Here is a 1153433-nt window from a genome sequence, read left to right on the forward strand (position 1 = left end):
ACCCTATATATATCAGGAGAGGGGACAGGATGTTATAACTAAGGGATGATACCTTAGCAAACGACGATGACACCGACTCCCATGTCGGGGGAGGGGGTTGGGGGGGGGGTAAGTTTGTCAGTCAAAATTTGTTACGTTCAAGTAACCGTATCTCGAGTTAGCGAACTAACAGCTTGGGAAAAATCTTTTAGAGGATGATGGTACAGTATTATGTTTGATACCTTGTAGACTTGCTATCACCGCAGGTTGTAGTTCTATATCACCTTTCAATGTTTGACAAAGCCCCTGTAAACATCCGAGGGTCATCTGTCAAAACGTCTGGACTGCTTAGTCTTTAACACATAAACTCGATAGTAAAAACCAAAAGACTTTTACAACCGGAAAATTGTTACAATATGTTACAAGGACAAATGGTGTTGAGTGACATCGAAAGGATGATGAATGGATAACCTGCTTTCTCTTAAAGATCGATATATCCAATACAATGTATATCTCCTAACGACGTCGGAGAAGTATTAGATCTCCGAAGTGCAAATTGTGAAATTTGAAACTTTTAGTCCATGATAACAGACAGATTTATGGTCTGAGGTATTGTGTTATAGTTAGGTTTATAAGCTCACTCACAGTAGAGAGTTGTAAGGTACTCACATACAGTGACGTAGCCAGGGAGGTGGTATCACTTTGGGCCTACTCCACCGAAAACTGTTTGCCATTTTTTATGCAGCTATCCTTCCCAAAGACTATATAGAATACTAGATCTACTTTATCATTTTCGCAAATGATAGATTAGTTACATCAGAAGTCTTCCCCTTTGGGCCCAATCATTAAAAACAAAAATAATAATAACGCGATCCGTTCACGTAGGGCCTGAAAAAAAAATGTTGATATTTCTTCAGTTTCCTTCTTTTATAAGGGATAACGCGAAAAAAATGATAATAATAAAAGTACATGTTATTAGAAAGTGTAGTGCGTATTAAATAATACTTAGTTATAGTTAGCATGTTAGTCAAGCAGATAGTCAGTAAGTATCTCAGTCAGTGAGTACCTCAGTCAGTGAGTATCTTAGTCAGTGAGAGTACCTCAGTCAGTGAGAGTACTTCAGTCAGTCAGTCAGTCAGTCAGTGAGTACCTCAGTCAGTGAGAGTACCTCAGTCAGTGAGAGTACACCTCAGTCAGTGAGTACCTCAGTCAGTGAGAGTACCTCAGTCAGTGAGTACCTCAGTCAGTGAGTACCTCGGTCAGTGAGTACCTCAGTCAGTGAGAGTACCTCAGTCAGTGATTACCTCAGTCAGTGAGTACCTCAGTCAGTGATTACCTCAGTCAATGAGATTACCTCAATCAGTGAGAGTACCTCAGTCATAATAATACTTAGTTATACTTAGCATGTTAGTCAAGCAGTTAGTCAGTGAGTATCACAGTCAGTGAGTACCTTAGTCAGTGAGAGTACCTCAGTCAGTGAGTACCTCAGTCATTGAGAGTACTTCAGTCAGTGAGTACCTCATTCAGTGAGCGCATCTCAGTCATTGAGAGTACCTCAGTCATTGAGATTACCTCAGTCAGTAAGAGTACCTCAGTCAGTAAGATTCCATCAGTCAGTGAGTACCTCAGTCAGTGAATACCTCAGTCAGTGAGTACCTCAGGCTGTGAGAGTACCTCAGTCAGTAAGATTCCATCAGTCAGTGAGTACCTCAGTCAGTAAGAGTACCTCAGTCAGTAAGATTCCATCAGTCAGTGAGTACCTCAGTCAGTGAATACCTCAGTCAGTGAGTACCTCAGGCTGTGAGAGTACCTCAGTCAGTGAGTACCTCAGTCAGTGAGAGTACCTCAGTCAGTGAGTACCTCAGTCAGTAAGAGTACCTCAGTCAGTGAGTGCCCTCAGTCAGTAAGAGTACCTCAGTCAGTGAGTACCTCAGTCAGTAAGATTCCATCAGTCAGTGTGTACCTCCGTCAGTGAATACCTCAGTCAGTGAGTACCTCAGTCAACCATCCAGTCTTTTAGTTGGTCAGTCAGCCAGCCAATCAGTTGTGAGTGAAATAGAGGGAATGGAAGGGAAGAGGGCTAATATTGAGGAAGAGATGAAGAGGCAGTTATTCGTTCTCTTTCTGGATGTAGAGATACCATATGCTTGAAGGGGGACGAGGACACCACCTTTCATCGTCCGACGGGGGAAAATGGTTCAAATTAAGGATTTTTACATTCAGTTCGGGAAGAATAAAACCATTAAACCACTGCAACGTGTATATAGCCTACGTCTATTTTAAACCTCACACAAAACATCAAGAAATCTTATGAGCATAACCTTGTGTTGAGAGTTAACAATATACCTAAATTTATTTAAAATTTAGCTAAATACTATGTAGATTGTCCTAAACTGAAAATATATTTTTCATTATATTATTGAATTTTCTTCTTCCCCGCCCCCCCCTCCCCCAAGAAACGTACGCTACATATAATGTACATACAATAGATGATGTTAAGGGGGAACTAACTAATAACTTTTAATACTAGTAAACTCATAACGAATAAACTTAACTGAGATCATATTAACTGAGATTTTCTGGTGGGCGAATCGTCAGTCATACAAAATAACAGTATATTATGAAAGGTCGCGAGTATAGGCTATATGTTATAGTTAAACGTGTTTATGCCTAAAAAACCATGACAACGTCTGTGAATCACCGATGCGTAAAGACTATACCAGCATATATGCAATAACTCGGCTGAGTATATAGTTCAAATCAGTAAGGTCTGTTGACGATTCGCTTGTATTAGGGTTTGTGTACACTAACTATTCGATAAGAAAAGAAAGCTCTGCGTACTACATAGAATAGGCCTATGATATTGTCTGTACACATTGGTGTGAATAAGAATTGTTATTTGATTGCATCCGTTGTGATTAAACAGAAATTAATAACGATACATTTCGTTATTGGGCTAACTAAATATTAGGATTAGTTGGCTGTCCTTCTTTTCTTACAATTTTTTTTTTGGGGCAAACAGCAGGTTGGGTTCAGCCATTACATTTTTTTTTGTATCATAACATAAAACATTGCAATGTAATTGTAGCTTGTCGGTTTAAAGAAGTCTGAATGAACAGTTAATTGAGTATGAATTGGCAAGATGTCAAAAGTGCTTCGATATTTTCAACTAATCTATTTTTTCAAAATGTTACCATGACTTCTATACCAACACAAAATAAAGGCAATGAATTAAGATAATAAAACTTAAATATTGAGGTAACAAGTTGAATATAGTCAATCTATAGCTATGTGGAAGAAAACTCTTAAAACCACGATACCATCATAAAGAAAGTATATTTTATTCAGATCCGTTGCGGTGGGTCTGTTTTTCATCATTATTAACTCTACAACATACCGGTATATGTTATTGATGATGATACGGTCTGTTTTTCAGCCTTCATTTATTGCATAAAACTTAAATAATTTAGATTGTGAAAGATTAAACCAGGGAGGTGTCCTCGTTTGATAAAGCTTAATTATATTTAGATTAATATCCGATATATACCTTTGGCAAAACTTGCTGCAAAGTAAACACCATGACAAAATAATGCTCTCGGGCTCATGTACACAAAATCAAGAGCGTCTAAAGTCTGTAATGAAAAGGGGGAAACGATAATTCTAATCTATAAGTTCGATAATATTAGCAAGATAATCAGAGGGAAAATGTGGAGTGGGTCTTTTTCTTAAGAGATATGTCTCATTCTACTCCCCCAAGGGAATTTCCAGGCATGATTGAAAGCATCTCAAATGATGATTGGTTTCTTCAAATGTTGTCGACCAATCAGCAAGAGGTATTATAAATTAAATTTGGACTTGTCATGTAGCTTTCATTACAAGATATATGGACCGCACGTAATAGTTACAAGCAAAGAAACCGGTTTCCATGGCTTCCATATTTCCAATATATTACTATGTTAATAATAATAATAGTAATAATGATAGTAGTAATGAAAGGTAATAAATAGAAGTGTCCATCAAAATGTCATGATTGAACTTGTCAAAAGTCGTTTGCTTGTCAGGAGTGCCTCCATCTGAAACCAGAACAAAAATTAAAACACTAGTGCCTTATCTTCCCAAGTATAATAACTGCTTTAACTATGTTTGATGAGGTCGTTATTAGCATCTATTTAAAGCATCATGTTTGATGCTTAGAAGTCTCCGTGACACAGGTATAGACATGCATGAGTGAAAATATTTCTTTGGAACCATTCACCAAGTTTGGTTAACGTACACTTTAATTATATCATAGTGGAGAATGGTACTGACTATAACTAGATGGACTTTGTATGTATGTATGTATTTTAGATCCTCCTGCAAGCAGGAACTCGCGAGGAAGCCTCATTGGCTTATCAAAGCCGCAAGCTGACCGAAGTCAGTCTCTTCGATTCATATTTAACGTCCATGATTATGAATTGTCAAATGTCAACAACTCTGTAACTGGACGACATACATTAATCTTGGAGTGACTCGAACTCGGCTTTCGACTTGACTCGACTCGAACTCGACTTTCTAAACAAAATGCGTAGTTTTGTTTTTCCCTCTGCTACGGATATAACAATGCGTGTACCAGTTACGACAGGTTTTAATTACGATATGAAAAACAATAGGTCAGTCTAACTTTCTGCCTTGTGTGGTTGTTATTAGAAATCGGACTGCCACTTTATGCGCAATTATTAATATTATCCATCCACCAAACTTTGCCGAATGAAAACTGTCTCTCGCAAAGATCGCAATCATTTAGCAGGACTGACAATTTCTTTTTAATTGTTTTTTATCTTATTGAAGCAAACATATGCTCCTTTTAATGACATACTAAAATCTTTTGTGTTAATATATAGATTTTTTTCAGTAAATAATAAAAATCAATTAGAAATTTAAATATAGTGTTTTTCATCATATTTATAAGTTTTTGTTTTCATGTCTTACCATTTTTGCCCTTGGTTTATGCCTTGGTGCCCCAATCTACACCTCAATCATCTTGGCGACCCTCCAGCTGGTGACGTCATGGCCAAGTAAATGGTGTCCCCTTCCCCTTAATTTGAGATTTTTCTTTTTCTATTATTAATGGTGTTTAGCTGCAAAATGTAGTTGTTATTATTATTCGCAACTCCCGAAGTAATTGATATTCAACATTTATTCCTCTTTCTTGCCCAGGAAAGATCGACAACTTCTATTATTTATTTTTTCTCCACATTTTTTGGCGACCCTCCAATTGCTTTTAGGGGCGACTCCTAAAAAAGGTGGTGCCCACACTTTGAATTCTTTGATTAATACTGTTTGGAGAACATGCAATAATTATCCATCAGGGATAACATAACATACAATAATTATCCATCAGGGATAACATAACACACAATCAGATTTTGTGAATAATATATATTTCATGTATTTAAGTAAATGGAATATAGTCTAAACTCGTTCGAAAACTATACCTCCGACAATCGTCAACAGTGGTACAGTATAAGGCATTTGATATTTTTTCTTAAAGGTTTTCAAAGGCTTTATTATTGGTAACTCGTCAAAATTTCTGTATTTCCGTTTTTGGGTTTGGAAACAAACACGAATCGTCTACGAATCATTTCTGACAAAATAATATATATATATTTTTTATTATTTTCATTTTTCACACCACATGAGTCAATGTTTGATATATTTTTTATCAGCGTTACAGAATGGATAATGCTGAAGTGTTGGCCAACAATATGGGTCTCTGTTGTGCTAGATAGTGTTGTCCTATACCTAGACAGCCAATAAACACTATGTAACCTACCAGCAATTCAAGATCATTGTCGCACGCAATTTCGCGTTAGTATAGTGCTCAAAAGAGCAGTGTGTTAAATATGACACATTATTCATATGAGAAATAAGAAACGACATAAAAGTTAGCAATATTGTTGAACTACTTACATTACTGTTCAACATATGCATGTTGACAATATTTCAGGTGTTTTTAAATTTATTTGCCAAAGATTTGCACATCAGCGCATCATGTTTCGTGATACAAAACAGGACCTCAGCAGGTTAAGTAAGCCAATATCGAGTGCATATATATATATATATATATATATATATATATATATATATATATATATATATATATATATATATATATATATATATATATTGAGTTGTAGTTATCGACAGAGGCAGTAATGAAGATATATATATATATAAATATAGATATGTATATATGTATATATAAATGTATATATAAATATATACATACACATACACCCACCCACACATATAAATATATTTATGCACATATATACATATATTTATATATATAATAGACCATATGCACTAAAACTACAGATATTTGCACAGCAACTTCAAACCCAAAAGCAAATAACACTAGTCAAGCAATTAAAAGAACGTTTTGTATTTACTTATATTTTCGACCAGGTTGCATGTGAGTAGTATTGTGATTACTGCTCTAATAAAGAATTAGCTTTTAGGGGCCAAGGAATTTGGTAAAATCGAACGTTTGTTGTTACAGCCGGGTTTTTTTTCACGAAGGTACAACGTTGTATTTAGGGAGGTGTCTAAATAGTTAGCATAACGCAGCCATAGTTAGTCCAGAAGTATATCTATATATACGTTACTATTGGTAGTTTTGTTGTTTTGTAACTTAAGTGACGACACCATTTTACATTACACCTACCAGTATAAAAGAGCAAGGTCTTATGCAAACAGTGTCAAGCATACCCCGCAGATATGCGTGATATACAAAAAGGGTTTTTAATTAACATAAAATGATAAGCCTCACTGACCAGTTATAGACAATATCGACTTCAGCTACGATCCTTTAATTAAGGCAAGCCAACCTAGACTAATGTATCTTTTGTCATAATAACTATCAGTGCAGGTAAAAATTGATGTAACGTTTTGTACTTTAGCCTATGTCTGAACAACTTATTAATGTAAGTATGCTAGCATATAAAACGATATACCATTGACCCATTCATTTCATACATAGCCAATGTCGATGCATATATCTCTTTTTGGGAATTTAAGTTTGTCGTTAGGCCATTCCCAAAAATCTGTTTTTATAGTATATATGTTTGATATTGATTGATATAAAGTATATGCAGTATTAATAAAAAAAAAATGTATATAGCCTACACTATTAATCACTATCACACAGACGTCGTCTGTAAATATGCATCAGTTTATGCCAGCTAGCCTTCTCTCTTTCGCTCTATAAGAGAACCCCAGAAACGTATTCTTAAATCTAACATTTAACTCGATTCAATCCCTTGCCGATATCCAATAAGCAATCCAATCAATTTCTTGAAATGCGATCTCATTATTCAAAAGCAACTCGCGGATGCCATCCATATATATATATAAGATGATCTTATATATATGATGTGGAACATTTTGACTATAACAAGTTTTGCCTATAGTATATCCCTACACTGCTAACGTCTACGTATGTTTCTGGCTTCGCCGTTGCGCCTTATATGTCTACATATATCCATCGTGTGCTCCTCACCCACTATATATATATATATATATATATATATATATAAGAGACGTTCATTCTTTTACCAGTGTTCAATTTCATTATTTTAATGAAATCGCGTGAGCCATTGACGACGACGACGACGACTTGTAGAAAATTATCCGAGCCTTCTCTGCTGCATCGACATGCATAGACGACGTGCAGCAGTACTATGTGTATGTATGCAGCACATAATAGAGTATAGCCTATATATGTATAGGAGGCTATATCACACCGATACGAATGAGATTCAATTGCTTAAAATCTTAAGAGCTCTCCATTGACTTAATACTACTTGAGCATGTAGCAAGTCTGGGAAAATGAGGAGCTGGGGAAAATAGTGAAGGCGATGATGATTTAGATTGACAGACTGTTTTAGTATAGGAGACAAAAAAATACAAAAACAGAATGGACAATCTGAGAGGATATGATCGAGATCTTAATCCTGTGTTCATATAGGAAGAACACTACATAATGAATGCATTGCAAACGTGAGTGTGTGTGTGTGTGTATATATATATATATATATGTATATATATAGATACATGTATGTCTTACATTCATACAGACTATTGCATGTATGGCTCAAAGAAAGTATATAAATATATAATCATAATATAAATAAATAAATAATAAAAAATGAGGCATGCGATGAAAATGATGACTTGTAAAGTAACTAAACAATCCTGAACTGTGTGATTGGTTTCTGATAAGACGGGATTTAAGGATGACTTAGTAGTGTTTCTATCACCTTTGAGGTATTTTGAAGATATTCAACTTTAAAGTGTACTGAATCTCTGGAATGCATCTGTTAACACTATAGTCTGATGATGATGATGAAGATGGCGGATCCTTATTGCAGATCGAAATGTTAATTATCCATTGCTTCATGAAGTTTGGTAACTCACTCAACATGCGCTCCCTATCAGAGGCGTGCGAAAAGTGTAGTCATTCCCCCCCCCCCCCACCCCACTCCAACACATATCCATCGTTCAGTCCGGATACTGTTTTCATTCAGTGGGAATGAAGTTGAATACCCCTCCGTTTGAACACTCCACCCCCTCCATTGAAACTCACATAAAGAACCCAATAGTGCTTATTACTTTGCAGTTACAACTGATTATTGAACTAAATTTATAGTCTAAACATAGTAATGCATACTTTGAAATCCAACCGTCCATTAATTCCATTTTTATGCCGGAGAACCATCTCATACCCCTTACATGGGAGTAAGCTCCCCCCCCCCCCCACTATACCTTAATAACATCTTTCATTCCACTCCGGAAATGACACAAAGGTTCATATCCTTATATAAATCAGTCGGGGAATTTATCATTTACCCTACCCAGCCCCCCCGCTCCCCCTCCCCTTCCCATTCCCACTTTTCCCCTTATCTAATCATGGCACTGCTCCATATGAGCTATGTAATATCATTGGATTACATTCAACACCATTTGTCCTTATACCAATAAAGTAATATAAGAAAAGTAAATTGGTAATTTGATGCCTTAGAAAAAGTCATATTCCTTATTGAGTTTAGTGGAACATCTGAGGGACTGACGTCATGGTTTCTGTGTATGACTAATTTATGTTAAAATCACTTTCATGTCACAGGGAGTCACTGACCAGTATGTAAACATATTACTCATGAAATACTAATGGTGATCATAGGCTATGAAACTGTAATTTTCATTTCATTTCTTTATTCCAGTATAAATTTACAGAGAAATTTATAAATAGGATAAAAATATAACAACATACAAAACATCAAAATACAGGTTAAGACATATAAAAGTTTATGAGACTAAGTTAATAGTGAAAACATAAAAAGCGTTACAAAAGTTATCAAAATTATCAAGAAGCTACAACAAAGGATCTAGGAAGCTGTCTTTACCAGTTTACAAAAAGGTCTGCTCTGTACATAAAACGAGTTCTTAAATAGTAAAATTCTAAAACATTATCAAAAAGCTACAATAAAGGATCTAAGGAGCCGTTTTGTACAAAAATGGCTGCTCTGTAAATAAACGAGTTCTTAAAGAGTATAATTCTAAAAGATGGCGTAATATTTGGATTTCTCAAATTGTAAAAATTAGTCCTATTGCACAGAGAGTTGAGCATGGAATGTAGAGGATGTTCGTTAGAAGTTTGAATATTTTTGACAACTCGTATAAATTCATTTCTAGCAGAATGTTTCTTATTGATTTCATGATATATTGTTTAATTTTTTTAAAATTTTTTGCTTTCTAACGTATGCTATAATGACGAATCTCTCCCTGCGCATCTAAAGTTAAAAGTCAAAGGTTTTACGCTCTTGCTTCCAAGGCAAAGCCTTCTCACACGATTTCACAACAGTTAACACATGGTCATTGGCATTTTGTCTGAACACCCACCCACCCACCCACACAGCCCAAAGTCTGCGCAATTCAAACAAGTCACCCCGGGGCAATACATGTGTGCGAAATGTACGTGTCCCCTGGGGGAATAGCGATAGGGTACCGCCACAAACCGGCGCACGTAAACAGATTTTTTTCTGTTTTGGAAAGATAACTCGAAATTCCCCATTTATATAAAACTTGGGTGAATACGGAGACAATGAAGATGAAGTGCCTTGAAATCCTATTGCTTAAATCCCCCTCCCCCTCCCAACCCCACTCCCCCCCCCCACATAAAGACTAACACTAGTAACAGGTACAGAATGGGTGGCATTTGTTTACAACAATTAATTATTGATGCTTTGGTTAAAAAAACGGTGCATATTCATTATATATTTTTTTACACAAAATGAATTGTTAGCAACCGAACAGAACGTTTAACTGTTATTCTGATGTCACAGTTGAGTGAATTGTCTACTTGTTAATTGTTTTCAATTAGTTCTACCTTACTTTAATCTAAAGTAACTTTCATAATAACAAATTTGTCTAGACTTATTCCATTTCCGGGCAGAGTCAAATATTGGTAATATATAAACGAGGCAAATGCGTATAATAGTACTTTATTGTAACATTTTGCAGAAGGTGCACGCAATTGGTGATTACTGCAATAACTATACAATATTTACTGTAGACTTACACCAACATGAGGATAAGCTTAGGCACACTTAGTTGTGACAGAAGTCTACATTAGGCTATTATAGTAAAGTTACCGGGAACCCCAAACACTGGTGTAATAACTATATTTACCTTTACATGTCTCAACTGCCATGTGTTCGTATTGTGCTCATGATTCCATTACTTGGATACATTACCTTTTTCAAAAGCCACTCTGTTAACTTTTATCGAAATTGTCTGAACACACGGGCTCTTACTTATAAAAGATTACAATGATTCAAGTGAAAACATGTAAACCGGCGTCTCTTAAGTAAAGGAAGATTAATAAAGGGAGTCATTGATACATTTTGTTCGAATTTTAATTATATCGTCGCCCAGACTGCTTGACTTGTTAGAAAAGGTAGTCGAAAGTTTTACCAAATTTCGACTTTGACTTCTTTATACTTTCAAATGTAAGTTGACTATAGACGACGTTATGAAATTTCATTCATTGTTATGTATAGGCCTTTAATAAAATAAAAATTAAATCGAAGCAGTCAATACTTGGCTACCCTTTAACAGTCGAACATTAAATATGAAGGTTAATTCTTCACTCACTCACTCACCCAAACCATACCCTCACCTTTCTATACGAAACAAAGAAATTGGTAATGTGGTGTCGGTTGCACTTTCTGTCTCTGGAATTATATTGTTATTATTTATGAAATGATAATTATTTTCCTGAAATATAATCATGAAAGGCAGACTTTGAAAATGGGGCCAAAAATGTTCAAGCATTGACTTATTTACTAGCCGTACCTATGAAAGAACATCATGTGTCAGCGAAAACCTATATAATCCATGCTGGCTTTATTTCTTTATCATAACATAAGCATAAGAAATCGTGGAAGCTATGGTGACGTAGTATTTTTTTATTGTATAAATTGCTTTTGGTTATCTTCTTCCTTCATATATTCCTTTTCTTCTCTAGTTGTTTACATTAAGCTCTCCGTGTGTAAACAACACCGTATTAATTATACACACTGCAACATCAATAATAATAGTTCCCTTTTGTCTATTGGCCCATGTAAACCTCATGTATGTGGCTAAAAGAGTTATTATCTTTCTAGCAAATAATTGCTCTCTGTTAATTTCAAACTGCGAGTGACATGACTGTTATTATGTTGTGCCATGCATGCCGGAGTGATGCGTTACATACATACGACCAACCCTATACATGTTTTCATGGCAAACATCTATACAAACCCTATATGATTGCTGCCTGCAGTTAGTGAGGAGAATATACAACAAGCCCTACCATGGCTTGCCTTGTGTTGTATGTTATAACCTTCGGCAATTCCATTTCAAACGAGGCGTGAGTTGACTGCGAGTCGGTATAATGCAGAAGATGTAACACAGGAGAACGATTTCCTATGTATGTAAATGAAGCTATATGACGAACGTAGATCACAGAGCGGGAGAGGCAGAGAGAAGAACAGAGAGATAGAAAGAGATGAGAAAGAGGAAAGTGGAGAGAGAGATGAAGCTGGAGAGATGGAGAGAGAGAGAAAGACTAAGGTGGTTATTTACATCAAGTCACAATTATCAATCATTCTCCTCATAAAGAGGAGAGAGGCTGAGAAGTTTACGTTGAAGAGTCGCTAGCTCGATTGATAGCAATCAAGTGTGGAGAGGTTCCGCAGTCCACTATCAAATTAAATTTTCATGTCTATATCACCAGACGGGTAAAAGGCTGCTATATAGACATGTTGTATGTATATAGACCCATACATAATCACTTCATGTAATGAAGAACAAATGTAAAGCATATGATGTGGTGAAGCGTTTTTGTTGTTGTCTAAATCAATGTAAACTTAAGATTTTCTATCCGGATATAGTATGTTTCAAAGAAATAATATATATACATATATATATATAAATATCTATATATATATATATATATATATATATATATATATATATATATATATATATTATATATTTATAAAGATGGTTTCATTTGAGTCAAAACAGAATTTATCGATTGTCGTCTTAAGCATCTTCGTCACTTGCCAAATATTATAGGGACAAATGTACGGTTCATGCCAATGCTACACAAAGGTTTGTTTTCAGATAATCAATACCAAAACTTGCATTGCATTTAATCTTGCATCAAGCTTACTTTTAATAACCAAAAAAATTATCGAATATTATGTCACTGAAAGAGAAAGATAAAAGAACCTCGCCAGTTCTGATAAGCAACATTTAATTTACGAGGTGCGACTCTGAGTATTAATGTAAATTGTGCGCTATATCATCTTTAACTTTGATGTGTTTCGAGTGTATTGTGTGTTTCTGATACTGACAGAAAGTGATATATACATATATATAGATTTATATATATATATATATATATATATATAGATGGATGGATATATATGGATGGATATATATATATTTATATATATATAGATGGATGGATGGATGGATGGGTGGGGGTGGGTGGATGGATGGATGGGTGGATGGATGGATGTGTGGATGGATGGATGTGTGGATGGATGGATGGATGGATGGATGGATGGATGGATGGATGGATGGATGGATGGATGGATGGATGGATGGATGGATGGATGGATGGATGGATGGATGGATGGATGGATGCATGGATGCATGGATGCATGGATGCTTGGATGCATGGATGCATGGATCGATGGATGGATGGATCGATGGATGGATGGATATATGTAAATGTAAATATAAATTTAGTACATATATATATATATATATATATATATATATATATATATATATATATATATATCATATATATTATAAAGATATACAGGTATTCTCGTGAATTATAATATTTTACAACACTGTGACTAAAATTCATCTTCCTAGTTTGAAATACAAGCCAAGAACACGCACACTTCCTAAATATGGATATCATGATTTGAGATATTGTAAATATGTTTGTTTCGGGAACATTTGTATTTCACAAGCCGTGCAGCATGTAACTTATAGCCTGCCAGTTTGGGTATCAATTTAGCCTCATAACGTTTTTTTCGAACTAATACATTAATCGACGGAAGTTCAAACATTTGCTAATGAAAGAGAATGTAAAGAACAAGACAAAGTTCATTTGACTATACCACTAGTGCCAATTAACAAATTTTCAATGAGTATTGTTTTATTAAAAATAATGAATATGCAAATTAAAATAAGACAATGGTATGTCCGGTAGTAATGCAATCAATAGTGTATTCAATTTTGATGTCTATCACGTTACTTTGAGCCAAAATTGAGCAGATATGATGAAAACCAATAGTGCTATATATACCAAATGCGGAATTTAAGTTTCAAAAACAAGTTTGGGGTGTAATTAATCACTTAGATCATTCGTTTATCATGTGCTGCTGTGTCGTAATCTCATCTCATGGCTTATTTATACCAAATGATTTAACTTACCATACTTTAGTGTTATAATATAAGAAAAGGTCCCTGGGCGGGTGTCAAGTAATTTTGCGGCTTTAATTCAGAATGTTGCAAGTAATTTGCATTTTAATAGTTCATTAGCATATTCCACCTTCATGAAGAATCTATTGCAATGTTGCACACGAATTAAGGCTAGTATTTCATTAATACATGTCGCATAAAGTGGAATAAAAGGTGGCTAATTTCAATCCATTCTGTTAATAATACCTACTAAGCAGCTGTTATAATCATTGCCAATTCCTTTTTTGCGTAATAAATGACTTTTTTTTCATTATGAAGAAATATACCGTACTTTATTTCGCGATATTTATATGAGTAGTCCGGTGAAGAAGGATGTTAAAATGCAAATATGTATTGAAGACAGAAATATTTCACATCATTGTTAGTTAAAACCCAAAATCACATGATCTGGAATTATGGTCAGTGGATTGAACGTACAACCTATTTTGACTGGCTGAGAACTATATTAATATTATTATTTTTTGGATCAAAATTGGGTGGTATGCGATGGCATCACCTTGCCAGTGAAAATAATTTCCATTTGTAGAAAAATAATGGAAATGTTATGAAGAAAATAAAAAAAAACAATGTCATTTCAATGTCTCTGATGACGTCATTCAATCTGCTATTACCAGATGCATTTACAGAATATAACCAAATTTGAAAATATAAAGATTATATTCGCGATATGTCATGCTAACATGGTGACTCATTAATTGATACATCAAAATACTATTTAAGGTGGCACAATATTCACAATTTTAAATGAGTTTTGCACAAGTTGTCGACAAAAACGTCTGTCCTGAAATCTTATAGGAATTGAAGATATTTTTTTCTGCAGGATTAAACTACTCACATGATGAACTTGAAATACAAAACTATATTAAAACTTGTCTCAAATTGAGTGACTGTATTTATATATTGAAGATGTATTGGTCGATATGCATGGACTGTATAATATTAAACGAATCGGAACAATATTTCCCAATATTTTCAAAATATTTTGCAATCATAATATATGAAATCTTTAAACATAACTTCCCATTCATCTTTTTCTTTGTTTGGAACATTATCGTCATATAATTATTTAAAAAAACATGTAAATATAACAACGTATGTCTTGATAAAGTCACTTTTTGTATTAAGTAATTCACCCTTTAGATACTAGATAAGATGGTGTAACCTAAAACCTTACTTCCATCATGTTCTCTCGATTGTGTCATTCGTGGAATGCATGGTAACATTTATCATCATCTTTGACCTATACGCTGCAATGATCTCTCGGGTAAACTAATCTGTAATGGGGTGATGGGAAACTGGCGACAATAATTTAATCAGTCGTGGCGAATTCTGATGACACAACATTGTCCGTTGGGATTTCGTTAATTAGCTATCTTACATTTTGACAGCGTTGAAGGGCTATCAGCTTTAATAAGCAGCACTAGATCAAAGTCCTTGCGGTATTTACTACCTTTTTATGGTTGAGATGTTTTGGGGGGTTTTAAAATCACTTTTAAGACTAGTAGGCCTATAGATGTGGCGCGATGAACTAACTTACTGGTTATTTCAGCCTTTTTTTAAAATAAATACACATTAATTTCATATTGAGATGTGGTCGGACATTATTATTTCATATAATAATATTCAGTCCCTTGTAATGTTTTTTGTTTAATAAACATCAGTTTCTTTCTTTCTTTCTTTCCACAAGAGATTATGTTTTGCGTGACTTACATTTCTGATGTTGGGTGAAGTATACAATACCTCGTCTACCTATATATATATATATATATATTACATATAGTTAGATGAGACACTTACCATACGCTATTAATATATATCCTGGCACATATTACTTGATACTTATTCTGTGAAGTCAACCCTGATAAGCCTTTCGGTTCCTCCATATAATAATATATTATGCAACATGGATAAATCACAGTTTGTGACATGATTAATTCTGAACTTAATGATAATATTCATTATGTTTTTTTCTTTTCTCCTGTATGACACACAGCGTGAACAAAACACTTCACACAAAATATCGTGACCGATACACTATACACTGGTCTCTTACCAGTGGCTTTTATCCTCCTACTCAGTTACTGTAAACGTGATCAGGCAGGATCGTGGTGTTAAGTTGTCGAATTACTTGAAAGGTTTTCCATTAAAGCATTTCTTAAAAAAATCCCTCCGGTGGTTATAAAACTGACTGACTCAGCATAGTGATTCGCTCAATCATCACAGCAAGAAGCATAAGTTATCTGAGTATATGCATTGTGACTAACTACGAAACCTGTAAAATGTGTATCGTTAAATGGTCGATTTATTTCATTACAAGTATATACATTGTAATGAATATGGTTTATTACATTACAAGTATATACATTGTGACTAACTACAAAAACTGTAAAATGTGTATCGTTAAATGGTTGATTTATTTCATTACAAGTATATACATTGTAATGAATATGGTTTATTTCATTACAAGTATATACATTGTGACTAACTACAAAAACTGTAAAATGTGTATCGTTAAATGGTTGATTTATTTCATTACAAGTATATACATTGTAATGAATATGGTTTATTACATTATAAGTATATACATTGTAATGAATATGGTTTATTTCATTACAAGTATATACATTGTGACTAACTACAAAAACTGTAAAATGTGTATCGTTAAATGGTTGGTTTATTTCATTACAAGTATATACATTGTAATGAATATGGTTTATTCCATTACAAGTATATACATTGTGACTAACTACAAAAACTGTAAAATGTGTATCGTTTAATGGTCGATTTATTTCATTACAAGTATATACATTGTAATGAATATGGTTTATTTCATTACAAGTATATACATTGTGACTAACTACAAAAACTGTAAAATGTGTATCGTTAAATGGTTGGTTTATTTCATTAAAAAAAAATATTTGAATATATATATATATAGTGTATAGAATGCAGAGTACGGACTACATACATTCGTTTTAAAGCTTCATGTGTAATGACGCCAACATATATAACGAAAAGTGTAGAATCTTTACAACCAGAACGGAGATTGGATTTTGCATTGCTGTAGTCAAACTGTGAATTGGAAATGCCATTTGATTTGCTAGTCCAGCTGTGTTGCTTTCGTAACCGTTAACAACAAGAACAGCAGGGACATCCAACGTCTCAACCGTTACCCAACATTAGCATATTGAAGTTGAACAGTTGTCTACGCTGCAGAGACAAAAAGTGTGGAATCAGTTATTTAGATTCAATACTGACTCATAAATTGCTTTGGTCATTAGCATCGGAGAAAGAAATACTTAGAATTCAAGTTCATGGTTTTCTATTCCAAGAAAACATTGATGACAAGTTTACATTGTAAGGAACTTCACTTGATACCGTCGATATTAGTTATAGAATAATAAAAGAAACATACGTGAAGTAATTTGAGACGTAAACTCTGATTTGTTGAGTTAAGTTTCATTTCCTCTTATCTAATTGATACCTGCAGGATATAATTTCATGTATAGTCATCGTGAAACTATGTTCATCATTTCAAGTGGTGCTGATCATAATTGCATGCTGACAATTTCGCCAAACTGATACATGTGTATTGTAAATGGAACGGGAAAGCACACGAAGCAAGTACAATTACAAGTATAATTACAGTGTATTTTGTGTTAGACCTTTGAAATATTGTTTTACTGTTATTAATTTCAGTCAAGTTAGAACAGACGACGATGTTTTTGAATCAAAACAGACTTTTAATACAAATATATCATCTATGCAATTTCAATTGAGAAAAACCAACGTGGATAGTTTATTAGCCAAAACAAATTGTAAATTTTCTTGTGTTCGTTTACTTCATTCACGGTTAAAAAAAAAGTCATGGAAAAATCCACCAATTCCGGGCCATTTCATGAAAGATATAATTTAGTTTTGTACGAATGGTCTCCCTCTGATATCTTACCTTTCAAAATATGACTATATCATTTCTGTTATAGCAGACATTTATTGCCTCAAGCAGTTCAGTTATTAGCCAAACATGGAATCAACACTAAACTCTATAAACAAGCACACAGCGAAAGCATGCATCTATAGTGCTAACAATAAAATACATTTCAAACGCCAGGGTAAGATTTAATTGTTATCTTTATGATGATGCTTCACTCCACCAACGCGATGCACCCTTTTCAACCAAAAATAAAGAAGGGAAAAATAATTTGCAGTATATGTATTTAATTAATCACGAATTCATTGATTTATGAGTTTTTCACGGCATATATTTAAAAAAAATATTATAATATATTATAATATGTAATTTTTTATATATTCAAAAATATTCAACATATACATTGTAAACATAGTTTGGGCACATGTATAGAATTTTTAACTAAGGAAAAAAAAGGACAAAAAATATTATCATACATCTAAACATTCAATGCAAATTACCAAGATATTTAATGTCTGTTGTATATTTTAAGTTTTAAAGCATCTATAATAATAATGGTCTTCTTCTTCTTCTTTAAGCTCTGTTTGCCAAAGATCAAACCACAATTTTTTTATAACATCATAGGAATGAAACCCCCCTCAACACACTATGCGGTTACGTCTGTACAGCTTAGACTCTGAATGAAGCATTTTTTAACTTGACATCATTTCAATCCAAAGAGAAATACATTGAATGCTGCGTGCTTGCAGCGATCTATATAGGAGGCTATTAAATATTTGAGATGATATATATATATATATATATATATATATATGCGAAGCTGAGCGCATGCATGCATGCAGCAGTCTCTATCCACTACTACTATACTACACATAATATTCATAAGGTTTTCTTCCAGCACGCAGTATATACCGTTCGAACGGCAGTTCTAAGTCAAACATTTAATTTGACATAAAATCCCCGGACGGCTTGATTCTGCATAATCAGACTGACATTTGCACTGTCTTTCATATAGCGTAATGGATATAGCAGATACACTCCTTGTCAACGCTATTCCCCGATGCGCCAAACAGCTTGCCCCGAAAGCTGTCGAGGTGCATGGTGGGAATGTTATGACAGCTCCATGGCTATTGCTGAATTTCATTATCTACCATAATAGCGGTTTCATTTACAAAACGGGAAAGATATGTAAAAAAAAAAACAATATTCAGCTCTGGTTGGATGATTGTCATGTGACAATTCTGTATATGATTTCTTTGGGATCGTAAAGTTAAGAGAATATATATATATATATTTTTTTTTGTGATAAGGTCTGTAAGGGTATATTGCTTTTGAGTAGCGTATTTCGTTGCAGTATGAAGTTATCTACTGTAGGACTTGCTTGGTTTCTTTCGAGAACACCGCTTCCAGCTAATGTAAACTAGAGTTTAAATTGCCTCGATGTATGCTCGTTTCGTAGAATATCAATTTGTGCGAGCATTTTTTTTTTGGCACATCCTATATTTCCATGAGACACATCAAATATCTACCAAGATAACTATTTAAGTGCCCTTAACATGGTTGTTGATTTTAAGTGCACTTAAATGAATGTAAAATCGTAAATTTAATTTCTTTTTCTCTTCTGGTTTTATATTTGTTTTAGTTTTGAGAAGTTAACATTAATGTTATTTACAAAAAAAAGTTTAATGATCTTTGAACAAATATAATTAAGACATTCTTTAAAGTTATATCGCTTTGTGGAAAATCAACTTTGCCTCGGAGCTGCACCAAATTAATAGTTTTCCGGCGTTGCAACTTTTTCAGACACCGTATTATAGCACACCAAATGTATATAACTGTTCTACAATTCTGTATTCTGTATTAATAATTAACTACCATTACGAAGTCCGCCAATGGCACCAGTTTCATGCAAAAGGTTGCACTTAAATACATATGTACGATGTTTTGTTACTGTTTCATCGATTAGTAAACAATTAACAGGGTAAACAAAGTCAACATTTTTCAGAAAGTATATAGAGACTGTAAATATGAGAGCATAATCACCATTTAGTTTAAATTGTTACAATAACTATAAATCTGGAATAGTTCAAAACAAAATTCAAAATGAAAATATTTTTTAATCCATATTTGATTATTAAGATATACACTACAATCACCTCGTTATTATTATTTATAAGTTCATTTGACCTTTTCACCCTTATCGGGTTCTCTAAACTGGCCAAAAAAAAAAACGAAAAAGAAAAATCAGTTGGAAAACTTGTGTATACTTCTCGACTATATAGTGTATCACGCTAAGAAATTATTTCATTAGGAATATCCCCATATGTTCTGCTGGCATGCAGTCTTCGAGCCCGCTTGTGTATGCAAGCATTAAGACGTGACGCGCTGCGTAATTAAACGACGGATTACATCTCGCACGAATAGGAGGTATAAATGCTCAAACTATCCCCTGTGACAGGTCTGTTTAATCAAAAAAGAACCACGCTCCGGTGGATCTTGTCCAAAACTGAAGGCTCAGTGCGAGGGACTGTAACGCGCATTGTCGGCTCCTTGTCAGAAGTCTCCTAATCAAAGGAAAAAGGGAATATGTGTTTCGATTGAAAAATGTTGTGTGTGAGAAGTTGAGAGAGAGAGACGAAAAGTGGCCTCAATAAACAGCTCAGTTTCGCAATGTAACCTCTAACATCATTTCAATTGATTCTTTGCGGCTTGCTCTTGTTTTTTTTTCCATATCAATATCCTCCAGTCGTTAAAAAGATATAGGCCTAAGCTATAAATGCTGTCATGTATAGGCCTATAACTCACGTATAGGTCATAATGTATAGGTTGCTTACCGTAACTCGCCCTAACATCTTACCATATATACTATCACATGGACTTTCTTGCCTTCAGAATGACTTTAAAAGACCTTGTGAAGCAGTGTGTATTACTGGCTAACTGTTATACATAAATATGTATGTTTATATATATATATATATATATATATATATATATATATATATATATATATATATATATATATATATATTTATATATATATATATCAATTTACTTAAAAATTTCAAACTGTTGTTGTTCTTCTTCTTTGTTTTAATATAATGAATAAGCGGAATGATATTGACACAATCATTCAAGCTTGAAATGTAAATCACAGATGGGTATTTTGTCACCGACAAAGCAAAGGACTTGCAGTATATGTATATACCAGTAACTCAAACGTTTTTCCTACCTTTTAAGATAAGTCTTAATAAATCAAATATATAAAGTCTTCAGAAAAACCGCAAAACCTCAATAAGAAAGACATCGTACATCAAGATATGACTAACTTTATTAATTCTTTCTGTAAATTAGGTAAGAGTATAACATCATCATAAAACTCTTGTAAGGAAAGCTTTTTTTCTCTCTCTTTTAACTGCGGTAGCTCAAAACCCACTCTACCATGACAACTTCAAAATGTAATGACATGTGTGGAGGGTATAGTTTCTAGTTATAATGTAATATGTTTGCTAAGATCATGTGTATAGTATCGATTCAGATCGCTCTCATTAACCTTAAACCAATGATAATGTATCGTTATATCTCCCCCCCCCCCTCACCCCTTCGAAGGGACCCACCGGAATACTTCACTCGACGTCACATCGTCATGATCATCCGGTTTAGTCTCGATGTAAGGAGAATGATTTTAAGAGTGGATCAAAGTTGTTCGTTCTCTCTGCTTTTGTTACTCTTACATATAAGGTATATATTATTCAATACTTACTTTCAATACTTGTATTGAATAAAAGCCTGTGTGCGACCTCTGAGAGAAATGAATATATACTTTCCATACACGAAGTTGTAAAACAACACAGACAATCTCTGATTATATATCTATATCTATATCACGTAGCAGACGTAATTATTTGAAGACGCATTTTACCTCGGAGAGATCGGCTCTAATGAAAAAAATGAAGAAAAAAAAAAGGTCCTTGATATAATATATAATTTTTTTTTTAACCAAAAAGAGACTTTAATGACCTTCCAATCATTTCTAGGCCTTTTTCTTTCAAGCATAACATATGTCACAATACATATCTATCGCATACATCCTGTGCCAAAAATATAATAATAATAACCCAATTCATTTCTCGATGAAGGGATAAGATAAATTTATAATATTATTTTAGAATGTCGTTTCCAGAGGCCCTTAATTCATTTTCTATACATGACCCACTTCGAGTCCTTCTACGCGCAATATTCCTTGACATTCTTAAAACAGTGAAAGTGGTTTGTTCTTAGAACACAAATAGCTTTAGATCATTTCAAAAGTAAACCGAGTGCTCAGTCATCAGATCATGTAGAAATGTTATAATTATGTTAATGATGATTTTGATTCATTTGAACATTTGTACTTATAAACTGTACAGTATAGTCAATTAGGTTGAGATTGCAATAATTAAACCAACATGTGATTTCTTTATTACCTTGAATTTTATGATCAAATTTCCCCCAAAAAGAAACATGATTAATTATGATGAATTATCATGTCTCTTGATGTTATTTATGTGCAATTAAACTGTTAAAAGAGCTTACCATATTTATATATAATATATACAGTGAATGTCTCTCGTATAGTGCGTTTCGTGAAGTTTAAATGAAACCCTGTATGCTGCTTTAATAGTCTATCTCCTCTTAAGCAGGGAATTTGGAGAAAAAAAGTAGGTGTTTGGTTTCCTCTATGTAGGTTACTTTGAGCAATTATCAAAATAAATTAGGTAAAATGAAGCCAAAACAAGGGGCTTGACTCCAATGAAACAAGTTAAAATGTAAAAGGTAATTGTGCTCGATTTAACCCTAAATTAAAAATCAAGTTTCCAAGTTCTTGAGACATATATCTTTGATTATGACTATTATGACTAAACGTTCAGGGAGTGAATCTTTTAATACTTGCAGTAGTCACTATATACTCAATAAGTCACTCCACACATGCTAACCATGCAATGTCAACGATTGGTTTATATTAAAGGGTTGTAAGGTTTCACAGTTTCACTTCATTCTATTATAAATCATAATTAAGTTGTCCTTGGAAAATGTTATCAACCTTGTCTACGCTTTGAAAAAAGAAATTACTACTTCTAATTTTCCTTCTTTCTTTTAAAGCCTATCAAAGCCTACACACGTGTATGGAATCATAAATTTAAAACACAATTTCTCTATATGCCTTTTTAGTTATTGTTTCAAGTTTGTGTCTCTTTTCGTGTAAGGTGTAATAAATGCGATATCATTTTTTTTTTATTTGGCCACTGATATATTAAATAAATATATTGTACATCTACAAACAAAGTGTTTGACGAGTGTCTTTATATATATACAGTAGATCTTATGTTCACAATCTGATAGAATGATAAACCTAATATATTTCCCCATCCCACGCGTTTTATCTTCCTCGTATACACTTATCGTCCGTTTGTCTCTCGATCTATTGACAGATAAATATTCTATATGAAAACCAAGCCTAGAGAACCTAGGGGAGTGGAATTGATAATTCCACATACGTCAAGGAAATACTTTTCTGTCGGCTCTATGTATATAAGCTTCGTAGAATGAAACTCTCCAGGCAGTATTATACATCGAGCCGAAACAGGATTACAGGAATCAAAGTTGTGTTTGTTCTGCCTGTAGGACGACTCTGGTATATAAAGAGCTACAGCATTTATTGTCAATGTAAATATAGAGATGCTTTGAGCAGAGCTTTATTGTATGGAATGTAGGATACCTAGTAGTCTTCTCGCAGCACTGAGGTATGATTTACAAACCAGTCACAACGATTTGGTGAAATGTATGGGAATTCGCCTTAAATGTTGCTAAAATCGTTTTTAATTTTAAGAATCAAAATAAAATAAAACTGTTAGCAAACTGCTTATCCACTAGAGAGCCTGTGTAATAGAATGTGTAAAAGTTAGTTGGCCTGACGTTAAAGAAGTAAAATAAGTAAAATAATTATATAAAAAAATTCTCGATGAAACGGTATAACTAATTGATTTTTATGTAACACGACATACGTATGGCACAACGCATAATACTTCAGAGCAGTACATACAATATTAACTCAATAAATATGTAATTGTGTAGGTACATAATAAAATAAAAACAAAGAAACACTGTCAGTTGGAGCAAAGAAACTTTTAAGCTAAAAGAGGGAAAAATTGTGAACCATCAACTACAGGTCATTATAATGTGCTTCAACCAAATGAGCTATTTCCAAATAAACCTTGGTTTATATACAATTACATATCCCTATACACATTCACACACACACACACACACATATATATATATATATATATATATATATATATATATATATATATATATATATATATATATATACATTTATATTAATGGCCTTAACAACGACATGAACAATATGTACATACACACCTTTGTACCAGATGCGACTGAGAGGCTAATTGATGACAAGGTTAATTGAGTGATATTTACTCACGTCTTATTTCTTAATGGGCCATGGAATAGCTGTATGGCGTTTGTAAATAATGACAAGAAGCCAAACAAACCCAGTTTGAAATTAGTTTACTTTGGATTAATACACACTGGAGTGCCAATTTGGAGGTAAAACCGTTTACAATGTGTTAGTGATGGTTCTATTATATGTTTTGTTTTGGTTCGACAGTCTTGTAATGAATTCAAATAAAACTGTTCCTTTTCGATCTTTACAACGCCACACATCGATTTAATATCATCGAAAGGGGAATATTTTAACTATAGCTTTGAATTTAAGCTCTAGTCCTTTTAAGAGTCACGAATTTCTTTTGCTGTTTATAATAATCATCTTTTAATGAATTAAAACAAAATTGTTCCTTTACGATCTTTTGCAACGCTACACATCGATTTAATATCATCGAAAAGGAAATATTTTAACTATAGCTTTGAATCTATAAGCTCTAGTACCTTTAAGTTTCAGGAAATCATTCGTGGTTTAGAAGACGATTTTCGGTCTCTCGATCTTGGTGTGAACATGATAGAACAAAGAACTGCTTTTAAAACAAACTTCTTTTACCCACAACTAAATAAATCTGGTTAACCCAAGTCAAATTTAAAGTTGGAAAGCGTATAGGTCTTTCCAAGCAGGACCTTTCATTAGAGATTAAAGCTGTTTGTCGATTACGAAAATAAAGGTATTGGAGCGAATCGAAAGTCATTTTACATTTGCATACACTGTTGAAGCTAACGGGAACTTAACCTTTAAATTCACCTATAAAGTGCTCATAATTTAGAAACGTTATAACATTTATAGATATAACCCAAGAACTTGCAAAAACGAAAAATAGAAATAAATTAATCAGTTGTATCAACTCAAGAAATGGTCGATATACGAGATCATCGTATTTTGATCTGCTTACTTTTCTGTTCCAAGTTTGAAGAATTTGATAAGAATTTTGTCTAAGGAAATTCGATTAACCTGGAAAAGACTTGTTTTTCTTGGCAGTTCAAATTTATCGATTTAATTCAAGTTTAATCCATACGTGCTATTTTTAGATGAAATTCGTTTTTTCTTCTTATTTGTAGCATCAAATGGGTTTTAAAATAAAGAATTAACAACCCTCCTCTTAGACAGAAGAATAAAACAATATATATTTTCTGTAAATGAATTAAGATAATTGAGAAACCTATAAACAAAAAGAACATTAAAAGGGTTACCAATACAAAAGAGTCCTCTATAATCCTTAAAGAACTCACACTGAATTGTAAATATGTCCTCTGCATGTAATGCCTTTGTAAAGAATGATTAACAAACATAAGACATAACATAAACAATAAGACTATTGTTCCGTTGAAAAACTATACATTCTTGTCATGTATATTGTTCTTGCAGTAGTAGTTAAATTCCCCAGGGGTAGGGGGGTGCTTGGTGCGCTGGAGCTACATCTCGTTTTGAACCAATTTAATGGAATTAAACAAACTAGAACGCAATCAAAATCACCAAGGGAGTTAGAAAGAGATATAAGAGACAGGGCGAGAGAGAGAGATGGATAGACAGATCGGTAACAATTAAACGGTGTTGTATGTTGTTGCTAACCACTTTTAAGTTGCTATTTATAAAGAACAAAAACATAAAAGATGCCATGCAGCAGAAATTCCTCGATGTATATATGCTTCAAATCTTATAGAATTATTCAATCGTCTTAATCCATAAGAAGTCTAAACTTATCAAAATATTTAACAAGAACGAAATATCGAGTTTTATTCAATATAGCAACTACAAAAAAAAAAAATGAAATCATCCCGGGTAATATAGGAAGTTTATTTTTTATTAAACAAATATTTCTCGGGAATGATTGTGCCAAGGGCGGCTCAGTTCGATGGTTGGAGCTGACGTTTTCAAGGTCCTCTCGCGTTAACAGTCTTTACATCGTCAGTAGTAAGAGATCGAGAGAGTGATAGAGGAGAGAGTCAAAAAGGAGGGAAGAGGAGCAAACATTAGTAATTGTCAGGATTTTTGTTATGAACAATTAAGACAACGCTGGTAATACCATGAAAGACGTGGACTGTGTCCTTAGAAAATCAGATGAAAGTTTCCTTCTCTTTTCTCCCCTTCTTCATCTTCTTCTTCGTGTTCTAAGGAGGCTTTTAAGGATCAGATGGGTTTGCAAAGAGCAGCAGCAGGCAAATACGCGTTTGCGATATGCATACAATAACAGGAAACTTAAGGCATCTAAATCGATGTCAGCTATTGATTCAGTGCCAAGTGACGAAACCTTCATCGTCAGATGGAACTGATGAAGTGGAGTGTTTCCAAGCTTATATGAGGCTGTCGATTCTTCTTTTGTTTTTACCCTGATTTCTTATAACACGTGACACATTGACTGCGATTAATGGTAGCTTTAATTCTCTTGCGTAGAGAGCATCGAATCAATGTATGACTTTATAGCCAGTGGACATGTGCTAAGAAATGAGCTAAGTAGGACACGAGGTCTTCTCGTTGGGGTTAAAAGATTAAACTGTGGTGACATAATGTAGCAGAACGGTTAGACAATACTACTACTTGTTTTCATTCGCCGTCTACAATATGCATATGAATGAGTTGTTTCACCAACGATGAGCTATAGTTTCGTAATTAAGATTATATACTTAATAAGTGATTATCGCATAGTCATCAGCAATTATCACTATTATAATTATTGTGATATATTATGTGATATAAATAACATATTTAATCACGTTTGTGATATCTGTTGTTTCGATAAACAAACATCTTCATGTAATAGTGTAACATTTAAAAGTACACATTATCATTTCCCAATATAAGGTGTTATATTAGGGAAGCTTAAGAATTTTAGATAAACTACAGAGATAACAAAAGGTTAATAATAAGACTTTAATGTTAGAACCCGAAACCTGAGACATATTCTATGAAAAATAACAATCCACTTTTTACAGGGTTCTTCGCTGAAGTATAGACACACGAACTGCAGTGTAATCTATCCTAAAGTGTGTTTGTCTATTTGATTTGCTGCACAGTTTGTACAGCAGAGTCAACGTTAATTGCAACGACCGCAGAGATCATATATGTCCTTGTCTGTCTCTCCAGTCTTGAAGTATATATAAGCAGTGCGTAGTTTAATACGGATAAGGGATTAATTCCTTCCGCATCGTCTGTAAATAGATCTAAGCTTCAAGTATTCTTTTTCTTCTTGTTTTTGTGCTCCGGACAAGATCTCAACCTGTAGTTCTCTGTCAGTTGATCGAGGTCCTTAATGACTGGTTTGTTTCAAGCTATTGTCACTAGCCCTTATTACCCCTTAGAGAGCCCTTGACCGGCAAGTACTTGTCAAACGGTAAAGGGATTTGCTATTTGATTCGAGCACTGATGTGGGAGGACCTTAACTTGGGGTAGTATTACAAATGACCTATCCTTTTATCTTGGAGTGGAGGCTTACGAGTGGGTGAATTTGAAAAATTACTTTAAATCGCTGCTATCATTCTGCGAGCAATAAATCACGCTGGCGCACATTGAAAACTGGGCAAAGCATACAGAAAATAGTCAAGGGATTTCCATCGCAAAGATTTTTGTGAACTGGAGAAGCAAAAAAAAAAAAAAAAAAATGGTGGATAGTGCAAAGTATAAGCATGCGCACAGTGCTTGTACTGGAAATTTAATTGCTCATACGTGGAAGCAATTATACAAAATATGTTGAATCTTATACAATTCTGAGAAATCAGCGAATGAATAGAATTGAACAAGATTCAACATATTTTGTTCAAGCAAAAATTTGTCTTTCTCGTCAAATTACTTCATAATAGAGATAGTAGTCTAGAAGCTATAAATATTGAATTGAAAATCGCACAGGGCAATAATAGCGAAAGCACGATCGAACGATTATAGCTAGACTTGTAGGCGATTGGTGATCGCTATTGGCTTTCATTTCCTGGAACTTTTGTCAAATTTTTGTCAAAAGTACGGATGACTAAAAACATGCACTTTTCAACTGTAACTCCATTTCAAAACGGTGCTTAATTTGAATTGTTAGTATAGGCTATAGCCTGATATCGTATCGTATATTTTTTTGTTGTGAGTGTGTTTGTATAAGAGTAAAGACAGTATGCAGTATATAATATGGTAGGACTATAGATTATTTGCACAAACGTTGTAACGTCGGGACGACAATGTCTGGACCGCCGTGCCGCATTTTCGTGGACATGTGTTCCCATAGGCGTAATAACAGCCGCCATTGATCGGGTGCTACAAGTCCCATTTCCATCATGAAGATAACATTAACAACATGTCTTCATCATGTCGATAAATGTGTCATTATAAGTTATTGTCTTGGACATGGCTGATGTAGACAATATTCCAACCACGAAAGCGAACCTATATGTATTTTTCTCGTCCGTTCCAATGTACAATCTTCATGCGATGCATTGCACACACCTCACTCTGTCCAAATTCGTCTGTAATAAAATTAAAACCAATAAAGTGTGTGCTCGTGTGTGCAAGTTGATTGCGAGGGATCGTGTTCTGTTGTACGCCCGTGTAAATGTATATATGTGAGCTAATCAATATAAGCAGAGCTTGAAGTAAGCCTATACTATAGTGTGTGTTGTGTTACAACTGAAGGTCTTGGTTGAGAACGGGAGGGAGAGAGACATCGAGGGTGGCACGGAGAGGTGGGTGGAGAGAGAGAGAGTGGTTAGAGACAGAGAGAATGGTTAGGGAGAGGTGGAAAGAGAGAGAGATATAAAGAAGTCGTGGAATTTAAATTAAAAATAACATCTAAATCTTTAGAACGGTCTACATATGTAATTGGTTCTGGATGCGATTTGCAGAAATAACCGCTTACATGTTTCATTTAATCACGATGAGTTTCGGAGTAATTAAATAAAAGCTAGGCTACGGACCTACGGTGCATTTTACCGCGTACGATCCAGCAAGTACTAAGTATAGGCATAGACTATAGCCTAGCCTATAGCCTAGTGACTTACTCGGTGCGGTATTCCATGTCCTACAAAGTCCTTGGTGAAACTATAGTACTGTATTTAGTCATACACAAGTATAATATTTTAAGTTGTAACGATACATATATTTATGAACCCACAGTCAGTGTGGCAGTGGAGCTTGGGAATGGTGGATCATATAGTGTGTGAGAGTCCTGAGTCCCCACAGTCTTGTGAAAACTTTGAAAAGTTCCCCTATTTCATAAAATTAGAAATGCACGCCACGTTTTTGGTAATAAACGGTAGCCTTTCCATTTGTTTTATCTCTGGTCAATGAAAAGGAAAAAACAAGCTCCATCTTATTGCCCATTTGTTTAAAAAAGGGAATTATTGAAATACTATATACTACGCAAATGAATTTATGATCATACGGAATTCATTGTTTCGGGAAGGCCTAGTTGGTATCTATTGATGTGCTGCATGTCAGGTATTTTGACATGGATCTTGTGAGTATCGTTACGGTGAAGAATAAAAGCATCAGGCGCGCGCACACACCAACAAAAAGGACAGATTCGCTTTAGGCCTATACCTACTTTATAAATAGACCTGTTAAGTGTTACGGCTATTTGACTCATCATGATGATAAAAACGGTTTTTGTCAAACATACATACATACAGACCGAAACGAGCGAACCGTATAGACACTTTAATGTTTCGATAAGGTGACAGTTTCTATATTCATTTAACGTTATATCTTTCATTAACAAGTCAATTCTAGCTGCAAAAAATCATAGACTAGGAATCGCATAGAAATAGTTCTACTAATTGTATATGTGCCAAGCAATAATATTAAATAGAGGTAAATCCTTAATCATAAACTATAAAGATAATAAGTTGTATTTCAATGATTGCCTTCCTTTGTCTGAATTAATCTCAAGCCTTATGCTCTTTCTTGTTTCTAATCTTTTTAACAGAAAAGAGGGAATCCCAACTTGGAACGAACACAGCCTTGGTGCGAACCCTGAGGTACTCGGTCTTTGCTGGACTAGTAATACATGTAGCAGCTTCCATTTGGTACATGTTTGCCTGTGTGGGTGACCACGAGGGTAAAGAAAGAAGATGCGAGGAAGGTAGCTGGGCATCTGCCGTCGGAAGTAAGTATAGCCTAAGCTGACAAAATATATAGAATTATACAAGTCAGTGTGAGATGCCGTCGGAAGTAAGTATAGCCTAAGCTGACAAAATAGGAATTATCCCAGTCAGTGTGAGCTGGAAGTGTTTCTGGAAAGTGAAAGAAAAACCTTTGCAAACTTTGTCAAAAGTTAGGAAAGTGTCGGACGTATAAGTATACTGACTTACAAACTAGTAATTCAAAGTTGTAGCTGGAAATGTTTCTAGAAAGTGAAACAATAACCTTGCAAAAGTACAACTTGAGTTTAGAAAAGTGTCTAACGTTGCCGTTTTGCCTGTCTTTCACCATATTGCTGTGATCTGAAAACACATTTTATCACTGTCAATTTCGGGAAATGCCTCTATTGTCCAAAAAAACAAACAAATACGGTATACCTTTCAGTACAATGGGATTGTCCGATTATCAGGGCTGGAATGTAGTACATTTTATTCTACGTACCTTACATATTGAAGGGATATTTGTGTGTTTATCTGTATGTTTGAGTGTGTGTGTAACTGACTTAAGTTTGCATGTATGTATAATTGACTAAAGATGTATAATTGTCTTTTTATTTATTAACCGCTTCGTTGGTTTATTTGTTTATCGTAGCTGCTTCAGGCAGACCTCTTGTCAACGAAACTGCGCAGGATTCGTACGTCATTAGCCTATACTGGTCCGTAGCTACGGTCACATCTACAGGGTGAGTTTCGGACCTTACCAGAATGTCGGTCTGCAGATATATATATATATATAGTTATATATATATATATAGTTATATATATATATATAGTTATATATATATATATAGTTATATATAGTTATAATTATTATTATTAGAAACTGAAAATTATTACTGCATAAGACTATTAAACCTGCAGTATTATTCAGATTGAATCATACTACTATAGGTATGTATTTTAGATCCTCCTGCAAGCAGGAACTCACCAAGAAGCCTCATTTGCTTATCAAAGCCGCAAGCTGACCGAAGTCAGTCTCTTAGATTCACATTTAACGTCCATGATTATGAATTGTCAATTGTTAACAACTCTGTAACTGGACGACATACATTAATCTTGGAGTGTCTCGAACTGGAGACCTTGTGATTGGAAGGCTTATGTGTTAACCACTGAGCTAACACTCCTTATACGTAATAGCAGTATATCTTAAAAAGGTCAGTATGAATCCAATAAAATGACGAAAATATGTTACAGATTACATGTTTCTTGAATTATCATTCGACATTATCCGTCAGCCTATAAACGCTTAAACGGTTTGATCATATTCTGAAAAAAAACATTGTATTTAACACAGTACTTTACAACGTTATTAAGACGCAAATTCGTTATAGACTTCTCTTGACAACGTAGTACAGGAAAGTCTTCGAAGAACGTTTTTACAAAGGTATAACAAAAACGTTATGATATCATCTTACCATAGTGCAACCTAAAAAATACAATTTTCGAAGTGGTACCTCGTTACGTTGTCAGAATATTTAGAAACAACTAAGTCTGTAACTTCAACGTGCCTGTAACGTCACTAACAAACCAATTATAAAGCATTATGTATCTAATATAATTTAGTCTCTCTATATTCCCACCCATTATGGTCACATTATTCCACACAACTTTGCACATCTTAACACCAATAACCATTTAAGCTGAAGAAAGAACAAAATTACATAGTTCAATCAATTTTACTTTATTGTTTTTGATTGACACAATCAGTATATGAAACATGCAATTCCGAAATCGTTTAAATACATAAACCGTATACCAAGATATCACATCAACTAACAACGCATGCATTTTAAACATTTCACAGGTATGGTGACATTAGCGCCTTGACAGGATTCGAGAAGTTTGCTTCGGTGGTTGCTATGATAATTGGTATTGGTGTATTTTTTGGCCTGATTCTTGGTGGAATGGCTTCTATGTTGACTAACTTTGACGCCCAACGAGCTAACTACTGGCATCGATTCACTGTTATCAAGGACACATTGGTGAGTGACCTCATATTCTGTTCACATCATAGATTTATAAGTGTTGTTTTTTTCGGTCGAAAGATGAAATTACGCTAAAACGTTTTTTTCCTGCTTAGACAATTATGGCTATTATTTTCCTTTGTATTGTCATATTAACTTTCACCATGTGAAAACATTAATTCTGTCAAGTATAACGAAACTTAACATAACTGATTGAAATGCATATTGGACAATACCGTCTCATTCCCAATGATGTTAATGTATAGGTACAAAACTTCTAAAGATTGTTAATATTTACTTTTTGTGTGTTTCATACAGAGGGACCAGGAGGTACCAGAAGGTTTGCAAAAGCAGGTTATCGGTTACTATGAGTACCTCTGGGTCAGAAAAACAAGTTCCACAGACGACAGCTTAATTAATAACCTTCCGCTGACTTTTCACGCTGAAGTATCCTTGTGCGGAACTAAATACATATTAGACAAGGTAAGAAAAATCACCACACAATTCTATAGGCGTAACGCGTATATACTATATAAAGACATTGATATTTCGAAATCATCTGACTAAAACAATTAACATGGATTCAACATATATTAAAACATATTTGAATTCAGTGGAAACAACTTTACCGAGCCTCTGCTGGAATTCGAGCCCGATCTCCCAAGTTTTGCAAATTCATGTCGACAATCAAATATATATCACTGTATACAGTAACTCAATATAGCTATAACTATATATATGTTTATCATACAGTGTGCAAGTATGATAGGTCTATTACTACGCATACGTGACGAAAGGCACATATGATTGTAATATGTCGGTAAATCCGAGTGAGCTAGGAGTAAAGGCCTATTTAACATTTTTGATGGCTCAGTTCCCGACCATCCCTTGGTATAGAATCTAGATCATTTATGATTTAAAGAAGGGCATGATTGTTGTACTTCTAATTCCTTACTCGTAGACTATTATACCTTCCAGATTTGCAAAGTTTTGGGATCAAATCGTATTTTCACGCTTGGTTTTTCTAAGTTGTGCACACTGACGTTTACGGGCGTGGGTGGAGCAGGCGGATGGATGAATTTCATAGCAATCACTCACGTACAATATGTTAGTCATGAAAGTTTTAAAGCTTAGGCCTAAAGTTATTACCATTCTAATGCAATGAGGTGGAAAGACGCGTGCGCAGTTTTCAATGTCTTCCGATTGACACTTTTGATGAAAAATGCATCGATTTATTGTCACCGTTTAGGGAGTTACACTTGAATATTTCATTCTAAGTTTTCGAAATATATAATCCATTTTTTGTTTTATTGAAAGTGAGATATAATTCTTGTTTAGTCCTTGATTTATCGTATAAAAAGGCAACCCAAAGAACATTCATATACAAATGTCGCATTGAAAGAATACAATATTGATAGCCTGCAATATAAAACATTTCCATTTGTCAGCTAACTCTTTGTCATCAACTTGGCCGTGTTAATTATAAGATGGAAATAAAATGCCACGTTAAATTCTGAAAGACACAACTTAATCATCGCACGTATTTGCATCGGCATCAATAGACATCAAGGGGGTTCTATAAGACACATTAAGACATGTGTCTCCGTATTTAGTCGTGGCTAGTGAGTTGCACTGTTTATAACATACACACCGCGGAAGATATACTGTACGTTATATACATTGGCCAATAACAAAACAGACAAGCATGCAATATAAGTCATAACATCGTTTCTTACATAAACTTCTTTCATTCGTCTTTTGTTGCTGTACAACTATCTTAAATTAAGATCTTCGACGTCTCACTTTACCTCTATATACATTTCTTTATCCACAGGCTCCGATGTTCAAGGGCCTCAGCGATGGATTTCTGCGCATGCTCTCTTTAGAGATCAAACCTGCCCTGTACCTCCCTGATCAAATCATCGCCAGTCGCAATGAGATATGTCATAACATGTATTATATCCAGAGAGGCGAAGTCGAGGTATGTCACAAATCTTGTTGATCCATACATAGTTGATGTTCCCTTTGAACATTTCTCTTTAGCTATAACAATTAGATGTCAAGTTCATCGAGACCTTGCTCTTGTCTCAAAAAAATCAATCTATTTTCAATCGTAATTAAATTAAGATGCGACTCGGGATATGAGTGTGTACATATACCATAATGGCGAGTCGAGGGTTGTGACTCGATTTTACCATATAGCATGAGACCCTTTCCAATAAGTATAGTACTTTCCTATACTGTATAGTTGTTTAATTGTTTGTTTTTCGTGGTTATTTTGCAAAGTTTAATTAAACATATCACTAGTATTTTGTGAAGTTCTCAAACGTAAGTTTCTTCAACTTGTAACATGCATAAAGCGAGCTGCATATTAAATGTTATCTTTGTTTCATTACAATATTGTCTGATCATTTAAAATCAACTGTTGTCTTTCGGGCGGTTCTGCTAGTTATTTACATTATCTTACTACATTGGTTTACATTGCGTATATGTATACAAGTAAGTAAATGACAGTAAACTATAATGTTTCCTTTCATCCATAACAGTTTGATTAAGGGAGATTCAAATCGTGATACTAAATACAGAATAAGCCAGTTCAGCCACTATCAATTTCAAATAATTTCTAAATAGGAAGCTTTGAAATATAAGAAATTAAAAATATTAAGAAAGGCAATAAAGGCTATCATAATTACATCTGGAAAGTTACATGGTTATTGATTAAATACATCATAAATTAATATAAGCACTATATTAGTATTAGAAACAAATTGTAACAAAACGTCAAACAAGCAAAATGTTGTTGGTAGAATATGACGATAAACAAAGACACTAATACTCCAAATTAGATCATGAAAAGAGCAGATCTGAATATAAATGAATTTTTAAAAAGAAGTATTCGTAAATGTGTTTTTATTACATGATCTCGTAATTAAAATTGTACTTTGGTAGTTATACCACAGAGAGGTTATATGCCTAGAAAGAAAACGGGAAAATATTGTTACTATAATAAGAAATATTCTTCGCCATCCTTATAAATATCATCTCGTGCAGATACTAAGATTTTCATAATATAAGATTTGGAACAATTTTTATACAACATTTGATGCAACGTCTTAAACTCTCTTTCTATACCATATAGATTTGTATATCAGAGATGCCAGATGGCCAACATGTTTACTTATATATTAAACAAGGCAATTTCAATTGTAGCAGTCAAGAATTACAAAGAAATAATATTAAACCATAAGAATGAGAACATCAATGCTCATAGAAAATAATATGGAATAGTTATTAATTCACAAAGTGTAGAACATGGAATTATAAAGAGTAGAAAATTGATCGTATTGATTCGTGAGACTATACTAAGAAAGTTTAAGAAGAACAATTTGCGAGACTAAATCATGTCCTATTATCTTAGTCTCGCTTTTCTATTAAGTGGCGTGGATTCTTTTTAATTGATCTATCAAATGCATGTCGCATTGGAGAATCTGCATGTGTATATTACCTTTAACTCATTTCGAAATGGTAATTAATTAAACGTATTCAAGATGATAAAAATTGGTGCAACTGATAGGTATATGTGTATATATATTTATGTATTTATATATATATATATTTATATATATATATATATATATACACATATATATATATATATATATACACATATATATATATATATATACACATATATATATATATATATATATATATATATATATATATATATACACAAATTAGTCTATATATGTATAGGTGTGTCTGATGTGCGTTGCTTATCACATCTATATATTCATTGTGTGACTGGACAAGTATTATCACCCGGGATGGGAGCAAGACGTCGAACAGTCAGCTAGTGACCTTTGCATTTGACACATTAAGAGTCCTGCAGCGCCAAGTTAATGTAATAGGGGCACCCAATCAGTCTAGGGAATTAAATTTTCTAGTTAAGCTCTAAAAGAGCTTAATAGAATGTTTGAATGAACTTTTTATATTCTCTGTTACAAACAAGAGGTTGAAAACTGACCAGGCACGAACTTTATTATAAGTAAAGAAGCTCAAAATTGACACGTCACTTTTTAACATGGTATTTTATTTTGGTGCGGTTTGTGGTGGAGATGGACAGACGAGGGGAATATATAGTTACTTTACCAAGACTCATTTTAGAAGCCACCATGGCAAGCCTGTCAAAATTAAAGGCGCTTAAGTTGAGACACTGTGTGTGTATCAACATAACTCAAAGGGCTATTTTAGGTTACAATTTAATTTGGTTATGTTGTAGACTGCTAAGCGACACTGCTTCCAGTCTAGGTTATTACTCTTTACCATTTCCATATATATGAGGAATGACCCTATAAACACACGAGGTTCATCAATGAAAACGACTGAACCACCGAATCTAACATACAGAAGATAACATCAGTTCCTCAAAAACAACAGACTCTACTCAATGATAAAACATACCGTATACGCCTTTGATGGCATCAGATAAATACTTTTACAAAAATATACTTGAAAAACGTTGTCAAGGACAAATGGTTTTCAATGCCTCTCCAAGGGTGACGTGTCGCTGATATGATCTTGAAAGAATATGTTTTCCATGAGATGTTAGCCTTAAAAAGCGAATTGCAGAGATTCGAGCATATTTGAAAGATGAATTTCTTGAAAAACAAAAATAGCTATAGGCTACAGAAACATCGGCACTGATTTTCCTTTTTTTTTGACTATGACATATCAAAACTAAGACTGTGACTGATGTCATTTTTTTTTTACAAAATAAGACTTGGGTTTTTCTCTGCAAGCAGGCCAATAGCAGAGATCTCTTTAGATTACGGCATAGTACAGCCTTGCGTCAATTATTTTGCTGTAAAATGTCTATAGCGGTAAACACTAGCTGCGTAACTAAAAATAATTATTCTGTATCTTTAGTGACGCACCGTATATGTTTTCAACCAGACTACAATAGCGTGTAATTTTTTGTCTTTTAACAATTTCTTGTATATTGTCGACAATCATCATTTCATGACGTGTTAACCTCTCGTATGCAGTGTTGTTAATGACATTGCTGCGGGGTAAGGTCATTCTATATTGCATTTCATATTTACGGACATTACACCAGTTTTCCAAAAAAAAATGTGGAAATTAGTGCTCTGTTTAAGTACAGTTGAACCTACGCACTAAATTTCTAAATTTTATGTTTCGTGAAGGAGCAAAATAGCATAATTAAACACAATTGACCCAAGTAGTTCGGAAGGGAATTTTGCTTTCAAATTGAGAACTCAAGTCTCAAGTAACTGTACTTTCAGCGTGACTGTAGGCAAAATTCTGGGCTTGATTTGTTAAAGTCCAAAGAACGACAAACGAAAAAAAAATGTTGATAATATTGTTTCTATATAAGCGTACCGTTTTCAAGATATTCCGTTAAATATGATATGAGTTCTCTCTGGATTGCTCCTTTAAGGCTAAATTGATGATGATGTCTACTCCACAGTGCATTCCCTATACATAATCCATTCTGTTTTATACATTCTATAATAACTCGGCTGAAACAATGTTATTCTAACTTCATGTATAAACAACAAAACAGCCTTGGAGGATGACATTCAACATCATTTGTCCTCGACAAAATTGGATTTTATTCATAAACTTGTTATATAATTAAATGTTGCCTTACAAGTGTTATGTTTCCCCATTGGTCTTTTTCTTGGGGGTGGGGGGGGGGGGGGTGGGGGAGGGATAATTCTGGGGAACTGACGTAATAGTCTGTAAGTTAGACTAAGCTCATAAGCCACTTAAAGTCAAGTTTCTGATGTTTAAAGGGTCATTTTGCAAAACTAAAAAAAATGTAAAAGCTCAATAAAAAAACAAACTGGACTGCTTGCAACAGTGGCTTTTTCTTCCATGGACTATGGCGTATCATGATTTGATGTATGTGTATATGGTCATGCTTTAAATACAACATCATTCATAGACTATCCGTGTATGGTGTATATAACTCCCATTTTAATTTAGAAGCATTTTTAGGTCTTCGTTCGTCCTGTTTGATTAGAACGACCATATTCTTTTGCACATAATTCTTCAAATATGTGGCCTGCAGGTTACATATTCTAGAAGGTATATATAGTTACATATTTGTTAGAGGGTAATGATTTAATAGTGCATTGAATACAGATGGTATAATGTGTGGCATTTTAAAGGCGTACCGTGTATATAGTTACATGGTAGACGAACATCAGTAGGCTAAGGGTGGGATATCCCACTTTGTAGGCATGCGTACAGGTTTGAAGGCTGAGTTAACCTGAACGCGGATCCGTTTCCAGTCATAAATTATTTGCTTCTTGCAAGTTTATGATAGTAAAAGTGAAGATCAGTGATAAATTGACTCCCTGATCTATCTAGTGTCACCTTACTTATGTAATTGTTGTTGTTAAGATAAGATAATATTATCTTATCTTACTGAATAAACAACAAGAAAAAAATCCTATATACAAGGGTATCTATGGTTTGTTAGTCAAAGACGGTTTCGTCCATAACTGAAATCATTACAAACGGCAGTTTCTACCAACAAATGTTCTTCAATAAATGTTCTTCAATGTATGCTAGTAAATTTACCTTGTTCGATTAGCCTATCCGCCGAACATATTATTTGCCAATATGGCATACCATAATAGTATAATCTCATACTGCTCTCGGTTCTATCGATCGAACGGCGCGGCCAGATCAAAACTTCAAGTGAAATCAAGTATCATATTGGTAAACAAACTTCGACAGGCTTAGCCCGTACAGAAAATGAAATCTCAGTCACTGTTTATTAGGAGACGGCCCTTGCGGTGAAGTACAACTATCAGATAATCTTGCCTCGACAATAGAAGTAACAGAACCGCAATCCGATCAGATGTATTGTGTAACATTCACAGTTGACATTATTGTGTAATTTTTGTTTTCTTTCTTTGTAAGATATAGGCATTTTGAGTGCAGCCAAGGAAGACAGTAAGGCCTAACGCCCTAACGTTATGTCTAACAACTTCAACAAAGTCTTCAAGTTAGATTAAATAAGGCTAGGCCTAGCCCATGTTATGCTTAGCACTGGCAGGGATCATAGCCTAACTAGACCCAAGGCAACGATTTACTGTACATAATGTACATAATGAACATAATGACAGGTCCTAGGTTAGGTGTACTGTAAAGTTGGGCCCTAGGCTACTCCTTATTTCTTAATTATTGGTGGAGATCATTGGTTCTCAACCTTTTCCCACCATGGCCCCCTTTTCCTAACATTTATCCAACTTTAGCAGAAACACAATTATTGAGGAAAGTGACAGTGGGTGTCCAGTGAACTGGCCTTCCTCTCGCACCCCACAAAAAAGGGTCTACTGAAAAAATAAAATAGCAGGTAGGCCTATCTGAAAATATACCCATTTTACTCAGACTGTGCTTGTCATCATGGTCTAATTAGGTTTTTATAATTTTCCAAAATTCCATGAATTTCTTTTCACTCAGGATCATTAGTTGATGAAAAAGGAAACTTTAAGGTGCTAGGCTACTCATAAAGTTTTGAGGGTTGATACAGTAGCTAGCATAGTTGACCAAAATATGGCAGATAAGAAAATGGTTACACAAATTTACTTCAGAGAACTGCAATTTTGTTTCCTCTTCTCCATTCACTAACATTCTGACCGTAAAAGCAAAGCTCTGATAAGTAGGTCTCTGTGGAATTAATTGCTTAAAAGAGTTACCACTCATCCATGTAGCCTAGTACAAATGTTATGGGTCGATCAAACCTTGGTCACTTGGTTTTCATTTAGTGTTTTCTGTTTGGTTTGGTGTTGTCAGATACTTTGCAAACAAAATGTTGACTACTAAAAGGGTAACAATGCCTAATACTACTAATAAATACTACATCAGCATTGACCGTCTGATCGGAAGGTCAAGCAGCTTACTGTGAATTCTAATACAGTAGCCTAAGCATTTAGCCTAGCACTTGAGTACCATTGGTTGCATCTAGCCATATTCACAAATATTTCCAAAATGGCTTTCAGCTGCCTATGTTTTTATTCGTTTTGGTATTACTACTGTACAGTAGACAGACGTACACTGTGAAGTAGATAGAAAGTGTTTCTGTGCCTCTATGCTATTAGCATTACAAGCTACTTTAGTCTGAGGCTTTAACAGTAAATTTTAAATGAAAACATGGTACTACTGTCCCATGTTCTTGTAGGTTACAATATACAAGAAAAAGAAAAATTAATCCTAATTTGGACATATTGTAGCTTCCCTGGGATTATCAATTTCATGACAGGTGGGGGGATTTTTTTTCTCTTTTAGGGATTATCAAATGTAATGTAGTGAGTATGTGCCTTCCCTGAGTACTGTCTACAGATGGTAAAATATGCCACTCATTCACCAATTAAAGTCTCAGTTTACAGACATACTGTACAGTAGCTGAGTAGTTTGCACATGACATACGGCTTTTCATGGTTTTTGAATGTGTTAGATTCATGACTCACTCATAAGCCACATTGGAAGAAATACATGATAGGCTACTGAATGCCATAACAGTGCACAGCGCTTTTTCTCTGCATTATATTGCTGAACATTTTAATAATTCGACTTTCAAAATGTCGCCGGAACAATTTAAAATGCTGAAAATTTGTTGCCTCACAGAGCAACCTGCGCAAAGGTCTTTGAAAATTGAGTTACAAGTAATTTTCTTTCATATAAACCAAGAAAGAAGACTGTCTGGTTGAAGGTCACCAAAAAGCAATCTTACAAATAAGCTAGCTGTCTATGTCATTGTCTGACAGCTTTTCTTTATGCCTACCCTGTCGGCTCGAAACGTGTAAAACGTTTTAACACAGTTCTCCCGTACTTTTCTTCTATCGCTTCATCCGAGTCATCGGTAGAAAGAGACAGTTTTTGTCTGCTGTACAATATCCAGCTTGAGGTAGTGTGCAATAGTATGGTATAGTACTGTACAGTACGTAGTGCAGGATAGGATAGGGAGAGAAATGCTATATCCTGCTTGTTTAGGATTTCATTTAAATACTAGTGCTCAACAGAATATATACATCATGTGGGCCATGCAGGGTATTAACTTCTAAATCTACAGTAGCTAATTGCCCTGCTGGGCTGTCTGTGGCCCTCTACAACTAATATACAAAGTACTTACCTTAAGAATTCAACATTGCGATGTATATTACACTACGGTAGTTAGTGGGTGCCATTCGTCCCAAACCTGTCAGGACTACGGTAGCTCACACAGGCGGCGAGCTCACCTTTCACAATCCACTGTCGTGCATTCAGAATTAAGTAGAGCACAGCCTGTACCCTTTTGTACGGCCCAAAAATTCTGCGACTTAAAGTACATGAACGTCTTGATCAACGTGGACATTATTAGGTTGTTTTCCCACACCGTCATGCAGATTAAACTTGTAATATATTATGCATTGTGCCCCACTTTTACCGGGGAAAGTGCACCTGTCCAGTTTAATACTAGTTAGTACAGTACATTTGCTCGGGATGAAAAAGAAAAAAAGGGCATCGTGCCCCACTTTACAGGGGAAAGTGCACCTGTCCAGTTTAATACTAGTTAGTACAGTATGTTTGCTCGGGTTGAAAAAAAAATAAAGGAAAAAAAAACCAAGAAAAGGAAACTCATATCTGCGATAGAGGAGCTCTTTAAAATGTCAGTGAACCTCTCCAATAGTACATAGGATGTGCTAAGCCAAATATCAGCATTTAACCTGTCGGGCCCGTGGGGGGAAAGAAAACCGAGAGCAGCAAACGTTCTGGATTTCACAATTACGTCTGCGATTCTGTAACAGGAAACCTATCTCCCCCTAAAGTCAGCATGCTTGAGATGCCAGTCTTGAATGTTGCCGAAGTGTACAGCTGGCAGTTGCACTACAGTCCTATAGATTGATTTTTATCAAACCGCGTCGAGCACCAGTGTTTTCTCGGTCTTCATCGTCGTTGCTGGTTTGTTTGGTTTAAACCGTCTCATCTGGTGCATGCGAACCCGATCTTAATTGACATTCAAAATTTCTCTCAAACCGTTAAATATTACCAAACAGAACTTTGATAGATTGTTGATGTTGCAAAATGTCGGAGAGTGAATGTTTTTTCCATCTTTCTTGGGGGGGGGCCGTCAGTATCTAATTATGCTGAGAAAAGTACTCACATAAAGTTTAACTGGAAGGTTTAGTTAATATATTATACCCTAGGGAGGATGTGTGGGCTCCCTGGACTCGCTTCACCATGTGAATTGAAGGGTGTTAATTATTTAGGTAATGTGTAAAATTTGAGTAATATTTGTAAAGTTGATATTGAAGTCCAAAAGACAGATACATTAGCTCAAGTTAGGTGACTGTACATAAGTATCTAAATATATAAATGGATACTCATGCAACAGTTAGCATGTACTGTATAGCCCAGTACCCACTGTACTTTACAGTGTACTTAATTAATAACTAGTGTTAACTGTCACTGTGGCAGACACTCACTACTAACAAGCTGTAAATTTGACTAGCATAAATCGTCCTCACGTTTAAAGAGGTATCAAGTGCTTTTGAATTTCAGTTATTAATTACCTTCTTTATACTGTGAAGATATAGAAATATGCTGTCTGTGAAATGGTTGTAGTGCTCCATCGGTCAGAGTGTTGTGGTCAAGTGGTCAAGGCAGTGGACTTGAGAGCTAAGGATTGCTGGTTGGGAGTCCTGGCCAGATCATTACGTGGTGGCCTTGGGCAAGGCACTTTGCCTCCATTGCCTCTCTTCACCCAGGTGTATACATGGGGACCTGTGAGATAAAACTGTTAGTTGGGCGCTGTTTAGCTGGTCAAGGCATATATTGGACTTGCGATCTAAGGTTTGCAGGTTCGCGTCCTGGCCAGATCATTGCGTTGTATCCTTGGGCAAGGCACTTGACCTCCATTGCCTCTCTTCACTCAGGTGTATAAATGGGGACCTGTGAAATAAATTGTCAGTTTGGCGCTGTTTATCTGCTACCATGTGGAGGGATTGTCTCTATGATTGACAGGTCATCGTTGACCAGGGTGATGATTGTGATGCGCCTTGAGCATCGTTATCGGTGGATATGTCTGTGCTCTATTAATCTAATTAGTAATTAGTTAATACTCTATCTGTGGGAGTGGGGAGATCTAGATGGGGGTACTTAACAACATGTGTATTAAAACAGTGTAATACTGTACCATGGGCATGTATACTAAGTACTGTATAGGTAATCCTGGGGATAATCAATTTTGTTTCAAACTTACTTTTAATGAATTGTTGGCTGTTGTTTTATCGTTTTTACTCTTTAATGTGGACTGTAGCCGTGATCTTTTTGACTGCTCACTGCTAAAACAGCTTTCCAGGTTGATAGTGCTATTTCCGATGATCATTTAGAATGCTGAATCCCATTCAGCAGTATAGTTCACTACTCTAGGTAATATACCTGTGTACAATAAAGTTTCTTAAGTAAACATCACAGATATTAGTAATAATAGTCATAATAATAGTAATAATAATAACGAAAATAAACAGGCAGTTATTTCCACAACTCCTTCAGCGACCACGAACGTGCGAGAAGCCTGTAAGGGCTTAAGTGGATTACGACTTTCACATCGAGTGGCTTCTATATCTTTTTTTATTTATTTTGTGTGTTAACCCTTTGAGATTCTTACTTACTATTCAATACACATATTTCTATAATAATTTACAACATGTTGTTTTCATTTTGATTTGTGATATTTTGGATAGATCTTTGTACTCATTTTTATTAATATAATTTGCTTTTTATACTGGTTTTAATAAATGAAAGTTTAATATTCAAAATTTCAAAAGAAGTAAAAAGTGGAAGAATTTTTCCCCCCACTTCTGCAATACATTTTCATGATACATGTACTGTATAATGCTTGACAGAGCTTGAAAAATGATATTGAACATTTTAATATTTGATAAACAGCATGTAGGTAAACAGTGAAGTTGAACTGTCGTACTAGAGCACTTGGGCTGTAAAAGTGAAACCATTTTTTTTTACAAAGCACACATTACAATTTTTTCTTGCAGTCTTCCTGTGAAAGCCTTGCAACCGAGATCTTTCTATAAATTGTACTTTACTTGAGAGCCAATTTGGCTCGCCCCAAGCGAAATACCGAAATTCTCTCCGATTCACGAAGTACACCAAATGTCAGACGGGGTCTTTGTACATATTTACGTACAGTTCAAAAGAGAGACGTGTGTAAATCGATTCATAGAGAACTCAAATTGCCTTGTGGTCACACGGGGGCTCGGTAAATGCCAAAAAAAAACAAAAATGATGTAAGATTAATCTATGTGCAGCCGGTGGAATGTACATATAACATTTTCCAAAAATGTATTACGTGAACATGAGAAATGTGAAATTTTGTAATTCAGATCTAGAGTACATAACACATGTCATTTGTTGTTTTACATCAACGATTTCGCTACAGTAAACGGTGTACGTAGTACAGTCAATTAGTGATCGAGAGGTACATGCTTCCAAACGACCACCGAGAGAGTTTCTTGCATTGCGTTTAGTCAAAGGAGATCGCTTTTTGGACAAACTTTGCCTTTGAGACATTCTTACTTTTAATCCTGCCTTTTATCTCGAGCTTAAATGTCAGCTTTATATTGTAAGATCAAAAAATTGGGTTAAAAAAATTTAAAACAAAGTAGTCAAGAGTTGCATACTGATTGCAAATTCTAAACTGACTACGAGAAATATTCTCGTTTTCCTAAAGTAACTAGAATAGCAACCCGGGGAGGTTCACTGAGTCGGATCTTGAATGATTCTTGTTTTCCACATTTGATGCACATCCTGAAACTTTTCACTCATTGTATCAGAAATGAGCCTTTAAATTTAAAATATATTCAGATTCAAAGATTCTGACATCAGATTCTCCATACAGGCTTGTCTATTAAAAGTGAGTTGTTCATTTCTGTATATTCCACATGTATGTTGCTCCCGAGAAGCAGATTGGACCCCCATCCTCAAATTCTGTCCTCACCATTCGTATAATTTTGACAGTAAAACAATTTTTGGTTAATTTTGTTCAAGATGATACAATAACATACAGTGTTGTCTAAATGCACTGTGTCTAGATATAAGAAAACCTGTTACCTGCTCATGCAGACATAGGGATACTGTAGGAGAGGTGGTATCAAGCCCCCTATATATATATATATACAGACATAGGCGTAGGAGGCAGGGGCGGGAGGGGGGGCGGGAGGGGGGGCTGGAGCCCCCCAACCAAAAATTTTAGTGAAAATTTGGGCAATATGCTGAGAATTTTTCGGGCACGTACTGAAAGAAGAATAATTTGCAATGTGTTTTTCAATGGTTAAACTTATATCATTATTATCATCATTATTGTAACAACTTCCCGAATAATTATAACCAATATGGAAGGGTAATAGCACAGAAAATGATTGTATGTTATTGGCATGTGATGTAATAACCGATGAATGCCTATATGATATGCACATTAACATGTTGAATGTGCGCCGAGCGCGAACAATTTTGGTTATATTTTTCGGGCAAGTCGTTACAGCCCCCAAATCAAATAGGCTCCTACGCCTATGTATACAGAAGTTTCACCTTTTAGTCAGACGAGTTGACTCTCTTCAACGTATTAAATGTTTTGAATTGTGAAATTTGTGGTTCATTTCCCCACAACATACAGTAAACAAGTGCGGTGTTGTGTGGACTGTTTTACATGTCTGTGAATGCTGCAACCATCCCTGTATCACCTACTTCTGATAAGAGATAAGGGTGTAAGAAAGTTACGTCCATGGAACAGTTTTGTTTCAATATATATGTTTTAATATCTATGTTTTTAATAAGGAGAAAAACAAACATGATGGTGACACAGGTGTATGAATTATTAAGCATTCAAAATGAAAGATGTTTACTTTTCTCTTTGTTTGCTGTTTTAGATTACTCCTGCTGACATTTATGAATACTGTACGTTCGATCGATAATCATATCATGTTTCAAATTTTGTTCCATTTGAAGTCATATTAATTGCTTTGTATTTACAACCATTTTTTTTTGGGGGGGGAGGGGTGGGGACCGAAATAGAGAAACAGACGTGAACTTAAAACAACAAAACCAAAAATTGTTATACAGTAGTCGTGGCGATATACTTGTCCATGATCTTGCTCTCGATGCATCTCACACACACACACACATATATTGTCCGTCACTTATAGAAAAGCAGAAGGGGAAAAAAAAAAAAGGAAAGGAGAAGCAAACAAAAGAATTTCATATCAAGGTTAAAAAGCAAGCTGTTTTTTTTCGAGGTTTGCTGTACAGCTGATCACAGACTGTTATCTTTTTCCGTCGCTTTGCAGGTTCTGGCTGAAGATGACTATACGATCTTGGCCACCCTCAGGCATGGCAAGCTCTTTGGTGAGGTATGTTATGACTGTAATAGAAAACAGAGCATCGTCGTGGCGATGAGCATGTCATAATCATATGCAAAGAAGTCGGTGTATTCTCTACATGGCTGGGGGCCCGGGGGGGGAGAGGGGGTTAGGTAATCGAATTTGCATCGGTCGGATGACAGATGACAGCTTTTACACGGAAGCTGGGCCAGGCAGCATCTGAATGCAAATTTAGTCAACCGAGCGCTTACTGTATGTAGGCTACACAATTAACTTACTTCATTTTGAAGAACACCCAGGCACAAAATGTGTGTATATATAGTTTTATCAATGGGTGGATTTGCCTTGGTTCAGATGTGGAAACTATAAACACACCCAGCCACAATGTGTGTATAGACTGTTTATAAATTGGTGGATTTGCCTTGGTTCAGATGTGGAACCAAAGCACAGCCAGATGAAGAAATGACCTTTGGTTTACTTCAAAACTGTACCAAAAAGACAGATATATTTGTCACTCCTTACCCCCATCCCCACCCTACCCCTATCCCACCCACACCCAACAACACTCATGATACAGTAAGATACACAACAGATTCATTGGAGACCGCTTGAATAAACAAAGACACACTGTACTGTATGTGTTCACAGAAAACGACACGCACAGTTTACAATTTTTAAAAATTTTTTTTTTTAATATTGTCATCTTTAATGAGGGTAGTCCTTTTCAGTGCAAAAGCACTGCTTTCCAGAGAAGCCCTTGAATCAGATTGAGATATATTGTGTAATTTGATATATAATGAAAGTATAGGTAATATCTTCAGGCTACATTGTAGGGGATTGTTATGTGAGCATTTGACATCAGATATATATAATTAACTTAAACAAATTATTAATATATAACAAATATAAATCAGTTCTTTGCTAGTCTTACTGAGATGTAAATTTTTTATAGTCCCAATATATTTTAGACGAAATAGCAATCTTTTATCCTTATTTAGAAGTCTAGTAAAACTGAAGGTATTTGCTGGTCTTCAAGCGACTGAACAGAAAAAAAGTTTACAAGATATTTAAGCAAGAGCATACTACTTGAATAATACCGTAATAAGTAATACCAAGATGGAGTTGTTTCTTTTAACTCTCAGTGGCGACTGTAGTGAATGATTATCTCACTGCAGATTCAAGTTTCTGTGAATCCACATTTTTTTTTATCCCCACCCTGGCACTTTGATATCGATGTTGGCCATCTTCTCTCCATCTCGACAGGTCAGCCTCATCTTCAGCATGCCCCGGACGAACGCGATCCAGGCGGCCTCCCACTGCGATCTCATGGTACTGGAGAAGGGGGACTTACAGAAGGTCCTGTTACACTACCCAGAAGGTAAGAATTATTGGCCGAGTTATTATAACCGATTTTGAAAATATTTCAGGGTATTAAAATTTATGGGTCATTATTGGCGGTCTTTTTGATCGTATCATATTTGACTCTCGATAATAACAAACTGAAATAAATAAAAAAAGGTGCAAAGTGACGTCAGAGTTTGAATAATTGCATAATATCATACTTTAATCGGTCTTGGGTATGAAGTACATTTAATACATAAAAAAATGTTATATGTTAAAAATGAAACAAACTTGTTAAAACCCTTAAACCTGAGGTTTGCTGGGGATGACATTAATTGGAGGGGGGGGGTATTTGAAAACATTGTACACTTTCCAAATCGTACTGCGCCTTTAGAGAAGGGAAAAAATTCCGCGCAAAACCTGACCTTAACCGTATCGGTGGACTACATTTCATTACACATCAATCCCATCCTCAAGTCATCGGGTGTAGCGACGCACTCCGTTTGATTCTGAGAATTTCTGTGAGGCCTCGGGAAGAGTATGTGCAGGTTCTGCTTGTCAATGCTTTTGTCAATTGTAATAAACTATATAGATATATATTATGTCGCAGTCTGTTGAACTACTTATGTACTTGTTATTAATATGAATATATCTGTACATAGTTTTCTGAATGCCCCCTCAAAAATATGAGGGTGCGAGTGAGGAACTGCATGGCAGACGCTGGGAAACGACAGTTTTTAGACAGAGAAATAGTACTGAAATACATAATATATATGTACAGTATATATGTAAACAGCATCCAGAAAATGCCAAACACGATGTCCCTACTGGCAACCTGTATTCCCTACCTTACATAACACTTGTATTTACACAAGAGTTAATTTTCAAGGACTTCAAGGGGGGGGGGGGGGGGTCAAGGCTTAAATTGTATTCCAAGTATTTTTCAGTCTGTATTAAAGCTTATATGGAGACAACCATATAACATGACCACAGATGAACAATGCATGGTGGGCATACCATCTCTTTTCTGTTAAACCCATTTTTGTTGTTTAGTACTTTTGTTTAAACTTCCAGTGCTTTTATGAACCAAATGTGCTCTAGTAGTATGTTAAACATTACCAACCAAGCACCTACTCCTGTTGCCTCCATGATTCAATGGAATAGAATTCAGAATTTTGTTTTTGTGTCTGTCAGAGACGTCAATTTGGAAATATGAAAAGGCATAATTTAATCCAGTGACAGCCAACGTAGTGAGCGCCTACCTGTAACTTTCTCAGGGGGGAGGAGTAATATAAAAGAAAAGAAAAACTATGGCATATCAGATATCATTAACTCGCGGAGTAGATCTTTACAATAACTGTGGCCTTGTCGTGTTATCAGTGTGTAATATCTACATGTGTACTTCACCAGATACGAGAACGTAATTGGCTGAATCGTACGACTCATACGCCGTAAAACGAAAAACAAATACAACACAAATTTTTATCTCTTTCTGGGCCCTGGGAACCTCTTTTAACAGATGAGAAACTTTCGGGTGGAAAAAAAAAAAAAATCAAAATTCATTCCAAGAACACAGCTTGATGTCTGCTGTAGGTACCAGAAAGAGCAGCCTCTAGGAGCGAGAAAAATATAATAAAACGAAATTTTAGGACCGGCAAAAAATATTTAGTATACAATGCAGTTCAGGGAAAAAAGAGCTCATAATTTTATATTCTTTGCAGCAGCATGAGCAAACTCTGCCAGGTACTAATTCAAAGGAAAGCATCGACTTGATTATTTTTTTTCCCCTTTCATTATACTGGATATTTAAAGCTTCGGGGAGCACAGTGTTGAAAACTTGAGCATTACAGACATGCTGTCGTGCTTGGGGGGGGGGGGGGGGAAGCAGATCATGCATGGCCTATAACTTGTCTTTTTGGGGCTAACAAAAGTTCCACGCAATGCGATGCGATAGAAAGATCGGCTAAAAGAGGGGCCACTTATCAATGAGAGTGGCTCCTGGTTTGGTACACCTTAGAATTATACCCTCGATGTGTTCATAGGTCACTAAGATGAACATGTGTTTGCTAAATATATATTAACTCTTTGGTCTACTAAATGATAAATTGCTAAAAAAAAAATTGCTATATTTGCTAAAATCTACTAATGATCTACTAAATTCTACTAAAAAAATCTACTACAAATTCTATTAAATATCTACTAAATTGCTAAAGCGCACTAAACGCTAAATTGCTAAAAACAAAAATTGCTAAAAAAAAAGAAGCTAAATTGATGTGAATACCACAGAACCATAGATCTGTGCTGTTTCCTCCTAATTTACATGGATTTTTGTAATCTTACATTTTAAAAAATAGAAGAAATAATAGATGTTACATCACACACATAATATGAGGGGTTTAACAGAACTGGGAAAGGCAACATCTTAAATTACAATGCTCATAATAATTCAATGAATGTTTAATACTTCCAACCCCACCATTACAAATTTGGAACACTGCTTCAGGAATGCATATATACTGTACATAGTGTGTTTATGAAGCAGTCCATGGATCCAGGAGATTAAGATCCTTATCCAGTATGTAGCCATCTTCAAATCAAGTCGTATCCGTAATGCGATCCGTCCGTAGCTTGTAAACTTTAACGTACGCTGTAATCTCCCAGACGTGATTGGACGGTCGAAGACCATATAAATGTTGAAAAGCTCTGCTTAAGTGTGTATGTTCCTTCAAGCCGACAATGTCAGATCTCAAAGTCAGCTGCATCGATCTTTAATAGGCTGACATTCCTCACCAGGTGACATAAGGAAGAAGAGATGTATTCTAACTACAGTATCCTGAGCTAGAAGTGCAGGTACACTCAGTTGTATCGATGTTAAAGTCTTTTACTAGCAGGCTTTGTTTTTCTTTTCATGTTAGGTCAAACAATGTGACATTTTAACCATAGAAAATAGGCGAATATGTTAATAAAAGATTGTAATGGTTAACAATTTTACCCTACACATTGATTACCATTGAGTGCCATATTCTGTGTGGAATCTACTGTTTCAAAAAGTACTTCCCCGACAAAAATTCAATTCCTGCAGAGGAACTCGTAAACAATATAAAACCGGTGGGCGGTACATCGAAATTCTAATTAAGTACAATCAAGTGCTTTTTTTTCTTCTCTACAAAATGTGACATTAAAAATCATCCCTGTCCATGTTCATTTAATTGTGAAATGTATGCACTGGAAAAATGTAAAACAGGGAATATAGAGTGTGCAAATTGTGTTTAGCAGTGTTTGTAGGCTCTAACCTTTATCTTGATGGTTCATGTTTTTTTTTTTTGGACAGTTGCCAAGAAGTTACAGAGGATTGCCGAGATGCGTTGCGATGCCGTCGGCCACTTAGAAGAGAGGGTACGGGCAGGAGAGGGCATCATTCCCGCCTGCCGTAGTCTGAGGAGATCCACCTCACCTGGGATGAAGTCACTGCGTGAGTATATCCTTAGCACCTGTCTTTTGTTGTTTTTGTTCTTTGTTTTTTGAAGGCACTGTATGGGGTATTGTGTTTTCTCTATTAAAGGTACTAATGAGTGCATTTTATATGGGGAACCCTTTAGTCGATGTTGTGTTTATTTCTTAATACTCACTCACATTGAAGGGCATTGCCTGAGTGTGAAAACGAGTATCCTTCAAGACTTTGTTTTGAAGGCATACTGTATATGTGTTATACTTACTTTAAAGGCATCAGGTGGGTATGATTCATACAAGGTTATCGCCTTTTTTGAAGGAAATCCATATATGGTCAAGTGTATCCTTATTACTCGTTTTTGAAGACACTGTGTGAGTATCCTAAATACAATGTTAAGTGGGTACCCTTAATGTACTCATTTTGAGGGCACTGCTTGAGTATGAATATAGTACACACATCCCCTTTAATAAGACTTGTCCTGAAGGCTCCTCATAGGTGTTGTACTCCTCACTTTGAAGGTGAGTATTATGTATTACGAGGTACTACTTTCTTTTGAAGGCACATGCATGACTATGTACCCTCATTATTTTTTGAAGGCAATGTGTGAATAATAAGTATGAATACACGTAATGAATTAATACCCTTTAATATACTTGTTTCAATTCACTGTGTGGGTATTGCTAAATAATGTGCTTGTTCTGAAGGCACTCCCACGCATCAACATATCCTTTATGCTTAGCTTAAAGGGGAAAGTATAGAAAAGTTTCAAGAGAAATTCTTGAGAATCCTGAGATAATTATACATCTGGTTAATAAATTTTTGATTTATGGGTGAATAAATTTTCTTGATATATTGTTAGTATAAGAACATAGAATTGAAGTAAATGTGGTTGCCAAGTCTAAAAACTAAAAGAAAGAAAAAACCCCCTTATATTTCAGTCATATAGATATACTGTAATTGTATTGAGGACGCAATGACATTATTGAATGTGAGTTCTGTGCCTAGAAATACTGAGTGAACAAAGGCGGTGGCATTCGAAGCAATAAATCTTAGCAATCGGGAGGTTCCGTGTTCGATACCCGGCCGTGTCATACTGTAGTAAGGTGGGTTTTTCATCCAAGAGCAATCTAGGGTTTTCCCCAATCCGAACTGACTATCTAAATTGAAGAGATTCCAAATTTGAGTTAAAATGTTGAATTGGAAGCCACCCAGCATGAAAGTTGTAATCCATAAGCCCTTGCTGGCTTGTCCCACGTTCATGCATTGGGATATATTGTAAATGTTCAAGTTTTTGGACGCTATTCGATACAAAAATTCCATTTAACGATCTAGTCTGTCAGCGTTACCAGTCAAGCAAATGATTTGTCAAGCTAAAGTAATTCCCAAATGGGAGTCATTTACCGTAGGACTTGCTGTAATGTTGACCTGAATTCTCTGTACTAAAATGGGGGGTGGATTGGGGGGGGTGGATGGGGGAATGATGCACAACATGTCTTAGTTGGAACATAATCATATCTCCCCTACTTCTCAGAAAGTAATTATGGTAAAATGGCTGAATCATTTAGTGAATAACTGCTTTGCATGGGAAGGATAATTATTTTTCCAGCAATTAGTGAGTGGCCTCATAGTAACCCATTCTTTCCTGGGAAGAAAGTGATAATATAGTGGAATATATCGTCATGATGTAATGTTCGAACTAACATGTATACATGTGAAGGACATATATCTGGATTCCTTAATTTGATGTGAGAACACCAGCTATTGTAACAACACCGCCATCATGTACAAAGTCATCAATCCGTGTATATATATCGATATCGTTAGCCTGCACGGACGTAGAGCCCGGTAGGCAGTCTACCAGTAAATTTGTTCGATCCGTGGATAATTTTGGCAGTCTTCTACATTTTCTTTTTCGCTTCACTCGAACATGACGACGGAACATCAATTCTTATTCATGTATTTTCTCTCGCTGTGCACATGGCTGGCTGCATGCCTGTCTGGTAGAGTTCACATTCACACTCTCCGGACGTCAGTCATCGCCTTGAAACGGCTCGTAATTAAGAGCGTAGAGGTCTGTGGGGAAGAAAATGGACTCTTTGGATATGCTGCACATGACATTTTTTTTTTTTAGCTTTTGTGTAATATTCTTCAAATAAATTGACTAGACAATTGTGATACAAAAGTGTCACTTGAAAAGTTTCTCATGCAATTTAATGGTACTGGTCTACATTTTAGACACCAAATTTAAGAATAATTTAGTGCCAGAATTAGGAATTATGGATAAGATTACTAATATTGACATTTTGCAATATATACATATATATATATATATATATATATATATATATATACATATATACATATATATATATATGTATATATATATGTATATATATATACATGTATTCAGTCAGTCAGTGTGGTAAAATCTCTGGCGAAAAAAAATAATCGATCACCAACATGTCACTATGAAATGTGTCGTAGATTTGCTCTCGGGTACCAGATATAAACAAACGGTAGTGTGTGTAAAGCAGTAATCAGTTATGCATACATATACAATTGCCTGGCATTGTTCTTCCAGCCCTCGTCAGCGCCTCGTCAATCCAGAAGATAAAAGCCATGGACACATTCGACATAGAAGAAGCCGAACGAGAGTGGGTGACGGTGCACAGGGGATCTGTCGTTATGGTAATTTTTGATGTTACATTCCCCTCTCCCCCCTCCCCCCCTCTTCACTTTGAGATCGAATATGAAATATTGCGGTAACTACAGTGGGACGAACCATCGTGTATCATGTTTGGCATAATTTTACGCAGATTTCTTTTCTTCATGCTCGATCGATTTATTCCCACGACAGCTACATTTAGACCAGCGGGGTGGGAGGGGGGGGGGTAGGCGTAGCATCTATCTGTCTCGCAAATAATGTTCAATAATTCAACAATCTAAAAGATAAATAATATTTTTGCTGACCTGTGAGCAGTCAATTTTGAATAGAGAGGGTCGTCTTCACGATTTACCTTTTGGTGTGAAACTTTAGACGCCTCTAGGTTTCTTGCTCCCTCCACTTGATAGATTTTTGTTCGTCACCCGTGTACCGACTCTGAAATATCGTCACGACTCACCTCTTTCTCTCTGAGACGAAGTCAGGGTATAGGACGGTAAAGTCGAGTAATGTAAACTCCTCTTGATGTAATTGTCACGTCCTGGGCTCTCCGAGCGAACAGAAGGAAAGACGAGAAACTGGCGTGAAAATTAAGGAAAATTTTAAGGCGAAGTTAATAGAAAGGCAACAATTGGGCATTTTTTTGAAATTTTGCTTCAATGGAACTGAAAATTGGTGCTCAGCTAAGGACGGTTTAGTCCTTTGCTCTATCATGTGGTACAATCCAGTGCTCACCAACATGGACGAATTGTATTTCTGATGTCTATTTTTGTATCTTCCCCCATCCCCATTCCCCACCCCCCCCCACCCCAAAAAATTGCTTCATTGAATATTAGTTGATTCTTCTAATAAGATAAGGACTAAACCCATGTAGGCTGGGTTTTAAATGAATTCCAATTTACCTTTTTTTTTTCTTCTTCTTCTTGTGAAATTGTACATTTTTGTCTGATTTCCCAACATCCAACTTAGCATAATTTAAGATAAATTATTCCCCGGTGAAATTTCTTGTTTCACTATCAGTTGAATTCGTGCTGTGCTGTGACAGCTCTGTGAATCAAGCAAGACTGATCCAGTCTTTTTAATTATACTAACAACTCACCTTTTGCAGGTTCTAGGCTTGGCAAAACACTTTTTTTAGTGTTGATAGCATTTTTCCTGATAATAATTTGCTTAATTATCTTCATAAAAGTAAAGCTTGCAGAACACCTTTCTGTTCCCTCTCACAAGCTGAATTCCTAATCCGTTTACTAAAACTGATGAACGTAAAATATTTTGGTAATCTATTTGTTCGTTAGTTCTATCAATCTATCAATTTTGTGGTTTGCAATTAAGATTTTTTGAAGTATTTTTTTATTTCCATTTTGGAAATTGGTTCCATACATAGCTGTAAAATATTCAATGTAAAATAAGAGATCAGTAAGTTTTGAAAGATATATGTATGCACCAAATCTTTTTGACAACTGCAAAATTTTGTCTTATTGCATCATCGACTATCAGGATATTATGCATATTTAAATGGCTTGTTTTTATCCCCCCCCCACCCACTCAACCCCTCACCACTCAACCCTGTCCCGTTCCAAAAAAAAGATAAAAGAAAGATATGGGTTTTGCTTGTCTACTGTGCAGTGTCAATTCTTTTTAATTAATTTTTTGGCTAAATTAACCTGTTTTGTTTTGATGCTCACAGCATAACATGATCGGAATTCCCACTTGCTATCATGTGATGTTTGTCCGTCCGAAAGTTTAACAACTTCTTGATTTCTCCTGCTTAATTTTGTTTTTGTTTTTATTTCTGTTCTCTGTCTCCATTTTTTTTTTCCCTCTTGTTTCCGCCACGTCAAGCAACCCGATGTTTCGGTCGAGCAGCCTAATGCTTCGGTCAGTTTTCTAATTATTCGAAGATAGATCGATATAGTTTTTTTGGGGATGAACCTGCATCTTGGTTTGGCATTTGGAATTCTATTTGATCTTCTCTCCAATTGATATCCACCCTTTCATCATCTTTGCATGTTCCAGAATCATGTAACCAAAAAATTTGAATCTCAGATATGGTATTTTTTATTTTTTATTATTCTCTTTCATTCCATCTTTTCATTGATAAAACACTAACCAAAATGCATGTACATAGAAGTAGCTGATGTTTATTTTATTTTATTTTTTTACCATCTGGTTGCAGTGTCTTGAACGATAGAGAAAAAGTTGTTATACCCGAGGGTTGTACAGCTAATTAATAGACAAAGCGTCGAGTGGACGAGGTTATCGAGTGTGACTTCTTTGAGAGAGAGAGAGAGCTTGTAACCATCCCTATTAATATGTATATTTGTTGTCATGCGATAAAATCTTACAGTTTGATCGACCAATGATGACGGAGAAAGACAGTCCGCAAACCGGGTCGCTAGCTGTAAAATGGGTATTAACGAAAACCGGGGGGTCGGGTCCAAATGGCTTGAAAATTCTGGTTTGAATTTTCGTATCTGTAGGTATTAATGGCATTGCTTCCTATGGATGTTTTGGTTTGCTGTGGCTTTGTGATATATTTCCCGTCCGGATCAAGTTTGCACTCGTTTTCTTCATAAAAACTTACCCCTCACTAACATCAAGGGTTTATTTATTGTCTGATATTTAAAGAGCTTTCATTTTTATTTATTTTTTTTTTGAAGATTTTTTTAAAATATTTTTTTATAATTTTTTTTTTAGCTATTAGCAATAATGGAGAATTTGAAAAAAAAAATTTAGTTATGTTGGTCTTATTTGTGAAATTAGCTGTGGGACATCTTATTACCATTTCATGCAATTTTAATACTCCAAATTAGCCTTCTGTGATCTTGACCCCATCCTTCATCTCTGTGTTGTGCTGGGTCTGTGCTCTAGTAATTTCCAAGTTGTTGTTTAAAGAGCTGTTGTTTTAACTTGTTTCTGTTTGTGATGCTAGTTTGATGATATTTGCTCCAAGTATCCCAATAATGGTCAAATGTAGTTTAATAACTAGCCTATTAAGCAAGTCGCATTTCAAGTGAGAAAGGTTTAAACAATTTTTTTTTTTTTTTAAATTTGTCCATTTTTCCGGAAATAATATCATGTGGTTGTATAGAATGCCTTCTGTACTTAGTTGAAAAATTGGTTTGGGTTACAAAAAATCTTGAGAAATGAGTAAGGTTGTTTTTGACTTGCTCATATTAATTTGATAATTCCATTGCCAAAGGTGAAAAAAAAAACCAAAAAACTTCTTTTTTTTAAAAATGCATTTTCTGCCAAAGAAATCTCTAAGAATAAAACAAATTAGTTTTTTGCAAGTTTAGTCCTGATTCTATATTTAGAAGAGTGACTTTTCTTTATTAAAAGGATTTAAAAGAAAACGCAAAAAAAAAACCCCAGATATATTATGATTGAATTGATATTAAATGACAAGTCTGCATTACCGGCTCATTTGGAGCAATGTATAGTATGTGGATGTATACTATAGTGACAGGGAAGTGATAGCAAAGGCAGGCTTGACCGACCGATGTCCCAGCCATGTCACAGCTATCTGGCGTCACATCGTATGCTCTGCCTTAAATTATGAGGGTACTTATTATGCATTAGAGATTAAAGTACTACCTATCCTTGAATTCAAACCTCTCTTATCAGCAGTCTGTGTACAATTAAATTGAAATAAACATAAAATAAAACTGTTAGCAAACTGCTTATCGAACTAGAACCCCTTTGTAAGAGAATGTGTAAAAGTAAGTTGGCCTGAGGTTTCGATCCTAGCAGGATCTTCTTCAGAGGCTAAATGACAAGTAACAGTAACAGAAGGGACAAAAACACACACAGAATACAGACAGGTTAATGAGCACGGTGAACACAAAGAGATAGATGTAAGGGGATGAGTGGACAAGGGATGGAGAGAAGAAAGTAAATTGCACATATTGGAATTAACTTGTAGAGGAATTTATTTAGGAGCAGGTATTACTGTAGCATTTATTAACAATAATAATAAGAATAATAATGATAATGATAAGAATAGTTAGTCTCAAAGTGCAGAATCCAGCAAAAGTTGCTCAATGTAGTTTACAGGTGATGACAAAATTAAGAGATAGAGAAAAGAGAAACGTCTAATAACAACGTGAGAAACGATGAATTAATCCGAAAGCTAATTACTCTATATTCATATATTCATATGCATATTTATTATTTATAAAATTATTAATAGCTTCATATTTATCGAAAGCTATCTGGCAAACTACTGTATACATTGGGTTGAATTTTGACTTTCTAAAGTAAGCCACTCAGCCAGCGGTACAGTACGTCGGTGTGTTTATACATGTTACGGTGAACGGAGGTGTGATATTGCTTTTAGTGTACTTGCAGTTATAGACATAATTTAGATATGAAGATTGGATATTTTTATTTTTTTAAATATATTTTAATGAGCTTACAGTCTGTGGATCGAGTGAGAGCAGACTCATATTATACCCACTGCTATCCCTAACCCTGTTTTTGAACCTTGAAATGGCACTGGCATGCAATTAACATGTATATACTCAAACATGAATATCGACTTGAGGTTAAAATAATTTGCTATAAACTTTCATGGCACAGTCAAAAGTTGTTTTTCTTTTATTCAAACTTTGAATGAAATGTACAATATTGTTTTACCAATATCGTAAATAAACAATATTTCTTAAATAACGACCATAATTGTGAAAATTAAAGTCACCGATAAACAAAGTATATTAAATAAATACAAATTTTGCAACATATGATAAAACATTCCCACGTAGCAGATAATAAAACTATAACTGCAATTGGGATAGATAAATAGTGACCCCTAAAAACCTAAACATCAAAAAGAGAAGAATAACTAGAGAATGTTGCATAAAAGTTATTGTAAGAAATGGGCTAGCGATTTTAGCACTTATGAAGATATCTTTCCAACTGTAGCAATAATTTAAACTTATTGAAAAATTCAGTAGTTAAGCATGTTTGCTTAATTTGTATAAATTCAAGGCAAAATGCCAATGAGAATTTCACTTGGCAAGTATACTCTTTTTTTTGTAATGCACCAGCATCTTTTAGCAAGTGGGCTACAATTTTGAAAAGGTAGGCATGGATATTTAAAAAATAATAGCACTTGCATGTAATCTGAACATTGGTATGTAATAATACAAGTCCTTTTTCCAAATTAATCATTTCCTGTGAGTGCATTATGTATGCATACATTTTTTCAATGTTTAAGCTGAATTTGCAATATTACTATTAATTTTTTTTAAGTTGACAATATATATATTTATTTTCTGACATTTTTTAATATTGTTTTTAAACTCCATGGAATACACTATTACATTACATTCCTCACAACAAGCTTACTATTGCCACAACAAGTTCCTGATGTTGCGCCCAAAATTGTGGTATCAAATTCAAATCTTTTTCAGAACCTCAGCACTTATACTTGAAGAAATATGATAATGCACATATACTGTATAGTTTTCAGCCATCATGGGCAACTAATTGTTAATTAAGTTGTTTTGAAATTGAAGCTGTTTGTATCGAGTCTGAAAGATGACCGTGGCGAAGACCGAGTTAATGTCAAACACTCAATTAGAGGTTTAAAAATTTATAGACATTATTCATAGCCTGACTATATCAAAGGCAAAATGGCTCTAATGTTCTTTTCCCCCTAAATGCTATTCCACCCTGCTTGTAAAGAATTCTCCAGGTCTTTTTACAGGAATAGAATATTGTTTCCCCTTCGAACTGCATTTTCCATGTGAAGGAGAGTTACCGGTTTTTAAACTGTTTGTCGATAACCTAGGCTGAATGTAATTGTATTACAGTCTGACTAAGGTTTTAACTTATATGGAATGGTTGCCTGTCCTTCAAGCAGAGTTCATTAATCTTACTAGTTTTGGATGGGGGAGGGGGAGGGGGAGTGAAGGGGACAGTGGATGTCTTCAATGATTGGTGAATCCCTCAATGTCAACCTTGGACCTGCAGTATAACTTCCTGCTTTGAAGTTTCCTGTATCAATTTATGTGTCTAGGGGACATATGAGGGTTGCAATTCCATTACCCATGTCAAAAAGCTTTGAGCTGTTTTATTTTTCATTTTTTTATTTTGGTGGGGGTTGGGTTGGGGGGGGGGTAGGTTGGGGTAGATTTTCTGTTGGTTACTTTCCTTTATATTTAGTATTTAGTCTCCTTTCTATTAGAATATTTGCATGTCATAAAAATTAACTACCTTAGAAAATGACCTTCCATCTAGGTTTGCTAACATTATAACTAATAATGAGCTCATTCCAGACACTGAAGAGTTAAAGACATGCAGTATAGTGACTGCCGAGTTCCGATCGAGTCTGCACGTTGAATATTTCAACAGAACTGAAATTTGACAATGTGACTTTGTACTATCACAAAAAAATAAGCAATTTATTGCTTATTAAATGTTGGTATTTATGTGGATAATCCAAATTTCATTAACGAAAGGCATATTGTTTTCTGTCTTCACGCCTGAAATATAAACTACGCTTACTGTTTTTATGACAAAACACAATTAATAAAAAAATGCTGTTGAATATTAAATATTAACATTTTTTTTTTATAATTTCTTTTTTATGGAAAAATATCTGGGTTGAGCTCGTTGAGATAATAGCTTGATTCGTAGAAAAAATTCTTGAAAATCGTCTAGTCATTAATAATATGAGCATAATTTACTCTGTAGACAAATCTGTATGCATTCTTCATCACCTCATCTGGTTTTTTTTTCTATCTCTGGTATAGTGGTAGTATATCGAGTATGGTAGATTTAATTTTAATATTCTCTTGTTTTTTTTACACTTCCATTCATTTTTGCCATCTCCTTAGCACGGTCCGGCCCGAAGGCATCCATCGGTAAGGTGTTTCTTTAACTCATCGGCTTCCCGCATTAACCTCCCTCACTCAAGTCTACCTCCTCTTGTCTTCCTCTGTCACCTCTCCATACCCTCACATGCACCTTTATTTCCTTCCTCTCATTTCCATCCTCATCTATACTTGTAAGCAAATGCTTGGAAAAGGACGACTTTTGGAGAAAAAAAAATTTAATCTTGTGTTTTTTTTTTTTTTTGTACGTTGTAGTCTGACAAAACAAGCAGAGAACAGGACAATACTGTATGTAGTGGAATGTCCTCTGGTTGATAAATACATAATTATATATATATATATATATATATATATATATATATATGTGTGTATGTATATATATATATATATATATTGCTCTTCTCTATAAAATAGTTTCAATTCCTGCTACTCCTTGTCACTTCCGGTGATCATGCACTGAAGATGAGCTAGTTTTGCTCGAAATCTCTGCAAAAACCAAACATTGGCTGTTTTACTTCCAATCACTTACCTAATTTAATTATTGTATCTCACTCGAGATCCAGCCTTTCTCTAAATGCAGCATAGTTGTTTAACAGTTTTCGCGTTATTCCTACCAAAATATGTTCAACTTATAATTAAAAATATGATATTACAAAAATGTTCAGAATAAGTCCATTCAAAGTCGATTGTGGATGCTGTTGCTGCCTCCTAGGTCCGCACAGGTCTGTCGTCAATGTTGAGCCTTTCTCGTTTAGATATCTAATAATTCCACAAGAGCATGTTTGTTTTCAGCTAAAATTCATACATATTAAAACAACAGGGCACTCGTAGATGACATCCAACACCCAGTTTGTCCTTGAGAACTTGCTAACGGAATGTAAAGATGTAATTCGAGGCCGTAACGAGTCTTACGTTTTAGATTCCCATCGATTTCTTGCCAATTCCTCTCCCAGAAGCTGACTGAAATGGTCTCTTTTTTTGCTAGGTTAGGTAGTCCAGCCACTTTCTTTGATGGTACGTGGGCCATGCGTCAAGTTTAAAGGGTCTTTCAAATCTCAAAAAATTTTTTTTTTATAGAAGTACAATCTTACCTCATGCAATCAGTGGTTATTAAAGCTGCCTATACTATAAATACAATAATTTGGGTATATATTGTCATCCTTTTATCTCAAGTTCCGGCAGAAATGGTATTCCTTTCAGAAAAAACATAACTCTGCTATAATCTAAAACAGTACTGTTTTAATTGGTCCTCTCCTGCTGTGCGCACACAGTACATCATGTTCCATTGCTGTGATGTATGTTGAAGAAAATATTGCTTGATTTCATAACTGTTCTCCATCTGCTTTTTTCGTTTTATCCATGTATTAATATTTGATGAGTAGGTTAATATAGAAATGTCCTGCATTGGTCTCTCCCCAAAAATGGGGGGATTAAAAGGAAGTGTTTTTCTTAACCTTGAAAACTCAAGAAATGATTGATCAAAATTGAGGTGTTGATGTTTATTATCTTTTGCTATAGTTTTACTGTGTGATTGAGACATTTTATATTACAAAAATGAAATCGAACAGAAAAACGAAGAAGAAGAAGTCAAAACAAAAGTTCAAACAAATTTGAATAAATGTAGTTGTACAGTATGTTCTCCCTACAAGACTTGACATCAATTAACTCTTGCAAGCTAGAATGTCCCTAGTGCATGAAAAATCAAAGAAACCAGCGCTTTAGGGATGGAGGGGTAGGGGGTCCGGACCCAATGATTTTTATTTTGACCTTCTTTCCTCCTCCATGTCATATTTAAATGTGCTTGCGTCGTCAGTGTAAACCATGCGTGCATGACATTTCCATGTTTACAGATCTAACTGTAACGTGTACTGAGGATGATATTATACACGTACAGTACCGTTGTAATCCTTGCTGTGTGTTTGTCTTTCTTTGTGTTAATTAACACAGACTATGTATGTTACCATTTACGTATGTATATATATATATACATATATATCTATATATATATATATTTAGATATATATGTATATATATATATATATAGCTATGGACGCTGATTGTATGTCCAGAGGTTCGAAACCGGTAAGGAAGGTCGTAATTCCACTGTAGGTGTTTGTCACCTGTATCGAACAATACTAGTTCTGTTCTGGTGACATATTTGCCTTACTCTTAGAGATCAAACATGGTGCTAACTAACTAGAAATCATTTATAGTTCATAAAGCCGGATCCCGAAAGAGATATACTTTGTTAACGAAATGGAGGTAAACGACAAATGCAGATGAATATATGTATATAATTGAAATTGTAGTGACTTGGAAAATCCAGAACAGTGAAAAAGCTCACAGCCTCCACCGTGATTCGAACCAGGGCCTCCCGCTTTATATGCAGACACCCTAACCGTACGCTTTCCAATATATTGTGCTCAAAGCTAATTTTGAATAAAAAGGTTAAAAAAAAAAAAAGGCAAGGTTATAAATTGTATGAACTGCATTATCTCCAACCAGCAACCAAAGCTCGCAAACAACCCTTCTTTAACTTCAGATGGGTTTATTTAAAGCAAAGAGTGAGTGAGATCTCTATCTAGTAGTAGTGAAAGGAGGCTGACGACAGGTCGCGGGCTCACGTCCTCAAATCCTGTAGGATTCGCGAAACTGATTATTATCTGAACCGCGCGATGCATGGTCGTCGGCATCGTCGCAAAGTTGGAATCACGGTTACTTGAATGATATCATTTCCGATCATCTTCTCGGCGTATTTTAAGATTGTTCCCAAAGTGGAGGAACTATATTTAAGCCAAAGAAAGTAGGATAAACAAATAGGTCCAGATGATAAATTCATATTAAAGATGCCTTCGGTAATACGTTCTAACTTTTAGAAGATTATTCGATATTGCAAACACTCCTTTTAAAGCATCTTTTTGCCTCCTTTTCTATGATTTTCTCAACCTCATCGACCCCACGATGCCATAACGACACACATGACTAGCTTATCCTTTCCAATCGAACTTCAAACGGAAGAATGAAAAGTAAAAAAAAGTGGCAACTTTTAACGTTCTTCTCGTAGATATTTTCCGTTACCTGGTTGGCAATAAACCCCGCCCATTATGTGAATATTTAAATTCTATGAACGTCATGGCATGAATAATGAGGTAAATAATGTTCATATTTGCCTTTGTTGTAAGCAAACCTGTACACCGATGTGTACTACAACACCATGCTTTATTTGTGTACATTGTGTATGGCTGTGATACTGACAGGTTATCAAATACAAAAGGAAAAAAACACCACTATAAGGTTAAGTTGTCCAGAGCCAAAAAATGGAAATTTATGAAAAGGAAATGAGAGAGAAATGTTTAGCCTCATTGCAAAATCAATTTTTTTGGTCCCCTTTTCCTGGTGAATGTATCTATAGTAATAAATTCCAAAACTATAATAATTTGATTCAAAACTATCGCTCATATCTAATCAACCATGTAGATAAACAATTCATTCAATGTCCTTTCAGCTACTAAATGTAGTCCCTCCATGTGACCCAACAGTGATCAGCAATTAACACACGATACATTTATATACCACTCTTCGTATTAAATATACAGTAGTTACAGGTTTCATTTTTAATAAATTAGCTTCTTCCAGTCCGCTTGAAATGGAGAAGATCTTGTTAGCTTGTTGACCTCTTATATAGTACCCTATCTGAGCTATTAAGGCTATAAAGTTAAAATTATAAATAACGTTGAACAATACTGTAAATTTCACATTGTACATTGTTTTTTCTTTTCCACAATAATTCCTTCAGAGAGCATGTTTAACTAGTTTGTTGAACATTTTTAATAAAATAATAAATTAAAAACAAAATAATATTGCAGTAACATTTATATTGACTGCAACAGTAGATGAAATGACTTGAATGAATCAATCAAACGAAGAACCCTTCAAGTTCAATTTTTTTTTTCTGAAGTATTAGTCATCACATCCAATAATGAGTCTACCATACCCTATTGAAATAATTTTTCCATTTTTTTTGCCCCTTGCTTATTTTATTATAACTGACAATAGCTGTACATACATGTTTATATATATATTACCTCATGGATTTCAAAGACATCACTTACAGTAGCCTGTAAACTCCATCCATAGCCCTTTCAAAATGTGCAGTTAATTATATGCTTGGGTGGGTGGAGCATAAAGTCTACAGTACATACATGTGTATATCTACGTCCTATGATTACCCTAGATTGTTGTTAGATACATAGCGAATTTAAATGTCATCATAAAATCTCCATCATGTTGAAACCTACAGAACTTTTTACACTACATTCCTCTGTTATGCTCCAGAGCCACGAGGCATAGAAAAACCTATTAAACATGTACCGTACCGTAGTGTTTGCCTATATGTGTGCCGTTACAGTGATATTTAACGTTAAATATTGTATTGAAACCGTGAGACCCGAACCCTGTGGGAGCTATTTTTTTCTCGATAATATTCATCTCTTTGAGGCCAAAAGTTTACAACCGGAGGTTTTCTCTTCAGAGGCAAGGAGAAATGAAATGCACAGAATAGACCAGTGCTGTACTGTATATATTGCGTGTATAAGAGATGCATAGAAAAGTATTAAACCCTTTGTGCAGTAGCATATAGTGCTATATGAATACAGACGTGTGGATTGGGAGTTAATAGTCGAGGCTTTGATGTATAGTGAAAAGAATGGATGTATATATAATTTAGGCAGAATTTTCTCGTTATAATAATGTCACAAGTTAGGCGAACCAAAATAGATAGTCAAGCCCTAGTGCAGAATAATTTCTTGCTAGAATCAATTTATGTAAGTGAAATATTTCAATTTCTTTTTTAAATTTGTCATCTTCTTAATGGGTCCTTTTATCGAAGAGCATGGAAGTCCACCAAAAATAGTTTAGTAATCTGCTAAATTGTTAATTTGTGGTCATTGAATCACACTGCTTACTTAGTTCATGTATGTACAGTGTACCCCCTCCCCCCCCCCTCCTATTTGCAAGGTCACAGCGAGATTCCATCATTGAATTATATACAGCTCACTTAGTATGTGTAACCTTATAAAACCCATAGATCGACAGCATTGCACGAAGGCGTCCGTTCATCATGCAATTGCACAGTACAGTAGAGTGGATAAAGGCGTTGGCATTTGAAGCAATAAGGCTTATCAATCGGCAGGTTCTGGGTCCGAGTCCCGGCCGGGTCATAGTAAGGTGGGTTTTTCATTCCCAAGAGGCAATCTACAGTTTTCCCATTTGAAATGAATTTCTGAATTGAAAACATTCCAAATTTGAGTTAAAATGTTGAATTGGAAGCCACCCGACATGTAAGTTGTAATCCATAAACCCTTGCAAGCTTCTCCCACATTTGTGGTTGCTTAAGCGTTGTAGTAAAAAATAACTGCTGATTATTATTTATTATTATTATTTATTATGATGGATAGAAGTTGATTTTATATAGCCAGTAGATATTTGATTAATTAAAGCACTGTCTTGCAATTTCCTATAGCTAGTGACTAGAAATTGTGAGACTCTAGGACTGTGTCCTGTTGTGCAGTATGTTATATTGAAAATGCATACAAAATGTGTAACTTTCAATTTAAGAGACTTAAAGTATACCACCAGTGGTGAACATGCTGGAAATATATGAGGAAGGATGAATTAATCCTTGCAACATGTTACATTTTTTGCACAAAGGGAATGTTCGTAATTCCTTTCTCTCGATTTAGAAGAGTCTGAGATCAGAATAGCATCGCTTTTCTTCGCATACGACAATTGTAAATATTATCTGAAGATGAAAATTGTACTGTAATGATTTTCAAGGTGTATTCTTCATTGTGATATATAGCAATTCCCGCACTGCAATTTTTTTTTGCCCCGCTCTAAATTATGAAACAGGGTTGATGCTCCTCCACAAAATGTAAAATATAAATGAAATTTGTGAAATTGTTTTGTACTGTAAACCATAATTATCTGCAGAAATGACTTTACAATCAAAGGTTAAAGATTGGTATGTACATACATGTGTGTATGCATGTAAATGTGTTTGATGTTGTTTTGGGGTCTTTTTGTGCTGCATTTGTGAAGTAATTTATTACAGTGCAAGTTGTAATTTCAACGTCCTATGGTTTGAATGTTTGTTTCAATGTCTTTGTTTTCATTTGCACCTGTCTTACAGGTCTGTCTTATATATACTGTATATACATAATTATGTTATTGGTGTGTTAATTTTTAATACAGTGTATTATTGATCAATTTTTAATATTAATTCTTATCACTTATTCATTCATGTACCAGGTTTGCCTGTTGAATTTATTAGCCCAACTTGGGTGATGAAAAAAAAAAAAAAATGTGAAACAAAATTTCCAGATAAATTGTTCATATGCTGTTAAAGCTGTTTTGCCTACAGTATCTGGAAAAAGGATATCAGAAAGAAACAGGATTCAGGGTCCCAGTTTGTTTTAATATCAGCATTATTATCAGCAATAATTATTATTATTATTGCTTAGCATGACCTGGGGTTGGGGGGGGGGTGCATGGGCAGAGATGGGATGGTGTGGTCATTGGGAATTTTTTGGGTGATTTTTTCGTTACATTAGCAGCTGGGACAGACGTGCTCATGTGTTCTGGAAGAAAAGAGCGCTTTCCTAGACTCTGTCGACAAAATACTGATCCGTGTTTTTTAACGTACCCTCCCCCACAGAGAATCGGCCGTTACATGACCATCTGCTGGCACGACATTCGGACCTTGGTGATGGACACGGTTATCCAGCCGGATTCATCCTTGGCCAAGTGGTGGGAGATCTTTGTGCTCTTAGTCACCCTGGCGATCGCCACCGGCTATCCGTACGTAGCCAGCTTCTTTGGCAAAGGTACAGTACAAGTTTACAAGTTTAATCTTCTCAAATTTGTTTTGCAGGATCTGTCTCTCTATTTCTCTATATTAATCTGCAAATTATCTTTTTTTTTCGTAAAATCGGCCGAGATCTGTAGACTGGAATCCGGTCTATGGTTTTCAATTTTTTTTTTTTTTTTTTTTTTGGTCCGAAAAAAACAAAACAAAAACCTTGCGTTCGTGCATGACAAAAGTCGGAGACTAGAAAATACTCAACAGTATGTGCATGTGTTGGGGTTTTCAAAGTCAGTTTGAACCAGTCTAAATATATCACAGCTAACTGTTTTGTTTGTGTTTAGGCTATTCCTATGTAGTGCCAGCTTTGTTTCAATACTCCCATAGTTCTCCGGCTGAGCTTCAAGTATAACCTTGAACCCTTAAACCGAAATGGCGACCAGATGCTGCATCTGATATATTTAGCCATCCCTCGCCGTTCGACCGTGTCGAAACAGCTAGGGAATGCTCTCAGTGGCTCATGACAAGAAACGATATCTCCACTCGGCAATTTACCCCGGGGAATACGAGAAGCAATCTACTCTCGCGCCTCTATCAACGTAGAGAGAGGGAGAGAGATAAAGCGTTGCGTGAGTTATCTGGCATGATCTCTCGTCGCACAGCTGCACCGTATCTAGAGCCTGGTACTGTTGTGGCTAACGTGAAGATAACAGGAAGTTTCCTTAATTTTAACGGTGCTACTGTTCCACAATACCAGCGTTTGTTGACCTGGAGTGTCAGTTCTCCCTGGGGTGGGGTGGGGTGGGAGACGTCGTGGCTGGACTTTTAGGAGACATATTGATATTAAGATTTCTTGAAAAAATTCATCCGTAGCTTCTTTATCAACTGTTATTAAAGGAAAGGTGCAAAGCTAACTACTGTATTTATTATTCTGATTATTATTATGATTATTGTATTTAGGCATAAAATACATATTTCTCTTCAAGAGTAAATATCATCCAGCGCTTCTCTCTGTTCTGCTATGGGATGAGAAGCTGTACAGTAGCCTAAAAACAAACAAAATCTCTCCCAAAAGAATAAGTATATCCATGTAGCTCTTTTTTTTTAACAGCTGAAGGGGGTGCGAAAGCTATCAAGGCATTAGAAACAAAATTCTGGAAAGAGTACATTCATCCATATTTTTAAAAGAAAAAATTCCAACTGCTAAGGGGGTTCAAGTAGTGGAAAAGGTCTTTAAAGAAACACTGCACTTAAAAATAGCCACGGTTTATATCCCACAGACATCACTGCATGCCATTTAGACTCTCGTTGTTGTTGTTGTTTATTTTCTTGTTTTTGTTATTGTTTTCTTTGGCCTAGTATTTGTTGGAATTCTAAGACCCATCTTTAAATGGAAGTTATTACTTCCAAAGACAGGCTCAAAATTTTGCCGTCCATGGCAAAAAATTATTTGGGTGTTCGACACTGTGTTTTAAGACGACCATAGACTGACTGGTGCATAGTAGTATATATATATGTATATATATATATGTATATGTATATATATATATATATATATAGGGATGTGTGTGTATGGTTGCTTGTTGCTTCTCCCCAAAGTATATCTTCGCATCGAATAATATTAATGCAAATGGAATAAACAAATAATTACAGTCAGTCTCTTGAAGTACTGTAGGCGCTCAAGAACGCTCAGTTTTTTAAGAGTACATATTAAAAACGGCGAATTTTATGTTGGCAGTGTTTGGGGACTTTGCCTTATCTGATTTCTTCCCACAAAGGGACGATTTAGAACGTAAGGTCAAGTTCATTTTTCAGCATAAATTTAAAGAATGACCACAAAAAAAAATTCTTCTCCCTTTTCTCTCCTGTTTTTGTATTTCTTTCTTCCGTCTAAAATGAGAAAACCGAGATGATGTTATCATTGTGAGAATGAATCGTAAAATGAGAACCTGTCCCAAAGGCTTCAATGTGGAGAAGAAATCAACAAAAAAGAGACATATAAATTTAATTTTCAAACAGAGGGAAGAAAAAAAAAAAATCTTTATTGATTCATAAGTTAGAACTGTGTTATAATAGCAAAGGAATGGTATCGGCAGTGGGTTTTATGTTAATTTAACCATGTTGTGTACTAGCTACTCATAAATTTTGATCAGAGCTCCTTACCTCTCGTCCTTGCATTGCTTTGTGGCATATGATGATTGATCTGATTCATGAAACTGGATAAATAAAGCTTGGAATAGAGCAAATTGGGGGTGGATACCCCCCAAAAAAAATCCAAATATAAAATTCCAAACAAAAAATTTCCCCCCAAAAAATTTACAAAAACAAATAAAAAAAGTGGCTGACTCGTTTATTCTTGGTATATTTACGGGCAAGTGGGTTCGCCAAAATTTTGTTAAAGACGTTGGAAGAAATTTTTTGTACAGCTTTCGGAACTTGCTGATCATGGAGATCTAGATTGCATCATCTTGTTTTTAACATGAAGTCCAGGGTCAGGGTTTGGAAGGTTGCCTAATATATGAACCGTTGATTTGATTGATTGAAGGTTAATTGTCTTTATATTTCTATTGTCTTTTGATTGTCGTCTTTTAATTGTTTTTACTTCAGCTGGTGGTGACGTGGATCCCAATCAGAACCTACTGGTATTGACAGTGATGTACATAATGGACTTCATCCTGCTCTTTGACATAATTTTCCACCTTCGGACGGCGGTGGTCACCCCGAACGGTACGGTATCATGGCCGCAGTAGTTTTGCTGTCAAATTATAGCGCTTATTCTAGAAACTAAGCTGTAAGTGCTTTACAAATAAAAGAAACTTCAAAAACTTAAACAATAGAAATTAACGATGAAATCAAATAGAAAGGAGAATTGGCAAAAATTTACTGGATCTAAGAAAAATTCCTGTATTAAATGCTATTTTCATTTTCAGTTTCATTTTATATTCCACAACAATATACACATATAATGATGTTAAATATATATATATATATATACAGCATTCATAATTGTGAAAGTGTTCCAAGATTGGCCCCAGGGTTCAACAAAGTAGAACCCTCCCATAAAGTTGAAGGTTTACAGTCTTGTTCAAGGTTTACAGTCTTGCTCAAGGTTTACAGTCTTGTTCAAGGTTTACAGTCTTGCTCAAGGTTTACAGTCTTGCTCAAGGTTTACAGTCTTGTTCAAGGTACATTAATATTAATTCAACCCCCCCCTTGATTAACAATTTTTGCAAAAATGCAGCAACTACTGTAACAACTTTATGGAAGCATATATACTGTATGTATATTTCCCCTAAATTCTGTTCTATTTCAAAATTTCTCTTTTAACTTGCAACTGAGTCGAAGACATACTCATACATACTAAAGTACAAATACACAGTTCACTTGATGTTGTTACTATTTTCATTTGGTTTTCCTATTCCTATTCTAGGTCCCCACCACCCCCCCCCCTTGGTTTTTCCTTTATGGAATAAGTATTAACATTGCAGTTGCTATAATTGGTCGATAGAAGTCCCATTAATGTCACATATAATATCAAAAGTCAATGCATCCTGTCAAGATGATGACATGGCTAGGAGTAACGTGCATCGCTGATTGCTTTCCAACCTACGAAAATGAGGGAACTCTCCACTCTTTTTTTCTTTTGCTTATAGCCAGCCATTAAAAATTGACGTTATCATGAATGCTAAAGAGCTTTCTTGGCAATTGACTAGAATTATTAAGAAACAAAAATTTGCCCAGTCTGCCAAGGGTGTAGCGAGGCATTTCTGAATCTTGTCTCGTCGAGATGATTCGTTTCTAGGAGAGCGTAATTATTTTGTTATAAAAGGTATATATATGCACAGACCGGGAGGAGGTAACTGAATAAACGATATTGATTCTTGTCTTGATTGGTTCATTTCTTTATTCTTTCACTAATACATTCATTCATTTGTTTATTTATTCATACATTCATTCACTGATTCGTTCATTTATTCATTCATTGATATATTCATTGATTTATTAATACATTCGTTTACTGATTCATACATTTATTTGTTCATTCATACATTCATTCACTGATTCATTCACACATTTATTCATTCGTTCATTCACTGATACATTCATTCATTCATACATTCATTCACTGATTCATTCTCTGATTCGTTTATTTATTTATTCATTCATTGATTAATTCATTGATTCACTGATTCATACATTTATTCGTTCATTCATACATTCATGCAATGATTCATTCACACATTTATTCATTCGTTCATTCATACATTCATTCATTCGTTCATTCATACAATACATTCACTGATTCACACATTTACTCATTCGTTCATTCATACATACATTCACTGATTCATTCATTCATACATTCATTCACTGATTCATTCATTCATTCATACATTCATTCACTGATTCATTCATTTATTCATTCATTCATTCACTGATTCATTCATATATTCATACATTCATTCGCTGATTCATTCACTGATTCATTCGCCATCTTTCCCATTTCACAGGCACAAACAAAGACTTTGACAGTATACGAGAGCACTACGTCAAGAGCTGGGGTTTTGTCTTCGACGTCCTGGCCATCATCCCGTTGGACCTGTTCTGCTTGCTGTTCCCGGCCAAAAGTGAAGCCCGAGTGCAGATGCTCTATCTGTTCTCCTTGAACAGACTGATTAAATTCTGGAGGGTATGATTTGGTCTTTAGATATATCAGCACTTTGCTGGACATGCCTCCCCCCAACCCCACCCCCATCCCCCCCCATATCACTGAAAAGTGAAGAGACAGTTCCCATAATGATGGAACTACTATCTAGGTCTCACCGATCCTACACATCTCTTCTACAGACAGTGTACATATCTGTGTTCTATTCACTAAGCCTACACATCTCTCCTACAGTGTACAATGGGTGTTCTATTCACCAAGCCTTTAGGTTTTGTTCCCAGAAATTTTCTTTTCCTTTTCTAGATTTTTCATCTACATATCTTTTATATATATATATATATATATATATATATATATATATATATATATATATATATATATATATATATATATATATATATATATATATATATATATATAAATATATATATAAATAAATATATATATATATATATAAAATATATATAAATATATATATGTATATAAATATATATATATATATATATATATATATATATAAAATATATATAAATATATATATAAATATATATATATATATATATTTATATTTATATATATATATATATATATATATATATATATAAATATATATATATATATATATATATATATATATATATATATATATATATATATATAAAATATATATAAATATATATATAAATATATATATATATATATATTTTTTTTTACTCAGGTACCAAACTACATCAAGAAATTGGAAGGCGACCTGACGGTCAATATCGGTACCATTAGGATGTTTAAGTTTTTCATCTACATATCTTTCTTCTCTCATTGGTTCTCCTGCCTCTGGTATCTGGTTGCCTGCGGACAGACCGCGGAGTAAGTTATGTCTCTTCACATATATATCTACTAACCAGTTAAAGCATATTAACGTTGTGAACATTCCGTCTTTTTTCAATAATTTTTTTTCTCCTTTTCTAAGACTAATTGAATTACCATGGCAACTGCTGCTTTATCATTTTTTCAACTTTTTTATTTTATTTTTTGGTATGCGAGGAAATATTGAATTTTCAATTTGACAATATATATTTATATTTTTGTTGAAGGTACCATTCCTCTGATTATTATTTCTGTTGAATTCTTTCAATTTTGTCGTATATTTTATTCGTTTATTGTTTTTCCGTTAAAGGCCACTTGCTGGTTTTGGTGACCAAAAATATCATGGAATATTTCAAAAAAAAAATTAGAACAGTCAACCAATCTGTTACTTTAATTTATACCAAAAACAAACAAAAATATATATTTAGAAAATTCTCATATTTTTACCAAGTGCTAAAATATTCTTTTTGGAAAATTCATTTTTATTTTTTTGTCGTTAAGGTTGGGGATGGGGGGGATGGGGTTATGAGGAGGGAGCAGGGCTGCCCTAATAGCAATAAAGGCAGTCTCAAAAAATGACATAAGTAGTACATGCAGAAGATGTCAAATGAGAGCTTCAAAATTGATGTAATTTTATAAATTCTATACTAGAAGAATTTTTACATGCTAAACTGTTCAAACTGATGTAATAATGTAGTTGGAAGGTAATTGTATGGACAATAAGTAGAAAAATCATTATAATATTGGATTTTCAAATTTTCGGTAGTGGCTGAGAGTTTATAGCCCTTTACTAAGTGAAATGCACCCTGATATCATTTGTTTGTTTTTGATCATGTCAAACAACAGACACCTCATCTAAAACTGAACAAGTGGCCATTTTGTTTTTTGTCTCTGCCATCCTCATTTTGCTATAGTCATATTTTTTCTGTCGATTTTTGTCTTTCTATATTATTTTAGATTTTATTTGATGCCAGAGTAATAAGATAGCATGACGGTAGCATAATGATTTTTTTTTTCTGTTTATTGAACTATTAAAATCATCTCCATATTGACATGTACTTATCCATATTATATATATTTATAGAATTTTATTTTTAATGAACAGGGAGAGCTCACCTAAGGCCCTTGCTGTGAATCTTAACTAACAACCAACAAGTTGACGAGACTTTCACCACACTATAATTTTTTTCAAATAATAATTATATTATTTCAAACGAAACACCCAGTCAAGCTAATATTTAGCATATTACAGCTTAATGGGCTTATTTTTAGTATGGAATATGATCGTCCGAACAGCTGACAGAATCTAACCCCAAAAGCACATTTCTGTCAAACCGGAAGCCGTCTTTAAGCAGCATTTTGCGTCCTTTTCTATGATTTTTTCTCAACCTCACTGACTCCACTATGCCATAACGACATACATAACTAGCTTATCTATTTAAATCTTACTTCAAATGGTGGCATAAAATTCGAAAAATTTGCAACTTTCAACTTTGTTTTTCTCCTAGATGTTTTCCGTTGGGATCCCAATAAACCTCGCCCGTAATATGAATATTTAAACACTACGAATGTCATTGACCAATACGTAATACAACACCATGCTTGATTTGTGTACAGTCTATATGGCAGTTGTACCAGAGAGTTCCATAACAACTCCCTGGTTGTACCAATGCAAAGTCTTGAATCTATTTTTAGCAACGGCTCATAACTAAACCTGCATCTCTGATTGGTTGAATTCAAACTAGTGGGTTTGGGGGAACTGTATGCAATTAATTTTAAATGTGGAATTTGTCGTGGACACTTTTCTCATTATCTGCAAATATCCTTAATTACTCGCCAATTAACGTTGTTGGCAGGGAAAAACTTGGCTAATCTTAGTTTGCTGTTTTGTGATTGTTATATGTAAAAACTTGATGGACATGTCAAAAAAGTAGAAAACGGCGACCATTTCATGAAAACAAAACTGAAATCTGAAAGTTATGGAAGGTCCTCGCAAAGGGTTACAGAAAGCCAAAAGAAATGACAGAAACAAGAATAATAAGAACACAAAAGAAAAAAATTCTAAGCTCTACGTTTAATCAATTTAGTTGCAAAAGTATGGTTTTACGATCACGATACATCCATAATAATGCCCCGTACCCTTGTACTCGGAAGAAAACAGATGGGATGGGAGCAGGAAGCTAAAACATCAATATAAATTGTTTCTGAGTGTATTAATTTCGTTCTGTTTTAATTTTTTTAAACTACAAACGCATGAGAGCATACGACATAGACCTTCGTCAGGGGATTCGAGAGATGCATCGAGATTTAAGAATGCAGCGATATAAATCAGCTGCGATATTTGGCGATAATGCCAGGTTTGCACAAAGCTGAAATTAAAATATTTTGAAAGAAAGAAGAAAAGAAAGTTCATGGAAAGTTCAAATTAGATAACAGAAGGGGGATTGTCGCGGTAAGAGGTATTAGAAATAGGTTAATCCCTCTTTTCCTAAAATTATGTGGAAAAAAAAAAAGATATATTTAAAAGACGGTCGTTGCAGCAGAAGAATTGGGGACGTACAGGTTTTGCGGTATTAAATTTAGAGGGCGACATCACACTTTTTTTTCCCTTTCATAATATAAAAACCAAGTTCATTTCTAGTCCCTCTCAAATTTTATAGAATAAAAACTTAGCTGAAAGTTGTGACCCCCCCCCACCCATGCGAAAATCACTATTGAAAAACGGTGATGGCCGTATGGGAATATAAAATGCAGGATTTCAGTCATAACTAATTATGTAAAAACAAATTCTGTAATTTTTTTTTTTTTTTTTTTTGGACATCTAAACATCACAATGAGGATAACATTAAAAGAAAATCCATCGACTGTGGACTCTCAGACTGTAAGCACTGTGCGGAAGTTTAGCACCCGTATGTTACGTTAAATATTAGTATCGGTCTGTCATCGGGAGTCTCATGTAACTCCAAGTGCCGATAAAAGTTTTTCTGATAGTGATGGTTTCCTTGTGTCATCGGTGAAGTTAAGAGACGGTGAGATAACGACTAGTACAATGAAGTCATTGTTCATTACCGATGGATGCCTCCGTAGGTCCGTCCTTCCGATTTGATTTAAGAGATAAAAAAAAAATCGAGGATTTTCTATTAAGCAGATCCAAAATTGTCCACCAAATTCAGACACATGATTTGTACAAAAATCAATTTCTCCCCCTTTATGTTTCTTTTTCCCTTTCTTTTGGCTACCTTTAGCTATATCTATTATTCTCTCTCTCTTTGATTTTTTTTTCCCCATTTTTTTTCTCTTTCCTTCCCTTTAATTTCTGCATAAGATTTTAAACAGAAATGATACGATCTAATTTCTTTTTTTTTAATATCTATTTGTCATGTGATTGCCTCTCTCTCCCCACACAAGCTGCCAGGTGGATTTGAAGAACCAAACCTCGAATTTTGTATTCAATAGCAAAGGGTCGTCGTCCCTTGAGTCGCCCGCTCAAAGGTCAGCTGAATATTCATGAAGGTTGTTTGTGTGGCATGTTTCAAAAAAGTACTCGCACCGGCCGAGCTGCATGTGAGCACACACAGTATATATGCACGCACATATTATCATGCACTGCCATGCAACCTTTGGTTTCTTTCTTTACTCTTCAGGGTTTCTGTATATATTTTACTACTATATCTAACTCTCTCTCTGTAGTTTCTAATTATTTTTTTCGATTTTTTTTTTCCTTTTAATTGTCTCCATTTTTTTTTTTTGTCTTATTCAATTTTTTTTAAATCTTTTTCTTTTCTCATGCATATACAGCACTATTGGTAGTTTATAGAGCTAATATTAACATCTAACTCTTGACCTGTTTATTTATTTATCTTTCTGTCTTTCTTTCCTTGAGTTTTGTGTTTTTTTTCCTGTCAAACTAACCCAAACATAATTCTCTTTAGTTTAAACCAAATGTCTATATATTCATTTATGTACTCATATATAAATATATATATACTTGTAAATGTAATTTAGTACTGCCATTGTTTTTATATATATATATATATATATATATATATAAATATATATATATGTATATATATATATATATATATATATATATATATATATATAATCTAGCATTTACATCCTTCTGTCTGCAGTTAACTACTTAACGCCTATCCTGTGTCTTATTCTTCTTCTAATACACATGTATTGGGGGTAAAAAAATCATTTGTTTCATAATATTCTACAAGTTTGATTCTCTGAAATCTCCTTCTCTCATCTAACTTTCTTTTCCTATTTTGACAGATACTGTATATAGAGCCTTCTTTCTTGACTTAGAAACACCTATTTTCTTCCCCCCCCCCTTGTTTTTTTCTTCATTCACTCTCACTGTAAATCTACCAGACTACTACGTAATATGCCTTCCTAATGTTTCGGCCCTCTTGCACTCTTAGTTTGATATATGCACACACTATATATATATTTATGTATATATTGAAGTCACTCTCTCTTTTCTGGTATCTGCACAAGTTTCACAGTTTTTGTCATGCTTTTCTAGTCATAAGCATCACTGCACATTTCATTTCTATGTTTGGGATCATTTTTCTATTTGTATTTTTTCAAATTTTTTTTTTACTTCTTCTTTCTTCTTCTTGAGATCACATTTTTTTCTCTAACATTTGCCACAAAAAAAAAAAAGATATATTTTTACAAAAAAAAACAAAAAAACAGAAAAGATAAGAATGCGATACAGTAATCAAAGAAAATACATATTTGCACCCTATTTTTATTTTAGCATGTTTATATTAGGCTTTCAAACGTCACACATCAGTTCATTGTCATCGTTGCAATGTGTACCTCTGCTCAGAGTCTCTCTTTGTTTTAATAATAAATGAAGAAGGTGGTTGCCCTTTTGCATATTCATGATCAATCAATTTCTCTGACAGAATATAAAGAACAAATACTGAGATTTAAATATATTTAATAATTCAACCTTTTGAAAAGGTATTTGTCGCTTGAAGAAAGGACAGAACAGCATAATACGAAAGGGACTAATGTCTCCATCCAAAATTGGGCCATGGCAAAATTATTTCAATGTTCCCAAAAACTGTTAAAAGGAAAAGTTGAAAGTAACATCTTCAGAGGATATTTATTCTTTGATAATTGCATACACATACTCAGGTCTCTATTAGACATCTCGGCCACACAGTTTGGGTGTCCACCTAAGCTGTCGTCTGACAAGAAACACATTGCAAACTTTGAGATCAGAAAAAGCAGTTATATTGAGCAGGAGAATGTGAATACCTCTTTTTTTTTCTCTTTTTTTTATTTCATAATAAAACAAAAAACTGTTACTTTTACACATTCTTTTTTTCATGTCTCCTCTCTTTTTGTTTTTTTATTATTTTCTTTATTATTTCTTTTGGCACCTACTTTTCTTTACACTTGAGTCAATTAGTCTCTTCACATGAGAGGGAAACTGTGACACTTCTCGGAGAACGGCTACGATCTCTGAAAGGTGTTAATACACACCACCGACTCGCCACGCAACTCTATCCGATTCAAGCATCTCTGCACAAGCTTAAACTTTTAATTGACGTCATACTCGAGGATAATAACCTTAAAACTCGGTATTAAAAAGAGGCTTTATTTCTTGCGAGCAATAATCGTGCAAGTGTATGTGTGTATGTGACAGGAGGGCGTAAATTTTGCCACTGGAACCATATTTTTGTATCAGATGTGAAGTCTCTACTGGAACCATGGCTTTCACCAAATTTGAAACAAATTTTATATGGTACAGTATCTAAAAGAAAAAAAAGGGAAAATTGAGAGGTCTTGGAAGGAAGTATTCCAAAAGTTGGCCTTTCAAATGGGTGTCGGTGGAAAGATGACATATCATAAAACAGAACTATGTTTTATTTTTTTTAAAGTTTGAATAGTTGGGGAAATTTTAATCTGCCCATTTTCATCCATAGGCAGATATTCCCAGTATGAGAAGGATATCTAGAAGGGAAAACTTTGATTGAGATGATCTTTTGAGACCAAAATGGAACAACCAATATTAAAATGAAATTGCAGTGAACTGATGATCATAGAGAATTCTATTAAACTTGGAAGCAATTTTTTTTTTCAAAAATGAATTGGGGAATTTTTTCTCCTGAGCCTACTTGTGGAGAGAGTGATGGGTGGGTTCTATAGACCGGACGAAAATCACAAATGAGCCAATCAGAATTTGCCTTAGAGTTCACGTTAAGATAAATGTTGGGATTATTAATATGTATGTATATATATTAGATCCTCCTGCAAGTAGGAACTCGCGAAGAAGCCTCATTGGCTTATCAAAGCCGCAAGCTGACCGAAGTCAGTCTCCTACATTCATATTTAACGTCCATGATTATGAATTGTTAATTGTCAACAACTCTGTAACTGGACGACATACATTGATCTGGGAGTGACTCGAACCGGGGACCTTATGATTGAAAGGCACCGGCACCCACAATTAATATTATTATTCACAACAGATTTAATGAAGGTCAAAGGTGTACAAGCAGTTATGTACAGAAATAATACACACGAAAAGTAGTTGTTGAAATCAAGTTGACGAGGTATGCAAAAATGAGAGACATTACTCGACAATAATGAATCTGATGCAGTTTCAAATTAACGAATTAAATTAACGAATTCATTATCTTTCATTTTAATGATATTTCTAAGTATTACAGTTTTCGAAACATTGCGTCAACTATGGCATACTGAAATTCGGAACGATGAGTTTAAAGTCGGGACAAAACAGTCGCGTTTGCAATGGTTTTTAAGTTGAGGCTCGGCTGTACAGTAAGCCTATTATAATAGTACCTCTCGTTATGAGTTTCGCAGAGTTGGACAGGCATGATGGGATATTATCACCCACGAAACGAGAAAACAAACTGTACATCAATAACGAGTTTGTGCCTCATGTCAAAATACGCAGAAAACAGAGGAACTAGCCACGGAAATAATTTGAGATTCTCAAGTCATCACTTTCGTCTTTTGCTTTTCGAAAGAAAAACAGAAATAAATAAATAAATCATAAATAGAAGACAAGAAATATGAATGCTGCTTCTCTCATATCACATCAAAGTTTCATGCTTGCAAACATGATCATTCTTCATTTATCATTACCATACATTTTTAAACACATTCAAATGCCATATTAATTGCAGTGTCTTTAAGAAGATGTAAGTTGGTACTCTTATATTCAATACTGTTTTCTTTTTAAAGTTTTACAATGCTCCCTAGAATTTAGTTTTCAGTTGCTTCATTTACGTGCTAGTTAGGTGGTGGAGGGTAAGACATAGTTTTAAGGTTTGCGGGCATCAATATTTTTGCTAAATGCATATTAGACTAGAAGTTCATATCGTTGTTATATGTATATATATATTTCAGAGGACAGTAGATATGTTCTGATTTAACCTAAGTACTTTAACTCTGAAAGTACATGCACCTACTGTGATACATACAACTACATGCTACACAAACGACTATGTACACGTACTGTGATACACACAACTACATGCTGCACATACGACTACGTCCAGGTAGTTTGATACACAACTACATGCTACACATATGACTACGTCCACATACTGTGATACACAACTACATGCTACACATACGACTACGTCCAGGTACTGTGATACACAACTACATGCTACACAAACGACTATGTGCACGTACTGTGATACACACAACTACATGCTGCACATACGACTACGTCCAGGTAGTTTGATACACAACTACATGCTACACATATGACTTCATCCACATACTGTGATACACAACTACATGCTACACATACGACTACGTCCACGTACTGTGATACACAACTACATGCTACACATACGACTACGTCCACGAACTATGATACACACAACTACATGCTACACATACGACTATGTCCACGTACTGTGATACACAACTACATGCTACACATACGACTACGTCCACGTACTGTGATACACACAACTACATGCTACACATACGACTACGTCCACGTACTGTGATACACAACTACATGCTACACATACGACTACATCCACGTACTATGATACACACAACTACATGCTACACATACGACTATGTCCACGTACTGTGATACACAACTACATGCTACACAAACGACTGCGTGCATGTACTGTGATACACACAACTACATGCTACACATAAGACTGTCCACGTACTGTGATACACACAACTACATGCTACACAAGACTACGTCCACGTACTGTGATACACACAACTACATGCTACACATACGACTACGTCCACGTACTGTGATACACAACTACATGCTACACATACGACTACATCCACGTACTATGATACACACAACTACATGCTACACAAGACTACGTCCACGTACTGTGATACACACAACTACATGCTACACAAACGACTGCGTGCATGTACTGTGATACACACAACTACATGCTACACATAAGACTACGTCCACGTACTGTGATACACACAACTACATGCTACACATAAGACTACGTCCATGTACTGTGATACACAAAACTACATGCTACACAAACGACTGCGTGCACGTACTGTGATACACACAACTACATGCTACACATAAGACTATGTCCACGTACTGTGATACACAACTACATGCTACACAAACGACTGCATGCACGTACTGTGATACACACAACTACATGCTACACAAACGACTGCGTGCACGTACTGTGATACACACAACTACATGCTACACATAAGACTACGTCCACGTACTGTGATACACACAACTACATGCTACACATAAGACTACGTCCACGTACTGTGATACACAACTAATTACATAAAACTACCTACTGCACATACTACTACCTGCACCTACTGTGATACATACAGCTACATGCTATAGATACAACTACGTCCACGTAGTGTGATACACACACTTAAAGCTGTATATTATACATCAAGTAATGATATATATAAGAAAGGTACTTTGATTACACCAAAAAATTGCTTACAATTTAAAATGGATGTCAAAAGCTGGACCCCTGATTTATGGAATTAAGATAGATAAATAGATAGAAAACTTTATTGTCCATTCCAGAAAACAAAAACGGAAAATGATAACCCGGTCGACAGTAAACATAAAACAGAAGTGAATACAAACAGAACCAAACAATAAACAAGCTGTTAGTGAACGACTACGAGAACAAAAACGCATAAGTTGACATTATATTCAATTTACAAAACTCTTGAACTTATTAAAAGGAGCTGAATGTTGTGGAGTGAAAAAAGATTGATACCTTCACATTCAGCCATCTTTGATTTCCGTTGATGGACAAAGCTGAGCTGACAAAAGCTGGTAAATTCTCTTTCACTTCAAGCAATTTTACATCAACTCGTTTCTAATGCTCAATTTAGTATAGAGTATTTAATGCAGTTGTAATTTTGCCACATTCTGAATGAGGATAAATTTGCATCATGATAGCAACAAGAAACAAAAAAAAAGAATAGTTTAAGGCCTTGTAGTTTGATATAATTGTGGAAAAAATTGTAAAGATGAATTGCTTCTTTGTTGATTCAACTGAAAGTTTTAGTCACATGTCGTTTTAATTATACTGTTTTCAAAAAAGGATTTAAGAGCTGTCACTGAAGATTTTGCTTTCATATTAATTCGTCCAATCAACTGCTGTATAGAAATCAGCTTTTGAGTAGATATATTCATGCTGAATCAGACTCAACTTTGTTAATATCTTTTCTTTGTTTCCTTCTTCTATTTTCTTCTTCATGAAGTTAAGGCCAATTTAGGGTAGGTCCTATTATAAAAATGGAGTTATTTTAAGTGCTAGTTATTTTTTTTTTGGACACGTTCAATCATTTTGTATTAAACGATTGCATTCCGCCCCATCGTATTTTTACAGCACTTCCACCAGCAGCAGCACACCACCAGAAAAGTACATCATCTCCCTCTACTGGGCGGCGGCCACCATGACCAGCACGGGATATGGCGATATCAGCGCTAACACCACCCTGGGCAGATTCATCGCCCTGGTGGCCATGTTGATCGGCCTGCTCCTATACGGATACTGTCTGTCATCGATCGCTGCTACCCTGGCCAACACGGATACACCGAGGTAAAATTTAAGGTTTTCCATTGTAGTCTCGATCAAAGCGGAAAACCTCACGTGACTTTACAACTCACAGTGAGTCCCTGGGTCCCCGCTGGTCTCGCCCTCACACCTAAGTGTGCACAAGGGGCCTCTCCAGCGTGTCTAGATAGAGGGCGCTGTCAAATCAATCCTTATGTGCCTGATCTGTAGCTGTTGACAGATCTCTGAATCGAAGCAATGATCTTGTAGAGAGCCATCATATATATGGTCACGTATCCCTGATTATTTACACGATTGCGCGGAAAAGCGCTCACAACATTCCAAAAATGTCCGACGAACTTGTATACCGACACTCTGTTCACATGAAACCTGCCGCAAAAGTTTACCACACCTTCATATCTCTAGCAGTCATGCCTGGTATTTTTGCACTTTAAATCCAATCGGTAAAGAAATAACTGACTTGTGCTGTCCTCTCAAACAGGTAGAAAAACAAAAATGGAGGCTTCTCAAGTCTCAACTACCGTACATCAGTAATGCACTGATAAAAGTCTTACGGTTTTTAACTTTCTCAGGGTCCGCTTCCAGGAGAAGCTCTTCGTCGTGCAGGAGTTCATGAAGGACCACGGCGTCTCACCGGAGCTCATGCAGTCGGTCATCAGCTATCTCAGTCTCGTCTTCCGCAGACACAGGTGGGTTGAAAAAAATATGCCTCTACTTTCGGTAGTCTTTCCTAAAATCAAGAACATAGCGATCCTTCCATGCCTCTAATCCATGCTTCCATACATGTCCATCCCAGCTCAGGTACAGGCGATACCGGGTCAAGGGTGGGTTTTGCCCAGTGTAGAAGTAATCGTCGTTTATAAGCTGGCCATGGTAATTTCAGAGCAGTTACAAAGTTGCAAAACAGGGAAGGAGGCAGTGTGCTGGGGGCCATCCCTTTCCCCCCCCGCCTAACTTCCATTGGCAGTTAGTGAAAATTGTTTGGTCAGGGGATTTTTTGTTTAACATTCGTCCTGTCGTCCTGGGAAGATATGACCACTGCTAACCCCAGACCACCCCCTACATGGGAATTGCCTTTCATTGACCCCAGGGTCGTACCATTTCATCCTTGATTTGCCTCTGACCCTTGCATGTAGGTTCAGCTCCTACATTTAAAGCAGTAAGGTATTTAAACAATTTCCTGGCCCTCCCACCCCACCCTTTAAAATACTGTGCATGCCACTGAAGCTTAGCCTGTGGCTTAGAGTGACTCTTGCGGTGAGACTTCCAGGATTTCAAATCTGGCTATGAAAGGAGTCTTGGAAAAGCCTCAGGGTAAGAAAATTCTTGCCACCAACTAAGGCCTAGATAGCTTAGTCGATATCTAGAGCGAAATAATCCAGAGGTCACTCGTTCCAATCTCATCCTCGCAAAAATAATTTCTGCTGTTTTCAACTTGTACTTAATCTTACCCAGTCAGTTTTTTTACTTAGAAAAAAAGGTTCGTCAAAGAACACTCAATGAAATTTTCACGCAAAATCTTCAGTCAAAGAATCAGGGGTGATGTTTATAATTTGGATGCTCTTTTCGACTGTAAAAAGGTATTTATGTTAGGACTTCAACATTGTGTACTTCAACCCATGAGTATCAGTTTGCCCTATGCATAGTTTCAAGTAAGTTTCATACTGCTCTTTTCAGCAGAAGTCAACAGTTTATGATGTCTTTTGGGTTGGCTAGATTCTTTTTGTTGGCAATTGCGAATTTACGTTTTCCTATTTTTTAATTTTTTTAATTTTCACTAGGGGGCAAGCCATTCCTGGTGGCCCACGGCTCATGAGGGACATGCCCATTCAACTCCAACAGGACATCGCATATAATGATGCGCAAGAAACTTTAGGCAGGGTAAGTTGATACATGTATTTTGCAGTGTAAGTTGTAGATGTCTACATATGTTGGAGTTCGCCAGTATTGGCTCCAAATTGCCAAAGTAATTTGCTTTTCAAAAAGTGACTTCCTTAAGCTTGTAAATCATCCATATTATAGCATATTATTTTGTAGCAGTCATATAGCAATCAGTGTTTATACCCCAGGGACATACATAGCAGTGAGTGCTACTCGCCAAGCCTGGCATTTCATAGCAGCCCGTTGATCACATCCGGATCTAATCTCTTGCAGGTGCCCCTCTTCAAGGACTGCGATTCAGGATTCCTGCGGCAGCTGTCACTGAAGACGCACACTTACCTCTTCATGCCCGGTGACATCATCGTCTACGAGGGGGATATGGGTCGTGAGATGTATTTCATCAGAAGAGGAACTTGCGAGGTGAGCCCTTTACGACAGACCTCATTTCGACAAGTCAACATCACAAAGAAATATGAACATGAGATTTGTGCCCAATGTTAGATGTAACCTCATGAAGATGTATATTGCCCCTAGGCTGACTCGAATCCATTTCTCCTCCCCCCTTTTCCCTCCCCCCTTTCCCCCTTCCCACACTCCCCTCTGACCTTTCTGTTTTGGACAGCTGGACATAGCTCTTGGAGATTTTATCAATAATTTAAAAGGAGGTAAAAAAAGGGTTAAAACAAGAATTGGCAACCCATCTGTCCTCTCTTCTTCAAAGTCTTTTCATTAAAGGTCGTAAACTCCTTCCAGCAACCATTCCCATGCTATATGTAGGACTTCATTTCTGCTGTATTGATTTTCTGTCACAACTAGGTGCTAACCAAGGACAGGAAGAGGGTAACGAGTACGATCGGCCCGGGGCAGTACTTTGGTGAGGTCGGACTCATCTTCGGGGATTATCGTACGGCCACAGTGAGGGCGGCCTCTTATTGCGAGGTCTTGATGCTGACCAGGCGTGATCTAGATGAGGCTCTGACAGAGTTCCCTCTCATTGCAAAGTAAGTCTTGCAAAAAAAAAAAGATTTCTTCTTTCTTTCTTTTACCTTTTTCTTCTTCTGCCATTTCTGTGCAACATTCACTCCCTGAAATATGTTAACAATCACGAAACATGTGATGCAGAAAGAAATAGTCAAGAAGAAAATAGGAAATAAAATATTCACCAGTCCGTGGATCTCCAGCCATAGCATGTTTCCATTGTAGAGGTATAAAGTAGGAACACTTTATTTAGACGAGTTTGTTATGAAATAATGTGTGACTACACGTTTGGTCATACACGAACAACAAACATATATAAAACACCATCCTCTTTAAACTTGATGTGCAAATATATGCAAAATTAACTGTTACAAGATGTGTAATATCTTGCATGATGTGTAAAATGCTGGTGCTGGTATGAACAAATAAGTCAAGGTAGACATGTGATAACCGTTGTGAAGTACTATAATATATATATATATATATACAAAAGACAATTTACAAAGGAATTGATTGCCACGTCAACCAAAAAGAGGTGAATAGCAGAATCTTTTTAGATTTGACAATAAATTTTGACATGTTTTATGTTCAAACAGACAGTTTAAAGAGGCTGCGTCCAACAGAGACCATCTCCTTGAACTTAAAAGTGCCTCACAACGCCAAGAAGACCTTGAAGAAATAGCAGGTAATTAAAAGCCAGACAAACAGCAGTAGATGTACAGTTAGCCTAACATATTGCTACTATAATACAAATTCAGCCTAAGCTGAATTTAACTTTGCTGCTATATGTGTTGTTATGACTTTATTCCTCCTGAAAACTTTTCCATCTCTTTTAAGTTAACTAAAATAATGAGCATTAAGCTTTGAAAGATTTGATTACAATATTTTATTGATATCATATTTTCACTTCCATAGCTAAAATTCCTCATATGTTTTTTTTTACCCTGTGTTTAATTAACTTCACAAAGTGTGTAGTGATGTTTCTTGCAAAATGCCAAGTAAATGCATGCTGAACTTACCATATGTGTCCTTATAAAAAAATGCTGTATTGTATAGTTGAGGTACAATTGTAAAGACAGTCTAGTCTAATAACTGATATAACAGCTGTATTTTTTGACATAGCAATAAAATATTTATGTACAAGTCTTGATAAAGTTTGCAAAAGAAAATAACGGTGTTTCCACTGGAGCTGGCAGTAATCAAATAAAGGGACTTGAGATTTTCTGAAGACCCTGGCTCTTTGAAATCTAAATTTCAACTTTCATGGTCACATTCTTGAATTTATCGGCACCAACAGCAAGTAATGCATTACTTACAGCTTGCATACACTTTTTCGCAACACAGATACCGAGGAACTGGAGGCTGACAGATCAGTTGAAGCCACATCACACAGGAAGACGGACACATCTGTCAAAGTCTTTAACAAGTAAGTTTTATATTTAAAAAACAGAAAGAATGATGTACGACCTTGAAAAAAAAAAATTGGAGACTTAATTTAAGTGTGTAAAAGTAAGTTGGCCTGACGTTTCGATCCTAGCCAGGATCTTCTTCAGAGGCTAAATGTAACAGTAACAGAAGGGACAAAAACATGCACAGAATACATACAGGTTAATGAGCATGGTGAACACAAAGAGATAGATGTAAGGGGATTAGTAGACAAGGTATGGAGAGAAGAAAGCAACAGGGGAAGAGGAGAGGTAGGAGAGGAGTATATTAAGTGTTGGTTTACATTTTCTATACACATATTTTTTTTTTTTCTTTTCTTAATAAGGGATTCGAATCTTTTGCTTTCATTGATCCATCCTAACTTTTGTTGGCCACTGTTTTTCACCGCAGGTACTCAGACGATTATTTGGAGCCTTTTAAAAAATTTTCTCCGGTCACAAGGCTGTTTTTGAAACTCTTGATGAGGTGAGGAATAGAAAAAATATATGAACAAGGTGTTGAATGTTGTCAGGACATCCAACTATCACAAAAGACTTATTTCTTTACATTTTTTCATGTCTCCCTTGCTTTTAAAATTCCAATTGTTCCCATTACAGGTGGTGTGTGATCGGATCAGGCCCCTTCATCACGTGACGCCATCAATGCTCTTGTTTTTGCTTAAATTTTCTCTTCTAGTATGAAACATTTGGTCCACGGTTGAAGCATAGTATTATAGATAGTCAGTAGTTAGTGTAGTAACAGGTGAAGCAGTGAAAGCCAAAAACTACTTTTTAATCTAAATATATTGTAAGCTAAAATTATCACATGTTTCTTTCACCTAGCTGTAAATTGGCTCCAAATTTGTTTGCAGTTTTTGCCGAGACATATTTTTATTCATGTAGTAAAAGTTGTATTTTAAACCGCAGGTCAAAGGGAAGGTTCTTAGTTGCTACAGAGATATATTTTTAGCTGCTAAACTACAATCAGAATATTCAAAATAGGAACTTTTATCGGAGAAATATAATCGCTCTCACATAGACTTTGATAAGTACTATACACTCAGCAATGTCACAGAAAATATACTAACATATATTTTTTATTTATTTATTTTTTTAAACATCAAACTTTGCTCCTAACATTAAAAAGAATCAATTTCTAAACAGCTGCATGAAAAAATGCAATATCAATAACTCAACATTTTTGGCTTTCTTTTCCTCGTTGCAGTCGAGTGTTCCTTCCCAGTGGTCGTTACTTCCAACTCTGGGAGGGCTTCCGGGTGGCTATTTCTCTCCTGTCTGTCTTCACTGTCACCATACAGGCTAGCTTCCTTCACACGTCAGGGACCTTCTGGGGCATCAACTACTTCCTAGAGATCACATTCTACATTGACATGTGAGAATCACTCGGCTTTTTTATTTTCTTCTTTGCAAAGAGAACTTTATCCTTTGTTCAGAGAGTCAAAATTTGATCACATGTAATTTCCTATCATAGCCTTGTTGTCATTTAGCGAAGGCAACTAGGTTCTTGCCTAACGTTCTTATCATATGCTGGATATTACAGTTAGGTCTAGACTTACTAGTGCAATATAAGATTTTTGTGAGCATAAAAGATGTTATTTAGCGAATACGTTCAGGTCATCCCAGGGAATGTTAACAGCGGATGGATCAAGTGGAATAATTTTGCTGGATATGAACTTTGTCTCTTCATAAAATAACTTTGGTTCTGTGTACAAAACACTGCTATGCATCTTGATCATGTGTAATTTCTAATCATAGCCTTCTTGTAATTTAGCAAAGGCATACTAGGTTCTTGCCTAACGTTCATATCATATGCTGGATATTACAGCTAGGTCTAGACTTAATAGTGCAATATGATAAGACTTTTGCAAGCAAGTCGTTCAAGAAGTTTGTCCATAAAAGACGTGTCAGGACATTCCAGGGAACATTAACAGCGGACGGATCACAGGGAATTATTTTGCATAGCAGCTGCAAAGGATATGAACTTTGTCTCTAATAATAAAATACTTATGGTTCTGTGTCCAAAACACTGCTGGGCATCTGTGCACTTTTACATAGCAATTTGCCCATTTTGCAAATTTTTTTGAGATGCGATACTGGATAAAATTATTCACAGGATCAATCACCGAAACGAAATTTTGGGCATTTACCTGCAGCTTCACTGTGAGATGATTTGTTCGTTGTGCATAAGGATATTTTGAGTGTTTGATTTTTCATTTCATGTTTCAATTTTGTAGGTATCTGAAATTCCATTCAGCTTTCTTTAATGAGAACAAGGTCTTAGTGACGCATCCAGTCTCCACTGCCAAGCATTACTTTAAGTGAGTATTAAAGCATAAAGACAAGTTTCATCGCTCATGTCATTTGGAGTTTGTTTTATTTTTTCCTCTATCTCTTCTCTCTTTCTCAGTGAAAATTATAAAGTAATTATGTAATTTTTGTCTCGACTGAAAAAAGAGAAATGGTTTTTCTATCCCTCTGTCCCTTTTCTTATCGGTGTAAGTCGTTAAGGACAGAACTCGAGCTGGTCTCCTTCTTTGAAATGAGTTCAAAGCCAAACCATCATTTGGGACATGTATACCAAAGACTACCCCCTCCTCCCCCCTCCCCCCCTTACGTTGCTCTGATAATCTAGTGCAGAAGATATTGATGTGTCACTGGTGTCTTTCTTTCTTTATTTGACTCGACCGAGTACTTAATAGTGAACAAATGTACTTTTAACTTGGTGATAAGTTTGTTGGTTTTGCTTGTAAAAAAAAAAAATAAAATAAAAAAAATAATATAATAATAATAATAATAACAAATTCATAAGGAAGATTTCGGGAATGAGCATATAAATAATAACCATTGTCACATGCTGCTTTCAGGACGAACTTTCTCATTGATCTAATGGCGTGCTTCCCTACAGAGCTGATTGCTTATTGCTTTGTCCGAAGTACCCACGGTGAGTACCAGCTTTCTCTGTTTGTGCACGGTGAAGATCTTTCGGCACATTCGTTCCCTTTCTTACAAGTTGTATCTTACATTTGAAGGCACCCCGGACGAGGAAAATGCAGTATCGCCATGTTTCTATGTTTTTGTTGTTGTGCTTGTTGTTGTTGTTTTTGTTCCAGCTGGTTCTGTTGTTGGGTTTTAGTTTTGTAGGCCTCTTAGATTTTGAATACTTATCATTCTACAATTATTCACTACACCCACAAGATGTTTGGAATTCAAGAATAGTGGGACGCCAAAAAAAATTAATAGCATATTTTCACTTACATCTTGATTCATAACTTGACCACCAAACAGTTTTGGACACTAAAGATTGGACACTAAAGATTTCAAAGGACAACGGGGACATTTTGGGTACAATTCAATTCGATCATTTATGTATTTATCAGATGGATGGTGCAGTACAATATAGCAGTTAGGGCAATAGAGTGTAATTTAATGACAGAACTAATAATACAATAATAGAAAACATGTCATGTGCCATGTGACGAGAATACAGAAAGCATATTTTACCCGGTGTCACCGATACGAAAGGGAACTGAAGAGATAAGTTTCAAAGGAACATAACATGTGCCTTTTTTTATCTTGAAATAATTTTATTACTTATGAAACAGATTTGCAAAGAAAGAACCAGTTTTTTTTTTTTGGGGGGGGGGGTTATATCACCGAAATTAAACCAGAGGGGAAGTTTCAAAGCAAACTTTAGTAATTTTCATGACTATCGAAAAGAAATTAAAGGAGAAAGAAATGAAGGGAAGGGAAGGGAGGGGGGAGGGCGGTAAGCAACAAATGAGACGAGAGAGAAGACATATTGTTCAATTGGTCCTGCATCTTCACAATTTTTCCTTAAATCAGTAGGTCCGGGAAGGAGGGGGGAGTCCAGGGTGGGGGGGAGAGGGAAGATGGAGGTGAGGGGAAAAAATGGATTATACCAAATTTGGTCAAGTATTTGTTTTTATAATAGAAAACTTGATGCAGGTTCTCATTAAGGTAGATGGCTTAGTTTGGGGGGGAGGGGGAATAAATGTCTTCTGTGGTCATAGTTTGTCAGGGCAAGTGTCTATATTTTTATTTATATTTTCACATTTAATTTAATTTTTGATTTTATATTTATATATTTTTTTTAAATATACTTTTGCAGAATATGCACTACACATCTATGCAGTTGTGAGGCTGAACCGATTAATCCAGTTTTACCGTGTGGTGAGTCTAAACAGCCAAATCGTTCGTCTACAGTTATCTTAAATTTGGAGGAAAAAATTCATGACACTTGGCCAACGGAAGGCACATTCAGATTCTAACTCTTTTCGACCACTTTCGTGCCAAAAGGAGCTAAATCAAAATCAGTGCCCATAAAGGCAATAACAGCATGCACTACTGTTTTGTGCTGATGTAGCTTTGGTCCTGGGCTTCCCTAAAAACAAAAATGGAGAGAGGGGAGAATTGAGATACATAATATATATTTCTATAAAAACCTTATTCTTTTTACAATGTTGTTGATTTGTACTTCTGAAAATGCTTTAATAGTACATTAAAATGTTCCTTTTGGCTGACCATGTTTTATTGGCGGGGAGGGGGTCAGGTGGGGGGGGCAGGGCTTGATATTCCACTGTACAATTTGTACTTTCTGAAACCTGATTTCTAGTTTATATATGTTGATATGAAGATGCATAGGGCTGTGAAAAGATTGCAGTAAAGACATTTGGCACAGTCTTATGAACTTTACCTGGAGACCGCCTGGAGGCTATAAAAGATGGAGTTGTTATTAAACATGTCTGTCTGATTTTAGTAAAACGAAGAAGAGTCATGTCGCGTGTGAACTCACTACGTTTCATTGTCCTAATGTTTATTTTCTTTTGCTTTCTCTCTTTTGTTATAACTTGCAAATCAACAGCCTCTTGCCTTCAACTATCTTGAGTCAGGTGTTGAAATGGAAACTGGAAACATCAGGTAACGAACAAAGAAAATAACCGAATCCCATCAGGACAGCTATTTTGGCAGTTAATTTTTTAATTAATCTCCCAATAATAGAACTAATTTTGCTCTTCACTTTAATAGCTCTTCTGCAGTAAGGTGGAACGAACAGATAACGAGCTGTGACAGTTGATGAGAATTATATCTATAATTACTATGTCCCAGTGTCCGCATATAAAAGTGGGAGGCCCGGGTTCGAATCCCGGTGGAGGCTGGAAGTTTTTTCACTGTTCTGGATTTTCCAACCCATTACAATTTCAATTATATATATATTCATTTGCCTTTGTCGTTTACCTCCATTTCATTAACAAAAGTCTGTTCAAAGTCTCTCTTTCGAGATCCGGCTTTGGGAATCACAAATGATTTCGAGTTGGTAAGCATCATGTTTGATCTCTAGAGTCACTAAAAACAGAACTAGTATTGTTCGATACAGGTGACAAATGCCTACAGTGGAATTACGACCTTCCTTACTGGTTTCGAACCTCTGGACATACAATCAGCATTTATGGCCTAGTAGTTAGGGTGTCCGCATATAAAGCGCTAGGCCCCGGTTTGGGTCCCAGTGGAGGTTGGAAGTTTTTTCACTGTTCTGGATTTTCCAACTCACTAATTTAATAAACTCAATTATATATATATGTATATATATATATATATATATATTTATATATATATATATTTATATATATATATATATATATATATATATATATATATATATATATATATATATATATATATTTATATATATATATATTTATATATATATATATATATATACATATAAAAATAAATTTAAATATGATATATACATATGGAAGATAATTAAGAATAAGTAAATCTGAAAAGATCAAGTATTAAGGAATAATAATAGTGAAATGTTAATGTTTGATTCTCTTCTCCGGGCCTTCCATCGTCCCTCGTTTAATATGTTAATTCATCTGAGTCATATTTGTCCTACAATTCCTCTAATCTGTTGATGGCATTCCAAACTGAATACAAAATCATTAATTTTAAATCATGAAGTGCTCAGCAAAGGGCACAGCCTGGTGAGAGAAAAGAAAAGAATCAAAGACAAAAAAAAAAAAACAATGTCAAAAAAACCGAGGAAATATCTTCTTTTCCTTAACAATTACTCCATGAAAATGGCATAATCACAACAGATTGAGTGACCTCACTGATTCATGGTTTTCAAAATTCCTTGCAGGAAATGGAAGTTCTTCTTCTACCTGGTCCTCTTCATGCACATCCTGGCCTGCGTCTGGTATTTCAGCGCCTGTCAGCCTCTCTTTAAGCTCATATCCGATAGCAACGATACCGGCCTGATATACAGCAACCACCATTTCTGCCATAACTCGTCATGGACCTCATCTATAGAGTCTTTTGACTTTTGTGAGTATGAACCAGCATTCTTGTCACCTCTGTGTAAGGTACAGTACAAATTGTATCTTGTCTTGCACCTGTCAGTATGAACCAGCATACACCAAGATTTTTTTTGTGAGCATGAACTAGCATTTTATAGTCACTTGTGACTAATGTGATGTACAAATGTATCTTTTCATACATGTGTCAGTTTGAACCCGATTAAAAAGACATTTTCTTATATAAATTGGGAGCCAACATTCTTGTTGCTTGTTTAATGTACAAATATATCATTTCATACATTTGTCAGTATGAACCCACATACACAGAGACCTTTTTGTGAGAATTGGATAGCATTCTTGTTACATGTGTAACATACAAATGGATTGATGCATGTCCATTTTGTCAGTATGAACCAGAATACACATACTTTTTTGTGAGTATGAGCAAGCATTCTTGCTGCTTGTGTAATACACAAATAGATCATTTCAAACATTTGTCAGTATGAACCCACATACTTAGATATTTTGTTAGTATTGGATAGCATTCTTGTTACTTGTGTAACATACAAATGGATCGTTTCATATTTTTGTCAGTATGAACTGGCATACACAGACTTTCTTGTGCGTATAAGCCAGCATTCTTGTTGCTTGTGTAAAGTACATGCATTTGTCAGTACCTGTTACCGTGTCCTTTTGATTGAAATAGAGCAGGGGTGGGCAACCCGCGGGCCACATGGGGCCCCACCAGTGATTTTTTTTTGCCTCAAGAAAAAGAAAAAATATCAGTCTATTATCAGATGCATTGATTTGTTACAAAATGTCCTTATTATCGATCAAAATGATATGTTATATAATATTTCTCCTCGTTTTTTTTCTTGTTTGTTATGCAGATAAAGAGCCAATCATCACACAGTATTTCATAAGTCTGTATTGGGCCGCTGCGACTGGTGCATCGGTCGGTTACGGTGATATAGTTGCCAAGACTCAGTTAGAGGTGAGTACACTGTAGGCCAAGCGCGTATTCAATTGCTGACCGTTATTTTAACCACAAATAATTTCCAATGTACGTGTAGCATTCATTTGTCTGCGAACAAATGTCACCCTATAAACAATCCATGACAAGTCAGCCGTGGACGTCGCATGACTCTCGGGCATTCTTTGGTTCCCATGCATTACTCGGTGGAGCAAACTATATCAGTTCACTGTCATCCAAAATTGCTCACTGCTATTTCACCACCAGAGAAAAAAAATTGTGAGCAAATGAGTAGAAATCTCCCTAACATTGAGCAAATTCCTTTATTACCTCTGTGAAATTTTTTTATCCCGTAGATGGTCCTAGCCCTGAGTGCGATGATCTTTGGCATCGTGTTCTTCGGTTACGTCATTGCCAGCGTGGCTGCTAGCTTGGCCAACGCCGATGCCCAGAGGGCTCGTTACCAGGAGAAACTTACCGCCATCGGACAATATCTGAAGGTACCGTAATATTTTGGGTTTTTTTTTTCTTCTCTCATGGATGCATATCGTGTTTTTTATGTTTAAGGTACACAGGCCTACATGCTCAATATTTGTTAAACTTTTGCAGTATTTATTTATTTATTTATTATTTAGGTTTACAGTCTTGTTCAGGACCAAGGCCCTCTCACATGACTTTACAACCCTGGTCATTGGTAACTTGACACACCTACACACCAATGTGTGCACAATTCAATCAATCTCTCCTGGGGCACCACAGTGCACCACAACCATGTGTCCCCCGGGGGACTTTCCCATAGGGTGCAGCCACAAACCGGCGCACGCAACTATATTTACAAGTTACCTCGCAAGTCCCCATTTATACACCTGGGTGAAGAGAGGCAATGGAGATAAAGCTCCTTGCCCAAGGACACAACGCAATGATCTGGCCAGGGCTCGAACCTGTAATCCTTAGATCACAAGTCCACTGCCTTAACCACTTGACCACAACACCCTCAAATGCATTCATTTTTATCTTCTGCGTTTAACCAGAAGAAAATTGGACAATGGAGAGGTTGTTCTTCCATCAAACCAAATGGACCGAGAATGGGGAAAGAAAAAAATGTTTGCCCCTCCTTCAATATATGAGATGCGCTCCCATCTGTAGAATAGCTATTTTTCTGAAAATGTACGACTAATTCAAATGTCTCCCTTCTTTGTGATAGGATAATCAAGTCGAGAAAGGTCTGGCTCAGAGGGTCCTGGATTACTACAACTACATGTGGCTGCGAACGAAAGGCGTAGATACCGATTCGTTGTTCGACGGGCTCCCTCTGTCCCTAAAGGCAGACGTGTCTCTCAGCCTCTACCAGGATATGATCAATAATGTGAGTCCTGATTCGTCGTCTCTCTGTGGACAATTCCCAGTCAGAGAAATAGTTCTGTTGTGATATCTCACCTTTAAATGGGATATATATATTTATTCCAATCGCGGAAGTTTATTTGATAACAATTGCTGGAAATTTTTCGCATCTTCCGGTCAAAAGCGCATCATCTTAGCATCTCGTATGGCCGAGATATGATTTTTTTCTTTTCTTTTTTTTCAAAATTTGGTGATATTTTGTAAATGCATCTGGCAAACAGCGGAATGTTTTTATTGATGCAGCTCAGCTCAATTTTTTTTTTCTTTTTACATTATTTAAACTCACTTATTCATAGAGGAGAGTAATATCACCACAAAAAATGGTGCAATATCTGATGAAATTCTAAATACATTGAACAATGAAAGCTAAACCAAGCATTCTAAAGGCGTCACATTTCAAGGATGAGATCAACAACGACGAGGGGATTATCAAGTTTTTCATATTTCAGCATTGAAGTGTCCCACATGTAATTTCACGACAACGAAAATGGGAAGAGATTGGGAAAAAAGAGGGGGAGGGGGGGTCAAGGGAGTGGGGGGCTGGGGAGGTTGATGGATATCAAGCAAGTTCCTTTTCCACAGCTTGTTAACACACATTAAAACAGAGAGGGCAGTGAAGGAATCCAAGTCGAACATCACTGCATTGAATATGCAGTGAGTGTTTTAATATCCACACTCCTATCAATTGTCCTTTTTATGTCAATTATTCGTATATGTTCACTTTTCGTTTCTACGATCTGCATTGACAGGTACCACTCTTCCAAAACACAGAGGTAGGCTTCCAAAAGATGTTAGCCATGTGCATCAAACCAGACTACTACCTTAGCAAGGAGTACATTGTGAAGAAACACGACTTTGGCAAAGAGGTGAGAATATATATATAAATTCGCTGACTCCTCGGTGCGGTCATAACTGCGACTGTTGATTCTGCCACTCTGCTCTGCTCTGTTGGTCAAAGTTATTTGTGACTACTAGCCAGCAATTCACACACGTTTTTATATAGTATTTTTTTAAATCTGATATCTAAGTTAAATGGTCTGTAGACCAACGGAATTATTTTCTGCTCTGAAAAGTGTGGTAGGTCAAACGAGTTTGTGCTTGATAGTGGGAGTGGAAACGGGAAAAAAAAGATGACATTTGTGGAATTTTTGATCGACGGAAAATCGGGTATCGCGACTACTTAAACAGCCGGCGTGGTAAGCATCCCCTCATCATGCTCAGCCGTCCAAATGTTTTGCTCCCCAGATGTTCTTCATCCACCGCGGAGTGGTAGACGTGGTCTCGGAGGACGGTCAGATCGTGTTTGACACCATGCAGGCCGGCAGATTCTTCGGAGAGATCAGTCTGGTCTACAGTTGTCCAAGAACGGCCTCAATCAGGTTTCACTCATTTTACAAACTTTATTTACTCTTTAGGGAACCTGTCATAGGTTTGAGATTGGGGGAGGGGTGCAGGGGGGGGCAGGTAGTGGGATGGACAGGTGAGAAGGCAGCAGTCGGAAACATGTACACTAGTGTGTCAAGGTTACTGCATGTGGTGACACCACGCCATCGTGGAAAAGATCCCTGTGAAAACCATCGATGGTGTGGCCAGGGCCACCTATTTTTTTAGAGGGGGGGGCCTGCATTTTCATCGCTAACTGTCCATGTTAACTGTCCATATGTCTTGAATTTAGTAAATAGCTTAGATCAAGAATAATGAGACATTTAAAAGCTAACTGCCTCAGTTAATTGTCAAGGGAATATCTTGTACCTTTCTACTTTAGAAGAAGCACGTTAGATGTTGACATTATTTATTTTTTCTCTCTCTTTGTTTCATCATAGTCCTGTGAAAGTTCTTCTCTCAATCTATAATAATCTTTCTTTCTTCACTTTCCTACTATTGTAATTTTTGCTCTGTGCAAATAACAGTTGTATTCATAATTCTCTTATCGTCTGCCAGAAAGAAAGAAATATGAATTTTGTATTCTTCCCGTCGAAGGTAGAACAAGCTCTCATTTTATAACTATCTTCGAAATCGACATTTTTCCATTTTTCCCCATCTCGTCCAGAGCGCAGACCAACTGCGACTGCTTCGTCCTCACCAAAGAAGACTTGGACGAGGTACTGACCCACTACCCGTCGATCAAGGTCCAGATCAACCAGGTTGCCGAGGAGAGGATCAACGCTGTCAGGAAGCGAAGCGACGCCAAGGATTTGGTAGGTGGACTATTAAACCCCTTTCCCTGGGTATCGAATCGGCGATCGCCTGGCACGGGTCACTGTCTGTCCGTACGACGAAATAAAAGGGAAACTTTTAATCTGTCATGCAAAGTGTTCTTTTTAGTCTTAACACAACAGTTCTTGATGATCGGGGGGCTTCCAAGTCTTCAATTTTATGATATGTTACGATCGCTTAAACGGTCAAGATATGTCCATATATGCCCTTCATGTTGTCACATGACCACAGTGCGTACCTCATGTTGGTGTAGTGAGGAGTGAGTAATGTCTGTATGGGTAAACCTGCTTACAGACGTTCCACCGATTCTTACCTTCCGATATATTTTTAGATAGACTACCGCCGCTCCTTTTCTGATGAGTTTCAAAGTCGTCTTAGCTTGGCCGCACCCCTCCCACTTTGTCGTTACGATTTGTCCATCACTTCTTCAAGGTGAAACCATTTTTCCGCCGTTTACACAATGAATAATTGATGCATGATTTTAGTGTGAGACAACGATATCGTTTTCACAAAAAAAGGAAGCTGTGCGACACATGCTTCTGTTTGAGTAATTTAAGTAATATCCAAGCTCGGACATTGACGACAGGATCTAAGGGAAGGGACTTCAAGAAGTTTGGATACTGACGGAAATAAATACAGGTTGTATTCAGTGGTAAGTGGGCGGGTAGATATCCTCACGCTGTATGATATGAAATATTCACTGGTCCCCGTCATAAAGTGATCATCCATGCATTTGGAAGGATGCATAATTGCATTTCCTTAATAAATCCTTAGGATTACTCAAGTTTAAAAGTCCTAACCCTACGAGTTTACTCCCTTCTGTCGCAAAAATAATCCCCTCGTTAATATATCGTCCCTGCAAAATGCAAACTTTAATAGCCCTAATGATGAGGTTACGAAATATCGAATCTTATCCTACGAGTTTTGCTCTGTGTTTGTAAATATCTCGCCATTTCATTCATACTTTGCTTCTACATGATCCGTTATACTGATCGCTGATTTTTCATTTTACAGTCCAACAGCAACAATAACAGTCTGAAGGGATCCTCCTCGGTAGCAAACTCATCCCGAAACAGCCTCTCGAACAGTGACAACAAAGAGCCCTCGTCGGCTACCACATCCCCACCCCAGGAGAGGCACGACCCCCCGGCATCCCCCGGCTCTGCCGAGCCCCCAGCCTCTCCGGCCAGCAGCACCAGCAGTGCCAATAACCTCAGCGCTCCACCGAACACCAACAACATCGCACCTTCTCCCAACACCAACAACAACAATGACACCAAGACCAAAGCAGAAGATGGCAAATCGCAGAACGGAAAGGCTCGAGGTGGTAAGCGTTTTCCGTTTCTATCGACACATCGATTAAAGAGATATTCCAGTGGCTGATAAAAGCAGCACTATTATGAAACAAGAAGAGGAAAAAAATCAATATTCTACACTGTTTGTTGAAAACCCAATCTCATTATCTTGTTCCTAACTCACAGCTGTAGAGCTGGATGCTTATCACTCTTGTGTACACAAACCGCATAGCCAAGCAAGACCACAGAGTGCTTAAATATTATGTCATTGCGGTTCCAAAGAAAGATAATCTTCTAAGACAAATAATACTCATTTGTAGGCAGGAAATCAGAAATCGATTGTTTGCTGACTCAAGTGATTATCATTAGTTGCAAGGCTGCACAATTTCTGTCAATTTCTGTAAAGGGGGCATTTCATGTCATGAACATTGAGACACTTTCTTTTTTTTTTCTTAGGAAAGTTGTCTTTTGTTCAGTCAAGGAGTGTCTATTCTATAAAAACAATCTTACTATCCCCAGTAGGACCTCTCGCGAGGTCGACCAGGGGTTAAACTCCTTTTGATTTGAACATTGAGAGTTGACCCTCCTATTTCTTGCCCGCCTCTCCACCTAGGTGAAGAGACGTCGGAGCCGGCCGGTGGCGACGCCGACGGCGACCATCCCTCTACTGCTTTCCGTCAGCCCTTCCCCTTGTGTTGCTTCTTCGGGAACAAGAATTACGTCGAGACGATCCTACGAACTAATCACTTTGTCCTGTCGCCTGAGAGTCCGGTTGTCCGCAACCTGAGCAGACTGACCTGCGCGCTGGCCTTTGTCCTCACCTGGACGATCATCTACCAAGTGAGTCAATTTTTTCCGGAATTTGTGCGGAGTTTGATCTCGCACCTCCAAAACCTCTGTCGAACAAATTTGAGGTATCGACATTTAAAATATTTGTGTGTTATATCACAAGGCGGATCATCGTTTAAATGAAGCCCTAGTATTAAGAGGCTCTAAAATTGTCTGTGAAAGACTACATGTATAATCATCTGGAGAAGTTTTGACATCACAGAGAAGTCATTCATAGTCACTTTATCCATGTTTTGGGGTTTGAAATTCTCAAATGCTCGGTTGGTTAGACGATCAAAGCAATTTGAGACAAGTTTTTCAGTATTTTTTTTTCTCTTTACAGAGTGCGTTCCAAGTCTGGAGTCTGCAAATCACCCTATTCAGCTATCTATGTGAACTGGTCTTCTTGTTTGAGGTTAGTCTATAGTTATAACCATTTTCCAACCAGGGTTATAAAACAAATCATTTCCAGACTAATGTATCAATGTATAAATGTATTGCTTGCTTGCTGCAAAACCCCCCAAAAAAATCTGTTCCAAATGATGTTTAAAAATCTTGAGGAAGACTTTTCTTTTCCCACTTTTTTCAGATCTACATAAAGTTCCACGTCAGCTGCGCTGACGAGTACGGAGAACTAGAGAAGGACTTCAACAAGGTCTACACCTTCTACCTGAAGAAGAGGACGGGCTTCCGGCTGGACCTCGTGGCGGCCCTCCCGCTGGACATCTTTGCCCTGTGCTTCCCGCTTGAAATCCGCCTGATCGCTTACACCTTCCTCCGCTGGGTCCATCTGCTGAGATTATTCAGGGTATCGGAATTCTTTGAGAACTGGGAGAAAGAGCTGAACATCAAGTGAGTTATCGAGAAGGGCATTATGTCAATGAATTGTTTTTTTTTTTCGAGAGAGAGATTTTCAAGCTACCGGAAGTTTAAACCGGATGACTCGCTGTTCATATTTTCTTCCCACAGCATGCTGCAGGTACGTCTTACAAAGACGTTTGTCACCGTGGTGGTCATCATCCATTTCTTTGCATCTCTCTGGTACTTCATCGCGTGTCCACCTTGGGAGCACGGTGAATGTCTACAGGGGTCCTGGGCGTCCGCTCTAAGTGAGTTTTAAAGAATTCCCATTTTTTTCTGGATTTTTTTTTTTTTTCAATTTAATTTTTCACATTTTTTCTGTTTTATTAAGCAGAATCTGTCAGTGCAATATTATGTATACAAGATTAGCGGGTGTTTTATCGGGGAGGGGATGGATGGTGGGAGTGGGGAGAAAGGGGTCAACCACCCCTCCCCCACCCCCCCTCAGCCTTTCCTTCCCTCAAAAACTAAAGATTCTGCTTGAGACACAAATCAGTTGGAAGGTTAAATCGTAACCAATGTCTAACACTAATGTAGGTTATAATCAGTGCAGCATGTTGCCATCACTTAATACCACATAAACCCTGATGGAAGGTATGACCACACAATAATCTATAGGTCTGACAACATATAACATGCTATTAGGTCATCTACTGCGTAGCAGTATGAGGTGGAGGACTGGCTTGTTGTAGAAGGCATGAGTTTATAGGTGGAGGGCTTAAATCCAGTTACCTCCCCACTCCCCCTTCCCCATCCTCCTGCCCCCTTCCTTTCCCATCCTCCTTCCTTACCCCTTCATCATCTCTTCCCTGACCCGCCTCTAAACACGTTTGTCTCCATGGTTGCTCTCAACCTGCAGAGTACTCGAAAAACACCACATCGGACCTTGACCGCTATGGGGACTGCCTATACTGGGCCGTTGCCACTCTGACATCGACAGGTTACGGAGACATCCACGCCCACTCTTTAGTGGAAATGAGTGAGTATATGTATTTATATATATATTATTGATAGAAAGAATTCAGATCATTTCAAAATGAAAGTTAACTATGGATGGGCTAACTTTATAGCAAAATTGCAGCATTCCTCGTTGTATTCTTTCTCTAGGTTCACATTTGTAAAACATCTCACATAGTTTTTGTTCTACGAAATGTCAGCAATGTATCGTTTGTAAAATGACAGAGAGTACAACTCCAAAAAATTCAAGCACTATTAAATACTTATCTCTTTATTCAGAAAAGGGGTTGGAGAGGGTGAGGAGGGGGGGGTTCTGATTGGGGACTTAAGCTGTGATTCTATTAAAGTGATGCTACCTTTTGACATTCAGTGTGCTGCCTACTTCCATTTTCTTCATCCCGATATGATCTAGGAATTTATCGACACAATCACACGATTATACGCTGTTTTAGGACAAAAAACGACAAGAAGAGAACTTCATACTCGTTCTTCAAAAAGTTGTAAAAGTTTGAACGTGCAACCTCTGCGAAGCTAGAGTTTCGTTTGTTTGAGACTGTCACTCCTTCTAACTAACTTGAAGCATTGCGCAGTTTCAGAATGTTCAAGTTTACCTAATTTTTTATCTTATTATTTTCTTACCTACTCAAAGTTTACATATATTTACTAGTACTTGAATCCATCTGCAGCATGGTGGCACGAGTATGTGTATCATGTTGTCCTGTCACTCTCTCTCCAGTAATCGCGAGTCTAGTGATGGTGATCGGTCAGCTCCTGAACGGATCAGTCCTCGGAAACATCGCTTCCACTCTCGCTAACGAAGAGGCGGGCAGAGTGGAATATGAGGAACGGCTAGACGCGGTCAAGGTAATGTCATCTCATCTTTTCCCCCATCTTCGTTTTCGGAGAAGATTATTTCGATGCCTCAGATATTTTAGAAAACCTCGAGTAGGATGCTATGCCCGAATTTCATGTGGTAAAAATGTCTATCGACACTGTCACCCATCGTAAAAAAACCGTCTCAAAGACACGCTAAATTGAAGTTTAAAAGACCTTTTCCTGGTGGCAATGAAGTTCAATTGTGGATGAATTTCTGTTTGGTACCTACCAATGAGTTCTCTTGAAATGTGCTTCCCTGCCACTCTTCTGGGTTGTCTTCAAAAGCGACTGGGGCGTGATCCCTGGCTTAATACACGGTTTGCAAGGTACTGTTGTATCCGACTGGTGTCGCCGGTGAAGAAATGGCTGTATAGGGATCACCACCCAACTATTAATGCGTTTATTTTTCTGTTTCTTATACTTTTTCTCTTTCTTTTCATTTTCTGTTCTGTTCATTTTCTGTTTCTTTTACGTTTTCTCTTTCTTGATTTATTTTTTACTTTTATTTTTATTTTTCTATTTTTTTTTTATATATATTTTTTATATATATATTTTTTTATTTATATTTATATTTTTCTGTTTCTTTTTCTCTTACTTTCTCTTTTACTTTCTCTTTTTAAACTTTTCCTTTTTTCCCCTCGAACAGGAACAAATGAAGGACATGAAACTGAACAGCAAACTAAGAAATCGAGTCATCAGCTACTTTGACTATCTGTGGATGAGAAATAAGTAAGTAGATCGAAGAAAGAAAAAAAAAAGGGGGAAAAAAGCTGAAAAGTGAGAAAAGATCTTGTGATTTTACAGACTCTCAGAGCTTCACCTAAATTTCTTATCTTGTAGGTTTTGAGATTTCTATACCTGACATCTCCTTCTTTTGGTTAAAACCCACTTTTTAGAGTCTGTCGACGAGGTTGTGTCACTATGTTAAATGAACCCGTCCTGATACACAGTCATGGTTTTAGGAACAATACTGAGCAGGCTATGCTTAAAGGGGAAGTACACACTGGTACATAGTACAAGTTCAACAGCATTACTATGTGTACAAGTAGAGCTTCCCTTGGTATGAATACAAGGCTCGTGGCCTGAGTACTTATTCCTGCACTAGGACCTACAACAGATTTTCAACATGCCCTGAGTACACGTATTGAGTATATATGCCATGAGTATAAATCTATGAGTAAAAATCCATGAGTACAGGTATGGGTACAAATCCATGAGTATAAGTATGAGTACAAAATCTATGAACACAATTATGGTTACAAATCCATGAGTACAAACCTATGAGTAAAAATCCATGAGTACAGGTATGGGTACAAATCTAGGAGTAAAGATCTATGAGTATAAGTATGAGTACAAAATCTATGAGCACAAGTATGGGTACAAATCCATGAGTACAAATCTACGAGTAAAAATCCATGAAAAATCCATGAGTACAGGTACTGTATGGGTACAAATCTACAAGTACAAATCCATGAGTATAAGTATGAGTACAAAATCTATGAACACAAGCATGGGTACAAATCCATGAGTACAAGTATGAGTAAAAATCCATGAGCACAATTATGGGTTCAAATCTATGAGTAAAAATCCATGAGTACAGGTATGGGTACAAATCTACAAGTACAAATACATGGGTATAAGTATGAGTACAAAATCTATGAGCACAAGTATGAGTACAAATCCATGAGTACAAATCAATGAGTACAAGTATGAGTAAAAATCCATAAGTACAAGTAGAAAGGCAGTGTGATTTACTTATAGATTCAGATAAGACTAGAATGTTTTTCAAATTTTGACCATGCATGAGCTGATAAGAGTTTTTACTTTCTAAACTTTTCTCAGGGGTGTGGATCAGCATACACTGCTGAGGGATGCACCGTTTTGCCTGCAGACAGAGCTGGCTCTGAATATTAATGAACACCACCTTACCAAGGTAACGAACGGAACTCTTTTCTGAAATGGTGACAAACATGCTGTCCTTTAATAACTTTACATATCTTTACCAACTCAATCACAATTGGTTATCGTGGAAGTGTTTCATGGGAGAAATAAGAAAGTTTAACATTAACTATCTTTATGTTTTTACTTTTATAGTGGTCAAAGAAAACATCTGTTGGTATCAACAAACTACCATATCTGGACTGAAACTTATAGTTATTTGGAGAAAAAATTTTCTGTCATTGAAATACAGAGATCTTTTTGTTGACGTTTTATGCTGTCATCGTTGCGTTTGTATCTTTAACAGCATGATCCCCTGTTCTCTAATTGTTTTAAAAGTAACGCTTCTGGAAAAAAAGCAAACTGCGCAATTCTTAGTAAAAGTTCGACAACCTAGAAAATGACATTCTGGAAAGTGGATTATTATAGTTTTCGATCACTGAATTGTATGGAAACGTTAAACGCAACATCTTCAGGACCACTGATGAGAACTCCTCGGTCGATGGAAAAACTCTAACCGTCCGCGAGTTACAATATTTCAGCATCTTGTTCCGTCCCCTACAGGTGCCCATATTCAAGGACGCCGAGGCAAGCTTCTTCCGTTCTTTGTCGCTGATGCTGAGACCGGTCCTCATAACGCCGAACGACTACATCGTCAGGCAAGGGGACGTGGGTGACGAGATGTACTTCATCCACAGAGGAACGGTGAGATCACGCAAATATTTTCTATCGAACGATACCTTTATCCCTAGCATAATTGAGATTAAAAAGGAAAAAGAAGGAACAAAATCCGGTGGATTTTTCACTCGGCGCACTCTGGGTTTGAGCCAAGCCACATTCATGGTAGTTTAAATCGAGCATAAGGAAACTATCGCAGTGATTAAAACTTGTGCATTACATTTTTCGGCTCAATACTTTAAAGGTGAAATGTAAGCAATTCTTTTGTAGGTAGTTTAAGTCGGAGGTTCCTAATGTAGCCTCCAGTCTCTCCCTCCCCCCTCACCGACCCCCCTACTCCCCTTGTTTCAGCTCGCCAACCAAAGAACATGTGGGATCACAGGTATGATTCTGTGGAAGTACGAAATAATCCGGTCCAGGTTTCAACGCCATGACTTTCGGAGAATTTTTTTTTGCCGTCGAATGCCCGTCATGCTGGAAATTTTATTGAGCAAAGTTTGTGATTCATCAAGACAATTTAACAGCTCGGTAATTCTACCCGTGTTCCTCCCGTAATATCTGTTGCCCCTGTTATCGACCTCTAACTCCCTTCCGATCCACTCATGTTTCTACTCTTGAAAACTACCGACTACATAATTGACACCACACCTGTTGTAAAGGTTCTTATACTTCTTCTCTTCTTTTCCTGAAACCCGGATCTCTCTCTCAGGTGGAAGTGATGGACGAAAACAACCTGCAACAGGTCGCCCAAGTCCTCCACGAGGGGGATCACTTCGACGACATCAATCTCCTATACGACGTGCCCCGTAGGACCTCAGTCCGAGCCTGCACCCACGTCAACCTGCAGGCCCTGTCCGTGCACGACCTGAAGCAAGTGCTGGCGCAGTTCCCCAGCGTGGAGGAGCAGGTCTGCCGCATCGGCAGGGATCTGTACGGCGACTACGCGGCCAGCGTCAACGCTCAAGAACACTTTCCAAAGAAGTTCTCCAGCGACTGAGACCGTTTTTTTTTTTTTTTTTTAACGTCGGCATGGGAGAACGTCGAGGAGTAACATCCAAGGCTAAAACTAAGCGTTTTGGATTTGCACGTTGTCTGGGGGTCAAATTTTTTTCCTTTTTTTTTTCCGAAAGGACGGAACAGATGAAGTGAGACCAGCTGGCATGAAAAGAAATCAATAGCCTGTTTGTTTAAGGATGAATGAGAGAGACACATGCTCTGGAAAATTCTGGGCCGTCGGGTTTTCTTTCGAAACAATTTGTGCAATGGCTGTAATGTATGTATTAGTCTCGGTTGCCTCCTGTACTCTTCGAGTAACCATAGTGCATGCTGGGTAATATGGCACGCTCGGTCTCAGCCAGTCTTAGACGGAGTGGTGTCCGGTCATTCTCCTCATCTCTCAACGAAGACGAGCAGCCGAAAGAAATATAAACACGTCGTAATTATTCAACGAGGTATTTGCAAAATGGAAAGAGTCGAGTTTAATTTTTGGAACCTCGCCTTTTTTTTCTATTCTTTGTTTTCTTTACCTCTTTATCTGAAATGTGTATGATTTTGCTTCTCAGCTGTTTGCTTCAGAGAAGAGGTTGATGATTTTATTTAAGAAGTTTGAAATTCTTTCTTTTTTTTTCTGGGTTGTTTGTTTTGAAATTTGGCCATATTTAATCCATACAAAATGAGTTTGATGTTTTCAAAAATAAAGTTGAGTTTCATTTTCATGACCAATTTATATGGGCACAATTTAGTTTAGCCAATTATTATTAATTTTTTCCTCTTTAATTTTAATTGTTGTTGTTGAAACTTTGAGAGATATCTCACATACAAAACTATTCAAACCGGTCATTTAACCATGAAAAGTTATCAGTAAATATAGCAAAAAAAGCATGTAATGTTTTGAAAATAGCCATTTCTCAGTTGCTTCCCAACCATGTTCATTAGAATAACGTGTGGGTTTTATTCATGTCTTGGATGTAAGCAATATATATATACATACACACACATATATATATGTATATATATATATATATATATTTATTTATTTATATATATATATATATATATACACTTCATATATCCAACTCCTCTTGATATTAAAATGTTACGCTTTATATATAAATTATAGACATTTATATATATATTTATATATATATATATATATCGTGTAATAAGGTAGTTGAAGTTAAGAAGAAATAAGTGTGTTTTTCCTTGCGTTTCTACTTTCGTTTCGTTTTGATATGATACTTTTTCTCTTCTTTTTGGGGTATTTCATATTCCCTCGACTAAAACTGTAAATTAAATCCAAAAGGGGAGGGTTTAATAATTCCCAGTGACATAGGGAGGGGCTGGGGTAGGGATTAGAAAGGAGAAATTTTACTCAGGTTTGACCTGACTAAATGTCATCCCAATTTCGTATCGGTGATACACACCGTTGCCGGACTTTAGCCGTTACCGTAGTGATGTTTGAAAGTCTTTTGATATTGCTGCGGGGCAGAACTTTCATCAGTGATGAATGCAAAACTCCTTTTTTCTTATAAAGAAAACATTTTCTAAAATTGTTGCTGTCAAGTGGAGTGTAATGCTAAATTTTTAGCACAACCAACCCAGGCATCGGAACAGCCTGCAGAATGGGTCCAAAAAAACGATAAAAAAGATTCTCGAGAAAATTCTTAACGGTCACGGTGCATGATTTTCAAATTTCTTGGCCGTTCTCCTTTTTTCCTCTCATTTACAGGAATCTTGTATTCAAATGTCTCTGTTTTTCCTGTCTTCTGTGTTTGTTAGCTTTCCCCTTGTACCCCAAAAACCTTTTTTCCAAAACAAAAATAAATTAAAGAAAACAGCACTTTTTCGATTTGATGTTTTGTAGCAGTAGTATAAGAACTTTCAGGTTCTACTTCCAAATTCAAGTTTTCCTTTAGTTTCCATTTTTTTTTTTTTTTTTTTTTTTTTGCAAAAGATTTCGAAATATTTGCAAATAGACCACAATTTTGACACTTAAATGTGTAAATATTTAGGCCATTCTCTTCTACTTGAAATAAGTCCAAATTGATAGCACAAAATTATTATAGACTGAAATATCTTTCCCAAAATAGTTGTGCAAAGTTTTTCTAAAAAACATGACTTAGGGGTGAAGACTTTTTTAAGCGTTGGTATTCAAAAGAATAATAAACATTGAAATTTATAATTGTAGGAAATTAATTTGGGTAGGTTCTTTTTTTCCTTAATGTTTCTAAGCGAATTTCGAAAGAGTGAATTGATGGTCAAATTGATAACAAATTCTTGTTTTTTTTTTCCTCGAAAATTGAGGCCTGGTATTTTTAAAGGTTTTGTTGTTTTAATTGTTTTGTACCCTTTCCTTTCTATGCAAGTGATATTTACAAGCGATGAAAGAAAGCCCTTGAAGTGGTCTTCTTGCATATCGCTATTGTTTTCGTCTTGACTATTAAATGTGGCAACCACATGGCCTGCCTCATTTCAACCCCCACCCCACCCATCCCCCCCCACCAAAAAAAAAAGTTAACTTATATAAACTAACTTAAATTTCAAGTTTATTCATCTTGTTATTCCTTCTGAGCAATAAACCAACTTCACCACTGATAGACAGCTATGAACTGCTTAAATGTTTTCAAGTTTGATAAAAGCTAGTGACCATTTGCTTCGATCAGCCTATGTCATACTTTCAAGCTTGCCTAAAAACCAACATCCCAGACACGTTCTTTCTGTGTTGTCGCTGGAAATCACTTTTAATCTTGTAAAGTTATTTTATCGTTCCAATGTTTCTATTTTGTCTTGATGTGACCCTTTGCAATTGTATGTTGTGGTTCTTCCTCCCACCCCGACCTGCAGTTGCCTCTGCCCCCCCCCCACACTCTCGTCTCTTTATGAATAGAGAGCATGCGACGTCTATGCAGCAGGAGAACTCTTGTACACAGATTGGAAAAAAGGCTTTACCCTGGGAGTTTCTTGGGAGGCCATTGTTTGTAATTTAGTGATGTGAATATGCTGATGTTTATTGCCATCAATAAAAGTAACCAATTTGAAAAAAATATATATAGTCTTTTAATTAGTTCTTCATATTTAGAGAAAGTAAAAAAAAAACTAGGAAGAAAAAAATAATATATATCTGGCCAAGCTAGTTGAACAAATATTACAATATTATATTACTATTATTATTATTAATCTTATTATTAAAACTTATTATTACTATCATTATTATTACTATTAAGAAATGCATTCTTTAAATAGTCATTTGAAGTTGTTGTTACCGACATAACAAGCTTTGGTAAATAAAATTTAAGGGAAAAAAAATGTCCAAAAAAAACAAAACAACAAATAAAACAAAAAACATGCCAATTTTTAGAAGTTGTTTGAAAACAGTTTTTTTGTATCTATTTTAGGGTTGGTGTTTTGGAGTGAATGTACTACCGTTAATTTTTTTTTTAAGATTGAAAAGAACGTCTTAAAAGGAAAGGTAAAAAAACATGGCGTGATTTCTTTCTTTATTTCTCTCTCCTTTTCTTGTATTTTTTTTTTGTTTTTGTCTTCTACCTTCCTCCTTCTTATTTCCCTGGAGTACTGGTCTGCAATAATGGTTGCGATTAACGTAAAATAGACATGATGATGTACATAGGTATTTACACTAAGATGTTGTAATTGACAGATTGATTCTTTACTTGGTTACTTTGTGCCCAAACATGTACAAGCTGTTATGATTAACACATGGCAATAAATAGGATCCTTGCCCTAAAAAAAAAAAAAAAAACGGCAGTTTTTTTTGTTTCATTTTTCTGTTTCCTTCTCTTTGTTACTTACTTTAACCATGGAGCTATAGCTCCATGCTTTAACAATATTATCGATAGGACATTTCAGACTTTTGGATGAAAAAAAAAACCCTCGCCGCCCCTCTCTCATCCCAGTTTTGTGGGAAGAAAAGAAAACCCAAGTTAGCCCCTTCTCATAAACGAGATATCCCCCCCCCCCTCACACTTTACCTAGTCATAAATGAGAGATCCCCCTCTCCTCGTCTTCATAATGTAAAGTACTACTTTTTTTCCAATCGCTGTAATGAACAAGTGTCCTTTTGCTATTTAAAAGTGATATTTTATTGAGAAACTGTAATTAGACTGCATTTATTTTCTCTTTGAAAAAAAAAAATCAGAAAAAAACATTCAAATAAATGAATTAATCAATCGGATAGATCCCCACTGAGGGGTTCTTTGTCACGGAATTTCATTTTGAGATCATTTAATGATTTGCTTACTTCAATGGAAATGACATGTACAACTTCCCATCGAAGTTTGTGCCCTCTCCTAAATCCACCTACCCCCCCCCCCCCTTTCCCTCGGAACTCCACCCAGATTGAGCCAACAACTTCCACCGCCTCTGTTGTCCTCCTATATAACAATTGAGCTTAGGTAGCTAGGCACGGATCCAGGGGTACTCTCTCACCCCACCCCCCAACTTTCATATTCACTTAAACACAAAAAATTTAAAGTAGTTGATAACACAAACTACCTAAAAATATAACTAGACATTTTTTTTCTAAAAATTCACTTAATACTAAGTTTACATCGATAATAATGGGATTATTTGGCCAAAAAATTACACTTCTCAAATATCAGTTGGGACGCACATTTCGGATTCCCGTAGCTTATAAGCTGCTTTTCGTTCAATTTAAAGTGGCATTGTATGGAATTTGAGCCCTCTTAATATTCAAATCATGTTCGAAATTTCGTAATAATAAATGGTCCAATTTTGCAACAATGGGACGAATAATGAGATTATTATTGACTGGCAGGTAATTAATATGGCACCAAAGATCCCACGCATTATTTTGGAAAGAAATAATAAAGACAACGATTTTGGACAAATTTGAGAAGATCAAAAGATTGTTCTCTTTTGAAGAGGGGATGTGAGCTGGATGTGAGGGGGATGTGAGGGGGTGTGAGGGGATGTGAAGGGATGTGAGGGGATGTGAAGGGATGTGAGGGGGGAGCCTTACAAATGATCATATTTGGTTCAAATAAGACACTTCTCAAATTTCAGTTTGGACGCATATTTCGGATTCCCGTAGCTTATAAGCTGCTTTTCTTGAAGTTTAAAATGACATTGTATGGAATTTCAGGCCCTTAAAATATTCAAATCAAGTTCGAAATTTTGTCATAATAAATAGTCCATTTTTGCAACAATGGGACGGATTATGGGATTATTATTGACTGGCAGGTAATCAGACGGGCGCCAACGATCCCACGCATGAGTTTGGAAAGAAATAAAAAAGTCACGATTTTGGCCAAAATTGAGAAAAATCATAAGGGTTTAGCGTTACAAAATGATCAAATTTGACCCCAAAATGACACTTCTCAAATTTCAGTTTGGACTCATATTTCGGATTCCCGTACTTTATAAGCTGCTTTTCTTGAAGTTTAAAGTGGTATTGTACGGCATTTACGCCCTCTTAATATTCAAATCAAGTTTGAAATTTTGTCATAATAAATAGTCCATTTTTGAAACAATGGGACGGATTATGAGATTATTATTGACTGGCAGGTAATTAAAAGGGCGCCAACGATCCCACGCATGTGTTTGGAAAGAAATAATAAAGATAACGATTTTTGACAAATTTGAGACAAAACAAAAGATTGCTCTCTTTTGATGTGAGGGGATGTGAGGGGATGTGAGGGGATGTGAGGGGATGTGAGGGGATGTAATAATAAATAGGGGGTCGTAATAATAAATAGTCCATTTTTGCAACAATGGGACGGATAAAGAGATTATTATTGACTGGCAGGTAATTAAAAGGGCGCCAACGATCCCACGCATGTGTTTGGAAAGAAATAATAAAGATAACGATTTTTGACAAATTTGAGACAAAACAAAAGATTGCTCTCTTTTGATGTGAGGGGATGTGAGGGGATGTGTGTGAGGGGATGTGAGGGGATGTGTGTGAGGGGATGTGTGTGAGGGGATGTGTGTGAGGGGATGTGAGGGGATGTGTGTGAGGGGATGTGTGTGAGGGGATGTGTGTGAGGGGATGTGAGGGGATGTGTGTGAGGGGATGTGTGTGAGGGGATGTGTGTGAGAGGATGTGAGGGGATGTGTGGGGATGTGAGGGGATGTGAGGGGATGTGAGGGGATGTGAGGGGATGTGAGGGGATGTGAGGGGATGTGAGGGGATGTGAGGGGATGTGAGGGGATGTGAGGGGATGTGAGGGGATGTGAGGGGATGTGAGGGGATGTGAGGGGATGTGAGGGGATGTGAGGGGATGTGAGGGGATGTGAGGGGATGTGAGGGGATGTGAGGGGATGTGAGGGGATGTGAGGGGATGTGAGGGGATGTGAGGGGATGTGTGTGAGGGGATGTGTGTGAGGGGATGTGTGTGAGGGGATGTGTGTGAGGGGATGTGTGTGAGGGGATGTGTGTGAGGGGATGTGTGTGAGGGGATGTGTGTGAGGGGATGTGTGTGAGGGGATGTGTGTGAGGGGATGTGTGTGAGGGGATGTGTGTGAGGGGATGTGTGTGAGGGGATGTGTGTGAGGGGATGTGTGTGAGGGGATGTGTGTGAGGGGATGTGTGTGAGGGGATGTGTGTGAGGGGATGTGTGTGAGGGGATGTGTGTGAGGGGATGTGTGTGAGGGGATGTGAGGGGATGTGTGTGAGGGGATGTGTGTGAGGGGATGTGAGGGGATGTGAGTGGATGTGAGGGGATGTGAGGGGATGTGAGGGGAGAGCCTTATAACTGATCAAATATGGTTCAAATAAGACACTTCTCAAAATTCAGTTTGGACGCATATTTCGGATTCCCGTAGCTTATAAGTTGCTTTTCTTGAAGTTTCAAATGGCATTGTTTGGAATTTTATGCCCTTAAAATATTCAAATCAAGTTCGAAATTTGGTCATAATAAATAGTCCATTTTTGCAACAATGGGACGGATTATGAGATTATTATTGACTGGCAGGTAATCAGACGGGCGTCAGCGATCCCACGCATGATTTTGGAAAGAAATAAAAAAAGTCACGATTTTGGCCAAAATTGAGGAAAATCATAAGGGTTTAGCCTTACAAAATGATCAAATTTGGCCCAAAAATGACACTTCTCAAATTTCAGTTTGGACTCATATTTCGGATTCCCGTAGCTTATAAGCTGCTTTTTTTGAAGTTTAAAGTCACATTGTACGGCATTTACGCCCTCTAAATATTCAAAACATGTTCGAAATTTCGTAATAATAAATAGTCCATTTTTGCAACAATGGGACGGATTATGGGATTTTTATTGACTGGCAGGTAATCAGACGGGCGCCAGCGATCCCACGCATGAGTTTGGAAAGAAATAAAAAAGTCACTATTTTGGGCAAAATTGAGAAAAATCATGAGTTTAGCCTTACAAAATGATCAAATTTGACCCAAAAATGACACTTCTCAAATTTCAGTTTGGACGCATATTTCGGATTCCCGTAGCTTATAAGTTGCTTTTTTTGAAGTTTAAAGTCACATTGTACGGCATTTACGCCCTCTTAATATTCAAATCAAGTTTGAAATTTTAACATAATAAATAGTCCATTTTTGCAACAATGGGACGGATTATGGGATTATTATTGACTGGCAGGTAATCAGACGGGCGCCAGCGATCCCACGCATGAGTTTGGAAAGAAATAAAAAAGTCACGATTTTGGCCAAAATTGAAAAAAATCATAAGGGTGTAGCCTTACAAAATGATCAAATTTGACCCCAAAATGACACTTCTCAAATTTCAGAAATAAAAAAGTCACGATTTTGGCCAAAATTGAGAAAAGTCATAAGGGTTTAGCCTTACAAAATGATCAAATTTGGCCTCAAAATGACACTTCTCAAATTTCAGTTTGGACGCATATTTCGGATTCCCGTAGCTTATAAGCTGCTTTTCTTGAAGTTTAAAGTGGCATTGTACGGCATTTACGCCTTCTTAATATTCAAAACATGTTCGAAATTTCGTAATAATAAATAGTACATTTTTGCAGCAATGGGACGGATAAAGAGAATATTATTGACTGGCAGGTAATTAAAAGGGCGCCAACGATCCCACGCATGTGTTTGGAAAGAAATAATAAAGATAACGATTTTTGACAAATTTGAGACAAAACAAAAGAATGCTCTCTTTTGATGTGAGGGGATGTGAGGGGATGTGAGGGGATGTGAGGGGATGTGAGGGGATGTGAGGGGATGTGAGGGGATGTGAGGGGATGTGAGGGGATGTGAGGGGATGTGAGGGGATGTGAGGGGATGTGAGGGGATGTGAGGGGATGTGAGGGGATGTGAGGGGATGTGAGGGGATGTGAGGGGATGTGAGGGGATGTGAGGGGATGTGAGGGGATGTGAGGGGATGTGAGGGGATGTGAGGGGATGTGAGGGGATGTGTGTGAGGGGATGTGTGTGAGGGGATGTGTGTGAGGGGATGTGTGTGAGGGGATGTGTGTGAGGGGATGTGTGTGAGGGGATGTGTGTGAGGGGATGTGTGTGAGGGGATGTGTGTGAGGGGATGTGTGTGAGGGGATGTGTGTGAGGGGATGTGTGTGAGGGGATGTGTGTGAGGGGATGTGTGTGAGGGGATGTGTGTGAGGGGATGTGTGTGAGGGGATGTGTGTGAGGGGATGTGTGTGAGGGGATGTGTGTGAGGGGATGTGTGTGAGGGGATGTGTGTGAGGGGATGTGTGTGAGGGGATGTGTGTGAGGGGATGTGTGTGAGGGGATGTGTGTGAGGGGATGTGAATGGAGAGCCTTATAACTGATCAAATATGGTTCAAATAAGACACTTCTCAAAATTCAGTTTGGACGCATATTTCGGAATCCCGTAGCTTATAAGTTGATTTTCTTGAAGTTTCAAATGGCATTGTATCGAATTTTATGCCCTTAAAATATTCAAATCAAGTTCGAAATTTGGTCATAATAAATAGTCCATTTTTGCAACAATGGGACGGATTATGAGATTATTATTGACTGGCAGGTAATCAGACGGGCGTCAGCGATCCCACGCATGATTTTGGAAAGAAATAAAAAAGTCACGATTTTGGCCAAAATTGAGGAATATCATAAGGGTTTAGCCTTACAAAATGATCAAATTTGGCCCAAAAATGACACTTCTCAAATTTCAGTTTGGACGCATATTTCGGATTCCCGTAGCTTATAAGCTGCTTTTCTTGAAGTTTAAAGTCACATTGTACGGCATTTACGCCCTCTAAATATTCAAAACATGTTCGAAATTTCGTAATAATAAATAGTCCATTTTTGCAACAATGGGACGGATTATGGGATTTTTATTGACTGGCAGGTAATCAGACGGGCGCCAGCGATCCCACACATGAGTTTGGAAAGAAATAAAAAAGTCACTATTTTGGGCAAAATTGATAAAAAATCATAAGAGTTTAGCCTTACAAAATGATCAAATTTGACCCAAAAATGACACTTCTCAAATTTCAGTTTGGACGCATATTTCGGATTCCCGTAGCTTATAAGTTGCTTTTTTTGAAGTTTAAAGTCACATTGTACGGCATTTACGCCCTCTTAATATTCAAATCAAGTTTGAAATTTTAACATAATAAATAGTCCATTTTTGCAACAATGGGACGGATTATGGGATTATTATTGACTGGCAGGTAATCAGACGGGCGCCAGCGATCCCACGCATGAGTTTGGAAAGAAATAAAAAAGTCACGATTTTTGCCAAAATTGACAAAAATCATAAGGGTGTAGCCTTACAAAATGATCAAATTTGACCCCAAAATGACACTTCTCAAATTTCAGTTTGGACGCATATTTCGGATTCCCGTAGCATATAAGCTGCCTTTCTTGAAGTTTAAAGTGGCATTGTACGGCATTTACGCCCTCTAAATATTCAAAACATGTTCGAAATTTCGTAATAATAAATAGTCCATTTTTGCAACAATGGGACGGATTATGGGATTATTATTGACTGGCAGGTAATCAGACGGGCGCCAGCGATCCCACGCATGAGTTTGGAAAGAAATAAAAAAGTCACGATTTTGGCCAAAATTGAGAAAAATCATAAGGGTTTAGCCTTACAAAATGATCAAATTTGGCCCCAAAATGACACTTCTCAAATTTCAGTTTGGACGCATATTTCGGATTCCCGTAGCTTATAAGCTGCTTTTCTTGAAGTTTAAAGTGGCATTGTACGGCATTTACGCCTTCTTAATATTCAAAACATGTTCGAAATTTCGTAATAATAAATAGTACATTTTTGCAGCAATGGGACGGATAAAGAGAATATTATTGACTGGCAGGTAATTAAAAGGGCGCCAACGATCCCACGCATGTGTTTGGAAAGAAATAATAAAGATAACGATTTTTGACAAATTTGAGACAAAACAAAAGAATGCTCTCTTTTGATGTGAGGGGATGTGAGGGGATGTGAGGGGGATGTGAGGGGATGTGAGGGGATGTGAGGGGATGTGAGGGGATGTGAGGGGATGTGAGGGGATGTGTGTGAGGGGATGTGTGTGAGGGGATGTGTGTGAGGGGATGTGTGTGAGGGGATGTGTGTGAGGGGATGTGTGTGAGGGGATGTGTGTGAGGGGATGTGTGTGAGGGGATGTGTGTGAGGGGATGTGTGTGAGGGGATGTGTGTGAGGGGATGTGTGTGAGGGGATGTGTGTGAGGGGATGTGTGTGAGGGGATGTGTGTGAGGGGATGTGTGTGAGGGGATGTGTGTGAGGGGATGTGTGTGAGGGGATGTGTGTGAGGGGATGTGTGTGAGGGGAGAGCCTTATAACTGATCAAATATGGTTCAAATAAGACACTTCTCAAAATTCAGTTTGGACGCATATTTCGGATTCCCGTAGCTTATAAGTTGCTTTTCTTGGAGTTTCAAATGGCATTGTATCGAATTTTATGCCCTTAAAATATTCAAATCAAGTTCGAAATTTGGTCATAATAAATAGTCCATTTTTGCAACAATGGGACGGATTATGAGATTATTATTGACTGGCAGGTAATCAGACGGGCGTCAGCGATCCCACGCATGATTTTGGAAAGAAATAAAAAAGTCACGATTTTGGCCAAAATTGAGGAAAATCATAAGGGTTTAGCCTTACAAAATGATCAAATTTGGCCCAAAAATGACACTTCTCAAATTTCAGTTTGGACGCATATTTCGGATTCCCGTAGCTTATAAGCTGCTTTTCTTGAAGTTTAAAGTCACATTGTACGGCATTTACGCCCTCTAAATATTCAAAACATGTTCGAAATTTCGTAATAATAAATAGTCCATTTTTGCAACAATGGGACGGATTATGGGATTATTATTGACTGGCAGGTAATCAGACGGGCGCCAGCGATCCCACGCATGAGTTTGGAAAGAAATAAAAAAGTCACGATTTTGGCCAAAATTGAGAAAAATCATAAGGGTTTAGCCTTACAAAATGATCAAATTTGGCCCCAAAATGACACTTCTCAAATTTCAGTTTGGACGCATATTTCGGATTCCCGTAGCTTATAAGCTGCTTTTCTTGAAGTTTAAAGTGGCATTGTACGGCATTTACGCCTTCTTAATATTCAAAACATGTTCGAAATTTCGTAATAATAAATAGTACATTTTTGCAGCAATGGGACGGATAAAGAGAATATTATTGACTGGCAGGTAATTAAAAGGGCGCCAACGATCCCACGCATGTGTTTGGAAAGAAATAATAAAGATAACGATTTTTGACAAATTTGAGACAAAACAAAAGAATGCTCTCTTTTGATGTGAGGGGATGTGAGGGGATGTGAGGGGATGTGAGGGGATGTGAGGGGATGTGAGGGGATGTGAGGGGATGTGAGGGGATGTGTGTGAGGGGATGTGTGTGAGGGGATGTGTGTGAGGGGATGTGTGTGAGGGGATGTGTGTGAGGGGATGTGTGTGAGGGGATGTGTGTGAGGGGATGTGTGTGAGGGGATGTGTGTGAGGGGATGTGTGTGAGGGGATGTGTGTGAGGGGATGTGTGTGAGGGGATGTGTGTGAGGGGATGTGTGTGAGGGGATGTGTGTGAGGGGATGTGTGTGAGGGGATGTGTGTGAGGGGATGTGTGTGAGGGGATGTGTGTGAGGGGATGTGTGTGAGGGGATGTGTGTGAGGGGATGTGTGTGAGGGGATGTGTGTGAGGGGAGAGCCTTATAACTGATCAAATATGGTTCAAATAAGACACTTCTCAAAATTCAGTTTGGACGCATATTTCGGATTCCCGTAGCTTATAAGTTGCTTTTCTTGAAGTTTCAAATGGCATTGTATCGAATTTTATGCCCTTAAAATATTCAAATCAAGTTCGAAATTTGGTCATAATAAATAGTCCATTTTTGCAACAATGGGACGGATTATGAGATTATTATTGACTGGCAGGTAATCAGACGGGCGTCAGCGATCCCACGCATGATTTTGGAAAGAAATAAAAAAGTCACGATTTTGGCCAAAATTGAGGAATATCATAAGGGTTTAGTCTTACAAAATGATCAAATTTGGCCCAAAAATGACACTTCTCAAATTTCAGTTTGGACGCATATTTCGGATTCCCGTAGCTTATAAGCTGCTTTTTTTTGAAGTTTAAAGTCACATTGTACGGCATTTACGCCCTCTAAATATTCAAAACATGTTCGAAATTTCGTAATAATAAATAGTACATTTTTGCAACAATGGGACGGATTATGGGATTTTTATTGACTGGCAGGTAATCAGACGGGCGCCAGCGATCCCACACATGAGTTTGGAAAGAAATAAAAAAGTCACTATTTTGGGCAAAATTGAGAAAAATCATAAGAGTTTAGCCTTACAAAATGATCAAATTTGACCCAAAAATGACACTTCTCAAATTTCAGTTTGGACGCATATTTCGGATTCCCGTAGCTTATAAGTTGCTTTTTTTGAAGTTTAAAGTCACATTGTACGGCATTTACGCCCTCTTAATATTCAAATCAAGTTTGAAATTTTAACATAATAAATAGTCCATTTTTGCAACAATGGGACGGATTATGGGATTATTATTGACTGGCAGGTAATCAGACGGGCGCCAGCGATCCCACGCATGAGTTTGGAAAGAAATAAAAAAGTCACGATTTTTGCCAAAATTGACAAAAATCATAAGGGTGTAGCCTTACAAAATGATCAAATTTGACCCCAAAATGACACTTCTCAAATTTCAGTTTGGACGCATATTTCGGATTCCCGTAGCATATAAGCTGCCTTTCTTGAAGTTTAAAGTGGCATTGTACGGCATTTACGCCCTCTAAATATTCAAAACATGTTCGAAATTTCGTAATAATAAATAGTCCATTTTTGCAACAATGGGACGGATTATGGGATTATTATTGACTGGCAGGTAATCAGACGGGCGCCAGCGATCCCACGCATGAGTTTGGAAAGAAATAAAAAAGTCACTATTTTGGCCAAAATTGAGAAAAATCATAAGGGTTTAGCCTTACAAAATGATCAAATTTGGCCCCAAAATGACACTTCTCAAATTTCAGTTTGGACGCATATTTCGGATTCCCGTAGCTTATAAGCTGCTTTTCTTGAAGTTTAAAGTGGCATTGTACGGCATTTACGCCTTCTTAATATTCAAAACATGTTCGAAATTTCGTAATAATAAATAGTACATTTTTGCAGCAATGGGACGGATAAAGAGAATATTATTGACTGGCAGGTAATTAAAAGGGCGCCAACGATCCCACGCATGTGTTTGGAAAGAAATAATAAAGATAACGATTTTTGACAAATTTGAGACAAAACAAAAGAATGCTCTCTTTTGATGTGAGGGGATGTGAGGGGATGTGAGGGGGATGTGAGGGGATGTGAGGGGATGTGAGGGGATGTGAGGGGATGTGAGGGGATGTGAGGGGATGTGAGGGGATGTGAGGGGATGTGAGGGGATGTGAGGGGAGAGCCTTATAACTGATCAAATATGGTTCAAATAAGACACTTCTCAAAATTCAGTTTGGACGCATATTTCGGATTCCCGTAGCTTATAAGTTGCTTTTCTTGAAGTTTCAAATGGCATTGTTTGGAATTTTATGCCCTTAAAATATTCAAATCAAGTTCGAAATTTGGTCATAATAAATAGTCCATTTTTGCAACAATGGGACGGATTATGAGATTATTATTGACTGGCAGGTAATCAGACGGGCGCCAGCGATCCCACGCATGAGTTTGGAAAGAAATAAAAAAGTCACGATTTTGGCCAAAAATTGAAAAAAATCATAAGGGTGTAGCCTTACAAAATGATCAAATTTGACCCCAAAATGACACTTCTCAAATTTCAGAAATAAAAAAGTCACGATTTTGGCCAAAATTGAGAAAAGTCATAAGGGTTTAGCCTTACAAAATGATCAAATTTGGCCTCAAAATGACACTTCTCAAATTTCAGTTTGGACGCATATTTCGGATTCCCGTAGCTTATAAGCTGCTTTTCTTGAAGTTTAAAGTGGCATTGTACGGCATTTACGCCTTCTTAATATTCAAAACATGTTCGAAATTTCGTAATAATAAATAGTACATTTTTGCAGCAATGGGACGGATAAAGAGAATATTATTGACTGGCAGGTAATTAAAAGGGCGCCAACGATCCCACGCATGTGTTTGGAAAGAAATAATAAAGATAACGATTTTTGACAAATTTGAGACAAAACAAAAGAATGCTCTCTTTTGATGTGAGGGGATGTGAGGGGATGTGAGGGGATGTGAGGGGATGTGAGGGGATGTGAGGGGATGTGAGGGGATGTGAGGGGATGTGAGGGGATGTGAGGGGATGTGAGGGGATGTGAGGGGATGTGAGGGGATGTGAGGGGATGTGAGGGGATGTGAGGGGATGTGAGGGGATGTGAGGGGATGTGAGGGGATGTGAGGGGATGTGAGGGGATGTGAGGGGATGTGAGGGGATGTGAGGGGATGTGAGGGGATGTGAGGGGATGTGAGGGGATGTGAGGGGATGTGAGGGGATGTGAGGGGATGTGAGGGGATGTGAGGGGATGTGAGGGGATGTGAGGGGATGTGAGGGGATGTGAGGGGATGTGAGGGGATGTGAGGGGATGTGAGGGGATGTGTGTGAGGGGATGTGAGGGGATGTGTGTGAGGGGATGTGTGTGAGGGGATGTGTGTGAGGGGATGTGTGTGAGGGGATGTGTGTGAGGGGATGTGTGTGAGGGGATGTGTGTGAGGGGATGTGTGTGAGGGGATGTGTGTGAGGGGATGTGTGTGAGGGGATGTGTGTGAGGGGATGTGTGTGAGGGGATGTGTGTGAGGGGATGTGTGTGAGGGGATGTGTGTGAGGGGATGTGTGTGAGGGGATGTGTGTGAGGGGATGTGTGTGAGGGGATGTGTGTGAGGGGATGTGTGTGAGGGGATGTGTGTGAGGGGATGTGTGTGAGGGGATGTGTGTGAAGGGATGTGTGTGAGGGGATGTGTGTGAGGGGATGTGTGTGAGGGGATGTGTGTGAGGGGATGTGTGTGAGGGGAGAGCCTTATAACTGATCAAATATGGTTCAAATAAGACACTTCTCAAAATTCAGTTTGGACGCATATTTCGGATTCCCGTAGCTTATAAGTTGCTTTTCTTGAAGTTTCAAATGGCATTGTATCGAATTTTATGCCCTTAAAATATTCAAATCAAGTTCGAAATTTGGTCATAATAAATAGTCCATTTTTGCAACAATGGGACGGATTATGAGATTATTATTGACTGGCAGGTAATCAGACGGGCGTCAGCGATCCCACGCATGATTTTGGAAAGAAATAAAAAAGTCACGATTTTGGCCAAAATTGAGGAATATCATAAGGGTTTAGCCTTACAAAATGATCAAATTTGGCCCAAAAATGACACTTCTCAAATTTCAGTTTGGACGCATATTTCGGATTCCCGTAGCTTATAAGCTGCTTTTCTTGAAGTTTAAAGTCACATTGTACGGCATTTACGCCCTCTAAATATTCAAAACATGTTCGAAATTTCGTAATAATAAATAGTCCATATTTGCAACAATGGGACGGATTATGGGATTATTATTGACTGGCAGGTAATCAGACGGGCGCCAGCGATCCCACGCATGAGTTTGGAAAGAAATAAAAAAGTCACTATTTTGGCCAAAATTGAGAAAAATCATAAGGGTTTAGCCTTACAAAATGATCAAATTTGGCCCCAAAATGACACTTCTCAAATTTCAGTTTGGACGCATATTTCGGATTCCCGTAGCTTATAAGCTGCTTTTCTTGAAGTTTAAAGTGGCATTGTACGGCATTTACGCCTTCTTAATATTCAAAACATGTTCGAAATTTCGTAATAATAAATAGTACATTTTTGCAGCAATGGGACGGATAAAGAGAATATTATTGACTGGCAGGTAATTAAAAGGGCGCCAACGATCCCACGCATGTGTTTGGAAAGAAATAATAAAGATAACGATTTTTGACAAATTTGAGACAAAACAAAAGAATGCTCTCTTTTGATGTGAGGGGATGTGAGGGGATGTGAGGGGGATGTGAGGGGATGTGAGGGGATGTGAGGGGATGTGAGGGGATGTGAGGGGATGTGAGGGGATGTGAGGGGATGTGAGGGGATGTGAGGGGATGTGAGGGGATGTGAGGGGAGAGCCTTATAACTGATCAAATATGGTTCAAATAAGACACTTCTCAAAATTCAGTTTGGACGCATATTTCGGATTCCCGTAGCTTATAAGTTGCTTTTCTTGAAGTTTCAAATGGCATTGTTTGGAATTTTATGCCCTTAAAATATTCAAATCAAGTTCGAAATTTGGTCATAATAAATAGTCCATTTTTGCAACAATGGGAATTATTGACTGGCAGGTAATCAGACGGGCGCCAGCGATCCCACGCATGAGTTTGGAAAGAAATAAAAAAGTCACGATTTTGGCCAAAATTGAAAAAAATCATAAGGGTGTAGCCTTACAAAATGATCAAATTTGACCCCAAAATGACACTTCTCAAATTTCAGAAATAAAAAAGTCACGATTTTGGCCAAAATTGAGAAAAGTCATAAGGGTTTAGCGTTACAAAATGATCAAATTTGGCCTCAAAATGACACTTCTCAAATTTCAGTTTGGACGCATATTTCGGATTCCCGTAGCTTATAAGCTGCTTTTCTTGAAGTTTAAAGTGGCATTGTACGGCATTTACGCCTTCTTAATATTCAAAACATGTTCGAAATTTCGTAATAATAAATAGTACATTTTTGCAGCAATGGGACGGATAAAGAGAATATTATTGACTGGCAGGTAATTAAAAGGGCGCCAACGATCCCACGCATGTGTTTGGAAAGAAATAATAAAGATAACGATTTTTGACAAATTTGAGACAAAACAAAAGAATGCTCTCTTTTGATGTGAGGGGATGTGAGGGGATGTGAGGGGATGTGAGGGGATGTGAGGGGATGTGAGGGGATGTGAGGGGATGTGAGGGGATGTGAGGGGATGTGAGGGGATGTGAGGGGAGAGCCTTATAACTGATCAAATATGGTTCAAATAAGACACTTCTCAAAATTCAGTTTGGACGCATATTTCGGATTCCCGTAGCTTATAAGTTGCTTTTCTTGAAGTTTCAAATGGCATTGTTTGGAATTTTATGCCCTTAAAATATTCAAATCAAGTTCGAAATTTGGTCATAATAAATAGTCCATTTTTGCAACAATGGGACGGAATATGAGATTATTATTGACTGGCAGGTAATCAGACGGGCGCCAGCGATCCCACGCATGAGTTTGGAAAGAAATAAAAAAGTCACGATTTTGGCCAAAATTGAAAAAAATCATAAGGGTGTAGCCTTACAAAATGATCAAATTTGACCCCAAAATGACACTTCTCAAATTTCAGAAATAAAAAAGTCACGATTTTGGCCAAAATTGAGAAAAGTCATAAGGGTTTAGCCTTACAAAATGATCAAATTTGGCCTCAAAATGACACTTCTCAAATTTCAGTTTGGACGCATATTTCGGATTCCCGTAGCTTATAAGCTGCTTTTCTTGAAGTTTAAAGTGGCATTGTACGGCATTTACGCCTTCTTAATATTCAAAACATGTTCGAAATTTCGTAATAATAAATAGTACATTTTTGCAGCAATGGGACGGATAAAGAGAATATTATTGACTGGCAGGTAATTAAAAGGGCGCCAACGATCCCACGCATGTGTTTGGAAAGAAATAATAAAGATAACGATTTTTGACAAATTTGAGACAAAACAAAAGAATGCTCTCTTTTGATGTGAGGGGATGTGAGGGGATGTGAGGGGATGTGAGGGGATGTGAGGGGATGTGAGGGGATGTGAGGGGATGTGAGGGGATGTGAGGGGATGTGAGGGGATGTGAGGGGATGTGAGGGGATGTGAGGGGATGTGAGGGGATGTGAGGGGATGTGAGGGGATGTGAGGGGATGTGAGGGGATGTGAGGGGATGTGAGGGGATGTGAGGGGATGTGAGGGGATGTGAGGGGATGTGAGGGGATGTGAGGGGATGTGAGGGGATGTGAGGGGATGTGAGGGGATGTGAGGGGATGTGAGGGGATGTGAGGGGATGTGAGGGGATGTGAGGGGATGTGTGTGAGGGGATGTGTGTGAGGGGATGTGTGTGAGGGGATGTGTGTGAGGGGATGTGTGTGAGGGGATGTGTGTGAGGGGATGTGTGTGAGGGGATGTGTGTGAGGGGATGTGTGTGAGGGGATGTGTGTGAGGGGATGTGTGTGAGGGGATGTGTGTGAGGGGATGTGTGTGAGGGGATGTGTGTGAGGGGATGTGTGTGAGGGGATGTGTGTGAGGGGATGTGTGTGAGGGGATGTGTGTGAGGGGATGTGTTTGAGGGGATGTGTGTGAGGGGATGTGTGTGAGGGGATGTGTGTGAGGGGATGTGTGTGAGGGGATGTGTGTGAGGGGAGAGCCTTATAACTGATCAAATATGGTTCAAATAAGACACTTCTCAAAATTCAGTTTGGACGCATATTTCGGATTCCCGTAGCTTATAAGTTGCTTTTCTTGAAGTTTCAAATGGCATTGTATCGAATTTTATGCCCTTAAAATATTCAAATCAAGTTCGAAATTTGGTCATAATAAATAGTCCATTTTTGCAACAATGGGACGGATTATGAGATTATTATTGACTGGCAGGTAATCAGACGGGCGTCAGCGATCCCACGCATGATTTTGGAAAGAAATAAAAAAGTCACGATTTTGGCAAAAATTGAGGAATATCATAAGGGTTTAGTCTTACAAAATGATCAAATTTGGCCCAAAAATGACACTTCTCAAATTTCAGTTTGGACGCATATTTCGGATTCCCGTAGCTTATAAGCTGCTTTTTTTTGAAGTTTAAAGTCACATTGTACGGCATTTACGCCCTCTAAATATTCAAAACATGTTCGAAATTTCGTAATAATAAATAGTACATTTTTGCAACAATGGGACGGATTATGGGATTTTTATTGACTGGCAGGTAATCAGACGGGCGCCAGCGATCCCACACATGAGTTTGGAAAGAAATAAAAAAGTCACTATTTTGGGCAAAATTGAGAAAAATCATAAGAGTTTAGCCTTACAAAATGATCAAATTTGACCCAAAAATGACACTTCTCAAATTTCAGTTTGGACGCATATTTCGGATTCCCGTAGCTTATAAGTTGCTTTTTTTGAAGTTTAAAGTCACATTGTACGGCATTTACGCCCTCTTAATATTCAAATCAAGTTTGAAATTTTAACATAATAAATAGTCCATTTTTGCAACAATGGGACGGATTATGGGATTATTATTGACTGGCAGGTAATCAGACGGGCGCCAGCGATCCCACGCATGAGTTTGGAAAGAAATAAAAAAGTCACGATTTTTGCCAAAATTGACAAAAATCATAAGGGTGTAGCCTTACAAAATGATCAAATTTGACCCCAAAATGACACTTCTCAAATTTCAGTTTGGACGCATATTTCGGATTCCCGTAGCATATAAGCTGCCTTTCTTGAAGTTTAAAGTGGCATTGTACGGCATTTACGCCCTCTAAATATTCAAAACATGTTCGAAATTTCGTAATAATAAATAGTCCATTTTTGCAACAATGGGACGGATTATGGGATTATTATTGACTGGCAGGTAATCAGACGGGCGCCAGCGATCCCACGCATGAGTTTGGAAAGAAATAAAAAAGTCACTATTTTGGCCAAAATTGAGAAAAATCATAAGGGTTTAGCCTTACAAAATGATCAAATTTGGCCTCAAAATGACACTTCTCAAATTTCAGTTTGGACGCATATTTCGGATTCCCGTAGCTTATAAGCTGCTTTTCTTGAAGTTTAAAGTGGCATTGTACGGCATTTACGCCTTCTTAATATTCAAAACATGTTCGAAATTTCGTAATAATAAATAGTACATTTTTGCAGCAATGGGACGGATAAAGAGAATATTATTGACTGGCAGGTAATTAAAAGGGCGCCAACGATCCCACGCATGTGTTTGGAAAGAAATAATAAAGATAACGATTTTTGACAAATTTGAGACAAAACAAAAGAATGCTCTCTTTTGATGTGAGGGGATGTGAGGGGATGTGAGGGGATGTGAGGGGGATGTGAGGGGATGTGAGGGGATGTGAGGGGATGTGAGGGGATGTGAGGGGATGTGAGGGGATGTGAGGGGATGTGAGGGGATGTGAGGGGATGTGAGGGGAGAGCCTTATAACTGATCAAATATGGTTCAAATAAGACACTTCTCAAAATTCAGTTTGGACGCATATTTCGGATTCCCGTAGCTTATAAGTTGCTTTTCTTGAAGTTTCAAATGGCATTGTTTGGAATTTTATGCCCTTAAAATATTCAAATCAAGTTCGAAATTTGGTCATAATAAATAGTCCATTTTTGCAACAATGGGACGGATTATGAGATTATTATTGACTGGCAGGTAATCAGACGGGCGCCAGCGATCCCACGCATGAGTTTGGAAAGAAATAAAAAAGTCACGATTTTGGCCAAAAATTGAAAAAAATCATAAGGGTGTAGCCTTACAAAATGATCAAATTTGACCCCAAAATGACACTTCTCAAATTTCAGAAATAAAAAAGTCACGATTTTGGCCAAAATTGAGAAAAGTCATAAGGGTTTAGCCTTACAAAATGATCAAATTTGGCCTCAAAATGACACTTCTCAAATTTCAGTTTGGACGCATATTTCGGATTCCCGTAGCTTATAAGCTGCTTTTCTTGAAGTTTAAAGTGGCATTGTACGGCATTTACGCCTTCTTAATATTCAAAACATGTTCGAAATTTCGTAATAATAAATAGTACATTTTTGCAGCAATGGGACGGATAAAGAGAATATTATTGACTGGCAGGTAATTAAAAGGGCGCCAACGATCCCACGCATGTGTTTGGAAAGAAATAATAAAGATAACGATTTTTGACAAATTTGAGACAAAACAAAAGAATGCTCTCTTTTGATGTGAGGGGATGTGAGGGGATGTGAGGGGATGTGAGGGGATGTGAGGGGATGTGAGGGGATGTGAGGGGATGTGAGGGGATGTGAGGGGATGTGAGGGGATGTGAGGGGATGTGAGGGGATGTGAGGGGATGTGAGGGGATGTGAGGGGATGTGAGGGGATGTGAGGGGATGTGAGGGGATGTGAGGGGATGTGAGGGGATGTGAGGGGATGTGAGGGGATGTGAGGGGATGTGAGGGGATGTGAGGGGATGTGAGGGGATGTGAGGGGATGTGAGGGGATGTGAGGGGATGTGAGGGGATGTGAGGGGATGTGAGGGGATGTGAGGGGATGTGAGGGGATGTGAGGGGATGTGAGGGGATGTGAGGGGATGTGAGGGGATGTGAGGGGATGTGAGGGGATGTGAGGGGATGTGAGGGGATGTGAGGGGATGTGAGGGGATGTGAGGGGATGTGAGGGGATGTGAGGGGATGTGAGGGGATGTGAGGGGATGTGAGGGGATGTGAGGGGATGTGAGGGGATGTGAGGGGATGTGAGGGGATGTGAGGGGATGTGAGGGGATGTGAGGGGATGTGAGGGGATGTGAGGGGATGTGAGGGGATGTGAGGGGATGTGAGGGGATGTGAGGGGATGTGAGGGGATGTGAGGGGATGTGAGGGGATGTGAGGGGATGTGAGGGGATGTGAGGGGATGTGAGGGGATGTGAGGGGATGTGAGGGGATGTGAGGGGGTGTGAGGGGATGTGTGTGAGGGGATGTGTGTGAGGGGATGTGTGTGAGGGGATGTGTGTGAGGGGATGTGTGTGAGGGGATGTGTGTGAGGGGATGTGTGTGAGGGGATGTGTGTGAGGGGATGTGTGTGAGGGGATGTGTGTGAGGGGATGTGTGTGAGGGGATGTGTGTGAGGGGATGTGTGTGAGGGGATGTGTGTGAGGGGATGTGTGTGAGGGGATGTGTGTGAGGGGATGTGTGTGAGGGGATGTGTGTGAAGGGATGTGTGTGAGGGGATGTGTGTGAGGGGATGTGTGTGAGGGGATGTGTGTGAGGGGATGTGTGTGAGGGGAGAGCCTTATAACTGATCAAATATGGTTCAAATAAGACACTTCTCAAAATTCAGTTTGGACGCATATTTCGGATTCCCGTAGCTTATAAGTTGCTTTTCTTGAAGTTTCAAATGGCATTGTATCGAATTTTATGCCCTTAAAATATTCAAATCAAGTTCGAAATTTGGTCATAATAAATAGTCCATTTTTGCAACAATGGGACGGATTATGAGATTATTATTGACTGGCAGGTAATCAGACGGGCGTCAGCGATCCCACGCATGATTTTGGAAAGAAATAAAAAAGTCACGATTTTGGCCAAAATTGAGGAATATCATAAGGGTTTAGCCTTACAAAATGATCAAATTTGGCCCAAAAATGACACTTCTCAAATTTCAGTTTGGACGCATATTTCGGATTCCCGTAGCTTATAAGCTGCTTTTCTTGAAGTTTAAAGTCACATTGTACGGCATTTACGCCCTCTAAATATTCAAAACATGTTCGAAATTTCGTAATAATAAATAGTCCATATTTGCAACAATGGGACGGATTATGGGATTATTATTGACTGGCAGGTAATCAGACGGGCGCCAGCGATCCCACGCATGAGTTTGGAAAGAAATAAAAAAGTCACTATTTTGGCCAAAATTGAGAAAAATCATAAGGGTTTAGCCTTACAAAATGATCAAATTTGGCCCCAAAATGACACTTCTCAAATTTCAGTTTGGACGCATATTTCGGATTCCCGTAGCTTATAAGCTGCTTTTCTTGAAGTTTAAAGTGGCATTGTACGGCATTTACGCCTTCTTAATATTCAAAACATGTTCGAAATTTCGTAATAATAAATAGTACATTTTTGCAGCAATGGGACGGATAAAGAGAATATTATTGACTGGCAGGTAATTAAAAGGGCGCCAACGATCCCACGCATGTGTTTGGAAAGAAATAATAAAGATAACGATTTTTGACAAATTTGAGACAAAACAAAAGAATGCTCTCTTTTGATGTGAGGGGATGTGAGGGGATGTGAGGGGGATGTGAGGGGATGTGAGGGGATGTGAGGGGATGTGAGGGGATGTGAGGGGATGTGAGGGGATGTGAGGGGATGTGAGGGGATGTGAGGGGATGTGAGGGGATGTGAGGGGGATGTGAGGGGGATGTGAGGGGGATGTGAGGGGATGTGAGGGGATGTGAGGGGATGTGAGGGGATGTGGGGGGATGTGGGGGGTTTTGGGGGGATGTGAGGGGATGTGAGGGGATGTGAGGGGATGTGAGGGGATGTGAGGGGATGTGAGGGGATGTGAGGGGATGTGAGGGGATGTGTGTGAGGGGATGTGTGTGAGGGGATGTGTGTGAGGGGATGTGTGTGAGGGGATGTGTGTGAGGGGATGTGTGTGAGGGGATGTGTGTGAGGGGATGTGTGTGAGGGGATGTGTGTGAGGGGATGTGTGTGAGGGGATGTGTGTGAGGGGATGTGTGTGAGGGGATGTGTGTGAGGGGATGTGTGTGAGGGGATGTGTGTGAGGGGATGTGTGTGAGGGGATGTGTGTGAGGGGATGTGTGTGAGGGGATGTGTGTGAGGGGATGTGTGTGAGGGGATGTGTGTGAGGGGATGTGTGTGAGGGGATGTGTGTGAGGGGATGTGTGTGGATGTGTGTGAGGGGATGTGTGTGAGGGGATGTGTGTGAGGGGATGTGTGTGAGGGGATGTGTGTGAGGGGATGTGTGTGAGGGGATGTGTGTGAGGGGATGTGTGTGAGGGGATGTGTGTGAGGGGATGTGTGTGAGGGGATGTGTGTGAGGGGATGTGTGTGAGGGGATGTGTGTGAGGGGATGTGTGTGAGGGGATGTGTGTGAGGGGATGTGAGGGGATGTGAGGGGAGAGCCTTATAACTGATCAAATATGGTTCAAATAAGACACTTCTCAAAATTCAGTTTGGACGCATATTTCGGATTCCCGTAGCTTATAAGTTGCTTTTCTTGAAGTTTCAAATGGCATTGTATGGAATTTTATGCCCTTAAAATATTCAAATCAAGTTCGAAATTTGGTCATAATAAATAGTCCATTTTTGCAACAATGGGACGGATTATGAGATTATTATTGACTGGCAGGTAATCAGACGGGCGTCAGCGATCCCACGCATGATTTTGGAAAGAAATAAAAAAGTCACGATTTTGGCCAAAATTGAGGAAAATCATAAGGGTTTAGCCTTACAAAATGATCAAATTTGGCCCAAAAATGACACTTCTCAAATTTCAGTTTGGACGCATATTTCGGATTCCCGTAGCTTATAAGCTGCTTTTCTTGAAGTTTAAAGTCACATTGTACGGCATTTACGCCCTCTAAATATTCAAAACATGTTCGAAATTTCGTAATAATAAATAGTCCATTTTTGCAACAATGGGACGGATTATGGGATTTTTATTGACTGGCAGGTAATCAGACGGGCGCCAGCGATCCCACGCATGAGTTTGGAAAGAAATAAAAAAGTCACTATTTTTGGCAAAATTGAAAAAAATCATAAGAGTTTAGCCTTACAAAATGATCAAATTTGACCCAAAAATGACACTTCTCAAATTTCAGTTTGGACGCATATTTCGGATTCCCGTAGCTTATAAGTTGCTTTTCTTGAAGTTTAAAGTCACATTGTACGGCATTTACGCCCTCTTAATATTCAAATCAAGTTTGAAATTTTAACATAATAAATAGTCCATTTTTGCAACAATGGGACGGATTATGGGATTATTATTGACTGGCAGGTAATCAGACGGGCGCCAGCGATCCCACGCATGAGTTTGGAAAGAAATAAAAAAGTCACGATTTTGGCCAAAATTGAGAAAAATCATAAGGGTTTAGCCTTACAAAATGATCAAATTTGGCCCCAAAATGACACTTCTCAAATTTCAGTTTGGACGCATATTTCGGATTCCCGTAGCTTATAAGCTGCTTTTCTTGAAGTTTAAAGTGGCATTGTACGGCATTTACGCCTTCTTAATATTCAAAACATGTTCGAAATTTCGTAATAATAAATAGTACATTTTTGCAGCAATGGGACGGATAAAGAGAATATTATTGACTGGCAGGTAATTAAAAGGGCGCCAACGATCCCACGCATGTGTTTGGAAAGAAATAATAAAGATAACGATTTTTGACAAATTTGAGACAAAACAAAAGAATGCTCTCTTTTGATGTGAGGGGATGTGAGGGGATGTGAGGGGGATGTGAGGGGATGTGAGGGGATGTGAGGGGATGTGAGGGGATGTGAGGGGATGTGAGGGGATGTGAGGGGATGTGAGGGGATGTGAGGGGAGAGCCTTATAACTGATCAAATATGGTTCAAATAAGACACTTCTCAAAATTCAGTTTGGACGCATATTTCGGATTCCCGTAGCTTATAAGTTGCTTTTCTTGAAGTTTCAAATGGCATTGTTTGGAATTTTATGCCCTTAAAATATTCAAATCAAGTTCGAAATTTGGTCATAATAAATAGTCCATTTTTGCAACAATGGGACGGATTATGAGATTATTATTGACTGGCAGGTAATCAGACGGGCGCCAGCGATCCCACGCATGAGTTTGGAAAGAAATAAAAAAGTCACGATTTTGGCCAAAATTGAAAAAAATCATAAGGGTGTAGCCTTACAAAATGATCAAATTTGACCCCAAAATGACACTTCTCAAATTTCAGAAATAAAAAAGTCACGATTTTGGCCAAAATTGAGAAAAGTCATAAGGGTTTAGCCTTACAAAATGATCAAATTTGGCCTCAAAATGACACTTCTCAAATTTCAGTTTGGACGCATATTTCGGATTCCCGTAGCTTATAAGCTGCTTTTCTTGAAGTTTAAAGTGGCATTGTACGGCATTTACGCCTTCTTAATATTCAAAACATGTTCGAAATTTCGTAATAATAAATAGTACATTTTTGCAGCAATGGGACGGATAAAGAGAATATTATTGACTGGCAGGTAATTAAAAGGGCGCCAACGATCCCACGCATGTGTTTGGAAAGAAATAATAAAGATAACGATTTTTGACAAATTTGAGACAAAACAAAAGAATGCTCTCTTTTGATGTGAGGGGATGTGAGGGGATGTGAGGGGATGTGAGGGGATGTGAGGGGATGTGAGGGGATGTGAGGGGATGTGAGGGGATGTGAGGGGATGTGAGGGGATGTGAGGGGATGTGAGGGGATGTGAGGGGATGTGAGGGGATGTGTGTGAGGGGATGTGTGTGAGGGGATGTGTGTGAGGGGATGTGTGTGAGGGGATGTGTGTGAGGGGATGTGTGTGAAGGGATGTGTGTGAGGGGATGTGTGTGAGGGGATGTGTGTGAGGGGAGAGCCTTATAACTGATCAAATATGGTTCAAATAAGACACTTCTCAAAATTCAGTTTGGACGCATATTTCGGATTCCCGTAGCTTATAAGTTGCTTTTCTTGAAGTTTCAAATGGCATTGTATCGAATTTTATGCCCTTAAAATATTCAAATCAAGTTCGAAATTTGGTCATAATAAAAAGTCCATTTTTGCAACAATGGGACGGATTATGAGATTATTATTGACTGGCAGGTAATCAGACGGGCGTCAGCGATCCCACGCATGATTTTGGAAAGAAATAAAAAAGTCACGATTTTGGCCAAAATTGAGGAATATCATAAGGGTTTAGCCTTACAAAATGATCAAATTTGGCCCAAAAATGACACTTCTCAAATTTCAGTTTGGACGCATATTTCGGATTCCCGTAGCTTATAAGCTGCTTTTCTTGAAGTTTAAAGTCACATTGTACGGCATTTACGCCCTCTAAATATTCAAAACATGTTCGAAATTTCGTAATAATAAATAGTCCATTTTTGCAACAATGGGACGGATTATGGGATTTTTATTGACTGGCAGGTAATCAGACGGGCGCCAGCGATCCCACACATGAGTTTGGAAAGAAATAAAAAAGTCACTATTTTGGGCAAAATTGAGAAAAATCATAAGAGTTTAGCCTTACAAAATGATCAAATTTGACCCAAAAATGACACTTCTCAAATTTCAGTTTGGACGCATATTTCGGATTCCCGTAGCTTATAAGCTGCTTTTTTTGAAGTTTAAAGTCACATTGTACGGCATTTACGCCCTCTTAATATTCAAATCAAGTTTGAAATTTTAACATAATAAATAGTCCATTTTTGCAACAATGGGACGGATTATGGGATTATTATTGACTGGCAGGTAATCAGACGGGCGCCAGCGATCCCACGCATGAGTTTGGAAAGAAATAAAAAAGTCACGATTTTTGCCAAAATTGACAAAAATCATAAGGGTGTAGCCTTACAAAATGATCAAATTTGACCCCAAAATGACACTTCTCAAATTTCAGTTTGGACGCATATTTCGGATTCCCGTAGCATATAAGCTGCCTTTCTTGAAGTTTAAAGTGGCATTGTACGGCATTTACGCCCTCTAAATATTCAAAACATGTTCGAAATTTCGTAATAATAAATAGTCCATATTTGCAACAATGGGACGGATTATGGGATTATTATTGACTGGCAGGTAATCAGACGGGCGCCAGCGATCCCACGCATGAGTTTGGAAAGAAATAAAAAAGTCACTATTTTGGCCAAAATTGAGAAAAATCATAAGGGTTTAGCCTTACAAAATGATCAAATTTGGCCCCAAAATGACACTTCTCAAATTTCAGTTTGGACGCATATTTCGGATTCCCGTAGCTTATAAGCTGCTTTTCTTGAAGTTTAAAGTGGCATTGTACGGCATTTACGCCTTCTTAATATTCAAAACATGTTCGAAATTTCGTAATAATAAATAGTACATTTTTGCAGCAATGGGACGGATAAAGAGAATATTATTGACTGGCAGGTAATTAAAAGGGCGCCAACGATCCCACGCATGTGTTTGGAAAGAAATAATAAAGATAACGATTTTTGACAAATTTGAGACAAAACAAAAGAATGCTCTCTTTTGATGTGAGGGGATGTGAGGGGATGTGAGGGGATTGTGAGGGGATGTGAGGGGATGTGAGGGGATGTGAGGGGATGTGAGGGGATGTGAGGGGATGTGAGGGGATGTGAGGGGATGTGAGGGGATGTGAGGGGAGAGCCTTATAACTGATCAAATATGGTTCAAATAAGACACTTCTCAAAATTCAGTTTGGACGCATATTTCGGATTCCCGTAGCTTATAAGTTGCTTTTCTTGAAGTTTCAAATGGCATTGTTTGGAATTTTATGCCCTTAAAATATTCAAATCAAGTTCGAAATTTGGTCATAATAAATAGTCCATTTTTGCAACAATGGGACGGAATATGAGATTATTATTGACTGGCAGGTAATCAGACGGGCGCCAGCGATCCCACGCATGAGTTTGGAAAGAAATAAAAAAGTCACGATTTTGGCCAAAATTGAAAAAAATCATAAGGGTGTAGCCTTACAAAATGATCAAATTTGACCCCAAAATGACACTTCTCAAATTTCAGAAATAAAAAAGTCACGATTTTGGCCAAAATTGAGAAAAGTCATAAGGGTTTAGCCTTACAAAATGATCAAATTTGGCCTCAAAATGACACTTCTCAAATTTCAGTTTGGACGCATATTTCGGATTCCCGTAGCTTATAAGCTGCTTTTCTTGAAGTTTAAAGTGGCATTGTACGGCATTTACGCCTTCTTAATATTCAAAACATGTTCGAAATTTCGTAATAATAAATAGTACATTTTTGCAGCAATGGGACGGATAAAGAGAATATTATTGACTGGCAGGTAATTAAAAGGGCGCCAACGATCCCACGCATGTGTTTGGAAAGAAATAATAAAGATAACGATTTTTGACAAATTTGAGACAAAACAAAAGAATGCTCTCTTTTGATGTGAGGGGAGGTGAGGGGATGTGAGGGGATGTGAGGGGATGTGAGGGGATGTGAGGGGATGTGAGGGGATGTGAGGGGATGTGAGGGGATGTGAGGGGATGTGAGGGGATGTGAGGGGGATGTGAGGGGGATGTGAGGGGGATGTGAGGGGGATGTGAGGGGATGTGAGGGGATGTGAGGGGATGTGAGGGGATGTGAGGGGATGTGAGGGGATGTGAGGGGATGTGAGGGGATGTGAGGGGATGTGAGGGGATGTGAGGGGATGTGAGGGGATGTGAGGGGATGTGAGGGGATGTGAGGGGATGTGAGGGGATGTGAGGGGATGTGAGGGGATGTGAGGGGATGTGAGGGGATGTGAGGGGATGTGTGTGAGGGGATGTGAGGGGATGTGAGGGGATGTGAGGGGATGTGAGGGGATGTGTGTGAGGGGATGTGAGGGGGTGTGAGGGGATGTGTGTGAGGGGATGTGTGTGAGGGGATGTGTGTGAGGGGATGTGTGTGAGGGGATGTGTGTGAGGGGATGTGTGTGAGGGGATGTGTGTGAGGGGATGTGTGTGAGGGGATGTGTGTGAGGGGATGTGTGTGAGGGGATGTGTGTGAGGGGATGTGTGTGAGGGGATGTGTGTGAGGGGATGTGTGTGAGGGGATGTGTGTGAGGGGATGTGTGTGAGGGGATGTGTGTGAGGGGATGTGTGTGAGGGGATGTGTGTGAGGGGATGTGTGTGAGGGGATGTGTGTGAGGGGATGTGTGTGAGGGGATGTGTGTGAGGGGATGTGTGTGAGGGGATGTGTGTGAGGGGATGTGTGTGAGGGGATGTGTGTGAGGGGATGTGAGGGGAGAGCCTTATAACTGATCAAATATGGTTCAAATAAGACACTTCTCAAAATTCAGTTTGGACGCATATTTCGGATTCCCGTAGCTTATAAGTTGCTTTTCTTGAAGTTTCAAATGGCATTGTATGGAATTTTATGCCCTTAAAATATTCAAATCAAGTTCGAAATTTGGTCATAATAAATAGTCCATTTTTGCAACAATGGGACGGATTATGAGATTATTATTGACTGGCAGGTAATCAGACGGGCGTCAGCGATCCCACGCATGATTTTGGAAAGAAATAAAAAAGTCACGATTTTGGCCAAAATTGAGGAAAATCATAAGGGTTTAGCCTTACAAAATGATCAAATTTGGCCCAAAAATGACACTTCTCAAATTTCAGTTTGGACGCATATTTCGGATTCCCGTAGCTTATAAGTTGCTTTTCTTGAAGTTTAAAGTCACATTGTACGGCATTTACGCCCTCTTAATATTCAAATCAAGTTTGAAATTTTAACATAATAAATAGTCCATTTTTGCAACAATGGGACGGATTATGGGATTATTATTGACTGGCAGGTAATCAGACGGGCGCCAGCGATCCCACGCATGAGTTTGGAAAGAAATAAAAAAGTCACGATTTTGGCCAAAATTGAGAAAAATCATAAGGGTTTAGCCTTACAAAATGATCAAATTTGGCCCCAAAATGACACTTCTCAAATTTCAGTTTGGACGCATATTTCGGATTCCCGTAGCTTATAAGCTGCTTTTCTTGAAGTTTAAAGTGGCATTGTACGGCATTTACGCCTTCTTAATATTCAAAACATGTTCGAAATTTCGTAATAATAAATAGTACATTTTTGCAGCAATGGGACGGATAAAGAGAATATTATTGACTGGCAGGTAATTAAAAGGGCGCCAACGATCCCACGCATGTGTTTGGAAAGAAATAATAAAGATAACGATTTTTGACAAATTTGAGACAAAACAAAAGAATGCTCTCTTTTGATGTGAGGGGATGTGAGGGGATGTGAGGGGGATGTGAGGGGATGTGAGGGGATGTGAGGGGATGTGAGGGGATGTGAGGGGATGTGAGGGGATGTGAGGGGATGTGAGGGGATGTGAGGGGAGAGCCTTATAACTGATCAAATATGGTTCAAATAAGACACTTCTCAAAATTCAGTTTGGACGCATATTTCGGATTCCCGTAGCTTATAAGTTGCTTTTCTTGAAGTTTCAAATGGCATTGTATCGAATTTTATGCCCTTAAAATATTCAAATCAAGTTCGAAATTTGGTCATAATAAATAGTCCATTTTTGCAACAATGGGACGGATTATGAGATTATTATTGACTGGCAGGTAATCAGACGGGCGTCAGCGATCCCACGCATGATTTTGGAAAGAAATAAAAAAGTCACGATTTTGGCCAAAATTGAGGAATATCATAAGGGTTTAGCCTTACAAAATGATCAAATTTGGCCCAAAAATGACACTTCTCAAATTTCAGTTTGGACGCATATTTCGGATTCCCGTAGCTTATAAGCTGCTTTTCTTGAAGTTTAAAGTCACATTGTACGGCATTTACGCCCTCTAAATATTCAAAACATGTTCGAAATTTCGTAATAATAAATAGTCCATTTTTGCAACAATGGGACGGATTATGGGATTTTTATTGACTGGCAGGTAATCAGACGGGCGCCAGCGATCCCACACATGAGTTTGGAAAGAAATAAAAAAGTCACTATTTTGGGCAAAATTGAGAAAAATCATAAGAGTTTAGCCTTACAAAATGATCAAATTTGACCCAAAAATGACACTTCTCAAATTTCAGTTTGGACGCATATTTCGGATTCCCGTAGCTTATAAGTTGCTTTTTTTGAAGTTTAAAGTCACATTGTACGGCATTTACGCCCTCTTAATATTCAAATCAAGTTTGAAATTTTAACATAATAAATAGTCCATTTTTGCAACAATGGGACGGATTATGGGATTATTATTGACTGGCAGGTAATCAGACGGGCGCCAGCGATCCCACGCATGAGTTTGGAAAGAAATAAAAAAGTCACGATTTTGGCCAAAATTGACAAAAATCATAAGGGTGTAGCCTTACAAAATGATCAAATTTGACCCCAAAATGACACTTCTCAAATTTCAGTTTGGACGCATATTTCGGATTCCCGTAGCATATAAGCTGCCTTTCTTGAAGTTTAAAGTGGCATTGTACGGCATTTACGCCCTCTAAATATTCAAAACATGTTCGAAATTTCGTAATAATAAATAGTCCATATTTGCAACAATGGGACGGATTATGGGATTATTATTGACTGGCAGGTAATCAGACGGGCGCCAGCGATCCCACGCATGAGTTTGGAAAGAAATAAAAAAGTCACTATTTTGGCCAAAATTGAGAAAAATCATAAGGGTTTAGCCTTACAAAATGATCAAATTTGGCCCCAAAATGACACTTCTCAAATTTCAGTTTGGACGCATATTTCGGATTCCCGTAGCTTATAAGCTGCTTTTCTTGAAGTTTAAAGTGGCATTGTACGGCATTTACGCCTTCTTAATATTCAAAACATGTTCGAAATTTCGTAATAATAAATAGTACATTTTTGCAGCAATGGGACGGATAAAGAGAATATTATTGACTGGCAGGTAATTAAAAGGGCGCCAACGATCCCACGCATGTGTTTGGAAAGAAATAATAAAGATAACGATTTTTGACAAATTTGAGACAAAACAAAAGAATGCTCTCTTTTGATGTGAGGGGATGTGAGGGGATGTGAGGGGGATGTGAGGGGATGTGAGGGGATGTGAGGGGATGTGAGGGGATGTGAGGGGATGTGAGGGGATGTGAGGGGATGTGAGGGGATGTGAGGGGAGAGCCTTATAACTGATCAAATATGGTTCAAATAAGACACTTCTCAAAATTCAGTTTGGACGCATATTTCGGATTCCCGTAGCTTATAAGTTGCTTTTCTTGAAGTTTCAAATGGCATTGTTTGGAATTTTATGCCCTTAAAATATTCAAATCAAGTTCGAAATTTGGTCATAATAAATAGTCCATTTTTGCAACAATGGGACGGAATATGAGATTATTATTGACTGGCAGGTAATCAGACGGGCGCCAGCGATCCCACGCATGAGTTTGGAAAGAAATAAAAAAGTCACGATTTTGGCCAAAATTGAAAAAAATCATAAGGGTGTAGCCTTACAAAATGATCAAATTTGACCCCAAAATGACACTTCTCAAATTTCAGAAATAAAAAAGTCACGATTTTGGCCAAAATTGAGAAAAGTCATAAGGGTTTAGCCTTACAAAATGATCAAATTTGGCCTCAAAATGACACTTCTCAAATTTCAGTTTGGACGCATATTTCGGATTCCCGTAGCTTATAAGCTGCTTTTCTTGAAGTTTAAAGTGGCATTGTACGGCATTTACGCCTTCTTAATATTCAAAACATGTTCGAAATTTCGTAATAATAAATAGTACATTTTTGCAGCAATGGGACGGATAAAGAGAATATTATTGACTGGCAGGTAATTAAAAGGGCGCCAACGATCCCACGCATGTGTTTGGAAAGAAATAATAAAGATAACGATTTTTGACAAATTTGAGACAAAACAAAAGAATGCTCTCTTTTGATGTGAGGGGAGGTGAGGGGATGTGAGGGGATGTGAGGGGATGTGAGGGGATGTGAGGGGATGTGAGGGGATGTGAGGGGGATGTGAGGGGGATGTGAGGGGGATGTGAGGGGATGTGAGGGGATGTGAGGGGATGTGAGGGGATGTGAGGGGATGTGAGGGGATGTGAGGGGATGTGAGGGGATGTGTGTGAGGGGATGTGTGTGAGGGGATGTGTGTGAGGGGATGTGTGTGAGGGGATGTGTGTGAGGGGATGTGTGTGAGGGGATGTGTGTGAGGGGATGTGTGTGAGGGGATGTGTGTGAGGGGATGTGTGTGAGGGGATGTGTGTGAGGGGATGTGTGTGAGGGGATGTGTGTGAGGGGATGTGTGTGAGGGGATGTGTGTGAGGGGATGTGTGTGAGGGGATGTGTGTGAGGGGATGTGTGTGAGGGGATGTGTGTGAGGGGATGTGTGTGAGGGGATGTGTGTGAGGGGATGTGTGTGAGGGGATGTGTGTGAGGGGATGTGTGTGAGGGGATGTGTGTGAGGGGATGTGTGTGAGGGGATGTGTGTGAGGGGATGTGTGTGAGGGGATGTGTGTGAGGGGATGTGTGTGAGGGGATGTGAGGGGAGAGCCTTATAACTGATCAAATATGGTTCAAATAAGACACTTCTCAAAATTCAGTTTGGACGCATATTTCGGATTCCCGTAGCTTATAAGTTGCTTTTCTTGAAGTTTCAAATGGCATTGTATGGAATTTTATGCCCTTAAAATATTCAAATCAAGTTCGAAATTTGGTCATAATAAATAGTCCATTTTTGCAACAATGGGACGGATTATGAGATTATTATTGACTGGCAGGTAATCAGACGGGCGTCAGCGATCCCACGCATGATTTTGGAAAGAAATAAAAAAGTCACGATTTTGGCCAAAATTGAGGAAAATCATAAGGGTTTAGCCTTACAAAATGATCAAATTTGGCCCAAAAATGACACTTCTCAAATTTCAGTTTGGACGCATATTTCGGATTCCCGTAGCTTATAAGCTGCTTTTCTTGAAGTTTAAAGTCACATTGTACGGCATTTACGCCCTCTAAATATTCAAAACATGTTCGAAATTTCGTAATAATAAATAGTCCATTTTTGCAACAATGGGACGGATTATGGGATTTTTATTGACTGGCAGGTAATCAGACGGGCGCCAGCGATCCCACGCATGAGTTTGGAAAGAAATAAAAAAGTCACTATTTTTGGCAAAATTGAAAAAAATCATAAGGGTTTAGCCTTACAAAATGATCAAATTTGGCCCCAAAATGACACTTCTCAAATTTCAGTTTGGACGCATATTTCGGATTCCCGTAGCTTATAAGCTGCTTTTCTTGAAGTTTAAAGTGGCATTGTACGGCATTTACGCCTTCTTAATATTCAAAACATGTTCGAAATTTCGTAATAATAAATAGTACATTTTTGCAGCAATGGGACGGATAAAGAGAATATTATTGACTGGCAGGTAATTAAAAGGGCGCCAACGATCCCACGCATGTGTTTGGAAAGAAATAATAAAGATAACGATTTTTGACAAATTTGAGACAAAACAAAAGAATGCTCTCTTTTGATGTGAGGGGATGTGAGGGGATGTGAGGGGGATGTGAGGGGATGTGAGGGGATGTGAGGGGATGTGAGGGGATGTGAGGGGATGTGAGGGGATGTGAGGGGATGTGAGGGGATGTGAGGGGATGTGAGGGGATGTGAGGGGATGTGAGGGGATGTGAGGGGATGTGAGGGGATGTGAGGGGATGTGAGGGGATGTGAGGGGATGTGAGGGGATGTGAGGGGATGTGAGGGGATGTGAGGGGATGTGAGGGGATGTGAGGGGATGTGAGGGGATGTGAGGGGATGTGAGGGGATGTGAGGGGATGTGAGGGGATGTGAGGGGATGTGAGGGGATGTGAGGGGATGTGAGGGGATGTGAGGGGATGTGAGGGGATGTGAGGGGATGTGAGGGGATGTGAGGGGATGTGAGGGGATGTGAGGGGATGTGAGGGGATGTGAGGGGATGTGAGGGGAGAGCCTTATAACTGATCAAATATGGTTCAAATAAGACACTTCTCAAAATTCAGTTTGGACGCATATTTCGGATTCCCGTAGCTTATAAGTTGCTTTTCTTGAAGTTTCAAATGGCATTGTTTGGAATTTTATGCCCTTAAAATATTCAAATCAAGTTCGAAATTTGGTCATAATAGTTAGTCGATTTTTGCAACAATGGGACGGATTATGAGATTATTATTGACTGGCAGGTAATCAGACGGGCGCCAGCGATCCCACGCATGAGTTTGGAAAGAAATAAAAAAGTCACGATTTTGGCCAAAATTGAAAAAAATCATAAGGGTGTAGCCTTACAAAATGATCAAATTTGACCCCAAAATGACACTTCTCAAATTTCAGAAATAAAAAAGTCACGATTTTGGCCAAAATTGAGAAAAGTCATAAGGGTTTAGCCTTACAAAATGATCAAATTTGGCCTCAAAATGACACTTCTCAAATTTCAGTTTGGACGCATATTTCGGATTCCCGTAGCTTATAAGCTGCTTTTCTTGAAGTTTAAAGTGGCATTGTACGGCATTTACGCCTTCTTAATATTCAAAACATGTTCGAAATTTCGTAATAATAAATAGTACATTTTTGCAGCAATGGGACGGATAAAGAGAATATTATTGACTGGCAGGTAATTAAAAGGGCGCCAACGATCCCACGCATGTGTTTGGAAAGAAATAATAAAGATAACGATTTTTGACAAATTTGAGACAAAACAAAAGAATGCTCTCTTTTGATGTGAGGGGATGTGAGGGGATGTGAGGGGATGTGAGGGGATGTGAGGGGATGTGAGGGGATGTGAGGGGATGTGAGGGGATGTGAGGGGATGTGAGGGGATGTGAGGGGATGTGAGGGGATGTGAGGGGATGTGAGGGGATGTGAGGGGATGTGAGGGGATGTGAGGGGATGTGAGGGGATGTGAGGGGATGTGAGGGGATGTGAGGGGATGTGAGGGGATGTGAGGGGATGTGAGGGGATGTGAGGGGATGTGAGGGGATGTGAGGGGATGTGAGGGGATGTGAGGGGATGTGAGGGGATGTGAGGGGATGTGAGGGGATGTGAGGGGATGTGAGGGGATGTGAGGGGATGTGAGGGGATGTGAGGGGATGTGAGGGGATGTGAGGGGATGTGAGGGGATGTGAGGGGATGTGAGGGGATGTGAGGGGATGTGAGGGGATGTGAGGGGATGTGAGGGGATGTGAGGGGATGTGAGGGGATGTGAGGGGATGTGAGGGGATGTGAGGGGATGTGAGGGGATGTGAGGGGATGTGAGGGGATGTGAGGGGATGTGAGGGGATGTGAGGGGATGTGAGGGGATGTGAGGGGATGTGAGGGGATGTGAGGGGATGTGAGGGGGATGTGAGGGGATGTGAGGGGGATGTGAGGGGATGTGTGTGAGGGGATGTGTGTGAGGGGATGTGTGTGAGGGGATGTGTGTGAGGGGATGTGTGTGAGGGGATGTGTGTGAGGGGATGTGTGTGAGGGGATGTGTGTGAAGGGATGTGTGTGAGGGGATGTGTGTGAGGGGATGTGTGTGAGGGGATGTGTGTGAGGGGATGTGTGTGAGGGGATGTGTGTGAAGGGATGTGTGTGAGGGGATGTGTGTGAGGGGATGTGTGTGAGGGGATGTGTGTGAGGGGATGTGTGTGAGGGGATGTGTGTGAGGGGATGTGTGTGAGGGGATGTGATGGGAGAGCCTTATAACTGATCAAATATGGTTCAAATAAGACACTTCTCAAAATTCAGTTTGGACGCATATTTCGGATTCCCGTAGCTTATAAGTTGCTTTTCTTGAAGTTTCAAATGGCATTGTATGGAATTTTATGCCCTTAAGATATTCAAATCAAGTTCGAAATTTGGTCATAATAAATAGTCCATTTTTGCAACAATGGGACGGATTATGAGATTATTATTGACTGGCAGGTAATCAGACGGGCGTCAGCGATCCCACGCATGATTTTGGAAAGAAATAAAAAAGTCACGATTTTGGCCAAAATTGAGGAATATCATAAGGGTTTAGCCTTACAAACTGATCAAATTTGGCCCAAAAATGACACTTCTCAAATTTCAGTTTGGACGCATATTTCGGATTCCCGTAGCTTATAAGCTGCTTTTCTTGAAGTTTAAAGTCACATTGTACGGCATTTACGCCCTCTAAATATTCAAAACATGTTCGAAATTTCGTAATAATAAATAGTCCATTTTTGCAACAATGGGACGGATTATGGGATTTTTATTGACTGGCAGGTAATCAGACGGGCGCCAGCGATCCCACGCATGAGTTTGGAAAGAAATAAAAAAGTCACTATTTTGGCCAAAATTGAAGAAAATCATAAGAGTTTAGCCTTACAAAATGATCAAATTTGACCCAAAAATGACACTTCTCAAATTTCAGTTTGGACGCATATTTCGGATTCCCGTAGCTTATAAGTTGCTTTTTTTGAAGTTTAAAGTCACATTGTACGGCATTTACGCCCTCTTAATATTCAAATCAAGTTTGAAATTTTAACATAATAAATAGTCCATTTTTGCAACAATGGGACGGATTATGGGATTTTTATTGACTGGCAGGTAATCAGACGGGCGCCAGCGATCCCACGCATGAGTTTGGAAAGAAATAAAAAAGTCACTATTTTGGGCAAAATTGAGAAAAATCATAAGAGTTTAGCCTTACAAAATGATCAAATTTGACCCAAAAATGACACTTCTCAAATTTCAGTTTGGACGCATATTTCGGATTCCCGTAGCTTATAAGTTGCTTTTCTTGAAGTTTAAAGTCACATTGTACGGCATTTACGCCCTCTTAATATTCAAATCAAGTTTGAAATTTTAACATAATAAATAGTCCATTTTTGCAACAATGGGACGGATTATGGGATTATTATTGACTGGCAGGTAATCAGACGGGCGCCAGCGATCCCACGCATGAGTTTGGAAAGAAATAAAAAAGTCACTAGTTTGGGCAAAATTGAAAAAATCATAAGGGTGTAGCCTTACAAAATGATCAAATTTGACCCCAAAATGACACTTCTCAAATTTCAGAAATAAAAAAGTCACGATTTTGGCCAAAATTGAGAAAAGTCATAAGGGTTTAGCCTTACAAAATGATCAAATTTGGCCTCAAAATGACACTTCTCAAATTTCAGTTTGGACGCATATTTCGGATTCCCGTAGCTTATAAGCTGCTTTTCTTGAAGTTTAAAGTGGCATTGTACGGCATTTACGCCCTCTTAATATTCAAAACATGTTCGAAATTTCGTAATAATAAATAGTACATTTTTGCAGCAATGGGACGGATAAAGAGAATATTATTGACTGGCAGGTAATTAAAAGTTCGCCAACGATCCCACGCATGTGTTTGGAAAGAAATAATAAAGATAACGATTTTTGACAAATTTGAGACAAAACAAAAGAATGCTCTTTTTTGATGTGAGGGGATGTGAGGGGATGTGAGGGGATGTGAGGGGATGTGAGGGGATGTGAGGGGATGTGAGGGGATGTGAGGGGATGTGAGGGGATGTGAGGGGATGTGAGGGGATGTGAGGGGATGTGAGGGGATGTGAGGGGATGTGAGGGGATGTGAGGGGATGTGAGGGGATGTGAGGGGATGTGAGGGGATGTGAGGGGATGTGAGGGGATGTGAGGGGATGTGAGGGGATGTGAGGGGATGTGAGGGGATGTGAGGGGATGTGAGGGGATGTGAGGGGATGTGAGGGGATGTGAGGGGATGTGAGGGGATGTGAGGGGATGTGAGGGGATGTGAGGGGATGTGAGGGGATGTGAGGGGATGTGAGGGGATGTGTGTGAGGGGATGTGAGGGGATGTGTGTGAGGGGATGTGAGGGGATGTGAGGGGATGTGAGGGGATGTGAGGGGATGTGAGGGGATGTGAGGGGATGTGAGGGGATGTGTGTGAGGGGATGTGTGTGAGGGGATGTGTGTGAGGGGATGTGTGTGAGGGGATGTGTGTGAGGGGATGTGTGTGAGGGGATGTGTGTGAGGGGATGTGTGTGAGGGGATGTGTGTGAGGGGATGTGTGTGAGGGGATGTGTGTGAGGGGATGTGTGTGAGGGGATGTGTGTGAGGGGATGTGTGTGAGGGGATGTGTGTGAGGGGATGTGTGTGAGGGGATGTGTGTGAGGGGATGTGTGTGAGGGGATGTGTGTGAGGGGATGTGTGTGAGGGGATGTGTGTGAGGGGATGTGTGTGAGGGGATGTGTGTGAGGGGATGTGTGTGAGGGGATGTGTGTGAGGGGATGTGTGTGAGGGGATGTGTGTGAGGGGATGTGAGGGGAGAGCCTTATAACTGATCAAATATGGTTCAAATAAGACACTTCTCAAAATTCAGTTTGGACGCATATTTCGGATTCCCGTAGCTTATAAGTTGCTTTTCTTGAAGTTTCAAATGGCATTGTATGGAATTTAATGCCCTTAAGATATTCAAATCAAGTTCGAAATTTTGTCATAATAAATAGTCCATTTTTGCAACAATGGGACGGATTATGAGATTATTATTGACTGGCAGGTAATCAGACGGGCGTCAGCGATCCCACGCATGATTTTGGAAAGAAATAAAAAAGTCACGATTTTGGCCAAAATTGAGTAATATCATAAGGGTTTAGCCTTACAAAATGATCAAATTTGGCCCAAAAATGACACTTCTCAAATTTCAGTTTGGACGCATATTTCGGATTCCCGTAGCTTATAAGCTGCTTTTCTTGAAGTTTAAAGTCACATTGTACGGCATTTACGCCCTCTAAATATTCAAAACATGTTCGAAATTTCGTAATAATAAATAGTCCATTTTTGCAACAATGGGACGGATTATGGGATTTTTATTGACTGGCAGGTAATCAGACGGGCGCCAGCGATCCCACACATGAGTTTGGAAAGAAATAAAAAAGTCACTATTTTGGCCAAAATTGAGAAAAATCATAAGGGTTTAGCCTTACAAAATGATCAAATTTGGCCCCAAAATGACACTTCTCAAATTTCAGTTTGGACGCATATTTCGGATTCCCGTAGCTTATAAGCTGCTTTTCTTGAAGTTTAAAGTGGCATTGTACGGCATTTACGCCTTCTTAATATTCAAAACATGTTCGAAATTTCGTAATAATAAATAGTACATTTTTGCAGCAATGGGACGGATAAAGAGAATATTATTGACTGGCAGGTAATTAAAAGGGCGCCAACGATCCCACGCATGTGTTTGGAAAGAAATAATAAAGATAACGATTTTTGACAAATTTGAGACAAAACAAAAGAATGCTCTCTTTTGATGTGAGGGGATGTGAGGGGGATGTGAGGGGATGTGAGGGGATGTGAGGGGATGTGAGGGGATGTGAGGGGATGTGAGGGGATGTGAGGGGATGTGAGGGGATGTGAGGGGATGTGAGGGGATGTGAGGGGATGTGAGGGGATGTGAGGGGATGTGAGGGGATGTGAGGGGATGTGAGGGGATGTGAGGGGATGTGAGGGGATGTGAGGGGATGTGAGGGGATGTGAGGGGATGTGAGGGGATGTGAGGGGATGTGAGGGGATGTGAGGGGATGTGAGGGGATGTGAGGGGATGTGAGGGGATGTGAGGGGATGTGAGGGGATGTGAGGGGATGTGAGGGGATGTGAGGGGATGTGAGGGGATGTGAGGGGATGTGAGGGGATGTGAGGGGATGTGAGGGGAGAGCCTTATAACTGATCAAATATGGTTCAAATAAGACACTTCTCAAAATTCAGTTTGGACGCATATTTCGGATTCCCGTAGCTTATAAGTTGCTTTTCTTGAAGTTTCAAATGGCATTGTTTGGAATTTTATGCCCTTAAAATATTCAAATCAAGTTCGAAATTTGGTCATAATAAATAGTCCATTTTTGCAACAATGGGACGGATTATGAGATTATTATTGACTGGCAGGTAATCAGACGGGCGTCAGCGATCCCACGCATGATTTTGGAAAGAAATAAAAAAGTCACGATTTTGGCCAAAATTGAGGAAAATCATAAGGGTTTAGCCTTACAAAATGATCAAATTTGGCCCAAAAATGACACTTCTCAAATTTCAGTTTGGACGCATATTTCGGATTCCCGTAGCTTATAAGCTGCTTTTCTTGAAGTTTAAAGTCACATTGTACGGCATTTACGCCCTCTAAATATTCAAAACATGTTCGAAATTTCGTAATAATAAATAGTCCATTTTTGCAACAATGGGACGGATTATGGGATTTTTATTGACTGGCAGGTAATCAGACGGGCGCCAGCGATCCCACACATGAGTTTGGAAAGAAATAAAAAAGTCACTATTTTGGGCAAAATTGAGAAAAATCATAAGAGTTTAGCCTTACAAAATGATCAAATTTGACCCAAAAATGACACTTCTCAAATTTCAGTTTGGACGCATATTTCGGATTCCCGTAGCTTATAAGTTGCTTTTTTTTGAAGTTTAAAGTCACATTGTACGGCATTTACGCCCTCTTAATATTCAAATCAAGTTTGAAATTTTAACATAATAAATAGTCCATTTTTGCAACAATGGGACGGATTATGAGATTATTATTGACTGGCAGGTAATCAGACGGGCGCCAGCGATCCCACGCATGATTTTGGAAAGAAATAAAAAAGTCACGATTTTTGCCAAAATTGAGGAAAATCATAAGGGTTTAGCCTTACAAAATGATCAAATTTGGCCCAAAAATGACACTTCTCAAATTTCAGTTTGGACGCATATTTCGGATTCCCGTAGCATATAAGCTGCCTTTCTTGAAGTTTAAAGTGGCATTGTACGGCATTTACGCCCTCTTAATATTCAAAACATGTTCGAAATTTCGTAATAATAAATAGTCCATTTTTGCAACAATGGGACGGATTATGGGATTATTATTGACTGGCAGGTAATCAGACGGGCGCCAGCGATCCCACGCATGAGTTTGGAAAGAAATAAAAAAGTCACGATTTTGGCCAAAATTGAAAAAAATCATAAGGGTTTAGCCTTACAAAATGATCAAATTTGGCCCCAAAATGACACTTCTCAAATTTCAGTTGGGACGCATATTTCGGATTCCCGTAGCTTATAAGCTGCTTTTCTTGAAGTTTAAAGTGGCATTGTACGGCATTTACGCCTTCTTAATATTCAAAACATGTTCGAAATTTCGTAATAATAAATAGTACATTTTTGCAGCAATGGGACGGATAAAGAGAATATTATTGACTGGCAGGTAATTAAAAGGGCGCCAACGATCCCACGCATGTGTTTGGAAAGAAATAATAAAGATAACGATTTTTGACAAATTTGAGACAAAACAAAAGAATGCTCTCGTTTGATGTGAGGGGATGTGAGGGGATGTGAGGGGATGTGAGGGGATGTGAGGGGATGTGAGGGGATGTGAGGGGATGTGAGGGGATGTGAGGGGATGTGAGGGGATGTGAGGGGATGTGAGGGGATGTGAGGGGATGTGAGGGGATGTGAGGGGATGTGAGGGGATGTGAGGGGATGTGAGGGGATGTGAGGGGATGTGAGGGGATGTGAGGGGATGTGAGGGGATGTGAGGGGATGTGAGGGGATGTGAGGGGATGTGAGGGGATGTGAGGGGATGTGAGGGGATGTGAGGGGATGTGAGGGGATGTGAGGGGATGTGAGGGGATGTGAGGGGATGTGAGGGGATGTGAGGGGATGTGAGGGGATGTGAGGGGATGTGAGGGGATGTGAGGGGATGTGAGGGGATGTGAGGGGATGTGAGGGGATGTGAGGGGATGTGAGGGGATGTGAGGGGATGTGAGGGGATGTGAGGGGATGTGAGGGGATGTGAGGGGATGTGAGGGGATGTGAGGGGATGTGAGGGGATGTGAGGGGATGTGAGGGGATGTGAGGGGATGTGAGGGGATGTGAGGGGGATGTGAGGGGATGTGAGGGGGATGTGAGGGGATGTGAGGGGGATGTGTGTGAGGGGATGTGTGTGAGGGGATGTGTGTGAGGGGATGTGTGTGAGGGGATGTGTGTGAGGGGATGTGTGTGAGGGGATGTGAGGGGATGTGTGTGAGGGGATGTGAGGGGATGTGTGTGAGGGGATGTGAGGGGATGTGTGTGAGGGGATGTGTGTGAGGGGATGTGTGTGAAGGGATGTGTGTGAGGGGATGTGTGTGAGGGGATGTGTGTGAGGGGATGTGTGTGAGGGGATGTGTGTGAGGGGATGTGTGTGAGGGGATGTGTGTGAGGGGATGTGTGTGAGGGGATGTGTGTGAGGGGATGTGTGTGAGGGGATGTGTGTGAGGGGATGTGTGTGAGGGGATGTGTGTGAGGGGATGTGTGTGAGGGGATGTGTGTGAGGGGATGTGTGTGAGGGGATGTGTGTGAAGGGATGTGTGTGAGGGGATGTGTGTGAGGGGATGTGTGTGAGGGGATGTGTGTGAGGGGATGTGTGTGAGGGGATGTGTGTGAGGGGATGTGTGTGAGGGGATGTGATGGGAGAGCCTTATAACTGATCAAATATGGTTCAAATAAGACACTTCTCAAAATTCAGTTTGGACGCATATTTCGGATTCCCGTAGCTTATAAGTTGCTTTTCTTGAAGTTTCAAATGGCATTGTATGGAATTTTATGCCCTTAAGATATTCAAATCAAGTTCGAAATTTGGTCATAATAAATAGTCCATTTTTGCAACAATGGGACGGATTATGAGATTATTATTGACTGGCAGGTAATCAGACGGGCGTCAGCGATCCCACGCATGATTTTGGAAAGAAATAAAAAAGTCACGATTTTGGCCAAAATTGAGGAATATCATAAGGGTTTAGCCTTACAAACTGATCAAATTTGGCCCAAAAATGACACTTCTCAAATTTCAGTTTGGACGCATATTTCGGATTCCCGTAGCTTATAAGCTGCTTTTCTTGAAGTTTAAAGTCACATTGTACGGCATTTACGCCCTCTAAATATTCAAAACATGTTCGAAATTTCGTAATAATAAATAGTCCATTTTTGCAACAATGGGACGGATTATGGGATTTTTATTGACTGGCAGGTAATCAGACGGGCGCCAGCGATCCCACGCATGAGTTTGGAAAGAAATAAAAAAGTCACTATTTTGGCCAAAATTGAAGAAAATCATAAGAGTTTAGCCTTACAAAATGATCAAATTTGACCCAAAAATGACACTTCTCAAATTTCAGTTTGGACGCATATTTCGGATTCCCGTAGCTTATAAGTTGCTTTTTTTGAAGTTTAAAGTCACATTGTACGGCATTTACGCCCTCTTAATATTCAAATCAAGTTTGAAATTTTAACATAATAAATAGTCCATTTTTGCAACAATGGGACGGATTATGGGATTTTTATTGACTGGCAGGTAATCAGACGGGCGCCAGCGATCCCACGCATGAGTTTGGAAAGAAATAAAAAAGTCACTATTTTGGGCAAAATTGAGAAAAATCATAAGAGTTTAGCCTTACAAAATGATCAAATTTGACCCAAAAATGACACTTCTCAAATTTCAGTTTGGACGCATATTTCGGATTCCCGTAGCTTATAAGTTGCTTTTCTTGAAGTTTAAAGTCACATTGTACGGCATTTACGCCCTCTTAATATTCAAATCAAGTTTGAAATTTTAACATAATAAATAGTCCATTTTTGCAACAATGGGACGGATTATGGGATTATTATTGACTGGCAGGTAATCAGACGGGCGCCAGCGATCCCACGCATGAGTTTGGAAAGAAATAAAAAAGTCACTAGTTTGGGCAAAATTGAAAAAATCATAAGGGTGTAGCCTTACAAAATGATCAAATTTGACCCCAAAATGACACTTCTCAAATTTCAGAAATAAAAAAGTCACGATTTTGGCCAAAATTGAGAAAAGTCATAAGGGTTTAGCCTTACAAAATGATCAAATTTGGCCTCAAAATGACACTTCTCAAATTTCAGTTTGGACGCATATTTCGGATTCCCGTAGCTTATAAGCTGCTTTTCTTGAAGTTTAAAGTGGCATTGTACGGCATTTACGCCCTCTTAATATTCAAAACATGTTCGAAATTTCGTAATAATAAATAGTACATTTTTGCAGCAATGGGACGGATAAAGAGAATATTATTGACTGGCAGGTAATTAAAAGGGCGCCAACGATCCCACGCATGTGTTTGGAAAGAAATAATAAAGATAACGATTTTTGACAAATTTGAGACAAAACAAAAGAATGCTCTCGTTTGATGTGAGGGGATGTGAGGGGATGTGAGGGGATGTGAGGGGATGTGAGGGGATGTGAGGGGATGTGAGGGGATGTGAGGGGATGTGAGGGGATGTGAGGGGATGTGAGGGGATGTGAGGGGATGTGAGGGGATGTGAGGGGATGTGAGGGGATGTGAGGGGATGTGAGGGGATGTGAGGGGATGTGAGGGGATGTGAGGGGATGTGAGGGGATGTGAGGGGATGTGAGGGGATGTGAGGGGATGTGAGGGGATGTGAGGGGATGTGAGGGGATGTGAGGGGATGTGAGGGGATGTGAGGGGATGTGAGGGGATGTGAGGGGATGTGAGGGGATGTGAGGGGATGTGAGGGGATGTGAGGGGATGTGAGGGGATGTGAGGGGATGTGAGGGGATGTGAGGGGATGTGAGGGGATGTGAGGGGATGTGAGGGGATGTGAGGGGATGTGAGGGGATGTGAGGGGATGTGAGGGGATGTGAGGGGATGTGAGGGGATGTGAGGGGATGTGAGGGGATGTGAGGGGATGTGAGGGGATGTGAGGGGATGTGAGGGGATGTGAGGGGGATGTGAGGGGATGTGAGGGGATGTGAGGGGATGTGTGTGAGGGGATGTGTGTGAGGGGATGTGTGTGAGGGGATGTGTGTGAGGGGATGTGTGTGAGGGGATGTGTGTGAGGGGATGTGTGTGAGGGGATGTGTGTGAGGGGATGTGTGTGAGGGGATGTGAGGGGATGTGTGTGAGGGGATGTGTGTGAGGGGATGTGTGTGAGGGGATGTGTGTGAGGGGATGTGTGTGAGGGGATGTGTGTGAGGGGATGTGTGTGAGGGGATGTGTGTGAGGGGATGTGTGTGAGGGGATGTGTGTGAGGGGATGTGTGTGAGGGGATGTGTGTGAGGGGATGTGTGTGAGGGGATGTGTGTGAGGGGATGTGTGTGAGGGGATGTGTGTGAGGGGATGTGTGTGAGGGGATGTGTGTGAGGGGATGTGTGTGAGGGGATGTGTGTGAGGGGATGTGTGTGAGGGGATGTGTGTGAGGGGATGTGTGTGAGGGGATGTGTGTGAGGGGATGTGTGTGAGGGGATGTGTGTGAGGGGATGTGTGTGAGGGGATGTGATGGGAGAGCCTTATAACTGATCAAATATGGTTCAAATAAGACACTTCTCAAAATTCAGTTTGGACGCATATTTCGGATTCCCGTAGCTTATAAGTTGCTTTTCTTGAAGTTTCAAATGGCATTGTATGGAATTTTATGCCCTTAAGATATTCAAATCAAGTTCGAAATTTGGTCATAATAAATAGTCCATTTTTGCAACAATGGGACGGATTATGAGATTATTATTGACTGGCAGGTAATCAGACGGGCGTCAGCGATCCCACGCATGATTTTGGAAAGAAATAAAAAAGTCACGATTTTGGCCAAAATTGAGGAATATCATAAGGGTTTAGCCTTACAAACTGATCAAATTTGGCCCAAAAATGACACTTCTCAAATTTCAGTTTGGACGCATATTTCGGATTCCCGTAGCTTATAAGCTGCTTTTCTTGAAGTTTAAAGTCACATTGTACGGCATTTACGCCCTCTAAATATTCAAAACATGTTCGAAATTTCGTAATAATAAATAGTCCATTTTTGCAACAATGGGACGGATTATGGGATTTTTATTGACTGGCAGGTAATCAGACGGGCGCCAGCGATCCCACGCATGAGTTTGGAAAGAAATAAAAAAGTCACTATTTTGGCCAAAATTGAAGAAAATCATAAGAGTTTAGCCTTACAAAATGATCAAATTTGACCCAAAAATGACACTTCTCAAATTTCAGTTTGGACGCATATTTCGGATTCCCGTAGCTTATAAGTTGCTTTTTTTGAAGTTTAAAGTCACATTGTACGGCATTTACGCCCTCTTAATATTCAAATCAAGTTTGAAATTTTAACATAATAAATAGTCCATTTTTGCAACAATGGGACGGATTATGGGATTTTTATTGACTGGCAGGTAATCAGACGGGCGCCAGCGATCCCACGCATGAGTTTGGAAAGAAATAAAAAAGTCACTATTTTGGGCAAAATTGAGAAAAATCATAAGAGTTTAGCCTTACAAAATGATCAAATTTGACCCAAAAATGACACTTCTCAAATTTCAGTTTGGACGCATATTTCGGATTCCCGTAGCTTATAAGTTGCTTTTCTTGAAGTTTAAAGTCACATTGTACGGCATTTACGCCCTCTTAATATTCAAATCAAGTTTGAAATTTTAACATAATAAATAGTCCATTTTTGCAACAATGGGACGGATTATGGGATTATTATTGACTGGCAGGTAATCAGACGGGCGCCAGCGATCCCACGCATGAGTTTGGAAAGAAATAAAAAAGTCACTAGTTTGGGCAAAATTGAAAAAATCATAAGGGTGTAGCCTTACAAAATGATCAAATTTGACCCCAAAATGACACTTCTCAAATTTCAGAAATAAAAAAGTCACGATTTTGGCCAAAATTGAGAAAAGTCATAAGGGTTTAGCCTTACAAAATGATCAAATTTGGCCTCAAAATGACACTTCTCAAATTTCAGTTTGGACGCATATTTCGGATTCCCGTAGCTTATAAGCTGCTTTTCTTGAAGTTTAAAGTGGCATTGTACGGCATTTACGCCCTCTTAATATTCAAAACATGTTCGAAATTTCGTAATAATAAATAGTACATTTTTGCAGCAATGGGACGGATAAAGAGAATATTATTGACTGGCAGGTAATTAAAAGTTCGCCAACGATCCCACGCATGTGTTTGGAAAGAAATAATAAAGATAACGATTTTTGACAAATTTGAGACAAAACAAAAGAATGCTCTTTTTTGATGTGAGGGGATGTGAGGGGATGTGAGGGGATGTGAGGGGATGTGAGGGGATGTGAGGGGATGTGAGGGGATGTGAGGGGATGTGAGGGGATGTGAGGGGATGTGAGGGGATGTGAGGGGATGTGAGGGGATGTGAGGGGATGTGAGGGGATGTGAGGGGATGTGAGGGGATGTGAGGGGATGTGAGGGGATGTGAGGGGATGTGAGGGGATGTGAGGGGATGTGAGGGGATGTGAGGGGATGTGAGGGGATGTGAGGGGATGTGAGGGGATGTGTGTGAGGGGATGTGAGGGGATGTGTGTGAGGGGATGTGTGTGAGGGGATGTGTGTGAGGGGATGTGAGGGGATGTGAGGGGATGTGAGGGGATGTGAGGGGATGTGTGTGAGGGGATGTGTGTGAGGGGATGTGTGTGAGGGGATGTGTGTGAGGGGATGTGTGTGAGGGGATGTGTGTGAGGGGATGTGTGTGAGGGGATGTGTGTGAGGGGATGTGTGTGAGGGGATGTGTGTGAGGGGATGTGTGTGAGGGGATGTGTGTGAGGGGATGTGTGTGAGGGGATGTGTGTGAGGGGATGTGTGTGAGGGGATGTGTGTGAGGGGATGTGTGTGAGGGGATGTGTGTGAGGGGATGTGTGTGAGGGGATGTGTGTGAGGGGATGTGTGTGAGGGGATGTGTGTGAGGGGATGTGTGTGAGGGGATGTGAGGGGAGAGCCTTATAACTGATCAAATATGGTTCAAATAAGACACTTCTCAAAATTCAGTTTGGACGCATATTTCGGATTCCCGTAGCTTATAAGTTGCTTTTCTTGAAGTTTCAAATGGCATTGTATGGAATTTAATGCCCTTAAGATATTCAAATCAAGTTCGAAATTTTGTCATAATAAATAGTCCATTTTTGCAACAATGGGACGGATTATGAGATTATTATTGACTGGCAGGTAATCAGACGGGCGTCAGCGATCCCACGCATGATTTTGGAAAGAAATAAAAAAGTCACGATTTTGGCCAAAATTGAGTAATATCATAAGGGTTTAGCCTTACAAAATGATCAAATTTGGCCCAAAAATGACACTTCTCAAATTTCAGTTTGGACGCATATTTCGGATTCCCGTAGCTTATAAGCTGCTTTTCTTGAAGTTTAAAGTCACATTGTACGGCATTTACGCCCTCTAAATATTCAAAACATGTTCGAAATTTCGTAATAATAAATAGTCCATTTTTGCAACAATGGGACGGATTATGGGATTTTTATTGACTGGCAGGTAATCAGACGGGCGCCAGCGATCCCACGCATGAGTTTGGAAAGAAATAAAAAAGTCACGATTTTGGCCAAAATTGAAAAAAATCATAAGGGTTTAGCCTTACAAAATGATCAAATTTGGCCCCAAAATGACACTTCTCAAATTTCAGTTGGGACGCATATTTCGGATTCCCGTAGCTTATAAGCTGCTTTTCTTGAAGTTTAAAGTGGCATTGTACGGCATTTACGCCTTCTTAATATTCAAAACATGTTCGAAATTTCGTAATAATAAATAGTACATTTTTGCAGCAATGGGACGGATAAAGAGAATATTATTGACTGGCAGGTAATTAAAAGGGCGCCAACGATCCCACGCATGTGTTTGGAAAGAAATAATAAAGATAACGATTTTTGACAAATTTGAGACAAAACAAAAGAATGCTCTCGTTTGATGTGAGGGGATGTGAGGGGATGTGAGGGGATGTGAGGGGATGTGAGGGGATGTGAGGGGATGTGAGGGGATGTGAGGGGATGTGAGGGGATGTGAGGGGATGTGAGGGGATGTGAGGGGATGTGAGGGGATGTGAGGGGATGTGAGGGGATGTGAGGGGATGTGAGGGGATGTGAGGGGATGTGAGGGGATGTGAGGGGATGTGAGGGGATGTGAGGGGATGTGAGGGGATGTGAGGGGATGTGAGGGGATGTGAGGGGATGTGAGGGGATGTGAGGGGATGTGAGGGGATGTGAGGGGATGTGAGGGGATGTGAGGGGATGTGAGGGGATGTGAGGGGATGTGAGGGGATGTGAGGGGATGTGAGGGGATGTGAGGGGATGTGAGGGGATGTGAGGGGATGTGAGGGGATGTGAGGGGATGTGAGGGGATGTGAGGGGATGTGAGGGGATGTGAGGGGATGTGAGGGGATGTGAGGGGATGTGAGGGGATGTGAGGGGATGTGAGGGGATGTGAGGGGATGTGAGGGGATGTGAGGGGATGTGAGGGGATGTGAGGGGATGTGAGGGGATGTGAGGGGATGTGAGGGGATGTGAGGGGATGTGAGGGGATGTGAGGGGATGTGAGGGGATGTGAGGGGATGTGAGGGGATGTGAGGGGATGTGAGGGGATGTGAGGGGATGTGAGGGGATGTGAGGGGATGTGAGGGGATGTGAGGGGATGTGAGGGGATGTGAGGGGGATGTGAGGGGATGTGAGGGGGATGTGAGGGGATGTGAGGGGGATGTGAGGGGATGTGTGTGAGGGGATGTGTGTGAGGGGATGTGTGTGAGGGGATGTGTGTGAGGGGATGTGTGTGAGGGGATGTGAGGGGATGTGTGTGAGGGGATGTGAGGGGATGTGTGTGAGGGGATGTGAGGGGATGTGTGTGAGGGGATGTGTGTGAGGGGATGTGTGTGAAGGGATGTGTGTGAGGGGATGTGTGTGAGGGGATGTGTGTGAGGGGATGTGTGTGAGGGGATGTGTGTGAGGGGATGTGTGTGAGGGGATGTGTGTGAGGGGATGTGTGTGAGGGGATGTGTGTGAGGGGATGTGTGTGAGGGGATGTGTGTGAGGGGATGTGTGTGAGGGGATGTGTGTGAGGGGATGTGTGTGAGGGGATGTGTGTGAGGGGATGTGTGTGAGGGGATGTGTGTGAGGGGATGTGTGTGAGGGGATGTGTGTGAAGGGATGTGTGTGAGGGGATGTGTGTGAGGGGATGTGTGTGAGGGGATGTGTGTGAGGGGATGTGTGTGAGGGGATGTGTGTGAGGGGATGTGTGTGAGGGGATGTGATGGGAGAGCCTTATAACTGATCAAATATGGTTCAAATAAGACACTTCTCAAAATTCAGTTTGGACGCATATTTCGGATTCCCGTAGCTTATAAGTTGCTTTTCTTGAAGTTTCAAATGGCATTGTATGGAATTTTATGCCCTTAAGATATTCAAATCAAGTTCGAAATTTGGTCATAATAAATAGTCCATTTTTGCAACAATGGGACGGATTATGAGATTATTATTGACTGGCAGGTAATCAGACGGGCGTCAGCGATCCCACGCATGATTTTGGAAAGAAATAAAAAAGTCACGATTTTGGCCAAAATTGAGGAATATCATAAGGGTTTAGCCTTACAAACTGATCAAATTTGGCCCAAAAATGACACTTCTCAAATTTCAGTTTGGACGCATATTTCGGATTCCCGTAGCTTATAAGCTGCTTTTCTTGAAGTTTAAAGTCACATTGTACGGCATTTACGCCCTCTAAATATTCAAAACATGTTCGAAATTTCGTAATAATAAATAGTCCATTTTTGCAACAATGGGACGGATTATGGGATTTTTATTGACTGGCAGGTAATCAGACGGGCGCCAGCGATCCCACGCATGAGTTTGGAAAGAAATAAAAAAGTCACTATTTTGGCCAAAATTGAAGAAAATCATAAGAGTTTAGCCTTACAAAATGATCAAATTTGACCCAAAAATGACACTTCTCAAATTTCAGTTTGGACGCATATTTCGGATTCCCGTAGCTTATAAGTTGCTTTTTTTGAAGTTTAAAGTCACATTGTACGGCATTTACGCCCTCTTAATATTCAAATCAAGTTTGAAATTTTAACATAATAAATAGTCCATTTTTGCAACAATGGGACGGATTATGGGATTTTTATTGACTGGCAGGTAATCAGACGGGCGCCAGCGATCCCACGCATGAGTTTGGAAAGAAATAAAAAAGTCACTATTTTGGGCAAAATTGAGAAAAATCATAAGAGTTTAGCCTTACAAAATGATCAAATTTGACCCAAAAATGACACTTCTCAAATTTCAGTTTGGACGCATATTTCGGATTCCCGTAGCTTATAAGTTGCTTTTCTTGAAGTTTAAAGTCACATTGTACGGCATTTACGCCCTCTTAATATTCAAATCAAGTTTGAAATTTTAACATAATAAATAGTCCATTTTTGCAACAATGGGACGGATTATGGGATTATTATTGACTGGCAGGTAATCAGACGGGCGCCAGCGATCCCACGCATGAGTTTGGAAAGAAATAAAAAAGTCACTAGTTTGGGCAAAATTGAAAAAATCATAAGGGTGTAGCCTTACAAAATGATCAAATTTGACCCCAAAATGACACTTCTCAAATTTCAGAAATAAAAAAGTCACGATTTTGGCCAAAATTGAGAAAAGTCATAAGGGTTTAGCCTTACAAAATGATCAAATTTGGCCTCAAAATGACACTTCTCAAATTTCAGTTTGGACGCATATTTCGGATTCCCGTAGCTTATAAGCTGCTTTTCTTGAAGTTTAAAGTGGCATTGTACGGCATTTACGCCCTCTTAATATTCAAAACATGTTCGAAATTTCGTAATAATAAATAGTACATTTTTGCAGCAATGGGACGGATAAAGAGAATATTATTGACTGGCAGGTAATTAAAAGGGCGCCAACGATCCCACGCATGTGTTTGGAAAGAAATAATAAAGATAACGATTTTTGACAAATTTGAGACAAAACAAAAGAATGCTCTCGTTTGATGTGAGGGGATGTGAGGGGATGTGAGGGGATGTGAGGGGATGTGAGGGGATGTGAGGGGATGTGAGGGGATGTGAGGGGATGTGAGGGGATGTGAGGGGATGTGAGGGGATGTGAGGGGATGTGAGGGGATGTGAGGGGATGTGAGGGGATGTGAGGGGATGTGAGGGGATGTGAGGGGATGTGAGGGGATGTGAGGGGATGTGAGGGGATGTGAGGGGATGTGAGGGGATGTGAGGGGATGTGAGGGGATGTGAGGGGATGTGAGGGGATGTGAGGGGATGTGAGGGGATGTGAGGGGATGTGAGGGGATGTGAGGGGATGTGAGGGGATGTGAGGGGATGTGAGGGGATGTGAGGGGATGTGAGGGGATGTGAGGGGATGTGAGGGGATGTGAGGGGATGTGAGGGGATGTGAGGGGATGTGAGGGGATGTGAGGGGATGTGAGGGGATGTGAGGGGATGTGAGGGGATGTGAGGGGATGTGAGGGGATGTGAGGGGATGTGAGGGGATGTGAGGGGATGTGAGGGGATGTGAGGGGATGTGAGGGGATGTGAGGGGATGTGAGGGGATGTGAGGGGATGTGAGGGGGATGTGAGGGGATGTGAGGGGATGTGAGGGGGATGTGAGGGGATGTGTGTGAGGGGATGTGTGTGAGGGGATGTGTGTGAGGGGATGTGTGTGAGGGGATGTGTGTGAGGGGATGTGTGTGAGGGGATGTGTGTGAGGGGATGTGAGGGGATGTGTGTGAGGGGATGTGAGGGGATGTGTGTGAGGGGATGTGTGTGAGGGGATGTGTGTGAAGGGATGTGTGTGAGGGGATGTGTGTGAGGGGATGTGTGTGAGGGGATGTGTGTGAGGGGATGTGTGTGAGGGGATGTGTGTGAGGGGATGTGTGTGAGGGGATGTGTGTGAGGGGATGTGTGTGAGGGGATGTGTGTGAGGGGATGTGTGTGAGGGGATGTGTGTGAGGGGATGTGTGTGAGGGGATGTGTGTGAGGGGATGTGTGTGAGGGGATGTGTGTGAGGGGATGTGTGTGAAGGGATGTGTGTGAGGGGATGTGTGTGAGGGGATGTGTGTGAGGGGATGTGTGTGAGGGGATGTGTGTGAGGGGATGTGTGTGAGGGGATGTGTGTGAGGGGATGTGATGGGAGAGCCTTATAACTGATCAAATATGGTTCAAATAAGACACTTCTCAAAATTCAGTTTGGACGCATATTTCGGATTCCCGTAGCTTATAAGTTGCTTTTCTTGAAGTTTCAAATGGCATTGTATGGAATTTTATGCCCTTAAGATATTCAAATCAAGTTCGAAATTTGGTCATAATAAATAGTCCATTTTTGCAACAATGGGACGGATTATGAGATTATTATTGACTGGCAGGTAATCAGACGGGCGTCAGCGATCCCACGCATGATTTTGGAAAGAAATAAAAAAGTCACGATTTTGGCCAAAATTGAGGAATATCATAAGGGTTTAGCCTTACAAACTGATCAAATTTGGCCCAAAAATGACACTTCTCAAATTTCAGTTTGGACGCATATTTCGGATTCCCGTAGCTTATAAGCTGCTTTTCTTGAAGTTTAAAGTCACATTGTACGGCATTTACGCCCTCTAAATATTCAAAACATGTTCGAAATTTCGTAATAATAAATAGTCCATTTTTGCAACAATGGGACGGATTATGGGATTTTTATTGACTGGCAGGTAATCAGACGGGCGCCAGCGATCCCACGCATGAGTTTGGAAAGAAATAAAAAAGTCACTATTTTGGCCAAAATTGAAGAAAATCATAAGAGTTTAGCCTTACAAAATGATCAAATTTGACCCAAAAATGACACTTCTCAAATTTCAGTTTGGACGCATATTTCGGATTCCCGTAGCTTATAAGTTGCTTTTTTTGAAGTTTAAAGTCACATTGTACGGCATTTACGCCCTCTTAATATTCAAATCAAGTTTGAAATTTTAACATAATAAATAGTCCATTTTTGCAACAATGGGACGGATTATGGGATTTTTATTGACTGGCAGGTAATCAGACGGGCGCCAGCGATCCCACGCATGAGTTTGGAAAGAAATAAAAAAGTCACTATTTTGGGCAAAATTGAGAAAAATCATAAGAGTTTAGCCTTACAAAATGATCAAATTTGACCCAAAAATGACACTTCTCAAATTTCAGTTTGGACGCATATTTCGGATTCCCGTAGCTTATAAGTTGCTTTTCTTGAAGTTTAAAGTCACATTGTACGGCATTTACGCCCTCTTAATATTCAAATCAAGTTTGAAATTTTAACATAATAAATAGTCCATTTTTGCAACAATGGGACGGATTATGGGATTATTATTGACTGGCAGGTAATCAGACGGGCGCCAGCGATCCCACGCATGAGTTTGGAAAGAAATAAAAAAGTCACTAGTTTGGGCAAAATTGAAAAAATCATAAGGGTGTAGCCTTACAAAATGATCAAATTTGACCCCAAAATGACACTTCTCAAATTTCAGAAATAAAAAAGTCACGATTTTGGCCAAAATTGAGAAAAGTCATAAGGGTTTAGCCTTACAAAATGATCAAATTTGGCCTCAAAATGACACTTCTCAAATTTCAGTTTGGACGCATATTTCGGATTCCCGTAGCTTATAAGCTGCTTTTCTTGAAGTTTAAAGTGGCATTGTACGGCATTTACGCCCTCTTAATATTCAAAACATGTTCGAAATTTCGTAATAATAAATAGTACATTTTTGCAGCAATGGGACGGATAAAGAGAATATTATTGACTGGCAGGTAATTAAAAGTTCGCCAACGATCCCACGCATGTGTTTGGAAAGAAATAATAAAGATAACGATTTTTGACAAATTTGAGACAAAACAAAAGAATGCTCTTTTTTGATGTGAGGGGATGTGAGGGGATGTGAGGGGATGTGAGGGGATGTGAGGGGATGTGAGGGGATGTGAGGGGATGTGAGGGGATGTGAGGGGATGTGAGGGGATGTGAGGGGATGTGAGGGGATGTGAGGGGATGTGAGGGGATGTGAGGGGATGTGAGGGGATGTGAGGGGATGTGAGGGGATGTGAGGGGATGTGAGGGGATGTGAGGGGATGTGAGGGGATGTGAGGGGATGTGAGGGGATGTGAGGGGATGTGAGGGGATGTGTGTGAGGGGATGTGAGGGGATGTGTGTGAGGGGATGTGTGTGAGGGGATGTGTGTGAGGGGATGTGAGGGGATGTGAGGGGATGTGAGGGGATGTGAGGGGATGTGTGTGAGGGGATGTGTGTGAGGGGATGTGTGTGAGGGGATGTGTGTGAGGGGATGTGTGTGAGGGGATGTGTGTGAGGGGATGTGTGTGAGGGGATGTGTGTGAGGGGATGTGTGTGAGGGGATGTGTGTGAGGGGATGTGTGTGAGGGGATGTGTGTGAGGGGATGTGTGTGAGGGGATGTGTGTGAGGGGATGTGTGTGAGGGGATGTGTGTGAGGGGATGTGTGTGAGGGGATGTGTGTGAGGGGATGTGTGTGAGGGGATGTGTGTGAGGGGATGTGTGTGAGGGGATGTGTGTGAGGGGATGTGTGTGAGGGGATGTGTGTGAGGGGATGTGAGGGGAGAGCCTTATAACTGATCAAATATGGTTCAAATAAGACACTTCTCAAAATTCAGTTTGGACGCATATTTCGGATTCCCGTAGCTTATAAGTTGCTTTTCTTGAAGTTTCAAATGGCATTGTATGGAATTTAATGCCCTTAAGATATTCAAATCAAGTTCGAAATTTTGTCATAATAAATAGTCCATTTTTGCAACAATGGGACGGATTATGAGATTATTATTGACTGGCAGGTAATCAGACGGGCGTCAGCGATCCCACGCATGATTTTGGAAAGAAATAAAAAAGTCACGATTTTGGCCAAAATTGAGTAATATCATAAGGGTTTAGCCTTACAAAATGATCAAATTTGGCCCAAAAATGACACTTCTCAAATTTCAGTTTGGACGCATATTTCGGATTCCCGTAGCTTATAAGCTGCTTTTCTTGAAGTTTAAAGTCACATTGTACGGCATTTACGCCCTCTAAATATTCAAAACATGTTCGAAATTTCGTAATAATAAATAGTCCATTTTTGCAACAATGGGACGGATTATGGGATTTTTATTGACTGGCAGGTAATCAGACGGGCGCCAGCGATCCCACACATGAGTTTGGAAAGAAATAAAAAAGTCACTATTTTGGCCAAAATTGAGAAAAATCATAAGGGTTTAGCCTTACAAAATGATCAAATTTGGCCCCAAAATGACACTTCTCAAATTTCAGTTTGGACGCATATTTCGGATTCCCGTAGCTTATAAGCTGCTTTTCTTGAAGTTTAAAGTGGCATTGTACGGCATTTACGCCTTCTTAATATTCAAAACATGTTCGAAATTTCGTAATAATAAATAGTACATTTTTGCAGCAATGGGACGGATAAAGAGAATATTATTGACTGGCAGGTAATTAAAAGGGCGCCAACGATCCCACGCATGTGTTTGGAAAGAAATAATAAAGATAACGATTTTTGACAAATTTGAGACAAAACAAAAGAATGCTCTCTTTTGATGTGAGGGGATGTGAGGGGGATGTGAGGGGATGTGAGGGGATGTGAGGGGATGTGAGGGGATGTGAGGGGATGTGAGGGGATGTGAGGGGATGTGAGGGGATGTGAGGGGATGTGAGGGGATGTGAGGGGATGTGAGGGGATGTGAGGGGATGTGAGGGGATGTGAGGGGATGTGAGGGGATGTGAGGGGATGTGAGGGGATGTGAGGGGATGTGAGGGGATGTGAGGGGATGTGAGGGGATGTGAGGGGATGTGAGGGGATGTGAGGGGATGTGAGGGGATGTGAGGGGATGTGAGGGGATGTGAGGGGATGTGAGGGGATGTGAGGGGATGTGAGGGGATGTGAGGGGATGTGAGGGGATGTGAGGGGAGAGCCTTATAACTGATCAAATATGGTTCAAATAAGACACTTCTCAAAATTCAGTTTGGACGCATATTTCGGATTCCCGTAGCTTATAAGTTGCTTTTCTTGAAGTTTCAAATGGCATTGTTTGGAATTTTATGCCCTTAAAATATTCAAATCAAGTTCGAAATTTGGTCATAATAAATAGTCCATTTTTGCAACAATGGGACGGATTATGAGATTATTATTGACTGGCAGGTAATCAGACGGGCGTCAGCGATCCCACGCATGATTTTGGAAAGAAATAAAAAAGTCACGATTTTGGCCAAAATTGAGGAAAATCATAAGGGTTTAGCCTTACAAAATGATCAAATTTGGCCCAAAAATGACACTTCTCAAATTTCAGTTTGGACGCATATTTCGGATTCCCGTAGCTTATAAGCTGCTTTTCTTGAAGTTTAAAGTCACATTGTACGGCATTTACGCCCTCTAAATATTCAAAACATGTTCGAAATTTCGTAATAATAAATAGTCCATTTTTGCAACAATGGGACGGATTATGGGATTTTTATTGACTGGCAGGTAATCAGACGGGCGCCAGCGATCCCACACATGAGTTTGGAAAGAAATAAAAAAGTCACTATTTTGGGCAAAATTGAGAAAAATCATAAGAGTTTAGCCTTACAAAATGATCAAATTTGACCCAAAAATGACACTTCTCAAATTTCAGTTTGGACGCATATTTCGGATTCCCGTAGCTTATAAGTTGCTTTTTTTTGAAGTTTAAAGTCACATTGTACGGCATTTACGCCCTCTTAATATTCAAATCAAGTTTGAAATTTTAACATAATAAATAGTCCATTTTTGCAACAATGGGACGGATTATGAGATTATTATTGACTGGCAGGTAATCAGACGGGCGCCAGCGATCCCACGCATGATTTTGGAAAGAAATAAAAAAGTCACGATTTTGGCCAAAATTGAGGAAAATCATAAGGGTTTAGCCTTACAAAATGATCAAATTTGGCCCAAAAATGACACTTCTCAAATTTCAGTTTGGACGCATATTTCGGATTCCCGTAGCATATAAGCTGCCTTTCTTGAAGTTTAAAGTGGCATTGTACGGCATTTACGCCCTCTTAATATTCAAAACATGTTCGAAATTTCGTAATAATAAATAGTCCATTTTTGCAACAATGGGACGGATTATGGGATTATTATTGACTGGCAGGTAATCAGACGGGCGCCAGCGATCCCACGCATGAGTTTGGAAAGAAATAAAAAAGTCACGATTTTGGCCAAAATTGAAAAAAATCATAAGGGTTTAGCCTTACAAAATGATCAAATTTGGCCCCAAAATGACACTTCTCAAATTTCAGTTGGGACGCATATTTCGGATTCCCGTAGCTTATAAGCTGCTTTTCTTGAAGTTTAAAGTGGCATTGTACGGCATTTACGCCTTCTTAATATTCAAAACATGTTCGAAATTTCGTAATAATAAATAGTACATTTTTGCAGCAATGGGACGGATAAAGAGAATATTATTGACTGGCAGGTAATTAAAAGGGCGCCAACGATCCCACGCATGTGTTTGGAAAGAAATAATAAAGATAACGATTTTTGACAAATTTGAGACAAAACAAAAGAATGCTCTCGTTTGATGTGAGGGGATGTGAGGGGATGTGAGGGGATGTGAGGGGATGTGAGGGGATGTGAGGGGATGTGAGGGGATGTGAGGGGATGTGAGGGGATGTGAGGGGATGTGAGGGGATGTGAGGGGATGTGAGGGGATGTGAGGGGATGTGAGGGGATGTGAGGGGATGTGAGGGGATGTGAGGGGATGTGAGGGGATGTGAGGGGATGTGAGGGGATGTGAGGGGATGTGAGGGGATGTGAGGGGATGTGAGGGGATGTGAGGGGATGTGAGGGGATGTGAGGGGATGTGAGGGGATGTGAGGGGATGTGAGGGGATGTGAGGGGATGTGAGGGGATGTGAGGGGATGTGAGGGGATGTGAGGGGATGTGAGGGGATGTGAGGGGATGTGAGGGGATGTGAGGGGATGTGAGGTGATGTGAGGGGATGTGAGGGGATGTGAGGGGAGACCCTATAACTGATCAAATATGGTTCAAATAAGACACTTCTCAAAATTCAGTTTGGACGCATATTTCGGATTCCCGTAGCTTATAAGTTGCTTTTCTTGAAGTTTCAAATGGCATTGTTTGGAATTTTATGCCCTTAAAATATTCAAATCAAGTTCGAAATTTGGTCATAATAAATAGTCCATTTTTGCAACAATGGGACGGATTATGAGATTATTATTGACTGGCAGGTAATCAGACGGGCGCCAGCGATCCCACGCATGATTTTGGAAAGAAATAAAAAAGTCACGATTTTGGCCAAAATTGAGGAAAATCATAAGGGTTTAGCCTTACAAAATGATCAAATTTGGCCCAAAAATGACACTTCTCAAATTTCAGTTTGGACGCATATTTCGGATTCCCGTAGCATATAAGCTGCCTTTCTTGAAGTTTAAAGTGGCATTGTACGGCATTTACGCCCTCTTAATATTCAAAACATGTTCGAAATTTCGTAATAATAAATAGTCCATTTTTGCAACAATGGGACGGATTATGGGATTATTATTGACTGGCAGGTAATCAGACGGGCGCCAGCGATCCCACGCATGAGTTTGGAAAGAAATAAAAAAGTCACGATTTTGGCCAAAATTGAAAAAAATCATAAGGGTTTAGCCTTACAAAATGATCAAATTTGGCCCCAAAATGACACTTCTCAAATTTCAGTTTGGACGCATATTTCGGATTCCCGTAGCTTATAAGCTGCTTTTCTTGAAGTTTAAAGTGGCATTGTACGGCATTTACGCCTTCTTAATATTCAAAACATGTTCGAAATTTCGTAATAATAAATAGTACATTTTTGCAGCAATGGGACGGATAAAGAGAATATTATTGACTGGCAGGTAATTAAAAGGGCGCCAACGATCCCACGCATGTGTTTGGAAAGAAATAATAAAGATAACGATTTTTGACAAATTTGAGACAAAACAAAAGAATGCTCTCGTTTGATGTGAGTTGATGTGAGTTGATGTGAGTTGATGTGAGGGGATGTGAGGGGATGTGAGGGGATGTGAGGGGATGTGAGGGGATGTGAGGGGATGTGAGGGGATGTGAGTTGATGTGAGTTGATGTGAGTTGATGTGAGTTGATGTGAGGGGATGTGAGGGGATGTGAGGGGATGTGAGGGGATGTGAGGGGATGTGAGGGGATGTGAGGGGATGTGAGGGGATGTGAGGGGATGTGAGGGGATGTGAGGGGATGTGAGGGGATGTGAGGGGATGTGAGGGGATGTGAGGGGATGTGAGGGGATGTGAGGGGATGTGAGGGGATGTGAGGGGATGTGAGGGGATGTGAGGGGATGTGAGGGGATGTGAGGGGATGTGAGGGGATGTGAGGGGATGTGAGGGGATGTGAGGGGATGTGAGGGGATGTGAGGGGATGTGAGGGGATGTGAGGGGATGTGAGGGGATGTGAGGGGATGTGAGGGGATGTGAGGGGATGTGAGGGGATGTGAGGGGATGTGAGGGGATGTGAGGGGATGTGAGGGGATGTGAGGGGATGTGAGGGGATGTGAGGGGATGTGAGGGGATGTGAGGGGATGTGAGGGGATGTGAGGGGATGTGAGGGGAGAGCCTTATAACTGATCAAATATGGTTCAAATAAGACACTTCTCAAAATTCAGTTTGGACGCATATTTCGGATTCCCGTAGCTTATAAGTTGCTTTTCTTGAAGTTTCAAATCGCATTGTTTGGAATTTTATGCCCTTAAAATATTCAAATCAAGTTCGAAGTTTGGTCATAATAAATAGTCCATTTTTGCAACAATGGGACGGATTATGGGATTATTATTGACTGGCAGGTAATCAGACGGGCGTCAGCGATCCCACGCATGATTTTGGAAAGAAATAAAAAAGTCACGATTTTGGCCAAAATTGAGAAAAATCATAAGAGTTTAGCCTTACAAAATGATCAAATTTGACCCAAAAATGACACTTCTCAAATTTCAGTTTGGACGCATATTTCGGATTCCCGTAGCTTATAAGTTGCTTTTCTTGAAGTTTAAAGTCACATTGTACGGCATTTACGCCCTCTTAATATTCAAATCAAGTTTGAAATTTTAACATAATAAATAGTCCATTTTTGCAACAATGGGACGGATTATGGGATTATTATTGACTGGCAGGTAATCAGACGGGCGCCAGCGATCCCACGCATGAGTTTGGAAAGAAATAAAAAAGTCACGATTTTGGCCAAAATTGAAAAAAATCATAAGGGTGTAGCCTTACAAAATGATCAAATTTGACCCCAAAATGACACTTCTCAAATTTCAGAAATAAAAAAGTCACGATTTTGGCCAAAATTGAGAAAAGTCATAAGGGTTTAGCCTTACAAAATGATCAAATTTGGCCTCAAAATGACACTTCTCAAATTTCAGTTTGGACGCATATTTCGGATTCCCGTAGCTTATAAGCTGCTTTTCTTGAAGTTTAAAGTGGCATTGTACGGCATTTACGCCTTCTTAATATTCAAAACATGTTCGAAATTTCGTAATAATAAATAGTCCATTTTTGCAGCAATGGGACGGATAAAGAGAATATTATTGACTGGCAGGTAATTAAAAGGGCGCCAACGATCCCACGCATGTGTTTGGAAAGAAATAATAAAAATAACGATTTTTGACAAATTTGAGACAAAACAAAAGATTGCTCTCTTTTGATGTGAGGGGATGTGAGGGGATGTGAGGGGATGTGAGGGGATGTGAGGGGATGTGAGGGGATGTGAGGGGATGTGAGGGGATGTGAGGGGATGTGAGGGGATGTGAGGGGATGTGAGGGGATGTGAGGGGATGTGAGGGGATGTGAGGGGATGTGAGGGGATGTGAGGGGATGTGAGGGGATGTGAGGGGATGTGAGGGGATGTGAGGGGATGTGAGGGGATGTGAGGGGATGTGAGGGGATGTGAGGGGATGTGAGGGGATGTGAGGGGATGTGAGGGGATGTGAGGGGATGTGAGGGGATGTGAGGGGATGTGAGGGGATGTGAGGGGATGTGAGGGGATGTGAGGGGATGTGAGGGGATGTGAGGGGAGAGCCTTATAACTGATCAAATATGGTTCAAATAAGACACTTCTCAAAATTCAGTTTGGACGCATATTTCGGATTCCCGTAGCTTATAAGTTGCTTTTCTTGAAGTTTCAAATCGCATTGTTTGGAATTTTATGCCCTTAAAATATTCAAATCAAGTTCGAAGTTTGGTCATAATAAATAGTCCATTTTTGCAACAATGGGACGGATTATGAGATTATTATTGACTGGCAGGTAATCAGACGGGCGTCAGCGATCCCACGCATGATTTTGGAAAGAAATAAAAAAGTCACGATTTTCGCCAAAATTGAGGAAAATCATGAGGGTTTAGCCTTACAAAATGATCAAATTTGGCCCCAAAATGACACTTCTCAAATTTCAGTTTGGACGCATATTTCGGATTCCCGTAGCTTATAAGCTGCTTTTCTTGAATTTTAAAGTCACATTGTACGGCATTTACGCCCTCTAAATATTCAAAACATGTTCGAAATTTCGTAATAATAAATAGTCCATTTTTGCAACAATGGGACGGATTATGGGATTTTTATTGACTGGCAGGTAATCAGACGGGCGCCAGCGATCCCACGCATGAGTTTGGAAAGAAATAAAAAAGTCACTATTTTGGCCAAAATTGAGAAAAATCATAAGAGTTTAGCCTTACAAAATGATCAAATTTGACCCAAAAATGACACTTCTCAAATTTCAGTTTGGACGCATATTTCGGATTCCCGTAGCTTATAAGTTGCTTTTCTTGAAGTTTAAAGTCACATTGTACGGCATTTACGCCCTCTTAATATTCAAATCAAGTTTGAAATTTTAACATAATAAATAGTCCATTTTTGCAACAATGGGACGGATTATGGGATTATTATTGACTGGCAGGTAATCAGACGGGCGCCAGCGACCCCACGCATGAGTTTGGAAAGAAATAAAAAAGTCACGATTTTGGCCAAAATTGAAAAAAATCATAAGGGTGTAGCCTTACAAAATGATCAAATTTGACCCCAAAATGACACTTCTCAAATTTCAGAAATAAAAAAGTCACGATTTTGGCCAAAATTGAGAAAAGTCATAAGGGTTTAGCCTTACAAAATGATCAAATTTGGCCTCAAAATGACACTTCTCAAATTTCAGTTTGGACGCATATTTCGGATTCCCGTAGCTTATAAGCTGCTTTTCTTGAAGTTTAAAGTGGCATTGTACGGCATTTACGCCTTCTTAATATTCAAAACATGTTCGAAATTTCGTAATAATAAATAGTCCATTTTTGCAGCAATGGGACGGATAAAGAGAATATTATTGACTGGCAGGTAATTAAAAGGGCGCCAACGATCCCACGCATGTGTTTGGAAAGAAATAATAAAAATAACGATTTTTGACAAATTTGAGACAAAACAAAAGATTGCTCTCTTTTGATGTGAGGGGATGTGAGGGGATGTGAGGGGATGTGAGGGGATGTGAGGGGATGTGAGGGGATGTGAGGGGATGTGAGGGGATGTGAGGGGATGTGAGGGGATGTGAGGGGATGTGAGGGGATGTGAGGGGATGTGAGGGGATGTGAGGGGATGTGAGGGGATGTGAGGGGATGTGAGGGGATGTGAGGGGATGTGAGGGGATGTGAGGGGATGTGAGGGGATGTGAGGGGATGTGAGGGGATGTGAGGGGATGTGAGGGGATGTGAGGGGATGTGAGGGGATGTGAGGGGATGTGAGGGGATGTGAGGGGATGTGAGGGGATGTGAGGGGATGTGAGGGGATGTGAGGGGATGTGAGGGGATGTGAGGGGATGTGAGGGGATGTGAGGGGATGTGAGGGGATGTGAGGGGATGTGAGGGGATGTGAGGGGATGTGAGGGGATGTGAGGGGATGTGAGGGGATGTGAGGGGATGTGAGGGGATGTGAGGGGATGTGAGGGGATGTGAGGGGATGTGAGGGGATGTGAGGGGATGTGAGGGGATGTGAGGGGATGTGAGGGGATGTGAGGGGAGAGCCTTACAGCTGATCAAATTTGGTTCAAATATGACACTTCTCAAAATTCAGTTTGGACGCATATTTCGGATTCCCGTAGCTTACAAGTGGCTTTTCTGGAAGTTTAAAGTCACATTGTACGGCATTTACGCCCTCTTAATATTCAAATCAAGTTTGAAATTTTAACATAATAAATAGTCCATTTTTGCAACAATGGGACGGATTATGGGATTATTATTGACTGGCAGGTTATCAGACGGGCGCCAGCGATCCCACGCATGAGTTTGGAAAGAAATAAAAAAAGTCACGATTTTGGCCAAAATTGAGAAAAATCATAAGGGTTTAGCCTTACAAAATGATCATATTTGGCCCCAAAATGACACTTCTCAAATTTCAGTTTGGACGCATATTTCGGATTCCCGTAGCTTATAAGCTGCTTTTCTTGAAGTTTAAAATGGCATTGTACGGCATTTACGCCCTCTAAATATTCAAAACATGTTCGAAATTTCGTAATAATAAATAGTCCATTTTTGCAACAATGGGACGGATTATGGGATTATTATTGACTGGCAGGTAATCAGACGGGCGCCAGCGATCCCACGCATGAGTTTGGAAAGAAATAAAAAAGTCACGATTTTGGCCAAAATTGAGAAAAATCATAAGGGTTTAGCCTTACAAAATGATCAAATTTGGCCCCAAAATGACACTTCTCAAATTTCAGTTTGGACGCATATTTCGGATTCCCGTAGCTTATAAGCTGCTTTTCTTGAAGTTTAAAGTGGCATTGTACGGCATTTACGCCTTCTTAATATTCAAAACATGTTCGAAATTTCGTAATAATAAATAGTCCATTTTTGCAACAATGGGACGGATAAAGAGATTATTATTGACTGGCAGGTAATCAGACGGGCGCCAACGATCCCACGCATGATTTTGGAAAGAAATAATAAAGATAACGATTTTTGACAAATTTGAGACAAATCATAAGGGTTTAGCCTTACAAAATGATCAAATTTGGCCCAAACATGACACTTCTCAAATTTCAGTTGCGACGCACATTCCGGATATCCGTACCTTATAAGCTCCTTTTCATGATGTTTAAAGTGGCATTGTTCGGCATTTACGCCCTCTTAATATTCAAATCATGTTCGAAATTTCGTAATAATAAATGGTCTATTTTTGCAACAATGGGACGGATCATGGGATTATTATTGACTGGCAGGTAATCAGACGGGCGCCAACGATCCCACGCATGAGTTTGGACAGAAATAAAAGTCACGATTTTGGCCAAAATTGAGAAAAATCATAAGGGTTTAGCCTTACAAAATGATCAAATTTGGCCCAAAAATGACACTTCTCAAATTTCAGTTGGGACGCACATTTCGGATTCCTGTAGCTTATAAGCTGCTTTTCTTGCAGTTTAAAGTGGCATTGCATGGTATTTACACCATATATACTCAAATCATGTTTGTAACTTCGTCATAATAATGGTCCATTTTTGCAACAAAGGGACGGATTATGAGATTATTATTGACTGACAGGTAATCAGAAGGGCGCCTTCGATCACACGCATGATTTTGGAAAGAAATAAAAAAGATAACGATATTTGCCAAAATTGAGAAAAATCATACCACATGATCAAATTTCGTCCAAAAATGACACTTCTCGAATTTCAGCTGCGACGCACATTTCAGATTCCCGCAGCTTATTAGCTGTTTTTCTTGAAGTTTAAAGTGGCATTGTATGGTATTTAACGCCCTCTTAATATTCAAATCAGTATCGAAACTTCGTCATAAAATTTGTTTACTTTTCACAATAGGGACGGATTATGAGATTGTTATTGACTGGTAGGAAAACAGAAGAGCGCCACAGATCACACGCATGAGTTTCGAATGCAAGAAATAAGTTACAATTTTGGAAACAAATTGAAAAATCATAAATAAACCTTACAAAATAATTTACCAAAGTGTACAATTTTTCAAGTTTCCTTTTTGCATTCCTAGAGCTCATTTACCTAACCATTCAATAACTATCTGTTAATCCGTCCCCATTTTGAGAAAGGAGGTAACTTTATGACATGATCATTTTTAGTAAGGCCATATGATTTTTTCAAATTTTATCTGCAATCGTGACGGTTTTATTTCTTACCAAAATCGTGCGTAAGGCGCCTATTCTGTGAAGGGATGGCAGGAGCTACTTCTCCCAAAAAATAATCATTCTGAACATTTGGGCCGGTGGGGATACAACTATTTGGGGGACCTAGCCCCTCACCAACACCTCCCCCCCCCCCATTGACTAGGCCACTGATCCTTCTTTTGTTTCATGTCACCAGTTTTGAGGCCTAGGCATGAACACAAACACACGCATACACACATGGCCATACACATTGAACAGACTGTTTACCTCTGGCAAGGTACCAAAAATAAGAAGGAGAAATATTAAAATGTATAACACTATTACTTTCTTCTTTCTAATGAATATATTTTATATTTGCATGACACCAACAGGCATCCATATTTATTGAATAATTCTAACTTCTTTAGCACTTGAATGGATTGTAGAAAAATTAGTCAAAATGGAAAGAAAAGATATTGATAAAATCAGCTGCTGTGATTAAGTTTTAAAAAAAAAATCATAAATATTATGTAGATTATTAAAGAACAGGCAATCAATGATATACTTATATCGTTGCCCTTTTGCACTCTCTCCATTTTTTATCTTTTGTTTTTATTGCAACACTTTTTATCTCCCATCTCACACCCTCCCCACACCCCTCCAAATTGATGGTACAAGATTTTGAGACAAATTTCTCTTTTCCGTTTTTGAATACAATATACAAATGAATCAGAGATCTCCATGAATTAACCAAGGTTAAAAGTGGTTTCTATATTTATCACTTTGTAAAGTATATCAACGTTTCTTAATCTTGATTATCAAAACACAACCTAAACCGATATTTTCACAGCTTACTGCCTCTTACACAGAATGAAACAGCTAAGCAAAAAAAGTCAAACAATTCATCTTTATTTCACTGTTTTAAATTCTTGTGAAAGACTTAATTACGACATATGTTTTCCTCTCTTTCACTTTTGGTTAGTACCATTATGTTCATAGTGGTCACGTAAGTTGGCTTTAAATCAAAACCGAAAATGGAAATATATCTGTAACGAAAATAACTGATTGCACGGCATCTGACCATATAAGGAACACGCATATTTTTTTTATGTCTTCTGAAATAAAGTTCTCATCCGACTACTCCAAAATGTATATTACCTGCCAACCTTACGCATTACAAGTAGAACCCCTGTAACAATTCTCACACAGTACAGGTAGGACCCTTGCAATGTCATTTGTGAATTAAACAGGTCACACATCTGGAGTCTATGCAGGCTAAGTTCTTCAATACCGCCCTCATTCCCTTGAGGGGAAACGTTTTCATGATACTGTAGTTTTTAGTTTTATCTAAGTTCTACACTAGCGCCCTCATTCTTTTTGGGAGACATTTTCATGATACTGTAGTTTTTAGTTTTATCTATGTTCTACAATAGCCCCCTCATTACTTTTTGGGAGACATTTTCATGATACTGTAGTTTTTATTATTTTTCTCTTTTGCTTTTAATACCCAGTATTACCAAATCTAGAAAATCTCATTTACTTTTCTAATACTTCAAAATATATCACTTTTACTAACAATTTAGTTCTCTGTATAATATTTCAGTATTTCTAATCAACTTAAGTATTGTTTCTTGCTTCTTTTCGATATTTTTTCAAAGTTTACTTTTCTCCGGCAGCACTCCAGTCCTTGAAGAATTTTGTAACTTCCACAGAGCCTCCAGTTCCTTGTTGTGTACGTTAAGAGCGTCCAGGTGTTCTAAATCTGGTAGGGCAAAAAAAAAAAAGAAACAAATTAAAGTAAAAACAATCATTCAACCAGTCAAAAAATGATTTCATCATTTACAATAACTAATAGTAGCCATCCAAAATTAAGCGCTATCATGTAACAGCAAAATGGGTTAAAACAAAACGAAAATTTGAAGAGTTTTGATGACAGCAAAGTGCAAACAGATCGTTGGGCCTTTAATTTGGCTCCAATTTGTAAAGAATTTCATTGGAGTATTAAGTTTAATAAAAGTAGCGTTAAATTTGGGGAAATTTCGATGCAAAATGACATAAGACAATTCCATGGCATTTCAAACCACTCGGGCTGGTCGAACGATATTACACTTCGACTAATGGGGAAGAAACGGTCCACTCTTAAAACTTTCTGAACATTTCTGATGTAAGCTTTTGTATTATACTGATATTAAATATGTTCCCAGGTGACAAGATATTTCGACTGGAATGGAGTCCAGGAATCAACATTCATTTTAGGAACGTATCTACTGAGGTGTCTTGGTTGGACAATTTGAAATCTAAAATCTACTGCACCCCTCCCCAACTTAACACGACCCTACTTAACTCTAGGTTCTCTACCTAATGTTCGATAGTTATGGAGACCTATGGTCTTATTGATTGCCTCCCCCCCCTCCTCCCCCACTTACACTGACTAATTAGCACACACAACTACTGCTTCTGTTAGGGACCAGTGCCCATTTAGGTCACATGATAAATAACTTTCCTATGATTGGTTCCAATCGTTAAGAGTAGACATTGCTGTGTTAGTCAGGAACTACTACATCCTAGTTGTGAAGACCCATGACCCTCTCCTCCTCCATCAAACTTCCCCCTCTTACACTGACTAATTAGCACAGGCAACTACTGTTCACCGTTAGGGACCGGTGCCCATTTAGGTCACATGATAAATAACTTTCGCATGATTGGTTAATATTATCAAGAGTAGACATTGCGGTGTAAGTCACTAACTACAAAACACGCTGCCAGCGCAAGTGATAAAATGCTGCAGGTTCAGTTTTCCTGGCTAAAACCTATACGATTAGTCATAGTCTCGAGCACATGGAACCATACCATATCCTATCCATACTGTCCCATCCACACTGTCCCATCCATACTGTCCCATCGATACTGTCCCATCGATACTGTCCCATCCATACGGTCCTATCTACACTGTCCTATCCACACTGTCCTATCCACACTGTCCTATCCACACTGTCCTATCCACAGTCCTATCCACACTGTCCTATCCACACTGTCCTATCCAAACTGTCCTATCCATACTGTCCTATCCACTGTCCTATCCACACTGTCCTATCCACACTGTCCTATCCACACTGTCCCATCCACACTGTCCCATCCACACTGTCCTATCCATCATGTCCTATCCATACTGTCCTATCCATACTGTCCTATCTATACTGTCCTATCCATACTGTCCTATCCATACTGTCCTATCCATACTGTCCTATCCATACTGTCCTATCCATACTGTCCTATCCATCATGTCCTATCCATACTGTCCTATCCATACTGTCCTATCCATACTGTCCTATCCATACTGTCCTATCCATACTGTCCTATCCATACTGTCCTATCCATACTGTCCTATCCACTGTCCTATCCACACTGTCCTATCCACACTGTCCTATCCATCATGTCCTATCCATACTGTCCTATCCATACTGTCCTATCCATCATGTCCTATCCATACTGTCCTATCCATACTGTCCTATCCATACTGTCCTATCCATACTGTCCTATCCATACTGTCCTATCCATACTGTCCTATCCATACTGTCCTATCCACTGTCCTATCCACACTGTCCTATCCACACTGTCCTATCCATCATGTCCTATCCATACTGTCCTATCCATACTGTCCTATCCATCATGTCCTATCCATACTGTCCTATCCATACTGTCCTATCCATACTGTCCTATCCATACTGTCCTATCTATACTCTCCACCAAACGACAGTCGAGTTGAGTCAGTCTGGCCGGCTTTAACATTGAGTGATATCCAGTCAGTTTCGGTAAAATTAAAACAATTAGTTGGCACCATGGAAGGCAGTTATTTTTTTACCATGCTAGGCGGTCACACTTGTAATTGTAAAGCCAGAAAAATATGTCAGTCAAGTGACAGCTGGGGTGGCCAACCCCTCACCTCCCCTCACCTCTCATCCCTTCCCATCCCTTCACCTCCCCTCCTCTCACCTATCCTCCCCTCACATGGGGAACAAGGGAACAATTTTCAGCTGCTAAATTACCTCCAGTCCGAAGAAACTTTTTCAACGGCTTCAGAAAGACTGAGTTGGGAATAGCAAAGTTGAGATGAGGAATGGTGACGCTGTGAGTGTCATCCCTGAAAAGATGAAAAGAAAAATGATTCCAATTTGAGAACAGAGAAGAATTCACTGGAAGGTTTCAGCTACATATGAATTTAAACACGCTTCCGTAGTGAAAAGCTCACTCGAATACAGCCACTTAATAAAAATGGTCACCACCCTCCCCCCAAAATTAAATAAATAAAATCATTAAAGAAAGTGTCATATTTTTGACTCTGCAATGACTTTAAAACTGCCATTCATAAATTTCCTGGGGTTTACAACTTTACCTGCCTCCATGGGGTACTTTTAATAGCCTTCGAAACTGTTACTTGCTTTTACCAGAAGGCAGGTCTATCGCAAGAGTTTTTGTGTTTTCCGTGACACACATCAGGTCATGCGGTAGACCCCTGAGAGCCAGTCATGTTTGGCCGACTCGAGTTTGTGATTTTGTGACCTTTAGACACGTCAAAAAAACAGACAGTTCTGACAGACTTTGACCTTGCCAATCCAATGTACCTGTGACAATACCCCGACATAAAGAGGTAGTCAGGTGGCTTAGCAACTTTAACGTTACCGGCCGGACAAAAGTACCAAATTTGGCATGGAGTTTCTTTTCGACCTACCTATCGATTTTATGGTCCCGATCAGAAAAGGGCACCGGGGGTCTGGAGATTGAATATATATGAAATTTCCTTTTTTTTTCCAGGGGGCCATCTTGGATTCTGGCCGCCATCTTGGAAGTGGGTGGCCCAAGCAACATACCATGACCATCATCTGTTTCAGTGAGCTCGGAAACACCTTAATTGACCCCTCATTTGTTCATCTCCGATTTTTACAGCCAGATATATGACATTTCGTTTTTTTCTGGCGGCCATCTTGGATTTTGGCCGCCATCTTGGAAGTGGGTTACTCAAGCAACATGCCATGATCATCATCTGTTTCAGTGACCCCGGAAACACCTGAATTGACCCCTCATTTGTTCATCTCTGATTTTTACAGCCAGATATATGACATTTCCTTTTTTTCTGGCGGCCATCTTGGATTTTGGCCGCCATCTTGAAAAATCGGAACCGATAAAGTGGGTTCCACGGATAAAATCGATAGATAGGTCGAAAAGAAACTCCATGCCAAATTTGGTACTTTTGTCCGGCCTGTAACGTTAAGCCTAAAAATTGTTGCTAAGCCACCTGACTAAGGGGAGGCTCTGAGCTCCTGCTATATGTATAAAGTTTAAATACTATCATAAACTGGCCTACCGACAGTTATTGGCGATGATCCCAACTAGCTTTCCGGTCTTCTGTGAGATCAGAGCGCCCCCGCTGCTGCCCGGATGGACTCCGCAACTGGTCTGCAAAATCAGACGAGAGAAAATAAACATGAGCAGCGTGAATGAAGCGACTGCACTCGAAGCCTACTAGAACATGCCGAAAGAATGAAAAAAGGAAAACCCTTTGCAATGTTGTTAGCTGCAGTGACTTAATGACAGACTTTATCTCTAGTATTAAAACACTGGAACTATAGTTGTCAACCTCCTTTTGAACCGCAAAACGCTGTCTTTTCCCCACCCCCAGTGACCCCCTCTCTAGGTTAAACGGTCATTTAAAACAGGGTTGGCAGATGGTTCATATCATTCCCTAGTGTAGCAGCGTATTAGTCGTAGCATTTACTTAGGTCGTCACTACTCTACATCGCAGCATTCCCATTGAAGCCAGTACGTCTCCTACTTCCTTTCACCTCACCAGCTATTTGCACCAGCTATTTGCACCCACCATTTGCACCCACCATTGGTACCCACCATTGGTACCCACCATTTGCACCTGCCATTTGCACCTACCATTAACACCCACCATTTGCACCCACCATGAACACCCACCATTTTTGCACCCACCATTAACACCCACCATTTGCACCAACCATTAACACCCACCATGAACACCCACCATTTGCACCCGCCTATTGTTACGTTCTATAGTATCGGTCTCAATGTCGTTCGTCCGTCAGTCTATCTTCATATCCGTCGACCTATAGATGACGAAGAGGATCCTCACTTTTTTTTCGAATATTAAAACAAAGGAGCTGAAGTTACCTGCAGCATTACTGGCTGACCTTGATGGTAAATGACCTTTGACACATGACCCGAGGTCACCGAAGCACTGAGCCGCGTCTCTGGACTGAAGAGTGGGAACCCCACCGCAAAGAGGCTCTCCCCTAAAAGTGGAAAAATTAAGAAGAAGATACCGGGGGAACGGGTATTGAGGGCAGCAGACGGACAAGAAATTAGATGGTCAACTGGGTATGAAAGGGGTGGCGAATGGTCAAAGTAATCGCCATTGAAAACTTGAAAAAAAAAGAAAAAAAAAGTGAGACACCAGAGAACTACATTTTGAGTTTGGTCGTATCCTTATATAATTCCGATCATACCACGGATGTAAATATTTCAGACATAATTAGATACCTAACAATTAATAATATTGTCCTTAGGACAACAGACATTTTATGACAGCTCAAGCAGTCACATGTGCATGTACGTGGGAGAAGCCAAATGGCTTATAACTCAACACTTCATTTTGTGGGCGACTTTCCAATTTATCAATGAAAGGGCCCAATCACACGAACTACACTAGATGCTCGGCTTAACCTTATCTTATGCCACTGTCTTTATCCACCTTACCATAGCACTGATTTTAGAGCTAAAGATCTAACCACCTAATATATCCATATCCCCTGGTTTGGTATTGAAACATTTAATGCAGCTTAGAAAATTGTCTCCCAGAATGTAACTCTTTCTTGTCCCCCAAATGTTTCAATGTAATGGTGAAATTTTCGTCGTTTGGATTATAACTTTTGAGGTAGTTCAGAAAATATCATCGCAGGTGCATTTTTGGAATAGACCAAAGTAAAACGACCTTTTTAGGAGCCGGTAAATTTTTTCCTCTAGTGAAGCTTAAAGCGCCACCAGATTTTTTTTTTTTTTTTACACCACCAAAACATACAGAGAGATGTGTGTGACCCTTGTAGGAAGACAATTTCGGTAACTTAATAACGCAGGTCTCTCTCACCTTCCCGAGTGTCTGCAGACAACTCCACTTCCGTGAGAGGAAACCTGTCCCTGTGACGACCGACCAACTGGATGATCGCAAAGTCGATGACGGACGTTTTGGAGGTGGCGAAGATGACCTTGGCTCGGCACCAAGAGTTGGTTTCCCTGTCTACTCTCACCACCACTGAAAGAGAGCAAAGGATGTGATGCATGTAACCATGGAGACACACTGAATTCTTATCAGGCCTTTAAATCAATTCAAAAAATGTTCATTCACACAAACTTTCTCAATTGTTGGTGTTTGTAAAAAAAAAATTTGCAAAACAGCCGAAATAGTGCATTAAAGGAATCGGAAAGCCTAAGATTTGAAAAAAAATATTAATATGTAATTCAAAGCTCATAAAGACAAGTTTATTGGTCCAACCTATTAGCTTGATAACATTCTTTCATTTTTGACATGAATTTTTTTGTGGCAATTCTTCCCTTAATTTTGCTGAGGTCATTTATACGCATCTTATCTGTGATGATGTAGTGATGAAGTCATAGTCCATGGATTACATCAACAACTTTCAGTTTTTGCTCTGCTGTAAAAGTTGAAATGATTATATAACCATGGCAACCAACTGGCAACCAACTACATGGACGGGGGTAGGGATATCATTTCATAGCTGGATATTTACGATACAGAAGTTTATAAGTGCCATCAACATAAGAAAACTTTGCCCCAAATTACAACTGAGCAATTGAACCATTTTCTGCAAAATGTTTAATTTACAACTTATCGTATCTCGTCAATTCAACATTTTTCTGCCAAATGTTCAATTGTTCACTTCATTCCAACTGAGCAATTGAACAATTTGCAGAAAATGTTCAATTGACAACTTATCATATCTCGTCAATTCAACATTTTTCTGCAAAATGTTTAATTGACAACTTATCATATCTCGTCAGACAATTTTTCAATTGCTCAGTTGCTTCAACTGAGAAATCCAACATTTTCCTGATGTTTGATAAGATATTATCTTGTTATCTAAACAATTTACTGAAAAATGTCAACTAATGAGGCAAAGTTTTTCTTATGTTGATGGCACTTTTAAGCTTCCGTATTACACAGATGATTTATGCAACATTTTATTCCTCCATGATTTACAACAGCATTTAACCAATGATAACTTACCGGTGTTGTTCTTGTTGATAGCGTCGAGCACGACATGCCTACAGGTTAGCAAAAACTTCCTCTCAGAGTCCACCACCACACCCGACCCCCACGAAGAACCTACTTTGACCAGTTGTATCGAATTTAGGAAGTTGTGACACCGAGGGACCTGTCCTGTATAAGCTGGAAGAAAAAGGATGATTTTTTATTTCATTATTCCAGTATAAATTTACAGAAAAATTTATAAATAGGATAAAAATATAACAATAAACAGAACATCAAAAATACAGGTTAAGACATATAAAAGTAAAAAAAGTATAAAAGTGAAAGGATGCAAGGAGTTTATCAAGCCGGACTCCCAAATTATCTGTAACGACTAATATGCCAACAATCTGCAAACTATGAAGCAATTGTCTGGACAAGAACAAAAATGTCATCTGATATAGAATTTATACCACAGAGAGAGCAGTGTTTTTTTTTTTTGTGGGCCATATCAAAATGTATTTTGTTCAAAAGTTATCGTTGAATCACAGGAAAGAACAATAAAAAAACTCCAAAAAATTTTGCCCCAAAAAAATTATATGATGATGCAAACCTACCCTGTAAAATACTGTCTTGAAGATGAGGTAGAAATGTCCTGGATTCCGAAAACTTTTCAAACATGTCGGATACGATTTCGTGGAGGGAGCACACCACCGATAATCCCACCCACTGGTTTGTTCTAAAGCACATCGGAGCCATCACAAGACCGACGGCTACAGGCTCTCTGTAAGGTAAATGGATAAAGAAACAAATCTAATGTAGTTTGTAAGAAGAGGTATTGTATCTGATACTCTGGTAAGACAATAAAAGACTTCTCGCAAGACAAATTTGTAACGTCTTCTTTTGGCCAGGGATTATATCAATCTATGACGACATATCTCTCACCAACTGGGAAGATATCTGAAGTCATCACATCATGGAAAGACAATTGTCTGGACATGTCCCTGACAGGCAGCAAAATTGGACGATTGAGAAATGAATTATTTCAGTCTTCATTTGTCCAATTTCACTGTTTGTCCATCAGTGTCTCAAAATGTCTTCTTAGTTTGTTTTCAGATTTCAGTTGACCTCTGAAGAAGATCCTGATAGGATCAAAACGTCACTACCTCAGGCCCTCTAGCTTTCACTTATATCTACCTATACAGGTTTTTTTTAAAGTATATAAGCAGTTTGCTAACCATACCCCCCCCTGCCCCCTTTCTTTAGAGTATATTTAATACAAAGCTACACGTACTCTGTGTTCTCTGGTTCAAGGAAGACCGCAGCACCCTCGGTTCCTGGGAGACACCTCGCATCAGTGAGAAGAACTACGTCACCCTTCCCTGTGAGGTTGGTCACCACGCCTCCGGTATAACTACCGACAAATGCAGAGGGGCAGAGGGAACCAAAGGGTGTACCGGTGACGGCCAGATAGTTGCCGGGAGAGATATGACTCGTTGGTATGATGGAGAAGCTGTTGGAAGGCAAAAAAAACAAACAAAATAGACTAGGATGGTTATACTGTTATTTCACGACAGAAAGGGTACTAACATTTGGTTAAAGGACAGCGGTGATCCTGATCTCGCTGATTTTGGTCAGTGGGTTAGAACTATGTCTCTGCTTCAGGTATGATTTCATCGATAGTTTGACCAGATTTGGCTACAGACAGAAAGAATTATACTTGTTAAAGCTAGGGAGTCGACTGAAGCAAGGAAATATTTCCAAACAGACTTTGCCCATGCTTTGCAAGTTCACTGTATAATTCAGATACATGGGTAGAATAATCCACGAAAGTGTCTTAAATACAAACTGGATGTTTTCTTGTTTCACTAGGTGGAGATTTTGGGCTGTTTTCGTGAAGGCTTTGACGGGCAAAATTGCGATTGATAAAGTGGTTACAATTTGACTTATGATCAAGGCAACTACTGTGTCTATCGGTGCAGCCACAGGTATGTGAATAACACCTTGATTAAGGGGGGGGGCAGCAAAATAACCATTCACCTCCACGCTGCGAGTTAAAATATATGAAAGAATAGCAGTATCACTCATTTCACTGGAAATATTTTCATATCCTCGACGGTACAGGAAAATGACCACATTTATGAGCAAAGCCAAACATGTAAAAAGCTTTTTGTACAAAAACACCAGTGTTTTCAGTATTGTAAGAAATCTTGTATTAATAAGAAAATGAAAGGGATGTGAACTTTTTCTATGCAATATATAAAAACACTAGATTATTCTCTGTAGATCAGAGGTCATCGTTATTGACCCTGCCAGATTTTCGGACGCTGAAAAATGCTAGAAATTTTCAAAAGTATTTTCCTGGAGGTGGTCAAGGATATTCAGTACTAGTACATACATATTAGACAGTTATATAGCGCTGCTACATCGAGATCATAGCACAGACAACTTAGCCTTGGTCATTGGTAACTTGTCACACTTACACGCCAAAGTGTGCACAATTCAATCAATCTCTGGGGCACCACAGTGCACCACAACCATGTCTCCCCCGGGGAACTTCCCACAGGGTACAGCCACAAACCGGCACACGCAAACTATATTTACAAGTTACCTCGCAAGTCCCCATTTATACACCTGGGTGAAGAGAGGCAATGGAGATAAAGTGCCTTGCCCAAGGACACAACGCAATGATCTGGCCAGGGCTCGAACCTGTAATCCTTAGATCACCACTCCACTGCCTTAACCACTTGACCAATAGACCACAACGCCCTCTATACTAGTGTTAGTAGAGACAGTCTCAATATGGATAACTATGTACTGATACCCCAGCAAGCTGATCGCAACCCCTTTAAGTAAACTTTGAAGTTTATAAAAATGAGGATAACTAGCTGCCCTTTACTTGATGACAGTTACCAACTGAATCCAGTTGCGATTAGACTTAGGGTCTTACTCTTGTGTTGTCTCTGTCAACTGATTCTTCTGTACCTTTGAACTGTGGTCATTAACAGCACGGGTCAAGCTGATACCCTGGGAGAGATGGTAGTCTTCAAGCGAAGGTCAGCTGTTTATCTTCATTCTGATAAACTGCAATGTTTACTTTTATATTAAAGGGGTCAGCTGGCCTGGGGTAAGCAATACATTGTTGGGAGTTGCGGACAGTGTTCATGCTCAACGAAAAGTTAGCATCAATCGGTGACCATTACCCGAATTATTTAACATATTTAATAAGGGCAATTACGCTAATGCCCTTTCAAATGATACAACCCAACTGAATATTCATCCCAATCAGCCCTTGAATAAAAGTCAAATTTACCTCCAGGGATCTTCCAACAGCGAGTCGTCTGCTTTGATCAAGGCAAACGAAGACAGCCAGGAGATATCCTTCTCGTGGTCTCTAACACCCTTCGCCTCCGATACCCCCACTCCTCTCTTCTTTGCCGTCTTCCCATCTTCCTCCTCGTCTGGGATCTCTCCTTCGAAGCTCCAACCGTCGCTCCTCCGGAAAAGTCGATTCAGCGAATCTGCCAGGGCATCGCAGGACCACAATCCAACCAGGCGACCCCGGCAAGACTTCAGCCGACCTCTTCTCTTGGTCTCCCAGAATACTTTGATGCCGTACCCTTGGGGGTGGGAGTCACCCTTTACGATGCCGTTCTGCAGATCGGCAGCTGGCAAGACTTGAGAGAAGAGACCTCCAGTGGTGAGAATGAAACCCTCTCTGGCATCGACTATGAAGCCGCTGCAACTACTCTGTGAAGATGTGTCCTCCTGTTCTTCTCCAGGTTTGATCTCTTCTTCGTTGGTAGACGAGTCGACCTGTAGGACACAGGCCGACTCGGAGAGACGGAGACGACCTGAGTCGTCAGGCATTTCGGCTCAGATGTCTGTGGACAGGGAAAGAGGTAGATGTATTGAAAATATATGTGCACACAATAATGTGAAAATATATGTGCACACAATAATGTGAAAATATATATGCACACAATAATATGAACATATATACACACAATAATGTGAAAATATAGAGACACAATACAATGAAAATATATACACAATAATTTGAAAATATGTACACAATAATATGAAAATGTATACACACAATGATGTGAAAATATATACACACAATGAACCAAAGTCACACCTGAAAATGCAATTCCCTCCATACTATTGTATACTCCAGCCACATGAACTAAATGCAAATTTTACAAGAAGAAATGTGTGTGCAAGCAGCAGGAATAACAAGCCAACTGACTTGATCACATGTCTGTAAAAGGCTCATAGTGTGACAGAACTTGCCCAGAGTATCTTCAAGTTGTAATAGGCCTTTATATATACCTGTATGCCAATTGATGTAATGTAGTCCCTAGCAGCTGGATAACCAACACCAAAAGTTAGGCAGCCTAACGATACGCCAGTTCAACAACAAACTTTAAAATCTAACTTAAGCGTGCCATAATACCCTTGCCTCACTTAGGCTTAGCCTACTACTAATACTACTTAGAATACTAGGCCTAGGCCTATAGCCTAATACTATGCCTTGGCCTACATGTACTTTACTATTAGTAATAATAAGCCAAGGCTACTTTACTATTATATTGGTGCCAATCCCCATAATTGTAATATAGCAACTTTTCAGTGTCATTACAACGTTACCCTGCAGTTGACTTAGATCAATACTAAGTTAGGCCTATAGGCCTAGGCCTAATTAGCCTACATGAAGCCTAACGTTGGTACCTGGGTACCCAGACCTGGGGGGAGTGTCAACAACTTGCAAGCAACCTTACCTTCCAACTAAAATACTGACTGGACAGTTAAAAAAATGTTTTGGGTCACCTTTCGATATAGGCACTGCACATCCTAGGTGTAAACAAGTGTGAGGTTAAATATTACGACCTGAACAATTCCTAACAGTCTCAAATGTTTTCTTCGAGCCGTCGTAAAATAACAAGGGACGTCCCCTATGGTCGAAGCACTCATTAGGTGATTGAATATAGCGCCCTCACTTTGATGTTCACAGAATTTCTGCCTTTGGCAGGTAACGACAAATTCGAACACTCAAAACAAACTATAAACAAAAACTATATGTATTATGTATGTAGGCTTACGTCATCCGTGTATCTAACACTTGAGCTACGAAAGTAGTGTTACTTTTAACCTCCCTTAAAATTGTAGAAGTCTTGTCAAATAAGGATATTATATCACTATAAAATGAGCTTCTAATATGTTTTTGCTCCTATGTATATTCAAGCAGACAGCTCGACTGAGAATGAGTGACTTTCATTACTATAGTCAGCTTTCTATTGCAGTGGCGTAGCTACGGGGGGGCCTGGGGGGGCCGAGGCCCCCCCATGAAATCGGCTGGCCCCCCCACTGGCCCCCCCACTGGGAATGCCGTAAAAAAAATGTTGTAAAAAATATAAAAAAATAAGTGCGATTCACTAATATTTTTTGTTCAATAATTTGGGAAATAGAGTTACACAATTTTCTCGTCTGCATCTGGCAGAATAAGAATAATACAATATCTGTAGTAATCATGAGAATGGTCACACAGCATGGCATGGCAATGGTCGATGCGACGATTGCGACCATACACCACGAACCTTGTTGTGCTGCGCGATATCAATATCTGCTGAAAATATGTTCAGTGCTTCCACCTAGCGCAGCAATCTATCAAAAGATTGGCTCCGTTTGTAATGAGCCGAGGTATCAGGTATTCATATATTGCCTCGAGTCAAATAAATATATGCAGGCGCGGATCCAGGGGGGGGGTCCAGGGGGTCCGGACCCCCCTGCTCTTGGCCAAAAAAACAAGAGAGAGAAAAAAAAAGAGAGAGAAAAAAATAATTAAATTAAACGCCAATTTTAAACATGTAGGACGTCAGAAAAGCGGTTATCCTCACAAGTCAGCCAGGTGTGTCTTTTCCGTCAAATGAATAGTGTGCACGCTTGCTACTCGTGCCAAAAATGCCTAACAATCTCAATTTTCAGACCGAAAAGTTTCAAAATTGAGGTGGTGTTCGAATTTTTTGGGGCGGTGAGGTTACAGAGCGGTGGGCTGCTAGGATGCGCTAACGAATTTTTCAAGAGCAAACCCCTCACACTTCCAGAATCCTGGATCCGGCCCTGCATCACACAGTGGTGACGGAACGGGAGGGATTGGGGGTTAAAGGCATTATGATTTTTGTATCATCTCAACTCATCTGATATGTAATACCATATTTCATAGATTGTTTTTTTCTCATCAATTGAGAAATTGCAGACATGAGATCCATATTTTCAGGCTAGGTACATGCAGCTTAGAATACTCGGGAAATGCCGTTTCCGGCCATCTGGGGGGGTTTGTAAAGCCAAAAATTTTCTTGTACGCTCCGCGCCAACCGATGATGGCGCTCCGCTTAGATAGTCTTACGTTCAGGCGCGGCTGGACCAGTCAGACACTGATCACTGAGCACATTCCGGTATAAGAGTTAATTTCCACTCCATTGGAGTAAATCTTAACTCCTAATAGAGTTATATTCACTCATATTAGGAGTGAGGGTTAACTAATAGAGTTAAATTTCACTCTTAATTTGAAGTGCGCCGAGTGATCACTCCAATGGAATGAAATCCACTCATTTGTTTTTAGAGTGTTGCTAGATATATGAAGAAGAAATTTACATACCAATACATGTTATCGGTCATCGATTGGCACAAAAACCCAGATTCTGATGACAGCTGCCTCAAGAAACCCAATAAATGGCCTAACTAGCACCGAGCCACCAATGTGGACCATTACCGAAACATCGATGCTTGTTAGTCTTCCATCCCCTTCCTCTAATGCTATTTAAGTCCACATGTGGGCATATCCTGCAAACCTACCGGTAGCCCACAGGGGTTTGAGTTGGGAGAAAGGCCTTGACACCTTGAAACGACAAATGATGCCAACTTCCCTCAAGTTAAAAGTCTGGCTGAGTTGGCAAGGCCAGTCAGCATGAAAGAAAAAAAAACTTTTTTTGCATTTCTGTCACCAAAGTTGCACATCTTTTTGGTTGCTATTTTGCCTCACAGGTGCCATCTCCTGCGATCTGGGGGGTGCTGAAATCTCAAATTTTCTCTGTACGCTCCGCGCCAACCAAGGTGGCGCTCCGCTTAGATAGTAACCTCGGGCCCCCCCCCCACAAGAAAGAACAGCCCCCCATGGCCCCCCCACTCAAAAAATCCTAGCTACGCCACTGTTCTATTGGCACACCCAGACGCAACAACGGTCACTTAATTTTGTCACTTTCAATTAAAGCAATGATTTACCGACAATTTCCTTGGTGTACTCTTATATCTTTTGACTGAGGCCTTCTATCTGTTAATATGATAATAGTAAAGGCTACCTGCCCACTATTAACTGATCCACAGACGGACTTACAAGCTGGACCAACTGGAAGTTCTTACCTACCAGCCCATGAAAACTGATGATTAATGTCATGTCATTTACAATTTTCTCACTTTAACAAAGTTAGAATAACAAGTACTTTCCAAGTCTTCGCGAAGTTCGCGTACTTCCAGATACCAAGTGTCCCGCGGATTTCTTCAATGTCTTTAAGGAGACACGACCATAGGTGTAGGAGGCGGGTGCTGGAAATTAAAATAAAGTTCTAAGCTTGCCCGACTAATTCACCATTACTAATGTAAAAGCCAATATGATAGAACATTAACACGTTGAAAGCGCTCGGAGTGCGCGAAATATTTTGGTTATATTTTTCGGGCAAGTCGTCACAGCCATTCAATTGGGCTCCTACGCCTATGGGCAAGACCACTATCATCATTATTAGTCTATGTGTAGGGTATATACTTAAGCATTCTATGTATTCCATTGCATTAATTATATTCCTGTGCGCTGTTGCTGATGTAATCCATTCATCCTATTGTGAGGTATTATTCTGTAAGTTTAAAATTCATCAGTAATTAAATCGGAGGTCATTTTGTGACATATATTTAAAACATTAAAATATCTTTTTGCAATACAGATATAAGGGTCCCCAATGCAGGTTGATATCTTACTTATGAGGCATGGGGTGGGGATGGGGTTGAAGGGTAGGAGAATTGCCATCTGTAAAGGCAGCATGCCCACATAATAATTATTCCTGTCAATGATTGTTGTAACACACAAAGACACAGAAACAACTCAAGAGAAGTCTTTTATTATATTCCTTATTTAGTATTTATTTATAAAGTAAACAATAAAGTATAAACAATGATCATATAAAAAATGGATCCCCCTCACAGTCACAGTCAACAACTTGAAATCTAAACATACTCATGTTATTGGTCCAAACTGACTGTGCTGATGGTCCCACACCCTGGACTTTCCTTTAAATGGTCACCTGCATAACCATCTAAAGTAAAATTTCCAACAAGATTATAATTTCACAAGGCATGATAGATAGCTTTCATTGCTTCAACAAAAAAATTGTCTGATGGTTAACCTTCATAGCTGTTTTGGTTTATACCGGACAACTTGTTCATCTGGATCACAGCAAAATGCATGGTGGCAACTGGAATTTTAAAATAATAAATATTAACTGGACCCATGTCTATATATACTGTATGTATCACACACCAGTTATATTACACTTCTAAAAAGTTTTCAAAAATGGGCATGGTGGGGCATAAAAGGGAGGATGATCAACAAATTCAGGCGAGTGAGACATCTTTAAAACTAGCATACAATCAAGGTTCTATTATGTGGAAAAAATGCCCCAATCGTTCCATTGAAATTCCTGTCGTAGTGATATTGAGCAATCTTGCAACGAAAGATTTCTTTTACCAGTGCACCCTCAGTGTATGTGTGCCATGGCATCCTCTCAATAGTTCTCACTATTGCCAGCTGTCAATCTGTCAGGGCTCTAGTGTAGATCAGATCGTGTGTACGACCATAAGGTAACGTTAAGAACCAGGTCATGCTTTAGAGACATTCAAGTCACCCAGGCCTCTTGTTGAAGTCTCCACGTTTTACATTTAAGTATATTATCCTAATATTTTCAGGGTCCCCTAATGTGACCCTTGTAAATTATTGGTCGCCTCCGAAACATCCCTTTGATAACCGTCCGAAGAAGTGGGTCAGCTGGTTAGACCTAGCAACGTGTTCTCCTCAGACTTTCTGTTTAAACCAACCACATCTGTAGTCTTCTCTTTATTCCTGAGATGATAGTGAACTGTTCGGCACGCCTATTTGTGACGAGAAATGAAAAGAGGGAAAAAAGAGATAGTCATTTGTCAAAGAAGGTGTAGATCAGTTTGGTCTGCCCATTTACAACAGACAATGAAATATTATCATCTTGTTAATTAGAGAAGTCCAGCCTGGGTAAATTTATCCGAATGATAAAAGGCGATTCCTGTTCTAAACCATACTGATAAAGCTTTTGCATTCAATGTTCTTACAAACCATATTCCATTTATGTCTTGTCATTTTAGCCTCTGAAGAAGATCCTGCTAGGATCGAAATGTCTGGCCAACTTACTTTTACACATTCTCCTACACAGGCTCTCTAGTGGATAAGCAGTTTGCTAACAGTTTATTTTATTTTGAAACCATATTCCAGACAAGCCTCTGTAATGTGATATCTTTTGTAAGAAAGGTGAGCTTGTCCATTAACAAAATGATAAATTTGTCCTCTCTTTGAGTTTTCCTTTTCTATTCAATATTCTTACAACCATATTCCAGACAAACCTTTGTAATATGATATATTTTGTATGAAACGTGAGCTTGAAGCAAACAGATCTACGATGTCATCCATGCACAAAATGACAATCCTGTCCTCTATTTGAGTTTTCCTTGTCTCTTTTTTCAACTCATTTAATTTTTCAACTCTAAACTGATGATGATGGCGGTTCCTCAGTGCGGGCATAAATGGATACGTTAATCAATGCGTTATAAATACTAATTACTCAACCAGTACAAGCTGCAGTATTTTACCTCCCTATGAAGAACAGAGCAGCCTTGGGTAATATTCAACACCATATCTGTCCTGAAGAAAATGCAATGAACTGTAAAACTGTCATTTCAAGCCATTAAGCCATAATAGATGCTCTCTTAATGAATTTTGTCTTGAATCTAATCAGCCTTCCTTAAGTAACATAATAGATACCCTTGCCAGGATAGGTACCTGTGCCTTGTTCACAACAGAGAACACAGTGAGAATAAGGATAAGGTTTTCCCTCCGGAAAGGTCATTACCCCGACCCTGGACCCGCCCACATCTGAGAACGGTCGGTGGATTGATGTCTAACAAAATAACATTACCCAAGCTAGAGAGATCATAGTAATTGGATACACATCAATAAGCTGGTTTAAATAGTACAACAAGTCAACGGCATTAAGACTTGCACCGGTCTGCGATTATGCAAAAGTGACGCGGGTAGGTCACTGGAGACCTAGGGTCACATGATCCCCCATGCTACAATCATGGTCAACCTTGCCAGAGTGGAACCCTCCCTGAAAGGATGATCACCATTGCTGGGTTTGATTCAGACTATGAGAGCGTTCACACTACACTCTTGATCGCCCTTCCAATATCAGATCCCTGTTGCGTTCTCAATTGTGTACAAGTCGCTAGACACCTGGTATTCAAAACATTTTCTTTGCTCTTGGTGACCCTAATGTTCATCTTCATCATTCGTGGCGGATGTAGTGGCCTGGGGAAGGGATCTGTGGGGAGGAGGAATCCCCCTCCCCCTCATCTTTGAGAGACATTTGAATAAATATGCTGAGTTGTTAACTGGGGATTATATTTTTCAAATTTTGATCTTTTTGCAAATTCATTTTGGGCAAACCCTCCAAAAGTTTTCTGGTGACCCTAAAAAGGGTCTTGACCCCCCACTTTGAAGACCAGTGAGGCAGTGATCAATGTTAATATTGTATATGTATATAATATAATCAATACAGTATTTGTATATGCCACGAGCATTACTCTTAACCATGACACGCATAAAGCAACACGGTAGGAATCACCACAAATCCATAATACCAACCCTTGCTTTTTCGACGGTGTGTCAGCTTTTCGCTTTGCGTTTTTGGAGTCTCTTCTTTCTTTGATTTTCCCTCTTCCGTCTGCGTTTTTGGAGTGCCTTCTGTCTCTGATCCGCCTGCTTCCTCTCCATCAGTCTCTGCACTAAATCGTTAAGATGGGTGCTTTTCCCTCTATCCGTCTCCGAGATCATCTCGTACTGCGTCCAGGCGTTCTTCGTCTCCTTACACTCGAATGTCGTCTGGGTCCCTTTTTTGGAAAACGAAAGGAATTTTTTACTTCGATGTCAAAACGTTTAGGGCTTCAAACTACCAATCTTGCTATGTCAGACAATAAACACAATGTAAATTTCTTACAGGCCTTTCCTATCTACACAAACTGGCAGTCACCCACTCACCACCATTTCAGTTTCAAATGACCATTATTGGTTACACTCCTTAATATTCGACGGGTAACTTATATCTAACGGTGACAAATAAAACCGCTCGTGCACAGCACTCAGTCGCATGAAGTCTGTCTCACATGTGTCATGGCTGTGGTGGGTTCTCACCTCTCGCATTCATATGATCACACCTTCTAGCTAATGCCATTATTTTCATGGCTGATTTAGGAGGAAAGGATGCTCTCTGCCCATCACCTCTCCCAATTGCATCCGTCCAAATTAGCCAAGAAGATTGACCAAGGCAAATGAAATTTGTGGCAACCTTGATGTCAAATCGAAACATTTTATCACGGATCAATTATTTACCTTGTGGCACCAATTGTTGCATTATGCCCCCCCCTCCCCCTCCTTTCAATTGTTGTTAATGTTGTTAATTTGCTATGCTGTGATGTGCTTAATTATCACAAGATAAACCATCAATGACAAATCAATCAATTACCTAGTATCGATACATTCCATTCAACCTGATCACAGCTTATCCAACCTAAGATGTATTCTGCTTGGCTCCGATTACCCCTCCGTTTTCTAAAAAGACATAGTTCTGAAAGCGAATGGATGCTCAAACTGAAAATACCCACAACAAGGGACACCCTTTGTTACGGATATATCACTGATATGAACTATGTCCATGATATAGCTGCCTTTAGCTTTCCTTGAACAGTAATATTTTATATTATCAAAATGATCTGTTATTCGACCAAACATCAAGACAGCAACAAAGTTTCACCATCTGAAAAACATGTCGTTTCATGTATGCGATACGTTAAACACCTCACTTTGCATTACCAAGAATTCTTCAACCTGCATGTAGGGAAGGGGATGGCTTCTACCCAGACCACAAAGTAGCGGATATATGTCCGGATCTGAGTATAAAAGACGGATACTTACCGACGCTTTTGTTCCAGATCTTTGATCTAACTGAAGTTCCGTTTTCTTGATACCGAGTCATCAATGCGTCCAAGTAAAACCGAACGTCATCCTCGCTCATCGTCTGATAAAGGGAAAAAAATATGTATATATAACAGTGAAACAAATGAATCCTCCAAGCAAGACAACACTCTTAATACTATTTTATGTTGAAGTGAGTTTGTGATACAATGCCCTCCCTACCCCCCTCCCCCCACAATCCATCCTCTCTCAGCCCCCTCCCTGCAACCTCTTCCTTCCCGCAGCCTCTTTCACGGGAGCTTTAGATGCCAAATGCTGTACTAAAATGCATCCTTCCTCAGTTAGAATTGTCATAACTCACAGTATCAGTTGGCAGTCTGTTGTGTTCTGTTTTGTTTTAAATTTCCCTTGTTTATAATGATAACAATAATCAGCAGTTACATTTAAGACACTTCAGCGACCACGAATGTGGGAGAAACCCGTAAGGGCTTGCAACTCACATGTCCGGTGGCTTGCAATTCAACATTTTAACCCAAAATTGGAATCTTTTCCATTCATAAAGTCATTTTGAATGTAAAATATTGTTTGCCAAAACCGAGCCAATACTTACAGATTTACCGGTAGTGTCCGAGCCATCCACTGCTGGTATCTTTGAAGCAGTTTCAGGCTCAGCATCTTCGGGCCCACCTCTTGAATTGGTAAGGTTTACTAGTTGTTCCGCAGCTCCTCTGTCCCCAGGTGTGGAGGTTTCAACGTTGTTTTCGGACAATCTTCTGGACAAGGCAAAGCTGACCAGTTGTTCGACAGCTCCAGACGCATTTTCGACGATGATAGGCCCGCCATCACATTCCTCAAAGTCAGAACTGGGCTTCAGGACCACTTTCCACCTTTTCTACAAAATACAAATTGTTAGCTACAATACTTAGTCTGTTGTTTCTTTCTGCCAATATATACTTTTTTTTTTTTTTAAAAAACAGCCCGGAAATAAATTTCATCACCTTAAAGGGTGTGAAGACTCGCACAGACAGAAACGTCTGATGCCGGTAATCTGACCTAGTTTCGAACGAAGTGTAACAGAAGTGTTAGACACCACCATCGATCCCAGAAAATACACACACAGCTTGCTACCGTCGGTAATTAGACACTATAGAGTGTGCAGTCAATACATACAGCTGCGGTCAATACCCACAACACAGTGTACATAACAGCGATGGATATCTCAGGTCTAGATAAAAGATAACAAGGTATCACTTTTCATTACTGTCTGCATTTTTGTAGCGACAAGAAAAAACCTTCACTTGCAAGCGACGGAAAGTTAACTTTTTCAGAGCGCGGCACACGGTTTGGGGCGAGTCTTCAATACCTTTGAGCATACACTAGCGTGATATTGGGGAGGGCTATTAGTAGGCCATCATGAACTTCAAAATAGCAGACTGCAGTATATGCCTTTCAGACTAAACAAATTAAGCACTAGAGTACAAAATGTCCCACAATGCACCTGCACTGTACAGTACCTTAGCTCAATATGATAGCTACAAAGAACATCATTGTTGGTGTTGATCCCATTAAGTGCAGCCACTCTATAGTCCCTGTACCCAAACTTTCTCAGTTTTAGTGTCGCGCTGTGGATCACCGGTTACTTACTTTCTGAGACTTACTTTAAAAGTACTGTACCCTGTGTCCCTGTTAAATTTTGGAATAGGAAATAATTTGAACAGATTTGTGCATGTTGTACGTATAACTTGCCGCACTTTGTAGATCAAGCTTACTAACTAGTTTAAGATTAACTACAAAAAAGTTTGATGGGCCTAATGTTTCAATCCTACAAGGACACCTTCATAGGTGTATAGGGGGGGGGGGGGAGGGGGACTGGGATCATTGCCCAGAAATTTAAAAAATAAAAAATAAACAAACAAACAAACAAGTCATATTTATTCTATAATTTATTTACAGTACATAGTTTAGAGACCCAAGGATCAGGAAGCCTTACAGTTAGCTTATTTGTGACCCTATGTATGTTGGATCTTGGATGAACACCGGCTTACTTCAAGCTTTCTCCTTTTGATAAGTGTTCAGAGGATAATGAGGTAGGGGTGTGAATTCACTCCCATTCCTGCTCACGGGACCACCATTCAACGTCCCCATCCAACGGAAGAGAGTGAACGCCCCAGCATCTGACCACTTTCTGAAATACTGAGGTAGGCAAAGGCACTACAATTCTGTAAGGCCTGTCCTAACCAGACAGTATATGGATTAACGCTCAAGAAAACTAAAAGATGTCAATCCTTGAATGATTACCGGATTGCGGTCCAATAGGATAATCTAATTTGGTTCCATTACATCTAGGTCCCTTTATAAGTACACTATAATAGTTTAGTTACATATGTCTTAAGCTAGGAGCCTACCTTTATAAAAAGCTAGGCCTAATAATATAAGGCCTACTTTAAGTTACAGTCGCTAAGGCTACTGCATACTGTACATACATGTGTTATAGGAAAACGTGTTACTTTCTGTTAAGACTACTGTTGCCAAATTACATTTTTTTTCAGCCGTCCTTTCCTCGGTAGCAACGTTGGAACTGCATTTTTTTTCAGGGTTGGTAATAGTCTCTCATTTTGACTGGGTAAAAGTCTTTTCTTTAATATATAACTATCTTCGCAATCACTTTCTAGAAAGTGCAGTGAGCACAGCCTGGAACCCTCTCCATGGGAAATACCAGGGCCTTCGAAATCACTTCGAGTTCGCTGTACAAAACGTAACCAAATTCGGTAACGTTCACTGTCCGTTTTTGGGCTTGGAAAACGGAAAAAACTGATGTGCTTGTTGGATGAGGACCAGGTTGTGGTACAGCCCCCCACAATGCAGTTCAACGGCATTTTAGTTTGAAAGGCAATTAGGCATTTGTCACGTTTTTTTGGCCCAACAAATTCCTGACCAGACAGGTTTCAACACATGGAGAACGGAAACTAGAGCTATGCATTGCTGGCGGTACTGCAGACAATTTCTTGCGAACTACTGCCAACTACGTCACCTCAAAAGGTTAACATATGATGACGTCATCAGACGGTAAGGTCAAACCACAGCCGAGCTAGTCTAGCTATTCATTGATGGAGGGAGTTGTTACAACTCTCTGATTATCATCATTCATCAATAACGTTTTATGTAAGTTGATCCAGGATTTATGATGCGATGGTGACTATGAGAGACAAATAGATACCGTCATCACAACTGCTCCTCCCCAGCCCCTTTCATTACTCCATATATTAAGCGCTATATATAGGACTGGCATTAATGTAGTGACAGGCAAAGTGCACGGGAGATGTCTGAATCACCAGGTGATTACTGAAAAATTACTTGTTGAGGGTTAGTCATTCATAATAGCCAACTATAGCTTCTTCGACCTCTCGCTAGATTGATACTGCATAAAACGATGAAAATATCCAGTTGTATGATCATTCAGAAACTGCCGTGAAGCTCAGTGAAAATTGTGAGCGTGGGGGAAGAAACAGGCTTCTTCCGGACTTTTCAGCTTTTAAAAGTGCCCCCACCTCCATTTCGCGTTAGTAAATAATTCTGAGAGTGACGCAACTGACTATTGCTCTTTCCATTGTAACGGTTGAATATAACATCATTGGATGCGAGTGGTAGATTAAACACAAAAGAAAAAGAGATTGTAGGCGAAAACATCGGTATACTATACAATATTGTATAGTTATGGTTAAAGTTAAAGTTCAGTAGCTCTTTTCAAAGGAGACGGTTAGGAGAGGGAAAACTGGAAGATGGAAAGGAAACTGCATGAGACTATAGGGTGCACGAAGGAAGGGAGAGGGGCCGAGGGGGGCGGGGTCATATGAATCAATCATCGCAAATGTTTTGATACACGTCTCTGGTATTCAAAGTGGGCTTCGTGAGCATGTCTCGGGTGGCTAAACAAATTTGAAGGTTCGCTTAGAACTTCGGAAGAAAACTGAAATTGTCAAAATAAAGTGAAAAAAGAGTCTTCAACATAACTTAGTTCAAAAGTTGTAAAAAATATCAAATCATTTTTCAACTATGCCTCGTTATTGATCATATACACCTTTCTGAAAGCCTGGGGGATACATCCTTAACGGAATACATTCCACAAGGCCACAACGGTGTTGGGTTGGGGGGGGGGGGGGTGGTATCGCTAAGATGAAATTGATGGTCAGGTGAGCAAACTAGTAAGAACAACAGGTCGCAGCATTATTGCAGATTTAATAGAGGGTGCTATATACGAAATGTCACACACACGTACAAAATCATATTGGGAGTTCTTTTTGACGATTGTTTTATATTAATGTGAATGGTACTGGTGTGGAAGGGGTGGGGGGGTGGAAGGGGTGGGGGGGGGTTAACGGCTTCCTGTTGGACTGAATACGTCCGCTTTAAAAATTGGCTCCCAAGGCCTCATCACAAATGCACAGTAAGCCGCCATTGATTACGTAATTCGCTTGAAATTTCATATTGATGACGTCAGAGAGGAACTAGTCTCATTATTTTATGTCAGCTATTCCAGTCTGAATTCATCAGTGGATGAAAAAAACTGAACAAAAAAAAGCAAATAAACAAACAAAATAATTTCACATCAGCTTAATATATTCCAATCTTTGGCACAACAGAAACTAAAAGTCCCATATTTAGTTTGAAAATCCCGACATTTGTAAGTACCATTTAGATATTGATAACAGTTTTACTGACATTTTATATGATATACACCTATACTATAACAGTGGCAGCATTTCACAACAAGAATGTTTCCTTACTGACTTGGAAGTTTGGCAGCGTTTTCCGTATTCTATACACATTCACAAGTATTATGTTGGTGCCACCTCACTGAGAAAGGTTACATAATTGCACACTCCAATGGCCATCTTCGGTACAACCTATATTGATGTATAAAATCACAACACAAAGTTCTGCGTAGCACTGGAAAACGATTAAAAAACCGATAAAGAGTTCACAAAATGATTCGGATTAATCAAATGATTCACACAATGAATGTGATTGTGAAGTTAACACCATTGTGTGAGTTCACACAATGAATTCTTATCGTTCTTATTTTAGTTTTATTCTACTTTTGCTTTTGTTATTTCAGGGCCTCGGGGGAGATTAGCTTTACGCTAACCAAGTTTACCCTTTAATGTTAAATAAATCATAAATAAAAACAGTAAATTAGGAAATCACGACGTTTAATAGTGAAGCTGATACAACACAAAACTAGTAAAAACGTACATAGGAAGTAATATGCTTCAATGAACACACACTGGGAAAATCAGGAAAAAAATGGAAAAGTGGAAAAGGACACAGGCGTGACTGAAACATGATATAATCTCTTTGAAATATCTAATATATATATATTTGTTGTGCTATGCTAGTTATCGGTGTTGTGTTCCCCTTTGTCATTTTTAATAACTAGGGAGGATAATTAATATATATATATATATATATATATATATATATATATATATATAGGCTATATATATATATATATATATATATGTATAAATATATACATATATATATATATATTTATTTATATATATATATATATATAGATATAGATAGATATATATATATATATATATATATATAGATATTTATATAGATATATCTATATATACCAAAGTAAACATTAACGAAGTTTATCCACATTTAAATAAAGAAAATAAAAATAATAAGCAGGTATGTGACTGGTGTAGTTATAAACCATTTACTGAACCTTAGACTGACCATGTTATGATTAAAGTCAACCACATTTCTATGTGTAAAAAAAGGAAAAAGTGAATGCAAATGTTATACAAATGTTCACCCTAAGGTTTTTTTTCCTCAACTGAATGCCGGCACGAACCAGGATCGGGGGAGGGAAGGTGGAGGATACGGAGAGAGGGGGTTTATGTTCCTTTCTCTTTAAAATCCTCTATCTGGCCCTGGGATTTGACTTGATTTGGCTTGAGAGCTGAACCCTATATGGATTCAATCAACTTAACCAGGTTCAAGGTACGCCTAAATCTTGTCACTGAAAAACACAAGATACATTGATCAACAGCAAAATAAAATTGATGTCATCCAATACAAACTATGCACCTCCAAGAAACCAGTTGATTTAAGTTCAATATAATATCTATTTAACGTAGGATAAATTGAGTAAAGCCCAAGGTATATTGATCAACTTTAAATATAACTGATGAACCAATACAAACAACGCACTTCAATGATACTAGTTGATTTGAGTTAGATATTATACTAATTAAACCCAGGATAAATTGATCAACTTCAAAATATATTGATCAACTGCAAAATCTATTGATGATACCCAAATTGCATTGATCAAAAATTCCCACCACAAATTTGAACGGTGACAGTGAGATAACATTCATTTAACCCAAGATATATAAATATATATAAATATATTGATTAATCACAAAGATATATTTGATCATTGCCCAAGATAAAAATGATAAATGTTGATACCAATGGAGTAAATTCAACAGATCTACAAACCAAGGAAAACAAAGATATTGATCAAACACAGAAACAAACATCAATTGATAAAACTATTGTGAGCAAAAATAATTGGCAAGTAAAATGGAAAAATACTCTACAATCGATATATTTAAAAAAAAAATCTGGGTTAAAGCAGTGAAATGCTCAGCATGCATTAATGACCAGCGGCACAATGCCCGACTCATCCAGACCCCACTCCAGTCTACCATAGGAACGTTGAAACATTGTGGATGGTCGGGCAGCGTGCATATTCTTTTAGACTTACGACTGATCGTAACTTTGCCCATTTTTAGGTCAATGTGTTGGCTTCGGTAGAGAAAACTGAACGTGAAGCGTGTTCCCGACTGGTAGAGGGCAGCCTTCGTCCTTTAATCACACGCACACTGCCTGACTGACTCATCCATGATTTTCCATCTTACCATGGTCTGGTTGATTCTGGTCATGTTCAGTTGCAAAGTGTGCAGTGCCCCTTTAATTTTACTCGACCAAAGAAATGAGAATCAAACCGAAAAATGTTGTGGGTTGAGTTATAGATTCATCTTAAATGTTACTATTTGCAAGTCAAATTGGCCAACTGGTAGCTTGTTGACCCCCCCCCCACCCCCCAAGAAAAAAAAAACAATGGATGACTGATAAACTCAAAATCTTAATATTTTTGTAGCTACACAGATTAATTACAACTATACAGTTACGGTACAGCATCAACAATCAAGTTATTTTTTATTATTATTCTGTGTTTCATTATCATAGTTTCATACTTAAATAGTTTCATTCTCTGTATTGTCAATATGGAGGACAATATTTTAATAAATACAAATAAAGAAATAATATAATTATTCAATAATAATTGACAAATGATTTTGACTTAGCCAATAATAGAGCAGATAGAATAAGGAACATGCACGATGACTTCTCATCAGATGTAAAGATAAAAGTTCAACGTTTACAGACTTTCATCAAGGCCATGACCTATTGACACGGGCCTATAAAACAACCAGTGTGACTTCCTGGTCATCGATAACCTGTCACACCCACACACACCCCAAGTGGGCCCAATTCAAACAGTCGCTCTCCCAGGACAGTGCCTCTGCACATTGCTGTACGCTAGGGGGCTTTCAATAAAGTAGAGCCATAAACCGGCGCTCGCAACTCTATATTTTCGAGTTACCTCACAAGATCCAGATTTGTACGCCTTGGTGAGGAGAGGTAAAATGGAGATGATATTTCTCGCCCAAGGACACCGTGTAAATGATCTGGCCAGGACCCTTGAACTTTTTTGTTTTACAAACTAATTTCAACACAACAACTTTTCTTGCATCTCAATTGTATTATCAATTGTATTATCAATTGTATTATCAATTGTATTATCAATTGTATTATCAATTGTATTATCAATTGTATTATCAACACTAATAAGTTCTTCACCTCTACAATATATTTCTACCTCCTCTGCCTGACCAAAGAGAACTGAAAGACAATATGCAAAAAGTTTAGAGATAGGGTCATATCCTCTACATTGTGCATGTGACTTTGCTGGGTGTTTCCAAGGGGTTCGTGAATTTTCAACACAACACGTAAAGTAGAGCCTGGATTCTTTTAGAGGCGCGCGAGACTCGGTGAAGGATTTACCGTTCTAGGACACCAGTGACTTACAAGCGTGGTAAAACATTGTCCAAACAAATAACCACCCCCCCCCCCCCCCGACCACTCCACTCAACCCAGGCATGAGTGAATGGTAAATTAAGACTTAAACCACTTTCCCTCTGGAAAGGGGAAGTTGGTGTTGCTACAAGTGTTGAGCTGTAAACAACTGAAATTTGATCATGACAAGCTTTTCATAGAGTATTTAGAGCATATTTGTAGGACCAAAAACACATTCAAAAGAAAAATCTGAAAAACGGTAAGAAAATTGAAATACTGGCACAATCAAAGACTAATTCATTATGAATTTTTTTTAAAGTACTTTGCTCTACTGATCAACAATGCTTATCCCATTCAGGATCATAACGATTAACCGACCTTGTTTGATTTATAAATGACTGCTTCGTTAACGGGTAATTTCACCTTGCACATCGAGTTGGTCTTTTTTGCATTCACAAATCAAGGGCAAGATTTGTGCTACAAGGTATGTTGTCTAAAAGATGTATCAATGTTCTGTTTTCACTGACACCTGAACTGGTTCTTAAAGGATGAACAAATGCAGAAACAATGACCGATTGACCGTATTGATATGTCAAAGACGGTTAAAATCTGCCCTCGTCAATCTGGGTCATACTGTAGGTCTCACTAACGCCACTTCTTTGTCTTATAGAAATGGCGTTTTTAAACATTCGCAGGGTCATCGATGAAATTGGCTGGACTACAGAGACTAGCACACACAGACCATTCGGTCATCTCAACAGAAGAAATACACAAAATCCAAAAGATAAAGATATTTTATCACAAATAACACATTTAAAAATGCACAAGAAATTTGTGGAGGAAATTTGATGTCGTTTGTCAACAATTGTCGTCGTCTGAAATCGTTCGTATGAAGCATTAAAGCACATGCTTTCCCTTCTAGAAACTTTTGATTTTACAAAACAAAGTGGAGGAGAATAAGATGACCCCTCCGGGACTCAAGACGCCTTCAAAAAGGGATCAACTTGGCGTTGAGGTGGTACACCCACTCTCGACCTCACAGAAATTCCCCTCGGTTAAGACCTTGAAGAGCCAGCCCCTTTGTTTATTGATGTGAATCTGGTTAGTTTTGGGATTGGGGAAAGTAAAACGCCACTTTATGGCATATACGGGGAAATTGCACACTGAATCTGGGGGGGGGGGGGGCAGTTACATACCATTTGAATGAAACGTTACCAGCTACCTCCAATGTTTCTCTCTTTGGTTCCATATCGGTTCTGTTTCTTTGCCAGCCCCAGCAGCAGATATGACAAAGATCACGAAGGACAGGAACCCCAAAGTCTTCACCGAAGAGACTGACATATATATATATATATATACACACCTACGGTATTATCTGCGCGGCACTCCAAGCACACAGTTTGTGTCCCTGCTCGATCAAACATCCAACATCCGATCCCGGACATTTCAAACTGACCTTTGACGGTCGCCTCCTGGTCGGTCCTTCCTTTTATTCCAAAAAGACCCGTTCGTCGTTCCATACCGTACTTGAACTAAAATAATAAATATCACGCAATCGAAAATACGGCAGGTATTTTTTTTTTTTTGCAGCGACCGATCCGAGAGGCTCCCGTCGAGCCGTTCGTCTGCATCACACTCGCATCTCATTTCTCCTGGTCTTCCTGGACTTCCTCGGAGGTAATCTCTCCTCCCTCTCCCTCCTCGTCGTCCTCGTCATCAAATTCGTCGGCGATGAGTTGTTTCGCTCTCTTCATGAACATGGCTTCGTTGTAGTGTTGCTTCCGTTTACTTTCGAATTGTAACTGTTTGGCTGTCAAACAAACAAAAACAAAAAGAAAGGGAGGGAAAGTAGCCTTATTTACAGTACCATTTGGTTTCATGAGGGAAATAGGTTAGCAATAAAAGGTCTCAACAAGCAAAAGGAGTCACTCCTCACCAAATCAAACTACAAGTTCAATCAACAGATCTATACCTAATGAGATTGATAATGGACATTTCATGTTAAACTTGTGATTTGCAAATATTAGTGCAACTAACACAGTAAAGTATAGAAGAAGCAGAGATCATAGGTGACGTTGCCAAATTGGAGTCGAGGAAATCACAGCCTGCTCTCTCGTAAGGTTTTCATTTATCCCGGTCGTAGCGATAGGTTAAAAAACAAGAATCATAGAATGTAGTTAGGTTAATTGTAAAAATATGCTTACCCACCGGTCACAACTACCTCCCACAAACCCCCCCCCTCCATCGTCCCTGCTCCCTCCTTCACCCCAGATGGGATATGGCTGGTAACCGTTCTACAGGTGTCTTACCTTTTTCTTCCTCTGTGAGGTTACTTTCATCTTCATCATCGCTCTCCCCTTCTCCTGCACCCTCCTGCTCCCACCACCTCGGCTGTGCAGCGTCCTTCTCTAACCTAGATCCCAGTGAAGACCACCAAAAAAGAGAAAAACAAATGCTTGATAAGATATTGGGTTTAACAAATTGTTCAAAAGTACTTCCATTCTTTTGTATTGATTGACTGATTTTTTTTTTTGGGCTTTTCATCATTATCAAAAGTTTTGATAACAATACTAAGTATTACAAAATCCTGTAAAAGTAACAGATACAGTCAGAATTCAAACCTTGTGTTGGCAGGATTATCATAATTTCTGGTGCTCTTCCAAACTGAGCTATAAAAAATGCTTAATGTTGGGTTTACAAATTGATCAAAAGTACTTCCATTCTTTTGGATTGATTGATTGATTGATAATTTTTTTTTTTTTGGAGGGGGGGGGGGGGTTTTCATCATTATCAAAAGGCTTGATTATAAAACTAAGTACTACAAAATCCTTCAAAAGTAACAGATACAGTCGAAAGTCAAACCCTGTGAAGTCAGGATTATAAGAATTTCTGGTGCTCTACCAAACTGAGCTAAACAATCCTTACTTAATGGTAAATCCCTGAAATTATCAGGGATCCTGTATCATTTTTGTCAAGTTTCAAATTATCTATAATCATAATTATCAGTCTCCAACTGCTGGTTTACCGACTCTTTTTGTGTTAATAGTCCGGCTTACATGAGTTAAAAATTTTGACCCTGGTAAATATCAAGTGACCTCTGACCTCTATCAAAACCACAGGGCTTCCAGAAAATAAATATCTCAATCATCGTGAAATTTTGTTAAAGTCAAAAGCAATTCAGAGATATAAAGTTGTCTGAAAGGCCATCAATATTTCTGCCAGGGTTGGCCGGATTTAACCGGGGCGGTTTAAACCGGCCGGTTTAAACCGGTTAAAACCTGGTTTAAACCGGGGGGTTTTGACCACCTGAAAGTGGTCAAAACTGGTCAAAACAAATTTTGTGCATAAACTGACATTTTTGTCAACCCAATAAGAGATTTTCATCTACCTGTACATAGCAAGTATCTAAACCAAGTAGGCCCCTATCAAGCAATATTCAAAGGACACATGTGGAATACAGATACAGTTTTATTAAAGAGTAGGCCTACTGACACATACTGTAACCTATCTAAATTGGAGAACTTTTATTTCTTGAAACTTCCTAAGTACAATTTACAGTCTAAAGTTAAACTGCAATTGAATTTGGAACAACTAATTTACTACAGCTCAAAAAAGGCATGTCAGGACTTCTGTTGATTTATCAGTACAGGGCAATTCTGTTAATACAGTAGGTATAAAAAATGAAATTTGGTCAAAAAGTACAATTGGTGTCGGACGTACAGTACATCTCCAAAAAATGCCAACTTTAAAACATCTGTTTCTCAACACTTGTTCCCAATTGAGCTACTTAACTTGCATCATTCAATTAGTGAAAAGATACAACTAATATGTCTGATACTAATTATCAACATGTGAATGACATTTTGCATATTCCCGCTACATTCTTTGGTTGGTGTTCAAATATTTTCCAAGGGAAAAATGTACGTCCGACACCAACCATATATATAAAGGTGATTTCTTGCAATTGCAACCATGCTGATAATTGTATGCTGTAGTGCAATACTGAGTGTGCTAACTAATTACACATACACTTCTTAAAACTAAAATTTTCGCACCCAACAGATATCTGAGATTAGTTTTTCTGTTCTTGACAATGCATTTCGTGCGAGACTGAGTGAGTCCGACATTGAGCACATACGTCATGACACGTGATATCTAGAGTAGTACTGTAGGCCTGGCCTGGTACGGTGTACCTCATAAGAACATTAAAGTTGAGGCATAGCCTAGTCAGAACATACATGTGACATCTTCATCAGCTTCACAATTTTGTATATAATTTCATACTGATTCTTGGGAAGAGAAGCAACCAAATGGGAGAATACCTTAGAACAGATATTATGAACACTCCAATGTTATGCATTATACTTCACACTACCCAAGACCATCTGAAGAACTTTGTCGGGAGCTTCCGAATTATTTTGAGTTTTGACCGGTTTAAACCTAGTTTTGACCGATTTAAACCAGGTTTAAACTGCTTTGTGGTCAAAACAGGTTTTGACCGGTCAAAACCCAACCCTGATTTCTGCCAGAAAATAGCTATTAAGCGGTTGTGGGAAAAGGAAAGCTCTATCTCTTTATATCTTTAAATATCTTTATATCTTAAGGACAACATCATGAATCGTTCCTGTTTTTCTTAATTTCTGAACATGTTTCCTCTCCATTTACCCAAAAAAATATTCTGCTCTTTCAAATTTTGGAAAAATTGCTTTGATGACCATTGGAGGGATTCCCTGATATTTTAATGAAAATCCAATTTATTTTCTAACTTGACCCCCTCTCCCTCCCCCCCAAGAAAAAGATGCCTTGTGCCTGTCGATCCTTAATTGAGTTAATTCAAGCCCTGATTTATTTATATCTTACATATTTGTAAGTCAATTACGGCTGGGAACTGCCTACCACAAGTCTGGTAACCAAAGAGACAACTCTAGTGTATATCCTAAACTCTGGAGTGCATCTAATTTATTTCTTCAAGGGGTTTAAGATTTTAGTGTATACACCCTTCTGTCTCAAGCAAACAAAACATCTGGGATGTTGTGGGTTCTAGATCTGACTGGCTAAACTGAGGTGATTTTTTAACCATACAGGGGTCCCACCGAACATGGTCCTCCAAAAAGTAAAACTATTCCACAATGAGCTAACAAATTGTAAAATGGATAGCCACCCCAACATGACTAAATATATAAGCCAGTGGGCTTCCCAAACGCACTATCATTGGACTGCTGCTTTAGTGTATTTTTTGAAGGATTATTTCTGGTCGTCTCTCAGCCAATCAGCCTCAGGTTTTACTCTTTTTAACAAATTTTGGTCGTCCCAAAACTGTAGCAAAATAACAATGAACGACCAATACAGTATAGGTGTACACTGTAGGAGAGATGTGTAGGTTAGGTAAACTTGGTGAATAGAACACTAGCTTTTCCCCTTCTGGTGGATCATGGGCCTCCAACAATCTTCGTCTTAGACCAGTATTTCCGAACGTGACGGAGTCGGAGGGTTTAGATACCAATTAATCATTTTCACCTAATGGAGGTTAGATATTTTTGTTACAATGCAATCTGAATTTTGATGTAAATACGACTAAATTCTTCTTCCGATGGAGGACCTCCCAAGCTGATCTTGGTTGTCTCAACTTGTCCAAACAGAACTACCATTTCAAAAATTTGCCAGGACTGCCCTGAGGGCCGATACTTTCATGGAAACCATTGTAAGTCATCCATTTTGTATGATTTCTGACCTGTCTGCTATATCGGCGAGATTCGGACCGGCAGCTCCTTCCTCCGTATCGCTCTTAGGATCTTCGTCATCCCTGTCCGGGTCTTGGTATCTGTTGTACGGTGTGTCCGGTTCGTCTATCTTCATGTGTCCGTAATCTTTGCCGGGAGGGTGGTACGTAGCTAATATATTCATCTCATCCCACTTGATGCCATCTCTGGGAAGCAAAGTTTTATGAAAAAGATGGAATGTTTCAGAAACCTCTTCCAAGAAAAGCGTACATCCGTAAGACTATGGAAACACCGAAACAATACTCTGATCAGTTGTAAACTGTAATGGATCCAGGATTTTATAAAGAAGGGGGTGGAGGTGTGGCCCTGTGATTCTTGAAGCTGCAAGAGGGGGGGGGGTGCTCTCTGAGGCATATTATTTAGACTATTAATTAGGTGTAGGCTTATATTTTAAGTACTGTAAATTGTAGCGAAATAGAAGGTTAAACTTGAGATATGTTTGATTGAATGTGACCAACTACTCCAGGAAGTTGGATCACAGTACTAGGGGATCTGTGATGTCATCTAGACAAGTGCTCTTTGGAAGCTTTACTTATGCTATTAAAATCTACTTGTTGATTTATCCTTGAAACCTGATTCATTTGGAATGTTTGCATAGCTGTAGTGTCAAAGTTCTCTGTAGAGAACTTTGACAGCTATGCAAACTTAGGATTTCATCAAAATGCATCTTTCTGTAGAAATATTCTTTTGTTTGTGAATAAATCATTGAGATATTATAAAGAAAAACAGACATTTTCAGCTTAAGTGCCATGATGACATCATCCATTCTGCTGTTGCCAGCTATGCATTACAAAATATCAAAATTTAAAAAATTCATATCTTCACAATACAAAATGCTATGAGGATGTGGTTTTCACAGTTAGATTCAGCAAATTTTCAGCATTTTTGTTCAGCAATCAACTTATATCAGAATATTCTTTCGAGTCGTAAATAGCTATAGTGAGGAACATCGAACATGTAGCTTCTTGCATTTTTTTTTTAAACATCAAGTCTATAGACCAAGTTAGCTTTCACGCATTCTGATAATCCATTCTGTACTCACTGTCATAATCTCCATTTAAAAGTCACAAATACATACATGTATGTACCTGTTTTCTCTACTGGAAAACAGAAAAATTCATTGTCAGTTAGCCAGTATGCTCCTGAATAAATATGGCGACCTGATCACATCAAGAAGTCAGGCAGTTTCATTGGGATTGACTTATGACATTCCACTTGTGAGACAGGCACCAGTATCAACAGCTTTTATATCTTGCATCCTTATAAATCTAAGTTTTAGTTAGGCCCACCTTTACGAGAGGGGATTCTTGTTAACTTCAGATGTTGACCCATTTCAAGAATTGGCATCCACATAAGTTGTCTTGTATCAATGAATGGTTCTCTCACTTTTACAACATTTGTCTTAGAATTTTGGCTCTCCACCTCCTAAAAATAAGACAAAGGTCTAGTACTGTGTGGAACCTAAACTGGTGACATAGCCGTTATCACTAACTACTGAAACACTTAATTAGGCCTAACCTATGTTACAAAGACAGGCCTATGATGGACTCGTTTTATAAACTGTAGTGTAGGTTAGGTAACTATAGTGAGAAAATTATGGCTGATATATCTTTGACTGGCATGAGTCATGTTTCAACAATTTCATTTGACGGCTGACCAGCAATTGAAAGGTCGAGATTTCGCAAAACTAAGCTCAATAAAACATGCATGCCACTGTCAGACTGTTCCTGTAGCGCATATATAGCCTATGTCTAACATTGTGGAACTAGATCTACTGTACGTATCGTCTCATGAAAGTCAGTTGTCACAAATCGCATACATGCCTGCATTACCAAACGTATACACCTAACACTAGGCTAGGTGTAGCCTGGACAGCATCTGTTAGGCCAACCGTCATTGATGCGTTATTAAGTTTATTCTAATAATATATCGACTGTGCAAAACTAATATTCAGAATGTGTAATATCCATACTCTGCCTTCTGTGATGATTCACTGGGCTGCCTTGATAATTTCAGTATGCCCTTCTTCTTAGCCGGGCTGGACTCCTTTTCGGCCATTCTGAGATGAAAGTACTGTACATAGATCATTATTTATGGAGCGCCAAAAGGCTCAGAGAACCATCAATTTCTATGCAGAGAACACAATGTAATATAATAAAAATCATGATGATAATTGACAGTTTCATAATCTTGCATACGTTAATGATGTCAAAACATTCCATGATCAGGGAAGGATCCGGGGTTTTGAAAAGGAGGAGTGTGGTTTTGGTTCCTTTAAATCCGCCATGGAGATTTCCCCCGGGGGATTCCCCAGAATATGACAGGCGTGACATATTTTAGTCTGAAGCATAAATTAGACCTAACATTAGGTATACACGCAAGGTTGTACTATAACAACTCTCTTACATTTTTTGTTGTGGGATGGAAATGGGAAGGGGAGAGGTGTTCATCCCCCACCCCCCCCCCCTCCCCCTCCCCCTACAACTCTGTTCCTCTGGATGCGAGCGTGGTGGTGAAAAAAACCTTTGTGTGGTTTTTTGGAACCTTTTGGAAGGAATATCAAACACAATGGGATTTGGTGTCAAGTAAATGAATAGAAAAGTATCGTTCGCCCTGTCCTATATATAATGAGATGGCACTGGCGTATCAGCAGCCCCTGGTCAATTACCGGCCCGGATAATTAAACTGGGCTGAAGAATAATGAGCTTCACTCTTCATTGTAATCCTTGATGCAAAATGAAACTTGATAACAATGCAATTTTGACAGGCACAACAATTGAAAGTGTTTGTAGGCACAACCATGCGTTTAAGACCTAACTATGGACCCAATTTAATTAATTATATCCCGTTGTGAATCCTTTTATAGGTCATGCTAACCCTAACCCTATATAATTTCATTAGCGTATATCTCTGTCGCACGCATTATTTTACGAAGGTTCATGGTGATGGAATTAGTTGTTTTCCCTTGACCAACAATAAATGAACTGTACACATTTCGATGTGTGGGTGGGACAAGTTACCAATGACCAGTGGCGTCGCCAAGGGGGGGCCAGGGGGGGCACGTGCCCCCCCTGGAAAACCTAGTGCCCCCCCGGGTGCCCCCCCATCTGAGATTTGGGTTGGTAAAAAAATATATATATATTTTGTTATATTCAACTCCCATCATCTGAGTTGGTATTTCATAAGGACAAAGAAGCACAGTAATTCGTATTTTCTTCCAATGAGCTGCGAAAAAATTAACAAGTTTATCCTTGAACGTCGGGTATCGAAGTCGTAACCCGCGCCATCACAACAGGTGTCGATATTTACATTGAATGTGTCAGTGCTCACGCCATACCAGCGGATATACAAGTCCGCTTCGCGAGCTACATGACTGTGAGAAGGGAGGGTACTGCATTATGTTGCCTTGGTCTGAGGTTGACAGGTTAGGAGCTGACGAAATGTGAGAATGTGAGGGTCCGCAGGCACCATACTTGCCGATATTTGTGGACCCATATATTAACCCTGTTGTGTAAGGGGTGCAGAGGTCCTTTGAGGTCAGATGCTTGTAGGAACAAATGGCGAATGTTCACACCTGCATACTGAGCCATACTCGATGTGTGATCAAACTTTGGATTGCATGGTGAGATCCCTGATAGGAGCCAATAACGATGCTGGAACCTGTTACATCTTAATAGATAATGGGCGAAAACGAGAAGGTCAAGAAAGGAGTCGGGATCATGCACACATTAATTCAACAAATGTAGCTTCAATTGATAGGGTTAGGCATAATATCGACAGCATGTGGTTCATATCCTCCGCAAAATTCTGCGCCTTGTTAAAATCATTACCTCAATAAGAGCAATTTCTGGAGATATCTTCAGATCGAATTTAGCATCAAATGTGGCAGCATTTTGCATCTAGCCCATCCTCCGTATGCGAAAATTTTCCAAAGGGGAGGGGGGGCAGTGGCGGCGGAACCGGGGGGGGCTTGGGGGCTTGCAATCTGAGAAATTGCAGGCTTGAGACCCATATTTTAGGGCTAGGTATTCGCAGCATAAAACACTCGGGAAGTGCCGTTTCCGGCCATCTGGGGGTTTGAAAAACCCAAAATTTTCTTGTACTCTCCGCGCCAACCAATGGTGGCGCTCCGCTTAGATAGTCTCTACACATTAGTCCCCCCCCCCCAATAATTTTCCTGTTCCGCCGCGCCTGGAGGGGCACCCCCTCCCCTTAGACCCCTCCCCAGGACGTTGATCCGTATCCACCTAAGTGCCCCCCCATCAAATGCTGGTGCCCCCCCTGTGCCCCCCCAGACTGAAAAGTCTGGTGACGCCACTGACCAGGAGGTTAAAGTGTTGTTAAGTTGTGTGAGGGTGCCATGGCCTTGAACAAGCCCGTAAATCCGTCAACTATTTGTAACTTTTTAACATTCGTCATACGCATCCCAAGTGCACTGTGAATACATTCCTCAAAACAGTGAGCTGCATGGTCATTTATATATACAGCGCATTTCATTGTCAATTGGTGGCAGTATAATGATAATTATTATTGTGTGTCGAGAATTGGCAGAGAGGAGTTTTTCTGTCGGCTAAAGTTGATTGCTTTAATTACCAAACTTGCAGAAAGTTGTCTTTATCTATAGTTCAAAACCACATCCTCATATCGTATTTTCTAACGCAATGGTATGATTCGTTTTCAAATAATTGGTGATATGTTGTAAATGCTTCTGGTAAGGGCGCAGAATGAATGTCTTTTGGGCATTTCAATTGCAAAGGTATATGTGTGTTTTTCTTCATATTTAAATCATTAAGTCTATTAAAGTATTTTAAAAAATGAAAGTAAAAAATGAAAGTATTACAAAAAAGTTGCATATTGATGAAATGCTATTTTCATGAAACTGAAGAGGATTTACAGCTAAGGTGGCATACTCCTATTAGAGTCTATATAAATCCGCCCGGATGTTCTCCTTCTGGAAAAGTACCAAAATGCAGAAGGGAAAACATTTTTTTCATACATTATCAATCAAGATCTGGTTCTTTTTGGCTTGCATGTTTGAAGAGCATGAATAGAAGTACATGTGGTGCAAAATTCGATTCAATTGAGGCAATTTTAGACCCCCATAGGCCTCCCAGGAGCAGCGTACGAAAATTGTTTACTACTGAGTGAAGAGGTTTGTTTACAAGTGACGAAAACTTCAGGCTCGGATAGCAAAAACTCTGCATTGCAATGATACGGAAATTGATGGTGCCATGAAAGGCCAACTTGTCAGATTTCCGGTGATGGGTAGCGTTTATAGCTAGTGAGAACTTCTATCTAGACTTAGAGACCACATTACTTTTGTGACTTAGTGTAAGTCAATGGGGCTTTTAATGGGCGTGTGCTACCTTAAGCCAACATTTCCAACTGTATCAAAGATGGCAAGTATACATCCATTCAGTTCGGATTATAATGTGTTCTATACTGTAGTGTCATGTCCCGCTTTCAGAGCACTCGTAGTGTCAGTATGAGCAGTATCAATAACAAATTACCAAATGTTATTTCTGCTGTTGCGAGCCATTCTAATATTTGTAATTACTCCATCATAACCCGGTATAGGAATATATTTAAAGTATCGTATCATAACCATCAGCACGGCAAATTTGCTTCTTAACAACTGTTGTTACTATCTATGGCAGTCCTTGTCTCAATCTGTTAAATCTGCTTAGTCTCTAAAGTCGTTTCAATGTAAAATCAAGGACGATCTTCTCAACAAGTTCATGGAAGCATTTTGACTTTTAACTTTGTTCTTTAAAGGCATTGAAGACTCGCCCTAAACCGCGTGCCTCGCTCTGAAAAAGTTAACTTTCCGTTGCTTGCAAATGACATTTTCTTCTTGTCGCTACAAAATGCAGACAGTAATGAAATGTCATCCCTTGTTATCTTTTATCTAGACCTGAGATGTCCACGCTGCTATGTACCCTATGTTGTGGGTATTGACCGTAGCTATATGTATTGAATGTACACTAGTGTCTTATTACCGACGGTAGCAAGCTGTGTGTGTATTTTCTGGGATCGATGGTGGTGTCTAACACTTCTGTTACACCTCAATCGAAACTAGGTCAGATTACCGGCATGAGACGTTTCTTTGTGCGCGAGTCTTCACACCCTTTAAATACCACACTCTACTTTTCTCTCTTCAAAGTCTTTGCTATCCTTCTTGCCTCTTGTCCTTCTATCTTCTCTCTTTCTGTTCTTTGGTTTTTCTCTTTGTCTTTCTTTTCCATCTGAAATATAAAACAATGAAACAATTAAATGAAGTCATTTAATTGTTTCATTGTTTTATATTTCTACTTGGTCACTAGCTGAGATAACAGCCTTAATGTTTTTCTAGTGTCCTTCATATGTTAACATTCCTACTGTAATGTTATTTCTGTATTAACAAACATATGAGAAATAAATTTGAAACGATATGATTTATTGTATCCTTTAATATTTCCTTATCATTCCCAGTTTAACTTAAATTTTCAAAACTGTTGATTGTGTTACTTTCCTTTTAAATGCCTTTAATTGCTTTCCTTTTTAATTGTAATTGTTTTATCATAACTTTTTATACTCTCCTATTTATAAATTGTATTTTATGCTATTTATAATGGAGTAAAGGAAACTGGAACATTTCTATCAGGTTACGAAACTACCCTCTTCCCTTAATCCTCTCTCTGTCCCTCCACTGTTTATCTCCTACCTCTCCTCTTCCCCCTGTTGGTTTCTTTCTTCTCTCCACCCTTTGTCAACTAATCCTCTTACATCAATCTCTTTTTGTATTCAACCTGCTCATTAACCTATCTGTATTATGTGCTTGTATTTTGTTCCTTGTACTTTATGTTACTTGTCATTCAGCCTCTGAAGAAAATGCTGCTTGGATCGAAACGTAAGGCACACCTATTTTTACACATTCTCTTACACTTTTACTATTAAGTGGATAAGCAGTTTGTAACAGTTTTTGTGGTATTTTTATTTTGATGTTTCTATCAGGTTAGAAACTGTTTATACTGTTAATACCAGTGCTTTGAAGCATGATAAGAGAGAACAGTATAGAGTGGTATTACCATCAGAATCAGATGAAGGTTAGGAACTGTTCATACTGTCAGTACGAGTGCTCTGAAGCGTGATACGGGAGGACAGTATAGAGTGGTATTTAGCATTAGAACCAGATAGAGGTGAAGGATCTGTCCATACTGTCAGTACCAGCGCTTTAAAGCATGGATATGTGAGGACAGTATAGAGTGGCATTAGCATAATGGAAAATGTCCCAATTGGCTGGATAAATCGACAAGATGGTTAAAATAGCCCCAGTAAAAGTTTTTGATAACCAGTTGCCCAATCACAGACCAACTACTGTCCTCCACTTTCTGCAGTAATTGAATGTTCAGCCAATCAAAAAATAGGTTACATTCAATCTAACCAGTTAGGGACAAGATATTTGAGATGGGGTTTTTCGACAAACAGAGTGGGATATCTTTAAAGGGTGTGAAGACTCGCGCAAAAAGAAACGTTTAATCTGACCTAGTTTCGAATGAGGTGTAACAGAAGTGTTAGACACCACCATCAATCCCAGAAAATACACACACAGCTTGCTACCTTCGGTAATTAGACACTAGTGTACAGTCAGTACATACAGCTGCGGTCAATACCCACAGCACAGTGTATACACGATACAGCGATGGACATCTCAGGTCCAGCTAAAGATAACAAGGTATCACGTTTCATTACTATCTGCATTTTGTAGCGACAAGCAGAAAACTTCACTTGCAAGCAACAGAAAGTTAACTTTTTCAGAGCGCAGCACGCGGTTTGGGGCGAGTCTTCAATGCCTTTAATCTCAATATAACTTTTACATTGTCTGCCAATGGAATATTCATTTGATAAAATATGACCCTCACCCACCCCACTCTCTCACCCCATGTGGTCCATTTCGCATTCTTCCTCACTCGCAGAAAGGTTCTGTAAAGTAGCTCATGAAAAAACGAAAAGATCGTAGATCATGTTATTTCTTTTTTCTAGATTCTTTAATTCATCATATTTCTATTTATTTTATTCATACACTTTGGAAGCAATAAAAAAAGGCAAAAAGTTAACACAGTTTGGATTATTTACGACATTAATATAAAAAAAAATAAGGAAAAAAAAAAACGAAAACGAAGGGAGTAGATGATTTCACGAGTCATTCATGACAGCAATATAATTCAATAAATTGGCCGTATATTAATGACAAAATAAAAAACCCAAAAAATTGGAAAAAACATTTCTCGTTGTGAGATAATCACATTTAATAAAGATAGACACTTCCTTTCTTCATCCATCTTTTTTCTTCTCTTTTTTTTCTTCATATTATTTTATTATATATTTTTACATCTTCCTGTTTTGCCGCATTCCGCAACAGAAATGGAGTTAAACTAAAACAGTACATGACCGAAGAAAAAACAGAGAGGAAAGAAAATAATCACAACTTAAAAAAAACAAAATATTTTACGGGTAGAACATCTTATATCATTACATCTTTGTTTTATGAAAACAACTTTTGAAGATGTGTTTTGTTACTTTTTAATACATTCCAGACAAAAGAAAATCACCTCATCAACATGTTAAGCATTACGAAATTTATACCAAAACAATAGTAAAGATGAACATTCATTTTTGCATGATGTAACAAGAACAGATTCTTACCATCCTACCGAAATTAGCACGCAATTCCTACATTGCGTTTTTTTAAGAAATCTATAGCTGAAAATTTTCTTTCTTTCTTGACTTCAAGATGTCAACCATTTTTTGTCTCAATGTATTCAACAATATGTGGTAAAATTGGTTTTTCGGTCACAATAATGGGTGTAAAACGCTTGTATCATCTGGATGTCCTTAAGAATATGCTAATTTAAAAAGGTATATTCTTAGATGGAAATGTCCCTACAAATCAAGGGCTTTGATCAGTGTAAGAAACCCTAGACATTAAAGTAATTCTTCAATTTCAACTGTTAATTATTATAATCCTTAAAAGTCAACAAATGTCAAAGTGTCAAAATATATTTTCATGATAACGGTAGGTGTAACTCCTTGGCCCGCCCGATGTTGTAAATGGGACGTTGACTACCCTCTAAACAAATAGACACAAAACTAGGAAAAAATACTAACGAATAGATACACAGACAGTCTGATTGACAGATGGATATAGAAATGTTATAAACATTGAAATATTAAAACAAAAATTCTCAACTGATTTAAATGCATTCATTTTAAAATATTCATACAATACACAACCGTTGAAAGGCATGGTACTTCCAATATATTTAGGCACTGGTTATACACATATATGGATATATATATATATATGTATATGCACTCATTAGGGCAACATGGAAATTAAGCTTCACATTTCTTGTTTTAAACATAACTGTAACAACCAAAGCACTAAACCTGTTCTGTGGTCCAGTGGATAAAGGCAATGGTGTGCATAACATTAGAAGAAATGAAATATATAACATCTGAAAGGTTGTGGGTTATAGCTCTGACCGTCCAAAGTAAAGGGTGTTTTCATCCAGGAGATATCCACAGTTACTTTCAAAATGAGCTGTAATTGTTAATTGGTTGGCGCAAAGTGTAAGTAACCAACCAATCGGCTTCCGACACATACGGCTGTCCACTGTTGTAAACTAACTGTCATCGAACGACAACCATTCGAGAGGTAACTTATCTAGAATTTAACAATTAAAGATCAATATGGGAATCTGTGAAACTGACATCCACTGCCGATAATGACAAAAAGTTATTTTGAAATTGTTGGTATTGTCATAGCCATTTTTTATTACTTTAAAAACAAAAAACTTTATGACTTGAATGCTACGGCTATATTTCAAAACATTAGGCAACGTAATTTTATTTGTCATGCAAAATAGGATTTTTCCTACTGGACAGGAAAACAAAGGAATTACAAGCTTCTTGTAGAAACTGATTGTACAGCAATACCAACAAAAAATTTCAAAAAAATGGGGGAAAAAATGGAATATTAACCTTGAGCACTTAATTTACCAGCGTGACATGTTTGATTGCTGGGAAACTTCATTTCAGGTTGGTATGATTATACTAAACCGTATAAGGTAATGTTAATTGTCATTACCTTATACGGTTCAGTGTGATAATCTTGTGTGAACCGTATAAGGTAATGTTAATTGTCATTACCTTATACGGCTCAGTGTGATAATCTTGTGTGAACCGTATAAAGAAAAATGACAATTTTATGATTTATCAAACTGACCCATTAAAGGTAATAACATACAACACTGTGATTGTCATACTGAACCATTTAAGGAAACAACCATCTTGTAATTATCAAAATTAACCATTTAAGGTAACAATCTTGTGATTATGAGACTGAACTGTTTAAGGTAACAACAATCTTGTGATTATCACACTAAACCGTTTAAGGAACCAACGATCTTGAGATTATCAAACTAAACCATTTAAGGTAACAACGATCTTGTGATTATCAAAATTAACCATTTAAGGTAACAACGATCTTGTGATTATCAAACTAAACCATTTAAGGTAACAACGATCTTGTGATTATTAAACTAAACCATTTAAAGGAACAACGATCTTGTGATTATCAAACTAAACCATTGAAGGAACGGACAATCTTGTGATTATCAAACTAAACCATTTAAGGTAACAACAATCTTCGTGAATATCAAACTAAACCGTTTAAGGAACCGACAATCCGTTGGTAATCATACTAAACCATTCAAGTTCAAAACAACTTTGTGATATAATATTATAACTTTTAAGGTGATGAAACTCTTGTGATTATCAAACTACACTCATCAAGCTAATGACTACCTTGTGATTATCATACTTAACCATTGAAAGTAACAATAATCTTGTGATTATCAAACTAAACCGTTTAAGGAACTGAAAATCCTCTGGTGATCGTACTAAACCATTTCAAGTAACAACAATCCTGTGATTATATTACGACGACTTTGAAGGTTATGGCAATCTTTTGATTTATGGTATAACGGTGAAAGGACAATCTTATGGTATCTAGTAACTAAACTGTTTAATAAGATTACCACAATTTTGAGGTATCATACTTATACCTCTTTAGGTAACGAAACTCTTGTGATTGTATCAAATCTAACCATCTTAAAGGTAACTTTAATCTTGTGATCACCATACAAATGAACCATTTAAGGTATAGGTAAGTTAACTTGATTAAAAATGATATGTTACTTTAGCAATTCCTAAGTTGGTTTCAGAGTTGACGTGCTTAGCCGTAACAATTCAATAAAGGGCCAAAAAAAAGAAGTAAATCTCATGTGAAATTCTGATTTCAAAACCATCGTGGAAATGAGTAGAGAGGACAACAAGGATGCACAAAAACAGCACAAAAAAAAAAACAAAAAAAAACATTAATTTACAAATTAATAATTTCAACCTTTTGTAAGTATTATCAAAAATCGCATACAAAATGATATAAGGTGGTATTTTTGGGATTCTTGCTATTTTGGATTCACTACGATGTTATTTGCATTTTGATTTCTTCAAAATTTTACCAAACCAGAAAAGAAAGTAGATAAAGAAAAAAACGTAATAAGTAACGGTGGTTTTTCATTTATAGTACTTCTTGGCTGGGTTTTCAAGCATTTGTTTTTCTTGCCCTGAATACAAAAAAAGGGGGAACCTTTTGAAAAATATTTTACCACTTTTGATAACAGGAAGAATTATTTTCCCAGAGGAATTTCATGACTTGAAGAGGAGATTAATGGTAAAATATCAAGGAAATAAGCACCTCTGGTATGGATCTGTGTTTTCACTAAATAGTTATTTAAAAGGCTAAAGAACAAAATTAACAAACAAATGTCAGAAGCCATGCCAGTGTTCTGATTCAATGCAAAGGAAACATTTGTTTTTACAATAAAAGATACTTTACTTGAGATTAACATCTTTTCACAAAATTGTAAATTTCTCTCAGAAAACAACTTTTCCTTTCAGACTTATATATTATAGGGTCCTTTAATAAACGTTTACTTCTAATTAACTTAAATTTTAATTTAATATTATAAAATAACCTCCCCCCCCTCTCCCACCCCTTTATCTAAAGGAATAAAATGGAATTGAAGAATTAGTTGATAATTTTAATTATTTCCAACGAGGAGAAACTGTTCATACACAACAACAAAAAACAGGAATCACAAAACAAAAAATACAGTACTGCAATAACAAAAATATTTCACATTCGCATCAAAAAAAAAAAAAATTAAAATCGCAATGACCCCGAAAATAATACAACAGATAATTAACGACTGATCAAGGGATAATTATTAAAATCATCAAAAAGTACATCGAATCTGTTTCAAGGTGTGGATATCAAAACGATGATGATATCAGAGAGCAAACTCATAAAATGCCACAAAAAAGGTAAATATAAAATAATAATCACGCGATAAAATAAAGTCACTCGTGTTAGCGAGGGTGTAGGAGTATTCGACCGAGGTAAATTACAGAGAGAATAGTTGGGTGGGTGGGTTGGGGGATAATCAACATATCTGCAAAAACTGATAATTTGTGTTTGATATAGAAGCTTATTTCTCCCAGTATATAATTTTGTTCCTTTTAAAGTTTCTAATGAACAGTCTAATGAAAAATACAATTACATAAATTTTTGCAAATGTGAAAAAATGGATCAGTGAATGAAAAGTCAACGTTTCAGTCTCTTTAGCCTATCAAACATAACCAAGGACCGAGAACCATTATGGGCGTCAGATATTAAGTTTAGGGGGTGGTTTTTTTTTTTTCCAATGTCATTGATTGATTACCGAGACATATCTTTTTATCAGAAGGACAAAATATTAATTCAAAGTTATCAACACTTTTGAGGCCAATTCTGTCCAAGGAGTTTGCCACATTTTTTTTGACAAACGCTAGTTTCATTGAGACAAGCAGGAAATAACTGAAAACATAGGAGGGTGGGGGGGGGGGGGAGGTAAGAGAAAAACATGAAAAGTAAGATAAAAGCAGCTCCAGCAAATAAAGAGGTAGGGTTGTCATGTTAAGTCATCATTTTAATTATCATAAAAACTGTTTTTAAAAAAATGGCTCCTGTATCATTTTGAAAAATATGCGTATTATTTGAAATTTCGGACTAATAAACCATTCTATTTATACAAATCGTGGGTCGTTGTATTGTTGTACATTACCTAAAAAAGAAAAAAAAAAAATTCACGTACTCTGTGAATTTATTTCTATATTGGTGATTTTGGCAAAACTAATAGAATCCATGTCAAAATGGCTGATTAAAGTGTTCTTAAGTTCTGCAGTGCTCCGACCGTTAGTTTTTAGTTAATCACTGAGGTCGGCAAACGTGGTTTGAAAATTCATTTATTCGGTCAGCTGACTGACTCAAACACAGAATGACTGACAGACAGACAGACAGACCCACTATAAGGAAAAAGTTTGGAAGATGAAGTGAACCGATTAACTTTTTGGAATACGAAAGGAAAGGTTGTGAAATAAGAAGCTTTTCAGCCACAGCGATGGAATAAAATGAAAGATACACATTTTTTTTTTCTTTTTAGTTTTGTATAATGAAATGTTAAAATAAATGCTAGGTTTATAGACTTCGGATAGCGAGAGAAAACCTGTGTGGTTTGATAGAATATATGTTATGTTAGGCATTGAAGGTATTGAAAGGGAAAGAATGAAGCTAAATGTGACGAAACTAATTTTTTTTGTTTTCCATTTCTAGCTTTTAAGAAATGTGAAACCCAGAAAAATAGAGTTGAAAAATAAAAATAATAAAGGGTAAGTGGATCGATCAGTTTAGACTTTCCATTGAGATAACATCTGCTCATTTTGCGAAAGCAGATTGAAACTAAACGAAATTGGTTAAACAGGGGCGCAACAGGTAACTAAACTTGTATTCATATTTAGTCTGTAAGTCAAACTTCTGAAACCAATGATCGTTTAAAAGTAAACTGCAATGCAAGAACTGAATCCTTTGTAAGGTGATAGCAAACGTGTTCTTCTGGCAAAATTTTTGTTCCAAGCTGAATGATACTGAGCCACCCCCCCCCCACCCTGGGAACTGGACTCAAACTGGGGGACTTCTTGACTTGCAAGTTCTGTGCTCTCACACCTAAGGAGCTGAACATACCCTGAACATACGATCGACAACTCGTACCTCCAGAAGAAAACAAAGAAGAGGGGAAGGAGATGGTGAGGCGGGGACCGCTACCAACCTACAGATGAATACCGGAGGTAGGAGCACGGGGATGTTGGTCCCGATGGTGTCATGACCACTGAGAAGATTTATCAGAGTTAACCCTGTTAACATCCTCAACCATCTTGAGATGATCAAACATCAGGCTCTTTGTTTCATCACAATTAATTCTCTCCCCCCCCCTTTTAACTGGATTATTGCCTTTACTTTAAACGCTTAAGATAATGCGGATCGGATGACAAAAATGCCATTAAGAAAATTCCTCCTCCTCGTTCAGCAATCATCCTTCCTCACGACAGATTTTTGCTTCCCTTCTAAGAAATCGCTGATTCGAGACTCCGAACGAAAAAGGTGAAAGGAAATGAAAAAAAAAATATATATGTATATGTAAATATAGTCCCTGTTAGATCGATTTATCTTCTACAAAATATCGCTAAATTAAACCTACATATTTCTCCTCTTGTTCCATCTCGCTTGCTCTATTCCTCTCTCATTCTATTTTTATTAATTACGGAATGATAAATTAAGACTCTCGCTGGTCGTGCCCCATGCTGACGGTTTGCTCGTGTTTTTTTCTTTTCTCTTTCTCGTTCTCGAATCATAGAAGAAGGGAGAAGCAGAAACAGAGATTTCGATGACACTGAGGTGTTTTAGAGCGAAGAAGAGATGGCTTCCAATCAAGGCATTTTTACTAGGAAATCTTCAATCCATATCACAGGCAAATCTCCATCACTGATTCTTGTTGCATAGCACAAAATCTGTCAAAACAAACAAAAAGAAAGAAAGATAAATAAAAAGTGACAAAAAAGGAAATCCATTGTCAACCTGAAACACTGAACTCGAATACCCATTTCAGCCAAAAGTTTTGTTTGCTCATGTCTGTAGCCGGGTTCGAAACCCATTCAAGCCGAGCATTTCTTTGCTCGTTTTAGATTGTTTTTCTATTCTTTTTACTGTAGCCGGGTTCAAAACCCATTCCAGCCGAGCATTTCTTTGCTTGTTTCAGATTGTTTTTCTAGTAATTCTGTAGCAGGGTTCGAAACCAATTCCAGCGGGACATTTCTTTGCTCGTTTTAGATTGTTTTTCTAGTCTTTCCTGTAGCTGGGTTGGAAACAATTCCAGCCGAGCATTTTCGTTGCTAGTTTCAGGTTGTATTTCTCGACAAATCTGGTAACCAAGTTTAAATAATTTCTTCCTGACACCAACCTCCATTTTCCAAGTTTCATTTGGGTATACGACTCATTTTGAGCTTCGTAAACGTGGAAAATTGTGGATAGTCGGGCAGTGGGCATGTACGTGGCTGATGCTTCCAATACTTACCAAGTGTAAGCAATCATAGGGGAAGGTAATTTTGCAAATATACATGTCACCTTAATAAAGGACCACCCCTTCGTAAAGGTAAAACAAACAACAGTCGTTGGTTGTGCCCGTCAGTCATTCAGTGTGAGGTGATACAGCTGTAAGACTAACTTGCTCACCGGATCCAAGGCTAGGTCACATTGGTTGGGTTGAAACCATTCCAGGGTTGGGCAGTTTGTGGCCAGCATTAAGTTACAGAATGGATCATTTTAATAACGTCTGCCCCCCCCCCCCCCAAACACATGATTTGATAAGGAACCTCTCCTACCTGATTGAATCTTCTTTCACAGCTGGTTAAACTGCTTGTGTTTACTCCTCCAGTCCTTACTCGCTGCTGCTTTCTTCTTTGATCTTCCTCCGGCCAGCATCCTCGCTTTCTGAATGTCAAACTCGAGACCGTCGACTTTGCTGTCCGCCTGTTTCGAAAACAAAACGAAAAATGAAGAGAAAATGAGATGACCGGATGTAGAAAGCTAAGCGATACGAGGCTTAGAAGCGAGCCTGTCCCTCGATAGATGGATGACAAAAAGTTACGGCTACTCATCATGACATCAGTTGATTCTCGATAAAAAAAATTAAACAAAAATGATAGTAATACTAATTGCAAAGGAAGATGTGAGTATTTTCTGTGAGTCTGCCAATGTGTGTGTGTGTGTGCGTGTGTGTTTTTCTGTTAATCAGTCTTAGTATATATACTTATAAAGATACTAGTAGATGATATTATATCTGAGGGAATGTAGGACATGAGGTCTGCACTTTCCTGTGGTTGGTCCCTTTATATTGGGAATATGTATACGCTAATACTAATAATTAATAATAATACAGTGGACTTAAATATAGCCCTTCAATCGGTGCTATGGTTGAGTGCATAAAAGTCACTTGCATTAGAATTAAGCATTGAGACCTAGCACCTGGGTGGTCAGTGGGTTCGAGAACTGACTGGCTCAAAAGGAAGGTGGGCTTTTTGCCTGTGAGAAAAGAATCTACCATTTTCACATTTGAAATGATCTTTCCAAATTGTAAAATTTTCCAAAATGAGCTAAACCTGTAAATCGGATAGCCACGGGTGTAATATGTGTAATAAGACATTCAGCTTCTGACTCAGTCTACTCACATGCATTGTTATGTGTCTACTCACATGCGTTGTTATTTGTCTACTCACATGCGTTGTATATGTCTTCTCACATGAATTGTTATGTGTCTACTCACATGTGTTGTGTCTACTCACATGCGTTAGTATGTGTCTACTCACATGCATTGTTATGTGTCTACTCACATGTGTTGTTATGTGTCTACTCACATACATTGTTATGTGTCTACTCACATGCGTTGTATTATGTGTCTACTCACATGCATTGTTATGTTACGTGTCTACTCACATGTGTTGTTATGTGTCTACTCACATGCGTTGTTATGTGTCTACTCACATGCATTGTTATGTCTACTCACATACATTGTTATGTGTCTACTCACATGCATTGTTATGTGTCTACTCACATGCGTTGTTATGTGTCTACTCACATGCGTTGTTATGTGTCTACTCACATGCGTTGTTATGTGTCTACTCACATGCACTGATATATCTACTCACATGCATTGTTATGTGTCTACTCACACGCATTGATATGTCTACTCACATGCATTGGTTTGTGTCTACTCACACTCATTGCTGTGTCCACTCACACACACTGTTATGTGTCTACTTACATGTGTTGTTATGTGTCTACTGACACGCATTGTTATGTGTCTACTCAGGGTAACTAAAATTTGATAACTGCCTTCCATGCCCAAACTAATTACATTAAATCGGCTGCTGTGATAACGCAACCATAACACACAGCAAAACTACCAAACCCGTTGTACATTGTATTCAAGTTTTGTGGGTTGGCAAGAACAATAAACAAGTAAGCCAACTTCCACAATTATATTTAATCTGTTAAAAAAAACAGTGGTATTGAACCTGTCACTATGGCAACAATACATTACATTCCCATTCATATCGTATCCTGTAGGGATAATATACAGGGAATACCTTGGTTGAAGATCTTATCAGTTTCCATTCAATGTCCTAACTGAAAGCCGCCATACTCATCCACATACAATACGTGCCATGGTGCTATATATATCTTTCTTTCCCTATAGCTTTGCATCATGACATTGCACTAAATATTATCACAGATCTAGTCATATCTCTGAGTGCTTTACAGCAAAAACGCTGTCCAAGATATTCGCCTCAAATATGGCTAGAGTCTTGACCTAAACAGTGACATGCATAGCAGCAGGGTTGGTGCACAGATCATGTAACAAGACTTACTGATGAACAATAAATTGACCACATTGGTTCCTCTCTAAGTCTTACAATGTACAGCCAACAGGACTCTTCTGTGCATGCATTCTGCAATCTGTAAATTATGACAGTGGATTTTCAAAGTGCCACGTCTTTTGCACTGACTTTGATCAAATTTAAAAGCTGGTTGAAACTAACGCTCATTAGGATGTAATTCGATTTAGCCCATATTCCCACTGCAGAGGTGTCCAAGCCCCATGGTGAGTCTCACGTTACACTGCACTGTAGAACACACCCAGTGCTCCAAATATATGCTCTCAAAGGTCCCAAAGCCTCACTAATGGCTACAGATCTGTTTTACTCTGTCACAGGGAGAACAACTGACTGTCACGTATGGTCACATTGTCACTGGGTGTCACACACACTCACGCACGCAAACTTATTGAAAGCCTCTCTGTCGACACTTACTGGTTTAGGAGCCTCAGCTTTTTTGGGCTTGGGGGCTTCCACTTTTGCCACAGGAATCGGCGGGGCTGCTGCTCTAACAACCGGTGCTGGTTCCGGTTCCTTGATTGGCTCGGGTTCCGGTTCCTTGACCGGCTCGGGTTCCGGTTCTTTAACCGGCTCTGGTTCGGGTTCCTTGACCGGCTCGGGTTCCGGTTCCTTAACAGGCTCTGGTTCCGGTTCCTTGACCGGCTCTGGTTCCGGTTCCTTCACAGGTTCTGCAGCAGGTTCAGGTTCTTCACTAGGTTTAGGTTCAATCTCTTTGACCGGTTCTTCTTCTTCTTTCGATTCTTCTACCCGAGGTGCGGACTCTTCCTTTAACTCGACGGCAGCGACCACAACAGCTTCTGCTTCCTATCATAAGAGGAGAACAAAAAACAAGGCAATGTTAATCAAATCAGTTGAGCTGAACAACTCAGGACAGTGTTAAAATTCACCTCAACTCCAAAAGCTGAAGGTTGCAAAATGTTTTTAACCCTTATATATATAGTTAAACTTAAACATATTTACCGTGTAAGGCTGCTTTTATTTCTTAAAATTTATTAGACACGAATCTTGCTCTGGGAAATTACAAAACATGGGCTCCCAAGCTACAGTAAGAGTTTGGGAAGCAGGTCTTACGATTTATGATAAGTGATAAAGACCTTGCATAGTTGCTTTTATCTGAGTAAGAACTGTTTAATAATGTTACTATAGTTCAGCTAACGACTCTCATTTCACAAGCAAAATGCATTTTAATTCCATAAATGTTTGTATGATTATCTTCAAATATCAACTGTAAAATTGAGATTTTCTTCCAAATTTACTGAACATTCCCTTTATGTATGTTTTCCCCCTACCTATATAATTTGTGAAGAAATAGCATAAACTGGATCGTTCTCAACAACCGTATAGGCTAGTTAATCAGGATATTTGAATTTTTCCAATAAAGAATCTTTCAAAACTTAAACTAGATTTTACAACCCAAATCAAGCTTACTAATTTTCTAATTCTGTTGAGAAATTGCAATTTGGACACCTGGGATGTTTTTTTTCTGGACCTACTCTGTAAAAAGGTAGTTATCATGTATTTAGTCAACGCAAAGCATTGTTTGATAAATCAAAGCAGCCCAAACCTGCCTTAAAAACTTTTCAGTTATGAAAATGTTCGTCTGGCTTCTTGAACTCTATTCAACCCATGGATAGCCATACTTTATATAAACCGAGTAAATGTTTGCTTTCAACTCATATTTGAACCATAAAAATACCTTTAGTTTACACCTTTCAGTTAGTATATATGTGTACTCAAAGTCTACACACATATCAAGCTTGTTTTAAAGTTAACTCTTCTGCTTCAGTGCTTTGATCTTCACCGAACATGTGTAATGTCAAGGACAGCTATAAAAACCTGGTGTTACACCATATACAGCAGGGCTGGGCAACCTACGGCCTGCGGGCCACATGCGGCCCGTCAGTGATTATTATTTGCCGCCCAAGAGATGTCTCAAGAAAAAGAAAAAAAATCAATCTATTTTACATCATCACAAAAAACGAGCTAGCTGCTTAGAATTTATCGGCACTAATGATGCTGTCAGGTAGGCCTATTATCCCCATTAATTATCAACTGTACTGTATTGACATTATGTTTTGTGAATCCAGATTAAGTACACACACCTATTGCTTGAAAGGTTTGAGATCAACAGCAGGTCGTAGGTTAGGTGCGGCCCAGTCAATTTTTCACTCCTTATATATATCTGGCCCAATCATCCAAAAAGTTTGCCCACCCCTGATATACAGTATGCATGTTTTATTTTGTTTTTTTGGAGGAGGGAGGGAGTGGGGGGGCGGGGAGTTCTGCATCCTTTCATTATTTCAGTGGTTTTTATCAAAGTTTTCACAAACAACCCCAAAACTGCAATTTAAACTACACTTCGTCAAAACACTATATAGGCTACTCCCAATGAGTTGTACAGTAGGATCATAGGTGCCATCAACATTTTGAAAATAAACCCAACAGACCAAAATTTATAAACGGTATATTTATACAAAAACATGGTTTCCTTGTTCACTTTTCATAACAAAATTTACGTGAAAACATTAACTGAGCCGTCATATTAAGATCCATCCTGTAAACTGGCGATTGTTACAGGAATTATGCACTTTTTTGGGGGGGAGGTTGGTTTTTTAAGTTATACTGGCCCACTACCGTAATCTGCAATGTACTGTAACTAAGCTCTCAATGCTTGACTCAAAAACTCTTAAAGAAATGTCATACAGTTTTAAGTTGCTCTTTTAATCTCAATTTCTTTCACATTTAAAATAACAGTATTCCAACCGTTATCGAATTTCCCCAACGAGTTTACTTGGTCGAATGCAGCACTATAAGCCCAGTCTCTTATTAAGTCTCTTAATTGCAATAATTAATAGAAGCTGGTACTATACACCATCCTACTTACTGTACAATATTAATTACCATACAGTATATATTCTATCCTACAGTAGGAATTTATGTACAGCCATTTATTGGTTTTCAGTTTACGTAAAAAAGTTGTTCATTAACAAGTCAGAGTTAATGCATGAAGTTTCACACAGCTGTTTCGAATTTAACAAAAAAAAGACTGTTAATTATTAGCTTCATATAATCTTAACTTTTCTTGATACAATCTTCTCGATAAATAGCGGTAAGCAGCCGATATCCCAAACTCACCTCTCGGACAAAAGTACGACTCGGTTGCTTCATGAAGGACGATTAAGAGGGTAATTAATGAAAGGGTATCAATTAGACGCTTGGCCACTTGGTGTTATGTTTGCATATTATAACGAGATTGAGAAACAATTAGCCTACTTGTTGGTACACTTAACAGGACTGTTTCAGTTTATATTGAAAGGAATTAACTTTAAAACTAGGTTATAATCTATGATATTGAAAGTAATAACTTCAGCAACTGTCTTGACTTCAGAACTGATTGTTGGCAATTAATTAACAGTCATTTTTATGCAAAAGAAATTCAGGGTGGCTCTCTGAAAATATGAAAGTTAAGATAATATGCAAAATAGATTCCTCAACTTTAAGGCCAATGAGTGAAGATGCAGCCACCATTTTCTTTTGGTGTTTTGATGTATTTTCTTATTCTTGTTCTTATTCTTTACTATTTTTATTATCTGGGTTTTTTTTGGGGGGGGGAGGGTAGGGGTGGGTCGGGCTAAATTTCTTGCAATTTTGAATTTGCATAAATACTGATTGATGCTAGGATGAAAGACATGTGTATCTGAGTGACGATAATTTTTGAAAAAATGTTTTGAATATTAATTAGGGAAGGTGCACATTATGTGGATCAATTTACCTGTTGCCCATTTTAAGAAACGGAGTAAAATCTTCGGAAAGATATTTCAGACGGGGCCTCAATTCTGGCTATTACGTACAGTACCTAAATGCCAGCTGATGTTGCGGTTTGCCGGTTAACTTTAATAGGCAAAGATGGGCACTTGACAATTGTAAATTGTGTCATGTGTACAATTAATACTAAAACACCCAGTACACTGAGTAAAAAATTGATCCAAAAAACTATTGAACCCAATCCAACTCTTTAAATAAATGTAGATATAGATGGTTTGTTAGTTAATAATAACTGCACAGTACCACAGTAGCTGTTACCACGGTGATGACCAATGAAAATCATCTGGTGGTTGTCTTGATAGGAGTAATAAATTTGACCTTGTCCATTAAAATGTTACCTGCTGCTTATGAATCAGTCCCAGCTCTCAACATCAATTGAGAACTTATAGTCAAACTATTTGATATGGATATGGGTTATGAGGAACCTTAATCCATCTGCACAATCTGAAAAGAGTCTTTATCAAGTTTTCAATCCATTAATTGGTCTGGCTCAAAATGTTGAGACAGCAAGAGGACCAGGATAAATTATTATCTTAATTCCCTTAGGAATAACCCTGCTCCCTACCCCCTTCCCCCAACCATCCATATTTGAGAAGTGGGTGTGGATCATTATCAAAAGAAATAGCCTTTCCGCCAATCATATCTCATATTTACGCGCGTCGGTATTTACAAAATGATGATAGCGCACGTCAACAGAGATCTCAGGTCAGATGGACCTTCCCCACCGCCCACCCGCCCCCCTCAGCAATATTGATCATCAATCCTCCCAGGGGTCAGGAGCCTCCCCAAAATGGAGAGCATGCAAGACTGCAGGGGGAGGGGGGAAGGGAGGGGGCTTCATACGCTGCAAGCTTTCCACACTTTAGTCAGTTGCTCAGTCGATCCACCTTGCAGAGTGAGATATATACTCCCCTTGCGTTCTCAATAAATTAAGGCTTTTAGTCCAAACATAATTTATACAGACAGACAGACAGACAGATATACGGTGGCAAGCATGTGATGTGAGTATAAAAAATATGCCTCTATATATGGATCGATGCAGTTTGCTCAGCAGTTGAGTCAATATATGGCGATCACCATTAATTACAATTCACATTGGCATAAATTAAACAAACTACAGTAGTAACTAGTATAAAAAATAGCTAGAATTGTTGACCATCTTTTTATTCTGTTCTGTTTCCCCCCTCCCCAAATTTAAAGTAATTTGTTTTCCCCATATGATGACTACATAACACTATTTATTTATAGGTATATATACCAAATATAACCAATTTTTTATTTTTTGTTTGTTTTTGGAAAATTCATATTGATTTAATAGAAGTGCAGTACTTAGCAAAAAAAAAACGATTAATACGTGTAGATAAAGAAAAAGAAGCCTTATGAAGATAAAGTAATAAATGGTTACTACAGTCATATGTAGATTGAAAACACACTGTGACCCAAATATATTGTACGCATATATGCAATATATATTGCACTACAGTGTGAGTGTGCGCATCATGGTGCCAAGATTCATTTTCATATACTGTAATGCACTGTACAGTGTGTGTATACATGTGTGCGGCGAGCGTGTGTGCATCATGGTGCAAGAATCATACACGTTTGTGGATAAATTTACATACATGTACAGTAATCAGTGGCATCTCCAGGGGGGGCCTGGGGGGAGGGGCACTTGCCCTCCCCCCAAAAATGTGCCCCCCACGATGCGATTTGCAGTCTTAAAAAAATACTCAAACCAAAACTTTATCTGCCTTCATTAAAAACATAAATATCGGACTGACTAAGCCCGAAAATTCTTGAACAAGAAAGTTGCAAAATATAGCACCAAATTGCATTTAAGGACCCTTAATTAATCAAAACTTTCTCAAAGGACGGCATTCCCAAAAAAACATTGTGCCCCACGTAATTAAGCACTGTGCCCCCCCTCCCCTTGTCCCCTCCAAAGATTGACAGAACTAATGTATTGTACCGTATATATTTTCAAGATAACAGAAACTGTTTGCATCTAATCTGACACAGCATATGTACACATACAGTACATGCATGTACTGAGTTACATTCAGACCTCTAATTATATTATTCTAGTGATCAACCTTCATAATTATGTGATTTACATATATTCTTTGTTCTACACTAATTACGAATATTTTTCTGTACAACTTGCATTATGAATATGAGAATTGAACTTGAACTATTTATGAAAGGAAGGTTATTCTGCTATATATTTCAAATCATAACTACATACATGTGCACAGGTTCCAGTAAAAAGGAAATGTACAACCAAATAAGGGAATTTCCCACTGTAACTATTTCCATTATGGCAAACAATATACACACAGACTCACACAGGTCTATGTAAGTCTAGATAAAGGCTCAGTGGGGGTGAATGCTGCAAGATTAGACTGCCTATATCAATTAACCTTCTCATATATCCCATCACCTCAACATCCGAAGCCCCTCCCCTACCCCCACACCAAACTAGAAGGCCAATCACCACCCATACCCAACCAAATCACTTTACCTACCCTCCCACAATATCTAAATAATACATATTTATATCTCAATCAGAGGACGTGTGTCTACTCAAGTAATGAGACGAGTGGCACAACTTTGAAATGTTTTTTTACCTTATAATATTGTACATGTACCTATTATATATGTTTACCTTTAGAAGTCATACTCTCATTTGTCACATGAAAACGAGTATACCTATATATAAAAGTTTTAAATAACACATGCTAAATTGAAAGCAGCATGCCAGGTTGAAATACCTATCTAGAGTAGGCAGGCCGAAACACAGTGAAACCATGGGGCATCAGGAGTGTTAGCTCAGTGGTTAGCGCAGGTCTGTGCCTTTCAATCATAAGGTCCCTGGTTCAAGTTCGAGTCACTCCAAGATTAATGTATGTCGTCCAGTTACAAAATATTTTTGACAATTGACAATTCGTAAACATGGACACGTAAATATGAATGTACAGTAAGAGACTGACTTCGGTCAGCTTACGGCTTTGATAAGCCGATGAAGGCTTCTTCGTGAGTTCCTGCTCGCAGGAGGATCTAAAAATACCTACTGTACAAGCATGTGGTCATACAGCACACATTGACAGTGTACAACATACACAGCTACAGTTACTAGCTATGCACCGTATAAACTGTAGGTCGAACTCAAATGAAAACCAACACAACAACTCACACGGTCTTTATAAAAAACCAACACAACAACTAAATTCTCACAGTTTTAATCAAAGACATTTTTTTCCCTTTCAACCTTAACCTACTTTAAAAGACTCTGGTTCTTTTATATTAAAAGAAAAGAAAACTTGGCTTTTGGTCCTTCCTGAATTGACAGACCTAAATGATTTAATACCATCATCCCTACAGTACGTACACAATGGCTATCGCCCCACTGACTCATTAACAAGAAAACACTCTCGGTGATATGGGTCACTGGTTTTCAAATGATGGTTCTAAGTACCATAACCGTGAACTGATAAAAGTTCATCGAAAGGAGACTACCAGCTACTAGTATATTTAATGCCCAGCAACTTTGTGATAATAACTTCCGTGCCAAGTATTCGTGAGACGATAACCAACACACAGCTTTATGGCGATCTTCCAAAGGTGTCCATGAAAATCAGAGAACGAAGACTTAGAGCAGCTGGTCACTACCACCGACACCCATAGAAGCAGCCAACAAGTTCATTCTCTAGGAGCCAAAACATGGTACCCCTGGTGCAAGGCATAAAACCTTCCTGCATTTCCTACTAGAGGACAGTGGGGCTGAAAGTACGTGTGAGCTAGCAACCCTTATGGAAGACAGAAATGACTGGAAATCTCGATGCCAGGTTATTGTCCGGCCAACTTATCCTACCCCTAATGATGATAACGGTCGACCGAGGTCGAACTGATGATGATGATGATGATGAAGTATTCACCCATATCTTGGTAATCGTAAAATTAGCTATATTAATCATATGAAAAAGTACCGTGCGGAAATACCGTCAATCGTCTGAGAGGTTGATACATCCCTGCTAGGGATGTGTGTACCGCCAGGATAAAACATTTTGTGACCTTACTCAAGCTTCCCAGAATCCCACTCACATTATACGATTTAATTAAAAAAGCTAAGGACATTTCCAAAGAAAGTTAATGTATGGTAATATATATATTTTTATATTAATATTAAAGCTGCGTCCATTTTATTTTTCATATTCATATTTTAAGGGGTTTAGTCATTTTGTTACTTAAAATTATTTAAACTCACTTTTTCATTTAAGGAATTTTCACTATATCTATCTTGTTTTTAAAAATTTTCCTTCGTATATATATATATTTTTGATATTAATATTTAAGTTGAGTCAATTTTATTTTTGATATTCATATTTAATGGGTTTGTCATTTTGTTGTCATTGTAAAGCGCTCTTGAACGTGCTTAAGCATGAAGGGCGCTATATAAATCTGGTAAATAATAATAATAATAATAATCATAATAAAGTAACCAGGACCAATACTTACAGGTGGGCTAATACAAAATTGAAGTTTAGAAGTTTGAACAGGTCTATATGCATTATATATTGACTTGCTGTACATAGTAAACATGTGACACAGTGAGAGAATATAAATGCTGTACATGGCTGCAAGCTGTATATATCTGAGTAGTCAAGGGATTAGTCCATGACATATATGACCCCTCCTGAAATGAGTTTTCAGTCTGTTCTGTAACTAGATCTATGACACAGTGCATGCTACATACAGTACTGTACATCCAACAACATGATTGCAAGACTGAATATATACTTATATGCCTTCAACTGCATATGGTACTATAACAGAGAGACCAAGCCATTGTACATATAGGAAGTTGTTGGTACATGTATGGGTGTGTGTGTACAATCTGAGAGACACAATTTCAGTAGTTCCTTGTACAAGGTATACAAGGTGGTACACAATTGGTATCCGAGAGCATTATTTCCTGTTTCAGAAGTAAATATGGTAGTATCTAGACATCAGGAAGTAGTAACACAAAAGTAGGAAACGGTATAAAATTACCACATTAGCTACACTGTAATGCACACAGCTATGTGGTAAAGTACACAGCTATGTGGTAAAGTACACAGCTATGTGGTAAAGCATACAGCTATGTGGTAAAGTACACAGCTATGTGGTAAAGTACACAGCTATGTGGTAAAGTACACAGCTATGTGGTAAAGTACACAGCTATGTGGTAAAGCATACAGCTGCACAGTAAACACACTGCTAACACAGTATAGCATACAGCTACACAGTAAAGCAAACAGCTATGTGGTAAAGTACACAGCTACCTGTATGTGTTTAAGCACACAGCTATGTGGTAAAGTACACAGCTACTGTACTGTATGTGTTTAAGCACACAGCTACAGTATGTGGTAAAGTACACAGCTACTGTACTGTATGTGGTAAAGCATGTATGGCTACACAGTAAACACACTGCTACACAGTATAGCACACTGCTATGTGGTAAAGTACACAGCTATTTGGTAAAGCACACAGCTATGTGGTAAAGCATACAGCTATGTGGTAAAGCATACAGTTATGTGGTAAAACACACAGCTATGTGATAAAGTACATGGCTATGTGATAAAGTACATGGCTATGTGGTAAAGCACACAGCTATGTGGTAAAACATACAGTTATGTGGTAAAGCACACAGCTATGTGATAAAGCACACAGTTATGTGGTAAATAACACAGCTATGTGGTAAAACATACAGTTATGTGGTAAAGCACACAGCTATTTGTTAAAACCCAGCTATGTGGTAAAGCACACGGCTACACAGTAAAGCACACAGCTACACAGTAAAGCACACAACTAAATGTGCAGTACTGCATGTCAACTACATGGTAAAGCACATGTATAGCTATGGGATAAGCACGTACATACAGATGTCAGCTACTGTACACAGTAAAGCATGCAGCATCATGTAGCAACACAGTAAAGCACACAACTACATGGTAAACACACTGCTACACAGTAAGCACAGAGTTAGCAGTAAAGCACATAGCTACTACACTCAAGTATGATACTAAAGTACTGTATTACAAGGCTTACAAGTATACATGTGAATTACACTTAAACTGCAAGTGTTTCTAATTTTGTGTTTTGAAGTGCTCAATGTGTTACTCTACACAGGATCAAAGATCTATGTCAGAGACTATATCACTTAGATCAGTTTCCATGTTGTTGTGTAGCAATTAATTAATACAACCAGTTATGAATTTAAAACTGTACATTATGCAAATCACACATGTTGACTTTAACTGACTTCCTATAGAACCGGGTATACAGTGTCAAAGAGTCTTAATATACGGTTGGTTAAATATCTTACTCTGAGATATATGTAAATTATTTTTTAGCTATACCACATGATTGGTGGAAAGTGAACATGTGACAGCTATTGTGTAAACTTTTTCGGCAACATATTCAGAAGAGTGTTAAGAGGGTCCTAGGTCCGTTCCTCTACAGATAAGTCAACAAATCACTTCAGAATCGTCAATAAATTTATCTTTAAATCAACTATTCGCTCTGACTGAATCTTTATTTTTGCATACCCTTGCCCTTCCTAACTTGCCAAGCCTTCAAATACTACAAATACATATAACACACATTCAAGGTTTATTACGTGATTGGTGGCTCATATCATATTTGAAGTTGAGTCTACATGTTAAACAGCTCTACTAAACTGTTCAAATTATGGAAGTGCAATAGTGTCTTCGAGAGAGCATTTCATCTCAGAAGCTACAGTACTTGTAATTAACCAAACACCACGAATATAACACTGTATTCCAGGCATACTGCTTAATTGGCGGCTCATATCATATTAGGAGTTTTAATCAGATACGTATTAAGCAGCTAGTCAACTGTTCAAAGGAGGTGCAAAAATCTCTTTCCGAGAGTGTTTTCATCTCAAAAGCTATTGTAGTTGACCGTATACCACAATTATAACACCCTGTATTCCAGGCATACTGCTTAATTTAACAACTCATATCATGTTCGAAGTTGAGTCAGATACGTATCAAGCAGCTAGTCAACTGAACGTATCTAAGGACAAGCTGTTATATATTTCCGAAAGCGTTTTCATCTCGGTATCACAAGTTTGCAATTTCCTCTAAAATATACAAACATTTATGATTGCAAATTATACAATAAATGCCAGGTTTAACTTAAATTTCAATCTCAAGATAAGAGTGCGTGGAAGAAAACTCTGTCACGTCGACAATTAGTTTACGTACTGTACATCGCATATATCATGTAGGTTAAATACAAAACTGGTTTTGGGGATTGGAACATTTTTTTTTTTTTTTAATTGAAAATCTACCGATTTTTTGTACCATTAGCCAAAACCATGTAGCCTTAATCTTTTTGTTAAACCCAAGCGCTATGCTCACCACCATTCTCTGTACACAGTACAATCACAGTTTCATGAGATCACACAATAAATTACTTCTGTGTGAATAAAATCGCTCAAATCGATCATGGGGCAAAAGAGCTTTTGCTGCTGCTTCCCCTTGTCTGTGGAACAGCCTTCCAGAACATGTAAAACACAGTCCATCTCTTGCTTCTGTTAAACGCACTCCCAAGACTCTGATGAAAACTGTTTAATTAATTAATGTTGCATTTTTCTCTTGTACAATGTTTACTGTTTTTTGTTTTGCTGTCGCACTGTTTGTGTCACTTCGCCATGAGCGTCTTTTTTGACTGATACCGGCGCATTATAGATGTCCATTATCATTATTATTATTGTAACTCCTGTGAACAAATGTCATTAGGTTCTTAATACACCTAGGGCACTTCTGACTGATGTATAGATCTATCCACATCCATCAAAGTTTTAATACTCTCATTCAAACAAACTGTGCTTCCTATATGCTGAAACCCAGCTGATCAGCGTGAGTACATAATTATTATTAGGACGAATCAGACGTGTTTCTTAGCTTAAGAGTTACATAAAGACTCATCACTCATCTTTTTAGTTGTTCGTTATTTGATTTGCGATCGACTTGTTTTGTTAACAGCATAGAGCAGCTACTTCTTGTATCTGATTTTGCACTATATAATTATTATTAAATTATTATTTTTATTATTATGATTATTTTTGTTATTATTTTCATTTTTATTATTATTATTATCATCATTATTATGATTATTATTAATATGATTATTATTATCATCATTATTATTGTTGTTATTATTATCATTACTATTATTATGATGATTATTATCATTATCATTATGATTATTGTTATGATGATTATTATCTTTATTATTAATACCATATATTACATATTATATTCCCAATATAAAGAGACCAACCACAGCAAACTGAAGAGCTCAGATATCATATTATCTACTAGTAGCTCTATATAAGGATACTAAGACTGATAAACAGAAAAACATACAGACGAACACCCTCACACACACACATTGGCATGTACCCTCTTGAACAGTTTCACTCATGAATAATTTAATACTAATATCAATCAAATTAATATAAAACTAGGGAAATGCAAAAAATAATTATTTCTACAGTTCACACAAGCTCATGGGAAATATAAATGTATATGAATTGTGCTTCCCTTTATCATCATTCACAACACACACACACTCACTCAGGCACAGCAGTATACTCACACATGCACAGTATATACTAATTGTAACAATAACAGACAAGATAGATCTTCATGGACGGATGGATTCTGTGAGGATGAAAAATTTGCACGGTCACTTTCAATATTTTTGTAGCTGCTTGCAAACGAATTTTTCTCGCAAGTGTAAAAGATCAAGTATAGCAGTCTTCTACACAGGAGAAAGTCATATTCAATGCGAGAAAACAATTCAGAGCCCCCCTTTGAAAAATACTACTCAAAATTTGAACGCTAGATCACTTCCGGGTATGTGCAGTACATACACACAGTTTGTAAACTACTTTAACTTTGAAACCTACACTCACCAAAACTGTGATCGATTAAGTTTGACAACCATTTTTCTTTCTTTTTCTTTTTGCGCCCATACCTTGTTAATTTTTTTTTTTTTTTTAAACATTTGATGGCAGTTGGTATAAGTGGGAAGAGGTCAATGACAGAGTAGAATTTCAAGAGTTTTGGCAGCGGAAACGAAATTCCTGTAATCCAGTAGCCCGATGCCATTACTACTACGGTTTATTCACCAGGATGGCGTAGAGAACGTTCTACGGTACACACAGATAATTGATCTTTTGTTTAAAGGCCTGATCTAAAGAAGGGTGATTGACTTACTGTAGTGTGCTAATATATATCTTTGCATTTTAACAGTTACTCCAAAACATACCGATCTGGATATACATTACGAGTCACGGATTAAGTCGAAAAATATTCCACTAAAAAAAAAAATAGGAAGATGTAGGCACTTTGGGTGGTACAATGAGAAGGTAGGACATTGACCAGAGGGGCCGGTCATAGAGGGCGCACAGCGTTAAAAGGTTACCAAGACACGGTAGAATGAGAGTGGGTTTTTCATCCAAGAGCAATCTAATAATCATAATAATAACTAAGATTTATAATGCGCTAATTATAAACAAAATAGTTGTCAAAAGCAAAAAAATCTACGGTTTTCCCATCTGGAATGACTTTCTAATATTAAAAAGATTCCCAAAATTTGAATTAAAATGTCGCCACCCAACGTGAAAGCTGTAATCCATAAGCCCTTGCGGGCTTCTCCCACATTCGTGGTTGTTTTAAGCGCGGTAAGAAAAATCAAAGAGTCTAATTACTGCGGTTTCTGGAAAGTACTCCTTTAACTGTCCTGATGTACTACTTAATATCTAGATACATAGATACATACATAAAGTGACTGGTAGGAAACCGTAACCATGGGGATCATATTTCAGCATGCTGTTTGCAGCATGTACTGTATGAGTAATGTGGAAAGTACTCCTTTAACTGTCTTGATGTACTACTTTATATATCTAGATACATAGATACATACATAAAGTGACTGGTAGGAAACCGTAACCATGGGGATCATATTTCAGCATGCTGTTTGCAGCATGTACTGTATGAGTAATGTGGAAAGTACTCCTTTAACTGTCCTGATGTACTACTTAATATCTAGATACATAGATACATAAAGTGACTGGTAGGAAACCGTAACCATGGGGATCATATTTCAGCATGCTGTTTGCAGCATGTACTGTATGAGTAATGTGGAAAGTACTCCTTTAACTGTCCTGATGTACTACTTAATATCTAGATACATAGATACATAAAGTGACTGGTAGGAAACCGTAACCATGGGGATCATATTTCAGCATGCTGTTTGCAGCATGTACTGTATGAGTAATGTGGAAAGTACTCCTTTAACTGTCCTGATGTACTACTTAATATCTAGATACATAGATACATACATAAAGTGACTGGTAGGAAACCGTAACCATGGGGATCATATTTCAGCATGCTGTTTGCAGCATGTACTGTATGAGTAATGTGGAAAGTACTCCTTTAACTGTCCTGATGTACTACTTTATCTAGATACATAGATACATAAAGTGACTGGTAGGAAACCGTAACCATGGGGATCATATTTCAGCATGCTGTTTGCAGCATGTACTGTATGAGTAATGTGGAAAGTACTCCTTTAACTGTCCTGATGTACTACTTAATATCTAGATACATAGATACATAAAGTGACTGGTAGGAAACCGTAACCATGGGGATCATATTTCAGCATGCTGTTTGCAGCATGTACTGTATGAGTAATGTGGAAAGTACTCCTTTAACTGTCCTGATGTACTACTTAATATCTAGATACATAGATACATAAAGTGACTGGTAGGAAACCGTAACCATGGGGATCATATTTCAGCATGCTGTTTGCAGCATGTACTGTATGAGTAATGTGGAAAGTACTCCTTTAACTGTCCTGATGTACTACTTAATATCTAGATACATAGATACATACATAAAGTGACTGGTAGGAAACCGTAACCATGGGGATCATATTTCAGCATGCTGTTTGCAGCATGTACTGTATGAGTAATGTGGAAAGTACTCCTTTAACTGTCCTGATGTACTACTTTATCTAGATACATAGATACATAAAGTGACTGGTAGGAAACTGTAACCATGGGGATCATATTTCAGCATGCTGTTTGCAGCATGTACTGTATGAGTAATGTGGAAAGTACTCCTTTAACTGTCTTGATGTACTACTTTATATATCTAGATACATAGATACATACATAAAGTGACTGGTAGGAAACCGTAACCATGGGGATCATATTTCAGCATGCTGTTTGCAGCATGTACTGTATGAGTAATGTGGAAAGTACTCCTTTAACTGTCCTGATGTACTACTTAATATCTAGATACATAGATACATACATAAAGTGACTGGTAGGAAACCGTAACCATGGGGATCATATTTCAGCATGCTGTTTGCAGCATTGTATGAGTAATGTGGGAAGTACACTCAACATTTCTTAAAGATAGACTTAAACTTTTAACTTAATACATTGTAAACTGTGTATGCTACCTGCACAAAAAATTGATATCATATGTTGAAGAGACTACTACTAGGGAGCCCTTGTGGAATTAGTGATAGTACTGGTTAGACACAGACATATACATGAACTGTACCAGCAAGTATTACACATGATCTCATAGAGGCACAGGACCTGTGCATTGTTCAAAGTCCTCAAGGTTTTTATGTTCACAATATCGCGTTGTATAAAGTGGTGGTTGTTACAGTGGCTTAACTGTATTAACATATTCATTTATCATGAGAGATGTGATCATAATATAGTAACAAGTTTGTGTTGGAAACTTGGTAAATATAAGAGGTTAGGATTATTACACTGTATATGTACTGTGTTAGGCCATAAATTTATAGTGTCGATCTGAAAGAGAGACATAATTACTATATTAGTCAGGACTGGAGAAGAAACTGATTCATTTATAAGAAGAAATTTATGATGATCATAATTAAGTAACGATATTATGTTGGAAACTTGGTAAATATAAGAGGTTAGGATTATTACACTGTATATGTACTGTGTTAGGCTATATAGTGCCAATCTGAAAGAGAGACAGAATGACTATATTAGTCAGGGCGAGAGAAGAAACAGATTCATTTATGAGAAATTTATGATGATCATAATTAAGTAACGATATTTTGTTGGAAACTTGGTTAGGATTATTACACTATATATTTACTGTGTTAGGCTATATAGTGCCAATCTGAAAGAGAGACATAAGTACTATATTAGTCAGGACTGGAGAAGAAACAGATTCATTAATGAAAAACAAATGATGATCATAATTAAAGTAACAATTTTATGGTGGAAACTTGGTAAATATAAGAGGTTAGGATTATTACACTGCATATATGTACTGTGTTATGGAGAAAAAGTTTGTTTCAGGTAAATCAGGTTAGGCTTCAATACACTGCATACATGTGCTGTGTTAGGCAGATAAGGTTGGTGTCTCTACTGATGAAGAGGTTATGCTTCGACACACAGTCTCTATCAAGAAGCAAATTACAAATGTAGGCAAAAAATGTTCCAGACATGCTATCAAATTTATGGAAGAAAGAATATTTAAAAAAAGAATGGGAAAATACCAAAACTTAGATATTTCCAAAATGAGAGAGTATATCAAAAGATTAGATGTTGATATAGTAGCACTGCAAAAAGGTACTTTCATCACTGTCTGCATTTTGTAGCGACTAGAAGAAAACTTCACTTGCAAGCAACAGAAAGCAAACTTTTTCAGAGTGCGGCACGCGGTTTGGGGCCAGTCTTCAATGCCTTTAAAAGAGACTTTGAAAAAAAACCATATCAATATCTTGTGTACATACATCTTAGAATGTGAGATACTGTATGGTTGATTGGATGAAGGAGCTGTACACATTAGACTGATCGATTCTTTCTAGCGCGTCAGAACTGTCGTGCTTACTTGTTTCGTTTAAAGGGGTATTCCAACTGCTGATATTAGTCGAAATGCAAAAACAAAGTGTTCTACATATAAGTTCCAAGGTCAAAACCACAGATGTACAGTATAGTTAGTTTCAAATTTGTTGATATTTTGTGAATTGCATCTGGCACCAGTAGCGGTATCATAATCCAAGAATTGAACTGAAAATGTGTTATTAACTCACTTAAATCAACGACAGGGAAAAATAATATTTTTACCCCCAAAAGAATTACATTTTGAGGGAGTACAGTATGTAGTCTGTGATGTCATCATGGTATATATTGCATACATGTTCTTCATTTGGTTCCCTTTCCTATCATTTCACCTTCCTTTTTTAATAAATCATTTATGTGAAAATATAGAATGTTTGCTTAAATTAGAACTACTATACTGAGCGTCTGTACTGAGGAAAAAGAACTTTCCCCAAAATGGAACTTTATTTGGTAAAAATATTATTTTCCCCTATTCATTGATAAAGTGAGTTAAAAACATTTACAGTTCAATCCCCACCCCCCACCCCCACCCCCTGTGGTTATGATACTCAGCTGGTGCCAGGTGCATGCACATAAATATCAACCCATTTGAAAAAAAATTATTATACAAAATATTATGAGGATCTGTGAGTTTGACCTTAGAACTAATATGTAGAACATTTTGGTTTGGACTACACTATAATATTGACCTTTGGAATGCCCCCTAAATAATGGAACAGTAAGTGTCTGATGAGGCATGACGGCAGTTCAAGCTGGGTTTAACAGCTGCTAAGAAGTGAAACAGAGAGAGGAATAAAGTTAATGGAGCATCTTGAATGAGGGTAGGGGTAGAGACATACCGCAATGCCAACCAGGATCTTTGGGTAAATTAATTATAAATCGTAAGTGACTTGTGAAACTAAATTAGTTAAGTCTCTGAAAAGCCAAACTTTTTTATCTTGGAAAAGTGATTCATTTTCATTTTGGGCAGTTAAACTTTATATGGCACTTTACGACGCATGGATAAACAGACACTTTTCCTCGGCGGAAGGCAAATTTCCCGCGTGGGGAATACATCGTACTCTCTGTACGGCGAAAGTCTGTAATTAAGTACACAACACAAGGAAAAGCAGGCTTGCAGATATATTGAAGATCATCTCTGGTATATACGGTATATATTTATATATATATATATATATAGATATATATATAGATATATATACACAGTTGTAGCTGACACAGACTTTGTGTTAGAAATCAAACTAGAAAGTATATCAAATTGAAAAGAAGAAAAAATATGAGAAAAATGACAAAAAAATATTGGGATCGAGTAATATCGATGGCTAGCTTCCTTGTTCAATGCGTGGTCTTGCAATGTTGTCCTGACTGAATGCAGCAGGCTCACAGATATAAGAAGTTTTAATAATGGCATAAAAAATATGACAGGTTCGTTAATAGGGATAGGAAGTCTGCAGTTGTATGTATTGTTAGTTTACTTCTGTTATACTGTACTGCTGTGATACACACATGTACTGTAGACACTTGTGAACGAATAACACACAGCATACAAGCACATGGTTAATGTTAGTTTTTGATAGTTCATGATGCATGGCGCCTGAAGCTCTGACCGCCTGTAACACATTGAAGGGAAATCCTAAATCTGCTATATTTTATAGCCACTTTGCTGTATCCTAGTATGGTCAAACATACTGCAAAGCAGCTGCAGGAGAATTGAGAGCAATGTCCTCTCCCGATTTCTTTTCATTTCCATCTATTTTTTTCTCGTCTTTGTTTCTACGCAGAATGTTTGTTAAGATTTCCATATTCTACAATGACAACATCTCATGAAAAAAATGCTAAAAGTTGTTCAACTTTGTGACCATTTTCACATACAATAGTACAGTACTATCTGTTTATAGATCTAGCATTTCTGTGTCACAACATGTATCAGTCAAATTTTCCAGGAGAGTTAAATAAAAATGATTACAATTCAAAAATAGAATCGTGAAAGAAGAGTGACTATTAGATTAAAAGGAGAAAATGTAAGTGAAAGTTAAAAATTGCAAAAAAAACTTCAGAAACAGTACTGAGTCTCTAGAAGAAAAGCGACAAGAAAATTCTGGGTTAATTTCAAATAAAACTGGACGATGATGTGCATTATTTGTGAGCGCTGTGAATACAAAGTAGACCATGGGTTTAATACAAAACTGACAACGTTTTGGTTAAAAAGGTGCATTCTTATCTCTAGAGGAGAAAGAGAGAAAAGTAGAAAAGTTAACTCGTTATTCCAGTACTGTGTTGAATTAGTATATATGGGAAAGGTGATGAACGTAGAACGGACGTGTGTTTGGTTAGGTTGGTGCGTCGTATCAAATATATCCTAACCGTAATATTTGCAGCGTCCTCTTCTGACTCTTCCACCCCTTCCTCCTCCTCCTCATCTTCTTTGATCCCTTCCGTTTCCTCCTGCTGATCTTCACCGTTATAAATGTGGTCCTCCCTGTCGACCTTAGAGTCGGCCTCGACTGCAGCGACATCTGTGATGACCACCGTAGGCACCGCTTCCTGACTGTTTGCCGTACCACTGGTGCCATCATCAGTGGTGTCAGCACGAGCTGTGTCCGAACTGACGGTGTCAGAATCGGCGTTGTCGGCACCATTGCTGTCAACACCGCTGGTGTTGTCGATGGTGTCATCTTCCACTCGGACACCGACGTCATCTTCGTGGGCCGGTTCACTACCGACAACGACGTTGGCGATACCCGGATTTATCTCTTGTTCTGCCGTTTCCGACTCGAGGGCGACGTCGCCCCCTTGGGCCGTCGTTTTGTCTTCTTTACCTTCCGGCGGTGTCTCGACATCCCGGTCAGGTAATTCCTGTGACTTTTGGCTGGACTATAGGCACGTTCATGCAAGCAAGAATGGATAGCAATTTTAAAAGTGAAAGCATGTACATATTCAAAAGTGAAGTAAAAAAAAAATTGCATAAATATACAAGCACAGGAAAGGCAGCTTTCTTATATTTAAAGCAATTATATATGTGAAACTCTTTATTGTAAAATTAACAAAAGTGGATTTTCATTGAAAATATATAGATAATGAAAGCAGTCGATGTTATGCCAGACCCGTATTCAAAATAAATACAGGAAAGATATGATGATATTTAGATTTCCAAGAATAGCAATTTATAGATATTGCAAGACATGCAGCAACAGAAAATGCAGGGCTATAGCAAAAGCATTTTTATAAGGAAACATATTATAACCATAATTGCTAAAATACCTAATAAGTATGTTATTTTCACGTACATCCTGTGTGCGTGTGTTGAATGCAAGCCATGAAGCAATTAAAAAAAAAAAAAATCTTTTACCAAAATTTGGTATTTAACATTGATTTCTTTTCAGCTATTAGATCGAAACTGAAGTTTACTGTGTTCATGGGTCAGTGGTAAGTGTATAATTACTGTACTGTACTGCGGTCTATTCCTTTTAAGAAACAATTTTTTTATCAATTGAATGAATGAGCAAGTTTTATCCTAAATACTGACCTAACTATTGTTTTTTTTTTTTTGGGGGGGGGGGACGGGAGGGGAGAGGGGGTAATGAACTGCTTTTCAAAATTCCTTATTACCCGCAAGTAAAGGAGATAACGATGGACAAGTTACGTAACTAATTAACATACTGTGGGAACAACGGTACTGTAGGTCCATTGATCATACAGTGCTTTAGAAATTAAAAGATTCTTGCTTCGAGAAGGGGGGATATGAAGAGAGGGTAAGGGGCCACAGCAGAAAAGAAACAAAAAGAAAATGGGGAGGGATCGATGGAATGGGATCACAATTTAATTTATAAAACTGCTAAGAATTTCCTCTGTAGACCTCTATTTAATACAATGTACGCATATCTTGTACTTTCGTTATTAAAGTGATGGAAAGTTCAATTGCACCCACAAAAATGACTCACTTCCAAATTTAAGCAAATACATTTCCTCTCCAACATGATTTTAAAATTATAGTCCAGTTATGTGATCATGTGCTCTAATCTGGTAGGCCTTTATTGATATGACTCGTTCACTGCACCAAGAACACAATGTACACTTTTAGTTCCTACTAAAACACCAGTCCCCAAAATGCAGTTATTTCCCAAAAAAATTAATGATTAATGGTTTGGATATGGACGGCGATACTTAACTGTCTCCCTTACCTACGCACACCTATCTACCTTAGCCTAATAACTGGTAACATTCTTGCACTGCACCCCTCCCCCCCACCCCCAAATGACCCCTTCCAAGGTCACTGTCCATATATGACCTACTCCACTAATATCGAGAATATTATGCACAGTACTTACAGTAAGTAGTTTCAAAACTTCTACAGGCAGGTACATACAGTAAAAACCATGCAGTCCACAAATTCAATTTAAAAGTTGTAATGTCACCTGTATCCCTAAACTGACTGGTTGGGTATTAATGTAATGAAGCTAAGTACTTGACTTACCTGTCTCAACAGACACATACTTTATGCACTACCATGATCTACCATGCCTACAAACGGGTAAACATTCTAGCAAACAATTCCCCAATGATCCGGAAATCAAATTACGAGATCTTAGATGGTCTTTTTCCTGGGGGGGGAGGGTTGAGGGGGAGGGAGGAGGGGGGTAGGTGGAGGGGGAAGGGAGGCACAGTTACATGTAGGCATGGTACAGTACATCTAGGAGTGCGTACGGTACACATACAAGATAGGAAACAGCTATCAGAGAGTAAGATCACTATACCTAGAATATATTGCACAATATTAGTTCAAAGCTACTGTACACCCAAAGCGAATGACAGATCTACTCAACGTTACTTTGTTGGTAGGGAACTTCTGTGTACAGTAGATAGATCACATGAGATGCACAGAGATAAGGCGTAACGTTTCTGTTGTAGAGAGTTACGGTGGAGGTCAAAGTGTAATTATTCTATGTGTGCGACTGTATAATATTTAGAGTCCACCGTTACTGCTAAGTTTGGTTTGATCTGCTGTTTGCATACATGTTGGATGGGGGAGAAGAAAGAAGGGTGTGATCATGTTTGGACAAACTGGAGTCATCATATGAGGTCAACTTAATTGCAATAAATGTAGATCAAACACAATCCAGCAGTATTTTGTACGACAGTGATATGACTCAAGGTGCAAGATTTCTCTCGCAGTTCGACAGACTAAAATAAAGGTCTGCTGTATAGACCCCGACTATAGCACGCTATCATTTGAAAAGTTTCTTGAGATTACATAATCGACCTGCCTTGGTCGTAAAGTGACCTCTTTTTACCAATTAGTCTGCAACGCCTGCCACATATTTTTTCTTGTTTGAGGGTCTTTGTGTGAACGCTGCATGATTAACTACACTGTAGACATAAACATATTTCCACACAGTGTTAACGCAAAGCTCCTAATGGTGTTAAGAAGCTATGCAGGCTAATTGTAGAGCCAGAGGTCATTTTACGACCGTGGCAGGTCCATTACATAATCACAAAACCTATAGCATGCTATAGTAGGGGCCAATAAAACAGATTTTTAGTTGGTAAATTTGGAGTGGCTTTTACACATGATGCACAGAGTCACACCCAATCTCAGCAGTTCGGGGCAGACGAGCTGTTCTTAAATTCTCACTTGCTCATGAATGACTCCAATATGGGTTGAACTCTCCTTGACAATGTTATAAGTGAAAGTACATAGCAGAATGGCTAACTACTATAAAGCAGGTCACATAAAACTAGGTGTGTCGGTTATTCTCTTTACATACGGTATTATGTGGAGGTTTAATCTTTAATACTATATTATGTATACAACATCAATCATTCTTTGTGTGTTATCTATTAACCCAAGGAAGAAAATAAACAACAGATTATTAACACTGTACATAGGCCTATATGTATAGTAAATATGAAAAAACAATGTTAAAAATGTCATCATGTATGGTCGTCATCAATGCACTCAAAAGAGCATATATATACATGTGCGACATTTCATGGGCAATCGCTAACAGATAAGTCTGAAGGGTTCTAACGAGCAACCGCCGAGCAATTTAATATTTTAGCAAACTTGATCTATAGTGTACTGTAGGCCTATCTATGTGTACTAGCTGTACTGTACAGATCGGCGATCGTCCTATTGAATCCTACAGTAGATGCTAGTGTATCTTATGTTCCAAATGTGCGGCTACCTATACTAGATGTAGTATACGTACCTGTAGCAACTTATTTATCATGCAAATTTAATATCTAGGCTGTATAATAGCCCTGGACAATATAAAACAATCAAGTATAACCTACTATTACCCTCATTTTGGCAGATGAACTCCCTGAATACATACAGTGCAAATTTCTTCGCAATCAATGTACACACAAACAAGTACTAATTTAAGATACATGGTTTCTGACGGGTGTTTTCTTCAGCTTCAGGGAAGGGATAACTATGGAGAAGCGGGAACTATGGAGAAGGGGGAGGGGGGTAGAGGGCAAAAGGGCAATAGGAGCAAAGAGAAAGGAGCAAAATTCTTACTCAAATAGGGTGCCTCCCAACTTTTTTGGGGGAGGGGGAGGGAGGGGAGGGGAGGGGGAGTGGAGGGGGAGGGAGGGGGAGGGGGAGGGGATGGGCATGTTGACAGATGATGAGCTGCGTGACTGCACTCGTACCCTTGTTGCACTGTATCGTGTTAAGACTTGCAAATGACATTTAATCCTGAACTCAGATCACTTCATTACACATGGACTTTGAAATACTGTAGGTATTAGTACTGATAACCCCGATAAAAACCAACAGATAAACCCCCCAAATATATACTGCAAGTATTACAAGGCAGATATTTCAGTTCAATCGGGTAGATATATAGTGTTTTGATTCTCCTGTAAAGTTGAACCACAGCTAATATGTATACAGTACTCCCTTCATACCATTATACCTTCCACTAGTTAGTGAAGATTTGTTTTAAACTGAATTTGCAGGGAATATACTTTTAGAGTTCAAATTTTGCGTAGCGGTTTTGAAGGCCCTCGAGTTTTTCCCCAATAAATTACTATATGATTGGTTTCCTGCACAGTACAAGAACTGCCTTACATTTTTGCACTTGTATAAAAATTTGCCCCCCCCCCACCCCCGCCGTTTTGCGTTGCGATACCAGATTTTGTCATGACTGTTAAAGTTTTCGATAATTGGCATTATAATCTTTTTCATCTAGAGATTGAATAAACTGATATTGATCAATGTGAACAATTTTCCTGGACGAAAATATGTTAAGAATAATTACTGAACGGAATTGTTTAATTCCATCAATTTATATTATTCACTGCTCAAGTCAATGGTTACCGAAGTCCTGACCCAAGTCAATAGTTATTTTTATTTTTTCAATGGTTAAATTAATTGGAAATAATTTACTACATTGCAGGAAAAATACATTCCCAGTTGCGCTGTACCACACAAACTGTAGTACTTAATTACGCACATAATACATGCATGCATACTGTATGTACTGTTTATTGTACAGTACACGTCGTCGGGGAAACGTATACTTGTTTGTTGTTTACTGGATATGTTTAGTGACTAAGCAGGTGTGTGGATGTACAGTATGAGAACTTCAAAACATTAAAACATATGGGCATTTCACAGTAAACCAACACAGGTGAAGCCTAAGACTTTTAACTTGTTGGTTTACTGTGTAAATGCCCATATATACACTCTACCTAAATATGTGAACATACGACAGGTACGTACAGGTCTATTCTAGAGTAGAGTGTGATCACGTTATCAAACGAACGAACTCTGTCATCAGTTTATAAGGAATATTACAGTACAGTAAATATGGAATATATTTACTGCTATTTGAGAGCCTGGCAAATATGTCCTCTCCTTTCCCACTAGTGTATACTGCATACATGTATGTGCAGACATAGGGTATCTGACTCAATGCCGTTTAACTTGTAACGGAAAAAAATCCGCTCGAAAATAGCGATCTAGACACTTTGGTTGGTAGAATGAGAAGGAAGGGCGGTGACCGGAGGAGCCGGTTATAGAGGGTGCACAGTGTTAGAGGTTACCAGGACATTCTAGGCGCGGTAGAATGAGGGTGCTAAGGTTGTGGGGAGACAGGTAAGCGAGGAGCAAAGTAAAATAGATTTAATCTAGCACGTACAACGGCACTTAGTTGATACTGTACGTTGTACTCTAGAGGCCTTGTCTGCTTTGTAAGTCGTACTTAAATCGAGACATTTTGGGACTTGCAGACTTGACAAACTTGCATCGAAACAGAATGCAAAAATAACGTAGTTCGTACTGGCGAGCTTAAGAGCCCAGGGTACTTGAATTGACACTCATATTATACCAAGGAAAGACTGCTAACTTAGCAAGATTACTGTACTAGCTCATGAATGCACATCATGAAGCCTACAGGTGTAAAGATGACTACAAGTCTGTGTTGTACATAGCTGAGAGTGCATTAAAGCAGCATTTTGCGTCCTTTTCTATGATTTTTCTCAACCTCACTGATTCCACTTTGCCATAACGACATACATAACTAGCTAATCTATTTATATTTTACTTCAAATGGTGGCATAAAAGTCGAAAAATTTGCAACTTTCAACTTTGTTGTTCTCCAAGATATTTTCCGTTGGGAACCCAATAAACCTCGCCCATAATATGAATATTTAAACACTACGAACGTCATTGACAAATACGTAATATAACACCACGCTTGTTTGTGTACAGTCTATATGGCAGTTGTACCAGGGAGTTCCATAACAACTCCCTGGTTCATGTGGTTGTACCAACGCAAAGTCTTGAATCTATTTTTAGCAATGGGCAATAACTAAACCTGCATCTCTGATTGGTTGCATTCAAAACTAGTGGGTTTGGCGGAATTGTATGCGATTAATTTTAACTGTGGAATTTGTCGAGGACACTCTTCTCATTATCGACATTAAATCGTTAATTACTCGCTAATTAACACTCTTGGCAGGGTGAAACTTGGATGGTATCTTAGTTTGCTGTTTTATGATTGATACATGTAAAAAAATCGATGCACATGATAAAAAGGTGGAAAAAAGTGACCCAACGCAAAATGCTGCTTTAATGTAGATCTACTTAGTAAGCAGTGACATGCAGCATACATTTAAGAGTCACTGCCAAATTCCAGACTGAAAACGCACCATGCTGGCTCCTTTGGATGGTAGAATGAGAAGGGCATTGGCTGGAGGGGCCGGTCATAGAGTGTGCGCAGTGGTAAATGGTTACCAGTTCATTCTAGGCACGGTAGAATGGGAGCATTACGGTTGTGGGGAGACAGGTAAGCGAGGAGTGAAGTAAATAAGTACTCAACCATGATGTAACGCTGTCTGAAATTAAAATTTTCACTTTTGATAATATCTTCATATCTGCACCCTTTCATGTGAAATGTATAAATTTGGCTCTTGAGGTACGGTTCACTTAAATGTACTTTGTTGCGGAAATCCATCGAGTCAGTGCTGATAGCTCGAACAGTCTGTATATTTATTTATGAGAATATTCATAGGATTTCAGCTGTTCAACTAGACGTAAGAACTGTGTAAATTTGCTCACGTAAGGTACAAACAGATTTAGTTTTTAAAGTGCAACATTTAGTTTATATAACATAATAATCATCATAATATCGAGAATTTATAAAGCGCAGACATAACTGTATCTACCGATAACGGTGCTCAAGGGGCATCACAACATTAACCTGGTCGACTATAACCTGTCAAACATAGAGACAATCCCTTAACATGGCAGCAGCTAAACAGTGCCCAACTTACCGTTTATCTCACAGGTCCCCATTTATACACCTCAGGGGTGAAGAGAGGCAATGGAGATAAAGTGCCTTGCCCAAGGACACAAAGTAATGATCTGGCCAGGACTCGAACCTGCAAACCTTAGATCACAAGTCCACTGCCTTGACCAATTCATTCCCCACATGTGATTTAATCACTTCCATACATGTATGTAGTCTGTATCTAGGTACCTGATCCTAGATAACACTGCATCAATTTGTTGAGCACTTCCAGATCTACAATGAATGACACAGTATCCTCCATTCATGATACATCTATATGCTCCACAAAATATGATTACAAAACTAGGGGACATACCCCCCCCAAAAAAAAAAAGTTCTGTGCTTATGATACGCTTCAAACAATACACAGTTTTGAATCATCATGTATGTACAGTTTGACAACGACCAACGTTTCTACACTTAACGGCACAGATCTTTCCTGCCCTTTTCACCTCACCAAAAAATCTGCTGCGAGTTTCATTTCCCTAAACTCTTCCAAGATCTCTCTCGAAAGAGAGAGGGGGGGGTCAAATCGAAAGACTAAAGGCACCTACCATTTCCTTTTCTTCTTTTTCCTCTTCTTCTTCCCGTGCTGGTGGAGGACCCGACTCTACCACCTCCTCTCGCTCCGGTTTTGGTATCATGTCCAGTTCCACCTGGACGACTGCCACGTAATCCTCGGCTTCGTCTTTCTTCATCTCCGTGGCGACGACCTCCGCCGCTATTGCAGTTGCGGCTTCCCTGTCGTAATCCTCGACTTCGTCCTCCACTGGGTCGGCGACCTCGACGACCTCTGCCGGCTTCTCTTCCTCTTCTTTGCTATCTTCTACCTTTTCTTCTTCTTTTTCATCCTCTTCTCGCTTCTCCTCTTCTTTGTTGATCTCCACCACCGTCTCCTCCTCCTTGACCTCCTCCCGTGTCTCGATCACGGCTTCCACCTCCCCGTTCTCCACCACGTGTCCCCCGTTCTCCTTGGGGCCGTCTACTGTCGTGGTGGTCCCCGTCGTGGGGGCCATGTCCGCCTTGATCGTGATGTTGTTTACCTGACAGTATTTGTCCAATTCCCTGTCCACCACCAGTAGCGTGGTCATTTTGCCTCCCGCTCGTATCCTCTCCACCACTTGCTTGTGTGTCTCTCTTTCGATGTTGATGCCGTCTACCTCGATTAACCGATCGCCTGCCTTCAGACCGGCTTCTGATGCCGGTGAACCTGTAACAAAGAAGATAAAAGACACGGTCAAATAACTCATATAGGTACTATATATGTAGATAGCAATCCAAACGTCGCTGTTCAAAGCAAATACTAGTTCCAATTATACTGACAAGATTTATAAAAAAATAAATAAAATAAAATACCATATAAACTGCTGTTATCATGAAATAAAACATGCTCAAGAGCACTGTACAAAAGAACTAATACCTGGAATATAAAATTACCAAACTTAAGAAAACCTAAAAGTAATAACAACAGCAATAGAAGTAAAAGTAAAAAAAATGATATAAGACAGGGTTATAAACCACAATAAAGAACATAAAAATATAAATATACATAAAAAAATTAAAAATTAAAAAAAAAAAAAAAAATCTGTCTCCATTCCACAACTTGACAAAGTCAGAGACCAAGTCCACAGATATATTGTGAACTTTTAAAGCTTCATCCTCCCTTTCTCCTTCCCTGTTTTCTCATTCCCTTTCCCCTCCCCCTCCCCTTTCCCCTCCTGAAAAGTTTAAAGCGTGTCACCATGGCACTAAATAGTGGATAGATAGACTTGAGTGCATATAGACTTGGGGCCGTAATCCATTCTTTGCTCCTTAATCCGCTTCCTGTATAGTCATGGTTTATTTGGTTCTAATTCCATCTATGCAACTTACACTTAGAATGTAGCTTCATACTTTCAAATGTGTGTTACTTTTTGTACTTTTCATTCGACTGCCAAGTATTGCTTACGAAGGTCCCAGGGGGACCGAAAGTTCCAATATATTTTCTAAAACATTACTCCTTATTTGTCAATTATGAGTCATATCTTATTTCTCTGGTTTTCTCTCATAATATTTTCTTTTGGATTAAACGTGGATTTTCTTTATATTTATATACAGACAGAGAGATAGATATGTACCGTAGCTAAGAGACGGATAAGAGATGACTGATATAAAGTTTTACAACTTCAATCCCACTTTCCCAATCTCCTTTCTTCATTTCTACCCCCCCCCCCGAACGAAAAAAAAAGTTCCAAAATGATACCATGACCTGAGTGTACATAAATGTACTGTAGATTGGAGAGGGATATGAGAAGAATGAAATAAACTCGTTAAATTTCGAACCCTCTCCCGATGATATCGACCACTTCCTATTTCAATCCACCCACTGCTAAAAGTCCAAACTCGTTACATTTATTTTGACATGTGTGCATTGGGTGTGATCATACTTAAGTACATATTGTCAACTCATAGGATTTGTGTCATTTCCTGGGATAGATCTGTGGTTACTGACACACTGTTTATACCTAAAGCTTGGTTGTACCATGACAGGCAGAACATTGTGAAATAAAAACTTCCATGGTGAAATAGGCCAAGGCATGCAAATTTTCCCATTTTCAGACAGTGTTTGGTGACTATATGGATTGCAACTGCATGTGCAGTATACAGTACTGTACCTACAAACCGAAGCTACTGTGGGAAATTTAACCTCTGCCTGACACAACAAACTGAAACATTATCTCATCCTACTGTATAGGTACATTAGTCATTACTACAACTGACATTACAATTACATTGAGAAATACAGGTATATATCAGTTTCGTACAATATAACTTTGAAACCTCTCCTCTTCCCCTGTTGGTTTCTTTCTTTCTTCTTTCCATCCCTTGTCTACTAATCCTCTTATATCTCTTTTGTGTTCACCATGCTCATTAACCTGTCTGTATTCTGTGCGTGTATTTATCTCTTCTGTTACTGTAACTTGTCATTCAGCCTCTGAAGAAGATCCTGCTAGGATCGAAACGTCAGGCCCTCTTACTTTTACACAATATAACTTTGGATAGTTCCCATATTGGAATGTACACATGTATTAAGTATTCCATTGAACGTTGCAGCTATGTAGAAATATGTCAACCAACTTGTTGAATATAAGCATGAATGATTATAGTTTCATTTACTGTTGTACAAAACATCTTAAATTGACTTGCTTTTAAATTATTTGCTTTCCCATACCAGAATGTGAACACTGTGGACAATGAAAATTATAGTAAATTAATAATATGTTTGACCCAGTTTGGACAATTTGTTTTTTCTACATAATACTTTCAAGTTCCAAGTCATTCCCCACCTTCAAAAACACTTGTACAGTACACTACTGACACTATGAAGTGTACATACTAAGTATCAAAATGGGTTCTAAGGAACTGTTCATACTGTCAATAGGAGTGCTTCAAAGCATGCTGAGAGAGGACAGTATACAGGGTAGAGTGGTATTAGCATTAGAATCAGATAAAGGTTGACTGTTTGTACTGTCAGTATGAGTGCTCTGAAGCATGATAAGAGAGCACAGTTTATAGTGATAGAAGCAATTACACAATTGTTCCCAACTGGTTGAATATGATGGCCAACTTGTTGAATATGCAAGAATAATATTTCATAATTTTGTTAAGTATGTGACTTTTGCATATTAGAATGTAAGTCACTGAAATCCCAATGTTTACTTACTAAAAATTAAAGCTTAATTTAATTGTTACAGAATGAGAAGGGAGGTCACTTGTGAGTAGACAGGTTGCCATATAATCATTAACCTTTTCTTCCTTTTTCTTTTTCCTCTTTTTTACATACATTACAGTAAGGCCTACATTATAAAACTTACTGGTTTATATATTTACGAGTGACCCACTTACCTGTCTCCCCACAACCTTAGCACCGCATTCTACCATGTCTAGTATGCCCTGGTAATCTTTTAACACTACACCCTCACTGACCCTAGTGACCTTCATTTTTCTACCACCAAAGTGTCTCATAGTGTTTTTCGGATTGGGAAAAGCGGGGAGCGAAGTAAATAGTACATCTTTATTAGAAGTGTCAGAAATACTGTATGTCGCTACAAATTTATAATGTAACTGTCCATTTCAATGACAGTCAATTCCTGGGCAGATTTGACCTTTTTTGTATGGAGCAGACTTTCACCCTTCAAGTGTACTTTGTGTGTATATGAATGCATACTTGTTCAGTATGTACCGTAATACTGTCTGTAATGTGTGTAACCATCTCATCCTAACTGTACATTTTCTACTCAAGTATAACATTACCCTGTCACCTTCAAATCAAAATTTATCATCCAAGGTGCATAGCATACAGTGTGTATAATGCCAAACAGTTTTTTATTCCTAATGCACTTAAATCTTTGTTAAAAAGCTTTTAATAAAAGCCTGAAAGTTGAAGCTCAGATATACAGTATACCTCCCAGTAACAACATACAAGTATCCAGTTGAAACACTGTGATGATTAATGTCCTACTGTATGTAGCTCATAATATTGAAACCTAGTTTCTACGGTCATAATACGGTATTAAGCGGGCGTCCCGTTTCAACTGAGCTAAAAACACCAATGACTAAAAGTACAGTCATAAAACCAGCAGCGCTTCAATAACAGGTTATATTACTGTTTATAATAGGGACACAAATTTCTTTGGCGACCACACAAAAAATCTTGGGATATGGGTCGGATCAGAGAGGCATAACAAAAATATCGCCAAATTGAATGTGCACAATTTAAAGCATTTTCTTTATATAGTATGAATGTAGTGTATGGGGGTGTATGTGAAACGGGCTTAATGTTCATTGCAATATATTCCTTACTTCACATGTACTGTGTATATACATAGCTGCACTTACAGACACTGTAGACATGCCCACATCTGTAGCGTCAAATTACGACCGATTTTGCAAAGTATTTACTCGATTTTAAGATCTTGCAAAGGCCGACAAATTTCTTTAACGACACCAAATCTTGGATGTGGTGGGTCAGATAGGCATCACAAAATATTGCCAACTTGATGCAATTTAATGATTTTTTCCCATCATTTATCATTGTAATTGTACACGTACTCTTACTGGTCACATTCGCTTAATACCACTCTGTCCATGAACATTACAAAGATCATTAATGTGTGCTCTTATACAGTGGCAGCAGGATGTTATGGTATGATTGTTTCTTCCTGCCCTTTCTGTGCTTGTGTGTCCACATGTATATATTTCTTGCGGAGACATTGCATCATGTATATATTAAACACTAAACATTGTAATCATTTATATATATTCTACCTTTTATATGATAGACACTGAACAATCACTATACCAGTCTATGATCATAAAAAAGACCATTAATATGTGCTCTTATACAGTGGCATCGGGGAATTAATCATAATATCTCATGATTACTATTTTCCCGTCATTTCCATGCTTGTGTGTACACATGTATGTATTGTGGGGACATGCCATCATGTACAGTACTTTTAAAGCTTCCAAATTTTTGTACTGCTTGTCTTCAATCTCATGATCTGTTACTTTAAATTGCTCCATTGTCATTTTTTCACAATCAAAAAAAAAAAAGAATGTGTAAAAGTAAGTTGGCTTGACGTTTGGATCCTAGCAGGATCTTCTTCAAAGGCTACAAAAAAAAAATGAAAACAAAAAAATGAAAACAAAAGAATATGAAAACAAAAGAAAATGAAAACAAAAGAAAAATAAGAAGTTCCAATTAACCAGCAGGAGCCTTGCCTTGCACAGCTCGAACAGGACTTTCACTCTGACCACGCACGCATGTACCAATTTAAAGTAAACATTGTACACACGTTTTACATTATAAATGATAGGCACTAGTTGAGTTCTGCTGCTGGTACAGTTCTGTACTGTTAGTTCATTCTGGATTAACATCTACCTAGACAGGAGACAAATAGGTCATTAAGGGCACACATGTATTTCAATTCAAGTTCAACTGTTCACCATTTTTTATCATAATATTTCTTGGCTTTAATTTTGAAATAAAAAATAAAAAATTTCCTTAGGGTATATCAAAAAAAGACAGTGCTTCCTGTACAGAAGATGTTAGTTGAAATAAAACCTTATATTGAATTGACTTGAAACAGTGGACTGTATTGTCTAGTACAAAGTGTAAGAGTGATAAATCTGTAGTGTTTCCATGGCAACTATAAACTTCCACAGTTCCATATATAACATTAAGTTTGATTTACTGTATGTTTCCAGACATTGGGCTACCATATAGTCTATTTTCGGTTTTATAGTTTTTTTTTTTTTAATAGTGTGGAAGAAAGGAAGCATGCATGACAGGGATGAAGGTGGTGTTGTGAGAGTGCAGTTGATGAGGGGGGGGGGGGGGGAGTTGAGTACCATGTTGGGCTCCATGGAGAAAAGGATGTCACCCGGGTGCCCGTTTCTGAGGCCTTTCAAAAATTTAAACTTTTATAGTATTATAATTTTAAATCAGAATAGGTTATTCCTTGTCGCATACTGTTTACATGTGTAACTAACAGCCCCCTAATTGACCTGGCTCTCCTGGGCTTTCTACCCCCTGAAACCCCCTCCTGTCAGGCCTGGATGAGGGCTAGTTCATACTAGATGATTATAACTTTTATTATATAGCTGGCAATGAGATCTCACGTATGAACCTCACAGCAAGCAAACACAATAATGAATATCACTGAATAGCTAAGATGCAATAGAGATGTTTATTATGTACACATCCCTTCCCACCCCCCTCCCAACCCCCCACACCCTTCTCCTACCATTCTGTACCATACATGTACACACAAAGACTGACCTTTGGTACAAGTCAACAATTAAATGACAACACAAGGCCATCTTTAAACTTTTTCTTCCAAATAAGTCCTGCGCATTTATGTAAAATTACTCCGGACACCTAGCCAATTTGACCCTGCATATTCAGTATACACTAAGTTGTTGTTTGATAATCTCTTTCAAAATCTTTTGAAATTTTTTCAAAAAGCTCTTTTTGTTTCCAAGCTTCAGTATGTACACGATTGAAGTTTTGATCAATCTGGAAAATATGTGCAATCTATGATGTGGGGGTGTCCATCAAAGTTTCTTATTTCAGCCCTAAAAAAGTTAACCCCGTAATTATAAACCCATATCATATGACTAATGTGATTATATCCTCTTTCGAAAGAATACATATAAATATTATTTATAAGCGTCGCCTTAGGCCACAAACCTGTGTTCAGTGTCCTTGAAACCAAGGTTGTAAAAACAAAGGAATGACATAACAGAAAAATTAGGCACTCACTCCCTTTACATCATCACTGTGCATAATCAACCTATGTTCATTCATAAATAAAACGAGAATTACGAAAAGACTACAAAAATGGTCAAATCTTTGATGGATTTTGATGGGAGTTGCTGCTGCACTAAAATGATGACCCAGTGTAATAAACTTGACCTCAATTGCCCAATCATGGCATTCATGATATAAAACACATACAAACATGTGGCTTTAGTCAAATAAATTGACAATTTTTTTTTTATAGGAAATCATGACATGCATGATGAAATGCAACCTCATATGAAATACTGCAGAAATGACAAAATCTTAAAGCAATGACCAACTGAAAGCCCTGTGGGGCATGTGTATCAATCGCTTCTGTACAGTGACATTTAGTGAACTTCTATAGGCTATATTGTAGAAATATTTTGTACAAAAACTTCCAATTTTCAGTGTGTATATAATATTGGTACATGTCAGTTACTCAAGATTTTGTATTTAAAGAGATTCAACCCACCACCACAAAACTCCTAGTTATGTCACACCTCACCATATAAGACACATTCGTTTTGTTTTTTTTCATTTTCTTTGAAACGAGGAGAAGAAGCTTGTCACCTTTCCATACAAATCTTTGTCAGAGCTGCAATCAAGCATACTGTAATAGTACTACAGTTCACTGGCCACACAAGGGCAGTCAGTCATAGTGACTAGTCCATGGGTGCAATAGATGTACTGTACATACTACTGTAGTCCTACTGTAGTACTGCACACGCATTCCACCGTAATAACTGCATTCACAGAGCACAATGAGAGAACTGACGTCCACGGGGATCAATTTAGTAACAGATAGTAAAATCAGACTGCAATTTTTGGAACTTTTGTAGTAGTTTTTTTCTTTCTTCTTCAAATATCACTTTACAGTAAGTTTGGTGCTGCTTGGTGCTGCTTGATAACAAGATTCCAGCCCGTTTGTCCTTTTTCTGGTCGGTAAAGTGATGCAATGCCCTTCCCCCCATCCTAAATACCTCCCCCCCCCAAGAATGTACTCTAAAGCTGCAACATTCAAAAGTCTACTTAAGACCCATCTTTTCACTTGTTCTTTTGTAAATTAGTCTGCTTCTCTTTGTAAAGCGCCTTGAGCAGTGACTTTTGTCTACTGATTTGGCGCTATATAAGTCTCATTTATTTTTATTATTATTATTATATTACTGTACTCTAAACCTTCTGAATGCTTAGATTTGGAAGGAAGTGGATGATCCCCTAAGTAGAGGGTAATTAGGAGGCCCCAGTACGTGAACTTAAATACCAATTTGTACACTATAGACATGGTTTGGGATATCAGTGTGCATTTATGCACAGGAGTCAGGTAAGAGAGGAAGACTGTAAATCCTACGTCCAGCACTGTAAAGTTCTGCAATGCTTTTTATCATGTGCCATCATTGCCTTCATTCTATATTCATAATTTCAAAAAAATTTACTTTTAATATACATGTGATTTATGTACAGTATTTGGAACCTGCATGTTGCAACTTTATAAAAGCTATCCCTTACAGCAGGCATGGTGCAGGAGATCGGAGTGCATTTATTGAACTAGGAGACAAAAGACAGAGCCTTTCCTCAAGTTCTGAATGCCTATCAGTACGATCAAATGCCTGGCACATTGGCATTTTCAGTTTTTCACAGTTGCGATAGCGCTGGTATAGCAAACATATGCTCAGCTGTGTTTACAAAACAGAGTGAAAGGATGACGTGACCACACTACGAGAGTTATGAATAATTCATGAGTTGGTTGTAACCATGTTGTCTCCATATACGAAATATCAGAACGATGTATACACACACGGGGTATACGTATCACAAATTTACTTGCGAAACTTGGATGCATGAAGTACTCGTAAGTTAAAGGGATCAATTCACAGTATTCTTGTAACTACATGTTTAGACTTTGAGATTTCGTTAAGAGCTGTTTTACTTGCAGAATATTTTATCTTTAATTTATTTGCATTATTTGCAGTCAGCTGTTTGCTATCCAAACAGCGTCCTATCTGGTAATCGATAGGACTATTCAAAGTTCGTTTTATAATCCGACCCCCCGAAGATTACTGCAAGAATAATATTATACTGTACAGTACTGTATGATGTGAAGTGTTGTTGTATAAGCAGCTCTATCATCTACATCAATGTACTTTGATCCTTGTCAACCATATATTTGTAATGCAAGTACCTGTATTCGGTCAGTTACCAATATACTTCCTACCCTTTTCAGCGCATCAAATTCCAGACCTCAAATGTACAAATTACTATCTATAGATGAAACATGTACACACTCAATGGCAGACATGAATGATGAAGGTCCCATTAATATTGAAATATAGTTTTAGGGTACAGTTGTGGGATCTACATTATTTAAAGGTAGTTTTTTTTTTCGTTTTTTTTTTTTTTAATATTTAACCAATTTCTGATTTTACCAAGACTTGGAGAATGTTACAAAATCTTTGTATAAATTTATGCAAGATTGAACAATGTATGCAAACTTTTCAGTGTTGTATAGTAAAGTATAGTGCCACCTGATTTTGTACTTACAGTACTTACTCATAGGACTCTCAAAACCAAAACAGATCTGCCAATAACTTTTGGCACATGAAGGCCTTCGACATTCCCAATAAACTATCTTTTTGGAGAGGCTTCCTCCTCCTCCCCCCCGGCGCCCCCCTCCCCCTCTGCCAGTGACTTTACAAGAGCTTAGCGGTCAAATTATGTACCTGGGAGAGAAACCAAATTGCTCATAAATTTCGTTTCACTTTTGGAGGCTATTCAGCTTGAGTATTTTTGTTCATTTTTTATTTTTATTTGCTCTTGACTCGTTTTGAAGATCACTTGGGTAAAAAGTGTGGATTTCTCCTGGATGGAAGAAACCCACCACTTTCCAGGGCTGGAACCTCACACATTCCAAGATGCAAGGTTTCCTCGCCTATATCCCACTTCAACTCATAGCCCAGGGTTTACTTCTGTTTGGTGGAAAGGGGGTGAGGGGAGGGAGGGGGGAGGGACTGGATAACTCAAATTGTATTCACTTTAAATTATATCGTCACATAAATGCTACTAAGCAAACTAACAGTACTTTACATTACAGTAATTTTACAGTACGGTACAGTACAGTACAGTATTCTCTTGACAGCTAACTAGTGTGATCAAGATACACCTTCCAGGTCATAAAACTAAATAACTTCAGACTATCTCAAACTCTCCAGTCTTGTTTACTGTTTGGCACCCCTGGGAATGCTGATTGTCCCATTAGGGTTACTTTGCCAGAATCAAAGTAAACACTTACAGTTTAAATATATCTTTTTGTTATTTGAATATCAATTCCATGGAGGAAACAACAGGTCAAACATGTAAAGCCATAATGATTGACCAGTATATCAGTAGTTGAGCTTCTAAACTTTATAACAAATACAGTTATCTATTATAAAAGCCAAAAATGTTTGGATGAGATATTTAGTGAGGGGGGTCATCTTATCTGTCCGCACCAAACTGCTGCACTAATTGATAAAGGTTAATTATTAACTATACATACAGTATATAAGAGTGCAGGGCATCTAGCATATTTGTTCTTCTGAATGTCCCTCAAACGACCAGCTTGTGCCGTTCGTCTAAATTCGTCAAAATGTTCTACAAATTTGAGTTGCCCGGAAACAAGTTTTTACCAAAATAACAACTTAGACTAATCAAAGAATAATCAATGTAGCAGGAACAATGCAGGAGAGATACACTCGTTGTAGGTGTTGATAAAAAGAACACCAGCTCTTTGGACAGGTCTGTAAAAGTTCCATTCAGTTGGATTATAGGCTTACAATATTACCAAATTTCCTTTATATATATTTTTTTTTGGGGGGGGGGGTTATTTCTCAATCTACAAAGTGATGTCCCAGAGGGTAATACCTATTTATCACTTTAACTATTGTACTAAACTTGGGGTATTTAGTTACAATGTCAGCAATCTGAATTTGATGTAAAATCAACAAATGGTCTTTTGCCAGGCGACCTCCAAAGCTGATGTTGGTCGGCTGAAACAGAAATTTGGTCGCCTCTAACCACCCACCCATGGGTATAAAATTTGCCCTCTATAGTGCCTCCAAATTTGAGCAAGCGCATAATTTACAAAGTATTCGGGAGAGGACCTTTCCTGAGCTTGACCATGCCTGACCCCCCCCCCCGACACATGTGTGCACAAACACACGCACACCTAAACACACCCCCAGATTATGCACATGTATACAGGTGCACACATACACACATTACTTGTACACACATACTGTATGTATTATTGCCAGAAATGGCAACAGATGAAAGAAGAAACACAATTTGAGTTTCTGCAGAATACGAGCAAAAATCCACAGGTTGCAATTTACGTAACTTGGGTAATGAGATTTGTGCATGCAATTAGCTCGATTTCCCAGAAAGATTACGGACGGTAATTACTGTCGTTGTGACGTCGTGGTTACAGTGCTGAATGATATACTGCGCAGAGCTGTTTACTTTCGCTATGTATGCAAGGAATTGGTCAAGAATGACACCTCGGTTTAGAACTGGGACACTTTCTGTCGATGGGGCTCCCAGGCATTTCCACGGAGGGTGCCATCATATCAGTCCAGTAATGCGTGCGATCTAGAAGTTTTTACAGATCTCTGAAACAAAGTCGATCCATCATCGCCCAGAATAAAACTCACACACCGACTGACATACACAGTAGAGTTGTCAATATAAATTCCACATTGTGCAGTTTGGTGGAACGAAAGAGATGCTTAATACTAACTCGCATCTTTCTCCTTTCATAGAGGACGCGAGTTAAAGTAACAGCGCCCTCTATAAGGTTTTGGCGTGGCTGGGGAACCCCCTCTTGATACATCATTCCATCAAATGAATATATGTATGTAAATATTAGATCCTCCTGCAAGCAGGAACTCGCGAAGAAGCTCATTGGCTTATCAAAGCCGCAAGCTCACCGAAGTCAGTCTCTTACATTCATATTTAACGTGTCGTCCATGATTATGAATTGTCAACAACTCTGTAATTAGACGACATACATTAATCTGGGAATGACTCGAACCGGGGACCTTATGATTGAAGGGCACCGGTGTTAACCACTGTACAGGTACCATATTCTGTACTGTAATATTAATTTTAATTTGCGATGCTTTACCCACATTGCCTTGTACTCTCTCGAATGTTATATATTTGCATCGTACCAGTGTGTACAACATAAATTTATTGCACATTTAAATGTTTTCATCTTGACCTGGGATGACCATTACCATAGCAACGCATACTGAATATATTTGTTCGTGCGCAATTCCTTTAAAGACTTGTTTCCATCTAATATTTTTTATTTTTCTTATTTTTTTTTATATATATATTTTTTAATTATTCCCAAGATTGATTCTGTCTCTGTCAAGAAGATTCGGTCTCTTTAAACAAAAAAGACCTGTCTGTATGTACTGTATGTGTATTTGTTGTCAATCCATATACATAATGTACTTGGCAATGTTAATCACGTTTTGTTTATTATTATTAGCAAAGTCACGTCTTAAAGATCAACAAATATTTGATATTTTCCCATTAATTGACAACCTCGTCTGAAAGAGTCAGATTTTGAAAAACATCTCGGTCACTTTATAATAATGTTTCTGTCGATTAATGTCAGCCAAATTTGAGGTACGACAGATATTCGATCCCTTCAAGGAAGTCAGATTGATCAGACTTGTCGAAAAGATTTCTAATTTTGGATCACTGTATCACGACACGACTAACAAGTGAAACAAAAAGTACTTAAAAGTAACTGTATCTTTTGCACACATGTCTTAATTGAAGTATGACGACTTAGGTTGGTGAACTACTGTAAATAAATATCTAGATAGAGAATCAACAGAAAAACTTGTCCATGCTACCATTTCTAATAGGCTTGATTATTCAAACTCTCTTTCATATGGAGCAACCTTGTCACAACTTACAAGATTACAAAGGATTCAGAATACAGCTGCGTGCATTGTTACTGGATTACCTAGATTTAACAGCATCACCCCCCTACAGTACACTAAACTGATCGATCTACACTGGCTTCCAGTTAACGCTCGGATTGACTATAAAATTCTGATACTGGTGTTCAGGGTATTGAAGTATGGTACGCCCGAATATCTTCACGACCTTATCCTAGAGCGAACAACGGATAGACCTACTCGTTCCCAATACCTCTATCAACTTACTGTTACTGTGACACGCACGAGAACCTTTGGTGATCGCAGTTTCTGCTATTCAGCACCGCACTTATGGAATTCGCTGCCAGTCCATCTGCGGGAAATTGATTCACTTGAACAAGTCAAATGTGCTATTAAAACTTACTTATTTTCTAAATGCTACACACAACTGTAAAGCGCATTGAGCAACCTTTAGGTTGGATTCTGCAATATCTAAGACTAATTATTATTATTATGAGGCAAAACATTAAATTTGATACATGTATGTGTTTATTTTAGACGTTTCCAGAACACTCCTCATTGGTCCAACCCTGTACTTCTATAACGCTTGAAATTTTAAAGAAAATTCACCCTTTAAACAACCTACAGTAGGCTCATCGATCCATAAAAGTCACCGGACTGTAAAAAGTTTTACGGTAACTTTTAAAATTACCAAAATTCGGTGGCAATTTTCCATTCATGCTGGGTTCTTTTAACCAACACTTTTTGTTTATTTCTTTCGAGGTAAATCCCCCCCTCAAATCCGTCCCAGCACTCCGACAATGGAAGCCGGTATTTTCCCTAAATATTGCATTTTGAATAATACACTTAAAATGGGAATTAACTATGCATGGGGGGGGGGGGGGGGGAACAGGTCTACTGTAAGTAGAGCGAGAGAGTTCTCTAACTCACTGAAGGGTGCTTTTAAAGTGGCTTAAGTTTAATCCACTGTGTTCCAGGAAGTAATGTACATGCATGTATTTATTATATATACACGGTTCCTTTACTGTAATAAGTTGTACTCAATGGAAATTCTGTTGGGCTAGAATTGTACACGATAAATTTACAGACACAGTAGATCTAAACGAGAAAATTGTGTTAACTTTCACAGTTAACCATGTGTGTACAACTGCAGGGTATATGTACCATGTGCACTTCTGAGAACATGAAATTCCCAAACTTTTTTCAAGACCGTTGAAACACATCGTACAGTACAAATCATGCGGTTTACTACAAGCCTAACACACTAATGAGGACCAAACGCAACTTAGGCTGCCTGTGTACATACCTTTGGTAAGGTTTGTCAGCCTAACAATTCGTAATATTCTCAGATTGCAGGTTGTGGTGAGATAGGGGGGGTCGTTCAAAAAGCCATGAACCCCCAAAAGGTGAAATGTTGCTGACATATCTCTAACAATGAGCATCACGAGTTTTGATTTATGTCGTTTATTCATGTCTCAAACACCCCCCACGCTAGAAAAGTTCAATATAAACTCTAAAGAAACTGTGTTCATGTACGGAATTTTTCTCACTTTTTCAGACTCACGAGTCTTCAAAAGTTCAAAGGGGCTTTCAAGATCTAGAAAATGTTATCCTTGGTTGTAGAACATAAAGTTTGTGGGCTACTGTTTTAAGGCTACATAGCCTACTGTAACTTAGTACAAGTTGTATTATATTCATGTCACTGCCATACATGCACAATGTCAACTAAGTTGCATCTAGATTCTAGACAGTACTATAAATTTAAGCAAGAAAAATCAATATTACCCACAATGCAGTACTGTACATGAATCAGTGTTACTGGCCTAAGTTGTTCAAGATCACCATACAGTACCTACAACTCCACAGAATTTGGTTCTTTACACTAAAAATCCCAATTCCGTTTGCCCCCTTTCTCCACTCGTTTTTTTTCTCACTTTTTGAGAACTTTTCTAAGTTTTCTATCTGATATGTACGTTGATACCTATTATATCTATGTATGTATACATATTGCACATATTTACCAAACTGTCTGTATATACAAAACTTATTGGTTCAGTACAAAGAAATTGCACTATATATACATAGGCTGTTTGTTATGTGTATGTATACATATCCTTCCCTGTTGTGTTCAATGAAGTGTGCCTTGATACACAGTACATATAGATCTACTATTACCAACAAACTGTGGATTCAGAATTTTCCCTTGGCTTTAATAAAATTTAATTTTTTTTTTTGTAAAGCAGATCTACGCTACACACACCAACAACCTAGCCTTGGAAACCAAAGCAAAGAATTGTGTACTTCGAATAATACATGACCTTCTTCGAGATCAAACCTGAAGGTTTTCTCTCTTTCTTCTCGATTTTTCTTTAAATTCGTCTTCTTTCTTTTATTATTATTACTTTCAGTTTTACAGAACAGTACTTACTTGCTGTATTGACCTAGTGAGGTCAATGGGTTGCTATTTAGAATACATGTACAACATTGTGATGAATACAGCAAGCCTGCATCCATGGATCTAACTGTACAGAATTAACTGTGTGCAATGGACTCATTTAATCGGGCGTTTATATAACAAAATCTGAAAAGAATTCTAAACTAGTCAAACTATGGAGCCACTCTTTACAGACCTTGCAAACTTGTGAGGGGGACCGCGGATCGCAAAGTTGGCAATGACTATGGCGCGGATCGAAACGTCGGTAACTACTATTACCGTTAGGTTCGTCCAACACGGCAAGCATAGGGAAACGGTGTATACTCAAAAGCCGAAGCCAAAGTGAATTAATCGATCAGGTCACACAACCGCAGTCTTTGCATGCAAAGTTCTTCAATACCGCCCTTATTATATTTCGGGGAAACATTTCATACTGTGGTTTTCATTTTTACACGTGAACCATACTTGACAAACTTTGGGGCTTTCTACACTGCTAGATTATGTACCAGGCGATTTAATTCTGTGTAGCAGAACTTTTTGAAGTTTCTGACTCAAATGTTCTTATTGAAATACTAATTGTATGATACATCCCGGTGTAAAACATTGCTACCGTGCATACATCTTAATTTGCATAGTTTGTATAGCAGTATTTTGACCATTTTGCATATCATTTTGTGATACAGTACTATAAAAGTTATTCCCTGTGTACACAAAAATTTAAACAATTAACACAGTTTCCCTGGTATTATACGGTATCTTCCTCAAACCCTAACAATGTACAATGTTATGACCAGCCAATTAGGGCATATAGTATGCATATATAAATGTTATAACTGTTGGCCCAACTCTAGTCACCTGAGTGTCATATGTTTTGTTTTCTCCTTTCTTGGTGGAGACGAATGATATTGTTATCTCCCTACTGTAAGTACTGTAATAGGCTAAGTACTGTTAATAGCAAAGTCCTGTAAATTGCTATCATGGACTAAAATCACAATATAGATACTATCATTGATGATTGATGACGACACAGTATTTAACTGACTGATTTGATGTATTACAATTTATTGCACTTTGAGAGTACAGTAAACAACAGTGTTACATGCACACATAAATCAAAACTTGAAAAACAAACCAACCTGTTGCAGTAATGGGCGTATATAAATCTGGACAGACTGCACTTTTGAATTTAATAAAAGCCGTATCAACCATGGAGGAGGGTCATGTGACAAGTTCCCTTGTACATAGCACTCAACTCTTACAGTACTCCTTGAATTGAAAATTCCATGAAAAACTTATGTTATTAACTCATGGCTACCACATTCTTGGTGAAGCTACACGTTCAAAGGAATATTTAGCTGACTGGTACATTTTTTTTTCAATGTTTGCCGTAATTTTCCGATTCCAAAATTGCAATTTCCAAATTTCAAAATTGTAGACAGATTGCATGTAGCAGAGCAGGAATTATGAAATGTACATATGGACATATTCAGCGGGTGGCAAGAATCTCTGTTCCTTAGCAACACAAGTATCCTAGCTGTACCAGCAATGTAACAAGCACATATAACAAGACAGTAGTGACCGCTGTACACAAACTATGAGACTCAAAAGTAAGATACAGTACGTTCGAACAGCAGCTGGAGTCCATGCAGATCAAGCCTTTTATGAGACAGAGAAAAGTATCTCTCAACATCATTATTATCCAAACCAGAGCGATTACTCTTGAAGTTACCATAAATGCCCACTGAACAGGGGGAGGGGCGGGGGTTGCTATTGTCTATGAAAACTCTGATCACTTTGAACTGACAACATTTGGGTGAAATAATATGTTAGTACTGTAGCACCAGGGAGCATGTCACATCACCCTCCATGGTGGGTACTTTCTCCTACTGGCGAACGAGACTTACAGATTAATGTATTTGTTGTTTACAACATATGAATTAGGACTGTCAGAATCCATCCATAAAAGACCGTTTACTGATTGTGCTAAGCTTTCCAAAAATTCCACCCGGGGCACACAACCTACCTTAAGAATTAAGATTGAGAATAAGATCCTGGCAAAGAGTTACTGTCTATCGTTTGGGAGAATTGCCTTGATAAGTCTACTGTACAGTACTTGCATACATGTATGGACAATACCACAGCCTGAGTCCTAACTTTAGGCCTCGGATTATAACTACTGCAGGCTAAGGTCACTAGGCCTAGCCTAGAATAGATACAATCAGACTTATTGTACATTTGTACTTGTAAAAGTTGATATAACACTAACAAGTAACAGCCCTAGGCCTAGCCTAAGTTGGGCCGAGCCTACCTTGGTTTAGGCCTAGTATAATTCAAATTAAAAAATGTAAGGACCAGGCAGGTCTATAAAGTCTGTGCTAACTATGGATATGTCCTGGGGCCTCCGCTAGTAGCAGGAATGGTTGTAACCATTGGCTCATGTGAGGTAAGCGATAGGCTACCTCGACTAGTCCTAATTTACAATTACAGTAAGCTTAGGCTTGGTTAACAGGTAGGCATTACTTAGGCCAAAACGTTAGCAATAGCAGTAACCAACGGCAAAAGATCGTCCAAACTTAGTGAAGTAAACCTACCGTCATCGACAGCACGAATAAATTGTCCATGTTTTCCTTTTTCACCGTGTAAGTTGAAGCCGTAACCAGTGTTCCCTAAAACCAACCGACATAATCTTGGTTGTCCCGGTGGCTGCGAATCCATACCGTCTTTGCCTTTCTTGTCTTTAGGCATCTTTCCGAAAGTTTGTCACTCCTCTGTGTATCAATAATAGGTCTATATCTCCTTCAACCGTTTCAAGTTGCAAAATAATAGTACCCCAAATAATGACGAATAAATGTTCACACGTCCTTGTACTTTTAATCCGAGCTCTATTTAAATTACAGGTGGTAATTTCACTCGACAATTCACTAAGCTATATAACGGTTAGCTGCGGTAAGTACCGTATACTGCAGTGACACTAAACAGTGCAGTGTACTGTTACAATATAACTACTGTATAGATCGTACAATGTTTAACCAAAACTTGCCTGTGCAATAAAACTGTATACAAACAATCACTCAGTTTATCAGATATGTACGTTCGAGATAAAAATTGGTCAAAGTTCGAGTGCATATATTGCCAGATAAGTAAATGTTAGTACAGTTATAACAATTGATTTATAACTTAAAACCCATATTAATGATTTAATTGCTCTAATTTTACCTAAACCATACATAAATATAAATTTTACACCTTAAACATCATACAAAAGGAAAAAATAAATCCAAAAAATTCTAACAAGCTTATAGTTTCTCAAATTTGATTCACATTCCCCATCGTCATAGTCACAGAGACGCCGCCCATCGATCTAGCGGCAACGGGGTTTGGCACCACTTGTCATAACTGGAAGAGGGGGTGTAACTGACAGACTAAGTCGGGTGTGGCTTGCCCTTGCGGGTATCCCGATGACTAGTATTTGCATTTAATTTGCGAACAAAAAGTTGTCAATTGGTTCCGATGAAGGTAACATTGATGCAGTCACAAAAATATAGGACAAATGAGAGCAGCGGGATATCTAGTATAGACAACAATTAACACAGTGTCTGAATGTCCTGTTTATTTTCTGTATGTCTGTCTGTCTGTCTGTCTGTCTTTCTGTCTTTCTGTCTGTCTGTCGGTCTGTCTGTCTGTCTTTCTGTCTTTCTTTCTTTCTTTCTTTATTTCAGTTTCGAATGTGTTTTAGTATGAAGTCCTTCTACTTCCCATGTGACCTAATATTCGAATTATCTGACTGGTGCCCCCCACCACCCTTGCAACACGGATGATCCCGGACATTATCTGCACATGGACGATAAACGGCAACAAAGAGACCTTCGTTAGGTCAAGATCGACACATTGCCCCATTTTACGAATTATCAGATTTGTTTTCACCTGGACTACTTTTCAGAGACCGGAGTAAGCTTGGAGGTTGCGTTCTGGATCTCTTTGGTAACCAGTGCATGAATATGAGCCCTGACGACGGATGACGTCATCAACCTTGTTCAAGGTGAATTTGATAAAGTGCAAAACACATTGTTTTGCTAAACACATTGTTTGCTTGGGACAATGAAAAATCAAAATAAATATGACTTGAACGATTTTCTCTTTTCGTGGTTTTTCTTTCCTGATAAAATTTCCGGCTGTTTAAAATGAATTATTACATATATTTTGTGCCTTCAAATGTCAAGGAAGAGCAAATACGGATCATCATAGCAATGTTTTCCTTCAAAGCATTACTTTAATATGGTAGTATAATGTTATTGTTGATTAATCCTGGAAATGCGATACCCAAATAAATTCTCCAAAGTGAAACTTGCTTGCACGAAAGTTATTTTGCTCAGTACATAACCGTAAAATGATTGGCAGAAGCTATGTAGCTGATCAGCTGTTAAAAAGGGTGGCGCCCTTACTTAATAACCTGTAGAGTTCCTTTATAGAGAACTCTATTTACCCGCAGAGCCGAATACGGCTGGCTCTGTTTACCCGATCATTGCTTACATCATGCAGCGATGCACTGGTTCTTATTTACCTGGTCGTTGGTTAAATAAAGGGGTGCCTTATGGCAATGCTTATTCAGCCAACCGTGATAGGGAACACGGTACTAGGCCCAGATCTAGGGGGTGGGCTATACACCCTCCCATAATTCAACTCCCGTTCTAACAAACACGAAAAATTAAAGTTGTTATCAGCCCAACCTTTCATGCAGAAAGTATAAAACTAACATATAACCTAAATATTCATCAGAATACACCATTTCACGTCAATTTTATTTTTTTGGGAGGAACCGATTACGCTCGACACTGGAGTCGGCTTCAACGACCTCAGGCTCAAATCCCCAAATCCTACCCCCCCCCCCCACTTTCGTCCAGTGCGACACTCATTAAAATCGCCCCTAAATATTTATCAGGACCCCATTCCCCTCCCCCGCCTCCCAAACTTAAAAGATGACAGAAAATGTGTTTTTTTTAATAGTAAAAGCGTCTTGCCAGACTGCTAGAAAAACATTGCCCCCTATATAGCTCCCCAACTAGAAACGGAAGTATAGCTATGCCCCTTTTCAGAACCTTTGTCAAATAGAAACAGGATATTGATTCTGCTCAGAACAGTGTTTTCAAGCGTTTCATGAAAGTACGATATAAAAACATTGTCCCAACTGGGTACCAAATATAGCTAGGCATGTCTAGCTGTTTTCATGACGCTGTTGACCTGTTAAATGTTCGCAGTTACATGTGAATTGCTAGCGAACTCATATTACCATGCACCCTGCAAAAGGTCTACATGTAGACCTTGTTTTTTTTGACAAACCTGAAGCTATCCCATGATGCATCACAGGATTCATCACAGGATTCATCACAGGATTCATCCCAGGATTCATCCCAGGATTCATCCCAGGATTCATCCCAGGATTCATCACAGGATTCATCCCAGGATTCATCCCAGGATTCATCAAAGGATTCATCACAGGATTCATCCCAGGATTCATCCCAGGATTCATCACATGATTCATCCCAGGATTCATCCCAGGATTCATCCCAGGATTCATCCCAGGATTCATCACAGGATTCATCCCAGGATTCAGATTTATCACCAGATTCATCACCGGATTGAAACAGTCAATGCACGTGTTTGTCTGATGAATCTGTATAGCGCCATATATATACCGCTGCAGAATTAGAAGGGAAGTACATACTCAAGTTTCTTACGCAAGCCTATCTGTGCCGCACAAAAAAATGTTCTGGGTTGTTCTTAATTATATGAATTCGTATTTCGACATAACGAACTATTTTTCCGTAATTAAGAATTAATCTTATAATTTCGTAATAACACAAATTTTGAATTCGTTACCACAGATGTCAACAAGTATTCAGGTGCAAGATTCAAGTGAAATCTCGAGTCTTTAAATATGTCAGACTCGGGTCAGAGTAGATTCCCACATTATTCTGCTTGTAAATCTATATTTTCTAAGAGATGGAAATATGAGGATGTTGTTTCTCTTTCGATCAGGCTTTCATCAGTGGTCGCGGTTACATGAAGTGGTAGGCCTAATCAGCGACGTAGCCAGGAATTTGAAAGGGGGGGGGGGAGCACTTTTTGCGATTGATATGGATTTTCAAAGTTGTAGGCACGACTATCTGAGCGGAGCGCCACCATCGGTTGGCGCGGAGCGTACAAGAAAATTGTTGGTTTTACAAACCCCCCAGATGGCCGGAAACGGCCCTTCCCGAGTGTTCATTCAGGTTCCCTGGCCTCTTGCTAACTTGAGACACCTCATTCAATATCACTTTTAAACCCAAAAAACAAATGAGTTAAAATAGTACGTAATTCAATACTACATAATGTATTTAAAATTAGCAAGGTACATGTACAGAGTAGTCTTACGTTTCAACTTCTGATACTTAGAGATACAAAGATAGGCCTGAAATGTCTTTGATACAACTATAGCCAGTAATTGTCTTTGATACAACTGTAGCTATTAAATGTCTAATTCAATACTACATAATGTATTTAAAATTAGCAAGGTACACGTACAGAGTAGTCTTACGTTTCAACTTCTGATACTTATAGATACAAAGATAGGCCTGAAATGTCTTTGATATAACTATAGCCAGTAATTGTCTTTGATACAACTGTAGCTATTAAATGTTTAAGTTAGCCTAATAAGAGAAGGCGAGAGGTATCCACTGATCTGTACACTAGTGTAAAGATCAGTGGAGGTATCCGACGATTGCAATCTGATGCAAATTTCTCAACTGTTTTCTCAACTGAAATATTATCTGCGTAAACGGGTTCTTAACTACATGTTAAAAAACTGACAAGATCGGATCCTAGTCTTTTTCGGCGGGTAGAGTGTTGAATGAAACGGCACGCGATAGAAATGACAGCCTAGATGACAGAAGAATCTGTCACCTAATTTAGCCATATTCTTGCTACGTTCATTTCAATAGTTTTTCCTGTCTATAGACTCTTAAACTCGTCCAGCAAGCTTATCGATTTGAATTATGGGTGTTTTTAAAAAAAAAAGATAACTTGGCCAAAAAAAAATGTAGGCCCGGGCCTACAGTGCTACATACTGGCTACGCCCTGATCATATGATATCATAATCAGCAGATTTTGTTTCCTGTTTGAATTCTTTTACATGTTCTTTTACATAATATATCAGAAAGACAAACAAAGTGCTCTTTTACAATTTTTCCAGTAGGATGATTCTTGTTTATTGTCCAATGTCTGGACTTTAATACATTTGACGAACTTAACTGATGGACAATATAAACTTTCATATTTTGTAATATTGCCAGATATGCAGTGGCCTAAAAACAAATATCGTTATCGCAGTGTATTAGCAGTGTAATAATTATTACAGGAAGTGCGTATCACGTACGATTGCTAGCTTAGCTTCATAACATGCTGCTCGTGCAACACCTTAGGACGACTCATAGAACAAACGTTGTCGACGTTGTTGTGCATACAGTTCGTGACATTCCATAGAGTGCGGTTAGGTAGGCAATATGTATTTTATTACACAGTGGTCAATTGTAGGCTTGTAATTGGCTATAAGCTAAATTTAGCTAATTGCATCTGCCAAACTAAGTAAGTAGTTGAATCAGTAGGCGTGAATGTTACTACGATTACAATCGAGTTAACGGAGCTGACGAGTATTCAAGATCAAAAGAGCACTGACAAAATACCATGCTAAAAACGGCAGTTTAAAAAAAAAATCGACACTGAAAGGGGGGAGCGGTCGCTCCCCCTGCTCCCCCCTGGCTACGTCCCTGGGCCTAATGCCTTGTTAGAAGTAAGTTTGAACGGTTTTATTCCTAGGCTGGGCAGTTTATTTCGGTAGTAACACATGCGCTAAAGATCCATAAATGAGCGTAAAACACACTTAAAGATCGCCCGTTTACGAGCATTTTGACTTTCGCTTGCTTTCTTTTTGCTCCTGACTATTTCTCCTGGAGCTTCGTTGACTTCATTTTTACACCCCCCCCCCTCCCCCCGATGTGCGTCACGAAATATGAAAATGAAAGACCTTTTCGACGTACATCCCGCTGCCTTAATAAGTCCGGTGAATGAATCTGGTGATAAATCTGAATCCTGTGATGAATCCTGGGATGAATCCTGTGATATGAATCCTGTGATGAATCCTGTGATATGAATCCTGTGATGAATCCTGGGATGAATCCTGGGATGAATCCTGTGATGAATCATGGGATGAATCCTGTGATGAATCTGAATCCTAGGATGAATCCTGTAATGAATCCTGGGATGAATCCTGTGATGAATCCTGGGATAGCTTCAAGTTGGTTTGCCATGCAACACGTACAATACGGATTATAAATGTGTCACCACTATGGAGCAACTGTTTACCATATTTCTGCTTATAATTGCAGCTCCTTCTGTGTATGGTTTTGTAGAGGGCCTTTATTGCGGCACAGAAAATTGTTATGACGGTAAGTACGGTGTATTTTAATTATTAGTAGGAAGGAAATGATATCGAAATTGAAGTTGTTGTTGCAGAACCACAGTGGTTGATAGTAAGTACTGGTTTCACGAAAGCGATGTCCAGATATGCGATGTGCATATTTGGTGGTACTGTAGGCAAGGCCAAACAGCACTTGTGTGTCTCCAGTACACTGTTCAAGAGTTGAAAAAGTTTACAAGACTCGCCTGTGTAATTATGTTACCTGTCCTAGTCTATCTTTGCTACCTTTATGACATGGCCATGTCGTAACTAAACTCTTCGATCCAGAACTTAAAACTAGGCCTACGTAGAACTTAGAAGCATGTTATACTTTAAGTTTTAGTACTGCTGTAGTGTAAACTTGAACACTTGTTAGGTTTGTTCAATTAAGTGAGCATATCTGATGTCATTCACTCATAGGCCTAATGACCCCTTATTGAGCCAGGGGCTATAGCCCCCTGACTCCAGCCCCTTTGACCCCACCCCCTTGATCCCACCCCTTCACCCAATACACTTTGTTGTTGTACCTGTTGTCAGACCTCAACCATGTCAATTCCACTTGTTCATTATCTTCTCAGATCATTCAAGTGATGGTTTGGTGGATAATTCTCATGGATGGTTTTTTTGGTCAGATTTGAACTTAAGTGCAAATAAGTGACAACATGCTACTTGTGGTAACACTTAAACACATATTGCATCAAATCGAATAATTTGAAAGTCAGATTGATTTCATTACTTTAATAATTGTGCCATTAACATATTTTCTATTCTTTCCTTTACTTGATTGTCTAGTCCTTGGTGTGACTCGCGAATCAGAAAGGGTGAGCATGTTTATTCTATCTGACAATATATATATCAGCTGTGTGATGCATTTTCACTGAGCATATACAGTAGTGCCAAAAATGGTAGTTATGGCTTGACACTTATTCCACAACTGTTTCCATAGAAACCCCTGCCAAAAGAAACATACACCAAAATTGAAAGGAAATACTACTTTACCTCAACAAACAAACATTCCGAAAGACCTCCAAATCTGTAGATGAACATAACATAATTTTAGTGTTAAAGTTCCTTCACTTAAGGAACCACAACCGCTATCATCCGTCAGTTTGATAGAGATAAATGGTTATTCATGAACAACTCCTCCAACCAAGCAAAATCTTACTCCATGAGATGTCACAGATCTATTTATAATCTTCCTTCCCACACAAGGCTTGTATTGTATTGATATTGCGATCATAATGAAATTCACGTAAAAGTAAAGAGGGACCTCTTTCAGATCAGCAATAAACATGGCGACCTCCAAAAAGATCCAACTCTGTTTATATCTACCTAAATAAGACATATAACGTAAACATCAAACGTTACAAGGCTGCAGATATGACATCAGCAGACCAACATACATAAGTTCTGTATATTACTGTACCTATGATCCAATTGTGAGTTATTCCAATTAATTAATTTATCATGTTTTTCAAAGTTGAAATTTATTCAAAAATCTCATAAATTAATATTCATTTCTATTCTCTTTCAGCCGGAGATTGCCAGAGCGTATCGCTCGTTAGCCAGAAAGTACCATCCTGACAAATATAAGGTAATTTACTGAGGTTATCTAAGGTCATCCAAGATGACCAAACTTTCCATCGGACAACACAAAGTTTCTGTCAGATCTGTGGGAGGACGCACAAGTAGCTTCTGAAAATTTACCGGTGGACAGGCTTGTCAGAAAATATCACAATTTATCACTTTTGCACTTTTTATATATATATATACTGTAAGTGAATAGTGTCTAATCATAGACTAGTTGAAAATAACAATGATGGTAAGCAAAGAAGCCTAATGTGGTGTAAAAAGAAATCAACCAACCACATGTACAGTTTAGGCAACGGGAACATAAACTTGTGGTAAAAAACAAGGCAACGGTACACGCTGACGTTTGACCGGGATGAATACATCGCCGAATGGTAGAGATTTTTAACTTTTAAAAGTCAATAGATACTTTCATGACCGATGAAACCTTGACAGGAGTTGCAAGACTATTAAAAATGGAGGTATGTTGTCTCTGATCACAAATCAGTGAACAAATCTCCTAAATTCTAAAAGTACACCTCATTGCAATTGTTGAGTGTTTGGCTACTATATTTTTACCAGATACATTTATTAATCATAATAATTCACCCCTCTCCCTCCTCTCCCCCTCCACTCCCCTCTTCCCCCTCCTCTCCCCTCTCTCCCTCCTCTCTCCTCTCCCCTCTCCCCCTCCTCTCCTCTCCCCCACTCCAATTCCCTCATTTGCCATGAAAAGATCTATATCAACAACAGAAAAATATTGAGCAGTGGCCTAGAACAAATTCAGTTTTTTTTGTCTCTCTATGATAAGATGTTATTAGTACTTCATCTGTTTACTTTTTTAAACCAAGTTCTATGTAATAATGTTAAAATTTGCTTTCTTGGTTTTGTCTCTCATCTAGGGAGAAGATGCAGGAGAAAAGTTTCAGTCGATCGCAACAGCTTACGAGATACTCCGAGATGAAGAAGAGAGGGAGAATTATAACTACATGTTGGATCACCCTGGTATGATTAATAAATTAATTTTAGCTTGGTTATAATAAAAATAATAATAATAATAATTTATTCTTATACAGCGCTCTACATCAAAGAATGATCTCAAAGCACTTCACAAAATAGCATAAAATATTACAACTTAAAATTATTACAGCTTTAAAAATATTACAGCCTAAAAATATTGCAACATAAAAATTACAAAAATAAACAAATATCCTAACAATAATTATTAAAGCAATAAATTTTCAGAAATTAAAGACGAAAGCAATAAAATATGACAGCATACAATAAAAACGAAAATACCAAAAACTATTACAGCCGAAAATTAGTAACAATAAGACTCAAAATATAAATAGAAAATAAATTTTAATATGCAATTATCAATTGGTCACACTCAAAACTCCAAGATAAGACTCTGTGCATTCTAGACTTCAATAACTTGGTCACTGGGAAGGGGAGGGGTGGGTGAGGTGTGAGGGGAGGGGAGAGGTAATGTGCAGCTACAATGCTCAGGAGTCTTTGGGGTGTTTTGTCCCAATCCCCCCCTCCTCTAGGGTAGCCAGCATCTTATAGACTTTGCAGGGATGATACCCCCTTTCACTATCTCAATAGCTTCGATTGTCACAGTCACTTTTCATTTGAAATTTTTGGAAGAAATTCCACCATTTTGATAGTCTGGATTTTGCTGTTTGCATGATCATCGCTGTTATGCGGATTTGTGTGAACCATGGACAAAATTGTTAAGCTTTCGTTTTGGTGAAAGTATAAATTCTTATAAATATGTCTTCATACATTGAATTTTGAACTCATTGTGAGTATCCTCATTGGTGTGAAATTGCTGGAAGAAGAAATTGCTCGTCTCTCACCCTCATTTCCATTAAAATTTCTCTCAAAATTTCAAAAGCAATTTTCCAAAAACACAATTTCTATTTCCAGCTCCTGAAACAGAGTGACGTTCAGGAAAATAGTTTCAAATACAACTCCGAGCAAAATATAAAGTGTCTATGATAATTTACTTTCCCCTCCCCCTCTCAGAAATGGTCTATTCCCATTACTACCGGTACTACAAGAAGCGTGTGACGCCCAAGGTTGATCCGAAGATCGTCGTAGCAGTCAGCATTACGGTCATCTCATTAATTCAGGTGAGGACGAACAGCTTGATATCCTCGCAATGACACAGGCATTAAGTTGTCCTCAAGTTTGATTACATGTAACTCTCTATTACTACATTGCTATACATGTATCGCCCCACACAAATCCCCCTCCCCCAACCCCCCTCCAAAAAATATGCAATGGTCAGATTGGTGAAGTGACCGTTTATGTAATCATATGCCGATGTAGCAATTACAATTATTGGCCTCCGAAATAAACTTTTCATTTTTTTAACCATTATTTTGGAAACAATTAATCAGGAAATAATATCCTGATTCTGTCAGTTATAATTCAAGCATACAAATAACTGTCTGCTCTGTCATGTACTGGATACAGGTCATATAGTATTTTCTGTCAAGTCATGGCCAACGATTTTCCTGACATATTTGAGCCACAAGATTGTATTGTCTCTAAGGAGCAAAAACTCACACAAATTCACTTTATTATTTTTTTAAGTTAGTGACTGGATTCATGGATCATTAAATTACTGCCTGGATAGATAACAGTTTGACTTACTTTGTATTTGTTAATGAAGGAGAACTTCTTATCATTATTGTTATGATCATTATTTATATCATTATATATATGCTCATGTCAATTGAACAAAGCCAACAAATGTTTCAAGCCAAGACTACAGCAGTATCAACATGCTTCTACTTGGCCTAGTTCTAAGTTCTAGATCGAAGAGTTCAGTTCAGTGTCATAAAGACAGCAAAGAAAGACCAGTTCACCGCTACAGACTTTTCACGTTAAGGTTAAAGCTTAAATATGGATTGTGTCAAGCCAAATAAGGACAACTATCTTGCAATTTTATACAAATTCTATGTTTCTCTTCATTTTTTTCCCCCCTTCTTCTTGTCCCCCTCTGTCTGTAGTACTTCAGTTGGTGGTCACGCTATCATTCGGCGATTGATTACCTTCTAGTCACACCAAAGTATCGTCTGAAAGCGATGGACATCGCAAAGAAGGAAGGACTACTCAATAATAATGCCAAGAAACGGGGAAGGAGAAAAAAGGTAATTAATTAGTGCAGGTTTGGTTTGTAATTTGAAACAATCATGTCACTCGGAGGATCAGGAGAATTTAAACGCAAACATTTTGCAGCACGATTCATAAGGATGAAATCAAGAGGTTGATTTTCGTGACATTTATGGCGACAGTCCGTAAACTATCGGGTGTCGTTTGAATGGAAAAAGGTTAACTAAGATTGTGGGTGGGTCGCAGGATTTTTCCAGATGTCGGAGAATTTAGATTTTTGGAGCTTAGCCGCACGATAGCTCAAGCAGTTTTTGGGGAACACCGACTCTGTAAAGTCCAGCTTAATCACAAGCATTCTGAGCATGGATTCAGAGGGGATGGGGGTCACTGCTCAGGCCCTGTGGAAGATCCTGGGTCTAAACGGTTTGCAGACACATTGTTTGGGGCTTTAAACGGGATGATGTGCTGAAATAATATTGACTGTAATTATTAAATTCATAGGGTTGTTCCCTTTCATCATTTTCAACTTTCTCAAATTCATGAGGCATCTACAACATTGAAATTGACAGTCCTGGAAAGGTCTTGCCTAAAATTATTCAAAGTTATGGAAAATATATGGGTGCGTGATGCAATATGTGTACTCTGAAGTTCTGTGTCTGAAGCCAGTGTAATGTTACACTCTTCAAAAATGTCAGTCGTTTCAGATCTTCACATCTGTTGCGGTGTCATTGACTGAGATTATGACAGGTATCATTAAATTCACCACAAGTTTTGCCTTTTTGCTTGATCCTCTGTTAATTCATGCAACTGTTCAGGATAATAAAGCACCTTTTTTTTACTTTTGTGAGGCCCCTCAAAAATTGTCATTGTCATTTGGAATGGATCTTACTGAATTTACTTCGGACGAAATACAACCAGTGACTTGTAGAGGGGAAATATGACCTTGTGAGATTTGAAAAACCCTGGTAAATTATAAATGGAGATATCGGTTGACAATGATCCTAACATATACCAGTGTATAGTATGTGGTATTAATTTGATAGGATCCTTACCCCCTAAGACTATTTTCTGGCCTTCCGGTATAGTGTATGGCTGTCAACTGAATGTGGGTAATGCTTTTGATGAAGTTATTTTGTATTCTCGCTTTCATTTTTGACAGGAAGAGATAAAAGCAGAAGAGGATAAAATGCTGCGAAAAGTTATTGAAGAAAATGCTGATATAAAGTGAGTAACATGAAAGTTTTACAGAGATGTGACTAGTGGTAGATAATGTGACATTTACTTGGATACATTTTGAAATACTGCCCCCTATTTCAATTTTTATTAAATTTTTAAATTTGATTTGATTTTTTGTCATTCAGCCTCTGAAGAAGATCCTGCTAGGGTCAAAACATCAGGCCCACATTTACACATACTTTATTTTCTATCATTATTTTCCACACTAAAGAGCTTTAAATGTGTTAGTGATTCCTATGCATATTTACAGGTAATCTTTTCTTTGCTATATCACTGAGGATATGTATATCTTTGTCAGTAGCTTTAACTCTCCAAGGTGTCATGTAAGTCATGAGAGAGGGCAGCAGAAGATCCAGCAAAAGAACACATGTTTATTAATAATCAAGGTCATTCCTCCATATAACTTTGTAGGATAAACGTGTTTATCGGTAATTCAACTTGTCATTTTCTTTCTATCTTTTAGTAGTGAGAGGGTCAGCGGGGGGGGGTGCAGGTCCAAGTAGAGGTGTTTCTTAATAAAGAAGAGAGGTGTCATATGTGGGATGATGGGTGTAGAGTGGGTTGCATATTCTGTGGGTGAGATGGTGGTTCTATAGGTCAGTATGGGGTGGGATGGGGCGTTTGTAGATTGGTTTTGAAAATTTATTCAAATTAATTTAAAAAATGTCACATGGGTTAGGATGGTGTCATGTTCAGTAAGTAGATGGCTAGAGTATGTAACAGTCTTACGGACAGCCTGCAGATGATATGTAGGGTCAATTGTTGTCTGCAGTGTGTTACTGGTATCCTGCAGGTGGGACTGTGGGGGGGGGGGGAATTTGATGTTATGAATCGCTGATATCATACTGCAGGTGGGATGGTGGGTTAGTGGTTGCATAACATAAGCTAGTGATACAACCAATAGAATATGTGGGGTATTAGGTGGGTAGAGTGGGCTAGTGACATCCTGTGTATTCTATGATTCCAGTTGTCGCTACTTGTGCGAGGTAGAGTCTCCCAGTTCCTGGCTTTAGATATGAACTAAATCTGCAAGCCCATAAGAATATTTGGATGACTTCTTTGTCATTATCTAGTTTGATTTTCTTTCACCTACATTTTGTACAAAAGAAAAAAACCAAAAAAAACACACACACACAAGACAAATGAAGAGTACATATGGAAGTTCATTACTAAAGGGTATCGGCTAACTTTAATTTAAAGGGTAATTTTTCTGTCCTGGACGATATTAATCTTCAAAACGAGTACGTCGGTGGTGTGAACCCCCATATGATTCTTCACACGTAATGAGAAATATGTATTACATATATATACATCTTGCCTTACATAAATTTTAAATAATAATGATAAATTTTATATAAATAATAGTAATAAATATTAAAAATATATAATATATTTAATATTAATATATTATATGATTCTTCACACGTAATGAGAAATATGTATTACATATATATACATCTTGCCTTACATAAATTTTAAATAATAATGATAAATTTTATAATAAATAATAGTAATAAATATTAAAAATATATAATATATTTAATATTAATATATTATATGATTCTTCACACGTAATGAGAAATATGTATGACATATATATACATCTTGCCTTACATAAATTTTTCAATAATAATGATTAATTTTATCATAAATAATAGTAATAAATTTTAAAAATATATAATATATTTAGTATTAATATATTATATAATATTATATTATATATACATATTATATAATATTTATTTTAATAAATATTAAAATAATAATAATAATAAATAATAGTAATAAATTTTTTCCTGCAGAGGCGGTTACAGTAAACCGAAAGTTACGGATATTCTTTGGTTCCAACTAGTCTTTCTACCTATGACAATCGCAAAATATATCTACTGGTGGTTGAGCTGGATCTGGAGGTTCAACATATGTGGACAGGAGCTTGGATTGGAGGAGAAACATTATCTTATTCGAAGTAACTTTAATATAAGCCAATCGCAATACGAGGTGAGTTTACAAAGCATGTTACCCATTTGTTACCCTTTTATTGAACAAAAAAAAGAAAAGTGTTTTCCCCCAAAAAATTAAAGTTATGTGTCCCACTAGTTACTTTAATATTGAGTCAATCGCAATACAAGGTTATATAAAAATGAAGTTACTTGTTTCTATAAGTTAGAAGTGTTGTATTTGCGGCATATTGTGCCATTTTTCTTAATTAATTTTTTTTTAGCCATTTGTTATTAAATTAGCCCTTTTGTTGAACAAAAAAGAAAAAAAGAAAAGAGAAATAAAAAAATTGTCTTTCCCCCCGAAATCAAAGTTATGTGTCCCACTAACCCACAAGGTTTGTCCCCCACTGCTTCCCGCCCCTCCCAACCCCATTCTTTGCCTTGAATGAACTGTTTCTGACATTTTGTTATCTTTCATAGTCTATAGAGGAACATGAGAAAGATGTATTCCTGAGAAGACAACTTTGGATTAAGGCCAATCATGTGGTAAATATCCTGATTTTAATCTCTCTCTGATTTTAAGACTCTCCTAGCTTGCTATATCCCCCCCCCATCCAAAATCAACGCACTAGTTTGCATAGTCACCACACTAGTTTGCAGTCACCACACTAGTATGCATAGTCCACACACTAGTTTGCATAGTCACCACTTTCCTGTGCCCTCTCTTCTGCGTTCCAAAGTGTTCATCACACGTTTCCTGACAATGGATAGGGCTTTTAAATGTTCTTCAGGTTTTTCTAACCGGTTTGGAATAACTGAAAAAAACACTACTGGAAAAAAAAACTTTAGATAGTTTGTCCAATTTACATACTTTTTTTTGCCAATTGATCTGTGATAAATTTGATAAACTTTCTCAGCAGTACTGAGCAACCAAATGAAAACAAATGTTAATCCCCTTTTTTTTACTAACTTGAATCGAATGCAGATTTCAGAAAAAATGTCAGATATCGGTAATAAACCGGTTGTCTTCTTTACTTCAGGTCTACAAGGCGGAAAAGGAAGAAGAAATGAAAACCAAGATGGCGGAGAGTGCTAAATACAAGAGTTATCGGAGGTACATGAAGAACCACGGAACAGGCAGAATGACATTTGAAGATTAATTTCATCTTGCAGGATTAATTTTTTTTTTTTTTTTTAAACTTTTTTATTTGCACACTTATTATAACCGTTTTGTGGGAAGATACTTAAAATTTTGAAATTTGGAAAAAGTAAGATATATCTGAAAGCCTTTCTTTGATACGGGCAGATTGGGAGAAGGTTTGTGAAACAGATAGAGTAAAGAACAATGTGTGACTTGTTCACTGAAACTAAACGAGTCTAGTCTCCAAGTCTGTTATAAAGCACTGCCAGGGGTAATGTTGTCTAAAGTCAAGCGGGAATTTTACTCCTCATTTAATCAGTGGAGGGATAAATTGAATTAAACAATTTTTTTTTTTTTTAAGGTGGTGGATGTTGGGATATATAGTCACGAAAGAGGGACTGGATGCACGGTGTACCCATGAATGGGGAGGTTGTATAAAGATGACGACTTCTAATACCACAACAGATGAGAGGTTATGTAGAAAACAGGTCAAAACTACTGTACCGTTTGAAATGTCTCCCGAAAGGTAGTGAGGGCAGTAGTGCAGAACTGTAGCATGCGTAGACCCCTGATGTGTGACCTGATGAATTCACTTTGGCTTCGGCTTTGAGTACATCGTTTCTGTATGCTGCCGTGTCGGAGGAATCTAACCGTAACAGAAAAAACCGACTTTGCAATCCACAGTCCCCCTCTAAAGTTTTTACAAGGTTGATAAGACCGACTCTATAGTTTCCCTTTCGGGAATCCAAAACTCAGTCGAAGCTATTTATTACCGTTGCGAGCCATCATTATGACAGGTTGGCTGCACTAGTTGCCATGGAAACGAAGTAATCTCCGGGATACTGTTCGATATTTATAATTTTTGAATCGGATAGATCTTTGGCGTAAGATGAAGGAAAAAAAAAACGGTAATTGATATGCAAGACATAAACAGAGCATGAGATAGTAGTCGTTAGTAAATCATGGTTAACGAGCGAAATGTTTACCTGTCACGTGACACCCTACTGAGGTTAATGACAGTTTTCTGTTGTTACTATGTTCTTGCTATTGTAGTACAGTATTTCCATGACAACAGTGGAAAGTCTCAGATGAATTGAGATATGTTTTGTAATGATCTTAAATGGTATTGATTATTGGAGTAGGATATTAAGGTGAAGAAGTCCAAGGTTTTTTCCTTTACTGTAATTCTAATTTTTTTTTTAATTAAAAAATAAAGTTGGATATAAAGTGACCATCATTATTTTGTTATCAGAGTTTGGTCAATTTCATGAAAATGCTCTGAAACACAACTTCTTGCAAATAATTCATGTGACATTAATTAGTTAAACCCTAATTTTTGTTTTTAAATAAAGTAATTAGGACTTAAATGTCTGCTGTATAGACCCCAACTATAGCACGCCATATTGGAAAAGTTTCTTGAGATTACGTAAATCGACCTGCCTTGGTCGTAAAATGACCCCTTTTTACCAATTAGTCTGCAACGCCTGCCACATATTTTGTTTCTTGTATGAAGGTCTTTGTGTGAACGCTGTGTATTATTAACTACACTGTATAGTAGACATGAACATATTTCCGCACAGTGTTTACACTAAGAGCCTAATTGTGTTTAGAAGCTATTCAGGTTAATCTTGGAGCCCGACGTGGATTTGCACCCGTCGCAGGTCGATTACGTAATCACAAAACTTTCCTAGCTATAGCGTGCTATAATTGGAGCCAATAAAGCAGATTTTTAAAGAATAGAATGTTCCTTGCACTACTATTGAAAGTGATGACCACAGTGCAAACAAGAATCACAGAAATAAATATATATTACGGTAAAATGGAAGACAAGTTTGACCTAATTTTTTTTTCTCTTGTGTCCATCCAGTAGGACAGATCTGTGTTTTCTTAATATACTGGATTAGTGGAATTAAGTATATTTCTAGCAATTCTTAACTTAATGTTGTTGGTGGAATACTTATTTGAGATGATACACAACAGCAGAATCAAGATTTAAAGGCATTGGAGACTCGCCCCAAACCGCGTGCCGCGCTCTGAAAAAGTTAACTTTCCGTTGCTTGCAAGCGAAGTTTTCTTCATGTCGCTACAAAATGCAGACAGTAATGAAACGTGATACCTTGTTAAAGAGAAACAGAGAAAATTTATTTAAGTCTCAATGTGTTTGTTGATGAATTTTGGAAAACAAACTTCTGAAGCAGATTCAATATTTCTTATTCTAAATGCACTCTGACCAGGCGGGTTTAATGGAGAAAAGCTGTCGCAGTCGAAAGAAAGAAGTTTATTTTCTGTTGCCCTTATGGCGCGAACGATTTACAGTAAAATCACTGCGACCGCCCATATCAGCATGTTTATTACACAAATGTAACCTATATATACTCGCATAGTCCACTTCTTTTGACCGAATCCCACGGAGGAAACGTCTAAAAACACCGGTTTATTCTTGAGGGTGGTTTTGGTTTCACCAACATACTGGATGCCACAAACTCTACAAGAGATCAGATAGATGACATTAGAGGTTGTGCAAGAGATATGTACCCTTATTCCTGTGTGTGATATGGGTGCTGTGGCTGGTTATGGAATTGGATTCAACAATGTGGTGGCTGCAGACGATACATCTCGAACTACGATCACATTTGAAAGTACCATGCTGAATGGGTGAAGGGCTAGAGGTTAGAGGTGGAACATCAGCACGCACAAGGGCGGCGGAACCGGGGGGGGGGCACAGGGGGCACGTGCCCCCCACTTTTCCTCAGGTTAAAAATGTGCCCTTTTTTAGCTCATACCAGCATGCTGGTGTGAGCTATTGTTACAGTGCGGCGTCTATCACTCTATAATTCTATCACTCTATCACTCTATCCGTCAACAATTTGTAAAACCGCTCCCACTCGCACAGTATTTGATGGAATTTCATGAAACTTGGACACAAGGACCATTGGGTATAGGGCCATCAGAGATGGTCCGAAATTTGGGGTCAAAGGTCACCTGTGGGCCGTAATGGGCCATTTTGTGGAAATACGCAAAATGCTTCTTCTTCTACAGATTCCATGGTACAATGTTGAGGGTTTGTCACGATAGTACTATGGAAGTTTTACCTTCAGGGTGTTCATGAATTTAAGATCAAAGATCAACTAGGGGTCTTTTGTGGCCCGGGCCGCGGCCCTATATTTTCAAATTGCTCCTGTTCGTACAGAGTATGGCCAGTTATAATGAAACTTTGTCACAACGTTCCTTGGGATGAGAGTTACGAGGGGTGTTCGGAAAATTGAGGTCAAATGTCATTTAGGGGGTCATCGGGGGTCATTCTTTGTCATATTTTCAAATATCTCAATCTCCTCAAGATTTTGATGGATCATATTCAAAGTTTAACTTATGATTGTTGGATTGTGTATGAATAAGGTGATGCCTAATAATTTTTGGTCAAAAGTTAATTAATTACAATTAATCCCCATTGTTTAAAAAAATCTGAGCCTTCACCTTTTGCCAAAGCTCCTTTAATTTGTCTCCCAGTCTGTGCAGTGTTTGTTTACATTTGTGGTTAAGCTCTGCAGAGGCTGTTAGTGGCATTAAAGCAGGACTGGGAGTTGTTATTAACTGTTGAACTGTAAGCATGAGAGCCCTATAGCCAGCCAATCAGCACTTGCCGATTCTTAGAAGTCTTTGAGCCTGAGGTATGTAGGCAGCCAGCCAAAATTTGGCAAGGAGTGCTTCAGGTCTGCTCAGGTAGAGGGGAGAAAGTTTAATAGGGTAGGTCAGTGGTATTGTTTGAGAGAGTGGGTAAAATAGGATTTAAAGGGGGGGGGGGAAATAGGAATTATAGCCAGTGGTGTGGCCAGGATTCTGCTAATGGATGGGGGGGGGGGGGGGTGGTTATCCCCCATGGGCCCAAAATTGGTGGAATCTGAAAAATGGCCTGAAATTTGGTGGGCCATAAAGTTTTGTGGGCCCTACATTTTTAAGCTCGAAAAGGTATGAGCTTCTGCACCATTGGTGCTCTAGTCTACATAAAAATTTAGGTGTCTCAAGTTAGCAAGAGGCCAGGGAACCAGAGTGAACACTCGGGAAGGGCCGTTTCCGGCCATCTGATGGGTTTGTAAAACCAAAAATTTCTTGTACGCTTCGCGCCAACCGATGGTGGCGCTCCGCTCAGATAGTCGTGAATAAAATTTGCCAATCCTGGCTACCCCCCTAACTTTTAGTGAATTTCTGTGGGTCATACTCAAAGCTATTTCAAATGGAAAAAAATCGTAAACATATTAACAAGAAATAAACTCTAATTCGGAAGATTCCTACATTAGCAACTAGCATGATTTCACCTCATTTTGTCTCAAAAGAAAACTTGTTCCTTGTTTCCCAATTTGCACATTGGATATTGCAGTACTAGTATGCATATTTTCATATTTTCCTTGAAGGGGGGTGGGGGGGGGGGCGTTGATGAAGTGATGTGTATACGCAAATAAGATAATACAATAAGAGCTATAAAGGGTACTAAATATAAGGCTGCATCAGTCCAATCGAATTTCTGCAAAGTGCCCTTCGATGTCGGTGCCCCCCCCCCCAGATTGAAAGTGCTTCCGCCGCTCTTGAGCACCCACAAGAAGGTCTCGTAGGTTGCGTGGACGTCTGCATATGTAGGCAATCATGGGTTCTTCAGGATTCAAGATTTTCAAGATTAACAGTGATCAGAATGATCACCTTTTGTAAACTTTACTAAAAAGTCGCCTCAGCAAATCGAACAGAAATTACAGAACATAGGTTTACAGAAACTCTTTTATATGCCGTGCTGCTTTATACAAGCCAACCGAGCACTTAAAATGTTTTATTGCAGTCTGTTTGTCATATCGTTTTATGTATTAACGTTTCTATGTGTACCTAAGGTGTATGATATATGACATCCTATCATCTTAACATTTCCCCTTTTACATTAGTTATTTTCCTGTTAAAGTATTTTATGACTCCTCTTCATACATTTTATGTGAATGAATAAATAAAATAAAAATATACTAAAAAATAAATCAAAAGAAGGAGCCGCATTATATAGTGGTTAAAAAATCCCGTAGAGGTTCTTTTCAATGATATATACATTACTGAGGTTTCTATAAGATAGACTGATGTTAGGGGATAGTTGTACTAAGTATAGGCCTAACTGGATTTTACAACGACGTTAAATTAACACGAACAACATAATTTGTTAAAAATAAAATTCATAGTTTCAACTTCTTCATTAACTTGTCAGCAATTGGCTCTTCTTGCCCTCTCTACCCTCTCCCCTTACCCTATCCAAGCCCCTCCATGGCACCCAAGAAATAACATACTTAAACACGTATGTTAATAACTGTGTATAAACCATTGAAGTTGTTTATTTTATACGTTGTAGAAAATCGGGGGGCTTCTTTTTTTAAATAAATAAGACCATATTGTACAACCCCTTTCAGCAGCCGGCTTTCCTTACTGAAACCTACACAGTACTGATAATTTTAAAGATAGACTGATGTTAAGGGATAGTTGTATATACCATGGAGGTGTAAGCAAGGGCGTAGGAACCGGGGGGGCTGGGGGGGGGAGCCAGCCCCCAGTGAAAAATATGGGGGCGGAAGTATCGTTCCGCCCCCCCGCTCCGCAAGTCAGAAAACCCCTTTTTCATTTCCAAATGAGAAAAAAATCTCATTTGAAGCACCAAATTGCATCTAAGGCCAGGTGAAAATGCAAAATTCTGTACAAAATGGAGTGGGTGTTGAAGTGTGCTATATTGCACCAAATTGCATCTGAGGCCACCTGGAAATGCAAAAAAATTCCAAAGAGGAGGGGGACACCCCCTCCCCTTAGACCCCTCCCCCAGGCCGGCGATCAGTCTTCAGCCCCCCCACTCAAAAGTACCTTCCTACGCCACTGGGTGTAAACAGTCTGTTTTTACCTCCATGTATATACTAAGTAGGTCTAACTGAATTTTACAACACCATATAAATTCTTTGTCTGGTTTAAACACTTTAAAAAACCGTGGGCGTTCTTGAAACAAAATAAGACCAATATGCCACCCCTTTCAGCGCCCGGCTCGCACAAGTTTTGCCCAAACAGGTTTGAAATTACGGAGTTTTCAGCCAATCAAATTGCTTGTTACGTCAGCACCAATAATGACCATCGCTTGGGAGTTCGAAGACATACACTGAATAATACACGGACACTTAATTAAGTCCAGTTCCGGGGGTTTCCCTTCAAACACCCTAACTTTACTTTTAATGCTTGGATCACATGTTGACCTTACTTATGATACATGCGCTACATTCCATTGGGTTCGTGTTTACGTTATCTAAGATTCGTGAGCCGTTCTATTGAAATCGGAATTTCGTTTCGTGGAATGAGTACGGTAATTTCAACATCACGACGCGAGTTCACAAGTCTTGAATGAATATACGCAAAACAGTAGTCTGCAGTATGATACACTTTCGTCACTGCACTGTGTACACAGTTAAAATATATATGCCTATACAGTACATGTTTGATGCACCATTTACGAAACTTTCAATGTGCGATGTTATTGATTACTTCACACAGAAATCTTCGATCGAACACCGAAAGTAGATCATACATTCATAACAAACTAGTGTGCTAAATATGTTAGAACCAATTCCAAACATACGAAAAGCTTCAGGTGATTTTGAACGGGTATATCTTCGTTGTAACGGAATGGATGCAGACATTTCGGTAACCTCGAATTGAAGGTTTTTATGGTTATGATGTAACTTTTCCGACCAATCATGAGCGACTATTACACTCAGATTTCTTTTTTAGACAGGTTAAGTAAAATTTAACTTGATTTTCATGTCAAACAAGAACACTAAAACATTTATGTCAAATGTACTCAACTGCTGTATTGTAAAGTTTTACATGATCAGCATGTAACGCAACTACAAAATTATTATGAAATATTTTGCCAGCGATTTCTACATAGCACCAGTTCAGCACATGTTTTAGGTTAATTATTAAAAGCAGCTTGATGCACTTTTTTTAATTAAATCGATCACATCAGAAAGGCACATTTAAGAGACAACAAGAAGGGAAGTAAACACAAATAATTCAGAATATTTAATGAATTCAACCTTTTATTTCAACACTTATGAGTGTATCTTATGCACCTACAATCATGCATGAATAGTGAACTACAACCACTATACTTGTTATAACCACATTGATATCATACTTTCAAACGGTTGAAATCTTTCAGCAATGTAAATCTCACTTTTACCTATAATAAAAAAAAACTACCATGACAAAAACATAAACAAAAGGTAATAACAAAAACATGAACAAGAGGTACATGCTTAAGAAAATTTAAATGATTTACTTTTTTAGTTTCTGAGATGAATGTACGAAAAGCATTTGGTCGACTAAGGAATTTTCACCTTACTCCCTCAACATGTAAAGATATTTGAAAGCTCCTTAAAAATTAACATAATCAACTGTCTGATTGCAAAATTTGACAAAGATACAACTCTACCTGCAGCATTAGCTAAACTTTGTTGCATAGATACGTAAAATGACCTGTTCATACTGTTACTGTTATTTTATATAGTTTCAATTACAAAATATCAACCCATGAACATTCCAAAAAAATAAAATCAATGTCATGTGGGCTTTGCAACTTAATCATGCTGGTAGTACTGTTCCAAGAAGTTACACTTACCATTAGCTCTTTGACAGGATTATAATGTAATACTACCAAGCATAATGGATCAATACTTATACATCCTCAAGTAAGAAGAAGGATCTTGAATATTTGATGGTAGCCAGTTAACACTGAAATTATTTTCATTCACTCTTCACATAAATACCCCACCTCTTCAACGTTTATAGTAAACATCATTTTAAAGCTAAGTTAAATCATAATCAACTGTCGGCCATGAAGACTATGACAAAGATACAACTTTTCCTGTAGTTACCATAAGTAGTATTTTCATAATCTGCTGCAGAATAATAGTTTAATTTCAATTAAGAGTCAACAATCAAGCAATACCAAATAAAGAATGGAGAATGAAATGAACCGATATAATCTTCTTGAAAGAAAATGGACAAAAAATAAACTTCGTGACCTGAAACATATTTGTATTAAACTGACCATTAGCATTCTTGGGACACTGAATGCTATGACAGTATATCAATTTCATGTTACTGTTTGTGTAATAAATGTTACATTCATCATCATGTTAAACACATACTCATCACATTGATTGGATTTATAAATGTACTGCTGAGGTATTAAATACAATGCATCTAAATACTCTTACAATAACAACAATCCCTCAAGTTATCCGATATGACGGGTCAGAAAATGTAATGACAAAGAAACAACTCTTCCTGAAGTCAATTTAAAACAACCAACAACCTTAGATACAGAGTGATTTGTTCATTATTAGTTTAATTTTAATTTGCATCCAAATCAATCAAAATAACAGAAACTTGCAGATATACATCAAAGTGATCTTTGAGATGTGAACACATGTGGTATGCTGATTATGACGACTGCTACACTGCAGTTACCTTGTGTTTGTTGTTGGCACGGTAAGCACAAACATCTTGATACTGGTTGCACTTCACACTAGCAGTCCAGGCAACTCATAAACAACTTTTTGGAAAAATTCCCAGGCACCAAGACATGCCTTTTGGTATTCCAGATTAAACACATATAATGATTTGAAGCACACATCAATGGTCTTCATAAATGTCCTCTGAGGTAGGGCATGTCTCTCGATGATCACAAATAACTGCTGAGGATTTTGTTTGCTTTCTTCAAGAAGTAACAAATATGGCTGAGGCTTTTGTGAAATATTTTGCAAATAGAACTGCAAGTTGGTGCTTTCCTAAGTAGCTAAAAATAAAAAAAATAAATACATTCCCATCATAATAAGGCTGTGTAAACACCTACATGGTTTCTTGTCATTTATTTGCATATACCACTCAGAAAAACGTGACATCTGCATCCGAAAATAATAAACGTTTAGTGATTTAAGTGGTAAGAAAAATTAATTATCAAGCAAGGACCTTCAACAGAGATACTCTCAAGGTTTTCTATTTTTTAAATATCTGTCATAATAAGCAAAAAAAAACAACAAAAAACAACCTGTGGTACATTAAGACCTGTCCACTGATTACTATACATGATATCTGTACCAAAAACAACAGGGACCATCCTTGGGTTAATGGTTATGATAAGACCTAGTATCAAATCAAACATAAATAGATTTTGTTTTAGATTTTGTGTTTACATGCTAATCTAATTTCAGCAAAATTCTCATTTTGGCCTCAACAATCATCAATATTTAATTAGCAAACCCAAAAAGGGCAGTGAAAACATAGTGATGATGGACCAGCCCTCCATGACCAAATATTAAGTAAATGTCATGTATAGCTACTTGGAAATTGCCTTATTAGTTTTTTCACATTAACCCCCCCCCCTCCCCCCAATTCCTATACAAGATATCAAGTTCACTGAAAACAACAGGGAACACCATTCTGCCATGTATCAACTCTTAATCTAGTATTCTTGAGACATCATGTATACAAGCAGACATCTCACGCACATGACATCACCATTGCATAGATTCTCTGAGCCTTTGGCAAAAACCAAAGAAAGCCCAAGTGTTGGAGGGATGGAATGTTCTTCAACCATATAATTTCATCCGAGGATTAAAAACATTCATCTTAAATATCTTTGAGAAATTTACTTTCTACCAAGATTTGTGTAGTTGATAAATATTCTTCATTCCATTAAGAAAAAATATATCTGCATCAATTTTTGCATAGTATCCCAAACACAAACTGACATAATTACAAATGTGGTGGGCACAAGGCCATGCAAACTTGCACAATGAAAGTGTACGAAAGCTGCACATGATTCCGTTACGGATATATAGTTTACCCCTTTGCGTCTCCCAGGAAACAAATGTGGTAAGAAATGGATTGCAGCATTGTTTTTCCCATCTGAAAAAACAAGTTTAAAATAAAGCATCGCCCTGTTTCTACTTATGGTTATTGTTGAATATATGTACATAAGTTTACTTGCTACATACAGACAGTAGTGTTATACCAACTAAATTAATTATTTAAGCAATAAAAAAAATAGACATCTCGTGTGCCGTCTGCATACAGCTACAGCTTAATTTAAAGGTAGGCCTAAAGTACAGGTAGGCATGGCTGCACTCACATTTACATATATCTGGCTTGCTTAGATTTTCAAAGTGATAAATATTCAGAATTTTTAACTCCTTGTAAACTCATGAGATGATGTTGCAATCAACACATTTTTTTTCCACCCAGCATGATCAGCCACAACGGGCCTAGCCTTAGCATAGCCTGGCCCCCCTTATCATAGCACATCCTATATACACAAACTAATATGAGTTGGGGTGGGGGTCTCTTCTAATGTAATTTAGAATATTAGAATAATTTAGAATAGTTTGTACAGGAACCTATATATCGATGGACAGGTGAGAAGTTCAGAATTTTATGCCACGTGACTTTAACGCAATTTGAGCTCATTCTGTATGCAAATATGCAAATTAGGTCCCAAACAGTCATCTCTTCCGTCTATGAGCAATTTACTAGAAGTCAAGGAATTGAGTTGTTATCTTGTTTTATGTTATTGTGTGATTGTCTTTAAAATTTCCTTTCTTCTGATACCAATTGTGGTGAAATTGGTTGAAAAATTGCAGAGATATGAGTTTTTTTTCTTTTAAGCGAGTGTAGTCTGTGTCTGTATAGTATGTATATATTCCCAGGACTATTTGCCGGATTTTGTCAAATATTTCAGGAATGTAATTGGGGAAATTTCGATCATAATTTCTGGCACACTAAAAAGACCTATGCTTTTCAAGGTATCTTTATTATGTACTTAGCTTCTTCTGAAAGATTAGTGAGGCTGCTGGGATGATCTAAATTTCAGTTGATATTTAGAAAAATGTATAGAAATATCAATATAAGCGCCAATATCAACAGAAGTTGTTCACAGGTGCTATATATTACATGACATTAAATATTGTGTAAAAGTAAGTTGGCCTGACGTTTCGATCCTAGCAGGATCTTTTTCAAAGGCTCAATGACAAGTAACAGTAACAGAAGGGACAAAACACCAAGCCCACAGACACGCACCAGTATCTCCATTCTTCAAGCTGCCATCCCCGTCACTGCAAGTCTGGAATTGCCTACAGTCAAGCACTTCGTCTTCGTCGCATTTGCTCTAACATTTCCTCTTTCATTCGCCATACAGATGCTTTAGAAAAACATCTTACTGCCAGGGGTCATAGTGCCAGAAGGGTGCGTGAAGCCATTCAGAGAGTCCGCTCCTTTTCAAGATCATCTACTTTGGCAGTGAAGAACAAAAAGGGACGAGATTGCAACAACAAACTCCCCCTGGTTGTTACTTTCCACCCAAATCTTCCTCCTCTTCAGCAAATCACCTCTAACAACCACAACATTCTCCTCACTTCAGATAGACTCCGACGAGCCGTTCCTGAAAAACCCATCATCGCCTACAGACGACCACGCAACCTACGAGACCTTCTTGTGAATGCGTGCGGCTGTTCCACCTCTAACTTCTAACCCTACACCCATTCAGCATGGTACTTTCAAATGTGACCGTACTTCGAGATGCATCATCTGCAGCCACCACATTGTTGAATCCAATTCCATCACCAGCCACAGCATGCAACTCACACACAAGACTAAGCGTCACATCACTTGCACAACCACTAATGTCATATATCTGATCTCTTGTAGAGTTTGCGGCATCCAGTATGTTGGCGAAACCAAAACCACCCTCAAGAAGCGATTCTATGGTCACAGATCCACAGTCAACACCATGAAGACCGAGGCCAACTTACTTTTACACATTCTCCTACACAGGCTCTCTAGTGGATAAGCAGTTTGCTAACAGTTTTATTTTATTTTTATTTTGACATTAAATATTGTACGCTTGTTCAAACAGGTTATCATTTAGCAGTTGCTTGAAAATACGGTTTTTGATAAGGTTTGGAAGACTGTTCCACTCTTTGGGACAGAAACCAGGAAAGAACGATCAGCAAACGTCACACTGTGATTTTTGGGTACAATGAAATTCTGATGAAGATGTAGAGGATCCCATAAGTTGTCTGCGTGAAGGTTGTAGCAACCTGAGTAAATCATATATAGATATATGGTGGCATATGCTTATGGTAAGCTTTGAACAATTAGATCAAGTACTTTAAATTAGATACGTTGTGCATGGTACAGGAAGCCAATAAAGAGCTATGGGTTCTTCTAGTGTTTGGCAATTATGCATTAAACATTTTGAAGCCTGTTGATTAGTGATTTGTTTATACCGAAATCAAGAGGCTGTTACAACCTGATCCCAACATGGAGGTGACTAGAGTGTGCACAGCTAGCTTGGCTGCCTCAATAGTGAGCATTTTGCGTGCTCGACTAATGTTAGTGAGATGGTGGTTTGCAGATGATATTTGCGACCTGATCACTCATTTGTCATACCAGAGTCGAATATAACCCAAGGTTTCTCACAGAGTCTGTTTGGACAGGTACATTCATCCATGTTAGGACCACTTCTCTTTATTACTTTATGTATATAAATGATATTTAAATGTCTTCTCATAAGGTTCCTTTATAATGTTTGCCGGTCGAAGGTCATTTGAAGTAGACAGCGGATGAAAGAAGTTTCCATACATGTTTGCATCCGTGTCTGGACTATCTATCTCTTTAGGCTAACACAATACCTCAGTGTGTACAGGTAACGTTACTTGCTCAAATATACTGTGGCACAGAACCTGACCAAGCCTCTCGACGTTATGGTTTGTAATTAGAGATTATTAAAGATAAAATGGATCAACAAATATGTGACAATAGGTTCGTGCATATAGATTCACACTGATCATGCTAATAATTGGGGGCAACTTTTTATGCAGGTTTAACATGTAACACAAAAGATGCAGTTTTATTATTATTTTTATTATTATTATTATTATGATTATTATTATTATTATGATTATGATTATTATGATTATGATTATGATTATTATTATGATTATGATTATTATTATGATTATTATTATTATTATTATTATTGTTATTATTATTATTATTATTATTATTATTATTATTATTATTATTATTATTATTATTATTATTATTATTATTATTATTATTATTATTATTATTATTATTATTATTATTATTATTATTATTATTATTATTATTATATGAACCAATAGTGTCGGCGGCGAGTTTTCTCTTTTGGACAATCTGATTTTCTAGGACACCGTGGACGAGTTGTCTCGAACATTTACAGACTACAAAATTTGTAGCATGCCAAAAAATTGCTGGAGACTTTTCAAAAGTAGGCCTATACTTTATCCTTGCGGTTCGGATTCTGCTCAATTTTCCACAAACTTTCAGGGGTGTTATAAAAAATTAAAAATCTCCGTCTGCATAAGCGCTTTTAGAGTGGCACCATGATGGTTGTTGAAATTAGACCATGGGTGACCATAATCTGAATTTCTAGCATACATGGCAGGGGAGTGGGGGTAGCCGGGGGGGGGGGCAACAATGATTATTTTTAATAAGTTACTGTTAGCTAAACTAATCTAAATCATAATGAAATTTTTCTGTGCTAAAACCCATACAGGTTATATTAATAAAATAGTGTTTTAATTTCATATTTAATATAACAAAATAGACTATAATTTTTGAATTTTGGTTGGTTTTGAGTAATTTAATTTTCATAACTTGTACTTGAACGTCGCCGCCATTGATGGTAAGTGAAAGCAGTTAATGTGCCGACAAATTTTATGGTTTCGTCTAACAATGACAGGCGATGATTTCATCATTTGTGAGTAACATATAAAAACTGTTTACACCTTCAAATGTCATTCTCTTTTACATTTTCTTTTTAAATTGTTAGTAAAAAATATGGTGGTTTCTATCTCAGCATGTGGTATACAAACAAATATTTTTTTTTCTCCATTTATTCAGCATATTTTATATTTTTAATATAGCATATACATATTGTTATAAATTATAATCACCTTTTACGATTCTTGCATAGAACATATTTAAATGAAATTTCAAGAACGGAACAACTCTGGGCATTCAGAAAATGCCTGTTGTAATTGAATATAACTTACTTTATCTTTCTTACACTTACTTGATTTTTAATGGATATAACGTTCAAGATCAATTGCAAACTTAAATTTATAGAAAAAGTCGCAAATATTTGGTAAGTTCTTATTTCGCTTACAATCATAGATATAATACTTCATGTGTATTATAAGAAAATTATATGGGTGACTATATCCATTTCCGTACCCGAAAAAAATATTTTGTTTTGAAAAGAAGAATTGTTGCTTTAAAAACCGATTCTCTACGTCTAATATGAAAGATCCAGTAAAATTACAGTCCCAAAATAGATGTTCGATATTCTCAGTTTCTCTGTTACAGAAGGTATACAGAAGGTATACAAACAAATAAAGGATTTCGTCGACATGAAAAGCCCACGGAATGTCCCATATATTGCCTAGAGTCGTTTATATCAATATTCATTCCTGTTGAATCGTTCGATTGGTCAATGTGCAAAGCTAGAAAAACATTTTTTAACACTCTCCTTTGAAATATGGGAATTAAATCGTATCATTTCGCCGAGTGACCTCAAGGCATATATCCTACATTCTGTACAGGACTTTTTCTATCCGATTGAAAATACTAAACACGTGGTATGTTTATCTTCATAAAATCATCACTGTCGGCCATGGATATATTGAATAAAGCCAGGTTTTCGGTAACGTACTAACTATATAAAGAAGTGAAGTATTGCTTCATACGATGTCACAGTTGAGCAATTATAGCATTTCTATCATATCTGCAATGTTGAACAACACGTACAAGGACAGTTCCGTGTTATATGCTTTGAAGCCTATAACTTGTCACTGTTACCCGTTATACTACATGGTGAGTACGTGTAATATTTTTCTTAAAAGTACATTATTATCGTTTAAAAGTCGAACCATATCATAGACCAAGACCTAGCTTAATCAGTCTAACTATCTATCTATATATCATTTAAATAAATAGAAACGAAAAAAACAAGCAAAGCAAATTGGAAATACTGATTCATTTTACTCTGTTACATAGTATTAGAAAGCGAACTATTTTGACATAGACCAATAGCATGGTCGTACATTACACGTAAATTATCTTGTTTCTATAGACTGAGTGTGTGATCTAGCTGTATATGGTAGGCCCTACATGTAATTTATAGCATAGCTAAAATATATGACTTGGAACGTCGGATGTATAGCATGCAGTATATTAATGTATACGTTATGCATGTATGAGTATATGCGTGAATTAAAGAGAGATACGAAAATAAAGAACTTAAGAAAGGAATACGAATGGTAAGTTTTATTGTAATTGTATTTTTTGAAGTTTGGCAGGTTTTTAGAATCGTCACAAGAAATATTTCCCGTGCTATCTTCCGCATGGTCTTTGTTAGTTGACAGCATACTTGCCTCGAATCTGTTATTACACATATATTTTCGTAGGCCTATTCCAGCATAAACTACCGTGTAGTTATATTCATTCGTACCCGTCGCCCTGATGTATAGTTGTACTTTTATTCCAGGCATTTCAAATATCTAATACAACTTATCAGTGTAAGATGACGTACAGTCTAGCAAAAGGTTTTTTTTTTCACACAAAAAAAGGCTAACAAAGCTTTTTTTACTAGTACATTAGACTGCTGTATTCGTACAACACTTATCCATAGTATATACATCATACATACGCGACATTTTGTTCTAAACACAATACTGCGGTCTGAAAGAAAATGTTTGTATGAGGGATTCTCAAGTCATGTATTTTGTTGTTGTTGTTGCAATATATGTCGAGAGAAATAAAAGTAATGATCTAGCAAATAGTATTCTGGAATTAAATCCCCACGAAAAGTAGCTTGGACAAATGTGTAGATTTAGGCGGTATTGTGCTCAATGCTAAACGAACTGAAAGGCCGACAAATCCGATCATTAAAAACGAAAGATGAAACAAAAGAGGAAGATAAAATCATGTTATGTATAGGATTTTCTTTCGATGGCAAGATTTGGCGCAGAATCACTTGATTAGACTTAAAAATTCGATTATATCGTCGATCGGTCTGACCGGCAGTCGGGCAAATCACTGACGCGAACTGTTGAACCAAATCGGTCATAGTGGACAGAGATTGAAAATCTCTGGGCATCACGAAAAGGCTTGTCACATTTATGTCACATATAAGTCAAAATGGCTTAGCTAATAGGGCAATTAATGTTGAGTCGAATTGTAAATTCCTCCCGACTGAATTAGTTATTGTAGCTGATCCATTATGAGAGGACCAGATGTGAATCAAGCATTTTTATGAAGGAGGGGAATGTGGACTTGAGGGTCAGATCCCCCCTATTGAGCCATTTTCACTAGACTGCCGACGGTAAGAGGGAGACATGGCCTTTTTGCCTTTCCCTTCCTCCCCCTCCTTGCGGTACGGCATACCTTAGACCGTAACAATACAGTTAGTCAAAATGGGGCTGTACATCTTTCTGTGTTTCTGCAGCAAAAGCCTTCAGTTATGCTTGCCAATACCACGAGTCACTCAAAACAAACTTAAATGCTTTATCATTTCCGGATAACATATTCACTCATTTCTTTATTTTATTAATATATTTGTTATTGTTAGCCGGCACATTAAACGTGATTATTATTATTACTATTTATTGTTAATATTATTATTATTATTATAGTCCTTTAGTGGTATAAGACATCTATAACAAACGGGCGAATGTCAAGGCCAAACATAATAACATGACGTATTGTTACCATATATAGAATGGCACTGAATCATATGTTCATCATTATTACTAGTCCTTCAATGGGTTTGCACTCTTGGACGGTAAGGTGACAAGAATTAGGTCAATCCTTTACTTCACTATTTTTTTGTGATGGTATTTATCTTTTTTTTTCTATAGTATTAAAAGTGTTTTCAAAGAGGTTTTCGAATTAACGCATGACCCCACATGATCCCACTGCTCGAGACAATTGTTTGAGAGAGCTATACATCTTAGTAGTGATTCCTTTCAGTATACAGCTTACAAACGTTTTCAATAGATAGATAGATAGATAAATAGATAGATAGATAGATAGATAGATCGATAGATCGATCGATCGATCGATAGATAGATAGATAGATAGATAGATAGATAGATAGATAGATAGATAGATAGATAGATAGATAGATAGATAGATAGATAGATAGATAGATAGATAGATAGATAGATAGATAGATAGATAGATAGATAGATAGATAGATAGATAGATAGATAGATAGATAGATAGATAGATAGATAGATAGATAGATAGATAGATAGATAGATAGATAGATAGATAGATAGATAGATAGATAGATAGATAGATAGATAGATAGATAGATAGATAGATAGATAGATAGATAGATAGATAGATAGATAGATAGATAGATAGATAGATAGATAGATAGATAGATAGATAGATAGATAGATAGATAGATAGATAGATAGATAGATAGATAGATAGATAGATAGATAGATAGATAGATAGATAGATAGATAGATAGATAGATAGATAGATAGATAGATAGATAGATAGATAGATAGATAGATAGATAGATAGATAGATAGATAGATAGATAGATAGATAGATAGATAGATAGATAGATAGATAGATAGATAGATAGATAGATAGATAGATAGATAGATAGATAGATAGATAGATAGATAGATAGATAGATAGATAGATAGATAGATAGATAGATAGATAGATAGATAGATAGATAGATAGATAGATAGATAGATAGATAGATAGATAGATAGATAGATAGATAGATAGATAGATAGATAGATAGATAGATAGATAGATAGATAGATAGATAGATAGATAGATAGATAGATAGATAGATAGATAGATAGATAGATAGATAGATAGATAGATAGATAGATAGATAGATAGATAGATAGATAGATAGATAGATAGATAGATAGATAGATAGATAGATAGATAGATAGATAGATAGATAGATAGATAGATAGATAGATAGATAGATAGATAGATAGATAGATAGATAGATAGATAGATAGATAGATAGATAGATAGATAGATAGATAGATAGATAGATAGATAGATAGATAGATAGATAGATAGATAGATAGATAGATACATAGATAGATACATAGATAGATACATAGATAGATAGATAGATACATACATAGATAGATACATAGATAGATGACGTCATGAGAGGCTTGTGTTGGCAAAATAAAGATACAAGAACAGAACAAGTAGACAAAACGGGTAAACTCTAGCCATCTGTTATGTTTACAGAAAAGAATATCATATATTTGGGGCAAACGACCTTCTTAAGTTTAAAAACATAACAGTTGGTATGAAACAACTGTTTTTGTCTATTTTTTCTATTATTGCCTTGTAGTTTTGTTTGTTCTGTTGTATGTCGCTTATATATATATATATATATATATATATATATATATATATATATAATTTCAAAGCTCCCTCCGACTAATTTAGGTAGGGGCTTTTACTTTTATGGAAGGGCTAGAAGCGAAACAAAGATTTTCTTTTTGATAAAGGAGTGGACGTGGCACCTGGGACCGTTCAAGTAGACTTCCGTGTGGGATCCATTGTTTTCTTATCGTATTGCTAATTGCTGTTTCTAATGAATGTTTTTCTCACCGGTCCCCGTTCTCTCTTTCTCTAATTCTTGTGAGAAACTTTAGATCCGCCACTTGTTATAAAAGAGAAAAATAATACAACTTCATTTTTTGTACACTTCTCTTTTCTATTAGTTTTGTAACAGGCTGTCGCTTAACCTTCTTTCTGTTTTCTTTTGTGTGATTTCACCTCTTTTAGGTGGCTAAGAGAAAGGTCTAATGAATCACGTGACAGACCAGAAAGATGGCGTTAATTTTAGCTAATTATTTCAGGAATCGACGTATCCTCGTTGTCGTTCTGTTCCTTCTAACTCTTCCAGTCATTTTTCAAGTGAAGAACTTGAAAGGCAAGTATCAACACTTCAAAAAGTCTTCAGGATTTCTTATCGGCCTTGATCGTCCTGATAGTCCCTCGAGATTGTTAACAAAGTACGAGTTTGTAGCCTTCAAGCAGAAATCGGGCTGGCATTTCAAATTTCCCGCCACCTACGATTGCCCAAAACAAGGCGTATCTTTCAGCTTGCGACATTCGGAAAACGCCACCGACATCGATGGCGCTAATATGGTGTTCTTTTCGACTGGCCCATTCGCATTGACCGAGTGGGAGACGCTACGTAAACACCGAACTCCGGGTCAGATTTGGATTTTCGCCACCCAGGAGCCTGCGTCAATAGTCCCCGACTTCCTACCACCGAAGGTATACCGACACGATACTTACAACTGGTCATACACATTCCATTCGTCTTCATACGTCAAAGGACCCTACGGTTGGTGCCGTACCCTGCCTCGGCTCTCTCGAGTGATCACCAAACGTCCAGTGAAAATCGGTTTGCGAAACGAAAGAAATATGCCGCGTGGGTTTCCTCGAGACACTGTGGAGGACTTGGCTGGGATCGAACGAAATTCGTCAAAGACTTAGGCCAATTCATTCCAATCGATATGTACGGAACATGCGGTAATTTGACTTTGAGGAAAAATCGTGAGATAGCAAAGGGTGTGTTTCGAAATTACAAATTCCATCTTAGTCTGGAGAACAGCTGTTGCAGCGAGTATCTGACCGAGAAAGTTTGGAACGCTCTGGAAATGTGGCAGTCTGTACCGATAGTCCTCGGAGGAACGAAAGAGGAATACGAAAGGCTCATGCCACCTCACTCTTACATCCACGCAGACAATTTCAGTTCGTTGGCAGATCTAGCGAGTTATATAAAGAAGGTCGGTGATAGCGAAGAGTTATATAATCAATATTTTCATTGGCGACGGACGGGGACAGTGCACCAACAGTCCTATCAATATAGACACCCTGTCTTTCGGGAAGGAGGATGTAAAGTGGTTGAGAAACTTGAGGAACTGGAGAGGAGTAATACAAATGTGGTACATTCCTTCGATCCGTACGGACCAAAATGGTTTGGTAGTTGTTATAGATGTGGAGAAAACGCCTGGATTCAAGATTATAATTTTTGGTGGAGAAGAACAATTTTTGCTAAGGAATGGGAAGATAATCGAACTCTGTACTGGCTTGATAAGACTAACTAAGAACGTAGGAAAGTTGATATGCCCCCCCCCCCACTGCAGAACCGTCCGTCCGGTTCCGGGTGTAATGTAACGCGGTGGTAGGGGAGACATAGGGTCATTAACCCTGCTCCAAAAAACAAATCCAAAAGTGCCGCATTGAATCAGACTAGCCCCCATTTGCGTAATAAAAAAGTACGTTTTTGTTCCACTTTTGTAAAATGAAACAAAATTTCCTTTTTGTTATTGAAATAGTGTCCAATCTCTTTTGATGAGACGCCTACTCTTAGCTTAAGAATTGGTTTGACTGCAATAAGCTTACCCTTCACTTAGGGAAAAATAATTATACCAATTTTCATGTGCAAAGATACAAGTCACTCCTCTCATGATAATTTAACCTTTAATGGTTTTGCAATCTGCAAAGCGTCCAGTTCGAAGTACGTAGTATTTAGTAATTAATGATAAGCTTTCGTAGGTGAACCCAGTGGCGGACTGGCCACACGGGCAATGCCCGGTGGGCTGGGGAGCCTGGTTAAAAATAACAGCCCATTTTCACAGTAGTTAATAGAATACAGACGGGCTGTGTAGAAATATATTTATAACTGTGGGAATCAGCTCATGAAATCACCTTGTTAGTAAGTCTGTTAGTTCTTAACAAAAACAAACGTGCTATTGGCAACCCGTCGGTGCTAATGGATTTTGTTTAGGTTTTCTCAAGCATGTTGTCACAAAATGCTTGATAAACTAAATCATATCCAGTCTATAACATATATTTTTGATTACGTTTTTAACTTTCCCCAGTTTAATCAAGTGTTGCTCCTGGAAAATTATTTTTGGGGTCATTTTTAAAGGATTAGGAAGGCGATCACTATGTAAGTAGTTAATCAATGAATAATGGCCCGGTCTAGGTGGAAAATGCCCAGGCCGGTTTGAGGACCCACTCCGCCCCTGGGTGAACCACATTACCTTACTCTGAAAATTCAGGGTTAATTATATTATTCTTAAGGGGGGATTTTATTTCCTCTTAAACCATTGCAACTCAAATCTATTTTTCTTTTACTTATTCTTTTATTTACTTTTTTTTCTTCTTTCATTTACTCTAAGCTAAGGTAAGCCATTGAAATTTACGGCACTGCTAAAGGGTCATATCTCAGACGGCTTCAAACCCTACAAAAATAGATGAAATTAAGCTACTTATGAACGCTAACCTTTTATACAGAGAAAATGATTTGCTTATGATAAAAGGAAATGTATATTACTGTTATATATGTATTGTTTTGTTTATAATCGTTCCAATAACAAGTTACCACCAATTTTTTTATTTCTATTTTTGTGAGCTATACCTGTAATGCTTGAAATTACTCCATCATTACTCGTAATAGGAATTTATTTAAAGTAACGTATCATTAACAATCAGCACGGCAAATTGCTTCTTCTTCTTATCAACTATTGTTACAATCTGTGGCAGTCTCTGTCTGAATCTGTTAAATCTGCTAAGTCTCTAAAGTCGTTCCAATGTTAAAATCAAAGATGATCTTCTCAACAAGTACTTAATGTAAGCATGCTGACCTTTAACCTTTGTTCTTTAACTACCACACTCTACTTTTACTCTCTTCGAAGTTCTCGCTATCCTTAATTCTTGTCTTAGTCTTTCCATCTCTGAACTTAATTTTAGTGTTTCATTGGTTTATATTTCTACTAATTAAGTCACTTGCTGTTTTTCGCTAGTCGTCCTGCATAATATGTTTAACCTTGAAACAGTCTTTCTTATGGTGTCTTTTTTTGATTTTTGAGTAATAAATTTGAAATAAAACAAAATTGAAAATTGGAAAGTGTTTCGATATTGGCCTTTTTGTTCAAAAATATTCAGATATTAGAATTTGTGGTGCGGAATGCACAAAATACGCCAACTTTAATACAATCCTTTTATAATTCATTGAGGGTGATAAGGAAGCAATTTTTGGAGTCATTGCGAGTAGGTTACGACTTTTTTTTCATTATATAGGCCTATGTTATTGTTGAAAATGCCCCGTGTTCGTCAGTGTGTGCTATATAGCGCAAATCCAAAGGGCCTATAACAGCCTGTACAGAGAAGAATGGAACATTGGTTATCAAAAGTTTGTTTTCACAGTTCATTGCACATTACGGGGCAATTGTATTGTATCTATATATTAGTAGGCCTATTCTCCGATTTTCTCCATTGGTTTACCAGAAGAAAAACCAAGGCGATAAATGAAATAAGCCTACATGCGTTGGCAAATTGTGTGGTAATAGTGGCCGAATTACTACCAATGGAAGCGCCATAACAGAAGAATTAGGATTATGTAGGCTACACATAGCAGGAAGAATAAGCACAATCCGTTACCATTGTGACTATGGCACGCCGATAGGGCAATGCATGCTGTTTAATTCTATATTGTCTGTTATAATGTTGTTGTCTCATTTGATGCTGTTGTCTCCTCCAACGTTGTTGCCTCATTTGATGTTGTTGTTTCCTTTGACACTGTTGTCTCCTTCAATGTATATATATATATATATATATATGTATTGATTGATTGATTGATATAAAATTGATATTGTATTGAGTTGGAAAATCCAGAACAGTGAAGAAACTCGAACCCGGGCCTCCCGCTTTATATGCGGACTCCCTAAAATAATCCCTTTGAACATATCGACCTATGAAAACTCTTCTATGATTACTCCCTATGAAATAAAAAATCACAGCAAACAAAATACATGAATATTCATGATAAGGTACAGCCCCCTTATTTATTTAGCATTTGAAAAGCTGGACAAACTTGGTATAAATTAGTATTTTAATATAACGTTTACTTGTGCCATGGTTTTGTTGAAAATAGTACATATATGTATTAAAAAAAAAGATGGAAAAAAAAGAAAAAAAAAAACAATCAGAGAGCCAACCATCCCCTTTAAAGATGAATGAAAGTTACAAGACATTATTTATGCATTGTGAAATATTTTCACAACCTACTGCACAAACAAAATCATCTGGTATACATCACAGAGAAAACGGTCAATTTTGAGACCATTTAAGATAACCTGTTGACCCCTTGAGCCAATTATTGAGCCATTTGAGATAACCTGTTAACCCCTGAAGCTCAGAGGGCGAAAACTGATAAGAGCCCTCCTGAGGGTGTTGAAAACAAGAGTCTATCAACAGATTTGAAGCAGATTTCATTTCTTGGATGACTGTATGTTTTGTTGAAGACCTATTGAGAGCCCCTTCACAAAAACTATTCTGAACTAAATTGAACCACCGAAAGAGAGTTCAAAGCATTAGAGAATTAACACATTAATTGTAGCTTTAATTTGGAGTCATCATGATGTGTAACAGGTTTCAGACTTTGACACCTGATGACCTCACCTGGTTCTTGTAGACGGATCCACGTACCAAGTATGAAGTTAATCCAACGTGAACATTTTGATTTACTGTGGTTTGCAATCAAGTGTCACATACCCACACACACACAGGTGAATTTAACATTCATACTGTCACAAGTGACACATAGTGACCCTTTCTAGAAAGTAACGCTCAATTGATAATCAAGAAACCACGCCAACACTCTGCTTTTAATTCTCATGGATTTATTAGCACGAGATATTTCAATGATTATTGGTAAAAGAAAATATAAAAGAAATGCATATATGAAAATAACTACACCCCCTTGGATATTTATCCAGTGAATCCTACCCCCTTTATGCTAACTGACACTGCTATAGTACGCTTTAGGACAGGCTTCAGAAGATCACCGCCCACAAGGTAGTCGCTATAGGCGGACTCCATTGTTTCTTCCATTGTTCAAATGCACGTACCCTATAACCTTAACATTACCCCATAACAATAGATTCTTGCAAGTCCCTGGAAGTCTTTTCTTCAATTCCTCAGTCAGCCGACCAAAAACAAACGCAAGCACCATCGCATAGATTCCTTCTGCCTACGACAAGGAATCGCAAACCAGGGAAAAAGAGACAAAGGTGTATCCAGCAGTTCTCACAATGAAGTCTAATGTAATATTCTAATATGATCTAATGATTAACAGACAAATGTTATATCCCTGCTTCAAACACTTAACTAATGTGGTGATCACGGAGCTCATGCTATCGCAGACAGTTTGATTAATAGGTACGACGAATCCATGCCATATCGCCAAGGTTACGTAAAAGAACAACGTTTCTTTTTGGGAGAGACCGCAAGGTCGAGAAGAACGAGTTCTGTCGATTGTATAGTTGTATCGAGAAGAGACAGGGTCAGACGATTTGATTAAAATGCCATTTTGATTAGACAGATGGATTCATAGGCTGGCCATCTCGATTGAGTAGCTTGTAGATTCACTTGAGAATATCATCTTTAATAAACGTTATTAAAGAGACCTTTGACTTGGAGAAAGACATGAACATTGTTCGATATGGACGACATTTTAACCGAGTGCACGAAATTATAAGTCTGAATGGGCAAAACCTGTTTTCTTTCTTTCCCCTTTCTCCATTATACTGTGAGTCTGTGAGGGATATATTAACCGATCATACTGCGCAGTCTTTCCCGTGACCCAACGCACGTTAATTAAAAGAACATATATATTATGAAAACATTGATCATGTGTAGAAAAGAACTCATACTATGGCATTTCATTCGTGGTTAAACAATGCAGTTCGTAAGTACGGTTCGTATGTAGGTGTGTGCGTAACCTTTGTGCGCTCCCATAAATTTGCGTACCATCTGATACATAGGTAAAGGTGCACCCAAAAACACTTGTAGTTGCCGTGTTCGTATCTCAAACTGTAACCGTGTACTTTTACCACTTCCACGAAAAATTGGCCAAAGTGAAAAATATCAGTCTTTGTATTTATTGGAACACTTTCTTGGATGACTCCACACATTCAGGAGAATTATACGTACAGCAAAAGTTTGACGCATCCGCAAAGTAAGGACGAAATTTTTGTTTTCGCTTCGAGCAGTCAGACTATGCCTTTTTTACTTTCTGGTAGAAATCTGATCCGACCGTCGATGGCTAAACCAGAACCTAAACGGGAACTAAACCACTGAGCAAGGGCGGCGGAACCGGGGGGGGGGCACAGGGGGCACGTGCCCCCCCACTTATCCTCAGGTTAAAAATGTGCCCTTTTTCTACATAAAAATTTAGGTGTCTCAAGTTAGCAAGAGGCCAGGGAACCAGAATGAACACTCGCGAAGGGCCGTTTCCGGCCATCTGAGGGGTTTGTAAAACCAAACAATTTCTTCTACGCTCCGCGCCAACTGATGGTGGCGCTCCGCTCAGATAGTCGTGCATACAACTTTGCAAATCCTGGATATGCCCCTGACTTTAATGAATTTCTGTGGGTCAAACTCAAAGCTATTTCGAATGGAAAAAAATTGTTAAGATATTAACAAGAAATAAACTCTAATTCGAAAGATTCCTACATTGGCAACTACTGTAGCATGATTTCACCTCATTTTGTCTCAAAAGAAAACTTGTTCCTTGTTTCCCAATTTGCACATTGGATATTGCAGTGCTAGTATGCATATTTTCCTTGAGGGGGGGGGGGAGGCGTTGATGGAGTGATGTGTATACGCAAATAAGATGATACAATAAGAGTTATGAAGGGTACTAAATATAAGGCTACATCAGTCCAATCGAATTTCTGCAAAGTGCCCTTTGATGTCGGTGCCCCCCCAGATTAAAAGTGCTTCCGCCGCCCTTGCCAATGAGCAAATATCAGCAAGGTCGTCTTTACTGATATATTAAAGAGGAACAACATTGTAATCATTCCCACGAAGCTAGCATTCAAATCCTGCTTTTTGCTCTAGAGATATTGGCAGTTAACATTCTCGCATTTTCCTACCGTATGTGGACTTGAAGCAAACAGGTGTGATGTTATATATAGATGAAACACTGACCAAACTATGTCTTATTTGGCTTTCTTTTTCAATCTGTTGTTTTGACCCATGATTGGAGAGTGTTGATTATTATTATAATTTTTTTTTTGTGTGCCTTTAGTGGATGGGAAGTTTTTGACATACCTATGCCTGTGACAAAGGTACACATATGGCATACTTCAAAATATTCGGAGTAAAACATTTAGAATGCAAATGTCAAAGAAAGAGAAAACATTTATATTGTCGGCCTGCATCGAATGACATCACACCTGTTTGCTTCAAGTTCACTCTCGGCACTGGAGGTGACAACTTCAACTGTCAGTATCTCAAAAAGGAAAAAACGTAGGTGTTTGATGCAAATTTCACCAGAATGCTTGGATTATATTCTTCTTTGATATATCAAACATAAGCCTTCTTTATACTATCCTATTGAAAACAACATGAATGCCCCTTGCAACCGCGAAATTTACGCTATTCGATACTCACAATATCGTTGTTCGAGAATTTTACTGTGGTATTAGACATAGCATATGTACCCAGTCTATTGTTTACTATATTCATTTATACTTTTTTGTGTTTGTTTTTTGTTGTTGACAAAACTGCAACGTAAGAACATGCATATTCATGAGATGACTTAAGGCACAATTTTAAAAATCTTGCTAAATCTCCGAAAGTGCTCCTTTATAAAGGCTCAAATGACAATGCCGTTGCCCTCAATAGTTACATAAATTAAATCCAGTCAAACCCTGATCTATTTTACAAATTTGCATCGTTAATTATGAAAGAAACCAAATACCGGTCGGCACAATTCTTGCTAGAATACAAGAAGTACTCGTTCGAGAGGCTCTATGTCATTCGTCCAAACGTCAACTGCTTTAATGCGGAAAGTTCAATTAGAAAACCTACACCTACTCACACAACCCCTGGTAGGTCACATTTTTCCACTGGGTCAATTTTAACATAAATTAAATCCAGTCAAACCCTGATCTATTGTACAAATTTGCATCGTTAATTATGAAAGAAACCAAATACCGGTCGGCACAATTCTTGCTAGAATACGAGAAGTACTCGTTCGAGAGGCTCTATGTCGTTCGTCCAAACGTCAGCTGCTTTAAGGTGGAAAGTTCAATTAGAAGAACTTACGCCATCTCACACAACCCCTGGTAGGTCACATTTTTCCACTGGGTCAATTTTAACATAAATTAAATCCAGTCAAACCCTGATCTATTTTACAAATTTGCATCGTTAATTATGAAAGAAACCAAATACCGGTCGGCACAATTCTTGCTAGAATACGAGAAGTACTCGTTCGAGAGGCTCTATGTCGTTCGTCCAAACGTCAGCTGCTTTAATGCGGAAAGTTCAATTAGAAAACCTACAACTACTCACACAACCCCGGTAGGTCACATTTTTCCACTGGGTCAATTTAAACATAAATTAAATCCATTCAAACCCTGATCTATTGTACAACTTTGCATCGTTAATTATGAAAGAAACAGATCGGAGTTTTCCACGAGGATTAAAGGGGTTAGCAGGATTTAAATAGATCTACTTCTTTCTTTTGAATATTCTCTTTGCATAAGTTATAAACATATCTTTCGGTAAGCCGCCACTGCGAGTGTCGATCGTCTCCATCAATTTTTCGTAACTCTCCTCCTCGTAGGCGTAGAAGACGTCCTGCAGATTCAGATCCCGGTACAGGCGCTTCACCTCGGAGACCTTCTCCGCCTGGTCCACGCCGTAGTTATCCTGCAAGATAATAAAGAAGGGAAGGTTTTATTGTTACTCATTTGTGAAAAGTCGAAACGTGTTTCTCTCCTTTGGCATTGGGTAGAAACCGAAAGGCTTGCTTTGCTATATTTAACAAAGCGAAGAGTGTAAACGGGTCCTTAAACCGGAGTAAAACATCGGAGCTAGATGTGCATTCAAGCGACTCTGATCATCGTCTGTGCTTAAATAACAGACGACCGACACCCTGGTTGGGATACCACTGGCTCTGAGATTTGTACGCCTACAGTACCTTTACTCAATGCCCAGACATTTACTTAGACACCCTTGAAGTTGAAAAGGAGAGTCCACAACTATTATTTAACTTAACAAGAGCCCAAGGGCACTGTGGTTCCTTGCTTGGGGTATATGACAATACACATCATATTATCAAGCAAGATTGGGCTGAAATAGTCCAAGTAATTGTCCTACATGTTCCCATAAAGTAACCAACACTATAGCCAACACTTTTGTGATCACAAAATGTGATCTGATTTTATATCAAAAGGCACTTTTGAGATCTATAAATGGCGTCGAAAATGTAAGAAATATAAGAGACCTACAAGCGTGTCAACAGATATGATAACAATGGTGACCTCAGATGACATGACCTTTAAGTTTCAAAATGTTCCACCACCCCATTCACAACTTGTCCCAAAATATCAACCATGTCACACCATGGCATTGAGATTTAATTGCATTAAATGTCAAAAAATTAACTTTTGAACTTGTATGTAACTTCACACACAAAGGTCACCCGGAGGTCAACCAATTGACATTTTTGATCGGTGAGACCTAAATAGAGCATGACTGTAAAAATTCAAACATTTTTTCTTTGCCCATTTTCTCCCCCCATGATACTACTTTTTTAACATTAGCTGACCTTTGGTGACCTTGGATCACATGACCGTTAAGTTTGAAAATATTCCCCTATACCATTTGCAACTTGTCCAAAAAAATCAACCTTGTCACACCTTGGCACTGGGAGTTATTGCATTAAATGTCTGAAAATTAACTTTGACCTCAAATAACTTCGCACACGAAGGTTAAATGGGGGTCAACCCATTGACATTTATGATCAGAAGGTACCTTTAACATCTGAAAATAGCATCGAAACTGTAAAAATTCACAAAACACGAAAAGGTCACCAGAGGTCAAATTGAGGTCAAGGGTCACCCAGATGCGGGTCGACAATTGGATTACATTGAAGCAACTCCCAACCCTAACGGACAATTTGTTCTCAAGTTGTCGCAAAAATACTAGTTTTTTATCATTAATTGACCTTTGGTGACCTTGTATCACATGACCGTTAAGTTTGAAAATATTCCCCTATACCATTTGCAACTACTCCAAAAATATCAACCTTGTCACACCTTGGAACTGGGAGTTATTGCATTAAATGTCTGAAAATTAACTTTGACCTCATATAACTTCGCACACGAAGGTCACACAGGGGTCAACCTGTTGACATTTATGATCAGAAGGTACCTTTAACATCTGAAAATAGCATCGAAACTGTAAAAAATCCACAAAACGCGAAAAGGTCACCAGAGGTCAAATTGAGGTCAAGGGTCACCCAGATGCGGGTCGACAATTGGATTTCATTGAAGCAACTCCCAACTCTAACGGACAATTTGCTCTCAAGTTATTGCAAAAATACTAGTTTTTTATCATTAATTGACCTTTGGTGACCTTGTATCACATGACAGTTAAGTTTGAAAATATTCCCCTATACCATTTGCAACTACTCCAAAAATATCAACCTTGTCACACCTTGGAACTGGGAGTTATTGCATTAAATGTCTGAAAATTAACTTTGACCTCAAATAACTTCGCACACGAAGGTCACACGGGTGTCAACCTGTTGACATTTATGATCAGAAGTTACCTTTAACATCTGAAAATAGCATCAAAACTGTAAAAATCCACAAATCACTAAAAAGGTCACCAGAGGTCAAATTGAGGTCAAGGGTCACCCAGATGCGGGTCGACAATTGGATTACATTGAAGCAACTCCCAACCCTAACGGACAATTTGTTCTCAAGTTATCGCAAAAAATACTAGTTTTTTATCATTAATTGACCTTTGGTGACCTCATATCACATGACCGTTAAGTTTGAAAATATTCCCCTATACCATTTGCAACTTGTCTCAAAATATCAACTGTGTAACACCTTGGCACTGGGAGTTTTTACACTAAATGTCTGAAAATTAACTTTGACCTCATATAACTTAACATACAAAGGTCACCTTGGGTCAACTTACTGACATTTTTGATTGATGAGACCTAAATTAGAGCATCAAACTATAAAAATTCAAACATTTTTTTCTTTGCCCATTTTCTACCCCCAAAATACTAGTTTTTTGACATTAATTGACCTTTGGTGACCTCGGATCACATGACCGTTAAGTTTGAAAATATTCCCCTATACCATTTGCAACTTGTCCAAAAATATCAACCATGTCACACCTTGGATCTGGGAGTTGTTGCATTAAATGTGTGAAAATTAACTTTGACCTCGTATAACTTCGCACACGAAGGTCACACGGGTGTCAACCAATTGACATTTTTGATCGGAAGGTACCTTTGATATCCAAATCTAGCATCAAAACCAAACATTTTCTTTTTTGCTCGTTTCCTCCCAAAATAAGCACATTTTTTCTAATGTGACCTTTGACCTTTTGACCTTGGTTTCAGATGTAGTTTAATCTCCTGATTCCAAAAAACAAAACGAAAAGTCTGTACAACCATCCTAACTCCGACCGAAAAACTTTGACCCCATATAACTTCGCACATAAAGGTCACACGGGGTCAACCTATTGACATTTATGATCAGAAGGTACCTTTGACATCTGAAAATAGCATCGAAACTGTAAAAATCCCAAAAACACGAAAAGGTCACCAGAGGTCAAATTGAGGTCAAGGGTCACCCAGATGCGGGTCGACAATTGGATTACATTGAGGCAACTCCCAACCCTAACAGACATTTCGTTCTCAAGTTATTGCAAAAATACTAGTTTTTTATCATTAATTGACCTTTGGTGACCTCGGATCACATGAACGTTAAGTTTGAAAATGCTCCCCTAACCAGTTCACAACTTGTCCCAAAATATCAATCTTGTCGCACATTGGCACTGGGAGTTATTGCAGTTTTAATATTTTCGGTTTTTGGACCATAACTGACCTTTGGTGACCTTTGTGGGCACCAAAAACAATAGGGCACACCTTCTCCATATGGCGGATCTATAGTCCAAGTTTGGCCTCAATCCAACATTCCCTTATTGAGATAGAGCGTACCCAAGCAAGTGTCACAGACACACACACACACACACACACACACATACATACATACACACATACACACACACACACGCCAACCTGACTGCATAGGTTCCTTTTGCTAAAGCAAGGAACCAAAAAAGGAGAGTCCAAACTAAACCTTTATATCGCAATTTGGACAAACAAGCCTTCCTGTGTAAATATGCTTGCAGATTGTTACACAGCTCTATTTTGACACTGACACCTAAAATTGAACCAGAAATGAACTTAAAAAGCAAACAACGCTTAAATATTTAAACTACTGTAGCATCTTTTGGGACCGAGAAAAAAGTGTGTGCCTTTTTCGGTGGCAAATCAACCTGTTCAACACCCCTGGACAGCTGTGACATCGTTGAAGCACAGATTTGTTTCGTATGATTTCAATGTATGGGAACATCTCAATATGAACTTTACACTACAGTCATTTGGAATCTAAGTTTGACGTTGAAATTTCATATCTGAAAGGAAAAGTTGGACAGCTATCCTAGCAGAGGTTAAGACAAGGAAGTAAAAAGTGAATTTGACATCTCGTTGCGTGCTGAGAGGAATTAAGTTTCAGAAATTCTATCACAAAGAATCTTTGAATTCAGTTTGGATTAAACTTTCAATTTTGTTTCGATACTGGCAACAAAGGTTATGTAGTCCATACATGGCTAATGGAATGTAATCTTCAATAATCAACGAAAATTTAACAAAGGCACTCTTAAAATGTTTAAGTACTGTCCAGTGGCCTATCGACTCGACATCCAGCACTTGTAAATAATAATATCAGCATTGTCATGATAGAAACAATACTGTATGCCTGTGTCTCAATTGTTTGTTTCTGATCAAATGATATTTTTTGTCAATTACCGTACACACATACTGTATGATCTTGCAGACATAGCAGACAAGTGTACTTGGATTCAACATATATTAATGTATATATATGTATATATACACTTAGCAATACAAAAATTACATACTACTAGCTTTAATAGTTGCATTTAGTTGCATTAAGGAATTGGTGAATGTTTTCTATACATTTAGTTGCACAAAGACTTGGTGAATGTTTCTACACATTTAGTTGTTTTAAGACTTGTTTCTATAAGAAATGTTTCTATACATTTAATTGCGCTAAGGATTTGGTGAATGTTTCTACACATTTAGTTACATTAAAGACTTGGTGAATGTCTCTACACATTAGGTTAGTTGCATTAAGGACTTGGTGAATGTTTCTACACATTTAGTTACATTAAAGACTTGGTGAATGTTTCTACACATTTAGTTGCATTAAGGACTTGGTGAATGTTTCTACACATTTAGTTACATTAAAGACTTGGTGAATGCCTCTACACATTTAGTTGCATTAAAGACTTGGTGAATGTTTCTACACATTTAGTTGCATTAAGGAATTGGTGAATGTATCTACACATTTAGCTGTTTTAAGGACTTGGTGAATGTTTCGACACATTTAGTTGTTTTAAGACTTGTTTCTATAAGAAATGTTTCTATACATTTAATTGCGCTAAGGATTTGGTGAATGTTTCTACACATTTAGTTACATTAAGGACTTGGTGAATGTTTCTACACATTTAGTTGCATTAAAGACTTGGTGAATGTTTTTATACATTTAGTTACATTAAGGACTTGGTGAATGTTTTTATACATTTAGTTACATTAAGGACTTGGTGAATGTTTTTATACATTTAGTTACATTAAGGACTTGGTGAATGTTTTTATACATTTAGTTACATTAAGGACTTGGTGAATGTTTCTACACATTTAGTTACATTAAGGACTTGGTGAATGTTTCCACACATTTAGTTGCATAAAGGACTTGGTGAATGTATCTACACATTTAGCTGTTTTAAGGACTTGGTGAATGTTTCGACACATTTAGTTGCATTAAGGACTTGGTGAATGTCTCTACACATTTAGCTGCATTAAGGACTTGGTGAATGTCTTCACAAATTGGACTTGGTGAATGTTTCAACACAATTAGTTGCATAAAGGACTTGGTGAATGTATCTACACATTTAGCTGTTTTAAGGACTTGGTGAATGTTTTTATACATTTAGTTACATTAAGGACTTGGTGAATGTTTTTATACATTTAGTTACATTAAGGACTTGGTGAATGTTTTTATACATTTAGTTACATTAAGGACTTGGTGAATGTTTTTATACATTTAGTTACATTAAGGACTTGGTGAATGTTTCTACACATTTAGTTACATTAAGGACTTGGTGAATGTTTCCACACATTTAGTTGCATAAAGGACTTGGTGAATGTATCTACACATTTAGCTGTTTTAAGGACTTGGTGAATGTTCGACACATTTAGTTGCATTAAGGACTTGGTGAATGTCTCTACACATTTAGCTGCATTAAGGACTTGGTGAATGTCTTCACAAATTGGACTTGGTGAATGTTTCAACACAATTAGTTGCATAAAGGACTTGGTGAATGTATCTACACATTTAGCTGTTTTAAGGACTTGGTGAATGTTTCGACACATTTAGTTGCATTAAGGACTTGGTGAATGTTTCCACACATTTAGTTGCATTATGGACTTGGTGAATGTTTCTACACATTTAGTTACATTAAAGACTTGGTGAATGCCTCTACACATTTAGTTGCATTAAAGACTTGGTGAATGTTTCTACACATTTAGTTGCATTAAGGAATTGGTGAATGTATCTACACATTTAGCTGTTTTAAGGACTTGGTGAATGTTTCGACACATTTAGTTGTTTTAAGACTTGTTTCTATAAGAAATGTTTCTATACATTTAATTGCGCTAAGGATTTGGTGAATGTTTCTACACATTTAGTTACATTAAGGACTTGGTGAATGTTTCTACACATTTAGTTGCATTAAAGACTTGGTGAATGTTTTTATACATTTAGTTACATTAAGGACTTGGTGAATGTTTTTATACATTTAGTTACATTAAGGACTTGGTGAATGTTTTTATACATTTAGTTACATTAAGGACTTGGTGAATGTTTTTATACATTTAGTTACATTAAGGACTTGGTGAATGTTTCTACACATTTAGTTACATTAAGGACTTGGTGAATGTTTCCACACATTTAGTTGCATAAAGGACTTGGTGAATGTATCTACACATTTAGCTGTTTTAAGGACTTGGTGAATGTTTCGACACATTTAGTTGCATTAAGGACTTGGTGAATGTCTCTACACATTTAGCTGCATTAAGGACTTGGTGAATGTCTTCACAAATTGGACTTGGTGAATGTTTCAACACAATTAGTTGCATAAAGGACTTGGTGAATGTATCTACACATTTAGCTGTTTTAAGGACTTGGTGAATGTTTCGACACATTTAGTTGCATTAAGGACTTGGTGAATGTTTCCACACATTTAGTTGCATTATGGACTTGGTGAATGTTTCTACACATTTAGTTACATTAAGGACTTGGTGAATGTGTCTACACATTTAGTTGCATTAAGGACTTGGTGAATGTTTCCACACATTTAGTTGTTTTATGGACTTGGTGAATGTCTCTACACATTTAGTTGCATTAAGGACTTGGTGAATGTCTCTACACATTTAGTTGCATTAAGGACTTGGTGAATGTTTCCACACATTTAGTTGCATTAAGGACTTGGTGAATGTGTCTACACATTTAGTTGCATTAAGGACTTGGTGAATATTTCTACACATTTAGTTGTTTTAAGGACTTGGTGAATGTTTTCTATACATTTAGTTGTTTTACGGACTTGGTGAATATTTCTACACATTTAGTTGCATTAAGGACTTGGTGAATGTTTCTACACATTGAGTTACATTAAGGACTTGGTGAATGTGTCTACACATTTAGTTGTTTTAAGGACTTGGTGAATGTTTCTACACATTTAGTTACATTAAGGACTTGGTGAATGTGTCTACACATTTAGTTGCATTAAGGACTTGGTGAATGTTTCCACACATTTAGTTGTTTTATGGACTTGGTGAATGTTTCTACACATTTAGTTGTTTTAAGGACTTGGTGAATATTTCTACACATTTAGTTGCATTAAGGACTTGGTGAATGTTTCTACACATTTAATAACATTAAAGACTTGGTGAATGTTTTTATACATTTAGTTACATTAAGGACTTGGTGAATGTTTTTATACATTTAGTTACATTAAGGACTTTGTGAATGTTTCTACACATTTAGTTACATTAAGGACTTGGTGAATGTTTCCACACATTTAGTTACATTAAGGACTTGGTGAATGTATCTTCACATTTAGTTGTTTTAAGGACTTGTTGAATGTTTCTACACATTTAGTTACATTAAGGACTTGGTGAATGCCTCTACACATTTAGTTACATTAAGGACTTGGTGAATGTATCTTCACATTTAGTTGTTTTAAGGACTTGTTGAATGTTTCTACACATTTAGTTACATTAAGGACTTGGTGAATGTTTCCACACATTTAGTTGCATAAAGGACTTGGTGAATGCCTCTACACATTTAGTTACATTAAGGACTTGGTGAATGCATCTTCACATTTAGTTGTTTTAAGGACTTGTTGAATGTTTCTACACATTTAGTTGCATTAAGGACTTGGTGAATGTTTCTACACATTTAGTTGTTTTAAGGACTTGGTGAATGTCTCTACAAATTTTAGTTTGTTGACATTGTTAATCAATTTGAAAATTGGTGTACATAAATTTTGTGTGTTGCAGCTAAAGGTAAATTATCCTACAGTGCAGTAGCTTTACCATTAGACTGACATATTGTTTACCATAATCACATACAGTAGTCTGTGAAGGAAGTGTGTATTCATGAATGGTCAAATGAACCATTCTAATGTTATCTCTCAGATCAATGTTACACTGAGCAGTACAAAAGAGGGTAACACTCGAAGTGCATTGCCAGACAGTACTGCAGTTAGTGGTACATGCAGATCCACATGGCATAATGTGCACAGAGAGTTGATTGACTCTTGGGCAATGTACTTGGATAGATTATGGTAGCAGTTTATGCATTGACAACATGTTCATCTGGTCATGTACATACTTCCATTAGTACGTTTTTCACTTTTGATGGCCAAAGACATTAAATATGGCATACCATCGAAAACTTTAGTGTTCCTGTTTAGAAAACTGCACACATCTTTACACTTGTCTATATATTAATTATATATCATTATTTGTATCGGGGAGTGTTGTACCCTGTTAAGCTCTCCAGAGTTTTTGTACAACACTTCCTTTCACAATATTATTCATTCTAATTTTTTCCTTATATTTATATGATTGTAAATTTTCTGTACCAATGCTATTTTCTTGTATATATGTTATATAAATATGTAAATAATGTTGTGAAGAAACAAATGAAATGAAATGAATTAAACAAAATGCAACAAAAATACTGTGTATATAACTTTAAATAATCACACATAAATGTGTTCTTGTTGCCCCATTTCCAGTCACACTGAGAGGAGCTACAGACTTATTAAAAAAAAGAAAAAAGAAAAAAAAAATGGAGAACGTTTTATAATTTCTGTGGCATTGCAATCATTTCCTGATAATACGAAAGTTTAATTTTTTTTTGGTTGATCATACGAAGCTTGATAAATTTGTATCTTTTATCATTTCCACAGTGCTGTAGAAATTGCTCTCATAGACTATTACACAGAGCTACAGTAGGTGTTACAATTAAGGGGTTTGGACTTGTATAATTAAAAAACATAGCAACAATACTGTACCTATATCATTGGCAGTTTCAATTTCAATTGGCAGGTTTCAAATTATGCTCAGATTATTAGGTTACAGAGTAATAAAGTAATTAATGTATACACATAAATGGTTACTTACTTATTGATTTAGTAAAAGAGCAGGCACGTAGTAATATCATTCTAATTCCTAAGCCTGGAAAAGATCATAACTTTGTTAAAAAATTATTAGGCCTATGTCTTTATTGAATATATGTTCAAAAGCATTCTAAGCTACTCGAATTAAGAAGGTTAACGTTTTGCCTATTTATTATTGGTCACAATCAAACGGCTTATATTACAGGACGTTTTATAGGGGAAAGTATTCGTTGTATTTATGATTCTATCCACGCCTGACAAATAAATTCATCTCAACTAGATGCTCAACACACACCTCACGACAGGCGAATGTGTTGGAACTAAGGCTCTCATATTGCCCTGCAGCTCAGGTGGATCCCGTGGGAACTGACGAACGATTTAAACCAATTCACTCGAAGAGTTCGCTTACGAGAATGGACAGACAGCAAAGAACCGTCGAAACCCCCACTAATCGTACAACGCAACACAGCCAAGCAGTGGCGGAGTGTCCATACAGTCAGAGGGGGCGGATGCCCTCCCTGACTGACTCAAATGGACTGCTAGCGCCCTTTTCAGCTTTTTACCACTTTTTACTTATTCGCAATTATTGACTTTTTTATTGCGCTCTCAAATACCTATTGACATTTGTCACATTTTGTTGGTGTAATTTTCTGACAAAATGGCAATGACACCTATTTATTCTTCGTTTATATGCAAATTAGCAAGGCTCGGAAAGGGTCATTTCCAGCGATCTCGGGAGAATCTTTACTCAGAAAATTTCTGTACGCTCCGTGCCAACCTGTGGTGGCGCTCCGCTTAATAGCGCCCCTACAGACTATTCTGGCCCCCCCTGACCAATACCCCTACTGTAGCTCCGCCACTGCAGCCAAGAAGACATGGACACCAACCGACAACCGTAACGCATTTATAGACAGCTTTGTCAATACAGCCAACTCGCATCTCAGTTCATTTCTCTGTTCCAAAACACCAGCACACAAGAGACATTGACAAATCCGACCCTAAGGCCTTAAACAAACTCTGCCGTAACTCAGATATAACTATCAGACCAGCAGTCGAAGGAGGGGCTATTGTGGTTATGGACACCACCAACTATGTCGCTGAGGCGGACAAGCAACTTTCTGACGTTCGTCTCTACGGACCACTGGACAGCGATCCCACCTCTCAATACCACAGGCACCTAATTTCATTGGTAAATACGTTTCACGCTAAGGTAAGAGAAGAGGTGGTAAATCCCCTACCCTCTGCCCCTAAACCCATCCCCCCCCATTTTACACTCTCTCCAAGATACATAAATTTAAAGGCATTGTCAGCAAAACAACATAAGAATGCTGAACAACTGTCAGACCACGAGGTGTTCGAAATCGCTCGTAACCAACGTATGTACGCCCCTGGTAGGCTTATTGTGTCTGGTATTGGTACTCTAACGGAATACAATTCCGCCTATGTTGACCGATTTCTACAACCTCTTCTCCCCAACATACCCAGCTATATTCAAGATAGCACCCACTTTCTCAACATACTAAAGGAAATCCCATCCCTAACTAAAAGGTGCCATTCTGGTAACCATGGATGTTTCTGCCCTGTAAAACCAATTTCCCCCATAACAGAGGTGTCTTGGCTTGTAATAAGATGATGGCGTCCAATGATGTCACCCAACACTGTGAGATATCGCAGCTGATTTTTAGTTTATACTTGAGCATCATAATTTCCCCTTCCATTGGACATCATTATCTGCAAACCAAAGGCACTGCCATGGGAACCCGAATGGTCCCCCTCATATGCCAAAATTTTTATGCCTAATACCTGGAACAAGAAATACTTTCTTCATCCCCTTACAAACCATACATGTGTCTATGCACGTTACATTTGATGATATTTTTATGTTGTGGGATAAGGGGGCGAACAAGAACTGGACACATTTTTCACGTTGGCCAATGATTTTCACGAATCCATAAAGTTTACCACTGAATCGTCTTTGAAGCAAATCCCCTTCCTCGATGTACTCGTCATGATCGAAGATCACAAGATAGAGACATCGGTGAATGCCAAACCAACTGAGAGGCACTCTTATCTCCACTTTAACAGTTTTCATCCCCGCCACACCAAAAATTCCATTGTCTACAGCCAGTTACTCAGATACCGGCGTATCTGCTCACGTGACCAAACTTTTCTCAATAAGGCCATTGAACTGCTTGATTTCTTCCTCAAAAGGGGATACCCGTACCGACTACTGAACTACCACCTCAAAAGGGTTCTGTCCTTACAACCATCTTGTCTGTTGACTTATCGAAACAAATCTGATTCTGATAGACTACCCCTCGTTGTCACGAACCACCCCTCCCTTCGCCCCTTCTTCAATGATATCAAGCAAGCATGGGGTACTCTAGGTTCCGACCCCACAATAGCTGAACTCTTTAAAGCTCCCCCTATAATAGCCTATTGACAACTACGTAATATCATATCAGTGCTGGTTCGAACTACCCTCCCTCCCCCCACCCAGTGATGAGCCTGATAGTGGAAACATCACTTGCAACAAACCGAGGTGCATGGCGTGCACACACCTGGACCCCTCTCCCGCGCCCCTCCACCTGGCCTCAGGTACCACTCTGAGACCTGGTAGATTTGGATGTGGCTCAGCCAATGTCATCTACCTTCTTCACTGTTCCAAGTGACCCAGGTCACCTGGCGAAACTAGCAAGTTCAGGCTTCGGTTCAATAATCACTAAACTGAGCATCTGTTAATGAACAACCCGGGTTTCCCCGTTGCAGAACACTTTAATCTTCCAAATCACAGCCTATCTGAAATGATATCTGATATTCTCTATGACTACTTCAAAACTGCACAGGAAAGAAGTAACCAGGAATTGAAAACAAATGTAACGCCTCAATACACATAACAATGGGCTCAACAGAGATCTCTCTTTTGTGAGTATCCATGCTAAGTTAAATCCAGATAAGGTCTAGTTTCTATCATTTTTTTCATCTCATTCCTGCAACTGAAGAAGAGCTGTTACAACGCTCCAAATATTTTGCTACAGATTTAACGTTTTAAGCAATAAAGTTGGAAATGAAAGTTTCATTTGTTTTCCTTTTTCTCTTTTGGATTATATATATATATATATATATATATATATATATATATGATGATGATTTGAGAGTTGGTTAGCAACATGTTTGATCTCCAGAGTAAGGCAAAATATGTCACCAAAAACAGAACTAGTATTGCTCGATACAGGTGTCAAACGCCTACAGTGATATAACGACCTTCCTTACCCACTTTTAGAACCTCTTAGGGTGTCTGCGTACAAAGCGGGAGGCCCGGGTTTGAATCCCGGTGGAGGCTGGAAGTTTTGTCACTGAACATTCTGGATTTTCCTTCTCATTACGTTTTCAATTATATATATATATATATATATATATATATATATATATATATATACATATATATGTATATATATATATATATATATATATATATGATTTAACAACTCATTAAGATTTTCATTTATATATATATATATATATATATATATATATATCTATCTATATATATCTATATATATATAGATATATATATTTATATATATATATATATATATATATATATATATATATATATACATATAAATATATATAGATATACAGATTTATATATATATATATATATATATATATATATATAGATATATATATAGATATATATATTTATATATTGAAGGTACTGCAAATCACTGAACATTCTGGATTTTCCTTCTCATTACGTTTTAAATATATATGTATATATATATATATATATATATATATATATATATATATATGTATATATATATATATATATATATATGTATATATATATATACATATATATATATTGATTTTCCAACTCATTAAGATTTTCATTTATATATATCTACATATATATATATATATATACATATATATATATATATATATATATATATATATATATATTTATATATTTATATATATATATTGAAGGTACTGCAAATGATTCCTTGATTTCCTTCTGTGCTCGTAAAGATACAAATTATTCTTTCTAAACTAGAACAGATTGCGTAGCGACCTCGTCCATGTCCACCGTTGTGAACATGTGCCAGGATATGACGTCATGTTCCGTGACTGCCAGCCTTGCGGTCTTTGGTGAGGATCCGCAGTGCAGTGGGGTCCTTAAATATCTTGAGGTCGAATATTCCTGCGGTGGGTACGATTTACATGTTTGGGATTTGTAGTGGGTTAGGGATGGGGTGGGGTGGGGTTCTGGATGGAGTCTTAACAGAGCGTTATTCAAAATCGTCAGGTATTTCTTAGTACTTTTCACAAAGTATTGTCAATCATTTGTAATGCAAAGCAGATCTGCGTCTAATAACACCTTGATCTACGATGTTTAATATACTGTACGGTGTGTAAGATTCAGGGTTTTGATACCTTTAGTGTAAACCAGTCATATAAGTCCCATTAATATCTACCTGTTTAAGGTAACATGCCTGTTTTAGTGCCCTGTTCCTCGAATCCAATGTATAAAAACAAAACTGGTCTCTATAATTAAACTGCAGAGAGCGCCTATGTGAACAAAATATATATGTGCATTGTAATATTTCATCTGAAACGGTTCTTAAATAGGTCGCCTTGGGGGGAGGGGAAGGGGGGTGGGAGACAAAATATGTCCTTGCTGAATATACAGATATGATTTCGCTTTCTTCTTAGCGACATTCTTGACGATGAAGTTTAACCAGACTCTCTTCCAATTTGATTAAATCTATAACTAAATTCTTTCACCTAACTATATATGATTTCAAATTAACCAACCTCAGTGGTACCAACGGTCACCTGTCCTGATGACGTACAAGTCACGTGTGATCCATCCTCATGTGAAGGTGAGGCAATGTGGACCGAGCTATCATATACAGATGGATTTGACGACATTGCAACTGTTTCGTGTGACCCCACTGCTGATATGAACTTTTTAGTAGGATCTGACTTTATATATATATATATATATATATATATATATATTTATATACATATAGGTCCTGGTTCGAATCCCGGTGGAGGCTGGAAGTTTTTTCGCTGTTCTGGATTTTCCAACTCATTACGATTTCATTGATATATATATATATGCATATATATATATATATATATATATATATATATATATGTATATATTTATATATATATATATATATATATATATATATATATATATATATATATATATATACATATATATATATATATATATATATATATATATATATATATATATATTTATATATAAGTGCCAGCCAGCATACAATGCTATGATGTATAGGCTATAGTGTTAGAAACATATTTAGGGGGAAGTCATATATTCACAATGATTACATATTTCTTGGCATTATCATATATAATGTACTGTACATGCCGACATGTACAGGCAAGAGAGAGAAGAAAAGTCTTTGGAGCATGTAGTCCTAGACTCAAGGTCAAGAGAGCTGATAAATAGAACCTATGGACTAATTCTCGTCATGTTCTTTTGGCTGGCTAGAACGTTTGGCACTTTCAGAATGGGTTGTTTTCGTAGGGTATGTATTCATCTGAATCACTTTCAGTACTCTCTGAGGGAACATTTCCTTCTTCTGAATTTGGGACTACGCCCACCAAATGCTTAACTAACATGGAAAAACAACACACTTCAGAGTGCCGAGGAGATGCCTGTACAGTTGCTACTCGAGTGACATTTTTGATTTACACTTCTGGTTTCTTTAGGCCAAAACTTACATTAAATACAACACACTTCAGAGTGCCAAGAGATGCCCGTACAGTTGCTACTCGAGTGACATTTTTGATTTACACGTCTGGTTTCTTAGGCCAAAACTTACATAAAATACAACACACTTTCAGAGTGCTGAGGAGATGCCCGTGCAGTTGCTACTCGAGTGACATTTTTTATTTACATATTTATATTGTGGCATTGGTTTGGTTTTACACATCCAACCCCGCATCATGGAAGATTGGCAGTAGGCGATGGTTGTAAAACAAAACAAAAGCGCAAAGGCTGACAGACAGACAGACAGAGGTAAGGTGCTAGGGTGATGGCTGACACGACAAGCTCGGCATCACTTTATTTAAGGATTCCAGAACCAGGAGCCGGGTAGAGGGTGCGCTGCCAACCCAAAGAGGGAACACCTGAGTGATGTCTTCCATCGTAATAACTTTGGTTATAACATAAAGTAATAACATAAAGTTACACAGCCGAAGAGAAGAAGGAACGTTAACCACTGCGAAAGCCAGTTTTGAAAAAGGCGCTCTTCTACACTTTGAAGTCCGCCTCAGAGATCTCTAAAAGGGTCTCCATGTTATCGATGGCAGAGATGAAGATAGCCAACAATTGTGATACCTTTGTTGCCGTCCTAGAACGAACATTACCATAACTATCTATTCAGGGATGTTACAGGTCAACAAAAAATTCGGCGGACATGATTGCTTACAGTACAAGGACTCGTCAAACGTTTTGCAACAGAAATAATAAACTATTCAGACCATTATGAAAAGCCAAGTTGACCAAAGGTCGGTCTTACTCGATGATCCCTTCCAGGAAGAGTGAAACTTTGAAAACAGGAAGCGTGAAAAGTAGTGACCTCGCTGTACTCTACACTGATATATATTTATACAGTGGTCTATTTAGGAACGCAGTACAGGTATATAAAAAAAAAAAATTAAAAAAAATAATAAAAAAATCGTAAATGTCAACTATAGATGTTGAAAAGTATTTCAACTATAAGAGTGAATATTTTTAGTTTTAATCTTAAAACTCTAACTTTTTAAGTCAAAATTTTGAGATTAAAAGTTGATTTTTTTTGTTAATTTTTTTTGCTAAGTTTTCATTATTTTACTATAAGAACAAAAGTTCCCAAACACCCACAATTGAGTGAATAAAATGTGTGTGATACTTGCCATTTTGTGGTACGAGTACACATATTTTAACTGTCGACACAAAGGTAGCATAAAAGTAAATATCCCCCCCCTCGTCACTTGAATAATACAATAACACCTTCTACATGGTCATATTCACGATCAATCAATGGTGTAAACTTTTGTGCACTGAGGTCCAAAATTATGTCAAATATCAATTTTGTTGAATTTCAATAACTGCAGGGATGCCACCAAAAGAGGTACTACAGTATGCTACTGATAGAGATGTTGTATCTGAGAGAGTTCATTTGAACTAGCACATTTCCACCACATTTATGGCCACAGAAACGGAATGGAAAAAAAAAAAAGGGAAGAAATTTGTTAAACTCCCCAAGGTGGCCCTTCCAAACGATGGCTGCATGGCCCAAAAACAAAATATCTAATATTTCTGATATTTGGTCACCAAGAAACAACTCAATAAAACATCCCTACAATTTTCTCATTTTTCATGCGAAATATTTCATAATTCAACAGAAAACTCTGGGTAGTATTCCCAAGGGAATAGATTTTCCTCTCTAAATTTAAGTTCTACTTACAAATTGAATATTATCTATGTAAGAATAAGCCTAATCCTCCAATCTCCCTTCAAGAATTTAAAACTGCATTTAGTAAGAAGGATTTCATTTGCAGTTAGTGCTCTTTTTGTAGAGTCTCATAGCTTGATTGATTTCCTGTTAAGTATTTCTTCTCCGTAATGTTTTGCTTCTCAACATTGTGCAAGTCGCGATCTTTATATTTGAATAGTATTATTGTACGTTTTGTCTCTGCGGTTGCACTGTATTGATATTGTTATGTACTAAACAAAACTAAAGATAAGAAAATAATAAATTGTTAGGCAATGATTGAGTTGTATTGTAATACTAAAGAACTCACAGAATTATCATGTCTATTTGTGTAAATGTCAAATGAGTCATTAAAAGAGATGAAATAAAAAGAAAAAAAAAACTCAATAAAGTGTCAATATTGAAAGTTACTCCATTGAGGCAACGATGTCTGACTCACAAAGTAATCCCACCACTCTTTTGTGCAAAATATATATATTGATTTGATAGGTGTACTCTATAGCCTCAGTTATAAGTTTTAACATTAAACGAGTCTACCGTTGGTAGCCTTTCATCACGTAAACAAATGATTTGAAACCATTTCTCAGAGTGTAATTAAAATGCTCGTCTCAACATCTCGTTTTTGCCTCGTTACACGATCTGTAGTGATACAAACAGGCAGAACCTTGGTTTGGAAGCACATTAATTAAAGTTTCTCTCTAATAAATGTTTCAAGACTGTTTTTTATATGTCGGATGGATGCTTTGTAAGTTTCTTAAAAAATTCCCCAAATCCAGCCGGATAAAGATAAAAAAAAAGTTAAAAAAAAAAAAAAATCCTCAACTTCGACCAGAATTTGTGGGCAACTTTTGAAAATCCAGCGCATCCCATATATGTGTGCTTTCAACCTTTAACCATGGATTGGTCATTGTTGCTACTAAATGACATTCTGACTGGTGTCATCAGTCTGACATTTCACCTTCTTCCAAGTTTCTTGTTCCTGACAGTTCTGTAGTTGTTGTGTATATTGAAATGGTATCATATTCTGTGTATGTAGGTATATGTTCAATAAACCACTAGATTCAAATGTAAACATATCCAGACTGGTGTCATCAGTCTGACATTTCACCTTCTTCCATGTTTCTTGTTCCTGACAGTTCTGTAGTTGTTGTGTATATTGAAATGGTATCATGTTCCATGTATGTAGGAGTATGTTTAATAAACCACTAGATTCAAATGTAAACATATTCTGACTGGTGTCATCAGTCTGACATTTCACCTTCTTCCACGTTTCTTGTTCCAGACAGTTCTGTAGTTGTTGTGTATATTGAAATGGTATCATTTTCCATGTATGTAGGAGTATGTTTAATAAACCACTAGATTCAAATGTAAACATATTCAGACTGGTGCCAGCGGCCCTATGTGTATCATATTTTGATATTTTTATGGTTGCTGTGGTTCAGTGGTTTACATTTTCAGACTGATTCCAGCAGTTTCCTTCATATCATATCAATATTTATTATCTACTTCTCTTCATATCGATCAATATTTATTATCTACTTCTCTTAATATCGATCAATATTTATTCTCGACTTGTCTTAATATCAATCAATACTTATTATCTAATTATCTTTATATCAATCAATATTTATTATCTACTTCTCTTAATATCGTTCAATATTTATTATCTACTTCTCTTAATATCGATCAATATTTATTCTCGACTTGTCTTAATATCAATCAATACTTATTATCTAATTATCTTTATATCAATCAATATTTATTATCTACTTCTCTTTATATCGTTCAATATTTATTATCTACTTCTCTTAATATCGTTCAATATTTATTCTCTACAACTCTTAATATCAATCAATATTTATTATCTAATTATCTTTATATCAATCAATATTTATTATCTACTTCTCTTAATATCGTTCAATATTTATTCTCTACGTCTCTAAATATCAATCAATATTTATTCTCTACTTCTCTTAATATCAATCAATACTTATTATCTAATTATCTTTATATCAATCAATATTTATAATCTACTTCTCTTAATATCGTTCAATATTTATTCTCTACTTCTCTTAATATCAATCAATACTTATTATCTAATTATCTTTATATCAATCAATATTTATTATCTACTTCTCTTTATATCGTTCAATATTTATTCTCTACTTCTCTTAATATCAATCAATACTTATTATCTAATTATCTTTATATCAATCAATATTTATTATCTACTTCTCTTTATATCGTTCAATATTTATTCTCTACTTCTCTTAATATCAATCAATACTTATTATCTAATTATCTTTATATCAATCAATATTTATTATCTACTTCTCTTAATATCGTTCAATATTTATTCTCTACTTCTCTTAATATCGATCAATACTTATTATCTACTTCTCTTAATATCGATCAATATTTATTATCTACTTCTCTTAATATCGTTCAATATTTATTCTCTACTTCTCTTAATATCAATCAATACTTATTATCTAATTATCTTTATATCAATCAATATTTATTATCTACTTCTCTTTATATCGTTCAATATTTATTATCTACTTCTCTTAATATCGTTCAATATTTATTCTCTACAACTCTTAATATCAATCAATATTTATTATCTAATTATCTTTATATCAATCAATATTTATTATCTACTTCTCTTAATATCGTTCAATATTTATTCTCTACGTCTCTAAATATCAATCAATATTTATTCTCTACTTCTCTTAATATCAATCAATACTTATTATCTAATTATCTTTATATCAATCAATATTTATAATCTACTTCTCTTAATATCGTTCAATATTTATTCTCTACTTCTCTTAATATCAATCAATACTTATTATCTAATTATCTTTATATCAATCAATATTTATTATCTACTTCTCTTTATATCGTTCAATATTTATTCTCTACTTCTCTTAATATCAATCAATACTTATTATCTAATTATCTTTATATCAATCAATATTTATTATCTACTTCTCTTTATATCGTTCAATATTTATTCTCTACTTCTCTTAATATCAATCAATACTTATTATCTAATTATCTTTATATCAATCAATATTTATTATCTACTTCTCTTAATATCGTTCAATATTTATTCTCTACTTCTCTTAATATCGATCAATACTTATTATCTACTTCTCTTAATATCGATCAATATTTATTATCTACTTCTCTTAATATCGTTCAATATTTATTCTCTACTTCTCTTAATATCAATCAATATTTATTATCTAATTATCTTTATATCAATCAATATTTATTATCTACTTGTCTTAATATCAATCAATATTTATTATCTAATTATCTTTATATCAATCAATATTTATTATCTACTTCTCTTTATATCGTTCAATATTTATTCTCTACTTCTCTTAATATCAATCAATATTTATTATCTACTTCTCTTTATATCAATCAATATTTATTATCTACTTCTCTTAATATCGATCAATATTTATTATCTACTTCTCTTAATATCGATCAATATTTATTATCTACTTCTCTTAATATCGTTCAATATTTATTCTATACTTCTCTTAATATCAATCAATATTTATTATCTAATTATCTTTATATCAATCAATATTTATTCTCTACTTGTCTTAATATCAATCAATATTTATTATCTAATTATCTTTATATCAATCAATATTTATTATCTACTTCTCTTTATATCGTTCAATATTTATTCTCTACTTCTCTTAATATCAATCAATATTTATTATCTAATTATCTTTATATCGTTCAATATTTATTATCTACTTCTCTTTATATCGTTCAATATTTATTCTCTACTTCTCTTAATATCGATCAATACTTATTATCTAATTATCTTTATATCAATCAATATTTATTATCTACTTCTCTTAATATCAATCAATATTTATTATCTACTTCTCTTTATATCGTTCAATATTTATTCTCTACTTCTCTTAATATCGATCAATACTTATTATCTAATTATCTTTATATCAATCAATATTTATTATCTACTTCTCTTTATATCGTTCAATATTTATTCTCTACTTCTCTTAATATCAATCAATATTTATTATCTAATTATCTTTATATCAATCAATATTTATTATCTACTTCTCTTTATATCGTTCAATATTTATTCTCTACTTCTCTTAATATCGATCAATACTTATTATCTAATTATCTTTATATCAATCAATATTTATTATCTACTTCTCTTAATATCAATCAATATTTATTATCTACTTCTCTTAATATCGATCAATACTTATTATCTAATTATCTTTATATCAATCAATATTTATTATCTACTTCTCTTAATATCAATCAATATTTATTATCTACTTCTCTTTATATCGTTCAATATTTATTCTCTACTTCTCTTAATATCGATCAATACTTATTATCTAATTATCTTTATATCAATCAATATTTATTATCTACTTCTCTTTATATCGTTCAATATTTATTCTCTACTTCTCTTAATATCAATCAATATTTATTATCTAATTATCTTTATATCAATCAATATTTATTATCTACTTCTCTTTATATCGTTCAATATTTATTCTCTACTTCTCTTAATATCGATCAATACTTATTATCTAATTATCTTTATATCAATCAATATTTATTATCTACTTCTCTTAATATCAATCAATATTTATTATCTACTTCTCTTTATATCGTTCAATATTTATTCTCTACTTCTCTTAATATCGATCAATACTTATTATCTACTTCTCTTAATATCAATCAATATTTATTATCTACTTCTCTTTATATCAATCAATATTTATTATCTACTTCTCTTAATATCGATCAATATTTATTATCTACTTCTCTTAATATCGTTCAATATTTATTCTCTACTTCTCTTAATATCAATCAATATTTATTATCTACTTCTCTTAATATCGTTCAATATTTATTCTCTACTTCTCTTAATATCAATCAATATTTATTCTCTACTTGTCTTAATATCAATCAATATTTATTATCTAATTATCTTTATATCAATCAATATTTATTATCTACTTCTCTTTATATCGTTCAATATTTATTCTCTACTTCTCTTAATATCAATCAATACTTATTATCTAATTATCTTTATATCAATCAATATTTATTATCTACTTCTCTTTATATCGTTCAATATTTATTCTCTACTTCTCTTAATATCAATCAATACTTATTATCTAATTATCTTTATATCAATCAATATTTATTATGTAATTATCTTTATATCGTTCAATATTTATTATCTACTTCTCTTAATAGCGTTCAATATTTATTCTCTACTTCTCTTAATATCAATCAATACTTATTATCTAATTATCTTTATATCGATCAATATTTATTATCTACTTCTCTTAATATCGTTCAATATTTATTCTCTACTTCTCTTAATATCAATCAATATTTATTATCTAATTATCTTTATATCGATCAATATTATTATCTACTTCTCTTCCATATTCGATCAATATACTCCAACCAATAATTATTGTCTACTTTTTAATACTTATTGTCTACTTCAATCAATATTAATTATCTATACTTCTCTTTATATTGATCAAAATGTATTATCTACTTCTCTTCCTATTCATCAATATTTATTATCTACTTCAATCAATATTTATAATCTACTTCTCGTTATATTTATCAATATATATTATCTACTTCAATCAATATTAATTATCTACTTCTCTTTATATTTATCAATATTTATTATCTACTTTTCTTCATATTCATCAATATATATTATCTACTTCAATCAATATTAATTATCTACTTCTCTTTATATTGATCAAAATGTATTATCTACTTCTCTTCCTATTCATCAATATTTATTATCTACTTCCATCAATATTTATAATCTACTTCTCTTTATATTTATCAATATTTATTATCTACTTCTCTTCATATTCATCAATATATATTATCTACTTCAATCAATATTTATTATCTACTTCTCTGTATTGATCAATATTGATTATCTACTTCTCTTCCTATTTATCAATATTTATTATCTACTTCAATCAACATGAATATCTACTTTTCAATATATATTATCTACTTCTCTTCATATTCGTCATTATATATTATCTACTTCAATCAATATTTGTTATCTACTTCTCTTCATATTCATCAATTTTTATTATCTACTTCAATCAACATGATTATCTACTTTTCAATATATATTATCTACTTCAATCAATATTTACGATCGACCTCTCTTCACATCGATCAATATTTATTCATATATCTACTCAGTGGCGTAGGAAGGTACTTTTGAGTGGGGGGGCTGAAGACTGATGGCCGGCCTGGGGGAGGGGTCTAAGGGGAGGGGGTGTCCCCCTACCCTTTGGAATTTTTTTGCATTTCCAGGTGGCCTCAGATGCAATTTGGTGCAATATAGCACACTTCAACCCACCCACTCCATTTTGTATATAATTTTGCATTTTCACCTGGCCTTAGATGCAATTTGGTGCTCCAAATGAGATTTTTTTCTCATTTGGAAGTGAAAAAGGGGTTTTCTGACTTGCGAAGCGCGGAATGATACTTCCGCCCCTCCATATTTTTCACTGGGGGGGCTGGCGCCCCCCCGGTCCCTACGCCCTTGTATCTACTAACCTTTAGTAGTTTCCTTTGTTCAGCAGAAACCCTCTTCAGTGCTTGTACCACCAACCAGCTGCATTTGTTTTCCTCGATATCCGTTCCGATCTTACCGATGACGGCAGGGTCGCCATAGCAGTCCATAAAATCGTCCTGCATGCACATAACGGAAGGGGGCGAATATTTCAAAGAAAAGTCACTTTAATAAATACAGATTTGAGGGATGTAGGGGCATGTAGTACATTTGCTCCTTGAAGGTCTATGGACACCTACGAATTACTAATCACTCTTACTAAATAATCTATCTTCTCTCCATCCCTTGTCTACTAATCCCCTTACATCTATCTCTTTGTGTTCATCATGCTCATTAACCTGTCTGTATTCTGTGAGTGTTTTTGTCCCTCCTTTAACTGTTACTTGTCATTTAGCTTTCGAAGAATATCCTGCTAGGATCGAAACGTCAGGCCAACTTACTTTAACACACTCTTATAGGCATTAGAAATCATGAAAAAAAAGATGCAACTCCCATCAAAATCCATCAAAGACTGACCATTTTACAAGCCTTTACTTAATTCTAGTTTCATATATGTATAAACGTTTACTAAGTATGTACATTGATGATGTAAAGGGAGTGAATGCCTAAGTTTCTGTAGTGTTATCCCTTTGTGTTAACAACCTTCAATTTCAAGGACACTGAACACAGGTTTGTGGGCCCTAAGGGCAATGTTTTTGAAATACCTTATTGTCTTCTTTTTGAAAAGAGGAAACATCACTTTAATCAAATGATACATGTGGGCTTGTAAATTAGGAGTTAACTTATTTAAGGAGTAACATAAGAAATGTTGATGAGTGGGACACTCCATATCCTGGTTTGCATAAAATGAGTTTCCCCAGATTTATCAAAGCTTCAAATGTGTTTATCTTGGAAACGAAAAGAGCTCTCTGAAAGATTTGAATGAGATGATCAAACACAATAAAATGTGCTGAATATGGGGCTTATTGGCTAGGGAATACCAACACGTATCAGCAAAGATAATAATGATAATGATCATAATAATCATAATAATAATAATGGACATTTATAATGCGCCGATATCCGTAAAAAAAAAACGCTCATGGCGCAGTGACACAAACAGTGCAACAGCATTAAACATAGTAAAAGATGAAAATGCAAGGAAAAATGGGCAACAGTGAACAATTAGTTAATTAAATTAATTAGTTTTCATCAGATGTCTTCTTAGCAGTGTTTGTATACAAAACCACGATTACTGATTTCAGTCTTTTTCTTTATAGAAACTCAGAAAATTAAAAGAGATGAGAAATCGTAATTTCCCGCTATTTTGGTGTTTTCAACGTTTAATAATTTTGTTTTCATGAAATGCTGAGATATACCTGCTTCTCATCTTTGGCATCTGTGTAACAACTTTGATACCCATATCGTATAGCAATTTGCCATGTTACAAGGGATAAACATTCCTCTCTGTTAAAGGTACGCTGTATTGGCCCCAAATATGCTAGATATTCAAATATGGTCACCTTTAATCAAAATTCTCAAACTGTTTTCATTACAACCTTCGAGGAAAGTTTCCTCACTGGGACATTCAGTCATCTTGTGTGTTCCTTAAAAATGTCTGAGAACAATTTGGAGAGTAAAAACCTCCAGGAAAGTAATTTTTGAAAACTTCTAGCAATTATAGCATGCTATAATTTCGGGCCTATACCGTCTACCTGTAAGGGATCTACTGTTCTTAAAGACTTTCCGATTATTATCCTGATATTCCGATGCTGAAGTGGACTATTGATTAACAAAAACAGCTGGAGAAATTTTCTGCCTACTTGGGTTAAACAACTGCCTCCTAATGGCAAACATTGTACGGTGAAGGTATGACTTTTATCAAGTTTTGATGATATTTTGTAACCTAGGCACCTGGCAACAGTGGAGTGAAACAATGTCGTCATGGCAATTCAGCTGAATATGTTTTATGTCTTTCTTTAGCAATTTTCCATTCACTTTTTTTCACAGCGGAAAATAATATTTCTGTCAAGAGGTTGCATTCTGTTATGAAATACATAGAATACAAAAAACTCTAACATAAAAATATGAATGTCAATATGTATAGCTTCCTTTGGTTCCCTTGGCAACCACAGGTGTTTCCGTGGCGAGGGAGTCGACTTTGTCACCATAGTAATAAAGAGTAAATGTCGATCGATACCATCAAGGGATGGGTTGCAATGCTATAAAACTCTACACTTCTGTAAATAAAAGAGTTAGCAGTAAGTTTTTATTTATTTAAAAAAAATTTTTTTTACCGCAGTCGGGTCGCTACTCAATTTCACAGCCGCAGTCACCAAAAGTGTAAACATTTAAGCTATCGTTCACCGATTATCTTTCGAAGCGTATTGCAACGACGGAGAGATCGAGGAAGTTTAACCGTTGGCTCACCTGTACTTGGAAAAAGTGACCCATCTCCAGTAAAATGGTCTTGGCATTTTCATGGGAGTCCTTATCTAAATTGCCGACCTGTTGAAAGGAATGCAGACATTTATTTTAAATTTTTATATGAAACTGAAAAGTATACCACTTTGGGATTATATAATAGCTTGTAAGTCATAAATTGTGCCATTTAATTTTATTCCATAATTTCTCCAACTTTTAGAAGTATCTTCAAACACATTACGATATGTACATTTAAAATCACTATAAATAACCTGGTTTATTAGGTAATAGAATGGGGGGTTGGTTTGGTATTCAGTCTTTCTTTCTTTACAAAATTTCACTAAACTGCTCATATGCTATGATGTCATGAAGAAATATCCTTGGTTTTTTTTTTGTCTAAATTAATATTTTGATTTTTCTTATATTAAGAAGCAGACACTTTTTACATTGTACGATTAAAACCCCAGTGATCTCTACACCAATTCTGCCACTAAAGGGATATAGGATGCTGTTAATAAACACTACCGCTTTCTCCGAAACGCATAGGATACATCTATTGACTATTTTTCATTATTTAAATAATAATATCAGTTTTACCGACTGAAAACAAAATTCCGTTTTAAGGTAGCATACCCAAAGATGGCATTGAGATAAATCTGTCAGCTGGATGTGAATATTGTCTGGAATAGGCTTGAGGGGTGTCCAAGGGGTGGGGGGGGCGCTCTCCCAGTCAAGCCCAAAAATCGAGCCTATCTAGTTCGGCAAAAACCTTGACAAAAACTGCAGTCTCTTAAACTTTGGATCGTTACAGTAACGTGAGCTCATCGCCGGTTGTACATAAAATTTCTGTCGTAGTTATCAAAGAAGAGATCTCTTGAAACACGTTTTAAAAAGTTTCGAGTCAAACTAATTGTTTATATTGCACCTTAAATTGCATTTCCTAAAGCACTCTTTAGTTCTGCCAAAACTGCTCGAGTGAGTGAGTGAAAATCTTGATTCAATCATCGAGTAATAGTCTGCATACAAATTCACCGGGTCTGTTCATAACTATTGATGAAGAGATCTTTTAAGAGATTCAAGTCAAACTAATTGTTTGAAACAACTTAATTAGTGTTTTATCTGAAGCTTTCTTTTGTTCTGCCAATCTGCAGAAGTGAAATCTTGGGATTCTATCGCCAAGATTCACCCTGGCCTGTACCCATGCGTTTCTCGAGGTCGTGTCACTCTTACGACCTGGGACCATTTTCGGAGACCTTTACACAGTACAGACTATATGCACGTTAGGACACTGATAGGACAGCCCCTCTGATAAAGTCCTGGAGAGCCCTGTTACATGTGAAGGCCATATGGCTTAAACTACTAATTTAACAACGCCACTGGATTTACCTGTAGTTTGTCTGGGTTTCGCTTTGGCAGGTTGTTGCTTATGACTGTAATATATACTTATTCATATATATATATATTCATATGTAAATATGTTCATATATATTCATATATATATTCATTTATATATATTCATATTCATAAGACGTTAACCTTGCATAAAAAAGTTCCCAAAAGTATTATTAAAAGAAATCATTCTTACTTCATTGTTCTTTTTCTTTAAGAAATCCTCTTCTACTTTTAATAAGAACTTAAACTTATTAGCAAAATTAGAATAGTTTGGTTTAGAATTGTCTAATTTTACAATTAAATATATAATATTTTGCATTTGGTATGAAAAATTGATTGGATGTCTTAAGTAATCGATTAACCCAAAGTGAATTTTTAAGGGGTCCATTATAAAATTATCTTTTACACATGTTTCAGACGTTTCTCTCCAAAAATATATTCATATTAATATTCATATTAATATTCATATATTTTCTTTCATACCGTGTCAATATCATGTGAAACCGCGTTACACCAAATTTTCAGACTGACTGAATACCTGAAAGCTGCTTTTGGGCTATAACGACACAAATGACTCACCATGTACATCGCCAGGGCAACGGGCAGGTAGAAAGAATAAAAAGCTGTCTTCCATTTCACTATTGCATCATATCTGTCAAATAAAGAGAAAGTTAAAATAAAATTAACCACTGGGGTAAAGAAATTTCCTTGTAGCATATCAGTTAAACACACAACCTCTCCCTCCCTAACCCATCCCAACCCTCGCCCCTACATGCTTGTTCTTCTAACATAACACTCACATCTTTTCAATTTTCCGTCGAAAGAACGGCAATCAAATCCCGATGAAAGAGCTCCCTGACATTTTGATGATACTTTTTGATTATCTGAAAGCTCAAGTTAAGATGACGATGTAGTAAAATACATCCTCCTTTCAACTTCACACAAAACTTCAAAAGTAGTTATTAGCACGACCTTCCGTTAAGACCTAATTTATAGTAGAAATATGCCTTCAAATGCACCATTCACCGTCTGAAATTCCATTTTTTTTCTGTTTCTGGAGGAGGGACCCAATACCCCTTTACGTGGGATTTGACTTCAACCACTCCAGAGTCACATCCCCCCCCCTCACCCTCTCCTTCAAATACCCTGGATATGCTTCTGTCCCTTCCAGAAAGTTTTGTACCCCTATCTAAGTCATTCAGTAGAAATCTAGAATCCGGCAGACCACCCAACCCCCTTCCCCACCCTATGAAATGCATGCCACTGACAGGTGGTTCGTGTCACGACTCGTTTACGACATTGACAGGGTCTCCATGAGCAGCAAGTAGGCAAAAAAGTTTAAGTAGGCTTTATAAAGTGTCCTAAAGCAGGTTCAGGGATATATCAAAAGCCAACAGCCCCCCCTCCAAGAAAATATTAATTAATTTTTTTAATCATGCTGCGAAAGTGTCCATTAGCTATAGGGTGCATCCTAAACCCCGCCGTTTGTACTGAACGGCAGGTTTTTTCCAGTTGGTTTGCTGAGTGATCAGTCCCATCTTTTCACAAATTAGTTCAGCTGCCTATTCGTCTATAATGCAACTCATCACACAGCTAGTAGCCAAATCACTATCAGATCAAGGCAGATATGGCAAGGTGTGAACAAATCAACTCTTCTACAAACTCAACAGTCTGTTTGCAGGAAAGATAAAGTTTCAGTAAGTTGAAGTCAAGAGAGCTGAAAAATGCAACTTATTGGTTAATGGACTAATTCTCGTCATGTCTTTTGAAGACTTTAATACTCCAAGAGTTATATATGAAACTGATATAATAATATACAAATAATGAATGGTTATGAGTGCAATAGTGCAAATATTTCATGAGCTGAAAGATGGAATGTTCCATTCAACGAGGCGCAGCCGATTTGAATGGAACAAATTACATCTTTCAACGAATGAAATATTTGCAATATTGCACGAATGGAAACCATTCATTATTTGTTTTATACAACACCTTCAAATTTGGATATAATTGGATGTAAAATGCACTCATGCAACAGATTGTTTTGAACAGACCGGTTTCTCTGCTCTCTTACCATTGAAAAAAGTGCTATCAAAAAAGTATAACACATGGTTCTATTTCAAAGAGTGCAATAGAGCGGAATTTGCATGCAATCGACGAGCAATTGACCAATCAAATGGCCGGAATATAATTAGGTTTTGTATAATATATAATAACTCACCTCTCTTGAGTATATCTGTCAAGATTATTGTCCCCTTCGCATGTCTCGGAGGTCATCAGGTCTAACGCCTGTCCAACGATCGTTTGGTAGTTAGTCTTTTCGATAGAAAAAAATCGAAATGATATAAGTCAGAGGTTATTGCCTTACAACACTTTTAAAGACTAAACGATACCCACCTTGGTTAAGAATAGAAATATTGAAAACGGATGGAAACAGTTTATCGAGTCCCTCTCGTAGCCGGCTGAAAGAGGACCAACGTTTGTCACGATCACAGAAATTGTATCCACGTTTCATGTGGATCTTCCTGACACTTTTATTTTATTTATTTCTCTCTTTCTCTGTGCTGCTAGCCCCCCCCCCCCAACCCCCACCCCATGCACACCCACTCCTCTCTAAGCACTACACTTCTACTAAGGAATCAAAAATATGCTGAGATAACAGTTTGACACTGTTCACATATTAGTATTATACCTATGGTACCACCACTTTCACAATTATGTATTTGTAGGTATTGTATGTATTAATGCAGATTAATGCAAATTAAGGCAGAAAGTTTTGTAACCGTTCTGATCTAAGCGATACACATCTCCATACCATGTGTTATCAAAACGTTTCGCAATGTACTTCAGAAATGTTATAGAATGTTTCCTACATCTTTTATTTTGGCTATGTATAAAGCTGCCATTACTGAACCATGGAAGGAAGCAGTTATCCTTATGACTAAAGTTTCAACACACAACAAGCCTGATATGGATTATATATATAGCAAAAGGTTAGGCCGAACATTTCCAAACTGTTTTGTGTGTTAGGTTACCTCATGGAAGAGTTCAAGTATGTTAACATAGTATGGCTCTGAGCTGATGTGCTTCTTCAGTAGCTTGTAGATGGCTGCTTCCACGTAGAAAGAATCGTTTATTGCATCGTGACCTTTGACCTGAGCAGAGGGAAATAAAACAAAAGGCTATTATGTATGAGTATGATTAGGGTGTGGTAGTCACGTACATCGATGGCTGGTTGTGTTTACAATGGCTTTGTAGTACTTTCAAGCACTCTAGTAGTACTTGAATAATTTTCTTGTTTACAATTACGTTGTAGTACTTTCAAGTATTACTCAGCACTCTAGTAGTACTTGAATAATTTTTATGTTTTCAATTGCGTTGTAGTACTTTCAAGTATTACTCAGCACTCTAGTAGTACTTGAATAATTTTTTACGAGTACTAGCTTGTACTCACAGTGGTGTTTTGAAAGCAAACTACTGCAGCTTATATTAAGTGCAATCGGCATCCAGAAACTACTTGAATTGAAATGACGAGATTGTAATAAATTGTCATTTCAACATTTTTTCAGAAAATTTTTGAATTGTAAGCTTGCAGAGAAAAGTCAGTATTTGAATAGCGTAAAGATATTCTTATTTTGATCGCACTTATAAGCTGCTGTAGCAAGCAGCCCAGACTTAATCCATCAAATCAAAGTTTGTCAGACTAGAATTTAATCTGAATTCCTACCACATATTAGATAATACAGCACAAAGTGTATCAAAGTTTGCTCTCGAAATGTGATGGATGGGTTATTAACATTTTTAAATGTCTGTAGAGTGTTTGAAAACATTCCGGAGATATAGATGGAATGACGTTAGTTACTTTCATGCACTGTGCTCGAGTGTTTTTGCTTGGCTTGAAACATTAAAAGTCGAGAAACATTGATGATGCAACAACAGAGCCATAGCTAATAGATGTCACATCTTTGACTAATATTTCAAAGTTTTCATCAACTGAAATCATATTGCCAAAAATTTGTCGGCAAAGAAAGGATAGAATTTTATTTTTTTCAAAGAATTCTTGTAGGAGGGGAGAGGAGGGGGTGTATGTGGGATTGTTGGAGGAGACAATTTTCAAGACTACTCCACAGTTTCTGTGCCAAAACAAGTGAGGAAAAACCACAAAGTCACAGTATCAGTACTGAGGTGCATCACAAGTGGTCTGCTGGTCAGAGTCGTCTGGAGGTGCCGGTCACCAAGACAAACAGCTATGGGAACAGAGCATTATGCATGGCTGGGCCACGCCTCTGGAATGAGCTGCCAGCTGAACTCAGAACTGATTCTAGTCCAACAACATTCAAGTCAAAGCTGAAAACCTACCTATTTAGACAGCATTACTGCAATTTATAAACTGTGTATTCAACTCTATTCATGTGCAGTACTCCCAACACACTCAAACGTTCTTTTTTTTATTCTTCATACTCATCTATATTGTATTTTATTCTGCAGTTTTACTACATATTATGTGTCATATATTTTTTTTACTGTTACATAGTATTTTAGAGCACTTTTGTGGATTTTACTCTTTATAAAATAAAATAAATTATTAAACATTATTATTAAGTGGATGAGAAGTACTGTACGGTTTAAAAGGTTTAACTTACCTTAAGATACCAGCAGGGACTGCCTCTCCTAGTCTTCGACTGATCCATCATGTCATCAGCGATGAGGAAATATGATTGAAGCTAGAAGAGAAGGAGGAATTGCAGACGAAAGAGTAAAAGACTATGAAATATGATTGAAGCTACAAGAGACGGAGGAATTGCCCACGTAAAGGAGTAAAAAGACTATGAAATATGATTGAAGCAACCATAGAAGGAGGAATTGTCAGCTTAAAGAGTTTAGACTACCAAATATGGCTCTATGGGATATTGTGTGCATTACTGATCATAGAGAATTGAATGAATATACAAACTCCTATAATTCACTGAAAACTTTGCTGTGGACAATATTGTATACTAGACTTTACAGTGTAAAGTGAATACACTGTGATAATATTAAATATATATATATATATATATATATATATTTATATATATATGTATATATTTATATATGTTTATATACAGTACTGTGGAAATCTGCCACGCTAGCTATTCTGTGGTCCCTTCCAAACTTACACACCATCTCTGCACCATGGTGGTTCATGGTCATAATGTAAAGCTTTGGAGAAGTTAAGTGTGCTGTCTAGCTATGCACACCATCATAACACACTATGTGCTTCAGTTAAAACTAGAAATGATTTTAGCATAACTCACTGCTATGGCCTTCTGTTATAACTATAGGAATATGTGATAAAGATTCCATCCTTCAGTCTGGGATGACCAGGCCTCAAAATTCAGGCTATTTACTGGCTATAAAATGCCAGAGGATATAGCTATGGAATTCTAGACCTGATATTGCTTTAAGAGCATCTAGTAAATTTTCAATCTCCACACACCAACCAAACACCAATATTTGTTTGCTTTCATTATAATGCCCTCAACAACCATACAAGTAAACAATCCTACCACCAGTTAGTCTAGTTTAACTTTAGGAGTATATACTAAAATTACAACCTCCACACACCATCAAAACACCAATATTTGTTTGTTATTATCATTACATAGTCTTCCCATACAAGTAACACACTCCTAACACTAAGTTATTCTGTTTTACATTTAGGAGTATCTGGTAAACTTACCAGCTCCACACACCATCCAAACACCAATATTTTTGTTGTTGTTATCATTACATAGTCTTCCCATACAAGTAACACAATCCTAACACCTGTTAGTCTGTTTTAACTTTAGGAGTATTTACTAAATTTACAACCTCCACACACCATCCAAACACCAATATTTGTTGGTTATTATAACATAGTCTTCGACAAACATACCAATAACACAATCCTAACACCAGTTATTCTGTTTTTTACTTTAAGAGTCTATCTAAACTTACCAGTTCCACACACCATCCTAACACCAGTTATTCTGTTTTTACTGTAGGAGTCTATCTAAACTTACCAGCTCCACACACCATCCTAACACCAGTTATTGTTTTTACTGTAGGAGTCTATCTAAACTTACCAGCTCCACACACCATCCTAACACCAGTTATTCTGTGTTTTACTGTAGGAGTCTATCTAAACTTACCAGCTCCACACACCATCCTAACACCAGTTATTCTGTTTTTACTGTAGGAGTCTATCTAAACTTACCAGCTCCACACACCATCCTAACACCAGTTATTCTGTTTTTACTGTAGGAGTCTATCTAAACTTACCAGCTCCACACACCATCCTAACACCAGTTATTCTGTTTTTACTGTAGGACTCTATCTAAACTTACCAGCTCCACACACCATCCTAACACCAGTTATTCTGTTTTTACTGTAGGAGTCTATCTAAACTTACCAGCTCCACACACCATCCTAACACCAGTTATTCTGTTTTTACTGTAGGAGTCTATCTAAACTTACCAGCTCCACACACCATCCTAACACCATGGCCTTCTCTAAATTTGCATCCGTCAGCTGTGAAGAAGATGCCAAGTACCTAAAAGAAGATATAACCGATAAACCTCTGTTTCGCTTTCCATGTGGGACGTTGTAACTCAAGACCTGCAAAATTGATATCAAATGAAAAAAAAAAAATAAAAACAAGTGATATTAATAAAATTTGATATTTAAGCGAGGACCGACTTGATTAACAGTTGAATATTACAAAATGGCTAAAGTCTGTTCTTATTTGAATTGAATTTGAATTTATTGTCCTCAATCGGAAACTCGGCATACACAGGTCGTTAACGTAAAAAGAAAAGAAACAAAGAGAAAAGCAATAGTATAAGTATCAATAGACTGCGATACACATACAGTAATACAAACATATATACAGCAAGTCCTACAAATAAGAAACTTATCTTCTCACTTGTGAATTAAATATATGGATAGAATTAGGCACAAATGAGTATCTTTAGCGGCCCCTAAGTGTACATGGTGGGTACAAACGCAGTCCAGAGCGGTTGTAATTATAGTGCTGAAACAAAGGGTGTGTTGGGTCTTGCATGATATATATATATATATATTCCTTCTCATTACGTTTTCATTTATATATATTCATTTGCCTTTGTCATTTACCTCCATTCCATTAACATAAAGTCTGTTCAAAGTATCTCTTTCGAGATCCGGCTTTAGGAATCACAAATGATTTTCAAGTAAGATAGCATCATGTTTGATCTCTAGAGTAAGGCAAAATATGTCACCAAAAACAGAACTAGCATTGTTCGATACAGGTGTCAAACGCCTACAGTGAAATTACTACCTTCCTAAACCGGTTTCGAACCTCTGGATAAATGTCATACAATCAGCGTCCATGGCCTAGTTGGTTAGGGTGTCCGCGTACAAAGCGGGAGGCCCGGGTTCGAATCCCGGTGGAGGCTGGAAGTTTTCATTTGCCTTTGCCGTTTACCTCCATTCCATTAACATATATATATATATATATATATATATATATATATATATATTATTCTTGACATAAATATTGGCATTATTCTTGTCATATTACTACGGTACAACATAGTACAGTACACACAACAGCATGTGAATCGGGTATGGCTACGTAGCAGGCCCATAAACTGTTACCTCCTGCACAGCTACGAAATGAGAAAAGCAGATAATATCACCAACCTCCTTAAATCTCAGAGCAGCTTGTTTAATCTCGGGATTAGCCAGATCATCCCCCGTCAAGTCATCTACCAGCCTCTCGAATAAATTACCAAACCTTGCAGCATCTTTACTGGCCTCCTCCTCAGATATCGCCATCCCAGAACTGTTGACCAAAAACAAAATAAAAAAATTGCAAGAAAAATTAACCCCAGGTGATCATGATAAATCGTGTAATACATACTTGTATGTAATACAGTATCTCATTCAGATTGTCTAACTGCGAGATATTTGTACAGTATTCAAGTGCACCTGACCACAGATCACAGTCTTTGCATGTTGATTGCATGTTGATTTCGTGTTGATTTCATGTTGATTTCGTGTTGATTTCATGTTGATTACATGTTGATTACATGTTGATCACATGTTGATTGCATTTTGAATGCATGTTGATTACATGTTACTACATACTTATTACATGTATCACAAATTACAGATACATGTAAAACCATAAGAACTTTAGTGCCTACTCTCTCAAAATTGAATTTGAAAAAATTTCACTTTCTGCCTGCAACACTTCCACAGAATTCATAATTGGGGAAAGTGTGCAGTTTGTACAGTAGGACTACTGTTCTTACAGAAGTTGTAAAAACGGTACTATGTACAGGGAAGAACTCATTGCTTAAAATGAGTTTATACAAGCAGTATTGGGAAAGGGTGGTGGGGTCCATGCCCCCTCCCCCTCTCCATCACCATTTGGGGGGTAATTAAATGTTCAGTCTGGGAGTTTTCAATATTGACAAGCATGTGGTAGCACAACCTTGCAATTACCTGTAGACATAATTATTGCCCTAATTTATAGTCTAAATATTTCTCAGACTCAAAACTTTCTTTTTTTTTGTATTTCTGGAAGTGGAGCACCAAACCTCCACTTCATGGTACTAGCATTTAGTAATCTCACAGCTGCACCCCTCAGTCCTAAAAAAAAAATAAAAAAAAATATGCCTACAACCCCTCCATAAAGGCTCATGTCCCTACCTTAAACTCAGTTGGCAAAAATTTGGAATCCACCCTTTCAACCCACCCACTCTTGAGAATTGCTGTGCACGTCAATCATTGCACGTGTAATAATTATGAAAAAAACACACGATAGTTAGCATTTGGATAATTGTAACTGAAATGGGGAAAAAACAAAAGAAACAATAACTAACAAAAACAAACATTTTAACCTGATTTACAAGAGAAAGTTAAAATACTCACACTTCCTTTGCCAGACCGTTCATGTTGAAATCCTCGATAACAAATTGACAACGAACACGTTCAATACACAGATTTGACTCCCAGTAGGCCTAATTTAGCAGCAGAAAAATCAGTCTTTTCGAACTACCAGACCGAAAAGTGGCAAAACTTACAGAGTATGCACTGTTTTAGTTAGTCATGAAAGGCTCTTAAATGTACAGTAACCCTTCCACAAATATATGCAGATATCACAAGAGCCTAGTGTTACATGACCTACTAGGCCGTGCTATATGTACAGAATACACTGCTCTGAAATGATGATGGAACTTGTCTATGAAGGCAGTGAAATAGCTGAAGAGTATGACAGCGTGTTGTAATAGAAAATGTCCACACTATCACCCAATCAGCTACCAAGGCTGATTTGCATAAATGACTAGGAACTGAAGAAACCTTGATTGGTTCCACTTAAGCACCTATTGTAGCCAAGCATGTATGGGTTCAGGGGTGCTGGTAGCCTAATCCCATAGATGGGAATTAATTCATGAAGAGAGGATAGACTTCTTAAACTGTCAGGGATCTACAAGTGTCTGAGGACTTCCTGTACAGGATGCTGGTGGGGGATACTAAACTTGGCTAATCCCTCAAAGATTTGCTGGTTTTGATTAATCATACACACACTGTATGATTTGATTACATTAACTATGTGTTATTAAATGGTATGTCACACACTGCATGATTTGATCACAATAACTACATGTGCAACAAATTTTAGTGTAACTGCACGGACCTTTATGACTTTTCTTAGATCTTGATGAAGATCCAATGCACATTTATTTAACATACTTACAGTATGTCAAACAACATTTCATAGTTGGTCAGTTGCTAACCAGTATTGATCACTGAAGGTTGCCTTTTTGTCTGATGGGACTTCAAGGTATGCTATATTGGCCCCAAAATATGCTAGATATTCAAATCTATGGTCACCTTTGGTCAAAATTTCTTAAACTGTTTATAATTACAACCTACAAGGAAATTTTTCTCACCTGGGACGTTGTCATCTTGTGTGTTCCTTAAAAAAATGTTCTGAGAACAGTTTGGAGAGTAAAGACCTTCAGGAAAGTACTTGTTGGAAACTTCTAGCAATTATAGCATGCTATAATTTGGGGCCTGTACTGACTACCTTTAAACACTTCCTCTGTACATCTAGGTGCTTTTGTTCTGTCGGCTTGTTTAAAGACTGTAACAAACTTGTTTGTAAACCACAGGGCCTTGCTTGCTGTTCACATTTATAAAATTCAGCAGCTCTGAAACACAGTACAGTACCTGAGAACTTCTACACCAATGATTTATATTTTTTATTTTTTTATTTTATTATACAAGATAAACTGTTACACTAGTTTATATTAACATTAGAGGAAATTGAATTGCTGAATATTAATTGCCGAAAAAAGAAAAAAAGAAGAAAAAAAACAAAAATAAAAGGGGAAAACGGGGAAACGTGACAAAGCTTAATTTAACATCATATACTGTACACGTGCAAAGTCAGCTTCAAGTTCACAGAATCTCATGACCTCTTCAACTCAGTTAAGAAAAGAGAGGGCAGCATTGCAATATACATTGAGTCTGTTACACTAGTTTACCTTAACATTAATAGAGGAAATTGCTCCTACATTGTATTCACGATGAACCCTTTTCCTGGTGGGAAAAATATGCCAAAAGGCCACAAATTTCAGAAATCTTTACATATGATGTAAAACAGTATCGTCAGGTGCCTTTTTTTCCATTTATTATTGCAGCTACTGGTCAAACACTAGAAGGGCATTCAAGCCCCCGAAAATTGAAAGGATTTTAAAGTTTTACAGTGAAGGCAAACACTTACTTTAGTCTTATGAAACACTTTGTTCTCTGAGAAAGAGCAAGAATTCTCTGTTTCCTTGGCGACAGAATTTCTCTGAGTTCCAAACGATGGCGATGACAATTTTGTGGAAAGGTCCGGATCGACGACGACGACGACTTTCTCAGAAACGTGTGCAGGAGGTTTGTGCAAGGGCTCCCTCTTTTTATGCCAACTTGAAGTTGATGACAAACGATTTGGAACAACTTCATAACCTGATGAAATAAAGAATCAATCTACAAATCAATCAATGGATACATTCAAATCAATGAGCCAATCAATCAATTTACGAAACAATCCATCCATCCATTCACCTATCTTCACTCGTTATTAATTGAGTCAATAATCAATAAACGATTCAAACTATCAAAAAATTATTCAAACAGCCAATTAATCAATCAATGCATAAATTAATAAAACCAACCAATCAATTTAATCAATATAATCAAACTATTATCTGATTTGGTTTAAACTTTTTGCTGCTTGTAATTTTGTAGTAATTTTGAGTGAAAACATAAAATTTGAACTCACAGCCACAGTTCAGGATTCCATGTTACAAGGCTATTGTTACACCCTATGAAGGTAATTTTACAGTCACTTTAATTTAACAGATATTCTCTTTGCCAAATTTTTGGTTAACTTTCAATTGTATACTGTAACTTTGAAGAAAAAAAATCCAACATTATTTGCAATACAATTTGCATGACTTTAGACATGTTCATTTTTAAACAATACATTTTTTTGGGAAAAATGTTTGAATGGTTTTAGTTCACCTTCTAAGTTATTAAAAACAATGTACTGATTAACAAATTGTCAGTGGAAACAAAGGTTTCAACTTTGGAAATAAAATATAAATTTACATTCAATTGATCAACATTTAAAAGGATATCTTTGTTGATTTTTTTGTTAAATATTTTGCTTAACCATATATATTTAAAACACCTTTGTTCATGAAAAGATCTAAACTCAAGAAAAGCAGTTCCTAACCACATTTTTTCTTTTGGTAACCCCAAAAAAGATGACTGATTACAGTCCATGCAGCCTTACAAATATGTTGGTATTTATCTATTTGAATCACACACTGTACAGTCTTAAGTATGTAGAGAAGAGTTGAATTTTCTTCTGACAGGTGAGCTAATATTGGTCTACAACTGTAGGATTAAGCTATTTGTGTTTGGTGGGGAAGGGGAGGAGGGAAGGGGGTGGGGAGACAAGCCTGATTGGCTCCGGCAAGTAAGCATTCCAAAAGTATTGGAAAAAAACAGACCAATACTTTTTAAACAATGCAGAAAAGGGAACAGAAGAAAAGCAAATATTTACAAAACAGAAGCTTTACTAAATAAAAATGATCACAAGGAGGGGAAGCTGAAAATACTGCAAGGCTGCCCCAGCCCTGGCAATACAACCCTCCTGGGAGGAGAATTTAGCCAAGAAAAGTGACAAAAATTCACTTCCCTGTGGCCGGACTGTTCCCCGGAAGAGATCTTTACTTTGGGAGTCTTGCTCACAAGTCCTCTCACTATCGGGTTCCAAAACGAAAAGAGACCCCCTTCCTCTGCCAGAACCCAGGCCTCCTTCCAGTTTAAACCAATAGCAATTTGTTCATTATGTCAGCTCTTTGTCATGCTTCTATAGCTACAGTGTGGAGATTTTCACACTAGTATTCATAGATAAAATATTCTTAATACTTAGAATGCTACTTTAAGAGCACATTGGTGATGAACAGGGCTCCCAATTGTTCATGATAATCATGGTTGCTTTATAAATCCGAATCAAAAAAAAAAAAAAACGGAAGAGAGGAAAAACCTGTTTTTTCTTTTTACCCCTCTTTATTTATTGTATAAAACCTCTTTAGGTAGGTTAGAGGTGGACAAACAGTTTGCTGTAAAGCACATCTTTAAATGATTGACATATCAGGCACTCATATCTCCTTAAGCATGACTGTTGTCATTGTTTGATAATTATCTGTATGCAAAAACCATCAGCTCATCCAAGTACAGGATAACCACGATTATACAGTTTTCATGAAAATGTTATAAATGAATTGTATTCATGTTTTTATTTCAGTACAAAGTTCTGTTTTATTCATCTGTATTCAGCAGTGTTGCCGGACTGTGGAATGGGGGGAGAGGTCGACACAACAAAATGAGAGGAACATTTGGGGATGGGTAATGGAATGCTGGTATTGCAACCTGGCACCACATGTGATAGTGGGAGCGAGTGCAGCATGAAGTTATCAGCTTCAAATCAGCAGAATTTTGGATGTATACATTACTAGAAACCAAATACTTTTGTACCTCCCGACATTTTTTTTTTCATTTTGGGGTGGCACCATGGGGTGAGGGGTGGGGGCAGTACATTTTCTCGGGAGCCGCATGTGCCTCCCCCATGCCTAACCCCCCTTATAGACAATAACCTGGTATGTGTTTTGCTTCTGAGGCGGTAAGGTAGAACATTCGTCTCTCAAGTAGAGTAGTTCTGCTGCCATTGCTGAGCTTATGATACATAAATTATCTCTTTTTGCTAAAAATATGCATGAAAGAGCAATCGCATGGCTTTAAAGAAATGTTTGGGCCCCAGGTAAGTACTTCGAGTACTGAGGCGTACCAATAAATAAAGAAGGGGCACTGGTGAAGTTTTGTTCACATGATGGTGGGGCAAATTAAGGTGCTTGGGATGGGAGAACAAAAACTGTCTGAAAGTGGAAGAGGCATGCCCCCCTAGGCCCTAGCCTGGTTACCTGACTGCTGGGGAGGGGTTAATATTCAATTGGAGCCATATAGTCACCTTAGACAAATGGTCAGTGAGTGATGACTGATACACACCTTGCAAAGTCATGCTGAGGTAAAATATTTTCTTGAACATTTTTACTGCACAATTAAGTTCTACAATTTAAACTTAAGCTCACAGACAGATCTTCGAAAAAATTTCTGCATTTAACTGAAAGGTACCTCACAGTAAAGAAACAACCAAGTAGCCGCTGTTGCTGTGTATAAGTTGATGATGTAGGTGCTTGGAAAATAGGTCAAATCCCAATCATATCACATCTGCAAAACGATTTAGGATAGAACTTCCCACAAAATATATTTCTCTGTACTTTCTGACTATGTTCTATGGGTGTATCAGATGATCCTAATGGAAACAGATACTGTACATACATACTTGCACAATAAAAGTCAAGATGGAAGAATAATTAGATAACCTCTCTACAAATATCCTACTGTCCCCACCCCCATCCCCTCCCCACCCCATTAATGGTTATCTGGCTTCCTTTAAATATGTGGCTTAACAATGATTAACATGGTGTTTCTAATTTTTTACAATGTTGACGCCTTAAAGGGTGTGAAGACTTGTGCAAAAAGAAACGTCTCATGCCGGTTATCTGACCAAGTTTCGAATGAGGTGTAACAGAAGTGTTAGACACCACCATCGATCCCAGAAAATACACACACAGCTTGCTACCGTCGGTAATTAGACACTAGTGTACAGTCAATACATACAGCTACGGTCAATACCCACAACACAGTGTACATAGCAGCATGGACATCTCAGGTCTAGATAACGGATAACAAGGTATCACTTTTCATTACTGTCTGCATTTTGTAGCGACAAGAAGAAAACGTCAATTGCAAGCAATGGAAAGTTAACTTTTTCAGAGCGAGGCACACGGTTTGGGCGAGTATTCAATGCCTTTAATTGAAGAATATTAAAGTTATAATGGAACGTGGCAACATTACAGACGTAGGCCTACGTGTACTGCAAGATTTTTAGCAGTCTGCCACGGTACATTGTTGTCTACTTACAATAAAACAGCATGTAGCCTCTTTCTTCTGTTAAATACTAAATTGTTTTCATTTTGTAAAATTAATCTCCATATTGTGCAGCAACTCTTAAATGTCTTCAGTGATGGACGGTGACTCACATGTGCATACTTAAAGTTGTCATGAAATACAATTTATCATTTCTTAACTGCAAAAAGGCTGTAAACATTAACCCCAACCAATAAATCTTCATCGTCACTTGCTTGGAAGGTGCAACAAGGACTCCATCATGTTGCATCTAATGCTTTAATTCTGAAGTAGCAATTTCAAATCAGTTAGGCCTGTATAGACCCTAGGCCTACTGTACTTGGCAAACTGCAAGAGCAGACTGTCATCTGAGGTCCATGAAAGTTTGTTATCACTATTACTTGAGTTGAATTCTACTTTTTAGCCTAGCAATTTGACATAGCCTAGGCCTAGATATTACTGTAGATTTACTACAATGATAATTTATACAACAATAACTTTATAATTATAGTTATACTAGGATAGTGGTAGAACTAGTAGTAGTAGGAGCCTACTCAGATGTCAGATAACTTGTGCTAGCCAGGCTAAGTAAGCCATAGGCCTAGCCTACTGTATATCGCCCGTCTGTCTCTAACAAGTAACAGTGAAATGTCAAAGGCCTGACGTAGTCTAACAGTAAATCTAATAAGGACTGAAACTTCGGTTACATCCTACGAGTTGTCGATTTTTTCAGCAAAATCAAACCGTATTTCGTTTTCTTGTCACCTTGAAAATGTCGTTAACTGGACAGTATGCTTCCGCAGATAGACCTAGACACTAATAAGTGTAGCTACGTCCCAGCGCAGCAGTACAGATCCAGCAGTAACAAACTGTTTCGTGGAACCAATTTTTTTTTTTATAAAAACATGTTTAATATTCTTTTTCGCTTTCCATTCCGCATACATATGCCCTTAGAAGTGACTCAAATTTCTGTGTACTTATTTATATTTTTTAGTCAAAGAATTTCTTACAATCTGGGAAATTATTTAGGTACTTCATTGCCTAACGTTAAGACTGCACGAAAAGTAATAGTGTAGGTGGACGCTTTTGGGTGAGTTGTTGGTCTTCAAATTGCTGCCAGGCACAAGCCGGAAGTAGCTTTGATCAAGTTCTGCGATAGCATCCTGTTATGCACACAAAACAACAATAATCCATGTTATGTAGCTCTGCAACGTAAAAGTAATAGTAACAGAGCAGTTCGAGCCGTAGTCTACTATACCTCACATTCAAAAGGATTTGCCATAGTTCTGGGTCTTGTGGAAAGTCGTGAAAGTCAGGTTTGACGTGCAACGAATAAACAAAACTACAGTCAAGATGGTCAAGCCGCAGTTAAATCTTGATAGGAAGGATGATTTGAAGAAACCAGACGGGACTCCCGTGAATGTTTTTGTAACGGTAAGTACTATTACTATTACTAATATCTAAGTACAGTAGGCCTAGGCCTATGTTTGTTTTCGTTCGTCATCAGCTTAGCTCGACTAGGCCAAACACAGACCATTAATATTACCGCAGGGCCCTCACTTTAGCCGATAACTTGGCTCCAATTTAAATCTGGGCCTAACTTAGTTAAATCGTGAACTACAGCAAACAACACAAACTGCCTCTGTGTTAAACAATATATAGGCTAGGCCTATATGGAATTACAGTTAAGACAACATAAATCGGTTGGGCACAAGTGTGCTTCAATAAGCCTCTGTCAGATTATCATGAGCCTAGTCTAGATTTCTTCCTTTTTTAAGTCTAGTAAAATCCATGAGCAGGACCAGGTTTAACGTCTGAGATAAGTTAGGCTTTCCATTAGGCTCTATCTAGGCTATGTTCAACTAAATGCCTGTGTTAGTGCTGTTACTGTTAGTGTTACTTTAACTAGGCTACGCCTACGTACTGTATACTGGCCCTGACCTTACACATGTTTATTATAATTATACTGATCTGTATCATTAAAGGCATTGAAGACTCGCCCCAAACCGTGTGCGGCCATCTGAAAAAGTTAACTCTCTGTTGCTTGCAAGTGACATTTTGTTGTGTTGCTACAAAATGCAGACAGTAATAAAACGACAGTAATAAAATACCTTGTTATCTTTAGCTGGACCTGAGATGTCCATCGCTGTATCGTTTATACACTGCGCTGTGGGTATTGACCGCAGCTGTATGTACTGACTGTACACTATTGTCTAATAACCGACGGTAGCAAGCTGTGTGTGTATTTTCTGGGATCGATGGTGGTGTCTAACACTTCTGTTACACCTCATTCGAAACTGGGTCAGATTACCGGCATGAAACGTTTCTTTGTGCGCGAGTCTTCACAACCTTTATAAGAGAGAGGTAATATGTAGGGACCATGACCAAGTGTAACATATTAAGTCACTGACCCAACCCGAGTCACGTTTACTGGTGAAGCGACTCAAACCCAGTTCTGACTTGAGTGAATAACCCAAAGTGACATTAATTACTGCAGTCACCACCGGAACTATGACTTGAAGTTCACCCATCACGTGAAAAGGCCCTACTTTGATTAATGTCATACTAAGTACTAGTGTTTACACGGGTCCAAAAATCGGGAACCGGGTACCCGAGGGCCGTTACCCGTCGGGTATCCGGGTACCCGGAAAAATTTTGTTTACCCTCGTGTATCACGATTTTCAATAAATTACATATTGGATGCTGTAATAATTTATGCATTATATTCTCTACTGACAATGTTTTCATGTTCAAATACGTAGGTGTAAGATATGGTATTAAACCTCCCTCAATAATTTTTATTTGCTTCTGTTTCTTTCATTAACTTGTTAATAAATAAATTATTTAATTATAATTAGCATTACTACTAACATCGCACTGCCGCCGCTGCTTATGCTAGCTCGTGCACGTTTATTGGATCAAACCATATAAATATCCAATTTAGCTCTTAAACAGTTTTTAATACTACTACTATCTATTATGCAGGCCCATGGTTCTCATTAGCCGCGAGATTGCGCGATTCGCGCAATTTGATCGCATTTGGAATAAACGATTAGTAAAAAGCCACTAGCGATTACTATTTTTTAGTTATCCCATCTATAATCCATAAACATCGCGTAAAATTCCTTGTCAGCCTTTCCTTCTTTGAAGTAAACGAATGAATAAATAATAATTTCTTCCACATGGTAGCCTAACACCACACTAAGTCAATGAGAAATCTAGCTAAGCCTAACCATCTGCTTATTTTCTGGAGATGTGACGCAGTTATATAAGACATCCATGGAATACTTTCGTTATTGCTGTTACGTTCGACCACATGGTTGCCTAACACCACACTAAGTCAATGGGAGTAGTCTAGCCTAGCCATCTGTTTATTAGCTGAAATTGTGACGCAGTTATAAGATATCTATGGAAAGCTTTCGTTATTGCTGTTATCTTCGAACACATGGTAGCCTAACACCACACTAAGTCAATGGGAAATCTGCCTAACCGTCGGTTTACCATTTTTTTTTTTTTTAAATCACACTTTGCTTAGGATTCGGGTAATAAATTAGGAACCGGGTAGTATCACGTCGGGCGGGTACCCGGGTACCCGGATAACCCGTGCAAACACTACTAAGTACTACAGACATGTATAATTTGCTATATCATTTACATGTGTTTTGGCTATCACTGTGAAATGGCTCATGGTACATTCTTGTAACTTAACTAGAGTTGAGACTTGACTTGTGCTAACTAGTATGTGACTAACAGTGACTTGGCAAAGACTTCAGAGGCCAGAATCTCATTTTCATTTCATTTCATTTAAATTTGTTTCCACATTCAGTAATCAGACTTTATGACTCTGTATAAATTTGGATTTTTTTTTTTTTTTTCGGGATATCTGGCTATCATGCAAATTGCTGTAATTACATACATATAGTGTGCCATATTGTTATCATTTTCAGATCAAGAATAGAGATGTAAAAAGGAGAAAAAAGTAATCACAATAATTTTTAGAATTTAAAGGGGCATTACAGAGTGTTTCAACCCTTTAAAATTAAACATGTTTAGCACCAGAATAGAGCTCTATAGAAAGATGAATGACACTCCCCCTGCCCCCTTTTTCCTGGAAATAATAAAGCCTAAACTTCTTTTCAAGTCACCATGACAATGCATTTGTAGAAGTACAGTACAAATTTACTTTGGTCTATTCACAAACTTCAAGCAGAAGGTTTTTTTTCCATTTCTTTAATGCATATATTCCATGTGCCAAGAGTAGGGTTCACGGTGCATAGGATATCCTGTTACGAGGTGTTTTTGTTCCAGTCAGCAAATTTCAATAAAGGTTAGAAGTCGATGGTGTGCGTCATGGCAAAGTTGTTGTATAATTGGCCAATTGAGTCATAAAGTTTGTCTTTTGGTTGAAACATGTAAACATTGAACGAGGAAGTACCCTCCCTGTCTCACATACAGTTTTTACACGTGTATCCAAAGAAGAACAGTATTGCAGAGATTATATGATGTACCTGTGAACACTAACAGATCTATAGTTAATTTATGCTAATGATATGTTGTTTTTTTAAAACATATGATCAAGATCTTTTTTTCTTTGCAATAGACTGCCAGAGAATTTATGCTTACTATGTGTATTGATAAGAATTAAAAAACAAAAGAGGTTTTGTTGACATGCATCATTTAGTTAAATATATGCTATATAATGGGTAGTCTATGCGATCATATTTCTTACGAAAATATCTCACCCTTTGGTTCCCATATTGTAGTGGGTATTGCTTTATCATGGCAATTTCAAGGATTTCATCATACCAGTGCAGAGAACCATAAATATTAAGATCCTTGGTTCCTATGACATATTTTATACAAAGTTCTACGTTTGCTGTGTAATTTTCAATATCTAATCGCAGTTGAATGCCTAAATCTTTGTTATAATGTTCGAATACTTTAGATGACATCAAATAATCACATAAAAAATGACATGAATATTACTCTTATTAAAAAAAAGATTCCTGTTTATTCAAATGATTTACATATGTACCTGTTAATTAAAATGGGTACACACCTGCCAAATGGTTAAATACCTTTTCTTGATCTTTTTTTTTCCTTCTGTTTTAAGGTTGGCATCTGTTCATGTTCAGTGACCTCATTTTGTTGGTGTGATCTGCACAATTGATATTGATTTGTAAAAACTGCAGTCCTGGCTTCCTCATTTTATTGTGTACATACTATACTGTAGGTGTACAGGTTGTTGTGTACAGTAGTTTTAACATATAGAGTATCCATGGGTGATGGTGTGCAACATGGCTTATAAACTTTACAGTGCATACTGCAAATCTAAGTATGGGACAGTACAGTACTTCATGGTTAAAGGATGGATACAGTGACATACTGTATAATTGAAACCATAATTTTTAGGTTAAAGGGGGCGCAAATCCAACCATCATGATAGTTCAAGGGTTTGTGTCTCCTTAAGCCAGTCAGTCAGTCAGTTATTCAATGTTATGCTTCTAGAAGTGTTAATGTCACAACATGTTTATGAAGGCTTTTAGTTTACAACACATTACGTACTGCGTAAGCTAAACCATTTTCCCTTTGATAAATGGTAATGTTAGAGTTGAAATGATGTCTTTGCTCAATGTTTACAAATGGAGGGAATGCTCCGTGAAGTTTGTGATCAACCTCCGTACAAAGTCAATAGGATTTTACTCAGTGATTTCCCTTGCATGTATAGTAGTTAACTCATTGGTCCCATTGACTTAATGTGTGAAAATTAAAAGATCATCAAAGAGTAAAGTAACTTGCAAAGGAGGAATCAAGCACTATCTCCCCAAGATTGTCTGGTTACTCTATAAACTAAGTGTACTACTCGGAATGGTATATTACTATCTTCCCTGCCTATAGCAAATACCACCAGAGTCCCCTGTTTTTCGCCAAAAACAGGGGCTGGAGGATTGAATATATCTGCCCAGAGTTGGTAATGCTAGCCAATACTGAACGCTCCTCGATCTGCACAAATTTATGATTAAACACACAGTGTATTATTTCAAGGGTCAAGCCAAAATTGTCTTCACACACAGGAAAGTAGTGTTGGCCATGAGTGCAATTGTGTTTTACAATCGTACGGTGGCTGGTCAATTAATTAGGTGCACTCATGGATGAATCGTAATGGCACTATTTGGGGTAGTTTATGCTATCAAGTAACAAATTATTAATGCTCGAGTGAATTTGGGGAGGACAGGTTTTTTCTATCTATAGCTGGCTTGAATCTGTCATGTACAGCACTGAAAAATGGCGGGGGCACCGACAGCAAAACGAAAAGGGCATGACGGTGACTCTTGTCATCGGCATGGTGTATTTTCCAGGTGGTACATGGGTAAACATTGAGTGCGGCGGCTCTTAGCTGTCTGTGCCGTGGGTTATGTCAAGCCCCGCTAACAGACATGTACATACATTAGGCTTACTTAACAGTATGTAAATATGTATTACTGTTGTGTACAGTATTCCACAACAGACCTGGGTATTTCTATAAACCTGGGGTCCAATAGTGTGACGTGGATCCAAAATTTCAATGTCCTTCAATTAAGATGAAATTTTACTTTTTGATAGAGTTATTATGTGGGTTTTAAAAAATAACAGTGAAGAAGTAAAAAAAAAAGTGCACCTATAGGTCAACAATAGTAATGCAAACCAATATGACGAAAAAAACCAACATAACAGGGACACCAAAATCCAAACCTGTCAACAGGGGGAAAGTGACATGCCTATAGGTTACACTGCCTCTGTTATCTGTTTTGCACTAGGTTTTAGATGACTTTCAACAATAAAAAAGCTTTAAGGAGAAATGAGTTTCATTCAACAGAAAATTGCAAAAAAAAAAATGACAACATGCTATTTTCCGAAAGCAGAAAGTGCTTTTTTTAAAACCATTTTTATTACAGCACAATAAACTCAACAGAGTGGAATGAACAGTCCCTAATATAACACTATCAATCATACCTACATATTAAAACCACAAAGGACCACCAACACACCCAAGGTTTTCTGTAGTGCAAGTTCTAATACCGCGAGTTGTATGGAAGTAGGAAAAAACTTAAGCATAACGGGGACACCAAAATTTAGTGTCCCCTGTAATGAACAACAGTTAATGATTAACAGACGAACAAATAATTTTATCAAATCTGAAATATTTTAAAAGTCAATTATTCATGCACAGGAATACATCCAGTGTCCAATAGTTCAGAAAACTGTATGACTAGCATAGTAAACAATCTCACAAGGTGTCTCACATTTATTCAAATCTCAAACATTTCACAAGAAAAAAAAGCTAGAAAAGGTAAATCCAAAAACAATCTGACAAGGTGCCTCACATTTATTCAAATCTCAAACCATTTCACAAGAATAAAACTAGAAAAGGTGAATCCAATATTTAACAAGGTGAAGCTTTGACAAGAAAGAAGAAATGTTCAAAATGAAGGCCTTCAAAGTTACTTGATTGAACAATTGTTATCAAGTGAAACCTGATCCAGTTCATTGTGGCAAAATTCATACACATGCCCTTTGCTCCAGAGACACTGATGGTGGAGACAAAACGCAAATGTCCGACAATGGATGAAGGTGACAAAGTTCATTGGTAGACTGGAAGGACCCACTCTTTCGCCGTTGCAAGAATTTCAGTCCAACTTGGCTGTTAGCGATGGCTTGAACCTGGAATAAGAAGATAAGACAAGCATATTACTTTCAGGAATGATCTCCACATTATGAAGCATAATTTAGCTGCCAAAATGGAGAATTTTGTGTGCATCAGGCAAATATTGACTCAACCATACTCACCAAGTAGACAAAGTTCTTCTTGCCAGTAGCAAAATTGATAGCTACGTAGGACCCCACCTGGAGCCTGTAAAGGAAAATTACTTTGAGTGTGATTATCTTAGAATATATTTTCGGTAACAAAGTGACCTAGATTTGTACGTTTATCAACTCTGTGCTGGACAAGGTTGAGTAGAGTATGGAGGTTTTACCTCCATGAGTAGAGGCACATGTTGTGGATGGGCAAGGACTGCTTTCTTGATAAGTCAACTGACAAGTTTTAAGATTAATGTGCTAAGACACAGATGGAGCTTCAATATTCTCATAAACAAACCTAATCTATGACTCCACGAAAAGATTCCACGAAAGGTTTATCCATGATATGAGGCAAACAAGTTATTAGTGAAAAATAGGTTACAGAATACAGTATATAAAATATATATAAAATATGGATCTCCATTCCACTAAGTTTTGTCTTTTTCACCTAGAGTAGGCCTATTACTTTAGACCCTAACACAGTGACAGTGCTACCGTAGGCTAGTTGTTTCAAACAAAGTTCCTATCGATAGTACATACAGTGGTAATGGTAATGCCATTGATACTCTCAATTTGGGGCCTAGACTATATGTCCATCTGTTTTGGATAATAATTGGTTAAAAATTGCCATAGCGTTCCAATCACATTCCGCTCTTACAAATTAAAAATCGGGCTGATGTAGTATAGCAGTTACAATTTATTTTATTGGTTTTAACGCCGTTTCTGACATATTTTGTGACCCACGTTAAAACTTTGGTGACTGGGTTGTAGTTTCGCGAAACTTTCAAACGTTATTTTTAAGAGCGTATTTGTTGATATTGTACGCATGTTTTGACATTATCGTACATATCTCGAATAGAAAATAAATTTATCAGCATTTTTGCACAACAAAAAGAAACTTTGTCCTCTTTTTCTACATTTTGCCGTTTCGCGAAATTACCGTAGGCTACATCTTATATTCGAATGTAGCCTAAGCTTAGGCCTAGCCTAACGTTAGTTTAAACTGTTAGTGTTACCATAACGGAGTACACCAATGTAAAATGGTGTCCCCTTGACAGCAATTGGCCAATTAATGAATCAACCATTTAAAAAAGTCTCAAAAATCAAATTTATCGATAGATTAACTTTTTATTTAGGTCGTAATTTTAAAATGAAACATTACTTTAATATTTGCACACTCACTTTTCTGGAACTCAACGGGGTTTGCGGCTTCGACGTAACGAAAATACCATCGTAACGCTGGGGTAGATAGGGGACACAAATTTTCTTCGGTGCATTGATCGATGTAGCCCTGGAGTTATATATGATTGTATATGCCTGCAGACGACGTCTAGGACTTATGAATGACGTCATTCATTCATAAAACTATGGGATGTGTTTTTTCACAAATGACGTAGCCTTGAAATTTACCAACGTTACGAGGTCTGAGGGACACGAAACTTTTACGAATTTTCGGGTCGTTGAAGACAACATTTTTGAGCTAGCTTGAACATCCAAAATAGGCCTATGGAGAAGGGATAAGTTGGTTGTTAATGTCTGATCGTACATCGCGATGCTTGTACATGCACACAGGTTCACACAGGCAATCATATATCAATTTACCAACGTTACAGGGTGGACACGAAAATGTTACGTTGGGCATGCACATTTCAATACTTCGTCATAAACGAGTGGGGACGAAAAAAATACTGAAACTTTGTCAACTTCAACTCTTATTCATGTATTAACTTGTAGTAAATCTGCAAATGAACTTGAGACAAAATGAACAGTGAGAAATGTTACCAAAGTTAACATGTTTAAATGTCACAGTTGGTACTAAAAATTGTGGGGGACACAAAGGGAAACTTGCACTTAAAGAAAAAAAAACGACAAGAGATTTAAACTTTTTTTATATTTAATTATACTCCCTATACAGTAAACTATAAAATGCAACTAGACATCAGGATATTGAAGTGGTAATTTGCAAGTGATTGGATAGTATTTGTGCATAGTGTGTGGAAACCCTATTGGACCCCAGGTTTATAGAAATACCCACCTACATCTTACTGTAGATTCTCTTCACACTCTGGTTTCCTGGTTTTAGAAATTCTGTTTGCAGACCAAATAAACCAATCCATTTAAAAATCCAAGAGAAATCAATCAAATCTATATCCTTTCACTTGAAAATGTGTTCGTACTAGTTGACCAGTTCAAATACACTGCGTTAAACTACCATCTATAGGCCTCTGTACAGTAGTACTGTCGAGCATATATATATATATATATACTGTATATATATATATATGGCTGCATTGATTACCTATAGTATTTACTTATATGACATGTAGAGCTGCAATTCAGAATACTTTTAATAGCTAAGTCATAACACTGTACATCCTTGTTTCCAGGAATGCTGAACTCATGTACTGTACATACATGTAATAAATTTGGCTTTTCATCCCAATGACATTTAAAGGTATGCTGCATTTATTGGCCCCAAATATGCTAGATATTCAAATCTATGGTCACCTTTGGTCAAAATTCTTTGACTGTTTTTATTACAAGCTTTGATGAAAATTTTCCTCACTGGGACTTTCAGTTATCTTGTGTGTTCCTTGAAAAATGTCTGAGAACAATTTGGAGAGTTAAGACCTCCAGGAAAGTACTTTTTGAAAACTTGTAGCAATTATAGCATGCTATAATTTGGGACCTATAATGACTACCCTTTAACTCATCGGTTCAGAGCAATTTATAGTTTGAGTGCCGATGGTTCTGTCGTTTTGAATGCATTGCCTAGATGTACCTATCAAGCCCGTACCTGAAATACAGTTTATTTCCTTGTGTGGTACTGTAGGATCAATTGCTGTATCAAACCCTGAATTTAGATAGGATTACATTGGCAATAGAGGTACGGAATACTTTCAGTGTATGTAACTGTATGCAGGGTATAAGTTGCAATGCTGTACGTGCTTACTTACAAGTGCCAAGATATCAGTTTTTTCTACACAGGATGTTATTGTTGTATTTCCCAGCCTGCACAACACAAACTTGAGACACTGAAAGATCACAGTCACCCATTGCACAATCATCTCACCAGCCGTATAGTTGCTCGTAGCGGTAGATTGAGGTCGCTGACGTCACACAAAAATAGACATCGTTCTTCGTTTAAAGGCACTGCCATTAGTGTTCACAACAAGAACTTCACGACGTAGGGTGGGGGGGGGGTGGCCGTTCCACTTAGTTGCGCTGTTGGAGCTATTTAGTGTATGTTTTGTTTAGACTGCATTTAACGGTTGTATTTTGTATCAATGTTTTTTGTATTTTGTATCATTCATTGTATCAATGTTCTTTGTAATTTGTATCATTCATTGTATTGCTCACCGCAGATATGTAATTTCCTTCTGGGACTTACTTACCTACTTAATTAAACTATTCCATGAAATTTCAATCCATTGGTATTTAATGTTACTGTACAGGTATATACTGTATGTATGGTCTCTGCACTATCAAATTTTTACCATGATGGCAGGAACCTCAAAACTTGTGTCATATTTGTTGTAAGTACTGGTGATCATATTATTTAGCAGACTTCACTGTATATACACCTGAGTATATTCCAAAAGGTTTGTTAGTAACACAGAACTTTCACAAAATGATATATCGAAAGTTTGTTGTAAAAGTCAATCTACCCAGATTATGCGCTCACTGGACTGTATGACCATGTCGAAAACTATATTTACATTACGACTGTTTGCTTGTAAGCATTGAAGGGGCATGATAGTATTTACAGTACAGTAGGTGGGAAGAAAATCTTGGATTTCAAAGTTGCCAGGAGCAAAAATGGCACTTTTTGATGATTTGGACATTTTTGAACATTATAAACCAATGATGGATACAGTAATTTTGTCAGTAATTTTTTTTTTTTAAATATGTAATATACTAAGTAATGGCTGCTTATTAGCAGTGTAAATATTATTTTTCAGCTCCCATAAAGCCTGTTCAGTAACTGATGTTTGCTGTATCAAGGGGCGAAATAGTTTTAGAGAATTGATTAGCAATAATTGCTCGACAATTCTTGGAAATAGCAATTAGCATTAGCAGGTACTGCATCTTTTGCTAATCAAAAGTAATATTGATTAGCAACTGGCAATTCTTGGGTAGCAAATTGCTATGCGAACCCAGTTATTTCGTCCCTTGTGTACTGTATATATTCTCTACAGGGCCAAATAAATTATGTGAGAATTTGATTTTAACTGAGCATTAGATTTGTATGCAATTGCTTTTCTGAGCCAGTTATTTGATCATTTGTAATTCATATTCGAGGCCTGCTTTGAAAAAGTGGATTTGAGATGAATCAATCCATGCCTACTGTACATGTAATTCTTTGCTAAAAGCCATACCAGCATATGTGGCTCATATTACATACTTTAGCTTTGGACGAATCAAATTTCATTTCAAGTAATAATGAATTATAAAAAGATGTTTTACAATAATTCTACTTTTGAAGAACTCAATTTGAAATTGGATTTGAAAAAAAATAAAATGTGACTTAATTTTGAAAAATTGAACTGAATTCATTGAAAATACAGTAAATGACATGCTCATTGCACTTTACTTGGCAGTAAAAGAAATATAGGATGTCCTTGTCATAACTAATAAAAATTTTGCTCGTGAACAGAAAACATTTGTTTGGAAAATTGAAGGATAGGAATATTAGACAATGCCTTCCGATGGTGTAAAACTAGAGGTAAAAAAAATTCCCTTTAGCTGTGCCAGAAATCACATAGGTAGAACAAGCAAGCAGACGTTCCAAGGATTGAATGGTCTGTGGATAAAAAAATATAAAAAACAATGTGTAATGTACAGTATATATTGTATGTATGTACAGTATTTTATGTACAGTATTGTACAGTACATGTATTGCATGTACAATATTGTATGTACAGTGGATTTGAGATGGTTGATTTGATGGTTGATAGAAAGTGGGCGGAGCCAGGGATGTGTTATGGTCAGTGCAGTGCTAAAAACGCTAAGTGATAAACAGCAATTAACTGTACAATAATTACAGAGATACCATAAAAATGTTAGGAGCCTGAATAACCAAAACTGGATCTACTTAAATGTAAGAACTTCTACGATTAACAATGTCTGACGTCAATCATCTACAATATATATTTATTACTGCATTATTTGATATGTTGTGGTTCCCTACATTGGTGCTCATTGTTGAGTATTACAGTAAGGTTCTTTCCTTTGGTGCCAACCTTTTTCCCTTTAGTGGGAATTAATAAAAAAGCATTTATTTTGGTTTTATTCTCTTCTACAAATAATAGTATATATATAACTATACAGTTTTGTTCTTTGTCACAAACATGATTTTATGCAGTCTGATATTGTATGATACATATGCAGTTATGAATTCTCTAGCTCTCTCTGTTCGCACGCGACACTACGGCATTGATTAATTTGAGTGTTTCATTGCCTGTGCAGTGAGCGTCGTGACTTTCCAGTTTCCATGACAACCTACAGGCAAATTCTCAAGTTAAGGTTTTTTCTCCATTTTTCAAGCATAGAAATGACTTTATAGTGTATTTTAATTTGTGGGCAAGTTATCATAGTGTAAAGCAGTATTGATGCATTTTCCAAGGACTACTTTCAAGAAAAAATCATTTATCTGACAGGTTATTATTTTTTTTTTGGGGGGGGGTCTTGGAGTTTGGGAAGGGGTCAACATGCATATATTATGGGGGAGGAAGGGGATAGGTCCTGGTCCCTTCTGTGGATACTACTGTATATATATATGCCACTGCTGGTATATCTCCTCACAACCAAGTTGACTCTACTGTACCTTGTCTGAAGTTCTAAACTGCACCTTTTTTTCATTTTTTGGTAGGGAGAAGCAGGCGAATGATTGGGGAGTTTGCTTGGCCCCAGGTTCCCTTCATGTTGCTTTACCACTGTTTGTGTATCTCCTTAGTTATATACAATCAAGTTTAGTATACATGTACTCTATCCTGTCCAGAGTTTATAAATTGCACTTTTTAACATGAACAATGGAAAGCTGACTGCAGACAAAATAATAAAAATAAACTTCAAAGCAGCAAAGACAACTTTTATTTCGATAACAGGATCTGAACCGGTGACTTCAGGGTGGTTATCAGCTACAGTATGTGCGATCTACCAACTGAGCGATTCTTTTTTTTTTTTTTCCAAATTTTATTTCAACATTCTTTCGTTGCATACTGTAAATTATAATTTCAACATTCTTACGTTGCATAAATTATAAAGGAACATAAGATGAAAATAATTTATACGATTGATGAAGTCTTTACGAAAATAAGAGATTGCATTTCTTAAATGCATTATGTAAAGTATTATAGGATATGGGCGCATGAAATTTAGACGTTTGTAAATATTCTTCTACTTGAAGCATAAATTTATCGAAATAAAAATTCGTTTAAATTAGGGAGTTCTTCTTCAACTTTCTTCTTGAAAATATAATATTTTAGGTGGAAAATCAGAAAGTTGTAAGGGGTGCTTTAGGCACAATTTGTACCCGAAATAGATGTCCTGCTTTGAAAAGCTCTCTTAGTTGGTGGCCGTCTCTAAAATGCCATATTCCTTGCTGGATGTCTCATAGAAGCCCCAGTACCTTGCATCATACCTTGTAATAAGTGATTATACCCCTGTCTATCTGGTACAACGAAAACATAATGGAAGGGATTTCAGGAGAAATTCTGTATATTATCATATCTACTGTATATATATAGTTAATTTCAGAGAAATGGAGTGATTGCTTTGACCCATAAGAATCTGAAACCCTGACTAGTTACATGGTATTGTGTGTTTACGTCTAGAATAATTATAATAGGATATGTAACTCACACACCCCTGAAATTGTTGGCACACATACAGTATAATAGCAAAATACAAAGAACTTCAGTAATTATAATTATATTACAGAAAGTTGCCTCGGGGTGATATACTGTAGTCTGTAGTAAATGGTTCCGCTCAAATAGCAGTTTGGCCAAATGAAATAGTACACGTCAGAAAATGCAGTCAAGGTGCTGAAAACGATAAGTTTTGAATCAAAACTTCAAAAAACAATATTTCAAAAGATCTCTCAACAGAAATTGTTTACCATTAACTGTGATCGACTCACAGAACAGTTGCAAATCTGTAGTCAGAGAGTGAAGGTTCTCAAGTTCGGCGGGACTAGAGTGAACCGATACGACCCCTGTGACCCTCTGCTGTGACCTTTGACCCTCTGCTGATTCATTTGGTTGTGGCTGAAGAGCCCTGTCGACCTATAGTACATGCATATGCATGAAAGCATGCATGTACAGTACTATGTATTCTACACAGTGCACACTGTATTAAACACACCGTTTACATACAGTAACCCACAAATTGTGTCCTAGATACTAATTTGTGTTACATTTCATGTAACATGTAACAATGACTAATACAGTACTTGTACAGAGTGATATTAGTCCTGTGCTGTATGTACATAATAAGTTTTGATTTTTTTTTTTTTTTGGCAGCTTTCTTAGAATTTCCACTTGATAGTGCTTAAAGTACTATATTCTGCAAGATAAAACATTGTCATTGTTTGTGTTATATCGTACTGTACTGTGACTGTGTTGTACTGTACTGTGCTGTACTGTAATGAACTGTACAGTACAGAACTGTACTGGACAGTACAGCATTGTACTGTACAGGACAGTACAGTACAATACAGTACAGTTCTGTACTGTACTGTACAGCATTGTGCAATATATATTGTTTTGTCTATCTTCACCGTCACACCTGATCAATACACACTAATTATACAGTGTATATACTGTACACTATATATGCAGAGCTTGATGTAATGTTGTTCACTGCACATGGTGACATATACAGTATATTAATAACAGATCTATATAAATCTGGGCAATACAATTGAAATTGGGTCAGTCTGTTGTACAACTGGAACAGTGTGGTATATATATAGATTACACAACTCTAGTAAAAGTTCTTTAATTATATAAAATGCAATGTTTTGTTGTGTGAGCACTGATTCTTTGCTGTGTAGGGCTGGTTACAGTATGTCACATCAGGGAGTTGTTATGGAAACAACTCCCTGGTCACATTCACAACGACACTACAGTATATGGCATCTGTATGTCTGAGCTGGGTTATCATTGTACAGATCTGTAATGAGATGTTCTGTTGGTAACCTTTATGCACAAGTTTGTATAGATATTATCTACATAGATCATAGTGTATCTGGTAGGGGCATCAACTTAGCTTTTCTCTTTCTCTACAAATTTTAGTTCTGAAATTTATTGTTTTCTTTCATATTATATAATATGTAATATCAGGGATGTGCTCAAGAATATTTGAGTGCCGGGCATATTGTGCGGTAGTGTGATCCACCCCCTCCCCACTGGACACATTTTGCACATGAAGTATGCTTAGGTGGTGCTATTTTCCTATTTTGTGCCATGTATTCTCCAAGATTTTGGTTATGGTAAAATTTGTTAAATTATCATAAAAGAAGTGCCGCACGGAAATGTTTAAAATACTGTTTGTGCTGGGCAGCATTCGTAACTGCTGGGCGCAGCTGCCCGGTGCCGCCCAGTGTGAGCACATCCCTGATATATGTCATGTATACATTCATTGCACTGAATTCATAAAACAGTGAATATACACTGTGCTTAGAAGAATGTCTTCAAACAGACTTGTCTCTTTTTCCATTTTATCTGTAAATTTCTTTGATATAAGTTCCAAACTTTTGGAACTCATTTCGCAGTACCAGACACAAACAAGGTCACATTCATTCACTTTGATACACAGTCAAGTGTATTTAAAGGGAGTGAAGTGTTTGAAGACTCGCGCACAAAGGAACGTCTGATGTTGGTAATCTGACCTAGTTTCGAATGAGGTGTAACAGAAGTGTTAGACACCACCATCGATCCCAGAAAATACACACACAGCTTGCTACCGTCGGTAATTAGACACTAGTGTACAGTCACAACTTGCAGCTGCCTTCAATACCCACAACACAGTGTACGTAGCAGCGATGGACATCTCAGGTCCAGCTAAAGATAACAAGGTATCACGTTTTGTAGCGACAAGAAGAAAACTTCACTTGAAAGCGACGGAAAGTTAACTTTTTCAGAGGGCGGCACATGGTTTGGGGCAAGTCTTCAATGCCTTTAACAGGGTCACATGTTTTATAACTTTTACTATGATCTATCTCTTCTCTCTTGACTATAAACAGATTTCGGAAGAGCCTGCGCCTCTCAATCTAGAGCCCGTCTACGCTCCTCCCACCGCCAGACAAGGAGGGCGTGTCTTTGGCTGTCTCTGCCTGGCTCTCCTCTTCGTCTCCTTGTTTGTTCTGATCTTTGCGTTCATCGGAATACTTCCCTTCCTGACTCACAGAGTAAGTACTTGTCCCAATCAACCCCCCCAACCCTTCCCCCCTCCCCTCCCAGCCATCCTCACCTGACCATACCCACCCAACCCGGCCGACAACCACCTTCTTACACAATAAACAGACCCAACCAGACAACATTGCAAAGAATTTTGTAAAAGATTGACATGGAAATGTCATGGAAATTTATTTTTATGAAAGTGTTGGAACCCTGAAAAAGGTGTCGTGTACAATCCACCAGACCTAGAACAGACCTGTAGTCTGACTGAGGACCATGCACCTACAGTACTGTACCTCATGGTTTCTATATCTGGCTTTGACTGCTCAAGGCAACCGCAAAAACAGTACACGGTTACTCTAATTGTCCAAACTGGAATTTACTCAACTCAGACCCAATCGGATAACATTTCAAAGAATTTGTGTAAAATATTGACATGGAAAAGTCATGGAAAATTTATTTTGAAGAAAGTGTTGGAATCAACCCTGAAAGAATTCACAGCTCTGTGCCTGCTCTCAATTTCGCATCCTTCCTGATATTGTTCTCCGATACTGTACCCTAACACTGTACAGTTATCACTCCTAGATAACACTCGTTCGATTAATTATGCTACACCATCCTCACTCTAGAACTAGTCTAAACCATTCTCAAATTTGTAGCACAGGTGTACAGTACCACATTTTGGAATTCTCTTCATCATGTCATTGAAAATTTATCCAACCTCATTACATTCAAGCAAAAACTAAAACAATACTACGTACCTGTACTGCATAGCTTTTCATCTTAGTTAAAAACAGACTTTTCCTGTTTTTTTCTTTTTTTTCTTTTCTCATAAGACATATAGATTTTGATGGTTATCTTAAAGGGGGGGGGGGGGGGTTTACATTGTACCAAAGGGACCAGATCAGAAAAGTATTCACTTATTTTTATGGTTCCTCTACTTCCATCTCAAATATATTATTTCGATAGTAGTCTATATGAAATGTTTGATGCCATCTATATTTATCCGATATCGTTAAAAAAATTTAAAAAATGGAATGCAGCCAATTAAAACATGTAGGGATGCACCAGATCCAAATTTTTGGATCCGGCCAGAACCGGATTTTGCTCGTTAGTACATGAAATCTGGCCGGATAAAAACCGGCCGGAACCGGTTTTTTTCATTACACAAAAGAAAATCATTAATAAGAAGTAGAAGTTTGAAACAAGGAGCAAATCTTAGGTCAGACCATTGAGAAAATTAAATTAAACATGTTAAACCTAATTTTTCATTACTTTGAATATTTTTATTAATTTTTGGAAATAGTTTTACATTGATTTAAGTTAATACCAACACCTTTTTAAGAAATAATTCAGGCCAGATTTTGAAAAGATCCGGCTGGATTTTGAAAAATATCCGGCAAGAACCGGAACTGAATAATTGCTCACCATCCGGCCGGATAGTCCGGCCGGACCGGATATCCGGTGCATCCCTAAAAACATGTTTGTAATCTCACGTTGACCTTTATGTTCCTCCGAACAGAGGTCGTCGTACAACTGGTGCGGTGTCATCTACAATGATGGCGTGGATTACTTCTACGACGACGCCTTCTATCCATCGGACTCCGGTTTCTTGGAGAGTAGCTATGACTACCAGGAATGGTTACCGGGACAGAAAATACCGTACGGCGACGACATGCTGGTAAGCAGTAAAGCATTACTATTATTTATTATTATTTAGGTTTACAGTCTTGTTCAGGGCCAAGGCCCTCTCACACCACTATACAACTTAACCCTGGTCATTGGTAACTTGTCACACCTACACACCAAAGTGTACAATCAATCTCCCTTGGGGCACTACAGTACACCATAACCATGTGTCTCCCGGGGGACTTTCCATAGGGTGCAGCCACAAACCGGCGCACGCAACTATATTAACAAGTTACCTCACAAGTCCCCATTTATACACCTGGGTGAAGAGAGGCAAATAGAGGTATAGTGCCTTGCCCAAGGACACAACGCAATGATCTGGCCAGGACTCGAACCTGTAATCCTTAGATCACAAGTCCACTGCCTTGACCACTTGACCACAACGCCATCACAAGAAGACGGAAGAATGTATATCTGTCTTTTGCAGATCTGTAACAAAATTCAGCTATGGGACATGGTCAAAGTGCTACAGACATTTTTTACTTGGGGGGGGGGGGGTTTACACCAAAATATACAAATTTTCAGTCATTCATCGGATATAACATTCATAAACCTTAAAGATGACCATATCAATGTGTATCGTAGATCAAACAGTTTTTCTTTTTCCGGTAACAATTCTTGCCACAGGTGCCACCTAAGCCGACAGGTGCCCCCGTCCGTCGTTTCCTGGAGGAAAGATTGGACATCAACCTGGAACTTCGCATCATCCGAATAAACCGAGGAGAAGATGACATGTTTCCCGCGGTCGATGTACTCCACGACTTCAACAAGGTAAAATGACATGTCGTAGTCCAGGCCCTTTAGGCAAACTATCTAAGCGTAGCGCCACCATGGGCTGACGCGAAGCGTACCTGAAAATTTTTGGCCAAAAATGCCTCCTAGATCGCTGGAAATGGCACTTCTCAGGCCTTGTTAGTTGCATCTAACCTTTGTTTATTTTGAAATTAGTAGTGATAACAAAAAAAAATATGCTCAAGGGGGGGGCGGTCACCCCCTTTGCCCCCCTGGCTACGCGCCTGTCGTAGTCTGGCTCTTACTAAGTAAAGAACCCAAACAAACGTGATAAATAAAACTCTTCATAGATGGTTGTTTTGGATTTTTTTTTAGTGTTGAAAGAAGGACATACATTAAGCAGCCTGTTGAAATCGTAATTCCTACACATTTTTTATTTTCAAGATACAGTACCGTGTAGAAGTTACTTTCATTTTTCAGCGGTACGGAATGCGATGATCGCAGTAACCGCCACCAGTTCCTCAGTTTGGATCTCAGTTATCGATATCATCGCAATAAAATTGTTTATCTGAAAAGCTTGTTTCACAGACTGGTGGCAGTTAGGTCTATTCATCTACGAAGAGGCGAGAAGTCTATTGTTTGGTCCCCCCCCGCCCTTCAGGGAATTGCTTGTAATCCTAGTCAATGCTATTCACCTAGTCACAGGTAACTGTGGTAGCTGAGTGAACAGCCATCTTTTGTTACACAATAAATATAGCATATTTAGCCTATCATGGGAGTAGTACATGGCCTATACAGTGAGGTATCAAAAGTTTATCAAACATTCTCATATGTTGTTCCAAGCCTGCCACTTTGTTCCAATTGACATATTGTAGATAAGAAACAATCGGCAAACAAATAAAATTTTCAGAGTAAAGTAGTAAAGTTTCCTAACAAATAAGACCAGTTTTATGACTGCCATTTTTTATTTTGACAATTCCTGGGAAAGAAAATATTGGACAGGTTGGGTCGTAGAACATATTGTACAGATTTGACTGAAATAAATGTAGAAAGCTCCTTTCTTATTCTTTATTTCTCTACAAGCTAAACGGAACCAACCCGCTCTCACACTTTGTGTTAAACTTTCCGGGGAATTTTGCCCCTATTTTTTTTCAACCTACATCTGTCAAACTTTGGACTGGGGCTATCTATTTCAGTGATAGTTCACATTAGGCAGTTTTATTCAGAACTTTTATACATTTGAGAACACTGTTTACATAAATTTTTGTTTATTATTATCTCTACAGCGTAAAAATATTCATATTCTTCAAACTTGCGACACCGAAAGATGAAATACTACATTATCCTGTGACGGTAGATTTAATTGAAATCAATTTTTCAATTTATATTTTTCAGAACATCTCTGCTTACTCGATGCCATCGTCAGGTGTTTGTTACATCCAACCGTTGGACATGCAGTCGACATTGACTCCTGAAGGCTTCCAGGATCTGCTGGATGTGAGCTTTCCCTGTTACCATGCCTTAGGTCAAAGGGCTGCAAACTATGGGGCATTACCCAAAAGTGGGCCTTAAAAATATTTTGATGTGTTGTGGGAATTTTTCAGACATCGGGAAATTTATGCACCTTTTTTTTAATTAGAGGTTGCTGACAAAGATTGAAACAGTAGCTTGAAAGTCCTTGGTCCAAGCTATCATTCATGCCTGCTGCAGAGAAGAGGGGGAAGGGGGGAGGGAATCTGATTGGTCTTGGCCTACGGAAGGTCCTGGTTTGTGGTCCTAAAAGTTTGCATAACCCTACCTTATATTAATATATATAGATATAGTCATCCAGGAAACTACAGCTGTTCCAAACAATTGATACTCTGTCTTGTGTTGGGTGAATGAAACACTCTCAAGTGGCTCTTATCAGTTTTCACACTCCTGAAATTCAAGGGGTCAACTGGCTTAGTGGGAGGTCAACAGGTTATCAAAACTGGTCTCAAAATTAGCCTTAATTCTCTGTCATCTATACTAGAGGACCTTGGCTTTGGCATTAAGTTGTGGAAATATTTCACAGTGAATGAACCATGTCATGTAGTGCTCATAAATGAATAACAATTTTTTAAGGGATGGATGGCGGCAGCGCTGATTTGCTAGCTCAAATTTGTTCAAATGAAAATGTCCATTTGCTCATATGAGAACATCTATGGGTCTTTATGTCACATTGGAAGACTGTTCTTTTTTTAATATTGAAGCATTTTGGAGTAAAGAATCGCTTCTGTAAATTTCTCACCAGTGAATTTATCGGTTGATGACCCTTTTAGACCTGAAATTATCTGATCTTTTCTGGTTCTCATTGAATTGTTGTAACAAGTTTAACTCTACATCAGTCACACAGCTATTAAAGTGGAATTTTTGGGCAATTTATATTTTAAAAGGCACCAGAAAACCTCCTGGCTTTCTGGTTCTCTCTTTTGAATAGAAAATGACATTGCTGCACTTTTTTAAAAACTGAAGCTTTAAATTGCAAGTCCAAGGCAATTTGTAACTTGCCCCTGTAATAGTCTTGTTCCTCTCTTGATCCTTAACTGGAGCCTTGATCTGTCATCAATGGAAACAAGAAAATGTAATAATTATAATTCTCCAGATTATCAAAATGTTCCATCTAGTACCATCTTTCCGCAGAGTGGAACTCGCGTTGATAAAAGGGAGTTGCTATCTTGTGGGTCAGTATGTACGTAAAAACTATTTATATATATATATATATATTTTTTGTTTTTCATTCTTCATTCATTTGTGTTCCTCCTTAGACTGAAGCTTACAAAGACATGGACTTCCCAATGAACAGTAAACTGTACACTGTGAATCCAGAGAGAGCCACTGATCTCGGAGACCACATCGAGGAGATGTGTGGCGAATACAACTCTTACTACATCAGCAGCGTCCCCTCCGACCAATGGCCGACCTTCTGGACTACTGCCCGCCAGGTGAGAACCCGACCGAACCATTCTTTGCACATCACAAGCATTCATTTAAAAAATAGTCACTGTTAGAATGTTACGGTATGTGCTAACCTGCGTATCCTGTATATCTTTTTCCCCCCGCAAGGTTTTGCGTGACCACTTTGGTGGACGAAGAGGAAGCTCCAGCTCTGACGAGGAGGGGCGACTTGGCGGTAGACATCGTGGAGGTGGCAGTCGCCATGACAGCAGAGGTAGTAGTCATAGCGATGAGGAGGGTGGCCGACATTCTCGTGGAAGTGAGTATAGTAGTTGGTACACAGCAGGGGCCAGATCCGGAGAGGGGGGCTCAGGAGGGCTCAGTAGGGCCCGGCCTTCTCTACTGAAACCTTCATGGCAGCTAAACTCAGCCGAATATCAAATTGTTTGCTCAAAACATGGTACAAAGTCAAAACATTTGGCATGCTCTGCTGGAGAGCATTCCTTAACTTTATACCAGTGTTTTCTTGTGTATTTATGTTGATAGTAATGTCAGTTATCCACTGATACATGTCTTCCCGCCCCCCAACCCCCCTTCTTCCAAGAAATTGTTAATCTCCCCTTCCTCTGATGTAAGTAAATTGTACAGGGTTTTTCAACCACATATGATACCTATCCACTAGACATTAAACAGATGTATTTTGTTCTCTCCAGTACAGATTGACAGTCTATAACATATATTCATTTTGTCTCTGACGGATCAACGATGTCAGTATCAATGCTTTTGTCAAGTTTCAGTACATTTGCTATTCTCTATTTCCTCCATGAGGCTTTGATTGACGATAACTTTTACTGATGCCTAACAGTATCCTACACCCCGTTTCTCAAGCAGCTGATTAAAACGCATTGCTATAACTTCTCTTCCAAGAATATCGAGCTGCTCCAACTATTACTTAGTGTTTTCTTTGTATTCCATCGCACTTTTTGTTGTTGGAATATTGAAAGATTTCAAAAATGGCTCATCGATGACTACATACAAAACCCATTAGATGAATACGTGCATAAAGGTTTATAGAGAGCCTGACGTTTCCATAATCACAGAAAACTTTTTTAGAGGCTTTAAACAGAAATACAAATACTCAAACTAGACTAAAGAACACATTTGAAATATTTTGGACAACGGAATTGAACGGTGAAATAGATGTCATTTGAATCCACTTTTGATTTCTCTACAGTCGCTCGTGTAAGGGACTACTTGGACAACATGCGCTCCTTTGACGGCCAACAAGTGGTGGACATGCATGTGTTTCAGACCCAAAACTTGGATGACCTCTCCCCAGAGAACCTGAAGAGGTTGTCTGATCTTGTTGAGATGGAGAAGGAAGAAGATTTTATGCCTTAGGTCAAAGGTCATTCTCTTCTTGGTAGTTGTATTTCAATTTCATCCTCAAGGGCCAGGCATAATTCATACCCTTTTTTTTTAGCTGATATTAAAACTTGTTCAACTCCCCCCCCCACCCACCCCATGGATGAAATTATGTTAGATGCAAAAATTGAGTCGCCCCCCTCCCCCACTCCTCCCCTTTTGTAGTAATATTTTGGAAAGGAAGTCAATAGAAGAGTCATGTAAATATGATACTAAAGTTTGCTAAAACATATGTAAGTTTTGCTCAGAATATGTTAGTTATATCATAAAAGTATATCAAAATAATGTCAACAGGATATTGTTGAAGAACAACCAAAGATACAGACTGATTTAGTCATTTCAGTGAAACCAAGCACGCCATTGTTTTAAAACCGATTGCCGGTAAGGTAAAATAGCTCAATGTGATGTTCAAAAATGACTACAAAAATAGTAGAAAAAAATAGTAGAAAGTATTTAATATTTAACGTTTATTTTATTGTTTAAAAATATTAAATTCATGTTTTATGCTTGGCACCTTTTTTTCTTTTTTATTTCTAAAGTACTTTCATTATGGCTTGAATTCGGAATTAGTAACGTACGGTTTTATTGGCTTATCTTAAAAACTTTTTTCTTGTATCGACAATTTTGAAGGAAATAAGTACCATCACATGAGAGATTGCCCGATGGTAAAGAGTTTCATTTGTGACTTGGTTTAGAATCTGATGTCGTAGATTGAAGTCAGTCATGTATTTACCATCTGGTGGTATCTACCTACCATCTACTGTTTGTGGTATCTACCTACCATCTACTGTTTGTGGTATCTACCTACCATCTACTGTCTGTGGTATCTACCTACCATCTACTGTCTGTGGTATCTACCTACCATCTACTGTTTGTGGTATCTACCTACCATCTACTGTTTGTGGTATCTACCTACCATATACTGTTTGTGGTATCTACCTACCATCTACTGTTTGTGGTATCTACCTACCATCTACTGTTTGTGGTATCTACCTACCATCTACTGTTTGTGGTATCTACCTACCATCTACTGTTTGTGGTATCTACCTACCATCTACTGTTTGTGGTATCTACCTACCATATACTGTTTGTGGTATCTACCTACCATCTACTGTTTGTGGTATCTACCTACCATCTACTGTTTGTGGTATCTACCTACCATCTACTGTTTGTGGTATCTACCTACCATCTACTGTTTGTGGTATCTACCTACCATCTACTGTCTGTGGTATCTACCTACCATCTACTGTTTGTGGTATCTACCTACCATCTACTGTTTGTGGTATCTACCTACCATCTACTGTCTGTGGTATCTACCTACCATCTACTGTTTGTGGTATCTACCTACCATCTACTGTTTGTGGTATCTACCTACCATCTACTGTTTGTGGTATCTACCTACCATCTACTGTTTGTGGTATCTACCTACCATCTACCGTCGTTGGTCTAGCAATGTCTTACTGACTACTGAAATCTCAAGTCAACTCCATCCAGATATCATGCAACACTGAACCCTTTACTGCCGGGTCGTGGCAAATGTCTGTAACTTGGTTTCTAATATGATAATGAGTCATTTATCTATCGACACCAAGGACTGTCTCTAAGTAGCTGGTCTGTATCATATCATCGATTTTGATCTGCAACTGATATTTGTCCCGTCGTTGTGAAACTGGGTTTCGAAACGGTGAGTGGAAATCTAGCCACATTTGTGAGAAGGAAAAATTCCTGGGGTGAAACCAAATGTTGGTGTGAGCAAAGTAGCAACAGTCTGGTAGTCTTGAGGAGTGATCTGTATATAGTTGAAATGTATTACATGAAGAAATCAAATTTGGCACGAATTCATTGGTAACTGTTGTTGGTACACTCAGGGTCAATTTGTACACCCTTTACACCCTGGATTTGATTCTCATTTAATGAATAGACCTGAACCTACGCCATAACAATACGTTTGTTCTTAAAACATTTCTATATATAGTAAATGAGCGAAGAAATTAAAATATCTCCGTTCGCATAATTTCTCAAAGCTCACACACATCGTCGTGGCTTTCAACATCTTGTTTCAATTTACGACAGAGGTTTCACGTTGTTCTAAACTGTGTTCTTTAAACGCTGCATGTATGGAGACCTTGGGTAGCCATTTACAGTCCTTGAAGATCATACGCAGGACTTGGCAGAGTAAGACTCGTTTCTAAAGTGTTTCAATAACACAGAGACAGGTTTGAATGAAACTAAAAGATACACATGGCATACATGTCCACCCAGTTCCAAAAAAAAAAGTGTGCCAAATTTGATTATTTCATGTGTACCCTTAAAATTTTTAAATATTATGAATGTCTTTCTTGATTTTTCTTCTTTTTTTTTTCTTCCTTCTTACCCTCTTTAGTGAAGATGTAAATTACGAACGATCAAGTTTCGTCTGGCTATTTGTAGATTTAGAAAAGAGAAAAAAAACTTTCATTCCATGAGAACAATTTGGAAAAAGATTGTGTAATGAGTAAAAGAACAGATTCTAATTAAAGTCAGCTTTAACCTTTTTATAAACACTTTATTCTTGTAATATTTTAATTTTAAAAAGACTGTTCAGTAATACTGTCACTGTGTTATTATTATTATTATGATTTTTTTAAATGACAGAAACGTAATTGAAAGATTGGAGAAAGTTCGCATGGTTTTGTATTTGACTTAACCAGATTCTGATCAATACAGATCCATCATATGTGACATCACAGAAGACTGATTAGTACAGATGTTTTATATATGACTTAACAGAATCTGATCAGTAAAGATCAATCATATGTGACTTAACAGAGATGAAATGTATAGTTATCTACAAGTTACCATAAAGAGCACAAAGAGGTGAATACATAGTGACTAGAAACCATGCACATTTTCAGACTGATTTCAGAACCCCTTGTAGAATTTCTTTTGCCCTAAAGTAAATTTTATTTTGAAACCTCACTTAAGTCAAAATGAGTTTGTTTGTATCACAATTGATCTCTTGACAATCTAAATAAAATAAAACTGTTAGCAAACTGCTTATCCACTGTAGAGAGCCTGTGTAATAGAATGTGTAAAAGTAAGTTGGCCTGACGTTTCGATCCTACCAGGATCTTCTTCAGAGGCTAAAATAAAGAATACTTGTAAAGAGGCTTAAACACCAAGGAAGAGTTATGTTTATAAAGAAATAGTTAAAAATTTTAGGAAGAAACAACTTCAACCATCCTTTCTATGAACAGGTGGGTTTACTCTAAAGTTTGCATTCTAATAATCTTACTATTTAGAACTATAAGCAATTTGTTTCATGAGGCTTAGATTGTTAGTGAAATATTTTTCCATCTTCACCAAATAAACATTTCATTTATGCACGGGAGATGCATCACAAAATGCAGCATACAACGATCACAAAATGCAGCATACAATGCATCATAAAATGCAGTGTACAATGCGTCACATTTCTCCGAGGGAATCAACTAACGAACTTGTGTATATATTAGCGTTACTAGTGACAAAACATGTGGCATGGGAGCACACAACTAACAAGTTTAAGGATTAGTCAATGACAATTACTATTTGAAAACCCATTTTGCATGACGAGTTCAGAACACCTACTGTTCAATCCACACTTCTCGAAGTGTCTAAATTTCGTTTTTATAAGTTATTTATGAAAATGAACATGCAATATTCTTCATCCGAAACTTCTCTAGGCACCAAAGACACGCATGACCAGGGCACATTTGTTGTAAATCACAGACAATGTAAAATAAACATAAGATCGTCTGCCACAGTTAGCTAAGTTAAAGGGATATTCTATTGGCTAAAGTTTGATAACAAATTTCCTCATCTATAGATCAAAACCACATTCTCATCGTATTTAATTTCACTAAGATAGGACTTTAAATTTTATTCAAATCCGATGACATTTTGAATGTTTCTGGTCACAGTATCCTAAAACAAGCTGCAGAACTAACATGGCCTTATTAAATGTTAAGTATTTATCTACATATGAAAATGTTATTTCTACACCTTTGTACTTTGGTAAATTACTAATTACATAGCAGTCCATTTGGCATTCTAGTTGTGTCACATTTCAAGGAAAACTCAACAAGAATCTTATAATAGGAAAGTAAAGCTTTTGAATACATTTACGGCATCACAGATCACTTAACTGTCTTCCACTTTCTAAAGTAAGAGATGGTTTAGAGGTGTAGAGAGTGATAAATGTTTATAACTTCAATCAATTAGCCTATATCTCGAGAATAACATTATGCATTATCAGAATATCCCTTCAACTCAGTTCAGCTCTTTCACCGTAGAAATCTAATGTGATACATCAGTGGATATAATAATTAACTTGGACGGCAGGTGGGATCAGAACGACAGGTGGGATCAGAATTGACGCGGTAGTTGCTTGTTGTGGTTTGGCCTTTGTTGGAATGCTAGCCTGTACAAACAAGCAAAGCGCCTCAATAAACATGAACACGTAGAATTCAGGCAACAATGATTGATTTGTGTTGACACAGCAGATCTCATATATTTACTAATACAACTCTATGCATATGTGTATAAAGACAAAATTACCACTGTTATCCATATTGCAAAATGGGGAATTATTTAAAAAAAAATTAATTACACTTCACATTCAGTGATAATGAAACATCAAACAATACGTGTAGAAAAGGCTAATGCGCTTAGACATATGGCCCCAATCATCATGCAGAGAAGTTAATGATTGAAATTTTCTTTTTCAGAGTTATAATGCATTAGCATATCAATACACTACAGTTATTTAGGTAAGTATTGATAACTTCCGAGTCACACCCCATAGGCTACAACAACGTTGGAACCGACTGTCCAATGCAAGATCAAAACTTTAACGTGGTCAACTAAGGAAAAATGAGTGTGGAACTATGCCAACCACAACTATATTTGCTTCAAGTTTACTTGGAAACAAAAAGTCTGTAAATTTATCAATTATGAAGATGAGAACTGCATGCAAAATTTCACCAGGCACTGTAATAATATGTTCTTCTTTAATTAATTTTCCTCTGGACTGTCCTTTTAAAGCTTATCGTGACCTCCACTGATATATGGACTTCACCGTCGGGAGGCGTCTCTGCCTTTGAGGTAATTGTTAGTCTACATTACAAGTTAACGTCAAAGGCAGAAGAAATATATTTAAAGTTGTAAAAAATGAAGATGGACACACGTGGGAATTTTCACGTTCATTTAGAAAGTGTAAGGTCAGGTTCAAATTCCGTTGCTATGCTATTTTATTCGTTGATATGGCAAGCTTGGAAAGTAGTTATATTTTGCGTAACAGTATTCAGACTGGCCAAATAGACCGACGACTACACCGGGAACTATCTTTTCTGAAACAGCGCTCTCTCTTTTTATCAATCATAGTGGGTGGGAGTGGCTTCCACCGTCATCGTCAGTCGGGGGAAAAGATGCACAGTCGGGTGATTTATTTACATCACGTCGTGAAAGAATCAGACCGCTTCTATAGACATAACTATAGACTTTATTTATAGTCTGAATATACCCCAGAATGCACCATTTGAAGTCTAAACTTTATTGTTGTCCCTGGGCAAGTTGACGACGTTGAAATAATTCTGACTTCATAAATATGGAACGCGAAAAGGGTCACTACACATGAACTTATACAGACTGAGGCAGGCTGAAACGAATCTCCCAAGATAAACGGATGTGTCTAAACAAACACCTCTAAAACGAAGATCGGTGACAGAAGACTGGTGAAATCTCGAAAACGAAGACACCTAAAACGAAGACCGAAGATAGAACACTGGAAAAAATCGAAAACAAATAAAGAAGTCTTCGTTTTTCAATCTTCGTTTTCGAGATTCGCAGTATAGGCAAATCTCGAAAAGGAAGACCGAATAACGGAGACCTGCATTAATATTCAATTAAAACAGATACACTCGCCATGAAACTCTTTCGAGTATATCATACAAGGTTTAATGGCCGTGTCAGCCCTAGGGACGGGGAGTGGGGATTATGAAACTATTAGTTCGTGGTAAGGAGCAAGTCATGTAAGCTTATGGGCATCCGTACAACTGTGATCTATTTCGGCTTTTCCCAAATATCGACCACCATTGGCTTTATTTGTCAGTTTTAGTGGATCTCTCAATGCTTTATATTGCCTGTCTCCTCTTCTTTGGGAAATGAACATCTATGAAGTATCAACGACAGGTGGGATCAGAATTGACGCTGTAGTTGGTCGCTCTAGTTTGGACTTCGTTTGAAAGCTACCTCGTGCAAACAAGCAAAGCGGCTTCAATAAATATGAACATTAAAATTCAAACAACAATGATTGATATGCAATGACTCAACACATTTCATAGTGTATATAGACACATTCACCACTGTTATCCATATTGCAAAAAGGGGAACTACTTAAAAAAAAAAATTACACTAAACGTCTGGCAATTGCGTCAGTGATCATAAAGCATCAAACAATACGTGTAGAAAAGACTTATATGGTTAGACATATGGCCCCAATCATCATGCAGAAAAGTTAATGATAGCATAGCAGCACCTCATTTTTTATTAAGTCTTTCATTCGCTTCTGGCCATCCTATAAAGATTCAGCACACTAATTAAATCAGTCTTTATTAAATATATTGAACCAATAAGGCACAAAATGCAAAAGCCTACAGCAACAATATAAAAACACCTGTTCTAAATGATAATAATTAAAGCCCTTAAACGCATATAGTCCAAAACAAATTCAGAAATACGTAAATAGTAAAATAGTTTTAAACAAAGAATACACAAAAGATTAAAACAAAGTAAATAATTAAACATAGATAACAATAAGAAATTAGATTACTGTAACGCCGGTGGTAAGATAGTAAGATACTTAAATAAATGAAAGTAAAACTAAGGGACAGTTACACTGAAATGAGGATGCTCCTATAAAAGTTAATTAGGTATCTTGAGTACTCCTTTAATAATTAAATACAGGGACGGCTCCTTTAAAATACGTGTGGTCATGTGACAATGCACAGAGTGAACATTATCTAAGTTCACAATTCCGATTAGGAATTAACTAGAAACTAATTTTATGGCGAATAACGATTTGCTATCGGTTATTCACCTTATAACCATTTTATCCTCAACGTGTAACCTATCAAAATGGCTCTATAACAATGGTTGTATATTAGCTAACTTTCCAAAGTTATAATTAAAAAGGTGTACATATTTCCCAGTACAAGAAATTAATCTCTTTTTTAATTAAATATCACGGTAGTTGTGCTGCGAATTTTCCCAGATACCTTGCCAAACAACCCCCCTGTCTAACACCTGTTTGTTAATTTTTGGCACGTTTCCAAAAAACTTTTCATGGAGTAAACTATTTTGGCTCCACTCTAGAATTAATAAGGTCAGTCAGTAAAGGATTGGTAAAGTTATGCGAAATATTATCTTAGACGTTCAAGAAAAGTAGGTTAATATCCCCATAACATTACGGTAAGTACAACACATCTCAAGCCAACCAGAGTCATTTTGGTTATATAGTCTTGCAGAAAAAAACGCCCAACGGACAATGGTTTTGACAAACACATCATTGACAACTGATTCGGGGAAATCCGAAGTATTTTCGCATTTGGTTTTAAAAGTCGATACCATTTCCACTGTGAATTCGAGGGTTGGAGGAACAGACATGTAAACGTCCATTGGAAAGCACTGACAAACGTCAACAGCATATTAAAATATCGTATTGTTGAAGTAAATGTTGCTATGCCTGGTGAATGTTACTAATGAGTTCCATACCTTCTGCAAGGTCAATTTTCATTTTGCCTGTCTTCGTTCTCGTTTATCTGAACTTGATTGAAAATGGCACAACCAAGAAGAGCAACTTCTAGGGCGATACCCAAGCCAACCGATGCCGCAGAAGCCCGTCCAGCAACCGCTGCGACTGCTCTTACTACTCTTGTTACTTTTGCTACTCTTCTTATTCTTGCTACTCTTCCTAATCTTCCTACTCTTGCTACCCTTCCTCCTCTTGCTTCTTCTGGTATGTTTTCCTGTGTAGATAACGGAGAGAAAACTTTGAATCATATTTTGTTCACATTGTTTACTGGCAATATGGTCCAAATTATTTAGCCCTTTCTTGCATATTGCTGATTTACTGCTCCCAAAATTTATGGGAAGCATATAACTGGTGATGATTTACATTTACTTTAATTCAATAATTCTTTATCGGACGTAAATTCTAAGTATATTTCTTCAAAGAATGAATAATATATTATTTATCCGATTTTACGAAATCAACTAACTGGAAGAGTAAAGAAAAAAAAAGACTTCATTCAGCTTTGGATATTTAAATCTCCCTAAAAGTCATTTACAAAATAGATAGTAACTCATTAATACATACACGGTTTACTTTGTCAGTTCGATACAATATCTATTCTTGTAGCCTAGCTCTATGAAATCCGCATGGTATTATAGTTATTTTTGACATTTTCAAAGTTGAAGTGTACGTTCTATTCGATATATCAGTTCTAGTTTATTGACTTTAAAGGGTGTGAAGACTCGCGCAAAAAGAAACGTCTAATGCCGGTAATTTGACCTAGTTTCGAATGAGGTGTAACAGAAGTTTTAAACACCACCATCGATCCCAGAAAATACACACACAGCTTGCTAACGTCGGTAATTAGACACTAGTGTACAGTCAGTACATACAGCTGCAGCACAGTATACAATCGATACAGCGATGGAAATCTCAGGTCCAGCTAAAGATAACAATTAAGGTATCACGTTTCATTACTGTCTGCATTTTGTAGCGACACGAAAAAAAAACGTCACTTTCAAGCAACAGAAAGTTAACTTTTTCAGATGGCCGCCCGTATGGAAAGCCGTTTTAACATTTAATAAGGAATTTCAGATATCTCGAAATAATTTCAGATATCTCAAATTAAATTACAGATATCTCCAATTTATTTAAGATATCTACAAATAATTGCAGATATCTTAAAATCAATTTCAGATATCTCGAAATACCAGGGAATTTCAGATATCTGAAATTGAATTCGAGATATCTCGAATTGAATTTCAGATATCTCGAATTCAATTTCGGATATCTCGAATTCAATTTCAGATATCTGAAATAGAATTTTGGATATCTCGAATTCAATTTCAGATATCTCGAATTCAATTTCAGATATCTGAATTAGAATTTCAGATATCTCGAAATCTATTTAAGATATCTCGAATTCAATTTCAGATATCTGAAATAAGAAACAATTTCAGATATCTAAAATTCCCGATTAAATGTTAAAATGGCTTTCCATACGCCCGCGCTTTGGGGCGAGTCTCCGATGCCTTTAAGGTGATGAAGGTGCACAATGTGTAAGATATAAGTGAACATTTTATGTCACAATATCACCTTGTGGTCTGGGATGGAAATGGAATGACCGATTAACAAACAGCTGAATAGAAACAGTCGAAATGGTGAGACTGTGTTGGACAAAATGTATTATTTAATTATTAAAATTACTAAATGGCATTGCTTTAGTGACACAGAAGGTGTAAAGCAGAAGCAAACCACAAATCTAACTTCTGCTGAATGTCGCCATGTGTCCTTTTTCATAACTATATGAACATTCAAGAGTGGACGCACTGTCTAGAATAAACATGTTCCGGTTAACAAATATAAAGGAATCAATATTTATGAAAACATATCCAATTAGATTAACACTTTCTTGTGCAGCTAATTCTACTCGAGCTGCAGCTGCAGCTATATCTTTCCCTATAGCATCAGAAAGGTCGGTATCAGCAATAATATGAGTATAAATATGGATATGAATATTAACTAGTCGCAGCAAGGTAGATTGAATTATCCGGCCAAAAATGCTTTCAATTACATTGACAAAATACATTGATCACGTAAGACAAAATCAGTAAATACCAGAATCTCAGTAAGCAAGCCTACACAGATTTCCACAGCTTGAAGTTTACTCGTAGCCACCATTTTCAAGATCGTTGATACTGTACGTTGCCTTCTAAGAGGTTATTCACATCTGTCTATAACAGAAATATTCGATATTTAAGAGGGTTATACTCTGGTATAAAAAATATATCAACGTCAAACAGTCTTGTTTTACTTTTACAAATGTTTGTTGAAATAATGGTCTGAGGCATTCTTACTCGTTCCACAATAACACACCAAAAGCCCCTGAACTGACGCATTATCATATTGCTTTTGCTTGGTGTTGTGTTTTTTGTAATAATTTGTGATAATCCGTCAAGCTCGTTGATATATGTTGTTACGTTTACGTTAATAGCTTAGATGAATAAACCTGCAGTGACCAGGTTATGCGTGCCATGCGTTAAAAGTGAAACATATTTGTTAAAGCTTCTCGGCCTTTTGGCTAAGATCATGTGTAGTATCTGTTCCCTTTCCAGGGAATGGTGATGCACACCCGACAATGATCACACAGTCACAGTCCCGACGCAAGGGACTGGGGTTGAGAGCGGATCAGTCGTTCGGTAGTTTGGTTTTTCGTGCCCAGGTTCTTTCCTGGGCGACATTTTCTTAAAAAGTATTTGTTAAAGCTCCTCGGCTCTTTGGCTAAGATCATGTGTAGTATATTTTCACCTTCGAGGGGAATCGTGATACACACATGACGATGATTACACAACAACAGTCTAGATGCAAGGGGACTGGGGTTGAGAGCGGATAAGTCGTTCGGTTGTTTGGTTTTTCGTGCCCAGGACCTTTCCTGGGTGACTTTTCATAAAAAAAATTATTTGATATAGCCCACAATGTCACTGTGATAATCAGAACCAACAATTGTGATTAGTTTGTGTAACCTGTATCCTAGCGTCAGACCTACCGCAGGAAACCAAAGACGACAACGTTGTCGTTTTTGGTTTCCTGCGGTAGGCCTGACGCTAGGCATAGTTGAACAACAAACTCCAAAGCTGTACCTTCGCCAAGTAAAGTGCAGTATGACAATTGAAAACTTCAACACTTCAAGGAATTTGGCCTATATAGAATACCCCGCTACGTGAAAGCCCCTTCCAATCGCGTGGCTACGTCAATATTCCCAAAGGTTTACCCGGGAATGACTGCACCGGCTCCGTCAAGAAGAAGTCTTTTGTTAGGCGAGTTAAATGATAATTAATTTTGAAAACGGATACTTCGTCAAAGACCCTACAATAATTATAATTATCATTGACCCTAATCGTTTGCTACGCGAGTTCAATGTTCGAAAAGATTGAAAATGTATCTAAGTACAAGCATTCTCCTGGATAGGCTACATCGGCTCTCGGAGAACAACCCCTCATTGACATTATGTCCGATAACAAACAAAAGAGCGTGTTTCGAGAGAGAGAAATAGGATTACTTTAAAAAGGAGAGAAAATATTCAATTTTCGATACTAAAACGTAAAAAAGAAAGAAATTCATTGAGAAAAACTTATTTTGACTCTAAGATCTAGAGAAAATATTCAATGTCCGAAAATGGGGGGGGGGGGGGGGATCATTAATGCTCTAGAAAGGAGAGAAATTGCTCAATGTCCAATTCTTTTAAAAAAATTATTGATACACATTGTTATTAATAACCAATCTATTTCTGTGAATTCTGTGAAAAGTGAATATTGATGGTATTCTTTCATGTCGAAAGTGGCGGCGCTGAGGAGGGCGTGAGGGGTCATTCGCCCCCAAGACATTCCTCTTACCCCCCAAATCGGCCCCACCAGATCTGGTACTTATCCCAAATATGTAGAGCTACAATCGCTTGTGGAAAAGGGGCTGTGACCACAGTACCCTTCAAATCTCCCCAAAATATATTGCCGTGGAAATGACATATTAGCTGGTTTCGTGTAGGTTCCTGCATCCATGAGTTTATCTACGTTCAGCATTCAGTGATCAATGAAAGTTAATGCGAACAACAGGTTAACCGCAATGGTCTTGTACCAGCTCTAATCACTATTTTTAGTGAACATAATCAAACATTTCCACTGTAAGGTTATCAAATTACTAGGTATGTTACTACATTGTTGCTACATAACACTTGTTTTATGCACGTGACGTATGTACTTTTATCTTTTACAGATACATGCAGTGCACGGTATACATATCACCATAGGCGTAGGAGCCTCATTTGAGTTGGGGGGGGGGGGGCTGTAACGACTTGCCCGAAAAATATAACCAAAATTTTTCGCGCGCTCCGCGCGCGTTCCACATGTTAATCTGCATATCATATAGGCATTCATCAGTTATCACATCACATGCCATTAACATAAAATCATTTTCCGTGTTATTACCCTTCCATATTGGTTATAATTATTGGGGAAGTCCTTACAACAATAATGATAATAATATAAGTTTAACCATTGAAAAACACATTGCAAATTATTCTTCTTTCAGTAGGTGCCAGTGGCGGAGCTAGGGGTATTAGACAGGGGAGAGAGAATGGTCTGTAGGGGCACTTTTGACACTATCTAATCGGAGCGCCACCACAGGTTGGCGCGGAGCGTACAGAAATTTTTTGATTAAAGATACTCCCTAGATTGCCGGAAATGACCCTTTCCAGGCCTTGCTAATTTGCAGATAAACAAAGAATAAATAGGTGTCATCGCCATTTGTCAGAAATTTGCACCAACAAAATGTGACAAATATCAATAGGTATTTCAGAGCGCAATAAAAAAGTCAATAATCGCGAATAAGTAGAAAGTGGTAAAAAGCTGAAAAGGGCGCCAGCAGTCCATATGAGTCCGCCAGGGTGGGGGGGGGGGCATCCGCCCCCTCTGACTGTATGGACGCTCCGCTACTGGTAGGTGCCCGAAAAATTCTCAGCATATTGCCCAAATTTTCACCCAAAAAATGAAAAACACACTGCAAATTATTCTTCTTTCAGTAGGTACTCGAAAAATTCTCATCATATTGCCCGAATTTTCAACAAAAAAATTGAAAAACACATTGCAAATTATTAGTCTTTCAGTAGATGCCCGAAAAATTCTCAGCATATTGCCGAATTTTCACCCCAACAAATTTGAAAAACACACTGCAAATTATTCTTCTTCCAGTAGGTGCCCGAAAAATTCTCAGCATATTGCCCGAATTTTCACCAAAAATATCGGTTGGGGGGGGGGCTGCAGCCCCCCAGCCCCCCGCCTCCTACGCCTATGCATATCACAGATATTCAACACATAGAAGGTACTTCCTGCTTGTCGCTTGCAGCGAATTGAAAATAACAGCTCATCCTGATGCGTCAACCTATACTGCTATTTTACGTGCATTATTAATGAAAAGAAATGAAGTGCCCAGTTTGTAAGAGATTCTTAAAGATGTGAAATAAAAACACAAAATTGTGAGCCATTTCTAGAGGTATGCTTCTGTTTATTCTCTATTGATATGTTAGTCATACAGTAAATATATTTTTTTTAAAAGTCATATTTGACAAGTAAGTAGACTTAAATTGAGAAAGACGTATCTATGTAAAATCCGGGTGTAACGTGGGGCCTTCATGTACGAAAAATACATTTATATTTGCCACTGGCGGATCCAAGGGGAGCCATGCCCCCCCCCCCAAAGGTGAGCCAACAAGTGTTTCCGAGCATCCACTAAATCATATGATTGGAAATTAAAAAAATCGAGAGGAATAGCAGTGGTAGACTAGTCTAAACCTTTTCGTTTTCTGGTTTAAAATTAAATGCAGAGCTCCCAACTGACCCGCAATTCGCGGGAATTAGACCCGCATTCTAACACCCAAACCCGCTGACCCGCACAAGCGTCCGAAAAAAACGCATTGTAATTGTCAAGTATACATAAAAAATTGCATCAAATTTTGACTTAGCAACCATCATTTCTTTAGCATTTAGCATAATAGAGTATAAAACCTCCTTTACAGCATCATTTGAACCTCAAATTAGCCTATATTTCTTTTCATTGGGGCGAGCAGCGAACATTTTCATGCCACGGGAAAGAATGAATTATCACCTACTATTCAATTTATTGATGTTACACACACAAAAATGCATAATTCTCAGAAAATTTTGGGTGACAAAAGCCTTTCTAAGTGCCACCATTTTACATGTAGGCATCACCAGGATTCCAAAAAAATTCAAAAGGGGAGGGGGACACCCCCTCCCCTTATACCCTTCCCCCAGGACTGCGATTCGTGGCATGGACCAGCATTTGCCTTCTCAAGAGTTGGGAGCTATGTAAATGTATGAGCATGAGGATTTACGTTACTATTAATAAAACTGTGGAAATTTCCCTGCAGTAACCCATTCCATGATTTGCAAGAAAAAGCCGCAAGCTTCAGTTTGATGATATCATCAAGTTTAAGCAAGGTTAGTTTCTAGAAAAGCGGACTAATGTGTTCCTGTGCATGGTGCGGAATGGGTAAAGTGACGAATAGCTCTTTTTTGGAGTTGCTAAGGTGATCAAGATTCACATTGTGTGTCCCAGACCAAATAATTGAACAGTATATTAAGTGTGGTACAAGATCAGAGTTAGATAAAGCGTTTTAAGTATATTGTGTGGGAAGAAATGCTTAAACTTTGAGAGTTTTCAAGATTTCTTGCGACTTTGTTACAGATCGATGATATGTGGTTGCACCATGATAAATTATAGTTAATATCAACACCTACTTCGTAGTAGTTACATGATTAATGATTATACCGCTCATTATTATGTCTTTGTCCCAATAAAATTTTCTATCAGTGTTGAAAGCAATATAATTAGTTTTCTCAAAGTAAATAGAATTTACTTAATTCATTAAAAACAGTATACGTTGCAGTGTGTCGAGATTATCAGAATGGAAGAAAATATTAGTATCGTCGGCAAATTATTTAATGTTTGCGATTAGAGACTTGGCAAATTGTCAATACTAATAAGGGGTGAGATATTATCACTTAACCATGCAAGGATTAACTATGTAAGGATTTATCCTCTACTAAAAGAGAACAGTTTCCTAAATATTCAGACTAGTTTCCTAGGATAGGTTTTACGATTAACACAGTACTGTACATAGGCTGTGTGAACAGTCCTCCGATATGTAACGTTAAGGCTTCGATTCAAGTAAATTAATCACAAAGAATAATTTATGCCAAATGATTCGTCTAAACATGGATCTATAATCTGTTTATAGCTCCATGGTTTAAATAACTTGCAATTATTTCCTATAAGATAAAGAAATGCTAAGAAGCGAGACCAGTTAAACTGCTGTCTCAAAAATAATAACTATGAGCTTAGTCACGTCAGTTACTCTTCAAATTAGAGAAACATGGCGATAGTAACATCAAATGATTTACGTACAATAATTTTTGAAAGGACTTACAGAAATACGTTTATTTTGGCTTCAGCGGCAGAGACTTTCTGTAGAACTTCGGTTGACGTTTGTTCTCCTTCCTCCAAGGTGGATTATCAGTGTCTACATACATGTATTCTTATTTATAAATGCGTGAGAGTTAATTTATAGGCCTACAAGCTCCATGTCCTATTGTTCTCAAGTTATTGCGGAAAGGAAACGGTTAAGTGTAAGACAAATAACGTCGCGTGCCTCGTACATCTCTCGAGTATTTACTAAAGTAAACAACGATTTATATCAGACAGCTGCAATTTTATTATGAAAATGACTTTCTAAATTGAAAAGATTCCAAAATTTCAGTTAAATGTAGAATTGGAAGCCACCCGACGTGTAAGTTGTAAACCATAAGCCCTTGCGGGCTTCTTCCACATTTGTGGTCGCTTAAGCGTCGTAAAAATAACTGCTGATTATTATTATTATTATTATTATTGTTATATTATTATTATTATGATGGTACCGTTATTTTCCGCACACGTTACTTTCCGCTGAAACAAAACGGTGTTTTCCGCAAACAAATTTGTCAGCGGAAAACAATGTTTTTTTCAGCGGAAAGTACTGTTTTTTTTGGGAGGAACAGAATGACTTACTAAAATGATTCGGCATATGGAAGGTATTTAGGAACATGGCGAAGATAGGATTTGACTGTAACAGGATAAAATGTAGCTTCGAGACTAGATTATTATTAGGATAGCTAAGGTTGTAGCTTAGGCTGTAAACACTAGCTTAGCAGCTGTAAGCACAAGTTTAATTTTAGTTAAACAGCGCCACCTTATTTGGTTGTAGTTTTCGATATGGCGTGAAGGTGAAAAATGATGAGCTGCCGTGACGATTTGGTCTCGCTAAGTTTCATCCTTTAGGGGGCGAGCAGACGTATTTTCCGCACACGTTACTTTCCGCTGAAACAAAACGGTATTTTCCGCAAACAAATTTGTCAGCGGAAAACAACGTTTTTTTCAGCGGAAAGTACCGTTTTTTTTGGGAGGAACAGAATGGCTTACTGAAATGATTCGGCACATGGAAGGATTTAGGAAGATGGAGAAGATAGGATTTGACTGTAACAGGATAAAATGTAGCTTCGAGACTAGATTTAGGATAGCGAAGGTTTGTAGCTTAGGCTGTAAGCACTAGCTTAGGCTGTAAGCACAAGTTTAATTTTAGTTAAACAGCGCCACCCTTTTGGGTTATAGTTTTCGACATGCCTTACTTATACAGCCATTTCCAGCGAAAATCAAAGATACCCTTTTTTACATTTTTTTTTTAATCCATCATTACGCGGACCGCAGTTTTAATACTTTATTAGATACTCAATCCTTCATAACGCGGGCGTCCCTTTGCCCTTTTATCCGCCGACCGCCTCGTACTTCTTTAATAATCCCTAATTACAAACACCCCAAGCCTCCTCTAAATTATAAGCAGCTTAACTGTTCTAACATGAACTCAGTCTAACCGTCCTTGATCGACGTTCTTTGATACTTTCTCATGTTATTTAAATCATCCTGCCTGAATTTGGTATCCTAAAATTGCGGAAAAATATAGTGTACAGGTAAGTGAAAAAAAGGTGTTTTCCGCAGAAGAATTTTTTCAGCGGAAAGTAACGTATGCGGAAACAACTGAAACCATTCAAAACAACTGCTGAGTCAGCACTACATAGGTTTACAATGAGAGACACAAAACAAAAAGAAATGTACCATGAACTACTTATATTTTCAATCCTCCAATTGTGGGAAATGGGGATGTTATAAGGCTATCAATGGCACAAAACAATAAAAAGTATCTGCATTACAAAATATGTCAACTTGACCACACTCTTTAATATTAAATCTTGCAGTTACATAACATGCTGGTTACTGTGGTACTGAACACTGTACATCAAGATGCAGCACAGGTTGTATGGACAATATTAACAATAAGGTTACAGTGTGCACTGTACTATGCACTGAACATTTAGAACTTACAAAAACTTTAACTTATTGTCTATGGCCATGACAAAGGTTACAATAAACAGAATACTTAAACTTATCTGATTTTACACTGGTGATGTCGCGAACTGCTCGCTTTCTTGCTTCAACGCGGAAAGTTCATTTTCGCGAACTAAGTTTCCGGTGTACATCAGTGTGCTCCATAATAAACTTGATAATATACTGCAGTCCAGCGATTTACAAAATGGTATGACATATAATAACATAGTTTAGAGTGACGTCTACAGCTCGGTGGTAGCATCCGGTTCCTTAGGTAAATACAAAGTACAGGTAGGCTCAAAGGACCCGGCTCAAAGAACAACAATTAACTAAAATACAAAACGTCCATGGTTACCATCTCGACAAGATCCAGAACAGTGGCCAAAAAGTACTATTATGACATTCTCATTATAATTTAGGAATATAGCTTTACATGATGGACATCTTCAAAACTCCCTATTTATACAACACTTTTTCTTGGGTGTATTAACAAAAATATTATAAGTACAACAGATTAAGCAAGAGAAGTCTTGCTCTCTCCAGATGGAGAATCAAACTCTAACTTGAACAGGATACAAAGTGACAACAAGTGACAACAACTCTAGGCCACATGGCATATTGAACAGTTTTGTCTCATTTATACAGCGCCCTCTGATTTTAGTATCATCTCTGACATGTTGAAACAATAGGCACTTCACTAAATCTGTGATAGCTCCTCCTCTACTGATCATACACTCTTCGTTCACTCATCAAATGAAAGGTAAGACATTTATCTGTAAAATATGGTTTGTTTGTATACCCAAATACGAAATATCACCACCGTAAATAGAGCAAATTCGCCGCAAATTTCTTAATTCAAAGTTAATGGACGGAAAATACTAGCCCGAACATCGCTCGATATCTTCACATTCCTTTCACCAAATATGGTTGTTCAGTCGGTGTGTACTGCTTTGATGTGTCAGGATTCCATTCTGACTGGTTAAAATCGACACACCCACAGTTTGCCCACCGTAATTTATGCAATGAAAGTTGCTTGACGGAACAGACCCCCTTTTGTCATAGGGAGTTCCTGCTAAAAATAGCCAATTTAATAGCTGTCCTCGTATAACACACAGTGTATGTATCACAGTTATCGTACATGTATGGTGTAGGCATAGCCTAGCCATGTGTATGTACTGCTAGGCCTACTAGTAGCCCAACAGTAATATATTTTCTGTGTTATGACAAGAATGCAATGCATTATACTAGAGTAAAATTTAATATGACTGTGTAGGCTAATTGTTGAATCGAATTAGAAGTTGAACCAAATTGAAATTTTCATCGGAACGGAAGCATAGGCCTATAAGGCGCATGTTACATAGATCTGCCTTACTGCACGAGTGGTGTGAATGGGTTGGGGAGGGGGCGGTGGTTTCAACCCAGACATGGATACCTGCAGAGAACAGGCCTACAAATATCCTTTGGACGCCTAAACCAATAGCCAGGGCCAGAGTTAGCTGGGAGATGTGTGGGGAGGGGGTTGAGACTTGTATTGTTGGGGAGTGCCAGTCTCTTAATTCATTGTGGTTTCTGAGATTATTCCTGGGGCTGGGGACAAGCTGATTAAGCCTTAATAAGTGTGCTTTTATGCAAGATGCCATATTTTGGTGGGTCTGATTTTCCATTTTTACAATCATCCACAAGTATAACCAGCGCTGAACAGTGCATATAGGTTGGTTGAATGGTGTTTTAAGTCTCTCTCCACCATACCGGTTATATCAGGACTACCCTTCCACATTATACTGAAATGGGTCATTCCAGTCCCTCTACACCCCAATGTGGAGCCTAGGGCTCAGGCAGAGTTCTGGGTTCAAACCCGAGCCCTGGCAGTGGCGAACTGTCATTCTCCCTGGCCCGGGTGGCCCTTGGGCAAGGCCTAGAACTTGTTTGCCCCCCTGGCAGGGTTACGTCCATTTTTGGTAGGTGGGGCTCCTTAGCCGTAGCGGAGGCATTCCACCTAGGAGAAGGAAAACTCTGATTGCAAAACACCTGAGGGCGGATGAGGCTTTACAACCTTGGTTGGCAACTCATCTAGCGTTGATGTCACGATGAAGCATCCAGTGCCTGATCTGTAAAACAGGTTGTGATGTTAGGAAGGGCAACCAGTCGTGAAAATTCTGCTCCAATGAAGCCTTACTCGACAGCAATATTATGAATGCTGTTAGAGTAAGGTGAATCTGACCACCCCGTGCTCGGGGATAATGCACTTGTCAATTACAAGACGCACCCTCTATACCCCGGACACGGTGAGTCAAATGTGGGTCATTGTCTCACATGTGAGTCACTTTCCCTAAATGGTGAGTCACAAAACTGGGGTGCGTCGTTTCGTTCTGATTATATAGAAAACAACAGGAAACGCTAGCCTACGGGTGGGTCATTTTCAAGGAATTGTAAGTCATCTAAGTGACCCAGGGGTGTGTCAATGTACGAGAATTGTATGACACACCTTTGACAATGACTCACCCTGTTCGGGGTATAGGGGGTGCGTCTCACAATTGAGCGCGTAAAACCGGATTAAAACTGGACGAGAGAGAATTGGGGGGAGCCAAGCCCCCCCCCCCTTTGGATACGCCACTGATGACTGATGATAAAAATAAAAAGCAACAGTCCATTTGAGTCTTTTACTTTATTGACCATATGCTACAAACTACATGCAGCAGTAGTTGCATTGTAATAAAACACTTTTAAACAGAATTAGTAAAACTTTAACAACAAAAACAATTAAGAAAGTGAAGAACCAGACATGCCGGGCTGTTTACAAGCGTCACACACATACATACTGTTACATGCCCAGAGGTGTTAGTTTGGGCTAGGGTAATGAGGGGGCCAGGCGGCTCATCCGGCTATAAAGGAGGGGAAGAGAAACCAGAACGCTGATCGTTAGATTGATCGGACAGCAACGAGTTGTATTAAACTGCTTTACAAGCCACATGCTCGTAACTCTCAAAACAATTAAATTTAACTTATGATTTATAATATGCAACTGTATACGAAAATGAATAAATGACTGATGATATAATTGTCAAGATGATCCTTGGATTATCATCCATGTGTACACGGCATACACACACAAATATGACTACAGTTGTTCAGCTGATCCCTGAACAATCATTGATGAGTGAATATCTAATTGAATATAAACAACTGTTGAGATGGTCCCTGATCCCGAATATTGTGTGTACTGTACATATACAAAGCTCCCCAGTTTTTGAGTCGGTCCCTGGAGTAATTCCCATGCCCAGGTCTATATATACGAACACTGTGTACACGCTCAGCCTTTCCTAGCTGCGTGACACTCAAAAGCTTAGGAATGCATTTACCAAATTCACACTAAGTATAAATGGCTAATAATGGCACCGTAAAAATGCTTCATAAAACACTAGAAATGACATCTCAATACACACGACATACTAAAAATGACTGAATTACGGTGACGAATGTGTCGCTTTTGGCACTAAACGATGGCCATGACGACTACCTTGTGTGCCATCCTAACACACATAGATAACCTTAGGCTAATGTTATTATTTTATCATATTTTAGCCCGATAACTCAGTGGAATCTGACATCCTGCTACCAAACTACTGTTACCCATTTAGAATAATATATAATACACATGTGAATCAGTTTAGCAGGTAATATAAGTCTAATTTATGCATCTACTCACCTATAAAGGAGGGGAAGAGAAACCAGAACGCTGATCGTTAGATTGATCGGAAAGCAACGAGTTGTAACAGAAACTGTCCGTGCGCCCTCTATTACGACAATCAAAATGTTATGGGGGTCTCCTAAATAGTTCACCCATTACACTCTCCCCCTCTTTATAAGATGTCGTCCCGACATGGAAATAAATATTGTCATGGCAAAATACCCTCTGCCTTACCCCATAAAACTAATTACAATATCATCAAACTAATTCCTTCTGATGAATACTAACTTTAACATGTTATATACAATAAAGGCTAAAAGTAAATAAAACAACTGTACACTAGACTGTTTCTAAGGTTACACCCTATGAACTCCAATACCTCAGACATCCTGGACCAATACCCTATCAAATTATTCGGTACATTTATACTAACTGCATGTATGACTTCCACTAGGCATTAACCTAAATTGACTACAACACAACCCACTTGTGTAGAGCAATAATACTACCACATAACCCTTATGTAGAGCCTGGGAAGGATTGAAGTTATAAACTCTTTGGTAACGCGTAATCCCAAATGAGAAATACTTCCTTACAGTATATAAGATCAATAATCACTAAGTACATGAATAAAATATGAATGCCCATGTAACATATGAAGATTTCAATAAAGACAGCATGCATATTGGTAGCATCTACTACATGTAAAACAAGCATCAACAGCCTTTCCAGTCTCTAAATGTGTCTAACCATGAATATGGTCCAAACTCAACATAATTGTTATTAATTTTTTTTAAACATATACTAAACATATACTACAGTCACTTAAAACCAATATTCCCTAAAACATTGCTACAGGCCTAGGATACCTCATGGCAGATGAAGGTGGATAGCCCGGCTGTTGAAACCACTGGTGCTGCATGGGTGCCATAGGATACCAGACATCATATGGAGCAATGGGTGGGGTACCAGATACAGTGTTAACTTGTGGGTGATGCTGCTGATATGTTGGTACACCGAGTTGGTTATAGGTAAAAACAGTCCTAGGTACTCTAATTCTAGACGTCCTCACATCTTGTTCAGGCTGCACCTCTGGATCATTCTCAGGTACTGGTTCATCTGATGGGATTACTCTTTCCAAGTTACCCCCTTCCTCTGTCGGAGAGTCCGGTTCCAGTTGTTGGACATTACTACCATCATCATCAGGCAGTGACATCTCTCCTCCAGGAATATTATCAGCTGGCATTTGATTGGCTACATATATAGGAACATCCCAGTCACTGTCACTAGATTCTCCCTCGGATTCAGTCAGGTTTTGGGACTTCTTGGGTTTCACCTTCTTAGTCTTACGACTCACTGGCTGTGGCTCCTCCAATGGCAAGAAGTCACATGGCAACAAGAGGTTTCTGTGAAGCGTCCTCTTCCTTCCTTTTCCCCTCTCTGGAGTCAGTTCGTACACAGGGACATCTGGTAGCAGTTGTTTGATCACAACGTAGATGTGTTCCTCCCAATAAGGCCGTAATTTAGCAGGGCCTTCATGGGGGGCCAAATTCTTCACAAGCACTCGGTCTCCTGGTGATAGAAAGGTGCAATGAACTCTCTTGTCATATCTGTCTTTTGCTTTCTTTGACGCCCTCATTGCATTTCTCGATGCAAGAGCATAAGCTTCCTGCATTCTCCTCTTCCACCTTTCTGCATAGTCTGCAGGATCCACTTCCTTCGGACTTCTCATCTAGGTCAAACAGTAGGTCTACAGGGAGTTTTGGAGATCTCCCGAACATCATGAAGTAGGGTGCATACCCAGTGGTCTCACATCTGGTGCAGTTGTAGGCATGCACACACTGTTGGAGTGAATCAGTCCAATTCTTCCTGTGTTTTTCTGATTGAGAACGCAACATACTTAACAGGGTTCTGTTCATTCTTTCAACTTGTCCGTTTCCCTGTGGATGGTAGGGCGTTGTTCTGGAGTGTTTGATACCAGCATGCTCCTGAAGTTTTGAAAAAAGTGTGTTTTCAAATTCACGTCCCTGATCGTGATGGAGTTTCCTTGGAAACCCGAACTTCATGAAGTAGTCATTGAACAGTTTGTCAGCTGCGGCAGCTGCAGACTGTGGGGTAGGCTTGACAGAACCGAGTGTAGTGATCCATTACTACCAATATATACTCATATCCCTTACATCTCTCCAAGTGCAAGAAATCTATGGAAACAACTTCAAATGGCTCAGTTGTTTGTATAGGGACCATGGGTGCAACTGTGTGTCTTGCAGGCTTCTTTCTTTTCAAGCATTCGCATTCTTTTGTAACATAGTGTTCAACCTGCTTAGCCATATATGGCCAGAAAAACCTCTGTCTTGTCAACTCCAAGGTTCTTTCGACTCCTACATGGCCCATGTCATTGTGTAATGCCTTCAACACCAACTTCCTATACTTCTCTGCTTTCTGTTTATGGTTCTCCTCTGTAATAGTCCCCTGTCATCTATTTCAATCTCCTTCCATTTTCCAAGTAAGATTTGCATCCCCTTCGATTCTTGTCTCTTCTCTGTTTGTTTTGGAAGGTGCCCCTGACGTTTGTACTCAAGCACCTTTCCAATAGTATCATCATTCTCTTGAGCAGCTTTTAGGGTGTCAACATCTATAGAGCCAAGGGTTGGTCGTGCTGCAGCCGTAACAGTCTCAATCGCATCCAAACTGCAAGGTACAGCATCAATGCAGCTAATATCGCCTTTGTCAATCGCCTGTAGATACTCCTTTGCTGCTGCTATGACACCATCAGGTATTTCCATGACACAATCATTGACCAATTCTTCCATGTTACCAACGTTAACAGGCATTCGTGATAACGTGTCGGCGTCATTATTCCTCTTGCCAGGTCTGTACTTAATGTTTAACCGAAAATTTGCAAGTTCAGAAACCCACCGTTGGCCAGTGGCATTAAGACGGGCAGTTGTCAACACATAGGTGAGTGGATTGTTATCAGTGAAGACGGTGAAGGTAACAGCATACTGCAGATAATCACGGAAACGGTCTGTTATTGACCACTTTAGAGCCAAAAACTCTAATATGTTAGAATGATAGTTCTTTTCTGCCGGTGACAACGTCCTGGATGCAAAAACAATGGCTCGCAACTTTCCTTCTTGTCGTTGGTACAGAACTGATGCCAGGCCTTCGTTCGATGCATCCGTGTGGAGGATAAATGGCAATTTAAAGTCTGGATATGCCATCAATGGTTGTTGGGTAATCTGATCAATTAGACCATCGACAATACTTTGGTGTTCTTGTGTCCAATTTATCTGTTCCCTCGAATTTGGGCTCTTTTTACTAGTCTTCTTCTTCTTTTTCCCATTCGATGGCGTTTTGTCATTGGGCTTTGTTGATTTTCCAAGGAGGTCATACAGTGGTCTGGCTTTAATGGAAAAATTTGCAACATAACTTCGGTAGTAGCCCAAAAAACCAAGTATTTGTCTAAGCTCACCAACAGTTGTAGGCGTTCTCTCCTTCAGAGCCAGGACAGGTTGTATCTCTGCAGGGTCCATCTTATAGCCCTCTTCCGATACTACTCTACCCAGGTATCTAACCTGCCTTTGGAACAGTTTACATTTCGATGGCTTGAGTTTAACACCATGTAGCTGTAACCGTTGAGGACTATCCGGAGATTTTCGACATGCTGGTCAAAAGTTGGGGCAAAAACAGGAATGTCATCCAAGTATACAACACAGATGTGATTGTTGTACCCATCTAAACAATTCTCCATGGCCCTCTGGAACTCAGCTGGTGCATTCTTTAGACCAAAAGGAATTCTTCTCCACTCATGTAGGCCCCATAGTGTAATGAAGGTTGTCAGATGTTGGCTTTCTTCCGCCATAAACCCCTGGTGGTAAGCCTTCCCTTGGTCCAAGGTAGAGAACCATGAATTACCTGCCAAGCCATCTAAAATATCCTGTGTTTTTGGGATCGGTTGGTGGTCATCGATAGTTTTCCTGTTTAACTCTCGATAGTCGATACAGAGTCTCAGCGTACCATCTCGTTTGCGTACGCATACCACTGGTGAAGAATAGTTGGATTTGGACCTTGTGACCCAGCCTCGGTTGATGAGATCTTGAGGGTAGTCTTTAACTTCTTTGTACAGGGGGCGAGGAATGCTGGCATAGTTTTTCTGCACTGGTCTTGGATCACTTACATGGATTCTCATTTGAAGATCAGGAACACAACCTTGGTCAAAATCATCTCTTGAGAATGCAGCATTTTCTTCTTTCAGCATTCGGGTGACAACTTCCCTCTGTTTCACAGTTAAACCTGAGAGATCCACGGGAGGGCACCATTGTTCCTTCTGTTCACTGGCACTTTCTTTGGCTTCAGGAATAGCACTTTCATGTATGTCTTTGCCCACCTCAGAACCTCCTTCACAAGCATTAACAATTGCTTGTACCTGTAAAGTCATCTCTTCATCTTCGTCATCACAGGGTAAGTGGAGACAATATTTGATTGGTTCCACACAACCCAGCATCGTGCGTTTTCTGAGCCACAAATCTCTGTTACTGGTGTTGATTACTGGAATCTGAACTCTGCAGGAAGATCCCCGGGGACCACCGTCTCTAGAATTTCCAGCCCATCAGGCCACCCTTGTTCTGGATTGGGATGGAAGAAAGCAGACAAAGTATTCTGTTCTGAACTAAAATGGACTCTACATGAGACTAATTCCATCTGACCTTTCTTAACACAGATGTCCTTCCTTCCTGTCCTACATCGGGCTGAAACTTGGTCACCTTCTAAGACTGCTTCAATTAGAGACCGAATGGCCCCTTCTCTTCTACCAGGCAGCAGCTTCTGCAGAGAGTTAACCAAAGTCTTCTCTTCCTCTGTATCCTCAATGACATGACGGATGACATTTGTACCCAGGATAGGCATCTCACGTTCACCAGGACAAACAAGCACACCTCCACCCAACCACTGTATGGGACATCAAGATCATTTGCCCCCTTTAAGTCCAACGTCAAGCCGTCTAATAACTCGCCAACAGGTCGGGGTGACTTGTCTACTAGGTGATCCCTTAACCATCTCTCGGGTAAAATAGAAACCTGTGCCCCGGTGTCCCACAGAACCTTCGTCTCAACACCTTCTATCTGACACTCCACTGCACAAGACTCACCAACCAATTTTACCGCTCTTCTATTTGCAACTAGGTAGACAACATCACTTCTGTACTTTGAATCTTGATGCATATCCTGGGACATTAGACCTTTGTGGGATGCTCCTCGTCCCTCAGGAGGGACCCCTGATCGTTTCCCGGCTGTCGACAAAACCGTGCAAAATGACCTAGATTGCCGCATTTGAAGCAGTGTTGACAACTATTTCCTTTGTTTGTCTGCTGACACTGAGGGCATCCTATGCGTCTCTTTGGTAGTGACTGATGACCGGGTTCTGCTGTTGTTAACACCCTGTGTATCTCCGCCACTTGTGCCTTTAGTGCTTGCACTTCATCATACAAACTCTTTCCTTTATCTTTTTGTCCATCAGGTTGTATTTTCTCTGGATTTGAACTTTCCTTTACATCAATCATTGCAGCTAAAGGACGTCTCTGCTGCATCTTTTTCACCCTCTCTTTCTCTCTACATGTCACCAAATTAAGTTTCTCCATGAGTTCCTCATCTGCGAGATTACCATCTGTCAGGTAGGGCTTCATGTCATGTCTTATATCAGCATCGAGGAGTCCAGTAGAAACAGCATGGGCGAACATGGCATTTACAAGGGGCTTGTCATACTTAAACATGGCATCTGATTCTTTGGAAGCAAAGAGGACCTTCTGTTTCAATGCCAATGCTCGCAGAAGAAAACTCTGGGGAGACTCACGTGCGCCCTGAGAAACATTGCATAACTCTTGATAGAGGTCTGTAGCTCCTCTCTCCTGAAAATGAGCCCGCGAAAGTCGTCTCAGTGTGGGTAAATCGAGATTGTCCCTACCTTCTAGGTAGATCCTGAACTGCAGTCCTGGGGTGATTGACTTAATTATTCCCTCGACTATCTCTTTTTCTGGAACGCCTTTATGAGAGGCACTCTCCACTTGGTGCATAAGAGACATAAAGCTAAGTTTATCCTTCTGTCCAGGTTCCCCTATCTGTCCCTGGAATTTAAAATCCTTTTTATATGGTATGGTTGGGGTTGACATCTTGGAATCTGGTGGTAATTCTTTCTTTGGCAGCTTAGACTTCAGTTCTTTCATTTTACGTTCGCACTCTTTGATGGCCTCCATAACCATGTTGTTTTCCTCTGTGTCTTCTAGGCTAGCCATATTAGGAGACGTCCTGGCAGGGTCGCCAAAATGTTACATGCCCATAGGTGTTAGTTTGGGCTGGGGTAATGAGGGGGCCAGGCGGCTCATCCGGCTATAAAGGAGGGGAAGAGAAACCAGAACGCTGATCGTTAGATTGATCGGACAGCAACGAGTTGTATTAAACTGCTTTACAAGCCACATGCTCGTAACTCTCAAAACAATTAAATTTAACTTATGATTTATAATATGCAACTATATACGAAAATGAATAAATGACTGATGATATAATTGTCAAGATGATCCCTGGATTATCATCCATGTGTACACGGCATGCACACAAAAATATGACTACAGTTGTTCAGCTGATCCCTGAACAATCATTGATGAGTGAATATCTAATTGAATATAAACAACTGTTGAGATGGTCCCTGATCTCGAATAATGTGTGTACTGTACATATACAAAGCTCCCCAGTTTTTGAGTCGGTCCCTGGAGTAATTCCCATGCCCAGGTCTATAAGAACACTGTGTACACGCCCAGCCTTTCCTAGTTGCGTGACACTCAAAAGCTTAGGAATGCATTTACCAAATTCACACTAAGTGGACTCATCCAAGTTATAAATGGCTAATAATGGCACCGTTAAAATGCTTGATGCTTCATAAAACACTAGAAATGACATCTCAATACACACGACATACTAAAAATGACTGAATTACGGTGACGAATGTGTCGCTTTTGGCACTAAACGATGGCCATGACGACTACCTTGTGTGCCATCCTAACACACATAGATAACCTTAGGCTAATGTTATTATTTTATCATATTTTAGCCCGATAACTCAGTGAAATCTGACATCCTGCTACCAAACTACTGTTACCCATTTAGAATAATATATAATACACATGTGAATCAGTTTAGCAGGTAATATAAGTCTAATTTATGCATCTACTCACCTATAAAGGAGGGGAAGAGAAACCAGAACGCTGATCGTTAGATTGATCGGACAGCAACCAGTTGTAACAGAAACTGTCCTTGCGCCCTCTATTACGACAATCAAAATTTTATGGGGGTCTACTAAATAGTTCACCCATTACAATACATACATACCCACACACCTACTTACATACATACGACATGACTGCATAGGCCTACCGGTAGATTCCTCATACTCCGTCAAGGAATCAGAAATTATTATTCATTAATCATGCCACATGGCCAATAAAGGTTCAAGATGCTTAACTTCCATTTTTATGTGCACTGAAAGCAGAAACACAACTGAGTTTTTGTATCTGCTACACTGCATGTATAGCAGTATTAACATTCGAAAAATAGCAACACACCTCGGTGATGATTCCATTTGAATCCAGTCCTATTGGTAGGCCTAAGTGGAACAATTCAGTTGAAAACACTTAGAGCCAAGGTTTAACATATTAACTAAACACCCAATATGAGAAATGCTACTCCAATTGAGCACAGTTGAAAAAAAACCTGCTCAAATGAATAGTTCACTCCACTTGGACCTTGTTCATTCTGTACTGGGACTACTCAAATTATGAATATTTATAAACACTTAATAAAACTTGATTAATGAAGAACCAGACCACGGGTCAATATTTGTATTCCGAACACATTCATTGCTCAGAACTGGTAGCATTCCCTTTCATTTCAGGTTTTCCATGACATGTTCTTTTAGTGTGATCTCTTGTCTGACAACGACTACATGTCACCCTGCTGTTTTGCATCAAGTTGTCAATTCGTGAACCGCCCATGTACTCTAGTCGATTCTATTTATCCATAATTTGTGACAAGGCCTGGATTTTTTTTATGGTTGTCGATCTAAAATATGCCTTTGTTGTCAAATCATTGAGCTTTTCTAAGCCTTGCTGTGTGAACTGACTAATTGATCCAAATTGCCGCAACAATTCAGGAACATGAGCCACAAGAATATGGATGGTGTGACATGCTGTTTCTGGTAGACAGAACAATATGTAATAAGCCATTTCTTGAGTCTACTTTCATATTCATCAACATCTCCCTTGCTGAAGATACCATTTGCTGATTTCAGTTTGATACATCCAAGAACATAGAATTCATCCCACAAAAATTGGATTTTTGTTAGTTTATCTGCACCTAATTCAGGAAGGATTTCAGCAACTTTGATGCATGCAAAAAGCTTGTGTTTCTGGGGACCATTTAATGTAGGCCTCTTGAGCTTCTTAGAATCCTTCCCAACATAGAAGTTGAATCCAACGATTCCAGATTCTTTCAGGAATTTCTCTAATTCGTGGCAATGTTGAAATTTCTGTGGATTGAACTCAGCAAATTTATTCAATTTATCAATTGAACCTACTCTACGTGCATCCAAGATTAGCAAGTTCATGAGTATATCTGTTATTCTCAAAAACAGATGAAGATTATCCACAACAACATTTGACATTGGGATTGATGGAAATATTGGTGGATTCGAACAATTGAACCTCTTCTTTGATGTCTTGGGCAACTTGGCGCAATTCTCCAGTTCACTGATTGTTCTGAACTTCGAACTTTTGTCAAGCATTTCATATGATTGGTGTGATGAGAAATACATATGTGATGGGCATTTGCAATAGATACAGGAGTATGTGCATGATGCGCTATAATGCCCAAGACACAGAGTAAACATTTGTAATCACCACCTAGGTAATATGACAGCTTGTATGAATATGCTCCAACCACTACTTCTGTGTACTGTTGTATTTCGCTGCGCAAATCGACTAAATGAGCCTTGATTGCCTGGTACCCTTCTTTGTCTTGAAATACTGCAATAAGATAATTGCCATTGCTGGACATTGCATTGGGATCATTGAGAATTGTGAATGTAAAGTTCACAACATGAAGGTACCTGCCAACCCAAGTACCATCTCCTGACAGCTTTACTTTAATGTCATCATCAGGTTTGACATGCCCATCTGCTTGCAATATTGCAATTCTCGCTTTGAGGACTTGAATGAAATCTCTCTGAAAACCTACAGTTTCTGCAGGAGTACGGATAACTTGAACTGCATTTTCTTTGATTTGTCTCTGTTTGGTTTTAATTTGATATATACTGGGAAGAGAACTTGCTGATGAGAGGGCTTTATAGGCTTTATCAGATATTGCAAATCTATCTTTAATATAAAGCAGCAAGTTTGCCTGTTGAACTTGAAATGAAGTGTTTGGGCCAAGCTTGGCTTCATCTACCAAGCAGACATACTCTTCTTTTTTGCTCAGAACATTTTGAACAACTATACCCGATGCCTGCAAGCCTTGCAAACCAAGGAATGATAAGGCCGCATTACAGTCATCTTTTACCTTCTTCTTTATGCGATACACTTGAGCCCTGCTATATGGTTTCAACCCACTGTGTTTTCTGGAGGTCTTTCCTCTATATTTCAGAACAATTCGCTTTGATAGTTCTTGACTCAATGACGTTAGCTTACGCACTTTGCTACATTGATCTTGCAAGTCGGTTTGCAATACCCCTAGTTTCGTTTCAAGTTGTTTAACTTTCTCAACAAGATGAGTGTTTACAAATTCATTATTCCTCACCTTAAAGTTCCACTTGTCATTTTTTTGCAGCCAAGATCCAAACGTGTTTTTTTGATGTCCCCCTTTCCAACTTTGCTTTATTTTGCTATACAATCTAGATGATTTTATGCGTATCTGGCTCAGTCTCTGTTCGTTCAGTAAACGATAGGGATACATTTTGCTTGAAGCAAATTTCATCAAATATAGCCTTTGACAACTCCTGACATGACAATTGTGATTTCTTTGCAGATATGGTGTCAGTCACCTGTTTTGTAGGAACATCAATAAAAACCCAAGATGTAATACTGATACACAGGACCAGTGTGCAATACAGGCGTAACTAGGCCTATGTTGCAGTGTCTCAGTCTTTCCATGGACAGTTATTTGACTTGACCTCTTCTTCAATGGCATCTCCTCTAACACACTGGAATTTTAGGAAATAGCCAGCGTCAAGAAGTGTCTCTCTACCTGCAATGTCAAACTCTATTAGGGGCCTGTGGTGAAGTAGTGATACTGTGGCAGTTCCAGGGAATACATAACAGCAATCTTCCCTCCCATTTATCCTTTCCATCCAGGACTTCCCGAGAATGGTGTCCAAATAGCTGTTTTTAGCAAAACACACTTTCTTGCTACTGAACAGCTTGTCGTAAATGTCTCTCTCGATGTCCCGTACTATAACAATCTTTGGATCTTCCTTACGCCTCCCTACAAGCTGCCGCTTAATATCTAGTCTGAGTCTGGAGGTAAATAGCTCTGACCTCTCTGGCAATGATCCAAGTGATATAGTGTCTTGATTGTGGATCTTTTCTACTACATCAGTCTTTGGCAGCCAATGATCAAACTGCTTTTCCCATCCAGGATAGGTGATGTACACTTGATCGTCTGTTTCTTCTAAGATCTGAAATAAATAATAAAACACCAGTCGCTAACTAGACAGGTCGTTGCTGTGCAAAAACTATATCCCCCGATCAGAGGGCGTTACTGTCAGACTCCCAGGCCATGGTGCTAAGAAAGAGGCTACTGCTTAATAACACAAGGTCATGTTGGAACATGACAAATTCTGAAGATTTGAATAAATTGATCTCAAATGATGAACAGAGGCCTCAAAATGACCCCTAGCCCATTTCTGCCTGGACTGAATGTAGTCCCACCATGTTCCTTTCAAATCCGATGAAGATTAAAAAATTGCACAAATCATGCAAATTTGACCTCCGGTGAGACCTCAACTTTTCTCGGGACCCAATGTAGTCCACACCAACCAAGTTTCGTTCAAATCCGACTAGCTTGAAAATTTCGCATAAATTATTTTTTCACTTCTAGGGGATGGAGGGGGGGTGGGGTTCCCCACTGAGAATTTCAAAATTTTGGGCAGGACGGGTCCCCCTATCTACACCTATGTCACCTATGGGTACAATTGAAGAATGCGCCATTTCAAGTTAGGGCGTTTTTCATAAATAGGGTTACACTTCACTACATTACAACAAACAGACTCTCCATTATTTTTTCCTTAATTTCAGAAAGGACGTTGCATTCTGCAATCGGTATAAAAACTTAAAAATTGGTCTAGCCGAGTGTGGCACATACATACTTCAATATCAAACAAATCTCCTTCCTTCCACGATAGTTTTGTAGACCTAGGCTTTCCCAACTGGAGCTTCGCATTGCCATCGAGCAGCTTCTTATAATAGCCCGCTTCCTTGACAGTGCACTCTCGCTTCCTTGGCCTCTCCATTTCTGAAATTTAAATAATAACTTCATTTCAATTTCCAAATACCAACCACAATAAATCCAACTTCAACAGCAGTTGTCCTTGATTATAATGGTATAGCTGGGCCACAGGCACTTGTAACATACACTAGCGAACTAGCCTACACACATTATAACCGTACAAGGCATTTCCAGTAAATTTGACGCTAAAAAATTCATGCGGCCGAAAAAAGTGTGCGGGCTGAGACAGGAAGCTACTATTTTTTATCTGGCCTACTAGGAATTTGCTCTTCAATCGAGCTAGTTGAGAAGGCCTGCTATATACCATTTTTCCACAACAAGGAGGGGGCGGGGGTCCTTACCAACGGGGGAACGACCTACGTCATGGTAAATTCTACTATTTCGTCAGGGAAAATTGGGGGAAAACATTGAAATGAATACGTGATATAGTGTGTCAGGCTTTCCTTGCCCCTTGTCGATTGTCGGGGGACCACCAGTGCAGCGAATGCTGCCCCGGACCCCTGTCCACCAATCCCCAATAAAACAATACCATTTCTGGGAGGAATGTTATGTGTGGGATCAAACACTTGTCGGCATTATCGAATAATAGAGTACCTGTTATTTTTGTAATGGGGTGGGGTAACGGTGGAGCTGGTGGGAGGGGTGGGGAGAGGGGGGCGTGCTTGAGTCTAGTCCTTGAACACGACTTTAGCATGTTACGGTACCCTTCACCTCGTGTAGGTATGTTTAACATTGCGTAACAGACTGTTCAGTTCGTGAACTAAGTTAGACCCAACGAGGTGTCTAACACGCCCCCACTCACCACCCGCCCAGACCCATTCCCACCCCCTCAGCCCAAATCCTACCCTATCATTCAATCATACCCACTTGTCCCCCTCCCATCCCTTATCCGATAACTTGGACCACTATCACAGGGGAATCCCAGTGCTATCAATGTCATTGCCTATTGCGAATCATACTATTACCAGGCTAGGCTAGTACTACTGGCCTAGCCTGTATGCATATTAACGTTAGGCTACAATTCATAAGAATTGCAACAATATAACGTTACGCTGTGTACTGTCTTTGGTTTTTGCATGTACTACACCCCTACAAAATAATGATAAGGTCACGTTCTAAGCCCCGTTAACCTTGTCGTCATACTCGAATGATAACCAGAAAGAAATACGGTCGGATCCTTAAAATGATTCCGAAACACATTAATACCTGTTTTTCATTCTGAAGAAAATGTCTTGATGATATGAGTTGATAATATGCGTTACATCCGTTCAATAGTGACATTCGGACGGACTGGGTTTAGTAATAATAAGTGATTCTGTATCCCGCTATCTAACGAAAACCGAAGCGAACGAGCGGGTGAAAAGCTTCGCATACCCTGGTCGCCCTGGTGGTCGCTGATTGGCTGTTACAAGTACGTCATCTCCGGCCAGAAACAAGGCTCCAAACTTGAAATGAGACAACTGTTCAATATGGCTTCCCCACATCCTATTGGTTACATCTAGCAAAGATGCAGTCCCAACTAATATGATGACCAATCAGTAATTACATGATGGATGAGTCCTTATAAATATTCATGTCACCATGTGCCTTCCGTTCCCCAGCTCTGGGCTATTTTGTAACCCTTTCCCACCATACACTGTCCCAGGTATTACCACAAGCGCTATTGTCTAGCAGGCTCAGTTTATCTCCGGAGAGATAAGTAGCAAAGATACATACAAAAAGGCTTTGTGAAAGTAAAATAACCATCACTAATCTGCAATATACTCAGCAGAGGTAGATAGTATCTGTTTACTCTTTTTAATTAAAACTATCTACACTATTGACAGATATTGCTTCTACTAGCAAGTGAAAACAACAAACCCACTGTGTCATTCATGACACCAGGGTTACACCTCTATGTCCGCGGACATTTTGTTCTCAAGTGATTGCGGAAGGAAACGGTTAAGTGTAAGACAAATAACGTCGCGTGCCTCGTGCACCTCTCGAGTATTTACTAAAGCTCAAACAACTGTTTATGTGATATGGCTGTATCGGAAGCTGCACTACTATGTCCTTTTGTTCTCAAGTGACTGCGGAAAGGAAACGGTTAAGTGTAAGACAAATAACGTCGCGTGCCTCGAGCATCACTCGAGTGTTTACTAAAGTAAACAACGGTTTATGTGCATTATCAGACAGCTGTACCACTATTATCAGGCGCGTATTCAGGGGGGGGGGCGTTGGGGGCGCGCGCTCACCGGGTTAGAAAAAGAGGAGAGAAAAAAAGAGAAGAAAAAGGGAAAAAAGAGTGGGAAATAGAGGACGTGGAGAGGAAGGAAGGGAAAAGAAAAAGAAGGAGAGAAAAAGGAGAAAAAGAGGGAGTAGAATTAAAACGCCAAGAAACCGGGAAGAGAAAGAGGAACAGTGACACAATTACAGCGCTGATCCCTATTATATACACATGGCCGGGTAGCCAATGACGGATCGAGGAGTTCGGAAGTGCCGTGCGCCCACCTTACCGATTACACCGATAACTCCACTTTTGACGTTTCCATTTTTCTTCTCTCACTAATGTATCTATATAAATACTATATACGGTTTATCATAACGCGTGTGTGTGTATGGACGCCTTAAACAATTGTGCTATGAAACCAACTGTGGCTGGTCTCGAACTCGACCGAGTCGTCGGGGAACATGACGCATTTCGGGAAGGAGGCGACCACCCCCTCCCCCGAGCTTTTTTTTTATGATATCACTATTAATTTCAAAATAGAAAATGCTTAGATGCAACTTACAAGGCATGGGAAGTGTCATTTCCAGTGATCTGGAAGAAATTTTCGGCCAAAATTTACTTATACGCTTCGCGCAAACCTATGGTCCTGGGTAGTGCCATTTCCAGCGATCTGGGAGGCATTTTCGGCCAAAATTTTCTTGCACGCTTCGCGCACACTCTTGGTGGTGCTACGCTTAGATAGTTTGCATACAGGCTTCGCCCCTCCCTTGGCAAATTATTCGCTACGCACCTGTTCGAATTTGTAAAGCAAACAGCAGATATCACATCATATCAGTGAGCATGAAAATGGCGTTCCAGGATGAACAGCCTCAAAACTGTCGATGTGTGTAGTCATACTAACCCAATTTGATTTGGGGGCTGTAACGACTTGCCCGATAAATATAACCTAAATATTTCGCGCTCTCCGCGCGCGTTCAACATGTTAATGTCAATATCATATATAAGCAAGCATCGGCTATTACATCGCATGTCATCGTGTACCGTACCGTCCGTGGAAATTCCACAGTATACCGCGGGATGCTAATGTAAACAATGAAATGTCTTACGTAGATGGAGAAAAGGCATCGAGGTCCAATTATGTCAAATTCTCATTTACATTAGTAAGGGCGAATATGTCGGCCAAGCTTAGAACTTTATTTTAATTACCAAGGATATAAGTTTTAAACTATTCATTTCCTTTAGCTACATCATTACAATTTATTTTTCTTTCAGTAGGAGCCACCCCACCCCCCGCCTCCTACGCCTATGTGTGGTTTCGGAAATATCTGGTATTTTTTAATTTCCTTCAACCAAGTTTTGTAATAGCCGTTATAAGAGGGTTTTATATTTGTACACCAATAAATTAACTGTGTCTGAATTTTCGAAATCTTACCAACATTTTTGATCATACCTCCCTCTACTCGTGTAATTTGACTGAGGTTTTTCTATATTGGTTGTCCATAGATGACATTTTTTGCAACATTATGGGTTTGTTTTGAAATAAGTTTATTCACGAGAAATGTGAATTTACAAATTCTGAACAAATAATGGGTTGAAAACATTGAAAAGTGGGGCTGTCTGGTATTGTGAGCCTCGACGTATATAGAATCACCTACAAAAGCAATGATCCACAGGATATCCGATGACGTCGAACTTGATTTGTGACTGAAGATAATCTTCAACAAGATTATGGATGGAAAAAAAAAAACTATTAGGAAATACTTGGTTCTCAGGCAAAAGTGTACATCTGGTTGGTCATTTTCAAGCCCGAGAAGTGCCATTTCCGGGGATCTGGGGGTATAAAAACCAGAATTTTCTTGTACGCTGCGCGCCAACGGATGATGGCGCTCCGCTTAGATAGTAATTCGCGAGCCCGGGTTAGAAAATCCTGGTTACGCCCCTGATTATTAAATCTTTTCTAGGAATTCCGCCGACCGATTTATAGGCCTACGTGAGAGCATGGAGCTATGAATCCCAGGTTTATAGCTCCATGGTGCGAGCATGGAGGTAAAACTATTACCTCCATGGTGCGAGATGTACATTGGAGGTAAAAAACTCAACACGCCAAGTTTTAGAGTTTCACTAATGTAATCCTGTAGTGGATCCGCATCTAGATGACCTGTGACCGCAGGTTGACACCCGCGACCTCTATTCGTTCTTGGTTATTTGAATTTTCGTGGCCATAATCGGATATCAAAGGTACCTTCTGATCAACGTTGTCAATGGGTTGACCCCTGTGCGACCTTCGTGTGCGATGTTATCAGAGGTCATCTTTTTTGGTTTTAATTAAGTACAGTTAGGATAGTCGTACAGACTAGTCATGTTGCTTTTTGGTATCAGCGTGTCAAACTACATCTGACCGCCAACCAAAAGGTCAAAGGTCAAATCTTGAAAAATATGCTCATATTAGTAGATACGGGGCAAAACAACACAAGTTTGTAAATATTTTGATATATGATAGAACTCATTGTGCTTTATAGAAGAAAATACTCCCGCTTCAATCGGACATCCAGTTCTCAAGTTATGAGGGGCCAAAGGTTGGTCTTGAGAACCAAATGTCCATCAAGGTTGGGAGTTACGCTATTGTAATCCGATAGTCGATCCAAATGTGGTTGACCTTTGACCTCAGGTTGACCTCCAGTGACCTGTATTAGTTTCTTTGGTTATTTGAATTTTCGTAGCCATATTCAAATATCAAAGGTACCTTCTGATCAATATTGTCGATGGGTTGATCCCTGTACGACGTTCCTGTGCGAAGTTATCAGAGGTCAAGGTTTGGTTTGGTTTTAATAAACTTTCATGTGATTAGGATGGTCTTAAAGACTTGTCATGTTGCTTTTCTGAATCAGTGTGTCAAAACTACATCCTACTATGAGGTCAAAAGGTCAAATCTTGAAAAATATGCTCAAGCGCGTAGCCAGGAATTTGCCAAGGGAGGGGCGAAACTGTAGATTTGACATTGCAAACTATTTAAGAGTAGCGCCACCATAATTGGCGCGAAGCGTACAAGAAAATTTTGGCTGTAAATGCCTCCCAGATCGCTGGAAAAGGCACTTCCCAGGCCTTTTAAGTTGCATCTTAGCATTTTCTCTTTTGAAAATATTAGCGATATCATAAAAAACATTTAAAAATAAAAATAAAAAATATGCTCAAGGGGGGGGGGGGCGACTGCCCCCTTCGCCCCCCCCCCCTTGACTACGCGCCTGAATATGCTCATTTTGGGAGATACGGGGCAAAGAAAAAAGTTTGTAAATATTTTGATATAAGATAGAGCTGTGTGTGCTTTATAGAGGAAACCTACTCCTGTTTCAATCGGACACCAGGTTCTCAAGTTATAAGGGACTAAAGATTGGTTTTGATACCTTTTTAGCAAAAACATTGTGTGTGTATATTGGAGCAAATAACAATTTTAGGACAGAGTGCACATCATCAAGGGGAGCATTTTGATAAAAGCCATTAGGTCATCCAAGGTCATTCAAGGTTGCTTATGTGCAAAAAACTGCCAAAATATGCTAAGTTTTGCAACAACTTCTGGTCACAAAGTCTGACATGGCTGGTATATTATGACAAGTTGTGAATGAAGTAGGGGCACGTTCTTTAAAATAATCGTGATGTGATCCAAGGTCACCAAAGGCCAATTATGGGTCAAAATGTAATTTTTGGGCAATTCCCTGGTAGAAATTCCAGTAGAACCCAGTTAAAAAATCAACTAGGTTCTACTAGGGCATACTATGTTTAACTGGTTTTTAACTGTGTGTAACTGGGTCTTACTGGGTTCCAACTATGCTGTCCATGAGCTAGGTTCATCTGGGTTTACACATTGTTCAACTGGGTTTGTTCAGGTCCAACTGAGTTTGAACTATGTTTGATACTGATCCAGTTGGGCTTCAACTAGGTTTCACTGCTTTTTGCACTAGCCCAACTGGGTTTGAACTATGTTGACTGGTGAACTTGCCCTGTTGGGGTTGAACTAGGTTTCATTGGTTTTGCACTGGCCCAACTGGGTTTGAACTATTTTGACTGGTGAACTTGCCCTGTTAGGGTTAAACTAGGTTTCATTGGTTTTGCACTGGCCCAACTGGGTTTGGACTATTGGCTGGTGAACTGACCCAGCTGGGCTTAACTAGGTTTCACTGGTTTGCACAAGCCCAACTGGGTTTGAACTATGTTAATTGGTGAACTTGCCCTGTTGGGGTTGAACTAGGTTTCACACTGGCCCAACTGTATTTGGACTATGCTGACTGCTTTTATTTTAGGCGTAATTATCGAGAATTTTATAAGTTCGTAAGCAGAAACCGTATCGTAATATATTGGAAATGCTAAATTAGCCAACTTATAAGGGGTGTAAAATAAATCTTTGTCATATTTATCACAGTTATCATTAAACGATTACATTTTTGTACCGCAATGATTAAAAATATGAAATATTTACTATATAATCAATTTGAAAAAAATGATGTTAGACTTTGTTCGTCGATTTGAAAAATTGGTAGGCAAAATGCCTTCCTAGTGGAAAATAGTATGATCCGACTAAATTTGAACTTTGACAATTGTCTTGCGTAAGCGCTAAATTTATAAAGTCCGAATCCGCAAACCACTTACGCCAACAGAAGCTTCACAGAATTATCACATTTGTAACCGATTTTGCCAACAATTTCAAATTATTACCGCTGCTAAGTTCCCTCCTTTGTAATCTTGCAGTATCTTTATATTATTGACACATACTTGTAACGTTATAATTGATTGTAAACGTGCTCTTTATCATAAATATTTACATTAAACAGAAACTTTATATATAGTGGCCTAGATCTATAGTATAGGCAAGGCCTAACAAACCGGTCCCCTACTAGGTATACCACATACACAGTACATTTACTAACGTTAGACATATCCTAACGTTATAGTTGCCTAGTTTATAGGGGCCTAACATAGTTATAGCCTACTCAAGTTAACACCTTTATTTATCCGCATGATTTTAGGAAAGCTATTTTCAACTAGCAAACATAATAGCAATTTACAAAATTTACGCAATTGCCTTGATTGTTGTTTCAAACATGAAGTGCCTATTGGCATAATAACATACTTTGCAAAAGTCATTAGTGAAGTGTGCAGCATACACGTATAGGCTATGCTACAAATGTGAGGATGCCCTACACTGAACATTACGAACATATGATTAAACTATCAATCTAATTTCAAGTGAGGCTTCATTTGTACAGTGTAAGATGGTCAGCTCTTACATAAAATTTTGTTTTGAACCATAGTTTTACTTGTTTACTAGTGCGGGGCAGTGCTCACTGTACAGATGGCTATTCATTTGGACAGTATATTTGTATGTTGTCTTGTGGCCTCTCTCTCTATGGGTTGCTAGGCAACTATCTTAGCCCTCACAGGAAATGGGGTCTGTTCGTATATATTATAGGAACAAAGGAGTTTTGTGAGGGTATAGGGAGTTAGGCAGTTGGCTATGAGTATCTGAGCAAGGCAGTTGTAAAAGAAGAGAAAGATAGTTTTAATGGCCGGATAGTTATTTTAAACCTTAATTTACATAGTTCAAGTTACTGTAGACCTTACTATTTTATGGAAGTGGTGATATTCAACTGACAGTCTGATAGAGGATATTATTTTACAATAAAGGATATTCCGGGACACCATTAATCATAAAAGATTTTTACTGCAAAGGATATTGTCATTATTTTACTGAAAGGATACCCTGGAACACTATTTCATATGAATTAAGAGATACTATTTTGTTGGGATCGGACATTCATAACACCATTTATTGGGTTCAACTATACTGATGTCGTTGAATATCTGATGTCGTGGGAGATCTGAGGTCTTAGAATACTTGATGTCACCAGCAGGCCAACTCACCAGAAGAGACTTTTAAGTCAAGTGTAGTTTCCTTATATTTTGGGTGCGCAACTCACAACTGTAAGTTGCCTTATTTAATCCTTTGACTGGGCCCAGATCAGCTGTACATTGTTTGTTATTCATAATTATAATTTATTTTGATCCAATCCAGTTGAGTTCTCCATTTTTATGCGTCATGCACTGTGTTTGGGGGTCATACTAATTAGCGTCAACAGGCCGATTTCACGACAACTCAAGACAACAAGTCTAAAATACCATCAAATACAATGGATGCAATCAGAGTATATCTGGAAACACGTTTAAAACTGACTGGAATCAGCGTGCATACATATTTTTCACGGGAAATAATGTTTTTGTCATAAAAATCGTCAAGTTTCTCCGTCTGTAGCATTGGACGACGTGATGCTAGTGCGCTTGCGCAATGACATTGGACCGCACCTTACACTAGTCGAGAATGGTGCTCAAACACTCGTATCAATGTCTTTTCAAGACGTCAAAAGTAAAATAAGCAAATACTTATACAGAATAAAATACGCGGAGAGAATAATAAAACCAGGCAAAATAATAGATTTATATTTAAATATATATAGACTAAAATTTTAAATAAAAATTAATAAAAACATATGTAAATTACAATGGAAAACAATAAGAAATATTCATATTTGCAAAATCATTCAATGATTTGATTTGGAGTTCATTCATCATACTACTAAATTGGTGCTTTCTCACTACGTCGACCCACCTTACCATAGCCGTATATTCTAAATATATGGCTCTGCACCTTACCAAACACTGATCCAGTGTAGAGATCAGTGTTACCGACACTGTACACAAAGGTAGTTGGCAAACCCTAACACAAACCAACTCATATCGCGGAGAGAATAATAAAACCAGGCAAAATAATAGATTTATATTTAAATATATATAGATTAAAATTTTAAATAAAAATTAATAAAAACATACGTAAATTACAATGGAAAACAATAAGAAATATTCATTATTGTAAAATCATTCAATGATTTGATTTGGAGTTCATTCATCATACTGCTAAATTGGTGCTTTCTCACTACGTCGACCCACCTTACCATAGCCGTATATATTTTAAATATATGGCTCTGCACCTTACCAAACATTGATCCAGTGTAGAGATCAGTGTTACCGACACTGTACACAAAGGTAGTTGGCAAACCCTAAAACAAACCAACTCATATCGCGGAGAGAATAATAAAACCAGGCAAAATAATAGATTTATATTTAAATATATATAGATTAAAATTTTAAATAAAAATTAATAAAAACATACGTAAATTACAATGGAAAACAATAAGAAATATTCATTATTGTAAAATCATTCAATAATTTGATTTGGAGTTCATTCATCATACTGCTAAATTGGTGCTTTCTCACTACGTCGACCCACCTTACCATAGCCGTATATTCTAAATATACGGCTCTGCACCTTACCAAACACTGATCCAGTGTAGAGATCAGTGTTACCGACACTGTACACAAAGGTAGTTGGCAAACCCTAACACAAACCAACTCATATCCTAATAGCGCGGTCCAAAGTCATTGCGCAAGCGCAATAGCATCACGTCGTCCAATTCTACGGACGGAGAAAGTTGACTATTTTTAAGAAAAACACATATTTTTCCCGTGAAAAAAAAGAAGGCACGATGGTTTCAGCCAGTTTTTAACGTGTTTCCAGATACACTCTGATTACAACCATTGTATCTGATTGTATTTTACACTTGTTGTCTTGAGTTGTCTTGATTTGTCTTGTGTCGTCGTGAAATCGGCCTGTTGACGCTAATTACTATGACCGTACCTTGGGACCTGTATGTAGATCTACTGTAAAAAAAATGAAAACTTTATAGTGTGGTGTTATATTGTGTAGATAACACCAGTTGAGAATCCCAGTTCAAACTATTTAAGAATATAAGCAGTAAAACATAGTTCACCCAGTTTAACCCAGCAAAACATAGTTCACCCAGTTCAATCCAGTAAAACATAGTTGACCCAGTAAAGCATAGTTGAACCAGTTGGACCCAGTAAAACATAGTTGAACCAGTTGGAAGCCCCAGTAAAACATAGTTGAACCAGTTGGGAACACCAGTTCACCCATTTCAACCTAGTTCAAATTTGGCCCAAATTCCATATAGAAAATTCCAGTTGAAGTTAGTTCAAAAGTTCAACTGGAATTTCCACCAGGGCGGCATCTGGGGTTAGAGGGTCCTCCCCATGAGACAAATGTAAAACTTTACATGTCAATTACTTGATTCTCTGGCATAACTAGGCTAGACCCTACATCTATTAGTCTACGCAAAAGGTGGTTCTAATAACTACTTTCTGTACGAGGGTAAGCTTGGGGAGGGATTGGGTGACTGCACCCACACCATGGAATCCCGTCTGATCGGAACCATATGCAAGGAAATACGCAAACTTAGACACAACAATGGGTAGTGATGTGACAGACAGTTGATGAGCAAACTAATAATAGTTGTCTCTCTATAAACTATGGGACGCGAAATGGTACGAATCGAGTAAAGAACAACCATCCAATCTCCAATACATAAAATGAACATTGTAATAAAGATATAAACATTGTTTACATTATTTTTTTTCATGAACATTTATTTCTATTAGATGACAATGATTTGATTATGTTTAAATTTGTGTCTCCTTAAATGTTTACCTCTTTTCCAGGCCGGTCTCTTATAATTAAAGTCTAAAAACGTGTTTGCTGATGAATAAACTTCCGAAGTAGATTAAATGTTTCTTATTCTAAATGCACTCTGACCAGATGGGTTTAATGGAGAAAAGCTGTCACAATCGAAAGAAAGAAATTTATTTTCTGTTGCCCTTATGGCGCAAACGATTTACCCTAAAATCACTGCAACCGCCCATATTAGCATGTTCATTACATAAATGTAACCTATTTATACTGTTATCGTCCACTTTCTTACCCAATTTTACGGAGGAAACGTCTGAAAACACCTGTTTATTCCTTGCAATGAAAGGAAATGACACAATTTCGCAAGCTACATCGGTAAGACCGAAGAAAAATACTGTTCAAGCGAATGAACCTAACACAGGCTAGCCACGAAAGTGGAAGAAAGCCTAGGCCTAACGGTCATAAACAAAACAGAGATATTTGATTGGCGCATGATCTCTTGGGCGAGGCTTGCGAAGTTTGATTGAAGTTTGTTGAATCTACGGACTCGTTAACAAATCTGGCGAATTTTATTCAGCTCAAAATTATTCAGCTCGACATGTAACTCAATAATAGTAATTTTCACTGAGCTTTAGGGCAGTAAGCTGGAAAGGTCGAAGTTCAAATTTGGCAAACACACATTGAGACTTTAATGCCCATGCTCTGTCAGACGTATCCCAGACAACGGTCCGTACCACATTATTAGCGAAATAGTCAACGCTAGCTGAGCGAACATGGTCAATAAATTGATTGAAAAACCGTAACCTCGTTGCAATGGATCCGTCTTGTTTCTGTAGCCAACAAAGAACGCCACCCTGCCACACACAAACCAGATGGAGAACAGTACAATGATCTTCGGGCACATAGCACCATCAAGATATGTACTCAGTATCAATTGTAGAATCGTATGAATGACGGACATTTCTACCGTAGAACGTAGGACTCTGTTATTAACCTCCAGTACATAGGGCATTACCGCCCTCGCTGGATCCGTGCAAAGTTTCTTCGGATCAATGGCAAACCGATAGCATGCACACTTTAAGATGAAGTAAAGGCACAACCCAGCCACAGGCGTTAAACAGCGCAATGTAAAAACGAGACGAGAGATGACGTCATCATGACGAAACGGCATGTCAGGAGACATCCAAACAACGACGCCGGTTAGAAACATGAAGGTTACTGCTATACCGGCTTGGTTCTTAACTACTGCCCTCACCTCATCCGGTGTCATCCCGTCGGTCGATAATGAGTTTCGGCTGGTCTTTGTCGGAGTTGCGGCCATCGCTCGATAGTTATAGACTCGAACTGCTAGACCTAGAAAGCTATCTGCAATGATTGAAAGAAATGTAAAAGAGAAAATAGTCGAAACGTTGAAAAGAAAAGAAAAGAAGGTACACAGAAACCGTTTAGTATATGGTATACCGAAACGTCCAATGTTTTCTGAATCTTCAATTCGAAACACACACACGCACACACACCTACACACACACAAAAAAATAGATTACGTTGTAGGCTACAGTACTTGAAAACATTATGCCAACACTTTTCTTATCCGACAATATTTTTTTTTTGATATCCTCCATTTGAGCAAAAACAAACAAACACACGCACACAAACACACAGAAATACACACAGATAAGAAGAAACACTACCATGCTCTTGCAATCACCATGACATGTTTTCCAATCTTCTTCCCGAACTGAGGGGGAAATAGTTAGTATAAGTTTGCATAAGTTATCAAAACGACAACACAAAACAAAGAAAAAGGCACTGTCAGAGTGTGGAAGAATATAAAATTATATCTTTTTATGGTACTGTAGTCCGGAATGCAAGTAAAAATGACACAGCGTAATTCCCCATTGTTTACTATCATAGTTAATAGTTGTAAACCCTGGGAGTGTTCATGCTTGATTGCCCAATATACTTACACGGCTTATGTATGTGTAAGATATTTGATATCGTGGCTTTTCTGTTTAACACTGTTAAAATCTTGCAGCACTTTAGACCGAAAGGTTACGGTCCCATAGACGAGCAAATATAGAATTGATACAAAACAAAGGAAAGACGTCACGGCAAGAATAAACATTGACAGCGCCAGTGGTAATGGGCATGCGCTGAAAAATAACAGGAGGTGGCAAAGCACACTTCGGTTTTTAATAATTGATTATCTGTCCAAACAATTAACCGCGGTAAACCGGTTGACATTAACAAGTTAATTGATTAAGCGTCTGGAGAGTATTTCCGATTGTGATCACTGTTATTGGCTGAGATAACAGGGGTGCAACGATGTGCACTTCACCAACCCAACCCCCCTACCCCGAGGCTGCAACATTTCAACGTAGTTTTTGTCGTCTGCTAGCGATTTTGGCACACATTGGTATATGCCAGAAAGAGAAATAATTACCCTTATTTTACTCCGTGGAATTTAACTTAGAGCCTTATAGTTATGTCCAGGGGGGAGGGGGCAAAGTCCCGGAAGCCGCTAAGGCACTCAGATACCCTTTTCTGCATAATCGAGTTTAAGAATACGACCGTGTACAGCCAGAGAGAGGAACTAAATGTCTCCGGAATGTATCTAAGTTAGTACTGTACTGTTGGAACGCCTGGAGACTTTATAGCTGAGACATTTTCACTTTTTCAGATATTTATTGTTCTCTGTTAATGATTTTAAATCACAATATAGATTTTAGATAGGAATTCAATTTCATTGAAATTGTTTGAGAACTTCAATGGAGGGAGGGGGGGGGGAGATGGTAAAGCGAACCCTCCCGGAAACTGAAGAATTTGAATATATGTGTTGCTTTTTTGAGCTACTTTGATTTTTCTAGGGGCAAGTGCCCCCCCCCCCCCTTACCACCTATGTGTGGACCCCCATCTAAACCCTACTGAATCCATTTGTAAAGTAGATTTTTTTTTTTTGTAAAGTAGAGATTTTTTGTATAGTGTTATTCTTTATTGATTTACTATAAATCTGTCAGACCACTTGCTACACATTCATTTTATATATATATATATATATATATATATATATATTTTATATATATATATATATATATATATACATATATATATATATATATATATATATATATATATATATACATATATATATATATATATATACTCATTTACACGTGGACCCAGATTTCGTTTCAGCTTGACTATGAGGAAAACATACAAACATATGATATGCCCAAGTCATTGAAGACTTATCATACAGGTGGAAAGCTAATGCCTACCTTAAGCCTTTACCATCGTACTTACCTTAAACATGGTTTGCACTTTTTTTTTATCTGACTCCTTAAGAATCCTTTCTGAAAGACATTTGATGATATCTCTTCTTCAATAATATATATATCCAACCGACAACAATTGGAGAGGCACAATCATATGCCTGGAACTTTACCATTGAACTGTTTTAAACTTGAAGCAATTTAATGGATACTATATACTGAACACTGTTAAAATGATTTGTAAGGCATCAAGTATTCCGTATGTATTGACATATAATATTATATTCATTCGTATACGTAGAGAATTGCACCGTGGACAAAAGAAAAAAGAAAATCTGTTATTTGCTAGTAAAACGATACAATAAGTTTCAACAAAACACCCACGACGAGAACGCAACCCACACACCCACACACATTCAGTGCGCCGTAGTCTATATATATATATATATATATATATATATATATATATATATATATATATATATATATATATATATGTATATACAAAACGTAGACATACGTGCATTTTGCGTGGAAAGTCATGACAAAAGATTGCATAAAATCGATGTTTTTCAGTTGTGCCATGGATTGTAAGACTAGTAATTATCTTGATATCATATATAGGTTATCAACGATATGATTATACAAAACGAATGCAATACCGTACCTGCTGTAATGCAGAACTCCAGGCGCAATACGTTTGACTATTCCAATCGTGATACAAAAGTTAAAGGGCATAAAGTTAACATAGATCTGTTTACCAGTTCCCGTCTGATGAAGATCCTAACAGGGTTTGAAATGCCAAGCATTTTCACTTACCTGCACAGGCTTGTTGCAGTAGATAAGAAGTTTGTATTTTTAACACACAGGCCAGAATTGACGGTGGGTCATTTGCGTCGAATGGCACTCCCAGATTGATTTTTGTCAGCGGTGCTAAACTGCAGTTTTCGTTAGCTCACATATAGCACTACGGTATTAGAATTTGGTAAGAGAGTGTGTAGTTGATAGGGTCATTCTTGAAATGGGGGTGTCTCGAGCATTTTCAAGGCCATTCGAAGTCAATAGATTGAAGGAGTTTTTTTAAATTAACGAGAAAGTTCGCCCTTCTCACTTTAAATTCTTATTTTCATGAATGAAGCATAGTTAATGTTCTGATAATAACAAGCAAAGTAGTTCAGGTTTTGGGAAATTCGTTCGGAAAGGGCTATTGTTCATTCAGCAATTCCCTGCTGCAGAAATGGTACCGTCTACTGAATTCTTATACATAAATATATTTAAGTATATATATTTTTTTGGCCATTTCACGTTCTTTTGTGCTTCATTTTGTGGTTTGTCATCAACTTTGAAAACTCGTGGCACTTTGAGAATGATTACAAGTGTCATGTGCTAAAAAAAAGCACTCTTGTTTCTATCAGACGTTTGGTGGGAAACATTTGTAAGAATTCTGATCAGCCTATACATACTCTTCTCAGCTTGCCATTGAAGTTTGCTGATCAAAAATCATTATACTATGTTATTATTTCAGGTTATAACGAAGGTTATACCGTTAATTGGAAATTATGACCACTTTCTGGCCGTCATAAACGTGATGGAAAATTTGCAGAAGTTTAAAAATATATAACAAATATTACAGGGTGCCGTTTTTTTCATTATTTTGTGGTCTTCGTTTATTCTGTAAAACAAACATTTAACAATAAAACCATGAATCATAAACAGGAAAGGTATGGCAATATTGTCAGCCGCTCGTGGTCCTGACAAAGTGTCATTTTATATTTATGTTAATTGGTCTTATTCATTAGTTGTAATGATTGGTACGTTCAACATTGAAAGGTAATTGTTGACCAAGTTGACCAAGTAATCACAATGTTTATTTATATTGCTGACTGTTTGGCGGCAATTTAGTCTGAAGGAAGAAGCTACAGGTGGCAAATTTCCAGTATCAGTGGAATATATTACTTTGCGTAGAAGTATGTATGTATGTATATATGCGTGTATGTATGTATGTATTTAAGATCCTCCTGCAAGCAGGAACTCGCAAAGAAGCCTCATTGGCTTATCAAAGCCGCAAGCTGACCGAAGTCAATCTCTAACATTCATATTTAACCTCCATGATTATGTCAATTGTCAACAACTCTGTAACTGGACGACATACATTAATCTTGGAGTGACTCGAACCGGGGACCTTATGATTGGAAGGCTACGGCGTTAACCACTGAGGACTACATCAAAGGACTTCGACAAAATATTTGCATCCCTTGCTTCAGTCCACCGTCCCTCCTTCGATCACTGGCATATCTTCCTCCATCTGAAAGAATGTGACGGTTACTCCTCAACCACGTGCACAATTACAAAATTGTAGCGGTCACATGCTCTCTGTACCTGGGCCGCCAGATGCATGGTCAGAGAGAAAAACCTGTTAGAGCCGTGCAAGTTGGAGCCGTGTTGGAGCCGTGTAAGGCCAGATACCTGCCGGGTGGGGGGGGGGGGTTATAACAGACAACTAGCGATAACTGTTGATGATCTCTTTATTTGTGTTCTTCAAACACACACAAAATGAGAAACATTTTTTACAATGACATAAATGATTTGGACAGCTTTGTTAACTTTCAAAGGTGGATCCAGGTTTTTCAAAGGGAAGAGACCCTGATGTCTTTGACGTCGACTCAAATGTGGGATGGAGGCGGAGAATTCTGTAAGAAATAATACTAACAAACGTGTGAAATTATGCATTCTGAAGCATCTTTATGCTATGAATTAGGTTCTTGATTAGGTCTACGCATAGGTAGGTCTACACCTTAACGTTTGTATGGTTTGGATGTGATACACCTTCCCCTCCCCTCCCATCACCTCCCCCTCCTCCTCCCCTGGAACCATGCAGGACTTGTGTTGAAATTCCATTCATCTTCAAGTTAATTTCAACATTCACCGTTTTTTCGATGTGCCAGCCTGAAGGTCATTCATAGAGCAGGAATTTTCGGTCGCTGATGGTGACACGTGGCACTCTTTGTCTTGTTTCAAGACCAAAATAGCCAAGGCAAGCAGACATTGGATGATACTTAAACCAACGTAGGACATCACCACGTATTGATAGGATTGGTTAATACCATGGATCCAACCTTAATGAAAAAAAAAAGGAAAAATAGACCGTGAAAGTAAAAGTGTATCAAATCGACTAATTTGTATAGCAGCTGTGCAGTAACTTAACTTTTAGAGGTTGCATTATACTTTACCAAAACCAAACAGAAACATAATTTTTTTTTTCAATTTCGTCTTCTTCTTGTTTTTTGTAGGCTGTATCCATGTACGGATAATATTTTCTGACAGCACATATACCTAATACAGTGATTCAATCACAATTTTTTCGACGACACTGAAAATTCTGCAAAAGAATCGCACAACTGGTTCACGTGTTAATTTATATAGGATTATACTATGTTGCAGACGTCATCTCTGGCACCGACTTATGATGATGTAAAAAGAATTGTAAAATAAAACTGAAACAAGGCGATATACATAATATTACAGGCCGGAGTGACTGGTCGGTCATTAGGGCTGTTCCATATTGCTTAGAACAAAAACGGTATTCTACAACGTGCATTTATAGCAGTTTGTTTTCCTTGCATAATATTATTTGTTTAAACATATTTTTCCTACCAAATAAAATTGCATTTGGAAGAAGGTTTAAAACAGACTACGTTCATTCACAACTACACAATAAGTCCATTGTATTAGCTGTGCCAAACTGTTCCTTTATGAACATTGATCAGTATTTTGATTGACCTTACTAGCATAAGTTCCATTGTACTCCTGCCTCATTTAGGACCCAGTAATCAAACAGATATTACGGACACTGTTTATTGTCCATTTAATTTATTTTTGTTTTCAGTTTAATTGAGGATAAAACAGCAATGCTTTTTGTATGGTGGTATAAGGTATCTCATACAATAACTCCTTGCCCTTTGTCAGTTTACAGTGCTACCAATTGAAGCATAGCCTATATGTGACTCTTGTTTACGACTTTTCGTTCACTGTAAATGAACAATGAGAGTTACGTGACGTGGTTGGGAATCCAGGTATTTAGTGGACGTTTTGTTGATATACCATACTCGAATTTTCGAGACAGAACTTTGACGGTTAATAAGCAACAATCATAGGCTGATGTGACTGCAAGAAAGAGGGGTGGGATAAGCGGATGGGGGTGGGGATTAGGGTTATAGGGTGGGGGTATATATCGATCAGTCCATGTTACTCACCTGCAAATAATCCTGCAAATGTTGCTCCTACTCCAGCAAACGTCGTCAACCAAGCGACAGCGCTCCTAAAGTGCATCTCACAGGAGATCTCCCTGATTACAGAAGAAGCCCACGTGAATGAAGTCCCTGTAGCGAAGCCTGCGACTGCAGCCCCTAAGCTGATCACAACGGCGTTCGATGAATAGATCGAAGCTAGTTGCAATGCAACCTCTATCGTAATCGGTACGACGATAACGTCTTTCCTGTATTCGAGTTGCCATTTGAAAACGAGAAAGATGTAGAGTCGACCAAATACGGATCCGATGCTATACCAGGATATTAGAAGGGCAGCTTTCTCGAGGGGAAGGTCTTTCTCGAGGCCAAAGGGATACAAAACTAAAGAGTATCCGACCGATATGGTAAAAGTCACACCATAGAAGAGGAACAATAGAACGACGGTCGGATGCGCGCGTACTAGCGACGGTTGTGAGCTGTGATTGGTGGATGACACACCGTCTGACGTAATGTTGAATTGTGCAGTTTTCCTTGACGTCACCCAAAGTCCACCTGCTATGAGATGCAACGAGATGGCGCCATAAAGCATGAGTGTCCATCGAAGGCCGTATGTGACATTAAAGTATAACACAAGCAGTGGAAAGGTAATGCCGATGATAGATGCAATTAAATATGATGCGCTGTTCGCAACACCGAAACTGGTTTCAAACTGTTCACCAATAGCTATGTAAGTCGCTAGATTGACGGATGCAGAACTCAAACCTGTTGGAAGACGAAAAAAGGAAATGGAAACATGTCAACCAGTCGTTTGTCGGTTGTCATCGTTACTTAAAGGAAAATGTGTTAAACGATAAAGTTTACCTTAATGGATATTTTTCTGCTACGAGATATTTTAGTTTACCAGAGGAACTCTTATGGTCAAATTTAACAGTAAAATGCGTCTAACAAAAACTTGATTTTGGGTCCTCATTGTAGCCATCATTTCCAAAACCAACCGGGTTTGAGGCATAAGACGGCTTAGGTTTTACACTGAAAGTGAGTTTCCGATCGGTCGTACTGAAAATCGAACGTTTCTTGGTATTTCTCACGTTTATAATACACATTGTTATCATTTTTGACATGGTAACATCGAGGTGTTTTACATATATATATATATATTTATAAAATAAAATGTACATGACATATAATCAGTCATAGATACAAATTAATTGGCACAGAGTGAACTATAACATTGCCTACCATCCCTTTAAATGAGAATGGCGAATTACTCTCGAAAAAGGAGAAGGCAGGAAATGCATTGGATTCTCAATGTGCCATACATGGATATGGTTATGCGTATCTGCCCGATGCTGCAGTGTCCTTTCACCGTGTTGTATTGTGTTACAGCAGGCCTGGCGCGATGGCATCAGAAGGGGGACAGCGCCGAGGGGGCAGCGAGGGGCAGCTGGGTTAATTTGGGGGTGGAGGGGATTGAGCCTGGGCAAATATTTGATAAACAATGCACTCTCATCTTCATGATATCATTTAAGGAAAACGAGAAACTTCAGAAAGAGTGGCCAGTGACATAAATATCTCCGGGATCCGATTTGGCTATCGATGCTACTTTGTAACAGTAGACCAACAGAACATCTTATGGCTAGAAGTGCTTATCCCTCCTGTTAGTTTTTTTTAAAAGCATTTAAATGAGGCATTTCTGTATGGTATGAAAAGGGAGCTAACCTCTTAAAGGTCCCTTGTTCGAATAAAAAGGGATAGAGATATCCCAGATACTTGAACTGCATGCGTGCTCATACTTAGCTGAAGGTACTAGAAGGAACTATGAAGTGCTTTACAGTGATTCAATATATATACGTGTTTCTCATACGGCATAGTTGGGAAATGCCAGGACGAGTCATTTGATATCGCAATATACGGAAGGGTAGACAAGACATCGCATTGACGGCCTATACACATATTTTAAAAGGGTAAATATCTATAACAAAATGCCGCTTTTTTTCCAGCACCAGAAATACGAATCACGTGTTTAAAAGCAATACAGTTTTCCCAAAAATTACCATCTTGAAAAAAAATGTCAAAAGTATAAATAGTAAAGAAAATCTCAGTTTACACGCTATATGCAAAACGCTGGTGAATTAGCAGAACCCTTCTACCGTTAATTTACGTCATCAATCAAATTGTTGACGTTTTGTGCAAAACGGATTTTTGTTAAGATTTTTCAGATATTTAAAGCATTCTTAATCTTTTATCACAGAGTCTATTTTGCGACCTTTTTACTGGAAATTTGATGGTTTTATTGTTTGTAAGTTACTATTTTTATGTTGTGAGACGTGTTGAGATGTTTTTGCATGTAATGCGCCTTTTAAGAATATATTTAAATTACATTACATTACTGTGTTTGGAACGGTAATATAGTACATATCATGTGTTTCTTTTCACATGTTAACGCGTTTAAAGGACGCTTTGTTTTTTAAATGGAAGAGATGTGTGCAAAATTGTTGAATTAAGATTTATGACTTTATGCACATTAACATTAACAATAGCACACACAGCTATATTTTCATATTTAATCTTTTTAGACGGTAAGTGTTTTTTTACAAAAATGTACGGCCTTCTCCAGTGTAAGTATTCGATTTAATACGCGTATATGGTATACATGTCTCACATGGCCTACCATACCGTACTAGATATGAGAAACACCTCCTTACCAGTAACTATCAAACACTGTGCGTCCCTTCACAGTAGCAGCAGTGTAAGTATACGCCCTCAAGTTTGTTTACTTACCAATTAAAGTATGTAAGACAAACACGTGCCATATGTTCTTTGCAAAAAGCCCGAGTATAATAAAAGACATGCCGTAAACTGTACCACCGACCAGCGCAACAAACCGTAGTGACGTCATATCGATCAGTATCCGAATAACTGGAGCTGTCACAAAGAATCAGATAATAATTATGATTTAAAACTCAGTTAACTTGACGATAAAAATTCCATTTCAAAATTACCATGCAGTTCCGCAGATGTACAATTCTCTCCGAACGAAAGTCACGCATTGAAAATCGTTTCTGCAATTCCGTCTGTAGATAATTCAAAACCATGTTTGTTATCAGTACAACATTTAAGTTGATGATATTATTTTCTCTCGGAGCTAAGCTCACGGATAAACAATCAGTCAGTATACAACAGTGAAACCAAATACTCCACCGGGTTGAAGGGAGTGAAGACTCGCGCACAAAGAAACGTCTGATGCCGGTAATCTAATCTAGTTTCGAATGAGGTGTAACAGAAGTGTTAGACACCACCATCGATCCCAGAAAATAATTAGAAAATAATTAGTAATTAGACACTAGTGTACATGCAGTCAATACATGCAACTACGGTCAATACCCACAACACACAGTGTACATAGCAGCGATGGACATCTCAGCAGGGAGTTGTTATGGAACTCCCTGATCTCAGGTCCAGATAAAAGATAACAAGGTATCACGTTTCATTACTGTCTGCATTTAATAGCGACAAGAAGAAAATTTCATTTGCAAGCAACGGAAGTTAACTTATTTGCAGAGGGCGGCACGCGGTTTGGGATGGATCTTCAATGCTTTTAACGGAGTAAGGGATGGAGATCGGAGATGTGTAGGCTTGGTGATAGGAGTGGAATTGCAAGTGGATCGAAATGGAAAGATTAACAGGTGATATTTCACCGCATGAATGACGACGATATGAAATCAAAACTGCTCATAATTAGGCAACGCGATGATTGGATACAATTTTGGTCGGTTGATATCCCAAGTGTTTAACACTTCTGTTCTGTTTTACTAGAAAATGAAAGTCTGCTAATGTTTAACGTGGCCGTTGTCAAGGACCGAAACATTTTAAAATCGTTGTAAACATTTTTCCTATGTATTACATACTATCTCCAAAACTAACAAATTCGTAATAATACCCTCAAGAGTGCTAAGTCTATAGAGGTGCCAAATATAAAACATATTCTCACTCAAGCCCAAGCAAACCCATGGTTGGGCTTAGGAAGTGTGGACTATCCCTTTTGAGCCCCACACTGCTGCACCGGGCCAGGTTGGTCCTAGCTACACCCCAGATCGCCAGACACGCCAAACTTGTAGAATATACCTTAATGTCACTGCCGAGATATTTGGTCTCTTTAGCGACAACCTGGTAGTGTAGCGTTTCGCAAAATTGGAGTGCAAGCACCTCGCTGTGGGAGCTATAACATGAATCCTAAGGGCCAATTCCCTTTAATTCGTTTGTTCCTTTTGGCTGTTCTACAATACAGATGTGTATCCAAGAAATAGAGTCTACTAAATACTCACCTAAGAGGTAAGATAGCCCTGTAATTAAAGTAAGCGACCAGCCAGCGAGAGTTACTGAGGTATGGAATATTTTCACATACCCGGGTAAAAGTTCTCCAAATGATCGCTGTTCGGCAAATCCCATCACGAGGTAGATTGTACGAGCCACAAACACCTTCCCTTTAGCCAAAGTACGCGGTGACATATTCCACATAATATATGTTTGCTCTATACGAGCCAGAGTGCAAAAGCCCAATCGCTTAGTGCATAAAAGCAGTATAATGGTTTTATGTTTAATATTGTCTTCCTGTGTATCTTGGATATTCATTTCGAGATCTTTGTCGTCAACTTAAAGATCGTATGAGCATATGGCTCCATAAAACCATAAAACATAAACGTAGACGACTATTTGATTGATTTCAAAAGAAACAATTCCCTACCATTTAGGAAGTAGTCGTAATGATGAGTTTTCTACCAGTAAGTAAAATTTACGTCAATAATATAACTAGCTACGAAAAATTACTGTAAACCATAGACGGTACTATAAACGATTAGTAGAGTATGGTGATGTTAGTAAAAACTACATAATAATAGTAAACATACTACATATATTTAGTAAAAGACTATACATACATAGTAAACAAACTAATTATTAGTAAAATACTACATAATCATAGTAAACATACTACATATATTTAGTAAAAGACTATACATACATAGTAAACATACTACATATATTTAGTAAAAGACTATACATACATAGTAAACATACTACATATATTTAGTAAAAGACTATACATACATAGTAAAAATGCTACATATTTAGTTAAAGAATACATACATAGTAAACACAATACATATTTAGTGAAAGACTTCATACATAGTAAACATACTATAGTAAAAGACTACATATATCTTAAACATACTACATATTTAGTGAAATACTGCATGCATAGTAAACATACTACATATTTAGTAAAAGACTACATACATGGTAAACGTACTACGTATTTAGTAAAATACTACATACATAGTAACAAACTACATATATTTAGTAAAAGACAACATACGTAGTAAACATATTACATATTAGTAAAACAATTCATACATAGTAAACACACTATAGTAAAAGACTATATACATAGTAAACGTACTACATTTATTTAGTAAAAGACTACATACATGGTTAACGTACTGCATATTTAGTAAAATACTGCATACATAGTCAACATACTACATATTTAGTGAAAGACTACATACATAGTAAACATACTACATATTTAGCAAAAGACTGCATACATGGTTAACGTACTGCATATTTAGTAAAATACTGCATACATAGTCAACATACTACATATTTAGTAAAAGAAAGTAAAACAAAATTGTCCACAGTCATTCTCCAACTTCTTAAAAACACACATTTGGATAATTCAGTATATACTAACACTATTAGCTTATAATACAACTACTTTCATTTTTGTTTTAAAAATATTTGCGATCCAAGAATCTTTCATTTGTGTTATAGTTTTACACGTAATTTAGATAGTTATGACAACATAGTCTACATGCGTGCCCAAACACCGGTAAGGCACCTTCTAACAGAAGACAAAAATAAAACACTTTATTTTCATTGATTAATTGATTTGCATTTCTTGTAGATATAATGACCTTTACTAAATAGTATCGATAAACATAAAAACAATGAACGTCAATTGTCCACAGTCATTCTCCAACCGCTGTACAGTGGAATGATTCAGTATATACTGACACTATTAGCTTAGTATAAAACTATACTTTAATTTTTAATTTGAAAAATAATTGCGATCGTTATGCCATGCATGGTTGCCAAACACCAGTCGTCAACTGACAGAAAGAAAGCCACCTAAATTTGATAATTGATATTTCTCCTTCTTCTGCTTTTCTTTAGCTAACGTTCTCTCTATCACTATTTATCGATTACGCTGTACGTCTGTTTAAGTAAGGCATGTTTAACTAGAGACTATCCTTATAAACTGAAAAGAATGAGAACAAAATCAATAATGGCCAAATTTGATAATTTGATATAAGAAATATTGATTATTATCGTTTGAGCAAAGTAACATGAAATGAGGTGATTAATTTAATCGCTTCATGTAGAATGAACAGAGATATATATGTGTGCGTGTGGGTGTGTGTAACAGTTTATTGAATAGTGTGTTGTAGACTATTGTATAGTTCAAAAGCGAGCTGACGAAAATGTCACTTTGGATTAATGGAATTTACCTCTTTGTGGTATTCTTTTCATCGTTATGTTTTGATGGTAAGAAAGTTCAACACATTTATTCATTTTAACAAGACTTAAGGAAGTGCTTGTTTTCAAAAAATATTCATGGAGTCCATTCAAGAATTAGACGGAGGGGATAAACGTTGTTTCAGCATCTATTTAATATTCTTGAATGGTCGATTATGGTCTACGGTAGCCTATGCTAATCTTAAATAAATCTTTCAAGTGTTTGAAACTTGCAAACTTTGTTAATTTTTAGCTACCATATTCATAGATGTTATCGTTCATCACGAACTCTATATTTTGTGTTTTGTAAAATGACATTTATTTAGCCGGACTTTGGATACTCTTATTTATCTTCTGTAAAATTTGGAAATTAGATATATCTTGAACTCAGAATGTGATTATTATTTTTCAGCATACTGCTAGTTAAGGGCACGGTCGCACACTCATGTGAATAAAGCCTAGCATAACCTATTCCACATTCCCCCCCCCCCCCCAATAAATACGATTTGTTCCCCAATTATTACTCTTGTGTACTTTGTTTCTTCTCTATATGCTTCCTTCTTGTCGTTCGCAGAAGGGGTACTAGCGTTGTACGGGAACCAATGTGCGAAAAGTCCAACCTTAGACAAGGATGCACCTAACAATATCTACTTCTGTCCTTTCGAGAACCCAGATGGAACAGAGAATGTTTACACTGAGTGTTGCTATAACGACAGACCTGACGAAGAAGGGAACTATTACAGTTGCTGTAGATCGGATGACGACAAAGAATCAGAGAGGTAATATCAGCAAACACAAAAACGTTTTTAAAACGTTATTAAAACGTTTTGTCTTTGGTTTTGATAACGTTATTTGTAGTGTAATAAATATGTCACAAAACGTTTGCAGGCTATTATTTCAAAACATTTTTTGTCTTTTAAACATTAATATAACATTAATATGACATTAATATCTCATAAAAACGTGATGCCGACGTTTTTATAACACGACATGTAACGTTTTAAAAACATATTTTAAAAGCTCTTTTAATAATGTTATGATAACGTTTTGTGTTTGCTGGGATATTCTTTTACTTTAAGGTCCAGGCACACTCTGGAAAGATCAGATCTGAAACTGGTACACATTTTCTGAGGGAATGGCTTAGTAAAATGTAAAACTGCCTCATGGGATTCAGTTAATTACTAACCAAATAAAAAACAGTCTTAAAAAAAGGAACTAAGATGAACATGAAATTTACTTTTACTTCAGGAAAAGAGTAACAATTCCTTCAGTAATGTACCTTATTTCAACAACGTCCTATTGGAGGCCTTGCGTTTATGATAATATACACATTAAATCTGTTTTACAAAGCTTTTGCTTAAAATCTAAAAATACCTGATGGGATTCAGTTAATTATTAACAAAAAACCACAGTCTTAAAAGAAGAACTAAGATGAAAATGAAATTTACTTTTACTTCAGGAAAAGGTGATTGTATCTTATTTCAACAATGTCCTATTGGATGCGTTTTGTTTATGATGACATCCACATTAACTCTGTTTTACAAAGCCAACCGATTTTCAAGAGGCATTACCTAGGCACTCCGTGTGACAAGTTGGGTCAAAAAATGATTTTCAATGCGGCCTGTTGTAAGCTCAAATCTGCCTCATGATTATATGTCTAGATATGGTTGCTTGAAAAGATTTTGCTTTGTCAGATAAAGTTGAAATCAAGAATTCAGATGGTTAACAATGGTTAAGATGTGGTGTCATTATTGTTTTTTAGTTATAGATGTAATCTTTTAAACATGATTTAAAGAATAACTGATAAGCCAGTTTCATATGAAATAAGAAGGGAAAAAAAAGCTTTCTTGTAAAGTGAATATGGCTGTTCGACTTTTCAAAGAAATTGTTTGAAATTTTTGCTTTGAAATTTTTGCTTTGTTGATTGTGACGTCGGCTCCTCAGTGTTGTACTTACTGTTAATGTAACTTTGTTGTTTTGTAAATTCTGATAACTGAAACAAAACATTTTCTTTTAACTTCATAGAATGTAACAAATTTACACTCTTTGGTTGGCATTCAACAGTATTTATCCTTGAAGTATCTGTAATACATTCTTAATAATTATGCATGCCATCTTCGACAATAAACTGTATCTCACATTGAGTCTTGTGTTGCATCTGACGAATCAACGCACTAATTATCTGACTGTATTAGACTAAGAAGTCCAGTCACTTTAACTAATGACCCTCAATTCTCATTAAATGGTTATTGCTGATTAATAATTAATATTATTAAAAAATATTCATCATATTAAAATTATAAAACTATTATTATATAGTTATTATAAAATTATTAATTGATTAATTATTTAATAGGAAGACAACCTGATCTGACAACAGTACTGTATTTCAACGATCTTAACAATAAAATAAATAAACTATCTACAACATAATTAATTTGCGACTTAAAGTCACCCTCAAGTTTTCAATCATCAAAGCTTGCCAATTCCCTACTGTGATGAAGTTTACATCCTTCTTCTCCGTTGACATGTTTGCTCATTCTTGCTGTATGTGTTCCTCCTAGAACTGCTAATGCACAGAGGGTTGCCTTTATAATAGGCGGCGTGGCTGCCATTCTGTTCTCAGCCGTTTTCCTCTTCACCTACTGCCGCTCAGATACATTTCCTGTCGTGGAAAGAATCAAAGGCAGGATTACGTTCTGGTGGCAATCCATATCCGATCACGTTTGCTTTTGCCTATGTTGTAAAAAGTAAGTATCAATTTGATATATTTATATATATATATATATATATATATATATATATATATATATATATATATATATATCACATATAGACAAGATATACAATTTTACACCATATTGCTACCCTGGGTTTCACGCACGCATAGAGCGACGATCTTCAGCCGACGATCTTCAGGCCGACGATCTTCAGACTGGCCTGAAGATCGTCGCTCTATGCGTGCGTGAAACCCAGGGTAGCAATATGGTGTAAATTGTATATCTTGTCTATATGTGATATTATTGCTCTACTAAGGGTATTGAGCACTTTCTGCTTCTACTGATTATACTTATACGTGTGATATATATATATATATATATATATATATATATATATGTATATGTTTATATATATATGTAACGTAGTGAGTTGCAAAATCGATAACGACAAACGATAACGCACATAAAGATTCAAATCGCGTCAAATAAATATTGTTTTTACACATGCACAAAAACACAAAACCAGAAAAGAAGAATATATATCGTGAGAAACTACTGTTTAGGAACCGTGGTGGTTGTCGTTTGTGTCACATTGCACTGATGACATTTTTGCATTTCGTCAGTTGTATGTATTTTGTTGATATACCTAACTCTACAGAAACCACATTGCAGCGTGCACTTAAAGGCATTGAAGACTCGCCCCAAACAGCGTGCCGCCATCTTTAAAAAGTTAACTTTCCGTTGCTTGCAAGTGAAGTTTTGCCCTTGTCGCTACAAAGTGCAGACAGTACTGAAACGTGATACCTTGTTATCTTTAGCTGGACCTGAGATGTCAATAGCTATATCGTTTGTAAACTGTGATGTGGGTATTGACCGCAGCTGTATGTACTGACTGTACACTAGTGTCTAATTACCGACGTTAGCAAGCTGTGTGTGTATTTTCTGGGATCAATGGTGGTGTCTAACACTTCTATTACACCTCATTCGAAACTAGTTCAAATTACCGGCGTTAGACGTTTCTTTTTGCGCGAGTCTTCACACCTTTTAAAGGAATCAAAATAATGATATTCTTTTAGCCGTATTCGATTTCATATACTAACATAAATATCAAACTTTTAAGATGACACGGCCTAGGAAATTTTCTCACTTGGTTACAACATGACTTATATATTCGCTTTAAATTTCGGTTTTTTTTTTCATTCAGAAATTTTCAACGTGATGAGAAGAAAGAAGACGTTGTAGCCATTGAAGACAACACAGTCTTTCAAATGTGGTAGTCACGTGGTAGTCACCTGATACACCGACTGATTACTATTACGGTGGTATCTTTAAATTTCTTGGAGGTGTCTTTCTTTTGAAGCGTATCTACGAGTGGCTGAAACTGACTTTTTAAGCAAACTGGATGAAATATTCTGCATCGCAAAGATATGTTTTTTTTTTCATTTTAGCAAGAGTGGATTGCGTGATGGGCAATTCTATGGAAAATGCTTTTGTTTCCATTTATGATATAAAACACACTTATTCACAGAGGATATTAATATTTCTACAGCAGAAAATAACAGATACATTTGGATGAAATTTTTATAACTACAGAGAGCACATTCAGCTGAGCAAATATTCTAAATGTATCTGATTTCAAAGGGTAAATAAGCAAGAACATTATATACTTAGCCTAAGAAAAGACTTCTGAAGAACAGCTGCCTAGATTACATACATCAAAGACGACCAGCTTTGGCCACACTTCATGGAGTAAGAAACAGGTTTAGCCAGTCAAAACAGGTTATATTTTAACAACCAATACATCGAGTTAGGGACAAGATACCGAAACGGGGATTTTACCTAATGTTGTGAATATTTTTTTCTCTGCAAGGTGAGACCTACATTTTCTGTCAACGGAATATTATGATGGAATAAATTGCGATAGTAAGGACATTAATGTTCTTTAAGAAGGATAGCAGTTATAACGATCCCGCTGATTATGCTCAGTTGTAATGTGATTTAATCGATGGTTTGACCAAACTCTGCCGTATATAGAGAGAATATTTCCATAACTTCGCGCATGCGTTGAAGTTAACTGTATAATTCCAATAAATGGGTAAAATAATATCTCAAAAGACAAACTTCCTGTTTCCTTGTTTCACTGTGCGAATTGCTGGTCGTTTTCGTTAAGGCTCACCTTGTCACCTTGTGCCGTCGAGTCGTGTCCGACCCCTGGTGATGACCATGACTTTAATCCTCCAATCCTTCCGGCTCCTGGTTGCCCCTCGAAGTCTATCCAGAGTCAACCCAGTCGCCTGCTTGACACCATCCATCCATCGTGCTCGTGGCCTGCCCCTCTTTCGTGATCCATCACCCATTCCCACCATTAATGATTTTTCCAGGGAGTCGTCCGCTCGCATGATATGACCGAAAAAATTTAGTTGTTGCCTCAGGATCTGTGCTTCCAGTGGAAGTGAGGGTTTTATTTGTTCCAAAATCGAGATGTTTGTTCTGTGTGCAGTCCAAGGGACTCTCAATAGCCTGCGCCAGCACCATAATTCAAAACTGTCTATTCTTTCCCTCATTCCCTTTGTTATTGTCCATGATTCACTCCCATATGCACAACTGGGAAAACTAGTACTTTCATCAGTTGACTCTTCGTTAATAATGAGATTGCTTTGTCCTTCCAGATCTTGTTTAACCCGTCACAGCAGCTCTTCCAAGAGCTAACCGTCTCACAATCTCCCCCTTACAGGTACCATCGTCATCAAATCTAGAACCGAGACAGTTAAAGTCGTGTACTATTTCAACTTTGTTTCCACCCAAAATAATATCGTCCAGCTCCTCTGTGCACATAACCTTGGTCTTCTTTAGGTTCAGGTGTAGACCAGCCTGAGTGCTATGTGTCTGCACACGTTCCATTAGATTAAGGAGGTCTTCTTTGCTTTCTGCGAGCAGTGTGGTGTCATCAGCATATCTGAGGTTGTTGACTCTTCTGCCACCTATCTTCACCCCTAGCTCTATATTGTCTAGGTTAAGGCTATGTAGCCTAAAAGTTCGATTGAAACAGGGGTAACAATTTGACAGACCGACAGACCGACAGACTCTAAGAACTAGTGCAAAATAGGGACTAGTTCTCATGCTTAAAGTTTGTACTCATTCGTACTCATACCAAAACCAACAGGAATTCTACTTGTACGCGAACCAGTGGCGTAACCAGACATTTCCATCTGGGGCTGGGGGGTGCTTCGAGTTCGAGGGTTCGAATAGCGAGTAAGTTTTGCGAGCGACGTTTGCAATATGCACCATTCCCAAACACTTGTAACTATGGTAACGGTATGGTTGCGAATGTTTCCCTCCGTCCGCTAAATAGGGATAGTCCAACTAAAAATATGAACTTGATATATTGTAGAGAAAGTCACTATACTCCTAGATGATAACCCTGTGTGCTCTGTTCTCATAACTTACTATTAACAGTACGTAAATGTATCGTTCAAACTTTGTCTTCAAACACCTATGTATTTCTTTACAATTGGATAATTCATTTTTGTCAGTAAAATTTGTTATTTGCCGAATCAAATTTCGATAAACTTCAAAAACCCATAAATGGTATAGCGATGGGATTTCGACAATTGGGTTCAGTTTTACGTCCTTTTCAACTGTTTAATCTGAAGTTCTCATTTTGTTATGGACCATTTTTCAACAGTGCATGCAGTTGCTATCTCATTGCCTATTATTTACTATATTATGACTTACGCATATTTGTATATGAAGCTCATTTTCATCAATTTACGATTCATTCATTCAGCCACTACAAAACTGTCTGTCCAGGCCCATAGTCCATCGGTTTCATACATTGATCGGTCGTAAGTCCATATAGTCGTTAGAAACAATATCTCGATTAGGCCTATCGGAGGGAGGGGGGGGGGGTCTCGTAGCGATGACACAAAGTAAAATAATAGGATAATATGTAATTTGAGACGCAATTGGCTGGTATATATAAATTAGAAGTCCCGTCGATTACGGATTAACGTCATTCGCGAACTGGTATAACTGAGCCTTCAAATGCATGTTGTAATTTTCGTCCAAATCATTTCTGTTGCCCACCAATGTCATTTGAGGGGATAAGCCGGGGGTGTTGCAAGATATTTGACGGTGGGTTCGCTCTCCCCCACCTACCCCCTCGTACCGGTCACATGACGCGATTTACCGTACCTCATGTGCACACCACGCATAGCCATATAACGTTATATTACTCAAGGTTCCGCTCGAGTGAGCTAGTCACAGTGCAAACTCGTATATACACACGTATTTGCTTATCATTATTAACTTGTGTTACCAGTATATTTTCATTTTGCTAAGACAACTTGTAAGTTCGAATTAAACATATATTACAACATAAACGGACTCACTGTTTTACGAAGAACAATGGTACAACAAACTAAGGGAACACGGAAAGCTTTGTTAGTTGGTAGGTACTACTATATATAATACTATTTGTTTTATCTTTTTCTTTATATTTTTCTATATCATTGCGTATTGCCAGAATAAGCACAGCACATGCCAGTCGTGCATATGATATATATATATATATATATACATATATATATATGTATAAATATATATAAATATATATGTAGAATTGAAATCGTAATGAGTTGGAAAATCAAGAACAGTGAAAAACTTCTAGCCTCCAACGGGATGCGAACCCGGACCTCCCGATTTGTATGCGGACACCCTAACCACTAGGCTATGGACGCTGATTGCTTGTCCAGAGGTTCGAAACCGGTATGGAAGGTCGTAATTCCACTGTTGGCGTTTGTCACCTGTATCGAACAATACTAGTTCTGTTTTGGTGACATATTTGCCTTACTCTAGAGATCAAATATGATTCTAACCAACTCGAAGTCATTTGTGATTCCTAGAGCCGGATCTCGAAAGAGATACTTTGAACACACTTTTGTTAATGAAATGTTACTGAAAAAAAAATGGAGGTTAATATATATTCATCATCATTTTTCATTTCTTTATTCCAGTATAAATTTACAGAAAAATTTATAATAGGATAAAAATATAACAATATACAGAACATCAAAAATACAGGTTAAGACATATTAAAGTTTATGAGATTAAGTTAATAATGAAACATAAAAAGCGTTACAAAAGTTATCAAAGCTATCAAGAAGCTACAACAAAGGATCTAAGAAGCTGTCTTTACCAGTTTACATAAAGGGCTGCTCTGTAAATAAACGAGTTCTTAAAGAGTGTAATTCTAAAAGATGGCGTGATATTTGCATTTCTCAAATTATAATTTGTTTTATTGCACAGAGAGTTGAGCTTGGAATGTAAAGGATGTTCGTTAGTAGTTTGAATATTTTTGACAAGTCTTACAAATTCATTCCTAGCAGATTCATTGACTCTATGTACAAGTGTACATACTCTATGTTTATATATACATGTATATATATACATGTATATATATACATATATATATACATATACATATGTACATAAAGTATATATTTATTTAAGTTCTACGCTATAGGTGGTTATCATTGTTCAAAATCACTGCGTAGGCTGTTGCTGATTAATCGGCTGGTTCATTGTTATGTCGACAATGCAATTGTACCAGTTTCTTTGTGTTATATTCGTAGTCTATACATTAGTAGTGACGGCAAACATTACCTTATGGTTACGCAGACGATTTCATTGTTCATTAGCCAGTCAACATGGGTATATGCTCTTTGTTGCAAGGATATTTTTGAGGCCCAAGCAATATTTCTCATAATAAATTTGGTCGATGAATTATTTTCAGCAAACGAACTTGCGCAGTAGCCTCCACAGACAGTAGATAACTCACAAACCTATAGCCGCGATCAGTGACGTGGCAATGGGGTGGGATGGGGAGCAATCGGTCGCCCCTTTCATATTTCTGGCTACGTCCCTGACTGCGATCATAATAGTAATTATTACCTTCCAACCAAACGGACTCGTGAAAAATGACCTAACGTACACAGTAGCATCGCCGTGATCTGCACACGATCACAATCTCCATAAAAGAGGAAAAGCTGGGCTGGGAGTGAATCAAATTGTTTGGGTCTTGTGACTTCCCCACTCCCCGTTAATGTATTTTTGATGGTGTAGTGATGGTGTAGTTAAGTTATAGTGTAGTGATGTTGTAGTGATTGTGTAGTATATAGTGTAGTGTAGTGATGGTGTAGTGATTTTCTGTTTCACTATATACAACAAGTGTTGTTTAATTATATCTTAACCTTCCCTTGATGGTACTTCTTCTCAGAGGGGGGCTTGCAGACAATGACTACATATACTAGGTCATATAGATAGATCTGAATGAAGAAGTGTAGGTTTTAGTAATATATGTGAAATTAATTATGTATAGAGGAAAAATCATAAGCTGTTCGTTGTATACCGATGTAGTATACTGATTGTATGTTGTTTTCTGCTCTTAACCTTGTTTCACATAATACATGTACTATATAGCTATACCTTTTGCTTAACCGCATTGTTCATAATCTATTCCCTACAAATTTTATCAAAATTTCTTAACCTGAGTATATAATCGAGGTGTTAACAAAGGTATATATTACACCTGCAGGTCCGCTGAAAACCTTCACATATCACGTTTTAGAACAAATACTATCAAACATTGTTTAAGAATTCGCACAAAAACTTTCTCTCTGAAATTCATTGCGCCCACGGAATATTTAAATAACACGTACTGTTACATCATGCAGCAGAGAATTAAGAAACAGCTTGATCTTAGTAATTACTTATTTTTTCTCTACTTCTTTGCATTTTTTTTATTAGTAATTTATTTTGTTTGTTCATTATGTATTAGATTATACTGTCCTATTACTGGTAGTGACATATTAGACATGTCTACATTGTTTATATGTGAACTTTGCGATAAAAAAAAATGAAATGAAAAGCTCAATTTATCCGAATCAGAAGATTTGAAGTCTTCTTAAAGTAAATTTAATGTTGAATCGTTTTGATGCTCAGAGAGTTGTGCTTAAGAGTTGTGTATTTTAGAGTTGTGCTTAACTTCATAATGACTAACTTCATTAACAGTTGTTGTTGTTGTTTTTCGAGCATGTAGTGATCACAACATTGCCATCAATTTATTGGAGATTTTAAGTCTTATCTCCTTAGTCTTCCTTTCGCATAACGTTCGGCTTCACCAGGAACTTTATATGGTGGGGTGTGGTATTGAAAATAAAATGGAATGGCCCATCTTAAGCCGAAATTATCATGCTTCATCTCAAAAAATCGGAAACTTTTTATCGTGAAAATTCTGGTGTGATAATGAGGAACTTTTTGAGATAAGAAGTCAACAAGTTTGAGACGAGAAAGTTAAATGTAGCGTCAAGATTCCAGTTAAATAAAGAATAAAAACTGAAAAAATAACTTTATTTATGTACAAAATGTCGATTTAGTGGAGAATTGAAAATTAATATTTCAACATATTTTAAGCAGGCAATATTGACAACGTTTACATTAAAGCAAATAATTCTCCAAACTATGTAAATGATTACGTAGTATATGTAATTGCCTTAATATATATACATACTTATTACCTATACTATAATGGTACAGTCCATGTGATATGTAATGAATATTCATACCTATGCACGTGAGTAGTCTCTGCAGGACAGACCAGTATATACGAAACTTGAACAAAACCGTTGCTTTCGTCACAAATTTCTTTTCCATAATGAAATGAGTTCAGCTGAATTATCCAGCATTGTCATGGACTGCATCTTAATTTACTTCTTCATATCCCAGTAGCGACTAAATAATGTCTTCTGATCTGGTTGTATTACAGGATTAGTTTCATTGTCGACACTTTGGTACTTAACTACTGAAGATGAAAGAGAGCGCATTGTTAATGGTACGTAATATCTGTTTTTATGTTGAAAAGGATCACATTTGAATTTATCAATTTCAATGACTTCGATGCGGCTGCTATTCTACCTCGGTTGAGATCTGGGGCAAGATTTTCTAAACTTTTGTATCGTCAAATAAACGTATTGAAATAGCTTCTCTCAAAATATTGAAATGGGGGTAATCCACTAACAGTGTGGAATATTTTCTTCTTCTTTTCCATACAAGTATCACATTGTGTGTCACAGGATTACTATACTGCTATTACTATATCTACTGTGAGAGTTTTGCTTGTTTCGGTGTAAAGTACCACTTCCCAGGATCGCCACAGGAGTCGACTGGAACTCTGTACACTCTACGGCGATGGGAGCGACTGGGGCCCTGCTTGGAAGAGAAATGTGTGGATGTAACCGATGCTACAACGTGCACGTGACGTTTAACGCCAGTGGATACTTAACATCTGAAATCAAATGTCTTCATCACACACGATACAAAGAAGGATTAAATGCCACTGACTATGCATCGTACTTCGATCTAAAGCTAAGAGGAAGTGATATTATTTTAGCAACAATCGTTTCGGACACTGACAGAAATCTCGATATCTTGGAAACCCTACATGTGGAAAGTGAGGGTACGTATAACATATCGTTAACACTAATCTACGATAGGATGTCTTCAGCGTATGGTCTGGATGTTATACAAGAGCCCGAACTAAACTGTCCATTGTGCTTTCCTAACAAGACATGTCATATAGCATTACCTGTAAGTCACATTATGATACCAAATGAAAACAAACTGACGAGAAGATTCCAGTGGACACCAGTTCCGCGAAATAGCATTGATCTTTATCCAAATGTTTCTCTGGTTACAACCGAAGAGAACAAGACCTACGTTTTTACTTACGGTGACAACAAATGGACGGAGAGATACTTCTTATGTAAAGAATGCAATATCTCGAGAGCTCTGGAAAGTTGTTTCAAAAATAACAAAGTTGTTTTCATTGGAGATTCTCATTTGAGGCAAGCTGCTGCCGTACTCGAACCACACTTTGGTGATAATGGGTGGGGGCTTATATCGGACGGAAGAGGAGTGTATTACAACGAAGCAGCCAATATCAATAGAACGGATTACGTTCAAAGGAAAATAGGACCTCACTTCGTTCCTGGTTTTATGTTGAATGGTCTAGAGAGTGGACGCTACGACACGATTCAAGAGAGAGACAGATACGATACGTGGGTTATCAATACCGGACATTGGGATTTAAGAGATGTATCGCTATTGGAATACATTAAAAACATTGAATTACTGTTTCCAAAGTTTGATCGATTTCGAAAAAAGTTTGACTTAAAATTACTTTGGAATGGAACCCCTCCATATTCGTATAATTATCTTCTATGGGGGGATCTTGAACAAAGGACTAATATCAAAATTGGTCTTGCGGACCAAATGATACAAAAACTATGTGCAAAGTACAACATTACGTTTGTGCCTTACTTTGATCTTGCCTATCCATTTTATACGTTATCGTGTGACACGCATCACTATCTTTGCCAATCAACGCAGTCTTATCCAATAGGGGGCGCTCAACTTAATATTTTACTACAAGCAATCTGCGGATAACCACAACATTTGCACTGAGCTCAACTAACTAAAGGATATTACAAACGTCCCGCATAGCTTTTGTCATTATCAATACAACTTATTACATTATTATTCCATTTTGCACCCAAGTCTAGTGTATTTATTGTTCGTTTGATTCTGCTGCTATCGTTGTTGTTATTTTGTTAAAGTGAAATGGATCATTGGATCAAGTTTTCAATCTGTCAAAATGTAAAATACTATACTATAGATTTTATAATTTTAGAGTTCAGCGCATGAACAGGCATTCTTTTAACGCCAATTTGTTCTATTTTAAAAAACAAATAATTTAGATAATTTGAATGTATACATTTGTACATTCCTCCGTGCGCCGCTTAGATGAGTTTGTACATCTATAACAATCGTTCGATATGTATTTTGCACCAATCATACTCTGAAACGAATAATGTGTACACGTCTGAAATTAACCCACGGCAAAATGGTTTTTTCCAACACTTAATACAACTAAAAGAAAATTAAGACAGTACCGCATAATAATTGAATTTTCCTTTTTTTTCTCGTTTTGTCTCCTCCTCAGCCTCTTATAGAGAGGACCTAACCTTGGGAAATATATACATGTATATTATATATGTTATATATATATATATATACATGCTATATAAATATACTATGTAACTATAATAAAAAGTGAAAGATTCACATAGGTAGTGTTAGAAGAAGATGATGCTAAGTTAACGTGTCAGTGTATACGTTGAGTTGCAAAATCTGTTTTTGTGTAAGTATGACTATAAACAGAAGGTTTCTTTGTCTCTCCTTTTATTGTCTTTTCTTTTGTTATTTTACATAGTAAAAATCATCTGAGTTCATTCATGTTACGTTATCCAGTTCAAAAATTGAAATGTGTGTCAAATACCTTTCTTTATCGGCCCACCTGATTTTTGAAACAAGTGGTACTTCATGCAAAAACACAATAGAGAAAAGGGGTAAAATGTTATTTATCAAATCCGATCGGGTAAACTAACTTTCAATCTATATTTGACTCTATGTAATCTTTCTCAATCTCTAGGAGCATCTTTTTTATTTGGGTTCATTGGAAATTAAATACGATGTGACATCATTTTTAAAAATTTACGCTTTTAATATATCCTTGCACTTAACTGTTTACTTTCCCAGATCCAAGCACTCCACCATGTAATTTTTCTGAAGAAGAATATTTACAGGAGCAGCATTGTTAATGAAATGATGTAAACGACAAAGGCAAATGATTATAAATATATATATATATATATATAATATATAAACAATATATATAGATAAATATATATGTATATATAAATATATATATATATATAAATATATATATATGTTTATGTAATATATGTATATTTAATTGATATCGTAATGAATTGGAAAATCCAGAACAGTGAAAAACTTCCAGCATCCACCGGGATTCGAACCAAGGCTCCCCGCTAACTTGGACGCTGATTGTATGTCCAGAGGTTCGAAACCGGTAAGGAAGGTCGTAATTTCACTGTAGGCGTTTGTCACCTGTATCGAAGAATACTAGTTGTGTTTTGGTGACATATTTGCCTTACTCTAGAGATCAAACATGATTCTAACCAGCTCGAAGTCATTCGTGATTCCTAAAGCCGGATCTCGAAAGAGATATTTGAACAGACTTTTGTTAATGACATGGAGGTGAAAGGCAAATGAATATATATATATATATATATATATATATATATATATATATATATATATATATATATATGTTGATACTAGTTGAGACTAGTGGAACACTAGTAGTTGTAACTCGGAGTTTCACGCGTTATAGCGATCGTCAGACAACTCTTGTTGTCTGACGATCTCTTGAGTTGTCTGACGATCGCTATAACGCGTGAAACTCCGAGTTACAACTACTAGTGTTCCACTAGTCTCAACTAGTATCAACATATATTCCGCTCTGTCCACTGGACATAGAGCACTCTGCGCCAAGATAGACGCCAACCAACCAACCAACCAACCAACCAACCAACCAACCAACTATATATATATATATATATATATATATATATATATATATATATATATATATATATATATCAAAATCCCATGGCTATACCATTGTTGACTTCTTAAGTTTATCCAATTTCTAAATTTGATTCGGCAAATAACAAATTTTACTAAAAAAATGAATTATCCATTTGTAAAGAAATTCATAGGCTTTTGAAGACAAATTTTGAACAATAAATTTACGTACTGTGTTAATAGTACGGTGTGAGAACAGAGCACACAGGGTTATCATCTAGGAGTATAGTGACTTTCTCTACAATATATCAAGTTTATATTTTTAGTTGGACTATCCCTTCAACAATTTAGCGGACGGAGCTCAGGGATAAACTGTTCAATTTGGGTAAAGAAACATTCACAACAGTACCGTTACCTTGGTTACAAGTGTTTGGGAATGGGGCATATTGCAAACGTACCTAAATGACCGAACTGGTCGCTTGCTAAACTAACCCCATATTCGAACTCTAGAACTCGAACCACCCCCCTCCCACCCCAGATGGAAAAGTCTGGTTACGCCACTGGTTCGCGTAAAAGCAGGGACATAGCTAAAGCCTGATGGTTGGGGGGGGGGGGGGGATAGTGGCTGAAATACCAACTGGATGGGTTTTGTTGCCAGAAAATTCCGACTGCTGCTTTGTACCCCCTCCCCGCGCTACTTGTCAACGATACGGTTAGTGTCAGTCAGACACCCCATCTTTCGGGGCTGCACTTTTGTTCCGAACCTCCGATACATTTGTACCAATGGCCCTCACTTAACAAACTTATTAATCACTCTGGTTAAGCAAGTAAGCAACCTAAAAAAGCTATGTTATTGTAACAAAGGGGAATATACTTTTTTTTCCAAAATATTATATTCGACGACATAGTGAATTACCAAAAAATACAGTGCTTTGTCCTAGCGCGCTTAATATTATTTTCATTTTATTGGGGGAGGGGGGGGGGCGGGTATTATTTATCACTCACATGAAAACATGTTCAATTGTTCACTTCATTCCAACTGAGCATTTGGAATGAAGTGAACAATTAAACATTATGCAGAGAAATGTTGAGTTGACGAGATACGATAAGTTGTCAATTAAACATTTTGCAGAAATTTTTCAATTGCTCAGATGGAATGAAGTGAACAATTGAATATTTTGCAGCAAAATGTCCAATTTACGAGATATGATAAGTTGTCAACTAAACATTTTGCAGAAAATTGTCCAATTGAGGAGATATGATAAAGTTGTCAATTAAACATTTTGCAGAAAATTGTTCAATTGCTCAGTTAGAGCAACTTAGCAATCCAACATTTTTCTGATAAGATTTTATCTTGTTATCTAAACAATTCACTGAAAAATGTCAACTTATGGGGCAAAGGTTTTCTTATGTTGATGGCACCTTAAGCCTCCGTAGATTAGCATTGAGCGTTTGTATACCATAGCGACAATGTATATCCTGAACTTTTACATGAAGCTAGCAAACGGGGGGTCAACACATCCAATAGCAAAATTTGCACATAAATAAACCGAATTGAAGGTGGCGAACGTTGTACAGTAGTTCTATTAGGCATTTTTTAGAGTATTCAAAAACATACGAAGTTTTGTATAGTGGAGTATAAGGATCGCATTATAGGCCTAGGTAAATTAGAGTGGGACAGTCGGAAATTCCGACTGTCGCACTCAAATTTTTAAACTATCGTCAGTTTTACCAAGTTTGGGTTGAGACACCCCCCACACCCCCCACCTCTTTAGCGACGTCCCTACGTACAAGTAGAATTCCTTTTGGTTTTGGTATGAGTACGAACGAGTAAAAACTTTAAGGATGAGAACTTATTTTGCACTATTTTGTTCCTATTTTGCACTAGTTCTTAGAGTACAGGTACGAGTGCAAATCCAAGCAGTAAAAATACGCAGTCGCTAGGAGTCTTCTATCTCTTTAAGAATGAATATTCATCACATTTATTATTCAAATGAAGAAGTTATTAATTTTCTTCAATGACCGTTAATTTAATTGAAATTTATACATGTTATTCAGGATGATTCGTTCAATTTCATTTAAATGTCAATGATTAATATCCTCTGTTAATTGATAAATAATTAATTCTATGAATCAAGCAGACCTTAGAATTAAGGAAAAAGAAGAAAACAATCCAATGTCGGTCTGTCGGTCTGTCGGTCTGTCGGTCTGCCGGTCTGTCGGTCTGCCGGTCTGTCGGTTTTGCTTAAAGGTATGTTAGAATACGGTAACCTCGCTTGTCCACTTATTTCGCGTATTGTGTTATACGTATGTAGCTGAACTAATAGACACTTTGGTTGCAGTGTTCGTTAGTCAAATTGTAACCACTTTTTTTAATCGAACTTTTAGTTTACAAAAGCCTTAACGAAAACGACCAGCAATTCGCGCAGTGAAACAGGGTAACATCAAGTTTGCCTTTTGTGCTATTATTTTACCCATTTTGCGGAATTCCACCGTAAACTTCAACGCGGCATGTGAAAAGTGAGGGAAATCTTTTCCTGGCTTCGTGCAGTCTGTCTCTTTACAAGCATAATTCTCTCTATATACGGCAGAGTTTGGTCAAACCATCGATTAAATCACATTACAAAAGGACAGAAATTAACAACTGAGCCAAATTGGCGGGATCGTTATAACACTGCTATATCCTTTAAAACATTAATGTCCTTACTATCGCGAAAAGTTTACCGTGTACCATCAAAATATTCCGTTGGCAGAAAATGTAAGTCTCACCTTGCAGCAGAAAAATATTTACAAACATTAGTTAAAACCCCCGTTTCGGTATCTTGTCCCTAACTGGATGTATTGGTTGATAAAATATAACCTGTTTTGACTGGCTAAACCTTTTTCTTACTCCATGAAGTGTGGCCAGAGCTAGTCGTCTATGATGTATGTAATCTGTGCAGCTGTTCTTTAGAAGTCTTTTCATAGGCTAAGTAAACTAAAGGACTGGTGAACGAGGGCTATCATACATAGTTATGCATATTATTATACCCACAGCTCTCACAAATAGTATTTCTAAAGTAAAACTATGTATGTTCTAAGCAGTCTAGTATTATCATTTTTTTCAATCTCATTTATTCGTTCTTTCATTTACTTTGTGAACAAAAATTGAACACAGAAATGTAAGTACACAATTTTACATCATCTTAATAATAATCAACTGTGAGTGAACATAATGTAAACAAATCTGACGTACCCTCACGCAAAATTGGAAAAAAAAATTATAATTTTCAATCATTTCAAATTTGTAATGTTTTTTTTTCTTCTTGCTGACACTTCAACCTCAAATACAAACCTCTATTCAATATAAAATCATATGTGGACCTCATACATTGTGGACCTCATACACTTCAACCTCAAATACAAACCTCTATTCAATATAAAATCATATGTGGACCTCATACATTGTGGACCTCATACATTTCAACCTCAAATACAAACCTCTATTCAATATAAAATCATAAAGGGCTTCCAGCTCTGCTCTAAAACTACACATAGTATTGTGGACTTACAAAATAAAGTTACTAGTAAAAAAAAAACAACAATTTTTTCAAGAATTTTACTCTCATCATTTTTCTAGCCTGTAACTTGGAATAATGAATAGAAACCGATCTAACATTTAATTTACAGATCTCCCAGAGTACGCGATATGATTTGAAGCTGTATTTGAAGTTAAAGTATCACGTATTGTTGATCAAATGACAATACTTATCATCACTCAATAAAGAAGTATTAAGTTTCCAAATACATGGGCCCCTATGATGTCCCAAAGATACATTTAGAGTTCAATACTATGCATGATCAGAGCCAGAAATCGGAGAAATTATAGCATCGGAAATACAATTTTTAAAAGTTCAAAAGAAATCAAGTCTACAATGAATGGCCTCATCAATATTAGAATGCTAGGTATATAGCGATTTATTTTAGGGTTACGATCATGCCAAATATCTACTAGATCATGATCTTGAGCGCATCTAATTAACCTCCAAGCGGGCATTAAAGTAAGCACGAGATAAACCCCCAGTCTTGTTAATATCGATATTTCACACAAAATTGAAGTCACCACTCCAAAATGATTAAGTCGTAGCTTTTGTTTTGAAGGTGATCACTTTTATACGAAAAATCACCGATACAGACAGAGAACACAGTTACTATTGTCAATCTTAAAGTTTTGTACCACAGAAACAACTGGATCGTGCACGCTCTAAATCGGTAGCATGTGCTATTTGGATTACAGTAAGAATTAAGGATATGTGTAATTCCAACAAATCAAGTTGTTGGGATTTTTTGGGATTACACATATCCTCAGTTCGCTGTAATCCTTATGGCACATGCTACCGATTTATCAGATTTGTCAGCACGACCCAGTTTTTACTGTTGTACAAAACTTCAAGATTTACAGTAGTTACTGTAATCTCTGTGTGAATCGGCTGGAAAAATAAATAGGCTAGCACGATCCAAATTAGACCATATACATTGATGAGGCAGACAAGCAACGCCTCAATATCATTATTGTTGAGCTCAATAAAATGTTGATGATAAAAAGTGTGGGTTAAATAAAATAGCAACGCCTCTACTCTTATTTGTACCATGGTTAAAGGGAGTGAAGACTCGCGCAAAAAGAAACGTCCGATGCCGGTAATCTGACCTAGTTTCGAATGAGGTGTAACCGTAGTGTTAGACACCACCATCGATCCCAGAAAATACACACACACAGCTTGCTACCGTCGGTAATTAGACACTAGTGTACAGTAAATACATGCAGCTACGGTCAATACCCACAACACAGTGTACACATCAGCGATGGACATCTCAGGTCTAGATAAAATATAACAAGGTATCACGTTTCTTTACTGTCTGCATTTTGTAGCGACAAGAAAAAAACTTCACTTGCAAGCAACGGAAAGTTAACTTTTTAGTCAGAGGGCGGCACGTGGTTTGGGGCGAGTCTTCAATGCCTTTCAACCAAATTTTACCGCCTCAATCTTTACTCCAAAAACTAAAATCATTTGAGGTTGAATGGGTTTCCTGCAAAAACATAAAATCATATTTAGCCTATGTCTGTGAAAAAATAAAACAAGTTTCCTATGCTTTACTTTTATCCCTTATCCCTCTAGTGTTGAAAGTACAAACTTTTAATTGACTCATTTAAGGTAGTTTTATAGATTTGAAGAGAAAAAAAAACCGCTCACCAAAATAGCAATTAAAGACGTTGATGTAAAAAAGTACAAATTGAGATGCATTGAGAATAAAAACAAAAAAAAGTCCAGACAACCGAGGCCCTAAAAACGGAAAAGGTTAGCCTCCACAAAGATCTAACAATGGTATAAATTCCTTCATGTTCAAGAGAGGGTTTTCTGCTGGAACTCATGCGAGGTTTCCGGCTAGAATATTTCCATTTACGACCTGAAAATCGTAGCTTGGTTCACGGCTGCCCAATATAGCTCTGCCACCTATCTACTCCATGCTCTCTTTTCATCAAAATCAGTTTTTTGAAAGATCATCAACAATATGGTAGCTCTCATTGGTTAACTTACTTCTTTGGTGCTTCTCGGCCTTTTGGCTAAGATCATGTGTAGTATATGTTCCCTTTCGAGGGGAATGGTGATGCACACCCGACGATGATCACACAGTCACAGTCCCGATGCAAGAGGACTGGCGTTGAGAGCGGATCAGTCGTTCGGTAGTTTGGTTTTCGTACCCAGATTCTTTCCTAGACGATTTTTTTCTCAAAAAGGACTTCTTTGGTGCTTCAGGGCGGTAAGTTTATCTTGGAAAAAACGTCATTCTAACTAGACTATGACGAGGTCTTTGGTCATTTGGTCTGCCATCTCTATTGGCCCTCTCAACACTAGGATTATCTATCCCTACCTTCTCAAGCACAGACTTAGCCAATTCTATAGGATTCTCATTATCGGTACTGTGGAAGCCCACTATTCTCAGATTATCCAGTGTTACGTGAAAGACGCTCTTGGATAATTCAATGAAACGGATTGTTGTTGAATTTTCTTACCGAACTGGCTCCAAAGACTTAATGCTATTATTCCGGAGTTTGTCTCTTTCTTCCAAACAGTTCAACTGTTGGAAATCATGCTCGGCTCGTTTTATAACTCGTCAAGTCTCTGTAGAATATCTCGGCCAATCCGTTTTCAAGGAGGATTCCACTATGGACTGTAGTGTATGTAACTGTGAACCTATGTAACTGTGAACGTCGTCACTGGAACCGTCAATAGAGCTAGGCTGTACAGTTGTATATATGCTGTTGTACGTTGCGACCGCCTATACTCCCTTGAGAAAAAGGAAGAGTGGTTTGATCTTTCGGTCTATTTTTTAATTCCTTTAGTCCGAGGCGGCATGGTGATAAAAAAGTCCAAACCGTTGATCAGTTCTATATGATTATAAAAATTAAAATATATGGGATCTTATGCAGTCGCCATTTTTTGAACCAGTCAAGTCCAGGGAGCTTAGTTGACATGTATCGCGGGCTATACGGTTGTTAGATGGGAAATAATATCATTTTTATTTTGTTTGTTTTTGTTTGTTTGCGAGACATCAATAATATCAAATTGGATGAACATAAACATTTGTGGCGAAAACTGGGTGTGAACAGCTCATTAACTCTCCGTCGACTTTTACAGAAGATATAATAAACTGTCCGACGTAAGCTGACTGTGGCAGCGAGGGAATTTTTAATGTTATAGTCAGTTTATAACGAGAATTCCGCGAGTTATAGAATTTATCACAGTTTGTGGAAAAGGGCCATTTGAAAAAGAAAACATGAAACAAGAAATTAAAGGAAAACAGATTTTTTTAACTGGTGAGTAACTTTAGGTTTTTAAATTGTAACTGTTCCAAGATAGGCATATATATAGGCATATATAGGACTAAACTGTTCTAAAGAGGCCATGGCGTATGAGGATAAACTCTGCAAGAGCAGTCTGTTATAAAATTTATATGTTTGGAATTGTTTGCTACCTAGAAAATGAAGAATATCCAACCTCGAGCAATCAAATTGACGTCATATCATTTAAATATGGTTTAATTAATTGTTATTATATTCCTCTTTTTTTCTAATAAATATGTATATATGTATATATATATATATATATATATATATATATAGGCTATATATATAGGCTATATATAGGCTATATATAGGCTATACATATATAGGCTATATATATAGGCTATATATATATAAATATATATATATATATATTTTCCAACGATTTTCATTTATATATATATATTTATATATATATATATATATATATATATATATATATATATATATATATATATATTTATATATATATATATATATATATATATATATATATATATATATATATATATATATATATTTATATATATCAATATATAACAGAATTGGTGGATCGGATCTTGCTACTTAAAAAGTTTCACGCCGTAGCGATCTTCAGGCAAGTGATAGACTGAAGCCTAGTACCCCCTATGTGTAAACATGTATGTTAAGGCTTTTTTCTAGTACGGTTGAGTGATCTTAAGTGTCTGCATTTAGATATTAGTTCTGTTCGCTTGTTGAGAATTCTTTCCTTTTCAGAGTGTGCGTTGATGATTGCGAGTTTCTCCTCCAGGCACAGGCTGCATTGTGTGGTGCCGCTAAGTAGGGTGTTGGAATGCTTGAGAATTGACCACTCAATTTCGTAATCTTCCCCTTTATCCTTCAAGTACCAAATAAATTTGGATAGTTCTGTTTCCTTGGCGTAGGTTTTGTGTGATTTCGTGTGATTGTTATACCTTAACTTGAATGGGCCACCGCACATGCCGATGTATGAGTTGGTAGTGTCACTGTGATGAACTTCTGCCTTGTACACAATTGCGGCGGATAAGCATTTCCCTGCCAGAGGGCAGTCACTTGGGCTCCTGCAATTGCATTCTTTTGTAGGGTTTGGGGGGTTGGCCATTGCGAGGTTCCTTGAGTTGTGTGCTGTTATTATTGACTTGATGTTGTTCATGCAGCTATAACTGATTTTGACATTGTTACGGTTGAATGATTTTGTGATATCTGTGCGATGGGGGGAAGTGCTTTGAAATGAGCCTCAGGAAAGATCCTCCAACGTTGCTTTTAACATTTTAACTGTAGGGTGGGTTAAACCAGATCGTATTTCGATGGCGGCGCTTTTGTTTGGCTGGTTGGTGTTGTGCGGTTTCTGTGTATGTGATCTCTTCGTTGTAGCCGCTGGCCTTCATGGCTTCAGTGTAGGTGGGGGAGGCGCTGTCAAAAGCACGCTTGCTAGATGATAGTTCAGGGGGTACTAGGCTTCAGTCTATCACTTGCCTGAAGATCGCTACGGCGTGAAACTTTAAGTAGCAAGATCCGATCCACCAATTTTGTGATAAATAAAGCTCTACCCTGTGTATCGAGCACTTTTTCGACCAGAGGTGACATATTGTGTTATATATATATATATATATATATATATATATATATATATATTTATATAGTTATAACGATATCTTTATAACGCTAACTTTATACACATACTATAGTTGTAGCTAGGCTAGGCAAGCCATAGCCTAACGTTCATGGGTCAATGTCAGTGAAATGCCAAAGCCTACAGACGTGGGTTAGCCTGTCTACCAATGACATCCTAAGATTGGTGTATTTGTGAAGTTAAAAGCCGCATTTTAATGTCTTGGTACCTTGAAACGGTCGTTAAATGTGTCATATGATTACATAGATATACTGTTACAACAGTAGACTAAGTAACAGTTCTAGCCGCAACGAACCTAGCGAAACAACGTTTTATTTGATAAACCTATGGTCAATATTTCATTTTGCTTTCCATTCCCGTGTACACATTTCCGTAGAACTGGCTCTTATTTCTATACCATTTATTTTAGTTTTTAATTACATGAATTTCTTACAAATTTTACAAATTAATTGTGTACTTCATTGTCTCACAAATTTGATATTCTACCTACAATAGCAGTGTAAGTTTTGGGTGAGCTATTGGTCTTCAAATTGCTGCCAACGACAAACCTGTAGTAGCTTCTAAATGATGTTAGTCCTTTGCTCAGAGACGTAGCCATGAATTTGAAGGAGGAGGGGGAGGGGGGGGGAGCAGAATTTTAAAAGAGGCACTTCTCAAAAAGGGAGCATTATTACACTTAAAGAAGCACCATGATGTACAAAGAAATGTTTTGCCCAAATGGGCCCAAATGCCTCTCAAATGCCTCTCACGTTATATAGGAAATAACCAATAATAAGGGTATTGTATTACGTAGCAGACGAACTATAAGAGGAAAGATTGAGAAGGTTCGCTTAGCTTCCTTCAAAAAGGAATGTTTTAATGATATTTCTTGCTTTTAGAGAAATTTTATATTTAGGGGTACTCTAAGGGGCTGAGGGGGGGGGGCGGAGCGATCACTTCCATTGCTTCCCCTGGCTAGACGTCCCCGCTAGTGCAACATATAACAAACGACAGCCGAATTGAAGTGACCAATGGTATCATGCAGATATCACCACCAAGGGGACGCCAACACCAAGTTCAGATAATAAATAACACGTCCAGGTCAAATCACTTCATTTTTCCAATAAATTTACATTTGAAAATGTCATAGAGTCTGTTGTACTGCTTAATTTCTAGCAGAAGACAGCGCTCCTCAAAATTGCACAATCGCAAGTTTCATATCGCCAATAGAAAACTTATTCCAGGCAAGGGTTTGAACCGGGAAATTTCTCAAGTGGTGATGGCGGAAGGGGGGAGGGGGTACACCTCCCCCTTTTTCCCTTCCTCAGGTCGACATAACAGCTTAGCCCCCACCACCACAAATAAAGACAACATGATGGTGTTACCCCTATACTAATCTTTATTTTTCATTAGTGAAGCTGGAACAATGCATTCAATTTCTGGTTTTGTTACAGGGGTGCTGTTGTTGTCAATTACACTTTTCTACATATTTACTGACGATGACGTAGTGTATGTTACAGATGGTATGTGTAGTTTTCTTCTATGTTCTTTCTTCCTTATATTTTCATGCATTTCAGATCGTTGTGATATATCTTAACTATATAACGGTCGCTCGCTACCTTAATTAAGCGTTAATTAAAGAAAAATGATTAACATCTGGACTATTTAAATGCAGTAAAGAACGTTGTGTACTAGGAGATTTGACAGTCTAATGCAACTGACGGTGTATACATGGGTTAACTTCTCACTACGTACCGTAATTTCAGCAGGTTATTGTGTGCAAATTGTAGTTATATCTATAGCATGCGTGCAATTTATCCGTGAAAGCTTAATGCGCGCAGCGAAATTTATTTACGCGCTGATAAACTTGCTAATTTGCTATTCTTACGCAACAGTACATGCTTAGGGAGAAGCGCGTTCGAATTTGCACAATTTGCATTGCAAGGACAAAAGGTGTTTGTGTATTGATTGCTGGATAAAACATATGAAAAAATAAGTTTTATTTACATATAGAACATATGGCATCTGATGCACATACGAGCAAACTCTTCTTTGGACTTTCCAAAATTTGAACTTTCCCCCTTCAACCTCTGATCTGAAGCGCGCGTGAAACGATCAATTTGGAATTAGTGTTTACAAAATTAAGGTTAAAATGGTGAGAAACTTTCCTTGAGCTATCATAAAATTGATTTAAAGAATCTTTATCTTTTAGAAAAGTTTATGTATAAAACTAATTGTAAGCAACATATGCGTTTGATATCAGATGGCATATCTGGATATCTTTATTTGAAGTTTAATGATTTATTTGTTGTTGTTGATAATATTGAATAATGATCATATATTGTATATGTTATTATGAATTGTACATTGTTTGGACTCTTGATGGAAGGATAATAAAAAAAAAATATATATAAAAAATAAATTGGACTTAGTGTATAATTCTAGTGAGTGCAACATTTCACAACACTAGTGTACAATTGTGGCTCTTAACTTCGTGGCATTGACTGGACAGGACCGGTCTACATAAGATTCCAAGAATAACTATAGTAATAAGTTCAATATAAATAAGGGGTTAATCAACGGTCTAGCGTGCGTTACTCACAGGATTAATGCACGATCGGGGATAATGCAAGCGATGCACGAGGGCGGAGCCCGAGTGCATCCAGCGATAGCATTAACACCCGGAGTGCATTAATCATGTGAGTAACGCACGCTAGACCGTTGATTAACCCCGTTCATTCATACACTACCATTTGTGTGGGGGAAAAATCATAAAACAAAACATTTTTGGTTACATACAACCAAAGATTTATTAAAGTGATGCCCCGTAATTTTACCGTGCGTTACTCACAGGATTAACCACGGTCAGCTGACCTGAATGGACCAATAGGATTTAGGAATCTTTACTAAGTATGAATGAACCTTAATTTAAGACGTTTTCACTTTTGCTTGTGGAGTACCGTCATTTCATCATGTATCGTACACTCTAACATCTGGACATTATATTTGAAATAAGTAAAATTAGACGGATTTCCGCAACGGTACTGGCCTATATCGGTTATGGTAGGCTAGCCTTTCGCCTGACTGTATGTGTATAATGCGCGTACCATATTGTACGTATAACACTACATATTGAAGCAATCAGTCAACCGTGGCTAGATAACCAACGTACAGTACTTCGTCCAATTGTATCCAGTGTGTTAGCCTGTTAACAATGACACTAGCGTATATGAGGGTGACGGTGTCACAGTATGTTAGCACCAATCAAAATAGATCTTAGAAAGGTTTGGGTTTCAGCCAATCGCTGCCAAGCACCCCTAAGCAAGATGTCTGCGCCCATAGATGAAAACAAAGTGCAAAGCGTAGACGAGAAGAATGACGACTTCCAGCCCGACTTCAAGCGTGTATAGTTAAGTTGAAGGAGCATAGAAATGGCGAGCGGTCGATTCGGGCGCTTTGGAAGTGATGAAGAAGTCTGAATTTCGATATAGCCTACCTATTACTAGTAGTAGGCATAGTATTAACTAGTTCTACTAGTACTACTACTACAGTACTAGGCGTAACTGTATGTTAGGAGTGTAACTGTGTTAGCCTTACTTACTGCAAACTGTACTGCCAGTGTCATGCACGGCCATTCACTCTGGTCTTTTAATAATTATTAGTACCCTAGGGCCTAGGATCAATACTTAGTTTTGTACTGGTGGATCTAAGGGGGAGGGGCATCGCGCTTACCCAAAGGCGATTCACAATATGTCTAATGCCCCATTGTTTGTCCTATGTACACTGTATAACAATGTGCAGCTTATTGTCTGCAATTTTGAAAAATATAATATTATTATCAAGTACTCACACCACATGTTATTCAGCACTTACATAATTATCATATTTCTGCCACCTAATCATACATTTAATCAAGAAGAATTTTATACTAGTGACTAATAATTAGTAAACAATGTTAAAATAAATAACAAATGTTTTCATTAAAACGCTATAGAAATATGCCCTTTGCAAATGATCACAGGTGACATATGTTCTGTACATTTATTGACAGATCTATTTAGTCATGCAAAAAAAGGTTTTTTCACTGTGAAAAGGTATTTGTTGTGACATGAAATAGTTATCCTTCAGCAGGGTTCATATTATGTTATTTTCTGAACATTGCAGTAAATGAACCCACCCATTGTATGTTAAACATTCTGTGGTTTCAGTCAGTCTGGACAGTCAATTAACATTTCCTTGCTGTCAAGGGAGTATGCAATTACCTCTTTGTTTAATTAACAAGAAATATCATGTTGCATTGTGCCTGGATCAAACACAACAGCAAACTTAAATTTATGTGCATTTTGTGTATGGCATTTTGTAGTTTTGGTTCCTTGCTGAAAGCAAAGGAACCTTTGTAGTCAGGTCAGTGTGGGTGTGTGCATGTGTGTATGTGTGTGACACTTAAGTTTGTATGCACGATAACTCAACAAGGGCTATGATTGATCAATGCTATATTTGGTGGGTGGGTGGGTGGTCCATAATTAGTTGATAAAAATATTGATTTTGGTGCTCATATCATGAATATTAATGAGGTCACAGGGATAAACCTACAGTAGACAACCATAAGTCACAGTTTCATCAAAGGTGAGTGTGTTATTGATAGGTAGCTTACACATGGTGATGTGCGTTGCAATTGATAACGTGTGTATTTATGAGGAGGTGTGGCTTTGTAAGGCAATTAATGATCTTGCTTCATCATTACATACTTGGAGTGTTCCTGTTAATCAATGAGCAGCAGCAGGAACCATGAAATGTTTTCATTCTGGTTGACAGTACCTTGCTATGCCAAATGTATCTTGGAAATACCATAGCTGGTTGCAGGGGCGGGATTTGAGTTGTGAAAGTGGGGGGGGGGGGCAAACCTGCCAGCAAGACTATCTAAGCGGAGCGCCACCATCGGTTGGCGCGGAGCGTACAAGAAATTTTTGGGCTTTACAAACCCTCCAGATGGCCGGAAACGGCACTTCCCGAGTGCTCTAAGCTGCATGTACCGATCCTTGAAATATGGATCTCATGTCTGCAATTGTATCTAGATAGTTAATTATCGTTTAAAAATTTGAAGAGGATTGATAGTAGAACATATGGTCAGATGGTGATGTACAACTTTTGTTATACGTCACTATCTAAGCGTCGAAATTTTCGATGAAATTTACCCTTAGATCGGTAAAATTAACACCCATATAGGCTTTAAATTGCATTTAAACAATTAATGAACGTGTGTTAATTTAGGGAGGACGGATAGAAGAACTTATATGGGGATGTACAACTGAAGCTTATACGTCACTATTTAGGCGGTGCACCACCATCAGTTGGCGCGGTGCGTCGAAATTTAAGCAAAAAGGAAATCCTAGATCAGCAAAAATGACACCTCTGGTAACAATAAATCGCATCTAGACAGTTCTTTCCCCCTAAAATTATTAGTATATTGTGCATTGGACCGATCAAGAATATGTTCAGCACCCACTTCGAAATTCTCCCTGCGGTCCCCACTTCTTGGAGCACTTGGCAAATATTGGGGGCTGAACATACCTAACCCCCCCCCCACTCTTTTCATGGGGGATAAGCCCCTCAAGTCCACCGGTTCTGTCGCCACTGAAGTCGAGGCGGGTGACTTTTTGGATTTTACAATGCGACTAGGTGCAACATGGAGCAATATCGGTTACGAGTCATTTCATAGTACTGGCTGAGATTTTAAAAGTGAAATTATAACCTGGCAGTAAACAATGGACTTAATGTGTTACTGTGTTAGTGCCAATTTGTAATTCACATTATTCGATTTGCATGCATCATTCCAGGATTTCGAGCAGTAAAGATACTACATCGGCATTGCCATTGCATATTGTTGAATGACACGGGGGGGGGGGGGGTCATGTGTCAGTGTATTGAATTTAATTATTGATATACCCAATATGCAAATCTGGCTTTCGTAAATCGTTTCTCTGGATTAAGTTATTCAACGCATTCAGTAGAGCAGCAACGTTGAAAATCAATTCCTGAAGCTAGAACTGTAGCACATGCCGCGGATTCATCACATGCAGAATTGAATCGCTAGTGTGTTAGCTCCAGGATTCGTAACCTGTGCTGCGAACCATGTGCCAGCTCCAGCTCCAGTTATTCTGCATGCTACATGTTACGATGTTAAAAACAAATTCGACTTAGATTCGAAACAAATAGGCCTATTTGATAGAGCTGTTGTGGCGGAATAACTTCGATTAGGGTTGTGCACATTTGTCTGCAAAAACGACAAAAAAGTGAACTAAGGTCTGGGAAAAAGTGGGGGGGCAAATGCCCCCTCTTGCCCCCCCCGTAATCCCGCCCATGGCTGGTTGTGTTTCATATGTTAATAAGTATGTGTGCTTTGTGCTTGCTTATTTCTACTTACGATCTAGTTGCTGGGAAAAGCAGCGATTTGTTTTGTTATTCTAGTGTAGTGTAGTATGTAGTTATATCCCCATCATATTACTTTAAACATTTGCGTCCATGCCTCTTTGTCTTAAGAGTAATACTTACTTCCTGTCCAAGACTTATTCACCCTACACCCACATCATATTTGTAGAAGCCCCCTTTGTCTTAATTCCATGAACTATTCATGCTTTACACCAGATGACAACCTGTTGCATCTCATGTGTATTACAAATGTGGTTAGTCATACCAATCTCCTATGTGCCTTATTAATTGTAAGTAAAAGACTCTGTGACCAAGAGTTTATGTCACATAGAGTTTATCGCCCCCTCACATGAAGTTGTAATTACTTAAATACTGTAGTTTTTTAATATGTAAAAGACTAAGATTCCAGACTTCAGGGAGTGTAGAACTTTCAGATCGGTCCAGCAATAAAGCTCGTATTCTACAATTACATCTATGTCTGGAGTTTCTCTTTATATGTTGCTCATTATACATATTTAATAACGGAGCCCAAACTAATTGAGCCGGAGCACCCCAACGTAACACTAGTGATATCATACAGTAGCATATATTTGTGGTGAATAAATGCAATACTTTAATCTGCTGACATTGCAACAAGAGGACTGTACTTGGTGATTTCAATAAACTCAAGTTGTAATTGATAATGGTATTTGATTGTTTATTTCATTAGCTATTATTGACAGATGAATGAAACTCCCCATTCCTGACATTATTATTATTACGGAAGGGACAGAAATCTTGTCATGGTGCTCTAGAGCAAAAAATAATTTAAAATTATTAGATGAACCCAATTGCCTGTGATGCCATAACATCATTTGATGTTGTAACAACTATGTCACAAAGCTATTGCATTCTTTGGACACGGTCACTAGCAAACCATGATGCTGTCACATTGAATATTCAGATAAGGTGACAACAATTCAGTCTGCTATAATCCCAACTCCTGATTGCTAAATGAGTGCTAAATTGGATTAAAGGGATTGATGCCACGGCATGTCACAAGAAAGTCGAAGACTAAGTGTTATGAAGAAAAAGTTGTACTTTATTATTTTTTGAAGGAAAAGAAAACTTACATATTGATCTTTGAAGTGTTAACACTGGGAAGGTGGGAGGGGGGGTCCATTGCAACCAGCCTTCACACTAACTCCGTCAGCGTGTCTACCGCATACTGAGCAGAACATTTTGGGTGTGTCTCCCCCCCCCCCCTCCGCCCACCATGACTATCTCTCTAGGGAGGCTGATTTATGTATAACATTTCCACTTTTCCCCCTCCCCCATACCCAAGTGTTTTCGTAGGGAAATCTCTAAAAGTTGCACCTACAACAGCACTCCTAATGCTAAACAACAGCCCGATCATTTAAGTTTGGAAAAGGCAATGGTCAGGCAAAACTCTTCTCATGCAGTATACTACTGCAAGGGGAGTGGGGGGGGGGGCTCAATAACCTCTCATAGGTTGGTCTGATAGGATAAAACATCTCAACAATCTTACATTAATGCAAACAAAGAGGTATACATGGCTCTGAATGTAAGTAGAACATAAATAAACTCTAAATGTAAGCTAACAAGAGCGCCCTCTGTTAATATAAGTGTTCTTTGGCCACATTCGCTTGCCATTTTAACCACGAGTCATTTTAAATCGGGCAAAGACTATAAACAATAGGGAGTCCCATCTGTGGTCTTGTACCAACAACATAAGTTCTAAGTCAACGTGGCCTCCCACTGTGGAGTAGCCATCATTCAATTGTTAGGGGGGGGGCAAGATTTTTCTTAAGGGGGAAACCCCGTGATGGTTGATGGTAGGAATTACCAAGAAATATATGTATTAATGGGCACCTCGTCTGCACAAATACACATCCAATGGTTCAGTGGAACATGACACACTTTCACTTAATTTACCTCTATTGCAAAGACAGTCGTCGTGGTTTCTGCTTAATTCCGCACATTATGAAAAGGATACAATGAATAAATTAGCTACTCTAATTCACTACATGCCCAGATTTCCACACAAACAAGTTTCACTAGGCCTATAGGACCTATATACGTGCAGTGAAAATTCTCCACGAGTGGCATCATTGGTCTCTGTAAATACACATGGGTTGCTAGCGTTAGTTTGTAATGGTTATACAACCGGCCAAATTATTGGCGCTTATTTTGTAGGACGATATTGATCAACGGTCTCCGCATGTGGGTATGATGAAGGCCCAAAATGTATAATACGTCGGTCTGATTACCAAGTTCTGACCTTACATCAAGTATGAACATGAGCTCTGAGGTATGAATACTTGTGATTAGAACTCGAAAAAATGTAAAATGAAGTGTTTTGAATACATCACTGGATTTCATTGGGGGGGGGGGGGGGGGCAAGACTGTAGCACAAAGCAAATTTGAAAAAAAACTGGCTCCCTCTTAATATTTTGGACATGCCATTCTCCTGTGATTCTGTGACGTTATCACACTCGTTTGGAAGGTGGGGAAGTTTCCTATAGAAACTATTAGTTCTGTAAGTTTCTTTCGATTTTTAGCCTCAGTTTGAAAATATGGCCAGTTTAGCACTTTAACCATTTTTAACTTCTAAACCAGAAATGGTATAAGCATCGGTCTCGAATATTTTTGGGAACTAGTGACACACTAAGCTATAAAATTAGAAGATCGGACCCCCCCCCCTTCAAAGACTCCCCCACTCTTACGGAATAACTTTGAGAAAACACATGTATTGGACTATATAGGCTACAAAACATGTGCATTATTGTGTATAGCTGATCATGTGAGGGTTTATATAGAAGCACTCCTTCCTTCCGCAAATTGCTCTCATCTGTTATTGGTATATTTCGAATCAGCCTGCTGAACTTAGGTCCGGTAGTTAGCTATTCAAACATTTTACATCACTGCTCATTTATTAGCAGTGCTGATGGGGTATTTTTCTTTATTATTCACTTTTCTTAAAGGATGAGTACATCATTTACAAAAGGGAAATGAGCAGCATAGTAATGAGCAAATAAGAAACCAGAAAGTCACAGATTGAGTGAATCCAGTGGCGGAGATTTCTTGTCAGAAGTGGGGGGGGGGGGGGTTGCAGGCCATTGATGAAATAAAAATTCATAACTGCTGGCTCACTATCTAAGTGGAGCGCCACCATAAGTTGGCACGAAGTGCACAAGAATTTTTTGGCAAATATTGCCTCCCAGATTGCAGTAAATGGCACTGCCCAGGCCTTGAAAAGCTGCATTTAACCAGGGGCGTATGCAGGATTTTCTAACCCGGGGGCGCGTATTACTATCTAAGCGGAGCGCCACCATTGGTTGGCGCGCAGCGTACAAGCAAATTTCTGGTTTTGGTACCCCCCAGATCACCGGAAATGGCACTTCTCGGGCGTGAAACTGACAAACCATATGTACACTTTTGCCTGAGAACCAAGTTTTTTTCCAAATACTTTTTTTTCTCATCTATAACCTTTTTGAAGATTGTCACCAGTCACACACCATGTTCGACTTCATCACATATCCTGTGGATCATTGCTTTTGTAGGTGATTCTTCATCGCGGCCCACAACATCCGTCAGCCCCACTGTTCAGAATTTGAAAATTCACAATTCTCGTGAATAAATTCACTTCAAAACATACCCATAATGTTGCACAAAATATCATCTTTGGACAACCGTTATAGAAAAACCTCCTTCAAACCCTAACAGACGGGTCAAAATTGCACGAGTATGATGAAGTATGATGAAGAATGTTGGTTAGGGAATTTTCGAAAATTCAGACGGCTACTAAAAAATTTCGTTGAAGGAAATAAATATTTTACCAGATATTTCCGAAACCGAACACTACACACATCGACAGTTTTGAGCATGGGCGCAGATCAGTCTTGGATAATGGTGGGGACGCGTGTCTGTTCTATGACACTATCTAAGCGGATGGCGACCATGGGTTCGCGCGTAGCGTACGATTTTTTGGGGCAAATATACCTCCAAGATCGCCGGAAATAACACTTCCCAGACCTAATGATGCTCCTAAACCTCCTTAAGTTTTAGATCTCATGGCTTAGAAATTTAGTTTAGAGAAATACATGGGCGTCTGCAGAAAGAAAATCAGGGGACAAATAATCCAAGTAGACTTTTGTATATACGATGGGTCTGGGATCCTCTCCCAGAAAACAAATATAGACTGCCGCAAATGCGATTTCCGTCCTATATTTAACAACTGTGGATAAAATACAATAAAATGAGAACTGCTGCATGTCATTTGCACAATGCTGGATCAAACTGCGCCAAAGTTCAATACAGGGGAACTTGAAATGCAGCTATTGGTCAAGACAAATTGGTGGGGACACGGTATATCATGTCCCCACTACTGAAAAAGTTGGTGGTGACGCGTCCCGCTGTCCTCACAAGGATCTGCGCCCATGGTTTGGAGGCTGTTTATCGTGGAACGCCATTTTCATGCTCACTGATATGATGTGATATCTGCTGTTTGCTTTACAAATTGGAATAATTTGTCACTGTTCCTCTTTCTCTTCCCGTTTTCTTGCCGTATTTTCTACTCCATCCTTTTCTCCTTTTCTCTCTTTCTTCTATTTCTTTTCCTTCCTTCACCTCGTTGAAGTTGGCAAGTGTATACAGCTCCAAAGCTATTCAACAGCAACAAAACGTTATTTTGCGTATGTCTGTTGTGGGGTGAAGTTAGCGCTATGAGCTACAAGTTCCAATGCGCAAGGTGGGGGAAAGGGGCTAGAAATAATGTGTGGGTCAATTCTAACTCGGTTTTCGGTCGTTAATTGTTGATGTAGCCTAACAGGTAAAAGGTTGAAATGACTTTAACAATTTCAAATTTAATAATTTGATTTATTATGCCATTTGGAGCACATAACATAGGCTATAACTGAACATTACTGGCAAAAACTAGGGGGGTTGATTGTGTTGGCCAACCCCCCTCCTCAAAAAGTGGGGGGGTTAAACCCCCCCCCCCCCCCCCCCAATCCCCCCTGTTTCTCCGCCACTGAGTGAATCCTTGCCCATAGGAGAAATTTTGTTAGGGCTTCGATTTCAACTTGAGAGATTTGGATATATCATGTTTGTAGGTTATTCACAGTTTGGGCTGTATTGACCTTCACCAAAACAATAGGGTTCTTCTAACAATAAGAATGATGAGGATGACAATGACGATAATCATAATAAAAGTAATAATAGTAAAAACAACAACAACAATAATAATAACAACAATAAGAATGACGATGAATAATAATAATAATAAAAGGCATTTATACATTAAGTTGCCCATGGATTGGCGTACCTGAAACTCTCGACCCGCCCACCCTCCCCCACCTCACCCCTCCGCTTTTCTTAATGGATGTGTGCAAGTTATCATGGTTCACTATTTCACTCAACAAATACTGGAGGTCTTTACTATACAAACTGTTCTCAGAAATTGTTGAGGAACACAAAAGATGACTAAATGTCCCAGTTAGGAAATTTCCTCGAAGTTTGTAATAAAAAAAAGTTTAAGAATTTTGACCAAAGGTGACCATATTTGAATATCTAGCATAGTTGGAACCAATTTAGTATACCTTTTAGAGGAACCCCACCTGGAATTAGTGATTTACTTGAAACACTCTCAATGCTTACTGTATCTACTTTCTTTACCGGGCCTCTATATTGCACAAAACATTTTACTCATGTACTTTTTCCTTGCAAGAATATAAAGAAATTCCAAGAGACCTTTACATAGCCACAGGAACAGTGACACCAATTTATGTGTTCATTATGCTGTCCCCAATTCCCACCCCACTCACTTCCTCACATATTGTCATTTTGCAATATATTATCAAGAGATAATTGCTATTGCAGTTGAAGTCTCCTTTTTACTGGACACTGCCTTGATATACCAATCTATATGAGATCAACCTCACCTTCTAGTTTACAGACACACTCACTATGCACAACATAAACTCAACAGTATGTGGATATGAATCCAATTATTCATAAAGTACCTGCACTTTTTGAGGTAATGTTCCTCCATAGGCTTATGTATGCTGTGTCCACCACTTTCCATTTACCAGTTTCAGTATTAAACACTTCTGGGGTGGTACAGTGCCCTAAAATGGACAAAACTTAGACAGATAATATATGTGATTCAGTGACTAATGCATGTCCTTAATGGAAAACTGGGGAACACAGAATAGCAAATACTAAGGGAGAAATTATGGAGATCATTATACAAGATGAACATTGTTCATGATAACTTTATCTGGGGTGGTGGGTTGCAAAGTTAAGCACAAATGGAATACAAGTGAAAATATGGGTTTATTTCCAGTCATCTAATGGTGCTTATGAACACATTGGCAATGGCTTTACAAGAGGTGCTCAAAATCATCCATTGTTAGCTCAGCCATGCCAACATGCTGTAATATTTGCATAGTTCAACAATTTGTTTCTCATGAGAAATGTATGCCTACAGTATGTGTGTAATAAAAATTTCTTTTGTGTAAACATATGGGCCTACAGAGCATCCCAGTGGGAAACTTCAGGTCCACTAACTACAGACATTTCCATACACATGGCTTTTGGTGGATAACCAGTTTGCTGAAAGCTGTTCTTCTCTTTATATATTAGTTATCTGTTCCAGTAGCTCCAAAGTATGAGAAGGCAACATCCAAACATGCTTCCTTTTAACAGTCTTTGTCGTTGTTTAATCTGAAGTTAGCTGCCGAGCTAACAACTCATTTTGAGTCTTTCATTGGAACACCAGTGGATGGTCTATAATGAAGTCATGATTATTTTAAGATTACCCCTACCATTTACATTTGCTGTGTAGAGTGATGGACACTAGAAAGCGAGATTATCACAGAGAAAATTCCTATGTAGACATTGTGAGGAAATTCAACGAGAGCTTTGCCACTGAAAATGCCTGTAATTCCTTTTGTTACAAGTCTCACGATGGTGCCGAATACTTGACCTTCTTTTTGGAAACTGTTTGGCTGTATGATATCTGTTGATGGAATTGAACCACCTGCTGAATGAATTCTGCATCACCAGAACAGATTATATAATGGCCTAACAAGTTCCAAAAAGAAAGAAATCAATTTGGTCTATGTTTCTAGCACCTGGAACTTTAAAACTGAAGTCCAATTTTGGAGTTGAATGTCAAAAAACAAATCATGTAGGGAATGAAACTTTGGAGAACCATGAATGTATGAATATGATGAATCAGTCATGGATGTGGAGTATATCTCCACTATATGGAAAATACATTGCATTCCACACAGCCCACAGATTTTAAGAAGACTTCATCAGGGGAAGAATAATCTTGTGCAACCTGTAAAAATGTTTTTTTGCAGACAATGTTATTAATGGCCAATCACAATTTCAACGAATATCATAACACGTACAGGCCTATTGAAGTTCAATGAGTTTACACAGTTGGAGACCATTGCATTTCAATATCTGAATCAGACCATTGTTTGTCTTCAAATCTATCATATTTCTGAAATATCATGGGAAAAAGGAATAATTAATATCCCCTTATTTGAACAAACGTAGGACTGGAGAAGAAACTTAGGTACAATTATAGAATACAGGGCCATTCATTAACTCTTCCCAGCATCCGGATGCGCGGATGCGCGGTGTGTCTGTACATGTCCGTACACGTATGTCGCCCTCTAAAATTCCATCACGTATTTCATTTTGACTCCGCATCCGCGCATCCGCGCATCCGCGCATCCGCGCATCCGCGCATCCGCGCATCCGCGCATCCGGGAAAAAGGAATAATTAATATCCCCTTATTTGAACAAACGTAGGACTGGAGAAGAAACTTAGGTACAATTATAGAATACAGGGCCATTCATTAACTCTTCCCAGCATCCGGATGCGCGGATGCGCGGTGTGTCTGTACATGTCCGTACACGTATGTCGCCCTCTAAAATTCCATCACGTATTTCATTTTGACTCCGCATCCGCGCATCCGCGCATCCGCGCATCCGCGCATCCGCGCATCCGCGCATCCGCGCATCCGCGCATCCGCGCATCCGCGCATCCGCGCATCCGCGCATCCGCGCATCCGCGCATCCGCGCATCCGCGCATCCGCGCATCCGCGCATCCGCGCATCCGCGCATCCGCGCATCCGCGCATCCGCGCATCCGCGCATCCGCGCATCCGCGCATCCGCGCATCCGCGCATCCGCGCATCCGCGCATCCGCGCATCCGCGCATCCGCGCATCCGCGCATCCGCGCATCCGCGCATCCGCGCATCCGCGCATCCGCGCATCCGCGCATCCGCGCATCCGCGCATCCGCGCATCCGCGCATCCGCGCATCCGCGCATCCGCGCATCCGCGCATCCGCGCATCCGCGCATCCGCGCATCCGCGCATCCGCGCATCCGCGCATCCGCGCATCCGCGCATCCGCGCATCCGCGCATCCGCGCATCCGCGCATCCGCGCATCCGCGCATCCGCGCATCCGCGCATCCGCGCATCCGCGCATCCGCGCATCCGCGCATCCGCGCATCCGCGCATCCGCGCATCCGCGCATCCGCGCATCCGCGCATCCGCGCATCCGCGCATCCGCGCATCCGCGCATCCGCGCATCCGCGCATCCGCGCATCCGCGCATCCGCGCATCCGCGCATCCGCGCATCCGCGCATCCGCGCATCCGCGCATCCGCGCATCCGCGCATCCGCGCATCCGCGCATCCGCGCATCCGCGCATCCGCGCATCCGCGCATCCGCGCATCCGCGCATCCGCGCATCCGCGCATCCGCGCATCCGCGCATCCGCGCATCCGCGCATCCGCGCATCCGCGCATCCGCGCATCCGCGCATCCGCGCATCCGCGCATCCGCGCATCCGCGCATCCGCGCATCCGCGCATCCGCGCATCCGCGCATCCGCGCATCCGCGCATCCGCGCATCCGCGCATCCGCGCATCCGCGCATCCGCGCATCCGCGCATCCGCGCATCCGCGCATCCGCGCATCCGCGCATCCGCGCATCCGCGCATCCGCGCATCCGCGCATCCGCGCATCCGCGCATCCGCGCATCCGCGCATCCGCGCATCCGCGCATCCGCGCATCCGCGCATCCGCGCATCCGCGCATCCGCGCATCCGCGCATCCGCGCATCCGCGCATCCGCGCATCCGCGCATCCGCGCATCCGCGCATCCGCGCATCCGCGCATCCGCGCATCCGCGCATCCGCGCATCCGCGCATCCGCGCATCCACCCGGGAGTACTAGGAATGGACTTAAATAATTTTCGAAAGTTTCCCCATATACCATCACGTATTTCATTTTGACTCCCTCTAATTTCCATCACGTATTTCATTTTATCACGTATTTCATTTTGACTCCGCATCCGCGCATCCGCGCATCCACCCCGGGAGTACTAGGAATTGACTTAAATAATTTTCGAAAAAGTTTCGACATATACCATCACGTATTTCCAATACTGAAAGTTCCGAATGTACGAAGATATTCCACATCAATAGTGTGTCGTTCTTAAAAGGCATCCGTACATGTGTGACGCCCTCTAAAATTCTACCACAGAAGTACTAGCAAAAGACTTAGCAAATTTTTGACTCCGCATCCACGCATCCGCGCATCCACTCAAAAAGAAAAAACTGGGACTTTGACATTTTTTACTCACATACGTACTGGGGTGAGACTGAGCATCCGCGCATCCGGATGCTCAGATAGTATCATCGAGTGGCCCTGTATTCTATAATTACTCCGAAACTTATATAGCCTAGGCCCCCTAGACCTACCTGCCTGGAAGATCCACACGAATCTTCAACACGTCCCTCATCATGAGTTTCGTTTTCAGATAATTAGGTACAGGTGCCATACGAGCTGTAAACGTTACATTAAGTGTTAGGCCTTTGCCTATTTAATTATTAGGGCCTAGCCTACTCCAGTCTCACGTCTCTTTCAGTGTGTAACTTGAAGTTGAATCATATGGCCGAATTGTCAGGTAACGCAATAACGTTATTCTGTGAAAATCCGACCACTTTTACTTGGTAGTCCTCAGCACAGTCACCGGGCACACATGCATTGCGTTCATATCAAAAATAGGAACTGAAGGCTTCACTTTGGTTGTTCAGCGTAAGTATAGGCCTTGGCTATTACTAACGTAAGTCCATGTACACCACTGAAACCGGGATCGGCATAAGTTTACACAAGGGCGCAGACATGTTGTTTATCCAGGAAATGCCTGCGATTGGCTGAAACCCTAAATCTTTTCTGAGATCTATTTTGATTGGTGCTAACATTCTGTGACAACGTCGTAGTGATATAGCCGGTCGTTTCTACTTTCCTGCGAGCCCCATCGATCCTCTTCTCATAGCTCTCTTCCACCCTTTTTTTCTTCACACCTTTCTGTCTTTGTCTTCAGTGTATTCCCTACCCCATTCCCTTAATCCTCTCTTAGTCCCTCCTCTGTTTATCTCCTACCTCTCCTCGTCCCCTGTTGGTTTCTTTCTTTCTTCTCTCCATCCCTTGTCTACTAATCCCCTTAAATCTGTCTCTTTGTGTTCTTCATGCTCATTAACCTGTCTGTAGTCTGTGCATGATTCTGTCCCTTCTGTTACTGTTACTTGTCATTTAGCCTTTGAAGAAAATCCTGCTAGGAAAGAAACGTCTATGTAGAAATCGTAGGCCTATAGTCTTCGTTTCATTTCAATGTATTTTGAAGATCTAGCTACTACTAGAATCGAAACTACAATGACGCCTCCCCTATCTTTTATACTTTTACATCCTTAGGCTATGCCTATTTTGTTGTGTTTAGACGATAAGCAAAAGGGGTAATATTGTTCTCATTTCACTGTGTTTAATTCACATCAGATAGCATATTATAAGACTGTCATATTTCTCTTCGACTTCTTTCGGTGCGAAAGTACCAAGATACAGACTTGCTGGCGGAGGGAGGAATGTACCTTCTACGGGTGATATTTTGCCGATAAGACTCAGAGCCAGCGGAGCCGTACTTGGAAAACGTATGTGTGGATGTGGCCGATGTTACAACGTGAGGGTAACGTTTAATGCTACGGGTTATTTATCGACTAATATAGAAAGCCTTAATTCTACAAGAAATGAGGAAGGATTATTCAACGCCACTGACTATGCCTCGTACTTCGATCTAAAGCTCAGAGGAAGTGATATTATTTTAGCAACAATCGTTTCGGACACTGACAGAAATCTCGATATCTTGGAAACCCTACATGTGGAAAGTGAGGGTACGTATGACATATCGTTAACACTAATCTACGATAGGATGTCTTCGGCGTATGGTCTGGATGCTATACAAATGCCCGAACTAAACTGTCCATTGTGCTTTCCTAACAGGACCTGTCATATAGCATTACCTGTAAGTCACATTATGATACCAAATGAAAACAAACTGACGAGAAGATTCCAGTGGACACCAGTTCCGCGAAATAGCATTGATCTTCATCCAAATGTTTCTCTAGTTACAACCGAAGAGAACACGAAATACGTTTTTACTTACGGTGATAATAAATGGACCGAGAGATATTTCTTATGTGAAGAATGCAATATCTCGAGAGCTCTGGAAAGTTGTTTCAAAAATAACAAAGTCGTTATAGATGGAGATTCCCATTTGCAGAAAGCTGCTGTCGTACTCGAACCACTCTTTAGTGATAATGGGTGGCAAATAAAGGCCGACGGAAGGGGTGTATATTTTAATGAAGCAGCCACTTTTGGTGAGGAATACCTTCAACGAAAACTTGAACCACATTTCGTTCCTGGTTTAATGTTAGTCGGTCTCGAGGATGGAACGTATGACCAGTTGCAAGAGCAAGAAAGATACGACACGTGGGTCATCAATACAGGTCACTGGGATTTCAGAGATATAACATTAGCGGAATACATTCAAAGAGTCGAATTACTTTTTGAAAAATTTGATCGATTTCGAAAAAAGTTCGGTACCAAATTAGTTTGGAATGGAACCCCTCCATATTCGTATAATAACCATGGATGGAAGGATCTTGAACAGAGAACGAATATCAAGATCGCTCTTGCTGATGTTACGATCAAAACGTTGTGTGTAAAGTACAACGTCACGTTTGTACCTTTCTTCGAGCTTGCATATCCATTTTATAAGTTGTCGTGTGACTCGCATCACTATGTTTGTCCAGGCGAATTTTGTCCAATTGGAGCAGCTCAGCTAGATTTACTGCTACGAACAGTCTGCATGTGATCATAAAATATATTAACCTATCTTTGTCCCTCCACTGTTTATCTCCTACCTCTCCTCTTCCCCTGTTGGTTTCTTTCTTTCTTCTCTCCATCCCTTGTCTACTAATCCCCTTACATCTATCTCTTTGTGTTCACCATGCTCATTAACCTGTCTGTATTCTGTGCGTGTTTTTGTCCCTTCTGTTACTGTTACAAGTTGTCATTTAGCCTTTGAAGAAGATCCTGCTAGGATCGAAACGTCAGGCCAACTTACTTTTACACATCATAAAATATAGTAAGCTTTAGGGACACTCGATACACACAGTTACTACTGTAAATCTTAAAGTTGTGTACCTAAAGTAAAAACTGGATCGTGCTATAAATCGGTAGCATGTGCTATTAGGATTACAGTAAGAACTGAGGATATGTGTTATTCCAACAAAACTTAGTTGTTTGGGATTTGTTGGAATTACACATATCCTCAGTTCTTACTGTAAACCTAATAGCACATGCTACCGATTTATCAGCACAATCCAGTATTTAATGTGGTACAAAAAATTAAGATTAACAGTAGTTACTGTAATCTCTGTGTGAATCGGCTGTTAGGGAACGCAGTGGCGGAGCTAGGGGTATTGGTCAGGGGGGGGGGCGAGAATGGTCTGTAGGGGCGCTTTCGACACTATCTAAGCGGAGCGCCACCACAAGTTGGCGCGGAGCGTACACAAATTTTTTGAGTAAAGATACTCCCTAGATCGCCAGAAATGACCCTTTCCGGGCCTAGCTAATTTGCAGATAAACGAAGAATAAATAGGTGTCATCGCCTTTTTGTCAGAAAATTACACCAACAAAATGTAACAAATGTCAATAGGTATTTGAGAGCGCAATAAAGAAAAAGTCAATAATCGCGAATAAGTAAAAAGTGGTAAAAAGCTGAAAAGGGCGCCAGCAGTCCATTTGAGTCCGTCGGGGGGGGGGGCATCCGCCCCCTCTGACTGTATGGACGCTCCGTACTGTAATATGACACGTCTCGTCTGCATGAACTGTTATCATATCAATTCCTTAAAAGAAATGATTGTATTTTGTAACGCATCTATAGTTCCGCACTTTGTTTAGTTTTTATTATTATCATTACTTATGTTTCATTCATATACATATAAAACAAAAATTCTACACACAAATTCAAAATTCAAAATTGAAAGTAAAAATACAAAAAGAAGACGTTTGTACACAATCTAGAAACTGTTTAAAAAAAGTAATGTTTGGAAAATACACATTTTTTCTTCTTCAATAAGGCAAGCACATGTTAATGGATATGATATTTAAAAGAAAACACACACTTAATGGAGCACACATGTAACTGCATTTTGACATTAAATGTACTAATTTTACAGATAAAGTTGGTTTTGACGAACCAAGATCTGGCCTCAGATCTTGGGTCTTCAACTATACAATGCCTTGACCATTATCTGAAGAAGCATTGAGTCATTTACACGGAAGCTGGTCACTTCGCCAAACTGCCATTTCGCCCAACCTTACCATTTCGCCCAACCAGCCTGGTCATTTCGCCCAACCAGCCTGGTCATTTCGCCCAACCAGCCTGGTCATTTCGCTCAATCAGCCTGGTCTTTTCGCCCAACCAGCCTGGTCATTTCGCCCAACCAGCCTGGTCATTTCTGATTGGGCGAAATGACCAGGCTGGTTGGGCGAAATGGCAGTTGGGCGAAGTGACCAGAAAACATTTACACAATCACTGTTGTAGAGCAAGGATAAGTCAATAAATAAGCACGTTATACAAACTGGAGAGACACTGTATACTACCGACAAAAACTTGAAAAACACAACCAATAACAAGCTTTCTTCAGTACAAATCATTGAAGTTCTTTCCTACATTCACGCATGGCTTTCTATTCAATGCTATTGTAACAGTACTTCACTTATCAGCCATGATGCTTTATTCAATTCAAAACCCATTTCCTATTGCATCATCGTCCTCACAACAAAACTTCTAAGTACAGCCATGTTAATCTTTCCCTACACTCCTATTCCTCAACCTTTCCTTAAAATGTCCATCTGATTTCTTAAGAATCTTACATTGTTTTTAAGGACAATTGCTACCACAGTGCAACTGTGGATGTGAAACACAAGTTTCGAAATCATTGACAAAGTTACATTAATGACATCTATACAGACATGTATCAAATTACAATTAAAATGTTTAGAATTTTATTTTACATAATTTTACAAAAGTCATGATTTTTTATCATCACCAAGTGTTCTTCGAATGGACGGCTATTATTTGCAGAGAATGAATATTGAGAAAAGCAACTTGAAGGAATGATTACAAGGAGAGGGGAACAGTAACACCCGGAATTTCTGAAGTTTCCTCGAAATCATTTTTTTTTTCATCAATAAATACTGGACAAAATATGAACAGTTTATGAGAGATGGGAAATTACAAATTGCTTGTCAATGCAAAAAGGTTGACAATTTTTTTTTCTCCCTGGTATCTCCATCACAATTTAACATGACAATTTCCATCAGCTGCTTGAGCCTTTCTGGGTTTATTTTGTTTTGGATTAAATAGCAAAGATGGTATTCAATAGTCAGTAAATTGACAAATATGCATAAACATGATCATTTTGTTGAAAATGACAGACAAAAAAACTTACAGTTTGGCAAGTTTTTTGAAAGGGAAACATATCGACATGTAGGCACTTAATCTTTTGGTCAAGAAGTATTAAATTGTACAAAAGTATAGAAAATGGGCAATATATATATATATATATATATATATATATATATATAGAGTAAAAAAAACCTGGGAAGGGGAGGAAAAGTAAGAGAGGGTAATTGGACGGAAGAAATGTGTATAGAAGAGAGAATGAAAAAATTGAAATATTGAGAAAATTGAATGAAAAATTGTCCCTCTGCACTTTCAAAAAATAAAAAATTCTGAGCAAAACAGAATAAATGACCTTTTGTTGCTCCATGATTAAGAATTCCTTTCACTGATGGAATTATCAATGTCACAATATACTGGTTGAAAGAACTTGGCCAGGGCACTAAAGGTAACCTTAACTGCACCATTTTTAATCTAACCACATTCTCAGCACCCCTGAACGTTGATAACATGTCTATGACCGGTGTTACACATGATGGAAAAATAAGATAATAAATACGTTTTGAAACTCTATGTAGCACCAAGGCCATACTGGTCGTTTCCTTCGCAACTAAGAGCCTTTCAGTTTTAAGGCAAGTGAGGCAGATGGTTCCTACACTACAGATATGATCTCCCTCTTCAAAAACACTGGCCCAGGAATCAGGCTGTGCAAATGTTTCAAATCCCCTACTATATAGCCATTTTACAACGGAACTAACTTTCTAGCAATTTGACCATTTTGCACAGCATTTTGCTCTGAAATTCTCGTCTTATAACATAATATAGTGTCCTGTGTACAAAACTACTATACATACATTTGTACTTGTCATGCAATTTTGACCATTTTGCACAGCAATTTGACCATTTTGCACAGCAATTTGACCATTTTGCACAGCGTTTTGCGATATGATACCGGGTTAAATAATTCACCGATCATATCTTAAATGACAGTTGTATGATGAGCACAGTTACTCTCGCATTATGATGATATTTTTAAGAGAAATATCATTGTTTGAAAATTTGGTGGATCCCACCAGTACAAGTACATCTCTTGAAATATTGAAATATAGCAGCTGAAAATTTTAATCATCAGCAGACAACGGAATTGCTATCTAAATGAATCATTTTTGTAATTCTCTTTTCATAATAAGTCAGATCTACAATTTTCACAATGTTAGTCACTTGCTAAAAAACCCAACTTGCCAGTGCTTAATGAACCTACCAGACCTCAATGACAACACACATTATTTATTGTACAGACTTATCGGAGCAGCCTAACAATATTTGCATTAAGCAGTAAAAAATGGGCCTAAGGTTAAGTTCGGAAATCATGCCAATTCTCGACTGTTTATATCTCTACTGGCAAATGGCAGAAATCCAACTGGCATTTAGCCGTTAAACAGCCCAATTTTCAAGGCCTGAAACTGTCACAGCATAAGTACTAATTTACATTTAGTAATGCCATCTTGATTTTAAATCTCTTTAATTCAACGTTTACACAAGACAGCTAGTATCATTATGCATACTTTTTTGTACATTTTCTGAAAGTGAATATTAAGTTAATAGCACATGGTTAAAACTCCACTCACCCCCAACACCCACATGCAAAAGAATAAACTCACATCCAGAATAAATTTATTATTTATTCCATTTTGGAATAATTATATCAAATTCTTTCACTTTCTTTACTCTCCCCTGCACTTTCTAATAGGTATTCAAAATAGCTGCCGGCAAAGTCGGAAAGTTTTGGAATGTGACGTTGAGATAAATAAGGGAATTATTCATCTCAATTTTCATCACTCAAAATCCTCAAATATTCTCCTCTTTCTTGGTTTTTCTATGGTTTCCTTCAAAATGGGTTGCTCCTTGAACATGATTCCCTCCTCAAAGTTTGAGAGGGACGTTCGACTGTGGAGACGAGAGTCCCTCCGCCTCTCCCTTCGATTCTTCAGGAACGGATGCTGCAAGAGATCCAGCGAAGCTGCCCTGTCATCGGGATCCCTGGAAATGGGCAGATTGAGCAAAAACAGGAGAAAATAAAAAACAAAACATGAAATGAAATGATAAATAAGAGACATTAACAAAAAGAGTGACATTTTTGGTACTCCCCCAAAAAAATCTCCTGAAACATAAATCTGTAAAAGGAGAATGGGCAAATTGAGAAAAACATGAGAAAATGAAAAACAAAACATGAATGGTAAATAAGAGACATTAATAAAAAGAGTGACATTTTTTGTACTCCCAAAAAAGCTCCTGAAACATATCTGTAAAAGGAGAAGTTAAAGTATGTTATCACCCACTTGGGGGATTTTTGTCATATAATAAATTAGTATTATAATTAAGTCATATACTATAAATTATAAAAATGATATATATTATATAAAAAATTATCATAAAAATCATAAAAATTTTAAAGTTAAATTAAAAAAATTAGAAAATGATAAAAATTATAATAAATTAGTCATATAATTAATTTCATATCATAAATAAATAAAGTAGCCTTTCAATATTTGTGCTTCAAAATACTTGTACTTGAGAGGATGGGCATGTTTGAATATCATGTTTTTACCTAGTCAAACAGAGATCGACGAAGCCTCTGGCATCTGACGAGAATGTCTCCCCTAGCTGCGGGACCGGCCCTCCAGCACCGATGGCGAAGATGGCAGACATCGGTGGCATTTCGGCCCACGGTGGCTTCCTGGTTGCCATCTCCATCACGGTACAACCGATGCTCCTATTAGGAGGAGATGTGTCAAAAGAAAGATGGTGATTTCATAATACAGTGCAGTGATAGTAATATAAGTGCAGTGGCGGAGCATCCATACAGTCAGGGGGGCGGATGCCCCCCCTGACGGACTCAAATGGACTGCTGGCGCCCTTTTCAGCTTTTTACCACTTTTTACTTATTCACGATCATTGACTTTTTTATTGCGCTCTCATCTACCTATTGACATTTGTCACATTTTGTTGGCGATGACACCTTTTTATTCTTCCTTTATCTGCAAATTAGCAAGGCCCGGAAAGGGTCATTTCCGGCGATCTAGGGAGTATCTTTACTCTAAAATTTCTGTACACTCCGCGCCAACCTGTGGTGGCGCTCTGCTTAGATAGTGTCGAAAGTGCCCCTACAGACCATTCTCCCTCCCCCTGACCAATACCCATAGCATTGACATTTGTCACATTTTGTTGGCGATGACACCTTTTTATTCTTCCTTTATCTGCAAATTAGCAAGGCCCGGAAAGGGTCATTTCCGGCGATCTAGGGAGTATCTTTACTCTAAAATTTCTGTACACTCCGCACCAACCTGTGGTGGCGCTCTGCTTAGATAGTGTCAAAAGTGCCCCTACAGACCATTCTCCCTCCCCCTGACCAATACCCATAGCTCCGCCACTGACCAAGTGTTTATTGTTCTTGTACTAAATGCACACCATGTCACTATGTAAGTAAAGACTTCACTCACCAGCAACTCCCTGACTGATTAATAGACAACTTTCCCAAGAAAAAAATATAAAAAAAGTGTCTATTCTATAAAAACAATCTTATTATCCCCCGTAGGACCTCTCACGAGGTCGACCAGGGGTTAAACTCCTTTTTGATGTATATAAGTAAACTCCCACTATCACCATACAACAACAATGTAAAAGACAGCAGTAAAGCAAATTCCAGCAGAAAATGAAGCTTTTCTTCATAAGAAAGCTATCAACAGACAATAGAAATGGAAAGTCTGGAAAAACAACAGTGAATAATTTGATCAGATATCTCATTGCCAAATTTTATGCAAATTAGGCAAATTGCAAAATACAAGTTGTAAATGAGTTTCCAAGCATTGTGATGCGTGTGACGCTGTGTTTTGCGTCATTGTTGTGCATATCGTCGTGTGTGTGAGTCCTTGGTTTAAATTAGCCTGTATTCTGTTTGCTTCTGGTTTATTCTAATTAATTGATTCACAGTAACGATAACCATTGATGAAGACTGACATATATTTGTTTTGTAACGATAACGAATGATGAGGATTGACGTATATTTGTTTTGTAAAGGATTAGAGCCAAAAGTTTCATGTAAGTTGTTTTTCCTTAAACCCCTTTGATGTAACGTATTATATACGTGTAATTTAAGAATGATTTTGTGTATGAAAGGTACGCATAATGAAATGTGTTTAAAGATATTTGCATTGAGAATTCTGTTCCATGATTACTGCCTTTGTGTAAAGTTATGTTTTCTTGTAGGTAATTGATTATTGTCATTAGTGTTTATTATTAGTTCCATTTTCCTTATTCGCGACCGTTTCTTTTAATTGTTCATATTTATTTAGTCGCCAGATAACAGATTACAGATCATATCAAATCAGATTAGCAGAAAGACCATCTGGAAATGATTTTAAATATATACTTAATTCAACAATTTCATATCTGCGTTGTGTGAATTTTTGGATGTGTTAAGGTTTGAAAACAAATCTCAGAATAGGAGATTTACACAAGTGAGCAAAGATGTATAGCTGTTTTTTAGAGCCAGGAACCAGCATTTTTACACAAGACAACTTTGAGAGCATTCAAACTTGGTTCATAAACTTTTAACAAATGGGCATATTCCCCAGGTACATAATTGGCAGAGTCACCTAAAGTGAAATGTGAGATTTTGATCAACTTTTGTAGTGTTGTTTCATTCAAATGGGAATTTCATGGTAAAAGTATTTTAATATGCAAAACCCACAAAGTAAACTTCTTAATTATTAGCAAGTAGTCAAGTGCATCAGAAAATGGTCCTTTTGATTTCTGTCTATCTACATAGTGGATATTGTTCTTTCCAGTGAGATCCTTAAGCAGGGATGTGCCCACGTTGGGCGGCACTGGGCGGCCCAGCCCAGCACTAATAATTACGGCCTAGCACTGTCTTAAAACTTGTTAATCCCGCCCAGCACTATTATCATCTAAAATCCCGACATTCGTAACATTATATTCAACATAAATTGAGCCACATGTATCCTCGTTTCCCCTCATTTGTCAAATTCATGTAAACACAGGTGCTGAGATATGGAGTAAGCGTGGCTTTAATCTGCAGCATGCAGTATCACACTACACAAGCTCTGTATGCAACTTCAAAAGTAAGTGGTATCTGTGGGTGGTGTTCTTACCAAACATCTGACTTAACACCATGTCCTGTCTCCATGATGACCTCCGGTGACATCCAGTAAGGTGTTCCCTTCATTGATTTCAGTAAATTCTGGCTTTGGCTGATCTGGATGCACAGCCTCTTGGCGCATCCGAAATCGATCAGTTTGATGACGCCGTTGGACATCAGCATGATGTTGGCTCCCTTGATATCCCTGAATGACAAAATTAAATTAATGAATCAATCAATAAATCAAATCAATAAATCAATGCATGAATCAATCAATCAATGAATCAATCAATCAATGAATATATCAATCATTCAATGAATCAATGAATGCATGAATGAATAAATGAATCAATCGATAAACGAATGAATGAATCAATCAATCAATGAATGAATCAATCAATGAATATATCAATCATTCAATGAATCAATGAATGCATGAATGAATAAATGAATCAATCGATAAACGAATGAATGAATGAATCAATCAATGAATCAATCAATCAATGAATCAATCAAGTATAACACAGTCTGTAAAATCTGAAAGAGCAAAAGGGAAGAGAAGTGATATATACAATACCGTGTCGATAAAGTACTGAGTAAGATTACCAAAACTGTAACCAAGCTTGCATAGGCATAGGAGGCGGGGGGGGGGGGGCTGCAGCCCCCAACCAAATATTTTTGTGAAAATTCGGGCAATATGCTGAGAATTTTTCGGGCACCTACTGAAAGAAAATAAACTGCAAATGTGCTTTTCAATGGTTAAACTTATATTATTACTACTATCATTATCATTGTAAAATCTTCCCCAAAAATTGCAACCAAAATGGAAGGGTAATAACACGGCAAATGATGGTATGTATAATTGGCATGGGATGTAATAACCCAAGCATGCTTATATGATATGCATATAAACATGTAGAACGCGCATAGTGCGCAACAAATTTTGGTTATATTTTTTGGGCAAGTCGTTACAGCCCCCCAAATCGAATTGGGCTCCTACGCTTCTATGCAAGCTGGTGTTAAACTTTCCAGTGTTGCATGCATTGTCTTCCCTAGACATTTCATTTAGAAATTTAACGTCCTTTTTTTTCCACAGAACATGTCTGTACTTTTTTGGTTTTTTGTTAAATTTCAGGAGTGTAACCTAGCAACAACATGCTGTATCAACCACACTGTTGTTGGCAAATTTTTCCAGATTCCCACACAAGATTCCCTGGACAAAAACTCAATGACCATTTTCCATGTCTTTTTGGGTAAATTTACCAGAGAAAACAGAAAGCAGTTTTAGAGGTTTAACGAATTTTGGTTTCTCATAAAATATTGGAAATATAGATCGCTTATTTGTAAAAAGTCTGTTCTACATCTCTCCAGCTTGTGTATTCATCTACCAAGGATTCTTAGAATCTCGCTTTGCGATTTAAACTTTTATTTCATTAATCTCATTAATTAATTAGTCAATAATGAACAAGGATAGGACTGTTAAGAAACTTGTTTTCCCTTTTTTTAACACTCTTATCTCTTTTCAGGGGTGGAAACTATTTTTGTACTTTTGTGACAGTGAAAAACCCTTGTATTGATTGTCCATCTTCATTGCCCCGTCGTCATTTTAAGCTGTGTGTAAAAGTAAGTTGGCCTGACGTATCGATCCTAGCAGGATCTTCGTCAAAGGCTAAATGACAAGTAACAGAAGGGACAAAAACACGCACAGAATACAGACAGGTTAATGAGCATGGTGAACACAAAGAGATAGATGTAAGGGGATTATATAGACAAGGGATGGAGAGAAGAAAGAAAGAAACCAACAGGGGAAGAGGAGAGGTAGGAGATAAACAGAGGAGGGACTAAGAGAGGATTGAGGTAAGGGGGTAGGGAATACACTGAACAAGGACAAAGACAGAAAGGTGTGGAGAATAAAAAGGGTGGAAGAGAGCTATGGGAAGAGGATCGATGGGGCTCTAAGGAAAGCAGAAACGACCGGCTATATGCTAATGTCATTGTTAATGGGCTAATACACTGGATACAATTAAACGAAGAACTGTACGTTCGCTATCTAGCCACGGTTGACCGATTGCTTCAGTATGTAGTGTTATACAATACGGTACGCGCATTATACACATACAGTAAACACAAAGAGATAGATGTAAGTGGATTAGTAGACAAGGGATGGCGAGAAGAAAGTAAGCTCTTATGTTTATCAAGTATTGTTTCCAAATTAACCAAGCTCTGCTTCTTTGCACATCGATGCGCTGCACAGCCACTCTCCGAAACAAGAAGAAAGGCACTTAACCCTTGTTGGAAAGTTCGAAAAGAACGTAAAATATTTAGTGATAAAAACTTGAGCGAGCCTTATCGAATGGTTCTTACCGATGGATAACGTTGTTGGAGTGGAGGTAAACGGTGCCATCGACGACCTGTTTGGTGTAGCGACAGAAAACGGGTTCTTCCAGGGCCCCGAACCTTGCCAGTAGAGATGCTATCGATCCTCCAGGTATGTACTGCATGAATATGTTGACCACTGATTCGTCCAGGGACACACCAAGAAAACTGAAAGGAGACAACACAAATGTAAAGATAATAATAATAATCATAATAAAAAATAAATAAAACTGTTAGCAAACTGCTTATCCACTAGAGAGCCTGTGTAATAGAATGTGTAAAAGTAAGTTGGCCTGACGTTTCGATCCTAGCAGGATCTTCTTCAGAGGCCAAATGACAAGTAACAGTAACAGAAGGGACAAAAACATGCACAGAATACAGACAGGTTAATCATAATAATAATTATGATAATTTAAATATAATTATGATAATTTAATTTAAATAAATAATCATAATAATCAGCAGTTATATTTACAACGCTTAAGCGACCAAAAATATGGGAGAAACCAGCAAGTGCTTATGGATTACAACTTACACGTCGGGTGGCTTCCAATTCAACATTCGTAACTCAACCTTGGCATCTTTTAAATTTAGAAAGTCATTCCAGATGGGAAAGCCGTAGATTGCCTCTTGGGGATGAAAAACCCACCTTATAATGCCCTGGCCGGGTATCGAATCCGGAAACTCCCAATCGCCAAGCCTAATTGCTTTAAATGCCAGCGCCTCTATCCACTCGGCCACAGCAACAGTATAATAGCTAGCCACAGTTTTATGTACCCGTATTTACCCCAAACATATTGACCCCCTGTCCTTTGTGATATTATTTCTATATATTGATATAACAGGAACTGGCTGTAGGCCGTGACGGCTTCAAACAATCTTACCCGACGATGTTTTTATGTCTAAGTGTTTTCAACAGTTCCACTTCTTCCTGTAATTTCTCGTACTGTTCTCCTGCTTGGTGTTTACCAGTCAATTCGACCTGCTTGACTGCTATCAACTGACCAGTGCTAGTAAGACCACAATAAACCTGTCCAAATTGAATGTGAAAAGAAATATAAAAAAAAAGTTGAAATTGTCAACATTTTAAAATTTTATAATCTACAGATCAAAATAAAATAAAACTGTTAGCAAACTGCTTATCCACTAAAGAGCCTGTGTAGGAGAAATGACACTTGTCATTTAGCCTTTGAAGAAGATCTGTTAGGATCGAAACAGCCAACTTACTTTTACACATAATCTACAGATAGAGGAACTCTTAATTGACAGTCCTGGTTGCTAAAAATCAATTGTCAATAAAATGTTAATCAACATATCTTGTAATGGTATAATTTCTACACAGTCAAGTTGTAAAGGTCAGTGTCCTGCGCACATCACAAAGGATCATGTACCGATAGAGTTAGATACTATGTACAAGTAAATTCAGGTTCGTAGAAATACAATGCAATACAAAAAAATTGGGACATGGTCACCTTATGTTAACTCATTTTAAAAAAAAAATCCATATTTTAACACAGAGATGAAGGCAAAGAATCAAGCTTGAATAAAACCAACTGGTAAAAATCCTTCGGGGAAAAAAAATTGCATTTATTATTTACAATAAGTATTTAGTTTACCAGCCACCACATTTGTTGAAAATAAAACTTTAGCTAGTCCTTGACATTGACCAAAAGATTTTGGTCTTTTTGAAGTCTTCCTATAATAACGTCAAAATGATTTAAAGGCAGTGAAGACTCGCCCAAAACCGTGTGCTGCTATCTGAAAATGTTAACTATCTGTTGCTTGCAAGTGATGTTTTGTTTGTGTCGCTACAAAATGCAGACAGTAATGAAACCTGATACCTTGTTATCTTTTATCTAGACCTGAGATGTCCCTCGCTGCTATGTACACTGTGTTGTGGGTATTGACCGTAGCTGTATGTACTTACTGTGCACTAGTGTCTAATTACCGACGGTAGCAAGCTGCGTGTGTATTTCTGGGATCGATGGTGGTGTCTAACACTTCTGTTACACCTCATTCGAAACTAGGTCAGATTACCGGCATGAGACGTTTCTTTGTGCGCGAGTCTTCAATGCCTTTAAACTAGAAAGCATTCTGCATCATTCTTGTCTTGCCGAGCACTATGAAATCGCTCAGGCTCCTTACCGTTCCAAATGCTCCCTTTCCTAAGACGTTGCCTTTCTTCCAATGGAGTAGTTCCCCTTCCGACTCTGACAGATTGGTACTTTGGCTGTGACTGCGGTCACCACTGGTTGCACTGGACAAGCATGTACCTCTACCAGTGCTGACCATCTGAGGCAGAAAGAATACAACAGAAATAGGTAATCCATAGTGTGATGTGTACCAGCAGTTTGAGAACGTGTTAAGCTCACTGAGGGGTACATTGGCATATGATGAGCGATCTATGTCTCTAAAAGCCCCCTTGTTGCACTAGATTATCATGTAACCCTACCAATGCTGACCATCTGAAGTCAAAAGAATTCAACAGAATGAGGTAATCCATAGTGTAATGTGTACCAGCAGTTTTGGAGTAAATGGTTAATTTATCTGAATGGATAACTTGTTGCACTAGGCAAGCATGTTCCCCTCTAATGATGACAATCTGAAGTAAGAAAAATATAACAGACATTATGACAAGTCTGACAAAAACCAGCAGTTTCAGTAAATGGTAATGGTCTCAGTGGATGAGTTGGTGCATAACCCTATCTATGGCCCTAAGACCCCCCCCCTTGTTCAGGGATGAGCCTGGGGTAAAAAAAAAAAATCATGGAACTTTGCAAAAATTGCGGTATAGGCTCCAGTTTGCGTATGCTACAGTGTGTTAGGATAATAGTTTTTGTCCCCGAGGTAGAAAAGAATTCACAGTTTATCTGTGAATTAGCGGAAAAAGCTAATGCCTGCTTGTTGTAATTTAAGAATCAAATCAAGCGTTGATTTACCTCAAACTGTTTTTTCATCAGTCATAGCAGAGAGGTAACACACTTTGCATTTGGCAACCAGGGAACATAAGTTTAAACCACCAAAACAAAAAAGGGTGTTTTGAAAACCTACCTCTGCACTCAGACGACTATCTGGCCTCAAGCCATCCAGAGCACCGACTTCAAATCCCACGGAACTCTCGGACATCGGCAAGCTCTGATTTAAAGAATGCGTCGTCTGGGTCTTGTTGGAGATCATAGATTCTCTGGAGACGGGTCGAGCAGAGAGCGGTGCGGGAGCCAGGGGAGAGGTGATGTCGACCTCCTCTGAATTTGACAGGATGGTGTTCAACTCTTGAAGGGTTTTGATTGAAAGGGTCTGCACATGTTCATGTAACAATTGTTCTTTCGAAGAAGAAGTTAACTCCTCTTGAGCATTTTTGGACTCCACTCCATCATCACCAGACCCTGTTTCAGGCTTTCTCCTGGAAGAAGAATGTACTTTAACATTTTCCTTATCTTCCTGCGTCACAGATTTATCAGTTTTCTCCATCGTTTTGTTTCTTCTGACCTTACTAACGTTTGATCTACTGACCTCATCGCCGGAGCCGTCCTCGGATGGGATGTCCGCCAAAAATCTCCTCCTGAAGGATGAAGCTAGTGAGTCGAGATCGGATGAATCCTCGTCAGAGCTCGGCAACTCAGATGGGGCGCTTTGTCTTCTCTTCAGCAAATTCCTCTGAGATTTGCTCAACCCAAACTTTGGCAGCGGTGGTTTCTGCATCACATTAATTGATTTTCTTTTGAACTTTAAGGCATCCTTAACTCCTGCTGGTATATCGATCAAGACATTCTCTCTTGGAACGACAGGATCTCTCGATACCGTGTCTTGTTGTCCGTCTGCCTCGCGGGAGGATTGAATCCTAGGCGTGGTTTCGGTGGAAGCGGAATGATCGGGAATCTGAAAAACTTTGAGCAATTCCGGATTGGTTTTGAGGTCTGAGCTGTCACAGTCTGCTACATTTTCCACCATCGAAGGTAAAAAGGCCGACCCTGGGGTAGTAGCGTCTGGAGAAGGAGTACCTTTCATCATCGGTGTCTTCTTTCCTTCAGAGACTTTTGTGGATTTCTTGTTACTTCTGCGTCTGGTGTTTGGACTGCCAACTGGAGAAAACGTAAATATCGCCCTGGTCTTCTCTTCCTCCACAGACGAGAGAGATCCGGCAAACTCTTTGATCGTATCCATGGTGTCGGGGATGAACTTGGGCGTGTCCAACTCGAGGGGGCTCATGATATTGGCGATGTTGTTGATGACCTCCGGACTCATGGGCAAATTCTTTGCTATGTAATCCATCTTCAGGGATTGAGCAGGACTGAGCTTCCTCTGGCTGAGGGAAGGCCCCTCTCTTGAATCTTGCCTCTCCTTCTGGATGATCACTCCATCCACTTCGTTCCGAGAAGTTTTGATCTCCCAGCCCTGCCCGGTGATGAAGGCCGTTTTATTGGACTCCGAGTCGGGCACGATCCTCAGGTTTTCTTTCTTTCCTACGTTTTTGCCCTTTCCCTTTTTGGGGGACTTCAAAGCTTCTTTCCCAATTTTGGAATTAGCCAGAGGTTTCTTATTCAATGATTTATTGCCAATTTTGGCCTTATTCGAGACCCTCCCTACCAAGTTACTCGTCTTAGCCGAACCTTTGGAAATTCTCTGGCCGATCTGCTGGACGGCAGACTTCTTTCTGTTCCTGTTCTCACTCAGTTTGGGTTGTCCGTTTCTCTTTGCAATATCAGAGATGGCACTCTTGCTCTGCTGTTCCATATCTTCTTGAAGCCCTGGGAGGTCATCCCTGATATCAATAATTACCGGCGTATGTTGAACCTGATTGGTTCCAAACTCGCCCAATTTTTTCTTCTCCTCTTCATCAAGTACCATCTCTGCACTTGCATCTTTGTATTTCGTTAACTGTCTGTCAATCTTCACATCCATGCTCACACTTCCAACTGCTCTGTCTCCGTTTGCATTACGACCACCCCCTCGCGACACCTCCACCTTCTTTTTGATGATCGGAGAAGATGCTTTGGCACTCATCTCTTTTGAGACTTCCAAACTCTTCTCTTGATTGGGCTTAGCAATCTTCTTTTTATTGGTTTGTTTATCCGCCGATTTGAAAACGAATTTCCGTGTTCCGGTAGACTTTGGCGTCTTGGGGCTTTTAGGACTGAGTTTATTAGGCTTCTCTAATGTGTCTTTCTTCTCTGTCTTTGTCACTACAACAGCCGGATCTAACATCATTGCTCCTTGTTTCGGCTTCTTGCCTTCAACCACAGCAGTTTTGGACTGGGATGAATCTCCCACTGTTCCTTTCTTCGTATCAACTTCTTTCCGAGGGTTTTCGAGATCGCTTTCAGAGCTGGAAGAAAACGCGACCTCATCGAGAACTTCTTCGATGCTACTGTCTAAAGAATCTGAATCTCTGGAATAGAGGTCAGAGGTCAAATCCGAGGTGACATCTGTGGGTGTTGACATTGTTCCTTGAGACCTACCGCTATCTGCTTTTCTTTCAGTTTCCTTGATTTCAGTGTTCCCAGTGGATAACTCTCCGTGACTTACGACATCCTCAAGTTTTGATTTGGTAACCTTGTCCTTGACAACCGACGCTTTACTGGAAGACGATGATGTCAAACTTTTCGTGACCGAAGAACTCTTGCTAAATTTGTTGCTCATGGATAACTCCTTCCTCTTTGCTTCTAGATTCTCTTTCAACTTTGACTTCACCTCTCGTGGAGATTTTGAACTTTGAATTATCGCAGTTTTACTCTCTCTGCTAACTTGAGTAGTCCTTTTTGTCTCTTTACTACTGACAGAAGTCTTGTCGGTCTGCTTATTACCAGCAGCATTCATTTCCTTCTTCTTATTGTTCACACTTTTTATTGCACTATTTGCCACAACACGATTGCCTTCCTTGCCATGGATCTTACTTTCCTTCTTTGCAGGAGTATCTTCTTGAACAGTTTTACTCACAATAACTTTCCCCCTATTCTGAGGAATAGCCTTCACCGCCTCTTCTACCTTAGTTCCGACCTTTAACTTTTGCACTTCAGAGGGTTTCACTTTGGATGATCTAGCATCCTTACTCGTATTTGTACTGTTTTCTGAGTGTTTGGATTCCTTTCTCGGCAGTTCGCTGGATTTCCCAGCATCGTGCTTTATTTCGTCTGTATTGCTTTTCCCTGAAAAGACAGGACTAAGTCCAGTGACTTCCTTGGTTACAACGATCAACTTGTTAGCTTTGTTTTCTGGAGGTAAATGCTCCATCGTGTTCTGCTTGCACACATTCGACACTTTCTTCTGATTCGCTGATTTATCTAATTCCCCTTTCGGCTGGTTTGGTGCTTTCACAGCTTTTTCATTTCTCTGAAAATTGGTTACCTTGTCTTCACTGACTGATTTGGGTTTTATCGAGCTCTCACGCAATGAAGGTTTTACACTCGCTTTGCTAGAATCGCATTCCAATGTTGTTGTTCCAGTTGCTTTTTCTTTAAGGTGAGATAATACTTTTATATCACTCAAGCTTTTCTTGTCTCCTTCTTCAACATATCCTTCTTTTTTCATAACAATATTTCTTTTCCTCTCAAAATTCTCCAAATTGCTTCCAGTGTGAAGTTCTGTCCTCTTTGCCACAGGCTTTGTAATACTGTTAATATTCCTTTCATTAACACTGGATGATAAAGAGTCATTTAGAGTCTTGGCTGGACTGGTGCTATCGGTCTTTATGGTACCGACTGATGGAATCTTCGATGTGCCTTTCTTCACAGTCACATCAGAGGCAAGAGGAGCCTCTTGCTGTTTCGCATCAATTTCATTTTTATCCCTTGTGAGATGACTCTCTGGCATTTCACCATTAGTTCTCTTCAAAAAGTCTGCCATCTTTGATGGCTCTTTGAGAGTCTGTTCTGGAGAGCTGCCCACCTCGGATTCTTCTTTCAAAGTGTGCGACAGAGATATCCTCTGTCCGCAGATGTCCGCCGTCTTGACGGTAACGGAGCTGGAGACCGACACGACGGACATGGTATCCTCGCTGTTGTGTCTAGTGTGACCGGTGAGTACCCTAAAATTCCGCTCTTCCAGAGCCTGCACCCTGTCCATCCTCTTTACGTTATCCCTGGGTAGAGTCGGCAGATGAATACCGCTTTCGCCATCCACACTCTGGAGATAAAGGCTTCTTCTTGTTCCGCCCTGAGTTCTGCTGGGTGACCCATCCGTTTCTCCCAACAGGGGGCTTGGGGTGGATATGGTCGACGCCCTGCTATTGGTCGAGCGAGACGACCCCTGACCCGAGTCCGAACTGTCCTTCAACTGATTCACCCTTGACGATTCAATGTTAAACGTATTGGCCGCCGCCGATCCGCTAATTCTTTGTAAATTTCCGTTGGATGATAACTGCGACGAGTCGAACCTCCGAAAAGAGGAACTGGTAAAAGGGGAACGAAGAGGACTCAGAGGGGTATCCTGCATGGATTCATCCTTGCATCTTTTGTTCTCCTCCTCACAGTCCATTTCATAAATGATCTCTTGTTGCATCTTATCATTTTGAGCGGACAGGTCGGGCTCGATAAACCCGTGAAGGCGCTCCATGAACGGACTAGGGGTTGTTCTACTCACATGGTTACTGTCTGGAAAGGGGGAAAAAAGCGTGATGTTATTTATTTTTACATACATATATTATTATATTATATAAGAATCACAAATGATTTTGAGTTGGTTAGCATCCAGGTTTGATCTTTAGAGCAAGGCAAATATGTCACCAAAACAGAACTAACATCGTTCAATACAGGTGACAAACGCCTTCAGTAGAATTGCGACCTTCTTTACCGGTTTCGAACCTCTGGACATACAATCAGTGTCTATAGCCTAGTTATTAGGGTGTCCACGTACAAAGCAGGAGGCCCGGGTTCGAATCCCGGTGGAGGCTGGAAGTTTTTTCACTGTTCTTGATTTTCCAACTCACCACGATATCAATTATATATATATCATATTATTTTGCCAAAAGTCATGCAAAATGAAAGTTACAACCCCGATAACTTTCAGTACAAAAACATACAAAATAATTTTCTTATTTTTAAGAAAATTAAATTATATAAAAAGGAAAAAGGTGAAGTTCATTACCAAAGAAGTGGGCCGTTCTTTGGGATCCTGAAAGAGGTTGAGAAGGTGAGACTGCAGGTAGAGAAGGTTGGTGAAGATCACTCTCTGTTGGGAGAACTCTTGGACCTAAATAAGGGAAAACATTGTCATATCATAATAATCATAATATCATAGTACAATTAACACAATTCTTACCAAGCCTGTTGTGTTGTGTAACTCTAAGGCTGGGCCGGGCAACGTATGGCCAGCGGGCCACATGCGGCCCGCCGGTGATTTTTTTTGTGGCTCATGAGATGTCTCAAGAAAAGAAAAAAAATCAATCTATTTTACATCATCACAAAAACTGAGCTAGCTGCTTAGAATTTATCGGCACTAATGATGCTGTCAGAGAGGCCTATTATCCCCATTAATTATCAACTGTACTGTATTGACATTATGTTTTTTTGTGAATACACACACCTATTGCTTGAAAGTCCTCGGAATCAAAGGTTTGAAATCAACAGCAGGTCGTTGGTTAGATGCGGCCCAGTCAAATTTTCACTCCTTATATCTGGCCCATTCACTCAAAAAGGTTGCCCACCCCAGAACAACCAGTGCTATGGTCTAGTAAATAAGCTAAAACTGTAAATTGGAAAACCCCTCCCCCTCCCCTCTTTTCTCCATTGCAGATCCATTCTGCTTATACATGGCAAAAACCAATTGTTTTTATTAAACTGTTGCAGTTGGAAATATCTAAATTCATGTAGGCATCTCAATGTAACAGCCATGAGTCACCATTTGTTATTAGCTACGGTCACAATCGGTTCAGAACAGGTATTTATGCCATTAGGTATATTATTGGAATTTCTTGCAGTACCAACCTCTGGTTCTAAGGTAGCCAGTACAAGCGTCTGTTATCTGCTGAAGACTTGGATTAGGAGACAAGTCCAGCGTCAGCCGTTTGGGAATTTCTGGCCCACTTGAAGGCGGAGGGCCACGACTTTGGATTAAACGAGAGTGCCTGGAAAAGGGTAAAAAAAAAAAAAAAAGATATCGTTTGGTCAAGTTCAGTTTATGGATACGCCGACCACTTGCATCTGAAAATTAAATTAATTGCAGCTGATGAAATCAAGATTATCTACTTGCATTTATTTACCAACTTAATATGTTGAGCAAATTATGAAATGACTCTATTTGAATATGAAGTTAAAAAGCCTTTCTCCAGGCAATTTAAAATCTTACCTCCCCCCCCAAAAAATCTACAAGTTTTGATTCTGTCGGAACTAACTCCGATCATACGAGCATAATGGTTTTACTTTTCGTAGAATTTCTTCAAATGATTTGACACTCACCGTAAATCTTGAACATTTTCATCCCAATCTAAACCGACCACGGTGACAGGAATCGAGGCCTTCTCCAATTGTCTGTTGCCGGTAGGGTCAGCTGTATACAAGGAACAAATGAATCAACAGATTGCTATGTATGTAATGTAATTTAGATCCTCCTGAAAAAGAAGCCTCATTTGTTTATCAATGCCGCAAGCTGACCGAAGTCAGTCTCTTACATTCATATTTAACGTCCATGATTATGAATTGTCAATTGTCAACAACTCTGTAACTGGACGACATACATTAATCTTGGAGTGACTCGAACCAGGGACCTTATGATTGGAAGGCACCGGGGTTAACCACTCAGCTAACACTCCTAACTCTATCAGTCTAACACTATAAGGAGCACAATGGGATTGGAAGTAATTTGGATAACCATCTGTGCATGTTTATTCTTAACTGCAATATTAAAAGTACTCAAGGACAAATTATCAGAGAACGAACATCATTTATGATGATTAAACAAATTAGCTAATTGGAATGAACAAGTTAGGTCTGCACGAGAGAAATATTGACAGCAGGTCAAACTGGTAGAAACCACTGTCACTTGCCACTGTTCGATTTTTATGTTTTTATGTTTACTTTCTGATTTTGGAAAAATGTGCATTACAATATCTCAAGGACAGATGGCTTTCAATGTTACCATGGGGTGTAGGCTTTTGTTTGTATGAAGGTAAAAGAATCATACATCTTTTTATTAGAAATTGTTTCAACGTAAACAATTATGTCTTCATCTGGTCATTATGTTTTAGTCCTTGTATGACCAGTAGCATTTATCACTTGTGTCTTCAATTTTGGAAAACTTTAACAAAACCATTTGAAGAATAATTCAGAATAATAGGCTGTTGTAAATTATCAAGAAACTCTTTTGCATAAAAAAAAAGAAGAAAAAAAAAGGCATATTAAGAAAAAAACAAGTTTCCAAACAATTGGCTGTTACATTTTAATTTCTCTTCACAAGTTGAAATAAAAGACGATTAGTCGAGCAACCAAACCTTCATTAACACCAGAGTATCATACTGACATTAACAAATTTAAGTCAATGAAAAAGTTTGAGAACCATGGTAATACAACATTGCCTGCTACGTAGCAAGCATCGAACACGACAATACTTACAATGCCTGTAGCCGAGCTTGGGATGACCTCTGAGTCCCTGACCTTTGACTTTAGAAGACACTGGCCTGTCTTCTAAAGAGGTAGACCTTCGTTTCTTCAAACCCTGGGAGGAGGCAGGGCCATCTGTCAACTTTTCAGTCCCTTCTCGTGGTGTTTTTGGAGGCATGGGAGCCTTGGAAGGGGAAGTACTTCTCCTTCGTGAATGATTTTTTAAATTCATTTTTGAAGACGTTAAGCTGCATTTGGTAGAGCGAGAGAAACATAGAGTGAATTTTTACTGAATTTATTTATTTTTAAAACCTCGCTAGCGTCTTATCAGACAGAACATTAGTTCTTAAAGAAAATGACTACTTTAATGACTTGACTTTTTTATTTATTATTATTTTTTTTAATTTACTTTTAAAGTACTTGTTGCTTTTTTCATTCTTGTTGCTGTAGTAAAATCTGTCAACAAGGCAGCTAATTAGCTTAACTGATCAACTTTCATAGCAAACCATAAAATAAAAAGTTTCTTGCATATTGCACATGATTAATCCCACAGGAATAAATTCCCGGGGACAGATGTTGAAAACCACTAGTATCCATAACCATTGACCATCAATTGTTGGAGAGAAAAAAACATGACATCCTCCTGTCCTAGTAAAAAGGAAAATAATAAATCATCTTACTTTGGTTAAATAATCAAAACTGTCAGAATCATAAAATGCCAACCAAACACAAAAATGCAAACAACTAACTAGTCTAACATACCATTAAAGACATGTCCCTACAGGGGATTGAATCCTTAGGTAGCCGTCCTGACCTAATACGAATCGGCAGAGAGAGGCTGTGGATGCAACGCCTTCGCACCATTCAACCTCATGGGCTCAAACATTCAGGAAGGACATGACTAACTTTTCTTGTCCCCCCTCCTTCTCCCCCCCAATTACTCCTCTTCTCATAGCTCTCTTCCACCCATTTTTTCTCCACACCTTTCTGTCTTTGTCCTTCTCCAGTTTATTCCCTACCCCCTTCCCTTAATCCTCTCTTTGTCCCTCCACTGTTTATCTCCTACCTCTCCTCTTCCCCTGTTGGTTTCATTCTTCTCTTCATCCCTTGTCTACTAATCCTCTTACATCTCTTTGTGTTCACCATGCTCAATAACCTGTCTGTATTCTGTTCATGTTTTTGTCCCTTCTGTTACTGTTACTTGTCATTTAGCCTTTGAAGAAGATCCCGCTAGGATCGAAACGCTAGGCCAACTTACTTTTACACATAAAACTAACAATAGCAGAGAACTCACCCTGGGTTAAAATTGCCATTATCAATATCTCTATACAGATGTCCTTCGGTTACCAAAGCCTGGTGTGCGTCCTTCAGATTCTGTAAAACCCGGTCTGGATCGAATAAGATAAACAAACAAAAAACAGTCATTAAATATTGAAAAGAAAGCCTATCATATTTTTTGGTAGTTTCAACATTATTAATGTTAATTTAATGCTCACTACTAAAACAAAAAAAGTAATGAAAGACATATCTTACCTCAGTATTTTGGGACATTCAAGTAAACTACAATTTTTGTTTTCTTATGCAAAGTTAAAAAAATCCACTGGAATGATTTAGTTTACTGAAATTGCACCATTTCGAAAGGTATAATTTATCAGTTTTAGATGTGTAAATTTCCAGATCAGGGCATTCCCTAGACCCCCTTTGCCTCTCCTCTCCTATCTGCCTCTCCCCTCCCCCTCTTCCCTTTGCCTCTCCCCTCTCATCAACCTCTCCCCTCCCCCTCTTCCCTTTGCCTCTCCCCTCCCATCAACCCCTCCCCTCCCCCTCTTCCCTTTGCCTCTCCCCTCCCATCTACCTCTCCCCTCCCCCCTCTACCCTTTGCCTCTCCCCTCCCATCAACCTTTTCCCTCTCCCCTCCCCAATTCCTTACATCTCACTCATGATTGGTCCTTGGTGGTAATAATCAGACCTAACTATCATAATTGTTTCCAGCAAGGCGAGATCCATCAGCCACCTTAGCTTTGATTACAAATAACGACTTCGGCGAATAGTTTACTCACTCGTTGTGAGAGACATCGGAGCATCAGGGTCCCTAGGGCTGGTGTCCTCTGAAGATGAGTGACGTCGGTGGTCCCTCCTAGATGGGGGTTTCACGGGGCTCAGAACGGGGGTGGATCCTCTTCTAGTCTGAGTGGCATCTGTCCATGCCTCTGTGGGCCAAAAAGAAACCCCCAAAAAACAATGCTTCAAACAGAAGGAACGAAAAAGACGCTACTACGTTATCTTGTAGAAAACTGATGGCAATTAAGTCTGAGAAATAAAGCCACGCAGGGAAATATATAAAAATGTCCTGTCAAATTATCTACTAGCAGGTTACACTAGTATTTATGACAGTGGCTTTGCATGAGCAAGTTTGCTAACAGTAGTTGTACCAGAGGTCATTGTCTTAAAAGTCACATAGTAGGATTAATATTCGCCATAATTTTTTTTTCTTATAGGGTTGTGAATGAGTAGAACGGTTTGCCTGAGACAGTTGTACTTGCAAGTAGTGTGAATGGGTTTAAGAATGCTTTGGATAAGCCCTTTAAGCATTGTTATCGGGTCTGAGTGTTTGTGTCTTCAGTTTTTTTTCTCTCTCTATAGGGTCCTTGATGGGGATTTAAGTGTCCCTCCTGATCCTTTTTTCCTACTAAACTTAACTAAACTAAGTAGAATCCACCACGTCCTTTTTCATCATCCACACCTTTTGGGAACGAAAATGAAAGAATATAAACAAATACATCCACTACTATAGACACTGCTAATACTTTGAGGCCATTCAATGCCATGCTTTTGTCCCTTGATGATTGATGTTGTGGCTTTTCCTAGGCAAGGTGTGATCCATAACTTTATAAGACCTAAAAAAAATAAACCTAAAGTGACTGCAATTCAAATGATTGAAGAGAGGCAATGGACTTGACAGCCATGTCCAAAATCAACGAAGGGTGCTGTCCCATCGGCACTATCTAGTTCTACTTAACTTGACAAGCTAACTGCGGATCATAACAGTAACATGAGTTGATCACTAGTACGGATATACATATTAGCTCATAATTATCGAGGAAGAGATCTTTCGTAACATGTTTGCAAAGTTTCAACTGAAACAGTTCATTGATTTAAAACACCTCAACTCATTGTTTCGTTCAGCCAAACTGCACAAGTGGAACTCCAGTGTGTCTGTATATAAGGTTATTCGAAGTGATTGCATGGCTGTTAGCACTTTCCTGCGTGTTAGAGTTAGGTTTAGTTGTACTAAGTTGTGCTACTTTCATTGTTGTGCTACTTTCAAAGTTGTGCTTCTTTCTTTCAGAGGTCTGTAAACTATACAGATGATGGAAATTCTAGGATCGCTAAGACAGTGCAGCGCTCTAGAAATGCTGGAGGGCCGCCCCCACTGAGATTCATGTGTCTTGCCCAAGGACACAATGTGATGAACCAATCTGGACTTAAACCTGCACTTCTGAGATCGTAAGTCCATTGCCTCAACCACAAAAGACAACAACTTTCTCGTTTAGCGTCCCTTCGTTACCCTACCTTTAAGTGTGGCCCTCATCTTTCTGTTGTTGGCCAAATCCATCGGGGTGTTCCCCCTATCGTCAACCAATGTGACGTCAGCCCCCCTGTCCAACAGTGTGTGGGCTATGAGTAGCTGTCCTGCGGATGCCTATTAACATTAACAAAAGATGGAAAAAGGTTAATTACACAAAGAGGGTATTATGGAAACATAAACAGACCAAAAAATGTTGTTAAAAGTCAACAGGCATCATGGGAATTTTAATATGAGACAGAAATATATGAGACAGAGTTCGAGTCACTCCAAGATTAATATATGTCGTCCAATTACAGAGTTGGTCTGACGGATCTTCTTCAAAGGCTAAATGACAAGTAACAGTAACAGAAGGGACAAAAACACGCACAGAATACAGACAAGTTAATGAGCATGCTCATTAACTTGTCTGTATTCTGTGCATGTTTTTAGCCTTTGAAGAAGATCCTGCTAGGATCGAAACGTCAGGCCAACTTTCTTTTACACATTCTCCTACACAAGCTCTCTAGTGGATAAGCAGTTTGCTAACAGTTTTATTTTACTTTGATTTCAGTTACAGAGTTGTTCACAATTCATAATCATGGACGTTAAATATGAATGTAAGAGACTGACTTCGGTCAGCTTGCGGCTTTGATAAGCCAATGATGGCTTCTTCGCAAGTTCCTGCTTGCAGGAGGATCTAAAACATATACATACATACAAATCATTATAGTTAATTTATGCGAGAGAAAAGCTTAGAGCCTTCTAAACTGCTACCTAAAACTTTCCAACACTAAATTATTCGCTGATCAAAACTACCACTTGACCTTTCCTTCATGCCATGTGGATGGGATGGGAGCAGCAGAATTGTTCATTCAGTGTCCAAATTTTCTTTTTTTCTTGTCCAGGGTTACTCCAACAGCACACCCCACCACCCCCGCCTTTCCCCACCTGCTATTTCACCTCCGTCTGCAACAACGTCCTTCCTCAGGCCTGATTTGTCAGAAAAATGTTAACTTGTCCGTCAGAAAACCTACACTCAAGTTTTGGATTGTCCGGAAAAATAATGGGTTGTCCGAATAAAAAAGGTTAAAAAGACCAAACAAAATTTTGTAATTTACATAACAGGGTATATTTGTTCCAAACTGTGGGAAAAACATTCTTATTCCGTCTTATTCCACAATTTGTAGGGATGTCTAAACAATCTCTAACATTTGTTTGAGGGTTATACCAAACTGAACTATCAGATTTTTAAGGTGTGTTTATTTAGATTGTGTAATTTTGTCGAGTTGAAATAAATGTGATTGTACGTTTCCACAAATAATTTAGTCGTCCGTCGGACAACCTCAAATCTATAGCATAAATTCAATTATTTATTATTATTCTTAATGACAGTACCCTCTTAATTACACTTTTAAAATATACATATAAATAGTAAAAACACTTTTAATGACAGATATTGGGGCAAAACGTTTTTTGTCCTAAACATAAGATCGTAGTGGTGCACTCAGTTTTAGGAAAAAGAATATAACTTAATACAATTTTAAGCTTCTGTTTCTATATACAATTCTGGGAATGTCATGATCATGCTAGTACTGTGAAATAGATGTTTAGTCGTCTCGGACGATCGGACGACCGTGAAATTTCAGCCCTGCTCCTACCTCTTCTTTTTCCTCTTGATATAACCCTTGCCTCCCACCTTTCCCAAAACTGAATCAACTTACGCACAAACATAAAACTTACGGAAACATGAAGTGGAGTAGCCCCAGCTTGTCCCCTTGCATTGATGTCCACACCGTTGTCCAGTAAGGACACCACAACCTCCACCTGACCGTGTCTTGACGCGACGTGGATAGGAGCGACAGAATTTTCGTCCTGCGCTACCAGACTTTCTCTATCCTTCATCAGTAATAGAGTGATCCGATGAGCAACGGAACTGGGAGAGGCAGCCGCATGGTGCAGGGGGGTCCTGCCCTCGGAATCGGTAGAAGAGGGGTCGGCTCGGTGATCCAGGAGGACCCGTACGACTTCCTCTGGCTTGTATGTCTTCAGGACGGTTTGGACTAAACAAGGATGCAGGAAAAACAAGAGTTCTCACATCAAACCTGACGAAGCTTAAATGGGTCATGTTTATCGGGTACATTGCAAAATGCAAACGTTATACAAATGTTTCACACTGTAACGCACATTTTACATTACATTAACACTAGTGTTAATGTACACCACACTAAGTCAATGGGGTAATCTAGCCTAACCATCTGTTTATTAGCTGAAATTGTGACGCAGTAATAAGATATCCATGGAATACTTTCTTTATTGCTGTTCTCCATCTTCCACTACATTGTAGCCTTACACCACACTAAGTGAATGGGAAAATCTTGCCTGACCATCTGTTGGCCAAAAAAATATAAAAATCACACTCTGCATAGGGTTCGGGTCATAAATTATGATCCGAGTAGTATCGCGTTGGGCGGGTACCCGGATACCCGTTCATAGGTGTCGATAAACACAGAAATCGTACATCAACAACCAAGTTTCCACCACGAATAATAGTGACACTAATGTCTTGATTCCAGTAAAATTGTACTCACATTTGAGGAAGACCTTGATGTCTCTCGTGACCAACAGAAGTGGAGTGAAACCATCTTCGTTCTCACAGTTGACGTCCAGAAACTTTCCCTCTTTCTAAAAAATGGTCATGACGATAAAAATACATTTTTTTTAAGTTAGTTGATGAACATTCCCTTACAGTCAGTAGCAAAACCAGCTCTAATTAAAAAATAATTGTTCTTGAAAAAAAAAAGTATAAAATTTAATAAGACTCCAGATGTTATGAAATCAAGAAGAACTGTCGTAAACTCTCAGGCCAGTTGTCCTGTGTAGCTTATAATAGTAGAAAAGGGTAGAGGTGGATGGAAGAAGAGGGGAAGGGTGATGGGATTGTAGTTTCAACTAAACACCTCTTTGAATAACAATAACACGTAAGAAAAAGAAACACTTAACATATATCCAAGATGTAACCCTTGTTTGTCCACATAGACTGAAATTAGAAAGATTAAAGGATTAGGGAATAATTTGCTATTCAAATTTTTCGTAACAGTTGTGTAACAATTTTGAACTTTGTCCATAATATACTATGGTTTGCTGCGTGCAAAAGTGCTCGACATCTGTGACCCTTTTTTTTCAGAATTTGACCATCCTGCGGGACATTTTGCGATACGATACCAGCGGATAAATTAATCCCATGGGGATGATGAATCTAGGAAGAAATGGTGTTTGTTGATAACTAAATATTTCCCCCTCATCACCCTCCCATGCTCACCTTGTGAAAACCCAGTGTATGCCCTAGTGTCAAAGGTCAGATGCTCATGGAAATGCAGTATTATGTACATACAGACTTAAAGTTTTGGACATAATCTGTTGCCCAGTGGCCTCTGTGGGTATGCAGAGATCATGCCCTCTTGTTTGATAATGATTCAGCCAAGCTGCCCAGTATCAGGCAGCTGCTGAGCCTATCCTTTCCACACGGTGCACAATGAACCTCTCACATATGTGCAGTTTCGTACCCCCTTATACATAATTTACTTTGTAATATTCTCAACATTAGCTGGACCAATATGGCAATAACAATTGGTTATCAAACGATGAGCTCTACAATGAAACCAACCAAAAACCTTGGTCATCCATAGTCTCACATAGAAGATTGAGATTTTTCGGTCATGTAGCAAGACTCCAGGGAGGACGCTCCAGCAAAGGTTACTTTAAGAGAAGCATTGAGACAAACTGCTAAACCAGTAGGAAGGCCCGTGGACTATCTTGCTTGGAAAAATAAAGTAGCAATTTACGGACCTTAAAATTAACAATTTCGAGGAAGCAATAAACCTTGCACAAGATCGTGGTGGAGGTTAATCACTGAGCATGTCGGATAGACGAGACTCAATCCACTTACTACTACTACTAATACATAATTACTTCTTGTACTAAGTAACGGACAAACAATGGAAAGCCATCGCATTGATTACGTGTCATTTACCAGAAGTTGTCGGACCACCGTGACGTTACCCTGCCATGCTGCCTGTAGAAGATGCCGATGAGAACATCCCGACCTCTCCACCGACTCCAGCAAGAGCTTACGCAGTGCCACGGAGGAGACGTTGATGGCGGTCTCGCATTCGTAGTTCCGTAACGTGACGTCTGCTCCGTGCCTTAGGAGCAGCTGGACAATCTTGGTGTGTCCGTTCCGGCAGGCAGCTATCAGAGGGGTGTCGCCAGAACTGAAGTCTTTGACGTCTATGTTAACGACCTTGAGGAGGAATGAAAAATATGGTGAGAGATGAATAATAAACTTCATCACACAATGCAACAAATTCCAGGAGAGTTTAACATTGTAGAATAAGTGATATATTTTGGGTTGCCCCTTTAAGGGCATTGAAGACTCGCCCAAACCGTGTGCGGCCATCTGAAAAAGTTAACTTTCTGTTGCTTGCAAGTGACATTTTGTTTGTGAACTTGCTACAAAATGCAGACAGTAATGAAACGTGATACCTTGTTATCTTTAGCTGGACCTGAGATGTCCATCGCTGTATCGTTTATACACTGTGCTGTGGGTATTGACTGCAGCTGTATGTACTGACTATACACTAGTGTCTAATTACCGACGGTAGCAAGCTTTGCGTGTATTTTCTGGGATTGATGGTGGTGTCTAACACTTCTGTTACACCTCATTCGAAACAAGGTCAGATAACCGGCAATGAGATGTTTCTTTGTGTGCGAGTCTTCACACCCTTTAACATTGAAGGATAAGTGATATATTTTGGGAATGCCCCTTTAAATACCTGCTGACATTTGGTATTCAGTAGCAAGGAGGTTCCCCCAAAATTTGTTAACTTTTTGTTGCATTTCAATGTCAGCAAAATAATGCTTTGAACATGAAACATGCTCAGCTTTGGGTGACGTTGTACGGATGACATTATTGTGTGATGTCATCAATAAATATTATGATAATGATGGGATTTATAATGCGTACATGTTTATCCAACCGGGAGGGTGCTCAAGGCACAAGAGAGACAGAGAGAATAGAATAGCAAAAAATGAATGAAAGAAAGAAATATTGGTTGACATTGATGAATGCTTGACGCAAAATATTTTCAAACTCCGTTATTTCAAAACATTAAACCAATGGGATGATCAATGTATACCACACTAATATAAGTCTGATTTACATGTATATCATGTCTTACGAGTGGTCCCAATTTCGTTCCCCCTGACAACTAACTTTCTGTTTTGAGATTTAGAAATGTGTACAACTGTCTTTAATGGTAAGGCAACCATGACAAAAATTCTGATAATAGTTTGTCAGACCTTTGAAACTGAGCCCACAAGAACTTTTTTCGTAACTCCTAATTAGCCTGACAGATTTGAAAACTGAGTAGGCCGCCTTAAATATTTATTGCACTTTTGGCCGTCCTTGAGATGGGGACGGAGCCTCGACAAACAGCTGAACATGAACAAAAATGTGGTAATTTAACAAAGAAGAAAGAGAAAAACTGTTTGGTTTTATAGTTCCTTGAAGGGAAGTGACCTGACCACATACATCCTCGTCCTGGCTGCCTGTAAGGGGTGTGATAAATAATAGTTATAGGTATTGGGTTGGTGTAGTGTGGGTGGATATAAGTGTTACTGTTTTCTTGTATTGTTCTCTCTATTTACTTATGGGAGCGCTCTACTAGACAAGCCCTGTGGAGTTTTTTGGAGTGCTATACCTTTCACAATTTTCCCTGTTGTTGATATGTTTTGTCCCTTAGTTAACTTCTCTATATTTATATGGTGAAGAAACAAATAAATGAAATGAAAAAAAAAAAAATCGACATTTGTCTATAGCATGAGTCACTTGGACTGTACCTCACGGTTCCTTCTCTTCAAGAAGTTCTCCACCCTCTCGTAATCCCCGTCCCTCACCGCAGCGAGGAACAGTCGCTCGGCCTCTTGGGTGACTTTGTTGTTGCTGAAGACGTGCATCGCAAAGTCGTGGTACGATTTCAGAAGCTGACGGTTGCGATGGGAGCCTGACGAGGTGGCGCTAGAGGGCGCACTTCCAGAGGTACTGGAGGCCTGAGAACCAGCACTTGGTGTTCTGGAGAGCTCTGGAGTAGAGATTTTACAACAAACAAGGAAGAAACCGAAAACAATTAGTCAGTAAACAACTAAATAGGGATTGCCATCGATTACGGGCTTGTTGGCTCAGTTGTGAAAGCGAGGAGTTACTAGTACAGTACAGTAGCTTCCTGAGGCCACAGGTTCAAATCTCAGTCTATCCAAATATTTCTTTCAAATGAATCTCTGTCTAGCCCAATATTTCTTTTCTAATATGTACAGTACGCTCCCAGCCTTATTTTGTTTTATCATTCAGAAATAAAGAATATAAATATGCATATAAATTTGAATATTTAGACATTTCATCGTTTTTACACATGTACACTGAAGAAAGTAAGTCCATTATTCCTGAGAAATAAAAAATAGCCCAGGGGACATCCCTGGGAAGGGGGGTCAGTCTGGATGAATATGAATATTTGGATTATATGGAGATATAAATTACCATAATTGCATCATCATTGCTTTACACAAGTTTACTTCCTAGTGAAAATACAGTAATGGGAGAACCTTAGTCACAGCTGCACGCATATTACATTATTTAAATTCCGAACCGGATGGCATAGTCCAACTTGCTACAGTATCCTTTACTTCATGTGCAATACATCATACAAAGTAAATGGATATTCAAATATGAGATACATGAAATATGTGTATATATATCCAAGTTTGTATTTGAACATGTACAGTATTCAATTTATTATGCCATATATAACATACCACCACCCCCTCCCCACTTCCCCCTCCCCCCAAAGAAAAACAAAGACAAAAACAGTACAGTACAGTTCACAACACCAGTGGCTAGCACACAAGCAAATTCCTTTTCCTTCACTTCCCTCCAATGCTCACCACCCAACCCCTCTCCCTCACCCCTTCCATCCACAACAATATTTCACCTTTACCTGGATTTTCTGGAAAATATTGCACCTCAAAACTTTTTTTCTTTCACTTAGAATTAAATTCCTGGGTTTCTTTTCTTCAAGTTTTCTAAAAGTAAAAATCTTGTCTGTTTTTTATAAAAAATTTAAAACATTTATATATGAAACAAAATTAATACCCAGGTGTGAGTTCACATATTCTGTTGCCATGGTGATGAGTACTTATGCTTTAAATCGATGAATGTTCCACTGGTAAAGATCGTGTGACCGGCCATGACGATTTCAACCGTGGCTGGAACACAGCAAGGTTAGAGCGGCAAAGTTTGCTTGACCTATAAACAAATTAAAACAATATAAAAAAAATTAAAAATTAAAACAATATAAAAAAAATAAAAAAAAAACAAATTAAAAAAAAAGTGTGTGAAGAAGTCATGAAAGGTTTTGTTTTATTTAATGAGTTTAATTGGTTCATAATATGTTTCAACTCCATGTACAGCATGAATGCTCTCCATAAAATAACAGATACTCCCATTTTCTAGGTACATTAATGTGATATAATCCACTTGACTCTCTTAATATTAGACAGCACTTTTTGGTCACCAATTTTGAGTTATAATCTTTTTGTGTTTTTCTTGTTTATTTAACTAGTGTTCTAATTGTGTTACCATTTCCAAAGGTTCTGAATTTGTGAACTCTCAGATTGCAGACTACACTTCCTGTGTAGAAAAACAATTCTATTTACACTTGCCCTATCTTTGTATTTTGAGATGGGATACTGGATAAATTACTCCCTGTGTACACACATGGTGTATGTCTTAGATAAGATCTTATGGCCAATTCAAATATTCCTGCTTAAAACTGCATGACTTCAAAGGGTGGACTCAAGAGATGTTAATTGCCTACTAAGTTTATACACCATTTAAATCTTCAAAGTTCAGCAAAGTTTATTTAAAGCCCGGTCAGATAAACACACATGTATCACATCAATGTTGTATCTATATCAGCATACACAGTATCAACATAAACAGTACCATACAGTAGATATTGATAATACAATATCAACAATAAACAGTACCATAGATATATTGATAATACTATATCAACAATAAACAGTACCATAGATATTGATAATACTATATCAACAATAAACAGTATATACCATAGATATATTGATAATACTATATCAACAATAAACAGTACCATAGATATTGATAATACTATATCAACAATAAACAGTACCATAGATATATTGATAATACTTTATCAACAATACCATATCAAAATATGTAGAAAGTACCAAAAATATTGACAATTTACTATATCAACAATAATATATCAACATTTAAACAGTACCACAAATATCCAGAATTTATATACTGTATACAGGTATCAACAAATACCATTGTACATCAAAAACACAAAAAAAGTTTAATCGCAAAACTGTAATGAAACAGATAGCACTAATTAGTAAAACTACGAGCAATTTACAAAATTTAAGAAACAAGAACCCAGCAAAATAATTCCCAAACCTTATAAATGCAGAAAACAGTAATGAGATCTGATTCCTACATCCAGACCTGTACCTGTGCACACACGTACTGTATGCAATACACACTTCTAAGGCTTTAAAAGTAATAATTATCAGTATACAGTATAAATAAAATGCACTTACAGGCTTAAACAAGGTAGTTTTACAACAACAAAAACCTGTCCTCCCAGAAAACACAGCAGCAACAGCACACTTGGTGTCTTTTTCACTCCTTTCAGTACAAAGAGTTGTAGACTGAGTATTTGGCAAACACTTCCACAAAGACCACAATGTATCAAAAACACACAATTAATATTCCATCCGTAGCCAATATATGAAGATTATGCGATACAGATATGATACCTACTGTACATCTCATGTATACCCCATTTATACATAGGGCCTGCAGTACAAAACACATCAACTTGACCTGCACATGTATGTTTACATCACTGCATACTACTACCACAGACCATAACAAACTGTGACAATCTGAAGCCAAACACACTCACACACACACACAAGTTGTGCAGCTCTACTGGTTATTTAACTATATCCGCCAGTTAATGAACTCTCCCAACCCTGCACAAACATACATACATGTATTTATATGCGTGAGTGAAAAAACAATATTGCTAGCCAACTGCAGAGTTCTCATGCAGGGCTAACATTACAATTACTACCAACATGTATAATACCTCATAAATAACTGAAGTCATGCAGTGACTGGTATTAATTCCTGAATCTCTAATTACACTTACAGCCAGAAGTATGAATTAGCCGCCGCACGAGGTTCGGATTACAACGCGCGCAAGTCCTTTGTTTGGGAGGAGGAAGAGGAGTTGAAAACTTTTAATTAAAGTGAGGGCAGGATGTTCTTTGTTGCTGGTTTTATGTGTGATATTACAGTGTGTATAGATGTGATGTGTGCTTTGTATATGGCAGGAAGCTACTGTACTGTAAAAATGTGGCTGAATGTCATACAATTGATTGTAATTTTACTCAACATAGCTACAGTACATGGTTATTATGTGTACATATGTACTATGTAGTAATGCAAAGTGTATTTGGGTTGTTGAATGAGCTTAAATGTATACAGTTCTATTAAGTACAGTATAAATATATAAATCAGAGCTATCAATACTAAAACAACACAAGATTTCATCAGGATAAATTTGAGCATGTAGCCCCTCCCCCCCCCCCCCCTAAAAATAATAATAATAAATAGACAGTTTACACATTTACATACTTAGGTATGTAAATGTTTTGTCAAATGACACACTATTTTCCTACTGTAAAATTCCCAAAATTAAATGGGGAAAGTTTGACCCATGTAGCTTTTAAAATTCTGATTGTGATGACCTTAAATTTATTGCCTGTTATACAAACTAAACCAAACTGAATTTATAGTGTGACTTAATCAGTAAAGCCAGTGTAGTATTTGTGCACAAAGTTTACAAAAGATGCTGTAATTTTTCTAACATATAAGCTGGGATCACGTCCCAATACAATCCACTATTAAGAGAGGGCTGTTCTGAACTTTGAGCAGAGTCTAAAACAGTCTTTGTATAAATGTGGTTCTCAAATTATTTTGAGAACGTAACTTCACATCCCGAATCTTTATTAATCTAGTCAATTAATATTATTTATACTACAGGGTCATTCCATATCAAATCACCAGATTTTGGGGTATGTTGTAGTTCGACATTTTTGAAAAATTCCCAAATTTATTGCATGAGTGGACCACCATAAAATAAGCATATTCTGAAAATTTCAGTTGCATTGCTTTACAATTGGCCGATTTAAAATTCTTTGAAATTCCGCAATTTGTCGCCACCATGGCAATTTGGCATTTTCTTGACTTTTGAGGTCTCATTTCTCAGCAATTACACATTTCTACTACCTTTCTATTACAGATGCCTATAGAGTCTAACCCATAGAACAGAATATAACAAAATACTATTTGCAATGTACTTGTCTGCTCCTGGTTGAATTCATTTAATTAGAAGACTTATAAAATGAATTTCAACCAGTACACACATATGTATGTACAGTGTGTACAGTACATACACTGTACTGAGTGTATATGTACGGAGCGCCATGAGTGCCAGAAGACTATGTTAAAACAACACTAACACACTGTACATGTACACCCAGTACAGTTTTGTACTGTACATACATGTACTGGTTGAAATTAATTCTATAGTAAAGTCTTCTAATTCAACCAATTGTATATGTACAGTGTGTATATTAGTGTTAGTTTAAACATAGTCTTCTGGCACTCATGGCACTCCGTACATATACACTCAGTGCAGTGTATGTACTGTACACACTGTACATACATATGTGTGTACTGACTTTGACAAACTTTGAGGATTTTTCATTTCAAAATAAGGCAAAATACCCTCCTGAAATTTTTTGTACAAACAGGGTGGTACTATATCTCTTCCAGAAAAAATTATCAATTTTTTTTAATTTGACGCGTTTTGAGTTATTGGCCGTCAAAAACGACCTCTTTTGTACATCGGAGCAACTTAACAACTTCATAAATTAATATTGAGAACAGCTAGAACCCTGAAATTTGTTAATGTGTAAGAACTTTATACTTATTAATAAAGTATAAACCCTGACACCTCTAACATGGTTACTTTGGTAAAAAATTGGCATCAAAACCCCTACCTCATGCTGAATCGCAGCATGAAATAGCAACTTTAGAGTTGCACAACTTGCAAACATATTCTAGGAAAGCATTGTAATCATTATTTTGTAATGTTTGTACTAGACATAATAACCTCTGAAAGAATCAAGTACCCTGAAGCAATGGTTTAGGAGCAATTCATCACTAAAAATAGCACATTTTTTAGTGAAAAGTACAAAAATTAAATATTTTGACACTTTTAAGTTGACCTAACTCCACAAGACAATATTTTTGTAGCCTAATTTTTTATTTTCCTGTTCTATGGGTTAGACTCTATAGGCATCTGTAATAGAAAGGTAGTAGAATGTGTAATTGCTGAGAAATGAGACCTCAAAAGTCAAGAAAATGCCAAATTGCCATGGTGGCGACAAATTGCGGAATTTCAAAGTGTGATAAATCGGCCAATTGTAAAGCAATGCAACTGAAATTTTCAGAATATGCTTATTTTATGGTGGTCCAATCATAAAATAAATTTGGGAATTTTTGGAAAGGGTGCAGCAACAGCCATCCGTGATTTGACACGGAATGACCCTACAGTATTGTTATCAATCCCTTACCTATGCCGAACTTTTACCTATGCTGTTAAAAACTCGAAGCCAACCTATTATCGAATGGTATAGTCCAAAATAAAACACACCGGCAACGAGTGGGACTTGATCCCATAAGCTCCATTGCCACAAGACAGAAAATATGCATGTAGAGTTCCACATTTAACTATTTACCTAGAAACATCACAAATTTACTGTACAATTTTCTCTTCTCTTCTTCATCCGAGCCCCTCTCCCCCACCCCCCCCATCCTCCTCGCCCACCGTCACAAGGACCATCGAATGAAGAGAAAACGAATCTTGCATATATATATGTGCTGTGATTTGTAAACATTTTGAGATAGGCCTAGATATCTCTGCAAACCTATATATGTTAGGCCAATATACTTTTAAAAAAACCAACTTACCATTCAATGAGTGCACATGGCACACAAATGTATTACCACGGTAATGTTAAGTCCTGTACAAAATGGCACCTCAACTATTCCCCCACACATACAATAGCTATATATCTCTCCAAGCTCAAAATTGAAATTGATTGCAAAATCCGAACCCTCACACAAACAGTATATGCTGGCAACTTGCAAATCTGACCGATTAATGTCTCAGAAATCGTGAACGTCGTCGACCTTCCACAGTCAAACTCTTAAGATCTTCTGTTCAATTCAAATATTCCTGCTTAAAACTGCATGACTTCAAAAGGTGGACCCACGAGATGTTAATTGCCTACTAAGTTTATACACCATTTAAATCTTCAAAGTTCAGCAAAGTTTACTTAAAGCGGTCAGATAAACAACCACATTTTAATGGCTCCAGTCTGGGGAGGTATTTAAACGACAACACCTAGCCAATGAAATAAACAAACGCGAGGATATTCTATGCAGGCTACAGTATATACAAACTGTATGTAAACACACACAAGAAAATGATAATTACACAAGCCAGGAAAAGCAATTCGCTGAAACTCACAAAGCCTTTACTCAATGTTTATTGCGAAACTCCTACCACACCAGAGGCAGTAGTTTTTAATCCTTCCAACCAGCAGAAAATAGTTTATTCCGTGGTGAGTGCGCTCAAAGGATTTCAAGTTACTGTGAGGGATTGGTTAAATCATAGTGTTAAGAACAAGTACACAGTCTGGGTATATATACAATTGAACCTCCACAAGGACCCACTCCTAAGTCTTGGTTTTAACCACAAGTTTATCACGATGGTAGGGTTGTATGCAAAGTAACATCCTTTTTATCAACAATCAGAATTGAGAAGCTATTCAAGAGATTGCATGCATCCATGGATTACTCCTTTTGTGAAAAAAAAAAAAAAAAACTCAACTGAGGAACTGGCAACCTTACAGTTTTCAATGCCAAAATCAACGGACCATGTAAGCTTAGGGGAAGTAGGTCTGTTCAAATAGGTCTGTTTAAATAGGAAGTTAGATATTTTACAGTGCCAATTAGTCAGGACAGTGATGTTGAAGGAGTTAAATCTTCCTATTCTTTTCAACAAAGATAGAAAGATATATTTAGATCTTGGCACCTTGAGAGGATGGAATCAAAGAATAGAAGGGAATCGAAAAGATAAACTTTCAGTGAATTGTAAAGCTGTTCTGTTGAGTTATTTAAGGATCTGTGAACCGAAACCATCACTTTTAGTCTGTGTGATAGATATTATAACTGTCATGAAGAAATTTCTCAAACACCTTTAAGGAAAAAAAAAACTAATTCCTTTGAGAGATATCACACAGTTAATGTTTCTTCAGAAACCAGTCTGAAGACTTGATCAAGTCCGACATACAGTACTTTTATATTGTTCCTACATTGCCTTTCCAAAAAATATAATTATTTTCAAATTTTAAACAATTCCCAACAGACATTATTGCCTACAATGTATCACACAATGTTGCCACCAGTATTGCATTGGAACTCTTTTTTTTCTTTAATTACAAATTGTGGTCATAAATTAAGCATATATCTAGCAACTTATTACAATGATTTTTTTATTGTTTAGACTTTATTGTCTACCATGTACCACACAATGCAGCCACCAGTATGCATTGCAATTCTTTTTTTTTCTTTTTTTTTAATTACAAATTGTGATAAAATATTAAGCATATCTAGCATACAATACTTTTATATTGTTCCTACATTACAATTCAGCCTTTCCAAAAAATATAATTTTTAAAAATTTTAACCAATTCCCAACAGACATTATTGCCTACCATGTACCACACAATGCGGCCCACCAGTATGCATTACAATTCTTTTTTTTCTTTTTTTTTTTTTTTTTAATTACAAATTGTGATCATAAATTAAGCATATCTAGCATACAATACTTTATATTGTTCCTACATTACAATTCAGCCTTTCCAAAAAATATAATTATTTTTAAATTTTAAACAATACCCAACAGACTTTATTGCCTACCATGTACCACACAATGCGGCCACCAGTATGCATGGCAATTCTTTTTTCTTCTTTTTCTTTATAAAATTACAAATTGTGGTCATAAATTAAGCATATATCTAGCAACTTTATATTACAATGATTTTTTATTTTCAGACTTCGTTGCCTACCATATATCACACAATGTGGATACCAGTATGCATTGTAACTCTTTTTTTAATTTTTTTTATCGTTTTCTTTTTCTTTAATTACAAATTGTAGTCATAATTGAAGCATATCTAGCACAACTTCAGTATATTACAATGATTTTAATTTTCATAATTACCAACTTAAATTTAGTACTGCAGAATTACCTTAAAATCCATAGTTCCATGTAGCACAGTTGATAGTACTAACTAAAAGGTAACATCCAGCCATTCAAGAAAAAGATTTCTAATTCCAACAATAAGCAAACTTGTATACAAAATCAGAAAACCAAACTCTTGTTGTATCATCTGTACAGGTTTCTTTTAACAACAGTCACCCAAGAAAGAGAGCGCCTGCACGGCCACAAAAAACCACATAACTTGATCCAAAACAGCCAACATTAGTTATTATTAAAAAAAAAAACGTGACGAAAAAAGAAAGAGATTATTTCGATGGAGTTTTGAAACGGGTGATCTTCACCGGTCTGATCCAAATTTACTTTTTATTTCCCCAGCTTAAAATGATGCTATATATATATGTACAACATATTGTATAAACGAAGGTTATGACCCATTTCTATGTGGGCCGTAGCAGGCTTGACCAACCATTATTAATACTGACCATGGATGCATACTTCTATAGTGCAAGTTCATTATCCCATAGGCTACATATTTTACCCCTAAACTTATTGTCTGTGTTTGCAACAAAGGCCACGCATTGGCCGTTAAAGTCACTTCGTTTCAAAGCCTTTAATAACACCACAAGGTACAAGGTATGTCAGGATAAATGTATGCACTGTATACATATGAAGAATGTGTGTGCATTTAATTTGCATATCAATAGAACCATTGTTTCTCAAGGACGTGTATACAGTTAGTGGTCGAGCCCGCCCGGAGCGGTGGCAAAAATGGTCAATAACACACACATTGTCTCTTTCTCTGATGTACCTGTACAGTATGTACTGTACAGGCTATGAATGGAATACTTACTGTTAAACCTTCAGCAGTGATCAATACTTAGCAACAGGCCCTCTCCTGAGCCCTATTGAATTTAGGCAGACAGTTATTTAACTTTTAACTGGTACAACGTGACCCATTCAAGTTCACTAAAACCACCTTAGAGTGTAGGTCAAGGTGTTAGTACTGTTAGTTTAGTTTAAATAAATTACACTTTATAAAATAAATGTCATGAAATGAAGCTAGGTGAGTCAACATGATATGAACACGGAATTTAATTTAGCGCTCCAATATATATATTGAAGGCTTCGAATGTCCTCTTATGATAGGTAGATTGATAGGTGTTCGTAGGGTATTGGGAGACAGGTTGGTGAGGAGTGAAGTAAATACTGTACTTACTACCTATGGACAAAAACTGCTACATATTTTGATTAGCAATTTGCACATTTTTTGGCAATTAGCACTACAATACAGCATAAATCATTCCCTGATTATTTATCATTTATTAATTATCTTATCATATAATTAGCAATTAACATATGTCATACTAAAGTAAAGTAATTAATTTATCGTATAATTTATCATATAATTATTCCCTGATAATTGACAAATCTGCATGGACTAGCTCACCCACACCCTCCCCTCCCCCCCCCCCCCGGCACCTCTGTATGAACTGAACATGTTTACATGTATGCTTTCAAATTCGAGAGATATTTTTACATTTACATGCCCAAGTTTGTTTACAGAAAGTATACAGAACTATTTCTCCTGCATAAATTCAGTAGACAGTACAAGATACACACAGTTTTGCAAGGACCTATGCCGGTCCAGTCCTGAATGTGGACTATTGTGGTCATGTCACAATACATGGTCACAGGATTTGAACCATACTGTAGTGTTGGGAAGAACTTTGACAATTTCGGCATCAATTTCAATATTCAGCACAAACCATAACTTACTGTGTAAAGAAAGGAGTGTCAGGTAAATTCAAGAAATCACACCGATGAGTAACTTACTAATCAATTAGATTGTTAATCAGCTATATACAGCCTTAGTTTTAGCTTTGACATTATTAATTGTTTCACAATAAAATTTTACATTCATGCATGGATAGTGCTATTAAACAAGATACAGATAAAACACAAAAATTAAAACTACGGCATGAAACGTTCCCCGAAGATAATGAGGGCGTATGAAATGTTTCCCGAAAGTAATGAGGGCGCTAGTGAAGAACTTATAAGGCATAGACTCCTGATGTGTGACCTGATTAATTCACTTTGGCTTCGGCTTTGAGTACAACGTTTCTGTATGCTGCCGTGTGGGACGAATCTAACCGTCACGGTAATTACCGACTTTGCAATCAACATTATAGTCATCGCCGACTTTGCAAAGCTCGGTCCTCCTCACAATTTTTGCATGGTCAGTAAAGAGAGACTCCATAGTTTTCCCTTCCGGGAGACCAGTTATAACTTTTGCATTAAATTAGTGTTTATAGTACTTTTGCTGTGTTACAGTCTCACTTCAGACTACATCAACTAAGTCTGTACAGTATGTATAGACAGAAGGTGCCTAGATGGAAGGAAAGGGAAACCATGGACAGCACATACAGTAAGTACAGTCATGAGCCAGGTATAATTAATTTTATAGATTCCCAGTATCAGGAATCATTTTAACATACAGTATAAATTTCTGAGCTTTTCAAAGTTCTGGAAACATTCTCTAAAATATTATGGTATCAATGCATGCGATTTACAGCACATACTGTACATACATGTGTCTCAAACAGTGTGTGCACCACACACGGCTGTTATAGTGTGCACACAAGACACGTAATGTCAACATGGGACCAGGGATGATCCATTAGCGAAGTGTTGCAATTAACATTAGATCGCACTATCAGAAGTTGAGTAAGCAAAGCTGTGTTTGCCCTAAGAGCTTGATTTCCTTGGCATTGATTGCTTACCAACTTTAGTTAAACACAAACTTGTGAGCCGAGACAGCTGTTGAACACTACAGTACATATATGTCTCCAGTAGCCGATCTGTGGCCACAGCTACAGTATATATATTTTAAATGTTTTGGTCTGTTACAATTCATGCAATTGCCCCAAACAGTAGGTCTGTGCATCTCAAACTGTGTGCGTACCATGTATGGTTGTGATACTGTGTACATATGACATGCAAAAGCACAGGATCAATACAAAGTGTTGCAATTAACATTAGATCACACTCTCAGAAGTTAAGTAAGCAAAGCTGTGTTTGCCCTAAGACTAGAGCTCTTGGCATTGATGTTTACCAACTTTAGTTTAACTAAACTTTAACACAAACTTTTGAGCCGAGACATCTGTAGCACACGACACTGTACATTTGGTCTCCAGTAGACAATCTGTGGCCACAGAGCTACAGTATTTTAAAAGTCTGTAAAACACTACAAAAGGTTCAGGTAAGTTACTTCATGCTGGCCAAGCTGTATGACTCATTGTACAAGATACATGTGACAAACACTGCATTGGGTGATGTGTCAGAAGAAATCAACAGCTTAAGGAAAATCAATAAACAACAATACCCACTTCCCAATGACCAGAGGCAGAATGGACAATGGAAAGCTCAAAGAGATTAAAGATGGTGTTTGTTTGCCTTAGAACTGCAATTGTACATTATAACAACATTTAAGTTGCAGTGTAAGGGTAATAAATTTCTGCTTCCAATGTAGAAATTATGTTGCCAAAAACCTTACTGTTTGTCTGTGAGCAATATTCAGTCGGTGAATTCATGACAATATGTGATAGGTATAACTGTGGTATTATGAGACATGCATCTTCTGACTGTATACAAGTAATGAAAGAAATAAACTCAGTAGGCCTACCAAGCTGTTTTTCATCTGTACCCTAAATATGACCCAAATTTAACAGTATGCGCTGTACCACACCAGATAGTTCCAGTAAGAACTAACGTACACTACAGTACAAGATGGAAGTCTTGACAAAAGTTTTATCAATACAGCCGCAAAACAATAATAATAACTAGTCTTACTGTATATAGCGCAGACTCCAACAAAAGTTGTTCAATGCGATTTACAGGTGCTGCAAGTGCAAAAACTTCAGAGAAAAAGATTATTTTTGAAGACAGCGCTTGAACAATAGAATCCAAAGACCTTAGAAGTTCAACAGGGAGGGAGTTTCATAAACGTGGTGCAGCATTCTGAAATCCCCCTACATCCCCTCCCCACCCCCAGCCGTTATGATTCAGCCAGGTTTGGGACCCCTTTTACAGTACTGTACCTTGCTAAGTCTACAGCATAGTATAAATCCGGCTCTAGGTAGATTTAAGTGCATGTGTGTAGTGGGGACAGGTAAGAGAGGAATGAAGTCAATACAACCAACATCTTGCTGCAATTTTGTTTCCATTTTAGAATGTGCTACATACAGCACTACTGTTCATTAACATTGCGTCTGGGATCAGACTTATCAATGATATCACTTCAATGGATGGAACTTACAATGTAAACCTCCATGGCACAAAAACTAGCTACATTTACTGTATAGGGTACCACAATATGAGGTGGACTAGGGTACAGTACACTCAATACTTAGACAACTGCAAGAAGCCATGTATACTGCTATAGTACAGCAATACAGCACATGGCTATTGTGAGATCCTTATAAGGTAACTAAGTACCTGTACTGTACTGTTAAAGGACAAATTTAGAACTTTTAGTCTCAACTGGTTACTGGTACAGTCATTTCATACAATAACAGAAAAGAAAGAAATATAGTGCTTGTAATGTTTCCATAAAAATGATACCTAGATCACTTTTTTGAAATTTTGATCAAACTCTGTCCGGACGAAAACAAAAACATGCAGCTCCATTGAAGGGGAATCTTTCAAGATATGGATTATTAAAGCTGAGCACAGCTGTCTGGTGATAAAAGGCTGAAAAACAATGTCACATATTTGTATTGTACCAAGAAACTGAACAAACATTTCTTTAGATTTAAATGATGTTCAAAACTGGTAAAATTCAAAGAGACCAACTGGTAATTAATTTTGGACATCACTGAATATAAGTTGAACAAAGTACAAACATCATTCAATCAGTCAGACAATAATGGTTGCAATAATTGTATATATATAATATAAGTTAGAATGTGGAGTATGTACCAGGAGTTTACATGAGACCATTTTCAGGTGGGCTATGTAACCTACGATACTATTTTTTACGTTCAAAATTAATGGTAAAATTGTCAGTTTGAGAGAGCAAAATATCTTTGTGCATGCCAAGGAAAAAAAACCTAATATGACATGATGATATTAAGATGAAATATTTCAAATTATTGCTGCAATCGACTTGCCACTAAATATTTTGCATTATCAGGTCATTTTAGTTCTTACTGTTTACCTAGCATCATATGTTAATTCTAAATCTGTCTTTAAAAAAAACAAAAAATAGATTTGCAATTTTTATATTTAGTTTACGTGCACTACATTTGGTAGAACCTTTCTTTTAAAGTTAAAATATTTCTTAAAATTGATAATGATACAGTGCATTATATTATTACTGTAATAAACCCACCAGGCAACACCCCCCCATTGAACCATAACACATAGGAGGATAGTGTGTACTAAGTAGGCCTAGCCTTATTCTGCAAAAGGTGTACGCAACATCTTCATTGCTGTTTATTCTCACTCACTAACGAAATTCTTACAGATACAAGTGAAATTCTTAAACATACAAGTGAAATTGAAGGAAAGGTTCAAGATATTTTTGTTACAGTTTTGATTTTAATTCAAAATAAAGGGTAAATCTAAGAAATTACTTTCTGCCTGAGTTTGTGAGCGGAAGGTAACAGCTGAGACTAACTGGGGTGGAAATTAATGTGCCCCCATTCCTCTACTTCAGGCCTAGGCCATAGTAAGTATTGATGGGTCAACAGTCACAAAAGACCAGTATGAATATGACGAAGTGACCACTCAAGTAGCCTAAGTCATGTACAAAAATCTGGAAACGTGTGTCCAAACTGTGTTTGGGAAATCTCCCTGGTAGTGATACTCTCTGATTCTTGAACATGCTACTATATTAGTTACTAATACTTGTATGCAGTTGTCGTACACGCTACACACAATTCACTTTGAATTGCCTACATACCGCTCGTTTGTGGGCTTCTGCTCTAATTTCTAAAGTGGCTGAAAAAACACGAAATATATGGCCTTGCTTGAGGATTAATTTCAGTTTAAGGAAAAGTCCGAACGGCTCGGTAATGAATACTTACGTGTACATTGTGTTAAGTTAATTTTGTTGTCAGTTATTCCCATAGAAATTGAAGTAGGTTATTCCCTAGTTACCGGACGCTAAGTTCATAAGCCATTGCGTTGCCCTTTACGTACAAGTACATATTGGAAGTACGGGGTCACTGCATTGTGTATATCACGGAAAGGTTCTTTCCAAAACGCATACCTTAAAGTTTCAAACATTCCTCAGTGTAGATTAATTTTCGTTTCTTGGCATTAAAATTATCACATTGGTACTAAAAAGGATAATACCTAAACTACAGGGTCTAACAGTAAATATATACTTACGTGAAAAAATATAGTCAAGTTATACTCTGAACAATCTATTTTGCCCTACTAATTTTGCTACCAGAAATATTACGTAATCGACATTATATAATGGCAAGTTCCAAAACAACATTGCAGAGTACCGTCGTGTTGCACGCATTGTGTACACCTGAACGACCCAGGGTTAATAATATTGTTAAGCAAACATAGGCATAGGCTTCGAAACAGGAACTGAAGTCAGGAAAGACATGTAGTAAGTTTCTTCGACAAGTGTGAGCGAAAAGCAAAGTTGTCCTGGGTAAAAGTCTTCGATTTGCACCAATTTAGATTCAATATTAAGCCTAAATGAAGAATTGAATTGTAGCTAAGCCTAGGGCAATAGCCTTATACTATTAAGGCTTCATAAATTTGCCGAATTTTGCATTCATCCTCAGTTAGTCGTAACTTAGGCTAAACGGAACTCACAATCAACGGCGAGGCCAACAGCAAACATTGACTAACGTTAGGTAAATTTAACAGTACATTATTTCCTATGACAAGTTAAAGCCATTCAAAGTGTGGTTAAAAGATAAATAAATATGAACAATATTAATATAGCTTCCAATTGGTCCTAGGCCTAAGCCTAAAACAATTCCTAAATTTTCAGTAACACTGTATTTAATGTTAATCAAAGTTAAGCCTAGTTTAGACACCAAGAAACTGCCTTTGTATACATAGGCCTAATTCTGGATTTCAGAAAAGACACATCTTGCAATACAGACCTTCTGGTAATGAACTAAATAAATTTGATCCCACGTTACCTACCTTGTGAACCTCTACACAGACTGTACACAAGCAGAGCACACAGAAATTTCAATCAAATAGGCCTAGATAATGCTTGATGCTGTAAAATAAATAACCACCTGAAACTGTATTAACATCATCAGTTGGTCATTAGCTGAGATAACAGCCTTGCTTTTTTCTTTTCTAGTATCCTTCATCTGTTAACCTTCCTACTGAAATTGATGTTATGTTGGATTCATCTTGTACATACATATGAGGATAAATTTAAAACCGAAATTGAAATCTTTTCATGGGAAAATATTCGGTAAAAACTTATATATATACTTTACTGTATATAGAAATGTTGAACAGGATGCAAATGGAGGTCTCGACAAGTTTTGAATTTAAAATAAAATAAAAATAAAATCTATATTGGTAAGAACAGGAACATCAATTATATACGGATCAATCCGATATTGTACCAGTTGTAAATTAACAGAGTTGTTTGTCGTTCTGAAATTATTTTTGAAAACGATTCATCACATCCCTTACTTATATATTATATAATTAATAAATATAAGAAAGGGATTTCACACATCACAGTAGTCATGTGTTCTCTAGTTCTCATATTATATTGGGAACAGATTTCCTTAGTTACAGAAATCGCAAAATCTGATATGACCATATCATAGATCTTTTACAATTCATGAATAAAGGTCATGACATCAATTATTCGGTTTATTGATAGTTAGTTTCTTGTCCATTTTCAATAATATTATGATATTGTTTAGCATAATCTGTCCTTAAGTACAGTATTTGTAATAATAATAATAATAATAATTTATTTTATAAAGCGTTAAATCCACAAAAGTGCTCTAAAACGCTATATAACAAGTAAAAAAATATATGACACATAATATGTAGTAAAACTGCAGAATCTTGTGATCAGATTGTTATAGACACTAAGCCTCAATCAGGATAGCTTTTGGAAGTAGATATTCTAGTTGATTCGAACATACTGTTATGGTCACTAAGTTTGATAAACAACCTTTGTGGTTAAGTTTTCTCATACTTTGCTATATACCAGACACCTGTATTTATTCTTATGTACACATGACAAGAAAAATCAAATCAAATTTGAATAAATTCAAATTTGCATAAAGTTCTATGAATTTCATTTTATTGCAGGGTTTTACAGCACACTGTACAGAATAATAATTACATCAAAGAAACAAGATTAAATATTTGAGCAACATGTTGAGGTCTCTGCCCTTCAAAACTAGCAAAAAAGGTACAGTTCAAACACATTTATATAATTAGAAAATTCAGATTCTTCTGCAGTTATTTTTCCTAGGCCCTTCCATTTTCCAATTAATTTCGGACCATGTAACCGAGGTGGTTTTCAAGCGGTTACACTGTCAGAATGCCTTTTCTTGTCATGTATGAGCTGTAGAATCTGTAGAGTATGTCTTGTCCAAAGCAATTTGTTATTTCTTTACTCTTTTCAAAATTAAAACAATATAGAGTTCACAGTTTAAGGCTCTAATCTGCTTCTTCTAGCAAGATCTGGAGGTGTTTTTACAAGTATATATGTACACTAATATAAAACAATTGAAGTTTTGCAAACAGTATTACTTTCATTTTCAAAAATATGTAGAGTATGTACCTATTAAAGTATAGTGTGAAGCTTGCAGTAACAAGAAAATATGATCACATTATGAGGTCATTTGTTCATGAATATTCATAAAGAACTGCTGTATATAGATGAGGTCATTTGTTCATGAATATTCATGAAGAACTGCTGTACATAAATGATGTCATTTGTTTTTGTATCTTATGTCTTCGTCAGATAAGCAAGTCAAACGTCAACGACCAAAATCTGTGCATTCTTCAAGAAACAACAGTAAGAATCTCTAGTTTGGCTTGATTCTGTAATATTTAATCCTATCTTTAATGTTCTCTTGGTATGGGATGGTTGGAGAACATACCAGTTGTATAATATGCAAATGGTTTGCAATATATGATACCAGGACTAATTGTTCTTACTGCCTTGCCTTAGCAAATTTTTGGTATAAACTCTGGGACAATTAGAGAGAATGTGCCATACTCTTGTCATTGGTTTCCATTCTACCACCAGAATCCCACCCATCCCACCCTTATTCTGCTCCCACCCTCCTAGAATATAGTAACTTCAATTTGGTGTCAGGATGTAATGTCATATATATATATATATATATATATATATATATATATATATATATATATATATATATATATATATATATATATATATATATATATATATATATATATATATATATATATATATATACTGCCAGACATGCAGTAGCTATGCCCTTTAATACTGGCATTGAAAATTGCAAAATGCACAGTTGATCCTCTGAAGAGAAGACAAACATCATGGACAGCATGAATATTAATAAATGAACAGTCCTCAGGAAACTGGGGGGGGGGGGGGGAGCAACTATAGAACGGGAAATTGGATACTGCAAAAACGTATTGAATATTAGGCTTAAATCAATTTACTCTGCCCTCAACTGAGTTTTATCCAACCTTAATATTAGTGCCATTCCCCTTCATGCACAGTTGCCTTCCAATCATAAGGACCATAGTTCGAGTCACTCCAAAGATTAATGTATGTCGTCCAGTTACAGAGTTGTTGACAATTCATAATCATGGACGTTAAATATGAATGTAAGAGACTGACTTTGGTCAGCTTGCGGCTTTGATAAGCCAATGAGGCTTCTTCGTGAGTTCCTGCTTGCAGGAGGATCTAAAATACATATAAACATACTCTTTTCAAATTAAAATGAAATAGAGTTCACAGTTTAAGGCTCTAACCTGCTATTCTAGCAAGATCTGGAGGTTATTTATGAATATGTTAATATACCAAAATTGAAATTATGCGTACAGAATTACTTCATTTGTCAAGAATTTTTGTATGTTTTGAGAAATGTTAAGCTACAATTTAGGACCAAACAGTCGTGACTGCAGGAATAGAACTTATTAGCTGCGCTGTACCAACTGAGCTATTCAGCCCCTAGATGTTGGGTGGTGAAAATTCCTGTTCAATTACCCTTTCTCTGCTGAGTGGTGTAGTCGTCAATCATAACAAGAAGCCTTTTTTTTTTAATGTGTACTGTACTTTATTATTACGGCTAATAGAGGGTGCTCTTTCACAATCACATGTATGAATCTCAAGACATGACACTAAGGGCCAGCCCAGTCCTTACATGCCACCTAATCAGGGATCACACTCCAGGCTTCTTCACCCTTTTGTTATTTTTTCTTAAATGTTTGTTTGTCTTAGATGTAGAACGACTCTCCGTTAGTAATTCAACCTTGTGCGAAGCCATCAAATCGTTCGAGGGAATACTATCGTGCGACCTGTCGTTTACAGTCGGCGACAAAATTACCATCCTCACCAGAACGGAGAAACAGTACGATTGGTGGGAAGGAAAGCTGAGAGGTAAAATAGGTATTTTTCCAGCAAATTTTGTCAGAGTTTTGACGGTCAACGAAACATTTTAAGAGGCGGTCGGAGATATTTTCCAGATGCATCTCTCTCCGACCAATCGTGCATAGATCACAAGATCAGAGATTGTCAAATAGTTTAGAGGTAACATCTACTTAAGTAATCGACTTAGAGGTAACATCGACTTAAGTAAAGATGGCTAAGTAGTTGAAGATCCCTAACTACTCTAACCAGGGGTATATTGTCAAATTGATAAAGACACTGGCATGAGAATAAAATGATACCCAGCATCTGGGAGGTCAGAGGTTAGAACCCCCATGTGTAGGGTTTTATATCCAGGAGAACTCCACACCTATTTTCCCATCTCAAATGGTCTTCTGAAACTGTCATTTATCAAACAAAACTGACCTAAAGAATTGTATATATTAGATATTAAACCCGTGAAGTGCAAGTCACAAGCCATTTGCTTCTATCAAATGTCCAGTTGGCTGTTTGGTGTCATAAAATTATAACTGTCTTCCAGGACGTTTAAACCGATCACTGATTGGACACATTTTTTGTGACCTTTGTGTGTCATATTTCATAACTTAATCTGAATTAATATTTGTTTGCCCAAACTCACTTTCAATGCTGTGTCTCTGCCTTGTAATATACAGCTTCACCGTCCTTTTTGACTCTGTTTTAATCGAAAAATTCAGATCTTGGTACGGAGTGTTCCAGATTCAGTCACGAACACCTTTTAACTATATAGACATTTCCCAAATGTTCCTTCATGGGTTCTGAACCACTTGATTTATCATGGACGTTAAATATGAATATAAGAGACTGACTTCGGTCAGCTTGCAGCTTTGATAAGCCAATGAGGCTTCTTCACGAGTTCCTGCTTGCAGGAGGATCTAAAATACATACATACATACATGCATACATATATAAGAACCTAGCTTCATGTAGCTAAATTTGTTTTCGGTTCATATGTACACTTTTTCAAATTTGAAATCTATTCAGCAAGTGATGAAATATGCATTTGCTTTGATTATTTGTGTTTGAAGAAAGAATTGAAGAAAGCGGTCACGGATTTGCAAAGCAATAGCAAAAACTTTTGTTTACGCTGGTATCCATCATCTCAGACATGAGATTCCCACTGTGTACAATGAAAGTTATCACAATGTGGTATAAACACAATGGTTACCTTGTTATCTGTTCTACTGACTATGAATATTCAAAAGCTATTGTACTTTTTGTACAGTGTTTGCATATACATACATGTATGTAAATTAAATGTGAAATTCCCGGCAGGTATGCTGTATACAATGATTCATGACAAGAACTATGCACAGCCATGCATTGTCTAGAGGGAGTGTTAGCTCAGTGGTTAACGCCAGTGCCTTTCAGTCATAAGGTCCCAAGTTCAAGTCACTCCAAGATTAATGTATGTCGTCCAGTTACAGAGTTGTTGACAATTCATAATCATGGACATTAAATATGAATCTAAGAGACTGACTTCGGTCAGCTTGTGGCTTTGATAAGCCAATGATGGCTTCTTCGGGAGTTCCTGCTTGCAGGAGGACCTAAAATACGTACATACATACTATAAGATAAGGCCTCTCCTAGATTTTGATAGCGTTGTGAGTTGAATTTTGCTATCATCTTTAGCTGGAAATTACCTTCAAAACTTTTGTTGGTGAAAAGAAAAGAAAAACCCCAAAGACTAGCATTTTATGACAGTAATCCCAGGACTTAGCAAGAGTATGAGGTCTTACTCTGCCTTTTGTACTTGATGATAATACTTTGATAAACCAAGGACCTCGCAGCCTTACAGATAATGAGGTATTTCTCTACTTTTGTAATTGAAGATAATACTTTGATAAACCAAGGACCTCGCAACCTCACAGATAATTAGGTATTTCTGTGCCTTTTGTACTTGATGATAATACTTTTGATAAACCAAGGACCTCGCAGCCTTACAGATAATGAGGTATTTCTCTACTTTTGTAATTGATGATAATACTTTGATAAACCAAGGACCTCACAACCTCACAGATAATGAGGTATTTCTGTGCCTTTTGTACTTGATGACAATACTTTTGATAAACCAAGGACCTCACAGCCTTACAGATCATGAGACCTATCTGCCTTTTGTACTTGATGACAATACTTTTGATAAACCAAGGACCTCGCAACCTCACAGATAATGAGGTATTTCTGTGCCTTTTGTATAATTTGATGATAATACTTTTGATAATCCAAGGACCTCGCAACCTCACAGATAATGAGGTATTTCTGTGCCTTTTGTATAATTTGATGATAATACTTTTGATAATCCAAGGACCTCGCAACCTCACAGATAATGAGGTATTTCTGTGCCTTTTGTATAATTTGATGATAATACTTTTGATAATCCAAGGACCTTGTAACCTCACAGGTCATGAGGTATTTTTCTGCCTTTTGTACAAACAAACAAAATCTAAGAAAAGCGTTATTTTTTCATTAATTTTACTTTCATCAAAACTTTTTTTTTAGACATTGCTTTTTGTCTTTTTTTTTTCTTCTTCTTTCTCACTTATTTTTTCCACTTTCCTGCTTTCATACTAATTGCTTGCCTTGAAAACTGAAATTGTGTCTTTCATCTTTGCTGCTGTATATATATATATGTATTGAATTTCTATGGTCGGGGACTTCCCCCCCCTTTTATCATCGCTTCTAGCTATAAATGTTCCTTGGGCAGGGGGGAAGTGGTGTCAAAAGGTATATATATTTACAAGTCATTACATATCAATAAGTATAAAATATCATTTCTGATCAAAACTACTGAATGAATGCCGAGTTGTAGTGCCAATCTATAGTATATTTACACAAGACATTCCAATGCCTCCAAAGAAAAGTATGCAAGGTCTGGTAGTATATATATTTATTTGGTGGGTGGGGGGGGGTGAGGGGAACAAGTCACAGCCTACCAAAGTCAAGTCGTGGCCATTGCCAGTGATTTTTATGACTTGAGTGGAAACATGCCAAAAAAAGTTGAAAAACTTATTCAAGTCATTCGTTGCCTTCTCGGTCACTGTTAGTATTACCTCTTTGAGAGAAAAACTTGATTTCACTTCGAGTAACTTCACTTTGAAATTTAGTTACTTAAGTCATGACTCCATATAACAGGAAGTGAGTCATTGCCAGTCATATTACTGACTTGAGTTAAGAGTCAAATGTTGGCTTCTCAGTCACTGTTAGTATTACCTCTTTGAGAGAAAAACTTGATTTCACTTCGAGTAACTTCACTTTGAAATTTATTTACTTAAGTCATGACTCCATATAACAGGAAGTGAGTCATTGCCAGTCATATTACTGACTTGAGTAAAGAGTCAAATGTTGGCTTCTCAGTCACTGTTAGTATTATCTCTTTGAGAGAAACAATTGATTTCACTTGTAGTAACTTCACTTTGAAATGTAGTTACTTAAGTCATGACTCCTTATAACTGGAAGTGATTGACAATTACCAGTCATATAACTGACTTGAGTAAAGAGTCAAATGTTGCCTTTTCAGTCACTGTTAGTATTTCCTCTTTGAGAGAGAAAAATTGATTTCACTTCGAGTAACTTCACTTTGAAATTGAGTTACTTAAGTTATAACTCCTTATAACAGGAGGTGAGTCATTACCAGTCATATTACTGACTTGAGTAAAGAGTCAAATGTTGGCTTCTCAGTCACTGTTAGTATTATCTCTTTGAGAGAAACAATTGATTTCACTTGTAGTAACTTCACTTTGAAATGTAGTTACTTAAGTCATGACTCCTTATAACTGGAGGTGATTGACAATTACCAGTCATATAACTGACTTGAGTAAAGAGTCAAATGTTGCCTTCTCAGTCACTGTTAGTATTACCTCTTTTAGAGAAAAACTTGATTTCACTTCGAGTAACTTCACTTTGAAATTTAGTTACTTAAGTCACTTCTTATAACAGGAAGTGATTGACAACAAGAAGAGTCATTCCCTTAGGACTTAAGTAACTGTTTTGTAATATTGCAGATGTGAAGAAAGTTAAAAAATGTTACCCAGTCGTGTAACTTTTGACATGAACAGTATCTTACGTTTGAAATGTACCACAGTGATTTCTCAAAGTCATTGTTTGGTACAAGGCAGAAAATATATATTAAGTACTGTATTGCAGAACTGTCCTGCATATTTTTAATTTTTTTTTTTTGTATTTCACTTTTCATGTAAGTGATGCAAGTCATGACTTGTTACAAAACAGAAAAATTGGATAAAAAGCTTTTAAGTTTAACTCTGCAAATGTTTCAAATTATTCCATTTTCCAAAAAGATTTCTTGGTATAATTTAGCTTATTAATTATTTATTGTATCCCGAGATAACAAAGACTAGAATTATTACTGATGTCCGAAATAGCAACCCAGTTGTTATATTTTGAAAGTTTAGCAAAGAAATCAAATTTCACATGCATAGCCTTCACCTCATTCTCTGGGGCTAGTGACTAAGAAATGTGTCCACACTGGAATATGAGCGTACATTTTTTTTCGTTGTCCATGTTATTACATGTTTCAATGGTAACAGTACTGAAGTATCTTTAATTTAATACATGTTTACCTGTGATGACATATTGATATGGTTTTACTGAATACTGTTTTTGTGGTCTGTTATATCACGTTTCCATGGTAACAGCTCTGAACAAATCTTATGATTTTAACATAACATATTTACCTTTGATGACAAAGTGGTGTAATTTCCATTGGAAAAAGAAAGCTAGAAATTTTCAAATATTTTTATTTTTCATTTTATAATTTGAAATGCTTCCATTAATTCTATAATCTTTCACCTTTTTTGTTGGAATCATATATTTGAATTGAATTTCTGATGGCAAGATATTATATCTTCATTTCTTTGTCAAACAATTATTTTAATGATATTACCTGGTCTGTCTTGAAAGTATTAAAAATAAGAGTTTAAGTATGCCTTTTCATACTCAACTTGGCAATTTTGGTAACACCAACACATATATACTTGTAATACATTGTTAAGTTGCAATATTATTGGAACAATTCTACCGTAGACATTCCAACGTACAGTATTAAAACTTAAGGAAAAGATTGTTTGGAAAATATTTATCCATAATTCCACCCTTTTTTTTATATGACATTATGGTCGCGTTTACCTATTAACAACTATGTCAGGTTTAACCCAAACGTTAATTGAATCTTTCAAACGAACATGCAGTAAGACTTTTCATTTTATTTAAGATCTCTGATTTTGTTGAAAATCTGTTTAAAAGGTAGAACATATTTTATCTTCATATGTTGTTACTTATTGTTGCATTGCAGATTTTATTTTTTTTTATTTTTAGTACATATATATATATATATATAGTTATTTCTTTTTAAGGAATCTATCTTCACCCTTTCCTGAAATACTGAACAAGACAACAATAATTGTATGCCTTTATTTAAACATAAACGTGAGTTTTGTTTTCGAATGAAGCATTATTTGACTCGAGATAACTTCAATTTACCTTTCGAAAATATTGTAACACAATTTTTCTTTGCAAACTTTTGAAGAGCTGTGAAGTATTTAACTGCAACAAAGCGCCCTTTGGTGATACTTTCGTTTTCAGTTGGTTTTGTTGTTTGAATTCAGAACACTATAACTCACTCGAAATGTGAATCAACATCTCCCCATCCAGTTGTTGAGACAATGCAGCTGAAAAAGCTTTCACCATGTTCTAATAAGATTTCCCCCTTTGCAATCTTGGGGATAAAAAAAACTGTAATTTTGCAATGATCAACTTAAAAATTTCTTTTTCATTAATCCCTTTTTTCTTAATTTGATAAAGAAGTTAGACAGAAATGGTTGTACAGTAATGAACTGGCCATTTGTATTTTTCCCGATTCATTGTAGACCGTTTAAGATGCAAATTTATTATTTCTGACCATAGATTGCCGTTTACTTTGCTTTTTGAAATGCGTAGTTTCATTGCTGTTTAAATAAACGATATTTAACAAAATTAGTCATCTATTGTTCACTGTTTTCGTTTTCATTTGTGTACAGCTTGTTAACCTTTTTGTTACTTGGCACCCACAGCAATTTGATCACTCTGAATTTTAATATCATAATTTGTTAGAACATTGTCAATTTTACTAACGAAGATTTCAACGAATAGCCTACTGTATATCTAGGATACTGTATAGCAAGGATACGGTATATCTAGGATACTGTATATCTAAGATACTACATAGCTAGGATAGTGTATATCTATATCTAAGATACTACATAGCTAGGATACTGTATATCTAGGATACTGTATATATAAGATATTACATAGCTAGGATACTGTTTATCTAGAATACTGTATATCTAGGATATTGTATATCTAGGATACTGTATATCCTGGATACTGTATATCTAGGATACTGTTTATCCTGGATACTGTATATCTTGGACACTGTATTTCTGGGATACTGTTTATCTAGGATACTGCATATCTAAGGTACTACATAGCTGAGATACTGTATATCTAGGGTACTGTTTATCCTGGATATTGTATATCTGGGATACTGTATATCTAGGATACTGTATATCTAGGATACTGTTTATCTAGGATACTGTGTTTATAACAAATTTACCAAGACATAAACTACTTTACAGTCCTCGACTTTTTTGTTTTAATATATTTTTCTTTTCCCATTTTTTTTCCCTCATTTCAAAGTTGCCTCTACATAGCTTACTAAAATCAAAAGCGAGTCGTTTCTTACAACGTACCCTCAGTCTTTCCGCAACTCATTCACCTGCTAGCTTGTAGATTATAATACAATACTTTAATATGCATTTCCCAAAATAACCGCCTACAGATTTCATTTCGACACAAAGTGACACAAGAATAAAATGTAATGAAAGAAAAGAGTCACCTATTCATTTTCCGAAGTCATTCATAAACTGTGGACGCTAGTCTTTGTGTTCAACGGTATTTGATGAATGCATATACGGTTGGCAAGGTTTTGTGGCTGTAATTCATTAACTTCACACAAGGTAAAGATATCTGAAGTCAGTTTTAGTTTTCATATTAATATCATGTGAGATTTCAGTGATCACAGCATTGCCCTATATACTCAATCTCGACATCACTACACTGAGGGGCGTACGTACGTTGTCATCTAGCATAATGAAAGTCACTGCAATGACCTTCATGGCTGGGAAAAAGATAGATGGTGTGAGATTTCTATAATAGACATTACCCCTCCCCCATAGACCCCTTCCACTGGAGGACACAACATCTTAGTCCCTCTCCCCCCCCCATCTCCCTTTCCCCCCAACCCTGTACAGAAATGGTTATTGCACCCATCCCAGGAAAATAAAATCTCATCGGGGGTAGGTTAAGAAGAACAGAATAATAAATAAAGACGGACATTAACAACTGTTTCATGTTCTAAACCATCTATTTGACTCACACAAAGCACATCATAACTACAGAATACTACTTTCATCACACACTTTATATCGATACTATGTTGTCACACGTTGGATAGATAACGACCATCGAAGCTGACTTTGAGAATACTTTTTACTTCATAGCAGTAACAACTACTTTTAATAACTTAACATCAATGACAATCTTACACCCTCTGAGGTTCAACATTGTTTTAATTATCATGTACACCTAATTCTCCTTCCAGCCCCTCGCCTGGCCCCCTCTCCTCTGCCACCCCCTTTCATGCATTTACAACCTAAAACAATATTCATGGGTTAAACAAAATATGTTAACATCTGTCAAAGTTTAACAAATGCACATTAGCTGTATATTTAACTCTGTTAACACCCAAACAAACTTCATAAACTCTTATCTTAAACTGTCTTATCTCTCCTCAAAACTTAAAAGAATTTCCAAAAGGGAAAACCCTTCCACAGGACACCATTGCATATTCGTTTCAGTCCACAAGTTGTAGAATTTAATGAAGCAACAAAAAATATATAGATATACATTTATGAAGAGAAAATTCTTATGAATGGGACATAAATATGAGACAGATAAATATGACATCTATTGCACAAGCATAACAAGGTTTCTTTTGTAATATTGACACCTTCTTAAAACTAAATTAAGACTATTCACTGGAACTAGACTGACAACACATCTTGACTACGACAATGGTTTAACAAAAGAAACATGAGTACAACTATCGAGTGTTAGTAATTCTTTTCCTCAGACTGCTGGCTTTGAACGAAACTGAAAGACGTTTTATATTGGCCAGACCAAAGGGGTTTTTAATAGAACACTTTGACGTGACTGTAACATCAAGATGAATACAAGATACTGTAAGGATGTTTTTTGAAAAAATACCTTGTTCAATTCCCCGTTGTTGGGAAATATATAAATGCTGTATATTTCAAGTTGCTTTAAACTTGGATTCCTTAGTTACCATTACCATGGAATGGTGTAATTTATCTTCTTTTTTTAAATTTTCTAATTTTTCCTTGCTCTTCTATAAAGAGCATTTTCGGGTCATTCTTGTGCCATGATCAATTCCTGTTACCATGGCTAAAAACCCTGACACCACGAGAAAGCACAAGTGTGTTCTAAGTATTTTCAGTCTAGTCACCAATACTCAACGTAGCATATGCATTAGATTACCTATTCAGCCTAGGTAGCAATTTTCATATATAGCTTACATGTTAGGCTACCATGTTCATCTTGTACAATAATATCCCTTCAATACTATCCAAAGGGCTGCCTGTCTACGCTTGGTTATTAATTTCCCCCTAAATTAAATTTATCAGGCTAACTAAATATTCAAACATAAAAAACAGAATGTTAAGTACATATTTCATCTCATACTACAATATTTTAAACATTTTTCTTTAAATGATAACATTTGCATAAACTTAAAAATAGTAAATTCTGGAATGCATAGCAAAATAAATTTCGTTCTCTTTGTCTTGAGGAAATATGCAGATTAATTAATAAATATCTCTGTTATGAAAGCGTGGAAAAAAAGATAGAATTGATCTAATATCAGAAAAAAAAAAACGAGACAAGAGTTCACAGAGCATGTGAAAACTCACAGAACAAACAATCCCCCTCACAACTTCATCAAAACAAAACTTGAATTTCGTAGGCAGAACTAGACAAAAACATTGAAATGTTTTGGTGTCTGCCCACAACCCTCCCCACCCCTTCCCCAAGTCAAAACCCATTGGATTCAACATTAAGAATGCATTTGATATTGAACTCATGCATCATTTTCAGCTTCAAAATAGTGACTTTTTTTTTCTCTCTCAAAAGAGTCTCGGCTCATTTATGAATTGTCCCAAGTTATTTTGCTGTACCAAAAAACACAACATGACTAAACAATGACATATTCAATGGTTGCACGTAGCCACTTCTTTTATTAAACATTACACGAGATGAAGCTACGTAATAAGCTTGGAAGTAAACAATATATATTGCTATTTACAATAAAGCCCCAGGGGATGATCGATGCAACCAGTCTCAATCAAGCAGACATTACACACACACACACACATTTCTTTTCAATCCAGAGAGGCAAAAGGTGCAAAGGTGCTCAAAATTGCCCCCAAAATATTTAACAGTGATGAAAAGGCTAGAATAGGAAGACATCAAGGTTTTGAAAGGGAAAAACAAAAACATACTCCTCACTCTTAGAACGCCGAAAGTGATAAATATGAAATGATATTTTTCCCCGACTGTATACGACCAACAATCAAGGTATTAGGACCACTGGGACTCTTGATAAAATGATGGCGAGTCTGTTTGAGACTAAAGACTGGTTTTTACACATCACTGACAACTCCCCCAACAACCATAGAATGGTAAATTGAAACTTTCCCAATAAGTATCAGATGAGAAGATATCTAAATTTCAAACATCTTGCCATTGAAATATGCCACAGGGATGGCAAAGAAGTTTTAACATGTTGAATGTGACATTACCAAGGTTAGTTTATTTTGATATTTTGTTTTGTGGCTGTTAGAAAGACCTCTTGTTGGTCTGTTTGTATGTGTGGATGTATATGTCTGCCTGTTTGTAAGTGTATAAATGATTGACAGACTGAGTCAATCTGTATTTATGTATCTTTCTGTCTGTCAGTGAATGGCTAAATGGCTGACTGAATCCCTGAATGTCAGACTTCTTTGTATGTATATATGTATGTATATATAGCTGTCAGTATGTTTGTCTGTCTCCCAATATGACTCACAGATTGACTGTCTCCCATTCCTTTTAGTCTACTGAAGTAACTTTATCAGACTTCTTGAAAAAATACCCCCCCCCCCCAAAAAAAAAAAGAAGATATAAATAAAATATGTATATCTTCAAGATAACTTTAAATTAGTCCCACCTTTACCTCCGAACTTACTCCATAACATTTTTTTTTCGAAAAGAATTGCTAGATGCCCAGAAATCTTGGAAGCATGCGTGCAGAATATGATGAAAACTTTTTGTGCATTTTCGATGTACAATTAGAAGCGACAAGTACAGCGAACGGAACCAAAAACTCAAACGTTCTGTGATGCTCACAGACTTCTTGGCGCGGAATAAATATACTACTAAAAAATATATTATATGAAAATAAATAATAATGCAAGGTCACTGCATGTCACTATCCACCACTACTTAAAATAGTTTTACATAAATAATTACAACCCTAAGAACAATTTTTTTTTTTTTTTTATCTTCTCACTTTAGAATAAACAGACTCACATTTAGACAACAGAGACCAGCTTTTATACTCACCAGAAAAACTCATGTCGTTGCATAAAATAATCATAAAAAACCAGGATTAACTAAATCATGGAGAGAAGAAAATTACCAGATATATAAATACAATTTCTTCCGTAGGTCCAGTGTAGAACCCGAGTCATAAATTCCTTGCGATCACGTTCACTTGAATAATAAAAACACAAAGGTCACTCATGGGGTCATTCATCATTTAAGAACCATGCTAAGAGGCATAAAAATGGACATTATCCTGATAAAGATCAGGATGACCTGATACATTATCTTTAACGTACTGTTAATCTGCGATGGTCTGTTACGGAGTAACAGTTCTGACATTATTGCCGCGGCTTTCTTCAAAAAATATCACCTATTTTGTTTAGTTTTCATGTCAGAAGAGTGGAAAGATGCTAGCGTTGTTTATTTGTGGCATATATATAAGATGCAAAAAAAAAGTATCATGTTAGAAATTGAGACAAAACATCAACTTTGCAGAAGTGGCAGTTATAGATTACTTTAGAATGATGATGCAATCTACATTCCCAAAAATCCCCCTTCCTTTGGGTATGACGACGGCTATCTACGCTGCGAGATGTTCTCACGTTACTCAAATCTGTACCGAAAGTTTGCTTCGTATCGACATGCAAATTCTAAGTGCAAACGTATGATGACGGGGACTGGTAGAGGCCTTGATCACAAAAGTTTGAATTATTTTCTTTTGAAGAATTATTTATATAGCTTTTGAAAGTGTGGCTAAATCTTTAGAGATGAAAACGATAGTGCAAACTAGCCTAACGTGTAGGCTAAAGGTGTTCCGTACAATATGGAACAGTTTGAATACAGATGGTGCGACCTTGTGACCTTTCCCAGTTGCGGACAAGACGACACTACCTTCATAGGCTACCACCTATACCTAATACTGACTTCAATTGGTCTCTAGTGATCACTGACGTGCTAAGATGTTTTGATGGATATCCCAAACATTATGCTGTATGTGTTACTAAAGAAAAGCTGATATGCATCAAACGAGCAAACTTTGTAAACTTACAAAATCTTCACATTTTTTTTCAGAAACCCTGTTTAAATTGCGACACCTGTGAGCGACTTGGACATTTTTGGATCCACTTAAATTTACTGATGACTCGAGTCCGGATCACAAAACTGTCACCAAATCTGCTTATTTTTTAATCCAGCAAATTTGGTCATAACAGCCCAAAAAATAAATCATAATAATTAAAATATCTCCATTGCAAAACTTCCATTCTAGCTACTGATGAAAAAGTTGGCTAAACATGAGCCCAGAGAACAGGGTTTATGGAAACAGTGGATTTGAGGAGCACAGGTTCACAAGTGTTCACACTTGGAATCGGAGGGGGGATACAGGGGGCGACTATTCATTTTATTCAAATAATCATTTTCTTCTTTTGTCAAATTACTTTATGCAAATTATTTTATCCAAATTATTTTATTCAAATTAATTTTATTAAATTAATTTACTTAAGTTACAGCCATATATGGATACATCTGCAAGTCTAATTTCTGTGACAATTTGGGGGGGCTTCCCTTAGATGTCACAAAATTTTGTCAAGCTAATTCCGGTATTCATCAATCATCAACTGAGACCAAATCCCACCTTAAATTCACATCTCACCATATCTACCCAAACAGACCGAACCCTCTGCACTTCCTGTAAGGTTGTCAGTATATTGAAAACAAATTTCAGCGTTCTAAATTTGCTTTGACAAAGTTTGCAAAAGTTTCAAAAAGTACTTTGCAGGAAGGTTGGCACTCTACAAATTATTTAGCAGTAAATGAAAGGAGCAAATGGTTATGGTTAGCCAGAATTGTTTTTTCCATTTTGTTGGAAAGATAATTTAAATTTGCTATTGTTATAGCACTCTGTTTAAATGACCTTTCATGAAACAACTTGTGACAGGTTTTTGTTGTACCTGTTGAAACTGTCAGTGAACATAATTTGAATGAAAAAAATAAATAAAGCATCTGTACTTTAGTGACCATTATTTGACTTTCTAGCATATTTTTTTTTTGGGGGGGGATACTGATGACCTTTGACCCTCTCTCCTTTCTATCCTCTACAAGCCCATCTGATTAACTCTTCCTCTTGCCTTCCTTGACGAACCTGCTAGAAAGTAAAATAAACCCAGTGTCATGACTGTTCCAGTTACTTTCCACACGTTGCAACATCTTTTCTAACACAACAACTGCCCCCCCACTCCCTTCCCCCACCCCCGCTTACCAAAGCACATAGATCCACCTCTCCACGTTCCCTCAACTTTTGCCTCGAACCCCTCTACAACGGTTCCAGTGAATTCTGGCTCTTCTTCTTGCCTTTCTTGGATTTCCCGGTCGGCAGAGCTTCGAGTCTCATGGGCCGCCTCAGCGGTTTCTCGGGTGCTGTCTGACCATGCTTGGACGCGGCCATCATGTCGTTGGTGTGTCCGTTGGTTAGACCGTGCATGGAGGGATCTGTAAACATACACACACATAGAAATAAGAGAGTGATCACTGATGCCAAAAACAAGATATATGGAAGAGAGGTGCAGATATGGTAGAGTGGCAAAACCAGTAAATGGTTTCCATTTAAAAAAAAGAAAAAGAGTGGAATATGAATTTCTAGATACCAGGGTGACAACAGGGTATCCCAACAAATTTTCGACGAGGGTCGGAGAGAGAAACATTTGTTAGAATCGAGTGAAAAAGCCGGAGAGAACCAAAATCTCCCAATTCCTAGAATCAAGTAATGTGTACGGTAGGCTGATAGGATTCTCAAGCCTACGATCTTCCCAGGCTGGTCACATTCCCATTCGGTAAATGGATGTCCGCCAATTTTTTCTTTTTTTTCTCCTTATTTGTGAGCACTTTTTTTTTTAATCCTTCACTGGTTGGCTTGGCCAGCAAGAACTCCTTATGTATGCTATTCATAAGGTTTTAGACTATTGCAACCAACCAGGAAATTTTTAGGATCATCTAAACTTGCTTGACGGAGAAGCCAAAAGCAAACCATCATCTTTGATTGATCATTGAGCTATCAATCCTGCATATTATGTTATTCTTTTTAGGAGGATGGGGGGCAGAGGAGGATGGTGGGGGGGCTAGATATATTGTCAGACATCTACAATTCCCAACACTAATAACTCTTTCCCAACCTCACCTAACTCATCTGCTTAAATAGTAAGTTCTGCCCAACAGCTGCAGATCAAAAGATTGATCATGAAAACTCATCGTGATCATTCGGTCGGCATATTTATTTTATCGCCACGATTTCATGATCATATATAAAAGTTGGTGGAGAGAGAATTCAAATCTACAAGTAATCTTTCATTAAACATTACCATCAACCCTATCGTACAAGCTTTAGAGCAGGGTTTCTCTAACTTTATCCCCCACGAACCCCCTGTGGATGTCAGAGTAGTCCACGAACCCCCAACTTTGCGAGACATGATCTGAGTCATTAATATACTATAATACGCATAAGAGTGCTTCGTAAAAGATTGAGTTCACAGTGTAATATCGTAGAGTCTATCCATAGGTACGACTTTTGATCATGATTACTAAATTATATGATATATCAGATTTTAGTTCAACAAAAAGTACTCAAGTTTTGACTTTCAGAAACGTCTCACCAACCCCCTGGGATGGACTCACGCACCCCATGTGGGTTCATGCACCCCAGTTAGGGAACCCCTGCTTTAGAGGGACACCCAGTCTAGAACCTACACTTGCTAGCACTTCAAATTGTCTTCCCTCCCCCCCACCCTGCCCCCCAGTGAAGAGCCTCATCCAGGCATGAGGTTTTCGCGAATTTGCGGAATATCCGTGATTTCTTTTCTACCGGGTGACAAAAACTATTATCCTAACACACTGTAGCATACGCAAACTGGAGCCTATACTGCTCATCTTAAACGACTAACTTCCACTTGATGGCAGATGAACGATTGAGGATACAAAGACTCACCACGATGGTTCTTGTTGTTATCTGCCTCCCCTAGGAGCTTGTTGGCTCTCTTTGGTTTGAAGTAGTTCATCGCTTCTTCGTCTTGATTGCTCTTGCTCAGACGCTGCTCAGAAGAAGAAAACAAAATATAACAATTCGTGGGGAGATCGGTGATGCATTCTGGGCTTGTTCGCCGGTCGGCAAAGAGTTGACTTTGATAAGTCACGGGGGAATGTCATATTAGATCAGACGTCTCGACGAACGTCCATCTTACTCCGATTTGCGCAGCATGCCGGAATCGAAGAAATACTCCTCTAAGTTTAACTCATCAAGATTTAGGCAAACCTTAACGTATCGCCATCTCTATTTCGAAGGAGTCATACCATTCGATTATCACATTTCTCACTCGGATTCAGATCGATGTAAGTGTGATTGGATTTGAGGTGACACAGACCAAACCAACATTATTGGTGCATGTGATAGAGATAACTGTCGTGAGCAAACTTCCCCAAGCGGCTATGAAAGAAGAAAGTTTATTCCATTCAGAAGATATCACAGATTTAATAGGTTTTTTCTTCTCTCGTACACAAAACTGAAGACTCGGTCGAATCTAAACATGACATCATCCGTACTTCAACATTTTGTTATGTTCTATTTCATATTTTATTCATTTTAGGTTAATATTATGCTTTCTGTGATGGAGATGGGTTTTGCAATTGTTGAATGTAAACTTATCGAAGCTCTTAACATGACCTTATTGTCAACATTGTTGACATTCTACCTTCTAAACATGAAATGTTCTAGACTGCACTGCAAGTACTGCAATATACCTGCAAGAAAAGTAAATGCACCTGCAAGTACTGCATATACCTGCACCTGGACTGAACTAAATATACCTGCAAGTACTTGTCCTCTTCGTCATAGTCCCTGGCCCCGACAACGACCTCGCTGGATCCGTTGATGTACCCGTTGCGAGGCTGGGTCATCCTGGGATTGGTCAGACCCGCCGGTCGACCACCTTGCGTGACAGCTCCGGGGGGGAGCCTGTCGGGCAACTTGTCCTTAGTGATGGTCAAATCCGGTAACGACCAATTCTGTTCCTCCTCGTCCCATTTACACGACGACTTCACCTAAAAAGTTTAGCAAATGCTGATGTAAGCTGCTAGAATCTTCCGAGCGGACGGGCATAAAAGAGGAATGAGCATGTATGCATTTTTTGGAGGGTCATCTTCACACCAAAATGGTTCTGTAAGTAATATACAAATGAGGAACGCTAGCGATACTTTCAAGCGACACCCTACCCTTCCCCCACCAATCCCCCACCCCCCGAATAGGGATTCACCCTGCAATGTCCTACCTTGTCCAGATTGTAGTAGTTACAGTCCCTTCGTAGGACCGGTTGCACCTTCTCCAGGAGCTGTTGGTACAGCGCCAGCTGTTTCTCCTGTTTCCTGATGGTGTCCAGATAGTCGATCCTCTCAAACTCAAACTCCGCATTCAGATCCACTATCTCGCATTCTGCGGCGTGGACCTAACGGAGAGATGCATGAGAGATAGAGAAAAAAGTTACTAGTTTTATTTTTGATCGACAAGGTTGCCTGCATTTGCGGTCCGCCATCGAGCCTGATCCATCTCGACCGATGAGACGAGGGTGATATCAACTAACTAACCACACTGATACTCTGGTGTGGTCACGAGGAATATAACATATTCTTCCAAGTAAAATTATTAAAAAACAGACACAATCCTACCCGATCTTGAAGATATGATATGATACGATATGATATGATATGGTAAAGTTGAACCCCTCCAAAACAGTTGCAGGTCTTACACGTTGCAATATCCAAGTGCTGCAACAAAGCACTTTATAACATACTAACCAGACTGAAACTCGGGTGTGGTCACGAGGAACGTAACAAATTCTTCCACGTAAAATTATTAAAAACAGACACAGTCCTACCCGATATTGAAGATATGATACGTTGAAGCCAAAAAAAAACAGTTGCAGGTCTTATACGTTGCGATATCAAAGTGCTGCAACAAAGCACTTTATTACCAAGGTCGTGTCGCGACAAATGAAGACGTTTCCAGGGAATAACTCATCCTGGGTATCGCATCACAAAAAAGCTGTGTAAAATGGTCAAATTGTTATACAAAATCCAAAGATGTATAGCCATCTGTTTGTTGTTTCTGTTTACACAGGAATAGTAATATTTTAAAAGGGACAAAAAAATTCAGAGCCTTCAAAAGCTGCTACACAAAATCTGAACACTGAATTATTCCCTGGTTTCCTCACTTCTACATTCTGTGTCATGTGATTTAAACTTCCCCCCAAAAAAATTATTTGGTGGTGGACAAATTCTTACCATCGAATTTAGTCATACTATTAAATAGTATTCTACTTAAACAGTCAGTTGATGGAAAATGTCTAGGAGGATATCACGTTTGGCTAAGGCGTGGGACTCGTGATCCAAGGATTGCTGGTTAAATTCCTGCCTAGTTCATTATGTTGAGTCCTTGGGCAAGATGCTTTATCTCACTTGCCTCTCTCCACCCAGGGGTTAAATGGGTACCAGTGAGGTAACTTGTCATTGGGCGCAGTATATAACTGCAGCCGCCTGGACGGATTGTCTCTGGGACAGGTTATCATTGACCAGGGGTAATATAACGTCAGTAAAGCGCTTTGAAACATATCGCTGGTATAAAGCGTTATGTAAAAGTGGAATATTATTATTATTATTATTATCATCTTTCTATCCTTTTTTTTTTATCAATTTTTAATCTGGTTATCAATTTGGCAAAAAAGTGCAAGACCTGTTTTGCTAGACTAGACTAGTTACTCTATAGGTGTTTTGCAGTTGTTAACATTTGGAATGGAAGACATTGAAGAACAGAACACTAAATGCATCGGCACAATGTACAAGTCCCAAACTAACGGTGGCTCTTACAAACACAATGACAGACATACTGACAGACACACAACTACACAGACAAACATTACTTCACCTTTTCCTTCTCCTTCTCCAGTATCTCATTCTTGACTTTCAACTCTTCTTCGATACTGCTGTAGATGTTCAGCATGATCCCTTCGTCGTCCATCTTGGCGATGGCCTTGGCCAGCTGCAGCTTCCGCACCTCCGCGTGCTTCAGCTTCTTGCGGCGTTTCTCCTTGAGCGTCTCGTCTGTCGCCCTCTCTCCGCCCACCATCTCGTGCTCCAACTGTTGTAACCTGACGGCGAGCAAACACACACAACGAATTAATAGCTGATCGACCGAGTCAGGATACAGTGTGAGGAGGGAGTACATATGTATACAGGGATGTGCTCAGGAATATTTGAGTGCAGGGCAGATTGTGCGGTAGTGTGATCCACACCCTGGGAGAGGGATCTCATGGGCGGGGTACCCCCTTCCCCACTGGACAAATTTTGCACATGAAGTATGTTTAGGTGTTGCTATTTTTCCTATTCTGTGCCATATATTCTCCCAGATTTTGGTTACGGTAAAGTTTGTTAAATTATCATCAAAAAAGTGCCGGGCGGAAATGTTTAAAATACTGTTTGTGCTGGGCGGCATTCAGAACTGCTGGGCGCAGCCGCCCGGTGCCGCCCAGTGTGAGCACATCCCTGTATATATAGCCACTTCCCTCCTTAGTTCTGGTGGGGTGTAATCGCCTCGGTTTCAGAGAACGTTTTCGTGTTCCAGGGTAGAGCAAATCGTTCCCTGGGTCATGTCTAACCATAATCCAACTCTCGGATCCTTCCCCATTCACAACCTACTGGTAACAGCTATTAAGTAGGACCTTCCACATACCAGCTTGTCACGGTGGCTACAATGAACAGTGGATCACTTAAACCCAATCGGATACATAGCCCAGGTCACACGCCTTTCATGCGGTCCAATCAACACCGTAGGTGTCAATCTTAGCCTTGAGAGTGGATCTTAGTCCCTTCCATCATCAACAGGTAAGGACCAGATCTGGGTCACATTCGCTGCAGTTGTCAGAGCAACCTGTACCGCTGAATAGCACCAGATTATTGCAAACAGCACCACCCTATGAACAAGGCTTCACATTATGAATCATAACTGTAACTTGACTAGAGGGAGGAAAACGAGAATTCAGCCGTGATTTACCTCTTCAGCGCTTCTTCCTGATCAAGCAGACCGGACATTTCCTTTCGGGGTAGCGTAGGCGACGCTCTGGGTGTGGTGGGACCAGCTCTGCCCTCTTCTCCAATGTCCCCCGTGGCCACGGCCCCTTCGTGGTCCAGGACCTCCGGTTTGGGGACCACGTCCGGAGTGGACCGAGAAGCATCGCTGCCTCCCTGGGCATCGGAGACCTGAAGAGACCAATGAAGAGGAAGAAGGCTTATCACATGACATATCACATGACATATCAGCTGACATTATCTCTTGAGAATTTTGCTGGAGAAGTACAAAGTCTGTGAATAACACATGGCTGAATAAAATCTCTTCTTTAAAACTATGGAAGGATTAATCTGAAAAGTGACTAACACCATTTGCAGTATGAAGTCTCTTCTCTGTGTAGATTAAGCAATCACAGACCAACAAAATAATAAAAACATAAGAATGGGTCCTCTGTATTTTTTTTATTTCAAGTTGGTGGTAGGACAAAAAATATAACCATCCCACATAGTCAAACTTAACGTGACCTGGGGACTACAACAGGTACAACAGTCGGGCTATGACGCAATGCCTTACTTTGATGACCGGAACACCGGCAGGATGTTGCTTTCTTAACACCGATCTGCTGTCCTAAGTGCTTTTATCTCTCTATGTGACCCAAATAGATTGTAAAAATCATATTTTAGGTCTATTCTTGTAAATTACCTGAGTCTGATCAGAGGCAAGACTGACCACCGAGACATCTTCAGACACGGTCTCTTCTTCGCTCTTAGCTGTTTCTGCTGGCAAATCTGAGAAAAAAGGAAGAGGTGAGAAAAGTACAGTTTTTGTTCCAGAACACCCACGAAATAGGGATGACCAATTCTGAGATTTAAACGATACACAACATAGACCCTCTGAGATGAAGCATATTCACCCAAGTTCGCAGTTTCAAGGCTTTAGGCTTTTACTTGAATTGTTGGGATATAAAATATTACAGTTTATTCACTTTATCTGGATGAGTGTATTTCACAATAACCTTTGTGATGTGTTTAAACAAATGCATTTTTCTTTCCTTCTTCAGAAAATTGAGTTGATTATCAAATAACCTTGAGAAATAATTCATCTGCGTGACATGATATTATTTCATGGTGGTAAAGCTGTGATCGGGTAACTTCATCATCATTTAACATTGATTTCACTTGCTAAGGGGTTCTAATAACATCAGTGAAAGATAATGGAAAGTGAAGACAATTCGGTTCATGAATGACATCACAAAATACTTAATATCTAAATGAAATTTTACACCACTACTCCACCACCACTCCACTGCTACACTACCACTTCACCACCAGTACTCTATCTACCACTATTCCACCAATACTCCACCATTACTCCACCAATAGACAACCACTACTCCACTACACCACCAATGCTCCACAACGACACCAGTAATACTCCACCACCACTCCACCAATACTCCACAACTCCAGTGCAACACCACCACTACACCACCAATACTCTAGGACTACACAAAAAAAATACTCTACATTACAGATCACCAATACCCCATCACTACACCACCAATACTCCATCACTACACCACCAATACTCCACAACGACACCAGCAATACTATACCACCACTCCACTACCAATACTCCACAACTCCAGTGCAACACCACTACTACACCACTTATACTCTACCACTACACAACCAATACTCTACCATTACAGACCACCAACACTCCATCACTACACCAGCAAGACTCTACCAACACTCCACAACTTCAGTGCAACACCACTACACCACCCATACTCTACCAGTACACCACCATAACAACACCAATACTCTACCACCACTCCACCAATACTCCACAACTCCAGTGCAACACTACTACTACACCACCAATACTCTACCACTACTACAACACCAATACTTCACCCCTACTCCACCATTACTACACCAGGTCACCTAACATACCACGGGCCATCATACTCTCTTACCAGTACTCTTTTTCTCTTCTAACGATGTTAGTTTCTCCTCGTAGTACTGCTTCATCTGGTCTATGTCCACCTGCAGCTTGGCCTTACTGGACTGCTCCTCGTCAAATTTCTCCTGCATCTCCTGAATCTTCGTCTCGTATTCCTGCAAAAGAGCATCAAACAGCAAGAAACCCAAATAAGTGAGCTCATCCATGGAGCTGGGGGTTATCATCCCAAACGTTTGCTATATAGCAAACCTTTGATGCTATGATGCCATTACTCAGAGACACAATAGCATATGTCCAAAATAATGACCCCATCAAAATTTTTTTGTTTTTTTTGTTTATCATGACCTTTTTGGACTCTTCTACCATTTTTCCAACATTAAATCGATATCACATGAAAAACCCCAAAAACAACTGCTGATGCAAAGACCATACACACACACAAAGTTTTCAAGTCTTATGGCATAGGGTTACTCTTAATTTGCAAACTTGTGGAAAAACATATAACATGATATACTGTCACAACAATAACATTTTTTTTTCCCCACTCATTATGCAATTCCCCCCTCCCCTTTCCTTGCCATTCATACTGTGATGCTTTCTTGCAATTCTACCCCCCCTTCCCCCCTTCCCCCACCATTCATGCTGTGATGCTTTATAACTCCACCAGAACAGAGGATTGGTCCGTACCGGTACAAATAGTCTGTAGCAACATTGTCAGCACCAGTCACATGTTCAATATGGGCTGTTCACCCAACACATTCCTTTGATATGACAAAACAAACGCCCACTTTGGGAAAAGTTCTTTCGAGAAAAAAAGTAGTATTTCCAATCTGAAATAGAGAGACTTAAAATCTTAAAAAGAGCGGATAGCTAGACAATTACCTCTTTCAGCCTCTGCTTTTCTGCCTCAATCTCCACGGACATATCCACGGACGCCACGTCCGGCTTTGCGACCTCTGGCGCTTTGATGCCCAGAGCTGGTTTAGAAAAGAGATTGAAAATGGACAAAATATTACAAATAGGATTACGATAGTTTCAGAAACTTAACATGACCCCGGGTCGTAAGATGTGCCCCCCTCTTGCACTATTGTGTCTCCTGTCACCTAAAATGGTAGAAAATCTGCAGTCAAGACCAAGATGCCCCCGAAAATATTAAACTGACAACACCTCCACGCCGCTAACCCATCCCGACCCCCAATGACCCATCCATTCCCCATTCTCATACAATATGCTAGTTCTTCAAACCCTTCTCCCCCAGCCCCCCCCCCCCCACAATCATCTCACTTCCCAACCATTTAACATTTTCTCATCTTTTGTTAGTCCTCCATTGTAAGTAAATAACGAAAAACATTAAAAAAAAACAATTGTTGCCTCGATAAAGGACTTGCACAAGTATTTGGCCTCGTTTGTGAAGCAGCAATCAATCTGGAATATCTCTCAAATGGAATACTAAAATTAAAGTTTCTCACTTTTGTTGCAGGCCAATTTTTCATCACAGTTAATCTATATCACAGACCAAACAGAATGGATGTGTTTGTGTCTCTTTTGAATGGAATTTTATAATTTTTATAAGTTTTATATAACTAATTATAATTTTTATAGTTTTTATAATTTTAATAATTTTTATAATTTTATAATTTTTCATATTTTTTATAACTTTTATAATTTCTATTTTATGGTGTTTATAATAATAATTTAATAATTTCTATAATATTATCATTTTATGAAATTTAAAATATTTGAATGTAATTTTATAAGTAATTATGTTTGTTCATTCTGACCTGCGAAACCCTCCTGTGACATTGGTATCTTGCCCGTAATCATGTCCTTCAGCTGTTTGATCTCTTCCTGATACTGACGCAGCAGGGCGTCCTTCGGATCCTCGTTGATCTTGGGCTTGTTCTTGATGTTCTTGGCCCTGTTGGCGTAGCGGAGCGTGCTCAGAGTCTCGTCGTAGTTGTTGTCGGCGGGCGAGAGGCACGCCACCATCAGAGTCTTTGTGTTGCCGCCTGGAAACGAGACAAAAATTATATTATTAAGCGATGGATCAAAACCAGCGATGGATCAAAAACATGAAACCTGATTAAAGGGAAATAGAAAAAAAAAATTAAAAAAGGATTGAGGAATAGATAGCAGGCAAGGGAGGCACGCCAACATCAGAGTCTTGGTGTTGCCGCCTGGAAACGAGACAAAAAATCATATTTTCAAGCGATGGATCGAAACGAGAGATGGATCAAAACATGATATTTGATTAAAGGGAAATAAAAGACCAAAACAAAAGCATTGAGGAATGGAAAAAGAGGCAGCCAGGACTCACCTAGAGAATCCTGCAGTAAACGGGTCAACTTTGAGTCTCTGTAGGGGATGTGTTTTGATTTCCCATCCACAAGAGCAGAGATGACGTTACCGAGAGCGGAGAGTGATAGATTGATCTTGGTAGCTTCCTTCAGCCTGTCTCCAGTGGCACCTGTTTAGACGACAAAATAAATGAATTATTACAAAATAATATTGGTGGAATTGTGGCCAGGGTAATGGGGCAGCTGTGCAGTCAAATCCTGTGGTAGGTGCAACCCCACCTACCGCCTTTTTATCTACTATCTTCCTTTCAGAAAAAAAAGATATCTATATTAATCTATACGTCAGTCTTTTGAAAACATCTACATGATTTCATTAAAATCAAACCTGAAAATTTGATACCCTGCATTATCATTGAACACATTCAAATGGGAATAAAAGATATTGTAAACAGACTTTGTCACTTTCTATATATGCTATATGCTATATATACACAAACGGCTGTAATGTTACAACACAACACCTGTCCTACGTCTATATGATTTTTTACCTTACCTATCCTATAAATATTTAAGGGGTCACATTAAAGTAAAATTATAGAGACCTGTCTTACACCGTATTTTACATCTCCATGTATTTTTACATCCCTATGTATATTACATCACTAATAATCTATGTTACACCAACCATATTTAAGATTCCAGGTTACACAGATCAGTCTTACATAAGGTTTTTTCCCAGCGTCATGTCTTACACTCTATGTTATACCCTCACAATTCTACACCACACCTAACTCTTATTATCCATGTTAGACAGATTATTTTCTAGTGTATACGTTCACACAGACCTGTCTTGGTCTGTCTTTCACTTCCGGCTAAATCTACCAGGTTCAGCTTCCCCGCCCGGATGTGGTCCTCCCCGTTCTCGTCCAGATCGCACATCTCGATGTGGATGGTGAAGATGGAATGAGACCTGGACGAGTCCGCGTTCATCAATGTCGCCCCCGTAGATCTGTTCTTCCAGCCCAGCTCCATGACACGTTCGCATTCCCTGGTGTTGTGCACAGTGTTCATAGAGAGATCTGAGGAGGTGATTTGATAAAAAACGGCTGTAATATCGCTGAGCGAGAAACTGTTCCGCTGATGGATTGAGTTGTTCTCTTACATCTCTAATTTACCGTCATCGTATCGAAACCTTTACTGGTGATTTACTCGTAGCTCCCCAAAAAGATTTTTTTTTTAAGTTTTCTGACATATAGTAGTTTGAATCATATTTCTCACATGACAGATGTCTTTTGTACCAAGCAATTCTACGAATGACTAAAATTAACAGCAGCGTCAACTTTTTTTTACAGGGATGAGCCTGGGGTAATAAAAAAATCACGGAATTTTGCAAAACTTGCGGTATAGGCTCCAGTTTGCATATGCTACAGTGTGTTAGGATAATAGTTTTTGTCACCAAAGTAGAAAAGAAATCACAGATATTCCGCGAATTCGTGGAAAAAGCTCATGCCTGTTTTTAAGAGAGTTGAGGGGAAAAACGAAAGGAGAAAGAACAGAGAGAACGAAGAGAGACCTTTGATGTAGACTCCTTTGTCGGGGTGCTCCTTCAGATCTAGTCGATGTTTGTGGTCCTTTCCCAAGAGATCTCGGATTTCTTCGTTGTAAATCTCCAGGTACGAAGCCCTTACCAAGTATTTTACATTCTCTGCCACCTAAGAGCAGGAAAGACGAAAGAGAAATGTCAAAATGAATTTAATCAGCCTCACACTCAGTGATTCTTTTTGGGGTCTCGTATAATGGTCGATCCATTCGTGTTTTCCGCAAATCTTTTCCCTCCGAATCTGCTCAAGCACAGTAATTATAATTAAAAGACACCAACAGTAAGCGCTTGCTCATTACCAATCTTCTGTTGTACTGTTCTAGTTTTTCTAGATTTTATCTTGACTATATTTGAAATTTTTTCAAATATATGTTCAAATGCCCGTGGAATGATGCCCCTCTGTGTGGGAGAGTCCGTATTGCATCATTCCTATTCTATTTTTTCTAGAGTTTATCTTGACTTACCTGAATGTTTTCAAATATATGTTCAAATGCCCGTGGAATGATGCCCCTCTGTGTGGCAGGGTCCGTAATGCCCTGCATACTGAATGACTTGCCACAGCCCGTCTGGCCGTAGGCAAAGATGGTGCCATTGTACCCTTCTAGCACACCCTGAAATGATTAATACAAATTTTAAGATTATAAAGTAAAAACAGAAAAAAGCAACAAATTTCAGTAAATGTGGTTGGTGAAGATGTTTCTCTACAGAAAAGGCACATGTAGTTTAACTCTGCTATTCTATCTCATCACATGCTTTGCATTCCAGGACTATGTGAGAGAGTTTTGCTGTAGAGGTCTCATTTGTACTGCTGGACATCTCAGGAGAAACACCTCCTATTCACTGGAAACACATGGAGAGGCAGAGAGCAACAGCTATTCAGTACCGATATGAATAGAGGGGATAAGGTGGTGCTTCGCTTAAAGGGTGCGAAGACTCTCGCAAAAAGAAACGTCTAATGCCGGTAGTTTGACCTAGTTTCGAATGAGGTGTAACAGAAGTGTTAAACACTACCATTGATCCCAGAAAATACACACACAGCTTGCTACCGCCGGTAATTAGACACTAGTGTATAGTCAGTACATAAAGCTGCAGGCAATACCCATAGCACAGTATACAAACGATACAGCGATGGACATCTCAGGTCCAGCTAAAGATAACAATTAAGGTATCACTTTTCATTACTGTCTGCATTTTGTAGCAACACGAACAAAACGTCACTTTCAAGCAACAGAACGTTAAACTTTTCAGATGGCCGCACGCGGTTTGGGGCGAGTCTTCATTGCCTTTAAGACGGCTAACAACACAATCAGGCTTCTACAGCAACACGATCTCGTGTAATCCCTTCGTGCAAGCATTGGATTTGATAGAATCTAAATCAAACTTCACGTTAGGTTTAATTTGATAATAAAATCAAATATGGTTTAATACTCAACAGTTGAAAAGAGAATATGATAAATTCACCTTGTATAGAAAGTGATTACTGGAGGGAATCTAGTAACATATAGCCTCACTGTTTTTTTTCTTTTTTGTGGTGGGAAATATAACTTAAAAAGGAAACTTTTTCAATATTAGACAATGGATTCTGGATTTACAAAAGAAGTGCATCTCCTGTTGATTACACTCTCCAGAGATATTAATCGGATGAGTGATTTCATCCTGATCAAAACAAAAACAAAGACCCTTTTGTTCTGGTTTAAATTTTTCATTCGCTCAGATATCTCCGCGAAATGGGCCAAAGTTTAAGGTAAAGTATATATCCTCACGATTGCGTGATTATCTACTAATATTCAGTTAAGAACCAAATGTAATTAAGAGTTAGGGATCTGAATGTAGAATGAGGTTTTAATTCGTTGGAAAGTGATAGAAGCCGTCTGGACTTACATCCACTAGTGGGTAGCCGATATCATTGTAAATCTGTTCTGTGGTGGAATCCGTAAAGTAAGCACCGTCAAAGGTAAACGATTTCGGTGGATCCTTGGATTTGGGTTTGCTTATCTCACAAGAGCCTCTACCACCATCCATTTTCACCACTATGCCACATTTCAGACTCTTCTCTCGGGCGTTGAGGGGCCTGCACCTTACGATAACTTTCACCGCTTCTGCCATGCTGTAAAGGGGATGGAATGAATTCACAGAGTTCAAACTGTAAACATCTATAGTGAGACACTTTCAAAACCAATATAGGGGTTGTAGGCAGGACGACACTGAATAGTTTCTTTCATTTAACTAATATAATAACCAGTCATGAAATACAAGGTAAAAAAATACTTGAGATAATATTACAGCATCCGATACATTTATATATATATTTAGACCTTTAACATATATCCACTTATCATACAGAAGTACAAAAATGATCATCACATATAAATAACAACATTATCAAATCAGTAGCATGGACACTTCGAAGTTCGGACACCTAAGCCTTAAAACCCCCCAAAACTATATCTTCTTGTATAAATCAACTGAAAATATACTTGATATGGTGGGAGAAGTGTGTTATATTACGATACACGGCCAAACTTTCTTTCCTGCGAACTGTTTTCACGTTGTATTCCAAGAAGATTCTTCGTGATTGTGGAACTGGTATTTCTTTGCTAGAGTATTGCGAAGTTCGGACACCCGGCCAACAGTGTGGCGCTGGTGATAAAATTGGTGGCGCAGTTGCTCTTTCAGTAATTATAACAGACTTCATAGAACTCCGTCATTTTATTGACAAATATGTAAGTACTTACTTGCACATGGTTCATTTTGGAGAGAAAATAACTGTAGCTTTGTAGTTTTTCGTGAAATTTGCTGTTGCTATAGGTTGTCATGGTGAAATCGTGTATTTCTTAGGGGTGTCCGAACTTCGCAGTGTTCCGAACTTCGCAATACTGACTATACTCTTTGTCAATGCAATAAGCTATCATACAACATTACTCACCTGGCCTGATGTGTTTCGTAGCTCCTATAGAGGGACTATGTGTTACTTCAGCCTTTGCCTGGTAGACCTCGGACCAACAGGCCAGAAAAAAAAACAATTGCTTTTAGGCTACTCTGTTAGTGTTACTAGCACAAGTTGTGCCTGGTACGCCAATAACAGTTCTGAGGTAACCTGACGAGAAACGTAGGCTAGGCTATGTACTTTGGCCTTGTCATGAACTTTATATCACTACAAAGCTTGACTAACCATCCGATTATGAACAGCCAGCGTAAAATTTGGGACTGTTAAGGAAGTGGTATAGTCCTTTGTTGACTGCACAATGGTAAATAGCACAGTAATGACTTGAGTCACCGATTGTTAGATTTGTCAAATGTTCGGAATGCAGTATCACTGTATACAGTGGACCATATGCGATAGGATGAAAGATTAACGTTGCCTCCTGTCCACAAAAATGATACCTTAGGCTACGACATATTAAATGATTTCCAACAGAAAAGTTATTACTGATTCTATGAATTAAACTTGTCAACGCATTATTAAATGGTCACAATCACTGTTTTAACGTCTCCGCTTCAACTACAGTCTCTTCTGTAAATCGGTTATATTGATCCAACCTTAACTTCTTGAAGGGAATCCATAACAGGGCTGACTTTACGTTTTCCTTAGGTTGTACACAGATCTAAACGGGTTGGACTTATGACATCAGTCGTTTTGTATTCCATGGCTTGATTTTGATCGAAATGACGTCTTCATCACCGTAACAACCAAGTGGGAGTTTCCCTTTTGAAGTGCTTGTAACTAGGGAGCGTGGACGTAAGTTCCATGCGTAACTGCCGGTTCACCATTGAACTTACAAACCAAAGCCAGAGGTAAACGACTTTTCAGTGACCGTTAATATATGAATATAATGAAGGCTTCCTGATGTTATTAACGTCCGAAGTATACTTAGAACTGAAGTTATAGTGTTTGTATTCTTTAGGTAAAACTTAAGAAGTACCACTCCCTACCTCCCCCTGCAGTGAAATAAAACTAAAAAGAAAGCATATTTGTTCTATTATATTTTATATAGTGGGATTGGGGAAGTGGGGGAGGTGGGGGATTATACTGGCATGGTCAGGGAAGTATGAGATGTAAGCGTATTCTCCTTTTCAGAATAAAAGGTCTTTATATACGCTCATTTAGTGTAGCAGAAATTTGGAGGACGTGGAAGGGCTTTGCTTTAGGGTACGACCTGGCCCATGGGCGGCGATCATGGGGGGGGGGGCGGTCAATATTTTAGGTTGGGGGATATAGTATCTAATATCCACCCCAATATTTGGTGGCATACTTTTTTTTTTGTGGCTATAAATAGAAAATAATGCGTGAGATTATTTATCCAAATCATACTAGGCGGCGGCTAAAACTTCATTCAGCAGCGTCACATGCTGCATGAGGTAAATGACACTTCTTGGTCGTTTCTGTGACCTGTGACCGTACAGCAAGTTGTCACTCATGATAATTATCATAATGTCTGTACATCTCTTATGTATGAGTGTAAGTACGTACACTCATATATATGATCCACAACGATATGGGTTCACTAGGTTTCCATTTGGCCTGTTTCCTACAAGATTTCTAACCGCAGGAGCGTAGCCAAGGGGGGGGGGGGCGAAGCTAGGTGGCGACCCCCCCCCCTTGAGCATATTTTTTTTAAATGTTTTTTATGGTATCGCTAGTAATTTCAAAATAGAAAATGATTAGATGCAACTTACAAGGAAATGGTGGCGCTATACGCTTAGATAGTTTGCCTACAAGCCGTGGCACAAAATTGGGAGATTCAGTAAAAAAAATGTCAATATTTCACCTAGATTTGCAAAGCAGGCGACTTTTACCAACTGACCTGGTTGCAGGCCCTGGAGACTAGCATAGAGAGCCCCTTCGGAGACCTTCCATTAAGTCCTTTGCTAAAGCAACCGCATATGTAATGCTCACACCACTTAAGTTGGTTTCTCGAAGTCTATACCTTAAGAGTAATTTACCCAAGACTGAACAGCGTGTAGAAGGCTGCATAGCCTCATTGCGAATGCAAATTATTACGTTCCACTGCTTTTCCTTGTGTATTGGGTATTGGGGCCAAGACAAAGATTTGTCACTCACAGTTTAAAACCTACAAAAATTATTGTAATTGGCGTATACATCTTGCGGGGCAGTCAAGTATAACGATCGACAGAAGGAGCTCGCCGTTAAAAATATTGAAAATATCAACCGATAATCCAGGTTTTTCGCTGATAATCCATTTTTTTTTCGACCAATATTCCAAGATTTCCAATTTGATAATTCAAGTTTGTCTGCAAAATTCCAGGTTATTCAAGCGATAATCCAAGTTTGTCTTTGGAAAACCTGAATATTCGGTTGATAAATCTGGATTAATCGTTCAATATTTCAATATTTATCGGTGGTTAACATTGGATTTTTGACCGATGAACCTGGAATACCTAATTATAGTTCAGCCGGATATTTTAACAATCAGTCGTCGGGGAGGAATAAGTTTATTCCTCGTGGAGTATTGGTTAACACATGCGTTGTGTAAGACGTATCGGTGTGGCAGTAATGAGTATCCGTGCGTCTCACGAACGCTCATTAATAGGATGTCCGCACAATGGCACCCCTCTTAAACCTTAAAAACATTCCAAAGTATTTTTTTGCCTAACCTTGCGTATAAACATAAATATTCTCAAATAATATGCCCACAGAATACACCATTAACGTCTCAAGCTAATTTTGTCGGAATGGCTTATGTCCCTATATCTAAATTTGTCGGGATATAGACTTTGGCCACAAATTTTAATCCCTGTTTACTGAGTGAGAGGGAAATGGGAGGATGTACCCCTCTTCTCCCTAAATTTGCCCGTGATTGGCACTTGCCACCGGTGCCTTTTGCACTTTATATGCTTGAAACCCAGCTCAGGAAATACAGTGCAGTTGCCGTCACTGGTGTTACTCTTGATGTACTTTGCCAACCTTTTCTAGAAAGTAAAAAGTAGGGTAGATTGTAGAAATAATTAGTACGGTACTTTCAAGGACGAGGCATATTTCTATCAGTGAAAATAAACTTACAATGGATCAGAATATAAGGGGAATACTTCAATGGTAAACAAATGGTAAAGGTACTGATTATAACATTTTAGGACTATGTGTATGATAGCCCAAACATCTTTCCTTGACATGATATTCTTATTCTTAAAAAGATAAAGAAATGAAGCAACAAAGGAAACATGATTTGAGTTTTAATCCCTGTAGCTTATTCGTTACTTTTTCTCACAATTATTCCAACATTGAAATAACAATATAAAAAAATATCCATATCACACAGCGCTACACTGGTACAGTATTCAAAAGGCTATTTAGCGAAACTTTGCATATATTTATATATGTGTATCTATATATATATATATATATTTATATATATCTATCTATATATATATATATATATATATATATATATATATATATATATATATATATATATATATATTATTTAGTCACGTGAGGTCAAATCATGTCAAGTCATTTGATGTAAGCAAAAGTCAAATCACAACTAAACTTTCCTCAAGTCATTTGATTTTCTTAAATAGTAAGTTACAACTTATAGTCATTGAATATATAGGTAAACCTGAATATCAAACGACTCACTAACTGCTCAAGTCCCGAAAGTTATCTTTGCGTGGTGATGCGAGTCCGGTCAAAGACGTGCATTTATGATTTCAAGCTACAATGCCATGAGGCGAGTAAATTTAATTTAACAGCAGTAATTAACTTGTGGATTGGTTAGTGACTGAACTTTAATCTTAAAACAGGCACTTCACTCAATAAAGATGTGGAAATGCGACATATCATACAGTGAAATCATTAAATAAACATTGCAATACAAAGGTTACCTAATCGATTGACCACAGCTATTAACATTATTATATCAAGTATATCACCGTGGTAATCACCTGACCTAACATGCTAAGGTCAGTATACAATAACAGTCAACCCATAAACAACCGGAACTCCGTACAAAAAACGTTTATGCGGCAGGGAATGAAAACCCGCCCGCTATCTGCCCGTCGCACTTTGCGTTTACAAGAACATGAATATTTCATGTTCAAACATTTAATGTATCCATATCAATACAATACAAATAGGAGAACAGATCGCAGACGAAAAATGCCAAATTGAAGAAAAAACAACCGCGTTTGCTCGAAACGTGTCATTTCTACGTGATAGTTTGCAAAACACATCTTTGTGATAGTTATAAAATATTCTTATCCGCTGTCCCAACTGCCTTCTCCTATGTATCCTGACCCACCCCACCCCTAAGCGTATGTTTGTTAGTTACTTTGTTATAAAAAAAATCATCTTGAATGGACGTAATTACGAGATGAATAACTTTTCAGCAGTCTTGTAACGTTTCAAGTAAGACTATTTTAACTGCTTCAAATGATCCGTTTGAATTCTCTTGCTACGTATGCAGTGGAGTGCATATAACTGTTTAGAAAAGTATGGAGGGGTCAAAACAAGTTTCTACTCCTCTTTCTAAAGTTTACCACCCACGCGATACTTATAGCATAGTACAGTAACTATACTGTTCATGTTCCACAACCGTGCATCAGTAACTACTGCGCTGTGTTCGCAACACGATAACATGTGTTACAGGTGGCACAGTAATTACTGGACAGCTGTAACACGTTGAACTACGAGTCCGACAGGTGAAAATTTGCAGTAATTTAAAAAAAAAAAAAAAATAATAATAATTTTAATTTTTTAATTTAGTTTAACTTATTTTTTTTAAATTTAAATTTTTTTTTTTTATTTTTTTTTTTACATTTTTTAGTAAGAAAAAAACTTGCAGTAATTACTGTGCCACCTGTAACACATGTTACCATGTTACGAACACAGCGCAGTAGGTATTGATGCACGGTCGTGGAACATGAACAGTATAGTTACTGTACTAGCTATGAGTATTGGCTGGACCACCACGTTCGCAATAAAGTACTAAACTGTCCACAGTTTATGGTATATTAAGACACGAAGTATAAGGTTTCGTTCTAGCGATATTGTATTTACTGCTGTAACGCGTCAAAAAAAGACCTCCGATCGGAAATGAATGAATAGAGTACGTCCATCTTCGTTGGGTGCAGATATTCTTATAAGATATATACAAGAAAATAGAGCAATAATATATATATATCATATGTTATAATAAGAGGTTATTTTAAATGGAGAAGTATTACAAAGAATTACAGCAGAAATCCAGAAAATATCTGTAATGATATATAACATATTGAATCACGAAACATATTGCTTATACCCATGTCAACCTTGTATCTAGAAAATGTGCTAGGTTGTAGTAAAAGTATTTATTCATAACGAATTACCATACTGATATTAACGTAAATTATCCCTATATAGGAAGACAGTCTTTGTGATGTATATATAAAAGGATTGGTTCAGTTGTCATACATGTTTATGTTATATGAAAGAGGACAATAAAAGAAACACAATGGTGAAAACATGTTCAAATATCTTTTTCGGTTAAAGAGATATTCAAGTGTAAAGTTTTATCAGATTGTGTAGAAACTGCTGAAATCTGACTAGCTGTGGTGTCACATCCTCCACAGAAAACAAAAAGTACTCATTGAGAGTAAATTTACTTAACAAATGAGTGTCAAAACTATTATTCGTTCACATATTGTGTGTTTGAACGAGCTTGCTTAGGTTTGTGTGAGTATTTGTACCATCATGCTTTAATTTACTCATTCGTCTACGCAAGAAACGTAGAATTAGAGCTTTAGTGGTATTAATACTAGCTTCAAATGATAAAACTATTCGCACATTTAATTTTACCCTTGACCATGGTAAATTTACTCAATCGCTTCAGAGATGTCTTACAACAACGAGAGTTGAAGTACACGTTCGTGTTTAACTTTACTAGTATTAGAATAATCTCACACGCCGTTTTCAACGACTACTACTTCGTACGATGAATACGTCACTTTCACGCATACAACCTTATACCCGGCGCTCACGAAGTTACACGTTACTCAATCCGTCCTCACTTCTTTTGGTGTGGGTGTTTCGTTAAGCATCTAAGAGTAAGTATTTTATCGAAAAGATGATCCAACAGCACTGGTCGTGGACTATACCTAACTTTTCATTATTATATCAACTCATTCAGCTACTAGACTGATACGTACAGTGACAGTTACCTGCAAGGTTACTTGTAAGTTGTAACGTTAGGATAGCATACTTGGGCAGCGTTGTCCCGTAGTCTTTGTAGGCTAGGTCTACATTTACGTGTAAGTAGGCATAGACTAGGCTAAAAGAATTGGTAATAGGCTAGGCATATGCCATCTGAGTTGACGTTGACTTTGTGAACAGCAGTGTGGCAGTTGTTCAACTAAGAAATGACCCGCATATGCTACTAGTACTATTGTTCCACTTAGCCGAAAGTTTATGACGGCAATGATATGTGGTTCTGTGTAGTCCAGCCTTACTTAGTCCTAACGAGTAGCAATTTCATTGTGTTTGTGCAGGCCCTAGCCCTGCCAAAGCAGAGTGGAGGCCGGGGGGGGGGGGGTATTAACAGTAGGCCCTATAGGGTAATATTGTGAAAGAGATCATACTTGTTATAACTTGAGATGTACTGTTAAAAAAAATAATAATAATGGGGGCCTAGGGCCTATATAAGAACATGAACAACCAAATTACCATGCTACTTGGAAGTTGGAACATCATCTAGGCTACCTTATTATAGGGTACATGACTCTTAATGTAGTAAAGGTCGGGTGAGAAGCAGAAGTAGCTTATCATTGGGTCAGCAGAGGTAGAAATATACTATTTAAAAATGTGAAAGTCAGGCACTATATACCTAGGTATTTGAATGAAATTAGGCCTAGCCTTTATGCCTAATTTCATTCAAATTATATAGGTCTGCCATTGTTTATACAAACCCCTTAAACTAAAAGCCTTCATTATTCTTGCAGTAACAATAGACCACAGAAGTCAATACACAGGCCGCTTAGTTGAATCACCATTGCTACAAAATCCTTCACTAAAATTCATAAGTGTACCAGTATGAAGTAGTTGATCATGATGAACTAGGCTGGATGAAATTTAGTGAGAAACGTACATCAAATGATAAATTGTCATATTCTGATGATAAGGAGGGAAGAATAATGAAATTATTGATTGAAGTCAAAGCTCTGTCATGTCCTTGATGTTATAAACAGATGCTGATCGATGTCTCAGAGTTTTAAAATGCATATAGGCCTAATTTACAGCAGTTAATAGTTTCTCCTTTTTTTTATTTAATTCCGACTACTTTATTCTTCTCAAAGACTGAAAAAATTTATAATATTAATGTGAAAATCAACGGACAATTCCATTGCCTAAAATATTCATAAAGTGCTGCAAACGTTGATGAATACTGACTACTTTCAAAAGTCTTACTTTTGTCCTAATTTTGGGCTACAAAATTTTTCTTTTGTCCTGTTTTATCGATGATTTTGATCCTATACTTCTACTGTATCATAGACTTTCACCATAGTCCACTTGAAAGCATGCTCTGTTCAACAGGTCATTGTAGCCATCAGTAAAGAAAACTGCCTTGAATCATGATTTTGAATTTAATGGTTGTCGATAGCCATTAGTCAAATATAAGCCCATTGATGCTAATGCCTAAATGTGATTTTATAAATGTTTTAGGCCTACATAGAAAGGTGTTACTGGATTACACCAAGTTACATTTAATCAGTCAGTAATACAGTTATACTGCTATCGACAGTATTATCTTTAAATAACTGGAAAACATATTTCGTATGCACTTTACTGTATAATGATGTTTTGAAATGAAATGGTTCTTTTTCATTTCAGATTTTCATAAACACTGCAGAACGACAGTACTGAAAAGGAGTCAAACATACGCAAAGTAAGCATGGCAGAAAATAGGTGGAATTTAAATTACCAATGCCCAAAATGTTTGGTCTTTTGGACAGGAAGGTTCAACAAACTCTTAGAACATTTACACCTCATTCACTCTCATGAGCAACATTTTTCACTTAGATGCGGAATAAAAAATTGTGAAAAGACTTATGTTAAAATTGATTCATTTAAGAAACATCTGAAAAGGGTGCATAATAATTGTCATTTTGATGAAACACTGGCTATGTCTGAGGAAGCAAACATGCAAATCGATGTTAGATGCTCTTTGTTGTCTAATTTGCACATACCCTGCCTTTGATATGGAGTATCCAAAGGAATGTAAAAATTCCTTGTTGCTGGCAGAAACCATGCTTGGAGCGAAGAATACAACAACACGGGGTGCACAATCACTTATTCAAAAGGTACTTTCATGTACCTCCAAAGTGTAAAACACCCTGATTTGCACTAACTTTGATATTGAGTATCGAAGATATATTAAAATCCATTACTGCTGGCTGAAACAATGATATTAGTCCAGAACAGAAAAAACACAAACTATGTAATTACTGATTCAAAGGACCTTCATATAGCTCTGTGTTCAGAACTTTAATAGACTAAGAGTTCCATACAATGGAAAACTAATTGAAAGCAAAAAAGTGTAAAAAGTATTGTTATTCTGTTTCTCAAAGTTTAGGTGTATGTTTTTCTTCATTTTATTACCAATGCAAAGAAACTTTTGAAAAAACAAAGGTTTTGACTGTTCTTTTCCATTTTCTTTCGTATAAATTATTTATTCTTCATAAATAATTGCTGCATGGGCTGAAAAAGTTCTGGTCTGCACTTGCAAATCCATGTTTGATGCACTTTGATTTATAATTGTTAACCCTTTCCAATGAATGATCATCATTTCAAGTTTATGTCAACCTTTCCATGATGATATTAAAAGTAAATCACTAAAGTTTCATATTAGAATTTAGTATCATAACAATGTATTTATATGTAAAACATTTCAACCCTTTGAGATGTACACATGCATGGGCGGGAGAAATCTAAAAAGTTTAAAGATGTTTGGTGTTGATTACATCCTAAAGCAGAGTTTTTTGTACTACGAAAACAAATAATCGTTGATGTTTAATTGATTGGAAATCAATGGTGTTTATCGTTCTCGTCATTATATCTGGTCATTTTATAAGTCATAGCATATATACATAAAGTTAATTAGCCAAAGCATATCTTGCAAAGAAAATTATGTGTTTTTCATGAACGGAAAAGATTGATCAAAGTCATCCGCTTTTTACGTATTTTCAAGGAAGATATCGTTTTAACAAGTCTTAGAATACTTTTACTGTTTTATGAGAGTACATGTGTTTAGTGTGCCTTCTTTTGTTCTGTTCTGACGCGTTTGATTTGATACGTATTTGTTTCAATAAAACATTGACAAAACTACAATATGTTTTCTCAGCTTTCATTTCTTAAGATTAAATAAATGGTTTAGTGAATAGTAATTTTACTCATGGCTTGAGTATGTTTATGGTTCGAATAGTAAATTTAAACAAACTTCCTGGTAGTTTTCGGGATGTAACTTTACGAGGCTTATATAGTAACTTTACTACCAGCGCCATTTAAGAATACTCATAGTGGTCGTAAATTTACTCGCATTTGCCTAGTAGAACTGGGGATGTAACTTTACTCGCAATTGGAGTAAATTTCGTTTTCTGTGCATATTCCTGAAAAGTCTTTGATTTTTTCTAAATATTTTGTGAGATTTCATGACTTTCAACCGAAAGATATGTCAGGAGATCTCATATTTGTGAAAGGAAGTATTTGAGATTAAACATCTGAAGAAGTTTTGATTATATTATTTTCAAATGTGTTAAAAATTGTAAATAGTTTAAAAAATATATATTTACACATGTTAAGGAAGTGAGGATGTGACATCACACCCTCACATCAAGTCTTTGTACAACAGTCATTTTCAAAGAAATTTTGATATCTTCAAAGTGACATATCTCCTTAACAGAGCATGCTATCATGGTAGTTTCTTCACTGTTCTTTTTGTCTTGTTGTGCTCTTTCATACCAAATAGACATGTCAAACACCTGAACCAATCCTTTAAGATATGGAGATAAACTAATTAGAAACTAATTATTACCAATTATAAATGCACTAACGATAGCTCTTAGAAATTAGGATTATAATATTTTCCTATGTGTGTAAAACTCTAGTGGAACAATAACATCAACGATTACAACCGAATCTGTGTATCGTAACTCGCGATATCATTTTGTTTTAGTATGTATGTATATTAGATCCTCCTGCATTTATGAACTCATGAAGAAGCCTCATTGGCTTATCAAAGCCGCAAGCCGACCGAAGTCAGTCTCTTACATTCATATTTAACGTCCATGATTATGAATTGTTAATTGTCATCAACTCTGTAACTGGACGACACACATTAATTTGGGAGAGACTCGAACCGGGGACCTTATGATTGAAAGGCACCGGCGTTAACCACTGAGCCAACACCCCACAGTACTATGTAATTTCTATAAAGCCCTATACAGGTACTAGTCCGTACATATATATCTTCCTCGTAAAGGTGGCTATCACGAGTTTCTCCTCACCATCTACTACGGATGTGGTAATGCACCGTGCCATGTATTCAACTGGCATTGATGATAGTAAGTGCCTGCCATCTCCGCTGTATTGTGTTAACATAGTGTTTCGCCCACTAATATCATGCCATAAGATGTAGATGAACCCTCCCATGCCTATGCAGACACTGGTAGGATTTATGTTAGCTTCACTTGGTTTGGTGAATTTATACACCACGGCCTTACTCCCTGGTGCCACCATGGTAACTTCATATGAGGACCTACCCACATAGTCACAGATCAGAAGATTCCCGTCGTGGACGGTGATATCATCTGATTCCTTGATTACATCAGGTAGTACTATGGAGTGACTGTAATTCAGCTGATAATCAAATACATACACTTCTCTGCTGTTAGTACCAACAATGATTTCATTCTTGGCGGGATTCGTGGTAACAGATAACACATACCTACCCTTTGGCCACGTCTTAACCATATCACTGATGTTCTTCTTTTGGTAAGAAGAGTCAGAAATATTATAAATACCGATTTCATCTGGTATGCAAACTGTAATGACATTGAACCCCGGCAAAGGACAACAGTAACGCGCTGCCCGAATCCGAAATCTCTTATTTCTATTAAAGACATTCTGATATAATAAATCACTTTTCATTTTAATGACAGTGATGTCTGATTCCTCTTTTGATACACTACCAGTCATAACGATATAACCATTGCTACTACTCGTCACACCGGTGATATCGTAACCGTCAGCTTTGATTCCCGCAACATCAACAACAGACTCTGCGCTTTCTGTAATGACAACTCTATCAGATATAACTTTTGCTATATCACTGATAACAAAATCAGATAAAGATTCTAACTCTGGATATTCTTGTTTCATTTCTTCAAGTATAGGTTCACTGGCTGCTCTTATGTCGGGGACACACTGTGCGTCCGTCCAATCGTCATTACATGCAAGAATGGAAGAAGATGTTGCTGATAAGTTTTCGAATCGTTTAATAAGTTGCTGACATTTATTCAGTATTTCTTCACATTTGTCTTTGTTTTGACTAGTTAGAAGATCTTTAGCTGTTGTCAAGGTCTTGAAATTACTATCTAACTCCCCGAGTTTTTGAACTGAGAATTCATCCTCAATTTCTTGACAAGTTTCCTTAAATTCTTTCAATTCCTGGTCATCGGTAATTGTCATATTTTCTTCATATTTCATGATCAATGGGTTCATTTTCTCTTCATGTTTAACAGTTATTTTACGTTTTCTTCTATTTTCTATGTCAGCAGCTCCTTTTTCATGTTCATCGTTACATTCGGCAAGTTTAGCCTTTATTTTCTTTGCCTGTTCCTCGTATTGAATTGTCAACAACTTTGTCTTCTTTGTAACATTTTCATTCAATTTTACTAGCGTCATTTGAACTTTCTCGGGTAACGCGTATAGTTTAGTCTTGTGCTTGCTTAGTTCAGCGAGGTTCCGATTCAGTAATGTCCTTTCTTTCTGGGCTAGGTCAGTCACATCTATGAGATTGTGACCTTTGTGCTTACTGTGGGTGCAAACTAAGCAAACTGGTTCATTTTGGCATGTACCGCAACACAATTTGGCTGGTTCTTTGATATGAAAATGGCACCTGGGATCTTCCGTCATTGCAGCTATTTCCTCCATGGTTAGGTTCTTAGCTGCCATATTTTCCAATTTCAGAGTGCTTGGTTGGTGATCAGTAAACATTTTATTACTGATATGAACCTTGTAACATTCGTCGCATAAAAAATCTCTACATTTAAAACAGTAAGCGGAACATACCACATCCTTTGAACAGCTCACACACTGCTTCAAATCTTTCTTGTCCAATGATTTATGCAATTCTATGAACTCGAGCATACTCTTCATATGAAAATCAGTCTTAAAGCCGTCCAATCCATCCTCTGGTATACAAAATCGCTGTTTACAAAGTGGACATTTAATTGTCCCATCATGGCTGGCTTGAATAACTGTTCTCAAGCAATCGTTACAGTATCGATGAAGACATGGTAACTGTTTCGGCTCATTAAATTGATCCAAACAAACGGAACACATGAAGAAGTTTTCTGTCAGGTCTTCTATGAAAGGGTTCCAGGAAGCCATGTTGATGAAGGTCGTAAACTCACACTTGAAAAGTTAAAATGTCCTCAGTTACGTCACAATCTGTGAAAGAGTTCAGGAAAAGAAAAGGAAAGGGCTTAGCAATTTTTTTATCCCTGTATTTCATAAAATATGAATGGAAATACAAACATTCAAACTGACCTGGAAACAGAAGTGCTAAAACATTTCAGGCTAGTGTTTAACCCGTCCTTCATATCCAAACTTTTGGAGAAGATTATGTATGCACGACTTGAGCGACACTAGCATACCAATGTCCTTCACGAACATTTTGGACTTCAGGATGTTGCATTGAAGTAGTTTGAGTCGATATCTGTCCAACCGATTTCAGACAGTTTGCATTAATATCGAGCTTTTGGAACCAGTCCCTCTAGAGTTTGGCGTTGCACAGGAATCCGTGTTTTGGCTCAAGCTATTCTCTATTTACACAATCGTATACATAGTCACAACTTGAATTACCATTTCTATACGGATGACACACAAATTTACCTTTCATTGCAGCCTCCTGTTAATTGATGTCTCTGCTAGAAGATGTGTTTTGGAGAATATTGAATTTTGCTTTGATGATATCAAATAGTAGATGATAAGTAATAAACTTAAACTGAATGGTGACAAGATTGTAGTAATCATAATCATGATCTGAAATACCTTCCCACTGTCTTTGTGATGGCGGATGGAGTTTCGATTAAATCTGTATCAGCAGCCAAAACTTGGAGTTTATCTCGAAACAACTCTTAATATGTATGCACATGCGAACCATATTTGTAAACAAGCCTACTTCCAACTTCGCAATATTGGTCATACACGCCGTTGTACCTCATCATGAATGCCATGAACAGTAGTTACTGTACTAGCTATGAGTATCGGGTGTAAATGCAACTATCTCTTTTATCAATGGTCTTGTTACCTCAAAACTGGACAACTGTAATTCGCTAATGTATGTGTTCTGTCAGAAACCCAATCTCGGAATCTCCAGCGTGTACAGAATATGGCGGTACGTATAACTACCAGGACATCCAAGTTCGATAATATCACCGAAGTTCTACGACTACTTCACTGGCTTCCTATATGAAAGCTCAATTCCATTGCAATATCATGTGATCCTCATCTTTAAGACACTTCATGGCTAGTCCCTTCACTACATGAACCAATTGCTTATAGGAAACACAGTCCAACAAGATCTTTACGGTCTCAACATACCGCGATGTTGACTGTTTTGCACATCAGAACATCATATGACGAGCAATGTATTTCCTGGGCTGCCCCTCATTTGTGGAACAAGTTTCCAACAACAATCCGTACTATTAATTCCCTTGAAACTATCAAACGAACTAACAAGGCGAATCTTTTCCTGCAATACTTATCAAGTAGGCCTACTTGATCCAGCTTTATGGACGTCTATTTCTCCTTCTTCTGTTTGTAAAGTGTTTTGAGCAGACTCGCGGTGTTTGTATTGAGCACTTAAAATATGTGGTTTAAAAATTAATTAATTATCAGTGAAACCAGAAAGCCAAAAGTCTCTTCGCGATTCCTTGCCACCGCAAAGAAACGTTTCCCTTCCGGAAGAACTAGAACCAGCATTTAAGATAAACAGTTTCTAAAGGGAATACATTTCTGCCTATGATGAGAAAGTTTCATCAGAGAGAGAGGTGGAGAGAGAGTTATAGTGCTCCTATAGGAGCTCCATTGTTTGATCTGCAGTCCAGTAATTTCATATCACTTTACTCAAGTGGGTGCTCAATCATCATGGCACATCATTGCGATTGGACCTATCAATTGATAATCTCTCTGATCTCAGTTCTGGACAGAGTACTTTAATAAAGCACTTTTTGATAGGTGCAATCGTTGTGGTTCTATCTGAAGGGAGTAACAGTATAGTAACTGCAGTACGTGAATATTCTGTTTCAATGTATCAAATTTCTCAGTCAATTTAATCAGGCTTAAGTTGATTAAGCCTGATTTAGACTGATTAAGCCTGAGTCGGCACTCACTGCCAACTGAGTGCAATATCTCCACAGTAAATATTATCTGTAAGAATGAAATAAACAATGTGTAACAAAGTCCTTACCAATAAGGTTCATGCATGGACTTCAAACTCGGTTGGTGTATTCTTTGGAGTGGGAGGTTGAACCTCCGTCAGTGATGATGTCATAGTGGCAGTAGAAAGTATAATCTTGCGATGAAACCTGCTAGGCTTCACGATTTCCTTAGTAAATATATCACAGAACTCTTTTATGAGTCAATGCCATGCAGCCATTGACGATTCAGTAACGTGTAAATTACCAATAGCTTGTATCACAAAGCCTCAAGTATTGACATAGGGCGTATAACCACCTGGTGCGATATGTTATTCACCATGCACTTTTTGTATGTGTACATTTGATTTACCATACTACACATTGAAATAAGGAAGTTAAATACAAGCCATTTATTGCACGGGGGCATATACAAGTAGTATTCAAATCATTACCGTGACCGTCATACATGACTAGATAACCATATATTGAACTTTCAATAGAGGTAAAGAAATTATTACCAACGTCAGGAATAAAGCCGTTTACTATAGCTTGTGGAATATTGCAACCATCACTTGAAGTAACTAACTAGATCTAGTATTTGTTAAACTCGCAAATCGTTCAAAGGATTACCAAAGTATCGAAGACATGATGAAGTGCATATTTTTGGTGTACGTGTACCTTTGGAAATGAGATGATATTCCACCCCATATGTGTGGAGTAATCACGGCGTTCCATGCACGTGGTAACGATAAGCTTTTCACAAAAATTTGTTTGCACACAAAAATATTCTTTGTGTGAAGTTTGTTTACTTAGTAATTATGTTTGACCTTATAGCCTTGAAGAATACTTGTCTCAGGTTCAGAAATACCGTGACGATGCCTTTTTTAAAGACTTGGCGTTCTAGGCCTAGATAATATAGCATGACAATGTTTGTTGTAAATTATATGCTGGATGCCTATTATAATTTGTCAGTTTTATTAGAAAAACAGAATTCTAAATATGCAAAAGCTTCTCTCACTAAAGGGGGATTTAATAATGCAATAATTGGCTCACGATTGTATTTTTTGTAAGTTTTGCCTATAAAATGTGACTGACTCAGCATGGAGAAGTATATGCAGCGCTTGTATTAAGGCATTGAAGAATCGCCCCAAACCGCGTGCGGCCATGTTTAAATGTTAACTTTCTGTTGCTTGCAAGTGACGTTTTGTTCGTGTCGCTACAAAATGCAGACAGCAATGAAACGCGATACCTTATTATCTTTAGCTGGACCTGAGATGTCCATCGCTGTATTCTGTGTACACTGTGCTGTGGGTATTGACCGCAGCTGTTTGTACTGACTGTACAATAGCGTCTAACAACCGACGGTAGCAAGCTATGTGTGTATTTCTTGGGATCGATGGTGGTGTCTAACACTTCTGTTACACCTCATTCGAAACTAGGTCAGATTACCGGCATCAGTCGTTTCTTTTTGCGCGAGTCTTAACACCCTTTAATGCACTTCTCTTTATGGCATGGCTCTTCACTTCCTTTGGGTGTTGGTGTGTATATGTGGACCATTTTAGTGAATGTTGAACATCGCCCCGGGAGCCACCTTTTTTTGTATAACGATAACTAGATTCAGAATGGTATCTGTTATCTGGTCTGACACTTATCATGTTTATCTTCACCCTCTTGAAATCCTACAAAAGAAAGTCATTCGTCATATAACTCATTCTAAATATCGTGAACACACCAGTTCACTTTTCAAATTGCTCAACTTATTAAAATTTAGCGATATTTTTAGGCTGAATGTAGCCTGAAATTCTCTTACAGAGCTTGGAATGGCTTACTTCCTTATGCCTTTCATGACATCTTTACTATTAACAGCGCCATAGTCATCGCACTAGAAGTGTCGGCCAAGCACACCACAACTTTTATACAACATTTGGTGTAATGTTAAAAGAATCGTGCTATAAGGACATGGAATTGTCTTACTGCTGCTATAAAATCTAACCATCTACAGTAACATTTAGAAAAACGCTAAAACAAGAAGTTATTTCTCAGGATTGATACATCGTCCCGTTCTGGCGTAGTAACGAATGTTAAAATGTGAGTTTTGAGAAAACGCGCTCTAAAGAGTTTCACATTTTGACTTTAGTATAGCGTAATTAAAAAAGGATCTTTTGTACCGAAAGTTGTCAATATTTTAAATATAACAAATAGAACTTTGAGTTCTCATATTTGTTACTGATCGAAAACATCTTTACAAAGTAGTAATTTTAGTATAAACATATTCGTCGTTATGTCATGTCATTTTCAGTTAATTTTAGACATTCGTCAAACATTCACTATGCTAGAACTAAATTATGAAGTTTCGTCCTTTCACAAACTTGTATTTGTCACTTTTTTTGTGTAGTAACTAGGGTACACTGTGATGTTCACTGTCACACGGGGAGAGGAAGGGGAAGGGATATGATGAAATGTGAACACATGCAGTGGCAAACATAATAATTCCAGTGGCGTAATCTGTTAAGTCGGAACTCTTATAAAGCACACAGGCTATTACGTGAAATATCTCTGACAATAGTTTCTAAGTATCCTTCAGACGCTTTGGGAAGCTTTTCCACTATACTATCCCCTAAAACGGAATGTGAAATTTTTGTTACGCTCACAGGCACATTCATAATATCCAACCCAACCTCGTGTGAATCCTCAGATTTAAAGAAGGAAACAACTGTGCCATTGTTCAAGTGTTTCCAAGTTGTACTATAGTATGTTTTTCCTGCTTTATATTTCCTTCCAGTATACAAATAATAAAATTCTTACGCTCATAGGCACATTCATAATATCCAACCCAACCTCGTGTGAATCCTCAGATTTAAAGAAGGAATCAACTGAGCCATTGTTCAAGTGTTTCCAAGGTGTACAGTAGTATGTTGTTCCTTCTTTTTATTTCCTTCCAGTATACATGTAAAATTTATAGAGAGGAGTCATATAATACCTTAACAAGAAGAATAACTAAAATAAAATTTTTTTTTTTAAATGATAGGATGCCAAACAGTCCAAGAATAACTAATATAAAAGGGGAGAAAATGTCAAGATGATAGGATATCATAAAAAATGCATCTACACATACAAAAGTTAATATATAAAACGATATAACAAACAGACTAAAATAAACATTCTAAGTGCTCAAATGGAATGTATAAGGCAGCACGGTAAATAAATGAGTTTCTGTAAACTTACGTTCGGTATATTGTGGGGATTCCTTAGATTTCTGCTCGATTTGTGCAGGAGACTTTTTAGTACAGTATACATAGGGTGATTCTGATCACTGTATATCTTTATTAGCCATTCTTGTAAACTGAGGTCTTGCAGCAGCATTTACTTTTTCTAAAAGTATATTGTAATCTACATTAAATATAGCTGATGTGTATTGGAAACTTCATTCTTCTTTCTTTGCTTTTTTTGCAATATAAAATGGTAGCAGACAGGCACTGCATAGATCACATGTGTCAAGGTAGAATAATAGTATTGAAAATATGTTCCTTAGCAGAAATGTGTGAGTTTGACCTAATTTCATCATATATATAGAAAATAATATTGAATATGATGGACCCCCCACCCCCAAGGCACACCAACCTTTATTTCCGATAACCTCTTTTCCAACCTTACTTGTCTGGACCATCCTTGAAGAAGTTGTGTCAGCCAATGAAAAGGCATGTTACTTTGATAAATCGTAAAAGATCCTTCATTAATTGATTTGGCAAGACAGTATTAAACGCACTTGAAATATCAAGAAAAAGACCCCGCCTTTGTTATAATTCTTTCCTTACAATCTTAATGACACACGATATCATGGATTAATCAAACGTTTGATATGGAGTATTCAAAAGGATGTTCAGCGAAACTTTGCATATATCTGTAAATATATATATATATATATATATATATATATATATATATATTTATATATATATATATATATATACATATACATATATATATATATATATATATATTTATATATATTTATATATATATATATATATATATATATATATATACATATACATATATATATATATATATATATATATATATATATATAAATTAGGGTATCCGCACATAAAGCGGGAGGCCCGGATTCGATGTTTAATTTACAACTTGTGATATGAACTGCGGTGTCACGCATTGTGAGTTTCACGATACATTATGGTGTTGGACTTTGGTACGCCTACTGCAAAATATTCGTGCAATAAATAACGCACTTATAAGATGTCGACATATCACCTGTTGTCACATGGCTCCTCAACTTGTATGATTTCTAGGCCTATGAAAAGAAAGTTGAGGATTGAGAGTAAAGTAACTCACATACGCACATGCAAGTGTCGTCAGCAAGTAATTTTAGTCACGTGAGGTCAAACCCTGCCAAGTCATTTGATGTAAGCAAAAGTCAAATCACAACTAAACTTTCCTCAAGTCATTTGATGTTCTTAAATAAGAACTTATAGTCATTGTATATATATAGGTAAACCTGTATACCAAACAACTCACTATAACTGCTCAGGTTCTGAAAGTTATCTTTGCGAAGTGATGCGGGTCCGGTCAAAGACGTGCATTTGTGATTTCAAGCTGCTATGAGGCGAGTTAATTTAATTTAACATGCAGCAGTAATTAACTTGTGGATTGGTTAGTGACTGAACTTTATCTTAAATAGGCACTTCTCTCAATAAAGATGTGGAAATGCGACATATTAGACAGTGAAATCATTAAATAAACATTGCAATACAAAGGTTACCTAATCGATTGACCACAGCTATTAACATTATTATATAAAGTATATCACCGTGGTAATCACCTGACATAAAATATTACGGCCAGTACAATAGCAGTCCACTCATAAACAACCGGAACTCCGTACAATAAACGTTTATGCGGCAGGGAATGAAAACCCGCCCGCTATCTGCCCGTCGCACTTTGTGTTCACCAGAACCTGAATATTTCATGTCCAAACGTATAATGTATCCATATGTATACAATACAAATAGGAGGACAGATCGCAGGCGAAATATTCCAAATTGGAGAAAAAACAACCATGGCGTTTGCTCGAAACGTCCCATTTTTACGTGATAGTTTGCAAAATACATCTTTGTTGTAGTTATAAAGTATTCTTATCCGCTGTCCCATCTGCCTTCTCCCATGTATCCTTACCAACCTCCTCCACTATAAGCGTATGTTTGTTAGTTAATTTGTTATAAAAAGTCATCTTGAATGAACGTAATTACGAGATGAATAACTCTTTCAGCAGTCTTGTAACGTTTCACTGCTACGTAGGCAGTGGAGTGCATATAACTGTTTAGAAAAGTAAGCAGGGGACAAAACATGTTTCTACTCCTCTTTCTAAAGTTTGACCACCACTTTCGCAATATAGTACTAAACTGTCCACAGTTTATGGTATATTAAGACACGAAGTATAAGGTTTTCGTTCTAGAGATATTGTATTTACTGCTGCACCGCGTCAAAAAAAGACCTCCCTTCGGAAATGAATGTATAGAGTACGTCCATCTTCGTTGGGTGCAGATATTCTTATAAGATATATACAAAAAAAAAGAGAAATAATATATATATATCACATGTTATAATAAGAGGTTATTTTAACTGGAGAAGTATATTACAAAGAATTACAGTTGAAATCCAGACAATATCTGTAATGATATATAACATATTGAATCACGAAACATATTGCTTATACCAATGGAATAATATGTCAACCTTGTCTAGAAAATATGCTAGGTTGTAATAAAAGTATTAATTCATAAGGAATGAACATACTGATATTTACGTAAATTAATCCCTTTATAGGAAGACAGTCTTTGTGATGTATATATTAAAGGATTGGTTCAGTTGTCATACATGTTTATGTTATATGAAAGAGGACAATAAAAGAAACACAATGGTAAAAAAATATTGAAATATCTTTTTCGGTTAAAGAGATATTCTAGTGTAAAGATTTATCAGATTGTGTAGAAAGTGCTGAAATCTGACTAGCTGTGGTGTCACATCCTCTCATTCCTGAAAAGTCTTTGATTTTTTCTAAATATTTTGTGAGATTTCATGACTTTCAACCAAAAGATATGTCAGGAGATCTCATATTTGTGATGGGAAGTATTTGAGATTAAACATCTGAAGAAGTTTTGATTATATTATTTTCAAATGTGTTAAAATATGTAAATATTTTTTTAAGAAATATATTCACACATGTTAAGGAAGTGAGGATGTGACATCACACCCTCACATCAAGTCTTTCCACACCAGTCATTTTGAAAGAAATTTTGATATCTTCAAAGTGTCATATCTCCTTAACAGAGCATGCTATCATGGTAGTTTCTACACTGTTCTTTTTGTCTTTTTGTGCCCTTTCAAACACTTGAACCAAAGATGTGGAGATAAACTCATTAGAAACTAATTGTTACCAATTATAAATGCACTAACGATAGCTCTAAGAAATTAAGATGATAATATTTTCCTATGTGCATGTAAAACTCTATAGTGGAACAATAACATCAACGATAAAAACCGAATCTGTGTATCGTAACTCGCGATATCATTTTGTTTTAATATGTATGTATGTATATTAGATCCTCCTGCAATCATGAACTCGTGAAGAAGCCTCATTTGCTTATCAAAGCCGCAAGCCGACCGAAGTCAGCCTCTTACATTCATATTTAACGTCCATGATTATGAATTGTTAATTGTGAACAACTTTGTAACTGGACGACATACATTAATTTGGGAGTGACTCGAACCGGGGACCTCATGATTGAAAGGCACCGGTGTTAACCACTGAGCTAACACTCCATTGTAATATGTAATTTATATAAAGCCCTTTGTAGGTACTAGTCCGTGTTTATACATCTTCCCCGCTAAGGTGGCCACCACGAGTTTCTCCTCACCATCTAGTACGGATGTGGTAACGCACCGTGCCATGTAATCAACTGGCATTGATGAGAGTAAGTGCCTGCCATCTCCACTGTATTGTGTTAGCACAGTGTTCAGCCCACTATCACGCCATACGATGTAGATGAACCCTCCCATGCCTATGCAGACATTGATAGGTGTTATGTCGGCTTTACTTGGTTTGGTGAATTCATACACCACCTTACTCCCTGATGCCAACATGGTAACTTCATATGAGGACCTACCCACGTAGTCACAGATCAGAAGATTACTTTTGTGGACAGTAATATCAAATAATCCCTTGATTTCATCAGGTAGTAATATGGTGTGACTGTAATTCAGCTGGTAATTAAATACATACACTTCTCTGCTGTTAGTACCAACAATGATTTCATTCTTGGCGGGATTCGTGGTAACAGATAACACATACCTACCCTCTGGCCACGTCTTAACCATATCACTGATGTTCTTTGTTTGGTAAGAAGAGTCAGAAATATTATAAATACCGATTTCATCCGGTATGCAAACTGTAATGACATCGAACCCCGGCAAAGTACAACAGTAACGACCTGGCCCAAGCCGAAATCTCTTATTTCTATTTAAGACATTCTGATTTAATATTACCCCTTTCATGTTAATGACAGTGATGTGTGATTCTCTTTTTGATACCTTACCAGTCATAACGATATTACCATGATCGCTTCTACTTGTCATATCGGTGATATCGTAACATATAGCAACAAACTCAGCGCTTTCTGTAATTACAACTTTATCAGAGATAACTTTTGTTACATCACTGATGACAAAATCAGATAAAGATTTTAACTCTGGATATTCTTGTTTCATTTCTTCGATCATAGGTTCACTGGCTGCTCTTATGTCGGGAACACACTGTGCGTCCGTCCAATCGTCATTACATGCAAGAATGGAAGAAGATGTTGCTGATAAGTTTTCGAATCGTTTAATAAGTTGCTGACATTTATTCAGTATTTCTTCACATTTGTCTTTGTTTTGACTTGTAAGAAGATCTTTAGCTGTTGTCAAGGTCTTGAAATTACTATCTAACTCCCCGAGTTTTTGAACTGAGAATTCATCCTCAATTTCTTGACAATTTGCCTGAAATTTTTTCAATTCCTGGTCATATTTTACATCGGTAATTGTCATATTTTCTTCATGTTTCATGATCAATCGGTTCATTTTCTTTTCATGTTTAACAGTTATTTTACGTTTTTCACACCTTCTTCTATTTTCTATGTCAGCAACTCCTTTTTCACGTTCATCGTTACATTCGGCAAGTTTAGCCTTTATTTTCTTTGCCTGTTCCTCGTATTGAATTGTCAACAACTTTGTCTTATTTGTAACATTATCATTCAATTTTACTAGCGCCATTTGTACCTTCTCGGGTAACGCGTATAGTTTAGTCTTGTGCTTGCTTAGTTCAGCGAGGTTCTGATTCAGTAATGTCCTTTCTTTCTGGGATAGGTCAGTGACATCTATGAGATCGTGACCTTTGTGCTTACTGTGAGTGCAGACTAAGCAAACTGGTTCATTTTGGCATGTACCACAGCACAATTTGGCTGGTTCTTTGATATGAAAATGGCACCTGGGATCTTCCGTCATTGCAGCTATTTCCTCCATGGTCAAGTTCTTAGCTGCCATATTTTCCAATTTCAGAGTGCTTGGTTGGTGATCAGTAAACATTTTATTACTAATATGAACCTTGTAACATTCGTCGCATAAAAAATCACTACATTTAAAACAGTAAGCGGAGCATACCACATCCTTTGAACAGCTCACACACTGCTTCAAATCTTTCTTGTCCAATGATGTACGCAATTCTATGAACTCGAGCATACTCTTCATATGAAAATCAGTCTTAAAGCCGTCCAATCCATCCTCTGGTATACAAAATCGCTGTTTACAAAGTGGACATTCAATTGTCCCATCATGACTGGATTGAATAACTGTTCTCAAGCAATCGTTACAGTATCGATGAAGACATGGTAACTGTTTCGGCTCATTAAATTGATCCAAACAAACAGAACACATGAAGAAGTTTTCTGTCAGGTCTTCTATGAAAGGGTTCCAGGTAGCCATGTTGATGAAGGTCGTAAACTCTCACGTGAAAAAAAACCGTACTCAGTTACGTCACATTCTGTGAAAGAGTTCAGGAAAAGAAAAGGAAAGGGCTTAGAAAATTATTTTTTTATCCCTGTATTTCATAAAATATGAATGGAAATACAAACATACATGTATAGCCCATTCAAACTGATCTGGAAACAGAAGTGCTTAAACATTTCAGGCTAGTGTTTGCTCAAGTGGGTGCTCAATCATCACGGCACTATAATCTATAAAATATAATATTGCGATGAAACCTGCTAGGCTTCACGATTTCCTTAGTAATTAAATCACAGAACTTTTTTATGAGTCAACGGCAGCCATTGACGATTCAGTAACGTTTAAATTACCAATAGAATGTATCACAAAGCCTCAAGTATTGAAATAGGGCGTATAACCACCTAGTGCAATATACGTTATTCACCATGCACTTTTTGTATAAATACATTTGATATACCATACTACCCATTGAAATAATGAAGTTAAATACAAGCCATTATTGCACGGGGCATATACAAGTATTATTCAAATCAATACCGTGACCGTTATACATGACTAGATAACCATATATTGAACTTTCAATAGAGGTAAAGAAATTATTACCAACGACAGGAAAAAAGCCATTTACTATAGCTTGTGGAATATTGCAACCATCACTTGAAGTAACTAACTAGATCTAGTATTGGTTAAAATTGCAAATCGTTCAAAGGATTACCAAAGTATCGAAGACATGATGTAGTGCATATTTTTGGTGTACGTATACCTTTGGAAATGAGATGATATTCCACCCCATATGTGTGGAGGAATCTCGGCGTTCCATGCACGTGGTAACGATAAGCTTTTCACACAAATTTGTTTGCACAAAAAATATTCTTTGTGTGAAGTTTGTTTACTTAGTAATTATGTTTGACCTTTAACCTTGAAGAATACTTGTCTGAGGTTCAGAAATACCGTGACGATGCCCTTTTTAAAGACTTGGCGTTCTAGGCCTAGATAATAATAACATGACAATGTTTGTTGTAAATTCTTTGCCGGATGCTTATTATAATTTGTCAGTTTTATAAAAACAAAATTCTAAATATGCAAAAGCTTCTCTCACTAAAGGGGGATTTAATAATGCAATAATTGGCTCACGATTGTTTTTAGTACATTTTTTTGCCTATAAAATGTGAACAGGCGCGTAAGAAGGAATTTGCCAAGCAAGGGAGGGGCGAAAAATGTAGGCAAACTATCAGAGACGTAGATACGGCATAGTAGCGCCATCATAAGTTGGCGCGAAGCGTACCAGAACATTTTGGCTGAAAATGCCTTCCAGATCGCTGGATATGGCACTTCCCAGGCCTTGTAAGTTGCATCTTAGCATTTTCTCTTTTGAAATTACTTGCAATATGATAAAAAAACATAATTTTTTTTTTTTTAAATATGCTCAATTGGGGGGGGGGGTGCCCCCTTCGCTCCCCCTTGACTACGCGCCTTAATGTGAGTGACTTAGCATGGAAAGGTTTTGGCAGCGCTTGTATTAAAGCACTTCTCTATGGCATGGATCTTCACTTCCTTTGGGTGGTGGTGTGTATATGTGGACCATTTTAGTGAAATGTTGAACATCGCCCTGGGAGCCTCCTTTTTTTGTATAACGATAACTAGATTCAGAATGGTATCTGTTATCTTGTCTGGCACGTATTATGTTTATCTTCACCCCCTTGAAATCCTACAAAAGAGAGTCATTCGTCATATAACCCATTTTGAATATCGTGAACAAAATTTAGCGATATTATTAGGCTAAATGAAGCCACATTCTCTTACAAGGCTTGGAATGGCTTACTTCCTGATGCCTTTCATGACTTCTTTACGCCATACAGTCACCGCAATAGAAGTGCCGGTCAAGCACACCACAACTTATGTAATACAACATTCGGTACATTAAGTTTAAAGATTCGTGCTATAAGGACATGGAATTCTCTTACTGCTGTTATATAATCTAAACCATATATATAAAGTAGGCCTATCATTTAGAAAAACGCTAAAACAAGAAGTTATTTCTCGGGATTGATACATGCTTATATTGTATTTTAACTTACTCCTTATTAAGACATTGAAGACTCGCCCCAAACCGCGTGCCGCGCTCAGAAAAAGTTAACTTTCCGTTGCTTGCAAGTGAAGATATGTCCATCGCTGCTATGTACACTGTGTTGTGGGTATTGACCGTAGCTGTATGTATTGACTTCGCCCCTCCCTTGCGGCAAATTCCTCGCTACGCGCCTGTCTAACCGTGTCACAATTCAAGTGTTACTAAATATTACCAAAAAAACGTCACAGACTTTCACTGAAAGTAGTTTTTACTATTTTCGAAATGAATAAGCTATAGACGGACCGCATCCGTAATGAAATTTGGTTTGCCGATAAAAAAAAGAGGGCTTTAACAACCAGTAACCATATATTTATATATATATATATATATATATATATATATATATATATATATATATATATATATATATATATATATAATACATATATATATATTTAAATATATATATATATATATTCGATATATATATATATATAAATATATATATATTCAATATATATATATATATATATATACATAACATATATATATATATATATATATATATATAACGTCACAGATGATATCATTGAAAACGTATTGAGTTGGAAAATTTAGAACAGTGAAAAACCTTCCAGCCTGCACCGGGATCCGAACCTGGGCCTCCCGCGAGGTTTGAAACCGGTAAGGAAGGTCGTAATTCCACTGTAGGCGTTTGTCACCTGTATACAATTTTGGGAATGAAAATTGCTACGCACCTGTGTGACAGGGAATAGTGTCCGGGCGTCTCACGGACACTATTCCACGGGAAATGTCCGTATTCTCTAACACTAATAAAGTTTAGACTTTTCAGTTCTACTCTTAGGTGATTACAAATAATAAAATATACCTATAATCTGCAAGGCCCAAATGGCCAATGCACTTAGTTCAAGTTATATGCATATCTATGGAATCATTTTCTTCAGTGGAAATAATTCCTAAAAGTTTTATACAAATAAACAAATAATACACTTACCGCCAAACCCTTCTTGTAAGCTTTAATTTTGTGGGCTTTGGCCAAGGGCCTATCTTCGTTGCCATGTGGGCCGACGTAAACTAGATCGCCATCTCCCGTCAGTCTAAAACTCTTCGATCTTCCCCTTATCGATCTTTCTAGATTTAACGTAGACTTTTCAGGGTACAGTCCTGACGAAAGATATTTTCCAATGATTATGTAGGCCTACTCGTCATCGGTATCCAGCTCAGGAGAAGTCATCTGTCGGGCTAAGTAAGTTAACGGTCTCAACTCTTAATGCAATTACTGTGCGTGCAAATATTCAACTACTAAGAAATTTTGGGCCTGCGACATGTAACGTTAACGACGTAGACGGCACATTCGGCTTACTTCACTGAGTAAACAGCAGTATACATTTTACAGTAGAATGCAAATACTCATGCGTGAAATAAAAACTTTATCACACCGAGAACGTAGAGCGGGAGATTTCCACATTCAAGTCCCGCGTACTGAATAAAATATATTGACTCTGACCAGGGAGTTTTTCCATAACAATTCCTTGCTCTGACCCCGGATTTGACCTCCATGCTCCGGATGGCGGGGAACTTTCCGCCGCCGCGTACCGGTTGAAATACATTTACATTCAACCTACATGGTTGATCTTTCTTCAACGTTTAGAAATTCCGACCTTCCAAACAACTACCCTAATGGTAGTAACGATTGATAAGCAGCAGCGTCAGACAGACATGACTAATTAGTTCAGAAGATAAATTTAACATTATGCAGCCTTCTGACACTGACAGTCGACGATCGAAATATAGCGGACAGCGCCCCTCTGAGTGTAGTCTCCACGAGAATAATAACATTTGCCGCCTCCTTCCCACAGCAGTTGACACTCGGAGTATTAGTTATGCTTTAACCGAGTTTTGAGGGTGCATGCTGACCGATATATCATTGTCAACTTGGTCTTTGCTGGTAAATTACCTCCTCCTTTTAGGTCATAAGGGAACGTAGATAGGGCCAGAAACGTTTGTCACTCAACAGAACCACGTTAAAGCTCTTTAAAGAGAACCCGGACACTTTCCACGGTGGCGTAGAAAGCAAGGGAAAGTGTCCCTGAGACACTATTCACGCAAATGAGACACTATATCCTAGTAATATGTGTCCTACGGACGCATGGACACTCATTACTGCCACACCTGCACCCAAGCAAATGTCCCTCCAATATTTGAAACAAATCGCCGCCCTGACCTTGCTCTTAGTAGACGTTCCGGTCAGTATTAGCTGATATAACACGACCGTTATTAACTCACCTGTATTTTGGGAATTCCATGTAACATCTTTCGAATTGCAAATTTCCAATGTTCAAAGCAACCCGCATTTCGAATTTAATTGTGTTGGGATTCTGAGAGAAGGGGAAGGTGAGGAATCAGGCGCGTAGCCAAGGGGGGGGGGGGCGAAGGGGGCAGCCGCCCCCCCCCCCCCTTGAGCATATGTTTATGTTTTTATGATATCGCTAGTATTTTCAAAAGAGAAAATGCTAAGATGCAACTTACAAGGCCTGGTAAGTGCCATTTCCAGCGATCTAGGAGGCATTTTCATCCAAAATTTTCTTGTACGCTTCGCGCCAACTTATGGTGGCGCTACGCTTAGATAGTTTGCAATGCCGAATCTACAATTTCGCCCTTCTCTTGGCAAATTCCTGGCTACGCGCCTGCGAGGAATGTTGATTCGCTTTTGTGCTTCAGCGATGTGATAATCACTTTAACCAGGGAGTTTCCACAACAACTCCCTGCTTTTAAATTAACAACCCCGAGTTCAAGTGGATCGTACCAGGGAGCTGCTATCTAACCATGGAGGTTTTACCTCCATGCTGCATGGAGCTCTGTTTAGAGCTCCATGCTCTAACGTAGCAGCTCCCTGATCGTGCGGTACAAATTGTGCATGCGTCTTACACATGTAAGTTACAGACACGTTATGTCATGAGGAGATCTATATTACGCAATCAGTTTCATAACTTTCACCAAATCCCGAAAAGGCCTTCGACTTACTTTCCACTATAGTGTGTGCTGCATCATATACATATATGAATTAGCATGACAATATACAAACTGAACACGTAATAGTTCATTTACAGTGGAACAACTAGCCGCATCAAGAGGATTATACGTTACATGTGCAGTGTGTCCCCGCTTTGTCATTATATAATTCAAACACTACCGGCTTGTTTACTTCGCCTCGCCGCCTTATGAAGCATCCATTTCAATTCACTTATTCGTACGTGTAGGCCTACACGGTGTATGTTATGGAACTGTTCAGTAACAAGTAATACGCAGGACAGGATCGTATAAATACCCCAGATGGACTGACAGGGTTATGTTTCTATGAAATCTATGCAATCCGACTACCGCTGCAGTTGAACATCGAAGTCTGTTCTAGCAGAATTTCTTGGACACAATACTAGCTACATGTGCGTAATTGAACATAGACCTATGCTTGGCTAGGCTTAGTAGATTTTACTTTGGTCTTCAAGTTTCATGTATTGTGTGTTCATAACACAATGCCATGTCACAATCAATTATGAATTACTTTAAGCGATGGAGTGGAATATTAAATAGAGATGATGAATTTAAGAGGCAGAAAACAAAAATAAGCTGGATAGTTATATTTCAAGAGTATTTGAAGTTGAAGTTCGTCTAGGCCTAGATCTAATGCCGGCTAGTTGTATTACTAGGCTAGTAGTAGTAGCCTAAATTATTGTTAGGCCTTGGTTAGGCTACAACGTTTTACAAATTGTCAAAGTTTTTAACCCATTGCATTCCTTGTACAGCAGCATGGTGTGTCCAGTTATGATGTACTTTATAAACAAATAATATAATAGGCCGTGGCTATTCTTACGACTAGTCGTAACAATTAGTTATAAACTATTCTTACGACATCGGCGAATTCATGCGAATTCAAAGTAAATAAAGCAACTGCGCATGAAGTAGGGGTGACCCTAACTCTAACCCCTAAATCCAACCTTAACCCTAACCGGAAATTATTGTTACTCCTGTCGTAAAAATAGTACTCCTAGTCGTAAAAATAGCCACGTTATAGCAACTGCGCATGTGCAAAAGGGAATTATTGTTACGACTAGTCGTAAGAATAGCCACTTTGAATATTATAACAATCAAACACAAGTTGCTTCAGTGCAGAGCTAACAACATTTCTAATTACACTTTTTACATAGATTTTCATGCTAAAAATAGCCGATGATGTATTCCTATGATGTGATTGGCTAACACTGCCTTACACATTGTCTGCAAATATTCTTGTATGATCTTCAGTGCTCAGTGAACATAAACTAAGTTGGTTAAACTGCAGCTAACTACTTGTAACATTTCTTTCCCATTATAGCTAAGTTTGTGATATAGGCTATCATACAGTAAGTGTGCACATATCATAATTATACCATTAGGTCTTGTTGTCACATATGTACATTTTGTCAAAACAAGCGTTCATCTTACCCGATGTACTTGAATTGTTTCTGAGACTATCAAGTAATATTTGAATCATTGTTTTTTGATCACAAAATGTTATGAGTTGAGACAATCTATGAATTTTGTGGGCATATATACAAGCTAACATCTCTGATACTGAAAAGGACTTTCCATCATATCTTTTTGTTCTCTCCATATGAAGACTGAACATTGCTAATGTAAAATGTGCATTCATACTATGTACAGTAATTTCTTGGTTGAAAACTTGCATAGATTTTTGCGGTCCCTTTGACCATGTGCTTATAAAGTTTGTGTGTAAACTACTGTATTTTAATGCATCGTTAAAATAGTCATTGAAGTTTGAGATTTAATCGGCATAGCGTAAAAAGTTATTTACCTACTCATTTTCGCGGAGCTGGTTGTTTGCAACTTGTACTGCAAAGTTCGAACAGGCCTACATGTATGCATAATGAACAGAGTGGAATTTAGCGAGATCTGCACTCTGTAGGTACAGGGACTTTTGAATGGTGGTCGTTGGTGAAATCGCTGTAAGGTCAAAGCACGGAGCTACTACAGACAGTAGAGTAAGATAGTACAAGGTCAGTTAAAAGAATGGCAGTGCAGTGAAAATTTGGTTGACCGAGGGACAGGGCAGGCAAAATGAGGGGCAAAGCGGGTCACCCTTGTAAAACGGCACTGGATTGCATCTGCCCTATATATTGTGTAGAGCATTCACAAAGTATAGGCAGTGATACGATCCTATCTTCACAAAGTTCTACACAAGTTAGTTATAATGGCTCATACAATAAATGCAATTGGTGTTCGATCAGAATGCAAAAGTTTTCCTCTTGTAATATAATTAACATTACTGTCACTCGTTTGATTTGATTTCCAACATTCACAGCATAAATACAGCCAGCATTTAAGGGCTCAATTAAATCAGTTGAAATGTGTAGTAGTACTACTATGTTGGAATTTTGTCTAGACACTTGTTTTTACATAGAAGATTTCCGATATTCATAGCATATACACACATCCTTTAATGGGCTCAAATAAATCAGTCGAAATATGCAATATTTTTGTGCTGGTTTTTTGTCTAGACATTCATTTAACTTGATTTCGGACAATCACAGTGTATGCATAGCTGAAATAACAATTTCAAAGACGTTTTGTGGTGGAGTTGTATTAAAACACAATTTGACAGTCATTTTGTTATTGCAAATTAGTTTTCATCATTTTTTTTGTGTACACTTTGTAGGCCTATTACTATATGTACACAAGCCAGTGTATTGCCAGGGTTCGTTATACTTAACTAAGTATTGTGTAGTCCTGGATAGAGATAATTTATAGTGCATGTTTTCGCGGAGGACAGCAGTCTAGGCGCAAGTTTTACCGAGCCTGGTGCAAGCATTTTCAAGATTCATTTTATTAACTGTCCGTATGTGGTAACAGTTCACGAACAAGTGCAGTTTTAAAAATGTGTAAGCTGTTGGATAGTTTCATGAATAATCCAAAATCGATTTTTAACTTTGGTTTAGCACAGCCGGACATACATTTGTTCTTATACGTCCGGCAAAGGGTCATCTTGGATGGAGGTCAGGGCACTTAATCATCCGTCCAAATGCCCAGAGGTCTGGCCACCCTATTCCTAACTTTTGAGTTTCTCAAATATATACCATTTCAGTTAAAGTTACTACAAGACTGTACAGAGAAAAAATTGTCAACATTTTATTTTGTTTTCTACACAGTGTTCCTTTTGATCGCAGAGTTCCTTTTAAAAATAAAATGGATACCTTCACCTTTTGGAAGAATGTAAACTTTTCCCTCATGTTTATGAGTTACGGGATGCTGTTTCTGTGCAGGAAATGTTTCTCGTACTTACTGCCAGCAATAATTGCAGAGGAAAACTTCTCAAGGAGCCAGCTGGGTGAGTTTGAAATGGCAACTTTTACAGATTACAGTATCATTTGTTTCTTGACTTTAAATCTTAACTTTTAAGAGGAATGTCCTGGTTGGCTTGGAACTGCCCTGCACTGGCATTTAACAAGCCTGGATACTTTTAGGACTGGTCTTACAAATTTGGAATGTGGGGGGGGGCATGGGGGGAGAGGAAGGTGCTAAATATTTCAGTCCTGCTTACTGTACCTACAGCAGCAAAGTCTGGAGATAACATAAACAAAGGGGGATGGGGGAGGGAAGCTGAGGATGAGTGGGGGGGCTGATGGTGAGTTGGGGATGAGGGGGAAGTTTCACTTTGAATGAAACAGTGTGTGCTAATGAAAATTATTTTGCATAAAAGACCCACAAATTACAATTTATGTACAGAGAAAGACATGCCCCTACAAGGTACTGCAAAGTTATACATTGCAGCCGAACGTGTATTTACTAAAAATTTAGCTGAAACCAGCGATCAGAGAGCAGTGGAGCATGCAGTTACAGCAAATATTTAAGCAAAGAGCAGTTAAAAGCAAAATTTTGCATACATTATACCATAGTACAGACTATCAAGGCAAGTTTTTGCCAGCAGAATTGACAGATCAGAGATACTGTACAAGGCTGCTTGATTTCACCGTGAAATATCACGCCAGCACATTTACAGTACTGTACACAACAGTGGCGGGTACCAATGAATGACATAATAGGTTTATATAATCCAGGCACTTACCAATACAGTACTGTTTTCACAATCGGTGAAGAAAATAATGAAGAAAGGATGGAAAATTGGCGAGACATTTTACAATATATCTACTGTAGTCCCCATGACAACCACCTTGTATGAATTGTCAAGTCATGCACAGCTTGTTGGTTGAGTTATTTTCTTCTTTCAGGGTATATATACTGAAATTGACAAGTCATGACACGGCTTTGAACTAATGATGTGGTTGTTATGTGTAGCTTTCAGAAGTTAGTTATTTTTTTATTTTTTTTTTTCAGCATTTAGAATGCGATTCACACCCCAAAGAGTGCACCATAGCATGTACAACTTAGCACTGGTCATTGGTAACTTGTCACACCTACACACCAAAGTGTGCACAATTCAATCAATCTCTTCTGGGGCACCACAGTGCACCACAACCATGTGTCCCCGGGGGACTTCCCTTAGGGTGCAGCCACAAACCGGGGCACACAACTATATTTACAAGTTACCTCTCAAGTCCCCATGTATACACCTGGGTGAAGAGAGGCAATGGAGATAAAGTGCCTTGCCCAAGGACACAACGTAATGATCTGGCCAGGGCTCAAACCTGTAATCCTTAGATCACAAGTCCACTGCCTTGACCACAACACCCATATTTAAATAGAGCATACATGTACAGTAGATCCGTCACAAGTTGTTATACATGTTTTTATACATATATTCATTATCCTGACAACGACAGAGGTACAGTATGATGAGAGTTTGCCAGCCGGTAGTGACATATTAACAAACCTGTGAAAAAAAATAATAGCTGTTTGTCCATTCTAAATTGAATTCTTCTAATGTCCTGATCTTAGCTCGCATATTTTGTCAGGGTGTCTGTACACTTTTTGTCGCCTACAGTAAACTGAAAGTTTTACCTCATGTACAAAAAAGCGGGCATTGACCGGGCCGTTGAGGCCATGCAGGATTTTCTTCTGGTAGTCCCTACAACAAGCAAGGTGTACGGTACATTAAGGTCATAGTCCGAATGTTCAGCAAAATTGGTTACAAGTCCGAATTTTAACATTTAATAACAAAGAAAAAACAAAATCAAAGAATGTCCAATTTGGACACTGTGGGCGAGATGCTTGGGTTTGGTGATTAGAGAAACCAAACTTTGGGACAGTAAAGCTACCCTTTAGGTGGATTATAGGTCCTACCACTTTTATTGTATTTTCAGTATCTCCAAACTGATGGAGGGTGATACCAATTGATTTGGGGGGGGGGGGGGTTTAATAAGTACGGTTTAATACTGTAGTTAAACTGAAAATATGAATTTGATGTAATCAATTAGTCATCCACTAGATGACCTCCCAAGCCGATCTTTGGTCGTCTGAACGGACAGTTGTTCGTCTCAGACGATGTTTTGCTCTGTCGGCTGCCTGGTCTCCCTTCTCCTGTCGTCCTCTCATATTCTCATCTTCTCATCTTCTCTACCTTTTGCAGGTATCATCAGCAGCAGTCTCAACCTAGCCTACTGCCTCAGTAAATTCATATGCGGAGTATTATCCGACAAGATGAAACCGCATCTGCTCTTGACGAGCGGACTGATCGTGGTGGGGATCCTGACCGTCCTGTTTGCCAATTCCTACTCGGTGGCCGCGTTCGTGGTCATCTGGTTCCTCAACGGGCTAGGACAGGGATGCGGTTGGCCACCGTGTACAAAGCTCCTCAAACAGGTGAGTAGATCCGTGTGATGTATAAAGGAATATCCAGAAAGTCTTTCAGACTCAGATCTTGTATTATGTTTGTGTTTTCTCGTAAGTGTTCTGTGTCGGCATCGTAGGTTTTATTCCTTTGAGGGATGCAGTGAGTGATTTTGTGCAGTGATTTTGAGTCAGTGACCAAACTCGGGTCAGAAAAATTCCTAGTAATGAGGGACTCCAACGGGACGAGTTTAATACAGTGGGCATCTCCAGCACCGCCCAAACCAATAGAGAGCGAGTTCCTGTTAGAGAGCTTGGTGGACAATTGGCTTAGGTGTCGGACTTTTGATCCAAAGATTGCTGGTTTGATTCCTGCCTAGTTGATTAAGTTTCAAGTGTCCTTAAGCAAGGTGCTTTTATCTCAATTGCCTCTCTCCCACCCAGGGGTGAACTGGGTGCCTGCGAGGTAACTAGTCATTGGGTCATATATCCGCCTGGAAGGATTGCCTCTGGGACAGGTTATCATTTACCATGGGTAAAACAATGTTTGTAAAGCGCCTTGAGACCTACATATTGCTGGTATGAAACACTATAAATCGAATATTATAGAAAATCCAATATTTCTGTCTAGTTGGGACCGCAAAACGTGACAATCTGCACAGTATCAGACTATAGATCATAATGATACCATGAGCTGATCTGTAATTTATTGAAGTAATCTGAAGGCGTCTTTTTGTCAAAATATCTTGCCAAGTTTCAAGTCAGACTACTTATTGTTTTTGTAGGCACCTTAACTTGTGCGTGTGCTAAAGCAATTTTTGGGGGTTTGGCCAAAACTGCATAAATGACCCTAGAACTAGCCAATCGCCGGGTACCCAAGTACATTCAGCATGCTTTGAACGCTTGTGAGCACTTTTAGCCAATCATGACACTCTGACATGGAGGTGTGTAAACAAGTATAGATCACACACAAGATGTGACAGGGCCCTCTGTAAACACTGGAGAGCCCATACTACCAGTACGATGAAAAATAGAAAGTGAGTTAAAATTGTTGAATTGGAATATACCCAACATGTAAGTTGTAATCGGTAAGCCCTTGCAGGTTTCTCCCACATATGTGGTCGCTTAAGCAATTATAAATATAACTGCTGATTATTATTATTATTATTATCATCATCATCATCAAAACCTGCATAAATTTGCACAGTTAAAAGCACAGCATGATGTCAAGTAGGCCTACAGTATTACAGTAGCAGCCCAATCACCAAACAAGCACAGGTGACAAACACTGTTCAGCAGCTTCAGAAGTAGATTTGATATACATTCAGGGATTATAATATACACATGATATTTGTACAAGAAAGACTTCAGTTGAATGTGTACATGAAGTTCCCTCATGTTCAATGATGACAGTGTGATATACCATGTATATGGGCAATTCCATGATGGAGGGGACATGGCCTAAAAATAAGAAGTGTCAGTTTTCAACCTGCTATCAGTCTAATGTTGTAGTATACATATCTAAGTTTGTGGAATAAGTAAGCAATTTTTCTCCAACACTCAAATTTTGAATACATGGCTCAATTAATCAAGGAGGATGAGAGCTCAAAATAATCCTGAAAATTCATCATACATTCCATTCCATCCTAAATGATACTCATCAGATATTATTTAATAGTTTTATTATGTGTTACTATAGATACTCCTGTTGACTGTGTTATGACAGAAAAACATTTCAAAATTTCTTCATGACAACTTCAGAACAGACATTTTTCAGGCTTCAATCACTGATGTAACGTGAGTAACCGAAAAAACAACTTTTTCTCTATGTGACATTTCTGTAACAAGTGGAAATCTGATAACCATAATTTCGTTAGTACTCATAGTCCCAAGTGTGGAAACAAGATCACTAATGAGGAGAGACCCATCATGTGTGAGTGATAGATCACTGAAATCTGTAACGTGAGTAACCGTGTAACGTGAGTAACCAATGTGTAACGTGAGTAACCAAGCTAACACACTGAGACAATGCAGGAAATGCCTATTATTGTCTTGTAAATAATTGCTCATAAGAGAGGGCAGTGGGGGTTTGGGCTAGGGTTAGTACAACACCTGGAGAGTACTCTCCCATCACCCATGAAGAAGATTCAGCAAGAAGCTTGGAGGGTGGCCACTAGATGACAAGTTGCCTCCTCCTGCATATTTCAACCTAGAGCGGGAAAGGGCTGGATCCACTTCCTTCAATTCTACCAAGGCCCTGATACAAATAGACTTCTCTGAGAACTACACATGTGTATCTCAAGATGAAACCCAGACTGCCCACTGGAACCAATGACAGGTGAGCCTGTTCACAGTAGCAGCGTAGCACTCCGGTTCCCTCCATTCCAGTGTTGTGGCATCAGACAGCCTGGTCCACTCCAAGGATACAGTTATGGCATATGTGGACAAAGTCGTTGATGGCCTAACCCAAGCTTTTTAGTCTGTATCTGTCTGGTCGGATGGTCCGGCTTCACAATTTAAGAACAGATTCCTCGCTGCTGCTATTATCCGCCTTCAAGATGAGCAATCTCAAGATTCTGTGGATGGGATTGGTGGAGCAGTGAAGCGTCGTGCATGGAGCTAAGTCAATTCTCGGAAGGCATTACCAATGCAAAAAAGCAATGAGCAGCAACCACTGGGATGCCCAAGGTGGACACCCATACTGATGCCGCAAGCTGAAATTGAGGCGAGAAATAGCGAACTCGGTCTGAAATCTGTATTTGAGAATGCCAAGCAAATCGTTGGAATGGTCAGTAAACATCACTTGCAGGTACAGAACAAGGATGTCATCTCCTTCACCATTACAGATGATGGCAACAGCTCTGCTGAAGGGAATACTCCCCATGGAGATGGGGAGGCCACAGAAAAATGCAACCTGCTCAGGGAGTGGCAATGCTGGTATAGAACTCGATATAGACTGGTATGCCGTTGAATACAAAGCGGTATTGTACCCCCCTTGTAATAGAAGCAAAGGGGAAACAGAACGACGTACAAGTGTCAGTGATGCAGCCAGCTGGGCCCAATTTAAAATGGCTAAACCCAAGGCACAAGATACAGTAGTCTATCTCAGGGAGAAACTCATCACCAAACTTGATGCACCAACCTTGGCCAATAACCGTGGGCACTTCAAATTTTCTGTCGCCTTTTGAAGACTAAACGAATCAGCTCTCTTCCAAAGCCGCTTCCAAACTTTACCCAATGTTCAATTGATATGTTAACAATTTCCTATTGGTTCATGGTTTTTGTTCAGTTGGCCTGTTACTTCCCAGAGAGATTTAGTTCCCTTAGTATTATATTCTGGGTAAATTCAAGTTTGACACACTGCTAGTCCTCAAATAAAACTTAGTTACAATGTTTAGAATTTGTTGCCGATTTGTGAAGATATGATTCATGCATTATCTCAAAAAGACATGGTATATCTCATTTAGATTGTGATATTATTAAATTACACTGGAGAAGATGTTCAAAATGTCAATTCCACTGATATATGGGTGTTTCCTAGTCATTATCCAGCAGCAAGTTCCTCACGGACTCTGATTCCCTATGTATTGTATAGGTGGACAAACTGTAACGTGAGTAACCGTAACGTGAGTAACCGGTGAATGCCTCATTTTCACCAAGACAGGAAACCAGATGTGATTTTGATTGTGTTCAGTATTTCTATCATCAACTAAGGTCCAAAAAACATGTATCCATTTTCTTTAAATATATCCAGTATGAGGACACTTTTTGAGTGAAGTTAAATTTTGGCGTCGGGGTGATTTTCAAATGTAACGTGAGTAACCGACACTTTCATGTACCTATCTCCTACAAGAAACAAAATAATCAAATTGTGTTTTTGCCAATGTTGAGGTAAATTAGTTACCCTATCAATGCATAGAGAGCAGTTATTCAAATTAATGATTGGTGGAGCTATCAAACCATTTGTGAGCGAAAGTCTTCAAAAATGTAACGTGAGTAACCGTGGAATTGCCCATATGTGTTTACCATTGTGCAAACCAATGTGTATACCATTCTATCTTGGCAGTGGTACCTTCCGTCTCAGCTAGGGACATGGTGGAGTCTTCTCTCTGCTAGTTCTAATCTATCCGGTGCAGCAGGTCCCTTGGTACTCACCCTCGCTGCCCACCACCTCGGATGGCGTTCTGTCATGACCCTAACAGGTAAGCGATATCTTCTCCTTTTTTTCTTTTTTCGTTTTGTCATATTTGAGTGTTTGATTCGTGCGTTCGTATTTGTGCATTCTGTAAGGGAGGGATTGTCTGTTTCTCTCTCACTGGTACGGTCTAAGCAGCGTGGATGATGCTATGCCAATATTCCTGGTGGTTTTTCCCATTTTGGAATATTTTTGGTTAGTTGTGAGAGTATCCACCTCACAACCATCAGCTTCCCTTTGTTTCCAAGACCACAAATCCTCACCACGGACCAGAATCCCTTGACATACAGTATTTAAATTTGCGGTTATAAAGTGGAGTCTTCTTGATGATGCTGATTTGATAATTTCTGGATTGCCAATTGGGAAAATGGGTTTCTTCCGTCCTTCAGTGGCATGCATACAACTTTATACACCACGGCTGCAATAGCAGTGACGATGAACGGGGGGGGGGGGGGCCTCTTCACCTCCATCGGTATTTGAGAGAAAGGGCAGATGGTGAGGTACACACCTGTCCATCGGATGGGGACATTAACCGGGTTTAAGGGGGATTTAATGAATTCTTCAATCACAGGCCTGTCTCGTAAATTTCTCAACACTCATATGCCAAAGAGAACGCTTGGTGTTCAACCAAGATGAGTTATCAAATGGATTTGGGGGGGTGGTGGGGCAGGGGGGATTCAAATAAGCTTCCTAACCATTGGGAAAAAACCAAACTAAAAGCTATTCAGCAGATTCAACGGGATCAAAACTCTTTTGCCCATCGGTTTACATTTGATTTTGATAATTAACTGGTCATATCAACCACATCAATATCTCTGTTAGAATAAATGTTTTTCCTTGATGGTACGAATACTACAAGACCTTCTTACAACAGGGATGTAAGTCTTCCGTATTTTTACGGAAATTCGTTTTTTTTAAAATTCCATTAAAGTTTCCACAAAATTGTACGAATATCAAAGACACAAGGCGGCAAAAATGCCTGGCCCATTGCAGCAAGCTAACTTCAATTTTCTCTCATCGATCAACCAAAATACCATTTCCTGTTACACATCGCATTGCAATGTACAACATTGTGCCATGTGAACATCGTTGCGTACGTGCGAACTTCAAATCGCCATAGCTCATTTCTGATTCACATCTTCTTAACTGCTGGTGCTCGACATAAGTTTCGAAACTAACGCTTTTGATATTTGTGAGCGGCGGAAATCTACGGGATACGCATATGATAGTTGATATTCGTGATTGCATTCGAATGTGAGACAGTTTTTTATTTCGGAGTTCGCTGTGACGTATTCGTAACTTTGAGCTAGCCTAACATAATTGTAGTGTGTAAGTAGTCAGAACTAGGAGTAGGATGTGTTAGCGCTAATACTTTTGAGCTAGCCTAACATAACGATAGTGTGTAAGTAGTCAGAGCTAGGAGTAGGATGTGTTAGGATGGCATTCAACCGGGGTCTCCGAATAGTTTTCCGTATTTTTTTTTGGGCTGCACTTACATCCCTGTTACAATCACAAAACATTGGAAGCAGATCCTCTTTACATGTTGAGTAAAAAACAAATCCTGCTCTCAGATTTGATATTCTCTGCTGTTCCCCGTTTTCCCGCAGGTTGTTCCTGTGTGATGTTGTCCTTCTTCTCGTACACGTTCATAAAGAACTCGCCGTCGGACGTGGGATCACCGCCGATTCTGAAAGATACGGATAGCGAAGACGGCGGACGGGGAGATGCCAATGGGATCGCAGCAGCGAATGGAAAGCAGGGATCGAACGGATCGAATCAGACGAACGGGGAGAAAGCGATGAACGGGATGAAAATCAACGGTATCAAACAGTCAAATGGTTCACGTGGCAACAATATAGGTTTGTTTATATATAAACTCAATATTAATAAGAATCCTGAATAATATTTCAAAAGTTGCAAAAAGTTATTAATGTTATAGACACTTAATTCAGTTATCCCTTCCCCTGCAACCTCTTTAGTCACACAATCTGATGGCATTCTCTGTTTGCCAAAATTTTGACCTATTTACGTTTATCGGGTGAATGAAAACTTCTGACGCAATCGTTAGTGTTCATCGACACAGTTGAAGCGAAAACATCGGTTGGATGGATAACACAAGCCAATGTCTTGACCTTAATAGGTAATAGGCCAATTATGAAGGCCGATATTAAAACCCTGAAAAATCCAGGATCTGGCTCGTAATTCAAGAAGATTTATCTTTTGCTGAAACTATTTGTAGAGAAACTTAATTTCAGTATCATGCTGATCTTCTTGTTTTTTGGTTATCTTCCTCTTTTCAGAACACAGTAATAATAATGTTCACTGTAGGTCCACTATGCAAGACGTCTTGAGGAGTCCGTTCTTATGGCTTATAAGCCTCATCTTCTTTTGCTGCAATCTCCAAGCTGGTGCCTTCCAAGAATGGGCTCAACTTCTCCTCATACAAGACAGGGGATTCTCCACTGCCTTGGGTAAGCATTTCTAGGAGGACCAGACCCCACCGGTTATCTCTTACAATCCACTGATAGAGGTGTTCATTGTTGAACTAATCCCTCACATTCTGCAATGTGTTCGATCCCTGTACATCTATATTGTACAATTTTTGGGGGAATGTTGTGGTCAAGTGGTTGAGGCAGTGGACTGGTGATCTAAAGGATTGCTGGTTCAAAGTCCTGGCCAGATCATTATGTTATATTCCTTGGGCAAGGCACTTTATCTCCATTGCCTTTCTTCACCATACATAGGCACTTGCGAGTAAGTTAATACGGGTGCATGCGCCGGTTTGGGGCTGCCAACTATGGGAGGTCTGCCAGGGGACACTTAGATGTGGTGGGCTGTAGTGCCCCAGCAGGGATGGTTTGAATTATTGCAGGCTTTGGTATGTGGGTGTGACAAGTTACCAATGACCGGGGGTTAAGTTGTAAAGGGGGCCTTGGCCTCAAGCAAGACTGTAAACCTTTCTCACATAGCTTGACAAGGATCTGATGAAAATCTGGTTCAATTTCTATATCTAGTAATATATATTTAATGAGTGGAATGCATCTTAAATTCCAGTGTTTGGACTCTATGAGGAGTTAAATGCACAGTAAATGATGTATTAAACAAGTGAATGAAACATTGTTAGAAAGAATAATTACTGTACAACCATTGTTTTGATGGGGTAAGGGGGAGGGGGGTGTGCTTGCTCCATTCAGAACCCACAGTACCTTGCACACCATGTATTAAACCAGGGTCCACAAGCTTCAAGTTTCATTAGATACATACCAGAAAGAGGTCGCGAAATTTGGACGGTCATAACTTTACTCAAAATTCCATTAATAAGAAAAGACACTGTTTTATAAGAGAGTCTTAGTATTAGTGCAGTAAGTATTAGTGCACTCATATATCCGGTTCTTTCAGATTTCGGTATCATTTACTTGAAGGAATAAAGATTATTACATTAAACTTTGCATTGCAGGAAGTGGCTTTACAAGTGCATATAATGTCGGCGGGACGATAGGTTGCATCGCCAGTGGTTACATAACAGACAGATTGGTTGCCATGGTGAGTACTAAGTATGGTTACCATGGTGAGTACTAAGTATGTACCCTCTTTGCAGAAAATGGTTGCCATGGTGATTACTAAGTATGTATATTCTTTCTAGAGAATGGTTACCATGGTGAGTAAGTATGCAGTGTTCGATTTTTCCGGTATCGCATCGCAAAATGCGATCCAAAACGACAAACTTGCGAGACGTTTCCAAATCAGCATCGCACATTGTGCCGATTTGTGCGATACAAATTCCTAGTCAGATTTGGGAGCAAACACTCAAACCTTAACTTACGAACTGTCGATCACAATGTAGAAGTTATAACTTATTGAGTTTATACTCAATGTACAACTTATTCACTTGACCGAATAGCGAAAAAAAAAAAACCTGAAAAAATAATATCCTACCATAGTTAAGTGTAAAGCAAATAGCCTAACCACCTCGGCGGTTACGGATCTCACGTAACTAAAAGGTTCCTTGGCAACGTGCCAAAAAATGTTAACAAACAGGTGTTACACAGGGGATGAGCTCACAGTTGTTGGGAAGGTACCTGGGCAAATTCGCAGCACATGTACCGTGGTACAGTAGTTGGGTATAGGGTTAAACACTGCAGTTGTAAAAATGTACGCATAGTGCACGCTATTCATTGTTAGGCAGTCTAGAAACGGGGCTTTGCTGAACGTTGTTTGTTTCATAATATCGGAAGTTTTGTAAGTTGCACTTTTTAAAGATTGAAAGACAGATTAAATCTCTTTTCATTTTTTAACATAATATAGCTACTTTAACTTGTCATTTTAAAATTTTCATCAGTTTCGTGACAATTTAAATAAAAAAAGTTGTCAGTATTTTGCATCCTCAACTGCGAATTTTTTCATCGCCAGACATCGCCAAAAATGACAACAATTTTCGGGGGCTTTCGCCCCCAGGATCCCCACGAGGGGTTCTACCCCATGACCCCACCATAGCCCTAAGACGGGCCCCTGGACACCACGCCTTTATGCTCGCACGTTACGCGTGCTAGGCAGGCGAACACCGGTGGGAAATTGGCAGTGTGTTCGCGGGAAATTGAACAAGGTTTTCCAACACTGCTGAACTGTGCAGTTACTGTATGCATCATGTTCAAGGTTTTCACAGAGTCCTTTGAGGAAATGAATGGTTAGTACAGTGTATATATGCTGCACTAATGCTGTGTGTAGGCCAAGGTTCACGAAGGTCATTGGTTATATTCGCGCGCCGTAGACGGTTTTTAGATGTTACGGAGAGTCAGGTTTCCATGGATATTAATCGAAAATGAATCTGAGTTTAACTGACGCTAAAGAAATGGATCTTCTTGGGCAGATTAACAAATCATTGCAAGTATAAATAAGTACAGGTAGCTCTGCTGTTAAAAAGAAAAGTTCAATGTCGGTTTGCTGTTATCGGCAATTAAGCAAAATTTTACCGATACCGGTATGCTGCCGATATTGCAAATATCGGCCGATACCGATATTGAAAACGATTATCGTAGCAACACTAGTATAAATAATAATAATAATAAACAACATTTTCTAGTTAATACATTGATCGCCAACATTTGGTCCGTTTTGTGGTAATTTCAAAACTGCTATTCAATATTGGGGAACTGCTATGCAACAAAAATATTGTATAGCAATTGTCGAAATTTGTTGCTATGCAATTTTTTGGCCGTAAGTCGAACACTGTAAGTATGTATCTACTTTGTAGAGAATGGTTGCCATGGTGAGTACTAAGTATGTATCTTCTTTGTAGAAAATGGTTGCCATGGTGAGAACTAAGTATGTTTCTTCTTTGCAGAGAATGGTTGCCATGGGAGAACTAAGTATGTATCTTCTTTGTAGAGAATGGTCGCCATAGTGAGTACTAAGTATGTATCTTCTTTGCAGAGAATGGTTGCCATGGTGAGTACTAAGTATGTATCTTCTTTGTAGAGAATGGTCGCCATGGTGAGTACTAAGTATGTATCTTCTTTGTAGAGAATGGTTGCCATGGTGAGTACTAAGTATGTATCTTCTTTGTAGAAAATGGTTGCCATGGGAGAACTAAGTATGTATCTTCTTAGTAGAGAATGGTTGCCATGGTGAGTACTAAGTATGTATCTTCTTAGTAGAGAATGGTCGCCATGGTGAGTACTAAGTATGTATCTTCTTTGTAGAGAAAGGTTGCCATGGGAGAACTAAGTATGTATCTTCTTTGTAGAAAATGGTTGCCATGGTGAGTGCTAAGTATGTATCTTCTTTGTAGAGTATGGTGGCTGTCGTCTCTCCTCCAGTATTAGATGTCACTTAGAAAAATATCAGAAAAGAAGGAGAGAAGATAGCACTTGCATGCAGAGTGGCAGTTTTGTGGTTTCAAGTCTGTATTTAATATCCATCCAATATTTAGATGCCAGTTAAAAAAAATACCCAAAATTCCCCCCCCCCCCCACCACCCAAAAAAAAAAATTGGTAAAAACATTGTAATAACAGAGCAGCTTTTGTGCTGTAAAATTCTTCCACAAATATATGGAAATGTTTTGCTTGACTCTCTTGCACTTTTTTTCATGTACATGCACAGGTTTTATTCTCGGTTGCCAGATGTAGATGTTACGTAATATTTATTCTTTCATTTTCCCTCTCTTTCCTATGCAGGGTCCGAAACGTAAGACCGGTAGCCACCGTCTGAAGTATCTGCTTCTAATCGTCATCGTCAGCATCTGTCTTCAATTTTATTTACTCAAACTCACCACACCGCAGACTCCACAGGTAAATATTAAAATGGAGAAATTCACTCCCCCCCCTTACCCCAAGGTAACTAAGATGGGATGGGGGAGTACTAACGGTTCGGTCATTAGGTACAATGCAGGGTTGTTTTCTCATCGTCTTACATGCAGGGTGTGGGAAGCACAGCAGTCAGTGTGAGAAATGCATCTAAAGGACGTTAGGCCTATGAAACTTGTTTTGTGTGTGCGTGCCAACATGTGGTCCTTATGGGACAGTCTGGTTTTCCTGTTCATGATTAGCCTACTGGCCACATCATCCCACACAGCGGTAGATTGGTTCACATGAACCCATAATTATTTTCTTTCTTGAATGACTGCCATTAGCTTTCATTATGATGGTTTATTTCATATATATTCTAGCTTGGCTTGGCTTCCTTTTTTTTGTTTTTTTATTTTTTATTAATTTTTGTAATTATTTATTATTTATATTATTTTTTTTTATTATTCTATATATTTTTTATCATGTTGTTTAAGTACCACATATTGGGTCATGTTGAAAACTTTTTCCCAAAAATTGATACCAAAAAAGGTGATACGTCATTATAGAAGTTTTCTGTTCAAAGAACCATATTTTCTGCCTGCTTCTCCTTCTTCTCCTTCTCCTCCTTCTCCTTCTCCTTCTCCCTCTCCTCCTCCACCTTCTCCTCCTCCACCTCCTCTCTCAGTTATCCAAACTTCAGACTTTATTCACAGTACAACAGACCCATCCCTGAAATACACTGTGTTGTCAGCCTTAGTAAAGGAAAACTCCACATTGGTTTTCTTTTTCATTCTTGTCTCTCTTTTCTAGTACTTCATTCTGATCTGTGCGTTTGTCATCGGGTTCTGCGTCTACGGAAACGTTTCCTTGAACGGTGTGCTGGTGATAGAGAACTCCCCGGCTTATCTATCTGGGTCCGCTCATGCAATAGCAGGCCTGGCAGGAAATGGTAAAAAAACAAACTTTTTAGTATTTTTATACCATTTCTCACATTTTGCATGAAATCCTGTGTTCCTTGATAGTTTTACAATTGCCTTTTGGAATTTCTCTAACATACGGCAGACTTTTAATGTAAGCCCCAGTAAGGAGGCAAATATGATTCCAGTTTAAACCTGTGCCTGCCAAACTATGTATAATGACCCAAAAAGTTGGAGGTCAAAGGTCATTTAAGGTCAGCAGTGCTGTTTGTATAACTATTGCCATTCTTACATTTTGCATGAAATCATGCGGTTTGCTGGAAAGTTTTGCAAATGTTACTGCAAACGTACCCTGGACTTTAAATGGAAGCCCCATGAAAGAAACAAACATTATTGCAGTTTATATCTGTCCTAGTCGGACTACCGATTGCCACCCCAAAAAATTAGAGGTCATAGGTCATTTGCGGTCAGCAGTGGTCAATATCTAAAAATTTTGTCAAACATAAATCAGTAAGTTATAAGGGGTCTTATTTTGTTACAATATTATTGCTCAGTCAGGAATCCCGTGTTCATTTTGAGGGCAACGTATATGGAACGCGAAAAGAGCAAACCTATTTCATTGTCTAAACTAAGTTTGTTGTTATCTAAACTAAAGTCGTTGCTGCTGTTTTACCATGCTGTTGCTCAAACTCACGTTGAGGTCTAAATTTCCGTTTTCAAAACTTATGTCGTTGTCTTAACTTACGTTAAACTTAGCAACGAAATAAGTTTGCCCTTTTCGAGTTCCATAAACGTATCACCGACGATCAGTCGCTTGAATTCCAATTTCTCAGAGAATGCATCGTTTTATTTTCACCTTATATCCTCAGTCGGTTCCGTTATGGCCGGTTTCCCGTTGAGCTATGTATCGTCCATGTACGACTGGTCAATGACATTCCTCATCGTGCTGACGTGCAGCGTGGTCAAGCTCGGTCTCCTACTGACCGCAAGTAGAGTAGACCTCACGATCGGCAGACATTCCAAGACAAAGGCCGACTGAGAAGTCCTGAAGGACCTCGCCAAAATTTCAGGAAACGGACAAAGTCAGGGTTTGCGTGAGTTCTGTTGTTTATTAGAATTCTCCTCGTCGACCGGTAGATTTGCAAGACATTCCTCTAGCCCAAAAAGGGAGAAAAAAGAAAAACCTTGATATCTTGAATATATATGCAGCTGATAGGAATTTTGGTCATACTTTGATAATAAGTGTATAAAGGAATATTTGAATCAGTGTTTATTTATTTATTCATTTATCTTCGTCTCATTCTGGTTCAGAATCTAATAGCAGTTTTGGTTGCGTTCCAAACTTTTAGACCAACCTACAAGACAATACCATGCAGCTCTGTAAATATTAGTTCCATTCAAAATGCAGACAACTTGTGACTTTCAGGCATTGACAAGATTCTAAGATGTGAAAATAGTTTTCTGAATAGTTGTAACTTTTTGGAGTATCACGGTTCGAGGGTTGTCGATAACCGATGAGAAAAAGGAACTAAAATATGGGGGGGGGGGAAGGATGCAGTAGCCCACCAGCTCTAATTCAACGACCGAAGAGCTGTTATTTTTCTGTCGTTTCGCTCCTAATTACAGTTCGTGTTGGTTCAATGGATTTTGAATGAGAAATCGACCAAGGTAGACCGAGGTACCTTGGCAAGTTGATAATTCGTGTGGAAACAGTTTCTTAAATCATGCAAAATCAATTCGGTTTTGTTTACAATTGGCCAAATTTTTATATAAAAAAAAACATTTTGACTTTCATTTTACTGTTTTGAAATGAAAATTGGCAAAGTCAAAGTAATAAATGACCTACATTAATTATTACGTAATTTTTATAAGAGACCTTGATCTTAAACTCAAATCTTAAAGTGAAAATTCCAATGTCGCCCAAGTAGAAATTTCTTTAATGGTATGAAGCTGTTACAGGCCCAGAGGTCCAATTGAGTGTTCTACACTTTTTGACACTACTTAATAACGTTTCAGGCCGTCGAGAGAATTTCCGTTGACACTTGATATTTTCGTCGACTGTGTACCTTGAAATCTTACGGTCATTCTTGCGATAGTAAGCTGCCACGTTTGCCCTCTACGAGTCGCACATACTTGCGACGTCTGCGGCTTTTTAGATTTCACTTCATGTCTGATGGGCTATGTTAATGGTCAGTGTTAGTTCAATGGTTTAGTGATGTTTCACCAATTGAGAGACCATTTTGGTTGGGAAAGAGTTTGATGTATTGCCCTGAGTGGGTAGAAGGAGGAACAAATTGTAAACTAGACAGGGCTTGAATCCAAGACCGTCCTCATACTTGCTTTTCTTGCTTTTCCTCGCTTCCAATGTCATCCTCATCTTGTTGATACTGATGGTAACATTGGTACATAAATGCTGGTTCTTCTTAGAACAATAGAGAAATCAAAATAAAATAAAACTGTTAGCAAACTGCTTTTCCACTAGAGAGCCCTTGTAAGAGAATGTGTAAAAGTAAGTTGGCCTGACGTTTCGATCCTAGCAGGATCTTCTTCAAACAATAGAGAAAAAAAGCAAAGAACAGCTAGGGTCTTGATTGTAGCTATGACAGCACACCAGGTCTATTTCTGACAATAAGCTATTGTTTTATTTAGTCGTGCTCAATTCTAAGATGCAGACTGGAATTGAAGTTAGCCTTGATCATTAATGTACTGTTTTTGATTTCTTCTTCTATTGTTTTTTCTTCTATTGTGTTTTTCTTCTATTGTTTTATCTTCTATTGTTTCTTCTTCTATTGTTTTTTCTTCTATTTGTTTTTACCTTCTATTCTAGCGTGTAGATGTGCTACAGAGATGTATAAGTTCAGATTATCTTACATACATGCCTTGATGTGTTATGCCCTCTGTTGCTTTACAAAGTAGGATTGTAACGACAAGGAAATTATGTAAGAAAGTAATTTATAGAACGAAAGACCTTTTATCATTTGAACAATTGAATTTTCTGGTTAAGTAGTCGCATGTAGGTTGTTGTGGGTTATCCTTTACCCCTTCCCGTCCCTCCCTGTTGTTCCCCTTTCCCCCTCCCATCCCCTCCAGTCCCTCCCTGTTGTGACCCTTTTCCCCCTCCCATCCCTCCCCTTATTTACAGCAAAAGTTATTAGTAATAAGAAATAACCTGATACATAGGGAGAGAATGTTGCACAAAATTTACCAGAATTTTCTGTTATTCCTAACAAAGTCAATATCAGTCTGAATTTGTATGTTTGAATTTTAGCAATATTTTAGATATAACAACAAACTAATAAAATATGCATACTTCAAGTCTAATATCTGCTAGATAGTTAGATTTATGGTCACCAGTAGTTATTAAAGATGGTGCTTGAATATGAACCTTGAACTCTCAATCACTTTTGTAACTAAAGTATTTTAGAAACCCTAGAAATTTGCCATTTGAGTACATTTAGTGTTCCACAGTGAAAAACCGATCATTTCATCACAATTCTAAATAACTGTCTGCAATCAATGCTTTCTGACTGATTTAGAAGAAAATGTACAAAACCGAGGGAAACAAAATAATGATGATCATAATAATTTCAAGTCTAAAATCTGCTGAATAGTTAGATTTATGGTCACAAGTTTGGGTTATTTCAGATGGTGCTTGCATAAGGACCTTAAAGTGTCAAGCAGTTTTGGGTGTAAAGTAATTTAAAAACACCAAAAAATGCCACAAAACGAAACATGCAATTCGAAGACATTTCATGGTTTCACAGTGAAGGACCAATCGTTATGTTTTTTACTTTTCCTTTTTATTAGCAAGTGTGGAAAATCAATGCTTTTTTTCTGGACACAGAAAATAAGTTACAAACCTTTAAATGGTTTTTATTTATTGTGTTTTTTAATCTATTTATCTTTTGAGAAAATGTACCAGTAAGACTATTAGAAACATTGATAGGTTATTTATTTTTTACTTTTGGCTGATGTTAATATTGTTTATTCTGTTTCTTATTTCTCTGCTCGAGTATCTCTGATATATTCAAACAATTCTACCTAGGTGTTAATACCTTTAACTTAAAAACTAAACAATTTGCCCTTTTTATCCTGATATTTACGAATTTTTAAAAAAGTTTATTTTTGTTGATCAGATCAAACAGTTTGTTTATGTAGATTGTGTAGAATTCTTTGCAAAAGCAAAACAAGGATTGGTGTACTGTATTAACTATATGCATGGTATGTACAGCTTTAAATGAATTTTAGCATAAAAGTGCCTTATTCCTTATTTTGTCAAAGTCTGGAAACAGCCCCCTGCACAGCTCGGGTTATTCAAAAGTCTGAATACATTTCAAAGCTAGTATTTTGGCACGAACACTCTAAAGGGAAAATAAAACTTGGTGTCTTCTTTGGAACTCACACCATCACCCGAAATTCAAATGAAGATGTCTCAACAATTGGAAGTTTTTGAACTTAACACTTCTAACACATCAAGATTCTATCATGGAGTCCTACCAAAACTGAACCAATATGAAGGCCAAATGGAGAAGAAAAATTAATTTCTCTGGAAAGAATGAAAAAGTCTTTGTCCCAGTGTAAAAGCCCAGTGGTGTTTAATACACTATGAAATCAGTGGAAGTTCACTTTAAAGTGACAGTTTGGGATAAAATTACCAAAACACTTTCACATATCTTAAGGTAAAAAATTTGTGGCGAAATAAATTGAAATAAATTTCATAAAGTGAAATTCGCGGTCGAAATAAGATGATACTTGCCAAATTTCTTTTTAATTTCACGAGGCTGAATATTTCAAACTTTCTTCACAATCACCGACATATCCAAAGAATATTTGCAGTGACACTTTTGTTTGCGCCGGGGTGATATTGAGGGCGCTATACTGGAATTTTTAATACCGCAACTGAACTATAGCTGCAATAATTTGTTTGCAGTTTTTACAAAATATATTTTTTCTACATATATCACAAGATATGGACCATATCAGCTGGAAATACTTTGCAACATTTTGGTATTTCAAGTCAAGAATCTATGTCCCATCAATCTGTTTATTTTATTGTCTTTCTGTGTTTATGATTAGTTGTATGCACCACCTTAACCTCAAAAAAGGAGTTGGTGGTTATCTTTGAGAAACGTGGCAATTTGGCCAAGCACTCAATCAGATGAACCTGGTTATCAGGCTAAGTGTAACCAGGGAACTTCTATTCGAATTCCTGGTTTAAGAGTTAACTGATAAGTAACATTATTTCATGTATTTTGTTATGTACTTTTATGTTATTTTTTATGTTATGTTATGCTATGTTCAGTTATGTTATCTTTTCTTATGCCCAACTATATTATGTTGTGTAATGTTTTGCTATGTTATTGTATGTTATGCTCAACTATGTTGTTATATTGTGTTATGTTATCTTATGCTCAATTATGTTATGCTCTGTTATAGTATCTTATCTTATGATCAACTGTGGTATGGTATGCTATGCTATGTTATGGTATCTTATCTTATGATCAACTGTGGTATGTTATGCTATGGTATGCTATGCTATGTTATGTTATATATTGTTATGATCAACTATGGTATGTTATGTTATGCTATGCTATCTTATCTTATGATCAACTATTGTATATTAAGGTATGCTATGCTATGCTATGCTATATTATCTTATGATCAACTATGGTATGTTATGCTATATTATCTTATCTTATCTTATGATCAACTATTGTATGCAATGCTATTTTATCTTATGATCAACTATTGTATGTTATGTTCATCGACCGGTAGATTTGCAAGACAATCCTCTAGCCCGAATAGGATGAAAAGGAAAAAAATTTACATCTTGAAAATGCAGCTGATAGGAGTTTGGTTATAGTTTGATGATAAGTGTATTAATGAATATTTGAATTACCATCAACTATGGTATGCTATGCTATGGTATGTTATCTTATCTTATGTTCAACTATGGTATGTTTTGTCATATTTTCGATTCAATATGTTAACTCTCATTTTGTTAGCCATGGCTAAAATTGGCGGTATGCGCCATTTCCTAAAAGCAGTTTGGCAGTTGCAAGCTGGGTTTTTCCAAGCTCTTGTCTAACTGTCCAGATACTCTGGTACAGTTAACCCAGACTTGACATATAAATTGTGTGTGATTTCGAAAAGTTGGGTATTGTGTGAACAGTTATTTGATATCTTGTAATATGTTATTTGATCTTCATTATTTTTATGTGGTAACTCTTTAATTTTAATTTTTCGTTCTTGTCTCTTCTTCGGATCAATTTGTATTCTTGTGGAATCATATTTGATGATATCTTAGACGGAATGAATTTTATGGTTTTTATTAGGTTTTTTTCTATTATGTTTTCTATTATGTTTTTTCTATTATGTTATTATACACCATATGTACGTGTTGTTGTTTTGGCAACTTGTGGGGGGCAATGGATTCATTGTTTATTTAGTGTGAGTCCTTTTGTTTTCCGATGATTTAAAGTGAACTGGGGAGAAGCATGAGTGATTGAACCTAAATTATAGTTTAATATGAAAGATACAGAGTGAGTGTTTCATACTTAAGCTAAAAAAGAGGCTGAATGGTTGTTACTGGTGAGATTGGGTGGAGACAAGTGGGTAGATTTTACTTTCTCATTATCATACATCTCACATATCATATGACACCTTTAAGATTTCAAACCCGCCGGCTTTGACATGCTATGTGTGTGTGTTATTTTAAATATTTTTGTCAGTGTGCCTTACAATTATCATTGTGTGGTATCTTTGTAGCTTATTTACATTGGAAAGCAAATCTCAAGAGTAACTGAATACCACTTCTGTCTGTAGTTAACTGCATAGAAAAAGAAAGAAGTTAAGTGTGAAGGTGTTGCTGTGGTGGAGTAAGCCTTGCTCATATACTGATCGTATCTATCATGTTTTGATAAATTTCAACATGAATTATTTTATTACCCATTTTGTCTCTCGAGCGGATCTCACCGTATATATGTATTTCTATATGTATATCTATGTATATATATATATATTTATTTATTTATATATATATATATATATATGTATATATATATGTATTATATATATTTATATATATATGTATTATATGTATATATATGTTTATGTTTATATATGTATCTCAAATATACATATTGTATATCATTATTAATACAACTGTCTGCTATTAAATTATGCAGCCTCTGGGATCACCATTCATCCCAGTTAATAAAATGCAAAGAAGAAGTCAAAATAAAATGGCCACTCATATGCAAGCTTCAAAAAATGTATTTTACTGCCAAACTTCGAAGGATTTTGTTTGTTTTCACTAAGACAGTGAATTCTCTAACCATTCTACACCCCTCCGTACACATATCTGACTCTTTTGTTTTAATAAGTAACGTTTCGTTTCATATGCAGTGTCTCTTACAATACGATTTTCATAAGATTATTTATCTTAATATAATGTATTCAAATATAGGATGTGGTCAATATGTGGTTATGACTTGTAAACCTTTGCAATCGGTGCCCTTTCTCCCCTTCTATTGTTTTTTTTTTCCTCTTCGCATCATTCAAATATCTCTGGATCATGATGTCTCAATAAAATAAAGTTTCCATAGCTAAAAGTGAATCTTTCATTTTTCCACTTTTCTATTGTTTTTTGTTTCTCTTCGCATCGGTCAAATATCTATGGATCATGATGTCTCAATAAAATTAAAGTTTCCATAGATAAAAGTGAATCTCTCATTTTTCCAGTTTCTGTATGAATTTAATGAATGATTTGTAAAACTTATTTCTGTGGTTGAGCCGGAAAAAAAAGGAGTGTGGTGATTTGTTTCAATTTTTTGAAGGGAGGTAAACTTTTCAGCTTTTAGGGAGCGAAACGCTTCGACAAGCCCCCACGGGTGTGGGGGGGGGTTAGTTTTGCTGTTCATATCATTTGTGTTATTTTGTGCAATTTGTTCTATGTAATGTAGCAGCAAAAAAAATAAACGAAACTTGTTATGAATCTCAGAGGGGTTGGTGGGGTAGGGAGGGGGCGGGTTGTTGGAAACCTATCGAAGGAACTACATCGTGATAACATTGGAGGAGGGGGGATGAAATTTCTGAATTTGATACCGATTTAGGGGTTGCATCGAATGAAACTGGGAGGTGGTTTCTGATTTTGGCTAGAAAATGGCTGCTGACTGATATATACACCATGTTACAAAAAAGAGGTCAATAATATAAATCGATACCAACTAAGTAACTCTATATAGTCTAACTTTTAAAGTATATATATATATATATTCAATATATATATATATATATATATATATATATACAACTTGTATGCTTGCCTGAAGGGGAAAAACAGTATCTTTACTTCGTAATATCTTTGTACGTGACTACTTCTCTTCGCTTTTCCTTTTGGACTCTTTCAAATTATTTGACCAGAAAATAAGATATGAGTAAGAAAGAAAGGATATACTCTGATCATTATGACAAGGGATAAATTAACATCCTCCGTAAATAAAGATAAGTCTGTCCGGTGTTTTCGCCGGAAAATCGTCGGAAGTTTTTGTTAAGTTTGAAATTCGTCATTTTATCGGTTACTCATTTCTGATAGAAATTGTGCAAATTAACTGCTGCAGTACTGTGATATAGTTTGCCACGTATAAACTTGTCCAGCAACTATAGTGTATGTTGTACAATCCTTCCTACTTGGAGAATTTATTTGTTTGCTCATTTTAAACGGTACCGCTCCGTACTAGCCAGTGAGGGAGATCCCCTTGACGTATTTGTTTTGTCATGCGCATGATCTGCGCATGATCCCAGGTTGCGACGCCGACGCGGCTAGTCTTAGTGTCTCATTACTTGAAATCGTCTCCTGAAAAGTTATGACGGTACAATTGTATATAGGCCTGTATCCTATCAGTGAGTATTACATTCTTGGAAAATGTACTTGTCCGAGTTGTATATAGTGATTTAAAAAGGAAGTGAAAACAAAGCCGGAAGGAAGAGAGGATAATATAAAACCAACATTAACAGCCACCAAATATGGAACCTGTCATTGTGTGGTCACCGTCAAATTGTGCAGTATATCACGAGTCCCATAGAAAAATTGACTTGATCTTTACTATGGATTCCTTTATACAGTGGCGTAGGAAGGTACGTTTGAGTGGGGGGGGGGGGGGGCTGAAGACTGATGGCCGGCCTGGGGAGGGGTGTCCCCTGAATGAATTTCTTTTGCATTTCCAGGTAACCTCAGATGCAATTTGGTGCAATATAGCACACTTCAACACCCACTCCATTTTGTAAAGAATTTTGCATTTTCACCTGGCCTTAGATGCAATTTGGTGCTTCAAATGAGATTTTTTTCTCATTTGGAAATGAAAAAGGGGTTTTCTGACTTGCGGAGCGGGGGGGGGGGGGGGCGGAACGATACTTCCGCCCCCCATATTTTTCACTGGGGGGCTGGCGCCCCCCAGCCCCCCGGTTCCTACGCCCTTGCCTTTATATATTCACCCCACTAAGGAATTCGCCTTCTACTACCCTTTCCACTGAGTAGTCCCAGTATCAGATTTCGCCAATGGTAAAGTATTATTAGTTATATTATTTTAAGCTACAATGGAAAGCTAGGGATCGAAGCTGTATAAATTCAGAAATCTGCAATATTTTGATACGTTTAAACAAGAAGTTGTGACACCATAGCCCCCTCCCTGACCCCCGCCCCCGTAATACGGAAAAGATCAATGTTAACCAAGTTTGTCATCAAACTTGATGTTCTTGCTATTAAGCTAAACATTTACTGCTTACTTAGCCTTTACACTTGTGTACAGAGTAAATGGGACACCCAACAAATGGAAACAACATGGCGCCCAAAGTTAAGTTGTCGCAACTCTCAGTACCAAGGAACTCTAATCTATACTCGACATGTTTTTTTTTTTTATATCTTAGATGGAATGAATTTTATTATCTCTACTATATGTATTATTATAATCCATACTAATTTCTGTTTGGACAACTTTTAGGGGTGGGGGGGGGGGTTGATTTATTGTTTATTTAGTGTAAGTTCTTTTTGTTTTCCGATGATATATGGTGATTTGGGAGAATAATGGGTGATTGGATCTTTATGATAGTTTAAGATACATAATGAGTGTTTCACACTTAAGCTAATTGAGGCTGAATAGTTTGTACCTAATGAGAACCAAGATAGAACTTGTGACTGTGTGTGGTTACCAAGGGCGTAGGAACCGGGGGGCTGGGGGGGGGGGGGGGCTGGCGCTCCCCCAGTGAAAAGTATGGGGGCGGAAGTATCATTCCGCCCCCCGCTCCGCAAGTCAGAAAACCCCTTTTTCATTTCCAAATGAGAAAAAAATCTCATTTGGAGCACCAAATTGCATCTAAGGCCAGGTGAAAATGCAAAATTATTTACAAAATGGAGTGGGTGTTGAAGTGTGCTATATTGCACCCCCTTAGACCCCTCCCCCAGGCCGGCCGTCAGTCTTCAGCCCCCCCCCCCCCACTCAAAAGTACCTTTCTACGCCACTGGTGGTTACTGTCAAATGTGTATCACGAATCCCTTATATAGGAATATGGAATTGATCTATAATACACATGGTCTTTGTATGGTAACCGGGTAACTTGTGCATAAATACACAGCAAATAGAAAACTATCTTGTCACCTTTACAGTCCGGTGTTAAAAAAGAAAACTTGGAGATCGTCGGAAGTTATTAATTTTGACGGGGTTTACCAAAAGGAAATCGGGACTTTGATGGGGGGGGGGGCTGTCCTTTCTCCAGGAAAATATCTTAGTAATACAATATAATTCGCGACCTCGTGAACGAAATCATTCTCTTTTTGTAAGTTTTGTTGTTGTTGATATTCCATTTACCAGTTTTGCACACGTTATTTTGGTGCAGTTTGTTGAATTTGTATGCATATTAATGAGTTAGTTTGCATGAGTATTTCAAGTATATTTCTCTCTCATTTTTCTCAAAAAAATAATTAAAAATTACGTTATTTTAGTTAGTATCTATAAGTTCGGTTGTTTTGGTATTTCGTGCCCAGTTTCTTTCTTGGGTAACTTTTCTCATTAAAAAAAAAGTATCTTTTCCCTTTCGTCATAATCACATGGGTACAGTGTCGATGTAAGGGGAGTGGAGTTGACAGGCGCATATCCAAGGGGGGGGGGGGAAGGGGGCGACCGCCCCCCCCTTGAGCATAGTTTTTTAAATAATATTGCTAGTAATTTCAAAATAGAAAATGCTTAGATGCAACTTACAAGGCCTGGGAAGTGTAATTTCCAGCGATCTGGGAGGCATTTTCGGCCAAAATATTCTTCTACGCTTCGCGCCAATTTATGGTGGCGCTAGGCTTAGATAGTTTGCCTACACAGGCTTCGCCCCTCCTTTGGCAATTTCCTCGCTACGCGCCTGACAGTGGAACAAGTTGTTTAGTCTTCGTATCCAAGCCTATTCCCTTTCGAAAGGACTATATGATACCCACACTCGACCATACACTGCCGTGATCACATCCTTACAGTCTCGATGTAAGGGGAGAGTGGTTGCGATTGGATAACTCGTTTGGCGTTTGCGCCTATAATGTCTTTGCGACTTTTGTTACTTAATCGAATTTATAAATATTACATTTCATTTTACCTACACAGGCTTTTTGCAGTGGATAAGCAGGTTGCTAACATATATATATCTCATAGATTTTCATTGTGAACACATTTACACGACCTATAACACTTCTAGACAGATTTAAATTCAGAGCAACAACCAAAAAACACACACAAAATGATTGAAATTCATATCCCATCAGAGTTATTCAGTATATGATTTACTTCAAGGTAACTATAGTCGAGTTTTCATCCAAAAATCAATGGCACTTAAAAGTTAAAACTTTAATGTTTTTCTTCTTCAAAACTTAGCTATTTCTTCATGTATGAGTATAACTCTGACGTAACATCATCATCGAAGAAATCTTGAACAGGATAACAAAAGTTATTATAAAACTTGCTCAGAGTATAATTTTCATTGACGAATGAACAAACAAGGAGAAAACAAATCAGAGATGCATGGTATGATAGTTTGATAGAATTCAACCCAATAATGAATAACATACTTAATAATTAATATTGTTAAAATTGACGAACTATAGACGCAAAAGTCCACGGTATCGTAAAAAATACAAAACATCACTTTCTATATATAAGTGTTCCTACTTCTGTAGAATTTACATCACGAGCTTGAATGTAAACATAAACTAGAAAAACGTGATCTATGATATAGCAATTCTACGCCCCCCTCAACCCCCCCACCCATTCAATCATATTTTCCTTGCTTCATGTATTAAAGCCAATATAAATAACAAATATTTATTTAAAGGAAAGGGAGTACAAAGACCTATCGAATATGAAAATGAAAACAACATGTGATAAAACCATTTAGAAATATTTGTATAAATAGTAAGTAAGATTCTTTCAAGGTTAACACATAAAATGAATATAAAACAATGACTGAAATGATATTAAAAGGTTCTATATATGATCAGACTGGATAAATATTGCAAGCACGATAAATGACGGAATTCCTGTATGTACGATTTGAATTAGATGTGTCGGCAAAGATACACGGATATCTGAGGTTTAGGGTTGCATCGGGTCTCCTCAGCTTTAAAGGTATGCTGTATTGGCCCCAAATATGCTAGATATTCAAATATGGTCACCTCTGGTCAACATTCTTAAACTGTTTTCATTTCAACCCTTGAGAGGCTACTAAAAAGAGCTTATAGCTACAAAGAACATTAACGTTCATTTTGCCAACTGAATGTGATAAACACTACCCCCCCCCCCCTCCTCCAGACGCCTTGTCAAGGGAAATCTTTTGTGAAACTGAAATACAGACACGTCCCCCCTACCGATCTTACACCCCCCCCCCCATCCGCTTCATGTAATGTTAAAGCTAACCTGGTTCTGTTAATTTTCGACACAAAACCACCATCATCCAAGTACGTGTATACCATCATATTTAAATTTAAGTAATTCTTTGTTTCATTAAAACAAAAATCAAGATAGTAAATTACCATGATGTACAAACTGACATTTACAGTAAAATCAGTGTTCGGAATACTTCACCAGTATCAACAGAAAATGTAATGCACGTTCTAACTTAATAGGTCATATCAATATTTAAAAAAAAATTAAAATTGCTCTTGGCGACCTCCAACATTATCTGATTTCATTTTCTCATGTTTTTCTTCTCGTCTTTGATCTCATGTTTGTTATAGTTTAAATATTTTATTTCCTTCTTTGATATATCATTCTTCCTGCCACTGTTTATTATCTTAATTACTAATTAGTCACGTGTCGATATTTCTTGTGATATCAACGTAAATGACTACAATCGGTAATTGGTATTCAGTGTCACGTACATGAGTAGCGATTAGGAAATCATGACGTCATCTTAAAACCGTAATGATGTTTTCCCTGAGTTCCGCATTGTACATCAATTACATACGTCACAATCTGGTTTCCATCACGTGATATAGATTAAAAGCTGGATTTGCGATTCCTTGCTCTGCTTCAGAGTCGAATTGGTTGAGTCTCGGTCTCTCGTTTCCCATTTCGTCTGAACTGGCATAATCAACCTCAACCGGCGTTTCGTTGGTGTTTTTATTTCTGTCAATCTTGGCGTTCCTTGTAGAGAATTTCCGAAGTATACCGCCACCGAAAACAATCGGGTCAAGAATAAATGGCAATAACTGGAGGTGAAACATATGACTTGGAATGAGAGAGTTCGATTGTAAAAGATGAATATAAACTGGGTTAGTATGTGTAATAATGCGAAGGATTAACAATGGTAGAGAGCAGATGATTAATAACAGAGAAACGCCTGAGTATCCCCGAATAATAATTCTAGTTTGCTGCCACAATATCTTCGTCTCCGTGTACCAATCTACATTCCTCAGCGATTTCCTTAATATTCTCCCCAAATTTCCATTCGATCTAACAGCTGCTACGTTAAGTAAACCTAACACCGCGTACATCGTCAAGGGTAAAATAACCGTCAGGGCGAGATTTTCATAGCCCGTAACGTGTATGTTGCTGGTGCCATAACCGTAAACCACTGTACCGAGCATCGCCGCGGTGAAACCGACCGCGAAATTGTCTGCCATACGTCGTCTATCGCGCTGTTGCAACATATATTTCTTCGATGTGGAGAATAACCGGTCCAGAAGAACGTTCGAGACGATGACGAATTCGAAAGCTCGGAAGACGAGAGAGATGGTGGCGATGAGTTCGTTTTTCAGGCTGAAATCCAAGAATGTCAATATGAAGAGAGAGGCGGTGTAGAGTAGGCCAAGGTTCATCATAGCGAAACCGACACGAAGTGGTAAAATACCGAACATTCGATTACGGTATTGGAAAGATGATACCGCGATGTTGGTCGCCATGCCGATCGTACATAGTGCTAACCGAGTGTACAAGCAAATATTATCTTGACATATGAAATTCGTATGAGATGATGGCGGCACAGTGTTATTAACGAACCACTTTATAGCCATTTTTTATATATTTTTTTTGTTACAGATGGAAACTGATATTTATTAAATGGCTTATCAATCTCATTAACATCTTTGGACGTTGATACGACGTCCCCATATGCTATGTGAAGTTTCTTTGTCCGATGGGAAAGCTGGCAAAACTGTTCAATTTAGCTCCCTGTGAGTCCTTTAATAATGATTATTTCATAATACATATGCAGTACATCAAAGTACACACCCAGAGGCCCCCTCTCTCTCTCTTACGTAGCACGTTATAAGTTCATTAAAACAAATAATATCTTTTCTCGTTTAATTAAAACTTACGGAAAGAGTCTTGAGCATAAGCAAGAATCGATTTCTATGATTGAAAGAAATCAACAGGTCTATACCATACTCACGAGAATGCTACATATAGATTAAAGAAAAAAATTGCAAAAACAATAATGAAGAGTTTCTGTTGATCTTACTCCTTGCGGGAAATGCTGGAAGTGACGACATCCATATGTATACACACCGTAGGAATCTCTTGTATAGAACGTAGGTATTTCCATCTGTACATGGGTTAAAGTGCACGCGTTAAACAAACAGGCTATTATATCACTCCAGCAATAGTACCCATGCATGCCGAGCACAATGATAGGCTATAGTATAGGTTCTCCTTTCACTTTTCTCTTCTTAATATCCGTACAGTCACGTGTGAATCCTTCCGGCACGGAAAACTTTCCAGTTTTTTTTCCACAGAATGAATGAATTGATGCATGATTACAACCGAGCGTGGTCACGAGTATACAAGCAAACTTCACTTTGGTATATGAGTATACCAGCGCGCGAGTACCAGTTTCTCTAAAGTATACCCAGAAATATGAGTACAACATTCATGAGATTGAGTACGAGAGTATAGGCCTATACAGGCAAGCTATAGCTAGGCTATATATTAGCTTGTCATATATGAGTACTCCGAATTTGGACTCGCTATACACGTCTCCCATAGTAGGCTATATATATATGATCAACTCTAATTATTTTTAATGACACAGTTGACTTTCTGCGCCTAACGTAAACCATGGAGCTATAAACAGATAGCTCCATGCATAAACTGGACTAACCATCGGACACTATACTACTAGACTATACGCTATACGGTAGGCTACTTCTGTACACGTAGGTATTACTTAACCTTCACATACCGAAACGAAAGAAGCTACTTATCTTCAATGAAGGGTGTTTTTTCTTCGCCAGTGTAGGGTCAATCAACACAAGAATAACAAAAAATAATACAAAAGTAAAAACACTTAATCGCATTAACTAGTCATCACACTGTTTTACACATGCGGGTATATATTCTGCAAACGATATGAGTAACACGATACGTAATATATATATATATATGCATTGTGCGATAGTCTATATGCAACATGTTAAGAACTTTACAAACGTGTTAGTTGAAATTGGGAGCATGAGCTCGCATGCATGAAACAAATCACATTTATTTTCAATTTTAACAACGTTGCTAGAATTAGATTACATAACTCCGTGACTTGTTGGATCATTACTGATGGGGTTAATCAATTAGGTAGGTTCGGTGCAGTAACAAGGGACATTTAAGGGTCAAGGGGCTCCAAGGGAGGGGGGGGGGATGGGTCCAATGTCAAGGGGGTTTCTGTGAACACTTACAAAAAGTGCTCATTTTGGATTGTGCCTCTAAATGATAAGAAAAAGGATGGGGTAAGGTCGCGGGCGGCGTTTGGGGGTGGGGGGGGGGGGGTGGGTGGGCGTTGAAATAAATATATGGTACATTAGGGCACATGTTGATCAAGGGCGGCGGAAGCACTTTTAATCTGGGGGGGGGGGCACCGACATCAAAGGGCACTTTGCAGAAATTCGATTGGACTGATGCAGCCTTATATTTAGTACCCTTTATAACTCTTATTGTAATATCTTATTTGCGTATACACATCACTCCCTCAAGCCCCCCCCCCCCCCTCAAGGAAAATATGCATATAGCACTGCAATATCCAATGAACAAATTGGGAAACAAGGAACAAGTTTTCTTTTGAGACAAAATGAGGTGAAATCATGCTAATTGCTAATGTAGGAATCTTCCGAATTAGAGTTTATTTCTTGTTACTATCTTAACAATTTTATTTCCATTCGAAATAGCTTTGAGTTTGACCGACAGAAATTCATTAAAAGTCAGGGGCGTAGTCAGGATTTGCAAAGTTGTATGTACGACTATCTGAGCGGAGCGCCACCATCAGTTGGCGCGGAGCGTACAAGAAATTTTTTGGTTTTACAAACCCCTCAGATGGCCGGAAACGGCCCTTCCCGAGTTTTCATTCTGGTTACCTGGCCTCTAATTGCTAACTTGAGACACCTCAATTTGTATGTAGAAAATGGGCACATTTTTAACCTGAGGAAAAGTGGGGGGCACGTGCCCCCTGTGCCCCCCCCCGGTTCCGCCGCCCTTGATGTTGATCAACTTTTACACAGGGGGCCTAGCTATAGGTCAGGCTCTTGTATAGCAAATAACGTTTTATATTATGTCACCTATAGACATTATCAGGTTGGATGTATAGAAACTATATAATTTATTCACACGACGTTAAAATGAGAACCTTTCAGCCACAATGCTAACACGTTTATCCTGGATTTAAGGCTGAACATATTCTCTTGCAGAATGGTATGTAAATTGTTCATTTTTATAAATTAATCTTGGAAGAATCACTTTATCAATAAAGTTTTGACAACAGTATATCAAGGATAACAGGTTTCTTAATAATAACAATTGAAACTGTAATTTATGTTGATGCTCTCTCATAATGGAAATATATGCAACTTTAAAAGGAGGATCAACATCACATTATTCAAATGATATGTGGGCTTGTAATTGGGGGTTGACATATTATGGACTAAAATAAGAAATTTTAATGGGCGCAACACTCCACATCATAGTTTGCACCTATTTAAAGCAGCATTTTGCGTTTGGTCGACGTTTTCTACTTTTTTGACATGTCCATCGAGTTTTTTACATATATCAATCACAAAACAGCAAACTAAGATATTAGCCAAGTTTTTCCCTGCCAACAACGTCAATTGGCGAGTAATTAAGGATTTTTGCAGATAATGAGAAAAGTGTCCACGACAAATTCCACAGTTAAAATTAATCGCATACAGTTTCCCCAACCCACTAGTTTGAATTCAACCAATCAGAGATGCAGGTTTAGTTATGAGCCGTTGCTAAAAATAGATTCAAGACTTTGCGTTAGTACAGCCAGGGAGTTATTATGGAACTCCCTGGTACAACTGCCATATAGACTGTACACAAATCAAGCATGGTGTTGTATTACGTAGGCCTATTGGTCAATGACGTTCGTAGTGTTTAAATATTCATATTATGGGCAAGGTTTATTTTGATCCCAACGGAAAATATCTTGGAGGAAAACAAAGTTGAAAGTTGCAAATTTTTCGACTTTTATGCCACCATTTGAAGTAAGATTTAAATAGATCAGCTAGTTATGTATGTCGTTATGGCATAGTGGAGTCAGTGAGGTTGAGAAAAATCATAGAAAAGGACGCAAAATGCTGCTTTAATGAGTTTCCCCAGATTCGTCAAAACTTCAAATGCACGTGTATATCTTCGAACAACAGATTTTGAATGAGATTATCACACACAACAAATACACTGAATATGGGGCAAGTTGGCTAGGTGTCCGTAGCACTTTAACAATAACTACAATCACTCAATTCCACTAATTGCTCTACGTTATACATATGCTGTAGTGCAAAGCTGTGCTATTTACGATAAATGGCGCAGTGCCCTTGACGACAACTTAATGTCACTCTAGGAGACCCCCTCTGACTATGGTTTGACATGGTGAACTCGTGGGGTGGGGGTGGGGGCGGGGGGGTCCGCACTTGTACGTCTGTGTCGGTACCGGGAGGCGTGAAAGGAGGCAACATAAGTAGAGTGGAGGGGCAAAGAGGGGGACAGGAGTGTTACTTGCATGAGGATAGACATTTTCTATTGGTACATCGAATTATTAACAGTGTTACCGCTAGGGTGTAAAAAAAGGGAATCCCTAGTCTTTGTGGGGGTGGGGGATTTTCAAAGTTTGGGATGGGGTGGGGGTAGGGATGTGGGGTTTCATGATGTTAGTAGTTAGATTTACGTACATATACCCGTACAGTGCTAACCACATGGTCGACTATCGCGACTTATACACACTATGCATTGCCGCACTAACGAAGCCTGCAGTATTTTTCCGTTACGAAAAGATGTGACCAATCACATTACTCTTTACAAATGAAGCAACACATTTTTTTTTTTAATATCCGTCTTGTTATTGGCAAGTTTGTAACTACAGTAATGGTGCAAGTTGCAGGAAGTACCAGGAATTGTTGCGGGAAATTCCCAGCAAAGGAGAACATATTTTCGCTGCACCCAGTCTAGATAAATCGCGCGTCCTAATGTGAATACTGAATTTGTAATCCGATCAAACGAAATCCAGGATATTCTATAAAATTAGCCTTTAAAATGTCAAGCGATTTCCCACCAAATTTCGACACAGAAATCAAACGTATTCCTCTTGAATTGCGTTAAATTTTGTTCCAGTATTTTGTGTTTGATGTGATCTCTTATTTGGTAACAAAGCAGCATAGCGCCATATCTTCAGGTTCCAATCATGGGCGGCGATCCGTACTTCCGCATGGGGGGGGGGGGGGTATGACCTTGTTGACTATCTAAGCGTAGCGCCACCATGAGTTGGCGCGAAGCGTACAAGAAAATTTTGGAATTAACAAACCCTCTAGATGGCCGGAAACGGCACTTCCCGAGGTTTCCAAGCGCATATACCCAACTTTAAAATAGGGATGTCATGTCCGAAATATCTCATAATCAGGATCCAAAATACTTTTTTTTTAATTTCGGGTGTTATTTTGGGAAAATTGCCCCTGTCAATCTTGTTTCAGGCGCAACGTTAGAATGTTCGAGAGCTCTTTTATATTATTCGATGAAGAAAATGGCATCATGCAGGCTATTATAGGCCTATACACATGCAATACACAATTACACATAGTTACATTCCTAGGTACCGATTGCTAGGGCATCCAGGTGAAACGTGTATTAAGCATTACCCTGGTAACATGAGATTCTCAGCTGTTCGAGGGAACATGTGCGTGTGTAGGCCTACTATAGGGCCTATATGAATACTATGAGGGTGCATATATGTACTATATCAATACCGTGGGCGCAATAATACATTTTGTTGTTATAGGGCCAATGAAGCCTACAGTCAACTATTCTTGCTTTATTAAAGACGCTTTATTTGAAAAGATCGCACTGCGTTTATGGTAGGCGAGAAATGAAGCTAAAAAAGAGCCGTACATTAACGATGATGCATAAATGTAGGCATGAAAATATTCTTATCCCTGGCATTTGGTGGGGGGGATATGGTGTATTACATCCCCTCCACCCATTTTCATGGGGGGATATATCCCCCCTCCCCCCCCCCCAGGATCGCCGCCCATGGTTCCAATGTAGCACTTTCGGGTCATACTACAGTTTTCAATGTATAAACTTCTGTTCTGTGTCTTAAAATAGTAAAAACTGACCATGTTTCAATGTGTTTTTAAGGAGACATACAAAAGTCTGTTATTACAGTGATGTGATTACATTTAAGCGTGTAAATATGAAAATTCTACCACTACATTCTGTTGAAAAAACATGTTGACAATTTCAATTCAGTCGGTATCTTAGAAGAGGGTATAATTTCATAAATGAGGGTACCAATGTGTGCCATGAACATTTTATCCCAAAAATCCAAAATCCAAAAAATCACCTTTACATCATAAACCCCCTATTCAATTGGGTTTATCTAATAGAAACCTTCAAAATGACAATGTGTTTATACCTTTTAAGGGCAAAAGAGTTAATAACATCCTCAGAACACCTGAATTTCTTGAAAATTGTACGTTTCACTTGTAAAAAGGGACACCAAAATGTTTACATTGCAATAAGTCACCATAAAACTTTTTTTTATTGTTTTATCATAACTATAGTTGTACGGATATAACAAATCACAGGGTGAATAAACTCTTTGCTAAATATCAGAGGTAACTCTTTTCACTTATGTTCCCACGGTGGTTGTTGTTCTATCATTTCCTGTAGCTCGTACACTTTTGATCTATTGAAAAAAACATCACACTGAAAATGAAACTAAGGCCCGCCGAATGTTATCGTCACTCGCAGGGTTGGAGTCGAGTCTGCCAAACTCGGAGTACGAGCCAAGTCCAAGTCCAGAAGGGTCCGAGTACGAGTTCGAGCCAAGTCCGAGTCCAGAAGGCCTCGTGTCCGAGCCAAGTCCCAGTCCACTAGGGTCAAAGTCTGAGCCAATTAAGAGTCCAAAGAGGTCCAGAAAATGTGGATTCGAGTCCGTGTCCCGATTCGAGTCCTCCAACCCTGATGGTCAGTAGTTGAACTCAAAGGCTAACTTATATGATAGACAGTTGAGACTATTGCCTCGGTTTCCAATCTTGACGAGAAGATGAACGGTCAGTTGGTCGAGGGGATTAAAGCTCCTGGGGCCCAGGGCTAATTATAGGAGGCAGGGGAAATATGTAGAAGGCCGGATAAAAATATGGGATGATAAAAAAGGAGAAGTCTTATTTCGTAATAAGTCTTTTACTGAAAAGGTCATCATTATTGGGGACCAAAGTTAGCATGCTAAAATCTGCTAGAAGGCTCTACATATTATTCCAGGCATAGATGTGGGTTCTTTTCGACAATTAAATGTCTAAGAGAGCAACATACCACTTACAAATTATCGCAGTAGTAGCAGTAACATTAATTATCGAAGTTTGAGCATGTGTGTGACCATTATTTGATTTTCTAGCATATGTGGCAAGTTAAAACGGAGAGTGCAAAAGTGGGCCTGCTGTCCATAGTTATCTCCGGGGAGGCGGTGGAGGGGGGGGGGTAGGAGAAGTCAAGCTGTTACGAATTTATTCCTAATATTATCAACTTAATGGTCCGGTTATCATGGATGAAATGACGCCATGTAAAGCGTTTCGGTTCAGTTGCTACACACTACACATGTCACATTAAAATCGTTGCCCTGTTTTCTTTGACTGAAGTTTGTTTATTGTCGAGTCCGTAGATAGGAAAAAATTAAGGAGCCTAGCAAAATATATGAATCGTGGCACGATGGTAGTTAGTTAAACAATAGACTCGCCTAAGTCCACTTCACAAGGAAATGGAAGGAGAACGAGAAAAAACAACTTTAACGGAAGAAGAAAGGGGAAAAAACAGGAAAATGGATAAAACTTCGCCACCCACTCTCAAAAAGAATGGAGTTATTTTAAGTTACTAACGATGTGTATGTATTGATCTCTAAACCAGCTGGAATAATCTTTCAGTTGTTTTAAACGATACAATTGGTTGGATATAGTTTCAGTAAAAATAGACAGTCAAATGTCCAAATGTTATTTCTTTTTCACGGAAAGTCAATCCATTACCCCATCCAGCATACCACCTTCCCCTCCCACTCCCAATTCCGCCCACTTGATACATTAATACTCACGTAGCCTACGTGTGACGTCATATATACTTGACTTGGAATTGCATGTTCTCACTGAGATGGTGAACCAGAGTTTGCCAGTAAGTTCTAAATGTGGTACGGAGTGGGGGGAGTGGGGAGTGTAGTGGAGTGTTGGGGAGGGGTGGGGAGGGAGGCGTGTGATGAAAAGGGGGGGTGTTAGGACAATGGCGTATGAGTCCCGATTGACCACCTTGAACTAGTCCAGCTGGAACGAAATGATGATCTGGCAATATTTGCTGGCCATTTAGACTTGTCACTTTTATATACGTGTATACCACGAAATGACCACGACCACCTCCAGTTATCGTAGGCTAAGGTGTTCATGCCGCATAGAGTGTTACGTCATGCGTAATGAAACCTGATTTACATACCATTTCAAATGTCATATTTCAGTGACATTTCCACACACAGCTGGATGTATCATGCATAGGCCTCTTTACTGTCACAACCGGGTAACAATTGCACACGTCTTTCCTCGTGCATGCTGTATACATTGCGCCCACGTGCAATCATTGTAGTAGCGTATATCATGACATTTACTGGCATGTCTATTTATTTTTAGTTCTTTTATGCTCCTCTGCAATTCTTACCACGAAAGGGAACCGCTTGCTATGAATGGAGGTTTATCTTTCCCCCAATATATCTCGGTGAATTTCCGCCAGCACTTCCTGTCGTTTGTCCACCAGCCTGTCAGAAATGCCACTCTCTGGCTACTATTGTAACGTTGTAAACTCACTGCAGTAACATTCTGTTTTCCTGAAATACCGGAAGCTCCGACCACGAGTAAGATATCCTCGTATCTGATTGGTTCAGATGTCAACAGATTCTAAGATTTTCCCAGAGTGGAATGCCATTACATTGATGACACTAGAAACGTAGAAAAAAGACGTGACCATTCTAGCAAATAAATAGGCTATATTTACCCTGTTTCTTTTTTTTCGGATGATCAGGTGGTCCTTCTTCTCCTCTCGCTATCTGCGTTTTTATGGAAAAGAAACGATTAAATAGGTTTGAAACTTGAATTTTTACGTTATTTTATTTTGTACACTCTTATTATAGATTAGGAGACTTCGACTGTGGTGAATTTGCAATGTTTTGGGGTTGTTTGATCTCCATATACATTTCTTCATGAGCTTGGCAATAGTCAAGTTACACTACAAGTATTGAAGACGAAAAACGGTAGTAAAAAATGAAAATGATAAATATGAGAAGTTGCCATGGAAACGACATATGTTAAGAACCGTGGAATGGAATCATTAACTAATTAATTATCTTAATTAGTGAAATGATCTTAGGTAATGATTTTTCTTTACCATGGAAACGTGAATTTCTTTAATGGTTTTAATGTTTCAATCATGTTTTGAAGAAACCTTTGTATGATTTTGAAGAAAACTTTGTATTACTTTATTAATTTTGGACAAAAACATGAATGTTGATGCCACAAACCACACGAATAGCTTCTGGCAGAGCAGACTACATTCCGATACTACATTAGTAATGGCAATCACACATATTTTTAAAATATTTTTTAAAATACATTGACAGTTATAAAACTTAATACAAGTGGCTATGTTGTACCACCTAAACTGAAATTGCATGCACTTCTCAATCGGTTCCCTTCCGACATATCATAAGAAAAAGACATAAAGAAAAAGACAAAGAAGGAAAAGAAAGACAAAAAGACAAAAGAAAAAGACAAATGAAAGAAAGAAAGAAAGAAAAGAGAAAGACAAAGAGAACAAGAAATAGAATGAAAAAAACAAAAAAAAAAGACAATAGAAAAAGACAAAGGCAATGACAAGAAAGAAAAAACAAGGGAAAAACAGGATAAGAAAAAAAGGAAAAAGATAAAGACAAAAAGAAACAAAAGAAAAAGAAAAAAAGACAAGGACAAAGACAAAAAGAAAAAGGAAAAGACAAGAAAGAAAAAAAGGAATAGAGAAGAAAAGAGAAAAAAAAAGAACAAAGAAAAGAACAAAGACAAATGAAAAGACAAAAAAGAAAACATAAACAAAACAAAAAAAGACAAAAGGAAAAGACAAGGACAAAAAGACAAAGACAAAAGAAAGAGACAAATACAAATAAAAAGACGAAGAAAATGGAAAGGAAAGAAGAAGAAAACCTCTTTGTCTCGGTTTGAAATCCTGTTTTGTTTATGGAATACAATCAACTACATATATTATATAAGTGTTACGTATACGTCCTACAGGAAATACATTATCAATGTAACCAGCTGTGTTAACTATCGCAACACCCCGTCGTGTGAACGTCAATGGGGTTGTTACTAGGAATATAGCTGATAATCTGGTGTATTAGTCTTCACCAGTTTCTGGTCACCAACATAATTGAACTCGACGTAGTCATATGAAATTGAATGATATCGTTTGCCGCCCATTATTCTCGATGTCAAACTGGTTACCTGATACTCGTAGTGACACTTATTGTTTAATGTTGAAATTGAGTTATTTCTAGTGATTTTCACTATTTTTGTTTCCTTCTGCTGATTCATCCAACAAAGCTTCGACGGACAAAGGGATAATGGATTTAGATCACTGAAAAGCAACAAAACAACCAAAATCAAGATAGATTTTGTTTCTTCTTGAAAACATTGGGTGCTGTTTTAACACTAAAAGTTTTGCACAAAACTTCTAACAAAATGGAATTTAAACTCACTATCGTTGCCGCACTATTTATGATCATTGGAACTCAAACGCATTTCGTAAGCTCTGTGTTGAGAGGAAAAGCTACGGACATGGGTAAGTCTTAACTTCGTTTAAAAACTTATAATATATCAAGATCAAAATATTGAAATGATATCCCACATGGAGTGATCCGTTTGAAGGACAATTCACAAACGGACTTTACAATCACTGCACTGGTACGGACGGCCTGTTGGTGCCCTCCGTCCCTCGGGAAAACACGGCTATTGGGTTCAGTGGCATAGCTAGCAAAAACGATGGGAGCGGGTCCTTCACACCCCCCCCCCTACTCCCGTCTCTCTTATGACAAAGTGTCGATATTTAAACCAGTTCTGCATACAACTTTTACAAATTGTAGATAAAATTCTGGTTAAAATGATTTAACACCTTCCACGTTCTTTCAGTTAATTTGAAGTATAAGTAATATTTTTTTTGTTCAAAATAGAAATAATAAATGCGATTCAATTCCATCATTGTACATTTTTCATGGTATGAAAAAATAACTGCATTTATCTTTATCTAAGTTTTCGGTCATATTTTGTTTACATATATATTAAATAAGTCTCTTTCACATTACACTAAAGAAACACTTGAAGGTACATTTTATGTAACCATGTAATATGAAACTATGCAGTAATGCTACATGCATGGTTACTGTCACATGTAACAATGTTGTGTTCTTCAGCAAGTTTGTGTTCAGATAAGAATTCTTATAACCAACCATGAAACAACGTAAACAAATTATCAGGGGATTGTGAATACAAATCTGTTTATATTCAATACTTTACGAAAGCAACAAATTAATTAATTAAACTGACACAACTTCAAGGACTACAATGCGTAAATTAATCAAACTGGACCGGGAATATGAAATATTAGACAACTTTACTTAAAACGAGAGTATCGTTGAAGCTGTTATGTACGAAATGACGATGTTGGCAGAGTGTGGTTACAGATCAACAAGAACAGAATGTAACACTCTCTAATTAATATTTGATTAGATTACGAAACAATCTTCGTTTTAACTGTTGGAAATATATGCAAAAATATACCGATCATTTAGCTAAATTATTGTCTAAAATCAAAAAAAAAATGGAGGAAAGTTTTTTACTTTATTTTATGGATTTATTTAACAAAATAAAACGAAAAACTTTGTTTTTACCCTCCACATTTTATCTGATCAATTGAGTTGAATAACATTGTGAGAGCTTTAAGACTAGATACTTCATTTAGCCTAATCATTAGATTAAAAAGAAGATAAATAAATTGAAAATTATGATTGTTATTATTACAAAAATCATTGATTAAAATCAATTGATTAAAATTGTATTGATCAAATGATTCAATGCATCAAATGATTCAATGATTTAAATGATTCAAATGATTCATTGATCAATTGATCAAAAATTCATTGATCATTGATTGATAAAAAAATCATCAAAAATTCAATTGATCAAAATTGATAAAAAAAATCAATTGATCATAATCAATTGATTTTTGGTTTTGTCTGACGTCATCCCGTAGTTTAAGTTGTAAAATTAGTAAAGAACTCAAGAAACATGGCAAGAATGGATTTATTTTAATCAACTACATTTTAATTGGGTATCAAATTTGCTTTTTTTTCTTTTTTTCTTTACATTGTTGCTTTCTTGTTTCTTCAATTTAGTCAGATTACGCAATTTAATTAAAAACAATGTTACATTGAAAGTTAACCATATCATTAAATGCATTTTCAAGCAATCAAGAAAAGAGGAATCTCAAGTATACTTTAAGCATATTTTCAGATATAATTTTCCATAAGTACCTCTTGGTATGACTTTTACTGGAATCATCGACATATATTTGAATTATATTTTTAATGTCCTCATGCCCTCATAAGATACAGAATTGAAAAATACAACTTTCCATCACATGAAATCGACGGTTAGCTTTATCGGCAACTAAAACACACAGCGAAGTGACAAGCATTATAGTTCCTGTGTGAACTAATTTTAGTTCTCCTTATCGCAATCGGCTATTTCCCTTCTCCCCAGTAATATGCTTTCGAGCCTATTATACAGCCTGTGTTGGGTAAAGGGTATAGTGACCCAAAAAACCCCGACAAAGTTAACTACCGACTTACACGCTACATTGGAATAACCATTCAAAAAATCATTCTACAAAACGTTAACATAAAGTTCTTGTCCCGCCCTCCCCCTCCAACCCCCCCCCCCCGACAGTCAGGTTAAGCCACATTTCGTTCTCTTGACAAAAAATGAAGAGGAGGAAGGCGTAGAAGTAAAAGAAAAACATCAGAATTCAGGCAAAAAAGAAGAAGCTAATTGAACACCCGATACACATAGAGAACCACTGTAAATCTTACAGTTTTGTACCACAATAAAACTGGATCGTGCTATAATTCGGTAGCATGTGCTATATTAGGATTACAGTAAGAACTGAGGATATGTGTAATTCCAACGAACACAGTTGTTTGGGATTTGTTGGAATTACAAATATCCTCAGTTCGTACTGTAAACCTTATTGCACATGCTACGATTTATCAGATATGTCAGCACGATCCAGTATTTACTGTGGTACAACACTTTTAGACTTACAGTAGTTACTGTAATCTCTGTGTGAATCGGCTGAATTGAAACATCTTTGGAAAAAAATTAAGGCAAACATTGTTGCGTATCTTAATAAATACTGAACATTCCTGTAATCAAGATGAATCCAATGGATTAAAAATAAACCTTATATAGACTTTAACTTGGTATTACGTAATCTGCGTTGGATTACGTCAATCTGATTTCGCAATTGCTTCTATACCAGCAGTGACTGTGGGTCTCATGATATTGACATCATCCAGTTACTGGGATATAAACAATCATCTCGAATGTGCCTCTTAATCTGATCTGGATAAATTCGGACTTAATTTTCCTTTTGTTTGTAAGATATGCCTGAAAGCAACAGCAAAGAGTATGTAAGTATTTTTTGCTCCTGCGCGAATCGGACATTAATAAGGCGGATTAAAAAAAGCTATATTTTGCTTTATGTATTCGTCTCGCTTTATTAGGTGTTTCTGATTTAATATATTTCTAAACAATAGCTGGTTGCTCTTCTTCATAACAATATATAATATCATGTATGATATATAATATATATAATATAATATATTATACAAATAATATAGGATATATATATATATATATAATACAATATATTAGAGTTGGTTGGTTGGCGTCTATCTTGGCGCAGAGTGCTCTATGTCCAGTGGACAGAGCGGAATATGTGTTGATACTAGTTGAGACTAGTGGAACACTAGTAGTTGTAACTCGGAGTTTCACGCGTTTTAGCGATCGTCAGACAACTCTGGGTATTGTTGTCTGACGATCGCTAAAACGCGTGAAACTCCGAGTTACAACTACTAGTGTTCCACTAGTCTCAACTAGTATCAACACATAATACAATATATTATATATATTGCTTTTACTGAATTACCGTGTTTACTTACATTTTGAAGGAACTTCAACATGATCATGAATAAATGTGTTGCATGGGTGACGGTACTTCATTAATTGATGATTATGCAAATAGCTTCCCTTTATGAGTTTATTATGCATATTAGACCCACCTATGCCCATGTCTGCGTGACATTGGGTAGGTTTAATTTTATAACTGAGCGAACTTGAAGATTTTGCATTAGGCCTTAACAGTAAAAACGCTATTCGTTTAAAAATTTTGATGTGATCTAACCTTAACAAACGAGCATATTTTGTTTCTTTTCTGTTTGTGGGGTGGGGATGGGTTGGGTACTGGGAATCAAGAGACAAATTCAAACACAGTCAACTGTTTTTTTTTTATGTTACTCATTCAAAAAAGAAGGTTAGGTATAAGTTAGAGAAATGTCCATCTCGAAACCTAAATAAAATAGAAAAGGTCATTTTTTTTTACAAAGCTGCCGTTTTACATCAATAATTCAAGGATGGATTAAATCGTTGATTCCACCTGGCCTAATCGACCCTAAAAATGTCAACTCAAAAATCGGATAATCTCTGTCAATTTACTATCTATCTGATCCAGACGTGATGAGAAAGGTTAGAGGTCAGCTTTATATTGTTCCGGTGCAACTCTGATAGTTAACTTTACAGGGGAAAAAAACAGAAGGATACTTCGGAAGTCAACATGGATTTTGACTTTTTTTCTTTCTTTCTTTTTGGTTATAAAATAAACATTGACATTCTGGTTTACCCTGTTAGATGGTTTTGCGGCTTTATGAATACTCCCTGTATCATGTTTTATGTTTCATGTTTTATGTTTCAAGCTTTATTGTTCATAGGTAAAGTTGTTTAATTGATAGTAACTGGCAATGGTACTTTTTAAGAAAAAGTCGCCCAGGAAAGAACCTGGGCACGAAAACCAAACTACCGAACGACTGATCCGCTCTCAACCCCAGTCCTCTTGCATTGGGACTGTGACTGTGTGATCATCGTCGGGTGTGTATCACCATTCCCCTCGAAAGGGAACAGATACTACACATGATCTTAGCCAATAGGCAATGGTTAACAGCGATCGCACTTTTACATGGATGACACATGCGTATAAACTTCCGTTCCTTACACAAATATACAGCCACAATGACCGCAAAGAAAGTTTTGATGTAAAAAAGACGTCTGCGGTTATGTCCTGGGTACTTATAAAGCCCCATGTTTGACCTAAATAGCAGACTTCAAGACTAGTAGTATCATTTAATCGATGAAACATTTTCTTTTGTAAGTGATAACAACAAACTAGAATCTTGAGTTAGCAAGAAGATTTTTTTGTAGTAACCACTGGAACACTTATTTCACATATAACCATACAAAAGAACAGTTGGACTTTAGCCGGGAATTCTGAGTTTGAGCAGCACCAATAATTTAAGGACTCGCGTCCTGTAACTTGTGAAGTTTTTACTCATAATGGTGACTTTGGTGGTTTTGAGATGGAGGTAGGGGAGGGGCGGGGGAGGGGGTGATCTTCTTTTATCCCCCAAAAACGAAGTGAATCAATAGGAGGTCATTAAGACCTACATATTTAATTAATCTACCAGTAAGCATTGATCAGCACCCAGTCAAAGAGGCTGGCAATTCATGTAGCTACTTCACATTAAACATACTTATATAATTACAAAGATTGTATGAAAGGAATGCAAATTGCCAGTCTTTTTGTAAGTCCTGGATTTTACCAACTGACTGACCTAGCCTTTCGTTGGCGGCGATGCCATATACGATTTCATTGTAAGGGGGAGGGGGGGTGCCACTAATATTGTAAGAAAATTCCTGTTAGATAACAGTAATATTGAAATTCATGTGTGAAAATCTAAGAACAGCGTCTACTTGACGTCGGCGAATGTGTCATAATATTATCATGGTTTGGTCAACAAAAACAACGTGTTCTCGTGATATTCCAAGCTCTTTTATTTTTAATTCGGAATTGAGAGATTACAGAAGTCTTCCATTTCATATATATTCCAGACGTCTTTTCGCAAACTAAACAAGACCGAAAAGATACTTTAGACGCTGTACATATATAAGATTGATGTAATGATTGCATATGAAATATATCACTTTAAGGTTAAGAAATATATCTATTCGGTGCATTTTTTTCTAATGCACCACATTAAGCAATTCCGGATAAATAAATCTCAGAAAAAGTTTCCGGTGCAAGTTTTTTTTATATATTTTGTTTTAGTTTTTCACTCGATTGTTTCTAGGTTCCCTGGTTTTCATTTTCTGTGCAGGTAGGTCAAACCAGCAGACCACGTAATTGTAAAAACAGAAAACGGGTCATACAAAATCACAGTCAATCTAATCAAGGTGCACCAAGCAGTCTAGTTTAGCACCTGGGACTCAGGTAATCCGCACGACATGGCAAAAAATAAACGTTTACATGTAAAAAAGGAAAACAATAAATTCTAAAGGAAGTTATGTTGTTTGTAAGATAAGTTTATCTTAAAGGAGCTTTTATTATTACTTTATCACTTCAAAAAGAACAAAATACAGCATCCCTAACTTGAAATTGAGTGTCCATCTTCCAAAAGAGATCATGTCATGTTGGTTTAACATGAAATAAAAGATTTGAAAGGTGTAATAATAATTGTGAGACCCTTGGTCACGTTCCAGGGTTCCCAAGCCTAATTCCAAGTTGGGCTATTTATTGCAAACCTGATTTTTCGAAACCTGCCACCATATGATTTGGATTTTTTTTTAATGGAAATAAAATATCGTTTTACCAATAAAATAGTAAGAGGGAATATCTGCCAAAGTAGTATTCATTTGTAAAAATGGAAATCCTCCGCTCTATAATAGTGGCAATAGGGGGAGAACTACGGTGGTGGAACTACAGTCGTCGTTATATTTTTGCACGTGCCATAGATATCTTTATCAACGATCTGTTATATGAGATTTATGAACAAACATACGGAATATTAAATAACACCACGACACCACAACAAAGACGAAACACACACAGTGGTAGCAATATGCTCTTATTCTCTACTTACTACTAAGCTACTACTAATATTAATCAGCAGTTATTATTACGACGCTTAAGCGTCCACAAATGAAGGAGAAGCTCGCAAGGGCTTATGGATTACAACTTACACGTCGGGTGGCTTCCAATTTAACATTGTAACTCAAATTTGGAATCTTTTTAATTAAGAAGGTCATTCCAGTTGGGAAAACCGTAGATTGCTCTTGGATGAAAAACCCACCTTACTATAACCCGGCCGGGTATCGAACCCGGAACCTTTCGATTGCTTAGCCTCATTGCTTCAAAATCCCACCGCCTTTATCAACTCGGCCACAGCACCGGTATACTTTAAGTTAAACGGACTTATAAGGTGGACTCAAAAATGAGTCTTCTGTTCGGATCGAGCAGAATCTCCACCAGCTATACTATTCGAATCATAGCACACATACCTATTAAAATGCCATCATACGTGTTTGCCTGTTGTTACACGTATATAGGATAACAAGTTACGTCGTTTTAAAGTATAGAATAAGAAAGACAGAGGTAAAGTATCGTTCGATATCTGCGATACGATAGGCAGGTTGATATTAACCATCAGATACTCATTGCTCGCACAGTGACTACTGTTCACGCCCTGTAACACATGTTACCGTGTTACGAACACAAAGTATAGTAATTACCGATGCACGGTTGTGGGACATGAACAGTAGTTGCTGTACCAACGATTGAGTGCGAGTTCCTTAATACGCGATTCTAAAATGAAGTCATATGTAGTCGTGTTATGCTATAGGTATAGGCCTATGGAAATACCGGAACATTGCCCCTTCTTCGTTCACGGCATAACGAATTGGCGTAATTTAAATAGAGGTGTGAACTGGAATCAAGCGGTACCGTGCCTCGTTTACTTTATCTCGTAGGCATTCTCACCTTTATAGACTCCTTGTAGAGTTGCGCAGGTCTTAATCTTACATAGGAACAAGTTAACAGCTTTGCAGTTGTTACAGTGCAAAGCTGTAACACATTTTACCGTGTTACGAACATAAAGTAGTTACTATGCTGATGCACGGTTGTCGGACATGAACAGTAGTTGCTGTAACAGCTATGTGTATCGGCTGTATTAACGACTGCGAAGTGTAAGGTCTGTATACAAACTTCCCACTTTGGTAAAACATAACTGATGGGAGTATATCACTTTAAGTTTTCCATTTTCAAGATGTATGCCAGATTAAACCATTATATATAGATCAGCTTCTTGTACATGATCCGGAGTACTCTTTTCCAGGCAAGCTATTATTTTAATAGGTCATGCAACCCTCAGCTGATACGTATATATATATAGACTAACTACTTACAATTTTAGCAAACGTGAAACCTAAAACAATTATGTTCTTGTCGTTTGATCATGGTCTATAAAAGTACCATTATTCTCGAAGACGAAACTGTGAACAGTTTGGTACAACTTTGAGCAAAGTTCAAATGAGTCCCTTTTTGATGAAAACTTTGATGCAAGTAAACGGAAGGTTTCTTTTCCATGTGATTGCTTCAATAATTGTATGTGTTTATTAGAATTGACCCGTATGTTGTTAATGGAGATCCGCCGCAAAAGAGAATTAGTAGGGAAGGCAAAACTAAATAGATCGGAACCCATACACAAACTGACCCGACCCCATTCTCGGATGCATCTATCGTTCATCACGTCTATAAACCATGAAATTACAACTATGTTATGTCAGCTTCGGTGTTTGTGTTTTATGTGTATGAACAATAATAGAACTTACAATGCCAAAAACAAAAACAGTAACAATAAAATCTGATAATGTGCGGTAAGGTTTAATGTCCAACTTCTTTCTCGCGCACCACACGACTCTCGGCTTGGCTGCTCGTAGTCCAAATTGGCAGAAGCCGGAAACACTCAAAGTGTTCATCGAGTGTTATCTCTGAACAAAAGGAAAGAATGAGACTTGATATGTTAACGAAGCGTGTCTCCTGATGGCTTTACCAGGTCTGTCAAAATTGGACAGCTGCCGAGTTTACCTACACTAGGGCATTCCGCTCAAGTAACCATGGATGTGAACTGGCCTTTCGGTTACAACATCATCATGGGTTTACTTGTTTTTTGTGTGTGTCCAAGTCAGAGTCGTGAAACGAAACAGACAAAACAATCGTCTCGGGCGCATTGAACGACCTCCAAATGTAAAAGAACTAAGGCTGATCACTATGTCAGAGAACTGGAGCTAACTTTAGTATTGTAGGAGATTGAAGTTTAGCATTTTGTAAGGAGACTGGAGCTGAGCATTGTGTAAGGAGACTGGGGCTGATCAGTGCATGTGTAAGGGTATAATGGAGTTAATCAGCATGTAAGAGAACTGGAGCGTAGCAGTGTAAAAGGAGACAGGGGATTATCAGTATGTAAATGTAGGCTACTGGAGTTGTCCATTGATATAAAGAAACTGGAACTTATCACTTTGTAAGGGAACAGGAGCTGTTTAGTATATAAGGGAACTTGAGCCGATCAGTTTGTAAGGGAACTAGCGCTGATGAGTTCGGCGAAATCAAATCTAGGTGTTCTTGGCCAGAGTCAATCTCTCCCTCTCGAATGACTTTTTCATTGAAAATATCTATGTTTTATATTAGTGTAATGATAGACATGATTATAATATGATTGGTGTATGAGAATTTTAGTACTAAACTAGTATACATTACAGCGCAGTGATCACATGGCCATAAGCACGAGGTAATTGGGATGATGCGGGAAATGGTTTCCATTTGGGTATGCCGCACTCCACAGTTTCAATCTTCATGCAGATGTTCTTCCCTATGTGACTATCCACCTTGAAATGTCCTCACAATTTTTAGGCCCTCTTGGAATGTCCTCACAAGTTTCAGGCCCTCTTGCAATTACCACTGTGTCATCAGAAATCAGCTCTAAGAGATATAGAAACATTCCCTCTGCACACGTCGCAATCTTGGCATGATGAAACTTTGGAAGGAGAATTGTGAAACAGCTTGACATGGTCAGGTTTTGTGGTCAGACAAATTCGTGGTCAAGTTGTTTCCGTTTTCGCAAGATTGGTTTTCTTCAAAGGTATTTGGCCTTATGTTCTGTGGTAATGTGTATAGTCCCAAAAAAATGTCGTAAGATGACATAAACTGATTATTAGCTTACCTATGTTTTCCCCTTAATCACCAATGCGTAACATACGCCTCTATACCAGCTCCCTGTCTAGTCTAATGTTGTTAATCGACTTAGCCTGATAAATGCCATCGATTGTAGGCTAGACGGAGAATATACAAGGTGAGACCATGCCAGTTGTCTTCGAGCTTATAAAAATTGGAATGACTAGCTTATTACTCCCAAATAGTACAATTATTTCCTTTAAACTGCGAGCGAACGGCATTAGGATCATAAGTTTCATATTCATGAGGGCGCAACATACACTAGAAGTTTCTCTGCGCATGAGCCGGTTAGGAAGGGACGGGTCGGGCGGGGAGGGGGGGCATAACTATTTAAGGCCGGTAACATACTAAATGGTGAGAGGAGTAGAAACTTCTGGAAAAAGGAACATTTTTTGAAGAAGGCCCTCTTGACGACTTTGGTTCAGCTCATATATTGGTTCCAAGGGGTGCATGACGGTATTGCTGGGGGAAAATACGAACTAACTTGGTATAGTCCATCTTGCTACTGCCCTACCATGGATAAGTATCGTTATTTGAATACAGTTACACTCTCATCCTTTAGCTCATGTATTCTGAATACATTCAATTTATACATGAAAGAGGTTATTAAAGATTTCCACAGGACATATATCAATCATCAGAAGTTATTACCATGCATACAATTGTGTGTTCTTCCCGTTCATAATCTACGCGAGCCTCTCTTTATATTTCACGGTCTAACCCCATTACCCCAATTCCAAACAGTCTGAACAGAGTTGAAGATGTAAACATCAGTTCTAATGCCCACCTTACCTGTAATTACTCGGAGTGTAACTGATCTTTTTGTTTCAAAGTATACCATACAGTTTATGCAGTTGTTCCGACTATTGTAACAGTACTTCTAGTTATCAGTAGACTTCTTTGTGGAGACGAGGATTCATTGCATGCCTCTACTTCTCCCTGACTTTCGTAATCGCATGTTTTGGTAACTTTAGTCTTTAGTCACTGTATGAACCACAGGAAGTAAGGCCACGAATGCATGATCAGGGCAGGTTTCGTTTTGGGAAGCAAATGAGTCGAACCGTAACACGTTACATCGCTATATATATATATATATATAGGCCTAGGCTATAATATACTCTAAACGTAAGAAGCATATAATACTACGTTAGGCCTACTTACAGCCTTCATGTTCAATAGCCTCACGTTTTATGGACGAGCTCAGTGACTAGAGGATTATACTGATACAGTGGTGACAAATTTCTGGTAGGGTTTGGGGAAGTGTTGGCCAACGGAGAATCTCGTAGGTGGAACCATGTACGTGAAAGGTTAACTATGATCAGGAAACTATGAGTAACATGAACATTATACGATATTACTATAGTGCTGTGGCCGAGTGGATAATTGCGGTGGCATTTGGAGCAATGATGCTTAGCAATCCGGAGGTTCCGGGTTCGATACCCGGCAGGGTCATAGTAAGATGGGTTTTTCATCCATGAGCAATGTACGGTTTCCCCATATGAAATAACTTTCTACAGTAGAAAGATTCCAAATTTGAGTTACAAATGTTGAATTGGAATCCACCCGACGTGTAGATTGTAATCCATAAGCCTTTGCGGGTCTTCTACATTTGTGGTCGCTTAAGCGTCGTAAAAATAACTGCTGGTTATTACAGATTATTATTTTTGTTATGTTAGGAAAACGGTGTCCTATTTACTTAGACGTGTTTGGAAATGGCGCCCAACATCACTCGTAATACAATTTGTCCTCCTAAGCTGGTTTTAACGATATAACTCTATTATGTTAACTATGATCTTTGGCTTAATTGCATAATACCACGCAACACAAAGCTCGCACTCTTAACGGTTACGGTGTCGCCACAAACAGCATAATACATTTACCTTGTTGTTTATTATTATTATTGGTTTGTGTTTGGAATTACTCCTCGTATTGAATTTACCTATGCATAATTTTAATTTCAATTAGGTCCCATTTTAATAATTATAACAATGTAATCATGGGTCGTTCTCAAATAGGATGGCCACAAAAAAAAAAATAATAATAATAACCGAACAGTCTGACGGTGAAGCCACAAGCCCACAACAGCACCATAAATTGGACTGAGTTGATTTTGGGCATTTCACTGCGTATTAGTAGACTCCCTATACGGACGCCGTAGCCAACCTCTTTGAAGGATGTTGCTTTAGAGCTATGGGGCTATTCTGCAATGACTCCCTGTTCTTTACGTGCTGTTGTGCATGAAGTCATGAGTAAGAGTCTGACAGTATAACTTGATGCGGTTCCAAGCACGTCTCTGTTCCCTACCGAAGATCAACGTGGTGACGATAACTTGACTTACAGGACACATGTTTCATCTTTCGTTTCCGTCATCGAGTGGAACTGAAATATATGAACTGCTTAACCGTGCATGATTAGATTAGGAAACGCAATCAATCAAGAACTATACCGCACTTAATAGCAAAAACAAACAAACTCTGCATCACTTCAAGCGTTGCACTTCTGAAACCTGCAACAGATAGACGGCCCTTCTTTTGTTTTTCCTCCCAAAACGTCTTCCAATTTCCAGTTGTAACTGGTCAATCCAGGCCTCTGACGGGGAGAATATAATTTTAATTAGTATTCAGATATAAGTTCCGCATGACATCTTATTCCTGTTAGTGGCATCAAGTTAAAAACCGCCTAGCTTAAGCCAAATGGGAAATTCCCTTATCATTGCATGGATACTTTACACCGTACCTAAACGATAAAAGCAGACGATGGTTGGGACTAACCCCAGCCAATCCGGGTTCGGGGGAATTAAACAGGAAATTGAGAAACATGGAACTTGGAACTGTATGATATTGTACTGTCATTGACTACTACTGTCACAAGATAGTATGACGTTCTTTAGGGGCAAATAAGTGGATTAAGGTGGTCTATCTTTATACAGTGATGCGTACGTGTTGAATGAGATTTTACCAATACCTCTCGCACTGACTCTGGGACTGAATGGGACACTTCAGGGGCTATGAATAGCATACGTTATTAAATATGTCAGTGTAGAGGTTTTCTTACATTAGATTTCAAAAAAAAAATAGAGTACTTAGTTTGAACAAAAAGTCTAACTAATAAAAGTCGACTTTTTATGCCCAATATCATCATTTTCACATGCCGTAGTTCCCTCAGACTGTATGCTTCTTTAATATGACGTTGGTACATTAATGGTTCTCTCATACCACTGGGGCTTGACCTCCAGCGGTCTAGGAGGATGATTTCGAATAAATGCATACCCGTACTGTATTTGGCTGTGTGTGCATATGATCCTATGGGTTAAGATGCCAGCCAGTGGTGAAGGGTATAAAGCCCCTTTAGATCTTACTTATGTTCTCTCGTAACGATATTTTCAAGCACATAAATACATGTCAGAGAGGTTAATTCTTCTGAGTTATGTTCTTGGTCTTATAAGCAACAGACCACGGCCCTCATCTATATTCATAACTTTATACATCTAGTGAAAAGTGGAAACCATTTTGCCTCATGAGAGGACATTCACGATTCAGGTAGTAGAACAAAGAAGATGATTTAATTCGTACATTTTCATATGATACATTTTCTAAAATAGTGAGTAAGAAATTACTTTTATCTTTTTTCATGTAATACTTCTCGAGATTTAATTTCAAACAAGAAAATATAACGAAATATATACTACGAGACAACTACTACTCATTTCTCATTTGAAATTGCACGAGAAACTTGTTGCCCTACATTTGGTTATAGATGACTTAGCTTAGTGTAGACCATATGTCCGAAACGAATACGAGACGAAATCCCAAAGTAGGCGCTTCAGCGATAATTGACCTGTAACATATAGACGGCTTGCCGCTAAGGCACCGGGTGAGATTCGATGGGGTCAAAGTTAGCTTTCAGGTGTTAATACTTCCATTCGGAAAGGGTTATATTTTTGAAAGGAATCTATGATCGCGAAGACAAGCGGAAATAACCCGAAATCTGTGATGGATTTGTGGCTTTGGACTTTGTTTGGCTTACCGTGACCGTTTTGGGATGTATGCTTATCATTAAACGAAGCCATCAACCAACAACACTGTGTCAAACGTATAGTGAAAATGAATTTTGCACCAACTTATGCAAAACTTTCCACGTTAAAGATTCAATAACTTTAGCGACTCCAGTGTAAGTCACTGAAGGACGAAGTGTAAGGACGCATAGGATGGTGTAGCCTAGTATATGTTATTATGATGTAGTCTGATTAGCTTAACGCAAGTCGGCATAGAGCTTATACGGTACTTCATAGTACATTCTGATGTTATGTAAAATCGACGTAGCAGTGAGGACGTGTTAGGGTAACTGCCATATGCGATTCAATGATCTTATAAAGGAAGGGTGTGGCCCCAGGACACATTGAATCTGACAATGTAGACGTCAGATGGTGCACTCGGAGATAATGGCTATAGCCAGGTTTGCACTTAGGGTTTAGTTTAGATTAAAAAAAAAACGTAAAAAAGAATAATTTTACAAGGACTTGTAGACAAATTTCCGCAGTCCAATCCTTTTTGTGACTTTCCTCTCATCGGGATTAGGGAGGACGACATGCAATATTTACTTTCCAAGAGATAAACACAAAATTCAAACCAATAAGAACGGTGTCGTGGATATACATCATTAATCAATGAATTAAAAAGAAATTCATTTGTCGATCACTGCAAGGGAAGTAAAAAAAGTCCTCCTCATAATTTGCACCAAAAGGGTAATGATTTTCCTTGGTATCCGCAGAGTAGACTTTATGTTACTCCTCAATGTATTGCTATTGTTTTACTGAGGTGCTGTTCTGTTAATTGTAACTTACTATAATGCCATTACCACCGTACTGAAATGTAAGTAATGCAACTGAAATGTTTCATCTCGTTAGGTCCGTAATTCTTTGGATTAGATTAAATATAACAAAAAAAAAATTGCTAATAATGTCTCAACGAATAAATAATTGTAAAGAACATATTAAGCTTGCCAAAGTCGTTCACGTCCAATCTCGTCTTGCTTACCGATGGTATATGACTAATGGCGACAATTGATGTTAACAATTTTCTTTATTGTATTATTTTAGTCATGATTTTCTCTTTATGTTTGCATTCTCGATAGAACTTTTCATTGAGAAGCATGGCGACTGTCCAACCAATGACATGGTATCTTCGTTCCTCGATGAAGTTTGCGAGACAGAATGTTTCCTAGACATGGATTGCAACGGCGTTGAAAAGTGTTGCCAGAACGGGTGTGGCGGAACGCATTGTCAAGTTCCGAATCAATTTGGTAAGTGCATAAATATAACATGATACACTTTTGAGGTATATAACGATATCTGAATCTGAAAGTGCTTGACATTAAACGACATTCAAAATATAAAATCTGTCTCAGTAAAAGACATTTATCTAAGTCTACCTATACCACAATGATTGATGTCGGTTTAAATAAGTATGATGGCCAGCTTTTGCATGATAAACGATTTCGCAAAACTGCTATCTCTGAGTTTAATATTGGCGACTTACACAACAAATCCATTAATTCTGTCTTACCCATTACATGATGGTGGACCATTTTGAACATCGCATCGTATATTTAGGTTAAAAAGTTTATTTCCGATTGATTTCATCTCTTTCGTCAGTTGATCAATGTGAGGGGTATCCTTGTTACGGTCAAGGTACGGTCTGTGAAGTACTTGGGGATCAGCCAACTTGTGTTTGTCAGACTAATTGCACAGATGACTCGGAGAAAGTCTGTGCAGACGATGGCCACGTCTATATCAGTCGATGTTGGATGGATGTAGCAGCATGTGAACAAGGGATATCCATCAACGAAACAACATGCCAAGGTGAGTCAAATCCACCATGTTTGTTCAAGGAGTATAGGACCTGGAGAGGGTGTAGATCAATATCTTGAATGACTAGCTTCTCTGATATCGACTGGACGAGAACATTTCCGAAAATGGGAAAACTGCCCACTTTCTTTTTCGGAAGCTGCATCATTTCTAGAACCCCCTAATACATAAAAGAGGATTTACTAAAAACTTCTATGGAAGGTATCTAGGAACTCTATAGTGAGCACACGTCGAAAACAATAGTTTTGTTAGTTTACAAGTTCAGCTAACGTTACATCTTGATAAAAAATGATCGAATTACTGCGTTGAGCTTAATCTGACAACACGTCAAACATAGCTTTCTTTGCTGTACAAGAACAAACAAGTGACTTTCGCCAAACTACGTTAACTTGGTTTGTACTTGCTGAAATCAATAGTTAACACAATCGTCCTATGATTTCTTACAGAAACACCAGAACCACCAACAGAAGATGGTAAGTTATTCCATAACATTTCAATGTCTTTACTTCGGAAGCAACTATGAGAAACGGTTAGGTGTATATGTCGGTGTTTGAGGTTCGGGATATGTGTAAGCTGATGGGGAGGGTGAGTTGCAATTTGCTAGTTTTCAAAAAATGGTAGTTTGTGATGCTGTCATACTATCAAAGCTAATAATGGTAACAGCTCTTAAAGGTGTACCAAGTACAGGCTCCCTAGACCCGGCAACTCCTTGATTTTGAGGGTAAGGAATCTGTCAGGCAATTTCAGGATGGCGGTATTACACTCATTATTCATCAGCAAAGTCGTATATACAAATGTTCAGTTGAGTGTGCAAGAATAGCTCAGTCAGTTTGTGTATATATTTGATAACTTATACTATTTGGATGATTATCGTTTATCTCCTTCACTGCTCTTTTGATTTTAAGGTCTCATCATTCATGTTAGGTAGTTGTACTACATAATTCTCTCTATGTATTTAACTTGAACCACGGTCTACGTAAATACGTACCGCATGCATGGGTACATATGTCCACTATATTCAACTGAGAAACACGTGCGTATGGCGTGTCAATGACGTCATATTATTTATATCATTACTGTGGTAACCCGGGATGTGTCATTCAGAGACTGGACTTTTAAACCGTTGATTCATGATACTTCAAGGTCGTCTATTTCATTCCTTTGCATGTACCACAGGAACAAAATAAACACAGGTGTAGATATAAATATGATAATAGTTGTGAATAGGAAGTGTACTTTATCAGTCGCCCTATATTGGGCTTGACAGGAACCGAATTTTTCTACCAGTGGCTGACTAAGAAAACCATGAACCAGAAAATGTGACGCATACGTCTGAGCATATTCGGTGGATGTGGCAGAACGGTAATTTTTTTCCTTCAATCCCTTTTCTCGTAAGGAGAGAATGGGAAGGAAAAAACCCCCGAAAGGTTGCATGTTGAGTTGAACTTACTTGTAATGTGGTGATGTCATAACCAACAATAAAAAAAACAAACAAAAAAAACAAGAAAACAAGAAAGAAAGAAAACAGAAAACAGAGAAAAATGAAGACATAATCAAGAGTAGCGGACAGGGTTAACCTTAGAGCGTGAAGGGTTAAAGGGAATGGGTTCCATCCTTTTGAAACAACACTGAAGAGTTTTCAACTGGTTAGGTTGTGCCGTACCTTCATGGTGTATACTTGTGCACTATGCAACAGGTATTTGGTAATATTCTGTCTATCTCTGTGTGTTTGTTAAAAGGGGGAAGGGAATAGGGGCGGTGTTTACGATGGTGACGGTGATGGCGGGGAAAATCACCATTGATTATTTTATTCGGCGGGGCTTTGGATAGGTTGGGGAGGGGGGGGGGTGGGGTTAATGCACTAGAAGTGTACGTGGTTACGCTCTTGGCGCGATGTCTATCTGGTTTGTGCATTGTAATTGGTGAAAGATTAAGACATCGACCTTGTCGTAGGTCTGTAGTAGTTACAATACAACTTGATAAGGATGTAAGAAAGCAATGTAATACTATAGGCTATTCTGAATAATAGTTACGGAAGTCATTGGGCTGACTCTGTCAAGAATATCATGACACGTAGATATATCATAGATAAACTCTACAGTCAAACTTAAGTTATGACCGTCGGCACTGACACTTTGAATTTAAAAAGTTTGAGTTTGAGTTTGGGCTTGAGTTTGGGTTTGAGTTTGGGGTTGAGTTTGAGTTTGGGTTTGAATTTGAGTTTGGGTTTGAATTTGAGTTTGGGTTTGAGTTTAAGTTTGGGTTTGAGTTTGAGTTTGAGTTTGAATTTAAGTTTGGGTTTGAGTTTGAGGTTGGGTTTGGGTTTGAGTTTGAGTTGAGTTGAGTTGAGTTGAGTTGAGTTTGGGTTTGGGTTTGGATTTGAGTGTGAGAGTTTGGGTTTGAATTTGGGTAATATATTTCCATATCTGAATCAAGCAGGAACATGGTCTATAGTCCTAAAACACTGAACAGAAATTCAGCGAAATATATTCTTCTTTTGTCATCAAATTAAAAACAATCTGTGCTTTAACTTTACTTCCATAAGTTGTCTTACAAATATTTCTTTTTTTTGTGTAAAATAAAAGACATCAATATTTGTTTTTATATTAAATTCAGACTGATAGTCAGGTTCGAAGTGTTTGTGGAGGGATGGGGGGGGGGGGGTGGTGAGGCGTGCCCCTCCCACCATCTTGAGCTACCGCCGTATGTGCAAACACTTCACGAGGGCATGGGTATTAATGCCCCTCCTTAAATTGTTGGCTTCCCTTCTTACATTATTGGTTCCCCTCTAATTAAGGACTAGCTTATAGGTTTTGTAACTAATGCAGTAACCTGAATTTGGCAAGAAGGACCAACATAAGGTCGAAAGCCCCTTTACAGGATTTATTCTTTTCAAGGAACTAGCTGTCATTGTACATGTTTTCAAAAAATATAACTGGTTGCCTAGCATTGTCTTCAATCAATACGGGTCAACCATCTCTAAAAAAATGAATATCAAACATAGTATTTGTTGCCAAATATATAAGTGTAAAAGTACAAGTATAATATACGTATAATATATAACATAAATAGAAACATAAACATAAAGTATAAAAGTATATCAACAAGCAGCCTAAAAGTCTGTTTTGTTTGGCGTAGGTGGAAATTGTACTCAGGCTGTTAACCTTTGACAGTAGATACAAACCGGTCGTGTAATAACTTTACAATGATATATAGCAAGGTTGATTTCGCGTGGCTTACTAACATATATAGTGTAGTATAAGTCACGTGTTTTAGAGTTCTCAATGAAGTTGAGCTATCTTGTATTGCGTGCTTGAACGAATCCCAGATGAGAAAACAGCCCCGAATTAGCTATCTGTACTTTCAATGGTTTCCGTTTAACCTATACTTTACGATTATATAACTACAGTCATGTATTTGCAACGTAAACAATCCCATAGTAAATAAAGCCCTTGCAGTCATACTAATTCACAACCTACTTGGAAAAGTCTATATTGAATTAGTGTGTTAGGCAAAGGAAAAGCATATAGGTCACTTGACATTTTAATAATGACGGTTGGGTTTGTTTCTCTTTTTAAGTATCAAAAATCAAAAACAAAACTAAGACAACAAAAAACAACAAAAAACAAAACAATGCAATCTGAAACACGGGAATCACTTTAGTGAGTAAGAAGCAGTTATATTTAAAGAGTAAGCAAAGAGAAACAAACCAACACCTGTGACATATTGGATTTAATGTCGAGGCAAATGTTTTGCTGGAAGATGATCCCTTCAGGTAGATACTACGGTAATAAATGAACTTACTGAGATTCAGTAACTTTTCTAGAAATATGAAAAACGAAAGACTACAGAGATAGAACCCAACGGGTTCTTTCAGCATAAGTGTGGTAGTAATGCGCTAATGGAGAGAATAATGACTATACAATGTAACCAGTGGCGTCACCAGACTTTTCAGTCTGGGGGGGGGGGCACAGGGGGGCACCAGCATTTGATGGGGGGCACTTAGGTGGATACGGATCGCCGTCCTGGGGGAGGGGTCTAAGGGGAGGCGGTGCCCCCCTCCCCTTTGGAAAATGTTCGCATACGGAGGATGGGCTAGATGCAAAATGGTGCCACATTTGATGCTAAATTCGATCTGAAGATATCTCCAGAAATTGCTATTTTTGGGGTAATGATTTTAACAACGCGCAGAATTTTGCAGAGGATATGAACCACATGCTGTCGATATTATGCCTAACCCTATCAATAGAACCTACATTTGTTGAATTAATGTGTGCATGACCCCCGACTCCTTTCTTGTCCTTCTCGTTTTCTCCCATTATCTATTAAGATGTAACAGTTTCCAGCATCGTTATTGGTTCCTATCAGGGATCTCACCATGCAATCCGACGGTCAAGGATAAACTTTTTCATTTTTTCGCACCTCATTTGAAGAAAATACGAATTACTGTGCTTCTTTGTCCTTATGAAAAACCAACTCAGATGATGGGAGTTGAATATAACAAAATATATATATATTTTTTTACCAACCCAAATCTCAGATGGGGGGGGGGCACTCGGGGGCACTAGGTTTTCCAGGGGGCACGTGCCCCCTGCCCCCCCCCCCCCTTGGCGACGCCACTGAATGTAACACATTATGATCGGAATAAGTTAAACAAGAATAAGGCTTTAGCTATGACGCTTGTAATATGGAGTATGTGTTATTTAGGAACAGTTGACTTTGCGATGAACGTGGTTGCAAATACTTCCAATTTATTGCATTTAAGCATTTTCTGATATTTTAATGAAAATCACCTACACAAGATAATATTGAAAAAATGGTCATCTGAACTTTTTCTGAAAACAAATACAACATATTAACTTTTTAAAAGTATTAATTAATGCAAATAACCTAATACAAAATTGAGTTTGGTGCCTTCGAAGTGAACCTCCGTCTCCTGTACTTACTCAAATAAGTTATAACATATTTTAGTTTTGTGCCTTTTGATCGACTGTGAAGGGTGCACCAGACCCAGCTGAAAGCTTTGCTATTTATTGTAATATATTTTTAAATTACGATTTCATCATTTAGCAAATTTCTTGCTATCAAGTCAGAATTGAACAATTTAAGTGGAGTTCATCTTTGATGTCATTATTTCATAAATACATATCTTTCAGGGTGTACTGATCCCTTGAAATGAATTATTCCTTGTTGTGTTACATATGTCTGTGGGAATGTGTATAATTTCATCACTAAATTATGACAGGCCACCACATTTGTGACTACATGCTTCAATTAAAGAATTTAAGACAAAAAGTTACACAAAAATGTGTCTAGTGAACAACATATGTGTTCGTCTTGTTAAATCTGCTGGTTTCACTGATGTTAGCCTTCCCAATTGACAATACTGGAAAATAATGTTGATACAAGTGTACATTACATAGCTACAAGTTACGATCTTAACGTTTCATATTTTTACCTCTGTATAATCATTGTTGTAATTTATTGAGTGTGTTGTTTTTTAATGAAATACACTGGTTGATAGTCAACATTTAATTTCACTGTTTTTATCTGTGTAATTTCTTGTTTTTGTTGATAATTCTTCTTTTCAGTGTATAAAAGTGACAATCGTCTTATTGCAAATATTTGAAAGTATTTGCAACTACGTTGATGGCTAAATGAGATATAACTACATATTACGTATACGCTACATGTAGACACAGCATGGCGAAAGTGAAGTCCGGTATTTCTGTTTAGGGGTCAGGTCAAAGCATGGACCAGGTCACTGTATGAGATTGATAAACACCTCACTAACAGACTGTGTACTGTACCGCAAAGTACGCTTCATCCACTAACAGTTCAAGATTTAGGGGTTGTCAAGTTTGACTGTAAGAGAAGACTGGAATTGAGATTGAAGATGGTAGAATGGACAACACAATTGAAGGATAAACTCGTCTCAATGCTCTTAAAGTGTGCTTCTTTTATTTATCTCAGTGTCTCGTTTTCCTTCCCTCCCCATTTCTTACTCGTTTCCAATTCATTGCATTGATTACGATATATCTTTGCCCTCCCCAAATATATATATTTTTCTATTCATGCAATATGTATATCTTATACGTACCCTGTTTCACGTCATATTAAATTACGTACTGCCCAAGCTGATTTCGTTATAATAAATCCATTGAAATGGAACTGGTATCTCTAGTAATCCCTCATTATGTTCTTCAAATTAGTGGAGAAAGTCATTCTGATATTTACAGCCTTATCGTCCCTTACATAACATGAGGTTTATTCTTCATACTGTTGAACAGAGGTCAACGTTAGATTAAACATATTGTCTAGGTCTACGCGGATCCATTAAATACAATAGGCATTGGCAATGTTACATTATTCCTTTACCTACAAGGTCAGGTGTTCGAATACCATTCTTGATTATCATTAAACATGATCTTTCAAAACATAGTTACCGATAAAGAAAGTTCCACGGCCACGATTGTCTGGGAAGAAATAAACCTCCCTTATCTATCAGTTAATTTTTCCTCTCTTTTTTAATCGAATCTTTGTAAGACTTGTGGTTTGGTCTATGTGACTTCCCGTTTTGGCAATGAGTAACTTTTATTTCCCAAAGACTGTTTTACTTTCGCTTTGAAACGTGATTCAACACAATATGGAAAAGAGTTAAGCGTATATACCAATAAACAACGTGACATACCTAGAGGTCAAACAAAGTGTGAGGTGTAATTGGTTGCTAGGGATGTGCAGAGCTAATCAAACTCACGTTAACTTAAACAGCAAACTGTCACTCACTCTCACACAGTCCTATATACAGCTGAAATAATATTGGACTTAAAAATCCATTAAAGCGAGGAAATTTCCGTCGTATTGCTTTGTGTTAGCGGTAAATTGTCTCATATTAGACCGGACAGTGTGAGTAACTCACCCTCTATAATAGACTCGGATAGCCTTTAGCCAGTACGATATTTTTTTGCGGCCACGTTAAACTACTGGTTGCTTATAGTTACCGATTGCTACACATTTGTTGTGCTATCATAAAGCAAAGTCTTCGTCCCAACAAAATCGAATGGTAAGACATAACAGTTTCTCTCGCACTGCATACGTTCTATACTTACTCTTATTGTATCGATCCTGGTACAGTTTGGTCGACAGAGCAGATATGATTATTAAAAAATTCTGTTTTAATTACTTAGTAACCTTCTTTGCAAATATCTCTTAAAGGATGAGGTTAGGTGGAATTTAGTCTTGGTATGTTATTGTCAAAGAGAATGTAAAAAAAAGTCATAATTTATGGAATACTCCTTTAAGGCTAAATTGATGATGACGTCGATATCTTCGTGCAGGCCTGAATTTAAATGTTATATCCATTGTTTTATCAATTGTAATAGCTCAATCAAAACGAGTTATGTTAACATCATTTGAGTACATCTTTGAGAACATCTTTGGACTCAACATTCGACAACATGTGTACTACATTGCAAACAAGTTTTCGCATCGCAGTTTGTGTTGCATCTGGTCACTTAATTTCATAAACGTTACCAATTTAAAACGTCATTTCGCCTCCCCCACCCCCCCCCCCTCAAGAAAAAAAAAGAAAAAATGGGTTTCTAAAATGAGTACTTGAGCTAATAGGAGTTTTTTTTAGCAATGTACACAATCGATCATAATTAATTTTGTGCCCAAGGTCATCCTTTTACAGAACATCGAAATTTGGAAATAACTTTGGAAGATAGAACAAAACGGGGGTAAATTTGTTTAAATGTGTTTTTTAAATCAATTATCATATTTGGTTTCGTGTATCTATTTCTAACATTATGATTATTCTTAACATTTCAACTTTCACTGCTCTCAAAACGTTCGCCTCTTCGTTAGCAATGATATACTGAGAAAATATAGTGATTGGATGAGACCCGTGTTGTATATATGTAACGCTATGATATGGCGGAATAAAACCGCTAATTTTCCATTATTAGTTTCACTTTGCCGCAAAGTCACGAAATTCATACAGGAAGGAAGATATTGCCCTGCGTGCAAAATATCAACATTGACTCATTATTAAAACTGTTTTGAGAAGGAAGTGGATCAAAAACTCGATTAGGATTAAATTTCAAGCAAAAACATAAATGTTCTGTAGATTACTGAGCAATGTGTTCATTTCTTTTCTTGAATCTTGGTCCTTACCAGGGTTCACTCTTCCTGTTTGAGGAAGATGAATAAAAAATAATAATGATTTCAGTTTATTAAGGAAATGATACAGAAACGATGGCAAAGTTCATTATGTCAGTTCGGGTTTGTCAATGAACAGAATTGCAGACGATGTATTATTATTATAAGACCGCAGATACTACACTGGAGATGTTCTGTACTCGAGCGCCAATATAGTTGTGATACCATGCACGTACTCCTAAGAATATTTTATTTCGCAAATATGGCATCCTATACCGGGAAAAAAAAACAGACATGTTTGAAGTTAAACGGTCCACAAAACATGTAGTTGCTAACGTTACTTAATATAATTGTTTTAGCTTATAAGTAATGATATGCAAAAAAAAGTGAAGGTATGTTAATTCAATTCCGACAGACGTTTTCAGCTGGATTGTTTTGATGACAAACACAAAATGCCATGCATGAAGCAAATCAACTTCGTTTTGCTTCATGAACCTGAGATTACACGCATGCTGATTATGGAGGATTGTGTACTCTCGATTTCACAGTATCTTGGTTTTTATGTGTGTTATCTCATTCACGGCTATGTATATAACACTCATATACGACCAGTTCTACCATGATAATATTCTTCAGAGACGGACGGAATCGAAAACAGACGGGAGAAACACAAGTCAATGAACAACAGATGGACCGATAACTTAATCGCATTATTGGAAAATTAATAATTCATCATATTTCTTTTTCCATCTACTCTCTCTCTCTGACTGCTGTCTCGCTGTTCACCAGGCTCACCATCAATGTTGTTAGGGGACACCGTTCTTACGGCGGATGAATACCAAGACGTGAGGTTTTTCTGTGACGCAGCCAGCGATTCTCCAGTATGGTATGCTTGGTCCGTTATGTCGCCTAGAGTCCACTTTACAGTTATAATGCCAGGAAAAGCTGTCGGCAACATCGGTGGTAAGTAAATAAAAGGGATGTTTCCTTTCTTTAGCTTTACTATAAATTACTTAAACCATCGAAATAACACATAATCTGGAAGACTATAGCTACACAGTAGGAAAACGTACCAAGGGTGGAAGGTCATGTGACCTGCCCCATGTGCTACTAACATATTATTTAAGCCGTTGTCAGTTCGAAGTGATCAGAGTTTCGTAGACAACAGAACACATCGCTTAAGGACATTTACGGTAAATTCGAGATTAATTGCTTATAGGTTTTTGATGATCATCATGTTTGGGATTTACTTTCTCTGTTTCATAGAATGTGTGATCAGTGGCGTAGGAAGGTACTTTTGAGTGGGGGGCTGAAGACTGATGGTCGGCCTGGGGGAGGGGTCTAAGAGGAGGGGCCGACCCCCTCCCCTTTGGAATTTTTTGCATTTCCAGGTGGCCTCAGATGCAATTTGGTGCAATATAGCACACTTCAACACCCCGGTTCCTACGCCCTTGTGTGTGATCTGTATGGACCCTGGCTACGATTCGAACATTTACTCTCAGTCTTGTAGATTGCGTACGGCGGTCCCTGCTATCATGTTACGCGCTTGTTTACGTGCAAAACCTGCTAACAAAATGGGGTTGCCAAGGGGCAACGAATCATGCCGTCTGCTTCTCGTTTCTATGTACATATTGTGTACAGTCCTCATATAGGCTACGCAAATCCCAACAACTAAGTGTGTTGGGATTACACATATCCTCAGTTCTTATTGTAATCCTAATAGCACATGCTACCGATTTATAGCACGATTCAGTTTTCATTTTGGTACAAAACTTTAAGATTTACAGTAGTAACTGCTCTCTGTGTGTATCGGGTGCTTCAACAGCAAAGTGGTCATGACATTAGTTCTTGTAGAATACACATTCAAGGGATACTATAAGAGTTGAATGCTACATCGGACAGATCACTTTAGTTTATTAAGACTGTCGATATTTACTAGTCATTGTAACAAATTTAGATTTACTGTTATAACGTTATCGTCACTGTTGTCATTACTGTTAATGAATAATAGTACTATGGATGTATTTGTATGTATTTGAGATCCTCCTGCAAGCAGGAACTCGCGAAGAAGCCATTATTGGCTTATCAAAGCCGCAAGCTGACCGAAGTCAGTCTCTTACATTAAGATATAACGTCCATGATTATGAATTGTCAATTGTCAACAACTCTGTAACTGGACGACATACATTAATCTTGGAGTGACTCGAACCGGGGACCTTATGATTGGAAGGCACCGGCGTTAACCACTGAGCTAACACTCCTAATATTGATCATGTGAATAAGTAGCTTCGCTTCTTAGTAAATTCACTAAGCTAACACTCCTAATATTGGTCATGTGAATAAGTAGCTTCGCTTCATTAGTAAATTCAGCATCCCTAAACGCCCAAGTCTTATTGAATCGACATGTCTTCTGAAGAAGGCAACCGCGCATTATGTCTACCACATTCAGTACTAAAACGGGGTGGGGTGGGGGGGGGGGGGTGGGGTGTTGTAATTCCTAAATGAATACTCTTCTATTCTTCTTTATCATCATTTTGATTACCAGTTTCGTTAGATGGTAAGGTTCTCACGATCACCTCCGTCCGCCAAGAAGATGCTGGTGGATATATTTGTATGGCAACCAGCAGATTAGGAGGATCTACAGTTTCACACCAACTAATCGTAAACGGTAAGGTAATGTCATGTGGAAAACAAAATGGAGTTAGTTAAATGTCGTACAATGTTGATAGGGGTATTTAGGCTAGTTGGTATTATATTGTAGTATATGGAATTTTGTGTGTGGTGTTGTATGTATGCTTGTATGTAGTGGTATGTATTTACTAGTAGTATTTTATTGCAGTATATGGAGTTTTGTGTGGGGTATTGTATGTATGTTTGTATGTATGTAGTGGTATGTATTTACTAGTAGTATTTTATTGCAGTATATGGAGTTTTGTGTGGGGTATTGTATGTATGTTTGTATGTATGTAGTGGTATGTATTTACTAGTAGTATTTTATTGCAGTATATGGAGTTTTGTGTGTGGTGTTGTATGTATGTTTGTATCTAGTGGTATGTATTTACTAGTAGTATTTTATTGTAGTATATGGAGTTTTGTGTGGGGTATTGTATGTATGTTTGTATGTATGTAGTGGTATGTATTTACTAGTAGTATTTTATTGCAGTATATGGAGTTTTGTGTGGGGTATTGTATGTATGTTTGTATGTATGTAGTGGTATGTATTTACTAGTAGTATTTTATTGCAGTATATGGAGTTTTGTGTGGGGTATTGTATGTATGTTTGTATGTATGTAGTGGTATGTATTTACTAGTAGTATTTTATTGCAGTATATGGAGTTTTGTGTGGGGTATTGTATGTATGTTTGTAGTGGTATGTATTTACTAGTAGTATTTTATTGCAGTATATGGAGTTTTGTGTGGGGTATTGTATGTATGTTTGTATGTATGTAGTGGTATATATTTACTAGTAGTATTTTATTGCAGTATATGGAGTTTTGTGTGTGGTGTTGTATGTATGTTTGTATGTATGTAGTGGTATGTATTTACTAGTAGTATTTTATTGCAGTATATGGAGTTTTGTGTGGGGTATTGTATGTATGTTTGTAGTGGTATGTATTTACTTTTGCAATACGTAGTGGTAAGAGTCTAAGTAGTATTGTAATATCTAAGTTTGTAGTTATATAGTAGTAGTATATATAAAGTAGTATATATAAAGTATTGTAGTATGCAGTGATGTTTACCTAGCGTTATGTATTATAGTATGTAGTGTTATGTATATATTTAGTATTGTAGTATTTAAGTATGTATGTACATATTATGGTAGTATGCAGTGATGTGCACATAATATAACAGTATGTAGTGGTATGTATATAGCCTATGTAGTATTGTAGTATTTAAGTATGAAGCCGTATTTATATATTATTGTAGAATGCAGGGAAGTACATTGGCAACACCTTTGTAATGTAGTGCCATGGTTATGCATTTCCTAAATTTCAGCTCAAGAAAGTCCTACTACGCAGTCGCAGACTACTCTAGAATTACGTGATCAAGAGTTGGTTACTGAGATAACTACTACACCGTTGCCTATGGAGATGGCACCCCCTAATGAAGCGTGTGTTGAAATACTTCACAGAGGACATTGTTTCCGCCAGGAAGTGAAATGGTATGAATTTAAAGGAAGAGAGGTAGAATGGACGGGACAGGGAGGGGAGGAGGGGTGGTGCTGGTGCTGATGGAACATAATGAAGCGATTGTAATAAAAGATGGGAACTACGGGGAATATATGAGAAATTATCAGATTAAAACAGTGTGGATTTCTCCTAGATGGAAGACCCACCATACTTTATTGTCTGTTATGACTTGAACGTAGAGCATGTAGGATGTTAGCTTTAATTCCATCTAATGCCACTCCCCTTATCCACTCGGCCATAGCACTTGTTTATATTTCCTCACCACAAGATGCTCTTCACAGTCTGTCTCTTTCAAATCATATGCCCCCACCCCCCCCAAAAAAAAAGATAATTTCGACGGATTATCAAAAATTTTCCTTCATTTACTGATATGAATTCACTTGATCAGTCAAGCCTATATACGCCCTCCCTATGAGTAAATACCAGTGAAGTTATGTATATAATTCCGAGTAGGCCTTTACCAGTATCAACAATAGTGATGTCTTAGCTTTAAAACATTAAAATATCATATTTCATCTCTACATCTTCAGAAGTAGGTGCCTTTCGCACGCTGGTGCCTTTCAATCATAAGGTCCCCGGTTCAAGTCACTCCCAGATTAATGTATGTCGTCCAGTTACAGAGTTGTTGACAATTGACAATTCATGATCATGGACGTTAAATATGAATGTAAGAGACTGACTTCGGTCAGCTTGCGGCTTTGATAAGCCAATGAGGCTTCTTCGCGAGTTCCTGCTTGCAGGAGGATCTAATATACATACATACATACATACACACACACACGTAGTAGACTTTAAAATCTTGATATTTTTTGTTCTCATCCCTTCTATAATCTCGTAGGTTTTACAACATGCAGTCCCAGAGATGCGAGCCATTCGTATACGGAGGCTGCGGGGGAAATAGTAACAGATTCGCTACGTATGAGCAATGTAGTCGAGCCTGTCCTAATCTTCCGGTTGACCCTTGTAAGCATCCGATCGCAACAGGACGGTGTCGGGCACATTTGCGGCGATGGGCTTATCAGGAAGATACCGGCGAATGCGTACAATTTGTGTACGGAGGCTGCGGTGCTAATGGGAACAACTTTGGAACGAGAGAAGAATGCGGGTATACTTGCCAAGGTAAATTGCATTGGCCAACGTTATTAAAAGAAGACGCAGAATAAAGCATCGAGCTGTCTATAATCATATATAAAATAGCTATTAGAAAAATTAATTATTCCATGTTTCATAATTTTAATGTTTCCTTGACACACTATGGTTGAAAACCTGACCCGAGTCTAAAAATGAAATCATTTTGAGCCATACAATATAAACAAATTAAAAGGGGTTCATTTTGTGTGTGTCTATATATTTCGGCACTTTGGTTTATGATGGAGATCACCTTGGAGGATAGATACAGACTCTACATGAAGTATTCCATCTTAGCGATACAATATCACAGTTTTCTTCTTATGTATTTTTAAAACACTTTTTTCGATCATGGGCGTAGAACCCGTGGGGGACGGGGGACATGCTGCCCACTTTTTGAGCTGTGGTGGACGTAACACGTAATATAACCCCCCCCCCCCCACTTTTTCAGGCTTGTAATACAAAAAATAAATAACCATCGTTAGAATCACTTAACGTGTAAGAAAAAAAAAATAGGTCGGAAAATATTCAGTACTGGCAATATCGCCCAATGTCTCAGGAATACTGTTGATGTGACAGAGGCTCTTGGTGCCATTTATTAGAATACATGAAACTGGTGTGACCATATCCAGATATCATGGTATTGATAACAGCGAAGAATATGCTTTAGTATGACGTCATTCTGCTGCCCATGTGACGTCATCTTTGATTGATCCGACTAGTTTCCTCCCCTCCCCACCCCCTCCTAACAACACCTCAGAAAAAGCTATCTACGTCCATGGGTAGAGTAATTTGCTGGATTGATGTAAACTAGGCTAGGCTTGGTGAATTGATTACGTAAAACACATGCTAATGTTCCAGACTAATAACTTTGAATTGTGCAGAAATGGCCAGTGGCAAAAAATTAACGTGTCTTACTAAAGGGCGGATTTCCATATACAATTTCTTCAGCTTTTGTATCTTTTCAAATTTTAAATACTTTATTGTACACACAGACAGAGAAGCTAAGAAAACCAACTGCGAATGTGTTCGACCGAAGTTGAAATCCAGTTATTGCAGAAGTGACTTTGGTAAGTTTGAAATAATAGTTTTGAATGAACAAGTCGAGAGAATAGAGAGGCTATAACTTGCATTGTCAAAAATTTCACCGTGAGAAATGACACCCAAATATGGTCTGGTACTGAAGTGTCCGATTTGGATAATGACTTGACCGTTTTATTGGGGGGGGGGGGGGGGAAATGGGGGCATTAAAAAACCACAGACTTGGTGGCAGGAATATGAGTATGGGTGGACTATATGTTACTAAATTATCTCTGAAATCGTCGAACAAATATTTGCAACAATAATTTGAGTTATTTAAACTCACAATATTGGACTATGGAAAATCATTCATCTCTTTATAGGAAAAATGAAGAGACAACCAATACCTCTTGCGCATTTTTTCTGTGTACTTACAACTAGTCAACTTGCCATTTTGCCATTTTTACTTTTTCTATTATGATAAAAACAATGTTCATGAAATGTGAACGGATATGTTTCTTAAAATTGTAATTTGTGACTACATTATTCTGTAGAGTTTGAATGGTTGGATAAAAAAGTGTAAAAAGTGTAAAAAGTGAAAAAAGTGAAAAAAGTGTAAAAAGTGTAAAAAGCGTAAAGAGTGTGAAAAGTGTAATGGTGTAAAAAGTGTGAAAAGTGTAAAAAGTGTAAAAAAAGTGTAAATCTATTGGGATACTCTAAACTGATATCCACTACAGATTTGTTAACCACAGGAAAAGCAGCATCTGACAAGCTGATTCTTTCTACAAAGTCAACTTAGCAAGGTGTTTTTTTTTCTATTTCATTGAGCAAAATATCTAAATGTATCTCCCCGGCCCAACATTGTCCCCTTTTCGGAAAATATTGACCCTAACTGCTGCCTATACCACGGTACGTTTGAAGCAGCTCCGAACCTTATTTGATCTTCTTTTCATCTAACTGTTTCCTGTTTTATCTGTTTGTAGTTATCATTGGAAGAATAAGACAAGAGATTTCTTCCACTGCAAATGGCGCCCTCCTTGTTATTGAATTACAAAAGTTGTACAAAGCACCGGAAGCCTTTCCCATTCGTCTGGGTGACCACGCATATAACATCACTATCGTGAGGGACATGTCGAGGACACCAAGAGGATGCCACTGTTTATCCTTCACGTTCGGTAAGCCCTATTATTGCTCCTTGTGAACTTCTCCAGTGTAACCATGGTTACCAGTGGGAGGTTATCGTCATTTAGTCTAGTGACGTCATCCAATTGTAGGTTCGAATTCCATTATTTTACGTTCTCATGATCGAGTCAGGCCCCCCACCCCCCCCCCCCCAAAAAAAACCCACATCGCTAACCTTGATGACAAAATTACACAAAATTTGGATTACAATAAGCGAAACAGTATTTGATTTAAAATTGGAAAACGTGCTCTATCTCTTTCTTGCTTCTTTCGCTTTCTCTCTACCCACCCCCCCCCCTTCCGATCCCCCTCCGATCCCCCTCTCTAGTCCTTGAGTTAATCTCATCGAACTGTCGTCTGCTAGAAATGATGTAGTAATTACTAAAGTTAACCTGGTATTACAGTACCGTAATACGAACCTTAAGGGAAAATGCCGTTATGTCTGTGAATTCCTATATACGATACAGTACAATTTTCTTCATACAAATATTTGCTACTTTTTACATGAAATACCCCTAGGATTATAGGAACGATTAGTTTGGTTCTATTCTTTGTGCCTCATCCATGACGTGATCAAGGATGAAATCAAATGTGTTTGTCTCTCGAAGTAGCGACTGTTTCGTTGCGGTCTGTGTATTACATTAAATGGGACGAACTGTTTTTCTTTTCGTATGCTAAGTTACAACCGGTCATTAAATAAACACTGGGCCCTTAAAGGTATGCTGTATTGGCCCCAAATATGCTAGATATTCAAATTGGTCAAAATTCTTAAAATGTTTTTATTATAACCTCCGAGGAGGAAATTTTCCAAACTGGGACATTCAGTCATCTTGTGTGGTCCTTAACAATGTCTTAGAACAATTTGGAGAGTAAAGACCTCCAGTAAAGTACTTTTTAAAAAACTTCTAGCAATTATAGCGTGCTATAATATGGGGCCTTTAGTGACTGACTACCTTTAAGGAATTCCCTCCCGTGTTCGATAGTTTGGAACACTTTTTGAACCTGTGTTGCTCAAGACATTCTTATTTCGGAAAGGTCTTGAGTGGTTCATTCTCGCATAATTTATATTCTTGACGATCTTACCTTCCTTACTTAGATGAGTCCTTCATCTTCATGGGTCGTATTGATGAACACGGGCGCGCTATCCTTGACGACAACAGCTACGTCAGCCCTAGCAACGGGAAACGTAACGCTCGAATCAGGACATCGATACGTTGTAACGGCAATGAGGAGAACTCTCTTCAAGGACCGCGGGGAGGAGGAGCCAGAAGGGAGGGCGCTAATGTAGAACGAAGACAACTGGGTGTCGATGATGTTGTCAACGTGGAACGTGAACTAGATGCCAACCGGTTCATCGTCAAACCGATGGCATTACCAGTTTATCAGCGAAAAACAACGAAAATGTTAAGAACGAGGATTAAAAGGAAACAGTGAGAACATTTTAAAAATGTCAAAACGTATAAAAAACAACAACAGAGTGCGATCATCATAACCATATAGGCTCGCTTGAAAGTAAATTGTGTAGGCACAATAAACCAGCTGAAAAATATCATCTCATAGCGTCTTTACTATTCTTTTTTTTTTGCAGGAAATTATGAAGTTGCATTTATAAAGAAACTTGTGAGAAATAAACTAAAGGGAAGGAAGAAATTCCACACAAAAAACAACAACAAAAATCTGAAAAAATTGTACATTTCAATTGCTTTTTTTTTGTTTCCTTCCTTCCGACGTATAAGTTTCTACTGTCTATACTAAATTTTGCTTCCTTTTCTTTCTTTTTTTTCATTTTACAATATAATTATCATATTTATAGGCAAATACTAACACGAGACTGTATAGTTTTTTGCATTTGCATTTGTGAGGGTGAAGCAAAATACAGGAAGAAGGTGTATATCAAGAGAACATTGAAATGGTAGATAAAGGCAATTTCGAAATCAGTCTAACATTTATATAGTGTTCTCTTTGTTACTAGTAATAACTAAAATACATTAGTCTTGTCATAATTGGACGTGCTGATGTTAGTCTTACATACTACATAATATGGTCAAAAGAGAGCTTTCGTGTTTGTGTTATTGTGGTCAAAAACGAACCCCCCCCAACCCCTCCAAGGAAAAATAGAAACAATATTAAAATCACCACCATCTTCTTAAGGACACCAAAAAATTAAAATGAAAAAGAAACAGAAAATTGATTTATTGATTGGTTAGTCGATCGATTTATTGATTGACTGATTGGTTGATTTGGGATGTTTGATAGATTGAATGATCGCTTGAATGATCGGTTGCTTGATGTATAAACACACGATCAGTTTGGTTCATAAAAAAAAATTCATAAAGCTTACAAGCTCATAAAGCTCACTGTCACGTGACCGTCACTAGTAGCCATGAAGGTAGGCCTATGATCAATTCATAATTATAAAATATATCATATTTCAATGTAGAAAATGTGTGTAAAGTTGTTTTGTTGTTGTTATTTGTTAAATGATGTGTGTATAGAGCATTATTCAAAAATTGAAACAGTATTGTATAAGACTTTTTCGTTGTTAATTTTACATGGACTTGATCAAAATAAACTCTCGATCGATGGAAATACATCAAATCATTGACTCATTCCTTTATTTAGATGGAAATATCTTGAACAATATTTTATTTTTTTTTAACTCATCTCACATTCTGTTGGCGGAAGTTCATTGCTTAAGAACATTATTGGAACTGTATTTTTTTTAATGTTCTTTTTCTTTAGCATTTTTTAGATTTTAATAATGCATCTGGCAACAGGTGTGTTAGTGACGTTACTATGGCAATTGAGCTGACAACATTTTTGTTCCTTGTATTTTTTATTTTTTAAAACTTTTTATTGTAAAAATCGTGTATTCACTGAGGAAACATGTATTTCTCGCAAACAAGTTGCTGAGTCTAAATAAAGAGAACTTGGACAACTTAACATATTTCCAAAAATTTATCAAATTTCAAAGACAAATCAAAGCAACAATATTAAAAAAATAAAGTAAAAAACTATTGTCGAATATCTGCCATGCGGTGACGTCACGTACCAACGTACTATGATCCTCCCGCCCCCCCCACACCCCTGGAGTAACGAACTGCATTTACTCAAGCGCTCGTATACTCATACTCAAGCGCCATTGAGCATTTGAGCTTCCTCGGGTATTGGCGCTTTTATAAATGGGAACTTATGATAATTTTGTTATTTTTTTTGATTTATTATGTATCAGGTAAAACAGTGTTTAAAAAATTTTAAAAAACAGTTTCTATTGTTGGAATCAAAATATTTAGATGGGGTCTCAACTTACATAAATATGTTTCCCCATTTTCTAACACAGTATAACATCCATTTTCTAAACAAAAGTACACAATGGACATCTTTAGTACTAAATGTATATCAAACATAGGTCAATAAAGCAGATGTGCGTTGAACCACAACGCAATAAACCCCGTAAAAATCAAACATAGCTACGCTTTTACTACATACTAACGCATGAGTTTTATATTGCATACAATCGGCAAAGCGCATTATGTCAAAAACCCAACCAAAATAACTTGACGCCGTTCACCCGATACACACAGAGAACACAGTTACTACTGTAAATCTTACAGTTTTGTACCGCAGTAAGAACGGATCGTGCTATAAATCGGTAGCATGTGCTATTAGGATTACAGTAAGAACTGAGGATATGTGTAATCCCAACAAATCAAGTTGTTGGGATTTGTTGGGATTACACATATTCTCAGTTCTTACTGTAATCCTTATAGCACATGCTACCGATTTATCAGATTTGTCAGCACGATCCAGTATTTACTGTGGTACAAAACTTTAAAATGTACAGTAGTTCTCTGTGTGAATCGGCTGCGCAGTTATATATTGAAGTAAAATGTTCTCTTTTATATTGAGGTATTCAGTTGTAATACAGTATTTGGATCTGATGGACGCTTTCAGCTCATATTAAATCTCTTGAGGTGAACCCCGTCGAGTGAGACCATGCGGGTGGAATTGCAGGGATCTTAATTCGGTTGAAATCACAGATATGCCCTTCGGTTAGTCGGGTGGAATCGCAGGGTCCCTTCGGGCGAAATTGTAGGAATCCCTTTTGGGTGAAATCGAATAGATCCTTCATATAAATCGCAGGGATCCTTCGGGGAGGAGATAGAGGTGGGGGGGGGGGGTGTTGTAGGAAAGACATATAAAAAACAGCTATCGTTGAGGGAACTGGTTTTTAGAATGATGTGTGTCTAAGGGGGATATCAAAACAGCTGAGCAAAAAGCAGCGTGATTACAAACAGCATAAAATATTATAAGTTCGGTTAGAATATCGAAAAGTTACAACTAATCGCAAAATGATCTGAAATCGATGCAACCTAGAACAGCGAGAGGATGAGAAAGAAGAAACAAGTAAAATTAATCAAACGAGACACTGCTACAAGTTGCGGTATTCTGAATAAATAATGTATTTTTGAAAGAATTTGTTTTAGTTTTGAACAAAGGTGTTAAGAACATTCTTTGTTACTGAATGAACTAGCAAAAAAAAAATGGACGTTAACAATTGCAACAAAGAAGCTGTAACTGGTCATTAATCCTCATATGCAATACTCATAAGAAAAAAAAAATATATATATATATATATATATTTATATATGTATAATGTTATAAACAAAGGGAAGAATCCAGTTACGATCAATCCTCATAAATATATAAAACAAATAATCTATAATAGATTCAATAAATAGTGAGATTCGATAGAAATACATGTAGTTTATCCTGCAGGTGAATCACGTTTGGACATATTAAGAAGACGAGGAATCACAAAAATAGTTATTAAAATTCTGGAATTTGGGATCCATCATAACGAGAGATTTACCAATAAGTACATACATTTTAAGAGAAGAACCTTGTAGAATATTTACTGTTAAAATATGAAAAGCCACTGGAATTCGAATTAACCTCTAATTCAGCTTTTGGAAGTTTTCTGGAATTTATCAAAACTGACTTATATTAAACTTACTATATTAAAATAAATAGCTGTATATATAAATGCCTATGGAAGAGCAAATTTGTTGCATATCTATATTTTAGCAAATTTTGGAATTGAAAAAAACTTACCTAACTGTATTAAAATTTGAAGAGAAGAATGTAAATATTTAATTTAAATCTTAAAAGTCAATGAAGTTATATTGACCCTCTAATTCAGCTTTGGGAAACTTTGTAATTAACGAGACTTGCAAATAAGTACATATATTTTAAGAGAAGAAGAATGTAGAATATTTACTGTTAAAATATTAAGGATCACTGGAATTCGAATTAGCCTCTTATTCAGCTTTTGGAAAATTTTGGAATTTATCAAAACTGACTTATATCAAACTTACTATATTAAAATTAAAAGCTGACAGTATAAATGCGTATGGAAGAGCAAAGTTGTTGCATATTTAATTAAGTTTTTTGGAAAAATTTTGGAATTAGAAAAAAAATACTTAACTATATTAAAATAAATAGCTAACAGTATAAATGCGTCAGAAAGAGCAAAGTTGTTGCATATTTAATTCAGTTTTTTGGAAAACTTTTGGAATTGAAAAAAATTACTTAACTATATTAAAATAAATAGCTAACAGTATAAATCCTTTAAGCAGAGTAAAGTTGTTACATATGGTCGTAGATAATTCATGTAAGCATAAAAGTTAACTAGGAAGTAAGAAACGAGAAATTGTTGATAAAACAACGAGAATTGCTAATAAGTACATACACTTTAAGAGAAGAATGTAAAATATTTTAAATTAAAATATTAAAAGTCACTGTAAATTATAATTACCCTCTAATTCAGCATTTCAGGAAAGTTTGTAATTAGCGAGACTTGCCAATTAATACATAGATTTTAAGAGAAGAAGCATGTAGAATATTTACTTTTAAAATATTAAGGATCACTGGTATTCTAATTAACATCTATTTCAGTTTTTGGGAAATTTCGGAATTTAAAACAAAAAATTACTTAACTAGTTTTAAATAAATAGTTGACAGTTTAAATGCTTTAGGAAATAAGAAAATAAATCGTTGTACGAAGTAGAACAAGTTTTTGGTTAACTTTTATTTTTAATATATATATATTTTTTTAGGTTTCTTGTCCGTAGAAATATTCAGAGATGCCCTAATCAATAGGAAGTGTTTTCAGTAATCATATCGCTTGGCGAAAATTGCCATTTCGTCGTGTTTTTATTTAATTTTGGATTTTAATTGATTTTTTATTCTCCAGATATTCGTGAAAATTGGTAAACATAACTTTTACTAATAATATCGTAAATAATCTATCAATATAACTATCTATGCCGTTTATTTTTTGTTTTAAATTTTTCTGCATTTAAGAAATATTTAAGCAAAGCAGTCTGTGATCTAGGTGACACCAGTTTCTACATGGCCCGAACGTTATAGCTCATTGCTTAGCGTTGACTAATTGTTAGTGAAGCGCTAAAAATACGGTAAAATTTTCTAATTATATATATATATATATATCGATTGTCGTACTCAGTATAACATATTTATACTTTGTCTATACATAGTATATACTAAGAATGACGATATCAATATCAACATAGTTACTTTTTAGTTTAGTTTTAAAGCTATCAAAACAAATGTTGACATGTAACGTAACTTTAGGCAATTTTCAATGAAAAATTGATGAATAAGACAACGAAAAGTGAGAAAATGATTGATTAAAATGAATAAATGGATCAATAAATAACAGCTGTACAATACATGGAAACTGAGAATAATTGTGCTATTGATAAAGAGACACGGAAACTAACGTAAACGTTAAAGACTCTTCGTGAACTGATAATATATGGTAAGATAATGTATATATACCATATATGGACATTGAAAACTAAAGTAGCTTATCAAGGCTATATGTCAACGGATAATATATTATATGATAATATATCGATACTATACATGGATAGTGCAATTGTGCCATTGACTAGAGAAATAGAAAAGAAAACTAAAGTAACTTATCAAGGCTATATGTCAACGGATAATATATTATATGATAATATATCGAACAATACATGGATAGTGCAATTGTGCCATCGACTAGAGAAATAAAAAAGAAAACGAAAGTAACTTATCAAGGCTATTTCTTAACTGATAATATATTATATGATAATATATCTATACAATTCATCGTAAGTGAAAATTGTGCTAATAACTAGAGGAATGATAATGTAACTTATTAAAGCTATATGTTAATTGATAATATATTATATGATAATATATCTTTACAAAACATGATGAAATGAGAAATGGTACATTGATTAGTGAAATGAAAGCCAGAGCAACTTGTAAAAAGGGATAGATGTTCCATGATAATATATTTCATTATGATGTTTCTTAATAATCCTATTTTCACGATAATATTTTTACCGATGATTTTTTTCTGATAATATAAATAAATATATGAAAGTATATATTATAACCTGATAGTGTATCCAGTATACATACACACACAATGGTATCAGGTTAGCGACCTATCGCCATATCTGATTTGCATATAGAACTGAACATGACACGCCAAACTTGGTCAAGCGCGAATAATAAATCTTACTTAAAAAAAAATACTACACACCAAATTTCAAAACCAAATGGTGAGGGACAAGCCTGATTTGGCCTCTCCTAGTAAGAAACCCAGAAGTGAAAGAAAAAAAAAACATTGACAATACCAAATTTAATGAGGTAGATGAGGTAGGCAATATCCATAGGGAGAGCAGCGTATGTGTGGTTTCATAGAGGATCAATTTATCTCGCCAAGTGGTAGTTCACTGTGTAGAAACCTCCGTAGGTACGCACGCTGTTGCATATTCTTCCACGCCGACTGTATACCTGTAAAGATGGTTCAATAGACGACACGTTAATGATAACCATTACCGTAGCCACGGGAGTGTGGGAGGGGAGGGGAGGAGGAGATGGAGAGGTGGGGCACAATCCCTGAAAAATCTTTTCAAAATGCATATATATATATTTTTTTTTTAAGCACACGCACGCAAGGATTTTACACTAGTAGACTTTATAAACATGTATACAACTAAATGTAGCGGTTTAAATAATGGACATGATAGCACTATTTTACTTTCCCGGGGACGAACATTAGTCGACTTTCCGTGCTTCCAAAGTGTTAACTCTTGTCGGTAAGATTACACCGGTGTAGATTGTACCGCATTGAAAAGCAAGTTTACTGATTAATATTTGTTGTTTTTATCAACACATTCTGCTTGACCTTTTGACATTTTTGTCTAGTTCGAACCTCCAGATAGGCGTTACTTGAGCATTTTGTAACCTGAAGTACGTATCCAGACAGTTTGAAGTGAAGTACACATTTAGCCAGCGGGTAGCGCGTAATTGGTTGCTATCATCACGTTAGCATTGTTTCATGTTTCAGTTTTCAGGCGTACCACGCACTTCCAACATTTTTGCACGTGCGTAAAATTTTATGTAAAGTGTAAAATGGTACACTTGATCAGTGTACATTTTGAGACGAGAGCGTATGTGGACTTGTCCATCCATACGAAACAAATTTGTTTCAATATAATGTACCTCTACATTAATATATATATTATATATTCAATAATATATATGTATATATATAATATATATATATATATATATATATATTATATATAATATGTATGTGTATATATATTAGGATGATGTATGTGATATAGTACTTACGTGTAAGTCCCGTTGATACAGTCACCGCGATAAAGGACCAGGGTTTTGGACCAGACTTCCCTGCAAGAATAAGTTCCGTTATACCGTCGTGACTCACATGTGACCTCTGGAAGTTCAACTGGAATTCTGGAAAAAGGAACGTTTAAATATAAAATAAATTAAAATAGAGTATATGCTTGCATCAGGTGTTAATAATCTAAAGGATACTTCTGTTTAATGCAGTGAATATCATATTTCCAGTCCAATAAATAAGGGGTTAATCAACGGTCTAGCGTGCGTTACTCACAGGATTAATGCACGATCGGGGGATAATGCAAGCGATGCACGAGGGCGGAGCCCGGGTGCATCCAGCGATAGCATTAACACCCGGAGTGCATTAATCATGTGAGTAACGCACGCTAGACCGTTGATTAACCCCGTTCATTCATACACTACCATTTGTGTGGGGTAAAAATCATAAAGCAAAACATTTTTGGTTACATATAACCAAAGATTTATTAAAGTGATGCCCCGTAATTTTACCGTGCGTTACTCACAGGATTAACCACGGTCAGCTGACCTCAATGGACCAATAGGATTTACGAATCTTTACTAAGTATGAATGAACTGTTACTAATTGGGTTCAAATACATAATTGGTTTCCAAGCACATCACGAATTTACAAAAGTAAAAAAATAAATATTTTCAATGGTCCTCCGATAACTTTCAAAAAACTTTTAAGGATTCATCATTTTGATGCCCAAGGGAGTCAAAGTCATTGGCGATGAAAATACTTCAAACTTATTCTTACCTGGCATTGTTTTTGTTGTTACGTGCGTAACGCCATCGGCACAGAGCGCGTTGATTCAGAGGTTCGAGCGCATCGTCTACATGGGTAGCAACATTCTGTACTAATCTAAACTCGTCAGCAGTCGTCTGAGCACATTGGCTCGCGGATTCGGTACTTTCAGTTTCAGAGACTGGACAGAGAGTGGTCAGTGCACTAGGTGAAGGCATGACAACGTTAGTGATGTCAGCCACAGCGGTAGCTCTACTGGTTGTAGTAGTTGTAGTGGTCACTTTCGGTCTTATACGTCTATTCCTACCATTGTTTCTGGGGAAATGGCCGCTTGGTCCTCGCCGAAGAGACCGACAGGTGACAGTATTTAGGCTGCACACAACAACAGCGATGAGTAGGAAAACCTAACGAAGAGAAAATGAGAAATATCTTTAAAAAGGATATTTTCTATTTGGCTTTAAACTTTGTGCATGCGTACTTTATTATATTTTCTTTCATATAGTCTTGCTTTGAACCCGATTTCCCAGAGAGAGTTATAAGTCACTATACTGTCAATTTGAAAATTTTGAACCAAAGTCAAAACCTGGATCCTACTATGATGAATCTGATTAAATCGGTAGCATGTGTAGGCTACCAGGATTACAGTAGGAACTGAAACAAAAAACGAAGGCAACCATTGTAACCACATATACTTGATGCCAGTGGCGTAGGAAGGTACTTTTGAGTGGGGGGGGGGGGGCTGAAGACTGATGGCCGGCCTGGGGGAGGGGTCTAAGGGGAGGGGGTGTCCCCCTCCCGTTTGGATTTTTTTTGCATTTCCAGGTGGCCTCAGATGCAATTTGGTGCAATATAGCACACTTCAACACCCACTCCATTTTGCAAAGAATTTTGCATTTTCACCTGGCCTTAGATGCAATTTGGTGCTTCAAATGAGATTTTTTTCTCATTTGGAAATGAAAAAGGGGTTTTCTGACTTGCGAAGCGGGGGGCGGAACGATACTTCCGCCCCCCCATATTTTTCACTGGGGGGCTGGCGCCCCCCAGCCCCCCCGGTTCCTACGCCCTTGCTTGATGCATGTTGTTGGGATTACACATATCCTCAGTTCTTACTGTATGTGTATCAGTTGTGCTTTTCCAAAAAAGTGTACATTGGCTATAAATCAGTCCTTAAGCTTAGTGAAGGAAACAACTTTGCTATATTTTATCTCGATTATTTAAGTAGCCTATACTTGGTAATACTGAATTGCAATGCAGTTTGCAGTGAGGTAACAATACTTTTGCATCTCGGATGGGGTGGAGGGGGGGGGGTGAGGTGAGGGGAAAAGAGTTCGAAATTCCGTGCGAGACCAGTTCGGTCCGTTTAGGTAATTTTGCAATATGCCCAATTCCCAAACTCTTAAACTCATGGTAACTGTATACTGTCAATGAATGTTCTTGAATCTGTATAGCCGTTAGTAATATTTCGGTTAGGTTGATAACTAACGACTGATCAGTCTGTGTATAAGCCACGCGTGCGATGTTGAAATTACGTAATATATCATACTGCAGCTTCCAAAATATCGGATTAACTTCGCATGGTCGATATAACGATGGATTAACATTTTAAACATACACATGATATAACAGGCATAGTAGCGGTAACCTCGTTGGGTAGCGTGTTTGGCGCGGGGGAGGGATGGGGGCCTCGTAGCGATGACAGAAAAGCAAAATGATAGGATAATATTAAACTTGAGACGCAATGGGCTGGAATGAATTAGAATCAATTATAGATTAACGTCAACCGCGAACTGGTTTAACTAAACCTTTAAAATGCATTTTGTAATTTTCGTTCAATATTTGTTTGCCCACCAATGTCATTGGGTTGGGGATGGAGACATTTTTCTCTATCGGGGGGAGGGGAGGTCCCCTCCTGCCCCGCTGATTATGCCACTGATACTTTGTAATATCTGTTATTTGACATATAATTTTGCAATTGAGATTTTTCTATTAAATTCATATACATTGCCTATTGAGAAAAGCTTTGGTTGAATCGGACTAGTCACTATTAATGCAAATTTAATCACACACTGCTGTTGCAATCTTTTACCATCATCTTATACATAGGCCTACGTTTAATTCTTTTTGCGTTTGTGTGTGTCAAATCTCACAATATTGTATAGTTAAAGAGAAGATATAACATTTGATCGGATATGCATAAGGTTGAAAAAAAAGCGAAAAAAAAACGTAAAAAAAAGAAAGAAGATCTACTTACTTGACACAGATGCATTTTGTTGGTTTTTGATAAAAACATCACTTTTTTTATTGGAGATTAGGATGTTCCTTGCGAAATATATATATATATATACTTTCTTCTTCTTGCCTTGATCGAGATGGCAAGCGTTTTTTTTTCTTCTTTATTTGATGAGATGTAAAACTGTAATGTCCATATCCATGAGTTGGTATCCATATTTATATTCTTAGCTTTCGGAACGATCATGTTAACATCTACAAGGGTTATTTTCGTACTCGCATTACGAAAATATATTTTTATGAAACTCTGGAATGATAAGTTTGAACAAGGGACGACTTACAGCTAGGGGTATTTCCCTTACAAATGAAAATATTCCACGGAGGAATATGAAAGCCATCAGAATTCCTGTTGTTGATTCAATGTCCTCGGCTTCATTTGTATATGTCCTTATGGCCTGCAAAGAAATAGCAAAGGAAATCCTGCACTCACTTTAACACACACAGGAAGTACTTGGAGATGAATTAGAAGGATGAACCTTCGCGTAGGGACTAAATGTGATGTTTCCTGCATTAGACGCAACCCATAGAGAAGTAAGATAGCCTATATAGGCCTATATACATTTCGTGTTGACTTATTTGACCAATGACCTATATGCTTATTCGCTAAGGATGTGTTTCTTTTTTTTTTTTAATAATGAAGTAGTTTTAAGTTCAAATTTAGTACACATTTCCTTGCTTTCGCTTTCATGTGAATGATACTAAAAAACATTTAAAAAAAAATGAGTGTTTGAGATGTGAAAAATGTTAACAATTTTATGAAGTTACTCAATAAGTGGTCACTTAGATCATTTTCAGTAATAATCGTAAAAGTTGTTTGCAACTTGCGCCAGCCCAAAAGTAGCAAAACAATACTGACTTGTTTTTTCCCCTTTTGATTATCTTTCCCTCGGGCAAGTTTTCTTATTTAATTTTTTATTTATATTATTATTCTTTTATTTTGAGAAAATACAAAGAACGTAGCTTAATGGGACGGATTTAAGACAAGCTCAAACTTGTCCCTTTTTTACTTATCTGATAAACCTTGAATCAATCAAGCCCTGGAACGCCCTTTTGCTCTCAATGTAAACAACTCGCAAGATGTAATCGATTCAAACAACTCGCAATCATTTCACTTCTCCCCCTCAGTCTATACTCCCGGACTTTGTTCATGTGAGTTTTTGTTCCGACCATAGAAAGAACCCTAAATCCCCCCTTCTACAATAAACAATATTAATAATAATAATTGGCAATAATGAGTAACTATTAAAGTCCATTGCTTCATACTAAACCCCTCCTCTCGCACCCTCCATCGTATACATAGTTACCTTCTGTACCTTGTTTCTTGTGTGAGAGTTTGTAAAAAAAAAAAAAATCATAAAAACTATGTATGGTGACAACCATGGCAAAAAACTGATCACAACTTGTTCAAGAAACAAGTGCAGGCATTCTCGATATCAAATCGATCTAGATATACCCAGCACCGGATTAGCGTCCTGGTAACAGGGGAAGGTGTCCCGGGCCTTGAAGGTATAGGAGGGGGGAAGACGAATTAGAGTGCGATATTAATTAATTCAAACTGCGAACATTTGGAGAAAAAAACAACAACATGGAGTGAATGCATGCACACTGCACCCATGTGTCGTTTGTGAAAATATATAGTAGCCTAAATATCTCCAAGTCAGCGCACTGGTCAGAATGGCAAAGGGGAGAGGCGTAATCATTATACCGGAGCCAGCCAGGGCTAGTGTAATCCTTGCCATTTCTCGCCCTCGAAAGTGACTTTTATAGAATTCGGTGATTAAAGGCAAAAAAGCTATATACATTTACAAAGGCTGGGGAAAAGATCTCTTTAGTTAAATAATACTATCTTCGGCATCGTGATTAACACAGTCAGAAGAAAAGAAACAAAATAACGTAGGAATCGGCGTTTCACAATTCCACAATTAAAAAATATGCTCAAGGGGGGGGGGCGGTTTCCCCCTTCGCCCCCCCATTGGCTACGCGCCTGTTACTGACATGTCCTATATATATACCTACTGATGAATGGGGCCATCATGGCACCACATTCGAATTAACCATCCGCACCTCTTAGATTTTGACCTAGTAACCCATTTGTCACTTCTCGCTGTGGTAATCTTACTGTTTTCAACCCAGTAATTTCCGAATCAATTCCCCAAAAATCAACTCTAAAACACATCCGGTATAGATTACGCCATCATCGCCTGCGACATGCACACCATTATATACCAATGGTTGCGGATGAATACATGACAGAACAAAAACAAATGCCACTGTATAGTGTAGGTCTATTCTAGGATTATTTCTCAACGATAATAGCTAGTTTACCATTTAAGGCGAAATGTAAACTGACCCTTATTTTAGTATATGTTACCAATAAGGATCACCGGATTTCTCTAAATGAATGGTAAAACCGCATGATATGAATTCCCGAAAATCCCCATCCCCTCCTCCCCCATATTCCAATTAGTTCTTAGCTTCTTCTTTTTTTTTACATAATCATTTTAATACTAAAATGACATGATCATAATGGAACTTAAAGACTTCCTTTCATCACATGTTTAGTATGTTTGTTTCTTTAATCAAAGTATTGCCAGACGTCTCAAGACATTCATGTTTTATTTAAAAATACGACACATCCTGAAAAGCGTAGAAACAACATTATTGTTTTTATTTTTGATAGGTTGCATTTCAATGCATTGTGTAATACTTATTAATAGTTTTTTTAAAGAGTAACTCTTTAAGAGTAACTTTTTAAGAGTAACTTTTTAAGAGTAACTTTAGCCCATAGAAATTCTATGCTTAAGCTAGATTATTTTAATTAATTAATTTTGTTTTTTTATTTTTTGATAATTATAAGAAAACTAGAATTAAAAAGAAAGAAAGATTATCTCTCCGATCCTTGTTATGTTCCTTTAACTAGTGATAGCCAGGTTAACGATATATGCTAAACTCTTTTGGAATACTCTTTCAAGGCTCGAATAATGATGACGTCATATTTTCGGGCAGTCTTAATGTTAAGACATTTAGAAATGCTCTAAAACAGGGGTTCCCTAACTGGGGTGCATGAGCCCCCAGGGGGTGCATGAGTCCGTGAGACGTTTCTGAGAGTCCAAACTAGAGTATTTTTTGTTGAACTAAAGTCTGATATATCATATAATTTAGTAATGTGCATAAGTCGTACCTATCGACAAACTCTTTTCGCGTTCCATACGCATATGTTGCCATAGTAGGCATGTACCGTACCGTGCATGTGATAAATAACTGAATTATGAAAACAGACACAGGCCGCGCATGACTTTGATGAAGTTGGTGTGCGCATGCATGACAGTACGTCGTGAAGATAAAGAGCTCATCTGATCTTGAAGTTTCCAAATATATATTTGTTCATCTCTTGTTGTCTTTCATCACAAAATTACACAATGAACTTGATCTTTTACGACGCACTGTTATGCGTATTATAGTATAATAATGATTCAGATCGTGTCTCGGCAAGTTGGGGGTTCATGGACAACTATGACACCCACATTGGGATTTGTGGGGGGGGGGTAAAGTTAGGGGAACCCTGCTTTAACTGGTGATATGCAGGTTCACGATATATGCTAAAATATTTGGAATAAATCTTTTAAAATCTTCTGAAATATTTTGGAATACTCTTTCAAGGCTCGGATGATGATGAGGCCATCTTTTCAGGCAGTTAAGACATTTTGAAATTCTTTTAAGCATCTATACTGATCCAAAGAAAACATTTCGCCATTGGATGACACTCAACAAACTAACATTTTGTCCCTAGACAAGTTTCAATGATTTCTTCATTATTCATTATTTTTAGGCCATAGAAACTCTTTTATGTTTTGCCAATAGAGTTTTGCTTTGCATCTGTGAGGAATCTTTTCTAAGACTCTGTGTGTTAGATTAGCCACTTTTAAAATTATTGATGATGACTCTCGGATGAGTTTTAAGGGCTTTGTTTCTCAAATATTAAAAGTGTTTATATTAATCGTGGAGTGTTAGCTCAGTGGTTAACGCCGGTGCCTTCCAATCATGACGGTCCTCAGTTAGAGTCACTCCAAGATTAATGTATGTCGTCTAGTTACCGAGTTGTTGACAATTCATAATCATGGACGTTAAATATGGATCTAAGAGACTGACTTCGGTCAGCTTCCGGCTTTGATAAGCCAATGAGGCTTCTTCGCGAGTGCATGCTTGCAGGGGGATCTAAAATACACACTTTGCATACATACATACAAATAGAAGCTATAGACGGATAACAGTGTTGTTTCAGCGCTCTGTCTCTCCAAACATATTAATGTGAATTTTGCTAGCCAAGAGTGTTCCTTTAAACATGTCGCTCATTACGAAACTATGTATCCATTGTGACTCTGTTGAGTGGGCAGTCAATGACCGCAACCCAACACATTATATGACAACAACAATGCCTTGCGGGCTTCCGCTATACTGCTCTACTAGGAATCGCTCTATTGAGACTTATACACACCCACTAACTAACTCAGCCGCTTGTCAAAGTTCGTCAAAAAGCAGAAATAAACTATTACCTGACATGTCCTGTAAACCCACCACACATTAGTAAAGACGATCGCTTCGACTACTACGACGACATGCACAGATTTACCCACTGCTTGACCGTTTAGTCAGCTAGGAAAGAATCTGGGCACGAAAAGAACAAACAACCAAAACGAATGATCCGCTCTCACAACCCACCCCCCCCACCCCAGCCACCCCTTTGCATCGAGACTGTGACTGTGTGATCATCGTCAGGTGTGTATCACGATTCCCCTATATAGAAGGGGATCGCAATGCTACACATGATCTTAGCCGAAAGGCCGAGAAGCGATCTTTTAGATCTTCAGCTAGAAGAGTTAACGTATAGACAGGGGCACAGCCAAGGGGGGGGGGAGGCGAAGGGGAAGATCTCCCCCCCCCCCCCCCTTGAGGATATTTTTTATGATATCGCTAGTAATTTCAAACTAGAAAATGCTTAGATGCAACTTATAAGGCCTGCAGGGAAATGCCATTTCCAGCCATCTGGGATGCATTTTCGGCCAGTGTATAGTGTATAGCACGATTGTAGTACTGGTCTCATTTACCTTGTGTATGCCAGCTCCTGATGCATGCGTATTTGTGTGTAAAAATTCCATGACAGAATTTCCAAAAAGACCCTAAATCACGTTTTCAATCCTCCCGAATCCTACATCGTTAGTTTATGTCATACTCGTCAAACATCCGAGAATAACAAAAATTGGCGATATCTATGAAACATGCATGCATGAAACAATAGTGCTGTCACCGAGTGGATAAAAGTCGGTGGCATTTGAAGCAATGAGGCTTAGCAATCGGCAGGTTCCGGGTTCGATTTCCGGCCGGGTCATATAGTAAGGTGGGTTTTTCATCCCAAGAGCAATCTACGGGTTTCCCCGTCGGAAATGAGACTTTCAAAATTGAAAAGATTCCAAAGTTGAGTTAAAATGTTAAATTGTAAGCCACCCCACGTGTAAATTTTAATCCACAAGACCTAGGGGCTTTTTCCCATATTTTGTGGTCGCCTAAGTATCGTAAAGGTAACCGCAGATGATTAGATCATATTTATTAGGAAAGGCACTTCATTAGGTCACTTTTGCACCTTATTCTGACCATTAACCTTCCGGTTCCTATCCCGCTCGTCTCCGATTGGTATATTCCACTATTAAGATAGGGGTGTTTTGTTTTCATTTTTGTGTAGCATCTAATAAAGTCGTTGTTTTAATAATAATGATAGTAATAATAACGTTGATGATAATAATAATAATGTTGATGATGATAATAATAATAATAATAATAACAATACTACTACTACTAATAATAATAATAATACTACTAATCATAATAATAATAATAATCATAATAATAAATAGTACATATAGGCGCAAAATCTTCATATATATTCCTAACCTATTTTAATTTTGTGAATTAATGTTATTATCAATCCCTAACCTATACAGACCTCTTTACCATTGTTTAAATGCGGTTTTTATACAGTTCATTGGAAGTTTGCAAATGTCATGCATGGGAGTATCTGTCATGTTTCCTTGTTTAGGTATATGAGTTCTTTCAAACAATCAAGTAGAACACAGTCGACGTAGAGTATTAACATATAACATGTTACTATTTATTGCGTTACAGTGCTGTACAGGACATATATATAGGACGATATGTCCAAGGTTACTTGTTGACAGGTGAACAAGGACGAGCAGACGGCATGCTTTAACTTATATATCAATATGCAAATACACAGCTCATTAGCATACAGGTGCAGATTATATAATGTAGTGCATCGTTTGCACACGTACATGTGAATGCATATTCAATAACATTACAGTATCCAGTCCAGTTAAGTAGCGGGCAGTACCCGAATATCGCAAGGACGTTACAATATAGGGAAATATTTTAACTTAACCACATCCGTCCTGCTCTGAGTCAAAGTATGTCAACAAGTGCACGAACATGCGATATTGATTGTTAATTCAATTCAGGGATAATAGTAAGTTACAAGTGAAATGTGGATATTAATAAATGCCATATATTATTACACATGTTGTGCAAAGGCCTGTAGTATATACATAGTACCGTACTCAACTTAACTCGGGCACACTTCAAATTCAAAAAGTGTTTTCTTTTCTTCAGATGCTTAGTCGTACATGCACCCGATAACTATATCGTAGAAGGTATTAAATATAAAGGACAGTTATGAAACATACCTCTTGAAATCGTGGACGAAATATATAAAATATATAAAAAGACAATGGAGCAACAAAGAATAAAAAAAGGATGAAGAACATAAGTAATGCAGTCTAAGTTATGATTAGGAACGAATGCCATATTTAAATTTAACTTGGAAGGTATATTGGAGATTGGGTATTTATATTTTTACACATGTACTTGCAAGGAATCCTGGCCAGAAATGACAGCAGTTATGATTTTAGTGGCAGATAACAGTGTCTTTTGTTTCTCGAAGAGAAGTGAAGAACATTTGATTGTTACGGGTTTGGGATACTGGTCCGAACGGCTTGAAATTGATTGACGGACTGTGATGTGACGTCATAAGTCTAATTGTCATATAACCCAATCACACTATCATATTATAGGCCAATCAGATAAGATGCTGGTTAGCCAATTACATCCCATGTTATCTCATTAAGTATGTAAGTATAAATACTCATGTACGCTATTGTACTATTACTCTCCATGCCTGCTGCTACTCATTACGGTTATATTCCCTACACGTCATTGTTTATGGTTATTTACGTTACGTGAAATATATGTTCAAGAATCAAGAATGACTTTTCCTTCATTATATTGACGCCTTCCTGGACATATAATATGACACGGACTAATGACACTAGAAGAAAAAAACTAATGACACAAGAAAGTTACATGCTATTCACTTGTAATCGTCATGCCACTGAAATACAATTGACAGGTCAATGACTTACAGCTGTCATGGTACTGACATGTAATTGACATGCCACTAACATAAAGCTGTCATGCCACATGTCACGCAATTGACATGCCATTGACTTGTAATTGCCATGCCACTGACGTACAAGTAGGCACCTCAATGACTTACAATAACATCATGCTACTGACATGCAATCGCCATGACACGCACAAACAATAGGCACACCAATGACCTACAATTGTCATGCCTCTGACATTCAATCTCCATGCCATTGACATGCAATTGCCATGTCACTGCCATGCAATTGTCATACCACTGACATAAACTTGTCTTTCCACTGATATAGAATTGGCATGTCACTGACATGTTAAAGACAGGAGACTGACATGCGAATGACAAGGCTCGGACATTTGAACATCGCTCACTCACAGGGGAATGCCAACTACATCAGAACAGAACAGAAAAGTGAAAATAATATTTCTTAACGAATAGTTCTCATGAGAAATACATTTTTCTCCACGATATTTCTTTCGTAGCTTCAGAATTATTACATCAGTGCAAAATCATTTTTTCGATTTATATTTTTTGCGCTATAATGTGACAGCAAAGGCCTGTACCAAGTCCTTTCCTTTGCAATTGAAATATAAACAATTATTTAAGGTTCACAATAAGAAAAAAATATTACTATAGAGTAAGCCTATATTGCAAGGGAGTAAATGGAGAACATTCTATGATTTATATAAACAACTGTTAGACCAAATGGACTGAAAGATTGAGAACAAAAAGTATTCTATAAGTAGAGAACTGTAAGTCATCGTCAAGTATTATAGAGTAGCTAGGGCCTACACTCTATAAAGTTTAGGCAAATATTCTGCCTCACACTGGGTACTTATGTATCCATTCAAAGTTGGGTCAAAATTTGCCCATAAACACGTAAATATTACTCCAATACACCTAATGTAAATTGCCAAAAGTGATACATTTGGTTCAAAATCAACCTGCGTTTTACTTTATTATAGGGCAAAACTTCATGAAATGTTGGTTGGATATATAAGTACCCAGTTTTGGGTAAAAATAATTGCCCAGCTGTTTCAGAGCCTAAGACTGCTGTGTATTGTTAGGTTTAAGGAATGTGTTACCATCCACTCGTCCGCAAACATTCCAAGTAAACTAAGAGAAATAGCTAGCATTTATACTATAAAATATTTCTGAAAATTTACAAAAAATAAAAATAAAAAAAAAATTGTCAGTTGTAGAAAAGATTATGTGGTGAAGTTTCGTCTTCCCACAATGGTATATGCTACTATTAAGATAGGGTTGTTTTTTTGTACTCATTTTTGTGTAGAATCTAAAAACAGTCGTTGTTTTAGTCGTTCTCAAATTATTTTAAGAATGGTAGGGAAGGACTTAATAGAGGTAAAAGATAGCGTATAAGTTGAGTTTATCTTACGTGTTTGACATTGTCATGTAGCCCACCCGATACTCATGACTCGTACATGTATAACTAATGTGCACATCCTGCAACACATGTTACACATGTTACGAACGCAAAGTATAGTAATTACTGATGCAAGGTTGTGGGACATGAACAGTAGTTGCTGTACCAACCATTGAGTGCGAGTACATGAATACGCGATTCTAAAATGAAGTCGTTTCCAGGCGTTTTGTGCTATAAGTATAAGCCTATGGATATACCCGAACGTGGCCTTTCTTCGTTCTCGGCATTACTAATTGGCGTAATTTAACGAGAGGTGTGAACTGGAATCAAGCGGCGCCGTACCTCCTTAACTTCAAACACATAGCTAGTACAGTAACTACTGATGCCACCTGTAACACATGTTACTATATACTGTTCATGTCCCACAACCGTGCATCAGTAATGACTGCTATGTGTTTGTAACAAGGTAACATGTGTTACAGGTGGCACCAGTAGTAACTGTACGTTACTGTTTATGTAACTGTTATGTAACTGTTACTGTATGTTACTGTAATTTACTGTAGTTATTGTATGAGTATCGGCTGACGTAGCTTATGAAGCAATCGATTCTTTTGAACATGGTGAAGACCGTATAGCTTACACAGCTCCTGAATGCAGTGGCGGAGCGTCCATACAGTCAGGGGCGGATGCCCCCCCCCCCCCCGACGGACTCAAATGGATTGCTGGCGCCCTTTTCAGCTTTTTACCACTTTTTACTTTATATTCGCAATTATTGACTTTTTTATTGCGCTCTCATCTACCTATTGACATTTGTCACATTTTGTTGGCGATGACACCTATTTATTCTTCGTTTATCTGCAAATTAGCAAGCCCCGGAAAGGGTGATTTCCGGCGATCTAGGGAGTATGTTTACTCAAAACATTTCTGTACGCTCCGCGCCAACCTGTGTGGCGCTCCGCTTAGATAGTGTCGAATGCGCCTCCTACAGACCATTCTCGCCCCCCCCCCCCTCCCTGACCAATACCCCTAGCTCCGCCACTGCCTGAATGAGTTCGGGTCATGATCATGTCAAAATGCTTAAAGCATTTATTATTTCCTCCTTAACAGAATCAAACTTTTAAAATATGAAAAAAAAAACGAAAAAGAGAACAATAAAAAGGCAAACAAATATGACAATTATCGGTAATTTTATATTTATTGAGATAAACCCTGCAACTTTTGTTCTGTTTGTTTGTCTTTGTTCTTCTGCTACAGAAATAGATAAATAATTAATGTCTAACACTGAATAAGTTAAAAATATATATTGCCGTTGTAAGCTCTGTTTTCTTTGAATTAGTTTTATTGCTATCTTGAGGTATCATCCACATTAGTTCAGCTCTCTGACAGAGAGAGCGAGTAAGAGAAATTAAAGTGAATTGTGACAGAAATATACAACAGGAATCTGCATGCTACAAGGAAGTTCGCGCTCACAGCATTTCTGTATAGTCCCTTAAAGGGTGTGAAGACTCGCGCACAAAGAAACGTCTCATGCCGGTAATCTGACCTAGTTTCGAATGAGGTGTAACAGAAGTGTTAGACACCACCATCGATCCCAGAAAATACACACAAAGCTTGGTACCGTCTGTAATTAGACACTGGTGTACAGTCAATACATACAGCTACGGTCAATACCCACAACACAGTGAACATAGAAGCGATGGACATCTCAGGTCTAGATAAAAGATAACAAGGTATCACGTTTCATTACTGTCTGCATTTTGTAGCGACAAGAAGAAAACTTCACTTGCAAGCAACGGAAAGTTAACTTTTTCATAGTGCGGCACACGGTTTGGGGCAAGTCTTCAATGCCTTTAATTGAAGCAACAACTGACATATTGTTATCAAATTATTGCCAGTTGCATATAGGAACAATTGGTGTGATTGTATAAAATTCAGTTGTGGATCCAAAATTGTCTCCTAAGACGGGGGCCTGGGGCAAGAGTACCAGTAGAGACCAACGTTTCTACTTAAATGGCGTTACATATTGAAAACATATAGGTAAACATATAGGTAAACAAAGTAAGGAAGCGAAGCGTACTACAACTTATTACCTTGTCTTTAGCAAAGTTACAACTTATGTTCGCAACTAACTTTCAGTGCCAGAATAAAAATTCTAAAAAGGGGAAAACGGTCCATTTTAGGAATAGACAGACGACTCAATTAATGGGGCATTAAGAAGTGATATGTTTGTGTCTGATTATCTTCAAGAAATATTGACTACGAAAGTTTTAATGTTATTATCAGCTCATATATCTTGAAAATCATATCTCGAATCCTTTACCCGTTTGGTGGAAAGAAAGAAAGATTAATTGTAACCAATCGAAAAGTATGGTCTAGCCGAATGAAGATGCAGTAATTTGATCAGAAGTGTATTATTAAATAAATTGAGGACCTGAATATCATTCAAGTCGAAAAACAAAGTGACGATACGTGGTCCAACTGCTTCCATGCTACTTTACATTACATTTAAAAACTGGAAACTGATCAAGCAAAAACCACTGAATGATACACAGTAGAGAATTGCTTCTGAAAAATAAAAAAACAATCTTATGAAAGCACTCTAAACCATGGTTCAATTTGGTTGCAACTGGTTTCATCATACGTAATTCAATGTAAGACCGGTAGCGTACCAAAGAAAACCACATTGTTATGCTATAAAGGCATAAAGTATGCACATATGTCTACATAGTATATACGTAGAATGGAAGAAGACATTACCACCAATATAGTTGTGTGAATGAAAACCCAACTACCGTAAATAAATACAAATTTGTATTCAGTTAAAACAAAATGGTAACTTAATAACTTCAGTTAAAGTACATTAAAAAAAATAGAATTACCAACATTGTTAATTTACTTCAAGTATTAAAACTGCAAATTATTTAGCCGATTGATATACCTAAACATTGTAACATACGATACTGCGATATTACATACTGCCTTACGTGAACAATACCTTTCGACGTATAGTGCCCTTGTGTCATGCTAAACACTTCATTGACAATATGACAACAATTCAGTTTGATTGAAACTTGCAACAATTTTTCTTTTACAACTAACTTTCAATGCAAAGGATTTGAAACACTCGACTTTTTATCTCATTTTCTTTAAAGATAATATTATTTCAAAACAATTAATATCAGCAAGTCACACCATTCTAGAGCACAGTGAAACAGGTCAACTTATTTTAAGATATTTTTCGTATTTTTTAAAAATTTTTTATTAACATTTGCACGTAAACTTGTAAAGTTAAACGTGTGTTTATTTTTTGGAAAAATAAACTAAGGTTTATATTGTAATAAATGTAATTAATAATGTGTTTCTGACATAATTAAATATCTCTCTGAAAAAATTACCTCTTGAACTCTAAGCAACTTTTATTTAAGCAAAATTTAATTAATTAACGTTATCCTTCCGAAGTACTTGATAATATTGCCCATGTACGCGATCAAATACACAAATATCCTTTTCCTTCTTTTAAGTTAGTTGATTAAATTAATTCAAATTCCCGACTTTACGTTTCATATTTTTCTTCGAAAAACCTGTACGACATGCTATTCAAATGTATGATGATACATTGAAAAGCAACCTTGATATTGCTAAATTGAAATAGGCTTCTTACTAACTTTAAAACCTTCCACATCACAAGTTTGTTATTCTGTCTTGTATTGTCTCAGAAATGTCGACTCGTTTGATGAATTCTTGATATATTGATCGATGGGTTGATCGATGGATTAATCGATGAGGTAATGGGTATTCTGAAAAGAAGGGAGCTAAGTGGTTCTCTTTTAGCCCCCCTTACCTGTCCCTCTTACGAATTACTAGGATATGTAGGGACGCAGGAAGTGACAATGGCTTCTAACCCCAGAGTGTACCTGTAGAATATAAGAAAAAAAAGAAAGTCATCACATACTGTGAAAGGCACATTGTGCATGCTACACACACAACCCCATAATGTGAAAGACACATTGCGCATGCTACACACATACACAACTCCCATACTGTGGAAAGGCACATTGCGTACGCTTCACCCACCCCCCCCCACCCCCTGAGTAAACTATATTATAGTCGGGTGTACATAATTAACACCCTCCCTATTCATATGCTAAAATACAATTTAAGTGTATGGTTATACGTGTAAACAACATAAAACAAGGACGTGATGACATAATAGGCTTTCCATACCACTGTATTAAAAACCTTGTGGCATAATTGAAAATCTTAGGCACTACTATACTGCTGAAGCAGTTATTATGTGACATCAAATATAACATTGTTTTAACACGACGTAATTACACACCGTGAAATATTTGAACTTGTATTTCAGACCCCGGTTTTTGGGGTAAGATTGAAAATGATTGAAAAGCCATTGAAAAAATCATTGAAAAAAAAAAAAATTGAAAAACCCCAAAACCGAAAAGATTGAAAAACTAATTGAAAATGTACTATCATGCTTAAAATAGAGTATAATTAACAAAAGTTTGTGAAGATATGGAATTTCACAGATTGACGGAGAGCGGGTGGTTGATTACATAATACTTACGTATTAGCGCCGTTGATACATTCACCACGATAAAGGACTAACATTTGAGATGTAACCCTCCAACAGGAATGAGTATCTGTGCTTTCTGACGGCACACATTGGGCTTCCCAAATATCAACTGGGATTCTGTAAGGAAGGCCAAATTTCGTAGAGAAATGATCTTTTTGTGAATTAAAAAAAACAACATATATACTTTAATCCATGATATGACATAGTCATATTCACCAATATACTGAGATTAATGAAAATTGAAACAATTTTTCCATATAGCTTATTCTACGAAATATGACATTTGTTTCCTCCCAACTTTAGTACAATGCATTATCTCGATGTTATTGTATAGTGTTGTCTGTTGTGTGTTCTAATTTTTTGAATCATTCTCATGCAACAAAGGACAGATAATCCGCAAAATAAGCGATGCCATATCGAGTGAACGAACTGATCATATCGCTATATACACCTCTATCTATATATTACATCAATATTTATATTATAAAAGAAAATCCACGTATACTCCAAAAGGAAATATTTTTAGACAATAGCAGACAAATAAGATGTGATTCATAATTGACAAATAAGGAGAACTGTTTTGGAAAATATATTGGAAATTTCCTCAGTTAGTCAGCAATACTTGACAGTGGAATAAAAAGTACCAAATCGGAACTATAGGAAGCGGAAATATCCTGTCTAATTTCTAGAGCCCAATAATTGAAGCACAACCACACACATAGGCAAGCCATATGTGAAATAATTCGATAAACCGGTACCTCCCCCCCCCCCCAAGGCTAACTTTTCGTTAACCCCCCAACCTTAGAGTATACTCATTTCATGTAGACTTCCTTACCCGAAGAAGCCTCATTGGCTTATCAAAGCCGCAAGCTGACCGAAGTCAGTCTCTTACATTCATATTTAACGTCCATGATTATGAATTGTCAATTTTCAACAACTCTGTAACTGGACGACATACATCAATCTTGGAGTGACTCGAACTCGGGACCTTATAATTGAAAGTAGTTGGAAACAGGCCCTCTGTACCGCTCCCGTTTTAATAATCACAAAAAAGGGAGTTCGTGATCATTTTGCAGGTTTTCCCGTTTTCGAACATTTCAATCTTAATAGACATTCCCACAAAAGCCTAATATACATTTTAACTTCTTCTTACTTCAAATCTGTAATTGAGCATAAACGGAAAGACATCAATCGGATCTTTCGTATTGTGTGTCACATCACCGGTCTCAACAAAGACTTGGGACACCTTAACAACTATCAGTTCTATAAACTTATGTAATCCAATCTTCCTATACTCTTTTCTTCTTAATCCGCCCCCTTTATAGTCATTGTTTATTTAGTTATAATTCCATCACTGCCACTTATCTGTCATACTTTCATTGTGTTACATTTTGTACTTTTCATTCCACTGCCACGTATTGCTGACGATATATATTTATATATTGTAATCAAATCTTCCGATTCTTAATCCGCTTCCTGCATTGTCATGGTTTATTTGGTTCTAATTCCGCCACTGCCATTTATCTAGCGTCATACTTTCATTGTGTTACATGTATACTTTCCATTCCACTGCCAAGTAAGTTGCTGACGACAAGGGTGTAGGAATCGGGGGGGGGGGGTCTGGGGGGGGGGGGCGCTAGCCCCCCAGTGAAAAATGTGGAGGGGCGGAAGTATCATTCCGCCCCCCGCTCCGCAAGTCAGAAAACCCCTTTTTCATTTCCAAATGAGAAAAAAAATCTCATTTGGAGCACCAATTTGCATCTAAGGCCAGGTGAAAATACAAAATTAAGTTTACAAAATGGAGTGGGTGTTGAAGTGTGCTATATTGCACCAAATTGCATCTGAGGCCACCTGGAAATTCAAAAAAATCCAAAGGGGGGACACCCCCTCCCCTTAGACCCCTCCCCCAGGCCGGCCATCAGTCTTCAGCCCCCCCCCACTCAAAAGTACCTTCCTACGCCACTGGCTGACGATATATATTTCTATATTGAAATTGAAATCGAAACTGATATATATATATCGAATCCCGGTGGAGGCTGGAAGTTTTTTCACTGATCTTGATTTTCCAACTCATTACGATTTTCAATTATATATATTCATTTGCCTTTGCTGTTTACCTCCATTTCATTAACATAAAGTCTGCACAAATGATTTCGAGTTGGTTAGCATCATGTTTTGTTTAGGCAAAATATGTCACCAAAACAGAACTAGTATTGTTCGATACAGGTATATGGCTGGTTGCCATGACACATTTTGCTTTTCAATTAAAAAATAGATGAAAAATGATCTCTAAATTGGCTCACCGTCCTAAATTCGTGTTCCTCGAGTAAGTCCACTGACAAAGAGCGCGATCGTTAAGAGCTCCCGATTGTCTTCTGATTCTCTGTACTAATTCTAAACTACCAACGGGATCTGTGCATGGTCTCGCGGAACCGGTACTGTCGTTTTGAGATACATGACAAAGAGTGGTCATTGATGCAGTCGGTGGCACACTGGCTGTAGTTGAAATGTCGGCATCTAATGGTGTCGATTCAGCGTCTCTTTTCCCATTCTGAATAGACTTAAATGACCCTTCAATCGTTCCGCTCTTCAAAGTCCGACTGGTGACCAGGTTCAGGTTGCATGCAACCACTACGATCAATATTACGATCTGGTTATTAATGTAGACGGGATGACGAAAAAATCATCGATGGTAAAAAAAATCAGAAGCGTCTCATTTAACTTAATATACTAGGATTTTTAATTAAGTTAAAAGAAACAAAATTCTAAAGATAATAACTAGGGAGATATATACTGTTGACTTAACTTTTAAAAAAGTAATATTTCTGATTTTAAGCAAAAAAACAAAATTAATAATTAAAAATAGAAACAAACAAAAAATCAGAAAAAAAGAAGCAAAAATGTATTCTGTACGCGACTCAACGATGGACCTCACATTATGGAATCTATTCTATTCAATCACGTGATCGTTACTAATGATGCATTTCACGATATGAAATTGATTTTGTTACAGTTCTGTTACTGTTTTGTTAAGTTTTGTTAAGTGTGGACGAATTTGGTGTCAAATTTTAGCCAACAAGTTTATCCTGAACTAACGTTGTAGGATACAGTTTCAAATGCTACTATTTGGGAATCATATTTTAATACATTTTGGCCATTGTCATTTGTTCAGTCTACACTATGTTTTTAACATTTTAGCAAAGCCTTTCAAATTAAAGTTTGGACGTTCACAGTTAGTAGCAAATTAGTTGGGCAATATGTTGCGTAAGATCCCTTGAGTTATATTTACATAATAACATTTTAAAGAAGCATTACATAGCAGGTGTTTTTAATGATTATGATAGAGTTAAGCTTAGTCTAACCGTGTGTGGAATTTCGATGGGTTTTTGTCCCCTCATAATAACGAGTGTTTCAGATATATATCACCAAACACTCTAAAGGTAAGTTGGCCTGACGCTTCGATCCTATCAGGATCCTCCTTAGAGACTGAAGGCCATTCAGCCTCTGAAGAAGATCCTGCTAGGATCGAAACGTCAGGCCAACTTTCTTTTACACATTCTGTCACACAGGCTCTAAAGTGAGATAAGCAGTTTGATAAAGTTTTTGTTTTATTTGATTTTAACATTTTAAGTAGAAACGTTAACGAGGAGTAAAAACAATGGAAAATTAAAACAATGGGTTTCTTTGTTTGGGAGAAATAATATCATGCTCTGTTTGACCTTATGGAACCTTTTCACTGTTCTAAATTTATCCAACTCACTACAATTTAAATTATATATGTATTATCTATATATATATATATATATTATATATCTATATTATCTATATTAAAGATAATAAAATAAAACCCAAATATACTCACTTGATACAAACGCATTTTGTTTGAGGTTTAGAAAGTTCTTTGTAGAAGCTGAATGTTATGCCTGGATGCGATTATCTTCTTTTCTCTTAGTAAATTCCGTTGACGAAATTTCCTTGCTGCTTTTTCACCTCTTATATATTTCATAGTAATGTCTCTTTGTGATAAAATACTTTCATTTATATATTAAATCTGCCCTTGAAATGATCATGGATCGATAACTTTGATTGTCAAATCATTTGAAACGATGAAGACATTCTGTTTATTATTAGTCAAATGACAGGTGACTTCCTTTGTCAGGGTATTTCCCATGAGATAATATTCCCCCCTACGATAGAGTAGCGTGATCTATGTCTAACGTCCCTGAAATCAATACGATATTTGACTAGCCGAGAAGGAAAGCGGAATAGAGAAGCGAAATATATATGTATATATAAATAAACACGTTAAAATACAGGAAGTAGTTAAAGGAAATGTGATGTAAAATACTGTCAACGTTCTATTCACGATATTTTGTATAATTACTGAACAAAAACAAAAGTAAATATTATTGCCACAAAATATCAATCAAAATATAAATATTCATAAAATACAATCAATAAAAAAAACCAAGAAGAAAAGAAAGAAAGAAAAGAATTAAGTTAAAAAACCTGTAGTTTGGAATATAATTAGTTTCCTTATCACCAATTAGTCATTTCGAGTTTTTTGCTTATAATGGGATTTTTTTTTTTTTGGTTGGGATATCATGTCACCCATGTTAAATGACATATTACAAGTCCTCACGAGATGAGAACATTTGATAGTACAGGCCTAAATTATTGCCAGATGGTATGTTTTCCCCTCTGATAATTAATATAAAAATGTAATGATATTGTATAGCAATTTAATTGTCTGTTGTAGGTGTTGTTCTTAGATTATAAATGTGTGTGTGTGTGGGGGGGGGGGGTGGGGGTACGTATATTAGTATCCGGGGACGGAGGGACAAGTTGTACAAAGTCATGTACATATGATTGTGATATGGATCAGAGATTTGAATATAGCGTGATGATGACACTTGGTATTTTCGTCCCTTTCCCCCCTTCCTACTCTTGTTATGTTTCGATTGAAATAAGGAAGAAACAAACCATGTATTAATGTTTTATTCGAAAACCTATAATTTGTCATCTACAATTTACGGATCCGGTAATATGTGCGTAATTTTAGTGAGAAAGGATTGTTTGGCCGGAAGATGTATCATCCTCATTGAACAACTGTGACTAAACGCCCGCCGTTATACATGCGAGTTAGGTGCGATCATTACAAAACACATGTTTCTAGCGTTCTGTAATTTTAGCTTTGCAAATTCCATCCCAAGTAGAGGACAGGTTGTGGCCTTCAGAACTGGACGTAATGTTTAATTATAGTTGTACTTTACAAACCATTCGTTAATTAATCGAAGCCCTCAACTTCGATTGTGGGAATTGTTAGATTTTGTCACGTGGTTTGGCGCCTTCTTGTGTTACTCGCGTACGAATCTAACAGTAAAGTTCGCTTGCGCCCAATTACATTAACACACGCTCAGGATGAACAGATTCAACGAAGTTAACTTGCTATTTCATTAAGTGCAGGGCGTCAAACATGGACAGGTTGGGGGGGGGGTGGCTGGCAGGGGAACACGTCCCCCCACTTTCTGATGGTGGGGCACACAATATTAATTGTCCCTCCCATGATAAGTCTCGAGTAGGCCTATCAGGCAGATAATGCATCGAGGATATCACAAAGAGAGCTCAAACAGCTGCCCTGAGATTTCCACTTCCTCAATGAAATTATGTTTACGATAATGTGAACGCCTGGACATTATGAACTATTTCAGTTTGTTCTATCGAAATGTTCATATCATTTCTTCTGATTGCATAAGTCAATAGTGTGAAATCTCAAGATTCTAGGCACGTGTTGTAGGAATGGCGTTGAAACAGAACACAGGGTTTATTTTAATTAACAGCTCATCACGTACACCCACGTTCGCGGATGTGATGACGTTGCGTTTGTTTTGATTTTAACGAGTTTTGTTAGAATAACAATGAAACGTATAGAGAGCTCCTAGGATTTAACCTGCTTAAATAGTGCAGCAGTCTAATATGCAACTATACGGTTCATTAATATATTTATTACGTTTACATATTGTATGTACGCCTAACCACTTGTAATTGTTAGCCGATATATCAGTGCACCAACATTTTAACTAAGACTACTGAGTCACATGTCAGTCTACTACACGGCCCCACACTCAGCATATCCCTCCCCGCCCCTCACCCAATCCACTGGGTCCCATTTTTGGCATGTAAAATAAATTATGATAACACAAACCTAATAATTAATTTACACCAAAATACCCTATATGGCTTCCCCTCAGCATGTATAGATTACGGCTACCATCAGAATGCACAAACGTGCTGTTATATCTTCAATTAACTGTGTAAAACAATAAACTTATACATTAACTTTATGTTAGCCCCTACAAAGTTACTTAACCGGATCTATCTCTCTCCTTTTTATTTACCCCCTTTTGTTTTGAAGTGTGAATTTCTAAAAACATGAGATCTCAAAATAAAGAATGTTTAGATGCAAGGTCTGGGAAGTGCATGCCATTTCCGGCAATTTGGGAGGCATTTTTTTGCAAAAAAAAATGTTCTTCCACATCAAGGAATCACTGCGGTATAACATTTGGACGATACATAATGTTTCTCGATGTTCCTGAACTGACCCCTAGAGATTCTACCCTGCAGGCTACGGCCCCAAAAGTAACTTTATAACATTTTATGTTCCGATAAAGTGACTGTGCTCAATCCAATACCCAATGTGCCTAGTGAATGTACCCTACAGTACTTTTTAAATGTACTTATGATACCATATGTGTGCACGTTGTAGACATCTGTATAACTAGATGATTTTATTCTTATGTGCAAAATTTAAAAGATGTTTCCAGTTTGGTGTAAGTTTCAAGTTTATTAATCACGATAAAGGCCCTAAAGAAATAATTAATTTTAAAGTCTTAATTTAAGTCTAATCACTTGTCAGATGTGACTTTTGTTAAATTATATTTGTGACTGACATATCAATTCAGGGACCAAACGGAAGCAAACTTGAAGATTTCTAGAGATGTGAGTCCGCCCCCTGGATCCCCGCCTGTGCTTCGACCTTTGATCCCATCAGGGGCTCTAAGGTATGCTGGGCCCCTAAGGCCCTAAGGCATGCCCTAAGGCATGCCCTAAGGCAGGCCCCTGGACCCACCAGGCATGCTTTTCGCCAAGGCGCTAGCAGTGTGCGCTACTCGCACAATCCTTCTGTTTTTATGATCCATGTTCAGTCATTGTGACCCCCACATTTTTCAATTGGGACTTACGCCCCTGATTAAAGGCATTGAATACTCGCCCCAAACCGCGTGCGGCCATCTGAAGAAGTTAACTTTCTGTTGCTTGCAAGTGGCGTTCTGTTCGTGTCGCTACAAAATGCAGACAGTAATGAAACCTTGTTATCTTTAGCTGGACCTGAGATGTCCATCGCTGTATCGTTTATACACTGTGCTGTGGGTATTGACCTCAGCTGTGTATGTATTGACTGTACACTAGTGTCTAATTACCGACGGTAGCAAGCTGTGTGTGTATTATCTGGGATCGATGGTGGTGTCTAACACTTCTGTTACACCTCATTCGAAACTAGGTCAGATTACCGGCATTAGACGTTTCTTTTTGCGCGAGTCTTCACACCCTATAATAGGTAATTTTTGATCACCCTCCTTACTCGTGGGTAACCATGCTATTAATTGGTACATTTTCGTACTAATATGCACAATAAACAAATAGTTCTAGAATTATTATGATTGAACTGTTACCAAACCGTTCTTAATCCCTTAAAGTTCCTTAATATCTTCTCATTCCATTAGTGAGTTACTTTTTTGTACTTGGGGGGAGGGGGCGGAAGGGACACTTACGTGCATAGGTTGACCCCACCCCCGACCCCTCCAGGTAATTTTAGTGGAACGGTTCAACAAAAAAAAATGAACAGAAGCTTTCTATACTTGAAAGAATCAAGGAACATCTGATTGGCTTATAACTATACAATGGACACAACCATTTAAAATAAGGGTTGATTAATATTACAGCTTCTACGGTGTTTCCAACTATAATATAAAAATATCAGCGACCCCCTGGAGCGCTAGCCATTGTACATAGTGAAGAAAGAACAGGTGTTGGATAGGCATTTGCGTAAGTATGATATCACGTGGCCGTTACATCCTTGTAAGAAAGTTTTGGTTGAAAAATATACTGTAACTATTGTGACTCAAAACCACATGTTCACAAAGTAATTCATCCAGTGGGGGCGTTACACTGTTAAGCTTGAAAGGCGTTGTTTTGCACATTTACAAGTCAGATCGCTTAAAAAAAACATGAATGGGGGTCGGGGGGGGGGGAACCATCGCATGTGTTGATTTTAAGAAATATTTTTAGTATATAAGTAACTGATATAAATATACAGCCTTGCCGTAAATCAGTTGGCAGGTTGTTAACAGTTAACAGTTGTTAACAGTCTTACCGTTACGTGACTGAAGGCCCGCATAGCCTATATACGTACGGTGTAACATTTAGCCCTATGTTATAGTATAGGCCGAGTTGGGGTTTAGGTTAAATGCGTAATGTACTGGTATCGGGGGAACCGACCGAATCGTGGAAACGGTTACCCTGTTATAAAATAATAATAATAATAATAATTGATTTTTATATAGTGCTATACACCAGTGATAGGTCTCAAAGCGCTTTACAGACGTTATATAACCCCTGGTCAATGATAACCTGTCCCAGAGACAATCCCTCCAGTTTGGCAGCAGTTATATACTGCGCGCATTGACAAGTTATCTCACAGGTACCCATTTAACCCCTGGGTGGAGAGAGGCAAGTAAGATAAAGCATCCTTGCCCAAGGACACAACGTAATGAACTAGGCAGGATTCGAACCAGCAATCCTTGGATCACGAGTCCGACGCCCTCAGCCAATTGGCCACCACGCTCTCAACAGGTTCCGATGTTATGACCGTTCCACCATTAAATTCTCAACCTCCACTCTCCTTCCCGCCCACCAATCCCCCAAACAACAAACAATGAGCCTATCTTTACAATCACTCTCACTCCGCAAAAAAACACTGAAAAGAAAAAATTCTTAATAAAAATAAAATAAAATTGTTAGCAAACTGCTTATCCACTAGAGAGCCTGTGTAGGAGAATGTGTAAAAGTAAGTTGGCCTGACGTAACAGTAACAGAAGGGACAAAAACACGCACAGAATACAGACATGTTAATGAGCATGGTGAACACAAAGAGATAGATGTAAGGGGATGAGTGGACAAGGGACGGAGAGAAGAAAGAAAGAAACCAACATGGGAAGAGGAGAGGTAGGAGATAAACAGTGGAGGGACAAATCCCCTTACATCTATCTCTTTGTGTTCACCATGCTCATTAACCTGTCTGTATTCTGTGCGTGCTTTTGTCCCTTCTGTTACTGTTACTTGTCATTTAGCCTCGGAAGAAGATCCTGCTAGGATCGAAACGTCAGGTCAACTTACTTTTACACACTAGTTATTTCAAGTTAATAAATCGTTGTCTAGTTGGACATGCAGAGACTCTAATATGTTCAATTAATTTCGAATAAGGTAGCTTTTCTTTCGTTAATCATCTCGGGGATCATTATGGTAAGCAAGACGTCTGGAGAATCCCAACTTAAAATATAAGTTGGTGGCATCCCTTCACTAAGAAAATAAAAAATGCATAATGTAATTTTATATGTATGATAGCATGTTTAGAGCAGAGATTTGCAATTCATTTTCAACGAAATTCAGAGAAAAAAAATATTGATTGAATCAAAGACCAAAGGGGATTCAGAATTTCAAACTTCCCCTCAACCGGAATCAAGGCACATTGTTTACGCCGATAGGGTTTTTAAAGGTCCGAAAACCCACCCGATAATTACACATTACCACATTTTTCTTGCGATCCGGATGTTAGAAATCATTCGTGGGCAGAAAAAGAAAAGCGTAGGGTAGTAACCAAACAGTAAACTATGTAATGTTAAATGTCAATACCGAATGTTTCAATATCCTTATGAATTAAATTGTCTAGAGTTTCAGATTACTCCCACCGAACACCGTAACTTAAAGGGATATACGTGTCACATATTAACAAAAAAAAATCGACTTATCTTATAACAACCAACAAAATATCCAACAGTCCAATATATCTCCAGGGTCGAAGATGTCATAAGGATATACTGTCTCATCTGGGCCTGGACTTACAGAATGTTCCTAGCAAGTTTGTTTAAACCAATAAGCTTTCCCAATTTCCTTTGGAAAGACTGAAATTTAAAAAGTAAAACAAGGGTCCTTGGAAGCTACAGTACTTAGCATAACACGGAAAGAAAGGGCACACTATGGAGAGGCCTTGTTATTTTCATCACTGCTTTTGACCGGGAAACTATTTATAGCTCGTGGGCAATACATGCTTGCCAAACGGGATATGGATGCTTGACGAGATTCCCCAGGAAAGCACCTGCACGTCCGTAGAATATCATAATGTATCGTGCCTCAACACGCCCACGAACCGTGAGGATGATTAGTGTGTATAGTTCAGCGTGGCCTGTCAATGTTCCAAACTCTTTCTCAGTGATTCAAATTCTCAGTAACTGTTCATTCACAGATGTAACAAGATACTTGTAGGCTACTGTTAGCTTATAGACGGTTACCTGAAGATATGAACCCGATGAAGATCAAGGGGTGCTTTTGACCCTTCTGATGGACACGTGGCGTATTTGATGCTTGTCAAACCCTTTGGGGGACTTTGTGCATTATTGCAGGGATGTGCCCAGGATTTCATGAGTGCCGGGTATACTGATCGCCGTCCTGGGGTAGGGGTCTATTTTTGAAGGTGCTCAGATGCTAAATGCTGGCATTTGTGTAGCTTATTAAGCACATACACACACACTAGTTTTGCTAACAATTTACATTTTTTTTAGTGAAATATATTACGTACCTGGTAAAAGTTATTAGTTTGTTTCAAAGAGATTTTACAAGGGACCGATTGAGAGTCGTAAGTAATGTTTCTCGCATGCGTAACTGATGCATTATTAGTCCGTATGACTTTGGCATAGGCTAGGCTCAATTTATGTTGAATATATTGTTACGAATAACGGGATTTTAGATGAAAATAGTGATGGGCGGGATTCACGATTTTTAAGACAGTGCTGGACGGGGCCACCCAGTGCCGCCCAGCGTGGGCACATCCCTGTTATTGGTAATAACAATGTTGGTAATTGTTGTTGTTTATTTTCCCCTTTGTTTTAGCAAACCGACATCTGCCAACTGTTTCGCCAAAAAAATAACGTACAACTGCAATTTACCAATTCGACACAAGGACGTTTGCTCATCGGTGAAAAAATGAATGATAATTGTGTAATTCATTCCGGGAAACAATGCATTGTTTGCATTTTTGGCTAAAATTAATACAACATACGACGCCTGCAAAGGAAATTCAATATGGGAATCGTTAAAACTCAGCATATTTTTGATGATTAGCATCCCCTCTCGCTTATAGTCTGTTGACGGACACAGATATTGCTCGTTAATGACATGACGTTGCGATATGTTTTTAACCGACGACAACGATCTTTTTTTTTATGCAGTCAGTTTTGTAATCTTCGAAGTATATTTTATTTGGCAAACTTGTTGTTACTCAAATACCAATGTGTCTAACTACAAAGACAAAGAAAAAGTGTGTATGTAGTTCTTGTTATCAAATTTTTAAGCTAACTGGATAAAAATTTTTGCTTTTCACATTGTTGTAAATTAGATATTAATTGTCTGTTAATAGCTACACTGTGGAGATAAACAAATCCTACTGTTGTATATTGTGGTATACACCTTTCGATTTTATTTCGCGTTGAGTAATGTTCGGTAGCTTTGGTCACACTGCGGGAACTGGCGAACAACCGAGAAAAAAAAAATCAAAATGACTCCTTGGAGTCTAATATGTCAGAACAGCGAGACCCATAGAAAAAGAAAAAAAGAGAGTCCTCTCCCAAAATATATTTTTCCAACTATTTTGTTAGCATTGAAATCCGTTTTTCACTGCAATTGCTATACGTACATTACATTTAAACTGAGTTTCACTCACACAGAGGATAATATCGATTCATCAATATAACACTTTTTAAGATATCAGTAATTCAAATTATCTTAAAATACCGTAAGTTTTCCTTATCGATGGAAGAACTAAGTTAGATTGCCGAGTATGTTATATAAGATCACATTAAAACTTTGACCACTCAAAACACCCGATGCTCATAGCTAGTACAGTAACTACTGTTCATGTTCCACAACCGTGCATCAGTAACTACTGCGCTGTGTTCGTAACACGGTATACATGTGTTATAGGTAGCTATGAGTGCTCAAAACCACCGTGGCATGCTTACAGTATACAGTTGAACTAAGCTGTTGATTGTGACCTCAGAGAACATCATTGTTTTGATATTGACTTGATTGGTTAATAAAGGCCTAATTGAATTGCTTCAGACACGGAAATACTTGGTAATAACTTTCGGAGGGGGTTGTACTATTTTCATCAAGTGAAAGTATAACATCAGGAAATAGAGAACGGTTTATTGCTATAACCGTTATTGCGGTCTGCTATCGACTGGTTTAATTAATTGCTTTGAAGTACATAATTTACTTTTTTTAGTTTGCGGTTCGTGATTTATACTGCAGTATCCTTGGCGATTTGTTGGTTTATAATGATAGAACATAACTGTTCGCTGTTTGTTCACAAGTTATGGACAGACATACATACAGACAGATACAAAACACGCATCGATGACGATGACGTCACAAAAACATTACTAAAACGAAACTTAAATCTACATATCAAGCAATCATAGCAACAACAATATCAAACAATGCGTGGGTCAACAAAAAACGTCAACAATGATACAAATAAAACCAAAACCAACAACGTTAATAAACGAACAAAAACATGAAGCTTTTGCATGAAAAACGACATTAATATCATACGATGAAATTTAATTACCACGAAGAGCATGATTTTTATAATTTGTACTGGTGCCAATAGAGCAACATGATCAGCAAATTCGATAGACATTAATAACACCAAAAACAACAACAATGTTGTCTATGTGCAACAGGTAATCTGCATTAAAATGAACTAAAACCCATTCTGCTTGTAAAGGTCAGCTGTATAGACCCCAACTATAGCACGCTATCATGAAAAAGGTTTCTTGAGATTACGTAATCGAACTGTCTGGGTCGTACAATGACCTCTTTTAACCAATTAGTCTGCAACGCCTGCCACATATCTTTTCTTTTATGAGGGTCTTTGTGTGAACGCTATATGATTAGCTACACTGTAGACATGTGCATATTACAACGAGCTTAATGGTGTTAATAAGCTATGCAGGCTAAATAATATCCATACCATTAAATCAAATCCCCAGAACGAGTTATGATAATATCGATATTAATTTTTTGCCTTAGCCCATGCTTGTACTTTTCGTGGTGAATAAACCTTGACAAAGTTAATTCTTGCGAGTAACAATTCAGTAGCTGAAGGCAATTTTTTAACTAAGTGAAGCTTTGTCACAAAATATTGCACAAATCTTCTGCTGATACGAGATAGTTCGTTGATTATTTAGACCCAAAAATATAATTGAAAGAAAACAATGTCCGTGAACCTTTTACGAAAATTAGCCTTCATACAATTAATTGAAATGTGTATTGCCCAAAAAAAAGTGACGTTTGTATTCACAAGCAATTTCGTCTTACTTTTTCACCACAGCGTAAATAATGATGGGCGGTCACCTAGGCCATTGGAACATAGTGTTAAGAAAATATTCCACTTCAGTACCATGATCGGCTTGTTCAATATACTAGGCGTTTACAAAATGTCATGAAACTACGAATAACAAAAGTAAAATAAACAACAAAATCAAATTGAATAATAACAATTTCATGTATAGCAAACTCAAGATCAAACACAACAATATCTAGATTAAAATAGACACAATTTGACTCAAATAACAAAACTAATATCAACCGTTAATCGACAACGTCAACATATAACGAGAGTTTACTCAAAAATAGCGAGAAGTATAAAAGGCATAAATAAAAGTCGTAGGTGTTATTTTCTGTGTAATAGAACAACAGCATTTGTAAGATAGTATAGTTTTACAACAGCATTTCAACACGCAGAGACATGATGAAGACTAAAGGATGTTATTCCAAATTATTATGTTGACTTAAGGAAGAGCATTGCTTCTTTCTATAAACAATCGAATTCCTCATATGATTGAATTCCGCCTCAACATTATAGCGATGCATCTATCGCTCGTGATAAACGGTAATGGATATCTATAATTAGCATCATTAGTAAAACTATAATTAACCGGGAATGTTATGATAGAAAGCAATTACTGCAATCAAATATATATACGTGTTAACTTAGCTTGAATTACGGTATATGCAATGAACCCTACAGTAGTTGAAATAGCGATTTTCATAATTGTTTGATAGTAACGTTTATGAACCATATATATATATATATATATATATATATATATATATATATATATATATATATATATATATATATATATATATATATATATATATATATATATATATATATATATATATATATATATATATATAAAATAAATTAAAATAATCCGACGCGGATTAAAATAATCCGAATTTCTAAAACTTCTGCTCAATTCAGCAGAAATCAGTAAGTCGCTTTGCCTTAACAACCATGCCGACATATTCTCTATAAAACAGTTTCAATTCCTGCTACTCCTTGTCACTTTCGGTGATCATGCACTGAAGAAGAGCTAGTTTTGCTCGAAAGCTCTGCAAAAACCAAACATTGGCTGTTTTTCTTCCAATCACTGAAGTTAAATCAGAACCAATAATCATACAGAACTTATGTTTCATTTCTTTGTCAGTAGCTACTCTACTTCCTACTTGAAGGTTTTCATTCAGAAACTGTTGAGAAATAAATACATTCAGCACTTGACACTTTTATTGTTCATTCCACATCTTAAAATTGTGTTTGAAGAACTGTGTGTGAGTAACGTGATATGTTTTATTTTCTATACAACAGACTGGTACCACGAGCACATCGTAATGAGTAAATAGTACATATAGAATTCTATGTTTTTTCGAGTTAAATTCGAGTTCTCTATAAACACGTTTATGTGTACCTCATGTTGCAGTAACATCTTTATGGCTATACTATACATTCCAATATACTATAATAAGTAAGTTGTGGGGTACAAAACAGCGATTAACCCGAGCACAACATGATAAGTAATAGTACAAATAGAATTCTATGTTTTTTCGAGTTAAATTCGAGTTCTCTATAAACACGTTTATGTGTACCTCATGTTGCAGTAACATCTTTATGGCTATACTATACATTCCAATATACTATAATAAGTAAGTTGTGGGGTACAAAACAGCGATTAACCCGAGCACAACATGATAAGTAATAGTACAAATAGAATTCTATGTTTTTTCGAGTTAAATTCGAGTTCTCTATAAACACGTTTATGTGTACCTCATGTTGCAGTAACATCTTTATGGCTATACTATACATTCCAATATACTATAATAAGTAAGTTGTGGGGTACAAAACAGCGATTAACCCGAGCAAAACATGATAAGTAATAGTACAAATAGAATTCTATGTTTTTTCGAGTTAAATTCGAGTTCTCTATAAACACGTTTATGTGTACCTCATGTTGCAGTAACATCTTTATGGCTATACTATACATTCCAATATACTATAAGTAAGTTGTGGCGTACAAAACAGCGATTAACCCGAGCACAACATGATAAGTAATAGTACATATAGAATTCTATATTTTTTCGAGTTAAATTCGAGTTCTCTATAAACACGTTTATGTGTACCTCATGTTGCAGTAACATCTTTATGGCTATACTATTACATTCCAATATACTATAAGTAAGTTGTGGCGTACAAAACAGCGATTAACCCGAGCACAACATGATAAGTAATAGTACAAATCGTATTCTATTATTGATATGAGCACGAGTAGGGATTTGAGGGCTCTATATAAACACGATGTTGTGTGTACTTATATATTTGTATGGCTATACCACGAGTACAGGTAAGTATACCAGAAGACTACGAGTATTATGGTATAGAATCACAGTACAGGTCTGTTGTACAGTCTAAGCTTGACAGACTTGTTAAAAATAGATTACAATAATTATGTCAGTTTGTTGAAGAAAATGTTGAAATCAAATCATGAAACGGAAGGAAAACTACCGCATGCATGCCATCTGAATTACTTTCGATTCTCTTTTGTTTAATGTTCTAAAATAACATTTTACATAGAGAACAGACAAAACGTGTCGTCAATAGCTATGGGAACATTATTACGATGCCATGGTGCAATGCATGGGTCAAGGGGCGCAAGAGGGGGGAAGATAAGGAGGGAAAGGAGAGTAAAGAGAAGAAGGATGGGAAAGGTGCAGGAGGACAAAGAACTAAAGTGTAATTCATTGGCAAATTTATTTGATCATGCTGCGTGTTATATCAAACTTCTACGTTTCACACTTTGCACTAGATTAGTGACAGCATATTGTCGGTTACGTTAAAGACGTGTTAACTTCTTATGTGACATGCAGGTACAAGTGTTCTAACTCTTCTGTTTTGCATCTGAAGGGAGAACTAAAAGTGGAGTATGACAGCTTGCAAGATAGGATACTTTGTCCGGGTGTCTGGCATTTCTATTATGGTTTAAACCCCTGTACGTCTTATAGGGTAAGGCATCTTTGTGGTATAAGCAAACCACTGCTCACTGCATGGAAAGTTATTCAAAGTTCCCTAATTTAGTCACTCAGTCTTCTAATATTTTGGTAAAGACGTGCAAATAAGCGTGAAAGTGCCGCACATTTGCAGTGTGAGAAACGTTGCCGTTTCATGTACCGTAAATAGTAGCTATAAACCACTTATAACTCTCTTATAACAGCCTGCGAAACAGACACCCGTCAAGCAAGAAAAGAATAAACAAGGTTAAAATGTTGAATTAAATATGAAGCATGCTAATTACGCTGTTGTTACTACGGACTAATTAGGAGCTCAAGTCGCTTGTCTTATCGTTATATACTTCAACACAAAATAAACCCTACTATGTATGTTTTACCTCTGAAAGCCGGAGTACATAAAATGACCGCCTGGACTTTTCGCGAAGATAGTTACATAACCAATATTTCCATAACTTTTTCAGACAATGAATGCCTTAACATTTACCTAACCGTTACTATCGTTCAAAGAAGCATAGTCGCGCCATACCGGAGAGTGCGGTAAAGAAATACTTTTTTAAGGAAAAGTCGCCCAGGAAAGAACTTAGGCAGTACGAAAACCAAACTACCGAACGACTGATCCGCTCTCAACCCCAGCCCCCTGGCATTGGGACCGTGACTGTGTGATCATCGTCGGGTGTGCATCACCATTCCACTGGAAAGGCCGAACAGATACCACACATGATCTTAGCCAAAAGAAATGCACACTGTTACACAAGTCTGTTTCGATCCTAACATATCATTTCCCTTCAAAATCAACTATGTATGATCGATGAGATGTTGTAAAATAGAACTGAACCGATCTTACCATCTAACAGGCCTATTTTAAAATAACTATTATTTGTCACTAACAATTTACAGCGTATCGCATGGATATTAACGCCATTTTGTTTCTATAATTTTCTTAAAACAAATATTTAGTTGAAAAACAAGATGCACATGGTTATTTTACGAGGGAATCTCCCAACCATTACTGCCATATCGCGTATTCATTTCCGTTATATCAATCTTTATATGAATTTTTCTTTCCTTGTTACATATACTTATCTATACATGTTGCTGCTTGTCAATGTTTAAAGTGACAGTTTATAGTGTAGTAGGATTCCTACGCCACAGCACTAGCGGATCCAAGGGGGGCATGCCCCCCCCCCAAAGGTGAGTCAAAAAGTGTTTCCGAACATCCGCTAATTCATATGATTGGAAATTAAAAAAAATCGAGAGGAATAGCAGTGGTAGACTAGTCTAAACCTTTTCGTTTTCTGGTTTAAAATTAAATGTATGAGCATGAGGATTTACAGTTTATCACCATTTTGCAGTTACAGGCTGGTTGTAAGAAATTTATAACCTATGAGAAATAAAACTTCTTGAGAAAGATGATCCCAACTTTGTTTTATAAATATTTTAGAAAATTCGCACCAAATTGCATCTGAGGGCATTCAGCAATAGCAATAGAAAATTTTCCAAAGGGGAGGGGGTCACCCCCTCCCCTTAGACCCCTCCCCCGTATCACTCTAATGCCACTTTGGCCCCTCCCAAACAAAGGCCCTGGATCCGCCAGTGCGCCACAGGTGAGCATGTAAAGTAGCCCATAGCGTTTAGTGGGAATCCTACGCCACATGTGAGCATGTAGTAAAGTAGCCCGTTATGTAACAGGTTACTAATCATTTGCACTGTTAACAGACATTTACGCAAAATTACGCAAACTAAATTACGTAAACAAAAACACAAAATAATATTCAAAGGCCGGAACGAAAGTTGTTACCTTTGACATTTCACTATATATATATACCCTTTTTTGTTACGAAACGAGCAATCTGTACAAATTTCCCCTAATTCAGACTTGTTTTTTTGATCACACGAAGTGGCTTGAGTCATCTTCAATAGAATGATTAATGTCATTCGATCAGAAAGAAGGAGTCATTGTCAATAACTATGGAGCTAAAAATACTGATGAGTTGCGAATATTACAGGACTTAGGACAATGTTAGGAGAAGGTGCGAGTTAGTTTGTCGCTTGTTTCTTATTTATCGTTAATGTCAGCGTGTATACAAAAGTAGATAGGCCTATTTCAATGTTGAATATGCAAATATGGGGTTAAGGTCAAAGGCCGTATGTTATCAATTTTTACAATATGTTTCATTATGATAAAGAAATTCATACAACTTCATGTAAATAGTCAATTTTAAAACTGCCGGTACTTTTTCCTTGATAGAAAGTGAGCAATTTGGTGTGACAAGCTAACAGCTGTATTTGTACGGGAGATTGTACCGTATAATTGTACCAAACATGTTCCAAGGATGAACAACTTAGCAGTCTCTTTAATAACATATGTTTCTGTCTTTATAGATCGTTGTCTAATACGAGAGTTTGTCTACGAGAACGCGTATAAATAAAATAATTTCCGATGGTTTTATCGAATATAAACAGTCCTATTTAACCCGGTAAGTCGAGAAAAAAATAAAATACGAAGGGAACGTCCAAAACGTAAATTATTTCACCTTCTTAACAGCACTACTGAAGCGTAGTTGTTAAATTTATATTCAATTTTCTACTGTGGTTTTTGAGATATATATTCATTTAAAGTTTTGTACAGCTGCCTGGGAAAGTACGTGAGATGTCATAGCTTAACATCTGCAGAAAGTCATTTCCTCTTTTTTTTTGTACTGCACTATATTGACCTTGGACTATTCCATATATTTTATATTTATATATATCTATATTTATCTAGCTATCTATATATATATATAGCCTATATATATATATATATAGCCTATATATATAGCCTATATATATATATATTTATACTTTCTTGGGGGGGGGGTGGTGCTTATACAATATGAAATGGCAGGAATGTATTTATATTCTCATATATTCTTAACTAACAAACAATTGTTGAAATGATACATCTATCTCTTCGCACTCATTTGCTTCCAGTTTACATATCCAAGATATGTTTACTACATAAATATGAACCATATATGCTTCAAACGTATTTTAACTCCGGTAAAAATTTCTCATTAACTGTGACTGAAGAAGTATACTGTGAAGTGATAAGAGGTGGCGCTATTAATAAACAATATTACAAAGTGATTTAATAATATTGTTGCATTTTCATTTTGTGCTGCACTATAGTGACCTTGGTTTGGGTATACGATTCAATGTTTGGGACAGCTAACACAGCTATCAACGGTCTAGAGTGTATTCATACCTATGCTTACAATTTAAAACATTTGTTGAAATGATGCATCTATCACTTTGGCACTAGCTTCCAGTCTACAGGTCCAAAGAAAGTCTAACTCCGAACAGTGGCGGAGCTAGGGGTATTGTTCAGAGGGGCGAGAATGGTCTGTAGGGGCGCTAGATGAGAGCGCAATAAAAATGTCAATAATCGCGAACAAGTAAAAAGTGGTAAAAAGCTGAAAAGGGCGCCAGCAGTCCATTTGAGTCCGTCAGGTGGGGGCATCCGCCCCCCCCCCATGACTGTATGGACGCTCCGCCACTGCTTCCGAACCATACATACGTCAAAATATTCTCACTCCTGTAAAAAGTCCACATTAACTGTGACTGAAGGAGTATCACGCGAAAGTCATAAGTGGCGGCGCTATTCACCAACATATAAGGAGGTTATGGAATAATGTATATCGATTGTGGAATGGTGACAACTAAACAAATAATCAGAAACGTGTGTTATGAGGTTGCCTGAGTAATATAGACGATCAGCAGGATAGAAACTTTTGATGCATCAGTACGTAGAGTAAATGCTTTCTGAAAGTTTGGAAAAACCATAACGGTGGTGTTGTGAATTCATTGTTTTTAAATATGGAGACTTCCACATAGCTTGTATCCGAAACAAAATTGTCACGGGTACGAGGATATACGAAGTATACTTGAAAAATAAGTCAACTTGAGGGTTAATCTCTGTTTATTGCAGTCCGCATTATGTCCGCCTCCAACCACAAACCTCTTTTGTTACAATTGAAATGACCAGATAAATACCAAAAAGAAGATAAAAAGAGACATTGAAAGAAATCATAAAAATAGCATACCTATTTATCGGTTCTGTCAGCGTGTATGAAACAAAAAGTGTTATTTCAATATCGAATATGCAAAAGGAGTTGAGGGTCAAATGTCACATGTAACAAATTAAACTATTTTTCATTATGGAGGACATATACGTCCATGAAACAGTACTTTTAAGGGGCTAAGTTTGACTCTTTAAACAGAACTTTGACCTATTGCACATAAATAAGGGTGAAATTTATTTCATTTCGCCAATTTTTAGATGTGTTCGTTTAAAGTAAACTTTACACGCATCGTATACCTAAATGGAATTTAAAGCACATAATTGTGATGTCATAGTTGTACATTGACACCAAATAAAGCGTTTGCCTTTAATTGGCACTATCCTATATATATATATATATATATATATATATATATATATATATATATATATATATATATATATATATATATATATATATATATATATAATATATATATATATATATATATATATATATATATATATATATATATAGCTTGTATCCGAAACAAAATTGTCACGGGTACGAGGATATACGAAGTATACTTGAAAAATAAGTCAACCTGAGGGTTAATATCTGTTTATTGCAGTCCGCATTATGTCACCCTTTAACCACAACCCTCTTTTGTTACAATTGAAATTGCCAGATAAATACCCCCCAAATCTCATAAAAATAGAATACTTATTTATCGTTCCTGTCAGCGTGTATGAAACAAAAGGTGTTACATGTAACAAATTAAAATATTTTTCATTATGGAGGACATACAACTCCATGTAAGATACCCACTTTTGTAACAGTACTTTTAAGAGGCTAAGTTTTGACCCTATCAACAGAACTTTGAACTACTGCACATAAATAATGGTGATATAATGTAGCGGAAAGCTACGACTTTTCCTTAGTGAGATACGTTTCGCTCCCTCAGGGGTAACATCTGTTGCGCTCCGCGGAGGTAACGAGGGATGTTTATCCGGAACAGGAACTGATTACGTAATTTTGCTATATCGATGTATTCCCGTGACTGGCATAGGCAGGCACGGCGGTGGGTGTGTGAGGCGATCCCATTGGTCGCAACTCACCGTAGTTATATATAAAGTAGTCCCTGATTGGTCTAAGCCTTTTTTTTACAGTTTATGTACGGACGTGTGTAAACGGGGGTTATTTCCGGGGTATTTAATGCAGGGTTCTTTCGTAAATGAGTGAGTCAGAGGGTCGGAGAGTCGGTCGAGTGCAAGACGAGGAACTTTCCTTCCGGCCGCTCGTGGTAAAGCCTTTGATATTTGCTAAGTCCAAACAAATGTGTTTAAGCATTTTAGAGTGCCCGCATCTCTGCGCTGCCCGAGTCCAGCGGATTGCCCGACCCCTGCGCTGCCCGAGTCCAGCGGATTGCCCGACACCTGCGCTGCCCGAGTCCAGCGGATTGCCCGACCCCTGCGCTGCCCGAGTCCAGCGGATTGCCCGACACCTGCGCTGCCCGAGTCAAGCGGAATGCCCGAAGCCTGTGCTGCCCGACACCGGTGGATTGCAGACGTCTAGACTGCCCGACCCTTGCGCAGCCCAGTCTAACTTAGCCATGTTTATCATTGGGTTGTGCCCGACCCCAGTGCGTTATATTGGGCAAATGTAAACATTGTATTATACGCTGTAGATGTAGAACGAGATGAGAAATTATACTTTTATTAATCTTACAACTCTGGTGTCTGCCTCCTGATTTAGAGTTAATCTGTACCCGTCCCCCATCTACCTCCCCTACTCTCCTCCAGTTGGTTTCGAGACAGGTTTTACACTACCAGACGTTGGCGGCGTTACATTGGTGGCAACGGTGGGATTCTAGTGCCTATCTGGTAGTCTGGACCGAGTCGAGATGTCTGGGACTAACCCTTTTGAACAGTCTGTGGTGAACGAGCCGGCTACGTGGTCACTTCCGGACGAGAACATCCCTGATGTGGATGAATTCGATCCTCTGAACGTGCCAGTTAGACCGAGATCATGTGGAGGGCCGATACAAACGACGAAATATCAAGACGAGCCTGGCTGGGGAGATAAAGGGGACGGCGACAGGTTGGCTGACTTTCTTGTGGGTCCAGAGGCTCTGAGGGACGAAAACCGTCGCCCGACGGTAGGCAGATCGTATGAATTGGCCGACGAACGTGGTGAAGCTTGGGGAGACGAAGACCGCCGTCCGTTGATGAACCAGGGATACAAGAGGACAGCTAGAGAGGATGCCCTGGAGGCGAGTAGATGGCAACCACGGGGTGGCCCAAGGGAACAAATGGTAATGCAGCAGCCGACAGAGGCATATGAAAGCGCTCCGGCCTTCGACCGGGGGCGTTTTAGAACAAACGAATTGCGACCAGGTATGAGACCAGGGTATCCATGGCGGGAGGAAGGGAATAATCGAAGGTTGTCTATGAGCAATGATGAAAAAATCAGTCGGCAAAGAATGTGGCACCCGCAGTATGAGCCCCAGGCCCCCAATTTGAGTGTTTCCAGGGTAACAGCGCCCTCATTTAATGGCTCAACACCCTGGGAGGATTACATAGTTCAGTTTGAGCTAATATCAGAACTAAACGGTTGGGATGAGAGAACAAGGGCGTTACAACTAGCGGCAAGCCTGAGGGGCCCAGCACAGGCTGTCCTTGCTGATCTTGATGCATCGAAGAGAAGAAGATTTGAATCTCTCACGGATGCGCTCGAACAAAGATTCGGGAGAGCTAACCAGACAGAACTATTCAGAACGCTCTTACGTAACAGGACCCGACAACAAGGGGAGAGTATTCCAGAACTGGCCCATGATATACAGCGACTTCTCTCCCGTGCTTACCCTAATGCCTCTATTGAGATGAAGGAGACCCTATCAAAAGAGTTCTTTATAGATGCCATAAGCGACCGTGACATCAGATGGAAGATATATCAGTCAAGACCCAAGACCCTGGAGGAAGCAGTGAGCATTGCAGCAGAGCTGGAGGCCTTCACCCTCTCCGAACAGAGGAAGGTCACCCAGAAGAGGGCTGTAGTAAGAGTTGTATCAGAGAAGACAGAAGGTCAGGAAAACAAGTGTGGTGCGATAGATGATATTAGTAAAACACTAGCGACAGCAATGACCGAAGGATTCTCCGAACTTACTAAACAGCTACAGAAACTGCTCTTAGTGAACAACACAAATGTGTCAAAGGAAGGCCAAGAAAGGCGGAAAACTATCAAATGCTGGAACTGTGGAGAGATGGGCCATATTCGGAGGAACTGTCCTTCCCCCCTGAAATATGTTATCCCTGCAGAGGAGACAAAGAAACAGGAAAACGAGGAGAAGTCGGTCTTGTAGGGCAAAGATCGACTAGTCCACATGGTAAGCCCGTCAATGTACCACTCTCATGGAAGAGGTTGCGGTCTGTAGGTGCGAGAGGTTTGTACGTACAGGGAGAGCTAGAGGGTGTCAAAGTGAGTTTACTTGTCGACACCGGAGCTGACCTGACGGTAGTGCGAACGGGATTCTTTGAGCAATTGTCCGCCAAAAAGACTTTGGAGCTCAAGGATGTATCTCTCGACATGGCTGTTGCAGACGGTAGACCCCTCGCGTTCTCGGGGTGTGGTAGACTCCAGTTGAAAGTAGGTAGCTTTGCAGTAGAGCATGAGATCTGGGTAGCAGACATCGATGTCGATGCACTTTTGGGTTACGATTTCCTTCAGAGGTATAACTGTACCATTGACGCTGGGAAAGGGGAGCTGACCATTAGAGGTATACAACATGACAACATCGAAAAGAATTTCGATGGTTGTAGGGTTGTGATAGCTAAAACGGTAGTGATCCCCCAGGGAAGCGAGAAAATGGTAGCAGCGAGAATTCCAAGAATGGCTGGAGTCGAGGTACCTGCTGTAGTGGAGTGTAACGAAAGGTTTACCGAAAGACATGGTGTGATGGTTGCCAAGATACTCGTAGACCCCTCAAATGAGCTGGTACCGCTGAGACTGATGAACCCGTCGAACCGACCTATTACACTGTATGAGGGAACACTCGTAGGTGAATGCTACTCTGCAGAAGTAATAGAAAACAATCCGTCTGTGGGCTGTAGAACCCTGCAAGGAAGAAATAGGGGTGATGGTGTACCGCCTACTGGGCCTACTCAGTTGACAGAACCTTTAGAGGAGCTTGCATTGCGAAGTTGTACTGAATTAACCGAGGCGCAAGCCGGTGAAGTCAGGAAATGCCTTGCAGCCAATGCCGATGTTTTTGCTAGATCAAAAGAGGACCTCGGACGAACAGACCTGGTGCAACATCAGATTAACACAGGGGCGGCAAGACCAATTCGCCAAGCGCCACGTAGACTCCCGATACACCGTAAGGGTGAGGCTCGGATAGAAGTGGAGAGAATGCTTGACCATGACATTATCGAGCCTTCGATGAGTGCTTGGGCGTCACCGATAGTACTAGTGAAAAAGAAAGACGGCTCCACTAGGTTCTGTGTCGATTACAGGAAGCTAAATGACGTAACCGAGAAGGACTCGTACCCCCTACCCCGAATTGACGACACCCTAGACACTCTTTCCGGGGCAAAGTGGTTTTCAACGCTCGATCTGGCGAGCGGGTACTGGCAGGTTGAGGTTCAAGAACGCGACCGTCCAAAAACTGCTTTCGTTACCGGAAGTGGTCTATTCCAGTTTAAGGTGCTTCCGTTTGGACTTTGTAACGCCCCGGCGACGTTCGAGAGACTTATGGAGAGGGTGTTAAAGGGTCTGCAGTGGCAAAAGTGTTTGCTGTATCTTGATGACGTCATCGTATATGGAGACTCCTTCGAGAAAACTCTTAAACGACTTGCTGGCGTTTTTCAAAGGCTTCGTGAGGCGAAACTAAAGCTCAACCCGAAAAAGTGTAATCTTTTCCGAAGGGAGGTCAACTACATAGGACATGTCGTTTCAAGCGAAGGAATCGCCCCTGACCCTGAGAAAGTCCGGTGTGTACTAGAGTGGCCTACTCCCTGTTCCACTACGGAAGTGCGTAGTTTCGTCGGGTTATGTTCATACTATCGCCGATTTGTAAAGGGATTCTCCCATATTTGCGCACCTTTGTTTCGCCTAACTGAAAAAGAAAGGGACTTTAGATGGAATGAGGACTGTGAACTTGCTTTCAGAAAGATGAAGCAGGAGCTCACGTCGGCGCCTATTTTAGTCTATCCGGACGAGAAACGGGCATTCATCCTCGACAGTGATGCCAGTAACTTTGCCATAGGGTCTGTACTGTCCCAGGTGACTGAAGGGTCTACCCAAGAAAAGGTTGTAGCTTACTTCAGTAAGGCTCTGTCTAAGACGGAAAGGAACTATTGCGTTACACGTAAGGAGCTGCTGGCCATTGTTCTCTCGATCAAACACTTTCATCACTACCTCTATGGAGCCAAGTTTGTGGTTCGAACTGATCATGGCGCTTTAAGATGGCTAGTAAACTTTCGTAATCCTGAGGGACAGCTAGCCCGATGGTTGGAGACTCTCTAAACATATGACTTTGACATAACACACCGACCAGGAAGAATACACGGTAACGCTGACGCCCTATCAAGACGCCCCTGCAATGAATGCCGACACTGTGAAAAATCCGAAGAAAAAGAAGATCAGGCAGACAAAGCAAATCTTGCGGAGCCGACCGTGAAACAGGTGTTTGTAATAAACAGACGAAATGAGTCAGAGCCTGCTGTTGGAATTGTGGAGAAACATCAAGATATTTCACAAAGTCAACCATATTCCTGGTTCCACAGATGGACACATGCTGAGTTGCGGAAAATGCAAATTGACGACAGCGACATTGGGCCTATACTACTCTGGAAAGAAGTGCAGGATTCAAGACCGAATTGGGAGCAAATAACTGCAGGCAGTCCGGCCTTAAAAAACTATTGGAGCCAATGGGATCGCTTACTTCTTAAAGGGGGTGTACTCTATCGTAAATTTGAGACGGACGCGGGAGATAGCGAACTTCATCAGCTGGTAGTCCCAAAAGAAATTCAAGAAGAAATCCTGGATAAGTCCCATAACCATAGGCTTTCAGGCCATTTTATGACGAAGAAGACTCTTAAACGTATCCGAGAACTGTATTACTGGAGTGGTTATAGGGGCCACGTGGAGAAATGGTGTAAGAGCTGTGACGCATGCGCTTCACGAAAGGGCCCTAGGAAAAAGGCCAATGCATCCTTAAAGCAGTATGGCGCCGGACACGTACTACAACGTTGCGCCATGGATATCATGGGACCACTCCCAGTATCGAGTCGGGGTAATCGGTACGTCGTTGTCATAGCTGATTATTTCACAAAATGGACAGAAGCATTTGCGATAGCCGACATGGAAGCCGAAACTGTCGCCAGGGTACTGGTTGAAGAGTTTATCTGCAGGTTTGGTGTCCCCGAAGAACTTCACACTGATCAGGGCCGACAATTTGAATCCGAACTATTCCAACATATGTGTCGACTGTTAGACATTCACAAGACAAGGACGACACCGTTCCATCCACAATCCGACGGGATGGTGGAGCGATTTAATCGGACCCTAGAAGATATGCTCTCCCTCTTGTTGTAAGTGACAATCAGAAAGACTGGGATGCGTGGCTGCCGTACCTGTTAATGGCTTATCGCTCCGCGGAGCATGAAAGCACCGGGTTTTCACCGGCTGAAATCATGCTGGGAAGGATGGTTACCTTGCCGTTAAGCGCCCAACTCCCCAGGCTACCCGACGAGACGGACAGTCCCCGTAAGCCTACCCCTAAATATGTACTGGAGTTAGATAAGACCATGCACAGAATACATGAGATTGCAAGAGGGAAGCTAAAACTAGCCAGTGATAAACAAAGGAAGTTTCACGATAAAGGTGCATACAACCAGGAGTTTACTCAGGGGGATTTGATATGGCTGCTAAACACCAAGAGGAAAAGAGGGATTTCCCCTAAACTCCAGAAACGTTGGGACGGGCCAGGAAAAATTCTGAAGAAACTCTCAGATGTCATATATCGTGTTAAAATGCGACCTAAGAAGAAACCGCAGGTAGTTCATCACAACCGTCTGAAGCCTTATATCGGAGAGGATCCGCCCCTGTGGTTGTTACGGAAGCCTTCGATCAGCGAAGCTCCTCAGCAAACGGTCACCGAGGTGGAAAATCTACAAAAACAGTAGCGTCGACGCGTTGGCCTTACGTAAGATAATACCACCGCGGATCTCCTTGTTGACTGCCATAGTGGTTTTATCTTTCCTCCACCGTGGCATGAAAAACAAAACATCGGACACTATGCCGTACACTAGTTTCAGCTAGATCTTCCACACAGTCATTTCCGGGTTGCATCTTCATCAGGAACAACTAAAAATGTCTCACTTATACGAAGCCGAATTCAAGTGCAGAGACTGTAAAAGACGTTACTCTGATCTCAGTGAACTGAAACGTCATTATGCGGAGAAACACGGGGACGGCAGGAAACTCTTTAGATGTGAAGAATGTGATTATTCGTCTAATAAGAAGGCCGACGTGGTTCGACATAAGAGTAGTCGCCATAAATCGGAAGACACCAGGCAGGTCAGCCTAGGCTTAAAGGAACCTAACGAGCCTAGTACCTCCAAACCTCGATCTCCACCTAGGGTCCAGCGGCCAGATTGGCCTACACTTCAGACTATCGTTGGATCACCCCATTCGGCTACGGAGTTTCAGCAAGAAAACCATTTGGACGAAGCTATCGAGCAGAGGGACACTCCCCCAACACCAGTGGTAACCCCACTCAGAAGAAGCCTGTCTCAGCCGAACGACGGAGACCAGACCCGCAAGGTACTAAAAAAGGCCATAGAAGATGCGAATAGACCGATGGTGGGTAATAACGACGACAGACAACCAAAGGAGAGGATTTCAACGGTGGTACTCCAGGATGGGAGGATCTACGTAACTGTAGAGAAATTTTAAAGACAACCAACCCTTCAGCGAAACGAACTTTCAGTTACTTTGTAAATAATTTCTTTCTATTCTATATACCGGAGAGAACATTCTATATACATGGTTTCGTAACCTGTAATTTTCTGTGGACGCTTATTCCGTTTTGAATGATTAGCGAAATTATCGCCGGGAACGAAGTTAACCAGACCCATCACGGATAATTGTTTCAAAACGTTGTTTCTTTGTATGGACACATGTATTCTCGTTACTTAAATTTATTTTTACTTGGACAACATTTGTGTCACAGCATTTTGTTTTTGTTTATTGAACAAAAGTGGATAATTATGTGCTTTTTGAACGGACACTTCGTATTTTTATGTTTAACATTTTACTTACGGACCCTCTTTCACTACCTTCTTTATGTTCTTATCAAACGTAAGTTGATTTTCTTTTCATGCTTTTCGTGCTATTTTTGGTAAACAATGTACTGTAACTAGGAGTTACTCAAGCTGAAACGATTGGTTCTTAAACTCATACGTTCTTGCCCTCACTTTACATTGTAAATTAAGTGATTTGTTTTAAGAGGAACCAATTTTTAATTAATTGTTGTATTGTTAGTTAGTTTTTTGGGTATAGAAAATGCGAGGACGCATTTGTAGCTCGGGTGGGGGAAATGTAGCGGAAAGCTACGACTTTTCCTTAGTGAGATACGTTTCGCTCCCTCAGGGGTAACATCTGTTGCGCTCCGCGGAGGTAACGAGAGATGTTTATCCGGAACAGGAACTGATTACGTAATTTTGCTATATCGATGTATTCCCGTGACTGGCATAGGCAGGCACGGCGGTGGGTGTGTGAGGCGATCCCATTGGTCGCAACTCACCGTAGTTATATATAAAGCAGTCCCTGATTGGTCTAAGCCTTTTTTTTTTACAGTTTATGTACGGACGTGTGTAAACGGGGGTTATTTCCGGGGTATTTAATGCAGGGTTCTTTCGTAAATGAGTGAGTCAGAGGGTCGGAGAGTCGGTCGAGTGCAAGACGAGGAACTTTCCTTCCGGCCGCTCGTGGTAAAGCCTTTGATATTTGCTAAGTCCAAACAAATGTGTTTAAGCATTTTAGAGTGCCCGCATCTCTGCGCTGCCCGAGTCCAGCGGATTGCCCGACCCCTGCGCTGCCCGAGTCCAGCGGATTGCCCGACACCTGCGCTGCCCGAGTCCAGCGGATTGCCCGACCCCTGCGCTGCCCGAGTCCAGCGGATTGCCCGACACCTGCGCTGCCCGAGTCAAGCGGAATGCCCGAAGCCTGTGCTGCCCGACACCGGTGGATTGCAGACGTCTAGACTGCCCGACCCTTGCGCAGCCCAGTCTAACTTAGCCATGTTTATCATTGGGTTGTGCCCGACCCCAGTGCGTTATATTGGGCAAATGTAAATATTGTATTATACGCTGTAGATGTAGAACGAGATGAGAAATTATACTTTTATTAATCTTACAACTCTGGTGTCTGCCTCCTGATTTAGAGTTAATCTGTACCCGTCCCCCATCTACCTCCCCTACTCTCCTCCAGTTGGTTTCGAGACAGGTTTTACACTACCAGACGTTGGCGGCGTTACAATATATTTAAGTTTGCCATGTTTGAGATAAATAGACCTCAGTCAGCTACAATGGATATATTCTTCAGATTCACAGGCATAAGTATGTGTATATGTGTATATCTGTGTAGCGCTTTGTATATGGCATGCTCCAGATCTCTAAGCAGTGTATTCACTCATACTATAAGGTTTTACGGTTTATTTATTTACTTTAAAAAAGGAGTTTTGAACAAGTTTTGTTTGCCTCTTTATTTTTATCTATTTTCTTAACTTCATATTTCACGGTAACAGTTCCACGAAATCGTTTTACTATGCCTCTTACATCAACTTTTTTTTTCAGGAAGCCTACATTCGTGTGCTCAACGCAATGCTGTGACCGTTCAACTATGGTACCCTATTGTTCATAATCTGGGATTACTCGAGTCATACAGGAAGGTTCGGAGGGAACAAAAGCTGGGAAAAGGTACAAGAGTCGATTTCCTGATTTTGAAAAGGTCAAAACCAATGACACAATGGCCGTTACTTCAATGCCGGCTAAACATATACCGGTTATAACATCATGGCGACAATACACAATACGATTGATCGGTGGTGCCTGCCTTCGAAATTTGGCGCATGTCAAGTGTGTGTCGTTGAACCCACAATCGGTTGCAACAAAACGTTGACAGTATCGTAACACTTGATTGATCTAAATTTTGATTTCGCTTTTATAACTAAGACACGGCTAAAGCTAAGCAATAGTTTAACTAGGAATGGGTTGTGCCCCCCCCCCCCGGGTAACACCACGAAACAAAGAAAGATGTGACAGGCGTGGTGGTGGAACTGCAATCATCCATCGATCATCTTACCATCTAAAAGACATCTACGGTTTATTTCATCAAACATCCTTTGAATTCCAGCTGTTTTCAGTATACAAGTCGAGTCCATTGGTAAGCTCTGTAATTTGCACACCTCCAATTTACCTTCTTGTAAACGATGACCCATTTTTCAGCGAATTTGGGTCATACTTGGGTCATACGATGCTTCATCGGTGAGTTAACTACTATTCAGGGGAAGCTTATAATATGTGGTGATTTCATTATACATGTTGATCAGCCAATGGACCCCGTGGTCGTACATTTTCTGGACATACTCGACTCTTACAATCTACAACAAAATGTCGTTGGGAGAACGCATACTGGTGGCAACACTCTTGATTTTGTTCCCACAAGACAGAATGAACGTTTTCTGCTTTCTTGCCATAGTATTCTTGAAACTGTTATCGCTGATCCCCATACCATTACGTTTGATATCTGCGGTAAGCTATCACCAGTGAGATCCAGAAAGAGATATGTGCGAGATTTCCGTAAACTGGACATGATCACCTTCAATTGTATAAAAGGCAAAAAAAAAAAAAAAAGTATAAAAGGCATAAATAAAAGTCGTAGGTGTTATTTTATGTGTAATAGAACAACAGAATTTTTAAGATCGTATAGTTTTACAACAGCATTTCAACACGCAAATACATTGTTTAGTCAGTGATCTAGGACGTTATTTCAAAATGTAAATGTTGACTTAAGGAAGAGCATTGCTTCGTTCTAAAACAATCGAATTCCTCCTATGATTGAATTCCGCCTCAAGTTCGACATTGCTTAATTTAACATTATAGCGATGCATCTATCGCTCGTGATAAAGGGTAATGGATATCTATAATTAGCATCATTAGTATAACTATAATTAACCGGGAATGTTATTATAGAAAGCAATTACTGGATGCAATCGAATATTCCGTATTCTTGTTAACTTAGCTTGAATTACGGTTTATGCAATGAACCCTACAGTAGTTGAAATGTCAACTTTCATAATTATTTAATAGTAACGTTTATGAGCCATATGTGTAAATCGGTTTTCATACGAGCTGTAAATATATATATATATATATATATATATATATATATATATATATATAAATATATATATATATATATTTATATATATGTATGTTTGTGTATACATCCCTGAAAATCATACGGTAGCTACATGTTGTATATTGTTATACAATTTATGAAATAAAATCAGAACCAATAATCATACAGAACTTATGTTGTATTTCTTTGTCAGTAGCTACTCTATTTTCTACTTAAAGGTCTTCATTCAGGAACTGTTGAGAATTAAATATATTCACCACTTGACACTTTTATTGTTCATTCCACGTCTCAAAATTCTGTTTGAAGAACTGTGTGTGAGTACGTGATATGTTTTCTTTTCTATACAACAGACTTGTACCACGAGCACATCGTAATGAGTAAATAGTACATATAGAATTCTATGTTTTTACGAGTAGAATTCGAGTTCTCTATGAACACGTTTATGAGTACTTCATCTTGTAGTAACATCTGTGTGGCTACTATATATTACAATATCCTATAAGTAAGAGTTCGCGTACAAAACAGCCATTGACTCGAGTACAACTTGATGAGTAATAGTTCAAACAGAATTCTAGTTGATATGAGCACGAGTAGGATTTGAGGGCTCCATAAAAACACGATTAATACACTGTGTACTTAATTTTGTCGTCGTATATTTGTAGGGTTATACCACAAGTACAGGTAACTATACCAGAAGAGTATACGAGTATTATGGTGCAGAATCACAATACAAGTCTGTTGTACAGTCTAAGCTTGACAGGCTTGTTAAAAATAGATTACAATAACTATGTCAGTTTGTTGAAGAAAATGTTGAAATCAAATCATGAAACGGAAGGAGAACTACCGCATGCATGCCATCTGAATTACTTTCGATTCTCTTTTGTTTAATGTTCTAAAATAACATTTTACATAGAGAACAGACAAAACGTGTCTTCAATAGCTATGGGAACATTATTACGATGCCATGGTGCAATGCATGGGTCAAGGGGAGCAAGAGGGGGGAAGATAAGGAGGGGAAGGAGGGTAAAGAGAAGAAGGATGGGAAAGGTGCAGGAGGACAAAGAACTAAAGTGTAATTCATTGGCAAATTTATTTGATCATGCTGCGTGTTACATCAAACGTCTTCGTGTCACACTTTGCACTAGATAAGTGACAGCATATTGTCGGTTACGTTAAAGACGTGTTAACTTCTAATGTGATATGCAGTTGCAAGTTTCCTAACTCTTCTCTTTTGCATCTGAAGGGAGAACTGAAAGTGGGGGTATGACAGCTTGCAAGATAGGATACTTTGTCGGGGCGTCTGGCATTTCCATTATGGTTTAAACCCCTGTACGTCTTATAGGGTAAGACATCTTTGTGGTATAAGCAAACCACTGCTCACTGCATGGAAAGTTATTCAAAGTTCCCTAATTTAGTCACTCAGTCTTCTAATATTTTGGTAAAGACGTGCAAATAAGCGTGAAAGTGCCGCACATTTGCAGTGTGAGAAACGTTGCCGTTTCATCTACCGTAAATAGTAGCTATAAACCACTAATATCTCTCTTATAACAGCCTGCGAAACAGACACCCGTCAAGCAAGAAAAAAATAAAGGTTAAAATGATGAATTAACTATAAAACATGCTAATTACGATGTTGTTTCTACGGACTTATAGGAGCTATAGTCGCTTGTCTTATCGTTACAAATAAACCCCACTATGCACGTTTTTCTTCTGAAAAGCCGGAGTACGTAAATGGCCGCCTGGACTTTTCGCAAAGATAGTTATATGACCAATATTTCCATGACTTTTTCAGACAATGAATGACTTAACATTTACCTAACCGTTACTAGCGTTCAAAGAAGCATAGTCGTGCCATACCGGAGAGCGCGGTAAAGAAATACTTTAAAGAAAAAGTGGCCCAGGAAAGAACCTGGGCACGAAACCAAACTACCGAACACCTGATCCGCTCTCAACCCCAGTCCCCTTGCATGGGGACTGTGTGATCATCGTCGGGTGTGTATCACGATTCCCCTCGAAAGAGAACATATACTACAATGATCTTAGCCAAAAGAAATGCACACTGTTACACAAGTCTGTTTTTGATCCTTACATATTATTTCCCCTCAGAATCAACTATATATGATCGATGAGATGTTGTAAAATAGAACACAACCGGTCTTTCCATCTAACGGCCCTATTTTATAATAATGATTATTTGTCACTAACAATACAGCATATCGCATGGATATTAACGCCATTTTGTTTCTATAATTTTCTTTAAAAAAATATTTAGTTGAAAAACAAGATGCACATGGTTATTTTACGAGGGAATCTCCCAACCATTACTGCCATATCGCGTATTCATTTCCGTTATATCAATCTTTATATGAATTTTTCTTTCCTTGTTACATACTTATCTATACATGTTGCTGCTTGTCAATGTTTAAAGTGACAGTTTATAGTGTAGTAGGTTTCCTACGCCACAGCACTAGCGGATCCAAGGGGGGCAAGGGGGGGGGGGGGCATGCCCCCCCTCCCAAAGGTGATTCAAAAAGTGTTTCCGAACATCCGCTAAATCATATGATTGGAAATTTAAAAAATCGAGAGGAATAGCAGTGGTAGACTAGTCTAAACCTTTTCGTTTTCTGGTTTAAAATTCAATGTATGAGCATGAGGATTTACAGTTTATCACCATTTTGCAGTTACAGGCTGGTTGTAAGAAATTTATAACCTATGAGAAATAAAACTTCTTGAGAAAGATGATCCCAACTTTGTTTTATAAATATTTTAGAAAATTACACCTGGGAAACATTTTTTTTAGAAGTAAATTAACATCACCATTGTTACACTTTTGTCGCACCAAATTGCATCTGAAGGCATTCAGCAATAGAAAATTTTCCAAAGGGGAGGGGGTCACCCCCTCCCCTTAGACCCCTCCCCCGTATCACTCTAATGCCACTTTGGCCCCTCCCAAACAAAGGCCCTGGATCCGCCAGTGCGCCACAGGTGAGCATGTAAAGTAGACCATAGCGTTTAGTGGGAATCCTACGCCACATGTGAGCATGTAGTAAAGTAGCCCGTTATGTAACAGGTTACTAATCATTTGCACTGCTAACAGACATTTACGCAAAATTACGCAAACTAAATTACGTAAACAAAAACACAAAATAATATTCAAAGGCCGGAACGAAAGTTGTTACCTTTGACATTTCACTATATATATATACCCTTTTTTGTTACGAAACGAGCAATCTGTACAAATTTCCCCTAATTCAGTCTTGGTTTTTTGATCACACGAAGTGGCTTGAGTCATCTTCAATAGAATGATTAATGTCATTCGATCAGAAAGAAGGAGTCATTGTCAATAACTATGGAGCTAAAAATACTGATGAGTTGCGAATATTACAGGACTTAGGACAATGTTAGGAGAAGGTGCGAGTTAGTTTGTCGCTTGTTTCTTATCTATCGTTAATGTCATCGTGTATACAAAAGTAGATAGGCCTATTTCAATGTTGAATATGCAAATATGGGGTTAAGGTCAAAGGCCGTATGTTATCAATTTTTACAATATGTTTCATTATGATAAAGAAATTCATACAACTTCATGTAAATAGTCAATTTTAAAACTGCCGGTACTTTTTCCTTGATAGAAAGTGAGCAATTTGGTGTGACAAGCTAACAGCTGTATTTGTACGGGAGATTGTACCGTATAATTGTACCAAACATGTTCCAAGGATGAACAACTTAGCAGTCTCTTTAATAACATATGTTTCTGTCTTTATAGATCGTTGTCTAATACGAGAGTTTGTCTACGAGAACGCGTATAAATAAAATAATTTCCGATGGTTTTATCGAATATAAACAGTCCTATTTAACCCGGTAAGTCGAGAAAAAAATAAAATACGAAGGGAACGTCCAAAACGTAAATTATTTCACCTACTTAACAGGACATATGTAGCGCAGTTGTTAAGTTTATAACCAATATCCAACTGTGATTTTTGCGATATATATTCATTTAAAGTTTTGTACAGCTGCATGGGAAAGTACGTGAGATGTCATAGCTAAACATCTGCAGAAAGTCATTTCCTCTTTTTTTTTGTACTGCACTATATTGACCTTGGACTATTCCATATATTTTATATTTATATATATATATATTTATCTAGCTATCTATATATATATATAGCCTATATATATATATATAGCCTATATATATATATATATATATATTTATACTTTCTGGGGGGGGGGTGGTGCTTATACAATATGAAATGGCAGGAATGTATTTATATTCTCATATATTCTTAACTAACAAACATTTGTTGAAAAGATACATCTATCACTTCGCACTCATTTGCTTCCAGTTTACATTTCCAAGATATGTTTACTACATAAATATGAACCATACATGCTTCAAACGTATTTTAACTCCGGTAAAAATTCCTCATTAACTGTGACTGAAGAAGTATACTGTGAAGTGAAAAGAGGCGGCGCTATTAATAAACAATATAACAAAGTGATTTAATAATATTATTCAGTTTCATTTTCATTTTGTGCTGCACTATAGTGACCTTGGTTTGGGTATACGATTCAATGTTTGGGGCAGTTTAAACAGCTATCAACGGTCTTGAGTGTATCCATACCTATGCTTACAATATAAAACATTTGTTGAAATGATGCATATATCACTTGGCACTAGCTTCCATGTCTACAGGTGCCAAAGTAAGTCTACTTCCGAACCATACATACGTCAAAACTATTCTCACTCCTGTAAAAAGTCCACATTAACTGTGACTGAAGAAGTATCACGCGAAAGTCAAATGTGGCGGCGCTATTCATCAACATATAAGGAAATTATGGAAGATGTATATAAATTGTGGAATGGTGACAACTTAAAAAATAACCAGAAACGTCTTGTACGGAGGTTACCTGAGTAATATAGACGATCAGCAGTGTAGAAACCTTTGAAGCATCAATACGTAGAGTAAATGCTTTCTGAAAGTTTGGAAAAAAATATAACGGTGGTGTTTTTAATTCATCTTTCAAAAAATATGGAGACGTCCACATAGCTTGTATCCGAAACAAAATTGTCACGCGTACTAGGATATACGAAGTATAATCGAAAAATAAGTCAGCCTGAGGGTTACTTTACGTTTATTGCAGTCCGCATTATGTCCGCCTCCAACCACAACCCTCTTTCGTTACAATTGAAATGACCAGATATATATACACACACACACACACACACACAAAAAGAGACATTGAAAGAACTCATGAAATAGAATACTTATTTATCGTTCCTGTCAGCGTGTATGAAACAAAAGGTGTTACATGTAACAAATAAAAATATTTTTCATTATGGAGGACATACATCTTCATATAAGATACCCACTTTTGCAACATTACTTTTAAGAGGCTAAGTTTTGACCCTCTTAACAGAACTTTGAACTACTACACATAAATAATGGTGATATATATTTCATTTTGCTATTTTGGAGATGTGTTCTTTTGAAGTTAACGTTTAACGCTTTGTATACCAAAAGGGAATTTGGAGCAAGCAATTGTGATGTCATAGTTGCACATTGGCACCGTTTGCCTCTAATTGGCACTATCCTATATATATATTAGCCTCAGATCGGTTCAGATTTAATCTTTTTAAGATTATTTCTTATACACTTTCATATTTAAACAACATCGCACATGTCAAAATGAAATATTCCTCTTAAAGGATCATTTGCGTTGCCAAAACGCAACCCCCCCACCAAAAAAAAACAAAAAAAAAACGCAAAAATAAAACGCACATTTTTTTCTTCACAAAACCCTAGGAAAAGTGTACTACAAATTCGTTCGTCGTGAGATGTGGTTGCATTTAGGTATATGATAGGACATATCATGCATGCGCTGTCCTAAATGCCCTGAACTATTAAAAGAAAATGCGATCATAAAACCGCAAGATCGGGAAGGGGCGTACAGTACTCATTATCGATCTCTAATATGCTAAATATGGCTATCCTATATTGTGATTTAGATCACTTTAAATGCACTCTCTGAATGGACGGCAATGAAACAAAGCCCCTTCGTGTCACAGAGTTTGTACTTCAATGGATGGTGTTGCTCTAACGATCTAAATCTAAATTTTCAATATTCCGTAGAGAACCGTCATCGTATGGAAAACTAAGAAACATAAGATAATAAGGGCTTCCCACGTTATTTAAATTAGTATGATACGACGTAGATTGCCATTTTGCTTACGTGACCAGACATACCAGCCTACTTACGTATTCTCAATTAAGTTCTCACAGTTGCATATAGATAATGGCAAACAAACATACCCTAAAAATTATCATCATTTTATTAACTTGATCCAGCCTCATCATAAGAAAATTAATTACATACCTTTTCGCTGTCCATTTACATCATATCGTTAACAGTTAGACACGTTTATGAACTATACTCACCACGCATAAAATTCAAGTAAGGTGAGTAGAAACAGGTGTTAGATAGTTCCTTGAAACGCTACGTGTGGTGGCAGGGTCCTCTCTACCTTCACCCCCCCCCCCCCCAATCATCTTACCATATAAATGTCATCTCCGGTTTATTTCATCAAAAACCTTCATCCTTTGAATTCCAGCTGTTTTCAGTATACAAACCGAGCCCGTTGGTAATCTTTGTAATTTATAGAACTCCAATTTACCTTCTTGTAAACGATGAACGACTTTTTTTAACACTTTATCGGTGAGTTAACTACTATTCAGGGGAAGCTACTAATATGTGGTGATTTCATTATACATGTTGATCAGCCAATGGACCCCGTGGTCGTACAGTTTCTGGACATACTCGACTCTTACAATCTACAACAAAATGTCGTTGAAAGCACGCATACTGGTGGCCACACTATTGATTTGGTTCTCACAAGGCAGAATGAACATCTTCTACTTTCTTGCCCTAGTATTCTTGAAACTGTTATCGCTGACCACTATACCATTACGTTTGATATCTGCGGTAAGCTATCACCAGTGAGATCCAGAAAGAGATATGTGCGAGATTTCCGTAAACTGGACATGATTACCTTCAATTGTATAAAAGGCAAAAAAAAAACAGTATAAAAGGCATAAATAAAAGTCGTAGGTGTTATTTTATGTGTAATAGAACAACAGCATTTGTAAGATCGTATAGTTTTGCAACAGCATTTCAACACACAAAGACATTGTCTAGTCAGTGATCTAGGACGTTATTTCAAAATGTAAATGTTGACTTAAAGCAGCATTTTGCGTTGGGTCGCTTTTTTCCACCTTTTTAACATGTGCATCGATTTTTTTAGATGTATCAATCATAAAACAGCAAACTAAGATACCATCCAAGTTTCACCCTGCCAAGAGCGTTAATTAGCGAGTAATTAACGATTTGTGTCGATAACGAGTAAAAGTGTCCTCGACAAAGTTTTCATATCTCCAAATCCACTAGTTTGAATTCCACCAATCAGTGAATAGTATGTTTATTCATGAGCATTTTGCGTTTGATCGCCGTTTTCTACTTTTTTGACATGTCCATCGAGTTTTTTACATGCATCAAATCACAAAACAGCAAATTAAGATATTAGCCAAGTTTTTCCCTGCCAAAAACGTTAATTGGCGAGTATTCCACATACAAAATTAATCGCATTCAGTTCCCAAACCCACTAGTTTGAATTCAACCAATCAGAGATGCAGGTTTAGTTATGCACCGTTGCTAAAAATAGATTCAAGATATTGCCTTGGTACAACCAAGGAGTTGTTATGCAACTCCCTGGTGCAACTGCCATATAGACTGTACACAAATCAAGCGTGGTGTTATATTACGTATCTGTCAATGACGTTCGTAGTGTTTAAATATTCATATTATGGGCGAGGTTTATTGGGTTCCCAACGGAAAATATCTTGGAGAACAACAAAGTTGAAAGTTGCAATTTTTTCGACTTTTATGCCACCATTTGAAGTAAAATATAAATAGATAAGCTAGTTATGTATGTCGTTATGGCATAGTGGAGTCAGTGAGGTTGAGAAAAAACATAGAAAAGGACGCAAAATGCTGCTTTAAGGAAGAGCATTGCTTCTTTCTATAACAATCTAATTCCTCCTATGATTGAATTCCGCCTCAAGTTCGACATTGCTTAATTTAACATTATAGCGATGCATCTATCGCTCGTGATAAACGGTAATGGATATCTATAATTAGCATCATTAGTATAACTATAATTAACCGGGAATGTTATTATAGAAAGCAATTACTGGATGCAATCGAATATTCTGTATACTTGTTAACTTAGCTTGAATTACGGTTTATGCAATGAACCCTACAGTAGTTGAAATAGCAACTTTCATAATGATTTAATAGTAACGTTTATGAGCCATATGTGCAAATCGGTTTTTATACGAACTGTTTATATATATATATATATATATATATATATATATATATATATATATATATATATATATATATATATATATATATATATATATATATATATATACATACATAAATATATACTTTACTGCAATTTCTGATTTACTCACCTAAAAATAACATCCTATAAACAAGTTAACATTTAAACTGAAAAAAAAAAAACACAAATGAAAAAGTAATCTAAATAAATTGCAATGATCTAATAAATTTGAAGTAGCGATACTCCTAACGGCTGTGTAGAATTATAAATGACTTACGTTGTGACTTGATGCAATTTCAAGGAGCAATATCATAGACATCTGGAGTTCTTTAGAATCAATTCTCCTTACAGACACAATACTCGAACACAGACTTCGTAAACTGTTTTGATCCTTAGTCTGAAAACAAAAATAGAAGCGTCTTCAAACGAATAAAGAGCGAACTTCATCAATTTCAAATAGTATTATCCGAAGACGAAAACTACAGGGAGGGGGTGGTGGGTTATCATTATCCACCACCCCGCCTATTTTTTTATGATTCAGGGACCTTACGTTAAATTAACGCTCGCATTGATTCTACTTCGCATAGCACCATATAGATTCTGCTCTCTAAAACGATTTGGATTTTAAGCAAGAGGTGGGAGGGGTGCGCATTTCAGTTGCGATCTTTCGGTAAGTGTCCAAGAGGAGGGAGGTTTTGGGGAATTATGTACAAAATGGTAGTACCATCACTCACGGAATTTAATTGTAATAAACGGTTGTAGCTAAAGGAAATCAATACATTAAATATAATAACCAAATTTGGAATTGTAATAACACGGCCGATGATTGAATGTAATTGGCTTTGCGATGTTATAATTGATTCATGTCTATATGATCTGTAAATTAAGAGGTTATGCGTCCGAAGTGCGCGGAAAATTGTGGTTATAGTTTACGGCTCAGCCGTTACAGCCCCCCCCCCCCCTCAATCAAATTGGGCTCCTACGCCTATGCTCTTATTGGCACCATATACCCTCCGTTAAGTATTCCAGTTTTAGAGCGGTATAAAGAGAGTGGAGGGGAAGAGGGACAATGAGTTTTGTTAATACTCGTTTTGTGGGAGGGTTTGAAGGGAGGGTGTCCCCTCTTCCCCTCAGAACATAATTGTCCTTAGTAGATGCACATACTCCCTGTCATTTTTATCATTTTAACAACATCTTTGAATACAATTTTGCGTGCCTTAGTTATAAATCTCTTCGCAATACACGTTAGGGAAGTACGAAATATATGTTCCCATGCTCCCAGTGGCTACAGTCCTATGTGTAGTAACGATATTAACACTAAGAATTATATATTATACATGCTGGCAGATACACACAGGTGCATCTTATATCTACTTCTGGGCAGGTGGAGTTGTTGTGCTTTTTACAGAAGGAAAGTATCCATACCAAGAACGCCACTTTGTTTATAGAGTTGTTAACTAATGCATCAAAGGTAACTTTTTTTCAGGGAAATACGTTAAATATATAGATGTAATGTGCTGATGATTGGAGGGGGTCAGTGGGATCAAGAAACATTTTAGGTTCAATTATTTTAGAACAGCACGAACGCCATATGGACTGAATCTTTATTGATACATATTTTATTTTTTCTTGGAAATTCAAAATTGCGACAAAACTTTAATGCCACATAATCTTGCTCGAACTTTCACAATATTTCAAATAGATGTTGGTCGATTTAGACAACGACTTGCACTGACCGACTGAGCACAAAAAAAGAAAAGGAGCAACTGGTTGATAGTTAGTAATGTATATTGTTCCTGGTTAGGAAAACAGGATATCCACAAGCTGAAACACTTTTAGAATTTTTGAATTGTTTAGACTTTTTCCAATTTGGAGCAATATGACATTTCAAGGAGAGCATTTTTTAAACGTTTTCTGTAAAATATCTCAGCTCAACCTGTTCCAGATACCCATTGTTCTGGTTTATTTCAACTTAGCACAGACATACCGTATATTTGTTAGTTTCCAATTTCACTTTCTAGTAATGCACTTTTTAACCCGGTTTAGTATATTGTTAGCCTAATATTTCCAACAGCATAAAAATAGACGTATTCGTGAATAAATCAGCCCAGCTTTACCGCAGCAGATCTACAACGGGATAGGGACTTGCTTAGAGGAAATGCTCCAATATCCCTTCCCTACCATGACGCCACCATTGGGATCCAATATAATAATTTACGTATAACGGTTGTGTGTTCTACAATTGCCCAAAAGTTTGCCGTCCCCGCTTTCGTTCACGACAATTGCGGTAGGGAGGAGAGCTCTTCGAAGTAACATAATTTATGGAAACTTTGGTTATCAGTTATATATAATGTCATTAATTGTATTCATCTAGCAGTGTCTTAATGTTAAGAAAAACTGCCTTTTGTTAGGTCAGTTAAGGTGTTCATTGTTCCTGTGTATTTCACAAAACATGTTGTTTACATATCTGTACGTGTATTCTGAGACAAATTCAAATCTGACAATTACTAAGAACGGTGAACAACGTCCCATGTAAATCAATAACCGAAGGAATATCTCTAAATGCACACAAACAGAATGGTTACATCTTATGTTTTGCATGCAACGCATTTCTAAAGTGAAATGAATTCATGCTAAGTATATGTTACTCTGCTTCTTCGTAAATGGATTAAATTAACTGGACATAATTACACCTTAACATAGATTTACTTAATTTATGGAGTGTATGTGGAGTGGATGCCCCCCACCCCCACCATAAAAGAAAAACTCAAGTTGATTATTGTTCACTACATAGTGAACGTGATTATTGGTTTGATGTTATTCGTAACCTACACATTCATGATTGCGTATATACGGGTGCGTGCGGGTAGGTTTTGCGTTTGTGACGCCCAGCTTGTAAACACAACGTTTCAAGAATGGATGTTGGACCAAAGTTTATATTAGTGTATGGAAGTACCACATTGAGTAACAGAAGCATACAGTTTTGATGGAGGTCAAAAGTCATTGAGGTTACAAGGGGTCAAATTGTGTAAAACTTAAAATACGATATCTCAAGAAGTGAAGCTTGGGCATATTTCACATTCTGAGTCTAGAAGTACCACATTAAGTACAAAAAGCCTTCTTTTTTAGTTGAGGTAAATATCATTGGGGTTCACCATAGGTCAAGTTGTGGAAACAAGAAGCCTATAATTGTTGGTGTAATTCATAGGTCACCTGGGGTTATCGGAGGTCAAATTGTGAAAATCTTGTTAAGTGGATATCTCAATATTGGAAGCTTGGGCAGACCTCGCACTTAGTATGAAGGTGTATAACATAGAGTTTAGAGTTCCTTTAAAGAGAGAGCTGCGATGAGTATTCCGAAAATTTCAGGTTACGTGATGAATGGAGCCATTTTCTTTGCATATGTGTTTCCGTCGTTCTAGTTGAGCATCGATTGTCAGCAGCAAAATAATTATGTAAGAACAAAGTCAATGGAATCCAATATCTCGTCGGAGCTTTGTCACGTATGTATTGTATATGCTGCCTTGGCATACGCGTTAAGTTTAGACTAGGCCAAAGTACACAGAACGTTAGTCCTTTGTGTGTATATTTAGCCTAGCCGAGTCCAAGTATTGAAGACTGAAACTGAAATCAGCCCATACACATGTGAGCCATTAAAAAAAATAACTTCCAGGGTAGTCTTTGTCTTTGTGAAGTACATTGGATAATTTAGTATCTGTACTACTAAATTTGTGGTTCTCCCATTAGAGGCAGCACATTGTGCATGGTTAAGATATTCTTTAACAATGGCACCAAATGTTGTAGTTGCACCTCTTTATTGCTCGAAGTAAACTATGATCCAGTCTTGTGTTTGCATGTAAAATCAGCTTGAATTTCTGTTTTGTAATTAACAGGCTCATTTTGATGATCACCAATTTGAAGTGAGCGATTGACTAGAGAATGAGGGTAAGACGTTCAACAATACCCACCTCTTTGTCTTACCGCAAATCAACGTAACCAAGGTCACCTTCAAAAATATGTTTTACTACAAACTCAAGCACACCCCCCCCCCCCCCGGAGAAGATTGGGCCACGTCAGCAGGAACATCAAGTTCGAAGGTCATATGCTCTACAGAACTGAAAGACTCCATTAACATGACAATGCTGTCAAGTGTCAATATGTTATGTGTAGTTAAATATTAGGCCTATGTTTTACTGAAACTATTAGTCCTTTATCTGTTGCACTATCATATGGTAATATGCTACTTAATAACCTTTGTTCAGTTTAAAAGAAAAACATTCAATTTCTTTACTGTTAGGATTGGTGTTGTTTCGAAATTGGTGTATTAAAACCAGCACTGGCAATGCCGGATCGGGAGGAAGTGGAGAAACACCATTTACAACTAAGTTAATGTGATCATGTTCCAAGATTCCTTTCACATCCCCTGTTATTTAATTATTCATTTATTGTAACGTCAAGTGCTGCAAGTATGTTATTTTGTATAATAGAAGACGCCAGGCGAGGGTCGACCTGCACCCACATGGAAGTCAACTCAATTATTCCTGGTTTCCACCTAATAGAAACTTATGTTACAATATTTCTCTTACAACAGTCAAGAATCGATTGGTCGTGTCAGCAGCTATTTATTTCATGGTCATGATATATATCTCAGTCATTCAGCTGGTTTAGCTAAATTAGCTCATTCGACTTTTCCATTGTGGGAGGGGCTGAAATACTGAGGGAAATATTCACTGTGCCGTCATAAGAATGTTATGCCAAGCTGATAGTTTCCAGGGAATCCCTTCCTTTTTCATCCCAGCTATTAACCACGGACGGGCCTGGAATGTTTGTAACCCATTGAAAGTGTTTGTATAAAATTGCTGACTTAAAATAAATTTCTTTAAAGTACAAATTTGGTATTTCAATTCTTGGGTGGTGATATCATCGCCAAATTTTTTGTTGAACGACTGGACTGTTTCAAATGATTTTCCAAGCAACATACAGCTTTCGTTCTCTATGCCAAGTATCTGTGGAAATTTTTATAATATTTACCCTAACTAACAAAATATATGCATCCATGCTTTCCTTTCCACCCGTTCGGATTCATAGGGGCCAGAATGAAATAACTTCTTAGCCATTTTTGTATATTTACAAAATCTTGCGAAGCAGTTATTTTAATTTGATATTATTTTCAACTTACCACGCCCCTCCCCTACCCTTCCCAATGTACCCTCACTATAGAAATTTGACTTCCACTTCCTATTCCATTTGTAGTCCCGAGGTAAACTGTATTGTTATTTTCAGCTACTATAGAAAACTATACAGAATTGAAATTATCACCACCCATTATACGTCATCTACTTGCCCCCCGGGTGTAGGTTCTGACGACGCCAATAACTGGAATCTGGTTTGAAATCATCAATAGTATGAGAATGTTTAACTTAACTACACCTTAAACAAGGTGTCCCCTTCCGCATGTATATCCACTTTATATTTCAGTAATCACCGATGGAAAACATATACCCGAGACTCCCTCCTCACCCATTTCCTTACCTCATTTCTCCACCATGATATACGAAACTAACCGGACATAGATGGGAACCAAAACACCAGTTTGGGATCGAAGGAAATTCATATTTTGGTACGGAATATATTACCCAAGCAATATTTAACTTTACCGAACCTGTATTAATGCATAATTAAGCAATACTTCTGTACGTTTAATCACGAATTGGGCACCCTATCCTCTCCGCCGTCTCTGACACCCCATAGTACTGAAATTGTTCACCATATCCTCGTTCATTCATTTATCATCAAACCTAAATTATGGCTATAAAACTTGCCACGTACCGATCAATTAGCCTTTACATTTAAGTGTACCCAGCAGGACGCCCGGCAAATGGAAAGAAAATGGAGTCCAAATTCGAGTTGTCGCAACTCCCTTTATACCAGTGCACAATGCTACGAAACCGTTTGCCTAGGTGGATGAAAATTACGTAATGTCTTTACGTGCAATCACGCATTTACGGAGAATTTAAGAATTTGTTGCCTAGCGAATGATACAACTTTACGCATCATTATACTCAAGATAATTATAAACTAATTACCGGTACTTCAAGAGTTGTGGCTTCATTGGAGTTCAAGATCCATTTACCGTTGGTAGAATCTAAACGGAATTCGTGTTTAAGTGGGTTCCATGAAACTGGAAAAAAGAAACATATAACGATTTAGTTATAGGTAAAACAAGAAAATAATCATTAAAAAGCACAATTACAAGGTCAATGTTTTACCACCTTATACTATTCTTTGGTGAATATTACCATCTAAGAATGTCACCCACCTTAGTATCCCACAAAGGATCACAAATTTTTTGTGATGAGTAACACATTTAGTTGTTTCTATATTCTCACCTTCAATGTCACGTAACGTCTGAGAAAGAGAACCGACAGGAAGTGACAGAGGCAACAAAAAGTCAATGAATCTGTAAAAACAAAGTGATTTTTGAGTCATGTGATAATATCCATCCTTTATAAAATAACTGTAATGTTAATTAATTGATGAATCTGTCATTTAGTGTACAAACATCAATCATCTAGCTAAAGTTATACTCAAGAACACAGTTCCATAATTTGCTGGTTAGTAATTTAGTGTTCATTAAGTTAACGTGAATAAAAACATAACAGTAAGTGATATCTGATTACTTACGATAATTTCTTCAGCTGTTTACATTGTACTGCAAACGAAAATATTCCTACTATTTCGGCCTGGTTAAATTCCTTTTCCTTGTTCGCTTTAATTTGTAGTTCCTCAAAAGTAGACGATTCATTCACACGATCTCCATTCTCTAGGAGTATGTCATGTTGGTCCTCCGAGCTAAGTGATGATAGTCCGAGACTAGTAAACTTGATGTAAAGAAAACATATTTTTGAAATTGTTAGACAATTGTGCTCAGCCAAGGGCAATATTTGTTCATATATATGATTGTGAATTTATATTCCAGGTCTACAAAACCAAAGCACAGTTTTTTTTTCAATTTGTTTACAGACAGGATGGTGGATGCAACCCCAATTGATTATAAACAAAATTGCAGAATTGCAGTGATTATGTAAGATATTTTATGGAATATATGGCAAGTGTAACGATCCAGCCTGTAAGTTCCATTGCTTGGAGTCGTATTATCACTACCAACAGTTATTATCAATATAATGTTCTCCAATTAAAAACACTTCTCGTTGCATCAGTACTGAAAAAACTTAGAAATAATAGCATAGGTTGTGGAAGTATAGACTTGGTCTAGTCCTTGCAGCTTAATGTTTAAAATAATGTTATTCTACATAAGCTGTATAGCATTTGTATCTAGCTAAATATTTCAATGTACTCACGTCAGAATTTGAACCGAGATCCTCTTTACCAAAGTTAAAAATCTGTCGATAATACGTAAAATCGAAATAAATGATAAGAAAGTGTTACTGTTTCTGTGAGCATTAAGTAAACGTTTAAAGCAAAATCTACTAAAATCGTCATGGTTTATCGGTTACTTCTTCAACTATGTCATATTAATTAGTTTGATGTTTGTATCGTTGGATTGCTGGTACGACAATGTTACATTGTATACATTTTCAAACGTGGAAGGTGATGATTAATATTCATATGTTTGATATTGTACATAATGTGTATAGCCCGGATGTTAGTGCACGATAGAAGAAACCCATGGAACATATTTTCCAGATGTTAGTAAGCATCTTGTGCAAATAAGTGTTGTTTGAAGGCATATCAGTGTAGTCGAAAGTCAAATCAACCCCACCTCACCTGCCCCTAACCTTCAACAAAACACAATACAGAAAAATCCATGCATAAAGCTAAGAATAACGTTTTGACCAACCGACGTATCCAAATGTGACAGAGAATAATTGTTCATATTAGAAACTGAGTTGACGTTTATTTGATGATGTGAACTTTCCAATGGCTATTCAATATATAGACAATCATACCTGTTGAATTCTTCTCCTTAGCTGTTTCTTCCACATTCTTACTATTGGTAGCCATCATACCTATGAAAATTCGAATAATGTAGCGTTTATATCTACTGAAAATTAGATAGATAGCATTTTAGTTATAAATGTAGCTATCGTGGTTGTTTATCATTTTAAACCGATGGTTTAGTTAAGTGGAAACCTTTACGGCCTTCCAAACGACGTCATAGCGTGTATAAGCATTACAAAATAATTTAACATCGGCGTATTATCCCAAACGGATTGAAGGTAAATATCACAAGAAATGCTTTTGCTCAAAATGGTTCCTTGAGGTTGATGATGTTGAGGGATGAAACTGGTTTCTAAGAACTTAAAATTGAGCACATTATGTTGCTGCTGCGTTGTTTAACAGTTCAAGAAGAATAACGAGTTACCAGCGATGTATCGTTGTAGAATGAATTATCACAAATGAGGCTTGTGTATTGTTTATGTACGAGAAAGCAGTTTTGTATATTAACATATTCCAACACTTAGCTCACTCTGCTGAAATCGAGCCGACCGCAGAGACATAAGTTTCTATAGTTGGTCAACATGTATTTTCTTGAATCTGACAACCTCACACTGAACATATGATGATCTTTAATGAACAACTGATTTATGTTAACTGTTCGTTTAGGCAATATGCAAACGTATATCCCCTAGACTGATGAAATATGTTAACCGGGAACATATTTAGTCCGTAGACGTCGCATACTGTCAATTGCCAGTCGGAAAAACGGCAAATGTTGGCCACGGTGTTTATAGAAACTCTCACCAATAATAGCAGTTTAAAATGGGTTGTCGCGTGTTCTTGGGCACCTTCGACCAACTTAATATAACACAGCATGCGTTAAACCCAACAAGTACATGTAGCTAGACATTACACCGTTCAAGGGCGGCGGAACCGGGGGGGGGGGCACAGGGGGCACGTGCCCCCCACTTTTCCTCAGATTAAAAATGTGCCCTTTTCTACATAAAAATTTCTAAATAAAAAAAGAGTTTACAAAGCGAAATCCACGTTGAATGAAATATTTCGGGAAGTTTTAAATGTTTACTACCACAGGCGTAGGAGCCCAATATGATTGGGGGGGGGGGGGGGCTGTAAAGACTTGCCCGAAAAATATTACCAACACTTTTTCAACATGTTAATGTGCATATCATATAGGCATGCGTTGGTTATTACATCGCATGCCAATAACATACAATCATTTGCCGTGTTATAACCCTTCCAAATTGGTTATAATTATTGGGAAAGTCGTTACAATAATAATGATCATAATAATATCGGTTTAACCATTCAAAAACACATAGAAAATTACTTTTCTTTCAGCATTTTGACATATTTCATTTGCTTTCATGCATGTATCGATCGTGTGTGCAGGGACTTGGACTTTATTATGATTTCACCTCATTTTGTCTTTTTCCTTGTTTCCCAATTTGCACATAAGATACTGCAGTGCTAGTATGTATTGTTTCCTTAAGGGGGGGGGGGGGGGTGGCGTTGGTGGAGTGATGTGTATACGCAAATAAGATAATACAATAAGAGTTATAAAGGGTACTAAATATCAGGCTGCATCAGTCCAATCGAATTTCTGCAAAGTGCCCTTCGACGTTGGTGCCCCCCCCCCCCCAGATTAAAAGTGCTTCCGCCGCCCTTGACACCGTTATGTTGTTTAGTGACGGAGATTCGCTGTTATTCCCGAAGTATATTACTACAATCAGGCATCATCATCATCACCACCACCACCACCATCACCACCATTTCAATCTATGTAACAAACATGTATATTAGTTAACGATTAATAAACAGTAATTGTTATTTCATCAAATTAAATAACGTATATGCACATAGCCTAAAGATGAAATTGTAATTAAACGGTTAAAAAATAACTTGTTAAACCGTTGAACGGTTATGAACGGTCGTTACCACATTTATATTCTAAGACTGACGAGTAACAGCCAGTTCTGTGTTGTTTCTCTTGCAATGTATATTAACATATGTAATTGGCAAGCATAATAATATACAAAAACGTTGATTTATATAACTTTGCGTTTCATAACGATCACTTTGTGTTGACCAAATTGGATAAAGAAAACCATACGAATTTGATGTTTAGGGAATATTCTCTATTGGCAAACAACATTTGTTTTTCTTATTTAAGACTTCCTTTCCGTGATGGTCTATTAGGAAAGGAAACGCATTTTGCGTTGCTGGATAAATAACTAAATAAATTCATAGAAGCCGTAGGCTGCTAAATACAAGTATCTGATTGCAGGATCCATTAGATGTGGGCAAAAAACGCACCGTAAAACCTTTAATAACAGTACGGCAGAAAAGAAGACGTTTTCATATGTATTGTTCGTTTACTAAGTACATGTTCTATTATAACATTAGCTGTTTCACTAACCAGTTAAATACTTCTGTCAGATACTTTTAACATGACAGATTGGGGTGATCAAAACTTCTCGCATAACCAATGGAATCTGTAAACCGATGGAAGTATATACATAAACAAAATGGCGTCAACCTACGTTGGTGTACAACTAAATCGTAGTTCTTATGGTATTTAACAATATTGAACTTTAAATTGTATAACGAGTTACTTTTGTGTTTAGATCTCGTGTCTTGTTTATCTTGTTCGTTCAGCCGTTGAACGTTTGTCACATTAGCATTCGTATCTACGCAACCAACATAAAAGGCATTCAACTTGTTTATATTACTTTAGCATTCCATACCATATATCCTGCAGTAGAATAGCTGCGACGTGTGATAAGACGCCCGGTTACAACGACTTCCCCGGATATCATCATTGAATATCCAGTTGATCGGAAAATATAGTGACAGATATATGATATTAATCTAGGAAGTTTGAGTGTGCTCAAAATCTGATTCGATTCATTCGATTCATTTCTTGCTTATCAATTAATCAACAAGATTAAATGATAGCAAACTGATTTTATTTGCGAAAAATGAATTTTGGTGTGAACAATGTAATGAGGGTTACCGGGGTGGCTGGATGGTGGGGGACGGGGGATTAGACAGGGTCAAATATGTCAAAAGAGGTTCCATCAACTGACGCACACTCAAATTGTTTTAGATTTTGCAGAGGAGACTCATGGGAATGGCGAGCATTTAATCTAAAGGTGGAATGGGAATGGGAGCTGGTGGAATTCGACTGAATGTTTGACACACTTGGTATCCGGGTTATTTCATTTTGAGTTTTAATATGACAGTTACTGTGGATACAGTGTCGCGTTAGCAGGACGCTACGTCAAGGTCGTTTATTATGAAGATCAGAGATGTAAAATAGAGGACAAAGAGCAGGAGAGTTTGAAATTAGAGAAAAAGGCATGAGAGCTTTATTTTGGGTATTTACCTTCCCAAGGAAGAGAATATTGTTATTGCTGAGTGTGTATTATACTTCTATATATTCTACCAGGAAATAGAGGTTTGTAATTTGAACGTGTCTAGCATAAGACGTCGTATGTAGATTAGTGGAAATAGCAAATTAAACACCACTGCAAAGATTAATGAGCTAGATGTTTGGTTTAAAGCCTTACTACACACACTTGTTTAGTATTCTGTACGGGATTGCTGTATTGTCCCTTATTCAAATTCCATATCTGGTTTTATATCTGGCTATATCTGGATATATAAAGTTTGATATGGCCATATAAAGCCAGATATATCTTAATATACTTGTAAGCCAGATATCCATATCAAGTTTGATATGGCCATATAGAGCCAGATATATCTTGATATACTTGTAAGCCAGATATGCATATCAAGTTTAATATGGCCATATAAAGCCAGATATATCTTGATATAATTGTAAGCCAGATATGCATATCAAGTTTGATATGGCCATATAAAGCCAGATATATCTTGATATAATTGTATTCCAGATATCCATATCAAGTTTGATATGGCCATATAAAGCCAGAAATATCTTGATATAATTGTAATCCAGATATCCATATCAAGTTTGATATGGCCATATAAAGCCAGATATATCTTAAAATACTTGTCAGCCAGATATGCATATCAAGTTTTATATGGCCATATAAAGCCAGATATATCTCGATATAATTGTAAGCCAGATATGCATATAAAGTTTGATATGGCCATATAGAGCCAGATATATCTTGATATAATTGTAAGCCAGATATCCATATAACGTTTGATATGGCCATATAAAGCCAGATATAACTGGATGTAGAGTCAATCCAGATACGCATATAAAGTTTGATATGGCCATATAAAGCCATAAATATCTTGGTATAATTGTAATTCAGATATCCATATCAAGTTTGATATGCCCATATAAAGCCAGATATATCTTGGTATAATTGTAAGCCAGATATCCATATCAAGTTTGATATGGCCATATAAAGCCAAATATATCTTGATATACGTGTAAGCCAGATATCCATATCAAGTTTGATATGGCCATATAAAGCCAGATATATCTTGATATAATTGTATTCCAGATATCCATATCAAGTTTGATATGGCCATATAAAGCCAGAAATATCTTGATATAATTGTAATCCAGATATCCATATCAAGTTTTATATGGCCATATAAAGCCAGATATATCTCGATATAATTGTAAGCCAGATATGCATATAAAGTTTGATATGGCCATATAGAGCCAGATATATCTTGATATAATTGTAAGCCAGATATCCATATAACGTTTGATATGGCCATATAAAGCCAGATATAACTGGATGTAGAGTCAATCCAGATACGCATATAAAGTTTGATATGGCCATATAAAGCCATAAATATCTTGGTATAATTGTAATTCAGATATCCATATCAAGTTTGATATGCCCATATAAAGCCAGATATATCTTGGTATAATTGTAAGCCAGATATCCATATCAAGTTTGATATGGCCATATAAAGCCAGATATATCTTGGTATAATTGTAAGCCAGATATCCATATCAAGTTTGATATGGCCATATAAAGCCAGATATATCTTGATATACGTGTAAGCCAGATATGCATATCAAGTTTGATATGGCCATAGGAAGCCAGATATATCTTGGTATAATTTTAAGCCAGATATCCATATTAAGTTTGATATGGCCATATAAAGCCAGATACATCTTGATATACGTGTAAGCCAGATATGCATATAAAGTTTGATATGGCCATATTAAGCCAGATATAACTGAATGTAGAGTCAATCCAGATACGCATATAAAGTTTGATATGGCCATATAAAGCCAGATATATCTTGGTATAATTGTAATCCAGATATCCATATCAAGTTTGATATGACCATATAAAGCCAGATATAACTGGATATAGAGTCAATCCAGATATGCAGATAACATTTTATCTGGCCATATAAAGCCAGATATATCTTGATATAATTGTAATCCAGATATCCATATAAAGTTTTTTATTGCCATATAAAGCCAGATATATCTTGATATAATTGTAATCCAGATATCCATATCAAGTTTGATATGGCCATATAAAGCCAGAAAAATCTTAAAACACTTGTAAGCCAGATATGCATATCAAGTTTGATATAGCCATATAAAGCCAGATATATCTTAAAATACTTTTAAGCCAGATATGCAGATAACATTTTATCTGGCCATATAAAGCCAGATATATCTCGATATAATTGTAAGCCAGATATGCATATCAAGTTTGATATGGCCATATAAAGCCAGATATATCTTGATATACGTGTAAGCCAGATATGCATATCAAGTTTGATATGGCCATATAAAGCCAGATATATCTTGATATAATTGTAAGCCAGATATCCATATCAAGTTTAATATGGCCATATAAAGCCAGATATAACTGGATATAGAGTCAACCCAGATAGGCATATCAAGTTTTATCTGGCCTAATAAAGATATAAAGCCAGATATAACTGGACATAGAGTCTATCCAGATATGCAGATAAAGTTTTATCTGGCCATATTAAGCCAGATATAACTGGATATACATGTAAGACTGTATGCTATTATGTATTTTCATAGAGATTTACATTGCCCTATATGTTGATTTTGTGGTACTGCACATATTTCAATGGTAAAGCACTTACAGTGCACACTAAGTCAAAGGGGGTATAAATCGGCTACTTGATCTATCTGGGTTGCTAGGTAACCACAGGGTCATTGAGGGAAAATATGACTCAGAGGATAATTAAGTGTGAACATGGAGGTAAAAACAGACCTCCATGGTGTGAAAACCTTCTTTGGAACAAAGGACATATGTGTATTGATACTCTGGGAGAGTGAGATAGGAAAAACAGCTAGTTTACACATGGTAGGGGAGAACAGAAGGAAATTTAATAGAAAGGATTGGTACATTAAGGAAGGGGTGATGGAGATTCGTAAACAATAACCTATTGAGTTAGGACATTGGCAAAGGATGCTATAGTGAACTGAACAGTCAGAAGTAAGGAAGACATTTTTTGGAACGGATGGAAACATCATATTTTGGGACTGAACTTTGATACTGAATGGAACATATATCGCCCTCCTGGAACTTATATACTAAACCAAATATATTAAATAAAGGAATAGCACAATGCAATTTAGTATCAACCTCTACAGGACAACAGAAGAATAAAGAACTCAACCTTCAAGTATTATTTTTAACAGCAGTCATTTTATGACCATAGCAGTCGTATTAGGTAACAGCAAGGCGCTTTTTGAGTGATATGTTTGAGGCCAAAACTGCAGATTCTGAAGTCCAAGATTAGTTGATCTTTACCTCCAATTAAGCCTTGCTTTTTTGGTCTAATTGTCTGGAGATGGGTTTTTCAGACACAATTTGTAATGTTTTTGAAATCTCTTTCTAGTTGGAAGCATTGTGAGTCATAAATAAAACTATGTGTCACAAAAAGGTATGTACACAATTGGGTTTGGAATGTGCTGGGAATAAAGTAATCCCAACTTTATGTCTTCGTCATTGTTTTGAAAATTGCGTCGATGAAAGGACTCGCAGACCTTGCAGAGACTGAAGACAGCCTAGAGACGGCAGAGTGATGGGCATTTTGTCATGAAGCAGGCTTTCCAGTGCCAATTTATTCGTGGAGCATTTTATCATGCCAGGATATTTTATTCTCTTAACCATGTATTTTTGTTCTGACGGTCATATTGCCTCAATAATCGTTTGAACAGAAGACCCTTTTTAAATATTATATAGTTTTTTATTTGTAAAGGCTTGGACATACTGTGGGTAAGGTGAAACAAGAAAAAGAAAAATACCTACTGATGGATCAAACAGGAAATGTAATTAATGGCCAGATAATTAAGCAGTAAATAAAGAGTTGCTTTATCTGCGCCATATATTGCCCTTATTTGGTTTCAAATTATATTTCTTTGCATCGCCAGATAAAGTTCTGGCACAGATGAAGCCATTTTTTTTAACTAGTTCAATCTGGATTTATCATAATATGAGACAGTAATGGATTTGCCAAGGGCAATATATATGGATGTGGCATATATGAGCCAGATATGGATTTCTAAGTAATGGGCCAGATATGGATTTGCCATATATGAGCCAAATATGGATTTCTCAGATATGGATCTGCCCTATATGGCACAGATATGGATTTGCCATATATGGGCCAGATATGGATCTGCTATATATGGGCCAGATATGGATTTGCCATATATGGGCCAAATATGGATTTGCCATATATGGTCCAGATATGGATTTGCCATATTTGGACCATATCTGGTCCAGATAAAAAGTGACCCATATAAAGTTTTATCTGAGGCAGATATGGCCTTTATCTTATATCAAGTTATATCTGCCCAATTCTTGATATGGCCAGATATAAATTCCATATATGGCACAGATATGGGCCAGATACAAATTGCCATATATGGGCCAGATATGGATCTGCTATATATGGGCCAGATATGGATTTGCCATATATGGGCCAGATATGGATTTGCCATATATGGTCCAGATATGGATTTGTCATATATGGACCATATCTGGTCCAGATAAAAAGTGACCCATATAAAGTTTTATCTGAGGCAGATATGGCCTTTATCTTATATCAAGTTATATCTGCCCAATTCTTGATATGGCCAGATATAAATTCCATATATGGCACAGATATGGGCCAGATACAAATTGCCATATATGGGCCAGATATGGATCTACTATATATGGGCCAGATATGGATTTGCCATATATGGGCCAGATATGGATTTGCCATATATGGTCCAGATATGGATTTGTCATATATGGACCATATCTGGTCCAGATAAAAAGTGACCCATATAAAGTTTTATCTGAGGCAGATATGGCCTTTATCTTATATCAAGTTATATCTGCCCAATTCTTGATATGGCCAGATATAAATTCCATATATGGCACAGATATGGGCCAGATACAAATTGCCATATATGGGCCATATATGGATTTTGAGTAAGGGGTTAAAACAAGAGCAGAAACGCTGCAGAAGCTCATGTAACCTTCTATTTGAGAATTTTTACTTTGCGTGTGCATAAGACATACGCGGGATAACAATGTTATTTCCTTTCCTTCCATCTTATTTTTACCTTACCTAATGCTTCTTCTTAGCAGCCATAGTTGTAAGTTAGAAAGTTGTAAGCATTTTTTGTTGTTGAAAGAACTGACATAGGCCAAGAGATAAATGGATTTCCTTCAATTAGGACCAAACATAAGAATGTTATTTATAACACTAACTTACCGTTGGAATCTTTCGTTTAACTAGTTTTGTCTCATGGATAACATTTGTCTTCCTGGGCGCCCGTCAAACGGCATCAGTGTTTAATGCACATATCTCTATATTAAAAGGTCGTATAAGCCAAACACTTGCACTCAAAGTCTAGGATCGACAATAGTACAAGATGAAATACACGTACCGGTGCCAAGAGGTTTGTACTCGTCCTGGTACGCACCAAAGGACATTACACTTGTATTTGTGATGTTGGAATCGCAATACAAGCAAGGTCTAGAAATATCAGGCGGGTAGCCAGCGTCTTTTGTATGAAGGAGCAAGTCGAATTTTTGAGCCCATATTAGTTATAAGATATATAATTTTACGCTTGAATCGATACGAATTTAAATGAAATATTTAAAACTCTACTGTTCCGATAAGTACGTATACATTGAAGAACATAACGGACACTCATTTAACATTATAGTATATCATGGATAGCATACTTATTGTATTAAATTTTGACACAATTTAAATCAATAAGAAATTTCGTTTCCTGTCACAGGGGATCGCATTCAAGCAGTTACTGCAGTAATTGATAAGACATTTTTAATATTCTCCTGTGATGAATTATTTAGTTCATTTCGATAAGAACCATCGACGTAGCTTTTGCATACTAAAAACAGTTCATACAAGCCACAGAGATATATTAGTAGTTACCAGACAATAATGCACAACCTGTATAAGAAGCAATTGCGGCCTTAGACTATAGTAATACGTTATTCCACACAGATCCTCAAACTGAAACTTGAAAGGAATCAACAGAGGACAATAGAACGACACACATCAGTAGTCACTATTTATTAGTATAGCTTGGTCTCACAAGAGGACAATTAACCGACACACACCAGCAGTTACCAAACAATAATGCACAACACTTTGTAAGAATCAATTGCGACCTATAGACTATTGTAATACACGTTATTCAACACAGATCTTATACTGGATATTGGTAGGAATCGAAAGAGGAAGTTAAACAGTCCAACGAAAGGTATATCGAGTTTAGTTTTGTATTTTAGTAACTAAAGTAATATTTTGGTTCCCAAAAATTGGAACAGAAAATATTAAAAAGGATACTTTAGAAGAAATTTCGTTTCCTGTCATAGGGATCTACATTCAGCAGTCACATTATGCCAAATAATTTATAGGAAATTTCAATATCCCTAGATCATGAATGTATTGAGAATTTAGTCGACAAGCTTAAAAATTCCATCTGACGGTTTGCTCTCTGGTTATTCTCGAGCGATGTTCGAGTAATGCACATTTAACAGTACACCAGTACCGTAATGCAAGGTACCCCGATACATGACAATAATACACAGTGACAGATACTGTAGTTTTAAACATGATGTTAAACTCTCATCAGAAAAAAAATGTGTTAAATTATATTAAGTCATGTTTTACTAACGATTTGATTGCGTATCACTCATGGAGATCAATTTTCCTAAACCTGTTACAATTCGTAACGAAAAAAAGAGTGAAAGCATTAAGTTTTCAGCATTTGTTAAAAACAAACACTATTCTTTTTACAAGCAATATAAATAAACTTTAGAAACAATCACGTCTATTGTAATTACTTATCGGTTGACTTAAAGTACAATATTGTAACATATGTTAAGACCATGGGTAACCTAAGCTCAACGTTTTTGGGTTATGTGATGGCGACCTTTTTGTCCCTATCCTATTTTAGAAACGTGTATTTCAGTTAAGGGACCTCTATCCGTGCCTTAATTTGCCAGTGAGTATAGTATGACTTTGCGTTCATACATATACGTTGATTGGTGACCTCTGATGCATTTATTGCTAGAGACCCACCACATTGTGACATCATGTCCAAATTAAAAAAGTCAAAGAAAACTTAACAGTGTCGGTATGTTGTCTCTTAACGGTATTTCATTAACGCTTATTCGTTTCCATGTTCTTACAACTGTGTTCGTGTTCATTAAATAAAACGCACTGCTCTCTTAGCGTGTAAACATGGTGATATGCTTAGACCCTTCCAGATTCATATGGTCAGCTTCACAAGAATCGTTTTTTTTTATGTAAATACACGTCAGCTGGTAGGGTTGTTGTCATCTCACATGGTGATACAGAATATGCCACTTCCTCGAAAAAAAGTATCTGACATTGTATTATAAATTAAAAACCAATTAACTAAAACAAATTGGGGTCTGGGATTGAATTTACAAGCCATGTGCCCCATGCTTCCAATGGTTATTGCTTTGTGTACTGTATATTGTTCACCACCGTGCACTGAAAGGGCATGGTAGCTGTCTGGTGTGCCACGTAGAAGACAAGATTCTGCAATATCAAATATATTATATTATATAAGTGACATAAGCTTATCACAGTGGTTGGGTTTTTCCTCTCTACATATTAATTTTCCGCAGCAAAATATTCCTCAAAGTCGCAGTCACTTTTCTTCTGTTGATGATATGCAGTATTTTACTAGTCGAGATTGAGCCCTTCAACCGTCACTATACCGGTAAGAGATCTGGCCCGTCACCTCACACTATTTAACATATCGGCATATCATTATATTTTCATTTGGGCGCTATTACGCTGAAGCCAATGAATACATTTCACAATCACAAATCTCGATTTAGATATATTTTTACAAACTAAGATATCCCACTCCATTAGAAAACATAATCGCACTATTGAAGATGTGAATATATTCGCGAGATGTCGTATACAAGAAGAGCACAAACAAAATCCCCAAATCACCTTTCGAGTTGAATAAGTTTAAGATGTTTACTGTTTACAACTTCTAAGTCATTGGGATGAACAACCGTAACAATCACAAATCCCTGTGCGCTAAGACGCCAATTTACAGAACGTTTATTGAACTATAAAACGCTATCAGTCACAAGTGCGGCGGCAATCTTTTTAATCCAACTTGTGTCAAGTCGATTGAAGCTTAAATATGTACATTGAGTGTAGTAGGATGGTGGATCAGCCGTTTTTCAATAATCGGACAAGACTGTCACAAACTTGTTCTGCAAAATGTGACGTAAATAAAAGTTATATGTGTCCACTAGTATATTAATTACATAACTTGAAAACAGGAACAGGAAACTGTTGTTTCTCTTATATTCATTATGGTATTTTTTTTTCTTTAAAGAATGGAACCTTATTAAGACTATAATGTGTCCCTATCTGTCCACCCTTCTGCCCGTAGTTCTTGAAATTGGTGTAGATAGGTCACCACGGGATCCGGATGTTCCGCACTTTGTATGTGGGGGTTGGGGTGGGGTGGTGGGGGTGGGCGAGAAGAGCTGTAGCCCTAATGTGCTTGGGCAGCACGCGACTTATAACAAGGGGTATGTATGACTCGGGTATTAGCCATCATGGAGTGCTAGTGTAGATTGATGGTCATCAAATTTGGCTCCAACCCTACCCCACTCATATACCATATTAATTTCCTTGATGCTCATCTATAGATCTGCGATTTTCATCAAACTTTTATTACAGGGGAGCTAGCTCATGGTAGAGGATTTGGGGTTCGGGTGGGGCTAGATGGGGGAAGTAATTATATTAGCACTAGATTCGCCCTTAACTTGTATTTAATACATTTCACGGAAGGTTGACAAGCTGTCCTTGACTGCATGGGTTTCCAGCTGTCGTCGTATCGCCCCAAATATGCCACATATTCAAATATGGTTAACTTTGGTCAAAATTCTTAAACTTTTTTTCATAACCACCCTGGAGGAAATGTACGTCACTGGGACATTTGCTATTTTTTCTGTTTATTTAAAGTCTGAGAACCATTGGAGAGTATTACCTCAACAAAAGTACTTTTTGAAAACTAGCAATTACAGTCATACTATAACTTTGGGGCCAATAAAGACTACCTTTAATTTCTTGCTGTTTTTTATTTTCACCTTGACAGAGGACACTGCTCGACCTGGTCTATGTGACATTCTGCTATGTAAATGTGGTGAGAGATATTCACTGTTAGGGTATAATTGATCGATGAATGTATTAATTGCTAAATACAGTATGTTTGATGTAACCAGTAAACTTGCTATAAATCATTCATAATTTTTTTCTACCCATACCCATGGGCGGCGATCCTGGGGGGGAAGGGGGGGATATATCCCCCCATGAAAATGGGTGGAGGGGATGTAATACACCATATCCCCCCCACCAAATGCCAGGGATAAGAATATTTTCATGCTTACATTTATGCATCATCGTGAATGTACGGCTCTTTTTTAGTTTCATTTCTCGCCTACCATAAACGCAGTGCGATCTTTTCAAATAAAGCGCTTTATATAGCAAGTATATTTGACTGTAGGCTTCATTGGCCCTATAACAACAAAATGTATTATTGCTCCCACGGTATTGATAAAGTACATATATGCACCCTCATAGTATTCATATAGGCCCTATAGTAGGCCTACACACGTACCTGTTCCCTCGAACAGCTGAGAATCTCATGTTACCAGGGTAATGCTTAATACACGTTTCACCTGGATGCCCTAGCAACCTAGGAACCTAGGAATGTAACTATGTGTAATTGTGTATTGCATGTGTATAGGCCTATAATAGCCTGCATGAGGCCATTTTCTTCATCGAATAATATAAAAGAGCTCTCGAACATTCTAACGTAGCGCCTGAAACAAGATTGACAGGGGCAATTTTCCCAAAATAACACTCGAAATTAAAAAAAAAAGTATTTTGGATCCTGATTATGAGATATTTCGGACATGATATCCCTATTTTAAAGGTGGGTATATGCCGCTTGGAAACCTCGGGAAGTGCCGTTTCCGGCCATCTAGAGGGTTTGTAAATCCCAAAATTTTCTTGTACGCTTCGCGCCAACTCGTGGTGGCGCTACGCTTAGTTAGTCAACAAGGTCATATCCTCCCCACTCGAAAGTACGGATCGCCGCCCATGCCCATACCAGGCTTTGAAAAATACAGGTGTCAGCTTCTCTGTTGAAATTATTCCCTGATAACTCTGCTGCTAATCATGTGGGGAAAAAAGAAATGTTAGCATCCTTTAATGTTCATTTTTTAGGGATGGAACATTTTAAATTTTACAAAATTAGCTTTCACAGAAATATACATAAGGAAAACTTCTGCAAAATGATAACAACATAGGCAAGGTTCAGTTGTCCCTCCTTCAGAAAATGTTATTCAGATAAACACTTGCCTACAGACAAAATAAAAGTCTTAACATAGTATTTTTCAAACTACACACGGATTTCTAATACCATGTGCATTACCACTCAACATGTCACAGCCTGGTTTGTGACAATAACATGTTATACAGTAAATGTGGTAACTTAACTTGATATGTGGTAAACTGTCAATGTGAGAGATGTAACACATCCACTACCCTCTTAAACCAGATTATCATAATTATCATCAAATAAGTAAATGGAAAACAATACAATGATATACATAGGCGTCGGGATATCATATAATATATGAATAGGACTGAATATGTGCAGCAGATGAAAACACATGTATTATGACATCAATGTGGACTTGAGAGGGCATTAAAAGCTTACTAACGTACCAGGCTCTCCAAGCCATTACAATTTGGTAAAGGTAATTCAAGTCAGTAAACAATCACTGAGAACACAGATACTTGTCACTGCACAAACAGTCTGTACTGGTGTAATTACCTCAATCAAATATTAATGGCTAGCTGCAGATGGAATAGATCAACTGAAGATGACACAATAACAATTCTGCAAACATGAATAACTCCCCTAGCTCCTCCAACCCCTCCCCCTTCATTACAAACAATGTTGTAGTTTAATATAAACAAGTTGCAGTGAATGAAACACACTTCCATCATGTTGTCCTCTTACTGTATAGTAACTTCCCCTCCAAGGTAAATCAAAAATGGTTAAAACTGGCCATAAAATTATACTAATTTTTTTTTCTATATCCACATGTACATTATTAACACAAGGATCAAGTAATCAACTCAACTTTCATCTTTTGGATATCTTCAGATGACTGCGTAGATATGCTTATGTTACCACACAAATTCATTTCTGTGTGGTATAAAAAAAGAGAAACTATGTCAACACAACTCAAGTATATGCATACTGTCTGTATTGGGTTACAAATAAGCTATACACATGTCAAAATAAACTTTAGATTGAGTACAGGAAAAAGAAAATTTATTTACTGTATTACCACATTACATTTTGAAATATCATGTACTACTGTGAGACAGGCAGACAAAAATTTCAAACAAGAACACCATGGTGGTGTTTCAGTAGATCTTAGGGAATTTACTACCTTAGACTTAGAAACACAAACCTAACTTGACCTCTGCTGACCCCACGTAAGTCTTCAAAGAAGACTGCATACATATATGAATATATATCCATCGATGTCTGCCAACTTTTGACCTCCTCTACTGACATGTAACCATTTATAAATGTTATGCATGTTTAATGTTAAATGCTTGGCCATAACACACTGCTAAATGGCAGCTCCCTGATTCACCAAGTCAAAATCTTAAATGTCCCCTTAAACTGTACATTAAACGTTGTTAACTTAATCGTTACTAAAAAATGGAGAGTACTTTTATCAGCTGTAGATACAAATGCATCTGCTATCTTCAACTTATTTTAAATATATATAATATTGTAAACATTGGTTATTCATTTAGATTTCAAATATTTAACCTACTTTACACATCGAACAAAAGCCTTGTATTTCCTTTGTAACATAATCATAATGAACTATAGGTAACAGTTTTACAGTAAATACATCATGTCGCTAAAAAGAAAATATATAATCATGTCCATTCGTGTGAACAGTTTTTTCCCCAACGTAGATTATATTGCCCTTGAATTATATATGTTAATATTCCTTAGCTTTATCATCACAACTTAAGTTACATCTTTCCCGTTTATATCATGCTTCATGCTTTCTAATGGTTTGTCTATTTATACCATACACATCAACGCAAAATTTCGCTAAATAATCGACAACAAAGCTTAAGTTGTTTTTGGATTTGGTATAAAATCCTAAAATAGGAAACTAGGTAATTCCCCTCGGTAGTAATACGGACCATCATTCGTAACGTGGAAATCTTCCCAACATTGCAGCGTAATTGCATTATAAAGTAGCATCACTGTGTTGAGTTGGTCACAGTCTGTTGATATCAGATACAGGCATGAAAAAATAGTAGATGGAACAAAATACTGGTCTTTTATCAGAGCAAGACCGATAAAATAACGCATAAAACAAAACGCATTAAAATATAATGAACGTAAATAGGAACTCTAGACACTATGTAAGCGCAGCGCCACCATCAGTTGGAGCGTAGCATTATGCATTGTTTGAGTTATACCCCATTTCGTGCTATATCATGCAATAAACACACGGTACACGGCTGATTAACACATAGTTAATAGACGGGATATTGAATAAATCCAAGCAGTTAGTGGTTGTCCCTACATAACATATCATGATATGTTAACTCGAATAGCTTTGTGATAAGAAGAGGAAACGTCCACATGATTATCGTTTTCTTTCGGTTCATCGATTTTACAAAACCAACCTCAAACAAACATTGTTACCGATTTCCTCATACCAAAATATTTAACACAATTTACATCGAGATGCATATATAATGGTTTCAAGTGGCCAGACACCACATTGCCATTTCATTATTGTCATTATGTTTTGAACTTCAAGAGAGTGGTCGCAAACAGAATACGTTGGACAACTGTAAAGTGTTACGCCATCCGCTTAACGTTTTAAAACACCAGGCTGTACATATATGTGTTATCAGTTACAAGAAAGCCGTAGTTTAAAGTAAACAAATGGAACTTTCGCATGTTGTTACCACTTTTCTACAGAAAATTACTACCCTCTAAGTGTTAACCATGTAATTAAAGTATCCTACAAAAATATGACATCAACAACTTTTTTAATAATGTTCATACAATTATTTTTACAGTTGTGATACCTGTGTGGGTAATGACCAATATAGCATTAGAAGGCATTTGGGTTATCAAACAAATTTCCTAAAGTTACAACGAACATGGTGGTAGTATCGAATACTGCTAAATAACTATTAAATTACGTTTAACAATTATTACCTAGGGGCATCATGTACTTATTCACGTAATACAACTGATGGATACGAATATTAAATACCACATAATCAATAATCTGAAATGCGTGTTGCCTAACCATTTTATTTTTATGTTTTAACTGTTTCAGGAAGTGTCTTTCTTTCAAGTCAATTAGGTCAACTTAAATAAGTCAGCTCAAGTTAAATATAGTCACTCAATATCAATCAATAGCTAATTATATCGTGCATAGACGGTTGTTTTTACGGATAGTCCAACTGAATGTTTTCCAGGTTACGTTATGTTTCCTGACTAGAATAACCTGACTTGGTCTATTCATGGGATCCTTAAAAGTTCTTACTTCTGAAGCTATATATATATATCTAAAACTACATAATATTGTAGTCGAATGACGCAGCCACTCGTAGATTCATATTGTATGTATTACATCTTTCATAGGTTAAGAGTACTCTGGGTAAGGTATTATATAGCAGGCTATTGGCGCAGACGACTGACAATCCACTTAAAACACTTTATTAAATGATAGAATTTTAGGTTGATCATAATGTAGGCCACAACCCCTCGGCATCTAATTAACACAATATACATGACAGTTGCCACAAAACTGGCAATATTGCTGATATACTACATGCTATTAGTCCATTATATTACCACAAGAAGTCTGTATGAAATGTGACAATATGGCACTGGAATGAAGGCTTTTACAGGTGTGTCATTGTCAGCCTTGTTGTGTATACTACGTGGGCCACGTGGCAGCAACGTGAGAAATGGTATGCACCGACTGCAATTTTTCTTCGTCCAAAACATGTTTGCAATTATGTGTAAACACGAGCGTCTCTGCGCCATTAGCGTCTCTCCTGACGAATACCGGCGCATTTTAAATGTCCATTATTATTATTTTTATTTTTATTTTTATTATTTATTACAGTCTCTAATGATAGGTCGGAAAAGTTACGTCATCTCCACGAAAATCTTCACTTTGAGACTACCAAAATGTCTGCATCCATTCGTTGCAACGAAGATATACCCGTCCTATATGTACGGTGTTTATTCAATAGTTTCCTCTATATATGGATTTACACCAATGGAGATAATCATAGGTCAAATTCAACAGAAAAGTTTTGTAAATTAAGCCTTGATTATTTGCGTACCAATTTCCAACTTGTAGAAAAGTAAATTCAAACTAGCTAGAGTCCTAATCTAGTCGCGTAAATCACTCACGTACTGTACCGAATCAAAATACTGCTGCTGTCATGTTTTGCGTATGGTCATTCAAGACTCGTGAACTTTTGGTGTAGCCATTCCACGAAACGAATTCCGATTTCAATAGAACGGCTCACGAATCTTGGAAAACGTAAACAAGAACCCAATAGAATGTAGCGTGTGTATCATAAATAATGCTAGCATTTGTTCCAAGCATTTAAAGTAAAGTTAGGGCGTTTGGAAGGAAACCCAGTAACTAGACTTAACTAAGTACACATAGCTCCCCGTCAGATAATTCAGAACGCTGCTGCGCGCCTAGTCTCACTCACTAAAAAGTTTGATTCCCATCACTCCTGTACTGCGTTCATTGCATTGGCTTCCCATCTCTCTGCGCATCCAGTTTAAGATCTAACTTTTCACCTACAAAGCGATCAACGGGCTTGCCTCTCAATATATCACTGACCTTCTTACTCCTTTGCGTCGGTCAACTACAGTTACGCTTCGCTGTTCCAATCATGCGCATTTGCAATTAACTCCTGGTTCACGTACCCGCACTCGTGATGGCGATCGTGCCTTTTCTGTCGCTGCGCCTTCTCTTTGGAACAAACTCCCATTTCACGTTCGTGACTCTCCCTCCCCTTTGTATTTTCAAGAGACAACTTAAAACATTTCTGTTTGATTCCTTATTTTTTTTTTCTTTTTTCCCCCTCAGTGTCCTTTGTCTCTTTCCTACTTTGTAAACCTTATAGTGAAGACCTTATTATTCTTCTGACTCAGGGTATGTCTTCCAGCTTCCAAGAAATGGTCATAATTGATTCTTACGTCACGAGCAATCTGATTGGACAAAACTCCGTAATTGCAAACCTGTTTGGGAAAAGAAAATCGCGCCCAGGCTAACAATGGTAGGTCCTGTCCGGGAATATCGTGAATGTTATATTCAGATGGGAAGAATATGATCACTGCTATATGTTGACGACGCTACTTTCATCAACACGAATAAGACTATTTGTGAAATCAACCTTCTACTCACAGTGGGAATGATATTTGACCCGAGACACGATGATGTTAACCTCCTTAAACAATGGAGAGAGGAAAATATAACAAATATGTAATGCACATTGAAGAATATCTCTAGTAGAGTTTATTGTAAATTACCCGTATGCCATTGAACTGACCAGAGAAGAAATATAAATTAGTCGAAGTTGTCGAAATACGTTCAAGAAATTGTTGACGTTTTTGTTTCGGTCTTCAATGTTCCCTGAGCGATGACATTATTTATTATTCATATTGGAATGAAAATGTTTCCTTATTTGTCCTCGAATAGTCAACCTTTCTGTATAAAAATGTCTATCATTCTGCCGATATTGTACACTTTCAACATCAGCCTTGCTCTATGAACAATTGACTTCTTAGTTCACAATGTATTAGAAGCCGTTTCACACCCCTGCATAATTCAAATACAGTCAAAATTAAATTAACAGAGTGTTGCAGCTAGGACTATGGCTTCACTGTGCAATTTGGGGGAATGTTGTGATTTCAGTCCTCATTTAGTACAATAGAAGTGATAGCTACCGTATATTATGTTAACACTGCATGTTGAACATAATCATTTAAGACGATAGTTAAGGTAGTTTTGTGTTTCCTAAGAACATATATCCCCAAACTCAAAAGTGTACAAATAACTAACTTTGAAACTTTGCCTTCGATACGTTCCCTAGCTTAGTGTGTAATATGTCACTACCAATAATACTGACTATCGTTATCTTTGATGTAATCGTATCGGTGTACATATATAATGGAAGCACACAACGTATTATGTGTGTACTATATGTTTATATTTCGATTTGCAATGTATACGTGTAATAATTTGCTCTTTATAACACGCAAGTATGGAAAGATCTAAGCCGCCGTACAATCTACCAAAATGCCTCGACTGAATGAATAATTACAACATAATTTCTATGCAATTGTCTCAGTTACCCTGGGCGATGAATACCATGCAGTGCTGGTTATTGATCTAACCGATCGGAAAGTAACACCTAAATAGAATTCTTGTTTGCTACAGTCATACATCATTGACTAAGACAGACTGCACGCACTATGAAGGAATCCGTCGTGGTTAGCAGGATTGAACTAATGTTTGCGGTTCTCAAAAGAATAAAGCTAATAGTATGGACTATAAGAGGAAGTTCAAATGACTATGACGGGAGGTGAAGTTTGGATTTATGTAGTATTAGTCTTTAAGGACAACTTTAAAGTTACAATTTCTTATCCTATTTTTTCCCGTTGGTTGCTATTCAAGCTATGTATACATATAACAGAACTATGCACTGGGTTGCTTTCGTCAACAGATAATATCGTCAATAAATGTATACCTGCCAAGTAAGATATGCGATCGTAACATATTCTTACACTTTACTGTATTACATTACTGCTAAACCGAAGTATATACATATGACTGTATATTTTATGATACCACTTAGTCTAGGAGCCCATTTAACACAAAAAACAAGAATTTGACTAAACTTATGCAGAAAACGTGAGTTAATCTATCCGCTATATTATGCACCATCCTGCATAAAGGTACTCACCTGGTTGAGTTAAGTTACACGGAAAGTGGGTGTTATTACTCAATAACGCAGGTATTTAGGCCTATCCGCTATACTATACAGGTGTGTTTAAATTTATGCAAAGCTGGTTAAATTCACTCATCGCAGTTAAAAAGCACACAGAAGAGGTTTATGCATGGTTAACGTTGCATTAATGAACTTCAAGTAAGGTAACATGATACATGGGTATAAGATTAACTGAAAACTGAAGTTTAATAGCATTGGCGTTGAAGGACTAAATGATCTTCAAATTCTTTACTCATAATATCATTTGAACATGTTTTAAACAATGTTGTCATCTTTCCAATACAAGTAATGAACATGAAGGTACAGCAACAGCAAAGTAGATCAGGTCATTGTCTTGCATCTATGAAAGTCTTCAGCATTGGCGGTGAAGGACTAAATGATCTTCAAATTCTTTACTCAAAATACCCTTTCAACATGTCATCTTTCCAATACAAGTAATGAACATGAAGGTAACGCAACAGCAAAGTAGATCAGGTCATTGTCTTGCATCTATGAAAGTCTTCATAAAATAAATCATTAATTTGTACTACCAGCTCCCCCGCCCCGCCCCTACCCTTCTTTAACATGTTACAGCTGTTTCTTATGTAAGCTTTAAGCTGCATGTAATAATATATGGAAGGTAACAACAACATATACATCAGCAGTGACAGTGCTGTACCTTGACAGTAAAAACAAAAAACATTACATTAACCAGAAAACTTTAACAAGAAAAATGCACCATGATCAAAAGGCTCATTTACAAGCTTTTAAGTTTCATGATGAAATTGTTTACTTGTCTAGAAGTCTTGTGCAGCATTTTCAGCAGTACGATTTCCATGAAGGGAAAAAAACGTGTATCCCTTAGGGTAAGCCACATCGAATGCATACTAAGTGGATATCAACGTATAGCCAAGCCGGTTATGGCATCAACGCTCCTTCCAAATACTTCTTTTACAGCCACAATTTGGAATGAATCTGCCGTTAGTGGACTTGACCATTTCAAACCACCACTGAGATTTCACTTCCGTTCTACGTTTAATTATATTGAACAGTACCTCATTAGTAAGTACAGTGTGGAGAAGATTAATAGTATCGGTATCCGTAATTTGTTTTCAATTTCGGGAGAGATTTGGTGTTGCCAAGTTCCTTTTTACTTGTATATGTAATTGACACTAAAAACAAACTCGTGAACTTTTGTCAAGAAGCTATGTTCTAGTGTTGTAGTACTCGAAAAGCACTTGGCACTAGAACTGCACTCAAGCACTGTTTTCAAAAGATCGGTACTCGCACTAGGTGAACAGTACTCGTACTCATCATTTCGTACCAGTACTCCGATGCTTACTTAAGTCATCGTACTTGTACTAGATTCACTGTTGTTTGATACCATTGTATTTGATCAAATTTATTTCTTATAAGCCTATAGACAACTTTCACATCAATAAACAGAGTACAACCCATCATTTATTGACTTAGTTTGGCCTATGAGTTTCTTCAATAATGATAACTTGCAGCTTAATAACCTTTAAACCAAAAAAAAACCTTATTAATTATACTGGTGTAAACAGTCAAATATCAGCTGTTTGACTAAAGTCACTGAAAATATAAAAACAGGGACTACGTACAGCCGCTGGTTGAATATTAATAAGGAATGACTGCTAAATAAGTTTTTTCTGTAAAATTCCGCAGCGGATCTCAAGGAAATCCTCAAATCTTTACCACTATATATAGCCTGTGATTGGAGAAGAAGCCCATCTTAAAACAACAGCTATCATAGGAACTGAGTAAAGTTTTCTTCTGATTGAATGATGTATTTAAAATTCTTCAAGCGATCAATCAATTTACCCGTAAATATAACTTATAATACAAAATATCACTGTATAGCCCATTTAAATCTTTAAGAAATCACTTAAGCGTTACTTCAATCAGGTTATTTCGAAAAGGCGTTACGAAGGCTTTACGTCATCAGTTTATACATTACGAAACTGACGTTGCCATGCAATTGTATATTTTATATGACCTCTGCTTTGGTTGGATAATTATGAATACATTTGAATAGATTACTACGTTTACTAAAGATATGACTCATACTTGGAAAAAAGGACTAATAAAAGTAAACTGTATATAAATGTGAATCAAATACTAAATTCAGAACGAATGGCACATCATTTGTACGACAGGTTTTAACACGGCTATCACGGTAATACATGCAGTAGTGGATGTATTCCTCGAAATAGTTTGTACATCGGATTTATGTCTGCTTAATTTGGATTTATTTACTGGTTCTGTCATTGAATGTCGATACTGTCACAGTTACCTTATGCAGTTACCCTTAATTTAGAAAACACTTGATCTATTGCTATTGTATTGCTTACAACGGTCACTGATATCATACCATACGCGCTAAATTACGTGCAAAAAAAAAAAGCAATGCGCCTTTTGTTGCTTATGAATAAGAATCCCGTCGGCTGCTACCCGCATCTATGTGCGTTTTTGTTAAGTCCTGATAAGCTGCGTGCGTTTATTGCTGCAGTTCGATTGCTTGAAAAATGTACTCAAAATGACAATGTTGTCATTAAAAGTTGCGGTAAATATCGAGAAATGTACCACTTTGCTAGATTCGATTGTTCGGGTAGCTTCACGAAGAACGTGATAGCTATAATATCATGTCATCAGCTGTTGTGGAATGTAATTTTATGATAAAGCACCTTTTTTTCTCCTATGTACATATTTTTGTATGTTGCCTGTTTTCCAGTTGTATAACTGTGGTTGTTTGTTGATGTTTAAGCAGGGACGGTCAAGTATGTATAAATGACATGTGCGCAAGTCTGTGTATCTAGGGTATCAATTTATTGCAGGCTGCAAGAGAGTTGGTTCTGATGGACAAGGTCGCCTCTGTTCGTCGTAAACGGGGAAGTTACTAGAGGTGCATAGACGTTAGAGCGGGGATCAGGGATTGTTCACCGGCTTGTACTTGGGTTCAGGTACATGTTAACCTTATTCGATATGTCACAATTGGTCAGAAAATCGTGTATAGGTTTCTAAACAGTTACGGGGCCGTTTAAAGTGCCGTGCAATTATCGTCGATAGACATTCATGGTGATTATAGTTTGGAACAAGTTGCCAGGTAGAATCCTTTCCGAATTTTATAGCGTTTGTCAGAGTAGTTGTTTTAGGCGTTATTTTTTACTTCTGCAGACGATCGGCTCGATGCACTATGCGGCTGCGCTGCGTTAACTGCTGGTGCATTTACAATGCCGTCGTAGCGTAAGGCTCGTGGGCTGACGCATTTCGTCGTTAGCTGTGCTACGTTGCTCTTGACAAATTATTCGTCAGGCGCTGCGTTGTCCTTAGCGCAATGGGTATAGTTATGCGTATAGCTGGTAGGCAACTTGCGCATTAAGGAATAGCTGTGTCGTGATACGGTTAGTTAATGTACAGTATCCGCTTGTCGTGCTTTAGTCGATAAGTTATTACTTCTTGTACATATTTATTTTGTTTAATACACTGTGAAAGATGTACCACGGATACATTCTTAAGACAATTATCCTTTAAAACTCAGAATGCACTCTTAGTGTTATATATTCAACGGTGTCCTCGGGTATCTACCTACCTAACTATCCCAAACTTTCTTACAAACCTGGTAATTCACCACACTACCGGAGCGGACAGAGTAACAATACATTAAATGAGTTATGTGTCATAAGGGAGCTCGTCACATGGTTTGTACGTTGTTTTACGCGCTTCTACATTGACATATTTGGTCAAGTTTGATATACACGCATATGGTTGAGTAATTGTCGCGAGCCTCGTCGACAAGTGGTAAGATTATGTACGGGGTACATATAAACTAGTACTTGATCCAAGTTAAAACTTAGCTAGGCAATGACTTAATAGGGCGGTGACATTACGTAATTTTCTTCTAAGTAGAACCATTATAGTGGGTTCAATTTAGCAAAAATGTTCATATGAATAGTTCCCATATTCAAAGTGCGTGTCATAACCAACAAACTTTACTAAAACAAGTCAATTCAAAAATGCGTTACAAAGGCTTTACGTCATCAGTGTATGAATTTAGTTACTGACGTATCCATGCTATTGTATATGCAGTATGACCGCTGCATCGGTTGGATAATTATGAATAGATTTGTTATGTTACTACGGTTACTGAAGATATGACTCATGATTGGAAACAAAAGTTAAAAATTAAAGTTGTGAAAAGGTGTGAACCAAATATTCAAATCAGAATACGATAGGTTTCAACACGGCTATCACGGTAATAAATGAATTAATGAATGGGTTTCCCGACATGGGTTATATTTCGGATTGATGTCTGCACAATTTAAATATACTGACTGGTTTTGTAATTGAATTTCGATACTGTCACAGATACCATAGAATTAGAGAGGCTTGATATATTGCTATGACATTTGATGTGCTTTGCCACTACCTCAATTGAACAGTTGGACACCACCTCCCATTCCAGGACCATTCGATACCGGAACCAATAATCAAGGACTGAATATAACAATAAAGGATTTCAATATTATTGAAACAACAGGTCATTGAGTCAATGTTATTTACACCAGAACAAAGGACATCCTATTAAAAACTCATGAGGTAAGTAAATAAGTTTAATGGATCGTATTAATAAATGAAGGAAATAAGGAAGGTTGATATAGTGCAGAACCGGGTGACTCCCACCCCCCCCTCCCCGCCCCGTCTACACACGCACACGTTAGACCTCATTCGGTGTCAATGTGTATACAATTTGTTACATTTTGCGTGAAATTGTGTGTGTCGGTTCCCTATGCTAAATTTGGATGATTTTGAACTCACATATATGGCAGTATGCTTTATTCTTTGCTTATGTTAACTACATACACTAAGTTCATCATTTGTTGCTCTACACATATCCCGTTAACATATCCGTTGCGGAAAAGATCGTGTCTAGGAACTTAGGGAAAATAATGTATCACAGATCTCCCCGTTATCCCTCTCCTCCTCCGCACACTGATTGTAAGTCACGTGCATTTTGTTTGTTGAGACACCTATCAACAACTACACAAACATGTACTTGTACAACCACCTTGAAAGTATATAAAGTTAATAGATTGTACTAATCAATGAAGGAATAACCGAAGGTGGGAATAGTACAAGACATGATGACATAAAGAGAATGAAGCTCCTCATCCCCCTCGCTCGAACAAAAGCAAACCCTGCTATACTAATCTTAATATATGTATGTGTCCCCCTTTTTTCCATTTTAGGAGAATATTTCTGTGTATGATTTCCTCTTTTCTTGAGTTATCCGTATCAGTTGAGTTTGAACTTACCAGTGTGATGTACTGTTATAAATATTAAAGGATTGGTTCAGGTGTCTGACATGTCTATCGTGTATGAAAGAGCTTAAAAAGACAAACAGAATAGTGAAGAAACTACCATGATAGCATTCTCTGTTAAGGAGATATCACACTTTGAAGGTTTACAAATTTCTTTGCAAATGACTGGTGTAGAAAGACTAACTGTGAGGGTGTGATGTCACATCCTCACTTCCTTAACATGTGTCAATATATTTCATTAAAAAATAATTACATTTTTTTTCACAAATCTAAAAAAATATAATCAAACATTCTTCAGATGTTAAATCTCAAATACTTCCCTTGACACATATGAGATCTCCTGACGTATCTTTTGGTTGTAAGTCATAAACTCTTACAAAATATTTTAATAAAATAACAAAGACTTTTCAGGAATGTGAGGATATGACGTCACAGCTAGTCTGATTTCAGCAGTTTTTACACAATCAGATAGAACTTTAAACTTGAATATCTCCTAAACGGAAAAGATATTTGAATAATTTCTTCACAATTGGGTTTCTTTTATTGTCCTCTTTCATATAAGATAAACATTTGTGACACCTGAGCTATTCCTTTAATAGCATACACTTAAATTCATTATTTGAAGCTATTTATATAGTTAGTTCACATTCAGGAATATTGATAGGTACAATTTGGGAGGCTGTGTCTAGGAACTTAGAGACAATAACTTGTCTCATGTCCCGGCAAGACTTAACATACCCGCCCCTCCGTACATTATATAGGTCACGTGTCACACGTCGGATGAGACAGATATCTACAACTAGAAAACCTTTACTTGCATAGCTACCTATAAAGTGTATTACGTCTAGTAAACAAACGATCGAGGACTGCCTATAATGGGCTCAGTAGTTGGGAATAGTTGCTTAATTGTGTTAAGAACACTATATACTTTCGTTCATATATACCTACCAAAAGTTTTGGAAAGTTGCTAATGTGAATATCTTGAATTTGTTCGTGTTGATCATACTGATTTCGACAGAGTATGGAGGGATCCATGTTGAATTCTAAAGGATATCACATGCTCGTTGAGAGCCAATCAGAATCGAGGAAATAATTTCAGTGTCAGTTCAGTTTGGGAAAAAAATATTCGCCCCCCCCCTCGCTCCGCCCTTACAGACATCCTTCTTTAACATGTTACAGCTGTTTTTTTTTTGTAAGCTTTTTTTTATTGAGCTGCATGTAATAATATATGGAAGGTAACAACAACAGATACATCAGCAGTGACAGTGCTGTACCTTGAGAGCAAAAAAAAAAAAACATCACATTAACCAGAAAACTTTAACAAGAAAAAATGCACCATGATCAACATGCCCATTTACAAGCTTTTAGGTTTAATGATGAAATTGTTTACTTGTCTAGAAGGCTTGTACGATTTCCATGAAGAGAAAAAAAGCTTTTGTCCCCTTAGAGTAAGCCACATCGAATGCATACTAAGTGGATATCAACGTATAGCCAAGCCGGTTATGGCATCAACGCTCCTTCCAAATACTTCTTTTACAGCCACAATTTGGAATGAATCTGCCGTTAGTGGACTTGACCATTTCAAACCACCACTGAGATTTCACTTCCGTTCTACGTTTAATTATATTGAACAGTACCTCATTTGTAAGTACAGTGTGGAGAAGATTAATAGTATCGGTATCCGTAATTTGTTTTCAATTTCGGGAGAGATTTGGTGTTGCCAAGTTCCTTTTTACTTGTATATGTAATTGAAACTAATAACAAACTCGTGAACTTTTGTCAAGAAGCCATGTTCTAGTGTTGTAGTACTGGAAAAGCACTTGGCACTAGAACTGCACTTAAGCACTGTTTTCAAAAGATCGGTACTCGCACTAGGTGAACAGTACTCGTACTCATCATTTCGTACCAGTACTCTGATGCTTACTTAAGTCATCGTACTTGTACTAGATTTACTGTTGTTTGATACCATTGTATTTGATCAAATTTATTTCTTATAAGCCTATAGGCAACTTTCACATCAATAAACAGAGTACAACCCATCATTTATTGACTTAGTTTGGCCTATGAGTTTCTTCAATAATGATAACTTGCAGCTTAATAACCTTTAATCCAAAAAAGACCTTATTAATTATACTGGTGTAAACAGTCAAATATCAGCTGTTTGACTGAAGTCACTTAGATTATGAAAACAGGGACTACGTACAGCTGCTAATTAAATATTAATAAGGAATGACTGCTAAATTAAGTTTGTTCTGAAAAAAATCCGCATCGGATCTCAAGGAAATCCTCATATCTTTACCAATAAACAAACCAAAAATGTTTAGACTATAAGAAATATAGCCTGGAATTGGAAAAGAAGCACATCTTAAATAACCGTTATCAGAGGAACTGGGTAAAGTTTTCTTATGATTGAATGATGTATTTAAATTCTTCAAGTGATCAATCAATTTACCCGTTAAAATAACTTATAATACAAAAGTATCACTGTATAGCCCATTTAAATCTTTAAGAATTAACTTAAGCGTTACTTCAGGCAGGTTAATTCGAAAAGGCGTTACGAAGGCTTTACGTCATCAGTTTATACATTAAGAAACTGACGTTGGCATGCAATTGCATATGTAATATGACCGCTGCTTTGGTTGGATAATTATGAATACATTTGAATAGATTACTACGTTTACTAAAGATATGACTCATACTTGGAAAAAAGACTAATAAAAGTAAACTGTACAAAAGTGTGAATCAAATACTAAATTCAGAACGTATGGCACATTAGTTGAACGACAGGTTTTAACACGGCTATCACGGTAATACATACAGTAGTGGATGTATTCCTCGAAATAGCATTTATATCGGATTTATGTCTGCTTAATTTGGATTTATTTACTGGTTCTGTCATTGAAATTCGATACTGTCACAGTTACTTTATGCAGTTACCTTCAAATGAGAAAACACTTGATCTATTGCTATTGTATTGCTTACGACGGTCACTGATATCATACCATACGCGCTAATTTACGTGCAAAAGAAAAAGCAATGCGCCTTTTGTTGCTTATGAATAAGAATCCTGTCGTCTGCTACCCGCATCTATGTGCATTTTTGTTCAGTCCTGATAAGCTGCGTGCGTTTATTGCTGCAGTTCGATTGCTTGAAACAAAAATGAACTCAAAATGACAATGTTGTCATTAAAAGTTGCGGTAAACATCGAGAAATGTACCACTTTGCTAGATTCAATTGTTCGGGTAGCTTCACGAAGAACGTGATAGCTATAATATCATGTCATCAGCTGTTGTGGAATGTAATTTTATGATAAAGCACCTTTTTTTCTCCTATGTACATATTTTTGTATGTTGCCTGTTTTCCAGTTGTATAACTGTGGTTGTTTGTTGATGTTTAAGCAGGGACGGTCAAGTATGTATAAATGACATGTGCGCAAGTCTGTGTATCTAGGGTATCAATTTATTGCAGGCTGCAAGAGAGTTGGTTCTGATGGACAAGGTCGCCTCTGTTCGTCGTAAACGGGGAAGTTACTAGAGGTGCATAGACGTTAGAGCGGGGATCAGGGATTGTTCACCGGCTTGTAATTGGGTTCAGGTACATTTTAACCTTATTCGATATGTCACAATTGGTCAGAAAATCGTGTATAGGTTTCTAAACAGTTACGGGGCCGTTTAAAGTGCCGTGCAATTATCGTTTACAGACATTCATGGTGATTAAAGTTTGGAACAAGTTGCCAGGTAGAATCCTTGCCGAATTTTATAGCGTTTGTCAGAGCGTCGTAGCGTAAGGCTCGTGGGCTGACGCATTTCGTCGTTAGCTGTGCTTCGTTGCTCTTGACGAATTATTCGTCAGGCGCTGCGTTGTCCTTAGCGCAATGCGTATAGTTATGCGTATAGCTGGTAGGCAACTTGCGCATTAAGGAATAGCTGTGTCGTGATACGGTTAGTTAATGTACAGTATCCGCTTGTCGTGCTTTAGTCGATAAGTTATTACTTCTTGTACATATTTATTTTGTTTAATACACTGTGAAAGATGTACCACGGGTACATTTTAAAGACAATTATCCTTTAAAAATCAGAATGCACTGTTAGTGCATTATATTCAACGGTGTCTTCGGGTATCTACCTACCTAACTATCCCAACCTTTCTTACAAACCTGGTAATTCACCACACTACCGGAGCGGACATAGTAGCAATACATTAAAGGAGTACTATAATATTTCTGTGTCACAAGGGAGCTCGTCACATGGTTTGTACGTTGTTTTACGCGCTTCCGCATTGACATATTTGGTCAAGTTTGATATACACGCATATGGTTGAGTAATTGTCGCGAGCCTCGTCGACAAGTGGTAAGATTATGTACGGGGTACATACCCTACAAACTTTTTATGCAACGGTTTTGTGAAAGTTACATATACATTTTATGTAACGTTACATAACATAAATCGGAAACAGACATGCAACTTTGTGGACGCACATGCTTGTAACAGTTTCGTAATATGTTACGTCACCTAATAAAGTAACCGTTAACATAATTGTTACACAAAATGTTTGCATAATAGTAATGATCCAGTTACCTAACATGTTATGTAACATGTTTTGTAACATTTGGTTATATAATTTTGTAACATACATGTAACCTTGTGGACGTAGGGGCTTGTAACCGTTTCGTAATATTTTATGTCACCTAATAACGGAACTGTAACAGAATTGTTACACAAAATGTTTGCATAATAGTATTGCTCCAGTTACCTAACATGTTATGTAACATGTTTTGTAACATAAGGTTATATAATTTAGTAACATACATGTAACCTCGTGCACGTACCAGCTTGTAACCGTTTTGTAATATTTTACGTCACTTAATAATGTAACCATAACAGAATTGTTAAACAAAATGTTTGGCATCTCGATAATCAAACTGTAATGATATTGTTCCACAAAATATTATGTAACGTAGTGAGGTAACTGTAATAGTATTGTTACACAACAGAGTTGGTAAATTGATAACCAAATTGTAATTTTGTTGTTACAAAATATTGTATGTAACTTATAATGTAACTGTAAGAGAATTGTTACACAGATAGTTTTCTATCTTAATAACCAAACTGTAATGTTTTTGTTAAATAACATTTTACATAACCAGTTAACATAACTTTGACAATATTTTTTACACAAAAAAAGGTTTGAATTTTGATAACCAGAACAGAGCTATTGGTCTACCTGCAGATTTTACTGAGTTACACATGCGGTTACATATGAAGAAATAATGACGAACACAGTGAAATAAGTTGCTCTCATTTTATTACGCCTATAAATTACAAAGCGAGAAAATGAGTTCCAGCGTTAAATATTGCAACAGCACTAAAGAAATTCACTCGTCAACTGTTTGTGGTGTAGTCCGAGATTTTCGCCCTCCCTCACAGTCAGATGCATCCTTCAGAAATCTCACCACCGTCGCCTGAATACCAGATGAAGTCGATTGTGCAGTTTCTCCGTACAGCTTCTGTTTTAATCGAAACACATTACACAAAACATTACATACAGTAAAAGACTGCATTCTACACAAGCAATAAAATGAAGCCAATAATGGGTTACCCGATACTCATATCTAGAACAGTTACTACTGTTCATGTTCCACAACTATGCATCAGTTACTACTGTACTGTGCTCGTAACACAGTAACATGTGTTACAGGTGGCACATGGCAAGTTTTTTTGTAAATGCAAATTTAAAAAAAAAATAATAACTTAAAATTATAAAATTTCAAACATTAAAATTACTGCAAATTTTCACCTGTCTGACTCTTAGTTCAACGTGTCACAGCTTTTTGATAATTACTGTGCCAACTGTAACACTAGCTATGAGTATCGGCTGGGGTCTCACATTATGATCACAATTGCTTAAACTACATTATTCACATTTTCACACATTTACCATTTTTTCAGTGATATACGAAATATTTCCTTTGCCTTTGACAGTCACCTTCTTTCATTTTATACTGAGCACATGCATTACTGTTGCAAATCCAGGTCCCATCAATTGGGAAAGAAAGTGACAATGGACTGGTCAATAAAATCATATGGTGAATTAACTTTAAAATTAACCCAGATAACATCATGCTAGCGGTCCACCGGCGGCCCGCCAGCTGCACCACTGGCGGTCCACCGGCGGGGAAAGCCGGCGGAACGCCAGAGATTTGGCCGGCTTTAATCCGGCGGTCCGCCGGCGTCTACGCCAGAAGACCGCCGGAGAAACGCCAGCGTACCGCCGGTGTATCACAAGCAGACCGCTAAAGAAACGCCAGCGTACCGCCGGTGTACCGCCAAAGAAACGCCAGCGTTCCGCCGGTGTACCGCCAGTGTTCCACCGGCAGATCGCCGAAGAAACTCCAGCGTACCGCCGGTGTTCCACCAGTAGACCGCCAAAGAAACGCCAGCGTACCGCCGAAGAAACGCCAGCGTACCGCCGGTGTACCGTCAGTGTTCCACCAGCAGACCGCCGAAGAAACGCCAGTGTACCGCCGGTGTACTACCAGCAGACCGCCGGAGAAACACAAGCTTACCACCGGAGTACCGCTGAATTTCTGTCAGAGAGAGCCACTGGCTATCCACTAGCTAATATCCAGTGTTCTGGCGACCTGCTACCCCAAATCTGGTATTCCGCCAGCAACCCGCTAGGCAGAGATCTTCACATGAATTGCTAACCAAATATCTGTGTTCCGGCAGAAAACTGTCTGTCAAATATCTGGTTTTGTCCCAGCACATTGTCAAGGGAATGCCAGCAAGAGTGCCAGCTTGTTTGGGGTGTACTACTAGAACAGAGCTATTGGTCTACCTGCAGATTTTACTGAATTACACATGCGGTTACATTTGAAGAAATAATGACTAACACAGTGAAATTAGTTGCTATCATTTTATTACGCCTGTAAATTACAAAGCGAGAAAATGAGTTCCAGCATTAAATATTGCAACAGCACTAAAGAAATTCACTCGTCAACTGTTTGTGGTGTAGTCCGAGATTTTCGCCCTCCCTCACAATCAGATGCATCCTTCAGAAATCTCACCACCGCCGCCTGAATATCAGATGAAGTCGATTGTGCAGTTCCTCCGTACAGCTTCTGTTAATACGAAACACATTACACAAAACATTACATAAAAGACTGCATTCTACACAAGCAATAAAATGAAGCCAATAATGGGTTACCCGGTACTCATAGCTAGAACAGTTACTACTGTTCATGTTCCACAACCATGTATCAGTTACTACTGTACTGTGCTCGTAACACAGTAACATGTGTTACAGGTGGCACGTGGCAAGTTTTTTGTAAATGCAAATTTAAAAAAAAAAAAAAATTAAATTATAAAATTTAAAACATTAAAAAAAATTTAATTTAATTTTTTTTTAAATTACTGCAAATTTTCACCTGTCTGACTCTTAGTTCGAGGTGTCACAGCTTTGTGATAATTACTGTGCCAACTGTAACACTAGCTATGAGTATCGGCTGGGGTCTCACATTATGATCACAATTGGTTAAACTACATTATTCACATTTTCACACATTTACCATTTTTTCAGTGATATACGAAATATTTCCTTTGCCTTTGACAGTCACCTTCTTTCATTTTATACTGAACACATGCATTACTGTTGCAAATCCAGGTCCCATCAATTGGGAAAGAAAGTGACAATGGACTGGTCAATAAAATCATATGGTGAATTAACTTTAAAATCAATGCTGAATGCTGCTTTTCAACTGCATCTGAAACAACACATCTTACATCAACATATATTTGTAGTAACTTTTTTAAATGACCAGAATTCAATGTATATTAAAGCAAGAATTCTCGTTGATGGGGTGTTGCATTGAAAAGTTGGCCGATCCATGAGTCAAATGCACAACCCCTTCCCCACAACTCAAGGTTCTCTTCACTGCTGCTGAAAACAAATATGACACATATAAACTCACTTTCAATTATGAATTTCATACATGTAGCTTCGCAAAGGCTGTTTTCCCAGTGGTACATGTCCAGTTCAGTGTGGTAGCAACTGCATTTGCCAACACATCACCCAGGATTCTTTAACGCACTCCTTCAACGTGTTGCCACCAAGAATTGATAGTCTTTTCTTCTTGAAACAACAACAAAAGAAAAGTTAATCAGAAACCATTCAATAATTATTATACAAACATAAATATTCAAGTAATTCTATTTCATCCCACACTTTGGCATCTTTTGCTAATTTCTTATCAATATTTTAAGAGGAACTAGCAATGCAGTGCTGCAATGTTCCTTTCTGAGTCCAGTCAAAAACAAGATTGATTTAACAGCCCACTTATGTAGAATGCACCGCAATGTAAAATAATTTCTGGCCAAACTCTTGTTATCTAAATGCTTTCATGTCTGTTACTACCTTAGAGTTTTAATTGTCTCCCAGGAAAAGGAAATTAGCCCCTCAGGAAATATTTTATTTTGTACAGACCACTGACACAATAAAACCTGACTTGGCTTCAAATTTATAATGATAAACTAACATTACACTCTGGAAAACTGTTTTCTGATTACTTTCCTTACACTTTTAAACTGACTTACCAAATATCTTTCCAAAGCCTTGTTTGTTTCAATAGAGTCATCCAGGTTATTAAATTCCTCCAAAGATCCCACAGGAATAGTAATGCGCTGGCTTCTAACTTAGTTCCTGAAAATCCTGATCTGGAAAAATTGATAAATTGTGATTAAATCTGCTGACTCCATCTTCCTCAAAAAGCAACAACAACAACATACTTTGGTGTTTCCATACTGCAAATTAAAGTTAACAGTAAATAAGTTCACAACAACATATTGTGCAGGAGAGGAAAGGCTATCTGTCGCTCCTTTATATACTTAGAATCCTTTCACTATTAACTTCAACTGTGTCATCATGCAGCTCAAAGTTATCATTATTGCATGTTTCTTGTAAAATAGTGTTGACATGCCCATCAACCTCATTTTGTATTTTCCTTGTTTAGTTCGCCAGGGATTTCACATGAGTCATTTTTTCCCTGTTAATCTACCACAAAAAAAGAACCAAAAACAACAACCTAGAGCTCTTCATTCTGTATCCATTACTTACAATGGGCATCACCCCTTCAATTAATTTTTTTTTTTGGAGAACTTCCTACAGTGTCCCTATATAAGGTCAAATTTACATCATCAAATACAGACAAATCATGTTATTTGTTACTTTGTCTGCAGAGCTTTTTAAACAGAATAACAACTGGTAATTACCCTCCTGCTTGCCCAAAGTTGTATCTACTTTCATTGCCATTTAATTCACCTGGGAATACAATAGAGGGGCAAATTGAACCTAAACTACCTCCACTAACTATGCTTTCAATGATTTATTGCCAAGGAATTTAAACAGTTCTCCCCGCAACACTGTAAACTTTTAACCCTTTAAAGTAACTTTCCATAGAGTTAAATAGTGGCATGCAGTACAGACATAGCATAGAGGCAGTTCAGCTATTGGGCAAATAAACTTTACTTTAACTAGGGATCACTTCAATGTAGGCAGTTATTTTCTTGGAAATCATGCGCAGAATGATTCACCAGAAACTGAGCACATGGAATAGACCCAATGCAAATATTTCAAATTGACAGTAGCCAAGACAAAAAGCAACAAAAAGAGATAAGGCAGCCACAATTTTTTTAGAAGCCTAGAGGCTAGATATGAAATATTTTTCATTATCGTGTTGGTTGGTATCACCAAGGGCGTAGGAACCGGGGGGGCTGGGGGGTGCCAGCCCCCCAGTGAAAAATGTGGAGGGGCGGAAGTATCATTCCGCCCCCCCCCCCGCAAGTCAGAAAACCCCTTTTTCATTTCGAAATGAGAAAAAAAATCTCATCTGGAGCACCAAATTGCATCTAAGGCCAGGCGAAAATACAAAATTAAGTTTACAAAATGGAGTGGGTGTTGAAGTGTGCCATATTGCACCCTCTTCCAGGCCGGCCATCAGTTTTCAGCCCCCCACTCAAAAGTACCTTCCTATGCTACTGGGTATCACTATACTCCACAGGAGTACTCATAAACTATGATGACGATGATCTATTGTTCTCCAAAATGCTTAATTTGTCACATAAACTTTGAAGCCTAAGCACTAAACATGAAATCCAAAAAGATTTAACCACCAACCCATTCCTGATACTTAAAAACAACCAAACTTATATTATTATTAATAAGGTTTTAACATTGAGTCTTCACCTTCTTAACTAGGCCTAGGGGCCTAGCTATAAACAAATAAAACAGTACATTATTTCTTAAAAGTTATGGATGACCATGATTTTTCAATACTGTAAAATACCAAATGATTTAAAACTAGGCCTAGGCCCCTAGTACCAGTGTACTACTACTACTAGTAGTAACTAGTACTAGGTTAGGTATAGTAATATATATTTCAGAATATGATATTTAAAATTAGGAGGAAGCCTTCCATAGTCATCTAGTAATATTTACAGTATTAACCTTCTGCAGATAACAGTTTTCTTCTAATACAGTCAGCAAACAAATGTTTCCGCATAACATTGCATAACCTAGCTATTATACAAACAACGGTCATTAGTTTACCTTTATGTGTGATCGTTATTGCTCAGCCTAACACAATTAACACCTACAAATGTAGGCTAGGTGTAATTCATACACCGCGAAAGGCTTCTCATTAAGCGATACATTCTAGCCTAACGCTAGATTACGTCTATGTTTATTTAAAAAATAGTCACTTCAAATACTTGCGAAATCAATTATGTACAACTGTCAACCCTTAGTAAGAAAAAACAGGTACATACCTCTTAAGCAAATTTGTATCTGCAGACTGCAAGTACTTTCAAAAGAATAGATCAGGATATCCGACATCGAAAGAGTTGTAACGGATTACGAAAGCGACCGCTTTTCAAACTAGCTGCTATATCTGAGTACACTGAGCATTGCGGTTTAGCGATTGGATGCCAGTTATACTAGGCTCGTTCGATCAGTGAAAAATGTTTTCTGACCTGTTTTCTCTCAACTACGCTAAATTGTTGATTAATAAATACTTCTTGGGATAGTTGAAATTTATTCAAGTATTTGGATATCGCTTATAACGTTATTGCTTAATATTTATTTCAGAATTTGAATTTGTTGAAAATATTATTCTGTAAGTGTTCCTGTGGTTAAGGGTATTACCGCCCATTTTGCCCAAATGCTTGCCAACATTTCTTCATGTGGTATCCGTCAGACTCGTTCGATCAGTAATTTTTTTCCCCTTCAAATATTATGTAGTGTATGATAATATATATTACATTGGATGGTAAGCAAAATTGAACTACTTTGAGTTAGCTCAATCTTTAATTACCTTATAGTTATTGGCGAATATAGGTTATAGGAAAATATTATTCTGTTAATTGTGCCAGTGTGGTAAGGTAACTTCCCGCCAATTCTGCACAAAAGCTATCCAATATTTCCTCCGGCGGTACTGCTGTCGGCATTCCGCTGGACTTACAAGCCAGCTGTAATATCTATCGGTCCGTTAGCGGGCCACCAGCCGTTGCCTAATAACGTATTAGCCCATGCAGCCGCATACTATGTACACAAAATCCAAGTATTCTTAATTTATCTCTCCACAGGAACAACTATATACAAAAAGCACAGGTAAAATAGTTTCATAGAAACTCATCTTTAACTAAACTTTCACATAGAGACTTAAGATTTTGGACGGACCCGATCCGATGGTCAATGTGTATGTGAGCTTGTGTAAATTGCTGAGTGACTTTCTTAACATAATATTTGTGGGAAATTTTCTACGGTGTTACGCGGTCGGTCTGCTGTCGGAATTCTGCTAGGTTTTTCCAAGCAACAATGTCTATCGGTCCGTTGGCGGTCCTCCAGCGTGTAACCATCGGCTTTTTTATGACGTCGATACGCTGTTGGTCCGCTGTCGGCAATACGCTGGGTTTTTCCAAGCAGCTATGTCTATCGGTCCGTTGGCGGACCTCCAGCGTGTAACCGCCGGCTTTATTACGACGTCGATACGCTGTTGGTCCGCTGTCGGCAATACGCTGGGTTTTTCCAAGCAGCAATGTCTATCGGTCCGTTGGCGGACCTCCAGCGTTTTACCGCCAGCGTTTTTACGCCAGCGGACCGCCAGTGTGATGCGTACTGGGAATGCTGAATGCTGCTTTTCAACTGCATCTGAAACAACACATCTTACATCAACATATATTTGTAGTAACTTTTTGAAATGACCAGAATTCAATGTATATTAAAGCAAGAATTCTCGTTGAAGGGGTGTTGCATTGAAAAGTTGGCCGATCCATGAGTCAAATGCACAACCCCTTCCCCACAACTCAAGGTTCTCTTCACTGCTGCTGAAAACAAATATGACACATACAAACTCACTTTCAATTATGTATTTCATACATGTAGCTTCGCAAAGGCTGTTTTCCCAGTGGTACATGTCCAGTTCAGTGTGGTAGCAACTGCATTTGCCAATACATCACCCAGGATTCTTTTAACGCACTCCTTCAACGTGTTGCCACCAAGAATTGATAGTCTTTTCTTCTTGAAACAACAGAAAGAAAGAAAAGTCAATCAGAAACCATTCAATAATTATTATACAAACAGAAATATTCAAGTAATTCTATTTCATCCCACACTTTGGCATCTTTTGCTAATTTCTTATCAATATTTTAAGAGGAACTAGCAATGCAGTGCTGCAATGTTCCTTTCTGGGTCCAGTCAAAAACAAGATTGATTTAACAGCCCACTTTTGTAGAATGCACCGCAATGTAAAATCATTTCTGCCCAAACTCTTGTTACCTAAATGCTTTCATGTCTGTTACTACTGTACCTTTGAGTTTTAATTGTCTCCCAGGAAAAGGAAATTAGCCCCTCAGGAAATATTTTATTTTGTACAGACCACTGACACAATAACACCTGACTTGGCTTAAAATTTATAATGATAAACTAACATTACACTCTGGAAACCTGTTTTCTGATTACTTTCCTTACACTTTTAAACTGACTTACCAAATATCTTTCCAAAGCCTTGTTTGTTTCAATAGAGTCATTCAGGTTATTAAATTCCTCCAAAGATCCCACAGGAATAGTAATGCGCTGGCTTCTAACTTAGTTCCTGAAAATCCTGATCTGGAAAAATTGATAAATTGTGATTAAATCTGCTGACTCCATCTGACCATCTTCCTCAAAAAACAACAACAACAACAACAACAGCATACTTTGGTGTTTGCATACTGCAAATTAAAGTTAACAGTAAATAAGTTCACAACAACATATTGTGCAGGAGAGGAATTGCTATCTGTCGCTCCTTTATATACTTAGAATCCTTTCACTAATAACTTCAACTGTGTCATCATGCAGCTCAAAGTTGTTATCATTATTGCATGTTTCTTGTAAAATAGTGTTGAAATGCCCATCAACCTCATTTTGTATTTTCCTTGTTTAGTTCGCCAGGGATTTCGCCAGTCTTTTTTTCTGTTAATCTACTGCAAAAAAAGAACCAAAAACAACAACCTAGAGCTCTTCATTCTGTATCCATTACTTACAATGGGCATCACCCCTTCAATTATTATTATTTTTTTTTGGAGAACTTCCTACAGTGTCCCTATAAAAGGTCAAATTTACATCATCAAATACAGACAAATCATGTTATTTGTTACTTTGTCTGCAGAGCTTTTTAAACAGAATAACAAAGTCTGGTAATTACCCTCCTGCTTGCCCAAAGTTGTATCTACTTTCATTGCCATTTAATTCACCTGGGAATACAATAGAGGGGCAAATTGAACCTAAACTACCTCCACTAACTATGCTTTTAATGATTTATTGCCAAGGAATTTAAACAGTTCTCCCCACAACACTGTAAACTTTTAACCCTTTAAAGTAACTTTCTATAGAGTTAAATAGTGGCATGCAATACAGACATAGCATAGAGGCAGTTCAGCTATTGGGCAAATAAACTTTACTTTAACTGAGGGTCACTTCAATGTAGGCAGCTATTTTCTTGGAAATCATGCACAGAATGATTCACCAGAAACTGAGCACATGGAATAGACCCAATGCAAATATTTCAAATTGACAGTAGCCAAGACAAAAAGCAACAAAAAGAGATAAGGCAGCCACAATTTTTTTTAGAAGCCGAGAGGCTAGATATGAAATATTTTTCATTATCGTGTTGGTTGGTATCACCAAGGGCGTATGAACCAGTGAAAAATGTGGAGGGGCGGAAGTATCATTCCGCCCCCCCCCCCCCCGCTTCGCAAGTCAGAAAACCCCTTTTTCATTTCGAAATGAGAAAAAAAAATCTCATTTGAAGCACCAAATTGCATCTAAGGCCAGGTGACAATACAAAATTAAGTTTACAAAATGGAGTGGTTGTTGAAGTATGCCATATTGCACCCTCCCCCAGGCTGGCCATCAGTCTTCAGCCCCCCCACTCAAAAGTATCTCCTACGCTACTGGGTATCACTATACTCCACAGGAGTAATCATAAAGATGATCTATTGTTCTCCAAAATGCTTAATTTGTCACATAAACTTTGAAGCCTAAGCACTAAACATGAAATCCAAAAAGATTTAACCACCAACCCATTCCTGATATTTAAAAACAACCATACTTATATTATTATTAATAAGGTTTTAACATTGGGTCTTTACCTTCTTAACTAGGCCTTGGGGCCTAGCTATCCAAGGCCTAGCTATAAAAAAATAAAACAGTACATTATTTCTTAAAAGTTATGGATGACCATGATTTTTCAATACTGTAACATACCAAATGATTGAAAACTAGGCCTAGGCCCCTACTAGTACTAGTGTACTACTACTACTAGTAGTAACTAGGCTAGTACTAGTATAGTAATATATATTTCAGAATATGATATTTAAAATTAGGAGGAAGCCTTCCATAGTCATCTAGTAATATTTACAGGATTAACCTTCTGCAGATAACAGTTTTCTTCTAATACAGTCAGCAAACAAATGTTTCGGCATAACCTAGCTATTACACAAACAACGGTCATTAGTTTACCTTCATGTGTGATCGTTATTCCTCAGCCTAACACAATTAACACCTACAAATGTAGGCTATGTGTAATTCATACCCCGCGAAAGGCTTCTCATTAAGCGATACATTCTAGCCTAACGCTAGATTACGTGTAAGTTTATTTAAAAAATAGTCACTTCAAATACTTCCGAAATCAATTATGTACAACTGTCAACCCTTAGTAAGAAAAAACAGGTACATACCTCTTAAGCAAATTTGTATCTGCAGACTGCAAGTACTTTCAAAAGAATAGATCAGGATATCCAACATCGAAAGAGTTGTAACGGATTACGAAAGCAACCGCTTTTCAAACCAGCTGCTATATCTGAGGCAGCGTTACCAGCGGCAGTTGACGAAAAAACGCTAGATTTGCGAAAATAAAACCATAGAAAACGCTAAATGGTAGTTTCCCTAACATTCGTGTTGTTTGGAGTCAATTAGCACAGATTCGTAGGATGAATGGTCACCGATCACAAAATAGATTTTGAATAGTTGATTTGAGTGATAGTCTGACCCAGAAAATTTGAAAAAAATATGGAAATTTTCGGTAGGAAATTCCGAAGATTGGGCAAAAATACTCAAAATAAATTTGGATGGGTCTCCAAGTAAGAATTTTGTCTAAAAAATCTGAAAAGTGGTAAATTTTTGGTAAATTTAACTAGTTTTAGGCAAAAAACGGTAGAATTAACCAAAATTAGAAAACACGTGCGCTAGAACCCCACAAATGACTAAAAACGCTAGATCTAGTGTAAAAACGCTAGCTCTGGTAACACTGATCTGAGGACACTGAGCATTGCGGTTTAGCGATTGGATGCCAGTTATACTAGGCTCGTTCGATCAGTGAAAAATGTTTTCTGAACTGTTTTCTCTCAACTACGCTAAATTTTTGATTAATAAATACTTCTTGGGATAGTTGAAATTTATTCAAGTATTTGGATATCGCTTATAACGTTATTGCTCAAAATTTATTTCAGAATTCGAATTTGTTGAAAATATTATTCTGTAAGTGTTCCTGTGGTTAAGGGTATTACCCGCCCATTTTGCCCGAACGCTTGCCAACATTTCTTAATGTGGTATCCTTCAGACTCGTTCGATCAGTATTTTTTTTCCCCTTCAAATATTATGTAGTGTATGATAATATATATTACATTGGATGGTAAGCAAAATTTAACTACTTTGAGTTAGCTCAATCTTTAATTACCTTATAGTTATTGGCGAATATAGGTTTTAGGAAAATATTATTCTGTTCATTGTGCCAGTGTGGTAAGGTAACTTCCCGCCAACTCTGCATAAAGCTATCCAATATTTCCTCCGGCGGTACTGCTGTCGGCATTCCGCTGGACTTACAAGCCAGCTGTAATATCTATCGGTCCGTTAGCGGACCACCAGCCGTTGCCTAATAACGTATTAGCCCATGCAGCCGCACCTAAACCTGGCCTATACTAATGTACACAAAATCCAAGTATTCTTAATTTTTCTCTCCACAGGAACAAATATATACAAAAAGCACAGGTAAAATAGTTTAATAGAAACTCATCTTTAACTAAACATTCACATATAGAGACCTAAGATTTTGGACAGACCCGCTGGTCAATGTGTATGTGAGACATGTGTAAATTGCTGAGTGACTTTCATAACATAATATTTGTGGGAAATTTTCTACGGCGTTACGCTGTCGGTCTGCTGTCGGAATTCTGCTAGGTTTTTCCAAGCAACAATGTCTATCGGTCCGTTGGCGGACCTCCAGCGTGTAACCACCGGTTTTTTTTTACGGCGTCGATACGCTGTTGGTCCGCTGTCGGCAAAACGCTGGGTTTTTCCAAGTAGCAATGTCTATCGGTCCGTTGGCGGACCTCCAGCGTGTAACCGCCGGCTTTTTTACGACGTCGATACGCTGTTGGTCCGCTGTCGGCAATACGCTGGGTTTTTCCAAGCAGCAATGTCTATCGGTCCGTTGGCGGACCTCCAGCGTTTTTACGCCAGCGGACCGCCAGTGTGATGCGTACTGGGTCCGACGTCAAAATGTTTACTGGGTATAGGCATGCACAATGGCGTAGCTAGGGGATTCCCGAATTTACGTTTTTTTAATTTAGACGGATACAACATTATACATAAAATGGAAATTAACCATTTCGCCTCGAGACATGTTTTATAAATTAAGGATCCTTAGATGCAATCTGGTGCTATATTTTGCAACTTGAAGTAAATTTTTTGCTTTGAGAATTTAAGAATTAGAGTACTTTATAATTTTTTGTTTGAGTATTTTTTGACACTCCAAATCTCATCTGGGGGCACCTGGTGGCGGGAGGGCAAGTGCCTCCGCCCCCCCCCCCAGGCCACCCTGACAACGCCACTGCACGTTCGCAATAGTGTTGATAGACTGGTGCTATAGCCTATCTCTTCCACGTCGCGTGCTCTTCGGATAAAGGGGTTTACACAAGAAAGACAATGTTACAGCCCGTTCATGTCACATTAAATTGTTTTACCATCTTACCAAAATGGGAGAATTATTACGGGCATCTCAATAGCCAATCGCCAGCTGTAACTGTTGTAAGTGAAGCCTAACCACGCCTACATCTTCCTTATACACTGCTTGATTCGATAGAAAATGTCCAATGTAGGCAGATCAATTCTGTGTCACGTAAGTTTCAGTAGCCAATAACATAGGCCAACACTGACTATATGACGTATGTCTGGTACGTAAGGCAATCACGTGAGACTCGATGGCCAATCACATCATGTAGCGATCATTTGCGGCAAGGCTAGGTATACCCATGGAACTATTATAGCTCCATGGTATACCCAGGAAAACTGGATGTCAAGGTCATGACATGACCACCCGCTCTGCGCACCGGTCTATTGTAATTTCCGTTTGTTGACGTTCATCGGTACAGTATACAGCGACCTCAACTTTAACCACCGTATACTACCACCTCTTGGCCTGGCTGAAGGTAGCAGCCATTAACAGAAGACAATGATGTTATAAGGACAGTCTGTCAAAACTGTGGGTGGACGGAATGACACTTCGAGCGGCTGTTTTTTTGTCACCATTAATTATATGCTAAGTATATATGCTGTCTCTATATGTATCATGTGGCCCAAAAGTGCAATGTAACGGAAACAGTCATGCTGTCATGATGTTTTAGTTACGAATAAAAATTACGAAACAAAGTAATGTATCTGTTATGTGTCTGTTGTGTTGTCTATATATGTGAGATATGACCCAAAATACACTGTAACAGATACAATAATATTGTATGTATTAGTTACGAATAACAGTTACTAAAGCAAAGAACGTATATGTTCAGTAACTGTTTTGCTGTCTTTATGTGTAACAAATGTACTGAACTGCAACGTAACTGATAAACTTATTTTATGTATTAGTTGCGCTTTGAAGTTACAAAACAAAATAAATTATATGTTAAGTATCTGTTATGCTGTCGCTATATGTAACAAATGGCCCAAAAGTGCAATGTAACGGATACAGTCATGTCGTATGTTTTAGTTATGCATAAAAATTAGGAAACAAAGTAATGTATCTGTTATGTGTGTGTTGTGTTGTCTATATATGTGAGATATGACCCAAAATACACTGTAACAGATACAATAATATTGTGTGTATTAGTTACGAATAACAGTTACTAAAGCAAAGAACGTATATGTTCAGTAACTGTTTCGCTGTCTTTATGTGTAACAAATGTACTGAACTGCAACGTAACTGATAAACTTATTTTATGTATTAGTTGCGCTTTGAAGTTACAAAACAAAATAAATTATATGGTATCTGTTATGCTGTCTCTATATGTAACATATGGCCCAAAAGTGCAATGTAACGGATACAGTCATGTCGTATGTTTTAGTTATGCATAAAAATTAGGAAACAAAGTAATGTATCTGTTATGTGTGTGTGTTGTGTTGTCTATATATGTGAGATATGACCCAAAATACACTGTTAAGGCCGGGTCACATCTGCGCGATTCAACACGCGATTCAACTCGCAACTAAAATCACGCGCATCAGAAAAGTTGCTTCTGAGAAGTTGCGCTGATTAGGACATTGCTCTATTGCAAATCAACCCAAATCGACGGCGCAACGTTTTATTGCGCAACAAGTTGATACCCGTGTCTAACTACGCGATTCAACCTTCAATTGTATTGCGAGTTGAATCGCGTGTTGAATCGCGCAGATGTGACCCGGGCTTAACAGATACAATAATATTGTGTGTGTTAGTTACGAATAACAGTTACTAAAGCAAAGAACGTATATTTTTAGTTACTGTTTCGCTGTCTTTATGTGTAACAAATGTACTGAACTGCAGTGTAACTGATATACTTATTTTATGTATTAGTTGCGCTTTGAAGTTACAAAACAAAATAAATTACATGTTAAGTATATGTTATGCTGTCTCTTTATGTAACATGTGGCCCAAAAGTGCACTGTAACGGATACAGTCATGTCGTATGTTTTAGTTACGAATAAAAATTACGAAACGAAGTAATGTATCTGTTATGTGTCTGTTGAGTTGTCTATATATGTGAGATATGACCCAAAATACACTGTAACAGATACAATAATATTGTGTGTATTAGTTACAAATAACAGTTACTAAAGCAAAGAACGTATATGTTCAGTAACTGTTTCGCTGTCTTTATGTGTAACAAATGTACTGAACTGCAACGTAACTGATATACTTATTTTATGTATTAGTTGAGCTTTGAAGTTACAAAACAAAATAAAATATATGTTAAGTATCTGTTATGCTGTCTCTATATGTAACAAATGGCCCAAAGTGCAATGTAACGGATACAGTCATGTCGTATGTTTTAGTTACGAATAACAATTACGAAACGAAGTAATGTATCTGTTATGTGTCTGTTGTGTTGTCTATATATGTGAGATATGACCCAAAATACACTGTAACAGATACAATAATATTGTGTGTATTAGTTACGAATAACAGTTACTAAAGCAAAGAACGTATATGTTCAGTAACTGTTTCGCTGTCTTTATATGTAACAAATGTACTGAACTGTAACGTAACTGATATACTTATTTTATGTATTAGTTGCGCTTTGAAGTTACAAAACAAAATAAATTATATGTTAAGTATCTGTTATGCTGGCTCTTTATGTAACATATGGCCCAAAGTGCAATGTAACGGATACATACAAGTTATGTATCGTGTTTGTAGGGTATAAACTAGTACTTGATCCAAGTTAAAACTTAGCTAGGCAATGACTTAATAGGGCGGTGACATTATGTGATTTTCTTCTAAGTAGAACCATTATAGTGGGTTCAATTTAGCAAAAATGTGCATATGAACAGTTCCCATATTCAAAGTGCGTGTCATAACCAACAAGCTTCACTAAAACAAGTCAATGCAATTCTAAAATGCAATACAGAGGCTTTACGTCATCAGTGTATGAATTTAGTAACTGACGTATCCATGCTATTGTATATGCAGTATGACCGCTGCATCGGTTGGATAGTTATGAATAGATTTGTTATGTTACTACGGTTACTGAAGATATGACTCATGATTGGAAACAAAAGTTACATATAAAAGTTAACTGTATGTACGTGTGAACCAAATATTCAAATCAGAAAGTATGGCACACCGGTTTACGACCGTTTTTAACGCGTCTATCACGGTAATACATGAAGTAATGGATGTGTTCCTCGAAATATCTTTGTTTATCGGAGTTATGTCTGCTTAATTTGTATATATATTTACTGACTTCGTAATTGAATTTCGATACCGTCTCAGCTACCTTAGATTTAGAGAGGCTTGATATATTGACATGACATTGTATGTTCATTAAAACTTCCTCAATCGAACAGTTGGACACCACCGCCCATTCCAGGACGATTCGATAATGGAACCAATCATCAAGGACTGAATATAACAATAAAGGATTTCCATATTATTGAAACTACATATCATTGATTCAATGTTGTTTACACCAGAACAAAGGACATCCTATTAAACCCTCTTAGGTAAGTAAATAAGTTGAATAGATCGTATTAATAAATGAAGGAAATAAGAAAGGTGGGTATAGTGTAGGACCGGATGACACAGAGGAAATCCACTACTCTCCGCTACCACCTACCGTCCTTCCCGTCCCCTCTTCACACGTTAGACCTCATTAGGTGTAAATGTGTAAACATTTTGTTACATCTCTGAAGATGTGTGTGTGAGTTCCCTATGCTTTAATTAGATGATTTTGAACTCACCTAGGTGGTATGCCTTATATTTGTTTATGTTAACTACATACACTAATTTCATCATTCGAAAAGATGCTGTCTTGGAACTGCATATAGGTCACGTACATTTTGTTTGGTGAGACACCTATCAACAACTAGACAAACCTGTACTTGTACAACTACCTTGAAAGTATGTAAAGTTAATAGATTGTACTAATCAATGAAGGAATAACCGAAGGTGGGAATAGTACAAGACATGATGACATAAAGAGAATGAAGCTCCTCATCCCCCTCGCTCGAACAAAAGCAAACCCTGCTATACTAATCTTAATATATGTATGTGTCCCCCTTTTTTCCATTTTAGGAGAATATTTCTGTGTATGATTTCCTCTTTTCTTGAGTTATCCGTATCAGTTGAGTTTGAACTTACCAGTGTGATGTACTGTTATAAATATTAATTGCATACACTTAAATTCATTATTTGAAGCTATTTATATAGTTAGTTCACATTCAGGAATATTGATAGGTACAATTTGGGAGGCTGTGTCTAGGAACTTAGGGACAATAACTTGTCTCATGTCCCGGCAAGACTTAACATACCCGCCCCTCCGTACATTATATAGGTCACGTGTCACACGTCGGATGAGACAGATATCTACAACTAGAAAACCTTTACTTGCATAGCTACCTATAAAGTGTATTACGTCAATACATTGCACTAATCAATGAAGGAATTACGGAAGGTGGGGATGGTTTGAACTTATCTCTGTGTTTGGTTTTTTGTTTGTTCCTCACCACTTCCCCAGTGATATTGCTGAGTGAAGTATTATCGGGAATAACATCCCCTGACAAGAATGTTGAAGTGGAACATTCCCAACTTTTCACCTTTTGCACCTCCAATGACCCACGAAATCAAATGAACCAATTTAGTCGGTATACTAAATATAGAAACATTACCATCTGGAACATAAGACTTCTCGTCTCACATATAACCTGGCTTCAAAGAGAATCTCTCCTGAAACCTGAAGGATTCTTAAACTCAAAATGGAGCAGTTCAGATACTAAGTATGATATCCCCCAGTTCCTTTTCGTCGGAAATGTTGTCAGCCTTCCAGAGTAATTCTTGACTTTTGCTAATTCAAAATAACTTCTGACATCCAGTATAATAACAATTGAGTTCTTACTGTCTGTTAAGGTAATTCTCGTTGCATCCGTAATTATTTTGTGAGAAAGCGTATTTTAAAGTTATGTGTCACAAACTTACATAATTATTTTAAAATCGCCTAAGGTGTCTCAGCCAATTTTAAACCTTAGCATATTGATGACAGAGTTTGATCAAAATGGTTTGTGTAAGAGTGCATACCCAGAAAAGTCATCAGAAAAGTGAGAAAATAACAATCAATGAATGTATCCAGCGATCGGCAAACAGAGATACCCTTTCTATAGAGCTTGAATTAGGACTACGCCAGACCTTTCCCACCAGATCCTTCACCCACATTAACCTTGATTAGAATGTATGATAGCTAGCTACGGTTATAGACGGTTGCAAGATTCGGAAGTCTTGCAAAATCCCGCTACCAACCGACAACAAATAATGGTGGCTAACTTTTGAGTCGAGCACAATAACTTGCGGATTTGTCGAAAAAATTGCCTGTAAAGACAATTTTATCAATACTACCTAATTATAGGATGAAAAGATTCCAAATCACGAATGATTAATCAAACTTAAACACTATATACATGTAAATATTTTTTTTTTATAATGTAAGTAGTTAAAGCAAGCGTTTGTCCGTATGTTAAAAAGTCCGCACTGTTCAATTTGTCTGCCCTAGATAAGGACAGTCTAATTAAGTGAATGTGGTATCCGACGCCGCTTCTCCACTTAAACCGCAAAATTATTCTACATACATTAACGATATCTATTTTTGTCTGGCCACGTGAAGAATCTCTCATTCATTCTTTGAACATCATAGTTTATTTCATGAGAACATTACATTTTCTGTAGAAGATTATAAATACTAAATATCATTTTAGATGCTCTGGTAAGTTGGATAGAACTTTCTTCAACACTTCGGTCTATTGTAAGCCTACTGGTATTCATGTATTTTTACTTTAATACCATTCACACATAGTTGCAATATTTATATTGTTTACAGCCAATGCCTTGGACTCAAATGCATTTGCTCCGATCCACGTGATTATGAACACGCGGTATCAATTTTAACTGGTTATTTCTTGAACGCAGCATAACCCCTTCACTTATTTATTCACAATGCCTTGATAATATTCACATCGCCGTTAAATATGCTCCATGCCGTTAATATTCACAATGCTGTTACATCAGACATAGGTAATTCTACTGATTATGTCTAGGAACGTGGGGACAATAACGTGTCCCAGGTCTATACGAGAGCTAACGTAACTCCCACGCCCTCCCCTAATCGTGCAGTATATAGTCCATGTGCATTTTGTTTGGTAAGACACCTATCAACAACTAGACAGACCTGTACGGTACAAGTGCTAATTTCATCATTTGTTGTTCTACACATATCCCGTTTACATTCCTATTGCGTAAAAGATCGTTTCTAAGAAATTAAGGAAAATAATGTATCACATATCTCCCTCCCCTAACCCCTACCCCCTCCCATCCTCCGCACACTGTATATAGGTCACGTGTATTTTCTTTGGTGAAACAACTATACAAAACTGTACTGGTACAATTACCTGTAAAGTATATAAAGTTAATATATTTTACTAATCAATTAGGGAGGTGGGGATCACATACAGAGAATGAAGCTCCCCACCCCTCGCACCCCCTCCCTAAAGCAAACCTAAACTCTGCTTAAAATATATATTTGCCCCTTTGTTCCATTTTGGGAGGGTTCTTTCTGAGTGTGATTTCCTATTTACTTTAATTATGCGTATCAGTTGAGTTTGAACTTACCAGTGTGATGTAATGTTGTTAATGTTAACAACATACAGTTAAAACAAAAAATATATATTTCATATATTGCACTAATTAATGAAGGACAAAAGGATGATGGGAATAGCTAGATATACAACTTTTAATTTAGTCCCCTCCGATTAAGAAAAATAAATACAAAATATTGTGGAATATGCCTTAAACAAAAAAAATCTACTTTTCATGGAACATATTTTATTAGGCCTACAGCAAAACCATTATAAAATTGCTTAAACTCCGTATCTGTTGCCATGATAATTATTCCGTCTGACGTCATTGTGTCTAATATTACAATTAGTGTCTCTCAATGGCAACAAACTCGCATGAGTGGTTTCAATTGTTCAAGTTCAAAGTATATTCTGCATAACGGAACTGACCCGACTACTATTTAGTTTGTGAAAATACCGTTGTCTTCGTACGCCCGATGATTTACACTGCAATATGCTGGATTCAACGTTTCTTAATGCAAATAAAGTTATTGTACTAGGTTAGGTTTCTGGAAGCTTTAGATCCAGACCTACAATGATAGGTCTTCTCAATTACTACACATGTTCCCTACACTAAACTACCTTAATCCACACTGATCACCATTGCTTGCAATCTAAAGTGCACACTTCCATGGATGATTTTGGCAATGATGTGCTATCACTCTGGTCATAGACTAGTCATTAATCGATTTTTACCAAGTATATTGTTGTATATATATATATATATATATATATATATATATATATATATATATATATATATATATATATATATATATATATATTATATATATATATATATATATATTGACGCGCCCACGAGAGCGAACTCCACACGCTACTGGCGAAGAGCGTGACAAATGAGACTACGGGAGAAGAGAGACCACTCTTTCGCTCGTCCTTCTTCCTGAAGCCGAACAAAAGACGGGTCCTAAAGACCAATACTAAATCTCAAACCCCTGAACAAGTTTTTCGTCCGACCTACTCGGTTCCGCCCTTCAGACTCTCGCTCTAATCCTACCGAGCCTTACACAGGGCAAGTGGGCTCCTTCAGTCGACCTTAAGGACGCGTACCTCTACATCCCAATCAAGGCTGACTCACAGAGATTTCAAGACTTCATAACAGGGAACACCAGCCTCCCTCAAATTATCCTTGTCCTTTGATAAGCTGTGGGGCCCAATGAGGGCCCTCAAATGGTACCTGCCCTGAGACCCTCACAGGCCCTCTTCGCTTTACTTACCAGCCGTCACTCGGATGCCTCCAAAGACACTATCAGTAAGTGCAGCTGGTGCAAATGATCCTGCTCCACGCGAATGCGGATCGACCCATCCGGGCCATGACATCAAAAGCCATATTTGCCGGTGTCCCGGTGGAAAATATCTTTCGGCCCTCTGCATGGAATTCCCATTTGACATTCGTCGAGTCGTACCTAACTGACACTGTCGCCTCAGATTTGGCCTTCGGTCTCGCGATGTTGGGCGTTCCTCCAGGTAGGTCCCGCCCGTTGGGCCTCCCACCATCGTATCAGTGCCACTATGTGTGTTATTGTAGTAAATACTCCAAAACTTACTGGTTTGCGTATAAACGAACGAACTTACCTGTCTCTACCATCTCTCACCTCCACTCGCGGGCCCTACACAACGTTTACGGCAGGTCGACTGATCGCAGTCTCGACAAATTGATTTTGACCAGTAAGTTCGGGGGCCTATCTACTTGTTTAACACATCTATCCAGTGCCTCTCTCCACAGCATGATAGGCCAGGACATACCGAAAATACCGGATATATCGGACAGACATACCGGATATATCCACCCAGACGTCCCGGACATACCAGACGTTCTGGATTAATCTACGACTACTACCAGACCTCAAGGTGGGAATCTTGGGCCTCATACGTACATTACTGAATTTTGTCACCCCTTCATTGTTGGCAAACCTGCCGGCTACTGACACTTCGGCGTGTATTTTCTCGCTCCCTTTCGGGTTGGGATCTCCGTGCCTCCGCCACCCGTACAACTTCGGTCCTCGGGCTGCATCAGCATTGGTAAATCACGAAGGAGGAGATATTGTGCGGTGACACGTAGAAGAAGTCAACGGTGCGCAGTGCTAAAATTAAACCAGTAGCGTATTGATAGAATAAGAAAGTGCGTTAGTGTAGTAGGAGACAGGTAATTATCGACGTATGTATATATCCAAACCAGGGATTTCTGAGGTATATGTCTGACATTCAATTTGAACCGATGGCGTCAGCTTCTCTTCGCCACTGACATACAAAACCGTATTCTTGGTAGCCGCAGCATCAGCCAGGAGAATAAGTTGCTTCCATGCCTCTCCGTGGCAAAGGGGCTATTCCGTTTTGACAACCACGGTGGTCGCCTGGTCCCAGAGCCAGCGTTCCTGCAAAGAACCAGAAAAACCAAGACACTCCGTACCTCACCGAGACTGTTCATTATCCTGTCCCCGCCTTACACACCTGCCTTCAGATCTCCAGATGGATTGGACAGCTGATCCAGCCTCATACCCCGGCAGGGGAGAGGGTAACGACTTACGACCTCAGAGGAAAGGCATCCTCCAATGCTCTGTTCGTAGAGGTTCCTCTGGAGGATATTCTGAAAGCAGCTGCATGGTTCACCCGTTCGGCCTCCCACCATCGCAACAGAGCCACTCCTTGCAGATGTGGAGTGCGAGACAGGTAAGAGAGGAGCGAAGAAAATTCTTTAAAACTTGCCACTTTGGGATTTACCAGCAACGATACTTACCTGTCTCTCCCTCCTCACACCAGCACGTTCGGGACATACGATTATGAAACTAGACCCGACTGCTGAGCTCCGTGGATTATGGGAAGACTCTTCTACCTCGCACCATGTACCACTTGTCTCAACTAGTCCATAACGATGGTCTTTCCGTAGGAAAGAGGGCACCCCACTGATCCGACTCCGCTCACTACTGATACAGTCAGAAGTGAGTCAGCAGCCCCCACATGTGGGCTCCTTCTATCTGTGCTCATGTTTGTACCTAGCAGTTAGGTGGTTGACTGTAGCATATGATATCACACTCACTCCACCTTGTTTCACTGGACAAGGGTCTCTGTTGATCGATCTCACTCGACTCGCTTGACTTTCGTCTACGGCTCCCATAGTAGTTGCCGTCCCTTCCCTCTCCTACCCAACTCGCGGGACATGTGAGCCCGCGTGTCACCGTGGGGATTGGTCCGGAAGAAGGTGTAAGTGGGAGGTGCCCAGGAAGTGGGAGGTGCCCAGTGCATTTGAAAAATGAAAAAAATCATTGAAAATGCAATTTTATTATATATATCTGTTATCATCACGAGAATTCTAAATTGTACCAGAACTTTTACGGCATCATTTTAAGGAAATCGATGGGAGGTTAGGAATGCAATGAGACCACGAAATGCCCGTTATTTATACAGGCAAGTCCCGTCATTTTGGGCATGTTCCCTATTCAGAGCAAGCGCTTACTATTCTGTATAAACGTGTACTTTATTTTGAAGTTAAACTATGTTTTATTTATACTGATATTTTCCTTTGCTTGATATTTCCAGTTGGGGTAAAAGGGACAAGTAGCAACCAAAAGAACAGACACCGGTTAATCAAATAATGAAGAAATTAAGAGCTTGTACCTACTGGGAGTAATTCAGGCTTCTTTATTTTTGATAAAAACGTCTTGTGTCAATCTAAATAAAACTGGAAGGGTAAATAACTAACACAGATTAGGTAAACTATAATGTAAGAACACCCTGTCTTTATATTCGTATGTTATAAACGGTCATTTGTGAGCTTTAACAGACCGCTAAAACGAAGAACCACATCAATGTACACTGTTGTTTTCATCTCAATCAGCTATGCAGCCCTTAGGCCTACTTGGTACTGTCCATAAATACATGTTTCTTGCTGGAAGTGTCAATCAAACGCCTCAGTAGCTTGCCTTTATTAATGTAACAACTACCACACTACTGTAGACTTATAACACGATGGATGGATAGGAACAGTGCAGACACAGGGTGAGTGTTATTGATGCTTTCTTGCAATGTTATATTCACCGGAGCCATGAACCTAGCCATAAAATGGGGCGTGGTGGGAGGGTGGCGTTGCAGAATTAGAAAAAAAAAAACACTTCTCACAAAGGGAGTATTACTACACTTAATGGAGCGCCATGATGTACAAAGACAATTTTAGCCCCGAAATGCCTCCCACTTTGCAGGAAATATAATGACAGTATTGTATTACGAAGCAGGCTAACTTTCGGGGGAGATTTAGAAGTGTCGATTAGCTTCCAAAACTCAAAACAAGAATACTTTATTTCTTGCTTTTAGTGCAATTTTATTTTTCGGGGTACTCAAGGGGGGTGGGTTGCTCCCACTGCCCCCCCCCCCTGCCCTGGCTACATCCCTGATCAGAGCTTCTATGATATCAACTGGACTCCGGTAAATCGTTATGAATTTAAAACGTGCTATATTGTATTATACTACTCTAGTTAAGCATTGTCACCGTGATCCAAATTATTAGTTAAGACTGTGAGCTTTGAGCAGTGCTATTGTAGAGCATTCACAATTTGAGTATTGGTCAAACAATATCATTGTTGTTGACCAGTGAGCAATTTTTTTTAAGAGAAGCGACTTCTTTGTCGTTATGAATCTGTTGTGATTATTGCAGTAATTTGACGAGGAATTTTAGAGACGAATTGTTGTAACTTCGTGTCATAATAGCTTGGTTTACCCACACTGATTTTCTCATTTCAAACTCATGTCAAACCCTACATGTAACCCAATTAGTCATCTAAAAATGTACCCACACCAATTAACCCACTTTAAGCCCACATACAATCCACACTTGACAAATGCGGGAATGTCAATGTAGATTACGCACCACTGTCCACACATAATACAAACACCACATGGGCTTCAAATATGTATTCCATGGCCAGCTCACAGCCACGTTAACACCACTTTCTCCACGTAAAACCCATATCGACCAACATGGTTGTGATGACTGGGACATAAATGGTATATTTCAATAAACACCAAAGAAAATGCTTACAATTATGTGTCAAATTACGTCATTTACTATTTCTTTAGCCCACCGTAATACATACGTATTTTTCTTTGTACCTTAACAAGCTAATTCGACTATGGGAAGTTTCAAACTGCCTGCTCGGCTTTAAAGAACTCGTCAGAACAAACAAAATATTAGTATAACAGCTTCATTTGACGATACCATGTCTTTTCGGCATCAAATATGTTCACATAAATCCAGGTGCTGTAAGAATCTTAGAAATATTTCTAAAATGCGATTTTATCTTACTAAGTCTGAGTTAAGCATTATTGTCCAATCCATGATTATTTCGCATATTGATTATTGTAACTCACTTTATTTTGGTAGCAACCAACATTTATATGATCAACTCCAATCTATTCAAAATTTTGCTGCAAGATTGATAAATAGTAAAAGTAGATATGATCATGTGACTGATCTATTCCATGACCTTCATTGGCTTAAAATCAAGGAGAGGGTGTACTTTAAAAAATTTTGAATGTGTTTAAGTCTGTTAGAGGACTGGGTCCTAAATATATCCATGATATATTGGTAACCTCTGACCGTAGCAGAAATACATTATCGATAGAGTCTCGATTTAAATCCTCGTATGGGTATCGCTCGTTTGCTAAGGCTGGACCTAAATTGTGGAATAAGCTTTGTGACAGCCTTAAAGAAATCCAAAATACTGCTACTTTTAAGAGGCAATTAAAACACTACCTATTTGTAAATGGTTCTGATTTCAGCCAGAACCTCGACCAGGTTTAACTTTTGTATCGTTACCTTGACATTTATTTAGTTGTTTTCCAGCACAACAGTGCACACAGTTTACTGTAGTAGTTATGCTTATAAGCCTTTATTATTATTTACTCTGGGAGCCGTAAAATATGTTACCATGTTCGTTCCACAGTACAGCTATAAAGTATGAACGTTAGAAAAGCCATTTTCTCCTGGTACCTCTATGATAATCACTAGACAAGGTGAACAACGACGTAGCAACTGGCCTATCGCTATAACCAGTAACCTTTAACTTTTTTTTTACTTATTTTTATTTACCGTCACCGTTACGTACGATCAATCTATTTTAGATTCTGACGTATGAGAAGACATGGCGATTTTTGACACAGGACTCCTGTTAGCATTCGCGATAATCCTTCTGCTATCGTCAGGTGAGTAGTAATCAACTAAAACGTGGAGAAGCATTCATTACGTACATACAAGTAGCTGCACTATCATGGCTGTATATGGTAAAAGCTGATATATTTATTACAACACAGCATTTTGAAAATGTGCACATCTTTCGTAATATTACCATGTTTGGTTAGTCGATGACAAGAGAAACCCCTATGCAGCCATGGCGGCGTGTGTGCATGTGTGAGCGACGCCCGGGTTGAAACACGAAATCACAAGATAGGAATCATGGATACTTTTCGAACGTGGCATGTAGATGGCCCTTATCGAATAAAAGATCCCTATTGCTTTTGGTGAAGGTCAAAGAATATCTCAGGTCAGCTGAGTTTAAACACCGAAAACACTGTAAACACGATATATGAAGTAAGGAAGTATGAATACTATATACTTGGCATGTATATATACTGAGTAGAAGAACCAATTGTTTGGTGAAGGCATGGATACTTCTCGTAAGGATCAGTGGTATTGATGTTTTATGTCCTTTTTGAGAGGTTAGAGATCATCTGGGTCACCAGCGTTCAAACTCTGAAAACCTTTATAACATATATCATGGTAGGAATAATGGATACTTCTCATACTTGGTGTGCTGATGAATCACATTGAGTAGCATAACCTATGTTTATAATGCAATAGTGTAATAATACATCAAAATAGTGGTTCAGGACATTATAATTGTTCTTCTTTTCTTGTGAACAAGCAGAAGTCATCTAAGTCCCAGAGCATTTTGTATTATATTTAGTTATTGCCAATATCAGTCATGTAACCAATGCAGTCAAGTAGGGGTGTGCGTGAGTATGTGTATCTTCATAGATATCTCAAGGTTGGTAACCTCTTCAGGTCTCGTATTTTGAGTGGCTTTCCTAACATGAGTACATTACTCTGATTGTTTGGTTAACATACACAAATCTCATAAACGCTGTATCCCCAGAACCTGAAAATAAAATGATGAACTAATATATGCATGGTAGGATAACATTATGTAGTGTAAATGTTTTACAATTTAGTGTAGGTAAAATTTCATTTAAGGTAATCGAGCGTCAAAACTTGAAATGTTTTAAACACGATATTTCCAGATGGGAAACTATATTGGCTCACATATTTTGCACGTAGCCTTCCTATAAGCAGTACAAGGACCTTATTGTTTCTTTTTCGTGGCGGTTAAAGGTCATTTGGGTCTACAAAGTGACAGTCTGTAATTCGTTAAAAAAAAATTGTAAACACGATATCTCAAGATAGGTTTCATTACGGCTCATTACAATTGAAAAATGTAATACCTTATATAAATAAATCATTACTGGGTTCGAGATCTATGACAGCACATTATGTTTTCCCTTTGTACAGCAACTTTACCAGAAGATACAGAATGCGCACATACACATTATGTTGAAATTGGTACGAGAGGACTCATTCCGTGTTCCTGTAATGGAAGTTCTTTAGCACTCATAGCTTGGATCAATGTTAACGAAGGAAAGACCCTTTTGTTACGTCATGATGATGACAAACGTGGAGATGGCTACGAATCTGGAGAATATGATATTTATCCTAACGGGTCGTTACTTATAAATAACGTGACGGCAAGCCATGAATCTGTATACCGAGTATCAACGGCAATCTCAACTTCGAGTTCAGGAATGTCGAAAATTATCTGTGTGCACACAACCGGTATGTAGCTTTGTATAGTTTGATTATTGTAAACCTAAGTGTCAGAACGGAATAAATACATGATAAATAATGACATCAGCAATCATTATCAACAAACCGCTCCAACACAATATGTCGTATTTGCAATTTGCCCTTGGGTGCATGCGTGTGTGTAAGTTACGCTTGTAAACACGGTATAAAAACAAAAACATGGTGGTTTAATTTCATGCTATGTATGTGGATCAGCCGTAGTGAGTGCATTACATGATATTCTTTACTGCGAATTTGAAAGGTCATTTGAGGTCAAAAGAGGCTAAAGTCTAAAACCTTGTATACATGATAACTCTTCTTGTCATTCATACTTGGTAGTCTGAAAACCTTATAAACATGGTAACTCCATAGTTAAAACTAAAATGAATATGTGAGGTCTCCATTGCTATGTTTTCCTTTTTGTGAACATAGTTTGGTAAATATCAGATCAGTTTTCTGAAGGGGACCTATAAGGTCTACAGGGAAACATACCGTCATTAAGGAAATTAAATGTGTTTCAAAGAGTTGATATTCTTGCTGTTATCTGCTTTAAACAAACTCACAGTGGACCTTGCTATTTTCACCGTCTGAGCATGAAGGAGTCAATAGGTCAAATTTATTTGGCTCATACATCTTTGTGTCTATATTTCAAATAGGAATACTGTTTTTTTTTGGAAATTGAAACATTTCGAATTAAAATTCTATACTGTATAATCCTTACAAGTGAATTAATTGGTTGATATTCACAAGGTAAGGCTACAATATTTTCTAATCACAAACAATACTTTCTAATAGTTGATGTAATTATCCCTAAATGAATGGTGGAAACCATGCACTTCATTCCTCTTGCTATTGTCTTTTTTTTTGTGTTTGCTTTAATTTCAGTTGAGAAATAGTAAGAGGAAACCCTTTTCTTTTTAGTATTATTTATAGTCTTTAAGACCTGTGACAAGAAGGGGCTTCACATTTAAATTTCGTTGCCCTCTTTTATTGACAAGGGTTGTTCGATGGATATGGTACCCGGGTTCTTTTGAAATATTTGCTTAGTTGTTGGCAGGTTGGAAGGTTGTTAAGTTTGTTATAGAGAGGAGCTACTTCATATTTGTCAATGTCCTAAAGATACTTCCATGTTAGCTGGAGATGTTGCATTATCGGATACTGTAAAATTAGAAATGATACTGAAAAGAAAACAGAACAAGCTGTACAGGTCTAGTGAAAAAAATAGGACAAGACTAAAAAAAAACTTTTAGAAGAGACAAAGCGCTTACCCTCCAACTGTTACAATATCAGTAACATTTTAAACAATTATTACTCAGTACATCTGACATATATATTATGATAATAATGTGCTCTGAAATATATCCAACTTGGGGAATAAAACAAATATGCCCCCTCCTTACCACCTCTAGGCCCCGACCCCAAATTCCAATTTCCAACAGGAAATCATATTCTAAAGGTGTTACAGGGATATTGCACAAAAATGAGTAACTATCCAGATCAGGGCAAAGAAAGAGTCTGATGCATACATGCGAATGTGATCAGAGAATGTAATATATATCAAGCTACATCAAAGAAGGTGAGCGGAGTACCTTCAAATTAACATGAACAAAATCACTGGAAAAAAGGTCAGAAAGCATTACGTTTCGATCCTAGCAGAACCTGTATATACCTATAATATATGTTAAATATTTAAATTATTATTATTAAATTATTGTCATTATTATTTATTAAATCTTCTTGTCAGCGTGGACAAAGGTAACATAGTAACTGTTAACATCTGCAAAGTAATACTTTCTGAACATAATGTAAAAATCTATATATGCCATGACATCGTAGCAATAACCAAATTTTAGACGTACTTAAAAATAATTACCAAATGCACGACGTTTTTCTCTTATTCTGTTACCATTTTGTACGGTGAGTATAACTCATGATATTCTTCACATATTTAAGCTTTTTATCTTTTAAGATGGAGGACAGTGTGTCAAATTTGATATTTTGTAGTAACATTGCCTAAAACGTTTTTTTTTCTCTTATGCATTACCCTAAATGTATGTTTTTAACGGCTTGGATAAACAGTTTTCTTACCGGTCTATGGATTACGATGTCATTCGTAGTTTCAGTACGTATGTCATAAAATGTGTTGCGGAGCAAAGTCTCACTGTAAGCGTCACAGTACTGCCTACATCTGTATATACCAGAACGGTACAGTGATATAAGTGTATGACACAGACAGGTTTTTTTTTATTCATTACAAAAGTACGCGGACAGGTCAAAACTCGGTAGTCTCTAACATGGCAATAAGAGTGAGTTTACAGGTAGGGATATAATTGGTTTAATACTTACATACTACTAAGATATCGTACCTGGCTTCTTAAAGTATAGTTTGCTAAAACAAAGAACAATAATAAAAGCTAATCGCAGAAGTCATATCAATACAGAGCCTTCATTCTTGGTCGTTACTGGCCATGAGAACATGATAAGAGTTGTGTCCTAAATGTGACGTCATGTTTTGGTTCAGTCGTTCTAATTCCATTGATCGGTGTGAATTTCCTCATTTTGCTAAGAAGTGTTTTTTTTTTTTTACCATTGGGAATGGTGGAATTCTTGAAATGTTTCTAATATTGTAATACATGACATGGAAGTCTCTAACGTGATCATATAAGTGAGTTTACAGGTAAGCATATGATTTTTTTAATACGTACATAATTCTAACATATCGTACCTGGTATCTTAAACTATCGTTCGCTAGAACAAAGAACATTAACATAGGCTAAATTGAAGTACACAGGTTATGTTTGAAAGATATGTATCACTGAATGATAAGTGAAACCATAGCTATCTCATGTGATGTATCTGGCAATTTAAATTAACATTTAATTTAAATTAACATTTATTACTGTTCTTTCTCTAGCGTACGATAATATATGAATGTCAGGTACGAAATCATATAATTACCTTTATATAATCATTTTGATTTAACGATAAAACTCATTTCCTTTATCGGTCTGTGTATGTCGTGTCTCTCCCAAATTCCGTAGTAAGGTCATTAGGTGCGTTGCCGAGCAGAGTTCTTACTATAAGTGGGATCCTATTGCCTACTATAATGCACTGTGAAGCAAATAACGGTACATTGATCTAAATTGCTAGGTGTGTGTAAAGTTATTGTACCACATTATATCATATTGTTTATCCCCATTGAATAAATGATTGATACATTGTTAACAATTTAGTAAATGAATTCGTTAGCTCAAAATTTCATATGAGATCATTTACTCAGCTGTTCCTTTTGATACAATTTTCACACAATGATTCAGAAATTTTGGGCATTTTTGGTACACAATAACTTTCACGCATCAGACCATCACAACAACTGTAAATATATCAAACTGGTCATTCCCAAGCAATTTAAGGTTATTCACATAAAAAAGCAATGCAGCAGTCATCAATAACTTTCAAATACAGCCACTTGTCTATCAATAATCAATATGATCGTTACTAATGAATGTACTCATGGGCGTCAACAGGTGGGGGACGGGGGGGACATGTCCCCCCCACTTTCAAAAGTGGAGGGGATATCATATCATTTGTCCCACCCACTTTTCAGAGTAGTTATTTAAAAAAATCACATGCATATGCGCGATTTTCTATTTAAGGTCAAGAAATCTGGACTCCCTGGGCCCCTGCTATCTATCACTTGCACCGTCATTTATCTCCCATTCTCCCAATATCCTAAATCTGCCCATTTAATTCGTTCGGGGGGGGGGGGAGACCATTCGAAAGTGTATTGAATCTTGCACACATGTTGTTTGTATGGGTTCCAAGGGATTAGGTAAGCCATACAGGTAGATGGTGATGAGTTACTATGTTCATATCACTACCTCCAGTCCCTTGGACTGGACGGACGAATAGGGGTGTAGGGGTTAAGTAATTAAGGCTACATGTATTCGCCGGATATGGTAGATCTTTATTGTTGAGTGCCGGCTAGGCGCTACACACGCTCTGCGCGCGGTGCCTTTTTCTGATTATTATTATTAAAGTACCTGGGCACATAACAACTGACGTCTCGCACCTACATGCATGTATTATATATACCACTCCACTCATCCCGGAGGTGACGGCGCCACTTTTTCAATATTTCGTTTGAGATGGACGCTGTGTAATTCGTCTCCCTTGGTGTCAGAACGGCACCTTTCTACCAGTACTTTCTGTCGGAATTTAGTTTTGTGAGACAAAATTTCTCCTCACAGATCTGGTTCTGATGTAACTAAAAACGACTCAGGAAGGCCGTCTCCTGCGATCTAGGGGGTCTTATGTACCCAAAATTTTCTGGTACGCTACGCGCCAACCAATGGTGGCGCTCCGCTTAGATAGTATAGTGTCCCCCTCACTTTCTGAAACCTGCTGACGCCCATGAATGTACTATTCATTGTTCTTTTTATAGTGAAACCAGCGATAACCATTCCCGTCATCGATGAGTGTTCGAACACATATGGTACGACATGTGTTAAGTCGACCACCGATTCCGTTGAGGTAAACTGCTTTGTCAGAGATAGCCGTCCGGCAGTCATATTGAGTTGGTCGTTAAGAACTCATGGTGGCGATCACATCCTTCCATCAAACTACTTGAATTTCACAACTGATAATGTAACATATACATCACATGTTACAGCAACTTTCTCTTTCGGGGAATCATCTGTTTTGAATCTTCTGGTCTGCCGAGCGAATAGTGTACCAATGAATCTGGTGGAAGACGAAAACGTTCTTTTGATTGAAAAAGAGATGTATTACACTTCCTTGGCAACTCCCATTAGGAGATATTTGAAGATCCATTCACCGATGAATTTATCCTGTACAAACATTAGATTAAATTTAGTCATTTGGAAGTGGTCACCTGACCGTGATGCTTTTGAAACTTTATATGTTAGTATCTTTAAAACCAGTAATCATACAAAAATCAGCAACAGGGAATACAGACTAGAAGATGAGGGCAGTCTTTCTTTACAGAACACGTTGGTAGAACATGAAGGACTCTACGCGTGTGTTTACGATAACGGTGTCAGTGGCGGCATTGTGTTGCATGATGTGCTTGTGATGGGTAAGATGTTTTATATCAGTTTAGCTTTTATGCTTCTCGGTCTCTACTGAATCCCCAACTAGCATAAGCACATCAGTATTTGCATGAATTCGCCAAATTGTGAAATACTATATTCCATAAAATTATCAAACTGTTAATATGTTTAATATGTTTAAGGGCTTTATTAATATATGCCTTGCCCAAATACCCCTGTTTGTTGAGTTATTTTATTTCCTATTCATTCGATCGCTACCATGAAAACTCTAAGTTGATAACATTACCCATGTCAGTATATGTCAAATCTACCCGGAATGGCCATCTCCCGTGGACACTTTATATTTGTCAATGTTATACAGATATATGTTTGTGTATCGAAAACTCGGGAAAATTATGTCAAATCCATTGTTCCTCGTAAACGATGCAGTATAAAGATTCACATTACAGTCGCATTTAAAGTTCCACGATCAAAACACACTTACGTATGCATCTATAAACCTGAACATGTGCCGTGCCTTATTCCAGTATATGGCAACAAACAGCTTGTAATGTGATGTTAGCTATAGACAATTTCTTAATTTTGACAAAAAGTCATTTCCATGTAACGCGGTATCGCAAGATATATGTTCGTTTGGGCAAATGGTTTGATTTATTCATGCTATATGCCATTCGACCTTGTAACAGTTACGGGATCAAAATACTCGAAATCTAACACCAAATATAATATTTGTGATGTATTATTTCCTTTCAGTTGATCCAACTCCAGTTTTTCCAGTGATAGATGGGTGCAATATCACACAATATTGCGTCCTGGAGAAACAACCTCAGGACGTTTTGACTTGCTCGGTGCTGGGAATAAGACCTAAAGTGGCTCTTGAATGGAGAGCCTTTCGAGAGGAAACACCCATTGACTTTACACAACATCAATTAACGGTGACACAGATGGGTGACTTGTATGATGTATCTCTGACGGTTAATTTTGACTTACCTCAAACAACTCAAAATCGAGTTACCGTAGAATGTCGCGCTGTAGGAGAGAATGCTTATCTATTTAGCCTTTCTACGAAGGTTGACCTGCTCTTTCTATATGGTAAGTAATTGCACGTCTCGTTTAATGCGCAGCTTTGAGAAGTCTATTTATGATCACTTGTTGTTTGTTACCATTTCTGTATTTTTTGTTTTATTTATAGTGCTTCCCACAGAACAGAGATCATACACCTCCACTATAACCATAATCGCCGTAGTGGTCACAATGATCATGATCATCATCACAGCCGCTGTGGTGATTATATGCATAATAAAAGGTACATCATACTATTATTGTAACAAGATTGATACATATTTTGGCTATATGTGTATATAGGTATTTTTCAACAACAAAAATTCCTCAAAACATAGAATACTAGACGTAGTCACATATGTCGAGATTATGATTTCATGAAAGTGAAGCATTTAGGATAACGAGAGTTCCATCCTGATGTGCTTCTTTCAATTTAATTAGAACGGAGGATGAAATGCCACCATAATTGCATTTCTGTTCTGTACGAGAACACAAGTAGTAAATATTCACAAACACCATGCACGTCAAGTGAACATTTTCTCTCCATTACAAAATCTAATGCTACCCACATGATTCTACATCGGGATTTAAAAAATATATATTCATATTCTTTTCAGCGAGGAAAATGAAAATAAAACAAATTAAGCGTGGTGATACAGAAAATGAGGTAATGTTGATTTACATTTTATTCATAACTGAAGCAGGCTATTCATTATACACTGATGCGCCGTTTACACTATTTATGATTCTTATCGATATGATACGATACCCTACCAAAATCTTTGTTCTTACCACATACGACAAATATGTGATGAATGTATCTTAGACGTCGTCGGAAATATTGCTGTTGTCTCTTTTGCAACCAATGGTAATTGTGTAGAATATGTGTGCATACACTTCGCGAAAAGATACATCATGTCAGCAACTTTACAATGTGTGTTATACAGCTTCGATAGAAGAGTTTTGTCACTCAGCTCTATTTAAGATTAAACGGAGAAAGAGGAGAACGCTGTGGAAAATATTATTGATACAAAATATGAAACTTTGTGTTATCGTTATATAGTATATTACAACCAGTGGTATGTTTATTGTTTCACAGGGTTTTCCAATGATGGGAAAAAACAATGGTATGTGTTACATAAAATACTACTTCACCTTAACATCTTAATTTGGTCATATATATAGCACTGGATTGGTATATGCGTTTAATTCTTGAAGTTGGTGTTTATGTTTACCTGGGGTGAAATGATTGGTTCAACTTGAAATGTAAATATCATTATAACTTATGATACTACACTCCATATCAGTCGATATAAGTTGCTACCTACTTTTTGGGCCGTTTGACAAGGATACACTCAATTGTTATAACCCTTTCGGTAAACGTAAGTCTTGCTCTCAATGTATAACCCCCAGTTGGTATATAAGTTTACTTGACGCACAGGCATCGGTACTTTTTTGACAACTGCAGTACGAAATCATAACGTTAGCCCTACTATAGGCAAGGGCTAACTACTACAGCATACACGTAGGCTTCATTGCGTTGGTTAAGATCATGTGTAGTATTTCTTCCCTATCGAGGGGAATGATGATACACACTCAACGATTATCACAGTCTCGGTGCGAGGGGCCTGGTGTTGAGAACGGATCAGTCGTTCGGTAGTCGGTTTTCGTGCCCAGGTTCTTTCCTGGGTGACTTTTTCTTAAAGAGTACCGTTAATACGAAAAAAATCTCACCAGCAACTTAAGGTAAGGTCCACGAGATTAGTCATTAAAGTTGGTGATATTGTTAAAACCATTACTTGAGCCTGTTCAGGCAACGTTGTTGCACACAGCTTCACGTAATTTGCCCATTCCCATATCCAATACTAATACTGTTCTATAGACTAGCTTAGCCTGAGTCTTGCTAGGCCTACGTTCGGCTAGGGCCATAGGCCAAGGCCTAACACTATTTTAGCATTGTGTCTAGAGTAAACTGGTCTGTAGTTAGAGCTACAATTAATAGCAACTGCCCAAGAAATTAGATTTCATAAGTAGGTCAGCTTAACTTTTTAGCCTACTGTACAAGTATCATATATGGGTTTGATTTTCCTGGACAATAATGTTTCATCTGCCCTATATCCAGACCAGATACTGTACTGTACAGTAGCTATGCCTAGATTTAGAGACTGTGAAGCTACCATGTAAATGTGACTTACAAGTAGCCTGTATCGAATTAGCCATGCTATAATTACTAGAACTTTTCAAAAAGTTCCTGAAAGTCTTTACTCTCGAAATTGTTCTCAGACATTCTAAACACTGTACTGTAGGAATATACTAGTGAGGGTATCAATAAAAACAGTTAAAGGATATTATATTTGAAAATCCAGCATAAAATTTGGGCCAATACAGAATACCTTTATTCTAAGTTTCTCAAATGATGGATTGTGTTTCTTTTGTGTGTTATTTATAACTTGCCAAAATGTGTACAAAATACAATGCTCTGCAAAAGGTTATTAAGTCAGTACAGTTCCATAATGTAACTGTTACAAAAGCAGAGTGTACCTAATTAAAAGTTAACGTCCTCCGAAAATCTAAATAACACAAACATTTGATAAGCTTTCCATCCCTCCCCTGAATACAAGCCATTGTGTTGAGTCTATTTAGATACCAAGTTGACTTATGTTGCAATATGCAGTGTAAAAGATCTGAGCTCTGTATTGGCCTACAATATATATTACAGAAGTGTACATATCAAATAAAATTGAAATAATGCACATATACGCTCTGACCATTTTGTATTTATTTAATTGGCACTGTTAATGTTTTCTCATACCAATTTGACGACCAACGTTCTAAACATGAATGACAACAGCCCACTGAAAACGTCAATGTTGGAACGGTAGCAATCGTAGCTAGAGCACAGATGCCGCCTGGGACAGACGGATGTGGTGACCTACTGCAACATGACAGCAAAATAGAAGATATTTTCTGAATTAACCCGAAAGTAATTTAATATTCTGTAGGTTTGACATCGCATAAAGTTGATACCATAGAACTCTATCATCTCAAATACGAGTAACATCTGTAGTAATGTATTCCAAAGTTATGGAATGAAGAAAGAAACAACCAGAAGGAATGGAAACTTTTTGTATAATCTGGTTAATGTGGTGGTATCATTTCCTTAATCTCCATAGTATTTAACTACACTAGAGCTACATCCACTTACTTGTTTTTCACTCTTAAAGGTTTGATTGATCAATGCAGGACAACACCAAATTGTCAGTTTAGGTCCACTTATAAATGTACATGTATATTTAAATTTTGAAATCTTTACCAAAATTGTGTTAAGCTTTAATGACTTAAATAGCACTTGCTATGGTAGGAGGGGGGCTGTAACAGCTTCAATGAATACATGGCTGCATAAATAAAATGTTGCATACAAGGCAAGATGAATCAAGAATTAAAGAGCCCAGAATGGGATAGGTAAACGAATTGAAAGTGAAAATAGTATATATATGAAAGGTTGTGAGATGATTAAATTAGTGGCTGATTTACAGTAGATTTAGTTTTGTAAAGCAGTCCATTGTTTCTTCATTTGTAGAATATGAGGTCATTCTATGGCCGTAGTAGGTCTATACCGTAGTCGCAAAACTTTCCAAGCTTATAGCGTGCTATAAATGGGTCCAAATTAGCATATCTTTAAGACAGATTTTCTTTTTTCTACAAACAGATTGATAGATCTACAGGCTGATACAGGAAAGAATTTGCCCTAATTAGAAATGCCAGGCAAGATTATCACATATTTTACAGTGGGGTAAATATAAAATAATCAACCAAGCTTTTCATCATGCTGTAGTTGTATAGCTTCTTGTTGGGCTTAACAATAAAAAGCTTGCATTGATGCCGATGCCAAGCAAAAGCCATAGTATGTCCTGAAAATTGCGAAGTTGATTCACACGTCTTGTGTATATCCGTTGGGACACAGCACATCTTACAATGAAGTTGATGGGAATGGTTGTTGGAATGGTACAGTGTTACAGTATTTGTTTCACATAAATACAGAGCAGTAACACAAAGCAACCTAGTTCCAGGATATGTTACACGGTTATACCATAGAAAAGAAAGAGGAAATTACTATAAGCTTCAAGCAGACAGAACCAAGAGAATGCAGACCATTCTTAATGGGAAGTCTTCTACATATATATAACTGTATAAATTGATTCATCATTTTACAATGTACTTCTTACAATGTTTGGTCACATTGTGGCACCACATGTTTTTGAAAGTATTTGCAGCTGTTTGTCAAGAACACGGAACTCGTTAATAAACGAAGTGGTCCAGATGCTAACGTAGTCATGTTTTAATATGTTTTAATTTTGTATTCCAAGCAAGATCAGCATGCCATAGTACAGTGATTTTCAACAATCACCACACATATACTTGTGCAGGACTGGGGGCATTTGTTAAGCAGATAACTATTATAAAAATCTTTCAAACTGTTATCCCTCAAAATCTCCAGGGTGATGCTGCATTGCTTCTAAACCGCAGTTTCACAAACCTAAAAGTGGGTTTCAGGGGCTATGCTAAGGGAAAAGTTTACAATATTAGGCCTGACTATATTACTGCAAGCTTGCCGCCTTTATTACATCAAGAACCAGTTTACTCTTTAAACAATATTACATTATTTTTTCCTCAAATTTGAGGGTAGTGAATACAGCAAAGGCACATGCAACTAGCACCAATATCATGAAAACCTAGTGCAGCCTAATTAAACATACTGTAAAACCACAACATTTGAAATTATAGGTCTGAAATTGTGCAATCCAGGGGTATTGTGTATAATTTTGTCTCTCCAAGCATGGAAACTGGAAACTCCATGATATTGTGATAATTTGCATTAGTTACGGTATTAGATCCAGACTATACTGGTAAGATAAATACGTAAATACGTTTGTTCCCATAATGTTTTTCATGTATGAGAGAGGTCAGTAAATTGAGGTCATGAATAGTGCATGTATCCTGGCTTATGTGAAATAAATCTTGTGGGAAATATAACTGGCATTGGAAATGTAATCAACTGCTTGAATAGGATTTGTACAATTTTTTTGTGTCACGTCTTTTAATATCATGCTAAGCTCCACTACTGTATGTGTTTGGTAATAAACCAAATTTCTGGGTAGAAGTTAAAACATACAAATTATTAAACACATTTAAGAAGAATTTTAAGCAATCACATTCACTGCCTATATCTATGTTTATATTTTGGGTCATCAATGCAGTATACTGTACAGTAGGGTACAGAAAGGGACACGTTCTGTTGTATTTCTGATCATCTCCAAATTTCTCCTTTAAAAAGAAACATTGTTTGTTGTTTGTTGCAGTATTTCTCTGAGCAGTCAAAAGAAAACTAAACATACAGTGAACAGTTGCTTCTGCACATCCTTCATACATTACTAAAATTATGTTCTGGTGCAAATCATGTAATATTCACTGTAAATTTATTTTAAAATTGCCAGTATTTCATTACTTCCTGGGCCATATTATTTTAGCTTTAAAAGTCTGGCTTTTAGTGTATAGTATTTTGTCAAAGACATTAAAGAGGAGGGACTGCTATCATCATTCCATGAACATACTATACCCAATATGTTAACTGTAATGGTTACATATAGAAACTTTTGGGCGACTTGCAGCAATGTACAAATATTTCCATGGTTCCACCAGGAATGTTAGAGATGGACATACAACATTTGAGTTTTCTTTAAAGTATGGTTAGTACCGACATTAATACCGTTTTTGTTCCAAAACTAATACCTAAATATCACTCAAAACGCATTATTGTACCATACGGTACCTATACGTTGTCTGCTAGATTAATACGATGTCGAAAGGCTAGAGCATGCACTGTAATACTGTTATCAGTCGTCAGTAGGTATATGCCACACTAATCTCATATCAGTCTTTGTTAATGTCATAACAGGAGTAACTTTCCATATGTTATTGATAGGAAATTGCAGGAATGATTGGAATCTTCAATGAAAAGTATGCTTAGGTAGTCTTGTTTGCGTGAAGATTGAGTTGTGTAAGTGTTACACAAATATGAGGATGTGCTTTCTTTATTCTTGTGGAAAGCCGCTTTCACTTTGGTATCAGATAAACCTGTGGTACATGGTGCCGAAGCACATATTTTCAAAGTACTGTCTTCAACTTTTAATTGTTTCAAGCTACTATGTGACCAAGAAGAAGTACTCAAGATAAAGTTGCAAATCTGAAAGGACCAGTAATTTAACTAGGAAATCTGTCAAACACACTTTTGAAGTAGGATAGGACTACACAGTATATTAATTCTTTATCGATCGGCTTAAAGTCTTAACGTTTTTTTGTTGTATATCCATCTCTAGATAAACACATCCCTGGTTCTACAAGGCTTGTATTAAATTTGCTGAAATCATATAGACCAGCCTTGCAAGATTAAAAAATATGGCTCTTTACATAGTTGGCAGGATGCAAATTCATCCAGTGCCAATAATGAACTTGCTAGAACATGCAGTACGTATATTCAAATTTACACTTTTGGCCATGAGGTGCCACATTAATCTCATATCAGACAGCAGAGAGATGGGTTAAACAAATCTACAAAACCAGGTCAAAGTTTGCACCCCTTATGAAGAAAAATATGTATAGCATTGTTTAATTTAATATATTCCCCATGTTGCTTGCACAAACCATACTGCCGTTTCCAAATTAAAAGTTCTTAGCAAACGTATGACCAAAAGTTTAGTATTATGAATGAAATGCATACTTCAACCAAAGCTAGCCATGAATGTCAACCATATCGATAACTGGAATTTTGCATCAAAGGAAAACCCTATTTCTCACCAGGCAATACATAACAGAAAGCTATTTGAATTAGCATCCTCAGTTCAAATATGGGTTCGCTGAGTTCAGAAGCATTATGTTCGAAGTACACGGACCAACCAATGAACAAAATTTGTACATAGGCCTTATATACTGCACATGTACAAAAAATGGTTACTGCTGTACATGCAATACTTTTTAATGGGATGGGGGAGATGTGGTAATATGTTGAAAAGACGACATCTTTAAATATGTCATTTCTCATTTTGAACATATGCACTTGCTAGAAATGAAGGCAATTGGAAGTTTCTTAAAGTGATAGGCAGTTGTTGCCCTTCCACTGCTTTGAAGTATGCACCACTGTAAATATTGTTGAAGGAGTAGAGTTCTGCAAATGTCTTGATATTCAAGTAACACTTTTTCTTTTGCTGTTTGTTAAACAGCTCCTAGCAGTGATATGTGTTTACACAACTGTATCTGGGGTTCCTCGTGTAACAGGTGTGTTCTACAAACAGTCAAACTCAAAACCAATGTTCACCTGCAATGGTCTTAATTCAGAAAGTACATCAATATCATATCTTTTTTGCATTTTTATAACGGTACTGAATTAGATGTAGACTATATTTATCAATGAATATAGCAATGATTTGGGTAAAAGCAATTAAAGCATCCATTTGAACTTCATGTTTTCCTTGCATTGTTTGCTACTTCCTCCTACCTAGATTCAAAAGGAAAATATAGATAAATGCCCCATACCTCAAACAACATTATTTAACCTTATTTGTCACAAAAAAATGTTTTGTCACAGTTTCTGTTAACTACTCAGGGATAAATGGAGGGAGTGGACAGGTGGAGAAACTAAATAATTGACAGATGTTATATTTGACAATAAAATTTACCTTCCCAAGAAAGTAATAAAGTTCTTTAACTGGCATTTTATGAAGGACCTATATAACGATAGCAGAATTGGTTAATGCCTCCTGCTGAAATTTCCAATAAAGATTCGTAGTGTTGGAATGTTCATCAGAAATTACCTATTTTTATAGAAACATTAAAACTTTCCTAGAATGTTGCCAACAAGATGCAGTTGAAATCTACTGTACCTTGTTGTCAAATGTGGAGCTCTCAATATGGTCCTATCAACTAGTCTTATTCAAGCAGTGGTAACATATGGGAAAAAGACAATCAAAATGTGGTACAATTTTGTTTATATTATTTTCAACTATTTATCCCAACACCCTCTCCTCCTTTTAAGACTTTTGCAAGACTTGTAAACCATTTGCAGCCCTCATGCAACATGATATGACAAATGTTCATATGACAGAACATGAAACTAGTAATTTGCAGTAAATTTGATCAAAAAAAGATGAAGTTAATATACTGCAATATTGAACGGGGCTCAAAAGAGCTTCAGAAGTCTTTTGAGGTACATTACTTGTTCTGGTAAATATATTAATTGCCCTAAGATTCAGCTTTTAAAGCAGCTACTAGTCAGATATAATGGGATCATGAATGAGTACAAGCATATCTTTCAAGGTGTTTAGATTTTTACCTATATTGGCCTCAAATAACATTTGACTTGGCCAAAGGCATTATCGTGAACTCAGTACATGATACACCTGCACACAAACTTCCATTCATCATTCCAATATTGAATTATCATGTTAACAGGGCTTTCAGTCTCAGATATCTAGTTACCTCAAGTAGGCTTCTGCTATACTGAACAAATATATATAATAGTACTCAATGTCAGAAACATATATACACTACATATGACTCTACCAACTTTTCCTTGTTGAGTTAGATGCCCTATGTTACGCTACTGACCTTGAGTAGCCTTTGACCCTCATTGAAAACAACACCTACTGAAACTTCTAGAATAAATATAAAATTTATAAAATGATTCATAAAACACTTTAACAGGAACAACAATTATTATTAACACTTCTGTTCATACCGTCCTCAGCGTAAACAATTTAGAAACCAAGAACATATGGTATAAAAACTATTAGCTAACATTTCTTACTTCTACTCGAACAATAAGCCAAATTGATATTAGCAAATGTAACATGGCAACAATAACAATAATTCACAAATGATGATGACATCAGAAAAAGTAGCAACCATGACAATGATGATGATTTGAAAATATGAATGAGCAATCCTAAATGTAACTAGAATATCATTTTTTACTAGAGCAGGGTTCTCGTCAGCCCGTTTTAACCTGGCGTTTGAATATGATTTTGCTTCTCACTGCATGGTTTAAAAGTTGAGCGCCCGGTTTGAACATTTATGAATCAGGAAGAGCTTGCTGCCACTAAATTGGTCTGATTGATATTTGAATATATGGAGTCGGCTCGGATTTGAGAGGTCTTGGACTTGTCTTGGACAGCTTCTGCCATAAATATAAAAACGATGATGGGTCATTAATATTTTATTATATGATGTTGGGAAGGAAGAGACTTAAAGAGTATCACTAAATGTAATGGATAGCATTAAACGTTTCGTTTTACTAACTAAAGAATTCTCAAATACAGTACTAGCAACATTATAACTGGTATAATGGGTTACCAATATGATTAGTGAAGTAAGGGAGTTTAATAAAGAGCATCCCTAAATGTAATGACTAGGGTTAATTCTTTGTTTCACTAACAAAACGATCCAAAATGCAGTAGCCGCAAGGGGGGGGGTGCCCATTATATTAAGGGTCCACTAGACTTAAGGTTTTCTAGACCCAACATCCCCTTTGTGGGTAGCATTATTGAGCGTCTAGTTAGCATTTATTGGATTACTGAAGGTACTGAAGGACCTTGGTCTCCCCTCCCAGCAGCATTACAACTGGAATAATGGTTGGTGAAACAAGGTATTATTTGAAACAGTGAAGTAATGGATGTACAAGAATAATATTTAATGCAATGAGTAGGATTAAACTCTGTTTCACTAACGAAAATTATTCTCCAATACAACAACATAAAAATTTGTTAAAGTAGATTGTTAATTATGTATTTTATGATGCAGTGAAGGAAGAACATAAATTAACAAATTTTAATTTGTACGCATGCCATATACCTGTCCAGAAACTAAAAAGAAAAATTCAAACTCATAAAATACACCGTTCCTGGCTCCAAGCAATGACATATAAATCTATACCTGATTCTGCAGAAGTTGTTTGTCCAATTTTAATCTAAAGCCTTTTCTTTCATTGAAAATTTTGATCTTCAGTAAAAATATTCTTCTGTCTGCATATTTCATTAAGTATAGTACGTCCTCTCTTTGTGGAGAAATTCCATCAGCTCTTGTTCACCTACAACATACCAAAACAATATTTTCAATCATATGTCAAAATTCACTGAAGTACATTTTATGTAAGTATTCTTTAAAAACCTCACATTTTATATTGACATAGTTGCAAGTGTCTTGCAAAAGGTACACATAAACACATCATACTCAAGGTTAAAACGTGATAGTGTGTTAACACATCAAGTCTCTGCTTTAGAAGTCAATCCTACCTAGAATTATGAAAATAGGTCAATTCCAGCCTGCCAGATTTACAGTACATTTGGTTTTCAAAGACTTGCCCAACAAAATCAGTCTTGTCGTACCTTTCAGGTTACACATAAAGTCTATATATTTCAATTTTGATTACATTTTATTAAGGTGGAAGGTTCAGTAATAGCAAAGTAAAAAAGGATTGTTCGGGAGTGGAAAGTCTTTGTAACATTACTTTGTTAGCATTTGCCTTAGATTGTTTACGTTTCTTGAAAATAAACAGCAATTGTCATCATCTTTGTTCGTCTTGAAACTTACAGTAAATTAATAGCATGTATATTGTGTGGTGATCAGACTTAGGGGATATTACAGGGAAGACTTTTGAAAACTCACTCCAGTTCATAGGGATTTAAAATATATCTCACAGTCAATACTTACTGAATATTAAAGACAACTGGGGATGTTTGCAATATATGCTTGTGGGAGCTCCTTATTTCCAAAAAAAGCCATTTCTCGCTGCATCCCATGGTCAGCATGAACCAGCAGCTCAAAGTTATTATGATATCCTGTGTCGACCTTGAAGTTGCAGCCCTGTGCTTATTGCAATGAAGTGGAGCATCTCTGCTGTGGTGTTCTCATTCTGCATACCTCAAATTGTGTCAAATTTAAGCCATCTTTTCTGACAAGGGAATGAATATAAATAAGTCCAGAAAATTGTTTCATAAATTGCAAGTGGAAGTCTTGACAGTGCAGTTCCCTATTTGATGTCAATACTTAGTGTACATGTTGTCCAATATTCATGTCAGCTTAGTTAATTAAGCTATCACTTTTTTTCATGGAAACCGCATATGCAACAATTGAGAAAAATGCCACACTACTAAGTTTGAATATTGATCTATTATTTGGTATGTAAGTTGTACCCAGGAATTTAGCATGCAAGCACTTCAAAAGATTGACTGAGTATTCATGCCTGGTTCAATGCCTCATCCCGCATGCAGTTCATTTACTTACAAATTGCATGCACCCTAAAAAAAAAGTTAAAGTTAAAGTTGAAGGTTAATGCCTCCTCACACGACTTTACAACTTAACCCCTGGTCATTGGTAACTTGTCACACCCACACACCAAAGTGTGCACAATTCAATCAATCTCTCCTGGGGCACCACAGTGCACCACAACCACGTGTCCCCCGGAGGATTTCCCATAGGGTGCAGCCACAAACCGGCGCACGCAACTATATTTACAAGTTACCTCGCAGGTCCCCATTTATACACCTGGGTGAAGAGAGGCAATGGAGATAAAGCGCCTTGCCCAAGGACACAACGTAATGATCTGGCCAGGGCTCGAACCTGTAATCCTTAGATCACAAGTCCACTGCCTTAACCACTTGACCACAACACCCTAGACTATGTATACCAACATTGAGTCCATCAACGTATCATTTGGGGTTTAAGTTCAGGACTACTGGTGTACACATACTTTGGCATTATGACTGAGTTCAATTTAAATGTTTGGTTTCAATAATGTTGAAACTTTGGACTCATTATGGCATATGCGTGCATGTGCGTTGGTGGGAGTACTGTGTTTGTGATCCTAGCTTGTAAAAACAGTTTCTCATGACAGTAAGCTTTATTGGACAGATCTCATAGTTGGTTTGTACATATATGCATCACAGGTACAATAAGACTATTGTCTTTTGGTGAAGGTGAAAGGTAATTTAGGTAAAAATGGTCAAGTTTTGAAAACTCAAACATTCATCAAAAATTAGCATCAAAGCATTGATATATTATTTGGTATGTCTAGGCCAGTGGTTGGGTCAACAGGGCAAACTCGTGTAAACCCTATTTAAACCATACATCTCAAGCCAGGGTAGCTTGCAGAGATATCTAATGTTAAGTATCATGCTATACTGCTACAGAAGGCTTTCAGTGGTCTCTTTAGATCCCCAACTGTCACTTTGGAAATGTTGCACATATGTTTACTGGCTTTTGTCATTATTTTTATGGCAGCCATGAAAAAAAAATATTATGAAATAGGTTTGGATTCCTTTTGCATTAAAACCTGACTGATGATTTAAGTCCTGTGATTGTACTATAGATGTTAGACCATTGATTATCTTATTAATAACTTTTAAAGATAAAGAAACAGATAACAGTGGATCAATTTCATAACTGATCAGTGTAAGCAAGTGTGAACCCGTTGTAAGGAGTTACTGCTTAGTTCTTTAAAATACATAGCTGATGGATTTTTGACATTCCTCTAATCCGTTCAAACAATGTTACATTGGATCTTTACACTTGTACCTTTCAAATAATGTATGGTACATTGTGTTGTTTTTTTTTGTGTGTTTTTTTTTTTGTTATGGGACTCGGAAAACTGGATCAACTCCAACACTTTTGGACTAGGAAGTTGCTCTTTTCGCAAAAATTCCTAAACGCTCAAGTGACTGCAGGTCACCCTATTAGCGGAGTCTTGGAGTAAAACTTTCGATCAAACTATTATATCAGCACTATGAACACTCTACCATATGACACTCCATCATATTGTTAATATGAAAATGCCTAGAAAATATTTAGCCACGATTGCCAAGTTATTTTTTTAAAATGCATACTAAATTATTTATCTTCAGCCCCGATTCACGCCATATGTGCAGGGAAAAATGATCATGTTACAAAACCTAGCTGTACACTGCGACACAAGGCCATGTGTGACTTAGTTCTCGTTAGCAGAACCAACGACACAACACTTCACTACGCACAGAGCTAAAATTGTCACATTTTTCAATTTTTGAAACTCGTATATGGAATATGAAATCTACCAGGCCCTTTCTTGTACTGTAGTGTTCCCTTTGCTTATGTATCTGCTTTTGTGGAGTTGTGCCTTTCTGTAAGCCTTATTGTATGACGGCGACACTGAGACATACCCAAAGCTTTATATTTCGTGGATTCGTTTATCACATTATAATACATACTAGTAAATAGTATCAGCACTAGCACTAGCAGTGATTTACCATAGCCTGTGGTACTATATGCCTAATTAAGGGCTTACGTTAGGCCTAGTCTGCTAAAACCATGGTCTAACTTTATTTGTGTTCGGCATGAAGGTATTTATTCTAAATGCTATGAATATATACGGAACTCCTTTAAGGAATACTTACAATGCGAATAACCCACCAAATTTCCAAAACCCAACTTCAAATGGGCAACGTTTACGGTAAACCGCGAGTTGGTCAGCATCATGTTTGATCTCTAGAGTAAGGCAAAATATGTCACCAAAAACAGAACTAGTATTGTTCGATACAGGTGACGCCTACAGTGGAATTACGACCTTCCTTACCGGTTTCGAACCTCTGGACATACAATCAGCGTCCATAGCCTAGTGGTTAGCGTGTCCGCGGAAGGCCAGTGGTTCGAATCCCGGTGGAGGCTGGAAGTTTTTTCACTGTTCTTGATTTTCCAACTCATTACGATTTTCATTTATATATATATATATATATATATATATATATATATATATATATATATATATATATATATATATATATATATATATACAAACAAAGAACATGCAATTTATGATGAGATAAATATGTTGTAAGCACCTATCATCGTATACATTGTATTATAGTGATACACAATCCTAGATGATTCGACGATTATGTGGAATATAGCTATACGTTTGGTACACATAGGCATATACACACACGTAACCACGTCACCACGTAACCTCCTAAGCTCCAGTGTGTTGAGATTTAACAGTTGTAACCGCCTTTACTAATGAATACTTTTTAAGGAACTAATCATCCTAGTAGCCCTCCTCTGGACCTTTTCGAGTACTTCCTTATCCTAAGCAAAATATAGTTCCAAGTCTGCACAGCATACTCCAGATGAAACCTAACCACTTATAACTAACTGATTATAAAGCCTAACTACTATGTCCTCTTTCAGAAAGCTGAAGTTCCTCTTGAGCATACCTAACACCCTATTACCTCTTTTAGCAGCTACAAGACTATGTTTAGAAGTTTGCAGAGATGAGTCAATGTAGATAACTAGGTTTCTCGCAACAAAGACCTTCTGCACTGAAAAAATAAACTAGTCAATATTGCAACGGACTAACGTTAAATTAGTCTGTAACGTTAGTCAATGCACACGAACTAGCAAAAATCTTCGTTTCATCACTGCTTCTTAGTCAGTTTACTATGACTAAGGAATATTTAATCGCAACTTAGTCGATGGCGACGGACTAAGGTATTTTAACCCATGGACTAAGAACGATACGGACACCCGATTTACGCCATAATCGTAGCTTAGTCGGTGTCGACGGACTAATGTATTTTAACCCAATTCGATTCACCTCAATTTGGAAACCGAGAGGCAACGGCAGCTTGCTGGACTTGGCATAGTTTCATACGATCAATCTCAGCAACTTTCAACCGTAAATCACCCAAGAAGGTCTTTAGAAGAATGGAGGTATTAACTGCCATCATCGGCCTACCTGTTATTCCTTTAACTTGAAGGTAAAATTAAAGTTAATTGTTAGGCCACTGGCACTAGTACTGTATTATGGTTAGTGTAACGCTACCGTTGCCACGCTGGCGTTTCGCAATACACAAGTGCAATGACAGTGAGTAGCCTATAGGCTTCTACTGGGTACTGCAGTGCTTTCTCAACACTAAAGTGTGCATTCTAAACACCAATTAACAATGTGTTATGTGTGTATTGGGCTAGATTGAACAGTGGCACATAATCTTCTAATTTATTCCCAAACAAATGCTGGAACTATAAGTCTCAATAGTTTATTTGAAGTCTACACTCATTTGGTAAAGATTTCCTGTAATTTCCCATGTGAATCTAAATGGGTAGGCTTTGTGATATTGAATAGGCAAGGCTAGACCTTCAAACGTACAGTCACAGTAGGCTGAACAAATTATGTTGGCTAGTCAACGGTATTAGCCTATATGTTGCGAGCAGTCAGGATGCACGCTTCAGTTCTATTTAACCTTTTCATTTATCATTTTTTAGTATTTAATTTCCGGTCACGCCGGACAATTGCGACATTCCTTCACGGTCGACTTGTTTACTGTAAGAAGTATTAACCATTTTTTCACAGGAAAGCTTGATAGTCTGAAGTTATTATAACATGTGCTTTTAGTATACTGCCAAAAGAGTAAATTGTTGTATTTGTATTGATATTTTATGTAGAAGTAACGGAAAATTTAGTATGTTTAGTTTGGTCTAATTGCACGTTTTTTTTCTGTCCAATGTAGTGCAGGGTTCACTTGCGCGAATTCAAATTATTCTGTTTATGTATATGTATATGCATCGATTCGTAGATTATGATGTTTTTTTTTCGACATTTATTTGTAATTCAAGCATATCTGTTTAGTAGCAAAGTTTAAAGGTTAAGATTAATTAATTTTCTCTTTTTGATCCTAGATTGAATGAAACTCATTGACGTAAATAATAGATCAGATGATACAGTTTAACGCAGTTGCTAAAACTCTGGGTATTCTCTAGTCTTCGCCGGTCCATTATATACTTTAGTACTACTAGTAAGACTAAATCAAAACGACCGAAAGACAAACTTAGTGTAACAAAGTACTGATTCTCCTCTAGCCTAGGTCTAAACAGGCTTGTTATGTGAGCAAGCAAAATAACAACTAAAAACGATTAGGCCTATAAATAAGTTGGCTCAGTGCATTTCTGTTTCTAAAATTTTATATTTTTAAAGATCATAAAAACAAACAAAGATTTAGCCCATGTTTTATTATCTCTGTATTCTGGGCATTTGATTCTGGTTGCAATTGTGATGACACTCTCGTTCAAATTTTCAGCTTTATACAGTTTGCTTCAAACTTTGGGATTGTTTTTTGAGACTATAGTGGAAGCAAATCTCACATATTTTTGTGGTGACAACTTTATTTAATTTTTTTTTTCAAATGATGAATACTTTGCTGTTTCTTTTTTCCAGCAGGAATTGAAAAGCCAAATATCTAAGTCAAGTGTGAGGTTTCCTTTGATGTACGACACCAGTGTGGAGGCAACAACAGAAGAGGAGAACTGTGTTATATATGGCTTAAAGACATGTTTTAAGATGATATATTGGTACCCTACGCAGAACAAAAGAGTTTATCCAAGAGTCCAAAAAGCAAAGGAACAAGTACCATAGAGAAAAAAGATGGAAGAGTGAGTTTAACTATTGTACCCAACTGTTTAATGATATTAAAGATACTTTTCATAACCTGTTTAAAAAAAAACAGTCTAGTATATCATTTACGTGCAAGCTTCATAAGTTTGGTCAAATTTTCACTGATCTGTAGAGCGGGAGTCCAGAGGGTTGGTTAGCTGGGAAGGTAACCAATTGCCTTGTACATCACAATGTTCACAATGCATTTCTGAATATGAAACCTGACGACTGGCAAACCGACTGTGGTGGATGTGGCTGGAGAGCAATTTTAAAGTCACCTAATAGCTAACCTAGATCAGCTTTCATGGTAACCACATCAAAGTAAGAACAATGTGTCAGGTATGGCCCCAAGAGCAACAAATGACCATCGCCAGTTATTATTGGTGGTGGGGTACCCCTGCCAGTGATCAACAATTGACCCCTCACGGCTGACCTAGGTCAGCTCATGAGGTAACCACTTGAAACCTACTGGAAAATGTTGGTTAGGACTTCAGATACAAGGGATGGGCATTGCCAGTAATTTTTATTGGTGGAGTACCCCTGCCAGTAGACCCCCAATATGCCCATCCCCTCATTGACCTAGGTGAGCTCATGATTTGACCAGTTGAAACCTACAGGAAAATGATAGGTATCACTTCATATGTAAGGATGGGCATTTCTAGTATTTTATATTGGTGGGCCACCACTGCCAGAGTCCGCCCATCCCTTACTTATAGAATCCTGTCAATCATTTTCCAGTAGTTTTCAACTGGTTAAATCATGAGCTGACCTAGATCAAGAAGGGGGGGGGCGGCATTTTGGGGGTCTACTGGCAGGGGTACCCCAGTAATATAAATTACTGGAAATGCCCATCCCTTACATATAGAGTCCTGCCAATCATTTTACAGTAGTTTTCAACTGGTTACCTCATGAGCTAATCTAGGTGATGTACAAGGCAATTGGTTACCTTCCCAGCTAACCAAACCCTCTGGGCTCCCGGTCTATTGGGATCATTATTAACATGATTAACATAATTATTAAGCTTTGAAAAATAACTTGGTGTTATGCTGTGCAAAGCTAATAATTATTTGGTAAAGCTGCTATTCCTGGCTTATAATTTGAGGGACCTAGATTTAAATGTATACCTCCCAATATGTTATAAAATTATAATGTAAATGTATGTTTATGATAATGTGAGTTATCATGTGCTATATCTGTATCTGTGCTTACACGTATATCATATTTTCTGTTCACAGGTCAATAATGGTGCAGATTTTGGCTTCCTGGAGACAAGTGGGAGGCCATTTGTAGTTAAGAGAAACACTCTTTGTTCGTGAAGACTTAACTGGTGTCGATTTGGGGTACCACTTTAAAACGAAGATTCAACTTTGCATTATTGTGCAGTGCTATACTTTTGCGATTCATGTTTGATCCATTAACTTGTCTTAACTTTGTTGGAATAAAATCAGATTTTCAGATTTTTGTTCACAGTGATTTCTTCTCTATCTGTCGAAAGTCAGCCTTTGTAGACATCAGAAGTTTTATCAGAAATAAATATTGCCAACGTACACATTATTTGTGTTTCTTCTGCTCTCTTTTCTTTCAGTGATGCTAGTCAATGAAACTAGTCGATACCGACTAAGAAAGGTTAGTCGGGAGAGACACCATCCTGACTAAAGTAAAACCTGCTATAAACTAGTCGGTGGCTCATATAAATTAGTCGGTAAAGACCGACTAATGTCACCAACTAATGTAACTGACTAATATACATTTACCGACTAAGAAATTGTTGATCGACTAAGATGACGGACTAAGATGACCGACTAAGAAATCCAACTGACTAAGGAATAAATTAGTCGGTATAGCAACTGACTAAGGCTATGTTAGTCGGGAGAGGCACCAGATGGACTAACGTTATGTTAGTCGGTGAACCAATTTAAGTTTTCAGTTTGTAACTCCACACCATTAAGATTGTATGTTACTTTTGGTTAATACTACCCATATGTATCACCTTGCATTTATCAATATTTAAATGCATTTGCTATCCCTCAGACCAGGAAAAAACCTTATCCAAATCCGCTTGAAATTTCTCAGAATCACTTTTGGAAGAGAACTCAGAATACAATTTACTGTCATCAGCATACTACTTATAGCAGTACACAAACTATCTCCGTCAAGGTCATTTATATAGGCAAAAACAACAAGGGACCAAAAGCAGACCCTTGTGGAATCCCACTAATAACGTCCTGCCAAGAAGATGCACAGCATTTAATTACCACCCTCTGTTTCTTATTACCAAGCCAATTCTCGATCCAAGACAGTAAATTTTCATTGACACCCATAATCTGCAGCCTGAGTAAATGACGCTTGTGGGGAACTTTATCAAATGCCCTTCTGGAAATCCAGGAACACAACATCTACAGAGTTCTGCCTATTTAGTGAGCTTGTTTCATCTTCCATAAACTCAAGAATATTAGTGAGACAAGACCTTTGTTGACGAAAGCCATGTTGAGACTCTCTGATCAAAGACTGACTGCTGAAGTGACTGACCATGGACTTTTTATTAATACGCTCTATGACCTTACAAACAACACTAGCCTTACAACGTTTACACTGTATTGTAGTGATACACAACCCTAGATAATTAGGACTAGGCACATTTTAGCTAAATTGTGGAAATACATACACATACTCTATTCTGGTGGATGATATTTCAATGATACTTGTCATGTTGTTCTAGCAAAGGATATCTAATAAACATCATTGATGGGTATTTTGATACTTCTTTTGTCTAAAATCCTTATTTTGAATAGTCTGGTTAATACAGAGTGACACTGCCCGCCAAAAAAGGTAAAGTTTGATAAATTTTATTTAAAATTAATATCGGGTAATATATTTGAAATCCATATACATTGCTCACCATAATTCTTCTTATCACAGATTACTCGGAGAAAGCTGAGCGTTTCATCGAACAATTAAAAGCAAAGTATGAAATACTTTATGACTTTGTTCAACCAATCCCCTTCATTAAAGATAGAATGTATTGCGTGGACAAGGTATTTGTTGAGGGCGGTATTAAATACATGACCGGTATATCTGGAGAGAAGGAACAGTGGGATAAATTGTCATCCTACCAAGAATTAATCAAAGGTAACTGTTTAAAAACAAAACGACAGATAATTGAAGGAGAACCTGGCTACGGCAAGTCTACGTTGACTTTACAGTTACTTTATGACTGGTGCAAATCTTTCTCTAACACCTCATCACGTGGAGTAGACGTTATTATATATTTACGTCTACGGCAGCTTGGAGGAGTTGAATCGATTTTTAGTGCGATCAGACAATTCATTCTACCGAGGGATTCAGATATAAGTGAGGAAGATATAAAAGAAATTTTGAATAACATGAGTTCTGTGCTGGTTTTACTGGATGGCTTCGATGAGTATCCCGATCAAGAAAGTACTGAAACAGACATTTATCACATCATGAAGAAAAATATGTTTCGGGAATTTAACGTCATTCTAACGACAAGACCATCTCGTGTACCAACATATTTTGCACGCCACTCAGACCGTTTTCGGCTTACAGGATTCGGGGAAGAGGCGCGTAGAAAGTATGTTGAAAGGGCTGTTGTTGGAACATATGGAGAAGCAGTGGTTAGAATCATGAGGAGATTGGAGGAAAATCCCGTTCTTGATGACCTCTGTCAGGTTCCTCTATTCTTTGTTATGTTTGCGCACATGACGTACGAGAACGAACATTCTTTAACATTCAATTCTGTAACTAGTTTTTTCTGGTATATGATATCTTGCTTTCACAGTCATATTAAGAATAAAATGAAAGACGAAAATGTCCAGAACTTTGAGTTATTTGAAAAAGAACACAAGTTATTATTTGCAAAAGAACACAAGTTATTAGACAAAATCGCTTTTGAAGCTTTGAGTGGAAAGAACAAGAAATTTGTTTGGAATCGTGAGCAGCTTCTCAATCAGCTAGGAGATGAGTTCTACCATCATTATCTTCGTATTGGTTTATTCGTGGAAGAAGATGTATTAAATATCGCGGATACACCAAAGGCACAAAGTCATATTCAGTACATTACAGAGGTTCATTTTTATCACAAAACCTTTTGTGAGTGGTATGCAGCACATTACGTTGCAGATCAATTATCTGGTGAAAATACTGATTGTATCGACGAGTTTCTTCAAACTTTAGATCCTTTTGACCTGCAGTATTTGTACAGATTTGCGTGTGGACTTAACAAAATTGCCGGGGAGAAAATTATCCAATACCTGCAAAACAAACAAAGTAGAAAGTTCGCAATTTTGTGCATGCTAGAACAGGAAGACAAAACTGACAGATTTCTAAAATCAGTTTCTGATTTAGTTTCGTCTGAAGTAACATCCATTAGAGAGGGAGATAGTAAACTACTACAGAGATCTACGATACAAATACTACATGTTGCATCAAAAAATCAGGTAAGTAACGTTTCACAAAATAACGTGTTTAATAGCTATTCAGAATACTAACACAAACATAGAAACAGGCATAAATAACATACATTACGTCGTACCATGATTTCAACCATAACAGGAAGCGTTCCACACAAATTAAGATGTAGACCAAGACCGTCAGCACTTGCTGAATACCAACGTAATTGCAAATCTTGTGACGTGACGTGTCAAATTAGTTTTAAGGGCAATGTCACTATTGTATGTAATGCACTGCAATGATGTCCATATTTTATCTTAGATTTCATAAAGTGACTATATACTTCCACAACAAGTAGCTCTAAAACACCATTTAACGTTATCAACGACACTCACCAACATTGAACATTAACAACCGCCCCCTCTCCACCAAAACAAAAACCAGGAAGTATCAAGTAAAATTTGTTGAACTAAAATCGCAGCTCGAATATTAAAAAAGTGAAAAAAGACATTATTTCAAAGAAAGCTTCCTTTCAACAATAAACACCTGTTCTAAAAGTACAAGCGATCCTGCCGTATACAGTGATCTACGTACGTACATATTGTGTAACCATCATTGTAACATTCAGTGTGTACGTCAGTGTGTCAGTCGTTCTCTGTCACATACAACTGAATTTACGTCCTTTAAGCCAAAATTGTGTTTATGATTTGCTGATGTTATAATAATATCTGAAGGTAGGTGGAATTAATGTGAATCAGGTAGAACTATGTACCTTACGTATACGCCGAGTGTATTGTAAGTATTGTAAGCACTTGGAATCGGAGATAATCAGCAACGGCAATGCTGTTTCAGTTTTTTTTTTATTCATGGCTCTAACTGTGTACGTTTATCAGATATATTTCTTCCTTCAAATAAACACATTGTTCAATGGGTTAATGAATTGTGTCAGAATCATACAATAAATTAATATAAAATGTCGTTTTGATTTTTACGTAAACCGAGAACCCTTCATTGTTACTAATTGATCAGTTTTGATGTTACTCACTCTACTAAATACTGTGACTTATTACAGTAAATTAGCGGTGATGTATATTCGATCACTGTAATGCGTGAATGGATCCTGGTTGATTGATGTAAGATAACAACAAGAAAAGTACCAAGATATGAAAATATGGGTAAAATAATTAATATATGCAATCCTCATATTATTCTAGGCATTGTTTAAAATAATTTAAATTTGTTTCACAATTTTCTGAAATCGTCACTTTTGCTTAAACATTTCATGTATAGTTTTACTTAGAAGTTGTTAAGAGTCTATTGATAAGCCCATCTGATGATATAGGATTTCTAAATAATATCTCTAAGACAGAGTATTTGTTTAAAAGTACTAGACTACACTAATAATTTTATCTTGTGAATATCATAACATTAATTACATGTAAAGGCCATAAGCCACATTTCTCTAGGCCCTAGCTGTATTTAATGTAGAATGAGATGTGTCGTACGTATTGCATATGTGTCTCACGGGAACGGAAGTCCATTGTCGCGGGCAACTCACGGCAGAAAAGTGTCCGGTGTCGGCTGGATTGGACGTTGTTATATCTAAATTATTTATTTCCGAGAAAACCTTAATCGTTTGTAAACATAATTCCTATCAGGCGCGTTTTCAGGGGGAGGGGGAGGGGCATTGGGGGCACGTGCCCCCCGGGTAAGAAAAAAAGGAGAGAAAAAAAAGAGAAGAAAAAAGGGAAAATGAGAGGGGAAAATGAGAGGGGAAAAAAGAGGTGGAAGGAGAGGAAGGAAGGGAAGAGAAAAAGAAAAAAGAGAGAAAAGGGAGAAGAGGAGAGAGTAGAAGAAAAACGCCAAGACACCGGGAAAAGGAAGAGGAACAGTGACATAATTACAGCGCTGAATCCTTTGATATACACAGTGTAGCCAGTGACGGATTGAGGATTTTGGAGGGCGTGCGCCTCGCCCTACCCATTACACCGACCAGTCCATTTTTTGACGTTTCCATTTTCCTCTCTCACTGATGAAAATATATATAGGCCCACACTATATTTGGTCTATAATAACGCGTGTGTGTGTATGGACGCCTTAAACAATCGTACAATTATGACATGAACACAAATGTGGCTGGTCTCGATCTCGACCGAGACGTCGGGGAACATGAGATATTTCGAAATTAGACCATTATCTATATGCGTACTGCACTAGACGTGTGCCCTTTGATGCAACACTGCCATCCAGAGATGCAATGCTATATACTCCGACCTGAATGCTAACTATTACCCCAAACCTAGTACCGTGACTGGTACAATGAATCTAAACATCGCATGCGATTGAAGAATTGAGCACATCTCATGTGAATATCATGGAGTATATCCAATGGCGTATCGTTGGCGGGGGGGGGGGGGGGGGCGGAAGCACTCATCACTTCTTGAGATTGTTCCCATCTGCATGAAATCGCGCGCCCCACAACCCTACGCCCCACCTCTAATCGCTTCCCGATGAGTTAAGAAACTTAATTAATGACCTTCGTCCGTAGTACCAAGACCTTCACAAAATCCGGCAACACACCATTTCATCAATAATAAGTGATCGGGTCTGTATTAGTGACGTCTAGAGGTCGTGCACTGACCTACATGGAGTGTGACTACTCACAAATTTGCAATTTACCAATACCAGGCCCCGAAAAATCCCCAAGAAATTCCAAGGACACTGTACTGTATGGATATCTAGTAATATCTAGCGATATCTAGGGATGAAAATCACAAGATCTTCTCTAAGCTGAAGGCAGATAGAGAATCGAATCCTTCAGTGTGTAATGAACTTGAAACTGTGCGTCTTTCGAAACGATAAGTGAGGCATTGTACAATAAACAAATAAAAGTTATTTATTTCAGTCTCATTTCAGTTATTCGAATTTGTAAAGCAAACAGGAGATAATATATCATATCAGTGAGCACGAATATGGCGTTCCAGCATGAACAGCATCCAAACTGTCTATGTGTATAGTGTTCGATTTCGGAAATATCTGATATTTTTTCATTTCCTCCAACGAAGTTTTATAGTAGCCGTTATAAGACGTTTTAATATTTGTACACCAATAAATTAACTGTGTTTGAATTTTCGAAAATTCCCTGACCAACATTCTTCATTAACTTCCCTCTACTCGTGCAATTTTGACCAGTCTGTTAGGGTTTGAAAAAGGTTTTTCTATGTTTTTTGTCCGTATAGGAAATTTTGAGCTGAGGTTATGAGTATGTTTTGAAGTGAATTTATTTTCACAAGAAATGTGAATTTCCAAATTCTGAACAAATAATGGGCTTAAACCTTGAAAAGTGGGGTTGACGGGTAATGTGGGCCGCAACGTAGGATCACCTACAAACTCAATGATCCATAGGTGATGCGATGAGGTCGAGCATGATGTTTGACTGGTGACAATCTTCGAAAAGGTTATGGATGGGAAAAAGAACTATTGGGAAATAGGCAAAATTTAGATCTGGTTGGTTATTTTTAAGCCCGCGAATTGCCATTTCCGGTGATCTGGGGGTTGGGGGTATCAAAACCAGTTTTTTTGTACGCTGCGCGCCAACTGATGGTGGCGCTCCGATAAGAACAGAACGGGTATGTTTTGAAGTGAATTTATTCACAAGAAATGTAAAGTTTCAAATTCTTAACAAATAATGGGTTAAAAACCTTGAGCATTGTGGCTGACGGGTATTGTGGGCAACGACGTAGAATCACCTACAAAAGCAATAATCCACACTCACCACCCCCCCCCCCTCCTGTTTTCTAACCACTTAAATATATTAATTATATCACTGCAAACATTGACTTGTGCCCGATAAATACTTTCTAGGCACCATATACCCTACACGAGTATAAAGAAAAATGCACACTGGCTGCTACTACACGTCCCTTCTTACCATTAAAACATTCTTTTTTTACCTCAACACTCCCCTCTGTACCCCCTATTATACCATAGCAAAATTTGAAGACGCTGTGGTATTCATATATGTAGTAGGTTACCATAAATAGTAAGTACGTGCTGAGAGAATTTTGTTCTACTTTGATCTGTTCATATAACTACATATGTCAGATAAAACATACAAAACACCCGTTACTTCACAAACAGGCTTTAAAACAAAGGTTGCATGAACCCCCAGGGGGTGCGTGAGTCCATCCCAGTGGGTTGTGAGACGTTTCTGAAAGACAGAACTAAATTACTTTTTGTTGAACTAAAATCTAATATATCATATAATTTAGTAATGTACATAGGTCGTAACTATCGACAAACTCTTTTCGCGTTCCATACGCATATGTTGCCATAGTAGTGCCATACCGTGCATGTGATAAATAACTTAATTATGTAACGGACACAGGCCGCATGACTTTTGTGAAGTTGGTGTACGCATGACAGTATATGGTGAAGATAAAGATCTGATCTGATATTGAAGTTTTCAAATAAAAATGTGTTCATCTTGCTTGTTATTTTCTACTGCAATATGAATTGGATCTTTTATGAAGTACTGTGATGCGTATTATAGTATAATAGTGACTCAATCCGTGTCTCGAAGAGTTGGGGGTTCGTGGACAACTCTGACATCACAGGGGATTCGTGGGGGGGGGGATAAAGTTAGTATGACACAATGTATTTGTGTCAGCTTATATTACGTAATTGTATACATGCATTGGGGCGAAGTTGAATTAGGTCTGAACTGTATAGTCGTAACTGTCGACATGTAGAGTGACCATTCCCTACGTGAGGAAAACATATACATCATAGCATTTGTAGGTTTGCGACACCAACGCCAGTCACTCAGAAATAAACACACTAGAAGTGATTTTTGTTAGTTAAGTGTAAGTGTTTCAAAGAACTAGATAACTCGTTTTTGTAGCTTTATACTCAAAGCCATATTCAGTACAAAGCTGCAGTTCGCTCTTATCACAAAATGTTTTGTGAGTAGTACTTTGCCCATTGTGTTGCTGAACAATACGCAGGGGGACGAATTGATTCTATCCGGATTTTTCTGATGAAATTAGATTATGTTGAACTAAAATATGTGTACAGGTTTAGATGCCGACTTAAAAAATTGTTGTGAGGAAAACCAGAATGACATTGGGCAAAAATAAAAATGATTTTGAATCACCCCATTGCTCCCTTTGCCTTCTATGATGTAAAACATGCTTTGTCAATTTGCAGAAAGAAATCCAAAAACACATTATGTCAAATAAATGAGATATAAACTTGCAAATTACAAACAGTAACGGATGATGTGGAATAATGTCATAAAAACTGTAACAGAAACAATTGTAAGAAACAATCATCTCATCGATCCAATTCTGAAAGTGAGAACTGTACCCCCCCCCCCCCTAACACCATCCTCCCATTGTACGACAAAACAATACCCTTACTTTTACATAGTTACTCTATCAGAATTATATTAATTTAAATATACTTTTATTTTGTTAGTCTTGGCAGCTGACAATTTGCTCAACATTCCTGATGTTTTATGTACAGTTCTAGAAGTGTGACATTGTTAAACCCTGTATGACCTTGTTAGAAGTGAGCCACACTTGTACAGCAACTAAAGATGAGCTTTTAATTCTCACCGCTTCCTGATCTATCCATGGTAACTAGATATGTAAAGGAAAGAAAATGAAGCTAAACAAGTTTATATTCAATCAATATACCAAAAGGGTTCAGAAAAAAGCAAAGAATAATTTCTGAGGGGCGAGTTATATTAAGTAATACAGAAAATGATACAGGTGGTATGAAGTAGCACAAACACTGTAAATCCAAAGGAAATTGTAAAATTTTAACATAGAATGGACAAAATAATTAAAGAAATGTATGCTGTATTTTTTTTACAGGGGGAGGCGTATATATGATATTCATGTGTTTCCAAGTAAGTAAGTGAAGGATGTTGAATATAAGCTATGCTGGTACCATGACTTGCAAAATGGTGCCAGGTCATCTTAAGAAGGGTAGACATTGTAAAATAGCTTTACAAGAGTACAATCTACCCTCCACCACCCTCCCCTTTCCACCTAACACATATCACAATCAACAGGAACTGAACTCAAAGTCCTAGTCTCTTACTAGACTACAATAACAAGAACTAACGAGGATTGACAACACAGAAAGAAATATGAAGCTATCCACCCAAAGACTCTGAGGGACCAGCATTTTCCATCAAGTAGATTGGCAATGTCAGTGTGCGGACGGCAATTAAAATCCCCTGATAGACTTACGGTAACATATATTTATTTATGTATTAATATAGTAGCAAATTTAAAGACATGGGTATCCGATGACTGTAACTTATTGGCTACCCTACACGATTTTTCTCACATATGAACTAGCTATATGTATAACACAGTTGTATGTAACTGATTGCTCTTAACAAGAGTATGTAACTTTAGTGCCAGAAATATAGAATTCACTATTTATCACTTTAGCATATGAAGTTTAAAGTTAGAAAGTGCTTTAGATGTACACAGCAGAACCCATTACCATTTAGCAACATAACTATGGAGTTTTTAGTTTTATAATGAAACTCATGATATCATTGATGCTTGTCTAACTGGCTTTTACTTTCACTGAGTTGTGCAGTGTTGAAAATATTGGTCTCATGCGAGCGAGGCAAAAAATCATGACACATGTGTAAATTCTTTTATCAGTTATAGATCTATAATGGTCCATAGAGGTCAACAGGTAACCAGATTGCATAAGGGCAACCTGGCTAGTAAGGGTAATATTTAAATTGATTTGCTTGTTTTCAGACTTTGTGACAACTACGATTACTTCAGACTTTGTGACAACTATGATTACTTCTTATTCACGGTTAGGTCAGTTTCATATAACGGATGATAAATGGGGAGTGGGGCTGTGGGCAAGTGTTTTGTTGGCTCCCAGTATCTATTACCTACATCAGGTGAATAATGTATTCACGGTTTAATGATATAAGTACAAAGAGACATTAAAAAGGTTGATAAATATCAGTATGTTTTAATGATAGCTAGCTAATGTCTACGTTGACCTGCTGTCAACCATATGATCTGTGATATCATAAACATTTGTTTAAATAGGACAAGTAGAAATCTTCTTTTCTTTGTGCTATAAGAATAGCAATGTCTATGTACCTGCATGGTAACTCAACATGCTTATAATAAGTTGAGGTTGATATGTAACAGCATGTCAGAAAACCTTGAGAGTAATCCACAAGAGGTTACTGTAATTGCAAGGGTACATATGTGTAGCCACCTTTCACGGTGAGCAAGTTTTTGTCCAAATTTCAGGAGCTAGAGGCTTATGGCCTAATTGCCACCTTATTATTTCATGTCACAAAATTGGCTCAACCTTAGGAACTTGACCACCTTGTTGTAGTAGAAGGGGTAAATCTTATGTTGTCTAGAGGAGGGTGAAGGGGAGGGCTGTCCCTACTCTTTAAGATATTTGTAAAAATAAATGGTACTTAGAGGCAAAACAGGTGATATGTTTCTTCACACTTGAAACAATGTTGAAGATTTATCAACTGTGTATGTTGTACTGCATGTTGTATCTTTAAATACTGCACTTCAGAATTTTCTTGTAAAGGTAGTCTCTCAACAAGTGAGAGATCACCCCCTTACTCCTTGATTTTATTATTGGGGTTTAGAGTACCAACCAATAATACATTTTTGCCACCCTGCTACCCTCTCTCTCAATTTGAATTTGTGTCCTTGTTTTTTTTTTTGGGGGGGGGAGGGGGGATACATGAATTCTAGTCTACATCTATTCTAGGAAGGGGTTCATCATCATTACAACTACATTTTGTGTAATACAATTTTAATTCTTGCCAATGCATACAACATTATGTATCTGCAATTTAACACAATTTCCTGCAAGCAGAGTTAAAGAAAGAGTTAAAGAGTAAAATGTTATTCAAGTCCACCTAAAATAGCGTTGGCATGGCACATCATGGCTTCTGGCATATTCAAAAATTATTGAAAATCTATTACTACTGCCAATACTAGTTATATCCAGATGTAAGATCTAAAGATGCAAATTACCGGTAGCAGATGCCGGGAGAATCCCTAATTCATTCTTTCTCATCTGAGTTTATTGTATTAATGAGTCAAAACAACACCAAAATTACAGATGACAAAACACGTATACCTTCAAAGACTTGATACTTCATAGTTTCTCAATTTCTATCACATCCCTGATATCCAAGGTACAAAATGTAATAAACTTAGCTTTCCTCGCATGTGGGCAATCTTTATATTCTACAGAAGTCTTCTTATGAACTGTTAATTTAGGTATCCATCGGTACCTGTCTCAACTGTGTCGAATTCTTCTCTCCACCACTGCATACTACAATATATTCATTGTTTTTGATCAATTGTGTTAGCTCTACAATTAAAAAAGTGGAATATTTAAATAGGCATTTTATTTTATTTATAGCACTAATTAGGCAAACTGTCTTCAACTACATATGGCCTGTGGATTTGATCAAAGGTATCCAACACAACCCATTACCATTTCACAAACTGACTGGTGAGAAATTATTATGTAAAGACTCGCCAGACTCTCATCAACAAAGGAAGTTATGTCATCAGTAATGTTCCTGCTTGACTTTTTCTTTCACTTTCTTGGAGGAAACGTACCAAAGAAATGTTGAAAACTGTATCAACTGGATGCCAAGGGAAAGTACAAAAAAATCAACTTTCCATTTAGTGGATTTATTAAGATTTATCAAGGTGAAAATTCATCAGGTCTGTGATCATTTTTGTAACAGACATTAATGTATTTCTTTGTGCTTTATTGATCTTGGGTTCTTGGTCTGACATAGATAAAGCACAGGACTAATATCATTATTCAAAACACCTTTTCCTAATCAACATAATTAGTTATTTACAAAACTAGTAGTCTTGCCTGATCAGCTCCATGTTACCTCCCAGGAGTTTTGAAGCACCCCCCACCCCCAAAACAAAATGTTGACATCTGCTGGAGTTTTTTCAACCAAATTTGCGAGCTATTTTCAATAGCATTACAATATAATGTAAATTTAGAAAGCACATGTGCTTGAGTCTCCTGGAAATATCTCTTAAATATAGCCAGTATTATAATTGAAGTGCAAATAATGTTCATCTTAGACAGCAGATATTATTCTATTGAACAATGGAAAGTAGAATTCTGTATTACTTTGTTTTTTACTTTTAACATGCATTGGGTCCAGAAGCTACATGCATGTCTTGAATGACTGACTGACAACAACATATATGCACAAATTACAGTAAACCAACCAAAAACTTCTTTTGCAATGCCTTAGTATATAGCTCATCGGCAAATGGCATACGACTAATCAATTTTCTTGAGTTTTGGATGCACTGGCAAGGGAAGGGTACGAAAGTTTAGGATGGAAAAGGAAAAATGTTTCCTGTTATTCAGTTTACATTTTATTAAACAAAGAATTAATCGTGACATACGTAACATATAGCAAGTGAAGCACATATGCTTCATACATTGTGATCACAGTAAAAGAATAGAATCACTTGCTGAGGCAATTTTACAGGGTGTTATTCACTCTTACAAATAGTAAAAAACTCACGTAATGCACGTTTCCATTGAAACAGAATGATTGAGAAGTATGTCACATATTGAATTATTAATAAATGACTTAGCCTTGGCAAATCTAGGGTTTATATTAAAAGAAAGTAATCGCAACTATTATTTTGTATAAATAAGGCTGACAATACAGAGGAGTGTGGTTGCACTGTAAAGACCGATTACTAGCCATACATTCTACTCAACACTACGACGCTCTGACAAATTGGAAGGGACCAAGTCATCTGAATAATTTATGATGCATACAAAACAAAAAATGGACCCAGTTTATTTAACATGTACACCTCTTTGTGTACATTGACACATTGGTAAGCAATTTAATGTATGATATGCAGAACCTAATATCAAATATGTTGTTTGTATGTCAGATTGAGGCCTTGATCTTTCTTTAGGCCTTTAGGGAATTTGTTGATTAGGCAAGTTTCTAAACAATTAATGTTCCACCAGGAATAGGCAGTAACAAATCACTTTCTACCCAGATTCAAATAAAATTTAAACCACAACCCAGCTGACCTGTCCTGCTATTATACACTTATCATACACTTACCATTAACATCAGCATATTGTAAACCATTCTGTACAAGATATGCATCGTGTGACCCCCAAGATCGTCTGATTAATCCATATTTACCTATTGAGAAGAACAAGACAAACGCATTAAGAATCAGATGTCACTAATTCCATATTGAGAATATCAGAACTAGATGCATTCATGTAAAGGAAAAAAAAACTTGTTATTGATTTTGCCTTTTTACCATTTACTCGACAGTTATTCATTGCTCACAGAGATATATATTCTTAAATGACTTGGTGTCCCTTAAAAAACTCAACAATTGCAGATTTTGATTTTCAAGTTGAATAATTTTTGAAAATGTATCCATAAATAAAACAATAGGATAAACTTGGTAACATGTTTGCAATATTTTGGATAATACTAAACTGTTCAGCACACTTTCTGGTTTGGTGATTTAAACATGATTGGTTCAGCAGACCAATGAGGTTGTTCATCTTTGTTTTAACACCGATTTTTTACCAACATTGAATTGAATTTGAATAGTTTTTGTCAAACAATCGGTATACCAGTGTGAAGCAGAGGCTGCTCTAAAACATAAATTGTATTGTCTTTGCTTTCACAAATTTCCCAGTAACTTCATTTTTACCTTTGCCAGTAGACATCAAGCTGATCCCCCCCCCCCCCCCCGCCTTCTCCCTCCTTCTACCTTCCTCATACGCACACATATGACATAATAACTGAATTACAGACTAATTTTAACATAAGAGAATACAAAATGACATAACATGCTGAATCCTACAAGAACTTATCATATTGTGTTGTATGATATTTTGTGATATAACCATTACATGTTGCTAGTCGTAGTGCAATACTCAATACATATCACTATCCATGACAACTATTTAATATGAATGGATGGGTGAACCTTGTCACATAATATCCACTCAACATGGAGATGGTGGCAATAGAAAGCCTTCATTTGTATTAGATGCTCACATGAGAATGAAACTGTTTCATAATGAATTAATGGATGCCAGATGAACATTAAATTGGTCAGATTTGAATGATTAGAGATGTAATATGCTATAATATGGAAATTGCATGAGAATTTCCTCCTCTTGAAAATTTACAATTATGGTGCAATTTGTACAGATGATGCTAAAATTAGAGAAACACTGAACAAAGGAGGTCCCACAGAATTCCCCAGTCTAAGACACATAACTCAAAAGTATTCAAAATGAGATTGTTCATATATTATATCTTTTTTTTTTTGCAGTGATTGGATTTGATATGGGGAGGGCGGCTGGATAAGGGACTTTCTGGTGGGGAAATCTCTCTTGAGAGATCATCTGATAAATTATGGAGTAAAATTATCCACTTAAACATTTGCATTTCATGGAGGAGGGGAGGGTTGGGTGTGTGGGTGGGGTAAAATTCAGGTGGTGAACCATTGTAATCATTACCATGCCAATGTAAACCGTACACACTTCTTTCAATAGCTGTAATCCGCACATGAAACTGACAAATACCTAAAAAGGCTCATCTCAGTTCAACTGATAATGAGAACAAACAAAATGCATTTGGTTATCAGTTATAATGTTATTTTTCAATTAAATTGTCATCACCCAGTCTGCAAGTAGCATAATTCTATCATGTAACACTGTCAATCACATAGAAATAAAATTGCTATTATAAACACATACTACTGTAGTTACAAATATGTATGTATGTATGTATGTATGTATGTATGTATGTATGTATGTATGTATGTATGTATGTATGTATGTATGTATGTATGTATGTATGTATGTATGTATGTATGTATGTATGTATGTATGTATGTATGCCTGTATGTATGTATGTATGTATGTATGTATGTATGTATGTATGTATGTATGTATGTATGTATGTATGTATGTATGTATGTATGTATGTATGTATGTATGTATGTATGTATGTATGTATGTATGTATGTATGTATGTATGTATGTATGTATGTATGTATGTATGTATGTATGCGTGTATGTATGTATGTATATTAAATCCTCCTGCAAGCAGGAACTCGCGAAGAAGCCTCATTGGCTTATCAAAGCCGCAAGCTGACCGAAGTCAGTCTCTTACATTCATATTTAACGTCCATGATTATGAATTGTTAATTGTCAACAACTTTGTAACTGGACGACAAACATTAATCTGGGAGTGACTCGAACCGGGGACCTTATGATTGGAAGGCACCGGCGTTAATCACTGAGCTAAACATCCGACGAAATAAAAAATACAAAGTAAAGTTAGTAAAAGATGTGAGATGTCTTCTTATTTTAAATACTATATTGAAATGATATCTGCAACTCAGTTATAAATATAATAACATTTTAAATACACAAATGCAATAATAACACCAATCTATAGACTGTACAAGATGAGTCCAAGGTCTCATAATGCTTCCCACGGTGAATATACAGCTCTGCTAATACAAAAATAATTGAAAAAATAAACAAACATAAATTTGAAATTGAGAAAAGCAGTGAATCTTCAGTCAAATGGTATGTGATACCGCTAGCAATCAACAGTATACTTGATATTCAATTAAGAAACAAGAGTTATTATGATACAGCCCTGGAAATAGAATGGTGCATGCAGAACACATGATGCAGGATTCTGGTCACATAATCTAGGAACCAATGGTTCACTGTACTGTCTATAAGTTGATGAATGTGTAGAACTTCTGAAATGCTGACACTGTACTATCATTGATTGAGTAAAAGTACATATTTTTATATTTACAGACTTCAATATACACTATTAGTTCATTACTTTTGTTCTGTGCAGTCCTGCTGTGAGGGGGGGGGGGTGCGAGTAGGGAGGGGGGCAACAAAATTCAGTTGAGTGACTAGTGAAATATGTAATACAAAATATTATACTTTAACTTCGGATAAAAAAGTGCTTAACAAAGTGGGTCTGGTGACACAATTGTGTATGGCACTGTGCCTGGCTCTTAATGTCACTGGTTTTGTGTTCACCTTACTTGAATAATGCTTTCTTTAGCCTCACAAGATGCAACTGTGCATAGTAGAACTATTGTGCGGCACTTTAACATGAGTTTGGAGAAAAATATCAAAGATTTAAAGGAAAGGCAAACCCAACCACCATCTTGAGCTGATTTGATAGACATGGTAAATATCAAAGGTGGAGGTGATTTGTATTTTACTTTCTAATTACTTTTTAAATCATATTTTCAATAGTTAAGCAAATGCTTAAAACAGGCATCTCTACTGTACTGCAAAAAACCTACCAGAGGTTGTTGAAACATTACCATCACTATTCTACACTAACCGTTAATATTATTACCATCACATGGAGGAAATATCAGATAATGAACCATTCTTTTTAGGTGGAGTTTATGATCACCTAATAACTGGCTTCATGATAATTCAAGTCAACCTAATGATGAGAATAGTAAATGATGTGAATGAGAATTCAGTTTTAATGATATTAGATATTTAGAATGTCGGTCAGAAATATATATGTGCATGTCTATGGATAACTATCCTGCATACATGGACATTCACACACAAACATTTCCAGAGGAATGAAAGTACCCTTCAGTTACAATAACAATGTAAGCGTCAATATAATTTTCCAGTAAACAAACAAACAAACTTGAACTGGATTATCAGGTGTCTGTTTTCACTTTTCTCTGATAGTGGATACCAGTTCTTCCATACTGTTTGTGTCACATGCCCTATAAATGTTGATATCTGTATATTTTAACAACTGGTACAAACAAATAATATTTGCAATGTAGTGTCTGCTATAATTAACTTAATTAAAAGACTTAATAATTATATAAAATGAATGTTTACCGGTGAATACATGTACAGTGTGTACTGAACATGTTCACATGTACAGTACACTGAACATGTATGCACTGGTTCACATTCATTTTATATTCTGATATAGGGTTGGATAGAGGATGTGAGTAAGGAGGGGGAGGGGGGGGGGGCTACATGCATACAGACAATTTGAAGCAGAAGATTACCATAACAAAGTAGTATACCTTGAATGCATGTGTTATATGTAGTCTCTTTGCAGTAAAAGTCAGTCACATATTGTATGTATATAAAAATAAATCACTAAGGTGGATCAACGTCCCCAATATGGAGTCAAACAACCATCTACTCTACAGTACTGTACTGTGCAGTACTTTTACAACTAATGTATCACTCAATCACTATGACCATTGCAAAGGTTCATTTAAATTCACTAAGAGAGAGAGAGAAGGAAAGAAAGAAAGAAATGAAGAAGGTCCCATAATCAATATTGAACAATGCAGTTTATTAACTTGAAATTGCCAAAGGTTGATTTGTGTACAAATAAAGTCAATTTTAAATTTTCAACTTTGTGTCTTCCTACAAAAAAGGTGTCTGTGTTTCAGAATGATTTGATTCAGCATAATTTATTTATTGCTTATAGGAAAAAGTGTCATGAGAAGACTAATTCAAAGTTGAAATTATATTAAAATAGTCGGAAAGAGGATCTTGAAACTATTGAAAATAATTACCATAACCACTTCCTATATGCCATTTTTTGGAGATATCATTAAAGCAAATTAAATCTAAAACATGCCTTTGTTTGTGAATATAGAGCTCACGCAAAGTAGGGCCAGAAAAGTCCCCGTATCTCATTTTCTGCCATTTTAATTATTTGTTACGAAAAATGAGAACGTACCTTGTCCTAAAAATTAGCGAAATTAGAAGACTGGTCACATGTCTTCCACAATATCTGCATATCAGACATAAAATACTTTCAATCAATAGTCATAAACCAAATTGACCCGTTGACCTCCTCGAAGATTAAACACATTATGAGGTTCAAAGCACTTATTAATATTAATCCGACGTCTGCCATCTTCAATCAGCTGGTTAGCCGAACGACGGGACCAATTGGTTCAGTTGTCAATCCAATGCATATGCGGACGGCCTGGTTTGCGTTTGCAGCCGTAGTTAGACCTTTACACCGCACAGCGTGTCCATACCACTTTGCTTAACGTTGAAGAACATTTTCAGAAGAGAACAACCAACGTCCTGCAATATTTGTGTTCAATTCATCATTTGACACGTATCGTTCCAAGTTAGGCATTGCAAACGGCGCCATATTTCTCTGCCCAAAGCATCAAGGCGATGCATGTCAGCCACTATCATGGTCCAAGTGCTACAGCTGCAAATTGACGTGATGCCACCAAAGCCTTAGTCAGGTGGAGTTTGACATCCATGGAAATATGATTGACTTCAGATAAGTGCAATTGTTGAGAGTCACTTTTTTTCATGGCTACACGAGCACGGATCTCTCGGCTGTCGTTGAGATTGTAGGTGATATAGGTGCCAAGTTATTTGAACTCTGGTGTACGCTCCAAATGATTGCTCGTGTATGAGATGGTGTCATCAATTATAGAAGTTTGGATGATCATGTACTCTGTCTTGTGAGGATGAATTACCAGACCATAGTCATCAGCAATGTCGCCAAGAGTATTCAACATTTCTCCAGCATCAGCAGCAGAGAGTACCATCAAAACTAAGTCGTCTGCATAACGTTGTTCCTTTGTGGAAATTCCATCAACATTTGGGGCAGGCAGAAGTTTTGTGCGTTCGTCCCATTCACGCATTAACAACTACTACATTCAAAATACTTTACATTTATGCAAAAGATGCCTCCAAACTTGAGGGAAAATTTAGGGCTTTTATGATGCAACCTGAATTTGGTTGTTAGGCGTGGCTCTATCCTAGGAATCAAACAGTTTTAAAAAGCCGAATTTCATCCTTTGAGACGTGGCAATACACCATATCAGTTTCAGGCGATTCTAAGAGGGTTGACTTTTGAATCGACCCAAAAAATATGTTAACTTGGTATGGATTGACCCATTTAGCTCTCAAATATACAAGGAAGATATGTCACCACATGATATCAATAAAGCGTGGCAGGGGAATTTAACCTCCTCAACCATGCTTGTCACATCACCACCCCCACCCCTTCAGTCGGCTCCGGTATAACAAAGCACACACCCAAGGCACATAAGAAAGCATTAATATTACTTTCTTACTTAGTAATCTTCTGGACATATTATTTGCATAAACATATAAACATACGGCTCTGGCCACCAGAAAATAAAATCTGAATTATATTCCTTTCAATATCCTGAATAAAACCGGTTAAGCACGCAAACAACGTATTTAAACACCAGCTCTGTTTATTAACTAATACACCAGTAATACCTTAGCAAACGACTTTGAAGTGACCTTCAGGGTGCATATTGGTATAACTGCTACTGCTACGACACTACGAATTTCCCTCTGATATATTGGTCATTTGATAAATTTTCGTCGAAGTCGATCCGTTTAAAGGAATGGATGGTCAAACTTTCTATACAGCCCCTCCATGAATGTACGTATACACACGATAAGGAACATAACCAAATTGGCCAAACAATTACTTCCTTCTATGGTTATCCCAGCCCATGTACTGTAGTGTATCAAAGTGATCAGAACCGGATATATACGGCATATACGGCTCTGAAAGTGATGTTGGAATAGCGTCCTCTATTTGAAAGGATTGTGCGTTATGTAAGTGAAGGTGTTTTAGCCAAATCTGATTCAATCTTCACTAAGATCTTGTCTAAGCGAGAAGAACACTACAATTACCTACTGGGGAGGTGTGAGGGTGGGGAAGGGGGCGGCTTCAAAATATCCACTTTGGTAGATGTTACCGTGACCCAAATGGGACATAAGACATTTCAACCTATTCATCTCGAAATGTTGATTACTCTATCTCAAAAGTTTGCTTTAATTCCCAAGTTTCCATTATTTTCTGTGAATTTCGACCTTTTTATCCAAAAGCTGTTAATATTTTCTTCTTCAACATTATCTTGAAATTGCCACCATATATTTATACAAAATTCCTGCCTTTTCATCTGAATATAGTTGAACTATTTTATGAAATGATATATACACGCTTCTTGTTATTATTATATTATGACTTAGAGTGGATGTTTATGAGAGGATTTGACGTACACAAACTCTTTAATTCGTTATACTTTGCGGCAAAATTACGACTTCGGATGTCAAACATTTCCGTTCTATTAATGTATTCCTATTTTTAAATAAACACGACCTAAATCAATAAAACTAATCTTTTAAATCCTGCATTACCGATTTATTTTTCTCTAATCGTAACATTTTTTATGTTTGTACTTGACTCCCCTTAAAATCACTCTCTTATTTCCGTTCCATTAATATATTCCTATTTTTAAATAAACACGACCTAAATGCCCTAGTATATTGCTTTACTTTCCTCACCATAAAATTTCGTTATTTGTATTATTTATAGTATGATAATAATTATTCTAATTATAACCCAATCCAATCTATTTATCTCTATCTACTCTATTATCAGTAATTCGATTCGTTCATTCTAGATTCCTATCTCATGTGTGGATCTTTGGGAGTGCTCTCCTAGAGTTGATGAGTCTGGTCTGAACCTTATCCTTGAGTCTGGTCTCTCTCTCTCTATCCTGAGTTCTCTCCAGGAGCTGCAGATCGATGACGACAGGAGACTAACTAATGAAGAGTTGGCGGCCATCTTGTCTTACTCCTCACAGTGTACAAGCTTGCAGGAGCTGATGTAAGTGTTCCGGTGTACATGTCAGAATCATCATAACAGTTAAACAGGGAATTAATTTAATTCATTACGTTGGCAATATTAAACTAACGATAGATAATGTAAAGTCTGCTGTATTTTACTGTCAAGGATTGGATATATCTAGTTTAGTTTGATTTATTTTAATAATTAGGTCATCGAGAAAGAAATTATGTAGGATGACATGATAAATAAAACAAAATATAAATGATGAATATGGAATATTTTAAGACGGTGTTGGTAAGATAGGTTTGAAGGGGTGGGTGTGGGTTGTTGAAAACGTTCTTTGTTTAGATAGTTGTTACAGTTTAAGTAAGACATGGGTTTTACAATGACAGTAATGTTTATTAGGATCTAACAAGATTCAAAAGGTAGGTGGATTTTAATATTTCTAGTGAGTATAATGATTATTCTAAAATATTTTTTTTTAGAATGTTATAAGTAATAAATGTAACTTTTAAAGGTGAAACCTCCAAAACAATTGCTATTTACTTATATACATGGTATTTAAGAAATGTATTTTATCATTTTCAAATTAAAAATATATGAATGATGACATTAAAAAATAGCAAGAACTTAAAAATGTATCGTTAAAAACCTTAGAAATAGTGGTCAAATTATGGTACTCTAGCAAAACTGAAATATATACCAAACAAGCAAACAGTAAAGACAGTTTTAGTTGTCACAGTTTCAAAAATAGTTACTCAAATTAAGTTAATATATGACAATTAAACCAATACCCTAATTGTAACTAAGTTATTTATAAAGTTCACCTGTTTTTTTTTACACCATTAATATCATTTAAGGCAAATCTGCATCTCATAAATTCCTGCAGTAAAAATATCATCCACTCAGACATACATCAACTTCTTCTTTATATTTGGAAGTACAATGTCATGCCAGATTAGTTCAAGTAATGTTTCATTTCACTCACTATTGTAAAGAATAAGTAAAACAAAGTTGGGACATCGTGAGCTTCATGTATTTAAAAATCATAAATTCATTAAAAAAAAGTCATTAAAACAACCATGTTGTAATCGCCATACTTAAAATTACTTCATACTTGAATCGATCATGGAATCCCTACATTTTCCTAAACAATATAATGACGTTGCCCCCCCCCCCCCCCACTCCCCTGCCCCTTCACGTATAGGTCATTCCAACACCGGTTTCACTCAATACATTCCCGACATCTTCCATTTACCAATCCATTGTTACCATACTTACCCCCTTCAACGTACCATCAATACCATCTTGGTTCTTTGCAGTTTCCCTTTTTTAATTCATGTTTACCCTCCCACCCTAACCCTATCATGACCCTGTTTGTTCCTGTCACCGAGCTGTTTGATTTTACTATTTCCAGCTCCATTTTCAATTACTTGTGTTTTCTTTGTTTCTTCATGTCCACTGTTTCCTTTACATAGGCCTACCAAGAATATATTGTAGTTTTAGACAGAGACGTAAACCTCGCTAAAACTTTAATATATATATTTTTTCTCAGACAACACTCAGGAATCAAATAGGTTACATAACGCCATAAATTACTCATACAGCCAGACAAACTGAATATTTTCATTTAAATAAGCCGCTGATCTTCTGGCCTTGATTTGCCCCACAAATAAATCCTCGTAAAGAGTTTCTCCTTTCCGGCCTTACCATTTACACCTTAATGTAATCAGTGACGTCTTCAACTGATAGCTGACGTGTTACTAACAACATATATTTAAGTCGCCCTCCCTCGGCGCCCCCTCCCCCCCCCCCTTGTACAAGGAACCTGTATTACTATGTTTGTTGTGTACAATTGTGTATTTCTACATGTTTGAACAACTTTAAATTAATTGTAAAGTTAAACATTTAAACAATTTAGCTAATTCTGATAATGTGAACGGAAATATATTTTAACAGTTACCTATCAATCACATACACTTACATACATCATTCCTCTACGTCTTCCTCATCTTACACGATGATTACTCTACTTCTATCCATAGGTTTCAACTCTACAATCTACCAGACATTATTCCGGTTGGATCCATTCCAGCTTCCATGAAGTCAAGAAATGTGAAAGGTATAGTCACAATGACGTCATAATGTACACATTTAAATTACTTAATATTTATTTCAAGGCTTTACCAACTATGTGAATGTCTTTTGTCTTGTTGATTCACATACAAGAGAATAAAGAATCAGCAACACATGAATGTCATTTTGTATGAAGGAGAATTTAAGAACAGAGTCTTGTGATGGTAAACAACGAATCTAATAATATAATTATAACAATATTCAATATTGCTCAGCTTGGTTGATTTAAGAGATAAGCCATATTGCTTCAAAAAAGTACAATCTACATGTATTGGCAAACATTAACATTCATGCATTATTTGCCTAGAAGAAAATAAAAATAAAATAAACCTGTTAGCAAACTACTTGTCCACTAGAGAGCCTGTGTAGGAAAATGTGTAAAAGTAAGTTGGCCTGACGTTTCTATCCTAGCAGGATCTTCTTCAAAGGCTAAATGACCAGTAACAGTAACAGAAAAGACAAAACAAGCACATAATACATATAGGTTATTGAGCATGGTGAACACAAAGAGAGAGATGTAAGGGGATTAGTAGACAAGGATGGAGAGAAGAAAGAAAGAACCAACAGGGCATGAGGAGATGTAGGAGATAAACAGGGGAGGAACAGAGAGAGGATTAAGGGAAGGGGGTAGGGAAAAAACTAGAGAAGGACAAAGACAGAAATGTGTGGAGAAAAAAGGGTGGAAGAGAGCTATGAGAAGAGGAGTGATGCGGTGGGGGAAAAGGAGAGAAGGAGGGGGGGGGGGGGTGACAAAAGAAAAGTAAGTCATGTCCTTCCTGAATGTTGAGACCATGAGGTTGAATGGTGCGGAGTCAGTGCATCCACAGCCTCTCTCTGCTGATTCGTATTAGGTCAGGACGGCTACCTAAGGATGCAATCCCCTGTAGGGACATGTCGTTAATGGTATGGTTGGGAAGGTTAAAGTGATCTCCAACTGGGGTCTCAGTCTTCAGGGAGCTGTACTGAGCATGCGTTCTTCAAGGCTAGACATGAACAGGCAAGCAAAGAAAGGAGCCATCCTGGTACCGATGGCAGTCCCGTGTCTTTGAAGGTAATGCTTGTCCATAAACGTGAAGTTGTTTTTGGTGAGAACCTGTTGCATGAGAAATTTGATGTCAGAAATGGGTGGACAAGGGTGGACCTTCTTAGACAGGGCTGCAAATGTGGCTGCAATACCTTCAGCATGAGGGACGTTAGTGTAAAGAAAAGTGACGTCGACAGTACCGATGATGGCTGTACTAGGGATTTGGTTCTTGATATCTTCAAGTTTCCTGGCGAAATCTGGAGTGTAATGGATGCAAGAGTTCATCTGAGGAAGCGGGCCACAAACAAGGCTATCTTCTCGGTAGGGGACCCATTGCCTGAGATGATAGGCCTGCTAGAGTTACCAGGCTTGTACATTTTGGGCAAAAGATAAAACATGGCTGCCTTACAGTCTGAATGAGATAGGAAAGAAACAGCCTTCTTATAGATCTTGTCCGCTGGTACATATCAGTGATGGTCTGTTTTATCTGCTGGGAGAAAATATCTGTGGGATCAGAAAAAAGAAGAATGTAAATATCGCTGTTGGAGAGATGACGCATGGCTTCATTGATGTATCATGTCGATCTTGGATGACAACTGCAGAACCTTTGTCGGCTGGCTTGATGATAAAGAACAAATTATAGTATAAATAAAAAGTGGGTAATGATATTTGAGAAAGCATTAGAAATATACGTGAATTTAAAACCACATTTTATTTATTCTACAGAGGAAATTAAACACGGAGGTATACAAGTGATATGTCACTCATTCACTGTTCCAATTTATCAATTGAGAAAGCGACCTCATGGAAATATAAACATGGTTGTGGGTGTCACATCGTGCCACCCCCCTTCCCCAAAATATCAAAACTCGGTCTCAAATTGATGTATAATCGGTCGACAAAGTGAAGACAAATTCAGCGTGGTCGCACACTTACAAAAGTAAGAGTTATGATATAAAAACGAAGAGAAGGAAACACAATCGGTCTGTTTGTTACTACCTTATGTCTACATTTCCCCAGATTTGGATAATATTTGGTTAATAAAATGCAGCAGCTTACAGAGGCTGAATCATAACCAAAAAAAAACAGTTATTTCTAGCAGGTGGGTAGATCTGGACCGGTAAAACGGCTGGTTTGTAATAGAGTGCGTACTGTAACTATGATATCTTTGTAAGATATGCTGCAAAGTATAGGTCGCATTCAAAATTCGGAATCTGAATATGTAAACAATTAAAAACAAAGGGACGTTATGTCTATTCTATTTTCATCCAACAAGTATTGTAATTGTATACAATTGCTGCTGATATTTCTGTTCAGTTCATGTTGCAGTTTTGTCACGGCCTTTATTGATGATCTAAAGACAAACCACGATGTAAAACTTAATTCATATGAAGATTTCATCTGCATCAATATTTGTTCACATGTTTATGTTTGTCTCCGTCAACACATCTCTCGATACATAGTTTATAGGTTTCTTGAAACTTCTTAGAAGTTTGGACAGTGTTATCGTTCAGTGTTATAATTGCGTATGTCAAGTCATAATTACACGGTATTATATTATACAAACCTTTCTTCTCCTTTAGTCTTTATACAGTTGAAAACATACATACCTAAATAGGCGCCTGAAAAAAATGACACAACTGACATACTCTCAGGACATCGGGAATGTCATCACGTGATTATGACAATGATTTGTCTAGTCTTGTAGCTCCATTATTTAACTCAATAAAGTAATTTGAAATACATTGTACTTTTTTAATATTTTCAATATGTAAATTAGTGTCTTTCGTGGTCTGTGATGACGTCACTGATGTTGAGTGTTTTCTGATCAGTTCATCGTCTCATGGATTATTGTTCTTGATCTGAGTATCAAAAACTCGATTATCATGATTCTGTTTCTTGGTTTAGTCCAAGATTCGTTCCTATTTGAGTTGTTTCATATGTGTTATGTGGAATAATAAAAGTTAAGTATGCACTAATACTTTACATTAGTCTTTTTCATTTTATTCAATACAGTTTGGAATGCTAGGTTCATTTCTTCTCGTCGTCTGGATTTGCAGACCGGTCGATGGCAGGTAAGAGATAATTCACCTTTATGACAGCTATTGTTGTTAATAAAAGTCGTCCTCTGTCTTAACAATCACATTGATTATTAATATCAATATTGTAATACCATTTGTCGGTTAAATGTGCTAGATTGCTGTCACCATTTAAGCTGTAACAAACATCATAGATTTTGCCATTGTGCAAACTGGTTGGGTGGGAACGAGGAGGGGTGTAATCTGCATGAAATATATAATGTTTAATACACCTAGATCCCTTCTCTTCCTTCTACTGCAGAACGTCGGTCCAATTTACTTCCTACTGACCCTGAATGTAGCCCAGTGTTTCTATCATTACTCAAACAACTACTTTATAATTCAAACAATTCTCTTCGGGTATATATTAAGAACAATTGAAATATTCAGTTAGATTAAAGTATAAGGATCAAACCAATCGTCTTTTTAGCTTTACACCTTCATAACGTTCTTAGAAAAATGTTATATTGTTGATGATGTATTCCATTTTAAACTCTCAAACTCATTTTGGGGCAGCTGCACCATGAAAATGATAAAAGTATACTCAATGAGTCTGAATACTCGACTATAGTAGTTTCAGTTTGTAAAGATACAACGTTATCTTTTGCAACATTCAAGACAAACGGTTTTCAAATCGTTGTGCCAGAAAGGATAAAAACATTAAGGGATGGGAGCTGTAAAAAAAGAACAGAGGGATTGGGGGTGTTGAAAGCATTGTTTTCCTGATTATCATTGTGCAATATGTTGATGTGGATTATGAATGTACATCTAATGAGCTTGAAATTTGGATTCTGATGAAACAGCAGAATGTCATGAACAATCTCAGTTTTTTAATGTTCATTTAATTTCGGTGAAAATTGTAATCATAACACATACAAAAAATGTAACAGTCGCTTAACAGTCCTTTTAACCGACCTTGTAGCTTACTGTAACTGTCCTCGTATAACTGCCCCGTTTAGCTGCCACCGTATAGCTGCAGATTTGTAGAGGTGTCCCCGAATATCTGCCTACGTATATTAACTGCCCCTGTAAAGCTGCCCGTATTGCCGCCTCCGTATAGCTGCCCCATATAACTGCTACGTCTAGCTGCCCTCGTATAAGTGTACCTGTAAATATGCCCCAGTATAGCTGCCCCCGCTTAGATGCCGCCGTATTGCTGCCCCTGTATAGCTCCCAAAATAAATTCCCCGCATATGTAACATTTCGTATAATTGCCCCTATTTAATTGCCCCGTAAAGCTGCCCCGTAAAGCTGCCCCCATATAGCTTTCCTAATAGCTTCCCGTATATCTTCCCGCATAGCTTTCCGTATATCTGCCCCTGTATAACTGCCCCTATATAGTTGCCCCGTATTGCCGCCGATGTATAGCTGCCACGTACATTTGCCTCGTAAAGATGTCTGTCCCCGTAAAGCTGCCCCGTTTAGCTGCACCGTATAGCTTCCCCGTATAGCTGCTACGTCTAGTTGCCCACGTATAAGTGTACTTGTAAATGTGCCCCAGTAAAGCTACCACCGCTTATAGATGCCACCGTATTGCTGCCCCTGTATAGCCCCCAAAATAAATTTCCCGCATATGTTCCCCGTATAGCTTCCCCGTTTATCTGCCTCGTGTATTTGCCCCTATATATAGCTGCCCCGTTTTGTCGTCCCTGGAAAGCTGCCCCGTATAGCTTCTTCCGTGTATATTCCAGCGTATAACTGCCCCTTTATAATTACCCCGTAAAGCTATCCCGTAAAGCTGCACCCATATAGCTCACCTAATAGCTTCCCGTATATATTCCCGCATATATTCCCGTATATCTGCCTCCGTGTAACTGCCCCTATATAGTTGCCCCGTATTGCCGCCCCTGTATAGCTGCCCCGTATATTTACCCCGTAAAGCTGCCCCCGTAAAGCTGCCCTCGAAAAGCTGCCCCGTTTAGCTTCACCGTATAGCTTCCCCGTATATCTTCCCCTGCATAGCTTCCCCAAATATCTGCGACTGTATAGCTGCCCCGTAATGACGTACCTGTATAGCTGCCGCGGTCTAGCTGCCACGACTAGCTGCCCCCGTAGAACTGCCCCGTAAAGCTGCCCCGTAAAGATGTCCCCGTTTAGTTCCCCCGCTTAGCTGCCCCGTATAGCTGCCCCTATATAGATGCCCCTGTTTATCTGCCCCATATATCTTCCCTCGTATATCTGCCCCTGTATAACTGCCCCTATATGGCTGTCCCGTATTTTTGCGACGGTGTCAAGTACACTATTGTATATATGCAATTAAATAACTGTAATGAGGAACAACTCGTAATGTAAGGTATGGTGACCGATGAGATGCATCGCGATTCACTTAAGATTGTTGTTCTTTTTACATTTTTAAAATAATATTAGGAACTGGTTTTCATTGACTATCATTTATGTGTGGAGTGCATAGATAGTCGAAATTGCTTGCGAATATCAGACTCACCGTTCTCCAAAATGCAAGTGCTGGACATTTTGGCGATTAATATATGAAAGAAAGTTAAAGACTATCTTGAAATGCGCGAAACTCATACATTCCTTATTTGATAGAAACTATAGAAAAATCGTGCAAATATATTATGTTAGTGGCAACCGATTCGCTTTGTGGAGTAAATCATTATCGATGATTCGGTGAAGCTGTTCTTAAATCACTTTCCAAGCACATTTACACAATAAAACCATAATAAAGGTAAGTATGTGGTGGCAATTATCCAACTGCTTCGTTCTGTTGTCTAGATACCATGGTTACTAAAGAACCAGTTACGTATGTTGTGACGCTGTATGCGAACACAAAGTTCAAAAGATCACGCGCATGAATCTGAATTTGTTTCAAGATACTGCGTCACGGAATAAAGATTCTAAATCTTTCTCGTTTATTGCTTTCTGCATTTGTTAATAGCTTCCTAAATGTATAGTAGACTCTTCTTTGGAGAAGCTGGATGATCCGTTTACAGCAATGGTTGGATGACAATATTAACTGAACGGATGTAGCATTAATATAGCTGGGCTCGTTTACATGACAACTTAATCGCCACCAAATAGCTCTCAAACGTGTCAACCTGCAGACTGATGAATTATGATAACTTGGATAGATGCTTAAATTTATGAGAAACCTGTTTGCAGTTTTAACCAGCGTAGGAATTTTAAATAAGATCTTTCTCAAATATCATAACATATGTACCTGTATTTTGAATATTGCCCTCCTTTCCCTACTCGTCATCTCCTCTGGTTTCCATGGTATCCATCTGATCATCTCAGTGAGAGTTCATCATTATGACGTCACTCAGTGTCTAATGACGTCAATCAGTGTTAATTGACGAATATCAGACGTCTTTGTCTCTCTGCATATTACAGTGACGAGTCTGTCTCATATATTGACTTTAATGTGTTCAATGCAGATGTGCTTTTACCTGCCAGGAATAATTTACTGCCATATTTGTGAAGATATATCATTCTAACAATATGGTTTGCTTCGTCTTCAACTTGTTATATTTTTCTGCCGTACAATTTCAAAATATAATGAAAATAATAATTTTTCTTCCTTTCAGGCCTGTGACGTTGGAGGTAATCTACCAGGAGAAGAGGTAAGAGAGACTTAGATTCATGTTTATTAGTAACGGTAATTTAATAACACACGAGGATGTGTTAATTACTGTGGAACTAAGACAGACAGTATTATACCTTGTTTCTTATCAGGGAGGAAAGATTTATAACTGGCAAATAAAGAACAGGGATTATAGATAAGTCATTTACAAGTTTATATCTCGTAGTAATGATTATGAGTATTTCATTACACTATGCTGATGTACAGATCATAATTCGTTGCTAGTTAATACAGTATGAAAAAAGTAATTTTATAATTTCTTATAGTAAATCTTTTGATCATTCAGCTCTTTGCGAAACAAAGAATTTTCACAGGTTATTGACAGTTTAAAGGAACTGACCAACGAAAAAATCCTAAAAGTCACCTTTATTAACACATGAGAAAAACATAATATATTTACTTTATTAAATGTAAGAAGACGATTCAACAGTGTAACCGTAGTGTTACACTTGTCTCTACACATAAAGGACTAACTCTAGAAGGCTATACTTAAATTGCTCATAAATATCTACTCCAGTATTCTTTGATAACATAAAATCATTAGAATCATTCTCTGTGGTCGGGGAGGAGTTGAGGATGGTTTAAGAGGATCCAAGCTTCTCGCCGAAATTCGGTAAACGATGCAATACAGTTTGCATGTAAGCATCATCACATACCCGTCAGACAGGAACATATTAACTATTGAAATTAAAGATATAAACTGTTCCGCCATGTCGGTAAATGTAGGTGAGACTAGGAGCAAGGTGATTGACTGGGTTGTTAATGTATCCGCTTGGTTATAGCTTCTTAATATTCATTCCATTGTCGCATACATTAATAACTCGAAGCAAACTGTTATTATATGAGATATAAGCTTAGGAAACTTTAAACAAAATTAACACTTGATGTTTTAGTGTGTGATTGATGACGTCACATCGTAATCCCTTACAGAGTAATTAAATGGAGGTGCAATTCCAAGTCCAATTCGCGTCACTTGATATAAATGACATGACAACAATTGTGTAGGTAGCTAACAAACTAAAATGCTTTGAAATAAACCTGCATGCATGTATGAGAGTTGGCTCTCTGCCAACATGAAAGTTAAAAAACAATCATTGAGCGCTATATTATTCAAATGTGTGTCAGTTCAAAGCCTCAAGTAAGATTTCAAGAAGGTATACGCTGGTTCATATCTCAATTAATTGACTGTTGTTTATCACAACATGTTAAAGTTATTGTTTCTTACGATCGTTTTCAGTCGCTGTATTTCAATATTAAAGCCAATTTCTGAATAGTATTCCAACTTTTACGAATGTTAGTCAAAAATGGGTACCAAGGAATTACAATAAACCATATTTTTTGGCCGTGAACATGAAATTATATTTTTGAATACTTCATAAAACATTAATCTTTAACATGTCGTTCTTACTTTTGTTTAATTTATATGTGGTGAAAACCTGATTAATCTATCTAACAAATAATGTTCTTACAGGCGTATATTAATGAATTATGTCAACGTTTGTCCAGAATGAACATAAGAGCTGATTTCAAGGCACGTTTTATCTATCTTACTAGGGCCCGTTTAAAATATTTTCAAATACGACGGTAGCTTAAACGTGTAGCTAGGGCGTAGTGATGATAATTGTAAATTTGATTGTGTATACGAAATAGTACTACGAGAAATCGGGTTTGTACTCACTATACAAGTGACTGATAAGTTGTCGAGATGAAGTATTTCTCCTGAAAGGCAAAACACTAGCGGCTCGTAGTTCCATTGTTTCAAGGCGGAGGGAGGGAGGACTCGTCCGACGAAATTGTTTAAAACTAGAGTATGTAACCCAAGTTGGATGAAGATGTAAATTAACCCAACCCTCTTCATGAACGTTTTTGTTCCACCAAGTTTCTTCGCCGGCAATTTAGAAGTTACTCATAGTTTAAGAGTTGTAGTACATCTTGCTAAATTACGTCTGTAGACATATTGGACATAAGTATAAGATGTAACCATGGAGATGCAGGGAACAATCTTAACTAATAACCTAGATATATAGCTATGTTTATGTCAATGGTTAAACGAAGCAATTGAGCATTAAACCCGTCAAAACGTTCAAAACATTTCTTAAACATCGGCCAATTTCACCCTTTAACGTTCGGATTGAATTTCATTTGAATTAAGAATCGCTATACTGATACTGTACAGAGAAATTAACAATATGGTGAGACATGAACAGTAGGTAATTCGTGTTTTATGACATATTCATTCAGTTGTTTCAGAATAGAGTCATCATAATGAAAATACCCACATCTTTCATCTTTTTTTGTTTAATGGAGAACGTTGGATTCATGTCCATTCTAAAGTTAAACAATAGAGCAAAAAGTGAGCAAATAAAATAAATGTATAGCTATCAAATAATTTGGATCACGTGACACCAAACCTGATTCAATTTCGTATTTTTACACAATCTTTCGAGAAGGTATACGCTGGTTCCTAACCGAATTAATTGATTGTTGTTTATCACAACCTGTTACAGTTATTGTTTCTAACGATGGTTTTCTGTCGCTGTATTTCAATATGAAAGCCAATTTCTGAATAGTATTCCAACTTTTACGAATGTTAGTCAAAATGAGGTAGCAAGGAATTACAATAAACCATATTTTTTTGCCGTGAACATGAATTTTATTTTTGAATATTTCATAAAACATTAATATGGTGCTATAAATCAGTAGCATGTGCTATTAGGATTACAGCAGGAAATGAGGATATGTGTAATCCCAACAAGTCGAGTTTAGTTTAAGAGGATTACAATCCTGAGAGCATATGATACCAATTTATCAGATTTACCAGCACTATCTAGTTGTTACTGTGGTACAACATATGGAAGACTTACATCAGTTACTGTAATATATATGTGCATGAGTTCAGTGTTAAGAGAGGACGTAACATTCCCCTGCATTGCAATCATGTGATAGTGCATTGGGTTTTATTGGTTCAGTCATAAGATATGAAGGAACTCCCCTGAATAGGCCATATGATGGCTATCAGCAGCAAAGAGGATGGAGTGTGGAGTAAAGTGAACCGATTCTTGTACAATAATCCTGTTTTGCACAGAAGTCACTTTTATAGATTGAGAGAGAATTAGATCTTTGTGCTGTGCACACCAACATGGAAAGGTGTAATCAATTTTTGTTGACATATACTATTCAGTCTTGCTATTTTTTATCAATAGTTCAAACTTGTCAGACACTCTCCACACATTTTTCCTTCCGATTCCATGGAAGATAAACGACCATAGCATAAGTGACCACCGTTACATGTTTTTAACATGCATGTGTATATCATGTTCAGTACTAACCTATGCATTGGATGTAATTGTTGAAAATCCCCTGCAATGATTGCTAACATCATAAACTGGATCAATAAATTTATAAAGAAGTGAACACTAATGTCGTTGTATTCTAGATCGATAATCTCTGAGATAACACTTCGTATATGGCTGCATATGATGAACTAAACTCTCCTGTATTGTCTTTGTTTCTGCGTAATCTTTTACATTTTCATTACTTATATTTTTCCCTCTTTTTTTAGGGATTCAATGAGACTGATTACAAGTTGAACCTAGAGTAATCAATGTAACTGTAAGTCAATACAGATAAATACTCTTTCACCTTAATTTAAAATTGCATTTGCTAACATTCATTATGTCTGCTACATTTTATTGTAAAATCTTAATATTTGTTGTTTATTCCTAAAACCGCCATCATCCACTATTGCCCCCACCCCACGTGTGTTATCGCATGTGTCTTATCAGTAAAACGGTTATTATATTATTTGTGTTGAGGAAAAGGGAGACTATTATAGTCGTTTAATACTAACACGGACAAAAACTGTCAATAAAATTTGAAAGTTTAAAGTAAACCGACTATTTGAGATATAGTGACGTCACTCTATTTGAAGACACACAGAATATAATATAATCTGTGAAAAAGAAGAGAGTCAATTCTGAGCAGCTCTTTGGCATATGTGACTTTATTATTTAACTGGTATTTTTAAATAAAGTGAGTTGGGGGCTGCAAGAAAAAATAAATACAGACTCATGAATTAACAGACAGAAGAGATTCCAAGGTCAGCGGGTCACAATACTGTTTGCTAAACACAAACATGTTAAAGAGCATTATCTTGTTCCAATGCTGTTTCCTAAAAATTCGTCTTGTGTCACAAATATTTTCGTTTGCATAAACCAACAAGTAGGAGAGTAGAGTATACTTACAGAGCAAATGAATTCTCCCGTTGTAGTTTAGAATTATGTGAATGTGCAATTCATGGGTAGACCTACCTACGAGGACAACAAAGGCAACGTTATACCAGTCGTTTGCTTGTTTCCCGTGTCGCGGTGTTTTGTTAAGCTGGTGGGTTTAATAAAGTTTTAGCTCATGGTATTGCTGGCACTTTTCCGGGGACGGGCCTGGGATCGAGTTGGCTAGGTATCAATACCCCGTTGTTTTACTTATAAGTATTTTGCTTAACAATATTACCTAATATATATCATTTATCTTTCTAGTTACAGCTCAATGCAAAATGCATGTTCCTCTGGCGTCGCCAATTAGCAGCAGGACTCTGACGTTATTTACTGTCTTATCAAAAAGATGGCAGAAATTAAATTGTTAACGGATCTAAAAGAGACATTATATTCTCATCCCGTTGAGGTTTGTGTTGCATTGAGGAACTGACATAACTGTTACCGAATTTGAATATATTTTTGAATATATATATATAGTACAGTCAATCGTATTGTTATGGAAATACAACCTAGATGGAAATTTAGTGGTCTACTGCATAACAAAATATGTTACATATTAAACTACTCAGTTTTGTGCTCTGTAAGTTTCCAATGTAATCTGTTTTGTTAGTCACATTGATGTCGTTCGGGGGACCAGAGGGTTGGGTGATGGGGACCTAAATTTTATCCTATGACCATTTCTGAATCTGATGTAAATGTGCTAATGTCTGTAATGAGCTCAACCTATCTTCTTTCTATCTTCTTTTGAAAGTCAGAGATCTCATCTTCGCCAACTACTGAAATAGTATGGTGACGTCACTGATTACAAAGTTGAAGAAACAATACACGACTTTACTACGTATGTCTTTTGAATTTAGCTCGATGAAATGTTAACAAAACCCAAACAGAGAAGCACATGTTAGAAACAATAGGTCATTATGAAAAACGAGAAACTCGTCCACTATAAATTAAGATATAGTACCCATCCTTTAGGTTGGTTCAACCACATGTAGGCATACACAATTTAAATTTATTGCTAGCGTTTCCTCTCTTTTTCGGAGAAGGGGATGGGATGTCTAGTGGATTCCTTCTCCATCCTGTTAAGGGCTTAGCTTTGAGAACTACAATTCAAGATTCGATATCCTGCATTTTCGTATAGGCTACTTAGAATTGTAAAGGGTACAACAAGTAAGTTCTTACGTTTGATTAGTAACAGTACTGTCCACATATACTTTCTTTTGTCACTTTAAATTCGTTTGCTCTTTAAGCCAAATTCAAATTGCTAAGGGGCAACCAAGCTTCTCATAATGTCATCCATTAAACACTACTTCATCAGTATAGGAGCCTATTTTTCTCTTAGATGTCAACTATTGGGAGAGGTAAAAGGAGAGTTCACTCCCTATTTTACTCTTTTTGTGTATGTAGAGGGACGTAGATGGTGGGGTGTTAAATGGGTTAGATGACTAACGCAACACATTGATGACCAAGTAAATGTTGTTTTAGACATTTGCACCACCACGGGAACGCTTATTTGTTTAATGGAATTAATGTGCAGTGATTTTTATCAATTTATTTTTCCACAATATTTAACAAAGTATTCGCTAATTGCGTGATGGTTAGTTTGTCGGCCAGGTATTGCCGGTGACCTACTCTCGGCCTTTATGTACTCCTCGTGAGCAGGGAATCAAATCCTTCATTGGTCCAATTGTATGTAATGTTATGATTCATCCCCATTCCATACCTCCTGCCCCCCCCTCCCGACAAACACTTTACTATTTATGATATTAATTAAACTTCTAATTATGTTAATGCTTCTAAACTATTTCTTAAGCAGACGTGTTTGGAATGCTTTACTTAAAATATGTACATACTGTATCCACATTCACTCGGTAACTAGGAGTGCACGGTTCAACTTTGCTGTGGTTTCTTCGTTCCTTCTTTCACTAATGTCTTGAATCTATCAAGATTAGAGCCACCGTAACTGTGTCAATGATAAGACTAAATGACATTCATCGATTATCTACAATGCCATTATGTTATTAAAATCGAACTAGAATAACTTAGATGTGATATCAATTAATATCTGGGATATGTTTGTTCTATTTCAGCATTTCTACATTTATTTCTGTTCCAATGTATTATCGTTCTGAACATAAAGACAATATGATGACATGGATGTTACGTCATATCAAATGATTCAAAATGACAAATGTATATTCTGTAACTGAAAATTTAATAACTTTTTCGATTGTTTCAATACTGTTCATTTTAATATGATAGTATTCTTTTAAACGTGTTATTGTTCTTACGGATTTATGTTTTGTCCATTCAAACCATGATTTTAATCATTTTTAATTTATTATAATTAATTTTACGGCATATTCTGTTTGATGTATTGACTGATCCCCATCAGCGCACGAATAATATAACATGAACGCTCACTATACTTCACCGACAAACAAAAATATAAAAGTTTAGGACTAACATTTTTTTAGTCGGTAACAGTTAATTCAGAAATGCTGTGATCATGCGATTTACGTACAATATCTCCTTAAATGCTGCTACTGACATCATAATGCAATAGGACTTGAAGCAGACAGACTGGTTCTAATTATTTTAAGTTCTTAATTTTCATTTGTTTACATTAAATTTTAATTACATTTTGATGACTTTGTTCTAGAGACGTGTTTGATAAGTTACGTCTTGACTCAAAATATTTGAGCGTTTCACCCTATCGGCCAACCGACACTCTTAAGAATCCTTCGATTTTGATTCGGCATTGCAGGAGATGCACTTGCTTGGCTACAATATTATTTATCTTTACGGTTTCAGTCTGTAAATATTAATGATAGTAAATCACAAAAAGTTCACCTGCAATATGGAGTTCCCCAACGCTCTGTCCTGGGACCAGTGTTGTTTACCATTTATACTTCACCTCTTGGAGATATTGCTCGAGCGCACAACCTTTCATACCATCTTTATGCGGATGATACACAGCTGTATCTTCTTTCAAACCACAAGATTCCACCTCAATTGAGAACACTTTCAGTTTAATAAAGATATGCGTCAATGATATCAAATCATGGATGACTTTACATTTTCTAAAACTGAATAGTGAGAAGACAGAACTGTTGGTCATCTGTTCAACATCAACTCAAGCCAAGTTGTACATTCCATCGTTTGAGATCGGAGAATGTGTGATCAAACCAAGTCAGCAAGCTCGCAACTCGGGAGTTTGTGTTTGATTCGTTTTTAAGTGCTGACATCCATATTGCTAAAGTATGCCAGAGAGCATTCCACAACATCAGGAACATTTAAATGATTCGAAAGTTTATTAACTTCAAAACAACTGCCATTTTGGTGCAGTCGTGTGTTCTGTCACATCTTGACTATTGCAATGCTCTCCTCATTGGATTACCTAAACATTCTCTTAATAAGCTTCAACGTGTTCAGAACTGTGCTGCTAGACTTGTAACAAAAGTAAAAAATATATCAACATATCACACCAATTCTTAAAGATCTTCACTAGCTTAGAATTGCGCACAGAATGAATCATAAAATTATTGTCCTTGTGTTCAAAGCGAGGAATGGTTTAGCCCCAGTTTACATACAAGAGCTTCTCCAAGAATACAGACCTAGCAGGGTGCTTCGTTCAAGCGTATAACATATGATATCTGTTCATACTGTTCGCACTTCCACCTATGGGGAACGTTGCTTTGCTAGATCAGCTCCACAGCTCTGAAACAATCTCCCCTTACATCTGAAATCAATCCAGCATGTGTCAACTTTCCAGAAAGAACTCAAGACGTTTTTATAGATGAATGCGTATCCATTTGTTTGATAACTTGTTGAACAGCGCCGATGGCAACAACATCATGGACCGGGAGCCCAGAAGGTTTGATTAGCTGGGAAGGTAACCAATTGCCTTGTACATCACAATGTTCACAGTGCATTCCTGTATATGAAACCAGACGACTGGCAAACCTGCTGTTTTGGGTGTGGCTGGGAGAGCAATTTTGAATTCACCTAAAAACTAAACTAGATCAGCTTTCATTGGTAACCACATCAAAGTAAGTACAGTGTGTCAGGTATGGCCACAAGAGCAACAAATGGCCATCGCCAGTGATTATTGGTGGTGGGGTAGCTTCGCAAGTTATCAATAATTGACCCCTCACGGATAACCTAGGACAGCTCATGAGGTAACCACTTGAAACCTATTGGAAATGATGGTTAGGACTTCAGATACAAGGGATGGGCATTTCCAGTAATTCTTATTGGTGGGGTACCCCTGCCAGTGGACCCCCAAAATGCCTATCCCCTCATTGACCTAGGTCAGATCATGAGGTAACCAGTTGAAACCTACTTGAAATGATAGTTATCACTTCATATGTAAGGGGTGGGCATATCCAATAATTTATATCTGTGGGGTACCCCTGCCAGTGGACCCCAAAAATGCCCATCCCCTCATTGACCTAGGTCAGCTCATGAGGTAACCAGTTGAAACCTACTGGAAATGATAGTTATCACTTCATATGTAAGGGATGGGCATATCCATTAATTTCTATTATCACAATAAGTTTAGACAACGAAGTCAGTTTGCCCTTTTTACGCGAGGACACGAATATGACAAACTGATTTCGTTGTCTTAAACAAGTTTGTTGTTGTCTAAACTAAAGTTGTTGCAGCTTTTTTACCATGCTGTTGCTCAAACTCACGTTGATGTCTGCAATTCCGTTTTCTAAACTTAGGTCGTTGTCTAAACTTACGTTTAATTTAGCAACGAAATAAGTTTTCCGTTTTCGCGTTCCATACTTGTGAGCCATTATGATCCTATACCCTACACATATATACTAAAAACACTCTTCTTCTTCTCATAAAGATACAGGTACATATCTATAGTCATCCCACCAGTGGCCTAAAGCATACCTTATGGGACATTATGATCCTATACCCTACTCATCTTACTAAAAACACTCTTCTAATTCTGATAAAGATATATCGGTGTAAGCTGATGGTAAGTACTACCATCAATAAAGCCAGCCATGCCAATATGTCGATAGTGCAGTATAGACACATTAATTTCTTTGAAACCATTATCCGAACCCCTTTCTCTCATTCTTAGAGCTTAGACACATCTTAAAGTGCAGTTTACACATTGCTCAAGTTTTGAATCCCTTTCCCTGTCTTCCATTCTTAGAGCCGGGCACATCTAGAAGTAAAATATTAATCAATCTTTCAGTCAATGTACAATTAAGACAAAACTGGCTTAAAGCAAGGAGATTGCTGAGTTAAGTCTGCCAACTAATAGTATCAGCAATGTTTGGTGTCAAGGTTTACCACAGTATTTAATGCAGTCTGGCTCAATTAAATGTGTTACTTATTATTACTGTTAACTTATTTGCCAGTATTTAAGTAACGTAGTGAGCAGAGATAGCATACTGTAGCAGTTTAGCAAAGCTGGATTGCCAGGTATTACTGTACTGTTATATGTGGTAAACCAGTAATTGATTACTGATGAATAAAGATACTCCAACAAAACTTTCAAAGCGTTCCTTACAAAAACCTAAGGAAATCGCTTTCTTAAATCCATAATAGTCAAAACATTAATAAAGAGTGCAGTGTCAATTGTATGGCATTTCTGAAGTCATAGCTCCATGTAAAGTGAGGCTGAAATTCCAGTATTTCCACTATAATTTAGACTAACATTGAATCTTGTCTTTTCTCTTACATGTAAATACTGTGTGTCATACATTAAGAAAGCATGTGCTCCAACCAGCTGAACCTGGTATAGCCTACTAGCAGTACTGCTAGGCCTTAGGCTACTCCTAGCCACAAACCGTTGACATTTGATTGATTGTTTCTACTTGTAGGATAAGGAACTGAAAGAGTACACTTCCTTATTATAAACACTAGGCAAGTGTCAACTTAACGCTACGGATGCTATGGTAATTCAGCCTGTTTTTTAGTACTGGAAATGCACTATCCGTTACCGTTACTCTTGTGCGTAGCTGCTCGCTGAACTAGTATCTCTACACAGACTACCATCACCGTATCGGCCTAGGCTAGATGGAGGCCAGGCTTTGGCTTTGTCAGTAGGAGTGGAAGGGCTAACATTAATTTTTACGAACTGTTAGACCAGCATATCCTCTAAAATGGCGTAGATATGTTCAATAATAAACATGGAGCTTGAACATCACAAATATATATTACAACTTACAAGCTTCCACTAATCGAGCGCTATCTTGGGGTACCTTCCATATTATCGAGGCAGCGGCGTAACGATGATTCTGGGGGCCCCTGGGTCCAGTAATGGAAGGGCCCCCTGGCTGCTGCGGAGTATCAACCGATGTGCGCGCAGCGCACATCACGAGCGCGGAGCGCGAAGTCCCAAAGGCGCCTGGTCCGCCTTGTCTGTCATACTGGGAAAATGAAAAAAATATCTTGCAAAGCTAAAATATATTAAGAGATTGAAAGGACAATAAGACCAAATGACCAATGTCCAATTAACATAAACGTGTATATTTCCACCCGTGGCGTAACTCCTGTGGACAAATGGTATCCAACTTCCCGAGAACTTGGAAAGGCTAGAGCATGAATTTACTGAGCCTGGCCTTCTTGTCAGTAAACATATCGATTAGTCCATCTATATCAAGTAACCATGCCTCCTCGCTCTCGATGGAAAGGATAACCAGCGAATCCAGCCGATCTTGAGAAATGGTTGAACGTAGGTAAGTCTTGATTAGCTGCAACTTGGAAAATGATCTTTCTGCGGTCGCCCTTGTGACTGGAAGTGTAATAAATTGGACCACAGCCGATAACAGCTTTGAGTAGGTACTAAGGTCACAGTCATTCAGAAGCTGCAGAAACTTCAGAAACTTGTGACATGTCTCTCAAGTTATCACCATATCACCAACGGAACTTCCGACTCAATCTCATTAACAAGGTCAGTTGTGTAGTCTGTTACATCCACGCCGTCTGTGCATATGTCTCCTTTGTATTTATCTGCAAACACTCTGACAGTCTTACGGACCCCAATAATGTCAAGAGACAGAAGATTCTTGGAGAGAACGAAGTTGAAGGTATCAGCAACTAACTGCTGGCCTCTGAAGCGTTCTTTCAATTAGATGGTAGTGGTGTCAATCACTCGATAGAACGTTTCGGCTGTGAATCTCTCCTCCGGTCCTGTGGCCTGGTGTCCGAAGCGAATTCGTCAAAGAAACGAGGAACGCGTCCCACTCGCTTGATGACAAAACTGACAGGGACACAAACTTTCAACGTGAACTTCACTGCTTCCATTTTGATGGTAATCCACTGGTTCCTCATTGCTCCAATTGTGCTCAGGGCACGTTCCAGTTCCTTGGCTGACTTACTCAAGTTACTCATTTTAGTGACTGCAAGTCAGATGATGCAATTTGAATTGCGGTGAGTACCTTCCACCATACCAAGAGCATAACCACAAATTCGAACGACTTCATTTTCAGCAGAAGGCTTGCTGCCTCTTGCCACTCTTTCGCAATATCGGCGGCTCTCTTCGTACTCAATTTCTTCAAGACAAACAATAAGTCTGCGTACCGGTTCTTCACTGTCCTTACTGAGCTTAGCCTATCCTTTTGACCATCTTGTAGCACAGAGTTTCTTCAGTGTCAGTTTCTTTTTCGGCGCCGTTGATTCAGCCACAGTGTTAGACCCCAGCTCGCTTGTGAGGTCGTTGAGCTCAGTAAACTGATGCGCAGTGCTGTATAGTTATGCAGTTGCAGGGGCATATGATTTATGACGAACGTATTCACGCACAGAATTTGAAAAATATGTCCATTGTCTCGTTTATAGTTTCTTTTCCAACGAAAACGTGCCGTTTCAAAAAAAAAGAAAAAAAAGGTACCCCTCTTCTAAGTTATGTACATCATTGCAGCGGGGGCCCCTTTGGTCGGGGGCCCCTGGGTTTGCCCCGTCCGAGCCCATAGGCGTTACGCCGCTGTATCTATAATTAAAAAACATAAAAATTGGCATATGACGTAATAAAACAATGTAATTGTCAGATCGAAGTTCTTCTTTATAGAACGCCTAAAGGGTCAAACGTTATGGGAAATACAAACTTGCTTGAATTACAAGTTGATGCAGCTGCATGCTGTATAGTAGTTTAGTTACATGGATATAAACATAATGATCATCATGTGATAACAAGTTCCATCTTTACATAACGACCAAGATCATGTTTCATAAAACGTGCAGTCTATACACAAGAAGGATGCATTTGCAGTTATGTTAAAGTCGGGAAATGGATATAAGCATAACATCCTCATGAATCAAGCTGTCTCAGAAAGGGATAATTTACATGGAAATGTTTACGTCCAGATACGGAACCTTATACAGCCATCGAATCACAAAGAAATAATCCACTAAAACGGTAACTCTCTCGACTCTGAGAACAACATTTCAGTTACTGGATTATTTCTTCTTACGCAATATAAATTATAACATTTTAAAAACGTAATTTTGCCACGTTGTATCGCATATCAATTACTCTGTGTTTGGATGTTCAGCGTTCTAAAATTGCGAAATCGTAAATAGAGGTGATAAGGCGGTCCATATCATCACGCCACAGCTCTTTAAATTGAATAATGTCGAAAGGAATGTAAACAGGGCCGTAGCCTGCGGGGGGGGGGGTTTCCCACTTCTTTAATTAAAGTAGGCCTACGATAAAATCAACGCCTGGACAGTTTGCGCCATTTCAGTTAGTTTTAGCAAAATGTTCATAACATTTCTTCTGATTCTGTTAGTCAGTAGAGAGTAACCTCAAGATTCCAATAGAAACGCATTGTAGGAATGTTGTCGAATAGAACACAAGGTTAAGTTTAACTATGCATCACGCATGTGCACGATTGCAAATGCTTGACTGTATAGGTTTGTTTTGGTTTTCACGATCTCTTTAAGATTAACAAAAACATAGATAATTCCTAATATTATATGTGCGTGAACATTGTAGCAGTCTAATATGAATGTACGGTTCATAACTATAATTATTACATCTATAGATGTGTTTTATGTAGGCCTTTACCAGCTTCAGTATTAATCCCTATATCAGTGCTCCAATTTTAGCAACTGAGAATAGTGAATCACTGCGAATATAAGTATATATCAGGGCCTTTCTTAACATACTAATTAGGGCTTTGTCCCATACAGTACATGGAACACCTGCTCAGCTTACCCCCCCCCCCCCCAGTAGGTCCTCTTTTGGCATGTAAAATAAATAATGATAAAACAAACATATAACAATTCATTTATACATAAAGTCCCCATATGGCTTCCCATCAGCAAATATGCTATGGCTACCATCGTAATGCCCTAGCGTGATTTATACTCCAGTAACATACGTAAAACAATGCATAAAGCAAAACGAAGACAAAGTACTTTTATCGATTGTTTTTTTTTTCTACCTTTTATAGTTTTTGGAAGTGCATATTTCTAAAAATATGAGATCTAAATATAACGAATGTTTAGATGCGACTGACAAGACCTGAGAAGTGTCATTAACGGCAATCTGGGAGGTGTTTTGTTTCTTTCTTCGATGCTCGCCAACCGAAGGTGGCACTCAGTTCATGATAGTGTCACCAGGGTCCATTTTTGGAAATAACCACACCACCCCTCCCTCACTAACATTTTCTTAAAAATCGCCCAGCATAACATTGTAACATTTGATGTTTTCGATGTTCTTCAACTGTGCCGTAGAGACCCTGAAACAAGGCTATATAATATTAAGCATGCCGTTAATTCGAGCAATGGAATCACGTCCTCAAACACTATATACCACTGTTCTTTAATTGAGTGACGTCATATATAAACACGTTCGAGCATTTTGCTTAAAGAGGCGTGGTCGTGACGTAGTGGGTTTGAGAATATTTCTTCTGGACGTCAGAGTTTCGTACAGTACATTTCACTGGCGTCACGAAGGTGACGTCACTCAGCATTTTTACGAATGATCACCGCGACGAACATCATCAACGTTCGCCTGTATGCGTTCTGCTACATGTACAGTTTCACATAGGGAAAGTCCAGTACACAATGCAGGGAGTGACTGTTTTATTGACAAAAGGCTACTGTGAATTAGATATTTAAAGCAGAAATTAAAAGAACGGAGGTCCACATCGGTTCTTCTTTCCGACGCCTTTGACGAGTGGGTTCGACAGAAAAATCGACTTCAAGACGAAACGAATTGAATGTAAAGAAAGTCGAGGGATAGGAGACAAAGACTTAACGGTTTCATCAACAAATTGTGGCTATGTCAAACACATTATTGAATGTCATCTCACTGCATGTCGTTTTGCTGGTAAGTGCGTAACTTTCAGCATGCATACACTTTTAAGAATGTTTGATAGGCCTAGGTCTTCCATCCACAGGTGAACAAGTCATACAACGATGTAGGCCAATAACTGAAACTGTATTGCTTTCTCTCGATCTAGGTGAAGCAAGTACATACAGTATTCTAAGAGCCTTTCAAATAATTGATTACGAATAGGCTCAGGCAACATTTTCGTTGCTAAAGCCACTTATTGAGGCCTAACTTCTTCGTGTAGGTGTTATTCTGTCAAGGGTCCTCTTTGGACTTGTTTTAAGTTATGGACAATATCAGCATTGATTGACCACTATGAACTAAAGTAGTGCCAGGCCTTTATGATCTCAGTTTGAAACTTGTAAGATTGTTTCTGAGGATCGTGTATCCTCTCATACAGAGAACATGTGTAAAATGTATAGATCGAACTTCAGGTTTCTCCTCCCATACGAGATATATTCTTGTTGAAGATATATTCTCATTAGTAGGACTTGTATGCGGATCACCAGTTAACTAAAAGTTTGCATGATGCATTGCCTAGCTGGTTGTGTTCAATTGCTGGAGTCATAACAGACCTACAAATATGTTGCTATGTTCAGTAGAAAGTGGTGTGAGGAAAATTTGTGCTTCCACAGACCTTGAAACTGCTTGTTTTTGTTACACTTTGTTGAAGGTCGTTTCACCGTGATGAAGAAGGTATTGTAGCCCTATCCCAAGGTGAAGAAGAACTATTGTGTAGTGATGAAGGGTGAGTATATAGTAAAGACTATCACATGCGATAGTTACTCTATGGAAGTTTCTATGGATACAGTTTTCAGTGAATATTAAATGGAATATAACATGCATGTTCACCCTGCTGTACAGTGTGGAGCCAGCCATACTGTCAAACGAGGAACTATTTTCATTCTCATATAAAGTGTCAAGAAAAGAAGTGAAAGAAAAATCAGCTAAAGTAAGCTAAGGCCTACGGTTTCATCTATGACCTATTCAATTTCCTTAGTGAAGTTGGGGTATTCATCCTGTTTAAATACGCTGCTAAATGTTGTTTATGAGGTCAACAATTTTGGCCATTGAAAATTCCTATATTCTATGCTTTACCAGAACTTTAAAAAACATCCCTTACGATCTTCCCTGCCAATAGCAAATACCACCAAGAGTACCTTGTTTTGGGCATAGAAAAAAGGGAGATTAAATATCTACAGGAGTTGGTAATGCTAGTCATACTATACGCCCTTGTTCACAAATTCATGATTAAACACACTGTACTATTTCAGTGGTCAAGCCAAATTTTTCTTCACACAGGAAAGTATTGTTGGCCATTAGAACACTTGTGTCTAAAACCATATGGTGACTGTCAATTCATTAGGTGTACTCACGGATGAATCCTAATGCTAGTAATTGCCAATTTGGGGAAGTTTGTGTATCAAGTTACAAAGTAATAATGTTCAAGTGAATTTTGAGGAGGAATGTTTTGCCATAGGCAATTGTTTGTTAAATAGTTCACTGGTTTGTGCATTACTTTATCAGGTTTTCAACATTAGCTCTTAATGTTAGCATGTCAACATGGGGAGAAAGGCCATAAGAGGGGGAGGGGGGTTGTTAGGAATATACATATTTAGCAAGAGAAGAATGCTAAGTTTAAGAGTTATCCTTTTTTCTGAAAGCTGACCTTGGTTGTTTTGCTTCAAACTTGGTACAAGAGAACATGATACATGTGAACATAGAGGTTACCCCTACCCCTAACCCCTACCATATATCCCGATTTTATACCCCTTGCAAAAAGACAGATATCATGACTGATGCAAATAGGCTTCGATACGTATTATCGATATACCTGTTGACTGAATTTTTGGATTTTCTTTCACAGGAAAATACTCCCAAATGAAACTGTAGAGAGTGAGGTGTTTCCTCCAGAGCTTGAGATGGACTCCTCAGAAGTGAAGAGTCTTTCCAGAAAACTGCCACTCGAGGAAGCGATATGTATTGTATTTTTAAACAAATTGTTAGAACTGCTGAAGTTAATACATGGGGAATACTGCACACACAAACTGTACTAAAATCATATCTTATCAATGGGTGCTATTGGTACAGCATTTTTTTTTTCTTAGAAGTGTAAAGCTGACCATGTGTGTGCTCACAAAACAGATTTTGTGGTATATTTTTATGTAACATTCAATATTTGTCAGCTGTAACCATTTTAGGAAGCAATTATCCTAAAATGGCATTGTATATATTTTAAAGTTTCCAAAATATTTTTTTGTAAGCAACACAACATTTCTTCTTGTTCGAAGGTTGTATGTAACTCCAGCTGCTAAAGCTACTTGGCAGAAGATACAAAAGGCAGAATTCTGCAAACTTAAAGACATAGGTGTATGTTTAGCAGGGGATGCTAGAATGATGAAAATTCTTCCAAAATGTTGCATTTAGATGTATTTGATGTTAGGGAAGTAGGGGGAAAAGTCCAAACATGGAGCGAGTTGGATTTGAGAGAGGATTGGATTTTCTAATGAAAGAATTTAATTATGTAAAGTAGTGACAGATGCCCATGTTCAAATAAAGGCACTGCTAAAAAGTTGTCAAAAATATAATGGAATTTCTCATCAAGTGGATGTCTGGCATAGAGAAAAAAATCTTGTCAAGAAATTCTCTAACGTAGCAAATGCCAAAGAAAACACTGATCTGCACTTATGGGTCCCTGCTATACGTAATAATTTCTTTTACTCCACTGAAGAGTGCGGCGTTAATGATATCAAATCAAGTCAATTTTGCTTCCACTTCTTCACCACATTGTAGGTAAACACCATTGGTTGTTATCAATTGATGGTACATCAGATGAATGTAGTCATCCCCACCTATGTGAAAACGACCATAGTAAGCCTTATCCGAAGAAAGGATCACCGTCACATGAAGCTCTTAGGTCTGAAGTACTCAAGAAGCAGTTTCTTAACACTTTTCCATATTACAAAAATGTCAAGCATAATGGTTCACTTTAATCATATCACAATCATATGCAAACGTATGCCAATAAACGTTGTGCTTATTCTTACACTGAAAATAAAATTGTGTGTCAATTGACACCTTTCAAGGGTATAGGTGTTCTAGACACCATTTTTACACATTTGACACCAACAATGACCCCTTAAAGTGTGTCATTCTTTCATCGCTCCGAGAATGCACATTCTTATGTTGACACCATTTGAGTGTAATCACCAATTTTACCCCGATAGAGGTGTCGAAATACACCACTGTGGTGTCCAACAATAAGCCGGCTATGTGGAGTCAAAACAATTTGAGGGGGTCAGTTGACATCTTTGGAATCAGCGTGACACTCTTTGATACTCATTTACATACTGGCACCTGTAGATACTCATTACGGGGGTCAAAGTAAGGCAGCAAGGGGTCAAATGAGACCTATTAAAGAATCGAATCAGCGTGACACCATTTGGTACTCATTTGCCTTACATACTGACAGTACTGTAGTGACCGCACGTTACTATGTTCCCGCCAAAAGCAAAGCGAGAAAACAGACTGCTTGGGCATGTTACAGTACAATATGTATATTTTTCTTACGTGCAACATACGCGTTACATGGGTGGGTAAGTACAGTAGTATAAAAGTGCTAGCCGGTTGCACATGGATATGATGTTATGTAATATGCAGCAGCTTCGTTTTCATACACAGCATTGGTAATATTAGTCTACTTTACAGTACACTGATCGTCACCGTGACAAATAAACATGTAATTTCAAATTACAAATTTATGTTATCATAAAATTATATTATTTGTGTTGCAAATAAATAAGTATCATTCACATTGATTAATATCATAGGCCTGCAACCTGAAACTTTTAAACAAACGAAAGCAGAAAGTAGGCTAAGCCAAAGGCTGGTAGCCTAGCATAGTAGTAGTAGGTGTCCAATAGTCAATACTGTTAGGCCAATACCAGATAGTAGAAAGCCTTTACTAGGCCTAGTTTAACTAGTCCGCAATTGCAGACCCGAATGTTACGGTAGGCTACACATACCTCTGCAACAGAGTGAGCAGGCCGACAAAATACACAGTTCAAAATAAACAGTCATTAAAAAAGGCTAGGCCCTACAGGACTTTAACCCCTGAATATATGGTAAAATTATAGGAGCAATTGAAGAATACCAGTTCACTGGCAAACACAACCTAAGAGTAAGAAACAATGGCTACACCATCAAAGAAACCTCTGCCTTGCCCTAAATCCTTATCTACACAAACGAATGACCTCTCAAATAAACAACCCCACTATTGAACAGTGTTAGATATATTATCCCCCTAAAAAAATCTTGGTCCAATTAATGTTTCTGAGGTGGCTACACCGACTCCATCATCTACACTGTCAAATAATTTCTCCCTATCGATCAGTGTTAGAGATTTATCAAAAAAGTCCAAATCCAATCAATGTTCCTTGAGTGGCTCCATCGTCTACACTCTCAAACGAAGCCTTTTGAGAACAACACATCACACACATGAACGATTTTTGCGTCATTTAGTCTTTTCAGTCAATGGTCTACTGGTAACAAATGTGACTGTGTGGCCGGCTACACCGAGTAGCTTACAGTGGACTAGTATTATACAATTAAGCCTAATTAACCCACAGTAGTTTATGCCTAGCCTAGGCCCCTATATTGTTAATACTCACAGTCACAAAGGTACTAATTTAGAATCAGTGACCGGAAGAAGAGCTATATGTTGACCCTAACCTTGTTTCTAAGTGTACTAATTTTCTAAGTTTTGTAAGTATCTCCTGAGTGAAAATGGGCGCCCCGAAAAATAGTGGCGGCCCCTTTAACCCCCCCCCCATCCCCCTTAAAAAAATCAACCCCTAGCTCGCTCTGTAAAACAGATTTTTCCGAACCTCATTTTAGACCAATACACTAACAATCTGTTCGACAACCGATTATTTTATATGTATATCCCATACCTTATGCAATGCATAAAACCAAAAAAAAGGATCGAAAACCAAAAGCATCGAAAATCGAATATTATAACATTGTTACGTCATCATAACAACATGATCAGAATGCACGACACGTTCAATGCAATTATAGTGTGTGAAATTCCTCACATGTAGTTAACCAGTATAAGTTCTACTAAGACTTAGTGTTACGGGCAGTCAAATGAACGTTTCTTAATTGACCGCTAATCACCTTGCGCAACCGTTCAGATTGAATCTTACATTACTTCAGAGTCTAAATGTTTCCCCAAAACTTTAAAATTTACTTTGGTAAGTGTCAATTCCTTCATAGACTTTCGTCAAAAATAAGAAAGGGAAGCAAGGTTATTGCTACTCATGATTTAGTTTAAAGGTAGGTCAAAAGGTTACCTCAGATCGCGAAAGGTCAAAACTGGAAATGTGATAAATTGTTCATTTTCCTTTACTTGAAAACATTAAATATATCACAAGGTGATGCCATAAGAGTCTCAAGAGAACATTATCTGATAATTTTTCAAGGTACAAAGGCCACCAAACCAAAAATGTAACTCTTAGTGATCGTATTTGTGTATACATAATGATGGGGAAATGGATGAATCCAAGGTAAAATAGGCAGGCTTAATATATTTTATTTACTTGTTGCAAACATGGCTAATTGGGCAATTTAACAATCCAGATGAGTTCTTAATACTTAAATCCAACACAATATATCACTGATATGCTAAGCACACCCATTCATTATGAACTGATCCATTTTGTGTAAATGCTTGTAAAAGGTTTGATTGTAGTGAGGTGTTTGTAACATTTTAAATATATAAGCTTAAATGTATAAGGGCAATTCCACATGAGAGAGAAAAATTGTCAAATTGATCAAAGTCATCAACAAGTACATTTTTGTTGGTTTCTGGATCAAAATTTAATGGACAATCCAGCTGTGGTAGTGAAAACTTTGAAAAAATGGACTATCGGGTGAAAAGGACCTGCTTTTTGGGTAAACTTTGCAATTTGGAAAGTTGCGAAAAATAGATTTTCTTCCTTTTCCTGATTGAAATGGATGCTTCTGGTAGAAATAACAGTGAATTCAATGTGAGCATCAATAATCAACATCCCAGTGATTATTTTCATAAAGTCCTTTGGTTGAATTTTTCTTGCTTTGTCTCAAAAATAGGAAAAGTAAGGTAGTAACAAATTTGGTATGTAATTCTGTTACCAAAAAACATTAAAAAGCTATTATCCTCATCTTTTTGTGATATTTACCAAAATTCCAATTTTCTAATGAGGTGCTATAATCCTATAACAAATAATTTTTTGGGTAATGAAAAATTACTTTGGCCGTGAAAAAAATAGCTGTAAGAGGTTATGTTCTAACTGGCAACCCTGGTTACAAAACAACATATTTTCATGGCCACGCTGTGTGTACACAGAAAACACGAGAGTAAAACTTTACCTCGGTGAATGATATTTAACATTCCGTAAATTATATACTATATAATGATATTTCAGCATCAAGATCAAAGAAACATCAACAGATTATTAGGTGGTTTTAGTGTCAAAGTCTACTTTTTTATAAAGACTATAAATTTTATCAAAGTGTGAATGAAAAATTTCAGTTCGTATGGTTTTTAGCGATAGTCCTGCAATAGACCTAACTCTACAGTGAGTATACTACTACTAGCGTGTGCAAAAATGTTAGACACATATTCACTGTCTTTGAAGAGTAGCTTTATTATTGCGAAACTTGTGTGGCAGTGTAAATAATGAACCATATTACTGGGGTTGTTACCCTAACTTGTACATGGTCAACACAGGGTTAGGCCAAGATTGTCAAGGCCTCTACACCGACATCCCGCAGTTAGTAAATAGATGTTGTGAATTGGATCGTAACATTAATTGATGTGTCATTCAATAAGGCATAAGTAGGTATTTATGGGGTTTTGATTTCTTGCCAGAGGCCAAAGGAATCCATTCATGGTTGTGTGTGTATGTCTGTGTGACAAAGCTTGTAAACACTAAGTGAATAATTCAATGTCTGATATTATATCAAACACTGAAAACCTTGTAAACACCATAACTTGAAGAAAACTTCAATTTAGCTCATACTTGGTATGTATGTCCCTATTAGTGAGTACATGATCCCTAATGTTTTTGGAAGTCAAAAGTCATCAGAGGTCAACAGAGGTCAAAAGGGCGACTCACTGAATAAGTAGACATGGCCATTGGCTTTCTTGTTTTAATTTGAGTTTGGAATTGCCCATCTGTAAATCTGTATTTTTATTCTTTTTTTTCAGAATTTCATACAGTACCGGTACTACCAGCTCATGCAGAAACACCTCATTAACAGCCAGTTGGGTAATTTACATCAAAATACTGTACGATTATACAATGAACAACGATCAGAGGCTTCAGCTGGAGGATTTTATTGTTCAATATTGTGATTATGTCTCCCATCATTTTTCGAAACTTTTCAATCACTTGAAGTATGTTCAGGCTCATAATCCTGATTTTATAGTTAATTGCGGACTTGCTGAGTGCAGGAAATCATATAAAATGGTACCAAAACCTGTCAATCACATTCATATGAATAATCATACTTTATCTGGGTACAAATGTTACAGCTTTTAAACTTGGGACATTCAGTAAAAATTAGAACACCTAGGGAAACTAAATTTAGTGATTCACAAATAGAAAATGAACCATAAAACATTTTAACTAAACGGTTTGTTAATTGTTAACAAATGAAAGGAGCTTTACAATTTTATCTATACTCTATACAACTTCCCTGTGTACTTAGTACAGTAATATGTGAATGTTGACAGTATATTGTCAATAACATAAGAAAGCTGATACCCCTTGATTAATGAATATAATTACTAAATTTGTACTTTAATTTTATGATTGTTCATGAACTAATTATAGATAATTAGACATTAAGCAGCATTATTTAATGTTACAAGCTCAGTAATACATTTGCAACAAAATCAAAAGTGACTTTCTTGTTTTAGTTTGCATCACACTTTTTTACAAACTTTCCATGGTGATACGATTTAGTAGTGATTCCTTTTAATATATAATTGATTCAACACATTATAGGGTGTCCCTAATGAGTACTTATTCGAAGACAGTGCATCAATACTATTTTGGTGTCATTAGATCTCCTGATAATGGGTATTCAGGTAAGCATGTCAAAAATTACTGAACACTCAACGGGGATCACTTCTACATCCTAAAACCTTTGTGTGCTCACCTGTAAGATGCATCCTGAACATCTTAAAGGTGTCTCTTGATACCCATATTGGTGTCATTTGACTTCTTTGAAAATGGGTCTTCAGGTAAGCACCTCAAGGTCTCGGTGATGACTGGACACCCCAAAGTAGTCTGAAATACACCTTAAAGGTGTCACATAGACACCTTTGTTTGCTCACCCAAAAGTTATACATTTACACCTTAAAGGTGTCTCTTGACACCCATATTGGTGTCATTTAACTCTTCTGAAACGGGTCTTTAGGTTAGCACTTAAAGGTGTCAGTGGTAACTGGAAACCCAAAGTAGTCAGAAAATGAACCTTCAAGGTGTCACTTGGACTCCTTTTCATGCTTACTTGAAGACCCACTTCTGGACACCTTTAAAGGTGTCAAATGACACCTTTATTTTTTTGAGTGTATGATGGATTCGTAACTATAATACTATTGGCTGCTATTAATCACAACTATCACATTGAACGAGCATATGATTCAACTGTTGATGTCAACCAGTGTTTGGGCGAAGTATAGTAAAATATAAAAACAACGGGCGCCTCAAAAAGTCAAAGTGCCTAAGGCTTTTGGTTACATTCCTGAATTGATGAAACTGCTCAGACAAGAGAATCAGTGCCATTTATCGGCCAGAGTAGTCCTACATAAAGATTTCCCAATAAACATCAAACCAAATATTGGCAGTGATCCAAAGCCTAGCATGAGTGTCTTAGTCTTGATGTGTGGTAAATTTATTACACTTAAGAGTTATATAAAGACTCCTTACTTTATTCGTTCATTTGATTACGATTGACTTGTTTTGTTAAGCGCCTAGAGCAGGTTAGTAATTCTTCTTTCTGATTTAGCACTATATAAATCCACTGTTTATTATTACTATTAATATTATGTTTCATTCCAAGAAATTGGAACATCTGTAGAGTGCCAGTAATGTTTATACACCTACACTTTATTGTTTTATGAAGTAAAATAAGTCAAGTTATTGATTATCACTCTTAATGGCTCGGAGAGATGTTACATAAAGTTAAGTCTTGATGTGTGCTGTTAATTTACTACACTTATTTAAAGTATATAAAGAGTTATTTAAAGACTCCCTACTTTACTCGTTCATTTGATTTAAATCCACTTTATTATTATATATTTTACAAGTCAAGCAAAGCATGTTCTTTGATTTTCATGTCAAAAACAGAGCCCTTGGATTACATTCAATACCATGTTATCCTTGTAACACACTGTAAACATGTTATTTGATTGATGCCTTAAAGTCTTAAGTATTGCCATTGAGTTCTGCATGCATCTGAGGTGGCATACTTATCTTATCCAGTGGTGAGTAGCATTTAGTCAGAACTTCTATCTAGACTTAGAGAACATATGATTGTAATGGTTTAACATGTGAGTCACTGGGGCTTTCAGTAGGGTAAGGAACTGCTAGTATCTTGTTAGACTACATAAAGTTTTCAGCCCCTGTAATATATGTAACTCGGCTGTTTAAGAGGTCATTTATTAAAATTAAAAGTAGAAAAACAAGCTTGGCAACTTGGTTTGATAGCATTCATGGTTAGTAACTGTCTATAACACATCACAATGGCTGTGATAATACTTCATTATTGAGAGAAAGAAAGAGAATACATTGCATCAACTAAGTTTGAACTGTTTATACCTTTATTTGGAGTGCTCACACCTGTAATATGTGAATCTACATTTGCTACTTGCTATCTACAATCTAACTTTTTCCCTGATCGTGTCGTTTCATACCTTCAAAACACGAAATAAATATTTTACCTTTCAGCATAATTTGCAAACTTCTTTCACTCCTTGGACGAACAATAACACCCCTTCACCTCCACTCTGCCTAGGTTACTACTCTCTAAAAACTTACCAAAAAGTAATTTATCATCACTGTGCTACCATGAAATAATCAGTTTACCTTCAGCAATGTTTCACTACTTGGAGTAACAATAACTCCCCACCCACCATCATCCCACATAGGTTACTACTGGTTATATGTATATATAAGAAAAGTAATTACCATCACTGTGCCAAAGGTTGATAGATTGAAAACCCTTTCACAAACCCTGAAATAATCAGTTTACCTTCAACAGTGTTGCACTGATTGGAGTATCAATTACGCCTCCCCCTCCCACCTCACCCACCATCATCCCACATAGGTTACTACTGTCTATATACTTAAGAAAAGAAATGACCACCACTCCCAAAAGTTGTTTATAAGATTGAATACCTTTTTACAAACTATGAAGTAATCAGTTTGCCGTCAACAATGTTTCACTGCTTGGAGTAACAATAACCCCTTACCCTCCCCCCCCCCCCCACTCTGCCCCCATCACCCCACTTGAGTTACGACTTTCTACAAAGTTGTCACTATCACTGCGCCAATATGTTTTCATTTTAAACTGTTTTCTCTCTTAATCGATGAGGTTGTTGCCAGGATTGAATCCTACATATTGTCTATCCACAGATGGAAATCATTCCATTATATTTGAGTTGCAACAGGATGGCAATACTATTCCATTTCCTCTACCTAGGCGACAACAATTCCAGTAAATAAAATTTAGCATCTTAGCATCACTTAACATATGTCCACAATACATCCATTGTAACCACGAAGGGACTTCACGAGAGACAGCCACTTCCTCAGACTGGTTTGGCGCAGTGAGATCACTGTGAGGATCTGAATTTCTGCGGAGAAGCACTACTGCAACCTGCTCTAACTGTTCTCGTGAAAATCTCTGTTCATACATCTGTTTGAAAATTAAAAAGAGCTTATTTCTTTCACTACAATCATTAACATATTAAGGGATAACCGGCAAATTGGCTGGTTAAAAATGCAGGATATGTTTTGGGTCAAACTCACTACCTCATAACACTCTGAATGGTGAAATTTTGGTATTTTGTGAATGCATGTGGCAACACAGCAGAGTGAATGATGCAATCATGGCACTTCAACTACAAATGCTTTTGTCTATTTATGAGCTATTTCATTTAGTTCATCACAGATGAAAATAATCACAAAGATGCATTTTGATAGAATTCTTAACACAGAAACCTTGACAGCGTGGAATATTTTTCTCATCCACATAAATGTCAAATTTTCAGCCACTGGAATAACCATTTAAGAAAAAATTGAACACATAGATTTCATTTGATTTCATACATTAAATAAACCAGCTAAGGTCAGGCAATCTGATCGCAGCAATTTACATGAAAAAAACAATGGTCATCTTGATAGATAACAAGTTTGGTTATCATTGAAAGAGACAACATGTTGTTTTCTTTGATTTCACAAAGACTGACATTCCTCAGAAGCTATACTTTTATTCTATAATCTTTATTTACTTAAAACCTTGAATTTGACATATTTTGGAATGTTAATGTTTTAGCTGGTAATGTATTATGAGTGTGGGTTTTCATCAAAATGCAATATTTTGAATGAATATGTTGTGTGAATAAATGACTTGGGATTATGAAGGCGGTGGGGGGGGGGGGAATTCAGCCCAATCATCATGCATGGTGACATCACATAGTTTTCTTCTTTTAGAGAACTTCATAAACCTGTAATATTGGCTGCAATCTGAATATCATTCTCTTAGGATTTGAAGGTGTGTCAGTCACTAAGGTACAGACCAACTGCACCACTGTATGTCTGACATATTCTTTGTCAGGTATATTCTTTGTTATAAGAATTTGGTAAACATAACTTATAAATAGAAAATTAATTTTGGTCTGGTAACATGGGGCACAGTTGCACATTGTGACATTAACTTGTACTACATTATATTATATGCATCATAATCTGCATACGTTATGATTTTTGTGGTCTATGATCATCAAAATAATGTAAATAGTTAGTAAAGTAGAAAGTGTGTGCTATGCCAACCTGAAGTTGAGATTCAGTTTTGTTTGAAGCCACATTCTGCTGCCCAGGTGCACTATCACCTTCACCTACTGTATGCTCATTTGGTGAAACCTTACTCTCACTAGTGTCTGACAAAATTTCTGTATAAAGAAAAAAATCAGAAAAAAATTATAAATGCAATCTTTCTAGCAAGGCTTGCATTGAGCCGACGTGGGTGTGGATATCAGACGGCAATGCCGTAGATATCATTATATTTTAGGCATGGGTTTTAATCTGTCAGGATAGTTGTTATTCATACAGTGTAAAGCTTCGTGCTTAGACCATACGGTAAAGAATCACGGCACGACTATACCAGCTTAATCTTATAGTCCTAGTTTATAACTATGTTTGTATCAGGGCTTGCCATGCCGGTCACAACCATCCCTAATCCCACAACCGTCCCATAATTGCCCTCACTCTCCAAAGCAATGTCAAATTCTCGTTTAACCCTGTTTATGTCAAGCGCCCAAGCCTAGGCCTACTTTTATTTGATTCACTATATAGGCATGTAGGCCTATATATATATACTTACTAGACTTAGCCTAGGCCTAATATAGTAATACTAAATAAATAATTTATTTGCTGATGAAATAAGGCCTTGTCCATTAAATTTCAATTATATATATGTATTATGTGTATATGACACCCACCCTCCCAACCATGCATTATATTTGACGATTCATTTGCACGCCGAGAGCACCCTTACCCTTCGCCTTATACCAGTTAATAATAGTATAGGCCTAGCGTTACGAATGACACATTTAGGCCTAGCCAATCTAAACCTATACGCTGTGTTGACAGTTATTAACTTACCGTAGCTTTATTCTGGCAAGCATTCCTTTGTGTCCCACATGTACAGAAATAATTGCAGCAGGCCCCAAGTCCCTTGCACAGACACCCGCTCCTGCTCGGCTATTAGTCCTAGTGCTGGGCTGTCTCTGACATGTGTTTTTACAATTAGAACATGAACGTTCTCCACCGGAAAATTATTGTAACGTTAGTTCAAATGACATCTTTGTTTCTAATTTTCATAAGACGGTTATTCGAAATCCACAAAAGATACGTTCGAGCGAATGTTTCGGCGGTGGTAGAAAATGTAGTGTCATATATTGAAGGTGAGTTGTCAACTGGTTGCCTGTACTGTAAGTCTGGAGACACACATACAGCACACACAACAACGGTTTCGGTTCGGTTAGTGTGATGAGGACTATAATATTATGTAGCGCATGTACTTCATATTGCCGCTGTGGCAACAACGCTTGTGCTGTGCACACATATGTTCGGCAGACTTCTTGGAAATTAGTGGTCAGATACCATTTATGTATACTTCTCTTTTACCTAAAGTAGAATCCATCTTACCAGATACTTGTGATCTTTCCGCATAGTGTAATAATTTATAATACAGTAATATATATATATTTTTTAATTTAAAAGCTTGACATTGAAAACGAAATTATTTTTGCACCTGTTAAAACCTCTTACATCACAATGAACAATGCTGTTTGGCAACAAACCTTAAACCAATGAGAAAATTGAAGAATAAATTGCTGTCGATATTTCTTGACGACCAAGCCCCTTTAAGTTAAACTGTTTTCAGTTTTATATAATTGGATGTTATACAATCAGATTTGATTTACTTTATTGTCCTTTTACACTTGTTTTTATTGTGTTTTTTGGATACGATGAATAGTATAATTACTTCACAGTTTCCTTTACATAAAGCGTATATGCACGACACATATATAATCTTCCCGCAGCTACCAAACACCATGTAGAAGTACCTGTAAACAAAGAAACGGGACTCGTTACCTCGGTTAGGATCATGGACTATGTACAATATGGTAAGACACTTCTTTGCATAATCGACATGATATCAGAGAAAGTGTAATTACTAAGATCCAATCAATTGAACGTTGCAAGACCGAGTGATCGAATTATGTAGTGAAACAGCCTAGCGTTATACTTTATGTGTATACTGCAGCATAGCAACTATCAGTTTCGCGAATTTAGCTAAGGCACGTACTGTACGTATACTGTATTTGAGTTACGCTGCATTGAAATAATACAGTGGAATGATTTTCTTGCAATTGGATGGTTGTGCTTAATGTTAATGTTACCGAACCGGTTTGGATATAAAAAGGGTTGAAATCAAAAGGAGAAGGCTTGAAATAAGCTGGTGTTCCTCTAAGAAATAATACGGATAGGGTCTCAAAATAAGCTACTGTAATGCCTCATGACCCTTGGGTCTCTAAACTTAACTAAATAGTTCAAATTAGTATTCGTGATCTTTAGCAGCCACCTTTCAGGCTATGCCTAACCTAAAAACACAGGCTGGTACAGTTGTGCCAGATATTATATTTGAGCTTTAATTATGGCCACTCATTTGAATTCTTCGCAATTTACCGATTTTGACAATCTTCAACTCTTCTAAGCTTATATTACCACGCCGAGTCTTCTCAACAATCGGCCAAGTTAAAACAGTATTATATGATACCTCAATTCATTATTTAGAACCACATATTTTAATACTAAATAAGCTACACTAAGACTAACAATGCAGGTATATTATATTTTAATTTTAATTAGGCTAATAGTTTCAATGGGCACATTTCACTAACGTTGTTGTGAATAAGTCTATTGAAATGCGGTCATTATGTAAGGCACTTCTAATAAAATAATACATAGGATTTCGCCTAGTTTTGTTTAAAAAAAAAAAAAATAATAAAACGCTCTCACAAAAGTAGAAAGCATGATCTTCTTTGTTACCTTTAAACATGCATATCTCTTGACACACAAAAACTTTCTATTTTATCTTATTCCGCAGACATATGGTCAAGTGGGATAAAGACAACAGTCAGAATGTTGTTGCATGAAAGGACCTTGATTCATATGGAGCGACTTTGCCGTCCATTTGGGGCCAGAATACGTACGTGGTGAAAAACAGATTGGTGGGAAGGTGATATTTTGGAATTTAGTACAAGAGATGTTTCTGATTCAGATGATGCTTCCAGTGAAGATGAAAGTGTACATTCATTTGGTTTTGATGATATCCCTCTTGCTAGCTATGTCGCAAATCAATCAGTCACGCAGGAGAACTCCACTACGCAGGAGAACTCGACTAAGCAGTCAACATCCTTGTCATATGATCAAGAGAACACAATGACTATAAATCACCATGTATCTTTGTTGCATCCAAAAAATATGTTACAAACTGTTGCTGCCGACAAAATCCCGGATAAGAAGGACATGGAAAACGACCTCATTTCAGCAGGGGGCATCTTTGATGAAACATTAAGGTTTGACAGTTTTTTTACAAACAAATGAACATTTGCACTGCAGTGGAGAGGTATTTTCTGCATGTGGAAAATGCTTAGCGCTTCTTTGTTATGATCACTCTGTGCTAGACAAAGATTGTAAAACACAGAGCAAAACGAAATGAAGACATGATCTATACCAGCATAGACACAGTTCCAAACAGAGTAACAAACAACTCAAGCGTTCTCAAGCTTGACGAGACTGCTCATCAAGATGTTCTGACTGAAATAACAATTTCATCTCTAGAAAATATTCAGAATTTTGCTTAAGAACCAGAGTCCTTCCTGGTAGAGGGTGTTGAATAAGAAAATGCAGCTGTCCAATCGCCAATCAAGAAGAACAGTAAAAGACGCACAGCCAAGAAAAATCGTAACTTGGGAAAAGCGTACACAAGTTCAAGCTCTGGAAAGTTTATACATGCGAGGATGAGTTTGGGTGTCAGATGCAAGGGTGACTTCTGTGAAAAACGTAAGCTATGTTGCAATCAGTTTAACGACTCGCGAAGGCATCGAATCCTAAACTCTTACTACGATCTACTGAAGCAGAGGCAATGGATTAAGCAACATGTTGCCTCAAATACTCCCATGAAGAGACGACAGAATCTGAACGCAGAAACTCGAAAGAAAGCATATTCTCTACCAGGAACAAATTCTGAGTTGCTCCCAGTCTGTAGGCAGATGTTCCTTGGTACGGTTGGTATAAGTGAACGACAGGTCAGAACAACCATGGCTGAAATTCAACAGCAAGGCTATATAGAAAATGAAAATAAAGAGGGAGTAGACCTCCGCAGATGTTGCAAAGAGACAGATCACTATAAGGGACAATGTTGAAATACACAATGATAGATTCCCTAGAATGGAATCGCATTATTGTATGAAAAAGATATCATACCAATATCTGTCACCAGTTCTCAATTTAATTAAAATGTATGAGTTGTACCAGCGAGAATGTTGCAAAGAGAATAGGATAACCGGTTCTCTGTCACTGTACAAGAATGTATTCTACAAAAAAAGCTCAAATTTCATGTGCCAAAGAAAGATGTATGTGGCTTACGCGATACATTCAACAGAGGAAATTAGGACGAGAGAGGCAAAATCAAAGACACGTATGAGAAGCAAATCGCTGAAAAGCAGGCAGTTAGGGAGGTAAAACAAGTTTTAAAATCCAAAGCCAACACTGACACATCTTTTCTCCTTGCTAGCTTTGATCTTCAGCAAGTACTATACGTACCGAAGTCTGCAAGAGGTGAGCTTTTCTACAAAGGAACATTAGCATGTTACAACTTTACCATATGTGAAATAGGAAAAATTGATGGTTTTTGCTATTTCTGGCACGAAGGTATTGCTCGAAGAGGGGCAAATGAAATTGCATCCCATGTCTACCACTTCCTTTGTGAAGTTGATACAAGAAATGTCTTTGCCGTTGCTTTCTTTGCAGATAGCTTTTGCGGGCAGAATAAAAATTCCATTCTGCCAACTAAGTTTTTTCTTACATTTTCCTAAATCTTCCGAGAACGTTGTGAAAGTTACGGTGTACTTCTTTGAGACAAACCATGGTCAGAAAGAAGGTGACTGTATGCACAGTGGAATAGAGAGATCTGTGAGGAGAACAAGTGAGATTATGTTGCCAAGTCAACTTGCAACTGTAATAAGAATGACAAGTAAGAGGCCGTATCGGGTAACTGAAGTGCAGACGAGCGATATCACCGACTGAAAGCAGTTGGCAAAAGGATACTTCGACCACTATTTATCTAACACAATCTGGCAAAGTTCACAAAACAAGTTATCAAATTGTCCCGTTTACACTGGCACATGTCATTCTGATCCCCGTCCCAAGTATCTATTCGGTTGCTACTTTCCCCGGTGCCTCCCCCCCCCCCCCCAACACCCTAGCTAGCTGACCCTATCGCAAAACAGCTGCATTGATATCTACACATTGCTATGGCGAATGCCATGATTTTATAGGTAGTAGCTTTAACATCCAACTTTAACAAAGTGACGAACATGAGACGAATGTTCAAACTTAACTAACTAGACAAGCAAAACGACTTGACATAATGACAAATGTGTTTACAGTAACATTTCGACTAAATTAAATGTTCTTTGATCAAACTATAACTAGGAATCAAAACCTTAATCTATATTGCTGACAAATAGCAGACTTTTCTAACACATTAGCTAATATTTATAATACGAAACTATGAAGTGAACATATCAAAATCTTTAGAGCGCGTTTTCTCAAAACACACTTTTCCGACATTCGCCACTACGCCAAAACGGGGACGTAAAATATATGTAGACTAAGCATTTATAATGATGATATGTACGTATATGTACGTATGTGTAAGAAATATAGGAATGATCAATGACAACATAGATGGTCTGCCAGGCATCGGGGATTGTAGTATTTACTGCGGGCGTTTGCTAGCAATTCGTCCCCGTTTTGGCATAGTGACGAATGTTCAAAAAGTGAGTTTTGATCAAACGCGCTCTAAAGATTTTACCATTTTGACTTTAGTATATCGTAATTAATAAAGGATCTTTTGTACTGAAAGTTGTCAATATATTCAATATAACAAATAGAACTTTGAGTTCTAATATTTGTTGCTGATCGGAAACTTTCTTACAAAATAGTAATTTTAGTGTAAACATATTTGTCATTATGTCATGTCATTTTTCAGTTAGTTTTAGACATTCGTCATACATTCGTCATACATTCGTCATACATTCGTCACTATGCTAGAACTAAATTTTGAAGTTTCATCATGTCACAGACTAGTATTTGTTACTTTTAGTGTGTAGTATGTAGTAGCCATAGGATACACCGTGAATGTTCACTGTCACATGAGGAGAAGGGGGGAGGGGGATTAGGTGGAACATTCTCAAGATAGAAGAAAATATTCAAAGGGGTGGTACATTGGTCTTATTTATATTAAAAAGAACGCCCAAGCTTCACTACAAGGTATAAAATAGACAAGGAATTTGCATGTGTTATACGCAAGTATCAACATACGTCTTTTAGCATGTTTTTCTTGGGTGGCATGGATAGGGTCGCATATGGTGACACGGGAAAAAGACACGCATTTAAGTTATCGTAAGCACAGTCCTTGGATGTTTACGTCTTGCTTACGGTCACCTTAAACATCGGAAACCCGTACATTTTGGAACAACGCGTTTACGATGTGTTTACGCATCCGTAAACATTGTAAACACGGAACAACAGATTTCCGTTACGTTTATGACAACTTACATATCGGAAGTTAATAATTACTTTCGTATTTATTAAAACTTATTTCTTCTCCACGTTTACGTTGGCCTTAATCTCGCCACGAAGAAATTTACGACAGGATTACGATTATCTTACACATCGGAAACTCGGAGCATAGATTCAACGCGTTTACAACAAACTTACGCCAAACTTAAGCATGACGTTAACGTTGACTGTTCCATGAAATAAAACACTGGACACAATTCTCATGTCAATCTTTCCGATTATGATATTACCCTGTGACTGCATCTCATGAACAAAATTTCAACATTTACGTTGGCTGAAACGAGTGCAGTTAAAAATTTACTGTATATTTACAATTACCTTACAAATACCCAAATACGTTCATTTCAGCGTTTACGTATTGATTACGAAATCCTTAAACGTGAAGTTTAAGTTATTTTCGTTCACCTGAAACAGGCACAGTACGGCATGTTTAGGATATACACGTCGGAAATTCCGAAGCATGCACACCACGGGATTACAGCATGATTACACCAACTTACGCATTGCGTTTACGTTGAATGTAATTTCCACTGAATTCGGAATTTACGGGAAGATTACGATTCACTTATGCGTCGGAAATTCCAGAGCATACACATACCACGAGTGTCAGTACAGCATGATTACATCAACATCGCTTACGTTGCTTCAATAAAGATTCGGAATTTAAGAGATGATTAATATTAACTTAAGCGTCGGAAATGTCAAAAAAATAAACAGAACGTGATGATGAACGTGATGAACAGAAAGATGACCATATTTGAATATCTGATATTGTTCTAATACAGCATATATCTTTCAATGTAAATGTGCATGGCTTGCACATACATACAACCATATGTACCTCACAATGTATTTCTCATACTTTGTTCAGTTATAATATATATATATATATATATATATATATATATGAGTAGGTTGGCGTCTATCTTGGCGCAGAGTGCTCTATGTCCATTGGACAGAGCGGAATATATGTTGATACTAGATGAGACTAGTGGAACACTAGTAGTTGTAACTCGGAGTTTCACGCGTTATAGCGATCTTCAGACAACTGCTGACAACATTTTGGTAAGTTACGCAGTTGTCTGAAGATCGCTATAACGCGTGAAACTCCGAGTTACAACTACTAGTGTTCCACTAGTCTCATCTAGTATCAATATATATATATATATATATATGCAGCCGTCAAACCAACAAAACTCCTCAAGCTAATTCTATGAGAGTGTCAGCAAATTTCCTCATGGTTGCTCATTTTGGTAAGTTACGTAATTCACGTTGCCGGTCCTCGATCATAATACCTCAACAAACAGCTCACCATCACAAAGAATTAAGTTTGGCGCTATGGCATGGCTGATCGATATTCTTATCACTACCGCTGGAATCATGAGAAAACAGATGAGAAGACACATACACGGGTCTCCTCATCTGTCTGTCTAACTTTTTTATGTATAATTATTTATGTGTTAAAGTAAGTTGGCCTGACGTTTTTTATTATTTATTATTATTATTATTTATGTCCGATTAGTATGGTACGTGTTTGGTTTATCTGCTTCTTGATGCATATGCAGATACAACAATGAAAATACACGATACGGCCTGCCTTATACTGTATCAAACAGAACAGTGCATGCAATTGGTTTGTTGTAGAGAATTTGTGAAACCGCAATGAACAACCCTCATCTGTTGATCAGGGAGGTGATATTTTGGACCTCCCTGATCAGTCGCTGTTCATCCTCCAATCAAACGACAGCAAAACTAGCATGAAAAAAACGCGCTTGTTTTCAAACGCGGTCAAAGCTGCTTACATGACAACAGGAGGGTTAATAATGTGACCGCGAATAGCTTACGAAATGTATGGCTGACTAATACCAGGGAGTTGCATAACAACTCCCTGCTGATACTATTTACGTTTGAAAGTAATAGTATACTCTTACTGAATTAACGTCTGCTTTCTTATTGTTCTTTGTTTTCTTTTCACACGGGGAGGTTGTTTTCTCCTTTGATAATTTTCGTACACGTATCAGCGTTTGCTATACATTCTCTTATACCCCATTAAGGGAGTATATGAACTGGAAAATTTCCAAAGGATGGCGATCCTCCTGCGTTAATGTGCTTCCTAGCCAATTACTAGTTAAATCAGGGAGTTGTAACTCACCTGTTAAACAATCTGGCTATAGGTCGGGTCGTGAGCATGAAATGATGGGTTAATGCCTAGAAAGCCACAGTTTTAGGGTAACATTAACAGCTCATATGTATAACACTGCTACCATTATGTGCACATGTATATAACACACTTATAGGGCGGTGATCCTGAAAACATAACTTCAAAGCTAATACTTGCCCGTTGAGCAATTTGTCGGTGGCTAAATGGATGAAAGGTAGTCTGCATATGCCACAAATTATAGCACCCATATATAACTGCAAGAAGTTTACAAAAATTACCTTCCAGGAGGTCTTTACTTTCCAAATTGTTCTCATACTTTCTAAATTAAAGACATAAAATGACTGAATGTTAATTTCCTCAAGGGTGTTAATACAAATACAATATATATATTTTTTTGTATCAAAGGTGACCATATTTGAATACCTGGCATATTAGGGGCCAAAACAGCAAACCTTTGGAGCGGGATATACTGGTTTTGTATTGGGGTGTAAAATCTAAACAATTGCAAGTAAAAGATTCAAAGTAAAGAACATACTTTACCAAACACGTTTTACGAGGTACAAAGTATATATTTATAAATTTGTAGTTAAGACGGTGCACTCTTTACTGCAGGAATGCGACAACTTAATAACGATTTTGCTCTCCCTTTCCTCTCTCATTCATTGCTGCAAATGTTTCTGTTGCAGCGATAGAAAGCAAGTGTAAATAAATGACACATGTTGACGCCAGAAATGTGTTCCACGTTCATTTCTATTGAAAATTTTCTATTGTAGATAATGCTATTGAACTCTGAATTCAAACATGGAAACGTTTTACAAACATTCACCTCAAAATTAGTGGAACAATGCCACGAAGATTAATATATAGAATGAAAAACAACTTGTAGGTAGGGCCTATTGCTTACCGGCTAGATACAGACGTAACGATTAAAATGAACATATACAACGTGTACTGCACGCAGCCGCGTACACTATACACACACATATATACATATGATCCGTATTGTGCCACGCTTAGGGAATTGTGCCCACGCTTGGGAAAGTATGATTGGAATATATTAGGCTAGTTGTCATAAAACCTGTTCTTAAATTTAACAATTTGGAAGCATTACATCATGTACAAACGAGAAGGCCCCATGAAAAAAATGCAAGTGAGACAAAAGCCTATACATCATATACTTTCTTATATTCTCTTTCAAACACTCCGACCCCCCCCCCCCCTCTCACCCGTTTAATTTTCGAAGGTGTTTACGTTGCTACGGGAGAAGTTTGGGTGTCCAGTTAGGTTCAAACTTGTTATATGCAACTAATATAGGTTATGTAGAAGGATTAAAGTATGCTGTATTGGCCCATATATGCCATATATTAAAAAATGGTCACCTCACCCCTGGTCAATATTCTTAAACGGTTATATTACCTCGTTGGAAGAAAAATTACCTCACTAGACATTCAGTCATCTTTTGTGTTCATTAAGAATGTCTGAGAACAATTTGGAGAGCGAAGACCTCCAAGGAAAGTATTTTTTTGAACATTCCTAGCAATTATTGCAAGTTGCTTAATTTGCGGCCATTACAGTCCACAGATACAGTCTCAGATACAGACATATGTACGATTAACATATATACATAGACAACATATGTATAATGTACGCAGCCACATACACTACACATATACATATTGGTTAACATGCATGTGTGACAGTAACTTTATTGTGCCCATGCTTTGCACTATTAAAGAAGCCTTTATATTAGAATCCTCTTTCCGACACCCGACCCACCCCCCCCCCCCGACACATATACATATATACCCATATACATATTGGTTAACATGCATGTGTGACAGTAACTTTATTGTGCCCACGCTTAGGAGAATTGTGCCCACGCTTGGGAAAGTATGACTGAAATATAGTAGTCTTCACAGAAACTGTTCGAAAATTAAGCGATTTAGATGGCATTAAAACCCAATACAAACAAGTAGACCCTTTAGGAACTGCACTATTTAAGAAGCCTATATATTACATACTTTCTTGAATCCTCTGTCCGACCCCCGACCCACCCCCCCCCCCCGACACATATACATATATACACATTTTGGTTAACATGCATTTGTGACAGTAACTTTATTGTGCCCACCCTTAGGGGAATTGTGCCCACGCTTGGGAAAGTATCACTGAAATATAGTAGTCTTCACAGAAACCGTTTGAAAATTAAGCAATTTAGAAGGAATTAAAACCCAATACAAACGAGAAGACCCTTTAGGAACTGCACTATTAAAGAAGCCTATGTATTACATACTTTCTTGAATCCTCTTTCCGACACCCGACCCCCCACCCCCCGACACATATACATATATACACATATACACATTGGTTAACGTGCATGTGTGACAGTAACTTTATTGTGCCCACGCTTAGGAGAATTGTGCCCACGCTTGGGAAAGTATGACTGAAATATAGTAGTCTTCACAGAAACCGTTTGAAAATTAAGCAAGAAGGAATTAAAACCCAATACAAACGAGTAGACCCTTTAGGAACTGCACTATTAAAGAAACCTATATATTACATACTTTCTTGAATCCTCTTTCCGACCCCCGACCCCCCCCCCCCGACACATATACATAGATACACATATACATAGCCTATTGGTTAACATGCATGTGTGACAGTAACCTTATTGTGCCCACGCTTATAGGGGAATTGTGCCCACGCTTGGGAAAGTATGACTGAAATATAGTAGTCTTCACAGAAAATGTTTGAAAAGCGATTTAGAAGGCATTAAAATCCAATACAAACGAGTAGACCCTTTAGGAACTGCACTATTTAAGAAGCCAATATATTACATACTTTCTTGAATCCTCTGTCCGACCACCGACCCCCCCCCCCCCTCCCGCGCCTCTTCATTTATTTTTCGAAAGTGTTACATACCGGGAAGTTTTGGTCTCCAGTTAGGTTCAAACCTTGTTATATGCAACTTCACTAGCCCAATACAAACGATTAGACCCTACACTACTAAATATTACTATCATACTAAGTATGATTTATTGGTCCCATATATGCTACATATTAAAATATGGTCACCTTATGTTAAAATTCTTAAACTGTTTTATTAACCACCTTGGAGGAAATTTACCTAACTGGGAAATCATCTTGTTGTGTGTGTGTTTTAATGTCAGCGAACAATATGGAGAGTGAACACCTTCAGGAAAGGACTTTTTTGAAAACTTCCAGCAATTACAGCATGCCGTAATTTGGGGCCATTACAGACTACTTTTGATGAGTATACGTATTTGAACTCGAAGCCCCTCACCCCACAATCAATTTCCCCTCCCTAAATCTATTACGCCTGATTGACTCTGCGATCAATTTCATATATAGGTTGATGATACCTATACTTACATTTAATTTAACATAATATGTTGATTACATATATCAACTGAAAATTATAGTGGGGGATAATAACGAGGAAGAAACTGTACCCATCAGCCTTAGATTAAAATTGTATACGTACGCTTATGAGTACGGAATTTCCGACTGTGGCACTCTAATTTTTCCGACTGTCGAACTCTATTTTTCATAAATTCTTGCTATTTGTGAGTGACCTACAATTTTCGGTCAAACTTGACCTTTAATCAGTCATATTTACCACGTTTTCCTTGTCATATTAAGAAATTGTATCTCGCGGTTCTTATACTCCACCATACAAAACTTCGTGTGATTTTGAATACTCTAAAAAAAAATGCCTAATAAACTACTGTACAACGTATACAATTAAAACCCTCAATGCTATTCTACGGAAGCTTAAAATGGCCATCAACATAAGAAAAACTTTGCCCATAAAGTGAAATTTTTCAGTAAATTGTTAAAATAACAAGATAAAATCTTATCCAAAAAAAAAAAACAGAAAAATGTTGGATTGCTTAGTTGCTTAAACTGAGCAATTGAACAATTTTGGAAAAATGTTTAATTGACAACTTATCATATCTCGTGTATTGGACATTTTGCTGCAAATTGTTTACTTGTTGACTTAATTCCATCTGAGCAATTGAACAATTTTCTGCAAAATGTTCAATTGACAACTTATCTTATCTCGTTAATTGGACATGTTTTTGGCAAAATGTTCAATTGTTCACTTCATCCCAATTGAGCAATTGTAAAATTTTCTGCAAAATGTTTAATTGGCAACTTATCGTATCTCGTCAACTCAACATTTTTCTGCAAAATGTTTAACTGTTCACTTCATTCCCAATGCTCAGTTGGAATGAAGTGAACAATTTAATGTTTTTCATGTGAGTGATAAATAGCCCCCCCCCCCCCCCCAAGAAAATAATATTAAGCGCGCTAGGAAAAAGCACTGTATTTTGGGGTAGTTCACTATGTCGTCGAATATAATTTGTTGAAAAAGAAAAGTTTTCCCCTTTGTTACATTAACATAGCTTTTTTAGTTGGTAGTCTATGAAGCCTATCAAGCAGATAACTTATACTCATTGCTTACTCGCTAACCAGAGTGATTAATAAATTTGTGAAGTGAGGGCCAGTGGTACAAATGTACCGAAAAAACAAAAGTGCAGTCGCGAAAGATGGAGTGTCTGACTGACTGACTGACACTGACTGTATCGTTGACGAGTAGGGTGTGTGTGGGGGGGGGGGGGGGGCTGCGGGTTACAAGGCAGCAGTCGGAATTTTCTGGCTCCAAATCCCATCCAGTTGGAATTTCAGCCACTACATCTCTCCCCCCCCCCCCCCATACCCACTCTCAATCATCAGGCCTTAGCTACGTCCCTGTGTATAATACGTAAACGACGTTCATTACTGTTTAGTTTTTACGGAAATGTCGAAAATAATTTATATCGCTTGAGAAAATAAGCATTATGCCAAAAATTGGCATATTCACGTGTGGTGTTTGTAAAAATCACGCACCTATATGCAAATATATAATAGCTAAGATTGTCCTGTGTCCGTTATATAATTCCATTAAAGAAATGCATACCTGAGACACGGAAGTATTATCCTGTGAGGGTACCGTAATACATTCATGCTTGAGACACATGCAAGTCTTAAAAACAGAATAGCAAGTCCCAAACATATAGACCTTCCCTACCGGTTTCGAACCTCTGGACATACAATCAGCGTCCATATAGCCTAGTGGTTAGGGTGTCCGCGTACAGAGCGGGAGGCCCGTGGTTCGAATCCCGGTGGAGGCTGGAAGTTTGTTTCACGGTTCTTGATTTACAAACTCATTACGATTTTCATATATATATATATATATATATATATATATATATATATATATATATATATATATATATATATATATATATATATATATATATATATATATATATATATATATATATATATATATATATATATATATATATATATATATATATATATATATATATATATATATATATATATATATATATATATATATATATATATATAGTCTGTTCAAAGTATCTCTTTCGAGATCCGGCTTTAGGAATCACAAATGATTTTCGAGTTGGATAGCATCATGTTTGATCTCTAGAGTAGGGCAAAATATGTCACCAAAAACAGAACTAGTATTGTTCGATATAGGTGACAACGCCTACAGTGGAATTACGATCTCCCTTACCGGTTTCGAACCTCTGGACATACAATCAGCGTCCATAGCCTAGTGGTTAGGGTGTCCGCGTACAGAGCGGGAGGCCCGTGGTTCGAATCCCGGTGGAGGCTGAAAGTTTTTTCACTGTTCTTGATTTTCCAACTCATTACGATTTTCATTTATATATATATATATATATATATATATATATATATATAGTAAATAAACATACATAAGTGCCGTATAAAGGCAAAAACAGAGCGCCTACATTACAATACGTAGTACACACAGCGAAATCCATATGCATGTGCCGGATCAAGGTGGTTTTATTCTCCAATAGTTATATATAAGAAACGAATTTTCCTGAAAATTTTTGCAAACTACGTCTCGATCAAGTAACGTTAAATACACAAGTGATGTTTAATATGTTGAATGTCAAAAATGGAATGTAGCTATATCATTACGCTGTTGATATGGAACTGAATAAAATTCAAAATTAAGTACTGCCGCATTTTGAAGAGTGTCAGAATTTCAAACCTTTTAAAATGATAACTCGTGGGTCTCTGAAAAATATAGCAAGAATGTGTTTGTGATTACTGTCAAAAAGGCGTGATATACTGAATAACATGTAAATATCAAATGCTATTGTCACTGTGACACGCTTCACATTGTTTAATTGTTTATTGTAAGATTCCAGCTTCTATATGATCACTGAGTCAAAGCATGGTTAAATGATCGACAAACTGCTATATTCAGTTTCCTCCGACTTTAACATAAGTTCACGAGATCGTAAACAAGTTTTAGAAGCGGCAGTTCACGGCTTCCATACAGATTTTAATTTAGCTGCCTATTGTTGCTGGACCGTAGAATTCGGAAATATCAATGTTGGATGCTAACTACGGAGCTACAGAAGCGTAGAAAGGACATTGTACCATTGTATGATGGAGGTTTTTACCTCCATGATTGTACTAACAAATTTATGGACTAGTAGAACATAATGATAATATAATAATTGCAGCTTCCATGAACTGATATGTGAAAAGAATCGCTTTGCGTTGAAGACTTTTCGAAGACAAGACAAAAAAAAAACTATGGCTTGGAGGTTTCACACTGAGTACATAGCATCGCACAATTTTTGTCACTTGAAATCCAATCGAGTTTTCCCTTTGCTGTTTTCGCCAAGTTAGCTTCCGAGAACCCGCGACGTTTAAATGAGCATTTACAATAATTAGGGTACTTTAATTAGACCTCCTTTAACGCTATATTGGGGACCCAATGCAACCATGTGGTTCACCCCACCCAATCGCCCCCCCCCCCCCTCGTCAGGTTCCCCAATGTGTGGTAAACTTAACTGTTAATGCAAAGAATCGTTCTTAATTTTATTATGAACCTGTTTAATTGCATATGCCTTTGTTATAGAATGTAATCTGTTAAGTTTAATTGGAAAGTTAGGTGATCGAGGAACACATTGACATCTCATGGATACAACATTTCCCCTAAACTGATCCAGAATGGTCGTAGAATTCATCTAATATTACAAATGAGTCATATTTTGGATATTTGTGGATGTCTCCTTCTATCCAACTATATGTACCCCCTCCGAGTTTAGTCCTGAGATAGAAATTAAAATATAATTAGCCGTTTCTTTGGTGATGCCGTTTTTGCGGCTTTAGAAATGGTCGGGTCCAGAATAGCTACTTAGGGCATTTATTTAAAAACGGGGACAGGGTGGGTGGGTGGGGGGGGGGGGCACAAGCCTCGGAACTGGGATATCGAACAATCGGTACTCAGTGTCAGGCTTCAAAAACCTCGGCTAAACTTTGTCGGTCATAGCGGCGCAAATCCATATTTGAGATTTAGGTAATTTTTGCTTAAATTTTGTGCGAAACTTTTTCCAACCTCCAACCTCCTACCACATGCCCCCTGCCCCTCCCCTCCCCCCGTTTTAAATGCTCCTCTTACGATTCCCATTGTCCATATCCTTTTTCATAGATTAGTCGAGATAGATTTCAACAGTCCGTTTTTTGCTCTGCCGATTTCTCTCAATATGCCGTCAAGTGATATTCGAAGAAGTATATTCAAGGCCTATATCATGCACGTAAAGCGATGAAACGCACAAATACCCACCGCAATATATGTACGAAACAGAAAAGTATACTGCTCACTTACTATAAATACCATTTCCAGATAAGCAAGTGAAATTTCCGGTCACATCACAATGATAAAGTTTACTGTCTGTCACTTTGCAGGTCACTGGTTGGCTACTCCAGTTGGTTAGTAACAATAACGTAGTCAGTATAGTTAATTACGTCACAGCCTGGGCTTACTAGAAAGCGGGCAATTTGAAATCAGTAAAAGGCGGTATCACAAGTAGCAACACGTTGGTTTGATTCACACCGCACTTGATCCTCAATCGAGTTCTACATTGCAAAGAGCATTCAAAATGGACGATTCCGGCTTTCGTGGTTTATTGCAGACGTAACAGAAAGGTCCGTGGAAGCAAGGTTACCAGTTTATAAATGTACACTTTCAATTCGATCCGTCGCTGGTTTTTAATGATGTTCCGCAGGAAAATGTCATACGTGTATTGGAAAAAGAAAAAACATTTAGAAGCAGCGACAGTTGGAACTACCGCGGCAGTATGCACATGTTGTGACAGAAAGCTCGATGCAAACATTTGAAGGAAGAATTAAAGGCACTCCGAGCACTGCTGGCTGAGAAGGAACAACTTCTTTCGAGAAAAAAAAAACGAAAACGAAGTTCTCTGTGCTACTGGATTGTTCGGTACGTAACACTAGGCCAAGACTTATTAATGTATTTTTTCAATCACTAAAAGTCACCGTTATATAAACCCTAGACCTGTACAGGCATTCGCTCCTGTAAAAGCGATAAATTAAAAGAGTTAAAATATGACAGTGAGAGAAATAATATAATAATCTCCTTTTAGATATCTGTAAAATGTTTCATGCACAATTTGCCAGGGTATACTGTTATTGATACATTCACGTTCTAACCTTGTGATGGTGAACGTCACCCGACCACGTACCCCCTACCTCCCCCAACCCATAAACAAATCTGCTTTGTAAACCGTTGAAACATACAGTGGCGTAGGAAGGTACATTTGAGTAGGGGGTTGAAGACTGATGGCCGGCCCGGGGGAGGGGTCTAAGGGGGGTTTTTGCATTTCCAGGTGGCCTCAGATGCAATTTGGTGCAATAAAGCACACTTCAACACCCACCCCATTTTGTAAACTTAATTTTGTATTTTCACCTGCAGGCCTTAGATGCAATTTGGTGCTCCAAATGAGATTTTTTTCTCATTTGGAAATGAAAAAGGGGTTTTTCTGACTTGCGAAGCGGGGGGGGGGGGCGGAATGATACTTCCGCGCCTCCACATTTTTTACTGGGGGGGGGGCTGGAGATATTGACAGTTTGAGCTAGTATATTTTTCGACAAAGTAAACTATATGCCAACTGATCTTTATATATGTCTAATTCATACTTATTCTTGTGTCTTTGTTTACAGAAACTTCAGTGTAGATTGAGCGCAATGAAGAACATAGACTGGTCAGAGAAGAGAAAAGACAGACTGTACAGTGATGTCAACTGAGTATATGTCATCCGAGGAATCTGACATGGAGAGCGAACGAGCTAGGGTACCGTAGTGCAGGAGTTCACTTGGGAGTCGGAAAGACTGAACAAAATGAGGCTGGACTCATTCTTATAAGGACGTTCTCCTTAGCGAAAAGTCCAGAAAAAAGGATACCCACCGTTAGGAAAGGAGACGTATCTTTAAAATGCGTACCGACTGACGCCCCAACTTGGGCTGTTAATTAGGCTGAACAATAACAATGAAGGTATGACCCCCCTCCAAATGGTGAAAATGGTCATTGTTTGATGTGCCGGATTAAGCTTGTGGGAGGCCCGTGGCAAACAGTTTATTGGAGCTCCCATAGAGATACATTGGTACCGGATAACGCCGGATGTATAGCTCACAAAAGACATCTATTTGCCCACGGTGGTTATGATACGTACATTAAAACATCACATAAAAACAGTCATTGATCAACAGCGTAAAGACTGCATATCGAAGTCCATTTCGTTTGACTTCTTTGAACTTTTTGTACCATATATAACGTAGAATAATGTAACGTTATAACAATATTTCTTTGAATTTTTTACCCAACGTTTAAACTCGTGCCCCTGTTGCACGTGGATAATCCTGTCCTGAGCATTTGTTGATTAATGAGGCACCAGGAACAAACAGCAAACGCCGTTGTTTCGGATACAAACAAGTTGCAGTGGACGATTTTGTATAATAAAGAAGAGTTTTCTCTAATTTAACATTTGGTGTAATAACATGATACCTTTAAAACGAAATCCTGCCTGAGATCAATGCAACAAGGAAGAAAGAATATGCCCATAATAATAGATGTCAGATTAATTATTATTTCCTTGTTAGACTTTTGCTTTAATGGAAGCCTTTTTTTTTAAATTTCCCTTCACAGCTAATATATTCCATCAAGGGATAAAATGTTAAGGATTAAGTTATCCTTAAAATATTTTCAGGAAACAAAAGCCAAGAAAAAAGCATGATTCTATTAATTTTTAATGAATCATTTAGTAAATCATATTTTAAAATAAGACATAGCTATAGAGCATAGGTCTAATAACTTGTCGTCGAAATGTTGTTGTACTTGTACGTTTGTCTTTCATTATTCATGCATGGTTAATTCCAGACTTTCAGGGTAAAAAATTTAGAGATCTTGTTTGGGCTATCATTGCATTTTATATCAAAATATATGTTAATTAAAATAAAATTTAAAGCAGCAACAAAATATTAAGCGTGCTACGAAATGAGGCAGGAAGTGGTGTTCTGTGTCAAGTTCGTTCCACATAAAAGAGGCTGGTACCGTTTCCGGGCCTGGGGGGGGGGGGGTCGAGGGGCCGATAACCATCATGGAAGAAGTGCCTAGGCGTTTATATCATATGAGGATAAACACACCGAATTTTAAACATAAATTTGTTTGGTTCAATTTAACTGCTGAAATATGTTAAGTTACTTCAAGTGGGTAGCTGGTTTTCAGAGGTTTTGATTTGCAAACTAGTAACTAAAAATAGAAACATTCCATATTTACTTGTTTTTTTCCTTCTTTCACCTGGCATTAAAATCGTTGCATGTGTATATAATTGCCACAATGTAAGTAGAGTAATATTTGGGCATCAAAAAACATTCTCCGGACAATAATGCATGTTTTGAAATTTGAAAAGGAAAATGGCTTCTCGAGGTTTAAACTTTGTATTCACAAAGCTGAATATTCAGCACTATGATGTAAAGCAATATTGAGTTGCATTTAGATGTATTTACACATTAGAAGTGGTATTTCGTTCATTTACATAATTTTTGTATAAGTGTAAAAATAACAAATAAACGTTTACGATGCGATATGAGGTGCAAATATATAAATGAAAAAGTGGAAAATCAAACGAGTGTGATTTTATGTTTATTATTTTTAATTTTCTTTAAATCAAATGTAATATTTGATAGAGGTGGTCCGTGTATTTCTCAGCCTAATCAACCCGATTAAGACTCCCTAAACGTGGCGAATAAGCCCAGCCCCTGTATTGGTCGTAAGTAATGTGTTTACGATGACCACGTTTCTCCGTATATATTGGTGTAATCATGGCGTTTACGATGATCAATGCGAGAAGTTTACTGCTGGATTCAAACGTAAACTCCAGATTAACGGTCATGTTTAAGGTAGCGAATCTGTTGTAATTGTGACCGGAAACGTAAAGATTACCCTTCCCTGAAACCGCACGATTAAGTGAGCTTCACCGTATTTGGATGACACTTGGCGTTTACGGTCACCGCGTACTCGGTAAATAAGTCATCGCGAACGCGGAAAACTCACGCGTTTAAGTTGGGTCGTAAGCTTACCTTAATCACTAGTTTCAGGAGTGGAAACGTAACGGAAACAGGCTGGAACTCGGAATTTACGTCGCAATTACAGACCGAAAACGGCGATTTAAACGCGTGTTTTTTCCCCGTGTGAGGGGAGAGGACAAGGAGAGCCGGCTGCTGAAAGGGGTGGTATATGGGTCGTATTAACGTTAAAAAGAACGCCCACGTTTTATTACAATGTATAACATGGACAAGGAATTTGTATGGGTTATGCGCGGATGTAACTTTTTTTAGTATGTTTTTCTTGGGTGACATGGATGGTGTCGGATGTGGGGATATTATGGTGGTGAGATATGGAGGGCAAGGAGAGCCGACTGCTGAAAGGGGTGGTACATTGCTTTTATTTATATTAAGAAGAACCCCTAAGACTTTCTACAATCTATAAATAGACAAGGGACTTAAATAGGTTATCCACATATATAAACATACGTGTATTAGTATGTTTTTCTTGGGTGGCATGGAGGGGGTTGGAAAGGGTGGGAGGAGAGGTTAGTAAGGGCAAGGAGTGCCGGTTTCTGACAAATGAAGTTAAAGAACATGGATTTAATTTAAAAATCATGTTTTTCGTGTTAAATTAACGTCGTTGTGAAATTCAGTTAGGGCTATACTTATTACAACTATCCCCTATAACATCTTAAAAAGAACTGCGGTATACTGTATCATTGAAAACAACCTCTTCCGGAATTCGTAATCACTTATCTAGGTTAATTTATCCATTAAAAAAGAATTAATATATCCGAGTGCAGCTCAATGGTGTAATGTAATCGTTCCCTACCCCATTCACTATATCGACCTGATCTAAAGTTTTAGCTCTGGGCAAAACCTAAGTCTTAACGACATTGTTTATGAAATTATTTAGGAAGTCAATTTGCATGGCACGATGGAACGGATACTCTTTGGTATAACGGTGTGGATCCTTATAAAGCTCAGTAACCATTATATCGGCAGGCGTCGTGCGTTTAACTATGTATCGCAAGTCCTGCATCGTTGGTATGTTATAATTTATCTGGTATATTTTAAATAAAGATGATGTGTATTTAAGAAACTTCAATATTTTTCCTTTGTCTTATGCAATATAAAATGGTACCAGAATGGCACTGCATAGATCACATGTAGTATTTGAAACATTTTCCTTTGCATTTTCGTTAAAGAAAGGCACAACGTAAGTTACACTATATACTATAAAAATACTTTGCTTAATACATTTGATACATGGCAAGAAAAGGTCAAACTGCCACCAATGTATACTACAAGTACTTAGCCTTTTTAAAGGTTCTAGCTACCTCAGATCCCTCAATAATAATATATGTTGCGATTTATATAGAATGAGACCTTCATGTTTTATGTTTCCTTTGATATTTGGGGGTTAAAGGCGATATCGCTCGTAGACTTTTTTTAGAGGGCGCTGGCATTTTCGAGGTTTCAGCGAGGTTTAATGGGACCCCGAAAACTCACGTGACCTCGGTGGCAAATTTAGATCAGTGAATAGCACAGGCAAGCGTATGCGTAACAAGCCCGTACCCATGCACACATAATGTTATAACACAGCATTTCAGATTATTGTGCTGTTTACCGCAAAGGATTTTCGTACGCGATAGTTTGTTGTTTGTGTGCCTTTTGAGTAAAGAATACTGTACGATTTTCGTACAAATACATTCGATTAGACTAGAGTATAGTGACAATCATGGAAAAGGGATCAGGGCAAGGAGAATCGGGCGAAAGAAAACGACCTTATCCTGGAACGAGCGTAGGTTCAAGTGGAGGAAAGCCATTGTTGCATGGACCTGACAAAAACAGCAGTGCAAAGGAACAACAGCGACGAAGAGATGCCACGAAGATCTATCTTCTACGTTCCTACGTAAACTGGCAAATGGAGAAAGAGCTCTACAAACATGTCCACGATTTGACTTCTGTTAGCAACGCAGATTTCGCAGAACATTTGCTTCAGGATCACACAAAAAGGTAATGATTTGCTAAGCTAGGCTAAAACTGTATAGGGTAATACTAGTACATAGTAGTATAGTCAAGGCTTCATAATTGACGCACCCCCGTAATTGACGCACCTTCAATTATTACTAGCAACGATACATCAGGCCACCTAAACTTTTTGCAGTCAAGCAGAATTACATATTTCATGAGTTTGAAATCATTTCAGCTATTTGCTGACCAAATTGTGGTATTTTTTAAGCTTTTAACACCCTCCCACCAGTTTTGCACATTTTTTGGTCATTTGGAAATCTTACTCCCTAAAAATAACCATCATTACCTCAATATGATAACACTGCTCTCTGGAACCTGACCAGGCTGAGCTTAGAGGCTCAGAGCATAGCAAACAGCATCTAAAGTCAATGGATGTATACTAAGGCCTACACTACAGTTAGCTTTACAACGAATGTGTCAATTTAGGGGTATGAAAGAACTTGACACGGCAGACATTTTGTGGTCAAATTCTGCTCAATTGTACGGTGCATAAGCACAGAACCTTAAATATTTTGAGATCAGAACATTTCTGAGGATCTACACATGAAAAACAAAGTTGAGTGTTTTGGATTTTTCCTTGATAGATATCATTGAACAAATCCTTAAGTGCGTCAATTATGAGCCCACCATGCTACTACAGGGTATTGTCCTAGGTAACTGTCAGTATTGCGAAGTACAGAAAACTGCAAAGTTCGGACACCCCTAAGAAATACACAATTTCACCATGATAACCTACAAGCGAAAGCCAATATCACTAAAAACTAGGAAGCTACAGTTATTTCCTCTCCAAAATGACCCGTGCGCAAGTATGTACGTACATATCTGTCAATAAAATGAAGATAGTTTTTGGGGTATTTTAAGGCTTAGGTGTTCGAACTTTGCAGTGTCTATGCTATTGTATTTGTAACATACATGATTTGATGAGCCTAGGCTTTGTAACTAGGCCTATCATTCATTATTTTTCCAATGGACCTAGCGTATGCTAACCTTATCATACTTATCCTAGCACAAAATAGCAGTAAGTTGTATTACTGAGTCATCATCATCACTGTTTGTGAATGCTTGTCATGAGGATACTGTATAGGCCGTGGCTATTCTTACGACTACTAGTCGTAACAATTATTTATAAACTATTCTTATGACAAAGGCAAATTCAAGTGCAGTAAAGTAAATAAAGCAACTGCGCATGTAGTAGGGGTAACCCTAACCCTAAATATAACCCTAAACCTCAATCCTAACCCTAACCGGAAGTTATTGCTACTCCTCGTCGTAAAATTAGTACTCCTAATCATAAAAATAGCAACTGCCCATGCGTAGTCGGAAATTATTCTTACAACTAGTCGTAAGAATAGCCACTTTGTACTGTATACAGTTAAAAATTAAAATATCCTTCCTAAAGAAGACTGACAGGGACTGGGGGTCTTTAGTTTCACTCCTCATATTTATGCCATGGAAAGCTGGGCCTTCTCATCACCAAAAAGTAAACTGTTTTTTTGCCTCAACAAATTGATGGAAATATATTTTCTAACCACTAGGCCTAGGTGATCTGTTCATCCCCACCCCTCCAGGTTCTAAATTGTTATCAGCTGTCCTTGTTTGAGGAATAATTCTTGTGAATGAGCATTTGAAAGAAAAGCCTCACCTATGCCCAGTCATAATTAACTAGGCATATAACATAGGACTAAGGCCTATAGTATTAGTAATAAGTATCTGAATTTAGTGTTCATAGTAACTGTATTCCCTAATTTTGTAATATACACCAGTGAGGAAGGCCTACTGTGCTGTACAAGTACAACCACATGAACCTGCAATTTTTCCTATAAAAATAATGCATCTACTATACATAAATAATTTAGAATCACTACTAACTGATTCACATGTTTTCACACCGCTGCGTATGCAACTAGACCTTATGTTTTTCTAAGGTCAGCCACAGCCAGCATATATGCAATCAAGTTTTAATGGTTCATGTGGGCAACAGGGTGTTATACTGTTATCTACTGACTGTCTGTCCAATATTCCAGCAATCATGTGTACATTTCTGTGTTTGGGATTTTTGAAGGAACCCAACTGCTATGCAAGAAATTAGGTAAATAAGCCTCACAAATTGAGGGACCATATTAGTACATATAGCTATACCTTTATAAACCTTTATATAGCCATGCCTGGAGGTAAGAAAGTACCAGTTTTTTTTGTGTAGGCCTGATGCTCATACTTTATGATGCTGTGCTAAGTTATCATATTTTTTATATATAGTCAGTACTATGCTTGTTTTTGTTCAGCTTCTTGTGAATGATCTGATGTTTAGTGTTCAAAAATTATAATATCTATTAAATTTGGTGGCCGAAACTATCTCTTGTGGAGAGTAATCTAGCGTTAAATTAATGGTAGTCTGAAATCAAGCTATTCATGTAAACAGGAATTTTTCACAATGGTGTCATGGAGTAAGCTAGCATCTCAATTCTCACTCATGAAACCAACTGCTCACATAAAGAGGAAGTTTACACAGTAGGTAAATAATGAGTGTACATCAAACTTTGATCAAAAGACTGGACATCTTTTAGCGATATGAAACCAATCAGTTCACTAAGACAGGAAGTTTACATAGTAAATTTTACATTGACATGTGAGCTCAAGTTGTTGGGCAAGCAGTTGGGCAACACAAAATTATCCTTACAATTCTTGAAAGGTACCGTGGTTTATGGATATGTTGAAGAAGAGTATGAAAGAATATCTCATCCTTATCTGGGTTTAAATCAATGTGGGTTAACAATATGTTATTATTGAAATCTGCCTAAGTGTTTGTTTGTTACTTTTCTCTTTCATATTTTTTCTTGGGTAGGTATGATAAAAACATGTATGTTTGTAATGATTTGGTCATTACCAGATTCATTACGCATACAATTAAGCTTGGGGTGTACAGTAAAATTACTATTTCAGTTATATGATTTACAGACAATTTTTTTTGTTTCATTGTATAGGTTTCAAATGCATCTTTTCCGGAAAGATGCTGAAAGTCAAACAGAGGCATTCTCAGCGGCTGTCACCACAGAAAGATCAGTTGACACTCAGAAAGGAGAAGGTAAATTTATATGTTTATCCTTGCATGAATTACAGACTGGAAGAGCAGTGCTAATCTTATCTGATCTGGTGTGATCAGAAAAATAATACAATTTCATTCTCATTAAATTCCAAAAGAAAAGAAAAAGATGGTAGCATATTGCTCATCCACTAAAAAGCATACATGTGTATGAGAATTTATAAAAGTAAGTGGGCCTGATATTATCAGGATCTTCTTTAGAGGCAAACTGACTAGTAACAGTAAATTAAAGAGACACAATAGAGCCTGGAACAGAGAGGACATGGTGAACACAAAGAAAGAAGTTAATGGTGTATTGAACAAAAGGAGTCAGTGAAAGCAGAGGTATTTAGATAAACTGTGGAGTACAAAGCGAGGATTAAGTAAGGAGAGAGGGCAAATAAACTATAGCAGAATACAGAGATGTAGCAGGATAAAGTTAGTCATGTCCTTCCTGTATATTGAGCCCATTCAGTTGAATGGTGCTAGGGCACTCCGTCCACTCTCTCTATCTCTGCTGTGGTGTACTGTGTCTGAGATGGTTAGTCTACGAAGTTAGTTACCTGTTGGGACATGTCTTTAATGGTATGATTGGGGAGCTGAAAGTGTTCCCCTACTGGAGTCTCCATTTTCATGGTATTGACTTGTGACTAGAACTGCTTCTTGAGGGTGGTCTTGGTTTCACAAACATACTTGTAACTTCAATGTCCTCTAAACTCAATGACACCATTTAAATTGAAATATCAGTTTCCAGTGCTGCATAAGTGTGATAAGTTCTAAACAAAAGGTACTGTATATTTTTAGTCACAGCCATAGAAGCTATAGCAGGATACTTGCAATCTAGTAACTATTGTTTTATGTAATCTCTACAGATACTCCTGATCCAGTTACTTCAACACCTCTCAAGAAGCCATCTGCCAATGTTCTGTCCAATGTCACCAGTAGGATTAGATATGGAGCAGCATGGGAGAGAAACCTCAGACTATACGAATACACATTGCCACATTTACATGATCCTGAACAAAAGAGATCATACATATGGCAGGGGCAAGCACTTTTCCCAGACTTTTGTTGACAGGTTGTGCGACATTCACAAACGTTGGATTAGCAGCTAATGATACATCTGCATCACCAGATTGAGATAAATTGCTTTCGTCCATTTTGTTCGATAGTAGCTATGACTGTAAATCAGGAGCTTGGCCACCCTCTAAGTCAAGGTGGGCAAGGTTGGGGAAATTCAATCAAGGAGTAACAATCAGAGAATGGTCAGCTTTATATTATTGTATATAGGCCTACACGCACAGCGTGTATAAATATCTGTATCGGTTTATTTATACTGGTGTTCATTTCCGTTGCCAGGAGGGGATATGATTTGAACGTGGGGGAGGGTGTGGGGAGGGGGTCCTATTTGAAGTGTCCAAACGATGCTAATCTTTACATCTATCTTCTTGAATCTCATGTACCCCTATCGACACGATCAATCAGTCCTGTCTCTCACCTCCTCTCATGCACTGGTGTATTTATTTCCTCTCAAGATAACAGTTAGGCATAGTAAGGGTCAGAGGTCATCACAACTTAAAGAGTTGTGCGAGTCCCTGTGGTCTCTTACATCCTGGTAGCAGTAGAGAGAAGAAGCCTAATAGATCAGAAACCATAACCATCTTCTGTTGTGTCTTATTTTCCAGCATCCTTGAAACATATCTTTCCCCTTTGATTTGTTGATGTCATAAAGCTGTATTTATGTTGTGCATTATTTAATTCCAGTATTTAGATTGTATATTCTTCTTGTGTATTTGACAGTATCCCAGTGATCTCCATTTATCTGCTCTTGGTTTTTTTTTTCTCTGTACTTTCATATCATATCTATCTCTACCCATAGCCTCCATCTCCACATTTTCTTTACATTCTTCCTCCATCCCTTCATCTGTCTTTCACTCTTTCTTTTTTGACCTCTTTCCTCCCCTCTGTTTACCCTGTATGTTTTAGTTTGCCAACTCCCCCCCCCCCCCCCCGCATCTCACCCCCAAAAAAGTTCACAAGGTTGACAAGTCTCCCTGTGCTAGTCCCAAGCTATACACCCTTGTTGTGGTGACCATTCAATATACTTGCGGATCAAATGGAAAGCCTCACCCCTTATTCCCAGTGTAATGAATCGGCAAATGGAAGATTATTCGGAGTTGTTCCTGATGGTTCAATGATCTTATAGTCAGGCATAGGCCTATATGGTTCTCTTTGTCCTTCATTGCCGTCGAAGTTTGAAATGAATTAATCATGCTAGGAACTTCCGGGCAATGTTTAATTTTCTGTGGCAAGAAAAAAAGCTTCCCCCAGTCTCTCCTGGTTGACTATATAGAGCCTGTACGCCTATATGGTCACACAATAGTATAGATAAGTATGATCCATGCAGACAGCTAGTATATATTTTTTTTAATTCAATCCAATTTCAGTTAAAGTTTCGAGTTGTAATTCGAGTCAGTCGAGATGAGGTGCCCCATGGTGGAGCTGGGTAACCCACCCCAACCCCGTTGCCGACTTTTTGGCATTTCGTTGGGAGCTGTTCGGAACAAGAAGCAGGAGAGTCAATTCTGGGAGTACAGTACGCTGGAAAGCAATACACTGACGTGATTTAGGAAAAAAAGTTTTTTTCTTTGACGGCCGATGCTCAGCGAGACACTTTTCAATGGAAATAACTATTAGTTTATTGTTCATGCACTTATTCCCTTTTTGCCAATCCTTTCTAAAGATGGTGGAGCCGCCCCTTATGGCAACGTATTTTCCTTCCCTTTTCCGTTCAAGTTTCGTTATTTTTTAATTCGGGTCAAGGGGTGCAAGGACAGGGTTTACGTGCACCGGTTAGGAGGACGGGGTGCAGCTAGGGCAAGTGCTCTGTGATCGCCTAAAGGGCCCGTTGCCAGGAGTCCAAAAATAATTAAATATACATATTTATCTATATATGGTATATGACATAAAATGCTTTGTCTTACCCTCCTGATATATAACTAAAATTTATATATAAAATACAATGTAAGCTGTGACTCTGTTTATGTATAATTAATACCTATATTGGCTGAAATACCAATTGTTCACACATGACGGACTTGACTTTACGTTTGATACCCAATTTTGTAATCACTTCAGTCATATTTTTCACTCATTCGCGTTTGTCTTTTTGTGACACCAGTCAGCGTAAATCAGACATAAAGTTCATAACTATAGTTTTTTGAGCTGTTTCTTGACGTCGACTGCTCACCATGTAGGCCTAAAAGAGTAAAAGCAGGGAGCTGCTAGAGCCTAGAGTAGCAGCGCCCTGGTCGAACTATTACGCCTGATGCAAAGCTCGACCGTAACCTATACTGTACAGCCCATTAGTTGTGAAAAGTTCTGAACGTAAAACAAAGCACAGAGTTTTGTATCACACAACACACACGAAAACGCGGCGTAATACCGCATACTACTGACCAGGGAGTTGTTCCATAACAACTCCCTGTACTGCCACAGACAAGAAACTATGCAGGAATTTCGCCAAGGCCACCGTTCAAGTAACCGAACCCGTTTATTGCTTACTAGCCGTAAATACTGGATTGCTGAGAAATTACGGGACAACAGCGACGAACCGGTAGAGGGTAGTATTGATATTATTTTTGAATCGGGTGGTGTGAAGGACAGAATTTACGAGGAAATTACGAGCGATCCCACCTTTAAGCAATAGATTCTTGCGGTCATAGGTTGGAACTGTGTAATTTACAGAACACGGATATTTTGATCGGTCAGTTTCAACTGAGCTCTTTGGAATTTTGCATGATAGGGAAGTATCATCGGCATATTTTGTAACAGAATTGTGTGAGTTTGACCTAATTTCATCAATATACATAGTAAATAATATTGCATATAATGAACACCCACCCCCAAGGCACACCAACCTTTATTTCCGATATTTCTGATAACCCTTTATCCAACTTTACTTGTCTGGACCATCCTTGAAGAAATTGTGCCAACAAATGAATAAGCCATGTTTCTTTCATAAATCGTGAAAGATCATCCTTTAATTGATTTGGCAAAACAGTATTAAACGCACTTGAAAAGTCAAGAAAAGACTTAGTTGTTATAGTTTTCCTTTACAATCTAAATGAGACACAACATCATGGATTAATGTCTGCAAGACATGGATTCTTTGAGTGGCCTGTAACGTTTGTTCTGGAAGAGCTAGTGCCTTCGCCTTTCTAATGTCGAGAACCTTAAGAGTTAACAATCCCAATGTATAGAAACCAGGGCTGAGGGGTTATCATTTTGGTGATGTTCATTTGGTTTGTGTGTACATGTTTTGACTTGGTTTATTTAACCAAAAAGTCTGGTATGACTTCTCCTTATGACCCTGGACTTCTTAGCCTGTGGAAGAAAAAAAAAACGTCCAAGATTCTCTCATATCTAAAGGGTGTTATACAGATTTGCTAGTAATTCGGTCTAAACGCCACCACCCCATCACCTCCCCACCCGACCTCCCCGTCCCCGTCCAAAGTTTCATGTAAAAGTATGTGACCTATATCTATGCAACTAGGTATTACTTAGCTAGATAAAAGTAGTTATAAATTACGCTAGAATAATTTTTATGAAGAGCAAAGCCGCCAAGAGCAGAGAAAAACCGCGTTCACTTAGGGAGATGATAAATTTTAAACGTTTCTTTATAGGCTATATGTAACTGGAGGAAGTCTAAAGTGGAAATGGGCTGGTGTTTTGATGTTTTAATTTGTCCTTAAAGTGGTCTTTGTTTATTGGACTGTTAACATTCACATTGAGAAAGTGACAAAAAACCAAGAGAATTAATGTATATTACACCCCCTCCCCTTCAACCCCAAGTCGCACTATGACATCACACATTGGCAAAAAGGTAGCTCCTTGCCAATTAATTCCCGCACCGCGCAAGATAATGGTCTTAGATATGTAAGGGATAAGTTCATCACAAGGATCTCCGTTATATAAGTTCATTACGATGGTCTGGGATTCCTTCCATTTAATCCTAAGGTATTGTTAGGCTAACAGTAAGAATATCTTAAATCAATTAACCTTGGTCTGGGTATTGTAGTCTTTGCGGCTCCTGTTACAATTAGAGTGGTTTTTCATCATTTCTATACAAGTTACACCCATGGTCATCATGGTCTTGTCTTACACCACGTGTTTCCTCATTTACATAACTCTAATTAAATATACCGACACTGTTACACTGATTCAGTAGAGAAATATCATTACTATACTGTCTATAGCTACTCGCGCAACTGGTACAAGTATCGAATAGATTGCAGCTGCTATTCAGGTATATTATTGTTGACCCACTGGTCATTCCGTTTTCACGATTGAGGTTCGTGTAGGAGATACTGCATTAATTAATTAATTAATAGATGAGGTGGAACTATATATTACCTTCCCATAGTCCTGGGTGCTTTCAAATGGCAGTTAGTTGGTTCTAAAATCAGTATGACATTTTTGTTATGTTCGACTTGTCCCAAAGGGTATTATTCGTCATTATGCAAAAACGCAGATCCTTAGACAAATTGTGTTACTGAGTAGTCATAATGACGAATATAGTATTCCTCAGTATGTGAAAACGAGAATGGGCCTTACATGGACATTTGTAAATACCAGTCAGAAATAACTAAGAAACTAGACAGTTTTAAAACTTCTAACCCGGCTCAATCGATTCTTCACCCTCGAATTAGAACAATATTTAACTCAATTTCGCCAAAAGTGCAGATCTCGTCACTACGCCAAAACGAGGACGTTTATTGTTACCAATACATGCCCGTTGTGTTTCTAAGGTCAATATTGTCGTGTGGGGTGCATGGAGGGGGCATATATTTATTGCAAAATGATAGTAGCCTACACCGCTTACACTCCCCCTGAATGCTACATCTGTGAAACTATGGACATAATCCTTTTATTTCCCAACTTAAGGGTCGAGTTATTAATGTTTTTTGTTTCAGTGGTTTAGCTAGATAATATTAATTATCTGTCTCTCAAACCGTAATATCTCATTACGCCACTTCAATCAATATTATGTTTGTCTGTACGACGTTCAACCAAAAATAAGACGTTAACGGGGGTGGGTAAGGGGAGGGGTGGAGGCGCAGTTAATTAAAATTCTCTCCTCTCCCGACCGGTTATCTTATGGGTCTGAATCTTTACAGAAGTTGAAGCTCGGCTAGTGGCAAATCAAATACTTTATAAAGGAGGGATGCAATCTTGGGTTCTTCAAAACCTAATCCCATGTAAGGGGTATGGGGTGCGCTACCCTCCCCCCATCCAGCAATAATTCAAAGATTAGATGTCAAACTATAACTTAGGTTGGCATAAATATGTCGATATAACCCAAGGTTATGCTTATACATATTTTGTGTTATGTTGAAAAGGGATTGGTTTTTGGAATGGTTAGCGGGATGCACCCGTAGTTATTAATTAATTTTCCCCGGCTGAATGATCAAATGCCCGAACGAGTTTTTTCCCCAGGCTTAGGATATGAAGACGGGGTATTTCCTAGGTGCTCCTTTGTGCACGGCACTGAAAGAGTGTGAAGTGTGTCACGTGATAACACAATGAGGAAGCAGCCCAGCACATTGTTCAGAATACACAGGGATCGCAATGCTGTCCATGTATCTCTTTGCCACAACGACGGTGACCGCCACACCACGCATTCACCCATGCACAGAGTTAAGTTTAAATCGAACCTTCGAAATAATTAAAGGTAAATGTTGTTTTTCGAAGACGTTCTAATAAACTCTACGGAGTTGATCAGCAGTAACAATAATCGTGGCATGGAAAATGCGGCTATTTTGAAAACGAATATTTGAACTAAGCAGCTTAATATCAACGAAAGAGTCAAAGTAATTTTAACCGCCGTTTGTATTTGCTTCTTATATCTAGTCGGTGAATGTGTATGATACATCTTATCACTTAGAAATTAAGGAAACTTTTAATACAGCACCATTTAATTAGTATATAATCCCCAGGCCGTTCCAATTGAAAACGTTAACAAAGGAGAGGGGAACCCCTTCCACTTAAACCTCTCCCCACGATGACCGTCCAGTAAAGCTACATCTGTGATTCATATTGGATACGTCAATGCTCTCTCCCTCAAAATATTGATAAAACTTTACGTTAGCACGAACTCACTAGTCCGTACCTCCACGTGCTTCTATAGAAGGCAAGTTACCATAATTATTATTATGTGTAAGATATTTGTAGTCAGCTACGCCATAAGAGTGAATCATAATTCATGAATTTTTAATATATCTCTCACCCCCTACCCAACAGTGCCTTGAAAGCTCCCTCACACAGGTCCCTCCTGGCACAATGCGATTTGGTGAGGCCTTCATTCTCAGACTGGTGAGTAGTCATGGAGGTGGGGAGGGAGGGGGCGGGGAGGTCAAATTAGGACGGAATTTTAATATCATAGATAAATTGAAGTAAAACATTACTAAACAGTTATAACAATGTTACTTTCTCAGCGCTTCGAGAGCACCCATCGTAGCTAAAGTTGTCTAATAATTACTTCCTGTGTGACAGTCTGACTGGAACCAAGCCCCGTGCAACCCCCTACTACCATCGTCCATCAAATCGACCGGCCGTTAGTCTGAGTTAGGGTATGATATCAAACAAAAAGTTCAATTTGGATTTGTTATGGTCTCTTTAGTGCGAATGCAATGCCATTTGAAGTTGGTGCAATCCTCTCAATATATTATTCCCCCTTTTTTTAATTCCCTAGAGCTTCCAGTGCTTTGCCCCCTGGTCCCTCACCGAGCGTTTTCCCTGGACCTCCGGACCTCGGAGGTACGCTTCGCGCTCCCTAGGCTACGTTGGGTTATTCAGACCTGAAACAAATCTCCTGGCACACACCTGATATCAGCCCCCCCCCCCCCCCATCTAATAAGCCTATATGCATATATTACTAGTTCTGTCCAATATGGCTATTGACGCTGCGCATCAAGTTCCTTTCACCCATACCTCGTCAGGACATATGTGAGTCCCAACAATGCCGTGTAACATGAATCGTCCATTACCCTCATCACCTGTTCCGTATAGTTAGGCATCCCTGCTCATTTATACACTTACACACATCCATAGAGAACAATTCTAAACGGGTTTATTAAGGGCGTTTGTAGTTTCAACCCCGGTTCAGTAAGGCCTTGGTTTAATGTTTGGTGATATCGTGCTAATAAAGTGTTATTAAAGTAAACAACAACTGTACATATGATTTACTTAACTTTTATTAATAGTTTAACGTACAATAAAACACCGTCTTTGGTGAAATAAACTTTGCATTTATATTCATCACATGTTCACTTTCCACCAATCAGAGTAGCATAATAATTAATTGGCTATCTCTAAATATGACAACTAACATATAATATCCTAACTAGTGGTCCTAGGAAACAAGTCAAAGCCAAAGGAAAGAAAAAATGTACATGTAAGGCTATAGTACAAATCACATGCAATCAACAAAAAATGGCTATGTTACAGAAGCGTTGAGGTTCCGATAAACCCTCACAATATTTGCACTTCTTAATTTTAAGTATGAAATAAGCACAATATATCAAAAGGTAAAAAGAAAACTTCATGTTGAAGTATACCTGACTTGATGATGAATTTAGGTAAACAAACTTCCGAAGTAGATTCAATTTTATCGTTCTACATGCACTCTGACCAGATGGGTTCTTAGAGAAAAGCTGTCGCAATCGAAAGAAAAAATATGTTACCCTTATTGCGCGAACGATATACCTTAAAATCACTGCGACCGCCCATGTCAGCATGTTCATTACACTAGTTCCAAACGGTCGTAAAAACAACAGAGAGGTTTCATTGGCGCATTATCTGGTCGGCGGGGCTTGCACATTTTGATTGAAGTTTGTTTAAACTACGGACTCGTTATAAAAGCTGGTAAATTTTATTCAGCTCACATTTTTTAACGACAGATAACTCAATGAAACTTATTTCTATTGATATGAAAAATTCAAATAACGGTGTCATTTTCTCTGAGCTTTTAGTGCAGTAAGCTGGAAAGGTCGAAATTTGCAAACAAGTACTGAGGCTTTAACAACGCTCATTATTTCGTCCTCCTTAGAAATTATATCATGAGTAGCAAAATAAAGGAATGGATACTCCATATTATTTAATATTAAATACATAATTGTACAGAAACTGACTTAATTGTTAATTATAATACAAAAATTACATATCTCACCATTCACATCGTCTGATATCCATATGTCACGATTCATCTTTTCTACAATTTTTTTTCAAAATTTCGCGTCAAGTTTAGTTATTTGCTTTAAATTATGTGTACACAAGGGCGTAGGAACCGGGGGGGGCTGGGGGGGCGCCAGCCCCTACAGTGAAAAATATGGGGGGGGGGGCGGAAGTATCATTCCGCCCCCCCCCGCTCGGCAAGTCAGAAAACCCCTTTTCCTTTGCAAATGAGAACAAAATCTCATTTGGAGCACCAAATTGCATCTAAGGCCAGGTGAAAATACAAAATTAAGTTTACAAAATGGAGTGGGTGTTGAAGTGTGCTATATTGCACCAAATTGCATCTGAGGCCACCTGGAAATGCAAAAAAAATCCAAAGGGCAGGGGGACACCCCCTCCCCTTAGACCCCTCCCCCAGGCCGGCCATCAGTCTTCAGCCCCCCCCCCCACTCAAAAGTACCTTCCTACGCCACTGTGTGTACAAGTAAGTTGGCCTGACGTTTCGATCCTAGCAGGATCTTCTTCAAAGGCTAAATGACAAGTAACAGTAACAGAAGGGACAAAAACACGGACACAATAGACAGGTTAATGAGCATGGTGAACACAAAGAGATGGAAGAAAGGGGATTAGTAGACAAGGGATGGAGAGAAGGAAGAAAGAAACCAACAGGGAAGAGGAGAGGTAGGAGATACACAGTGGGGGACAAAGAGAGGATTAAGGGAAGGGGGTAGGGAATATACTGGAGAAGGACAAAGACAGAAAGGTGTGGAGAAAAAAGGGTGGAAGAGAGCTATGAGAAGAGAAGTGAAAAAGGGGGGGGGGAACAATGGGAGAAGGAGGAGGGAACAAAAGAAAAGTTAGTCATGTCCTTCCTGAATGTTGAGCCCATGAGGTTGAATGGTGCGAAGGCGTTGCATCCACAGCCTCTCTCTGCTGATTCGTATTAGGTCAGGACGACTACCTAAGGATTAATTCCCCATAGGGACATGTCGTTAATGGTATGGTTGGGAAGGTTTAAGTGTTCTCCAACTTGGGTCTCAGTCTTCATTGTGTTGACTGTGGATTTGTTTTGTTTTGCTCTAGTGGATAAGCAGTTTGCTTAGTTGCAGTTTTATTTTGCTTTAAGTTATAACATACTTCTAGTTTTCAAAGAGATGAAAAGACATGCGTCAGTGTGGACATTTCGATGACGTAATTAAACCGTTATATACTCTCCACCATATGCAGTATCTCCATTTACTTACTGACACTTTACATAACCACTCACGCATCGATTCTCGTTATAACTATAACTATATTTACCATCACAACGTATGTACCTTTAAATTAATTACCACGGAGATAAACTTCATAAAGACTGTTGGATCAGTGTTCTTTCTTTTTAAGATTCCTGGTTATAAGATGGGTAGTATTTGTACGTATGTGACACCCACAATTACACCTTGAAAACGTGAAAGAACCGTCTTTATAATACTACCACGAACTTGAACTTTATGTAGTGTTACGTAACTTTTTTCAAACTATACCTATGTCACAATATAAAATCTCAGAACCGAGGCACCCAACTTAATTGCTCCATCAAGTACAACTCGATGAAAAAGTATTTTTCTCAAATAGTTTTTTATTCTTTTCGGGTATAACTTATTGATAAGCACATCATTCTGACATAAATGGTTCCTTCTTTATAATTGGCAGAAGACATATCCATGAAGTGATATAAGAAAAACATTGCTTAACAGAATAACATGTTTGAAAATCTCAGCATAAAATCGAGTAAGTTAAAAACAAGTATGATGATTTAAATTTAACTACATAACTAACAGTCCCCTAAGCAAGACATGTAAACAAATATCGACACATAGTATATGAAAACAGCGATGGTGATTAAAGCAAAGTGAAAGATTTAAAGAGGACGATGGCCAATGTTGTTACAACGTCACAATTATAAATAGAGACCCGAATTCTCTTTGAAGTTTCCCAGTACCCTCTAAACTTGTTTTGTGTATACCTCGGGCAAGCAATTTTCGATGAACTGAGTGCTGTATAACTCCAGCGTGATCAGAACAGGTTGTCGCCAGGAACATCTACTTGCGTAATTGATCTACCAGGATCCAACCTTCTACAGGACAAAGAAATATAAAAACATGCTAACAGATTGCTTGGGTATTAGGCCTAGTCATTTACATTATTACTGTTTTATTTTCTTGTTGAGGGCGGGGATAATGATAATTTTCAAATTAAAAAACAAATAATATCATTTTTTTTTAATATGTGGATGTATAAATTATAGGAATATTTGAGTGCCGGGCAGACAGTGCGGTAGTGTGATCCAAACCCTGAGAGAGGGATCTCATGGGCGGGGTACCCCCTCCCCACTGGAAAAAATTTGAATATGAAGTATGCTTAAGTGTTGCCATTTTTCCTATTCTGTGCCATATATTTTCCCAAATGTTGGTTATGGTAAAATTTGTTAAATTATCATCATAAAAGTGCCGGGCGGAAATGTTTAAAATACTGTTTGTACTGGGCGGCATTCAGAACTGCTAAGCGCAGTCGCCCGGTGCCGCCCAGTTTGAGCACATCCATGAAATATGATGCAAAATGTTAACTAATAAGTTACTGCTTTTCTCCTCTGAACATTAAAACTTATTCAATCAGAATGTGTGGATTTAAGGCCTGATCATATTACTTGATTTTTTTTTTTTGTGGGAGTGGGGTGGATAATTATATCTTTTAGTTATTATGATGTATAAGAGTGGAAATCATAGTTAAAAATAGTTAATACTTACCATGAATTATATGAAGTATATTCAGTAGGGAATTCATTCATATGACATTTTTGCATTAATATGACATTTCAGTTGCTCATTAGATAGGTAAATATAAGTGTATGTGGTTTTTGTTTTGTTTTAATGTACCTTTTGTTACCGAGTGCTTGATTGGATTGCTATAGATATATGATTGATTACTATCACTTAACCCCACTGATTGGATGATGAGAAGTTTGTGTTCACTTCATCATTTAATATAATATGTTAATGATTGTTTAGTTTATTTGTTCTCTATATGACTTTAAACCTCTCACTGTAAGGTAGGTAATACATTATACTGATGCTTCATCACGTTACCACGGTGACAGCTGTTACTAGTACACTTTATGCTATACCCATTTCACGGTTTGTAACATACGTTTACTACGTTGGAACTTGAATCGGGCTTGTGGATGAGTTAAATTTTGCTGTTCAATATTTTTGTAAATCTTATATCAATCCAATCCATGTATTGCATATTTAGCAATGATTGCTTGCTACATCACTTTAAACCAACCATTTAATTGTTAAAGAGGTTATGAAATGAAACAATTTTTCTTAACCATCGTATTCTGTATACTCGTAGCTTTCCAATTATACCCAATTTGTGTCAAATGAAGCTTGCATCCTTGAGGAATAAACGATCAAAAATTCGAGGGTAATAAAAACTTTCAAAAAATTGTTGTATTTATGGTAATGCGGCGTGACGTCAGTCGAGGAACTCAGCTCACTTCCGAGACTCTAAGTGTACATTCTTAAACGTCTGAGAACACACATCATTACACTGTTGCAGCGCTCCGTAGTAATTGAGATTTGGTGTTTGGAGTTTTGTTTTTACGTAAATTTATCTCGCAACTGTTAAATATGCCGAGCCGATATGTGATATCAGGTTGCTCCACCACAAGTAAAGACGGATTTCTACTGCCAGCTTTTCCAAAAGATGACAGAAATCGAAGAATTTGAACACGACTCGCTCAAAACACTACACATACACAACGTTATGAGTGCCTGTATAGGCCTATACTGTTGCCAAATTACTTGTTATGACCATAGTCTAGGCCTCCTTGATACAGCAAATGACGATTTTTTGGGGGGGTTACCTCATATTTTGCACAAAACTTAAAGCCAGTTGGTTTTAGAACAATCAATACTAGATCTGCAAGTTTTCTTTTGTGGTAAAACTGGCGTTGTGTTGTGATTTTACGTAACAGTTGGATGATACAATTACACGGGCTAGCCTGTTATACAACGTCTATTAGTTAGGTCTAGGGCTATGTTACCACTACTAGTACTATAGGGTTGCACTGTACAGAATGTCACATTTTCCTTGCACTGTAAGACACAGAATTCTAAAAGCTTCGCTACGAAATTAAGTAGCAGGATCATCGACATTTGAGATAATTTAAATCATATGAAGGTCTTAATAACGGTGGTTTTGTTTATGCTCAACCGACCAGTTTCGGTTCAGGGTCGTCCAACAGTTCTGCTCGGGGACTTCGCACGGCAGCGACGCGTCTCGGCCATCGGGATCGTTTTACAATTCTTCTGCAAGGGGCTCAATTGATAGGGAAAAACACCGATATTATCTTCATCACCGTCAAAACTATTTCCTTCTTCTTCCTCAAGAAAATAATTTTCGTCAATGCTTACGAATGTCCTGAGAGGTGAAGTCCTATTTCCTCGGAATCGGAAGATTCGGGAGAAGACATTTTCAATTGATGAGAAGAGTGTTGTGGTTACATGTAGTAAACTGTATAACGCCGTATCGGTAAACAGCGGGGAGTCGGCTTTGGCTGAAATGGTTCCTTTGATGACGTCAGATAAACTGCGGTGGGCAGCTTTGCTTTTTTTTACGAGTGGCAGCTCGAGAGGTATCTAGGGTAATACTTTGACAGCGAATTTCTGGCGTTTGAAGCCGTATTTACGGAGAGTTGTGCATGGGTGATGTTGTAGTAATGTAAATAAACCATTCCAAGACATGAACATTTTTCATTTCATAATCTCTTTAAGTAATATTTGTTGAAGTTCATTTTAATCAACCCACTGCCCTAATTGTTCTTTCTTTTTGATTGCATCATCAGTTTAATCAATTCAGTGCAAATTTGATCAATCCAGTGTACATTTAGTAATATTTGTTGACTCCATCCCTTTAATCCATCCAGTGTATATTTAGTAATATATCTTGACTACATCACTTTAATCCCCTCAGTGTATATTTAGTAATATTTGTTGAATACATCCCTTTAATACATCTAGTGTATATTTAGTAATATCTGTTGACTACATCCCTTTAATCCACTTAGTGTATACTTAGTAATATTTGTTGAATACATCCCTTTAATACATCTAGTGTATATTGAGTATTTTTTTGTTGACTACATCCTTATAATCCCCTCAGTGTATATTTAGTAATATGTGTTGACTATATCCCTTTAATACATCTAGTGTATATTTAGTAATATTTGTTGACTACATCCCTTTAATCCACTCAATGTATATTTAGTAATATTTTTTGACTACATCCCTTTAATCCACCCAGTGTATGTTAGTAATATTTATTGACTACATCCCTTTTATCCACTCAGTGCGTATTCAGTAATATTTGTTGAATACATCCCTTTAATCCACTCAATGTATATTTAGTAATATTTGTTGAATACATCCCTTTAATCCACTCAATGTATATTTAGTACTATTTGTTGAATATATCCCTTTAATCCACTCAGTGTATATTTAGTAATATATTTTGACTACATCCCTATAGTCCATCCAGTGTATATTGAGTAATTTGTGTTGACTACATCCCTATAATCCCCTCAGTGTATATTTAGTAATATTTGTTGAATACATCCCTTTAATCCACTTATTGTTTGTTTATTGATATTTCTAGACTGTATCCCTTTAACCATAGTTATAGTTAGTTCATCGGATTATGCCACTTTCTGTTAGTTACTTTAACTAAGCCATGCTGTGTTCAATACAGTGACGTGCGCTGAATTACAAACGTCTGGGGTTACTCAAGTACCACGTCGGTGGTAGTTTCATGATCTTGCTAGTAATAAAAATATCGATATGTTATTAAAACAAATATGATGTAATAATTATGATACAGGAGATGTTATAATAACTTACTTCCCAACGACCAGAGTCTAAATCAAGCTTATATTGTTCATCAAACTTAGCAGAATCAGGAATCCAGAACACTGTAAGAAACAAATAAGATTAATAAACAATATATATGCTTTAACGAATAAAAGAATGTCAATGATATATTAGTGAATACAACTCTTTGAACAATACACAATATAAACAACCATAGCACTTTTACTAAGATCTTTATTGTCTCTATGGTTGCATATTCTTTCTTTTCGCTAACAATAATTTGTGTTTTCATGGTGTCACATGTTCTTCAGAAAAGTGATTTTGGGGGGATGCTGAAGTTAGACATACTGTCGGTGGGCTACACTTGAGAATGCATTTTATACCACCCAAAAATGTAGATTTTCCGAGTTAATCCCCCAATTCATTCCTTTCCTGGTTAGCACGCATATACAATGAAATATTAAACAAGAATATGTTTCGTGACAATGCAATGATGTAGACAACTCAAGTTTAGTATGTATTTCAAAACTACAAACCATGTAACACGATCAGATCATCACACAGTTCTTCATTTAAAGTTGCTTGTTTGAAACACTTATTAATCCAAAGAAATGTGCCTCTGTCATGAAACCCATCAATACCGAATCGGTTTTCTATCAGCATCCCAGAAATATATATATATATACACGACATTTAAGCAGCTTCTGGGTATTTGGTTACACATTTCAGACAATCTTTTGAGATAATAAAAACTCGCAGAAAATTAACTCAGCAAGTTACAATTTATTCAAACGTATTGAGAGAAAAGAAAATGATGCGATCCTTTTTCCATGACGCTTAATTCAAAATCATGTTATTTTAGAATATATCACCGACACCTATGTTCTCAACCCCCACCCGAATTACGACCCCCCCCCCCCCCTCCTCCTTACAAGTGCCCTCGATATATTCCTTCTTTTTAACGTATGTTGAAATGATCGGTTATTTTTAATAACTAATAAACGAAATGGATAATATAAGAGCAAACCATTGCATGATTTACATTTTGTAAACTTTCTTCCTTCAGACGGAATTGGAAAACATGTCAGGTTACATCAGCAACATCTGTCTGTTTGAACAGGAATATTGTGGTGCCGTTTCTGAGCACCCGACAATAAACGGAACAGGATGGGTAGGAAAGAAGATCGGGTGGGGTTGGGCGAGTTGTGAAGAATGAAACAGAGCCGTACTTTAACTTGTCTATTCACTGCTGCCCAACGAAATAAGTTATCATCTGTAGCCAATTGATGGCTCCACATCTTATTAGAACCTGCTTTGAGACATTTGGATTTGAAGTTAAAATTTTGGCCGTTAAGAAAAAGCTTCCATCATACCGCTTTAGTTGTTTTCAAACCTTTCGTAGCCGGTGTGTTCCTGATCCTTCCTAAAATGTGTACTTGTGTGTGAGGCGGTTATACAGAGGAAGGAACAACTATTGATGTAATGCAAGTTGAGTAAATTGGTCATCTTGATAAAGTCAACCTGCTGCAACAAAGACTGACCCTACATTACTTAAAAAAAAAAAAAACATACATGTATCTGTGTACTGAGCCTATCTTACAGATACCAATACTAGAATATATGAAAGAAAGGATTTTCTGATTGCGTACGTCATTAGAAAGAGCAAAGGTAACAGTATCGAATAAAGCGATCAAAAAATATAGAAGACAGAAAGCGATTTGGTTTACATGTCTTACAAATGTCAGTACTTTCGGTACTACGGCGGCTATAGTAGAACACAGGAAATGTTGCTATTTTATAAAGAATTTTTTTGAATTTCCATATAATAATTAAAGCTAAGTTTCTCAAATGTTCACCTGTTTCATCATGTACCACCCCTGAAATGTCGACTTCTTTTACAACAAGTCGACTAGTTCATCGAAAGTGTGACCATGATTGTCGGAAAGTCTACTTTGTCTATTATGAACGTCAACTTTGTTTATGATTAAAATTGTGAAATTGATGAAAAAAGTTCCTTATAGGCCCATTTATTCAAATTTGACTTCTATGTCAGACTGCTACATTCTTTAAAATTTTGAAAAAAAGTCGAAGCACGACGGATGAAGAAACGTATGAAAATCAATCTACACCATTACAGAGTTGCGACTAATGATCCAACTGTATGATCTAGCACTGCCTTGTATTGCATCCTTTAGTTAAACATACAACGAAGGGTAGAAGATTAATTCTGGACCCGCAAAAAACACATTTTGAAAAGTGTTGGTATGTACCCTTTGGTCTGGTATCGTGCTATGAATACACGGCTATGAAAACGCTGATAATACTGACAAACACTATTAGATTGTTTCCAAAGTAAACAAAATGACACATGTATGGCAACAAAGTTAAAACTTTAACACTTGCAGGCTAATTACTTTGACAGTTGTTTTTGAAATAAATAAATGTATATTCTTTTCCCTTACGATTAACATCTTTCCTAAATGGCGAAATAAAATATACTTTATCTTTATATATCTGCTGTATTGCAGTGTAAGATATATATGCTTCGTGTTCATTACGGCCGATGTTCGAGGTATATGTACAATGACGTTAAAGGTTCGAGATTTGACGGAATGGTAATTAATGGCAATTCTAAACAACTATTTAATAAGTATCAAAACCGCACAAACAGATCCACGAATGACGCCCGGCGATAAGGTGCCCTCAGTTTGATTGAGACTTAAACCCAATCAATACACGACTAAGGGAATTGTTTGAACTGTTAACAACATGATTCATGTCATTAATCGATTAATCAATCACTACTTTACCTTTCACTCCCTGAGATTTCAGTGTGGATAGCGATGGTCCGACGGGTATTGATGAGGGCAGCAGGCAGTCTTTTAGGCTATAATCAGAGAAAGTAAGAAAATCAGTTATTTGCCATTACATCCTTCTTCAACACAATACATCAATAGTTGTTCCTTCCTATGTCACAGCCTCATACATCAGTAAGCTTTTTAGGAAGGATCAGGAACACACCGGCTACGGACAATTTTGAAAGCAACTAAACGGTAACTAGTATGTTTTCCAACTCTACCTGAAGGAAGAAAGTTAAATGTAAAATCCTGCAACTATTTGCTCTTACATTATCCAATCGTTTATTTTTGTTTATCAGTTATTAAAATTAACCGATCATTTTCAACATACCTTAAATATAAGGAATATCTCAAGGGCGCTTAATTTTTAATGAATCGTTATAGAAAAAGGATCGCATCAGTTTTTTATCCCTCAATTCGGTTGAATATAGTTTGTTCATTGCAGAGTTAATTTTCTGCGAGTTAAGTTAATCTCACAAACGCACAAACAGACCCACGAATAAGCAAACAAAAAAATAAAACAAGATGTGAACCTTCATGACGTCTTCATCAATATATCGTTAAGGAATTAACGAAACCAGAATTCCAAAATGCATTGTGGCTTTGATGATGTAACATGAGCAATTTTCTTCATGAATCTGACGTAATGTATATTGGGGGCGTACAATATAATTAGTCTAAGTAATACAGTGAAAAGCAGTGTGACGTGACAAACAATAAATTGATGACATAGGCTGTCCTGAAATGACCATTGACCTCAACAACAGGCTTCTTGTACTCAATGTGTTACATAAACATACTAAGTATGACAGCTAGTCTTGTTGAAATATTGTGTAACAAATGTTTTTCACAATTTGACCACTAGTGAACTCTAACGACCATTGACCTCTACCCACAAGATTAGGCTTCTTGTACTTAATGCGGTGCAATAACGTACCAAATATGCGATCTGCCCAAGCTTCTCTTGCGATATTATGTTAAAGTAGGTGCGTTAGTGTAGAGAAACAGGTAAGAGTGGAGCAAAGTAAATGTTTGACGTTTGTTGACTTCAAATGACGTATGACCTCCATCAACAGCGATAATAGGCTCCTTAAATTTGATATGGTTCATCTACAAACCAAATATGAGATCTTTCTAAGGTTCCCTTCTTGTAATATCATGTTTACAAGACTTTCACGATTTGACCTGATGCCAAAACATGACATTTGACCTCCTCCATAACCAACCGGCTTCAATGTGGTACTTCTACATACTAAATATGAGGTCTGCCCAAGCTTCACTTCTCGAGATATTGTGTTCACAAGGTTTTCAAAACTTGACCCTGGTGACCCCAAATGACCTGTGACCTCCACCAAAAGCACAAGGCTTCTTATAATAAATGTGGTAATTCTACACACAAAATATGATGTCTTCCTAAGCATCCCTTCTTGAGAAATTGTGCTTACAAGGTTTTCAAAATTTTACCCTGGTGACCCGAATGACCTCCACCAACAAACAATAAGCTTCTTGTACTCAAATATGGTAATTTTACATAATAATTATGAGATCTCCTCAAGCTTCTCTTCTTGAGATATTGTGTTTACAATGTTTCTTCAAGTTGATCGCTGAGGACCCCAAATGACATTTGAGCTCCACCAAAAACAATATTCCTCCTGTACTTAATGTGTGTACTTCTACACACCAAATATTAGGTCTGTCCAAGCTCCCTTCATGAAATATTGTTTTTACAAAGTGTTCACAACTTCACCACAGGTGACCCCAAAGGACCTGTTACCTCCAACAAACAATATGCTTATTATAAATGTCGTGCTTGCAAGCTGGGCGACACAAACGCACCCACACAAAGACTCGCCATCATGAATAAAAAGGTTCGATTATCATCTAAACTAAAAATGGTCGACTATTTTTGTATGTTTTATTTATCGTTAACGACGCAAATTAACCTTACTTTCTCAATATCGTCATTTTAGATGAAATGTGTGATGAACATATTAACGTTTAAACCTTTGCTTGTATTCGATCCCTCTCATTTGGTTCAAACATGAGAACCTTAGAAAAAGTTAAATGAGCCAGAGAATGAAGAAAGTTTCTAAATGATTGTAGCTCAGAAAAATGACAGAGCTGTGAATCAGAATCCTTAAAATTCACATAATGACACATATTTCATATAACTTTAGTAAGTGCTCCACCAATTAATATACTCATTTATATAATATAAACTGTTTCATTTTTTCACCTAGATTCTACCTTCAATCGTAACTTGTTGTGAAACGCCTATGTGTCTGCTAAAGGAATTTTCATTTACACACAATGTTCATAACTATATCTACACTATAAATTACGACACATATGAATATGCTCAGACCACAATCATTACAAATGTAATGGAAAATAAACATCAATTTATATAATATAAACTGTTTCATCTTTTCACATAGATTCTACCTTCAATCGTAACTTGTTGTGAAACGCCTATGTGTCTGCTAAAGACATTTTCATTTACACAAAATGTTCATAACTATATATCTACACTATAAATTACGACACATCATATGAATATAATCAGACCACAATCATTAAAAATGTAATGGAAAATAAACATCAATTGAAGCAGAAATTAATGATGATTATTAATCTTTACGTAATGATACAAGGTTCTATTTTGTTTAATTTGATAATCTTATTACAACATGTCATCATTTAATCACAAAACCCAGTGTCGTGCGGATGATTTTATAAGGTTGGAGACCGGGTACGGTGTTACATTGAATATTCCGACTGATTTAGGTAGTGATTTAAATGCTAATGTCAGGGCCAGGTGCAAATGTAATATTTTTTATAAACGAGTGGGTGCTGCCGTAGGATCAATGAATCTAAGTCCCATTTATGGTGGTCAAGATGTGACCCCACCACACCCCCAGAATAAAAAAAATAAATAAAAAAAATAGACGCCAAATAATGCATTCTGAAGTATGTTTAGACTATAATTCATGTTTTTATAAATTGGCTGTAAAAGAAGGTTATACTGGTAAATTATATTTGATAAGTTCAACATTTTTCTGACTGATGAAAGCAGAGGAATGGGCCTTCTTAGGGGGGCCAGAGTATTATTTTATAATGGAGGGTATGTTGCCCTGGAGTGATTCAAGCGAATGTAGGGCATTGGGTTCCTACCCGGAAATAATAATGTTTAGACAATAGATAGAGTGTGGTCCCTAAACGCAAAATTTTGCTATAAGAAATACGCTGTGTGACGTTTAGGAAAAACAGGGTGTGGGAGGAGGGGGGGGGGGGGAAGTGGACACCAGTAGTAGTGATCCTTTCCTTCTCTGGCAGAATCCAAAAGTCCGTCGACTGAACCATTTTCCCCCAATTTATTGAAATCGTTTTCGATATAATAATAGGCCTAATGAAATCGTATAAGATGTTTAGTTAGTATCGTTTTCTTCCAAACATCGTGTGGCTAACATCATAATAAATAGAGACAGATTTAGTACTTGTCAAAATGACCTTCAGAACAAGAGATCATTGACGTATCCAGATACCGTAGCTGCAGTCGTTTAGTCACGAGACGTACTACCGGGCGATTGACAGGTCATGTTTAAAGATACAATGATCTTGCTATGCAGTGTACATCATTATACTCCTTAAAGTGGATACAACTTTTCAGAGTATGGTGAGGCAATCGTATCTGGTTGAAATTAATGAGTGCTAGCGTGCGTGTATTAGAGAGAAAAGGCCAAGAATACTGTAGGTCCAAGCAGGCTACACTCTAAAAACTGAAGTGCTAATTTAGTAGCACCAACACGGTGCTAGTCAACAATTAGCACTTTAAGAGCTAGTATCTAAACCTTCAAGTGTTAAATAACTTGCACCATACCAAAGTGCTATCGCCGTAGTTGTGATGCACTGCACTTATTAAGTGCTGAAAGTTTCGTATTAACTTTTGATTGGCTGAAGGCGGTGACGTCAGTAACATGCAACAACGCTATTGGTTGTAACCAAATAGTTGCATATCGCATCGCTAGACGTGACAACTGACGAACGTTCCACCGGCAGACGTAAGTTTCTGAATTGAAATCTGTGAATATTCTCCAGAGTAAGGAATATTTGAAAGCTGATATGGCGACCTTTTATGAAATTTGAGTGATCATTCATGTTTTCAATAACCTAGCTTCGCTGATGACGTCGGGAATTCCCTTGAAATAATAGCTCTGTCGACGTCTTAGTGATGGTAGCCTACCACTGATTTCATAGGTCTATTCACGTATGTAGATGCCAAATGCGCTCTGATATAACATTAGGCTATGCCAAGTTTATGATTGGGCGTTTATAAATTATAGGCCTAGCCTACCTCCTTATTGTAACATTTATAAGGCCTAACTTTATGGCCGCCAATGGTTATTCGATTAAGGTGTGCTACTGGTACTACCGTCTCCTATGTTTGCACAAGTGGCCATCACAGAGTCTTAACGTATAAGAGAGGCAGGCTCAATGCAATAAGTATTGGTATTGGTTTATATGCCAATGCCTAAAGAATACGAGCCGATGGCCGCTAGACGTCCACAAGAAAACGTTTTGGAAGGCCTGCCAACCCATATTACGCTTTGAATTTGTGGTAGCCTAGCCTAGGCCTAACAGTATTGTGGTAACAGGCCTAACGTTGGTGTTGTTAATGTTACTTTGCAGTGTAAGGTCTGTGTGTGATTGCCGACTACAAAATGAAGTAGCCTACAAAGTACAAGTACAAACCATACTTCACAGTCATACATTATTCAGGTTTAAAGAAAAATTAAAGTTAATGTAAACATAAAATAATGATCAGAGTAATCGTATACATCTTATTCTTATTTGACCTTCATAGTGTTTCCCTTATTTCGTGCATCGCTTAATTTTGTGTACCCTAATGTTTGCCTTGTTTGCACCTATCAAGGAAGGCCTACTATAAGTATGTTTTTCTTTTGAAATGATGACTCCCAATGTAAATATGCTTCATTTAAGATGTTCTGTCATAAAAAGTGAAAGACTATAGGTAGGCTAAATTTGCCAATTAATTTGAAACAAATTTCGGTGAAACTTTAAACATGCTTTTTTTTGATCGAATCTGTTTATAGACTCAAGCTTTTGCAGAAAAATGAAAGAAACCTGACATGTTTTGGGATTCATTGCATGTTTTCTTGTTCTATTCTTGTACTTGTAGATTTTGCAAGACTTTGAGCAGATGTATGGAGATCAGGTCGCCAATAACTTTTTGATGAAATGGGGGGAACATTCCTGTTTCCAACAGTAGTACCAACTCAGCTCTGCGGGACCTTCAGTTTGAATTTGAAGAAACAGAAAAGTCTGAGGGTATGTTTCAAAGAAGTGCTAACATTTTGTAGTCATGTGACTCTCATTGTGCAAGTGCAGTCAAGTTTTCTGTAGTGAATATTTGGTATGTTAGCTCTATGAAAGACTGCTATAGGTAAAATCATGTACAGAAAAGTGGCAATGCTGTTAACAGTTTGTATATGGTACCCAACTTTCTTTAAATATACATGGAAGATATGAATGAAAGTGATTAAACTGAAACTGAATTACATTCCAATCTAGATTTTGAAGAAGACTTAAGTTCTGACACCATCGAAGCTGGTGGGAGCTTATGTCATTGGTGGGCATCTACTGTACCTGTCTATCAGTCTAACGATAGTTCATTTAGTGGTATTATCTCCAGCAGTCTTCTTTTGATTTTCAAGTACTGAAGCTAACTTGGCTAAGCTGATCCATGGGAGGGGACCCATCACCAATGTATACAAAACTTGATGTCAAAGATCATTTAGGTGTCAATTCAGGCTGCAGCGTGTGAATCTAAAATAGCCAGATCATTATCAGATTGCTCGCAAATTGTTGAAATCAGTGGATTTAAACTTGTATCCAGATTTCAAATCAAAGATTATAACTATTGGGGCTAAATTTGTAGCCAGTTCTTAGGCCCATGCACTAAAATTGACTAAGCTGGCAATCCTGTTCACTATTGCTTTAATTCCAGCTGTGGAGTGAGGGTCAACTGAAGGAAATTTGCTTCTTGAGCCACGTACTGTTACAGCGCTGTGGGTGGAGGGGTGTGTTATTATTCTAGAAACATTGTAGAACCAATGTTGTAGGTCTGGTGGTGTAGGGTTGTAACTGTATAGCCACTTGCTTGGTTCCTTCATTGATACAAGTTACTGTACCACTTGATGCCCTAGTTTCCTCCATCCAAGAGTGTATTCAATAAGCAAAAGTATTAATTTCCTGGCCAAACCAATTTCAATTATAGAGTAGTGTCCCAGAAATTCTTTCTTGTTTTATTTTGGCATGCAGTGCCTATGTGTAATTTGTATATTGCAATTTCTAGAGCAAATAGTAGGAACGAACAATTACTAACTGACACGTCACACTATTTTGTTGACATATGCATCTGTTTTGTTGAGATATGTAATCTGTTTTTGTGTTTTTCATTATTAAGAAACTTTTTATTTTCTTCTTTAGAACATGCATCCATGTACAGTCTGTTTGCATTGGTTCACCTATTGCTGTCTTTCAACACAAGGAAAAGTGGAAAATGCAGTCGAGATGACAATATCCGTTACTTCATCGTCTGGCAACCAGTAAGTTGTTTTGTGTGTTGAGTGGGAAAGATCTGCCAAAATTCATACAGAGTGATCAATCTTTAACCATTTGAGCCTAGTGGGATATTGGTGCTGACATACTGTCCTCTAGGCCTCAGCCCCCTTGGCTCAATCTGCTCTGGGCAGTCCAGATAGGTGCCCTTATTAAATGTGTCTTTCCTTCAGGAGATAAGAGTCAACCACATAAAACTATCTGATAAAGATGTGGGTCAATGTAGACTATTCTGTACCTGAGCCAGATAATCCTTCATTATATATCAAGTTACATCTGCATATCTTTTTAGCTGGTTAGATATTAATATGGATTTTATATTTGGTTAAAATATGGCACGAGCCAGGCAGCAGTTCAGGCAAGATAAATAATAGTACGGTTAGTGATGCAAGCAGGATGTGAACTGATTGTCACCTGGACTAGTTGAATTTTTCAGAGATTACTAGAGAAATTGGCACTATTTTGGAAATTAATGCATGCTTAATTTATTTTCTTCTTAGATCGGAACAAATGTGGAAGAATATGCAAAGAAAAGCCAACTCAGCAGAAAACAGCCACACCTCCTGGCCATTGGAAGCAATGTGACTGACTTGCAGCATTTTTTGTAGTTCTGGATGGAGTTGCCCTACCTGTTTCCAGGCAAGCATGTGGAATTGTAGCAGCTACAGATATTGTAATGAAAGTTCATTATGTTTTTAATGTAGCATATGCAGTGCAGCTCACAGATTTCTACACCTTTGTCCAAACTGTGTTGTATGGCATACCTCCATCAGGTCAAAAGATAAGTAATCGTGTTAAGGAGATAAGGATTGCTTTGCAAAATGTGGAGTAGTTGCAAGCATGTCTTAAAATGTATTCTTTTTAATTACTACCATTAATCTCTTCAAGATTTCTCTTAACGTTTCTTAAGTTGCAATGGCCATTTTGAAGTAGAAAAACATGCCGTATGTTTTTACTTTGGGATCAGTGTTTCAATTCTAGTAATCCTTTAGAGCTCAGTATGTACCTATTATCTAAAGTGTAGTTGGATTTTTGACATGAACAGAATTATAAGGCCTACAAAACAGGGTAAACAAATACAAAACTGACCACTACACAACTCAGACCCACATATATCTCTAAAATCATCTCCAGATGAACCTGGTTGTGATGGATAAATCAAGTTTTGACCAGTTATTCAGGTTGTACAGTTGATGATTTAAGTTTTGGCTTATAAACATGGGAGGGATACTGCTTGCACCAGATCTCAGCCACTCACACAAATTACTCATTAATAATTAACGACTCACAATTTGTCAAGTACTTGCTCACCCTTTGGTAGCGTAGGTTTGCCTAACCTAGTCTTGATTGGGTGTTGTCACTGTTACATTTGCCTTTTATCATGTTTTAAAACATTCATTCCGACTGTTAGATGTTATTCAGTGTTATGTTTCAGTTTATTTTTGACTTCATGGAAAGAGTGGAGTGAATAGGTTTGAAGATGTTTTCCAAAATAAGGAACCATGGGAACAAAGCCTCATTGGGTGGTCAAAACTCTTTTTGTTTTTTTAATTTAATTTTTGTCCAATCTGAGATCCTATCCAGTTGGAATCTGGATTTTACTGGATTTTAGGGGTGCATAGTCCCATCTCCTGTCAATATCACTCAGTACTAATACAGTAAATTAATATCATGTTTGAACATTGTAACATCCATGGCTAAATGTAAACATAAAGTTAGGCTAGAACACTATGCATGGATATACTCTAGCACTTCTGGTCAACAGCCTTAATTTTTTATAGTAACCAAAGGGCTTAGGTGAGATACTTAAGCTAATCTGTCTACACTATATGGTTATGAGTTTAGATATCTTAAAGGTTGTATTGGCCCCAAATATGCTAGATTTTAAAATATGGTCACATTTGGTCAAAATTCTTAAACTTTTCTTATTAACACCCTGGAGGAAATTTACCTCTCTGGAACATTTCAGTTATCCTGAGTGCTCATGTAGAATGTCAATTTGGAAAGTAAAGATCTCCAGGAAAGTAGTTTTTGAAAACTTCTATTAAGTTTAGCATGCAATTTGGGGCCAATACAGACTACCTTTAAGTGAAAAGTTGGATAAGTGATATATCTTTGAATCACTGAATTTGCTTCATAATTATGTTACTATTAAGCTGGTGGTTATATCTGAGATCCGCAACAAAATATTAAAGGTTTTACTATAACTTAACTACAAAACTTGCATCTTTCCTTTTACTCCAAACAAGTGCAGAGTCTAAAAGGGAGGGAGGGGGGGGGGGGTGTTCAATTCATTTTCTTATATGATAATTGCAAATGCAGTACAGGTTCAAGTGCAAGTATTGAAGTAGAGTGAGAATTGACAGCATTATTAATCAGCTGATAGAAAAGTCTTTTTGAATGATTTTACTATTTGATTGTGATAACATACAGCTATTCATCTTTCTTAAGAACCATGGCAAAAATATTGATATGTTTATGTTGGTTACAAAGACCTAAATATTTCTTTACTGCAAACTATCATGGGTCAATGCTTGTTGATGATGCTAACCAGTGTAAATCAACATAAATTATCAGTTTTAATGTTTCCTATCTTTTGAATTTCCTAATTATGCTCTAGTGTTTGTGTTTTGTAATATAAAAAACAAGAGAATCTGAGAGAAATGTGGCATCATAAAATCACAGCTGAAAAAACAACACATGCAAACATGATATTGCTTGCTTTGATAGAGATTCATCTATGGGACCCAATTTTTCTGAGCTGTTGTGTGATATCTTACAAACTATTAGGTACATTCATACTTCCTTGTAAATGAATTAGAAGGCCAAAATGTGATGCAAAATTCATGGTTTACTCATTTTTAATTAAGTCAGTGGTTCAAAACAAATGTTAGGGTAAAAATATATAAGAAAATCAGAAATTTTTGTTAACGATCTGAAATCTCATCACTTCATTCTCACTTTGTGTTTGATATTTTTCTTTGTTTCATGAAATAAAAAAGTAAATCTTATAAGTTTCTCTGTTTTCCTTTATTCTTGTTGATTTAGTAAGCCCAAAATGTGTCAAAAAAGTGAGGAATGTCTTGAAGAATGGTATCCTCAGCTTCCATCAATTTGTTGTTTGACATCAAAGAAGACACTTGTTTATGGGGTTGTGGGCTATTTGAAGCAATGGCGAAGATCCTCTGAATATAATAGTTTAAGCACTTTAAAGTGTTGGGTATAGCTCTTAGCGGGTGCAGAAACCAGCACCTTATTGGGTGCAGAAACTAGCACTTTATGAGGTGCTGGGAGAGATAGCACTTTGTCAGTGCTGTGTTTAGCACTTGGGGTGCTGTCCCTAATAGGGCTCTTACAAAGTGCTATGAAATAGGTCTTTAAGTGCTGAAATCAGCACTTTAGTTTTTAGAGTGTAGTATTTGCTCTTTCAACTGTTTTCCCCTTCTCACTAGAGATGCACGGAGGGGGTTAGGTGTGGGGGGGTATAGGTGATACTGTATAAGATACTGTTAAATACAAATAAAGGTATGAACTATAATGGACAATCGCAATAATGAAATAAACTTCTTTTTGGTAACGAAGATCCGATACAGTAGTAACGAAATGAGACGATGTATAGATATGAAGTTAATGAAATATCCATATATTCGTTAAAGGGGGGGGTGGGGGATCAACAAGTGGAACAGGTAGGGTTAGAGTATGGTTGGGAGGAGCTGTGGAAACAGCTAATAGTGCAAAAGGAAAGAAGATGGTAAAGTTAGTAATATATTACAGGGTCTAGTGGGGGAGAAGTTACGGGGTGGAGAGAACAAGGTTAGGTGCGGTAAATATGTAAATGTTATAGTAACGGATTGAGGTTACAACAGGTCTGAAGGATGAAGTAAAATTTTCTTCTTTTTTTTGCTATGTTGATATTGGTTACAAGGGTTTGGATCCGTTGTTATAACTTTTGTTGGAGGGACTATGCTAGTTACTTTGCAAATATTTATTTCCGTCTTAAATAAATAATGTATTGTCCAATCTAAAACCATTAATGGAACTTAAATTATTTTTGATACTTTATCCTGTTTATTACTTTAATACTTTATCCTGTAGCAAACATATTTTGCTATGTTGATATTGGTTACAAGGGTTTGGATCCGTTGTTATAACTTTTGTTGGAGGGACTAAGTTACTTTGCAAATATTTATTTCCGTCTTAAATAAATAATGTATTGTCCAATCTAAAACCATTAATGGAACTTAAATTATTTTTAATACTTTATCCGCCCAAATATAGACAAATAGCTAGTATGCCTATTATGAAGAATTCCCCGGATTCCATAATGTTCCAGTTTGCTAAGAATTAACACTGGTCAATGAACCATCAATAATTGATTTTTTTTTTATAATCTAGGGATAATTTGCACAAGTATGTGGGGTCCAAGGATGAGCTTATTACTAAAACATTAATGGTATCGTTGGAAGCCTAATTATTGTCTTGCAGATGTTCGGTTTGCCTGTGCAAAGTGGTAAAATATAATTGTATTTACATTAAAAATATGAATTAATTAGCAATAAGTAAATATTTAAATACAAAAAAAATGTATTAGGTCATCCTTATCAACAACAACAAAATGAACAAAGATCTTCTAAGACCTTCTTATCTAGTTTAATGGTAGTAGTATACAGTAGGCCCCAAATTATAGCACACTATAATGGCAAGAAGTTTTCAAAAAGTACCTTCCAATTGTTCTCAGACATTTTTAAGGAACACACAAGATGACTGAATGGGAAAATTTCCTCAAGGTTGTAATAAAAACAGTTTAAGAATTCTGACTCAAGGTGACCACATTTGAATATCTAGCATATTTGGGGATTATACAGCATACCTTTAAAGAAAAGAAGCTACTGACACAGGGCTGCATTTTGTCGTAACAAAGGTTATTGGGAGAGAGGCTTTGATCAAGTTTTTCAAGAGACAGGTATAGGGTCCATTTCTTGTTCTGTACTGAAAACTGTTCAAGTGATTTTCAAGTCGTATCCTTGTGCAAAAGTGCTGATCAAGGTCTTGGTATCCCTGTTACATTTCACAGTTGATGTCGAGCAATCAGAGCTTCAGCATGTGACGATGGTTATGCTGTAAATATGTCCTCAAAATGTTGATTTCAGTATTGCATTTCTAATATTAATTCATTGTATAAATATTTGAGGAATTAATTAAACTAAATTGCGAAAGTTCACTTAGTACTCAAAATTCAAAAGTAATGGAGATGCAAATAAAGTTAGCTATCAGTAACATGATGATGTTGTTTTATAATTTCTGTTTTGCTTTTTCTCAATTTGAATGCATTGCAACTTAAATGGAGAATAAGGTGGCATATTAACAAGGAAATGGGGGGATTTAACCAAGAATGAGGTGAAAAATCAGTTTATTATTAACCAGGATAATGGTGACATTAACCAGGAAATGTTGTTTAATTTAACCAGAAAGGGGTGGAACATTCTGTGATATTAACCAGGATAGTATTAGCATCAACCAGGAAAAGTGTGGTAAATTTGACCAGGCCAGGAAAGAGGTGAAATATTTCATGATATTAACCAGGATGTATTAGCATCAACCAGGAAATGTTGGTTACTATCACCAGGAATGAGGTGAACTACCCATTGATATTAACCAGGACAGTGTCAAATTTCACCACGCAATTTAACCAGGCTTTCCTGGTTATATCTACCAGGATTTTGTTAAAATCTCATTCACCCGGCAACTTGATGAAAACAACCAGGAAATATAGAGTAGCATATAAACGCAACTCCTGGTGAAAAATTTCACCAGGAACTGGTGAAATTTCACTAGGTTGTTTTTAGAGTGTAGGGAAGGGGCTGTGGAAACAACTGATAGTGGAAAAGGAGAGAAAGGGGTGAAGGAAGTAATATATATCAGGTCTAGTTGGGGAGCAGTTACGGGGTGAAGGGAACAATGTTAGGTGCGGTAGATCTGTTCGTGTTATATTAACGGATTGAGATTAAAATAGGTCTGAAAGATGAAGTAATGTGTTTTTTTTTTGGTGTTTTTTTTTTTTTTTTTTGGGGGGGGGGGCTATATTGATTTTGGCTCAAGGGCTTGGTTCCGTTGTTATAACTTGCGTTGGAGGGATGATAGTTAATATGCAAATATTATTTTCGTCATGAATAAATCATTTATTTTTCCAATCTTAAGGACAATAACGAACTTAACGTATATTTTTTTAGACCTTATTGCCCCCAAGTAACAACTAGCCAGTCATGAACAATTCCCCGAATTCCATAATGTTTAAGTTTTTTAAGTAATAAACAATATATAATTGTGTCAAAAAGATCAATGCACCATCAATAATTGATTTTTATATGATCTATGTTGTTTTCGAGTAATTATGATCTAGTGGCATAGTGTTGTTTTCCAGTCATTCTAATAATGCCATAGATGTAGACCGTTCAGGCCTGAAATCTAACGGACTCTTAGAAAGGAGATAGTGCTTGGGCAGGAAAGTTATCCAGCCCATTTTGCAAACAGACTTTTGAAGTATTTTGGATAACTACGGTATAAAAGGTGTATTATCAATAATTTTCTACTACAAATACCGATATCGCCTCAACGCAAACACCCGACCCCCTCCCCGATACCCATGAAAGCCAACGACTTTATTCACTGCGTGATGTTCGTTGCTTATAATTCCATTCACAGTACTTAAAATGAACAGCTTTATCACACTCTCAATAACTCTTGAGATTAGTTAGTTTCTTCGGGGAACTTCCTTAGTTCTTAACTAGTATGAAAATTAAACATTTACTAAGATTTAGTGCATAGCAAAATTATAATAAATAAGTATGTATATATAATAAATGTCAAATATTTTACAGATTGATCACAATTTGCTCTATATTTTTCTTCTTTTATTCATATACACTTGTTTCCCTTTGGTTTCTTTTCTTATTAATTTGAAACATACCATGATCTTTTCTCTCTATCCTTTCTTCAATAATTATTATTTTCAAAAAAAGGAAGAAAAATAGCAAGACACAAATTATACTTAAAAAAACAAACATAAATTTCTTTCACAGTTTAAGAGTCAATATCAAGAAGGCCTTCCAACGACTTAAAACCAGACATTGTATAGACGTGACGTATCTATTGCAATCCCCGGGTACTTGTTTGTCAGTAAATTCAAGGTGTGCTTTTAAAAAAGGGACGCGCGCTTCTGTAATAGTGAATACAAATTCTTTTCATTGCGCTTGCGCCTCTATTCTATTGAATCCAACTTCTTTCACTGTATTTTTCAAGTATTTGATTGGCAGGTGTTAAACAAAAGAAATGTTAAACTATTGAGCATATCTACGGAAGCCCATTAGGGCCAAGGTTGTTTTTTTTTCTTGAAATCCGAAATCCTTATTTTAAAATCCGAAATCTATTTTTGGAAATCCGAAATCTATTTTTTGAAATCCGAAATCTGTATTTTGAAATTCGAAATCTGTTTTTTGAAATCCGAAATCTGAAATCCTTATTTTAAAATCCGAAATCTATTTTTTGAAATCCGAAATCTATATTTTAAAATCCGAAATCTATTTTATTAAATCCGAAATCCTTATTTTAAAATCCGAAATCCTTATTTTAAAATCCGAAATCTGTTTTATAAAATCCGAAATCCGAAATCCTTATTTTAAAATCCGAAATCCTTATTTTGAAATCCGAAAACCTTATTTTGAAATCCGAAATCTGCTTTTTAAAATCCGAAATCTATTTTTTGAAATCCGAAATCTATTTTTCGAAATCCGAAATCTATTTTTCGAAATCCGAAATCTATTTTTCGAAATCCGAAATCTATTTTTTGAAATCCGAAATCTATTTTTTTGAATGTACGGCAGTACGGGCGACTTTTAACGGTTAGAAAGATATAGTGTTGCGGACCTTTTATTGCAGCAGCAACTTTGTTGAAAGGTATCACGTGGTTTTAGAGTCAGTTTTGATATCCGACACGTGTATCTGATCTGTCGGGGTTTAACAGTGACAGGTTTTTACGTACAGATATCTTCGGAAGCCCATTAAGGCTCTACATGTATTACACATTAATACATTGTATCGTGTACTCTCCAATTATTGCAGAAATGAAAAAGCAAGAATTATAGAGAATGAAAAGTTGAAAACCCTGTTAGAACCGTTACAAATGCAATATCATAATGATGTGAACTGCCAACAAGGCATGGGAGGGGTAGTTTTAGACTTGAATCAGGCCCTAAGCCTGGGCCTTTAGCCTAACCTTAAGACATCCTCGAAAACAGCTCAAAGTGCTGGGATAGTATAGGGAATAACGTCCAAGGCCTACAGCTGGTCCGGCCTAAGTTTGCACAGTAGACCCTCTCATTTTTTTTTTGGAATCCTGGTGATGCCTACATGTAAAATGGTGGCACTTAGAAAGGCTTTTGTCACCCAACATTTTCTGAGAAATATGCATTTTATGCATTATACTAAAAAATGATGGTTGCTAAGTCAAAATTTGATGCATTTGTTTTTATGTATACTTGACAATTACAATGCAGGTTTTTCGGACGCTTGCGCGGGTCAGCGGGTTTGGGTGTTAGAATGCGGGTCCAACCCGCGAAATGCGGGTCAGTTGATCTTTATTAAATGGTTTTTGTCCAAAATTGTCCGTATTTCTAAGTTTGATAGCCCAAGCTGGAAATAACCCTTTATCAAATCTTCACGCTCCGCCATCTTAACATGGATGCAAGATGAATGATGCAGCATTGGCCTTCAACAAACTTTACAATGAACAATAATTAATGTTACAAACGCTAAAGAAAAATAGATTTCGGATTATAAAATAAGGATTTCGGATTTCAAAAAATAAATTTTCGGATTTTAAAAAATAGATTTCGGATTTTAAAATAAGGATTTCGGATTTTAAAAAACAGATTTCGGATTTCGAAAAACAGATTTCGGATTTTAAAATAAGGATTTCGGATTTTATAAAACAGATTTCGGATTTTAAAATAAGGATTTCGGATTTTATAAAACAGATTTCGGATTTTAAAATAAATAGATTTCGGATTTTAAAATAAGGATTTCGGATTTTAAAAAACAGATTTCGGATATTAAAAAACAGATTTCGGATTTTAAAATAAGGATTTCGGATTTCAAAAAATGGATTTCGGATTTCAAAATAAGGATAACGGATTTCGGATTTTAAAAAACAGATTTCGGATTTTAAATAATAGATTTCGGATTTTAAAATAAGGATTTCGGATTTTAAATAATAGATTTCGGATTTTAAAATAAGGATTTCGGATTTCAAGAAAAAAAACAACCTTGGCCCTAATGGGCTTCCGTACATATCAGTACAGTCACTGTACATCTTTAGCAAGAAAAAAAAAAGATGAAATGTGTTCAACAGATTTTTGCGATGAAACAGAATGTGTACTGAGTAGAATATATATGATATAAATGTGGAGAGAATTGGGTATATATGACAGGTTAGATTTTGCAAATGAGAATATTTGGACATACTATGTAGCGTGTTGGTTCCCGCGGACGGGTCACGTTAAAGGCACACATAATATACAATATATAAAGATAATAAAAGGGTTAATAGCCTTGTAGGTTAGGGAGGGGGGTGGGTTGGGGAGGGTGCGGGTTGTTTGTAGGGAACAGGAGAATACTGCAATGTTAGTAAGGATCTACATTAAAATCTTAGAGATTATTCAATCAACAGATGTGTACTGTATTTGTTTCTATTAGTATATTCTGCAAACAATGAGAATCGAAGAGAAAACACACACACACACACACATATATATATATATATATATATATATATATATATATATATATGTATGTATATATACATATATACATATATATATATATATATATATATATATATATATATATATATATGTGATTTTGAGTGTTATTTACATATAGACTGTTTTAATGGTCTCTACTGTGTGGGGATTGACTGTAATGTTATGTGGGTTAATAATATGCATATATCAAGAGATGTGTGTCGCATGACGATGACGCTGGGGAGCGGGGGTTGGGGCAAGGGTTGGAGTGTGGAGGTGAAGACAGGTTGTTGATCAGAAGAGAGGGACGAAAATAGTATTGCAGGAGACCTTGCTAAGTGTGTGGGTGGTCAAGGGGTGTTGTTAACAAGACAAGTTTCCAAGTGTTATAAACAGATTAACGAAATGGGTTAGATATGGTCTAGCATAGTTTGGTTTAGTGGGAGGGTGTGGGAGGGTGGATTAGGGATAGCGAAGGGCATTATGGTTGAGAGGTTTGTCGAATTAATAGATGAGGTGAATTACGATATGTTTAATTGATAACACTTTCTTATTTTTACTTTAAAATAAATGTGCATTTATTATGTTAGTTTATAAACTAATTAAAGAAAATTTGCTCTTGATAAAGAGGAAAATATTGAACCTTTGTATAACAAAGATGACCTTTTTTTTCGTTCAAGCCTATTTCGTTTGAATAATTTCGGTTAATTTAATTCATCAAAGTTTTTGTTTATTTACTTTAGGTAGATTTTGGCAAAACGGCCTTTTCATACTCTAAGATGATGATAACTTAAATAATTGATTCCTGATATCTTGGTGTAATAACATCCTGTTCTTTTTTAATGAGATATATTATTTTCTTACTTTTAAGCTCCTTATTTCAATATATTTCATTTCTTTTTTGATGAATATATTGTTAAAGTTTAAAGAGGCCATGACACGAAAAATCGAACGAATCGAGAGTAATTCCCTCAAAATCTATGATAAAAATATATGTTGAAAACTGTTCTCATCACCCTTAAAACCCAAAGCACTAACCAGTAATTAAAGTTTTAAAATTCGCACCCGGAAGCAGACCTTCCACTACGACAAGAGCAATAGGCAAGGGCTAGCATATGCCTAAGTTACTGTACTGGTACAGTTTCGTGAAGTTCACAAGTGCAATCATGTTTGGCTAACACTTTGGAAGCAGTGATTGAAAATATATCATTACTCAAATAAGAAATGAAGAGGGCTTGATATATTTGTACTTTATGATAAATTCTTTGTGTACGCAGTACGTTGTTTGTTTTGTTGGTAGGCTATATACTGTATCAGTATTTCATGCTCACCCTATAGTATAAGGCTCAATGTTTGACAAATTGAGCCCCTTAAATTGTGTAGAAATGTTACTAATTAGTACAAGAACGTTCTTAAAAGGCCTAGTACTTGCTTTTTCATGAAGCTGAATCGTAAGTTACCATGAATAGTTACCCAATAGAACTTTATTAAAGTTAAACGAAGTTCCTTTCCCCCTACCACTATAGGCAAGTCGGCCCAATCCCGGCCAGATCCGACACCTTTCCCATTACAGTATGTACATAACTTTTTACACAATGTCGATAAAGAAACTCAAGCTTGAATGGCTCCTTTTGACGATGTAAAACTTGGAAAAAAAAAAATAACTGAAGCCCGTGGTCAAAAGGACTGCGAAAAACTTTGCAACGAAGAAAAAAATGTGCTGTTGAATGCACATGTTAATTGGCAACTCTCAATGCAGAGAGAAACATACTGTGAGATGAAAAATCCTTTCAGTATCAGCTTCGCCAAAAATTTACAATTTTTTTTCAACTCACTATACTTTGTTTTCAAACAATAATTCAAACATTCGTGATATTCTTAGAAAACTTGAACTTCGGTCGCCGCAATTGGTTCTGGATCCGCCATTTCACAGGATATTTTGATTTGATATCGCACAGTTTGTGATCGGTGTTTTGTGTAGTTAATTTTATTGGTATGTGTACTTGTCTAATGTGTACGTGTATGGTATGTTCGGAGGATCGGAAACAGCGACAACAAATCGTCACATGACGTCATGCGAATCGAAAATTTTCGAGCAAACAAAGTTTCAAACGCCAAAGAGGGTAAATTCAATTTTCGACTTGAAAAATCAAGTTTTTAACTGGCAGAATCTAGAGAACATTCTTTGATGGATAAAAAAAAAGGGACTGACATTTGGCCACTTTCAGTGTTTTTGTCTCATTCTGTCTCTATTTTACTATCCCATTAATCATATTCCTCACCTGATGACTGTTCTTTCATTGTTAGTTTATCGTAAGTCATTTTCTTCTTCAATTGTTTTGTTTTACTTCTAAAGTTATCTAAACCTATCAAAAAAAAACATTCAGTGAATGTTAATATTACTATATTAATAATTCCTATCTTGTTTACATCATTAATATTCCATAGTTATTAATAATCAATGATATATATTACATATTTATTAATTGTACTTACTGCAGCTTCTGGAATCTTTGAGAGTGTTGTACATAGTTTAATATTCCATTAACTTCATGTTTATTCATTTCTCTCTGTTCCTCTGTCTGTATCCACATCCTTTCTATTGATGTTATGATTGGTAGAGAGAGACCAGAGGAGAAGATAATGTTCCCATCTTCATCAATCTTACTAAAGGAACGGACTAGACTCACACAGTCTATGGAAATCTGAAGAAAGAAAAATAATAAATAAAATTTATACCATCATGTTTGTTTACATGATAAATACTTCAAAATATTAACATTATAATAAATTTAGAAATATTAACCTTTTTTTGTTTTAATTTCATATTAATGAATAAATATATTTTGTTTATTTTAGTCTAATTTTGTTAATTATTTAATAATTAGTAGTTTGAATTTGTAAAAAAGGTAAATTATATTTGTAAAGTGTGTTTTATCTTTGCTTTGTGTATGTTTATTATTGCAAGATGTTAAAGGATAAACAAGAGGGTCACGTTTATTACAGAGACCGGTCATTGTTATTTCTGTAGAAGGAATTAAAGGGGTGTCAGAGGGGTGAGGGATGGACGGAAGAGTATTCTTAGGTTAAGTGATATTTGGTCGGGGTTATTAGGAGGGTGTATTATTGCGGGTAAGGGCGTGGATATGGTTTACCCTCGTAAATGTTATGTTGTTATTGTCAAAGCGTGTGCAAGGGGTGAGTGATAAATGGACCGATGGGTGTCATATTGGGTAGTTATGGGTGTGGTATGGGTAAGGAGGGGTGCTTTAGGGTGGGACAGCATGCAGACGGCTTAAACATATTTAATGTAAGTTGTGTTTTAGGGGGGATGAGAGGGGGTGGTATGAGCCGGAACTAATATGTTTTATGTAATTTGTGACGGTAAGATCAGGTTGAGGTGGGGTTGGTTTTCAGTGAACTGTTAATTAATATACATTTTATATTTAGGTTTCAGTTTGTATTGAGGTATCATACTACTTAGGTATGTATGTCAATCACTTCAGCTATTTTCTTTTATTTAAATGTAAAAAAAAACAAGGGCAAAATATTCGACCGAATCCATAAGACATGAAACAATTCATTGACCCTTTCTGTTTTAAATTATTATTTTATACTTCGCTTTCTGGGAAGAGTTTGAAGATAAAATTAATGAAGCTGAGATGAACAGGAACTATTACTGAAGAGAAACCTCGACAAAGAATTTAAAAATGATTATTATTGTTTATTATCCTACACACTATATCCAGTAGTTTATTATTGTATTTATATATATTGTATGTATTTAGGATTCTTTCTTATCTTGAGCTTACAAATATATGTCAATTTGAACCTATTATAATTTAAACAGTTAAATATTTAATAACTAAGGCGATCTTGCCTCTTATTATAACATTCAACGATTTTATATGACTAAAACTTGTATTGATTCAATATATCCCTTTATGTTTTACTTACGTCATGATTGGATGCTTCTACCAGGAGCTCTATGACTGACCTCTGTACAGACTCACTGGTGTCTCTGTGGATGACCAAAACACCTGAACACATCTCTGTAATAGTCTGGATGTCATCGGGCTATTGAAATAAATAAATAGTAATCATTTACTATAATAATATGAATGTTAAATTGGTGCGTTAAGCAGACAATATACTTTGGTGTTAATAGCGTAAGTTAATATATCAATACAACGGTTAATTCAGCTTTACAACAAATTTAAGAATGAGTTAAAGATTTATGTTTGAATATGTATGGTTTACTTCCTGCACAGGCGAAAATTAATGAATGCATCTATATAGGTAAGATTATGTGACTTCATAATCTTAATTATGTTGGAAAAAAATTAAGTACAAACATTTCCCACGGAGGAAAAAAGGACATTTTTATTAACAAAATGCTTGAAGAATCTCTTTTATTCAAAGTACAATAACAGTGGAGTTATTATTCTAATTTAATCAGAGTAAAAGCCCCAAAAAACAGCAAATCAAAGGAGGATTTTAAAGAACACGTGCCATGATGACTTTTCACAAATTTGACCGAGATACTTTTCCTGGAATAATGAAATTAATCAGATCCAAATAAATGTATCTGGAGTTAAGAGCAAGATATCGAGAACTAGGAATGTGGAATTTTGTTTTCTTTCCTGTAAGAATCATATCGTCTGTCACCGGAATATTCCATACCGGGAGACAATATATGTTATAAATCTCAAGGATGCTGGCTTTTTATGATTATGTTTTGAAAATGTATCGACCCCTCTTCCCCTTCACTGTTATGCATGTTACTAATAATAACAGTATCAGAGGGAAATTTGAAAGCAACTAACATTAGAATTGATTATAATTTACTTAAAAATACCAAATATTCCAAACCTTCCTCCATTGACCAGATATTAGATTGAGGTAACGAGCTTTTCTGAATGACATGACTGTAAAAATAAATGGAATACTAAAATCAATAAATTATCATAGTAATAAATGACATATTTTAGACAATGATCAAATATTAATGTGTGATACATACTTATGATGCTAACAGTCCGCGGTAATGTACCTGTACTAGAGAGATCAAATATCAGTAAGCTGAACCATTGAAATGTTTTTTCTACTAATTAAGTAGTAATAAAGTACTAGAAAATAACAGTCACTATTAATCCAACCAATAATTATATTCTCTTTGTTACAGCTCAAGGAACACCAAAGGAAGACACATGTTTAGGAAGTCCTCCTTCTCCCTTAAATCCTATTACTGCACAGCATTTGTATGTTTGTTGTATGCAAACACTAGCTCTAGATCACCATTCTAGGTTTATTCTTGCCAACAAATATCTCATTATACTTGTTCCCACCTCCACACCCCTCCCATCCACCACTCTTCCCGATCTCGTCAGAAATATATGAAACGTTGCAATAAAACAATCTATTTGACCAATAATTAATTTTATTTTAATGTTATGTCGTACCTTTAATATTCCTTGATCTCGATTCTTCTGGTATGATGTCTGGCTTGATCGATGATGGCAGTTTACAGTTATGAAGCCTTCAGTGGTAAAGAAAGCAGGGAAAGTAAAAATTTAAAAAGTATATGAATATCTGATATCACCATTGTAATAAATAACATAGAGGTCAATGAATTTGCTTTTTCCTTTATTTTAAAAAGGAGCTATTGACAAGTAATAGCTATCAGCCACTACTTATGATCCCCAAACAACCCTTCCAACACCCTCCTTACGCCCTCCTATTTACAGTTTCTGATTTGATATTTTTAACTGTTTATATTTATTAATGGAAGTTGCGTAACTCTTGCAAATATTCTTCATTTTATTACAACTAATAGTATTTGAAAATAAAAAATAGAAGTTTTCGTTTCCATGTACTTGAAATTCAGTTTTTAAGTTATAATGTATCTTAACTTGTTTCTTGTAGTTCTAGGTCGTTTTTAAGTTTAAAGGTTATCTTTTGTTCCTATTTTACTGCAAAGCACCCCCCCCCCCACCCACCAACTCACCTCGTTTCACCCTAATGTGTGGAAAAGCCTTACGATGTTCTTTACACTACACAACCAGAAAAGAAATAAAATAATAACATATTTCCCAGCTTGAAGACCCTTCCAAATATTGCAACATTTCAAACCACACGTCTCAACACAAGACTTGTACATTTAAATAAAATAAAATAATAATTGCACAATACCATTACCTTATCCCCTCGATATACCCCATAAGTTCACCCTCTGACCACTCCTCCTCCCCGTCTTATCCACATAATATCAGCCAAGGCCTTTCACGATGTGTTCCCCTTACCATAGTTCCTTGAACCTTGGTGACGTTATTCCATACTTTATTAATCCGATCAATTCTTCCTCGCTAAGTGTGTTTCCCTTTCCTTTTTGATTGATGGATATCTTCTCTACTGATGATAGGATTGATAAACAAAGACCGGACTCAAGTCTGATATCTTTACCGTCAAATCCACTGAAGGACCTTTCTAGGCATATATCAGATATTGGAAGCTGAAGAATAGGAAAGAAATATCACAGTTAACTTATCTTATAGTTCATCCATGATGGATTAATACGCCTGACGAGTATTTGACATATATGGAACAGAAAAAAATAGGTAGAAAAGCTATAAAGTTAGATTAAGTTTACCACAGAATTGTCTTTGCTTTATTATTTTTTGGGGGGCATTTTCATAAACAGTATGCATTTTGTTTCTTTTAAAGTATAAATTAAAAATAAAAAATAAAAGTGCGGTCACTTATTTAAACTTGCTTGCCAAACAAAAGCATGATATATTGATAATTTTTATGAAAATAAAATTAGCATATTAGCAAACTAACGAAAAACATGGAAAAGTAGAAAAATACATTTGTATTTGTCCGTACTAATATAGTTAGCACATGCATTTACTATTTCTGTAGTTTTCTGTAGTTATATATTCCTTTTTTGTATTTATGTCAGTTAGTGAATTATTAAGTTCATACAGCCCACACTAGCGGAGACTAGACAACTTTCCTGCCGTGAGTGGCCCACTACAAAGGAATTTATTTCCAGGGAGATACCGCGCACTTCGATACGTTTGTTTATCGTATAGGCCTATCCCACGTCAATCAATTTCATAACAATAAAGATAAAATCATTTCCAATCATTGTAACGACACAAATATTATACAGGCATATATTAATCTCGTGTCTTCCATGCGTCAGTCTTTCCCTCCCCACCTGACCGATCTAACAGAAGGCTGAAAGCCTGCCCGGCTTAAAGTAACATACCCGTTAGGCCCACGAAGGAAGCCACCGTTATGTAATATTATAAATAATTGTAAAGACTCATTTGAGTTAGGCTTTCCCATTCAATATTAATTTTCCAATCGTGATACCGTTTTCCTGTAATCCAATAATCTCTCACAGTTGACCTACTGTAGGCCTAGACTAGATCCGTTACTTGTTAGAAACCTCCATTCTTACTGCTACCAACATTACCTTATTTGGCAATCCATAGTAGGCCTAAGCCTATTTTTTAAGGATAACGTTGGAAATTAATATCTTATGAGACAATAACTATACACAAATAAAAAAAAGGCTGCCTAGGCCCTATATCTATTTTTTCTGGGCTATTACGTTTCCCAGTAGGAGAATCAGTTATACTAGCCGTAGCTAAAGGTTAAAGTATAACGTTACATATCAATGGCCAACAAGTTTATTGCGAAACACTTCACTTCAAAACTGTATACTATCAATGTGACGTGTTAAGACGTACGCGTGTGAAATGTTTAAGATCACATACTTGTAGCTTTTTATTATTTTCCTTACAAAGTTAATGTTATTAGTTGTATCTATAAACAAGTGTACATATTCTAAATAACTAAATTGATGCTATCACATAATAAAAGTAAAACAAATAGGTCAAGGCTAATTAGTACGCCAATAGTATAGGCCTAGCTGCGTCAATAACGATTACCATTGTCAGTGCTATAGATATGAGTATAACTTCGCACTGCCCCACTGGCACTAGGCCTAGTATGCCTAAATATGTTACTGTCTTAAATTAAACAGAAATAAAGATAGTTTCAATCATTTGATGAGTACGACACAAGCTATTATTTCGTTCTGCTAGGCCTAGGTAGACGTTGTGTGACTTAATTGAAAACATTGAAGGAGTTTAAACTACAAACGGAAGACCAAATGTCTATTTGTCCGAATATTCATCTAATGTCTGCTTTATGATCTAACTGTTTCATGTATTTCTAATCTGCTGATGTTTTACAAAAACGTTTTTACTTCTTCTGGCTCAAATCTCAAGAAGAACAAAAGTAGCCTAGGCCTAGGCCCAGGATAGGCCTATTAAAACTGGGACATATCCGACGGACAAGGTTACAAACAGAAATACTAGGTCTAGCCTAGGCTTGCCTTTCATATTCATCCAACGACCAATCTTTCAGAAAGAATGCAAATTATATCAATTATGCCTAGGCCTATAATTGTTAACTTTAAATAGGCCTACAATGACCGTAAGTCTATATAATAACAACAGCAAACCGCACACGGTAATTCCCTTAGCAGTCACACAGTAAAATGATAAACATGTGTATGTGTAAGTAGGCAACCAACTGAATCTCTACACATAGTGTACGTACGTCTACAAGTGTAGATGATCAACGCTCATTGTGCGGCTTTGTTTGAAATTGAGAACAGGTGACATGAAGTGTGTTTAACAGATGGCGCACTTCCTAAACACATGTTACAGTGTATGAGAGTCAAGACTAGGGATACAGGAACTATGATAGATTTATATTTCTACTCAGTCTGCAGGATTCCAATTCTTTTTTCTAAGGAATGATACTTTTGAAAAGTTTGGAGGTAAATTAATGGTACCAATCGTTTTTTGTTTCACAGTCTACCATTCATTCTTGACAGTATCATCACTTAGACTGATGCTGATGGTTTTGAGGCAAATGACGACGTCACTATGTCATATCGGGGTGTATCTTCTTTGTGTGTCGTTGGGTGTAACTAGTAAAAACAGCGACAACCTCGGCTGCGTATAACGGGAAATCTGATTACATATGTGTTAATAACGACTCACTCAGACACTGACACTTTCAATAAATAACATTTAATCATCTCGGTCAGAATTGTAGCCTTAGATCAAGTATAATATACATTGCTTATAATATACACTTGATACAATGTTCCTTTATAAGAATTGTAAGTGTTGCCTATATAAATGTGTTCACTTAACGTGACAACAATTTTAACTGATAAATAGTAAGTAAATCGCAAGGATCTAATAAACTTGAAGTAGCAATATTGTTATGGCTGTGTTGAAATATAATTGACTTACGTTGTGACTTGATGCAACTTTAAGAAGCAATATCGTAGACATCTGGAGTTGTATAATATCAGTTTCCTTTAGATATACAGCACTCGAACACATAAGTCGTAAACTGTTTTGACCCTTAGTCTGGAAATGAGCATAGAAGCGTTTTCATATCAATAATATAGAACGAACTTTAAATTATAATATATTAATATTGCTCCCTTGAGTATCACAATTTCACATAATATTAACGGTAGATGAAAGCTGTGGAGGAACTGATAACCCCCCATCCCGACAATATTGTTTGATTCAAGAAAAGAACTTTAACAAAAAAAAAAAATTAATCCTTTGACTTCAGACTTTTCCTAACACCATATAGACTTTGCTCTCTGTTATGAATTTGTTTTGAAGCAAGGGGGTGAGGGGATGGCAGATGTTATGTCCGTTCTGTGTATAAGTCCAAAGAGAGAGAGATACCTTCCCCTTCAGGAAACTTTTAATTAGTGGGATTGTATTCCAAATGGTGGTATCCCCAGTCAAGGAACTTCATTTAAATTAATGATTGTATTTATATGACTCTTATTAAAACCATAAAGGCTATACCCTCTGTTACGTATTGAAGTTTTAGAGCTGTAGAGGGAGAGAGGACAGGGAAAGGGACAATGAATTATGTTACTATTCGTTTTGTGGGAGAGTCTGACGGGAGAGGTGTCCCCTCTTCTTTTCAGAAGAGGATATTTTTTATGCATTGCTTAGATGCACAACTTTGCTGTCATTGTTATCATTTTACAACTTTGAATACAACTTCGTATGCGTGTGGCATAACATACACTTGGACAGGGGCAGCGATTTGTTTCAAATATTGGGGGAACATTTCCTTGGGTGCAGTCGCGTAGCAACTTTCATCCCCCCCAAAAAATAATGGCCAAAATAATCTTTTCGGCTTCGCGCCAACTCATGTTAGCGCTACGCTTAGATAGTTTGACTAAAAGGTGTATATATATATATATATATATATATATATATATATATATATATATATATATATATATATATATACACCTTTTAGTCAAACTATCTAAGCGTAGCGCTAACATGAGTTGGCGCGAAGCCGAAAAGATTATTTTGGCCATTATTTTTTGGGGGGGATGAAAGTTGCTACGCGACTGCACCCAAGGAAATATAACACCTAAACACAATTTTACTTTTAATTCATTGAATTTACATTCCAACAAACTCTGGTTGATCACTGGTCACTACTTAGTGAGTGTGATTATTCATTTATTTTTGCTGGCCTACATTTAGATCACATAAACACGAATGGAAATTACCAATACAAGAAATATGATTCAACAATAACAGTTGAAGATATTTTACTAACAGTTAATGTTCAGCATAATTGGGAATTTTCCATTTTTTTTTTATTTCAGTTTTTGTAATCTCTAGTTCTCATGAAGCGTAGAAGTGCCACGAAGTGACACGTGAATAAATAAAACCGTAAAAGGTATATATCCGAAATTGTGCTCTTTATGACATCTTCAAAAAGCCACTTCAATCTGAATGTACCGATATTGGCGAGTTGCAATAACCTCGCAAACCCAACAATATATATAAAAATACCTTCTGGCAAAGTTTGAGCAGTCTGAACAAAAATAAAATAAAAACCGTTGCAAAAAGGATTGTTTGATGTTTTAAAAAGTTAAAATTCCGTATTGACGAGGAACACTAACCATGTACGAAGGTTCAGGATGGTTATAATGTATGAAGTAATTTTTAAGCTTTTGAACAATTCTACACAAAAAAATGCAGTAATCAACTTTATGTACTCTCGGTAATGTATTATTTTGCAGGAGAAATTACACTAAATGCAAATTTACTGTAATAAAGTTTTACGTGTGAAAAAATAAATAAAAATAAGAAATGTGCAAAATTAAGTAATAACTTTCTGGGTTGCTTTACAGATTCTCGGAATTTCAGCATTACACCATTAAAATATATCAAATAGATGTATTGCAATATTTGGGGGAAATTTCCGATTTGTATTTTTTTTTCGATTGCATGCACTGTTACTTTTATGAGTATGTATATCCTATCTTTATTCGAATTAGATCAAATGACAAAAAGTGAAATTTGTAATCGAATTCAATTAGTATTTTAAATTAGGTTGGCTTTTTCCATGACAATCATATAACTTGACTGCTGAATTCCGTACGACTTACAGTAGGGAAGGTACAATGTGTCATTGTACCGTTTGGCATGATAGATATTCATTGGATAATCTGTCATGCATTTATCAGGCTCCACAAATGTGTCTCTAAACAAATAACAAACATACATTATGGGCAGCACTGTACTCAAGAGAGTGTTAAACTACTTACTTCAAGTGTTAATGCTTCCTTGGAGTTCGAAACCCATTTACCTCTGGAAGAATCTAAATGGAAGTCATGATTAAGTAGGTTCCATGAAACTGGCAAAAAGAAAAATGGAACGAGTTAGTTATAACCATAAAGAAACACAACATATTAATATTCTTCGTTGAATTTACGATCTAATGATGTCACCCGTTTTTAGTATCACACAAAGGTTCACAAATTGTTGTGACGGGTAACACATTAAGTTGTTTCTATATTCTCACCTTCAATGTCACGTGACTTCCGAGAAAGAGAACCGACAGGAAGTGATAGAGGTAACAAACTATCAAAGAATCTGTAAAAACAAAGTGGTTTGTGGGTGGTGAATGTCTTAAATGATTAACTCATTTTAATGTTATCCACCGTTGATGAAATAACTACCCAGCAAACACAAAACGTTATCATAACATTTTTAAAAGAGCCTCTAAACTATGCTTTTATAACGTTAAATGTGATTTATAAAAACGTGGGCATAACGTTTTTATGAGATATTAATGTTATATTAATTTTTCAACGATTTTGTTGTTGAAATAATAGCCTGAAAACGTTTTCGTGGCATATTTATTACACCACAAATAACGTTATCAAAACAAAAGACGAAACATTTTAATAACGTTTAAAAACGTTTTAAAATTGTTGCATTCCGAGCTGTCCTGCATACATTTTTATTGAGTGTACTCGCCTGTTCTCAGAGAGAGCGAATCAGTTTTGGCTTTACTATCTCACTCTGGTGTTCACACTACACAATAGTAAAATAATACACATGCAGTACAATTCCTTTAACTTTTTACTAAACAACAGCACTAACACGCTACAGTATGTATACATCAATTATCGGCTAAAAGCTACCGTTTATTCAATAACACAGTTCTATAATTTGCTGGTTGGTAATTTATCGTTCATTAAGTTACCGTAAATAGAAAACATAACAGTAAGTGGTATGCGATTACTTACGACAATTTCCGCAGCCGTTTGCATTCTTGTGCAAACAACAGTACTCCTATGACTTGGTCCTGAGTAAGTTCTTTTCCATTGTTCGTTTGTATCTGTACTTCCTCTAAGGTGGACGATACAGGCACAAGTTTTCCATTTTCCAGGGTTATGTTATTTTGGTTTGCCGAGCTAAATGATTTTAGTCCGAGAATGGTAGTCTTGATATAAGGAAAACACATTTTTGAAATTATTAGACAATCGTGCGCAGTCAAGGGCAATATTTGGTCATATCGATGACTTTTAAATTCCTAGAGTAAAAAAAAGTACATTTTTCTCTACATTTGTGACGGACACGATAGTTCATGCAAGCCCAATTGATGTACCAAATGATAGAACTTTAAACCGACGAAAAATATGGAAAAGTTAATATGTGAGATATCGTTTGCGATTATATGAAAGGGTATAGGAATCAAGCCTGTGATTGACTTGCTCGGAGTCGTAAAATCACTATCAACTGTTATTATTAATATCATGTAATCCAATTACAAACACTTCTCGTTGCATCAGTACTGAAAAAAAAACTTAGAAATAATAGCTTAAATTATCGAAGTATAGACTTGGTCTAGTCCTTGCAGCTTCAAAAATGTTTAAAATGATGCTATCTACATAAGCTGTACAGCATTTGTATCTAGCTAAATATGTCAATTTACTCACGTCAGAAGTCAAAGATCCGTTGAGACGGCGTTCCAGTTTACCAAAGTTATGATCTATCGGAAATGCGTAATCCCAAAGTTCACAGAAGATTGAAGTAAAAATTAAGAAAGTGTTAATGTATATTAAACTCTTCATAGTTCATTGGTTACTTCTGCGACTCTGTCATATAAGTTAATTGTTATGGATTTTTCAATTGTACCGTTGGATTGCTGGTACGGTAATTACACACTGTATACATTTTTAAACCTAGAAGTTGATGTTTATTATACATATGGTTGATATTGTACCTGAAGTGTTCTTCAGAATCATACACTTACCTTCTGGTTCCTGTATAGACTGATCATCACCTGTACACCGTTTCCCTGTATGAAGCTCGAACATTGTTTGCACCCGTTTCTGTGTCCCATGGAGGTTAAGCACTTTCAAAGCACGCAGAAGAGTCGTGATATCTCTTTCTGTGATTTGCCCTCTCTCCTCCATATAGCGAATCATAAGGTGATTGCGACTATTCTTACTTTGCAGAAAATCAATTTTAGCAGGCGGATATTGAAAGAAGGTTGCAAGTTGCAAAATATTCTCTTCAGTTAAGATATCGGCTAATTTAGCTTTGAACCTACCAAAACCTGGCAAAATAATACAAAGAAACACAAATAATTCACTCTCCATATATTCCGGATCAGGTGTAAGGGACTTTATAACTAATTGATGAATAGTATAATCCAGATGTATTGAATTTAAGTGAAATACATATTAATCCACCAAACATGTGGTCGGGATCCGATCTAAGATAATGGTATCTCTAACCATATGTAGGACAAAAAAGAAGGAACCGACAAACTAAACAGTTCGGATCAAGCAGATTGTATACCTGTCTAGGAGACTGTGTATAGTCAGGATGTTAGTGAATGTTAGAATAAACCCATGGAACATAATTTCCCAGATGTTAGTGAGCATCTTGGGCAAAGAAGTGTCGTTTGAAAGCTTATCAGTATAGCCGAAAGACAAATCAACCCTACTCCCCCCCCCCCTCAAAAAAAAAAAAAACGAGAGACATCCATCCATAGAGCTAAGAGTCAAGTTTTGACCCACCGATGTATCTAACTGTGAAAGAGATTGACTGCTCGCATTAGAGACTGAGTTGATGTTATTTTTATGATGTGAAATTTCCAATGGCTATTCAATATAGTGACAATCATACCTGTTGAATTCTTCTTCTTTGCTGTTTCTTCCACATACTTGAAACTGGTAGCCATCGTACCTATGAAGATTTGAATAATATAGCATTTATATTTACTCCAATTTATATAAATATAAATATAAACAAATATAAGTAAAGGTATAAATATAGCTACCATAGTTGTATATCATTTTGAACTGATGTTTCAATAAAAACGTTTACGGCCTTCCAAACGACGTCGAAAATGTGTAAAAGCATTACGAAATAATTTAAAATCAGCGTATCATCCAAAGCGAATTGAAGTTAAATATCACAAGAAAATGAATTTGATCAAAATGGATCCTTGATGCTGATGAGGTTGAGGGATGAAAATGGTTTTAAAAACTTAAAAGTCAGCACATTATGTTGTTGTAGCGTTGTCTAACAGTTCCAGCAGAATAACGAGTTAGCAATAAGTAGCCGTTTTACAATGAATTCTCGCAGATGAGGCCTATGTATTATTTGTGCACGAGAAAGCAGGTATTGTATATTAAAATATTCCAACAGTCTTCACTATAGCTCACTCTGCTCAGCTGACATCGACACGACCGCCGAGACATATTGTTGTATAGTTGATCAACATGTATATTATTGACTCTGACAACCTCACACTGACAACCTCACACTGAACAACTGATGATCCCGAATAAAGAACTGATTTCTGTTAAGATTCAGTATTTGTTTATGCTACATGCTAGTTATATCCCTTGAATGAATTTGTTCACAGGGAACAGCTTTAGTCGGTAGCCTCCGTACACTGCCAATTACCAGTTGGAAAAACGTCACATATTGAAGATGGTGTTGATAGAACCTTTGCCAAATTACAACTGTTAATTTCAAATGAGTTGTCCCAAACTCTTGGGTAACGTCGGCCAATTCAACACGACACAGCTTGCTTTAAACCCATGGTTAGTGTGATTAACGAACAGTTTACATGGTTCGTGAATTCCTCTTCCTCATCATAAGCCTCCTACTTATCAACATCTTCATCCCCATCAATATCGTCAATATCGTCATCGGTAATATCGTCGTCGTCAATATCGTCGTCGTCAATATCGTCGTCTATATCGTCGTTGTCAGTGTCGTCGTCGCCGTCAATATCGTTGTCGTCAATATCGTCGTCGTCAATATCCTCATCATCATCACCATCATCAATCATCTCTCCCTCCTCCTCATCATCATCATCCTCAGTATCATCATCATCACCATCCATATCATCATCATCATCATCATCATCATCATCATCATCATCATCCTCCTCTCCCTCCTCCTCATCATCATCATCCTCAGTATCATCATCATCACCATCCATATCATCATCATCATCATCATCATCATCATCATCATCATCATCATCATCATCATCATCATCATCTTTATACTCATTTTCATTATCTTTATCCTCCGCCACATCTTTATTATCATCCTTCGCTAATACATCATCATCATCATAATCATCATCCTTACCATCTCCCCTTCTCCTCCTCTTCATCATCATCATCCTCGTCATCATTATACTGCTCCTCCTAAATGTCATCATCAACATCATCGTCATCATGATCCTCATCCATTCTCGTTATCTTCATCATCATCCTTATCATCATCTTCATGCTTTCGCCACTTCATCATCATCATCATCATCATCATCATCATCATCATCATCATCATCATCATCATCATCATCATCATCATCATCATCATCATCATCATCATCCGCCACATCATCACCGTCTCCCCTTCCACCTTATCATGATCATCATCCTTATCATCCTCATCATCATCCTCATCCTCATCATCCTTATCATCCTCCTCCACCTTATCATCGTTTTCATCCTCCGCCACTTCATCATCATCATTATCATCTCCCTCTCCTCCTCCTCCTCATCATCATCAAAATCATCGTTATCGTCATCATGATTCTAATCAACTTTATAACCATCATCATCATCATCCTCCTCCTCCTCCTCCTCCTCATCATCATCCTCCTCCTCATATTTCTCCTCCTCATATTCCTCCTCCTCCACCTCCTCCCCGTCAATATTAACATCCTAATTATCCTTATATCATCACTTTATCCTCCGCCACATCATCATCATTATCCTCTTCCTCCACCTACTCATTTTCATCATCATCATCGTTATCATCATCTGCCACACCTTCTCATCATCCTCATCCTCATAATTATTTTCATTATCATCATGATCAACATCCGCATAGTCATAATCCTCTGTCTCTACATCTTTACATACCCCCACCCCCCTGTACCTCATCATCAAAGCCTTCTCCCCCACCTTCATCATTATCATCCTCCTCCTCATCCTCATCTTCTTCTTCCTCATCATCATCATTCTCATCCTCATCATCTCCCTGTCCTCCTCATCCATATCATAATCCTCATCCTCATCATAGTTCTCCTCATCATCATCGACATGATCAACATCACTCACTTCCACGCCATCAACACGTCCTCATTCTCGTCCTCGTCCTCTTTATCATCGTCATCGTCATCCTCATGTTCATCCTCCTCCTTATCCTCCTCGTCATTGTCATCGTCATTATTATTATTCTTTCAAGCAAGTTATGTTGCTCTCGGCAAACACACAGACACGTCGACATATTGACTCTCTTGAAGTTATCATTCTCTAATGTACGATCTATTGTATCAACATTCACTATGGCTTATCCAATGAAGTATTCACATTGTTTCCCTCATCAATCATATGACTAACACTTGCATATCTCTCATATAGAAGGTCACTTTGTCAAGTTGTATATGTAAACATCTGTCATATGACAATGTAGGACATAGAAAGGTCTTTATTTTAACGAAGAAGCAAAATATAATCAGACGGCAATCATTTGATCTTTATTATTAATGGTGACGCACCATTTCTTTGACACTATTGTTTACCGATCGACTAGATTGTTTTACTTGATGATATGTTAACTAGGTTGTATTGACAAGTCACAGCTATTTTATTGCAATCTGTACAACAACAAAAATTATTAGTTAAATGAGTAATACAAAATATGTTTTACTCTACCAAAATAGCTAATGTATATACACATAGCCTAAAGATGAAATGTGAATTGAACGGTTAAAAAATAACGGTTAAACGGTAAAAAACGGTCGTCACCACAAATATATTCTAAGACTTACGAGTGTATAGTTTTTTTTTTGGCAATGTAATGTTAATAGATGTATTTGTCAAGCAGCGTAATAAAAAAACAAAAAAAAACATTGATTTATATAACTTTTCGTTTGTGTTGACCAAGTTGGATAAAGAAAACCACACGAATTTGATGTTTGGGGAATGTTCTTACGTAAACAATAATCAATCTGAAACAAGGATTTTTTTTTGATTCTCTCTCCTGTATTTGTCGATCATTTTACGGATTAACACGCCATCTGTCAACTTGTTTTCTTCCTTTTCTTCACCTTTGACCCTTAATCACAACTTTTTTTATATCTCATAGCGCCCTCTACTCTCGTCTTTAAATCCTTCAGAACATTCTCCCCTTCTTCGACCAAATGTCGAAACCCAGGTAAACCTATCACCATAACTGTTAACCGACTGAACAAAAAAAGTAAAAAGGAACCCAATGCTCTATAATCAACCCTACACTCAAACTACATCAGGCTACTTAGCCTAACAAATATAATCCCAACAATGTATACACTGTAACAAAAAAGAAAGATTTTCCAAAACATGTTCTTTTCAAAACCTCCAAACATCATTAGCAACAGATGACTCAAATTTAAAAACAGAACTTACTAACACTTAAATTTAAATACTTCTACTCACACAACTCCAAATGACACACTTTTGTGATATTTCTAATCACCTCACCCCTGCTGGTCTTAATCTTTACCACTCTAATATGGCCATCTGGACCAGGAAACACTTCCTTTATCCTTCCTAATGGCCACTGACCTCTAACTACATCTTTTTCCATTACCAAAACTAAGCCATCGACCTTCAAATCAACTTTTTCCTTATGCCACTTTTTTCGACGATTTAAGGAAGGCAACCACTCCCTGAGCCATCTTTGCCAGAAATGGCGCATCAGCTCCTGCACACGGCGCCATCTCCTCCTTGGATTATATTTTGTGCTATCTACAATTTCCTCTGATGCAAATGTTCCACCCATAGACCCATGCAGGAAATGATTTGGTGTCAATGGGGTCATGTCTTTGGGAGAGGCTGACACATACGTCAATGGTCTTGAGTTAATTATACCTTCAGCACCAACAAAGGCTGAATGAAGCTCTTCATCGGTCACGTCTGCATCACCTAGAACTGCCTGAATAGCTCTCTTACTTGTCTTGATTAGTGCTTCATGAGCACCACCAAAATGAGGTGACAATGGGGGTAAGAAATGCCACCTCATCTGACCCGCTGTCACCTCTTGGACCTTTGATTTGTCAATCAACCTGAACAACTCTTTTAGCTCCCGAGACGCACCCACAAAATTAGTTCCATTGTCTGAGAAAACTTCCTCAGGCTCACCTCTTCGACTCACAAATCTATAGAACGCATTTAAGAACGTATCTGTATCAAGACCATAGGCTATTTCTAAATGTACCGCTCTAGTACTTAAGCAAGTGAAGAGACACAAATATCGCTTAGTCCTCACACGACCTCTTCCCTGGATAGTGAGAAAAGGTCCAGCATAATCAACAGCAACCTTAGAAAACGCCCTTAAGGTCACAGTCGCCCTTCTCTTTGGTAACGGTGCCATTACTTGTTCACCACCCTTAACGCTTCTCAACTTACACTGGTTACAATTAGTTTCGCACTCCCTGATCTCTTCACGACCATGTACCACCCAGTACTTTTCACTTATCTTTGACAGAATATAATTAGTACCCTGAACGTGATTACCATCGGTATGATATTTCCTAACTATCAAACGTGTCAGAGCATGTTTGCGAGGGAGAATAACGGGGAATCTCACATCATATGGCAGTGTCTCAACGACACTCAACCGACCAGTCATCCTGAGCAAGCCATCGTCATCTATCTTAGGCAACAAGGATTTCAAGGCACTGTTTGAACCTACAGCACCACCCTTCTTAATATTTTCTATGTCTCGACTGAATGCGTCCTCCTGTGCGACGCACACTAAATAGTTCTCTGCATCTTGAATTTCATCCAGCTTCAAAACTTTACCCTTTGATCTATCTTCACTCTTACTACGACAATTGTTGATGAAACGAAACACATATGCCGTAACTCTACGCATTCTTTCCCAACTACTGAAACGACAAGGGTTTAACTTCCACTCGTCAAATGTTGGTACAACCACCTTCCTATTCATCATTGATACCACTACTTTACGTTGGTCAGACCCAACCACATCGTTCACTGTGTTTACAGGCCAACATGTCGGATCACCATAAAGAAACTCAGGCCCACTCGACCATTTTTTATGCTCTATCATCTTCACAACCGTTGTACCCCGCGAAGCTAAATCCGCAGGATGATCTTTACCCGGCACATGACGCCACTGTGCTGGGTTTGTCAAATGTTGGATCTCCCCAACTCTATTTGCAACAAACGGCTTAAACAACTTACTCCTCCCTCTTATCCAATAGAGGACATTTTGACTGTCTACCCAAAAGACAACATCTTCTAATCTGTAGCACAATACTGATGAGATTGAACCAGCCAACTTCAATCTCAACATGGCACCCATTAATTCTAATTTAGAAATGCTAAGTGCTTTCAAAGGAGCCACCTTTGTCTTGGATGCAATGAGGCGAACAGTCACACCACTATTTGTCTCACTTCGTGCATACGCTACAGCAGCATATGCATCCTTACTAGCATCAGTGAATACATGAATGGATGTTTTACCACTCTCATACTCAATACATCTAGGCACCACTACTTTGTCAAGGTTTTGCAAATCGCTGACCCAAGCTTTAACCTTTGATGCTAACTCTTGAGGAATTTCCTCATCCCACAGCACTCCACTGGACCAGATTTCCTGTAGCATAATTTTTCCAGTAGTGATGATAGGCGACAAAAAACCTAGCGGATCAAAGAGACTTGCAAGCTGACTCAATATGTTTCTCTTTGTCATCTTTTCCAGACTTCTATCTGGGCCTTTGAACACAAACATATCACTCTCAGCTAGCCATGTTAACCCTAAAGCCTTGATTGATGGCCACTCACTATCAGTTATTTTAATCTCTTTAGCTCTATGCTCTACAGGAATAGCTTCGAGTACCTTCTTTGAATTCGATAGCCATTTCCTTGCACTCATACCAGCCTTTGCCCACAACTCTGTGAGCTCACGATACAACTGTATAGCAACATCTTCATCCTCTACACTATCCATACTATCATCCATGTATGTGGATGTTAGAACAGTTTCAGCTGCCCTAGGAAACTGTTCCTTGTAACGCTTTGCATTTTCTTGTGACACTTTTTGGGCAATGAATGGTGACACATTCAACCCAAAAATCAATCTGTTGAATTCGTAAGTGCCTGGTTCCTTTTGCACATCCAGATCTCGCCACATGAACCTGAACATAGGCCGGTCAACCTCATCTATCTCAATCTGCAAATACATTTCAGAAATGTCGCAGACCACCGCTACTTTGTCTCGCCTGAACCTAAGCAAAACATCACAGAGGTCATTTTGAAGTTTTGGTCCATTATTGATTACATCATTTAAACACAGATCTCTATCTTTCGCTGATGCATCGTAAACTATCCTAACCTTAGTAGTTGTTCGATCCATTTTTACCACAGGAAAGTGTGGAATAAACCACTCTGTACTAGATTTAGGTTCCTCTTCATCTACTTTCCTAATGTAACCCTTATCCAAATACCCTTGAATGACACAGCTATATGCCTTGCCTAGTTTTTCATCTTTTATCAACTTCTTTTCTAGGCTTTCCAGCCTTTTCTTTGCAGACACGTGATTATTTGTAGTCATGTTTTTTCTTTCTTTTTCTTTCCATGGAATTCTTACTTGGTATCTACAATTGTCACCTCCAGCCATCGATTCTATAACCACTCTGATGGCCTCCTCTTCTTCTTTGGTGTGACAAGTTACTTTGCAATTTAAGCCCATGTTATCTACTTCCCAGAACTTTCTGAGAGTTATGTTCACTTCTCTGTCAACAGTGCAGTGGAAAGTGCTCACTGATCTGGTGTGGAATGCTCTCCTAGCTGCAGGAGCAACAGGTCCCACACAAGTGTATCCTAATGGGGTGAGCCTGGCGATTGGTTCGCCTGATCTGCCCTTTACCTCATGGATTGACTCGTGTAAGCCTGCATGATCCAAACCAATCAAAATATCGACCTTGTTTCTGCTGCCTAGAAACTTAGGAAATTCAATATCCTTCAAATGGTCCCAGTCTCTTGAGACCCTGCACCAATCAATGGGCTTCAGTTTACCACATACATTTTTAATTGTTATCGCCTCAATCCCATACTGCTTCTCTGGTCTATTTAGTGGAGAGATGTCAAATTTAACTGGAAAGGACTGAAACCTTTCCTCTTTACCATTTAGTACCGTAGCCTTGACCTCTTCCGGCTTACCATGTATCCCTAATTCAGCCACTAAATCTTCATTCACATACGTCTGCTCACTTCCATCATCCAGGAAGGCATTTGCCTCTACAACCTTACCATTTGGTGAAGACACCAAAACCGGGACTACCCTGAATGATATTTGACCACACGCACCTGAATGAAATGTGGGCCTAGTACTACCACTTGTATTATTTTTAGATCCAGATGCACTTATTGCATTATTTTCAAGATCACAACTCCCTTTAGACATGGGCTCCCCTTCCTTGGTTCCGTGTAACAATCTGTTGTGATTTTTGCTACATCCATCAATATTGCATTTCATTACCCTGGTGCACTGTGGTGAGAAATGTTCACCCAGACACTTGAAACACAGCTTGTTTTTTGAGGCATAATCCCACCTATCCTCAACTCTCATGGCTAGGAAAGAATTGCATCTCCATAACTTGTGGGTGCCCATACTACAACAGGGGCAGTTGGTAGGGTCACTAGGGTGTGCCTTTACACTGGCAGTGTGATAACTCCCCTTGTTTTCATTTTTCTTTACATCATTCTTCCTCTGATCAAACCTTCTTTTGTTTTGTTTTTCTATGTTCATTTCCAGTTGTTTTCCAAACATTGTACTTTTAACTGATGCTTGTTTTTCTAGAAATTTGATCAGGTCGTTTAAGCCAATCCTAGCCTGTTTTGTAAGAATATCATGAGATGCATTACTCCATCTGGTTTGAATATGGATGGGCAACAGATTTTGAACTGTAAGCAATGTATTACTGCAATTCAAATCGTTGTCATACCCCAATTTAGATAGAGTGATTTTGCATTTGTTTAAGTCCCCAATTAATTCCCACAAATCTTCGGAGCTTTCGACGGTTTTACGTTTTTCCAACTTTGATGTCATTGCCCCCAGAATCATGTGTGATTGCCCAAATTGAACCTGTAATATTGCCAATGCCTTTTTGAACCCACTTTGTCCCTCAAACTCACAAGCATTGATAGCATTATAAGCCTTGCCTTTGCAAAATCTCAGTAGATGTTGCAACTTGGTAAATTCACAGTTCAGTTTACTAGCAATAAGAACATTGAATGCATTTGTGAAGCTGAAATAATTACCTGGTTCACCATAAAAACATGGAATTTCTATTTTTGGAAGTTCAAAGGCAAGTTTCAGTGATTCAAAGGGACTGTTCTGTTCTGACGCCCCCACTTCTAGTTTTTGGGTATCAGTTTGGCGTTGTACCTTTGTAGTTTGCTGAGCATCTCCATTTGTCGTCACTGCTCGATCCAGACTTGTTAGTTGTTGGTGTCCATCTGACGCCACTGCTCGTTGATCCGTTGTGTGCGGCAATCGTCCGTCCACTGTCATTTGTTGATCAATAGTTTGTTGCAGTTGTCCTGCTGTTGCTTGTTGGTCCGTAGTTGGTTGCAATTGTCTGTCTGCTATCATACTCGTTCCTGGAGAAGATTCCCCTACCAGATCAGGTCCCTCGGGTAAGGTTTCTGTTACCGGTGCAGCAGTGTTCCTAAGAGCTGATCTAATTTCGGTCACCATCTTCCAAAAGTTTTTCTCCACTTCCACCATCCACTTCTCCGCTTCTACGAAAGCCTCATCATCTTTGATGGTAGAAACGATTTGTTCATAAATCTCTTCTAATTTGTTGAAATGGTCTTCTGCCTTTTTTAGCTGTTCAGCAATCAACTCTGAGTCTTTTTCTTCCTCCTGTATCAACCTGATACAGTTATTTAGTGTTCGAGTCAGTTGACTCTTCTTGTTTCTACGCAATTGTTTCAATTCATCCATATTTTGGTGGTATTATGTTGAAAAGTAATCACTTATATTGCTAAGAAAATGTCAATCTGGTCACCAACTTATTGACAGTCGGCAATTCAATGTCACTCTGACGTATCTAGTTAGCATCGATAGAAATATCCCGCTGATGTATCCCAGTTGTATTATCCGAAATGTCCCGCTGAGATATTTTATTAGAACAACTTAAAATGTTCCGACTTTATTAACCTTATCCACAGCTAGCACAAGGCATTGCTCTGCCACACTAATCCATTGAGGCGAGACCCGTGGAAAATGTCACTCTGACGATCCATTGGTATCATGTAACAAAATGTCACGTTGATGATTGTATGATTAATTAACATCACTAGCACGGAATTGTCACTCTGACTTGTCTATTTTGTCTTGCTTTTTTCAGTAATGTCACTCTGACATATCTAACTGCGCTGAGGAATGTCACTCTGACATATCAACCTTACATTGAGTTATGTCACTCTGACATATCTAATTTGTAGCCTATTGGTATGCAATGTCACCCTGATTAATATTGCTAACTTTACTCACAGTTTTGCATTTAATTTTTGAGAATGTTACGATGTCTGCCAGCTTTATTCATAGTTGGCATAAATAATTTACCTCGACTGTCCATCTTCGACTGACGGTCATACTGGTACACAGCCACAGTTACCCGTACACTTTGGCAGCTTCGGGCCTACGCTAGTCCTATCGTAGCTTTTCTCGTTGGTCGAACTTTATGCATGTTCGTAAAAACAATCCAGTAAATCCGCGGTCACCCGTTCGTTTTATGACTTTTGGAAACTATGATTCACATGTTTCCAACCTCGCTCTGCTACCATTTGTTCTTACGTAAACAATAATCAATCTGAAACAAGGATTTTTTTTTGATTCTCTCTCCTGTATTTGTCGATCATTTTACGGATTAACACGCCATCTGTCAACTTGTTTTCTTCCTTTTCTTCACCTTTGACCCTTAATCACAACTTTTTTTATATCTCATAGCGCCCTCTACTCTCGTCTTTAAATCCTTCAGAACAGGGAATATTCTCTATATGGCAAACGACATTTCCTTTACTTTTTCAGACTTCTTATCCGAAATGGATTTTGCAGAAAGGCAACGCATTCTGCGTTGCTGGATAGATATCTGAATACATTCTTAGAAAAAAGTAGGCTGCTAAATTAAAGTATCTAATAGCAGGATCCAGTAGATGATGACCAATCATAACAATATACGGCATAGCAGTAAAGATAACGTATCTATATGTTTGGTTTGTTTATTAAATACAGTTTCTACATAACATAAACTGCTTCACTTACCAATTAGAAACTTCTGCCAGATACTTTCGATAATACAGATTGATGATCAACCCTTCTCGCATAAGCGATGGAATCTTTAAGCCGATGGTTATATAGAAATAACGACAATGGCGTCAACCTACGTGGGTGTGCAGCCAACACGTAGTTCTAATGGCATTTAACAGTATTTAACTTGTAAATTGTGTAACGAGTTATTTTTTGTGTTAAGATCGTATGTCTTGTTTATCTTGTTCGTTCAGCCGTTGAACGTTTGTAAGCTTGGTCTTATACGCAACCAACGTAAAAGGCATTTACATACTTTGAGCATTCCAGACCGTATACTGCAGTAGAATAGCTGCGATTTGTAACAAAACACATTCAATTGCACGTAAAGCTCTGTTACTACGACCAAGATATAGAAACCAAGTTATGATAGGAATTGATCAAGTTTGAATGCGCTGAGATTTTAAAACACAAGGTTAATGTCTGGCTTCACCATTAATAATAACGATTAAGGGATAGCAAACTGATTGTATTTGTGAAAAATGTATTTTGGTGTGAACAATTTAATGAGGGTTAACGGGATGACTGGAGGAGGGTGAGTGGTTAGACAGGGCTAAATATGTAAATAAAAATAATCAATTCTTTGTAGTTTTGTAGAGGAGACTCATGGTAAATGCGATAATTCATTCGATAGGTGGAATAGAGGAAGGGGTTTAATTTCACTGAATGTTTTACACACTTGGTGTTAAAGCATGCACGTTATTCATTTTGCGTTTTAAATGACAGTTACTGTGGATACGGTATGTCATGAGCAGGACGCTTCGCTAAAGTAGTTTATTATAAATATCAGAAATGTATAATGGAAGAAAGGGAACAGGAGAGTTGGGAAAGAGGATAAATATATACAGCGGTAATAAGTCATGAGAGCTTCAGTATTGGTATTTACTTTCCTTAGGAAGAGAATAATGTTATTGCTGAGAGTGTATCAGGCTACTATTTCTTCTACGAGGAAATGGAGGTTTGTGATTCGAATGTGTCTAACATAAAACTTCAATTGTAGATTAGTGGAATTTAGCGATTTACACACCACTGTAAAGATTAATGAACCAGACATTGGCTGTATGCATGACTACACATAGATGTGTGTAGGATTATGTACGGATTGCTGTATTGTTGAAACAAGTACAGCAACGCTACAGAAAGTTATGTACCCTTCTGTTTGAGAAGTTTGTTTTTTCTTGTACATAAGACATACGCGAGATAACGGTGTCAATTCCTGTATTTCCAGCTCATTTTCCCCTTGCCTTATGCTCCTTCTCAGCAGCCATAATTTGATACAATGATAAACATTTGTAAAAATTTGTTTTGAAAACAAAATACATGAGCCTAAAGATTAATGTACTCTTTTATTCTCTCAATTAGGACCAAATATAAGTATGTTAGTTGTAATTCTAACATAACGCTGGAATCTTTCGTTTAACTAGTTTTAACTCTTAAATACAACATAATCGTGGTCCGAACCGCATTTAAATGTTCCCCGCCATAGTGATATATTGAACGGCCTATATGGCTATATTGTCACCAGCATCGATTATGATCGTATCACAGTATATGGTATTTTGGTACCTTCTCAGAACTTAAAACTATATTTAAAATGCGGATGTGCCAGCAATGTACCAGCTACTTTATTTTGGTAACAGGTACTTCTATGTATAACATGCATAATGAGTAAGGTCAAGAGTGTCTACTTAATGCAAATTAAGCCTCGACTCTGAACATTAATGTTAACTGCAGTCTTTGAGAGGTCGGCTAAATCGAAATGTATAGGTTTTCACAAAAGCTTTAAACTACAAATACAGCGACTGTCTGTATTTTTGCAGAAATTATTGTCCCCCCCCCCCACGTCTGATTTACTGGTTCGACGGCACTGCAGATCATTGACGGCAACTACACACAACACACAGTAGTTCAGTGTCCAGCCCGCCATGTTTATTCTTGAAATGGAGAATCTGATGAAAAAGATTATGTCTCAATATCATAGTATACGTATTATACCGTGATGTCTCTGACAAAATGAAAGGGATAGTAATAGTAAAGGACACCTTCAGAATAGAATTTCAATATTATTATATGCATAATAGATGTGTTGCTTTTCTATCTTCAAAGCAATACACAGGTCTTTTGTCGTGATTTTACATCAGCTACCCGGTAATTGGTAGCTAGCTACATTCACACACAAACAACTGTATCATACACTCTCAATATACTCGATTCAAACATTCGCTCCCTGGCCAAGTCGCACAACCAATGCCTTAACAGTCTGACCGTATTGCCCCCTGTTGGTTTTATAGAAAGATGAAGACGTCTGAACAACACCACCGAGGTCTGAAACGCTCATCTTTGTTTCAAACTAAAACATAAGAAAAAAAAAACTTCGGTGTCTTATGATGCTTACATCATGTTGAAAAGCAAAACATATGTACATACTAACTATTCCCTGGGTACAACATACCTTCTGTATACAAACGAACTTTTTCATTGATCAAGAGTTAAATTTTATGATCGTGTTATCTTTCAAATAGTTGTCTTCCTGCGCCCCGTCAAACGGCACAAGTGTCTAATGCACATATCTATCTATTCAAAGGTCGTATAAGCCAAGCATGAAGTGAGTTCAAAATGGTACTCCATTTCTAGCATATATACTTACTCGTCCTCGTTAATTTGTACTCGCACTCGAACTCTAAGATATACAATAGTACAATATGAACAGGCGCGTATCCAGGATTTTCTAATCCGGGGGGCGCGAATTACTATCTAAGCGGAGCGCCACCATCGGTTGGCGCGGAGCGTACAAGAAAATTTCTGGTTTTGATACCCCCCAGATCACCGGAAATGGCACTTCTCGGGCTTGAAAATGACCAACCAGATGTACACTTTTGCCTGTGAACTAAGTATTTCCCAAAAGTTCTTTTCCATCCATAACCTTTTTGAAGATTGTCACCAGTCGCACATCATGTTCGACCTCATTGCATGTCCTATGGATCATTGTTTTTGTAGGTGATTCTACGTCACGGCCCACAATATCCGAAAGCCCCACTTTTCAAGGTTTTAAGCCCATTATTTGTTGAGAATTGAAAATTCACATTTCTCGTGAATAAAATCACTTGAAAACATACTCATAATGTTGCACAAAATTCAGTCTATGGACAACCAATATAGAAAAACCTCCTTGAACCCCTAACAGACAGGTCAAAATTGCACGATTAGAGGAAAGTATGATGAAGAATGTTGGTGAGGAAATTTTCGAAAACTCAGACACAGTTAATTTATTGGTGTAGAAATATTGCAACCTCTTATAATGGCTATTATAAAACTTGGTTTCGGAAATGAAAAATAGGAGATATTTCCGATATCAGGTATATCGAAACCGAACACTACACACACAGGCGTGGGTCCCGTAGGAGGCGGGGGCTGCAGCCCCCCCCCCCCCCACAACCAAATTTTTTCCCATTTTTTTCGGGCACCTACTGAAAGAAATATAAATAGCAATGAATAGCTTAAAAATGATCTCCTTGGTAATTAAAATAAAGTTGTAAGTTTGGCCGACATTACTACTGTAAAATACTATGAGTTTTGACATAAATGGATCTGTATGCTTTTTCTCCATCTACATAAGACATTTGGTTGTTTACATTAGCATCCGACGGAATACTGTGCAACTTTGACGGACCGTGCGGTACACGATGCCATGCAATGTAATGACCGATGCTTGCTTATATGATATTGGCATCGATATGTTGAACGCGCGCTTCGCGCGCGAAAAATTTTGGCTTTTTTTCGGGCAAGTCATTACAGCCCCCAAATCCAATTGGGCTCCTACGCCTTTGACTACACACATATACAGTTTTTGAGGCTGTTCATCCTGGAACATGTATTTCAATGCTCACTGATATGATATTATATCTGCTCTTTGCTTTACAAATTCGAACAGGCGTGTAGCGAGTAATTGCCAAGGGAGGGGCGAAGCCTGTAGGCAAACTATCTAAGCGAAGCGCCACCATGAGTTGGCGCGAAGCGTACAATAAAAATTTTGGCCGAAAATGCCACCCAGATCGCTGGAAATGACACTTCCCAGGCCTTGTAAGTTGCATCTAAGCATTGTCTTTTTTGAAATTACTAGCGATGTCATAAAGAAAATTTGCTCGGGGGGGGGCGGTCGACCCCTTCCCGAAATGCACACACACGCGTTATGATAGACCATAGTATTTATATAGATACATTAGTGAGAGAGGAAAAATGGAAACGTCAAAAATGGAATTGTCGGTGTAAGGGGTAGGGTGAGGCGCACACCCCCTCCGTAATCCTTGATCTGTCACTGGCTACCCTGTGTATATAATAGGGATCAGCGCTTTAACTATGACTGTTCCTCTTTCTCTTCCCGAGGTCTCGGCTATGTTCTACTCCCTCCTTTTCTCCTTTTTCTCTCTTTTTTCTTTTTCTTTTCCCTTCCTTCCTCTCCTCCTTTTCTTTTTTCCCCCTCCTTTTCCCTTTTTTCCCCTCTTTTTTTCTCTCCTCTTTTCCTTACCCGGGGGGCGCGCGCCCCCAACGCCCCCCCCCTGGATACGCACCTGATGAAGTACACGTACCCGTGCCAAGAAGCTTGTACTCGTCCTGTTACGTACCAATGAACATTTCACTTGTATATGTAACTATAATGTTAGAATCGAACTACAAGCCATGTCAAGAAATATCAGGCGGCTAGCCAACGTCCTTTGCATGAAGAAGCAAATCAAGTTATTGAGCCTGTATTAGTTGTTAAATATTTTATTTTACACTTGAATTGATACGAATTTAAATGAAACCGTTTTGACTCTTCCATACCAATAGGTACTTAAAAATTGTAGAAAATAAACAGACACTACATATACATTATATGGTATACCATAGATATCATACTTATTGCATTGAATTCAGTCAAATAAATAACGTATACTAGTTTTTTTAAAGAAAAAGTCGCCCAGAAGAGAACCAGGGCACGAAAACCAAACTACCAAACGACTGATCCGCTCTCAGCCCCAGTCCCCTTGCATCGGGACTATGACTGTGTGATCATCGTCGGGTGTGTATCACCATTTCCATCGAAAGGGAACAGATACTACACATGTTATACTAGTTGTATACTAGTCGTATACTAGTTGTTCCGTGCTACCAGCACATGTACAGGGCCTCTATAAAACACGCTGTATGCCATACAGAAGCACTTACCAAAGCTTCAAGGGTCAATGGTTACTTATTTAATACTGTTGAGATCAAGGGCGGCGCAAGCACTTTTAATCTGGGGGGGCACCGACATCAAAGGGCACTTTGCATAAATTCGATTGGACTGATGCAGCCATATATTTAGTACCCTTTATAACTCTTATTGTATTATCTTATTTGCGTATACACATCACTCCATCAAGCCCCCCCCCCTCCCCCTCAGGAAAATATGCATATAGCACGGCAATATCCAATTAGCAAATTGGGAAACAAGGAACAAGTTTTCTTTTGAGACAAAATGAGGTGAAATCATGCTAGTTGCTATATATAATGTAGGAATCTTCCGAATTAGAGTTTATTTCTTGTTAATATCTTAACACATTTTTCTCATTCGAAATATCTTTGAGTTTGAATGACAGAAATTCATTAAAAGTCAGAGGCGTAGCCAGGATTTGCAAAGTTGTATGCACGACTATCTTAGCGGAGCGCCACCATCGGTTGGCGCGGAGCGTACAAGAAAATTTTTGGTTTTACAAACCCCTCAGATGGCCGGAAACGGCCCTTCCCGAGTGTTCATTCTGGTTCCCTGGCCTCTAATTGCTAACTTGAGACCCATCAATATTTATGTAGAAAAAGGGCACATTTTTAACCTGAGGAAAAGTGGGGGGGCACGTGCCCCCTGTTCCCCCCCCCCCCCCCCGGTTCCGCCGCCCTTGGTTGAGATCAGAACTAAGTTCATTCCAAACGTATTGAGCAGCGGGAAAGTTCGAAAAAATAATGTATTCAATTGATGAAAAGAAAATGTAGATTTGTTCCACAATAAAATCAACAAGGAATTTCATTTTTTGTGGCAGGGAATCGCATTTCAGCAGTCACAATATTAGAATAATTTTATAGGAAATGTCAATATCCCCTAGTGATTAATGAGTTAGTTCATATCGATGAGAACCATCGACGTAGCTTTTGCATATTAGATACAGTTCATACAAGCCACAGACACACATCAGTACTTACCAAACAATATTGCACAACCTGTATAAGAATTAACTACGGCCTTAGACTATAGTAATACACGTTATTCCACACAAATCTCAAACTGAAACATGAAACGAATCAATATACGACAATGGAACGCCACACATCAGTAGTCACCAATTACTAGTATAGCTTGGCCTCAGAAGAGGACAATTAACCGACACACACCAACAGTTACCAAACAATAATGCACAACACTTTGTAAGAATCAATTGCGACCCATAGACTATTGCAATACACGTTATTCCACACAGATCTCATACTGGAAATTGGTATAAATCAAAAGAGGAAGTTAAACAATCCAACGAAGGTATATCGAAACAAGTTTTGGAGTTTAATAACTAAAGCGATATTTTGGTCCCAACAATAGGGACAGAAAACATTATAAAGGATAACAGAATGTTTCACACTGTTAGTTGAAAACACCAACTTGTTCCCAACTCGAATATGGGATGATTCAATGCAGCCTGCTTGAAGGGGTTTTATACCATGTCGGTCTTATATCGAGCCTTTCTCAAACTCATACGAATTGTGTATGTACTGAAATAATGGTAATACGATGTCATTATTGGAGCTTGGTAAAAGCATTGTAGATTTAACATTACGATAACTATTACGGTACCATTGTAACATGCACGGAGTGTTATGGAGTGTTAGCTCAGTGGTTAACGCCGGTGCATTCCAATCATAAGGTTCCCGGTTCGAGTCACTCCAAAATTAATGTATGTTGTCCAGTTTCAGAGTTGTTGACAATTGATAATTCATAATCATGGACGTTAAATATGAATCTAAGAGACTCACTTCGGTCAGCTTGCGGCTTTGATATGCCAATGAGGCTTTTTCGCGAGTTCCTGCTTACAGGAGGATCTACAATACATACATACATACACCCACGCACACACCCATACATACATACACCCATACATACACGCATACATACATACATTTGTTTCGCAATGTACCTTGATTTCTTAAACACAAGGAAATACTAAATGCAAGATACTCTTTCTGGATCCGCTCATGTTCTGTAAATTAATGAAATATTCGATGCATGCGTTCAAAGAAATGCACGTAACCATATAAAATAGCAATTTCGCATAAATCACACCGATTTAGAATTTGGAATGACCTTAAAGATTTTTTTAGCTCAAGTTATTCTTTCCAACATGGCGGAAAAGGTTGAATATAAAAACAATCTGCCAATTAATAGTGCAATGCAAATCATATGATTTTGCTTATCATATTCTGTATATTAATAATCTATGATATATATCCCAAGGATCCTGATTTCCCGGATAAGAGCGTATAAGAATTACTTTTCCTTATGTCGAGGTCAAAAATGAACAAACAGACAATATTAAAAAGCTTTCTGACACAACAGGCGGATCTGTTGATAAAATCTGAACCACTTTAAAGGACTTTAAAGGAAAACAACTTCATCAGATATCGTTTTAAGAAGTCTTGAACTGCTGTCATAAGTTTTTTGACCTTCACTTTTACCTGACTCTCACTTCTAGAATAAGAGTAAAAAAATCTAAAAAACTAACGAAAGAGATTAATCACAAATGAAAATTAGAAATATCTGTTTAGTCATAAATATGTGCGGGCAACAATTAAGATAGACGTGACAAAATAACGTTAAAAGAAAACCATGACAAAACTAAGGGATATGGACTAGACAAACCGTCAGTTGCGTAATTTTATCACTAAAAATGTCCTTATTTATCCCGTCAGAACAAAGAATCGAGAGGTACAAGATTGTTACATATAGTTACACGACAAAAATGTAGTAGTACATTCTAACTGCATGTATAAATAATTTTAAAGTTTCACTTTAACTATAACAAATATCACTGTTTGAAACGTACTGACGGCACTTGTCACCGTCACTGAACAAGTCTAGCTTTGAGATTGTCACTGCTCAGTATGTTTGGGAGTACAAATGTACCATTAATATAGTTACAAGCATAGTCAAATGTATTTGTGTTTATGAGTACCTATGAAAGATGTCACTGTTTCAGTGGAGCTATATGACAAAGGTGAATTTTTTACTGCAGTTAGACGACAAATGTCACTGTTCGATGTATCTTAATATATCTGTAGATGTAATTGTATCAATGTAAAGCCATGTGTGAAAAACGTTATAAAATCAGTGTAAGCTATTAAGGATGAAACTGCTTACGTGGGGTTGTAAATGATTTCATTACATTGTGAAAAATAGCTATGTAAACTTTCTTATTCCAGGGAAGCTTTGAAAGTGGGCGTAGATCAAGTACTGTTAATGTAAATATTGTAATGTTTCCAAATGACTAAGACAATGTTACTCTGTTTCGGTGTAGCTTTTAATATACGGAAAATTGTAATTTTGGTATGTAGGTATGTTGAAGAGTAGTCGAGTTTATCCAAATGTGCACAAAATCCAGAAAAATGGAAGTATGCTGACATATACTCGTATTTCATATTGTTTCAATCAGGTTAAAGAAGACACCAAAAGGGACGTTGCCTACTGTGATATGTTTCGTCACCGAACTCTTACATACTACATGATCAATTTAATGTACAACTGGTAAGATCGTTATAAACATTTTTAAATAGATGAGAAAACACGTCTACGCTCTCGTTTCGTTACGTATGAGTTATCTTCGTTTTAATGTTCCGATACTAAATGAGCACGTTTTCATTATATATGATAGAGATCTCAGTAACTCAATTTTTCAATATATATGAAAGAAACCTCAGTAACTGAATAACAACTCAGTTAGTCGCACTGACTGCCCTGTCATGCCTACACTTTTCTGTTATAATTATTTTTTTTCTGTTACTCCTTGTCACTTTTGGTGACCATGTACTGAAGGAGTGGTAATTCTGTGCACATTGTCAGATCAAGAGCACTAGGTGGTGCATTCTGTCCAATCGTAACTCGTATATACATTATACGCTCTCATTGACAGTTAAAGAAAGCCTGCAATACGCATGCACACCCGCAGAATCACTGTGCTGAGTGGTACAGGCTTAGGTCTGTAACAAAAAAGTCAGGGGTTTGATTCCTACCTTCGCCTGATTATGTTTTATACGGTTAAATATGTCTGTCTGTCTGTCTATCCTATCGATCGATCGATCGGTCGGTCTGTCTGTCTGTCTGTCTGTCTGTCTATAATGTACATTTCTACATACGGTAGAAATGGTGCAAATAATGACAAATACAATATATCAATTTATATATATATATATATATATATATATATATGTATATATATGTATATATATATATATATATATTGTCCTAATATTTTTGCTCCCAGAGACAAAAGGGGAGACAATGCCAGACACAATCGCGGATACGTTGGAATTGAAGACACTAATGAAGCATGCGTCTTCTATTCAAGATACTTGATACAATTACAGTCTTTTGCTATATTACGGTGATCGAATGCTCTGGTGGAACTTTCGCCCATTATATGTGAAACATCATGCGATGCAGTGACATGTAACTCTTAGTGGCTGAGCTTTAAAGATATAGTCGCAAAGGTCATTTAGATTATCACAGGCAACCTTTTATGTAGTTCAGTCTAAACTGTTTATAAAACTCTAGCCAATACATAAGCTATCATAATAGTTTCCATGTCCTTTTTACCTTAAGAAACCAAAGGTAGAAAAGTAAAATGAAACGTTAAAGATATAAAGATAAGAATCAGCAAACATCTTCTTCAATCTGTAATTTCAAGGCCATTGTTTTTATCTTCAATATTGAGAAGCGCAATAAAAGGACAATCTTTCTCAACTATTTAGCAAGTCAAGTTAGCTATTAGCAATTTAGTAACACGGTTTATAGCCTACCAAGAGAACTCATTTGAGACGAGTCGCTCGAGGGAAGTTCACCGCAAAGCAAATCAAATCAAACTCGGAGATATATGGACATTCTTATTGTGCGAAAAAGTAAGTTGGTTATGTAATGATATTGTTGGTTGTACCATACCAAATGATATTTCCTTTTCAGTGCAAAATTCTGCCTTAGACAGTCTTGTCACTATCCGGTTCATTAAAGTACAGTTGAAACGTTTAGAAATAATAAGGTATATGTACTATATTCGCCTCAAGCTTCCGATCATAGGATCTAGAGGGTTGTCCTTAAAGCCCATCTTGGGAAGATTTTCTTGATAAAGTAAGTATTTCTTAAATTATATACTCATGTTTAATGTTGCTATTGGTTACTGTCGTCTCTGGTTTTGGTTGTTATGGTGATAGATAGGCTCAGGAATGTTTTCGAAAATGACAAGCTTGCATAATTTTCTCATAATCTAATCTTAATTGTTAGTAACATGGCATTACGTAAATGAAAGTGGATAGCATTAATCAAGTAAATCAATGCGGCAGTCACGCCAGTTTTTCAACAACAAAACAAAATGCTTAGTTCTTATAGGGGACCGACAGGCGTGGCCGGATAGGGCTAACCCACAGCTTCAACCTCAACTGTGCTCCTTTTAGTCGTAAAGATAAATCATAATGCTCTGCCTTCTATCTCTACTATTTTGAGTTTTAATTATATGTTACCCTTTTCCATTGTTTGTTATCAAAGGTGCCAATTTGTTATATGTTAAAAACTGCTCTTTGTTGATCAAATTGTAATTGAAAAAGTGCCATTTTTTGTTGAAAACATTCAAGCCGCACTGAATCGGGTAGTACGAAATTTACACTGGAGGATCAATAAAGCCTACAGTTAACTTCGTGGTTATATTCATTAATTCAAAGTCACCTTTCGCAGCGCCCATCAAACGCCGCTCTATATCTACCTCTCGCTGTCGCACCATTTGAGCCCTCTCCCGACGCCCCTGTCTGTAACATTCCCGTCGTATGTCTGTCCCATAAAAGAGATACTGTATCGAGTACCTCATTATAATTGTCAGCAACTGTTGTTAAGATGTTGCTTAGTTTTTGTTTAGTCTCAAATAAATTGTCGAGAAATGGTTTCACAGACATCTTTCCTTTTCAGAACACATTCATTCCGACAACATAAGAATACCACTGCACAAACAAGATTTGGTGTGTATTAACAGTTTGATGTATAGAACATTCGGAGTGGCACATATCTAGCATCTAGGAACGGGTGAGTACTTTCAGATTTATTAAAATTAATAATAATAATAAGTTCGTTCGATTTTTGTTTTCTTTTTTGGTTCATACCAGGTTGTGGAACGGACAGAAGTATCACATAGCTACGTTTATCTAGGCTCCTTCACGAATAAAGCTTTAAAACATGTTGCATTGGAATGCAAATTGAAAAAGTTACTGTAGGGTCCCAGGACAGGAAACCACGACCACGTAGTCTTCGACCATAATTAGCTTAAAGGCAACAAACCCCCCCCCCCCCAAAAAAAAAGACCTTAGCTTGTATCTCTTTGACGGAAGTATTTTTCCTGTGCAAAACTCATTTGCAAATGTTTCAAGCTATTTTGAAAACTATATAGTTGGATATCCACATGCTTTCCACACGCTTTAATGAGTCATATGTACATATATATAATTATACACACACACACATACGCGTTTACGGCGCCTATTGGGGAAGCAAGTTGTATTAATGCAAACTGGGGACTTCTGTTCTGAGTAACTTTTGAATGATGTTTTTCACGTTTTATGACGAATACAGGCTGGCATTGCATGTTATCATATTGAGAAGGTAGAGAAGCTTTGTTTTCTTGGTTTGAACCTTTACGTGCAAAGTGGGGATAACACATTTTTTTGTGTTTGACATGGGACTGGGGATATACATATATATCCCCAATGTAACTGCGAGGAATTAAATGATATATCCCAAGGTGACTTAGATTATTTTCCTTTGATTGAGTGAGAATGTTGAATTCCACAAAACGAGAGTACCAGTGTTCCATTGCAACATGGGAGTCTTTCATTAAAGCATCTGTCAATCATCCAAGGGAAAATGTAACAGCCAGAATGCAAAAATGCATTGTGGTTTCGATGATGTAACAGGATACTTTGGCTTTCCAAGAGATCTACGCCAGTGGTACTTGCCCAAAGGTGCCAGATTTATAGAAACACAGACACCACTGTTGGTTAGAGTGCTATTTAAGTGCAGGAAACAGGCAAGGAGTCAGTTTATATACACATAAACCATGTCATTTCTTTCTCTTGCTATAAATCCATTACCTGTGTTTCACTGAAACATCTGAGTGAGAAAAAAGGGGTCCACATCCATATATTACATCAGATATTATTGCGTTCACATTGAGTCAAAATATGCACATAAACAAGATTCACACCTTTTTCTGAGTTTGACCCACTTTATTTTTACTTAAACAACAAAGTGAGCATATAACAAAACAGCAACTTTCAGTAAAGACAAATGCATGAATTTATGTATAACAAAAACAAAACCACTTGAAAGTAAAAACATAAGGTGTAGAAAGATGATTTCTATTTTGTCACATACTGTCACTTACACTTCAGCAGCAGCATATCACATGACATATCACCTGATGACAAAGTTGTTCTCTGTTGAGTGAACTCAATATTATTGTCACCATTCAATAAGTAACCGAACATGGGTGTACTTTCATAAACTGCCAACGGTGACAGACGTATTGAAAAAGTAAAAATACCTGAAAAAAGGCATATACCACATTTTAAGCTTACTTGAGTGAACTTGTTAAAAGCTCAAAGGCCATTGAGCGATTTTAAGTGACAACAAACAAACAAACAAAAAAGGAACACGATTTCTTCCTTGCAGTGTAAAGTATCTTGCTGATCTCCATAAACACTAATTAACTCTCACTAACTACATCAGTCACTTTTGTACATTTGAGCAGATATTATGTCTGGTGTACAGGAAAAAGCATGTATGGACAGAACAAAAAAAGAAAACAAAATTTAAAGCTGAAGGCATAATAAGTAAACGTTTCCCTTTCAACAAGAATAAAACTACTTCAAACAACAAACAGAAAAAGTTCATATCAATATTGGCAAGTCATTTTTGCTTGGGCAACCTATCACATGACATATCACCTAACAAACAATTGTTTTCTGTTCAGTGAATGCTTTGCTCAATATGAGGAGCTTCAGGTATATGCCACTATGAACAGCGAAACCTGCCAACTTGTTCCACACCAATTATTAACTAAGTGACTTTCTACGTAATCTGCCAAGGCAGTTTTCAATAAGTAAGTAATCCTTCTGTAGCAATACCTTAACATTAACAATACAGTTTGTTAAGCTTACTTCAGTGAACTTGTTAAACACTCAAAGGCCATTGAACAGTTTTAAATGACATCAAACAAACAAAAATAGGCAACAAAATTTCTTCCTTGCAGGTAGGTTAAAGTCCAGAAGGACCTTGCTAAAATTAAAACAAACTCCTTAACTTCTACAAAACACTTCCGTCATTTTTATTACTTCTGGTTTACAAGAAAAAAGCATAAGCTGAGGGAACATATTAGAAAGCAACAAAATTTAAACCCGAAGGAAAATTAAGTAAAAGTTTACATCTGAACAAGAATTAAACTACTTCAAACAAAAACAGAAGGTCACAGAGAAGTTGATGTCAGTACAAGTCATGTATCCCTGGGCAAACTATCATGTGAAACAAGTGACAATTAATAGTTTTTGTTCAGTGGATCCATTGCTCAATAGAAGGAGCCTCGGGTTCATTCAACTACCAGTGAAATTCAGTTACTAATCATACATGGGTGAGGTTGGTGCCTAAAGTTTCAAAATGTAAGTAATCTTTCGGTAACAATGATTAAAAATGAGAAATACCCCTCTTAAGCGTATTTCGGTGAACTTGTGTCCAAAACTCTCGCGTCAAATTCACTGATAAAAGCTTCTTTACAGGTTGTAGTCTGAAATGAATAGATCTGCATATGAACTCCTTACTTTTTTACAAAGTTTTTCTGTCCCTTTCGTGCTATAGAACAGATTTTGTTTCTGATGTAATCTTTAACATTAGTCCACCTTCGATTACGAAGACATGGTTCCAGACTCATGCAGTTCACTATTGCTGACTTTCCAGGCAACTTTGATGCTGCAATGTATTGTCCTAAGTGCCGATGGACTGCCGCTTGCTCCTGAGTGGTCCATGGTGTTTTCTTCTGTTTGTCTTTGAGCATTGGCTCTAAAAAAGTTGAAAGAGATAGTACAGATCAAGACACAGAAATATTTTAAAGCTGCACTTCTAGTGGGTCGGCTATGGTGACAATATCTCCTTTCATGTTATGTACTGAGATAATAACTATACTGCGCACACAGATAGTATTCATGTAAACAAAATTGAACTTTCCAACAATTACAATGAGAGACAATATCTAAAAGCAATATGAGCACTTTTACATTTTCATGTTCAAATAAAAAATATCAGCTTGTTAAGTATTTTGTTTTAAACAGCATGACTACTAAGGAGTACTACTGTAAATCAAAGCATTGACGGTTTTCTTTTTCTTACAAAACATGTTTGTTTATCCTCCCCATCCCATAAGCATACTGTTCCAATTTGTTCTTTAAAGCTCTACTTTTCTAGATATAATGCCAACTGGTAATCTACAAAGCAGTGAAGTTATTGAACCAACCACAATGCAAAAAAAGGCATTCAATTTTGTTTGCAATTAAAGCTTACTTTTTATTTCTTTTTTTTTAAAACATTAAACCAGAGCTCAAAGATATTCAATCCAGTATTTTCTATACCTGTTTGTTGAGCATCATTCAGAGAGTGTCCTTTCTTGATATCACTGTCATCAACAGGCTGCTCAATAGAGTCATCTTGATCAGAATCTTCTTGCTCATAGTCTCCTTCTGTTGCAACTTCTGTACATGAAAAAAGAAAATCATAATAAGTATGCTCAAGGATCAAGACTTTTGATGGCTAGCATTGAGGAAGGTTAGAGTTTGGCTTAACAGTTGAACCAAGGACCTGTATACTTACAACCTGTGCGAAAGATATCACATCACAGTCACTGGTGAATGCAGTTATATGGACTACCAGGCTCTTACGGATGAAATTTGGGATGTTACCCTTCAACTACCTGATTGAGGCAAATACTACTATAATCAGAAGTTGGCAAAGGACTGATTGATAAGTGGGAAACAAGTTGGGCAATTTATTTGATTTAAAACTTGGCACAATAATTGATATCAAACCCCTTTACTGTCTGCCAAGACCTATTCTACCACTTGAGCCAATGCACAGCATTTAGTGTGTTTAAGCCGACTTTTAACCGTCTCACAATATCAAGAACCTCATTTGCTAAGCAAACCTCTCACTAAAAGATCTGCTGTATTGGCCCTACCTATAGCATGCTATAAATAACTTATGTTATGGTTACTATGCATCATGTGAGCCCTTGAGTAAAACTTTGTCTAGTGTAGCTACATTTGGGCCAACAATTTAAGCTAAATCATAATGTGCACTTTGTGTTAAGAGAAGTACCCAATTTATCACTTGCAAATTCCTACAATGTAGCATGAGATGTCCTACAGGGAAATGGTACATGTAAAGTAAAGGTAAAGTGAAAGAGTTACATTGACAGTACAACAGATCTTGACATTAATAACTCTTAACTGTCATATTTGATGTTATTGTTGATATCCCGAGTCTATTGGTTTTAAAACAGTGTATATCCCCTCTTCACAATGGATGCTCCGACTGACATGTTTTTTTCAATTCACAATACAGTAGTCTTAACATTTATAACTCTTAACTGTCATATTTGATGTAATTGTAGATGTACATAGTCTATTGGTTTTATAACAGTGTGTATCCACTCATTCCCCAGGTTTCAACTGACATGCATTTCAATTCACAATACGGTAGTCATTCTAAACAATAATTCTAACTGTCATATTTTAAGTTATGCCTACTGGTTTTACAATAGTGTGCATCCCCACTTTACTATCCAATTTCCAACTGAAATGTATATCAATTGAAAATACAGTAGTCAATCTATCATAGTTGATTTTATTATAGACATCCCCTGTCTAGTGGATTTATAACAGTGTGTATCCCCACTAAATAAACTCCCTCCAGGTCTAGCTGACATGTATTTCTAAGTTTGTGGAGCATTTACCAGTTTTCCAGAATTTCCTGGTTTAAAACTTAGTACCAAATGTCTTAACTCTCCTCTTGGCCTCAGCTTTCCCATAGCAACTTTGTCTAGAATGGAGGGATTTTGGGAACATTGATACTCCATGCATTCAAGGAAAGTTTCTCAAGATGGTATGTAATGTAAGTAAACAGCAATCCACTTTCACTATTGTTGCTAGCACAAAATCGAGTGATTAAACAGACTTTACCATACTTTTCAAAATCATGGGAACTGTGTTTGATGGCAAACCCCAAGTTTAAAATTGTAATGGGGGTCAGGGCCCATGGGTAATTAATCAACAATTTATAAGTGGGCTTATATGGGGAGAAAACTTTAACATATCAAACTTTACCTTCATTTTCCTGCAAATCTAGTTGTTCCAAACTCTTTCCTTGCAAAACCTGGACGGGGTCTCCACTGCCACCCTCAAGGGCAATCAGAAGCTTTGAAACTTTGGCAACTTGGATAGTTGCATCAGGTAAGCGGTAATACTCCCGATGAACCCTTACGTCATGACCCAAGAAGTTGGCAAGGACATCTAGTTCGTTGTCTTGTAGGGCCATTACTTGGGACATGGTTGCGATGTGCTTCCTTAGCTGTGTTGATCGAAGCAACTCTGGTTTTTTTGCACCACATGCACAAGAGAATTTACGCAATGTGTCGCAGGCACGGATATAATGAGTTGACCCTTCTGGGATAGCAAATACAAAGAGGTTTTGGGGTTCTATTCCTACAGCATCTCTATGCTTTACAAGCTCATCAACAGCACATTTTACATTCTCTGTGATAAGAACAGGAACCGATCTGCCGCGTTTTCCAACAATTTCGACACGCCATATGACTTTTGCCAGGTTCTGTTCAAACTTGCTTAATATCTGCATGTCTAGAACATGTGATTCGCCTTTCTTTAGTTTTGCATAGTCTTCCATTGTCAGCTTTGAAACCTCGCCCTGCCGTTTGCGGTTAAACAAAAGTATCTGTGTCAGTGTGATTTCAGCAAGGTTTCTCCAACTTTTCTTGATTTCCTCTACAGCTTTGGCTTTCTTCAAATCAGCTAAGCTACTCTCTGCCTCTCCTCTGAGATATTTGGAGAGAAGAACAACATCTGTTGTTAGAGGGACCAGTTTGGGGTTGTTTCTTTTGCCTTCGTACAATGTCCGCAAAGCATGAGAGGACACTTCCCAATCCCAATTTTCATTGAGTAAGGTGATGACATCTCGGGCCTGCCTCTCCTTTTCTTTGTTCTCCTCAATCAAAGCCGTACTGACTACAAGCATAGCCGCTTTCTTCAGACTGTGCCCAAGTTTAAGTGCCAAACTTGGTTTAGTGTACTGGTGGGTCTCTTCGTCAAATCCACACACACTCCTGACAGATTTGAGGAGAAGTTCAAACCTTGATGGGACAATTAAGTCGGCCAAGGTAGCACTGTGTTGTCCACTGATTTGTCGATATTCAAGTACAAGACGAGCTATTTCTCTTAGCTTGTTCCTTAGGGTTTTGAACTGCTCTTTGTCGTGTCCATGTTTGAAACAAAACTTTCTAGCCAACTCTACTATCATAGGATCCCCTTTGATACAAACCGATACATCATCACATAGCAAAGAGTTCAAAAGTCTGTGAATGACATCGCCAGCACGAACACCTAAGGGTGGTGGTAAGAGCATTCTTGCATCTCGGAGGAAAGAATGTCTTCTTTTCTGTTCTTCACTCTCCTCATGATCCTGCTCTCTTCTAAGTTTACATTTGTGCCTGTAAAATTCATTACGAGACAGGTAACCAAGACAATCCACGCAAGGCTGATAGTCATTGGGGTCTCCACATTTCTGTGGTCGATATACAACTATCAATTCACCCTCTCCTTTGCTTAGTACCTCATAGTTATGCAAGTGATTTCCATAGTTTCTCATTTTTATCCAAAGTTTATCTTTTTCTGGTCCTTTCTTTGCGGCCAACCATTCAGCCACCTGGGCTGTAGTGCTATGCTGGAGAATGTGAACATTTAGTTTTTTCTGTGGCCTGGAGCAAACGAAGCAGTACGCGGGTTTGTCATAACATCTACCGTTAGCAGTATTATGGGTTGTCATAACATAGACCTTGCTTTCCGTCTCGGTACATGAATGTGATGTGCTTGCAACTTCATTGCTGTTAGAATCATTTTTTCTTGTGCTAGGGCTGGTTTTTTCTTCTGCAGTTGAGCAGCTTTGAGTAGGACTTCTTCCTTGACCATTGATAGGAACAGACCTTGCCCATCTTCTGAATGGAATAACATCTGAATGCACAGAACACTCATCATCTGAACCAGGAACATATGATTCAACATCAGAATCGTCACTGCTTGGTTGTGAACAATCTTCCACTGACTCAAGATCACCATCTAATGACTCTGTGCTATCTATTGACCCTGTATCTCCCTGTGCTGACTCTGGATTACCATCCTCTGACCCTGAACCTGTCTCTGCTGACTCAAAAGCTCCACTATCTCCTAGAAATCTACCTACTGTCGATTCTGTGTCACTGGTACCTATTATCTCAGTATCTGGAAGTGACTGCACATCTTCTGCTATGGCCGGATGCAAACCTGCTACTGATATGAAGTTCACACCTGATGCTTGTGAGGCGTTTTCCGCCAGGTAAACGATATTCTTCGTATTGCAGCTGGCCATCGAGGAATCAGTCACTGGATCTGTGTGACCCTCTACAGGTAGGTTTACAGCTGGAATCTGGTCACTGCAGTCTGCACCTGATGCTTGTGAGGCGTTTTCTGCCAGGTAAATGATGTTCTTCGTATTGCAGCTGGCCATCGAGGAATCAGTCACTGGATCTGTGTGACCCTCTACAGGTAGGTTTACAGCTGGAATCTGGTCACTGCAGTCTGCACCTGATGCTTGTGAGGCGTTTTCTGCCAAGTGAACGATGTTCTTCGTATTGCAGCTGGCCATCGAGGAATCAGTCACTGGATCTGTGTGACCCTCTACAGGTAGGTTTACAGGTGACTTTTTAGCAGCACCTTAAAGAGGAAAAGAGCCACAAAAAAAAAGCACTTGTTAACATTGCTTTATCTAAATAGACAGCTTAAAACTGCATCACCAATGTTGCAAAAAATCATATGAAGTATGCCATTTATTGAGTTACACTGAAGAAGACAAAAATTACCCATATTAGCAAAATTATGACATTGAAAATGAAAATTAAACTTTGATTGCAAACAAACCTTTTTGAGCAGTTTCATAGTTTTTGTGCAATCTACACATCTAACAATTGTGTTTTCCTAAAATGGCAGAGAATGACCCAACATGGCCTTTGACCTCAAGTTCCTGACATCCCATATGTGGAAAAGTCAAAGACCATTTTGATCAATATCACTTTCAAATTGGGGAATGAGAATATCTTGTGTTTTCACAAAATAGCTGAATATAAATCCTTTATGACCTTTGACCTCTAATTCCCCAACAACACCACTGATGCCCCCTTACTTGGTGATCATTTTGACCAAGTGCATCATATCGGCAAAATAATGCACAAGTAATAGCAATTGTATGTATTTGTTGACAGACAGATAGATTGAGCTGCACAATGACTAAAGATCACACTAGTAGGCTATCAGCTGAGCTCTTTGGGATGACAGAAACACTGGTCTTGTGAGTATTGCATGTGTGTGCGATACTGCATGCCGACAGTGTAAACAAGACCTACATAAAAAGTGTACACTGAAAACAGGGATAAATCCATATTATACATGGAACAGGGGATATCCTCTTCCATGCGCAAAGACAAAGATACAGTTAAGTGAGTAAAAAATATCTTGAATATGTTAGCAGTACAAATTAGCTAGAAATTACAATTCACCCCACTCCTTGTTTACATACAATGTAATTTGTTGCAACTGTGTGCACTCTGTGACTGTAAAAGAAAAGAATATATTTCCTCTTCTGTGAGCCTAAGCCTTGCCTTCTGTAAGCCTAAGCCACACATATATATATATATACACACATATATATATAGATGCTCATTGATGAACTTGTACACTGAAAGTGGGGATAAATCCAAGCTATACTTAAGGGAACTGGGGTCACCTATACTGTCTTTGTGAATTTACAAACATTTTCAAATTTTACAATAGGTGTTGAAGATAAAATGTAAGTTTTTTGACTAACCTTTATCAGTAGACTTCCCGGAAACTTTTGAAGACACACCTCCTTCCACACAATGTGGAGGTTGAGGACTTTCTCTGCCTTGTTTTGTCTGTTAGAAAAAAAAATAGATATTAACTTTTATTTTCATATTTCATGAAGAACTTGACATTTGGCTTCAATATATTGTAGTATAGCAGACTGGTCTATGGAATGGCTATGAGATCTTTGAATTATATATACTTTGACAACAGTAAACGATACAAAGAAGATGGAACCTAACTCTTACCATGCAGCCTAAACTGGGGCCATGTAGTATACTGGTGATTATGGTCCCAGTTACATGATTCTAAAGCTTGCCCATGTGATAACTGATTGAAATAATTTGTTTGGGTTGTCAAAGCCTGCTGAAGCAAATTGATAATAATGTTAGAAACAATGGTCTAACCTGGGTGCAGTTCTTCCACGGTAAGTTTCCAACGCCGTAGTTATATAGCAGTTCTTCACCCCTTTCGATATTCCTTGATGCAAACATGCATAATGCTGGTTCACCGCTCACTTGAATTATATGAAGTTTTACATTCACTTCTCTTTTTCTCCATGGTTAACAAGTCTTCCTAATTTAGGACCGCACGTTGGTTCCTCAGTTGCATCAATGCTATAAATGAAAAAGCCTTGTTTGTTAATAACAATGGATCAATAAAGATAGCAGGAAAACAAAGATAATTATGAACAATTGCAGCCTTAATAACTCCTAGGTTAACCAAGTAGTGTCATATACATTACACATTGTTTATCTGGATAAATGAAGGGAGAGAAGGTACAAATGCAGGCTTGATTCAGTATTTCAATGGGTGGTGCAGTTTATCTCAATTTCTTTTCACAACTAAGTTTAATAAATGGATACCTGTGCTATAACAAATACAGAGTAAGCCATACATTTCAAACTCAGTTCCAATATACCAACAATAATAACTCTTGATTGGACAAGCCAATCGATCATGCACAGCTGAATGCAAATATGATATCGTGTCACGCACATAATGCACACAGAAAGACGGGCAACAACGCATAGATTCTTTCAAGAACTACGGATTGCTAGGAATAGAGTAACTAAAAATAACCTTGAACTTTACATGACCTTGTACATACACTTCTCACAAAACCCACTGCCTTACCAATTTTCCTTGCCCTTACACTTGATGAAGAATCTGAATCCAGATGAATTTTCATTTTCCAGCTGATCTCCTTCTGTAGCTGTAAGGCACTTTCCACTGTACTGTAAGAGAAATTCCCCCTTTTCAAAGAAGGAATCTGTTACGACTCCTCTACCTGCAGTAAATAAAATCAGTTTATGGTTATTGTTGAGGGGCCAACTCTCCAGTAGTAGTCTCCACCTCGTTCTTCAAAAGGTAGGGGTCACACTAGTGGTGCCGTCAGGGTGGCCTGGTCGGGGGGGTGCACGTGCCCTCCCCAAAAAGAATTGAGCCTTCCCAGGTGCCCCCAGATGCGATTTGTAGTGCTTATAAAAAATACTCAAACAAAAACTTTATCTGCCTCAATTACAAACATAAATATCGGACAGACTAATCCCCAAATTCTTAAAAATAAAGTTACTTCAAGTTGCAAAATATAGCACCCTTAATTAATAGAAATTTTTCAAAGGACAGCATTCACAAATAAACATTGTGCCCCTCTAATTAAGTGCTGTCCCCCCTCCCCTGTGCCCCCAAGATTGAAATGTCTGGCTACGCCACTGCACATGACATGTTTTGCAGGACAGACATAATTGACATGCGCTTACTTTTACTTGCAAAGGCAGGATGCATATTTTTATTCTCTCTCTCCCTTTTTCTTACTACACCTACAGTATATCAAGCCATGTACTGCTCACATTGAAAAGTATTGTAGTATTTCAACTTACCTTTTTGTGGTATTTCTTTCACTGAAAAACCTTGCCTATCTTTCTTCTGGTTGATATATTGTTTGGCCACATCCTCGTGGTTCAATCGCCTCCTTTTTGGCCTCATTATTTTGCCTGTCGTCAAAAGGAATAAGATTAGAATAGATTGAGAAAGTGACTAAATTCAAATTCATTGCAATATTGGAAGTTTCAGAAATATGTAAAAACATGTCAATAAAATAAATGTTTTTAACCATTATTGTGCAGAGCTCTTCATCAAACATTGTGCAAATTGACAGTTTGCTATTCCTAGCCCACATACAGTATTAAGCTTAATAAACATGCATGGAATATTATTAGACAACAATAGTGCACATAACATCAATGTAAACTGGGAATAGCCTATCTTTTAGTTATTGCATACTGAATTGGTGTGGCATTGACAAAACACATAACAGGAAAACCTCTGTACACAGTTCAGAGAATTTGTAATTTCAGCATACCGTACCATTTTTGTTTTAACACATGGGCTAATATTACTGAAATCAACCTCTCCTCCCTTGAGATAATAAAGAGGTTGAATGATAACAGTGAATTTTTTCATTACCAATACCATGCAATCACATGTTTGCTACAGGCAAATATATTTCATCATCATCTTAGCAATGTAGAGGACCATAGTTTTTCTGAACATCTCATGTAATTTCCCAATGTCAACCAAAATTTATGGAGAGCAAACTTTAATTACATTTCTCAATCATTGTCTTCTACCAACTTCAGTTGATGCCAAATAGTGTTAACAATAACATACTTACATCATACATGTAGTTGTAGACTCCCCCCCCCCCCCCAACTCCTTTCAATGTAGAACATTTTCCACTTAAAATGATACGGCTATTCAAGGACTAATTAATGCTACATATTTTCCAATACTTGTCCTACAAAAATCTTAAGTATTAGTTATTACTATTAATTAAGCATAGACTGAGGACTAGACCAAAAGTTAGGCTACATGTAGGCCTACGCCTGCACAAATACAATGCGTGACATTGCATGTACTAATTGGTCTAAAGTATGTCATAAGCTACGCAGTAATAACACGATCTTCAATGTGGGGAGGTGATGTACTGATGGTAACGTTGGTTGTCCACAATTCCATAGCAGTTAATTAAACATCCCTTGGAAACGCCAGTGAAACATGTATAATCTAAGAATGACATGTTGACCAATTTATATATTTTAATATAACCATAGCTTCTGTAAATTAAAGTATTACATTTCTACCTGAAAACCCATCTTGGTCAAATTTTAGCCTTACTTAAAAAGGCACTTGACGATGTACCGCAACGTTAAAATTAAAGCTAGGCCTAGCCCCGTATATGCCTAACGTAAACATTTAGGCTAAGTTACTGCATCGACGCTACCCTTATCTAAGTTGTTAGATTTGCTATTTTGTCTACTTTTTTTTAGTATTGATATGCCAGTCGGCTGATTTCTTACAATAAGGTCGTCTCCTTCTTTTAAATTTGAACGAAAACTCACTTGCATTTGGTAGGTCGATTTCTTCGTTAGTTTCGTACTCGGTGTACACACGGTCTGCGGAGAGCGCGGGAAATGTGGCGCGCCAATCGGATGTTGTGAAACAGGCTTACACCGGTGTATGAAAAAAATTCCATGCGAAGCTTACACACTTTTTACACCTAAATGCGTTTAAAACCTGGATAGTGGGGAACATGCTCAGAACTCACTGACAACCCCTGAGCATGTTATTGACACCCCATTTGACTGTATTTTGATGAATCTAAAATTGGGGATATCCCCGTTATGCGGAGTATCCCCAGTTGACGGGTGTGTATCCTAACGATTATCCCCGATAGGCGCCGTTCACGCACGCACACACACACACACATATATATATATATATATATATATATGCTTTCCACACGCTTTAATGAGTCCATATGTACATATATATAATTATACACACACACACACACACATATATATATATATATATATATATATATATATATATATATATATATATATATGAATATAGACTCTATTTAAGATATTATAAATAGTCGAGTTGCGTATTTTGTAATGTGCCTTCTACCTACATCAAGTTAAGTACTTATAGAAATCTCCCTGTCTCTACAATGTATTAATATTTACACCCTCTATTAAAAATAGCTCACAAAATATAACGATATAATTGTAGATGGAAATCTTTTTAAAATCTTTCTACTTAGGTTGGCATATCTTACTCGTAAGTATAGTCATCGAGCTAGTGTTCACTCCGAGAGCTACGAGCGCGACCCGCGAACATCTGTCATCGTGTTTGGCTTCTGATCAGTTAAGCTAAACCAAATTATATCTGTGTAACGGCGATTCATTGTTTTACGGTGGAGCCGGGTGGGTTGGGTAGGGGAGGCTTTAGTCCACCTTAAAAGATGATTTTTTGTTGTTGAAAATAAACACTATAACAAGAATGATAAATAATAACTGGGCGATGTTCATTTCTAAATTTTGTCATGTCTATTCGTACACAACAAACATGGTTACATCGCACCTCGGTACCGCCTTGAAAAGAAAGGCGGCGTCCTACTTCAACTCCCGTATACGTAGAAATTAATCGAACCCTAAAATGATCAATGTATGTGACTTATATACCATGCTGCAATAATTTCGACATTTCGCCATTTCTGAGAAAAGTTGTTAATGTTTAGGTTAAATAGTCGAACTGGTGATGGGTAAAAGATGCAATTGCAAGGTAAAGTCGAAATAACTGCATCATAATAATGGAAGTTGTAATATATAGACGTTTTTGAGATAAAAATTGTATGCAAGATATACCAATAACTTGAGAAAAATGTCGATAGTTTTATGAACGATAGTTTCATGAAGAATTTTATTAATATTGATTAACCGCCGTTTCACGTGTTAAATATTTTAACTAACATGTGCCACCCATTGAATAGTCTTCAAACGTTTATGATCCATTTCTTTGATATTGTTTCGGCAGAATTCTTCAAAAACTGGATATCATCCTTTTGAAATACAATACTGAGACAGTAATTATTACAATGTATTATGTCAATTTGACTTGATGTTGTATGATTTGCATCAACCTGGTGATTGTGCAGGCAAGTAATAATTGTCCGCAATATTGCAATTGCGGTTACACTAGCGTCATCTGTGACGGTGACAGTGGTACAGTGCCTAACTTTCCGATACAACATTCTATCTCATGGATGACGGCGATTAAAGTCACGAACACCGACATTCCACGTTTGCAGACCGGACAAATTGTCCTTCCTTTCTGCCCTAACTTGTACTATTTGGACCTGAGTGACAACCATATACTGACTGTAACTGAATCGCTGGTTGGAAACAATTCATTCATTACGTATCTGAATCTGGCAGGCAACAACCTAACGAGCATTCCAATCGAATTACTGCAAACTCTGTCCTACCTTGAGACTGTCTTCTTAAATGAGAACCAAATCGATTCCGTGCCATCACCATCTTTCCAGAACAACCGAAACCTATCCGACTTGTACTTAGTCGACAATCAAATACACACCATCTCACCCGGAGCGTTCATAGGATTGCAACATTTAACCTCAATACATCTAAATAATAATCTTCTGGGCGATTTGCTCTGTTTGAACTTGTTGATTACCGCAAAGTGTATCTGGACGGAAATTTGTTATCGAAGATAAAAGTACCAAACGATTGTACCTCTCTCAGTCTCCTAGAGTTGGTATCGTTGAGCTCAAATAGACTAAAACGTTTACAAAATCATTCTTTCTGTACTTTGAAGAAACTGCAGTATCTCATTTTGTCAAATAACGGCATTAATCAGGTTGATGGTTTCATATTAGGGAACGAAACTCATAATCTGGATTATTTGAATTTAGCTAACAATGAATTACGTCAAATTCCTGTGGAATTATTCAAACAACTGCCGAAGCTACATATTTTGAAGTTGTATAAAAACAAAATTAGCCATATTCCTGCCAATGCTTTCATCAACAATAACGAATTGACTGCGACTCACCTGTTCGATAATTTGATCAGATGGTTGGATGTCTCGTCACTCCATGGATTAAACCGTTCGGATTTTCTCGACATATCGAGAAATAACTTGACATCATTACCTGACGGAATTTTAGATTCATTGAGTGTGTTTGGTATTGACTTAAGATATAATCCTTGGTATTGTGATTGCAAGTTAATATTCCTTAATAAATGGTTAACGAATACCGGGTATTTTACATACGAGATATTATGTTATGACCCAATCGAATATCGAGGTAATGATTTCATGGACTGGCCTTCTAGCCACTGTGCAAGCACTACAGTTCTGGTCACACCCGTAGTCTTGACGACTCAGACGTTTGCTGAATTCCCACATCCTAGACTTTCAAGTAATAACAATAGTTGGAATACTAATGTTGTGTTTTGTTGTTAGTGTCATTGCTAGTATTGTCTTGCAATGTATTAAACACTAAAAAAGAAGAAATCTCTTAAACTTGTTTTATTATTACATATATTATACAATCCTATGTTATAGTGTTGATATATTATATTGTAATAGTGTTGATATAATATATTGTTAGTGTTGATATAATGTATTATATAGTGTTGATATATTATATAATATAGTGTTGATATATTGTATTGTAATTGTGTTGATATAGTACATTGTTAGTGTTGATATATTGTATTACATAGTGTTGATATATTTATGATATTGTGTTGATATATTATATTGTTATAGTGTTGATAGAGTATATTGTTATAGTGTATTTATACTATATTATATTATATAGTGTTGATATATTATATCGTTATAGTGTTGATATATTATATTATATAGTGTTGATATATTGTAGAGTTTTGATATATTTTATTGATAATATGTTGATATATTATATTATGTAGTGCTGATATATTATATTGTATAGTGTTGATATATAATGTTGTATAGTGTCGATATATTATATTATTATAGTGTTTATATAGTATAGTGTTATAGTGTTGATATATTATATTATAAATGTATGATACATTATATTATATAGTGTTGATATATTAGATGATATAGTTTTGATATGATATTGTTATAGTGTTGTTAAAGTATATTGTTATAGTGTTGATATATTGTATTGATTAGTGTTGGTATAGTATATTATGTAGTGTTGATATAATTTATTATATAGTGTTGATATTTTATATTGTTATAGTGTTGATATATTATATTGTTGATATATTATATTGTATAGTGTTGATATATTATATTATATACTGTTGATATATTATATTATATAGTGTTGGTATATTATATTATATAGTGTTAATATGTAATATTGTATAGTGTTGATATATTATATTTTATCTTGTTGATATATTATATTGATATCATGTTGATATATTATATTATATAGTGTTGATATAATATATGATATAGTGTTGATATGTTCTATTGCATAGTGTTGATATATTATGTTTTATAGTGTTGCTATATTATATTGTTATAGTGTTGATATAGTGAAGTGTTATAGTGTTGATATATTATATTATAAAGTGTTGATATATGATATGATATAGTGTTGATATATTATATTATATAGTGTTGATATATTATATTGTATAGTGTTGATATATTATATTGTAAAGTGTTGATACTTTATATAGTATATTTATTATATTGATATCATGTTGATATATCATATTGATATCACGTTGATATATTATATTATATAGTGTTGAAATAATATATTATACAGTGTTGATATGTTCTATTGTATAGTGTTGATATATTATGTTGTATAGTGTTGCTATATTATATTGTTATAGTGTTAATATAGTAATGTGTTATAGTGTTGATTTATAATATATTAATGTGTTGATATATAATATGATATAGTGTTGATATGTTGTGTTATATAGTGTTGATATATTATATTGTTATAGTGTTGATATAGTATATTGTTATAGTGTTGATATAATATATTATATAGTGTTGATATTTTGTATGATATATTGTTGATATATTGTATCATATAGTGTTGATACATCATATTTTTATAGTGTTGGTATATTATATTATATAGTGTTGATATATTATATTGTATAGTGTTGATACCTTATATTGTATAGTGTTGATATATGATATTGTATAGTTTTGTTATATGATATTATTATTGCCCCATAGGAGAGAGTGATTGATTTTTCTATAGGACAATTTCATAATATCTGTAATACAATTCACATGAACGTCTTACATGATACATAAAGGTATTTCAAATTATTGTAATACGTTTCCATGATAACTTTGGCTCTATAAGTATAGTGTATGTTAAGCCCGGGTCACATCTGCGCGATTCAACACGCGATTCAACTCGCAACTAAAATCACGCGCATCAGAAAAGTTGCTTCTAAGAAGTTGCGCTGAGTAGGACATTGCTCTATTGCAAATCAACCCAAATCGACGGCGCAACTTTTATTGCGCAACAAGTTGATACCCGTGTCTAACTACGCGATTCAACCTTCAATTGTATTGCGAGTTGAATCGCGTGTTGAATCGCGCAGATGTGACCCGGGCTTTAGTCTCAGACACTGTAACTTACATAGATTATTTCATGTCTTGTTACTACAGCACCACAATTAGTCGTTTTTTTTTTTACTCAGGGCGATGAGTACAATAGTCTGGAGGTAGTACTCGTATACATCCCTGAAAATCATACGGTAGCTATATGTTGTATATTGTAATACAATTTATGAAACAAAATCAGAACCAAAAATCATACAGAACTTATGTTTTATTTCTTTGTCAGTAGCTACTCTATTTTCTACTTAAAGGTCTTCATTCAGAAGCTGTTGAGAATTAAATATATTCACCACTTGACACTTTTATTGTTCATTCAACGTCTCAAAATTGTGTGAAGAACTGTGTGTGAGTACGTGATATGTTTTCTTTTCTATACAACAGACTTGTACCACGAGCGCATCGTTATGAGTAAATAGTACATATAGAATTCTATGTTTTTTCGAGTTAAATTCGAGTTCTCTATAAACACGTTTATGTGTACCTCATGTTGCAGTAACATCTGTATGGCTATACTATATATTACAATATACTATAAGTAAGTTGTCGCGTACAAAACAGCGATTAACCCGAGCACAACATGATAAGTAATAGTACAAATCGTATTCTATTATTGATATGAGCACGAGTAGGGATTTGAGGGCTCTATATAAACACGATGTTGTGTGTACTTATATATTTGTATGGCTATACCACGACTACAGGTAAGTATACCAGAAGAGTACGAGTATTATGGTATAGAATCACAGTACAGGTCTGTTGTACAGTCTAAGCTTGACAGACTTGTTAAAAATAGATTACAATAATTATGTCAGTTTGTTGAAGAAAATGTTGAAATCAAATCATGAAACGGAAGGAAAACTACCGCATGGATGCCATCTGAATTACTTTCGATTCTCTTTTGTTTAATGTTCTAAAATAACATTTTACATAGAGAACAGACAAAACGTGTCGTCAATAGCTATGGGAACATTATTACGATGCCATGGTGCAATGCATGGGTCAAGGGGAGCAAGAGGGGGGAAGATAAGGAGGGGAAGGAGGGTAAAGAGAAGAAGGATGGGAAAGATGCAGGAGGACAAAGAACTAAAGTGTAATTCAATGGCAAATTTATTTGTCCATGCTGCGTGTTACATCAAACGTATTCGTGTCACACTTTTGCACTAGATTAGTGACAGCACATTATCTGTTACGCTAAAGACGTGTTAACTTCTAATGTGACATGCAGTTACAAGTGTTCTAACTCTTCTCTTTTGCATCTGAAGGGAGAACTAAAAGTGGGGTATGACAGCTTGAAAGATAGGATACTTTGTCCGGGCGTCTGGCATTCCATTATGGTTTAAAGCCCTGTACGTCTTATAGGGTTAGGCATCTTTGTGGTATAAGCAAACCACTGCTTACTGCATGAAAGTTCAGTGGCGTAGGAAGGTACTTTTGAGTGGGGGGGCTGAGACTGATGGCCGGCCTGGGGGAGGGGTCTAAGGGGAGGGGTATCCGCCTCCCCTTTGGAATTTTTTGCATTTCCAGGTGGCCTCAGGTGCAATTTGGTGCAATATAGCACACTTCAACACCCACTCCATTTTGTAAACTTAATTTTGTATTTTCACCTGGCCTTAGATGCAATTTGGTGCTCCAAATGAGATTTTTTTTTCTCATTTGGAAATGAAAAAGGGGTTTTCTGACTTGCGAAGCGGGGGGCGGAATGATACTTCCGCCCCTCCACATTTTTCACTGGGGGGGCTGGCGCCCCCAGCCCCCCCGGTTCCTACGCCCTTATGAAAGTTATTCAAAGTTCCCTAATTTAGTCATTCAGCCTTCTAATATTATGGTAAAGACGTGCAAATAAGCGTGAAAGTGCCGCACATTTGCAGTGTGAGAAACGTTACCGTTTCATCTACCGTAAATAGTAGCTATAAACCACTTATATCTCTCTTATAACAGCCTGCGAAACAGACACCCGTCAAGCAAGAAAAGAATAAACAAGGTTAAAATGTTGAATTAAATATGAAACATGCTAGTTACGATGTTGTTTCTACGGACTTAGGAGCTCAAGTCGCTTGTCTTATCGTTATATAGTTCAATACAAAATAAACCCTACTATGTATGTTTTACCTCTGAAAGGCGGAGTACATAAAATGACCGCCTGGACTTTTCGCGAAGATAGTTACATGACCAATATTTCCATGACTTTTTTCAGACAATGAATGCCTTAACATTTACCTAACCGTTACTAGCGTTCAAAGAAGCATAGTCACGCCATACCGGAGAGTGCGGTAAAGAAATACTTTTTAAAGAAAAAGTCGCCCAGGAAAGAACCTAGGCAGTACGAAAACCAAACTACCGAACGACTGATCCGCTCTCAACCCCAGCCCCCTGGCATTGGGACCGTGACTGTGTGATCATCGTCGGGTGTGCATCACCATTCCACTGGAAAGGCCGAACAGATACCACACATGATCTTAGCCAAAAGAAATGCACACTGTTACACAAGTCTGTTTTCGATCCTAACATATCATTTCCCTTCAAAATCAACTATGTATGATCGATGAGATGTTGTAAAATAGAACTGAACCGATTTTACCATCTAACAGGCCTATTTTAAAATAACGATTATTTGTCACTAACAATTTACAGCGTATCGCATGGATATTAACGCCATTTTGTTTCTATAATTTTCTTAAAACAAATATTTAGTTGAAAAACAAGATGCACATGGTTATTTTACGAGGGAATCTCCCAACCATTACTGCCATATCGCGTATTCATTTCCGTTATATCAATCTTTATATGAATTTTTCTTTCCTTGTTACATACTTATCTATACATGTTGCTGCTTGTCAATGTTTAAAGTGACAGTTTATAGTGTAGTAGGATTCCTACGCCACAGCACTAGCTGATCCAAGGGGGGTAAGGGGGGGCATGCCCCCCCCCAAAGGTGAGTCAAAAAGTGTTTCCGAACATCCGCTAAATCATATGATTGGAAATTAAAAAAATCGAGAGGAATAGCAGTGGTAGACTAGTCTAAACCTTTTCGTTTTCTGGTTTAAAATTAAATGTATGAGCATGAGGATTTACAGTTTATCACCATTTTGCAGTTACAGGCTGGTTGTAAGAAATTTATAACCTATGAGAAATAAAACTTCTTGAGAAAGATGATCCCAACTTTGTTTTATAAATATTTTAGAAAATTACACCTGGGAAACATTTTTTTTAGAAGTAAATTAACATCACCATTGTACACTTTTGTCGCACCAAATTGCATCTGAGGGCATTCAGCAATAGAACATTTTCCAAAGGGGAGGGGGTCACCCCCTCCCCTTAGACCCCTCCCCCGTATCACTCTAATGCCACTTTGGCCCCTCCCAAACAAAGGCCCTGGATCCGCCAGTGCGCCACAGGTGAGCATGTAAAGTAGCCCATAGCGTTTAGTGGGAATCCTACGCCACATGTGAGCATGTAGTAAAGTAGCCCGTTATGTAACAGGTTACTAATCATTTGCACTGTTAACAGACATTTACGCAAAATTACGCAAACTAAATTACGTAAACAAAAACACAAAATAATATTCAAAGGCCGGAACGAAAGTTGTTACCTTTGACATTTCACTATATATATATATACCCTTTTTTGTTACGAAACGAGCAATCTGTACAAATTTCCCCTAATTCAGACTTGTTTTTTTGATCACACGAAGTGGCTTGAGTCATCTTCAATAGAATGATTAATGTCATTCGATCAGAAAGAAGGAGTCATTGTCAATAACTATGGAGCTAAAAATACTGATGAGTTGCGAATATTACAGGACTTAGGACAATGATAGGAGAAGGTGCGAGTTAGTTTGTCGCTTGTTTCTTATTTATCGTTAATGTCAGCGTGTATACAAAAGTAGATAGGCCTATTTCAATGTTGAATATGCAAATATGGGGTTAAGGTCAAAGGCCGTATGTTATCAATTTTTACAATATGTTTCATTATGATAAAGAAATTCATACAACTTCATGTAAATAGTCAATTTTAAAACTGCCGGTACTTTTTCCTTGATAGAAAGTGAGCAATTTGGTGTGACAAGCTAACAGCTGTATTTGTACGGGAGATTGTACCGTATAATTGTACCAAACATGTTCCAAGGATGAACAACTTAGCAGTCTCTTTAATAACATATGTTTCTGTCTTTATAGATCGTTGTCTAATACGAGAGTTTGTCTACGAGAACGCGTATAAATAAAATAATTTCCGATGGTTTTATCGAATATAAACAGTCCTATTTAACCCGGTAAGTCGAGAAAAAAATAAAATACGAAGGGAACGTCCAAAACGTAAATTATTTCACCTACTTAACAGGACATATGAAGCGCAGTTGTTAAATTTATAACCAATATCCAACTGTGATTTTTGCGATATATATTCATTTAAAGTTTTGTACAGCTGCATGGGAAAGTACGTGAGATGTCATAGCTTAACATCTGCAGAAAGTCATTTCCTCTTTTTTTTGTACTGCACTATATTGACCTTGGACTATTCCATATATTTTATATTTATATATATCTATATTTATCTAGCTATCTATATATATATATATATAGCCTATATATATATATATATATATATATATATAGCCTATATATATAGCCTATATATATATATTTATACTTTCTGGGGGGGGGTGGTGCTTATACAATATGAAATGGCAGGAATGTATTTATATTCTCATATATTCTTAACTAACAAACATTTGTTGAAAAGATACATCTATCACTTCGCACTCATTTGCTTCCAGTTTACATTTCCAAGATATGTTTACTACATAAATATGAACCATACATGCTTCAAACGTATTTTAACTCCGGTAAAAATTCCTCATTAACTGTGACTGAAGAAGTATACTGTGAAGTGAAAAGAGGCGGCGCTATTAATAAACAATATAACAAAGTGATTTAATAATATTATTCAGTTTCATTTTCATTTTGTGCTGCACTATAGTGACCTTGGTTTGGGTATACGATTCAATGTTTGGGGCAGCTTAAACAGCTATCAACGGTCTTGAGTGTATTCATACCTATGCTTACAATTTAAAACATTTGTTGAAATGATGCCTCTATCACTTCGCACTATAGCTTCCAGTCTACAGGTGCAAAGTAAGTCTACTTCCGAACCATACATACGTCAAAACTATTCTCACTCCTGTAAAAAGTCCACATTAACTGTGACTGAAGGAGTATCACGCGAAAATCAAAAGTGGCGGCGCTATTCATCAACATATAAGGAAGGTATGGAAGTTGTATGTAAATTGTGGAATGGTGACAACTAAAAAAATAATCCGAAACGTCTGTACGGAGGTTACCTGAGTAATATAGACGATCAGCAGGGTACAAACATTTGATGCATCAGTACGTAGAGTAAATGCATTCTGAAAGTTTGGAATTAAACCATAACGGTGGTGTTGTTAATTCATCTTTCAAAAATATGTAGACTTCCACATAGCTTGTATCCGAAACAAAATTGTCACGCGTACGAGGATATACGAAGTATAATCGAAAAATAAGTCAGCCTGAGGGTTACTTTACGTTTATTGCAGTCCGCATTATGTCCGCCTCCAACCACAACCCTCTTTTGTTACAATTGAAATGACCAGATATATACGCACACAAAAAAGAGACATTGAAAGAACTCATGAAATAGAATACTTATTTATCGTTCCTGTCAGCGTGTATGAAACAAAAGGTGTTACATGTAACAAATAAAAATATTTTTTTCATTATGGAGGACATACATCTTCATATAAGATACCCACTTTTGCAACATTACTTTTAAGAGACTAAGTTTTGACCCTCTTAACAAAACTTTGAACTACTGCACATAAATAATGGTTATATATATTTCATTTTGCCATTTTGAGATGTGTTTGTTTGCAAGTACACTTTACACGCATTGTATACCGAAATGGAGTTTGGAGCACGCAATTGTGATGTCATAGTTGCACATTGGCACCAAATATAGCGTTTGCCATTAATTGGCACTATCCTATATATATATATATAAATATATATATATATATATAGGCTTTATATATATATATATATATATATATATATAGGCTTTATATATATATATATATATATATATATATATATATATATATATATATTTATATATATATATATATATATATATATATATATATATATATATATATATATATATATATATATATATATATATATATATATATATATATATTGACCGTGGATCGGTTGAGATTTAGTTTAAGGTTCTATTTCTTATACACTTTCATCTCCCTCAATTCTGATGGTCCAAAAGTGGGCCATTGAAAAACCTTGTTTTTAGAGAATCATTATTCGAGATAGGAATACACTAGAGAGCTTCCCATAGCTTTATTTTGCACATAAGACAGCCTGCATCAATAAACAAAATTTTTCCGAGGGGGTCACATGGTCTTTTTTTTTTTTTTTGTCTTCAAAGATTTGTTTACATTCAAAAAACCGGTCGTTTTGACCTTTTTGACCTTTTTTTTTCAAAAAATTATTGAGAACAGTGAAAACTTTCAAGTCAACTGCCCCTATCTCATACAACTAGCTAAGACATACAAGGAATCAAATCAGGAGCCTCACAGGCATATGTAGAGGGATGGCTCTATATTTGGAGAAAATATGTCAAAAAATACATTTTTTCGGTCTAAATTAGGGCCAAAACACGGAACATATTCCGGAAGTATTTCTCCAGAATGCCTCACCCTACAGAGTAGATTTTTAGCTCTCCAGAAGCGCCACACTGAAACGCTGGGCTACATAGAAAAAATTTAGCAATAGCGCCTCCACTTTGTGAGAAATCCATAGCAATTCAACTCGAGCATTTCTACGGTATAGAATTTCAGTCAGCCACAGTTGATATGCGTCGCGTCGTTAGGGATCTGGCTGAAGTTGGCGAACAATAAGAGCGACCAATAGTAGCGAACAATAAGAGCGACCAATAAGGGCGACCAAAAAATGCTAGAAAGTGCAAATGATACTACGGAGTTGTGTAGTGGCCTTCGTAATGGGCCATGTGGCAAAAATGATGTGTTTAAAGCAAATTGAATGATCGAATGCTTTCAATCGATTGCAATTAGGAGGGAAAGACAGGCTTTTGGACGTTCCATGCATTAAATAATTTATTATAAGAGATTCAAACCCGACAAACTCGTAATTATGGAACGGAGTATAAAATATCCCCAAAGTCAGGGTATGGCCTAACTCATTATCGTGGTAAAGCAAAATTTTAGCTCTTAAAATATCAGACCTGCCCCGAATATCAGCGAAAAGCGTAAGTTTAGGGTAAAAGATAATATATTTGGAAACAAAGCTTAATGGGAAACATAAAGAAGGGTGGGGTGAATGTTAAAGCTGACATTACACTCTACCAAAGTATGTCAACAACCGTGAGGGACGATGTCGGGCAGGGGGTTATTAAGTTAACTCGGCAACTGAAAGTAAAACGTAGCATATATATACTGTTATTCAAAACCACATCTGGCAAACAAACAAAATCTGTAACTTAGTATCATTGGGGAGCAAAAACGTAGCTGACGTCACCAGCTATCACCCCATACCAACAAACCTCGGGGGACGGTATCATTTATGGTGTTATTAACACCCAAACTCGACGTAAAGTCGCATTTACAGTTTAAATACGGTTTTTCAACACGATTTTTGGCTAACAAATCAAATCTGTAACTCAGTATCATTGGGGTCCCCATGGTAGCTGACGTCACCAGCTATCACCCCATGCCAACAAACCTCGGGGGACGGTATCATTTATGGTGTTATTAACACCCAAACTCGACGCAAAGTCGCATTTACAGTTTATATACGGTTTTTCAACACGATTTTTGGCTAACAAATCAAATCTGTAACTCAGTATCATTGGGGTCCCCATGGTAGCTGACGTCACCCTCTATCACCCCATACCAACAAACCTCGGGGGACGGTATCATTTATGGTGTTATTAACACCCAAACTCGACGCAAAGTCGCATTTACAGTTTATATACGGTTTTTCAACACGATTTTTGGCTAACAAATCAAATCTGTAACTCAGTATCATTGGGGTCCCCATGGTAGCTGACGTCACTCTCTATCACCCCATACCAACAAACCTCGGGGGACGGTATCATTTATGGTGTTATTAACACCCAAACTCGACGCAAAGTCGCATTTACAGTTTATATACGGTTTTTCAACACGATTTTTGGCTAACAAATCAAATCTGTAACTCAGTATCATTGGGGTCCCCATGGTAGCTGACGTCACCAGCTATCACCCCATACCAACAAACCTCGGGGGACGGTATCATTTATGGTGTTATTAACACCCAAACTCGACGCAAAGTCGCATTTACAGTTTAAATACGGTTTTTCAACACGATTTTTGGCTAACAAATCAAATCTGTAACTCAGTATCATTGGGGTCCCCATGGTAGCTGACGTCACCCTCTATCACCCCATGCCAACAAACCTCGGGGGACGGTATCATTTATGGTGTTATTAACACCCAAACTCGACGCAAAGTCGCATTTACAGTTTATATACGGTTTTTCAACACGATTTTTGGCTAACAAATCAAATCTGTAACTCAGTATCATTGGGGTCCCCAAAGTAGCTGACGTCACCCTCTATCACCTTATACCAACAAACCTCGGGGGACGGTATCATTTAAGGTGTTATTAACACCCAAACTTGACGCAAAGTCGCATTTACAGTTTATATACGTTTTTTCAACACGATTTTTGGCTAACAAATCAAATCTGTAACTCAGTATCATTGGGGTCCCCATGGTAGCTGACGTCACCAGCTATCACCCCATGCCAACAAACTTCGGGGGACGGTATCATTTATGGTGTTATTAACACCCAAACTCGACGTAAAGTCGCATTTACAGTTTAAATACGGTTTTTCAACACGATTTTTGGCTAACAAATCAAATCTGTAACTCAGTATCATTGGGGTCCCCATGGTAGCTGACGTCACCAGCTATCACCCCATGCCAACAAACCTCGGGGGACGGTATCATTTATGGTGTTATTAACACCCAAACTCGACGCAAAGTCGCATTTACAGTTTATATTCGGTTTTTCAACACGATTTTTGGCTAACAAATCAAATCTGTAACTCAGTATCATTGGGATCCCCATGGTAGCTGACGTCACCAGCTATCACCCCATACCAACAAACCTCGGGGGACGGTATCATTTATGGTGTTATTAACACCCAAACTCGACGCAAAGTCGCATTTACAGTTTATATACGGTTTTTCAACACGATTTTTGGCTAACAAATCAAATCTGTAACTCAGTATCATTGGGGTCCCCATGGTAGCTGACGTCACCCTCTATCACCTTATACCAACAAACCTCGGGGGACGGTATCATTTATGGTGTTATTAACACCCAAACTCGACGCAAAGTCGCATTTACAGTTTATATACGGTTTTTCAACACGATTTTTGGCTAACAAATCAAATCTGTAACTCAGTATCATTGGGGTCCCCATGGTAGCTGACGTCACCCTCTATCACCCCATACCAACAAACCTCGGGGGACGGTATCATTTATGGTGTTATTAACACCCAAACTCGACGCAAAGTCGCATTTACAGTTTATATACGGTTTTTCAACACGATTTTTGGCTAACAAATCAAATCTGTAACTCAGTATCATTGGGGTCCCCAAAGTAGCTGACGTCACCATCTATCACCGCATACATTAAACCTCGGGGGACGGTATCATTTATGGTGTTATTAACACCCAAACTCGACGCAAAGTCGCATCTACCGTTTATGTACGGTTTTTCAACACGATTTTTGGCTAACAAATCAAATCTGTAACTCAGTATCATTGGGGTCCCCAAAGTAGCTAACGTTACCCTCTATTACCCCATGCCAACAAAAATCGGGGGACGGTATCATTTATGGTGTTATTAACACCCAAACTCGACGCAAAGTCGCATTTACAGTTTAAATACGGTTTTTCAACACGATTTTTGGCTAACAAATCAAATCTGTAACTCAGTATCATTGGGGTCCCCATGGTAGCTGACGTCACCCTCTATCACCCCATACCAACAAACCTCGGGGGACGGTATCATTTATGGTGTTATTAACACCCAAACTCGACGCAAAGTCGCATTTACAGTTTATATACGGTTTTTCAACACGATTTTTGGCTAACAAATCAAAACTGTAACTCAGTATCATTGGGGTCCCCATGGTAGCTGACGTCACCCTCTATCACCCCATACCAACAAACCTCGGGGGACGGTATCATTTATGGTGTTATTAACACCCAAACTCGACGCAAAGTCGCATTTACAGTTTATATACGGTTTTTCAACACGATTTTTGGCTAACAAATCAAATCTGTAACTCAGTATCATTGGGGTCCCCATGGCAGCTGACGTCACCCTCTATCACCTTATACCAACAAACCTCGGGGGACGGTATCATTTATGGTGTTATTAACACCCAAACTCGACGCAAAGTCGCATTTACAGTTTATATACGGTTTTTCAACACGATTTTTGGCTAACAAATCAAATCTGTAACTCAGTATCATTGGGGTCCCCATGGTAGCTGACGTCACCAGCTATCACCCCATGCCAACAAACCTCGGGGGACGGTATCATTTATGGTGTTATTAACACCCAAACTCGACGCAAAGTCGCATTTACAGTTTATATTCGGTTTTTCAACACGATTTTTGGCTAACAAATCAAATCTGTAACTCAGTATCATTGGGGTCCCCATGGTAGCTGACGTCACCCTCTATCACCCCATACCAACAAACCTCGGGGGACGGTATCATTTATGGTGTTATTAACACCCAAACACGACGCAAAGTCGCATTTACAGTTTATATACGGTTTTTCAACACGATTTTTGGCTAACAAATCAAATCTGTAACTCAGTATCATTGGGGTCCCCAAAGTAGCTGACGTCACCATCTATCACCGCATACATTAAACCTCGGGGGACGGTATCATTGATGGTGTTATTAACACCCAAACTCGACGCAAAGTCGCATCTACCGTTTATGTACGGTTTTTCAACACGATTTTTGGCTAACAAATCAAATCTGTAACTCAGTATCATTGGGGTCCCCAAAGTAGCTAACGTTACCCTCTATTACCCCATGCCAACAAAAATCGGGGGACGGTATCATTTAGGGTGTTAACACCCAAACTCGAGGCAGAGTTTCATCTACCGTTAGTATACGGTTTTTCAACACAGTTTTTGGCTTACAAGTCAATCTTACTTTTGGAATTTGTCATTAAAATTAAAACCTGCAGGGTCTCGCCCGCTTTCTTGTCAAACCGGGTGGTCTCAAGTGCCGATGATCAATTCGGATGCCAAAGGTATCCGCGCGATCGCGTAGCGTAGCGATCGCACTCTCTGCGTGTGGTCAAGGGCCAAAGTTCGTTGTGTGGGTCCAAGGGGCTAAGCCCCCGGAAACTCCGCGATTTTCGTCTTTTCTAAGTAGGCAAACTGCTTGAAATTGACTTTTTCGAGCTATGATTTATAAATGCTCAAATATTTTTCAATAACTTAGAGTTATACATGACTGCCGAATAATAAAGACAAAATAAACTGGTCTTGGTGATTCTTCCAGCAGCCAAGCCACTTGAAATTCGCGCTACTTTACAAAGCTATGATTTCTTAAATTTTCAAATGTATGGCAATAACCTGGACATTGCTGTTAGTTATACTCTACAGTATAAAGAAAAATAGTCAGCTGACCATTGACTAGAGTCAACATTACATAAACTGCTACATAAACTGAATGACTATTTATTTTTTGTGTGTGTCACGGTGATTCAGTTGTGACTTCATTTTTTTCCTGCCCTGGTTTAGGTTATGTACGATGTTTAAATACAAACATTCTGGCATCTCTCAGTACCCAGAAAACACAAACTTCGTTCGCAACCTTTTGCTGTGTAAAAGCAGGGATCGTTTGTGTCACGATATCACTATACTGAAGCGCTTACGTGATACCTGGAATGTGTTATTTGCCGTGGTTGCAGTTGGGAATAGGAAGAGTGAACTGAAAAGTGTGAATATTTAGTCGATGGTTTTATTCACATTAAAAAAGGTCAAAATGTTTCAGTAGTACTTGCTAACGTTGATTATTTATAACAGCTATAAAACCAGGCACCCAACTTTCAAACAGCTAGGGCGCACAACTTTCGAACCGATCGGCGAGAGCCAAAATCAAATTCAAACCTGGAGCCCCGCCCGGTTAAATCGGACTGGCGAGAACCCTGGCGTTGTTACCTGGTTAATACATATTCAAAATTCATGAAGGGCAACTTCAGAACATGGAACAAGAGTGATCATCACAACCTGGGATAAATAGCCTTATCATGCATGGATACAATTGTACTAATTGAATTAGTGCTCCTGCTTTTGTATTTTTGATGGTCAGTGTATCTTATCAGATCTGTATTCAGCAGGTGTTAGATCTGTGGTAGAGAAACATTATCATTGGTTGAGTGCACTTTAAAGGGAACACGCATACACCCTTTGTTCATTATATGACGTTTGTGACTTATAAAATACAAGTTGATCCCTTCATATCCAATATATGTCTTCTGAAACATCACGAGGGTACCTTTGTTGGAACATAAAAGGAGATTGAAGAATTTAGCCGACGATAGAAAACAAGATTTAGGTAACTGCATGCCTGTTGATTATGCCCTTTAAAGGAGTTGGTTAACGATATAGTACGGATTAAACCGATAGTGACTGAAAAAAAAAACTTGAGGTTTCATCGGTTGTTGATTACACAGACTTGTGTAGGTACGTTTTGTTGACCTGGATTCAGGTCTCTCTAAATGATACACCAATAGTTAAAAGTCGAAAGAGCTATTTTTTAAATTTTCATTCCAGTGAAGTTAGAGCATGTGTACACATCAATGAAAGATGACCAAACTTGATCATAGTGTCCTTGAGTAGTGGGTCATATGGGTGTTTAGTAAGTTTATGCCAAAGGTTATACAGAGGTCATCTGGGTTAATTATGTGAACACACTCAAAATGCTTCTCCTATATGGGTGATCACCAGGGTTGTCACCAGACCATTTTTAGAGCCGGGTAATTTGTGACAGTGATCCGCGCCCTGGGGGAGGGGTATAAAGGGAGGGGGTGTCCCCCTCCCCTTTTGAAAATTTTTCAAATCCTGATGGTGCCTACATTCATAATGGTGGCATTTAGAAAGGGTTTTGATCCTCAAAATTGTTCTGAGATACCTTTGTTTTTTCATGTGGATCACTGAATTTTCCTGGGATCTTTTTTGGTATATTTTTGTATTTAGAGCCCCTCATTACTCACCCCAGTGTTATTGTTCCAAATGCACATTGTTCTCATTTAGTATGCATGACCATTAAATCCCCCCAAAAAGGAATTCACATTTTACCTGTACGGCAGTGTACGCGGGAAATCATTGATACAGCAGGCTGTCGTCTGATGATTTGCATGGTACAGTACTGTACAACATTCTTACAATGTGCGTGAAACACGTGTTCTTAGTTAAACTTGGCAAATCGCCAAGAAACGATTGGCAGTAGAACGTCTCTACATGCATAGCTAAACAGCGAACAGTATGCAATGCACCGAGTCTTGGCTCGACATGTTTTTCGAACAGTACTCAGTGCAACGTTTCCTAGCCTAATGTGCCTAAAGTCCACACAAAACGCGAGGCCTAATGTTACTACTAAAAATGATATGTAACCCCGAAAGGATAAGGCACGAAGTTTCCTTCTTGCTTTTTATTACTTCTGGTAACCAGAACATATCGGGGAATAAAATAAACATGTATAAGAAGGTTTTGCCCTTCAACATGAAACCATTCTCGTTTAAAACTTTCTTTCAGTCAAAGTTCGTGAACTTCGTACTCGTGCTCGTAGGCCTACTCTGGATGTTTACAATAAACAATTGCATATAACGTGTGTTGGTTACAAGCGATCGGTTTACGCTACCTCCACGCTATGAATAGTGTTGTATCGATCGGTTCACTCCCATTGTGTCGGTGGTGAAAAGCAAGCGAGGGGAATTTGCGTTCCTTTATTTGGAGTGCGGGGAAAGTAGCGTTCCTTTATTTGGAGCGGGGTTAATTACAGATAAGCTGCGCTTTGCACTGAATCGCGCTAATCTTTACCAAGTTACTTATTGGCGGTACTGTAGGCTAATTTGTGCTGGGCGGTAAGGCTGAAATCAGGGGCGTAGCGAAGGTTTTTTTGTTGGGGGGGTGTGGAGAATTTGATTTGCCGACGGATCTGGAAGTGGTGACTGAAATGGGGGAGGGGCCTAAGGGGAGGGGGTGTCCCTCTCCCCTTTGGAACATTTTTAGTTTTGAAACGTCCTTAGATGCAATCTGGTGCATATTTTAAGTCAAATTTGATTTGCCGACGGATCTGGAAGTGGTGACTGAAATAAGGGAGGAGTCTAAGGGTAGGGGGTCTACCCCTCCCCTTTGGAAAATTTTTAGTTTTGAAACGTCCTTAGATGCAATCTGGTGCATATTTTAAGTCAAATTTGGCACGGAAGAAGCTCCCGTTCTCCTTTTCTCTATTCAGCTTTCCTTCTTTCTTCCCCTTCCGCTCTCTTCACCTTTTCTCCTTTTGCCGACAGACCAAAAATTTGCCGACAGCGACCAAATTATTGGGGGGGGGGTGTGACACCCCCACACCCCCACCCCCGCTCGCTACGCCCCTGGCTGAAATTGACCTTGAGTACCGGGCGGAAATTTTGAGAGCTGGGTAGCACCGCCCGGCGTGGTGACAACCCTGGTGATCACCATGTGCTGGGTCATAGTGTTCACTTAATATGGAGACATAATTATGGTGAGTTCAAAATATGGATGTCAAAGATCATCTACTTATCTTTTGCAGTAAGTTGTATGTAACTACCGAAGGTTCTTTTCGTGCAGTTTGCATTGGATTATGAAGAATGTTGGTCATAGTGTTACTCAGTGGCGTAGGAAGGTACTTTTGAGAGGGGGGGGGGGGCTGAAGACTGATGGCCGGCCTGGGGGAGGGGTCTAAGGGGAGGGAGTATCCCCCTCCCCTTTTGGAAGTTTTTGCAGGTGGCCTCAGATGCAATTTGGTGCAATATAGCACACTTCAACACTCACTCCATTTTGTAAACTTAATTTTGTATTTTCACCTGGCCTTAGATGCAATTTGGTGCTCCAAATGAGATTTTTTTCTCATTTGGAAATGAAAAAGGGGTTTTCTGACTTGCGAAGCGGGGGGGCGGAATGATACTTCTGCCCCTCCACATTTTTCACTGGGGGGGGGGGGGGCTGGCGCCCCAGCCCCCCGGTTCCTACGCCCTTGGTGTTACTTGAACAGTAGTGGTAAGAATTTGGGGCCAACGGTCATCCGGGGCCCAAATTTGCGATTTTGTGTACTACACTGTGATTTTTTTCAGCAATAAAAGTTTTTTTTAAAAGAAATATGACTAAATTTTTAAATAAACTTTCAATTTTTTATAGTTCAAGAAGGTAATCCACAGTGGCGTAGGAATGTACTTTTGAGTGGGGGGGGGGGGGGCTGAAGACTGATGGCCGGCCTGGGGGAGTGGTTTAAGAGGAGGGGGTGTCCCCCTCCCCTTTGAATTTTTTTTGCATTTCCAGGTAGCCTCAGATGCAATTTGGTGCAATATAGCACACTTCAACACCGACTCCATTTTGTAAACTTAATTTTGTATTTTCACCTGGCCTTAGATGCAATTTGGTGCTCCAAATGAGATTTTTTTTTCTCATTTGGAAATGAAAAAGGGGTTTTCTGACTTGCAAAGCGGGGGGGGCGGAATGATACTTCCGCCCCTCCACATTTTTCACTGGGGGGGCTGGCGCCCCCAGCCCTCTTGGTTCCTACGCCCTTGGTAATCCATAATTAGTATACCCTGTAATTTGCTTAAAAAGTCATGGTCTTTTCTCTTCTCTTCTACTTAGATATTAATTTCATTACTTGTCGTTTGTTGCATGTCTATTGAAGAATTAGGTTCTTATCAGCTAACTGCTGAATGCCGGAAGATCTATGAAGATTCATGTGGAGTTTGTCTTCGTTTGTTTGTTGTGTGTATGTGTAACTAAAAAAGTCAATGCAACTTAAAACTTCATGAAATGTACGTATAACTTGAAAAGATATCAGCCCAGCTGCTTTTCACGTAGTTTTGGCCGTTATGCGTTTGATTGCAAAAACTGGTACACAATCAAATCATCATCTTAACATTGTTGAAAATATGAAAATATCTCAACTACTTATACAGTAAGTAAACCTTGATTGAAAGCCATACTTGATATATACATTCCCCTTATTATATACAAGAAACATATTGTATATGTGCTGTCAATGTTAAATGCCAGATATCGAGTCAATATATTAGGTTAATTTATGTATTTCGAATCATGAGCCGTTTATTCTTTTTTATTCACTTTAACCAGTCATTTATAAAATAAGTTTTTTTCGGCACAATTTGAACAAGGAGGTCAGATACGTTATATCCTGTGACGGAATTGATGCTTTAACGCAAACGTATTTGAGAGAAATAACCAAAAACCATGGATTTGATCATCGTGTTTGCAACTCGGTGGTCCAACGTCTTAAAACAATTCACATGCTTATATGCAATTAGGTTGATTGAAGACAATTTGAGAAAAATGCCATGATAACATTTATTGCTAACCAATTTATATGATATGTTTTGTCTAAACCAAATTTACAGTTGGATCATTGTCATTAGACTACCCATCACATGTTATCTCAAATTGGTTCTATGGATCCCATTTTAGGAAAATCGGGCCTGAACTTTCACAATTTGCTTATACTGTCGACATGATTTTGTTGTCTGTCAAATAAATCCATCTTTAGTTCACGGCGATTAATTCCTTTGGTATTTAAAGGGAATACAACATCGCTAAGCCTTCTATTCTCCATTGCGGTTGCATATCGATAACCTTCTACACACATACTGAATGAAGTTTGGAGACATATTAACTATATTTTGACTAACTCTTGTAATACGGTGAAATGTGACTGTACACTGACACTACAATCTATTCCGAATTGGTCCGGATATACTGATCGGGGAAGTTTCTTGGTATTTCATTTCAACGATACTATATGAGTAGGGTCATTTTAAGTTTACTTATGTATCTTTGTATATAATAAACGGTATTCCGTAAAAAAATCATAGCTTTCCTAATAGCTTCATTTTATATTACGGCTTTATCAATTAATTTCTCTTCTTTCTATAATGTGAGACACATTCTCTCTACACTGAATATAAATCGGATAGCTTGCGTCGAGTTTAGGTGTTAATAACACCCTAAATGATACCGTCCCCCGAGGTTTGTTGGTAACTTGGGGTGGTAGAGGGTGAAGTCAGCTACGTTTTTTGCTCCCCAATGATACTGAGTTACAGATTTGATTTATTAGCCAAAAATCGTGTTGAAAAACCGTATTTAAACTGTAAATGATACTTTTCGTCGAGTTTGGGTGTGAATAACACCTTAAATGATACCGTCCCCCGAGGTTTGTTGGCATGGGGTGATAGCTGGTGACGTCAGCTACTTTGGGGACCCCAATGATACTGAGTTACAGATTTGATTTGTTAGCCAAAAATCGTGTTGAAAAACCGTATATAAACGGTAAATGAGACTTTGCGTCGAGTTTGGGTGTTAATAACACCTTAAATGATACCATCCCCCGAGGTTTGTTGGTATGGGGTGATAGCTGGTGACGTCAGCTACCATGGGGACCCCAATGATACTGAGTTACAGATTTGATTTGTTAGCCAAAAATCGTGTTGAAAAACCGTATATAAACTGTAAATGCGACTTTGCGTCGAGTTTGGGTGTTAATAACACCTTAAATGATACCGTCCCCCCGAGGTTTGTTGGCATGGGGTGATAGAGGGTGACGTCAGCTACCATGGGGACCCCAATGATACTGAGTGACAGATTTGATTTGTTAGCCAAAAGTCGTGTTGAAAAACCGTATGTAAACTGTAAATGCGACTTTGCGTCGAGTTTGGGTGTTAATAACACCTTAAATGATACCGTCCCCCGAGGTTTGTTGGTATGGGGTGATAGATGGTGACGTCAGCTACTTTGGGGACCCCAATGATACTGAGTTACAGATTTGATTTGTTAGCCAAAAATCGTGTTGAAAAACCGTATATAAACTGTAAATGCGACTTTGCGTCGAGTTTGGGTGTTAAAAACACCATAAATGATACCGTTACCGGAGGTTTAATGGTATGGGGTGATAGAGGGTGACGTCAGCTACCATGGGGACCCCAATGATACTGAGTTACAGATTTGATTTGTTAGCCAAAAATCGTGTTGAAAAACCGTATGTAAACTGTAAATGCGACTTTGCGTCGAGTTTGGGTGTTAATAACACCTTAAATGATACCGTCCCCCGAGGTTTGTTGGTATGGGTGATAGCTGGTGACGTCAGCTACTTTGGGGACCCCAATGATACTGAGTTACAGATTTGATTTGTTAGCCAAAATCGTGTTGAAAAACCGTATATAAACTGTAGATGATACTTTTCGTCGAGTTTGGGTGTTAATAACACCTTACATGATACCGTCCCCCGAGGTTTGTTGGTATGGGGTGATAGCTGTTGACGTCAGCTACTTTGGGCGACCCAATGATACTGAGTTACAGATTTGATTTGTTAGCCAAAAATCGTGTTGAAAAACCGTATATAAATTGTAAATGAGACCTTGCGTCGAGTTTGGGTGTTAATAACACCCTAAATGATACCGTCCCCCGAGGTTTGTTGGTATGGGATGATAGCTGGTGACGTCAGCTACCATGGGGACCCCAATGATACTGAGTTACAGATTTGATTTGTTAGCCAAAAATCGTGTTGAAAAACCGTATATAAACTGTAGATGATACTTTTCGTCGAGTTTGGGTGTTAATAACACCTTAAATGATACCGTCCCCCGAGGTTTGTTGGTATGTGGTGATAGCTGGTGACGTCAGCTACTTTGGGGACACCAATGATACTGAGTTACAGATTTGATTTGTTAGCCAAAAATCGTGTTGAAAAACCGTATATAAACGGTAAATGAGACTTTGCTTCGAGTTTGGGTGTTAATAACACCTTAAATGATACCATCCCCCGAGGTTTGTTGGTATGGGGTGATAGCTGGTGACGTCAGCTACCATGGGGACCCCAATGATACTGAGTTACAGATTTGATTTGTTAGCCAAAAATCGTGTTGAAAAACCGTATATAAACTGTAAATGCGACTTTGCGTCGAGTTTGGGTGTTAATAACACCTTAAATGATACCGTCCCCCGAGGTTTGTTGGTATGGGGTGATAGATGGTGACGTCAGCTACTTTGGGGACCCCAATGATACTGAGTTACAGATTTGATTTGTTAGCCAAAAATCGTGTTGAAAAACCGTATATAAACTGTAAATGCGACTTTGCGTCGAGTTTGGGTGTTAATAACACCATAAATGATACCGTCCCCGGAGGTTTAATGGTATGGGGTGATAGAGGGTGACGTCAGCTACCATGGGGACCCCAATGATACTGAGTTACAGATTTGATTTGTTAGCCAAAAATCGTGTTGAAAAACCGTATGTAAACTGTAAATGCGACTTTGCGTCGAGTTTGGGTGTTAATAACACCTTAAATGATACCGTCCCCCGAGGTTTGTTGGTATGGGGTGATAGCTGGTGACGTCAGCTACTTTGGGGACCCCAATGATACTGAGTTACAGATTTGATTTGTTAGCCAAAAATCGTGTTGAAAAACCGTATATAAACTGTAGATGATACTTTTCGTCGAGTTTGGGTGTTAATAACACCTTAAATGATACCGTCCCCGAGGTTTGTTGGTATGGGGTGATAGCTGGTGACGTCAGCTACCATGGGGACCCCAATGATACTGAGTTACAGATTTGATTTGTTAGCCAAAAGTCGTGTTGAAAAACCTCATTTAAACTGTAGATGATACTTTTCGTCGAGTTTGGGTGTTAATAACACCCTTAATGATACCGTCCCCCGAGGTTTGTTGGTATGGGGTGATAGCTGGTGACGTCAGCTACTTTGGGGACCCCAATGATAATGAGTTACAGATTTGATTTGTTAACCAAATATCGTGTTGAAAAACCGTATATAAACTGTAAATGAGACTTTGCGTCGAGTTTGGGTGTTAATAACACCTTAAATGATACCGTCCCCGAGGTTTGTTGGTATGGGGTGATAGCTGGTGACGTCAGCTACCATGGGGATCCCAATGATACTGAGTTACAGATTTGATTTGTTAGCCAAAAATCGTGTTGAAAACCTCATTTAAACTGTAAATGAGACTTTGCGTCGAGTTTGGGTGTTAATAACACCATAAATGATACCGTCCCCCGAGGTTTGTTGGTATGGGGTGATAGCTGGTGACGTCAGCTACCATGGGGACCCCAATGATACTGAGTTACAGATTTGATTTGTTAGCCAAAAATCGTGTTGAAAAACCGTATATAAACTGTAAATGCGACTTTGCGTCGAGTTTGGGTGTTAATAACACCTTAAATGATACCGTCCCCCGAGGTTTGCTTGTATGGGGTGATAGATGGTGACGTCAGCTACTTTGGGGACCCCAATGATACTGAGTTACAGATTTGATTTGTTAGCCAAAAATCGTGTTGAAAAACCGTATATAAACTGTAAATGCGACTTTGCGTCGAGTTTGGGTGTTAATAACACCCTAAATGATACCGTCCCCCCGAGGTTTGTTGGCATGGGGTGATAGAGGGTGACGTCAGCTACCATGGGGACCCCAATGATACTGAGTTACAGATTTGATTTGTTAGCCAAAAATCGTGTTGAAAAACCGTATGTAAACTGTAAATGCGACTTTGCGTCGAGTTTGGGTGTTAATAACACCTTAAATGATACCGTCCCCGAGGTTTGTTGGTATGGGGTGATAGATGGTGACGTCAGCTACTTTGGGGACCCCAATGATACTGAGTTACAGATTTGATTTGTTAGCCAAAAATCGTGTTGAAAAACCGTATATAAACTGTAAATGCGACTTTGCGTCGAGTTTGGGTGTTAATAACACCCTACATGATACCGTCCCCCCGAGGTTTAATGGTATGGGGTGATAGAGGGTGACGTCAGCTACCATGGGGACCCAAATGATACTGAGTTACAGATTTGATTTGTTAGCCAAAAATCGTGTTGAAAAACCGTATGTAAACTGTAAATGAGACTTTGCGTCGAGTTTGGGTGTTAATAACACCATAAATGATACCGTCCCCCGAGGTTTAATGGTATGGGGTGATAGAGGGTGACGTCAGCTACCATGGGGACCCCAATGATACTGAGTTACAGATTTGATTTGTCAGCCAAAAATCGTGTTGAAAAACCGTATATAAACTGTAAATGAGACTTTGCGTCGAGTTTGGGTGTTAATAACACCTTAAATGATACCGTCCCCCGAGGTTTGTTGGTATGGGGTGATAGCTGGTGACGTCAGCTACCATGGGGACCCCAATGATACTGAGTTACAGATTTGATTTGTTAGCCAAAAATCGTGTTCAAAAACCGTATATAAACTGTAAATGCGACTTTGCGTCGAGTTTGGGTGTTAATAACACCTTAAATGATACCGTCCCCCGAGGTTTGTTTGTATGGGGTGATAGATGGTGACGTCAGCTACTTTGGGGACCCCAATGATACTGAGTTACAGATTTGATTTGTTAGCCAAAAATCGTGTTGAAAAACCGTATGTAAACTGTAAATGCGACTTTGCGTCGAGTTTGGGTGTTAATAACACCTTAAATGATACCGTCCCCCAAGGTTTGTTGATATTAGGTGATAGCTGGTGACGTCAGCTACCATGGGGACCCCAATGATACTGAGTTACAGATTTGATTTGTTAGCCAAAAATCGTGTTGAAAACCGTATATAAACTGTAAATGAGACTTTGCGTCGAGTTTGGGTGTTAATAACACCCTAAAAGATACCGTCCCCCGAGGTTTGTTGGCATGGGGTGATAGTGGGTAACGTCAGCTACTTTGGGGACCCCAATGATACTGAGTTACAGATTTGATTTGTTAGCCAAAAATCGTGTTGAAAAACCGTATATAAACTGTAGATGATACTTTTCGTCGAGTTTGGGTGTTAATAACACCCTAAATTATACCGTCCCCCGAGGTTTGTTGGCATGGGGTGATAGCTGGTGACGTCAGCTACTTTGGGGACCTAAATGATACTGAGTTACAGATTTGATTTGTTAGTCAAAAATCGTGTTGAAAAACCGTATATAAACTGTAAATGAGACTTTGCGTCGAGTTTGGGTGTTAATAACACCTTAAATGATACCGTCCCCGAGGTTTGTTGGTATGGGGTGATAGCTGGTGACGTCAGCTACCATGGGGACCCCAATGATACTGAGTTACAGATTTGATTTGTTAGCCAAAAATCGTGTTGAAAAACCTCATTTAAACTGTAGATGATACTTTTCGTCGAGTTTGGGTGTTAATAACACCCTAAATGATACCGTCCCCCGAGGTTTGTTGGTATGGGGTGATAGCTGGTGACGTCAGCTACCATAGGGACCCCAATGATACTGAGTTACAGATTTGATTTGTTAGCCAAAAATCGTGTTGAAAACCTCATTTAAACTGTAAATGATACTTTTCGTCGAGTTTGGGTGTTAATAACACCCTAAATGATACCGTCCCCCGAGGTTTAATGGTATGGGGTGATAGAGGGTGACGTCAGCTACCATGGGGACCCCAATGATACCGAGTTACAGATTTGATTTGTTAGCCAAAAATCGTGTTGAAAAACCGTATTTAAACTGTAGATGATACTTTTCGTCGAGTTTGGGTGTTAATAACACCCTAAATGATACCGTCCCCCGAGGTTTGTTGGTATGGGGTGATAGCTGGTGACGTCAGCTACATTGGGGACCCCAATGATACTGAGTTACAGATTTGATTTGTTAGCCAAAATCGTGTTGAAAAACCGTATATAAACTGTAAATGAGACTTTGCGTCGAGTTTGGGTGTTAATAACACCCTAAAAGATACCGTCCCCCGAGGTTTGTTGGCATAGGGTGATAGTGGGTAACGTCAGCTACTTTGGGGACCCCAATGATACTGAGTAACAGATTTGATTTGTTAGCCAAAAATCGTATTGAAAACCCGTATATAAACGGTAGATGAGACTTTGCGTCGAGTTTTGGCGTTATTATCGCCCTCTCTGATGACATCTTTTCTCAAGGTGGTTTTGATGGGGTGATAGAGAGGGTTGCCAGCTATTACTTGCACAATTTGAAAACTTTTGTTGTCTGATAACACACCCATGACTCTGTTAAATAAGTGTGTCAATTAGTTTAGTTTTTAAAACTTTACTTTTTCCCTTGTCACATTGGAATTGCCCTTAAACTTCTCCGTAGTATCATTTTCCCCTTAGTGTTCGCTCTTATTGTTCGCTGGTAATGGTCGCTGGTAATGCTTAACGTTCGCTGCTATTGGTCGCTGTTATTGTTCGCCAACTTCAGCCCGATTCGTTAGGGTCAATGCAATCACTCACGTAATTGAAACGGTAACTATTTAGCACATATTATCATGGCTAAATACTTCTAAGAGGCGTTGGACCTTCTTTTTATGGGCAATTTGACCATCCAGCCGTTGGAGAAGAAGATTCTGACGATGAAATTCTGAAATTCTGATACGGTAAGCCGCATAGTTGCACACTATGTATTGTGTATGTAGCGCAATTGGTATATATAGACTTACCGTTACGCGTGGCTACCATTGTATTACAGAATACATTTGTTTGTTTGGAGGGGGGAAAATCAGTCATATTCCTCACATTCAAACATCAAATTATATTTTACTTATGAAATAACATGTCTTGAACTCATCAAACTATCAAAAGTCCAGCAAATTTCATCAAAATAATTTCAAATGGGGAAAAAAAGTACATTGTTTGTATCATAACCTCATTTGCATATTTACATATCTAATTAGCTTAATTAAAAAAAAAAATTAAAAAAATTAAAACCTCATTTCAATACCTATCTGTCAATACTAGGGTCCCTATTGACAAAAATGAAAAGATTTTAAGTAATTACAATGTGTAAATATTTTCCCCCAGGGGACAATGATATGGGGGGGGGACATGGTACACAGACATCGCAGACATCGCAGACATCGCAGGTGTTCGTTGCAATTTCAAATTGAAATATTCCTCTTTAAGGAACATATTGCGTTGCCAAACCAAAAGTGTTCTACAAATTCGTTCGTGGTGAGATGTAGGATGGTTTAAGTTTTCGAATACAAGTACCATTTCTATATTGTTACTGTTTAAGTATGAAATATATTTCCTTTAGAAAGGCTCATAAATAGACCTACAGTCAGCTACCATGGATATATTCTTCAGATTCACAGGCATAAGTATGTGTATATGTTTATATCTGTGTAGCGCTATGTATATGGCATGCGCTCCAGATCTCTAAGCAAAATAACTGTTTTTATCACGTGTTTAGAATAAGTAGCGTTAAACTGAAGAGCATTGCATTATGAGTGTATTCACTCATCCAATATGGTTTTACTGTTTATTTCTTAACTTTAAAACCGAAGTTTTGAACAAGTTTTTGTTTGCCGCTTTATTTTTATCTCTATTCTTAACGTCCTATTTCACGGTACCAGTTCCACGAAATCGTTTTACTATGCCTCTTACATCAACTTTTTTTTAAGAAGCCTACGTTCGTGTGCTCAACGCAATGCTGTGACCGTTCAACTATGGTACCCTATTGTTCATAATCTCGGATTACTCGAGTCATACAGGAAGGTTCGGAGGGGAACAAAAGCTGGGAAAAGGTACAAGAGGCGATTTCCTGATTTTGAAAAGGTCAAAACCAATGACACAATGGCCGTTACTTCAATGCCGGCTAAACATATACCGGTTATAACATCATGGCGACAATACACAATACGATTGATCGGTGGTGCCTGCCTTCGAAATTTGGCGCAAGTCAAGTGTGTGTCGTTGAACCCACGATCGGTTGCAACAAAACGTTGACAGTATCGTAACACTTGATTGATATAAATTTTGATTTCGCTTTTATAACTAAGACACGGCTAAAGCTAAGCAATAGTTTAACTAATTTCGAATTCCAGCTGTTTTCAGTATACAAGCCGAGCCCATTGGTAATCTCTGTAATTTGCACACCTCCAATTTACCTTCTTGTAAACGATGACCCATTTTTCAGCGAATTTGGGTCATACTTGGGTCATACAATGCTTCATCGGTGAGTTAACTACTATTCAGGGGAAGCTAATAATATGTGGTGATTTCATTATACATGTTGATCAGCCAATGGACCCCGTGGTCGTACATTTTCTGGACATACTCGACTTTTACAATCTACAACAAAATGTCGTTGAAAGCACGCATACTGGTAGCCACACTCTTGATTTTGTTCTCACAAGGCAGAATGAACATCTTCTGCTTTCTTGCCATAGTGTTCTTGAAACTGTTATCGCTGATCACCATACCATTACGTTTGATATCTGCGGTACCCTATCACCAGTGAGATCCAGAAAGAGATATGTGCGAGATTTCCGTAAACTGGACATGATCACCTTCAATTGTATAAAAGGCAAAAAAAAAAAAAGTATAAAAGGCATAAATAAAAGTCGTAGGTGTTATTTTATGTGTAATAGAACAACAGAATTTTTAAGATCGTATAGTTTTACAACAGCATTTCAACACGCAAAGACATTGTTTAGTCAGTGATCTAGGACGTTATTTCAAAGTGTAAATGTTGACTTAAGGAAGAGCATTGCTTCTTTCTAAAACAATCGAATTCCTCCTATGATTGAATTCCGCCTCAAGTTCGACATTGCTTAATTTAACATTATAGCGATGCATCTATCGCTCGTGATAAACGGTAATGGATATCTATAATTAGCATCATTAGTATAACTATAATTAACCGGGAATGTTATTATAGAAAGCAATTACTGGATGCAATCGAATATTCTGTAAACTTGTTAACTTAGCTTGAATTACGGTTTATGCAATGAACCCTACAGTACTTGAAATGTCAACTTTCATAATTATTTAATAGTAACGTTTATGAACCATATGTGTAAATCGGTTTTCATACGAACTGTATATATATATATATATATATATATATATATATATATATATATATATATATATATATATATATATATATATATATATATATATATATATGTATGTATGTTTGTGTATACATCCCTGAAAATCATACGGTAGCTATATGTTGTATATTGTTATACAATTTATGAAATAAAATCAGAACCAATAATCATACAGAACTTATGTTTCATTTCTTTGTCAGTAGCAACTCTACTTTCTACTTGAAGGTTTTCATTCAGAAACTGTTGAGAATTAAATATATTCACCACTTGACACTTTTATTGTTCAATCCACGGCTTATAATTGTGTTTGAAGAACTGTGTGTGAGTACGTGATATGTTTTATTTTCTACACAACACATTTGTACCACGAGCACATCGTAAATGAGTAAATAGTACACATAGAAGTATATGTTTTTACGAGTTGAATTCGAGTTCTCTATAAACACGTTTATGTGTACTTCATCTTGTAGTAACATCTGCATGGCTACTATATATTACAATATACTATAAGTAAGTTGTCGCGTACAAAGCAGCGATTAACTCGAGTACAACATGATGAGTAATAGTACAAATCGTATTCTATTATTGATATGAGCACGAGTAGGGATTTGAGGGCTCTATATAAACACGATGTTGTGTGTACTTATATATTTGTATGGCTATACCACGAGTACAGGTAACTATACCAGAAGAGTATACGAGTATTATGGTGCAGAATCACAATACAAGTCTGTTGTACAGTCTAAGCTTGACAGGCTTGTTAAAAATATATTACATTAACTATGTCAGTTTGTTGAAGAAGATGTTGAAATCAAATCATGAAACGGAAGGAGAACTACCGCATGGATGCCATCTGAATTACTTTCGATTCTCTTTTGTTTTATGCTCTTAAATAACATTTTACATAGAGGACAGACAAAACGTGTCGTCAATAGCTATGGGAACATCATTACGATGCCATGGTGCAATGCATGGGTCAAGGGGCGCAAGAGGGGGGAAGATAAGGAGGGGAAGGAGGGTAAAGAGAAGAAGGATGGGAAAGGTGCAGGAGGACAAAGAACTAAAGTGTAATTCATTGGCAAATTTATTTGATCATGCTGCGTGTTATATCAAACTTCTACGTTTCACACTTTGCACTAGATTAGTGACAGCATATTGTCGGTTACGTTAAAGACGTGTTAACTTCTTATGTGACATGCAGTTACAAGTGTTCTAACTCTTCTCTTTTGCATCTGTAGGGAGAACTAAAAGTGGAGTATGACAGCTTGCAAGATAGGATACTTTGTCGGGGCGTCTGGCATTCCATTATGGTTTAAACCCCTGTACGTCTTATAGGGTAAGACATCTTTGTGGTATAAGCAAACCACTGCTCACTGCATGGAAAGTTATTCAAAGTTCCCTAATTTAGTCACTCAGTCTTCTAATATTTTGGTAAAGACGTGCAAATAAGCGTGAAAGTGCCGCACATTTGCAGTGTGAGAAACGTTGCCGTTTCATCTACCGTAAATAGTAGCTATAAACCACTAATATCTCTCTTATAACAGCCTGCGAAACAGACACCCGTCAAGCAAGAAAAGAATAAACAAGGTTAAAATGCTGAATTAACTATAAAACATGCTAGTTACGATGTTGTTTCTACGGACTTAGGAGCTGAAGTCGCTTGTCTTATCGTGGATAGTTCAATACAAAATAAACCCCACTATGCATGTATTTCTTCTGAAAAGCCCGAGTAAGTAAAATGGCCGCCTGAACTTTTCGCGGAGATAGTTACATGACCAATATTTCCATGACTTTTTCAGACAATGAATGGCTTAACATTTACCTAACCGTTACTAGCGTTCAAAGAAGCATAGTCACGCCATACCGGAGAGTGCGGTAAAGAAATACTTTTTTAAAGAAAAAGTCGCCCAGGAAAGAACCTAGGCAGTACGAAAACCAAACTACCGAACGACTGATCCGCTCTCAACCCCAGCCCCCTGGCATTGGGACCGTGACTGTGTGATCATCGTCGGGTGTGCATCACCATTCCACTGGAAAGGCCGAACAGATACCACACATGATCTTAGCCAAAAGAAATGCACACTGTTACACAAGTCTGTTTCGATCCTAACATATCATTTCCCTTCAAATTCAACTGTGTATGATCGATGAGATGTTGTAAAATAGAACTGAACCGATCTTACCATCTAACAGCCCTATTTTAAAATAATGATTATTTGTCACTAACAATTTACAGCGTATCGCATGGATATTAACGCCATTTTGTTTCTATAATTTTCTTAAAACAAATATTTAGTTGAAAAACAAGATGCACATGGTTATTTTACGAGGGAATCTCCCAACCATTACTGCCATATCGCGTATTCATTTCCGTTATATCAATCTTTATATGAATTTTTCTTTCCTTGTTACATACTTATCTATACATGTTGCTGCTTGTCAATGTTTAAAGTGACAGTTTATAGTGTAGTAGGATTCCTACGCCACAGCACTAGCGGATCCAAGGGGGGCAAGGGGGGGGGGGGGGCATGCCCCCCCCAAAGGTGAGTCAAAAAGTGTTTCCGAACATCCGCTAAATCATATGATTGGAAATTAAAAAAATCGAGAGGAAAAGCAGTGGTAGACTAGTCTAAACCTTTTCGTTTTCTGGTTTAAAATTAAATGTATGAGCATGAGGATTTACAGTTTATCACCATTTTGCAGTTACAGGCTGGTTGTAAGAAATTTATAACCTATGAGAAATAAAACTTCTTGAGAAAGATGATCCCAACTTTGTTTTATAAATATTTTAGAAAATTACACCTGGGAAACATTTTTTTAGAAGTAAATTAACATCACCATTGTACACTTTTGTCGCACCAAATTGCATCTGAGGGCATTCAGCAATAGAAAATTTTCCAAAGGGGAGGGGGTCACCCCCTCCCCTTAAACCCCTCCCCCGTATCACTCTAATGCCACTTTGGCCCCTCCCAAACAAAGGCCCTGGATCCGCCAGTGCGCCACAGGTGAGCATGTAAAGTAGCCCATAGCGTTTAGTGGGAATCCTACGCCACATGTGAGCGTGTAGTAAAGTAGCCCGTTATGTAACAGGTTACTAATCATTTTGCACTGTTAACAGACATTTACGCAAAATTACGCAAACTAAATTACGTAAACAAAAACACAAAATAATATTCAAAGGCCGGAACGAAAGTTGTTACCTTTGACATTTCACTATATATATATACCCTTTTTTGTTACGAAACGAGCAATCTGTACAAATTTCCCCTAATTCAGACTTGTTTTTTTGATCACACGAAGTGGCTTGAGTCATCTTTCATAGAAAGATTAAGGGATTCGATCAGAAAGAAGGAGTCATTGTCAATAACTATGGAGCTAAAAATACTGATGAGTTGCGAATATTACAGGACTTAGGACAATGTTAGGAGAAGGTGCGAGTTAGTTTGTCGCTTGTCTCTTATTTATCGTTCGTGTCAGCGTGTATACAAAAGTAGATATTTCAATGTTGAATATGCAAATATGGGGTTAAGGTCAAAGGCCGTATGTCATTAATTTTTACAATATGTTTCAGTATGATAAGGACATTCATACAACTTCATGGAAAAAGACTAACTTTTAAAACTGGCAGTACTTTTTCCTTGATAGAAAGTGAGCAATTTGGTGTGACAAGCTAATAGCTGTATTTGTACGGGAGATTGTACCGTACAATTGTACCAAACATGTTCCAAGAATTAACAACTTAGCAGTTGCTTTAATAACATATGTTTCTGTCTTTATAGATCGTTGTCTAATACGATAGTTTGTCTACGAGAACGCGTATAAATAAAATAATTTCCGATGGTTTTATCGAATGTAAACAGTCCTATTTAGCCCGGTAAGTCGAGAAGAAAATAAAATACGAAGGGAACGTAGTCCAAAAACTAAATTATTTCACCTCTTTAACAGTACGACTGAAGCATAGTTGTTAAATTTATAATCAATTTCCTACTGTTGTTTTTGAGATATATATTCATTTGAAGTTTTGAACAGCTGTGAAAGTACGTGAGATGTCATAGCTTAACATCTGCACAAAGTCATTTCCTCTTTTTTGTTTTATTTTGTACTGTATTATATTGAACATATGAGAATATAAATACATTCCTGCCCTTTCATATTTTATAAGCACTATCCCCCCCCCCCAGAATATATATATATATATATATATATATATATATATATATATATATATATATATATTTATATATATATATATAAATATATATATATAAATATATATATGTATATATATATATATATGTATGTATGTATATATATATATATATATATATATATATATATATATATTCTGGAGGGATAGTGCTTATATAATATATGAAATGGCAGGAATGTATTTATGATCTCATATATTCTTAACTAACAAACATTTGTTGAATTGATATATCTATCACTTCGCACTCATTTGCTTTTGCAGTTTACATATCCCAGCTATGTTTACTACATAAATATGAACCATATATGCTTCAAACGTATTTTAACTCCGGTAAAACTTCCTTATTAACTGTGACTGAAGAAGTATACTGTGAAGTGAAAAAGACGGCGCTATTAATGAACAATATAACAAAGCGATTTAATAATATTATTCAATTTCATTTTCATTTTGTGCTGCACTATAGTGACCTTGGTTTGGGTATACGATTCAATCTTTGGGGCAGCTTAAACAGCTATCAACGGTCTTGAGTGTATTCATACCTATGCTTACAATTAAAACATTTGTTGAAATGATGCATATATCACTTGGCACTAGCTTCCATGTCTACAGGTGCAAAGTAAGTCTACTTCCGAACCATACATACGTCAAAACTATTCTCACTCCTGTAAAAAGTCCACATGAACTGTGACTGACGGAGTATCACGTGAAAGTCAAATGTGGCGGCGCTATTCATCAACATATAAGGAAATTATGGAATATGTATATAAATTGTGGAATGGTAACAACTTAAAAAATAACCAGAAACGTCTTGTACGGAGGTTACCTGAGTAATATAGACGATCAGCAGTGTAGAAACTTTTGATGCATCAATACGTAGAGTAAATGCTTTCTGAAAGTTTGGAGAAAAAAAAACATAACGGTGGTGTTGTTAATTCATCTTTCAAAAAATATGGAGACTTCCACATAAGCTTGTACCCGATTTTGTCACGCGTACGAGGCTATACGAAGTATACTCGAAAAATAAGTCAGCCTGAGGGTCACTCTCCGTTTATTGCAGTCCGCAGTATGTGTGCCTCCAACCATAACCCATCTTTCGTTACAATTGAAATGACCAGATAGATATCAAAGATAAAAAGAGAAATTGAAAGAACTCATAAAAATAGAATACTTATTTATCGTTCCTGTCAGCGTGTATGAAAAAAAGATGTTATTTCAATGTCGAATATGCAATAAGGAGTTGAGGGTCAAATTTAGCATTTAACATGTTAATATTTTTCATTATGGAGGATATACAACTCCGTGTAAGATACCAACTTTTGCAACAGTACTTTTAAGAGGCACTCAAAACTTTACTGCGTTTACGATGCATATAGTCCATCTAAGTTTTGACCCTACATGGTGATATATCTATATATATTTCATTTTTGCCATTTTTGAGATGTGTTCGTTTGAAGTAAAATTCAAACGCTTTGTATACCAAAAGGGAATTTGGAGCGCGCAATTGTTATGTCATAATTGCACATTGGCACCAAATACAGTGTTTGCCTTTGGCACTATCCTCTATATTGACCGTGGATCGGTTGAGATTTAATCTTCTGAAGTTCTTTTCGTATACATTTTCATATTTAAACAACATCGGAGTTGTTTGTTTCAATTTCACATTTCAAAATGAAATATTCCTCTTTAAGGAGCATATTGCGTTGCCAAACAAAAATGTTCACAAAACCCTAGGAAAACTGTACTACAAATTCCATTGTCGTCAGATGTGGTTGCATTTGGGTATATGATAGGACATATTATGCATGTGCTGTCGTAAATGCCCTGAACTTCAAAAAGAAAACGATATAAATCTAAATTTGTAATATTTCCGTATAGAAAACCATCAACGTATTGAAAACTCAGAAACATAAGATAATAAGGGCTTTTAACTAGCATCCTACGTTATTTTAATTAGTATGATACGACGTAATTGCCATTTTGTTTACGTGACCAGACATGCCAGCCTACTTACGTATTCTCAATTAAGTTCTAACAGATGCATATCAAACAAACATACCCTAAAAATTATCATCATTTTATTAACTTGATCCAGCCTCATCATTAGAAAATTATTCAGATACTTTTTCGCTGTTCATTTCACACCATATCGTTCACAGTTAGACATGTTTATGAACTATACTCAGCACGCATAACATTCTAGTAAAGTGAGTAGAAACAGGTGTTAGATAGTTCCTTGAAACGCTCCGTGTGAGAGCAGGGTCGTCTATACCTTCACCCCCCCCCCCCCACAACCATTTTACCATATAAAAGACATCGGTTTATTTCATTCCACAACCTTCATCCTTTGAATTCGAGCTGTTTTCAGTATACAAACTGAGCCCGTTGGAAATCTATGTAATTTACAGACCTCCAATTCACCTTCTTGTAAACGATGACCCATTTACAGCGAATTTGAACACTTCATCGGTGAGTTAAGTACTATTCAGGGGAAGCTACTAATATGTGGTGATTTCATTATACATGTTGATCAGCCAATGGACCCCGTGGTCGTATATTTTCTGGACATACTCGACTCTTACAATCTACAACAAAATGTCGTTGGAAGCACGCATACTGGTGGCCACACTCTTGATTTTGTTCTCACAAGGCAGAATGAACATCTTCTGCATTCTTGCCATAGTATTCTTGAAACTGTTATCGCTGACCACCATACCATTACGTTTGATATCTGCGGTAAGCAATCATCAGTGAGATCCAGAAAGAGAAATATGCGAGATTTCCGTAAACTGGACATGGTTACCTTCAATTGTGATTTGAGACTCGCCATTCAGCAAATAATGATGATGATGATGTATCTGTTAACGTGCTGTTTGACAACTATAATATGGCATTCTAGACAAGCTTGCTCCTGTTGTAACACGCAAGCGGAATTCAAATAAGGGACACCCATGGTACGACAACCGTCTCGGAAACCTTCTTCGCGAAAGAAGAATCTGTGAACGTCGCTGGAGAAAGTCTGGATTACATGTTCATCGACAGATACTTGAAGACAAACGTAGTGAAGTAAGTCATTATGTTACTGAATGTAAGATCCAATACTACCAACATCAGTTCAATGATAAGGACAAGAAGTTAACTTTTGCTGCAATAAACGATTTAATTAAAGAACCCTCATCAATTGGATTCGCATCTGATGAACCTCGCAACATATGTAATGATTTCTCGAACTATTTAATTCAAACAAAAGACAACATTGTGCGGCATATCGAGGGGTGCCAGTTAATTCATCTGCACTCAATCTGCTGCAAACTGGTCAGAATAGAGATAAAGTATTATTAAGTTATTATTTTAGTTATTATAAAGTTATTCGTGCTTCACCCTCAAAGTCATGTCCACTTGATACACTGCCAACTTGCTTGCTCAAAGAATCATTGCCGATTCGTCTGCCATATTTGACATTAATTGTCAACTCTTCGATTTCGTCTGGAACTGTGCTTTCTTCATCCAAGATCGGTTTGGTCACCCTCTCGTAAAGAAATCATCTCGTTATCCTCTGGTGATGAAGAACTTTCGCCCGGTGTCAATCTAGTATTTGAGGGAGAAGACCGTAGAACGTGTCGTCCTCAAGCAATGGAACAATTATTTGAAATGTAATGGTGTGGACGAGATCTTACAATCTGCTTACAAGGAAAACCACTCCACTGAGACCGCTCTCCTTAAAGTACATGATTATGATATATCAGGTTTTCTTGACAAAAATCAAGCTGTACTTCTAGCCCTCCTTGACCTCAGTGCTGCCTTCGACACTATAGGCCTACATTATGATCGCTTAAATTCCTCAATTCTAAAATTGGAATCCAAGGAACAGCACTTGGATGGTTCAAATCTTACCTACAAGGCCGGACTACGGAATGCCAAATGTATCAAAAATGTCCAAAACTATATAAGCATGTCCAAAATAATATAAGCATGTCCAAAAAAATATAAGCATGTCCAAATTTATATAAACATATCGAAACTAATATAAGTATGTCCAAAAATAATATGATCATGCCCAAAATAATATGAGAGTGTCGAAAAAATTATATGAACATGTCGAATGTAACTGCTAACTTCAACTTTTTAGTGAACATTTTGGCATCTGAATTCACGCCATCTGTTGCAAAATATCCAAAAAAATATAAGCATATCCAAAAATATATAAACATGTCGAAACCAATATGAGTATGTCCAAAAATAATGAGAGCATGTCCAAAATAATATAAGAGTGTCGAAAGACTATATGAGCATGTCCAAAATATAAAAAAGTGTCGAAAAATAATACAAAAGTCTGGAGCGTAACTGCTCGATTCAACTTTGTAATGAACAGTCAGGCGTTTGAATTTACGCCATATGTTCCAAATATCAAACTTTTTATTTTGGTATGCTGAAAACAAAAACACCATATCCAGCGTAACTTAAGACGATATACAGTTCATCCATTACCGTATTAGTGTGTGTGTTAATATTTTAATGATATTTCGATCAAGAACGATTTTATTTTCGAGGAAATATTAGTTGAGTTGTTTCGTAGCGCGAGTGATCAACCTGGCCCCAAGGTGCTGTAACTATCAGTGAGTTTAATAGGAAGAACCACTGTGTCCAACATTCCACGCGGTTTAATCAATAATATGTAATTGGCGAGTTCTTCCCACGTTTCCATCTTGAAATTTAGTTAAAAGGTGAGAGTGAAGATTAAACGTTGAATACCCCTAACCTAGGCTTATTTTTTTTTAATTCTGGGCTAGTGGCCGACTTCGCCTGGTAATTAAGTGTCACAATTTTCCGTTAAAAAAGTAACACAGTATAGTACGTCATTTTCACTGTCAACGTACGCATGTGTGATAACTACTGTACGTTTTTAGCGCTTGTGCATGTTGTACGTACTTTCGCAAGTGAACTTCTTTGCCTTCGCAACAATATATGAATAATCTCAGCACCTCTAGGCAGGGCGAAACCACTCACATTACGAAGGGATGTGAAAAGGAAAAATGTTAGGTGATGGTCTTGTTTTTACATATTTTGAATTATTTGCGTCACAAAAAACAGAAGAATGTTTCAATAATATATTGTCATAATGATAACCATTGTGTCAGTTGATACAAATTACCTCCAAAGAAGGTATTGTAAGCTAATTTTTTTTTGACATACCAATATAAAAGTTTGATATTTGAAACATTTGGCGTGACTTCAAACGTCAAAATGTTCATAACAAAGTTGAAGTTAGCAGTTACACTCGAGACTTTTATATTATTATTCGACACTCTCATATAATTTTGGGCGTGCTCAAATTATATTTGGACATACTTATATGTGTTTGGACATGCGCGTATTATTTTGGACATGCTCATATAGTTTTGACATGTCTATATAAATCTGGACATGCTCATATAAGTTTGGACATGCTTATATTTTTTTTGGATATTTTGCAACATATGGCGTAACTTAAAACGCCAAAATGTTCAATACAAAATTGAATTAGGCAGTTAAATTTGTCGCTCTTGTATTATTTTTCGACATTCTTTTAATATGTTGAACATGCTCATATAGTCTTTCGACACTCTCATATTATTTTGGACATGCTCGTATTATTTTTGGACATACTCATATTAGTTTCGACATGTTTATATAAATTTGGACATGCTTATATTATTTTGGACATGCTTATATTGTTTTGGACATTTTTGAAACGTATGGCATGCCGTACCGGACCCAATATATCAGCTTACATGGGACTTGCTCTATAAGTAAATCCATAACTAAAGGTGTACCACAGGGATCCGTGCTAGGACCAGTTTTTTTTTCTTCAATCTACTCAACGCCGACCAAAGACATAGCCAATAAGTATAAAGTTAGCTACCATAAGTACGCAGACGATCTTCAGTTATATATTTCGTATAATCCTAACGACCCTGAAGACACTGCATCTGCCATAGATAATCTACAGAAGTGCATAGTTGATATAAAATTATGGATGTCGTTAAACTATCTTCAACTTAATAAAGTGAAAACTGAGTTATTAAACCTTATGTTGTCATGTCATTTTACTACTCACGGTTGTTATCCAATCGATTATAGGGCAGTATTGTACAACCGGCACCATTTGTCAAGAATCTTGGCGCCTTTTTTGATCAACACCTCACTATGAGTAACCAGGTATCTAGTGTAGTTAAACACTGCTCGAACCACATCAGAAACATTGGCAAGTTAGAAAATATATCTCAACACAAGCTTGTAAATCGCTGTACAGTGCCTCATAACTTCGAGAATCGACTATAATGCAGCACTATTTTGGGTGGTTTATCATCGACTATACTGCAGCACTATTTTGGGTGGTTTATCAAAGACCCAGGTCAGGAGGCTCCAACGGATGCAGAATATGGCAGCGCGCATTGTGTCTAGAACGTCGAGACCTGACCAAATAACTCAAATTCTTAATGAATTGCACTGGCTTCCATGTCACCTGCGGATAAGATTTCGTATTCTCATGTATGTTTACAAGTGTGTTCACTATCTTGCAACAGTATATCTTCAGGAATTACTTACCATTCATCCCCGGCGCATGCTACGTTCTTCTTCTCACAAATCCTTGCTTCTTGTACCACCAGCAAGGAAGAAAATTGGCGTACAAGCATTCAGTGACATTGGTCCGAAGCTATGGAATGATTTGCCAAAAGACATCAGGACCAGTCCAACGCTGCCAATATATAAATGTCGTTTGAAGACGTATTTTTTTGAACAGTTATTTTACATAATATTACCTTTTAATAATCTCTTGTTTGTTATAACCTCTTATTGTACTTTTATAACCTCCTATTGTTGTTTTTTATATAACCTCCTATTGTATTTTTAATAAGCTCTTATTGTTTCTTCTTTTTTTTTGTGTTGGTATTTTAGGTTTATATTTATTAGGTAATTATTTGTTTTCACAGTATTTGTTTCCTTCTTATCGTATTTTTTGTTTTTGTTTAAATGTGAAGCGCTTTGATACTTTTTGTGATTTAGTGCTATATAAATGACGTATTTATTTATTAAAAGTAAGAGCTCATGTGGGTTCTCCCCAGTTTCCCCGCTCTATTATAGAAAAGAAGAGAGACTGTTTTAAAGACAAATGAATCCAATTAACTCTTCCAGAGCAATACTGCTTAAAATGCGGTGATGTTCTCGTCAAATCGGTACACGTGTTAGTGGAGCATTCTTGGAACGTTATTACAGTCCCTTGATATTAATTCTTTAGTGCAAGTTGCTGATTACAGCCTCATCATGTATCGCACTATAAACACAGCCTAACCGATCCTTGAGCCTACAGTCATGTTTGGTACCGTTGCACGTATCGTAAATAATGGCACAATTATGACGGTTTACATTTTATTTTCGCTGAGAACGAGTGAATGAAAACTCAGACCAACACATGGATGCCTATGTTTGTAAACAAGATTAACTTCGACGAACCAAGAAGCATGAGCGGGCAAATGTCTCCACCTCATTAGTCTACGGTACAAGAAACAAAGCAATGAAGCTTACCTATATTCTTGGACCCATAATCTGAATTACGGCCTAACATAAGAGCTATCCTTTCGGAAGGCGCTCTATACAGCTACGGATTGAAGCTGTAGACTTTTTTGTTTACAAACATGGGATGTACAAGTTTGGGCTTTTCAATCCATCGACCTTTGCGAATTGGTTAGTGTTTTGGCCAAAAACACATCGTCATGAATTTGCAACTATCTACTATACTATAGTACCAAACAATGTATTATATAACCGTTGAGATGGAGTACAGAATGAGAAGCATTAAAAATAGTACTTTTATGGATGTGCTTCAAATTACACCAGCTATCATTAAGCATTTCCCATGTAAAAGAACTCTCAATTAAGCTATGTGATCAGATTTTCAGACACGGGAAAGATTGATCAGATATGAATTTGTGCTCGAATCAGATGGATTCACAATTTCATCTTACAAGTTACTGAAGAATAATTGCTGTGTGTAATTCAACTTGTTATTTTCATTGATAACATTTTATTAATTCTAAAGATGAGGGAGATATTAATTGAAGCTGAAATAACTTGAATTTGTTATCTTTTCTTTTCGAATGCTCGAAGCCTGTAATTTTATTGTGTATAGGTTGTGTGTCAACTGAGTGCTAACACTAATGCTAATATAATACCATATGCACGATTAACTTATGCAGTGAAGTCATTTCCTTAATAGTGCACTGCATTCGACTTCGTATGTAAGAACAGTAAAGTAAGTGACTCTGCTTCTTCTCCACGTGGCTCTCCTGTGGTTTTGCTGCTTTGTGGCTTTTTCTCTTTATCCAGTCATGTCCAGAACCATATCTGTATTTTACCCCGCAACATGATTTAACTATGTTTATATAAATTCAGGTCGTACAGTTCTCAATGATCCACTTACTGACGTCGCCCGTTTTTTTTTAATCGTGTCTCCTTGAAACATATTACTTTCTGGACACTGTTTCGTTTTACTGGAACACAATTAGCACCGGTACCTAGTTAGATCGATTGATCTTAAACCTGTTACCGACTCACCCTGGGATGTGACATATCATGCAATGATGAACCCAGTACTAAGGCTTTAACATAAATATTGAAGTACCGGAAAATTAAGTTCCTGTATGCTTTAAACGTCTGCTCCTTCTCATCTTCTCTCAAATTTAGTCATACGTCTTTGATATGAGAACAACGTAAAAAGTATAACACATAGGATAGAACAATTAGAGTGCGGATGCTTTATTTCCAATGTATTGCTTTGTATTTCCTCACTTGCATTAAAGCAACCAACTTCCCTCCTCTTAATTGCTTTACTGTACTCTCTAGTGTCACATCTCCTTTCACGAATACAACAATACCATTGGCTTACATATAACAAAAACATTTAGGATAAACATGAAAAACAGCTCAACAGGAACTCAAAAGGTTTAGTACAACAGATAGAAATGTGTATAGAAAGTGCATGGAAGCAAAGCAAAGATAAACATTTAACAAAAGATAAATATGTACACTCCTAGGCAGCCTTGGATACCCATCCCGTAACTTTACCATTTATCGCCTACAATGAGGATGGCGGAGTGGTGGGTGCCGTTTTCAGCTTTAAAAAAAATCCAAAATTAGTACAGCATTGCACTTATATACACGATTATAAACAATAATTATACCCAATATATATAAACATACACACCATACGCACCATTTTACGTCCAACTTGTTGTCCTTCTTTATCCGCCCCTTCATGGAAAGTATTCCAAGACTTGTTCTAATCTTGTAAGTTTCTTTATAAGCTTAATCTTATGTTTCTTTGTACCAATTATTGTTCATTAGCTGAGGATTGGTACCCCGTCTAATATACACTAAGTAAAATGCAAACTCCAGACACTCTGCTCGAACTTTAGAATTCATGAGACACCACCAGCCGTAACAAATTTAAATTAAAGGCAAAAATAAATGCCACACATTAGTTTGGAATTTTAAGTATAAGAGATATGGATACAATATTAACAATGTAAAATCGACGTATGCGAATAGGAAATAAATGACATATGGTTACTCATATGCTGCAATACAAAGTTATTTCCCCAGAATTCCAAACTTTTGCGTAAATTTCCTGTCTTTTTCGATTTGGGTGCTGTTTCTTTTTATATTTGAATCTCAAAGAAAACTTGTTTAAACTTCTTGAATATCTGCTGTTTGTTCTTGCTCCATCCACCGCCACGACAATCTACAACACAAATAGAGAACACAAATGTTTCGTAATCTTTCCCCTCGTGATTTCGGTTATGTTTTACACAAAACTGAGTAATCTATCAAAAGTTCTTAATTATGAAAAAGAAAGAATAATTTCAACCATTACACATGAAAATAAACATGAGATGGGCCTTTAATATTTCATTTTTGTTGCATATATATGATGTTACCCCAAGTAATAAGCACGTTATAAATCACTAGCTCTACAATTAAAAACAGTCACGAAGGAATCTGAAAATAAAAATAGTTACACATTTTATAATCTTTTAAATTTTCGCTTTAAATATTATAGGATAACGAAGCTTTATATGCTACACACGCTATTCTTTGAAGTTAATGAAACCTACCATGGCGCTACTATACCATTATGCTACTACATCGTATCCACTACTATATAACTGTGTGTCTGTTTGACAATGTCGAGATCAATCGTATCGGAGTTTTATCATAAATTATCAAATTAAAAATAAATTATAATAGTGGGACATTTTATGTTATGTAAAATACTATGATGCTGGCATTTTTCAACGAAATTAAATGTACTATGACCATTTAAATATGAAAGATAAGGCAAAGAAAGGTTTTCTTCTCAGAGTACCACTTCGACAGCACATTAAACTTAATAGCCGTTTCTAGGTTTAAAGCATGATGTCTCCAAAAATATTTCTCTTTTCTTTTGGAGGAGTCCATTGTAAATAGTGACAGTAAAGGTGATAGTTTACTTTTCTCCTAAAGTAACTGTATTACCAAACATACCAGTAAGCGTGATATCAATTTCTTCGACCTAAAGGAAAATGAAACAAATGTAATTTAATCCTCATTTTGCATTCACTTTCGACGGCTTATACAATGATCATTTTATGGTATTATTGTGTAAAAAATATTCGTGACGATGTACTTTCTTGACAAGAGAATAATAATTTACTCGATTTCTGTACAAGGGTCAAATTGTGACAAACGTAAATCGTCTTTAGAATGTGCGTAACCTCCACAATAGGACGCAACAGAAACGTATTCTCACTGAGTAAGGAAACGGTTACCATCGAGAATGATCAAATGGAATGCATGTACAATGTGAGGTAGAAAATAAATATTAATATGCAAATATATCAAAGTACCTCTACCGTTGTGATAGAAACTTACCACATTATCGGCGAAAAACTTTCTGTGAAGTGCCAATTTAGGTTGAAGCTTTTCCAGTTGCTGATTGACAAAAAAAACATCAACAACAATAAAACAATCAATGAGTTTTTTTTTTTAAAGCGATGTATAAGTTTTTAAAGGAAGCATTGTTGTCTTTAAGGATTCTTCGGTTAAGGAGATAAATTAGTATATGATATCGAACAATTTAAAATGCGTTTCTGTAATTTCAATTTAGGTGCGTGCTTGAAGGCGGGGGGTGATGGGGGGGGGGGGGATGATAATGCATCAACTTGGGTCTTGGGAGCCGGAGTGTAAGTGGTATGTATTTCCTACCGATAACACACATGAAATATTTTTTACATGTGTTATTGTGCTTGAAATTTGGTATCATAGGACAATAAATACCGAAATATGCTGCAGCTTCCAGTGATTCACCCTGTGATATCTAGCGGGGGTTTCCCATTTAACGTTCCTTGCCCTCCCAGCAAATAACAGCATACACAAAAACCCGTAAAGACGGTCATACTAAAGTGACGGTAATTTGATATTTGTAATTTTGGTAATATTGAAAATCTCTTTACTCATATGAGTTTAAAGAACTCATGAATCAAAAAGTATTTTTTTTTGGTGATAATCATAGCTTAAATACTGATATTTTTCGGAAATAAGGTCAATTGTTCACCTCTTCCGACTTCTTGGTATAGTATTCCACATCTTGGGATCTAGAAGCATCATCTATCTGTAAGATTTAAAGGAAATACAAAACACACAATTAAAAAGGTAGCGGCTTTTCAATAAAAGAAAAGAAGAAGTACTGTTACGAGGGCAAATTGTAGCCTAACGCTAGTTACTGCTAATGAGGAACCTAATGTTATATGATAGAAAGTATTTAAAATTGCCTACGTGATAAATCAGTATTTGAGAAATTAGGTCGGGTTACCGTGTCAGAATGTTATAATACACGATTGTTCTGGCATATTCCTTATGATGACACGCTGGTCTCGGGTTAACGTCGCTTTACGTGAAATCGCGTGTAAGCTGTGCAATCTTCGTGGATTCTCTGGAACGTTCGCTAGATATGCAAAGGACTTCCAAGAATAAAGAAACTGGGTCAGGTGTATCGAGAAAGATCTGGAGCATTCTTGACATGGCAAATCGTATATAAAAGCCCGCCCAGATCGGAGAGTTTCTCAGTTTCTGTACGAATACAAGCGACGACACATATTATATCATTCTACTATATATCGTCAGTGCTCAACTACCAGTAGTTTCTGGGGGATTGAGATATCGATACCAAGATTGATTCTACACTTCCATTCAGAAGTTTGAAGAGGACTTTGCTGTGAAAGTACAGTTTTCCAGTGTTTATTTCGGGGAAGGTGAAGAATTTCTGTCTCCGTTGAGGAAGTTCGTTACGCCAGGAGTTAGTGGCTATAAAGCTGACTTTGGACTGACTCTGGTAATATTTAGTCGGCGAGAAGTTCGACTTGTGCTTCACTCTATTGTGGCTGGAAGTCCGTCTTCTATTTTGGAGCATCGTCGGAAAGAAGGTGACTGCTGTTTCTGGGATCGCGAGAAACTTCGTCGAGGACCAGTGAAGTTCGCGGTACAACGGACCGAGAATCGTCGTCATCAAGGTCGTGGCCGCTGAGGGATATCGCCGTTGGATGAGACCAGCGCGTTTTAAAGTGTATCCTATCTTGTTAAGTTTGTGAGTAATTTTCTATATATTTGTAATTAACACTTGTTGTTGTTGGTTCGAAATCCATTGTTCAATAAAGTTTACGTTCTCATTTAAAATCTCTAGACTCGTCAATTTGTCTGTGTTCCTTACGGAAACGAACCCAGGCTTGTGTCTCGTTAAAAATTAGTTATCGAGACCTCTCGCATTCCAACGTAACAGTACTAAAACTGTATTGCCTACCTTTTGCCAGAGATCCAGAATGTCTCTTAACATCGTTAAAAACTCTTTCGATTGTTTTTCATAGGGAATCCTCATCGCAGGACCTAATTTGACCTGGACGTAAATGAGAAATGGTGATATAAACAATAAGAAATGTAGTAAAGTTATAATAACACAATAACCAAAAAATTAGAAACATAATTCCTTCATATCTTTGTTGTTGGGGTAAACATGGGTATCGTTTTTGGAATTTGTTATCTTTCCCTGCATTTAGAATGTTTGATAGAAACACAATAACTCTTTTCAGCATTATCATCGTTTTCTGTAATTTTATTCTTATCATATTACATTATCTGGGAATGATAACAAACGAAGGAAACGGCTTTTGCAAATACATATTTCATGCAGCCATCTTGTTTAAAATCTAACAGAATTTATACTTTATGAATGGACAATTAATGGTGACATCAAAATATTTGAATTTTCGCTTGGAAATGCTGAACACACAATAAAACTTGATTTGAGCGAGAATATGTACTTTCACATTTCAATATACAATTGACGTAAAATTATTGACACAAGTCGGTGGAATTTTATGGTAGAACATGTCAGATGAAACTAAAAAATTATGAGGTAAAATGTAGAAATTCAGATCAAACATCAAATCTTTGACATTGACATGAAAATTGATATCTTGAATTATATCGTCACATAGTTTACAGTAAAGCGTCACATTTTCGATATGGGATATGTAATTTGTAGTTAATATTTCTTCATTTCGTTATAAAACTGGAATAGAAAATTTCGGCATATTTTATAATGAAACATCACATTTTTAAATGAAAGTTGAAATCTACGAGTTAAAAGGACAAATGTTGGTGATGAAATGTCAAAATTCTGAGGTCAAACTTTCAAATTGTATATTTTACGGTCATTGATTATAAGTGGTCTCAACAGTCGTTTTTCCCCCAAAATGTCATGATTTTCGCCGATGACCGTTGCTTTAGCATGACGGAAGATATTTTACTGTGTTTACTCATTTCTCCGTCCTTGTTGTCTACCTTCGTCATTGGCCTGCAATGCCGGACCCATGTACAGATACCCCTTGCTTCCTAAGAGCCTATGAAGGAAATTAGCTATGATACTTGAGGTAGCTTTCTCTACGCCTTTGGTTTCTGTCTGAGATTATGTAATAAGGTGTTATCATGTATATCACCACGTTGCCCTGTTCTCCAGGTATTTTCTGTGCATTAAATTGATAATTTGTCTTTTGAATAAAGTTAATGGTAAACACATACTTGCAAGTTTTTGACGTTACCATTATACATGTGAAGGTTGCATGTCAATTTTTTCTTCTAATTAAACTTTATAGCAAATTCACCTTTTCGTACCGTTATCTTTTTCCATTTCAAATAATATACAGTGAGAGGTGGTGACGTTATCACGTAGGAAGATTCCATGACTGGTCAGTGACTTGGCAAGACAATTTACTCTGAACGCTTCCTGTTTTAAAGGCTGCGATGTATGAAAAATGCAAATCTGTCTCACTACAGCAGTTCAATGAACAAGACGTAGCACTTACCTGTTTAAAGAATCCCTCAATACCCTGATGAAACGAAATTGAAACAGTGATTTGTTACAAGTTCATATATTTTAACATTTATCATTTTCCTCTGTTAAATGTTTTTGTTTTAAATGTGAAGATACATTATGTTCTTATATCACTGAGAACTTCTGTACTTTAAGAGTATTCACCTCTGACTTTTAATTTTCAAATACGTTTATATGTAAGCGATGAACACATTTCATCGTATAATAGATAAGTATCGAGAGTCCATATAACTTTGCAAACGTTTGTTATTAACGGTTGTGTGACATTTCTTTTCATAACAAAGGCAATTATACCTGACCTTCTAGCTTATGAAACTTCTATCAAAGTACTGCCTCATCGTAAAGTTTCCAACACATTTACAACTCTCTCAAATACTGAAGACAAAGTTTGAATTAAGAAGCGCTTTCCAATTGCAGTATTTTAGATAATAATGTGACACACGACGCTCGTTGTTATTGCTTATTGAAATTTATCCACTTTTCTTAATGAAGTGTTCTTACCACGTCTGACATAATTCGAAGTGCTTCCTAAAAGTTAAACATAAAAACGCAATGAAATTTTAGAACATTCTGGAAACGGTGGGCTGTAATATCAGGCAGTACATGTGGATTCGGAATTAACAGCCCGAAGTACAAATGTTACACTAAGTCATCTATTGACATAGATTTTACTTATTTGGCCCAATCACTGTTGTTAAGTACGAACATAACATTAACTAAGATGCAGTCATCACATCTCCACGTATTGATCGCCAAAACAGACTTCATTCACAAGTCATTATTTTGCAATGATTTACAATCCCATAAAGACACTTTCCTTTGGCGTTATATGTATATTGTGATTGACACATGAGAACATTTGCTAACAATTTAATATGTTATAATGCGATCCGCTTATTCTTCTCATATCTTGGAATTGTAGCACCAAATATCTTCTGTTTATTATACGGTCACTGTGCAGATATTGTTATGCAATATCTTCTTAATTAGGTGGCGCTGAGCAGACCGTTCTAACGACCAACAAGCGGGGCGTTACTGTAGAAGTAAATATTTAATGCTTGTAAGTTGACTTTATTGTAAGTTATGAAATTAAACGTCTGTCAGAAACGAACAGGAAAGTCAACTGAGAATGAGAATGAGGAGCTAATCGATAACTTTAAACATCTTTAAGCAGTCACGATGACAACCAAACGATGAGTACTATCAACGGGAAGTAAGTGATAGCTAGTGATAGCCTGATGTGTCATTTTGGCTAGACGTTAAAGGGACTGAAATTTTATTTGTTTCAATGATTCAGTTGTAAGCAGCCTACTCCCATTGTGCCCTTGCATAGTTATACTAATGCAATGTGACAGGCTATAGGTCATCATGACATCAAAAAGTGATATAAATTGTAGAAATACACAAAATATGCCCCTCCTAGCCTACATATTTATTCATATTAACCCCTTAGGACTTGAGATATGGAGCCCTAATAACATTAAAATTGTTGTCACGTTTAGTTTAGTAAAACAAATTTCCACTTTAATTAACCGGATTTGGGAACACCGTTTGATCAGTAAAAACAATGTTATAGAGTACAGTGATAACCGCACCTCTTAAACTATTTGTGTATACTTGTAAATGGAAAATTGTATCGACATGTGTGTTCCACTCGTCTTACCTGTTCATTTACATCACCAAAGAAAGCCTACAACAGGGTGAAAAAAATGAAAATTGAATTCTTTTTCATGGTAAGTTGAGATCTGTTAAACAAACGCCGTACCATCCTGTATGATATGCATGACACGAATTCGGCTTAAAACTTTCAAATCCCTCTTTTCCCTTAATAAGTACAATCCATTGAAAGTGTTACTCCTACGTAGATATGGTGGTTTTATTCGCACGTAATGGTAAACCACAGATGTTGTAGATTCATTGATTTTGAATCTGTTACCTTTGACATAATTTTCTGGTAATCATATAAATTAATTAGCCGACCACCTTAGTTTGCATTTGGTGATAGAGTACTTATGAATAAAGTAATACCATTCATTTATGAAGTAGTAATTAGTTAAATATGAACATGCTACATGAAACAGTTCTGAGCGTTGTAAACACCATGCCTACCTTGAACTTTCTCATTAGTATCTATAAAAAAATAAGGATATTCATAGCACTTTACAAGAACATAAGTCAGAAATGAGTCTAGTGCGTTTTTTAATGCTTTAGTATTGTTTAATGTATTTGCGAATCACAAATGTACGGCTCCGTACTACATAATTAAAACACATTATTCGTTATGGTCGACTTCTGTTTTGTACCAAAGCCTTCACACATACGTGATTTGTATATTTTATTCGTCTTCTTTTGTTTTAGTTCACTTTATTTGATCTAAAGCAAACACGATACTGCACCAAGTCTGACGAAGGGGACTAGGTCGGGTGGCTACAGTCCAGGAACAGAGGTCAATTTGGAGACCCTGGAAAATGTTGGATATAGGAAGTGTTCAAAAGGGTGCCCGTCGACATAGTTGATCCCCGGGGTCCGATCTGGATAGCTCTCGACTCCCTGTAATGCTAATGCTGACCTGCAATTGGCTCTTCAACTAAATCTTGTCAGACCATGCATAAACAACAATTAGATTATAAATAATGATACATTTATCAACCATCATAGGCCTAATTCGTTTGTTTAAAATGGAGTGGAATGAGCGGTACCGCAACATTAAAAACAAATGATTTATATTTCATGAGTTGGGTAAATCCTTCAAGGGAAAGTGAAGCGGGCGAAGGGTTTGAACGAAAAATAACGAATTAGAAATAAGGTCAAGTTGATAACATATGTAAACCAGACTTATGAGATAATTACTCAATACATTATACTGTAACTGGATGTAGTTTTATCTGTGGTCAGATTAAATTACAATGTTAGTCGAAGTTAAGTTTACATACCACCACGAGTGTTTCTTCGAGAGACTGACGAGGAAACAAAGTAAAGTTGAGTATTAGGGAAATGAATATCGTGTATAAAATTAAGAAACAAACAAAAGCAAAAAACAATGCAACTTATTTTAAAACCCTTTCTTTTCCTTTGAAGTGTGGATATATTCTAACTGTGTCCATCAATTGTTAAATTAATAAATTAATACATTAGATGTCCTTGCAATGTAAAATAGACGGCTTTGCGTTTGCCATAAGAATGTTTGTACTTTCTGGTAACAGAAACCCAAATCGTTAACACGAACTTCAGCTACAAAAAGCAGTCTACAGTGTCGATCTTAGTATGGCAAGATGCGAAACTTTAAGAATACGAATACACTCTTTTACGGGACACCTATATTTTGCGATACAAATTCGTTATCAGAAGGTGTAATCTCTTAGAAGTAGTCAACGAATGCACGACCATATTTGTAATCTAGTCCCCGTCGAACCTTTGTAAAGTACCCTTGTAATTTATTTGATTATTATCACAGTTTGGGGTGCAGTGTCTTACTTTACGCAATAGAGAAAAGAAAGAAAATCCTTGGTACTTCAAGACAATTATGTGGCATAAATTGCTTACCAACCAGCGTTGAAAATTTCTCGATGGGTACAGTAGCTCCACTTCCCTTACTTCACCTTTCTTTTTCAACTCTTTATAATGTACCCAGCTGACTATAACATGATAAAAAACCCATAAAATGATGTTATTTAGCTAGAAATACAAAATGATACTTCCATCCCTAATTCGGCGAGATACGCACAGTAAAACGTGCCAAGCGGGTTGACAATACCAGTTAGGCGAAACATAATATTAAATAAATGTTTAACACGGTAAGTTAGGAGTTTAAAGTTAAAGGAAGTAAGTGTCTATCCCACAATGTTCACTCATGTCACCCATTTTCCTCTGTCATATTTATTTTGAACTTTAAAGAAATGACTGAGCGTGTTTGAAGTCCTTAGAAAAAGTCACAGCGGGTGACATTACCCTCTTGACAATTTTCCTTTTCATCGCGGCAGATGGCATATGGTTTGGTAAGAATGTCGGTATGATGTATTTGACCTTTTAACTGCATACTCCGACGGCTGAATGGACATATACTTTTCGCCATTTATTTGGTGCGGATCCATATATGAGGATGTACGGGGTGTACGACCCTCTTTGTCGACCTTGCACAAAAAGGTACTGTATTTTTAAGTTTGGAATGTTTATCACCTCACTTGCGGGATTGACTCATCATGCACACAAAGTAACAAAAAATATAGTAACACATGCAAGTAACAGCGTACAAAAGATTATTTCAACTACTACAGATGATGCGTCGACTTGCGCCCGGCCATCTTCCATCATAAGTTGTGAAAAGAAAAGTTGTGTTTGTTTTATTTGATTACCTGAATTTCATTTTCCATGGCTCGAATCATATAACTTACCGAGTAGTTCTTTTCTCCTCTTTATTAATATTTTCTTCGACTCTTCATCAACTTTTAATGGCCTGTTGGTACTGAACACTCTGGAATTATAACATAAATTGTAGTTATTTGAGCGAAACCTTCCGCTATTTGCGTTTCCAGGCGAAAACGTCCCCAATGGTAGCACATTTTCTACCACGTTTCATTTTAGTTCAGTTGTCACATACTTGATACATATCGACTTGCACCGTGTCATGAATTTTGCGTAGACCACTACTAACTGAGAATGTAAAATGACAGAGATTGGCTTTCTTCCCATTGCATACTTGATGACATTTGTATGCATAGGGTACCAAACCACAATCAGAGTAGTGTTATACAGCCAAAAAAATTGACCTCTGTCGGAAAATAGTCTTAAACATACCTTATGATGGAATTTATTTCAGTCTTCACTATTCTCTTAGACGATTAGGTGTTGAAAAGTATGAAACAAACTACTGAGAGTCTAAACCTTAGGAGCATTGAATTTGCTTTAAGCCGCTTTAGAATTTTACTGCAGAAAAAAGGAAGTTTCCTCAGCAAGAGCTGGCAGATGGGCTGGTTATGCTAAACAACGACCTCTTCTAGCTCTAATTCTAAACGTCCATGATGTGCAAATTTGAATGTGACATATTTCCTCAAACATCATCTATCATCATAGGGAGGAAGTGTCAGTTGCAAACTCTATCTTTGCTCTAGCGGCCTTGGAAAGTACGCGAATCTGTGTGTAAGTCAATGGAGCATACTTAGTCTACGATCAGGCTTTGCCAGATGTGTTTCCATAGTATAACGACCGCTTGAATTTTTTATCTGACTATGAAAAAAGAACCTCCAATGACCACTGTCTTCATAATTTACAAAGCGAGTATAGTAAGCTCTCGTTAAACTTGTAAGCAAATATTAACATTTCATTATAATACAAAGGTATTCTATAACATAAACATTGGAAATAATACTTGATATGTTAATATAAAACGAGTACTCATTAATAAAGCTATTTTAGTGGGCATGTTGGTTTCCTTTTTGCCTTCAAAGGAACTCCAAATTTTAGAAGGCATGAGTAAATAATTGTACACCCATACGGATACTTACGCTATTTCTGTGACGGTCGGGATATTTTTCACGATAGACAAGATGAAATCATCAGTAATTGTGTGAGCAAAATCTGTTAGAATCAATGTCTTAACCATTGGAAGTTGATAATACAGATTTGCTTCTTTATCCACAAGCCCTAGTTTCTGCAAGTCAATGGATAGTTGTAAGTTCACCAGTCGTAGAAACTGCACTGTTATCTGTGAAGGGATAAGGTAGAGACAGACAATTGATTATATACTTGTTCTTTGATTCATGCTGAATTTGGAGTTTAATTTTAACAGTGAACAGAGCGAAAGAAAAATACGATGTTACCAAGGTGGAGGTTGCTTCAACATATAGTATACAAATTGTGCAATCATAGTATAAAAAGAATTAGCCCAGTTTGGTGGATGAAGGGAAAACATTAATGTTGTCATCAACGGCAGGAAGATGGACGCGGTACGGGAGAGGTGAATAATTGTCTCATATTTGATAAATAACAAATTTACAGTCATTTATTATATTTCAATATCTTCAGTAAAGAATTAGGCATTTTCTTGTTGACAAAGTAGGATACGAAATATTTCTAATGAAAGCAATCGCTATGTACGTCTTTATATGATACGTACAGTTGTGGATAGGCCGTTATTTGTTACTAAAAGATAATTACGAACTTAGCTATTCTTGCTGGATGAGATTGAGTGAGTAGCATAGAATACATGACCACATTTTTTTAATCCCGATTAAAGTATTGGCAAAAAATTATTAAAGTTATCTTTTGGCAATGCAGGGCATAAGATCTCATGATGTGAAAATAATTACTTATTGCAAATTGCATTCTAAATATACATATTGATAAAAAAAAAATTACCTTAGATCTATTGCACATATTTAGTAATGAAGCTTTCGCTGTTTTCAACGGTTTATTATCGGTATTCAGAATGGCAATCCCGTGTTCTTTCATTGAGAGCTTCTTTAATAGGTTTTCCACTTCGTCATTTACCTCCAAATCAGATTCCGTTAAGCACTGTGTAATGCAATCCCTGAGGGGAAACGGAAATATGTCTTCCTTGTCTAGCAAATATCTGACGATTGGTATTATGCATTTTGCATTTAGTCCGCAGGTAAATATGAGAAGATGCTGGCAAGTAAGTACATCGATTTCTTGCAAGTATTGTAACAGTCTCTCTGGAGTATCAACACATGATAGGAAATGAGCTCCAAGATAGTATTGATAGATATTATGTGTCGACTGTATTATGCTTTGTTCATTAGTACAGTTATCACTTTGTGTAGACTTCGAAACTTTTTTGAAGAAATTCAAACTTATAAGTGTGTCAAGCTCGTTTCCGAAGTTTTCACAAATTTCATTCATTAACCAGGAACTTTTGCTCTTGCAAATTGCATCGAATGCAAACGTGGAAACGTTATCGCTTGGTATATATCCTGAACTATCATTCTCTTCGCTTTTAGCGTACTTCTTGTCTATTAATTCTTTGAAAAAAAGTGTTTGCTTTGAAGCTGATAAACTGAAGGAATTATCAGCTTGATACATTGTTGTTACCATCTCTAGAAACAATGGTATTTCACATAAACTTTTCAAGTTGTCATTTGAGTCGATTTTTTTTTTCAGGTATTCGAAATCTGATTGTTTTGAAAAACTGTTTCGAATGTAACTTTGTACCTGAGGATTTGTAAATGAATGAAGCTTAACTATGGGAAATAGCTTTTCACCAAAAACCCTCAAGTAGCTGACAGATCTTGTTAAAATGATGATGAATGCTTGATTTAGTACCCTGTTACGAATAAGTCTGTACATATACGAATTGTTGTTCTCCCTGTTGTTTCTCTCGACAAACTCATCAAAACCATCAAGTATTATGACTAGCTTGTTTTCATTGTGCAATATTTGCTCTATTTCTTGGGTTGAAAATTCTTCTTGACGGTCATCTGGAACTATCTGCTTCTTTATCGCTTCAGGTATTGTTGTGTTTTCATCGAAATCAATGAGCGACAAAATAATTAACATTCCTACGTCACGCATGGGTGATTCATCCTGTTCGTTTAACCATTCTCTTGCTATGGTCATTGCAAACGTTGATTTTCCACATCCTGCCTCTCCTTCAAGAACTAGCCGTTGCTTTTGCATAAATTCTTGCCCAAATATATCTGTATACGAGCCCAGTTTAACATATCTTTCGTCATCAGCTGAGGACTTCTTTGGGTTTAGTTTCGAAAACGTGTTCATTACATGGACTTTACTGTCGTCTAGTTGAGATCGATATGTAACCTCCAAGTCATGCAAGAGTTGGTTCCGCTTTTTGGTAAGATCGCCTAGATGAAAACAAAGGAATTAAAGCAATTACATTACTGGATATTTTATGTTGTAAATTTAACAAATTAAGCAGATTGGACGTGTTAGTGCTCTCGGGGGTAATGTTTTGTCAAACAAAGATGTTTTACCTATTCTGTTGAGTAAAGTATGTAGTCAATAAAGTAATATCATTTAAACATCGACGCTAATATACGCTTTTTATTTTAACAGTTTATGATATGCACAACGTAAAAAAAACGTTCATCACTAATTCAATAGCAAACTGTATCACTGTTTTATTTACTGGCAAGACTTGCAAGACAACGTTTGCTTGGACTCAGCGTAGTATTTATACCACTTAGTATAAAGCTTGCACTCGTAGCTCTTATAATATTATGTTGCTCCAACGCCGTTTTTACACTCTCCATGAACGAAACGTTAAGCATAATGATCGGTTACAAATATGTGTTTGTTCGATTTCAGTTCAGAGAATATTTGAGGTCAAACTGACGCAAACACTACAGTATAATCGTGTTATGCCTTTACATTGAAAACTTGTCTCTAGACAAAGTCAGAATAATATTAAGAAACGTCATATATTAGGATTTTAATGTTAAGACTCTTAAAATTTATTTCCCATCATTCTGCTCTTTACAAGATGTGAATGGAGGAAGTATGAAGCATACATCATAAACCGAATGTGGAATGAGCAGTACATGTTGACTATTAACGAAATTGACAGTTACATTGTAATCAACGGATATCTACTTGAACTGTGAAATTTTAAGGTACAAATTTGTGTGCAATATCTTGTTTTGAAACCATATTGAGGTCTATCTATTCTGTTGATTCATGAGTGTATCATGTAGCCAACATAGGTAATGACTTTGAAAGATCAACTTTGAATATTTGGAAGTATTTTTGTTGACTCATTATAAATCCGAGGATCTATTCTCTTTCTCTCCCTTACTTCACCCCTTAATTTCCCCACCTCTCTCTCTCTTTTTAATCCTTATTAACGGACCAGTATATTAATAGTTATTATAATTTTAGTGTCACAATTAGACTGCGATATCCCAAAACAGTCTCATATGTTCTTACTAATGTAATTGATAAGGTTTTACCAGTTAACGATAACGTTCATTTTTAAACTTGTACCGAGGGGTTCTTGAAGCTTCAGACTGCACTTCTAATAAATATCTTATAGAGAAGTCTGACTTGTTTGAGTGTATACTTACTCTTCTTTGACTGTTTTTCTTGGGTCTGAAAACAAAATAAAAATGACGAAGTCTTCATACAAAACCTAAATAAAACTCGTATTTCGTTTCACTGGCGAAATATCCTTGTAGATGTAAAATGTTGCTTTAATGTATTTGTTTACATCTAGAAGCAATTAATTCAGTAAAACGTAAGTAATTTTAAGGGGATATGGTAAACAGCTCTGGGCGTATTAGAGGTGTTTTGTGAGGAGGTTTGGTCGTTACCTAAATGGTTAACAAAACATGAACATCTTTATCTTAAATCTTAATCTTCTCCGTAACGTCTGTTACATAAGGTCTAGATGCTCTCTTTCCACCCCTGTCGGTCCTCTGCAGCTCTTCTCACATAGGACCAGCTTCTCCAGCCATTCTTGTCTCTCTCTTTAGTTGCTGTCCTTCTCCAAGTCGTCTTGGGTCTGCCAACCTTCCTCCTTCCTTCCGGTGCCCATTCCATTGCTACTCTTTCATGATTTCCTGTCTCCTTCCTCATAATATGACCAATCCAATTCCATCTGCGTCTCCGTATCTCTAAACTTATCCTGTTTATGCCTGTTTGCTGCATAATTCTGTCATTGCTAACTAGTTCGCTTTCCATGCTTCGCTTCCATATAACAGCACTGATCTTACTAGCGTTTTGAATAGTGTTAGTGTAAGTGTCTTCCTGCCTATTACACCATTTGTCCATATTCTTCTTGGGGTTGTAAATGCACCACGTGCTTTTCCGAATCTGTTTTTGATGTCTTCTGTACCTCCTCCATCTTTACTGACTTTGGCCCCCAGATATACGAACTCCTCTACGTCTTCCACGTCTATGTTGGCGCATCTACCCTGTTATTCATTCTCATGTGCTTACATTTCTTCACATTCATATTCAAACCGATTCTTCCTGCCATGTCTTCTACTTTCTCTGTTTTTTTTTTCTGGATGTGGTCATGCAATGCTGATAACAAGGCAATATCGTCCTCAAAAATCCAGATCCTCAAGTTGCGTGGTAAATCTCCATCTGATGCCGCTTGTCTCTCCTGCAAGTACTCATTTCATCACCCAATCTATTGCTAACAAAACATAGGACCCCGCTCATGACACATCCTTGTTTCACCCCAGATGTTACGTGGAACCACCCAGTTGTTTCACCTTCATCCGCCACTGCCCATTCAACGTTGTCATATAAAGCATTCGCAATTCTAATTATCTTGTCTGGTATCTGGTACTCTTTCATTATATTCCATAAGCTGTTGCGGTGTAGAGAGTCGAAAGCTTTCTAGAAATCAATAAAATGCACATACAGAGGTGAGTTTCATTCATTTGACTGCTCCAAGATGTTACGCAGTATAAATATCTGCTCTGTTGTACTCCTGTTTTGGCGAAAACCAGCTTTTTCTTGCCTCAAAACCTTGTCCACTCCATCCTTAAATCTGTTGAAGAGCATACTTCCGAAGATCTTGCTCATAACTGGCAGGAATGTCACGCCTCTTCAGTTGCTTCAATCTGTGAGTTCCCCCTTTTTGGGGATTTTAACAAGTAACCCATTGTACCATCTTTTTGGGGTTGTCTTCTCTGTCCATATTATATTAAAGAGGTCTGTTAGTCTTTCCACTGTAGCATTTACATCAGCTTTTAACATTTCAGCTGTTACTTGACCTAAACCTGGGGATTAGCCATTGCTAGCCTTAATCAATGCATCATGTACTTCAAGCCTTGTAATAACACCTACATCGTTTTCGACTTCTTCTTCAATACGCTCATCAGTTTCACGAACCCAGTTGAATGGATCACCTCTGTTTAAAACAGAGCTAAAATGATCCTTCCATTTTTTTTTTCTAGCCTGCTTGTCTTTAATAATATTGCCATCTATGTCCTTAACAGCAGCATTGGTGCTCTTCCATTTACCTGTCAATTTCCGTGTTATAGCGTAAACATCTTTAAGCCTTCCATTTTCTGCTGCTCTCTGGGCATCTTGTGCCATTTTGTCTATCCACTTTCTCTTGTCACTTCTCGCACTTCTCTTTACTTCTCTGTCTTTTGTTCTGTAAGTCTCTCTCCAACTCTCTTTGATCCTCTCTGATTTTGTGCTATAATCTTCATATTAATTTCCCTCCTTTCATCTGCCTTAACCCATGTCTCTGTTGAGACCCAAGGTTTACTTACTCTCTTGGTGTATCCTATTGTCATATCAGCTGCTTCTACATATACTTTCTCCAGCCCATCACAACATTCCTCTCGTGTTTCAACATCCAGGGCTTCATATCTGTTCTTGACCTCTACATTGTATTGCTCTCTCATCTGCCTGTCTTTAAGCTTTTCAATATCTAATTTAGGCTTTACCTTTGATCTATTCAAATATTTACACAGTTTCAATCTTATTTTCATCTCACAAAGTAGTGGTCGCTTATTGCGTCTGCACCTCTTGTAGTCTTGTGTCTAGTACTGAGGTCCTCATACTCTTGTTCACTAACATATTCATTCACTTGGCAGAACTCACACAGTCTCTCTCCATTGTCGTCTCTAACACCAATACCTTCCTTGCCCATAATGTCGCCCATTCCTTCATTGTCGCATCCTTCCTTTGCGTTGAAGTCACCTATGATAAATATCATGTCATGTCTGCTGCATCTGTCTACAATCTCTTGGAGCTGCCTATAAAACGTGTCTTTTTCCTCCTCTACTGCAGCTTCTGACGGAGCATATACTTGTATGATTGTGACCTTCTTGTGTTTGCCATAAAACCTTGCAGTAATTAGTCTACTACTGACTGGTGTTCATTGAATGACAGTTTTGCAATTCTCTCACTCAACATGATACCAACACCTTGTACATGTGTGTTGTCGTTGCCCACAAATCATGAACATATGTACCATAAATTCGTTTTGTTCGCCCCAAACGTTAGCTATATTTGCATTTGGTTGCTTCATAGGATATTTCAGCCGTGAAGTACCATTTTGAATACAATAACATTTAACAGATGATAGATTTCATTATCGCTCTGTTTCATGCTAAATATACCGTGAATGACATGCATGGTATACTTTGCACGCTTTCTGAGAAGACGCCGACAAAACATTCCCCTTTTGCGTCACAACGGTCGTACCATAAACCTTGGTTACCATCGTTCTATCGTTGTAATAACGGGAGCTGCCACTGAACTTCTCTTTATACTGTAGATCTCTTATTTTCAACCCATAAATTAATATGCTGTTGACAGTAGGCAAAAGCAATCTTAATTGATTCCAGATCGACATCATTCTTATTACAAGCAATTTTTACTTATCTTCAGAACTTTAAACGTTTTCAATTGATTAGGTTTTCTTCCGACAGTGTGTTGGATTTGGAACTAGTCCATGTCTAGCTAAACTAAACTGGATATTGCATGTGGTATAGTCTACTATCGTTGAGCGTAAACACCGTGTATGTTCAAGTTTGGAATGTTGTGAACACGTTTAAGAAAAACTAACGTAAAATGTAACTTTAGACCGATAGAAGAGTTTTTATCACCAGTCAGTTTTTCATGGACACTTCGTCAGAGGGTGATTGAACAACGGATATTGGAAAAATTTGAAGAAAAAAAATAGTAGGTAGTTTTACACAACACTGTATTCTTCTTTGAGTGTTCGCTTACCTGTAACAATTCTTCTCCTTGCTCTTGATCTTCGTGGTCCAAGCTGTTATCATTATCATTTCGACACCGATATTTTACTACGTAAAGAAAGGATAACAATATAATAACGTATCACGCTCCATATATAAGTAGTTACCAGTTAATGCCATTAAGCGTTCTTTCTGATACATTAATATTTGAAATGATTAGTTGAAAATTCCTTTAAAGTTCATTGCGGAGTCGATTTATATTTGCCAATCATACCATATCATACATAGTCGCATTTATTGAAGTTTTGACAACCCTCTGGTTCTTTTGTTGAGTCAAATTTTTCGAATGCATTTGATATCGCTCTTTTAAATATGCACCGTGTTCTTTAACTACGCTAGACGAATCAAATTAATTGTTTCGTTTGTTGCAAATACTGAACAAATATGTACGACAATAACAATCGTTGAGCACGCTTTTTTGGAAAGAATTGGTCTTACCTAATATTAATCCCGAGACCGCAATCAAAACGATAACAATGACAACTGTAATTGGAATCCAAACAAGAGACGAACTAGTGGGTTCTGGTGACACTGGTCTCGGGCAGTGTGTTTTTCCTGTATGGAATTACAATAAAGTACGTGGTTAATAGTGGTTGTTTTCATGGTACAATAGTGGTTGCTTGAACATTTTACAGCACGCTCTTAAGCAGTCAGTGTGCTATATTACTTTGTACTTAGACTGAAGGCAGTAAGTGCCAGAGTAATACAAATAAATAATGTTGAAAGCTGAGAATTCTTACCATGTCCCTGCCAAAAAAGGGTCAACAGGTGTGCCCGACTCTCAATTATTGATCTCATCAATATACTAAAGTTACTGAAGCTCAATGGGCTGATGGGAGTGTGCTTGTTGGGGATGGGGGGGGGGTGGTGGTGTCGTATAATAACATGGGTGAAATTACCATATATTGAGTTGGGGGTCAACAAGTATGCATGTGTGTGTGTGTGTGTCCATGGATCTTGTGTGAATAGAAAAGTTTTCAAGAAATCCTAACAGTACTGTCGATTAGCATCGAACACGCTGTGTATGTGCACAGGCATAGTCTGGAGAGCTCGTTTCACGTATAATGTAATACCTTAAAAGTGTCAGAGATCAAACGACAACTAACCCCCCCCCCCCCCGAAAAAGGTATTATAGCCATTGTACATATATAAATATAACAATAGGAACCAAACCTTCATAAAACAAGTAGGATATCAGAGACTACATGTCTGCAGTAAATTACTTTATTCTAAACGACCAAGATTACGTGATAGATAACATTGTCCAAATTTGAGCAAAAAGCGTTCTGCAAACTACTCCTAACCATAAAAAACGATGCACTTCAAACATGTTTGGTATCTGCCAGAGCATCAATAGTAGTACGTGCTTTACTTATGACGTCATAGGATCAAAGGTCAATGTTCAAATAACTGAAAACAGCATTTCGGCTATTACTGGTATCGATTTGGTGAGGTGACCACTTTAAGAACCAATAAAAGTGTTGATTTGGTTAACTGGTCAATATTATTAATAATAATTATTTTTCATGTTATTTGAAAATATATATATTTTCATATTTAGAAAAGTTCGCCCGTAATTGCCTCCCACTCGTTATCTTACTTAACATCATTATATGTGTATCATAGCTTCATACCATCATCAAAATGTATCCTTCTGCCATCTTTATAATATTTGAACGATTTTGTGGTATCTGAAGGTAATGTAAACAAACACGAAGGTGTTGATATGCTATACGACGTCTACTATTTCGAACGTAAATGAAACCAGTCACGATATTTATACTACAAATCTGTTTACCATCCCCTTATACTCGTAGTTCAGCGATTACATACTTTTAAAGTAGTGTAAGCTTGCCTGTGATTGTGATTGAAATAGACGATTGAAAAAGGTTTGATATATGTTACAGACTTACTTATTTACAGATTACTTACTGTTCAACAAAGTAACGCGAGCGACTTTCAAATCGAAGAATTTTGTAGCTGGGCCCGTAGCAATACATTTCAGTGGAAATTCTTCATTACACTCAGTGTTTTCAGCTATGCTGTATTCAAGCAATTGTGTGACGGTATATAGGCCACTATGCTCCTCTACGATGAGTGTGCTCGAAAATACTTCTAACTTTGAATTGCTATCATCATCTTCAGACCATTCCACTGAAATAACAGGTCTGACGTCAGAAACACTGCAACGTAGTTCGCCTGACCCATGTGATGTGACGGTGCATTCGTTTTCTCCAGTTTGTCTACACGCATCAATACCAATGTTTGGGGAAGCAGAAGGCGGCACTAAGTAGGTAGAAAATTAATGGAAAACAAAGCAACACATACAATTGAGATAACGGTGGCATTTAGAAAGAGTCCGATCATCGTTTGTGTAATAGGCTATTAAACGTTATGTTGCAATTCTGTTACAGGACAGAATACATTCGCAAAAATAAGGAATACATCCAACATGATACAAAATAAATAAAAACAGACATCCTACTTATCTCAAAGCCTTGGTATGCATTAAATTATACAGAGTCCAACGAAAAAAGGTCCACTATGTAGACTGCATTGTAGTTTCTCAAGACACTTGCTCGGGCATTTTGTTTTTTAATATGTCATTCACTTAAATAGTTCAGAATGTTGGTAAATTAATACATAATTGTGTGAGTATTTCCTACAAATACTGCCCGAAAAAATTATGATATAGTAAGGAATCTGTAAGGTCAAAATTATGATTGAAATGCATAAAATATACCTAATAGGTTCCTTTGTCGTATAGAAGAATCATTTTTCATATGTATTCTACCTCAACGATTTGTAAATACCATAATTGGTAGAAACAAACAAAGTGAAAAGTTTGAAACTAAGAACAATAAGGAAAAAACAGCAACATACCCACAACAATCAATTCGTATATTTCCAATTTACGGTTAGAGTTGCTAGATGCACATGTGTAATTCCCTTCGGTTTCTGTAGAGACAGAAGCGATGACGAGCTCTCCAAATTCATTGACGGAGTAGATTCCGATATTTATAGGACTATCATGACTCGGTGATCTGTATGCAACTGTTTCAGAGGTACCTTTCAGTGTTACTTTTTTCCAAATGTAGCTAGCCCCAATTTCTCTACGTTGACAGGTTAAGATAGCCGGGAGATTAATTTGGAAGTACACCATTTCCGGTTCAGCCAGACTGGGCCAATGTGTTCGCGACTGATCCAAGATGACTACTCTCTCGTACGACAAACTACTTGGAGGAAATGTTGCTCTACACAAGTAAAGGGATACCAGTTTCCCGTTTCCCATTTCGTTAGATGTAAGTGATATGTTGGAGTTTGAACGAAAAGTATGTTTTTCCTCCTGGATCACGTCATGGGTTGAATTGTATTCTACTTCTCTGCCATCACTAGAAACGTAAAACCATTTAAGTTTTGCTGGTGGTCTGGCACCACCAACTTCACACTGTAGAAAATCAACATGGTTATCTGCTAGGCACAGTTCCTCCTGCAAGCAATCCTTAATGATAGGTATTTTTGTAGCGGGTGTAACTGTAAAATAAGAATGACATGTACGTGTATTTGAGTCTATAGCTAATGACGTATTTCCTAATTAATTTGATACATAATTCTAAATCCGACTACTAAATAACAAGTTTAAATTATGTTTCATGTATAATTTGTTACATTAAGAACTCCAAAATAAATGTGCGAGAAGCCAAATTATAATGTTCTACGAGGGTTAATATTTAGAATTCCAAACCTATATGTCTTTGTCCTTCCATAGTTTATTCCCTACCCTCTTCCTTTAATCCTTTCTTTGTCCCTCTACAGTTATCTCCTACCTCTATACTCCTCCCCTGTTGGTTTCTTTCTTCTCTCCATCCCTTGTCTATATAATCCTCTTACATCTATCTCTTTTGTGTTCACCCTGCTCATTAACCTGTCTGTATTCTGTGTGTGTTTTTGTCCCTCTGTAACTGTTACTTGTCATTTAGCCTCTGAAAAAGAGCATGCTAGGATCGAGACGTCAGGCTATCGTATTTTACACATTGTCTTACACAGACTCTTCGGTGAATAAGCAGTTTGCTAACAGTTTTTTTTTTTTTTTTAATGTAGATAATATGGTCAATAAAGTTAGGATTTCAATCGATTTAGTTGTATGCACCTTGTCTTATCGCTCTTTTGGTTCATTTAAGTTATAATGTTTAGTGAAATATAATTAATGAGGCCATGCTACTAGGATCTAGTGGAGTATGAAAGGAAGGGATTGACAGACCACACATCAAATATTTAAAAGTAGGATAACATGAAAACGAAACCTTAACCTCGTTGCATATTTGCCAATAATATTTGTCAATTTTTGGGTCTATAGAATGAATCCGAGAGAAGCATCGCTTGATGGGAGCGAAATGCCGTGTGCAAATCATCCCTATGGCAACACACTGAAACTCGACTCCCAGTAGCGTAGACAGATACTGATCTACATGATACAGTAGTATACACGCAGTATGTACAATATATATACACACTGATCTACAGTACTGTATGTAGCCGAGTACACTGTTCACATATACAGCGCTAGCTAGATTGCCGAGTCGTAACGCTCGTACGTACGATACTAGGGAATTGTGTGTAACAACTCCTCGCTCGTACGTACACGACCGTAATTAGCTTCACTATTATACTTATACACAAATATCTTGGTCTAGGTGCATATACAGGGCCGGGACACAGTCTACTCGAAATACACATCGAAATTGTGTCTAGCTCTACAAAGCAACGTAGGACTAGGAGAATGAATTGAAACAAGACAGCAAAATCTCTCTGGTAGATTCTTTTGAAAACTGGAAAACGCTGAAGGAGGTCGGTGTTTGCTATACCGCAGTTGAAGTAGCTTAGGCCAGGTAAGTCAAATAACTTTAATTACCGATTCAACTACGGTAAGGATGTTGATGGCCTAGCTACAAGCACTGTGGGCTAGGCCTGTAACGTTAGTTAGGCCTTACAAGTAACATTCAGGTAATCTTAGTTAGTGTCACTGTCAGGACACATGGTAAAAGTATCTGTAATACTGTGACTAGGCCTATAGCCAAAGGCTTGGCCTGAATATTTGAAATGGGCCTAATGTAGTTGTATCTAGTCTAGACGATCGTGTTTTGCAACCACCACGGTCAGCTAGGGTATTCAACAAGGACTCGGAGTTGGATAGGAATATATTATTACTAGGCTACTCCTTACTAACCTAACTTTGTGCAGCTATGGAATCAATTTAACTGTTACTGCGCGAATCTTTTATCTAGCCTAGTTTCAAATGACTTTCGTGTCTCCAACTTCTTACCTGCCAAAATTTCTTACAAAATATTACCTGTGTTTATTAGTGCAGTTAACATCACTGTTAGCCTTACATTTCTACAAATGGCAAAGATACCTGATTTCGTTCATGGTATTTTTCGTCCTCCAAAAATCCACAAGAAGATAAATAAATTGATGTCGACATACACATTGTACGAACATTTGATAGGCCTTCCCAATATCACAGATCTATGACAGACAGCATATCACAGATCAAAGTACTAGGTAGCAATCTTTATTTTCTGTTGGTTTTGCTTACTTTGAAAAAAAAGTTAATGCCTGGCCCACATGCTTTATTGAAGCGTAAAGAAAGTGGATAAGTTTCAAGTTTTACAAAATAATATTTACATCAGGAGTCATCATTTTGAAGGAAAAGGATGCAGGTACATGTGGTTAAGATATATATAAAATATATATGCCTTCCTAGCTAGGAGCAAACATTTGGTTGCATGTAGTTAGGGAACATAGACTAACTAGTAGTCTGTATAGGTGACTAAGGACAGGCCTTACTTTATTACTAACGTGACTTCTTTTTTTCCCTTTCTGATTGATCATTGATGTATAATTGACTCATGGCCCACTGACAATTCAGAAATTATGATTGTTATATAATTGACACATTGCTTGCTGAAAATGCAGGAAGTATGACCAAACTCAATGCAGCACTACTACTCACCCTTAGATATACTGTAAGCACCTTCTGTACAAAACTAATGGAAAGTAGATGGTGTTTTCTTGCCTTCTCCTACTCCCCAGGCAACTAACACTCTAAAATCAGCAAAAGACCTCCCAACAAAACAATGTTCCAAAGAATGGACATTTTGTGGTTAACTCCCAGCATATGATTCTGCCTATAAGTATAAGTGTAGCTTATGAAATAATAAGTAAGCAACAAGAAAGTTTTTAACAGAATTTTCACAAAAGCAAACTTTAAAAGTGTTCATAATGGTGGAGAATATGTATCAGATTGCAAAAATGGTTAGGCTAGTATATTACAATGGACATAGAATAATTTAACATACATGTGCATGAACTTCTAGGATAGTTGACAGTACTATTAACTTGGTTGAAAGGCCAACTGAACTAATTTCCTGTTTGTCCTATGCATGCATATCAAGGTAGGTATAGGCTGTACTTCCACCACATTCACTTTCCTAGTTTCCTTTATTGATCTAGTTATTTTGCTTGGTATGTAGCTAGGCTAAGCTTCATTCTAAGGTCAGTGAAACCCAACATACTGTAGAAAGTCACATTCTGTTTTGGTACTACTTAATTTAGTCTGCACTATATAGCCTATGGTATGCAACATTGTTTGTGCCATGTTTTCGTCAGCATTTATTTTTTGTATTTGTTTTTAGTAGATCTATGCTTCAGAAATGCAAACTTCTCATAAAATCTATCAATGCTACTAAATGCTACATGCATACTTTCCAATGGAACAAATTATATATACTTGGCCAAATTTGAATCCACCAAGTTCTGTACTATTCAGTGCAGTGTTTACTGTTTACCAAGGCATGCACTGTTACAACAAGAAGTGAAGGAGGATTAGATTTGGTCTATTTGCATGGAAAACCCTTCTGTCATTGTTGTAATATTTGCAAGTAATACATAGTGTATTCAAATCCAGTTTTGCCCTTCATCTCCACTTCACCTTCTACAACATCTGCGTTGAGAGCATTGACAGGAAGTCATCCTACATATAAACTACCTTCAGTACATAGAGTTACAATAGTCTCTTGTTAGCAGTATCAAGTCATGTTAGCTGATTACAATGAATAGCCCATGTTGACACCTGGAAGTCCTCCCTCTCCTTAAGGAGAAATATATATTATATGGGATGGTGAGTTACTTCCTGGACATCCAGCCTATGTGGCCCTTTGTCAGAGTGAATTTAGAGAGTCAGGACAATACATGCAGTAGTAGCATTGCATCATGGTTCCTTAATGCCCCATGCCAAAACCTAAAAGCCCTGTCATGGCAACAGTGGGTTGCATGGACATCCTTCAACTACCCTGCCAGCTGACATAATTTTTTTTAGAAAAATGGCTCATGACAGTCTGTGAATAATTGTTGCATTCTTGCCAAAAGGCCAAGAATTTGATGGAAATGTTGTGTGTGTGTGTATTTGTGTACATGGTAAGACAACTGCTTGTAAACACGATTACTGAAAAGGTAAATATTACTATAAAATATATTCTGGCAAAGAAACTCTGATAAAAGTTTGCATAATCAAACTTCATAATTAACATATGACCCCAACTTTTTCATTCTTTATCAGAGCTACGTTGGATACTGTATGTGGCGAGAAAGTACTTGGCAGCCATTGATTTCAACTTTCACAGAAACCGTTCCAAAGAAAGATGGAGATGGGAATGATGAGTAAGTGTTTCTGTCTATGCCCTCATTATATGCTTATTTAATATGTGTAGTGAATGGCATTAGATGTACAACCCATTTCAAATGATACCTTTTAGGCACACTTCTGACTCACTTCACAACAGAATATTTACAATAATACCATAGATGCAATTGGTGGTTTGTGGATTCGTTTATGTCTTAAACCAGAGGTTAAATGCATAACTAAATTGAAACACTTTCAAGGTATTTACCTAGTACATGAACATACAGTTCTTCACTCCTTTTGATGATTTTAATTGTTTCTAGGTAGTATTTCATAGTGAAAACAATCAAGATTTAATTGACAGCAGCCTTATAGCTACATATGAAGATATTTGTTAAAATACCTCTTGAGTTGATTATCTGGAGGTGCACAAAGGAATATGCAAATCACAACAACCTGTTATGTTTTCTTTTCAGGGTCAAGGTGAAGTACTCCACAGCCACCAAACAATGGCATCCGGTACCTGTGAAAGGGCCTAAAACCTATGGATACATTCTGCATTTCTGGAGAACATCGTGAAAGTTCTGGTAGTTAATCTATGTTCATCCAAACAGGCTTGAAAAACCCTACTTGATGAACCAAAAAATTATACCAAGAGTGTCCACCGTCCATAAGCCAACAGTTGAAGACTTTACAGAGCCAATATAAGTGTGGGTTTGCACATATTCAATGGTTGTAGATTCTTAAGCTCATTTCCACAAATATGTGATATGATGAATCAAACATTAAACAGTGGAAGTAAAATTATTATTGGCAGTTAAAAGATGGTAGAATGTTTGACAAAAGAACATTCAAAACCGTACTATAATTTGCTATTTTTTTTTATCCCATTCGTTATTACAGCTTGCATTAGACCAAATGTTATGGATGTAAGCTCTTTAATTTCACAGGAGATAAAATACTTCAAGCAAACATCAAACTTCGTTATTGATGCACATTAAATTTAATCTCACCAACTGAAGTTACCAAAATGGTATAACACTTCTAAAATTGTGCGTATAGTACATTTCTGGTGAAAGTGAGTCACGTGAGGCAGTTTTTGTGGACATATCGGCGAGGTATTGATAGTTGCTTTGGAAGAAAAACTACCCTATTTTCCACAACTACCTATCCTTTGTTTTTCAAAGTTGTTCATGCATATGACATTGAGAAGTGTAGTCTCTATAGGTCAATTTATAAAGGCCTACATATGTCAAAATAAACATGTCTAGCATGTATTGTCTTTTCCTTAAACAATACCTGGTTCTTTCCGTACCCTCAAAGAAAGTTATCTTACAATCCATGATATGCATTGAAAAACATAAATGTTTTTTAATTTGAATATGTTTTTCTAAAATATGCCAACTTTAATTTCTGTGTAGTGACAACCCTCTGATGGAAACATGTTCCTTATGTGCAGTGTACCTGTATGTACTATTACATGTCCTGTGTCCCAGTATCAGTAGGTCATATCTTTGGACCATTGCCAGATTCAAAGCTTCAGGTCCATTATTAATGACCGAAAATGAACGTTTGTTTAATGTATACGGAAGCAAATGTCTTGACATATGATCTGCTTGGTTCTCGAGTTCTAAATGAATGTTATGAAGGGGCTCTTGCAACCCTAATCTCAAATATAAATTAGCATGTAAAACTAGCAAAATTATTGCAACCACTATAATATTATTTAGCAATTATTGTCAGCCAATACTCATAGCTAGTACGGTAACTAGGTACAGTACCTCTTGATTACAGTTACACCTCTCTTTAAATGACTCCAATTCGTCATGAAGATAACGAAGAAAGGCCATGTTCGGGTATATCAGTAGACCTGCTTATAGCAAAAATTACTAGATACGACTTCATTTTACAATCACGTATTAAAAACCCGCACTCAATGATTGGATACAGCAACTACTCTCCCACAACCATGCAACAGCAATAACTACTTTGTATTCCTAACATGTGTATCAGGACATGAACAGTAGTTACTTACGAGCCATGAGTATCGGTTCTTTTTGTGTACAATTAAGGTCTCTGCTGTGACACTGTTTTAATGAATACTCCAGAGGCATGCTATGTACAGGAATACTCTACAATTAGACTATATAAAATGAAATGTTTTTGTAAAATGATGTCCACTCTATAAAATTGTCATAAATAATAGGAGGGAGTTATTTTCTGTATGGCTGATGTGATGAATTTGCTCACAAAGACTCACATTGGTGTTGCCATATATATTCTCCAAAATAATATATGATTTATGGATATTGTTTGCAACATATGCCTACAAAAATATGTATGGCAAGTTGTTAATTCAATCACACCCTAATATCAGCCTCGTCGTTATTGTAAAATGTTCACAGAATTGGATTAATAAGGGGATTAGGGGAGGCATTAAACCCAGTTCCCTCTCCCACAATGGATCCATCGCAAGGTTTCACAATAGAAAGTTTCAGTCAGATCTGGCCAGTCAATCTCATTACACTGCTCCAGCAGTAGGCTTTACTCTGACAAAATATGGTAGGAAAATTGTACCAATTATTAGTGCCGGACTGGTTGCCTGGGGTACTTGGTAAGCACCCCAGCCTTGGCCCCTGAATCATCAATTTGAAATTAAAAAAGTAAAGTTTTGAACCACTTGTTAGATCTCCTTTGTTTCTTTTTCACCTTTTTGTTTTTCGAAATTTTTCCATTTTGTAGCTAATATGGGCCTGCCCTATCCCCACCAACCCCCTCCCCTCCCATACCCTAATCTGAAAAATCTGCTTCAGTGTCACACTTTTGTCAAAAGCGGAATTGTTGATCTTTGGAGGGGAACGCATGTCCCAACAAAATATGTATCTTCAAGGTGAAAAATATTACACCCATACATATGTCATATTGAAATACCTCTATGTATTACATCAGTGAAAATAACTAAAAATATAAATCAGCATCACATCATGCACTTGGCCAACCCAAAAATTTATGAATTTGTTTGCTCACAATGCAGACAAATTCAATGTGTGTAAAAATTACCCACATGTCCGACACTACAAATTGTAACAGGTCATTCCAAGTAGAACATATAACAACTCCCTCGACATTCTCCAATAACATAAACATCTAGAGCTATACAGCATTCTACAGTCATTCTACTATGATTGAGGTGAAACAGTACTTTTCACTGCCTTAGCTCCCCCCCCCCCACACACACAATGGTACAACCCTTAATCGGACAGAATCAGAAGTTGGAGAAAAATAGAGGGCGCCTGACATTAATTGCTTGGCTGGATTCATTGTATAGCCCCTTTAAGCTTGAAAATGGAAAATGGTATTTATCATTTGCCAAAGTGTCAGTTGCAATTGCAAATATCTTACAATTTAGAGACTTGTCAGAACAGTGAAATTAGCAAACGCATTGAATAATTGTTAAACAGCTCCTCATGGAATGCGGCATTCTTTTGAATGTTGCCATATCGCACAAGCACTCACCTGTAACAGTAAGGTTAACATAGTAGTTGTAGCTATTGTCCGTTTTATCGATGATAATAGCTTCATAGGTTTTCTCATGTAGAATTGTAACTCTCTTGATAACTAAGCTGCCATTGGGTAACATGTCATACTCCCCTGATTCATATCCTTTACCTCCCTTCTGATCATTCACCATGGACACAAGCAGTGAACTGGAACTACTTGTGATGTCTCCTCTCCAGTAAAGTGCGTTTCGGTCAGACAGAAAGTTACAGTGGATGAGACCAGTTTCGCCAAGTTCAGCATATTGTGGTGACATGCATCCTACCGACCAATCGTAAATATAACAATAGTCATTCAACTTTATGAGAAGGCATCCGTAGTTACATTTGTATTTAAATTTTTGTTCTTTGAAGTGGTTTCGGTCATTAAATATAGACAGTGCAGCGCTAAATTTAATGTGAAGTTGTTAAACTTGTTAAATTATAGTTGTTGAAATTAGTATGAAAAAAGTTACGAAAGGTCATTAAAAGAAACAATCATCAAGAAAGTTTTATAAATATCTAGCGACACTAATGTAATTCCGACTTCAACGTACTACCTCGACCATTCAGTCTTTGACTAAACCTCGTTTTGGTTTGAGTGATATGAGAGATTACCAACTTTATTAGTCCAAAATTCTACACATAAAAATAAGCATGGGGCTCTGAAATAGGAAGTCCAAAAATAGTATAGCTTTCTTTCATATTTTACTGGCTTCATAGTATTCCATGAATGCATTAGGGTATAGACTAGCTATACGCTAGTTTCTATGAATTTTCTAGCTTCTGTGTTTGAGGAAATATCAAACATTTATGTTCTATTTCATAGCGCTTAATATCTAAAGTTACACCCAGGTTGTGACGGTTTGACATGTGGTAGCATCATCGTTTTACATCTGTTTTTTTAAATAATGGTGAACTTTGTAGGTTTACAGAACAGAGATGACTTAAAAAAAATATGTACATTGCTGTTATGCAAAAGTTGAATTAAACTTAAAACTAACACGAAAAACAATACATTAGTTAGTATTAACAACCATTTATGTTGTGAAAGAATCTATAATTCACATACCTGAGGCTTGGTGGAGCATCAGGAAGATGAGGACAAATCTGGAAATCATTTCTACATTCATATCTGTAATCAACAAGATCAGCAAGATGGAACAAGATCAGCAAGTGGGGTGGGGTATTCATGCCGTTTATTGCAATGTATGGAGATTGTTCTAACCAATCGAAACTTTCTACACGCTAAAGTTGGACCCCTGGTACAATGAATAACTTACATATATTAGCTTATCATATATGAGATGACTTTAATAAAATTATGAAACACCTAAAGGGCCAACACATTTGATGATCATGTAAACAATGGTTCACTAACTGATGATGTACTAAATATACATGATGATGCAATATTAGATGGTCATGTACCATACACATCTGATATTGTAGCAAAAATTCATCATCATGATAACATTACATGATTTAATAGTAAGTGGATATGATCATGTTCTAAATTCTTACGATTTGACATAATGTATAAAAATTATACATTTTGACATAACATGATGTTTATTTACGCATAACCGTATACATGCCGTTAAGACTAAACATTGGCATTATAAGATGCGTTTGAATATAATAATATTCACGGTTTCATCTTTATGGGAGGCAGGAGGGCGGCTTCTTTTTGAGAGTCAATCTAGGCATTATGTCGACCGCCAGCTGTGGACTTTGTAAGTTCATTAAATAAGCCCTAAACAGTTATTTTAATACAGTCGTATACAGTTATAGTACCGTATCTGTTTAAAGTACAAAACTACTCCATTTCGTGTACACCATTGTAATATTTGAATTATGGTTCGAGTTGGTTATCAATAATACGTTGTATTGTAAACTACTCCTGTTTTGTTTCTCATTATGTGAGGTAAAGATATGTGAGAACAAAACAGAGTTTAGCATAGTGCGAGTAGGCTTACTAAATACTGGTAACGAGAAAGGACATGAAGCAAGAAGAAACAAAATATAAGTTTGAGGGTTTCTCTGTCTTTTTCTCTAATAATTGCGTATCCTCTGAAATAAACTAGCATAGTTTTGAGGTCATATAAGATTGTACCGAACTTGTATTAGTAACAATCTGGAAATCTTAGCCGTTTCTCTCCGTGGGAATAGACAACCGATTCACACAGAGATTACAGTAACTACTGTAAATCTTTAAGTTTTGTACCACAGTAAATAATGGATCGTGCTGACAAATCTGAAAAATCGGTAGCATGTGCTATTAGGTTTACAGTAAGAACTGAGGATATGTGTAATCCCAATTAATCCCAAACAACTGGATTTGTTGGAATTACACATATCATCAGTTCTTACTGTAATCCTAATAGCACATGTTACCAATTTAAAGCACGATCCAGTTCATACTGCGGTACAAACTTTAAGAATTACAGTAGTAACTGTGTTCTCTGTGTGTATCGGGTGGAATAAACGTGTGCCTAGAATAGTGGTGTACACAGACATGGCAAAAATAGCGTTAGTCAACCCCATTGGTCTAAGTAGTTTAAAGTAAGCGTGGTACGATTGGTTAAACAAATTCAAGTCAGGGGCGGATGCCGGATTGAAGGGGTGTGTTCATTTTATGATATAATATGTTGTAGAATTAGGTATATGTAAGTTTGCGCTAATGATGAAAATTTTGTAGGGGCACCCCCTAGGATCCGCGATAATCTTTTCAAACCTGTTGATCATTCACTAGCTAGTTTAATTTAAGAAGTTGGTTTAAATATTTAAGTACTTTACACCTTATTTTTATCGAAGAATGTTGCGAAATTTAGCAATGCAAAATCCAATACATTTGTATTTTCGGGATCATGTAGATTTTAAGCCCTAAACATATATTCAAGTAACATGCAATGAGCATTGTCTAAAATATAGAGATAAAAACAAGGGGTTTAAATTCATATCAACCATTGTAACGCGATATAAAGTCTCAAGCAACGAAAGTAGTCATAACTACGATCGAAAAATTGAACCGTGAATATTAAACGAAAGCCAACATCTCAAGCACATTACCTTCTCCGCTACAAGTACGTTAGACTTAACTGCTCTACCTCTCACCAAGTATTTGTTAGAAACTCCATTTTCCAAGAAAAAAATCCCTTGCCATATGAACCATGTTATGATCTAAATTGTGGCGAACTTGATGATTATTTCCTACACTAACCCTACAGTTGAGTTTCACTAACCGCATAGCATACTGTTCGATCAGTTACCAATGTGATATAAAATCTCATTTCAATTCATATTCATTACCTCCTATAACGATTTGTTGTATATACTATTATAACACGATCTATCTGACACGTATTTACAATTGCAAACATGTCCTACATATATATATATATATATTTTTTTAATTTGGGTAATCATACCGGGTAGTCTACCCTCCCCGCTCCCCCTCGTTCCCCGCTCTATTTGATCCAGTGGAAATAAACTGTCCCTGTGCTTCCATCCGACTCTGACCCGAATAAAACAAACGTTCTAGTTTACTGATTAAGTAACTTCCTGGCTTCTAAAGTAGCAGAAAGCATGTCTCTGTAAGGGCAACGGAATTTCATGTATATGTACTACTCTGGATTAATTGCGAGGCGGATGTCCCGCACATAGTAATGAAACCATGAATGCCATTCAAACACATCATGCAATGTACATGTAGAGAGTATGGAAATCAGTTACCCCCATAATTTTAAGTTTACATATTCTTCTGTTTAACTATTTTACATGTTCTTATGTGTAACCATTTTATATAATACTTGTGTTTATGTTTGGAAAGTTGATGTATTATGCACCCTTATTGTATAATGGAAGATCCTGCTGGGTACCTGGGATGAGAGATGTTTTGATTGAGCATGCGTGAATACTCACACAAAGCCGTAGTATGTAATCTTTTAGTGTACTTATCCTTTCCTGATTCCGCAGAACAAAGAGATTCGGCGAAGGGCTACTGACATTACATGTTTATTTACACACATCAACATGCATACCATTATGAATGTACATTGCAGGATGTGTTTGAATAGGCATTCGTGGTTGTATTACTATGGGCGGGACTTCCATTGTAAGATATATGATGATAGAAGTTGACTAATTCTCGTTTCATTTTCACTTTATGTAATTTTCAGCCGTACCTTATCTACATTCCTACTTTGTCTGATCGGGTTGTTTAAATATTAACAACACATTAATGATATTGCTGTAAAATCCATTTTTCTACCCCATAGGGATAGCATATGATAAATTCGCCTATGTTGTCAGAGAATATACTTAGCCTATCATTAGCCAGACTTGCGCGTAGTTTTTGAAAAATACGGTCACAATGTTATAACATTAACCGAACGTTATCCTTATGAATTATTTTAACAAATACATAAAATGTTTCCTGATGTACATATTATGAATTAATGTCTGTATACTTAGATTCTACCTTTTGAAAAGTGTTTCAACTATGTGATGCATCTTATTTGTGTATAATTACAACTAAGTAGTGACCGACATAGGCCTACGGTGGTGAAATATATCAAACGTTACCACAAACAATCATGCACCACATATTGGGAGATGTTGCATTTTTCGGTTTCTCATTTAAAAACTTTTGCTTCTTCTACCATAAATGACTTTCAATAACGATGGTTTCCTTTACTCTCTATTTTATGGTATATAAATATCAATAGTGAACATGATGTCTGTCCTCGAGAGAGAAACTTTCAACAGAATATTTAATTCATCTGAGACTGTAATGTAACTATAAGCCTTAGTTAACTTTGCTGCATGTTTGCATATTAAACAACATGTAACGGTTAGATGCGGAAAGCCACATGGCTCACAATTTTAGGAATAATAGCTAGTCCTCTGACAATAATAATTTCATCGCAACGTCCTTTGTGATAAAATATAGTGATTCACTAAATATAAGAGAGAAAGTAACGTTAAGTTAAGTTCCTCGTTCTTTCTAGCAACAGTTGAACAAAATAAAATGACTCCACCATGCACCATAGTTGTGTATGGGCTACTATATCATTAAAACTTTAATACAGCCATCTAAGAACATTTGTAATAGATTTCGACCAAATAATTTTTATTTGAGTCTTAAGGAAAGTATTCTGACTATAATAGCATGGATTTGGCTGACTCAAAGACAAACAAAAATCAGTATTTAAAGTAAAGTCTACAAATATACAAAAATAATTACGCCAATTATACTTCTTTACCTAAACACTCGATGTCTTAAAAATCGCTTCAACTAAAATTTATGAATGAATACTCTCATCAAGCCCTATTTGAAAGTCCTTACGAAGAAAGAAAGTAACTGAACACTTACATACATCACAGACATATTGCCAATACATGCTTACTGGATCACAGCTTCACCTTATTCATTTGCAAGATACTTCAACTTGTAACATTACTTTTCGGATACATAGGTGAAAATAAGAGGTTTACAAGAAACCTACTGCTTCCAAGTAAGTAATTCGGAATATCGTGTATACTTTTACCTTTGCACCCTTCATGATTAATTCTCTACTTACCGTTAAGTTGTAGTATAAATGATCTGCTTTCCTGCTTTGTCATAACGGCATACAATACCCTAATGATATTGCTGTAAATCGATCTTTGGGCATATCAGTGTATTATAAAAGCAAATAATTTATTACCCGAGCCACCCTGTGCCATCATGATTATCTCTGAAAATCCCTATTGTGCACGCATGCCATTTTTTGTCACAATAAAGGCATTCAACAATCTATGTACTGCATGTCACCCAAATGTTCGCCTTTTGCAGACATGCGGAAGCCAATTGTGTTTTTTAACCGACTCAATTTTGGGGACTTTGACCTCAAAAAGGAAAGTGCCACACATAGAATTCCCCAACTATTTGTTGTTGCGGAAGGATACATGATTTTAAGAGTCGTTGTGCGTCTAAGTGGTCAGAGAAAATAGCCTATCATAGGTTAGACTTGTGCATGTTTATTGAAAAATACGGTCACAACATTAAAAAGAACGTAATCCTTATGAATTAATTTAATAGACACATACAAATATTTCTGTTGTGGACATTGTGAATGGTGTCAATCTGTCACTGAGTCTACCTATAAGTAAATCGTAATCAAGTAAAAAATGATAGATTGCTAGTACGATTCATTCCCAGTAAGATAGATTTTCAACTTATGATATTATTATTTAAAGGAATATTCCGGTGGCAGACTGACAATTTACGACACATATTGAAGAAAACAATACTTTACACTGTTCGTTACCCCCACCCCACTCCTTCTCGATATCTTTCCCCTAACTTAAGAAATGTTTGATTAAACTCAAGCTATTTTGATATTAAGCATGACCTTTAGTTACTCCAGAAAGTGATCACACTTGGTGGTTAGTAATGTCATCTGGGCAAATTCTCTCAAAAGCTTTACATTAACTCTTATTATCTTTGAAATCTGATACATTATCAATGTGTGCTCAGTTGTCAGTATTGCTGTAGCTAGAAGTTCATCAACATGAAACTCTGTAGTAGAACTGTTTTCTTCCTATGTAGATAAATTATTGAACTATTATAAAGAAGAACATTAAAATTTTCAGCTAAAGTGCCCTGATGACATAATCCATTCTGTTGTTGCCTACAAAATGTAAAGAAATATATATAACTTAGCGAAGCAAAATGCTATGAGAATGTTATTTGGTGCTCAAGATGTATACTGAAAGTTTCTGCAACTTTACTAAGCAATCTTCTTAAGCCACGAAAAATCCTTTTACCTTCTTAAGGGCCGGTTACACTACAGCGATATCGGATCGGAATCCGATTCCGAATTTTACAGAAAAAATCGGAACAGTGGGTTTCCTATTAGGACGGTCACACTACAACGATATCGGTCCGGATTGTCTCCCACAAAAATTGTCCGATCCGATATATATTTTATGATTGGTCAGCAGAGCGATTTTTATCGGACGACTATCCAATTTGCGCAGTTTTGTCCAATCAGCGCCTTTGTTTATATTGACGTAACAATTGTGTAAGTGCCCTAACTAGCTACCAATCATTATGGCGGACAAGGAAAATGAGAAATTTGTTGAATTTGTGAGGTTGAATCCCTCACTATACGACAAAACCGACAAGAATTTTAAGGATTCTACCCGGAAGAGAGACATTTGGGACTCAATTGGGGGAAATGTCGGTATGAGTGGTAAGTACATGGTTTTCGTGACATGAAAAACCCACAAAATGAACTGGCATATCATGCATTTTAGTGTAGTCACAGCTTTTGTTATACCTAGGGATAGGCTTTTATTGTATTGTGACAGCTATGCTATTAGTATTATATTAGTACTAATATGCCTAGATATACATTTTGACCTTCATCCTCGGGCCGACCAACAACATTGCATCTGTTTGCTGCTGCTCTCAATCGGGGAACGATACTAAATTCGACATCACTCGCAACCTTTCATGAAGTAATCATTTAAGCTTGTGGCTATGGTAGGCAAAGTCACTGTTTCATTGAGGGATTCGTGAAACTTGTTTTCCAAATTACTCTGCCTAGTAGGACTAGCCGAGTCAAACTCGAAGTGAAATTTGTTGCTTTTCGTGGAAGCGGCTCTCAGTACATGTTTCAACTGTATATTCTACTTTCGCTGAGACCAGGGAATCAAAGTTATAACTGTAATCAAACACTCCCGACAAACTTGACAAGTCAAGCCGAGCAGTGGCGGAGATATTGTAGAAGTTAGGCCTAGTGAAGGAATGTTTAATAATGTATTGAACATGGGTTGCTAGTAGTAGTACTAGTAGTTGCTAGTAGTAGTACACTGAAAACTTAAATTGGTTCACCGACTAACATAACGTTAGTCCATCTGGTGCCTCTCCCGACTAACATAGCCTTAGTCAGTTGCTATACCGACTAATTTATTCCTTAGTCAGTTGGATTTCTTAGTCGGTCATCTTAGTCCGTCAGCTTAGTCGATCAACAATTTCTTAGTCCGTAAATGTATATTAGTCAGTTACATTAGTTGGTGACATTAGTCGGTCTTTACCGACTAATTTATATGAGCCACCGACTAGTTTATAGCAGGTTTTACATTAGTCAGGATGGTGCCTCTCCCGACTAACCTTTCTTAGTCGGTATCGACTGACTAGTTGCACTGACTAGAATCACTGAAAGAATTAAACCCGACTAGTTTTACTGACTAGCATCACTGAAAGAAAAGAGAGCAGAAGAAACACAAATAATGTGTACGTTGGCAGTATTTATTTCTGATAAAACTTCTGATGTCTACAAAGGCTGACTTTCGACAGATAGAGAAGAAATCACTGTAAATAAAATCTGAAAATCTGTTTTTTTCCAACAAAGTTAAGACAAGTTAATGGATCAAACATGAATCGCAAAAGTATAGCACTGCACAATAATGCAAAGTTGAATCTTGGGCAAGGGTTCCTCATGACTTTCGTTTTCAAGTGGTACCCCAAATCGACACCAGTTAAGTCTTCACGAACAAAGAGTGTTTCTCTTAACTACAAATGGCCTCCCACTTGTCTTCAGGAAGCCAAAATCTGCACCATTATTGACCTGTGAACAGAAAATATGATATACGTGTAAGCACAGATACAGATATAGCACATGATAACTCACATTATCATAAACATACATTTACATTAAAATTTTATAACATATTGGGAGGTATACATTTAAATCTAGGTCCCTCAAATTATAAGCCAGGAATAGCAGCTTTACCAAATTATTATTAGCTTTGCACAGCATAACACCAAGTTATTTCTCAAAGCTTAATAATTATGTTAATCATGTTAATAATGATCCCAATAGACCGGGATCCCAGAGGGTTTGGTTAGCTGGGAAGGTAACCAATTGCCTTGTACATCACAATGTTCACAGTGCATTCCTGTATATGAAACCTGACGACTGGCAAACCGACTGTGGTGGGTGTGGCTGGGAGAGCAATTTTAAAGTCACCTGATAGCTAACCTAGATCAGTTTTCATGGTAACACATCAAAGTAAGAACAATACCTATCATTTTCCTGTAGGTTTCAACTGGTCAAATCATGAGCGCACCTAGGTCAATGAGGGGATGGGCATATTGGGGGTCTACTGGCAGGGGTACCCCAACAATAAAAATTACTGGCAATGCCCATCCCTTGTATCTGAAGTCCTAACCAACATTTTCCAGTAGGTTTCAAGTGGTTACCTCATGAGCTGACCTAGGTCAGCCATGAGGGGTCAATTATAGATCACTGGCAGGGGTATCCCACCACCAATAATTACTGGCGATGGCCATTTGTTGCTCTTGGGGCTATACCTGACACATTGTTCTTACTTTGATGTGGTTACCAAGAAAGCTGATCTAGGTTAGCTATTAGGTGACTTTAAAATTGCTCTCCCAGCCACCCACCACAGTCGGTTTGCCAGTCGTCAGGTTTCATATACAGGAATGCATTGTGAACATTGTGATGTACCAGGCAATTGGTTACCTTCCCAGCTAACCAAACCCTCTGGACTCCCGCTCTACAGATCAGTGAAAATTTGACCAAACTTATGAAGCTTGCACGTAAATGATATACTAGACTGTTTTTTTTAAAACAGGTTATGAAAAGTATCTTAAATATCATTAAACAGTTAGGTACAATAGTTAAACTCACTCTTCCATCTTTTTTCTCTATGGTACTTGTTCCTTTGCTTTTTGGACTCTTGGATAAACTCTTTTGTTCTGCGAAGGGTACCAATATATCATCTTAAAACATGTCTTTAAGCCATATATAACACAGTTCTCCTCTTCTGTTGTTGCCTCCACACTGGTGTCGTACATCACAGGAAACCTCACCCTTGACTTAGATATTTGGCTTTTCAATTCCTGCTGGAAAAAAGAAACTGCAAAGTATTCATCATTTGAAAAAAAAAATTAAATAAAGTTGTCACCACAAAGTTATGTGAGATTTGCTTCCACTATAGTCTCAAAAAACAATCCCAAAGTTTGAAGCAGACTGTATAAAGCTGAAAATTTAAACGAGAGTGTCATCACCATTGCAACCAGAATCAAATGCCCAGAATACAGAGATAATAAAACATGGGCTAAATCTTTGTTTGTTTTTTTTATCTTTAAAAATATAAAATTTTAGAAACAGAAATGCACTGAGCCAACTTATTTATAGGCCTAATCGTTTTTAGTTGTTATTTTGCTTGCTCACATAACAAGCCTGTTTAGACCTAGGCTAGAGGAGAATCAGTACTTTGTTACACTAAGTTTGTCTTTCGGGCGTTTTGATTTAGTCTTACTAGTAGTACTAAAGTATATAATGGACCGGCGAAGACTAGAGAATACCCAGAGTTTTAGCAACTGCGTTAAACTGTATCATCTGATCTATTATTTACGTCAATGAGTTTCATTCAATCTAGGATCAAAAAGAGAAAACTAATTAATCTTAACCTTTAAACTTTGCTACTAAACAGATATGCTTGAATTACAAATAAATGTCAAAAAAACATCATAATCTAAGAATCGATGCATATACATATACATAAACAGAATAATTTGAATTCGCGCAAGTGAACCCTGCACTACATTGGACAGAAAAAAAAACGTGCAATTAGACCAAACTAAACATACTAAATTTTCCGTTACTTCTACATAAAATATCAATACAAATACAACAACTTACTCTTTTGGCAGTATACTAAAAGCACATGTTATAATAACTTCAGACTATCAAGCTTTCCTGAGAAAAAACGGTTAATACTTCTTACAGTAAGCAAGTCGACCGTGAAGGAATGTCGCAATTGTTTCCTGGGTGTGACCGGAAATTATATACTAAAAAATGATAAATGAAAAGGTTAAATACAACTGGAGCGTGCATCCTGACTGCTCGCAACATATAATACCGTTGACTATCCAACATAATTTGTTCAGCCTACTGTGACTGTACGTTTGAAGGTCTAGCCTTGCTTATTCAATATCACAAAGCCTACCCATTTAGATTCACATGGGAAATTACAGGAAATCTTTACCAAATGAGTGTGGACTTCAAATAAACTATTGAGCCTTATAGTTCCAGCATTTGTTTGGGAATAAATTAGAAGATTATGTGCCACTGTTCAATCTAGCCCAATACACACATAACACATTGTTAATTGGTGTTTAGAATGCACACTTTAGTGTTGAGAATGCACTGCAGTACCCAGTAGAAGCCTATAGACTACTCACTGTCATTGCACTTGTGTATTGCGAAACGCCAACGTGACAACGGTAGCGTTACACTAACCATAATACAGTACTAGTGCCAGTGGCCTAACAATTAACTTTAATTTTACCTTCAAGTTAAAGGAATAACAGGTAGGCCGATGATGCAGTTAATACCTCCATTCTTCTAAAGACCTTCTTGGGTGATTTACGGTTGAAAGTTGCTTAGAGTGATCGTATGAAACTATGCCAAGTCCAGCAAGCTGCCGTTGCCTCTCGGTTTCCAAATTAAAGTGAATCGAATTGGGTTAAAATACATTAGTCCGTCGACACCGACTAAGCTACGATTATGGCGTAAATCGGGTGTCCGTGTCGTTCTTAGTCCATGGGTTAAAATACCTTAGTCCGTCGCCACCGACTAAGCTGCGATTATATTTTCCTTAGTCAGTGTAAACTGACTAAGAAGCAGTGATGAAACGAATATTTTTGCTAGTTCGTGTGCATTGACTAACGTTACAAACTAATTTAACGTTAGTCCGTGGCAATATTGACTAGTTTATTTTTTCAGTGTACTGTAGTAGTACTATAGTCATTATTGCGGAGTTCGGAATACTGCGAGGTTCGGACACCCCTAAGAATACACAATTTCACCATGACAACCTACAAGCAAGACCCAATTTCACGAAAAACTACGAAGCTACAGTTATTTTCTCTTCAAAATGACCTGTGTTCAAGTATGTACTTACATGTTTGTCACTAAAAGGAAATCTTATAGTTTTGGGGTGTTTTAAGGCTAAGGTGTCCGAACTTCGCAGTGTCCGTGCTACTACTAGGCATATGGCATAATACTAGTAATACGACTAGGCCCTTAGCCCTTTCTATTGTTTTATGTCAGGTAAAATTTTGAACATTTGCAGCCAATTGCAACAGGCTAGGTGGGCAGAGCAGGACGCATAAAGCGGGAAGTCTAGGCTCGGTCGACCCAGTACTTGGAGAGTGTTATCTCTCAAAATACATTCTCAAATAGGAACGGGCATGTACATGCAGTGGTTATAACTTGTAACTTTCTCCAGAGTATTTCGCACGTCTCCGGAACTATGCCAACTATGGTGGATTTTCCAACCCTGTAACTAAATCCAAACGTCATGTATGAGTCTCATGTAGCCAAAAACCTACCAATGGAAAGACAATACAGAAATTCATATATGTTACTTTCAATTAAAATATCTATTTATTCTTTTCAAATAGGGGAACAGCGCAGAAAAGGTGGATGAACCTCCGAGATGACTTCATTAACTATAATAAAAAGATGAAGGGCCACAAGTCTGGGGACGAATACAGGAAAATAAAAACAATACCGATACGCTGATGTCCTGCAGTCCTTATTGCCTTTCCTTCAGCAATGAGAGTAAGTCATTGCTATGCATTATCAAAGAGAAGAGCAATTATGATTAATCAATATTGACTTAATTACCCAATATGAATCTATATTATCTTTTTAAACAAGGGTTTGTAGTTCTCATTTTGTTTTTGATTCATGGAAATCTGCAAGTAGTTAGTAGGCTCAGCTTGAAAAACTTCAAATTAAAGTTATATTTTATCACCTTCATGTTTTCTTGCAAAAACCTTGGTTATTAATTGCAACATTTTCTGTGGTGTTTCAATTTCTATGGAATTGGGTAAAACCAGATTTTAGTTGAAATTTGCTTGTTAACAAAGATAATAAAGAACTGTAGGTTGGTAGTTTGGATGGTACTTGGCACAATTATATTCTACTGTTTTGCTTTTTATAATCCCTTTTGATTTTCAATGGCTGATTGTCATTGAATATGTTTTATTTTATTTTATGTTACTTTTTAAAATTTACATTTACAACCTGTGTTAACTTGGAAGAAAACAGATCTGTGGATCATTTTCCATCGGATACTCAATCCACGTCTGGATATGGCATTAGAGGAATCATGTGGGGGTACTTCACGAATCCACTTTCCCTGCATTCCATCTCCCTGATTTTATTTATTCCATTTATACCATTTTGTATTTTTATATTTCTATCACATAGGTCAGTCCCGAAATGATTGACAAATTTATGTAGCGGAGTGGAAATCCATTGTATTTAAGAATCCATACTTTCCCTTTTGGCATCCCATCCCATAGTTAGTTTCCTTTACAGACAGCAGTGCTCTTTGAATGGCATACTCCTATTAGAGTCTATATCAATCTGTGGGAATGTTCTCCTTCAGGAAAAGTGCCAAACTGCAGTAGGAGAACATCTTTTTTGATATGTTATCAATCAGGGTCTGGTTTTTGTAGCTTTCATGTTTAAGAGCATGAATGGAATTACATGTTGTGAAAAAATTGTGTCAATTCAGGCAATTTTAGGCTCCTGGCACTCTTCATATGCGTGTTCTCAGAAGAAGTTCTGTTGCACATAATTATTTTAATTCTGGGTTCAAGAGGAACTGAAAAAGAGCCATCATCTTTTAGTTGATAGGTTCTTCATATTGTTTACATATTCTTGAAGGAAACACAAATTATGCAAACATTACAGTACAAATTTGAAACTATTGGTTTGTGGTTCATTCTGTCAGTAGCCTGTGGCTGAGAGGTTAAAGGTTAACTTCAGTACTCCATCAAGGTCTCTTATTTTAACTGAGAGGAATTTGTACTGTAAAAGAAATTTTGCTCTTATCAGCCTTCAATTTTTCCATTGTTATATCCATGAGTATCAGTATAGAGCTCTTTACCAAAAGGAGAGAAGACTTTTAGGCTGAGTAAGTCTGAATACCCAGGTAACACCCTTGTCGATCAACAATAGTAACAAGTTCCAAATTACATATGAGAGGTGAATGTTACTTTCCATAAGGCAGGGAATCATTAAGTAATTTGATTTCTGGTTGGAATTCAGTAATTCTGGCCGGTTGTAGAGAGTGTTTTCTATTTCTTTTACCAAATGTCAAATGTCAATTTTCAGGATGTCCTAGAAAGGCACATATGGTCAACAACAATGTATCCTTTTGCACCTCTCTCTAAAACGCCATTAAATTAGACAGTGCCACATTGATATATGTGGGCATTTTAATTTAAACTAACTTTAAGAAGACTTCAAATCTTCTGATTTGGATAAATTGAGCTTTTCATTTCATTTTTTTTCGAAATAAAATAAAACTGTTAGCAAACTGCTTATCCACTAAAGAGCCTGTGTAGGAGGATGCGTAAAAGTAAGGCCAACTTACTTTTACACATTTTTTTTTGTTATCGCAACGTTCACATATAAATATATACAAATAGTTTATGTATGAACATGTGAGTTACCTAAGCGACCTATGTAGGCATGTCTAATAGGTCACTACCCGTATAAGACAGTATCTAATACATAATTAACAAACAAAATAAATTATGAATAAAACAAGATGCAAAGAAGTAGAGAAATATGGTAATAATCGGTAATTTCTAAGATCAAAGCTGTTTCTTAATTCTCTACTGCATGATGTAACAGTATACGTACTATTTATTTAAATATCCCGTGTGCGCAATGAATTTCAGAGAGAATTTTTTTTGTACGAATTCTCAAACAATGTTTGATAGTATTGTTCTAAAACTTGATATGTGAAGATTTTCAGCGGACATGAAGGTGTAATATATACCTTTGGTAACACCTCGATTATATACTCAGGTTAAGAAATTTTGATAAAATTTGTACGGAATAGATTATGAACAATGCGGTTAAGCAAAAGGTATAGCTATATTGTACATGTATTATGTGAAACAAGGTTAAGAGCAGAAAACAACGTACAATCAGTATACTACATCGGTATACAACGAACAGCTTATGATTTTCCCTCTATACATAATTAATTTCACATATATTACTAAAACCTACACTTCTTCATTCTGATCTATCTATATGACCTAGTATGTAGTCATTGTCTGCAAGCCCCCCTCTGATAAGAAGTACCATCAAGGGAAGGTTAGGATATAATTAAACAACACTTGTTGTATATAGTGAAACAGAAAATCACTACACCATTACTACACTACACTATATACTACACCATCACCACAACATAACTACACCACAACTTAACTACACCATCACTACACCATCAAAAATACACTAACGGGGAGCGGGGAAGTCACAAGACCCAAACAATTTGATTCACTCTCAGCCCAGCTTTTACTCTTCTATGGAGATTGTGACCGTGTGCAGATCACGGCGATGCTACTGTGTACGTTAGGTCATTTTCACGAGTCCGTTTGGTTGGAAGGTAATAATTACTATTATGATCGCAGTCAGGGACGTAGCCAGAAATATGAAAGGGGCGACAGATTGCTCCCCATCCCACCCGATTGCCACTTCACTGATCGCGTCTATAGGTTTGTGAGTAATCTACTGTGGAGGCTACTGCGCAAGTTCGTTTGCTGAAAATAATTCATCGACCAAGTTTATTATGAGAAATATTGCTTGGGCCTCAAAATTATCCTTGCAACAAAGAGCATATATCCATGTTGACTGGCTAATGAACAATGAGGTCATCTGCGTAACCATAAGGTAAGGTTTGCCGTCACTACTAATGAATAGACTACGAACATAACACAAAGAAACTGGTACAATTGCATTGTCGACTTAACAATGAACCAGCCGATTAGTCAGCAACAGCCTACGCAGTGATTTTGAACAATGATAAACACCTATAGCGTAGAACTTAAATAAATATATACTTTATGTACATATGTTTATGTATATTAACCTCCTAATATATATACACAGAGTATGTACACTATAGAGTCAATGAATCTGCTAGGAATGAATTTGTAAGACTTGTCAAACATATTCAAACTACTAACGAACATCCTCTACATTCCAAGCTCAACTCTCTGTGCAATAAAACAAATTATAATTTGAGAAATCCAAATATCACGCCATCTTTTAGAATTATACTCTTTAAGAACTCGTTTATTTACAGAGCAGCCCTTTTTGTAAACTGGTAAAGACAGCTTCTTAGATCCTTTGTTGTAGCTTCTTGATAACTTTGATAACTTTTGTAACGCTTTTTATGTTGCATATTAACTTAATCTCATAAGCTTTTATATGTCTTAACCTGTATTTTGATGTTCTGTATATTGTTATATTTTTATCCTATTTATAAATTTTTCTGTAAATTTATACTGGAATAAAGAAATGAAAAATGATGATGAATATATATTAACCTCCATTTTTTTTCAGTAACATTTCATTAACAAAAGTGTGTTCAAAGTATCTCTTTCGAGATCCGGCTCTAGGAATCACAAATGACTTCGAGTTGGTTAGAATCATATTTGATCTCTAGAGTAAGGCAAATATGTCACCGAAACAGAACTAGTATTGTTCGATACAGGTGGCAAACGCCAACAATGGAATATCGACCTTCCTTACCGGTTTCGAACCTCTGAACATACAATCAGAGTCCATGGACTAGTTGGTTAGGGTGTCCGCGTACAAAGCGGGAGGCCCGGGTTCGCATCCCGTTGGAGGCTGGAAGTTTTCACTGTTCTGGATTTTCCAACGCATTACGATTTCAATTCTACATATATATATTTATACATATATATATATATATATATATATATATATATATATATATATATATATATATGTATGTACATATATATATATATATATATATATATATATATATATATTAATATATATATATATATATCATATGCACGACTGGCATGTGCTCTGCTAATTCTGGCTATACGCAATGGTATAGAAAGAATATAAAGAAAAAGATAAAACAAATAGTATTATATATAGTAGTACCTACCAACTAACAAAGCTTTCCGTGTTCCCTTAGTTTGTTGTACCATCATTCTTCGTAAAACAGTGAGTCCGTTTATGTTGTAATATGTGTTTAATTCGAACTTACAAGTTGTCTTAGCAAAATGAAAATATACTGGTAACACAAGTTAATAATGATAAGCAAATACGTGTGTATGTACGAATTTGCACTGTGACGAGCTCACTCGAGCGGAACCTTGAGTAATATAACGTTATACTTAATTTGGCTATGCGTGGTGTGCACATGAGGTACGGTACGTCGCGTCATGTGACCGGTACGAGTAGAGCCGGTCATACTTTACCGGCTCGAGTTGCTAGATCGTGATGACAATTAGACCACTCGGACGTTTCTCGGATTGGCTGGAACGTTTCGAACTTGCCCGTGGAACGTTCTTTACTTTTGACATGAACACAGTATAGGCTTGTTCCTCATCATTATTGAATACAATTAAGTTGACAGTTTGTGTATGCTATGACCAATTAAATATAGACAATACAGCATACGTTTGAGTCAGTGGCGTAACCATGAGGGATAGAGTAGGGGAAAGGTGGGGGAGGGCGATCCCACAGTCAAATATCTTATCCCCTCAAATGACCTTGGTGGGCAACAGAATTGATTTGGACGAAAATTACAACATGCATTTGAAGGCTCAGTTAAGCCAGTTCGCGAATGACGTTAATGCGTAATCGATGGGACTTTTAATTTATACCAGCCAATTGCGTCTCAAATAAAATATTATCCTATTACTTCACTTTCTGTCATCGCTACGAGTCTCCCCCTCCTCCCCTCCCCCCCCCCCCCCCCTCCGATCGCCACAAACGAGATAGATCGCCCTACGAGATAACCCGATACCATGATTGTTATGTCATGTACGAAGGGCCAAGCGTTCCATAAATGTCGTAAAAAGAAAGTGAAGTGTCAAAGTTAAGATATATGTCAAAATAAAATAAAACTGCTAGCAAACTGCTTATCCACTAGAGAACCTGTGTAAGAGAATATGTAAAGTAAGTTGGCCTGGCGTTTCGATCCTAGAAGTTTCTTCTTCAGAGGCTAAATGACAAGTAACGTACAGTAACAGAAGGGACAAAAACACGCACAGAATACAGACAGGTTAATGGGCATGGAGAACACAAAGGATAGATGTAATGGGATTAGTAGACAAGGGATTGAGAGAAGAATGAAAGAAACCAACAGGGGTAGAGGAGAGGTAGCAGATTAAACAGTAGAGGGACAGAGAGAGGATTAAGGGAAGGGGTAGGGAATAAATTAGAGAAGGACAAAGACAGAACGGTGTGGAGAAAAAATGGGTGGAAGAGAGACAGGGGGACAAGGGGAGATGGAAGGGTAGGGGGCGGGAGAAAAGTCAGTCATGTTCTTCCAGAATTTTAATATATATGTGTCCAATTTGATATCAACATGTTACAACTCCATATGAACATGTCCACTCGATACACAGAGAGAACACAGTTGCTATACTGTAAATCTCACAGTTTTGTACCAAATTAAAAATTGGATCGTGCTATAAATCAGTAGCAGATTACAATAAAAACTGCGGATAGATGTAATTCCAACAAATCCAGTTGTTGGGATTTGTTGGAATTAAGCATATTCTCAGTTCTTATTGTAAACCCTAAATAGCACATGCTACCGATTTATCATATTTATCGGCCCAATCCAGTTGTTACTGTCACGTGGTACAAAACTTTAAGATTGATAGTATTTAGGCTACTGTCATCTCTGTGTTAATCGGCTGACATATCATGCTTATGTTGAATTTGACAAGGTTGATGGACGTAATGACATATTGTATTTTGTTTCGACATGTTCATATGAATTGTAACATGTTGATATCAAATTGGATAAATGTATCTATGTATAAATTTAGGCTTTGAGACTTGACTTTCCTTTTCGACATTTAAGGAACGTTTGGCTCTCCGAAGTCATGTGTATGTTTATAACTTTATACCATCGTTATATCGACCGTCAGATGTTAATTCGATTTGCTTACTTGGAACCTGAAACATCGATATCCTATACGTTATTTCAACATCGCACGTGTGAACTCGCCCGGACTCATCAGTCGTAACTGAATAAGCCTAACCGAGATATTGTTTCTAACGACTATATGGACTTACGACCGATCAATGTATAAAACCGATGGACTATGGGCCTGGACAGACAGTTTTGTATTAGCTGAATGAATGAATCGTAAGTTGATGAAAATGAGCTTCATATACAAAAACATGTAAGTCATAATATAGTAAATAATAGGCAATGAGATAGCAACTGCACTGTTGAAAAATGGTCCATACCAAAATGAGAACTTCAGATTAAACAGTTGAAAAGGACGTAAAACTGAACCCAATTGTCGAAATCCCATCACTATACCATTTATGGGTTTTTGAAGTTTATCGAAAATTCGATGGGGTGTCTGACTGACACTGACCGTATCGTTGACGAGTAGCGCGGGGAGGGGGTACAAAGCAGCAGTCGGAATTTTCTGGCTTCAAAACCCATCCAGTTGGTATTTCAGCCACTACCACCCCCCCTCCAACCATCAGGCTTAGCTATATATGTCCCTGCTTGTACGCGAACCAGTGGCGTAACCAGACTTTTCCATCTGGGGGTTGGGGGGGGGGTGGTTCGAGTTCTAGAGTTCGAATATGGGGTAAGTTTAGCAAGCGACAAGTTCGGTCATTTAGGTACGTTTGCAATATGCCCCATTCCCAAACACTTGTAACCAAGGTAACGGTACTGTTGTGAATGTTTCTTTACCCAAATTGAACAGTTTATCCCTGAGCTCCGTCCGCTAAATTGTTGAAGCCTTAGGGATAGTCCAACTAAAAATATAAACTTGATATATTGTAGAGAAAGTCACTATACTCCTAGATGATAACCCTGAGAGCTTTGTTCTCACACTGTACTATTAACACAGTACGTAAATTTATTTGCCGAATCAAATTTAGAAATTGGATAAACTTAAGAACTCAACAATGGTAAAGCCTAGGGATGTATATATATATATATATATATATATATATATATATATATATATATATATACATATATATATATATATATATATATATATATATATATATATGCTCCTTTTCCTGATTGCCAATCTGCGTACAGGCAAAATCACTCTACAGAAACTGCACTTATGAAAATTCATAGTGATATATTGATGAATATGGACCAACAACAATGCACTCTTTTAATCCTGTTGGATTTGAGTGCAGCGTTCGATACTGTTAACCATGATATTCTCATGAACATATTGCGTACCCAATTTGGTATTGTTAATAATGCACAAAAATGGATTGGTAATTATCTGTCTTTCAGAAAACAGCATGTATCTATAGAAAATATCTCATCGAAAGATTTTTCTTTGAATTGTGGTGTACCACAGGGCAGCTGTCTCGGTCCTGTTCTATTTTTTTGTTATGTTTCTCAGTTGTTTACCGTTGTCTCTAAACATCTTCCTAACGCACATAGTTATGCTGATGATACACAGTTATATTTATCTTTCAATGCTGGTTCTCTGTTATCTGAGGAACGGGCTGTTCTGGCAATGCAATCACTTATATTCGAAATAAGACATTGGATGATCAGCAATAGGCTAATGATCAATGATTCCAAGACTGAGTTTCTTTTAATTGGGACTCGCCAACAAGTTGCTAAGACTCGGGTTCAGATGATAAAAGTAGGTAACGTGGATATTAAGCCATGTGATAGTGCAAAAAATCTTGGGGTTTATCTTGACAGCAACATGTCAATGGACATTCATATTGGAAAAGTTTGCTCAAGGGCATACCATGGACTCTATAATATTCGTCAGATCAGAAAATTCCTGGATGAGGACTGTACTAAAACTCTTATTAATGCTTTTGTAATTAGTCACATCGACTACTGTAATGCACTCTTGATTGGTTTACCTGATTATAAGCTTCGTAGAGTTCAAATGGTACTTAATGGAGCGGCTCGGTTGATTTACGCTCTTCCTAAATTTTGTCATATTACTTTTACTTTACAATCTCTTCATTGGTTACCTGTACAGCAGCGCATTGAATTTAAACTAATCTTGCAAGTATTTAAATGTTTAAAAGGTCTTGCACCTAAGTATTTATGTGATATGATCTCGGTGAAGTCTAGTTGTTACTCTTTGCGCTCACATTCTCGAATCACACTGCATGTTCCTTGTATCAATCATATAATACATTAGGCAATAGGGCTTTTGCCTACAAAGGACCTCGGTTGTGGAATTCACTTCCGGTGGAATTGATGCGTATCGACTCCCTGACCCTAGATGCTTTTAAGATAAAGTTAAAAACATATCTGTTTAAGCTTGCTTATTCTGATTGACCCGACTGGTTGGCTTTTTCCTTGTTAAGCGCTTTTGAATGTTTTGTACAAAATTAGCGCTATATAAATGCATTTATTATTATTATTATTATTATTATATATATATTTGCCTTTATCGTTTACATCCGTTTCATTAACAATGCTGATCCTGTAAATATTCTTCTTCAGAAATATTACATGGTGGAGTGCTTGGATCTGGGGAAGTAAACAGTTAAGTGCAAGGATATATCAAAAACGTAAATTCTTAAAAATGATGACATCGTATTTAATTTCCAATGAACCCAAATAAAAAAAATGCTCCTAGAGATTGAGAAAGATTACATAGAGTCAAATATAGATTGAAAGTTAGTTAACCCGATCGGATTTGATAAATAACTTTTTACCCCTTTTCTCTATTGTGTTTTTGCATGAAGTACCACTTCTTTGAAAAATCAGGTGGGCCGATAAAGAAAGGTATTTGACACCCTTTTCAATTTTAAACTGGATAACGTAACATGAATGAACTCAGATGATTTTTACTTTGTAAAATAACAAAAGAAAAGACAATAAAAGGAGAGACAAAGAAACATTCCGTAGATAGTCCTACTTTTAACCACTTACACAAAAACAGATTTTGCAACTCAACGTATACACTGACACGTTAACTCAGCATCATATTCTTATAACACTACCTATGTGAATCTTTCACTTTTATTATAGTTACATAGTATATTTATATAGCATATATTATATATATATAACATATATAATATACATATATATATATTTCTCAAGGTTAGGTCCTCTCTATAAGAGGCTGAGGAGGAGACAAGTAAACGAGAGAAAAAAAAGGAAATTTGAATTATTATGCGGTACTGTCTTAATTTTCTTTTAGTTGTATTAAGTGTTGGAGAAAACTTTTTGCCATGGTTAATTTCAGAAGTGTACACATTATTCGTTTCAGAGTATGATTGGTGCAAAATACAAATCGAACGATTGTTATAGATGTACAAACTCATCTCAGTGGCGCACGGAGGAATGTACAAATTTATACATTCAAAATATCTAAATTATTTGTTTTTAAAATAGAACAAATTGGCGTTAGAAGAACGCCTGTTCATGCGCTGAACTCTAAAATTATAAAATCTATAGTATAGTATTCAACATTTTGACAAATTGAAAACTTGATCCTATGATCCATTTCACTTTAAAAAAATATTAACAACAATAGTAGCAGAATCAAACAAACAATAAATACACTAGACTTGGGTGCAAAATGGAATAATAACATAATAAGTTGTATTGATAATGACAAAAGCTATGCGGGACGTTTGTAATATCCTTTAGTTAGTTGAGCTCAGTGCCAATGTTGTGGTTATCCGCAGATTGCTTGTAGTAAAATATTAAGTTGAGCGCCCCCTATTGGATAAGACTGCGTTGATTGGCAAAGATAGTGATGCGTGTCACACGATAACGTATAAAATGGATAAGCAAGATCAAAGTAGGGCACAAACGTAATGTTGTACTTTGCACATAGTTTTTGTATCATTTGGTCCGCAAGACCAATTTTGATATTAGTCCTTTGTTCAAGATCCCCCCATAGAAGATAATTATACGTATATGGAGGGGTTCCATTCCAAAGTAATTTTAAGTCAAACTTTTTTCGAAATCGATCAAACTTTGGAAACAGTAATTCAATGTTTTTAATGTATTCCAACAGCGATACATCTCTTAAATCCCAATGTCCGGTATTGATAACCCACGTATCGTATCTGTCTCTCTCTTGAATCGTGTCGTAACGTCCACTCTCTAGACCATTCAACATAAAACCAGGAACGAAGTGAGGTCCTATTTTCCTTTGAACGTAATCCGTTCTATTGATATTGGCTGCTTCGTTGTAATACACTCCTCTTCCGTCCGATACAAGCCCCCACCCATTATCACCAAAGTGTGGTTCGAGTACGGCAGCAGCTTGCCTCAAATGAGAATCTCCAATAAAAACGACTTTGTTATTTTTGAAACAACTTTCCAGAGCTCTCGAGATATTGCATTCTTTACATAAGAAGTATCTCTCTGTCCATTTGTTGTCACCGTAAGTAAAAACGTAGGTCTTGTTCTCTTCGGTTGTAACCAGAGAAACATTTGGATAAAGATCAATGCTATTTCGCGGAACTGGTGTCCACTGGAATCTTCTCGTCAGTTTGTTTTCATTTGGTATAACGTGACTTACAGGTAATGCTAGTCATTATGAAGTTAAGCACAACTCTTGAATTCTTTGCATCAAAACGATACAACATTAAACTAACTTTAAGAAGACTTCAAATCTTCTGATTTGGATAAATTGAGCTTTTCATTTCATTTTTTTTCGAAATAAAATCAAACTGTTAGCAAACTGCTTATCCACTAAAGAGCCTGTGTAGGAGGATGTGTAAAAGTAAGGCCAACTTACTTTTACACATTTTTTTTGTTATCGCAACGTTCACATATAAATATATACAAATAGTTTATGTATGAAAATGTACGTTACCTAAACGACCTATGTAGGCATGTCTAATAGGTCACTACCTGTATAAGACAGTATCTAATACATAATTAACAAACAAAATAAATTATGAATAAAACAAGATGCAAAGAAGTAGAGAAATATGGTAATAATCGGTATTTTCGAAGATCAAAGCTGTTTCTTAATTCTCTACTGCATGATGTAACAGTATACGCACTATTTATTTAAATATCCCGTGTGCGCAATGAATTTCAGAGAGAATTTTTTTTGTGCGAATTCTCAAACAATGTTTGATAGTATTTGTTCTAAAACGTGATATGTGAAGATTTTCAGCGGACCTGCAGGTGTAATATATACCTTTGTTAACACCTTGATTATATACTCAGGTTAAGAAATTTTGATAAAATTTGTAGGGAATAGATTATGAACAATGCGGTTATACAAAAGGTATAGCTATATTGTACATGTATTATGTGAAACAAGGTTAAGAGCAGAAAACAACGTACAATCAGTATACTATCTCAATATACAACAGCTTATGATTTTTCCTCTATACATAATTAATTTCACATATATTACTAAAACCTACACTTCTTCATTCTGATCTATCTATATGACCTAGTATGTAGTCATTGTCTGCAAGCCCCCCTCTGAGAAGAAGTACCATCAAGGGAAGGTTAAGATATAATTAAACAACACTTGTTGTATATAGTGATACAAAAAATCACTACACCATTACTACACTACACTATATACTACACCATCACTACAACTAAACTACACCATCAAAAATACACTAACGGGGAGTGGGGAATTCACAAGTTGGCGTTTGTCACCTGTATCGAACAATACTAGTTCTGTTTTGGTGACATATTTTGCCTTACTCTAGAGATCAAACATGATGCTAACCAACTCGAAAATCATTTGTTATTCCTAAAGCCGGATCTCGAAAGAGATACTTTGAAGAGACTTTATGTTAATGTAATGGAGGTAAACGACAAATTAAGGCAAATGAATATATATAAATGAAAACGTAATGAGAAGGTTAATCCAGAACAGTGAAAAAACTTCCAGCCTCCATCGGGATTCGAACCCGGGCCTCCCGCTTTGTACGCGGACACCCTAACCAACTAGGATATGGACGCTGATTGTATGTCCAGAGGTTCGAAACCGGTAAGGAAGGTCGTAATTTCACTGTAGGCGTTGGACACTTGTATGGAACAATACTAGTTCTGTTTTTGCTGACATATTTTGCCTTACTCTAGAGATCAAACATGATGCTAACCAACTCGAAAATCGTTCGTGATTCCTAAAGCCGGATCTCGAAAGAGATACTTTGAACAGACTTTATGTTAATGAAATATATATATATATATATATATATATATATATATATATATATATATATATATATATATATATATATATATATATATATATATATACATATATATATATATATATATATATAAATATATATATATATATAAACAATATAAATAAATCTAGAATGGTAAATATAGTAACATCATATGCACGACTGGCAATACGTTATGGTATAGAAGGAATATAAAGAAAAAGATAAAACAAATAGTATTATATATAGTAGTACCTACCAACTAACAAAGCTTTCCGTGTTCCCTTAGTTTGTTGTACCATTATTCTTCGTAAAACAGTGAGTCCGTTTATGTTGTAATATGTGTTTAATTCAAACTTACAAGTTTTTTTAGCAAAATGAAAATATACTGGTAACACAAGTTAGTAATGATAAGCAAATCCGTGTGTATATACGAGTTTGCACTGTGACTAGCACACTCGAGCGGAACCTTGAGTAACATAACGTTATAACTTAATTTGGCTATGCGTGGTGTGCACATGAGGTACGGTACGTCGCGTCATGTGACCTGTACGAGTAGAGCCGGTGTGGCAGTACAGAGTGTCCCCTGTACAAAGTGTCCGCGGAGACACTCTGTACCAGCACATTTAGTCCGGTCGGACATTATCTGCTGAAAATTGTGTCCCCACCTCACAGCAAATATAGTCCCGCCGGACGAAATGTCCTGGTACAGAATGTCCGCAAATACTTCATAGCATATTTTGTCTCGCATAAAATTTCGGCATTTCGACATTCATAGGGCAATTAAGTTCAATATATCAATAATTAGAGCAGATGCATACATCACAGTTAAATGTTACAGGAAATAAATGAGACGTTGTGCGTTGCTGCAAAACAAAAAATAGATGGGGAAAAAAAGAAGAAAAAGTAATAAGTCTTCCATCTGTTAAAGATGTTCATCATGTTTTTGTTGTGATTGCTGCTATGTTATCCTCCGTATATGTTGCATGTTGTATTCGGCCACTAAATTGCGGTCATAGTCATCTTTACAGCGAGAGAGAGATCGCATAAACCTAACTTCCTCTCAACGGAGGGCGGTTACGGGATAGGGCAGGCAACAGCTACAACAAAAAATGATAATAGCAGAGGTAAAAGATTACGAACTAAAAGGGGTTAAAAGTTTCATTGTAGCCGTATTTCCCCAACACTCAGTGGGTAAGATTTGGCAATTATGGTAACAGTTGTACTTTATAGGTCTACGAGAGTTGCCTAGCCAATATGAAATTTCATTCGTGCATATATCTCATTATTGAACGGGAACCGAAGGATTTTCAAGTTACATCCTAAACGAAATTGGCAATGCTGTATACAACACTCAGGCCCATACACATAATTTTGAGTACAACGATGGGGGGGGGGGTTGGGATGGTAAGTTATCGATTTATGTCCTGGGGAGGGGCCTTCTTAAGTACGTGACCTATCTGTGATGAGTTCCAAAATATTTTTGTTTGCTAATAACAACCCTGAAGTAGCTGGAAGATACTTATCTGACCTTGCAAATATCTTCACTGCCCCAAACCTCTCCGTACGGGCCTGACATCTATTTATTGACTTTCATTACTACTTCATTGTTTACTTTTTTACACTTCCTAATTTTTGTCACTCAATCGTCGAGTCAAGGTTTTCTCCCTCTCAACAAGGTGGAGGGCCATTCCCCCACCCCCTGCCCCCTAAGCCCCGTTGTGATGGCCATGCGTGAAGCAAATTTTCATTTGTATAGACAAATGGCATTCCAGGCAATTCCAGTGATAAAGATTCGTTGTTTCTTATTATGAGTTTTTCTTATTGGACACAGGTGGTTCAAATTAGAAAAGATATATTAGAACGATATCCTCTTCAAAAGAGCTGCAACCATACAAGAAACAAAACAAAGCCAAACAAGGGAAAGAATAAAGCAAATAGGACAGAGCAGGATGCAATATGCTAAATTTTTTGTCTCATCATGTTTCTCACACTTTAAATATGCCATTCTTGTAGAGAAATGTTTTTTCAAAGAAAGTTAATATAGTAAAAATCAAAACATGAAATTGGATGATAATCATGCACAAACACAATATTCTGAATCTATATCAGACTGGGTAAAGAGTGAAAACATTATTATACATGGGATCAGGGAGGTAGGAGCCGGGAGGGGGGGGGGGGCACTGTCTGTATGTATGCTATCTTTAAAATGGCATCCCATATCTTTTTGTAGCACGGTTAACAATAAACAATCTCAATAAATAGTATTGATAACACACTAACACATCATATATATTTAAGTGATATGGCCGGTGTGTATCGGTTTATAGCATAACGAGTGGTGGTTGTGGAATGAGAAAGTGTCCCTCTGATGTTGTGTGCCCACCCCCACTTCCTACCCCCTGCATGGGGAAATTTTAACTGGAATGATGACTCTCCCTTTGTAGCTCTGATGCAACTAAAGATAATCCATGCTTTCTAGAGCATCTTTCAAGCAGGGAGGTGTTACTTAGTTAGAATAAGATACTACTGTCACTCTTCTTCAAACAATATGTACTTGAAACTCTTATAATCCACAGGAAGAACATCCTCTTTGGAGTTTGGTAAAGACCTCAATAAAACCATGCAGAAGTTTCCCTATTAGAATTCCCCCCTTGAACTGCTTTCCACAAAAAGTAGGATAACCTATATAATGCTTTAATGTGCAAATTGATACCGTCAAATGTTTAATCTTGATTGAAAATTACAAATAAAATAGCTGATTCTCATGTATCCAACAGGTTTTTCGTTAAGACTTACACAGAACCCCATAACAGCAAAACTTACAACAGGAAGCAGAATATGGTCGGTTATATGTTTTACTATGAGAATTTATCTTGAACACAATTTCCAGAACCAAGAAACACGCATTCTTATTTGTTATTTTATGAAGTAATGAGGTGGTAAAGAATTTCGAGCGTCACATCCCGTCAACTTGAAGTGCAAATATATAGATTTCCACCGAACGACTGGTAGTGTAAAGTCAATGGCCTGACTTTGCTTAAACGTGTAGCAGCCGACGAACTTTTCTTTATGAAATGTTAGCCTGAGAGTGAAAGACAAGATTATTGTCGGTAACAAGTTAACTGCTAAGAAAATCGTCTAGACATGTCTTCTGTTAACTTCATACATACTCCCTCCATTGGTGGTCAGAGATGAGATATCAGTACCACCAAATCTGTGCAAAATAAAAGTTGAAAGCAATATTATGAGTAGTGAATGCCACACTGTAAGCTGATAAAATAAATTATCATCTTGAAAGGTTTATGTTTAAGCTCCACTACAAAGATATTAACATTAACCATTTGGTTAAGTGTAGACTGTATAGTGTACAACTGAACTATGCTTATAGGCATTGAGTTAATTGGATGATCTTTTATTGTGACACCTACATGTTTATGGGATTACTGGCTCATTTTTTTTTTTTATTGGAGATTGCATGTCATAATTTTGGCGCTATATTGTACAGTTCACTACCAAACATGAAAAGTTTTAACCACATGAGCCAATACAACATTTGTGATATATTAATTAAATTTAATATCAGACATTTATCAAATTAGAGTAAGCTAGGATACAACAGAAGTGTGATGCCTTTTGGTGCTCTATTGATGTATGTGTGCATGGTCTGACTGTTTAATGCCGATCAAACATTAATTGTCCTGAATCAGGATCCATGGGGGTTCAAAACACCCTCTGTATGACCCAAATGCAAAAAACAAATAATGCTAGCTAACCATTATTATAGTAAAATGTACTATTATATATCATTTTGCATCAAGAGACCTAAACATTGCCTTATTTTGCCAAAGAAAAAGGGGTCCCTCCCCCAGGTTTCAGGAAATATCCCCCCACCAATACACACACAAACACATTTAGCAATTTTCCACAACGGACGTAACAGAGAAATTGTACCAAAACTCATTCGATACATTATCTCTCTTATCTTGTCAAAGTTCCTGTCAAAACAGCCAAGTAGTAATAAGTTCACACTTTCTAAACAGAAAAGTTCCCTGTGGTTACAATATCAAACTGTCCAACACCTTTTTGAAAAACAACACACAATAGGTGGTGTCTAGCTGTGGAATGTGGTCTAACTTATTTACTCATCATTTGTTTGAACAAATAAACTGTGTCTGCTGCAGTGGAACATGTCCAGCCAAAATCACTTTTTGGGGATGTAAATCAAATGAAGACAATTGTCAGGCTATATGCCACTTAAGAACCAGAGGTGGAACCTTTGCAAGTAAATATAGGAACAAAAACTATATACATATAAACTTGTTAATGGGGACTAAACCTGCAAAGATTTACAGTACACTTTCTCGGTTCTCACCTACCTTCGTGACCTTTCTGTATGCTTAATACCTATTTGGAAATAGTTATACTCAAACACAGCATTCTGCCATGCACTAGGAGTTATTTGCATGACACAAATAACAGATATGATGCCATTCATATTGGAACTAACTACAGAAAGTTATTCTCTTTTTAAGACATGCTTACCTCATCATCACCTCAGTAGTGAAATTAGAAGTTGATGCTGCAGTCTTGTCAGGCACTGCCTTAGTCTCAGGCCACTTTGAATAGAAGTCACACAGTGTTATTATGTACAGTCGCTTGGCTGTTGTCACTGGTAGAGGACCAATAAGATCAACACCAACCTTTTAAGAAAAAAGACAGCATTGAGGTGCTGATTTCAAAAACATTTACTAGTTGCAGGCTTTGCCTTGACTGTTGTTCCATTCTATTGCTTCATACTGTACTGTACCATATATTTACAATCGCTTCAACCACTAAATTAGAAAAATGGTACGCCACTTTTTGCAACTTACAATTATATGTCTATATTGATGGTTGCTCTGCAGTTAGACCAGAGTGTGGCTTAAAGGTATACTGTATTGGCCCTAAATATGCCAAATTTTCACTATGGACAAAATTCTTTAAGTATGTTTATTACTACCCTGGAGGACATTTACCTCACCGGGACATTCAATCAGCTAGTGTCATCATTTAGAATGTATGGCACAATTTGAAGGGGTATTACCCCCAGGAAAGTACTTTTTGAAAACTTCTAGCAATTAAAGTGGCCAAAGTTTAGGGCCAATACAGACTACCTTTACACTTGTAAATGTTTAATTTGTCCAGAAAGAGTGACATTAAAGGTGGGATCGCTCGTAATTTCCTCGTAAATTCTGTCCTTCACACCACCCGATTCAAAAATAATATCAATACTACCCTCTACCGGTTCGTCGCTGTTGTCTCGTAATTTCTCAGCAATCCCGTATTTACGGCTAGTAAGCAATAAACGGGTTCGGTTACTTGAACGGTGGCCTTGGCGAAATTCCTGCATAGTTTCTTGTCTGTGGCAGTACACAGGGTTGTAATGGAACAACTCCCTGGTCAGTAGTATGCGGTATTACGCCGCGTTTTCGTGTGTGTTGTGTGATACAAAACTCTGTGCTTTGTTTTACGTTCAGAACTTTTCACAACTAATGGTCTGTACAGTATAGGTTACGGTCGAGCTTTGCATCAGGCGTAATAGTTTGACCAGGGAGCTGCTACTCTAGCAGTTATCTGTTTTTACTCTTTTAGGCCTACATGGTGAGCAGTCGAAGTCAAGAAACAGCTCAAGAAACTAAAAGTTATGAACTTTATGTCTGATTCACGCTGACTGGTGTCACAAAAAGACAAACGCGAATGAGTGAACTATTGGGTATCAAACGTAAAGTCAAGTCCGTCATGTGTGAACAATTGGTATTTCAGCCAATTTAGGTATTAATTATACATAGACAGTGTCACAGCTTACATTGTATTTTATATATAAATTTTAGTTATATATCAGGAGGGAAAGACAAAGCATTTTATGTCATATACCATATATAGATAAATATGTATATTTAATTATTTTTGGACTCCTGGCAACGGGCCCTTTAGGCGATCACAAAGCACTTGCCCTAGCTGCACCCCGTCCTCCTAACCGGTGCACGTAAACCTTGTCCTTGCACCCCTTTGACCCGAATTAAAAAATAACGAAACTTGAACGGAAAAGGGAAGGAAAATACGTTGCCATAAGGGGCGGCTCCACCCTCTTTAGAAAGGATTGGCAAAAGGGGAATAAGTACATGAACAATAAACTAATAGTTATTTCCATTGAAAAGTGTCTCGCTGAGCATCGGCCGTCAAAGCAAAAAACTTTTTTTTTCTAAATCACGTCAGTGTATTGCTTTCCAGCGTACTGTACTCCCAGAATTGACTATCCTGCTTCTTGTTCCGAACGGCTCCCAACGAAATGCCAAAAAGTCGGCAATGGGGTTGGGGTGGGTTACCCAGCTCCACCATGGGGCACCTCATCACGACTGACTCGAATTACAACTCGAAACTTTTCCTGAAATTGGATTGAATTTAAAAATATATATACTAGCTGTCTGCATGGATCATACTTATCTATCCCTGGTAGAAATTCCAGTAGAACCCAGTTAAAAATTCTACTAGGGCCTACTATGTTTAACTGGTTTTTAACTGTGTTTAACTGGGTCTTACTGGGTTCCAACTGGGCTATGCTGAACATGAGCTAGGTTCAACTGGGTTTACACAATGTTCACCTGGTTTTGTTCAGACGCAACTGACTTTGAACTATGTTTGAACTGATCCAGTTGGGCTTCAACTAGGTTTCACTGGTTTTTGCACTAGCCCAACTGGGTTTGAACTATGTTGACTGGTGAACTTGCCCTGTTGGGGTTGAACTAGGTTTCAACTGGTTTTGCACTGGCCCAACTGGGTTTGGATTATTGGCTGGTGAACTGGCCCAGCTGGGGTTTAACTAGGTTTCACTGGTTTGCACAAGCCCAACTGGGTTTGAACTATGTTTACTGGTGAGCTTGCCCTATTGGGGTTGAACTAGGTTTCACACTGGTCCAACTGGGTTTGGACTATGTTGACTGCTTTTATTTTAGGCGTAATTATCAAGAATATTATAATGTAAGTTCGTAAGCGGTAACCGTATCGTGATATATTGAAAATGCTAAATTAGCCAACTTATGAGGGGTGTAAAATAAATCTTTGTCATATTTATCACAGTTATGATTAAACGATTACATTTTTGTACCGCAATGATTAAAAATGCGAAATATTTACTATAAAATAATTTTGAAAAAATTATGTTATACTTTGTTCGTCGATTTGAACAACTGGTAGGCAAAATGCCTTCCTAGTGGAAAATAGTATGATCCGACTAAATTTGAACTTTGACATTTGTCCCTTGCGTTAGAGCTAAATTTATAAATTCCGAATCCGCAAACCACATACGCCAACAGAAGCTTCGCAGAATTATCGCATTTGTAACCGATTTTGCCAACAATTTTAAATTATTACCGCGGCTAAGTTCCCTCCTTTGTGATCTTTTGCAGTATCTTTATATTATTGACACATACTTGTAACATTATAATTGATTGTAAACGTGCTCTTTATCATAAATATTTGAATTGAACAGAAACTTATTCTATAGTGACCTAGGACTATAGTATAGGCTAGGCCTAACAAACCGGTTCCCTACTAGGTATACCACATGGTGCAATTGCTAACGTTAGACATATCCTAACGTTATAGTTGCCTACAGTAGCTATAGGGACCTAACCTAGTTATACTCAAGTTAACACAAATATTTAGCCGGATGATTTTAGGAAAGTTATCGTCAGCTAGCAAACATAATAGCAATTTTCAAAATTTACGCAATTGCCTTGATTGTTGTTTTAAACATGAAGTGTCCTATTGCCGGCATAATAACATACTTTGCAAAATTCATTAGCCTAGTGAAGTGTAAAGCATACACGTATATGCTACAAATGTGAGGATGCCCTACACTGAACATCATGAAAATATGATTAAACTATCAATCTAATTTAAAGTGAGGCTTCATTTGTACAGTGTAAGATGGTCAGCTCTTACATAAAGTTTTGTTTTGTACCATAGTTTTACTTGTTTATTAGTGCACTGTGCAGTGCTCACTGACACTGTACAGAGGGCTATACATTTGTACAGTATATTTGTATGTTGTCTTGTGGCAGCATAAGGGTTGATTTAATAACAAAGTTCTGTCTCTCTTCTGGGTTGCTAGGCAACTATCTTGTTCTTCCTGGAAATTAGCCCTCACAGGAAATGGGGTCTGTGTGTATATATTTTAGGAACAAAGGAGTTTAGTGAGGGTAAAGGGAGTTGGCAGTTGGCTATGAGTATCTGTGCAAGGCAGTTGTAAAAGAAGAGAAAGATAGTTTAGTTTAATGGCTGGATAGTTTGTTTTAAACCTTAATTTACATACAGTAGTTCAGGTTACTGTAGACCTTATTATTTTATGGAAGTTGTGATATTCAACTGACAGTCTGGGACACTATTTATTATTAAGGATACTATTTACTATAAAGGATATTATTTTACAATAAAGGATATTCCAGGACACCATCACTTATAAAGGACATTATTTTACTACAAAGGATATTGACATTATTTTAATGAAAGGATACCCTGGAACACATATAAATTAAAGGATACTTTTTTAATGGGATCGGACATTCGTAATACCATTTATTGGGTTCAACTATACTGATGTCGTAGAATATCTGATGTCGTGGAAGATCTGAGGTCGTAGAATACTTCAATGTCACCAGCAGGCCAACTCACCAGAACAGACTTTTAAATTAAGTGTATTTCTTTATATTTTGGGTGCGCACCTCACGACTGTAAGTTGTTTCATTTAATTCTTTGACTGGGCCCAGATCAGCTGTACATTGTTTGTTATTCATAATTATAATTTCTTTTGATCCAATCCAGTTGATTTCTCCATTTTTTTATGTGTCTTGCTCTGTGTTAGGTCATCACACCAAACCCAGAGTTCTCTGATCAAGAACAAACATTTATTTTCAGTGGCTAACACCCTTACATACAGTATAGATCTACTGTTAAAAATGAAAACTTCTTATAGTGTGGTGTTACTATATAAGTGTAGATAACACCAGTTGAGAATCCCAGTTCAAACTATTTAAAAATATAAGCAGTAAAACATAGTTCACCCAGTTTAACCTAGCAAAACATAGTTGACCCAGTTGAACCCAGTAAAACATAGTTGACCCAGTAAAACATAGTTGAACCCAGTAAAACATAGTTGGACCCAGTAAACATAGTTGAACCATTTGGACCCAGTAAACATAGTTGAACCAGTTGGACCCAGTAAAACATAGTTGAACCAGTTGGGAACCCCAGTTCACCCATTTCAACCTAGTTCAAATTTGGGCCAATTTCCGTATAGAAAATTCCAGTTCAAAAGTTCAACTGGAATTTCCACCAGGGATTGTGTGACCATATAGGCGTACGGGCTCTATATAGTCAACCAGGAGAGACTGGGGGGAAGCTTTTTTTCTTGCCACAAAAAATTAAACATTGCCCGGAAGTTCCTAGCACGATTAATTCATTTCAAACTTCGACGGCAATGAAGGACAAAGAGAACCATATAGGCCTATGCCTGACTATAAGATCATTGAACCATCACGAACAACTCCGAATAATCTTCCATTTGCCGATTCATTACACTGGGAATAAGGGGTGGGGTGGGGCTTTCCATTTGATTCGCAAGTATATTGAACGGTCACCACAACAAGGGTGTATAGCTTGGGACTAGCACAGAGAGACTTGTCAACCTTGTGAACTTTTTTGGGGGTGAGATGCGTGGGGGGGGGGGAGTCGGCAAACTAAAACATACAGGGTAAACAGAGGGGAGGAAAGAGGTCAAAAAAGAAAGAGAGAAAGACAGATGAAGGGATAGAGGAAGAAAGTAAAGAAAATGTGGAGATGGAGGCTAGGGATAGAGATAGATATGATATGAAAGTACAGAGAAAAAAAACCAAGAGCAGAAAAATGGAGATCACTGGGATACTGTCAAATACACAAGAAGAATATACAATCTAAATACTGGAATTAAATAATGCACAACATAGATACAGCTTTATGACATCAACAAATCAAAGGGAAAGGATATAATGTTTCAAGGATGCTGGAAAATAAGACGCAACAGAAGATGATTATTGTTTCTGATCTATTAGGCTTCTTCTCTCTACTGCTACCAGGATGTAAGAGACCACAGGGACTCACACAACTCTTTAAGTTGTGATGACCTCTGACCCTTACTATGCCTAACTGTTATCTTGCCAGGAAATAAATACACCAGTGCATGAGAGGAGGTGAGAGACAGGACTGATTGATCGTGTCGATAGGGGTACATGTGATTCAAGAAGATAGATGTAAAGATTAGCATCGTTTGGACACTTCAAATGGGACCCCTCCCAACCCCCCCCCCCCACACCCTCTCCCACGTTCAAATCATATCCCCTCCTGGCAACGGAAATGAACACCAGTATAAATAAACCGATACAGATATTTATACACGCTGTGCGTGTAGGCCTATATACAATAATATAAAGCTGGCCATTCTCTGATTGTTACTCCTTGATTGAATTTCCCCAACCTTGCCCACCTTGACTTAGAGGGTGGCCAAGCTCCTGATTCACAGTCATAGCTACTATCGAACAAAAGTGACGAAAGCAATTTATCTCAATCTGGTGATGCAGATGTATCATTGGCTGCTAATCCAACGTTTGTGAATGTCGCACAACCTGTCAACAAAAGTCTGGGAAAAGTGCTTGCCCCTGCCATATGTATGATCTCTTTTGTTCAGGATCATGTAAATGTGGCAATGTGTATTCGTATAGTCTGAGGTTTCTCTCCTATGCTGCTCCATATCTAATCCTACTGGTGACATTGGACAGAACATTGGCAGATGGCTTCTTGAGAGGTGTTGAAGTAACTGGATCAGGAGTATCTGTAGAGATTACATAAAACAAGAGTTACTAGATTGCAAGTATCCTGCTATAGCTTCTATGGCTGTGACTAAAAATATACCTTTTGTTTAGAACTTATCACACTTATGCAGCACTGGAAACTGATATTTCAATTTAAATGGTGTCATTGAGTTTAGAGGACATTGAAGTTACAAGTATGTTGGTGAAACCAAGACCACCCTCAAGAAGCAGTTCTAGTCACAAGTCAATACCATGAAAATGGAGACTCCAGTAGGGGAACACTTTCAGCTCCCCAATCATACCATTAAAGACATGTCCCAACAGGTAACTAAATTCGTAGACTAACCATCTCAGACATAGTACACCACAGCAGAGATAGAGAGAGCGGACGGAATGCCCTAGCACCATTGGGCTCAATATACAGGAAGGACATGACTAACTTTATCCTGCTCCATCTCTGTATTCTGCTATCGTTTATTCGCCCTCTCTCCTTACTTAATCCTCGCTTTGTACTCCACAGTTTATCTAAATACCTCTGCTTTCACTGACTCCTTTTGTTTAATACACCATTAACTTCTTTCTTTGTGTTCACCATGTCCTCTCTGTTCCAGACTCTATTGTGTCTCTTGAATTTACTGTTACTAGTCAGTTTGCCTCTAAAGAAGATCCTGATAATATCAGGCCCACTTACTTTTATAAATTTTCATACACATGTATGCTTTTTAGTGGATGAGCAATATGCTACCATTTTTTTCTTTTCTTTTGGAATTTTATGAGAATGAAATTGTATTATTTTTCTGATCATATCAGATCAGATAAGATTAGCACTGCTCTTCCAGTCTGTAATTCATGCAAGGATAAACATATAAATTTACCTTCTCCTTCCTGAGTGTCAACTGATCTTTCTGTGGTGACAGCTGCTGAGAATGCCTCTGCTTGACTTTCAGCATCTTTCCGGAAAAGATGCATTTGAAACCTATACAATGAAACAAAAAAAATTGTCCGTAAATCATATAACTGAAATAGTCATTTTACTGTACACCCCAAGCTTGATTGTATGCGTAATGAATCTGGTAATGACCAAATCATTACAAACATACATGTTTTTATCATACCTACCCAAGAAAAAATATGAAAGAGAAAAGTAACAAACAAGCACTTAGGCAGATTTCAATAATAACATATTGTTAACCCACATTGATTTAAACCCAGATAAGGATGAGATATTCTTTCATACTCTTCTTCAACATATCCATAAACCGCGGTACCTTTCAAGAATTGTAAGGATAATTTTGTGTTGCCCAACTGCTTGCCCAACAACTTGAGCTCACATGTCAATGCAAGGGCGTAGGAACCGGGGGGCTGGGGGGCGCCAGCCCCCCAGTGAAAAATATGGATGGGCGGAAGTATCATTCCGCCCCCCCCCCCCCCCCGCTTGGCAAGTCAGAAAACCCCTTTTTCATTTCCAAATGAGAAAAAAATCTCATTTGGAGCACCAAATTGCATCTAAGGCCAGGTGAAAATGCAAAAGTTTTTACAAGATGGAGTGGGTGTTGAAGTGTGCTACATTGCACCAAATTGCATCTGAGGCCACCTGGAAATGCCAACAAATTTGAAAGGGGAGGGGGTGTCCCCCTCCCCTTAGACCCCTCCTCCAGGCCGGCCATCAGTCTTCAGCCCCCCCCCCCCACTCAAAAGTACCTTCCTACGCCACTGTGTCAATGTAAAATTTACTATGTAAACTTCCTGTCTTAGTGAACTGATTGGTTTCATATCGCTAAAAGATGTCCAGTCTTTTGATCAAAGTTTGATGTACACTCATTATTTACCTACTGTGTAAACTTCCTGTTTATGTGAGCAGTTGGTTTCATGAGTGAGAATTGAGATGCTAGCTTGCTCCATGACATAAGCCCACCATTGTGAAAAATTCCTGTTTACATGAATAGCTTGATTTCAGACTACCATTAATTTAACGCTAGATTACTCTCCACAAGAGATAGTTTCGGCCACCAAATTTAATAGATATTATAATTTTTGAACACTAAACATCAGATCATTCACAAGAAGCTGAACAAAAACAAGCATAGTACTGACTATATATAAAAAATATGATAACTTAGCACAGCATCATAAAGTATGAGCATCAGACCTACACAAAAAAAACTGGTACTTTCTTACCTCCAGGCATGGCTATATAAAGGTTTATATAGGTATAGCTATATGTACTATGGTCCCTCAATTTGTGAGGCTAATTTACCTAATTTCTTGCATAGCAGTTGGGTTCCTTCAAAAATCCCCAACACAGAAATGTACACATGATTGCTGGAATATTGGACAGACAGTCAGTAGATAACAGTATAACACCATGTTGCCCAAATGAACCATTAAAACTTGATTGCATATATGCTGGCTGTGGCTGACCTTAGAAAAACCTAAGGTCTAGTTGCATACGCAGCGGTGTGAAAACATGTGAATCAGTTAGGAGTGATTCTAAATTATTTATGTAGATGCATTATTTTTATAGGAAAAAATGCAGGTCCATGTGGTTGTACTTGTACAGCACAGTAGGCCTTCCTCACTGGTGTATATTACAAAATTAGGGAATACAGTTACTATGAACACTAAATTCAGATACTTATTACTAATACTATAGGCCTTAGTCCTATGTTATATGCCTAGTTAATTATGACTGGGCATAGGTGAGGCTTTTCTTTCAAATGCTCATTCACAAGAATTATTCTTCAAACAAGGACAGCTGATAACAATTTAGAACCTGGAGGGGGTGGGATGAACAGATCACCTAGGCCTAGTGGTTAGAAAGTATATTTCCATCAATTTGTTGAGGCAAAAACAGTTTACTTTTTGGTGATGAGAAGGCCCAGCTTTCCATGGCATAAATATGAGGAGTGAAACTAAAGACCCCCAGTCCCTGTCAGTCTTCTTTAGGAAGGATATTTTAATTTTTAACTGTATACAGTACAAAGTGGCTATTCTTACGACTAGTTGTAAGAATAATTTCCGACTACGCATGGGCAGTTGCTATTTTTATGATTAGGAGCACTAATTTTACGACGAGGAGTAACAATAACTTCCGGTTAGGGTTAGGATTGAGGTTTAGGGTTATGTTTAGGGTTACCCCAACTACATGCGCAGTTGCTTTATTTACTTTACTGCACTTGAATTTGGCTTTGTCGTAAGAATAGTTTATAAATAATTGTTACGACTAGTTGTAAGAATAGCCACGGCCTATACAGTATCCTCATGACGAGCATTCACAAACAGTGATGATGATGACTCATGCAGTAATACAACTTACTGCTATTTTGTGCTAGGATAAGTATGATAAGGTTAGCATACGCTAGGTCCATTGGAAAAATAATGAATGATAGGCCTAGTTACAAAGCCTAGGCTCATCAAATCATGTATGTTACAAATACAATAGCATAGACACTGCGAAGTTCGAACACCTAAGCCTTAAAATACCCAAAAAACTATCTTCATTTTATTGACAGATATGTACGTACATACTTGCGCACGGGTCATTTTGGAGAGGAAATAACTGTAGCTTCCTAGTTTTTAGTGATATTGGCTTTTGCTTGTAGGTTATCATGGTGAAATCGTGTATTTCTTAGGGGTGTCCGAACTTTGCAGTTTTCTGTACTTCGCAATACTGACAGTTACCTAGGGCAATACCCTGTAGTACTACTATGTACTAGTATTACCCTATACAGTTTTAGCCTAGCTTAGCAAATCTTTTTGTGTGATCCTGAAGCAAATGTTCTGCGAAATCTGCGTTGCTAACAGAAGTCAAATCGTGGACATGTTTGTAGAGTTCTTTCTCCATTTACCAGTTTACGTAGGAACGTAGAAGATAGATCTTCGTGGCATCTCTTCGTCGCTGTTGTTCCTTTGCACTGCTGTTTTTGTCAGGTCCATGCAACAATGGCTTTCCTCCACTTGAACCTAGGGCCTACGCTCGTTCCAGGATAAGGTCGTTTTCCTTCGCCCGATTCTCCTTGCCCTGATCCCTTTTCCATGATTGTCACTATACTCTAGTCTAATCGAATGTATTTGTACGAAAATCGTACAGTATTCTTTACTCAAAAGGCACACAAACAACAAACTATCGCGTACGAAAATCCTTTGCGGTAAACAGTACAATAATCTGAAATGCTGTGTTATAACATTATGTGTGCATGGGTACAGGCTTATTGCGCATACGCTTGCCTGTGCTATTCACTGATCTAAATTTGCCACCGAGGTCACGTGAGTTTTCGGGGTCCCAGTAAACCTCGCTGAAACCTCGATAATGCCAGCGCCCTCAAAAAAAAAGTCTACGAGCGATATCGCCTTTAACTAAACTAAACCTTCACTGCATACTGCGGACAACCTGTACAATTAAAACAGATTGAGAATTTACCTGTTTCCATAATCCAGTTACAGGAATGCTATGGAGACTTGTTCGTAGGTCTACAGGACAATGACGCTTTGACATCCTGTTGAACATACCTTGTTACACCAACGTTGATAGTTTTCCAATAGAATCTAGACATAAACTGTTGTGTGGTTTATCTATGCCAAGATGAACACCTTCAAAGAGATAAGAAAATTCATGATCAAGGAGATATCATGTTCTTTTGCCCCCCACCCCCCCCCCAAAAAAAACACACACACAAATATATGGGCTGCAGAATTGGTAGTTCTAGCTGAAGTGCCTTAAAATTAAATTACAACTCTATATCAGTGTTTGAAGTGGGATATTCCCATTATTGTACATATTGCATGGCCACTATTGGGGTTTATAGATATTTAAGAAGTTTTCTTCTGCAGTGAGGTTTGGCATGTAGAGAATATGCCACACCTAAAAAAGTACTATCATAACTTGTTACGCACAGTATTACTTTTAGTACCACTTCCTCTAGAACGGTAGGCTAGGCTATATGCTATAGTCCAGTAATTGCATTTTATAGTGTCCCATGCATGCAAACCAGACTATCTCTGTAAGCTTTAGTGATATGTTGTTAACTTCTTTGATAGGCAGGGCGATGAAAGGTGGAAATTTACCAGAATTTTCACAATTTTTTTTTTATGACAATTGGGTAAACTAAACGAAAAGAACTAGGCCCTAATAACTTTGTTCATGCACTTACAACTTTGCTCAAGCATACAACTGATTATAATGTTGCATAAGCAATTGCTTGACTTTTGCGAATGAGTTTTTACAACTAACCAAACGTGGTAAAAGAATATCATGATTTATACACCAATCAGGCCTAGAGGCCTGGTTATAGTTTAACTGTGGAATGGCCGTTCGCCATTTAACAACCAAAAGCATAGTGTGTATCCTATATATAAGTTACAGACATTACCATACAGATGCCACTAGTCAGTATGAGCTGCCTCGATTTGGGCGAGTTGAGAAGCCATAGATAGCAAATCTTTCCTTCAATTTCGGTACGCAAGAGTTCCATTTTCAGCCAGTCTGAAAGACTGACTTTGTCTCCGTAATATCCTTCTCTGTTTTATTCTTGTAAACCCACTTGGATAGGTCTCATCTCTTAGAATATCGGCAACTTGTCTCACGTTTTCTGCTAGCTTTCCATTTTTAGTTGTCGCACGACTTTACTGCTAAATATACGGAAGCCGAAATGCGACAATTTGCTAATAATACGGATACTGCCAGAGTCCATTACTAATTAATTTTTTGCTACTCTAACGTACCTGCTATACGGCGGACATTGTGTTCAGGGGGACACAATTTACAACAAACTATATGACCGTCAAATAATGTCCCCCTTCGTGTAACCATAGCATATACTGTCTGGGGAGACAGTCTGCACCAACTGGCCTTGTACAATAGGTCCGGGGAGACCAAACGTACTGGTAAATCCAGTATACACTGTCCCTAGTGGGACTATGACAGTATTGACTGAATATTGGATATTTGCGACAGTTTGTACTGCTACATCGGTCAAACTTTACCGGCTCAAGTTGCTAGATCGTGATGACAATTAGACCACTCGGACGTTTCTGGGACTGGCTGGAACGTTTCGAACTTGCCCGTGGAACGTTCTTTACGTTTGACATGAACACAGTATAGGCTTGTTCCTCATCATTATTGAATACAAATAAGGTAACAGTTTGTGTATGCTATGACCAATTAAATATAGACAATACAGCATGGGTTTGAGTCAGTGGCGTAACCATGAGGGATAGAGGAGGGGGTAGGTGGGGGAGGGCGATCCCACAGTCAAATATCTTATCCTCTCAAATGACATTGGTCGGGCAACAGAATTGATTTGGACGAAAATTACAACATGCATTTGAAGGCTCAGTTAAGCCAGTTCGCGAATGACGTTAATCCGTAATCGACGGGACTTTTAATTTATACCAGCCAATTGCGTCTCAAATAAAATATTATCCTATTACTTCACTTTCTGTCATCGCTACGAGTCTCCCCATCCCCCCCCCCCTTCCGATCGTCACAAACGAGATAGAACGCCCTACGAGATAACCCGATACCATGATTGTTATGTCATGTACGGAGGGCCAAGCGTTCCATAAATGTCGTAAAAAGAAAGTGAAGTGTCAAAGTTAAGATATATGTCAAAATAAAATAAAACTGCTAGCAAACTGCTTATCTACTAGAGAACCTGTGTAAGAGAATATGTAAAGTAAGTTGGCCTGGCGTTTCGATCCTAGCAGGGTCTTCTTCAGAGGCTAAATGACAAGTAACGTACAGTAACAGAAGGGACAAAAACACGCACCGAATATAGACAGGTTAATGGGCATGGAGAACACAAAGAGATTAGATGTAATGGGATTAGTAGACAAGGGATTGAGAGAAGAATGAAAGAAACCAACAGGGGTAGAGGAGAGGTAGCAGATTAAACAGTAGAGGGACAGAGAGAGGATTAAGGGAAGGGGTAGGGAATAAACTAGAGAAGGACAAAGACAGAACGGTGTGGAGAAAAATGGGTGGAAGAGAGACAGGGGGGACAAGGGGAGATGGAAGGGTAGTGGGGACAAGGGGAGATGGAAGGGTAGGGGCGGGAGAAAAGTCAGTCATGTTCTTCCTGAATGTTAATATATATGTGTCCAATTTGATATCAACATGTTACAACTCCATCATGAACATGTTCACTCGATACACAGAGAGAACACAGTTACTATATTGTAAATCTCACAGTTTTGTACCAAATTAAAAATTGGATCGTGCTATAAATCAGAAGAGCAGATTACAATAAAAACTGCGGATAGATGTAATTCCAACAAATCCAGTTGTTGGGATTTGTTGGAATTAAGCATATTCTCAATTCTTATTGTAAACCCTAATAGCACATGCTACCGATTTATCATATGTATCGGCCCAATCCAGTTGTTACTGTCACGTGGTACAAAACTTTAAGATTGATAGTATTTAGGCTACTGTCATCTCTGTGTTAATCGGCTGACATATCATGCTTATGTTGAATTTGACAAGGTTGATGGACGTAATGACATATTGTATTTTTTTTCGACATGTTCATATGAATTGTAACATGTTGGTATCAAATTGGATAAATGTATCTATGTATAAATTTACTTTGAGACTTGACTTTCCTTTTCGACATTTATGGAACGTTTGGCTCTCCGAAGTCATGTGTATGTTTATAACTTTATACCATGATCGTTATATCAACCGTCAGATGTTAATCCGATGTGTTTACTTGGAACCTGAAACATCGATATCCTATACGTTATTTCAATATCGCACGTGTGAACTCGCCCGGACTGATCAGTCGTAACTGCATAGGCCTAACCGAGATATTGTTTCTAACGACTAAACGGACTTACGACCGATCAATGTATAAAACCGATGGACTATGGGCCTGAACAGACAGTTTTGTAGTGGCTGAATGAATGAATCGTAAGTTGTTGAAAATGAGCTTCATATACAAATATGTGTAAGTCATAATATAGTAAATAATAGGCAATGAGTGAGATAGCAACTGCACTGTTGAAAAATGGTCCATACCAAAATGAGAACTTCAGATTAAACAGTTGAAAAGGACGTAAAACTGATCCCAATTGTCGAAATCCCATCACTATACCATTTATGGGTTTTGAAGTTTATCGAAAATTCGATGGGGTGTCTGACTGACACTGACCGTATCGTTGACGAGTAGCGTGGGGAGGGGGTACAAAGCAGCAGTCGGAATTTAATGGCTTCAAAATCCATCCAGTTGGTATTTCAGCCACTACCCCCCCCCCCACCACAACCATCAGGCTTTAGCTATATATGTCCCTGCTTGTACGCGAACCAGTGGCGTAACCAGACTTTTCCATCTGGGGGTGGGAGGGGGGGGTGGTTCGAGTTCTAGAGTTCGAATATGGGGTAAGTTTAGTAAGCGACCAATTCGGTCATTTAGGTACGTTTGCAATATGCCCCATTCCCAAACACTTGTAAGCAAGGTAACGGTACTGCTGTGAATGTTTCATTACCCAAATTGAACAGTTTATCCCTGAGCTCCGTCCGCTAAATTGTTGAAGGGATAGTCCAACTAAAAATATAAACTTATATTAATATATGTCCCTGCTTGTACGCGAACCAGTGGCGTAACCAGACTTTTCCATCTGGGGGTGGGAGGGGGGGTGGTTCGAGTTCGAGAGCTCGAATAGGGGGTAATTTCGCGAGCGACCAGTTCGGTCATACAGTTTATCCCTGAGCTCCGTCCGCTAAATTGTTGAAGGGATAGACCAACTAAAAATATAAACTTGATATGTTGTAGAGAAAGTCACTATACTTCATAACCATATGTGCTCTGTTCTCACACCGTACTATTAAAACAGTACGTAAATTTATCGTTCAAACTTTGTCTTCAAGAGCCTATGAATTTCTTTACAAATGGATGATTCATTTTTTTGGCAAATTTTTTATTTGCCGAATCAAGTTTAGAAATTAAATAAACAATGATATAGCCATGGGATTTTGATATATATATATATATATATATATATATATATATATATATATATATATATATATATATATATATATATATATATATATATATATATATATATATATATATATATATATATATATATATATATGAATATATTCATTTGCCTTTGTCGTTTACATCCATTTCATTAACAATGCTGCTCCTGTGAATATTCTTCTGCCAAAAAATTTCTGTCGGAGTGCTTGGATCTGGGAAAGTAAACATTTAAGTGCAAGGATATATCAAAACGTAAATTCTTAAAAATTATGACTTCGTATTTAATTTCCAATGAACCTTAGTGAATCCCCCCCCCCCCACCATTACTATGTAATATAACAAAAGAAAAGTCTATAAAAGGAGAGACAAAGAAACCTTCTGTTTATAGTCATGCTTTTAACCACTGACACAAAAACAGATTTTGCAACTCAACGTATACACTGACTCGTTAACTTAGCATCATCTTCTTATAACATTACCTATGTGAATCTTTCACTTTTATTATATTTACATAGTACAATTATATAGTATATTTATATAGTATATATAATATATATAATATACATATAAGAGGCTGAGGAGGAGACAAGTAAACGAGAGAAAAAAAGACGAAAATTCAATTATTATGCGGTACTGTCTTAATTTTCTTTTAGTTGTATTAAGTGTTGGAGAAAACTTTTTGCCGTGGTTAATTTCAGAAGTGTACACATTATTCGTTTCAGAGTATGATTGGTGTAAAATACATATCGAACGATTGTTATAGATGTACAAACTCATCTCAGTGGCGCACGGAGGAATGTACAAATGTATACATTCAAAATATCTAAATTATTTGTTTTTAAAATAGAACAAATTGGCGTTAAAAGAATGCCTGTTCATGCGCTGAACTCTAAAATTATAAAATCTATAGTATAGTATTTTACATTTTGACAAATTGAAAACTTGATCCTATGATCCATTTCACTTTAAAAAAATATTAACAACAATAGTAGCAGAATCAAACAAACAATAAATACACTAGACTTGGGTGCAAAATGGAATAATAATGTAATAAGTTGTATTGATAATGACAAAAGCTATGCAGGACGTTTGTAATATCCTTTAGTTAGTTGAGCTCAGTGCCAATGTTGTGGTTATCCGCAGATTGCTTGTAGTAAAATATTAAGCTGAGCGCCCCCTATTGGACAAGACTGCGTTGATTGGCAAAGATAGTGATGCGTGTCACACGATAACGTATAAAATGGATAGGCAAGATCAAAGTAGGGCACAAACGTAATGTTGTACTTTGCACATAGTTTTTGTATCATTTGGTCCGCAAGACCAATTTTGATATTAGTCCTTTGTTCAAGATCCCCCCATAGAAGATAATTATACGAATATGGAGGGGTTCCATTCCAAAGTAATTTTAAGTCAAACTTTTTTCGAAATCGATCAAACTTTGGAAACAGTAATTCAATGTTTTTAATGTATTCCAACAGCGATACATCTCTTAAATCCCAATGTCCGGTATTGATAACCCACGTATCGTATCTGTCTCTCTCTTGAATCGTGTCGTAACGTCCACTCTCTAGACCATTCAACATAAACCAGGAACGAAGTGAGGTCCTATTTTCCTTTGAACGTAATCCGTTCTATTGATATTGGCTTCTTCGTTGTAATACACTCCTCTTCCGTCCGATATAAGCCCCCACCCATTATCACCAAAGTGTGGTTCGAGTACGGCAGCAGCTTGCCTCAAATGAGAATCTCCAATAAAAACAACTTTGTTATTTTTGAAACAACTTTCCAGAGCTCTCGAGATATTGCATTCTTTACATAAGAAGTATCTCTCCGTCCATTTGTTGTCACCGTAAGTAAAAACGTAGGTCTTGTTCTCTTCGGTTGTAACCAGAGAAACATTTGGATAAAGATCAATGCTATTTCGCGGAACTGGTGTCCACTGGAATCTTCTCGTCAGTTTGTTTTCATTTGGTATAACGTGACTTACAGGTAATGCTATATGACATGTCTTGTTAGGAAAGCACAATGGACAGTTTAGTTCGGGCTCTTGTATAGCATCCAGACCATACGCCGAAGACTTCCTATCGTAGATTAGTGTTAACGATATGTTATACGTACCCTCACTTTCCACATGTAGGGTTTCCAAGATATCGAGATTTCTGTCAGTGTCCGAAACGATTGTTGCTAAAATAATATCACTTCCTCTGAGCTTTAGATCGAAATACGATGCATAGTCAGTGGCATTTAATCCTTCCTTGTATCGTGTGTGATGAAGACATTTGATTTCAGATGTTAAGTACCCACTGGCGTTAAACGTCATGTGCACGTTGTAGCATCGGTCACATCCACACATGTCTCTTCCAAGCAGGGTCCCAGTCGCTCCCATCGCCGTAGAGTGTACAGAGTTCCAGTCGACTCCTGAGGCGATCCTGGGAAGTGGTACTTTGCACCGAAACAAGGAAAACTCTCACAGTAGATATAGTAATAGCAGTATGGTAATCCTGTGACACACAATGTGATACTTGTATGGAAAAGAAGAAGAAAATATTCCACACTGTTAGTGGATTACCCCCATTTCAATATTTTTGAGAGAAGCTATTTCAATACGTTTAGTTGACGATACAAAAGTTTAGAAAATATTGCCCAGATCTCAACCGAGGTAGAATAGCAGCCGCATCGAAGTCATTGAAATTGATATATTCAAATGTGATCCTTTTCAACATAAAAACAGATATTATGTACCATTTACAATGCGCTCTCTTTCATCTTCAGTAGTTAAGTACCAAAGTGTCGACAATGAAACTAATCCTGTAACACAACCAGATCAGAAGACATTATTTAGTCGCTACTGGGATATGAAGAAGTAAATTAAGATGCAGTCCATGACAATGTTGGATAATTCAGCTTAACTCATTTCATTGTGGAAAAGAAATTTGTGACGAAAGCAAACGGTTTTGTTCAAGTTTCGTATACTGGTCTGTCCTGCAGAGACTACTCACGTGCATACGTATGAATCACATGGACTGTACCATTATATTATAGGTAATAAGTATGTATATATATTAAGGCTATAACAGATACTACGTAATCATTTACATAGTTTGGAGAATTATTTGCCTTATTGTAAAACGTTGCCAATATTGCCTGCTTAAAATATGTTGAAATATTTATTTCCATTTCTCCACTAAATCGACGTTTTGTAGATAAACAAAGTTATTTTCTCACTTTTTTTATTTATTTATCTGGAATTGTCGACTTATTAACGTTACATTTTAATTTCTTGTCTCAAAATTGTTGAATTCTTATCTCAAAAAGTTCCTCATTACAGTATCACACCAGAATTTCCACGACAAAAAGTCTCCGATTTTTCGAGAGGAAGCATGCCAATTTCGGCTTAAGATGGTCCATTCCATTTTATTTTCAATACCAAACCCCACCATATAAAGTATACTAGTTCCCAATGAAGCCGAACGTAATGCGAACGGAAGACTAAGAACATACTGTAAGACCTAAAATCTCAAATAAAATTGATGGCAATGTTGTGATCACTACATGCTCGAAAAACAACAACAGCCACAACAACTGTTAATGAAGTTAGTCATTATGAAGTTAAGCATAACTCTTGAATTCTTTGCATCAAAACGATACAACATTTTTCCGCATTGGGGGTGGGAAAACAATTAGGGTCTGGGGGCACTTATCTTGTTAGGGCTGGCTATAAAGGTTAGGGACAACTTCTCTATTAGGAAGTTGATTTAGATCAATAGGGAACAATATTTGGAATTGACAATTTTATAAAAAATTCCAAATATATGCAAATTATCATATGCAAATTATGTCGCAATTTAATTTTAATTGGAAAACACCAAAATACAATAAAATCACTACGGACTTCAAAATTGACTTCAAATTGTATGATAAAGGTTCTTCTGGGGCTGCTCTTTCAGATGATACCTTATTTTCTGAAATCTGTTGAAAATTGACAGAGTTATGACTGATTTAATTTGTACAAATGTTGTTTACTTTTGTTTACTTTCTACAAATACAGCCTAACGTTGGCATAACGTTAGGCCTAGCCTAGCCATTTTTGTAAAAAACGCTATTAAACTTACAATTTCTGGGTCCTCAAAGGACCGAACCTTGATACTGGTTCGACCAGAAGGTCCTGGACCTCATCAAGGTATCTGACCAATCGTCCCACATCTTTAGGGCCTATTGGGCCGTAATTTGGGACGCTGTGTGCAGCCACGACCTATTTGAAAATATCTACTACGTGAAAGTCCATTGAAATGCACACTAAACATTCAGTGAAACAGTATTACGCAAGAACGGCGGTTGCTATCGACTTACAAAGAATGTGAGGGCGCTATGTCATAACTATCAATTACAAAGAAGTGAGCGGCCTAAATATCTAAAATAGGGTAAAAAAAAACACATTCGTAGGTTGAAGCGTTCGGGAACGACATCTTTAACAAAAATGAACGGATTTGGACGATTTTGGTGTCAAATTACAGGAAATTTCAATGTTATTTGCATTTTTCTCAGAAGTCTCTATAGATATATTCCTGAAATGCTCAGAATATGTTCAAAACATGTTAGGGTTTATACCAAATATAATGGGGGGGGTTTGTTCAACTTTTATTTTCTGTCACGATTTTGATGAAGCGAACATCGATTTTTAGCCAAATTACGTCATTTTCAGATTGACCTTTGACCTTTGAGCCCCACCCACTAAAAAAAAATCACAGTGACCCCCCTTTTTATTTGTTTTATACACAAACGTATGGTCTTAGCTACATTTCAATACCTAAATGAATGTTGTAGGATGTAAGATGGCTGAGTAATATTTTTTTTTAAATTCAAAGATGAGTTGGGGCCTATATCGACCCCAATTCGCGTAATACCCAAGCATGAAAATTTTGCACATTTCGATTGCAATTTCAATGTATGAGATCCACCATTTGATAATTTGTGATTTTGAAATGCCAAGTTAATACAAACATGGTCTAAAAGTTGAAAACAAGTGGAAAAGTCATGAAGAGAATGAAAATAAAGCGAATGAACTTGATATGAAACTTTTTCGTATTCTTGTAAGCATATGAATTTTTTCATTTAAGAATTAGTCTCAAAAATTATCAGGTTTCTTTTGACTAATCAAGGAACATGAAACATGAGGCCATTAATTTAAACAAAGTTTACATGTGTTCAATAGTTGATACCAAAACTGTTTAATTGATGTATTTCAGCCAGATGAGGTCTATCCCTGGCGGTCCTAGCCTATGCTTGAAACCCTCTGGGCCGCCCTCATGTCAGTTTCAAACATTCTACACATTTCCTGCATGCCCTCCCCAATCCCCCCCCCCCCCCCCGCCCTCCATTCCCCTTTTTACTTGGACGGTATCAAGGTCTGGCACAGTACCAGATTAGCTGTTTACAATGGGGTATCACATTTATTTTTAAGGAGGTCTGCCAATTCACCCGGTTTAGGCGTAGACTCTGAATTTCAAGATCTCCAGCCCTCATTGCTGCTCTGTTCAATCTCCCGTCTTTTAAGACCTACTTCCTTCCCTGATGTCGCTTGAAAAGATTACGCTACGGCGAAGATAGTTTTCAAAGCGGCAAGTGTTGCCGTTTATAGGTAGACTTCATTACTGCAACATCAACGCTTGCTTACCTGAGACAAATCGCCAAACTTTGACGAGCAGAAATTAGTTTTCGGAGCTGGCGTCACTTGTCTTTTGAGTTCATCTTGTTCTAGGTCCAAAATGTAGTTTAACTGGTCCTTGTTCATTCTAAAGTATTTGTAGATCTTGTCTTTGTGACTAGAAAGTTCTTTTACCAGAGTGTGGTACTCGCCAAGCTCCTGGCGCTTTTCATTTATTTCATGTACCCACAATCGAGGACATCTCTCACGATTCCGCCTCCCTAATTGATGGAGGAGCATATCTTCGTCCATTTCGTTGTCTGCCATGTTTCTCACTTAATTAACTGAGTTGCATTGAAGTACAGACGTACGCGCGCATACAGGTTTCTACCTACAATACGCACTCCGTTTAAATATCGCTGTAGTTTGACCTGTTCCCCGTTCCGATTTATAGCAGCGATTTTTTTTTTGGAACAGTTTCCGATCCGATATCGCTGTAGTGTGACCGGCCCTTTACGCTGATATATATTACTATATATTCAAGACTATTAGCCGTCTTAGTTGTTTTGTTAAGTTCGTTCATTGTGATATTTGACAATTTCTCCTTGCTTTTGTTTACTCTTTTCGTTTCGTTTTTCTTGATGCCTAATTCAATTCCATAATGTATAACTCATTTAATTTGCACTATACGATCATGGTAAAGAAAGGTAACATGAAAATGCTTTCATTTAGTGAATTACAATAACATCAGCAAGAACTGGTAGATATGTTGTATCATATCAGCAGAACCGACTTTTTCAGTATGTATTACTCTATTTAAATCAGTTTTATTTTGTAATATAAACATAGCCTTTCCATTCTTTGTCTTGATGTTTTACTCGAGGTACTCAGAAATCAGCTTTCAATTTTTCCTTCCTCGTAATTACATCTTTGGAGTTTCGCTCTAAGCTGTCACAACACACGCCGACATTTACCGTTAATCAGTTCTACTTTCCTTTTAAATCAGCATTGCAAAAAATGTATATTAATAAAAGACACTTCCCTATCTTTTGATTTAAGTTCATTAAACAAAGATTAAAACTCTGAATATTCATTTTTTTTTAGTCAGACTAAACATGATGCCAATTCAAACAAGCTTTGTTTTGAACAAAGAAAGTTCATAAAAATTGGCCGTGAATGCGCACTCTTACTTTCTATCGAAGCGAAACAGTTGCGAAACTCATTATACTTGATTGTTTATAACAAAATGAAATCAACAGAACACTTTCGAGGTGGATACTCTTTCTTAATAATACAACGAAACCAACATATCTATTTTTAACCATTCAAACACTAACACTAATATACAGTCCTTCTCAATGCGCACTCTTACTCTCTGTTGAAGCAAAACAGTTGCGAAACTCATTATACTTGAATGTTTATACAAAATGAAAACAACAGAACACTTTCGAGGTGGATACTCTTTCTTTTCAATTGAATTTGGAGTTGAAAATCTGTTAATGTTTAGCAGGAGGTTGTAAGGTGTGCCTAAGCACACATATGACTTTGATCAGCTTAATTGCTTCAAAAGTCTACTTCATAATATTGTGCCCTCGCCCGTGAAGCTAGACAACCCACTACGTTTTAGGGTGTACAGTATGAGGGGTGTGAAGCAACAGTTTTGTTTGATAGTTGGTCGATGATTGATAAGAGTACAATATATCATCCCCAGTACACAACCTGCAGGGATGAGATCATAGGTTACATAAATTATTTGACTTCAAAACACACCCTCACCCGGTCATATCTTGGAGCTCTAGTACTTGTGTACTATAACTTGAAAAAGTTGTCTTATATATGATGTCGGCACAGTAACCCGTAAAGGTTGGGGTTGCTCATGTGCCACGGCCTGAATACTCACCTGATTGGATTACTATTCCTTGCGAAAGTCATTACAAACATTTTAAAGCTTTATTTGATAGCACTACTGGCTCTACTCTGCGTGGATTAAAACTTACTGTCAATTTACGACTTCCGCGGTGTTCTCGACCATCGAGTAACGAAGTGCCGAACGAAGCGTCAGTACATATAGAATACCAATTCTTTACGTGTCAATGCTGTATAAATAGTTTCACATAGTTATCAGCGCAGTTAATTAGTATTGTAACTTGAAAATGATCTACTGCATGACAAGACCAATGCCAATTAAATTACACTCAGAGCAATAATGCCACTCTAGCAATTGATGTAACTCACAAATGCATAAACAATATTTCGAGCATTTACAGTATCTACGGAACACGGTGAGGTGACATTGGAAATTAGCCAAGTTCCACAATTTTGATCAAACTGATAAGATAATGTAGAGTACTACATAGCATGTGTTTCGTACGTGAATTTGTCTGAATATTCTAATCAGCTGCAACTATAGTGTCCTAAATGTTTGGTCTAAGATTACGCGCGAGAAATCACTACTTCAAAGAACACCGCCTATGAGTTGCGTTCACCAAAGTCCAGGAAGCCCAGCTCCGTGAACAAACAGCCAGATGCGCGATTGAGTTCGTCAAAGCAAACAATCCTGGGTGACAGCCAAAATCCGCTACCCAAGGTATTTTAAAAAGACTAAAAAAAATCATCGAACTGAAACTATAATCCTGAAATAATGCAGCAAAACTTATGTGTCATAAAAAACGGCTGGACTGATTCGACCTTTCGTTTTACACTGTGTAATCAGATGCAAAGGAGCCAGGTGTGTTTACCCCAACGAACAATGTGATTCAAAACAGTTTGAACAAGAAAAGAAACAAAATAAGAACTTTCTATAATTTTTGTGTTTTAAATTCACTACCAAAACGATAGAATAAGAAGTGTCTGAAACTGCGTCCGGGATTCGCCTCTGGTACCGTCACCAGTGCTTTGAGCTGCATTCCAAAAAATTAAAAAAAGCAATATCTGGGTCTGACTTGTTTAAAAGTGCAACGATTTTAATAACAAATGCATGAAACAGCTGCTTCTTCGAATTTCGTCCATTGACACATATCACAAGTTTAACTAGTAAAAAAGGGTCAGGGTATGTATGCGAGGTGCCAAAATCCAGGAAAAAAGGTAAACAATATTTTGTCAAATGATGAGGTGGTTGTGGTCCATGTAGATACCAATAATGTGCAGAAGGTGTCACTCGATATTATTCGTTCCAGGTATCACGAATTGCTGTGTCGCATAGCATCAACCCGTGCTAAAGTTGTCATCTGTAGTCTATTGCCAAGATTTGACAAGGTTTCCTGAGTAGTGGTGACTTGCTTTAGGTTTTCAAGATTGTGTATGGTTTTGACACTGACTTTTTCATGTTTGCTAATAGTAGTTGTACCAGAGGTCATTGTCTTAAACTCAAACATTCACAAAGAAGGATTAATATTCGGCATAATATTTTTCTAATTGGGTTAAACGGTTTGCCTGAGAAATTTCTACTTGCAAGTAGTGTGAATTGGATTCAGAATGCTTTTAGGGACTAGCATTTCACTCCTGGTCCTTTTCTTTTCTATACACTTAAATAAACACCGTTCTCAGTCTCTGCACTTCAATACAAATTAAATGTACAGACAGCTCAATAAGAGGTATCCTCCTAAAAGTCAATAACCTTATCACTTGGGTCATGGTCCATTCCAATTAATTATTAATAAAAAAGATTTGCATATTGCGGGGCAATGGTAATATCGAATATGATTTTCATCTACCTCAGTATTTGAGAAAGTGGTTAGATGCTAACTGTGTATACTATTGATGACATTATTTGGCGTATCTGGGATGTGATATAAAGTTTAACTTACGCAACTGAGATGTTATTATCAAAGCTAATAATTATGTATTGCTATTTAGTGTAAAGAATGCTGCTGAACTGTAAAAGTCCAATATTTCTATAGGAGTCAATTTTTAGTTAACATGCTTTTATTTAAGTCTTATAAACTAAGAGGAATTGCGTAAAACGTTAGACGTAGATTCAACTTAAACACTCTGGCAGCATAAATAAGAGAATGATCGTTACCAACAGTCAGTTAGCTAATCCTTAAACACATTTTTATAAGTAAAAAAACCTAACGACACTTTCGTTTTCCTGTCTTAAGGGAGTGTATTATCAAATATAACTCTTTATTTATGTATGTGACTAAACAAAAAGCTATGTTGGACGAAGGTGGGGCAAGCACACCCACCCCCCCAAAAAAGAGACCTTTACTCAAGTGATAGGTTATCGAAGGCTTGGTGGGGTATTGCTCATGGAGCTGTGGATACTATGTGGCTGCTTCAAGAGGCTGTCGGGTAAAATGAACAGCCACAAGCTCAGAAAATGAAAATTATTTTTAGGTCAGTGACAAAATAAACAAGTTAAGTTACGGATGTGGTAGTGTAAAGAGCATCCATCAACATAACCTCGGACACCAATCATCAACTATAGTATACGTACTAATGAGCAAGATGTTCTACGAATCTTCGCGTTATTACGAAGCATTGTATAACAGCCATGAACACACGTGGCAAATTGGGCAGGGAAAATATGTATCACTTAATAGATTTTGAAATTTATCGCTTCAATTTGGGCATGTTTCAAAGTAAATGTTCGTTTTTTTTTAAAGTAGATCTACCTTAAGTCGATAATCTACCTTAAATCGATTAACCTACCTTGAATCTACAAAATCAATTTTGTAACCCATTCTGTAATACAATGAAGGCAAACTGATAACAATAACAACGGACGTAATAAATTCAAATTCAAATCAAAATATCTCGAACTGTAATTTTGCTATATATTTATATATTTTATTTGTAGAAGAACCGTCTTTTTGCCTTATGTCTCTCAGAATCTTGTAAATCTGTCATTGTTTTCCATACATATTGAAACTTTTGTATATACTATATAATGAAAAATACATTGCAGTTTTTTTTTTTTTCAATTGCAATAGAAGTATAAATGGCTGGTTAGAGTCGTGTGAGAAAAGATGGTGAATAATTTTAATAAATATGGAACTTCGTACTTACCAAAAAACTTTAGCTGGGCTTGTTTTATGATTTGCGAACCACGTTTCGGTGTCAACATACAGTATATACTTCCGAGAGCAGTACTATATTCAACGAACGACGATAAATTGAACAGGACGTTGTTATGACAAGTTTTACTAGACGATAAAACCGGTGAAATTTCATTTCCGTAAATGAACCACAAAACTTGAGTGAAATCATTCCTGCCACTAACACGGCAGCTGATTGTGTGATTTCGAGTCGGTTCAACACTTGCAACTGATGGTAACATTTTATCATCTAACGACACTGAAAAATCTATGGAAGAAATAAAAAAAATACAATATTTAAACATTGCACATTATGGTTTCCTCATCCCGATAACATTTCATACCATTTGGCTATCTAACTTGCGTACAAACATCATAACTTATTCAAAGAATATACAGCGTATTCTTAACTGACTGACGAATTCCACTGCCTTTAATTACACTCTTTATGCATTATTGTTCAGTTACATTAATTTGTGTTTTAACAGAGTGTTTTAGCGTAGTTCAACTACTATTATCAACATGTGCTGCTTTAAAATCTCACGATTTTTGTGACATTATTCCATTTAAGTGCTATATTTTAAAAGTTTAAAAATACCACAAAATTTAAACTTGACTTAACTTGAATGTAATCATATTGAAAATCAAACTGTTCTAAAGCAACGTACCGACAACATGAACACAGTATTGCACTACCGTCATTCCACTCTCCTTGCACAAATAGATTCCTTCATCTAGTAATTGAATATTTCTCATAAAGAGGTCATAATTATTCTCTCCAATGCTGATGTTCTTAGACTCTGTCAAAGCCACCCTTCTCGTGTATAAATATTCATCATTCCTCAACCATACTGCTTTATCGATATTTGTTGCATTGCATGTCAGCTTTATTTCTTCTCCAGAAGTTGCTAACAGTGAAACGTTTTCACAATCTTTCTCGAGGAAATATTCACCAACACATCCTGTGGGATAAGTTACAAAGAGCACAGTTGGGCAAATTTGATCAATTATTATGCTACTTTAAAGTAAACCATTGTCTTTCTTTGCCACTAGTCACCAGATCGACTGTAGATAGTTTGACCACTGTTCATTGTTTTTTTTTTAATTTTTAGCCTGTGTTGAGTCACAACCGTTCACTTAAGCATCTACAGTCCCAAATATTACAAGCTCTTACGTTACACTATAGGTACACTTCATTGCAAATTAATTAAATAATTTCCTTTCTATGCAAGAAATGTTGTCTACGAGTCAAAGAAATTCAAAGGCATTTAGATACCTTGATATTCAAATATCGAATATTTTGTTGCGTGCATGATAGCTCAACAGAATTCAGAATGTTACCGGATTTGGTCGTTGTTAACAAATATTTAACGTGTTTAGTCTTATCCGAAGTTACACTAACTACTTTAAATTAAAATCCTATTTACTAATTTCTATGACGCTTCCTGGTTCTACAAATCTACACGAAAAATCACAAACAAAGTTTTCGTAAGATGATAAAAAAGTATTTTTGAAAGATTCCTAATTTAACAGTGCTTTTCATATGAAGAAACACAAGTAAAAAACTTACCATTAATCGTTGCGCTATCAGAAATGGCGAGGTAAACAGGATAGAAAAAAGTTATAATGCACACTAAATGGAGAGTTTCAACTGCCATATTACAGGCAGTAATCATTACAATGTTGAACTTTCTCACACTATCTGCATGCTAACATGGCGACATACTGCAGTTGCTGATCTAAGTTGTGTGAATATGGGCGTGAAAGATTCAGTCTGGTTGATAGATCATTGAATCAAAAGTAAAACTGCCTTATTGGCGCTATTTGTACAAATCATTGTAGAGGTTTCATGGGTATTGTAAAATAAAATTAACCTTTACATGTGTTCAAATTTGGCAAAGTGTCAAGATTGATATGTTATAACGATGTTTCTGTTGTTAAACCTCTGTGACTGTGATTGGGTTATATCACACACTGAACCCATGCTTCAGTTAAAGAGATATATGATATATTTAGTTTACGGTTAGATAGTACATGTTTTTGTGGTGCATGTGTTAAACACTGGATATATGCCTCATTTCATGAGGTCTAGGATAAACTGAATACATAGTACACAATAAAATGAAACTGGTTTGATTGTAGGTGGGTTGCATCACACACTGAACACAATAAAATCACTGGCGAATTGTTTAAATCTATAGGAGAAAGTCACTTTTCAACAAACATTATGATAAATTACAAGCTATGCAATAGTTACATAGACATGAAAGGTCACGACATGTTGATCATTCAACCAGTTTTGCCTATGTCATCAAAGTCACAGTTAGTTCATTAAGTAATAGCTTAAAGTATAAAGTGATTCCACATTGTTCCATCGTGAACGTACTTGTACTACTCTCTTAAAATGAGAGACTGAAATTTCAGTCTAATCGACTGAAATTTCAGTCTAATGATGGATGGGATAAGGGATCAGACTACTTAGACTGAATTCCAGTCTGAAATGTAAAGACTGAAGGTCAGTCTTAATTAGACTAAATACTCTTCAGTCTAATAGACTGAAAATCAAACCACTTTAGACTGAACAGTCAGCAGTTTAGACTGATTTATTGCAGCACCAGTCTTAATAAGATTGAATACTTTCAGTCTATTAGACTGATATCAGACTGAACAGTCGGTCCTTTAGACTGAATTATTACACATCACAGCTATACTGTCAATTTTATAAACTGCAAATTCTGGATTGAACAAGCTTTTCTATAGATCCTCCGTGTTGGCTAAGTGCTGGAATTCTTCAATAAAGATGCAGTTAAGGTCATCAAGACAACATGATCTGTTAATGCAGGGGAATTTACTGAAACGTGCTACTTCATGGAGTGACTTCACCTTCACATCCAATCATGTTAGGCTATAAAGACCAGAAAATCATTGTGACAGTCACACACAAAGTACATTAAAAATGGTATTCCATCAAGAAATATAATTGTCAATATCCACCGAACTGTAATTTTATTCCCACTAACCCACTTATATATTCTTATATAATTTTTAATATATTAAAAAAAAAAAACAGAAATCAAAACTACAATATTCTGAGGGATGTTCAACAAAACATGTTATCTTTGCAACAAACGTTCAAATTATAAGATACTTTACATAACAGTGACATATTTTCAGTTCAATATTAATCTGTCAAATTTCTGCTTGAATTGGGCCATCTAAAATGTTCTTTAATTTTTTTGGAAAGGATTAGGTGAGCTGAGAACAGATCAGTGGTGTCGCCAATGGGTGGCCTGGGGAATCCCTCCCCCGAGAAGGAATTCACAAATAGACATATCACCAACCAAGATTCAAATGTCTGGCAACACCACTGTAACAGAAAGCACTTTAAATTCTTTGTATGTCACCACCAGGTGGTAATACCCTGGAATTCATTGACAACACAGCTGTAAATTGAGTCGTTATATACCCAGCTGATCCCATCTCCCGATCTTACTGAACTTTAAATTTTCCACTGTAAAGGATATAGTAACTATACGATCCTGCCTTTACAAAAGGGATATGATGGAAACACGACGATAGTACAATGGATCTGGTACATTGCCTTTTTCCAGATGTGAATCATTAATGTATAGTAGCAACAATTTTCTTAGAATGATTTCAAAATGGGGAAAATATATGACAAATTTTCAGCAGGTTATTTATAAAATATTAGGAATGGTCAAACTATATATCAGTGCGGTGAACATTTAATACTTTGTGTTTCAATGATATAGATTGGCGATTGCTGAAAGTCATTATCCAGCACACACAAAACAAAATGTTACAAGCAAGCAGTTGACAGAATGGCACAAACTTCATAATGGCTATTAGATAAACATGAATTATTATATACTGTATTCACGATTTCATGATATGGCATTCATATAAAGCAAATTTGTATGCAAAAACAGTACATGTGACTATTATACCACCCTCAATTATTTCTTAACTTTCTGATAGTAATCATATATAGTGATTTTGATTGGGATTTCAATCAAATTTTAAAGTTTTATAAATTATCTCACGTGAATCCTTTAATGTCGGCCTCTAGCTGAAAAAAAAATGTCACTCGAGAGTCGACTAAAAAATTGAAAACAGTTTTGACTCATTACATCACTAAAATTTAAAAAAAATGGGGGGGGGAATAATGAGGAAAGGATATTCTCAAATGGAATTTTCTACAGTTACTGACTTTATAATAATCAGGTTACTTGCTTTTCATGGAACAAATTATGGAATATTGTGCACAATAAATAATATTAGCTTAATTAATTGCTTAATTAAATAAACCTTCAACATAGTGAGTGCAGTGAAATGTAGGAACATTAAAGTAAACATTAAAATAACATGCTCGAAAAATCATACAACAAAGTTTTTTTGGCAACTAGGTGTTTGTTTAATTACATTCATAATTAGATCAGTATCATTAAAAAACATTTTTAAAAACCAAAAATCAATTAAATATTTATTTCTGGAGCCCTCCCTATTCATATAAAACTGTTTGTAAACTCCGGGTAATCAATTTAACGTTTTAGGGTATGTGTTAGTTACTCCTTAAAGGCATTGGAGACTTGTCCCAAACAGCATGCAGCCATCTGAAAAAGTTAACTTTCTGTTGCTTGCAAGTGATGTTTGTTCGTGTCGCTAAAAAAGACAGACAGTAATGAAACGTGATACCTTGATATCTTTAGCTGGACCTGAGATGTTCATCGCTGTATCGTTTATACACTGTAATGTGGGTATTGACCGCAGCTGTATGTACTGACTGTACACTAGTGTCTAATTACCGACGGTAGCAAGCTGTGTTTGTATTTTCTGGGATCGATGGCAGTGTCTAGCACTTCTGTTACACCTCATTCGAAACTAGGTCAGATTACCGGCATTAGACGTTCTTTTTGCGCGAGTCTTCAAACCCTTTTAAAGCTACTCCATGCTGACACACGTGGTTCCGGACTACAGAGCAATTAAAAAGTAACATTCACTCCTTGAAGTAACTCCATGCTGGCTGCCCTTATAGATGTGGCATGGATACGGACGAGAGACTTCACTTCTGTTGGTTGCAAAATTCCATACACCATGGAAGCATGGAACTCACAAAACTAGTGTTGTAGAGGGGGAGCATAGTCTATGTTAAACGTATGTTCTACGCCTCTGTCCCAGCTGGAATGGCCAGTTTATCTGCCACAATGAAGAATTGTTTGGGGTTCAATTCTGGTCCGAGAGATAGGATGAAAGGCTGCCAATATTGTCCTTGTCTGCCCTGTGCTGCACTCTCAATATCTGTGCCCTCCTGTTTGGTGAAGATAAAAATAAATGTGATAAAGGACAAGCAATATGGTATAAATCAAAACATTCTTAAAAAAAGATATGTTGAGAGGTAGAGAGACTAGACTAGAATAATATTTAGGAGAGAATGGAGAAACAAGAACATGACTGGCATTGTACAAAGGAGATATATCAATTCACGATAGGCAGCAATATGTCATCCATGGCGGGTGAGATGTGTTATGTGAAGGTGGATTCAAATTCAACCTAACATTTATGGGTTATCATGTTGATTTTGGCAGGTACATGGTTACCAAGCAAGGTTTGTTGTTAGTTGTTTTCAGAAATTTCTCTTTTTAAGGATAAATTGTTCATGACATCTCCTGATTCCATTACATCAGCATAGAAAACCAGTGAACAAGGAATATGATTTACATTTTAGCCTACTGATTTCACTAATATGTCTATCTGCTTGTAAAAGAAACTGATTTCATAACATTAGTGAATGGTAATATTACTGTAAAATCTTATAATAAAGACTGATGGCCCACTATATGTTTAATAAAATAATAAAAGCATACCAATTCTTTTCCAGTTTCCACATGATTTAAAAACAATGGTAATGGTTTAACAGAATCGTGTTAGCTTCATGCTGTAATGGCTGTAGAAGTCACTACATTTTTTCAAATAATTAAGGGTGCTTACAATCTATGCATAATAGTACTGTGTTTTGCAATTTCTTGAGCATTATTATGTTCAAGTATTTGTTATGAGGTTAACCTAGCCTAGATTCATTTGGGACGATCGAGTACATATTGCAGTCCTGACAAGCGTGCTTATTCGCCCGACGATTGGGTTCATATGCAGGGCAGGCGGGCTAATTTGCCCAACGATCTGGTACCGTGATAGCTTCATGCTGTAATGGCTGTAGCAGTCACTACATTTTTCAAATAATTAAGGGTGCTTACAATCTATGCATAATAGTACACTGTTAAAAAAAATTCTGTAAATTAACAGAAAACGATTGGAAAAAAAGTTTCCAATCGTTTCCTGTTATTTTTACAGACAATCTGTAAAAAGGAATTAACTGGAAAAATTCTGTTTTATTTAGCATTTTTCTCATGTATATTTAACTGAATTCTTCTGATAAAATTACAATTTATTCCTGTTTGTTTACAGACAGTTTTATTGTGTTTTACTACCAAATTCTGTCTTTTTACAAGTTTTCGATGTTAATTTACCAAATCGTCTGATAAAATTACAATTTTTGTCTGTTTTTTTACAGACGGTTTTACTTCTAAATTCTGTCTTTTTACAAGTTTTCGATGTTAATTTACCAAATCGTCTGATAAAATTACAATTTTTGTCTGTCTTTTGCAGACGGTTTTACTTCTAAATTCTGTCTTTTTACAAGTTTTCGATGTTAATTTACCAAATCGTCTGATAAAATTACAATTTTTGTCTGTCTTTTGCAGACGGTTTTACTTCTAAATTCTGTCTTTTTACAAGTTTTCGATGTTAATTTACCAAATCGTCTGATAAAATTACAATTTTTGTCTGTTTTTTTGCAGACGGTTTTACTTCTAAATTCTGTCTTTTTACAAGTTTTCGATGTTAATTTACCAAATCATCTGATAAAATTACAATTTTTGTCTGTTTTTTTACAGACGGTTTTACTTCTAAATTCTGCCTTTTTACAAGTTTTCGATGTTAATTTACCAAATCGTCTGATAAAATTACAATGTTTGTCTGTTTTTTTACAGACGGTTTTACTCCTAAATCATGTCTTTTTTACAGGATTTTGATGTTAATCGTTTAGTCAATTTGCTTAAATCTCCTGATAAAATTCAAATTGATTTTTTTTTTGCAGACGCTTTTAACGTGTTTGTCTACCAAATCTGTCCTTTAACAATTTTTTATGTGAATTATTAATGGTTTATGATTATCTATTCCATAAAAAAGAAACATAAGTGTGAAAATTTGATATTGACAATTAAAATAAATTGATGGGTTTTATCTGTCTTAGTTTACGGCAAGGTTTCTACAAAAAGAAAGTACATACTTAAGGAATACGCCAAAAATATACGGTAGAAGTACGTTGAAATGCTCATGTTTATTTTCACCCTTTATTTACACAACTTCTTCATTCATCTTGGAGTGAGGTCTTCCCCAAAAACATGCACATACAAAGGTGCTTTTAACCTATCACTTTTCACCACTTTACTAAAACAAAAAGCTTCTTAAGTAGATACTAGAAACACAAAAACTCAATTATAAAACAACAAGTAGAGAACTTAAACTTCAACACTGAAACAATAATTCTACTTTTCAAGATTTGAGAAAAGACTGGTGACTGATATCACAAACTTCAGGCCAAGGCAATTACAAACCAGTTACAAAAGTCTGTATAGGAACAATAAGAGATACAGGTTTTGCAACTGTTCTCAAGAGGTGGTAAGATCACCTTACACCAAAAGCAACACATTGAAAGCTACTTCATTTGTTGCTATCTTTGGTTAGGGCCAATTAAGTTGCCCAAAAAAACCACAAACTATGTGACCCTTAATTTTACAAACTGACTGCAATTATAAACTTTCTAAATGGCATATACTGCAAAAAGCTCTTCACCGAATATTAAGCTAAAGTAAGATTTTTCATACAATAATATCCTTGTAATGTATTTATAATCATATACTATATTATGTCAGCCTCCTCACAGTATTAACAATTCTCCATAGAGTTGGTCAAGGCATGTGGTTTATGACCAACTATTCAAGAACAACTACATGATCATCTTCTGTAAATCACTTTCAAACATTATTTTTCAACCCATGAAGTGGAAGACCCCAGTTTGGGACGACAAACACCCTGAAACTATCCCAAAGTGGTCATTTCAAATGGAATACAATCATTAGCCAAAACCTTATTACATGGTAGGCTTAAGGGTTAATTGACGTTATAAGCTTCAAACTTTCTAATTATTATTACACAACTTTCAAACATTTTCATATAAAGCTGAGCCATGATATCATGAACATGCAATCATTTCTGCAATGCAAATGTCAAAATGGAAACTAAAAACACAGAACTTAGTAAATCAACAAGGAAGTAACTTAAAGTCCAAAACTGAAACAGTAAACCTCTTTTTCAATGTTGAAAAAATTGGTGCATGCCAATATAAACTTCAGGCCCTGTCAATTCCAAACCAGATGTCTATGAATACCAAGACTAAAATATAAATTCCAGCCAGAAATGGATATTCTCACAAGTACATTAATAATTATTTGATGGAGTATTTCACTGGGGTAGTGGATGTAGAAAGGAAAACTTGGTCTTAATGCATAGGCAGTGCAGTTCCTATAGACCCTACACTACACACAGTAATAGACAAGCATACGTTAGTATAGTTTTGTGGCACTACACACTGTAATCACACTTTTTTTTAAATGAAGTAGTTTAAATAATATCACATAGTATAAACTCACCACTGAAAACGAAAAAACGTTAGTATAGTTTTGTGGCACTACACACTGTAATCACACTTTTTTTTAAATGAAGTAGTTTAAATAATATCACATAGTATAAACTCACCACTGAAAACGAAAAATGGCAAACATTTCACCATTTAAGGAATGGTTCAATGTGCATGAGCACTGGTATTAAAATGAACCCATTGTCCTTGTATACATTTATACTTATTAGAAAGTTTCCTTTTGTGGCTACTGCCTTAATGCATGCTATGATCAGGAAATCCACTGGATGAAATTTTTCTTCAATTGAATAGCACTCTAGGAAGAGGATAGAAGGGGGCACAAATTTGCAGTCAATTCTTTGGGCAATTTGAAATGTAAGGTCATAGAAGGTGTCACATTTACTATCAAAAGTGAACTTTTAGCAGGCAGGTGTAACAATATAGTGTTAGTAATAGAACTTCATATTAATCAATACTTTATATGTCTGAATAACATGCCAACATGAATGAATAGAATTCCATAAACAAACTCTACAGTCTCATCTCCTGCTTGCTTCAAGTCCACCTTAGGTAGAAAATGTGATGCAAAGCCCATGAAAATGCATAGATTTCAGTTCTCTTTAATTATCTAAAACAAAATTTCATCTGAAACCATTCTGCTTTAGAGGCACAGAATATGGAGATTGGTGTGCAGATTATTTCATGTCTGTGTACTCAGTACTGATCGTAGTACATAAAAACATCATCCACCTGAACGTTCCTTACATATAAGCTGAATGTCTATATACATGAAGGAAACACTAAGAGTGGCTAAAGGCGACATTGAGGTTCCAGCCAGAAGTAACCATCTTAACTTGATTTTAAATGAGTTGAATAAAAACAAAAAAACAAACGTTTCTAAATGGTTCCTGTAGTAACTAAACTCGAAATAAGTCCACTGATCACCATACTACACTGTTTGATTTTTTTATTACTTTGTTGACTCATCCTTGATATGTCCCAAAAGAGACAACACTTTGGGATTTATGGCTGAGGATTTCCTACTTTTTCCTGATGTGGGTGGGTTGATTCCAACAAAGCACCTGCCAAAAAAAAAAAAAGAGTTGATTTTTGTTACTTTTGGTGGGAATTAATATTTTCATCATTGACCTGGACACTTGACCAGTAGAAAACCATGTCTTTAAAACATGATACTTCTGAAAATTTGTTGCACATTAATTATTCACTTCACTGTTTCAGGTATAAATTAAATGGCTTCTCACACTGCTTTCATATTAGTTTGTATTTATAATTATGAAAGTCATAATGATTGTGGTCAAAACATTTTCAAGCATATTTCCTTATTCACAATTCTTTTATAACTTTTTTTAGAGAACAGTTGTTGTTTATAACAGTCAATTCCACAAGAAGACTGTCCATGAAATCAATTTGGAATGTACAGTTTGAAGGATTAAAGCCTGGGTCCCATCTATACAATTCTACAAGCAGTAAATTTTAAACAAAGTCTGACGATGAAACACAAGAATCAACTTCAAAATCGACAAAATGCAGGTGGATTGTAGTTGAAAGGAAATAGGACACTGATCTTCTTGGAGCAACGATCAGGATCGACTTTTTCAACTGTGCATTTTGTTGCAAGTTTAATCCCAATGTTGATGGGACTACAGGGCTCTACAAATAATGTCACTGCATAAATATTCTACGATCTTCAAATTAATGATGCTGTTACTATTTAACACTAAACACCTACTGCAGCAGTTCATCTAAACTGAGGTAAATAATTGTTAAGTTAGACTATGAACAAATTTCAAGTAACAGTACCTTCAATGGTATTCTAAGTTGGGATCATGATCTTCTCTCTAGACAGACAAATTATGACTTACTTGTGTAACTACTCAACTGAATTTTACACTGGTTCAAGTCTTTCCCAAATGTTGGTAGAAAACACACTATACAAGGAAAACACTACCATGAGTTACAACTCCAATCCCAGCTATAACCACTACTGTACAAATATTCATTCATATTCCATTAACACTTACCTCTGGATGAACTCCAATGTCACACAGCTGTCTGCAGGATACTGAATGTTTAAAACATAGTATGTGGCAAAGAGGTAGGCAAGGGCACTCTGAAAATCAGCAATAAGATGATTGACAACTACCTTGTCAACTGCGATCATATACTTCCGCCCGGCCAACAGTTTGGTTCCTGTGATATCAATATTCAAACAAAGATAAAAATGTCAATCCGAGTTTCACTTTGTCATTATTTTCCGAAATTGAATTTTTTTAGTGCTGTTACGGACTAAGAATATGTTTCCATTCTTTTACTGAAGGATTATCATGTAACATTCTCAAGAGTAGTAACTTTTTTAGGGACCTTAAAAAAGGTATGTCCATTAAACACTTAACCTAGAAACTGCAATGACAAGATCAAAAGTGAATTGCAAGCAGAACCCACTGATTTTTCACTGAATGATGCAAAGCCTAAATCAGTGGACAACCCCTCCCCCACATTGGAAGAAAAAAATTCTCTACCCTGCCTCTGTAAGAATAGGTATCACACCAAACAAGAGCATTGGTCATCTATCTATTGCCTTGCATGTTGGATTCTATGCAAACCTTATGCATAACTTGAAAGGCCAAATGCAATTACCCCATTCTGACTACAAACCCTCTATACTAATTCATAAATATGTACACGTCATTCTTTTAATCTCAAAACAATGTTTCTGTTACATTTTTACCTTTACTACTGGACATTAACATTCTGAACCAACCTGAATGAGAGATTTGAAGGATTTAGCTGATGCTTCCAAGTAAGAGTTGGATGATTGCTTATGCCATTACACCAAACTGAGTCTAAATTACTGCCGCCAGACTGATCCCTAAATTTTGACAATGGTTTGTGGCATATTTAGAGCCACTTCCCATCATAGCCAGAAGATGTAACTTCAATAAATGAATCTTCTCTTTCATCTAAATATCACATTATACTAAATCTTGGCAAACTGCTTCTCAGTATCTAACAAGTATCTACCACACTGAAAGCTAGTACATTTGTTCCCATGTCACATTTAGAACACTATTGATAAGTATATACCTCTATTGCACAATTTGGAAAGGAAGACTTTGCATTTGAATTAAGAAACAGGAATTCCTACGTTAGTCTGAGCCTAGCAAGGGATCAATGGTAGGAAAAGACAGGCTTGGTAAAACAATCAGTAGTATTAAAAAAAAATGTTGAGCAGGATCCAAGGGATACTTTAAATCTGATGTGCTTAAATATTGTTGATGAAAATAACAAAGCTCTGTAAACAGAAACACCCGAAATGTACATTCAAGAAGCTTACCCGAAACAACAATACAGGGTGATGGAGAGTTCAAGCCAGAAACAGCCTCCTGATCACTGCTTGTCTCCTGGGAAAGTAAAATATGTGCAACTTGTATTTTAAAACCTGAAACTTATACAAAGTTGTCTGGTGGCAGAAATTGGATAACAATTTGATCTGGGCCCCATTCTACAAAGAGTAACCCACAATCGTAGATTTGATTCATAGTCTGTGTTTAACTTTAAATCACACTCAAGACAAAGAAAAACTCTGTATGGAACAGGGCCCTAGTTAGGATATTATATAGCAGTTATATGTATATATATATATATATATATATATATATATATATATATATATATATATATATATATATATATAGCAGTTAATTGTCACCTTAGTGTAGGTCAAAGTTCACTTCAGTAGCCATCATGATGGCAGTCTACATGACTACTCATTACTAAATAATGTTTAATTATTGGCCATATACAGCACACATTTTGACCAAGTCTGTATAAACACACTTAAAAGAACACATGTGGCATTACACCTCGAGTACACACATTGCTTTTGGCATGATCTAAGAACATATTCTGCACCTGTGGCATAGTCAGGTTGTTGTCATGGGGCTGATTTGCAACTCTATGTAAGGTGTCCTGAAAGGCTGATCAACATAACACTACAAAGACTATAACAATGTGACACTGAAATTTTACTTAAAATCCCCACTTTGCCATCCCTTGCTTAAAATTAGGCTTTCAACTAATCTATGGTTAGTTCAACTTTACCAGGGTGAAATTGCACTTTTTACTGTAGTCTTCAACCTTATCTTGCTATAATATTTGCCAAGTAATTTACCAGCATGACAACCTTTGCAAATAAATGAAATAGAAAAAAAATATCAGTTCACTTTATAGAAATACTCACCTTTGATAGGTACAACAGGGTATCTACTTTCTCCCCAAAGTAGCAAGTAAGTAGCCAGATTAATCCAGGCATCTCAGGAGTAAGATCGTTTGTTTCTGCTCTGGCAACTTCTATGGCATCAAAAACATCTTTTAAAGCTGGCTTTTTGGTAGCAACTTTCCTCAAATAGTGCATAACAGACTGACCTTTGGTATCTAAAGATTTAGAAAGAGTAGGCATCAGTTCAATACCAACCAATTCATGAAAGTGGCTCATCATACCAATGCTTTCCAGGAGAAATGGGTATTCTTCTATTATCCCTATGAGGGTTATGCTGTTTGTATTGATCATTGTGCGGATAGTGAAATACAACAGTTTCATGTTCATCTGAATGATGTCTTCATCCCACTTATCTTCATTTTCATACATTTCCTTTAGTTCAAGGGTTCTCCTTTTTTGAGATGTTTCGTCTTCCCTCTCTGGCAACCCTTTTGGTTGCCAGTTCTGACAACCATAAGAGTCTCGTTTTTTGCTCGCTTAGGCTTCTGTTCTGAAGACTCATCATCTGATGTGCTGGTCAATGAAGACGTTCCTGGCAGATATGTTTCAGTCCGCCTCAGGTTGTTGATTCTGTTTTCCATTTGCTTAAGTACAGATTCAAAGCCATCTCCAATAACTTCACCGCCTATGTCATCTCTAAAGCTTGCTGGGTAAGAATCAACAATTGTTTTTGAAATAATGGCAAGATTCTTACGGCCCGGATTGCGATTTTTCTTCATGATGTCATCACATATTATTCGTATCATTTCCCTTCTGTCTCTTGGTGATGGCCTTGTACATTTCTTTAATGAATCACTTAAGTTCTTAGGCATTTTGTTCCACTGGACTGTAAAAGTTTCCACCCAGTGCTTCTTTAGTGAGGTAGGAGTTCCTGGACTTGAGCTGGATGACTCTGAAGAAGCAACTGATCCGACTAGTTGAAAATCTTCCATTCCCAACTCCAGTTGGTGATTTAGTTCACTTGGGGTAGTATCTGGCGAAAAAAGGGAAAACTGAACATCAGGGCCTTGTTTCACAAAGAGTTATGCTCAGTCAAGTTTGATATGTAGAACATAAGTTAGCAATATAAATCAAACTAAGACTGAGCGTAACTCTTCATAAAATGGGGCGAGGACTACCTCTAAAACTAACAGAAATGTTTTCAATGAATAAAAACATTAAATTTCCAAGAAATATGTAAGAACTAGTGTAGCCTCTTGTTGCCACATGTGTACATAACCAGTCTTACAATGATATGAAAGCATTAGCTACAAGCCAACAAACTTGCATTTCCTCATTTCTCTAACAACTGCAATTGAAATTGATACAGAATACAAGTAGTGTACAGTATGCCATTGGCACAACGAAAACACTGTCTATCTGAAAACAAGGATGAGAATGTTTGGACATAAAAGCACTGGAATGTTTATTAATTACAAATTTAGAGTCTTGTACATATTTACACTGCAAAGTTTCTGTTAAGCAACTGTCCATGAATGATTACCTCAACTAAGCAGATAAACTTGCAAGATTACATGTAGGCTGTTCAAGCATGATCTAGTCACAAACTCTTGATTTCAGAACTGTAATGACTTTTGGTACTGATTTTTTTGTCCTTTTGGTAAACATGATAGTTTCCAGGTCACATATTGCCTCCTCACTCTGCAAGTACTGTGCTGTGCACACTAAATTGGCCTACTAAAAGAAATGTACAAAATACTGGAGTCTGGACGATACAGTACCTTCAACCCTTGTAGACCAAGCTTTCAAAAGCTTTCTCCGCTGAATTGGTTTCAAATTGTGGAGATCCTCTTCTGTAACATACTTTAAATCTGCAACACTTTCAACTCCTGCTCTTATGAGCAGTTCTAGCACCTCCTTAATCTTGTAGGTGGGCAGTAGTGGAAAGACATCACTCACAGCACTCTCAATTGGACCAAGAAGAACAGTATCATCTGAAGATGTATCTGACAGTTCCATTTTGAATCAACCCCCTGTCGAAAAAAGGCCCTTGCCGCGACCAGTTGCAGCGACTTCGCAGCAACTAGTTGCAGCGCAGTCGCTGCGACTTCACTTTTCACATGCAAATGAGGCTTGTGGCGACTTCGCCGGAAAGGGGGTTGCGGTGACTTCGCCGGAAAGGGGCCTGCGGCGACTTCGCAGGAAAGGGGCTTGCAGCGACTTCGCAGGAAAGGGGCTTGCGGCGACTTCGCCGGAGAGAGGCTTGCAGCGACCTCGCCGCGACTTCACTTTTCACATGCAAATGAGGCTTGTGGCGACTTCGCCGGAAAGGGGGTTGCAGTGACTTCGCCGGAAAGGGGTTTGCGGCGACTTCGCAAGGGGCTTGCGGCGACTTCGCAGGAAAGGGGCTTGCGGCGACTTAGCAGGAAAGGGGCTTGCGGCGACTTTGCCGGAGAGAGGCTTGCAGCGACCTCGCCGCGACTTCACTTTTCACATGCAAATGAGGCTTGTGGCGACTTCGCCGGAGAGGGGGTTGCGGTGACTTCGCTGGAAAGGGGCCTGCGGGGACTTCACAGGAGAGGGGCTTGTGGCGACTTCGCAGGAAAGGGGGTTGTGGCTACTTCGCAGGAAAGGAGCTTGCTGCGACTTCGCAAGGAAAGGGGCTTGCGGCGACTTTCCTGGAGAGGTGCCTGCAACAAAAATAAGACAGAAGAACTTTGTAGGTCTAAACTACTTTATTTTTAGTTCTATACTGTTAATTGTGAAACTTCTTATATTATAACTGTCTACTCTAATTTACCTCTACCCCCCCTCCCATTATCCCCAACATGTCAGCATCACTTCAGTTTCTTCATCAGTCTCCTGGCTCTGCTGCACTTGCTGTTGATTGCCTATGTGACATCACCATAGATCTTCAGTACATTGCCACCATACACTGGAGAAGAAAGGAAAATTTCCCTCAGGTTAATGACAAATACCAATAAGTATCCTCTTCAATTTATCATTTTTCAATACTCATGGAATTGCTGAATTTTTTCATTGTGGATATGAAATTTGAGAGTAATTGTAAGTCGTTTCTCTATGCTTAGCCATTACTCTCCAGATCCTTCCAAGCAAGGAAACTGAAGTGCCAGTTTCACATGAAATATTTGCATTATGTATATTTACAGCTGATTTGGGAGGAAGCTGTACAGAATTTATGTCAAATGTTTTTTTTTTCAACTACCTAACCTCCTTTAAAATATGTGGGAATTCTGCTAACTTACATCTAATAGCTTCCATCTGCAGGGAAACAGCTTTACCACGGATGAATTGTTCCCCTCCAACATATCTTGTGGCTCGAAGAAACCATCCATCATTTTCTTTACACGAAAAGTCTTAGATTTGAGACTTGGAGAGAAGGGTACTATGCCAAGCAGCTGGTATGGCAACATTGCAGTTGCCAAGTCTCTCCAAATGTGGTGACGCATCCTCCCTATCACTCAAAATGACCTAAAAGAAAGAAAAAAATAACAACAAACTGATTAGAAGCAATCTGGATCTCTGCAAATTAAACATATTATTCATGGCCTTTTTTTTAATACCACTTCTGGACACTTAAACACGCCTCAACCCTAACACTCATCAACCCAAGTTCTGTAAGAAATATAGCAAGAGAATTCTGAGCAGAATCTGTTGATCTGTTCTCACTGATATCTATGTCAAGACGTTTTTAACTTGATCAAAACTCAAGTGCCAGCCTTCCCTTAAAAATGGAGTGATCCTGAGGGTGGGTACTCCATGCATACAGGTCATTCTAGTTTCAGATATCAACAATTGGGACTTTCACATTTGGTGCTGTTGACTCATTTATATGCAAGATAATAAATACGCCAAACTTGTGTTTGGCTTATAACTGGCTATTCAAGGAAGATCGGCGAAGATTGAATGGCTATTCAAAGAAGATGTTGAGAGAAAATTTGCGCACTTTGCGGATATCAAGAAACCACTGAAGAACTTTCTCTTTCTGTGAGATATTTTCATTTACATTTTAAGAATACTCAAGTGCTCAGTTTGCAAACTCTAATTTAACTTAAAAAAAACGTATTGGATCTAGTATCATGAATCATACTATTTTTATTTAATCACTCTCTAGGGTCCACCACAACAGAAACACTGTAGGCAATATCTTCACATCATTCTTAGAGGAACACAGTTTCAATATTTGGCATAGCATATTTATCCCATTTCACATCTGTCATATAAAGACAGTACAGACTCAATTGTTTTGTGCTATATCTGTGGTTGAACCATTGTTCCAATTAGAAAGTTCACTGGCTGGTTTGTTTGGAACTGGAACTTAGATTGATAGCGAATTTAATCAACTAGTTACAGTAGCTTAGTTATACCCCTTTAGACATGGGCAAATTACATTCCAAGCAGACATGCTATAGGCTTTAACATTTAAAGTTAACTTTAGGATTCTTTGCACTGAAATACTGCAAAAGAGTCCCTGAAGTGATAATAGTGATGCATGCCGCCTAAGCCTAGCCTACTCTGTGTTCTGCTAAAATATGCTTAACTATACTGCCTAGGCTTAGCAAGGCTATTGTCGATTTATATCCTTTAGCTTACTGGAACTTACCACCATAAGCAAACGATGCATCATACGTTTCTGAAGCTGTATGAAATGCCCAGAATTTTCCCCCAAAGGCCATTGAGATTTGTCCCTCGTCATCCATTGGCTACACCAAATTGACTGTCTATCAACCAGAAAAGGCAGATATGCTAGCAGTCACCTCCAAGCGAAGATGGCAGCCCAAGATCCCTAGCAATTGTATCCACTTCGTCTTTTGAAAATTGCATTTTTTTTTCGACGTTAAGAGTTATGCAAAAGCAAGAAGGCTGGATTAGGTTTGCTTCGTTACTAACACCAATACTAACAGTAACCTACGCACTAAGTTTTAAGTTAGGCTACTCAGTCAGGTAACGTGAAAACCTAGCAAAGTAAAAACGTTAACAAAGTCACAGAAAATCTCGATTTCTGTTCAACAATATAAATATATTCCACAGAACAATGGTCCAAAGTATTGAGTATTTCGTAAAGAATTTTAATAAAGAATTCATGTAAGAAACCTAAAAGTCGAGATAGCTAGAGAATCAGAATGTCGATACAGCCGGTATTGTATTTGAAAGATGGATTGTTACGCAATCGAAAGCCTTCGCAGTTTCTGATTGGCCAATCATCTTAATAGACAACATCTGACTCAATTTGTACATTTTTACGTTGTTGGTTATGATGTAAATTCAATCGTGTGGGTGAAAAATGTATGAAATGGAGTATAAATTTTCAAAGGAATCATGCATCCAGACATTAAAACCAACTCAATTCAGTATCCCTTTGTCAAACTGTACGAGATGTTGTAAGTATACCACCTATTATCAGATCCTTTCTAGCAACTTGTTACTGCGTACTTAAACCTGGTTGAAACCAGCCAACCTATATGATTGTATGGACAAAAAAAAACAGTAACGTGTTGTGTAGACTTGTTTACTTCAAATTTACACAACAGTCGTCGAAGTTCCCGTGCTGGTAAGTATCATGAGCAGTTGCACGAGACGTGAAAAATAATTTTACACTCACTATACTACAGTAGTAGTACAGTCACTACTCGGTCTATATTTATTTTACTATCATTCCCGGCAGGCTGCAGCATATCGATTGATATATATGATGGAGTAAGTGGTTAATCATTTTTTATTTGGAGATGCCAAGCCAAGTAATAACGATCCCATCGAACTACTTGAATACTAATTCTAGTAACGCTCAATCTAGGCTAGTGTGGTAGTACTACTAGTTAGTAGGGGGGCTTATGAGTAAGGCTTCTATATGCCTTCATGCACAGTCAGTGTAGGAGAGTATCGATACAGAAATAGCCTATAGGCTAAGAGGGTCAAGCCTATGTTATGCTACAGTAAGGGCGAGGCCTAGTAGTGGTACTACAATGCTTGTAAGTAGTAGCCTAGGTCTAAGAGTATTTTACTAACTCTAATAATTAAAGATTAAAGTAGTATCCACTGGCTGCATATGCTGATTACTTATGTCTGTGCCTACACCTACATTGTCACTGAACCCTTTTTTCTCTGTAGATCTACTCTCAAAAATCAACAACTCGGAATGAACTTACAGCAAACTATTTCCACCAAACAAATAATATACAAAGCCTAGTCAGCAATTGAAATTAGCCTGTTGGTGGGTCAATGGCCACAGCAAGTCGGAATGATAATCACGCCAGTCAGCAGCCCCCCGCAGACATGACGTGCTAGATTAAACAGCATGATTTCACAACCTTAGCCCTGGCTTTATGTCTCAGTCAATAAACTCTGCGTCTTAATCATAACATGTGGTGCCTGCTATTAGGCCTAATGCACCTATCAACTGTATGATGCACCTCAGATCCCCAGGATATTTTCGTCATGTCAAAATTAAGCTGAACATTGACACTTCATTACGAATATAATATGACACCCCATTGCATTATTTAAATCTGACAGGTATTAACTTCATTTCATATATTATTTTCAGAGCCCAGTGTTACTCCTGATTTCAGAGTGAACTCATGAGGCCTACTTGGTACAACCAACCACGTAGAAGAGAAATACCAGCTTCATTCAATGTTCAGTCAGTAGCTTTTACTCCAGCCTTATCTGAATTTTATATGGCTGGCCATACTGAAGGTGGCTCATCATCCTTTGTAGAGAGCTTGCAGCCAGATTATCAGTGCACTGAGGAAAGTCCCACAACAATTATCCAACCATCATCTATACCTTTAGCAATGGAAGTAAGTGAACTAATGAACATTACAAACTGGCAGACAACTCTTGACCAAGATGGTCACATTTCTGATAAGAGGATACGTTGGGTGAGCCCGATGATACCTGTGATGCTTCACCTTTGGAAGATGATGAAGAGTCAGAGACAGAGTCCAGGAGTGGTTCATCATACATCTATAGAGGACATTGGATAACAGTAGAAACAAGTCTTCTCCTGATACTCACATTTGCAACTACGCATTCCATCACTGATGTCCAGCTGTCTGATATGCTAGCACTAATTAGTCTCCATTTTATGGAAACTCACTCTGCCCTTGGTAGTCTTTATAAGTTTAAGAACTATTTTGAAAAGGCAGATTCACCAGTGCAAAAGTATTATTACTGTGGGTCCTGTTTTAGCTCTGTTGAAGATGGCCAGACCAACGTACTGTAATATATGCAGGATGACAATTGACTTTGAGAAGAACAAATTCTTCAATGTAACACTAGAGCCTCAAATTCAAAACTTGTTTCAGCATCCTGGTTTTGTAGATAAAATTCAGCATAGATTTAAGGGAAGTATGGATTGTTTCCCAGTGACATTCCAAATTTTAAGAACCTGATTAACATTTTAAACCTATTAACTGAAACCTATTAATTGATTAACAGAAACTACAGTGAAGTTTGGTAGAATTATGAATAAGAATCTTCCTGAGTTTTGTTCTCAGAGTTTGAGATTACTTTTAAGATTCTAAAGATTTAATAATTTGCATTGCTTAGTGTTATTTGTGGGTTTCCTGTACGAATTAAAAGAAATGAAAAGATCAGTAATTTTTTAATTGCTGATCTATGAGCCTTGATGTTACAGTAACCTATTTGAATTAAAGTACAGGAATCATAATCTCTAATGTGCCTCTCCTCATGTTGTAACCATTACAGTTTGTTCAGTGGTACCACATATTTTCTATTCCTACAGGAAAAGTTAAAACATTTAAAAGATGATGGCTCTTTAATTGAAACCAATAAAAAGAAATCCTAAAAAATGTATGATATCTGTTTGGTTTGTGTAGAGTTCGAGTCTGTAAGATTGTATGTAAGTTTCTCCTTGTTGTAAAGATAAGTTAACTGCAGAACCCCTGCACTATGAGCTTCATTATGCTGCACTATGAAAGCTTTCTCACTGTGTAGTAAATACAGCTAATTGCAGAAAGGAAACCTGCCCATGAATCATGATCATGCAGTAATAACTTGAGTTCCCAACTAGTTGCAGGAATGGTACCTTTCTGTAAAGTGATTATTTCTTGACGTAAAGTATCTGCGACTGGTTGCAACAAGAAGGCCTGTCCTGCAAAGTAACTTTCCTTGCCGCAAAGTAGCTGCGACTGGTTGCAACAAGAGGGCCTTTACTGCAAATTAATTTTCCTTGCCGCGAAATAGCTGTGACTGGTTGCAACAAGAAGGCCTTTCCTGCGAAGTAACTTTCCTTGCCGGGAAGTAGCTGCGACTGGTTGCAACAAGAAGGCCTTTCCTGCGAAGTAACTTTCCTTGCCGCGAAGTAGCTGCGACTGGTTGCAACAAGAAGGCCTCTCCTGCGAAGTAACTTTCCTTGCCGCGAAGTAGCTGCGACCAGTTACAACAAGATGGGCCTCCTGCGAAGTCATATTCCTTTGCTGCGATGTTGCTGCGATGTTGCTGCGACTAGTCGCAGGAGCAAAACCCTGCGGCGAAGTAATATTTCTGCTGTCGCGAAGTTACGGCAAAGTCACAGTAAAAGTGAAGTACTGCGAAGTCTTGTAGCGAAGGGATTCCTTCGCAGCGAAGTCGCAGCGACTGCGCAGCGAAGTAACCCTTTTGGTAGGGGACACAAACCACTCTGCCAACAGCAAGAAACATATAGCTGACTGATTTTGTTAATGTGAACGTCTGTCACTATTGAGTTGACACCTCAAACTGACAAATACTACTATACTATTTTTACACAATGGCTCAAGCAATAAATATTGACCACTGCATTGACCATTCCTTTACTATAGCTCAGATTACTTTGTTTTCCTGCACTATCAAGAATGTAGATCTTTGTTCAAGGAAAGATAACTACTCAGTACATTATAAAGCCTGAATAAATATGTATTAAATAGCAAATGCAGTCCCAAAATTTGAATTTGTGGACTATGATAGGCCAAGTGAGGAGTGAGTGTTCACTCACATGAAAACAGAACTAAATGAATAAATTGTTGAATTGAGGCTAGGTGCAACATTTCTGTTGTGAATCATCCAAATGCTCTAAAATTTCTCAGAGAAGCACCAGCATTGATATTTGATAGGTTTATATGATGTTTGAAGCATTGTTGGGGAAACTGCATATATGCCTTACATGCAATAAACATACACAACTTAGAACGATATATGCTGAATGTACGGTATTGGACCCTGTGTAAACATGTGACATATTGAACACATGAGGCGAGGTAAATGCATGCACATACATCCATAACATGGCCAAGTACCATCATCATTGTTGAGAAAGTCATGAGTGGAAACAATTATGCTTCAGTGGAAGCAGGAGTCTTCCTTGAACTGGATAAGCTGACAATGGATAATAGTCACAAAGTTCTGAAACCTTCAGACAGTCTATATCATTTGATGGTTGCAGCAAGTACACACCTAGTTCCTCAAGAAGGGTAGCATTATGCAGTTTAACAACAAGAAATGCATCATTGTTACATAAAAGAGTCAACAGAATACAGCCAAATTGCAAGACTGAATCTGTACATTTGCATGCCACAAACAAACCTGCACTGTACTGAGTACCATAGACCTTTAATTTGTTACTCACTGTGGCTGAATCAACCTGTAACTCTTTTGACTGCAGGGAAGCCCTAATTTCAGGACTAAAAATCTCAGGATTTAGTTGCTCACCTTTTTCAATGAAATTTTTTTCAGGAAACATACTCCCTGCACTATTATATGCCTGCAGCTGCTGATGTCTTTCTGACAGCGTATGTGTTACATTAACAAAGTTATGGCAATTCCTAGCACACCGTTTGAAGTAAGAGTGTTTGCTTTCAAACCTCAGTGTCCACACTCTGATTAAAGGGCCAAACTTAACTGTCAACTCTGGATAATGACAAAGAAAGTGATGTTTTGGTCTAAGCTTCACATCAGGAAAGATTTGTTTTCTTTCCTCATGGTACTCTTCTATTAACACCTTCAGATAAACAATTTCATCCCATGATATTTGAGGAGCACAAACAAGCTGAACAATCTCTCTTAAACGCAGAAATTGTTTCCAAACATTGTCAGATTTATCCAAAATTTGCTGGCCCACCAAAATTGGGAGAAGTTTAAGCAAACACCAGTTCTCAACTGCATTTCCACCAAGTCTGCTTTTATTTGAATTTATCTGAGCAGGCTTGTTATTGATGTCACTACCAGTGAACTTAAACAGTTCTAACTTTCTGTTTAAGTCTTGGTACGTAAACCAATGTCTCTGATTAACCCAGTAATCGATATAGAGTTTCAAATCATAATCCACTACCCCTTCAAAAAGGTCATGGCCCAAGCAAGGTGGCAGGCCAGGATTACAGACATGGAAGTAATTTAAATTATTGAAGAGGGAGTTAAATTTAATACCCTCAAAGCTATCTTCACCAGACTGTTGGAGATGTTCTACACATCTGTCATATTCGGTGGGACTTCTGCACTTTCCCAGAGCATATGGCTCACCTGACTGAAATTCAGCTGAACTCAGTAAGCAATACCTACAATAATGTTTAGATGAAAAGCTTTCAACAAATCCGCCAATAGTGTGTGAGCCTAAATTATCTCCTAGTATGCATGCCAATGAACCTTTCCGAATTTGCCCACCTTTGACCTGTACACCAGTTTCTTCTAGTAATTTCAAGTCTCTTAATAGCCTTTTAAATACTTTTTCTTGTCCATACTTCTTGAAATCAACCTCTCTACAAAGAAGTGCAAGTTGCAATGACTCTACCTGGGACCTATACTGAGGAGGAATGTTTCCCAGAGTGAAATACACAGCCAATATTTTATGTTTCTTTTTGGCAGATCCAAGTGGATTCACTACTTCAAAGGCATCTTGGAATAAAATAACCGACAATGCATTTTCCTCACTTCCAAAAAGTGTATTTTCTTTGAAAATTTTCCCATCTGTTATATCTGTAAACACTGGTAGCTGCATGTTGTGGGCTCTCCTGTCTGATTTTATTGGAATCAAGTCATTATCAATGAGAACTTTAATTGTCTGCAAGATGGGAACATAATGACAGTAATGCATTTTTCCTGAAATATCCCTCCCAAGGGGAACAGCTTCTGGGGAAACAAAATTCAGTGACTTAAAGTACTCTTTTCTACTATCCCACTCATTTCCCAAGTTAAGGTCATCTAATAATGAATGAATACGGTCATTACAAATGTTTTCGGCCCTTAATTTTGCTGTAAGCCTAACTTTAAGAGATTCTAGGCAAATGTCATGTATGTTTCTTAGTTCCTCTACAATAATTTGTACGGTTGATTCTGGGACTAATTGTTTCCCTTGCAGCTTAAGTAGAAATAATGCAAAACTTTTCAAAAATTCCCCTTTTGACTGATCAGAATTACTCTCAACTTCTATGACATTGTCATGTTCAGTTTCCCCAAATTCCATATCCAAACTTTCTTCTGCAGTAGTGGGCTTATTAGCATTGCCAGTTTCTACATCATAATTATTTGCTGTTTCTGAAATTACATCATCAAATCTGAAACTTTTGTGAGCATTTTTCACACGTTTTGCACACCAATTTCTGTGGCAACGAGACAAATGAACACAAAATGTTGCCTTCTTGTGGTACCTTCTCTTGCATGAAACATACGGGCATTCAACTGTCTGACCATTATTCATGTGACTTTTGAGATGACTTAAAAATGCATGCAAATCAGAGCATTCTTTCTTAGAGTATGCAATAGCACACTTCAGTGGTACATTAACAGAATGAAATCTGTTTGACTGCTCTACATGTCTCTGGTTACGATGCTTCCTTGTTATATGAACTTTCAGTGCTGTAAAAGTTGAAAATATGTATCTGCATCCTTGAAAACAGCACCGAAATTGAGAATTGGCTTGATTTCTATGGCGCCGTCCATGAGCCACATACTCACTCACTGAACGTGTTGTTACCTTGCAAATGTTGCAAAGTCCAACAAACATTTTTAGTCTCACGACGTACAGAACTATGAGAATACGAGTAGGAAAACCCTGCCAATTTGGAAAAGTTTGAATAACCTACTTATAAACCCACACCAATTTCATTTTCACTAACTTCGGTTGTTAAAGCTACAGTGAATTTACACAATTTTTATATGTTTGAAGTTGAACATGTACTGAGTACAGCTACAGTACAAGATATAGGAGAGCTCTTGCCTACTTGCTTCTTTTTGTACACATGATTTTGTCTAGATGCATAATCAATGCAAATGGTTGTGTCAAAATGATTGACAGAGTGTGGTACTGGTAGTGTGGACAGGCTCAGTCCAACTCATACTGGTTCTCACACAGTAAAACTACTGTAGCATTACTGTTAGGCCCTAGCTTTGTTGGGTATCATAGGTTTTCAAAGCTAATGAGTAATGTTGGCTTAAACTTAATCAACAATTCGGTTAAAAGTAGCCTATTAATATTAATAGCCTAGGCTACAGCCGCACAGGCAATAGCAAAAACCTAAGTTTTTAAATTGTAATTGGGCCAAGCCTATAGGCCTAGGCTATTATTTTATTTCATCAATATCGCTCCGGACTAAGACCACCGTTAGCCACTGATGCCTAACGTTATGCTAGGCCCTTCGCTATTAGGCCTAGCCTATAACTATAAAGCTCAGTTATCGCATCCGTTATACAAAAACATTTAACAGATTTTCCGAAACGGCAAGAAAAAGCCTTCTAAGAATTTGTTATTGATGAATAGTCAATGTTTCTACAAACTTATTTGCTAACAAAACTTGAATGAACTTCCACTACACCCACCTCAGTCGAATATTGCAGAATTCTCCTGCGTCATCAGTGAAAAGGCAGCTAGTGTTGTGTACTGCATGCTGGACGCAAGTAGTAGTACGTACGTGGTCGGAGTTCGGTGCGCTGTTGTATTGTACGTATAACTGAAAAAGTTTCTTGTGCACTGATACGTCAGGCCGTGGACTGTTATTTTGGCGGGAAACGTTAATATGCATATGTTACACTCGTGAACCCAGATGGAAACCGTGACCTTAGGTCACCGAGCCATTGCGAAACCACTGGACTGCATTAGGTGTGCCATACGCGCTGTACGTTGTTTTTCACGCCAATGCAACCTTTAACAACATCAATCTGTCTCACCCACATGCTCGCTGTATCACGAAATCGATCGGCATTTACTCAAATTTAAATTATTTGAAATAAAAATGCCCAAATTAAATAGAATGTTTTTCGTCTTTTTAGTGCGCATTCAATGCCAATTGAAGACAGTTAATAATGATCACAATTTTTTTAAACCCCAGAGCTTCCGTGCATGGGCATCGCCCAAAGGTCCCGAAAACACATTGACTAACCTAGGGCCCGAAGCGGGTCCCTGGACCACACACCCGAGATGAGCGCATCCCATATATTGTTCAGTCAGATTGTGCTTGAAGAAACATACGATGAATTGGTCTATAAAAGGACCCTATAGTGTTGCTAATTGAAATACTAAATATTTGTTTTTCCCCAAAAATGAAAAGTTTCTGTTTAAAAACATTTTTTTGTCGTAGTAAATACAAATTGATGGTAAAAAAAAAACAGTGCGATCATGTTATTGCAATAAAACAGATATAAGTTGTAAAATAACAGGATTTTTCAACTGTTACTTTAATTTACAGTTACTTCTGTAAAAATATTAATGATTGCAGTCAAATTTTGTTAAAAAAATAGAAAATAATTGTTTTCTAAATAAACAGAAAATATAGGTTATATTACATTTTGTTTTTGTAGCAATACAAACTGTTTGTAAAAATACAGTAATTTTTGGTTAATGGGAAAAAACCGGAAATTTATGTTAAAAAAGTCTGTAAACTGACAGATATTTTTAACAGTGTACTGTGTTTTGCAATTTCTTGAGCATTATTATGTCCAAGTATTTGTCATGAGGTTAACCTAGCCTAGGCCTAGGCTAGATTCATTTTGGGACGATCGAGTACATATTGCAGGACAAGCGTGCTTATTCGCCCGACGATCGGGTACATATGCAGGACAGGCGGGCTGATTTGCCCGACGATCGGGTACATACGCAGGACAGGCGGGCTGATTTGCCCGACGATCGGGTACATATGCAGGACCGGCGTGCTTATTCGCCCGACGATCGTGTTAATAGGCCCCACCAATTATAACAACAGCCTAGGCCCTATTTGCTATAGTACAGCCTAGCTAGGCCTACCTCGCGCACAAGCCTAGAATAACTAACGTTACGAACTGCCAAGCTTTTATTCTGTATTAATTGGAAAACAACAAAAAAAATACATACATACCCTCGAACACTGTTATCACTTCTTCGTGGAAACCTTTATTTGTAAGAAAAGTTCTTAAAGACTCAGCCATTGCTAATTTACAACCTTTACTCTAGCTTAGACATACGGTCGTCTGTCTCGTTCATGCCTAGCTGTGTGTACGGCGTGCGTACGTACAGTACAGCGAGTACCTGGCTAAGCGAAGAATATAGTAGTATATATGTACACAACTTGAGTTGTAGCGCTCGTTGTCACTTATTTTTGTGCGGCGTATTTGCAAGTTTTCGGATGACGTAGGTGCATTTCTGTTCTCTGATTGGATGCATTTTTCAGTGGAATACAGAGACTGAAAATGGTAAGATGACATGCCACATGTGATTAGCTGATTGGTTAATACAGTCAGTCCAAAACAGCGACTGAACGGTGTAACTGATAATATAGTCTAAGTAGAGTGTTTCTCAGTCTAAGCTCAGTGTATAACACTGAAAAAAATTTCAGTCTCACAGAAGACTGAATTCTTCAGTCTATCATTTTAAGAGAGTATACAAAATGTAATAATGGTTGGCCTTGCGTATACGAATCAACAAAAGAAAGGCCTCAATAACTGAATTGTTTTGCTTTGTAAATGTTTCAGGCGTAGCTCACTTGTTGACATTATCTGAGGTCAATTAGAATGTTTTTTTTTTCTGACTGAGGTTTTCAAACTGATGTATTCTTTAACAGTAATGTGTGCTTAAAGTGCAATCAGTGCAGGGACGTAGCCAGGAGGGAATGGAAGCGATCTCCTCCCCCCCCCCCCCTGTGAGTACTCCGAAAAAAACATTTAACCTAAAGCAGGAATTATCATTACAGACATCTTCTCAGATTGAAGGAATCTAAGAGACCCTTCTCAATCCTTCCCCTGAAAGGTCGTCTGCTACATACGGTGGCTAAATAGGGACATAGGAAAGAAAAAAAGTGTCCTTTAATCTCAAAGTGTTCACTTTTTATCTCAAAATTTAACTTAATATCTCAACCTTTTGACTTAACATCTCAACATTTTGACTTAATATCTCAACATTTTGACTTTAAAGTCATAACTTTGAGATAAAGTATCAAAATGTTGACTAAAGAAGTCAAAGTTGTCGACTTATCTTTCCTATGTCATATTAAGCCACCGTAGCTACAATACAATACTCTCATCATTGTTTATTTTCTGCAACGTGTGGGGCATTTTGGGCAAAACGTACATTGTACATTATGGCGGTCCGTTAAGTGTTAAGTGTAATAATGCTCCCCCCCCCCCCCAACCCCTTTTAAATTTCTGTCTACTTCCCTGATGCAGTATAGATAGTGCTATTAGTAATGGAGACACAATTTTATTAACACAAATACTTACATTTGTAGGAAAGACAAAATTATCAATTTAGAGACTGCCACACAGTGACGAATATATTTCAAATGATGGTAAGTGGCCACCATTTCATACACGCGCAACCTCTATTCGTCGTGAAACTATAGGACGTTAGAACCTAGTAACTACTAAAAGTTATCAAAGTGCTTTACTAAAGGTTATGATCCATCATACATAAAGAAGGCTTACACTACACATGAGCATGTCTTAATAACTCAAAACACTTTGAGAATGAGAATAAAAAAAGATGATTTGTTGGAACCTTCGCACAAGTGACCAATATTTGAGTATTTATCGTATTGGAGGGCAATAATGATGACTTTTAATGAGACAGCTGTCTCATTAAAAGTGTCACCTAGGTGACATGAGGGAGTAAAGTCAAGTCCTTAAAACTGGACAAGAGAAGGACACAATCATTTCATAGCATCTCTAAACATACAAATAGGACTTATAGGGCCACCATATGACATAAATTAATGTCACATGTAAACTACCAAGGCTTATACAATTTGCATCGTATACGTCGCAGCCCCCAACCAAATATTTTTGTGAAAATTCGGGCAATATGCTGAGAATTTTTCGGGCACCTACTGAAAGAAAAATAAATTGCAATGATGTAGCTAAAGGATATCAATAAAAAAAATCTCCTTGGTAATTAAAATAAAGTTCTAAGCTTGCCCGACTAATCCACCATTACCTATGTAAAAGAGAGTTTTGACATAATTGGACCTCCATGCTTTTTCTCCATCTACATAAGACATTTCGTTGTTGACATTAGCATCCCGCGGTATACTGCGCAACTTTCACGGACCGTACGGTACACGATGACTTGCGATGTAATAACCGATGCTTGCCAAAATGATATTTACATGTTTTTCCGGTAAGTCGTTACAGCCCCCATCCCCCTCCCCCCAAAAAATCAAATTGGGCTCCTACGCCCATGACTACACACATATACAGTTTTGAGTCTGTTTCTCCTGGAAAGCCATTTTCATGCTCAGTGATATGATGTGATATCTGCTTTTTACTTTTTATATTCGCATAACTGAAATGAGACTGAAATAAATAAATTGTATCTAAGTATTTATTGTGCAATGCCCAACATTCTTCTCAGACGCACAATTTCAAGGTCATTACACACTGAAGGCCGCCCGCCCATGATACGCCCTTGGATCCAATACATGATATTCACAGGAAATGTGCTCAATTCTCCAATCGCATGCGGATTTTAATGTTAGATTCATTGTACGAGTTACGGTACTAGGGGTGGGGTAACAATTAGCATTCAGGTCGGAGTGTATAACATTTTATTTCTGAATGACAGTGTTGCATCGAAGGACATAGGTCTAGTGCAGTTCGCATATAGATCCTGGTCTTATACCGAAATGCGTCATGTTCCCCGACGACTCGGTCGAGTTCGAGACCAGCCACAGTTGGTTTCATAGCACAATAATTTGATTAAGGCGTCCATTCACACCCACGCGTTGCGATAGACATATATATATATATATATATATATATATATATATATATATATATATATATATATATATATATATATATATATATATATATATATATACATTAGTGAGAGAGAGAGAAATGGAAACGTCAAAAATGGAGCTGTCGGTGTAAGGGGTAGGATGAGGCGCACGCCTCTTCCGAAATCCGCGAACCGTCACTGGCTACACTGTGTATATAATAGGGATCAGTACTGTAATGATGTCACTGTTCCTCCTTCTCTTGGCGTTTTTCTTTTTCTCCCTCCTTTTCTCCTTTTTCGTTCTTTCTTTCTTCTTTTTTTCCCCCTTCCTTCCTCTCCTTCCTCCTTTTTGCCCCTCCTCTTTTTTCCCGTTTTCTTCTCTCTTTTTTTCTCTCCTCTTTTTCTTACCCGGGGGGCGCGCAGACTTGCAAAGTGACAAGCACCGGTTTTGTCTAACTTGAATCAAACATTGTCTCACAACGGTTGTGTATATTTTCACGGATTACGTAGGGAACGAGGCAAAGTGTTCTTTCAATATCAATCTCTCAATAACGACGACAAATAAAGGTGGGTTCATTATGTTTCAAGTATTGACATCAGCAAGTTTGGACAATATTACTAATAGCACTCTCTATGAATACAATGCTTTGAAGCACTCGTACTACTAGTATGAATAATACCTAACCTTTATCCGATTGAAACGTGGTACATTTCAAAACACGTCACCCCAGAGAGAGCCTGAGCCCGAAAACCAACAACTTGATCCACTCTCAACCCCAGCCCATTACATCAAAACAGGCTATTCATACTGCTAAAACTGTCAGTGCGAGTGCTTTGAAGCGTGACACGGAAGTACAGGATATAAAATGTGTCCCGACTGAGTTGTTGCATGCACACAAATACCCACACCATATATAAGAAGAAAGTGTGATCGTTTGTTCATTCATACTTAGTAAAGATTCCTAAATCCTATTGGTCCATTCAGGTCAGCTGACCGTGGTTAATCCTGTGAGTAACGCACGGTAAAATGACGGGGCATCACTTTAATAAATCTTTGGTTATATGTAACCTAAAATGTTTTGTTTTATGATTTTTCCCCCACACAAATGGTAGTATATGAATGAACAGGGTTCAACTCCGGGTGTTAATGCTATCGCTGGATGCACTCGGGCTCCGCCCTCGTGCATCGCTTGCATTATCCCCCGATCGTGCATTAATCCTGTGAGTAACGCACGCTAGACCGTTGATTAACCCCTTATTCATGGATATGAACTTTCTATATATTCTTTGCAATTTAGCCCAACTGTGATCATAAGGTGTTTAGTGTGATTCCTTCATGCTATACATGACGTCCATTAATTATATATTTTAAGAATCACTGACGACTAAAATTCTAAGAATTGGTGACCTACACTCCGTTGAATAGTGATGAAGCGCCATCACATCACATATTGTGTCGTACTGTATGTTTATATGCAAATGTTCCTGTTTGAATGTAATGTTATCACACACGTTGGCAGGCGTTAAGTTGCAAGCGTTTTCAGAATAGAAGAACAGAATATGTTTTATTTCCCCCTGTGTATACCATAGCATAACGTACTTGTTAGTATACACTATGTAACATGTATCCTGTGTAGGCTATACCCTAGCTAGCATAACACACTTGAAAGTATTCACTATGTATCATACACCCTGTGTTAATGGTGTTAACCGTAGCAAAACATACTTGCTTGTATACGGTTTGTTAGGATAAGGGTTAGAGGTTAGCGTTAGGGGTTAGGGTTAATTAAGGGAGAGGGTTAGGCTTTTTTCTTGTGGGAGATCTTTCTACAAATTCATGTCCATATAACATTGAAGTAGTGCCTTCTATAATGGCAAGGCTACCGAATCATAAACCAAAGACATATTATAGGGCAGACTTCCCTACTGATGATGCTTACTTGCATAAATAAATTTTCATACAAATTTCGGCCTAGTTAGTTTAAACTATGCATCATCTACCATGTGTATACCCTACCATAATATATTTGTTTGTTTACACTACGTATCATGTACCCTGTGTATTCCCTAGCAAAACAGTCTTGTTAGTATAAACTATGTATCCTGTACCTTGTGTAGGCTATACCCTAGCCAGCATAACACACTTGTTAGAATTCACAATGTATCGTACACCCTGTGTAAACCCTAGCATATTGTACTTGTTAGTATACTCTATGTATTATAAACCCTGTGAATACCCTAGCATAACATAGTTATTAGTTTACACTATGTATCATGCACCATGTGTATACCCTAGCATAACATACTTGTTAGTATGCACTATGTATCGTGTACCCTGTGTATACCCTACCATAATATAGTTGTGAGTTTACAGTATGTATCATGTACCTTCTGTGTACCCTTGCATAACATACTTGTTAGTTTACACTTTGTACCATATACCTTGTGTATACCAAAGCATAACATATTTGTTAGTATATAATATGTATCATATACATTGTGTAGGCTATACCCTAGCTACTTGAAAGTATTCACTATGTATTCGACACCCTGTGTATACCCTTAGCATAACATACTTGTTAGTATTCGGTATGTTAGGTTAGTATTAGGGGTAACGGTTAGGGCTTTGGGTTAAGGGTTAGGGTTACGGTTGGGGTTAGGGTTAGAGTTCAGACCAATGGACGACCGGGACCTGGAAATGGACGACCGGGACTTAGAATTGGACGGTCGTTACCTAATGAAATGAACTGTCGGGACCTGACAAAATATTATAAAAATTACTTTCTCCGGGGCATTTTCCGATTTCTCACATCTTTTCAGGGTACCCACGCTATGGTATCTCCTTACAAAATTAGGGTGAAACTTGTAGGTGCGTTTCTTCCCCCGGGGGGAACCGGGGTCGTTTTAAATCCATCCAAAACGGTAATAATAATTAGTGTTACTATGTACGGGAAAATCCCGACCCTTCTACTTGGGAGCGTTATCATGGTTACTGGGCTGATCCTTATTTCGCCCATCCTTTCAGGGTACCACCGCTAGGGTGTCCCCTTACTAAAATAAGATGATAATTGTAGGTGCGTCTCTTCCCCAGGTGATAGGGGGTCATTTTGAGATAAAGATCCGAAAAGGCAAAATAATTATTAAAATAATTATCTTTACCATCCATCGCTAGGGTGTCCCCTTACCAAAATTATATGGAACTTGTAAGTGTGTCTCTTCTCTGGGGAGCTAAGGGGGTCATTTTCAAATAAGTCAAAACAAGTCTCAGTAGCGTGCGCCATGGAACGCCGGGAAGGCAAAAAATGACTCCACACCTCCCCACGCTTCCGATTCGCCAAAATAATCAGTTTTCAGCGCCCCAAGGAGTACATAGGAGGTGCAATTTGTTCGAGACACCCCACTCGGGTCCTTGCCTCCTCCCAATGTTTTGTTTAACCCATAAGGCCCAAAACAACACCGTAAGCAGAAATAAACTTCGGATTCGTGATCAGCGTATCGAGTACAACCAGAAAAAAAAACATTTCCCGTATTTGCGACAAAAAGTATTTTCGTTTCGTATATTTCGTTTATTTTATTTGTTTTTCCCCAACATTTTTGTTCTGTTTTTTCTCAACAAAAATGTTCACCTAAAAACACAATACATTTCGCCCAAATGACGTCACATGGGGTATCGACGACCTGGGACCAAATCTGGGAGATACGGGTCCCAAATACCCCGGTAGAAATACGTGTTCCTTATACGTGCAAAATCGGGAATACCCCATATTTTCGTCTACATGATTTTTTTTTCGCCAAAAGTAGGTGTTTTTGTCTTGAAAAGTTTGAAATAGTACCTATTTTGGACCACCCCCCCCCCCCCCCTCACTCCTATCAACTGCTGAGGGTATCTGGCTGGGTTGAATTTTTAATATGCGATAGACAGGAGTCTTGCCTATTTATATGCACCTTATACAGTTGCATTCATTCTCGGGAAAGGGGGTATAGTCTATATGTTTGGAGCACCCCCCCCCCTCCCCCCCTCCCCCCCCCCCCCATGTTTTTCACCGGTTATAGTGTTATCAGCCGATTTGTAAACTTAGGAGCGTTACTATCGCGAGTGCGTTGGGCATATAAGTCCCATTGTTTCCGGGCTTCGCCTGTTGGGTGTCTACTTTCCACAATTGCATGAAACTTGTATGTTTGCAACGTTCCTGGGCAGATTGTTGGGTATCGTAAAATAACATGCCGAGATCCCGAGTGTCCACTTGAACAGAATGAGAAGGGAAAGTAGACAGAGACGGGAATGTTGTGGTTGTTTATTTTAAAATTATTTGAAGAACTTGATAATGTGAAAAAAACTGTAACACTGAATAATATAAAAGGTATAAAGTCATTGACACCGGTTTAGAATGTAAGTTTTTCTCTCGATATCTTGAGAGATATCGTTCAGTGCGAAGCTAAGTACGTTTACAATGATGCAAGTTTTTTCTCAACTTGGAGACTGTTGTATTCCTCATTGTGAGCATGAGTTAACTTAGCCCAGCGTCCTCGCTTCTCGGCCTTTTGGCTAAGATCATGTACAATAACCATGCTATGCCAGGGTGCACACGGGGTACATGATACACAGTGTAAACCAACAAGTATGTTATGCTAGAGTATACAAAGGGTACATGATACATAATGAATACAAACAACTATGATATGCTAGGGTATACACATGGTACATGATTCACAGTTAAACTATAAAGTATATATGTTATGCTAGGGTATACCAAATGAACATGAGACTTAGTACCATATTAACACCTATGATATGCTAAGGAAACACAAGGCCTTACCATAACCCTAACCATAACCCCAACCCTAACCAAAACAATAACGTAAACTAAAAAGAATGTAATGCTAAGGTGTACACAGGGTAAATGATACATAGTGAGTACTTTCAAGTATGTTAGGCTTGCTAAGGTATAGCCTACACAAAGAACATTATACATAGTATATATATACTAACAGGTATGTTATGCTAGGGTATACACAGGGTTCATGATACATAGTGGATACAAACAAATATGACAGGCTAGGGTTAGAACAACCCTAACCCTAACCCTAACCCTAACCCTAACCCTAACCCTAACCCTACCCCTAACCCTAACCCTACCCCTACCCCTAACCCTAACCCTAACCCTAACCCTAACCCTAACCCTAACCCTAACCCTAACCCTAACCCTAACCCTAACCCTAACCCTAACCCTAACCCTAACCCTAACCCTAACCCTAACCCTAACCCTAACCCTAACCCTAACCCTAACCCTAACCCTAACCCTAACCCTAACCCTAACCCTAACCCTAACCCTAACCCTAACCCTAACCCTAACCCTAACCCTAACCCTAACCCTAACCCTAACCCTAACCCTAACCCTAACCCTAACCCTAACCCTAACCCTAACCCTAACCCTAACCCTAACCCTAACCCTAACCCTAACCCTAACCCTAACCCTAACCCTAACCCTAACCCTAACCCTAACCCTAACCCTAACCCTAACCCTAACCCTAACCCTAACCCTAACCCTAACCCTAACCCTAACCCTAACCCTAACCCTAACCCTAACCCTAACCCTAACCCTAACCCTAACCCTAACCCTAACCCTAACCCTAACCCTAACCCTAACCCTAACCCTAACCCTAACCCTAACCCTAACCCTAACCCTAACCCTAACCCTAACCCTAACCCTAACCCTAACCCTAACCCTAACCCTAACCCTAACCCTAACCCTAACCCTAACCCTAACCCTAACCCTAACCCTAACCCTAACCCTAACCCTAACCCTAACCCTAACCCTAACCCTAACCCTAACCCTAACCCTAACCCTAACCCTAACCCTAACCCTAACCCTAACCCTAACCCTAACCCTAACCCTAACCCTAACCCTAACCCTAACCCTAACCCTAACCCTAACCCTAACCCTAACCCTAACCCTAACCCTAACCCTAACCCTAACCCTAACCCTAACCCTAACCCTAACCCTAACCCTAACCCTAACCCTAACCCTAACCCTAACCCTAACCCTAACCCTAACCCTAACCCTAACCCTAACCCTAACCCTAACCCTAACCCTAACCCTAACCCTAACCCTAACCCTAACCCTAACCCTAACCCTAACCCTAAGAGTGTCTTATGCTAAGGTATGGGTGAATGATACATAGTAATTTCTTTCAAGTATGTTATGCTAGCTTTATACTATAGCTTCCACAAGGTACATAGTATCATAGTTTATACTAAACTGTATTTTATACTAGGGTATACACAAGGTACATGATATATAGTGAATACAAACAACTATGTTATGCTTAGTGTGAAGCGTATTCTAGTTTGTGTTAAGATATTGTTTACTTATTGTTAATATGACGTCACACATGTCTCGCGTTTTGGTGGCTTGCTCTGTGGTGTGGCGGGCTATGAATCACGCGCTATTAGAATGGAATACAGATGTTTTTGTTTAAATGATTTGGTTTGTGGGGTTGGAAGACAGCCAAACTGGTTCAAATTGGTTGAGTGTCCATTTGCATGTGCTCATCTGCATATCAGGTTGGCACTCAACCAATCAAGAGTTTGGTGAGGGGTTAGCTATAAGTTTGGACCAATCAGGTTCAAGGGCAGAGCGTGTGCCCTTTGCATCACGTCATAATTTGTTATTTTAGAATGGGGGGTTAAGTTTCACCTAAAGACGTATCGGGGAGTTTAAGTTTATCCCCCGAAGCTAACAGACGTAGAACAGTGGGCTCCGTAGTTTATATTTATGATCAGCATTTATGCGTGTGCATTTTAATTATCCCAAGTTATAGTTATATTCAGAGTTAATAAAAAGGAACTTATTATCAAATATCCGCTTTTGGAGATTATTTATAAACACTTTCCGGTTCACGCTCGGTTCAATGTTATAAGGGTAAGGCCCGGCTTATTGTTACCTGGAACTATCAAAATAAGCCTTACATTAGGAATACACAGGGAACTTGACACATTGTATATAGTTACAATTATGACATACTAGGATCTCTGAGTTTACTGCTTGTGCGATTAAATTGGGTTATTGTATTATGAAGAGATCATTTATTGAATTATGGCATGATTTCATGTGCATTATTTGATTTTACAATGAGTTTTACTTCACAAAAACATTAAAAAGAAGATTACTATTCTCCCAATGATCTATATCAGTTTTAGGAGTAGAGTCCAGAGAACTATACATTCATATCTGACATGAGATTTTGTGTGTTAAAATTCATCTGAGAGAACAAGAAATATCCAAACATGATCAAGATTAGCGCAATTTGTATAATTCTTGGTCTGACTTTTGTTCCTATTTTCATTTTCCAAAAATGCTTTCACTTCACCACTATCTACTGCCAGACGTCTATACTCCCATGGAGGGCTAACAACAGCTGCATTTGTAATTTATGCTTTTGTGGGTTAACTTTTCGAAAATTTTCTCGACCAGTCACTGAAGTCAGTTTCTTCATTACTCCACCCTTAATTACTCCCTTCCTTGGTAAGGGATGGATGTGCATCCCCTGTGTTTTAAGCAGGTCTTATTCGTTTTTGATGAAACAAAGTAATTATATTTCATATTATCGAAACAAGGACTTTTTAATAGGCAATTGAGAGAGCTAAAACTCTAGTTGACTGACAATGGATTACGTATATGGAGGTGAAATATATTCTACCTTGATAGTAGAAAATCACACTTTTAGATCTTTGTTTTATTAAATCTGTATATGAAATAATTTATTTTTGTATATTTAATGTAAGCTTTACTTCTGGAAGTGGATTACAGTAGAGAGTCTGTGATGTCATAGTGACAGATGTTCCTCCAAACCAATCTTGTTGATCTCTCATTCTTAAAATGATACACACCTGTCTTATATTTATTCAGTTTTCACACTTTTCATCATTTTTAGCTTAGTCAACATGCCCCCATCTAGATCCGTGAACTGTTATTATCCTCATTGGTTAAATCAAGTTTACACTATAAAGAAAATCAAATACATTTATGGCCGAATTTGAATTACGAAATCACTGTTGTCAGACGCATAAAGTTTCACCAATTCTCCACAAAACAAACTGTATAAGGATGCTCTCATCAAAAGATACAGGAAATGTCCAGTAGTTCTTTCACACAGGGAACTAAGCTACCAAAAAAATGCATTTAGGTTTATCTAAATGTCACTTTATGTGAATCTTCTCGACAGGCGCCCTCATTTTCGTTCCTATCTGCATGTTTGTTGTGACAGAATGGTAGAGAATTTTTTATCAAATGAAACTATTAAATACAATATTATGTTTTTTTTTTTTACTTCTGAAAATGATCCACATATAAACTTTATATGAGCTCAGGATGAATAATTTATCTCATGTATTTCTTCCTATGGGATATGTCGTTTTAGTTTAGACTGTCACTGTTACTACCAAACACGATATACTGTCACTACCATAAACTTACACCAAACTTAACACTCACCAAGCAATATGCATTATCACTGTCACACATCACATACTCACTATCATACCATGCAATATTCCATGTCACTATAATACAAAACCACCGTACATTTACCAAGCATTATACATATTCACTATCACCATCATGCATTGGTTAGTTCATCTTCACCACATTCTATCACGAAGTACACCGACACTCTTACCAAAAATAAATACAGTCATGAATGATCTCATAGTTAATACGCTGTACTTTTACGGTTTACTAAAATAGTACCACATTGTAAATGTTTGCAGTGTTATTGTTGGAACAAAAATGGATCTACCTGTAACATTTTACTCTCTCTCTCTCTTCACAAAACCTCATAGTCAGCAGTTTTTTAATCAAAATCAATTTCATAAATGACAATCCTGCTATGTACGGTATGAAATGTTAACAACCAGATTTTATTCCTTACCAGATTTATTTCAATGATCTTATCTTATGATATCATGGTTCTATAAGAATGAGTATGCTTGCTGTCCTGGCAATAACAACTCCACACGGATTTGTTTAGAGATTAACGCTTTCTTTAACGTTTCAAATACCAGCTGTTAAAATAGATATATATATATATATATATATATATATATATATATATATATTACATATATATATATATATATATATATATATATATATATATATATTATGCGGGAACGTCATATCTGTTTATAGCACTATTATTGCACTCTTTGGTTGATCTCTTCAAATGTACTATTTCAATGCAATCAAAAATTACAATAAATAATGAAAGAAAAACCAAGTGAGGTCTTTTATTTGCTTCACAAATTGTTCTTGAACTCTGCTCATGCATCTTCTCTATCTTCTCGTAGACCTATATTGATTGATTTCATTAATTAAATTAAATTAACATAATATAATAAAAATGATGATTTGCGACAGTGAATGGCCAAGCAAAAAGATTAATCACTGTTTTATCGTCACACCGTATGGATACAATTAGTATATAAAATGATGCAAGAAACATACTGCAGTTGTGCGACACGTCACGTTATTGTATATGTGACAAAAATGTTTCTTGAGATTGGACGATCACTTTCAAAGAGTGATATCAGTATCCCTTCGAACCTTTGAGCCTATTTTCAAATGACTAATGTGACACTCATTAACTGTTCATGCAATAGAGCCAATAACACGCATGCAGCTAAATTCAAGAAATGAACAACTTCACTCATTTAAGGCGTAAAGCAAGGAAACTGCAGCCCGACATCATGTTCACGATCAATCCATTCTGCCTCAAAGCTCTCCGTCGGAGTCATATCAGCAAGGAACGGAGCCGCGTTACGGAAGAAACCGGTCATCGTCTGAACACTCATTCTAGCGGAACATCTTTTACTCGCACCGTTTGACGACACGGTACAGACATCGCCATTGGCACGATTCAGTTGACAGCGGTAATCAGCTAAAACTTGGCAAAAGCTTGTCGCGGACTGCAGGATGTCACAACCCCAGTCAAATGGAGCTGGGTAGTTGGTAATCGTCAGATGTTCACCATACACAGCATTGAAGTCATCCTCCACCAGAGCGTCATTTTGACAGCCAGCGTCGTGTTGCATTACCAAAACCATTACGTCGTCACCTTTACGAAATGTCACAGTGCCGTCACTACATTCCTCGATGGAATCGATACGTTGGACTGCGTTTTGGTTAGTGTCAAAAGGAACCATAACAGTCTTGTCGTCATCGGAAAATATTGCAAGGGACAACAGCCCGTGACGTTTATCAGAGACAAATGGCATCGCGATGGACATGTAACGACTCTCAGTAGAAACACTATCTCTGAGTCTGTTATCCATCTCAGCCTCCAGTGTGCGATCTGTAATAGTTTGGTAGGTTATTATCACTTCGGCGTATTTAGACTGGTCAAACGAACCACGTGGAAGGCCTTCAGCCACCCGAAGGTTAACCTCTTAAAAATGAGTAAGAAGAAAATTGTTGAAGTCATAATGCATCGCAGGAACAATCACCTATGACAATAACTTATGAATAAGAGCCGACCCTTCCACGAGAATGGTTTTAAACGTGTTACTACAAATGTACACATAGAATAACTACAGATCATTAAAGTTAAATAAGCTACAGACCTCACGGAGCACGTTGGTGCTAAAAACAGGAAATGGTATCAACGAAAACTTATGAATAATGGAAAAACAAACACAATAAGAACACGACGAAAAATGGCAGTGCTTCCATTTAACATAATACCCATTTCTATTTTAGGGCTCAAAGCCACGTCCTATCTCAATTACTTCAACAAATGCCTATTTTAAGACAATTCTTTTAATATGTTTCAGCCTTTACCGGAATTAAGGTGTACCGCCCATTGCATCTTCAAAATTCAAATACCCACTTTAAGTTAACAAGCCATAGCTGTTTTACAAGTTATTAACATTCTTTCATATAAAGTGAACTGGTTTTCTTTCAACGTTAATACACAATTACAGTTTCGGCACCCGATACACACCGAGAACACAGTTACTACGGTAAATTTAAAGTTTTTTACCACAGTAAAAACTGGATCGTGCTATAAGTTCGGTAGCATGTGCTATTAGGATTACAGTAAGAACTGAGGATATGTGTAATTCCAACAAATTCAGTTGTAGGGATTTTTTGAGATTACACATATCCTCAGTTCTTATTGTAATCCTTATAGCACATGCTACCGGCGATAGCACATGCTACCGGCGATTTATCGGATTTTCAGCATGATCCAGTTCTTACTGTGGTACAAAAGTTTAAGATTTACAGTAGTTACTGTAATCTCTGTGTAAATCGGCTGGTTTCGGACGGTTAACTAAGAAATGCTGGTGAAATAAATTAATGTGCGCAAATAACATTCATCCATAAAGATTTACCGTCCGATTCAATTAATGTTGCTGATTTTTTTGATGTTGTCGTATTGTTTTAATATGTGGATCGTTACTGTACTTCATTTGGTCAAGTTTCAGCTAACCAAGTTGAAAATGTTGAAATCTTACAAACTAAGGTTTTACATGTGAATAAATCTAATATCTGGACCACAATAGCACACATACAGAAACACTGTTGAGTTTACAATAAGAAATTGTTAATGCCTTGCTACATTTTCACCCGTTAATCATAGCTAGTACAGTGACTACTGCTCATGTTCCACCACCGTGCATCAGTAACTACTGCGCTGTGTTCGTAACACGGTTACATGTGTTACAGGTGGTACAGTAATTACTGCAAGTTTTTTCTTACTGCAAATTTAAAAATTTAGAACTTTAAAATTTAATTTTAAAATTTAAAATTAAAAAAAAAAATTAAATTTAAGTTTTTTTAAATTACCTCAAATTTTCGCCTGTCAGATTCGTAGTTCAACGTGTAACAGTTTTGCAGTAATTACTGTGCCACCTGTAACACATGTTACCGTGTTACGAACACAGCGCAGTAGTTACTGATGCACGGTTGTGGAACATGAACAGTAGTTACTGTACTAGCTATGAGTATCGGGTGACATTTTACATGAGATGCGATATTGCAGTTCAATTCACAAAATTCCCGTATGTGTCTGTACAGTGTACACAAAACTTCACAAGTAATGCAATCCTGATCGTGATCCACCTGATCCAATCCTGATCCGGCCCTCACCTTTTTTTGGTTTTGCTTTCGTTTTTGCTGTAAGCCTAAAAGGATTCGACAACCGTCACTAGCAAATGGATACTATATATATATCAATAAATAAACATGCGAATTTCAGTATCCTTTGAAGGCCATTTAAAATCCACAGTGGTCTCTATTGGTCACACACCAATATGTTGCCAATGAAAATGTTTTGGAAGAAAGATGTACACGCAAGTCATTAAATTAGATATATAGACCTGACTGAATTCTGACTGTTGTTAACAGGCTGACATTTAAAGGCATTGAAGACTCGCCCCAAACCGCGTGCGGCCATCTGAAAAAAAAGTTAGCTTTCTGTTGCTTGCAAGTGACGTTTTGTTCGTGTCGCTACAAAATGCAGACAGTAATGAAACGTGATACCTTGTCATCTTTAGCTGGACCTGAGATGTCCATCGCTGTATCGTTTGTTCACTGTGATGTGGGTATTGACCGCAGCTGTATGCTGTATGTACTGACTGTACACTAGTGTCTAATTACCGACGGTAGCAAGCTGTGTGTGTATTTTCTGGGTTCGATGGTGGTGTCTAACACTTCTGTTACACCTCATTCGAAACTTGGTCAGATTACCGGCATTAGACGTTTTTATTTATGCGCGAGTCTTTGCACCCTTTTTAACTATGAACAGGATTTAACTGTTAATATAATTGCTTTATGAAAATTGCAAATAATTTCTTGTTTTGTTTTCTGTCCTAATTATCTACTTTAAGCTAAACAAAAAGGAAGAAAAACTGGTAATTGGTATATACCCTTCCAATTACGAAGATGTCAATTTTAATTAGTTTACTTGGTATTTGCCTCAAATTTCATCCGGCCTGTTAATGTATATTTAACGTTATGTATATTGTATGTTATTTAATTTGAAAGGTATTTTTTTTATAATAGACTCGTTTAATCGCACACCTAGGTT

General features: G+C 37.4%; 31 protein-coding genes, 7 long non-coding RNA genes, 1 other non-coding gene and 2 pseudogenes across 71 annotated transcripts in view; 16 read left to right on the forward strand and 25 right to left on the reverse strand.

The window, feature by feature from the left end:
• LOC139982378 (uncharacterized) overlaps positions 1 to 111182 on the forward strand; it is a 115664-nt gene extending 4482 nt beyond the window's left edge. The window contains exons 2-48 of one of the 7 annotated variants that reach the window (XM_071995140.1): positions 30409 to 30588; positions 31215 to 31305; positions 32427 to 32604; positions 32905 to 33069; positions 34421 to 34567; positions 46965 to 47027; positions 48261 to 48375; positions 51670 to 51810; positions 54371 to 54477; positions 56294 to 56329; positions 61294 to 61320; positions 68006 to 68174; positions 70760 to 70879; positions 72664 to 72842; positions 73537 to 73682; positions 77091 to 77174; positions 83579 to 83791; positions 84340 to 84456; positions 85549 to 85648; positions 85922 to 86068; positions 86465 to 86649; positions 87223 to 87311; positions 87971 to 88052; positions 88463 to 88537; positions 89276 to 89443; positions 90306 to 90389; positions 90936 to 91012; positions 92201 to 92262; positions 92954 to 93009; positions 94238 to 94422; positions 95285 to 95388; positions 95724 to 95867; positions 96572 to 96733; positions 97518 to 97634; positions 98014 to 98147; positions 98819 to 98966; positions 100000 to 100312; positions 100894 to 101120; positions 101452 to 101523; positions 101698 to 101960; positions 102078 to 102217; positions 102829 to 102948; positions 103663 to 103790; positions 104449 to 104531; positions 105645 to 105735; positions 106305 to 106445; positions 107128 to 111182. In XM_071995140.1, coding sequence (XP_071851241.1) covers positions 30409 to 30588; positions 31215 to 31305; positions 32427 to 32604; positions 32905 to 33069; positions 34421 to 34567; positions 46965 to 47027; positions 48261 to 48375; positions 51670 to 51810; positions 54371 to 54477; positions 56294 to 56329; positions 61294 to 61320; positions 68006 to 68174; positions 70760 to 70879; positions 72664 to 72842; positions 73537 to 73682; positions 77091 to 77174; positions 83579 to 83791; positions 84340 to 84456; positions 85549 to 85648; positions 85922 to 86068; positions 86465 to 86649; positions 87223 to 87311; positions 87971 to 88052; positions 88463 to 88537; positions 89276 to 89443; positions 90306 to 90389; positions 90936 to 91012; positions 92201 to 92262; positions 92954 to 93009; positions 94238 to 94422; positions 95285 to 95388; positions 95724 to 95867; positions 96572 to 96733; positions 97518 to 97634; positions 98014 to 98147; positions 98819 to 98966; positions 100000 to 100312; positions 100894 to 101120; positions 101452 to 101523; positions 101698 to 101960; positions 102078 to 102217; positions 102829 to 102948; positions 103663 to 103790; positions 104449 to 104531; positions 105645 to 105735; positions 106305 to 106445; positions 107128 to 107415 — 6263 coding nt within the window. In that variant the 3' untranslated portion in view covers positions 107416 to 111182. Of the gene's footprint in view, positions 1 to 30408; positions 30589 to 31214; positions 31306 to 32426; positions 32605 to 32904; positions 33070 to 34420; positions 34568 to 39385; positions 39517 to 46964; positions 47028 to 48260; positions 48376 to 51669; positions 51811 to 54370; positions 54478 to 56293; positions 56330 to 61293; positions 61321 to 68005; positions 68175 to 70759; positions 70880 to 72663; positions 72843 to 73536; positions 73683 to 77090; positions 77175 to 83578; positions 83792 to 84339; positions 84457 to 85548; positions 85649 to 85921; positions 86069 to 86464; positions 86650 to 87222; positions 87312 to 87970; positions 88053 to 88462; positions 88538 to 89275; positions 89444 to 90305; positions 90390 to 90935; positions 91013 to 92200; positions 92263 to 92953; positions 93010 to 94237; positions 94423 to 95284; positions 95389 to 95723; positions 95868 to 96571; positions 96734 to 97517; positions 97635 to 98013; positions 98148 to 98818; positions 98967 to 99999; positions 100313 to 100893; positions 101121 to 101451; positions 101524 to 101697; positions 101961 to 102077; positions 102218 to 102828; positions 102949 to 103662; positions 103791 to 104448; positions 104532 to 105644; positions 105736 to 106304; positions 106446 to 107127 lie in introns of those variants that run through there. The other 6 variants (XM_071995144.1, XM_071995141.1, XM_071995142.1 and 3 more) reach the window with 6 other exon arrangements.
• A 64587-nt stretch (positions 111183 to 175769) lies between these two features.
• On the reverse strand, positions 175770 to 188511 carry LOC139983373 (peroxisomal leader peptide-processing protease-like). Of its 2 annotated transcripts, none has more exons than XM_071996889.1 (10): positions 188324 to 188511; positions 186853 to 187423; positions 184834 to 185052; positions 184157 to 184323; positions 183579 to 183740; positions 182421 to 182585; positions 181448 to 181569; positions 180618 to 180709; positions 179302 to 179396; positions 175770 to 177017 (listed from the first exon to the last, which is right to left on the reverse strand). In XM_071996889.1, exons 2-10 carry the CDS (start codon positions 187407 to 187409, stop codon positions 176908 to 176910), a joined length of 1689 nt encoding a protein of 562 aa, XP_071852990.1. In that variant the 5' UTR covers positions 187410 to 187423; positions 188324 to 188511; the 3' UTR covers positions 175770 to 176907. The 2 variants fall into 2 exon arrangements, with proteins under 2 accessions (XP_071852990.1, XP_071852991.1); XM_071996890.1 differs by having other exon boundaries at positions 188373 to 188488.
• A 3188-nt stretch (positions 188512 to 191699) lies between these two features.
• Positions 191700 to 198896, reverse strand: LOC139983407 (uncharacterized). The gene is made up of 5 exons (XM_071996945.1): positions 198402 to 198896; positions 196475 to 196756; positions 195865 to 195967; positions 194539 to 194783; positions 191700 to 192737 (listed from the first exon to the last, which is right to left on the reverse strand). Exons 1-4 carry the CDS (start codon positions 198738 to 198740, stop codon positions 194560 to 194562), a joined length of 948 nt encoding a protein of 315 aa, XP_071853046.1. The 5' UTR covers positions 198741 to 198896; the 3' UTR covers positions 191700 to 192737; positions 194539 to 194559.
• A 3062-nt stretch (positions 198897 to 201958) lies between these two features.
• Positions 201959 to 211943, reverse strand: LOC139982869 (putative protein phosphatase inhibitor 2-like protein 1). Its single transcript, XM_071996018.1, has 4 exons — positions 211783 to 211943; positions 209762 to 209956; positions 206340 to 206443; positions 201959 to 205840 (listed from the first exon to the last, which is right to left on the reverse strand). The coding sequence occupies exons 1-4, from the start codon at positions 211896 to 211898 to the stop codon at positions 205674 to 205676; spliced, it is 582 nt and encodes a 193-aa protein (XP_071852119.1). The 5' UTR covers positions 211899 to 211943; the 3' UTR covers positions 201959 to 205673.
• A 6662-nt stretch (positions 211944 to 218605) lies between these two features.
• On the reverse strand, positions 218606 to 273113 carry LOC139982189 (uncharacterized). The gene is made up of 6 exons (XM_071994780.1): positions 272649 to 273113; positions 254900 to 255555; positions 246907 to 247416; positions 228156 to 228545; positions 225669 to 225816; positions 218606 to 224798 (listed from the first exon to the last, which is right to left on the reverse strand). Exons 1-5 carry the CDS (start codon positions 272800 to 272802, stop codon positions 225685 to 225687), a joined length of 1842 nt encoding a protein of 613 aa, XP_071850881.1. The 5' UTR covers positions 272803 to 273113; the 3' UTR covers positions 218606 to 224798; positions 225669 to 225684.
• Positions 273114 to 278376: 5263 nt separating this feature from the next.
• LOC139983148 (dnaJ homolog subfamily C member 25-like) lies at positions 278377 to 655266 on the forward strand. 2 transcript variants are annotated; one of them, XM_071996529.1, is made up of 11 exons: positions 278377 to 278537; positions 279341 to 279369; positions 280083 to 280142; positions 281020 to 281122; positions 282149 to 282255; positions 283141 to 283281; positions 284403 to 284467; positions 286282 to 286477; positions 286900 to 286965; positions 287460 to 287586; positions 655255 to 655266. In XM_071996529.1, exons 1-10 carry the CDS (start codon positions 278438 to 278440, stop codon positions 287577 to 287579), a joined length of 987 nt encoding a protein of 328 aa, XP_071852630.1. In that variant the 5' UTR covers positions 278377 to 278437; the 3' UTR covers positions 287580 to 287586; positions 655255 to 655266. The 2 variants fall into 2 exon arrangements, with proteins under 2 accessions (XP_071852630.1, XP_071852629.1); XM_071996528.1 differs by lacking the exon at positions 655255 to 655266 and having other exon boundaries at positions 287460 to 288757.
• On the reverse strand, positions 310567 to 358350 carry LOC139983144 (farnesyl pyrophosphate synthase-like). 4 transcript variants are annotated; one of them, XM_071996523.1, is made up of 11 exons: positions 358216 to 358350; positions 353403 to 353632; positions 350309 to 350450; positions 349103 to 349243; positions 347248 to 347328; positions 345640 to 345759; positions 344826 to 344920; positions 343184 to 343256; positions 341219 to 341296; positions 338794 to 338928; positions 310567 to 315472 (listed from the first exon to the last, which is right to left on the reverse strand). In XM_071996523.1, the coding sequence occupies exons 2-11, from the start codon at positions 353627 to 353629 to the stop codon at positions 315272 to 315274; spliced, it is 1293 nt and encodes a 430-aa protein (XP_071852624.1). In that variant the 5' UTR covers positions 353630 to 353632; positions 358216 to 358350; the 3' UTR covers positions 310567 to 315271. The 4 variants fall into 4 exon arrangements, with proteins under 4 accessions (XP_071852624.1, XP_071852622.1, XP_071852623.1 ...); XM_071996521.1 differs by having other exon boundaries at positions 357971 to 358264; XM_071996522.1 differs by having other exon boundaries at positions 357913 to 358264.
• On the forward strand, positions 349989 to 350061 carry Trnac-aca (transfer RNA cysteine (anticodon ACA)). The gene has a single exon. It is a non-coding gene; the product is annotated as a tRNA-Cys (tRNA).
• Positions 358413 to 381638, forward strand: LOC139983147 (uncharacterized). Its single transcript, XM_071996527.1, has 8 exons — positions 358413 to 358639; positions 374292 to 374456; positions 375968 to 376126; positions 376762 to 376905; positions 378262 to 378363; positions 379656 to 379832; positions 379954 to 380104; positions 381020 to 381638. Exons 1-8 carry the CDS (start codon positions 358559 to 358561, stop codon positions 381184 to 381186), a joined length of 1146 nt encoding a protein of 381 aa, XP_071852628.1. The 5' UTR covers positions 358413 to 358558; the 3' UTR covers positions 381187 to 381638.
• On the reverse strand, positions 363923 to 366353 carry LOC139983153 (uncharacterized). Its single transcript, XR_011798523.1, has 3 exons — positions 366227 to 366353; positions 365033 to 365096; positions 363923 to 364906 (listed from the first exon to the last, which is right to left on the reverse strand). It is a non-coding gene; the product is annotated as an uncharacterized lncRNA (long non-coding RNA).
• LOC139983154 (uncharacterized) lies at positions 382988 to 396664 on the reverse strand. The gene is made up of 3 exons (XR_011798524.1): positions 396522 to 396664; positions 391139 to 391254; positions 382988 to 389255 (listed from the first exon to the last, which is right to left on the reverse strand). It is a non-coding gene; the product is annotated as an uncharacterized lncRNA (long non-coding RNA).
• Positions 391582 to 391679, forward strand: LOC139983926 (U2 spliceosomal RNA; annotated as a pseudogene).
• LOC139983635 (uncharacterized) lies at positions 409568 to 415129 on the reverse strand. Of its 2 annotated transcripts, none has more exons than XM_071997309.1 (3): positions 414947 to 415129; positions 413601 to 413746; positions 409568 to 412910 (listed from the first exon to the last, which is right to left on the reverse strand). In XM_071997309.1, exons 2-3 carry the CDS (start codon positions 413742 to 413744, stop codon positions 412374 to 412376), a joined length of 681 nt encoding a protein of 226 aa, XP_071853410.1. In that variant the 5' UTR covers positions 413745 to 413746; positions 414947 to 415129; the 3' UTR covers positions 409568 to 412373. The 2 variants fall into 2 exon arrangements, with proteins under 2 accessions (XP_071853410.1, XP_071853409.1); XM_071997308.1 differs by having other exon boundaries at positions 414947 to 415128.
• On the reverse strand, positions 424473 to 436661 carry LOC139983145 (uncharacterized). Of its 3 annotated transcripts, none has more exons than XR_011798519.1 (4): positions 435058 to 436362; positions 432062 to 432817; positions 428628 to 430924; positions 424473 to 425901 (listed from the first exon to the last, which is right to left on the reverse strand). XR_011798519.1 is itself a non-coding variant. In XM_071996526.1 (4 exons), exons 2-4 carry the CDS (start codon positions 434952 to 434954, stop codon positions 430731 to 430733), a joined length of 1068 nt encoding a protein of 355 aa, XP_071852627.1. In that variant the 5' UTR covers positions 434955 to 434980; positions 436461 to 436661; the 3' UTR covers positions 429484 to 430730. The 3 variants fall into 3 exon arrangements, 2 of the variants coding, with proteins under 2 accessions (XP_071852627.1, XP_071852626.1); XM_071996526.1 differs by lacking the exons at positions 424473 to 425901; positions 435058 to 436362 and adding exons at positions 434837 to 434980; positions 436461 to 436661 and having other exon boundaries at positions 429484 to 430924; XM_071996525.1 differs by lacking the exons at positions 424473 to 425901; positions 435058 to 436362 and adding exons at positions 434837 to 434980; positions 436381 to 436661 and having other exon boundaries at positions 429487 to 430924.
• On the forward strand, positions 438373 to 443467 carry LOC139983130 (uncharacterized). The gene is made up of 4 exons (XM_071996503.1): positions 438373 to 438658; positions 439203 to 439407; positions 441193 to 441378; positions 442553 to 443467. The coding sequence occupies exons 1-4, from the start codon at positions 438595 to 438597 to the stop codon at positions 442623 to 442625; spliced, it is 528 nt and encodes a 175-aa protein (XP_071852604.1). The 5' UTR covers positions 438373 to 438594; the 3' UTR covers positions 442626 to 443467.
• LOC139983602 (uncharacterized) lies at positions 445600 to 451373 on the forward strand. Of its 3 annotated transcripts, none has more exons than XM_071997258.1 (3): positions 445600 to 445802; positions 449174 to 449239; positions 449540 to 451373. In XM_071997258.1, exon 3 carries the CDS (start codon positions 449596 to 449598, stop codon positions 450850 to 450852), a length of 1257 nt encoding a protein of 418 aa, XP_071853359.1. In that variant the 5' UTR covers positions 445600 to 445802; positions 449174 to 449239; positions 449540 to 449595; the 3' UTR covers positions 450853 to 451373. The 3 variants fall into 3 exon arrangements, with proteins under 3 accessions (XP_071853359.1, XP_071853358.1, XP_071853357.1); XM_071997257.1 differs by having other exon boundaries at positions 445600 to 445798; positions 449461 to 451373; XM_071997256.1 differs by having other exon boundaries at positions 445600 to 445798.
• On the forward strand, positions 458829 to 480328 carry LOC139982783 (uncharacterized). Of its 2 annotated transcripts, XM_071995876.1 has the most exons (3): positions 458831 to 459715; positions 462809 to 462877; positions 478698 to 480328. In XM_071995876.1, the coding sequence occupies exons 1-3, from the start codon at positions 459676 to 459678 to the stop codon at positions 480017 to 480019; spliced, it is 1431 nt and encodes a 476-aa protein (XP_071851977.1). In that variant the 5' UTR covers positions 458831 to 459675; the 3' UTR covers positions 480020 to 480328. The 2 variants fall into 2 exon arrangements, with proteins under 2 accessions (XP_071851978.1, XP_071851977.1); XM_071995877.1 differs by lacking the exon at positions 462809 to 462877 and having other exon boundaries at positions 458829 to 459715.
• LOC139982425 (uncharacterized) lies at positions 481096 to 525003 on the reverse strand. Of its 5 annotated transcripts, none has more exons than XR_011798176.1 (21): positions 524863 to 525003; positions 511456 to 511608; positions 510150 to 510391; positions 508282 to 508551; positions 506840 to 506933; positions 505992 to 506311; positions 504257 to 504386; positions 502744 to 502893; positions 501978 to 502071; positions 500696 to 500931; positions 499544 to 499634; positions 499073 to 499212; positions 498234 to 498338; positions 493203 to 497740; positions 492297 to 492443; positions 491036 to 491181; positions 490140 to 490319; positions 487789 to 487980; positions 485226 to 485390; positions 482113 to 484657; positions 481096 to 481463 (listed from the first exon to the last, which is right to left on the reverse strand). XR_011798176.1 is itself a non-coding variant. In XM_071995272.1 (20 exons), exons 2-20 carry the CDS (start codon positions 511484 to 511486, stop codon positions 484453 to 484455), a joined length of 7476 nt encoding a protein of 2491 aa, XP_071851373.1. In that variant the 5' UTR covers positions 511487 to 511608; positions 524863 to 525003; the 3' UTR covers positions 481096 to 484452. The 5 variants fall into 5 exon arrangements, 3 of the variants coding, with proteins under 3 accessions (XP_071851373.1, XP_071851374.1, XP_071851375.1); XR_011798175.1 differs by having other exon boundaries at positions 481096 to 481594; positions 481639 to 484657; XM_071995272.1 differs by having other exon boundaries at positions 481096 to 484657.
• LOC139982426 (SH3 domain-containing YSC84-like protein 1) lies at positions 525276 to 531581 on the forward strand. 4 transcript variants are annotated; one of them, XM_071995276.1, is made up of 5 exons: positions 525283 to 525446; positions 525583 to 525654; positions 527099 to 527201; positions 527760 to 527813; positions 529242 to 531581. In XM_071995276.1, the coding sequence occupies exons 3-5, from the start codon at positions 527165 to 527167 to the stop codon at positions 529460 to 529462; spliced, it is 312 nt and encodes a 103-aa protein (XP_071851377.1). In that variant the 5' UTR covers positions 525283 to 525446; positions 525583 to 525654; positions 527099 to 527164; the 3' UTR covers positions 529463 to 531581. The 4 variants fall into 4 exon arrangements, with proteins under 4 accessions (XP_071851380.1, XP_071851376.1, XP_071851379.1 ...); XM_071995279.1 differs by lacking the exon at positions 525583 to 525654 and having other exon boundaries at positions 525276 to 525401; XM_071995275.1 differs by having other exon boundaries at positions 525282 to 525654.
• Positions 531385 to 535559, reverse strand: LOC139982427 (uncharacterized). The gene is made up of 2 exons (XR_011798177.1): positions 531580 to 535559; positions 531385 to 531506 (listed from the first exon to the last, which is right to left on the reverse strand). It is a non-coding gene; the product is annotated as an uncharacterized lncRNA (long non-coding RNA).
• Positions 536826 to 557728, reverse strand: LOC139982246 (osmotic avoidance abnormal protein 3-like). Its single transcript, XM_071994898.1, has 16 exons — positions 557033 to 557728; positions 555988 to 556213; positions 554571 to 554717; positions 554080 to 554218; positions 553352 to 553585; positions 552527 to 552676; positions 551991 to 552218; positions 551092 to 551186; positions 550223 to 550364; positions 548944 to 549029; positions 548227 to 548432; positions 547102 to 547324; positions 545453 to 545626; positions 544992 to 545225; positions 544117 to 544219; positions 536826 to 542627 (listed from the first exon to the last, which is right to left on the reverse strand). Exons 2-16 carry the CDS (start codon positions 556210 to 556212, stop codon positions 542452 to 542454), a joined length of 2562 nt encoding a protein of 853 aa, XP_071850999.1. The 5' UTR covers position 556213; positions 557033 to 557728; the 3' UTR covers positions 536826 to 542451.
• LOC139981996 (uncharacterized) lies at positions 567513 to 569710 on the reverse strand. Its single transcript, XM_071994497.1, has 2 exons — positions 569390 to 569710; positions 567513 to 568930 (listed from the first exon to the last, which is right to left on the reverse strand). The coding sequence occupies exons 1-2, from the start codon at positions 569708 to 569710 to the stop codon at positions 567536 to 567538; spliced, it is 1716 nt and encodes a 571-aa protein (XP_071850598.1). The 3' UTR covers positions 567513 to 567535.
• Positions 569760 to 585060, reverse strand: LOC139982247 (uncharacterized). 3 transcript variants are annotated; one of them, XR_011798072.1, is made up of 3 exons: positions 583884 to 585060; positions 571794 to 571931; positions 569760 to 569770 (listed from the first exon to the last, which is right to left on the reverse strand). XR_011798072.1 is itself a non-coding variant. In XM_071994899.1 (2 exons), exon 2 carries the CDS (start codon positions 580777 to 580779, stop codon positions 578599 to 578601), a length of 2181 nt encoding a protein of 726 aa, XP_071851000.1. In that variant the 5' UTR covers positions 580780 to 580837; positions 583884 to 585060; the 3' UTR covers positions 578161 to 578598. The 3 variants fall into 3 exon arrangements, 1 of the variants encoding a protein (XP_071851000.1); XM_071994899.1 differs by lacking the exons at positions 569760 to 569770; positions 571794 to 571931 and adding an exon at positions 578161 to 580837; XR_011798073.1 differs by lacking the exons at positions 569760 to 569770; positions 571794 to 571931 and adding an exon at positions 580846 to 581077.
• Positions 586146 to 610685, forward strand: LOC139982848 (glucose-6-phosphate exchanger SLC37A4-like). Its single transcript, XM_071995966.1, has 10 exons — positions 586146 to 586332; positions 589093 to 589271; positions 591471 to 591703; positions 595737 to 595872; positions 597473 to 597724; positions 598166 to 598336; positions 599323 to 599408; positions 602040 to 602153; positions 602961 to 603099; positions 603937 to 610685. The coding sequence occupies exons 2-10, from the start codon at positions 589130 to 589132 to the stop codon at positions 604104 to 604106; spliced, it is 1443 nt and encodes a 480-aa protein (XP_071852067.1). The 5' UTR covers positions 586146 to 586332; positions 589093 to 589129; the 3' UTR covers positions 604107 to 610685.
• Positions 627573 to 661692, forward strand: LOC139983143 (WAP, Kazal, immunoglobulin, Kunitz and NTR domain-containing protein 2-like). Its single transcript, XM_071996520.1, has 11 exons — positions 627573 to 627939; positions 642682 to 642849; positions 643202 to 643408; positions 643861 to 643887; positions 652364 to 652537; positions 654120 to 654242; positions 655571 to 655736; positions 656603 to 656883; positions 657888 to 657962; positions 658896 to 659087; positions 660191 to 661692. The coding sequence occupies exons 1-11, from the start codon at positions 627840 to 627842 to the stop codon at positions 660526 to 660528; spliced, it is 1851 nt and encodes a 616-aa protein (XP_071852621.1). The 5' UTR covers positions 627573 to 627839; the 3' UTR covers positions 660529 to 661692.
• Positions 661693 to 664757: 3065 nt separating this feature from the next.
• LOC139983609 (uncharacterized) lies at positions 664758 to 670975 on the reverse strand. Its single transcript, XM_071997264.1, has 4 exons — positions 670845 to 670975; positions 668606 to 668997; positions 667816 to 667941; positions 664758 to 666969 (listed from the first exon to the last, which is right to left on the reverse strand). The coding sequence occupies exons 1-4, from the start codon at positions 670881 to 670883 to the stop codon at positions 666906 to 666908; spliced, it is 621 nt and encodes a 206-aa protein (XP_071853365.1). The 5' UTR covers positions 670884 to 670975; the 3' UTR covers positions 664758 to 666905.
• An 11596-nt stretch (positions 670976 to 682571) lies between these two features.
• On the reverse strand, positions 682572 to 688366 carry LOC139982248 (uncharacterized). Its single transcript, XM_071994900.1, has 4 exons — positions 688227 to 688366; positions 686668 to 687014; positions 684356 to 684481; positions 682572 to 683687 (listed from the first exon to the last, which is right to left on the reverse strand). The coding sequence occupies exons 1-4, from the start codon at positions 688239 to 688241 to the stop codon at positions 683624 to 683626; spliced, it is 552 nt and encodes a 183-aa protein (XP_071851001.1). The 5' UTR covers positions 688242 to 688366; the 3' UTR covers positions 682572 to 683623.
• A 23419-nt stretch (positions 688367 to 711785) lies between these two features.
• Positions 711786 to 712331, forward strand: LOC139981998 (uncharacterized). Its single transcript, XM_071994499.1, has one exon. The coding sequence runs from the start codon at positions 711786 to 711788 to the stop codon at positions 712329 to 712331; it is 546 nt and encodes a 181-aa protein (XP_071850600.1).
• Positions 712332 to 723287: 10956 nt separating this feature from the next.
• Positions 723288 to 742597, reverse strand: LOC139983150 (uncharacterized). The gene is made up of 8 exons (XM_071996532.1): positions 741683 to 742597; positions 732946 to 733005; positions 732337 to 732378; positions 731660 to 731856; positions 731365 to 731435; positions 731062 to 731156; positions 725253 to 725372; positions 723288 to 723619 (listed from the first exon to the last, which is right to left on the reverse strand). Exons 2-8 carry the CDS (start codon positions 732979 to 732981, stop codon positions 723527 to 723529), a joined length of 654 nt encoding a protein of 217 aa, XP_071852633.1. The 5' UTR covers positions 732982 to 733005; positions 741683 to 742597; the 3' UTR covers positions 723288 to 723526.
• Positions 742598 to 763317: 20720 nt separating this feature from the next.
• On the reverse strand, positions 763318 to 776775 carry LOC139983152 (uncharacterized). Of its 3 annotated transcripts, XR_011798521.1 has the most exons (5): positions 775866 to 776775; positions 774216 to 775753; positions 771985 to 772104; positions 771355 to 771516; positions 763318 to 764452 (listed from the first exon to the last, which is right to left on the reverse strand). It is a non-coding gene; the product is annotated as an uncharacterized lncRNA (long non-coding RNA). The 3 variants fall into 3 exon arrangements; XR_011798522.1 differs by lacking the exon at positions 775866 to 776775 and having other exon boundaries at positions 771355 to 771513; positions 774216 to 774377; XR_011798520.1 differs by lacking the exons at positions 763318 to 764452; positions 775866 to 776775 and adding an exon at positions 765055 to 766066 and having other exon boundaries at positions 774216 to 774378.
• A 2436-nt stretch (positions 776776 to 779211) lies between these two features.
• Positions 779212 to 857549, forward strand: LOC139983142 (uncharacterized). 2 transcript variants are annotated; one of them, XM_071996519.1, is made up of 16 exons: positions 779212 to 780009; positions 787025 to 787185; positions 789304 to 789384; positions 790748 to 791068; positions 795522 to 796175; positions 796903 to 797241; positions 797342 to 797455; positions 797829 to 797878; positions 798311 to 798338; positions 816638 to 818175; positions 835729 to 835934; positions 837941 to 838017; positions 841072 to 841130; positions 844679 to 844714; positions 848297 to 848346; positions 849270 to 857549. In XM_071996519.1, exons 3-15 carry the CDS (start codon positions 789324 to 789326, stop codon positions 848333 to 848335), a joined length of 3522 nt encoding a protein of 1173 aa, XP_071852620.1. In that variant the 5' UTR covers positions 779212 to 780009; positions 787025 to 787185; positions 789304 to 789323; the 3' UTR covers positions 848336 to 848346; positions 849270 to 857549. The 2 variants fall into 2 exon arrangements, with proteins under 2 accessions (XP_071852620.1, XP_071852618.1); XM_071996517.1 differs by lacking the exon at positions 787025 to 787185 and having other exon boundaries at positions 849270 to 857548.
• A 17630-nt stretch (positions 857550 to 875179) lies between these two features.
• On the forward strand, positions 875180 to 876467 carry LOC139983732 (uncharacterized; annotated as a pseudogene).
• A 16638-nt stretch (positions 876468 to 893105) lies between these two features.
• LOC139983402 (uncharacterized) lies at positions 893106 to 898149 on the forward strand. The gene is made up of 3 exons (XM_071996942.1): positions 893106 to 893697; positions 896697 to 896797; positions 897667 to 898149. Exons 1-3 carry the CDS (start codon positions 893420 to 893422, stop codon positions 897867 to 897869), a joined length of 582 nt encoding a protein of 193 aa, XP_071853043.1. The 5' UTR covers positions 893106 to 893419; the 3' UTR covers positions 897870 to 898149.
• Positions 898150 to 906195: 8046 nt separating this feature from the next.
• On the reverse strand, positions 906196 to 943168 carry LOC139983149 (uncharacterized). Its single transcript, XM_071996531.1, has 10 exons — positions 942936 to 943168; positions 940582 to 940701; positions 937540 to 937748; positions 936700 to 936776; positions 936110 to 936165; positions 935195 to 935314; positions 933734 to 933942; positions 914751 to 914827; positions 911971 to 912041; positions 906196 to 908147 (listed from the first exon to the last, which is right to left on the reverse strand). The coding sequence occupies exons 2-10, from the start codon at positions 940672 to 940674 to the stop codon at positions 908130 to 908132; spliced, it is 930 nt and encodes a 309-aa protein (XP_071852632.1). The 5' UTR covers positions 940675 to 940701; positions 942936 to 943168; the 3' UTR covers positions 906196 to 908129.
• Positions 943169 to 943600: 432 nt separating this feature from the next.
• Positions 943601 to 956715, reverse strand: LOC139983151 (uncharacterized). Its single transcript, XM_071996533.1, has 4 exons — positions 956503 to 956715; positions 945814 to 945873; positions 944933 to 945238; positions 943601 to 944668 (listed from the first exon to the last, which is right to left on the reverse strand). The coding sequence occupies exons 2-4, from the start codon at positions 945866 to 945868 to the stop codon at positions 944484 to 944486; spliced, it is 546 nt and encodes a 181-aa protein (XP_071852634.1). The 5' UTR covers positions 945869 to 945873; positions 956503 to 956715; the 3' UTR covers positions 943601 to 944483.
• A 12250-nt stretch (positions 956716 to 968965) lies between these two features.
• Positions 968966 to 980802, reverse strand: LOC139983490 (uncharacterized). Its single transcript, XM_071997056.1, has 7 exons — positions 980442 to 980802; positions 978921 to 979034; positions 977445 to 977654; positions 977021 to 977108; positions 973219 to 975873; positions 971470 to 971589; positions 968966 to 970903 (listed from the first exon to the last, which is right to left on the reverse strand). Exons 3-7 carry the CDS (start codon positions 977529 to 977531, stop codon positions 970662 to 970664), a joined length of 3192 nt encoding a protein of 1063 aa, XP_071853157.1. The 5' UTR covers positions 977532 to 977654; positions 978921 to 979034; positions 980442 to 980802; the 3' UTR covers positions 968966 to 970661.
• Positions 980803 to 1024732: 43930 nt separating this feature from the next.
• Positions 1024733 to 1111913, reverse strand: LOC139982045 (uncharacterized). 2 transcript variants are annotated; one of them, XM_071994545.1, is made up of 24 exons: positions 1111723 to 1111913; positions 1110821 to 1111114; positions 1110124 to 1110420; positions 1055401 to 1055463; positions 1054309 to 1054611; positions 1045995 to 1046645; positions 1045044 to 1045397; positions 1043550 to 1043666; positions 1043083 to 1043159; positions 1039446 to 1039470; positions 1036765 to 1038227; positions 1035912 to 1036111; positions 1034802 to 1034881; positions 1033954 to 1034045; positions 1033344 to 1033367; positions 1032520 to 1032540; positions 1032074 to 1032100; positions 1030912 to 1030938; positions 1030382 to 1030405; positions 1028821 to 1028913; positions 1027579 to 1027635; positions 1026897 to 1026956; positions 1026510 to 1026537; positions 1024733 to 1025727 (listed from the first exon to the last, which is right to left on the reverse strand). In XM_071994545.1, exons 1-24 carry the CDS (start codon positions 1111826 to 1111828, stop codon positions 1025645 to 1025647), a joined length of 4566 nt encoding a protein of 1521 aa, XP_071850646.1. In that variant the 5' UTR covers positions 1111829 to 1111913; the 3' UTR covers positions 1024733 to 1025644. The 2 variants fall into 2 exon arrangements, with proteins under 2 accessions (XP_071850646.1, XP_071850647.1); XM_071994546.1 differs by lacking the exons at positions 1110124 to 1110420; positions 1110821 to 1111114; positions 1111723 to 1111913 and adding an exon at positions 1059914 to 1059995.
• On the forward strand, positions 1047704 to 1053468 carry LOC139983414 (uncharacterized). The gene is made up of 3 exons (XR_011798661.1): positions 1047704 to 1048000; positions 1050732 to 1050830; positions 1051269 to 1053468. It is a non-coding gene; the product is annotated as an uncharacterized lncRNA (long non-coding RNA).
• On the reverse strand, positions 1062185 to 1065197 carry LOC139982051 (uncharacterized). The gene is made up of 3 exons (XR_011797960.1): positions 1065053 to 1065197; positions 1064036 to 1064247; positions 1062185 to 1062949 (listed from the first exon to the last, which is right to left on the reverse strand). It is a non-coding gene; the product is annotated as an uncharacterized lncRNA (long non-coding RNA).
• Positions 1111914 to 1117886: 5973 nt separating the features above from the next.
• On the reverse strand, positions 1117887 to 1136057 carry LOC139983384 (uncharacterized). Of its 3 annotated transcripts, none has more exons than XR_011798640.1 (5): positions 1124950 to 1125192; positions 1123190 to 1124201; positions 1122284 to 1122350; positions 1120971 to 1121139; positions 1117887 to 1120010 (listed from the first exon to the last, which is right to left on the reverse strand). XR_011798640.1 is itself a non-coding variant. In XM_071996906.1 (5 exons), the coding sequence occupies exons 2-5, from the start codon at positions 1123595 to 1123597 to the stop codon at positions 1119899 to 1119901; spliced, it is 756 nt and encodes a 251-aa protein (XP_071853007.1). In that variant the 5' UTR covers positions 1123598 to 1124201; positions 1124950 to 1125172; the 3' UTR covers positions 1117887 to 1119898. The 3 variants fall into 3 exon arrangements, 1 of the variants encoding a protein (XP_071853007.1); XM_071996906.1 differs by having other exon boundaries at positions 1124950 to 1125172; XR_011798641.1 differs by lacking the exons at positions 1123190 to 1124201; positions 1124950 to 1125192 and adding an exon at positions 1135979 to 1136057.
• LOC139983400 (uncharacterized) lies at positions 1125560 to 1131157 on the reverse strand. The gene is made up of 3 exons (XR_011798655.1): positions 1127793 to 1131157; positions 1126435 to 1126660; positions 1125560 to 1126103 (listed from the first exon to the last, which is right to left on the reverse strand). It is a non-coding gene; the product is annotated as an uncharacterized lncRNA (long non-coding RNA).
• Positions 1136058 to 1153433: the final 17376 nt, after the last annotated feature.

The sequence above is a fragment of the Apostichopus japonicus genome, chromosome 16, assembly GCF_037975245.1.
Source record: "Apostichopus japonicus isolate 1M-3 chromosome 16, ASM3797524v1, whole genome shotgun sequence".
Classification (NCBI taxonomy): domain Eukaryota; kingdom Metazoa; phylum Echinodermata; class Holothuroidea; order Aspidochirotida; family Stichopodidae; genus Apostichopus; species Apostichopus japonicus.

Excerpts from the sequence above, each read along its gene's own strand:
- LOC139982247 (XM_071994899.1), bottom strand. The coding sequence starts at position 580,779 with ATGGCTACCTGGAACCCTTTCATAGAAGACCTGACAGAAAACTTCTTC.
- LOC139982848 (XM_071995966.1), top strand. The coding sequence starts at position 589,130 with ATGGATACCTTCACCTTTTGGAAGAATGTAAACTTTTCCCTCATGTTT. Across the intron at positions 595,873-597,472 it reads TTCTGTCATGACCCTAACAG|GTTGTTCCTGTGTGATGTTG; the intron begins GTAAGCGATATC and ends GTTTTCCCGCAG. Across the intron at positions 603,100-603,936 it reads AGCAGGCCTGGCAGGAAATG|TCGGTTCCGTTATGGCCGGT; the intron begins GTAAAAAAACAA and ends TTATATCCTCAG.
- LOC139982425 (XM_071995272.1), bottom strand. The coding sequence starts at position 511,486 with ATGGCAACAGAATATGTGAACTCACACCTGG. Across the intron at positions 510,392-511,455 it reads ATATGTGAACTCACACCTGG|AGCTCTCCAGAACACCAAGT; the intron begins GTATTAATTTTG and ends TCTCTACTCCAG. Across the intron at positions 492,444-493,202 it reads ATAGTCGTCTGAGTGCAGAG|ATGGTCAGCACTGGTAGAGG; the intron begins GTAGGTTTTCAA and ends TTTCTGCCTCAG.
- LOC139983635 (XM_071997308.1), bottom strand. The coding sequence starts at position 412,210 with ATGAAATTTGCTTCAAGCAAAATGTATCCCTATCGTTTACTGAACGAA.
- LOC139983148 (XM_071996529.1), top strand. The coding sequence starts at position 278,438 with ATGGAGCAACTGTTTACCATATTTCTGCTTATAATTGCAGCTCCTTCT. Across the intron at positions 280,143-281,019 it reads ACCATCCTGACAAATATAAG|GGAGAAGATGCAGGAGAAAA; the intron begins GTAATTTACTGA and ends TCTCTCATCTAG. Across the intron at positions 284,468-286,281 it reads GAAGAAAATGCTGATATAAA|AGGCGGTTACAGTAAACCGA; the intron begins GTGAGTAACATG and ends TTTTTCCTGCAG.
- LOC139982869 (XM_071996018.1), bottom strand. The coding sequence starts at position 211,898 with ATGATCTATGTACAGTACTTTCATCTCAGAATGGCCGAAAAGGAGTCC. Across the intron at positions 209,957-211,782 it reads GAATCATCACAGAAGGCAGA|AGATGGCATCAAGTGGGATG; the intron begins GTATGGATATTA and ends TTTGCTTCCCAG. Across the intron at positions 206,444-209,761 it reads CTCGCCGATATAGCAGACAG|GTTAGAGAAGGACGCTGCAC; the intron begins GTCAGAAATCAT and ends ACTGGGATCTAG.
- LOC139983144 (XM_071996523.1), bottom strand. The coding sequence starts at position 353,629 with ATGAAGTTGTTCCAAATCGTTTGTCATCAACTTCAAGTTGGCATAAAA. Across the intron at positions 350,451-353,402 it reads AAGTGTTTCATAAGACTAAA|TTCTGGGATGGCGATATCTG; the intron begins GTAAGTGTTTGC and ends TTTGGTCAACAG. Across the intron at positions 341,297-343,183 it reads TTGCCCTGGCGATGTACATG|GTCGGCAATTTAGATAAGGA; the intron begins GTGAGTCATTTG and ends TCCTTTCAACAG.
- LOC139982045 (XM_071994545.1), bottom strand. The coding sequence starts at position 1,111,828 with ATGATTACTGCCTGTAATATGGCAGTTGAAACTCTCCATTTAGTGTGC. Across the intron at positions 1,032,541-1,033,343 it reads TCGAAGAAACACTCGTGGTG|ATACTAATGAGAAAGTTCAA; the intron begins GTATGTAAACTT and ends ATTTTTTTATAG. Across the intron at positions 1,030,939-1,032,073 it reads TTGGTGATGTAAATGAACAG|GAAGCACTTCGAATTATGTC; the intron begins GTAAGACGAGTG and ends TTTAACTTTTAG.
- LOC139983151 (XM_071996533.1), bottom strand. The coding sequence starts at position 945,868 with ATGGCTACCAGTTTCAAGTATGTGGAAGAAACAGCAAAGAAGAAGAAT. Across the intron at positions 945,239-945,813 it reads AAAGAAGAAGAATTCAACAG|GTTTTGGTAGGTTCAAAGCT; the intron begins GTATGATTGTCA and ends TTATTTTGCCAG. Across the intron at positions 944,669-944,932 it reads GTCTATACAGGAACCAGAAG|ATCATAACTTTGGTAAACTG; the intron begins GTAAGTGTATGA and ends CATTTCCGATAG.
- LOC139982248 (XM_071994900.1), bottom strand. Across the intron at positions 684,482-686,667 it reads AGGAACACGAATTTAGGACG|AATCCCAGTTGATATTTGGG; the intron begins GTGAGCCAATTT and ends CCTTCCTTACAG. Across the intron at positions 683,688-684,355 it reads TGTATCAACGGCGCTAATAC|GTACACTCTGGGGTTAGAAG; the intron begins GTAAGTATTATG and ends TATATTCTACAG.
- LOC139983147 (XM_071996527.1), top strand. The coding sequence starts at position 358,559 with ATGGTCAAGCCGCAGTTAAATCTTGATAGGAAGGATGATTTGAAGAAA. Across the intron at positions 376,906-378,261 it reads TACTCCACGACTTCAACAAG|AACATCTCTGCTTACTCGAT; the intron begins GTAAAATGACAT and ends TATATTTTTCAG. Across the intron at positions 378,364-379,655 it reads GCTTCCAGGATCTGCTGGAT|ACTGAAGCTTACAAAGACAT; the intron begins GTGAGCTTTCCC and ends GTTCCTCCTTAG.
- LOC139983384 (XM_071996906.1), bottom strand. The coding sequence starts at position 1,123,597 with ATGTATGAAAATGAAGATAAGTGGGATGAAGACATCATTCAGATGAAC. Across the intron at positions 1,121,140-1,122,283 it reads ACCCTGTATTGTTGTTTCGG|GAACCAAACTGTTGGCCGGG; the intron begins GTAAGCTTCTTG and ends TTGATATCACAG. Across the intron at positions 1,120,011-1,120,970 it reads ACATTGGAGTTCATCCAGAG|GTGCTTTGTTGGAATCAACC; the intron begins GTAAGTGTTAAT and ends TTTTTTTGGCAG.
- LOC139983149 (XM_071996531.1), bottom strand. The coding sequence starts at position 940,674 with ATGTGTTCGAGTGCTGTATATCTAAAGGAAACTGATATTATACAACTC. Across the intron at positions 937,749-940,581 it reads AAGTTGCATCAAGTCACAAC|CTTCCAATATCTGATATATG; the intron begins GTAAGTCAATTA and ends CCTATTCTTCAG. Across the intron at positions 935,315-936,109 it reads TATCTGGTCAATGGAGGAAG|CCCGATGACATCCAGACTAT; the intron begins GTTTGGAATATT and ends TTATTTCAATAG.
- LOC139981996 (XM_071994497.1), bottom strand. The coding sequence starts at position 569,710 with ATGGCTTCCTGGAACCCTTTCATAGAAGACCTGACAGAAAACTTCTTC. Across the intron at positions 568,931-569,389 it reads TGAGCTGTTCAAAGGATGTG|GCAAAGAAAATAAAGGCTAA; the intron begins GTATGTTCCGCT and ends TACGAGGAACAG.
- LOC139982783 (XM_071995876.1), top strand. The coding sequence starts at position 459,676 with ATGAAACAAGAAATTAAAGGAAAACAGATTTTTTTAACTG. Across the intron at positions 459,716-462,808 it reads AAAACAGATTTTTTTAACTG|GGGTGCTGTTGTTGTCAATT; the intron begins GTGAGTAACTTT and ends GTTTTGTTACAG. Across the intron at positions 462,878-478,697 it reads CGTAGTGTATGTTACAGATG|TACCAAGATACAGACTTGCT; the intron begins GTATGTGTAGTT and ends TCGGTGCGAAAG.
- LOC139982246 (XM_071994898.1), bottom strand. The coding sequence starts at position 556,212 with ATGGCAGAAGCGGTGAAAGTTATCGTAAGGTGCAGGCCCCTCAACGCC. Across the intron at positions 548,433-548,943 it reads TTGCCTCTGATCAGACTCAG|GTCTCCGATGCCCAGGGAGG; the intron begins GTAATTTACAAG and ends TGGTCTCTTCAG. Across the intron at positions 547,325-548,226 it reads CAGGAAGAAGCGCTGAAGAG|GTTACAACAGTTGGAGCACG; the intron begins GTAAATCACGGC and ends GCTCGCCGTCAG.
- LOC139982426 (XM_071995279.1), top strand. The coding sequence starts at position 527,165 with ATGTTGAGGTCTCTGCCCTTCAAAACTAGCAAAAAAG. Across the intron at positions 527,202-527,759 it reads CTTCAAAACTAGCAAAAAAG|ATAAGCAAGTCAAACGTCAA; the intron begins GTACAGTTCAAA and ends TGTCTTCGTCAG. Across the intron at positions 527,814-529,241 it reads GCATTCTTCAAGAAACAACA|ATGTAGAACGACTCTCCGTT; the intron begins GTAAGAATCTCT and ends TGTTTGTCTTAG.
- LOC139983145 (XM_071996525.1), bottom strand. The coding sequence starts at position 436,573 with ATGTGGAATATGTCACCGCGTACTTTGGCTAAAGGGAAGGTGTTTGTG. Across the intron at positions 434,981-436,380 it reads AGGGCTATCTTACCTCTTAG|CTCCAGTTATTCGGATACTG; the intron begins GTGAGTATTTAG and ends TCTTTGTGACAG. Across the intron at positions 430,925-432,061 it reads ATTTGCAGGATTATTTGCAG|GTTGGATCCATGGTATTAAC; the intron begins GTGAGTAACATG and ends TTTTTCATTAAG.
- LOC139982189 (XM_071994780.1), bottom strand. The coding sequence starts at position 272,802 with ATGCCTAAAGACAAGAAAGGCAAAGACGGTATGGATTCGCAGCCACCG. Across the intron at positions 255,556-272,648 it reads TATTCGTGCTGTCGATGACG|GTTCACCGGCATCAGAAGCC; the intron begins GTAGGTTTACTT and ends TCTTTGTTACAG. Across the intron at positions 225,817-228,155 it reads AAGCTGAGGCTCCTAAACCA|GCGGACAGCAAAGTCGACGG; the intron begins GTAAGTGTCGAC and ends TTTTCGAAACAG.
- LOC139983490 (XM_071997056.1), bottom strand. The coding sequence starts at position 977,531 with ATGTTTGCATCAAGGAATATCGAAAGGGGTGAAGAACTGCTATATAAC. Across the intron at positions 977,109-977,444 it reads CGTGGAAGAACTGCACCCAG|ACAAAACAAGGCAGAGAAAG; the intron begins GTTAGACCATTG and ends TTTTTCTAACAG. Across the intron at positions 971,590-973,218 it reads AGATTTGCAGGAAAATGAAG|AAGTTGCAACAGAAGGAGAC; the intron begins GTAAAGTTTGAT and ends TTTCATGTACAG.
- LOC139983142 (XM_071996519.1), top strand. The coding sequence starts at position 789,324 with ATGGCGATTTTTGACACAGGACTCCTGTTAGCATTCGCGATAATCCTT. Across the intron at positions 818,176-835,728 it reads ATGTTGCATCAAAAAATCAG|ATTCCTATCTCATGTGTGGA; the intron begins GTAAGTAACGTT and ends CGTTCATTCTAG. Across the intron at positions 835,935-837,940 it reads ACAAGCTTGCAGGAGCTGAT|GTTTCAACTCTACAATCTAC; the intron begins GTAAGTGTTCCG and ends TTCTATCCATAG.
- LOC139983402 (XM_071996942.1), top strand. The coding sequence starts at position 893,420 with ATGGAAAAGGGATCAGGGCAAGGAGAATCGGGCGAAAGAAAACGACCT. Across the intron at positions 893,698-896,696 it reads CTTCAGGATCACACAAAAAG|GTTTCAAATGCATCTTTTCC; the intron begins GTAATGATTTGC and ends TTCATTGTATAG. Across the intron at positions 896,798-897,666 it reads TGACACTCAGAAAGGAGAAG|ATACTCCTGATCCAGTTACT; the intron begins GTAAATTTATAT and ends TAATCTCTACAG.
- LOC139983130 (XM_071996503.1), top strand. The coding sequence starts at position 438,595 with ATGTCACTTTGGATTAATGGAATTTACCTCTTTGTGGTATTCTTTTCA. Across the intron at positions 439,408-441,192 it reads GACGACAAAGAATCAGAGAG|AACTGCTAATGCACAGAGGG; the intron begins GTAATATCAGCA and ends TGTTCCTCCTAG. Across the intron at positions 441,379-442,552 it reads TTTTGCCTATGTTGTAAAAA|AAATTTTCAACGTGATGAGA; the intron begins GTAAGTATCAAT and ends TTTTTCATTCAG.
- LOC139981998 (XM_071994499.1), top strand. The coding sequence starts at position 711,786 with ATGGCTTATCGCTCCGCGGAGCATGAAAGCACCGGGTTTTCACCGGCT.
- LOC139983407 (XM_071996945.1), bottom strand. The coding sequence starts at position 198,740 with ATGCCGTTGAACTGCATTGTGGGGGGCTGTACCACAACCTGGTCCTCA. Across the intron at positions 196,757-198,401 it reads AAGGACGGCTGAAAAAAAAT|AAAAGGTGGAAAGTGGTCCT; the intron begins GTAATTTGGCAA and ends TGTATTTTGTAG. Across the intron at positions 195,968-196,474 it reads CGGACACTACCGGTAAATCT|ACGATGAGCGAGGATGACGT; the intron begins GTAAGTATTGGC and ends TCCCTTTATCAG.
- LOC139983373 (XM_071996889.1), bottom strand. The coding sequence starts at position 187,409 with ATGCCTGACGACTCAGGTCGTCTCCGTCTCTCCGAGTCGGCCTGTGTC. Across the intron at positions 184,324-184,833 it reads CTTGAACCAGAGAACACAGA|AGAGCCTGTAGCCGTCGGTC; the intron begins GTACGTGTAGCT and ends TTTACCTTACAG. Across the intron at positions 177,018-179,301 it reads AAAGTTTCTTCGGACTGGAG|ATTTAGAACACCTGGACGCT; the intron begins GTAATTTAGCAG and ends TTGCCCTACCAG.
- LOC139983150 (XM_071996532.1), bottom strand. The coding sequence starts at position 732,981 with ATGTGGAAGAAACAGCTAAGGAGAAGAATTCAACAG. Across the intron at positions 731,436-731,659 it reads AAACAGCTGAAGAAATTATC|ATTCATTGACTTTTTGTTGC; the intron begins GTAAGTAATCAG and ends TTGTTTTTACAG. Across the intron at positions 731,157-731,364 it reads GACGTTACGTGACATTGAAG|TTTCATGGAACCCACTTAAA; the intron begins GTGAGAATATAG and ends TCTTTTTTCCAG.
- LOC139983609 (XM_071997264.1), bottom strand. The coding sequence starts at position 670,883 with ATGTTTTTATCAAAAACCAACAAAATGCATCTGTGTCAA. Across the intron at positions 668,998-670,844 it reads ACAAAATGCATCTGTGTCAA|GTTTTCCTACTCATCGCTGT; the intron begins GTAAGTAGATCT and ends TCTCTTCGTTAG. Across the intron at positions 667,942-668,605 it reads AACAACAAAAACAATGCCAG|AATTCCAGTTGAACTTCCAG; the intron begins GTAAGAATAAGT and ends TCCTTTTTCCAG.
- LOC139983143 (XM_071996520.1), top strand. The coding sequence starts at position 627,840 with ATGGAATTTAAACTCACTATCGTTGCCGCACTATTTATGATCATTGGA. Across the intron at positions 652,538-654,119 it reads AGCTGTCGGCAACATCGGTG|TTTCGTTAGATGGTAAGGTT; the intron begins GTAAGTAAATAA and ends TTTGATTACCAG. Across the intron at positions 655,737-656,602 it reads TTCCGCCAGGAAGTGAAATG|GTTTTACAACATGCAGTCCC; the intron begins GTATGAATTTAA and ends ATAATCTCGTAG.
- LOC139983602 (XM_071997256.1), top strand. The coding sequence starts at position 445,756 with ATGGTACAACAAACTAAGGGAACACGGAAAGCTTTGTTAGTTG. Across the intron at positions 445,799-449,173 it reads ACGGAAAGCTTTGTTAGTTG|GATTAGTTTCATTGTCGACA; the intron begins GTAGGTACTACT and ends GTTGTATTACAG. Across the intron at positions 449,240-449,539 it reads AAGAGAGCGCATTGTTAATG|TACCACTTCCCAGGATCGCC; the intron begins GTACGTAATATC and ends TTCGGTGTAAAG.